Genomic DNA, 1,153,433 nt, shown 5'->3' on the forward strand with positions numbered 1-1,153,433 from the left:
TGTGGTGCAAGGAAAGGACTTGTCTTTTAATAGTGTTTAAATGATTCAATTTTGCCTCGGTTGTCTTTAAGAATGAAAATGAACAGAGTCTTCTTTGTACAGGTCACATTTGAATAAATGTTACTCTGCTTTAAAGATTGCATTTCATACCCTACAGTTCGAGCTGTCCTACCACATACTTTCCGAGCTTTGTTAATATGTTGTGGATGTACCGTGGATACCAGTTTGGGTGGGGCATCACCACAGAATGATTCAGTAGCAATATCCAGAAATGACAAAAGATTTCCATTTTCTCAGACTGCACAGAAGAACTAATTTAAATGGACATATTTACAGTTCTGAAGTGAAGCAGGCCACTGATATGGGAGCCATGAGTTTTTTCCTTAAAATGCCCCAACTCTCAAGTGACTTCTGTAAGCTGCTTTTACATTGGCCTCAGAGGGGTAGATGACCAAAAGCTTGGTCAATGAGGTAGATTTTAAGGAGTGTTTTAAAGGTGGAAAGAGAGGTAAAGAGGTGGAGAGGTTTAGGGAGGGAATGCCAGAGCTTAGGGCCTTGGCAGCTGACAGTACGGTCACCAATGGTGGAGCAATTAAAATCGGGGCTACTCAAGAGGCCAGAATTGGAGTAATGTAGGAAACTCAGCAGCCAGTTTGTGCACAGCAAGGTCTCACAAACAGAAATGAGATAACGACCAGATAATCTGTTTTAGTGATATTGGTTGAGTGATAAATATTGGCCAAGACACCAGGGAGATCTTCCCTGATCTTCTTCAGATGGCGCAATGGCATTTTTTATATCCACCCGGGAGGGTAGTTGGGACCTCAATTTAGGGTCTCATCCGTAGGACGGCACCTCTGACAGTGCAGCACACCCTCAGTACATACTAGTTCCCTCTAGTTCCGCAGATTTCACATTTGGAAATATCCCACCACAGTGGACTGGCCAAGTGGACCACAATGGACCAATATGGACTGGCCAGATGGACAACAATGGACTGGCCAAGTGGACCACAATGGACCAATATGGACTGGCCAGATGGACAACAATGGACTGGCCAAGTGGACCACAATGGACCAATACGGACTGGCCAGATGGACAACAATGGACTGGCTAAGTGGACCACAATGGACCAATACGGACTGGCCAGATGGACAACAATGGACTAGCCTGATTGTCCACAGTGGATAGGCCAGGTAGACCACACACCACAATGGACCGGCCAGGTGGACCACAGTGGGCTTTTTGGTCCTGAACATTGCTATGTTCCTATATAAGGCCTATTCTTGGAAACAGAAGCTACATAAACATTGTTATGGAATCAGAAGTCTGCATGTTTACAGTTGTTTTTATTGTTTTCCATATTTGCATACTGAAAATTTAAATTCTTAGGAACTAAAGCTGAGATTTTCTGAATCGCATTATTTAACCGCCAGCTGTAACCCATTTGTTTCCACCAGCATTAAAATAATGCAGATCAGAAAATCGAAGCTTAAAAATCTTCCAGTAAGGTTTAATTCATTTCTCTATTCTGAACAGGGAACACATCTGTGCCCTATTTTTAGTGAATTCATGTTAACTTCCTGGCCACACTCTCGTTAATCCATTTATTGTAAAAGGATTAGCAGCTGGACTAAATTGTGCGCAATTGAGTTAACCAATGTACTAAAAATAGCACACAGGTGGATGAAATTCTGAAAACAGCTGCATGATTTCTTCTTAACAAGTTTACCCACGTGTAATTTTCCGACACCCTTTTTCCGTGAAAATAATGCATGAGGGAATCACCAGCAATGCACCCTCCCCCATCCAAACAGTCACTGCCACCTCCCTCCTCCCTGTATGTTCACAACCAAGGAAGCCGGAATCATTATGACTATTATTTAATTAATAGTATTTTTGTCGAGCATGTGGGATGACAATGGGAGATGACTTTCTCTGCGAAGCAAAATAGTAAACCTGTTTATAAAAACAGGTTAACAATTTGATTCCACATAGCACACAGGCCTAATCCTGCCCAATGTTAATAATTCTACCACTAGAAGTGCCACATTAAGGAACCAGAGCATTGAGATGGACAAAAATGACATTCCTTTCTTCACTATTTTAGAATAAAGGCAATATGCCTGCATTAAAATAGTGATCCGAGGAATGCCATACGAATGCATTAAGCAATAGTGGCAACAGTAATTCCTAGGCACAAATTTCTTGAAGAGAAACTCTTTGGAGAAACATTAGTGGATCTCCTGTGAAGTTGTGCATGGGAAATTGGAGAATATGATATATGTCTTACCTGTCTCTGCCACCTTCCTATTGCTGTTCTATTCCCTCTCTTACTCTTGTCTTCTGGTTCTCAGTCCTAAGTGTTGATTTTCACTTTTTATTCTTCTTTCTTTTAGGTGTGAGGTGGTGTGGCAGGTATGAAAGTCCATCATTTCTGGTAGCGGGTATGAGGAAATTACTGCCTGCGGTTCTCAACAGCTGGCTTCCCATCCCCTTTGCCTGTCTCAATTACTTGCACAATGTCCCTTTCTCCTATTGTACCCCCAAGCTTTTGGCTTCACACAACACCCACATCTTCCTACCAGCTCATTGCTGCCATTGTTTCCTGTACCCTTTTGAAGCATGCGGTGAACTTCTGCATCATTCACTTTGCTGTGTCTTCCATATGTCTTACCCCCTTCTATTGACCGCATCTGAAGCCCTAATGGACCAGTTATATATGTTATGTTTCCTGAGAGTGGATGAGCAGAAGCCGCCTTCTATTTAATTCCCCATTGCTGTGATGCTGTAAGTGTTTTAAAAAGGAATTGCAAACACGGCTGGCATGAGATGGGCTGTCAATGGGTTGGGGAGGGAGGGCAAGCAAGATTGGGACTTAATACAGGCAAGCGAGGCAGCGGGCTATGAGGGCACCAGTGATAAGTCCAAATGGGAATGGCTCTGGATGCAGGCACCAGCAGACAGAAAGAAAGAAAGACTTGCATTTATGTAGCACCTTTCACAACCTCAGAACGTCCCAAAGCGCTTTACAGCAAATTAAGTACTTTTGAAGTGTAGTCACTGTTGTAATGTAGGAAACGTGGAAGCCAATTTGTGCACAGCAAGCTCCCACAAACAGTAGTGTGACAATGACCAAATAATCTGTTTTTTAGCGATGCTGATTGAGGGATAAATATTGGCATTGACACCGAGGATAACTCCCCTGCTCTTCTTCAAAATAGTGCCATGGAATCTTCAATATCCTGAGAGAGCAGACGGGGCCTCGGTTTAACAACTTACCTAAAAGACAACAACTTCAACAGTGCAGCACTCCCTCAGTACTGCACTGGAATGTCAGCCTAGATTTTTGTGCTCAAGTCTCTGGAGTGGAACTTGAACCCACAGCCTTCTGACTCAGGGGCGAGGGTTTTTTTTAAATTAATTAATGGGATGTGGGCGTCGCTGGCTGGCTAGGCCTGCATTTAGTGCCCATCCCTAATTGCCCTTGAGAAGATGGTGGTGAGCCGCCTTCTTGAACCGCTGCAGTCCATATGGTGTAGGTACACCCACAATGCTGTTAGGAAGGGGGTTCCAGGATTTTGGCCCAGCGACAGTGAAGGAACGGCGATACAGATCCAAGTCAGGATGGTGTGTGGCTGGGAGGGGAACTTGTAGGTGGTGATGTTCCCATGCATCTGCTGCCCTTGTCCTTCTAAGTGGTAGAGATCGCGGGTTTGGAAGGTGCTGTTGAAGGAGCTTTGGTGAGTTGCTGCAGTGCATCTTGTAGATGGTACACACTGCAGCCACAGTGTGCCGGTGGTGGAGGGAGTGAATGTTGAAGGTGGTGGATGGAGTGCCAATCAAGCGGGCTGCTTTATCCTGAATGGTGTCGAGCTTCTTGAGTGTTGTTGGAGCTGCACTCATCCAGGCAAGTGGAAAGTATTGCATCACATTCCTGACTTGTGCCTTGTAGATGGTGGAAAGGCTTTAGGCAGTCAGGAGGTGAGACACTCGCCACAGAATTCCCAGCCTCTGGCCTGCTCTTGTAGCCACAGTATTTATATGGCTGGTCCAGTTCAGTTTCTGATCAATGGTAATCCCCAGGATGTTGATAGTGGGGGATTCAGCGATGGTAATGCCATTGAATGTCAAGGGGAGATGGTTAGAGTCTCGCTTGTTGGAGATGGTCATTGCCTGGCACTTGTGTGGTGCGAATGTTACTTGCCACTTGTCAGCCCAAGTCTGAATGTTGTCCAGGTCTTGCTGCATATGGACACGGACTGCGTCAGTACCTGACGAGTCTCGAATGATGCTGAACAGTGTGCAATCATCAGCGAACATCCCCACTTCTGACCTTATGATGGAGGGAAGGTCATTGATGAAACAGCTGAAGATGGTTAGGCCTAGGACACTGCCCTGAGGAACTCCTGCAGTGATGTCATGTGATTGAGATGAATGACCTCCAACAACCACAGCCAACTTCCTTTGTGCTAGGTATGATTCCAACCAATGGAGAGTTTTCCCCTTGATTCCCATTGACTTCAGTTTTGCTAGGGCTCCTTGATGCCACACTCGATCAAATGCTGCCTTGATGTCAAGGGCAGTCACTCTCACCTCACCTCTTGAGTTCAGCTCTTTTGTCCATGTTTGGACCAAGGCTGTAATGAGGTCAGGAGCTGAGTGGCCCTGGCGGAACCCAAACTGGGCGTCAGTTAGCAGGTTATTGCTGAGTAAGTGCCGCTTGATAGCACTGTTGACGACACCTTCCATCACTTTGCTGATGATTGAGAGTAGACTGATGGGACGGTAATTAGCTGGGTCGGATTTGTCCTGCTTTTTGTAGACAGGGCATACTTGGGCAATTTTCCACATTGCCGGGTAGATGCCAGTGTTGTAGCTGTACTGGAACAGCTTGGCTAGAGGCGCAGCTAGTTCTGGAGCACACGTCTTCAGTACTATTGCCGGAATGTTGTCAGGGCCCATAGCCTTTGCAGTATCCAGTGTCTTCAGCCATTTCTTGATATCACGTGGAGTGAATTGAATGGGCTGAAGACTGGCATCTGTGATGCTGGGGACCTCAGGAGGAGGCCGAGATGGATCATCCACTCGGCACTTCTGGCTGAAGATAGTTGCAAATGCTTCAGCCTTGTCTTTTGCACTCACGTGCTGGGCTCCACCATCATTGAGGATGGGGATATTTTTGGAGCTTCCTCCCCCTGTTAACTGTTTAATTGTCCATCACCACTCACGACTGGATGTGGCAGGACTGCAGAATTTTGATTTGATCCGATGGTTGTGAGATCGCTTAGCTCTGTCTATCGCATGTTGCTTCTGTTGTTTGGCATGCAAGTAGTCCTGTGTTGTAGCCTCACCAGGTTGTAGCCTCACCAGCCTACCAACTGAACCACAGCTGACACTGACAGCAGAGGAATGACCACCGACAAGGTTGGTGGAATGCGAGTTGAAGAGCTGAAAATTAATCAATAAAATGAATCAGAATTCCCAAAGAAGAAAGAAAAAGGGGGGAAGGGAATAGCAATGGCAAGTTCTACGCAGGGCTTTTGAGTGTAGAGGGAGCTGGGAAATGGAGTTTGATGGTACAGTAGCGCCACCTCGTGTTGGGAGGCTTGCAAGGTAACTATTGACCAGCATGCAAAGCAATTGTCAGTTTAAAACCATTTCTAGGTGAAAATCATACCAAGGCATTAGGAAGACATGACACCCAACCGTGACAAAATTGTGAATCAGGAAGTAAGGATGCCAAGCATGAATTACAAGCTACGCATAAGGCTTTGAATATATTATGGCTGCTTTAAATCATCCTTATTTACTTAAAAAATAGAGGCAAAAAACAAAGATGTGCTTTTGTCTTCCTAACTTTCTTTATAATTGAGAATGTTTGCTAGTGAAATGGAATTATGAATCTTTAATAAAATCACTCTTTTTAATAAGACTATTAAAGTTAATTAAAATGAGTCCACAGTAACTGGTTCAGTAAACACTCAACTGCTCGTAAACCTCAGGATGTCAGAAGTACCTTTTTTTAAATGTAATCAGAAAATCTATCATAATATTTTGACTAAGCATTCTGGGTGAGTGCTGAGGTGGCGAAGCCTGATTGCTCGGGTTAAGTTTTCACCTTCAATGCATGGATGATAATCTGGTGGATCAGATCGTCCGCCCATTATAGATCCCGTCGGAATTATAATCCATTGAAATCAGCAGAATAAAAATCAGGCGGCTTCTATGATGGGCAGGTGATCCGCTTCTTTGGATTACCGCCCATGTGGATTACCGCTCTGATGAGGATGTCAGGAGGCTACAGTGCGATTTGGACAGGTTGGGGGAATGGGCGGATACGTGGCAGATGCACTATAATGTGGATAAATGCGAGGTTATCCACTTTGGGGGTAAAAACAGGAGGGTAGATTATTATCTAAATGGCAATAGATTGGGAGATGGGGAAGTGCAGAGGGACCTGGGTGTTCTTGTGCACCAGTCACTGAAGGAGAGCATGCAGGTGCAACAGGCGATTAAGAAGGCAAATGGTATGTTGGCCTTCATATCAAGGGGGTTCGAGTATAGGAATAGGGATACCTTACTACAGCTGTACAAGGTGCTGGTGAGACCGCATCTGGAGTATTGTGTACAGTTTTGGTCGCCCCATCTGCGGAAGGATGTTCTTGCCATGGAAAGAGTGCAACGGCGATTCACCAGGCTGATACCTGGAATGGCGGGAATGACCTACGAAGAGAGATTAAATAGTTTGGGCTTGTACTCACTGGAGTTTAGAAGATTGAGAGGGGATCTCATCGAAACATATAAAATTATGGCAGGCCTGGACAGGCTGAATTCAGAGAGAATGTTTCCAATGGCCGGGGAGCACAGAACCAGGGGCCACAGTCTAAAAATAGCGGGCAAATCATTTAAAACAGAGATGAGGAAGAATTTCTTCACTCAAAGAGTGGTGAGCCTGTGGAATTCCCTGCCACAGAGGGCTGTGAAGGCTAATTCAATAAATATTTTCAAGAGAGAATTGGATATATTTCTGAAGGCTAAGGGGATTAAGGGTTACGGAGAAAAGGCGGGGACGGGGTACTGAACTGGTAAGATCAGCTATGATCTCAGACTAAGATCAGCCATGATCTCATTGAATGGCGGAGCAGGCTCGAAGGGCCGAATGGCCTACTCCTGTTCCTATCTCTATGTATCTATGTATCTATGTGGTGAAGATGTTCAGAACACTATTATTGCACTTGGCACCAAGCAGATCGAAAGAGACCGAACAAAGCAAAAGTGATAACACGATCACAATTCCACCCGCTTCTGTCCTCCCCTTCCAGCTCTACACCCGCCCGATGGCATCAACGAGAGACCTGTGCCACTTTCATGGTCGGGACTTAATTATAATCAATCGGTGAGCTGCCATTGCTCAATGAGCGTGGACAAGCAGCTCGCTGATCGTGGGGATGGGGGGTGGATAAGGGGGAGGAGGACGGAAAATCCATTGGGTTCTCTACGGAGTTGAGGCAAAAGTAAGCTTTTAAAGAGGGGGAGGCAACACCACAAGGGGAAGGTGGGGGGGGGGGGGGACTGAGCGACTGGCAGCAGGTGGGATGTTCTGTGGGCCCCACAGATCTTTTTTTTGGTGTTCTGGTGTGGCCTGTATGGTCCCTTTAAGGATCACTGGATGCTCAGTGCTCAGTTCCACCGGAAGGAGTGTCCAGAGCACCTGCTCCGCCCAGTGGAACACCAAAATTGCGTTGGGGGTCCTACAAATGGCGTAGGACCCCGATTTAAATTTTTTAAATAAGTCCCTCACCTGTTTCAGGCAGGAGTGCCGGCTGCCCGTTTCAAAGCCTGCCCGAAAATCGAGTCAGATGGGCTTCGGGTGGGCTGTGGGGGTAGGGTTTAAAAAAAAAATGTTGTCTGCCCATATTTCAATGTGAATGGGGTAGTACACAGTTGAAAATCCCTCCTCCCCACCCCTTCCCCAACACTGTGTGGGGGACGAAGACTCCTTAATTCGTGGGAGTGGGGGGTGCAGGTGTAAACATATTTTAATATTATTCTTCGTAAACTCTTGAGCTTGGGTCCTACATCAAGTGAATGAATATCATGCATTATTCATTTAACTGTTGTGTGTATTTGCTGTGGAGGCAGGAAGGGCATTTAATAAAACATGTCTGGTTTGCACAGCACCACTGGTGTTACACTGAATGCTCAGGATGTCTTTAATCCCCGTTCATTTAACTGACCAACATCCTGGGGTAAAGCAGTCACAGGATGTCAGGATATCCATTTCCAATTTGAGCTTTTACCAGAGAAGCCAGCTGATAATTTGGTCGGTTTTAACTTGATAAACCTCCCTACGATTTGGCCCCCGTCGCAATCATTTTTCTATTATGGCTGCATGATTATTTCAAGACATATCTGCACTTTCCAAAATCCAAACTGGAAAAAAGAACTGAAGCCAGGAGCTGTTGCTGTGGCCATTTTGGACGGCAGCTGCAGAATTTGCGGAGCGACCATCAACACCCAAGTTATATTGCAGGCTGTAATTCACATGCTTCCCAGGCAGTATGGCTTTGAGTGTACGGGCAGGACTCTCTCCACTTTCCCATAACATTAGCAAGACTCTGCAGTGAGTTTGTAAAGTCTTTCGATAGTCACTAATAAATCCAATGGGGAATTCAGGAGAAACTTCTTTACCCAGAGAATGGTTAGAATGTGGAACTCGCTACCACAGGGAGTAGCTGATGTGACTAGCATAGATGCATTTAAGGGGAACTGCTGTATGCTTCAGAGACATGGACCATGTACAGCAGGCACCTCAAAGCACTGGAGAGGTACCACCAACGCTGCCTCCACAAGATCCTGCAAATCCATTGGCAGGATAGGCGCACCAACGTCAGTGTTCTCGCTCAGGCCAACATCCCCAGCATCGAAGCTTTGACCACGCTCGATCAGCTCCGATGGACGGGTCACATCATCTGCATGCCCGATATGAGACTCCCAAAACAAGCGCTCTACTCGGAGCTCTGACACGACAAGAGAGCCCCAGGTGGGCAGAGGAAATGTTTCAAGGAAACCCTCAAAGCCTCCTTGAAAAAGTGCAACATCCCCACCGACATCTGAGAATCTCTGGCCCAAGACCGCACAAAGTGGAGAAGAAGCATCCGGGAAGGTGCCGAACACCTCGAGTCTCTTCACCAGGAGCAAGCGGAAGCCAAGCGCAAGCAGCGCAAGGGGCGCACGTCAACCCAAGCAACCCACCCATCCGCCCCTTCAACCACCATCTGCCCCACCTGTGACAGAGACTGTAGGTCCCGCATTGGACTCATCAGTCACCTGAGAACTCATTTTTAATGTGGAAGCAAGTCATCCTCGGTTTTGAGGGACTGCCTAAGAAGAAGAAGAAGATTTAAGGGGAAGCTAGATAAACACATCAGGTAGAAAGCAATAGAAGGATATGTTGATGGGGTTAGATGAAGAATAGTGGGAGGGGGGTCGTGTGGAGCATGAACACCAGCATGGATCTTGGTCTGAATGGCCAGAGAAATTTTTTAACCCAGCTTCACACCGCGCTGTAGTTATACTCCACATTGTGTCAAAGCTGGGAGGGGGTGGGAGTTGGGCCTTGGCATATTCTGTTCTGAAGTCAAATTAGGACTTGACTAGATTTACACTGGCACTTTCATGCTGGTGCGAATCTAAAGCTCAGCTCATTGACATGAAAGTATTAGAATGAAATAGACTTGAATTTATCATGTCTCTGAGAAACATCTCACAGCTCTCCATACAAATTACTTTTGAAATGCAGTCACTGTTGTTACTTAGGCAAACCCGGCAGCCAATTTGCACACTGTATGGTCTCCCAAGTAGCCGAATGAACAGTTGATCTGTTTTTTTTTAAACTGCACCCTTAAATTTATTCTTAAACCGATCTCAATCCCCCCCCCTCCCACACTGAAAATGACCTGGTATTTGAATATTCCATTCCTTTTACCCCTTTTACCAACTTCAGCAGACGGTCAGTCATAGCTATTAACGATGTATCAATTGAGTTATTATTTATCATATATAAAATAAAACAACTTTGGACAATCATTTTTACAGCTATTTGTGGACCTGTTAAAAACGATTACATAGTATCCCGTAACGTCCTTTGTTATACCTTAATGTTCTCCCCACTGGTGACAAATCCAGCTCATTATGTCCAACTGTGCGCTTGTAATTAACAAACATAGTTACGTAGTGTCTGGTGGCTGCTAGGTCCAGGAGGTTTTCCCAATTAGGTTAATTAAGTAAATACTTTTTTATTCCATGAAGATGCTGTTGCTGAATTAATGAACGGTTGACTATTTTTCACATAACCAATGATTTAGATCCCAGTGAGGCCGCAAAGTTACAGTGCCACCTAGGGGTTACATTTGGTGCAGCCCCACCAGTATGATTCAGCTCTGCTCCACTTTGTTTGAAAATCCCCTTTTATTTTGCCCAATAGTTACAGAAACCAGATTTAAAGCTGAACGTTCATAAGCTATGGGACGGCAGAGAATGCATCCTGGTCAATCACAGAATCATAGATCATAGAATGATACCGCACAGAAGGAGGCCATTCGGCCCATCGTGCCTGTGCCGGCTCTTTGAAAGAGCTACACATACAGTTCCACTTCCCAGCTCTTTTCCCATAGCCTTGCAAATGTTTCTCCTTCAAGCATTTATCCAATTTCCTTTTGAAAGTTAGTATTGAATCTGCTTCCACCGCCCTCTCAGGCAGTGCATTCCAGATCACAACAACTCACTGCGTAAAAAAAATTCTCCTCATCTTACCTCTGGTTCTTTTGCCATTTACCCTTAATCTGCGTCTTCTGGTTACCGACCCTTCTGACACTGGAAACAGTTTCTTCTATTTACTCTATCAAAACCCTTCATGGTTTTGAACACCTCTATTAAATCTCCCCTTTACCCTCTCTGTTCTAAAGAGAACAACCCCAGTTTCTCCAGTCTCTCCGTGTAACTGAAGTCTCACATCCCTGGTACCATTCTAGTAAATCTCCTCTGCGGCCTCTCCAAGGCCTTAACATCCTTCCTGATGGGTGGTGCCCAGAATTGGATACAATGCTCCAGCTGGGCCTAATCACTGATTTAACACAACTTCCTTGCTTTTGTACTCTTATGCATCTGTTTATAAAGCCAAAGATCCCGCATGCTTTTTTAACAGCCTTCTCAACTTGTCCTGCCACCTTCAAAGTTTTGTGTACCTACACCCCCAGTCTCTCTGTTCCAGCATCACTGTTTAGTTTATATTGCCTCTCCTCATTCTTCCTACCAAAATGCATCACTTCACACTTCTCTGCATTAAATTTCATCTTCCATGCACCTGCCCATTTCACCCTGTCCTCCTGAAGTCTGTTACTATCCTCCTCACTGTTTACTACATTTCTGAGTTTCATGTCATCTGCAAACTTTGAAATTAGGCCCTGTAAACCCAAGTTCAGGTCATTAATATATTGAAAAAGAGCAGTGGACCTAATACCAACCCCTGGGGGACAATGCTCCAGTGCAGAGTGAAGAGCCCCAGCCTGCTCAATCTTTCCTGGTAGTTGCTTCCTCTCAATTCTGGTAACATCCTTGTAAATCCTTTCTTTGCTTTCTCAAGGCTTCAATATCCTTTTTGTAGTAGACAGGCCAGAACTGCACAGTACTCAAAGTGCAGACCAACCAAGAATCTATATAATTTTAACATTACCTCCCTGCTTTTGTATTCTATTCTTCTAGAAGTGAACCCCAGTACTTTGTTTTCACTTTTTATGGCCTTATCAACTTGTGCTGCTACTTTTAGTGATTTATGTGTCTGTGTTCCCAGATCTCTTTGCTCCTCTACCCCTTTTAGTTTCTTACCTTCCAAGGAATACATGGCCTCCTTATTTCTCCTACCAAAATGAACCACTTTACACTTCACTACATTGAATGTCATGTGCCATTAAAACGCCCACTCTGCAAGCCTGTTTATGTCGTCCTCTATTTTGGCACAGTCCTCCAAATGACGAGCAATTCCCCTCAATTTGCTATCTGCAAACTTTAACATCATACCTCCAATTTCTGAGTCCGAATCATTTATGTATACGGTGCACAACAGTGGTCCCAGCATAAACCCCTGCGGACACCACAGGCACAAGAGAATAATGGCTATCTGGCATCAGAGATCTAAACATTACTTTTTCAGAAAATGGAGGGGAGGCATCAAAGTGCCTTTGCATATTGGCCATTTGAGTTGTGCTGCGTTTTAATTTTGTTTCCCATCCCCATTTTCCTTCCTTCTTCTTCCGAAGTCCCTACTTCATTGTCAACTGTGGCTCAGTTGGTCGCACACTCGCCTCTGAGTCAGAAGGTTGTGGGTTTATAGTCCCACTCCAGGGACTTGAACACATAAATCTAGGCTGACACTCCAGTGCAGTGCTGAGGGAGCGCTGCACTGTCAGAGGTGCCGTCTTTTGGATGAGACGTTAAACCGAGGCCCTGTCTGCTCTCTCAGGTGGACATAAAAGATCCCATGGCACTATTTCGAAGAAGAGCAGGGGAGTTATCCCTGGTGTTCTGGTCAATATTTATCCCTCAACCAGCATAAAAATACCAGATTATCTGGTCATTATCACATTGCTGTTTGTGGGACCTTGCTGTGCGCAAATTGACAACCACGTTTCCTACATTACAACAGTGGCTCCACTTCAAATGTACTTCACTGGCTGTAAAGCCCTTTGAGACGTCCGGTGGTTGTGAAAGGCGTTACATAAAATGCGTATGATTCCACAGGCACTGCCGCTCTCCATTGGCTCACTCAGGTGGTCATTTTTTCATCTTTGAGCCTAGACATTGAACATTCGACCGTGGCGTCATCACAGCCAGCCTTGATCTGCCCTCACCTGACGTCCACACTTGCCTACTGTTCAACCGGAGTCAAAAGGACAGAAACTAGAAATGGGATTGCCAGCTGATTCCGTTCTTCCCCCTGGCCCAGGGGCAATGAGGTCAATTGCCCCTGGCCCAGCTGCCACCCCAGCTGAGATCAATTAAGTTATCACAGATGGCAGACGCTGCAAAATGATTCCATTTTTATTAGTTTGCATTAGACCCCCAGATAGGTGAGAAATGGGTAGTCAGCTGCAATGTGACAGTGCTGGTTTATTTTTACAGTGTGGCTCCAGTATAAAGGCTTGAATGTGTTAATGTGCGTTTCTTATTTATGGTCTCAATAAAGAAAAACTGTTGTAGCCAGGCTGTATACGAGAAATTGCAGCGTTACCCGATGCCTGCATTCAGAGATACAGTTTAACACATTAGGCCATTAAAAATGCTCAGATTTCACAGTGCAGTGTTGTATTGGTGTGTGATATGCATTCAAATCGGTAGTGCAGGATTTTAGTTGTGCCTCAAACTGTGCATTTTCTTAGTTTCCCACAAAATATTTTCAGCCTATCAAGCATCTGGTGCTGTCATTCAATAATTATGTTTTCCCTTTTTTAGGTTCAAGCCTTTTATTGTTGAGTGAATGTGGGGTGGAGAGCAGAAGTAAGGCGGGTAACCCTATTTCTCACTCTTCTAAAGTAAAGGAGCATAAAATTGGCTTAAATGATCAGGACCTGACTATCCTACAATTGTTGGTTTTAATATCTTGTTATTTGCAATTGTCCTTTTAGTCACAGTATACTGTGCAGTGTAGCTGGTGCGGCATAACAGTGAGTAAGCCTGGCAATGCTGCTTGGCTTGTAGATGACTGTGGAGCTTGATGCTGGGGAGTGGTAGGAGTGTTCGGGTGTAGGGCCATTGTCCATTATAGCTTTATAAGTTATTTTTCACTCCTATTAAATTTGGAAATGCATTTTCTTAGCAAGGTGCCATTTGAATCCAGATCTTGGTAGCGCTCTCACGGGGAAGCAACATGTCGCTCCATGGGTGGGGAGGACTGAAGAAGCATTAAGGTGAGTCAAAGGGTGGATATTAGTCAACAGACAGTAAGCTAAATAAATATACTAGAACCTGCTATCAGGAGCATGCAGACACTGAATGCTAAAAGAGGTGGCAATCTATACTAGTGTGTATACACATGAATATTAAAAGCAATAGGAATAATCCTGAACTGGAAGCTGTTGAGGCAACACAGTACAAAACTACAGTGTAATAGGAATATCAAAAATATGGCTAATCCTAGAGGATGATAATGAACATAACATACAGGGTTAGTAAGTGTTTAAGAAATATAATGTAGACGAGAAAGGAGGTAGGGTGTGCCTACATAACAAGGAAACCTTAAAGGATTTGATCCCATGGGATGCGGAAAGCTACGTAAGGAGCTTCTTTGGCTGGACATTTTTAGTGTGAAAAGGGCCAAGCTAAAATATGGCAGGTCAGAATAAGAAAGTTTACCCTATGGAGAGATAATAAAGGTTTGTGGAAATAGGACGGTTATTTTGATGGAAAACTTCAACCAATTAAATATAATTTGGGAATACCCAAGTGGTTCAGAATCTGAGTTAGAAAATATAATATATGCCCCAGTGAGTCAGGGAAACCACAGGAAGCAGTGCACAGCTTACCTTGTTATAGCAAGTGACCCAAATAATAGACAAGGAATGGAAGTGGGCAAATTCTGGGCTGATAGCGAGCATGGAATGATCAAGTTCAACATGATTCGAGAGTCAGCAATACTGAGGACCCACAGCCAAGTTTATGTCATTTTATAAAGGCCAACTTCAAGGGTGTGAGGGTGAAGTTTAAACAAATGGATTAGCAGATAAATGGAATATCTTTAAAGGCATAATACTGTCTGTGTAAGATAAACACATGCCCAGGAATTAACAAGTGTGATCTTAATGTCTCATTCTTTGGCTCAGTGCTAATTTTGTCTGATTACACTCCTGTGAAGCACCTTGGGCTATTTTATTACATTAAAGGTGCTATATAAATGCAAGTTGTTGTTGTTGTTGATCCTAAATTGATCATAGTGTCATTAGTCATAAAGTCATAACGGCACAGAAGGAGGCCATTCGGCCCAGCAAGTCCGTGCCAGCTCTCTGTGGAGCAATCCAGTCAGTCCCATTCCCCCCTCTCTATCCCCGCAGCCCTGCAAGTTTATTTCCCTCAAGTGCCTATCCAGTCTCCCCTTGAAAACATTGAGTGTCTCTGTTTCCACCACTTCCATCGGCAGCGAGTTCCAGGTCCTCACCACTCGCTGCATAAAAATAGTTTTTCCTCACATCCCCCCTGTATCTCTTGCCCAAAACCTTAAATCTGTGTCCCCTAGTCCTTGTACCGTCAACTAGTGGGAACAGCCTTTCCCCATCTAGCCTATCCAAACCCGTTATAATCTTGTACACCTCTATCAAATCACCCCTCAACCTCCTTTACTCTAATGAAAACAAATTCAGCTTCTCCAATCTGTCCTTGTAGCTAAGATCCCCCATCCCCGGAACCATTCTGGCAAATCTCGTCTGCACCCTCTCAAGGGCCTTCACATCCTTCCTAAAGTGTGGTGACCAGAACTGGACGCAATACTCCAGTTGTGGCCTAACCAGCACTTCATAAAGGTTCAGCATAACTTCTCTACTTTTATACTCAATACCTCTATTTATGAAGCCCAAGATCCCAGATGCTGTGAAGGAATAAGCCATAAAACCTATTCAGAAAAATACACCATTCTATGAAAGAATTCTGGTCTTATTAAAACATGACAAACTGGGTTTGGAAATCTAAAAACCTAACGATGGAGAATCTGTATTGTTAACAGCATTCAGGCTATGAGGATGGGATGGTTGTTGACACCGAATCAATAACCTTATTGAAGCGGAAGGTTGAAGGCTCCCGACGGTCTGAATCTTTGGAAAGAAGACAATGGTACATCCTGGTTAAGGTGTACTAAGTTATACTTCATAAACAGGCACATAAAAGAAACAGAAACATGTGCCTTCGTAAAAATGGCATCAAATAAAAGAAACACCTGCCGTCACACTGTTGTTGTGTTAAGCTTAAGACACCTACACAGGAGACATAATTCTGTATTGCAACCAGCTGAGGTGACTAAGAATTGCATGGATCATCCTAGTTAAGGTGTTCTAATTGCAAGAGCACAAATAGGCCTTAGTAATAATTACATCAAATAGAAACACCTGCGATTACACCATTTTTTATGGTAAGCTTCGAACACCTAGGGTAGAGACACGATTCTTAATGCTACCAGCTGAACTGACTGTAAGAATTGCAAAAAAATGACTAGAGATAAATTAGCTTACATCAGCAGAAAACCTAAAAGGAATACGACTGGAAAAGGGTATAAATATTGAGCTCTCAAATAGGATACTAGATTCCCTGTAAAGGGGCAAAGCGATTCTCAGGTGGCTCTGTAAGTCTACAACCCTTTGTATCTCAGGGATCAAAGGTATTTGATTTTGGTGGATATCCTGAATAAACTTTAAAAACTGTAAAACTGTAGTGAAGTTAAGATTTGAGAATAAGGATCTCTGAAAAAAGAATTGTAAGCTTTCTCTTTTTGGAACTGTCAATGTTGTGATTGAATCAACAACTGTAAAATACATGTCGGTTCTTTAATAAATCTATATACTTTTAGAATTGTCTCGCATAATACTTCTGTATCAAACTCGTGAACTCAATCTCTGTACACTCTTTGGTGAGGAGTTGCAGAATTCTGGGGGAGTTTTCCGGACCCTCATAATATCCGGAATGTTACAGTCTAGCTAAACTTATTAAAAGTGCTATCTGGGGGACGGTAACATTTTCGGGTTGCTCCTTTCCTTTAGGGAGAGATAGTCCGGACCTTTGGACCCAATTAAGTGTATTTAGGATTTGGCTACCTCAAACTTTAGGTGAAAGTGAACGTCTGAGGAATACGCCTGATCTGGGTTAGTCCTAAAGGGGCTAGGACTAGTAATTATTCCTTCAATGTTTTGCTAACCATTCTCTCAATATGTCCCACCACCTTCAGGGACCTATGCACATTAACTCCCAGGTCCCTCTGTCTCTGCACATTCATTAAAACTGTGCCATTAAGTGTATATTGCCTCTCCCTGTTTTCTGCCAGAATGCATCACCTCACACTTCTCTGTATTAAATTCCATCTGCCACTTGTCTGCCCATTCTGCTAGCCTTTCTATGTTCTGTTGCAGTCGGTTGGTATCATCCTCACTGTTTGCCACACCCCCAAGTTTGGTGTCATTGGCAAATTTAGAAATTCTACTCTGTATTCCAATATCCAGGTCATTTATATATATCAAAAAAGCAGTGGCCCCAGCTCTGACCCTTGGGGAACACCACTGTCTACCATCCTCCAGTCTGAAAAACAGCCATTTACCACAACTCGCTGTTTTCTGTCCTTAAGCCAATTCCTTATCCAAGCTGCCACTGACCCACCTATTCCATGAGCCTCAATTTTGTTAACCAGCCTTCTATGTGGTACTTTGTCAAATGCCTTCCTAAAATCCATGTAGATAACATCCATTGCATTCCCTTCATCAATCCTCCCTGTTACTTCATCAAAAAATTCAATTAGATTAGTCAAACACGATCTGCCTTTTACAAACCCGTGTTGGCTCTCCTTAATTAGCTTAAACCTCTCCAAGTGCCCGTTAATTTTTTATTGGTTATTGTTTCTAAAACTTTACCCACTACTGATGTTAAACTGACTGCCCTGTAGTTACTAGGATTGTCCTTACACCCTTTCTTGAACAATGATGTCACATTTGCCACTTTCCAATCCTCAGGCACCTCCCCCACATCTAGGGATGATTGGAAAAATATGGCAAGCCCTTCCGCTATCTCCTCCCCCAATTCCCTTAGCAACCTGGGATGCAAGCCATCTGGACCAGGTGACTTATCCACTCTAAGCATACCCAGCCTTTCTAGTACATCCTGTCTATCAATTTTTACCCCTTCCATTGCTTCTACCTTTTCCACTTCTACCGATATTTTGTCAGCATCCACCTCCTTAGTAAACACCGATACAAAGTACTCATTAAGTATTCTAACCTTGCCCTGCGGCTCTAAGCATATATCACCTTCTTTGTCCCTAATTGGCCCCACCCCGCCTCTTACTACACGCTTACTGTTTACATGCCGGTAGAAGATTTTTGAGTTCCCTTTTATGTTAACCGCCATTCTACTCCCATATTCTCTCTTTGCCAATCTTATTTTTATCTTCACTTCCCCTCTCAACTTATTTTATTTGGTTTGGTTCTCCCTTGAAGAATTCACCTGACATCCAACATAGAGTCATAGAATTATAAAGCACAGAAAGAGGCCCTTCGGCTCATCATGTCCACACCGGCCATCAAGCCCTGTCTATTCTAATCCCATTTTCCAGCACTTGGTCCGTAGCCTTGTATGCTATGGCATTTCAGGTGCTCATCTAAATGCTTCTTGAATGTTGTGAGGGTTCCTGCATCTACCACCCTTTCAGGCAGTGAGTTCCAGATTCCAACCACCCTCTGGGTGAAAAAGTTTTTCCTCCAATCCCCTCTAAACCTCCTGCCCCTTACCTTGAAACTATGCCCCCTGGTTATTGACCCTTCTACTAAGGGGAAATGTTCCTTTCTATCTACCCTATCTATGCCCCTCATAATATTATACACCTCAATCAGGTCCCCCCTCAGCCTTCTCTGCTCTAAGGAAAACAACACCAGCCTGTCCAGTCTCTCTTCATAGCTGAAGCGCTCCAGCCCAGGTAACATCCTGGTGAATCTCCTCTGCACCCTCTCCAATGCAATCACATCCTTCCTATAGTGTGGTGGCCAGAACTGCACACAGTATTCCAGCTGTGGCCTAACTAGCATTTTGTACAGCTCCATCATAACCTCCCTGCTCTTATATTCTATGCCTCAGCTAATGAAGGCAAGTATCCCATATGCCTTTTTAACCACCTTATCCACATGTCCTGCTGCCTTCAGGGATCTATGTACATGCACACCAAGGTCCCTCTGATCCTCTGTCCTTCCTAAGATCCTACCATTCATTGTGTATTCTCTTGCCTTGTTAGTCCTCCCAAAATGCATCACCTCACACTTTTCAGGGTTAAATTCCATTTGCCACTGTTCTGCCCATCTAACCAACCTGTCTATATCGTCCTGTAGTCTGAGGCTTCCCTCCTCGCTATTTACCACTCCACCAATTTTCGTGTCATCTGCGAACTTACTGATCATACCTCCTACATTCATATCTAAATCATGAATGTACACTACAAACAGCAAAGGACCCAGCACCGATCCCTGCGGTACACCACTGGACACAGGCTTCCAATCACAAAAACAACCTTCGACCATTACCCTCTGCCTCCTGCCACTAAGCCAATTTTGGATCCAATGTGCCAAATTGCCCTGGATCCCATGGGCTCTTATCTTCTTGACCAGTCTCCCATGCGGGACTTTGTCCAACGTGTTACTGAAGTCCATGTAGACTACATCAACTGCACTGCCCTCATCCACACATCTAGTCACCCCCTCGAAAAATTCAATCAAATTGGTTAGACATGATCTCCCCCTGACAAAGCCATGCTGACTATTCTTGATTAATCCTTGTCTCTCCAAGTGGAGACTAATTCTGTCCCTCAGAATTTTTTCCAATAATTTCCCTACCACTGATGTTAGGCTCACTGGCCTGTAATTCCCTGGTTTATCCCTACTACCCTTCTTGAATAATGGTACTATGCTAGCTGTCCTCCAGTCCTCTGGCACCTCCCCTGTGGCCAGAGAGGTTCTAAAAATTTGTGACAGAGCCCTTGCAATTTCCTCCCTTGCCTCACACAGCAGCCTGGGATACCTCTCGTCTGGGCCTGGGGATTTATCCACTTTTAAGCCCGCTAAAACCGCTAGTACCTCCTCCCTCTCAATGTTAATTTGTTCAAGTATATCACAATCCCCCTGCCTGATTTCTATGCCAACATCGTCCTTCTCCATAGTGAAACCAGATGCAAAATATTCATTTAAAACCTCACCTACATCTTCTGGCTCTACACACAGATTGCCACTTTGGTCCCTAATGGGCCCTACTCTTTCCCTGGTTACCCTCTTGCCCTTAATATACTTATAAAGCACCTTGAGATTTTCCTTTATTTTGCCTGCCAATGTTTTTTCATGCCCCCTCTTTGAATCACAGAATCACAGAAACCCCACAGTGCAGATAGAGGCCATTTCGGCCCATCGAGCCTGCACCGACACATATCCCACCCGATCCCCGTAACCCCTACACCAACACATATCCCACCCTATCCTGTAACCCCACGTATTTAATCCCCCTAACACTAAGGGTCAATTTATCATAGCCAATCAACCTAACCTGCACATCTTTGGACTGTGGGAGGAAACCGGAGCACCCGGAGGAAACCCACGCAAACACGGGGAGAATGTGCAAACTCCACACAGACAGTCGCTCGAGGCCGGATTTGAACCCGGGTCCCTGGCGCTGTGAGGCAACAGTGCTAACCACTATGCCACCGTGCTGCCCGGGTCTACACCTTGCTCTCCTAATTTCTTTTTTAAGTACCCCCCTGCACTTTCTATACTCCTCTAGGGCTTCCACTGTTTTTAGACCTTTATATCTGCCAAAAGCCTCCCATTTTTTGCTAATTCATTCTTGTATATCCCTTGACATCCAGTGTTCCCTGGACTTGTTGGTCCCACCCTTGACCTTCACGGAAACATTTTGGCACTGTACTCTCTCTACAGGAAACTTTGCGATATCCGGCACTGACGGGACCGAGCTGCTGCCGATCTATCAAAACTTCCGGATAGACCAGCGCTAATGTTGAAGGATACGGAGGTTTTCATCTCCGTATCTGACAACAAACACTGTTGCTTAGCAACAACTTGTAAACACTCGGCCCATACCTTGGAAGCATCTCTGAAGCTGTTGCTAAGCTACAGAGATGCTTTCCAGAGCCTGACTGTTAAAAAAATGCTAGGAGAAGAAAAAAAACTAACAAAAACGGCTGCTGATTTCTGCCATTAGATCGAGGTTTCCGGACATACAACCTCCGGATAAACCAAAGTTTCCTGTATTTCCTTTCTGAATGACTCCCACTGCTCTGATGTGGATTTTCCTACAAGTAGCTGATCCCAGTCCACTTTGGCCAGATCCTGCCTTATCATATTAAAACCCCAATTTAGAACCTTTATTTCCGGTCCATCTTTGTCCTTTTTCCATGACTACCTTAAATCTCACTGAATTATGGTCACTGTCACCAAAATGCTCTCCTACTGACACTTCTACCACTTGCCCAGCTACTATCCCTAGAATTAGGTCCAGTGCCGCCCCCTCTCTTGTAGGACTTTCTACATGCTGGCTCAAAAAGCTCTCCTGGATGCACTTTAAGAATTCCGCACCCTCTAAGCCTTATGCACTGTTTTATTTTTCATCATCTTCTCTATCTTCCTCATCATCCAAGGAGCCCTTGCTTTGGTTTCCTTACCCTTCCCTCTTGTTGGAATGTACCTAGCCTGTACTTGGAACATCTCCTCCTTAAAGATCACCCATTGTTCCGTTACAGTTTTTCCTGTCAGTCTTTGGTTCCATTTTATCCTGGCTAGATCCTATCGCATCCCATTGAAGTTAGCCCTATTCCAGTTTAGAAGTTCCACTCTAGATTGTTCCTTGTACCTCTCCATTGCTAATCTAAATCTTATGACACGATGATCACTCATACCCAAGTGTTCTCCCATAGACACTTGGTCGACCTGGCCCACCTCATTCCCCAGCACGAGATCCAGCAATGCCTCCTTCCTAGTTGGGCCAAGAACATACTGGTCAAGGAAATTCTCCTGAACACATTTCAGAAATTCCTCCTCCCTCCTTTCCCTTTACCCTATCATTATCCCAATCGATATTTGGATAATTAAAGTCCCCCAATATCATCACTCTATAGCTCTCGCATTTCTCTGCGATTTCCCTGCAGATTTGCTCCTCTACCTCCCTCTCACTATTTGGAGGCCTGTAGAATATCTCCAATAGTGTGATCATACCCTTTTTGCTCCTCAACTCTAACCAAATGGATTCTGTCCTTGTCCCCTCAAGAACATCCTCCCTTTCCAACACTACAATGTCTTCCTTAATCAGCACTGCCATCCCACCTCCCTTTTTTCCTTCCCTATCTTTTCTGAACACCTTGTACCCTTGAATATTAAGTGCCCAGTCCGCACCATTTTTAAGCCATGTTTCCGTTATTGCCACAACATCATATTGCCACATGGCTAATTGTGCTTGTAGCTCACCAACCTTATTCACCACACTTGATCAACAAAATAGTCAGAAGCGCATTCAGGAAGCAAAGCAAACCCTGCAGATCCTGAAGGGGGAGTGGCGAGGTTGAGCACTGGGTTGCCTGTAAGACATTCAGAAGCACATTAAAAGGTTGTGTAGGGGAGGGAGAGGCAAAGAGGAATCTGGAAATGAGCATAGCTTTGGACGTAAAATATTACAGCAAAAAAAATCAGCATCTAACATTCAGAGGTAGCCGAATAAGAAGTGAGAGCCCTAAAAGATGATAATGCAGCCAAAACAAGTTGAACATAAAATAGTTAAGGTTTGAAATGATGCTGCTTTCACTAAAAGCCTGAATTATAATGGCCAAATGGCTGTATTGATTAGTGTGCCATTAGCAGAGGCTTGAGAGCAACCTGCCTGCCTGTCTCTTGGGAAATGGTGTAATGAATGATGAAATCCTAAAAGAGGAAAGTAATAATGTTCAAAATAAGTCTTTAAAAAGCTACAGTAAGTATCAAGAAAGGATACTTACTCTGCAATATGCTGTAACTTCAACTTTCCCACTATGTACAATTTACAGCAGCCTCTATACTTACCACCTTTTTACAATAGTTTTCACAGAATCATAAATTTTGGTGCATGTGTTGGTGCGAGCTCTGCACAGAAGCTATCTACTCTAATCCCATTTCGCAACTCTTTCCTGAATCCCTTTTAAGCTAGTTTTTATCTACTGTAGTTTTACTAATGTTAGGCATATGCAACTATTTTACTGCTGGTATTCACACTAATGGTAATGAGTTTAACCTCATAAGTTCATAGACAAGGGGAGGCCAATGTTCCTGAATATGATCCTTGGGGCCAGGATGACAGAATTACTGAAGCCCACCCAATTTCCTACATATCAGTGTGAGGGCCAAGGAGATGCCAGCCCTGTATGGCTGTTCTTCGCTTCTTTCCAAAAGGCTCTTTTTAAATCGTATGCAATCAGCACTGTTCTCAGAAGGCCAGGACTCTCACTTTTACAGTGTTTACGGATGGGAGAGTTTAAATTAAATATTTATATTTGTTATTTTCAGTCTGCACTTAGCTGCTGGGCTGGATGTTTCTGCTCTTGTCTTTCCTCTGGCAGTGTTGCTTTATTCTCCCTCATATAAAAAGGGAAGACTATCATCAGTGGTAGATTTAACTAATGAAAAAAAAACAATTTACCTGTGCCCTCGGTTGCTAACATCACTATTATTCACTATCTCTTATCAGTGCAGAATGTAGCCACTGATTTTTTTAAAAATTGATTTTCTGCTTAAAGGCATTCACAACCTTTAACCTCGCAGGACTGCCAGTGGGGAAGGTCGTTGTACTAGATGTCTGCGCTGAAGCACATTAGAGAGGCAGTTCTGCTCAAAAACAGCACAGTTGGACTGAGAATTGGCCAGACATTACAGCAGAACATTCAACCTAGTCAGTCCTGGCTGATGGTGTAAACAATTACCTCATGCATCATGCATGCACTGGAGAAGCAGTGAAATAATTTCATCCGGGCGTGGAGTGGTGGAGGGGGTGTGGGGGGGGGGGGGAGGGGTGGGGGGGAGGCGGCGGTGGTTGGGGAATTCATGAGGTACTGAATTTGCTGAATAGATTCTGAAACTCTTCTGACTCCTTTGTGCTTTAACAATGGATAAATATTGCCAACCTCTGCTGTACAGAGGACAAAAACCATTGACTATGCAGAGCATGATCAATCTTCACTCTAATAAACCCCACAAATTGTTTGGGAAAGGTCATAGGCTCAAATATAATGTTTACATTTCAGCCAATTAAAAATAAAATCCTGCACCGCCTAATAATAATGAGGCTTCTATATCTTAAATTAGACCGCCACTTCTGAGATGGAGCCCAGGAGTGTGATTACCTTTTCACACTTTTCTTTCTTTTTCACAATAGTATAACACAGCTGTTGGAAGGAGCAGTTGCCACGGTGAGAGATAAGGTTAAAATAGGCTCATTTTTTTGTCAACGTAATTGCTTGTTGGCTGACACTAATTCAAATGGAGAGCAGAGTGTGCACAGTTAGGTAAAGGCAATGGCCATGTTATTGTCACGACATGGTCAAAGGCTCATTTGTCTGTGACTTTTGACAAATAATAAAAGTATTAGATTTATACCCAATAAATTAATTAGCTACACACTGAACGGGGATGTGGTTGATTGAGATATATATCATTGCCGTCTGCATTAGATCACATTGCTCAAATAATTGAATATTTCTGGTCATATAATGAACTCAAGTGTTTTGAATCTGTAAAAATTAATGGAATGAAGCTGTTTTAATAAACATCAACTCACAGATTAATCCAACAACCATAATGGGAATTTAGAGTGAAGATAAATTGCAGGCTATGAAAATCAATCATGCAGAATAATCTCAAGAAATATGGACATGGGAAAGATGATGTAGGCTCTAGGAATGCGGAAAGTTGTCTTTAACCCTTTGGCTAATATAGGTCCTTGAACAAGAATAGTCCTCTTGCACTGCAATGGCTGAATCACTATATCTTGATCATTTCCATGTCCTTCAATGAACCATTGAAAATATTGTTTCTTTTAATCGTTCAATAAAACTATTTCTTCATGCCTCTCTCAAGTCTAATTAACAGCTAGCACCTCTTACCTTTGATGGTTCCACCCTTAGGCCTTTTTCATCCATTCCTCGTTCACTTTCTGCTATGATCTGAAATAGAACACTTACATCACCACCACTGCTAAATCTGCCTCCAAGGAGCTTGGCTTCCGCTTTCGTGCCAATCACCACTTTTTCCCTCAACGACTCCTTAATTTTCTATAAAACTCAAGACTATCCAGGACTTGAATACTATCCCCATGTTTGGAGAGCTTCTCCTACTGCCTCTCTCCCTGTTATGGACAGGATCCAAGAAAATGCTTGCTATTTGATAGGCAAACCATTCTTACTTCTAGTCTCCAACCTGCCTTTCCATCGCAACTTCTCTTATCTTTATTTTATTGATACTATTTTATTCACTGCTCCTGTGAACTTTCTTTTCTTGTTCCTTCTATGCCGCAAATCGTCACTTTTTCCTGTTCCCTACACATCCACTGTGTTGAAATCAAGACCCATCGGAATGTCTCCCATTCCAACTATTCTTGGAATCTCAAAATTATGGGACACGTTTCCTCTTTCTGTCTATCCGTCCTCCTAAAGCTTCAGACTTTTAAAACCCAAGCTGGACATGATCGGTACTTCCAGATTTACCTCATTTTCTTTTAATTCTTTATAACCTTGGGGATGCTTGCACTATGTTTTCTTAATTTAGAAAAAAATCCAATATCTTCAGGAGGTGAGGATAGGAAAAACAGGGAGAAAAAGAAAAAGATTTCGAAGCAACATCTTTTTTTCTTCATCTGCAATATTCATGCAAAGGAGTGAGTTTTAGAGTTTCAAGCCAATGCATTATCAAACAGATTGGTTGCCTAACGATGCCTCAAGTCTGTCCATAAAGGCAATGACCTTTAGTTAATGAAAGGCTGGTAACAGCTCAAAACCTCATTTTGTGTGTAGTGTTTTCTTTTCTCATTTGGAATAGCATTTTCTGTACAGAAAAGCACATTGCAAGAAATATAATCATTTAAGCTGTCCATGCATGGAGGATAATAGTTGGCTGGAGCAGCGAGTTACAGCAAATTATTTCCGTCAGGCAGCTCTGGTGATGGTGATCACCAGATAGTGATGGTCGGACACTTTAAGAACATCGGTGGAACCCGGAGATTGAATTACTGCTTTAACCTCCCAGCTGGGATTGTCATAAATCTGGCGGTTGTTGCTGTTCATTGACCGGTGATTGCTCTGTGCTACTACTGGCGCTAATGTATCACTTCCGGTTATTACCATCACTCCACAACATTCACTTAAAACTAAGCAACACTTTAATTGAATAGTATGACTATACAAAGACACTAATTAACTTGGTACATCAGGAAGCAGGCCTGGAGCAGAACTGGCATTTTTCTCTTGAAAGATATCCATCACCATTCCACTTAATAAAATTACGCATAATTAATATTCTCTGTTTCTGCGAAGCTCAAACTATTTAATATCAATTTCCTTCTCTTTTATCCAGAATATTAATTTGTTTCCCTTGAAGTCGATGATAATGATATATATTAAAAAAGTAGTGACTGTAGGTTTCATTAAGAAAGTAGATGTTCCCACCAGTGGCATCCGATTATTTACAAACATGCCAAAAAAGAGTGTGATGAAAAAATATCATCAGACCAATCAATGCTGTCCTGATCCATTAGACTATATGACCACATGCACTGCCCTCCCCAAACATGAGTAATGATAACTATTGGGGGGGGGGGGAAGACAAAAAACCCAGAGAACATTAATTATATTGGCCAGGACACCATGGAGGCCTCGATATTTATCTTTAGCCCATATTTATCCCTTAACCAACATCACTAAAAACAGATTATCTGGTCATTTATTTTATTGATGTTTGTTGGAGCTTGCTGTGCACAAATTGGCTGCCACGTTTCCTACATTACAAGTCACTACATCTCACAAGTACCTCATTGACTGTAAAGCGCTTTGGGACATCGTGAAGTCGTGAAAGGGACTATATAAATACAAGTCTTTCTTTCTTTTAATTGGTTAGTTTTTATACATAGTGCCAATTAATTAATAAGCCAGTATTGATAATACTGGCCTACTAATTAATTGGCACTAAGTATAAAAATTAACCAATACAGTGGTTAGACAGAGGACAGCTGAGCTATACCAACTGGGAAGGTTCCAGGTTTGATTCCTGATCTATATTGCATAAACTGATCTGAGTCAGGGGTACAAAAATAGGCCTCTGTGCCCTGGTTACTGGAGAAGAAAATTACTCAGTGTTTGCATTCCTGATTGCTATCTGGGTAACACTTTGGAAGTTCAGTTGTGATGCTCCCCCTGGAATTTCAGGGCTGCATGTGAACACCAAAAGAATGGTGTGAGGTGTCTTATTTTTTTTTCTTTGTTAAAACCTAAGTGGCTCCATGGTCACATTTGACCCTGAGATGAGTTTCCGACCAGGTATCCGCTCCATCACCAAGACCGCCTACTTCCAGCTCTGTAATGTGGTCCGACACCACTCCTGCTTCAGCTGAAACCCTCATCCATGCCTTTGTTACCCTAGTCTTGACTATTCCAAAGCTCCCCTGGCCAGCCTCCCATCTTCCACCCTGAGAAAGAAATTTATATCAGATTGTTCATACCCAAAGGCCATCATCTCTGTTATTAATCTAGAATTTTCTGGAGGCTTCCAGAACTTCCTTCTAATGCTGCAGAACACGTCCCCAGGAAATGCTGGCTGTGTCATCTCTGTAAATGTGCAGGACATCTTTGATCATATGTGGTTTAGGGTTGCTCACGTCTTAGTCTATATTGGGTAGTTTTTAAGCAAAATAATTATTTTTGGTCTTGTCACTTACATACCACTTCAGCTTTCACTCGATGTGTCAGATCTGCAAATATCATTATCGGTCGGATACTGACCTTCTCCTTTACTATTTGGAAAGGGCAAAATAATTCCAGTATAGAGTGGCAGCTTGAGATTAAACTTGTCCTAAAGTCCACCCTTCGTCTGTCACTTTAAATTGTATGAATTGCAAAAAGCTGAATCAGCACTGATGTGAACCAGACTTATCTCAGGGCAGGCCAGTACATTTTGGATACGTGTAGATGCATATCATTGTAAACTGGCAGCAGACTCACAACACAAATGCAAGCAAAGCTCCCGATAACAGTCAATCATTGCCGTTCCTATGTGACTGCTTCATTTCTGCCACCTTCCCCATTCATCCTGCTGCATCATGTCTGCTTGTCAGCAGTAAAAATTAAAATGAACACGTATGCAGACACCATTCGGTACACACACTGGAGTAGATTTTCATGTGTCTGATCCCATCGGGCGGAAGGTGGGCAGTGCGAGCCCACAGCCCGCTCGATGGAATCAGTCCGAAGCCCGGCCCAATTTTCACGGACGGGCCTCATTCCCACACCGGCGGCGAACTGCTCGCCCACCTCAAGCTGCTGCTGATTGGCGAGGGCTGAAAATTTAGTGCTGAGCTTAGCCAATACAGCTAAGTTACGGGGAGGGGGGAGGGAGGCGATCCCAGGGGTGGGCTGTGGAGAGTCGGGCACTGTGGGGTGGGGGGGCGGGGGGGGGAATTTTATGGGTCCAGGGGGGACATTAGACCCCACAAAAATGTTTTAAAAGTTTAATTTACCTGTTTTTGAGTGGCCTCCAGAGGTCCTTTTAAGCCGCTGGTTAGGTCGCTCAACACAAATGGGCGAAACATGCACCACTCATTGGTATCTGAAAATTGCATTGGGGTTCTATTAACACCATACGACCTTGATTTGCATGAGCTAATGGAGTGCCTGCCTGTTTCCGGCGAGCATTTCAGCCGCCCATTTGAAGGACCCCACCAAGGTGGCAACAGCCCAAAGAGTGTGGTTAGTTCTATGCTCCAATTTTTATGTACTATCACTCTATTTCTACCCATAAACAGGGACAAATAATGACCCCCACTGTGTCTGCCTTGTACTGTACTATGGAACTGGCCGTGAATATAACAGGCAGCTCCACTCAGTTCTTGAGAATTCACTTGGCGAACCTACATTGTTTTTTATTGAGAACATGGGGTGAAGAGCTAAGGCTCGTGTGAAGGACACCACCAAGGCTGAAAAGAGCAGGAGTGAAAACAAGAGAAATCAGGAAGTAGCTTTGGCTTTCACACTCTCAAAGGTTATAAGAGGAATGAAAGAGTCTATAGCTTTGAGATCCTGTGAAAGAGTGAGCTACGAGGAGATTACATGATTAGTCTTGAACAGTGAGGATACAAGGGGTGGAATGACGTGTAGGATTAGCAAGAGAGAAAAGTTTACACAGCAATCAATGCTACATCTGTCACTTTAGGAGCAGCCATGATCTAACTGAATGGCAGAGCAGGCTCGAGGGGCTAAATGGCCTACTCCTGTTTCTAATGTTCCTATGATTATGGGTTCGAAATTGGCACTAATGTAAACCAGACTTACCTCAGGGGTAGGATTATCACACCAGATCTCATCATAAACTGGATAGAAAGTATCATAAAATTGCATTTGATCCTTCATTCAACACACCTAAACTTTATGCCTAAATATCATATTATAGGTGTAACATTTGCATATTGAGTTATCATTGGCCCACAGGCATCTGTAAGGAATACCTATTATATTCACATGTGATCACATGCTGAGTTGTCATTGGCCTGCAGGCATCTGTAAGGGGTCCTGACTCCATCTTGTCCCCACTGTGCTGTATGATTGAGATCACAGACCTGATGCTTCATAAAAGAGTTTAAACTGTACTACTCCGTTGTCCTGCAAGTTATTATTTTTGTACAAAGTGTGCAAAACAAGACAATAGGGAACAGTCACCAATCCCAAGCTCCGAGTGGGGATCCTTGCTTGAATGGAGGGTGAGTCAGAGAAACAGTGTTACGGTGTTGTAGCCCTATCTCTGACCTGTGCTCTCTTAGAGTGAAGCAGCACCAATGAATTTGCTCTTACATTTTAAGCCTTCCACCGGACAATTGTGACAATGTAGATACTCTCAGAATGGCATCAACATCTGGCTGTTGTGCTATCTTCCAATGTTGCTTTCTTCTCAGAATTATCTTCTGATACTCATTACGGGGTGGTGGGGGAGGGGGTGAGGGTGGTGTAATTCTGCTGCATTTGATATGTTTCCTTTCAGGATGTCACAGAGGTGCGGTGGTGCATTGTTTAGCCCAGAAACTCAGTGAAGTACCACCTGGACTGAAGTTTGTTCAAACCTAACACTACTTGCGGGACCAAACCATGGCAAGGGCATCAACCTCCAAATTCCACTCCAAGTCACACAGCATCCTGACTTGGAAGTATATCGCTGTTTCTTCATCGTCACTGGGCCAAAGTCCTGGAACTCCCTCCCTAACAGCACTGTGGGAGTACCTTCACCACACGGACTGCAGCAGTTCAAGAAGGTGGCTCACCACCACCTTCTCAAGGGCAAATAGGGATGGGCAATAAATGCTGGCCTTGCCAGTGATGCCCACATCCCAGGAACAAATAAAATAAAAAATAAAAAAATCCTTAGGAACAGAGGGGAGAAAATTGGAGAGTAAGAAAGGAATTAAGATGAGGGTTTTTCAACATCAATTTATTATACTGTTACTGGTCTAGAATGTGATTTGTCATTACAGTGAAAATAAGCACAATAAGATCCAGTGACTAAAGGCTGTTTGGCTCATCAGAGTCCATGTATGATTATCCTGTCATGCCTCTCCAAATTGTTGACCTCTACTTTAAGGAACACTACATTTCTTCCCAATTGCCCTGAAAAATAACAGCAGCTGTTAAATATCTCTATAACCATTGATTATTTTGTATTATTACGTAAAGACAGTTGTATTGATTGAATTAAGATCTTAACTGTTGCTCTGTGGGGGCGATTTTGCCAATGGGGGCGCGTTGGAGGCGAGACTGCTGCTTGTTGGGTCAATGTCCCGCCTCCATCGATTTGTGGCCAACCCACGCTATTTTCCCTTGATTGACCTTGTTAAGCCCGTCCAGTGGGCTTAGCCGGCCAATTAAGGGAAAGCCGGTTACAGAGAACGTCAGTGTATGATGTTTCATCTGTCAAAAATTTTTGATGGATGAATTGTCATCGTTTGACAGCTCTGTGAAGCTGTCAAACACTGACATTCTCTGTAGTTTGATGAGTTCTTGAATTCAAGACTCATCAAACCTCTTTCTTTAGCAGAAATTAGATGGTTGTTGCATTGGAGAATGCAGCAGCCATCTGTCATCTCTGCCGCGGAGGTGCAAGACTCTCCGCATACCCAATTCTTGAAGCCTGCAGGAAGAAACCAAGGTAAGTTAACTTTTTGTAACACTTTCCACTTACCTCACATACTCACCTCTCCACACTTGCACCCACCACTTACCTTCACAGCGCACTTTTGCACATCTCCAACCCCCGCAGGTTCACTGTTCGCCTCAGTGACCCTGGGGGGGTTCGGAGCCTTTGGGAAGCCCACACTTGTGTGGGTAAAATGGGGATAATCCTCTTATCTGCCTGTTAACTACCTGTTAACAGGCATTTAAGTGGCTGTAATCCCCTTCCCTCCGCCAAGGAGACGGGACCTGGCGCGGGTCGGCTACCCGCCTCCTGGCAAGATGGCATGGAGGCGGGTTGGGGGCGGGTTGGGCACCCGCCCCTAGATTCTGCCATTTTTCCGGCAGTCCCGCCTCCATACCCACCTCCCCAGGGCTGGCAAGATCGCGTCCTGTATGTTGGGAGGACTCGTAAAAATCAACATTTCATTGTGCAGTACACACGTCTGCTGCATATATGACAAATAAAAAAAAAATTGAATTGAATTGAATTCATTTGCTGTGAATTAAAGTAGCTTAATGATTCATGCCTGGATTTTTCTTACCAAATGTTTTCTTGGTCTACCTTCAATAAGATTGGGAAGCACATGTTGTGGGGTGGGAGGGGGGTGGAGCGGAGGGGGAGTCATAAATATCCAGTGAGTATCATAAGGGAGTATCGTTGTATAATTAGATATTGAGAAGGGAGCACTTCTAAATGTAGATTGCTCACAGGAGTGATTGTTATCTCTATATCTGAGAATATTTAAGGCAAGACCATAAACCTGTAACAGCTACATTTATATTTCCTACAAGAACATTGAAAATACCTCTACAAATCGTGGGACATACAATTGAATTGCGAGTGTTGGCAACACTCCACATATGGGAATGGTGGCATAGTGGTTATGTCACTGGACTAGTAATCCAGAGACTTGGACTAACTGATCTGTGGGTCATGAGTTCAAATCCCACCACGGCAGCTGGGAAATTTAAATTCAGTTAATAAAATAAATTTGGAATAAAAAGCCAGTATGCTGACCATGAAACTACTGGATTGTCATAAAAACCCATCTGATTCACTAATGTCCTTTAGGGAAGGAAATCTGCTGTCCTTACATGATCTGGTCTATATGTGACTCCAGACCCACAGCAATGTGGTTGATTCTTAACTGCCCTTTGAAATGACCTGACAAGCCACTCAATTGTCAAGATGGGGGCTCACCACCACCTTCTTAAGGGCAATTAGGGATTGGCAATAAGTGATGGCTTTGCCAGTGATGACCACATCCTGTGAACGAATAAAAAAAACCACAGTGGCAAAGTGCATTAATAATGTGCCAATGTTGCAGAGTGGCGGGTGTCAGGTTCTGCCTAAGTGCTTCGATAGAAAATAGGAGAGAGCTCAAGGCTACATTATTGAAAGGGAAATAAGAACAGAGCTCAGATAGTTTATACGGGCATCAGAAATCACCGGGATTAAATCATATCCCCTTTCATCCCTGCTAAGTATTGGCTATTTCATTGAAGAAAAAGAAAGACTTGCTCTTATATAACACTTTTCACAACCACAGGACGTCCCAAAATGCTTATGGCCAATGAAGGAGTTTTTGAAGTGTAGTCACTGTTGTAATGTAGGGAAATGCGGCAGCCGATTAGCACGCAGCAAGGTCCCACAAACCAGATATTGACCACATAATCTGTTTTAGTGGTGTTGGTTTGAGGGATAAATGTTAGCCGGGACACTTCTTGAAAATAGTGCTGGGGAATCACCTGAGAGGGCAGATGGGACCTCGGTTTAACATCTCATCTGAAAGATGGCTCCTCCAACAAAGCAGCGCTCCCTCAACACTGCCCTGGAGTGTCAGCCTGGATTATGTGCTCAAGTTTCTGGAGTGGGATTTGAACCCACAACCACCTGACTCAGAGGCAAGGATGCTACCACTGAGCCACAACTGACACATTCCATGTAATATGCACTATGAGGGATATTTTCTATTTAAAGTTAAAGCTTGGCCCTTATTGTAACTGGTGGGTTTGTTCTTGACTGGATTCGGAAGACAGTAGTGTTGAGTCTGTGTTTTCAAATGTAGTTATGCTGAATAACTGGACACAGACTACAGAAATAATTAAACAGGTCTTTAGTGATTGAGGGTCAGGGCTGAACTGGGGTACACTTTGCTCCACAGGGTTTATATACCGGTGTGGTCACCACCGGTACTACAATGTACAGGAGCCATCAAAAAGTAGTCCATCACCTTAAGGTATCCTCTTAAGGTGGTACAGGTTACATACACGACAAGGAGTTGAAGTTTTTCTCTGGACAGGAATGCTGATGGGTCTATCTATTATGGTCCATGTTGGGCCTGTACACATAAGTGATGGAACTATGCATTTTTAAATCTAGAGTATGGTCAGCCTTACACCAGATACCTTGTTATCTCCATATCAGCAATGGGTGTTGTATATTCACAATTTGGACCAAGAGGACAATGTTCCCTACAGCAACAGAACCCTTTGAACAATTGGGGTCTTGTGTATATCCAGACATTGGCTCTGATCTGAAACCGCAAAAGGATTTAATTTATGTGGTACAGCAATGGTTAACATGCTCCCATAAAACTCCTTTGTAAGCTATATTAACAGTGTTGTTAGTTTTGGTTCAGTGGTTGCACTCTCCCCTTCAAGTCAGTAGGTTCAAGCCCTACTCTAGGATTTGACCACATAATCCAGGTGATACCGAAAGAGTGCTGCACTGTCAGAGGTGCCATCATTAGGATGCGATGTTAAATCGAGGTCCCATCTGCCCTCTCAGGTGGATGTAAAAGATCCTATGGCAGTATTCGACGAAGAGTGGGGGAGTTCTCCCAGTGTCCCGGCCAATATTTATCCCTCAAACAACATAAAGAACAGATCAGGTCATTATGTGGTCGTTATCTGGTTTGTGGGACCTTGCTGTGCGCAAATTGGCTGCCGCGTTTCCTTACATTACAACTGTGACTATACTTCAAAAAGTACTTCATTGGCCACTTGTCCCCCCCCCCTTAAAATGACCCGTGAAATTTTAGGCCCGATGATTCTTAAGTAAGAAAGAAAGAGCTTGCATTTATATAGCGCCTTTCACAACCGAAGGATAATCTAATGTGCTTCACAGCCAAGGAAGTACTTTTGAAGCTTAGTCGCTGTTGCAATGGAAGCAAACGCGACAGCCAATTTGCACGCAGCAAGGTCCCACAAACAGCAATGAAATAAATGACCAGATAATCTGTTTAGGTGGTAATTAGCCGCTTACACCATTTCTCTGGGGCTTCCGCTGACTTTACGATGGGAGAGCCAAAGAATCTTTATGGAAATTCTATCCAAATGATGTCAACTTATTCCCTGCAAAAACTTGTAATGCTTCCGGTTCCTCATAACAGCTTCCAGTAAAGGTACTGTGGAATCATTCTCAGCTTAATTCCCTGCAGTATTATATCTGAACTGAATAACAGAGTCAAAATATTGTCATCGATGGATGGAAAACCATTCTAATTTGGTCTTGTGGAATATCTCTAAATTCAGTTAAGAAAAATATATGAAAACTAACGGAAGATTAAAGATCTCAACTTTTTTAAATGCAGCGCTAGGTTGATCAATATCAGTGAATAACAAAAGAAGATGATCACAAAAAGCTTATTCATGCATGTTTAAAATCCACAACAAAACACTTTTTGTTCAAACAACTTAGCATGTTTTTCATCATAGTAAGCACAAAGGAGCAATTGGCCTCCTTTCTGTCGCCCATGCCATGTACTGCTCCATTTATCACTTAACCCTGTCAACAACTTTTTCAAAGCTGTCACCTTCACTGTTCTTTGTCTGCAGAAATTACATTTCTAATACTGCGTATTAGCAAACTTAGAGAAATTCATTCCAACGCGAAACAGACCCACTCACACTAGTCTTTCAATAAAGAAACCAAAATAATTGTAACCGTAGTGTCGAACCCCTCCTTTAGCACACTTAGAGGTTTGTTTTCCTCTGCTAGTGATGGTAAGTGCATTTACATAACAATTTTTTGAGTGCTGTTTTAACCTATTAAACAGACTTACAAGTGCATGAGGAAAGTCCACACAGGAATTTTGCAGGAATCTGTTCACTTCCAGAGGAGATTCAATCCCAGAGTTCACTGTCTGCCACATGTCTTTAAAGGGACCACAGCCCCATTTCCAAGATGTTTGTGCCTCCTCTGTGTTGTCATTTTGTAATTTATTTCTATTATTTCCTCTCTCTCGCTCCTTACCCTCCCTGTGTTGTGCGGATAGCTCCAGCCAAAAGGAGGAACTGGGCACCTGCTCCCAAACGTCTGTCAATGCTGCTCTCTCGACGGCCACTGGGAGGTGTGGAAGAGTTGCCTGGGGGGGCGGGGGGGGGGTGGTGAATGGTCCTCCGCTGTTCTGCCACTGTCTGGTTGAACATTCCCCAGAGATCAACATGGTCTGTTATAACAGAGCTTTCAAAAAAATGATGATCATGCCTTTGCAACTAGAGCCAACCCAAATACTCAATTTTGAAATGGCATTGCCCTTTAACAATGTACGATCCTTCTTTTTCCGGAGTGACTTAGGCCCCAATGCAACCTGGTGGAACGGTCTATCAATTTAAAGCTATTCACGTGGCTATTATTCACCTGGTTAATCTGAGGCAAGAGTGTTTCATTTTTGAACTTTGTTTTGTAAAAGCCCAGTTTCAGAAATGTAAAGGAATGACCAACACAATATTTGTAGATGCTTTTTTGTGGGGGTTGGAGGATAGGAAGGAGGATAGGAAAATGATACCCTGTAAAGTGCATGACTGGGATTTTTTTGCCTCCTACAATTGTCAGTGTGAGATTTCTACTCGTTCAGTTTAATGGGCAGAATATTACAGGCCGACTCGTGCAGAAGTGGAAATGCCCGGCCTCAGTCTTTTCCATAATTTAGCTTTGAGTTATATTGTTGGTTTACACACTAAGTTTAATGTAATGCACATACAAACAATGCAAAATATAATTTCAGTAATGCTTGGCCTCCTAAGAATTTCAGGAATTTCTGTTATTTTTGACGGGGGCTATCTATTTTAGGCCTATCTCACAGTGACGGGTTTAATTGGTCACATCACAACCAGGGAGCATTGGCAGGATTTATTTGACAGGAAACATTTCTGCAGCAAGCAAGCAGTGATGTCCACCAGAATACAACAGGATCAACAATTTGCATTTATATAGCGGCTTAAATGTAGTAAAACATCCCACGGCGCTTCACAGGAGCGTTATCAAACAAAATTTGACACTGAGCCACATAAGGAGATATTAGGACAGGTCTTGGTCAAAGAGATAGGTTTTAAGGAGCATCTTAATTGAGGAGAAAGAGGTAGCGAGGCGGAGGGGCTTAGGGAGGGAATTCCAGAGCTTAGGACCTGGGCTGCTAAAGGCACGGCCGCCAATGAAGAGGCATTGAAAATCGGGGAAGCGCAAGAGGCCAGAATTGGAGGAGCACAGAGATCTCGAAGGGTTGTAGGGCTGGATGAAGTTACAGAAATAAGGAGGGACAAGATCATGGAGGGATTTGAAAATGAAGATGAGAATTTTAAAATCTAGGTGTGCCAGATCGGGAGCCAATGTAGGTCAATTGTTTTTCTTGTTGGTAATTCTACCAAAAAAGTAACAAATTATTACAAAATGTGGATTCTTGTTTTACATGCTTGGCAACTTTTTCAGTAAAAGTATAACAGTGGGAATTTCATCCTAGTTTCTATGATTTATTAATACTATTGAAATGCAAGAAGTTATGGGGGAGAAATTCGTTTTAACCAGTAAAGTCGCCGGTGTCACCTGCAACTGGAGTTAACGGCCGCTGAAAATGGACACAATGCTAATGGAGCAAAATTCATATGGGGGGATGGAGATTGCTGGCGCTGTGCTTACCTGCCATGCAACGTCATCCTGGTGGTGTTGCTGGAGGCATCCGACCCAAAGTTTGTATCCCGATACGGCGTTCAAGCCTCGCACAGCCTCTGGAAGCGAAGCAGTGAAGCTTGTAAGGAATTGTGTGCAATGAAGAGACCTGAGAATTAAAGGGGCCACGCACACTGAAGCAATACAAATTAAAATGAAGTGAAACAATGCAGTGTTCAGCCCTTTCTGCCTTTAAAAAAAATACTTAACATTAAAAAGTCCCAAATGTGAATATTCAGCTCTTAAAGGTGAATTCCCTTCCTAACCTCAAAACATTGAAAAAATGCCTCAGCGCTAACACAAATGACTCAGCAATCCAAGGAAGGGACACCCAGGGTCGCCCATGCAGCACTCCAGCTATGTGCAGGGGGTCAACACTGCAAGACAAGCCCTCCACCCACAGGGGCCAGGAGGCCCTCCAGAAAGAATGATGTGGGAGTACATTACTGAGGCAATCATTGCCAGCAGTGTTACCCCCACCACCTGGCTCCAGTGCCCAAAGAAGCTTCATGACCTCAGACCACTGGTCAAGGTTAGTGAATGCATTTTCAAAAGCTGTCTCCTACCAACTGCACCACTAGCCTCACACACTGCTCAATGAATGACCCCCACCCCCAATTACTCACCTACCAACCATCTCTTCTTCTTAGGCAGTCCCTCAGAACCGAGGATGACTATCAACAATCTGCACCAATCACGAGGCACATCTCCTATTCCTAGCCTCACCTCACCTCACCTCCTTGGAGGAGACGGTGCAGGTCATTCTTGGCGGGTGTATGGCTGAGCCCTTGGCCAGCAGTGGGACTGAAAGCATACAAGATGCTGGTACCCTCATACATTATCCTACTTCTGGCATGCACCTCATGCTTTCCTGCCCTCCCATCACCACAACTCCACCCTTGTACCTTTCTCATTTCACACACCCAAGAAATGCAGCCTGCCCAGCCAATGGGTGACCAAGAAGAGGGAGAGGAGAGTGAAGAAGAACAAGAAGAAGAAGATTGTTTTCGCACTCCCAGCCTCCAGCTCCTCAAGGTCAACAAGTAAGGATATTTGCAGTGTCCCCCACTGAAAGTCAGCAGCCCTCCACCAGCCATGTTGCAGCTACTGGGTAGCACTGTGTGACATCAGTAGGATAGGCAAAGGCACACACAAGACAATCACTAAGAGAATGCATGTGGGTGATGAGTTGATTTCTTGATGCCACATTAAATGGATAGATGTATATAGGTGGATTGGAAAGTTTGCTTTGTGGTGGCTTTTATTTCAGCATCATGGCCAAGAGGACATTGTGATGGTCAGTAACAGAGGAAAGGTAAGGTGTGGAACTAATAGTGAAAGGGGAATTGGGGTTGTGGTCACTGGGACCGCAGGCAGATCATTCCATCCTGGATATCCCGGCCACAAAGGGGCTTCTTTCTGATTCCTCATCTTCTGCTTCCTCCTCTTCTGCGTCTTTCTCTTCCCTCTGCAGGCAGATGCTGTAAATGTGCAATGACAGCATAAAATGCGAGAAATACTCAGCTGGTCAAGCAACATCTTGGCCTGAGACGTGAACTCTGTTTTTCTCTCCACTGATGTTGCATGACCTGCTGAGTATTTGCTGCATGTTCTGTCTTCTCAAAGGCCTTCATTTACCATCCGAGCCCTTGCAAGCATCCAGCAGCACTCTATTGCAGCAAGCCACCACTTCAATAAAATCAAAAACCCCAGTCCTAACCCTTAAATTCAAACTTACCTGAATGATGTGTGAGTCCCTTTAAGTGCTGCAGACATCGGCAGGCGTGCTTAGGACCCAGCGCTGTATTCAGCACTATGGTCAAAGTTCGCGCCTGTGACATAAAGTCGACATTGCATGCTGATTTACATCACAACGCCACCATTTTGTTCGGGATGGCACTGCCAGTTACCAGCAGCGCAAAGGTAGGGACCAAAATGACGGCCACCGTGGGACCCGCCAGTAGCTGGCAAAAGAGCGGTGTCTGCCATTTTAGCACCATTTAATGGCGCTATGGAGCGGCGCTAAGGCCACGAATTTCATGTCCACTATTTCTTAACCAAGTTTTAGCAACTAGATTGTCCATTGCTTTCAAAAATAGTTATCAAATTCCACAGTCTTGGTCGCTTAAAACCAATTAAACCATTCTCTGTCACATCAGATTGAACAATTCAAAGAATTTGTTGTCAAACAAAAGAAAACGGACAATAGACTAGTTGAAAGCAAACATGTTGCAACATAATAAATGGGGGTAATGGGCTTAGGAATATAGGAACATGGGGGGAATTTTCCCAGCCCTGAGGAGGAGGGTTTGGAGGCAGGACTGCCAGGAAAATGGCAGAAACTGGGAGCGGGTAGTGATCCCGCTCCTAGCCCGCCTCCTGTCTGTCTCCTCGAGGGGGGGAGGGGATTACAGCCAATTAATTGCCTGTTAACAGGTAGTTAACAAGCAGTTTTGAGGCTTATCCCCATTTTGCCCCTGCAAGTGCGGGCTCCCCAACGGCTGCAAACCTCACCAGGGTCAGCGAGGTGAGCAGTGGGTCTGTGGGGGTGAGAGAGATCGAAAAGTGTGCTCTGGAGGTGAGTGATGGGTGCAAGTGTGGAGAGGTAAGTATGAGAGGTGAGTGTAAAGTGTTAGAAAAAGTTTACTTAACTTTGTTTCTTTCTGCAGGCTTCAACCATTGGGGATCCGGAGGTGCCTCAACTCAACGGCAGAGAAGACAGAATGGCTGCTGCATTCTCAGATGCAGCAGCCATCTGATTTCTGCTGAGGAAAGAGGTTTTTGTGAGTCTTTGTGTAAGGACTCACCATAGAACAGAGACTGTCAGTGTTTGACAGCTTCTCTAAGCTGTCAAACGCTGACAAATCGCTGTCAAAAATTTTTGACAGATGAAACGTCATACGCTGATGTCCTCTGTCACCGGCTTTCCTTTAATTGGCTGGCTAAGCTCACAGGCTGGGCTTAACAAAGTCAATCAAGGGAAAATAGCATGGGTTGGCCGGACGTCATTGGGGGTGGGACTAAAACACGACAACCGGTAGTCCCACCCCCAGCACGCCCCCAGTGATAAAATCCAGCCAAGTGGAACAGGAGTAGGCCATTTAGCCCCTTGAACCTGATCCACCATTCAATGAGATCATTGTTGATCTGTAACCTAACTCCATATCAGCCTTTGTCCCATATCCTTTAGTACCTTTGGTTAACAAAAATCTATCAATCGCAGATTTAAAATTAACAATTGATCTAGCATCAACTGCCATTTGCGGAAGAGAATTCCAAACTTCTACCACCCTTTGTGTGTAGAATTGTTTCCTAACTTCACTCGTGAAAGGTCTAGACTATGGCCTAGAAATTCAGTGGAGCCCCAAACGGGGCGCCAAGCTCGCCTGGGCGCCGGAATTACCGCTGCGATTGAAGCCGTTGCGCCCACCTCTTGGGGCGCTGAAACTGAATATTGCAGCGCAACGTGCCGCAGCGCCACATGCTGCGGCACAGCGCACTGCGGTATTGCAGGCCTTCCTCCCCTTCTTAAGGGGGAGGGGCCTGCACCAGCGCGATGACCGATCGCGAGTGCCGGCAAAAGAGCCCGGCACCGAGGAGAAGTGCCGGGCTCTCGGGACACAGCCGGCACTGCCCGGGGGGGGGGGATCAGGAGGCCGGGGACGGAGGTGCTGGCAGGCGGCCACTGAAAAAAATGTCCGCCCCACACCTCCACCTTAATTTGCACCACTACCGCCACAGGTAGGCCCCATTACAGAGGCGGGCGCTACCAAATATCGCGATCAGGGCGGTAGCGGGGCGCTGCGCACACCGATGACATCATCGGTGGCGGCACAGTGCTACAGGCTAACGCCGCCATTAGCGCCCCGCTAAATATCGCGGGAGGCATGGCCAGTGGCGCTAAAGCCACTGAGTGCCCTCTTTAGATGCTAACTGGTGGCGCAGCCCACCGAATTTCTAGGCCTAAGTCCCTTAGTCCTAGAATCCCCAACCAGCGGAAATAGTTTCTCTCTATCTACACTATCAGTTCCCCTTAATATCTTGAAACCTTCAATCAAATCACTCCTTAACCTTCTCAATTTCAGGAAATAAAACCCTAGTTTGTGCAATCTCTCCTTGTAATTTAACCCTTGGAGTGCAGGTTTCATTCTAGTAAATCGATGTTGCACTCCCTCCAAGGCCAATATATGCTGCCTAATATGTGGTGTCCAGAACTGAATACAGTTCTCCAAGTGTGGTCTAACAAGGGCTTTGTATAGTTGTAGCACGACTTGTATTCTAGTCCTCTAGATCTAAAGGCCAACATTCCATTAGCCTTTTTGATTATTATCTGTGTCCATGACAATTTAATGATCTATGTACATGAATCCCTAAATCTCCCTGGACCCCCACTGTTTCCAGCATTTCACCATTTAGAAAGTACTCTGATCTATCCTTTTTTGGTGCAAAGTGGATGACCTCACACTTGCCTACACTGAAATGTCATTTGTGATAATAGTCAAGATAAAGAATAAATCTGTTATCACTACTTCCTTTATAGAGTTGGCTCTCCATTACTTACTCTTTAAAATCAGTTATGCAAATGATTAACATATTTTAAAATTTGAATCATGACTGTTGATAACCTAATTAGGGGAATTGTGTAGAATGAGTTGTGAGGGAGTTGAAGAACATATAAAGTTGAAATAATATGATTGCTGAAGTTCTCTGGGTGCTGGCAGTGCCTCAACTGATATTACCCCATCATTACTAATAGTCCAATACAATTCCTCTGATGATATCAAAAGAATTCAGCAAATGCAAGCAAAGCCCAAGAAAAAAGACCAAAGACACCTACCTTCTTCATCATAGAGGGATGAGTTACGATGTGTCAAAAGGCCTTTTCTCATCCCTGACTTTTCTTAAGTTCTTATAACCTGCATAATTGTTGGAGCTTTAAAAGAAGTTCTGATGTGACATCAATGTCGTCATTAATCCGTGGTCCCTCAGAAATCTAACTCTTTGAAATGTGTGTGTTACCTCAGGTCACTCTTTAGGGCTGCCATCCATCCATCTTGAAGCCAGATAGTCTAGTTTTATGAGTGGGCTGTCTGGATATTTCAAAGATATAAACCAGATCTGATGTTTTTCTTATTAAAGTCCATGATGTGGAGGCATTAATTATTGAGGTTATTAAGGTTTTCATTGGATTTTCATCATGCCCAAGGCAATCTCAGCACTCAGACTTTGATCCCTGGTTTGGATGTAGCAAATAGTGGCAATCTTGTCCCTCTCAGTGTTGCGTTTGCAAAGATAATCCAGAGACCGTAAGCAGAGTTCAGTTCATGCTGCTTTTATAATGGCTGCCACACACACACACTTCCAGGCACAAGCAATCGAATACCTATACACAATACAATGATAACAGCACTATCAAACTCCATGTGCTCAAGCCAAGGCAATCGAGAACCTATCCCCAATGTCAGACATAACATTTCCTCCCCCCTCACAGAATTTCAAACATGAAATGTAGTGACAAAGTCCTGTAGGTGGCCAGGGCGAGAACGTGTATGAACAGGCCGAGGTGCGGACTGGTGAAGAGCAGGCTGAGGCACAACATCTGCTTGGGGGTTGGCTGGCTGAGCCACATGTGCATCCCGCCACTCTGGGGGTAAGGCTTGGGGATTAGGTCCGTATAATCCCGCATCAGGGGGTGCTGGCACCTTCCGAAGGCGGCTGGCATGCCACCGAGAGCCGTCAGTGAGGCAGAAAGTGGCTGGTCCAAGTTGGCGGCTGATTTGGAGAGGGGAGGACCAGAATGACGCCATCATATTGTTGCGGTGAGGCCTGCGGACTCTGACCCAATCGGAGACTGAGATGTTGGGCGCCTTGGCCCTCTTCGACTGGTCGAAGCGGAGTTTCATCTTCTCCTGCTGTCTAGCGACTGTGGCTTGAGCCGGTGGAGCAGGGCTCTGAGCTAGCGAGGGGCGGAGCCTGCCAAGGGGCAGCATGAGCTCATGGCCTAGCATGAGGGATGCAGGTGAGACCCCTGTAGTGGAATGCTGGGAGGCTCTGTAGTGCAGCAGTGTGTGGAGGAAGGCTTTGTCAAACGCACACCCCTGGGATAGGTGTGCTCTGAGGCCATTTTTCAGTGTCTGGTTAAAACGCTCCACCCCCCCATTTGACTCAGGGTGGTAGTACGCTGTGCATATGTGATGGATGCCCTTGCTCTCAAGGTAAGAAGAGAGTTCCGAAGAGACCATTTGGGGGCCATTGTCTGTGGTGATGGCCTTTGGATGCCCCCAGCGGGAGAAGAGGGACTCAAGGATATCAATGATGACCCGAGAGGTGACGGAGCCCACGGCAGTGACCTCTGGCCATTTTGAGTGCAAGTCATAGGTCACCACTAGGAACCGTTGATGGTGGGGGACACCATGGATCTCCCTGCAGACGTCCAGCTGCAGGTGCTCCCAGGGCTGAGAGGGCCAGGCAAGGGGTTGCAGGGGTGGAGGAGCTTGGTGGCCAGTCTTGCCACTTACAAGGCAGGCTGCACAGTCCTTGACCAGGGCCTCGATTTCCCTGTCGATACCCGGCCACCACACTAGGTCTCGGCATCGTTGTTTGAGCTTCACTATGCCCAAGTGGCCCTCATGCGCCATGGATAAAACACGCGCACGAAGGGCACTTGGGACCACAGTGCAGAGCCCACGTGCAACACAGGTGTCATTCCAGCAGGAGAGCTCCTCTTTAACTCTGGAGTAGGCAGACAGTTCTGTAGTGTATGTACCCGTCTACCTTTAAGGAAACTATTGTATGTAACCGTTCACCTTTAAGAGAACTACTTTAGGTGTGGCACTACTTGTTTGGCTTCTGTATACTGTAATACCGACAGTGACCACACCAGTATATAAGTGTTGTGGCAGGATTGCTGGGGCAGATTCGCCCTGACCTTCGAATAGTAAAGTCCTGTTTGTTTGTTACTCCTGAAGTCTGTGTCGTTATTAACTGCACAACCCACAGACTTTACAGTGGCGACGAGTCCGATCGTACCCTGCGGCAAGACTACCAAAGCAACTAAAGAGCGTCGAAGAGAGGCAACCGCCCTCGTCGTTATGCTGGGAGAAAACACGAGGCTGCAGCAATAGAAAGGAAGAAGACTTAGCAACAAAAGCTTCCAGCAGCAACAGGCACTGACTACCCTTCTACCACGGTGCGGAGTGAGCCGATCAGCAGGAAACAAGGCGGCCGCGGAGACTGTGAGTAGGGGAAAGTGTAATGAAATCCGGAGGATAAGGGCTGTGCACTCGACCACGGTCGAGGGGGAGCAGAGCTGGTCAGGAAGTCGGGTCCAATGGCGTCGTGAGATAGCCGGACCGCGATCGGCGGGAAAGCCGGGCAGCGACCGAAGCCACGAAGCGCTGAGGCCGGGAGCAGGCGCGGGAGGAGAGAAACTCAGCCGCAGCCGGGGAGGGAAGCACCGGACTGCGTGAGGGCTGGGAGGCGAACGGGAGCCGAGCGTGTGGGAGAGGCAGAGCCGACCAAAGGAGGCTGCGCGAGAGCCAGTCCAGCGGCTGAACTGTTCTCCACCAATGGGGTACCCAGCGCCGGTAGAGCCGAACGTGTGGGAGAGAGACGGAGCCGAGCAAGGGGAGAAGGACTGCGTGAGAGCCAGTCCAGCGGCTGAACTGTTCTCCGCCAACGGGGTACCCAGCGCCGGTAGAGCCGTGCGAGCGGGAGAGAGAGACAGAGCCGAGCAAGGGGAGAGAGACTGCGCGAGAGCCAGTCCAGCGGCTGAACTGTTATCCGTGAACGGGGTGTACCCAGCGCCGGTAGAGCCGTGCGAGCGGGAGAGAAAGACAGAGCCGAGTAAGGGGAGCTGTGCGGAAGCCAGCCAGCAGCTGAACCTGTCCACTGTGGGGAAAGCGTACCCCTTCCACCAGGGAAGAAATGCGGGAAGCCGCCATTAGGCGGAGAAGACGACAGAAGCGGGAAACCGCCATTGAAGTGGGCGGGGAGAGAAGGAAAGAGCGGGAAACCGCCATTTTCGCGGGAAAACCGCCATCTTAACTGCCATTGAAGTGGGCGGAGAGAGAAGGAAAGAGCGGGAAACCGCCATTTTCGCGGGAAAAACCGCCATCTTAGAAATAAACAAATAAATAAGAATACTTAAAGAAATACTTGTGCTGCTCCCAAGGAAAGAAAGATGCCTAAGCGAGGGAATATTAACGATTTTAATTCTGAGATAGAAGACTGGGCCACGTACGTGGAACGCATAGAGATTTATTGTGAAGCCAACAAAATAGAGGAAGACGACAAGGCGATAACATTGCTAAACTCGATGGGGGCAAAAACAAACGGGCTCTTGAAGCATCTAATAGCACCAGATAAACCGGCGGATCAGACTTTCGAAGAGATTGTGGCTGTGCTGAAGGACCACTTGAACCCCACACCGTTGATGCTGGCTAAACGTTTCAAATTCTATGCAAGAACGCAGAGGAAAGACGAAAGTAATGCGGAATACTTGGTCGAACTGCGTAGGCTAGCGAAATACTGCCAGTTCGGAGGGAATCTGACAGAGGCACTGCGAGACAAGTTCGTATGTGGATTGTCCAAAGAAGGGACGCAAAAGCGACTACTGGAAGAGAACGACCTCACACTAGACAGGGCTGTTCTTATAGCTGCATCGCACGAAGCCGCAGCGAAAGGAACGGCAGAAATGCAGCTGAAGGCGGCGGCACTCGGGGTGGACCAAACTACCTCGAATACAACAAAATGCTATCGTTGTGGGAAGACAACGCACGACCAGAATCAATGCTGGTTTAAGAACCAAGAATGTAGGAAATGTGGCAAACTGGGTCACATCGCAAAGGTATGCCGGTCAGGGAAGAAGACCAACAACCAAAGGAAGCCACCACAAGAAAAGTACAGCAAGGTACACAAGGTGGCTGAGAAGAGTTCAGACGAACAGAATTCAGACTCAGACCCAAACAACCAGGAGCTGGGTAGTCTGAGAATTCACAATGTGGGGAGGGAAGCTGATCTACAAACTATCTGGGTCATGCTAAGAATAGCTGGAGTCTAAGTAAGAATGGAGTTGGACACTGGATCAGCTCTATCAGTCATCAATCGAAGGGACTACCACCGGCTATTCTCTCACATACCCTTAAGGAATACCAAGTTCGTATTACAGACATACACGGGGCATAAAGTATACCCCATGGGGAAGATAAGAGTCAAGGTGAGAGAGAGGGGTAAAGAACACCCAAGAATGAACTTGTACGTATTACCTGAGGGAGGACCACCACTTCTAGGACGGGAGTGGATTAAGAAAATAGACATGGAATGGCACTATCTAAAAGCCATCACGAGTGAGGACTCGGTACGAGCAATCAGCTCAGATTCTGGAACGGATGACGATAAGACTAACTCAAATATGGAAGACATGGCTGAAATGGACTTGCCGACTATGGTGGAGAAAACGAAGACAGGCATAAAGGCTTATGCTACCGAGAAGGATAAAGCTTCAGGGCAGAACTCCAGGTTGACAGAGAATTCTGAGCCTGTCCAAGTTAAGGACTTATCCACGACGGAAGAACACAGAGCCCGGACTCAAACGTATCGCAAAATACAACAACAATTAGAACAGTTGAGTTACCGTCTCGTACAAGAGATGAAAACAATGGAACAATTCTGGGACACCGAATGGGAGAACCTGGAAAGACAACAGAGGCAGCTAGCTCAAGCTGAGAGCGACCATAGGGCCATCATGGCTAAGTATCGATCACATCTCCCTGATGCTGTTCAAGAGTTAGAATATTTGCAGAACGAAACAAATGAAGAGGAATCTTCAGGCAGCCAGGATTTTATCCCAGTTCCTCTCTACGACTCTTTACAAGCAGAGTGTAAGAAGTTGAAAGAACAGTATGAACAGGCCCAGGCTACAATTCTGGAGGGGGTTAACTCTGCAACCTCCGAAAAGCTAGTTTTAGTGAAAGCATATGAGCAACTAAAGGTTGAACATGAGCAAGAAGTCCAAAGGATGCAGGAAATGTTTGAGGAGCTCCAGGCCAAGACAGACTCATCGGTAGAGATTCCATCCATTGATGAAAAATTGGAGGTGGAAGACATGGCAGAACATGGAATCCAAGAGGTTCAAGAACTCATAAAAGTACTGAAGGAAACCCAAGACAAATATGAGGCGGAAATGACCAGGGTGCAACAACTTGAAGAACATAGTCAACTGGGAATCCGGGCAGTGGAAGGAAAGGCAACTGGAAGAGAAACAGAGACTGGAAGAATGGCCCCTGAACTGGAGCTAGAGAGCATCAAGGCGCAACTTCTTCGAGCGCTTAAAACCCAAGCACCGGAGGGAAAGGTGGATGAAATAGAGAAGAAGCTGATCCACAGTGTCCCCGGGGAAGAGTTAACGACCAGCCAACTCCTTCACAGGCGGAGTGACAAGACTCCACAAGGGGAACACGAGCTTCAGGCTTCAAAGGGAAGGAATTCGGAGCTTCCAAAAGGGATGGAGATAGCTGAGGTGGCAACACAGCTTTTACAAGGATGCCAAAAGGACGCTGAATTACGTCAAATTGAACAGAAGAATGGGGAAACAGCTACTCCAGTAGAAGGAGTAAATAGCCGGATAACGCAATCCCCGATGGAAGGGAAGGTATTGAACTCACAAATGAGGACAGTAGCGAAGGAATGGCAGACAACCCAGGAAGAGCGTGATGAATATGAATGTATGAGGAAGTCTTTTCAAGAAAGATGTCTAGGGAAGGAACCACAGTCGGCTAACGTCCAGATGGGTAAGGAGGAAGTAGAAGGCCCTCTTGCTGGCCTAACTCAGGATGACCCCGAATATTACCATGACCTGTTGAGTGACACTGAATATTATGAGGATCTGGTCTGCCCAGTTTGTGAGGAAAACTCCCAAAGTGCTGAAATCAGGATGAAACACTTAAGGTCTAAGGAACATAGAGAGTTGGTGGCGCTACAGCTGGCAGCCGAGAAAGGAGCCCCGAGAGTCTCAAAAAGGCAGAAAAGAAAAAGAAGAGGCAGAAGACAATAACTATCTAAAATATTATCACTTCTACCAGCTCAGGAGGGGACCTACGAAAGGAGCTAAATTAGTTGAAAAGTGGGAAATTATCAAGACAGCCAGTTGGTTATAAAAGTCGGCACTGCCGGTTCAACAGGACGAAAGTTCAAGCTGTTACGTCAAGGAAAAGGCTATGGAGGAGTCACACTATCCATGTGAACTGGCTACACCAAAGAGATGTTGTTCGGACCAAGTCAAGATCGGAGACTGAATCTGTGAACTGTTCCCGCAGAGACTGACTTTGTGAACTGTTTCCCACCGAGATTATATCTGTAAAGTGTTTTATATGAAGTTGAAGATATGTATGTTAATGGGACTCTGTAAGTAATAAGCTAAAAAGGGAGGATTGTAGTGTATGTACCCGTCTACCTTTAAGGAAACTATTGTATGTAACCGTTCACCTTTAAGAGAACTACTTTAGGTGTGGCACTACTTGTTTGGCTTCTGTATACTGTAATACCGACAGTGACCACACCAGTATATAAGTGTTGTGGCAGGATTGCTGGGGCAGATTCGCCCTGACCTTCGAATGGTAAAGACCTGTTTGTTTGTTACTCCTGAAGTCTGTGTCGTTATTAACAGTACAACCCACAGACTTTACAAGTTCCTCAGGCACCTTGCGAGGCCAGCCATCTCTGATGAAGGTGCACAGCTGGGAGAGGGCCGGATCCTGTTCAGAGGTCTCTTTGAGCTCCTGGAGAGAGACTGTGGTTTGGAGAGGCGTGTGCAGCATCTGGACGATATCCTGTTCCACATGGTCAGACCCAATGAGTGGGGCTGGGGCAGAGACAGTGCAGGAGAGCAGATCTGCAACAACATTGTCACGTCCTGGTGTGAACTGGAGACTGAAATTGTATTGGCGGAGGCGGTCAGACCAGCGGTGTAGACGCAGTGGTCTGTGGCCCGTGCCGGATGTTGACATCAGGGCAGTGAGAGCCTGGTGATCGGTTCGCAGGTTGAAGGCACAGCCATACGTGTACAGGTGCCACCGCTCACATGCCCAGACGCACGCCAGCGCCTCACGCTCGCCTACTGAGTACTTCTGTTCAGTGGCGCTGAGGGCTCGGGAGGCAAAGGCGATTGGTTTCTCCACTCCATTCTGTATCTGCAATAACACCGCCCCCACAGCTGCAGCGGACGCGTCACAGGTGACGAGGGTGGGGCTGGCGACGTCAAAGTGAGCCAACACTGGAGGTGACCTGAGCAGCGATTTGAGGAGGCGAACAGCTTCCGTACAGGCTTGTGACCACACCCAGGGCTCATCCTTTCGCAGGAGCTGGCACAGTGGGGCTGTGGTGGCTGAGTGCTGGGGCAAAAACTTCAGGTAGTACCCAGTCATGCCAAGGAAGGAGGCAACCTGTGCTGCAGAGCTGGGTTCTGGGATGCTGTGAATGGCATCCACGTTTGACTGGAGTGGGGATATACCATCAGCCGACAACCGAAACCCCACAAATTCGATCTCTGAAACAGCAAAGACACACTTTTCGCCATTCAGTGTGAGCTTGTGTTTTGCTAGAGCCATGAAAACTCTGCGAAGGCGTTCGTCGTGAGTGGAGTTCGAGGGCCCATGCACGACGATGTCATCCAGGTTGATGGCCACCCCAGGAATGCCCGTGAGCACAGAGAACATTACCTTTTGGGAGCAGCTGGGTGCAGAGCTAAGTCCAAATGGCATCCTGGTGTACCGAAAGACGCCAGCATGTGTCACAAAAGCAGTGAGGTCCCTGCTGCTGGGGTGGAGGGGAACCTGTAGATAGCCCTGTCGAAGGTCCAGTTTCGAGAACAGGATGGAACCATAGAACTGCGCTGTGAGTTCCTCTGACGTGGGCAGTGGATATTTGTCAGGGATTACGGCCTTATTCACTGCTCGAAGATCGACACAGACGCGTAGACCACCTGACTTTTTTGTTGCGACCACCAGGTTGGAGACCCATAGGGAGGCATCAACTGGTTCGATGATGCCAGCTTCCAGTAGCTGCTTTAGTTCAGCTGTGACCCCGTCACGGAGAGCAAGCGGGATGCGGCGCAGTGGCTGAATGACAGGGGTAATGGTGGAGTCAACCATGGGCTGGTGGGTGAAGGCAGTCAGGCAGCCCAGACCCTCGAAGAGTGCTGGCCATGTTTGGCGCCACGGTGAGGCGACGTGCAGAATCGCAGACCTGCCGGTGTCCAAGAGAGAAAAACTCAGGTCAGTGAAAAGATCCAGTCCCATCAGGTTAGCTCCTTGGCGTGCCACATGAAAACAAATATCTGGCAAAACTTTTGTTCCATAGCGTACAGTGAGGTTGACTGAGCCCACTAGTCCAATTTTCGAATTACCATACCCGCAAAGGGCAGTGGAGGGCGCAGAGAGTGGCAGAGAGCTGAAAATGCGTTTGAATGTGTCCACATTCAGCAGTGAGACGCTGGCACCGGTATCCAATAACAGAGGGATGCACACATCATTCAGGTTAATTGTGCATGACTTGAAAGCCACTACTGGCCCAGAGCTCACGTTGTGAATTATAGGCCAACTGCTTGAGGACTGAGAGTGTTCATCTGTAGCAACAGGGGCAGAGCAGCAGACCTTGGCAAAGTGATTTTGTTTTCCACAATTGCGACAGGCTTGGCCGCGCGCGGGGCAATTCTGCGCTCTGGTAGCATGTGAACGAGATCTGCAGTTTCCACACTGTTGCCACGGTAGCGCGCGTTGCTGCCGTCGCACGAGCATTACCGTGTCAGGGCTGTCGGGGCCGAGGGCACCGTCACTGGGTGTGTGTGATAGTTTCACTGCACATTCGGCTGCAGACTCCACTTGAAAGGCAATGTTGACTGCCTGTGACAACGACAGATCGTCGGACTCGAGTAACAGTCTTTCACGCACTCTCACGTTGTTGGTGTGCTCTATTGGTTGATCACGCACCATCTCATCTTGTAGTGCACCGAACTTGCACGAGCTAGCTAACCCCCTCAAATTAGCCACGTATTGATGCACTGACATGCCGGGAAGTTGGTGACGCTGTCTAAAAATGAATCGCCGCAGGAGGGCACTTTGTGGGGCAGAGAAGTGTGTGCTTAACAGAGCCACAGCCACATCATACGTTTGAATTGAGTCTGCTGTGCATAATGTCCCAAGAACACGCTGGCTCTCTGCTCCCAAGCAATGGGATAACAGTGCCTTTTTCCGAGCCGTACTCACAGTTTCTAGTCCAAGAGCAATGAGGTAGGTTTCAAAGGACTGTAACCAGTGAACCCATGGGATCGGGGGCTCACCTGGTAGTGCAAGGAAGGGAGGAGGTGGTGGAAGAGAGATTTCAGCCATCCTTGTCGCCAAATGTTGTGTTTGCAAAGATAATCCAGAGACCGTAAGCAGAGTTCAGTTCATGCTGCTTTTATAATGGCTGCCACACACACACACTTCCAGGCACAAGCAATCGAATACCTATACACAATACAATGATAACAGCACTATCAAACTCCATGTGCTCAGGCCAAGGCAATCGAGAACCTATCCCCAATGTCAGACATAACACTCAGCTGTTCGCCCTAACATCTTCCAGCTAACTCTTTGGCCGGAATTTTTACCTTCACGAGGCCCTGGCAGCGGGGGAGCCCTGGATCGCGTCGGGAACCCGGAAGTTGAAGAGGCGCGTTTTGCAGCTGAATCAGTCTTCCGGGTTTCCTGACCAATTAACGGGAGCAGGCGTGATGACGTCATGCATGGCTCCAATTCAGCTCAGGTATTTAAAGGGGCAATGCACAGATGACAGTTGAAGGTTGGTGGAGGTGCAAGAGCGGTTGTTGAGGGAGAGAGTGGTAAAGGAGTTTGTATTGCTGGATAATAAAAAATTCAAGCTCTTCGCCAAAAAGCTGCCCCGAGATTCAGTGACGACACCCTGGAACTCCTTCTCCAAGGATTCAAGTCCTGTAGGGAGGTCCTATTCCCTGCTGATGGGACGAAGAGGCCAGCTGGCAAGACCAAGAAGGCATGGCTGGAAAGTGCGGCAGAAGTAAGCAGCAGGGGTGTGGGGGCCAGGTGATGGATCCAGCGCAGGAAGAACTTTAACAACCTCATGAGGTCAGGAAAGGCGAGAGACAATATCACATTCAACTACATCCTGATGTGCCTGTCACCCCAACCCCCTCACTCTGCCTTCCCAAGCCTACTCCTACACATCACTCCTCACACCAGCCTACCTTGCAGGTGCACCCATCCCTCCCCGTCTATGCATCTACACACATCCCTATCTGAGCATCCACCACTGACACTCACCCTCATCTTAATGCAGTGTCACACCACTCCCTCATAGCCACCCTCTACAGAAGTTGCCCATCCGTCCCTTCCACTCATTCCATGACTCTCACTCAAAGGCCTCTTGTTTTCCTCCTTGCAGGAGAAGAGAGCACAGAACACTCGGGTGAGGCAGAGACCCGGAGGTGGCCTTCCAGTCATGACACCTCTTATTGCTGCAGAGGAGGAGGCGCTGGAGATCAGCGGAGTTGTGGAGCTGCTGGTGGTGGGAGAAGGAGCATGGCATACAACAGGCAGCCAGTGAAATATGATCATGTGCATAATGGTCACTTAAAACATTCTTATCATAACAGTTCAAAGTCATGTCTTTACTCTCCCATACGCCCATCAAGTTTCCCCCAAACAGTACAGCCAGAGGAGGAAGAAGACACCTCAGAGGAGGTCGTGGACACTGAGGGTGCACCATCACAGGACCCATGCACACTAAGCACCAGCGCAGATACACACACGTCAGTGGAACCACTAAGTCAGAAAATGGTGTTGTCACCTGGTGTCTCAAACATCACATGTGAGCAGGAACAGATGTTGCAGACAGGGACAGCAGTGGAGAGTCCTTGTCGGAGGGTGCAGGATGTGCCAAGCTCTGCTCAGCTGGACGAAGATGCTGAACCTCGGGGGCCGTCGACAAAGCGGATAATTCTAGAGGAGCAACAGAAAATGTGGGAGGTTCTGGCAGGATTTCCAGCCGCGATATGCTCTCTTGCAGGGAGAATAGAGGAGTCCACCTCCAGCATGACTGGCATGATGTCACAGACCATGGCTATGATGTGCTCGTCTATGGAAAGGGTGGCCACCTGCATGGAGCATCAAACGTGGCAATCAAACAAGTGCATGCTTGCTTTCACCAACAGCTTGCAGACTCTGAATGCCACCTTAACTAGGACGGATAGACACCTAGATTTGGTCATTCATCACCCCACTGGCATGCAGCAAAGTGCTGTCAAACAACTTGCTAGTAGGGAAGAGCAGATGGCCCATGGATGATGGTGAAAGGGGACATGGAAGTAGGGACTCTGTTCAATGCGCTCCCACTTCTCCCTGTTGCCCCCACCACCACCACCCCCACCCTCAGTCAGAGCCCCACATGCTGCCTCGTGTCCCAATGGCCGAGTCTGCCCCTGCACAGGTACAGGAGGAGCAGTCTTTGATGGGGCTCTCACAGGCTCCAAAACCAAGAGGACATCGGCCAAAATCATCTCAGCATTCAGAGCAGGGAAGCGAGCAGCCTGCCTCTACCTCTGCTGAAGCCACAGGGGTTGCATGACATAGAAGTAGTAGGAAAAGGAAGATGAAAGAATTCTAGATGCACAAGGGTATGCACATGGGTATGTAAGGACATTTTTCGCTTTAAATTTACGTTATTTGAATGCACATAAAATTATTTCTTTGCACCACTTTTCCGTCTTGCCCAGTTTGGCCTGCTGCCTGGCAAGTGGCCTTGTCAGTTGGAATGAATGGTAAGACATGACTTAACTGAGTAATGGGTGTGTGTGACAGGAATGATCTGATCATTTTAGGATTGCTTTGTGGTTGGGGGGACGGGGGAGTTGGTTCAGCAACTGGGTGCCACATGGGTGCACTGGTGCAACCTAACTAAATCGTGCCAGAATGAGGCCATCCCGGGCATCCCAGGCAGCTATGTGCGCCATTGCTGGGGCCATGTGCACATCAGGTTCCTCCTCCTCCTACAAAGAGGCTCTGCGTTCTGCGCCTTTCTCCTCCAGCAGCTCCAGTCATCGCTACTGCGCTATGTTGTGCAGAGCTTAGCATACCATGATCATCCTGGAGACTCTGGCTGGTGTGTATTGAAGGGCTCCTCCAGCTCTGTCCAGGCATCTGAAGTGCATCTTCAGCATCCCGATTGATGCTCTATTACACATCTTGTCGTCATCTGGCTTTGATTGTAACACTCTTCAGCCTCATTGCTTGGCCTCCTCAAGGGTTTCATCAGCCACGTCTTCAGTGGATACCACTTGTCTCCAAGCAGCCAGCCGGTAAGTCTGGTCGGAGGTGTGAAGAGCTGAGGAAGAGTGGACTGGTGCAAGATGAATGAATCATGACAGCTCCCTGGGAATCTGGCACACACCTGCATGATGAACTTTTTGTGGTTGCAGTCGAGCGACACATTGATGGAGTGGAAGCCCTTACGGTTCACGAACTCTCCAGGGTGATCTGGGGGTACCTTGATGGCCACATGTGTGCAGCCGATGACGCCCTGCACCTGTGGGAAGCCAGCCAGAACCGCAAAGCCCAGCGTCCGCTCATTCTGACTGGCTTCATCAGTGGCAAAGTATACATAAGTGCCTGCCTTGGCAAACATGGCATTGGTCACCTGGGTGGGCAGGAGACTGTGAAATCCTGCAAATGTCTCCTGCAGATCCCTAGAAGAAGCCTGAAGCGAAGAAGTTGAGGGCGGTGGTCACTTTGACGGCCACTGGTAACGTGTGTCCACCAGGTCCACTTGGCTTCAGGTCTTCTTTCAGCAGGCGACAAATGTCTGCCACGATACCCTGAGCCACCTGAGGCACTGGTGTTCAGTCATGTCAACAACAGCAACAACATCTTGTATTTATATAAGCGCCTTTAACGTAGTAAAACATCCCAAGACATTGCACAGGAGTATTTTAAGACAAAAAATTTGACACCGATCCACATAAGGAGAAATTAGGGCAGGTGACCAAAAGCTTGGCCAAAGCAGTTGGTTTTAAGAAGCGTCTTAAAGGAGGAAAGAGAGGTAGCGAGGCGGATAGGTTTAGGCAGGGAATTCCAGAGCTTAGGGCCTAGGCAACAGAAGGCACGGCCACGAAAGGTTGAGCGATTATAATCAAGAATCCTCAAGAGGGCAGAATTAGAGGAGCGCAGATATCTCAGGGGCTGAAGGAGATTACAGAGATAGGGAGGGGCGAGGCCATGGAGGGATTTGAAAACAAGGATGAGAATTTTGAAATCGAGGTGCTGATTAATCGGGAACCAATGTGGGTCAGCGAGCACAGGGGTGATGGGCGAACGAGACTTGGTGCGAGTTAGGACACGGACAGCCGAGTTTTGGATGAACTTAAGTTCCAGGAAGCTGATCCTCTACCCTGTGTTGGGGGTACCGCCTCGTGCGAGGTGCACCTCTGTGCTCATCCTCTCTCTCCTGTGGAGCGGCAGGTCGGTGAGGAGAAGGTTGCTGCTGCTGCTCCTAATGGTGTTACTGGTGGTGTTGCTGCTGGTGCTCATCTTGGTCCTCATCTGAGGTCCACGGTGGATAAGCATAAGCGGCACCCACGCTGATATGTTATATGACAGATCTAAAGTGGAGATCAGATGCACAATCATCCAATTTAGTGCGAGTGACCTCCAATATAGTGAGAGTGCCCTCCAAAGTTGTAGAAATCACCTGCAAACTCCTGAAAGCAAACACTCAGAACAAGTGGTGTCAGCAAAAGCCTTTCCCTTAGGCAAGGAAGCAGGTGTGAGGTCTGAGTATTTATGGGATTTTTAAAATTTCATTTGTTCGGCTCCCTCAATTGCTTCTGTGCTCTCACCTTACTTTCACTGGCAAAGTTCAGCAAGCCCGGGAATCCTGTGGACACCCAGTGAAAGCCCAAACTGTAATGTATATACCTTTAAGGGGGGAACTATCTTTTACAGCTCATGTATACTGCAGTACCGGCAGTGACCACACCTGTATATAGCACTGAGTAGTAATCTGTACAGATCAGTTCCAGTGTGAGCCACGTTGAGTAAACACCTGTTGTACCGTTCTCCTGCAGTCTGTGTCTTATTATACACGGACACAACATTGGCGACAAGGCAAGTTCGAACCTACCTGCAACTCTGCATCACCTCCCGGGGATTCGTTCTTGGAGATCAGTGGATTGGAGGTCAAGGCCAGAGACTCGGGCGCCGACCACGGGCAACCGCCCAGTCATCCAGCAGAGACTCGAGAATTGCGGGGGAGGCTGTCGAGAGCCAGGCTTGGCTTTCCAGTCGAGGTGGTCCAGCGAAACGGGCTGGCAACAGGTAGTGCGCAGACCCTTCCTGGACAGCGGCGGGCTAGAGCCCGACCGAGCGGCACAGCAAAGGGCCGAGCAGCGTCGACGGGGGAGAGAGAGAGAGGGCAGAGCGCACAGGGCGCAGTCGGTGTTCAGGGGCCGAGCAGCGTCGAAGAGAGGGAGAGAGAGACGCGCAGAAACCCGTGAGGCGCCGCCATTGCCACGAGGACCGCGGAGAGCGGCGTTGGCAGCAGCGCAGGAGAAGCACGCAAAACCTACAGGGCGCCGCCATTGCCACGAGAACCGCCGGGAGCAGCGTTGGCAGCAGCGGGGGAGGAAGGAAAGCGCGGGAGATGCCATTTTAAGCCATTGGGAGACGCCATTTTAAGCCATTGGGAGACGCCGTTTTAAACCACACCCAAAATGCCGAAGAGTGGCAGTATCACCACATTTGACAATGAAGTCGAAGATTGGACTACATATGTCAAACGAATAGAGGTATACTGCAAGGCAAATGAGGTGTCAGATGACAAGAAAGCGTCGGTATTGTTAAATGTAATGGGTGCAAAGACGTATGGTTTATTACGAAATCTAGTAACCCCAACAAAGCCAATGGAAAAGAGTTTTGAAGACATAGTAACGATACTACAGGAACATTTAAACCCCACACCGCTGCTGATAGCAGAAAGATTCAAGTTTCACAAACGGAACCAGCATAAGGATGAAAGCAATGCTGATTATTTAACAGAACTGCGCAAACTATTGAAACACTGCCAGTTTGGAGCGGGACTGGCAAATACCTTAAGGGACAAGTTTGTGTGTGGGCTTCAAAGTGAAGGAACCCAGAAACGGCTTTTATCTGAAAAGGACCTTACGCTGGAAAAGGCTTTCAGCATGGCGGTATCATATGAAGCAGCAGCACGGGGCGTTGCAGAGATACAACAGAGACCGCAAGAATATGGCACAAACGAAATGTCATATGGAACAGAGAAGTGCTATCGCTGCGGCAGAACAACACACGACCAGAATGATTGCTGGTTCAAAGACAAAGTGTGCAGACAGTGTGAAAAAGTAGGACACATAGCATGAGTCTGCAGGTCGGGAAAGAAAACCAGCAATAAGAAACCTACCAAAGAAAAGTACAAGAAGGTACATAAGATGACGGGGAATAGTTCAGACAAACAAAAGAGTGATAACGACTCCGAAAGCAGGGAACTGAGTTGTTTGAAACTACATAACGTGATCACAACGGAGGATTACCGAACCATTTGGGTCACTCTCAAGATAGCAGGAGTCCAGGTAAAGATGGAATTGGACACAGGATCAGCCCTAACAGTCACAAACCGACGGGACTATGAGCAGCTATTCTCACACATACACTTGAGAGACACAAAAATTATTTTGAAGACGTACACGGGGCAAAAAGTCTACCCCAAAGGAAAAATAAGGGTGACCGTTATATATAACGGTAAGGAAACACCAAAACTAGACCTGTATGTATTGCAAGATGGAGGACCACCATTACTGGGGCGTGAATGTATCCGGAAAATACAACTGGATTGGCATTCCATACAGGCACTGACTGTGGCTGACAAAAAGGATGACGACGTCACACCTGGGAGACTGTCAAAGATCCTAACTGACGCGAAAGAAGTGTTCCAGCAAGGACTCGGAACACTAAAAGGCATGACAGCGATGATTAAAATTGAAGAAAATGCAAGCCCAAAATTTTTTAAGGCCAGACTGGTACCTTATGCGATCCGTCCAGCCGTTGAAACAGAGCTGGAGAGTCTGGAACGTTCAGGTGTACTGTCCAAGGTAGACTGGAGCGAGTGGGCTACACCCATCATCCCTGTGATGAAAAAGTCGTTGAGCAGCACGCCTGGGGAACCAAGGAAGGTTCGCATCTGTGGGGACCATAAGGTAACAGTGAACCCGGTCCTTCACACCGTACAATATCCACTTCCGCGGATTGAAGATATTTTCGCCTCGCTATCTGGAGGGAAACGCTTCACTAAGATTGATCTGGCCCAGGCGTATCTGCAAATGGAGGTCGAAGAAGCATCAAAAAAAAACTCACAATCAACACCCATAAAGGTCTCTACCAATACAACCGGCTGGTATTCGGGGTAGCATCAGCTCCGGCTATTTGGCAGAGGGCAATGGAACAAGTCCTGCAAGGGATCCCAGGGACCCAGTGTTATTTGGACGACATCCTGGTCACAGGCGAAAATGACAGTGATCACCTTGTCAACCTGGAGCAGGTGCTCACTAGATTGCAGGAATATGGGCTCCGAGCTAACCGCCCCAAATGCGAGTTTTTTAGAAAACAGATCTCGTATTGTGGCCATGTTATCGATAAAGAGGGGTTACATAAGTCCCCAGAGAAGACTGAGGCAGTAATCAAGGCTCCAGCACCGGAAAATGTGTCACAACTGAGGTCGTTCCTCGGGCTGGTAAACTACTACCATAAGTTCTTGCCAAATTTGTCTACAATACTACACCCACTGAACACCCTACTGCAAACTGGGGTGCCATGGAAGTGGAGTGACGAATGTAGACGAGCTTTCCAGAAGAGCAAAACACTAATCACATCGAAAGAGGTATTGGCCCATTACAACCCAGCATTACCAATTCGGTTGGCATGTGATGCGTCACCCTACGGCATTGGAGCGGTGCTGTCGCACAAATTCTCGGATGGCTCAGAGAGGCCAATAGCCTTTGCGTCACGATCACTAACCTCAGCCAAGCGTAACTACGCCCAGATTGACAGGGAGGCCCTCAGCCTAGTGTGGGGAGTGAAAAATTTCAATCACTATCTGCACGGGCAGAAATTCACCTTGCTGACTGATCACCAGCCTCTTGTCTCCATTTTTAACCCGAAGAAGGGCATTCCGGTGATGACTGCGCAACGACTACAAAGATGGTCACTTTTTCTAGGGGCGCACCACTATGAGATTGAATATAAGGGCACGAAACAGCATGGAAATGCTGATGGGCTATCACGCCTGCCACTGCCTACTGCGGAGGAAGCACCAGCAGTGGATCCTGTCGAAATATTCCATTTGACTATAGTTGAATACCTACCGGTAACTAACGCTTGTATCGAAAAGGAAACCCGAAATGACCCGACACTGTCTCGGGTATATGATTTGACGGTGAAGGGATGGCCAGCACATGGCAACTGACTGTTGCCAGCATTCTTGACAAGGAGAGATCAGCTGTCAGTGTGCCGGGGGACCTTGATGTGTGGATCCCGAGTGGTAATTTCACCCAAGTTAAGGGATAGAGTGCTCAATGAGCTTCATGAGGGTCATCAGGGAGGGGTAAAAATGAAAAGCCTAGCCAGGGCTTATGTGTGGTGGCCGGGAATCGATAAACAAATCGAGGACCTGACCAAGAGCTGCTCAGGATGCCAGAAAGTCCAAAATGCACCACCACAGGCCCCTCTACACCCACGGGAGTGGCCCTCATCTCCTTGGCAACGGGTGCATATTGATTTTGCTGGTCCATTCATGGAATCAATGTTTTTAATAGCCGTGGATGCGCACTCGAAATGGCCTGAGGTCATCAAAATGTCCTCCACCACCACGGAGAAAACTATTGCAGTCCTACGGACCATTTTTGCCAGGAATGGCTTGCCAGAACAGATTTGCTCCGACAACGGACCACAGTTTGTGTCCGAAGAGTTCCGGAGGTTCTTGAAAAAGATTGGGGTAAGGCATTACACATCCGCCCCGTATCATCCAGCCACAAATGGATTGGATGAGAGGTTCGTACAAACCTTTAAGAAGGCAATAAAGGCTATGTACAATGACAACATTCCACTGCAGCACAAGGTGGACAATTTCCTGTTTGCCTACCGGAATGCGACACACGCAGTCACCAACCAGGCCCCAGCCATGATGTTCTTTAACCGAAGGTTAAGATCTCGCCTGGATTTGCTCAGACCAAATGTACGAAGAGATGTTGAGAGTAAGCAATTCCAGCACATCCATGAGAAGCCAACAAGGAGCTTCAATGTAGGGCAACCAGTCTTGGCCCGCGACTACCGAACAGAAAAATGGCAGCCAGGAACGATATGCACACGGCAGGGCCCACTAATGTACACAGTGGACGTTGGGGAGAGCATCGTGAGACATCATGCTGACCAGATCCTAGTCACAGGAACAAGTCAACCCCATGCCTCGCCCATACGTACCTGGTGATGAACCCGACGTACAGGTCGCATCTACCCCAGAAACAGTAGCATCGGAAGCTGATGAACCAACCGACGACAGGGGGCCAGAATCGCCTCCGCACCAAGAGCAAGACACTCGGGAAAGGCGCTATCCAGAAAGGATCAGGAAGCCTCCCCAAAAACTGAATATATAAATAGACTATTTTCAGCTAATGTTGCATATTAAAAGTGTAATTAGTTGATATTTAATTGTTAAATGAGTGTTATGGAACTGTTAATCTAAAAGGGGAGGAATTGTAATGTATATACCTTTAAGAGGGGAACTATCTTTTACAGCTCATGTATACTGCAGTACCGGCAGTGACCACACCTGTATATAGCACTGAGTAGTAATCTGTACAGATCAGTTCCAGTGTGAGCCACGTTGAGTAAACACCTGTTGTACCGTTCTCCTGCAGTCTGTGTCTTATTATACACGGACACAACACAAACCACAGGGAAAAAAGGCTGTTAGTAGCCTCTTAACTAGCTCTTAATTGGTTTAAATAGGTCACCCGCCTCTTCTGAGGGGATGGCTCGCTCACTGCCTAACGCACTCGATTTAAAGGCAGAAGCCAACTGGTTGAAGCCGGCTTCCCGACATCAATTTCAGCGCTTTTAACCACCCACCCGCTCCCAAGCTCACTCACTCTTTAATGTTAAAGTTCAACCCTTTGTAACTGTTTGCCTTTGAAATGGCTACTTTGCTCGCACGCCAGATTGTATATTCTACAGTTTTTAAAGTCTCTGCAGCTGACCCAAGTTTCTGAAGGTGATATTGGGCTTAACACACATTACAATGCAACATTAAAAATAAAACCTGCGTGCCCAAAACGCCATCTGGTGCATAATGTAAGGAATCCTGTGGCTTGCATTGGTTCAGTGATGCAACAGTTCAGACACTTGGGCATCTTACTGCTGAGGCAGTGAGTACCATGCCCAAAAGCAGTTGGCACATCTGGCAACCATACCAGTCAGTATGTATTTCTATTCTCAATTAGGCCACTGATTAACTCAATGGGAGGAGCTGCCCAACATAAATGATGGGAACTGAAACTGTCACCTCAAGCGAAATTTTGCCACAGCACAAATGCTTGCTTTACTCATCCCATTTGGCGTAGCACATCTCTTTTGTGGTGCGCAGCGAATGACCGGTGAGAGGAAAATGTGATGTTATAACACCCAGCACATAAACATAAGAAAGAATTAGATAAGAGAGATTACGTTGGTGGGGTGGGGGAGTGTATATCTTGTGATGTGCAGTTGTTTGGGACGGGCTGGATGAACCAGTGGGTCTTTTCCTGTCCATCATTGTTTATATGTTCATAAAACATTAGGCCATGTTTAATTTGCCCTATCAAAGCCTCTATTCAGCCGACTCAATGTCCTGTGGGAGGCAATAAGCAAAAGAGAATTTCCAAGAAAATATAACTGTTTGAACGTCTTTGGGAGTTGAAGAGAAATTTCAATCAAAGTTGCAGTGAAACCCACCTTACCCCTATGCTATTGACCAGTTGCTTTCCACAGATGAGATATCCATAGGTCCAAATAACACCAAGAGCACTTGCTTGTCTTATCCTTATAACCTTCTCTTTAAACGTACTTATTCAGCAATTTTTAAAAGGAGTGAATCAAGAGCACGAACTTCTCTTGGGAGTCTGCTCCATCTATTTACATTGTGGGGAAAATGTCAATGTCCAGCCTCATTTGTAACTTGATCATTTTTGTACTTGTCCTTTCGTTCTGCAATCACAAGTTAAGCAATCTGCTCATGTCCAAATTATCTGTGCCCCTCATTATTGTTTTAAATATAGAAAACGTAAGAGAAATCAAAGACAGGAGAAGGTCATTCCTCTAGTGGCATGAGGGCCAATCAGTGGACACAAATCGATGGGCAGAAAATTATGGGCTGTGATCCCAAAATGTCACCGATATGTTGGTCTGGCTGCTGAAACTTCCCATCTGAAGTGCATACTTGGAAAATCAACCATTGGTACTCTCAACCATTCAATTGCAAGTTATTATCTCTAATATGTTATCCTTACTACCTTGTCTAGCAGATTGTTCCAAACATTTATCACTCCTTGGGTAAATAAGTTCTAATATCTGTTTTGAATTTACCTTTTTTTACTCTAATTTAAATTTATGTCCTCTGGTTCCACTTTTCTAGCTTAATTTGAAGTTATATTTTTGCTTTACCCAATCATTCAACATTGAATGAGAAATGGGTCACATCGCCTCTCAATCTTCTTTTCTCCTATCAGCCTCTCATCATAATTTAATCCCCTAAATCACAGAAAAACTGTTGTTACACTTCTGAAACACTAGTCAACATATCAGTGTTCTTTAGAAAGCAATGGTGCTTAAAATTGCACATAACATTCTAAATGTGGTCTTACTATTTGAGCTTTTTAGGTTTAAAATTAGATTTGTAATCAATTAGCCTTGCGATGCATCTCAGTACTTGATTAACCCTGTTGATAAGACAGGGTAGGAGAAATGCCCTAAGAATTACCTCAAAATGGAGTCAGTAATCAGCCTGATGTTTGGAAAGTAAAGGGCTAATGCTAATTATACCATGAAAGCATATATAACAACAACAACAACTTGTATTTATATAGTGCCTTTAACATAGTAAAATGTCCCAAGGCGCTGCACAGGAGTATTTTAAGACAAAAAAATTTGACACAAAACATTACAAACAAAACATTACTCACCAAAGATAGAAAGTAAGCTGTCAAGACCATAGGCCAGGACATGGGTCATTAAGGGGGGACGTAACGATGTCCCACCTGTGTGCGACCCCTTTGTCAGCGAAGACCTGAGAAGCTAGGGAGGAAACAAGTGAGCTGGCATGCCTTGCTGCTGTTGATTCCTTCATTTGGAGGTTATCAAGGGCTGTGTGAGGTGATTGACATCGGAAAGGCTGGACTCTTCTAACATACTTGTCACTCAGATTGGTCAATAGAATTGAGGAGATTTATTAAGAAATTACGATTATACCGGTTAATGTTTTTTGACACTAAAGTTCAGTTCAGTTTTTAATTCTTAATTTAGTTCTAGTAGTAGTCTTTGTAGTAGAAAGCACAGGAGTACTTGATCTAGTATATGTCGAAGGGTGTCTGTGTAAATTGGGAATGTGCATCTCCGATAGAAAGGTTACAGAAGTTAAGATTGGTTGGGGGAGAAATTCGGTATCGCCCCATTTGGGATGCTAAACTTTGAAATTGTGAAAAATTAGCGCCAGGCGCTAATGAGTCTGAGGTTTCCCTAAATTGGCTTTTTGTGCTCCTGGAAAGAGCTGGAATGCTAAATCAAGTGCTAACGTCCTAAGCAGGGCGCTACAGGGGCACTACCAGCAGAGCGATAATGAATTTCAGGTGCTATGCAATTGGGAATGATCCTTCACACTGGCCCCTTCCAGCTCTTAAAGGGGAGGTTGCGTCATTGTGCATGTCCTCATTATCAGCAGTGCTGGCTGTGAAGGTGACCTGCAACCAACTCAATCCCCTGATCGTGATGGCTGATCCCACTCCCCGGGAGAGAGCTCGTCGTTTCACGGACGAGGCATTGGAGGCATTGGTCGCGGGAGTGGAGCGAAGGAGGGCAGTGCTGTTGCCGGACACTGGAAGGAGGCCATTGCCCCAGGTACGCAGGGCAATGTGGAGGGAAGCGGCACAGGAGGTCTTAGCCAGTAGTGTGGCCGTACGTAGCCTGACACAGTGCCGGAAGAAATTCAACGACCTCACTCGGGTGGTCAAGGTGAGTACATTCTTCAACAGGTCCTACATACCAGTATCTGAATCTCAGTGTGTACACACTGTACAAACCGCCATACCCCACCACTCACGCACCAAGCATCTGCACCTACTCAAACTCACATCCACATTTTACACCTTGCCTACAATCACAGCTATTCAACTATGGCAGGCATATCTCCCAAACAAATAGCTGGTAGCTGGACTCTGACTCACACACATTTGTTTCTCTTGCAGGTCAAGATGGCCCACAATAGGAGGGAGCAGCACAGAACAGGTGGGGTTGATGTGCAGCTCCAGCAGCTTTCAGACCTGGAGGAGCGAGTGCTGCAACTCATTGGGCAGCAGGTGGTGGGCGCCATGGCCCTCGGCAACATCGACCCCCTTGGGGGCAACCACGGTATCTTCATCCCCTCTCCTTCATTCATCCTACTTCACCCTCACTCCACAAGCCTTTCCCACTTTCCAGCTCCTGATGCTGTCTGCATTCCTTGCTCCCTTCCTGCCCCCCAGCCCTCACCTTAACATGAGTCTTGTGCCTTTATGCTTTCAGAAAAGCTGAAACCAGATGACCAGCCTGTCCCGGAGCCTCCCAATGAGAGTGAGGCAGGAGAAAAGAAGGAGGAAGAAAGCACCGCATCACTGCATCTCTCACCCGCAGGCACCACCTCAGATACTGGGACTACGCGATCTTTAGAGGCAAGTTTAGTAGAGGGGTTTGCACTGGGTAATGCACCGGGGATGAGCAGGCTGCAGCAAGACCAGGGGAAAGGGTAGCTCGGGAGCCAGCTCCCTGGAAGGCGTGTTCGTGTGCGAGTTCTGCTGCACAGGACTCAGATGAGGACCTCGATGGGGAAGCGTTCACAAGAAGGGCAATGGGCATGCACACCGAGATGATAGGCGCAATAGCAAGGGTGCCCGAGAACCTGTCAGCGATGGTAAGGAGCGTGGAGGAATCCACCTCCAACATTGCACAGAGCTCTGCGCACACCATGGAGCCCATCCTTGCAGTCTACAAAGGATGGTGGACTCCCTGAGAGACCGTGGGGACCCAGACCTCATGCCGCGTGTCATGGGTGATGTGGCAGCTTCCATTGCAGCACAGGCGTAAGCGACGCAACGTCTTTGTGCTGTAATGCAGGCAATGGTTGGTGGCATCGAGTCTCAGACTGCTCTCATGCAGTCTCAGCCTGATGCCACGCCAGTTCTGACTGCTGCCATCGTTGCTGGGTCCACCACAGTCAACCGGGGATCTCACGGTGTTGCAGCAGCCCACCAATCTGTGCTCCAGCAAATTGCTAGGGATGCTGAGTTGCTGCCCCGGGGGAGTGGCAGTGAGTCAGTGGAGCAGGAACCTGCTGTCCTCTCTCAGGATGACAGCATTCCTGCTCCCATCACTGCCACTCCGCCATTGCACTTGTCACTGCCTGTCATCCAGACAGCCCAGACAGCTGCCGCCCATCCTGAGGTGGCGCAGTCTACAGCCGGGCCTTCTAGGCCCAGAGCTGGTCGAGGGCGTCCTGCAAGGCCATCTGTAGTCTCTGGCACCAACACCCAGCAGCTTTCCACCAGCCCTGCTACAGCCACTGGGGAGACACTACATAGGAGCAGTAGATTAGTTAAAGGCAGGGTAAAGAGGGATGTAAAAGTTTGCACAAGGGTAAATAAGTTAATATTGTGTATATACGTGATTGCTGAATTTGGATACATTTATTATTGGAATGTTGCAGATTTGGGGCTGTGTCTCATTTCAGCTTTGGGGTGTGGTATGGAATGAGAAATTGATGGAATGATGGGGACGTGCTGAGCAACCGGGAAGTGGCCTCCAATTCATTGGAACCTAAGTTTGATGACCACGGACCGCCCTTCCACAAGGCCAATTGAGTGGCGGCCTCCTCTGTTGCTGATGTTCATGCTCCTGTTTCTCCTCCTCATCCTCGTCCTCCGCCTCCTCCTCCTCCTCTTCCTCCTCCTGGGGTGGTGCGGCTATGCCTGGTGGCAATGGCTGCACCCTCATGATGGCCAAGTTGTGCAGCATGCAACAGATGACGACGAAAAGGGACAGCCGCACAGCCGAGTACTGGAGGGCTCCTCCCGAACGGTCAAGGCAGCGGAACCGTTGCTTGAGCACTCTGATGGTCTGCTCAATGATGTTCCTGGTGGCAGCATGTCTCTCATTGTATAAGTGTTGGGCATGAGTGCTGGGGTTACAGAGAGGAATCATGAGCCAGGTGGAGAGCGGATAGCCCCTGTCTCCCAGCAGCCATCCGCTAGCTTGATGTGGTGGCTGGAAGAGTGCTGGCACACCGCTCTGGCACAAGATGAAGGCATCGTAGCTGCTGCCAGGATAATGGGCATTGCTGGTGAGGATGCGCTGTGTGTGGTCGCACACCAACTGCACATTAAGTGAGTGGTAGCCTTTGTGGTTACGGAATACCTCAGGATTGTTATGTGGTGCCTGCAAAGTAACGTGGGTGCAGTCAATGGTGCCCTGCACCATGGGGAAGCCCATTATCCTGGCAAAGCCACATGCACGCTCGCCCTGCTTCTCTCTGGTCATGGGGAAGGAGATGTAGTCCCTTCTCCTTCTGTAGAGAGCATCTGTGACCTCGCGGATGCAGCAAAGGACAGCGAATTGCGATATGTTAGAAATGTCTCCTGTTGCACACTGGAAGGATCCACTGGCGTAGAAATTGAGGGCAATGGTGACCTTGACTGCCACTGAGAGAGACGTGGTGCTCCTGATGTGAGGCTCAAGGTCTGGCAGCAGGAGCTGGCACAGCTCTGTGACCACGTCCTTGGTGAAGTAGAGCCTTTTAGGACACTGCTCCTCAGTGAGATTGATGTATGAGAAATGCTGCCAGAATACTCTGGGAGGGTAAGGCCTCCTGTTGGCCCTCCTCCCTCTGGCCAACAGGGCTCTCTATGGTGACGCTGGAGGGCAAGGTCCAGTGCCAGTACAGCCCCTATTAAGTGATGGAAATGTTGCACTATGAAATTAAAGTGATAAATTTTTCTCAGCCAGAATACTCCTTCAAGTTGAGAATGCTCAAATTGCTCAAAACGCCTGTTTGCTTTTGTCAAACTGAGAAGGCAGCACTCTGGAAGTTGACGCCTTTATATAGCGCTCCTCCAGCGCTCATCTGACTGTATTCTGCCTCCTCCACCTGTTGTTGCTAATGGCAGGTGCTCACGCAGGGGACGAGAATGAATTTCAGAGCTGGGGCGCTGCGCACCCGGATGACATCACGGTCCCCGGCCGCAGGAGAGTGTAGCGCTAGTGGTTACCATCACCGCAAACCTCCACTTCAATTTCGCAGGCGTCTGTACTATCGCCGCACCCAGTCACAAAGCCGGTAGCGCCCCCGGCGGCGCTAATGGGAGGCGCTAAGGTGCCCAATTTCTCCCCCCTATGGCTGTATCAGCCAGATACAAGTAGACATAAGTGTGTCACTTATATATATATCTGTATATATAAGTCTACCTGAGATCAAGGGAGGTGAGAGTTAAGCCTTGTCCAGATACAGCTACCAGACATCACTCTGAAGTCTCAGAAGACTAACACCATCCTCTCAGAGGAAAGCAAGGCAACCAGTTCATCCACGCCTGCTTGTAAAGATGAGGTCATATAAGTTCTGGAAACATTGCTAACTACAAGCACATAGACTTTAATCTGTGCAATAGACCAGTTATCCATTGCTGTTAACATGTCAACTATCTAAGGAGTTTAACCCTAAATTAATCTCAGCAATTTATATCAATTTCAGACACAGGTTTCAACTGTAAATTTATAATTAGCAAGCACTTAAGGCTGAATTACTGAGAGATTACTTAATTACCTTTATAACCTCTGTTATTTATTTAATCAATTACCCATCTACTAATTATTTGTATAGTCAGTGTTTAAGTTTTAAGTTCTGCCAAATTCAAGGGTAATAAACAATAGTTAATGTATGTGTTTGTTGTCTGCCTTCTTCTGTGATAAGGAATTCACTCAGTAACTTATGGAGATCTGATGGGAGATTAGTAGTGTAAATGTTAAATGAGTCCAAACTAGTTGATGCAAGACAAATTTAGGCACCACTAACCCAGAGGCATAAACTAGGTGGTAAACCCCAGATGGTTCCTTGACAAGAAGTTAAAGTGGAGGGTTAAGCATTTGTCTGGTGCCCTTCATGAATATTCTTGTCATGGTATAAATCCCAGGGTTCTTACAAGTCTCACACTCAAATCGCTTTTCTTTTTAGTTTTTGTTAATAGACGTCCATTCATTTTCTATCCATGTCTTATCATTTCCTTTTCCAATTGGAATTGTTAACTTATTTACAAAATCCATCTGCCATTCGTCAGCCCTTCTACTGAATTTGTTCCTCTCACTTTTAGTGCACCCTACACTAGTGATTTACACATATAGCTTTGAGTCATCATTTTATTGTTGAAAAAGCGGAGTTGAGGTAGGGTGGTTCAGTTCAATCCTGTTTCTTGGTTTGTTGAGGGAGTATGAGAGAGGGAGAGCAAAAGGGACAGAGCCAATCGGATGCAAATGGCAATGGTGGAGGCAGAGATCGCAGTGGCTCTCCCTCTGGTCTGTCCCGTTACTGCTGGTGCCTGAGGTAAGTGGCTGTAGACCCTGGGAAGCAGTGATAATGGCCCAGAGGTCCCTCCATGGAGGGAGTGGGCTTTATGACAATCTCCTCTCACTCCAGACTGGCTCCCAATAACTTATCTGTCTGAGCCTGGGACTTTGCTGAGGCCGACAGGGCTGCGGCTCCTGCCATTTTAGGGACGCTGCTGCTCCGAGCCTATCATGCATTGCAAATGATCCCTGAGGGAACGGTAGCGTCGTGGTAATGTCACTGGGCTAGTAATCCAGAGGCCTGGGCTAATGATCCGGAGACGTGAGTTCAAATCCTACCACAGCAGCTGGGGAATTTGAATTCAGTTAATTAAATAAATCTGGAATAAAAAGCTAGTATCAGTAATGGTAACCATGAAACTATCGGATTGTTGTAAAAACCCAATTTGTTCACTAATGCCCTTTAGAGAAGGAAATCTGTCGTCCTTACCTGGCCTGGTCTATATGTGACTCCAGATCCACAGCAATGTGGTTGGCTATTAACTGCCCTCTGAAATGGCCCAGCAAGCCACTCAGTTGTAACAAACCGCTAGGAAACAAAGTAATAAAAATGAAACCGGATGGACCACCCAGCATCGACCTCGGCAACGGCTACGGACGTGGCAACGGCACACCCAGCCCAGTCAACCCTGTAAAGTCCTCCTCACCAACATCTGGGGACTTGTGCCAAAATTGGGAGAGCTGTCCCACCGACTAGTCAAGCAACAGCCTGACATAGTCATACTCACAGAATCATACCTTTCAGCCAATGTCCCAAACTCCTCCATCACCATCCCTGGGTCAAGCATGGACAAGGAAACCTCCTGCTGATTACCACTTACCGCCCTCCCTCAGCTGATGAATCAGTGCTCCTCCATGTTGAACACCACTTGGAAGAAACACTGAGAGTAGCAAGGGCACAGAATGTACACTGGGTGGGACTTCAATGTCCATCACCAAGAGCAGCTCGGTAGCACCACTACTGGCCGAGTCCTGAAGGTCATAACTACCAGTCTGGGCCTGCAACAGGTGGTGAGTGAACCAACAAGAGGGAAAAACCTACTTGGCCTCGTCCTCACATGACAGCATTGGCAGCAGTGACCACCGCACAGTCATTGTGGAGATGAAGTCCTGTCTTCACACTGAGGACACCCTCCATCATGTTGTTTGGCACTACCACCGTGCTAAATGGAATAGATTCAGAACAGATCTAGCAGCTCAAAACTGGGCATCCATGAGGTGCTGTGGGCTATCAGCAGCAGCAGAATTGTATTCCACCACAATCTGTAATTTCATGGCCCGGCATATCCCTCACTCTACCATTGCCACCAAGCCAGGGGACCAACCCTGGTTCAACAACGAGTGTAGAAGAGCATGCCCTGAGCAGCACCAGGCGTACCTAAAAATGAGGTGCCAACCTGGGGAAGTTGCTACACAGGATTACATGCATGCTAAAAAGTGGAAGCAGCATGCTATAGACAGGGCTAGCGATCCCACAATCAACGGATCAGATCAAAGCACTGCAGTCCTGCCACATCCAGTCGTGAATGGTGGTGGACCATTAAACAACTAACGGAAGGAGGAGGCTCCAAGAATATCCCCATCCTCAATGATGGTGGAGCCCAGCACGTGAGTGCAAAAGACAAGGCTGAAGCGTTTGCAACCATCTTCAGCCAGAAGTACCGAGTGGATGATCCATATTGGCCTACTCCTGCGGTCCCCACCATCACTTCAGCCAATTCGATTCACTCCACGTGATATCAAGAAACGGCTGAGCGCACTGGATACAGCAAAGGTTATGGGCCCTGATAACATCCCCGCTATCGTGCTGAAGACTTGTGCTCCAGAACTAGCTGCTCCTCTAGCCAAGCTGTTCCAGTACAGCTACAACACTGGCATCTATCCGACAATGTGGAGAAGTGCCCAGGTATGTCCTGTCCACAAAAAGCAGGACAAATCCAACCCGACCAATTACCGCCCCATCAGTCTACTCTCAATCATCAGCAAAGTGATGGAAGGTGTCATCGACAGTGCTATCAAGCGGCACTTACTCACCAATAACCTGCTCACTGATGCCCAGTTTGGGTTCCGCCAAGGCCACTTGGCTCCCGACCTCATTACAGCCTTGGTCCAAACATGGACAAAGGAGCTGAATTCCAGAGGTGAGGTGAGATTGACTGCCCTTGACATCAAGGCAGCATTTGACCGAGTGTGGCATCAAGGAGCCCTAGTAAAACTGAAGTCAATGGGAATCAGGGGGAAAATGCTCCACTGGCTGGAGTCATACCTAGCACAAAAGAAGATGGTTGTGGTGGTTGAAGGTCAATCATCACAGCCCCAGGGCATCATTGCAGGAGTTCCTCAGGGCAGTGTCCTAGGCCCAACCATCTTCAGCTGCCTCATCAATGTCCTTCCCTCCAACATAAGGTCAGAAATGAGGATGTTTGCTGATGACTGCACAGTTTTCAGCACCATTCGCAACTCCACAGATAATGAAGCAGTCCATGCCTGCATGCAACAAGACCTGGATGACGTTCAGGCTTGGGCTGATAAGTGGCAGGTAACATTCGCGCCGCACAAGTGCCAGGCAATGACTATCTCCAACAAGCGAGAGTCTAACCATATCCCCTTGACAATCAATGGCATTACCATTGCTGAATCCCCCGCCATCAACATCCTGGGGGTCACCATTAACCAGAAACTTAACTGGACCAGCCACATAAATACTGTGGCAACAAGAGCAGGTCAGAGGCTGGGTATCCTGCGGCGAGTGTCTCATGTTCTGACTCCCCAAAGCCTTCCACCATCTACAAGGCACAAGTAAGGAGTGTGATGGAATACTCTCCACTTGCCTGGATGAGTGCAGCTCCAACAACACTCAAGAAGCTCGACATCATCCAGGACAAAGCAGCCTGCTTGATTTGCACCCCATCCACCACCTTAAACATTCACTCCCTCCACCACTGGCATACCGTGGCTGCAGTGTGTACCATCTACAAGATGCACTGCAGCAACTCGCCAAGGCTTCTTCAGCAGCACCTCCCAAACCCACGACCTCTTCCACCTAGAAGGATAAGCGCAGCAGGCGCATGGGAACACCACCACCTGCAAGTTCCCATCCAAGTCACACACACCATCCTGACTTAGAAATATATCGCCGATCCTTCATTGTCGCTGGGTCAAAATCCTGGAACTCCCTCCCTAACAGCACTGTGGGAGTGCCATCACCACACGGATTGCAGCGGTTCAAGAAGGCAGCTCACCACCACCTTCTCAAGGGCAACTAGGGATGGGCAATAAATGCTGGCATTGCCAGCGATGCCCTGATCCCATAAACGAATAAAAAAAAACTCACAGAAATTGGTTGGAATTGAGGCAGATTTCGAGGGGTGGGCAGAATTGCAACCAATTTGTGTACAAAGGCCTAGAAATTCAGTATAGCCACTTTTGGGGCGGTAAAGTCGGGCGGGCGCTAAAGTTAGCGCCTGCTGGAAAGTGGAGGCCACTTCGCCGAAATTCAGTAGCTTTGCCCAAGGAGTTTGGGCGAGCGCTGAAACTGGCGTTGCACTCCTATCTTTAGGCGCTAAGCCGGCGGTGCGGACTGATAACGCCGAGGCCGGGCGAAGCGCAGGTCCGGTCATGTTTTGATTGACAGCAGACACCCTGACGCTGGCCAGCTCTTAAAGGGGGAAGGGTCGACTTTGTCTGCAGCCACGCCCTGGATAGTGGAGCCCTGCAGCTAGGCCTGAACACTGCTGGTGGACCCAAATAGCGCCTGAAGCCATGCAGAAGGCCCGTGAACGAGCGCAGCGCTTCTCAGAGCATGCTTTGAGGGTGCTGCTTAGGGGGTTGGAAAAGAACAGAGAGATCTTGTGCCCGGACAGTGGCAAGAAGGCTCCCAGGAGGCAGTACAGGAGAGCCTGGAGGGAAATCGCCCAGAGGGTGTCAGCCAACAGCGATGTCCCCAGGACTGGTGACCAATGCCGCAAGAAGTACAACGACCTCAGTCGGTTGGTCAGGGTGAGTACCCTTTCCAGTGTCCTCCTCATCCTTGCATGTGCACCTCACATTATGGGCAAAGGGACCTCAAAGGCCTAATGGCCAGCCCTCCTCCCGCAGCTATGGCACTGGCATGATCATCAATAGCACTCTCTGCACTTAACACACTGGCCAAGCTATTCGACCATGGGAGGCAGTGCACACAACAACAGGGCACCACACTGTACTTAGAGGCCGTCCTTTCTCTTGCAGGCCAAGCTGGCGCGGAATTTGAAGAGCCAGACTGTCACCGGGGGAGGCCGTGCCCAGTTCCAGGAGCTCAGTCAGCTGGAGGAGAGCGTGGCTCGACTCATGCGTGGCCGGGTGACTGGCCCCGTTGCTATTGGAGATGCCGACCCTGTGCTGGGACCCAATGGTAAGGACATGACCGTTTGGACCTCTCTGGTTCCCCTTGCGCTTCAGATCTACATCCTTTGCCACTGTCCCACCAATGCGCATAATGGCACCACTCATGCCTCCCTCGCTGATGCCCTGTCCTCACTCTAAAGCTACTCTTGTGCCTTCCTGCTTTCAGCTGGTGAGGAGGAGGCCCCTGAAGCTGAGAGTGCCAGTCCCTCGGAAGAGGAGGACGACGAGGACCAAGAGGAAGGCGGCACATCGGGGGAACCCTCATCCGCGCCAGGGGATGGCAATGGAGGGGACACGTCTTGCCTGGAGGAGAGCCAGGGGGAAGTGTTGCAGGGGGGTGTAGCTCCTGGGCCCAGTGGCGTCCAGGCACGCGGGAAGGGTCGGGAAGCACGGCTGCCTTCTTCCCAGAGGGGGGAAGTGTTGCAGGGGAGGGCAGTTCCTGGGCCCAGTGGCGTCCAGGCACGCGGGAAGGGTCGGGCAGCTCGGCGGCCTTCTCCCCAGAGGGAGAGTCCGCCCTCCAGTCCGGAGACGGTCCTCGCGCAGGAGGTGCGCCTCCTTGATGAAATGTCCGCGGCCTCGGAGCGGCGCCACAACGAGTTCATGGGGGTTGTGGGACAGTTGCCTCAGGCCATTGAGTCCCTGGCTCATAGTGTGGCCAATTTCGGGGACTCACAGGCCAGGGGTGTCGAGCAACTCACGGCAGCACAGGCCAGGGGTGTCGACCAACTCGCGGCAGCACAGGACGCGAGTCGCGAGTTCATGAGTGGTGCCGTCCAGACACTGGCTGATCTGATGCGGGCACAGACCAGGGCAGTTCGCGCACTCACTTCTGCCACACTCGCTGTGTCACGGAAGCATCGCCAGGGCACCCGCCGCCCTGCTGCAGCACAGTGGTCTGGCCTTCACCAGATTGCTGCGCTTGCTGCAGTGCCAGCCCGGCCGAGTGCCAGTGTCTCTGGCGACCAGCGAGCGCCTGGCATCAGCCAGCTTGCCCCCATTGCTGCAGCCGCCACTGCCACTCCCCCAGCCAAGGAGCGACGAGCTGCTGGAGAGACTGATGCTGGCCAGCCACAGCTGCAGCAGTCAGCAGCCGGCCCCTCCAGGGCCGGACCTCGTCTAGGCCGACCCCCAAGGGCATCTGCCGTCACGCATTGTGCTCCTCAGGTGCCTTCCCCCAGCCTTGCAACACCCACAGGGCCCAGGTTGAGGCGGAGCAACAGGTTGGGCAGGGGCCGGAGAAGCCTGCACAAGGTCTCGCCCTCTCGGCACACCAAGTAGAGTGTGTTGCCAACTGTTTTTTTTATATGGGGGTGTTTGTGTTCTGGAGGGGGGGGGGCTTATTTTGGTAAGGCCGAAGATGAAGGCAAATGTTTTTTTATATGGGGGTGTTTGTGTTCTGGAGGGGGGGGGCTTATTTTGGTAAGGCCGAGGATGAAGGCCAATTGGATGAACGATTTTTGTTATTCCTCCCCAGGTTGTGGGAGTGAGATATGTTTTTGACTGTCTTTTGGGGGTCTTGTCTGTTTTTCTGTTTCATGTGGGAAGGGCCCTGAGTTTGTTAAATAAAGCTTTTTATTTATTCAGCTTGTCCAGGTGTCATGTTTCAAGTGGTTGTTGCGTTAACCGGCTGAGGGCTTGCGGAGCGGCTGCATTCAGGTGCGTTCATTGCCACAAGCCATTCCCTGACAGGGGGCCTAGAAGTGTCGTTCAATAAGCCGCCGGCGGACGGCCCTTGGACCTTGTGGCTCCCTCCTGGGCTGGTACTCCTCCTCCTCCTCCTCCTCCTCATGGTCCTCCTGCTCGTCCTCCTGAGGTGGTGGTCCAACGCGAGGTGGCAGTGCCTGAGTCCTGCAGATAGCCAGGTTGTGCAGCATGCAGCAAACGACGACGAACTGGGAGACTCTATCCGGCGAATACTGTAGACATCCGCCGGAACGATCCAGGCAGCGGAACCGTTGCTTGAGGACGCCAATCGTTTGCTCTATGATGTTCCTTGTGGCTTGATGGCTTTCGTTGTATGCCTCCTCCACAGGGGTCCTGGGCGCGCGGAGCGGGGTCATGAGCCATGTACACATAGGGTAGCCCTTGTCCCCAATAAGCCATCCCCTTGGTGGAGGCTGTGCCTCGAACATGTCAGCCACAGTAGTCTGGCGCAGGATAAATGCATCGTGGCTGCTTCCTGGAAAGCGGGCATTGACAGCTAGGATGCGCTGCCTGTGGTCACACACCAGCTGTACATTGAGGGAATGGTAGCCCTTCCGGTTGCGGTAATCCTCGGCATTGTCGATAGGTGCCCGCATAGCCACATGCGTGCAGTCAATGGTGCCCTGCACCATGGGGAAGTCGGCGATCCTGGCAAATCTGACTGCACGCTGCTCCTGCCTCTCTAGGGTCATGGGGAAGGAGATGAATTGGTGTCTCCTTGCGAAAAGGGCATCGGTGACCTGCCGGATGCAGCGATGCACGGCGAACTGGGAGATGTTCGCTATGTCCCCAGCAGCGGCTTGGAAGGAGCCGCTTGCATAAAAGTTCAGAGCCACCGTGACCTTCACTTCCACCGACAGAGACGTCCTGCACATCAGCTGTGGACGTAGATCTCTGTGAAGCAGCTGGCAGATCTCTGCAACCACCTCCCTTCTGAAGCGCAGCCTCTTAACACAATGCGCGGCAGTTATGGTGAGATAGGACACCTGCTGGCGGTATTCCCTGAGTGGGTAAGGCCTACGTTGCCGACGCCTGATGGCCCCTCTGCGTCTAGGCATGGCTGGCCCTCTCACACAGCATCTGCGAGCCCTTCGCACATAATGCTGGAACTGAGGGTTGGAACCCCATGCAGCCCCCATAATAAACTTGCAAACAGTGAAATCACAATGAGTCAAATTTCAAAGCTCTGGCCAGAAGCCAAAAATACCTCTCCTATGTTGTCCCAAATCAGTAAGGTCTGTTCCTTGGTCTCTGTCCAGAAATCCAAAGCACTAAAGTCATTGCAGCAAAATGGCTGGCCTTTATAGTTCAGTGTAAGTGCCCTTTAATTAGCGCTCCCCGAGGCCCGCAGGGCCTCTGCTGCGTTCCACTTCACAGTTCTTAACAGCGCCACGCCCACATTGGGCGGGCGCCACTGAATTTCCGGTTTGGGGCGCACAAACAGCGTTGCACGACGAAATGACGTCATAAGCTGCGCGTGCAGCTGAGCGGGCGCAAACACTTTGCGCCGGCGCTAAATGTCAACTGAAGTTGGGCGTAGGCGCAGATCGGCCTGCGCCCGGGCGCTAAGTGCCTAGCGCTGGAAATCTACCCCTCTTATGGCGTTAACGGCTGGCGAACGCAACTGAATTTCTAGGCCAAAGTTTGTCAATTAAAATTTGCAGTGATGGACGAGTTGGAACATGGGCTAGACTGCTACAGTTTTACAAGACCATTCAAATCAAAAATTTCATCATTATTAATCTTCTGAGTGAAGTAAGCCATTTGCATCAAAACTGCCAGTGGGAGTTTCGCGGAACCCACAGAAAAAGGCAGGATCCCCATCAACTCTGCGAGTTCCTGATTGCCTGAGTAAAGCGCCAGAGCCAGAGGTAGGAACTCCCTACGTTACATAGAATTACATAGGACTTACAACACGTAAACAGGCTGTTTGACCCAACCAGCATCAACTTGCATTTCTATAGCACCTTTATAATCGTAAAACATCCCATGGTGCTTCACAGGAATGTTATCAAGCAAAATTTGACACCGAGCCACATAAGGAGATATTAGGACAGATGACCAAAAGCTTGGTCAAAGGTGTAGGTTTTAAGGAGCTTCTTAAAGGAGGACAGAGAGGTAACGAGGTGGAGAGATTTAAGGAGGGAATTCCAGAGTTGAGGGCCTAGGCAGCAGAAAACACAGCCGTCAATGCTGGAGTGATTAAAATAGGGGATGCGCAAGAGGCTAGAATTGGAGGAGCGCGGAGATATTTAAGGGTTGTAGGGCTGGAGGAGATTACAGAGATAGGGAGGTGTGAGGCCCTGGAGCGATTAGAAAACAAGGATGAGAATTTTAAAATTGAGGCATTGCCGGACCGGGAACCAATGTTGGTCAGTGAGCACAGGGGTGATGGGCGAATGGGACTTGGCGCGAGTTAGGATATGGCCAGCAGAGTTTTGGATGAGTTCAAATTTATGAAAGGAGGAAAATGGGAGACCAGTCAGGAGAGCATCCATGTTGCTGTTTATTCTCCACATCATCAGTACATAAGAACATAAGAAATAGGAGCAGGAGTAGGCCATACGGCCCCTCGAGCCTGCTCCGCCATTCAGTAAGATCATGGCTGATCTTCGACCTCAACACCACTTTCCTGCCCCATCTCCATATCCCTTGATTAGTATCCTAACTCGCACCAAGTCCCATTTGCCCATCACCCCTGTGCTCTCTGACCTACATTGGCTTCTAGTCCTCCAATGCCTCAAATTTCACATTTTCATCTTCATATTCAAATCCCTCCATGGCCTCGCCCCTCCCTGTCTCTGTAACCTTCTCCAGCCCTACAACTGCCCAAGAACTGTATGTCCATCCAACTCTGCCCTCTTGTGCACCCCCACTACCTTTGCCCCATCATTGGCGGCCGTGCCTTCAGTCATCTAGGCCCTAAGCTTTGGGATTCTCTTTCTAAGACTCTCCACCTCTACCTTCTCCTTTAAGACACTCCTTAAAACCTACCTCTTTGACTAAGCTTTTAGTCAGCTGTCCTAATGTCTCCTTCTTTGGTTCGGTGTCAATTTTTGTCTGATTACGCACTATATAAATGCAAGTTGTTATTGTTGTGGTAGTCCTAGTTCAATGTGCCTGCTCTGTTTCCATATCCCTTTATTCTCCTTTCCATTAACCACCTATCTAACCTATTCTTCAATTTGGCATAGTCCATGCTTCAGTCACTAACATTAGCAGAATTCAATATGTAGGAAATGTGGCAGCCAATTTGCGCACAGCAAGCTCCCACAAACAGCAATGTGATAATGACCAGATAATCTGTTTTAGTGATGTTGATTGAGGGATAAATATTGACCAGGACACTAGGGGTAACTCCCCTGCTCTTCTTCGAAATAGTCCCATGGAATCTTTTACGTCCACCTGAGAGGGCAGACTCAGTTTAACGTCTCATCCAAAAGACGGCACATCCTTATCAATCAATATCAATCAAAATCAATCAATATCTTATCAATATTCCCTTGAAGCTTCATTTGGTCCTCAGAATTAATTACTATGTCTCCTATTTTAGTACTATCATCAACTTTGGACACCACTCCCTCTAGCCCTATATCCAAATCATTGATGTGCACAGTGAACAGAAGCAGTCCCAGAACAGAACCCTGTGAGACTACCCACGTCCAACTACTTTAAGAAACTGACATTAACTCCTACTCTATTTCCTCCCTTCTAACCAGCTTTTTAAAATAATTTGCTACCCTTCCTCTCATTCCATACCCCTTAATCTTATTCAATAGTTTCCTCAGAGGTACTTTATCAATAGCTTTCTGGAAGTCCATGTACACCATCGCCACTGTATTTCCCCCATCCACTATATTTATCACCTTCTCAAAGAACTCTATAAGGTTTGTCAAGCACATGTTTGCTGCTTCTAATTTTGGGAGTTCACACTTGCCTAGCTCAGGAGGGACCTTACATTGTGGGCCAAGAGGCTTGGGCTTCTCCCCCTCCCCAATGGTGGGTAATTGCTAGATTTCCTAGTTGCATGGGGCAGGCGCTGGAGATGTGACCGTAGTGGCATGAAGGCCCACTGGCTCTGTGAGATGCTTTCCTGCGGACCTCACAAACTCCTGTGCTGGAGGGCGCCTGTGTAATTGCCAGGATCATGGCCCACAGAAATTTGGAGCCTAGGGGCTGAATTTTCATTGAGGAGTTGGGTTGGAGGCTGGACTACAACTTTCGGGGTTGTAGTCCCACCTCCATCGAGTTGTAGCCAACCCACGCGATTTTCACTTGATTGACCTTGTTGAGTCTGCCCAGCGGGCTCAGCAGACCAATTAAGGGCCACCCAGCAACAGGTGACGTCACAGATTGAAATTTCATGTGTCAAGGGGGGCACGGTGGCATAGTGGTTAGCACTGTTGCCTCACAGCACCAGGGACCCGGGTTCAAATCCGGCCTCGGGCAACTGTCTGTGTGGAGTTTGCACATTCTCCCTGTGTCTGCGTGGGTTTCCTCCAGGTGCTCCGGTTTCCTCCCACAGTCCAAAGATGTGCGGGTTAGGTTGATTTGGCTACGATAAATTGACCCTTAGTGTTAGGGGATTAAATACATGGGGTTACGGGGATAGGGTGTGATATGTGTCGGTGCAGGCTCGATGGGCCGAAATGGCCTCTATCTGCACTGTGGGGATTCTGTGATTCTGTGAAGACCTTTTGACAGATGAAATATCAGCGTTTCACAGCTGTTTGAAGCTGTCAAACACTGACAATCTGTACTCCAAGTTAATTCCTTCCTGTCAGGATGATTTAGAGATCTCCCCGGAACAGAAAGCTGAATGCTGCAATTTTTGACAGCTGGCGGCCATTCTGCTTTCTGTGCCGGTGAGATGAGGGACTCCCAAGACCTGAAGGAAGGAAGGCTGTAAAGGTAAGTAAAGGTATGTAAAACTTCTTTAAACACACACCAAACACACTTACCTTTGCACTCATGCACCCATCGCTCACCTGAACACCGGACATCTTGACCCCTCCAAGCCCTTCATCCCGACGGTCCGCCTCCTCTAGCTTGGCGTGGTTTGGAGCCGTCGGGAATCCCACACTTCAACATTAAAAATAGGGATTAGGCTAAAAACTGCCTGTTAACTAACTGTTAACAGGCAGTTAATTGGCACTAATCCCCTTCCCGCCTCGGGGAGGCGGGTCCCAGTGCGGGGCGGGTACCTGCCTCCTTTGAAACTGGCATGGAGGCGGGTTGGGGGCGGGATGGTGTCGGGACCCCCGATTTTGGGATTTTAACCCCCCACACGCCTTCAATCCCACCTTCACGGCCCAATGAAAATCCTGCCCTATGTTTCTGATTTTGTGATTTCAGATAAAGCTGTTGGACTATAACCTGGTGTTGTGTGACTTCTTACATTTGTCCACCCCAGTCCAACTCCGGCATCTCCACACTATGTTTCTGAGGTTATATTTACTCTGTAACTCTGCCATCCGTAAAGTTATAGTTTAAATTCAGAGTCTAGAGTCCAACCTGACTCCAGAGCAAAGTAAAGTGAGATTAGCAGGGATACGAAGTCTGCTTCTCTCTAGTAACGTCGGGTACTGACTCCGAAATTACATTACAACTACTTTGCACTATTGAATTGTAAATACAGCTTATGTAATGAAAATGTATGCTGTGCGTACCACACACAGTGGGTAAAGCAGCCAACATGAGACTTTGTTGCAGTCTCCAGTATTTAACCTCTCTTCAGTCCTCAAGCACGAAGGACAAACCTATAGTTACGCTATATTGCCAAATGCAGAAAGACAAGATTTTCTGTGTTATAACTGAAAAATAATTAATATGGAAACAACAAACCCAAATAGAGGGTATGAGTTGAATGGAACAATTACACAATGTGCTGATCAGGAAAGAGATTTAGGGGTTATTGTGGAAAAACTGTTGAAACCAGCAGCCCAGTGTATGGCTACAGTACAAATAACCAACCTGGTTTGCACTGGCAGAGGAATTGAATACAAAGAAGCAAATTGTGCACAAATCTTTGAAGGTTGCAGGACAGGTTAACAAAGCTGTTAATAAAGCATATGGGATCCTGGATTTTATAAATAGAGGCATAGGGGGAGAATTTCGGCTGCTTTGCGCCTCCTGTTAGTGCGGGGGGGGGCGATAACAGGGCGCTAAGCGGTTAGCGACCGGGCGCGGCGAATTCAGCGATGCCCGCGAACGTCCCTACCGGTTTAGCGCTGGCGCTAACACTTACCGCCTCGTCCCTCTAGCACCTCGCAGGTCGTGACGTCATAAAGTGCGCAGGGTCCTGTTACCGCCCCGGATGTGAAATTGCCTCCCGCCCCCTGCTGTATCGCCGGGCATCAGCAACGGCAGGAAGAGGAGGTGTGGTCACCTCGGCTGACCTCTTTGTAATGTGCTCAACACACGGACACGGGATGTATTCCTTCAGCCATCAACCCGAGGCTTCTTTATTCCTTTCCTTTCTCTGTTTACTCTCCGTCGCCCCCTACCGGGGCGGAGGGTAACTATCACCACATCTCCCTTTCTAAACAGACTTTGAATACTATTCCTTTACTATTAACATTTCAAATGACCTTCTTTCAAATCATTATTTTTTTACTGTGCTTAAGAAATAACAAACTCTAACAAACATAACGGCCTAGAAATTCATTACAGCCACTTTTGGGGCGGTAAAGTCGGGCGGCCGCTAAAGTTTGCGCCCGGCGCAAATTCGAGGCCACTTCTCCGATATTCATTAGCTTCACCCTAAGAGTTTGCTCGAGCGCTAAAACTGGCGATGCACGCCTCTCTTTAGGCGCTAAGCCGGAGGTGCTGAGCGAGAGCGCCGAGGCCGGGCGCAGCGCAGGTGCGGCCATTTCTTGATTGACAGCAGACACCCTGGCGCCGGCCAGCTCTTAAGGGGGAAGGGTCGACTTGGTCTGCTGCCACGCCCTGGATAGTGGAGCCCTGCAGCTAGGCCTGAACACTGCTGCTGGACCCAAATAGCGCCTGAAACCATGGAGAAGGCCCGTGAACGAGCACAGCGCTTCTCAGAGCTTGATCTGAGGGTGCTGGTTGGTGCTGTGGAGAAGAGACGCCATATTTTGTTTCCGGACAATGGCAGGAAGCCGCCGGCCCGTGTCTACCGGAGAGCCTGGAGGCATGTCGCCACCAAGGTGTCATCCAACAGTGAGGTCCCCAGGAGCGGTGTCCAATGCTGCAAAAAGCTAAATGACCTCGCCAGGATTGTCAGGGTGAGTACCCTTTCCAGTGTCCTCCTCATCCTTGCATGTGCACCTCACATTATGGGCAAAGGGACCTGAAAGCCCTAATGGCCAGCCCTCATGCAGCAGCTATGGGACACTCATGAACATCAATTGCACATTGTGCACTTAACACACTGGCCAGGCTATTCGACCATGGGAGGCAGTGCACACAAGATCAGGGCTACACACTGGCCAGGCTATTCCACCATGGGAGGCAGTGCACACAAGATCAGGGCTACACACTGTACTTAGAGGCCGTCCTTTCTCTTGCAGGCCAAGCTGGCCAATAATAAGAGGAGCCGGACTGCGACCGGGGGAGGCGGACCCCAGATCCAGCCGCTCACCGAGCTGCAACATCGCGTGGAGCGCATCATGGGTGCCCGGGTGATTGGCCCCGTTGCATCTGGAGATGCCGACCCTGTTCTGGGCACCAATGGTAAGGACATCACCTTTTGGACCTCTCTCGTCCCACTTGCGCATCAGATCTACATCCTTTGCCACTGTCCGACCAATGCGCTGAATGCCTCCACTCATGCATCCCTCGCTGACGCCCTCTCCTCACTCTAAAGCTACTCTTGTGCCTTCCTGCTTTCAGATGGTGAGGAGGAGGTCCCTGAAGTTGCCAGTGACAGCCCCTCAAAAGAGGAGGAGGAGGAGGAGCAAGAGGAAGGCGGCCCATCAGGGGAACCCTCAGCCACGGCAACCCATGCCAATGTAGGGGACACGTCTTCCCTGGAGGGGAGTGTGGGGGAAGTGTCGGAGGGGAGGGTAGCTCCTGGGACCAGCGACCTGCAGAAACGCGGGAGGGGGGTGGAAGCTCAGCGGCCTTCTCCCCAGAGGGGGGAAGGGTCGGAGGGGAGTCCAATTGCTGGGCCCAGCGGCATCCAGCAACGCAGGAATGGTCGGCCAGCTTGGCGGCCTTCTCCCCAGAGGGAGAGTCCGGCCTCCAGTCCGGAGACGGCCAACGCCGAGGAGATGCGCCGCCTCGAGGACTTGTCCGCGGATTCGGAGCGCCGGCACACGGAGCTCATGGGGGTAGTGGCCTGGTTGCCTGAGGCCATCGAGTCCCTATCTCGGAGTGTGACCGAGTTCGGGGCCTCACAGGCCACCAGTCGGGCGGAATTCAGGGCAGCTCAGGCAGCGAGTGGCCAGGTGATCAGTGGTGCCGTGCAGTCACTGGGTGCTCTGATGCGGTCACTGAACAGGTCAACACAGGCACTCACTGCTGCCACACTCGCTGTGTCAGCCAGGCATCGCCAGGGCACCCGGCGCGCTGCAGCAGCACAGCGGTCTGTCCCTCGGCAGATTGGTGCGCATGCTGCAGTGCTGGCCTGGCCGAGTGCCAGTGTCTCAGGCGACCAGCGAGCGCCTGCCATCCGCCAGCTTGCCCCCATTCCTCCAGCCGCCACTGCCACTCCCCCAGTGGAGCTGCCAGGAGCTGCTGCAGCGACTGATGCTGGCCAGCCACAGCTGCAGCATTCACCAGCCGGCCCCTCGACGGCCAGACCTCGTCTAGGCCGACCCCCAAGGGCATCTGCCGTCACGACATGTGCCCCTCAGGAGCCTGCCCCCAGCCTTGCAGCAGCCAATGGCCTCACTTTGAGGAGGAGCAGCAGGGCGCGCAGGGGCCGCCAAAGTTTGCAGAAGGCATCGCCCTCGCGGGCCACTAAGTAGAGGGTGCGTCCAAATGTTGTGTTTCCTGGAATGTGTGTTTTGTGAAGGCCGAGGATGAAGGCCATTTTTGTTTACATCTTTTGTTAATGCTCCCCAGGTTGTGGGAGTGAGTCATGTGTGTGAGTGTTTTTTGGGGGTTTCGTCTGTTTTTGGTTTTCATGTGGGAAGGGCCCTGAGTTTGTACAATAAACCATTTTATTTATTCACATTGTCCATGTTTGATCTTTGAAGTGTTTGTTGCCTTAACCGGCTGACGGCTTGCGGAGCGGCTGCAATCATGTTCTTTCATTGGCACAAGCCATTCCGTGACAGGGGGCCTAGAAGTGACGGTCAATAAGCCGCCGATGGGCGGCCCTTGGACCTTCTGCCTCCCTCCTGGGCTGGTATTCCTCGTCCTCCTCCTCCTCCTGCTCCTCCTCCTGAGGTGGTGGTCCAACGTGAGGTGGCAGTGCCTGAGTCCTGCGGATAGCCAGGTTGTGCAGCATGCAGCAAACGACGACGAATTGGGAGACTCGCTCCTGCGAATACTGGAGGGCTCCCCCGGAGCGATCCAGACAGCGGAACCGTTGCTTGAGGACGCCGATTGTTTGTTCTATGATGTTCCTAGTCGCTTGATGGCTCTCGTTGTATGCCTCTTCAGCAGGGGTCGTGGGCGCGCGGAGCGGGGTCATGAACCAGGTACACAAAGGATAGCCTTTGTCCCCGATAAGCCATCCTCTTGGGTGAGGCTGTGCCTGGAACATGTCAGCCACAGTTGTCTGTTGCAGGATAAAGGCATCGTGGCTGCTGCCTGGAAAGCGGGCATTGACAGCTAGGATGCGCTGCCTGTGGTCACACACCAGCTGTACATTGAGGGAATGGTAGCCCTTCCGGTTGCGGTAATCCTCGGCATGCTCCAGAGGTGCCCGCAAAGCCACATGCGTGCAGTCAATGGCACCCTGCACCATGGGGAAGCCCGCTATTCTTGCAAATCCCACTGCACGCTGCTGCTGCTTGTCCAGGGTCATGGGGAAGGAGATGAATTGACGTCTCCTTCTGAAAAGGGCATTGGTTACCTGGCGGATGCAGCAATGCACGGCGAACTGGGAGATGTTAGCGATGTCCCCAGCAGCGGATTGGAAGGAGCCGGTGGCATAGAAGTTGAGAGCCACCGTCACCTTCACTGCCACCGACAGAGATGTCCTGCGCATCAGCTGTGGACGCAGATCTCTGTGCAGCAGCTGGCAGATGTCTGCAACCACCTCCCTTCTGAATCGCAGCCTCCTAACACACTGCGCGGCAGACATGGTCAGATAGGAGGACTGCTGGCGGTATACCCTGGGTGGGTAAGGCCTCACTTGGCGACGCCTGTTGCCCCCTCTGCGTCTAGCCAGGGCTGCCACTCTCTCACGGCGTCTGTAAGCCCTTCCGGCATAAGGCTGAAACTCAGCATTGGCACCCAATGCAGCCCCCATTATATGCTGGCAAACGCTGAGATCTCAATGAAGGCAAAGATAATTGCTAAGCTCTGGCCTGAGCCAAAAATACCTGTCCTAGTGTTGGGCCAAAGCAGTAAGCTCTCCTCCTTGGTCTCTCTCCAAAAAACCGTTGCAGAAGAGTGAATGCTGCAAAATGGCTGGCCTTTATAGTGCAGGGTAAGTGCCCTTTAATTTGCGCTCCCCGCGGCCCGCCTCGGCTGTGTACCGTTCCACTTCACAGTCGTTAGGGCCGCCCGGCGCACAATGGGGCGGCGTGAGTGAAGTTCCGGTTCCGGGCGCACAAAGGGCGTTGCACGGCGAAATGACGTCATGATCTGCACGCGCAGCAGGGCGCGCGCTAAGACTTTGCGCCGGCGCTAAATGTCTACTGAAGTTGGGGCGAGGCGCAGATTGCGCTGCGCCCGGGCGCTAAGCGCCTAGCGCTCGAGATCTACTCCTCCTAAGGTGCTAACGGCTGGCGCGCCCAACTGAATTTCTAGGCCAACATCTCTAATGCACAATGTATCTCTTCTTTCTTTTGTAGAGAAACACGAATAATGCAAGCAGAGTAAGCTTGGAGGGACAAGGTGAGTGCCTGAAACCTCCACCAAGTACCTCGGGTATTATTCTGACCCAATGAGCTGTCTTGGTTCTTAAGCTATTCATGTTGCAAAGTCCTGGAGGTATGAAGGAGGAATGCGGACCCTTTCAGGGTATCATCTGGAACCCGATGGAGGTGGGGTATCCCCTGTGGGTGGAGGAGACGGAGGTGGGGTATCCCCTGTGGGTGGAGGAGTTCCAGGACCCACATCGCCATTGTAGTCATCGGGAATGGAAGGCTCATCAGCAACGTCTGGGGGCTGCTGGGTAAGTGCGAGGTGTCTGCGGTTCCTGCGAACAATCTGGCCCTGGATATCAACCAGATACGATCTTGGGGTGTTGGCCTGTCCTTGCACAATGCCTCTTTTGCGGGAGTCACGTATCCACACATAGTCACCTGGAAGGAGCGGACACAAAGGCTTAGCTCTGTGGCGACTGTTAAAGTTGGCCTGTTGTCTTAGTTTAGATTGTTTGTCCTTGTCTGTAAAATTCTGGAGGTCGGGCCAGCCTGGGGTCAGGAGTGATGGCATAGTTGGCACGGTTGTACAAAGTTTTCTGCCTTGTAGCAACTCAGCAGGGCTGAATCCGCTAGAAAGAGGTGTGGAGCGGTATGCAAGGAGTGTCCAGTATGGCTCAGGTGACTTTTTTAAAAGCTGTTTGGCTGTCTGGACAGCGCGCTCGGCAGCCCCATTGCTTTCAGGATACAAAGGACTGGATGTGACATGGGTGAAGTCCCAGCTGTCGGCAAATGAGCGAAAGGTGTCCGAGGCAAATTGGGGGCCATTATCTGTTCGGACCAGCAGGGGGACCCCTAGGTGGGCAAAGCAGGATTTCATACATTCAACAACTGCATGTGAGGTGGTGGAGAGGAGCTTGATAACTTCAATGAACTTAGAGAAGTAGTCAAGCATTACCAGGTAAGTTGAGTTATCCAAATGAAATAGATCAGCCCCAACCTTCTGCTATGGGCCCTCGGGTGTCATCTGGAATCAATGGCTCTGGTGGTTGTTGTCTCATTTGGGCGCAGCTTGGGCATTGTTGTACTTTACGTTGTAGTTGACCGCTTAATCCAGGCCACCAGACAGAACACCTGGCTCGTGCTGTGCATTTTGTGATTCCTTGATGGCCATCATGCAGTTTGTCTAGAATATCTTTCTGCATTGATGCTGGAATGAGCAACCGGCACCCTTGTAGCAGCAATCCTTGTGCAATAGTGAGGTCACCTGAAACGGCCACGTAAGGTCTAAGAGCATTGTTAAGTTTCGCATGATCTGGCCAGCCCTCACGGCAGTATGCGAAGACCTGACGAAGTAGTTCATCCGTTTCCTGTTCTTGACGAAGTGCAGCCAGGCGTTTCTCGGTAATGGGCAGTGCAGTGAGTATTGAGTGTACATAATTCTCCATGCACTGCACATCAGGGGAATCATCCACCGGCGGCTGGTAGGGAGCCCTGGAGAGGACGTCGGCAGTTGCTAGGCTCTTCCCTGGCACATGCGATATAGTGAAGTGAAAGTGCACGAGTCACATCTGAAAGCGCTGAATGCAGGGGGACAACTCGTCCAGGTTTTTAGATCCCAATAGTGTAAGGAGTGGCTTGTGATCTGTTTCGACCTGGAATGTCATGCCTATTAGGAAGTCTCTATAGCGCTCACACGCCCATGTAATGGCCAGGGCCTCTTTTTCAATCTGCGCATAGCGCTGCTCTGTTTTTGAAAGGGCTCGTGAAGCATAGGCTACAGGGCACCTATTGTGTATGTACCTTTAAGGGAATAACTGGTCTTAGACTGCAGTACCGGCAGTGACCACCCCTGTATAAAAGGCCCTAGCAGGCTTCTGTAGTTTCAGTTTCAAGCTGCCTCTTGTTCAGTAAAGTACCTGTTAAACTGTTCTCCCGAAGTCCGTGTATTATTGAGGCGCGGACTTTACAGTGGCGACGAGTAAGTTCGAACTCACCTGCAGTGTGGCTTCATCTCACGGGGATCTCGCCTGAAAGGAAGGCCCTGGAAGGTCGTAGTCTGAGCAACGGGCGTCGACCGAGGGCAACCGCCCAAAGAATCCATCGGTGTTTGGAGAATTGCGGGAGAGACTGTGGTTCCAGCAAATCGTGCTGGTAACAGGTAGCGCGCTGACCCTTCCGGACTGCGGCGGGCTCAAGCTCGATCGAGCGACTCTACAAATCGGGCCGCGCAGCATCGCCGGGAAAAGAAAACAAGAGAGAGAGGGTGGAGTGCACAGGGCGCGGTCAGTGCTCGAGAACAGGACAGCGGAGAGAAACTAAACGGGGGGGAAGGAAAGCGAGACGCGCCGAAGCTGCGGGTCGCCGCCATTACCCCGTAGAACGCTAGGAGCAGCGTGGCAGTAAGGGGAAGAAGCAAAAGCGCGGGAGGCGCCATTTTAAATCGCCCAAGATGCCGAAAAGTGGCAGTATCACTGCTTTCGACAATGAGGTAGAAGACTGGACCACGTATGTGGAAAAAATTGAAGTGTACTGCAAGGCAAATGAGGTGGCTGATGGAAAGAGGGCGTCGGTATTATTAAATCTGATGGGTGCGAGTACGTATGGCCTATTGCGGAGTTTAATTACCCCAGCTAAACCAATGGAGAAAAGTTTTGAGGAGATTGTTCATATCTTACAGGAACACCTAAGCCCTACACCACTGCTGATAGCAGAAAGATTCAAGTTCCATAAAAGAAACCAGCACAAAGATGAGAGCAATGCTGACTATTTTACGGAACTACGCAAGTTATCGAAGCACTGCCAGTTCAGAGCAGGACTGGCAGACACCTTACGGGATAAGTTTGTCTGCGGGCTCCAGAGTGAAGGAACCCAGAAACGACTACTTTCAAAAAAGGACCTGACGCTAGAACAGGCTTTCAGCGTGGCAGTATCCTATGAAGCAGCAGCAGGGGAGCTGCGGAAATACAACAGAAACCATAAGAATACAGCGCTAACGAAATGGCGTATGGAGCCGAAAAGTGCTATCGCTGCAGCAGAACAACCCATGAGCAGAAGGACTGCTGGTTTAAAGACATAATATGCAGGCAATGTGGGAAAATGGGACATATAGCAAGAGTCTGCAGGTCGGGAAAGAAGACCAACACGACAAGAACTACTAAGGAACAGTACAGGAAAGTAAAGAAACTGACAGATAGTAGTTCAGAAGATCAGGAGAGTGATAAGGACTTCGGGAGCAGGTGACTAAGTTGTTTAAAGTTACACAACGTGATCGCAAAAGAAGATCACCGAACCATTTGGGTCACCCTCATGATAGCAGGGTCCCCAGTGAAGATGGAATTGGACACAGGATCAGCCCTAACTGTCATGAATCGATGAGACTATGAGCGGCTATTCTCACACATACCCTTAAAGGACACGTCCATTGTATTGAAGACATACACGGGGCAAAAGGTCTACCCCAGAGGAAAAATAAGGGTGCCAGTTGAATATAACGGAAAGGAAACACAGAAACTATACATGTATATACTACGAGATGGAGGACCACCATTATTGGGACGTGAATGGATCCGAAGACTACAATTGGATTGGCATTCCATTCTGGCACTAACTGTGACTGACAAAAAAGATGATGACATCACACCTGGACGTCTGTCACAAATTCTATCTGACGCGGAAGAGGTGTTCCAACAAGGACTTGGGACTCTAAAAGGAGTAAAGGCAACCATAAAGATTGAGGATAACGCAACCCCAAAATTTTTCAAGGCCAGACCAGTGCCATACGCGATACGCCCAGCTGTGGAAGCTGAACTGGAGAGTCTGGAGCGTTCGGGGGTGCTGTCTAAGGTGGACTGGAGCGAGTGGGCCACACCCATCGTTCCTGTAATGAAGAAAGCATTGAGCAGCACGCCTGGGGAGCCAAGGAAGGTTCGCATCTGTGGGGACTTCAAGGTGACTGTGAACCCAGTCCTGCACACAGTACAGTATCCGCTTCCGCGGATAGAAGATATTTTCGCCTCACTATCTGGAGGGAAACGTTTTACAAAGATTGACGTGGCTCAAGCGTATCTACAAATGGAGGTGGAAGAAGCATCTGGGAAATACCTCACGATAAACACTCACAAAGGCCTTTACCAGTACAATCGACTGGTATTTGGGGTAGCATCGGCCCCGGCTATGTGGCAGAGGGCAATGGAACAAGTCCTGCAAGGGATCCCGGGGACCCAGTGTTATTTGGACGACATCCTGGTTACGGGCGAAAATGACAATGAACACTTTGCCAGCCTGGAACAGGTGCTCATGAGATTGCAGGAATATGGGCTACGAGCCATCCGTCCCAAATGCGAGTTCTTCAGGAGACAAATCTCGTATTGTGGCCACATGATTGATGAGGAAGGGTTGCATAAGTCGCCGGACAAGATTGAGGCTGTAGTCAAGGCTCCAGCACCAGAAAATGTGTTGCAACTGAGGTCGTTCCTCGGGTTGGTGAACTACTACCATAAGTTCTTGCTGAATTTATCTACAATTCTGCACCCACTGAACGCCCTCCTTCTAACTGGTGTAACATGGAAATGGAGTGATGAGTGTAAGCATGCCTTTCAGGAATGTAAATGCCAAACCACTTCAAAAGAAGTATTGGCCCACTACAACCCAACAGTACCGATTCGGTTGGCATGTGATGCGTCACCTTACGGCATTGGAGCGGTGCTGTCATACAAATTCCTTGACGGTTCAGAGAGGCAAATAACCTTTGCATCGCGCTCGCTAACCTCAGCCGAGCGTAACTATGCCCAGATTGACAGGGAGGCCCTCAGCCTGGTGTGGGGGGTGAAGAAGTTCAATCACTATCTGCACGGGCAGAAATTCACCCTACTGACTGATCATCAACCCCTGGTCTCAATTTTTAACCCAAAGAAGGGCGTTCCGGTGATGACGGCGCAACGGCTGCAAAGATGGTCACTTTTTCTAGGGGCACATCAGTATGACATAGAGTACAAAGGTACGAAACAACATGGAAACGCTGATGGGCTGTCGCGCCTACCATTGCCTACGGCGGAAGAAGCACCTGCAGTGGACCCTGTGGAGATATTCCATGCGACCATAGTCGAACGTTTGCCTGTTACAAACGCAAGTATTGAGAAGGAAACCCGAAATGACCCGACACTCTGTCGGGTCTATGATTTGACGGTGAAGGGATGGCCAGCATATGGCGACTCACTGTTGCCAGCATTCTCGCCAAGGAGGGAACAGCTGTCAGTGTGCCGGGGAACCTTGATGTGTGGATCCCGAGTGGTAATTCCACCCAAGTTGAGAGATAGAGTACTCAATGAGCTTCACGAGGGTCATCTGGGAGGGGTAAAAATGAAGAGCCTAGCCAGGGCATTTGTGTGGTGGCCGGGAATAGATAAAGAAATCGAGGATATGACCAAGAGATGCACAGGATGCCAGAAGGTCCAAAACGCTCCACCACAGGCCCCGCTACAGCCATGGGAGTGGCCCCCATCTCCATGGCAATGGGTACACATTGATTTCGCTGGTCCATTTATGGACTCAATGTTTCTAATCGCTGTGGACGCCCATTCAAAATGGCCAGAGGTCATTAAAATGTCCTCCACCACCACGGAGAAAACTATTGCAGTCCTAAGGACCATCTTCATCAGGAATGGGTTGCCAGAACAGATGTGTTCCGACAATGGCCCACAGTTTGTGTCTGAGGATTTCCGGAGGTTCCTGAACAATAATGGGGTGAAACATTACACATCTGCCCCATATCATCCAGCCACAAATGGATTGGCTGAGAGGTTTGTTCAGACCTTTAAAAAGGCCATAAATGCAATGTATAATGACGACATACCACTGCAACACAAGGTGGATAACTTCCTGTTTGCTTACCGGAATGCGACACATGCAGTAACCAACCAAACTCCAGCCGTACTGTTTTTCAACCGGAGACTAAGATGTCGCTTGGATTTGCTCAAACCAAACATAAGACGAGATGTTGAGAATAAGCAGTTCCAGCACATAAATGAGAAGCCAACCAGGAGCTTCAAGATAGGGCAACCAGTCTTGGCCCGCGACTACCGAACAGAAAAATGGCAGCCAGGCACGATATGCATACAGCAGGGACCACTAATGTACACAGTGGATGTTGGAGAGAGCATCGTGAGACGCCATGCTGACCAGATTCTAGAGTCACAGGAACAAGCCAAACTTGTACCACAAGCATGTGCACCTGGTAATGAGCCTGAAGTACAGATTGCATCTACCTCAGAACAGGGGTATTGGAAGCTGACGAACCAACCAATGACAATGAGCCAGAATTGACTCCACCGCCAGAACAGGATACTCGAGAAAGGCGCTATCCAGTCCGGATCAGGAAGCCTCCTCAAAGACTGAACTTATAAATGACTATTTCAGTTGATGTATATATTACTGAGAAAATTGTAATTGTAATTAGTTATTATTTAGTTGTTAAATGAATGTTATGTACTGTTTATCAAAAAGGGGAGGAATTGTTGTGTATGTCCCTTTATGGGAATAACTGGTCTTAGACTGCAGTACCGGCAGTGACCACCCCTGTATAAAAGGCCCTAGCAGGCTTCTGTAGTTTCAGTTTCAAGCTGCCTCTTGTTCAGTAAAGTACCTGTTAAACTGTTCTCCCGAAGTCCGTGTATTATTGAGGCGCGGACTTTACAGCACCAGTCAGTGTCAGGTCTCTTTTGTAAAAGGACTGCACCCAAGCCAAACGATGAGGCATCAGCTGACACTTTAGTGAGTGCATTGGGGTCATACAGTGCAAGCCCTGGCGGGGTTGTTACCTCCGTCTTTATCTCAGTGAAAGCTTGGGACTGCTGGGGTCCCCAATACCATGAGGCCTGCCTGTTGAGGAGATCCCGGAGTGGCTTGGTTTTATCGGCTAGATGGGGTATGCATTTGCCCAAGTGATTGACCAGGCCCATGAAGCGGCGTATTTCAGATACATTCCTTGGTGCGGCCATGTGTGTGAGGGCCTTGACTTTGTCAGGATCTGCTCTGACACCAGTCTCATCGATGACCTGGCCGAGAAATTTCACCTGCGTTTTGGTGAATTCACATTTGGAGTTAAGAGTAAGTCCAGCTTGCTGTAGTTTACTGAGAATTGCAAAAAGTCGCTGATCGTGCTTTTCTTGGGTTGCGCCAAGCACCAACACATCATCCATTTGGCATAAGACACCATCAAGTCCCTCAAGGAGGCGGGACATGCGGCGCTGGAAATGCTCAGGGGCGGAGGATATTCCAATGGGCAGTCTGTGGAAACAGTAACGTCCGAATGGCGTGATGAACGTGGTGAGATGTTTTGACTCCTCTGACAAGGGTATTTGGCAGAAACCAGATTGAGCATCAAGCTTTGTAAAAACCTTTGCATCTTTCAGCTGCCCCAGTGTGTGCTCTACGGAGGGTAAGAGATGCAGCTCTCTACAGACACTTTCATTGAGTTTTGTTAGGTCTACGCAGATTCTGATTTTTTCGTTGGGTTTTGGGACTACAACCATTCCGGAGCACCAGGCTGTGGGTTCCTCAACTCTTGCAATTATCCCCAGTTGCTCCATGTGGGTGAGCTCCTCCTTAACTTTGGACATAAGGGGGAGCGAACAACGTCGGGGTGTAGAGAGAGCAAAAGGTTTAGCATCCGGCTTGAGGCGAATGTGATACTCCTCTTGCAGTCGCCCAATGCCTTGAAACAGTCTGGGGAACCGCTGTCTGACCTCCCGTTCGAGGTCCGTAGATACTGTCTCTGCTACTTGTGGGTCCAACCTGGACACCAGACGCAGGGAAATGATGGCGGGGCGACCGAGGAGCGCTGTTCGTAGACCGCGTACCACATACACGTCCTGTTTTGTAGACCGTGGACCACGGGTCAGGGTAGCTGAAAATTTTCCTCTGACATTCAACGGGATTTGACCAGGCCCCTGAAGAATCTTAGTGGTGCTGTGAAGAGCCTCTTGACTTAGGTCGTTGTAGAGGCACTCCAGGATGACAGTGACATCAGCCCCTGTATCGATTTTGAATTCAGTCATGTGACCACACAGGCTTAGGGTGATGGTCCACGGCTGGTCCTGCCCATCTCCAATTGACTCCAGGAACGCTATCTCATTGTCGTCGTCCTCTGATATTTCAGCAACCGCAGGTGTGGATCGGCAAACTGCAGCAAAATGTCCCTTTTTCTGGCAATTCCTGCAGCTAACATCTTTGGCTGGACAGATTTGTCGATTGTGTGTACTCCGGCCACACCATCTGCAACTCTGCTTTTGTGGTTGGAAATGTGTTCCAGTTCGAGTTCCAGTGCGAGGCCTCTGTACATATTCATGTGAGTCAGTTTGTCTTGATTTGGTAGAAAAATGTTTTGGGGGGGCTGATTGTCGGGGGGGCACTTATGGTTTCAATGGACTCCTCCTCCTCATTACTATCTTTCTGAAGCATTGATTGCTGTTTCTTTATTGCTTCACTTTGGAAAACCTGTGTTTTTGCTTTGTCAACTGTGCGGTCTGGATCCATCTGTAATTTTTCAGAGAGTTTAAGATCCCTTAGTCCAACAACCAATCTGTCACGAATTAGTTCGTCCCGCATAGCTCCATATTCACAATGTTCTATGAGCTCATATAGCGCTTTGATGAAGCTATCACCTGATTCCCCTCTCTCCTGCACGCGCCTATGGAATCTTGCGCGTTCAAATATCAAATTCCTCCGCGGGATGAAATGATTAGACAACTCCGTTTTAACTGTGTCATAGCTTTTCAGTTGATCAGCCGTAATATTCCTGCACCGGACGATCGCTTCAGCCTCCGCTCCCATGGAATATAATAGCGTGTTGACCTGTTTTTCCTGTGACTGTTCATCAAGGCCTGAAGCCTGTCTGAAGCGTTCAAATCTGCTGAGCCACAACGGCCACTCTTCCGGCCGTGTAAAATCAAATTCAGAGGGGGGAGAAATCTGAAAGAATGCAGGACTTTGAGTGGCCATGATAGTAAGCAACGTGGGGTAAGTACACTTTTTTTTTCTCTCAGTCTCTCTTGTTTATCTCCATCCTGGCTTAACTAGCTACTATGCTACACCCGTATTGTAAACTTTCACTCACCGGGAGCTGACTGGTTTCACCGGGAAAGTTAGTTCCATTGATGCAGACAGTCTTTAACATGGGTATTTCGGGTACTTGCCACTTCTGTCACCATGTAATGTGCTCAACACACGGACACGGGATGTATTCCTTCAGCCATCAACCCGAGGCTTCTTTATTCCTTTCCTTTCTCTGTTTACTCTCCGTCGCCCCCTACCGGGGCAGAGGGTAACTATCACCACACTCTTGGGGAACGCTAATTAAAGGCAGTGGTTTTCAGGTCGGCCAAACTTTATTCTGTGCGCCAGTCTGGTGCCTGCTGAAAGTTTTCGATGCTTTATTGCTATGAGATGTCCAAGCCCTCCACTCTCTGAGAGTGTTCGGAGCTGTAATGGCAGTCGCACAGGTCGCCTGGCAACACAGAATTGAGCAGAAGTATGTTGTGCACCATCATTGGCCCTTCCCTTTAAGCAAGGGAAGCAGCCTCTGATGCCATTAGCAATGCGCTCCACATTGTTCAGCGCTCTGCCGCTACCATCCAGCTCTCGCACTTTAGCGCCCTAAGAGAAGTGGTTAGCGTTTGATTTAGCACTCCACTTCCCTCTTGGAGCGCTAAAGCTCAATTTCCCAGCAAGAAAGAATCATTAACGCCTGGCGCTACTTTTTCTACTTTTAAAAGTTAGTGCCCCAAATGGGGCGCTGCCGAATTTCTAGCCCGTAAAAGCCAGGAAGTTATGCTGAACCTATATAAAACATGAGTTTGGCCCCAGCTGGAGTATTGGCTGGAATTTTGGCAGTGCTCAGCGGATGGGATGAGTGGCGGGTCAGCTGTTAAATTTAAAATGATTGACAACGGTTCGGGAACCCAATGTCAAAACACGCGCGCTGAGCGGACCTGACAGGCAGCGGCGGGGGAGCCAATTAAAATCATTAGTGGATTGTTTACAGCCACTTATCCATGGTTTTTTCCAAGCTTTTTGGATTTGATAGGTCACCCACCGGTTTCCCACTGTGCCTAGACCTCATCTATGAAGCTGAGGCGGGAGGTCAGTGACCATTGAATCAGCTGATGAGTTGACAGCTTCAAATGTCAAGTCAAAGCTCCCAGCTGATTGAAAAATGTTCCCTTAACCACTAGCTTCTCTAAACAGCATTTCCACTACAGATTCAGGATGCTGCAAGTCTTTACACAAGTCTCCATCCAGTCTGACTTCATTACCTCTCCCACCATTGACAGATCACCTCTGCCATCTCTACTTCACCTGCCATCTATTCCACCAGCATTGGTGCCCTTGAAACTATCTCACCTTGGTCCTTAAAATCCCAACACGATCAGCCCCAACACCAGCATCACCAGGCAAACCAGCCTTCTCCGCAATCACCTGATGCTGCACAGGACAGTGGGCATCAGTACCCGACCACATTACTGCCCGGGAAGCCAGGAATGGCCTCACCATGGCCACATTTACTTCACTTGATGCTGTGCACCCTGGCTGCCACATGATGCACCAGGTTGGCACCACCCCACACCAACAACATAAAGCATCCCTACAATGCCCAAGCCATTCCTTTCACACTCATCACCATTGCGGGGGTTACCATTATGTCTCACTATTCTGGAGGGGGAGGGTGAACAGCCAGTTGTCGTGGTGCATATAGGTACCAACGGTTTAGGTAAAAAATGGGATGAGGTCCAAAAAGCTTAATATAGGGAGTTAGGAGGTAAATTAAAAAATAGGACCTCAAAGGTAGTAATCTCTGGATTGCTACCAGTGCCACGTGCTAGTCAGAGTAGAAGTAGAAGGATATTTCAGATGAATACGTGGCTAGAGGAATGGTGCAAGGGGGAGGGATTCAAATTCCTGGGACATTGGAATCGGTTCTGGGGGAGGTGGGACCAGTACAAACTGAACGGTTTGAACCTGGGCGGGACCGGGACTGATGTCATAGGGGGAGTGTTTGCTAGTGCTGTTGGGGAGGGTTTAAACTAAAATGGCAGGGGTTTGGGAACTTGTGCAGGGAGACAGAGGAAAGGGAAGCAAGGATAGAAACAAAAGACAGGAATGAGAAAAGCAAAAGTGGAAGGCAGAGAAATAAAGGGTGTACATCAAACAGGGCTACAGTAAATAATAATTCTAAAAGGACTAAGAGTGTTAAAAAATCATGCCTGAAGGCTTTGGCCTAGAAATTCGGTATAGCCGCGTTTGGGGCCCTAGTCCTGGCGATGCACAAAGTTTAGCGCCAGGCGCAATTTAGCGCCACCTAGCGCGATATTGGGTTGCAGCACCCCTAAAGTTGATTGCGGCACTAAATCAGGCGCTGCACGCTACTCTTAAGGCGCTAACCCGGCGGCGCAACCCAATTTCACGGCGGCGAGGCGCAGCGAGGGTGCTGTCAATAATCACTTTCCCTGAGACACACTGGTGCCAGCCAGCTCTTAAAGGGGCAGGTCAATTGGCATCACCAGACACACTCACTGCCTTGTAGGCCTTCAAAGCGGTGGGAGCCTACCTGTGGCGCACCAGCCTAGCAAGACATGGAGAGGGTGAGGCAGAGGGCGGAACGCCTCACTGATGGGGCATTGGATGCTTTGGTTGGCGCAGTGGAATCAAGGCCAAGGAAGATGGTCGGAATGTGATTTATGTTTTGGACAATCTCCCGGGTGTGAGAGTCAGTTATGTGTCAGTGTATTAGTTTTGCTTTCTGTTGCCATAGCTTTCTCATGTTTGAAGGAACCACCTTTTGTGTAATGAAACACTTTCTTCATTTACAATAGCCATGCCTGCTATTTACATGCATCTTGCCCTTCACGGGCTTGGGGGTATCAGACCAGTTCCATTCCTGTTCTTGGAATGGCAGCAAGCATTGCATGAGAGGGGCCTAGAAGCTACTTCTGATCAGCCTCTGACACGCAGCCTGAGAAGAGCCGCTCGCGTAGAAGTTCAGGCCAGCAGGCATCTTCTCAGCCGCCGACAGAGATGTCCTGCACCTTATCTGATCTGGCTGAAGCAGCTGGCACAGCTCAGTCACCACCTCCTTTCTAAATCGCAGCCTTCTGACACACTGCTCCTCTGGCATGTTCATGTAGGAAAACTGCTGTCGGAAAACCCTGCCAGCGTAAGGTCTGCTGTGGCGACGTCTGTTGGCCCTCCTCCGTCTGACCATGCTCGCCCCCCTCTCCCAGCGTCTCAGTGCCCTTTCCAGATGATTCAGCAGCAGGACGTTCCCCTCCAATGCAGCCCCCATAATAAGTGCCCACAGGAAGGTTCCCTGTTGTCAAGGCTCACCAACAGCAAGGTGATGGTCAGAAGGCTGAAGATCGTCTGCCTGCGCTGGCTCAGTGGTCAAATGGCTCTCAGTGTGCAGCTCAGCAACTCTTTGTAGCTCTCGAGGAAGTTGTGCTCCAAAAATGGCTGCCGCTTTTAAACCACACCAGTCCCCTTTAAATAACGCTCCTCCAGCCCAAGAGCGACTTGGTAAGGTTCCAGGTAAGCTGTCACTATTAGCGCTAGGCGCTACGGAGGTGGGGGCGCCACTGAATTTCTGATCCGGGGTGCCCAAAAGGCATTGCACACTCAAATTACGTCATAATCAGCCTGCGCCCATGAGCGGGCGCTAACATTTAGCGCCGGCGCTAAATGCATGCTCAATATGGGGCGAGGCGCTAGGCGCCCTGTGCCCTCCCGGAAATTGGCTAGCGCCCCACTTCTCGGCCTCTTTAGACATTAATTGGTGGCGCTAACAACCGAGTTTCTCCCCCTTTGTGTCTTAATGCGAGGAGCATTCGTAATAAGGGGGATGAATTAGCTGCGCAAATAGATGTAAATGGATATGATATAATTGGGATTACAGAGACATGGCTCCAGGGGGACCAAGGCTGGGAATTCAACATCCAGGGGTATTCAATATTGAGGAAGGACAGGAAAAAAGGAAAAGGAGGTGGGGTAGCATTGCTGGTTAAAGAGGAGATTAACACAATAGTAAGGAAGGATATTAGCTCTGATGATGTGGAATCTGTATGGGCAGAGCTGAGAAATACCAAGGGGCAGAAAACATTAGTGGCAGTTGTATACAGACCCCCAAACAGTAATGCTGAGGTTGGGGATGGCATTAAATGGGAAATTAGATACACGTGCAATAAGGGCACAGCAGTTATCATGGGTGACGTTAATCTACAGATAGATTGGGCTAACCAAATTAGTAACAATACTGTGAAGAAAGAATTCCTAGAGTGTATAAGGGATGGTTTCCTGGACCAATATGTTGAGGAACCAACTAGAGATCAGGCCATCTTAGACTGTGTATTATGTAATGAGAAAGGGTTAATTAGAAATCTTGTTCTGCGAGGCCCCTTGGGGAGGAGCGATCATAATATGATAGAATTCTTCATTTAGATGGAGAGTGAAGTTGTTGACTCAGAAACTAGGGTCCTGAATTTAAGTAAAGGAAACTATGATGGTATGAGGCACAAATTGGCTAGGATTGATTGGGGAATGTTACTTAAAGGGTTGACGGTGGATAGGCAATGGCAAACATTTAAAGATTGCATGGATGAACTACAGAATTTGTTCATCCCTGTTTGGCATAAAAATAAAACAAAAAAGGTGACTCAACCGTGGCTAACAAGGGAAATTAGGGATAGCATAAGATCCAAGGAGAGGACATATAATTTGGCCAGAAAAAGCAGCAAACCTGAGGATTGGGAGCAGTTTAGGGTTCAGCAAAGGAGGACAAAGAGATTAATTTAGAGGGGGGAAATAGATTATGAGAGTAAGCTTGCAGGGAACATAAAAACTGACTGTAAAAGCTTCTATAGATATGTTGTGGTGTATGTAACCTGTTCCACCTTAAGAGAACTACCTTAAGAAATGTACTACTTTCTCTTGGCTGCTGTATACTGTAATACCGGTGGTGACCACACCGGTATATAAATGTTGTGTAGTGATTTGCTGGGCAGTTCAGCCCTGACCTCCAAATAGTAAAGACCTGTTAAAGTTATTCTTGTTGTCTGTGCCCAGTGATTTATAATAAGCATAACTGGGACACACAGACTCAACAGTGGCGACGAGTCCGATCTTACCCTGCGGCAGTTTTACATCCAAGGCAGCTTCGTCCTCAGAATGGGTGTCGAGAAGAGGCATCCGCCCTCATCATCCTGCTGAGCACCACATCGCACTGGAGGCATCGAGAACCCGGGTTAAAAAGAAAAATTCTGACCACGAAGCCCTCCATCAGCGACAGGCAGTGATCGTCCCTTCTACCACGGTGGTGGGTAAGCCGATCAGCGACACGAGCAGAAAGTCGGCCGCGTTGGCTGTGGAGTAGGGGAGGGAAAACGGAGGAAAAAGGGTGGAGAACTCGACCGCGGCTGGTGAAAAGGGCCGGGCTGCAATCGGGGCCGAGAGGCGCAGCGACTGGGGCAGCATTAAGGCCACGAGAACCGCGGAGAACTCAACCGCAGCCGGTGTAAAGGACCGGCCTGCAAGCTGGGCTGAGAGGCGCAACAGCAGGGGAAGCGTGAATGCCCACGGGAACCGCGGGGGAGCAAAAAGCAGCGTCGGGGAATTGAGAACCGCTGGGGAGGCGAGAACGGCAGCAGCATGGCAATCGCCATTGCAGCCAGCGGGGGAAGAAGGCAAACGCGGGAAGCCGCCATTGTAGTCGGCGGGGGAAGAAGACGAGCGCGGGAAAAACCGCCAAGCGTGGGAAGCCGCCATTTTAGTAGGCGGGGGAAGAAGACAAGCGCAGGAAGCCGCCATTTTGGGAAAAAGAAAATTTAAAGAAACTTGCAAGGATGCCTAAACATGGTAACATCAATGCTTTTGATAGCGATGTCGAAGATTGGGCCACGTATGTAGAACGCATGGAAGTTTATTGTAAAGCAAATGAGGTACCAGATGATAAGAAAGCACTAACCTTATTAAACTCAATGGGTGCGAAGACGTACGGGCTATTGAAGCACCTTGTATCACCAGATAAACCGGTGGATCAGACTTTCGCGAATATTGTTACTGTCCTGAAAAATCATTTAAACCCCACGCCGCTGCTGATAGCGGAACGATTTAAATTTTACAGAAGAACGCAGCTGAAAGAAGAAAGCAACGCTGAATTCTTAATTGAACTGCGTAAGCTATCAAAGTACTGTCAGTTTGGAACAGGACTAGCAGATGCGCTGAGAGATAAATTTGTGTGTGGATTGTTTAAAGAAGGAACACAAAAGCAACTGCTAGAGGAGAATGATCTTACGCTTGATAAAGCTGTCACTATTGCAGCATCGCACGAAGCCGCAGCGAGAGGCACTGCGGAAATGCAGCTAAGGTCATCGGAACTCAGCACCAATCAAATGGCCTTGGGTGCGGTAAAGTGTTATCGTTGTGGAAAGACAACGCACGATCAGAACCAGTGCTGGTTCAAAAATCAGGAATGCAGAAAATGTGGCAGGCTTGGTCACATAGCTAAAGTATGCCGGTCAGGAAAGAAGACCAGCAACAAAAAGTCACCGCAGGAAAAGTGCAGAAAGGTACACAAGGTGACAGAGAACAGTTCGGATGAACAGAAGTCAGATTCAGACTCCAGCAGTAAGGAACTGGGTTGTCTAAGAGTACACAATGTGGGTAATGAAGCAGACCTCCAAACTATCTGGGTCACACTTCAGATAGCAGGAGTCCAAGTGAAGATGGAATTGGACACTGGATCGGCATTGACGGTCATGAATAAGCAAGATTACAAAAGGTTATTCCCACATATTCCCCTACGCGATACGGAGATTGTATTGAAAACATACACGGGGCAAAGAGTATTCCCCATCGGAAAGATAAAGGTAAAGGTGGTCCACAAGGGCAAAGAAAGCCGAGGAATGGACTTATATGTGCTACCTGAGGGAGGTCCACCACTACTGGGACGGGAGTGGATCAGGAGAATAAATATGGACTGGCATTCCTTAAAAGCACTAACGGTAGATTCCGGTAAAAAAGAAGATGTCAAACCTAAACGATTGTCCAGACTATTGGATGATGCTAAAGAGGTGTTCCAACAGGGACTGGGAACACTGAGAGGAATTACGGCAAACATCAAGGTTGAAGAACATGCAAACCCAAAATTTTTCAAAGCCAGACCGGTACCTTATGCGATACGACCTGCTGTGGAAGCTGAGCTGGAAGGGTTAGAACATTCAGGAGTACTGTCTAAGGTGGACTGGAGTGAGTGGGCCACGCCCATTGTTCCCGTCATGAAGCGTTCATCGAGCAACAAGCCGGGGGAACCGGGGAAGGTTCGCATCTGTGGAGATTTCAAGATCACTGTTAATCCGGTGCTTCACACGGTGCAATATCCGCTTCCGCGGATTGAGAATATCTTCGCTTCGTTGTCTGGCGGGAAACACTTCACCAAGATAGACCTGGCGCAGGCGTACTTACAGATGGAAGTTGAGGAAGAGTCACGCCAGTATCTCACGATCAACACATATAGAGGCTTGTATCGGTATAATAGGCTGGTTTTTGGATTGGCATCGGCTCCAGCAATTTGGCAGAGGGCCATGGAGCAGGTATTACAGGGAATTCCAGGCACACAATGTTACCTGGACGATATTCTGATTACAGGAGATGATGATGAGGAACACCTTGCAAATTTGGATCTGGTGCTCACCAGATTGAAAGAATATGGACTTCGAGTTAATCGCCAGAAATGTGAGTTCTTTCAGAAGCGGATCTCGTACTGTGGTCATGGCATTGACCAGGAGGGGCTTCATAAGTCTCCTGACAAGATCGAAGCTGTTGTGAAGGCTCCCGCTCCAGATAATGTATCCCAGTTGAGGTCGTTCCTAGGGTTGATTAACTATTACCATAAGTTTCTGCCAAATTTATCCACGATGCTGCACCCGCTGAACGCTCTTTTGCAGAAGGGAGTACCATGGAAGTGGAGCGAGGACTGTAAGAGGGCCTTTCGCAAAAGCAAGGCATTGATCACCTCAGAGGAAGTGTTGGCTCACTTCAACCCAACGCTGCCTATTCGTTTGGCTTGTGATGCTTCTCCATATGGTATTGGGGCAGTACTCTCACACAAGTTGCCAAATGGCTTGGAGAGGCCAGTCGCGTTCGCATCCAGATCATTGACCTCCACTGAGCGCAACTATGCTCAGATAGATAGGGAGGCTCTCAGCTTTGTGTGGGGAGTAAAGAAGTTTAATCATTACCTGCAGGGCCAAAAGTTTACGCTAATGACAGACCACCAGCCGTTGGTATCCATTTTTAACCCTAAGAAGGGTGTTTCGGTGATGACAGCACAGAGGCTCCAGAGATGGTCCCTTTTCCTAGGGGCACATCAATATCAGATCGAATTCAAAGGTACAAAGCAGCATGGTAATGCTGATGGGCTGTCGCGCCTGCCACTACCTACAGCGGAGGATGCACCGACGGTTGACCCTGTTGAGTTATTTCACTCGACCATCATCGAATGTTTACCAGTCACCAATGCAAGTATTGAAAGAGAAACCAGGAACGACCCGACACTGTCCCGGGTCTACGAATTGACAGTGAAGGGATGGCCAGCACATGGTGATCCACTGTTACCGGCATTCTCAGCAAGACGAGAACAGCTGTCCGTCTGTCAAGGAACATTGATGTATGGAACAAGGGTGATTATTCCTCCTAAGTTAAGAGAGAGAGTTCTAAAGAAACTGCATGAAGGTCATCTGGGGGGAGTCAAGATGAAAAGCCTTGCTAGGGCTTATGTGTGGTGGCCGGGTATCGACCAACAGATAGAGGATCTGACGAAAAGCTGCTCAGGGTGCCAAAAAGTTCAAAATGCACCCCCCATTGCACCGCTGCATCCATGGGAATGGCCTTCAACCCCATGGCAATGTGTACATATTGACTTTGCTGGTCCATTCATGGACTCCATGTTTTTAATTGCGGTGGACGCACATTCTAAATGGCCAGAAGTGATTAAGATGACTACCACTACCTCGGAAAAGACGATCGCGGTGCTAAGAACGATATTTGCAAGAAATGGATTGCCAGAACAAATATGTTCAGACAACGGACCACAGTTCATGTCAAAAGAATTCCAGAAATTCATGAAGAAGAATGGGTTGAAGCATTATACCTCTGCCCCATATCATCCGGCTACAAACGGGTTGGCCGAGAGATTTATACAAACGTTCAAAAAAGCAATAAAGGCCATGAGCGAAGATCAGGTTCCACTACAACACAAGGTGGACAATTTCCTACTGGCATATCGAAACGCCACTCATGCAGTGACAAACCAAAGTCCTGCCATGATGTTCTATAACAGGAGGTTGCGGTCCAGGTTGGACTTGTTAAAACCAAATGTCCGGAGGGAAGTCGAGAACAAACAGTTCCAGCATATAAATAACAAGACCACTCGGAGTTTCGAAATAGGACAACCAGTGTTAGCCCGGGACTATAAAAATGAGAAATGGCAATCTGGAACAATTCGGGCCAGACAAGGACCCCTGATGTACATGGTAGATATTGGTGAAAATGTAATACGACGTCATGCTGACCAACTGGTAGAATCGAGAACAAGGGTCGAACCCATGGTTACGGCAGAGACAACTGTGGAAGAAGTTAGTGAACCTGAAGCATCTACCTCAGAAGTGAATGTACCTGATGATGATGTCCAATCCATAAGAGATCAACTAGATGAGTCACCCCAGCAACGAGAATCAGAGACCCCTGAAAGGCGTTATCCAACTCGGATCAGGAGGCCTCCTCAGAGACTGAATCTTTGAACTGTTTTGCATGAAGCTGTATATATATATATATATGTTATTATGTTATGTTAAATGGGGATATACACTGTTAAGCTAAAAAGGGAGGATTGTGGTGTATGTAACCTGTTCCACCTTAAGAGAACTACCTTAAGAGATGTACTACTTTCTCTTGGCTGCTGTATACTGTAATACCGGTGGTGACCACACCGGTATATAAACGTTGTGTAGTGATTTGCTGGGCAGTTCAGCCCTGACCTCCGAATAGTAAAGACCTGTTAAAGTTATTCTTGTTGTCTGTGTCCAGTGATTTATAATAAGCATAACTGGGACACACAGACTCAACATATGTGAAGAGAAAAAGATTGGTGAAGTCAAGCATAGGTCCCTTGCAGTCAGAATCAGGGGAATTTATAATGGGGCACAAACAATTGGCAGACCAATTAAATACATACTTTGGTTCTGTCTTCACAAAGGAGGACACAAATAACCTCCCAGAGATGTCGGGGAACATAGAGTCTAATGAGAGAGAGGAATTGAATGAAATCAGTATTTGTAGGGAAATGGCATTAGGGAAATTGATGGGAGTGAAGGCCGATAAATCCCCAGGGCCTGATAATCTACATCCTAGGGTGCTTACAAAGTGGCCCTAGAAATAGTAGATGCATTGCTGGTCATCTTCCAAAATTCTATAGACTCTGAAACAGTTCCCATGGATTGGAGGGTAGCTAATGTAACCCCACTATTTAAAAAAGGTGGTAGAGAGAAAACAGGGAATTATAGATCAGTAAGCCTGACAGGCAGTGACTGGTGGGGTATCGCAGGGATCGGTGCTAGGACCCCAGCTATTCACAATATATATTAATGATCTAGACGAGGGAACTAGATGTAATATCTCCAAGTTTGCAGACGACACAAAGCTGGGTGGGCGTGTGTGCTGTGAGGAGAATGCAGAGAGACTCCAGTATGATTTGGACAGGCTGGGTGATTGGGCAGATGCTTGGCAGAGGCAGTATAATATGGATAAATGAGAGGTTATCCACTTTGGTGGCAAAAACAGGAAGACAGTTTATTATCTGAATGGCAATAGATTGGGAAAAGGGGAAGTGCGACGAGACCTGGGTGTCCTTGTGCACCAGTCGCTGAAGGTAAGCATGCAGGTGCAGCAGGCGGTTAAGAAGGCAAATGGTATATTGGCCTTCATAGCAAGAGGATTCAAGTACAGGAACAAGGATGTCTTGCTGCAGTTGTACAGGGCCTTGGTGAGACCACACCTTGAGTATTGTGTGCAGTTTTGGTCACCTTATCTGAGGAAGGATGTTCTTGCCTTGGAGAGAGTGCAGCGAAGATTCACCAGACTGATACCTGGGATGGCAGGAATGACGTATGAGGAGAGCTTGGGTCGATTAGGCTTATATTCGCTGGAGTTTAGAAGAATGAGAGGGGATCTCATTGAAACTTATAAAATTCTAACAGGACTAGACGGACTAGATGCAGGGAGGATGTTCCCGATGGCGGGGGAGTCCAGAACCAGGGTTCACAGTCTAAGGAAAAGGGGTAAGCCATTTAGGACTGTGATGAGGAATTTGTTCACCCAGTGAGTTGTGAACCTGTGGAATTCTCTACCACAGAAAGCAGTTGAGGCCAATTCGGTAAATATATTGAAGATGGAGTTAGATATATTTCTTAAGGCTAAAGGGATTAAGGGATATGGGGAGAAAGCAGGGGCAGGGTACTGAATTTGGATGATCAGCCATGATCTCATTAAATGGCGGAACAGGCTCAAAGGGCTGAATGGCCTACTCCTGCTCCTAACTTCAATGTTTCTATGTTTACTATACACTGTAACTCACTAAGCCACTTCCAAAGGTGCCCACGAATCTGTCCAAAAACGCTAAGGCCTAGAAATTCAGTGGGCTGCGCCACCCGTTAGCGCCCAAAGAGGGCACTTAGTGGGTTTAATGCCACTGGCCACGCCTCCCACTAATTTTAGCGGGACGCTAATGGCGGCGCTAGCCGTTAGCGCTGCACCGCTACCGATGACGTCATTGGTGTGCGCAGCGCCCCGCTACCGCCCTGATCGCGAAATTTGGTAGCGTCCCCTGCTTTAATGCTGGTCGCAATTTGCGACCGGTTCAGGGGGGCCTACCTGCAACGGTAGAGGCGCGGATGTGCGGGGCGGCCATTATTTTTGCTGGCCGCCTGCCAGCACCTCTTCGCGCCGCCGTCCATGGCCTCCTGAACCCTCCCCCCCACCCCCCGCATTGTGCCGGCTGTGTCCCAAGAGCCCGGCACTTCTCCTCGGTGCCAGGCTCTTTTGCCGGCACTCGCAATCGCCGATCACGCTGCAGCAGGCCCCTCCCCTTTAAGAAGGGGAGGAAGGCCTGCTGTACCGCAGCGCGCCGTGCCGCATCGTGTGGCACTGCGGCACGTTGCGCTGTGATTTTCAGTTGCAGCGCCCCAAGAGGGATGCGGGGCGCCTCGAGTAGCGCTGTGCTTCCGTCTGGGGCGCTGAAACTGAATTTCTGGCGGGCGTTCGCGACTCCTTCTGGGGTGGTACTTCCGGCGCCCTGGCGAGACTGGCGCCCCAAACGGGGCGCCACTGAATTTCTAGGCCTAAGTGTTGAAAATATAGATTCGAATGTTTGACTGCACATTAACAAACTTTACATGAACATTGGCTAAAACACCCAAATGCCTACCCTTGTGTGTTGTTAGTCGGTATGATTGCACTAGAATGAGGGTGAGTGTGAGGGGTGGCTAGTGAGATGGGGATATGATAATGAAGATAGAGAGGGATGGGTGGAGGTGCAAGGTAAGTTGGTGTGAGTAAGGATGTGTAGGAGTAGGGTGGAGAAGGCAGAGTGATGGGGATGTGATGAGTGGCACAGCAGGATGAGGTTGAATGTGACTTTGCAGTAACGTTTCGTGATCTACTGAGATCATTGAAAGATTTGCGCCACCGCGCCTATGTCCTCCTGATGCCATTCCTGCTTGTGTCCTCCTGTGCAATGTGCAACCAGGCTGCATTGGTGCCCTGGGGAAGTCTCTTCCACCCATGGGAAGGGAAGAGAACCACCCTGCGTGCTGTGACTCCCTCCGTAAGCAAATGGAGGGGGGTCATGGGAGATCCTGGGTGCCACCGTGCACCTTTGTGCAGTGCTTTTCAGTGTTTGCAGCACCTCAGTGCTGTAGAACACTGACAGCACAAATGTCAAAATAAAGGTGGACACGGTCCCTTTAAGGAAACCAATAGATGACGCGTCAAAATAACGTCATCAGACCCGCTTCCTTCAACTGGCCGGGAAACGCGCTGGGCAGGCTTAACAAGCCCAATCATTGGAAAGTTATTTCGGAGGGAGGGATGGAGCAGCAGTGGGGCGAAGACTTGCCACCAACATCGCCTGCCACGGACCCTCCGAGTTAGGGTAAATCGTGGCCATTGTGTCCAATACTGGGCACCACACTTTAGGAAGGACATGAAAGCTTTGGAGAGGGTTCAGAAGAGATTTACGAGAATGGTTCCAGGGATGTGGATTACAGTTGCGTGGATAGACTGGAGAAGCTGGGGTTGTTCTCCTTAGAGCAGAGAAGGCTAAGAGGGGATTTGATAGAGGTGTTTAAAATCATGAATGGTTAAGGTAGAGTAAATAAAGAGAAACTGTTTCCAATGGCTGAAGGGTCAATAACCAGAGGGCACAGATTTAAGGTGATTGGCAAAAGAACCAGAGGCGACATGGGGAAAAACTTTTTTACGCAATGAGTGGTTAGGATTTGGAATGCACTGCCTGATGGGGTGGTGGATACAGATTCAATAGTAGCCTTCAAAAGGAAATTGGATAAATACTTGAAGGAGAAAAAAATTGCAGGGATATGGGGAAAGAACAGGGGAGTGGGACAAACTGGATTGCTTTTCGAAAGAGTCAGCACAGACTCGATGGGCCGAATGGTCTCCTTCTGTGCTGTACTATGCTATGATTCTATGAAAAAGAAGATATTACTCTTTACGGCACTGGATAGACCCTATCTGGAGGTAACAGATCCTGTTGCGAGGCACTCACCTGCTGTAAGGCCTCCTTTGCCTGTGCCTCTCTTGCCTACTTCTTTGATCCTCCGCAGGACTGTGCTGGCATACTTACTGCTGCTAGTCACCCTTGGTGTGGCAGCCTCAAAGGCATTCCCAGAAGCATTCCCGTCTTTCTCAGTAATCCTACAGCCAGTGACTTGACAGAATACAGCTTCAGCCAAAAGTCAGCTCACCAACAGCTGCCAATCGTATTAAAGGCTTTCCAAACAGCCAAAAACTGGCGCAACAAATCCCCAGTAGCCAAAAAATTTGGTGACTTACCTTAATGGAGGTAAAGATCCCTTTAAATACCAGGGCTTCAGCCTCATTTCTGAATGTTCCCGCATTGGTTTTCTGGACGAGCTTAGGAATGACCAAATTCAAAGCTCCCAAACACCAGTTTGTTGAAAGCTCCTAATTCAAGTGCTGGGCCCTAATTTACATATTTTAATGAGCCCAGCTTTCATTTCAGGCAGCCTCCAGGGACACCTAAGGAGCACCTTAACCAAAATAGCTCAGTCGCATTCCATACACCCTTCCAGTCTGCAAAGTCCCACTGCGAAATTGATATGAGGAACGCCAATTTAATGCCTGAAAAATGGGCGAAACTCAATTGAATTTCTACCCCAATATCTGTGTAGAAGTGTTTTCGGTGCGCACTCATTCTACATATTTACTGCTCTGGGGAGGGAAGTGATAGTCTTCCAATCTCTTTTCTCACTTCAGGCTTATTACGTTTGTACTTACGTCCTCCAGTCCCCAAGTCATCCTCAAATCCATGCGGTTCTTAATGTGGAAAGCCTGAGATAAAGATCAAGTGTTGCCACCTTCACGCAGTGCTGAGATATTTCTGAGATATGCCTGAACGACTATCGACCTGTCGCACTCACACCCATCATAATGAAGTGTTTCGAGAGACTGGTCCTGGCTCACATCAAAGCCAGTGTTCCCGCCTCTCTTGACCAACACCAGTTTGCCTATCGTGCAAACAGATCAACGGAGGATGCAATCATAACTGCTCTACACTCTGCACTGAATCACTTAGATGGTAAAGAGACCTACATCAGAATGCTGTTCATAGACTACAGCTCAGCATTCAACACTATCGTCCCCAACAAGCTGGCCACCAAACTCCACACTCTTGGCCTGAACACTTCCCTCTGCAACTGGACCCTGGACTTCCTAACAAACAGACCACAGTCTGTCAAATTAGGTAACCACACCTCCCCCCCCCGAGCCTGAACACGGGGGCCCCACAAGGATGTGTGCTGAGCCCCCTCCTCTACTCTCTCTTCACCCACGACTGTGTGGCTGTTCATGGTTCCAACACCATCATCAAGTTTGCGGATGGTACCACGGTAGTAGGCCAGATCACCAACAACGATGAGTCAGCCTACAGGGAGGAGGTCCAGCATCTCGTGAAGTGGTGCGCCGATAACAACCTGGCCCTTAACATCAAGAAAACCAAAGAAATCATTGTGGACTTCAGGAAGTCTAAAGGCGGAAGTCACACCCCCATCCACATCAATGGGGCTGTGGTGGAAAGGGTGGACAGCTTTAAGTTCCTCGGAGTCCACATCACGGAAGACCTCTCCTGGTCCCTCAATACCTCCTCTCTGGTGAAGAAGGCCCAGCAGCGCCTATATTTCCTAAGGAGGCTGAAGGGATGTAACCTGTCACCCCTGATCCTCTCTAACTTTTACCGCTGCACAATAGAGAGCATCCTGACGAACTGTATCACAGTATGGTATGGCAGCTGTAGCTGCTATGACCGGAAAGCCCTGCAGCGGGTAGTCAAAACTGCCCAACGCATTACCGGCACCCGGCTACCAACCATAGAGCACATATACCAGAAACGCTGTTTACGGAGGTCACGGTCCATCATCAAAGACCCTACCCACCCCAGCCACAGTCTGTTCGCCCTCCTGCCATCTGGGAGACGCTACAGATGCATTTGCACCCGCACGACCAGATTTAGGAACAGCTTCTTTCCCAGGGCTGTCATCCTACTGAACTGCACAAATAAACTCTAAAGCCTGCACATCTGCCAATGCACTTTATTATGGTTATGTTTATGTTAATGTATTACAAGCCAAATGTATGTTGAATGTTTAAATGTCTTAATCTAAATGTACACTCTCGGGAGCCGCAAGCCTACATTTCGTTGTACTGCACTTGTGCACTAACAATGACAATAAAGTTGATTATGATTATGATTATGAAGGTGTGAAACAGCAGAGACACTGGGTTGGAATTTCCTCTGTTTGGTTGTCCTTTTTCAGGCATTCCCTGGAGGAGAATTGGGGGGGTGGAGTGGGGCCATTTAGGTGCAATGCTAGGTCTCTACCTCAAAGACTTACCGCCTGATCTCCCTCGGGCCCTGCTGGGGCCAGATGTTTTCGGCCACTTTCACCTTTAAGAAGCAACTCTGCCTGCCATCAAAGAGAATTCAACCCACATTTCAAAAGACATTCCTTAAAAGGGTAAGATGACAATCATCACCAAGGCTGCCTCTTGCCGTGGGCCCAGATCATGGGACATCTTCCCCCAGGGCCTAAAAGCTGGGTCCTTCTTTGTTGAATTGCAGACAGTAACACCTCAATTGAAGAGTCTTTGGGGGCCATTTTGACTTTGTGCGGGAGTGTAAAACGGCCGATATCAACCCCACGCTATACATCTCTGTGGATTTTCATTTCCATTGGCTTCATGCAGGCATTCCTCCACCTTGTCCAAAATTATATGGAAAACTATATGCACAAATATTAATTAGGCAATGGTCAATTCCCTCTCTTGGCTCAGTATCAAACAGGGGGATGTATCTTGTCCAATAGGCCATTGAGATTTAGAAGGGAGATGCTTTTTCTTTGAGATATGTCCTTATGGGTGCACATACATTGCAGCCATGCAAAGGTGAAATTCTTCTGTAAAGAGAGCAATTTATTTTGCAAAATTATACTCTTAAGAAGCAGATATGATATCCTTTCGCAGAGGCGAGTCTCAGGGAAGCTTGTGGCCCACAGCATCATTTTCAGCTAATGATAGTGTACTTTAAAATAGCTGAGAAATGATTACTCAGTGAGAGGAAGAATCAGCAGGAGTTGGCTTTGTGAGCTGGCAGGGAGACATTTCAGAAATTGCTTCTTTTGATAACCTTGTTTATAAATCACACTGGGTAATAGGGGAATGAATGTAAATGCAAAGTTCTCTTCAGATCTTCAAGGGGGCTCTGCTGCACATTAATAAGTTAGAAGCTTTAAGCTTGGCTCTTGCTGAAATCATTATTTGACTCAAATATTTATTTTGCTACAGCTCATGCTTGAACACTCCAGAGGACCACTTATTACGGCAAGTGCCTGATGGTGAGATTGCTGTAGCCTGCGTGTGAATTAATCTTGTTCGAGATAAGTAAGATTTTAATAATTTCATATTGCTTTTACACATCCTGCTCCTGAAATGATGTTACAACAGTGAATTTTTGATATAAACTGTTCTCCTATAGGCCACATGTCATAGAGTGGAATCATAGAATGGTTCCAGCACAGAAGGACTTCATTCGGCCTGTCGAGCCCGTGCCGGCTCTCTGTAAGAGCACTTCAGCTAGTCCCACTCCTCCGCCCTTTCCCCATAGCCCCGCAATTTTTTTTCCTTCAGGTACTTATCCAACTCCCTTTTGAAAGCCATGATCTTGGTCCCTAGAAGTGGAACACGACTGCTTCTCGCAGCCCACATAGGATTTACAGCACAGAAAAAGACCATTCAGCCCAACAGGTCTATGCCAGTGTTTATGCTCCACATGAGCCTCCTTCCACCTTACTTCATCTCACCCTATCAACATATCCTTGTATTCCTTTCTCCCTCATGTCTTTATCTAGCTTCCCCTTAAATGCATCTATGCTAGTCGCCTCAACCATTCCATGTGGTAGCGTGTTCCACATTCTCACCACTCTCTGAGTAAGGAAGTTTTTCCCGAGTTCCTTATTGGATTTATTAGTGGCTCTCTTATATTTATGGCCCCTGTAGTGTATGTACCTTTAAGACAGAACTACTTTTACAGCTCCTGTATACTGTAGTACCGGCAGTGACCACACCTGTATATAAGCCTTGCGCATGCCTCTGTACCCCCAGTCTTGAGATTACCCTCCTCCAGTAAATACCTGTTGATTGTTAAGTTACAGCATCCGTGTGGTTATTGAAAAACATCATACTCTCAGAATCACGGATCTAACAGTGGCGACGAGTGTCGATTCGAATCTACCTGCAACTCTGCATTTCCCTTCGAGGATTCGCTCCGGGAGGGAAAGTCGAGGCCAGAAACACGGGCGTCGACCACGAGCAACTGCCCAGTCGTCCGGCAGAGAGTGAACATCACAGGGGAGGCTGTGGAGAGCCGGGCTTGGTTCCCCAGCCACGACGATCAGCAAGAGACTGACGACAGGTACAGCGCAGACCCTTCCTGGACAGTGGCGGCTGGAGCCGACCGACGGCGGAGACAAAGCCGAGCAGTGTCGACGGGGTAAGACAGAGAGTGAAGCACACAGGGCGCAGCCGGGGGTTGAAAACCGAGCAGCGTCGAGAGAAAAAAAAACAAAATGGAGAGAGAGAGGGTAAAGCAACAGCTGGGTTCAGGACCGAGCGGCGGAAACGAAAAAAAAAACGCGCAGAGCATGGCCAGGGCTCAAGGGCTGAACAGTGTCCGCGGGGAGAAGAAGGGAGAGCGCGGGAGATGCCATTGAGCCGCGGAGAAGAAGGAAGAGCACGGGAGACGCCATTTTTAGAAGCCGCAGCGGAGAAGAAGGGCGAGCGCGGGAAGGAAGGAAAGCGCGGGAGACGCCATTTTGTGCCAGCGGAGAAGAAGGGGAAGCGCGGGAGATGACATTTTTGACAGTTAAATCACACCCAGGGATGCCGAAGAGTGGCAGTACCTCTATGTTCAACAATGAAGTCGAAGATTGGGCGACATATGTGGAACGTATTGAGGTGTACTGCAGGGCAAATGAAGTGCCAGATGCTAGGAAAACACTGGTTTTGTTAAATTCCATGGGTGCAAAAACATATGGGTTACTGCGAAACCTAATAACCCCAGAGAAGCCGGTGAACAAGAATTTCGAAAGCATAGTAGAAATCCTACAGGACCACTTAAACCCCACACCGCTGCTGATAGCAGAACGATTTAAGTTCCATAAAAGGAACCAACACAAAGACGAAAGCAATGCTGAGTACCTAACGGAACTGCGCAAGCTATCAAAACACTGCCAGTTTGGAGCGGGACTAGCAGATACGTTAAGGGACAAGTTTGTGTGTGGGCTGCAAAGTGAAGGAACCCAGAAACGGCTTCTATCAGAAAAGGATCTTACGCTGGACAAGGCTTTCAGTATGGCAGTATCACACGAAGCAGCCGCAAGGGGCGCTGCAGAGATACAACGGAGACCGCAAGAATATGGCACCAATGAAATGCCCTATGGAACAGGGAAGTGCTATCGCTGCGGCAGAACAACACATGACCAGAAGGATTGTTGGTTCAAGGACCAAGTGTGCAGACAGTGTGGAAAAGCAGGACACATAGCAAGAGTCTGCAGGTCTGGGAAGAAAACCAACAGTAAGAAATCTCCACAGGAGAAGTACAAAAAGGTATACCAGTTGATGGACAGTAGTTCAGACGAACAGAAAAGTGACACAGACTCCGGAAGCAAGGAGCTGGGTTGTCTGAAACTACATAAGGTAACCAAAATGGAGGATCACCAGACTATTTGGGTTACACTCAAGATAGACGGAGTCCAAGTGAAAATGAAATTGGACACAGGATCAGCCCTAACAGTCATAAACCAAAGGGACTATAAGCGGCTATTTTCACATATACCCTTGAAAGCTACAGAGATTGTCTTGAAGGCGTACACGGGGCAAAAAAGTCTACCCCAAAGGAAAAATAAGGATGAAAGTGATACATAAAGGCCAGGAAATACCTAAAATGGATATATATGTATTGTCAGATGGAGGACCACCACTGCTAGGACGTGAATGGATCCGGAAGATACAATTAGATTGGCATTCCATACAGGCGCTGAAGGTTGAGGCCAAAAAGGATGACGACGTCACACCTGGACGACTGTCAAAAATGCTAACTGACGCAAAAGAAGTGTTCCAGGAGAGACTCGGAACACTAAAAGGCATAACAGCAACGATTAAAATAGAGGAAAATGCAAGCCCAAAGTTTCTTAAGGCCAGACCAGTGCCTTATGCGATCAGACCAGCTGTCGAAGCAGAGCTGGAAGGGTTGGAACGTTCAGGAGTACTGTCCAAAGTAGACTGGAGCGAGTGGGCTACACCCATCATTCCTGTAATGAAGAGGTCATTGAGTAATATGCCTGGGGAACCAAAGAAGGTCCGCATCTGTGGGGATTTTAGGGTGACAGTGAACCCAGTCCTTCACACGGTACAATATCCGCTTCCACGAATTGAGGATATTTTCGCTTCGCTATCTGGAGGTAAACGCTTCACCAAAATTGATCTCGCCCAGGCGTACTTACAAATGGAGGTAGAAGAAGCTTCGAAACAATACCTTACGATTAACACTCATAAAGGTCTCTATCAATACAACCGGCTGGTGTTCGGGGTAGCATCAGCTCCGGCTATTTGGCAAAGGGCAATGGATCAAGTCCTGCAAGGGATTCCAGGGACCCAGTGTTATTTGGACGACATCCTGGTCACGGGCGAAAATGACAGTGATCACCTCGCCAACTTGGAGAAGGTGCTCACCAGATTAAAGGAGTATGGGCTATGAGCTAATCGCCACAAGTGCGAGTTTTTCCAGAAACAGATCTCGTATTGTGGCCACATCATCGATGAAGAGGGGTTACATAAGTCCCCTGAAAAGATTGAGGCAGTAGTCAAGGCTCCAGCACCGGAAAATGTGTCACAACTGAGGTCATTTCTCGGGCTGGTAAACTACCACAAGTTCTTACCAAATTTGTCCACGGTATTACACCCACTGAACACCCTACTGCAAACAGGGGTACCATGGAAGTGGAATGACGAACGTAGACGAGCTTTCCAGAAGTGTAAAGAATTGATCACATCAAAAGAGGTGTTGGCCCATTTCAACCCAGCACTACCAATTCGTTTGGCATGTGATGCATCACCCTATGGTATTGGAGCGGTGCTGTCACACAAATTCCCAGACGGGTTGGAGAGGCCAGTAGCCTTTGCGTCTCAGTCACTAACCTCAGCCGAGCGCAACTACGCCCAGATTGACAGGGAGGCCCTCAGCCCAGTATGGGGAGTAAAAAAATTCAACCACTATCTGCATGGGCAGAAGTTCACCTTGCTGACTGACCACCAACCACTTGTCTCCATCTTTAATCCTAAGAAGGGCATTCCAGTGATGACTGCACAACGGTTACAAAGATGGTCCCTGTTTCTAGGGGTGAATCAATATGAAATAGAATATAAAGGCACGAAACAGCATGGAAACGCTGATGGGCTATCGCGCCTGCCACTGCCTACTGTGGAGGAAGCACCAGCAGTGGACCCTATCGAGATATTTTATTCGTCAATAATTGAACGATTGCCAGTAACGAACACGGATATAGAGAAGGAGACCCGCAATGATCCGACGCTGTCTCGGGTATATGATTTGACGGTGAGGGGATGGCCAACACATGGCGACTCACTGTTGCCAGCATTCTCATCCAGAAGAGAACAGCTGTCAGTATGCCAGGGGACAGTGATGTGTGGATCCAGTGTGGTGATTCCACCCAAGTTAAGGGAGAGAGTGCTAAATGATCTACATGAAGGTCATCTGGGGGGAGTGAAAATGAAAAGCCTTGCTAGGGCTTATGTGTGGTGGCCGGGAATCGATCAACAAATCGAAGACCTAACCAAGAGCTGCTCAGGATGCCAGAAGGTCCAAAATGCACCACCATATGCCCCTCTACACCCATGGGAGTGGCCCTCCTCTCCATGGCAATGGGTGCATATTGATTTTGCTGGTCCATTCATGGACTCAATGTTCTTAATAGCAGTGGCTGCTCATTCTAAGTGGCCTGAGGTGATAAAAATGTCCTCAACCACTACAGAAAAAACAATTGCAGTCCTACGGACCATATTTGCCAGAAACGGTTTGCCAGAGCAGATTTGCTCTGATAATGGACCACAGTTTGTGTCTGAAGAGTTTCGAAAATTTATGAGGAGGAATGGGGTAAGGCATTACACATCCGCCCCGTATCATCCAGCCACAAATGGATTGGCTGAGAGGTTCGTACAAACCTTTAAGAAGGCGATAAAGGCCATGTGCGACGATGAAATTCCACTACAGCATAAGCTGGACAATTTCTTATTAGCCTACCAAAACGCGACACATGCAGTTACCAACCAGGCCCCGGCCATGATGTTCTTTAACCGAAGGTTGAAATCTCGTCTGGACTTGCTCAGACCAAATGTGCGAAGAAATGTTGAGGATAAACAATTCCAGCACATCAATGAGAAGCCGACAAGGAGCTTCAATGTAGGACAACCAGTCTTGGCCCGTGACTACCGAACAGAGAAATGGCAACCCGGAACGATATGCACAAGGCAGGGGCCATTAATGTACACAGTGGATGTCGGGGAGAACATTGTGAGATGCCACGTCGATCAGATCTTAGCGTCACAGGAACGAGTCAACCCCATGTCTCGAGTACCTGGGGATGAACCCGACATACCGGTAGCATCTACCTCAGAACCAGGAGCAGTGGAAACCGATGAACTACCCGATGAAAAGGGGCCAGATTCGCCTCCACACCAAGAACAAGAACCTCAGGAAAGGCGCTATCCCAAAAGGATCAGGAAGCCGCCCCAAAGACTGAATCTATAAATGGACTATTGTTGTTTAATGTACATGTTAAAGTGTTAATTGTTATTTGAATATTAGGGGTACTACTAATCTAAAAGGGGAGGAATTGTAGTGTATGTACCTTTAAGACAGAACTACTTTTACAGCTCTTGTATACTGTAGTACCGGCAGTGACCACACCTGTATATAAGCCTTGCACATGCCTCTGTACCCCCAGTCTTGAGCTTACCCTCCTCCAGTAAATACCTGTTGATTGTTAAGTTACAGCATCCGTGTGGTTATGGAAAAACATCATACTTTCAGAATCACGGATCTAACAGCTCCGAGTTCTGGTCTCCCCCACAAGCGGAAACATCTTCTCTACGTTTAACTATGTTCAAGGTGCAGGATCCAGCTGTAAGGTGGCATTACAATGGCTGCAGGAAAGGTTTCAGCCTACATTGGACCTTCACTCAGGGGCAAGCTGTCCCATGGTAGCCATGGAATCGTTAAATCTTAAGCACAAAAGAAGGCCACTTTGCCTCATTGTTCTTGTGCCACTGCAAGCTCCACATCCTCAGCAGAGCATGCACGGTAACACACTGAACACATCGCCTCTCTCATGTATTTATCTAGCTTCCCCTCTTCATCCTCTTAAAGTAACATTTCCACAAAGCTTTCTGCTTAAGGGAGGCAGTCATTTGGCATCTTGTACTATGGTTACCCAGCTCTCCTCACCGCGGTTACTTACATGCACAACTCTAAAAGCCCTTCCTCCACTTTAGCAGCCTCACATCTCTTACTTCAGCTCTCTCACTTGGCACACACTCCTCAAATGCTGGCCTTACCCTCCTTCACTCGATCTTCCAGCAGGACCAAATATCGTTCAACGCCTGCAAGAAGCGAACCACTGGAGTGGACATCACCACCTTTAAACCCCTCACCTCTTTGAGGAGAATGTCATGGCGGTGGTGGGGACTCGCTCAGCTCTTGCCATGGGAGATGGTGAGGTTGGCAAAAAGTAAGTGGCTTCCATAATAAAGGAAAATTGAAGCTGTTGCAGATCGACTTAATTCTTCATTCTACAGAGTAGGGGTTGCCAACCATCCCGGATTGCCCAGGAGTGACCCGTAATGCAGCATGGATCTCCCGGGTGCTGCTGCTAGCAGCCCGGAAGATCTTCACAGTTTAAATCTCCTGTTGCAATGCCCTTACTCCCTTGCTCCGGGGTGTCACCAGCTCTCGGTGCAACGAGCCAGGAACAAACGGGAGTCAGGTGGTGGGGGGGGTGCGTGGGGGGGAGGGGGGTGCTCCTCTTTATCAAATAATTCTACATCATATCATTCTATATAAACTCTCCTTTATTGAGCTAATGTCCAGAGAGTGGTTGAGAACTGTTGGTGCTGCTTTGAGTTGAGGACCATGCGCCCTGTGAGAAGTGCCCCTGTTAAGTCTGTGAGTTATCTAGTTAATTAAGACACAGACTAATGAGTAACAATAAAACAGGTCTTTACTGGTTGGAGGTAGGGACTATACTGAATACAAGATTACTGCACAGTGCTTATATACAGGTGTGTTCACCCCCGGTATTACGTCTACAGCAGCCTGAGAAACTAGTACATCTCTTAAGGTGGAACAGGCTTAAGCTCTCTTAAGGTGGAACAGGTTACATACACAACACTCCTCCCTTCTTAGCTTTATAGTCATCCCCCCATTTAACATAACGTAATAACATATATACATATATAACTTCATGTTTAACGTAACATATCACAGATTCAGTCTCTGCGGAAAACAGTTCACAGATTCAATCTCTGTGGTGTAGTCGGTTCATGTTACTCATTCAATAGTCCTTTCATGGATTTAACAGCTTGAACTTCCGAACTGACTTGGCTCCGATCGGAGGGACCACGTGTGTGATCTGGTAGAGGTGATAATGGTTCAGCTGGGTCATCTTCTGTTTTTACTTTTCCTTTTCTGCTTCTTGGAGACTCTCTGGGCTCCATTGTCAGCTGCCACAGCTGCCAGCTGCATGCGCAGTTCCTCCTTCTCTTCCTCCTGTTTCCGTCGTAGAGCCAGCTTCTCCCGATGTTCCGTAGACTTTTGGTGCTCCTCTATGATTTCTGCACTTTGGGAGTCGAAGTTACAAGCTGGGCAGGACAGGACATCGTAATATTCGGTGTCGTCCACCAGGTCATGGTAATATTCGGTGTCGTCCTGAGCTAGACCAGTGAGAGGGTCGTCTATTTCCTCCATACCCAGCTGGACATTAGCCAGCTCTTGTTCCAAATCCAGACATCTTTCCTGAAGAGACTTCTTCATGTGTACCTCTGCATCCAGCTTTTTCTGGGCTTTCAGCAAGTCGTTTACTAGTGACCTCATTTGTGATTTTAATACTTCAACTTCCTTTGGAGATTGATTGATCGGACTATGCAATCCCTCTACTGGAGCAGCTGTTTCAGCAGTCTGTTGTTCTACATTGACGTGAGTCAGCGTACTTTTGGCATCCAATGGCTGCTCTGTTGCAGTCGTTTCAGTCTGTGTCGTCACATCAGCCATCTCAATGACTTTTGAGAGCTCCGAACCCTTTTCCTTTGAAGATCGCAGCTCGTGTTCAAGTTTTTCCCATTTCAGAGTCTTGTCCCTCAGCATATGAAGGAGTTGGCTGACCGTTAACTCTTCTGACACCAGATTATGGCACGCACCTTCAGAACCTGAATCAGCTTTGATTCGTTCGGCCTCCTCGCGCAGATGGTTGGTGTGCTCCTGCTCCATTTTCTCCATCAGTTGCTTCTGTTGCCTTTCCAGATTCTCCCACTCTGTAACAAAGAACGTTTTTTATTTCATTCATCTCTTGCTCAAAACGGCGAATCATTTGTTCTAATTGCTGTTGTAGTTTGAAATGGAGTTGAGTTCGAGCCCAGTGTCCCTCAAAAATGTGCATATCAGTAGACTTGACAGACTCAGAATTCTCTGTTAAACTATGTTGTTGTTGCTCAGTGGAATTCTGTGCTGAAACTTTGTCTTTTGCACATGGGTTGGTCTTACCATCATCAGTTCTAGAGTCTGGGCTGATTATCTGCACCGAGTTCTCACTCTTTATGGCTTTTAGCGAATGCCAGTCCATATTTATGTTTCTAAACCACTCCCGGCCTAGTAGTGGTGGACCTCCCTCCGGTAGCACATATAAGTCCATTATTTGACTTCCTTCGCCCTTGTTGGCCACTGCAACCTTTATTGTCCCAATGGGGTACACTCTCTGCCCCGTGTAGGTTGTCAATATAATCTCCGTATCCTGTAGGGGAATATGTTGGAATAACCTTCTGTAATCTTTCTTATTCATGACCGACAATGCCGATCCAGTGTCCAATTCCATTTTTACTTGGACTCCTTCTATCTGAAGAGTAACCCAAATTGTCTGGAGGTCTGCACCCTTACCAACGTTGAGTACCCTTAAGCTAGCCAGTTCAATACTGCTTAAGCCAGCCAGTTCATTACTGCTAGCATCTGAATCGGACTCCTGTTCGGCCACCTTGTGTACTTTTGCGTATTTTCCTTGCGGTGACTTCTTGTTGCTGGTCTTCTTCCCTGACCTGCATACTCTAGCTATATGTCCAAGCCTACCACAAGTTCTACATTCTTGGTTTTTAAACCAACACTGGTTCTGATCATGCGTTGTCTTTCCACAACGATAACATTTGCCAGAACTCACACCCAACTTGTGTGCACTGAGCTCCGGTGACCGTAGCTGCATTACTGCCGTGCCTCTCACTGCGGCTTCGTGTGCTGCTGCCATAGTGACCGCCTTCTCAAGCGTCAGCTCATTCTCCTCGAGCAGTCGCTTTTGTGTATCCTGTTTAAATAAACCACACACAAATTTGTCTCGTAGTGCATCTGTCAGTCCCGTTCCAAACTGGCAATATTTCGCTAATTTACGCAATTCCAGCAAATATTCAGCATTGCTTTCATGCTGTAGCTGCCTTCTGTCGTAAAATTTAAATCGTTCCGCTAGCATCAGCGGCGTGGGGTTTAGATGATCTTTCAGGACAGTAACAATCTCATCGAACGTCTTATCCGCCGGTTCATCTGGTGATAACAGGTGTTTCAATTGCCCGTATGTCTTCGCACCCATTAAATTTAATAATGTTAGAGCTTTATCTTGGTCACGAATTTTATTGGCCTTACAATAATTTTTTACTCTTTCAACATATATGGCCCAATCTTCGAGGTCACTATCAAAGGTGCTAATATTCCCGTGTTTAGGCATTGTAGATTTGCAATTTCTCAGATTTTATTTTCTTTACTTGTTATCAAAGATGGCGGCTTCCCGCTCTTGCCGTCGTCCTCCGCCCACAAAATGGCGGTTTTCCCGCGTTTGGCAGTCTTCACCCGTCCCCCGACGCCGTCTCCCTTCAGCCCCCGAGTGCGGCCCTTATCAGCGGAAGCGATCGATGGCCCGGCTGCGCCTCGCACTTGAAAGCGGCCCGGCCCTTATCAGTGCTTGCGATCGATGGCCCGGCTGCGCCTCGCACTCCAAAGCCCTTATCTCCCGATCGCGATCGATGGCCCGCGCTGTGCACCGCGGCTCTTGCGCCTTCAATTTCTGCAGCCACTGCCCTTTCAGCCCGAATGCGGCCCTTATCGGTGGTTGTGATCGATGGCCCGGCTGCGCCCCTCACTTCAAAGCGGCCCGGCCCTTATCTGCCGATCGCTATCGCCCTGTACCTCTGTCTTCCCCAGCCCTGTCTTCTACTCCGGTTCACAAGCTGATGGAGGCTTCAGGGTCCTAATGCCTGTCGCTTCCAGTGGGGTGGTTTGGTTTGAAACCTCTCTTCAACCGCCGTGGAATAACTGCCGCAGGGTAAGAACCTGACTCGTCGCCAGTGTTAAGTCTGTGAGTTATCTAGTTAATTAAGACACAGACTAATGAGTAACAATAAAACAGGTCTTTACTGGTTGGAGGTAGGGACTATACTGAATACAAGATTACTGCACAGTGCTTATATACCGGTGTGTTCACCCCCGGTATTACGTCTACAGCAGCCTGAGAAAGTAGTACATCTCTTAAGGTGGAACAGGCTTAAGCTCTCTTAAGGTGGAACAGGTTACATACACAACAGCCCCAAACCCTGGCGCCTGCTGCCCTTTGTGCCATCTCTCGGTTTGGTTCAGCTTGGCCTGTGCTGATCGGCTTTGGCGTGTGACGGCCGAGTACAGATCAGCTCTAACTGAGGCTCCCAGTTCAGAGTTGTCACCTTCACACGGAACCTGATTCCAAGGATTTAGGGAGAGAGATCAGGCTGGTTAAAAGTGGCATTGACTGGAGAGCCTGACCGCACCTTGTGCAGTGCAAGGGGATTCTCGCTGTAGTTTTAGGGCGAATATCAAAAAAAGACTTGCATTTATATCGCGCCTTTTATGACCACCGGACGTCTCAAAGCGTTTTACAGTCAATGAAGTACTTTTGAAGTGGAGCCACTGTTGTAATGTGGGAAATCAGCAGGTTCTTGGGTTATTACTCCTTACAGGTAGGATGTCGGGGCATTACACCTATTGCTACTAGTTACATGTAGACTATCAGTGAGTTATCAGTGTTGTTTATGAGGGGAATCTTCTTCCACCTAGAAGGACATGAGCAGCAGGCGCATGGGAACACCACCACCTCCAAGTTCCCCTCCAAGTCACACACCATCCTGACTTGGAACGATATCACCGATCCTTCATCGTCGCTGGGTCAAAGTTATGGAACTCCCTCCCTAACAGCACTGTGTGAGTACCATCATCACACGGACTGCAGCAGTTCAAGAAGGCGGCTCACCACCACCTTCTCAAGGGCAGCTAGGGATGGGAATAAATGTTGGCATTGCCAGAGACGCCCTGATCCCATTAATGAATTTAAAAAAAATCTGAGTGTTACCAGTATTACTGTAGGTTATCGGTGCAATTTCAGTGAGTTACTATTGGTGGAATAAAAGGTCTTCCCACCTCTGGTTTCCCCCCTGCAAATCCTTCCCCTACCCTCGGTTTCCTTTCTTCACCTGCTCGCAGGGTGGCCTCCTGGTTCTTGGAACTTCTCGCACAACTGTCGCAAAACCATGAGCAAAGATACTCAACCACTGGGGGCCCAACCTTTATGCGGTAAATGCAATAATATTTGCGGATGTCACGTGATCAGATGTCGAATGATCAAACCTCCAGGAATGCCTCCAACCAGAGTTGGCAACACTGCTACAGAGATTCCTCCAGCTCCTTCAGCAACAGAATTTTAGCTGCTGAGCATAGTGATGGCCATGTTTGCTTGCTGCCCCCTTGAACTGTAAGCAGGACATTTTTAATAGCAGAGTGACTGGAATTAGGACAGCAGGCCCACTTCCTGAAGTGCTGTGGTTAGTTTCTGATGCTGGGTTAGTCTGGGGCCAGGAGTGCGTGGTGGCATTGTATATTGTGAATGTGGTAAGAGTATTCAGAAGCCTTCAATTTATTGCATTCAACAAATAAATAACCTCTGTGTGGCGACAGGAACGGAAGGTCACAAATTTATACTTGCTCGGCATTTTATTTCACATTCTCTTGAATGCAAATGGTTAAAGTCCATTGCACAAATCTGGTATCTAGTCAAAGCTTCTGAATTCCACAAGCACAAAAGGATCACTATACAATGCAGAGTGACATCATCATTCGATGACATGGTCTATGAAATACTGACCCGAAGCGAGGCTGTTACAATGGAGCTTATACAAAACAAGCTCGCCGGCAAACTATTCACCAATAATGTGACATTCCATCCACTCAGAGATCAACCTCTCCATGTATGGTTAAGCCAGCTTTTTCTGTTTACACTGCTAAGATGATCTGGGCCGATAAACCATGAAAGACTCATTCCCTGTAGGCTAATTCCAGAGATTGTGTCCCACCTCTGTTCGGGAGCACTCTTGCAACACATTCCACGATGCAATAAATATTGACTCAGGAATGTACAATAGTCTTGGTTGCATAGCAAAGAAGTATTTTTTAAATAGAGAGGCCCATTTACTATTTGCAGATATAATTGTGCCGGTAGAGTAAGTGACCACTTCATATTGGTTCCTAGTAAATGGTTAACCATGATGAGCTTTGCACCGTGCTTTCAGTAGAATATGTTCAGTGCACACTGCATGTAAGGATGGAAATTTAATAGCAGGTCATTTTGTTTGTTATATTGACCTGGCATTGTTTATACTGCGAGCTGGAATCTGTCCAAATAAAGTTACTCAGTTCAAAACAACTCAATTCATAACAAATCTGCGAAAACGCAGCCAATCACATTCCGCATTCTTACAAAGGAAGTGCCCGGCTAACTGTGCATCTATGATTTTACGCTGGTGTTTATATTGAACTAGCAATTAAGGTGGTTCTGAATCACACAAGTTCGCCAAAGGAAATTAGTGATATTTTCCATTATGCTTTTCCTCTGCCCTTTCATGTTCAGTTTACGCTATCCATTTCGGTCCAGATCTGTTGCCATAGAAACAAGATACATACTTAATTTAATGGGGTTTTTTTGCTTTGTTTTCTCCCTGTTTGTAAATCATGAGCTCATTTTTTAAGTATAATACGTGTTGATACTTGAATTGTGTTTTGTGTACGTGCAGCTCCAGACAATGCTTCCTCGTAAACAGAATCTGTGAGATAATACATGTTCAAAGTAAGAATAGGGAAAGGAAATGCACCTTAAATGGTAAGATTTTACATGGATTGGAGAAGCAGAAGGACCTTGGTGTGTAGATAAACAGGCCATTAAAGGGTGGCACTGCAAGTAGATAAGGCCATAAAAAAAGCTGAATAGAAACCTTGGCTTCGTATCGAGAAGCATTGAACATAAAAGCAGAGAGGTAACGTTGAACTTGTACAAGATCTTAGTTAGGCTACAGTTAGAGAATGATGTGTGGTTTTGATCACCCCCAGGATATAAAGACAATGGAAAAGCTACAGCATAGATTCGCTGGAATGTTACCAGAGGTGAGGGGTTACAGCTGTCAAGAGAGGCTTGAGAAGTTAGGGGTTTTTCACTAGAAGTGAGAAGTTTAAGGGGTGACCTGACAGAGGTGTTCCAGAATATGAAGGCTTCTGCTAAAGTAAATAGTAATGCATTGTTTCCATGGCATGTATAACTAGATGGTAATAAATCGGCAGAAAATTAAAATAATTCTTCAGAGGGTTAAAAGTGGAAGATAGAAAAAAATTCTTACCCGTAAGGAGGGTAGAGTTCTCTGCCACAAACTGCTGTTGAAACAGAGTTCATTAAATATTTAAAAGAGCCTCGGATGGCTGCTTGTAAAGGAGGAATGTTAAAAGGGATGGGGAGCAAGCAGGAGAGTGGGATTAGACTGGATGGCTCATGTGGAGAAAAACTACTGATACGGATTTGGTGGGCCAAAGTAAATAAGAACAGTTTATAGGAAACTATATGGAGTGGAAGGATTTCGGGGTTTTAGTGGGAAATACCCTTCAACCATTAACACGATGCACAGTGGTGGTGAAAAGGGCAAATATGTTTTTAGGATGTTTGGCTCAACGGATAGGGCATTAGTACCAGGAAGTGGTAATTAGTCTGTACACAGTGTGCTCCACCCCTTCCTCGAGATTGTGTCCGTTTTGGGCACAGTACCACAGGATATGGCCGTAAAGAGAGAACAAAGTGTTATATCCGAAAGAACACTCTAATTGCTGTGGTAATAACTAACTACGAACTTTAATTTCCAGCCCCTCTAGAATATTCTCATCAAACAATAGCAAAAACAATACAAGAGAGCTTGGAGTGTAATTGCTGCAATGCACTAACTCCCATCAGGGGGCCATCTAGTGTCCAGTTTATAATATGCAAATCCCAATCCTATCACCTTTTCCCCCCTCAGAATTACAAGGTGAAAATAATCATCTCCAAGGACACGTGAACCTGATTATAGCAGGTGGGACTGCACTGGCATTCGATTTTGATGGTTTAAACTTGATGTCATACTGAACTACTGAAAATTAATTATAGCCTATCTTTGAATTCTCATCAAAGCTAAAACAAGTATTCCTCGACCAAATAGATTTGTGTGAGATTTCTTCACTTCAAACATGATTGTCATTTGGCTTTGATTGTAACGCTCTTCGGACTCATTGCTTGGCCTCCTCAAGGGAGTCATCAGCTACGTCTTTAGTGGATAACCCTTTACTCCAAGCAGCCAGCCGATAAGTCTGGTCGGAGGTGAGAAGGGCTGAGGGAGGGTGGATTGGCGCAGGATGAATGAATCATGACAGCTCCCTGGGAATGTGGCACACATCTGCATGATGATCTTTTTGTGGTTGCAGACGAGCGGCACATTGATGGAGTGGAAGCCCTTACGGTTCACGCACACTCCTGGGTGATCTAGGGATTGCCTTGATGGCCACATGTGTGCAGGTGATGATGCCGGGCACCTGTGGGAAGCCAGCCAGAGCCGCAAAGCTGACGCCCGCTCAGTCTGACTGGCTTCATCAGTGGCAAAGTATACATTGGCAAACATGGCGCCGGTCACCTGGCTGATGCATTTGTGGGCGGCCGACTGCAAGATCCTGAAAATGTATCCTGCAGATCCCTGGAAGGAGCCTGAGGTGAAGAAGTTGAGGGCAGTAGTAACTTTGACAGCCACTGGTAACGTGTGTCCACCAGGTCCACTTGGCAGCAGGTCTTCTTCCAGCAGGCTACAAATGTCTGCCATGACCTGACGTGATACCCTGAGCCTCCTGAGGCACTGGTGTTCAGTGCTGTCCAGGAAGCTCATCCTCTGCCTATATACCCTGCGTTGGGGGTATCGCCTCATGTGAGGTGCACCCCTGTGCCCATCCTCTCTCTCCTGTGGAACGGCAGGACAGTGAGGAGAAGGCTGCTGCTGCTGCTGCTTCTTCTGCTGGTGCTGTTGGTGTTCATCTTGGTCCTCATCTGAGGTCCAGGGTGAAACAGCGTGAGCGGCACCCATGCTGATCTGATATGTGACAGAAGTAAAGTGAAAATCAGAGGCGCAATCCTCCAATGTAGTGAGAGTGACTTCCAAAGTTGTAGAAATCACCTGCAAGCTCCTAAAAGCAAACTCTCAGCATAAGTGCTGTCAGCAAGAGCCTTTCCCTCAGGCAAGGAAGTAGGTGTGAAGTGTGAGTATTTATGTAATTTTTTTTTTTAATGTCATTTGTTCAGCTTCCACATTTGCCGCTCTGCTCTCGCCTTACTTTCACTGGTGAGGTTCAGCAAGCCCGGGAATCCCGTGGACAGCCAGTAAAAGCTGCAACATCAGGTAAAAAAAGGCTGTTAGTAGCCTCTTAACGATCTACAAATTGTTTTAATTAGGTAACCGGCCTCTCCTGAGGGGATCTCTCGCGCACTGACTAACGCACCCGAGTTAAAGGTGGAAGCCGGCGGGTTGAAGCCGGCTTCGTGACAGGCTGTCCATTTTAACTGCCCACCCGTTCACAGACCTGTACACTCTGCAAAGTACAAATTCAGCCCCACATTCATGTGAACGCTTGAAAACTGCTTCGAGATTGTTCAGCTATTCTGATCTTTGAGTAACCAAGAGGCCATCCAAGATGCACTGAGTTCCTCAGAAACCAACTAAAATTGTCTCCATGGTTTTCTAAAATAGAGCTGGAGCAGATGCAATGCTAAAATTCAGCCTTTTGTAGTAATAAAGATCTAATTGAGTATTTATCAGTCAAATTCCGACTTTCTTCAGAAGCTCCAATTGCAAGTAAGCCTGGGAAAGATCTAATTTAGAAAATCGTCGGCTACCACTCAGATTGGTGAACACATTTTTAGCCCTGGACAAAGGATATTCATGAACATACAAACTAAGGTTCATGCCTATTCAATAGTCACCACAAATTGTTATACCACCGTTAGGTTTTACTGCAGACACGATAGGGCTTGCCCAGTCACTGTGTCCAATTTCCCAATTATGGCCTCATGCTCAATGCGATCTAATTCTGCTGATATCCTTTCCTTTAGTGCATAGGCTACCACTCTGGCTTTTGTCTTCACCCCACTGCCGCCCCCTCTTCCCCCCCCGTACAACCCTCCCCCCCCACCATACAACCCTCCCCCCCTCCCCACACCTTCACATTGAGGTGTACCTAGATACCCTTTTGCTGTACCAAGTTTCGGACTGGAAAAGGACTTGTAGTTGAAGAGTACGTCCACAGATCTTTGAGTGGTGATCTTCTTAATATTGGTTCAGTTTAACCTCAGTCTATGAAACCAATCTTGGCCCATCAACGAGGGGCCTTCATCCTTAACTATAATTACAGACAATTGTTTTGTCTAACCTTCATATTTTATTTAGACGTTTATTTTCCCAAGGACTGGCAATGGGTGCCCAAAATAGCTTTTCAGTAAAATGCCGTTTTTTTTTGCCTCATATACTTTTGATGACGTAATAATTACTGCAGCCCCAGTGTCCAATTCAAATTCACATTTAATAGCTTCTATCTAGGCAGGGATCACAATTTCACACTGCCCCATTCCTATTCTGGAATATATATTGGAAGCATGGCCCTCGTTCCCACAGGCCTCCTGCTGCTAAATTTCCACTCCCGCCTGCCGGTCAGGCAGTCAATCTGGCCGTCAGGTGGGCAGAAGCCTACACAGAATTATTTAAAAGAGGCCCTGCCATTATGATCGGCAGGGCCTCCACATCCCCGGCCTTGCCGTGTTCTTCACCCGCTACTGGGCTCCCCCGCACCCTTCCCGCCTCCCCGTTAATATCGGGGCCATGGCGTTCAGGAGGGGAGGGAGGAAAATTGGAAACAAAAACGGTTCTCAAAAAATTGTTGGCTTTCACAAACGGCTGGTTGAGAGCGGGGATTCTGAGGAGAAATCATACAGGTAGTCATAGAGTCATAGAGTCATAGAGTTTTACAGCACAGAAAGAGGCCCTTCGGCCCATCGTGTCTGCGCCGCCCATCCATCCCTGTCCAGTCTAATCCCATTTTCCAGCATTTGGTCCATAGCCTTGTATGCAATGGCATTTCAAGTGCTCATCCAAATGCTTCTTGAATGTTGTGAGGGTTCCTGCCTCTACCACCCTTTCAGGCATTGAGTTCCACATTCCAACCACCCTCTGGGTGAAGAAGTTCCTCCTCAAATCCCCTCTAAATCTCCTGCCCCTTACCCTGAATCTATGCCCCCTTGTTATTGACACCCCTACTAAGGGGAAAAGTTCCTCTTTATCTACCCTATCTATGCCCCTCATCATTTTGTACACCACAATCAGGTCCCCCCTCAGCCTTCTTTGCTCCAAGGAAAACAACCCCAGCCTGTCCAGCCTCTCTTCATAGCTGAGGCGCTCCATCCCAGGTAACATCCTGGTGAATCTTCTCTGCACCCTCTCCAAAGCAATCACATCCTTCCTATAGTGAGGCGACCAGAACTGCACACAGTACTCCAGCTGTGGCCTCACCAGCGTTTTGTACAGCTCCATCATAACCTCCCTGCTCTTATATTCTATGCCTCGGCTAATGAAGGCAAGTATCCCATATGCCTTTTTAACCACCTTATCTACCTGTTCCGCTGCCTTCAGGGATCTATGTACATGTACACCAAGGTCCCTCTGACCCTCTGTATTTCCTAGGGTCCTACCACTCATTGTGTATTCCCTTGCCTTATTTGTAAGTCCAAAATGCATCACCTCGCACTTTTCAGGGTTAAATTCCATTTGCCACTTTTCCGCCCATCTGACCAACCCGTTTATATCGTCCTGTAGCCTGAGGCTTTCCTCCTCGCAATTTACCACCCCACCAATTTTCGTGTCATCTGTGAACTTACTGATCATACCTTTTACATTCTCATCCAAATCATTTATGTAGATCACAAACAACAAGGGACCCAGCACCGATCCCTGAGGTACCCCACTGGACACAGGCTTCCAGTCACAAAAGCAACCTTCGACCATCACCCTCTGCCTCCTGCCACTCAGCCAGTTGAGGATCCAACGCGCCAAGGCACCCTGGATCCCATGGGCTCTTACCTTCTTGACCAGTCTCCTATGCGGGACTTTGTCAAAAGCCTTACTGAAGTCCATGTAAACCACATCCACAGCATTTCCCTCATCCACCCCCCTAGTCACCCCCTCGAAAAATTCAATCAGATTTGTCAGACATGATTTACCCTTGACAAAGCCATGCTGACTATCCCCGATTAATCCTTGCCTCTCCAAGTGGAGACTAATTTTGTCCCTCAGAATTTTTTCCAATAATTTCCCTACCACCGATGTTAGGCTCACTGGCCTGTAATTCCCTGGTTTATCCCTGCTACCCTTCTTGAATAATGGTACTACGTTAGCTGTTCTCCAGTCCTCTGGTACATCCCCTGTGGCCAGAGAGGTTCTGAAAATTTGTGTCAGAGCCCCTGCAATCTCCTCCTTTGCCTCCCACAGCAGCCTGGGATACATCTCGTCCGGGCCTGGGGATTTATCCACTTTTTGGCCTGCTAAAACCGCTAGCACCTCCTCCCTCTCGATGCTAATATGTTCAAGTATGTCACAGTCCCCTTGCCCGATTTCTATGTCTGCATCGTCTTTCTCCATAGTGAACACAGATGCAAAAAATTCATTTAAAACCCCGCCTACCTCATCTGGCTCTACACACAGATTGCCACTTTGGTCCCTAATGGGCCCTACCCTTTCCCTGGTTATCCTCTTGCCCTTAATATACTTATAAAACATCTTAGGATTTTCCTTTATTTTGCTCGCCAGTGTTATTTCATGGCCCCTCCTCGCCCTCCTAATTTCTTTTTTAAGTACGCCCCTGCACTTTTTATACTCCTCTAGGGCTTCTTCCGTCTTTAGTCTTTTGTAACTGCCAAAAGCCCCCCTTTTATTCCTAATGCATTTTTGTATATCCCTTGTCATCCAAGGTTCCCTTTGCTTGTTGGTCCCACCCTTGACCTTTACAGGAACATGTTGGCGTTGTACTCTCTCTATTTCCCTTCTGAAAGTCTCCAACTGTTTTGATGTGGATTTTCCTATAAGTAGCTGCTCCCAGTCCACTTTGGCCAGATCCTGCCTTATCATATTAAAATCGGCCTTCCCCCAATTTAGAACCCTTATTTCCGGGCCGTCTTTGTCCTTTTCCATGACCACCTTAAATCTCACCGAATTATGGTCACTGTCGCCAAAATGCTCTCCTACTGACACTTCCACCACTTGCCCGGCTACATTCCCTAGAATTAGGTCCAGTACCGCCCCCTCTCTTGTAGGACTTAGTTAGAGCAATGCACTACACTATAGGACCACCAAAACAAAAAACAGCATAACACAATGTTCCAGAAAAAAATGAAATATTGGCAGATTAAGAAAAAGCTAATAGTATTTCTTGGTTAGACAGGCAAAAATCAGAGTGCCTATGAAGCACATACTAAACTTAGAGCCACAGTAAAATGTCAGCTCTGGCTCAGTGGGTAGCACACTCGCCTCTTGAGTCAGAAGGTTGTGGATTCAAAGCCCCACTCCAGGGACTTGAGCACATAAAGCTAGGCTGATACTCCAGTACAGTGCTGAGGGAGTGCTGCACTGTCAGAACATGTCGTTCGGATGAGATGTTAAACTGAGGCCCCGTCTGCTCTCTCAGGTGGACATAAAACATCCTATGACACTATTTCGAAGAAGAGCAGGGGAGTTATCCCTGGTGTCCTGGTTAATAATTATTCCTCAACTAACATAACAAAAACAGATTATCTGGTGATTATCACATTGCTGTTTGTGGGAGCTTGCTGTGCACAATTTGGCTGCCGCGTTTCCCACATTACAACAGTGACTCGACTTCAATAATATTTAATTCGCTGTAAAGCGCTTTGAGATGTCTGGTGGTCGTGAAAGGCGTTATATAAATGCAAGTCTTTCTTTCTTTCTAAAGAAAATGTCCTAACAGTAAACTGTACTACTTGGAAAAATACCAGAGAGTATTTTGGGGGGGATAGTCAATACTGAGGAGGAGGAGGAGGACTGCAACAAATTACAGGAGGACATTAATAAAATTGCAGAATGGGCATTTAATTGCCAAATGAAGTTCAACACAGATAAATGTGAAGTATTACATTTTGGTAGGAAGAATAGGGAGGTCATTTATTACTTGGAGGGTGCGAGTCTAGGTCGGGTAGAGGAACACAGGGATCTCGGAGTACAAATACACAAATCACTAAAAGTTGCGACACAGGTTAGCAAGGCCATAAAAAAAGCAAACCAAGCTGGTATAGAATTGAAAAGTAGGGAAGTTATGCTAAACCTGTATCGAACCTTGGTTAGACCACACTTAGAGTACTGTGTACAGTTCTGCTCGCCATATTATATAAAGGATATAGAGGCACTGGAGAGGGTGCAGAGTAGATTTACAAGGATGATACCAGAAATGTGAGGGTATACATATCAGGAAAGGATGAACAGGCTGGGTCTCTTTTCTCTTGAAAAAAGAAGGCTGAGGGGTCTTTAAAATTATAAAACCTTTTGATGGAGTGGATACAGAGAGAACGTTTCCACTTGTGGGGAAGAGCATAACTAGAGGCCATCAATATAAGATAGTCACCAGGAAATCCAATAGGGAATTCAGAAGAAAGTTCTTTACCCAAAGAGTGGTGAGAATGTGGAACTCGCTACCACAGGGAGTGGTTGAAGCGAATAGTATAGATGCATTCAAGGGGAGGCTAGACAAGCATATGAGGGAGAAGGGAATAGAGGGTTATGCTGATAGATTTGGATGAGGAAAGACGGGAGGAGGCTCGAGTGGAGCATAAACGCCGGCATGGACTGGTTGGGCCGAATGGTTGTTTCTGTGCCGTATATCCTATGTAATCCTATGAGTACGGTACTTGTACAAATGGATTGTGGCTGTGGGAGAGTTGTTGTTTTTGGCCAAGAATAAGGAACATTTTAAAGATGTTTCAGTACATGTTTATACAAGTGGAAAGTTGCTTCTGATGAAGCTGTAATGAAAGGCAGCCAAATCTGTCAATTCATGAACTAAAATATTTCCAGAGATCTTGACTACAGGCCCAGGACAAATATATCATGTTCTGTGATATGGTTTGCTGCGATAATTATATGAGAACAGAAGAGATCCAGTGCAATATTTTCTTTTTTTCTCTCTTTTGTCAATTTTCTCCTCTCCTATATTCCTATAAGCATTGTCATAGTCATAGGGGGAGAAATTCAGTATCGCCCCATTTGGGGCGCAATTATCGGCTGGGCGCAAAGTTTAGTGCCTGGCGCTAATTATCACCTCCGACTGCAAACTTGGCTTTTATCGCCCCTGGAGGTGATTGGAGCGCTAAATCAGGCGCATCACACCTGTCTTAAGGCGCTAAGGCCGAGGAGTGAGGTGCTACCTCAGAGCGCTGGTGAAGCTCATGTGATGTCAGTCAGCAATGGAACACAGACACAATGGCGCCGGCCAGTTCTTAAAGGGGAGGGTTGATCTTGCTCTCCATCCACATCTTGCTCATTGCAGCCCTGAATCTCAGCCTGGAGAGACCTGTACATCAAATCTGCTGGAAAGAACAATGGAGAGACCCAGGGAAAGAGCTCAGAGTGCAGCCCCCACAGTCTCTTCTAAATCGATACAAGGAAGGGCAAATCAAAATGAACCTGCAAAGTGCTGCTCAGTACCCAAAACTCCTTCACACAGCATTGAATCTCTCCAGAAGTCTCTCTCTCTCTCTCTCAGAATGCATGGTGCAAAAATGTCACCAACAAAAAAAGGCAGGAAGCGGTTGCCTTTAAATAACGCTCCCCCTGTCCCTTCCTGACTGCAAAATGCTCCCCTCAACCTGTTGTTGCTAGCGGCAGGCGGTAAGGCAGGGGGCGCCACACAATATCCGGTCCGGGGCGCTACCGGGGCATTGCACACTCAACTGATGTCACGATCTGCCAGCGCAGGAGATCATGGCGGTAGTGTTTAGCGCCGCCACAAAATATCTAGTTAATTTCGTGTGCAGCGCAAACATCGGCGCACACGGGGGCTAGTTGCTTTGCGCTCCATTAGCGCCCTCATAAGGCGCTAACGGGAGACGTAAACCAACTGAATTTTTCCCCCATAGAGTCATAGGGGGGAAAATTCAGTTGGTAGCGCCACCCGTTAGAGCCTTAAGAGGGCGCTAAGTGGGGCGCAAACCAACTAGCGCCCGGGCGCGGTGATATCTGCGCCTCTCGCGAAATTGACCGGACATTTTGCACTAAACACTACCGCCCGATCTCCTGCACCGGCAGATCGTGACGTCAGTCGAGTGCGCAACGCCCCGGTAGCGCCCCGGACTGGAAATTGAGTGGCGCCCCCTGCCTTAACGCCTGCCGCTAGCAACGACAGGTTGAGGGGAGCATTTTGCAGTTGGGAAGGGACTGGGGGAGCGCTATTTAAAGGCGACCGCTTCCTGCCTTTTTTTGTTGGTGACATTTTTGCACCATGCATTCTGAAAGAGGCTTCTGGAGAGATTCTACACTGTGTGAAGGAGTTTTGCATACTGAGCAGCACTTTGCAGGTTCATTTTGATTTGCCCTTCCTTGTATCAATTTAGAAGAGACTGTGGGGGCTGCACCCTGAGCTCTTCCCCTGGGTCTCTCCATTGTTCTTTCCAGCAGATTTGATGTACAGGTCTCTCCAGGCCGAGACTCAAGGCTGCAATGAACAGGATGTAGATGGAGACCAAGATAAACCCTTTAAGATAAAAACAGAAAGTGCTGGAGAAACTCAGCAGGTGAAGCAGCGTCTGTGAAGAGAGAAACAGAGTTAACGTTTCAGTTCGATGACCATTCATCAGAACTCTCCTTTAAGAATTGGCCGGTGCCAGTGTGTCTGTGTTCCATTGCTGACTGACATCACATGAGCTTCGCCAGTGCTGTGAGTTAGCGCCTCGCTCCTTGGCCTTTGTGCCTTAAGACAGATGTGAAGCGCCTGATTTAGCGCTCCAATCAGCTCCAGGGGTGAGAGAGGCGAATTTTGCAGCCGGCGGTGATAATTTGCGCCGTGCGCTAAACTTTGCGCCCGACCGATATTCGCGCCTCAAAATGGGCGATACCGAATTTCTCCCCCATAGAGTCATAACGACACAGAAGGAGGCCATTTGGCCCATCGAGTCCATGCCAGCTCTCTGTAGAGTAATCCAGTCAGTCCCATTCCCCCGCTCTATCCCCGTAGCCCTGCAAGTTTATTTCCCTCAAGTGCCTATCCAGTCTCCCCTTGAAAACATTGAGTGCCTCCGCTTCCACCACTTCCGCCAGCAGCGAATTCCAGGTCATTACCACTCGCTGCATAAAAAAGTTTTTCCTCACAACCCCCTGTATCTCTTGCCCAAAACCCTAAATCTGTGTTGCCCAGTCCTTGTACCACCAACTAGTGGGAACAGCCTTTCCCCATCTAGCCTATCCAAACCCATCATAATCTTGTACACCTCTATCAAATCACCCCTCAACCTCCTTTGCTCTAATGAGAACAAATCCAGCTTCTCCAACCTGTCCTTGTAGCTAAGATCCCCCTTCCCCAGAACCATTCTGGTAAATCTCCTCTGCACCCTATCAAGGGCCTTCACATCCTTCCTAAAGTGTGGTGTCCAGAACTGGACGCAATACTCCAGTTGTGGCCTAACCAGCGCTTTATAAAGGTTCAGCATAACTTCTCTACTGTTGTACTCAATAACTCTATTTATGAAGCCCAAGATCCCATATGCTTTGTTAACCACTTTCTCAATATGTCCTGCCACCTTCAGAGACCTATGCACATTAACTCCCAGGTCCCTCTATCCCAACACATTCTTTAAAACTGTGCCATTAAGTGTATATTGCCTCTCCCTGTTCCTTCTGCAAAATGCATCATCTCACACTTCTCTGTAGTAAATTCCATCTGTCACTTGTCTGCCCATTCTGCTAGCCTTTCTATGTCCTGTTGCAATCGATTGGTATCATCATCACTGTTTGCCACACCCCCAATTTGGTGTCATCGGCAAATTTAGAAATTCTACTCTGTATTCCAATATCCAGGTCATTTATATATATCAAAAAAAGCAGTGGCCCCAGCACTGACCCTCAGCAAACACCACTGTCTACCATCCTCCAGTCTGAAAAACAGCCATTTACCACAACTCGCTGTTTTCTGTCCTTAAGCCAATTCCTTATCCAAGCTGCCACTGACCCACCTATTCCATGGACCTCAATTTTGTTAACCAGCCTTCTATGTGGTACTTTGTCAAATGCCTTCTGAAAATCCATGTAGACAACATCCACTGCATTCCCTTCATCGATCCTCCCTGTTACTTCACCAAAAAATTCAATTAGATTAGTCAAACACGATCTGCCTTTTACAAACCCCGTGTTGGCTCTCCTTAATTAGCTTAAACCTCTCCAAGTGCCCATTAATTTTTTCCTTGATTATTGTTTCTAAAACTTTACCCACCACTGATGTTAAACTGACTGGCTTGTAGTTACTAGGATTGTCCTTATACCCTTTCTTGAACAATGGTGTCACTATTTGAAGCGGCCGGACCTGCTGTGATTTCCAGCAAAGAAAATGTTTTTTGTCTGTTTTTCGTTTTTCATACAGACCCCAGCATCTGCAACATTTTACCCCTTGCGACCCCACCTCATTGTCCTTTGATGTAATGTTTTCCTGACTGACCTGTTTGGACACCATTCACACCTTTGATTGCTGTGAGGTGTGATAAATGGCAGTTAGAAAGATTACCTGTAATCATCTGGCATTATTCTCTGACTATATAATCTGTGTCTTTATGCATCTCTCCACTTCACCTGATGAAGGAGCAGCGCTCCGAATGCTTGTGATTTCAAATAAAACTGTTGGACTATACCCTGGTGTTGTGTGACTTCTTACATTTGTCCACCCCAGTCCAACACCGGCATCTCCACACCATGACTATTTGAAGTGTTTGAGTACTAGAGTGTTTGAAGACCAGGGCCTCAAACCTGGCACTAAGCTCATGTTCTACAGAGCAGCAGTGATACCCGCCCTGCTGTATGCCTCAGAGACATGGACCACGTACAGCAGGCACCTCAAAGCACTGGAGAGGTACCACCCACACTGCCTCCGCAAGATCCTGCAAATCCATTGGCAGGATAGGTGCACCAACATCAGTGTTCTTGCTCAGGCCAACATCCCCAGCATCGAAGCTTTGACAACGCTCAATCAGCTCCGATGGATGGGTCACATTGTCCGCATGCCCGATACAAGACTCCCAAAACAAGCGCTCTACACGGAGCTCCAGCACGGCAAGAGAGCCCCAGGTGGGCAGAGGAAATGCTTCAAGGACACCCTCAAAGCCTCCTTGAAAAAGTGTAACATTCCTATCGACACCTGGGAATCCCTGGCCCAAGACTGCACAAAGTGGAGGAAAAGCATTCGGAAAGGCGCCGAAGACCTAGGCCCCGATTTTCTGGCCGCCGTCGGGCGGCTTTTCATGTGGCCGGGGGCTGAAAATCAGCGAAAAAGCGGGTCAGGACCCCCCCCCGCCTGCTTCCCCGCCCCGTCCGACTTTCGGACAGCCGTTTCCCTGCACCCCACTTCAGTCCCGGCCGCCGCTGGCGGGACTGCTTGTCGGAGCACTAATCACCAATGATCTCCTTGTTAAGGAAGATTTTCCGGGGCCGTTGCGACTTTGGGGCTTTCCCCACATGAAACCCGCCTGCGGGGAACCCCGCCGATGAGAGCTGGCGTGAAAACAGCTGGCTTGCTTGCTTGCAGCAGCAGGTCGCTGAGGGCTGAAGAGATTTAAAGAGGCAGCATTTGCAGGCTGCAGGACCTTGTTGATCAAGGCTTGGGGGAACCTTTTGAAGCCTTAGGAGCAGCTGCAGAAAGTTGGAGCTGCACACACTTCTCCAGCGTGAGCTCCTGGGAAGCCCCTTTCACCACTCTAACTCAGCACCTCCTCAACGGAGGCATCTGCCAGAAGCATGGGAGGCCTTTGGTACCTTCCCTTCCTGGCATTAGAGGACCTCCAACAGCAGAGGCGGCAGCAGCAGAACCAGGAACAGCAGGATGAGCACCAGGAGCACTAGGCTGCAGCTCACTCACCTGAAGCTGCACAGGCCAGAAGGGGCCAGCGCTTGGAAGTGGCTTGAGAGCACCTTGCTGCGCTTTAGGGGGCCAGTGGGACCCGTTTCTGCACTGGCAGTCCTACTCAGAGGGACTTCCATGAAGATCTGGTTTCTCTGTTCAACAGATGGCCAACGCTCCTCAAGAGATGTCATTCTCTTATGAGCACTCACCATGTTTTCCGTACCCTGGCGAGTTATCTCCTCCATGGAGGTTGCCAACCTTTCCATGGTGATGCGTTCATGCGCCAATGACTCCACAAAGGCTCTGCTCATGGTCACTATGGACTCCTCCATTCGCTCCACACTCGCAGCGACCCTGAAGACAAAACCTGCCAGAGACTCCTGCATCTGTGCATGGAGATCCATCACCTCTTCTCTTGCGGATGGACCCAGAGGCAGAGGTTCAACATGCAGCGCAGCAGAGCTGAGCTGGCAGAGTCCTGCGCCCTCCGACGAGGACTCTCCACTGCTGTCCCTGTCTCCAGAATCTGCTGAGGCTCACTTGTCAGCTGTGAAACACCAGGTGACAACACTACTCTATGTCCCGAAGGTCCCCCCGAGGTGTGAGTGTCTGCGCTGGTGCTGGGTGTGCTCACTTCTGCTGATGCTGCGCCCTCAGAGGTTGGAGCTTCCTCTGAGGAGTCTGGCTGCACAGCCTCTTCCTCCTCCACAGTGAGGACGGGGGCTCTGGATAGTACTGTGGGGGAGTAAAGGAAGGAGTTAGAGATGTAATGCCAAGGTTCCTCTAGTGACTCCCAGCGAGTTGGCATCTGCTGACACCTGCATCCATGCAGCATTGGTCTCAGTGGGAGGCCTCTTCCTCTCTGACCTAGGGAAGAGGACCTCCCTGTGGGCCCTAGCCCCATCCAATAATGCCTGCAGTGAAGCCTCGTCGAATTTGAAGGCAGCTCGGGGTCTGGCACTGGCCACAGCTGCTGCAGGCTCCTCTGCCATCCTGTATGGCTCGTTTGGAAGCCTTCAGAGGATGCAGTGCTTGCTATGGACATTGAAAGCACCACGAATGATGACATCATACTGTGGGGATTTCTGACTCGATTTAGACAATTAGCAAGGCTTCCCACATGCTGGGAATTAATTGGCCAATTGAGGGAAAATTGCGTGGGGCTGGCTGACACTTTTTTATGTGTGTCAGAAACCTCACATTCGGGGAAATCCGACCATTCCCCACACAAGCCGAAAATCGGGGCCCTAGAGTCTCTTTGCCGGGAGCAAGCGGAAGCTAAGCGCAGGCAGCACAAGGAGCGCACGTCAACCCAAGCATCCCACCCACCCGCCCCTTCAACCACCGTCTGCCCCACCTGTGACAGAAACTGTAGGTCCCGCATTGGACTCATCAGTCACCTGCAAACTCATTTTTAATGTGGAAGCAAGTCATCCTCGGCTCCGAGGGACTGCCTGCCTAAGATTGCTGCTTTCCAATCCTCAGGCGATTGGTTTCTTAACTGGTTATAATTCCATAGACATGCTCTATTACCTTGCCCAAGGGATTGTTCTTCAGGTGTAGGTAGACGGTAGGTAGCCTAGAGAGGTATTTAATCATGGGAGATACCTCAGGCGAGTTTGACCCTGTCCTCACCTGAAGTCACGCACACATCCAACAGTGGTCATTTGAATAGTGAACAGGTTAGAACCGTGACCAGTATTCTCTTCCCTAAAGTAGTGACACTGAGCCAAATTATAGCAGCTTGAACACCGGCCCACCTGAAATCGGGTAACTCAAAGCCCCTCTCCCAGTGGACCCAAGCTCTGCAGCAGCAGCAGAACTTCCACCAGGTTAAAGGGACCAAATGGAGTCTGAAGATTATAGAAAAAAAATGAAAGACTTACATTTACATAGCATCTTTCACGACCACCGGACGCCTCAAAGCGCTTTACAGCCAATGAAGTACTTTTTTTTGGAGTGTTGTCACTGTTGTAATGTGGGAAACGCTGCAGCCAATTTATTTCAGTAAATCATTTACTGAAGGCCTCGGCGGAGGCTGCGGCCTACAGCAGTTATGTGATTGGGCCAAAATGGAGTGAGAGGAGGCCGTTACTAGAGCCTCTTCTTTCATTAAAAGATTTTGGGGGCTTCCTGCTGCTATCCCAGGGACTACTACATGCTCTACTTGGTGGTCTTAAGGCGCAGCATTAAGAGAGAAGGACGAGAAGATAATGGAACAAGAAAGTGGGACTTGCCTCCCTGTTAGCATTAACACACAGTGGGCAGAGATAGAGTGGCCAGTGGCAGTCTTGGCAGGGCTAGGGGTGGCAAATTAAAATTGGGGCAGGGACGAGGTGGTAGGCCTCACTGCCTGATTGTCCCTACTGATTCCATCGTTGCTTCACCTGCCAGTGTCTCTAATAAACATACATTTCCATAAGTGAATGACAGTTACTTCATAAAACAATTAAAAGTTCATAATTAATGCAGTTTTCGATTTTTATATGTTTAAAAAAATCCTTAAGCCTCAAAAATGGTTTAGAAGAAAGACATTTTTTAACTGAATTTTAAACAGCAATAAACAAGTGAGTGACTAAAAAAAATTCTTGTTTTCTTTGCTAACCATCAACAAAGAAACCCTGATCACAAGTGCTGCTAGTCACAGGCGTCGTCTACCTGTGATGTACATAATAGAACACAGCATTTGTTAATAATATCAATTTCTAGTTTCTTTCAAAGCAAATAAACTGTTAAATCCTCACAGGATGGGGGAATATTGTCCTGGTAAGTATTCCTATACTGGGTTCTAGGTGAACTATCCACAGAAAACATCAGTTTCCAATTCATAGAATCATAGAATGATGCAGCACAGACGGGGGCCATGCGGCCCATCGTGCCTGTGCCGGCTCTTTGAAAGAGCTGTCCAATTTTTCCCACTCCCCTGCTCTTTCCTCATAGCCCTGCAATTTTCTCCCCTTCGAGTATTTATCCAATTCCCTTTTGCAAATTACTATTGAATTTGCTTCCACCGCCCTTTCAGGCAGTGCATCCCAGATCATAACAGCTCGCTGCATAACAAAAATTCTCCTCATCTCACCTCTGACTCTTTTGCCAATTACCTTAAATTTGCGTCCTCTGGTTACCGACCCTTCTGCTAGTGGAAACAGCTTCTCCTTATTTACTCTATCAAAACCTTTCGTGATTTTGAACACCTCTATTAAATCTCCACTTAGCCTTTTCTGCTCTAAGGACAACAATCCCAGCTTCGCCTCTGCTCCCTCTCCAAGGTCTTGACATCCTTCCTAAAGTGTGGTAGCTAGAATTGGACACAATATTCCAGCCGAGGCCTAACCAGCGATTTATAAAGGTTTAGCATAATGTTTCCATTTCAGTCTTCAGTTTTGGTGAAGAATGGACACATAAGACTTCTTAGCCTGTCTTTTCCCTTTACAGATGTTCACTGACCTGCTGTTAATTTCCAGCACTTTACTTTTTATTTCTCATTATTATACTAATATTTAAGATTGAATTATGTTCCATGAGTTTTTCTTTTGGTTTTGCATTGACTCAGTAAAATTACATTAAAGAATGAATACGGATCAGGGTCGCACAGTCGCATTTCCTCTGGTTCCATCAGGATGCGAGAAAGAGAGTCAAAGGCTTAGTTCCACAGCTGGTCCACATTACAACAATGCATTGGTAGCAGCTGTTAAGGACTTCCTTGGACACAATACAATGGTTGGTCTAGTGACTAAAGAAAGGTTTTCAAAACAATTCATGAACAATTCCTAGCGCTGGAGCCTTTGTTCAGTAAAATTGTAAGTGAATGGGGAGTTTAAACATAAGCCTGTTAGCTTGCCGTGTCTCAAAGTTTATTGGAATCATGTGAAGGCCGAAAAATAAAATAAAATTAAGTCCAGGATACGCAGGCTTGGAGCCCACTCCCTCATCGATGTACATCATGTGGTAAACTGTGACACATATGGTGGATGTTCTAGCTGAACTTTTGTCACCAAGTCTGTGAACTAAAACTCCACTGTGGGTGCTGCTCATCATCAGGGTGGTGTACTTTATCGTCAGGAGTGACAGGTATGGACCACGGGTTGGGGGACGGGAGGAGAGGGGCCGGGGGGGAGCAGGAGAGGGGCCGAGACAATATGGGAGAGGATCAAATCCGGCCATTCTTTTTAAAGCTTGGCAACCTACTGTTTTTGAACACTGTATGAAAGAAAGACTTGCATTTATATAGCGCCTTTCACAACCTCAGGATGTCCCAAAGTGCTTTACAGCCAATGAAATACTTTTGAAGTGTAGTCACTGTTGTAATGTAGGAAACACGGTAGCCAATTTGCGCACAGCAAGCTCCCACAAACAGCAATGTGGTAGTGACCATTTAATCTGTGTTTTAGTGATTGAGAGATAAATATTGGTTGGGCTACCGGGGATAACTCCCTTGCTCTTCTTCGAAATAATGCCATGGGATCTTTTACATCCACCCGAGAGAACAGACGGGGTCTCGAGTTAACGTCACATCCGAAAGATGGCACCTCCGGCAGTGCAGCACTTCCCTCAGTACTGCACTGGCGTGTCAGCCTAGATTTAGTGCTCAAGTCTCTGGAGTGGGACTATGAACGTACAACCTTCTGACTCAGAGCCAAGCGTGCTGCCAACTGAGCCATGGCTGGCATCATTGTCTGTAATAGTAATAAAATTCGACTAGCGATGGTTGAACGAAGGACAAGTCAGTGTTGACTGACTTTATTCTCCACATTTTAAAATAATTTCTATATTGAAAGGCTGCATGAAAAAAACCCACCAAGAATTGGTGGGGAACCTGACGGGTGCAGTTAAAATGGCATGGCTGAAAAAACATGCCATTTCCGCTCAGCCTGTTTTTTTTTTAAGGTGTACGAGATGCCCACTTGACCCATACAGGAGCCTCGTATATTTATATAAATCGGGGTCCTGTCAAATCAATAGGACCCTGACATCATTTCAACGCAGAGGTAGATGGCAGGTGGAGGGGTGCCCAAAGCGGCCAGCCCAACAGCCGAAAACTGGTCAAAAGGACCAAAGAGACCTTTCCAGCTCAGATTAAAACTTCCCTTCGTGGACCCAGAAGGAGCACTTCTGCTCCTCCGGAGCCCCACAAGGAAAGTGTAGGCCTTCCCTGCCTGGACGCCCTCCCCCCTTCATGAACCTCTGACTGCCCCAGAACGCCCGACCACCTCCATCCCCACCCCTGCCCAACCAGCATTCACCTTGGACCTGGCGGGTGGTCTGCTTCTCGCCGACTTCCCAGCCGTTTTGGTCAGGTAGTCGGCCAGCAGCATGTTAATTAGGCCCTGCTGTTAAAATCAGCTGGGTCTCCCGATGCTGGTCCTAAATGGGCCAGCTGCTTGCTAGGCCGGTTTCCCGCCTGAGAGTTAATATCCCCACCATTGTTTTCAAAAGAGGGGTAGCTAATGTGTTAGGTGATTACTATAATTATTTAGTTTGTGGACTGGAACTAGGGAGTGGTAGAAAGAAAAACATTCAGAAACAATGTTAGTTCTAGTTTAGAGAGGCCTTTCAGGCAAATCAATAGTAGACACACCTCTACCTTGTTTATATTGTTTCTACTTTGAAGTAATTCTGAAATGTATTTTGGCTCGCTATGCTTTGAAATCCGTCCCATTTACTTTGTGGATGGATTTTTGAGTCTTATTAGCAACACAAAAACAACTGTGCATATGCAAGATGGCTGCAAAGTCTTGATTGTGACTTTTATTTTGGTCAACATTTTCCCATTTTACTAGTCAAGGGTGGGCTGAGAGGTCAGGATAAGTGGTAGCCTGCGGCATCCAGCGCCACCAGAGGTGACATTTCCGTTTGGTCTGGGCATCACTCCAGCTTTGGCGGTATGGGGAATGGACATGCCCTGAAGTGTTAGACCCTGTCGTTGGAGTTGCTACTTGCTGGTGATAGATTGGGAAATGTTGATGTACGGAGGGACTTGGGTGTCCTTGTACACCAGAAAGCAAACATGCAGGTGCAGCAAGCAGTTAGGATAGCAAATGGTATGTTGGCCTTCATTACAAGGGGTACAAGGATGCCTTATTACAGTTATACAGGGCCTTGGTGAGACCACACCTGGAGTACTGTGCACAGTTTTGGTCTCCTTACCTAAGAAAGGATATACTTGCCATAGAGGGAGTGCAGCGAAGGTTCACCAGACTGATTCCTGGGATGGCAGGACTGTCGTATGAGGAGAGATTGGGCCGACTAGGCCTGTATTCACTAGAGTTTAGAAGAATGAGAGGGGATCTCATTGAAACGTATAAAATTCTGACAGGGCTAGACAGACTGGATGCAGGGAGGATGTTTCCCCTGGCTGGGGGGTCTAGAACGAATGGTCACAGTCTCAGGATATGGAGTAGGACATTTAGGACTGAGATGAGGAGAAATTTCTTCACTCAGAGGGTGGTGAACCTGTGGAATTCTCTATCACAGAAGACTGTATATTTAAGAAGGAGATAGATAGATTTCTAGACACAAGGGGCATCAACGGGTATGGTGAGAGAGCGGTAATATGGTATTGAGATAGAGGATCAGCCATGATCATACTGAATGGTGGAGCAGGCTCGAAGGGTCGAATGGCCTACTCCTGCTCCTATTTTTCGATGTTTCTGTGTTTCTAGCACCACCTAGTTAATAAAGGAAACTACGATGGTCTGAGGAGCGAGTTGGGTAGGATTGATTGGGGAATGGCACTCAAAGGGTTGACGGTGGATAGGCAATGGCAAACATTCAAAGACCGAATGGATGAGCTACAGAATTTGTTCATCCCATTTTGGCATAAAAATAAAACAAAAAAGGTGACTCAACCGTGGCTAACAAGGGAAATTAGGGATAGCATAAGATCCAAGGAGAGGACATATAAATTGGTTAGAAAAAGCAATAATCCTGAGGATTGGGAGCAGTTTAGGAGTCAACAAAGGAGGACAAAGGGATTAATTAAGAAAGGGAAAATAGAATATGAGAGTAAGCTAGCAGGTAACATAAAAACTGACTGTAAAAGCTTTTATAGATATGTGAAGAGAAAAAGATTGGTGAAGTCAAGCGTAGGTCCCTTACAGTCAGAATCAGGGGAATTTATAATGGGAAACAAGGAAATGGCAGACCAACTAAATACATACTTTGGCTCTGTCTTCACAAAGGAGGACACAAATAACCTCCCAGAGATGCCGGGGAACATAGGGTCTGATGAAAGGGAGGAACTGAAAGAAATCAGTATTTGTAGGGAAATGGTGTTAGGAAAATTGATGGGACTGAAGGCCGATAAATCCCCAGGGCCTGATGGTCTACATCCCAGGGTAATTAAGGAAGTGGCCCTAGAGATAGTAGATGCATTGCTGGTAATCTTCCAGAACTCGATAGACTCTGGAACGGTACCCATGGATTGGAGGGTAGCTAATGTTACCACACTATTCAAAAAAGGTGGTAGAGAAAGAGCGGGGAATTATAGACCGGTAAGCCTGACATCGGTAGTGGGGAAAGTGCTAGAGCCTATTATAAAAGATGTAATAGCAGAGCACTTGGAAAGCAGTGATAGGATCGGACAAAGTCAACATGGATTTACAAAAGGTAAATCATGCTTGACTAATCCACTGAAATTTTTTGAGGATGTAACTGGTAAAATATATAAGGGAGAACCAGTGGATGTGATGTATTTGGACTTTCAGAAGGCTTTCGATAAGGTCCCACATAAGAGATTAGCGTGCAAAATTAAGGCACATGGGATTGGGGGCAAGGTATTGACTTGGATAGAGAACTGGTTGGCGGACAGAAAGCAAAGAGTTGGAATAAACGGGTCATTTTCCGAGTGGCAGGCAGTGACTAGTAGGGTACCGCAAGGATCGGTCCAAGGACCCCAGCTGTTCACAATATATATTAATGATCTGGATGAGGGAATTGGATGTAATATCTCCAAATTTGCAGACGACACAAAGCTGGGTGGGAGGGTAAGCTGTGAGGCGGATGTCGTGAAACTCCAGTACGATTTGGACAGGTTGGGTGATTGGGCAGAAACATGGCAAATGCACTGTAATGTGGATAAATGTGAGGTTATCCACTTTGGTGGCAAAAACAGGAAGGCAGATTATTATTTGAATGGCAATAGATTGGGAGAAGGGGAAGTGCAAAGAGACCTGGGTGTCCTTGTGCACCAGTCGCTGAAGGTAAGCATGCAGGTGCAGCAGGCGGTTAAGAAGGCAAATGGCATGTTGGCCTTTGTAGCAAGAGGGTTCGCGTACAGGAACAAGGATGTCTTGCTACAGTTGTACAGGGCCTTGGTGAGACCACACCTTAAGTATTGTGTGCAGTTTTGGTCACCTTACCTGAGGAAGGACGTTCTTGCCATGGAGGGAGTGCAGCGAAGATTCACCAGGCTGATACCTGGGATGGCAGGAATGACGTATGAGGAGAGATTGTGTCGATTGGGCTTATACTCACTGGAATTTAGAAGATTGAAAGGGGATCTCATCGAAACCTATAAAATTCTGTCAGGTCTGGACAGACTAGATGCAGGAAGGATGTTTCTGATGGCCGGGGAGTCCAGAACCAGGGGTCATAGTCTAAGGATAAGGGGTAAGCCATTTAGGACTGAAATGAGGAGGAATTTCTTCACCCAGAGAGTGGTGAACCTGTGGAATTCTCTGCCACAGAGGGCGGTGGAGGCCAGTTCTTTAAATATATTCAAGAAAGAGTTGGATATATTTCTTGAGGCTAAAGGGATCAAGGGATATGGGGAGAAGGCAGGGACAGGGTACTGAATTTGGATGATCAGCCATGATCTCATTGAATGGCGGAGCAGGCTCGAAGGGCCGAATGGCCTACTCCTGCTCCTATCTTCTATGTTTCTATGTTATGAGTGACACTGGAGTCAGGGCAGTCTTCAGTGGCTGTAACGCACATACATCACTCAACAGCGATATTTGAGGTGTCACTGAAAATTAGTGATATTGTGACAACTTGCAGCAAAACACTCATCAAGTTTTCACTGTATTCAGTACTTATGTGAATTGAGCACACTTTAAAGTTTTCCTTTCATTTTATTTTAAGATCTGATTTCAGACCTGTAGGCTAGGCTTACATTCCCTGGTATATAGAAGATGAGGGGTGATATAATTAAGGTGTTTAAGATGATTAAATGAATAGAGAGAACGAAACTATTTCCTCAGCTGGGGGAGTCCAGGACAAGTGGGCATAACCTTAAAATTAGAGCTAGGTCATTCAAGGGTGATGTCAGGAAACACTTTTTCACACAAAGCGTAGTGGAAATTTGGAACTCTCTCCCCCAAAAACTTTTGAGGCTGGGGGTCAATTGAAAATTTCAAAACTGAGATTGATAGATTTTTGTTAGGCAAGGGTATTAAGGGTTACAGAACCAAGGCGGGTGGATGGAGTTAAGATACAGATCAGCCGTGATCTAATTAAATGGCAGAACAGGCTCGAGGGGCTGAATGGCCTACTCCTGTTCCTATGTTCCCAAATCACTTGTCACTACAGCATATCCAATATGGAGGAACAACATCTTTCATTTCTGTAGGATATTCTGAGTAATGTCTATTAAGTGCATATGTGGAATAAATTTGCAAGTACTATCCCCAATGGTAGAGGTGCCATTGATGTGGTGGGCAGAGGGCGGGTGATGAGCATCGCAACTGGTGAGGCTGGAGGATGCGTTCGGCAGGGCTTGTGGCTAAATTCCCTCTTTTTCTGTTCTCACTGAACTCTCTCCTTCACACACTCAGCACAGCAATGTGGTGTTGCTTTGAGCATCTGTTTCCGCTAACCCTTGTCACCAACTTCTAACACTTCTCAATTGATTCTCTTTCCAGGTCCATGTGAAGTCACAGGTCCAGTCGGAGCAGAGGAAAAGGAGGACAGACTTCTTAAAGATAAGCCATCACTCGACCTGACCGTTGCAAGCGCCAGCTCAGAAATCGGCACCCCACGTAGATTAGAGGGTCATTTAGAGGGAAAATGCATAGGAGCAAGGACATGGGGAATAGGACAGAGCAGGAAGCAGCAGGCTGTAGGGCAAGCTTGTACCCTAGCCCTGATGTAGAGGGCATAGATGAATACCTCCAGGGCGCAACTTATTTTTTTATTCATTCACGGGATGTGGGCATCGCTGGCAAGGCCAACATTTATTGCCCATCCCTAATTGTCCTTGAGAAGGTGGTGGTGAGCCGCCTTCTTGAACTGCTGCAGTCCGTGTGATGAAGGTACTTCCACAGTGCTGTTAGGGAGGGATTCGAGAATTTTGACTCAGCGACGATGAAGGAATGGCAATATATATCCAAGTTAGAATGGTGTGTGACTTGGTGGGGAACTTGGAGGTGGTGGTGTTCCCATGCGCTTGCTGCCCTTGTCCTTCTAGGTGGTAGAGGTCGCGGGTTTGGGAGGTGTTGCCAAAGAAGCCTTGGCGAGTTGCTGCAGTGCATCTTGTAGATGGTACACACTGCAACCGCGGTGCGCCAGTGGTGAAGTGAGTGAATGTTTAAGGTGGTGGATGGGATGCCAATCAAGCGGCTGCTTTGTCCTGGATGGTGTCGAGCTTCTTGAGTGTTGTTGGAGCTGCACTCATGCAGGCAAGTGGAGAGTATTCCATCACACTCCTGACTTGTGCCTTGTAGATGGTGGAAAGGCTTTGGGGAGTCAGGAGTTGAGTCACTCACCACAGAATGCCTAGCCTCTGACCTGCTCTTGTTGCCACAGTGTTTATGTGGCTGGCCAAGTTAAGTTTCTGATCAATGGTGACCTCCAGGATGTTGATTAAGGGGGAATCAACAATGCCATTGAATGTAAGGGGAGGTGGTTAGACTTTCTCTTGTTGGAGATGGTCATTGTCTGGCACTTGTGTGGGATAAATGCAACATGCCACTTATCAGCACATAGAAACATAGAAACATAGAAGATAGGAGCAGGAGTAGGCCATTCAGCCCCTCGAGCCTGCTCCGCCATTCAATGAGATCATGGCTGATCATCCAAATTCAGTACCCCGTTCCTGCCTTCTCCCCATACCCCTTGATCCCTTTAGCCTTAAGAAATATATCCAACTCCTTCTTGAATATATTTAATGAATTGGCCTCCACTGCCTTCTGTGGTAGAGAATTCCACAGGTTCACCACTCTCTGGGTGAAGAAATTCCTCCTCATCTCAGTCCTAAATGGCTTACCCCTTATCCTTAGACTATGACCCCTAGTTCTGGACTCCCCCACCATCGGGAACATCCTTCCTGCATCGTCTATCCAGGCCTGACAGAATTTTATAGGTTTTGATGAGATCCCCTCTCAATCTTCTAAACTCCAGTGAGTACAAGCCCAATCGACCCAATCTCTCCTCGTACGTCATTCCTGCCATCCCTGGTGAATCTTCGCTGCGCTCCTTCCATGGCAAGAACATCCTTCCTCAGATAAGGCAACCAAAACTGCACACAATACTCAAGGTGCGGTCTCACCAAGGCCCTGTACAACTGCCCAATCCTGAAAGTTGTCCAGTTCCTGTTGCATGAGGACATGGACTGCTTCATTATCTGAGGAGTTGCGAATGGAACTGAACACTGTGCAGTCATCAGCGAACATCCCCATTTCTGACCTTATGATGGAGGGAAGGTCATTGATGAAGCAGCTGAAGATGGTTGAAACTAGGATCCTGCCCTGAGGAACTCCTGCAGCGATGTCCTGGGGCTGTGATGATTGGCCTCCAACAACCACAATCATCATCCTTTGTGCTGGGTATGACCTACCCAGTGTAGAGTTTCCTCCGCTGATTCCAATCGACTTCAATTTAACTAGGGCTCCTTGATGCCACACTTAGTCAAATGCTGCCTTGATGTCAAGGGCAGTCACTCTCACCTCACCTCTGGAATTCAGCTCCTTTGTCCAAAGCTGTAATGTGGTCTGGAGCCATGTGGTCCTGGAGGAACCCAAACTGAGCATCGGCAAGTAGGTTATTGGTGAGTAAGTGTCGCTTAATAGCACTGTTGACGACACCTTCTATCACTTTGCTGATGATTGAGAGTAGACTGATGGAGTGGTAATTGGCCGGATTTGATTTGTCCTACTTTTTGTGGACAGAGCATACCTGGGCAATTTTCCACATTGTCAGGTAGATACCAATGTTGTCGCTGTACTAGAATAGCTTGGCTAGAAGCATGACTAGTTCTGGAGCACAGGTCTTCAGCACTACAGCCGGGGCCAATAGCCTTTGCTGTATCTTTTTTTATTCGTTCATGGGATGTGGGCGTCGCTGGCAAGGCCAGCATTTATTGCCCATCCCTAATTGCCCTTGAGAAGGAGATAGTGAGCCGCCTTCTTGAACCGCTGCAGTCAGTGTGGTGAAGGTCTTTGTAGGTTTGGTACTACTGAATGGCTTGCTAGGCCATTTCAATGGGCAGTTAAGAGTCAACCACATTGCTGTGGGTCTGGAGTCACATATAGGCCAGACCGGATAAGGACGTCAGATTTCCTTCCCTAAAGGACATTAGTGAACCAGATAGGTTTTTACAAGAATCCCGTAGTTTCATGGTCGCCATTACTGATATTATCTTTGTATCCAGTGCGCTCAGCCGTTTCTTGATATCACATGGAATGAATCGAATTAGCTGAAGACTGGCTTCTGTGATGGTGGGAACCTCAGGAGGAGGCCGAGATGGATCATCCGCTCGGCACTTTTGGCTGAAGATGGTTGCAAATGCTTCAGCCTTGACTTTTGCACTTACATGCTGGGCTCCGCCATCATTGAAGATGAGGATGTTCATGGAGCCTCCTCCTCTCGTTAGTTGTTTAATTTTCCACCACCATTCGTGACTAGATGTGGCAGGACTGCAGGGCTTTGATCGGATTCCTATAACCTATGATGCATTAGACTACCTGCCAGGGAGCCTCCGCACAATGTCAAACAGTATGGTGGATCCAGCTCCAACTTGTGTGGGTCATTGTGCAGGGCATCGAAACAATGCAGTCAGCCATGGAGAATGTGGCCACCTCGGCACATTGCAGCGGGGCCCTCAGATAGAGAGCCTTTGGTGACAGCTCTGAAGGCTTCAGGGGAGGCTCATACTGCTGCCATTCAGGCTCTGGGTTCCAACATCTCCTCTAACTTGTTAAGCATGAAGGAAAGAACCGATACAGGCTCCAAACCATCACATTGTTCCTGCACTCTGTGCTAGCGCCGATCATTGGGAGTGCTGAGGTGCAATGATGCCATGGGAGAGGCACATATCGTCATCTCTCAGGATGACAGCATGCCTGCACTCCCTGCCAGCCCCTGAACCAGTGCTCGTGTGGATGCCAGACAGCCAGATAGGCCAGACTGCCCAGGTCGTTGCCGAAAGGCTCTGGTTTTTCAATGGGTCCTCTAAGGACAGAAGATCTCGAGATCGCACACCACGGTCATCTCAAGTGGATGATCAGCAGCCTTCTGCCTCCTGTGGTGTGTAGGCACTGGGATAGCACCTCACTGGAGCCCCAGACTATGTAAAAGATGGGTACTGGGTTTGCATAAGGGTGAGCTTTAGCTTTCCAATTTGTTTGCTTGCAATTGGCAATGAACCATCTTGAACCAGTTTCTTGCTGTGCAAAGTTTCTTTGGATTGGCATTGGTTTGCCCGTGCCTTGTGATGTGAGAGAAATACTCACGCTGGTAGTTAAGGACATTCATCTGGATGGCGTAACAACTGGGTCTGATGGTAGGAGGGGCTGTTGGTGCAGACGGGGGCAGGGATGCATCAACCAAAGCGCTCATTGACGATCTGCTGGCCGACAGCTCTGGCAGCTGACAAAACAGTTGGCCCTTGCTCTTATGATAGCAAAATACTGCGTATGCTGGAAATCCGAAATAACAAAAGAAAACACTGGAAAAACTCAACAGGCCAGGCAACATCTGTGGAGAGAGAAACAGAGTCAACGTTTCAGGTCGAAGACCCTTCGTCAGGACTGAGCCTTGCTCTTCTTCAGCATCCTGCTGCTCTTCTTGATCCTTGTTTCAGGCAGGCGACCTGAATGACTAAAACACATCCATCTCAATATGATGTCGGGCACACTTCCGGTGCACATCGGACGCGAGAGATCACCACGTGAAATTTGAAGGCCTAATCCCCATTTTATGTGCACAAGCCATGAGTTGATTTTTTCCCTCGTGGATTTAATGTCAGGGGAAAAGTAATGTCACTTGTTTATTTTAGATGTTTTGAATGTACTTTCAGATTTTGCCCGTTGCACAAGTATAACAGTGGAGAGGACTGCGCTGAGCTGATTGATTATACAGTCAGTCTGACTTGAGTTAGAACTCTGTGTTCACGTTAATGTCAATGTGAATTATTTTTGATTAAATGGTTGATTTTAAGACAAGTGCCTACAAGACCACACATCATACAGATAACATTCTGAGTGCATTTGGAGAATTTGGCCTAGAAATTCGAGTAGGCCGGAAACCTACCGGTGCCACCACAGGCTGAAGTTAATGGCCACCCACAATAATAGCGCAGGCAGCACCTGTATTTTGGTGCTGCCTGCTAATTTAAATTAACGCAAAATCTGCGGTGCAACACTCTTTTTCCAGCGATAGTCTCAGCAGGAGGCCCAATGTAATGTGGCCGTAGCATCGCTGGAGCAAGGCAGCATTGTCTTAAGAATATAAGAACATAAGAAGTAGGAGCAGGAGTAGGCCATACGGCCCCTCGGGCCTGCTCCGCCATTCAATAGGATCATGGCTGATCCGAATCTAGACTCACGTCCACTTCCCTGCCCTCTCCCCGTAACCCCTTATTCCCTTATCAGCTAGGAAACTGTCTATCTCCGTTTTAAATTTATTTAATGTCGCAGCTTCCACAGCTCTCTGAGGTAGCAAATTCCATAGATTTACTACCCTCTGAGTGAAGACGTTTCTCCTCGTCTCAGTTTTGAAAGGGCAGCCACTTATTCTAAGATTATGCCCCCTAGTTCTAGTCTCACCCATCAGTGGAAACATCCTCACCGCATCCACCCGATCAAGCCCCCTCACAATCTTATATGTTTTGATAAGATCGCCTCTCATTCTTCTGAATTCCAATGAGTAGAGGCCCAACCTACTCAACCTTTCCTCATAAGTCAACCCCCTCATCTCCGAAATCAACCGAGTGAACCTTCTCTGAACTGCCTCGAGAGCAAGTATATCTTTTCTTAAATATGGAAACCAAAACTGTACGCAGTATTCCAGGTGTGGCCTCACCAGTACCCTGTATAACTGCAGCAAGACTTCCCTGCTTTTATACTCCATCCCCCTTGCAATAAAAGCCAAGATTCCATTGGCCTTCCTGATCACCTGCTGTACCTGCATACTAACCTTCTGTGTTTCATGCACCAGGACCCCCAGATCCCTTTGTACTGTAGCACTTTGCAGTTTGTCTCCATTTAGATAATAACTTGCACTTTGATTTTTTCTGCCAAAGTGCATAACCTCACACTTTCCAACATTATATTCCATCTGCCAAATTTTTGCCCACTTACTTAGCCTGAGTATGTCCTTTTGCAGATTTTTTATGTCCTCCTCACTCACTGCTTTCCCTCCCATCTTTGTATCGTCGGCAAACTTGGATACGTTGCACTCGGTCCCTTCCTTCAAATCGTTAATATAGATTGTAAAGAGTTGGGGTCCCAGCACTGAACCCTGTGGAACACCACTAGTTACTGATTGCCAACCCGAGAATGAACCATTTATCCCAACTCTCTGTTTTCTGTTAGATAGCCAATCTTCCACCCATGCCAGTATATTGCCTCCAATCCCGTGATTTTTTATCTTGTGCAGTAATCTTTTGTGTGGCACCTTGTCAAATGCCTTTTGGAAGTCCAAATACACCACATCCACTGGTTCCCCTTTATCCACCCTGTTTGTGACATCCTCAAAGAATTCGAGCAAATTTGTCAAACATGACTTCCCCTTCGTAAAACCATGCTGACTTTGTCCGATTAAATTATGCTTATCCAAATGTTCTGTTACTGCTTCCTTAATAATGGACTCCAACATTTTACCAACCACAGATGTTAGGCTAACTGGTCTATAGTTTCCAGCCTTTTGTCTACCTCCCTTTTTAAATAAGGGCGTTACATTAGCAGTTTTCCAATCTGCTGGGACCTTTCCTGAATCCAGGGAGTTTTGGAAAATTACCACCAATGCATCCACAATCCCTACCGCTATTTCTCTCAAGACCCTAGGATGTAAGCCATCAGGTCCAGGGGACTTATCCGCCTTTAGTCCCATTATCTTACCGAGTACCACCTCCTTAGTGATTTTAATCGTGTTTAGCTCCTCCCCCCCATAGCCCCCTGTTTGTCCAGTGTTGGGATATTTTTAGTGTCCTCTACTGTAAAGACTGATACAAAATATTTGTTCAGCGTTTTTGCCATCTCCATGTTCCCCACCACTAATTTCCCGGTCTCGTCCTCTAAGGGACCAACATTAACTTTAGCCACCCTTTTTCTTTTTATATAACTGTAGAAACTCTTGCTATCTGTTTTTATATTTTTTGCTAGTTTACTTTCATAATCTATCTTCCCTTTCTTAATTAATCTTTTAGTTATTCTATGCTGGTTCTTAAATGCTTCCCAATCTTCTATCCTCCCACTAGATTTGGCTACTTTATATGCCCTTGTTTTCAGTCGGATACTATCCTTTATTACTTTACTTAGCCACGGATGGCTGTCTTTTCTTTTACGCCCCTTTTTCCTCACTGGAATATATTTTTCTTGAAAGTTGTGAAATATCTCCTTGAATGTACACCACTGCTCATGTACCGTCTTACACTTTAATCTATTTTCCCAGTCCACTTTAGTCAACTCTGCTCTCATACCTTCATAGTCTCCTTTATTTAAGCTTAGTACACTGGTTTGAGATCCAACTCTCACCCTCCAACTGAATTTGGAATTCAACCATGTTATGGTCACTCATTCCAAGGGGATCCTTTACTAGGACATTTTTTATTAATCCTGTCTCATTACACAGGACCAGATCTAAGATTGCCTTCCCCCTGGTTGGTTCAGTTACATACTGCTCAAGGAACCCATCCCTAATGCACTCTATGAACTCTTCCTCAAGGCTGCCCTGCCCAATTTGATTTGTCCAGTCAATATGAAAGTTAAAATCCCCCATGATTATAGCTGTTCCCTTATTACAAGTCCCAACTATTTCCTGATTTATACTCCGACCAACAGAGTTGCAACTGTTAGGAGGCCTATAGACTATGCCCACTAGTGACTTTTTCCCCTTATTATTCCTTATCTCCACCCAAACTGTTTCACTATCCTGATGCTTTGACCCAATATCATTTCTCACTATTGTAGTGATTCCATCTTTTATTAACACAGCCACCCCACCTCCCTTTCCTTCCTGTCTGTCCTTCCTAATTGTCAAATACCCCTGGATATTTAGTTCCCAGTCATGGTCACCTTGCAGCCATGTTTCTGTAATGGCCACCAGATCATACTCATGTGTAGTTATTTGTACCATCAACTCATCTGTTTTGTTACGAATGCTGCGTGCATACAGATAAAGAACTTTTAAATATGTTTTGTGACAATTTATTCCTGTTTTTATCCCCTTTACTACTCTACCTTTATCTTTATACTTTCTGCCCCTTCCTGACACGCTCTGGTTTTTAATTCCCCCACTGCTACCTTGCTCTATTGCCTTCTCCGCTAACATTTTTATTTTTTGCTCTCTTGAAACCTCCCCCCCACTAATTAGTTTAAAGCCCTCTCTACAGCCCTAGTTATTCGATTCACCAGGATTCTAATCCCAGCACTGGCCAAGTGAAGTCCATCCCAACGGAACAGCTCTCTCCCATCCCAGTACTGGTGCCAGTGTCCCAAGAAGCAAAACCCATTTCTCCCACACCAATCTTTGAGCCACGCATTTAACTCTCTGATTTTATTTACCCTAGCCAAATTTGCTCGTGGCTCAGGTAGTAATCCAGAGATCATTACCCTTGTGGTTCTGCTTTTAAATTTGGCCCCTAGCTGCTCATACTCCCTCAGCAGAACCTCTTTCCTTGTCCTATCCATGTCATTGGTACCAACATGTACCATGACAACTGAATCCTCCCCCTCCCACTCCAAGTTTCTCTCCAGCCCAGAGGAGATGTCCTTAACCCTGGCACCGGGCAGGCAACACAGCCTTCGGGACTCTCGCTCTCGGCTGCAAAGAACCCTATCTATCCCCCTAATGATACTATCCCCTACCACTACAACATTTCTTTTTACTCCCCCACTTGAATGGCCCCTCATTCCACGGTGCTGTGGCCAGGTTGCTCATCCTCCCTGCAGTCCCTGTTCCTGTCCTCACAGGGAGTAAGAGCCTCGAACCTGTTGGACAAGAGCAAGGGCTGCGGCTCCTCCAACACTACCTCCTGGATCCCCGTACCTGCCTCACTCATAGTCGCACCCTCCTGTCCCTGACCACGGAATACATCTGAATTAGTTAATCTAATTGGTGTGACTACTTCCTGGAACACAGAGTCCAGGTAACTCACCCCTCCCTGATGTGTCACAGTGTTTGAAGCTCGGACTCCAGCTCCTCAACACGGAGCCGGAGTTCCTCGAGCAGCCAACACTTACTGCAAATGTGATCACCGCGAACATCAATGGTGTCCACCAGCTCCCACATATTGCAGCAGTAACTCATCACCTGCTCTGCCATTCTATGTAATTAATTAAATTTATTATTATTATTTTTAAATAACCTCTGCCCCGATTCTAGATGATGAATATCACACCTCTATTTAATTGAACTTACCAACTTATAAAGGTTTAAAAGGGAAGGAAAAGTACTCACCAACCAGCCAATCACCTACCAACTTGGCTGTGATGTCACTTTTGAATTCTAACCTCCCTTTGGAATGTTGCCTGCGGAGCCTGTTTAGGCTGCCTCGCCTCGCTGCTCCGGCTCGACACCTGCTGCTGCTCCCGGCTGCCTCGACTGGGCCTCACCTCGCTGCTCCGCCTCTGCGATGTCTGCTAACCCTGAGACTGGCAGGAAAAAACAAGACAAAAACAGCACCTCACACCCCACTTACCCTAACTCTCTCACTTACCCAAACTCTCAAAAGGCACTCTCTGCTGCTAGCAGTCTTAAAGCTGGCATGTCATTTTAGAAAGCAGTGTCAATCCCTTTAAGAGGAACTGCCTTCTAAAATTAAAAAAATAAAAACCATTTAAAATTAGGCGGTCTTTAGCCCTTAGAGCTCAACTGCCTTTTGAAAAAAGTAAACATTAAAAATAATTCAGAAATGGTAGTCTTGAGCTCTTAAAGCTGAACTGCCTTCCACGGGGAAAAAAATGGTAAAAGTGCTTCAGCACTAACACAAATGGCTCAACAAGCCAGGGAAGGAGCACCCAGGGTCTTGCATGTAGCATTCCAGCTTAGTGCAGGGGCTCAACACTGCAAGAGAGGTATTCTACCCACAGGGGCCAAGAGGCCCTCCAGAAAGAATGACCACTGAAGCCGTCACTGCTAGCAGTCTCACCCCCACGACCTGGCTCCGGTGCCCAAAGAAGCTTCATGGCCTCAGACCAGTTTTCAAGTTCAGTGAATGCATCTTCAAAAGCCATCTCCTACCAACTGCACCACTAGCCTCACACACTGCTCATTACATGACACCCACCCATCACTCATCTACCAACAAACTATACCTAACACAAGGCACACCTCACATTCCTAGCTTCACCTCACCGCCTTGGAGGAGACAGTGATGGCCATTTTGGCAGGGGCATGGCTGAACCCTTGGCCAGCAGCGGGGCTGAAAAGATACAAGATGCTGGCATCCTCATACATTATTCTCCTTCTCACATCCCACTTCCCCCTCATCCCACAATCTCTTCTAATGTACAAGCTGCACATGGTGTAAGCATGCAGCTCTCGCTTTCCCGCCCTCCCCTCACCACAAGTCTACCCTTGTGCCTTCCTCATTTCAGACACCCAAGAAATGCAGCCTGCCCAGACAGTGGTTGACCAAGAAAAGCGAGAGGAGAGTGAAGAAGAAGAAGGAGAAGAAGAAGAATCAGAAACACCGTCACTCAATTTGACACTCCCAGCCACCAGCTCCTCAAGGTCGACCAGCAAGGGCATTTGCAGTGTCCCCCACTGAAAGTCAGCAACCTTCCACCAGCCATGCTGCAGCCACTGGGGTAGGACTGCATAACATCATTAGGATAGCAAAGGCAGATGCAAGACAGTCACTAAGGGAATGCATAGGGTGATTAGTTGATTTCTTGATGTCATATTGGATGGATGGACAGATGTATAAACTTGGATTGGAAAGTTTGCTTTGTGGTGGCTTTTATTTCAGCATTGTCGCCAAGAGGACACAGTGATGGTCAATAACAGAGGGAAGGTAAGGTGTGGGACAAATGTTGAAAGGGGAATTGGGGTTATGGTCACTGGTACCACAGGTGGATGATTCCATCCCAGATATCCTGGCCAGAAAGGGGCTGTCTGGGTTGCATCCTTCTGCTTCCTCCTCTTCTGCTTCCATCTCTTCAGCATCTTCCTCTTCTGCATCTTCCTCTTTTGCATCTTTCTCTTCTCTGTCTTCCTCTTCTGCTTCTTCCTCTTCCCTCTGCAAGTGGATGCTGGAAATCTGAAATAAAAGCAGAAAATGCTGTAAATACTCAGCATGTCGGGCAGCATCTTGATCTGAAACTTTAATGCTGTTACTCTTTCCACAGATGCTGCCTGACCTGCTGAGTATTTCCAGCATTTTCTGCTTTCTCAGAAGCCTTCCTTTACCATCCAAAGCCTTGCAAGCGTCCATCAGCACTCCCTGCACATCTATTTCACCAAGCCACTACATCAATAAAATATTTTTAAAAATCCAAAAGCTTAAATCCAAATGGCCAGCGCTCAGGCAAGGAATTTCTAGGTTTATAATTAAAAGACATTAAGTGCAGTTGGTAGCTGTAATTACAGGGTCGTCATTCACACATTGCACAATGCAGAGAATGTGTTACTTACTGCTGTCAACAGCATATTCTCATTATTTTCAGTGAAACACTTCACAAGTAGACCAAGTGGACTGAAATCATCTGTCTGAGGTTTCAAGATCAGAACTACTCGGGATTTGATGTTAATACTCTGACCTTAAGCCACATTGTAACAACCCAAAGGATTATTTTGACACCACGACAAATTGAGCAGATGAGGTGTTGGCTTTTCCTCATCAGGAGATAAATGATATTCACATTTCTAGTTTGAACTTCATAGTTGAAAGGGGAGTAAAAAGAGGATTTTAATGTGACATTGGTCAACTTTTGAGTTAGCTCATTATAGCTAGTTACTGCTTAATTGGCCCATCCAAAAGCAAGAGTCTAGTACTGACCTTCACCTTGATGATTGCAGTGTTGTGAAACGTAATTTTGTTCAGTTAAACAAGAAGAGAGAAAAATCAAGAAAGAAGGAACGAAAGAAAGAACTTGCATTTATATAGGACCTCATCGGGTCCTAGGACATCTCAAATAACTTCACAACGAACAAATTATGTTTGAAGTACAGGGGGTGATTTTGTCAATGGGGGCGCGTTGGAGGCGGAACTGCTGCTTGTCGGGTTTTAGTCCCACCTCCATCAACTTCTGGCCAACCCACGCTATTTTCCCTTAATTGACCTTGTTAAGCCCACCCAGCGGGCATAGCAGGCCAATTAAAGGGAAACCGGTTACAGAAGATGTTAGCGTATGACGCTTCATCTGTCAAACATTTTTGACAGATGAATTGTCATCGTTTGACAGCTCTGTGAAGCTGTCAAGTACTGACATTCTCTGTTGTTTGATGAGTTCTTGAATTCAAGACTCATCAAACCTCTTTTGTGGGCAGAAATTAGATGGCTGTTGCATCTGAGAATGCAGCAGCCATCTGTCATCTCTGCCGGTGAGATGCGAGACTCTCCGCATCCCCAACTGTTGAAGCCTGCAGGAAGAAACAAAGGTAAGTAAACATTTTCTATCACTTTTCACTCACCTCACACACTTACCTCTCCACATTTGCACCCATCACTTACCTCCACAGCGCACTTTTGGACCCCTCCGACCCCCGCAGTCCCACTGCTCACCTCGCTGACCCTGGCGGGGTTTCCCGACGATGGGAAGCCGCGCCTTTGCTGGAAAAATGGGGATAATCCTCTTAAATGCCTGTTAATTACCTGTTAACAGGCAGTTAAGTGGCTGTAATCCCCTTCCCGCCTCCAGGAGACGGGACCCGGCGCGGGTCGGCTACCCGCCTCCTGGGAAGATGGCACGGAGGCGGGTTGGGGGCAGGATGGGTACCCGTCCCCAGATTCTGCCATTTTCCCAGCAGTCCCGCCTCCAAACCCGCCTCCCCGGGGCTGGCAAAATCGCGCCCATAGTTCCTGTTACATAGACAAACACGTTTACACACAGTAAATGGAATGAATGGCTGATTAATTAGATTTTGTTTGTTGATGTTGGTTGAAGGAGGAATGTTGGCCAGGACATTGGGAAAAACCTTTGAATAGTGCCATAGGATCTTTTACATTCACCTGAACAGGCCTCACTTTACCATTTCACCAAAAGACAGCAGTTCCAATAATGTAGCAGTACCTCAAAACAGCACAACAGTGTTATTCTAGATCAGGTGCTGAAATGCAGATTGAGTCGATGACCCTGTAACTGCAAGGTGAGGAATAGGAATAATACTAGATAATATTATTCAACGCAGCATCTTGCCTCTTACTGTTATTATGTCTTGAATGGCCATTATTAATAAGGTACTGGTAAAAAAAAATCTGTTTTGACTGCATATTGTGTTCTGAAGCTTCATTGTTCTCTGTCCAAAGGCACATAATTGACCCTTACTGTTAAAACTCACATACAAGGCAATGTTCTACCAGTGAAATGAATGGGAACGTGAGAGGAGATGGAAACTACACAACATATGGAGAATACACAGGCAGCTTTTGTGTGAGGGTGCAGGAGTTGACTCTTTTTTTGTTCATAGGTGTTTGCTCGGCTCAATAAAAAAAAACTGCAGGTTCCAAGCAACATCTATTTAATACACAGAACACTCCTCCAACATTCTGGCACCAGTTCATTTTTTTTTAATCAATCCATCTGCACAGTAAAAACAAGTTTCAACTACTTTGGAGAGATTGCTAGCAGCCACTGCTGCCTAAAATACATGGGAAAATAGAAAGGTCAACAAACGAGGACTTATTTAATCCAGAGGCTTCATAAAAATAGATTATTATGCGTGATTAAAGGGCTCCTCATTGTATTGATCAAAAGCGTGTTTGCCAAATTAACTTGTATCTTTGCCAATACTTGACACAATGATGCATTTCATATCAAAACATCATTGTGTCACAAAAAATAAATGATTGCGCTGCCTGAACTTGAAATCATTATCACTCCCGCTTCGCTCAGCAGCAGCAGCAGTCCACATATTTTTTAATTAAATATTTTCCCTCAGTTTTATTTAACCGGGAAGTGAGTCATCCGGTGGCTCCTCTGTGAAGCCAAGGCTGAAGTTCAATGCCATGGTGGCGGCGCACAGACACGCTCACAGCGGGGCTAGCTGATTTTTGAGGGGCCATGTCTCCACAAAAAGCTGCGTAAACCCCCCCCCCCAGAAGCCTGCCTGCTTTTGGAGCAGCCTGCAGCGGTTAAGCTGATCTACACCGGGTACCAATGGACGGAACCTGTGTGCGGCGTACACTCTACCCACTGGTACCTCAACGTTGCGTCAGAGGCCTCTGTATATCATAGGACCACAATTTGCATCTTACAAGTAGGCTCTCCCCTGAAACAGGTGGGCAACTGGGCTGCCCATGTGAAGGCCTGCAGATGGATTGGCAGCGGGAATGGGGCAGTGATTTTCAGAGTGCTACCGTCCTGTTCTCGTCTGGCGGAGGCATTGAAAACAACATCAACTTGCATTTTATATAGCAAGTTAACGTAGTAAAATGTCCCAAGGCGCTTCACAGGAGCATGATCAGACAAGATTTCACACCGAGCCACACAAAGAGATATTAGGACTGATGACCAAAAACTTGGTCAAAGAGGTAGGTTTTGAGGAGCAACTTAAAGGAGGAGAGAGACAGAGGTAATTCCAGAGTTAGGGCCGAGGCAGCTGAAGGCATGGCCGCCAATGGTGGGGGTGATTAAAATCAGGGTGGCGCAAGAGGCCAGAATTAGAGGAACGCAGAGATCTCGGTGGGTTGTAGGGCTGGAGGAGCCATAATGGGCAATTCGTTTAGAACAAAAATGTTTTCATTTAATCTTGTTACCATCGAATCAGATTTGTATTTAATCAAGCTTTTCAAACATAATGTTCTCCATTTGTCTTTTGGTTCATGATCTATTCCCTAAATCAGAGGCCTGACTGCTCTGCATTTGAGTCATCCAAAGAGAAGAGCCCAATGTATCGCCTGTATCCTCTAATCATTCCTGTCTCTCTTCATCTCCTTTCTTTACTGGTTTGCATAGCTCGAGATCAGGAACTCACAGTTTGAGGAATCATTTTGGAGCCTCAGTACTCTGTGCCATGTGCTTCCCCCTTGAGTATTACTATCTGTTTTGTAAAGGTTCATATTGCTATCACTTTGCGCATTTGTTGCTTTCTTCTGTGTCAGTTCCATGCAGCCTGTGGTAGCCACAGTTTATTTTTGGGAACGGGTTTCACTGGATGTTGGCATGGCACCAGCACTGTAAAATGTAATATGAGCATAAAATGCACATTCATTCATCTGACATTGTGTGCTCAGATGGAGACAAAGGTTCCTTATATCTGTAGCGGCTTAATAGAGCTGTGATTTAACCTTCAGTGACCTAATGGTCAGTTGACTGGCAAGGCTACTGAAGTCCTCACCATCGTACTGAGTAGGGTACATGTCCCACAGGGAAGGCCTTCTTTTCAGAGGTGAGCAATACAGCTCTATACAACAGCAACATGCCTTTGTTTAGTGGATCTCGCATGCCCTTCAGATCCCATGGGGCACTGTCTAAGCTTTAACCTGCCAGGAACCATGTAGTGTAGAAAGGCAAAAATAAAATATTTTGGAATTCTGTCTGAATCATTCACACTATTATTTTCACTTCTGTCTGGTGAGCCCAACCTGACCTATTGCATTCTCTTATCTATATAACTCACTGAAAATTCATCAAAACCTGCTTCCTATTATACAGCGCGGCACAGATGTAAACCTCATGATAGCAACTTTGTAATAAAAATCTATGGATCTAATTTAACCTTTTGCAACTGTCTGTTCTTTTCAGTCCTTGGCTAGTTCTGTTACGTTTATCCAGTTCAGTCTGGATTTCACAGCTTTTGCTGGCAGCCATTGACATTTTTTCACAGTTACTTCAGACAGATGTCTCGAATCTGTCAGATTACATTGTGACTTTATCGTACGGGAGGAAATCGAATAAGATTAACACAGCAGCTACCGAGGAAAAAATAGCAGAGGATAGCAAGAGGAGTCAAACAAGCAGAGAATAAAGTTATCTCGGAGATACAACATTCGCAATATAACTTCCTTATGAACTTAATATTAACCACAATTACTGTTGCCATTTTAATTGGGACAAACAACATATAACTTGTGTTTTCATATTTTTCTGTACGAGTGGACGTATTCCCAGGAACAACTTGCAATATTAACGCACTCCCATGGATACCCTAAACACTATTGAGACATCCTTGGGGAACCACTACCAATATTGACACAATTGCGAGGACCCACTGAAAACATTGATATACTCCTGGGGCACTCTGCATACACTGACACAATCCCACCGACCTCCAATCCTAACTTCCAAAACACCCCCCACCCCAAAAAAAACCAGTGCTATCATTACAGAAAAATGTTTCTTGTTAGTCGTAGACAGCAACAGAAACAACATCCTAACAAGTCAACAAGTACAGAGAAAAATACAGAATAGGAACGTAATAATTATGGAGACATTGACCCCGATTATAACCTCCCCCCCCCACCCCACGCCACCTAACACTACCCCCCCATGCCACCTGTACTACCCTGCGGTAAGGTGCGCAAGAGGGGTTAAAATGTTAAAATTCTACCTCCCGGCTCCAAGCTGCCGCCTTCCAGGTTATTTAAATTGTTACTATCCCAAGTCACGCCATTGACGAGGCTACCGCAAATGGCAGATGAAGGCCTAGTTATCATTCAAAAGTCACGGCCTGATGGCATCATCAAAGCTACAACATCAAATTACCATAACATCAGGGAAAGTACTGCACTGTTGGCTGCCCGGCAGTAGATCCAAGGCGGGAGGTGCCGACTGGCTAAGGTAAGCATTAAAGAGCAGCTCCTTTTAGAGCTCCTTGTGGGCCAGGATGGACAGGAGTGCTCCCCCCAGGCCCCTCAAGGTGTCCTTGGGCCTCCGTAGCACCGGCCTCCCCCGCAATCTCGCCGGCGTAAAGTCTGTGGGTTGTATAGCGAAGTAATACACAGACTACAAGAGTAACTTTAACAGGACTTTACTATTCGAAGGTCAGGGCGAATCTGCCCAATAAATTCTGCCACAGCACTTATATACCGGTGTGGTCACCGTCGGTATTACAGTATACAGCAGCCAGGATAAAGTAGTGCCACACCTAAAATAGTTCTCTTAAAGGTGGACGGTTACATACAATAGTTCTCTTAAAGGTAGAACAGTTACATACACTACAATCCTCCCTTTTTAGCTTACAACATACTTATTCCCCATTAACATAACATCATAACATATCCAACTTCATGTTACAACAGTACACAGAGGTAGTCTCTGCGGAAACAGTTCACAGATTCAGTCTCTGCGGGAAACAGTTCACAGATTCAGTCTCTGATCTTCTTGACTCGGTCCGGACCACGCCTCCGTGGTGTAGTCGGGTCACCTTGCTAGAGGGACTCATCCCATAGTCCTTCCCTAGACTTAACAGCTTTACTTCCATCACTTCTGAACCAGCATTGCTGACTTTTTAAAACAAACAAAAAACAGTTGGATTGCCTTGGGAAATTTTCCTACCTTCCAACTGATTTGGCCCCGTTCGGGGGACCACGTGTGTGATCGGGTAGAGGTAATAATGGTTCAGATGGTTATCATCTTCTGCTTCGTCTTTTCCTTTTTTGCTTCTTGGAGACTCTCGGAGCTCCATTGTCAGCTGCCAGCTGTAACGCCACCATCTCCCTATGTTCCTTAGACTTTAAGTGATTCATCCTGATTTCGGCACTTTGGGAGTTCTCGGCACAAGCTGGGCAGACCAGGTCCTCGTAATATTCAGTGTCACTCAACAGAGCATGGTAATATTCGGTGTCGTCCTGAGCTAGGCCAGTGAGAGGGTCTTCTATTTCCTCCTTACCCAGCTGGACGTTAGCCGACTTTTGTTCCAAATCCCGACATCTGTCCTGAAGAGACTTCATCATGCGTTCAGATTCATCCCGCTTTTTCTGGGCTTCCTGCAAGTCTTTTACTAATGACCTCATTTGTGATTTCAATACTTCAACTTCATTCGGAGATTGATTGATCGGACTATTCAATCCCTCTACTGAAGTAGCTGTTTCAGTATTCTGTTGTTCTACATTTCCGTGCGTCAGCGTACTTTTGGCATCCAAGGGCTGTTCTGCTGCAGACTTCTCAGTCTGGGTTGCCACCTCAGCTCTTCCAATGACTTTTGAGAGCTCCCTTCCCTTTGAAGATTGAGGCTCGCATTTAAGTTTTTCCCATTTTAGAGTTTTATCCCTCAGCATATGAATGAGTTGGCTGACTGTTAACTCTTCTGCCATCATCCCTTTTCCATTAACTACAGGGCTGTTTATAACCTTGCCCTGGAGGAGTTGGCTGGCTGTTAACTCTTCTGCCATCATCCATTTCCCATTAGCTGCAGGGCTGTTTAGAGCCTTGCACTGGGGTCCCTTTGCTGCTTCTACTTCGCCATCATCCGCAGCCTCCACCATTCGAATTTCCACAAATGAATCGTCCGGTGATGCTGCACCCGACTTCAGTAGGAGCTCGGAATTCATGGCGACCAAATCAGCCTTTTCTGCCTGCAACCTGCTAACAAGCGCCTTCAGTTGCTGAACATCTTGCTCCACCAGATTAGAGCACGCACCTTCAGAGACCGAATCAGCTTTGATTCGTTTGGCCTCCTCGCGCAGACGGTTTGTGTGCTTCTGCTCCATTTCCTCCCCCAGCTGCTTCTGTTGTCTTTCCAGATTCTCCCACTCTGTGTCCAAGAACTTTTTCATTGCTGTTGTCTCTTGCTCAAGACGGCAACTCAATTGTTCTAATTGCTGTTGTAATTTGAAATAAAGTTGAGTTTGAGCTCGGTGTTCCTCAGTAATGTATATGTCTGTAAACTGGACAGACTCAGAATTCTCTGTCAAACTATGTTGTTGTTGTTCAGTGGAATTCTGTTCTGAAACTTTGTTCTCCTCTGGAGCATAAGCCTTTATGCACGCCTTCGTTTTTCCAACCTCAGTCAGCAAGTTCATTTTAGACTTGTCTTTCATACTTGGGCTGGTCTCATCGTCATCCGTTTCAGAGTCTGAGCTGATTGTCTGCACCGAGTCCTCACTCGTTATTGCTTTTAGGTAGTGCCATTCCATGTCTATTTTCTTGATCCACTCCCGTCCTAGAAGTGGTGGTCCTCCCTCAGGTAGTACATATAAGTCCATTCCTGGGTGTTCTTTGCCCCTGTCTCTCACCTTGACTCTTATCTTCCCCATGGGGTATACTTTATGCCCCATGTATGTCTGCAATACGAACTTGGTATCTCTCAAGGGTATATGTGAGAATAGCCGGTTGTAATCCCTTCGATTTATGACTGATAGGGCTGATCCAGTGTCCAACTCCATTTTCACTTGGACTCCGGCTATTTTTAGCATGACCCAGATAGTTTGTAGGTCAGCTTTCTTACTCACATTGTGAATTCTCAGACTACCCAGTTCCTGGCCGTTTGGGTCTGAATCCGAATTCTGTTCGTCTGAACTCTTCTCAGCCACCTTGTGTACTTTGTTGTACTTTCCCTGTGATGGCTTTTTTTGGTTGTTGGTCTTCTTTCCTGACCGGCATACTTTAGCTATGTGACCCAGTTTGCCACATTTTCTACATTCCTGGTTTTTAAACCAGCATTGGTTCTGGTCGTGTGTTGTCTTCCCACAACGGTAACATTTCGTTGTACCCGGAGTAATTTGATCCACACTGAGTACCGCTGCCTTTAGCTGCATTTCCGCAGTTCCTTTCGCTGCGGCTTCATGTGATGCTGCAATAAGAACAGCCCTCTCAAGTGTAAGGTCGTTCTCTTCGAGCAGTCGCTTTTGCGTTCCTTCCTTCGACAACCCGCACACGAACTTGTCTCGCAATGCCTCTGTCAGATTTCCTCCAAACTGGCAGTATTTCGCAAATCTACGCAGTTCGACCAAGTATTCCGCGTTGCTTTCCTCTTTCCGTTGCGTTCTCGCATAAAATTTGAATCGTTCCGCCAACATCAGTGGTGTGGGGTTCAAGTGATCCTTCAGAACAGCAACAATATTATCGAAAGTCTGATCCGCCGGTTTAGCTGGTGATAGAAGATGCTTCAATAACCCGTATGTCTTCGCGTCCATCGAGTTTAGCAAGGTTATAGCTTTATCATCATCTTCTATTTTATTGGCCTCACAATATATCTCGATACGTTCTACGTACGTGGCCCAATCTTCCACCTCGGCATCGAAGTTGTTGATGTTACCATGCTTAGGCATCTTCACTATCTCTCACTATCTTTCTGCGAAACAACAGGATTTCTCTTTAACTTTTTAACTTTTTCTTTTTTTTTTCCAAAAATGGCGGTTTCCCGCGCTTGTCTTCTTCCCCGCCTACTGGCAAAATGGTGGTTTCCCGCGCTTGTCTTCTTCCCCCCTACTGGCAAAATGGCGGTTTCCCACTCCTGACTTCTTCCTCTGGTGGGAGGGGTAAGCTTTGCCCTCGGGCGACGACCGCTGGTTTGCGGGGTTTGTAGCCTGTGCGCCGGCTTCAGTTTATTCTGAAGCGCGCGCTAGAAAAGCCGATCGCATTCCTTGTTCCCCCCCCCTTCTTTTCGGCAGGGGCAACCGGCGCTGGGGACAACCAGTTGGCGTCGGACAGATCCAGCTCCTGGTCCTTCACGGCAGCTGCTGCAAGCCGCTGGCCGGAACCTCGCTCGGTCTCTCTCTCGGGCTCTGTCTCTCCCGCTCGCGCGGCTCTCGCTTGCTCTCTCTCGGGCTCTGTCTCTCCCGCTCGCTCGGCTCTCGCTCGCTCTCTCTCGGGCTCTGTCTCTCCCGCTCGCGCGGCTCTCCCTCAGCGGCTTTAAACGCCTCTCCCAGACCTCCCGCAGTCCGGTCCTTTCCTCCCCGGCTGCGGCTGATTCTTCGCGGGTTATTTAGTTATTTATTTATTTATTGCCTCCGCGCCTTATGATCCCGGTCGCAGCGCCTTGCCGCCTCGGTAGGTGCCCGGCCTTTTTCGCTCCAATCGCGCCTCCCAGCCCTCTCGCCGTCCGGTGCTTTCCTCCCCGGCTGCGGCTGAGTTCTCCGTGGCTTATTTATGTTTATATCTTCCCGCGCCTTATGATCCCGGTCGCAGCGCCTCGTGGTCGCGGTATTTGTCCGGCCTTTTTCGCCGTCGCGGTCTAGTCGTCGCATGATGCTCCCCAGCCCGCTTGTACCGCGGCTTCTGCTCCACGCTGCCCCAGTCTCAGCGCCTCTGGGCCCGACTTCTGTCCGGCTCCTTTCCCCTTCGACCGTGGTCGAGTGCACCGCCCTTATCCTCCATTTATTTGTTTCTATTTTCCCTTTACTCACAGTCACCGTGGCCGACTTGCTTCTCGTGTTGATCGGCTCACTCACCACCGTGGCAGAAGGGACAATCCGTGCCTATTGCTGATGGAAGACTTCGTGTTTGAAATCTTCCTCCTTTCTTGGTCTGCAGACTCGAGTTTTCTCTCAGCAAAACGACGAGGGCGGGTGCCTCTTCTCGACGCTCGTTTACTTCTTCAGAAGTATTGTTGCCGCAGGGTAAGATCGAACTCGTCGCCACTGTAAAGTCTGTGGGTTGTATAGCGAAGTAATACACAGACTACAAGAGTAACTTTAACAGGACTTTACTATTCGAAGGTCAGGGCGAATCTGCCCAATAAATTCTGCCACAGCACTTATATACCGGTGTGGTCACCGTCGGTATTACAGTAAACAGCAGCCAGGATAAAGTAGTGCCACACCTAAAATAGTTCTCTTAAAGGTGGACGGTTACATACAATAGTTCTCTTAAAGGTAGAACAGTTACATACACTACAGCCGGAACCCCTGATCCCCTATCTCCTGCAAAGCCCTTCTTCCACCGACTGCCGTGAACCGTCCCCCACAGGTCAATGACTGCGGCATCCTGCCACTATATTAGTACTCCCGCCCGCTGGCCAGGCATTCAATCTGGCCTTGCGGGAGTCAGTGACGAGTTATTTAAATGAGGAACTGCCGTTAAAATCGGTGGGGTTTGCCGGGATTGTAAAACTCTACCGGGCTTCCCCACACCCTTCCCACACTCTCATTAACATTGAGGCCACTATGTTCCTATTGTGTTTAAACCCAAACAAAGAGAAATCTGAGGACCTTGTGAACCTCCTGGTAACCTCTCATGGAGCCTCTAGGGTGCACAGCTCCCAGTGTCAGAACTAATGGTGTGAAGTGCTAAGCCAGGATCCATCTTGGTGAACATAAAAATCAGCAAGTCATCTATCCACTTGGAAGAGAAATGTTAATTATTGCATTCACACCCTGAGTGCTGACATCTACGTCTGATAAAAACAGGTACTGTGGAATGATTATTGCTGTCCAACGACAACAATTAATTGGATTTTTGTTTCAATAATGCCATAGTTGGTACCATATGTGGAACCGATTGAGTTACTCTGCTATTTTGGGACCAACTGAAAACAGAATGCAAATTATTTTAATTCTAAAACTATCTACGCTGTGGTGGAAGAGTGGGGGTTTGGGGGGGCGTCATGACCTTCCCTCCCAGTCAATTTGAGGATGGACAATTTTGTATGTCAGGACTTGGCCTAATATAATTTACTCACTCAACTTTAAAATTTGAAATGGTGCCGGAGGACTGGAGGACTGCTAATGTGGTACCCTTGTTTAAAAAGGGAGAAAAGGATAGACCGAGTAATTACAGGCCAGTCAGCTTAACCGCGGTGGTGGGAAAATTATTGGAAAGAATCTGAAGGACAGGATAAATCTTCATTTAGAAAGGCACGGATTAATCAAGGATAGTCAGCACGGATTTGTTAAGGGAAGGTCGTGTCTGACAAACTTGATTGAATTTTTTGAGGAGATAACAAGGAGGGTAGATGAGGGTAGTGCTTTTGATGTAGTGTATATGGACTTTAGCAAGGCTTTTGATAAGGTTCCACATGGCAGGCTGGTCACGAAGTTAAAAGCCCATGGGATCCAGGACAAAGTGTCAAGTTGGATTCAAAACTGGCTCGGACACAGGAAGCAGAAGGTAATGGTTGATGGGTGTTTTTGTGACTGGAAGGCTGTTTCCAGTGGGGTTCCGCAGGGCTCAGTACTAGGTCCCTTGCTTTTTGTGGTATATATCAATGATCTTGACTCGAATATAGGGGGTATGATTAAGAAGTTTGCAGATGATACTAAAATCGGCTGTGTGGTTGATACTGAAGAAGGAAGCTGTAGACTGCAGGAAGATATCAATAAATTGGTCAGGTGGGCAGAACAGTGGCTGTTGTGTATTTTGAATGTTGTATTTGAATTGTCCCACATAGCTTACCGTAGTTGTGATGTGCAATGCACTATGGGAAATAGAATGCATGAAGTGGAGAAGATTCTGGAAAGTCATGGCTGTTAACTGAACTCTGTCTCCTGCGTACTCTTTTAATTGTTATACAAGCAAGGTTATTAAACTCTTGAGATTTAACAAAAGTGGCGACGAGGACGTCTGAACTTACGTGGCTCTGCTGTGCGGAAGATAGTCGGGTTTTACATGTTTAAAACTGTTATTTTTGCCGTGGACAGTTAATTAAAGTGAGGCTGGCTCGAGGATAATAGGAGCTTGAAATGGCGGGAAGACGAGACGGCGTATAAGGTACTAACGACTTGAGGAAGGGGAGGAAAAGCAGTGAGTAAATCAGGAAGGACATTTATTCAACTGTGAAATGATCTGTGAATTGAAGCACTAAATAACTGATAGTGATTTTAGTTGAGTTCAACATTGGAAGGATCCTTAGTGAATGATAATTAGGAGACTGAGAGAAGGAAAATGGCTGGAATTATCGGTAACATTGGACCGTTTGATGAGAATGTCGAACAATGGAGCTCATACACAGAGCGATTTGAATACTTCACACAAGCAAATGACATTGGAGGGAACAAAGTAGTACCTACATTGTTAAGTGTGATGGGACCAAAGACTTTCAATCTTTTGCATACTTTAGTGCATCCAGATAAACCAGGGACTAAACAATATAGCAAAATTGTGGAGATACTAAAAGGGCATTTTTCACCCAAACCCCTAGTCATAGCTGAGAGGTTTAGGTTCCACAGGCATAACCAGGAAGAAGGAGAAACAGTGACCATGTTTGTAGCTGCACTAAAAAGACTATCAGAGCACTGTGAGTTTAATGATGTGCTAAATGATACTATAAGAGACAGGCTAGTGTGTGGTATGAGAACTGAAGTCATACAGAAGAGACTATTAACGGAGAGTAATCTGACTCTACAAAAGGCCATTGAAATCAGTATTTCCATGGAATTGGCAGCTAAGGAAGCTCAACAGTTGGGTGCAACAGAAAAAGTGCACAAAGTAAGAACAGAGAGCCAAGGACCATGCTATCGTTGTGGCAAAACGGGGCATCGTGCGTCTGCATGCTGGTGTGTGGACATGGATTGCCACAGCTGTGGTAAAAAGGGACATATTCAGCACGCATGCAGAAATAAAAAGGACACAGAGAAAACGTCAAAGACGGAAGGAAGAAAAAAAACATTCAGACAAAAGACATGTCCGCTCTGTAGAACAGGACAAAACAGAGGCAAGTGACACTTCCAAGGAGGAACTATTACTGAACGTGCTGACTGTAGCTGGGGATTCGCATGGCTACTGGGTCTCACCCTTACTAGAGGTGCAGCCTGTGCGAATGCAGATCGATACCAGGGCAGCAGTATCTCTTATGTCAGAGACAGTCTACAAAAAGACATTAAAGCACCTTCCACTTCAGCCAGCTAACATAGCGTTAAAGACATATACCGGTGAAAGAGTAACCATGAGAGGTATCACTGAGGTCACAGTTCAGTTGAATGGACAAACTAGGAAGTTACCACTCTACGTAGTTAAAGGAGACTACCCCTCCCTGCTGGGACGTTCATGGATGGAGGGAATAAAATTAGACTGGTCATCAGTCTACATGATGTCACACAATGATCCAGGCTTACCCGCCATCTTAAAGAAACATGCAGAAGTCTTTAATGGAGAACTGGGTAGCATGAAAGATATTACTGTGAAGCTTCGTATTAAGCAGGATAGCAAACCCAAGTTCATGAAGGCACGACCCGTACCTTATGCCATCAGACCAAAAGTCGAGGCTGACTTAGAAGCCCTAGTTGAAAGCGGAGTACTAGAACCAGTCAGCGTGAGTGAATGGGCAACGCCCATTGTACCAGTGCTCAAGAAAGGGGGTGGAGTTAGGATATGTGGAGATTTTAAAGTAACTGTTAACCCTGTATTGTCAGTGGAGCAATATCCACTTCCCCATATTGATGATTTGTTTGTGGGACTTGCTGGGGGCCAGAAGTTTAGCACAATCGACCTCTGTCAAGCCTACCTGCAAATGCATGTGGATGAACAGTCACGAGAAATGCTGACTATTGTGACGCACAAGGGCCTATTTAGGTATCGTCGACTTCCTTTCGGAATTACATCAGCTCCAGCGCTTTTCCAACGTGCTATGGACCAGATCCTTAGTGGATTGCCTGGAGTCCAGTGCTACTTAGATGGTATCTTAGTTACTGGGTGTGATGACCAAGACCATCTGCGTAACTTGGACGCAACACTACAGAGACTGAGGGATTACGGACTCAGAGTTCGCAGGGATGAATGCGATTTTTTCAGGCATCAGTTGAGTACCTTGGTCATGCAATCGATGCCACAGGCCTTCACAAGGCACCGTCCAAGACCAAGGCAATCGTGGATGCCCCAGGACCTGAAAATATCAGCCAGCTGCATTCTTTTTTAGGGTTACTGAACTACTATGGACGGTTCATACCGAACCTAGCCTCGATGCTGAGGCCGCTGCATTGGTTGCTATGTAAAGACAAGAAGTGGGAATGAACTAACAAGTGCCAGGAGGCGTTCATGACAGCAAAGGACACGCTCCTGAAGTCAGAGGCTTTGATGCATTTTAACCCTTCATTACCAATACAGTTAGCTTGCGATGCATCGTCATATGGTGTGGGAGCGGTCGTTTCTCATATCATGCCAAACGGAGAAGAGAAGCCGATAGCATTCGCATCTAGGACTTTGAACAGAGCTGAAACTAACTACGGCCAAATAGAATGAGAAGCACTGAGCATCGTTTTTGGCATTCGCACTTTTCACCAATATTTGTACGGGAGACAGTTCACCCTACTAACAGATCATCGCCCTCTCATGACCATGTTCGGGCCACATACAGGGATTCTGTCACTTGCTGCGAGCAGAATGCAAAGGTGGGCGCGGCTGTTGTCTGCACACACATTTGACATTAGATATCGTAAGTCTGACCTGCACGGCAATGCCGACGGCCTTTCCAGGTTGCCGCTGCCTGTCACCAAGCCTATGACGCGTAGCATGGACATCTGCTATTTTAGGCAGGTGGAGAACGCACCTGTTACTTCGACACAGGTCCGACGAAACACCAGAAACGACCCAGTGTTGTCTGCAGTGCTGGACATTATCGTCAGGGGCAAGCTTGACAGCGATGACCCAAACCTGAAACCATGGCCTAGAAATTCGGTTGGTAGCGCCAGCGATTAGCGCCTAAAGAGCCCGAGAATTGGGGCGTTACCCAATTTTCGGGCGGGCGCAGTGAATATAGCACCACCTCCCATATTGAGTATCCTTTTAGCGCCGGCGCTAACTCTTAGTGAGCGCCCACGGGCGCAGGCAGATCATGACATCATTTCAGTGTGCAACGCGTTTTTGGCGCCCCGGACCGCATATTCAGTAGCGCCCACAACCTTTCCGCCTGGCGCTATTAGTGACAGTTGCATGGAGTGTTCCCAGGCCCTTCTCGGAATCGGGGAGCACTATTTAAAGGGGACAGCACTAGTATAAAAGCTGCAGCCATTTGGGCTGGCCATTCTGATCGTTGCTGGAGAGAGTTGCTGACCTTCTGTTGGACAGTACTTTTCTCATTGAGCCTTTGGAGGCACTGGCACTGGCAGCTTGAGGGCCCGGCTCCCGAGCTGGTGATGCAGCATCTGAAAGCAGGGAGGTGAAAGAGTGGCTTTAGCAAAAGGACAGCTTGGCAGCAAGGGATGCCAGATTGCGGCAAGGCTATGACATGGGTCCACAGTGAGAAAGCATGCTGGCGGGGGGAACAAGTGGAAGGAGACAGTTGTAAAAGGTGAGAACCTTACCATCGCTGTCAACAATGGGGTTGGCAGCTGCAGTGGTTACAGGACCACTCAGACGTCCTCCAAGAATCTGGTGGACTCTCTCCTCGAGATCCGTGAGAGTGACCACTTGTGGAGGTCCTCCACCAGTGAGAAGCTGGTCTTTGCCAATCCTCGCCAGCTTGGACTGCAGGGGAAAGGAGGGGAAGTTATGTTACCTGATGCCCTGAGTGATCATCTCATGCCCCCCATGGTGCAAGTGCCCTTACATGATGCCCTGAGTGATCATCTCATGCCCCCCATGGTGAAAGAGCCCTTACATGACGCCTTGAGTCAAATGTGCATGTGTGTGCCCAGAAAGGGCCATGGGTGCTTGCTGGCAGATGGCCAATGGGGCACAGGCCACCCTGTAGCCATAAAGTCAGGTGCAAATGAAGGGATGCAGAAGTTTGCAGAAACAACACCCACCCTCATGACCTGAGTGAGGTCGTTGAATTTCTTTCTGCATTGGACAGGGCTCCTGGTCACCATGCTGCTGGAGTTGACCCTCTGGCATACATCCCTCCAAGCTCGTCAGTAGTCCTTTTGATTCGGCCTCCTGCCATTGTCTGGGTAGAGAACATCTCGCCGGCGCTCCACTGCGGCCACCAATTGCTCCAGAGCCTCATTGGTGAAGCGCTCTGCTCTCTGTCTCACCTTCTCCATCTGGTCCATGATTTTAGCACCAGAGAAGGGCCTGCGCCGATTCTGAGGCCTGCAAGGTGCAGAGTGTGAATGCTGAAGCTGACTGACCCACCCCTTTAAGAGCTGGCCGGCGCCTGGAAGTCTCGTGGTCATCGGTAATTGAGAGCACCTGCGCTGCGCCCGTCCGCTCCGATATTGGGTTGCGCCGGAAGTTTAGCGCCTTAGGAGTCCCGTGTAATGCCTGAATTTGTGCCTCAATCACCTTTAGGGGCGATGCAACCCAATATCGCGCCAGGTGGCGATAAGTTGCATCTGGCTATAAACTTTGCGCTACGCCAATTCTAACGCCCCAAGCGGGGCTATACCCAATTTCTAGGCCCATATCTCTTAAGGAGAAACGAACTGTCGCTGCAGTCTGGATGTTTGCTGTGGGGGAGAAGAGTGGTTATTCCACCATTGCTATGGAAACCAGTGTTACAGCAACTACACTCCGGACACTGTGGAATGGTTTGTATGAAAGAAATAGCGAGGAGCTACTTCTGGTGGCCGGGTATGGATGGACAGATTGAGGACAAAGCTAAAACCTGTTCCTCATGTCAGAGAGTTCGTAATGTGCCACAGCTTGCACCTCTTCACCACTGGGACTTTCCGGAGGAAGCATGGCACCGCATTCATGTAGACTTTGCAGGTCCATTCGAGGAGAGAATGTTCCTGGTGGCTGTTGACGCGCACAGTAAGTGGCCAGAAGTTGTTATAATGAGGTCCACCACCACTGAGAAGACCATCGAGAAGTTAGGTGAGGTGTTCAGCCGATTTGGATCTCCGATGCAACTTGTCTCAGACAACGGTCCACAGTGGGTGTCACAAGAAATGGCAGGTGAATGGCGTACAACATATCAGGGCTGCACCATACCACCCTGTGACCAATGGTCTAGCTGAGAGGTTTGTTCAGACCATGAAACACTCTCTAAAGGCATCGCAAGGCCAGGGAACGCTTCATCAGCACCTGAATAGTTTCCTGTTGAGTTACAGGAACACACCACATGCGACCACAAAAGCATCACCTGCCACTCTACTGCTCAAAAGAGAGCTACGAACCAACTTTGACCTGCTGAAACCACCAAAGGTGAAAGATGTGGTACAGTATCAGCAGGACAAGCAGAACAAGCGACGTGAACAACGCTCCAAAGACAGAGTCTTCAGTCCAGGTGAACATGTGTTGGCACGGAACTACAGTGGTGGACCTAAGTGGGTTCCTGCTACTGTCATTGCACAGACTGGTCCAGTATCCTACACTGTACAGACACCCGAGGACATTGTTTGGAAGAGACACACCGATCAGCTTCTGTGAAGTGCAGCAACACCCACTGAACCACCAACAGCAGTTTATCTGCCATTGGGTGACGCTGTGGGTCATCCGCCTTCTACACCGAAAGGCTCACCTTCTGAGGAAGCAGCTGCATCAGCCCCTATCTCATCAGCAAGGGAGACCTGTATACAGGCACCTCAGCCGCCTACACCTATGTTGACGTCACCTGTGAGAGACAATGAACTGGAAAGCCAGGTTGACCGCCAGTATCCTACCAGAGAGCGGCGGCCCCCTATACGTTTGAACTTATAGTTCAGAGGCTTATCCTTTATCTGTGTTATTATTGTGTTTTAAATTTTTTAAAATTATTATTGTGTTTTTAATTTTGTGGTTCTATTGGGACATCTAATGTAAGAGGGGAGAAGATGTTGTGTATTTTGAATGTTGTATTTGAATTGTCCCACATAGCTTACCGTAGTTGTGATGTGCAATGCACTATGGGAAATAGAGTGCACGAAGTGGAGAAGATTCTGGAAAGACATGGCTGTTAACTGAACTCTGTCTCCTGCGTATTCTTTTAATTGTTATACAAGCAAGGTTATTAAACTCTTGAGATTTAACAGTGGCAAATGGAATTCAATCCAGAGAAGTGTGACGTAATGCATTTGGGGAGGGCTAACAAGGAAAGGCAATACTCATTAAATGGTAGGACACTGAGTAGTGTAGAGGAACAAAGGGACCTTGGAGTGCATGTCCACAGATCCCTGAAGGTAGCAGGCCAGGTAGATAGGGTGGTTAAGAAGGCATACGGAATGCTTGCCTTTATTATCCGTGGCATAGAATACAAGAGCAGGGGGGGTTATGCTTCAAATGTATAAAACACTAGTTAGGCCTCAGCTAGAGTACTGCGTGCAGTTCTGGTCACCACATTACAGGAACAATGTGATTGCACTAGAGAGGGTACAGAGGAGATTTACAAGGATGTTGCCGGGAGTAGAGAATCTTAGCTATGAGGAAAGACTGGATAGGCTGGGTCTGTTTTCCTTTGGGAGGACTAACAAGGCAAGGGAATACACAATGAATGGTAGGATCCTAGGAAGGACAGAGGATCAGAAGGACCTTGGTGTGCATGTACATAGATCCCTGAAGGCAGCAGGACAGGTATATAAAGTGGTTAAAAAGGCATATGGGATACTTGTCTTCATTAGCCGAGGCATAGAATATAAGAGCAGTGAGGTTATGATGGAGCTGTACAAAACGCTAGTTAGGCCACAGCTGGAATACTGTGTGCAGTTCTGGTTGCCACACTATAAGAAGGATGTGATTGCATTGGAGAGGGTGCAGAGGAGATTCACCAGGATGTTACCTGGGCTGGAGCACTTCAGCTATGAAGAGAGACTGGACAGTCTAGGGTTGCTTTCCTTAGAGCAGAGAAGGCTGAAGGGGGACCTGATTGAGGTGTACAAAATAATGAGGGGCATAGATAGGGTAGATAGAAAGGAACTTTTCCCCTTAGTAGAGGGGTCAATAACCAAGGGGCATAGTTTCAAGGTAAGGGACAGGAGGTTTAGAGGGGATTTGAGGAAAAACTTTTTCACCCAGAGGGTGGTTGGAATCTGGAACTCACTGCCTGAAAGGGTGGTAGAGGCAGGGACACTCATAACATTCAATAAGCATTTAGATGAGCACTTGAAACGCTATAGCATACAAGGCTACGGACCAAGTGCTGGAAAATGGGATTAGAATAGATAGGGCTTGATGGCTGGCGCGGACACGATGGTCCAAAGGGCCTCTTTCTGTGCTGTATAACTCTATGACTCTATGACCTTTCATCATGATGGCTTATCTTGAGCTGTGCTTACATAGACACTGGCCTTGCTGTGGTGACATTCTTCAAGTTTCATCTTGTTGTCGTCCAAGGTAGCTGGGCAGTGATCTCTGAACAATAACCAGGGGGCATAGATTTAAAGTAATTGGTCGGAGGTTTGGAGGGGATTTGAGGAAAAAAAATGTCACCCAGAGGGTGGCGGGGGTCTAGAACTCACTGCCTGAAAGGGTGGTAGAGGCAGAGACCCTCGTCATATTTAAAAAGCACTTGGATATGCACGAGAAGTGCCATAACGTACAAGGCTACGGACCAAGTGCTGGAAATTGGGATTCGGCTGGATAGCTCTTTGTCAGCCGGCACGGACAAGATGGGCCAAATGGCCTCCTTCTGTGCTGTAAATTTCCATGATTCTATGACTCATCAGGGGCAAGAACCCTCGAAAATTCGTCCCCCTTCTTTTCCCAGGGACATGGAACTCAATCATAACGTTACTACTGCAGCTTCTGACCTGTGATCATCTAACTCAAAAAGCAGGAGTGCTCATTCTTTGTTGCTTCAGAAATGTATCAGAAGTCTAACTCATGCTAACTCATCCATAACATCAGTGTGTCAGTCTTTAGAGCCTTGTAGCCTCAACTACCTGAAAAGCTTATGTTAGTGTTAGTTTTCAGGTAGTTGGATATTGGAGCTGGAGTATCAGAATTTTATTGTTGCTGTTGTATCAGGATGTAGGTAAGCAAGATATTTTAACTTTAAAAAAAAGGAATGAAGTTGGAATATAGTTTAGTTAAAAAAAAGGAAAATGTCATGCTGCCTAGCTGCAAGATTAATGTCGCTCCCTGTCCATCAGTTCTGTATGTTTCATAAAATAATGCAGATGGGACAAAATATCTTTGGAATTCTCTACCTCCGATGGCCGTGGACGCTCAGTCATTGAGTGCGTTGATAAGAACATAAGAACATAAGAATTAGGAGCAGGAGTAGGCCAGACGGCCCTTCGAGCCTGCTCCGCCATTCAATATCATGGCTGATCTTCGACCTCAACTCCACTTTCTCGCCCTATCTCCCTATGCCTTGATTCCCCTAAAGTCCAAAAATCCGTCTATTTAAGACTGAGATGGATAGAATTTTGGACACGAAGGGGATCAAGAGATATGGGGGAATAGGGCGGGAAAGTGGAGTTGAGTTAGAAGATCAGCCATCCCAAAGAGCCTTTGATTACCTGGAGCATCCATCATTTGAAGTTTAAGAATTCTTTAGTAATATTTGAAACAGCACACAAAATGTTCTGAGCTGACTGAGGAAGGTTCAAAGGGTATGTCACGCTGAGCTGATATTTTCAGTTTTGAGATACTAACTAGGCCAAGGGAAGGAGAATCTGCAGAATTTTAAATTCTATGGATATTTTACTCATGAGAAAGACCAATATTGTCCTCCCTGGGTTCATCTATTATAAATTACGAGGGCTTTTTCATTCCTGAGATTTTTTGCAGTACTGAACCACCTACTCTGTGATAACCTATGTGTATCTACTCCAGCAAAATGTAACAGAATACCGTATTTCTACACAAACCAACGGCTATTAAGATAAATGTTCTGGGGACTCAGTGGAGGAGGGAAGAAGGAATTTCAAGTCATTCAATTTCCTCAGAATTTTTCTTTCTAAGCAAATGAAAAGTTTTAATTAGAAACTAATATAATATGGATCAGTTATTTCTTAGTCCCTTGACTTTTTTGCCTTGGATATCCTTAATAAATCTTATATCCAACATTATAATTTTACTTTCAACTAGTATAGGCATGTTGGCCGTGATTTCCCCTACCTTGGCGGGTCCGTGGTGGGCAAAGTCCGTGGCGGGTACCGACCTCTCTGCCGGCTCCAGCCCGCTGTGTAGAATGATTTTACATTGATTGGGCTTGTTAAGCCCGCCCAGCACGTTTGCCGGCCAATTGAAGGAAGCGGGTCTGATGATGTCATTTGATGACGCATCATCAGTCGGTTTCCTTAAAGGGACCATGCGCAAATTGATTTTGACATTTGTGCTGTCAGTGTTCTACAGCATCGAGGTGCTGCAAACACTGACAAGCACTGCACCCAGGCTCTCCCATAACTCCCTCCATATGCTTATGGAGGGTGTCACAGCACGCAGGGAGGTTCTCTTCTCTTCCAATGGGCGGAAGAGACCTCCCCAGGAGACCAACACAGCCTGGTTGCACATTGCACAGGAGGACTCAAGCAGGGATATCATCAGGAGGACCAGGCTGCAATGGCGCAAACCTTTCAATGATCTCAGTAGATCACGAAACGTTACTGCCAAGCCACACGCAACATCATCCTGCTGTGCCACTCACCACATCCCCATCACTCTGCCTTCCCTATCCTACTCCTGCACATCCTTACTCACACCAACTTACCTTGCACCTCCACCCATCCCTCTCTATCTACATTATCACTTTGCCATCTTCTCCATCTCACTCACCCTCATCCTAGTCCAATCATACCAGCTAACAACACACAAGGGTAGGCACTTGTGTGTTTTAGCCAATGTTCATGTAAATTTTATGTTATTGTGCTTTCAAACATTGAAACCTTTATTTTCAACACTTTGCATTCGTGAACAGATCTGTGTGCACATTTGGAAGTGGCTTAGTGAGTTGCAGTGTGTAGGGTTCTCAAAATTCCCACATTCCCCAAAGTTATGGATAAAGGGACCCTGTATGGACAAGTTGTTAAAAAGGGTACCCAAAATGGCTTCTGCAACCTCGTGACCAAAAGTACAGGATTTTAAAAAGCAAGGCCTTGCAAACAGGCAGGCACTTTTCAATAGCCTGAAACAAAACCTAAAATGCATGAATCTGTGAAGAGACTTTGTGGAGACAGACAGCTAAAGCAAACACAGAATATGCATTCATTCACCTTGAAATAGATCAGGTTAGAATGGGCCTAAATCGAGGCCATTAGGTTTCTGCATATTTAATCGGTACCAGCTCACAGTAGCCATCAAGCCAGGATGAGGACAATTAAGTTTCATAAATGACAAACAGCCAGGACATCGAAGCCATTAAACACGGAGACAACCACTCCAGAAGTCATTAAAGTAAATAGCTGTAATCATTTTAAATGAGCCCGCCATAAGTTAGACAAAGGACTGACCTGATTTGGCACGCAGATAAGGAATGAAGAACCGGGTATAATTGTAGGCCCATCGGTAGAGATCGCTCTCTTAGCTCTCTTGCTCTTGCCTCGTATCGCTTGGCTTTTGGCCTGCTGCCTCTTGTTCTCGTGCCCTGTCCTCGTGGCGGGCTCTCTTCTCGCTCCCCGCGCCGCTCAACACCAAGGACGCCCATTACTACACCGAGGGCCCAACGCGGGAGGAGAACGAGACCCAAGTTCAAAAACACACAGGACACACAGGCCACAAATGGGCAGATGGGACGAGATGAGACAAAGAATACGGTAAACCGATAAAGGCAGAGAAGGGCAGCGAAAAGACGCATTGGGGGCCAAACGCCTAGTTATAAGCTGGCGTTTGATGAATAAACTGGCGTTTCAAGCATGGATAACAGCGTCCATGACGAATAAACTGGCGTTCAAAGAATGGGTAGAAAAATCAGTTTGACAGCATAAACTGCCAACCGAGCCCCAACCGTTTTTAAAAACTCGTCAGCGACTAAACCGCCCGAGGAAGAAGAAGAAGACGAAGACGCGACTCGACGACGACATTCGCTGAGGAAAAGGAGGGTGATTCGCATAAACAACTCCACCGTCGCGCCCTGTGACCACATGGCGACGAGACACCCCAAAGGACAGCAAGAACGGACCCCAAAGTCACAACCGCTAAAAGTCAACAGGTTTCGAATTGGTGAGCATAAATCCCTGGCCACTCATAGCTTAATCTAGTTAGGTATAGGGGGTGGGATAAGGATAAGGGGATTTTCATGTATTTGTTTCCCTCGATGTGCCGTGTGTTCCCCATTCCCATATAAGTGTATTATTTTTATATGCCTGTAATCAGATTAGTAATACTCAGTGTTTTATTCTGTCTTTAATAAAATTTACGGTTTTCTTGCACCGAACCACTTGCCTACTCGTTTTTCTGTATCGCCGCCTGTACCTAAGTCCGGTGTCTAGAACCCAGGGGTGTGGGAGCGATTTGAACCGCTCAGAGACAGTCAGAGGCGAAGCTGACTGGGCACACGCCACCCCCTACAAGTGAATGGTGAGACATAACGGTACCCCCGCAATGGTGATGAGGGTGAAAGGAATGGCTTGGGCATTGCAGGGATGCTTTAAGGTGTTGGTGTGGGGTGGTGCCAACCTGCTGCATCATGTGGCAGCCAGGGTGTACAGCATCAAGTGAAGTAAATCTGGCCATGGCAAGGCCATCCCTGGCCTCCCGGGCAGCAATGTGGTCGGGTGCTGATACCCTGTGTCCTGTGCAGCATCAGTTGATTGCGGAGAAGGTTGGTGGTGTTGATGCTGCTGGTGTTGCTGGTGTTGGGGCTGGTTGTGGTGGGATTCTGAGGACCAAGGTGAGATAGTTTCAAGGGCACCGATGCTGTTGTAATAGATGGCAGATGAACTTGAGATGGCAGAAGCAATCTATCAATGGTGAGAGAGGTTGTGCCAATGAGGTGACACGGGATAGAGAGTTTGCTCCAAAAACTTGCAACCTGCATAAAGCTCAATCTGTCTTCCAAATGCAGTAAGCAAGAGCTTCTGAGCTTGGAAAGCTGTGAGATGGGAGCTTTTCCGGCTGTCAAGTAATGAGATGATCCCATGGCCATACAACTCCCGCCCTGCTTACTTGACGTGATCCCTGAGCAGCGTGGACCCCGTGGGCGACCTTGTGAAATGGTAAGGTGAGCTCAAAATACTTTTTAATGGGCTATTAACAAGGTCATAATGACCTGAATTGCCTCCCCCACTGCTGCATGTTGGGTTTGTTCAGTCCTGACAGACCCGACATCTGAGAAAGTCGTGTGGCAGTGGGTTGACAGCGGGGTCCTGACCCACTGTCAAAAAAAATTTCCACCCGACCCGCCACCGAACGCACCCGCTGACCTCCCGGAAAATTCCCCCCGTTGATTTTCACAGGCTTCAAAATTACACTGTGGAATACTAGTGTATGAACGCTAATGCATTCATATAAAATTCTTCCATCCGCCATTTAATAGAAGCATTAATCCATTTATTTTAAATGGGTTGGCCCCTACATTAAATACGGTGCTTCTATGTCACAGCATAATTTCAAGGCCTTCTCACTCACAGTACTTTAAAAGCCCTAATTGATTCAGTATCGTGTATTTGAATGGGCAGCTTCTGTTATAACTTTCTATTATATGTTTTTAAAAGGTGTACAAATTCTGCAATCTCACTGCAGAAAAAACCCAGTGTATCATAAGAAATGTGGTTTCAGCACCTTACTTCTGGAATATTTGTGTTATGTGAATGAAGAGGAGGGTGTTTCAGATTTTCTCTTGCGGATGAGGGCCTAGAAATTGGGTATAGCCCCGCTTGAGGCGTTAGAACTGGCTCTGCGCAAAGTTTATAGCCAGACGCAACTTATCGCCGCCTGGCGCGATATTGGGTTGCATCGCCCCCAAAGGTGATTGAGGCGCGAATTCAGACGTTGCACGGGACTCCTAAGGCGCTAAACTTCCGGCGCAACCCAATATCGGCGCGGACGGGCGCAGCGCAGGTGCTCTCAATTACCGATAACCACGAGACTTCCAGGCGCCAACCGGCTCTTAAAGGGGTGGGTCAGTCAGCCTCAGCTTCCACACTCAGCGCCTTGTAGGCCTCAGAATTGGCGCAGGCCCTTCTCTGGCGCAAAAAACTTGGACCAGATGGAGAAGGTGAGAAAGAGAGCAGAGCGCTTCAACAATGAGGCTCTGGAGCAATTGGTGGCCGCAGTGGAGCGCCGGCGAGATATTCTGTGCCCAGACAATGGCAGGAGGCCGAATCAAAAGGAATACCGCCGAGCTTGGAGGGATGTTTCTCAGAGGGTCAACTCCAGCAGCATGGTGACCAGGAGCCCTGTACAGTGCAGGAAGAAATTCAACGACCTCACTCGGGTCGTGAGGGTGAGTGGTGTTTATGCAAACTTCTGAATCCCTCCATCTGCACCTGACTTTATGGCTACAGGGTGGCCTGTGCCCCATTGGCCATCTGCCAGCAAGCACCCATGGCCCTTTCTGGGCACACACATGCACGTTTGACTCAGGGCATCATGTAAGGGCTCTTCCACCATGGGGGGCATGAGATGATCACTCAGGGCATCATGTAAGGACTCTTCCACCATGGGGGGCATGAGATGATCACTGAGGGCATCATGTAACATAACTTCCCCTTCTTTCCCCTGCAGTCCAAGCTGGCGAAGATTCGCAAAGACCAGCTTCGAACCGGTGGAGGACCTCCACAAGTGGTCACTCTCACGGATCTCGAGGAGAGAGTACACCAGATTCTTGGAGGACGTCTGAGTGGTCCTGTTACCACTGCAGCTGCCGACCCCATTGTCGAAAGCGATGGTAAGTTTCTCACCTTTTACAGCTGTCTCCTTCCACTTGGTCCCCCCGCCAGCATGCTTTCTCAGTGTGCAGTCATGTCAGGGCCTTGCCGCAATCTGGCATCCCTTGCTGCCAACCTGTCCTTTTGCTAAAGCCACACTTCCACCTCCCTGTTTTCAGATGCTGCATCACCAGCTCGGGATCCGGGCCCTGAAGCTGCCAGTGCCAGTGCCTCCGGAGGCGAGGATCAGGAGGAAGCCGGACCATCCGTTCCAGCCTCAGGGGAGACAACACATCTGCAGACTGGGGATAGTAGTTCCCTGGAGGGGAGGGGGGGTGCTCTGATGAGGAGCCAGTTGCCGGAACAAGTGGCCTGCCGCAACGCGAGGGGGGTAGGCAAGTTCGGGCACCTGCTCCCCGGAGGGCAAGGCAGGGAACGATGATTGCTGCACAGAGTGCAGAGGAGGTGCGTAGCCTGGCTGAAATGAGCACCCAGGCCTGGCTCAGGCACACTGAGCATATGGCTGCAGTGGGGAGGATGCCTCAGTCAATCGACACACTGGCAAAGAGTGTGCTGGACTTTGGGGCAGCAATGGAGAGGCCTGTCCAGGGCTTTGGGGCAGCAATGGAGAGGACTGTCCAGGGCTTCGGGGCAGCAATGGAGAGGACTGTCCAGGGCTTCGAGGCCGCTATGGAAAGGACTGTTCAGAGCTTCGGACAATCCCTGGAAAGGTCTGTCCAGGGCTTGTCCGAGGCAGTGGAACGGACTGCTCCGGCCTTGTCCGAAGCAATGGAAAGAACTGTCCAGGGCTTCTCTGAAGCACTGGCACCTGCCACACAGGTCCTCACTGCTGCCACGCAGTCCCTTGCTGGCCTCGTCCACACCCAGATTGAGGCAACGCGAACTCTCACTGCTGCCACCCTATCTGCATCAGCTAGGATCACCCCGGGCCCTTCCAGTACCACACGAGGCCAGGAATCAGTGGTGCAGTCAATTGTGGTGGATGATCCGAACCGGTCCCCTCAGAGAGCCAGTGTGTCGTCCGACCATGGTGCAGGTGTCCTCTCTCGGCAGGTGACCATTACTCATGCCACCGCTGGAACGTCTGCAGTGCAGCTGCCACCACCTGCAGTGCACACTGCTTCCAGCCATGCCCAGTTCAAGCAGCCAGCTTCCGCACCCTCCAAGCCCAGAGGTCATCCAGGCCGTCCCTCAGGGGCTTCTGCGCTTCCAGACAGTCAGCAGGCATCCCCCAGCCTTGACGCCGCCACTGGGGTTCAATTACGTAGGAGCAGCAGTGAGGGAAGGGGCCGACCGCGAAAGAGAAGTCGGTCTCCATCAAGGGGCCAGCAGTAGAGGGAGGTGCTGAGACGTTTCTTTCTCCAAATTCAAGGACGCCCTCACCTGTTGTGATTGTTTGTGATGGTTTGTTTAGTTTTGCGGCTTTGCCAGAGAGTTAACTGTTATTTTGTTAGTTATGGTTTCTGTTGACATGACGTTGTTATGCTGGAAGGAAGCACTTTTTTGACAATAAAGATTTTTTTAAATTTACAATGGTACTCGTAACTATTTACACTCATGGTAGCTTTCATGGGCTTTGTACGAGCCGAAGTGTGCAGGACGAATGACAGCCATCATTCCGTCAGAGGGGCCTAGAACCGAGTCCTTATGAGCCTCTGACGGACGGCCCTTCCAGTTTCAGGAGCCCTCCCATCTTCCTCCTCCTCCTCCTCCTCCTCGTCTGCATGCTCCTCCTCCTGCTCCTCATCCGCCTGCTCTTCCTCCTCCTCCTCCTCCTCCTCATCCGCCTGCTCTGCTGGACCTTGAGGGTCGGCTGGCATTGGCTGGGTTTGTCGAATGGCCAAGTTGTGGAGCATGCAGCAGACGACGACGATGCGACCCACTTGCTCCCGCGAGTACTGCAGGGTTCCCCCCGAATGGTCTAGACAGCGGAAACGTTGTTTGAGCACACCAATAGTGTGCTCCACAATGTTCCTGGTCGCCTGACGGCTGCTGTTGTAAAGCTCTTCTGCCAGGGTGGCGGGCAAACGGAGTGGGGTCATGAGCCATGGGCAGAGAGGATGGCCCTTGTCGCCAAGAAGCCGGGCCCTCAAAAAGGTCAGAAACTGAGGTCTGCCGCAGGATGAACGCATCGTGGCTGCTCCCAGGGAATTGTGCGTTGACTGCCATGATCATCTGGCGGTGGTCACAGACCAGCTGGACATTGAGGGAGTGGAACCCCTTGCGGTTGCGGAACTCCTCAGGATTCTGTAATGGCACCCGCAAAGCCACGTGTGTGCAATCAATGGCCCCCTGCACCATGGGGAAGTACGCAATAGCAGCGAAGCGCTGCGCGCGCTCCGCCTGCTTCTCCAGGGTCACAGGGAAGGTGATTAATTGACGCCTCCTTCTATAGAGGGCAGCTGTCACTTGCTGGATGCAACAATGCACTGCAAATTATGATATATTCGCGATGTCCCCAGTGGCTGACTGAAAGGATCCGCTGGCGTAAAAGTTCAGGGCAACAGTCACTTTGACGGCCACCGACAGAGAGGTCCTGCACCGTAGACGCGGCTGCAGATCTTCAGCAAGCAGGTGGCACAGCTCAGTTACAACCTCCTTACCGAATCTGAGCCTTCGCAGACACTGCTCCTCCGACATGGTAAGGTATGACACCTGCTGCCTGAAAACCCTCGCAGCGTATCGTCGGATTGGGCGACCTCCATTGCCCCTCCTCCTTCTGGCCAATCCCGGCCCTCTCTCCCGCCGTCTCTGTGCCCCTTCTAAGTGTCCGGCCATGAGGACATTCCTCTCCAAAGCAGCTCCCATTGCTATGCCAGGCGGGCAACATGCAGTAATGTCTAGCGCTCCAACTGCTCCGGACAGGGCTGCAGGTCCCAAGTCTCCGAAGGCTAAATCCGAAAAATACTGTGCAACAGTAGCTCACCAACTCTCTCCAGCAACGATCAGAATGAACAGGCCAAGTGGCTGCAGCTTTTATACTAGAGCTGTCCTCTTTAAATAGCGCCCCCCGACTCCGAGAAGGGCCTGGGAATGTTCCATCCAACTGTCACTAATAGCGCCAGGCAGAAAGGTTCCGGGCGCCACCGAATATCCGGTCAGGGGTGCCAAAAAGGCATTGCACACTGAAATGACGTCATGATCTGCCTGCGCACGCGGGCGCATGCTAAGAGTTAGCGCAGGCGCTAAATGGATACTCAATATGGGAGGTGTCGCTATCTTCATTGCGCCCGCCCGAACATTGGGTAACGCCCCAATTCTCAGGCTCTTTAGGCGCTAATCGCTGGCGCAAACAACCGAATTTCTAGGCCGAGATGTTAAACCAAGTTAAACCTCTCAGTTGGACATAGAAGTTCCCATGGTAATATTTATCCCTCAACCAGCAGCATTGAAACAGATTATCTTGTCATTACCTCAATGCTGTTTGTGGGACCTTGCTGTGCACAAATTAGTTGCCATCTTCACTGCAACAGTGATTACATTTCAAAAGTACTTCATTGGCTGTAAAGCACCTTGGGATCTACTGAGGTTGTGAAAGGCAGTAAATAAATGCAAGTTCTTTTTTCTTTCTTTCTGTTGTGATTGGTTTATCTTGCACAGTAACCAAATTGAAATTAATTTCTGCAATTTGGACATTCGTTTTTAACAAGCACAAGATGTGCCCAAGAGGCACAGGTACAGTCCACTAGCTTAGATGTATCCAAAGAAAAAGAATATGGCACAGGTATAGTTAACCAGCAAAGATACACCTCATGAAATGTCTCCGTCTTTCTCATTGTACAGTTGGGTGGGAGTAGGGATAAACCCATTCTTCCTTGCCACAGTGGGGAAATAGGGCCGCAATGTTACAGCACTGATTTTCCGACTCACGCTCCCTGCAAATGTGACTCTCCACTGGATGCACAGGATTGCAGAATTAACAACAGCTTGCATTTATGTCGTGCCTTTAACATAGAAAAACATCCTGAGATACTTCACAGAGGTGCAAGGAAAATGAATGGATGCGGTGCCCAAGAAAGAGAGATTAGGATGCGTAACCAAAAGTTTGGTCAACGAGGTGGATTTTAAGGAACATTTTAAACAAGTAGTGGGAGGTAGTGAGGTGGAAGAGTTTAGGGAGGGAATTCCAGAGTATGGGACCTAGACAGTTGAAGACACGGCATGACATAATTCTGGTGAATCTGTGTTGTACCCCCTCCCCGGCCAATATATCCTTCCTGAGGTGCTTTGCCCAAAATTGAATGCAGCTCTCCAGGTGGACTCAGACCAAGTCTCTGTACAACTGAAGCATCACTGCCTCATTTTTATATTCTAGCCCCCTTTGAGATAAAAGCCAACATTCCATTAAACTTTTTGATTACTTCTGTACCTTTGCACTAGCTTTTAGTGATGTGTGTATTGGGACACCCAAATCTCCTTGCTCCTCCTCAGTTTCAAGTCTTTCGTCTGTTAGAAAATATTCCGATTTGTCATTCTTGGATCTAAGCTGGATGGCCTCACACTTCTCCATCTGCCTTAGTTTTGCCCACTCACTTAATCTCTCTATGTCCCTTTGCAATTTCTTGTTCCCAGATACATAAGTTACTGTGCCTCCTAACTTGGTGCCAGCTGTAAACTTGGACATACAGCTCTCTATTCCTTCATGTCTTCTTCTTAGGCGGTCCCTCGGAGCCGAGGATGACTTGCTTCCACATTAAAAATGAGTTCTCAGGTGACTGATGAGTCCAATGCGGGACCTACAGGCCTAGAAATTCAGTATAGCCACTTTTGGGGTGGTAAAGTCGGGCGGCTGCTAAAGTTTGCGCCCGGCGCAAAGTCGAGGCCACTTCGCCGATATTCAGTAGCTTCGCCCTAAGAGTTTGCTCGAGCGCTAAAACTGGCGATGTACGACTATCTTTAAGCGCTAAGCCGGCAGCGCTGAGCGAGAGCGCCGAGGCCGGGCGCAGCGCAGGTGCGGTCATTTCTTGATTGACAGCAGACACCCTGGCGCCGGCCAGCTCTTAAGGGGGAAGGGTCGAGTTGGTCTGCTGCCACGCCCTGGACACTGCAGCCCTCCAGCTAGGCCTGAACACTGCTGCTGGACCCAAATAGCGCCTGAAAGGATGGAGAAGGCCCGTGAACGAGCGCAGCACTTCTCAGAGCATGATCTGAGGGTGCTGGTTGGCGCTGTGGAGAAGAGATGCCATGTCTTGTTTCCGGACAATGGGAAGAAGTCGGCGGCCCACGTCTACCGGAAAGCCTGGAGGGATGTCGCCACCAGGGTGACATCCAACAGTGAGGTCCCCAGGAGCGCTGTACAATGCCGCAAAAAGCTAAATGACCTCACCAGGATTGTCAGGGTGAGTACCCTTTCCAGTGTCCTCCTCATCCTTGCATGTGCACCTCACATTATGGGCAAAGGGACCTGAAAGCCCTAATGGCCAGCCCTCATGCAGCAGCTATGGGACAGTCATGAACATCAATTGCACATTCTGCACTTAACACACTGGCCAAGCTATTCGACCATGGGAGGCAGTGCACACAAGATCAGGGCTACACACTGGCCAGGCTATTCGACCATGGGAGGCAGTGCACACAAGATCAGGGCTACACACTGGCCAGGCTATTCCACCATGGGAGGCAGTGCACACCAGATCAGGGCTACACACTGTACATAGAGGCCGTCCTTTCTCTTGCAGGCCAAGCTGGCCAATAATAAGAGGAGCCGGACTGAGACCGGGGGAGGCGGACCCCAGATCCAGCAGCCCACCGAGCTGCAACAGCGCGTGGAGCGCATCATGGGTGCCTGGGTGATTGGCCCCGTTGCATCTGGAGATGCCGACCCTGTTCTGGGCACCAATGGTAAGGACATCACCTTTTGGACCTCTCTCGTCCCACTTGCGCATCAGATCTACATCCTTTGCCACTGTCTGACCAATGCGCTGAATGCCACCACTCATGCATCCCTCGCTGATGCCCTCTCCTCACTCTAAAGCTACTCTTGTGCCTTCCTGCTTTCAGGTGGTGAGGAGGAGGTCCCTGAAGCTGCCAGTGACAGCCCCTCAGAAGAGGAGGAGGAGGAGGAGGAAGAGGAAGGTGGCCCATCAGGGGAACCCTCAGCCGCGGCAAGCCATGCCAATGTAGGGGACACGTCTTCCCTGCAGGGGAGCCTGGGGGAAGTGTCGGAGGGGAGTGTAGCTCCTGGGACCAGCGGCCTGCAGCAACGCGGGAGGGGGGTGGAAGCTCAGCGGCCTTCTCCCCAGAGGGGGGAAGGGTTGGAGGTGTAGGGGGTTTCTCTTGCTCGTTCTGGTCTCCTGCCAGGCTTTGTGCAATAATTACCCTTGAGTGGTTCGACCCACTCCCCCTACGGTTCTAGACCTTGGACTTAGATGCAGAGAACAGTAGTGCAGAGAAAGGACTCAATAGACCAGGTTGAATAGCACAAAATGGATGCTTTTATTTTTAAACAGTTTGAAGCATTACAAAATACATGTCATAGGCACAGATTAAAGTAACTACAATCATGCACAAATTTATGAACTTGACTCTATGGAAATGGGGAACACACGGCACATCGTAAAAGGGAAAACACATTACGATTACCCTTAACTCCCTCCCCTATACCTAAACTAAGTTTCGACCTGGGGAACTTGGGATCATGCTCACCACTCTCGAAATCGCGAAAAAGGGGGTTCGCAGCCTTTTGACACCGCTTTCCGTCGTCACGTGGATTTGGAAACTTCTGGCGCAGTCGATATTCTCTCTCCCTCGAGGCGGTGGGGTAGACACAGCCTCGAAGAGCGCTCGTCAAGGTTGAGATCCACTATTGTGGATTTGGGTTCATGGAGCAGACCATCAGCTACAGGCTGTTGAAGAACTGCCTGCACATGGGAGAATCTCTCCGGCCTGGATCGTCGGTTTTCCAGAGGGTTTCTTCTCCTTTGGCCTGGGTCGTCGATGATCTCCCGACCCCAGTACCCGGGCCACCCTCATCGTCTTCTCGTCGTGGCCGAGCCTTGTCTGGCTAAACACCGACCACGTTGTCTTTTTCACCGAAATTGTCCGTCCGAAGCGTCTTTAAAAAGACGAAGCGTCTTCATCGATTCCGAAGCTACCGAGGTGGAAGAGGCGCCGATCCTGGCACCGCCTGTCCTTCGTTCATCCGTTCGTTCCTTGTAGAAGAAGTTCTTGAAGAAGTAGAAGTCTAAAATCGTCCAAGAAGAAGCCGCAGTAGTGAAGTAACTTAGATGGACTTTCAATCCATATGTGATGAAATATTCCATTCACCACTGCCTGTGACTGAGATCGGTTTCAGTGTCATTTCCCTTCCCCCAGACCTCATTGTATTGTGTACTGGAATGTGCTGTATTGTATACTGGAATGTGCTGGAATGTGCTGTGTGTAGGGCTCCGCCCATACCTGCCCCGTTTGTAAGCTAGCTTCAGTCTGGCCTCAGTCTCCAGAAGGAAGACATCTCTCTCTCTTACGTGTTACTTTCTAAGTTAATAAAAGCCTTGTTTTTGTTCTGCTAACTTCAAGTCTCGGAATTATTGAGGCACATCAATTTTATTAACTTATTTTTCAACACTATGGATCAACTCCTGAAACCCGAACGTTTGGATTTGGATCAACATGCTCCGGACGCATCAGCACGCTTCGGACACTGGTTTGAGTGTATGGAATTCTTCCTGGACAATTCCGCAGCCGTCAAAGACGCTACGGACGCTGCGAGGATGAGACTCGGAATTCTGCGGAATTGGGTAAGCCACCGGGTTTACCCCCTCATCCAAGACGCCGAGACGTACCTGGCCGCCTGCGACATCTTAAAGGCGCATTACCAGCAGCCTACGAATGAGGTGTATGCTAGGCACCTGCTCGCTACCCGCGCACAGCGACCTGGGGAATCGGTGGAGGAGTTCCTAAGCACCCTGAAAATGCTTGGCAAAGACTGCAAGTGCCGAGATGTAAAAGCCGCAGTGTACACTGACGAGCTTGTTCGCGATGCCTTCATCACAGGCCTCAGCTCCACTTACATCCGGCAAAGACTGCTGGAAAAAACGGGGTTGGACCTGAAACAGGCTGTGGACACCGCGCGATCCCTGGATGTGGCCCAGAGAAACTCGGACGCCTACTCTTCAGCCCGCGCCGTCCACGCCGCCACGTGTGCACCGAGGGCGCCGCCATCTTGGAAGGCACCTTCCCCGCCCGACAGCCTGACACCGGCTGGGCCCCGCTCTCCCCCCAGAAGCCCTACGACAGCCGTGACGCGTCAGGGACCCAACTGCTACTTCTGCGGGCAGCCAAAGCACACCAGAAACCTGTGCCCGGCGAAAGGCACCACCTGCTTTAAGTGCGGTAAGAAGGGGCACTTCGGGAAGGCGTGCAGAGGGAACCCCGCCGGAAAACCAACCGCCGGAAAACCCACCACCGCCGCGTGTGCGCCGTGGGAGCGGCCATCTTGGATGCCATCTTGCCCGACCTCGTGGGGTCCGCCATCTTGTGAGCAGACAGCGTGGACGCCATCTTGTATCGATCAGGGCCCTACAGTGGCATCGGTCACAGTGGACCAGACCAGGCCGCACCCGCTATCCAGATCAATGGTGGACATCGAGGTAAACGGGTGCCGGGTTAAATGCTTAATTGACAGTGGAAGAACGGAGAGCTTTATCCACCCAGAACTGGCACAACAACTCTCCCTAAAGGTGGTCCCTACTCAGGGTACCATCTCTATGGCTGATAAAACCCAGACATCGACCATTCTGGGTTACTGCACGGTACAATTGTGCGTTAACGGAACTGTATATGATAATTTTAAAGTATTAATCATGAAGAACCTATGTGCGAGCGTGATCTTGGGCCTGGATTTCCAGTGCAACCACCAAAGCATCACGCTCAAGTACGGTGGGTCCCAGCCGCCCCTCACAGTGTGCGGTCTGGCTACCCTGAAGGTAAAGCCGCCTTCGCTATTCGCGAACCTTACCCCTAACTGCCGGCCAATAGCGACCAAAAGCAGGAGGTACAGCTGGGAGGACAGGCGGTTTATCGCGACCGAGGTAGATAGACTCCTGAAAGAGCGCATTATTGAACGCAGCAATAGCCCGTGGCGCGCCCAAGTGGTCGTGGTAAGGGGTAGCGAGAAGAAACGGATGGTGATCGACTATAGTCAAACGATCAACAGGTACACCCTACTAGACGCCTACCCGCTACCCCGCATATCAGAAATGGTGAACCAAATCGCCCAATACCGGGTGTTCTCCACCATCGACCTCAAGTCAGCGTACCACCAGCTCCCTATCAGACCAGAGGACCGCCCGTACACCGCCTTCGAGGCGAACGGACGCCTCTACCAATTCCTCAGAGTCCCCTTTGGGGTGACGAATGGGGTCTCGGTCTTCCAGAGGGAGATGGACCACATGGTCGATGACCACCACTTGCAGGCAACCTTCCCCTACCTCGACAACGTCACCATCTGCGGTCACAACCAGCAGGATCACGACTTGAACCTCGAGAGGTTCCTGAAAACCGCACAAAAACTCAACCTCACCTACAACGAGGACAAGTGCGTATACAACACCACGCGCCTCTGCATACTAGGCAGCGTGGTGGAGAATGGGGAAATCGGGTCAGACCCCGACCGATTGCGCCCCCTACGGGAGCTGCCCCTGCCCAACACTCCCAAAGCCCTGAAAAGGTGCCTGGGGTTATTTTCTTATTATTCCCAATGGGTCCCCAACTACTCCGACAAAGCCCGCCCCCTCTTGAAAGCATCCTCTTTCCCGCTCTCTGCTGAGGCCCACGCCGCCTTCAAAAGCATTAAGCAGGATATTGAGCGGGTCACGCTACAGGCAGTGGACGAGAACACTCCATTTCAAGTGGAAAGTGATGCGTCTGACTTCGCCTTGGCGGCCACACCCGTAGCTTTCTTCTCGAGGACCCTCCAAGGGCCCGAGATCAGACACTCCTCCGTGGAAAAGGAGGCCCAAGCCATCGTGGAGGCAGTGCGCCACTGGCGCCACTACCGAGCCGGCAAACGCTTCACCCTACTTAACGACCAGCGGTCGGTAGCGTTTATGTTCAATAATAAACAGAGGGGGAAGATTAAAAATGATAAGATTCTTAGGTGGCGGATCGAGCTCTCCACCTTCGAGTACGACATCATTTACCGGCCAGGGGCCCTTAACGAATCCCCTGACGCCCTCTCACGAGGGATGTGTGCCAGCGCCACCGGGGATCGGCTACAGACCCTCCACAACGACCTCTGCCACCCAGGGGTCACGCGGCTGTTCCACTTCATAAAGTCCCGTAACTTACCCTACTCGATTGAGGAAGTTCGGTCCCTGACCAGGAACTGCCGCACTTGCGCTGAGTGCAAGCCTCGGTTCTACCGCCCAGATAGAGCCCACTTAATCAAAGCTACACAGCCCTTTGAGCGGCTCAGCTTAGATTTCAAGGGCCCCCTCCCGTCCGTCGACCGCAATGTTTACTTCCTGAACATTGTGGACGAATACTCCCGGTTCCCATTCGCCTTCCCCTGCCCAGACATGACCAGCGCCACGGTCATTAAATGCCTCAACAGCCTGTTCTGCCTGTTCGGTATGCCGAGCTACATCCATACGGATAGGGGGGCGTCCTTCATGAGTGAAGAGCTACGCCAGTACATGCTGTCCAAGGGGATCACCACGAGCTGTACCACCAGCTACAACCCCCGGGGTAACGGCCAAGTGGAGCGAGAGAACGGGACAGTATGGAAAGCAGTCACTCTAGCTCTAAGGACCAAGGGCCTCCCTATCTCCCGCTGGCAGGAAGTCCTCTCGGATGTGCTCCATTCGATACGGTCGCTATTGTGTACGGCCACTAATACCACGCCTCATGAACGAATGTTTGCCTTTCCCCGGAAATCCACCTCAGGCGTATCCATGCCGTCATGGCTCTCCACCCCAGGTCCGGTACTCGTGCGAAGGCATGTGAGGGGCCACAAGACGGACCCTCTCGTGGAGCCAGTACACCTACTCCACGCCAACCCCCAATACGCATATGTCCAGCACGCCGACGGAAGGGAGGACACCGTGTCCATAAAAGACGTCGCCCCAGCCGGCATCGACAACAACCACGGCAATAGCGGCAACGACGATCACAGCAACTCTTACCCACCCACTACTCTTTCATCACCCCCGGGAGAACACCGACCAACGGCACCCCCACCAACTACCCCTCCAACAACCCTGGCGGCACCCCCGGCAGAGACCCAGGAGGCTACCGGGGACACCCAGCCGACACCCGCGGCACCGCAACAGCCACGTCGGTCGCAGAGGACTATCAAACCCCCGAACAGACTAAATCTATAGAAGGGGTGAATGTGATGAAATATTCCATTCACCACTGCCTGTGACTGAGATTGGTTTCAGTGTCATTTCCCTTCCCCCAGACCTCATTGTATTGTGTACTGGAATGTGCTGTATTGTATACTGGAATGTGCTGGAATGTGCTGTGTGTAGGGCTCCGCCCATACCTGGCCCCGTTTGTAAGCTAGCTTCAGTCTGGCCTCAGTCTCCAGAAGGAAGACATCTCTCTCTCTTACGTGTTACTTTCTAAGTTAATAAAAGCCTTGTGTTTGTTCTGCTAACTTCGAGTCTCGGAATTATTGAGGCACATCACCATAGTTATACTCTTTTGGGACAGTCTTATCTCCCGCCAAATCATAGTCCTGTCTTTGTATTAATTTTGGCGGGCAGAAATCTCTGCAGGGGCGCTTTGTCTTATAACGGGAGCCGGTGATAACTTAACTGGCCTTCCTGGCCGATAATGTCTTTTAATGTCTTTTACATTGTCATCGCGACTCGGTTCGCATATTGATCGGTCCGGGGATTTTCCTTGATGGCTGTTAAACGGTTTCTCCTTTGTACAATAAATGGGTATAAGTGTTTTTGCATTGACCGCCCATATCTTGATGGGCCCCATCCTGTACTTAGAATCCATTGAATATGTATGCTGTTTCCCTGAGTTTCGGTTCCCAGATACTGGCTTTCGCGGGCTTACTGTCTTCAATCCACAAGCCTGTCTGGCTTGCAGTAACAGAAATAAAATGGTCCAGAAAACTGATCACGAGGCCCGGCGGCCATTTTGTATGCCCTTATATCAAAGGTTTTTCTGTGCAAGCTTACTTTGGTCAATAAACAGTCTTATTTTATCCGGTTTTCTTGCGTGATTATTGCTGAAAATTTCGAATCTTACAGGCCCCCCTGTGATACTGATAGCTTGCTTAAAGTATCAATAATCCTTGGTGAGCAAATTTTCCCTGATTCCCCACATCCAAACATTCCTGGCACTTAACTATCTATGACCCTCACGACACATGCAGTTCCCATTTCCGAAGAAAACGAAAATTACCTTTTGCATATTTGGACAATGATAGACAGCAATTCTTAAACTATAACACATTCATCTGTCAGATGTGCAGGGGTTGATACCCCCTTGCACCACCTGCGTACACCTTTTATTAATCCAAAAAAACTTAAGAACGACTAATAACATAACAATATTCATATCCTTAAAACCAAAACAAAACACGCAAATGGCCAAAATCTAAAAATGGAGGGACGCTTAACCTTCAATACTAGCAGCTTAAAGTGGGGTGTCTTCTTCCCCCATTCGCACATAGCGTTCTCTCCATTCTCCTGTGTTCTCGTGCCTCCGGAGGCGTTTGCCTCTTTTGCAATGCACGAAAAGCAAAAATATCACAATTAAAACCTGACACACTACTAGGATGTGGGATGCTATTCTAATCCAGGCCAGGACCTCTATGTTAGTGAACAAGTCCCACCATGGTGGGATGGTTATGTCCAATATGTCTTTTCCTATCTCTAAAGTCTTCTGCTCCAGTGTGTAAAAATGTTTCTGCGAAACTATGACGGCTTTTAAAATCTTTGTGAGGTGTTCGGGAAGAGGGGGAATGACATAACCAAAATGCGCGACAAATCGTTGCAAGTCTGTGAAATTCTCTTTGACAGTGAGGTGAACGGTGGAGGGTGCAGGAATGGGAACAATTCGTTGTTGTGCCACTTGAACCTCGGCCCTGGGTTTGAAACAGAAACTGCTATCACCGATCGAACACCACTCGTGTTGTCCGTAGCGGTAGTGAGGCGCTGCAGTGGTGACGCAGTATGTCCCACCCCCGATATATGCTACCTGCGGGGGCACATGGTCCTCTGCCATTGCCTCCATGGTGCAATTTATCGGCTTTGCGCTAGCGGTTCTGAACCCGCACTGTTGTTTCAAAAAGGCATTCAAGTGCTGGGGACACAGGATGATGTGTGCTCCCCGGCTCCGACACCCCGAGAGGTCGGTGCCTGTCATCGTACGCTCCCATCTGATGATGTAAGGTGGGACCACTGCGTAACGAATGTGTGCGCCCCCCTGAACGACTCCAATGTTCTCTACCCTGTATACCGGGGCGGGCTTTGCTGCGGGACCCAACACCGGCATTCTTACCACTATTCCCATGATAGTATGATTCGAACGTCCGCAGTCCACTGGGACTGGGTACGCTTCTGCAGCTAGTCTGAGCTTGCACGGGCTTAATGCATTCTCAAAAGGGTGGAGCGCTTGCAAGTGCTTGTTGCTGATCCAGGACGGGACCAAACCCTGTTTTAAATCCTCAAGATTACTGCGGCCCTCGCCCAGTAACCACGCCCCGTATAGCACACAGGCCTCGTTTTGCGCAGCTTGATCGGATGCATTCCGATCCTCCTTAATGAGCGCATTTACCGTTCTCGCGTGTTTCTCCAGCTCAGCTATTATTTCCTTAAAGTGTAGTGTCATGGCCTGGTCCTCATGTAACTCAGAACCCACTACCTTATTTTCGTCTGTCAGTATGTTCCTTAACTGGGCTTTTAAACCGTTGATCTGTGTCTGCAGCTCCACGTTATCTAGAGCGCTGACGACAGATGTCCCGGTATTAAAAGCAGTGAATATGTCATTTACCGTACCCCTTCTTTGCCTCCCGACTCGATCCAAAACTTCTGGTGGTGTGGTGTATAATTTGTCTTTGTCGATGTCGGCAAAATCAAATTCGTAAAACTGTCTAAACATTCGGGTTAACAGGACCTGGTATAATTGTTCCGTTTCTTTGGGACACCACTCCGGCAATCGTATCTCAGTGAGATTTAAAATCACCGAGGCCACCGCATAGTGCACCCCTTGGTACAGCACCTGACCGGTGGGTACCAATACTAAACCGTTCCCGGGTCCCTTGGTGGTGGTTGGGCACCCTTCTTTCTGGGCTAGTGCTACCGGAAGCGTGGGCAGGGGCTTGCGCGGGCGGGTGATGAGTTCAGTGGCGTTTACCGGAATAGGGGAGTATGGGGCTCCGCACGCTCGAGTGCTGACATCCCATCTCATCCCCTTTCCTTCATCCTGCCACTGCCTCTGGAAGAAGATGGATACGCCCTTGGGGCAAACGTGTCTCGAACCCCACATACAGACATATATTCCTTCATCTGGTTCCCACCATTTGTCCCAACACACACGTAATTGTCCGTGAGTCCCCGTAATAGTCCGATGGGTATTATTACCCAGTCGCTCCCACTCGACCGTAGAGTTTCTTATGTCCTTTCCCAGCTTTCGTAGCCACCACCATCGCCTTAGTGGTACGTTCCCATTACACACCAGACAAATCCTCTTTCCCACGGTAACGCTGACTCTGGGTGCAAGGATCCTCACCCGAGGGCACGTTAACGAAGTCTCTTGGTAGGCAAAACCGAAATTGCTGGAGTATTCCGTGGAATTCGTTCCCAGCCAACCTGGCCATCTCCCTTGGTGGAAGTAGGTGGCGGTTTCCTCAACCTCCCGCTCCCCTGTCCCATCCGTTGCGATGGGGGCCGTGTCCCCGGAGCACCCGAAGATGATGACGTCCTTGGTGCGGCCTCGGTAGGCCCACCCGCACCCGATCGCCACGAACGCGATGAGAATCTTTTTCATCATATCCCAGGTTTCTGTAACCAATAAAATGATGTAGCCGGGCTCCCAATAGGTGCTGGCCTAATTAAACGGACGCGCGGGTTCCTGGACCCCGCTCCCAAACAAGCACACATACTGGGCAGACTTCAAAATTGTACTCTTAACATTCCTTAACACCGTATACTATATATATTCCTTAAACTATCACCATAATTACCTAACTTAACTTATGTACAGCGCCGCCCTCCGCGGGGCGGCTTGCCTAATCCCTGTGAGGGCTGTCGCACGCCACACCCTGCGGTGGGGCTGCACTGGCCTTCGGCTTTGATCCCCCGCAGCCTGTCGCTGTTGAACGGGAACCATGCCTTCCTGGGGCTGCTCTAAACCGTGGTTGGGAAAAATGGGGAGAATCTGGCCAAAACTTTCTGGGCTGGGGCGCTCGAGCCGACCTACGAGGGGCTGCTTTGGGTTGGGCTCCCGGGGCTGATGGACCGGGGGTCAGGACTTTCACCGTCACAGCCTGTGGTTCCTTCACAGCTGCCGGCTCCAGCTCCCTTCCCTCAGGCTCCGCCCCCCCGGGGGTCGGGATCTGTGGCTTCCGACTCCACCTCACCTGTCCCTACAGGTAGTGAGTCTCCGCCCCCATTCCCTACCTCCCCCAAGCTTGAGTCGAGGGCGGGATCGTCGTCCTCTGACTCTTCCTCCTCCGTGATTGGGTCTAAGGCGAGGTCGAGCTGTTTGGGCTCTTCCCTGCCTGAATCCCATTCAAAAGGGGAGACCTCCCACTCCAATGGGATGGCCTCTCCCTTCACGCAGGCTACTGTTCCAGCCTGTGTGGTCTGTGACTCTGTTACAGGCTGAGGATATTTGTTCTCAGACCTGTTCCCCTTTGATGGCCCTTGTGCACCCGGCTTAAACAGTTTACACTGGTTAATGTGAAACCATTTAGTGCGTCGGGGCACCTTCACTGCATAAACCATGGGTCTGGCCTTGTCCACAATGCTGTAAGGTCCCATGTACAATGGTTCAAAACTCCCTACCCTGGCGTAGTTTCGGACCATGACCTGGTCTCCGACTACCCACTCCTGTTGTTTACGAGGTTCCAGTAACAGTTTATTTCCCTGGTGCTGTCTTCCCATGTTCCCAGCCGCCTGCCCATAAATCTGTTTCAGGCGCTCCAAAAGGGTTTGGACGAATTTGTCTCGCTTCACCTCTCGGAGCTGGCCCTCAGTGAGCACCGGGGCTAGTACATGGGTGGGTGTTCGCATGATCCTTCCAGTCATTGATTCGTGCGGGGAATACCCCGTACTTTTGGACTGGCTGGCTCGGATCCCCATGAGGACTAAAGGCAGGACCTCCGCCCATTTCTGGGGCGAGCCCATTGTCTCTTTCCTCAGCTTTTCCTTGAGGGTCCGATTCTTGCGTTCAACAATCCCGGATGACTGGGGATTGTATGCTACGTGCCACTTCCCCTCAATGCCCAAGAGCATGAGGGCGTTCTGCATTACTTGACCGGTGAACTGACTCCCTTGGTCGGACTCTACAAAGCGGGGGAGTCCCCACCGTGAGAACACTTCCCGAATCAAGATCTTAGCAGTGCCCAGCGCCGCAGCTGTTCTGCACGGGAAAGCTTCTACCCATTTGGTGAACACATCTACCAGGACAAGGCAGTACTTATAGCCTCCCTGGGCGGCGGGCAGGGGCCCTATGTAGTCGACCTGAATCGACTGCCATGGTCCCTCTACCCTCCTGATGTGCCCCATGGGCACCTTCCTTTTGTGGGGGTCTGGGTTGTTTGCAGCGCACACAAGACAGCTTGTGCAGAACTCGCGGACATCGTCCCGAAGTCCCGGCCACCATCCCGCCTGCTCTACCCGTTGCCAGGTGACCTCAGGCCCGGGGTGTCCCGCTCCTGGGCCCTCGTGGGCCAGTTGCAGGAATTCCCTCCGGTACTGCTGCGGCACAACCCACTGCTCCTCTCGGAACAGCATGCCTTCTTTGACTGTGAGGGCTGCCGTACTGTACGGACCCTCTACCTGCTTGCCTTCTGTGATGGCTTTTAGGACCGTTTTTAGGGCGGGATCCAGGGTTTGGATGGTTTTTAGGTCTGGGGGCGGTGTCACCCCCGTGTTCCCTGGAATTCCCTCCCTGCCTTGGATCGCCGTCACGGGTCCGGGTTCATAGGGGTCCCAGAGAATGCCGTTGCGGGCACCCTCCCTGGCTAGCGCATCCGCCTGCTGGTTGCCCTGGCTGCGGGGTTCTGTGGTGGAATGAGCCTTCACCTTATGGATGAACACCTCCCCTTCCTCTCCCACAGCTGCCAGGATCTTTTCCAGCAATGGCTTAACTGTTAAAGGCCGCCCGTCCGCGGAGGTATATCCGCGTCGGGACCAGATGGCGAGGTACTCTGTGCACGAATTGCACGTGAACATGCTGTCTGAGCAAATCGTGTATGGGGTTGGGAAAATCTCGGGGTGGGTAACCACGTACGCCACCGTGGACAGTTCAGCCTGTTGTGCGCTCATAGTGCTGGGGAGCTTAATCGCCAGGGCAATGTTTGCCGCAGGGTCATAAACTCCACACCCTGTGAGTCGTTCGCCAGCAGATACAGTGCGAGAACCGTCTACGTAGATTTCGCGGCCTGTGGGGTGTATCCCGGCCCGTAAACCTATGTTGACCTCCCATACCCCTTCTACGGAACACCAATGGGCTGTCCCGGGATATGCCATGTTGGCTACGAGCCTTGGCGCGCAGAGGCCTTTGACTTTGAGATCCATCTGGGAAAGGAGGAGGGTCCAGCGCGCAATCCGAGTGCTGCTTACGGTCCCATCCTTAATCCCTCCATCCAGAAGCATCTTTGTGGGGGTGTGATGGGTGAGGAGCGTGATGGGAGAGGTTCCTGTGCAGATCACTGATCTGTTCACAGCCCAATGCGTGGCCAGGAGATGCCGTTCGCAATTGGAGAAACTCCTCTCTACATCCGTGAGCACCCTGGAGGAATAAACTACTGGTCTCAGCTTGCCGTGCCGCTCCTGGAGCAACACTGCGCTCAGGCTGTCCCCACTAGCGGCTACCTCCAGGAAGAACTCCTCTCCCCCATCTATGGCCCCTAGGACTGGCGCGGTCTGCAGATCTCTTTTCAACTTCTCGAATGCTGCCTGGCACCCCTCATCCCAAGACCACTCGACTCCCTTGTGTAAGAGTCGAAGTAGCGGGGCTGCTGTGGCAGCATAGTCCTCGATGAAATCTCTGCAGTACCCGGTCTGTCCCAAAAAGGACCTTACACCCGTTACTGTGTTGGGAATCGGCAGATCTTGTATTGATTCCCTTCTGGCCTTATCTATGGCTCTTTCCCCAGCGCGGATGGCCAGACCCAGGAATTTGACTTCCTGCTGGCCGATCTGGGCTTTCTTCGGGTTTACTTTGAAACCCTTCCTTTCTAACAGTTCCAACAATTCGGCTAATAGTGGGCCGTGCTCCTCCCTTGTGTCCGTGAACAGGAGTAGGTCGTCCACATACTGTACTATCTGGTTGGGCTGGCTAAACTCCTTTAAACTCCCCGCCATGCACTGATGGAAAATGCTGGGGCTGTTGTGAAAACCCTGTGGTAAGCAGTTCCAAGTGTACTGTTGCCCTTTGAAAGTAAAGGCAAACTTGTACTGATCCTCCTGCCGCAGCGGAATGGACCAGAAACCGTTCGAGATGTCCAGCACCGTGAACGTGGTCACCGATGCTGGAATACTCCCTATTAGGTCTGCAACTGCTGCTACCGTGGGCATGCAGGCTGGGATGTTACTATTGAGGACTCTGTAGTCCACCGTGGCTCTCCACGAATTGTCCGGCTTCTTTACCGGCCATAATGGGGAGTTCACGTGAGTGGCTATTGTTCTCAATACGCCCTGCTGCACCAATGAAGATATTGCTGTCTCCATGTCGGGTTCTGCCTCCTTGGGGAAATTATACTGCTTTTGGGGTCGGATCATGGGGTCCCCGTCTACGCTGACTTCAAACCCAGTGACTCTCCCACAGTCGTGCTTGTGGGTGGCAAACGCGGTCAGATTTTCCGACACACACGCCTGCAAGTCCGTTGGGACGTTCGCTACCATGAGCTCGAGATCGTATCCTCCTGACGGCTTCATGACTCCTCCTCCTCCTCCTCCTCCTCATGCTCCTCCTGCTCCTCCTCCTGAGGTGGTGGTCCAACGTGAGGTGGCAGTGCCTGAGTCCTGCGGATAGCCAGGTTGTGCAGCATGCAGCAAACGACGACGAATTGGGAGACTCGCTCCTGCGAATACTGGAGGGCTCCACCGGAGCGATCCAGACAGCGGAACCGTTGCTTCAGGACGCCGATTGTTTGTTCGATGATGTTCCTGGTCGCTTGATGGCTCTCGTTGTATGCCTCTTCAGCAGGGGTCCTGGGCGCGCGGAGCGGGGTCATGAGCCAGGTACACAAAGGATAGCCTTTGTCCCCGATAAGCCATCCTCTTGGGTGAGGCTGTGCCTGGAACATGTCAGCCTGGCAAGCGGGCATTGACAGCTAGGATGCGCTGCCTGTGGTCACACACCAGCTGTACGTTGAGGGAATGGTAGCCCTTCCGGTTGCGGTAATCCTCGGCATGCTCCAGAGGTGCCCGCAAAGCCACATGCGTGCAGTCAATGGCGCCCTGCACCATGGGGAAGCCCGCTATTCTTGCAAATCCCACTGCACGCTGCTGCTGCTTGTCCAGGGTCATGGGGAAGGAGATGAATTGACGTCTCCTTCTGAAAAGGGCATTGGTCACCTGGCGGATGCAGTAATGCACGGCGAGCTGGGAGATGTTAGCGATGTCCCCAGCAGCGGATTGGAAGGAGCCGGTGGCATAGAAGTTCAGAGCCACCGTCACCTTCACTGCCACCGACAGAGACGTCCTGCGCCTCAGCTGTGGACGCAGATCTCTGTGAAGCAGCTGGCAGATCTCTGCAACCACCTCCCTTCTGAATCGCAGCCTCCTAACACACTGCGCGGCAGACATGTTGAGATAGGAGAACTGCTGGCGGTATTTCCTGAGTGGGTAAGGCCTCCGTTGCCGACGCCTGTTGCCCCCTCTGCGTCTAGCCAGGGCTGCCACTCTCTCACGGCGTCTGTGAGCCCTTCGGACATAATGCTGAAACTCAGCGTTGGCACCCAATGCAGCCCCCATAATATGCTGGCAAACACTGAGATCTCAATGAAGGCAAAGAGAATTGCAAAGCTCTGGCCTGAAGCCAAAAATACCTGTCCTAGTGTTGGGCCAAAGCAGTAAGCTCTCTTCCTTGGTCTCTCTCCAAAAATCCATTGCACAAGAGTGAGTGCTGCAAAATGGCTGCCCTTTATAGTGCAGGGTAAGTGCCATCTAATTTGCGCTCCCCGCGGCCCGCCTCGGCTGTGAACCGTTCCACTTCACAGTCGTTCGGGCCGCCAGGCGCACAATGGGGCGGCGCGGGTGAAGTTCCGGTTCCGGGCGCACAAAGGGCGTTGCACGACGAAATGATGTCATGATCTGCGCGCGCAGATGAGCGCGCGCAATGACTTTGCGCTGGCGCTAAATGTCTACTGAAGTTGGGGCGAAGCGCAGATCGCGCTGCGCCCGGGCGCTAAGCGTCTAGCGCTCGAGATCTACTCCTCCTAAGGCGCTAACGGCTGGCGCAGCCAACTGAATTTCTAGGCCACTGTCTCTGTCACAGGTGGGGCAGACGGTGGTTGAAGGGGCGGGTGGGTGGGTTGCTTGGGTTGACATGCGCCCCTTGCGCTGCTTGCGCTTGGCTTCCGCTTGCTCTTGGCGAAGAGACTCGAGGTGTTCGGCACCTTCTCGGATGCTTCTTCTCTACTTTGTGCAGTCTTGGGTCAGGGATTCCCAGGTGTCAGTGGGGATGTTGCACTTTTTCAAGGAGGCTTTGAGGGTGTCCTTGAAGCCTTTCCTCTGCCCACCTGGGGCTCTCTTGCCGTGCCGGAGCTCCGAGTAGAGCGCTTGTTTTGGGAGTCTCGTATCGGGCATGCGGACGATGTGACCCATCCATCGGAGCTGATCGAGCGTGGTCAAAGCTTCGATGCTGGGGATGTTGGTCTGAGCGAGAACACACTGATGTTGGTGCGCCTATCCTGCCAATGAATTTGCAGGATCTTGCAGAGGCAGCGTTGGTGGTACCTCTCCAGTGCTTTGAGGTGCCTGCTGTACATGGCCCATGTCTCTGAGGCATACAGGAGGATGGGTATCACTGCTGCTCTGTAGACCATGAGCTTAGTGCTGGGTTTGAGGTCCTGGTCATCAAACACTCTCTTCCTCAGGCGACCGAAGGCTGCACTGGCACACTGAAGGCGGTGTTGGACTTCGTCATCGACGCCTGCCCTTGTTGACAGTAGGCTCCCGAGGTATGGAAAGTGGTTCACGTTGTCCAAGGCCTTGTCGTGGATTTTGATAATCGGGGGGCAGTACTGTGTGGCGGGGCCAGGTTGGTAGAGGACCTTTGTATTACGGATGTTTAGTGTAAGGCCGATGCTCTCGTACGCTTCGGTGAAGGTGTTAATGATGGTTTGTGTAGTGTATGTACCTTTAAGAGAGAACTACTTTTACAGCTCCTGTATACTGTAGTACCGGCAGTGACCACACCTGTATATAAGCCTTGAGCATGCCTCTGTACCCCCAGTCTTGAGACTACCCTACTCCGGTTCACAAGCTGATGGAGGCTTGAACCGGAGTAAAGACAGGACTGGGGAAGAGAGAGAGGTAGGGCGATAGCGATCGGCAGATAAGGGCCGGGCCGCTTTGAAGTGAGGGGCGCAGCCGGGCCAGCGATCGGGACCAAAGATAAGAGCCGCACTCGGACTGAAAGGCGCGGCGGCTGCAGAAGCTCAAGGTGCGAGAGTCGCGGTGCACAGCGCGGGCTATCGATCGCGGCGAAGATAAGGGCCGCACTCGAGGGCTGAAGGGAGACGGCGTCGGGGGACGGGTGAAGACCGCCAAGCGCGGGAAAACCGCCATTTTGTGGGCGGAGGACGACGGCAAGAGCGGGAAGCCGCCATCTTTGATAACAAGTAAAGAAAATAAAATCTGAGAAATTGCAAATCTACAATGCCTAAACACGGGAATATTAGCACCTTTGATAGTGACCTCGAAGATTGGGCCATATATGTTGAAGAGAGGTTTCAATCCTCAACACCCCACTCAAAACTGAAGGGCAGCAGAAATCCTGACAGCTTCCAGCGACTGGAAGGGACAGGCATTAGGACCCTGAAGCCTCCATCAGCTTGTGAACCGGAGTAGGGTAGTCTCAAGACTGGGGGTACAGAGGCATGCTCAAGGCTTATATACAGGTGTGGTCACTGCCGGTACTACAGTATACAGGAGCTGTAAAAGTAGTTCTCTCTTAAAGGTACATACACTACAGTTTGGAGTTCGACCTCTGAGTGAGCGCAGACGCAAGCATCATCTGCATACTGTAATTCAACGACAGAGGATGGGACAACCTTGGATCTGGACTGGAGGCGACGGAGGTTGAACAGTTTCCCGTTTGTTCTGTAAATTAGTTCCACTCCAGTGGGGAGCTTACTGAGGGTGAGATGGAGCATTGCAGCAAGGAAGATCGAGAAGAGCGTTGATGCGATGACACAGCCTTGCTTGACCGCGGTTCGTATGTTAATTGGGTCTGTGGTGGAACCGTTGGTCAGGATCACGGTATGCCTGTCGTCGTGAAGCAGGCGGAGGATGGTGACAAACTTTTGAGGGCAGCCGAATTTGAAGACACTCCATAATCCCTCACGGTTGACAGTGTCGAAGGCCTTTGTGAGATCAAAGAAGGCCATGTACAGCAGTTGGTGCTGCTCCCTGCATTTCTCTTGTAATTGACATGTGGTGAAGATCATGTCCATTGTGCCCCTTAGTGGGCGGAATCCGCATTGCGACTCTGGGAGGAGCTCTTCGGCCACTGGTAGAAGGCGATTGAAGAGCATTCTTGCGATGACTTTCCCTGTGGCAGACAGCAGGGAAACTCCTCTGTAATTACCTCAATCGGACTTGTCACCTTTCTTGAATATGGTCACAATTATGGCGTCTCAGATCCCCCTGGCATGCTCTCCTCCTTCCAGATAAGAGAAATGAGTTCATGAATTCGCGCCAGTAGTGCTTCTTTGCCATGCTTTAGTTGCTCGGCGGGGATCCCATCTGCTCCTGAGGCCTTGTTGTTCTTCAGATGTCGGATGGCCTTTTCAACCTCATGCCGGGCTGTGGTTGTGCTGAGATGGTGGTGGGTAGCACGCTGCAGGATGGAGTTGAGGACACTCGCGTCGAAGACAGGGTCTCGGTTAAGGAGATCTTCGAAGTGCTCCTTCCAGCTGGCACTGACTGCCTCTCTGTCCTTGGTGAGTACCTTTCTGTTCTTGGCCCGCAATGGGGTAGGGCCTTGGGTGCTTTGGCTGTAGATGGTTTTGACTGCGCTAAAGAATCCACGCACGTCGTGGTTGTCGGCTAGCTGCTGGATCTCCTGCGCTTTCTCCACCCACCATCTGTTCTTTAGGTCGCGAGTTTGTTGTTGGACCTCGGCCTTCAGGCATCTGTAGAGCTGCTTTCTTGCTCTCGAGTTCTGTTGTTGTTTCCAGATCAGGAATGCCTTGCGCTTGCGGCTTATTAGCTCCTGGATCTCCTGGTCTTTCTTGTCGAACCAGTCTTGGTGTTTCCTGGTCGAGTGACCGAGTGTCTCTTCACAGGTGCTGATTATGGAGGCCTTGAGTGCAGACCAGGCACTGTGGGCACTCTGTGTCTCTGCATCACTGGGAGTCATCAGGTTGTTTGTGAATAGGGTATTCTTAGCAGGGTCTTTGAGTGCTCCAGCGTTGATTTTCCTGTGGCATTGTTTGTGTTGCCGCCACTGTTTTGGAGCTACATTGATGGAGATGACAGAACAGATTAGGAGATGGTTGGTCCAGCAGTCGTCAGCTCCTATCATGGCACGGGTGATGCGGACGTCCGTGCGGTTCCTCGCTCGGACGATGGCGTAGTCCAGCAGATGCCAGTGCTTGGAGTGAGGGTGCTGCCATGAAGACTTGTACTTGTCTCTCTGACGGAACAAGGTGTTGGTTATGACAAGGCCATGTTCTAAGCATTTCGACAGGATAAGGGTACCATTGGAGTTGGCTTTCCCTACCCCCGCTCTGCCGATCACACCTCCCCAGAGGTCTGTGTCCTTTCCAACTCTGGCGTTAAAGTCACCAAGGAGGAAATACTTGTCGCCCGTTGGGACTCAGGACAGGGATTGTTCGAGGCTGGAGTAGAATTCCTCTTTGGTCTCATCTGTGGCTTCCAGTGTTGGGGCGTACGCACTGATGACCGTAGTCCACTGGTTCCGGACTAGGGTGAGCCGAAGAGTCATGAGGCGCTCGTTTATACCGCTAGGAGAGTCTCTGAGACGCCCAACTAGTTCATTTTTTATGGCGAAGCCTACCCCATGGAGGTGGCGTTCTTCTTGAGATTTGCCTTTCCAGAAGAAGGTGTAGCCACTGCCTTGCTCCTTGAGTCACTGTCGAATCTCAGATGTGCACTCAATGTAAGTCACTGATGTCAAGAAATCTTTCCATCTTACGAAAGCAAATGCCCTTTTAGTTTTGAAGGGGTTAAGTAGCTGCAAACAGTGAACTGCACCCTGGGCCCTGCAATAGTTATATGTTTATATATGGGTGTGTTTTGAATTCCATTCTTATTAATTATTTTGAGTAAATGCCAACAGAGCCTTGAGGTTTGTCAAAAAAACAGATAAAGAAGCCATTGTCATTCAAACCAGTGTCCCACATTATTCTGGGTGTGTGCATTTGAAATGAAATTTAGACTGATCAGATTCTTTTGCTTTATATTTTGTGTGATACCGATAAACTTAGTAAACAATCTTCCAGTCCAATCCATGCAGATCCTTTAAGGTATTTAGTCGTCTCATATGTTGCAAATGTTTCAGACAAAACAACAAAAAATGATATTACATTGCAGTCATCAATTACAATAATCAGAGAGGGTCGAATCTCAGATATGGAGCTCCCATTGAAGAACCTCGGCTTGCACACAATGTAAATTGGAGATAGGGCTGCAAAGTAAAGGCCTGATTTTCGAACCCACAATCAATCCCTGCAAGTTTGGCTCCCAACTGGGAGTATGGGATTGTGTGGTCATCCCTAGGAATCAAGCTGTAATGCCAACTGAAAGTATGTAAGAAACTGTTAAGGGGCTAGTAATCCAGAGACCTGGACTAATAACCCAGGTAACATAATTTCAAATATTGCCATGGCAGTTTGAGAATTTGAATTCAGTATTGAAATTCTGGAAGTAAAGGGTTGGTACCGGTAGAGGTAAGCATGAAGCTGTCAGATTGTTGGAAAAATCCAAATGGTTTACCAATGTCCTTGAGGGAAGGAAACCTGCCGCCCTTACCCAGCTGTTTCACATGAATGTGGTTGACTCTTAACTGCCTTCCGAAATTTTTTTTATTCGTTCCTGGGATGTGGGCGTCGCTGGCAAGGCCAGCATTTATTGCCCATCCCTAATTTCCCTTGAGAAGGTGGGGGTGAGCCACCTTCTTGAACGGCTGCAGTCTGTGTAGTGAAGGTACTCCCACAGTGCTGTTAGGGAGGGAGTTCCAGGATTTTGACCCAGCGACGATGAAGGATTGGTGATATATTTCTAAGTCAGGATGGCGTGTAACTCGGAGGGGAACTTGGCCGTGATGGTGTTCCATGCGTCTGCTGCCCTTGTCCTTCTAGGTGGTAGAAGGTGCTGGGAGGTGCTGTCAATGAAACCTTGGCGAGTTGCTGCAGTGCATCAGTACACACTGCAGCCACGGTACACCGGTGGTGGGGGCAGTGAATGTTTAAGGTGGTGGATGGAGTGCCAATCAAGCGTGCTGCTTTATCCTGAATGGTGTCGAGCTTCTTGAGAGTTGTTGGAGCTGCACTCATCCAGGCAAGTGGAGAGTATTCCATCACACTCCTGATTTGTGCCTTGTAGATGGTGGAAAGGCTTTGTGGGAGTCAGGAGGTGAGACACTCGCCGCAGAATACCCAGTCTCTGACCTGCTCTTGTTGTCACAGTATTTATGTGGCTGGTCCAGTTAAGTTTTTGGTCAATGGTAACCCCCAGGATGTTGATGGTGGGGGATTCAGCGATGGTAATGCCATTGAATTTCAAGGGGCAGTGGTTAGACTCTCTCTTGTTGGAGATAGTTATTACCTGGCACTTGTGTGGCGCGAATGTTACTTGAAATGGCCTAGCAAGCCACTCAGTTGTATCATAGAAACATAGAAGAAGATAGGAGCAGGAGTAGGCCATTCGACCCCTCGAGCCTGCTCCGCCATTCAATGCGATCATGGCTGATCATCCAAATTCAGTACAGGTAGACTATCCTTTATCCGAAAACCTCGGGACCAGCCGAGTTTCGGATAAAGGAGAATTTCGGATTTCGGAAGGTGGGTCGGCGGGGGTCCGCGGGGGGTCGTGCGCACGACTTATGCTGACGCTCAGCGTAAGTCAGTCGGGGTCGGCGGGGGTCGGGGCCGGCGGGGTCCACGGGGGGGTCGGCGGTTGTCGGGGCTGGCGGGGTCGGCGGTTGTCGGGGCCGGCGGGGTCCGCGGGGGGTTCGGCGGTTGTCGGGGCTGGCGGTTGTCGGGGCTGGCGGGGTCGGCGGTTGTCGGGGCTGGCGGGGTCGGCGGTTGTCAGGGCTGGCGGGGTCGGCGGTTGTCGGGGCTGGCGGGGTCGGCGGGGGGGTCGGCGGGGGGTCGTGCGCACGACTTACCCTTTATCCGAACTTCCGCAACCGGAACCCTCTAAAAACCGAAGGTTTTTTCGTTCAGCGTAAGTCGTACGCACAACTTACGCTGAACGAAAAAACCTTCGGTTTTTAGAGGGTTTCGGTTTTCGGAAGTCCGGATAAAGGGTAGTCTACCTGTACCCTGTCCCTGCTTTCTCCCCATATCCCTTGATCCCCTTAACCTTAAGAAATATATTTAACTCCTTCTTGAATATATTTAATGAATTGGCCTCAACTGTCTTCTGTGGTAGAGAATTCCATAGGGTCACCACTCTCTGGGTGAAGAAAATCCTCCTCATCTCAGCCCTAGATGGCTTACCCCTTATCCTTAGACTGTGACCCCTGGTTCTGGACTCCCCCGCCATCGGGAACATCCTTCCTGCATCTAGTCTGTCTAATCCTGTAAGAATTTTATAACTTTCAATGAGATCCCCTCTCATTCTTCTAAACTCTAGTGAGTATAAGCCTAATCGACCCAATCTCTCTTCATACATCATTCCTGCCATCCCAGGTATCAGACTGGTGAATCTTCGCTGCACTCCCTCCGTGGCAAGAACATCCTTCCTCAGATAAGGTATCAAACCGGTAGAAAGGAAAACAAGAATAAAACCACAAGAAAGAGCACTTGGTCGTGACCTTGGCATTGAATCAGGACACGACAAAGGTACACCCAGCCTGAATGAGGGAATAACATAATTAACCTTGTCCTCATCCATCTACCTGTCACAGAAGCATCTCTCCATGACAGCAATGGTAGAAATGACCAACACACAGTCCTCATGGAGACGAAGCCCCATCTTCACACTGCGGATACCCTGTATTATGTTGTGTGCCACTGTCACCGTGCTAAGCGGGATAGATTAACAAGAGATCTAGCAGGAGTGCACCTCCTAGCCCAACATGGAAAGTCCGAGTCTCTGCTGCCCCAGGCTCCCATTCCTTCCCCAACCACAAGTCCCTCGGAACACTTCCCCTCCCGAAACTATCTTGCTGCCGGCGACCTTCTACCGATAGCAGCGGCCATCATCCTCCGGCACTGGCCAGTTGCCACTTTGCACCGAAAATGGCTGAGCAGCTGAGTGTCAGGATTCAAGTGAGGCCCAGCATAAATCTGCTGGGGCTCCAACTCACACTTTGGCATAGAATTCCTGCTAGGTCTCTTCCCGTCGGAAATTAAAATTTGGCCTTAGAACGATAGAATTATAGGGTGTTTGGGGTCGGTAACTGAGTTAAGGCCAGACATTTAGCGCCCGGCGCAGAAGTACCCGCCCTGGCCACTTAATTCGGCTTACCGCCTTGCACAGGAAGTGGAGCGCAATGTCGGACGCTCCACTTCCTTGTGGGGCGGTAACCGTGGCGATGTCAGGGCATGATCGGCAGTGCTCGGCCGAGGCTCCGCGGAGTGCTGCTGCGTTTCAATGCCCCTCCCCTTCAGTTAAAGTGGAGGGCCGCTGTGCACTCTGCAGGGCCTCCAATGGCCCCAACTAGGCCACCAGGCTAGCGTGGTGTTGCGGCCACAGCCCGGCGCTGAGACGCGGTGCCAGGCTGCACGATAGCGGTCAGGATCACACCACGGCCTGGTTCGCTATCCATGAGGCTGGCGCTGATCTTGCCCGTGGCAACTCGTGGGGCACAGACGAATTTCTGTCGCGGGGCATTAAGGGGTGGCGGAGCATTGGCGATGATATCATTGCCAGCGGCACTGCGGCCCGGTGCGCTACCGGCAGAGGTGCGACGCTATCAGGTACCACCTCTTCAATACCCCACTGAATTTCTCGGGAGACGCTTTTTTGCCCCCCTGGGCGATAAGCCCTTTGCAGCCCATTAGCGCCCCCCAGAGGTGCTAACGGCAGGTGCAAAGGAGCCAAATATCTAGCCCACAGACTCTTACAGCACAGAAGAGGGCCATTTGGCCCATCAAGTCAGTGCCGGCTATTTGAAAGAGCTGTCCAATTTAGTCCCACACCCCAGCATTTTCCACATAACCCTACACATTAGTCCTCTTCAAATACATATCCAACTGCCTTTTGAAAGTTCCTATGGAACCTGATTCCATCAACCTTTCTGGTAATGCATTCCAGATCATAACAATCCTCTGAATGAAATAATTTCTCCTAATTCACCCTCTAGTTTTTTTGCCAATTATTTTAAATCTATGACCTCTGGTACTAACCCACTTGCAAGAGGACAAACTTTCTCCCTACTTGCTCTATAAAAACCTTACATAATTTTGAATACCTCTATTAGGTCTCCCTTAACCTTCTCTGCTTTAAGGAGAACAATGCTAGATTCTCCAATCTCTCCACATAACTAAAGTCCCTCATCCCTGGTATCATCGCGGTAAACCATCTCTGTACCCTCTCCAAGGCCTTGACATCCTTCCTAAAGTGTGGTGCCCAGAATTGCACACTAATACCCTAGCTGAGGCCTAACCAGAGATTTGTAAATGCTTAGCATGACTTCCTTGTTTTTGGATTCAAGGCCCCTATTTACAAAGCCACGTATCCCATACACTTTCTTAATCGCCTTATCAAATTGCCCTGCCACCTTCAAGGATTCGTGAATATGCACCCCAGGTCCCTCTGATCTTGCACCCCCTCAAAATGAGTGTCATTTAGATTATACTGCCTCTCTATGTTGTTTCTCCCAATATGCATCACTTCAGACTTATCCACATTAAATTGCATCTGCCATGTGTCTGCGCATTTCTCTAGTCTGTCTATGTTCTCCTGAAGTCTTCTACTATCATGGTCACTATTTACTACATTGCCAAGTTTTGTAGCATCAGATAACTTCGCAATTGTATTTCCTATACCCAAGTCCAGGTCATTTATATATATGACAAGAAAAGCAATGGTCCTCATACCGACCCCTGGGGGACCCCACTGCATAATTCTCTCCAGTCAGAAAAACATCCCTTCACCACTACTCTCTGCCTCCTATCCCTTAGCCAATTACATACCCAAGTTACCACCGTCCCTTTAATACCATGTGCTTCTATTTTCCGAATAAGTCTGTTATGTGGCAGTTTATCAAGTTCCTTTTGAAAGTCGATATGTACAACATTACTGCACTACCTTCATCAACCCTCTCTGTTGCTATAGACGGTGTGGAGATGCCAGTGTTGGACTGGGGTGGACAAATGTAAGAAGTCACATAACACCAGGTTATAGTCCAACAGTTTTATTTGAAATCACAAGCTTTCGGAGCGCTGCTTCTTCATCAGGTGAAGTGGAGAGATGCGTAAAGACACAGCTTATATAGTCAGAGAATAATGCCAGATGATTACAGGTAATCTTTCTAACTGCCATTTATCACACCTCGGCAGAGAGATAATCACAGCAATCAAAGGTGTGGATGGTGTCCAAACAGGTTATTCAGGAAAACATTACATCAAAGAACAATGAGGTGGGGTCACAAGGGGTCAAATGTTGCAGATTCTGGGGTCTGTATGAAAAACAAAAAACAGACAAAAAAACATTTTTTTTTGCTGGAAATCACAGCAGGTCCGGCCGCATCTGTGTAGAGAACAAGCCAACAACGACTCGAGTCTGGGTGACCCTACATCAGGTGGGGTTACATGTAGCATGACATGAACCCAAGATCCCGGTTGAGGCCGTCCTCATGAGTGCGGAACTTGGCTATCAGTTTCTGCTCGACGATTTTGCGTTGTCGTGTGTCTCAAAGGTCGCCTTGGAGAATGCTTACCCGAAGATCGGAGGCTGAATGTCCTTGACTGCTGAAGTGTTCCCCGACTGGGAGGGAACACTCCTGCCTGGCGATTGTTGCGTGGTGTCCGTTCATCCGTTGTCGCAGTGTCTGCATGGTCTCGCCGATGTACCATGCTCCGGGGCATCCTTTCCTGCAACGTATGAGGTAGACAACATTGGCCGAGTCACATGAGTATGTACCATGTACCTGGTGGGTGGTGTCCTCACGTGTGATGATGGTATCTGTGTTGATGATCTGGCATGTCTTGCAGAGGTTGCCGTGGCAGGGTTGTGTGGTGTCGTGGTCGCTGTTCTCCTGAAAGCTGGGTAATTTGCTGCGAACGATGGTCTGTTTGAGGTTAGGTGGCTGTTTGAAGGCGAGTAGTGGAGGCATGGGGATGGCCTTAGCGAGGTGTTCGTTGTCATCGATGACATGTTGAAGGCTGCGAAGAACATGGCGTAGTTTCTCCACTCCGGGGAAGTACTGGACGATGAAGGGTACTCTGTTGGTTGTGTCCCGTGTTTGTCTTCTGAGGAGGTCTGTGCGATTTTTCGCTGTGGCCCGTCGGGACTGTCGATCGACGAGTCGAGCTTCATACCCCGTTCTTACGAGGGCGTCTTTCAGCGTCTGTAGGTGTCCATCGCATTCCTCCTCATCTGAGCAGATCCTGTGTATTCGCAGGGCTTGTCCATAGGGGATGGCTTCTTTAACGTGGTTAGGGTGGAAGTTGGAGAAGTGGAGCATCCTGAGGTTGTCCGTGGGCTTGCGGTAGAGTGAAGTGCTGAGGTGTCCGTCTTTGATGGAGATTAGTGTGTCCAAGAATGAAACCGATTCTGAGGAGTAGTCCATGGTGAGTTTGATGGTGGGATGGAACTTGTTGATGTTATCGTGTAGTCTTTTCAGTGATTCTTCGCCGTGGGTCCATAGGAAGAAAATGTCGTCGATGTATCTGGTGTATAACGTTGGTTGGAGGTTCTGTGCAGTGAAGAAGTCTTGCTCGAACTTGTGCATGAAGATGTTGGCGTATTGGGGTGCAAATTTGGTCCCCATGGCTGTTCCGTGTGTTTGGGTAAAGAACTGGTTGTCGAAGGTGAAGACATTGTGGTCAAGGATGAAATGGATGAGTTGTAGGATGGCATCTAGAGATTGGCTGTTGTTGGTGTTAAGTACTGAGGCTGTCGCAGCGATGCCGTCATCGTGGGGGATACTGGTGTAGAGTGCCAAGACATCCATCGTGGCGAGGAGTGTTCCTGGTTCAACTGGTCCGTGGGTGCTGAATTTCTGTAAGAAGTCTGTAGTTTCGCGACAGAAGCTGGGGGTTCCCTGTACGATGGTTTTCAGGATGCCCTCGACGTATCCAGAGAGGTTCTCACACAGGGTTCCGTTGCCTGATACGATAGGACGTCTGGGTGTGTTGGCTTTGTGTATCTTTGGGAGGCAGTAGAAGTCTCCCATGCGGGGAGTACGTGGAATGAGAGCACGTAGGATGCTTTGAAGGTCTGGATCGAAGGTCTTGATCAGTCTGTTGAGTTGGCGGGTGTGTTCTTTGGTAGGATCTGCGGGAAACTGTCTGTAGTGTTCCTGGTTGTCCAGTTGTCGGTATGCTTCTTTGCAATAGTCCGTTCTATTCTGTATGACAATGGCTCCTCCTTTGTCTGCTGGTTTGATGACGATGTTGCGGTTGGTCTTGAGAGCGTGAATGGCATTATGTTCTGCTCGGGTGACATTCTGGACTGTCTTGTGAGTGCGGCTGATGAATCTGGCATTGATGCATCTCCTGACAGCTTGAGCATACATGTCAAGCTTAGGGCAGCGACCCTCCGGAGGGGTCCAATTTGACTCTTTCTTCTTCGGTTGCTGCACTGTGGATCCCTCTGTCTGCTGTTCCGGATCATTGGTTGTCTCATTGGGTTCGCTGCTGACATCTTGGGATTTGTGGAAGAATTCCCGGAGCCTTTTTCTCCTGATGAATTCCTCTGTGTCTGCCGTGAGACCGATGGGGTCCATTTTGGTGGTGGGGCAGAAATTGAGCCCTCAGCTGAGAGCTTCAATTTCATCTGGTTGAAGGGTGTGGTCAGACAAGTTGATGATGGACTTCCCTGTGGTTTCAACCGTGGTACCGGGGGAGGCTTGGTTGCTGCTGGTGGTGATGCCGAGTTTCTCAAGCTTCCTGTTCTTGGTGTGCATGTAGGCAATGTAGTTCTGTTGCCTCATCTGTTTGGCGGTGTCTCGTAGCTGGTCTGCTGTGTCCTGAGCACAGGCTGAGAACATGGACTCTATCTCGGTTTCGAGGTTGCGGCGTCTGCTGTAGAGCTGGTGTACGAGATGGTTGAGGAGTGTGCGAGAGGTACGACGGCAGAGTCTTTCAGCGTAGTCTGTGTTGTAGGTCGACTTGAGTGGGTTCGTGATCTGTAGTCCTTTCGGGATCTTGTCTGCTTTCTTGCATCTCTGTAGAAACTTGATGCCTGTGTCGATATGCGCGATCTTCTTGGAGATCCTCTCTACTTTGAGCTGGCAGTTTGTGGTGTCGATAGTAGCCATTGTGTGGCGATGCCGGTGTTGGACTGGGGTGGACAAATGTAAGAAGTCACACAACACCAGGTTATAATCCAACAGTTTTATTTGAAATCACAAGCTTTCGGAGCGCTGTTCCTTCGTCAGGTGAAGTGGAGAGATGCATAAAGACACAGCTTATATAGTCAGAGAATAATGCCAGATGATTACAGGTAATCTTTCTAACTGCCATTTATCACACCTCGGCAGAGAGATAATCACAGCAATCAAAGGTGTGAATGGTGTCCAAACAGGTTAGTCAGGAAAACATTACATCAAAGAACAATGAGGTGGGGTCACAAGGGGTCAAATGTTGCAGATGCTGGGGTCTGTATGAAAAACAAAAAACAGACAAAAAAACATTTTTTTTTGCTGGAAATCACAGCAGGTCCGCCCGCATCTGTGTAGAGAGTACAAGCCAATGACGACTCGAGTCTGGGTGACCCTACGTCAGGTGGGGTTACATGTAGTGTGACATGAACCCAAAATCCCGGTTGAGGCCGTCCTCATGAGTGCGGAACTTGGCTATCAGTTTCTGCTTGACGATTTTGCGTTGTCGTGTGTCTCGACCTCATTGTTCTTTGATGTAATGTTTTCCTGACTAACCTGTTTGGACACCATTCACACCTTTGATTGCTGTGATTATCTCTCTGCCGAGGTGTGATAAATGGCAGTTAGAAAGATTACCTGTAATCATCTGGCATTATTCTCTGACTATATAAGTTGTGTCTTTATGCATCTCTCCACTTCACCTGACGAAGGAGCAGCGCTCTGAAAGCTTGTGATTTCAAATAAAACTGTTGGACTATAACCTGATGTTGTGTGACTTCTTACATTTGTTGCTATGGAGACCTGGGTCTCCAAAATTAAGCATGGGCTCCCTTCTGTCAGCTGTGGCTCAGTTAGTAGCACCCTCGACTCTAAGTCTGAAGGATGTGGGTTCAAGTCCCACTCCATAGTACCTGAGCACAAAAATCTAGGCTGACAGTGCAGTGCTGAAGGAGTGCTGCACTGTCGGAGGTGCCGTCTTTCAGATGAGATGTTAAACTGAGGCCCCGTCTGCTCTCTCAGATGGATGTAAAAGATCCCATGGCCCTATTTTGAAGAAGAGCAGGGGAGTTATCCCCAGTGTCCTGGTCAATATTTATCCCTCAATCAACATAACAAAAACAGATTATGAGTCATTATCACATTGCTGTTTGTGGGAGCTTGCTGTGCTCAAATTGGCTGCTGTGTTTCCTACATTACAACAGTGACTACACTTCAAAGAAAAGTACTTCATTGGTTGTAAAGCGTTTTGGGACGTCTGGTGGTGAAGGGTGCTATATAAATGCAAGTCCTTCATTCTTTCTTTCTGGTTTCTAGATACTTGGAGGTGCTATTGACAGAAGTTTTATTCATGGCTCCACTGATACATTGGATCTGCCATCACTTCAATCAGTATAGGCAATATAGGCGGCCAGTGTTTCCAGGGGATGTCTAAGAAAGGTGTAACCTTTTGCAATGACAATACATTTATACAGTCAAATCATTGCACTCCATGCAGCAAGCATCCAAAACCAGGTAACAATGTTCCCTTTAAGCGGCATGGCCGAGCGGCCGCGCAGTGCTCCGGACCACCCATGCAGCTGGCTCACCGGCATTTCAATGGGAAAAACTTTGCACGCGCGATACTTTGAATGGGCCGCAGAGCCCCTTAAAGGGGCCGCGCACCCCCCAAAAAATTAAAGGGAACATTGTCAGGCAACCTCCTCAGCTGGGGACTTGGTGGCACTGGTGGCTCGGCCATTCTGTGCCACACCTCAAGGATGTACAGGGCTTCATTCCCAAGAGGATTCCACTTGGACTCAGCACCAAACCACTTAATTCATTCCTGTCACAAGGTTATGGTTTAGACCCCACGCTATATAGGGACTGATCATCAGTCCTGCTCTATCGGAAGTTGTTGGGCTGCGCTGAATGGTCGATAATCTGACTGCAGCGATCTCTGCCTCTAAATTCAGGAATGTAACGGGCTGGAAAATTCACCATATGGAGCTACATTTATTTCTGAGTCACATACATCTAAATATACATTTTTAAAAATGCAAATGGTTGTCACTTAGGGTTGCCAACTCTGGTTGGACGTATTATTGGAAATGTCATCGCATGACCTCCTGCCTCCAACTAACCCGTCCAGGCAAATAGCCTTTTCTCCCTTCTCCAATATTTTTTATAACTTATAAACAAAACAGAATTTTTTTCCCATGCTCCCATGATTATTTTCCTGGGTTTCTCACAGCAGTGTCCAGAATAATAATCTTTAATTCCTGGAGACTCCAGGACAATCCTATTGTCATTCTGTATGGGTGATACTTGGCAGTCTGGTCATTTGCAAAGTAGTCTGAAATAGATCAGTTTCCCGCCTCTTAGTTTCCTTCCTTCCTGAAGGTGCGGATTCATGCTCAGGTCCAGTTCCACTCGTAGCAACCGCAAGAGGTCATTTGTTGCACAAGTGACATCACAGGAATTAAACCTAGACTGTCATGTCATTGGAGAGGTGAAGGAAATAAATCATTACACTGGCATATCTGTAATCTTGATTCATGCAGGCTTGTAGCCGTGTATTTGTCGGAGTACGCAAATGAAGAAGGGGCCATACTTCATTTGTGAGCTTAGACAGTGGGTGTCAGCAGGCTATTCTTTTTGGGGAGGGGGAAGGCACCTGAAATGACCTCAATCCTATTCTTACCTTATATCCACACAAGTGTATTGTCCAGTAGGGGTCACTGGATAGTTGATATTTCTCCAACTAGCCAAGGAGCAGCGAAGGCCAATGGCAGCGTCTCAGCTGGGAATGGCACAGAATGGGGATTGAACCTGGTGCCTTCCTGTTCTGGATCAGTCAGTTCCACATTGGGGGGCAATTTATCTCTGAGCCATTATTGAAGTCCAAAATCAATCAATTGAATGAACTCAAGGCCCTATGAAGCAGCTGGTTGGTGCTGTATCTGAAGTTTAACAGCTCAGTTAACGCGTCCCCGTGTAACACATTCTGCTTCTGCTTGTATTTTGCATTGCCATCTTTTCAATGAATCTTCTGGCGTGCAGCATTTCATTTCAATGGCCTGCAAAGAATGTGTGTTAAATTTCTACGGATAATCTAGCATAAAATCTCTCTTAACATGTTGCAGATGTTGCAATATTGTTTAATTTTCCTATTTCCATCTGTGTGATTAAAGTATGATCCTTTCATAGTAGCAGACGACAGCATACAGTGGATATCAATATGCCACAAGGATATCTGCTTGGAACAGATTTTATTGCATTCCTCTTCAGACCTGTTTTAGCATTTACTGTAAATACTTCTTTTTCAATCGTTAGGCTTGTATGTACATTTAAATTCACTTTTGATTGCTGTGGTGCTATTATCTTTGCATTATCTATCAGCATCATAATGTTCAATACAAACCCAAAGGGAGCACTTGATGAAATGCAAAACCTTGTTGAACATTTCTCATATATTTTGAAGATATTTTTCCCTGCTTATTTGATCCCCTCAATCTACTCTGGTATCACTGGGTATAAGTACTGTAGATGCACAAGATCCCCCTGCCCTCACACACACACACACACATATTTCTCACGAGAATTGATAGCCCTCTCTCTGTACAGACACAATCCTGAGGAGATTCAAGACTCCCCCGCAGAGGAATAACTGCAGAATCCATAGGAGACCAACCCCTCCCACATGTGGCCACACACGTACACGTGCAATCTGAAGAGAATGGAGTCCCCGGTTTCAGGGTGATTATTTGCTGCACATGAGTGACGTTTCAGTAATTAAACTTAAACTGTGAAGGGCCCATCATGCGTTTGGAGAGGTGAAGAGTCTAAAGCTTTACAATGGTGTCTCTATAATCTCGATGCACACATGATTGTAGCCGTGTGTTTGTCAGAGCCTCACAGTGCATGCTCAGAAATTAATTCTGCAACGATGCCAACAGGACTTTAGCCACAAACGTGCTGTGGAGTCCTTGATGGTGTACGATATAATATTTGTCATTCTGATTTTCACTACTGCACAGCAAATCTAACACAGAGGTTTGCTCAGTTACAGAGCCACCCTTGTGCAATTCATGCCCTGCAGTTAATTTTCAAAACCATAAACCGATATCAATATCATTGTTTTGATTTGTTGTATACTCTGCAGAAAAAATAAAAACGAATTGAGAAGGTGGCCCATTTTTTTGCAAGAACACAAACCTGTAAATTGCCTGGCTGAGATCCAAAATGTATTGGTTAATGAAATGTGAACCTAAACTATTGTCTTACTATTCTGTAGAGTAGTATTTGTGCCTGTAAGCCTCACGATCCCTGGCAAGAGAGCCCCAGGTGGGCAGAGGAAATGCTTCAAGGACACCTTCAAAGCCTCCTTGAAAAAGTGCAACATTCCCACCGACACCTGGGAATCCCCTGGCCCAAGACCGCACAAAGTGGAGGAGAAGCATCCGGGAAGGTGCTGAACACCTCGAGTCTCTTCGCCGGGAGCAAGCGGAAGCCAAGCGCAAACAGCGGAAGAAGCGTGCGTCAACCCAAGCACCCCACCCACCCGCCCCTTCAACCACCGTCTGCCCCACCTGTGACAGAGACTGTAGGTCCCGCATTGGACTCATCAGTCACCTGAGAACTAATTTTTAGTGTGGAAGCAAGTCATCCTCGGTTCCGAGGGACTGCCTAAGAAGAAGAAGTGTAGTACATTGATATACCTTCTGTTTGTGTCTACAGGTCTCATATGAAAGTAATAATTTTATTCGCAAAAGTTTAAAAAGTGTAAATTGTCTTTGTTATGCATCTTCAATGTCAGTGTTTGTTATCCTTCCACATGTTAGCTATCATCATAGTAGGTGTAACCACCTCCAACCCTACAACCCTCTGAGATCTCTGCACTCCTCCAATTTTGGCCTCTTGCGTATCCCTGATTTTCATCGCTCCACCATTGCAGGCATGTCTTCCACTGCCTAGGCCCTAAGCTCTGGAATTCCCTCTCTGAACCTCTCCACCTCTCCCTCCTCCTTTAAAGCATTCCTTAAAACCTACCTCTTTGCCCAAGCTTTTGGTCAGCTGTCCAATATCTCCTTAAGTGGCTCGGCGTCAAATTTTATTTGATTAACCTCCTGTGAAGGGCCTTGGGAGGTTTTACTATGTTAAAGGCGCTATAGAAGTGCAAATTGTTGTTGTCTTGTTTATGTCTAAAGCTGTAGCAACAAAGATAGTTCTTTAAACGTGTTTCGATTTATTTTTATTTGTAAGAGGAGAGGTCATTTGATTCCTGATGCTATAGATATCGTGGTCAAATCCATGATAACTTAGGGGTAGTCAGCTCATATCTGATAAAGTAAACGTGGTCATCTGATTGCTGGTGGACTAGAATTGGACAACTGATTTCTGATGGACTGAACAGGGGTCATCAGATTTCCATTGGTTGAGACAGGATCAGCAGATTCTTAATAACAACAGAAAATGCTGGAAAAACTCAGCAGGCCAGGCAACATCCATGGAGAGAGAAATAGAGTCAACGTTTCAGGTCGAAACCCTTTGTCAAGCAGATTCTTGTTGGTCTAGATTTGGTCATCAGATTCCTGATGTTCCAGAGGTGAAATGGAGGTGATTATCAGATCCTTGATGGAGTAGAGATATGATGAAGAAGTATAGGTATAATTTCCTACAGGGAAATAATCAAATGTAGTATCATCCCCTTGAACGTGACTATAGAGTGGCATTAGCAGATGCCCTGGGGGTAAGTCTTCAATCTGTGTTATTAGCTAGCACTGGCATGAAGTATAAGGTTCAATAATGTGCATAGGATGTAATCAAGAAAAAAAATACATTTACCTTTTAACAAAGCAACAATTTATGGCCAGTGCGGAATTATCTAATCTTAGTGGCAGTGAAGGTGTACAACTGACCTCAGCCACCTTGAACTAGGAAAGGGAAAGACCAATCACGGTTCTCACTGCTGACCAATATTGAGTGACCATTGTGCGAAGAGAGTGTGCACTAATGTATAGTAATCTGGGGGTTAATTCCACGATTGCACATTCCCAGCGGGAAATGTTAAAACTTACCTTCTTGGACCTCTTTGCCGTCGGATTTCCCTGGCAGTTCTATCAGTGGTCGAGACTCGCACGACTGCAAGTTAGAATCGCATTGGGGTCCTACTTGTGTCACAGGACCCTGACTTTTGCATATTTATGTGGCCCTCACCTGCCTGTGGCGAGCTCCTCTGATGCATCCCACAACCCGGCGAGCGGGAGCGTGGCACAAACTGGGATGTAAGTGGTCTACCCCTATTTTAACACCCCATTTCTGTTGACCTCGGGTGTTGGGGGTGCTGGTTGTTTCAAATTGGGGCTTTACTGTCCTGGGAAAAACCAAAAGGGCGACATTTCAGCCTTCCAAACTGTTCCTCGCGTCATCGTCAATACTTCAGTTTGAATAATGCAAAGTTATTCTGAGAGAGTGAAAGCAGCGGTGGCATTGGAAATAAAACTGTCATCTCGTGTGTGAAAAATAGAATATATTTATAGGATCTTGAACCTTGTGACGAGGCCCAGATAAGTAAACGGGGATGTTATCTCAAACTGATTCATAATAGTTTTAAAGTCCTGACTAGCACAGATAAACCAGGAAAAGAGAAGCTGTCATCTCAATCATTTCATGCATGTGTTTTTACGGTTTCATATACCTGTCAGCCTTGATAAGTAAGCCAGAGTGAAACCTGAGAGAAAAATACTTGCGACAGATGATAGTCCCAGTTGAATAGATTTTTATTTTTTCAGTTGCGTTTAGCTGGAGGTGGCTTACATGCTGATGCATTTGCACTGCATATTAATTGGGATATGATTTTTGAATCATCTCTCTTCACCTGTCCTCCTTTTTGTTTTGGAACTCGTCCCGGCCTCCCAGTCAAGGCAGTCGTCTCACGCTGGCAGGCTTGTTTACGAGGGTGTCTGCGCAGCTCTTGCATATTCATTACGAAATTAGTTCTACTAAAAGAAAAACATAATCCATGTAGAACATTCTGTGTTTATGGAAACACTTTTTGTAATGGAACGCAGCTGTTTGACCAAGCCTATAATTTTGAGACTTTTAGAAATAATTATACCTAACATGGATCTGAATTTTACAGCGACACTGGTAGACCTTCAAAGAAGTGCAGAGTATCCAGATGCCAGGCCAACCTTTCATTCCAAAGTGCCCATTGCAATTTGCATGTAAATTTAGTGAGTAGACAGGGAGCATTACTGTAAAGGCTGCTATTCCGAGACTTTCCCTGTAATGTAAGCAATTCAACAGAGCCGCCGCTTCCTCGACTGGAATGTGCTATTTAATCCCAAGGAGGGGGTGGGGAAATTAATATTTCTAAATGTAGGAGTTACAATGCCATCTGTGCAAAGCAGAGTCAATGAACTAAGATAAGGTTTATGACTTGCATCTGTGGTATGACAGCTTGGTAGTGGAAGCCAGAAACACGTCAAATTGCAACAACTGTCCAAAGTGATATGTTTATTGTGAAAACAAAAACAAAAAATCTGGAGTGTGTGAAAAAATGGTGCCTTTGAAACTGCACGGTAAAAGCTGTCAAGACTTCAGCATCTAGTAGTTGCACCAGTCACATGTTGTATTCTCAAGCAGTCGGGAAATGCCATGTTAAGATTGTAAAACTGCACTGAGTTCCCACAATTGACACCGAGGTGTAACAGAACAAGTCACTGAAGGTCAGATGCCCATTAAAAGTGTCAGTGTTGTGACGCTATTGTATATCACGTTACTATTAAAAAAGATCAATGTTTGCTAATGAGTAAATGTTTAACCTTTTAATAATAACTTTGGTGTTTTTATGCAGCTAGCAACCGGCTCGAAGACTAAATTCAAATTCCAGCACAATGTTGCTAAATAACAATAACAAAAAAGATTATTATAAGAGACTTTGGACTATTTCCCACTTTGCTGTTCTTTTTAAATGTGACATTGTTTTGTAATAAGGTATTTTATTTGAAAACGCTAACCTTGTCACATAAAAAATGTGATTTACAGCCACTTACATCACAGAAAGCTGCAATATCCTTCTATTGATATCCCTTGGCACAACATACAAAAAGTATTAACACACATTTCAAGGACCACTGAGTTCACGGAGTGCTGAGAATTGCTCACAGTGTGAGGTTTTAAAAAATCTGCATGAAATCTCTCATTGTATTACATTATGCTGGGAAAAGAAGAAATTTGGCAAAGCATTTATTTTATGCCGGCAGCCATTTTGGAAATCTGCAGTAGGTGGGGAATGGGTAATCGGGCATAACGCAAAAGCTATGTCTGTGGATGGCAATCTATTTCACCTCTTAAAAAAAAAAGACAATTACATAGAATTTTACAGCACAGAGACAGGCCATTCGGCCCAACAGTGAAATCACACCAGACCATCAACCTGTTGTTAAAAATATACTGGGAATGTTCATCCGTTTGGGTTTGTACTGTTGTCGTGATCACCAGTGTGGTATGTTATTGATGCGTTATGACGGGGGTTATCCAAGCCTTTCCTTTCATGGGCTGCACAGGTGCGTTCCACGCAGCCTTGGGGCCACCTATTGGGGTACACATTCTGAGGGACGTGCACGGGACAATAAAATCCGGTCTCTAACCTCATTCTCTCTGCTCCCGATATTTTCCAAGCAGCAAACTGACACCAGTTGTTAGGAAGTGGACTTACGCAAAGGAATTATTTTGGCTGATATCACCTAACACCTCTTCATCATTCACACATTAAAGATATCCAGAGGCTTCACATCGGAGGCCTGGAAATAAGGATATTCAGAAAGTGGAGACTACTGCATTACTGGAATTCCCAACTTCTGCCGTTCCATTGGCAAGGGACATTATGTGGAAGCTAATAGAGGATATAGAGGGAATATCAAGGTGTGAGTCACCCTGAGGCTTCTCTCACTACCCCCTCCTCTACTGCACTTAAGTATATGTTTATAGAGCAGAACTTAAAGGCCTGGGAGATGGTTAGTGCCTGCCCTTTTGCCCAGGAATTATGCAAGAAGATCAAAGGTGGAGAGAAAATAACAATTAAAATTCTTTACCAAAAAAGTATATATAATGGATATAAACAACTAACTAGGACACATATAGTTACAATTTGTGACGTTTCTCTCTGAAGTTCCCTTCTCCATTAATGCAAACTAACTGCAGCTTTCTGTGGGTTTCGCTGGGCTTGCCTCTGGGTAATGTGTTTCTTTTATATAAAGCCTACAGAAGTCAGCAACACAGGAAAGCCCTTATTAAAAGGCAAACTGTGTGGAGCTCTCTTTTTTTTCATAGAAAAAGCTGATGAATCACTGCTGAAGATTGGCTAGATCATGTATTGTTTAATCAAACAGTTAAGGAATGTGCTAATCAAAGCCAACCATTAGAAAGAAATCTGCATAGGAACATGAAATGTAAAATCACTAATTGGACTCTGGTCATTGAACCCCAGGCTTTTGACTTCCAGTATACGCAGCTGGGACTCAGTCTGTCAATTTAAAGAGGTTGAAGCACAATTTTTCTGCAGGCATATTTTATTGATCTATTATCATAAAGTGTTTTTGGTTTAGCAGTTATTTAGTGAGTCGATTTCCCCAGTAGATAATACCCCATCACGATTCCCTTGTGTTGCAATGGGATTGTAAAAACCTAGCAGAAATGACTGATTGCACCTTCAAGGCTATGTTTGCCAGACTGCCCTGGTGTGTCAGGTGCTGTTAAAATAATGGAATACGGAGACAAGGGCAGATCTGGAATTTGTCTTTATACTACGTAAATATTACTAAAAGGAACGTATGGCCCAATGCCAATGGGTTAGAAACATAGAAACATAGAAGATAGGAGCAGGAGTAGGCCATTCGGCCCCTCGAGCCTGTATTGATTTCTTTGTGGGTTCAATGATGAGACATTTATGAAAGAGAATGTCTTTTAATCTAAAGTCTGTTCAACTCTTTTATACAGCTTTTACAGGAGACACGATGCTGTGATGCATCTAGAACAAAACCGAAACTAAACTCCACTGCCTTGCTTGTCTCGGTCACATGACCTCTGCTGGTCAGACACAAGCAATCAATACCTGCAATCATGCTGCTAAGGCATCATAATCGAACAGGCAAATACCATCTCTATTTGCTGATATCATTACATCTCCTTTCCTTAAAACAGAAGTATTTTACTTTTAACTAACAACATGTTTTCTTTGTATTAATCTGCATTTTAACTGTAACACTTAATGAACTTACATTATCATGATCAAGGTTTTTTAACCTTGCTTTGTGTGTTCACATGAAATATGTCAATACACTAGAACTTGAAGAAAGAATAAGATAACATTACTTCCTTCTATAACAATAGTCCTTAAATTTGCTCAATGAGTCTCTCAGGAGGCTTCACGTGTCTTGAGGATTTTCTGATTGATTGTCCTTGAATCTGAGTTGTTGCCTCAGATGATGTGTTCTCAGCTGTGTGATCAGGTTGTTCAACAGTGTCAGTCTCTTGACCTGCTGTGGCTGGTCCCATGAGAAGATCTCGACGATTTCTTCTCAGAACAGCACCCTCATCTGTTTGAATGGTGTATGATCTTGGTTGAACTTCACTCAGGACAGTTCCCTTCTGAGTCCATGTGTTTGTTTTGTCTTTCAACCTTACTTGGTCACCAGTGTGGAGTTCAGGTAGGTTTTGTGTTCCTCTGTCATAGTAGTACTTTTGCTTTTCTTTCTGTTGCTCTTTGAACTTCCTCACTTTCTCCCCCTCTTTTGTTTTCAGGAGGTTCTCCGGGATGGGTAGGTTTGACCTTAGCCGACGTCCCATCAGGAGTTGGGCTGGTGACATACCACACTCGAGCGGCGTTGTGCGGTATACAAGCATGCTTTGGTAGAAGTCAGTTCCACTGTCTTTTGCCTTGTACTTCAGTCTTTTCACTGTGTTTGCGGGCTCTCCTGGGTCAACAGCTCTGGACAACGTGTCTGCTGTATACATCAGCTTACCCGGTGTGTATGCAACATTCAGTTCATCATAGACTGTCTCTCCTTCGCTTTCCACAACGAGGACTCTCTTTACCAGGTTCAGTCTCTCACAGGCTTTTAAACCTAGTATGGCTTGCACATCCTTTGGCACCATGATTAATGCTAGCGTGTGCTCTCTGTCCTTGTGTGTTACTTTGACAATGCATCTTCCTTTCACTGGTATATCAGTACCTGAGTATCCTGTCACTTTCACTTTTATTCCATGTATCTTTGGTCTGGGTCTAATTTTCTTAAAATCAGTCTCTGATATCACATTAACTTGTGCTCCAGTACCCAATTTAAATGGAATGTGTATGTCATTCACTTTTAGTGTCAACATCCAGTCTCTTTATTCTTTTTTGTTTTCAGACACAACATCTACATAGAACTCCTCTATCTCGCTTTCATCTACTGCATGGACCTTGCTTTGTTGCACTTGGTTCTTGCAGCAACGGGCATAATGGTTGTTTTTGTTGCAACTATTGCATGTTTTACCATATGCTGGACACTTTTTTGGTGTGTGCTGTGTACCGCATCGACTACATGACTTTCGATTGTCCCTTTCATTTTCGTTCACTGGCCACGCCTCTTTTTTCACATTGGCGCTCGTTTTGTTAAACGGTTTATGTCCGTTCATTCTCACTGCATCCACGTTGCAGCTATTGTCACTGAACAGCTCCTTTACCTGCAACTTCACAGTCTCTGTAGCCCTACACAGTGCTATGGCTTTTCCCAGGTCTAGATCTTGCTCTCTTGGTAGTCTTTCCCTTAGACCATTATCTGGAATACCACACACCAGTCTGTCTTTTATCAGCGAGTCTGTCAGTCCCCCAAATTCACATGATTTGCTTCGGTTTCTCAGTTCAGTCACATACTGATCAATAGCCTCACCCGTTTTCTGAACACATGTGAAAAATCTGTGCCTCTCAAACGTCACGTTACGTTTAGGTATGCAGTAGGCCTCAAACTGTTCCATTATTTTACCTAGTTTCATTTTGTCTCCATTAGCAACGAATGTGAAGTTATTATACACCTCCAGCGCTTCATCACCCACGACATGTAAGAACAGTGACGATTTCCTTTTATTACTTTTCTCGTCAGCTCCGATTGCCGCTAAATACAAACCCACACGTTGTTTGAATCTCCTCCAATTTTCAGCCACATTACCTGTTAACTGAAGCGTCGCCGGTGGGTGTAATCCTTCCATTTTTTCACTTCGTTTGCTTTTCTCCAATGGTAAGCAACGATGTTCTCTTTTGGCTTGCTAATTTGTGGAGAGCTGATTTAACTTCAGATTTTTTTTTCTCTTCATCTCTTTCAATCACTTCTGACACCATGTATTGATTTCTTTGTGGGTTCAATGACGAGACATTTATGAAAGAGAATGTCTTTTAATCTAAAGTCTGTTCAACTCTTTTATACAGCTTTTACAGGAGACACGATGCTGTGATGCATCTAGAACGAAACCGAAACTAAACTCCACTGCCTTGCTTGTCTCGGTCACATGACCTCTGCTGGTCAGGCACAAGCAATCAATACCTGCAATCATGCTGCTAAGGCATCATAATCGAACAGGCAAATACCATCTCTATTTGCTGATATCATTACAGAGCCTGTTCCGCCATTTAATGAGATCATGCCTGATCATCCAAATTCAGTACCCTGTCCCTGCCTTCTCCCCATATCCCTTGATCCCTTTAGCCTTAAGAAATATATCTAACTCCTTCTTGAATATAGTTAATAATTTGGCCTCAACTGCCGTCTGTGGTAGAGAATTCCACAGGTTCACCACTCTCTGGGTGAAGAAATTCCTCCTCATCTCCGTCCTAAATGGCTTACCCCTTATCCTTAGACTGTGACCCCTGGTTCTGGACTCCCCCACCATCAGGAACATCCTTCCTGCATCTAGTCTGTCTAGTCCTGTTTGAATTTTATAAGTTTCAATGAGATCCCTCTCATTCTTCTAAACTCTAGCGAATATAAGCTGAATTGACCCAACCTCTCTTCATACATCATTCCTGCCATCCCAGGTATCAGTCTGGTGAATCTTCACTGCACTCTCTCCATGGCAAGAACATCCTTCCTCAGATAAGGCGACCAAAACTGCACACAACACTCAAGGTGTGGTCTCACCAAGGCCCTGTACAACTGCAGCAAGACATCCTTGCTCCTATACTCGAATCCTCTTGCTATGAAGGCCAACATACCATTTGCCTTCTTAACCGCCTGCTGCACCTGCATGCTTACCTTCAGCGACTGGTGCACAAGGACACCCAGGTCTCATTGCACTTCCCCTTCTCCCAATCTATTACCGTTCAGACAATAATCTGCCTTCCTGTTTTTGCCACCAAAGTGGATAACCTCACATTTATCCACATTATACTGCATCTGCCATGCATCTGCCCAAGCACCCAACCTGTCCAAATCATACTGGAGTTTCTCTGCATCCTCCTCACAGCACACACGCCTGCCCAGCTTTGTGTCATCTGCAAACTTGGAGATCTAGTTCCCTCGTCTAGATCATTAATATATATTGTGAATAGCTGTGGTCCTAGCACCAATCCCTGCGGTACCCCACTAGTCACTGCCTGCCACTTGGAAAAAGACCCGTTTATTCCAACTCTTTGCTTCCTGTCTGCCAACCAGTTCTCTATCCAAGTCAGTACCTTACTCCCAATCCCGTGTGCTTTAACTTTGCACGCCAATCTCTTAAGCGGGACCTTATCGAAAGCCTTCTGAAAGTCCAAATACACCACATCCACTGGTTCTCCTTTATCTATTCTACCAGTTACATCCTCAAAAAATTCCAGTAGATTAGTCAAGCATGATTTACCTTATGTAAATCCATGTTGACTTTGTCCGATCCTGTCACTGTTTTCCAAGTGCTCTGCTATTACATCTTTTACAGTGTAATGGACTCTAGCATTTTCCCCACTACCGGTGTCAGGCTTACTTGTCTATAATTACCCGTTTTCTCTCTACCACCTTTTTTAAATAGTGGGCTTACATTAGCTACCCTCCAATCCAGAGTCTATTGAATTTTGGAAGATAACCAGCAATGCACCTACTATTTCTAGGGCCACTTCCTTAAGTAGCCTAGGATGTAGATTATCAGGTCCTGGGGATTTATCGGCCTTCAATCCCGTCAATTTCCCCAACACCATTTCCCTACAAATACTGATTTCATTCAATTCCTCCCTCTCATTAGACCCTATGTTCCCCGACATCTCTGGAAGGTTATTTGTGTCCTCCTTTGTGAAGCCAGAACCAAAGTATGTATTTAATTGGTCTGCCATTTCTTTGTTCCGCATTATAAATTCCCCTGATTCTGACTGCAAGGGACCTATGCTTGACTTCACCAATCTTTTTCTCTTTACATATCTACAGGAGCTTTTACAGTCAGTTTTTATGTTCCCTGCAAGATTACTCTCATATTCTATTTTCCCCCTCTTAATTAATCCCTTTGTCCTCCTTTGCTGAATCCTAAACTGCTCCCAATCCTCAGGTTTGCTGCTATTTCTGGTCAATTTATATGTCCTCTCCTTGGATCTTATGCTATCCCTAATTTTCCTTGTTAGCCGTGGTTGAGTCACCTTTTTTGTTTTATTTTTATGCCAAACAGGGATGAACAAATTCTGTAGTTCATCCATGCGATCTTTAAATGTTTGCCATTGCCTATGCATTGCCTATCCACCATCAACCCTTTAAGTAACATTCCCCAATCCATCCTAGCCAACTCGCGCCTCATACCATCGTAGTTTCCTTTATTTAAATTCAGGACCCTAGCCTCTGAGTCAAATACTTCACTCTCCATCTTAATGAAGAATTCTATCATATTATGATCACTCCTCCATAAGGGGCCTCACACAACAACATTGCTAATTAATCCTTTCTCATTACATAATAGCCAGTCTAAGATGGCCTGATCTCTAGTTGGTTCCTCGACATATTGGTCCAGGAAACCATCCCGTATACACTCTAGGAATTCCTCTTCCACAGTATTGTTACTAATTTGGTTAGCCCAATCTATATGTAGATTAAAGTCACCCATGATAACTGCTATGCCCTTATTGCACGTGTTTCTAGTTTTCCGTTTAGTGCCATCCCCAACCTCAGCATTACTGTTTGGGGGTCTATATACAACTCCCACTAACGTTTTCTGCCCCTTGGAATTTCTCAGCTCTACCGATACAGATTCCACATCATCAGAGCTAATATCCTTCCTTACTATTGTGTTAATCTCCTCTTTAACCAGTAATGCTACCCCACTTCCTTTTCCTTTTTGCCTGTCCTCCCTGAATATTGAATACCCCTGGATGTTTAATTCCCAGCCTTGGTCACCTTGGAGCCATGTCTCCGTAATTCCAATTACATCATATCCGTTTACATCTATTGAAGTGTTAGGATAGGTTTTACAAATTTGCATTTATGGTGCAGAACTTCATGTGCTGGGAGTGCAGATCAGGAATAGAGGTGCAGAGGTTAGCGTGCCCTGAAGAATGTTCAGCCTGTCTGGTGCTGATCAGAAAGGCCCTAGTTTTTAGTCACTGTTTGTGCTGAGCTAGCCAGCCTCAGTCAGGTGCATGCCAGTTGGGGTGCAACAATTGACTTTGATGACTCACGAGTTGGGAGAAAATCAATTGCGGTTCCTGCCCCTTATTGCCATCCAGTGACTCCCCTACTTAGGATGTATCTGATCTCAGATGGCAACAGAATGGGCTTGGCTGTAACATTTGAGCAGCTTGCCAACAAGCATACATCAAGGATGGTTACTTGGTACAACACGTTCCCAGTTGCTGGCGAGCTTTCCTGAGTTTATTTATTTTTTTATATCACATATTTTTGTGAATAATAGCAGATCTCCCATGGCATGCTTATGGTAGGTCAGACGTTATGCTGTATTATAAAAGAAAAAAAAATTGCATTTATATAGCGCTTTTCACGACTTCAGGACGTCCCAAAGCACTTTACAGCCAATTCAGTATTTTTGAAGTGTAGGTGCTGTTGTAATGTAGGAAACGCAGCAGGCATTTTGTGCACAGCAAGCTCCCACAAGCAGCAATGTGATAATGACCAGATAATTTGTTTTAGTGATGTTGGTTGAGGGATCGATATTGGCCAGGACACCGGGGATAACTCCCCTGTTCTTCTTCAAAATAGTGCCACGGGATCTTTTACATCCACCTGAGAGAGCAGGCGGGGCCTCGGTTTAATAATGACGAAAGTGTTATACCACATAATGCATAATGTATTATTCTGCTGTTAAGGCGGAGCTGTGTCTTTTCAAGGCCATAAAGTATTAATTGTTCTTCAGTAAATATACTCTCAGGTCAAGCAGAGTCTAATTGTTTGGTGGGGGGGAAATGTGCTTGAAAAATTCAGGCTCCAGGCCTAGTATTTCCTTCCCTATCTTTAAGATTGTTTTTGCATCTGGACCAAAGTGTGACACTATGATGTTTGACATCTGAAGTGTGACAAATCTGTTCTGGAGGAAAACCTTTAACATATATTAACAGATCTGCTGTGGCATTGACCATGGCGAGTCAGAGGTCATTCTATTGCAGTGACGATACTGGCACGTGGGAGTGGTGTGCACATCGCTACTGAAAATATTTAGAAAGAAGCTTATAAGAGATCATCCCAAAAACAGTAAAATAACAGAGTTTTGATTGGCTCTTGTAAAATATGTAAGGGGTAATTTAAAAAATATGCACTCTCAGTATGGATTTTTGCCTGCTATGAGGGCAAATTCATAAAATTATTCTGTAATGTTTTCTTCACTCACCATAGATTCATAAATATTTTCCCCTCACATACAATGATTAAATAAAGCTCTGCATGTCTCACAGGGTCAAGAAATATAAAAGATGATATTAATTTACATATTTACTTGCTTACCAAATTTCTCTGCAAATAGCTGTACTAACTGTCATTAAATAAACTACTGCATAAATAAGCATGTTTCAATTCTGGGCTTTTATTATATTCAAATTTAAGCAATGATGCAGTCCTTTCATAATTTCCGCTGTTTTAAATTTTTGCTGTTTGTTTCTGACTTCTCAGGTAAACATAAATAAAAGGAATGCAGTTGATATAACCATTTAGACTACATTACAAAACATAATGGGGTAGAAATTGGATCGCGTCAGCCTGCCCAAGGCCTGGCCAAAATTGGGCCTCGTTTAAATTAGACCGGCGAGCTGCGGGCGCCTGTTGAGCGTCCCCAGGCTGCTCACCGGCAACGCAGACATCAATTTCGAGCCACTCCGACATCGGCAGTGAAGGAGAAGGCGCTAGAATACGTGGAGTCTAAGAGCTCGCAGGTGGACAGCTAACCAGAACAATGGCTGCGATTTATTCCTGTGCACTTTGTATATTGGACTCCTCCAGTGCTGCACTGTTTTTTTTATTATTCGTTTATGGGATGTGCGCATCCCTGGCAAGGCCAGCATTTATTGCCCATCCCTAATTGCCCCTGAGAAGGTGGTGGTGAGCCGCCTTCTTGAACCACTGCAGTCCCTGTGGTGAAGGTGCTCCCACAGGGCTGTTAGGGAGGGAGTTCCAGGATTTTGACCCAACGACAATGAAGAAATGGCGATATATTTCCAAGTCAGGATGGTATGTAATTTGATGGGGAACTTGCAGGTGATGGTGTTCCCAATAGCCTTTTTTAAATTCACTTATGGGACCTGGGTGTCGCTGGCAAGGCCAGCATTTATTGCCCATCCCTACTGCCCTTGTCCTTCTAGTTGGTAGAGGTCAAGGGTTTGGGAGGTGCTGCCGAAGAAGCCTTGGCGAGTTGCTGCAGTGCATCTTGTAGATGGTACACACTGCAGCCACAGTGCACTGGTGGTGGAGGGAGTGAATGTTTAAGGTGGTGGATGAGGTGCCAATCAAGCGAGCTGCTTTGTCCTGGATGCTGTATGAGGTTTCTGTGTATTTGTGGAAGGGAAGGTAATGGGAGGATTCAGGACACTCCATTGATGATTTGACCAACCATATTGTAAGACTGGGTGGGTGGGAGGTGATCGGGTAGGAGACCGACCAAGTGCTTCTCCTGGCTCCAGAACTTTTTAAGAAAATTAACTTTTTCGGTGGGGATCGACAGTGATCTCGTTAAAGACCGCTGGTTAGGCCACATTTAGACCTGGTTAGCAGGTTCATTGCCAGCTGTGTTTGGTGCAGCCCAATTTCAGAAAGGGTCCTAAAACAGGCATATGCAGCAAGCCTAAAATTTGTTTTAGGCTTCCACAAATTTAGCAGCAGGCGCATGCCATCCCATTGCTACATTGGTATGCCTTGCACCTGAAAAACACATAAACCATTTTCTACACCAATGTTTATTTTGCTATGCATCTAACCTACTGTATTTTCTCAATAAATTACCTCTTGATTATAATAATCCTTTCTTTTCCTCAGCAATTATGTCAGTAAAAAGTTTGTTTTAATGTTTTATGTTGAAAAAAATCTGAGGGCCTTCATCCTCACTAATTTTCCATTAGACACAGAAATGAAAGAGGAACATTGCGTAACTACAATAAGTCCTGGCATGCTCTGGGAAAGCTCAGTCTTGCTATTAATCATAAAAAAATGTTCTGGGAATTATAGGTATGGATGCATGCTGGCAACTATAGTCTGTTATGCATGAACTCTCTTCAGCTGACAATAGTTCTGGGAAGCCCCATGAACTCAAGCCTCAGGCTTCTCTGATGGAAAACATTGTTAGAAACATTTCAGAGGAGATGCTATTGTAGAGCAATTTGAAAGGTTTTCTGGTCAATTTTGTAATTTTTTCATGTCTTTATCATGTTACAAACAATCTTGTGTTGAGTGCCGTGAATTGGATTTCTTTTCCTCACCCTTCAGGGCGTATGATTTTGGCGCCGCAATTTCCTGGAAGTGCAAGTTGAAAACGGCCCGACGAGGTCACCGGGGAATCTTGACGGCAGCTGCAATAGTCTATCTCCATAACCAATGAAATTTAAGGATAGATAACGAAACAGAGTGAACGACAGAGAAGGAAATAGGGTGAATTAGAGTTAAATTAGATGCACAAAGATAAATAAAAAGAGTGAAAGTAAGGTTGGATTAAGAACAAGAGAAAAAAAAGGGACAGAAAGGAAAAATAAGAATTTAAAAAAAAAAAAATTAAAAACCTCTAGGAATAATTTACTACCTGTAGGAGTGAGACTCCATGGTTTTAATTGTTTCCTTTCTGGGCTGGAGAAATTGAGTTTCATGTCAGGACCATAAATCATGGCATTAACAGGGTTCTTACAATATGAAAAAGTAGCCCTAAATATCCACGTCAACTATCATTCGTATTTATGATGCAAATCCAGCATTTTCTTAACACCCGCGGGAGTTTGACAGCGAGCTCTGTTTTTCGTGAGGCTAACAGTGGAAAGGCAAAAATCATCCAGCAATTTGTGGTGATTTGCAACTCATGGTGTATCTCTTCCTCGCCATGGGATTTTTACGCATTAATGAAGGCGGACGCTGTGAACCTGCCGTTATTTTCCCAGCAATTTGCAGCCCCTTGTTTCTGGTAGTAAGTTCTCATCCCAGTGGAGAAATAAAATGGTGGCTTGCAGTGATTTAATTCACCTTTTATTTATGACTTTTACTGACTGCTCATTCTGGATTCGTTGCTTTGTTATCTCCTTAGTAAAGAAAGAATAAAGAGCTTGTATTTATATCATGCCTTTCACGCCATCAGCATTTTTTTTAAATTCGTTCCTGGGGTGTGGGCGTCACTGGCAAGGCCAGCATTTATTGCCCATCACTAATTGCCCTTGAGAAGGTGGTGGTGAGTCGCCTTCTTGACCCACTGCAATCCCTGTGGTGAAGGTCTCAAAGTGCCTCAAAAGCCAGTGGCCGGAATTTTCGGGGGTCCATGCGGGCGTGATCAGAGGCGGGTCAGATGGGAAATTTGTAAAAAGTCGGAGCGGGTCGGGAACCCACCATCATCCCACCCCCCACGCGCTTTTCCCTCGGGCACATTTGCCACTGCGGCAGCGACCCAAACGGCAGAGGCGGGCGACCTAATCAAAATCATTATCAGCTTGCTGCCAGACACTTAAGTGCCTTTTTCCCCCACCTTTCAAATTTCCCTGACTGTCCTCGGGATTCACACAGCTCAGGAACCACGTCTGTCAACCTAAGGCAGGAGTTAAGTGGCCATTGATCCAGCTGATTACTTGACAGCATCAAATGTAGTATAAAAGCTCCAGCCTCACAGCTGATCACGTTCCGCAGGCAGAAGCTGTTGCTGACTACATTGCCAGTACAGATTTAACTTTCTGCAGGCTGCAGGTGTCTCCAGCAAAGTCTCCATCCAATGTCACCTCATTGGAAGAACCTTTCTCACCATTGACAGATTGCTTCTGTCAACTCTACTTGACCTGCCATCTATTTCATCAACATGGGTGCTGTTTATATTGTCTCACCTTGATCCTCATAATCTGACCACGATGAGCCCTAACACCAGCAGCACCAGGCACACCAGCAGCACCAACAACAACACCACTAACCTTCTCCGCAACCATCTGTTGCTGCACAGGACAGAGGGCATCAGCACCCGAGTACATTGCTGCCCGGGAGGCCAGGAATGGCCTCATCATGTCCAGATTTACTTAACATTATACTGTACATCCATATGGCTGCCACATGCTGCGCCAGGTTGGCACCATCCCCACAGCAACACCATAAACCATCCCCACAATGACCAAGCCATTCCTTTCACACTGATCACCATTGGTGGAGATACCGTTATGTCTCACCATTCACTGCAACTCACTAAGCCACTTCCAAAGGTGCACACAAATTTCTCCAAGACATTTTTATGGTTGAGATCACATTAACGGAAACTTGACATTAACATTGAATAAAACATCCAAGTGGCTACCCTTGTGAATCTACTTGTGTGTCATCTTTCTCTTATGCGTGCTTCTATGAGGTGCAACCCCTATGGCTTCAGCAGAGGTAGAGGCAGCCGCTCACTTCCCTGCTGCGGCTGCTTAGACATTATTGGTGGACGTCCTCTGGGTTTTGGAGCCTCTGATGGCCTCGCTGTCCGAGGAGGCATCTGGGGCTCTGACTGAGGGGGTAGCAACGGGGGAGAAGTGTAAGCACTTTGAGAGGAGCCCCTACTTTCATGTCTCCTCTCACCATCAACCCTCTCATGGGCCACCTGCACTTTCCTGCTAGCAAGGAGCTGGAGAGCATCTTGCTGCACAGCAGTGGGGTGATGAGGACCCACGTCTATGCTGACATCACTCCTCGAGAGGAGGTTTATGAGCGTCTGCCATCTATTTTCCATAGATACCATGTGCTGCTGTGAGTGGCACATCAGCTGCTCCGTGCAGGTGGCCATCCTTTCCATGGAAGAGCCTACAGTCGCCATCGCCTGCGACATGGTGGTGCTCATGATGGAGATGGACTCCTCCATTCTCTGCACATTTGCAGGCATTGCGGTCGCAAAACCTGTCACAACCTCCTGCACTTCTTACTGCACCTCCAGGATCGCCCTCTTTCTGGATGATCCCCGAGGCTCAGTGTCTGCATGCAGCTGAGCAGAGCTGGGAGCATCCTGCACCCTCCTGTGAGGAGTCTCCACTGCTGTCCCTGTCTCCACCATCTGCTCTTGCTCACTTGTGAGTTGTGAGACACCAGATAACAACATATCTCACGTGGGACACACCAAGGTGTGCGTCTCTGCGCTGGTGCTGAGTGTGCTTAGGTCTGGTGATGGTGCGCCCTCCGAGGCTGGAGGCTCCTCTGAGGAGTCATCTTCCTCTTCCTCCTGGACAGTGGGGGGGCTCTTGATGGACCTGTGGGGAGTAAAGAGATGAGCTAGATATGTCATATGAACAAAGGGTACAGATACCTGTAATGTCCGTGTGTAATTGAGACACGGACTGCAGAAGTTGGTTATAACAGGTGTTTACTGAATGGAGACAAAACTGGAACTACTACACAAAGTTAGTACACAGGCTTAAATACAGGGGTGGTCACTACTGGTACTGCAGGATACAGGGGCTGCAGAATATAGTTCCTTCTTCAAGGTACATACACTACAATTCCTCCCCTTTTAGCTAAACAGTACATAACATTCGATTAATAATTAAATAACATATTTACAATTACAGTTGCTATATTCATTAGCTGAAGTTAATCAATTATAAATTCAGTCTTTGAGGCGGCTTCCTGATTCTGTCCGGATAACGCCTCTTTGGGGTATCAGGTTCTTCTGGCAAAGTTGATTCAGGATCAACGTCGTTGTTTGGTTCATCTGCTTCCAATATCACCGATTCTGAGGTAGATGCAATTGGTACTTCGGTTTCATCACCAGGTGTATAGGATCGTGGTGTAGATTTGACGTTTTCCAGTGACTCTAGAATCTGGTCAGCATGGCATCTTACAATGCTCTCTCCAACGTCCATGGTATACATTAGAGGTCCTTGCCGTGTGTAGATCATTCCTGGCTGCCATTTCTCTGTGCGGTAGTCCCGGGCCAAAACTGGTTGACCTATCTTGAAACTCCTGGTTGGCCTTTCATTCATATTCTGAAACTGCCTGTTCTCCACATCTCTTCTGATGTTTGGCTTAACCAAATCCAAGCGGCATCTTAGTCTTCGATTGAAGAACATCATGGCTGGAGTTTGGTTGGTAACCGCATGTGTCGCATTCCGGTAGGCAAACAAGAAGTTATCCACCTTGTGTTGTAGGGGTATGTCTTCATTACACATTGCCTTGATAGCCTTCTTGAATGTTTGAATGAACCTCTCAGCCAATCCATTGGTGGCTGGATGATATGGGGCAGATGTGTAATGCTTAACACCATTGTTCTTTAAGAACCTCCGGAACTCTTCAGACACAAACTGTGGTCCATTGTCGGAGCAAATCTGTTCAGGCAGCCCATTTCTGGCGAATATGGTTCGTATGACTGTGATAGTTTTTTCTGTGGTGGTTGAGGACATTTTTATTACCTCTGGCCACTTTGAATGTGCATCCACCGCAATTAAAAACATCGAGTCTATAAATGGACCAGCAAAATCAATGTGTACCCTTTGCCATGGAGATGAGGGCCACTCCCATGGATGTAGAGGGGCTTGTGGTGGGGCGTTTTGGACCTTCTGGCATCCTGTACAGCTCTTGGTCATCTCTTCGATTTCTCTATCGATTCCCGGCCACCACACAAACGCTCTGGCTAAGTTTTGCATTTTTACCCCTCCCAGATGACCCTCATGAAGCTCATTGAGCACTCTATCCTTCAATTTGGGTGGAATTACTACTCTGGATCCACACATCAAGGTTCCTCGGCACACTGACAGCTGTTCTCTTCTCGGCGAGAATGCTGGCAACAGTGGTTCGCCATGTGCTGGCCATCCCTTCACCGTTAAATCATAGACCCTGGAGAGCGTCGGGTCATTTCGTGTTTCCTTTTCTATGTTTGCATTCGTCACAGGTAGACATTCGACTATGGTCGAGTGGAATATCTCCACAGGATCCACTGCAGGTGCTTATTCCACCGTCGGCAATGGTAGGCGCGACAATCCATCAGCATTCCCATGCTGTTTAGTTCCTTTGTACTCGATGTCATATTGGTGTGCCCCTAGGAAAAGGGACCACCTCTGTAGCCGTTGAGCTGTCATTATCGGGACGCCCTTGTTAGGGTTGAAAATGGAGACAAGAGGTTGATGATCAGTTAGTAGAGTAAATTTCTGTCCGTGCAGGTAGTGATTGAACTTCTTCACCCCCCACACCAGGCTGAGGGCCTCTCTGTCAATCTGGGCATAGTTACGCTCGGCTGCAGTTAACAAGCGTGACGCAAAAGCTATCGGCCTCTCTGAACCATCAAGGAATTTATGTGACAGTACCGCTCCAACACCGTAGGGAGACGCATCACACGCCAGTCTTATCGGTAGTGATGGGTTGTAGTGAGCCAATACTTCTCCTGAAGTGATCAGGCCTTTACACTTCTGAAAGGCCTGCTTACATTCATCGCTCCATTTCCATGCTACTCCAGTTTGTAGCAGGGCATTCAGTGGGTGCAGAATTGTGGACAAATTCGGCAAAAACTTATGGTAGTAATTCACCAATCCGAGGAATGACCTCAGTTGCGACACATTTTCACGCGCTGGAGCCTTAACTACCGCTTCAATTTTGTCAGGGGACTTATGTAACCCCTCTTCATCAATCACGTGGCCACAATACGATATTTGTTTCTTAAAAAACTCGCACTTGGGGCGATTGGCTCGCTGCCCATGTTCTCTTAGTCTAGTGAGCACCTGCTCTAGGTTGTCAAGGTGTTCACTGTCATCTTCACCTGTCACTAGGATGTCGTCCAAGTAACACTGAGTCCCCGGAATCCCTTGCAGGACTTGTTCCATCGCTCTTTGCCATATAGCCGGAGCTAATGCTACTCTGAATACCAGTCGATTATACTGGTAAAGACCTTTGTGAGTGTTTATCGTGAGATATTTCCTGGAGGATTCTTCAACCTCCATCTGCAAATATGCTTGCGCTAGGTCAATTTTTGTAAAACGTTTCCCTCCAGATAATGAGGCGAAAATATCTTCTATCCTCGGAAGAGGACACTGTACTGTGTGAAGGACTGGGTTCACAGTCACCTTGAAGTCCCCACAGATGCGAACCTTCCTTGGCTCCTCAGACTTATTGTTTAACGTTTTCTTCATGACAGGAACGATGGGTGTCGCCCACTCACTCCAGTCTACCTTAGATAACACGCCTGCATTCTCCAGATTCTCCAGCTCTGCCTCGACGGCTGGGAGAATTGCATACGGTACCGCTCTTGCTTTGAAAAACTTGGGAATTGCATTCTCTTCTATTTTTATCGAGGCGGGTACACCTTTAGGAGTTCCCAGTCCTTGTTGAAATACTTCTTTAGCATTAGCTAAGATTTTTGACAATCGTCCAGGCATGACGTCGTCATCCTTTTTACCAGCCACAGTCAGTGCCTGAATGGAGTGCCAGTCTAAACTTATCTTTCTGATCCATTCATGTCCCAATAACGGTGGTCCACCACCTTGCAGTATGTACAGATAAAATTTCTGTATTTCCTTGCTGTTGTATTCGACAGGCACCCTTATTTTCCCTCTGGGGTATACTTTCTGCCCCGTATATGTCTTCAAGACAATGGATGTGTCTTTCAAGGGTATGTGTGAGAATAGCCGCTCGTAGTCTCGTCGATTCATGACGGTCAGGGCTGATCCTGTATCCAATTCCATTTTGACTTGGGACCCTGCTATCGTGAGGGTGACCCAAATGGTTCGGTGATCCTCTTTTGCGATTACGTTGTGTAGTTTGAGACAGCTTAGTATCTTGTTCCCGGATTCACTATCGCTCTTCTGGTCTTCGGAACTACTGTCCGCCATCTTTTGTACTTTCCTATACTGTTCCTTAGTAGTCTTTTTGTTGTCGTTAGTCTTCTTCCCGGACCTGCAAACTCGTGCAATGTGTCCCATCTTTCCGCATTGCCTGCATGTTTTGTCCTTGGACCAGCAGTCCTTCTGGTCATGGCTTGTGCTGCCGCAGCGATAACATTTTTCAAATCCCCGTGTCATTTCATGGGTGCCGTATTCCTGTGGCTTTTGCTGCATTTCCACAGCTCCCCTTGCTGCTGCTTCGTACGATACTGCCACGCTGAAAGCCTTATCTAGCATCAGCTCTTTCTCTGAGAGTAACCTCTTCTGGGTTCCTTCACTCAGGAGTCCACAGACAAATTTGTCCCACAGGGTCCTGCTCCGAACTGGCAGTGCTTTGAAAGCTTGCATAGTTCCGTAAGGTAATCAGCATTGCTCTCATCTTTATGCTGATTTCTTTTGTGGAATTTAAATCTTTCTGCTATCAGCTGCGGTGTAGGATTTAGGTGTTCCTGTAGGATATCAACAATTTCGTTAAAACTCTTCGCCATCGGTTTGACTGGAGTGATCAGGTTCCGCAATAGGCCGTACGTTCTTGCGCCCATTAAGTTCAGTAGTACCGATGCCTTTTTCTCATCTGGAAGGTTCTAGTTGGCCTTTCATTCATGCCTTGAAATTGTCGGTTCTCTACGTCCCTTCTGATGTTTGGCTTGATCAAATCCAGCCGGCATCGTAGTCTTCTATTGAAAAACATCATGGCGGGAGTTTGGTTTGTAACCACATGTGTTGCATTCCTGTATGCAAACAAGAAGTTATCTACCTTATGCTGTAGATTTATGTCTTCATTACCCATGGCCTTTATGGCCTTCTTGAAGGTCTGGACAAACCTTTCAGCGAATCCATTGGTGGCAGGATGGTATGGGGCGGACGTGTAGTGCTTAACCCCATTGTTTTTTAAGAACTTCCTGAATTCTTTGGACACAAATTGCGGTCCATTATCAGAACAGATCTGTTCAGGCAGCCCATTCCTGACAAATATGGTCCTTAATACTGTGATGGTTTTTTCCGTGGTGGTGGAGGACATCTTTATTACCTCCAGCCACTTGGAGTGTGCATCAACCGCGATTAAGAACATTGAATCCATAAATGGACCAGCAAAGTCGATGTGTACCCTTTGCCATGGAGATGAGGGCCACTCCCATGGATGTAGAGAGGCTTGTGGTGGGGCGTTATGGACCTTCTGGCATCCTAGACAGCTCTTGGTCATTTCTTCGATGTCTCCATCGATACCTGTCCACCACACAAACGCTCTGGCTAGGTTCTTCATTTTCACTCCACCCAGATGCCCCTCGTGAAGCTCCTTTAGCACTTTATCCTGGAGTTTGGGTGGAATCACCACTCTGGACCCACACATCAAGGTTCCTCGGCACACTGACAGCTGTTCTCTTCTTTGCGAGAATGCTGGCAACAGTGGTTCGCCATGTGCTGGCCATCCCTTCACCGTTAAATCGTAGACTCGTGAGAGAGTCGGGTCATTTCTCGTTTCCTTTTCAATGGTAGAATTTGTTACTGGTAGACATTCCACTATGGTTGAGTGGAACATCTCCATTGGGTCCACTGTAGGTGCCTCTTCTACCGTTGGCAACGGTAGGCGCGATAAACCGTCAGCATTCCCATGCTGTTTTGATCTTTTGTATTCTATGTCACACTGGTGTGCCCCTAGGAAAAGGGACCACCTCTGTAGCCTTTGCGCTGTCATAATGGGAACACCCTTTTTAGGGTTGAATATGGAGACGAGGGGTTGATGGTCAGTCAACAAGGTAAATTTTTGTCCGTGTAGGTAATGGTTGAATTTCTTCACTCCCCATACCAGGCTGAGTGCTTCCCTGTCGATCTGGGCATAGTTACGCTCAGCTGAGTTTAATGAGCGTGACGCAAAAGCTATCGGCCGCTCCGAGCCATCAGGGAATCTATGCGATAATACTGCTCCTACGCCGTAAGGGGATGCATCGCATGCCAGTCTGATTGGCAGTGATGGGTTGTAATGAGCCAACACTTCCTTGGACGTGATCAAGCCTTTGCATTTATGGAAGGCACGTTTACAGTCTTCGCTCCATTTACAAATTACTCCCGCTTGTAGCAGTGCGTTAAGAGGGTGCAGAACAGTTGACAAGTTCGGTAAAAATTTATGATAGTAATTTATCAATCCCAGGAACGACCTTAATTGTGAGACATTTTCAGGTGCTGAGGCTTTTATGATCGCTTCAATTTTTTCAGGTGAATTATGCAACCCTTCTTCATTAATTATATGGCCACAATATGATATTTGTTTCTGGAAAAATTCGCACTTGGGGCGATTTGCTCATAGGCCCCGTCCTCTCAGCCTAGTGAGCACCTGCTCCAAATTGGCAAGGTGCTCGTTGTCATTTTCTCCTGTTACAAGGATATCGTCTAGGTAGCATTGAGTCCCCGGAATCCCTTGCAGGACTTGCTCCATAGCTCTTTGCCAGATAGCTGGAGCTGATGCTACTCCGAAAACCAGTCGATTGTACTGGTACAGGCCTTTGTGTGTGTTTATCGTGAGATACTTTTTAGAGGCCTCCTCAACCTCCATCTGTAGATATGCCTGTGCCAAGTCAATTTTGGTGAAACGTTTCCCTCCGGATAGTGAGGCGAAAATATTTTCTATCCTCGGAAGAGGATACTGTACCATGGGAAGGACCAGGTTTACAGTCACCTTGAAGTCCCCACAGATGCGAATTTTTCTCTGTTCTTCAGATTTATCATTATTCAATGTTTTCTTCATGACCGGGACGATGGGTGTTGCCCACTCGCTCCAATCTATCTTGGATAACACGCCTGCCTTTTCCAAATTCTCCAGCTCTGCTTCGACTGCTGGACGAATTGCGTATGGCACCGGCCTTGCCTTAAAAAACTTGGGCATTGCCGCATCTTCCACTTTTATTGAGGCGGTGATGCCTTTCAAGGTTCCTAGTTCCTGTTGAAACACTTCTTTGGCGTTGGCCAAGATGTCTTTTAATCGTTCAGGTTTGACGTCATCATCATTTTTTTTCTTACTGGTCACCGTCAGTGCCTGAATGGAGTGCCAGTCTAAACGTATCTTCCTGATCCATTCACGTCCCAACAGCGGTGGACCACCATCTTGCAGAACGTATAAATACAACTTCTGTATTTCCTTGCCGTTGTATACAACAGGCACCCTTATTTTCCCTCTGGGGTATACTTTCTGCCCCGGAGATGTCTTCAAGATAATGGATGTGTCTTTCAAAGGTATATGCGGAAATAGCCGCTCGTAATCCCGTCGACTTATGACGGTCAGAGCTGATCCTGTATCTAGCTCCATTTTAACTGGGGACCCCGCTATCGTGAGGGTAACCCAAATGGTCTGGTAATCTTCTTTGGCAATTACATTATGTAATTTGAGACAGCTTAGTCTCTTGTTTCCGGAGTCGCTATTGCTCTTCTGGTCTTCGGAGCTACTGTCCGTCATCATTTGTACCTTTCTGTACTTTTCCTTATTGATTTTTTTTTTGTCAGTGGATTTTTTGTTTCCAGATCGGCATACACGTGCAATGTGTCCCATCTTTCCGCATTGCCTGCATGCTTTGTCCTTGAACCAGCAGTCCCTCTGGTCATGGGTGGATCTGCTGCAGCGATAACATCTCTCAAAACCCCGTGTCATTTCATGGGTGCCGAAGTCCTGTGGCTTTTGCTGTATCTCTGCAGCTCCTCTTGCTGCTGCTTTGTATGAAACAGCCACACTGAAAGCCTTGTCCAGTGTCAAATCTTTCTCAGAAAGTAGCCTTTTTTGTGTTCCTTCACTTAGTAGACCGCAGACGAATTTGTCTCGTAGAGAATCTGCCAGTCCTGCCCCGAATTGGCAGTGCTTTGACAGCTTTCTTAATTCGGTGAGGTAATCAGCGTTACTTTCATTCTTGTGCTGATTCCTCCTGAAGAATTTGAATCGTTCCGCTATCAGCAGCGGTGTTGGGTTTAAGTGCTCCTGTAGGGTATCAACAATCTCCTTAAAATTCTTGTCCATCGGTTTGGCTGGAGTGATTATGTTTCGTAACAGCCCGTATGTCCTTGCGCCCATCAGATTTAGAAGTACCGATGCCTTTTTATCATCCTCTACTTCATTCGCTGTGCAATATACCTCCACTCTTTCCACATATGTGGTCCAATCCTCTATATCACTATCGAAAGCAGTAATATTGCCAGTCTTAGGCATCCTGAAAATCAAAAATGGTGCCTCCCGCGCTTTCCTTTCTACCCTGCCGAGAAAAAATGGCGCCTCCTGCGCTTTCCCGCCGCTGCCGCTGCTGTCAACGCTGTTCTCCGCGGTTTTTATTTACACAGATATTTTTAATAGTTGGAGACTCGTTCCCGCCGGACTCTCTGGGACTTTTCCCTCCCTCTGCTTGGTCCGAACGCCGACCTGCTTTGCAGCGCCGGCCGTCTCCCGAGTGCTCCACCCTCTGTCTCTGTTCGCCTCCGCCTTCCGACTCGCTGCTTGGCCCCACTGCAGAGCCACCCGATCGAGCCCCAGCCCGCTGCCCAGGAAGGATTAGTGCAGTACCTGCCACCAGCCCGGCTAGCTGGTGAAACCACAGTTTTTTTTGTTGTTTTTTTTCTTCTTCGACCTTCGTCTGAGGAATCGATCTCCTTGAGGTGCTGCCGAATTGCAGGTAAGTCCATTTCCAATTCATCGCCACTGTGTTAATGGAGACACGGAATGCAGGAGTTTGTTTACAGGTGTTTATTGAACAAAGTCTGGAGGTGAACTAAGAGATACAAGACACTATACAGGCTTATATAGCCCGCGTGGCCACTACCGGCATTACAGTACACAGGGGCTCTTAAAGGTACATACACCACATCATCGGCTACTTCATTTGCCTTGCAATATACTTCGACTCTTTCCACATACGTGGTCCAGTTTTCTATTGCATTGTCGAAGGCAGTGATATTGTCAGTCTTCGGCATCTTGGAGATCTAAAATGGCGCCTCCCGCGCTTTGCCTTCTTCCCCGATTGAACAAAATGGCGCCTCCCGCACTTTGCCTTCTTCCCCGCTGGATTAAGATGGCGCCTCCCGCGCTTTCTGCCTTTTCCGCTGCTGCCAGCGCTGTTGCTGGCATTTTTATGCCTTGATGGCGATGCCCTATGGTCTTCGCGCGCTTCCCCCGTGCTGCTGCCAACGCCACTCTCCGCGGTCCCCGTGGCAAACTGCAGCTCCTCACGGCTTTCTGTGCTTCTAATTTCTTTTTCTTTTATTTTAATTACTGTTCCCGTCGTCAGAGCAGACCCTATGGGACACTTCCCTCCCTCTTCTCGGGTCTGTACGCTGCCTGGCTTCGTAGCACCGGCCGCGCCCTGTGTGCTCCACCCTCTCTCTCTCTCTCTCCTCTTCCCGACAACGCTGCTCGGCCCCGTTGAAAAGCCACCCGATCGAGCTCTAGCCCGCCGCGGCCCAGGAAGGATCAGTGTACTACCTGCCACCAGCCCGATTAGCTGGAACACCATAGACTGGATAACCAAGCCCAGCTCTCGACAGCCTCTCCTGCAAATCTTCGAATTCGATGAATCAGAGGGCGGTTGCCCACGGTCGACGCCCATTTCTTCTGTTTGTTTTTTTTTCTTTTTGGATTTCTTCCTTCTGGCTTCGACCTCTAATAACTTCGCTTCAGGGATGGATCCCCGTGAGGTGGTGCAGAACTGTAGGTAAGTTCGGATCTGTTCGTCGCCAATGTAATGTCTGTGTGTAATTGAGACACGGACTGCAGAAGTTGGTTATAACAGGTGTTTACTGAATGGAGACAAAACTGGAACTACTATACAAAGTTACTACACAGGCTTATATACAGGGGTGGTCACTACTGGTACTGCAGTATACAGGGGCTGCAGAATATAGTTCCTTCTTCAAGGTACATACACTACAATACCATTGTGCACATGATGACCATTCAGTGGCTGATGACATCAGTCCCCATATGAGTGACTGATTTACACAATCTAGCTGTATGAGATGTAATTCTGTCACCGGGTTGCTGAGATGTCCCCTCTTTCCGTCTCCCACCTCGAGCTGCTCGGCGAATCCTTATACTTCTAATGCAGCCTCCTCTGCTGTTGTGAGGGTGGCAAATGATGGTGTTCCACCTCCAGTTCTCTCCCTTTCCCTCTTATTGTGGGCTCTCTTTTCCTGCAAGGAGGGAAAGAAGATAAGGTTGAGTGAGAGTGATGGAATGAGTGTAAGGAATGGATGGGTTACATGTGTAGAGGGTGACTATGACGGAGTGGGGTGGCATTGCCATCTGGCCCCCTTGTGTGTTGTTAGTTGATATGATTGCTTTAGGATGAGGGTGAGTGTGAGGGGTGGTTAGTAAGGTGGGGATGTGATCATGTAGATCGAGAGAGAGGGATGGATGAGCATGCAAGGTATGTTGGTGTGAGTAAGGATGTGCAGGAGTAGGCTTGGGAAGGCAGAGTGATGGGGATGTGATGAGAGGCACAGCAGGATGAAGTTAAGTGTGGCTTTGTACTCACCATTCCTGATCTAGTGTGATCATTGAAACATTTCCGGCACTGCAACCAGGTCCTCCTGAACACATCTCTGCTGTTGACCTCCTCTGTAATTTGGAGCCAGGCTCTTTTTGTTTTGTGGGGAGGTCTCTTCTGCCTACTGGATATGGAGGGAGTCATTGGAGAACCTGGGTGCAGCCCTCTGCCTCTGTGCAGTCATATTTCCAAGTGTTTAGAACAAGCAAAACTTCCGGTGTGCTTCCTAGATGAACCTTCAAATGCAATGTGGCCATGGCTCCTTTAAATCTGCCAGTTGAAAACGCATCATGGATGATGTCATCAGACCCGCACCATTTAATTGGGCTGGGTAACGCATGGGGCGGGCTTAATAGGCCCCATTAGTGCAAAGTCAATTTCTGGAGCGGGATGGAAGCAGCAACGGAGTTGTGACCCGCCCCGCCCAGATAAAGAAAACTCTGGCCAGTGACTCACTTTTGAGGTGCAGCCACTGATGCTTTGTAGGCAAATGCAGCAGTCAACTTGTGCACAACAAGGTCTTAAAAACAGCAGTGAGATGAATGGCCAGCTAATTTATCTTGACGGTGTTGGTTAAGGGATGTATTTCGGGAGAACTCCCTTCAAGAAGGATTTATTATATTCATCTGAACTGGCCGACAGGGGCTTGGTTTAACATTTCATTGTAAAAGACAACGCCTCTAACTCCCTCAGTACTCAACTGAAGTGTCAACCTCGATTATGTGCTGAAGTCTAGGAGTGGGACTTGAAAGCACAATCTTCTGACACTGAGGTAAGAATACTACCAGTGTGCCAAGCTGGCATTTAAATAGTTAATTACTTCAGTAGTTGTTCATTGGAAGTCGATCTTTTCACTTTTCCTGCAATCGAATGGTTCCCTACCTCTTCATTAGTTTATTGTCACTGTTTTATGAATATGAAACTTCAGCCAATCAGTACAAATATGACACGAAAGGTATGATGCAAGTCTACAGATAGATAATGGCTGAGAATTTCCTTGGGGCTGCACTCATTCCGCCATTGTAACTTCGACAGAGGTGCAGCAGAAATCCTGTTTACATGTGTAAATAGGGTTTTCAGTTGCACTTCCGGCGAAATTAGGGCGAGGGAATGGGATCAGCTCCAAAGAAATTCCTGGCCAATGTTTTTCAATAGAAAATAGAGATGTAAGTGCTCTCCTTCAACTTCCCTTTCCCTTTAACTAAATAGTTTCTCATTACTCCTAGGCCCAGTGCATGCCAAATGTCCATGCCCATATCAGATACAGCATGCAAACCTGCACCATGTTTCCAGTTGCCCTTCCTTGGTGCAGGCCTTGCAGTCGATGGAAAAATTTGGTCACATGTGGCACTCTTTTACCTTCTGGATACTGTTTTTATTAACATAATTATGTAGACGGCATCTTGGTTTCTATCAGTTGAAGCATATCATTTGTGTTTGCCTCAAAAATGTTGCAATTGAAAACTTCACCCAAAAGTTTCCATTCAGAACTCTGTAGTAGTAGCGAGTATTGCTAATAGTTCTGTCAGAGAACTGCAACAGCAATGTTGGAAAACATCACCTACATTGCATCATGATGAGTCTTCGTGCCTCAGTAAGGTTTAAACACCCACTTAATATTGCAAAATATGGCATCTATTATATGAAGGAAAATAAATGTATTGTTGTAATTCTCTTAGAGCCTAGTTTGAATTTTACCTAAGTGATACTGGTGCATGGTTTAAAATATTGGAAACTGGCAGATATATTTACGATAGCAAAATACTGCAGATGTTGGAAATCCGAAATAACAACAGAAAATGCTGGAAAAACTCAGCAGGTCAGGCAACATCCGTGGAGAGAAATTTGAGTTGACGTTTCGGGTTTGACCCTTCTTCAAAACTGGAGAGAAAAGGAACTAGATCGAAGGCAGGGCTGCGATCGGACAAAAGAATAAAAGAACCAAAAGAAGTAAAAGGGATTAGAAGCTAGACGAGATGGTAATATGCTGGGATTAGGTGTAAAGTGTACTGGCAGGGCAAAAGATAGCTGCCAGGTGTGAGAGAGAAACAAAAGGAAAGGGGGGGGGAGGAAAGGAGTGGAAAAATATAAGTAAAAATGAAATAGGGGCCGAGGTTATGATCTGAAATTGTTGAACTCGATATTGAGACCGGAAGGCTGCAGAGTGCCTAGTATGTGAATCGTATACATCCTGTGATAATTGGTGAAGTTGTATTTCTATGCTGTACACTGCTATGTATAAGGGAACGGTAGCATAGTGGTAATGTCAGTGGGCTAGTTAATCCAGTCAGACCTGGAATAATGATCCGAAGATATGAGTTCAAATCCCACCATAATAACAGCAGAATTTAAATTCAATTAAATAAATCTGGAATTTTAAAGCCAGTGTCAGTAATAGTAACCGTGAAACTATCGGATTATCGTAAAGACTCATCTGGTTCACTACTGCCCTTTAGGGAAGGAAATCTGCTGTCATTAGCTGGTGTGGCCTATATGTGACTCCAGACCCAAAGCAATGTGGTTGACTCTTAACTGCCCTCGGAAATGGCCTAGCAAGCCACTCAATTGTGACAAACCGCTACAAAACACAATAATATCGCCAATTCTTCATCATTGCTGGGTCAAAATCCTAGAACTCGCTACCTAACAGCACCTTCACCACACGGACTGCAGCGGTTCAAGAAGGTGGCTCACCACCACCTTCTCATGGGCAATAAATGCTGGCCTTGCCAGTGGCACCCACATCCCGTAAACAAATTAAAAAAAATGTTAAGCACATATTGGAAAATGTCGTGCAGGAGAAGGTTAAGAGGATTTTGTGGTAAAAATAACGGTGAGGCTATCAGCACTCACCGTTATTAAACTGTAAATCGGACAGCCATGTCTGGCGATCACACATGCATAGTTAAACACGGAAATCAGGAAGATGCTGTCAGAGTTGGCCTGCTCCTCCAGAAGCAGCACTGTACCGATATCTTGCTGAGAGACTCAGCATTTAAACACAGGGAAGGGCGTGAAGTTGTTGTACTTGCGTAACAGATAGCCACTAATCTCGCCAGAAAAGGTTAGGGCTTGTCCAATCCAGTGTAAGTTCATTTTTAATGGCGTGATAAGTCTTAATTACTACTAAACAACCTTTCTGGAATGTTACAAGTCTTTCAGCTTTTTGGCGATTTAAAAAAATTAAAACATTTTTCTTTGTCTCTTTTATCTCTCTCTTAATCCCATCTTTCTTTCTTTCTCTTTATTTTGCTTTCTGTACATGATTTGGCGCTGAATTAAATATTCTTAACTGACACGTCCTGGTTCAGATTCTGCGTAACTCAGTAACCATTCTTCAATCTGATTGGTTGAGGAGATACACAGTTGCTTTTCCTGTTCACACAGGTCTCAGATCCCCTGTAGAGGGCGCTGCGCCAAAATGGCTTTCTAATCACAGCAAGTGCCATTGCAAAAGCCCACAGAAAGTCTATGGGCAAGTGTAAGTGTAATGAGCAGCCGACACCATTCGTTCGCCGCTGACTGTAAAATCCGGCCCATTCTGAATTATGTGCGGTTTTGATCAGGTAAAACTATTTCCACCGGTAGGCAACTTGGTTGCGAGGGGGCATAAATTTAAGGCCTTTACCAAAAGAACAAAGAGAGAGTAGAAAATAAATCAGACACCACACCTTCTTTTGGGGGGGGGGGGGGGAGAAAGAGAGAGAGGAGAGGTTAGGAGAATTATTTTACACATGCTGTAAAAATTCTATGATTCAATCATATTACTATATTCACATCGATCCAAAGCAGTTTCAGGTGCACATTAATGTAAAGGTGACAGTATAAGTGTGGAGTCACAAGATCCATAAAGTTAAGGAAGGCCATTGAGCCTGTCTTAATTCATCAATCTGTCCAATTATCCCTTAAATGGCTTTAAAGTATTTTTGCTTGTATATCCAGGAATCATTTTGAGTGGTACTCTTTGCAGTAAGAAGAATTTCTTTTCATCAATTTGAAGATAGATCCCATTGGAAGCAGAGCTCTAAATTTACCATTTCTATACGTTTGATATATTGATTTGGCAGTATAGTTTGATATTTCTATTTGCTTTGTTAATTGCTACTCCACAGTGAATGGCCATGTTAAGTGCTCAGTCTACTAACACTGTGAATCTGTTTCAACATCATTCGTAACCAGTTCAAAAGCATTGATACGAGTTGATTTTCTGAATGCAGAGCCTCATCTGCCTGGAGTGCATATCAGGGCGCTCCTCTGATTTATGTTGGAAAAATCAGAGAACTGGCCCTGCAGAGTATGTATGCCACCCATTTCTTTTTTCTTTGAACTTCATCTGTCACTGTTCTGCCCACTTCCAAATTTTATTTAGCTCATTTTGTAGGGCTCAACAATGCCGCCTTCCAGTTTAGTGTTATTTGCATTGAACGTCTGAATTGTTGATGTAGATTTGAAAGAGTACGGCCCTAGTTGTTATGCTGATAGATTTGGATGAGGAAAGACGGGAGGAGGCTCGAATGGAGCACAAACGCCGGCATGGACTGGTTGGGCCGAATGGCCTGTTTCTGTGCCATATATCCTATGTAGTACAAATCTCTGGGGCTCAGTATTATCCTAACAATAACACACTTACGGCTTTTCTTCAGCCAATTTCTTATCCATTTCCAGGCTGGTGATCTGACTCCTGAAAAGAGTAAAGCAAGAGGTATAAAACCACCTCTAATAGGTAGTAGGTTTGGACCTCACACCCGATGTAGCATAACTCCAGTCCGGTTTGAAGCAACAGTTGTAAAGTACCCATGCAGTTCTGCAAATGTTCTAAATTCACTTTGACTCTGTTTAATGGTATGAGAGAAGTAACAATCCTGCCCTTGCTCTCCCAGCATTAAAATTTAGTTGCCTGAGGAGTGGAGCTCTGTGCATGTGCCCAAGTACACATCTGCAGAACACCACTGCAATGATTTCAATGCAAGGCACTGTTGGCAGTATAACTCAGGTCTCCTGGTTGAGTATTGCACAAGTACTGGGCCAAGACAAGTGCCTGCTGTATGACTGCTCTTAAAAGAATCATTGCTGCCTAGGCTGTAATTTTATTCTCACCAATAATTGGGTATTTAAATTGCAAACAGTCCAAATGTAGCCAACAGCTCCATCAAAGGCCTGCCATTGTCCTGCTTTGGCTAAACAAAATGATTAATTGGAGTTGGCTTTGCACAGGAACCTGTGCTAATCAACTCCTATGAAAGGTCTCCCTATTTTATGAAGTTCTAACCCCCAAATAGGGATTATTGGAAAATCAAAGAGACTTCATTATTGTTGGATTCAAGCCCAGTGGTGCCTCCCTGTTTTTCTGGCAATTCATCTTTCCCTTTCTTGTCCCTCTCCTGAAAGATCCACCTCAGTTCATGTTTGCTTGCTGATACTCTCACTCTTCCAGCAACAGTAAGGGAATTCTACTGGGGGGCTTATTTATTCACTGGCCAAGTGCATGTATGTTTCTATGTTGAGAATGACTCCAGATTTTGCACTGTACTGGATATATCTGTAGAAATGATCAGCTAGAAATTCCAGCCCTGAGTGGGGGAACGGTGGTGGTGGGGGGGGCAGTGGAGAGAGGGGTTACAATTTGGAGTGTAATCTGGATCCATTGAGTTTCTGCTCCATTTATGTTAAGTTAGGAATGAGTTGGGGAGGGGATGCTTCTTCTGCCTGTTTCCCCATCTCCATGTCTTGGCAGCAGTGTGGGTCGGTCCATCTGGAGATGTTCCTGGGCTACCCTGGGAATTCCACCCAGCCGTCCCCTGTTAGTTTTAGCTGTTCCCACACTTCCTAAGAGCAGGCATGGGCTTTTTAATTGGTCTAATAAAGACCCCAATGATATAAGGGAATAAAGGTAATTGGCCCCAGAAGGTTTGAATACCTTCTTACAGCTGGCACACAGCGAAATGTTTTTCTTATATGCTTTTTCCTTCAGCCTGATAAGGGCCAAGGTTTCCCCCCACCCCCCTTGAAGAGGCACTGGGGGGCGGCAGGACGCCACTCTAAGTTTCCAGTGGGAGAACGGGGCAGGCTCCACTATTACACCTCTACAGACGCAGGGCGCCTGTCCCAAATAGTAAATGAAATAATTAAATCCCTGGGATTTGGAATGGGGTCATGGGGAGGCCCAAGGGGCAGGCAGAATGCATGTCCGCCATCTTGAATGAGTTTACAGAATTTCTCGGTTGATAGCCTAGATTTTATGGTTGGCATTATTTTAGTGTTGGCATTATAAACCAATTCGGAGGTGCTAAAATGACGCTGATCAGAAAATCTAGGCTGGCAGATGTCATTGTTGGTAGTGGGCCATTTGAGGTACAGAGATTTAACTTCCAGATCTCCATGTTGCTGATTTCACACAGAAGAACTACCATACTGCTATCTCTGCCTGTTCTTACACTGAAGCTCCATTTAATTTTAATCATTTCCCTTACCATGGACATCAGTTTCATAGAGGTTGTGGTGCCTCAGTCGCCAAAGAAAGTTTTATGTTGATTTCATCTGTTGAAAAATAATAATGCTTCGTAAATTAAAATATCTAAATCTCTTCAACATTTTCTCGCTGAGGCTCTGTGCTGCTTAGCCTGTATCTGTGATGCTTCTAAAAAATTCGGCTATATTTTCTGCTTTTGGGTCTAAGATTGTTGCTGATTGTTGGGGGGTTTATTAATGGAAAATGTTTACCAACTTTATTGGCAGGTGCAAATTTTCACCACTTGACATTAATTAAAATGTGCAAAAAGAGGCATATAAAAAAGAATTGAATCCAATACTAACTTCATGGGAGTGAAGAGAGCCATCAAACATTTAGGTGCAAGCTGTACAGTCACATGGTGGATGGCAAGTGGAGGCAAAGTTAAAGAGTTTTTTGTGGTTGTAATGGTGCAAGATGCTAGCGGAGATGGAATGTCTACACCTATTATGCAACCAACCATATATACAAGCCCTGGCACTCCTACTTGGCAATGGCCATCAGGAACTTGCTTTGCAGGCCCCAGATCAACACAGAATCTATTGCAGACCCGTGCCCATCTGCTGCTCGGACATCTGCAGCCAAACTGCACCACAGGGACATCGATATTAGTGACAACAAAGGACACCTCCCCCTTCAACTGTTTCCCCATGCCATCTGCTGCCTTGCACCGCTGCCCTATAGGAAGGGCACCTTGGAGTGCCAAACAGGGCAACCCTCCTCACAACCACCTTGTGCACCAGCACTGCTCCAGCCATCAAGTAGGGGTGCTGATGCGTGCCAGTCCATCGCTTGCCCACGGACTCAGGTTTCCTGCCTCCACAGTCATTTTGCCCACTATAGAGCTTTGTCAGCTGCGTTTTGAGCTCGAAGCAGCCTTCCAAAAGGCTGAAAAATAAAGATGTGACATTTTAAAGGCTAGGTTTTATTTTGCCCCCATATATAGCCATTTATCTTAAATGGCCACATCACCTTGATTTTACAGCAACCTTTTCATGGCACTTTTTTCTCCCCATTTTCTGTTGGTTTTCATCCTTCCCCATCCCTCGGCAGTTCATTCTGGCACTCTTCTTCTCCCCCACCATTTTTTCTTTTCCTTCTCTGGACCCAGTTCACATGGGTGCTCTTCTCCTCTCGCTCCCTAGTGAATCCTGGCACTTTTCTCCTTCCCTCGCCAGTTTAAGCTGGCACTCATAATCTCCCTACCAGTTTAGGTAGGCACTCTTGTCTGATTCTCTTCCAACCAGTTTATAATGGTGCTGCTTCTTTGACTCTGCCCTCATTTGTTACTTCAGGGAATGGAAACTCTGCTACAGGGAATGTAACCTAGTGGCAATGTTGCTGGACTAGTAATCTCAAGGCGTGGGACTACTGATCCGCAGACAAGAGTTCAAATCCCACCACAGCAGCTGGGGAATTTAAATTCAGTTAATTAAATAAATCTGGAATATAAAGCTAGTGTCAGTAATGGTGACCATGAAACTATTGGATTGTCGTAAAAACTCATCTGGTTCACTAATGTCCTTTAGGGAAGGAAATCTGCCGTCCTTACCCAGTCTGTGACTCCAGACCCACAGCAATGTGGTTGACTCTGAAATGGCCTAGCTAGCTGCTCAGTTGTTAAAAATGTGGCTCACCACCGCCACCTTCTCAAGGGCAAATAGAGAGGGGCAATAAATGCTGGCCTTGCCAGCGACGCCCACATCCTGTGAATGAATTTTTAAAAAACACACTGTGGACAGGAATTCCCGCCCACACTGTACGGCAGAGTGTTGATCTCCTGGAGAGCAGCATCTTCAGGTGGAAGGAGAAATGGGAGCTGATTTTCATCCATAAACACAGACAAATGGAAATTTAGTCTGGAACATTGAATGGCTTCATAAAATGTTGGCACGTATGAATACCCTTATTGTAGCCTGGAAGCTTCCATTGACATCAAAATTAGGAGCTGTTGATATCTTTATTGCCACAGAGAAGGCATCGTTGACTGGACACTATCCTTGTAGTTTGTTCTTCAGCAGGCAGCATAGGTTGATAGGAACCTCCAAGGTCAGGCTTAGCCATTAAACAGACTAATACAATGGTGAACTCACCTTTTTTATTTATTTATTGAAATTGTGTGAATTTTTGGTCGCCTTCCAGACGAGGGATGTTTAATGCTAAGAAATCCTATTCCGTTTTCACCGCCAGCATCATGTGCTCACGGGTCAGCTGCACAACAGTTAGATGCCGAATAAAGCTCCTTTTATTCAGCTCAAACAACCTTAACTTTAACTCTGTACTGATTGATCTTTCTATTTCTTAGGGAGAAGTAGCTGTTTCTTGGCCTTACACATGGTCCTGGGGGGTAGCTTATGTGGCAGACCATAGAGCTTTTACCGAAGCCTCTGCTCATATTCTGTCCTCAGTCTCCTGTGGCAATGCAAGACCACACATATTACAGCTGTAGTGCTCACTCGAATGTTTACCTTTCCGAATGTAATATCTCCAACCCAGGTTGGGAGCCATCGGAGAATTAATTGCACAAGTTGGGATTAGGAGCCATTAACAAGCTCTTGACTGGCATTATTAAACTGAGTGCAATAAAATAACAGCAAAATAGTAAGTGCCAATAAGTTCTGTTTTCACAGGACAGAAAACTGCAGCCTGTACTAAAACGCTGTCTGATGGTGCTTCACGTTTTTTTCCTGCATTTCTGCTCATTTCCTCATTTTTAACTCATTGAAATTGTGTGAATTTTTGTGGGCTTCCACATGAAGGATGTTTAATGCTAATAAATCCTTTCCTGCTTTCAATGTTATTTTTTTATGGGATCTGGGCATCGCTGGCAAGACCAGCATTTATTGCCCATCCCCAATTGCCCTTGAGAAGGTGGTGGTGAGCCGCCTTCTTGAACCGCTGCAGTCCGTGTGGTGAAGGTACTCCCACAGTGCTGTTAGGTAGGGAGTTCCAGGATTTTGACCCAGCGACGAGGAAGGATCGGCGATATATTTCCAAGTCAGGATGGTGTGTGACTTGGAGGGGAACTTGGAGGTGGTGGTGTTCCCATGCGCCTGCTGCCATTGTCCTTCTAGGTGGAAGAGGTCGTGGGTTTGGGAGGTTAGTATCATGTGTTGACAGGTCAGGTATACCAGAGTTAGATGCTGAGTAAAGCTCCTTTTATTCAGCCCTAATAGCCTTAACTTTAACTCTATACTGATTGACCTTTCTATTTCGTGCATCAACCTTCCCTGCAGAATCTCTGAGTGAGACTATTCATTTCACTTAGCTGAGAGAGAGGAGAGTTTCATCCCATCAATCTGGATCGGATTCGAACCCAGGTCTCAGAAGTGAAAGGACAGAGCTCAGTCCCATCACCAATCATCCCTGTTTCAGATTAGCAGCAGGCTATATCACATCAGTGTTGCAAATCAATACTCTTGTACAATGTGATCTCTGTTATTTTGTTCTTTTTCAATCCTGCACATCTCATTCTCCTTCTTGGCCTCTTTTATTCTTTTTGTCTCCTGTTTTTCCCTGACATCTTTTATTCTCTCTCCCGCCTAACCTTATTTTCTTCCTCTGTCCATCTCAATAACTCTTGTTAATACTGTAGTAAGCCTGAGGATTGGGAGAGTTTCAGAAACCAGCAAAGAATGACCAAAACATTGATCAAAAGGGAAAAAATTGAATATGAGAGAAAACTAGCAAGAAATATAAAAACAGATTGTAAGAACTTCTACAAGTATGTAAAAAGGAAAAGAGTAGCAAAAGTAAACGTTGGTCCCTTAGAGGCTGAGACAGGAGAAATTATTATGGGGAATAAGGAAATGGCAGAAATGTTAAACAAATATTTTGTATCTGTCTTCACAGTAGAAGACACAAAAAGCATACCAAAAATGGTGGGGAACAAAGGGTCTAATGAGGGTGAGGAACTTATTGTAATTAATATAAGTAGAGAAAAAGTACTAGAGAAACTAATGGGACTAAAAGCTGACAAATCCCCATGATATGACAGCCTACATCCTAGGGTTCTAAAAGAGGTGGCTGCAGAGATAGTGGATGCATTGGTTGTAATCTACCAAAATTTAGATCTTCCAAAATTCCCTCGATTCTAGAATGGTCCCAGCGGATTGGAAGATAGCAAATGTAACACCGCATTTCAAAAAAGGAGGGAGAGAGAAAACGGGGAACTGCGGGCCAGTTAACCTGACATCAGTCTTCAGGAAAATGCTGGAAGCCATTGTTAAGGAAGTGGTATCAGGGCACTTAGAAAATCATAACATGATTAGTCAACATGGTTTTATGCAAGGGAAATCATGTTTGACAAATTTATTAGAGTTTTTTGAGGATGTAACTAGCAGGATAGATAAAGGGAAACCAGTGGATGTGGCATATTTGGATTGTCAAAAGGCATTCAATAAGGGGCCACATAAAAGGTTATTACACAAGATAAGGGCTCATGGGGTTAGCGGTAATATAGTAGCATGGATAGAGGATTGGTTAATGGACAGAAAACAGAGAGTAGGGATAAACGGGTCTTTTTCAGGTTGGCAGGCTGTAACTAGTGGGGTGTCGCAAGGATCAGTGCTTGGGCCTCAGCTATTTACAATCTATATTAATGACCTAGATGAAGGGACCAAGTATAATGTATATAAGAACATAAGAAGTAGGAGCAGGAGTACACCATACGGCCCCTCGGGCCTGCTCCGCCATTCAATAGGATCATGGCTGATCCGAACCAAGACTCACGTCCACTTCCCTGCCCGCTCCCCGTAACCCCTAATTCCCTTATCAGCTAGGAAACTGTCTATCTCCGTTTTAAATTTATTTAATGTCGCAGCTTCCACAGCTCTCTGAGGTAGCAAATTCCATAGATTTACTACCCTCTGAGTGAAGAAGTTTCTCCTCATCTCAGTTTTGAAAGGGCAGCCCCTTATTCTAAGATTATGCCCCCTAGTTCTAGTCTCACCCATCAGTGGAAACATCCTCACCGCATCCACCCGATCAAGCCCCCTCACAATCTTATATGTTTCGATAAGATCGTCTCTCATTCTTCTGAATTCCAATGAGTAGAGGCCCAACCTACTCAACCTTTCCTCATAAGTCAACCCCCTCATCTCCGGAATCAATCGAGTGAACCTTCTCTGAACTGTCTCGAGAGCAAGTATATCTTTTCTTAAATATGGAAACCAAAACTGTACGCAGTATTCCAGGTGTGGCCTCACCAGTATCCTGTATAACTGAAGCAAGACTTCCCCGCTTTTATACTCCATCCCCCTTGCAATAAAAGCCAAGATTCCATTGGCCTTCCTGATCACCTGCTGTACCTGCATACTAACCCTCTGTGTTTCATGCACCAGGACCCCCAGATCCCTTTGTACTGTAGCACTTTGCAGTTTCTCTCCATTTAGATAATAACTTGCTCTTTGATTTTTTTCTGCCAAAGTGCATAACCTCACACTTTCCAACATTTATATTCCATCTGCCAAATTTCTGCCAACTCACTTAGCCTGTCTATGTCCTTTTGCAGGTTTTTTATGTCCTCCTCACTCACTGCTTTCCCTCCCATCTTTGTATTGTCGGCAAACTTGGATATGTTGCACTTGGTCCCTTCCTCCAAATCGTTAATATAGATTGTAAAGAGTTGGGGTCCCAGCACTGACCCCTGCGGAACACCACTAGTTACTGATTGCCAACCCGAGAATGAACCATTTATCCTAACTCTCTGTTTTCTGTTAGATAGCCAATCCTCCACCCATGCCAGTATATTACCCCCAATCCCGTGATCTAAGTTTGCTGATGATACAAAGCTAGGTGGGACAGTAAGCTGTGAGGAGACTACAAAAAGTCTGCAAAGGGATATAGATAGATTAAGTGAGTGGGCAGCAGGATGGCAGATGGAGTATAATGTAGGAAAATGTGAGGTTATTCACTTTGGTAGGAAGAATAGAAAAACAGAATATTTTTTAAATTGTGAGAAACTTTCAAATGTTGGTGTTCAGAGAGATTTAGGTGTCCCCGTACAAGAAACACAGAAAGCTAGCATACAGCAAGCAATAAGGAAGGCAAGTGGCATGTTGGCCTTTATTGCAAGGGGGTTGGAGTATAAGAATAAGGAAGTCTTGCTACAATTGTACAGGGCCTTGGTGAGACCACACCTGGAGTACTGTGCACAGTTTTGGTCTCCTTATCTAAGGAAGGATATACTTGCCTTTAAGGCAGGGCAACAAAGGTTCACTAGATTGATTCCTGGGATGAGAGGGCTGTCCTATGATGAGAGATTGTGTAGAATGGGCCTGTACTCTCTGGAGTTTAGAAGAATGAGACGTGAGTTCATTGAAACATACAAGATTCTGAAGGGGATTGACAGGGTAGATGCTGAGAGGTTGTTTCCCTGGCTGGAGTGTCTAGAACTAGGGGCATAGTCTCAGGATAAGGGGTTAGGCCATTTAAGACCGAGATGAGGAGCAGTTTCTTCACTCAGAGGGTTGTGAATCTTTGGAATTCTCTGCCCCATAGGGCTGTGAATGCTGAGTCTTTGAGTATATACAAGGCTGAGATAGATAGATTTTTGGACTCTAGGGGAATCAAGGGATATGGAGATCGGGCAGGAAAGTGGAGTTGAGGTCGAAGATCAGCCATGATCTTATTGAATGGTGGAGCAGGCTCAAGGGGCCGTATGGCCTACTGCTGCTCTTATTTCTTATGTTCTTATGTCTTCCTGACCTCCTGACGGCATCTGTTCACTTTTCCTTTCCCATCCACTTTCTGTATTTGCCTCAGTCTCTCCCTTTTTCTACCCTGGTACCCTTGCTCTTCCTAAGGAAAACAAATAATGTTAAATAGCAACAAAACCAACAAAAATACAAGCTTAAAAGGCTAATAATAACAAAATAGATTTGTACCAGCAGTTTGCCATACAATAGCCTTGAAGTTTTGTTAGTCCCGACCCTATTTATGGTGCTAATCGGCTGGGTGGCGGTAGTGGGAAATGGAACACGAGGTGAGCTGTAATGAGGGCCATTTATCCATCAGCGTCATCACTGTCTTGTTTTGCACACTTTGTACAAAAATAATAAATTGCAGGACAACGGAGTATTACAATTTAAACTCTTTTAATGAAGCATCAGGTCTGTAAGCTTTCTCAATCATCCAGCACCGTGTGGACAAGATGGAGTCAGGACCCCTGGGTCTTCTAAACAATAGCAGTCCTTACAGATGCCTGCAGGCCAATGACAACTCAGCATGTGATCACATGTGAATATAATAGGTATTCCTTACAGATGCCTGCAGGCCAATGACAATTCAACATGCAAATGTTACATCCCCTTTCTTTTAAAAGAAAAATGTTATGCCTTACTTTTAAACCTTTCTTCTACTTAATGTTCTCAGTAGCATCAACATATAAGTAAACTCAACATTTAACTAGCACTGAAAACATCTCAACGTTTCAATAAGGGTGCACAGTTTTTTTTTAGGGCAGCGATCCGCCTACACCCTTTGGCAGTTCACAAGTCAAGGATAACTCTAGGCTTGACCTCTCGTCGGAATGACGGTGTTGTTCCTTGGTGTTCAGGAGGTGCCTGCGATTGCGGCGGTACACCTGTCCTTCTGGGGTGCGGACGTGATACGATCGCTCAGTGTCAGCTGACTGGATGATGACTGCTGGCTTCCAGTAGTCATGCTCCTGGATTCTGACGGATTCTCCATTGTGCAGCGGCGGCAGTAGTCTAGCTGACCTGTCAGAGTATCTCTTTTGGTGTTGCTGTCTCTCTACACGTTTTGCATGCACTTGCTTGCAGCTGACGACCTGCCAGGGCCTGACTGGGATACGGTGAGGTATCATGGGCTCTTTGACATTTGATGGGTGGTGTTCTAGACAAATGGAACATTTTCCAACAGTATCCTCAATGTGTTTGCACATTCCGGGCCAAAACATAATGTCACGCGCTCTTTGTTTGCATTTTTCCATGCCCATATGTCCAGCATGAATTTTTGTCAACATCTCTTCTCTGAGACTGGTAGGAATGATGATTTTCTCCCCTTTGAAGACGATTCCGTTGATTTGTGACAGTTTGTCTCTATGGTTCCAGAATTCAGATATGCTCTGAGGACATTTCCTCCTTTCCTCAGGCCATCCTTCATGTATGACTTTGCTCAGCAGTGTGAGTTGTGCATCTTTCTCTTTTGCTGCTCGGATCTCCTTCAGTTTTGAGTCACTCACAGGTAAGCTGTTGTACACCATGTGCAACTGCACACCCATGCCTTCACTGAGGCTGCTGTCCTGGTAGCTAAGAGACTTTCTGGAGAGCGTGTCTGCGACAGGAATGTCTTTGCCTGGACGGTGAATGATTGTGAAGTCATATTTTTGTAGCTGAAGGATCATTCTCTGTAGCCTTGGTGGGGCTGCGGCTAGTGGTTTCCTCATGATTGACTCGAGGGGCTTGTGGTCGGATTCCACAATGACTTGTCGGCCATAGACGTACTGGTGGAAATGCTTACATCCAAACAGAATTGCATATAGCTCTTTCTTGATTTGAGCATAGTTGATTTCACTGTCTGAGAGAGATCTGGAAGCGTAGCCGATGGGCTTTCCTTCTTGCAGTAATACTGCGCCTAGTCCGTACTTTGACGCGTCCACTTGTAGTCTGAGCTCTTTGTTGGGGTCGAAGTAGGCAAGAACTGGTCCTGGTTCTCTGGTGATTAGGTCTTTCATTTTCTGAAATGTTGTGTCATGTTGTTTGTCCCACAGGAACTCATTGGATTGTTTGAGCAACTGACGCATGGGTGCATTTATTTCGGAGAGGCTCGGGGCAAACTTGGCTAAGTAGTTAACCATGCCTAGTACTGTCTCTAGCTCTGCGCGGTTCTTCGGCGGCTCCATCTTCTTGATGGCGGAGATTTTCTCTGGATCCAGCTTAATGCCATCAGTTGAGAGGCGATGCCCGAAATAACTGATCTCGGTGGATCCGATTATGCTTTTCTCGGGTTTGAGCCAGATACCTTTCTCCCGTGATCTTTGTAGCATCGCACGGAGGTTCCTGTCATGTTCCTCTCTATTCCTGCCATAGATGAGGATGTCGTCTACGATTGCGACTACTCCATCGAGGCCTTCATAGGTTTCGTCGATCTTCCGCTGGAATTCATCCTGAGCTGAGATAAGACCAAATGGTAAACACAGAAATCGGTAGCGTCCAAATGGTGTGTTGAACGTGGTTAGCTTAGATGACTCTTCCGTGAGCTTGATAGTCCAGTATCCTGATCGTGTGTCCATTACACTGAAGTAACGTGCTCCCACTAGCTTGGATGTGATGTCATCTAGCATTGATAGAGGGTAGTGAAGGCGTTTGATAGCCTTGTTCAAATCTCTGGGGTCGAGACAGACTCTGAGCTTGTCTGTACGTGGTTTCTCAACCACTACTAACGCGTTGACCCACTCTGTCGGTTCTGTTTCCCGGACGATGATTTCTGTATTTTCCATGCTCTGCAGCTCCTCCTTCAGGTGACTACGTAGAGCAAGGGGTATCCTTCTCAGTGGGCAAACCACAGGGGTTGCTGCTGGGTCAAGATGAATAGTGCATTCACCTGGGAATAGTCCGATTCCTTTGAAAACGTCAGCAAACTCCTCCATGACTGTCTGCTTCTCAACTGGTGCTGTCAATGATAGCACTAGCTTGACGAGGTCCATGTCTACACATGCCTTTAGACCTAGCACTGGAGGTGCTCAAGTGTCAATAATGTAAAAGTCCAGCATCATGTTGCTTTCTTTGTACTTGCATTTCATCACGCATGTGCCTTTTACAATGAGCTGCTCACCTCCATAGCCGGTCAGTCTGCATGAGGTGGGCTGTAGCTCACACTCATCCTTCAAGCTGTGATACTCACACAGAGGAATTACATTAACCTGAGATCCAGGCCTAGAAATTGGGTAGAGCCCCGCTTGAGGCGCTAGAACTGGCGGTGTGCTAAGTTTATAGCCAGACGAAACTTATCGCTGCCTGGCGAGATATTGGGTTGCATTGCCCCCCCAAAGGGGATTGAGGCGCTAATTCAGCCATTGCATGGTGCTCCTAAGGCGCAAAAGTTCAGGCGCTACTCAATATCGATGCGGACGGGCGCAGCACAGGTGATCTCAATTACGGGAAACCACGAGACTTCCAGGCGCCGGCCGACTCTTAAAGGGGTGGGTCAGTCAGCCTGAGCTTCAACACCCAACGCCCTGTAGGCCTCAGAATCAGCGCTCGCCCTTCTCTGCCGTTAGAAACTTGTTCAGCATGGAGAAGGTTAGGCAGAGAGCAGAGCGCTTCAGCACTGAGGCTCTGGACCAGTTGGTGGCTGCAGTTGAGCGCCGTCGAGATGTCCTGTATCCGGACAATGGCAAGAGGCCGAATCAGAAGGTTTACCAATGATCTTGGAGGGAGGTTGCTGTGAGGGTCAACTCCAGCAGCATGGCAACCAGGACCCCTGTTCAGTGCAGGAAGAAATTCAACGACCTCACACGGATCGTTAGGGTGAGTGATGGTTTAGCAAACTTCTGATTCCCTCCATCTGCAGCTGACTTCGGGCACCCTGTTGCCATGATGCCCCAATGGCCATCTGTCAGCAAGCACCCATGGCCCTTTCTGGGCACACACATGGACAGATGTCTCAAGGCCTCATGTAAGGGCTCTTGCACCATGGGGGGCATGCGATAATGTCTCAAGGCCTCATGTAAGGGCTCTTGCACCATGGGGGGCATGCGATGATATCTCAAGGCCTCATGTAAGGGCTCTTGCACCATGGGGGGCATGCGATGATGTCTCAAGGCCTCATGTAAGGGCTCTTGCACCATGGGGGGCATGCGATGAGCTCTCAAGGCATCATGTTACAGAACTTCCCCTTCTTTCCCCTGCAGCCCAAGCTGGCAATGATCCGAAAGGAGCAGCATCGAACCGGTGGCGGACCTCCACAAGTGGTCACTCTCACGGATCTGGAGGAGAGAGTGCACCAGATTCTTGGAGGACGTCTGTCTGGTCCTGTGACCACTGCATCTGCCGACCCCATTTCCGACAGCGAGGGTAAGACTCTCACCTTTTTCACCTGTTGCCTTCCACTTGGTCCCCCCGCCAGCATGCTTCCTCAGTGTGCAGCCATGTCAGAGCCTTGCCGCAATGTGGCATGCCTTTCAGCAAACCTGTCCTTTTGCTAAAGCCACTCTTCCACCTCCCTACTTTCAGATGAAGCAGCACCAACTCGGGCTCAACGCACTGAAGCTGCCAGTGCCAGTGCCACTGGAGGCGAGGACCAGGAGGACTCCGGACTAGCCGTTGCAGAATCCGGGGAGCGGACACATCTACAGACTGGGGATAGTAGTCCCCTGGAGGGGAGGGGGGGTGCTCTGAGGATGAACCAGTTGCCGGACCAAGCGGCATGCAGCAACGAACGGGGGATAGGCAAGTTCGGCCACCGTCTCCCCGGAGGGCAAGGCAGGTAGTGATGACTGCTGCACAGAGTGCAGATGAGGTGCGTCGCCTGGCTGAAATGAGGAAACAGGCCTGGGTCAGACACACGGAGCTGATGGCTGCAGTGGAGAAGATGCCTGAGTCAATAGATTCATTGGCTAAGAGTATGTTGGACTTCGGGGCAACAATGGAGAGGACTCTCCAGGGCTTTGGGGCAACAATGGACAGGACTCTCCAGGTCTTCGGGGCAACAATGGACAGGTCTATCCAGGGCTTCGGGGCAACAATGGACAGGACTATCCAGGGCTTCGGCCCAACAATGGAGAGGACTGTCCACGGCTTTGAGTCGGCTATGGAAAGGACTGTTCAGGGCTTCGGACAATCCCTGGAAAGGTCTGTCCAGGGCTTGTCCGAGGCAGTGGAGCGGTCGGCACCTGCGTTGTCCGAAGCAATGGGAAGAACTGTCCGGGGCTTCTCCGAAGCACTGGCACCTGGCACACAGGCCCTCACTGTTGCCACGCAGTCACTTGCTGGGCTCCTCCACACCCAGATTGAGGCAACGCGATCTCTCGCTGCAGCCACCCTCTCTGCATCAGTTAGGATCACCCCGGGCCCTTCCAGTCCCATACAAGGCCAGGAATCAGTGGAGCATGTGATTGTGGCGGATGAGCCGAGCCGCTCCCCTCAGATAGCCAGTGTGTCGTCCGACCATGGTGCAGGTGTCCTCTCTCGGCAGGAGACCATTACACATGCCAGCGCTGGGACGTCTGCATTGCAGCTGCCACCACCTGCAGGGCACACTGCTTCCAGCCATGGTCACATCAAGCATCCTGCGTCCGCACCCTCCAAGCCCAGAGGTCGGCCAGGCCGTCCCTCAGGGGCTTCTGCACTTCCACACAGTCAGCAGGCGTCCCCCAGCCTTGAGCCCGCCACTGGGGTCCAATTACGTAGGAGCAGCAGGGAGGGAAGGGGCCGGGCGCGAAAGAGAAGTCGTTCTCCCTCAAGGGGCCAGTTGTAGAGGGAGGTGCTGAGACGTTTCTTTGTCCAAATTCAAGGACACCCTCACCTGTTGTTATATTTGCAGAAGGTTTGTTGAGTTTTGCGGCTTTGCCGAAGAGTTCACAGTTATTTAGCAACTTATGGTTTCTGTTGACATTACGTTGTTTTGCTGTAATGAAAGACTTTTGTGCCAATAAACAGAAGTTTCAATGTGGCATGGTGCACGTGACTACTTTCAGTGATGCTGGCATTCAGAGGCCGTCAAACATCCAAAGTGCGCATGAGTTAAGACTCTCATCATTCCGCCACAGGGGTCTCGAAACGACTCCTGATGAGCCTCTGACGTATGGCCCTTCCACTTTCAGCAGCCCTTCCATCTTCCTCCTCCTCCTCCTCCTCCTCCTCTTCCTCCTCCTCCGCCTGCTCTTCCTCCTCCTCCGCCTGCTCCTCCTCCTCCTCCGCCTGCTCTTCCTCCTCCTCCTCCTCCGCCTCCTCCTCCGCCTGCTCTTCCTCCTCCTCCTCCTCCTCATCCTCCTCCTCCGCCTGCTCTTCCTCCTCCTCCTCCTCCTCATCCTCCTCCTCCTCCGCCTGCTCTGCTGGTCACTGAGGGACAGGTGGAATTGGCTGGGTGCGTCGATTCGCCAAGTTGTGGAGCATGCAGCAGACGACGACGATGTGTCCCACTTGCTGCGGCGAGTACTGCAGGGATCCCCCCGAATGTTCCAGACATCGGAAACGCTTTTTGAGAACACCAATAGTGTGCTGTTTACTGTGCCTGGTCGCCTGATGGCCGCTGCTGATCAGCTCTTCTGCTGGGGTGTCGGCCACATGGAGTGTTGTCATCAGCCATGGCCAGAGAGGATAGCCCTTGTCCCCAGTAAGCCAGCCTCGTCTTCTAGCCAGCCCCTCAAAAAGGTTACAAACTGAGGTCAACCGCAGGATAAAGGCATCGTGGCTGCACCCTGGGAAATGCGCGGTGACTGCCATGATGATTTGGCAGTGGTCACAGACCAGCTGCATGTTGAGGGAGTGGAACCCCTTGCGGTTGCGGAAGTCCTAAGGATGATGGCATGGCGCCCTCAAAGCCACGTGTGTGCTGCCAGTCGCCCCCTGCACCATGGGGAAGTCCGCAATTGAAGCGATACCCTGCGCGCGCTCCGCCTGCTTGTGCAGGGTCAGAGGCAAGGTCATGAATTGACGCCTTCGCCTATAAAGGGCATCTGTAACTTGCCGGATGCAACAGTGGACTGCAACCTGAAGCGACAGTTGCAATGTCCCCAATGGCTGACTGAAAGGATCCGTTGGCATAAAAATTGAGGCCATCAGTCAGTTTCGCGATCACGGACAGAGAGGTTCTGCACCGTTCACGCGGCTGCAGATCCTGACCAAGCAGGTGGCACAGATCAGTAACAATGTCCCTCCAGAATCGGAGCCTTCCCAAACACTGCTCCTCCAACATGTCACGGCTTGTCACCTGCTGCCTAAAGACCCTCGCAGCATCCCGTCGGATTGGCTGACCTCCATTGCCCCTCCTCCTTCTGGCCAATCCCAGCCCTCTCTCCCGCCGTCTCTCTGCCCCTTCACAGTATTGGGCGATGAGGCCGTCGCCCTCCAAAGAAGCTCCCATTCCAATGCCAGTTGGACAAAAGGCTTTTAGGTGTAGTGCTGCAAGTGCTTCGGACAGGTTTGAAGGTCCCAAGTACTCTAAAGCTAAATTCCCAAAACTCCGCTCCACAGTAGCTCGCCAACTCTATCCAGCAATGATCGCAATGAGCAGGCCAAGTGGCTGAAGATTCTGCACTAGAGCTGTCCCCTTTAAATAGCGCCCCCCTACTCCGAGAAGGGCCTGCTAGCCCTCCCTCGAACTGTCACTAATAGCGCTAGGCGTTAAGGCTCCGGGCGCCACCCAATATGCGCTCACGCGCTCCTAGAAGGCGTTGCACACTGAAATGACGTCATGATCTGCTTGCGCTCGCGGGCGCGTGCAAACACTTAGCGCAGGCGCTAAATGTATAGTCAATATCTGAGTTGTCGCTATCTTCATAGCGACCGCCCCAACATAGGGTATCGCCCCAATTCTAGGTCTCTTTAGGCGCTCAGCGCCGGCGCTACCAACCGAATTTCTAGGCCCCAGTGTCTAGTTTAAACTTAAGCTCTTTGCCCTGTTTTCCTATCTCAATAGCGGCATAAGCTTGCTCAGTCCCTGAAATCTGTTTTTTCTGTGACACAGAATCAATAAACAGTTCCTCTGCATTTGGCTCTCAATCTGGCATTTGGCTGTCACTCACTGTGTGTACTGTTTTTCCGAAAACAGTCTTGCAAACTTTAGCAAAGTGGTTCCGTTTACCACATTTAGTACATTGCCTTCCTTTGGCGGGGCAGTGCTCCTTTTCTTCATGCATCTTGTTTCCACAATAGCTACAGTTTTTGAAGCGTTTTATGTCTGTGTCACCCATTTTTAGAACTCTCGCTGTTCTTTCTGTTCTGAAACACGCTCTCTGGGCGGTGTTCTTTGGTGTGTGTCTATTAACTGCGTGCACTGTCTGTTCATGCAGGCTGCTCATGGCGCCGGTTATGGTTTTCAACTGTGCTTGGGCTATCTCGTGCGATCTAGCTATGTCTATAGCTTTGTCCAGCGTTAGCCCGGACCCAACATTCAAAAGTTTCTCTCTCACTTTAGCTGAATGTATTCCAAACACGATGCGGTCTCTGACCATCTCATCTTTATCTGAATAACACAGTCTTTTACCAGCTGTTTTAACTCAGTCACGAACTGTTCAAACGACTCACTAGCTCCTTGTACTTTCTCCTGAAACTTGTACCTAGCGAATATCGTATTTGTCTTGGGCATCACATGTGCTTCAAAACGGTCAAAATAACTTTTCAGTACCTTTGCTTCATCCGCGGTGAGAGAGCATGTGTTAAAAATGTCTCTCCCTTTTTCTTCGATCCACAGGAGTAGGTAGCTGTATTTTTCTTCCTCCTTTTCTTTTCAACGGACCCGAGAACATTAATTCCACGTGTTGCTTGAACTTGCACCATTCTCTATGTAAGTTCAAAGATTCCCAATTCATTCGAGGTAAGGGAGCTCCAATGATGTCCATTTCAAATCCCTGTTCTGACACCATGTCTTGTTTTGCACACTTTGTACAAAAATAATAAATTGCAGGACAACAGAGTATTACAATTTAAACTTTTTAAATGAAGCATCAGGTCTGTAAGCTCTCTCAATCATCCAGCTCCGTGTGGACAAGATGGAGTCAGGACCCCTGGGTCTTCTAAACAATAGCAGTCCTTACAGATGCCTGCAGGCCAATGACAACTCAGCATGTGATCACATGTGAATATAATAGGTATTCCTTACAGATGCCTGCGGGCCAATGACAATTCAACATGCAAATGTTACAATCACTGAACACAACATTGGCTTATTGGAGGCATGCTTCAGATACCTGCATTAATCTGGAGGAATGCTACCATTACAGTAAAGGTCTCAGCAATTGTGGTTGCGTACCACTGCTTTTGGCTTCGGAAGGACGAAGATCCCAAGGGCAGCAAGAGGATCAGGAAAAGGAGCAGCAGCAGCCTGAGTAGATCGAGGAGGACAACCTGTTACCGGCTGCCAGACACAATCGTTCACCGATACGTGAGAGCTCGTGACAGCCACATCATGCCACTGTATTAACAGTCCTGTCTACATCTATCCTTTCACATCACAAACATGCCATAATTTACAAACTCTTCTCCATGTGTTTCAAATCATACATCTCCCGTTCCGTCACCTATTGAAAGCAAATTCCAAAAAACAATTTCTGCCCACAAAACAACATTAGTGTAAGCTTAATTTTAATGAATTTGATCACTTCTGCTCATCTTTTTTTTATTCGTTTATGGGATGTGGGCATCGCTGGCAAGGCCAGCATTTATTGCCCATCCCTAGTTGCCCTTGAGAAGGTGGTGGTGAGCCGCCTTCTTGAACCGCTGCAGTCCATGTGGTGAAGGTACTCCCACAGTGCTGTTAGGGAGGGAGTTCCAGGATTTTGACCCAGCGACGATGAAGGATTGACGATATACTTCTAAGTCGGGATGGTGTGTGACTTGGAGATGAACTTAGAGGGGATAGATAGACTAAGTGAATGGGCAGTAGGGTGGCAGATGGAGTATAATGTAGGGAAATGTGAGGTTATTCACTTTGGTAGGAAGAATGGAAAAACAGAATATTTTTTAAATGGTGAGAAACTTTCAAATGTTGGTGTTCAGAGAGATTTGGGTGTCCTTGTACAAGAAACACAGAAAGCTAGCATACAGGTACAGCAAGCAATAAGGAAGGCAAATGGCATGTTGGCCTTTATTGCAAGGGGGTTGGAGTATACGAGTAAGGAAGTCTTGCTACAATTGTACAGGGCCTTGGTGAGACCACACCTGGAGTACTGTGCACAGTTTTGGTCTCCTTATCTAAGGAAGGATATACTTGCCTTGGAGGCGGTGCAAAAAATTTGTGCTCTGTGTGTCACCCAGTGCGCTCCCCTTTAGCTTGCACATTCTCCCCGTGTTTGCGTGGGTTTTCTCCGGGTGCTCCGGTTTCCTCCCACAGTCCAAAGATGTGCAGGTTAGGTTGATTGGCTATGATAAATTGACCCTTAGTGTTAGGGGGATTAAATACGTGGGGTTACGGGGATAGGGTGGGATATGTGTTGGTGTAGGGGTTACGGGGATCGGGTGGGATATGTGTCGGTGCAGGCTCGATGGGCCGAAATGGCCTCTATCTGCACTGTGGGGTTTCTGTGAGTTCTGTGAGTTCTGTGAGCTCACTCTCTAATTCCCCTGGGGTGGATACCTCTGGGGTAATGCTTGCAAGGGAATGAGTGAGTGAGGGCGTGTGCACCGAAATGCTGGCAGGGCCAGATCCATTGGAATCTGAGTTTGCTTCCTCTGGAGCGTGTAGAGGGGTTGGAACGGTTTGCAGAAGAGCAGAATTCAAACACCACTTTCAATAACCGAGGGACTTGAGCGTTTCATGATGGAGATAACGCAGGGTGTAATCGGATGAGAATAGAGAGAGGCCGAATGTCATCACAAACCTGCAGCTGGCACCTGGCTTCCCACTCATCTGTGTTTGACACCCTCTGCTGCTTCGCACTCCAGGATTTGGAGAGCTTGCTCCTCCTGGAGCTTGGAGATTAAAGGCTCTGCCACCTGTCGCAGTTCTCTCTCTGGTGCTATGGGCTGTCTGCCCTTTTGAAGGGGAATGCACGAAGTGGAAATTAACTTTGATTACCATGACCGGCAGTAAAATGCAGGTGTCAGCATGTAGCACATCACGAGTGTGATGATAGCTACATGCACCAAGCAATTAGATTCCCCATGAGTCTTTTAGTAGGCTGAATGCATGTAAGGCTGCGAGTGAAGGAACACCTCCAGATGAAGATGGGAGGCTGTAAAAAGGACAATGCGCTACTTTCTGGGCATTGATGGTAAACAAGTCAAGCATGTAACACAGTGTGGGGGGAGAGGTAGGGAGGAGATCACTGTAAGTGGCACACATGCTGGGTACCGTACATTTGAAAAGCTCCTCTTACCTTGCCTGACCTGGTAAGATTGTTTTCCAGCACTGAGCTGCGATGTGTGGGATGTTAGTGCAATTACTGATTGTTCTGGCCACCTCCTTGCATTTCCCATGAGCAGCCCTTCTAACAGGCTTGCGTTGCTCAGTCGCTTCTCTGTCTGAATTTGTGCAGCAGTACTTCCACCGTTGTATTTGTGAACCTTCCTTCAGGTCAGGTCGACATTATATTTCAACAAAGCTTAAAGCTTTCCACTCTGCTGAATGCCTCCGTTTCTAGATGACTGCCCCCTTTAAAACTTCTGCAGGCCTTTAAATCAAGCAGCAGCACACGAGTTCCCATCTCGCAATGAACAGGCTCCGATTCGGTGGCATTCCTGGTGCCCGGAGCTCATGGTACTTATTTACACTGGACCGATGGCAGATACCATGGCAGGGCCAGAGTACTTCACATCGTTTGGACGCAATTCGCGCTCTACCCTGCTTCTACTTGGTGTTCGGCCTGAGTGGAACTTCCAGGCTGCTGGGTTCCCAATCTCAACTGTACCATTGGCTAGGCATAGAAAGGAAACTTGGAGAGATAGTTACCTCATGTTACTCTGATGCCCCCTTTGTTCTCCAATTTTCTCTCCTACATTTTTTTCCCCTCCAATGTTTCTCCTCCCTTCCTCTCCCAAAGGCATAGCGGTTGAAATTCCTTTAGGCCCGTTTTCGGGCCTGAAAATAGGTGCCGCACACGTGACAAACGGGAGGCCCGAGGCTGGCCTGAAATTGGGCCGCGGGACCTTATTATAGTATTAATTGGGCAAGGTGCCGGCGCCTCCACAGCCAACTCAGCCACTTGAAGACAACGAATACTGAGCCACTGGCCTCACCTTCAGCAACCTGGAGGTAAGTTCCGGGAGGGGAGCGTGGAACAGAAATGAGGAGGGGGCCTGGGATTTACCTTCATGCCGATGCTGCCGAGGCAAGCGGCTCGATGTTCATTGTCTTCAAATGGGCGAGCTGCCTGCGGAGGTGCGACAGGCACTGGCAGCTGGCCCAATTAATAGTAACGAGGCCCGACGTCCAAATTCAGGCCAGCCTCGGGCCCCCCCGCCCCCCGGTAGTTGCGCATGCTCCATTCGCAACTCTCATATTAGGTGGCTGCATACACGCACTTCCACTGGGGATTGTTATGCGCCATTTAAGACTGAGAATGCTGGCTGATTTTGCTTCGCTAACACAGGGACAATTAGAGACCAATTGTCGCACCCCAGCATTGCCCTGATGCCACTTTAAGCAGTTTATTACAGAGCAGGGCTGACCCAGGTATGGGGACAATCAAGAGGAATAGTGAATTGTGCAGGGAGTAAAGGAAGGAAAGCATACCAAAATAAATGAAATGTAGGAAAAAAACTTTCAGCAGCAATCCAGGGTAGAGGTATTAAATAAACATATAATATGATCAAACAAATAGGAGACTAATAGAATGGTAGGGAGGAAAATTAATATGAACTAAAAATGAATGTGCTACCTTGATTGAATGGAGAAAAGAAAATGTAATGGATAAATATCGCAGACTCACACAGAAGGAAAGATCATTAAATTAAAGAGAATATAATAAGACAAAACAAAAAAGGAGGTAAATAATTCAGATTGTAGGTATAACTACTTAAGACGAAGGAAATTTAATCTAAATAAAGGTACACGTCTAGTAAACTGAATACACAAGAGGAGCATTAAAATAAAACTGAAGATGAAATAAAAATTCTGTTCAAAAAATTGTAAGAGAAACAGAGCATATCAGTCCATTAGAGATCCTCCCAAGTGACCCTCCCTCTATATAATACTGTCTGATAAGGAGTGTTGGCAGTGCTCTCTCTCTGCATCATTCATCGAGCGGTGTCCAGAGGGAGCACCACTCACGATTAGCTCGTCTCAGCTTATAAATATTCATTTTGTTTTAATATTTGCAGATCGACATCTTCCTCCTTTTAAATTAAGATTTTTATAAATACTTAAAAATGCACTGATGAAATCACCATTATAATTCAAAATTTATACATTCTAAATAGGTTAATGCCCATTCATCCTTCTACCAGAGATTCCAAAGATCTGTCCCCTGTTTGCCCCTGCACTTGGGTTCATCCCATTGTCTTTGACAACTATTCACCCCGGATGCAATGTACTGAGTTCTATGTCCATCTTGCAAAGTGTATGCCATATTTTCCAGTCCTGCTGTCTCCTGTAGCAATTGCACCACTGCCATATACTAAGTTGATCTCTACTCTTCCAATCCTATGGAGCTACTGTTCTTTCCAGCAGTAATGACACAAATCTCTCCTCCTTCCTGAGTCAGATCTGTACTGGTGACATCTGAAGGAGTACCTGCTGAGGATTACGCAATGGCCCATGTCCACAGCACTGCATCGGATGCACGTGACAAGTATTGCCAGGTCCTGAAGCCCAGGTCCTAATGATGGCTGTAGTGCAGAGCACGGTATAGTGCAGTGGGGAAGCTCCTGTAGCACTGAAGACTAGTGCAGAAGGCATGCACTAGTTTCATTAAGCCCTCGAAAAAATGTTACTAAAGTCATGATCCCATAATGTAGCACAAGAACATCTCTGCTGGAGCTCAGTGCCCATATAAAATAAGTGAGGCATGATTGACCCATTTTCCTGTGTTGGTTGCTGTTTCTTAAAGGGGAGTCTAATTGGTAGTTGCATTGAATAGCTGTGTGCTAGCCCAGGGATTACATTGTTTATTTCAAGGTGCCCTTGGGTTTCACTGCTGCAGCTGCTTACACCTTGTTAAAGCTGTACCCCATTTGCCAACTGATGTGCCTCAATAAATCCGAGACTCAATGTTAGCGGAACAAAACAAGGCTTTTATTAACTTAGAAGGTAACACACAGTGGAGAGGTGTCTTCCATCCAGAGGTCTGCAGTACTGGATGTGAGGCACGCTGAGCCTGCTTACATAGGGGCCAGGTATGGGCAGAGCCCTACACACAATACAATACAAGGTGAGGAAACGGAACTGAGGTAAGGGAAATGAAACTGAAACTAAACCACAGTCACAGGCACAATCACACAGAGAATACAGATGAGTGATGAATGGCATATTTCATCACACCAACTATGGGTGTTAGCTGAGTGTTGTAAAACAGTTGATTAAAGCTTTGTTTAACGCTTAGACCAAGTGCCTAGTAGTTTTCTTATGTCAATTTAATCAACTGTTTTACAACATGGAGGTCTAGTTGTGTCCTTCACTAGTTCCTGTTAAGAATGTCCTGCGCAAGCTGGGCCCATGCCCAAGTATTTATACTCTCACTGGACAGTGCCACCCATAGGCCGCTCAGTATTATTTCATAAGTCTTTCTTTCATGAATGACTGATTCATGTCAGACAGTAATTAAGTTTTGTCAAACAGACCTCCCTACTCCACTGGCCACCCCTCTCTCAACAACGCCTCATGACAGTCTATTACTATTTGCTTTATCATAGCCCTTCATAATATCCTGGACCTCTATCAAATCAACCCTCTACCTTCTTAGCTCGAGTGAAAAAAGTTTTAACTTCTTCAGCCGCTCTTCATAACTGTAACCTCTTAACCCTGTAACTTTGTAGTGAATCAACACTGCACGTTTTCCATCATTATTTTTATATCCTGCCTGTAATCGGGTATCCAAAATGGTTTAGACCTACATTGGCTCCCGGTTAAGCAGCGCCTCGATTTCAAAATTCTCATCCTTGTTTTCAAATCCCTCCACGGCCTTGCCCCTTCCTATCTCTGTAATCTCCTTCAGCCCCACAACCTCCCGAGATATCTGCGCTCCTCTAATTCTGCCCTCTTGAGCATCCCTGATTATAATCGCTCAACCTTTGGTGATCGTGCCTTCAGCTGCCAAGGCCCTAAGCTCTGGAATTCCCTCCCTAAACCTTTCCGCCGCTCTACCTCTCTTTCCTCCTTTAAGACGCTCCTTAAAACCTACCTCTTTGACCAAGCTTTTGGTCATCTGCCCTAACTTATCCTTATGTGGATCGGTGTCAAATTTTTTGTCTTAAAATACTCCTGTGCAGCGCCTTGGGACGTTTTACTACGTTAAAGGCACTATATAAATACGTTGTTGTTGTTGTAGAAGCCTCTATCTGTTAAATTTTAGACAAATGCATTAGGCTTCACACACAAGTATCACATGGCATAATTTCAGAGCCATAGGGGGAAAAATTTAACTTATGGCTGCCCATTTTTCTGGTGTAAAACTGGCATTAGACATCTGAAGTTCGCACCGTAATCTGTTGTGCCCGAACTATGCTGGAAGTGTGCTGGGTGCCATATTGGCTTGGGAGCCTTTTAGTCGTCCAGGGCACCTGCCTGAAACAGGCGTTAGGCTCCTTAAATATGAAAATGTGGGTCCTACGCTGGTTGTAGGACCCCAAATGCAACATTCGGGTAAAAATGGGTAGAGCTTGCACTGTGCATGCTCTGCCTAGTTCCACCAGGCATTGAGCGAGCCTGACCAACGATCCTTAAAGGGACCGCTGGAGGCTGCTCAAATAATGGCCCTGGAAATTTTCAGTTTCCATTTTTGGTGGGCAACATGCTGGCTGGCTCAGGGTAGGAATCGGCTAATTTGCCTCCCTGCCCAGCGGGGAGCTGCAGCGGGGTGCCCATTGGCGCCCACAGCTTGCTGGCGGCATTTAATCGAGGCCCGAAGGTAAATTTGGCTTGGACCTCAGTCCAGCACAGAGCCATTACTCCAATGATTTTATGCCCGTTTCGGGTGCAAGTCGAATTTCTCGGCCATAAAGTCTTTATCTGCCCCTTCCTCTCCACATTGCTAAAACTATGCATGCAACATAGTTTTGACACCAGTAACAATTTGGGCGTCAGGTATCCCAAGTACAGTTTTGAATACCTCTTAATGTCTCTTCACTTCTCTTTTGTGAGAAGTCACACAACACCAGGTTATAGTCCAACAGCTTTATTTGAAATCACAAGCTTTCGGAGCGCTTCATCAGGTGAAGGAGCAGCGCTCCGAAAGCTTGTGATTTCAAATAAAACTGTTGGACTATAACCTGGTGTTGTGTGACTTCTCACATTTGTCCACCCCAGTCCAACACCAGCATCTCCACATCATCACTTCTCTTTTGTTCTCTCCCAGCCTGGCCTCTTAATCTATTTCATTTCCTGTGCTTTTCCAGTCTTGACAAAGGGTTTGCCCCGAAACGTTGACTCTATTTTCTCTCCACGGATGTTGCCTGGCCTGCTGAGTTTTTCCAGCATTTTCTGTTGTTATTTCGGATTTCCAGCATCTGCAGTATTTTGCTATCATACCCCAAGTACAGTGCTTTCAATTGGGTGAGCTGTAGTTTGAAATGAATTCAAATTCAACTTTTATTGGTCCTGTTTCCGTAGCTCTAAATCTCATCTTCTCTAGATCCTTGAAATTACTGTGAGCGATGTTTTCAATCAAATGCTTAAGGCACTTGTATCAGATTTGTTTCCCCCCTATTTTAATGCACTTTTTAAAGGAGTTGGTTTTAATTTGGCTAACACTTCATTTAAATAGCAGAGAATGGAATTTGACATGAATTCATTAGGCATCTGCAAGTCTGTATAATCGTACGATAACATGGCTTACAGTAATATCCATGATTGTATCTCTTACATCCAAGCTGAGCCCTCCCTGAATTCAAAACGGGAGGAGGGGTAGATTCTGCACTGCTGTCTACCAGGAGAACAAGGGCATCATAGTGACAGGGGATCAGGGAGTTTGGAGCGCACTCATTTTCTACTCGGTTGCTATTCATCGGTCTGCTGCATTCCATGTGCTGGGGGCCTTACGCCCATTTCATACTTTAGCTCCGTTAAGGCCCCGATTTGCTGCAAAATTTTTAAATGAACACAATTCTGGAGGACTTGCCCAAGTTTGCCATTTTTTCCTCATGGAATGGGAACAATGGAAGATCTCTGATTGAAAGAGCTTTATAAAGAGGCATAGACTTATGTGTTTGTTTCCCCAATGTTTATAGTCTATTCTGTAGTGTTTTTATTGGAATCGTTTTCTATATTTTGGAAATTTTAATTAATTTTTTAAAAACTCATTTAAGAGTTAAATTTGTTATTAAATAATTTCACGGCCGACATGGTACAAGAGAGAAAAAGGCATTTCAGGGAGATCAGGATGCACCAAACAATATGTGCAGACCTGAGCACACCTACCTGTCAATGACCAAGTACCAATGCTCCAGCTCGCTCCAGATCAGCAGGTAGACACTTCCAGAACTTTGTCATCTGCTGTATGGACACCTGGGGTCAAACCACAATATGGGGAATCACTGCCTGTGGTTGAGAAGATTGCCATTGTCCTCCAAAATTATGCTTATGGTTCATTCCTGGTTAGCTGAGCAACATCTAGTAACATGCTGCCACCACATGCATCAAACAGATGACTGGTATATTGGTTGGCATGGGCAGCACTTGCATCTCCTTCCCCACTGATGCATGACATGGTTGTCCAACGTAACTAGTGCATTTCTGGTACAGCGAGTCACTGATGCATGACTGATATGAAGCCGATTCAGGGCGTCAGTAAGTGGCCATGTTTGTGTTGCAAAGATTTGATGCATCAAGCCATTGGTAGATATGAGTGTGACAAAGCTTTCAGTTCTGAGTTGTGGTTCGAATGTATGCCCTCCAGAAGTACGGGTATGCATGAGTTGTAAAAAAAGAACTGTATGGTCACATCAGGATTTGGGATGGGGAAATCTGGAACAGGTTAACAGGTAATATTTAGTGGCATGTAATTTTGGGCAAACACCTGGTAGATACAGAGTAAAACTCTCTCTACACTGTCCCATCAAACACTCCCAGGACAGGTACAGCACGGGTTAGATACAGAGTAGAGCTCCCTCTACACTGTCCAATCAAACGCTCCCAGGACAGGTACAGCACGGGTTAGATACAGAGTAAAACTCCCTCTACACTGTCCCATCAAACGCTCCCAGGGCAGGTACAGCACGGGTTAGATACAGAGTAGAGCTCCCTCTACACTGTCCAATCAAACGCTCCCAGGACAGGTACAGCATGGGTTAGATACAGAGTAAAGCTCCCTCTACTCTGTCCCATCAAACACTCACAGGACAGGTACAGCATGGGTTAGATACAGAGTAGAGCTCCCTCTACACTGTCCAATCAAACGCTCCCAGGACAGGTACAGCACGGGTTAGATACAGAGTAAAGCTCCCTCTACACTGTCCCATCAAACGCTCCCAGGGCAGGTACAGCACGGGTTAGATACAGAGTAGAGCTCCCTCTACACTGTCCAATCAAACGCTCCCAGGACAGGTACAGCATGGGTTAGATACAGAGTAAAGCTCCCTCTACTCTGTCCCATCAAACACTCCCAGGACAGGTACAGCACGGGTTAGATACAGAGTAGAGCTCCCTCTACACTGTCCCATCAAACACTCCCAGGACAGGTACAGCACAGGTTAGATACAGAGTAAAGCTCCCTCTACTCTGTCCCATCAAACACTCCCAGGGCAGGTACAGTACGGGTTAGATACAGAGTAGAGCTCCCTCTACTCTGGGTAGTCTTACTTTACCAGATTGCTTAAAATGTGCAGTCTTCTCCTGCATCTGTTCCAGGTCCTACAGATGATGTACGCAGTATTAAACCTGCCTCCCACTTCCTATGGGATGGTGCATTCTTACAAGGGATGGTGTTCTTTGGTGAAGGTGCTCAGGTGTGCAATCCTGATAGCCAAGGGTCCATCATTGCAACTAATAATGAAAATATTACTTTCCTGAATTAATCTAATTTAAATGCCCTTATATCATCCATCTATTCAGAATAAAATTGGTCCTTAAATTAGTCAGACCTCATTGTCTGCCTGTTCTGGTCAGTTAGGCAGCACTCATCTCCATGTACTTTAAATTCAAAGACACTCCCCACTTACAGTGCCTCAACTATTTCCTTTAATCTCATCCAAAGCACATTTAAAATCAATTAAACTCTTTGCCCCCGTTAACAAAGCATCAACATAAATGCTTAAAGAGCCATATAAATACAGAACAATCTTAACATTTTAAAATCCATTAAAACACTATTAGCTCCACGGGAAGTCTTGTGTATGGGAACGAACCCTTTCCATTTATCCAATAAAATCTAACTTCCTAAACCACAGAACAATGCAGCATGGTAAGGTACAAACCTCAAACTGTCAAAACAATGAGGAGATCAAAGAGTAGCTCTCTGCATGATCTAAATTAATCTCTGTGAAGCAGACTACGCTGGACATTCTTCTTTCAAAGTAAAAGTTACTGCTGTGTTGATACTCTGGCTTGGTTTTTTCCTCTTGGCTCCCAACACTGAAATTGTTTCTTTTTTGTCAGTAGGTTCTGCTTCCCTCTGCTGCTCTCTACATTGTATCGTCTTGATGACTTCCTTCCTGGGGACCTTCTTCTATGAATGGCCCTGGATCTTACTGTTAGTTTTGAATGGCTGAGACCTGGTGGTTCTTCTCAAAACCTTCTGCTTCCTTGCGTGAGATTGAACGTTTTAGGTTGCATGAGATGAATCAGCAAGTGATCCCAAGTACCGATCTTAGATTTCCCGATTCCCAATTCTTTATGTCCTTTTTCATAGAAGATAGGAGCAGGAGTAGGCCATTCGGCCCCTCGAGCCTGTTCTGCCATTTAATGAGATCATGGCTGATCATCGAAATTCAGTACCCGGTCTCTGCTTTCCCCCCATATCCCTTGATCTCTTTAGCCTTAAGAAATATATCTAACTCCTTCTTGAATATATTTAATGAATTGGCCTCAACTGCCTTCTGTGCTAGAGAATTCCACAGGTTCACCTCTCTCTGGGTGAAGAAATTCCTCCTCATCTCAGTCCTAAATGGCTTACCCCTTATCCTTAGACTGTGACCCCTGGTTCTGGACTCCCCTGTCATCGGGAACATCCTTCCTGCATCTAGTCTGTCTAGTCCTGTTAGAATTTTATAAGTTTCAATGAGATCCCCTCTCATTCTTCTAAACACGAGTGAATATAAGCCTAATCGACCCAATCTCTCTTCATACGTCATTCCTGCCATTCCAGGTATCAGTCTGGTGAATCTTCGCTGCACTCCCTCCATGGCAAGAACATCCTTCCTCAGATAAGGCGACCAAAACTGCACACAATACTCAAGGGGCTAAAAATTCGGTTCCGCCGCGCCAGGTCTTCAGCGCCCGAAATTTAGCGCACGCCCGGATTCCCCTAGCGCCCGCCTGAAATTCAGTAGTGCCGCCCCAAGACAGCGGCGGGCGCTATTGCAGGGTTTGGACGCCTCGTTTGGGGCGAAGACTGTCAGTTTCCGCCGCCCAGCTGCCGCTGCGGCAACCGATGCGGTGCGGCAGGCTGGGGTACTGCAGGCCTCCTCCTTCTCTTAAGGAGGAGCTGCCTGCAGCCGTGAGATCGCCGATGGAATCCCCCGGCAAATGAGCCCGGCACCACGGAGAAGTGCCGGGCTCGCGGGAGTCACACACCAATGCCGCGGGGGGGTGGTGCAGGAGTCCGGGGAGGGAGCTGCGGCCAGGCGGCCGCCGGAAAAGCGGCCGGCTGCCGCTCCACCTTTATGCGCCGGCCTTTTGGAGCTGCAACGCACCGTTTTGCAAACGCTGTTTGCGGCTGCGATGGGCGAGGCGGCCGCAACTCAATTTGGCCATCGGGACAGTTTATCATTGGAACCGGGGCGCTGCGCACACCGATGACGTCATTGGTGCTGGTGCAGCGCTAACGGCTAACGCCGATGTTAGGGACGAACTCAATTTCGGGCGTTAAAAACTTACGGCGCAAACCCACTCTATAGCCAAAAAGTGGGCGCAAACGCAACTGAATTTCTAGGCCAAGGTGTGGTCTCACCAAGGCCCTTTACAACTGCAGCAAGATATCCTAGCTCCTGTACTCGAAACCTCTCGCTATGAAGGCCAACATACCATTTGCCTTCTTAACCGCCTGCTGCACCTGCATGCTTACCTTCAGCGACTGGGGCACGAGGACACCCAGGTCTCGTTGCACTTCCCCTTTTCCCAATCTATTGCCGTTCAGATAGAGATTATCCAACTCTCGCACACCACCTGCCCCTCGCAGCCCTTCTTTGCCCCTCACCCCCAAATTTAAAATCATCATCCTCGTGTTAAAATCCCTTCATGGCCATGCCCTTCCTGTATCTCTGTAACCTCTTCCAGCCCTTTCGAATTCCGTGAACTCTCTGGGGGAGAAATTCGGTATCGCCCCATTTGGGGTGCAATTATCGGCTGGGCGCAAAGTTTAGCGCCTGGCGCTAATTATTGCCTCTGGCTGCAAGCTTGGCTTCTATCGACCCTGGAGGTGATTGGAGCGCTAAATCATGTGTTACACACCTCTCTTAAGAGGCTAACGTTGAAGAGTGAGGCGCTACCTCACCACATGAGCTTCGCCAGCGCTCTGTCAATCAGCAATGGAACACAGACACACTGGCGCCGGCCAGTTCTTAAAGGGGAGGGTCGATCTTGCTCTCCATCCACACCCTGCTCATTGCAGCCTTGAATCTCGGCCTGGAGAGACCTGTATATCAATTCTGCTGGAAAGAACAATGTAGAGGCCATGGGAAAGAGCTCAAAGTGCAGCCCCCATTGTCTCTTCTAAATCGATGCAAGGAGTGTCAAATCAAAATGAACCTGCAAAGTGCTGCTCAGTACCCCAAACTCCTTCACACAGCGTTGAATCTCTCCAGAAGTCTCTCTCTCTCAGAATGCGTGGTGCAAAAATGTTGCCGACAAAAAAAGGCAGGAAATGGCCACCTTTGAATAGTGCTACCCCAGTCACTTCTCGACTGCAAAACGTTCCCCACAACCTGTCATTGCTAGTAACAGGCGGAAAGGCAGGGGGCGCCACTCAATATCAGGTCCGGGGTGCTACCGAGGCATTGCACGCTCGACTGACGTCACAATCTGCGGGCGCAGGAGATCATGGTGGTAGTGTTTAGCGGCACTGCAAAATGCGTGGTCAATTTTGCGAGCGGTGCAAACATCGCCGCGCCTGGGCGCTAGTTGCTTTGTACCCCATTAGCACCCTCTAACGGGAGGCACAAAGCAACCAAATTTTTCCCCCTCTGTTCCTCTGACACTGGCCTCTTGTGCATCTACCCCTAACCGTGCACCACCACCCCCCCACGTCCATCACTGGCCACTTGTCATCAGCTGCCTAGGAATGCCCTCCGCAAACCCCTTCAGGGGGAGTGTTTGCTAGTGCTGTTGGGAAGGGTTTAAACTAAAATGGCAGGGGGTTGGGAACCTGTGCAGGGAGACAGAGGAAAGGGAAGCAAGGATAGAAGCAAAAGACAGGGAGGGGAAAAGCAGAAGTGGAAGTCAGAGAAATCAAGGGTGTAAATCAAACATGGCCACAGTAAACAATAATTCTAAAAGGTCTAAGAGTGTTAAAAAAAACAGCCTGAAGGCTTTGTGTTTTAATGTGAGAAGCATTCATAATAAGATGAATTAGCTGCACAAATAGATGTAAATGGATATGATATAATTGGGATTACGGAGACATGACTCCAGGGTGACCAAGGCTGGGAATTCAACATCCAGGGGTATTCAATATTCAGGAAGGACAGGCAAAAAGGAAAAGGCGGTGGGGTAGCATTGCTGGTTAAAGAGGAGATTAACGCAATAGTAAGGAAGGATATTAGCTCTGATGATGTGGAATCTGTATGGGTAGAGCTGAGAAATACCAAGTGGCAGAAAACATTAGTGGGAGTTGTATATAGACCCCAAACAGTAATGCTGAGGTTGGGGATGGCATTAAAAGGGAAATTAAAGAAGCGTGCAATAAGGGCACAGCAGTCATTATGTAACGAGAAAGGATTAATTAGCAATCTTGTTGTACGAGGCCCCTTGGGTCGGAGCGATCATAATATGATCGAATTCTTCATTAAGATGGAGAATTCAGTTCCTCCCTCTCATTAGACCCTATGTTCCCCAACATCTCTAGCAGTTTATCTGTGTCCTCCTTGGTGAAGACAGAACCAAAGTATGTATTTAATTGGTCTGCCATGTCTTTGTTACCCATTATAAATTCCCCTGATTCTGACTGCAAGGGACCTACGCTTGACTTTACCAATCTTTTTCTCTTCACATATCTATAGAAGCTTTTAGAGTCAGTTTTAATGTTCCCTGCAAGCTTACTCTCATACTCTGTTTCCCCCCTCTTAATTAATCTCTTTGTCCTACTTTGCTGAATTCTAAACTGCTCCCAATCCTCAGGTTTGCTGCTTTTTCTGGCCAATTTATATGTCCTCTCCTTGGATCTTATGCTATCCCTAATTTCCCTTGTTAGCCAATGTTGAGTCACCTTTTTTGTTTTATTTTTATGTTGAGTTCCCAGCCTTGGCCATCCTTGAGCCACGTTTCCGTAATCCCAACCAAATCATATTTGCGCAGCCAATTCATCCACCTTATTACGAATGCTCCTCGCATTAAGACACAAAGCCTTCAGGCTTGTTTTTTTAACGCTCTTAGACCTATTAGAATTATTATTTACTGTGGCCACGTTTGATTTAAACAGTTGATTTCTCTGACTTCCACTTTTGTTTTTCTCCTTCCTATCTTTTGCTTTTATCCTTGTTTCCCTTTCCTCTGTCTCCCTGCTCAGGTTCCTAACCCCCTGCCATTTTAGTTTAAACCCTCCCCCAGAGCACGAGCAAACACTCCCCCTAGGACATCGGTTCCAGCCCTGCCCAGGCGCAAACCATCCGGTTTGAACTGGTCCCACCTCCCCCAGAACCGGTTCCAATGTCCCAGGAACTTGAATCCCTCCCCGTTGCACCATTCCTCTAGCCACGTATTCATCTGAAATATCCTTCTATTTCTACTCTGACTAGCACGTGGCACTGGTAGCAGTCCTGAGATTGCTACCTTTGAGGTCCTATTTTTTAATTTACCTCCTAACTCCCTATATTCCGCTTTTAGGATCTCATCCCGCTTTTTACCTATATTGTTGGTGCCTATATACACCACGACAACTGGCTGTTCACCCTCCCCTTCCAAGATGTCCTGCAGCCGCTTGGAGACATCCTTGACCCTTGCACCAGGGAGGCAACACACCATTCTGGAGTCTCGTTTGCAGTCACAGAAATGCCTATCTATTCCCCTTACAATAGAATCCCCTATTACTATAGCTCTACCCCTCTTTTTCCTCCCGTCCTGTGCAGCAGAGCCACCCCTGGTGCCAGGAAGTTGGCTGCTGCTGCTTTCCTCTGGTAAGCCATCCCCCTCAACAGTACTCAAAGTGGTGTATCTGTTTGAGAGGGGGATGTCCACAGGGGATCCCTGCACTACCTGCCTGCGCCTAGTACTCTGCCTGTTGGTCACCCATTCCCTTTCTGCCTGTTCAACCTCTACCTGTGGTGTGTCCAACTCCGTAAACGTGCTATTCACGATGTCCCGAGCATCGTGAATGCTCCAGTATGCATCCAATCACAGCTCCAGCACCACAATGTGGTCTGTCAGTAGCTGCAGCTGGATGCACTTCCTGCACACGTAGTTGTCAGGGACACAGGAAGTGTCCCTGAGTTCCCACATATCGCAGGAGGAGCATACCATGTGGCCGGGCTGTCCTGCATGATTTACCCTTTAATTAATTGAATTTAAATTAAATCAATCAATCCCACTAATTACACTACAGTTAAATGGTTTACCAACAGTCCCCGCTACACCAGAGAGACCTTAGTAACTATAAACCACAGAGTTAAAGTTTAAAAAGAGAGAAATACTCACCAACCAATCACTTACCTGCTTTCTGGTGATATCACACTTTGATTACTTTTTACTCTCTCTCCCGCTGCTGAATTGGTCGGGCCTCGCTCACTGCCGCCGCTTTTATCCTCCGCCGCGCTCCTCAATCCACTCCCAGGTCCGCCGCTGTGGTCGGGCCTTGCTCACTGCTGCCACTTTAATCCTCCGCCGTGCTCTTCAATCCACTCCCAGGTCTGCCGCTGTAATATAAAAGATATAATAGCAGAGCACTTGGAAAACAGTGACAGGATCGGACAAAGTCAACATGGATTTACAAAAGGTAAATCATGCTTGACTAATCCACTGGAATTTTTTGAAGATGTAACTGGTAGAATAGATAAGGGAGAACCAGTGGATGTGGTGTATTTGGACTTTCAGAAGGCTTTCGATAAGGTCCCGCATAAGAGACTAGCGTGCAAAGTTTAAGCACATCGGATTGGGGGTGAGGTACTGACTTGGATAGAAAACGGGTTGGCAGACAGGAAGCAAAGAGTTGGAATAAACGGGTCTTTTTCCGAGTGGCAGGCAGTGACCGCAGGGACCGGTGCTAGGACCCCAGTTATTCACAATATATATTAATGATCTAGACAAGGGAACTAGATGTAATATCTCCAAGTTTGCAGACAAAGCTGGGTGGGCATGTGTGCTGTGAATAGGATGCAGAGAAACTCCAGTATGAATTGGACAGGTTGGGCGATTGGGCAGATGCATGGCAGATGCAGTATAATGTGGATAAATGCGAGGTTATCCACTTTGGTGGCAAAAACAGGAAGGCAGATTATTATCTGAACGGCAATAGATTGGGAAAAGGGGAAATGCAACAAGACCTGGGTGTCCTTGTGCATCAGTTGCTGAAGGTAAGCATGCAGGTGCAGCAGGTGGTTAAGAAGGCAAATGGTATGTTGGCCTTCATAGCGAGAGGATTCGTGTACAGGAGCAAGGATGTCTTGCTGCAGTTGTACAGGGCCTTGGTGAGACCACACCTTGAGTATTGTGTGCAGTTTTGGTCACCTTATCTGAGGAAGGATGTTCTTGCCATGGAGGGAGTGCAGCGAAGATTCACCAGACTGATACCTGGGATGGCAGGAATGACGTATGAAGAGAGATTGGGTCGATTAAGCTTATATTTGCTGGAGTTTAGAAGAATGAAAGGGGATCTCATTGAAACTTATAAAATTCTAACAGGACTAGACAGACTAGATGCAGGAAGGCTGTTCCCGATGGCGGGGAGTCCAGAACTTGGGGTCACAGTCTGAGGATAAGGGGTAAGCGATTTAGGACTGAGATGAGAAGGAATTTCTTCACCCAAAGAGTGGTGAACCTGTGGAATTCTCTACCACAGAAGACAGTTGAGGTCAATTCATTAAATATATTCAAGAAGAAGTTAGATATATTTCTTAAGACTAAGGGGATCAAGGGATATGGGGAGAAGGCAGGGACAGGGTGCTGAATTTGGATGATCAGCCATGATCGCATTGAATGGCGGAGCAGGCTCGAGGGGCCGAATAGCCTACTCCTGCTCCTATCTTCTATGTTTCTATGCTTCTAGGAATCCCCTCCGCAAACCCCTTCACCGCTCCACCTCCTCATTTTTGTCTGATTACACCTCTCTGAGGCACCTTGGGGCCAACGTTGCCGTTAAGCTGCGTGGCCATGCGGCGGCACAGCGGTCTGGAGATCCTGTGCAGGCCGCTCACTGGCTTTTGAATGGAAAAAAAGGGGCAGGCGCGAAAACTTGAATGGGCCGCGCAGCCCGTTAAAGGTGCCGCGCAACCCAAAAAAAATCGAGGGAATGTTGTTTGGGAGAGTTTTGTATGTTGAAGGGTCTGTAAAAAACCAACTTCCTGTTGCTCTTTATGTGGCTCGGTTTCAAATTTTTGCTTGACAATGCGCCTATGAAGCACCTTGGTACATTTTATTAAGGCATTACATAATTGCAAGTTGTTGTATCATCTGTAAGGGGTGGTGTGTGTGGTCAGCTTCACCTTTGACTCCCTGAGTGGTTCGAATCGCTCCCACTCCCTTGGTTCTAGACTTGGGCTTATTTGGGGGTTGTACAGTAGCGGCGGGAACCCGAGCGGCGGCAGTATAAAAAGGTAAGCCCGAGCGTGGGTAGGCCTCAGTGCGGCAGCGGCGGGAACTTGAGCGGCAGCAGTATAAAAAAGTAAGCCCGAGCGTGGGTAGGCCTCAGTGCGGCAGCGGCGGGAACTCGAGCGGCGGCAGTATAAAAAGGTAAGCCCGAGCGCGGGTAGGCCTCAGTGCGGCAGCGGCGGGAACTCGAGCGGCGGCAGTATAAAAAGGTAAGCCCGAGCGTGGGCAGGCCTCAGTGCGGCAGCGGCGGGAACTCGAGCGGCGGCAGTATAAAAAGGTAAGCCCGAGCGCGGGTAGGCCTCAGTGCGGCAGCGGCGGGAACTCGAGCGGCGGCAGTATAAAAAGGTAAGCCTGAGCGCGGGCAGGCCTCAGTGCGGCAGCGGCGGGAACTCTAGTGGTGGCAGTATAAAAGGTGAGCCCGAGCGCGGGTAGGCCTCAGTGCGGCAACGGCGGGAACTCGAGCGGCGGCAGTATAAAAAGGTAAGCCCAAGCGCGGGCAGGCCTCAGTGCGGCAGCGGCGGGAACTCTAGCGGTGGCAGTATAAAAAGGTAAGCCCGAGCATGGGTAGGCCTCAGAGCGGCAGCGGCGGGAACTCGAGCGGCGGCAGTATAAAAAGGTAAGCCCGCGCGCGGGTAGGCCTCAGTGCGGCAGCAGCGGGAACTCGAGCGGCGGCAGTATAAAAAGGTAAGCCAGAGCGCAGGTAGGCCTCAGTGCGGCAGCGGCGGGAACTCGAGCGGCGGCAGTATAAAAAGGTAAGCCCGAGCGCGGGTAGGCATACCAATCTCCAATCTCAGGGAGGGAGAGAAGTAAAAAGTAATCGAGGTGTGACGTCACCACAAAACAGGTATTTCTCTCTTTTTTAAAACTTTAACTCTGTCATTTATAGTTTTTAAGGTCCCTGTCGTGTAGCGGGGACAGTTTGTAAACCAGGGCCCTTAAATATATCACTTAACTGTAGTGAAATTGGTGGGATTCATTTGTTTAATTTAATTGCAATTAATTAAAGGGTAAGTCATGGCAGGACAGCCCGGTGCCGTGGTATGCTCCTCCTGCGCTATGTGGGAACTCAGGGACACTTCCTGTGTCCCTGACAACCATGTGTGCAGGAAGTATGTCCAGCTGCAGCTACTGGCAGACCGCATTACGGTGCTGGAGCAGCGATTGGATACATACTGGGCCATTCGTGATGCTGAAGACGTCGTGAATAGCACGTTTGATCAGTTGGTCACATCGCAGGTAAAGTTGGCACAGGCAGAGAGGGAACGGGTGACCAACAGGCAGAGTAGTAGGCGCAGGCAGGTAGTGCAGGGGTCCCCTGTGGCCATCCCCCTCTCAAACAGATACACCACTTTGGATACTGATGGGGGGTATGGCTTACCAGGGGAAGGCAGCAGCAGCCAACTTCCTGGCACCAGGGGTGGTTCTGCTGCACAGAACGGGAGGAAAAAGACTGGGAGAGCTATAGTGATAGGGGACTCTATTGTAAGGGGAATAGATAGGCATTTCTGCGGCCGCAAATGAGACTCCAGGATGGTGTGTTGCCTCCCTGATGCAAGGGTCAAGGATGTCTCAGAGCAGCTGCAGAACATCTTGGAAGGGGAGGGTGAACAGCCAGTTGTCATGGTGCATATAGGTACCAACGATATAGGTAAAAACCGGGATGAGGTCCTAAAAGCTGAATATAGGGATTTAGGAGGTAAATTAAAAAATAGGACCTCAAAGGTAGTAATCTCAGGATTGCTACCAGTGCCATGTGCTAGTCAGAGTAGAAATAGAAAGATATTTCAGATGAATACGTGGCTAGAGGAATGGTGCAAGGGGGAGGGATTCAAATATCTGGGACATTGGAACCGGTTCTGGGGGAGGTGGGACTAGTACAAAATGGATGGTTTGCACCTGGGCAGGGCCGGGACCGATGTCCTAGGGGGAGTGTTTGCTAATGCTCTGGAGGAGGGTTTAAACTAAAATGGCAGGGGGTTGGGAACCTGAGCGGAGAGACAGAGGAAAGGGAAACAAGGATAAAAGCAAAAGACAGGAAGGAGCAAAACAAAAGTGGCAGGCAGAGAAATCAAGGGTTTAAATCATACATGGCCATAGTAAATAATAATTCTAAGAGAGTTAAAAAAAACAAGCTCGAGGCTTTATGTCTTAATGCAAGGAGCATTTTTAATAAGGTGGATGAATTAGCTGCGCAAATAAAGGTAAACGAATATGATATGATTGTGATTACGGAAACATGGCTCCAGGGTGGCCAAGGCTGGGAACTCAATATCCCGGGGTATTCAATATTCAGGAAAGATAGGCAAAAAGGAAAAAGAGGTGGGGTAGCATTGCTGGTTAAAGAGGGGGATTAACACAATTGAAAGGAAGGATATTAGCTCTGATGAGGTAGAATCTGTATGGGTAGAACTGAAAAATACCAAGGGGCAGACAACGTTAGTGGGAGTGGTATATAGACCTCCAAACAGTAATGCGGAGGTCGGGGATGGCATTAAATGGGAAATTAGAGAAGCGTGCAATAAGGGCACAGCAGTTATCATGGGTGACTTTAATCTACATATAGATTGGGCTAACCAAATTAGTAACAATACTGTGGAGGAGGAATTCCTGGAGTGTATACGGGATGGTTTCCTGGACCAATATGTCGAGGAACCAACTGGAGATCAGGCCATCTTAGACTGGGTATTATGTAATGAGAAAGGTGTAGGAACGGAAGTTCCTATCCGAATAACGAAGTCCAACGCAGTAAAACGAAATAATTAAACTTAATAAACAAAATACTTTAACTGATAACTACAAGAGCAGAGGTCAGCAGGTCTGTCCAGGTCCCCAGCCTTTCTCAGACTGCCCTTAAATACTGGAAACTGACGTCATGACGTCATCACGTTTTCCGCGCCAACTGGGGGTCACGTGATTGGCGTCATGACGTCATCACGTGGAAATACAAGAACCTACACACAGCTTAAAGGTGCAGTCCACAACTGCACTACAGAGTGGTTAAAGGAATGATTACAGATTGTTCAGTGTCTCTTGGTGGCTCCGCCACAGGCGCCTCCCCAGAATTCTCTTTAACAGACAGCATCAAACCTGCAGGAGGTTTAATTATTCTGCCCGAACGACTACGAACTTCAGACGCTGGATCATTAGAAGATGAGCCAACATTTGGCTGTGTCTGAAGCGGTACATCTGGGGTGGAGGAAACCATAGCCGAAGGTGTAGACGAGGATGAAGCCGAAGCAGGCAATTTAATAGTAGACTGCTGCATAATTGGTCTAGTAGCCAATGGTGGTCGTCCACGGCGAGGTGGCTGAGCAACGACCACCGGTTCACTCCGATCCAGATGGGCTGGTTTAAGTCGGTCGATGGAGATGGTATCCGATTTACCTCCCATTTCGACCGTAAAATATTTCTCTCCCGCTGCAATAACACGAAACGGTCCATCATAAGGTGGTCTGAGTGTATCTCTATGAGCATCCTGCCGAATAAAAACATAATCGGAACTCATAAGTTCTGCTGGAACATGAGGCCTCTGTAGATTGTGATGCGAAGTTGGAATAGGCAGGAAATTCTTTGCCACCTCTTGATGCTGAAGAAGCTGCTGAGCAGGCGACCATGATTCTGTATGTGGAGGGAGAAAATCCCCTGGTACTCGAAGCGCTTGACCGTAGACTAACTCAGCCGACGAAGCCTGGAGGTTATCTTTGGGGGCTGTACGGAGGCCTAGCATCACCCAAGGGTGTCTATCCACCCAGTTGGAACCACGCAAGCTGGCACGGAGGGACGCCTTTAAAGACCGATGAAATCTTTCACATAAGCCATTTGCTTGCGGATGGTAAGCGGTGGTACGATGCAGCTTGGTACCCAAGCCCTGTGCAACTGCATTCCACAACTCTGATGTAAATTGTGGACCACGGTCAGAGGAGATATCAGATGGCACTCCAAACCGGGCCACCCACGACAAAATAAATGCCCTGGATACGTCCGCTGTGGTAGTAGCAACCAAGGGAATCGCCTCTGGCCGCCTGGTAGTACGGTCCACTATTGTCAGGAGATGCATAAAACCCCGCGAAATGGGGAGGGGGCCCACTAAGTCCACATGTACATGGTCGAACCGGTGTTCAGGCACTGGAAAGATGGCCATTGGAGCCTTCACGTGACGATGAACCTTTGATTTTTGACAGTCCACGCAATTGTTTGTCCAGTCCCGAACGTCTAAATGCATTCCCTTCCAAACAAACTTACGGGACATAAGCCGTTGTGAAGCTCACATCCCCGGGTGTGATAAGCCATGTATAATCTGAAAAATCTTCTTACGCCATTCGACTGGCACAATGGGCCGGGGCACTCCCATGGATATGTCACACAAAAGCGTGGTTCCTGCTGATTGGAACATAACATCGGCTACCTGCAAGCTAGAAGGCATGGTCCGATACGCCTGAACTTCAGGATCCGCCAGCTGTTCTCTTGCCAACCCGACGTAATCGATTCCCAGGTGAATTGTCTGGACTGGGGCACGCGACAGGCAATCAGCCACAAGATTATCTTTGCCAGACACATGTCGCAAATCCGTTGTAAATTCCGATATAAATGTAAGGTGGCGCTGTTGCCGGGCTGACCATGGCTCTGCCGTTTTGGCCATTGCAAAAGTGAGCGGTTTATGGTCCACAAATGCAGTAAATGGGCGCCCTTCTAGAAGAAAACGAAAATGCCGGATGGCCAAAAACAAGGCCAGCAACTCCCTATCAAAAGTGCTATATTTTCGCTCATTTATACGCAGTTGGCGGCTAAAAAAGGCCAATGGCTGCCAAGTCCCGTCAACCCATTGTTCCTGCACTGCCCCGATGGCGTAATCGGAGGCGTCGGTAGTAAGGGCGATGGTCGCGCCCGGGAGTGGGTGTGCAAGCATAGTTGCATCTGCCAATGCCGCCTTGGTGTCCAGGAATGCTTGGTCCATCTGTGGTGTCCAAATGATAACATCTTTACCCAACTTCCCTTTAAGTGCTTCGTACAGCGGCTGCATTAATTGGGCTGCCTTGGGGACAAAACGGTGATAAAAATTCACCATCCCCAGGAACTCCTGAAGAGATTTAAGTATATGCGGCCGCAGGAATGCCGTAACTGCCTCTACCTTAGTGGCCAGTGGGACGGCGCCTTCCGAGGTGATCCTATGCCCTAGAAAGTCAATGCTGGTTAACCCAAACTGGCATTTGGATAGATTTATAATGAGGCCATGTTGGCTGAGACAGGCAAAGAGTGTACGTAAATGAGCCATATGCTCTTCCTTATCTTTACTAGCAATGAGAATATCATCCAAGTAAATGAAAATGAAAGGAAGGTCCCGTAACACAGAGTCCATAAGTCGCTGAAAAGCCTGAGCTGCATTTTTCAATCCAAACGGCATGCGAAGGAACTCAAAAAGGCCAAACGGTGTGATGACCGCCGTTTTGGGGATGTCTTGAGGGTACACAGGAACTTGATGATATCCATGGACGAGATCTACTTTGGAAAATATTGTTTTGCCGGCCAAATGAGCCGAAAAATCCTGTATATGCGGTATTGGATACCTATCCGGCATAGTGGCTTCATTAAGACGTCTGTAATCCCCACAAGGCCTCCATCCGCGACCTGGTTTGGGTACAATGTGTAATGGGGAAGACCAAGGACTGTCGGAGCGTCGGACAATCCCAAGGCGCTCCATAATCCGAAACTCTGCCTTTGCGGCTATAAGCTTTCCGGGTTCCAATCTTCGTGCCCGGGCGTAAACAGGCAATCCTGTTGTGGTAATATAATGCACCACACCGTGCTTCGCAACTGCTGCCGAGAATGTAGGCCTGGTGAGCCCCGGGAATTCGCCAGTCGCCTAAACCCTTCCTGCGATGGAACCGCACAGGCAACCGACCAGGAGACAGCAGTACTGCGGTGACAAGGCACCGCATGGAAGGTAGACGCATTACTGAGTCGACAATGTTGGACGTCGACCAGAAAACCATAGGCACAAAAAAAATCAGCCCCCAGGATGGCCTGTGATACTTTAGCCATTATAAATTCCCATACAAAATGTTGACCTCCAAGAGTTAAATTAACTGTCCGTTTACCGAACGTGCGAATGGCCGCACCATTGGCTGCCTCAAGGGAAGGGCCGTGACTGCCGGATTGTAGATCCAGCTTTGAGACTGGCAAAATACTGCACTGAGAACCAGTATCACACAAGAATCGTAGCCCTGTTCCGGAATCAGTAATATAGAGGAGTTTTCCTGCTGAACCGACTGCCATGGTGAACTGGGTGTTTTTGTCAGCCCCTGTCTTCTTCGAAATTTGTGAGTCTGCTGGAGACTTTTTTTCAACCCAACTGCAGGGTGGACGGCAGCGTCGAGCCTTGGCGCCAAAACGGGCGTGGTACATACACAAGCCTGATGGAGGAGGGCTGGACTTTGCTCGTGTAGGGGAAAGATGCCTCGTAGCTGCGCAACTCTGCTGTATGACCATAAAAGACTTATCTGCCTCCACAGCCAGCTCGGCACAGTCCGTAATCGTAGAACTGGCCAAGACTGCCTGAACTGGCTCGGGTAGCTGGCAGAGGAAAAGCTCTCGAAATAAAAAACATTCCAAAAGCGTGAGCATTTGGCTCATCAATTCTGATGGTTTTGAGTCCCCAAGACCCGGCATTGCGATAAGCTTGCGTGCACGCTCTGACTTAGTTAGACCATACACTTGTAGTAAACGCTCTTTTAAAGCTGAATACTTGCCCTCTGCCGGTGGATTCCCCAGGATGCTGACGACCCGTAAAGCCGTGGCGCTGTCCAGAGCGGAAACCATGTAATAATAACGGGTTGAATCCGCTGTAATGTCCCGGATAGCAAACTGGGCTTCTGCTTGGAAAAACCATGCTTCTGGTTGCTGTTCCCAGAACTGCGGCAATTTAAGGGCAGCGGCGTTCGTGTTCATTATGAATATCTCGAAGAAAGTTGTCCAACGAGCTCGGGGTCACCAATGTAGGAACGGAAGTTCCTATCCGAATAACGAAGTCCAACGCAGTAAAACGAAATAATTAAACTTTAATAAACAAAATACTTTAACTGATAACTACAAGAGCAGAGGTCAGCAGGTCTGTTCAGGTCCCCAGCCTTTCTCAGACTGCCCTTAAATACTGGAAACCGACGTCATGACGTCATCACATTTTCCGCGCCAACTGGGGGCCACGTGATCGGCGTCATGATGTCATCACGTGGAAATACAAGAACCTACACACAGCTTAAAGGTGCAGTCCACAATTGCACTACAGAGTGGTTAAAGGAATGATTACAGATTGTTCAGTGTCTCTTGGTGGCTCCGCCACAAAGGATTAAATAGCAATCCTGTTGTGCGAGGCCCCTTGGGTCAGAGCGATCATAATATGATAGAATTCTTCATTAAGATGGAGAGTGAAATAGTTGACTCAGAGACTAGGGTCCTGAATTTAAATAAAGGTGACTACGATGGTATGAGGTACGAGTTGGGTAGGATTGATTGGAGAATGACACTCAAAGGGTTGATGGTGGATGGGCAATGGCAAACATTCAAAGATCGCATGGATGAACTACAGAATTTGTTCATCCCAATTTGGCATAAAAATAAAACAAAAAAGGTGACTCAACCGTGGCTAACAAGGGAAATTAGGGATAGCATAAGATCCAAGGAGAGGACATAAAAATTGGCCAGAAAAAGCAGTAAATCTGAGGATTGGGAGCAGTATAGGATTCAACAAAGGAGGACAAAGGGATTAATTAAGAGGGGGGAAATATAATATGAGAGTAAGCTTGCAGGGAACATAAAAACTGACTGTAAAAGCTTTTATAGATATGTGAAGAGAAAAGGATTGGTGAAGTCAAGCGTAGGTCCCTTGCAGTCAGAATCAGGGGAATTTATAATGGGGAACAAAGAAATGGCAGACCAATTAAATACATACTTTGGTTCTGTCTTCAAAAAGGAGGACACAAATAACCTCCCGAAGATGTTGGGGAACATATGGTCTAATGACAGGGAGGAACTGATAGAAATCAGTATTTGTAGGGAAATGGTGTTAGGGAAATTGATGGGATTGAGGGCCGACAAATCCCCAGGGCCTGATAATCTACATCCTAGGGTACTTAAGGAAGTGGCCCTAGAAATAGTAGATGCATTGCGGGTCAGCTTCCAAAATTCGACAGACTCTGGAACAGTACCCATGGATTGGCGGGTAGCTAATGTTACCCCATTGTTCAAAAAGGGTGGTAGAGAGAAAATGGGGAATTACAGACCGGTAAGCCTAACATCGGTAGTGGGGAAAATGCTAGAGTCCATTATAAAGGATGTAATAGCAGAGCACTTGGAAAAAAGTGACCGGATCGGACAAAGTCAACATGGATTTACAAAAGGTAAATCGTGCTTGACTAATCTACCCGTGGATGTGGTGTATTTGGATTTTCAAAAGGCTTTTGATAAGGACCCGCATAAGAGATTAGCGTGTAAAATTAAGTCACATGGGATTGCGGGCAAGGTATTGACTTGGATAGAGAACTGGTTGGCAGACAGAAAGCAAAGAGTTGGAATAAACGGCTCTTTATCCGAGTGGCAGGCAGTGACCAGCGGGGTACCGCAAGGATCGGTCCTTGGACCCCAGCTATTCACAATATATATTAATGATCTGGATGAGGGAACTAGATGTAATATCTCCAAGTTTGGAGATGACACAAAGCTGGGTGGGCGTGTGTGTTGTGAGGAGGATACCGATAAACTCCAGTATGATCTGGACAGGTTGGGTGATTGGGCAGAAGCATGGCAGATGCAATATAATGTGGATAAATGCGAGGTTATCCACTTTGATGTCAAAAACAAGAAGGCAGATTATTATTTGAATGGCAATAGATTGGGAGAAGGGGAAGTGCAACGAGACCTGGACGTCCTTGTGCACCAGTCGCTGAAGGTAAGCATGCAGGTGCAGCAGGCGGTTAAGAAGGCAAATGGTATTTTGGCCTTCGTAGCGAGAGGGTTTGAGTACAGGAACAAGGATGTCTTGCTGCAGTTGTACAGGGCCTTGGTGAGACCACATCTGGAGTATTGTGTGCAGTTTTGGTCGCCTTATCTGAGGAAGGACGTTCTTGCCGTGGAAGGAGTGCAGCGAAGATTCACCAGGCTGATACCTGGGATGGCAGGAATGATGTATGAGGAGAGATTGGGTCGATTGGGCTTGTACTCGCTGGAGTTTAGAAGAATGAGAGGGGATCTCATCGAAACTTATAAAATTCTAACAGGACTAGACAGACTAGATGCTGGAAGGATGTTTCTGATGGTCGGGGAGTCCAGAACCAGGGGTCACAGTCTAAGGATAAAGAGTAAGCCATTTAGGACAGAGATGAGGAGGAATTTCTTCACCCAGAGAGTGGTGAACCTATGGAATTCTGTACCACAGAAGGCAGTGGAGGCCAATTCATTAAATATATTCAAGAAGGATTTGGATATATTTCTTAAGGCTAAAGGGATCAAGGGATATGGAGAGAAGGCAGGAACAGGGTACTGAATTTGGACAATCAGCCATGATCTCATTGAATGGTGGAGCAGGCGCGAGGGGCCGAATGGCCTACTCCTGCTCCTATCTTCTATGTTTCTATGTTTCTATGTAATGAAATTGCAACAGACACCTGGGTTGTTCAAAAGAATTTAGATTTTATTTTGAGACAAGAAAATATACAATACAATAAAACTTATACTCTAAAAGGGGGAACACTTCAGAATATGTGAGGTAGAATGACAATAGACAAAATTACCTTACCCCTCCCAATCCCACTATCCAGCTAGGTTGAATTTCAGAGGAGCAGGGAATGCTCATCAAACGACTTTCTTGACAGATTGTAGAGGTTCGTGATTTCGGGGTTCTCTTTAGTTGTGGCGGCTGGGGCTTGCCGTACCCCGGACGTGGTGGAAGTCTGCACCTGCGTTGGGTTTTCAGTCTTCGCCTGTCCGCTGATGCGGTTGTATGCGTAGTTGGATTTATCGGGTAAGTACCCAATTTCCTTTGGTTAGGTATAGTTTTGAGAGTCTTCTGTGTCAAATCTTACTCAGGGGTAAATCAGACTAGCTTGTAGAGTGGAAACAAACTTGCGAATTTTCGACGTCTTGTTGGTTGGTTTCTTGTTGGTCGCGGTGGCCCAATATTACCTAGTTGGTGGTAATATTGTTAGTTGTTGGTTTCTTGAGGCCTTTGATTGCCGCGATTCCCTTTTCCTTTCGTTTCGTTCTTCTTTCCTCAAGTCTCCAATCCTCCGACTATGTACGGTGATGATGATAAAGAGTAGTACTCTTTCTGAACTGTACTTTCTCTCTCCTGTACTGAACTTGAACCTTTCTGAGCCGAACTGACGTGCTGTACTCTCAACTGTGTGTACTGTGTTGAACCGAACAAGCAGGCCTCAATTATACTGTTTTGAGGCCTGGCTTATCTGACCGCCAAATCTCCTCTGGTCCTTTGTTAATTTTGGCGGGCTCGTTAATTTTAATAGGTTTAAATTCTCATCGAGTTTCGGGGATGGTCCCGTCTATTTTTAATTGGCCTTTAACTGGTTTCGGGATTGCTTTGAAAATCAGTTTAAGTGTGCAAAGTGGGTTTGGAAATCTTTCTGAGTGGCTTAAACTGTTGTTTGATTGTCTTTCTCCTGCTGGGGCCAGGGTCTCTTTTGTTGGTTGTTGGCATGTATTGTATTATTCATGTACTTGATGTCCCTGTAGGTTTTTGGCGGGAACTGTCCTCCCGTGGGCTTATTGTCTTTATGTAGAATGGCTGGGATGGCCCAGAACATTCTCAGACAATCTGGCCTTTCCAGTACTCAAACTGTCTGTCCCACAGTGTCCAACCCATTCCTTTTGTTGCAGCTTTTCCACAGGCCTAAACATGCCTTTTAAACTAGCAGAAATCCTGGGATTTTGATTTTAAGCCCCTTTTTGCCCAATATTTTTTCAAACAGTCCAAAATCTCTCCTTTTCTTACTTTGGGGGAATCTGTATAATTTTGCGAGCCTTACACATACCTTGACAAAATTTGCGAGTGAGCAATAAGTACAGCTGATAAAATGTAGTACTGCTAAGAGTAAGTTGGAAGACATAGTGGACAACATACTTAATGAATAGAACTAGGTGGGTGAAAAGCTGAAAGAGATTCGTGAGTGGTAGTGCACTCAACACTCTCATTCATCTGTGGAGCAGGAAACAACAAAGCAAACAGAATTCTAAGCTCTGTTGCCCAATCAAAGTGTCAACCGTGGCTCAGTTGGTAGTACTCTCACCTCCGACTCCAAAGGTTGTAGTTACAAGTCTCAATCCAGAGACTTGAGCACATAATCTAGTCTGACACTCCAGTGCAGCACTGAGGGAGTGCTACACAGTCGGAGATGCTATCTTTTGGCTGAGACGTTAAACCGAGGCCCCATCTGCTCTCTCAGGTGGACGTAAAAGATCCCATGGCACTATTTTGAAGAAGATCAGGAAAGCTATCCACGGTGTCTTGGTCAATATTTATCCCTCAACCAACATCACTAAAAAGCAGGCCTATCTGGTCACTGCTGTTTGTGGGACCTTGTTGTGTGCAAATTGGTTGTTGTCTTTCCTACATAACAATAGTGACTACAATTCAAAAGTGCTTAATTGGCTCTGGGTCATCCTAAGGTCGTTATTCTGCCCTTGCAGTGCGTTCCTATGCAGAGCTAGACAGGTAGCTAACAACTTGATATCTTCCCATAAAAATCACAAGGCTTGACTTTTCTTGTAACCTTTACTGAAAGATTCTTATTGTGAAACTGAAATACAATACAGAAATGGAAGCACACATTAGTACACAAGCACATAACTGATACGCATACACAAATTTAGGTAAGCCTGAACAACACAATACATTTGGCATGTAACTTACCAAAACACGTGGAAACACAGCTTACTGTGAATATACATTTAGCAAACTGAAAGGCATTCTCTTACATTCATTTTAATTAGCCCTGTACATAGTGCATCAAATACAGCTACAAGTTAACCAGCTAGACAGAGAGCGAGCACTTCACGGCTAGCTGTGCAGGTTTGCTTACAGAGAAAAGTTACAAACTAAACATTTTCTGCAAAATATAGTGTACACGAATCATTTATAACATTCTCAAGTACTTGCAGACAAATAGTGTCCAAGGCCGGAGCGTAACAAGAAAATAACTTCCCAGACCATGTGTCGAGCTGCAGGTCTGTGATATACAGTAGTTTACTTTACTGCACTTTACTGCGCTTTACTGCACTTGCTAGGTACCAAATATCCACTAGTTGGCGGCACACAATGGAAATTGACCCAAATTACTCAAACCCCTGAATTAACTGGAAAACTAACATAAATTCCTAAAGGAGGGCAGCACACTCCCCGCTTGGTATAATTCCATTGTACCACTACAGATACAAAATAAAACCTAAAGAAAACGTCCTTTGGCTGCAAACATACTCAGAATCCTTTCTCTAGGTTTCTTCAGAAAGGAGGACTATGATCTCTGAGACTGGCCTCAGAAACACTTTGACAGTCCCCTCCTTGACAAGCTTCACCTCCACCTTGCGGACCCTCTTGTCCCTGCTCGGCAGAGTTTTGACAACCAGTCCCACTGGCCATTCAGTTCTGTGTGCTTGGCTGTCTTTCAGCAAGACAACATCTCCCACTTTGACATTTGGCTTGTCTTCTGTCCATTTCCTACAGCTCTGTAGGGTGGACAAATACTCTCCTCTCCATCTCTTCCAAAAAGTGTCTGCAAGACACTGGACTTGCTTCCACTGCTTCTTGTGCAGCTCAGCCATGTCGAAGTTTCCAGAGGGGGCTGAAATAGCACTCCTCTTTTGAGTCAGGAGCATCGCTGGGGTGAGGACTGCAGGCATGTCTGGGTCGGTGGACACCGGCACCAGGGGTCTTGAATTCATGATCGCCATGACTTCAGCCATGAGAGTGCTCAAGACGTCATGTGTGAGATGAGTGGGTCCCGTCTGAAGCAGCATAGCATCCAGAATACGCCTGGCAACACCGATGAGCCTCTCCCATGAACCACCCATGTGGGATGAATGCGGGGGGTTAAACACCCACGTGCATCCTTTCTTTTGGAGGTAGCTTCTTACCGCTGCATCATCTGTGTGGATGTCCAACTCCTTACAGGCACCCATGAAGTTAGTCCCTCTGTCGAAGCGGAGAAGTTTGGCTGGACCACGGATTGAGAAAAACCTCCTCAGGGCATTGATGGTTAGGAAAGCTTTGTCGTCCATGGATAGTGCTGGCTTGTCATCATCCTTGGACCTTTCAAACACTGAGCATCCTAGGCTGTCTGTGCTCACAGTGAGGCCTGCCTCTTCCTCACAGGCAGAGGAGGTTGACCTATGATGCTGCGTCATGCCATCGTAGTCTTCCTTTACCTGGATCCTGTTTGGGCATGGGCTGAGAAAGGATGTGCGACTGTTGTGCAACACGTTTGCTTTATAGACGTTGACATCCGCTGGTTTGTGGACTGTTCCCAGGCAAACTCCACCCACGAGGACCCATCCCAGGTCAAGCCGCTGCGCATAAGGAGCATTGTGGGGCCCGTTGATTTGCTCATGCACCTTGTGCACCCTTAAGATGTCTCTTCCCAAGAGCAGGGGGATTGGAGCGTCCGGGTCCACAGCTGGAATCTTGTTGGCAACTGGCTGTAGGTGGGGCTGATGGCGTGCGACTTCTGGGGAGGGAATTTCCGTCCTATCATCTGGCATCATGTCACACTCAATTAAGGTGGGGAGGGGAAGCTGTAGTTTCCCATCCATGGACTCGATCAGGAAGTTGCCAACTCTCCTACCCATAGTCTCTGTTGTCCCTGAACAGGTTTTTAGCATGTACGGAGCTGCGCTGGCCTTGACTTCAAAGAGATTGAAGAATTCTGTCTTCGCTAGAGACTTGTTACTTTGCTCATCAAGCACTGCATACATCTTGATTGCCTTCTCCTTTCTCCCTGCAGGATATGCTTTAACCAAGCAGATTTTGGAGCATGAGCGTGGGCTGCTTGCATTTCCACAAACCTCTGTACACTTGGAGGTGACTGAAGAAGTTGCGCTTTCGCTTTGCTGCCCGCTATCCTCTTTGTCAACCGCAGCACTCTCGGTGGTTGAAGGAGGAGGACCTGGATGCAGGGCTGCGATGTGTTTTTCACTGTTGCACTCGAAGCACTTGATTGTCGCCTTGCAGTCTTTTGCCATGTGCAGAGTCGACCCACAATACCTGAAGCAGATGCGATTCTCATTCAGGTATGATTTGCGCTCATCAATAGGCTTGCCTCTAAAGCTTCGACACTTTTTGAGTGGGTGGGGCTTCTTGTGTATTGGACACTGATGATCTGGGTCATCCACTTTATTCCCAGCAGAACTGGATTGGTTGACTGAGGGTTCGGCTGGAACATCTGTTTTGTGCACGCTCACAGAGGCTTTGTTGCTGTACTTTGTGGGTTTCTCTGTTCTCGAAGGAGCGTGACTGCTGGAGGTGGAGAAAGTGAAACTTGGATCATTCCTCACCTTTGCCTGTTTTTGGACGAACCTGGAGAAGAGAGAGAAGGGAGGAAATGCTACTCCGTGGTCCTCCTTGTACTTGGATCCCTTATCTATCCATTTCTCTTGAAGGTTGTAGGGGAGCTTTTCCACTTTTGGGTTTACCCCATGAGCTGTATCCAAATACGAGAGGCCTGTCAGGTAACCTTCTCCCTTAGCACACTCCAGTTCGAGGAGAATGTCACCCAGTTCTCGAAGCTCGACATTATCTTTGTTGGTTAGCTTCGGAAAGTCCTCAATCTTCTTAAGCAGTGCGTGTTCAATGACTTCTGGTGTCCCATAACAGTCTTCGAGACGTTGCCAAACCAGGTTGAGGCCTGCTGTGGGATTGCGGACGTGCGCTGAGCGAATTCTCTTCGCCTGTTCTGACGACTCAGCTCCGAGCCACTTTGTCATCAAATCTAGTTCTTCTCTGGCTGACAGATTCAAATCCTTGGTGGTACTCAGGAAGGACGCTTTCCATGACCAATAATTCTAGAAGACCTGAACTTAACAATTCTCAGCGGATGAGGTACCTAGCGAGATCTTGTGCACCTTGTGGCTCGGGTGAGGACTGCTTGGCTGGATTGGCCAAGTGCTGTGGAGGTCTCTGCAGGTAAGTCTTACTTGTTTCTTCTCTTTTAAGCTCAGTGTCTCTGAAAACAGGCTGTTTGTTACTGTGGTGAGTAGCTGGTTCTGCGTCGAGATACCTGGATGTTTCCTTGAAGAACAATTTGGAGTGTTGTTGGACATACTCACTTGTATGTTGCACTGGACTGAGGGGCTGTTCTGGAACATATGGTTCATGGCTGTGCTCCCAGCCTTCGTTCTCCTCACCTTCTTCATAAGCTGCAGCTTCAGCTTCAGCGGCAGCGGCAGCTCTCTGGCTTTGGAGCATGTGGAGACTGGCGTCGAGGTCAGCTCTCTGCTTCATCACACTAGCGTCGAGGTCGGCTCTCTGCTTCATCACACTAGCTTCGTTTTCAGCGAAGGACAATTGAGCCTGGGCAGTTTTTGCCTTGGCATGTGCTTTGGCAGCTACAGAAGCTGTCGATGACGACGGTCTGCTGGACCGCCGAGATGATCTAGAGGATACTTTAGAGGACTGTGACTTGGCATCATTTGCTCGAAGAGGCTCATGCTTCTCGGTTGGCTGGTCGACGTCCTCTATGGTATATTGTCTTCCTGAGCGTAGACTCATGGTAGCTGAGTGGTATCTTCTTGTGCTTGAGCCCGCTGTGCTGTTGTCTTTTCACTATTCTGCCCTTGCAGCGCGTTCCTATGCAAAGCTAGACAGGTAGCTAACAACTTGATATCTTCCCATAAAAATCACAATGCTTGACTTTTCTTGTAACCTTTACTGAAAGATTCTTATTGTGAAACTGAAATACAATACAGAAATGGAAGCATACATTAGTACACAAGCACATAACTGATATGCATACACAAATGTAGGTAAGCCTGAGCAACACAGTACATTTGGCATGTAACTTACCAAAACACGTGGAAACACAGCTTACTGTGAATATACATTTAGCAAACTGAAAGGCATTCTCTTACATTCACTTTAAATTAGCCCTGTACATAGTGCATCAAATACAGCTACAAGTTAACCAGCTAGACAGAGAGCGAGCATTTCACGGCTAGCTGTGCACGTTTGCTTACAGAGAAAAGTTACAAACTAAACATTTTCTGCAAAATATAGTGTACACTAATTGGCCTAGAAATTCAGTCTGGACACTTTTGGGGCGCTAAAGTCGGGCGCTCGCTAAAGTTAGCGCCCGTCGGAAAGTGTAGGCCACATCGCCGAAATTCAGTAGAGTTGGCCCTAAGTTTGGCCGAGCGCTGAAACTGGCGTTGAAATGCTGTGTTCCGTCGCTAAGCCGGCGATGCGGCCTAATAACGCCGAAGCCGGGCGCAGCGCAGGTGCGGTCATGTTTTGATTGACAGCAGACACCCTGACGCCGGCCAGCTCTTAAAGGGGGAAGGGTCAACTTTGACTGCTGCCACGCCCTGCATACTGGAGCCCTGCAGCTAGGCCTCAGCACTACTGGTGTGCCAAAATAGCGCCTGGAGCAATGGAGAGGGCCCGTGAGCGAGCGCAGCGCTTCTCAGAGCATGCTCTGAGTGTGCTCATTCATGGTGTGGAGAAGAGAAGAGAGATCCTGTGCCCGGACAGTGGCAGGAAGGCTCCCAGGAGCCAGTACAGGAGAGCCTGGGGCAAAATCGCCCGCAGGGTGTCATCCACCTGTGATGTCCCCAGGAGTGCGGACCAATGCCGCAAGAAGTTCAACGACCTCACTCGGATGGTGAAGGTGAGTACCCTTTCCAGTGTCCCCCTCATCCTTGAATGTGCACCTCACATTATGGGCAAAGGGACCTCAAAGGCCTAATGGGCAGCCCTCCTCCCGCAGCAATGGCACTTGCATGTTCATCAATAGCACTTTCTGCACTTAACACACTGGCCAAGCTATTCGACCATGGGAGGCAGTGCACCCAGCGACAGGGCACCACACTGGCCAAGCTATTCCACCATGGGAGGCAGTGCACCCAGCAACAGGGCACCACACTGGCCAAGCTATTCCACCATGGGAGGCAGTACACCCAGCAACAGGGCACCACACTGGCCAAGCTATTCGACCATGGGAGGCAGTGCACACAGCGACAGGGCACCACACTGTACTTAGAGGCCGTCCTTTCTCTTGCAGGCCAAGCTGGCGAGCAATGTAAGGAGCCAGGCTGTCACTGGTGGAGGCCATCCCGAGTACCAGGCGCTCACTGATCTGGAGGAGAGCGTGGCACGACTCATGCGTGGCCGGGTGACTGGCCCTGTCGCGATCGGCGAGGCGGACCCTGTACTGGTACCCACTGGTAAGGACATGACCGGTTGCACCTCTCTCGTTGCCCTCGCGCTTCAGATCTACATCCTTTCCCACTGACCGACAAATGCGCATAATGCACCACTCAGGCCTCCCTCGCTGACGGCCTGTCCTCACTCTAAAGCTACTCTTGTGCCTTCCTGCTTTCAGCTGGTGAGGAGGAGGTGGTCCCTGAAGCGCAGAGAGCCAGGCCCTTGGAGGAGGAGGACGTCGAGGACCAGGAGGAAGGCGGCACATCGGGGGAACCCTCCTCCGCGCCAGGGGATGGCAATGGAGGGGAGACGTCTGGCCTGCAGGAGAGCCAGGGGGAGCTGTTGGAGGGGAGGGCCGAAGCTGGTCCCAGTAGGGTGGACACACGCGGGAAGTGTCCGGCAGCATGCCAGCCTTCTCCCCAGAGGGGCGAGGTGTTGGAGGGGAGGGCACAACCTGGCCCAAGTGGGGTCGACGCACGCGGGAAGGGTCGGCCAGCTCGGCGGCCTTCTCCCCGGAGGGAGAGTCCGCCCTCCAGTCCAGACACGGTCCTCGCCCAGGAGGTGCGCGTCCTCGATGAGATGTCGGCGGCGTCTGAGCGGCGCCACCAAGAGTTCATGGGGGTGGTCGAACAGATGCCTCACGCCATTGAGTCCCTGGCTCAGAGTGTGGTGGCTTTCGGGGAATCACAGGCCGGGGGGTTCGAACAACTCACGGCAGCGCACGACAGGGGTGTCCAGCAACTGGCCGCAGCGCACGACAGGGATGTGCAGCAACTCGCGGCAGCGCAGGACGCGGGTGTGCAGCAACTGGCGGCAGCGCAGGACGCGGGTGTGCAGCAACTGGCGGCAGCGCAGGACGCGACTCGCGAGATGAGTGGTGCCGTCCACACACTGGCAGAGCTGATGCGGGCACATACCAGGGCAGTTCGGGCACTCACTTCTGCCACACTCGCTGTGGCACGGAGGCATCGCCATGGCACCCGCCGCCCTGCTGCAGCACAGCGGTCTGGCTTCCCCCAGATTGCTGCGCTTGCTACACTGCCAGCCCGGCCGAGTGCCAGTGTCTCTGGCGAGCAGCGCGCACCTGCCATCAGCCAGCTTGCCCCCAATGGTGCTGCCGACACTGCCACTCCCCCAGCCAAGGTGCGACGAGCTGCTGCTAAGACTGATGCTGCCCAGCCACAGCTGCAGCAGTCAGCAGGCGGCCCTTCCCGGGCCAGGCCTCGTCTAGGCCGACCCCAAGGGCATCTGCCGACACGCTTTGTGGCCTTCATGAGCCTTCCCCCAGCCTCGCCACACCCGCAGGACCCAGGTTGAGGCGGAGCAGCAGGTCGGCCAGGGGCCGGAGAAGCCTGTGTAAGGACTCGCCCTCTTGGCACACCCATTAGAGTGTGGTGAGAGCGGTTTCTTTTATATTGGGGGGCTTGTGTTGTGGGGGGCATTATTTTGTTAAGGCCGAGGATCAAGGCATTTTTTGTTCTCATGGGGGTGTCTCTGTTGTGGCGGGGGGGCTTATTTTTGTAAGGCCGCTGTTGAAGGCCTTTTGGATGGGCAAGTTTTGTTAGTCCTCCCCAGGTTTTGGGAGTGACAGATGTTTTTGACTGTTTTTTGGGGGTCTTGTCTGTTTTTCTGTTTCATGTGGGAAGGGCCCTGAGTTTGTGAAATAAAGCTTTTGATTTATTCAGCATGTCCAGGTGTCATGTTTGAAGTGGTTTTTGCGTTAACCGGCTGAGGGCTTGCGGAGCGGCTGCCTCAGGTGCGTTCATTGCCACAGGCCATTCCCTGACAGGGGGCCTAGAAATGTCGATCAATAAGCCCCCGGCGGACGGCCCTTGGCCCTTGTCGCTCCCTCCTGGGCTGGTCCTCCTCCTCCTCCTCCTCCTCCTCCTCCTCCTGCTCGTCCTCCTGAGGTGCTGGTGCAATGCCAGGTGGCAGTGCCTGAGTCCTGCGGATAGCCAGGTTGTGCAGCATGCAGCACACGACGACGAACTGGGAGACTCTATCCGGCGAATACTGAAGAGATCTTCCGGAACGATCCAGGCAGCGGAAACGTTGCTTGAGGACACCTATCGTTTGCTCGATGATGTTCCTTGTGGCTTGATGGCTTTCGTTGTATGCCTCCTCCGCTGGGGTCCTGGGCGCGCGGAGCAGGGTCATGAGCCATGTACACAAAGGGTAGCCCTTGTCCCCGATAAGCCATCCCCTTGGTGGAGGCTGTGCCTCGAACATGTCAGCCACAGTAGTCTGGCGCAGGATAAATGCATCGTGGCTGCTTCCTGGGAAGCGGGCATTGACAGCTAGGATGCGCTGCCTGTGGTCACACACCAGCTGTACATTTAGGGAATGGTAGCCCTTCCGGTTGCGGTAATCCTCGGCATTGTGGATAGGTGCCCGCATAGCCACATGCGTGCAGTCAATGGCGCCCTGCACCATGGGGAAGCCCGCGATCCTGCCAAATCCGACTGTACGCTGCTCCTGCCTCTGTCGGGTCATGGGGAAGGAGATGAATTGGTGTCTCCTCGCGTAAAGTGCATCGGTGACCTGCCGGATGCAGCGATGCGCGGCAAACTGGGAGATGTTCGCTATGTCCGCAGCAGCGGCTTGGAAGGAGCCGCTTGCATAAAAGTTCAGAGCCACCGTGACCTTCACTTCCACCGAGAGAGACGTCCTGCACATCAGCTGTGGACGCAGATCTGTGTGAAGCAGCTGGCAGATCTCTGCAACCACCTCCCTTCTGAAGCGCAGCCTCTTCACACAATGCGCCGCAGTCATGGTGAGATAGGACACCTGCTGCCGGTATTGCCTGAGTGGGTAAGGCCTACGTTGCCGACGCCTGATGGCCCCTCTGCGTCTAGGCATGGCTGGCCCTCTCTCACAGCGTCTGCGAGCCCTTCGCACATAATGCTGCAACTGAGGGTTGGCCCCCCATACAGCCCCCATAATAAAGTTGAGAACAGATAAATCACAATGAATCAAATGTCAAAGCACTGGCCAGAAGCCAAAAATACCTCTCCTATGTTGTCCCAAATCAGTTAGCTCTGTCCCTTGGTCTCTGTCCAAAAATCCAAAGCAGTAAAGTCATTGCAGCAAAATGGCTGGGCTTTATAGGTCAGTGTAAGTGCCCTTTAATTTGCGCTCCCCGAGGCCCACAGGGCCTCTTTTGCGTTCCACCTCACAGTTCTTAGCAGCGCCATGCCCACATTGGGCGGGCGCCACTGAATTTCCGGTTTGGGGCGCACAAACAGCGTTGCGCGACGATATGACGTCATAAGCTGCGCGCGCACCTGAGCGGGCGCAAACACTTTGCGCCGGCGCTAAATGTCAACTGAATTTGGGCATCGGCGCAGATCGGACTGCGTTCAGGCGCTAAGTGTCTAGCGCCGGAAATATAGCCCTTTTATGGCGTTAGCGGCTGGCGCAACCCACTGAATTTCTAGGCCTATTTGTCTGTAAGTACTTGAGAATGTTATAGATGATGGCCTAGAAATTCAGTGGGTTGCGCCAGCCGCTAACGCCATAAAAGGGCTATATTTCCGGCGCTAGACACTTAGCGCCTGAACGCAGTCTGATCTGCGCCGACGCCCAAATTCAGTTGACATTTAGCGCCGGCGCTTAGTGTTTGCGCCCGCTCAGGTGCGCGCGCAGCTTATGACGTCATATCGTTGCGCAACACTGTTTGTGCGCCCCAAACCGGAAATTCAGTGGCGCCCGCCCAATGTGGGCGTGGCGCTGCTAAGAACTGTGAGGTGGAACGCAAAAGAGGCCCTGTGGGCCTCGGGGAGCGCAAATTAAAGGGCACTTACACTGACCTATAAAGCCCAGCCATTTTGCTGCAATGACTTTACTGCTTTGGATTTTTGGACAGAGACCAAGGGACAGAGCTTACTGATTTGGGACAACATAGGAGAGGTATTTTTGGCTTCTGGCCAGTGCTTTGACATTTGATTCATTGTGATTTATCTGTTCTCAACTTTATTATGGGGGCTGTATGGGGGGCCAACCCTCAGTTGCAGCATTATGTGCGAAGGGCTCGCAGACGCTGTGAGAGAGGGCCAGCCATGCCTAGACGCAGAGGGGCCATCAGGCGTCGGCAACGTAGGCCTTACCCACTCAGGCAATACCGGCAGCAGGTGTCCTATCTCACCATGACTGCGGCGCATTGTGTGAAGAGGCTGCGCTTCAGAAGGGAGGTGGTTGCAGAGATCTGCCAGCTGCTTCACACAGATCTGCGTCCACAGCTGATGTGCAGGACGTCTCTCTCGGTGGAAGTGAAGGTCACAGTGGCTCTGAACTTTTATGCAAGCGGCTCCTTCCAAGCCGCTGCTGCGGACATAGCGAACATCTCCCAGTTCGCTGCGCATCGCTGCATCCGGCAGGTCACCGATGCACTTTACGCGAGGAGACACCAATTCATCTCCTTCCCCATGACCCGACAGAGGCAGGAGCAGCGTGCAGTCGGATTTGGCAGGATCGCGGGCTTCCCCATGGTGCAGGGCGCCATTGACTGCACGCATGTGGCTATGCGGGCACCTATCCACAATGCCGAGGATTACCGCAACCGGAAGGGCTACCATTCCCTAAATGTACAGCTGGTGTGTGACCACAGGCAGCGCATCCTAGCTGTCAATGCCCGCTTCCCAGGAAGCAGCCACGATGCATTTATCCTGCGCCAGACTACTGTGGCTGACATGTTCGAGGCACAGCCTCCACCAAGGGGATGGCTTATCGGGGACAAGGGCTACCCTTTGTGTACATGGCTCATGACCCTGCTCCGCGCGCCCAGGACCCCAGCGGAGGAGGCATACAACGAAAGCCATCAAGCCACAAGGAACATCATCGAGCAAACGATAGGCGTCCTCAAGCAACGGTTCCGCTGCCTGGATCGTTCCGGAGGATCTCTTCAGTATTCGCTGGATAGAGTCTCCCAGTTCGTCGTCGTGTGCTGCATGCTGCACAACCTGGCTATCCGCAGGACTCAGGCACTGCCACCTGGCATTGCACCACCACCTCAGGAGGACGAGCAGGAGGAGGAGGAGGAGGAGGAGGAGGAGGAGGACCAGCCCAGGAGGGAGCGACAAGGGCCAAGGGCCGTCCGCCGGGGGCTTATTGATCGACACTTCTAGGCCCCCTGTCAGGGAATGGCCTGTGGCAATGAACGCACCTGAGGCAGCCGCTCCGCAAGCCCTCAGCCGGTTAACGCAAAAACCACTTCAAACATGACACCTGGACATGCTGAATAAATCAAAAGCTTTATTTCACAAACTCAGGGCCCTTCCCACATGAAACAGAAAAACAGACAAGACCCCCAAAAAACAGTCAAAAACATCTGTCACTCCCAAAACCTGGGGAGGACTAACAAAACTTGCCCATCCAAAAGGCCTTCAACAGCGGCCTTACAAAAATAAGCTCCCCCGCCACAACAGAGACACCCCCATGAGAACAAAAAATGCCTTGATCCTCGGCCTTAACAAAATAATGCCCCCCACAACACAAGCCCCCCAATATAAAAGAAACCGCTCTCACCACACTCTAATGGGTGTGCCGAGAGGGCGAGTCCTTAGACAGGCTTCTCCGGCCCCTGGCCGACCTGCTGCTCCGCCTCAACCTGGGCCCTGCGGGTGTGGCGAGGCTGGGGGAAGGCTCATGAGGGCCACAAAGCGTGTCGGCAGATGCCCTTGGGGGTCGGCCTAGACGAGGCCTGGCCCGGGAGGGGCCGCCTGCTGACTGCTGCAGCTGTGGCTGGGCAGCATCAGTCTTAGCAGCAGCTCGTCGCACCTTGGCTGGGGGAGTGGCAGTGTCGGCAGCACCATTGGGGGCAAGCTGGCTGATGGCAGGTGCGCGCTGCTCGCCAGAGACACTGGCACTCGGCCGGGCTGGCAGTGTAGCAAGCGCAGCAATCTGGGGGAGGCCAGACCGCTGTGCTGCAGCAGGGCGGCGGGTGCCATGGTGATGCCTCCGTGCCACAGCGAGTGTGGCAGAAGTGAGTGCCCGAACTGCCCTGGTATGTGCCCGCATCAGCTCTGCCAGTGTGTGGACTGCACCACTCATCTCACGAGTCGCGTCCTGCGCTGCCGCCAGTTGCTGCACACCCGCGTCCTGCGCTGCCGCCAGTTGCTGCACACCCGCGTCCTGCGCTGCCGCGAGTTGCTGCACACCCCTGTCGTGCGCTGCGGCCAGTTGCTGGACACCCCTGTCGTGCGCTGCCGTGAGTTGTTCGAACCCCCTGGCCTGTGATTCCCCGAAAGCCATCACACTCTGAGCCAGGGACTCAATGGCGTGAGACATCTGTTCGACCACCCCCATGAACTCTTGGTGGCGCCGCTCAGACGCCGCCGACATCTCATCGAGGACGCGCACCTCCTGGGCGAGGACCGTGTCCGGACTGGAGGGCGGACTCTCCCTCCGGGGAGAAGGCCGCCGAGCTGGCCGACCCTTCCCGCGTGCGTCGACCCCACTTGGGCCAGGTTGTGCCCTCCCCTCCAACACCTCCCCCCTATGGGCAGAAGGCCGGCGTGCTGCCGGAGCCTTCCCGCGTGCGTCCACCCTACTGGGACCAGCTTCGGCCCTCCCCTCCAACACCTCCCCCCTCTGGGGAGAAGGCTGGCGTGCTGCCGGACACTTTCCGCGTGCGTCCACCCTACTGGGACCAGCTTCGGCCCTCCCCTCCAACACCTCCCCCTGGCTCTCCTGCAGGCCAGACGTCTCCCCTCCATTGCCATCCCCTGGCGCGGAGGAGGGTTCCCCCAATGTGCCGCCTTCCTCCTGGTCCTCGACGTCCTCCTCCTCCAAGGGCCTGGCTCCCTGCGCTTCAGGGACCACCTCCTCCTCACCAGCTGAAAGCAGGAAGGCACAAGAGTAGCTTTAGAGTGAGGACAGGCCGTCAGCGAGGGAGGCCTGAGTGGTGCATTATGCGCATTTGTCGGTCAGTGGGAAAGGATGTAGATCTGAAGCGCGAGGGCAACGAGAGAGGTGCAACCGGTCATGTCCTTACCAGTGGGTACCAGTACTGGGTCCGCCTCGCTGATCGCGACAGGGCCAGTCACCCAGCCACGCATGAGTCTTGCCACGCTCTCCTCCAGATCAGTGAGCGCCTGGTACTCGGGACGGCCTCCACCAGTGACAGCCTGGCTCCTTACATTGCTCGCCAGCTTGGCCTGCAAGAGAAAGGACGGCCTCTAAGTACAGTGTGGTGCCCTGTCGCTGTGTGCACTGCCTCCCATGGTCGAATAGCTTGGCCAGTGTGGTGCCCTGTTGCTGGGTGCACTGCCTCCCATGGTGGAATAGCTTGGCCAGTGTGGTGCCCTGTTGCTGGGTGCACTGCCTCCCATGGTGGAATAGCTTGGCCAGTGTGGTGCCCTGTCGCTGGGTGCACTGCCTCCCATGGTCGAATAGCTTGGCCAGCGTGTTAAGTGCAGAAAGTGCTATTGATGAACATGCAAGTGCCATTGCTGCGGGAGGAGGGCTGCCCATTAGGCCTTTGAGGTCCCTTTGCCCATAATGTGAGGTGCACATGCAAGGATGAGGGGGACACTGGAAAGGGTACTCACCTTCACCATCCGAGTGAGGTCGTTGAACTTCTTGCGGCATTGGTCCGCACTCCTGGGGACATCACAGGTGGATGACACCCTGCGGGCGATTTTGCCCCAGGCTCTCCTGTACTGGCTCCTGGGAGCCTTCCTGCCACTGTCCGGGCACAGGATCTCTCTTCTCTTCTCCACACCATGAATGAGCACACTCAGAGCATGCTCTGAGAAGCGCTGCGCTCGCTCACGGGCCTTCTCCATTGCTCCAGGCGCTATTTTGGCACACCAGTAGTGCTGAGGCCTAGCTGCAGGGCTCCAGTATGCAGGGCGTGGCAGCAGTCAAAGTTGACCCTTCCCCCTTTAAGAGCTGGCCGGCGTCAGGGTGTCTGCTGTCAATCAAAACATGTCCGCACCTGCGCTGCGCCTGGCTTCGGCGTTATTAGGCCGCATCGCCGGCTTAGCGCCGGAACACAGCATTTCAACGCCAGTTTCAGCGGTCGGCCAAACTTAGGGCCAACTCTACTGAATTTCGGCGATGTGGCCTACACTTTCCGACGGGCGCTAACTTTAGCGAGCGCCCGACTTTAGCGCCCCAAAAGTGTCCAGACTGAATTTCTAGGCCATAGTGTCCAAGGCCGGAGCGTATCAAGAAAATAACTTCCCAGACCATGTGTCGAGCTGCAGGTCTGTGATATACAGTAGTTTACTTTACTGCACTTTACTGCACTTGCTAGGTACCAAATATCCACTAGGTGGCGGCACACAATGGAAATCGACCCAAATTACTCAAACCCCTGAATTAACTGGAAAACTAACATAAATTCCTAAAGGAAGGCAGCACAGTCGTGAAAGGCACTATATAAATACAAGTCTTTGTTTCTTTTTTCTTTCAATGGAGTATAAATCTGAGGCCATCATGCTGAAGCAGATAGTTCTCTGGCCAGGGCACACCTTGAGTACTCTGTTCATTTCTCTGAGGCATAAGTGAAACATCCAAGCCCTTGAAGTGGTACATAGGAGAGTCACAAGGCTGATCTTTAGCAGATAATGACTCAGATTCATCCTCATTAATGCTAGATGGCAATGACTTTACCGATAGTACAACACTTGAGACTTACTTTTGAAACTTCTTAAAGCAGTTCAGAGTATAGAAACACACCTCCTCCAACATCCTCATCTAAATTATAGATATAGTTATTAATAATGCAAGAGTAAGGATGTTCCAGTTGAGAATTATGCATCAAGGTCAATGTAATCGAGGGACGACTGTGACCAAACAAAGCACGCTGCCAATTGAGTATTATTCATTTTGTGAAAGAACATAAAAAGAAATGAAAACACAAAGGAAAGAAATGCAAGATATGGCCAAATGCTGTATGAAAAAATAGGGAGGGAAACAGAATAGTCCAAGATAGTAGCTAAGGAGAGAGTCTTTTCAAATCACATAATAACAAACATGATTGGCATGTCATTTTGTTCCAGTCATTTTTGACTTTTAATGCTTTATGCTTAATGGCATCATCAAGGGGTGTTGGAGTTGATGAGGCTGACCACGGGGAATTCATTTTGATAGAGATGGGGGAAGATTTCCTCTGTGCCTTATCTGTAGCAAAATTGTAAAAGTGTTCTTTACAATTTATGCTTAAGATTTAATTATGAATAGAACTACAAATCGAGGACAGGAGAAAAACTTCCCAGGCAGTCTTAAATCCAAGGATAGGGGTCTTTTTTTTATCAACTTCATGTTTCCATCAGGGAGTCTTCCCTGCTGAAAGTGTGAAATTGGAAAATATATTCCATAATCGATTCACGCACCATATGGCTTTTCTTTGATTACGCTGGAAGTGCATCTTGGGAATTCAGGAATGCCCCTCCCCCATCGTTTTAATGGATGAACAATCATAGGGCAGGTGGGGGGGAGGGGCACGTGCTGGATTTCCTGATATGTGTTCCTGTCAGGTGAAGCCCCATATCAGGAGCATAAACTATAAGACCTCTTCTTATATTAACTTGGTCGCCTCGGGTTCAAGTAACACTGTTCAAGCCAATACCCTCAATGATGTCCCCAGCACTGTTTATATTTTTTAAATTGCAAGCAGCGTAGATAGAAAAAACCCGAATGTTAATCATAATTCTTTATAACTCCTCAGCTTTTAGGATGACGCTGCTGGTGGGGCTTCCCCTTTAACGTTAATTTTTCTAAAATTCCATAGTTCTGAAACAATCGAAAGGGCTTTGAAACGTTCCCAAGGAGCAGAAGATGAATGAACCCGTCTCAGAGGATTGGGCCTGGTCTGCACAAATAATACTATGATCATATCAGATCCCTTTTAAATTCAGGGACTCTGGAGGATCAAGATGGAAAAAATGAGGAAAATGCAATGGTAAAGGATGAACCAGATCTGAGAAAGGGTCTCAGCACAAAAATCATTAACCCGTCATTTCTCTTTTGAGGGGAAAAAAAGGATATGCAAATATTTAACTTTGCAAACGACAGTATTTGGGTTTGGAAAGTGATTGAACAGAGACAGGCATCTGTCGGATAATTGCAGTAAACACTAATGAGCAGTAGAATCAGAGGATCTCACAGAATGAGGCCATTCACCCCATCATGCCTGTCTTTGAAAGAGCTATCCAATTAGTCCCACTCCCCAGTAATCGAAAGGAAAGGAGCTTCTATTTCATTTATTTCATTAGTAACAGAGTATTCCATCCGACAGCAATACTTTTCACTTATATAGGAATAAGCTATGTTGAAAAGCTGTACTGACATGCAATTGGTCAGGAACAGCAACATGAACCAAAGGAACAGGAATAATTGGTAATCTCTGGTATATGGCTGTCAGATTCAAGAATGTCACTGCGTCAATAAACCTCACCCACCTTGTCTAATTAATGGAATTAGTATTGTGCAAACAAAACGAGGGTGGGACTAGGAGAAGTAGCAGTCTTAGTGATGTCCTAAGCACTTTTTTCAGTGGCAGACATAGGTTACGTGACAATTGTTTGACTCAGAAATGGATTTACATTCTGAGCTAAAATGTAGACAGATAAGGCGATGAGCAATATACCTATGGACAATCAAACCACTAATTAAAAGGGCAACGTTTTCTTCTCCTTGCACCGTGTTGGCATTTAACATTGGCGGTTAAGAACATAAGAATATAAGAAATAGGAGAAGGAGTAGACCATTCGGACCCTCAAGTCTGCTCCGCCATTCAATAAGATCATGGCTGATCTTCTACCTCAACTCCACTTTCCTGCACTATCCCTATATCCCTTGATTCTCTTAAAATCCAGAAAATCTATCAATCTCTGCCTTGAATATCTTCTTCTTCTTAGGCAGTTCCTCAGAACCGAGGATGACGTGCTTCCACACTAAAAATGAGTTCTCAGGTGATTGATGAGTCCAATGCGGAACCTACAGTCTCTGTCACAGGTGGGGTAGACAATGGTTGAAGGGGTGGGTGGGTGGGGTGCTTGGGTTGACGTGCGCTCCTTCAGCTGTTTGCGCTTGGCTTCCGCTTGCTCCCGGCGAAGAGACTCAAGGTGTTCAGCGCATTCCCGGATGCTTCTCCTCCACTTTGTGCGGTCCTGGGCCAGGGATTCCCAGGTGTCGGCGGGGATGTTGCACTTTTTCAAGGAGGCTCTGAGGGTGTCCTTGAAGCGTTTCCTCTGCCCACCTGGGGCTCTCTTGCCGCGTCGGAGCTTCGAGTAGAGCGCTTGTTTTGGGAGTCTCGTATCGGGCATGTGGACGATGTGGCCCGTCCATGGGAGCTGATCGAGCATGGTCAAAGCTTCGATGCTGGGGATGCTGGCCTGATCGAGAACACTGATGTTGGTGCACCTATCCTGCCAATGGATTTGCAGGATCTTGCGGAGGGAATGTTGGTGGTACCTCTCCAGTGCTTTGAGGTGCCTGCTGTACATGGTCCATGTCTCTGAAGCATACAGGAGGCTGCACTGGCACACTGAAGGTGGTGTTGAACTTCGTCATCGACGCCTGCCCTTGTTGACAGTAGGCTCTCGAGGTATGGAAAGTGGTCCACGTTGGCTAAGGCCTCGTTGTGGAATTTGATAATCCTCCTTGGCGACTTCAATGCCAGAGTTGGAAAGGACACAGACCTTTGGGGAGGTGTGATCAGCAGAGAGGGGGTTTGAATGCCAACTCCAACGATACCCTCCGCCTGACGAAATCCTTAGAACATGGCCTTGTCATAACCAACACCTTGTTCCATCAGACAAGTACAAGGTTTCTTGAATATACTCAACGACTGAGCCTCCACAGCCCTCTGGGGTAGAGAATTCCAAAGATTCACCACCTTCTGAGTGAAGAAATTTCTCCTCATCTCAGCCCTAAATGGCTGACCCCTTATTCTGAGACTATAACCCCTGGTTCTAGTCTCTCCAACCAGGGAAATAATCCTCCCTGCATCTACCCTGTCAAGCCATGTAAGAATTTTGTATGTTTCAATGAGTTCAACTCTCATTCTTCTAAACTCCAGAGAATATAGGCCTAGTCTAATCAATCTCTCCTCATAGGACAAACCCCCCATCCCAGGAATCAGTCTGGTGAACCTTCGTTGCACTCCCTCTATGGCAAGTATATCCTTCTTTCGGTAAGGAGACCAAAAATGTACACAGTACTCCAGGTGTGGTCTCACCAGGGCCCTATATAATTGCAGCAAGACGTCTTTACTCTTATACTTAAATCCTCTTGTAATAAAGCCTAACATACCATTTGCTTTCTTAATTGCTTGCTGTACCTGCATGTTAACTTTCAGTGATTCGTGTATAAGGACACCCAGGTCCCTCTGAACACCAACATTTCCCAATCTCTCACCATTTAAAAAATACCCTGCTTTTCTATTTTTCTTACCAAAGGGAAAACTTCACATTTCTCCACATTATATTCCATTTGCCATGTTCTTGCCCACTCACTTAGCCTGTCTGTATCCCCTTGAAGCCGCTTTGCATCCTCCTCACAACTTACATTCCCACCCAGCTTTGTATCACCAGCAAACTTGGATATATTGGCCTAGAAATTGAGTTGGCGCCGCGCCAGGGCTTTAGCGCCAGAAATTTAGCGCCGGCGCTAAGTCCCCCTGCGCGCGCCAAAAATTCAGTAGCGCCGCGCCCAGACGGCTGCCGGTGCTACTGGAGGGTGTCAGCGCCTCGCAATGGGCGCTGACTGCCGCATTGCGGCGCTAATCCGCCGCTGCGGCACCCAATGCGGTGCGGCAGGCTGGGGAAGTGCAGGCCTCCTCCTTCCGTTAAGGAGGAGCTGCCTGCACCCGACCGCTGGCCGTTGATCTGTGGAGAAAAATGAGCCCGGCACCTCGGAGAAGTGCCGGGCTCGCGGCCCACACGCATCTGTGCCGCGGGGGGGTGTTGGAGGAGTCCGGGGAGGGAGGTGCGGGCAGGCGGCCGCCGGGAAAGCGGCCGGCCGCCGCGCGACCTTAATGCGCCGGCGCTAAGACCCATAGCGAACTTTTGAAAAATCGTTGCTGCGGCTGCCACGGGTGAGGCAGCCGCAACTCAATTTCAGCATTCGGGCGCGTTGCCACGGCAACCGGGACGCTGCGCACACCGATGACGTCATCGGTGCCGGCGCAGCGCAACCGGCTAACGCCGATGGCAGCGCCCAAGTGAATTTCTCAATCGGCTGTACTTGCGGCGCTAGGCCCTCTAGCGCCTCAAAATGGGCGCTAACCCCACTCAATTTCTAGGCCATTATATTTGGTCCCCTCATCCAAATCATTGATATAGATTGTGAATAGCTGAGGCCCAAGCACTGATCCTTACGGTACCCCACTAGTTACAGCCTGCAAACCTAAAAATGATCCTTTTATTCCTACTCTGTTTTCTGTCCGTTAACCAATCCTCAATCCATGCTAGTATATTACCCCCAATCCCATGAGCCCTAATTTTGTTTAATAACCTCTTGTGTGGCACCTTATCGAATGCCTTCTGAAAATCCAAATACACCACATCCACTGGTTCCCCCTTATCTATTCTGCTAGTTACAACCTCAAAAAACTCGAACAGATTCGTCAAACATGATTTCCCTTTCATAAATCATGTTGACTCTGCCCAATCCTATTATTGGTTGCAACAAGGTGTATCAGTGCTCGTCTGCCTTTTCACAATCTTCTCCCTCCTTTTCCTGAGGACATGGCTGTGGTCAGGTTCGTGTTGTCTGAAAGGACTTGTAGATTATTCATTTACGAAAACAACGGAGGGGAAATTGGGAGAATAATAACAAAGGTTGCATTTATCAGTGCATGAATGTTTAACATGTTCATCTGAAATTCCGCCTTCCACTATTGTGAAAGAATTTTTTTTAATGGGAGACATTGTGCTCGATTTTAATAGCCCTGAGGAGGTGGGTCAGCTGCGAAAATCAGAAAAGAATGGCTTCAGACAACCAACCCGCCTCCATCCCGCCCCCACCTGATCTTCGTGAATGTCTGTTCCGTGCTCCCAAACTGACCCGACTCCAACAGGTAGTTAAGGCAGTTAAGAGCCTTGATTATCCTATTTTGATGGAGGTTTCCCATTTTCGTGCCTCTGGCTTCTGTTTCCCGTCTTGTCAGAAACAGTCCAGCTGCAAGGAGTCGAGTTGGTGGAGGACATGATCTGTTGTCATTATTGGTGCAGAACTTTAAAAGTGCTCCTATAACATGGCTGGCATTCAAATACAATAACTTTGTTGTTGGAGGCTTGGGATAAGATTTTGCAAATCTACTGACCTTGTCAAGCTGACACGCATCTATAATCGTTAATATAGATTGTAAAGAGTTGGGGACCCAGCACTGACCCCTGCGGAACACCACTAGTTACTGATTGCCAGTCTGAGAATGAACTATTTATCCCAACTCTCTGCTTTCTGTTAGAGAGCCAATTCTCCACCCATGCCAGAATATCACCCCCAATCCCATGATTTTTTATCTTGAGCAATAATCTTTTGTGTGGCACCTTGTCAAATGCCTTTTGGAAGTCTAAATACACTACGTCCACTGGTTCTCCTTTATCCACCCTGTATGTTACTTCCTCAAAGAACTCAAGCAAATTTGTCAAACATGACTTCCCCTTCATGAAACCATGCTGAGTTTGTCCTATTAAATTATGTTTATCCAAATGTCCCGTTACTGTCTCCTTAATAATGGACTCTAACATTTTACCAACCACAGATGTTAGGCTAACAGGTCTATAGTTTCCAGCCTTCTGCCTACTACCCTTTTTAAATAAGGGTGTTACATTAGCAGTTTTCCAATCTGCCAGGACCTTTGCTGAGTCCAGGGAGTTTTGGAAAATTATTACCAATGCATCCACAATCCCTACCGCCACTTCCCTCAAGACCCTAGGATGTAAGCCATCAGGTCCAGGGGATTTGTTCGGCTTAAGTCCCATTATTTTACCAAGTACCACTTCCTTTGTAATTTTAATCATATTTAGCTCCTCTCCCCCTAGAGCCCCCTGTTTGTCCAGTGTTGGGATATTCTTAGTGTCCTCTAACGTAAAGACTGAAGCTTTTTGTCACAAAATAAATGCTCCCAAATAATTTTAGGAAAAGTGTTCTAATACATGTGGTGTATGTAACCTGTTCCACCTTAAGAGAACTTAAGCCTGTTCCACCTTAAGAGATGTACTACTTTCTCTGGCTGCTGTATACGTAATACCGGTGGTGACCATCGGTATATAAGCACTGTGTAGTAATATTGTATTTAGTATAGTCCTGACCTCCAACCAGTAAAGACCTGTTGAACTTTAATCTTGTAGTCTGTGTTAGTAATTACAACTAGAACACACAGACTTAACAGTGGCGACGAGTCCGATTCTTACCCTGCGGCAGTTTATATCCACGGCGGCTTCGTCCACAGAACGGACGTCGAAGAAAGGCTTCCACCCTCATCACCTTGCTGGAAGACACGTCGCGCGGCAGACATCGAGAAACCAGAGTGCAGAAGACATCCTGAACTCGAAGCCTCCATCAGCGACTGTCAGCTATCTTCTTTCTACCTCGGTGGTGGGTAAGCCGGGCAGCGACGCGACCAGAAAGTCGGCCGCGTTGGCTGTACAGACGGGGAGGGAAGACGGAGGAATAAGGGCGGTGAGATCGATCGCGACCGGAGATAAGGGCCGGGCCGCATTTGGGCCGAAAGGTGCAGCGCGGGGACATCGATCGCGGCTGGTGATAAGGGCCGGGCCGCATTCGGGCTAAAAAGGCGCAGCGTCTGGGGCAACTGAAGGCGCGAGAGCCGCGGTGAAGCGGAGACAGCGTCGGGGGACGGGTGAAGACCGCCAAGCGTGGGAAAACCGCCATTTTTTAGGCGGAGGACGAAGACAAGAGTGGGAAGCCGCCATCTTGGATAAAAATAAAAATAAATTGAATTGCAACGATGCCTAAACATGGGAACATTAATACCTTTGATAGCGACATCGAAGATTGGGCCATGTATGTAGAACGCATACAAAATTATTGTAAAGCAAATAAAATCCCAGATGAAGAGAAAGCACTAACATTATTAAACTTAATGGGTGTGAAGACATACGGGCAATTGAAACACCTTTTATCACCAGATGAACCGGCGGATAAGACGTTCGAGGAGATTGTTACTGTCCTGAAAAATCATTTAAACCCCACGCCGCTGATGCTAGCGGAAGGAACGATTAAAATTTTACAGCAGAAGGCAGCTGAAGGATGAAAGCAATGCTGAATATTTAATGGATTGCGTAAGCTAGCAAAGTACTGTCAGTTTGGAACGAGACTGACAGAGGTGCTACGAGATAAATTTGTGTGTGGTTTATTAAAAGAAGATACACAAAAGCGACTGCTCGAGGAGAATGAGCTGACACTTGAGAAAGCGGTCACTATGGCAGCAGCACACGAAGCTGCAGCGAGAGGCACGGCAGTAATGCAGCTACGGTCACCGGAACTCAGTACAAATAAATTGGGTTTGAGTACTGTAAAATGTTATCGTTGTGGAAAGACAACACACGATCAGAACCAGTGTTGGTTTAAAAACCAAGAATGCAGAACGTGTGGCAGGCTTGGCCACATAGCTAAAGTATGCCGGTCAGGAAAGAAGACCAGCAACAAAAAGTCACCGCAAGGAAAATACATAAAGGTACACAAGGTGACAAAGAACAGTTCGACCGAACAGAAGTCAGATTCAGACGCTAGCAGTAATGAACTGGGTAGCTTAAGAGTACACAACGTTGGTAAGGATGCAGATCTCCAGACAATTTGGGTCACCCTTCAGATAGCAGGAGTCCAAGTAAAGATGGAATTGGACACTGGATCGGCATTGACGGTCATGAATAAGAAAGATTACAAAAGGTTATTCCAACATATTCCCCTACGGGATACGGAGATTATATTGAAAACATACACGGGGCAAAGAGTGTACCCCATCGGAAAGATAGAGGTAAAAGTGGTCCACAAGGGCGAAGAAAGCCAAGTAATGGACTTATATGTGCTACCTGAAGGAGGTCCACCACTACTGGGACGGGAGTGGATTAGGAAAATGAATATGGACTGGCACTCCTTGAAGGCACTAACGGTAGATTCCGGGGAAACAGATGTCAAACCTAAACGATTGTCCAAAATATTGGATGATGCTAAAGAGGTGTTCCAGCAGGGACTGGGAACACTGAGAGGAATTACGGCAAACATCAAGACTGATGAACATGCACACCCAAAATTTTTTAAAGCCAGACCGGTACCCTATGCAATACAACCTACTGTAGAAGCGGAGCTGGAAGCGCTAGAACGTTCAGGTGTACTGTCTAAGGTAGATTGGAGTGAGTGGGCTATGCCCATTGTTCCCGTTATGAAACGTCCTTCGAGCAACAAGCCAGGAGAACCAGGGAAGGTTCGCATCTGTGGAGATTTCAAAATCACCGTTAATCCGGTGCTTCACACGGTGCAGTATCCGCTTCCGCGGATTGAGGATATTTTTGCTTCGTTGTCTGGCGGGAAACACTTCACCAAGATAGACCTGGCGCAGGCGTACTTGCAGATGGAGGTTGAAGAAGAGTCACGCCAATACCTCACGATCAACACGCATCGAGGTTTGTACCGGTACAATAGGCTGGTTTTTGGAGTGGCATCGGCTCCAGCAATTTGGCAGAGGGCCATGGAGCAGGTATTACAGGGAATTCCAGGCACACAATGTTACCTGGACGATATTCTGATTACAGGTGATGGTGATGAAGAACACCTCGCAAACTTGGAACTGGTGCTCAACAGACTGAAAGAGTATGGACTTAGAGTTAATCGGCAGAAATGTGAGTTCTTCCAGAAGCGGATCTCGTACTGTGGTCATGTCATTGACCGGGAGGGGCTTCATAAGTCTCCTGACAAGATAGAGGCAGTTGTAAAGGCTCCTGCTCCGGATAATGTCTCTCAGTTGAGGTCGTTTCTAGGATTGATTAACTATTACCATAAATTTCTACCAAATCTATCCACGGTACTGCACCCGCTAAACGCTCTTTTACAGAAGGGGGTACCATGGGAATGGAGCGAAAACTGTAAGAAGGCATTTCGCAAAAGCAAAGAATTGATCACCTCAGAGGAAGTGTTGGCTCACTTCAACCCGACACTGCCTATTGCCTATTCGGTTGGCTTGTGATGCTTCTCCATATGGTATTGGGGCAGTACTCTCACACAAGTTGCCAAATGGCACGGAAAGGCCAGTCGCGTTTGCATCCAGATCATTGACCTCCGCTGAGCGCAACTATGCGCAGATCGATAGGGAGGCTCTCAGCCTTGTATGGGGAGTGAAGAAGTTTAATCATTACCTGCAGGGCCAAAAATTCACACTTCTGACAGACCATCAGCCGTTGGTATCCATTTTTAACCCTAAGAAGGGTGCTTCAGTGATGACAGCACAGCGTCTCCAGAGATGGTCCCTTTTCCTAGGGGCACATCAATATCAAATAGAATTCAAAGGTACGAAGCAGCATGGCAATGCTGATGGGCTGTCGTGCCTGCCACTACCTGAAGAAGAAGAAATGACGAAAGTTGACCCTGTTGAGTTATTTCATTCGACCATCATCGAGTGTTTACCAGTCACCAATGCAAGTATTGAAAGAGAAACCAGGAACGACCCGACACTGTCCAGAGTCTACGAGGTGACAGTGAAAGGATGGCCAACACGTGGTGATCCTCTGTTACCGGCATTCTCGGCAAGGCGAGACCAGCTGTCCATCTGCCATGGTACTTTGGTGTACGGGACAAGAGTGATTATTCCTCCCAAGTTAAGGGAAAGAGTTCTAAAAGAACTGCATGAAGGTCATCTGGGGGGAGTTAAGATGAAAAGTCTTGCTAGGGCTTATGTATGGTGGCCGGGTATTGACCAACAGATAGAGGAGTTGATGAAAAGCTGCGCTGGGTGCCAAAAAGTGCAAAATGCACCTCCGATCGCACCACTACACCCATGGGAATGGCCTTCAGCCCCATGGCAATGCGTACATATTGACTTTGCTGGTCCATTCATGGACTCATGTTCCTAATTGCGGTGGACGCACATTCCAAATGGCCAGAAGTGATCAAGATGAATACCACTACTTCAGAAAAGACAATTGCGGTGTTAAGAACAATATTCGCAAGGAACGGATTGCCAAAACAGATCTGTTCGGACAACGGACCACAGTTCGTGTCGGAAGAATTCCAAAAATTCTTAAAGAAGAATGGGGTGAAACATTATACCTCTGCCCCATATCATCCGGCGACAAACGGGTTGGCCAAGAGATTTGTCCAAACATTCAAAAAGGCAATAAAGGTCATGAACGATGATCAGATTCCGCTACAGCACAAGGTGGACAATTTCCTAATGGCATATCGAAACGCCGCTCATACAGTGACTAACCAAAGTCCTACCATGATGTTTTATAACAGGAGGTTGCGGTCCAGGTTGGACTTGTTAAAACCAAATGTGCGGAGGGAAGTGGAAAACAAACAGTTCCGGCATATTAATAACAAGACCACTCAAAGTTTCGACGTAGGACAACCAGTGTTGGCAAGGGGCTATGGAAATGAAAAATGGCAGTCCGGAACAATTCGGGCCAGACAAGGACCTCTGATGTACACAGTAGATATTGGTAACAATGTGATAAGGCGTCATGCGGATCAACTGGTAGAATCAAGAGCAAGGGTCGAACCCATGGTTGCGACAGAGACAACTGTGGAAGACGTTAATGAACCTGAAGCATCTACCTCGGCAGGGAATGTACCTGATGATGATAACACCCAATGCATGGGAGACCAACTAGAGGAGTCACCTCAGCAACAGGAATCAGAGACCACTGAAAAGCGTTATCCAAACCGAATCAGAAGGCCTCCTGAGAGACTGAACCTTTGAACTGTTTATACCTGAAGTTATATATGTTATTATGTTATGTTAAATGGGGATATGACTGTTAAGCTAAAAAGGGAGGATTGTGGTGTATGTAACCTGTTCCACCTTAAGAGAACTTAAGCCTGTTCCACCTTAAGAGATGTACTACTTTCTCTGGCTGCTGTATACGTAATACCGGTGGTGACCACCGGTATATAAGCACTGTGTAGTAATATTGTGTTTAGTATAGTCCTGACCTCCAACCTGTAAAGACCTGTTGAACTTTAATCTTGTAGTCTGTGTTAGTAATTACAACTAGAACACACAGACTTAACAATACACATATAGCTATAGGAGCTTCTGAGGACTTGCTGGATATATTCCACTCTCATCTCAGCATTTAGAATACAAAATGAGTATTGACCCCACTGTGTCAGTCAATGAGTTGGAGGAGGGGCAGGACTTATGGCAGAATGTACAGTAAGCAGTCTATTTTACAGCACGGGACTTGTGGTGTCACTATATGCAGCATTTAGAATACTGGAACAATCTTAATTGAAGTAGACAAGAAATGTTTAAGGATCTGCTTCTTGTCCCTTGTGCGACCTCAAGCTATTGTTATAGGCTATCTAACTTTACAATGCAGGCGACCTATTTAAAATACTTGAGTTGCTTTCTGCAATCCTCTACATCTTCTTCTGTTGATAACACTTTGTTTGCTGAGTGAGTAATTTTTAATTAGGCTTCGTGGCATCCAATTGTGGGCAAATTACTTTTGGAATCCACAACTGACAAGTCCATAATAAATTTGTTGAGTAGAACGTCAGGTTCTGCTTCCCCGTAATGTGATTTCCTTTTTAAAGGAATATTCTAGGATTAGACACTAATTCTCAAGTATTCACCTAAAAAAGGCAGCCCTATAAATTTGATTTAAAAAAAATTATAATTGAAATGTTTAAACTTCTACAACAAGATGGCTAACGTTTTTGTTGGGAGTTGCCATCTTTTCAGCATTTCTAAGGACAGGATTGAAAACGTGATGGGGTAGAAATTCGTCTGGACATCATTGGGCCTGAATATCGAGCGGGCAGTATAACGGGTTGGCCGATTCGTTCATGCCCGTTTGTCGCTACCGCCCACGGCAAATTTCTACCCTGATGTTTCTTTGACTATTCCTCCCAGCAAGTGCCCTCTTCCACCTACTCGTCCCTGACCCCCGACCCCACACACACACCTCAGCACTGCTCATTTCTTTCAAATAGATTGGCATTGCAAGTGTGGGCAGAAGCAGAATCTATAGGAAATCATTAAACCAGCCCAAACACAGCAGAAAGATACAGAAACAAGAGAATTTTCAGCACTGGCTTTGGGGCCGAGTTTCAAGCTCTGGCCTTCGTGTTGCAGAGATGTCTTTCTGAAGAATGCTGACCAACTCCAGAGCTTCCAGGGCCTTTCTGGTCAGTGTTTTGCTTCAGAATGCAACATCATAAAAATCATTTGATGTGAAAAAATGTACAACGTTTTGGATATTTCTAAGCAGTTGCATGGTGTACGGGATACTTAATAGATTTTTACGTCCACAATGCAGGTGGCCACATAAGCCAATAGAGTGGGAATGTGTTGAGAAGTTGGCAGTGTAGTAGTTATTACCAAGTCTCACTCTGGTCTCTGTCCTTCCTCCTCTGGCTCCTTCTCCAAACTGAAAAAGAATCCACCTCCACCTCTCAAAATCATCTTCATCTGCTGCCCCCCCTGCCCCCCCCAATGCCTTCCTCAGTCTTTGTATCAAATGATGACTCATTCTTGGCAATTTCAACCTCCATCTCAATTCACCCTCCCCACCACAATTTTTTTCCTTGCCCTATTGCATCCCTCAACCTCACCTTCCACAGTTCTCCCATACCCACCCATGTGGCCTGTCCCTTGACCTTGTCATCATACACAGGCCTAGAAATTTGGTGGTGCACGCCTGTATTTTTGGACGCTGAATGGACACCTAAGCCTCCACTATGGTGGGCAGGAAGCACACGCTCATTATGAGCCGGACGTGCGCCGCCCAACATATTGGTATAGGCAAAAAATAGGCACCTTGGGTCCACCTTGAAACAGGCATTAGGCCCTTTGCATACGCAAATAATACGCCTAACATCTGTTTGAGGCCCCCCGGAGTAATTTAAATGAGGCCTGAGGCCCAACATCAGGTGAGCTCGGGCCTACCCGTTCCTGTGCCCCATTCTAGCCGGCAGTCCGGCATGAACAAATTTACACCCCACAGTCTTAAGACCTCCAAGGTCTCTATCAAACAGAGCTCTTTCCAAATACTTCCTCATCTCCTTTCTCCTGCACAGTCCCATACCTGCTTTAGCCCCTCTAGTACCATCTTCCACCATTAGGGAAAGCTAATCTTAATTGTCTCCCACAAGCTCTCTGGTGTCCCTATCTCTTCCAACTCTGGATCTCCACTCAGGATGACACTGATGTGTTTGTGCTGGCCCTTGTTGGGATATGGTTTCACAGATGATGGCAGTGGTCCTGTACCATGCCCAAGTGACAATTTTTCACGTGTGAGTGTCATGTTTTTTGTATTTTTATGTCAGATATTTTCCCAGCTTCAGTGTCATCAGGCACTCCCATTAGCAGCGTTTGCATCGCCCATGATTCAGAGCATGCCCATACCTGCTCCATATCCAAAGCAGAACCATGAGGGTAATAATCTCTGGATTATTACCTGAGCCACGAGCGAATTTGGCTAGGACAAATAAAATTAGAGAGTTAAATGCGTGGCTCAAAGACTGGTGTGGGAGAAATGGGTTTTGCTTCCTGGGACACTGGCACCAGTACTGGGGCAGGAGGGAGCTGTTCCGTTGGGACGGGCTTCACTTGGCCAGTGCTGGGACTAGAGTCCTGGCGGATCATATAACTAGGGCTGTAGAGAGGGCTTTAAACTAACTAGTGGGGGGGACGTTCCTAGAGAGCAAATAATACAAATGACAACAGAGAAGGTCACAGACTTAGGTAGCAGTGGGGAAATTAAAAACCAGAGCATGTCAGGAAGGGGCAGAAGGTATGGAGTAAAAGGTAAAGTAATAAAAAGGGCAAAAGCAGGAACTAAGTGTCACAAAACATCTTTGAAAGTTCTCTATCTGAATGCACGTAGCATTCGTAACAAAATAGATGAGTTAATGGCACAAATAACTACATATGGGTATGATCTTGTGGCCATTACAGAAACATGGCTGCAGGGTGACAATGCCTGGGAATTAAACATACCAGGTTATTTAACGATCAGGAAGGACAGGCAGGAAGGAAGGGGAGGTGGGGTGGCTATGTTAATAAAGGAAGGAATCACTGTAATACAGAGAAATGATATTGGGTCAAAAGATCAGGACAATGAAACAGTTTGGGTGGAGGTAAGGAATAATAAGGGGAAAAAAACACTAGTGGGCGTAGTCTATAGGCCTCCGAACTGTGGCAACTCTGTTGGACGGAGTATCAATCAGGAAATAGTTGAGGCTTGTAATAAGGGAACATCTATAATTATGGGGGATTTTAACTATCATATTAATTGGACAAATCAAATTGGGCAGGGCTGCCTTGAGGATGAGTTCATTGAGTGTATTAGGGATGGGTTTCTTGAGCAGTATGTAACTGAACCGACCAGGGGGCAGGCAACCTTAGATCTGGTCCTGTGTAACGAGACAGGATTAATTAATAATGTCCTAGCAAAGGATCCCCTTGGAATGAGTGACCATAACATGGTTGAATTCCATATTCAATTAGAGGGTGAGAAGGTTGGATCTCAAACAAGCGTGCTAAGCTTGAATAAAGGAGACTATGAAGGTATGAGAGCGGAATTGAGTAGAGTGGATTGGGAAAATAGATTAAAGGGTAAGACGATACATGATCAGTGGTGTACATTTAAGGAGTTATTTTACAACTTCCAAAAAATATATATTCCACTGAGAAGAAAAGGGTGTAAAAGAAAAGACAGCCATCCGTGGCTAAGTAAAGAAATTAAGGATAGTATTCGACTAAAAACAAGGGCATATAAGGTTGCCAAATCTAGTGGGAGGATAGAGGATTGGGAAAACTTTAAAAGGCAGCAAAAAATAACAAAAAGATTGATTAAGAAAGGGAAGATAGATTATGAAAGTAAATTAGCAAAAAATATAAAAACAGATAGTAAGAGTTTTTATAGTTATATAAAAAGAAAAAGGGTGGCTAAAGTAAATGTTGGTCCCTTAGAGGATGAGACCGGGAAATTAATGGTGGGAAATATGGAGATGGCAAAAACGCTGAATGAATATTTTACATTAGTCTTTACAGTAGAGGACACTAAGAATATCCCAACACTGGACAAACAGGGGGCTAAAGGGGGGGAGGAGCTAAACACGATCAAAATCACTAAGGAAGTAGTACTCGGTAAAATAATGGGACTCAAGGTGGATAAATCACCTGGACCTGATGGCTTACATCCTAGGGTCTTGAGGGAAGTGGCGGTAGGGATTGTGGATGCATTGGTAATAATTTTCCAAAACTCCCTGGACTCGGCAATGGTCCCGGCAGACTGGAAAACTGCTAATGTAACACCCTTATTTAAAAAGGGCAGTAGACAGAAGGCTGGAAACTATAGACCGGTTAGCCTAACATCTGTGGTAGGTAAAATTTTGGGGTCCATTATTAAGGAGACAGTAACAGGACATTTGGATAATCATAATTTAATAGGACAAAGTCAGCATGGTTTTATGAAGGGGAAGTCATGTTTGACAAATTTGCTGGAGTTCTTTGAGGAAGTAACATATAGGGTGGATAAAGGGGAACCAGTGGACGTAGTGTATTTAGACTTCCAAAAGGCATTTGACAAGGTGCCACACAAAAGATTATTGCTTAAGATAAAAAATCACAGGATTGGGGGTAATATTCTGGCATGGATAGAGGATTGGCTATCTAACAGAAGGGAAAGAGTTGGGATAAATGGTTCATTCTCAGACTGGCAATCAGTAACTAGTGGTGTTCCGCAGGGGTCAGTGCTGGGTTCCCAACTCTTTACAATCTATATTAACGATTTGGAGGAGGGGACCGAGTGTAACATATCAAAGTTTGCAGATGATACTAAGATGGGAGGGAAAGTAGTGAGTGAGGAGGACATAAAAAACCTGCAAGGGGACATAGACAAGCTAAGTAAGTGGGCAGAGATTTGGCAGATGGAATACAATACTGGAAAGTGTGAGGTTATGCACTTTGGCAGGAAAAATCGTAGAGCAAGTTATTATCTTAATGGCAAGAAACTGGAAAGCACTGAAGTACAAAGGGATCTGGGGGTCCTGGTGCACGAAACTCAAAAGGTTAGTATGCAGGTGCAGCAAGTGATTAAGAAGGCCAATGGAATGTTGGCTTTCATTGCTAGTGGGATAGAATATAAAAATAGGGAGGTATTGCTTCAGTTGTACAAGGTATTGGTGAGACCGCACCTGGAATACTGCGTACAGTTTTGGTGTCCATACTTAAGAAAGGACATACTTGCTCTCGAGTCAGTACAAAGAAGGTTCACTCGGTTAATCCCGTGGATGAGGGGATGGACATATGAGGAGAGGTTGAGTAGATTAGGACTCTACTCATTGGAGTTCAGAAGAATGAGAGGTGATCTTATTGAAACATATAAGATTGTGAAGGGGTTGGATCGGGTGGATGCAGGGAAGATGTTCCTGATGATGGGTGAAACTAGAACTAGGGGGCATAGTCTTAGAATAAGGGGCTGCTCTTTCAAAACAGAGATGAGGAGGACCTACTTCACTCAGAGGGTGGTAGGTCCATGGAATATGCTGCCCCAAAAAACTGTAGAAGCTACATCATTACATAAATTTAAAACAAAAATAGGCAGTTTCCTAGAAGTAAAGGGAATTAAGGGTTATGGGGAGCGGGCAGGAATTTGGACATGAGTCTAGGTTCGGATCGGTCATGGCCCTGTGGGTAGCGGAGCGGGCCCAGGGGCCATGTAGCCTGATCCTGCTCCTATTTCGTGTGTCTAATTCTGTTAGATGCAGGAGATGGTTCTGTGATAGTGGATTGGCAGTTAGGATCAGATCAGCCATGATCTTATTGAATGGCGGAGCAGGATTGAGGGGCCGATTTGCCTACCCCTGCTCCTATTTCTTATGTTCTTATGTTCTTATGTAAATGATAGTGAGACCAAGGGATCATGACAAGCTTCCTTTTTATCAGCAGTTTTCTGGCAAGTGCAAAGTGGCTACATTTATTGTTCAAAGATTCAAACTGCTACACTTGGCAACATTAATGGGGGCTGTATTAGCAATGCTACCTCACCCTCCAGGATTTACAGCGGAGGGAGCGTAGGCAGCGAGAAATACGGGAATATGTGTGCAGAGGGATGAGGAGTGACATCAGGGCTCTCACCAGGAGGCCTTACCCTCTGAGGGTATTCCGACAGCACTTCTTCCAATTTCAATGAAGTGAGGAGCAGTGTATTAGATGGCTCCGCATCACCAAGGTGGTGATCATAGAATCTGCCTCCTCCTCCAAACAGACCTCCAGCCTCACACCAGGATGACTTAAACCCCGGATCCCTTTTGCTCATCACATGCCCATCATACCATCCCTGTGTCATGCCATATCACAATGTCCTCCTGGGTGCAAAGGTGAAATGAGAGAGAGCACAAAATATTACAAACACCATCAATAAATTTATGCATAAACATCATACATATCACATTAACTCTAATAACTAATGACCATTGTGCCTGCCATAGTTGAATTGCTGTCATTGTGTGCAAGGTGTGAGTGTTGCATTTGCAAAGATAATCCAGAGACCGCAAGCAGAGTTCAGTTCATGCTGCTTTTAATATGACTGCTACACACACACACTTCCAGGCACAAGCAATCGAATACCTATACACAATACAATGATAACAGCACTATCAAACTCCATGTGCTCAGGCCAAGGCAATCGAGAACCTATCCCCAATGTCAGACATAACATTTCCTCCCCCCTCACAGAATTTCAAACATGAAATGTAGTGACAAAGTCCTGTAGGTGGCCAGGGCGAGAACGTGTACGAACAGGCCGAGGTGCGGACTGGTGAAGAGCAGGCTGAAGTGGGGACTGGTGAGGAGCAGGCTGAGGCACAACATCTGCTTGGGGGTTGGCTGGCTGAGCCACATGTGCATCCCGGCACTCTGGGGGTAAGGCTTGGGGATTAGGTCCGTATAATCCCGCATCAGGGGGTGCTGGCACCTTCCGAAGGCGGCTTGCATGCCACCGAGAGCCGTCACTGAGGCAGAAAGTGGCTGGTCCAAGTTGGCGGCTGATTTGGAGAGGGGAGGACCAGAATGACGCCATCTTATTGCTGCGGTGAGGCCTGCGGACTCTGACCCAATCAGAGACTGAGATGTTGGGCGCCTTGGCCCTCTTCGACTGGTCGAAGCGGAGTTTCATCTTCTCCTGCTGTCTAGCGACTGTGGCTTGAGCCGGTGGAGCAGGGCTCTGAGCTAGCGAGGGGCGGAGCCTGCCAAGGGGCAGCATGAGCTCACGGCCTAGCATGAGGGATGCAGGTGAGACCCCTGTAGTGGAATGCTGGGAGGCTCTGTAGTGCAGCAGTGTGTGGAGGAGGGCCTTGTCAAACGCACACCCCTGGGATAGGTGTGCTCTGAGGCCATTTTTCAGTGTCTGGTTAAAACGCTCCACCACCCCCATTTGACTCGGGGTGGTAGTATGTGACGGATACCCTTGCTCTCAGGGTAAGAGGAGAGTTCCGAAGAGACCATTTGGGGGCCATTGTCTGTGGTGATGGCCTTTGGATGCCCCCAGCGGGAGAAGAGGGACCCAAGGATATCAATGATGACCCGAGAGGTGACGGAGCCCACGGCAGTGACATCTGGCCATTTTGAGTGCAGGTCATAGGTCACCACTAGGACCCGTTGATGGTGGGGGACACCATGGATCTCCCTGCAAACGTCCAGCTGCAGTGCTCCCAGGGCTGAGAGGGCCAGGCAATGGGTTGCAGGGGTGGAGGAGCTTGGTGGCCAGTCTTGCCACTTACAAGGCAGGCTGCACAGTCCTTGACCAGGGCCTCGATTTCCCTGTCGATACCCGGCCACCACACTAGGTCTCGGCATCGTTGTTTGAGCTTCACTATGCCCAAGTAGTAGCCCTCGTGCACCATGGATAAAACACGCGCACAAAGGGCACTTGGGACCACAGTGCAGAGCCCACGTGCAACACAGGAGTCATTCCAGCAGGAGAGCTCCTCTTTAACTCTGGAGTAGGCAGACAGTTCCTCAGGCACCTTGCGAGGCCAGCCATCTCTGATGAAGGTGCACAGCTGGGAGAGGGCCGGATCCTGTTCAGAGGCCTCTTTGAGCTCCTGGAGAGAGACTGTGGTTTGGAGAGGCGTGTGCAGCATCTGGACGATATCCTGTTCCACATGGTCAGACACGACGAGCGGGGCTGGGGCAGAGACAGTGCGGGAGAGCAGATCTGCAACAACATTGTCACGTCCTGGTGTGAACTGGAGACTGAAATTGTATTGGCGGAGGCGGTCAGACCAGCGGTGTTGACGCAGTGGTCTGTGGCCCATGCCGGATGTCAACATCAGGGCAGTGAGAGCCTGGTGATCGGTTCGCAGGGTGAAGGCACGGCCATACGTGTACAGGTGCCACCGCTCACATGCCCAGACGCACGCCAGTGCCTCACGCTCGCCTACTGAGTACTTCTGTTCGGTGGGGCTGAGGGCTCGGGAGGCAAAGGCGATTGGTTTCTCCACTCCATTCTGTATCTGCGATAACACCGCCCCCACAGCTGCAGCGGACGCGTCGCAGGTGACGAGGGTGGGGCTGGCGACGTCAAAGTGAGCCAACACTGGAGGCGACGTGAGCAGCGATTTGAGGAGGCGAACAGCTTCCGTACAGGCTTGTGACCACACCCAGGGCTCATCCTTTCGCAGGAGCTGGCGCAGTGGGGCTGTGGTGGCTGAGTACTGGGGCAAAAACTTCAGGTAGTACCCAGTCATGCCAAGGAATGAGGCAACCTGTGCTGCAGAGCTGGGTTCTGGGATGCTGTGAATGGCATCCACGTTTGACTGGAGTGGGGATATACCATCAGCCCACAACCGAAACCCCACAAATTCGATCTCTGAAACAGCAAAGACACACTTTTCGCCATTCAGTGTGAGCTTGTGTTTTGCTAGAGCCATGAAAACTCTGCGAAGGCGTTCGTCGTGAGTGGAGGTCGAGAGCCCATGCACGACGATGTCATCCAGGTAGATGGCCACCCCAGGAATGCCCGCGAGCACAGAGGACATCACCTTTTGGAAGCAGCTGGGTGCAGAGCTAAGTCCAAATGGCATCCTGGTGTACCGAAAGACACCAGCATGTGTCACAAAAGCAGTGAGGTCCCTGCTGCTGGGGTGGAGGGGAACCTGTAGATAGCCCTGTCGAAGGTCCTGTTTCGAGAACAGGATGGAACCATAGAACTGCGCTGTGAGTTCCTCTGACGTGGGCAGCAGGGATTACAGCCTTATTCACTGCTCGAAGATCGACACAGACGCGTAGACCACCTGACTTTTTCGTTGCAACCACCAGGTTGGAGACCCATGGGGAGGCATCAACTGGTTCGATGATGCCAGCTTCCAGTAGCTGCTTTAGTTCAGCTGTGACCCCGTCACGGAGAGCAAGCGGGATGCGGCGCAGTGGCTGAATGACAGGGGTAACGAAGGAGTCAACCATGGGCTGGTGGGTGAAGGCAGTCAGGCAGCCCAGACCCTCGAAGAGTGCTGGCCATGTTTGGCACCACGGTGAGGCGACGTGCAGAATCGCAGACCCGCCGGTGTCCAAGAGAGAAAAACCCAGGTCAGTGAAAAGATCCAGTCCCATCAGGTTAGCTCCTTGGCGTGCCACATGAAAACAAAAATCTGGCAAAACTTTTGTTCCATAGCGTACAGTGAGGTTGACTGAGCCCACTAGACCAATTTTTGAATTACCATACCCGCAAAGGGCAGTGGAGGGCACAGAGAGTGGCAGGGAGCTGAAAAAGCGTTTGAATGTGTCCACATTCAGCAGTGAGACGTTGGCACCGGTATCCAATAACAGAGGGATGCACACATCATTCAGGTTAATTGTGCATGACTTGAAAGCCACTACTGGCCCAGAGCTCACGTTGTGAATTATAGGCCAACTGCTTGAGGACTGAGAGTGTTCATCTGTAGCAACAGGGGCAGAGCGGCAGAACTTGGCAAAGTGATTTTGTTTTCCACAATTGCGACAGGCTTGGCCGCGCACGGGGCAATTCTGCGCTCTGGTAGCATGTGAACGAGATCCGCAGTTTCCACACTGTTGCCGCGGTAGCGCGCGTTGCTGCCGTCGTGCGAGCATTACCGTGTCAGGGCTGTCGGGGCCGAGGGCGCCGTCACTGGGTGTGTGTGCTAGTTTCGCTGCACATTCGGCTGCAGACTCCACTTGAAAGGCAATGTTGACTGCCTGTGACAACGACAGATCGTCGGACTCGAGTAACAGTCTTTCAAGCACTCTCACGTTGTTGGTGTGCTCTATTAGTTGATCACGCACCATCTCATCTTGTAGTGCACCGAACTTGCACGAGCTAGCTAACCCCCTCAAATTAGCCACGTATTGATGCACTGACTCGCTGGGAAGTTGGTGACGCTGTCTAAAAATGAATCGCCGCAGGAGGGCACTTTGTGGGGCAGAGAAGTGTGTGCTTAACAGAGCTACAGCCACATCATACGTTTGAATTGAGTCTGCTGTGCATAATGTCCCAAGAACACGCTGGCTCTCCGCTCCCAAGCAATGGGATAACAGTGCCTTTTTCCGAGCCTTACTCACAGTTTCTAGTCCAAGAGCAATGAGGTAGGTTTCAAAGGACTGTAACCAGCGAACCCATGGGATTGGGGGCTCACCTGATAGTGCAAGGAAGGGAGGAGGTGGTGGAAGAGAGATTTCAGCCATCCCTGTCGCCAAATGTTGCGTTTGCAAAGATAATCCAGAGACCGTAAGCAGAGTTCAGTTCATGCTGCTTTTATAATGGCTGCCACACACACACACTTCCAGGCACAAGCAATTGAATACCTATACACAATACAATGATAACAGCACTATCAAACTCCATGTGCTCAGGCCAAGGCAATCGAGAACCTATCCCCAATGTCAGACATAACAGTGAGATGTGGGTGTAAGTGTTGGTAGGTAGAGATTGTTGGTGGGTGAGTGCTGGGGGTGTAGTGCTTTGGGCAGTGTGTGAAGCTTGTGGTACAGATGGTGGTATGTAGCATTTGTTGAAGCATTCAATCACCCTGAGCACTCGACTGAGGTGGATCTGCCATGAGCTCATCTGCTTCAGTCCTCCGGCTCCTTCTCCTTGTTGTGCTTCTCCTTGCAGAGGCAGCTGCACAGCCAGCAATGCTGAGAATGAGGTGCTGCAGTATCAATGAACCTCCCCTTTAAATACTGGGAAAAGCCTGTGGCAATGATGAGTTGCGATTAGACTGCTCCTGATATTGGTCCACCCTTTGAGTGTAACGCCACTGAGCTAGCCCTTTAATTCTTTGAGCAGTGAGACTTAATTTTGCGTGCAGTCTATAGCATTAGCGCCTGGTGTTAATTCTCAAGCTTTTCTAAAGATACTGCCCATTCCTGGGCTATAATGAATTTCTAGCCCTATGTCTTCAGAAGTGGACTAAATATTAATTATAACCAGGCCAAGGCAGACTCTGAACCAACAAATGATTTTATTTACATGAGACAGGTGAACAAATTGTACATGTTTCAGCTTTCCTTGATATATAAAATAATAAATATTCCACTCACTTCCTCTCCAAACATCAACTTGAAAACATAAATTCTCATTTTGTGCTGTGGAACAGGCTATCATTGGAAAACCAGTTCAGCTCTTCCACTGGCTGGCCACACAAAACTTAAAACACAGAGCTCCCTGAGTGTAAAACATTAATATTGACCCCTCTGAGTGTAAAACTTAAACACAGAGCTCCCTGGCTACATGACGACAGGTTGCATTCCCTTGAGTTTAGAAGGCCAAGGGGCGACCTGATCAAAGTGTTTAAAATGTTAAAAGGATTCGATAGGGTAGATACAGAAAAACGACTTCCTCTGACGGGGGTTCAAGAACGTAACCTACAAGGGCTACGGACCAAGAGCTGGAAAATGGGAGAGCTCTTCTTCGGCCGGCACAGACATGATGGGCCGAATGGCCTCCTTCTGTGCCGTAAACGTCTATGATTCTATGAACAAGGGGACCTATCTTAAAATTAGAGCTCGGCCATGCAGGAGCAAAATCAGAAGCCCCTTTTTCACAAAAAAGTGGACATTTGGAACACTCTCTCACAAAAGGCTGTGGATGTTGGGACAATTATAGCTTTCAAGATTGAGATCGGTAGATTGTTTTTTATGTAAGGGTAACAAGGGATGCCAGTAAACTTAAACACAGAGCTCTCTGGCCTCTGTCTGTAAAACAGAAACGTTCACTGTAGACTGCTATCTCAAGCCAACTCACCCACAGAAATCTGATTGAAACTCTTTACAAGTTATACAGAAACAAAAGTTAATAGATAACTGCATGTCTCATAATAACAATAGATCAACAGCCTTCCATCAATATTTAATAGGTAGCCAATCTTTGACAATGGCTAAGAAGTCTGTAATGGACTGTGTTGGCTCCTGCCATGTAAACAATTAACACATTGAACTCCTCATTGTGCCTTCCCCAGGACTTTGCACCTTGTGAAGCCCTCTGCAGCCAATCTCCCTAATCTGAGTTGATGACTCTTTCTATTGAGAAATACTCTGCATTACTTTGCTTATTAACCCCTTACATGCTACTTTTAACAATTAAAAAATAAAAGTTAACAATCCAACACAGGCAAAAATCATAAGAGTCAGCAGACTACTTGACAACAATAACTTGCATTTATATAGTGCCTTTGTCACAGAATCATACAGCACAAAAGGAGGCCATTCGGCCCATCGTGTCTGTGTCAGTTCTCTGAAAGAGCTATCCAATTAGTCCCACTCCCCAGCTCTTTGCCCATAGCCCTGCAAATTTCTCCTTTTCAAGTATATATCCAATTCCCTTTTGAAAGTTACTGTTGAATCTGCTTCCACCACCCTGTAAGACAGATTGTAACAACTCACTGTGTAAAAAAACAGTAAAATCTCGCTATCATCTCAGCCTAGCTGATCCTGTCCTCATCTGACCTTCAAGCGTAGATATATTTTGCAGCACAAGTCACTGGATAGGAATATTAGGAACAGGAGTAGGCCATTCAGCCCCTCTAGTCTGCTCTGCCATTCAATTAGACCATTCAAGATCTGCACCTCAACTCCATTTCCTTGCCTTTGCTCCGTAACCCTTGATACCCTTACCTAACAAAAATGTATCAATCTCAGTCTTGAAAACACCAGTCGAACCAGCATTCACGGCTTTTTGGGGGAGAGAGTTCCAAATTTCCATTGCTCTTTGTGTGAAAAAAGGGCTCCTGAATGGTCTAGCTCTAATTTTAAGATTATGTCCAATGTTCCCTTTAAGCTGCACTGCCACGCAGCCACGCCCAGCTTCTGGGAACTCACGCAGCCGGTGATACCGGCTTTTAAATATAAAACGCGCATGTGCAGAATTCTAAATGGCTCACGCAGCCCGTTAAAGGGACCACTCGGGCCAAAAATAAATTAGGGGGAACATTGATTATGTCCCCCCTGTTCTTGATTTCCCCCACCAGAGGAAATATTTTCTCTGTATTTAACCTATCGAATGCATTTGACATTTTAAACACCTCGATCAGGTCACCCCTTGGCCTTCTCAACTCAAAGGAATGCAACCTGTCCTCATATTGTAACCAACTAAGCTCCGGTATCAAGGCTAGAAATCAGAAACCTGTGGCTAGGAGCTTCCTCGCTGCCACATCCGCTTCTCCGGTGTTGCTTTCCCGGAAGTGCGGCAGAAACCCCGATTATGCACATTAAGGGAGCAGGAGCAGCTGCGAGGAATTTCCCGGCCTAGGCGTTTTTAGCCCTCCTTCATCCATGGGTTGCTGAGGCCCCTACTGCGGTCCTGCCTGCTATCCGCAGGCTGTAAATCAGACTTGGGACTATCTGAGCTGTTTGGCTCAGTACCACAAAAGGCAGCGCAATTCAGCCTTGGTGTTAGTCGAGGAAAAAAGGACGAGGAGAGACTTGATCCAGATTTTTTGAGTGTTGAGAGGAATGGATAATGTGGATTTAAGGGGATTATTTCATTTGGACAATGATCATAGAACTAGAGCAGATACGTACAGGATTAAACTGCCTAAAGGAAAACAAGATTAGAAGATTTTCTCTCCAGAGCAGTGGTAATGTGAATATTCTCTCAGCTAATGAAGCTAATACTCTGTCCGACAGAGCATTAACTGCATTAGCTGAGAGTCTATTCACATTGTCACTACTCCAGGGGGAAATCTTCTAAACTCAAGTCTTTTTTGTGGTTTGTTAATCTTGTACATATCTCCTCTAGTTCTATGATTACAGTCTAAGTGAAATAATCCCCATCCATTCACATTATTACATTTCTCTCAACGCTTTAAAATTCTGGATCATGATCTTCCCTCAAATTTCTTTTCTGTAATGAAACAAATGGTCATCTTTACGAGGCTCTCCTCGTAACATACAGCCTTAAGACCCAGAATCATTTTTATTTCTCATCTCTGAACCCTCTATTTAAGAAAGGAGGAAGAGAAAAAATGGGGAACTATAGGCCAGTTAGCCTGACATCAGTAATAGGCAAAATGCTACAATCTATTGTTCGGGAAGTGGTAACAGGGCACTTAGAATATCATAATATGATTAGGCAGAGTCAACATTGTTTTATGAAAGGTCGTTTTATGAAAAATCGTGTTTGACAAATCTGTTACAGTTTTTTGAAGATGTAACTAGTAGGATGGATAAAGGGGAACCAGTGGATGTAGTGTATTTGGATTTTCAAAAAGCATTCGATAAGGTGCCACACAAGAGGTTATTACACAAAATTAGGACTCATGGGATTGGGGGGCATGGATTGAGGATTGGTTAATGGACAGAAAACAGAGAATCAGAATAAGCGGGACTTTTTCAGGTTGTCAGACTTTAACTAGTGGGTTACCGCAAGGACCAGTGCTTGGGCCTCAGCTATTTACAATCTATATTAATGATTTAGATGAAGGGACTGAGTGTAATGTATCCAAGTTTACTGATGATACAAAGTTAGGTGGGAAAGTAAGCTGTGAGGAGGACACAAAGAGGCTGCAGAGAGATTTAGACAGGTTGACTGAGTGGCCAAGAACATGGCAAATGGAATACAATGTGGGGAAGTGTGAAATTATCCACTTTGGTAGGAAAAACAAAGAAGCAAAATATTTGTTGAATGGTGAGAGACTGGGAAATGTTTGCACTCGGAGGGACCTGGGTGTCCTTATACATGAATCACAGAAAGTTAACATGCAGATACAGCAAGCAATTAGGAAATCAAATGGTATGTTAGCTTTTGTTACAAAGGGATTAGAGTATAAGAGTAAAGTAGTCTTACTACAATTATACAGAACATTGGTGAGGCCACACCTGGAGTATTGTGCACAGTTCTGGTCTCCTTACCTAAGGAAAGACATACTTGCCTTAGAGGGAGTGCAGTGAAGGTTCACTAGACTGGTTCCTGGGATGAGGGGATTACCCGATGAGGAGAGATTGTGTAGATTAGGTCTATATTCCTTAGAGTTTAGAAGAATGAGAGGTGACCTAATTGAAACATATAAAATTCTTAAGGGGCTTGACAGGGTTAATGCTGGAAAAATGTTTCCCCTGGCTGGGGAATCTAGAACACGGGGTCACAGCCTCAGAATAAGGAGTTGGCCACTTAGGACTGAGATGAGGAGAAACTTCTTCACTCAAAGGGTGGTGAATCTTTGGAATTCTCTGCCCCAGAGAGCTGTGGATGCACAATTGTTGAGTATATTCAAGACAGAGGTTGATAAATTTTTGGGAACTAAGGGAATTAAGAGATATGGGGATAGTGCGGGAAGGTGGAGTTGAGGTAGAAGATCAGCCATGATCTTATTGAATGGCGGAGCAGGCTCGAGGGACCGAATGGCCTACTCCTGCTCCTATTTCTTATGTTCTTATGCTCTTATATTCTCTCCAATATCACTTGGAACGTAGGATCGCAAAATTTGCACTCAAGTGATCCAACTAAGGTTAGAGTAACTTTAAAATTGAATGCCCTTGACATCGCAGTGCGAAGGATGAAAATGAGGTCAGAGAAGCTGATCCCAAAGTTGATCAGACATGAGATTTGGTGGTAGTGGGAGGCAAACAAGAGCAGAGGTAGGCGTACTGATTAAAATTAAATGAGAAATTGTTACTATTGATATTATTTATTATTTTTGGTGCATTTAAAAAGAAAAAATATGCAGCTCCGGCTCAATGGTAACACCCTTGCCTCTGACTTGAGCACAAGATCTAGGCTGACACTCCAGTGTAGTACTGTGGGGAGTGCTGCACTGTCAGAGGTGTCGTCTTTAGGATGAGACATTAAACCGAGGCCCTATCTGTCCTCTCAGGTGGACTAAAAGATCCCATGGCACTATTTCGGAGAGAAGCAGGGAAATTTTCCCCGGTGTCCTGGCCAATATTTATCCCTCAACTAGCATCACTAAAACAGATTATCTGGTCATTATCACATTGCTGCTTGTGGGACCTTGCTGTGTGCAAATTGGCTGCCACGTTTCCTACATCACAACAGTGACTACAAAAACAAAATACAGCATTGGCTGTAAAGCACTTTGGAACATCCCGAGGTTGTGAAAGGCACTATATAGACAATTGAAGACGTATTTAAAAGAAATGAAGAACTGTTGAGAATTCAGAGGGAAAAAGGATGGACAGATTTTTTTTATCATCTTCCTACCTTTCATCGGAGTGAGCCTTTGGGTCAGTGGTAACATTCCCACCTCTGAGCCAGAAGGGTTGGGTTCGGGCCGGACTCCAGACAGCTCCGGCGAGTGGACATCAGAGCGCCGCCGAGCCTGCTCCGCCATTCAATAAGATCATGGTTGATCATCGACCTCAACTCCATTTTCACGCCCGATCTCCATATCCCTTGATTCCCCTAGAATCCAAAAATCTATCTATCTCAGCCTTGAATATATTCAAAGACTTAACATTCACAGCCCTCTGGGGCAGAGAATTCCAAAGATTCACAACCCTCTGAGTGAAGAAATTCTTCCTCATCTCGGTCTTAAATGACCTACCCCTTATCCTGAGACTATGCCCCCTAGTTCTAGACACTCCAGCCAGGGGAAACAACCTCTCAGCATCTACCCTGCCAATTCCCTTCAGAATCTTCTATGTTTCAATGAGATCACCTCTCATTCTTCTGAACTCCAGAGAGTATAGGCCCATTCTACACAATCTCTCATCATAGGATAGCTCTCTCATCCCAGGAATCAATCTAGTGAACATTTGTTGCACCGTCTCCAAGGCAAGTATATCCTTCCTTAGATAAGACTGTGCACAGTACTCCAGGTGTGGTCTCACCAAGGCCCTGTACAATTGTAGCAAGACTTTCTTACTCTTATACGCCAACCCCCTTGCAATAAAGGCCAACATGCCATTTGCCTTCCTTATTGCTTGCTGTACCTGCATGCTAGCTTTCTGTGTTTCTTGTACAAGGACACCCAAATCTCTCTGAACACCAACATTTGAAAGTTTCTCACCATTTAAAAAATATTCTGTTTTTCTATTTCTATTTAGGTTGATGTTCAGCGGGGATACTTGTATCTGGTGGGTGTGGGTGTTCTCTCCGCTATCATAAAGGGTAGGTGTGGCTCTTTAACCTTGTTTAGCCCATCTAGAAGAAGGTACTCCTAAGATAAAAACTGTGAGGAAGACAACGGGAAACAGGAAACCACCTCAGCTATAATAACAACAGAAAATGCTGGAAAAACTCAGCAGGCCAGGCAACATCCGTGGAGAGAAATTAGAGTCAACGTTTCGGGTCAAAACCCTTTGTCAAGACTAAAGAGGCACAGGGAATGAAATAGATTAAGAGGCCAGGCTGGGAGAGAACAAAAGAGAAGAAGAGACATTAAGAGGTATTTAAAACGAGACGAGATGGTGATAGGACTAGTGGAGACAAAAGACAGCTCTAGATTAGTGTTTATTTGCTGCAACTGTAGCATGATAAGTGTTATTGCACAGACAGCATCACAGTACTGTACATCATTCACAACCATGACATAATTAGATGATAATGAATTCCATATGTAAAGGTTTCTGCCACCATTATCCTGGAATTAGGCAAAGTAAAGTGGTAAAGCAATCCAGAGGATATTATTACCATTTTTTTTTCTTACTTAGACCCTAACTCAGATTGGGCGAGCGTTTGATAATCATCTCCATTTTGTCTGTAAGCATGATTTGATATGTACAGTCCCCACCACTTATACCACCCATGCTTATCACGGGCAGCCGCCTATATCGGGCAAATAGCGGTAACCATTTACCATTACCATAGGCGTCAACTACAAAGACGGTGCTTATAATGTATTAAGTGCTCCGACTATTTCGGGCATACCTTGTCATGGAACCCTTCCTTTGACAGATTTTCCTGCTTCAATAACCGTAGGTTTTCATCCCTTATACATTTCACGTCTTCCGCCAGCTGCTTGAGAATTTGTGTTTCTTCTTCTCTCGCTTTTATTTCTCGCCGTGCCACTTTGGTCCTCTCCCGCTCGGTTGGGTACAAGGTCAGTACCACAGACCCACAAAGTCACACGGCTGCCTCTACTGCCTTCCTGCTCCTTGTTTTACCATCCACCGCCTGTAGCAGGCAATCACCTTAATGCCAACGTTATAAGCAGTGGGAACTGTACCTTTCCCTGGTCACTTCAACCCCCACCCCACCCCTCTTCTCCATCCTTACTATGACCTTCTCATCTGTGGGTTCCGACACTATTCCAACCAAGCTCAATGAAAACTGGTTTGAACACTGTCTGCAGACCTGAGCTGCATTCTCTATTTTTCCACCCCATCGTCCCAGTATACCTCATTCAAATTTTGCTGATTTCCCCATCACTTGAAACGATGTGACTCACCTGATTGTCAATTTTGCCCCTTCTTTGAATTGTCTGCAAAGCCACTCCTTGTTTGAGGCGGTCCTTGTATAGTATTCAACGAATTGGGGGCGATTTTGTTAATGGGGGCGCGTTGGAGGCGGGACTGCTGCTTGGTGGGTCGATGTCCCACCTCCATCGATTTGTGGCCAACCCACGCTATTTTCCCTTGATTGACCTTGTTAAACCCGCCCAGCAGGCTTCGCAGGCCAATTAAGGGAAAGCCGATTGCAGAGAACGTCAATGTATGACATTTCATCTGTCAAAAGTTTTTGACAGATGAATTGTCATCGTTTGACAGCTCTGTGAAGCTGTCAAACAGTGATATTCTCTGTAGTTTGATGAGGTCTTGAATTCAAGGCCTCATCAAACTTCTTTCTTTTACAGGAATGAGATGGTTGTTGCATCTGAGAATGCAACGGCCATCTCGCATCTGCAACACGGAGGTCCGAGACTCTCCGCGTACAAACCGACTGAAGCCTGCAGGAAGAAACAAAGGTAAGTGCTGTACACTTTTACTAACACTTTCCACTTACCTCAAATACTCACCTCTACACTCCTGCACCCATCACTTACCTTCACACCACACTTTTGCAACCCCCCGACCCCCGCAGACCCAGTACTCGCCTCGGTGACCCTGGTGGGTTTTGGAGCCTTCAGGAAGCCTGCACTTGTGAGGGCAAAAAGGAGATAATCCTATTTTCTGCCTGTTAACTACCAGTTAACAAGCAGTTAATAGGCTTTAATCCCTTCCCGCCTCCAAGGAGACAGGACCCGGCGCGGGACGGCTACCCGCCTCCTAGGAAGATGGCATGGAGGCGGGCTGGAGGCGGGTTGGGCACCCGCCCCCAAAATCTGCCTTTTTCCCAGCAGTCCCGCCTCCCCAGGGCTGGCAAAATCGCCCCCATTAAATCTCTTTGCCGTGCTTTAAGATTTGTTCAGTGGAATTTAAAAAGAGGGGGAAAAAAACTGCGTACTAGAAATTTGAAAAAAAACATTGGAAATGCAATGCAGAAGGCTGTGTAACCCTTCAAATCTTCAAGTCTGGTTAATAGACTATCAAATATATTCGCCGCCTCTTTGTGGAAGCAGTTATTGGGTTTGAGCTCTTTACCTCTATCTATGACTCTTCCTTTCTCTCTTTGTTCTTTTTGGGCATGTTCCATCTTGCCCCTGTCAGGCCTATAAAAGGAGTTTCCCAAGCCTGACTGTGCGAGTTGTCTGAAAGCGTGACACATAAAATGTTAAACTGGCTTTCTCTTTCAAATCCTGACGAACCTGCTCTCATTCCTAGCATTCTCTGTTTGTATTCTATATTTCTGTGATCATGTGAAAATGCACGCACGAGACTGAGGCCTGCTTCACAAGTCGGTGACTACGAACCCGCTTCAGCTCGTCCATAAATGAGAAAATTGACTGACTCAAGAATAAGTACAGGAATTGATGATCACCTACTCTGTGATACACTATTCTCGTCCTGTTTGGGATTGCAATTTGTAAAATGTGACTGGTCAGATCCGATTGTAACATTAGATTTATAACTCTTGATTTATTGCCTGGCTTCATTCAGGGGTCAGGGAGAAATTTCACAGTGTTTCACAATGCTCTGTTCTTGCCTTTACCTGTGCTACTCGCTTGTCCCAGGAGACTGATAATGAAGGAGAATTTATGATAGCACACGTTGTGCTTGATCCATCGGAAGGATGGGTCAAATAACGTCTCTTTGTTCTGCTTGAATTCCGATTATATTCTGACTATATGTAGCAGGGCTTTCTGAAGACTGTTAGGCTACCACAGCATTATCGTTGCTGCATTTCAAAAGCGATCTAAATTAAAAATTCCACTCAACACAATTACATTTCTGTTGTGCGACACTAGCACAATGGCAAAGTGGGACCCATTGGGAAAGATTCAATAGCAAAATACTGCGGATGCTGGAAATCTGAAATAACTACAGAAAACGCTGGAAAAACTCAGCAGGCCAGTGGAGAGAGAAACAGAGTTAACGTTTCAGGTCGAAGACCTTTTGTCAGAAAGATTCACTTCCTTTGACAGGTTAGCCACAGTGCGGGACTTCCGTCTGTCCATGTGACTCTGCAGCTAACCCGCTCAAGGGTCCTAATTATATATGAAAGGTGGGTTTGGAGTGGTAATACCAATCCTCAATTACAGGAAACTCTTTGGTATCCGGCACCGACGGGACCGGGATGGTGCCGGTTGATTAAAAATTCCGGATAAGGAAAAAGGGACATGGAGTGACAATGGCCCAAGGTACAAGAGCCCCGTTACACAGCCAGAAGTGCTGGAGCCCCGATCACACAGCCAGAAGTGCTGGAGCCCCGTAACACAGCCAGAAGTGCTGGAGCCCCGTAACACAGCCAGAAGTGCTGGAGCCCCGTAACACAGCCAGAAGTGCTGGAGCCCCGTAACACAGCCAAAAGTGCTGGAGCCCCGATCACACAGCCAGAAGTGCTGGAGCCCCGATCACACAGCCAGAAGTGCTGGAGCCCCGTAACACAGCCAGAAGTGCTGGAGCCCCGTAACACAGCCAGAAGTGCTGGAGCCCCGTAACACAGCCAAAAGTGCTGGAGCCCCGATCACACAGCCAGAAGTGCTGGAGCCCTGTAACACAGTCAGAAGTGCTGGAGCCCTGTAACACAGCCAGAAGTGCTGGGGCCCCGATCACACAGCCAGAAGTGCTGGAGCCCCGATCACACAGCCAGAAGTGCTGGAGCCCCGTAACACAGCCAGAGGATTCCTCCCTGGGCTCCTCTAGGGGCGCCGGGCCAGAAGACGGCGGCAGTTCGGAGTCCCCCCCCCCGCCTCAGACGCCAGAATGACCGGAGAAACCGGGGAGAGAACAATTCCCAGCTCCTCCAGAACGTCCGGCACCAGAGACACAGCCAGGGGGCCACCCTCCTCCCCGCCACCAACCTCCGACCCAGCGGATAGGGTGTTTTCAATTAAAACCTCCACTGGGACGAGCAGCCCCTGGGAGATGTCCGGGTCGCATTGGGCGAGTTCATTTTCCTCGAGCTCACCCGACCCAGACCCCAGGCCGCCCGACCCGGCGAGGGGTAACGGCACCGATAAAATGTCAATCACCGCCGCGGGTTGTCCCGCGCCCACCCCCATGGGCAGGGTCTCGTCCCCATCCCCGGGAGGCACGTGCCGGACAGACCCATCTGCCTCAGCCTCCCGAGGGACAGGCGACCCCTGCCGATCGCCGGTGGTAATGGCAGCGGGGGGCGGGGGTGCACAGTACCCATGGCGGGCGATGACTCCCCCTGCTCGGAGGGACCTTCCTCCTCCCGGTCCTCCTCCTCTTCCAGGGGGTCGCGCCTTCTTTTTAGCATGGAGGGAGCGCGGGAGACCTCCATGTCTGCAGAGGCCTCCTCCTCTGCTCCCTCCGGTGGAGCAGGTTTGTCGGGTTCCTCGGGCCCGAGCCCGGCCGCAGGTATTGGCGTTACCGCTACGGCGGTTGCAGCCACAGGCTCAGGCACGAGGCCCCTCCCACTCGCGTCTGCCCCGATTAACTCCGCGAGGAGCGCAGGTGTAAGGGGCAAGGGCTGGCCATCCACGGGGGGACCCGCCCTAAGGTGTTTATTTTTCCGCTGCGCCTTCTTTCCGGCCAGACGCGCTCCCTCCCCCCTGCCGGAGGCCTTGGTGGCATCGGCCCCCGACGTCGACCGCGCTTCAGACGTTCCCGACGCGCGGGCAGATCCGGGGGGAGGAGCGGCGGCGGCGCCAGCCTCGGCCGCACGAGATGATCCGGCGGCCTTGGAGGCGGGGCAGTTTTTCCGGATGTGCCCCACCTCCTTGCAGGCGTGGCACCGCACACCGTCCGACGTCCAGAAGACGCGATAGGCTGGATAAACAGCTGGCGCCGGAAGGAGAAGACATGGCGAAGGCTGGCTTCCTGGAAGCCGAGCGGGATGGGCGTAATCCCCGACCTCACCTCCCCAAGTTGGCATAAATGGGGGAGGAGGAGCTCACCAGGAACATAGGGTGGGATGTTCGAAATGACGATCCTCTGCGCGGTGGCCTCGAGAGGATCCACCGGCAGGAAGGTCCCGCCCACGGTGAGCCCCTTGGCGATGGTCAGGGACACCACCTGCTCCGACCCCAGGAAGAACACAGCCTTCCCGTACATTTTTGAGGCCGCGACGATGGCTGAGGGGCCGACAACCCCAGCCATGTCTTTAACGCAGGCCTCAATGGTCATTGTGGGGTGAGTGTAGCTCTTCACCCCAAGCTTTTTTGTCATAAGTTTAAAAGGTGACGGGGCAGCAGAAGCAGCGGGAGCAGCTGTGGCTGTGGCTGCCACTCCCGCATAAGTCCTGGCTAGCCCCGCCACCGGCGAAGATGCAGTCGCCATTCTGGGGTGTTTTCTAAAAAGGGCTACACTCACCCCAAGTCACAGGCCTGAAGGTGTTAATTGTGGCCTCAGGTATTTTTTGTTCCTCAATTGAGCAGAGGAAGCTGTTTAAATTGAAGGCACACCTCTCCCCCTTATTGATTGAAATTGGGAGAGGGGCCTTCTCCCCTCTGCTCAATAGGCAATTAATAAATAAAGATGAAATGAGGTGCCTCAGAGAGAAAGGCAGAGAAAGGCAAAGAGAGAGAGAGAGAGGGGGGGTGGGAAGGAGGGAGGCCGCAAAGGCAGGGTCGCCACTCAGGATGGTGGGTGGGTGGGTGTCGGCAGGGGTGCACTCTCCGATGAAAAATTAAAGTCTTTGAAGGTGGTCTTCTAGCAGGGGGAGAAGATGTCTTCACCTGGGAAAGCTGGAGATGCCCCAGGCTCAGTCCCACACCAGGACTTAACGATGTACAATTGGGCTGATCACCTAGGCAGCTCCAGCTGTCCCAGGCCAGGCAATAGGAAGGGGTGCTTATTAGTGGTGTGCGTGGCCTAGCTTATAACAAGAGCCACACACACACACACAAACACCCCTTGATGATCCGGCTTTGTTTCTTCTTTTCTCCCCCCACCTAAAATACAAAGTCTTTGGGAGAGTGCACCAAATAACACCCACCTGAAAGATGATGTTGTTCTTCCCTCCTTCCAGACAGTTGGTGGTTGTTGGTTGTTTCTCTCCCCTCTCTCCTGGAATGGAGGCCAATTTGGGGAGGCAGTGATAGGAAAGGCCTCTCCCCTGGTTGGTGTTGTTGCTGGCCTCCCTTCTCCTTCTCCTCCTCTGTCCTCTCTCTCCAGGCACCTCAGTTGCTGTGATGATGGTGGAGGTGGAGGTGGTGGTGGTCCAGCGTTCTCCTCCTCTGCCTGGTCAGGGGACCACCACTTTAGTCCACTCTCCTAGTCTGGCTGCTCCTTCTCCTTCTGCTTGCAGCTGCACAGCCAGCAATGCTGTGAATGTGGTACTGAACAGAGGGTCACTTAAGACTGACGTACAGAAGCCTGCTATGGCTTTATATACAGGGGTGGTCACTGCCGGTACTGCAGTATAGAATCAGTTCTTCTCTTAAAGGTACATACACAGCAATTCCTCCCCTTTTAGATAAACAGTACATAACATTCATTTAACAACTAAATAATAACTCATTACAATTACAATTTTCTCTGTATTATATACATCAACTGAAATAATCATTTATAAGTTCAGTCTTTGAGGAGGCTTCCTGATCCTGACTGGATAGTGCCTTTCTCGAGTATCCTGGTCTTGCGGCGGAGTTGATTCTGATTCATTGTCATTGGTTGGTTCGTCAGCTTCCAATACCACTGCTTCTGAGGTAGACGCAATCTGTACTTCGGGTTGATTACCAGGTGCACCTGCTTGTGGTATGTGTTTGGCTTGTTCCTGTGACTCTAGAATCTGGTCAGCATGGCGTCTCATGATGCTCTCTCCAACGTCCACTGTGTACATTAGTGGTCCCTGCTGTGTGCATATCGTTCCTGGCTGCCATTTTTCTGTTCAGTAGTCGCGGGCCAAGACTGGTTGCCCTATCTTGAAGCTCCTGGTTGGCTTCTCATTTATGTGCTGGAATTGCTTATCCTCAACATCTTGTCTTATGTTTGGTTTGAGCAAATCCAGGCGACATCTTAGCCTTCGGTTGAAGAACATTATGGCTGGAGCTTGGTTGGTGACTGCATGTGTCGCATTCCGGTAAGCAAACAAGAAATTATCCACCTTGTGTTGTAGTGGTATGTCGTCATTATGCATTGCCTTTATTGCCTTTTTAAAGGTCTGAACAAACCTCTCAGCCAATCCATTTGTGGCTGGATGATATGGGGCAGATGTGTAATGCTTCACCCCATTATTCCTCAGAAACCTCCGGAAATCCTCTGACACAAACTGTGGCCCATTGTCGGAGCAAATCTGTTCTGGCAAGCCATTCCTGGTGAAGATGGTCCGTAGGACTGCAATAGTTTTCTCCGTGGTGGTGGAGGACATTTTGATGACCTCTGGCCATTTCGAATGGGCGTCCACAGCGATTAGGAACATTGAGTCCATAAATGGACCAGCAAAATCAATGTGTACCCATTGCCATGGAGATGAGGGCCACTCCCATGGATGTAGCGGGGCCTGTGGTGGAGCGTTTTGGACCTTCTGGCATCCTGTGCATCTCTTGGTCATATCCTCGATTTCTTTATCGATTCCCGGCCACCACACAAACGCCCTGGTTAGGCTCTTCATTTTTACCCCTCCCAGATGACCCTCATGAAGCTCATTGAGCACTCTATCTCTCAACTTGGGTGGAATTACCACTCGGGATCCACACATCAAGGTCCCCCGGCACACTGACAGCTGTTCTCTCCTTGGCGAGAATGCTGGCAACAGTGAGTCGCCATGTGCTGGCCATCCCTTCACCGTCAAATCATAGACCCGAGAGAGTGTCGGGTCATTTCGGGTTTCCTTCTCTATACTTGAGTTTGTAACAGGTAGACATTCGACTATGGTCGCATGGAATATCTCAGCAGGGTCCACTGCAGGTGCTTCCTCGACTGTAGACAACGGTAGGCGTGACAGCCCATCAGCGTTTCCATGCTGTTTCGTACCCTTGTACTCTATGTCGTACTGATGTGCCCCTAGAAAAAGTGACCATCTTTGCAGCCGTTGCGCCGTCATCACCGGAACGCCCTTCTTTGGGTTAAAAATGGAGACCAGGGGCTGATGAATTTCTGCCCGTGCAGATAGTGATTGAACTTCTTCACCCCCCACACCAGGCTGAGGGCATCCCTGTCAATCTGGGTGTAGTTACGCTCGGCTGAGGTTAACGAGCACGATGCAAAGGCTATTGGCCTCTCTGAACCGTCAAGGAATTTGTGTGACAGCACCGCTCCAATGCCATAGGGAGACGCATCACATGCTAACCGAATCGGTAGTGTTGGATTGTAGTGGGCCAATACTTCTTTTGAAGTGATTAGGCATTTACATTTCTGAAAGGCACGCTTACACTCATCACTCCATTTCCATGTTACTCCAGTTTGCAGCAGGACGTTCAGTGGGTGCAGAATTGCAGATAAATTCAGCAAGAACTTATGGTAGTAGTTCACCAACCCGAGGAACGGCCTCAGTTGCGACACATTTTCCGGTGCTGGAGCCTTGACTACAGCCTCAATCTTGTCCGGCTACTTATGCAACCCTTCCTCATCAATCATGTGGCCACAATACGAGATTTGTCTCCTGAAGAACTCGCATTTGGGGCGGTTGGCTCGTAGCCCATATTCCTGTCATCTCGTGAGCACCTGCTCCAGGTTGGCAAGGTGTTCACTGTCATTTTCGCCCGTAACCAGGATGTCATCCAAATAACACTGGGTCCCCGGGATCCCTTGCAGGACTTGATCCATCGCCCTCTGCCAAATAGCAGGGTCTGATGCTACCCCGAATACCAGTCGATTGTACTGGTAAAGGCCTTTGTGAGTATTTATCGTGAGGTATTTCCTAGATGCTTCTTCCACCTCCATTTGTAGATACGCTTGGGCCAGATCAATCTTTGTAAAGCGTTTCCCTCCAGATAGTGAGGCGAAAATATCTTCTATCCGTGGAAGTGGATATTGTACTGTGTGCAGGACTGGGTTCACAGTTACCTTGAATTCCCCACAGATGCGAACATTCTTCAGTTCCCCAGGCGTGTTGCTCAATGATTTCTTCATTACAGGAACGATGGGTATGGCCCACTCGCTCCAGTCCACCTTGGACAGCACACCCGAACGCTCCAGACTCTCCAGCTCTGCTTCAACGGCTGGGCGGATCGTGTAAGGTACCGGTCTGGCCTTAAAAATTTGAGTTTGCGCTTTCTTTGATTTTTATCATTGCCGTTACTCCTTTTAGAGCCCCAAGTCCTTGTTGGAACATCTCTTTCGCGTCAGTTAGAATCTTTGATGTCAGGTGTGCCGTCATCATCCTTTTTATCAGTCACAGTTAGCGCCTGAATGGAATGCCAATCCAATTGTATTTTTCGGATCCATTCACGTCCCAATAATGGTGGTCCTCCATCTGGTAGTATATATAGATACAGTTTCTGTGTTTCCTTGCCATTGTATTCAACTGGCACCCTTATTTTTCCATCTGGGGTAGACTTTTTGCCCCGTGTATGTCTTCAATACAATGGACGTGTCCTTCAAGGGTATGTGTGGGAATAGCCGCTCATAGTCTCATTGATTCATGACAGTTAGGGCTGATCCTGTGTCCAATTCCATCTTTACTGGGGACCCTGCTATCATGAGGGTGACCCAAATGGTTCGGTGATCCTCCTTTGCGATCACATTGTGTAACTTTAGACAACTTAGTCTCCTGCTCCCGGAGTCATTATCACTCTCCTGATCTTCCGAACTACTGTCTGTCAATTTCTTTACTTTCTTGTACTTTTCCTTAGTAGTTCTTGTAGTGTTGGGTTTTTTTCCCGACCTGCAGACTCTTGCTATGTGTCCCATTTTCCCACATTGCCTGCATACTTTGTCCTTAAACCAGCAGTCCTTCTGATCATGGGTTGTTCTGCCGCAGCGATAGCACTTTTCTGCTCCATACGCCATTTCGTTAGCGCTGTATTCTTGTGGTTTCTGTTGTATTTCCGCAGCTCCCAGTGCTGCTGCTTCGTAGGATACTGCCACGCTGAAAGCCTGTTCTAGCGTCAGGTCCTTTTCCGAAAGTAGTCGTTTCTGGGTTCCTTCACTCTGGAGCCCGCAGACAAACTTATCCCGTAAGGTGTCTGCCAGTCCTGCTCCGAACTGGCAGTGCTTCGATAACTTGCGTAGTTCCATAAGATAGTCAGCATTGCTCTCATCTTTGTGCTGGTTTCTTTTATGGAACTTTAATCTTTCTGCTATCAGCAGCGGTGTAGGGTTTAGGTGTTCCTGTAAGGTATTAACAATCTCTTCAAAACTTTTCTCCATTGGTTTAGCTGGGGTAATTAAATTCCGCAATAGGCCGTACGTTCTCGCGCCCATCAAATTTAATAATACCGACGCCTTCTTTCCATCGGCCACCTCATTTGCCTTGCAGTACACTTCAATTCTTTCGACATACGTGGTCCAGTCTTCTACCTCGTTGTCGAAAGCAGTGATACTGCCACTTTTTGGCATCTTGGATGATCTAAAATGGCGCCTCCTGCGCTTTTTCTTCTTCACCAATGGATTAAAATGGCACCTCCCGCGCTTTTCCTTCTTCCCCAATGGAATAAAATGGTGCCTCCCGCGCTTTTCCTTCTTCCCCTTGCTGCCATGCTGCTCCTAGCGTTCTGCAGGGTAATGGCGGCGACACACGGCTTCGGCGTGTCTCACTTTTCCTTCCCCTTGTTTTATTTTCGCTACGCTGCCCGGTTCTTGAGCACCGACCGTGCCCTGTGCGCTCCACCCTCTCTCTCTCTCTTTTCCTCCCGACGACGCTGCGCGGCCCCTTTGCAGAGCTGCTCGATTGAGCTCTAGCCCGACGCAGTCCGGAAGGGTCAGCGCACTACCTGCTACCAGCACGATTTGCTGGAACACCTTGACTGGGGAGCCAAGCCCAGCTCTCCACAGCCTCTCCTGCAACTCTCCGAACTCCGATGGATCCTTGGGCGGTTGCCCGCGGTCAACGCCTGTTGTTCTGACTTCGACCTCCAAAAGCTTCTTCTCAGGGAAAGCTCCCCGTGAGGTGATGCAGTACTGCAGGTGAGTTCGAACCTGCTCGTCGCCACTGTAGTGTCCGCGCCATAATAATACACGAACTGCAGGAGAACAATAAACAGGTATTTTACTGAACAGAGGGTACTCTTTTATTTGGACCCAAAAAAAACCAATTCGACTGTAAATAAACAAAAGTTCAACTAAAGCTTAACAAATCAAATTAAAATTTGGTTATCCGTGTTGATGATGCACTCCAGTCCCCGCGGCGCCCACTGGTCGCGGAAATACTCAAGCGCACCGGCGGACACCGCGTGCTCCATCTCCAGGGCCACCCGGGCGCGAACATGGCCGCGGAAGAGATGCAGGCAATCCGGCTGGACGACCCCCTCGACCGCCCGCTGCCTGGACCAATTGATGGCTCTTTTAGCCAGGCCCAGGAGCAGGCCCACAAGGAGGTCCTCCAACCTGTCCGCTCCCCTCCGCACCGGGTGACCGTAGATCAAGAGCGTGGGACTGAAGTGCAACCAAAAATCGAGGAGCAGCCCCTTCAAGTAGTGAAAGAGGGGCTGCAACCTCTCACAATCCATATAAACGTGAAACACGGACTCCTCCAGGCCGCAAAAAATGCAGGCGGCCTGGGAGTCCGTGAACCTACTTAAAACCTTATTGCACGGGACCGCTCCGTGCAACACCCTCCAGGCCAAGTCCCCGATGGAACAAGGGAGGACTCCCGCATAGAGAGCCCTCCATTGGGGACCTCCGCTACCGCCGGTCGGCAAAACGCCACGCCAAGGCGTGTCCGGACGGTAGACGAAGATGGCAAAGTGGAGAGTGTGCAGGAGCAGCCCGTACAGGAAACCCCTCCGCGCGGAATGAAAAGGCACGGAGGGTATTTCCTCGAGACGGCTCAAGTTGTGAGGCGCCGGTTCCCGAGGGGAGTTTCGGGGCCGGGCGCCGATGAGGAATTCCGTCCGAACGGGGGTAAGCTCGGACGGGATCGCCCCACGTGCTTGAGCCGCCTCGATACACCTAGTGGAGTCGGGGCCCAGTGCCGCTTTTACCGATTCGATGGTTTCGACCGCGAGCCGGACGTTGGCCCAGGACAGGCGCCGCGCCAGCTCCTCCGGCGCCATCCAGCCCGCTCCTCCGCCATCGAGCAGGTCCCCGACTCTGGTCACCTTGCCAGCCACAGCCCTACCCTCCGCCAGCCGCCCGAACCCGTGTTCGTGGAGGTGCGGATTCCTGAGCAGCGGCTCCCGAAGGAGAGCCGCCGCTCCTGACGGGGGAGAGCTCCGCCTGGAAGCGACGTAGTTCCAAACCCATAGTAGTTCCTGGTAGAAGACAGGCAGCTCCCGCAGGCCGGCACGCCTGCTGCCCACTTTCGCAAACAGGAGCTGCGTGTCGTAATTGAGGCCATGCAGCTGGCGGAAGAAAAACGTCGCCAGCGCACACCATCTCGGAGGATTCTCGACGTACAGGTATCTCTGCAGCGTCTGAAGACGGAAAGTCGCAGCCTGGGTGCGAAGGCACACCAGCGCCTGACCGCCCTCCCTAAGCGGGAGACACAGAACCGCGGCAGAGACCCAGTGCTTCCTTTTGTCCCAGAAGAAGTCGATGAGCTTCTTCTGAATCTTGGCGACAAACGCAGGGGGAGGGATCAAAGTGACCAACCGGTACCACAACATGGCGGCCACCAGCTGGTTTATGACCAGCGCTCGACCCCTGTAGGACAACACTCGGAGCAGTCCTGTCCAGCGTCCTAGGCGAGCGGTGACTTTGGCCTCCAGCTCTTGCCAGTTCGCCGGCCAAGCGTCCTCGGCAGGGCTAAGGTAGACTCCCAAATAGAGGAGGTGCGTGGTGCTCCAGGCGAAAGGCCTGAACTCCTCCGGCAGGGAGTCCACCCGCCACTGACCCACCAGGAGTCCGGAACATTTCTCCCAGTTGATCTTGGCGGAGGATGCGTCCGAGTAAATCTGCTGGCATTCCCGCATCCTCCGCAAGTCAGCGGGATCCGTGACCGTGAGGAGCACGTCATCGGCGTAAGCCGAGAGGACCACCTCCACGCCCGGCCCTTGCAGAGCCAGTCCCGTCAACCTCTTCCGCAAGAGGCGCAGGAAAGGCTCCACGCAAATGGCATATAACTGGCCGGACATGGGGCATCCCTGACGCACCCCCCTCCCGAAGCGAAGGGGCGCCGTCAAGGACCCGTTAACTTTAATCAGACACTCCGCGGCGGCGTACAGAAGTCGGATCCGGGCGACGAAATGCGTCCCGAACCCGAATGCGCGCAGAGTCCCGAAGAGATACTCGTGATCCACCCTGTCGAACGCCTTCTCCTGATCCAGGGAAAGGAAGGCGACCGACAGACCAGCCCTCTGGGAGTGGTGGACCAGGTCCCGGACCAGATGGATGTTATCGTGGATGGTCCGGCCCGGGACCGTGTAGGACTGGTCGGGGTGGATCATGTGGGCCAGCACGGTGCCAAGGCGAGCAGACATGGCCCTGGCAAAGATTTTATAGTCCGTGCTGAGGAGGGAGACCGGGCGCCAGTTCTTAAGGAGGCGGAGATCGCCCTTCTTAGGCAGCAGGACAATGACCGCCCTGCGCCAAGAGAGGGGCATCTCCCCGGTCGCCAAACTTTCCCCCAGGACCCGCGCGTAGTCGCCCCCCAAGACGTCCCAGAACGCCCTGTGGAACTCCACGGTCAGCCCGTCCAGCCCCGGGGACTTTCCCCTAGAGAGCTGGCGGAGGGCGCCGGTCAGCTCCGCCAGACTTAGCGGAGCGTCCAATTTTTCGGCGCCCTCCGGGCCAACCTTCGGCAGGTCCTCCCACAAAACTCTGCGCGCATCCTCGCTGGACGGATCCGGAGAGAACAGAGCCCCGTAATAGGCACGGGTCTCCACGCTGATTCCCTCCGGATCCGAGACCAGAGATCCGTCGTCGGCCAGCAGCCCCAAGAGCTGCTTACGGACCCCCCGTCTTTTTTCCAGCGAGTAGAAGAAGGGGGAGCCGCGGTCCAGGTCCCGCAGGAGCTGGATCCGCGACCTCACGTACGCGCCTCGGGACCCGACGAGCTGCAGGTCCTTCAGCGCGCCCTTCTTCTCTTCGTACACCTTCCGCAGGGCCGGGTCCTCGACGACCTGACCGAGACGGGACTCCAGGTCGAGCACCTCCTTCTCCAACCGCCCGACCCGGGCCTCCCGCCTCTTGGTCGACCCCTTCGCGTACTCCTGACAGAAGAGACGGATGTGAGCCTTGCCCACATCCCACCATAGCCTCAAGGAGGGGAAGCCCCCCTGCTTCCTTCTCCAGTCGGCCCAGAATCGACGAAACGAATCCCGGAACCGTGCGTCCTCCAGCAGCAGGTTGTTAAAATGCCAGTACACGGACCCCCCCCGCGCGCGCAGCGGAGCGAGCTCCGCCCACACCAGGTGGTGGTCCGTGCACGGCACCGGCCGCATGGAAGCTGCCGGAACGCAGGAGACGAACGCCCGGGAAATGTAGAGGCGGTCGATTCTGGACCTTCCTCCCCCAGACCTCACACTAGTGAAGGCGCTGGAGTCGGGGTGGAGATTTCGCCAGACGTCCACCAAGTCGAAGGACCCAACCAGGTCCCTCAACTTCTCCATCGCCGCCGGGCTTCGCGGGGGACCCGAACGGTCCCTCGCCTCGAGGGTGCAGTTAAAATCCCCCCCGAGGATGACGCACTCGCCCACGTCGATGGAGCCCAAGAGAGCGGACACTTCTTCGAAGAAGCGCACTTGCTGCGCACTGGTCTGAGGGGCGTACACGTTCACTAGATGGAGCGGCACGCCCCCCAGGCGAACAGTGACATGGAGCAAGCGGCCCGGCACGTGCTCCTTGACCCCCAAGATCTCCGGCTGAAAATGCGGGGCCAGCAAGATAGCCACCCCGCTGGAATTGTTGGAGAGGTGACTCATGCTGACCCCTCCTTGCCACTCCAGGAGCCACGTGGCTTCGTCTCCCGGAACGGTGTGGGTTTCTTGCAGGAAGCACACCGCATACTTCCCGTCCCGAAGGACCGAGAAGTTATTGAATCTGCGGCGCGCCTCCCTGCTGCCGTTGATGTTGAGGCTGGCTATGGTTATCTTCATGTCAGAAGCATAGTGCAACCTCTACCTACACCTAACGGGGCGAGGAAGCGCAGCCGCTGGTCCGCCGCCACTTCCTCAGCAGCCCAGTGAGAAACGTTGTGAGCCGACGCAGCTCGAGCGGGTTCACACCCTCGTCCGCGCCCAAGATCTTAACGGCGGCGCGGACGGAATCGATGAGCAGCGCCAGCTCCGACCACCTGTCGAGGGCCAGCCGGACCTTATTGCGCTGACCCAGGCACGTGGCCATAAAATCCCGGAGTTCCCTTACGGAAATGAGGGGAGACTTGGCAAGGGGCACGAGGTCATCCATCGCCACGTCGGCGCTGGAGTCCGAATCGTCCTCCGTGCCCATCACCGAGTCCCCATCCTCCTCCAGGGGGTCGTCACCAGCGGCCAACCCGTCCGCCGCGCAGTGCGAAGCGAACGACTCGGCCGCGCCAGCCAGCCCCGCCTCCGCCCGGATCCCACCCCCAGGATCGGCGGCAGAGGATTTCTCCCTGGGCTCCTCTAGGGGTGCCGGGCCAGAAGACGGCGGCGGTTCAGAGCTCCCCTCCGCCTCAGACGCCGGAACGACCGGAGAAACCGGGGAGAGAACAATTTCCAGCTCCTCCAGTACGTCCGGCACCAGAGACGCAGCCAGTGGGCCATCCTCCTCCCCGCCACCAACCTCCGACCCAGCGGACGGGGGGTTTTGAATTAAAAGCTCTACCAGGACGAGCATCCCCTGGGAGACGTCCGGGTCGCATTGGGCGAGCTCATTATCCTCGAGCTCGCCCGACCCAACCCCCAGGCTGCCCGACCCGGCGAGGGGTAACGACACCGATAAAAGGTCAACTTCAATTACTGCCGCGGGTTGTTCCGCAACCCCCCCCACGGGCAGGGTCTCATCCCCATCCCCGGGAGGCACGTGCTGGACAGACACATCTGCCTCAGCCTCCCGAGGGACAGGCGACCCCTGCCGATCGCTGGTGATGACGACAGCGCTGGGGGGGCGGGGGGGCGCAGTACCCGCGGCGGGCGACGACTCCCCCTGCTCGGAGGGACCTTCCTCCTCCCGGTCCTCCTCCTCATCCAGGGGGTCGCGCCTTCTTTTTAGCACGGAGGGAGCGAGGGAGACCTCCATGTCTGCAAAGGCCTCCTCCTCGACTCCCTCCGGCGGAGCAGGTTTGTCGGGTTCCTCGGGCCCGAGCCCGGCCGCAGGTATTGGCATTACCGCTGCGGCGGTTGCGGCCACAGGCTCGGGCACGGGGCCCCTCCCGCTCACATCTGCCCTGATCAACTCCGCGAGGAGCGCGGGTGTAAGGGGCTCAAGGGGCAAGGGCTCACCATCCACGGGGGGACCTGCCCTAAGGTGCTTCTTTTTTCCCCGCGCCTTCTTTCCGGCCGGACACGCTCCCTCCCCCCCGCCGGAGGCCTTGGTGGCATCGGCCCCCGACGTCAACCGCGCATCAGACGTACTTGACGCGTGGGCAGATCCGGGGGGAAGGGCGGCGGCGGCGGCGCCAGCCTCGGCCGCACGAGATGATCCGGCGGCCTTGGAGGCAGGGCAGTTCCTCCTGATGTGCCCCACCTCCCTGCAGGCATGGCACCTCACACCGTCCGACGTCCAAAAGGCGCGGTAGGCGGTCCCCTCGTGGAGGACGACGAACGCCCCTTCAGTGTCCTCCTCCCGCGCCAGCTGGATAAACAGCTGGCGCCGGAAGGAGAAGACGTGGCGAAGGCTGGCCTCCCGGAAGCCGAGCGGGATGGGCGTGATCCCCGACCTCACCTCCCCAAGTTGTCGCAAATGGGGAAGGAGGAGCTCACCAGGAACATAGGGCGGGACGTTGGAAATAATGATCCTCTGCGCGGTGGCCTCGAGAGGATCCACCGGCAGGAAGGTCCCGCCCACGGTGAGCCCCTTGGCGACAGCCAGGGACACCGCCCGCTCCGACCCCAGGAAGAACACAGCCTTCCCATACATTTTCGAGGCCGCGACGATGGCTGAGGGGCCGACAACCCCAGCCATGGCCTTGACGCAGGCCTCGATGGTCATAGTGGGGTGAGTGTAGCTCTTCACCCCAAGCTTTTTTGTTATTAATCGAAAAGGTGACGGGGCAGCAGGAACAGCGGGAGCAGCTGTGGCCGTGGCTACCACTCTCGCATAGGTCCCGGCTGGCCCCGCCACCGGCGAAGACGCAGTCGCCATTCTGGGGTGCTTTTTTTAAGGGCTACACTCACCCCAAGTCACAGGCCTGAAGGTGTTAATGGCCTCGGTGTATATATATTTTTTTTGTCCTCTATTGAGCAGAGGGAGCTGATTAAAATGAGGACACACCTCTCTCCTTATTGATTTAAATTGGGAGAGTGGCCTCTCCCCTCTGCTCAATTGGCAATTAATAAAATAGATGAAACTAAGGTGCCTTAGAAAGACAGGCAGAGAGAGACAAAGAGAGAGAGAGAGGTGGGGGGGTGGGAAGGAGGGAGGCCGCAAAGGGCAGTGTTGCCACTCAGGATGGTGGGTGGGTGTAGGCAGGGTTGCACTCTCCGATGGAAAAAGTCTTTGGTGATGGTGGTCTTCTGGCAGGGGGAGAAGACGTCTTCACCTGGAAAAGCTGGAGAAGCCCAGGCTTTGTCCTGCAACAGGTCTTAACGATGTAATTAAATTAAATTAAAGACTTCACCTTGGGCAGCTCCAAGCTCTCCCAGGGCAGGCAATAGAAGGGATGCTAATTAGTGGTGTGTGTGGCCTAGCTTTTAACAAGAGCACACACACACACACACTACACCCCTTGATGATCCGGCCTTGCTTCTTCTTTTCTCCCCCCACCTAAAATACAAAGTCTTGGGAGAGTGCCCCAAATAACACCCACCTGTAGATGTTCCGGATGAAGTTTTCTTCCCTCCTTTCAAGCAGTTGGTTTCTCTCCCCTCTCTCCCTCTCCTGAAGTGGAGGCCAAATTGGGGAGGCAGTGATAGAAAGGCCTCTCCCCTGGTTGATGTTGATGTAGGCCTCCTTTCTCCTTCTCCTCCTCTGTCCTCTCTCTCCAGGCACCTCAGTTGATGTAATGATGGTGGAGTTGGTGGTGGTGGTCCAACGTTCTCCTCCTCTTCCTGGTCAGGGGACCACCACTTTAATCCACTCTCCAAAGTCTGGCTGCTCCCTCTGCTCGTGCTTGCAGCTGAACAGAGGGTAACTTAAGACTGACGTACAGAAGCCTGCTATGGCTTTATATACAGGGGTGGTCACTGCCGGTACTGCAGTATAGAATCAGTTCTTCTCTTAAAGGTACATACACAACACCAGGGATTCGCTCCTGGAGAACAGTGAAAGAAGAAGGCCGAGTCCAGAAGCACGGGCGTCGACCATCCAGCGGAGACTTGAGCATCGCAGGGGAGGCTGTTGAGAGCTGGGCTTGGTTCTCCAGTCATGGTGGTCCAGCGAAACGGGCTGGCAACAGGTACGGCGCAGACCCTTCCCGGACAGTGGCGGCTAGAGCCGACCGATGGCACAGAAAAAGGCCGAGCAGCATCGACGGGAGAAGAGAGAGGGTAGAGCGCACAGGGCGCAGCCAGTGTTCAGGACTGAGCGGCGTCAACGAGAGAGAGCGGAGTGTAGCCGGTGTTCAAGAGCCGAGCAGCGTCAATGAGAGAGAGAGGCGTGCAGGAAAACGCGCAGAGCGCAGCCGGTGTTGAAGGGCCGAGCAGCGTCAGCGGGGAAGAAAGGAAAGCGCGGGAGATGCCATTTTGAGCCGCAGCGGAGAAGAAGGGAGCGCGCGGGAGATGCCATTTTGAGCCACAGCGGAGAAGAAGGGAGAGCGCGGGAGACGCCATTTTGAGCCAGTCTAACCACACCCAGGGATGCCGAAGAGTGGCAGTGTCACAACGTTCGACAATGAAGTCGAAGATTGGACGATATATGTCGAACGCATAGAAGTGTACTGCAAGGCGAATGAAGTGCCAGATGACAGGAAAGTGCTGGTATTGTTGAATTCAAAGGGTGCAAAAATGTATGGCTTACTGCGAAACCCAGTAACCCCAGAGAAGCCAGTGGAAAAGGATTTTGAAAACATAGTGTCAATCCTACAGGACCACTTAGACCCCACACCGCTGCTGATAGCGGAAAGATTTAAGTTTCACAAAAGGAACCAGCATAAAGATGAAAGTAATGCTGAGTTTTGAACAGAACTGCGCAAGCTATCGAAACACTGCCAGTTTGGAACGGGACTAGCAGATACTTTAAGGGATAAGTTTGTGTGTGGGCTTCAAAGTGAAGGAACCCAGAAACGGCTTCTATCAGAAAAGGATCTTACGCTGGACAAGGCTTTCAGCACTGCAGTATCACATGAAGCAGCAGCACCGGGCGCGGCAGAGATACAATGGAGACCGCAAGAATATGGCACAAATCAAATGTCATACGGAACAGTGAAGTTCTATCGCTGCGGCAGAACTACACACGACGATAAGGATTGCTGGTTCAAGGACCAAGTGTGCAGACAGTGTGGAAAAGTAGGACACATAGCAAGAGTCTGCAGGTCGGAAAAGAAAACCAGCAGCAAGAAATCCCCACAGGAGAAGTACAAGAAGGTACATAAGGTGACGGATGGTAGGGCAGACGAACAGAAAACTGATACAGACTCTGGAAGCAAGGAGCTGGGTTGTCTGAAACTACATAATGTGATCAAAATGGAGGATCACCAAACTATCTGGGTCACGCTCAAGATAGCCGGAGTCCAAGTGAAAATGGAATTGGAAACAGGATCAGCCCTAACAGTCATAAACTGAAGGGACTACAAGCGGCTATTCTCACATATACCCTTGAGAGATACAGAGATTGTCTTGAAGACGTACATGGGGCAAAAAGTCTACCCCAAAGGAAAAATAAGGGTGAACGTTATATATAACGGCAAGGAAACACCAAAAATGGACCTATATGTATTGCCAGATGGAGGACCACCACTACTAGGATGTGAATGGATCTGGAAGACACAGCTAGATTGGCATTCCATACAAGCACTGACTGTAGATGCCAAAAAGGATGACGACGTCAAACCAGGACGACTGTCAAAAATGCTAACTGACGCACAAGAAATGTTCCAGGAGGGACTCGGAACACTAAAAGGCATAACAGCGATGACCAAAATAGAGGAAAATGCAAGCCCAAAGTTTTTTAAGGCCAGACCGGTACCTTATGCGATCCACCCAGCCGTCAAAGCAGAGCTGGAAGGTTTGGAATGTTCAGGAGTACTGTCCAAAGTGGACTGGAGCGAGTGGGCTACACCCATCGTTCCTGTAATGAAGAGGTCATTGAGTAATACGCCTGGGGAACCAAAGAAGGTTCGCATCTGTGGGGACTTTAAGGTGACAGTGAACCCAGTCCTTCACACTGTACAATATCCGCTTCCGCGGATTGAAGATATTTTCGCCTCGCTATCTGGAGGGAAACGCTTCACTAAGATTGATCTGGCCCAGGCGTACCTGCAAATGGAGGTAGAAGAAGCCTCGAAACAGTACCTCACGATAAACACTCATAAAGGTCTCTATCAATACAACCGGCTGGTGTTCGGGGTAGCATCAACTCCGGCTATTTGGCAAAGGGCAATGGATCAAGTCCTGCAAGGGATTCCAGGGACCCAGTGTTATTTGGACGACATCCTGGTCACGGGCGAAAATGACAGTGATCACCTCGCCAACCTGGAGCAGGTGCTCACTAGATTGAAGGAATATGGGCTCCGAGCAAATCGCCACAAATGCGAGTTTTTCCAGAAGCAGATCTCGTATTGTGGCCACGTTATTGATGAAGAGGGGTTACATAAGTCCCCTGAAAAGATTGAGGCAGAAGTCAAGGCTCCAGCACCGGAAAATGTGTCACAACTGAGGTCGTTCCTCGGGCTGGTGAACTACTACCATAAGTTCTTGCTGAATTTGTCTACAGTACTACACCCACTGAACACCCTACTGCAAACGGGGGTACGATGGAAGTGGAATGACGAATGTAAACGAGCTTTCCAGAAGCAAAGAATTGATCACATCAAAAGAGGTGTTGGCTCATTTCAACCCAGCACTAACAATTTGGTTGGCGTGTGATGCATCACCCTATGGCATTGGAGCGGTGCTGTCGCACAAATTCCTGGACGGCTCGGAGAGGCCAGTAGCCTTTGCGTCTCGGTCACTAACCTCAGCGGAGTGTAACTACACCCAGATTGACAGGGAGGCCCTCAGCCTAGTGTGGGGAGTGAAAAAGTTCAACCACTATCTGCACGGGCAGAAGTTCACCTTGCTGACTGACCACCAACCACTTGTCTCCATCTTTAATCCAAAGAAGGGCTTTCCGGTGATGACTGCGCAACGGCTACAAAGATGGTCCCTTTTTCTAGGGGCGAACCAATATGAAATCGAGCATAAGTGCACGAAACAGCATGGAAACGCTGATGGGCTATCACGCCTGCCACTGCCTACTGCGGAGGAAGCACCAGCAGTGGACTCTGTCGAAATATTTTATTCGACTATAATTGAACGCATGCCAGTAACTAACGCTGATATAGAGAAGGAGACCCGAAATGACCCGACACTGTCTCAGGTATATGACTTGACGGTGAAGGGATGGCCAACACATGGCGACTCACTGTTGCCAGCATTCTCATCCAGAAGAGAACAGCTGTCAGTATGCCAGGGGACCTTGATGTGTGGATCCCGAGTGGTAATTCCACCCAAGTTAAGGGAGAGAGTGCTCAATGAGCTTCACAAAGGCCATCTGGGAGGGGTGAAAATGAAAACCTTGCTAGGGCTTATGTGTGGTGGCCGGGGATCGATCAGCAAATCGAGGACCTGACAAAGAGCTGCTCAGGATGCCAGAAGGTCCGAAATGCACCACCACATGCCCCTCTACACCCATGGGAGTGGCCCTCATCTCCATGGCAACAGGTGCATATTGATTTTGCTGGTCCATTCATGGACTCAATGTTTTTAATAGCCGTGGACGCGCACTCAAAATGGCCTGAGGTGATCAAAATGTCCTCCACCACCACGGAGAAAACGATTGCAGTCCTACGGACCATATTTGCCAGGAACGGCTTGCCAGAGCAGATTTGCTCTGATAACGGACCACAGTTTGTGTCCGAAGAATTTCGGAAATTTATGAAAAGGAATGGGGTAAGGCATTACACATCCGCCCCGTATTATCCAGCCACAAATGGATTGGCTGAGAGGTTCGTACAAACCTTTAAAAAGGCAGTAAGGGCCATGTGCGATGACGACATTCCACTGCAGCATAAGGTGGACAATTTCCTGTTAGCCTACAGAAATGCGACACATGCAGTCACCAACCAGACCCCGGCCATGATGTTCTTTAACCGAAGGTTGAGATCTCGTCTGGATTTGCTCAGACCAAATGTACGAAGAGATGTTGAGAATAAGCAATTCCAGCACATCAATGAGAAGCTGACAAGGAGCTTCAATGTAGGGCAACCAGTCTTGGCCCGCGACTACCGAACAGAGAAATGGCAACCAGGAATGGTATGCACACGGCAGGGGCCACTAATGTACACAGTGGATGTTCGGGAGAACATTGTGAGATGCCATGTCGACCAGATCCTAGAGTCACAGGAACGAGTCAACCCCATGTCTCGCGTACCTGGTGATGAAACCGAAATACAGGTAGCATCTACCCCAGAAACAGTAGCATCGGAAACTGATGAACCAACCGACGACAGGGGGTCAGAATCGCCTCCACACCAAGAGCAAGACACTCAGGAAAGGCGCTATCCAGAAAGGATCAGGAAGCCTCCCCAAAGACTGAATTTGTAAATAGACTATTTTCAGTTAATGTTGCATGTTAAAAGTGTTAATTGTAATTAGTTGACATTTAATTGTTAAATGAATGTTATGGTACTGTTAATCTATAAGGGGAGGAATTGTGGTGTATGTACCTTTAAAGGGAGAACTACTTTTTACAGCTCCTGTATACTGTAGTACCGGCAGTGACCACACCTGTATATAAACCCTGAGTAGGGATCTGTACAGTTAGTTTTAGAGTAACCCTCATCCAGTAAACACCTGTTGATTGTTCCCTGCAGTCTCTTGTCTAATTATTGAAGGACACACAACATCAAGATACACAGATCTAACACCTTTAACATTGTGGTTTCTGTCTGAAAAAGAAAAGGATGCGCATAACCAGCAACAGAAAGCTGCAAAATAACAACAGAAAACGCTGGAAAAACTCAGCAGGCCAGGCAGCATCCGTGGAGTGAGAAACAGAGTTAATGGGCAGGATTTTCATTGGGCCGTGGAGGCGGGATTGGAGGCATGTGGGGGGTTAAAATTGCAAAAAACTGGCGTGCGGGCCCAACCCCGCCTCCATCCCGCCTCCAAGCAATTTTCATTAATTCGTGTCTAATGGTCCCGTCCCCGTCCCGCCTCCAAGAGGTGGGATAGGCCGTTAAGGCCCTTAACAAGCACTAAATTGCCTCTATAATGCCATTTTGAAAGGCCTTTGCGATTTGAACCCTTTTCCCATGTGAAACACGTCTGTTCTGAAACACCACGGTGAAACCTGGCGGGAGCACAATTGTATTGCTGACTATCAGCTACAGCTCAACCATTAAATAGGAGATTTGATCAGCCATCATTTGCAGGTGGCAGGACTTTATAGTCTCAGGTCTGGGGGAACTTTTAGAAGGCATAACCACAGCTGTGGAAGTTTAGAGCCTGACACCCATCTCCAGTGTGACCTCCTGGGAAACCCCTCTCGCCACCTTCACTGAGCGCTTCCTCAACTGAGGCATATACCAGAAGCATGGGAGCCATTTATTTCCTTCCCTTCTGGACTTTAGATGAGGACGAAGACCAGCTGTGGCACCAGCAGAACCAGGAACAACAGCAGCACCAACATCAGCAGCAGCAACAGGAGCGCCAAGCTGCTGCTCACCCACCTGAAGCTGCACAGGCCAGAAGGGGCCAGCGCACGGAAGCCCATCGGTGCAGGAGCTACCCCCCAAACAGGGTCTACAGACACAGGGTCAGCTACCACAACATGTCTGAGCAGCTGTGCCAAAGGTGGCTCTGACTTTCGTGAGAGATAGTGGGTGACATCTGCACAATGCTGCAACAAGACCTGGAGCCCAGAGGACCAGGTGGACAACCCTTACCAGTGCCCGTCAAAGTCACAACCGCACTCAAATTTTTTGCCTCAGGCTCATTCCAGGCATCAGCAGCAGACATCAGCGGCATCTCCCAGGCAGTCGCACACACTTGCACCACACAGGTAACCGATGCCCTCTTTGCCATCGCGCACAATCACATCCATTTCACCAAGGATCAAGCAAGTGTCACGGCGCGTGCGGTTGGATTAGCTAATCTGGCAGGCTTTCCAAGAGTGCAGGGCGTCGTTGACTGCACACACATGGCCCTTAAGGCACCCCATTGCAATCCAGGTATTTTTGTCAACCGCAAGGGCTTCCACTCCCTTAACTTTCAGCTGGTGAGTGACCACAAGAAGGAAATTTTGCATGTTTGTGCCAAATACCCTGACAGTTGCCATGACTCCTTCATACTGCGCCAGTCTAGTGTGCCTCTGCTATTCAGTCCATCAGACCAACTTAGCGGATGGCTACTTGGAGACAAGGGCTATCCCCTGAAGACGTGGCTAATGACGCCATTGAGGAGCCCATCCAATGAAGCTGAGGAGAGCTACAACTCCAGCCACATGTCTACCAGAATCATAACCGAGCAAACCATCGGTTTGCTGAAGCTGCACTTCAGATGCCTAGATAGATCAGGTGGAGCCCTGCAGTACTCAGCAGCCAGGGTCTCCAGAATCATCGTGGTTTGCTGTGCACTTCACAACATGGCACAGCATCATGGCTTGCAGATTCCTGAGGACCAAGTGACTCATCACATATTCTCCTCAGATGAGGAGGAGGAGGAGGAGGAGGAGGAGAAGGAGGAGAGCGAAAACAAACATATTGCAGAGGCCCATCAACCAGCGGCAGCAGTACGCGAGAACATTGCTGCCCGGGATGCAAGGAACGCACTCACCTTGGCCAAATTTGCTTAGCCTAGCCAATCAAGCACTTTTGCCTCACAGCTTCTTACCTGAGCATTGACAATGGCCAAGGACCAGTGGATTCCTAGCAATTTGACCACCATACTTGTATGGATAACCGTAGCTGTCGTAAAGACAGCAGGGTTTGATTGACAGCTGGTTGACGGCTGACGTCATATCCGGGGACGAGATCCGACGCCATCTTAGCCATGCTTGAAGTACTGTACTGGAGACAGAGAGTCAGGACTGAATAAATGGCACTCCACTACAACTGCTTGGGAGACTCGTAATTACATTATTAAGATAACATTACATGGTACCAGGATTTATAGAACTCACGATAAGGACATACTACAACAATGGAAGGAATAAAACCTCCGGCTAGCCTGCAACTAGAAGGAAATGTGGATGAAAATTGGCATGTCTTCAAGCAACGCTTTCTTCTCTACCTCACAGCGATTGACGCTTCGACTAGCTCTGGAACACGTAAAGTAGCTATGTTGCTAATAGTGGCTGGCTCGCAGGCAATCGAGCTGTTTAACACATTTACATTTGCAGCCAAAGATGATAAAAATGATCTGGACAAGGTGATAGAATGGTTCGACGAATACTGCACTCCAAAAAAGAATGAAACGTATGAAAGATTCGTGTTTCGCTCCCGCATGCAAAAGCAAGGAGAATCCTTTGATTTTTTTTGACTGACTTGAAAATAAAAGCACAAACATGCAACTTTAGGGACCTGAAGGAATCGATGATACGTGATCAAGTCATTTTTGGAATACTCGATAAGAAGGTGAGGGAGAGAATGTTTAGAGACAATGACCTAAATTTGGATGCAGCAGTGAAAATATGTCATGCTAGTGAACTCTCAGCCATGCACACGAAAACTTTCGAAGGGAGCAGCACAGCAGCGGGCGGGAGCGCCCTGGGGCTGAAAAACCTGCTGGTGGATGTGGTACACAAAAGGGACACAAGAGGGCCCACGGAGTTCAAGATGATGACGCCTTACAAATGCAGACGGTACAGTAATAAACACGTAGCCAGACAGTGTCCTGCTTATGGGAAGAACTGTGCAAAATGTAAAGGCAGGAATCACTTTGCCAAGGTGTGTTTCTGGGAAGAGAAAACTGAAGGTAAAAAGACAGTGCATGCTATTGAGACTGAAGAGACAGGAGCAGAGACTTTGTTTGTTGGAATGGTGCAAAATGAGTCAAAACAGGGCAAAAATGCTAATAAAGTGCATTCTGTAGGACCAAAGACTGAAGTTTGGATAGCTCCCTTGCTGGTAAATGGCACCATTGTTCCCTTTAAGCTAGATACAGGTGCTAAGGCAAACCTCATAAGTTGGAGTGATGCACGGAATCTCAAAGTGCAACCTAAAATACTGAAAAAGACAGTGTCTTTGAAGGCATACAATGGACAAAGAATTGAAACAAAAGGAACGTGTAGGCTGAATGTTAAGGTAAAAAATCACATTCACCCTTTGACCTTTGTTATAGTGCCTGAAGGACATGAGTCACTGTTGGGTGATAAGGCCTGTGTGGATTTGGGCTTGGTAAAACGAGTCTATACTATCAATGAACTGAACTATGTGCAGAGTGCCACCCAAGATAGTACAAATCTGACTCATGAGACTATAGCACACAAATATGCAGATGCATTTCAGGGTTTCGGAGCACTGCCCTTTACATACTCCATCAAACTGAGAGAGGATGCACAACCTGTGATTCACGCACCCAGGAGAGTTCCAGTGGCTCTCCATGAAAAACTGAGGAAAGAGCTAGACCGCATGGAGGGACTAGCTGTCATAAAGAAGATTGAGGAACCGACTGACTGGGTAAATTCCATGGTCTGCGTCAATTCAAAGAAAACTGATAAATTGCGTGTCTGCATGGATCCCAAGGACCTTAACGCCAATATCAAAAGAGAGCACTACCAAATTCCAAAGAGAGAGGAAATAGTCAGCGAAATGACAGAAGCGAAAGTCTTCTCCAAGATGGACGCCTCGCATGGTTTCTGGCAGTTGAAACTTGATGAAGAAAGTGCTAAGCTGTGCACTTTTAACACCCCGTTTGGTCGATACTCCTACCAGCGTCTGCCCTTTGGTATTAACTCCGCCCCAGAAATCTTTCACAGAGCAATGGAGCAAATCATCGAGGGCCTGGAGGGAGTGTGGGTGTACGTGGATAATCTGGTAGTATGGGGCTCCACTCAGGGGGCGCACGACACCAGACTGGAGAAAACACTTCAGAGAATACAGCAGTATGGACTCAAACTAAATAAAGACAAATGTCAGTTCAGTGTCAATGAAATCACATTCCTCGGAGACAAGATCTCTACAGAGGGGATTCAGCCAGACAAGTCAAAGGTAAAGGCTATACATGACATGGAGAAACCAAAGGACAAGAAAGGGGTTCAGCAGGCCCTTGGCATGGTTAACTACCTAGGAAAATTCATTCCAAATCTAGCAGTGAAAACTGTTCATCTGAGAAAACTGCTGCACCAAGAGACAGAGTTCCAATGGGGACATGAACATGAGAGAGAATGGAAGGGGCTGCAACATATTCTAGCAAGTGAACACCTACTGAAGTTCTTCTGCCCTAAAAAGAGGACAAAAGTGTCCACAGATGCCTTTAAGAATGGATTAGGGGCTGTCCTACTACAGGAAGATGAAGGAGAATGGCGACCAGTGGCGTATGCGTCACGCTCCATGACGGCTACAGAGTGCCGGTATGCGCAAATTGAGAAGGAGTGCCTTGGCTTGGCATTTGGGTGTGAAAAATTTCATACCTACATCTATGGTCTTCCCAAGGTTATCCTAGAAATGGACCATAAGCCACTGCTAGGGATCGCAAAGAAGAATCTGTGTGACACGTCTTTCCACCATCTACAAGGCACAAGTCAGGAGTGTGATGGAATACTCTCCACTTGCCTGGATGAGTGCAGCTCCAACAACACTCAAGAAGCTCGACACCATTCAGGATAAAGCAGCCCGCTTGATTGGCACTCCATCCACCACCTTCAACATTCACTCCCTCCACCACCGGCGCACTGTGGCTGCAGTGTGTACCATCTACAAGATGCACTGCAGCAACTCGCCAAAGCTCCTTCAACAGCACCTTCCAAACCCGCGACCTCTACCACTTAGAAGGACAAGAGCAGCAGACACATGGGAACATCACCACCTACAAGTTCCCCTCAAAGCCACACACCATCCTGACTTGGACCTGTATCGCCGTTCCTTCACTGTCGCTGGGCCAAAATCCTGGAACTCCCTTCCTAACAGCATTGTGGGTGTACCTACACCATATGGACTGCAGCGGTTCAAGAAGGCGGCTCACCACCATCTTCTCAGGGGCAATTAGGGATGGGCACTAAATGCAGGCCTAGCCAGCCAGCGACGCCCACATCCCATCAATGAATTTAAAAAAAAATACAATGCCTAATGATGAGACTTCAACGTTACGATTTTGAGCTAACATATGTGCCAGGGACACAAATGTTCATTGCAGACACACTATCCAGGGCTGCGCCTTACGCCACACAAAACAATGAATCAGGAGAGGATGTGGCTCTTCATGTGGATATGGTCTACGCGGCATTGCCCGCCATACAGGAACAACTATCAGTGATAGTCACAGAGACATCAAAGGACCCAGTCCTGAGTAAAATAATGAGAAATCTTCAAGAGGGCTGGAAGAAAGGGTCATGTAAACAATATTATCACATTCAGTCTGAGCTCTCTGTGGTCAATGGACTACTGCTTAAGTGTGACAGGATAGTAGTGCCCACCTCTATGCGACGAGAAATGCTCAACAGGATACATGAAGGGCACCTGGGTGCAGAAAAGTAAAAAAGGAGAGCACGTGAGGCACTCTACTGGCCAAACATGAACTCTGATATTGACCAGTTGATCAGCGAGTGTGCTACATGTCAGGAGTATCACTACAAGCAAACAAATGTGCCCCTCATTACCACAGAGCTCCCATCACAACCTTGGGAAAAGGTCGGAACTGATATATTTCACTATGAAGGAAAAGACTATTTGTTAGTTATTGATTATTATTCCAATTATCCGGAGATGGCTCTCTTGTCCAGTACAACATCAAGAGCTGTGATAACTCACCTGAAGTCAATCTTTGCCAGGCAGGGCATCCCTCTAACCCTGGTCTCTGATAATAAGAACATAAGAACATAAGAAATAGGAGCAGGAGTAGGCCATACAGCCCCTCGGGCCTGCTCCGCCATTCAATAGGATCATGGCTGATCCGAACCTAGACTCACGTCCACTTCCCTGCCCTCTCCCCGTAACCCCTAATTCCCTTATCAGCTAGGAAACTGTCTATCTCCATTTTAAATTTATTTAATGTTGCAGCTTCCACAGCTCTCTGGGGTAGCAAATTCCATAGATTTACTACCCTCTGAGTGAAGAAGTTTCTCCTCATCTCAGTTTTGAAAGGGCAGCCCCTTATTCTAAGATTATGCCCCCTAGTTCTAATCTCACCCATCAGTGGAAACATCCTCACCGCATCCACCCGATCAAGCCCCCTCACAATCTTATATGTTTCGATAAGATCGCCTCTCATTCTTCTGAACTCCAATGAGTAGAGTCCCAACCTACTCAACCTTTCCTCATACGTCAACCCCCTCATCTCTGGAATCAACCGAGTGAACCTTCTCTGAACCGCCTCGAGAGCAAGTATATCTTTTCCAGTATTCCAGGTGTGGTCTCACCAATACCCTGTATAACTGCAGCAAGACTTCCCTGTTTTTATACTCCATCCCCCTTGCAATAAAAGCCAAGATTCCATTGGCCTTCCTGATCACCTGCTGCACCTGCATACTAACTTTTTGTGTTTCATGCACCAGGACCCCCAGATCCCTTTGTACTGTAGCACTTTGCAGTTTCTCTCCATTTAGATAATAACTTGCTCTTTGATTTTTTCTGCCAAAGTGCATAACCTCACACTTTCCAACATTATATTCCAACTGCCAAATCTCTGCCCACTCACTTAGCCTGTCTATGTCCTTTTGCAGGTTTTTTATGTCCTCCTCACTCACTGCTTTCCCTCCCATCTTTGTATGGTCGGCAAACTTGGATATGTTGCACTCGGTCCCTTCCTCCAAATAGTTAATATAGATTGTAAAGAGTTGGGGTCCCAGCACTGACCCCTGCGGAACACCACTAGTTACTGATTGCCAGCCTGAGAATGAACGATTTATCCCAACTCTTTGTTTTCTGTTAGATAGCCAATCTTCCACCCATGCCAGTATATTACCCCCAATCCCGTGATTTTTTATCTTGATCAGTAATCTTTTGTGTGGAACCTTGTCAAATGCCTTTCGGAAGTCCAAATACACTGCATCCACTGGTTCCCCTTTATCCACCCTGTATGTTACATCCTCAAAGAATTCGAGCAATTTTGTCAAACATGACTTCCCCTTCGTAAAACCATGCTGACTCTGTCCTATTAAATTATGTTTATCCAAATGCCCTGTTACTGTTTCCTTAATAATGGACTCCAACATTTTGCCAACCACAGATGTTAGGCTAACTGGTCTATAGTTTCCAGCTTTTTGCCTACTTCCCTTCTTAAATAAGGGTGTTACATTAGCAGTTTTCCAAACTGCCGGGACCTTTCCTGAGTCCAGGGAGTTCTGGAAAATGATCACCAATGCATCCACAATCCCTACCGCCACTTCTCTCAAGACCCTAGGATGTAGGCCATCAGGTCCGGGGGATTTATCCGCCTTAAGTCCCATTATTTCACTGAGTACCATCTCCTTAGTGATTTTAATTGTCTTTAGCTCCTCCCCCCCCATTGCCCCCTGTTTGTCCAGTGTTGGGATATTTTTAGTGTCCTCTACTGTAAAGACTGATACAAAATATTTGTTCCCCACCACTAATTTCCCAGTCCCATCCTCTAAGGGACCAACGTTCACTTTAGCCACCCTTTTTCTTTTTATATAGCTGTAGAAACTCTTGCTATCTGTTTTTATATTTTTTGCTAGTTTACTTTCATAATCTATCTTCCCTTTCTTAATTAATCTTTTAGTTATTCTTTGCTGGCTTTTAAATGCTTCCCAATCTTCTATCCTCCCACTAGATTTGGCTAATTTATATGCCCTTGTTTTCAGTCGAATACTATCCTTTATTACTTTACTAAGCCACGGATGGCTGTCTTTTCTTTTACTCCCCTTTTTCCTCAGTGGAATATATTTATCTTGAAAGATGTGAAATATCTCCTTGAATGTAGACCACTGCTCTTGTACCATCTTACACTTTAATCTGTTTTCCCTGTCCACTTTAGTCAATTCTACTCTCATGGCCTCCCTATGCCAGTCATGAGTTTCAGTCATTTGCTTCAGAGATGAGTTTAATCATGTAACCTCCAGTCCGCTCTATCCTCAGGCTAATGGAAAAGCGGAGAAGGGAGTACAGATTGTGAAAAGACTATTAAAGAAAGCAGCGCACAGCAACACTGACCCATATCTGGCCCTGATGTCGTACAGTGCGGGCCCGCTAGCCATTGGCAAGTCACCAGCTGAACTCTTACTGGGTCGGAAAATCCATACACGACTTCCCAGTTATGTCACGCCTGACCACAGAGATGAGGTGTGGGCAGACAAGGCTCGGAAACTACAACAGAAACAAAAAACACTTCATGACCGCACAGCCACTACACTAGTGCCTCTACAGGAGAAAGATATAGTTCGCATTGAAGGGCCTGAGTCATGGCCTAAAAGAGCCACTGTTCTACAACAGGTCACCCCCAGGTCATACAGTGTCATGACAGAGAACGGCAATGTGTTTCGCAGAAACAGGAGGCACCTACTGAAAACCACAGAGACCTTTCAGCCTCAGGAGGACAGAGAGGATGACGAGATGAGGGAAATGTCACAAAGAGACGAGATGAGGGAAATGCCACAAAGTGATGAAGGACACAGTAGTGATAATGTGACAAGGGACCTGTGTGGTACAGACATGAACTTAAGGGATACAACTGGGGTGGTTCAGCAAACACCCGCTCAGCCACGCAGGTCACAGTGTACCAGAAAGCCTGTAGTTAAACTTGACCTGTAGACAGGGATTGATAAGACTGTAAACAGTTAATGGACTCTTGGGTGTGGGTAAGGTTTATACCTACCTGCAATTAGTTCAATGGTGTAGTTACACTGACTGTTTCTATATGATGTTAACAAGTGTTCTATGTGTTTTGTTATGTTATGTTGTTACTGTGTTATGTCTTCATTGAAGGGGGAAGATGTACGGATAACCGTAGCTGTCGTAAAGACAGCGGGGTTTGATTGACAGCTGGTTGACGGCTGATGTCATATCAGGGGGGCGGGATCTGACGCCATCTTGGCCATGCTTGAAGTACTGTACGGGAGGCACAGAGTCAGGACTGAATAAATGGCACTCCACTACAACTGCTTGGGAGACTTGTAATTACGTGATTAAGATAAAATTACAATACTGACAATTGCAAGTAATCCTAAGCCCTCAATGTGAAAGTCCCATTTGCAAAATGACACACGCCACAACTACATCAGTAGCCATCAGATTTTTTATTTACATTATTCATCTGATGGCTTTTTCACAGAAAACATCAAATTTCACCCAAGTGACAACCCTTGAGACTATTTGTGCAGTATCTTTCTCTTACGCGTGCTCCTATGTGGTGCTTCCCCTGTGGCTTCAGCAGATGTGGAGGCCCCTTGCTCACTTTCCTGCTGCTCCTGTCTCGACACCTTTGGCGGGCGTCCTCTGGGGTTGCGAACCTGTGAGGGCTCGGCAAAAGTCTGCTACTCCTGCGGCTGTGCAGGGGTTGACACGCAGATCTCAGATGGGTGTGGACTCTGGTGGGGCTCTGACCGAGGGCTCTGCAGTGGCATGGAAGTGTGATCACTTGGAGAGGAGCCCCCACTTCCTTGATGTCTGCCACCAACTTCCCACTCATGGGTCAGGTCCCCCTCAGCGCTTGAGAGCACCTTGCTGCACATCAGGGGGGCCATGGGGACCCGTATCGGCACTGGCAGTCCTACTCAGAAGGACTTCCATGAAGGTCTGGTTTCTCTGTTCAGTAGATGACCATCACTCCTCCAGAGATGTCATTCTATTCTGAACACCACCATGTTTTCTGCACTCTGGTGACTTATCACCTCCATGGAGGTTGCCATCCTTTCCATGGTGATGCGTTCATGCGCCAATGATTCCACAAAGGCTCTGCTCATGTTTGTTATGGACTCCTCCATTCGCTCCACACTCGCAGCGACCCTGGAGACAAAACCTGCCAGAGACTCCTGCATCTGTTCCTAGAGTTCTAGCACCGCTGATCTTATGGATGGACCCAGAGGCAGAGGGTCGACATGCAACTGAGCCGAGCTGGCAGAGTCCCGCGGTCTCCGACTAGGACTCTCCACTGCTGTCCCTGTCTCCACAATCTGCTGATGCTCACTTGTGAGCTGTGATACACCAGGTGACAACACTACTCTATGTCCCGAAGGTCCCACTGAGGTGTGAGTGTCTGCGCTGGTGTTGGGTGCGCTGAATTCTGCTGATGCTGCACCCTCAGAGGTTGTAGCTTCCTCTGAGGAGTCTTGAGGCTCATGCTGTTCCTCCTGGCTAGTGGGGACAGGTACTTGCGATGGTCCTGTGGGGGATTAAAGGAAAGAGTCAGAGATGTGATGCCAAGGTTACATGCACATTGCATATTGCAGATGATCATTAGTCCATCTGTTAGAGCTTCAGAATCATTATCAGCGACTCATGCAATGTCAATGAGAGAGATGGAAAACTATTCTGTCACCAGCTTGCTGTGATGCGCCCGCCTGTCCGTCCCCCACTTGCGCATCTTCCTCCACTCCTACGATCTCCAGGACCACCTCCTCCCAGGGGATGAGGTGGGCTACTGAGGGTGGCCCTCCTCCTGTACTCGCTCTTTCTCGCTTATTATGAGCTCTCTTTTCCTGCAATGAGGGAGACAACTGGAGGTTGAGTGAGAATGAATGAGTGAGTGTAGAGATTCCATTGCATAGATACTTAGAAGGAGACAAAGATGGATGAAGTGGCAAGACCAAGGGCCCTCCCTGTGTGTTTTCAGTTGTTTTCATAGCATCACAGTGATAGGGAGTGTGAAGACTGCATAGTCGAATAGTTAGGTGAATGTGACCATAGAGAGAGAGGGAATGGGTAAGGGTGCATGGATGTCAGTGTCAAGTGGGATGTGGAGGAAGAGATTGCTAAAGTGCGGTGGGAATCTCAGAGCGGCGGCGGCGAGTATTTAAAGTGGCGGAGACCAGGTAGGCCTCAGTGCAGCGGGAATCTCAGAGCGGCGGCGGCGAGTATTTAAAGCGGCGGAGACCAGGTAGGCCTCAGTGCAGCGGGAATCTCGGAGCGGTGGTGACGAGTATTTAAAGCGGCGGAGACCAGGTAGGCCTCAGTGCAGCGGGAATCTCGGAGCGGCGGCGGCGAGTATTTAAAGCGGCGGAGACCAGGTAGGCCTCAGTGTGGCGGGAATCTTGGAGCGGCGGCGGTGAGTATTTAAAGCAGTGGAGACCAGGTAGGCTTACTAATCTCCAATCTCAGAGAGGGAGAGAAGTAAAAAGTAATCGAAGTGTGACGCCACCAGAAAGCAGGTAAGTGATTGGTTGGTGAGTATTTCTCTCTTTTTTAAAATTTAACTCTGTGGTTTATAGTTTCTAAAGTCTCTGTGGTGTAGCGGGGAATGTTTGTAAACCAGGGCCCTTAAATATACCATTTAACTGTAGTGTAATTGGTGGGATTGATTTGATTTAATTTAATTGCAATTAAGTAAATGTTAAGTCATGGTAGGACAGCCCGGTATCGTGGTATGCTCCTCCTGCGCTATGTGGGAACTCAGGGACACTTCCTGTGTCCCTGACAACTATGTGTACAGGAAGTGTGTCCAGCTGCAGCTACTGGCAGACCGCATTGCGGCACTGGAGCTGCGATTAGATACATACTGGACCATTCGCGAGGCTAAGGACATCGTGAATAGCACGTTTAATCAGTCGGTCACACCGCAGGCAAAGGTTGGACAGGCAGAAAGGGAATGGGTGACCAACAGACAGAGTACTAGGCACAAGCAGGTAGTGCAGGGGTCCCCTGTGGACATCCCCTTCTCAAACAGATACACCACTTTGAGTACTGTTGGAGGGGATGGCTTATCAGAGGAAGGCAACAGCAGCCAACTTCCTGACACCAGGGGTGGCTCTGCTGCACAGGACGGGAGGAAAAAGAGGGGAAGCGCTATAGTAATAGGGGATTCTATTGTAAGGGGAATAGATAGGCGTTTCTGCGGCAGCAAACAAGACTCCAGGATGGTATGTTGCCTCCCTGGTGCAAGGGTCAAGGATGTCTCAGAGCGGCTGCAGAACATCTTGGAAGGGGAAGGTGAACAGCCAGTTGTCGTGGTGCATATAGGTACCAACGATATAGGTAAAAAACAGGATGAGGTCCTAAAAGCTGAATATAGGGAGTTAGGAGGTAAATTAAAAAATAGGAACTCAGGATTGCTACCAGTGCCACGTGCTAGTCAGAGTAGAAATAGAAGGATATTTCAGATGAATACGTGGCTAGAGGAATGGTGTGAGGGGGAGGGATTCAAATTCCTGGGACATTGGAACCGGTTCTGGGGGAGGTGGGACCAGTTCAAACCGGAAGGTTTGCACCTGGGCAGGGCCGGGACCGATGTCCTAGGGGGAGTGTTTGCTAGTGCTCTGGGGGAGGGTTTAACTAAAATGGCAGGGGGTTGGGAACCTGAGCAGGGGGACAGAGGAAAGGGAAACAAGGATAAAAGCAGAAGATAGGAAGGAGAAAAACAAAAGTGGAAGTCAGAGAAATCAACGGTTTAAATCAAACATGGCCACAGTAAATAATAATTCTAATAGGTCTAAGAGTGTTTAAAAAACAAGCCTGAAGGCTTTGTGTCTTAATGCGAGGAGCATTCGTAATAAGGTGGATGAATTAGCTGCGCAAATAGAGGTAAATGAATATGATTTGATTGGGATTACGGAAACATGGCTCCAGGGTGGCCAAGGCTGGGAACTCAATATCCCGGGGTATTCAATATTCAGGAAAGATAGGCAATAAGGAAAAGGAGGTGGGGTAGCATTGCTGGTTAAAGAGGGGATTAACACAATTGTAAGGAAGGATATTAGCTCTGATGATGTGGAATCTGTATGGGTAGAACTGAGACATACCAAGGGGCAAAAAACATTAGTGGGAGTGGTATATAGACCTCTAAACAGTAATGCGGAGGTTGGGGATGGCATTAAAAGGGAAATTAGAGAAGCGTGCAATAAGGGCACAACAGTCATCATGGGTGACTTTAATTTCCATATAGATTGGGCTAACCAAATTAGTAACAATATTGTGGAGGAGGAATTCCTGGAGTGTTTACGGGATGGTTTCCTGGACCAATATGTCGAGGAACCAACCAAAGATCAGGCCATCTTAGACAGGGTATTATGTAACGAGAAAGGATTAATTAGCAATCTTGTTGTACAAGGCCCCTTGGGTCGGAGCGATCATAATATGATCGAATTCTTCATTAAGATGGAGAATGAATTAGTTGACTCAAAGACTAGTGTCCTGAATTTAAATAAAGGAAACTATGATGGTCTGAGATGCGCGTTGAGTAGGATTGATTGGGGAATGTCACTCAAAGGGTTGACGGTGGATAGGCAATGGCAAACATTCAAAGACCGCATGGATGAACTCTAGAATTTGTTCATCCAGTTTGGCATAAAAATAAAACAAAAAAGGTGACTCAACCGTGGCTAACAAGGGAAGTTAGGGATAGCATAAGAACCAAGGAGCGAACATATAAATTGGCCAGAAAAAGCAGTAAACCTGAGGATTGGGAGCAGTTTAGGACTCAACAAAGGAGGACAAAGGGATTAATTAAGAGGGGGAAAATATAATATGAGAGTAAGCTTGCAGGGAACATAAAAACTGACTGTAAAAGCTTTTATAGATATGTGAAGAGAAAAAGATTGGTGAAGTCAAGCATAGGTCCCTTGCAGTCAGAATCAGGGGAATTTATAATGGGGAACAAAGAAATGGCGGACCAATTAAATACATATTTTGGTACTGTCTTCATAAAGGAAGACACAAATAACCTCCCAGAGATGTCGGGGAACATAGGGTCTGATGAAAGGGAGGAACTGAAAGGAATCAGTATTTCTAGGGAAATGGTGTTGGGGAAATTGATAGGATTGAAGGCCGATAAATCCCCAGGGCCTGATAATCTACATCCTAGGGTACTTAAGGAAGTGGCTCTAGAAATAGTAGATGCAGTGCTGATCATCTTCCAACATTCGATAGAATCTGGAACAGCACCCATGGATTGGAGGGTAGCTAATGTTACCCCACTATTCAAAAAAAGTGGTAGAGAGAAAATAGGGAATTACAGACCGGTAAACCTGACATCGGTAGCGGGGAAAATGCTAGAGTCCATTATAAAAGATGTAATAACAGAGTACTTGGAAAGCAGTAACAGGATCGGACAAAGTCAACCTGGATTTACAAAAGGTAAATCATGCTTGACTAATCTACTGGAATTTTTTGAGGATGTAACTAGTAAAATAGATAAGGGAGAACCAGTGGATGTGGTGTATTTGGACTTTCAGAAGGCTTTCGATAAGGTCCCGCATAAGAGATTAGCGTGTAAAGTTAAGGCACATGGGATTGGGGGCAAGGTATTGACTTGGATAGAGAACTGGTTGGCAGACAGATAGCAAAGGGTTGGAATAAACGGGTCTTTTTCCGAGTGGCAGGCAGTGACTAGTGGGGTACCGCAGGGATCGGTCCTTGGACCCCAGCTATTCACAATATATATTAATGATCTAGACAAGGGAACTAGATGTAATATCTCCAAATTTGCAGACGACACAAAGCTGGGTGGACGTGTGTGCTGTGAGGAGGGTGCCAAGAAACTACAGTATGATTTGGACAGGTTGGGTGATTGGGCAGAAGCATGGCAGATGCAATATAACATGGATAAATGTGAGGTTATCCACTTTGGTGGCAAAAACAGGAAGGCAGATTATTATCTGAATGGCAATAGATTGGGAGAAGGGGAAGTGCAATGAGACCTGGGTGTCCTTGTGCACCAGTCGCTGAAGGTAAGCATGCAGGTGCAGCAGGCGGTTAAGAAGGCAAATGGTATGTTGGCCTTCGTAGTGAGAGGGTTTGAGTACAGGAACAAGAATGTCTTGCTGCAGTTGCACAGGGCCTTGGTGAGACCACATCTTGAGTATTGTGTGCAGTTTTGGTCGCCTTGTCTGAGGAATGATGTTCTTGCCATGGAAGGAGTTCAGCGAAGATTCACCAGGCTGATACCTGGGATGGCAGGAATGACTATGAGGAGAGATTGGGTCGATTGGAGTTTAGAAGAATGAGAGGGGATCTCATTGAAACTTATAAAATTCTGACAGGACTGGACAGACTAGATGCAGGAAGGATGTTCCCGATGGTCAGGGAGTCCAGAACCAGGGGTCACAGTCTAAGGATAAGGGGTAGGCCATTTAGGACAGAGATGAGGAGGAATTTCTTCACCCAGAGAGTGGTGAACCTATGGAATTCTCTACCACAGAAGGCAGTAGAGGCCAATACATTAAATATATTCAAGAAGGAGTTGGATATATTTCTTAAGGCTAAAGGGATCAAGGGGTATGGGGAGAAAGCAGGGACCGGGTACTGAACTTTGATGATCAGCCATGATCGCATTGAATGGCGGAGCAGGCTCGAGGGGCCGAATGGCCTACTCCTGCTCCTGTCTTCTATGCTTCTATGTTTCTGAGTGCTGGTGAGGAAAGGCAATGGGGATCAGATTGAGGGTGATGGGAAATTCATACTCACTTTTCCAGTGCGCAGGTCATGAAATCTTTTCCTGCATTGAATCCAAGTTCTGCGGGTTACTGATAATGAGTTGACCTCCTCTGCCACCTGGACTCACACAGCCTTGGTCTGCTGGGGAGGCTTCTTCCTCCCTGAAGAAGGGAAGAGCACCTCTTTATGAGCTCTTGCTCCCTCCACGAAAGCTTGCAGGGCAACTTCATCAAACCTGGGAGCAGACCTAGGTCTCTCGCTGGTCATTCTGCCTCCAGGTCCCTGTAGCATGAAAGGCCAAAAGGTTGGCAGTCTGCAGAAGAAGCAAGGCTTGTTGCAGGCCTTAAATGCAGCAGCAACGATGACATCATCGGAGGCGACTTTCAGACTGAAAAACTCATTTTCCATGGGTTCCCAGACGTTGGAACTCAATTGGCCAATTAAGTTAAAATCGCATCAATCTCCCACATCGATTTAGATCCGGGTGGATAACATGAAATGTGAATTACACGACCCCAGCCTGCCCCTGAATTAAAATCCAGCCCCTCGTTTCAGGTCGAAGACCCTTCGTCAGAACTGGAAAAGAGCAGGAAATAGAATAGATTTTTAAGCAAGTTAGGGGCTGGGAAAAGGGGGAGGGGATGAAAGAACAAAAGGGAAGGTCAGTAGTGATAGGATAGAAAGCAGGAGAGATTAAGAGACATTGAGAGACATTAAGAGATATTCAAGGCAAGAGGAGGCGGTAATGGGACAGATTAAGGAACAAAGGATGGCTCTAGATGGAGTGTGAATTGAGCTGGCAGAATGAAGGACAGCTGCCAAGAGGACGGTGAGGTCTGAGTGGGAATGGAGTGGTGAATTAAAGTGACAGGCCACCGGGAGCTCGGGGTCCCCCTTATGGACTGAACGGAGCTGTTCCGCAAAGCGGTCACCCCATCTGCGTTTGGTCTCCCCAATGTAGAGGAGACCACAGAAAGCTACAATTGGGGGAGGAAAACACTGAGCATCCACAAACAATAAGGCCATTAAAAAAAAAGCAAACCAAGCAGTAGGGATTATTTCTATTGGGATGGAATTGAAAAGTAGAGAAGTTATGCTAAACTTGTAGCAAACCTTGGTTAGACCGTGCTTGGAGTACTATGTACAATTCTGGTCGCCATATTATAAAAAGGATATAGAGGCACTGGAGAAGGTACAAAAAAGAACTACAAGGATTGTGATATCCGAGTGGTAAGGACAGAAACTGAGAGAAGCGAGATATTAGGAACAAAACTCAACTGTTTATTTACACAGTGTAGCAGAGAAACATATCTCTTAAAAGCTGGAGGCAAGGCACACAATTCTTATTGAACGAGCACAAGATGGAGGATCCACCTCTGAGTCATACCCATAATGCGCTGCCACATTACCGTATTAACTGGTGTACCAGGACATTGAATACATGACCCATTACCTTAAATACTGGTGAATGTGAACCCTTAATATTTGGCTCCATCTGGTGGATAACTTAAACATTACATCCCAGATTACTGTATCCCTCCCCTCTTAAGTTGAACATTAATTTCTTAACAACATTCTTAAAAAGTCCCATAAGGAAACTCCTTTAACGATAGTCCATACTAAACGAATCTAGCAGGTCGTTATCAATCTCTCTGGCAGCTTGTGAGGCCTTGGTGAATGTCTTACAGTCAAGTCCCTGCTTGGTTGTGGTAGAGCCACCTGCTGCTCCTGAGCAGTACTCAGAGTATCTGACTCTGCTACGATGGTTTCCTCTTGATGAAGGGGTCCAGGTGGAACTGGCTCTGTTCGTGGTGGTGGTACCACCGATGCATTTGGATAACTGGGGGCCAACTTGTCCTCTGACATCACCTCTGGAACCTCCATTTCGATTTCCCCTTGTCTGGCCAGTATCTGATCTACATGTCTGCGTACTACCTGACCAGTTCCCACCATGATCGTATATGATACTGGACCGGTCATTGAGTCTATGACGCCAGGAATCCATTTTGGACCATAACTGAAATTCCTGGTAAGGACCGCATCTCCTTCTCCAAAACTGCGGCTCTTTGTCCTTCTGTCATGGTTCTCCTTTTGTTTGATTTGTCGGTTCTCCACTTTCCTTTTTAGGTCTGGGTGAACCAGGTCAAGAGTGGAGCGTAGTCGACATCCTAACAACAGCTCAGCAGGAGGGAGTCCTGTGGTAGATTGAGGTGTTATTCTGTAGCTGAAAAGAACTCATGACAGCTTGGCTGCCAAACTCCCTTCCGCACTTTTTTTCATCATCTCCTTAAATGTTTGTACGGCTCTCTCCGCAAGTCCATTTGAAGACGGATGATATGGAGCTGAGGTGACATGCACTATGCCATTGTTTCTCATGAATTCTTTTGTTTCTGTACTCACAAAACACGTGGCATTGTCACTTACTACGATCTCCGGTAGCCCTTGATTACTAAAACTCCGATGCAGGCAGTCTATAGTAACAGTAGATGAAGCAGAATTTACAGGATAAACATCCATCCATTTGGAATGGGCATCAATGATTATGAGGAACATCTTTCCCATGAATGGACCCGCATAATCTACATGTAATCTTCTCCATGGTTTATCCGGCCACTCCCAGGGGTGGAGAGGAGCCGCTGCTGGTGCCTTCCTGTGTACTTGACAAGTGCTGCATCTCTTGACTAGATTTTCTATCTCCTCATCTAGCTTTGGCCACCACAAGTAACTCCTTGCCAAGGCTTTCATATGTGAAACTCTAGGATGACACCGATGTAGTTGCCCTAGGATAGACTGTCGTGCTGGCTGTGGAATAATCACTCGTGCTCCCCACAACACGCAACCATCCTGCACACCCAGCTCTGTCTTCCTGACACTGTAGGGTATGAAATCAGTCCCTTCCGGATGCTGTGGCCAACCCCTCATCACATATTCTCGGACTCTAGACAGTACTGGATCTTTACCGGTCCATGTCCTTACTTGTTCTGCGGTCACAATTACCATGTCTGTGTCCTCCAACATCAAAACTCTGTCCTCTGGAGCTGCACGGATAGGTGTACCTGGCAGTGGAAGACGGCTCAAGGCATCTGCGTTCCCATGGTACTTGCCCGCCTTGTAAACGATGACATACTCATATGCCCTCAACGTCGCTGCCCACCTCTGGATCCGGGGTGACACCATCTGTGGTACTGCTTTTGTTTCATTAAAAAGAGATAGAAGAGGTTTATGATCGGTGCATATGGTGAATTTCCTGCCATATATGTACTTGTGAAACCTCCGTAACCCAAACATTACTGCTAACCCCTCTTTATCTAACTGGGAATAGTTTTTTTCTGCCAGTGTCAGAGTTCGAGACATAAACCCTATTAGTCTTTCTGTTCCATCTTCCAAGCTGTGTGAAAGAACCGCCCCCATCCCGTAAGATGAAGCATCACAAGAGAGAATGATGTCTTTCTCTGCATTGTAGTAAACCAGCACATCCGAGGACAGCATCAGTTTCTTGGACTGTTCAAATGAAACCCTCTGTTCCTCTTCCCACTGTCACTGTGTCTCCTTGCGCAGAAGTTTGTGAAGAGGTGCTAACACTGTTGCCAAGTTTGGTAAAAATCTGTTATTAATAGTTTAGCAGTCCCAGGTAAGCTTTTAACTCAGTCACATTGGTAGGAGCTGGGGCCTCCTGCAGTGCTTGTACCTTCTCCTTGATTGGATGGAGCCCGGTGGCGTCCACTCTGTGTCCCAGGAACACAGCCTCATTCCCCAGGAAAGTGCACTTACTCCTCTTGAGCCATAACCCAGCCTTATCCAATCTTTGTAGTACCTCTCGCAGAGTGCTCAGATGCTCCTGGTCGGTTCTTCCCATCACCAGAATGTCATCCAGATAGATTGAAACATGTGGGATCCCTTGCAGTACACCCTCGATAGTCCTCTGGAAAATAGCTGGACTAGATGAGACACCGAATGGTAAGCGGTTATAGGTAAACAAACTCTTGTGTGTATTTATGGTTACATACTTCTTGGATTCCTCATCTAGTGTAATCTGCAAGTATGCATGACTCATATCCAGCTTCGTGAATTTCTTCCCTCCAGCCAGGTTTGCAAAGAGATCCTCTGTTTTGGGAATAGGATACTGTTCTAGTTTAGACACCCTATTTACTGTCAATTTATAATCTCCACAGAGTCTTACTGAATTGTCCGGTTTTAAAACAGGTACAATGGGAGCTGCCCATTCTGAACATTTCACGGGTTCCAGTATGTTCTCTCTCAAAAGACAATCAAGCTCAACCTCTACCTTCGGTTTCATGGCATACGGCACAGGTCGTTGTTTAAAAAACCTTGGCAGTGCCTCCTTGTCTACATAAATCTTAGCTGGGGGGCCATTAAATATGCCAAGTTCTTCCTTGAACACGTTCTCATGTTCAATCAACACTTCTTGCAAAGACAACTGTTTGCCTCCCTCTATTTGATTTATTGCTCCCCAATCTAATTTAAGTTCTTGTATCCAGCCCCGACCTAACAGGTTTGGTCCGGAACCCGATACTACAACTACAGGTAACTGTTCCACGGTGTCCCTGTGTTGCACAGTTACAGTAGCTGTACCCAATGTCACCACTCGTTCACCGGTATATGTTTTAAGCTGCATAGAACAAGACTTTAACTCTGGAACTTTTGCACGGTTCCACAATTTTGAGTACTCCTCCCTGTTAATTATGGTTACACCGCATCCTGTATCCACTTCAAAGTTGACCTTAGAGTCATTTACTGTCAGTTACAAAGTGATAGGATCCACTTTTGGAATGTTCTCTACCATACTATGCATTATGAACATGTTGTCTTCTTTCTCAGCTTCTCCGCTGATGTGATGTGCTCCCTGTTTTTTCACTTCTCTTCCTAGGTTTTGCTTTCCTCCCCCTTTTGGTTTATATTCCTCCATGGTTGCTTTTGCCCTGCATGCACATTTTATGTGTCCTTATTTCCCACACTTGTGGCACTTTTCCTCCAGAAGCCTGCATTCCCTCGCCAGGTGATCGCCATTGCATCTATAACATGCCTTTACATGCTCACGTTGTGGTTTCTGATGCATGTTTAACTTGTGCACAATAACCTGACCTGCAACTTGCTTTGTAGTAGCCCAGTCTGAAGCTTGTATTTCTTTTACATCTCGGTTCGCTGTCTCTATGGCTTGAGCAAGTTCCAATGCTTTTTCATACGTAAGCCCAGTCTCGGACAATAATCTCCGCTGCATTCGATCATCCATTATCCTGCAAACTAGCTTATCTCTCAGCATGTCTTTCAGGTTGTTGCCATAATTGCAATCGTGTGCCGATTTTCGCAACACATCTACATAATCCAATACAGTCTCACCCGGTTTTCTGTTCCGTGAATTAAATTTGAAACGCTGTACAATCTCACTCGGTCTGGGATTGAAATGGTCCTTTAGCAAGGCCACTAAGTCAGCAAATGATCTGTCTCCAGGCTTTGCAGGACTGCATAAGTTTCTCATTAAACTATACATCTGACTTCCCATGGAAGTGAGCAAAATAGCTCTCCTTGTTCCGACATCATTTAAATCATTTGCTTCAAAGAAATGCATCAACACCTCGCAGTATTCATCCCAGGTCTGCATCTGAACATCAAAAGCAGAGATCTTTCCTACCGTAGGGGGGGAGGTTCCTAGAGAACAAATAATAAAAATGACAACAGAGAAGGTCATAGACCTAGGTAGCAGTGGGGAAATTAAAAACCAGAGCGTGTCAGGAAGGGGCAGAAGGTATGGAGTAAAAGGTAAAGTAACAAAAAGGGCAAAAACAGGAACTAAGTGTCACAAAACACATTTGAAAGTTTTCTATCTGAATGCACGTAGCATTCGTAACAAAATAGACGAGTTAATGGCACAAATAGCTACATATGGGTATGATCTTGTGGCCATTACAGAAACATGGCTGCAGGGTGACAATGCCTGGGAATTAAACATACCAGGTTATTTAACAATCAGGAAGGACAGGCAGGAAGGAAGGGGAGGTGGGGTGGCTATGTTAATAAAGGAAGGAATCACTGTAATACAGAGAAATGATATTGGGTCAAAAGATCAGGATAATGAAACAGTTTGGGTGGAGATAAGGAATAATAAGGGGAAAAAAACACTAGTGGGCGTAGTCTATAGGCCTCCGAACTGTGGCAACTCGGTTGGACGGAGTATCAATCAGGAAATAGTTGAGGCTTGTAATAAGGGAACATCTATAATTATGGGGGATTTTAACTATCATATTAATTGGACAAATCAAATTGGGCAGGGCTGCCTTGAGGATGAGTTCATTGAGTGTATTAGGGATGGGTTTCTTGAGCAGTATGTAACTGAACTGACCAGGGGGCAAGCAACCTTAAATCTGGTCCTGTGTAACGAGACAGGATTAATTAAAAATGTCCTAGTAAAGGATCCCCTTGCAATGAGTGACCATAACATGGTTGAATTCCATATTCAATTAGAGGGTGAGGAGGTTGTATCTCAAACAAGCGTGCTAAGCTTGAATAAAGGAGACTATGAAGGTATGAGAGCGGAATTGAGTAAAGTGGATTGGGAAAATAGATTAAAGGGTAAGACGATACATGATCAGTGGTGTACATTTAAGGAGTTATTTTACAACTTCCAAAAAAAGTATATTCCACTGAGAAAAAAGGGTGTAAAAGAAAAGACAGCCATCCGTGGCTAAGTAAAGAAATTAAGGATAGTATTCGACTAAAAACAAGGGCATATAAGGTAGCCAAATCTAGTGGGAGGATAGAGGATTGGGAAAACTTTAAAAGACAGCAAAAAATAACAAAAAGATTGATTAAGAAAGGGAAGATAGATTATGAAAGTAAATTAGCAAAAAATATAAAAACAGATAGTAAGAGTTTTTATAGTTATATGAAAAGAAAAAGGGTGGCTAAAGTAAATGTTGGTCCCTTAGAGGATGAGACCGGGAAATTAATGGTGGGAAATATGGAGATGGCAAAAACACTGAATGAATATTTTGTATCAGTCTTTACAGTAGAGGACACCAAGAATATCCCAACACTGGACAAGCAGGGGGCTATAGGGGGGGAGGAGCTAAACATGATCAAAATCACTAAGGAAGTGGTACTCGGTAAAATAATGGGACTCAAGGTGGATAAATCACCTGGACCTGATGGCTTACATCCTAGGGTCTTGAGGGAAGTGGCGGTAGGGATTGTGGATGCATTGGTAATAATTTTCCAAAACTCCCTGGACTCGGCAATGGTCCCGGCAGACTGGAAAACTGCTAATGTAACACCCTTATTTAAAAAGGGCAGTAGACAGAAGGCTGGAAACTATAGATCGGTTAGCCTAACATCTGTGGTAGGTAAAATTTTGGAGTCCATTATTAAGGAGACAGTAACAGGACATTTGGATAATCATAATTTAATAAGACAAAGTCAGCATGGTTTTATGAAGGGGAAGTCATGTTTGACAAATTTGCTGGAGTTCTTTGAGGAAGTAACATATAGGGTGGATAAAGGTGAACCAGTGGACATAGTGTATTTAGACTTCTAAAAGGCATTTGACAAGGTGCCACACAAAAGATTATTGCTTAAGATAAAAAATCACGGGATTGGGGGTAATATACTGGCATGGATAGAGGATTGGCTATCTAACAGAAGGCAGAGAGTTGGGATAAATGGTTCATTCTCAGACTGGCAATCAGTAACCAGTGGTGTTCCACAGGGGTCAGTGCTGGGTCCCCAACTTTTTACAATCTATATTAACGATTTGGAGGAGGGGACCGAGTGTAACATATCAAAGTTTGCAGATGATACTAAGATGGGAGGGAAAGTAGTGAGTGAGGAGGACATAAAAAACCTGCAAGGGGACATAGACAGGCTAAGTAAGTGGGCAGAGATTTAGCAGATGGAATACAATACTGGAAAGTGTGAGGTTATGCACTTTGGCAAGAAAAATCATAGAGCAAGTTATTATCTTAATGGCAAGAAACTGGAAAGTACTGAAGTACAAAGGGATCTGGGGGTCCTGGTGCACGAAACTCAAAAGGTTAGTATGCAGGTGCAGCAAGTGATTAAGAAGGCCAATGGAATGTTGGCTTTCATTGCTAGGGGGATAGAATATAAAAATAGGGATGTATTGCTTCAGTTGTACAAGGTATTGGTGAGGCCGCACCTGGAATACTGCATACAGTTTTGGTGTCCATACTTAAGAAAAGACATACTTGCTCTCGAGTCAGTACAAAGAAGGTTCACTCGGTTAATCCCGGGGATGAGGGGATGGACATATGAGGAGAGGTTGAGTAGATTGGGACTCTACTCATTGGAGTTCAGAAGAATGAGAGGCGATCTTATTGAAACATATAAGATTGTGAAGGGGTTGGATCGGGTGGATGCAGGGAGGATGTTCCCGATGATGGGTGAAACTAGAACTAGGGGGCATAGTCTTAGAATAAGGGGCAGCTCTTTCAAAACTGAGATGAGGAGGAACTACTTCACTCAGAGGGTGGTAGGTCCATGGAATATGCTGCCCCAAAAAGCTGTCGGAGCTACATCATTACATAAATTTAAAACAGAAATAGACAGTTTCCTAGAAGAAAAGGGAATTAAGGGTTACGGGGAGCGGGCAGGAATTTGGACATGAGTCTAGGTTCGGATCGGTCATGGCCCTGTGGGTAGCGGAGCGGGCCCAGGGGCCGTGTAGCTTGATCCTGCTCCTGTTTCGTGTGTCTAATTCTGTTAGATTCAGGAGATAGTCCTGTCATAGTGGATTGGCGGTTAGGATCAGATCAGCCATGATCTTACTGAATGGCGGAGCAGGCTCGAGGGGCCAATTGGCCTACTCCTGCTCCTATTTCTTATGTTCTTATGTAGCAGCCATGATCCGTTATTCAGTGTTTCTTTTCTTTTTTTTTCTTCATCAAGATGTGATCTGTTTATCCTCATCACCAATATGTGATATCCGAGTGGTAAGGTCAGAAACTGAGAGAAGCGAGATATTAGGAACAAAACCCAACTGTTTATTTACACGGTGTAGCAGAGAAACATATCTCTTACAAGCTGGAGGCAAGGCACACAATTCTTATTGCACGAGCACAAGATGGAGGATCCACCTCTGAGTCATACCCATAATGCAATGCCACATTACCGTATTAACTGGTGTACCAGGACATTGAATACATGACCCCATTACCTTAAATACTGGTGAATGTGAACCCTTAATATTTGGCTCCATCTGGTGGATAACTTAAACATTACATCCCAAATTACTATAAAGATGATACCAGAAATGCGAGGGTATACATATCAGGAAGGATGAACAGGCTGGTCTCTTTTTTTTACATAGAATCTGCAGCACAGAAACAGGTCATTCGGCCCAACTGGTCTGTGTCAACGTTTATGCTCCACACAAGCCTCCTCGCATCCCTCTTCATCTCACCCCATCAGCATATCCTATTCCTTTCTCCCTCGTGTGCCTATCTAGCTTCCCCTTAAATATAGCTATGCTATTCGCCTCAACTACTCCTTGTGGTAGCGAGTTCCACATCTTGGGTAAAGAAGTTTCTCCTGAATTCTCTATTGGTAAGAATGTGGAATTCGCTACCACAGGGAGTGGTTAGGTGAATAGTATAGCTGCATTTAAGGGGAGGCTAGACAAGCATATGAGGGAAAGAGAGTATAGAGAGTTATGCTGATAGAGTTGGATGAGGAAAGACGGAAGGAGGCTCGAGTGCAAGATAAGCTGGTTGGGCCAAATGGCTTGTTTCTGTGCCGTATATCCTATGTAAAACAGGAAGCTCTGCAGATAATAGGCAGGCAGACTGAATGCTAAGAGAAATCCTGAGGTTGCAGGCAAGGCGGGAAGAGAAGGTTCGCAAAGGCTGGGGAAGGCTCATTGTTCATACTCTCGGTTTTGTTTGCAATTTCCTTACACTCAATCACTATTTCTTCAAGGGTAATGTCACTGTAGGCACAGCTAATGAAGCTCATGGTGTTTTACATCATGGGGGTGCCTTGGAAAAAGAGGCTAGCCACTCAGATGACCACCCAGGCATTTGCAGATCTGCAGCTGCTAGGTACTCAACAACTCGTTATGATTTTTCATCGGCTCCAGCACCTGCCCAGAGACACCAATATTAGTGAGTCAGAAGGTTTTCACTTGGTGAAGCATTGACCACAAGTGAGCATGAGGACTTGGGAGTGGAAGAGGGTGACAGTGCTGTGGCACCCCAGATGTTGCTCACACTGTCACTTATATAGTGGTGCTATAACTTAGGGTCAGGTTTTGGATGAAATTGGGGGAAATGGAGTGGGAAGTTTGACCAAGCCCACTTGACCCCATTTAGATGCAGCTGGGTGGGCCCAAATTGGGCATTAGTTGGGCATTAAAGGGTAATGGTGCTTTTTTTAAAAACAATTCTGGTGCACTTTTTTATGGGTGGAGTTGAGGCAATAGCTCTGATCGCTCCTTTTTACTCCCCAAAGCCATCTGAAATGGGTGGTAACTCAAAAGTAAATGTAGTCGACTTTCTAATTGTTTCAGTAAAGGAGATTTGTTTCGTAGGGTTTCACCAAACTGAGGTGGAAAACAGAATGAAAAGTGTCCATCGCTGGCATCACTAAAACTGGTGCAGGCAGCTCCATGAATCTGATGTTGCTGAGATGGTTGAAAGAAAGGAAGAACTTGCATTTATATAGTGCCTTTCACTACCTCAGAATGCCAATGAAGTACTTTCTTTGAAGTGTAGTCACTGCTGTAATGTAGGAAACGCTGCAGACAATTTGCGCACAGCAAGGTCCCATAAACAGCAGTAAGATAATGACCAGGTCTGGCCTATATGTGACTCCAGACCCACAGCAATGTGGTTGACACTTAACTGCCCTCTGAAATGGCCTAGCAAGTCACTCAGTTGTAACTAACCGCTATGAAACACAATAATAAGAATGAAACCTGACGGATCACCCGGCATCGACCTCGGAACCGGCTACGGACATGGCAATGGCACACCCAGCCCAGTCAACCCTGCAAAGTCCTCCTCACCAACATCTGGGGACTTGTGCCAAAATTGGGAGAGCTGCCCCACAGACTAGTCAAGCCTGACATAGTCATACTCACAGAATCATAACTTTCAGATAATGTCCCAAACTCCTCCATCACCATCCCTGGGTGTGTCCTGTCCCACCGGCAGAACAGACCCACCAGGGATGGCGGCACAGTGGTATACAGTCAGGAAGGAGTGGCCCTGGGAGTCCTTAACATTGACTCCAGACCCCATGACGTCTCATGGCTTCAGGTCAAGCATGGACAAGGAAACCTCCTGCTGATTACCACCTACAGCCCTCCCTCAGGTGATGAATCTGTACTGCTCCATGTTGAACACCACTTGGAAGCAGCACTGAGAGTAACCCGGCCAATTACCGCCACATCAGTCTACTCTCAATCATCAGCAAAGTGATGAAAGGTGTCGTCGACAGTGCTATCAAGCGGCACTTACTCACCAATAACCTGCTCACTGATGCCCAGTTTGAGTTCCACCAAGACCACTTGGCTCCCGATCTCATTACAGCCTTGGTCCAAACATGGACAAATGAGCTGGATTCCAGCGGTGAGGTGAGAGTGACTGACCTTGACATCAAGGCAGCATTTGACCGAGTGTGGCATCAAGGAGCCCTAGTAAAACTGAAGTCAATGGGAATCGGGGGGAAAACGCTCCACTGGCTGGAGTCCTACCTAGCACAAAAGAAGATGGTTGTGGTGGTTGAAGGTCAATCTTCACAGCCCCAGAAAATCGCTGCAGGAGTTCCTCAGGGCAGTGTCCTAGGCCCAACCATCTTCAGCTGCTTTATCAATAACCTTCCTTCCAACATAAGGTCAGAAATAGGGATGTTCGCTGATGACTGCACAGTGTTCAGCGCCATCCACAACTCCTCGGATAATGAAGCAGTCCATGCTCGCATGCAACAAGACCTGGATGACGTTCAGGCTTGGGCTGATAAATGGCAGATAACATTTGCGCCACAGAAGTGCCAGGCAATGACTATCTCCAACAAGCGAGAGTCTGACCACCTCCCCTTGACATTCAATGGTATTACCATCGTCAAATCCCCCACCATCAACATCCTGAGGGTCACCATTGACCAGAAACTTAACTGGACCAGCCACATAAATACTGTGGCAACAAGAGCAGGTCAGAGGCCAGGTATTCTGCGGCGAGTGTCTCACCTCCTGACTCCCCAAAAACTTTCCACCATCTACAAGGCACAAGTCAGGAGTGTGATGGAATACTCTCCACTTGCCTGGATGAGTGCAGCTCCAACAACACTCAAGAAGCGCGACACCAAACAGGACAAAGCAGTCCGCTTGTTTGCCACCCCATGCACCACCTTAAACATTCACTCCCTCCACCACTGGCGTACCGTGGCTGCAGTGTGTACCAGCTACAAGATGCACTGCAGCAACTCGCCAAGGCTTCTTCGGCAGCACCTCCCAAACCCGCGACCTCTTCCACCTAGAAGAACAAGGACAGCAGGTGCATGAGAACATCACCACCTCCAAGTTCCCCTCCAAGTCACACACCATCCTGACTTAGAAGTATATCGCCATTCCTTCGTCATCGCTGGGTCAAAATCCTGGAACTCTCTCCCTAACAGCACTGTGGGAGTACCATCACCAAACGGACTGCAGCGGTTCAAGAAGGCAGCTCACCACCACCTTCTCAAGGGCAATTAAGGATGGACAGTAAATACTGGCCTTGCCAGCGATGCCCACATCCCATGAACGAATTTAAAAAAAATCTGTTTTAGTGATGTTGCTTGAGAGACAAATGTTATCCAGGACACTGGGAGAACTCCCCTGCTCTTCTTTGAAAAGTGCCAATGGATCTTTTCCGCCCACCTGAGAGGGCAGACAGGGCCTCGGTCTAACGTCTCATTGGAGAGATGGCACATCTGACAGCGCGGCACTCCCTCAGTACTGCACTGAAGTGTCAATGTACATCATGTGCTCAAGTCTCTGGAGTAGAGCTTGAACCGATGACCCTTTGACTCAGATGTGAGAGTGCTACCACTGAGCCAAGGCTGACTGCTAACATGGCTGATGTGGTTATGGAAATATTAATTTTAATTAAACTAGGGCCTAGAAATTCAGTTGTTTGCGCCAGCCGCTAGCGCCTTAGGAGGAGGAGATGTGGGGCGCTAGGCGGCTAGCGGCCGGGCGCAGCGCGATCTGCGCCTCTCCCCAACTTCAGTAAAGATTTAGCGGCGGCGCAAAGCCTTTGCGCGTGCTCAGCTGCGTGCGCAGATCCTGACGTCATTTCATCGTGCAACGCCCTTTGTGCGCCCCAAACCGGAAATTCAGTGGCGCCGGCCTATTGTGCGCCTGGCACCCCTAGCGACTGGTAGAGGGGAACGGTTCCCAGTCACTGCGGGGCGAGGGGGGCGCAAATTAAAGGGCACTCCTCCTGCAGTAGAAATGGCAGCCATTTTGCAACACTCCTTCTTTGTGAGAGACGGATCTTTGCAGAGAGACAAAGGTAGAGAGCTTTCTGGTTTGGCTCAACACTCGCACAGGTACTTGTGGCTTCAGGCCACAGCTTTGCACTTGTTTTTAACTTCAGAGCCATAGCATTGATTGGAAACATATAATGGGGGCTGCAATGGGTGCAAACGTTGGCCTTCTCCATAGTCCTGGGCGTTGTACAGATCAAGCAGCAGTGGTCAGGCCTTGCTTCAGGGCTGCAGTGTGCAGGGCGTGGCAGGCAAACAAATCCACCCTCCCCCTTTAAGAGCTCACCGGCGCCAGAGTGTCTGCCGTCAATCAGCAACTCGCCGAACCTGCGCTGCGCCCGCCCTCGGGGGTATCGCCCCGGGCCGCCGGCTTAGCGCCTAATGATAGTCGTGCATCGCCTGTTTTAGCGTAGCAGCAACCTCTTGGGGCGATGCCACTGAATATCGGCGAAGGTGGCGCGAAGTTGCGCCGGGCGCAAACTTTAGCGGCCGCCCGGCTGTAGTGCCCCAAACGTGGCTATACTTAATTTCTAGGCCTAGTTGTCCTAGAAGGGAGAAAGGCAATATGCAAAGAATAGCAGTGCTGATTACATGCTAACTTTGAAAGTAATGAAGATATAGGCCGCGATTTTACCGACTGAGGCGGGTCTGGGGCGGCCCGGGTCGGTGTCGCGGTCCCAGCCCACTCCCGGCACCAGCCCGCTCTCTCTGAGTGATTTTACGTAGATTGGGCTTATTAAGCCCGCCCTGCGAGGTTCCCGGCCAAATAAGCAGAAGCGAGTCTGATGACGTCATTTGATGATGCGCCATCAGCCGGTTTCCTTAAAGGGGCCAAGCCCAACTTTATTTTGACATTTGTGCTGTCCGTGTTCTACAGCATTGAGGTGCTGCAAACACTGACAAGCACTGCACAGAGGTGCAGGGCAGGACCCAGACTCTCCCATGACACCCTCCATATGCTTACAGCACACAGGGAGATTCTCTTCCCTTCCAAGGGCGAAAGAGACCTCCCTAGGACACCAACGCAGCCTGGTTGCACATTGCACAGGAGGGCAAAAGCAGGGATGTCATCAGGAGACCAGGCTGCAGTGGCGCAAACCTTTTAATGATCTCAGTAGATCACGAAACGTTACTGCCAAGCCACATTCAACCTCATCCTGCTGTGCCACTCATCGCATCCCCATCACTCTGCCTTCCCTACCCTACTCCTGCACATACTTACTCACACCAACTTATCTTGCACCTCCATCCATCCCTCTCTATCTACATTATCACTTCCCATCTCACTAGCACCCCCTCACACTCATCCTCATCCTACTGCAAGCATATGAACTAAAAACACACAAGGGTAGGCACTTGGGTGGTTTGGCCAATGCTCATGTGAGGTTTCTGTTAATGTGTTACATAGAAACATAGAAACATAGAAGATAGGAGCAGGAGTAGGCCATTCGGCCCCTCGAGCCTGCTCCGCCATTCAATGCGATCATGGCTGATCATCCAAATTCAGTACCCGGTCCCTGCTTTCTCCCCATACCCTTTGATCCCTTTAGCCTTGAGAAATATATTCAACTTCTTCTTGAATATATTTAATGAATTGGCCTCTACTGTCTTCTGTGGTAGAGAATTCCACAAGTTCACCACTCTCTGGGTGAAGAAATTCCTCCTCATTTCTGTCCTAAATGGCCTACCCCTTATCCTTAGGCTGTGACCACTGGTTCTGGACTCCCCGACCATCGGGAACATCCTTCCAGCATCTAGTCTGCCTAGTCCTGTTAGAATTTTATAAGTTTCGATGAGATCCCCTCTCATTCTTCTAAACTCCAGCGAGTACAAGCCCAATCGATCCAATCTCTCCTCATACATCATTCCTGCCATCCCAGGTATCAGCCTGGTGAATCTTCGCTGAACTCCTTCCATGGCAAGAACATCCTTCCTCAGATAAGGCAACCAAAACTGCACACAATACTCAAGATGTGGTCTCACAAACGCCCTGTACAACTGCAGCAAGACAACCTTGTTCCTGTATTCAAACCCTCTCGCTACGAAGGCCAACATACCATTTGCCTTCTTAACCGCCTGCTGCACCTGCATGCTTACCTTCAGCGACTGGTGCACAAGGACACCCAGGTCTCATTGCACTTCCCCTTCTCCCAATCTATTGCCATTCAGATAATAAACTGCCTTCCTGTTTTTGGTACCAAAGTGGATAACCTCACATTTATCCACGTTATATTACATCTGCCATGCTTCTGCCCAATCACCTAACCTGTCCAAATCATCCTGGAGTTTCTTGGCATCCTCCTCACAGCACACACGCCCACCCAGCTTTGTGTCGCCTGCAAATTTGGAGATATTAGATCTAGTTCCCTTGTCTAGATCATTAATATATATTGTGAATAGCTGGGGTCCTAGCACCGATCCCTGCGGTACCCCACTAGTCACTGCCTGCCACTCGGAAAAAGAGCCGTTTATTCCAACTCTTTGCTTTCTGTCTGCCAACCAGTTCTCTATCCAAGTCAATACCTTGCCCCCAATCCCGTGTGCTTTATCCTTGCACGCCAATCTCTTATGCGGGACCTTATCTAAAGCCTTCTGAAAGTCCAAATACATCACATCCACTGGTTCTCCCTTATCTATTTTACCAGTTACATCCTCAAAAAATTCCAGTAGATTAGTCAAGCACGATTTACCCTTTGTAAATCCATGTTGACTTTGTCCGATCCTGTCACTGTTTTCCAAGTGCTCTGCTATTACATCTTTTATAATGGACTCTAGCATTTTCCCCACTACCGATGTCAGGCTTACCGGTCTGTAATTCCCCGTTTTCTCTCTACCACCTTTTTTGAATAGTGGGGTAACATTAGCTACCCTCCAATCCATGGGTACTGTTCCAGATTACATCAAATGTTGGAAGATGATCAGCAATGCATCTACTATTTCTAGGGCCACTTCCTTAAGTACCCTAGGATGTAGATTATCAGGCCTTGGGGATTTATGGGCCTTCAATCCCATCAATTTCCTTAACACCATTTCCCTACAAATACTGATTTCTTTCAGTTCCTCCCTTTCATCAGACCCTATGTTCCCCGACATCTCTGGGAGGTTATTTGTGTCCTCCTTTGTGAAGACAGAACCAAAATATATATTTAATTGGTCCGCCATTTCTTTGTTCCCCATTATAAATTCCCCTGATTCTGACTGCAAGGGACCTACGCTTGACTTCACCAATCATTTTCTCTTCACATATCTATAAAAGCTTTTACAGTCAGTTTTTATGTTCCTCGCAAGCTTACTCTCATATTCTATTTTCCCCTTCTTAATTAATCCCTTTGTCCTCCTTTGTTGAATCCTAAACTGCTCCCAATCCTCAGGTTTACTGTTTTTTCTGGCCATTTTATATGTCCTCTCCTTGGATCTTATGCTATCTCTAATTTCCCTTGTTAGCCACGGTTGAGTCACCTTTTTTGTTTTATTTTTATGCTAAACTGGGATGAACAAATTCTAGAGTTCATCCATGCGGTCTTTGAATGTTTGCCATTGCCTATCCACCGTCAACCCTTTGAGTGACATTCCCCAATCAATCCTACCCAACGCGCGCCTCAGACCATCGTAGTTTCCTTTATTTAAATTCAGGACCCTAGTCTCTGAGTCAACAACTTCATTCTCCATCTTAATGAAGAATTCTATCATATTATGATTGCTCCGACCCAAGGGGCCTCGTACAACAAGATTGTTAATTAATCCTTTCCCGTTACATAATACCCAGTCTAAGATGGCCTGAGCTCTGGTTGGTTCCTCGACATATTGGTTCAGGAAACCATCCCGTAAACACTCCAGGAATTCCTCCTCCACAATATTGTTACTAATTTGGTTAGCCCAATCTATATGTAGATTAAAGTCACCCATGATGACTGCTGTGTCCTTATTGCATGCTTCTCTAATTTCCCTTTTAATGCCATCCCCAACCTTCGCATTACGGTTTGGAGGTCTATATACCACTCCCACTAACGTTTTCTGCCCCTTAGTATTTCTCAATTTGATTTTCATGTTTGATTTAAACTGTTGATTTCTCTGACTGCCACTTTTGTTTTTCTCCTTCCTATCTTTTTCTTTTATCCTTGTTTCCCCTTCCTCTGTCCCTCTACTTAGGTGTTGTCAAACATTGAAATCTATATTTTCAAGACTTTACCTTATTGGACAGATCTGTGCTCACCTTTGGAAGTGTCTTAGTGAGTTCTAGTGAATGGTGAGACATAACTCCCCCCCCACCCCTGCCCCCGCCAATTGTGATGAGTGTGAAAGGAATAGCTTGGAAATTGTAGGGATGCTTTATGTTGTTGGTATGGGATGGTGTCAACCTGGCGCATCATGTGGCAGGTTGACACAGTGTCAAGTGAAGTAAATCTGACCATGGTGAGGCCATCGCTGGCCTCCCGGGCAGCAATGTTGTCGGGTGCTGATGCCTTGTATCAGGGGTCACAGTCTAAGGATAAGGGGTAAGCCATTTAGGACTGAGATGAGGAGGAATTTCTTCACCCAGAGAGTGGTGAACCTGTGGAATTCTCTACCACAGAAGACAGTTGAGGCCAACTTATTAAATATATTCAAGAAGGAGTTAGATATATTTCTTAAGGCAAAAGGGATCAAGGGATATGGGGAGAAAGCAGGGACAGGGTACTGAATTTGGATGATCAGCCATGATCTCATTAAATGGTGGAACAGGCTCGAGGGGCTCCTGCTCCTATCTTCTATGTTTCTATGTCCTGTGCAGCATCAGGTGATTGCGGAGAAGGTTGGTATTGTTGTTGGTGATGTTGGTGTACCTGGTGATGCTAGTGTTGGGGCTGATCGTGGAGGGATTCTGAGGACCAAGGTGAGATTTTTCTAGGGCACCGATGTTGTTGGAATAGATGGCAGTTGAAGTTGAGATGACAGAAGCAATCTGTCAATGGTGAGAGAGTTTGCTCCAAGGAGGTGACAGTGGATAGAGAGTTTACTCCAAACACTTCCAAATTGCATAAAGCTTAAAAGTGTCTTCCAAGTCCTGAAGGCTCAAGCTTCTGACATTGGAAAGTGACCAGCTGTGAAATGGTAGCTTTCATACCACTTTTGCAGTTGTCACCTATTCACAGCAATGGGGAGACATAGAGAACCTGACCTACTTACCTGACGTGATCTCCGAATGACGTGCACCCCGTTAAAAAAGTGATAAAATAGAAATGGGCTGGCAAAATACTAGTTAACAGGCATTTAACAAGAATTTAAGGGGTAAAAATTTAAGCATCCAGAAAAAGTTAGCGCCCCCGCGGCCGATTTTCCCAGGTAGCGCCCCGAGAGGGAGGAGGGGCGCTACTGGAAGTGCCCCGCCTCCCTCTTGGGCAGCTGCGAGTCAAAACCATGCGCTACGTGCCGCAGTACTGCAGGCCTTCCTCCCCTTCTTAAAGGGGAGGGGCCTGGCACAGCGCATCCCAGTGCCCAGCTGGGCCACCAGGGTTCGGGAGTGCCAGCAAACGCGCCCGGCACTCAAGAGGAGTGCTGGGCTCATGGAGAACAGCCGACACTCTGCGGGGGAGCTTCATGGGGGCCGGGGACAGCAACGGGGGCAGGTGCTGGCAGTCGGCCAGCAACAAAAATGGCCGCCCGCCACCTCCCCTTTAACTAGTGCTGCCAAGGCCGCAGGTAGGCACCCCTGACCCCGGCGGACATAGCGTCCAGCGGTACCCAATATTACAGTCGGGGCATGAGCGGAGCGCTGTGCACGGCAATGATGCCATCGACGGCGGCGCAGCGCCGCACAACGCTAATGATGAGTGCCGCTGCTAAGCTCCCACTGAATTTCACGGGAGTTATTAGTGCCACCACGCCCAGGCGCTAGTTGATTTACACCCCGTTAGTGCTCTCTTAGGGCGCTAACGGGATGCGCCAATCAACTGAATTTTGCCCCCCCAAGTATCTTAAATGCCTCCCCTGCCATTTGGTGTCAGGTCTGTTCTGAAATTGCAGACCCGACATTTTGGAAACTTACACGGAGGCGGGTTCGGAGCGGGTTTCCAACCCGTTGTCAATCATTTCGATTTTGACAGTGGATCTGGCTCTACACCCACCCTCTGAGCGCCGGCAAAATTCAGCCCATAGCTTTTGTTTGTTTCCAAGGTAGGTTCAGCAGAGTTGAAAAGAGAAACTGCAAATGCTAACCATGATATGAACCTTTCTTGCTCAACCTGCTGTGCATTCTGAACATTTTTTGTTTTCATTCCAAAGTACTTTCCCTGAGTCAGATACAGAATTGCAGATTCCAGAGATTAATTTAATTGCGATTACTGAGCAAGACAAATTGCACTTCAACACCCTCCTTTTCCTCCTCACCACAGAAAAAGGCCATCAAATGACAGGCGCCTTGAAAATAAATTGCTGTACATTTCAGGTGTCAATTTCTATTGTAAGTTTCCTGAATTTTATACGCCTTCAAAATAATAAAAAGAAAATATAATTTTTTTTAAAAAAAGCTGTGCAAATTGATGCACCATTTAGAAATTTTAATAACGAGATCAAGGAGAGTTAGAATATATTCAATGAAATTGAGACACTAATTCCAAAACACTGTGACTGAGTGGTGAAATTTCTATTTCTGTTAAAGCTAATGCACAAGCTAAGTGCTTTCTTCAGCTCAACTTTGGGTCTGCTATTAACTAATTGATAGTGATTGATAAACATAAGAACATAAGGAATAGGAGCAGGATTGGTCATTCGGCCCTTCAAGAGTGTTCTGCCATTCAGCAAGATCATGGCTGATCTTCTACCTCATCTCCACCTTCCCACACTATCCCCATATCCCTCAGTTCCCTAAGTGTCCAAAAATCTATTGATCTCTATCTTGAATATATTCAACTACTGAGCATCCACAGCCCTCTGAGTGATGAAATTTCTCCTCATTTCAATCCTAAATGACTGACCCCTTATTTTGAGACAGTGAACCCTAGTTCTAGACTCCCCAGCCAGGGAAAGCATCCCCCCTGCATCTACCTCTCAAGCACCTTAAGAAGTTTGTATGTTTCAATGAGATCACCTCTCATTCTTCTAAACACTAGGGAATATAGGCCTAGTCTACTCAATCTCTCCTCATAGAACAATCCCTCCATCCCAGGAATCAGTCTGGTGAACTTTCGTTGCACTCCCTCTAAGGCAAGTATATCCTTCCTTAGGAAAGGAGAGCAAAACTGTACACAGTACAGTCCAGGTGTGATCTCACCAGGGCCCTATATAATTGCAGTAAGATTTTTTTACTCTTATACTCCAATCCTTTTGTAATAAAGGCTGACATTCCATTTGCTTTCCTAATTACTTGCTGCACCTGCAAGTTAACTTTCAGTGATTCATGTGGACACCCAGGTCCCTCTGAACACCAACATTTCCCAATCTCTCACCATTTAAAAAATACTCTGCTTTTCTGTTTTTCCTACCAAAGTGGATAACTTCACATTATACTCCATTTGCCATGTTCTTGACCACTCACTTAACCTGTCTATATCCCTTTGCAGTCTCTTTGTGTCCTCCTCACAACTTACTTTCCCACCTAGCTTTGCATTGTCAGCAAACTTGGATGCATTACACTCGGTCCCCTCATTCAAATCATTGATGTAGATTGTGAATAGCTGAGGCCCAAGCATTGATCCTTGTGGTACCCCACTAGTTACAGCCTGCCAACCCGAAAATGACCCATTTATTCCAATCTATGTTTTCTGTCCGCTAACCAATCCTCAATCCATGCTACTATATTACCTAATTTTGTGTAACAACCTCTTGTGTGGCACATTGTTGAATGCTTTTTGAAAATCCAAATACACTATATCCACTGGTTTCCCCTTATCTATCCTGCTAGTTACAACCTCAAACAATTCTAGCAGATTTTTCAAACATGATTTCCCTTTCATAAATCCGTGTTGACTCTGCCGAACCATATTATAATTTTCTAAGTGCTCTGTTATCTTGTTCCTAATAATAGATTCTAGCATTTTACCTACTACTGATGTCAGGCTAACTGGTCTATAGTTCCCTGTTTTCTCTCTCCCTCCTTTCTTGAATAACGGGTTTACATTTGCTACTTTCCAATCCGCGGGGACTGTTCTAGAATCTAAGGAATTCTAGAAGATTAAAACCAATGCATCCACTATCTCTGTAGCCACCTCTTTTATAACCCTAGCATGTAGGCCATCAGGTCCAGGGCATTTGTCGACTTTTAGTCCCATTAATTTCTACAGTACTATTTCTTTACTAATCCTAATTTATTTAAGTTCCTCATTCTCACTGGATCTTTGGTTCCCCATTATTTCCGGAATGTTTTTTGTGTCTTCTTCCATGAAGACAGATATTTGTTTAATGTCTCTGCCATTTCCTTATTCCCCATTATAAATTCTCCTGTCTCTGCCTGTAAGGGACCCATGTTTACTTTTGCTAATCTCTTCCTTTTTACATGCCTATAGAAGCTTTTACAATCTTTTTATGTCTCTTGCTAGTTTACTCCCATATTCTAATTTCTCTCTCTTTATCAATTTCTTGGTCATCCTTTACTGAATTCTAAAACCTTCCCAATCCTCAGGCTTACTATTCTTTTTGGCAACATTATAAGCCTTTAAACTAATACTATCTTTAACTTCTCTTTTTAGCCACAGTTGGGCCATTGTTCCCGTAGGGTTTCTATTCCTTAAGTTACATGCGGTAGGCCCTTTTTAAAATGCAAATCCAGGTCCTCGGATCCCGATTGCCATTTTAGTTCAGAACAGCTGGACATTCACATGCAATGGAGCCGAAGATGCTCAGCAAAGGTAAGTTGGGAACTATAATGTGGGCCTCTGCTGCACCAAGGACCTCCACCCTCCGCGATCGCGGCCCCATCCACTCGCTCTTGTTTTGCTGGCAGTCGGGGGTTCCCCGATGTTGGTAGGCCTCAATCCAACAAGCCATATCGGGACAGCCATTTGGTGCCCTACAGCTCGCCTGCCCGATGTAAATGAGGTTAGTGCCATCAAAATCATGGCATCCTTTTCACAATGGGTACGGGTGCCCAGTTGGCATGCTCTGCCTGTCAGTTACCTTAAAGTCAAAATTGACCCCATGGAGTGCATTAACTGGTGTTAAGTAGGCAATTATTCTTTGTACTGGGACCAGACTGGCAACCATAAACCACATACTGTAATAGAAATGTTACAGAAAGAAAGACTTGCATTTATATAGCGCCTTTCACGACCACTGGACGTCTCAAATCACTTTACAGCCAATGGAGTACTTTTGAAGTGGAGTCACTGTTGTAATGTGGGAAACGCGGCAGCCAAGGTCCCATGTTGGTTGAGGGATAAATATTGGCCAGGACACCGGGGATAACTCCCCTGCTCTTCTTTAAAATAGCGCCGTGGGACCTTTTACGTCCAGTTGAGAGAGCAGACGGGGCCTCGGTTTAATATCTCATCCGAAAGACGGCACCTCTGACAGTGCAGCGCTCCCTCAGCACTGCACTGGGAGTGTCAGCCAACTGTCTGACTCGGAGGCAAGTGTGCTACCAACTAAGCCACAGCAAATTAAAGACCGTGGGATTAAAGGGACAATAGCTGCATGGATACAAAATTGCCTAAGGGACAGAAAGCAGAGAGTAGTGGTGGACGGTTGTTTTTTCAGACTGGAGGGAAGTATACAGTGGTGTTCCCCAGAGGACTGCACGACACTTCCCCACATCAGTGAGTCGTCTTACTTGACTGCAGCAAAGTAATTCCTAACTACCCTCCTGCATGCTAAACTTCTGAGTCGAGCAAAAGCTTGCCCTCGCAGTTTTCTATTTAAAAACCTGACAGACCTTGCAGCCTTTGCTGGGCTTGACTGCCTGCATGTGTCCAACATAATTATAGAAAAAGAATATGTCTGTTTAGGGAAGAGCAGCAGAAACAAACCATGGTACAGAAGAGGGAGGTAGAGGTTGTGGTGGATAAGGATGATAAGGAACTGGGAGAGGCAAGTCCGACAACACAAGATGCAGTGATGATTGAGGAATTGGTTCTTTCCTTAAGCCCTGCAATTATGTTGACTTTCTTTTCTGTTTTTTTTTAACCAGCCTTTCATTGGCTGCTTATTTGGAAAACATAAACTTAAGATAACAACATGTTCAAGTTTCAGGGGTACCTGCTCCACCACTGGAAGTGCAGCAGGGCAGGACTCCTGGCTGGCAACTGCCCACAATGGTGACCTCGTCCCAAATCCTAGCAACAGATTCATTTAAATTATCAGAGCAGGTGCCACAGTGGCGCCCGCCCTGAAGAAATGCCTCGAAATTGGAGCAACACCCTGCTGGAACATCCAAAGGGAAGCATTAAAAAGATAGTCGATTCCCCTGGGATCGATTACCTTTGTCCATTACTGTTTTTCGAGCATTTATTAATCCCACACCGGCTTCTGATGGGTTTATTGAGGGCATACTTGGTGGAATTCCTAGGATAATGCAGGAATGCCCTGAAACACATCTCCAAAGCAGACTGCAGACAGAAGGGGGTGTGGGTGAAAGATTCATCAGCCAGCCCCCCTTCTCCCACCAGCAAAATTTGGGATGCAGTATTCCTGGGGCACAAACCCTGTGGATCCAGGTACTGCCCAAAATTCCAGTCTTTCTATGCATAATCGATACATTCTGCGCCCTGCCCCCCCAACAATATTTCACTAGTATTGGAGAAAGTGTTCCAGCAAACTCCAGCCTTAACTCTGGTGGGAGTTTGGCAGAATGGCTGCAAACTCTGTTGGAACCCATACAAGCAAGGTTCTTTCATTGCAATGGAGTTCCCTGTGGCCTTGGTTGGCAACAGAGCCTCCTCCTGCCCAAACATGGCCACTGATGTGGAAGGGGGTGGTGCTGAGTGCAGGGATTCAGGATCCTCAGCCTCAAAGGGATCAGGCATAATTGATGGGCTGATGTAGGCCCTGCTGGGACAATGATCCACAGCTTCCTGCAGTGGGAGGTGGAGGCATTCAGCACCTGCTTGAGCTGACCACCTTCCACCTACATTTTTGAAGGTCGAGAGCTGGAGAGACAGTTTGAAGGTCGAGAGCTGGAGAGACAGTTTGAAGGTCGAGAGCTGGAGTGACAGTTTGAAGGTCGAGAGCTGGAGAGACAGTTTGAAGGTCGAGAGCTGGAGAGACAGTTTGAATGTCGAGAGCTGGAGAGAGCAGTTTGAAGGTCGAGAGCTGGAGAGAGCAGTTTGAAGGTCGAGAGCTGGAACGGAACCCGGTTACCAGGACGCCAAGTTGGACAGCCAGGGGTAATGTGCAGGCCAGGTGTGTGGAAGAAACCGAGGGGAAACATCGAGAAAAACTGAGAGGAAACATCGAGAAAGACAGAGGAAACATCAAGAGAGAGAGAGGGGAAACATCGAGAGAGACCAAGATGGAAACATCGAGAAAGACTGAGGGGGCACTTTATTTATTTAATTTTATTAATGTATTAATTAATTAATTACATTTATTTAATTATAAGTTGTGAGTTCCTCACGATGCTCTCCCAGTGCGGCCACCCTGTAACCAGAGATTATTCTAGAAGCCTGGGTAGAAATATCAATGTAATTACTGTAGAAATTACTTTTTTACATTATTGCTTGTTCATTTAATGTGCTGTCTTTTTATGTCTTTTATTTATTTTATGTCTGCTTTATTTATATTTAAAGTATGTATGCGTGTATATGTTGGTATGTGTTTTTTTGTGATGGCGCCGATGAAGATGGCTGCCGTCCTTGCGAGCTCCGTGCGTACCAGGCAGCTAAGTGTTCTTGCTGCTTGGTGCTCTCAGCTCGTCAAGAGAAAAGCATTTCACTGACTAGATTACACTTCTTGTATTTAGTTATGTGACCAATAAAATTGAATTAAATTCAAAATTGAATTGAATTTCCGGGGACTTCAGTGAGGGGGGGGGCAGGCGGGGGAGGGAAGTGCAACTCTACTCCCAATGGGAAAGGTTCACCCCTGGAGGCCGCCCCCTGATCCTGAAAACTTTAGGGGTCGGTGGCAGAGATCAGTGGCAGGCGCGATCCTGGAATCATTGCTAGGGTGAACTGCTACAAATTTCCTGATCCATAGTCATGATGGCAGCAGAGTTTTTGAGTCTGGCATTATTTTGCAAAAAACAGAATTTTGGATGAACGTGACTGGGCTGAAGTCGAGTCTATTACTTTTCAATGGGAGGGAGCCCATTGTAAACAAGCTTCACTGGGATATCCTGTATAAATATTGTTAAACAATACACTCTGATGAAGATCTTATTATTGAGACTCCTCAAAAAAATAACAATGCTTATTGTAAAATGCAGGAAGGTGGACACTTTTTCTTCACTGGGGACCAGCAAAATGAAATTTATTTTTATCTCCATTTTCCATTTCTTCAAATTATCTTCCTTTCTATTTCAGAAACGTTCTCATTATTGTTACTCCTCAGAGAGGAAAGGGGTGAAGTAGCTGTCAAAATTCCAATGCCATTGTTGTTCTGTCAGGTGACACAAACGGAGACACAAATACCACATGACAGCCATGAAACTGTTAAATTCCTGTCACTTATTCACTAGCCAGAGAAAGTTAGCAAAAGTTAACAACAGTGTCACTTTCAGTTTCTAGCTAACCTTGAAACTGTCACCACAGAACAGTGGCATTTAAAATGGCCCAGTTGCTATTTGTGGCCCTCGCGAGACTTGCTGCTCAATGGTATCCAGAGGTGGCCGTCGCGGCTAACAGATCATACCCAATTCAGAGAAGAGAGAAAGACTTGCATTTATATAAGGTGTTATCCCATCTCTCAGAATACTCAAATGTCCTTTGAAGAGCAGTGACTGTTGTCATATGGACTAATGCAGCAGCTGTTTTATGCACAGCAAGATCCCACAAACAGTGATGAGATGGCTATAAAGAAAGAGGACTGAGCAGTTACTCTGGTTCTGTTTTTAGTGGTATTGCTTTTAGGAGGCAAGTTAGTCTCAGCTGCCATATAGCAAGTGAAAAAGCCCTATTTAAATAGACGCATTTAATAGAATTATTGGTTCTATAATTTTTTTCCCCCTCTATTCCTTTGGGGAAGTTCTTAGTTTCCACTTGAGAATGCCACAACGACATGAATGATATCATGAGCTCACCATACGGGTAAAACACAAAACAAGAACACAGCACTCGAGCATAACGTGATCAACTTAGCAAAATGCTGGTGGGTATCTTGCTATCTGGCATTCTAATTACCAGTAGAGAGCTTGCTGGGATAGTTTCCAACTGAGCCCTGCAGTATCAGCAATCTACACCTTTCGGGATGGGAGGAGGGGGCTAACAGCAGACAAAAATGTTAATGAATAACACTGCCACAGTATCTTACTTTTTGCCATTCTTACATTAGGGAAGTCATTGGGTAACAGAAAAGTATCAACAGGTTAAATAATGAACAGACCAAATCTCACTCATTTACACCTCAATCTTGATTCATTAAAACTAAACAAAATAATACAGGCTTTCCAAGTTTGTTATAATGGGGAAATCATCATTTTTTTCTGAAAGGATTGTTTGTTGAGAAGAGAGGGGATTCCCACATTCATTTAAACAAGCACAGAGAGCCAATTTTCTTTGTAAGCTGTGCTTTCCTCTGGATCATGTTCAGAAGTTCCTGTCGCAGCGTAGAAGAATCCCACACATTAAGCAGCACTGCTATTTTCGGTACATTGCCGAAACTGCAGAATGTCAAATACTTAGAAATAAAAGACAGATTTTTTTTTATTCTTGCAATTTGGGTGACACTGAACAAGGCAGCATTTATTGTCCATCCCTGTTTGCCCTGAGATGACGACACAGTGTGGTGAGTCATACGTAGACCAAGCCAGGATCTCTGAAGGACAGTGGTGAACCATTTAGGTTTCTATGACAATCAGCAATTTTCATGGCCATTTATCTGATGTTAACCCAGAAATGACCAGATTTATTGAGTTCAGTTTCACAATTTGTCTTGGTGGAATTATGACCTCTTGACCTCCTGGGTACTAATCTACCACAATAACAACTTGCATTTATATAGCGCCTTTAATGTAGTAAAACACCCCAAGTTGTTTCACAGGAACGTTATCAAACAAAATTTGACACTGAGCCACATAAGGAAGTATTAGGGCAGATGACCAAAAAACTTGGTCTAAAAGGTAGGTTTTAAGGAGCATCTTAAAGGAGGAGAGAGGTAGAGAGGCTGAGAGGTTTAGCGAGGGAATTTCAGTGCTTCTTAGAGCCTAGGCAGCTGAAGGCACTGCCGCCAAAGCTGGAGCGATAAAAAGCAGCAATGCATAAGAATTTTATTTTTAAGAAACAGGCCAAATGAGACTTACTAATAACCAGTGTAACATTAACCCCAAAATTGCCGGGCTGAGCTGTCGGCACAAGGCCTTGCTGCAGGGTTGGGATTTTGGACGTATACAGGTTGGCTTCCAAGATGCTGTGCGCCACAAGGAGGCAGAGTCATTGAATATATTATATAGACATATATTTGAGTTACAGGGGAGTCAAGGGTTATGGGAGCGGGTGGGAAAGTGGCGTTGAGGCCAAGATCAGATCAGTCATTGTGAAGGAATAAGCCATATAACCTATTCAGAAAAATGAAGGAGTTCTGGCCTTATTAAAACATGACAAACTGGGTTTGGAAATTTAGAAACCTAACTATGAAACAGTTATGAAAGCATTCTGGCTATTGAGATAAGACAGTTGTTGATCCTGAATAAGTAACCTTATTGAAACAGATGACCAAAAAACTTGGTCTAAAAGGTAGGTGACAAGCTGACCTTTTGGAAACAAAACAATGGTTCACCCTGGATAAGGTGTTCTAATTTAAACTCCGTAAAGATGGCACATAAGATAAGGAACATCTGCCCTCGTAAAGATGACATAAAATAAGGAACACCTGCCGTTCACACCATTTTATATGGTGACCCTAGAACACCTGGAGATGAGACAAGATTCTGGCTGATGTGGCAGTAAGAGTTGCAGAGGCCAGCAGAAAGATGAACAGAGATAATTAACATGCATCAGCAGAAATCCTTAAAGGAAATACCACTGGAAAAGGATATAAATATTGAACTCTCAAATGGGATATGAGACTCGCTTTAATCAGGCAAAGCGATTCTCAGCTTCAGAGGCGGCTCTGTAGTCTATCACTCTTTGTACCTCGGGGATCAAAGGTATTTGATATTGATGGATATCCTGTAAAGAGAACTTTAAGAACTGTAATACTTTAGCAAAGTTAAGATTTAAAAGTAAGATTCTCTGTTAAAGTATGTTTTCTCTTTTTAGAACTGTTAATGTTGCGATTGACTGATTCACCAACTGTAAATTGCATGTCGGTTCATTAATAAATGTCTATATATTTTTAGAATTGACTCACATAAGTCTTCTGTATCAAAAACTTGCAAACTCAATCTCTGTACACTCTTTGGTGAAGAGTTGCAGAATTCTGAGGGAGTTTTCCAGACCCTCATAATATCCGGGACGTTACAGTCTAGTTAAACTTATTAAAAGCGCTATCTGGAGGATGGTAACATTCTCGGGTTGTTCCTTTCCTTTAGGGAGAGATAGCCTGGACCTTTAGACCCAATTAAGCATCTTTAGGATTCGACTACCTGAAACTTCAGTTGAAAGTGAACGTCTGAGAAATACGCCTGATCCGGGGTAGCCCTAACGGGGCTAGGACTAGTAAATATCCCTTCAGTTGGCGACCAACGTGTGTGTTAATGAGTTGATATAGAACCCTATACTTATATTTATATCTAAATCCATCTCGTAGATTGTTAAGTGTAGAAAGAGTGTTTTACTGACAGTGGTACTAAAACCCAGATTTAAGTCTCTAGAGATGACAAGTCCCTGATCGGGCCTTGTAGAACTTAAATCAAAACTCCCTCAATATACCATTGAGGACTAGAAATTTCATAAAAAGTTCATATTAAATCCTAACTGAGGTTAGGTCCTGATGAAATGGCAAACCCTGTTGGAATTGGCCAAGTCTTTTTATTAGGAAATTCAAACGATTGCTTTATTAGGGGAAATAATCCTATCCCTGTACCTCCACAAGACCAAGTAATAACTTTTGAAATAGAAGGCTTTGATGCCAATGGAGCCGTTAGAACGCATGGTATGATTGCTGTTGTTCCGCAGAACCAGGGGATACAGAATATCCAGTGGGATAATCAAACCAATACTCCAAACCCACTAAATTCCTTAATGATAAGGTGCACACCTGCACAATTGGGAGGCCTAGTGAAAGGTGCCCAACAAGGTGGTGGCAACCATGGCCGAATAGTAGGACCCAGAGCAGCCTATGTTCCTGGGGGCCATGGATTCCGGTTAAGGTGGCAAGCTCATGATGAAATAAATGACCAGAATCTTCGAGAAGACTATAGACAGCTTAGAATCCATTATAATCAATGCCGACAGACATTAGCTCAATCTTATCTCAATGCTGGAGGCGCACGAATTGCTGGTCCAGTAAGCCAACTCCAGCAACCACACATTGCACCCCTAGGTCAAGTAAACCTGAGCTCTATCTACACAATGTGTGGTAGACTGGGAAACACCAGCCAGGAAAAAACCTGCTAGATTCTAACTAACCTTGATAAATTGGAAACCTGTTGTCAAGATTGGAATGCCCAACACCTGAGGCAACTACTACAAATGAGGAGGATGTCGTGAAACTCCAGTACGATTTGGACAGGTTGGGTGATTGGGCAGAAACATGGCAAATGCACTATAATGTGGATAAATGTGAGGTTATCCACTTTGGTGGCAAAAACAGGAAGGCAGATTATTATTTGAATGGCAATAGATTGGGAGAAGGGGAAGTGCAAAGAGACCTGGGTGTTATTGTGCACCAGTCACTGAAGGTAAGCATGCAGGTGCAGCAGGCGGTTAAGAAGGCAAATGGTATGTTGGCCTTCGTAGCAAGAGGGTTCGAGTACAGGAACAAGGATGTCTTGCTACAGTTGTACAGGGCCTTGGTGAGACCGCACCTTGAGTATTGTGTGCAGTTTTGGTCACCTTACCTGAGGAAGGACATTCTTGCCATGGAGGGAGTGCAGCAAAGATTCACCAGGCTGATACCTGGGATGGCAGGAATGACGTATGAGGAGAGATTGTGTTGATTGGGATTATACTCACTGGAGTTTAGAAGATTGAGAGGGGATCTCATCGAAACCTATAAAATTCTGTCAGGTCTGGGCAGACTAGATGCAGGAAGGATGTTTCTGATGGCCGGGGAGTCCAGAACCAGGGGTCATAGTCTAAGGATAAGGGGTAAGCCATTTAGGACTGAAATGAGGAGGAATTTCTTCACCCAGAGAGTGGTGAACCTGTGGAATTCTCTGCCACAGAGGGCGGTGGAGGCCAGTTCATTAAATATATTCAAGAAAGGGTTGGATATATTTCTTGAGGCTAAAGGGATCAAGAGATATGGGGAGAAGGCAGGGACAGGGTACTGAATCGAGTGATCAGCCATGATCTCATTGAATGGCGGAGCAGGCTCGAAGGGCCGAATGCCCTACTCCTGCTCCTATCTTCTATGTTTCTATGTTTCTATGATGCTAAGTTCAGACTTAATTCCCCCATTAAACCAGTGTACTCTTCTGGTTGGGTGATTAAACAAATAGTCTCTAACTTACTAAAACATTAAATAAAACTTAACAAATTAAATTAAAATTTGATTGGCTGGGGTGATGATGCACTCCAGTCCCCATGGCGCCCACCGGTCGCGGAAGGCCTCAAGCGTGCCAGCGGACACCGCGTGCTCCATCTCCAGGGCCACCCGGTGTGAAAATGGCCGCGGAAGAGAGTCAGGCAATCGGGCCGAACGACCCCCTATTAAACCAGTGTAACAACTGGGTTCAAATATACACCTATGTTCTCACGGCAACTCAGGGAGGGCATTTAATGGGTTCCATCAAGGAAATACTCACTAATACAGCCACAGCTGAAGGGCTGGTAGCTGCCTACAGATTAGGCAAGGTACTCACACAGGATAACTGGGACATTGTCCACGGTTGCCTGGCCAATCAATACCAAAATACAGCCCTCAAACTTGCCTGTGAGGGTGCTCTAAACGATCATCGAGATAACCAACAAAGATGGGATAATGTCAATCGCATTATCCAATTAAATCATGACCTCTTAGGTCTACCCCAAACTAAACCTATAATGAGACCAGAAACTAGGGATAAAAGTACTGGAGAAGGTACCTTTAGTACTCAGAAACAAGGATCGCATAGACCCAAGTCTCAAGTCCACCCCGCCCAGACACAAACTCGTGGCTCGGGACCCCCAGGAGGGTATTCCAGAAGGTTTACATCCCCCAACTCGCCCACAACACGAGAAAGATTTCTCCCTGGAAAGATGGGATAGACCAGGGGCTAGACCTCGAAAGGAAAGTGAAGGACAGTGGACTCCTTATGGGGACAGCTTTTACACTGGCCTAAACTATCAGAGAGCCATGGGAGGATACCGGGAAAACCGAAATAGGGATCAAAAAGATTCCCGACAGAACCAACGTCCACCCCAACGAAAGGATTGTCAAGATAATAAACAGTCCGACAGACCCCCTAAGGGAGCTGGAAAACATGATACCCTGAAGAGGGAGGAACAAAAAACAGTTAAAATGATCAAAGACAAGGCAGCAAATGAAACTCAGGGTTCTGAGGATGAATAATCTCAGGATTGAAGACCTGGCACCCAGCCAGGGCCCCCTTGAATTCCCCTATGCCCTGGCAACCTTGCCCACAAACACACAAGTGAAGGTCCTGTTTGATACGGGAACTGATTACACTGCAATAGATCCTGCAATTATAAAAACTAAGTGGACAGATTTGGGGAGCCCAATTTGTAAAAGACCATTAGGGGAATTCACACAAGATAAAACCCAAATAATTAATTTTTACAAAATACCTATTACTATATACGGAATCACAGTGACCCTAGATGTAGGATTAGTACCACAATTGGCCTGTTCCCTCATTATAGGACAACCAGACATGAAACATTACCTTAAAATCTCAACCAGACCTGTAGAAGCATCCACAGACCAGGATGACAGGGAAAAACATGTTCGGACACAGCTTAATCGAACTTGCCTAGAGGGGGGAGACAAAGACCTCCTGGAGCAACTCATTAATAGATACTACCCTTATCTACAATGCCATCCAAATCAATGTGGAAAGATAGACATCAAACCCTACCCACTTGATTATGGCTGGCACAAACCTAAAAAACAGTGACCTATTCAAGACCACAAGGGAAAAATTATGATTAAAAAAGGGACACCCCAACAATCCTCAGCTGGGATGGGGTAGTAGCAGGGACTTTTTGAGATTCCTATTCTTTTTATCCAGAAGAATTACTGTCTATACTCCTTGGCCATAAGACAGCGCAATATGGTGAAGCCGCAGCACTACGGTATGCTTTAGAAAAGGCAGACTCTATTAAACCCACATTAATCTGTACAGATAGTGACTATTGTAAAAGAGGATATAACCAAGGTCTAGTTTTCTGGGAACAAACAAACTTTACCAATCATAAGGATAAATCCATAAAACATAAGTCATTGTGGGAAGACATTCTCTGTTCGAGGATGGAGAAACAGAATTGTCAGCTGATTCATGTAAACAGGCATACCACTGGGACAGTACACTCAAAAGGAAACAGTCTTGCAGATGAACAAGCGAAATGTTTGGTCTGCATGACACCCCCTCGAAAAGGGTTTGCCAATATTAATGTTATCACTAGGGCAGAACGGGCAGCTAATCAGGATGAGGAACTGATTCAGCTATTACACCCAACAAAAGAGAATCCACCAGGATATCCATCAAAGTACTTTTACTCAGAAACCCCTACTGGTATTGTGCTAGTTAAGTTGCCCAAGGGAAACCGAGAGGTACCCCCGAGACACAAACGAGAACAGCTTGTAAAAGAAGCTCACGAGGGCATAGGTCAAGCACATTGTGGTGCCAGAACAACTTTCTGCAAATTGACTCCCTTATATTGTTGGCCAGGCATGCTTAAGGCCTGTAAAACATACATGGCAAATTGTGAGCCATGCAATTTGACCAATAAGTCATCACTAATTAAGCCACCACCATTGGCTCCTGTGAAAGCTGATGAACCAATGGGAAAATTCTTTATTGACTTCATTGGACCACTTCCCCCGTCTTTGGGATACAGACATGTTCTCGTTTGTGTAGATGGATGCACTTCCTTCTGCTGGCTGGTCCACACAAAAACTGTTTCGGAAAACGCACTCGCAATGCTATTACTGACATAATTACTGTAGCTGGTGCACCCAAAATCTTATACTCTGATCAAGGCGGAGCCTTTGTATCCCAGGTCTTCAAAGACTTCACCATGATCTTATTGAATGGCGGGGCAGGTTCGCGGGGCCGAATGGCCTACTCCTGCTCCTATTTCTTATGTTCTTATGTTCTTAATTCAGGGAGGAGGGAAATCAGTGAGACAAAGGGAAGCTGCACTGGCACTCATTATCAGTCTTGGTGTCAGCTGTGGCTCACTGGTAGCACTCTCATCTCTGTCAGAAGGTTCAAATCTCACTCCAGAGACAATATCTAGGCTGTCTCTCTGGTGCTGTACTGAGGGAGTGCTGCACTGTCGGAGGTGCTGTCCTTCAGGTGAGACGTTAAACTGAGGCCCCATCTGCTCTCTCAGGTAGACATAAAAAGATCCCATGGCAGTATGTTTTTTAAAAAGAGCAGGGAAGTTCTCCCTAATGTCCTGGTCAATAGTAAGCCCTCATCCAACATGATTAAAACAGATTATTTGGTTATTATCACATTGCTGTACGCAAATTCAAAAGTACTTCAATGGCTGTAAAGTTCTTTGGGAGATCCTGAGAATGCCAAAGGCAAGTCTTTTTTTTTCTTTCTCTTGCAAAGCAGGAGCAATGTTAATGAGTCCCCAAGCCACCCTGGCACTCCCCATGCCACATAAAATGGGCGAATTAGTGAGACAGTGATTAGTGACTCCTGCAATTGATTCTTATAGCTAGATTTCCATTCTGAGCATGGCTATTCGCCTTGATACCCACATTGGGGTACCTATTCTGCAGGTGGGAGCAACCCGAGATTTCCACATCGAGATTTCAGAGCTGCTGTATCTCGACTGCAATAAAAGCCAAAGTGCTGGAAATATTCGGCAAGTCTTTCAGCATCTGAAAAGAGAACAGATAGAAAGAATTTGCATTTATATTGTATCGTTCATGTCCCCGGGATGTCCCAATGTGTTTCACAGCCAATGAATTACTTTGAAGTGTATTCACTGTTGTTAAGCAGGCAAATGCAGCAGCCAATTTGCACCCAACAAAATCCTATAATTGAAATAAGATGAATGACCAGTTAAGCTGTTTTTCACGGCATTTGGTAGAAAGATAAATGTTGGCCAGGACATCAGGAGAACTCCATTGCTCTCCTTTGAATGGTGCCCGTGGGATCTTTTACATCCACCTGAATAGGCAGACAACACCTCAATTTAACATCTCAATCAAAAGTCAGTAGCTCTGACAAAACAGCGTTCCCTCGTACTGTGCTGAAGTATCAACCTATATTAGGTACTCAAGTCCTACATGTGGGGGTTAGAACCTAGAACTTAGAGGTAAGGCTGCTACCACTGAGTCAAGCTGATAGTTCGGTCACAGTTCGGGTAGAACCATTCATTAGGTAACCTGTCTTTTCCCTTTTCAGATGCTGTACAGTGCCAGATTTAATGTTTTCATTTCATTTACTATATACTTTTTTAAAATCTGTACCTATGTTGCACTGAATTTCTTTTCCCAATGCCCGTTTTTAAATACATCGGGCTGGATTTTCATTGAGGAGTCGGGTAGGAGGCTCAGCAGGCCAATTAAGGGCCACCTGGCAACAGGTGACATCACAGATTGAAATCTCATCTGTCAAGACCCTTTGACAGATGAAATATCAGTGTTTGACAGCTGTTTGAAGCTGTCAAACACTGACAATCTGTACTCCAGGTTAATTCCTTCCTCTCAGGATGATTTAGAGATCTCCCCGGAACAGAAAGCAGAGGCTGCAGATTTTGACAGCTGGCGGCCATTCTGCTTTCTGTGCCGGTGAGATGAGGGACTCCCGAGACCTGAAGGAAGGAAGGCTGTAAAGGTAAGTAAAGGTTAGTAGAACTTCTTTAAACACTTTACACACGCCAAACACACTTACCTCTGCACTCATGCACCCATCACTCACCTGAACACCGGACATCTCGACCCCTCCAAGCCCTTCATCCCGACGGCCCGCCTCTCTAACTTGGCGTGGTTTGGAGCTGTCGGGAATCCCACACTTCAACATTAAAAATAGGAATTAGGCTAAAAACTGCCTGTTAACTACCTGTTAACAGGCAGTTAATTGGCACTAATCCCCTTCCCACATCAGGGAGGCGGCTCCCAGTGCGGGGTGGGTACCCGCCTCCTTTGAAACTGGCATGGAGGTGGGTTGGGGGCAGGATGGGGTCAGGACCCCCAATTTCGGGATTTTAAACCCCCACACGCCTCCAATCCCAACTCTACGGTCCAATGAAAATCCAGCCCATCGTGTTCTCTTTCGTCTTTCGGACGAGACGTTAAACTGAGGCCCCGCCTGCTCTCTCAGGTGGACGTAAAAGATTCCACTGCACTATTTCGAAGAAGAGTAGGGAAGGCGTCCTGGTCAATATTTATCCCTCAATCAACATAACAAAAACAGTTCATCTGGTCATTATCACATTGCTGTTTGTGGGAGCTTGCTGTGCACAAATTCACTGCCACATTTCCCACATTACAACAGTGACTACACTTCAAAAGTACTTCATTGGCTGTAAAGCGCTTTGAGATGTCTGGTGGTGGTGAAAGGGGCTATATAAATGCAAGTCTTTCTTTCTTTCTTTCTCTGTAAATTATTTGATACTCCAAAGAGAAAAATTAAAATCCATGAAGTGATTTGCTCTGGAAACGAATTAACTGATGCCTGCCAATAGCAACCAGCTTCAGAGCCAGGGAAGTAAACAGTCGCAGTAAATGGATTAATTCAGGGAGTTCCTCTATTGTTCTGAAACAGTAATTGTATAACACACCTGCAAAAGGCTTCCTTCCTGCACGCTGGTTCCCACAATTCCGTAAAAAGGGGACACAATAATAATGACACCAGGGGGGGGGAGGGCGGGGGTTCATTTATTGAAGATATTTTCATGCGGATGCAACAAAAAAAGAAACTAAAAGAAAAACAAGGCTCGCATTTTACCTGAAAAGGCTCTAGCACCTCCGAAAGATTTTGTTCCCAAAATACTTCATGGACAATGTATTTGGATGGGGCTTCTTGTTTCCCTCTGCTGAATTTGGCGCTGAATGAACAAAACATCTGGATGTTTTTGGAGATCTGTAAAACGGTTTGTGCTCAGCATCAAATAAACGCATAAACAAGGAGAATACTAAACCCGACTCCCTTTTGCCTTGCCAATTCTTTTTCCTTTTGTCAATTGCCAGGATCCTAATTATCGAGTCTTTTTTGGCAGCATCAACCATCCGTACCTTCCAAGTCAGCTCCCTGGCACATGAATTGCTTTGCTGAGAGCCAGGCTAACAGAAAATAAAGCACAGAAAAGCAGTATTCTGCTATCAAAGCTTCCCCTCCTTCCCCCTACCACCCAACCCCCCCCCAACCGTCGCCGTGTGGAATACTCATTGAATACTGCACGCACATTTGAAATGTTACTCCCTGCATTTTTAAACAGATAACACAATAAAGTCTGGCAGTATTGGAATTCTATATATCATCATTTGCTGGCAACAGCCCTACTGCCATTACATGTCTGAACTACATTTGATACATTTAATATTTTATAGATTTACTCTACTTAGATGTCAGTGCCTTTATAATATGGACCAGCTCTAGGTTATCTAAATTAATCCAGCACAAATGGAAAGAGCTGGACCGGTTCTTGCCTGGGGCAGAGATTGCATCATATAGAAGGTAAGTAGATTAACAGGTAACACATGGTCCATGTGATCTCCTGGACTGGTTTTGATGCCTGAGGGGATCAGAGAGGAATTTCTACAGAGCATCTGTCCCCTTATTGGCTTTGGTTTTTCTCTGGTATTTTACCTCTGCAATGATATCAGCAAATAGTGATGATATTTGACTGTGTTTGATTACTTATGCCTTACAGCATATTTGTCTGTGTTTTTGATTACTTGTGCCTGACCAGCAGAGGTCATGTGAGAGACAAGCAGTCCAGAGGAGTTTTACTTTCAGTTTCATTCTAGATGCATCACAGCATAAAGTGTTCTGTAAAAAGCTGTAGAAAGTCTTGAACAAGACTTTAGATTAAACAACATTCTCTTTCAGAAATGAGTACTTATTGAGCCCACAAAGAAATCAAAACATGATGTCAGAAGTGGCTGAAAGAGAAAAAATCTGAAGTTAGCAACTTGATGGGACAGTAAAAGCAGTTGTGGCAAGTAAGCGAAATCAGCTCTCCACATATTAGCAAGCCAGAAGAGAACATCGTTGCTTACCATTAGAGAATAGCTAACGAAGTGAAAAAATGGAAGGTTTACTCCCACCGGCGACGCTTCAATTAACAGGTAATGTGGCTGAAAATTGGAGAAGGTTCAAACAACGTTTAGAGTTGTATTTAGCGGCAATCGGAGCTGACAAGAAAAGTAATAAACAGAAATTGTCACTGTTCTTGCATGTCGTGGGTGATGAAGTGCTGGAGGTGTATAATAACTTCACATTCGCTGTTGATGGAGACAAAATGAAGCTAGATAAAATAATGGAACAGTTTGAGGCCTACTGCATACCTAAACGCAATGTGACCTTTGAGAGGCACAAATTTTTCACATGTGTACAGAAAATCGGTGAGACTATTGATCAGTATGTGACTGAACTGAGAAACCGGAGCAAATCGTGTGAATTTGGGGGACTCACAGACTCGCTGATAAAAGACAGACTGGTGTGTGGTATTCGAGATAATGGTCTAAGGGAAAGACTGCTAAGAGAGCAAGATCTAGACCTGGGAAAAGCCATAGCACTGTGTAGGGTTACAGAGACTGTGAAGTTGCAGGCAAAGGAACTGTTCAGTGACAGTAGCTGCAATGTGGATGCAGTGAGAAAGAACGGATACAAACCGTTTAACAAAGAGAGCGCCAATGTGAAAAAAGAGACGTGGCCAGCAAACGAAAATGAAAGAGACAATCGGAAGTCATGTAGTCGATGCGATACACAGCATCCACCAAGAAAGTGTCCAGCATATGGTAAAACATGCAATAGATGCAACAAAAACAACCATTATGCCCGTTGCTGTAAGAACCAAGCGCAACAAAGCAAGGTCCATACAGTAGATGAAAGCGAGATAGAGGAATTCAATGTAGATGTTGTGCCTGAAAACAAAAAAGAAAGAGACTGGATGTTGACACTAAAAGTGAATGACATACACATTCCATTTAAATTGGATACTGGAGCACAAGTTAATGTGATATCAGAGACCGATTTTAAGAGAATTAGACCCAGACCAAAGTTACATGGAATGCAAGTGAAAGTGACCGGATACTCAGGTACTGATATACCAGTGAAAGGAAAATGCATTGTCAAAGTAACACACAAGGACAGAGAGCACACGCTAGCATTAATCGTGGTGCCAAAGGATGTGCAAGCCATACTAGGTTTAAAAGCCTGTGAGAGACTGAACCTGGTAAAGAGACTCCTCGTTGTGGAAAGTGAAAGAGAGACAGTCTATGATGAACTGAATGTTGCGTACACACTGGGTAAGCTGATGTATACAGCAGACACGTTGTCCAGAACTGTTGACCCAGGAGAGCCCGCAAACACAGTGAAAAGACTGAAGTACAAGGCAAAAGACAGTGGAACTGACTTCTACCAAAGCATGCTTGTATACCGCACAACGCCGCTCGAGTGTGGTATGTCACCAGCCCAACTCCTGATGGGACGTCAGCTAAGGTCAAACCTACCCATCCCGGAGAACCTCCTGAAAACAAAAGAGGGGGAGAAAGTGAGGAAGTTCAAAGAGCAACAGAAAGAAAAGCAAAAGTACTACTATGACAGAGGAACACAAAACCTACCTGAACTCCACACTGGTGACCAAGTAAGGTTGAAAGACAAAACAAACACATGGACTCAGAAGGGAACTGTCCTGAGTGAAGTTCAACCAAGATCATACACCATTCAGACAGATGAGGGTGCTGTTCTGAGAAGAAATCGTCGAGATCTTCTCATGGGACCAGCCACAGCAGGTCAAGAGACTGATACTGGTGAACAACCTGATCACACAGCTGAGAACCAATCATCTGAGGCAACAACTCAGATTCAAGGACAATCAATCAGAAAATCCTCAAGACACGTGAAGCCTCCTGAGAGACTCATTGAGCAAATTTAAGGACTATTGTTAAAGAAGGAAGTAATGTTATCTTATTCTTTCTTCAAGTTCTAGTGTATTGACATATTTCATGTGAACACACAAAGCAAGGGTAAAAAACCTTGATCATGATAATGATAATGTAAGTTCATTAAATGTTGTTAGTTAAAAGTAAAATACTTTTGTTTTAAGAAAGGGAGATGTAATGATATCAGCAAATAGTGATGATATTTGTCTGTGTTTGATTACTTATGCCTTACAGCATATTTGTCTGTGTTTTTGATTACTTGTGCCTGACCAGCAGAGGTCATGTGAGAGACAAGCAGTCCAGAGGAGTTTTACTTTCAGTTTCATTCTAGATGCATCACAGCATAAGGTGTTCTGTAAAAAGCTGTAGAAAGTCTTGAACAAGACTTTAGATTAAACAACATTCTCTTTCAGAAATGAGTCTTTATTGAACCCAAAAAGAAAACAAAACAACCTCTCTCATGAGGTTGCATGGCTTTGGGATGCAGCGGGGCTGGGGGTGGAGGCGTTAGGAAGTGACTATCATGATACATAAGAACATAAGACGTAGGAGCAGGAGTAGGTCATTTGGCCCCTCGAGCCTGCTCCGCCATTCAATAAGATCATGGCTGATCTGATCTTGGCCTCAACTCCACTTCCCTGCCCGCTCCCCATAACCCTTGACTCCCTTATCATTCAAAAATCTGTCTATCTCCACCTTAAATATATCCAATGACCCAGCCTCCACAGCTCTCTGGGGAAGAGAATTCCAAAGTATCGCGACCCTCTGAGAGAAAAAATTCCTTCTTATTTCCGATTTAAAAGGGTGCCCCCTTATTCTGAAATTATGCCCCCTAGTTCTACATTCCCCCACGCGGGGGAACATTCTCTCTGCATCTACCCTGTCAAGCCCCTTCAGAATCTTACATGTTTCAATAAGATCCCCTTGGCCATCAGGAGTGTGGGGCAGGCTTGATGCACCAGCTGGTCTTTTCCTGCCCATCATTTTCGTATGTTTTGAATGAAAGTCTTCCCTCTCTGTCAGCTGTGAGGACCCGATGTGAAATGAGTTTGGGCAGCCAGCGCCTGGTGATCCACAACTGCCCTGATGTTGGCACCAAAATTCTAATGCTACCCTCATTTGGGGAGGCTGTAAGATGGCTGGTGTGGGAAGTGGAAAAAGCTTACATTCGGACAGTGTGTGTTTGTTGCTAAGGCTGATTGTGCTGTGCTTGATTTGCTATTGATGAAATTGTCTGCTTTAACAAATGTGGACCTAGAAATTGGTCCACACAATGCCCGTTGTTTGCTGCTCGGATGCTGCTCGGACTACTAAGGTCCCAATATAACGGGCAGGAATATGGCGTCGCCCACCATATTGGGTAAGGACAAACAAGAGGCATCCTTTACCCATGCCTAAAACAGGTGGTAGCTTCTTTGCAGACTCTCTCCCAACTCCATTGCTATTTTATATACAAAATAAAACTTATATCCATCGAGTGACCATAAGCAACATCACAGACAATTTACTCCTATATAATAATATATTAAAAACTGCCCAGGTATGTACTGTCCACAAAAAGCAGGACAAATCCAATCCAGCCAATTATCGTCCCATCAGTCTACTCTCAATCATCAGCAAAGTGATGGAAAGTGTCGTCGACAGTGCTATCATGCAGAGGTAACTACCATCACAGCCAATTCGATTCATTCCACGTGATATCAAGAAGTAGCTGAGCGCACTGGATACAGCAAAGGCTATGGGCCCCGACAACATCCTGCTGTAGTGCTGAAGACTTGTGCTCCAGAACTAGCCGTGCCTCTAGCCAAGCTGTTCCAGTACAGCTACAACACTGGCATCTACCTGACAATGTGGAGAAATTGCTCAGGGATGTTCCTCCACAAAAAGCAGGACAAATCCAATCTGGCCAATTACCGCCCCATCAATCTACTCTCAATCATCAGCAAAGTGATGGAAAGTGTCATCGACAGTGCTATCAAGCGGCACTTACTCACCAATAACCTGCTCACTGATGCTCAGGTTGGGTTCCGCCAGGACCACTCAGCTCCAGACCTCATTATAGTCTTGGTCCAAACTTGGACAAAAGAGCTGAATTCCAGAGGTGAGGTGAGAGTGCCTGCCCTTGACATCAAGGCAGCATTTGACCGAGTGTGGCATCAAGGAGACCTAGTAAAATTGAAGTCAATGGGAATCAGGGGGAAACTAGCTGGAGTCAGACCTAGCACAAAGGAAGATGGTTGTAGTTGTTGGAGGCCAAACATCTCAGTCCCAGGACATCGCTGCAGGAGTTCCTCAGGTCAGTGTCCTGGGCCCAACCATCTTCAGCTGTTTCACCAATGACCTTCCCACCATCATAAGGTCAGAAGTGGGAATGTTTGCTGATGATTGCACAGTGTTCAGTGCCATTCACAACTCCTCAGATAATGAAGCAGTCCATGCCTGCATGCAACCAGACCTGGATGACATTCAGGTTTGGGCTGATAAGTGGCAAGTAACATTTGTGCCACACAAGTGCCGGGCAATGACCATCTCCAACAAGAGAGAGTCTAACCACTGCCCCCTGACATTTAACAGCATTACCATTGCCGAACCCCCACCAGCAACATCCTGGGGATCACCATTGACCAGAAACCTAATTGGACCAGCCATATAAATATTGTGGCTACAAGAGCAGGTAAGAGGCTGGGTATTCTGTGATGAGTGTCTCACCTCCTGACTCCCCAAAGCCTTTCCATCATCTACAAGGCACAAGTCAGGAGTGTGATGGAATACTCTCCACTGGCCTGATGAGTGCAGCTCCAACAATATTCAAGAAGCTCAACACCATCCAGGACAAAGCAGCCCGCTTGATTGGCACCCCATCCACCACCTTAAACATTCACTCCCTCTAACACCGGCACACCTTGGCTGCAGTGTGTATCATCTACAAGATACACTGCAGCAACTCGCCAAGGCTTCTTTGCCAGCACCTCCCAAACCCGTGACCTCTACCACCTAGACACACAAGGGCAGCAGGTGCATGGGAACACCACCACCTGCAGGGTCCCTCCAAGTCACACACCATCCTGACTTAGAAGTATATCGCCGTTCCTTGATCGTCGCTGGGTCAAATCCTGGAACTCCCTCCCTAACAGCACTGTGTGAGTACCTTCACCACACGGACTGCAGCAGTTCAAGAAACCAGCTCACCACCACCTTCTCAAGGGCAATTAGGGATGGGCAATAAATGCTGGCCTTGCCAGCAATGTTCACATCCCCGGAAATAATTTTTTAAAAATCTGAGCCCTGATTTTAACCTAGACCACCCGGTGTAAATGGGGGGTTTGTGCCGCATACCAGACGTGTTCCCACCTGCTGCCATTTTAATCCGGGGCATTTCAAACATGGGAAGGCCGTCATCCCCAGGCAGGTGGGGGCTTGCATAATATGCTGAAGCCTGATGACGACGCCATTATTACCCGATAACGCGCGAGGCCCTCGTGGCCAAACCTACCAGGGAAGCCCCACTGGAAGGAAGACGTATTAACAGCATGACAAACTTACAGTGGCAGTTTTTAAAATCTTTCTTTGCCTACTTGACCTTCACAGTGAGCATTTACTTCAGCTCCAGTGGGTGAAAATGTCATTCAAGCAGAGAAGGTCAATGTAGAAATATTAATGAAGTAGAAGACTATAAATCGATTCCAGATATGTTCTAAGCTAGTTCTTCACCCCAATCCTAGCCACTGAGCATTAGAAGCCATTGGTTGTATTTTGCTGATGAAATGTATTAGTGGAGCATTCATTTGGAAACATTTTCCACATACCTTGTGATCTCTATTCCTTTGGTTTTAGCCCAGTTTTTCAGATCCCTTATTTCTGATGCTCATTTCTCATAAGCTACCATACCCTGAGAAGGACACAAGAAAATGAAACCCAGCACAGACAAGATTTTATTTGAGTCATTTGCATTTGTTTACTGTATTTCTGTTTTATTTTTACTTTCACAAGGGTTTGTTCTGTAATCACAGCTTGAAAAGACCATTGTTTATGTGCGGCCGGTTATTTATTACATTCCCCCGTACACTTTTTCAGACAAAAGTTATACTACAACTGGCTGTGGGAGCAGGAGCGTTGTGCCAGATGGGTTGATTTGCGTTCTTGGAATTGTGAGTTCCCTTTATATCATACAGCAATTCCTCCTGGCATTTTGAGTCCATGCCAACACTTGTAGTTTGAAGCATTTGAGGCGACAGAAAGGGCCTCAACCACGTCCAGAAGTGGCACCTTGAGGACCCAAACCGAATAAATTTGAAAACGTAAAAGATCGACAAAGGAGTTGTCCCTTTGTACTAAAGCCTCGGAACTTGTTGCTCCTCTGAGTAAACTTTAAAGCTTGTTTCTCTGTTTTCTCGACTTGCAGGATTCTGTTATACCTCCAGGTCACATGCCATTTCCACTAATGGTGTGAGTAATAGGTGAAGCATACACCTACATGACAAGCCAGTGAGCTGTGAAATGTGTATGCTTTTTGGTGGCAGCTAATGAGATTAGGCTTTTACTTCAGCTGCCCAGGCTGTATTTTAATGTTATTCACAATAGCATATTATACACATTTTAATCAGTCACAAAACGCCTGAAAATCACAGCACTATTTATTGAGCGTGTTATTGCCACAGAGCATGAAAGGCAAGAGTTCAGCTCAGATTGCTCTCCCTACCCTCCACCCTCTAAAGTATTGTCTGTGCTTTTGGACTTTTATCAGTTCTATAACCAATTTATAGTGTGCTTTTAAAGACAAATAATATCTGCCATCCATACAAATTGTCCCGAGAGACGTGCTAAAGTGTTATATAAATGCAAGGCTTCTTTCTTTCTTTCAAATCTGACTTTTCCTCTCTTGGTTATAAAATCAGACCGTTGCACCGCTGCCGCTCTCTGAAAGAGCTATCCACTTAGTCCCATTTCTCTGCCCATCCCCTATACCCTTTTAAGTTTTACTTTTTCAAATATTTATCTATCTCTCTTTTGAAAGACATTATGGATTCTGCTTCCATTAGTGTTTCTGATAGTGCTGTCCTAACAACCGTCTGCATCAAAACATTTCTCCTAATCTCTCGCTTTGTTCTTTTGTGATGAGCTTAAATTTAAGTCCTCCAGGTACTGTCCAGTGGAAAGAGCTCTTCTCCATTGTAGCCCTTCATCATTTTGAACACTTCTATCAGATCTCCTCTTAACTTACTCTGTTCTAAGAAAAAGAAACTGCCCCATTTCTCTTGTCTCTCGTCATACTAATTCCTTTCACCCCTGGCATCATCTTGATAAATATCTTTTATACCTCTTCGTCGTCTTCACATCTTTCCTAAAATAGGGAAAAAAAACTGGACACAGTATTTTAACCAATGATTTGTATAGGCTCTTTGTTTTTGTAATCTTTGGCCTTATTTACACAGTATTACATCGCATTACATCGCATTACATTGTATTTACAGCACAGAATCAGGCTATTCAGCCCAACAGATCTCTGCCGATGTTTATGCTCCACACAAGCCTCCTCCCACCTTACTCCATACTATAAAAAGGACATAGCAGCACTGGAGAAAGTGCTAAAAAATTTACAGGGATGAAAGTAGAACAAAAAAGGCACAACTATCAAGAAACACTGAACAAGTCTGGGGCTCTTTTCTACAGAAAGAGAAGACTGAGAGGTGCCAGAACTGAGAGATTACAACTACTGGGAAAGATTGAACAGGTTGGGGCTTTTTCTCTTTGGAAAAGAGAAGACTTAGAGAAGATCCAATAGAGGTCTTTAAATTATGAATGGGTTGGACAGGGTAGATGTGGAGAGAATGTTTCCACTTGTGGGAGGATCCAAAACCCGGGGCCATAAGGAGTTGACTTATGAGGAAAGGTTGAGCAGGCTGGGCCTATACTCATTGGAATTTAGAAGAATGAGAGGTGATCTTTTTGAAACATATAAGATACTGAGGGGGCTCGACAGGGTAGATGCAGAGAGGTGGGGAAATCTAGAACGCGGAGGCACAGTTTTAGAATAAAGAATCGCCCTTTTAGAACTGAGATGAGGAGGAATTTCTTCTCTCAGAGGGTCATAAATCTGTGGAATTCTCTGCCCCAGAGAGCTGTGGAGGCTGGGTCATTAAATACATTTAAGGTGGAGATAGACAAATTTTTGCAAGATAAGGGAGCGAAGGGTTATGGGGAGCGGGCGGGGAAGTGGCTTTGAGCCCAAGATCAGCCATGACCTTATTGAATGGCGGAGCAGGCTTGAGGGGCCAAGTGGCCTATTCCTGCTCCTATTTCTTATGTTCTTATGTACAAGATAGTTACTAATAAATCCAATAGGGAAAAATGGAGACATTTCTTTAGAATTATACAATCATAGAATAGTACACAATAGAAGGAGGCCATTCGGCCATCAAGTCTGTGCCGGCTCGTTCAAAAAGCAATCCAGTTAGTCCCACTCCCCTGCTCTTTCCCCATATCCCTGCAATTTTTTCTCCAATATTAAACTTGTTTGTACCTGTTCTGCCAGGGATCTGTTTCAGGATCAAGGGATCAGCTTTGATGTGCTGAACGGTCGTTTCTCCTCCTGCACTTGTGTTCTTATGATAATTATTTAGGCTCAGAATTATAAATTCACATGTTGCAACAACAGCCAGTCGAAGGCATTCCCACCGATTGAGCATTCATGAACTGGAAAACTTGAATAGGTACGCTTCCACAAGGCTGTTTTTTAATAAGCGCAAGTGGAACATTTCCACATAGGAGCTCGAGCCAGTCCTTACCTGACATAGGGACATAGGAACGGGAGTGGGCCATTCAGCCCCTCGAGCCTGTTCCACCATTCAATGAGATCATGGCTGACCTGTATCCCAACTCCACCCACCGGCCTTGGCTCCATATCCCTTAATACTCATGGCTAGCACAAATCTATCGCTCTCAGATTTAAACATTTTTAAATAGCATCTACTGCTTTTGTGGGAGAGAATTCCACACTTCTACCACCCTTTGCATGAAGAAGTGTTTCCTAACTTCTCTCCTGAATGGCCTGACTCTGAATTTAAGGTCATGACCCCTTGTCCTAGAATCCCACAGCAGCGGAAAATGTTTTGCTCTATCTACCCTATCAATGCCCTTCAAAAATCCTAAAAACCTCAATCAAATCGCCCCTTAACCTTCTATCTTCTGGGGCATACAAACCTACAAACATTCTCTTTCAATATGGGTCTCTGGTTAGCGATCATGAATCCTGACCAATTTTAAATGATTTATGTTTCCTAGTTTGTCTGGGGGAATATTTTAGAATCAAAATATTTCCTCCATCAAGAGAAATTTTGTTCAAAAAATATTAGCCAGCAAGACTTTAATCAATGTCTTTCTTCCTCCTTCTCCTGCCAAAATTCTACTTTCCTCCTCAACTCCTTGATGGGGCATGCCCTCCAATACCTCAAAGAATGGTTAGAATGTGGAACTCGCTACCGCAGGAAGTGGTTGAGGCAAATTGCGTAGATACTTTCAAAAGGAAACTAGACAAGTACGAGAGAAAATTAAATAGAAAGATATGCTGAGAGGCTGAGATGAGGTCGCTGCAATAGGAGGAGACTCGTGTGGAGTATAGACACCAGCATAGACTAGATGGGCCGAATGGCCTGTTCTGTGCTGTATATTCCATGTAATTCTACTTCATCTCTCCCTATCAATATTTCCTTCTATTCCTTTCTCCTTCATGCACTTATCTAGCTTCTCCTTAAATGCATCTATGGTATTTGCCTCAACTACTCCATGAGGTAGCAAGTTCAACATTTTAACCACTCTCTTTATAAAATCTAGAAAACCATAGGGGGTCATTTTCACCTTCACCACTTGGCCAATAAACCGGCGGAGTAGGTCGCCCGCCCGCCCACCTTAGGTCCCACCTGATTTGCATTTTCACGCAAGTGAATGGAATTAAAAATTGGGCGGGTTCAATACTGGGCAGGCAATCTGCTCCGCTGCTTTACTGGCCAAGTGGTGAAGGTAAAAAAGTTACCTTATTTTTTTAACCATGCAGCACTCGTTTTTCAGGCACTAACCGGCTTACTACCGTCCCAATATGGCGGGCAGGAAGTGCGCGTGCATTTCTGACCGAAAGTGCAGGGCCTGCTGTATTGATGCAGGTCGTTGCACTGTCATCAGTAGTAAACGTCGGGAACATTTACAGGAGGAAATAATTTATTCAATTAGGGTCCTGCGCTTTGAATGCCCAATTTTCTGATATTTAAAGGGATCATGCAGATCAACAGTGCCTTCTGTTGCCTAGGCCCTAAGCTCTGGAATTCCCTCCCTAAACCTCTCTACCTCTCTTTCCTATGAGGACAGATTGAGTAGACTAGGCCTATATTCTCTGGAGTTTAGAAGAATGAGAGGTGATTTCATTGAAACATACAAAATTCTTACAGGGCTTGACAGGGTAGATGCAGGGAGGATGTTTCCCCTGGCTGGGGAGTCTAGAACCAGGAGTCACAGTCTCAGAATAAGGGGTCAGCCATTTAGGACTGAGTTGAGGAGAAATTTCTTCACTCAGAGGGTGGTGAATCTTTCGAATTCTCTACCCCAGAGGGCTGTGGAGGCTCAGTCGTTGAGTATATTCAAGACCGAGATCGATAGATTTTTGAATATTAAGGGAAACAAGGGATATGGGGATAGTGCAGGAAAGTGGAGATGAGGTAGAAGATCAGCCATGATCTTATTGAATGGCGGAGCAGGCTTGAGGGGTCAATGGCCTACTCCTGCCCCTATTTCTTATGTTCCTCCTTTAAGACGCGCCTTAAAACCTACCTCTTTGACCAAGCTTTTGGTCATCTGCCCTAATTTCTCCTTATATGGCTCGGTGTCAAATTTTTTGTCTTATACAGGAAACTTTTGATTAACCAGCCCCTAAATAACCAGAACGCTCTATCCACCGGCAAAATTCAGGAGTCGGTTCAGGTAACTTTTTTTACTTTTAGTTACTTTTTTTAATTGATTTGTTGCTGTGCAAGGGTGTAGCTGAAGCTGTTGCTAAGCTACAGAGACGCTTGCAATTTGTGCCGATTGTTTTGAAGCAGCAACAGGTTTGTTGCTTTATACGGAGCTCTGAGCTCCGTATCTTTTACTATAGCGTTCGGTTATCCGGAATTGTTGATGAACCGGCAATACGTCGGTCCCGTCCGTGCTGGATACCAGAAAGTTTCCTGTAATACTCCTGTGAAGCGCTATATAAATACAAGTCGTTGTTGTTATTGTTGTAGTTACAGGTTAGTTGCTGGTTTATCATTTCAGGCTCCCTCAGGCATAGTTCAGGCCTGCAGTCACGGGTGGTCTCGTAGGGTTGTCTTCGGGGTTGGAGGATGAGTGGGAGCAGCAAGGAAGACACCACAGAGCAGGAGCAGCTGCCAGAAGAGGGGGAGGGCACTGCGCAGGATGCCATTCCAACAGGGAGCACTGCTCCTACATTAACTTTCCTCAGGAGCAATGTCTCAGGTGCCTTTGATTCACCAAGGAGGCTCTCACTGAGCTATGTCACCTGCTGCAGCCACAAAGGAGCCTGGAACTAGGGCCTGGATAGCACCGCATGTGGCTGTCAAAGTAACAGTGGCCCTCAATACAACAAGCTCCTTCCAGGGTGCAGCAGGTGACATCAGCGTCATCTCCCAGTTTGCAGTCTATTGCTGTACCAGGGAGGTCACCAAGGCTCTCTACACCAGGAGGAGCCCCTACATCTCTTTCCCCATGGACAGAGTGAAGTAGGACGAGAGATCACTAGTCTTCACCCACATTACAGGCTTCCCCAATGTGCAACGTGCCACAGGCTGCACCCATATTGCCTTGCATGCTCCCCATCACCATCCTGCCATCTTTCTGAATAGAAAGGGATACAACTCCCTCAATATCCAACTTGTTTGCGACCACAGGTAGCGCATCGTGCAATTCTGTGCCTGGTTTCCTGGCAACAATCCTGATGCATTCATCCTGTGCCAGCCTTATTCCAAGCAGGCCAACAAATCATAGGCTGACTACTGGGCGACAAGGGCTATCCCCTTCAGACATAGTCCATGACTCCTGTCAGGAACCCGGGCGCAGCTGCAGGGGCTGCCTACAACGAGAGCCATGCTGCCACCATTGATGTTATCAAGCAGAAAGTAGGCATGTGCAAGCTTGGGAGGTGGAAAGCTGCTGAGCTTCAATTGAGGACACTTCAGATGGAAGTGGTGGGTGCCCTTGAGCAGCTCTGGGCCTTGAGGGCCCAACTGCAGACTGCAGCTTCTCGGCGTGGGCTGGGACAGGCTGACCCAGCCCAGTGTGGCACTAACAAGGGCACTGGTGGAGTGGGTGGTGGAGGAGCAGACATGCTGTCATCCTGGGAGAGGAATTTTATAAAATTTCTTGGATGAGGTGTTAAACCAAGGCATCATCTGCCCTCGCAAGTGGATGTAATAGATCCATGGCACTATTTCAAAGAAGAACAGAAGAGTTCTTCCCAGTTTACTGGCTAATGTTAATCCTTCAACCAACATCATGAAAACTGATTATCAGGTCATTATCAGTGGAAATAATCCCAGTATTTCAACTATCTCCTCATAACTACAGGGTCCCAATTTCTGGCATCACTCTGATGAATCTATGCTGTACACACTCTGGGCTGGATTTTCTCAGCCCCGAGGAGGCGAGCATGGAGGCGGGACAGCCAGTAAAGTTGCAGAAAGTGGGGGCGGATGGCAAACCCGCCCCATCCCGCCTCCGTGCCCTTTTGCCAGGAAGTGGGAAGATGTGCAGCTTCGGGCCCCGTCTCCTAGAGGCGGGAAAGGCATTTAATCCTTTTAACTGTAACAGGCAGAAAAAAGGATTAGTGCAATTTTACCTTCACAGGTGAAGGCTTCCCGACCTCGGAGAACACCGTCGGGTTGGAGGAGACATGAAGGAGGTCTGCGGTGGTCGGAGGCACCTGGAAGTAAGGTGTAGAGGTGAGTGATGGGTGCAAGTGTAGAGTGGTAAGTATGTAAGGTGAGTGATAAGTTTTAAAAAATGTTCACTTACCTTGTTTTCTTCCTACAGCCTTCAGCCGCACTGGATCAGGAGGCCCGACATCCTCCTTGTCGATTTCACAGACTGGCTGTTGGATCCTCTGAACCAACAGCCATGTGAAATTTACAAAGTTGAAAGGTTTGATGAGTCCTGAACGCAAGGACTCATCAAACTACAGAGAAAGTCAGTGTTTGACAGCTTCACAGAGCTGTCAAATGCAGACATTTCTTCTTTCAAGAAGTTTTGACAGATAGCACGTCTGGTGTTGAGGTGCTCTGTCAGTGACTTCCTCCCTAATTGGCCTGCCGCGCCCGCAGGGCGGGCTTAACAAGGTCAATCAGGGGAAAATCCCTCTGGTTGGTCAGACGAGGATGGAGGCGGGACATTGACATGACAAGCAGCAGTCCCGCCTCCAACTCGCCTCCATTCACAAAATCCAGCCCAGATGTGTTTAATTCTATTTGAATATTTTTGATGTCAACTTTTGTGCATGTCACTTGATAAGCATAGGAGGGCTTCCACATTGTGGTGCTGTTACAATTTGATCCGACTCTGGCTGTCTTTTGTTTTAAGCCTAGCTGTACTAATATGACTGTAATGTATCTGTGCTTCTGTGAATGACCCTGTGCCTCTACCAGCACCACACTGGGAATGTGATGTGGCACCTCAGCTGTGCATCAGGGCCAAGCATTTCCAAATGAATGAATGCGACATGAAGCGCGGTTCAATCCAGATAAATGCATCAATGGCTGGCCAGGAAAATGTTATCCTTGGACTAGGGCTGGAGTCGATCTGATTTTCTATAAACTGCTTCATAAATCTTTATACAACAGTGTATTTATTCAACTGTTTAGCAATTCAGATTAAGCCACACCAATGGGAGCTAGTTGACGGAAACACCTTTTACGTGGAACTGATTATACGGCTACATTTTTGCCATTGTCTTTTGAATACATGTGGTAGTGAGAGAAATTACTAAAATGCAATGAGCAATCGATCAATAGCTGGGGGAAATATATTGTGGCTGGATTGGGACTTTTGCATTTAATCATCCTGGTTACATGAGGAATTCTATACAATGACACACATAGTATTAACACAAAATATTACAGCACAGAAACAGCCCATTCGGCCCAACTGGTCCATGCCGGTGTTAATGTTCCACACCAGCCTCCTCCCACCTTACTTCATCTCACCCCATCAGCATAACCTTCTATTCCTTTCTCCCTCGTGTGTTTAACTTCCCCTTAAATGCATCTATGTGAGTCACCTCAACTGCTCCTTGTGGTGGCGAGTTCCACATTCTAACCACTCTCTGAGTAAATAGGAAGTTAATTAGAAGTCATTTTGCATTTAGGAATTCCATACTGTGATCTGGGAGGCACAGAGGAGCTGATTGTGTTGTCCTTCCAGGTTCTAAAGAGCATTTCATCGCCACCTTGCAAACAAGCTGGAAATATTACTCGAGAATGAATTTACAGCAAGTAAACAGTGCAAGTAAAAAACATACACCCAACCCTTCCCTAATGTTAAACAGATCAATAAGTGTTTAATTTAAAGGGCTTTTAGCAATATAACACTGACTACTCCCACAGAGCACACAGCATGGGCCTTCATCTTTTGATTGGTTGTTTGTTTGAAATAATAGAACAGGCTTTAAGCAGTTGCCTGCACGATCCCGAATGCTTCACTTACTGAATCTCTCGAGCAGCTTCTCACATAAAAAGCTGGTTGTTGTTTTTCTCCACGCAAAGCACATCAGCAGCAATGGTTCAAATTTGAAAATTGGGCCACCTCTTAAGTGACCTGAAGGTGGAGTCGATTAAATACTAAATCACATTTTCTAATCAGCATTATAGAAACATAGAAACATAGAAGATAGGAGCAGGAGTAGGCCATTCGGCCCCCCGAGCCTGTTCCGCCATTTAATGAGACCATGGCTGATCATCCAAACTCAGTACCCAGTCCCTGCTTTCTCCCCATATCCCTTGATCCCTTTAGCCTTAAGAAATATATCTAACTCCTTCTTGAATATATTTAATGAATTGGCCTCAACTACCTTCTGTGGCAGAGAATTCCACAGGTTCACCACTCTCTGGGTGAAGAATTTCCTCCTCATCTCAGTCCTAAATGGCTTACCCCTTATCCTTAGACTGTGACCCCTGGTTCTGGGCTCCCCTGCCATCGGGAACATCCTTCCTGCATCTAGTCTGTCTAGTCCTGTTAGAATTTTATAAGTTTCAATGATTCAAATGGAGGTGTTGCTGCTAGATTTTTTGTGAAGATAGGGCAGGGCCAAATATAAAAGCCTTGCTTTTGGACTGATAATATGGCCACCGGCGGCATTAGTGACGCCGAGCATTGGGTACCCGCTCCTCGCATCAAGCCCAGGCCTGTGGCCTACTCAGCATCCTGCATGCACAGCAAGCGATACGTTCTTCAAACCTCTGTAGCACTCTGTGCCTGCGGACGTGCTGTACACCATGCTCAGTAAAGCCCAAAGCAAATGTGGAGGGCTAAGCCTCGTAATGCAATCAGGTTGCTCAAACAGTGCTCCGCATGCTCAGCACTCATATAAAATGGACAGCCAGTGCCGTGCCTTTTCTCTCTAGTTGAATCTGTTGCCAAAGATGTATCTGTGCTTTGTTGATTTGTAGCTGTTTGTTATTCGCTGCTTCTGTGCTGTTTTGCTGATATGGAAGAAAAGAAGTTAGTGAAAATTATTAGAGCCTGACTGAAATTTTCTTAAAGTGACACAGCGGGGTGGGGAGGGGGGGGGATTTTAACCCTTCCAGGATGGGTGGGAGAGGGGCAGGGACGGGGATGGGGGTTTTAAGTTGTTAAAAAAGGGAAACCCGACCCCAACCCACCACGGATGTGCTTCCTTCCGGCTTAATCAGGGCAGGTTGGGGGTCGGGTGAGTAACCGGCTCGCGAGAGGCAGGACAGTAGTTTATTACTACTATTTAAATACAGCTGCTTGCCTCAGATTCTAGCAGCCATTTGGATTTAACAGCTGCGGGACAGCTTTCCCAGGGCTCGGGAAACGTGGCTGCTGCTGAAGGGAGGTGAGAACTGCCGGATCCAGCAGGTAAGTGCTTTTCCCAGCACTGCTTGTGGGCCAGGAAGAGCAGGAGTGTTTTGCCCAGCCTCTCAAGCTAACCTGCCCTCCCTCCCCGTGATCACCAGACACCCTCCCGCCCCGCAATTAGATGTCTAACCTCCCCCCCCACCACACTCTGGGCCCCGCGATCTCTCCCTCCATCTCGCCCTCCTCCCTGGTCCCCCGCTGCGGCCTTGAACATCAGGCTTTCAGGCCCGGCAGCCAGCCAGCCTTTCAATCTGCCTGGCTGTGGTGGGGGAAACAGAGTAATAAAATTCAAATGAGGTCCTGCCATTAAATTTGACAGGACCTCTGCCTTTCCCATATTTCCGGGTCCCTCACCCGCTGACAGTCAGCCCCGCTCCTTCCTCACAAATATCAGGGCCTGCATCTTTTTATTCATTCCTGTTTCTCCAGGGAACCATCATTGTGCGTCTCTCTGAGAGCTGCTATGGACATCCCACTAAACATCCCTCTCTATTTGCAGGGTCTTGAGGAGGAGGACATAGCATGCCAGACAGGTGTGTTTGCTCCTCAGGAGATCAATGATATCCTTATGATGCCAGCCATGTTACAAGTTTAGATATACGGACGTGGATATGTCAGATGAAACCTGCAGCTGCAGACGACGATTCCCCAAGGAGGCCATCACTGAGCTTTGCACACTCTGGCAGCCAGACTTGTAAATTACTTCAACAGCAGAGGTTGTCAAGGTGACTGTAGCTCCAAACTTTTCTACAGCAAGAGATATCTGCCAAAATCACAAACCTGCAGTACAAAGTTGCATGGTACAGGTGATAGATGCCTTGTTTACCCAGACATCTCAATTCATTAAAACATCCCCATAGAGGATAGTGCAGAGTATTATTGATGATTTACATGTGGTCATATTGGCCCCTTTCATCACTATTGCCCACATGAACAGAGAGCGGTTCCACTCCTTTAACGTGCAGCTGGTCTGTGCCCACAGGGATTGAATCATGCACATTAGTGCCTACTTCCCTAGGAGTTGCAATGGCTGATTCATTTTATGGTGAATTCACGGTTCCGGCATTATGTGAATGCCTGTAAAGGCTGGGTGACTAACTGTTGGTGGACCATGAGTAGCCATTGTAGCGATGGCTGCTTACCCCTTGGAGGAATCCAAATACATGAGGTGAAAATCAGTATAAAACATGCAGCAAATAGAGTTTTGGTCTAACGTGCCATTGACAACTTTAAACAAAGGTTCAGACGCAGTAGAGGCTAGAAAATGTTTCCAAGATGTTTGCAGCCTTCTGTATTTACACAACTCTGTCCTGCAGAGGGGTTTTAATCATCAAACAAGCTGTAGAAGATATGCAGCTTCAACCATTTGCAGAGGATGACCCTGGCCAAAAACCAGTAGACGTGTCTACACAAACAATCAGCTAGAGTGATAAGCCAGACTATACGAGAAGACACTTTCAGTTAATTGCATGGCACAGCTAAAGCACAACAGTCATTCCCACATGTGCCTAGACTCCAAGCTAAATAAAACATCATCCCCCATTGTCCCCCGATTTACTACAGGACCTGTGAAAACCATAAAATTTCTCACCAATTGCCTTTAGCCGACTCATAGCAAAACAACTGTTAACACACAGTACAGCATTAGGTGTGTGCAGATTGGATGCCCTTGTCACTTCCCCTTGGTCACATTATGTGGGGAGTGTTGCCACTATTTCTCCCCTTTTTCATTTTGAGTAGCCCTAGAAGAGCTACTCCTCGTGCAATCCTGTCCCCTGGCCTTCTGCACTCCCAGTGTGGTGCTTACTGTGAACACTAACATTTAAATAAGCTAACCATGCATTATAACACAAGGTCAACTAACTTCACTGCTGGCACATGCAGTGCTCCCCACTGTCACTACAGTGGGACTGCATTATCAGCCCCGTATCGTATTAGTTTGCAATTCACCGTACCTCTAGTGTGTCCATCATACCTCAAAATGGAGGCCACCCTCAAAATGGAGGTCACCCTCAAAGTGTGTGTTAAACCTCAAAGTGCATATAGGGCAAAAAATAGTGACTGACTCAAATAATCTCTGTCTGCTAAGTTAATGGTATTGATTAGCTCAAATATCCCACTGACTAAATGCAAAAGCTACTTCCATTTACTAGACAGCTACCAGTCAGGAACCAGCAAGCACGACAAAACCAGCCAGTCAAATTGTTAATTGTTTTCAAAGCTACCAATCAGCAAGTATAAACCAATAAATTAAATCTCTCGGGTTTCAGCAGTCATCTTGATTTCTGGCTCATCTCCAAGTACATGTGTGAATAAATAATACTTGTTATATAACACATCATAAGATGAATAAATCATACAAAACCCGTTCAACTTACCCTTTCAGTTGTTCCACATGATTCCTTCCCTCCAGAGGCCTAATTCTGTCTCAGGGACTCAACTATTATTCTTTCCCTTTTAATTGTTGAGCTTGGCTTTGTTATCCATTATTTCCCTTGAAGTAGGGCCCCAGCGTTCATGCATGGCCTGGTCCCAATATTTTACAGTAATTTTATTGTTTTCCTTCCTTTGAGACAAATAATTTTTAGCTGAAATTTTTAGCTGATTTTTTTTTCTCTTTTTGCCACCTCACATTGGGCTGGATGCATGGCATCAGCCGAACACGGACACCTTTAAGACATGAGCGGCTCCTTTGTAATTAAATAATGTCTGTTTTACACTATCATTAATTATTATTAGTAGAGTTGTTTTTCTTTTTGTTTTTCCATGGCTTGCTTTTTTGAGAATTTCCTTTTTGCTTTTGAGATTGAGTCCGAAATGCTGGACACGTTCCAAACATGCACAGATGCCCTGCTTTGCAAAACTGTCGTTTTATATCGTGCTGTCAGTGTTTTATTTTACTGCTGTTCAAAAATTGTAACGTTACTTAGACAGTCATTTTTAATTTTAATCGGAAATTATGTCTCCGTGCAACTCTCCTGCGTGGGCCGTGTGACCTCTGACCTGGCCTCCTCAGGGATCTATGTATTGCTGCCCAGAACAAAGAAAGTTGTTTTAGATGTAGCACCGGCCCACCACTCCTGGCACAATAAAACAGCGTGGGGGAGAATTCCGTCTTCACCGCCTGGGTGTTAAGCATTGCCTGGTGCGAATGCAGAGAGAACAATACGGCGAGAAGGTGGCATGCCTGGTACAGAACCCACCAGACCTATCTTCCATTAATTTCAATGGAAGGAAAATCAGGCGGGTTCTGTTAGGGCCATTCTATCCCCCCAACCCAACTTTCTCCAGGCGATGCTTAGCGACCAGACAGTAATGACAAAAATCTACCCCCCTGTCTTCTGGCTTAGCAGTCAGCAACATAGAATCACAGAATGATACAGCACATAAGGAGGCCAGTCGCCCCATTGTGCCTCTGTCGGCTCTCTGGTAGAGCTATCCAATTAATTCCACTTCCCTGCTCTTTCCCCACAGCCCTGTAAATTTTTTCCCTTCACGCATTTATCCAATTCTCTTTTGAATGTTGCTATTGAATCTGCTTCCACCAACCTTTCAGGCGATGCATTCCAGATCACAACAACTCGCTGTGTAAAAAAAAATCTTTCCTCATGTCGCCTCTGGTTCTTTTGTTGATCACAACAACAACAACTTGTACTTATATAGCACCTTTAACGTAGTAAAACATCCTAAGGCGCTTCACAGAAGTGTTAAAAGGCAAAAAATTGACACAAGCCACATAAGAAATTAGGGCAGATGACCAAACGCTTGCTGAAAGAGGTAGGTTTTAAGGAGCGTCTTAAAGGAGGAAAGAGAAGTAGAGAGGCTTAGGGAAGGAGTTCCAGAGCTTAAGGCCTAGGCAGCTGAAGGCACGGCCACCGGTGGTTGAGCGATTATAATCAGGGATGCTCAAGAGGGCAGAATTTGAGGAGTGCAGATATCTCTGGGGGTTGTGGGGCTGGAGGAGATTACAGAGATAGGGAGGGGCGAGGTCATGGACGGATTTGAAAACAAGGATGAGAATTTTGAAATCGAGGCACTTCTTAACCGGGAGCCAATGTAGGTCAGCGAGCACAGGGGTGATGGGCGAACGGAACTTGGTGCGAGTTAGGACACGTGCAGCCGAGTTTTGGATCACCTCAAGTTTACGTAGGGTGGAATGTGGGAGGCCGGCCAGGAGTGCATTAGAATAGTCAAGTCTAGAACAAAGGCATGGATGAGGGTTTCAGCAGCAAATGAGCTGAGGCAAGGGTGGAGACGGGCGATGTTATGCAGGTGGAAATAGGCGGTCTTACTTATGCCACGGATATCTAGTCGGAAGTTCATTTCAGGGTCAAATATGTCACTAAGGTTGCGAACAGTCTGGTTCAGGCTCAGACACAGGCTAGGGAGAGGGATGGAGTCGGTGGCTAGGGAACGGAGTTTGTAGCGGGGCCTGAAGACAATGGTTTCGGTCTGCTCAATATTTAATTGGAGAAAATTTCTGCTCATCCAGTACTGGATGTCGGACAAGTCATGTGTCAATTTGGAGACCGTGGAGGGGTCGAGTGACGTGGTGCTGAGGTAGAGCTGGGTGCCGTCAGCATACATGTGGAAACTGACGCTGTGTTTTCGGATGATGTCGCCAAGGGGCAGCATGTAGATGAGAAATAGGAGGAGGGCCAAGGATAAATCCTTGGGCGACCCCAGAGGTAACGATGCGGGAGTGGGAAGAGCAGCCATTGCAGGTGATTTTTTGGCTAAGATTAGATAGATAAAAATGGAACCAGGCGAGTGCAGTCCCACCCAGCTGGACAAAGGTGGAGAGGCGTTGGAGGAGGATGGAGTGTCAAAGGCTGCAGGCAGGTCGAGAAGGACGAGGAGGGATAGCTTACCTTTATCACAGTCACAAAGGATGTCATTTGTGACTTTGATGAGAGCCGTTTCGGTACTGTGGCAGGGGCAGAAACCGGATTGGAGGGATTCAAACATGGAGTTTCAGGAAAGATGGGCACGGATTTGGGAGGCGACAACACATTCAAGGACTTTGGAGAGGAAAGGGAGGTTGGAGATGGGATGGTAGTTTGCAAGGACGGAGGGACCAAGGGTTGTTTTTTTGAGGAGAGGTGTGATGACAGCAGATTTGAAGGAGAGGGGGACAGTACCTGAGGAGACCGAACCGTTAACAATGTCAGCTAACATGGGAGCCAGAAAAGGAAGTTGGGTGGTCAGCAGTTTAGTGGGAATAGGGTCGAGGGAGCAGGAAGTGGGTCTTATGGACAGGATGAGCGTGGAGAGGTCAAGAGGGGAAATCAGAGAGAAACTGGAGAAAGATGCAAGTTCAGGGCTAGGGCAGGGGTGAACCTTAGAGGAAGTTTGGCCTGGTGGGCTAGGGGAAGGAAGGGAAGTGGCAGCGGCAGCTGATCGGATGGTCTCAATCTTAGAGACCAAGAAGTCCATGAGCTCCTCGCACTTGTTGTTGGAGATGAGGGTGAAGGAGACAGGGGAGAGGGATTTAAGAAGATGGTTAGCAGTAGAAAATAGAAGCCGGGGTTTATCTTTGCATTCCAGAATGATCCTGGAATAGTGAGCAGTTTTGGCAGACAAGAGTAGGACCCGACAATGCTTAAATCTGTGTCCTCTGGTTACTGACCCTTCTGCCACTGGAAACAAGTTTCTCCTTATTTACTCTATCAAAACCATTTTAACCTACTTTGCTCTCAGGAGAACAATCCCAGCTTCTCCAGTCCCTCCACATAACTGAAGTCCATCATCCCTGGTACCATTCTAGTACATCTCTTCTGCACCCTCTCCAAAAGTGTGTTGCCCAGAACTGAACACAGTACTCCAGATGAGGCCTAGCCAGTGTTTTATAAAGGTTTAACTTAACTTCCTTGCTTTTGCACGCTATTCCTCTATTAATAAAACCAAGAATCCCATATGCTTTTTTAACAGCCTTCTGAACTTGTCTTGTCATCTTCAAAGATTTATGTACATACACCCCAAATCTCTGTTCCTGCAGCCCCTTTAAAATTGTACCATTTAGTTAATATTTCCTCTCCTCATTCTTCCTACCAAAATGTATCATTTCACACTTCCCTGCGTAAAATTTCATCTGCCATATGTCTGCCCATTTTACTAGTCTGTCGATGTCCTCCTGAAGTCTGTTACTATCCTCCTTATTGTTTACTACATTTCCGAGTTTCGTACCATCTGCAAACTTTGAAATTATTAATATATATATTGAAGTCATCAATATATATTTAAAAAGAGCAGCGGTCCTAATACTGATCGCTGGGGAACACCACTGTATACTTCCCTCCAGGCTGAAAAACAACCGTTCACCATTATTCTCTGTTTCTATCTCTTAGCCAATTTTGTATTCATGCTGCCACTGTCCCTTTAATTCCATGGGGGGAAAAATTGAGTCGCGCCCGCTTTGGGGCGCTAACTTCGCCAGGGCGCTACTTTTAGCACCCCCCACAGCTGAAATTCACCAGTAGCACCCCAAGAGGGAAGCGGGGTACTACAGAAAGTGCCCCGCCTCCCTCTTGGGCGTTGCGAGCGAACATCGCAGCACGTCATACTGTGGTACTGCAGGCCTTCCTCCCCTTCTTAAAGGGGAGAGGCCGAGTGCAGCGTGACCCGGGGTTCAGCTGGGCCACAAGGGAACGGAGTGCTGGCAAACGAGCCCGGCACTCGAGAAGTGCCAGGCTCACGGAGCGCAGCCGGCACTCTGTGCGGGGGGGGGTGCTGCAGAGGAGGCCGGGGATGGCAGAGGGGGCAGGTGCTGGCAGGCGGCCAGCAACAAAAATGGCCGTCCGACACTTTTAATTTGTGCTGCCCCGGCCGCAGGTAGGCCCCCCTGACCCCGTCGGATATAGCATCCGGCGGTAAGTCAGGGGGCGCTACTGAAGAGCACGGCTGGGGCGCAAGCAGGGTGCAAGCGGGGCGCTGTGCATGGCAAGGACGTCATCGCCGGCGGCGCAGCACCACAGGGCGCTATCGATTAGCACCGCCGCTAACCTCCTGCTGAATTTCGCGGGAGGCGTTGGCGGCGCCGTGCCCAGGTGCTAGTTACTTTGTGCCCCGTTAGCGCCCTCTTAGGGCGCTAATGGGAGGCGCACAGCAACCGAATTTTTAGGCCATGGTCTTTAATATTGCTAATAAGTCTATTATGTAGTACTTTGTCAAACGCCTTTTGAGAGTCCATATACACAATATCAACCACACTACTGTCATCAACCCTCTCCATTACTTCATCAAAGAACTCAATCAAGTCAGTCAAACACAATTTGCCATTAAAAAATCTATGCTGACTTTAATTTATTAGCCCATATTTTTCCAAATGCCAATTCATTTTGTTCCGGATTATTGTTTCTAAAGGTTTCCCCACTATTGATGTTAGGCTGACTAGCCTGCAGTTGCCGGGTTTATCCCTCTCTTACTTTTTTAAACAGGGGTATAACATTTGCAATCCTCCATTCCTCTGGCACCACCTCCATATCCAATGAGGATTGGAAGATTGTGGCCGGAGCCTCCGCAATCTCCACCCTTACTTCCTTCAGTAACATAGGGTGCATCCCATCCGGAGCGGGTGACTTTTCTACTTTGAGGAAATGCACTAGTACCGATTAAGATACTGAAAGGAAGGTCTGTGGGAGACTCGTGGGCCAGGCTGAAGAACATGCAGGCAAGTGACAACATTAATTCCAAGATCCACATCTACCTCCGCCACCCCCCCCCCCCACCTCAGGATGATTTTCAAACTCAGGGCCTTCTGGCTGCTCATCTTCATCAGTCCCTAGAAGCCTCCTCCCATCTCAGAAGCCAACAGTTTTGGGCTGATTTCCTCTGGATGTCCAGGTGCAAAGCTGCCGGAATGGCTCAGGGAAAGAAAGATGTGAGCAGTTGTCTTCTCTCCGGCACAAGGCACCTGCTCCACCGGTCAGTTGCCCACTGGGTGCCCATAGAGGAGAAAATCTGCCCAATTTACTCACAGAAGCAAGTTCAGGAACATGGGCAAATATCTAATCAATGAATGCCAAATGACAAAATTACTTTCCATTCAAGCACAATTACCATGTGCATTGAGTTGGATGCGCAGAGAAAATTGGACTCCTCCAGTTACCTCTTTTTGCTGTTGGTGATTAATGGTGCAGAGCACGTTCAGCTGTGGAATTCAGTGTGCATGTTGCTAAGAGACACTTATCGCACTGATTTCTATCCTCTGGGGACCAGGTATTGACGAAAACCCATACCATCAAGATTGTTGCTATACCTAAGAGTGATGGCTGGGATATCCAATCATACAGTATAGAAGGTGACTTGAAACTAGAAATGAAAATGAGCCACATTAACAGTCCATCTGCTGCAGTGTTTCCAGGAATATTACATAGATTCAGGGAAGGGATCGGCTGACTGGCTTAGGTGGAAGCATTACTGGGAAATGGATACAGTGATCATTAGCCTAATTACCCTCAACATCATCCATCCAGTTTGCTGAAAGACAGTAGATTAGTCCCTCTGACTGACTGCAAATTTAATCATTTCTCTCTTTCACTAAACCAAAGACATCAAGGCAGATATAAAGGAAATAGTTAAAAGTGAACAATAAATGAGGATGACATTCATTTAAGAGGACTTTGGTGAGCTTGTACCTTGCCACATAAATTACAGTGTCTAGACTGATAGAAATCAGATTAGGAAATCTGTGTAATGACTGGCAAATTAATTTACTCTTTAACACTACTTACCATGATCCTGATTCTCATCATGACCTTGGGAAGACAAATTTGCACACAGGAATGCAAGGCTATCTGAAAATATTTCAGATTTTTGACAGATCTCCAACAGTATTGAACCATCGTTCAGCTTGCGATTGATTGCCGGATAAAATATTTAAAGAGGCCGCGCACCTTTTTGTTTAGTTTTGTAACAAAAATCTAAGCAGGCCGCAAATTGAACTTCTCTTCTCACTGAGCACACGATACTTCAGACTTTGTTAAAAAAAAAAACCTTGTAGGTTCAGTCAATATGATTGATATTCTAGATGTTCTTTTAGTCACAAACTAATAAAAAAAATACTTTAATCAAGTCGAACTTGGCTGCGGCATTCCCTAATTCCAAGTTGCAGCAGGGGACCGGGAGAACACCACCGACTTTCAGGACCCAGGTCTCAGGCTCAATCACTGACCGGTGTTGAGTTAGCCGCTCTCAGTCAGAGCAGCAATGGTGGAACTGTAATTGGCCTTTGTACCTCTGGGCTAGTTAGTGGAAAAATCAGCCGGCATTTCCACTTTTTTATTGTTATCCAGTGACCTGTGCTAGAATGGCTGTAATCTCGGCCAGTATCTGCATAGGCCAGTTCCTGGAGATTCTGAGGTGGTCTAGTAGGGGTGGAGCTTCCACACGCCCCCTCTCAAGACCAGCGAGATTGTTGGGTGGACCTGGGGCAGGAACTCTGGAAGGCTGGAGTTCCCTTGCCATGACCGTCAATCCGAACTGCACGCATCATCGGCAGAGGTGTGCCTGGCCTCACCAAGTGTACCTGCATGACCACCTAGTAGAAGTGGGACCCACCTGGAGGTCCAGACGAGGATTGCAGCTTGACCCCTGAAGAGGAGGACTCCATTTTTTTCTCGCCCCTTACAAAGGGGGAGCATGATATACTTGTTTTGGGGGCAGGATCTCTCACCAGCTGGCCAGTTATATCACTGTATGTGGTCTCCTCAGTTGGCGGTGTCTCAGCTGTGCCCCCCACCCCGTACCCCTCCCCTCCCCAGATAGGAACATATGAACAGGAATAGGCCATTTAGCCGCTCAAACCTGTTGTAACATTCATTGGGATCTTGGCTGAACTGTGACCTAACTCCATATACCCGCCTTTGCCCCATATCCCTCAATACCTTTGTTTAACAAAAATCTATCAATCTCAGATTTAAAATTAACAATTAACCTCGCATCAACTGCCATTTGCGGAGGAGAGTTCCAAACTTCTACCGCCCTTTGTGTGTAAAAGTGTTTCCTAATTTCGCTCCTGAAAGGCCTGGCTCTAATTTTTAGACTATGCCCCCTAGTCCTAGACTCCCCAACCAGCAGAAACAGTTTCTCTCTATCTATCTAGTTCCCCTTAATATCTTGAAAACTTCGATCCATTCACTCAACTCCAAAGGCCTGCTTCTGCTGGATCTGTGCCCTGATCCAGCAAGCTTTACCAGCGTTGATGCCACCCAGCTGACCTTCCCACTCCCTCCCCCCCCCCCCCCCCCCCCACCGCTCCCCACCATGTAGATTTTTAGGTCCAGTGTGTCTATATACATTGGCTCAGCATGAATCAGTGCCTTCAGGAGAGGTGGGAGAAAAACAAGCTCATAGACTGTCGAAGAATTAATATAACATGACATGAATATATCCTTGCTTCCCATTCAGGCTTCAATGCATTAGCCTGCATTAGTGGTTTATATTAAATAATGTAACACAAAACCATTTAACATGCTGGATTTTACTAAGTTTTCATCATTTTTATGAGTGCACTTAAACTGAACAAGCCAAAATGACCTTATTTTTCAGCGTGTATGTGTGCATCTGTTTCTCTGTAATTGTGCAACAAACCAATCACCACCTATGCTGAAATATTAAATCATTACAATTTTTGCCATTGTCTTTTTAACAACCACATCAATCACCCTGCAGACAAAGCTTGTACAGTCTGCATGTTGTGACATGGTAGAAGCATCCCGCCCATTCAATTAAAGTTTGCCTGCAGCACAGTGACTGATGATGCCATGACAAAGCTACACCGGCCTCACAATTGACAGACTCTTTGTTAGGTTGTTCTGAGTGTGTCTGGAAGCAATACTTAAGTATCTGGAAGGGCTATTTTAATGAACATATCTAATTAATGTGAAGATATAGCCTCCCTTTGTTGGGTTATAAGATGGAATGGTGTGGAGGATACCGGAGATGAGGGGAAAGATAAATGGGGTGACAGAATGATGAGAAAATTCCTAGGCTTGATTGGAAAGACACCTGGGATGATGGGAAAGATAGCTATTTTTAAAACAATGATTTCATTGTTGGTTTTGTGGCACAGCTCACAGTCATAAAAGTAAGACATTTCAGCATGAGCAGGATGTCTATTAAAACTTGGCTGTTATTTTTTAAAAAGCAGCTATTAATACGAGTTGGTTATCCAATTTCCCAGAACTGTGGGCCAATAATCCAATAAAGGGCATTATCCACCTTTACTACAGCAGAAGTCTGGTGGGATGAAAATGTGCTCTGCAATGCTAGCACATCAACACAATGGTCCTGAATTTCCTGAAAGCATGTTTTAATGCTGATCTTCAGTGCAAAAGATCAAGGAAATTCTCCTGTAAGTGACTTACACCGGTTTCTACTCTATGCCCAAGTTTCCTCGATCTTTTGCACCAATTCAGGGAAACCTCCACCAAAACTCTCTGCCTCTCTCACTCTATGCAGAAGACCATCAGACACAGGTTTCCTGCATTTACACTAGTTCTGAACAGGCTGTAAATGTAAGCCCAAAATTATAGGCACAGCAGGATTCAAAGTCACATTTCTGGTGTTTCATGGGGATTTAAATTTTTTTTTAAATTTCTCCTCAGAGGCCGACACTGTATTTTCTATATCTTTTAATCCATTTTTATCGAATCAGAATGAGTTACATTAAAAATTGAAAAGCTTCCACGATTGTATTTTCTTAAACATGCTGCACCTAAAATGCATAAATCATGGTCTGATGACTTCAAACTTTAATTTTCATACATAAAGAGGGACTTAAAGCAGGAATGTGGGGTAAGTTCTGTGCTTTCCTCGAGCCCTGATTGGAATATTAAAACCGGGGTAAACAAGCAAAAATCAGCGTAACCAGTGACATTGGCCAGAATTTTCGGCGAGATCAGTGTAGAAACTTGCCAGTTATTTCATTCGAGGATATTCTGTGCTGATATTAGTATATGAACATCTTTTGAGGTATGAAGGAAGACTAACCACTTCAGGTCAAGATGTCCAAATGGACAGCTGGATGATGGTTCCCTGCTCTGTACCCGCTGTTCCCACGCCAATTCCATCTTCCGTCCATTCTTCTTCAACCCCCTTCTTTACCTTGTATCACTTCCTTCTAAATCCATAAAGACCACAACGCTAGTAGATAGGCTACTGCTTAGTACATGTAATAGTGCTGTGGTATATGTGCTGCTCTGGTCTGGTTTTTTTTAGTTGCCAAACTAAACTCACAGGTATAATAAAATTTGTAAGTGGTTAACTGGCTTGTGCAGTGGGTTAAACACGGGCCTTTTACCTCGAGGACCTAGATTGAGATCTAGCCCAGGCTGCTTGGATGGAGGTCTTCTCTGGTGGTTGTAAGGATCCTATGTGACATTACATAGAATTACATAGAATCTACAGCACAGAAGCAGCCCATTTGGCCCAACTGATCCATGTCGGTGTTTGTGCTCCATACGAGCCTCCTTCCACCCCTCTTCATCTCACCCTATGAGTTGTTTTTCAGACTGGAGGGAAATATACAGTGGTGTTCCCCAGGTGTTGGTATTAGGACCACTGCTCTTTTTGATATATATCAATGACTTGGACTTGGGTATACAGGGCATAATTTCAAAATTTGCTGATGACATGAAACTCAGAAAAGTAGTAAACAATGAGGAGGATAGTTACAGACTTCAGGAGGACATAGACAAACTGGTGAAATGGGCAAACACATGGCAAATGACATTTAATGCAGAGAACTGTGAAGTGATGCATTGAATGAGGAGAGGTGATATAAACTAAAAGGGGGTGCAGGAACAGAGAAACCCGGGGGTGTAGGTACACAAATCTTTGAAGCTGGCAGGACAAGTTGAGAAGGCTGTTAAAAAAAACATTCGGGATCCTTGGCTTTATAAATAGAGGAATAGAGTACAAAAAGCAAGCTAGTTATGCTAAGCCTTTATAAATCACTGGTTAGGCCCCAGCTGGAGGAGGGTGTCCAATTCTGGGCACCATACCCTAGGAAGGATGTCAAGGCCTTAGAGAGGGTGCAGAGGAGATTTACTAGAATGGTACCAGGGATGAGAGACTTCAGTTATGTGGAGATATTGGAGAAGCACAGACACGATGGGCCGAATGGCCTCCTGCTGTGCCATAAATGTCTATGATTCTATATCCATCTATTCCTTTCTCCCTCATGTGCTTATCTAGCTTTCCCTTAAATGCATCTATGCTAGTCACCTCAAATACTCCTTGTGTTAGCGAGTTCCACATTCTAACCACTCTCTGGTTAGCGACGTTTCTCCCCTAATTCCCTATTGGATTTATTAGTGACTATCTTATATTTATGGCCCCTCGTTTTGGTCTCCCCCACAAGTGGAAACACCTTCTCTACGTCTACCCTATCAAACACTATCAAACATTAGTTTGGGCAGTCATAATCCAGTTACTTGTGGGCACTAATTGGCAATATGATTTAGACATGGATGGCATGGGCAATGAAAACATGCCACAATGGCCCAGTATGGTGCTCTCATATTACTCTGCATCTAGTGATGCTGTACCTGACCTAGATGTAATTGGTGCTGACAATGGGTGCCTGAAGTGGAAAATGCATTGGGGGGCAGGGGATAGGAGTGGCAACAACCAGGAATGGGGAAGGAGGGAAGATACAAATGCTCAGGTTGGGGGTTCTGGTTGAAACATAGAAACATAGAAACATAGAGATAGGAACAGGAGTAGGCCATTCGGCCCTTCGAGCCTGCTCCGCCATTCAATGAGATCATGGCTGATCTTCGTCTGAGATCTTAGCTGATCTTACCAGTTCAGTACCCCGTCCCCGCCTTTTCTCCGTAACCCTTAATCCCCTTAGCCTTCAGAAATATATCCAATTCTCTCTTGAAAATATTTATTGAATTAGCCTTCACAGCCCTCTGTGGCAGGGAATTCCACAGGCTCACCACTCTTTGAGTGAAGAAATTCTTCCTCATCTCTGTTTTAAATGATTTGCCCGCTATTTTTAGACTGTGGCCCCTGGTTCTGTGCTCCCCTGCCATTGGAAACATTCTCTCTGAATTCAGCCTGTCCAGGCCTGCCATAATTTTATATGTTTCGATGAGATCCCCTCTCAATCTTCTAAACTCCAGTGAGTACAAGCCCAAACTATTCAATCTCTCCTCGTAGGTCATTCCCGCCATTCCAGGTATCAGCCTGGTGAATCGCCGCTGCACTCTTTCCATGGCAAGAACATCCTTCCGCAGATGGGGCGACCAAAACTGTACACAATACTCCAGATGCGGTCTCACCAGCACCTTGTACAGCTGTAGTAAGGTATCCCTATTCCTATACTCGAACCCCCTTGATATGAAGGCCAACATACCATTTGCCTTCTTAATCGCCTGTTGCACCTGCATGCTCTCCTTCAGTGACTGGTGCACAAGAACACCCAGGTCCCTCTGCACTTCCCCATCTCCCAATCTATTGCCATTTAGATAATAATCTACCCTCCTGTTTTTACCCCCAAAGTGGATAACCTCGCATTTATCCACATTATAGTGCATGTGCATCCTCAACATCATTGACGAGTACTCCCGGTTCCCGTTCGCTATCCCCTGCCCGGACATGACCACATTATAGTTGCAGTGGGGGTGGATTGTCTGGTAGGAGTTCTTAAAAGGGTTTCCCCAACAGTGACCTGGAAAACCTGGGAAGCAACCCCCTGATTAAATCTCTCCAATCAGGTTTCTGGCACTCCCATGGGTGGGGTGGGGATTGTATACATTGTGATGCACAAGGCATCAACATTTTTCTGGGACGGGCTAGGTGAACCAGAGGGTCTTTTCCTGTCCATCGTTGTTCGTATCTCTTGCTGAAACCTTCATTCCATGTCTTTGTCACCTCCAGACTCAACTATTTCAATGCTCTTTTGGGAAGCCTCCAATCCTCCATGCTCTTTAAACTTTAGCTCATCCAGAACTCTACTCCCGATATCCTATCCAATAGCAACTCTTGCTCTCTCACCACCCCTGGCCCTGCTGAACTACATTGGCTGCTGGTCCCACAGTGTCTCAAATTTTAAATTTTCATCATTGTATTTAAATAATAATAATAATAATAATAATCAACTTTATTGTCATTGTTAGTGCACAAGTGCAGTACAACGAAATGTAAGCTTGCGGCTCCCGAGAGTGTACATTTTGATTAAGACATTTAACATACATTTGGCTTGTAACATAAACATAAACATAATAAAGTGCATTGGCAGATGTGCAGGCTTTAGAGTTTATTTGCAGAGTTCAATAGGATGACAGCCCTGGGAAAGAAGCTGTTCCTAAATCTGGTCGTTCGGGTGCGAATGCATCTGTAGCATCTCCCAGATGGCAGGGGGGTGAACAAACTGTGGCTGGGGTGGGTAGGGTCTTAGTTTACCTCATCCTACTTCTGTAACCTCTTCCAGCGCTACAACACTCTCAACCTTTCTGGGGGGAATTTTAACCCCCAAAAACAGGTGGGTTTTGGTCAGGTGGCATGTGAACATTTTTTACATCTCCAACCAGATCCCAACCCGCCTCCAACCTGCCACCTTCCAGTTTTAATGAAAGCGGGACGGGGGTGCGGGCAATCAACCCACTCCAAGGAGGGGAGTTGGTCATTTAAATGTAATTATCAGGCTGCGTGCCTCAGATTTTATCTGTCTTCCAGGTTTAACCCTGGCTGGCTGGATTTCCCAGGCCTCGAGAAACATGGCAGATAAAGGGAGGCGAGGACTTCTGCGAGGAAGAGGTAAGTGCTTTTCTTGCACAGTCTGTGGGCCAGGAGAAGCAGGAGTGCTTCCCCCCAATTCACAATTCACAATTCAAATCGCTTTATTGGCATGATAAGTTACATCTTATGTTGCCAAAGCATCAAAATACATTTATGGTTTAGCACATAAACGCAGTTCTATTCATACAGTGTATAAACAGGTATATCCCTGAGTGTATAAATATACATTCGCATTGTTTATATATATTCTTTTCTTAGTTTACTGGTTGTCCCTCTGTTCATGGCAAGCTGTAACATAGTGTGCCGCCAGTGTTATACAGCTTCTCTCCTCTCCCAGTAGGAATGGGAGTTTTTGGTTGTCATTCAGATTTCTGAAATCAGGGCATATTTGTGAGAATTTTTGGTAGAAATTCTCCCTGATGCCCTGATATTTTCCACAAGCTGTGAGGAAGTGCATCTCTGTCTCCACCACTCCCTGACTGCAGTGAGAGCATATCCTGTCCTCTCTTGGCAGCCTGGTCTGCCTGTGTCTGCCTTTTTCGATCGCTAGGCTATGTTCGCTAAGTCTGTACCTTGTCAAGGTTCTTCTCAGTTTGTTATCCTTTACCATGGTCAGGTAATCAGTCCACTCCACCCAACCCCCCACCCCCACCCCCCACCGCCCCTGAAGCCGACCTGCTCCCTCTCCAGGATTGGACCCCCGTGATTGGATCCCCACCCCTCCCTCCAGGATCGCTGACATTACCCGCCCCCAACCCCCAACCACCACCAGCATTGGACCACCCCACCAAGATTCAGACCCTGCCACCACCCCCCACCCCCCGCCCCATGCTATCACTAGCCCAGCAGCTGGCTTCCTACCTGCTCCTGGGCTGCGACATCCTCCAGAGCCTTTCCTGCCCAACAGGAAGCCAAGCCTGTCAATCAGGCTGGCTTATGGGTGGGGAACCTATTTTTTTTTTAAAGATACATCCTGTGGGCATGTGGGGCCGAGCACAATGCCTCCTCACCACTCGGAAACGCCCCACCCCCCCACCCCCCACACCCCGTCAAGATCAGGGCCTCAGTTTCACTAACTCTGGTCTCTTGTGTACACTCCTTTCGCCCCCATCATTAAAGGTCATGCCATCAGCCGTCTTGGTCCTATGCTCTAGAATTCCTTCCCTAAAACCCTCAGACTCTCCAGCTCCCTCTCCTCCTTTATGACTTTCCTTAAAGCCCACCTCTTTGACCAAGCTTTTGGTCATCTCTCCAAACATCACGTTTGGTTTGGTGTCCACTTTTTTCAGCTCACTCCTCAAATTACACCCAGGAGCTAAGGTGATTCACAAGGGATCAATAAACTATCTGAAGTGCTGAAGGAGGGTTTGTCCATAGATGTTATCAGTACAACTATTGCTTGTCAATGGTGTGTGAGGAATAACACATGCCACAGGTACAATTTATTTAACCTTTTCTTTACATTCCTATGGCCTCTGGTCCATATCCATCTCTGATAATAAAATGTTTAGATCTGTTTTTGTGAGCCTCGCTAAAAATTTCCACTGCTTAAAAGTAATCTTATTTAATACAGAAACAATTCAGTGTTGTCTTATACACTATGGGCACACAGCAAATTTAAGCTTAAAGGTTTTAAGGAGGTGAAATTCTTTTCAGCAGTATTTGTACCAAATGCGTTAATGCAATTGTAGAACATTCCTCGTGTGCTGGTTTAACGTGTTCCTCAATCCATTTAAATTAGTTAATATGTTATGTCTTCTAGCACGCGTAGTGCTTTGTAAAGACGACTCTGGACTCGGTAGTTTGTAATTATAACTACTGTTTTATCTGTGTTGTAATGGCTGCCTGCCGCATGGTGCGGAGTGATATTTTCCAAGTGCTGTGCAGTGCCTGCGCACTACTTTCCAAGCATCGCCGTGCTGCTACACTTGATTTGAGTGTTAGTACGCTTGTACAATGTAGTCCCAACATAACTATATAACATAATAAATGCCTTAAAACAGTGCATAGATGAATTTCATACAAGTGTTCTAACACAATTGTTATAATATGGCTGGAAACAATTTTACTCCCAGTTTCTCCTTTCCACCAGACACGGGTTAAATCTCAGATCAACTCTTAAAAGATTCCATGATGCTGGATGGATGTGATGAATAAATTCTGAACTAAATTCCTTCAAACTTTGCATCAGATTGTTGTGCGTACTTACCCCCTCCCCATTGGGCAATGGTATCGGGAGCGGAGGGACCAGTGAGCCGAGGCCCGGGTGAGTATAAAACCTCACTTTCATGGGCTTTCTTACAGTGCTTGGAGTCGGGAGCGGAGGGACCAGTGAGCCGAGGCCCGGGTGAGTATAAAACCTCACTTTCGCGGGCTTTCTTACAGTGTGACATCACCAGAAAGCAGGTAAGTGATTGGGTGGCAAGTATTTCTCTCTTTTTAAAATTAAACTCGGTGGTTTATAGTTTGTTTGTAAACCAGAGCCCTTAAATATATCATTTGGCTGTAAAGTAACTTCAATTCTGCAGTTTATATTTTCTAGGGTCTCTCTGGTGTAGCGGGGACTTCTGCCATACAAGCGCCCTAGAGTATATCTTTAATTGGTGGTATTGAATTAATTTAAATTAATTAAAGGGTAAGTCATGTCAGGACAGCCCAGCCCCATGTTATACTCCACCTGCGCTATGTGGGAATTCAGGGATGCTGCCGGTGTCCCTGACGACCATGTGTGCCAGAAATGTATCCAGCTGCAGCTACTAGCAGACCGTATTGAGGTGCTGGAGCTGCTGATGGATGAGTTTTGGAGCATTCGCGATGCTGAGAGGGTCGTGGATAGCACATTTAGTGAGTTGGTCACACCGCAGGTAAGGGCTGCACAGGCAGAAGGGAAATGGGTGACCATCAGGCAGAGCAGTAGAAGCAGGCAGGTAGTGCAGGGGACCCCTGTGGCCATCCCCCTCTCAAACAGGTATACCGATTTGGATACTGTTGAGGGGGATGACTTACCAGGGAAGGCAGCAGCAGCCAACTTCCTGGCACCAGGGGTGCTTCTGCTGCTCAGGAAGGGAGGAAAAAGAGTGGGAGAGCAATAGTGGTAGGGGATTCTATCGTAAGGGGAACAGATAGGCGTTTCTGTGGCCATAGATGTGACTCCAGGATGGTTTGTTGCCTCCCTAGTGCCAGGGTCAAGGATGTCACTGAATGGCTGCAGGGCATTCTGAAGGGGGAGGGTGAACAGTCACAGGTCGTGGTTCACATTGGGACCAACAACATGGGTAGGAAGAGGGATGAGGTCCTGCAGCAAGAATTTAGGGAGTTAAGTAGCAGATTAAAGAGCAGGACCTCAAAGGTTGTAATCTCTGGATTACTCCCGGTGCCACGTGCTAGTGAGTATAGGAATAGGAGGATAGAGCAGATGAATGCGTGGCTAAAGAGTTGGTGCAGGAGGGAGGGCTTTAGTTTCCTGGATCACTGGGTCTGCTTCTGGGGAAGGTGGGGCTTGTACAAGTCGGACGGGTTGCACCTGAACCAGAACGGGACAAATATCCTTGCGGGGGGGGGTTTAAAATAACTTGGCAGGGGGATGGGATACAGAGTGGAGCTATAATAGGGGGTGATGTACAGCCAAATATAGAGGAAAAAACAAGTCAGCTTGGAAGGCAGAGCAAATATGTAACGGCACAAGGGAGTAGGGCAAGGCTGGATGGCATTTATTTTAATGCAAGGAGTCTTGCGAATAAGGTGGATGAACTGAAGGTGTTGATGAACACATGGGAGTATGATATTGTTGCTATCACGGAGACATGGTTGAGGGAGGGGCAAGACTGGCAGCTCAATATTCCGGGGTATAGAATCTTCAGGCGAGACGCAGGGGGGGGGTGGTAAAAGAGGAGGGGGTGTCGCAATATTAATTAAGGAGTCAATTACTGCTGTAAGGAGGGATGATATATTAACAGGTTCCTCTAATGAGGCCACATGGGTAGAACTTAAAAACAAAAAGGGGGCAAGCACTTTGCTGGGAGTGTACTATAGGCCCCGAAACAGTCAGGGGGAGATAGAGGAACCGATATGTAGGCAAATCTCAGAGAAATGTGCAAATAATAGGTTAATAATAGTGGGGGATTTCAACTTCTCCAATATTAACTGGGATAGTCAGAGTGTGAAAGGCTTAGAGGGTGCAGAATTCTTAAAGTGCATCCAGGAGAGCTTTTTGAGCCAGCATGTAGAAAGTCCTACAAGAGAGGGGGCAGTACTGGACCTAATTCTAGGGAATGTGGCCGGGCAAGTGGTAGAAGTGTTAGTAGGTGAGCACTTTGGTGACAGTGACCATAATTCGGTGAGATTTAAGGTAGTCATGGAAAAGGACAGAGATGGACCGGAAATAAAGGTTCTAAATTGGGGGAAGGCCGATTTTAATATGATAAGGCAGGATCTGGCCAAAGTGGACTGGGATCAGCTACTTGTAGGAAAATCCACATCGGAGCAATGGGAGTCTTTCAGAAAGGAAATTGAGGGAGTACAATGGTAACATGTTCCCGTAAAGGTCAAGGGTGGGACCAACAAGCCCAGGGAACCTTGGATGTCAAGGGATATACGAGAATGGATTAGGAAAAAAAGGGGGGCTTTTGGCAGATACAAAGGACTAAAGACAGAGGAAGCCCTAGAGGAATATAAAAAGTGCAGGGGGATAATTAAAAAAGAAATTAGGAGAGCGAGGAGGGGACATGAAATAACACTGGTGAGCAAAATAAAGAAAAATCCTAAGGTGTTTTATAAGTATATTAAGGGCAAGAGGATAACTAGGGAAAGAATAGGGCCCATTAGGGACCAAAGTGGCAATCTGTGTGTGGAGCCAGAAGATGTAGGTGGAGTTTTAAATGATTTTTTTGCATCTGTGTTCACTATGGAGAAGGACGATGTAGACATAGAAATCGGGCATGGGGACTGTGATATACTTGAACATTTTAGCATCGAGAGGGAGGAGGTACTAGCGGTTTTAGCAGGCTTAAAAGTGGATAAATCCCCAGGCCCAGACAAGATGTATCCCAGGCTGCTGTGTGAGGCAAAGGAGGAGATTGCAGGGGCTCTGACACAAATTTTCAAAACCTCTCTGGCCACAGGGGATGTGCCAGAGGACTAGCGAACAGCTAACGTAGTACCATTATTCAAGAAGGGTAGTAGGGATAAACCAGGGAATTACAGGCCAGCGAGCCTAACATCAGAGGTAGGGAAATTATTGGAAAAAATTCTGAGGGACAGAATTAGTCTCCACTTGGAGAGGCAAGAATTAATCAGGGATAGTCAGCATGGCTTTGTCAAGGGAAGATCATGTCTGACTAATTTGATTGAATTTTTCGAGGGGGTGACTAGGTGTGTGGATGAGGGTAGTGCAGTGGATGTGGTATACATGGATTTCAATAAGGCTTTTGATAAAGTCCCGCATAGGAGACTGGTCAAGAAGGTAAGAGCCCATGGGATCCAGGGTGCCTTGGCACATTGGATCCAAAACTGGCTTAGTGGCAGAAGGCAGAGGGTGATGGTCGAAGGTTGTTTTTGTGACTGGAAACCTGTGTCCAGTGGGGTACCGCAGGGATCGGTGCTGGGCCCCTTGCTGTTTGTGGTCTACATTAATGTTTTGGATGTGAATGTAAAAGGTATGATCAGTAAGTTCGCAGATGACACGGAAATTGGTGGGGTGGTAAATAGCGAGGAGGGTAGCCTCAGTCTGCAGGATGACATAGATGGGTTGGTCAGATGGGCGCAACAGTGGCAAATGGAATTTAACCCTGAAAAGTGTGAGGTGATGCATTTTGGAGGGACTAATAAGGCAAGGGAATACACAATGAATGGTAAGACCCTAGGAAAGACAAAGGATCAGAGGGACCTTGGTGTGCATGTACATAGATCCCTGAAGGCAGCAGAACAGGTGGATAAGGTGGTTAAAAAGGCATATGGGATACTTGCTTTCATTAGCCGAGGCATAGAATATAAGAGCAGGCAGGTTATGATGGAGCTGTACAAAACCCTGGTTAGGCCACAGCTGGAATACTGTGTGCAGTTCTGGTCGCCACACTATAGGAAGGATGTGATTGCTTTGGAGAGGGTGCAGAGGAGATTCAGCAGGATGTTACCTGGGCTGGAGCGCTTCAGCTATGAAGAAAGACTGGACAGGCTGGGGTTGTTTTCCTTGGAGCAGAGAAGGCTGAGGGGGGACCTGATTGAGGTGTACAAAATTATGAGGGGCATAGATAGGGTAGATAAAGAGGAACTTTTCCCCTTAGTAGAGGGGTCAATAACAAGGGGGCATAGATTTAAGGTAAGGGGCAGGAGGTTTAGAGGGGATTTGAGGAAGAACTTTTTCACCCAGAGGGTGGTTGGAATCTGGAACTCACTGCCTGAAAGGGTGGTAGAGGCAGGAACCCTCACAACATTCAAGAAGCATTTGGATGAGCACTTGAAATGTCATAGCATACAAGGCTACGGACCAAATGCTGGAAAATGGGATTAGATTAGACACGGCCTGATGGCCGGCGCGGACGCGATGGGCCGAAGGGCCTCTTTCTGTGCTGTATAACTCTATGACTGCTGTAGGATGTCTTGAAGTCATGAAAGACGCTCCTTAAATGCAAGTCCTCTTTTCCTTTTTACATATTGGCCCTGAATTTCTGACCCCCAGGGGTGCGTACGAGGCGTGCATGCGCCCATAGGGGCCGCGCAAGTTCCGGGTTCAGGCATGTGAAGCGCATGTGCTGAAACCCGGAACTTGTGATCTGTCAAGAATTGCAAGAAAAGTGCCTCTGCGGGTGGAGAGTTGCGCTATTTGCTCAACTTCCGCCTGCTGAAAGGCCATAGAATTCTTACGTGTGGTAAAAGCAGACGTAAGGCCTGCTTTTAATAGCATAGGAGTTTAAAAAATTGAAAAATAAGATTTTATCACTCACTTATAAATTAAACACCCTGTCCAATAAGGTAAGGTTATATTAAGCCCCGTTAAAACATATTTAAAAATAATTCAAAAAATTTAATTTTTGTTTAACATATGCCATTTTAATTAATTTTATATATGTAATGGTTTTTATTTATTTATTTCAGTGTGTTGGTAAATTTTTGCAGTCATCTCCATTCATACTTTTGACAGTTCTGTGCGTATGGAGCTGTCAAAAGTATGAAGGGCGATTCCCTTCTTCCATTGGCTGAGCTGGCCCACGTGATTCCAGGGGCGTTTGCGAACCGCATGCGCCCCTGGGATACCTGCGCCTCTGCGCATTTCGAAGAGGAGAGGCTCAGGATCAGAAGCCTCGGTATCTCAGGTAGGTTCTGATCAGAGATATCCGCCCGCAGGAAGCCTCCGATCGGAAATTCAGGGCCATTATTTGAACGTATCTACCAATTCTCTGGGGAAGGTGTCACTGGGTCTGCAAATAGAGCATGTTACTGTGAAACGCTCTTTCTTCGGTGGGGAGCGGAAGGAAGGGAAGATGTGCCGCAACTGGTTAATGTAGCTTCAAACATAGCTCCTGTTAGGTAACTCTGGAGTGGGATTGAGATAAATGTAGAGAAATCCATGATTGAGACCCCCCTTTCATCTAGTGGCATGTACATGGCAGCATTATTGTGTTGAAACAAAAATTCAAGTTTCCCACAAGAAAGAGTTATTAATCTGTAAATATGTAAATCTCATCTTTGATATCTAATTCAACCAGTCGTCACGGAATCTTTTAGAAGTTTGTTTTTTGGGGGGGGTGGATTTGTCCAGTACCTGGTAGAAAGAAATATAAACATAGAAATTTGCAATCTCGTAGATTGGCACACAACTTCCTCATTTGAGATGCATTTTACTAGCTTATGTACTCTCCGATTTATCACCATAATAAGTGGGCTATTTAACATAACTATTATTGCCACTTTCTTTCATAATCACAAAAAATAACATAAATCTGTCCGTGGTAACAACTTGGCTGTGTTTTGTATTGAACAAAAGTATCAGCCATTTCTTAGAACTTTGTCACTTGATAAAAAATACTGCAGCCTTTATCTGCTTGCATTTTTCTATGGCGAGTCTGTGCTACTTTATTTGAATAAATAATTTTACACAGACTTTGATTGATTTATACCAGTTGTGGTAGCTGTCGAGAACTGAATAAAATGTTTGCAGAACAACTATCGAATGAGGCTTTAAAATGAAACACAAGGAGCTATTATAACTGTAAATGTAAATCACTAATACTGATGTCTGGAATAGAACGTTTCATCCAATCTGAACAGATCATTAATCCATTTAATAAAAGAAAAGTTTTACGGCACTGTGTGTCAATTTTCTCAGATTTCAATGGCCAAGTGACAGTCACTGACAGTCAGTCAGCCAATGAGGTGCGAGATGTAACAGAATCCAATCACCAGTTGGCTAAGGCATGTCAAAATCCCCAACCAATGGGAAAAGCAGAATCGGAAATTCAGGCGCGCACTGCTCACAATTTTCTGAGCATTCATTTTAGAGAATCAGGGGCACCGTATGTTCAGAATTTCTCATTTGCACTGTTGGGGGACAAGGCTCCCCATTGGCAGTGCAGACGTGTAAAATAACCCTCCACATGACAGAAAAAACACAGAGGGATGTGACAAAACATTTCATATTTTGTCCATGATTTGCTTTTCCTTTACTGTGTCTGTTGGTTTGAATAGATTTTTAAGTTACCACACTCAAAATGGAAATTGTACCTTCATTACAAAGCCAAACTTTTGGTTTAAGAGAGCTACTGCAACCATTTCAAAAAACAAGGGCCTCGAAATTCAGCCGCACATTCAGGTGCTAAATAGCCTCCAAGGCCTCCAGCATGGTGGGCAGAAAGCGCACGTTCATTACGAGCCGGAAGTGCGTCGCGCGCCATATTGGTAAAGGCCAAAAAATCGGCATGCAGTGTCCATACCTGAAACAGACATATGCAAATAAGGGCCTAATACCGATTTGAGGCCCTCACTGCAAGATTGGTTTTTCTGTGGCAGCCGGCACCAGCTGTACTCAGGAAAGCCAGGCCTACATGCGGCCTAACAGGCAGTCCTTAAAGGGATTACCTGTTTGGCTACAACCAACAAGGTATGATTTTAAAATATACTTACTGACATGAATCAACTGAGCAGCCTGCGGGTGGCGCTGTCCAGGGAGAGTATAAATACTCGGGCATGGGCCCAGCTTGCGCGGGACATTCTTAACAGGAACTAGTGAAGGACACAACTAGACCTCCATGTTGTAAAACAGTTGATTAAAGCTTTGTTTAATGCTTAGACCAAGTGCCTAGTAGCTTTCTTACGTCACTTACCTGAATGTGGAGCTAGATGGAGCACTCCTGCTCCTCCCAACCCCACATTATCAGGGCGCGGGGTGCTGCCAGTCAATGCTCCTGTGATTGTCATTGCTACCTCATCCACCCACCGCGCCCCCCCCCCCCCCGACCGCTTCATTCCCCCTGGCCACCACTTTCCCAACCTGATTTCCCACCTTTCCAGTCGCCTCCCTTTCTAGTCGCCCCCACTTCCCGGCCGTGCACCCCCCCCCCCCACCCCCTTCATCACTTACCTGAGGCCTGTTGCTGGCATCACACTGGCCCAATCTTCAACCACACTTTGCTAAATATTACTGTTGGCAGCTCGCCGAGGCCCAATGTCAGGTGAACCTCGAGCCTCACCATTTAGCTGCAGGGATTGATCCACGCGCCTCCCTTACGCCCAGAAATTTCTAGGCCAAAGGAAACCTTAAAATGCTAAAATATTTTTATCGCAAAGTTGTTTCAGTGCTGACATCTTGCTGGAACATTTTCTCATTGCCATTCAAATGATTGGGATCTGGTACAGACTGTTGAAATGTTTTGGTAAACAGTATATTCACTCTGTAAACCTCATCGAACAGAATGCCGAGAATGTTTTAGATCAAAGAGGAATCTTGTGTATAAATCTTTTGGTGCTGCCAGCTTTTTAGGTAGCTCTATTCTGTCCAAAGGTGAGGTGCAGAGACAAAACGTGACTCTGTAGTTGCATGTCTGTGTAAATCCTGCAAAGACTGCATCCTATTGTTCATTTCAGCATCACATTATTACCTCTCTTTGAAAAATATTCATTTAATTCCAAATTCCAGAAGGCAGTTATCAAAGGACTTCACCCTGCTGGATTGTCTCTTTAACCTTTCATGAACTGGCTCCAGACCACTGTTTTATTGGACTGATTTCAATATCTTGCTTTCACTGCTTCCTTCTGTAAATAACTCTATTCATGACTAGACCCATTGAAAAGTTTTCCTTGTTACAAAATTGCCTGTTGTGGCTGACATTAACCATCTTCTGAAGCGAGGTGCGATGCAGCGGAATTTGTATGTTATCTGGTAACATTAAAAAGTTCCATTGTTCACCCCGAGCACGCCAACCCAGATTAATTCACACATAAGGTCATGTTTCGGCTCACAATGAAAGAGGGCTCACCTGTGGGAGAAATTTTTTTATGTTGGGCTTGATAAACGCATCAGGAGTGGATTTGAATCGTAGCGGTTAAGTACAGGGGGATTTTCAATTATTTGCCAATTGCTATAATCTGCTGGGGAAGAAGTCCCTCTGTTACAGTGGCTACTTAAGGTAGCACTGTTGTCAGAACAAAATAAAAAGATATTAGCGATAAGCATAATCCTTTGAAACTGTTCGATTATTTTTCTGAACTAAAAATGTCAGCCGTGGATCAGTGGAAGCATTCCCGCCTCTGAATCAGAGGATTGTAGGTTCTCACTCCAGAGACCTGCCCACAAAATCTGGGCTGACACTCCAGCGCAGTACTGAGGGACTGCTGCATTGTTAGAGGAGCTGTCTTTCAGATGAGAGGTTAAACCAGTCCTCTCTCAGGTGAACGTAAAAGATCCCATGGCACTATTTCAAAGAAGAGCTGGAGAGTTCTTCCCAGTGTCCTGGCCAATATTTATCCACAAGCCAACATCACTAAAACAGATTATCTGATCATCAAGTGGCCGTTTGTGGGAGCTTGCTGTGCGCAAATTGGCTGCCGATTTTCTGACATTACAACAGTGACAACTCTTCAAAACTACTTTGTTGTCAGTAAAGCATTTTGGGACGTCCTGAGATTATGAAAGGTGCTATATAAATGCAAGTCTCTCTTCTGTGTAAAGAAATTTCTCCCAATTGCTTTCTTCACTCTCTTAGTGACAATTTGAAATTGATGATCCTTATTCACTCTATCAAAATCCTTCATAATTTTGAAAATCTCCTCATAACCTTCTCTCTAATAGTCGCAATATTTCTTCAGAACTATAGGGCTGAATTTTGCCGATGCTCAGAGTGTGGGTTTGGAGGTGGGTCTGCTGTCAAAATCACTTTTCGTTTTATGCACTTTTGAAGTGTTTGGAGTAATCTCTCTATCCATTGTCACCTCCTTGGAACAACCTATCTCAACATTGACAGATTACTTCTGTCATCTCAGCCTCACCTGCCATTTATTCCATCAGCATCGGTGCCCTTGAAAAATCTCATCTTGGTCTTCAGAATCCCAACACGATCAGCCCCAACACCAGCATCACTGGGCACACCAGCAGCACTAACATCCATATCAGCCTTCTCCGCAATCAACTGATGCTACACTGGACACAGGGCATCATCACCCGTTGGGGTGCTGCGAACACTAACAAGCACTGCACAAAGGTGCACGGCTGCACCCAGGCCCTCCCATGACTCCCTCCATATATGTTGCTGCCCGGGACGTCAGCGATGGCTTCACCATGTCCAGATTTGCTTCACTTAATATGGTACACCCTGGCTGCCACATGTTACACCAGGTTGGCACCACCCCACACCAACACCATAAAGCATTCCTACAATGTCCAAGCCATTCCTTTCACACTCATCACCATTGGAGGTGGGGGGGGAACATTATGTCTTACCATTCACTGGAACTCACTAACACATTTTCAAAAGTGCACACAAATCTGTCCAAGAAGGCAAAGTGGTGACAACATATTAACAGAAAGTTTACACGAACATTGGCTAAAACACCCAAGTGCCTATGCTTGTCTGTTGTTAGCTGGTATAATTGGACAAGGATGAGGGTGAGTGTGAGGGTTGGCTAGTGAGATGGGGAAGTGGTAATGTAGCTAGAGAGGGATGGGTGGAGGTGCAAGGTAAGTTGGTGTGAGTAAGGATGTGCAGGAGTAGGGTAGGGAAGGCAGAGTGATAGGGATGTGATGAGTGGCACAGCAGGATGAGGTTGAGTGTGGCTTGACAGTAACGTTTTGTGATCTACTGAGATCATTGAAAGGTTTGCACCACTGCAGCCTGGTCCTCCTGATGACATCCCTGCTTGTGTCCTCCTGTGCAATGTGCAACCAGGCTGCGTGGTGTCCTGGGGAGGTCTCTTCCGCCCATTGGAAGGGAAGAGAACCTCCCTGCATGCTGTGACTCCCTCCATAAGTATATGGAGGGAGCCATGGGAGAGCCTGGGTGCAGTCGTGTACCTTTGTGCAGTGCTTGTTAGTGTTCGCAGCATCTCAATGCTGTAGAACAATGACAGCACAACTGTCAAAATCATTTTGGGCATGGCCCCTTTAAGGAAACCGGCTGATGACGCGTCATCAAATGACGTCATCAGACCTGCTTCCTATTAATTGGCCGGAAACCTTGCAGGGCAGGCTTAAGAAGCCCTATTTATGTAAAACCTTGTTGGAGGCCGGGATCGAGACAGATGCGAGGTTCCCACACGCCACGGGCATGGCCCGCCACGGACCCGCCGAGGTTGGAAGAATCCAGCCCATAGTTTCTATCCTAGGCACCATCCTGGTGAATCTACATTGTACATTTTATGGTTTTAAGGGTTTGTCTATAATGGGGCACCCAAAACTGTGGCCTAACCGATGTATTGTATAAATACATCATTACTTCTTTACTCTTGTACTTTCTGCCCCTAATTATAAAACCCCAGATTCTATTTGCTTTCTTATGACTTTATTAACCTGCATTTAAACCCCTTGGTGTCTCCGTTCTTCCACATCTTTCAGTATCTTTCCATTAGAAGTATAAAAATGAATGTCAAGCCAAAGATCGAGATATTAGGAGAAGTAAAAGAAGAAAGACTTGCATTCATCCAGCACCTTTACAGCCAATTAAGTACTTTTGAAGTGTTGTAATGTAGGAAACGCGGCAGCCAATTGCGCACAGCAAGCTCCCACAAACAGCAACGTGATAATGACCAGTGCAGAGCTGAGAAAATAACCCATTACTGGAGATGTTCTGGCTAAGATGGGAAAGGTAAGAGTGGAACCAAGTACAGGAAACTCTCGATTTACCGGCACCTAAATAACCGGAAATCTCTGTTAACCGGCAAAATTCAGGAGTACGTTCAGGTAAGTTTTACTTCATATTAGTGGCCGTTCCTGGATCTGTGGCTGTGTAACCGGGGTTCCTGCACCTGTTGCTAAGCAACAGGGACGTCTGGATCTTGTGGCCGGGGTTCCTGCACCTGTTGCTAAGCAACAGGGAAGCCTGGATTTGTTGCTGTGTACGGAGCTCTCGTACCTTTTACTATGCCTCTGTAATGTGGACTTTTTGATAAACCGGCACCACGCCGGTCCCGTCGGTGCCGGATAAAAAAGAGTTTCCTTTACAAGATTAAGGAGGCATAGAGAGTACAAAAACCTTTGGCTTTGTGCCACTTGAGAGGGATGCCATGACAACTGTCTAAATGTGCATCCACTAACCTACCACATGCACTGTCTCACCTTGCCATCACCCATGGCGAGAGCTGAGTGCTTCCCCAGCAGTTTTATGACATGCTCATCATTGAAGGTCAACTCTCTGATGCCTGGAATGCCTCCCCCTTCCTTAAATGCTCTGCCTTTCATGAGCATTGCACACAAGTTTCTCTCAGGAGATGATTGAGGGAATTAAGTGAAGGCCAGCAACTGAAGGCTGTCTGCTAAGTGGCATCAGACATAATAGATTTACTAGTATCACCCTGTTAAAGTGGACGAAAGGCTTTTTAAGTTCTGCATGCAAGTTATTGCTGATAGGGGAGATCAAGACATGTATATTGTAAGATCCATTAATCACAGTGCAGTATGAAGATCGACTTATGCAGCTAGTTATTTTAGAGGGTGAACAATGTATTGGTGCTCATGTGCTCAAGAAAGAAAAGGCAGAGTGTGCCGGTGCATTGCCTTCCCCTGTCGTTCAGTCTTTGAACCTTTTTTTTGGGGGGGTGGGGAGAAGGTTTAGTGCTCAGAGCCACTGCTATCTCTCTCCACATGGCACATAAGACATCTTTTTTAGTGGCTACCTCCCACTGACACCGAACGCACTCTCTTTCCTTTGCTGCATTTCCTTCAGGAGAGTTTGTAAGTCGACCTCCTGAAAAGTTTTTCTGCCTCCTTCCAATGCCCTGCTCCATTCTTTGGAAGCCTCTGTGAGATCCTCCATTGCTTCAAAGACTCACATGAGCCATCTACTACACATACCTGACTTACCTCAGCCTGGCAAAATGCTCGCCCCTTATCTGCTGGTGTCCCACAGCCTGCTGCTGAAACCTGCAACCACCCTAGGCACTTAAAAGGCTGCACCTGCAATTTCCATTCTCCCCAATGCAGTACTCCCACGTTTAAAAATAAGGGGTCGCCTATTTAAGACAGAGATGAGGAGAATTTTTTTCCCACAGAGGGTCGAGAGTCTTTGGCACTCTCTTCCTCAGGGGGCAGCGGAAGCAGAGTCTTTGAATATTTTTAAGGCAGAGGTAGATAGATTCTTGATAAGCAAGGGGGTGAAAGGTTATCGGGGGTAGGCGGGAATGTGGAGTAACCAGATCAGCCACGATCTTATTGAATGGCGGAGCAGGCTCGAGGGGACGAGTGGCCTACTCCTGCTCCTAATTCGTATGTTTGTATGTTACACAGGAGTTGTACTCCACCAGAGCCAGTGCATTGTTAAATGAGCTGACACTACGATCAATAGATTTTTGTTAGGTAAGGGTATCCATGGATATGGAGCAAATGTGAATTCCGCCCACTAAGGGGCACAATGGACATGATCTTCATCGCATGTCAATTACAAGAGAAATGCAGGGAGCAGAACCAACCACTGTACATGGCCGCCTTTGATCTCACAAAGGCCTTCGACACTGTCAACCGTGAGGGATTATGGAGTGTCCTCCTCAAATTTGGCTGCCCTCAAAAGTTTGCCACCATCCTCCGCCTGCTTCACGATGACATGCAAGCCATGATCCTGACCAACGATTCCACCACAGACCCACTTCACATATGAACCGGGGTCAAGCAAGGCTGTGTCATCACACCAACGCTCTTCTCGATCTTCCTTGCTGCAATGCTCCATCTCACCCTTAGTAAGCTCCCCGCTGGAGTGGAGCTAATTTACAGAACAAACAGGAAACTGTTCAACCTCCGTCGCCGCCAGTCCAGATTCAAGGTCGTCCCATCCTCTGTCATCGAATTACAGTATGCAGAGGACGCTTGCGTCTGCGCACACTCTGAGGTCGAACTCCAAACCGTCAACACCTTCACCAAAGCGTATGAGAGCATGGGCCTTACACTAAACATCCGTAAGACAAAGGTCCTCTACCAACCTGCCCCACCACACAGTACTGCCCCCCGATTATCAAAATCCACGACAAGGCCTTGGACAATGTGGACCACTTTCCGTACCTCGGAAGCCTACTGTCAACAAGGGCAGACGTCGATGATGAAGTCCAACACCGCCTTCAGTGTGCCAGTGCAGCCTTTGGTCGCCTGAGGAAGAGAGTGTTTGAAGACCAGGACCTCAAACCCGGCACTAAGCTCATGGTCTACAGAGCAGCAGTGATACCCACCCTGCTGTATACCTCAGAGACATGGACCATGTTCAGCAGGCACCTCAAAGCACTGGAGAGGAACCACCAACGCTGCCTCCGCAAGAACCTCCAAATTCATTGGCAGGATATGCGCACCAACGTCAGTATTCTCGCTCAAGCCAACATCCCCAGCATCGAAGCTTTGACCACACTCGATCAGCTCCGATGGACGGGTCACATCATCCGCATGCCCAATACGAGACCTTCAAAAAAGTGCTCTACTTGGAGCTCCGGCATGGCAAGGGAGCCCCAGGTGGGCAGAGGAAATGCATCAAGGACACCCTCAAAGCCTCCTTGAAAAAGTGCAACATCCCCACGGACACCTGGGAATCCCTGGCCCAAGACCACACAAAGTGGAGGAGAAGCATCTGAGAAGGCGCCGAACACCTCGAGTCTCTTTGCCGGGAGCAAGCGAAAGCCAAGCGCAAGCAGCGCAAGGAGCACACGTCAACCCAAGCACCCCACCCACCCGCCCCTTCAACCACCGTCTGCCCCACCTGTGACAGAGAGTGTAGGTCCTGCATTGGACTCATCAGTCACCGGAGAACTCATTTTTAATATGGAAGCAAGTCATCCTCGGTTCCGAGGGACTGCCTAAGAAGGAGAAGTATATGGAGCAAAGGTGGGTAAATGAATTTGAGATGCAGATCATCCATAATCTAATTAAATGGCGGAGCAGACTCGAGGGACTGAATGGCCTACTCATGTTCCTATGATTAATGCTGGGAGGATCAGCGGGTGGAAGTACCGCCTCTGGGGCACAACACGTGCGTAAGTGGCCCCATGGATTTTTGGGGTCCTATTGCTCTGTATGAAATTTGCCCTGAAAGAAATTGTTTGTATTGTGAAGAGGATTGTTGATATTCAACCTTGTGAAAAAAATGCAAGAAGTTTATACATTCCATTCTGCTTGAAAGGTTTCATTGCCGACTATCTCAGGGCATGGTTGATTCGCAGATTGAAGCCTCTTTTATTGAAAGACTCAGCTGCTGTGGCACAGTTGAGGTGGTTATAATAAGAATTGGTTCTTGCTCTGCTACTTAGACAGATGCTTATCTCTCTAACCACCCTTGTACGCTGTAAGATAAGACTGAAACGCTATCCTATACAGCCCATTTCTAACCTTCATTAAACACCCTCCAGAAGTTGGAAGAACCATGGCATTTTATTGGCTTCTGTAAAATGTAATAAAAGTCTTGTGGGATTCACAGTTTAACTGATTACATAACCTCAGTCGACATTAGTGTATCAGAATTAGCCACACTTTTCACTGGTTAACATGTAGCTCAGCACTTCTGGAAGTAGTTTGCTGTTTTTGAAAATCTTCCTAAAGATGTTTTGGATTGAGGTAAGCATGATTATATTAAAGTGCCTCCTTGCACTGTGCAGTTTTCCACAGTTTGGAACTTCACTCCGCACTTTGATATTCAGAAACCAGATAACACTTTGGACACATAGGGGTAGATTTTTGCCTTTGTCGCACAGGCAGTAATCTGACAGGGTAGATGGTACACTCATTACGGAACATGCCTGATTTTCATTTCATCAATTTCACATTACCACCCACTGAAAGGATTATTACTAGTCCTAGCCCCTTTGGGGCTACCCCGGATCAGGCGTATTCCCCAGACGTTCACTTTCAACTAAAGTTTGAGGTAGCCGAATCCTAAAGATGCTTAATTGGGTCTAAAGGTCCAAACTATCTCTCCCTAAAGGAAAGGAACAGCCTAAAGATGTTACCATCCTCCAGATAGCACTTTTAATAAGTTTAGCTAGACTGTAACCTTCCGGATATTATGAGGGTCCGAAAAACTTCCCCATAATTCTGCAACTCCTCACCAAAGAGTGTACAGAGATTGAGTTCACGAGTTTGATACAGAAGTACTATGTGAGACAATTCTAAAAAATATATAGATTTATTAAAGAACTGACATATAATTACAGTTGGTGATTCTATCACAACATTAACAGTTCCAAATACAAAAGCTTTTACAATTTTATTATCAGAGATCCTTATTCTCAAATCTTAACTTTGTTACTTTTTTACATTTCTTAGTCTTATTCCAGGATATCCACCAAAATCAAATACCTTTGATCCCCGAGACTCAAAGAGTTGTAGACTTACAGAGCTTACCTCTGAAGCTGAGAATCACTCTGCCCCTTTACAGCAAATCTGTCTTCCCATTTGAAAGTTCAATTTTTATACTCTTTCTCAGTGGTATTTCCTTTGAAGTTTTCTGCTGATGTAAGCTAATTATCTCTAGTCATTTTTCTGTTGACTTCTGCTATTCTTACAGTCAGTTCAGCTGGTAGCAATGCAGACTTGTGTCTCTACCCTAGGTGTTCGAAGCTCATCATAAAAACAATGTGATGGCTGATGCATCTATTTGATGTCATTCTTACCAAAGTCTTCTGTTTGTATCTTTTTACAATGTGTAAATTAAAAACACCTCAACTGGATGCACCATTATCTTCTTAGTTACCTCAACTGTTTGTAACACTGGTTTGTGTCTCCGTGTTTCATTTGATGTTATTTTTACGAGGGCATATGTTTCTTTCATTTTATGTGATTCTTTCCAAAGTGTTGGTTTAAGACACTTAAACAGGGTATACCATTGTGTTCTTTCCAAGGCTTCAGACTTTCTGGAACCTCTAACTTTCTGCTTCAATAAGGCTATTGATTCAGTGTCAACAACTTATCTTATCTCAATATCCTGTATGCTGTTTACGGCTTTTCCATTGTTAGGTTTTTAGATTTTTCAAGCCCAGTATGTCATGTTTTAATAAAGTCAAAATTATTTCATAGGATGGTGTATTTTTCTGAATAGGTATATTGCTTATTCCTTCACACCCCCCTCTTGACCAAAAAATGAACTGGAGCATCTAGACAGAGTTTGGTCAATGTTACTGATAAGCACAATAGCACATTAATTTCACGAGATTCACAATCATGTGCTACATGAAAATTCCTTTTAAGTCATCCTAGGACAATGTTTTGCCTTATTTTAAATTGAACACAATTTCAAAGGATGATAGGTATATTGTCATGCAATTAGCGAAACAACATGTACTTAGAATGTCCAATTGGTAGATGTACGTTCCGTAGAGGTGAGTTATGCATATGAGTCAAGGAGACGTCATTTGGAACTAGCTGAAGCTTGACACGCTGTTCCTTCGATCCGGCGTGTAGACTGATTCTTGTTTTCGTAAAGGCCTTGCCAGGTTCTCAGTTGATTCTGTCGTCATCCACGGTGTCTACATAGATACATAGAGATAGGAACAGGAGTAGGCCATTCGGCCCTTCGAGCCTGCTCCGCCATTCAATGAGATCATGGCTGATCTTCGTCTGAGATCATAGCTGATCTTACCAGTTCAGTACCCCGTCCCCGCCTTTTCTCCGTAACCCTTAATCCCCTTAGCCTTCAGAAATATATCCAATTCTCTCTTGAAAATATTTATTGAATTAGCCTTCACAGCCCTCTGTGGCAGGGAATTCCACAGGCTCACCACTCTTTGAGTGAAGAAATTCTTCCTCATCTCTGTTTTAAATGATTTGCCCGCTATTTTTAGACTGTGGCCCCTGGTTCTGTGCTCCCCGGCCATTGGAAACATTCTCTCTGAATTCAGCCTGTCCAGGCCTGCCATAATTTTATATGTTTCGATGAGATCCCCTCTCAATCTTCTAAACTCCAGTGAGTACAAGCCCAAACTATTTAATCTCTCTTCGTAGGTCATTCCCGCCATTCCAGGTATCAGCCTGGTGAATCGCCGTTGCACTCTTTCCATGGCAAGAACATCCTTCCGCAGATAGGGCGACCAAAACTGTACACAATACTCCAGATGCGGTCTCACCAGCACCTTGTACAGCTGTAGTAAGGTATCCCTATTCCTATACTCGAACCCCCTTGATATGAAGGCCAACATACCATTTGCCTTCTTAATCGCCTGTTGCACCTGCATGCTCTCCTTCAGTGACTGGTGCACAAGAACACCCAGGTCCCTCTGCACTTCCCCATCTCCCAATCTATTGCCATTTAGATAATAATCTACCCTCCTGTTTTTACCCCCAAAGTGGATAACCTCGCATTTATCCACATTATAGTGCATCTGCCACGTATCCGCCCATTCCCCCAACCTGTCCAAATCACACTGTAGCCTCCTGACATCCTCATCAGAGCCCACCCCTCCTCCTAGTTTAGTGTCGTCAGCGAATTTGGAAATATTGCATCCAATTCCCTGATCCAGATCATTTATATATATTGTGAACAGCTGGGGTCCCAGGACAGATCCTTGCGGCACCCCGCTGGTCACTGCCTGCCACTCCGAAAACGAGCCGTTTATTCCAACTCTCTGTTTTCTATCCGCCAGCCAGTTCTCTATCCACGTTAATACTTTGCCCCCAATCCCATGAGCCTTAATTTTGCATGATAATCTTTTGTGTGGAACCTTATCGAAGGCTTTCTGGAAGTCAAGGTACACCACATCCACTGGCTCTCCCCCATCTATTCTACCAGTTACCTCCTCAAAAAATTCCAGCAGATTAGTCAAACACGATTTACCCTTTGTAAATCCATGTTGACTCTGTCCGATCCTTTCCCCATTTGTCAAGTGCTCCGCTATTTTATCCTTAATAATGGACTCTAGCATTTTGCCCACAACCGATGTAAGGCTTACTGGTCTATAATTCCCTGCTTTCTCTCTACCCCCCTTTTTAAATATTGGGGTAACATTAGCTACCCTCCAATCCACGGGTACTGTTCCCGAGTCAATGGAGTTCCGGAAGATGATCCTTAGAGCATCTGCTATCTCCAGGGCCACCTCCTTAAGTACCCTAGGATGTAGTTTATCAGGCCCTGGGGATTTGTCGGCCTTCAGTCCCCTCAACTTACCCAACACCATATCCCTAGAGATACTAATTTCTGTCAGCTCCTCCCTCTCATTAGTCCCTATGTTTGCCGATATTCCTGGGAGGTTATTTGTGTCCTCCTTTGTGAATACAGAACCAAAGTATGAGTTTAATTGGTCTGCCATTTCCTTATTCTCCATTATATATTCTCCCGAATCAGACTGCAAGGGACCGACTTGGGATTTTACCAGTCTTTTCCTCCTGATATACCGATAAAAGCTTTTGCAGTCTGTCTTTATGTTTGCTGCAAGTTTACTTTCGTATTCTATTTTCCCCTTCCTGATTAATCCCTTTGTCCTCTTTTGCTGTATCCTGTACTGCCCCCAATCTTCCGGTCTGGTGCTTTTTTTTGCCAGTTGATATGCCCTTTTTTTTGATTTTATGCTGTCCCTAATTTCCCTCGTTATCCACGGTTGAGTCACCTTTTTAGGTTTATTTTTATGCCAAACCGGTATAAACATGTTCTGGAATTCTTCCATTCTATCTTTGAATGCTTGCCATTGTCTATCCACTGTCAATCCCCCCAGAAACACCACCCAATCAATCTTACCCAATTCCCGTCTCATACCCTCGTAATTCCCTTTATTTAAGTTCTGGACCTTAGTCTCTGATTCAATTTCCTCACTCTCCATCTCGACTGAGAGCTCGATCATATTATGATCGCTCTGACCCAAGGGGCCTCGTACAAGAAGATTGCTGATAAGTCCCTTCTCATTGCACAATACCCAGTCTAAAATGGCCTGATCTCGAGTCGGCTCCTCGACATATTGGTCCAGATAACCGTCCCGAAAACATTCCAGGAATTCCTCCTCCTCAGAATTTTTACTAATTTGGGTAGTCCAATCAATATGTAAATTAAAGTCACCCATGATGACAGCTGTGCTCTTATCGCACGCTTCTCTAATTTCCCTTTTTATGCCTTCCCTCACCTCCATATTACTATTTGGAGGCCTATATATCACACCCACTAACGTTTTCCTCCCCTTGCTATTTCTCATTTCTACCCATACAGATTCCGTTTCATCCGAGTTAATATCCTTCCTTTCCATTGCATTAATCCCCTCCTTTACCAGCAATGCTACCCCACCTCCCCTACCTTTTTGCCGATCCTTCCTAAATATTGTATATCCCTGGATGTTAAGTTCCCAGCCTTGCCCACCCTGCAGCCACGTTTCTGTAATCCCAATCAAATCATACTTGTTTACCTCTATTTCCACAACTAATTCATCCACCTTGTTCCTAATGCTTCTAGCATTAAGATACAAAGCCTTCAGGCTTGCTTTTTTCACACTCTCATTATGAATTAGTTTGGCCCTTTGTGTTTCTCTCCTTTGCTTATTGCTTCTCACCTTTCTACCATCTATTTCTGACTTCATATGACTTCCCTCTTTTCCACTACCTAGGTTCCCATCCCCCTGCCAAATTAGTTTAAATCCTCCCGAACCGCCCTAGAAAATATTACCCCGAGGACATCGGCTCCCTCAGGTTCTCAGTTGATTCTGTCGTCATCCACGGTGTCTTCCTCCTTCATTGAAGTAACTCATTCATCTTTCCTTGTTTTGGTTGTTGCTTTCCGTGAATCCAATTCCTGAGGCGTTGCCAAGCATCGTGTGGAGGAGCCAGCGACACCGTCTGACTGACTGTCGTCAGTAATTCGATCGCATCCATTTCCTGTATCGTGCTCCAAGCTGGGTCTTGAAAGACAGTGTATGACTGCACCTTGTATTGTTCCTCCTTTTCGGTATCCCGCAGGACATCATTTGAGATTGTCTATGGAGACATTTTAAGAATATGCTTGCCATTCGGCTGATTAATATGTATTTTAACCTGTTCTTTCGTTAATAACAGAATGTATTTGAACAGGTTTTTTCCACTTCGGTCTTAAACCAGGTTTTTGCTCGAACTTCTTTTCCTGTACCCATTCTCCTACTAGGGGTTGCCATGCTTTGATTGTCAATTTTTTCTGCCTATTTGCCTCCCTTATCCTCTGATCAATTTGATGAATCTCCTCTGTTACTTTTTTAAATCTAACTGTCGCTGTTGGGTCAAGGACTCAGAGAGTGTAGAGGCAATAAAAGAACTATGGGTAAGCGGTGTATGCATCTCAATCCCATACATCAGATAATATGGAGTTTTAGGGGACACTGTTCCTGATGTAGATGCGGGCACATTATTAAGTGATAGCTGCACCTCCGGAATGATGGTGGTCCACTTATTCCCCCTGATTCTCAACAGTTTGACCAACAGCTTTTTTACTTCCTGGTTTTTACGTTCCACCAGCCCCGCTGATTGCGGATGACGTGGTGTGCTGTGCTCTAACCCAATCCCCCTTTGTTCGCAGTAGTCTTTGAAGGCCTGGGATACAAAGGCTCCGCCTTGATCGGTGTGTAAGATTTTGGGTGCACCAGCTGCAGTCATTATGTCAGTAATAGCCCTGGCGAGTGCGTTTTCCAAAACAGTTTTTGTGGGGACCAGCCAGCAGAAGGAATTGCATCCATCTACACAAATGAGAACATGTCTGTATCCCAAAGACGGGGGAAGTGGTCCAATAAAGTCAATAAAGAATTTTCCCATTGGCTCATCAGCTTTCACAGGTGGTAGCTTAATTAGTGATGACTTATTGGTTAAATAGCATGGCTCACAATTTGCCACGTATGTGTTACAGGCCTTAAGCATGCCTGGCCACCAATATAAGGGGGTCAATTTGCAGAATGTTGTTCTGGCACCACAATGTGCTTGACCTATGCCCCCGTGAGCTTCTATTACAAGCTGTTCTTGTTTGTGTCTCGGGGGTACTTCTCGGTTTCCCTTGGGCAACTTAACTAGCACAATACCCGTAGGGGTTTCCGAGTAAAAGTACTTTGGTGGATATCCTGGTGGATTCTCTTTTGTTGGATCTAATAGCTGAATCAGTTCCTCATCCTGATTAGCTGCCCGTTCTGCCCTAGTGATTACATGAATATTGGCAGGCCCCTCTCGAGGGGGTGTCATGCAGACCGAACGTTTCGCTTGTTCATCTGAAACATAGAAACATAGAAGATAGGAGCAGGAGTAGGCCATTCGGCCCCTCGAGCCTGCTCCGCCATTCAATGAGATCATGGCTGATCATCCAAATTCAGTACCCTGTCCCTGCCTTCTCCCCATATCCCTTGATCCCTTTAGCCTTAAGAAATATATCCAACTCTTTCTTGAATATATTTATTGAACTGGCCTCCACCGCCCTCTGTGGCAGAGAATTCCACAGGTTCACCACTCTCTGGGTGAAGAAATTCCTCCTCATTTCAGTCCTAAATGGCTTACCCCTTATCCTTAGACTATGACCCCCGGTTCTGGACTCCCCAGCCATCAGAAACATCCTTCCTGCATCTAGTCTGTCCAGGCCTGACAGAATTTCCTTTTGAGTGTACTGTCCCAGTGGTATGCCCATTTACATGAATCAGCTGACAATTCTGTTTCTCCATTCTCGAACGGAGAATGTCTTCCCACAATGACTTATGTTTTATGGGTTTACCCTTATGATTGGTAAAATTTGTTTGTTCCCAGAAAACTAGATCTTAGTTATATCCTCTTTTACAATAGTCACTATCCGTACAGATTAATGTGGGTTTAATAGGGTTTTCTAAAGCATACCGTACTGCTGCGGTTTCAGCATATTGCGCTATCTTATGGCCAAGGGGTATGGACAGTAATTCTTCTGGATAAAAAGAATAGGAATCTCAAAAGGTCCCTACTACTATCCCCATCCCAGCTGAGGATTGTTGGGATGTCCCTTTTTTAAACGCCATCGAAATCCATCACAGTAAATGACTTGATGGTGCTCTGTAAGCGGTCTCATAGGTATTTGTCTGATTTCCTCCTCCGTATCATTTCCGGGGAGAGGAATTTAAAAATGCGTGTAGGATCATTCAAGAACAATGCCCATTTATCATATCGGATCTGGATGGCTCTTTTTTCATCAGAGGCCATCCTTAATACTGATCTTAAATCGGGAATCTCAGTATAGATGGTAATGGGGTATTTCCCTTGAAGGGTTCATGCCTTGATGAGGCATTGGACTACCATAGTCATGACCCTTTCTTTTTTAATGTACCTCCTTTCGACATTGGAAAAGTTATAAGAATGGAACTGAATGAGCACTATGCTCTTTTCATTATAGAAAACTGCAACTGCCACTTTAGGCGATGACCTGAGATGAATATTGAGGGGAACTTGTAAGTCCCTCTGTTCCAGGTCAATGGCTTTTTTTGCACTTGCTTTGGACACGACAATGGGACACCCAGCTAGGTCGACCCTGCAAAATCCTCCTCACTAACATCTGGGGACTTGTGCCAAAATTGGGAGAGCTGTCCCACAGACTATGCAAGCAACAGCCTGACACAGTCATACTCACAGAATCATACCTTTCAGCCAATGTCCCAAACTCCCCCATCACCATCCCTGGGTATGTCCTGTCCCACCGGGGTGGCAGTACAGTGGTATACAGTCGGGAGGGAGTGGCCCTGGGGGTCCTCAACATTGACTCCGGACCCCATGAAGTCTCATGGCTTTAGGTCAAGCATGGGCAAGGAAACCTCCTGCTGAATACCACCTACTGCCCTCCATCAGCTGATGAATCTGTACTCCTCCATGTTGAAAACCACTTGGAAGAAGCACTGAGGGTAGCAAGGGCACAGAATGTACTCTGGGTGGGGGACTTCAATGTCCATCACCAAGAGTGGCTCGGTAGCACCACTACTGACTGAGCTGGCCGAACCCTGAAGGACACCCTCTGTTGTATTGTATGGCACTACCAACATGCTAAATGGGATAGATTCGGAACAGATCTGGCAGCTCAAAACTGGGCATTCATGAGGTGCTGTGGGCCATCAGCAGCAGAATTGTACTTCACCACAATCTGTAACCTCATGGCCCGGCGTATCCCTCACTCTACCATTACCATCAAGCCAGGGGTCCAACTGTGGTTCAATGAGGAGTGCAAAAGAGCATGCCAGGAGCAGCACCAGGTGAACCTAAAAATGAGGTGTGAACTTGAGGAAGCTGCAACACAGGACTACATGCATGCAAAACAGCAAAAGCAGCATGCTATAGAAAGAGCTAAGCGATCCCACAACCAATGGATCAGATCAAAGCTCTGTAGTCCTGTCACATCCAGTCATGAATGGTGGTGGACAAATAAACAACTAACAGGAAGAGGAGGCTCCATGAATATCCCCATCCTCAATGATTTGGAGCCAACACGTGAGTGCAAAAGACAAGGCTGAAGCGTTTGCAATCATTATCAGCCAGAAGTACTGAGTGGATGATCCATCTCGGCCTCCTCCTGAGGTCCCCACCATCACAGAAGACAATCTTCAGCCACGTCATATCAAGAAATGGCTGGGCGCACTGGATACAGCAAAGGCTATGGGCCCCGAAAACATCCGGGCTGTAGTGCTGAAGATTTGTGCTCCAGAACTAGCCACACCTCTAGCCAAGCTGTTCCAGTACAGCTACAACACTGGCATCTACCCGACAATGTGGAAAACTGCCCAGGTATGTCCTATCGACAAAAAGCAGGACAAATCCAATCCGGCCAATTACCGCCCCATCAGTCTATTCTCAATCATCAGCAAAGTGATGGAAGGTGTCGTCGACAGTGCTATCAAGCAGCACTTAATCACCAATAACCTGCTCACCGATGCTCAGTTTGGGTTCCGCCAGGACCACTTGGCTCCAGACCTCATTACAGCCTTGGTCCAAACATGGACAAAAGAGCTGAATTCCAGAGGTGAGGTGAGAGTGACTGCCCTTGACCGAGTATGGCACCAATGAATCCTGGTAAAATTGAAGTCAATGGGAATCGGGGGAAAACTCTCCACTAGCTGGAGTCATACCTAGCACAAAGAAAGATGGTTGTGGTTGTTGGAAGTCAATCATCTCATCCCCAGGACATTGCTGCAGGAGTTCCTCAGGGCCGAGTCCTAGGCCCAACCATCTTCAGCTGCTTCATCAATGATCTTCCCTCCATCATAAGGTCAGAAGTGCGATGTTCGCTGATGATTGCACAGTGTTCAGTTCCATTCGCAACTCCTCAGATGATGAAGCAGTCCATGCCTGCATGCAACAAGAACTGGATGACATTCAGGCTTGGGCTGATAAATGGCAAGTAATATTCGTGCCACACAAGTGCCAGGCAATGACCATCTCCAACAAGAGAGAGTTTAACCACCGCCCTTTGACATTCAACGGTATTACCATCGCCGAGTACCCCTCCAACAATATCCTGTGGGTCACCATTAACCATAAACTTAACTGGACCAGTTGCATAAATACTGTGGCTACAAGAGCAGGTCAGAGGCTAGGTATTCTGCAGCGAGTGTCTCACCTCCTGACTTCCCAAAGCCTTTCCATCATCTACAAGGCACAAGTCAGGAGTTTGATGGAATACTCTCCACTTGCCTGGATGAGTACAGCTCCAACAACACTCAAGAAGCTCGACACCACCCAGGACAAAGTAAACCACTTGATGGGCACCCCATCCACCACCTTAAACATTCACTCCCTCCACCACCAGTGTACCGTGGCTGCAGTGTGTACCAACTACAAGATGCACTGCAGCAACTCGCCAAGGCTTCTTCGAAAGCATCTCCAAAACCCGCGACCTCTTCCACCTAGAAGGACAGGGGCAGCAGCCACATGGGAACACCAACAGCTCCCCTCCAAGTCGCACACCATCCTGACTTGGAATTATTTGCGTTCCATCATCGTCGCTGGGTCAAAATCCTGGAACTCACTCCCAACAGCACTGTGGGAGTATCTTCACCACACGGACTGCAGCGGTTCAAGAAGGCAGCTCACCACCACCTTCTCAAGGGCAATTAGGGATGGGCAATAAATGCTGACCTTGCCAGCGATGCCCACATCCCAGAATCTGTTCTTCTGTAATGTTAATGAGCTTTAAACACCACATCCATTACTAAGCCTGCTTACTCTGCAATATTGCATGCCTCTACCCCTACCTCAACCCTGTGCCACTGCAACACTTATACGTGCCTTTGCCACCTCCCAATTCAGTTACTCTAATGCTCTCCCTGATTGCCTCCCATCCGTCGCCCTGAGAAATCGCTAGTCAACCTGTCTACAGCTGTGCCTTGTATCTCTCATCCCAACTCATACCTTGTGTGTTGGGAGGAGAAAGCCAGGAAATTTGAGACTGCAGAGCCACTGGCTCTCATTTACATATATTACAATGAGCTCACTCAGGACTTGGAGGGCAGATTGTTGGAAGGGCCAAAAGAAACAGGGGAATTTATGGGGATTGACTTTCACAGAATCACAGAAACACTTTGAAGTGGAAAACTGGCAGAAACAGGTACCACCCATATTACTGAGAAAAAGAAAGGCAATGTCGTAATTCTATGACGAATGTGCACCGAAAATGGAATGGAAATTCAGGGCCCATTTTTTTCTGGTCATTTTTATGTTACTTGAGTTTTATAACTCTAGTTGTTTTTTTTTTGGTGTTTTGCAGCTTGATTTCTCCTTTTACCTGTGTTTCTTTACCAGCTATCGATCAGGGGAGTTTCCCTGTGCAATCCCTATTGCAAAGGAATGGCCATTCCCTTTGGGAATTCCTCTTGTCCTCAAGGAGCTGGAGGCTGAGGGAGCTGGAGCAGGTAATGTGTACCTCCGTTGGTGCTCAGTGGGTCAGCGCATATGCAAGGAGCCACGTGTATCGACCATAATGCAGTTACTTGGACATGCCAGAGGAGCTGTGTCTTTGCTGCTTACGCTTCACCACGGAGGCAGTTGGGGTACTTTGCTGTCCCCTGCTGCTGGATGTCCAAACCTCCACTGTGACTGGCACGGTTCTGCCTGTGGTGGTGAAAATCATTACTGCTTTGAAACTTTTATGCCCTTAGCTCCTTTCAACTGGCCTTGGACAACATAGAAATGATAGCACAGAAACAGGCTCTTTGGCTCAACTAGTCCATGTTGGTGTTTATCCTCCACATGAGTACTAGTCCTTACCCCATGTGCCCGCTTTGTTCCCATATCCCTTTATTCCCCTTGCCTTCAACCACATTTCTAACCTATTCTTAAATGTTGATAAGAAGACCCAGTGAGTATTTAAACTCACTTTCGTGGGCTTTCTTTGCAGAGGCTGGTGTCGGGAGCAGTGAGACCGGAGACCCAGTGAGTATTTAAACTCACTTTTGCGGGCTTTCTTTGCACAGGCTGGTGTCGGGAGCAATGAGACCGAGACCCAGTGAGTATTTAAACTCACTTTCGTGGGCTTTCTTTGCAGAGGCTGGTGTCGGGAGCAGTGAGACCGGAGACCCAGTGAGTATTTAAATTCACTTTCGCGGGCTTTCATTGCAGAGGCTGGTGTCGGGAGCAGTGAGACCGGAGACCCAGTGAGTATTTAAACTCACTTTCGCAGGCTTTCATTGCAGAGGCTGTAAGGATTTCGCAATAATTTTGAAATTTCCTAGAGTTCCGAAGATTGATATTTTGATTAAAGAATACCTGGGTAATATACCTTTAAAAATCCAGGGATCAGAATGGCCGTCAGACCTCGTGGCAGAAGACAAAAGACATTGAAAAGGCAGCTTGTGTGTGTCTGTGAAAAAGGGGTAATCAAAGATGGCTGCCCGACCTCGTGTCAGGACACAGACTGGACATATGAAAAGGGAAGATCAAAGATGGCTGACTAAACTGCCAATCAAAGGCAGTTCAGGGAGTTCCCCTCCCTGCAGAGACAATCGACAGAAACTGCTACTATGTTTACACAAAGGATTAAACACTTGAGACTGCGGTTTCAGTTTGACCACAGGACAATGACATTTGTTTACAGTAACTTCCAAAGCTGTTTACTCAGCAATTATAGAAAGACATGCTTTTTTTTCAAACCAAGACAGCTCCATTCAAACTCAGTACGATGAATGGGAATACATTCAGAAACCCATCAATATAAATGGGTAATTCATCCAAACCCATCACAGACAATGGGGACAGTTTGGATCCCTTTTGTTCAGCCCAGATGCACCTGGATTTGGGTGGGAAGGTTTTGGCCCCAATTGGGGTATAAGATAGCTTCTAAAGATGATATATTAGCGGGTTCCTCTAATGAGGCCATATGGGTAGAACTTAAAAACAAAAAGGGGGCAAGCACTTTGCTGGGAGTGTACTATAGGCCCCCAAACAGTCAGGGGGAGATAGAGGAACAGATATGTAGGCAAATCTCAGAGAAGTGCGAAAATAATAGGGTAATAATAGTGGGGGATTTCAACTTCCCCAATATAAATTGGGACAGTCAGAGTGTGAAAGGCTTAGAGGGTGCAGAATTCTTAAAGTGCATCCAGGAGAGCTTTTTGAGCCAACATGTAGAAAGTCCTACAAGAGAGGGGGCGGTACTGGACCTAATTCTGGGGAATGTAGCCGGGCAAGTGGTGGAAGTGTCAGTAGGAGAGCATTTTGGCGACAGTGACCATAATTCGGTGAGATTTAAGGTGGTCATGGAAAAAGACAAAGACGGCCCGGAAATAAGGGTTCTAAATTGGGGGAAGGCCGATTTTAATATGATAAGGCAGGATCTGGCCAAAGTGGACTGGGAGCAGCTGCTTATAGGAAAATCCACATCAAAACAGTGGGAGACTTTCAGAAGGGAAATAGAGAGAGTACAACGCCAACATGTTCCTGTAAAGGTCAAGGGTGGGACCAACAAGCAAAGGGAACCTTGGATGACAAGGGATATACAAAAATGCATTAGAAATAAGAGGGGGGCTTTTGGCAGTTACAAAAGACTAAAGACAGAAGAAGCCCTAGAGGAGTATAAAAAGTGCAGGGGCATACTTAAAAAAGAATTTAGGAGGGCGAGGAGGGGCCATGAAATAACACTGGTGAGCAAAATAAAGGAAAATCCTAAGATGTTTTATAAGTATATTAAGGGCAAGAGGATAACCAGGGAAAGGGTAGGGCCCATTAGGGACCAAAGTGGCAATCTGTGTGTAGAGCCAGAGGATGTAGGCGGGGTTTTAAATGAATTTTTTGCATCTGTGTTCACTATGGAGAAAGACGATGCAGACATAGAAATCGGGCAAGGGGACTGTGACATACTTGAACATATTAGCATCGAGAGGGAGGAGGTGCTAGCGGTTTTAGCGGGCCAAAAAGTGGATAAATCCCCAGGCCCGGACGAGATGTATCCCAGGCTGCTGTGGGAGGCAAGGGAGGAGATTGCAGGGGCTCTGACACTAATTTTCAGAACCTCTCTGGCCACAGGGGATGTACCAGAGGACTGGAGAACAGCTAACGTAGTACCATTATTCAAGAAGGGTAGCAGGGATAAACCAGGGAATTACAGGCCAGTGAGTCTAACATCTGTGGTGGGGAAATTATTGGAAAAAATTCTGAGGGACAAAATTAATCTGCACTTGGAGAGGCAAGGATTAATCGGGGATAGTCAGCATGGCTTTGTTAAGGGTAAATCATGTCTAACAAATCTGATCGAATTTTTCGAGGGGGTGACTATTGGGGTGGATGAGGGAAATGCTGTGGATGTTGTGTACATGGACTTCAGTAAAGCTTTTGACAAAGTCCCGCATAGGCGACTGGTCAAGAAGGTAAGAGCCCATGGGATCCAGGGTGCCTTGGCGCGTTGGATCCTAAACTGGCTGAGTGGCAGGAGGCAGAGGGTGATGGTCGAAGGTTGCTTTTGTGACTGGAAGCCTGTGTCCAGTGGGGTACCTCAGGGATCGGCGCTGGGCCCCTTATTGTTTGTGATCTACATAAATGATTTGGATGAAAATGTAAAAGGTATGATCAGTAAGTTCGCAGATGACACGAAAATTGTTGGGGTGGTAAATTGCCAGGAGGAAAGCCTCCGGCTACAGGACGATATAAACGGGTTGGTCAGATGGGCGGAAAAGTGGCAAATGGAATTTAACCCTGAAAAGTGCGAGGTGATGCATTTTGGACGGACAAATAAGGCAAGGGAATACACAATGAGTGGTAGGACCCTAGGAAGTACAGAGGGTCAGAGGGACCTTGGTGTACATGTACATAGATCCCTGAAGGCAGCGGAGCAGGTAGATAAGGTGGTTAAAAAGGCATATGGGATACTTGCCTTCATTAGCCGAGGCATAGAATATAAGAGCAGGGAGGTTATGATGGAGCTGTACAAAACGCTGGTGAGGCCACAGCTGGAGTACTGTGTGCAGTTCTGGTCGCCTCACTATAGGAAGGATGTGATTGCTTTGGAGAGGGTGCAGAGAAGATTCACCAGGATGTTACCTGGGATGGAGCGCCTCAGCTATGAAGAGAGGCTGGACAGGCTGGAGTTGTTTTCCTTGGAGCAGAGAAGGCTGAGGGGGGACCTGATTGAGGTGTACAAAATAATGAGGGGCATAGATAGGGTAGATAAAGAGGAACTTTTCCCCTTAGTGGGGGGGTCAATAACAAGGGGGCATAGATTCAGGGTAAGGGGCAGGAGATTTAGAGGGGATTTGAGGAGGAACTTTTTCACCCAGAGGGTGGTTGGAATGTGGAACTCAATACCTGAAAGGGTGGTGGAGGCAGGAACCCTCACAACATTCAAGAAGCATTTGGATGAGCACTTGAAATGCCATTGCATACAAGGCTATGGACCAAATGCTGGAAAATGGGATTAGACTGGACAGGGATGGATGGGCGGCGCAGACACGATGGGCCGAAGGGCCTCTTTCTGTGCTGTATAACTCTATGACTCTATGACTCTAAAGCAGCCATCTCTCTCTCTCTCTCTCTGCCACCTCGCCTCCATGCTCTGCCTACAGAAGAACAGCTCAGAAGCCTGCCTAAAGGAGTGGAATACCAGCAGTTTACTTTTAAATACTGGGGTATTCTTTACTTCGGGGCAGTGAAGATCATAGACCGCAGGGGGCATGGAGCAGGCATTTTCATTGGTGAGCATACCTTTTCTGGCCCATTACAAGGCAACTTAGAATAGGTATAGGGGTGGGAATTAAGGGGAATTTTGTTAGAACTGTAATTTTAGTCGATTTTCCCTCGTGTCCGTTCTCTCCTCCCCATTTAAGTAACAGTGTTGCACTAGCAGAGAAGTGCTGTAGTGAACACTGAGTTCTGTAATAAAAGTGCTGTATTTAAATAAAAGTGTTGCACTAAGCAGGGAAGTGCTGTAGTGAACATGAAGTGATTTGTAAGAAGTAAAGTGCTGTATTTGAGTAACAGTGTTGCGCTAAGCAGAAAGGTGCTTCAGTGGACACTAAGCAGCTGCATTAAAGTGCTGTATTTAAGTAAAAGCCACTAAGCAGAGGTGCTGTATTGAGCAAATTGTACTGTATTAAAGGTGTGTTGCACTAGTTAAAGGTGCTGTATTTAAGTAAAGCCACTAAGCAAAAGAGTGCTGCAGTAAACGATAATTGAACTGTGTTAAGCAAAAGTGCTGTGCCAGGCATAGGTGTGTTGTATCAATTATTTTTAAGTTGTTTCTTTTGTTTCAATAAATACTGGTCTGTTTTGCATCCGAACCACGAGTCATGTTTTTCTGTCTACATCGCTACCAAATAAGTCCGGCGGTCAGAACCAGGAACAGGGGAGTGCTTCGAAACCACACGGGGGTCCCTGGAGCAGCTCAGAGGCTTCTGACTGGCCAGAGACAATAACCATAACCCCAACCCCGCTTGTATTAATTCCTACAAAATGGCGACTGCGGCAGGACCATCGGCAACGTTGTGCGATGTGGCAGACAGTGGTTTGGGTCTGGAAAGAGCAGCAGTTATTGGGTTTCTTTTTATCCCACTGGTTTGTTTGTGGTTAGGTTCCCGCAGGCTTGGGGAAGTCACCCGTAGGCTTCGGGAAGCCAGAGCAGAGAGTTGGGAGAGGGAAAGGGAGGTTGAAGAATATCAGGCCAAGATAGAGCGCCTGGTGGTTCAGTTTAGTGAGGGCAAAAGCCACACGAGGCATGAGTCAGAGTACCTGAAGTGCCTAGTTGCAGAGGCCAAGAACAATGAGATGAGGGTGCGGGAGGAGAACGCATGCCTCATACAAGAAATAAAAGAGCAGGAGGAAAAGGTTAGGGAGGTAAAGGCAGCATATAAGCTGGCCTGCGAGCAAGGGTTTGAGGAAGCAGATCATGGCCCCTGTAGAGCAGAGATAGTAAGCTTGAATATGGCTTTAAAAAGAGCAAAGGGGATGATATGTCTGATAAGCTTGAAGGCAGGTCAGTCGGATTTTACTGGCAGCCCAAGTAAAACCGTCCCACAGGCAACACCCAGGGAAAGGTTGGTCAGGGAATCAGAGGTCCCACGACTGCCACCCACAGCTCCGAGAAACAGGAGGGGTATCGAGACGCCCCACCCCAAGGGAAAATTCCATGAGGTTAAACCTGGAAGCCAGAGTAAGAAAGAGTGGCACCAGGAGGGGAACTGGCCCTCTCAGGCTATGTTAAATTGTTACGGGTGCAGGAAAGATGGTCACTGGAGAAAAGACTGTAAAAATCCTTGGAAGGACAAGGAAAAGAACCCCACAGCCCCAGCCCAAAAGGCAGGGCCAGACCTCCCTCCCGCAGCAATTGAGTCATTATTACAGTCCCTACGGTCTCTTCTGACTGGCCAGGGGAGAGTAGCAACCACCACAGGTGCTTTGACCCCATCTGCCCCACCTCACTCCCAGCAATGACTAGAGCCAGCGCAGCCTGTTGACCTGTGTGCCCGCGAAAATGCTGAGGGGAGCAGGCCCTATGTTGAGATGGGGGTGGAGATGGTGCAGGGGAGATATTCGGTGGACACTGGAGCCTCCAGCATGGTGGTCCACTCAGAAGACCTGACCAATTCACCCCGGTCTAATGAGGTCCCATCTAGCTTAATGGGACCCACAGGGAAACAGGCAGCTGGGAGTGAACCCAAGGTCAGAAATCCTCAGCCTACAGCAGGTACAAGCTCACAGGCTGCACAGGCAGGCGCTGTGGCTTGTGTTAGGGGAGGAGCCATTCATGACCAGAGTAAGTTATTCAAGCAGGGGAACAGGGAAGGAGAGTTCTGGGACCCCTGTAGAGCAGGTCCAGTTGCAGAAATCCAGGACAAGGGAGGCACACAAGGGATAGTTTTGGCCCCGGACCAAAAGCAAGTCCAAGCCCCAGACTCCACCTTTAAGGCCACCCTGGTAAGAGAAATGGATTCTGAACAGGATTACTGGCAGGCAGCCAGTTATATCAAACAATGCGGTTTGTTTAAGCAAGGGGCAGGGAAACAGGCAGCTGGGATTGTACCTGAGGTTAGAAATCCCCAGCCTGCAGCGAGTATGCACACACAGACTGCACACGCAGGCGCAGTCAGGTGTATGAGAGGAGAAATCCCCCAGCACTTGGCCCGAGCGATTCCCCCTCTCTTGTGGGACTCCGGGGAGGAGCCTGATCCAGGTTTTAGACCTGAAGGGGAAGGCTCTCAGCCACTGGCAGCCGGTGGCAAGGGATTGCCTGTCCCCAGCCCAGGTTTGGGAAGGGAGGGACCCGAAGGAGGAGGTCCCCAGCCAGCAGGGAGTGTGACCCGAGCCAAGGGTCTGGTCGCCGGGGTAGCCCCACCAGCGACACTCCCTAGGCGATCTCTTCGGGTACCCCAGCCCAAGAAAGTATGGTCACCCACTTTCCAGTGGAGTAGGGCGGTCTCCCGAGTCAGGGAGAGGCCAAAAGGCAGAGGTCCCCAACCAGCAGCCATAAGCTGCGAGGGACAAGAAGCTGGAATCAGTCCAGCCATGCCACAGGGAGCAGCCTGTGGCAGCCCAACCAGGGATTAGGCTGGCCGCCCGGAGATGGGCAGCGCTTCTATATAGCTTTATTCAAGTAATGTGTATAAGGATTAAGGTAGAATGTGTTAATTTTAATTTTTTGAATTGTAATTCAGTAGTGATATTATTAGTGTATAAGTTTTAAGTATGGTACCGTTCCAGAATTGTAGTGTGAATTGAGGTCGCGGGACCTGATTACACCCCCTCGAGCCGGGGGACCTGGCGTGATGGTTATTTTTTAGTCTTTTTCAGAGTTCCGGAAGGCACAGAGGACCAGCGTGTCGATGAGTGGTCAAGGAAGGAGCACTCCCAGTCCGCGAAGGAAGGGGTCTGCAGGAGGCGGATGCCCACAACATTTAAACTGTTACTGGAAATTCAATTTAAGGTTAAGACTGGAAATTCAATTTAAGACTAAGGCCTAGAAATTCAATTTGGGGCGCCCAGCTCGCCTGGGTGCCAGAATTACCGCTGCGCGCGGAGCCACTTGCGCCAGCGGGAAATTCAGTTTCAGCGCCCCAAGTGGAAGCCGGCCGCTAAACAAGGGTTTCGGCGCCCTGCTTGGGGCGCTGAAACTGAATATCGGCGTGTAAAGTGCCGCAGCGCCACCCGCTGCGGCACGGCAGCCTGCGGTACTGCAGGCCTTCCTCTCACTCTTAAGGGGGAGGTGCCTGCAACAGCGCGATCCCCGCTCGCGAGTGCCGGCACATGAGCCCGGCACCAAGGAGAAGTGCCGGGCTCTCTGGAAACAGCCGGCAATGCCGCGGGGGGGGGGTGTAGGAGGCCGGGGAAGGAGGTGCGGGCAGGCGGCCGCCGAAAAAGCGGCCAGCCGCACCTCCACCTTAACTCGCCCCACTACCGGCACAGGTAGGCCCCGTGTACCGGTCGCTGTTTGCGGCCGGCGCGGGGGAGGTGGCAGCAACCAAATATGGCCAGTGGGGCGATAGCGGGGCGCTGCGCACACCGATGACATCATCGGTGGTGGCGCAGCGCTACTGGCTAACGCCGCCATTAGCGCCCCGCTAAATATCGCGGTAGGTTTGCACAGTGGCGCAAAAGCCCTCTTTGGACGCAAACTGGTGGCGCAGGCCACTGAATTTCTAGGCCCTAAGAATTTACAAAACTTGTTAATTATTTTACTGCTTGTTTGGAGTTAAGGGAACGAATTGCATATGCCTATGAATTGTTATGTTTGCATTGTGAACATTTAAAATACATTTATGGCTCAAGAATAGTGCCATTTAATAAAGTGCCAGGCAATTGCATTGTAATAAAAAAAAGGGGAAGCTCATTCTCTTCCATGTGTATTTTTAGCAGATATGTTGGCTGGGTGACAATCCCATTAAAGATGTTGTATCATGTTAAAATTATGTTACAAGTGGTGCAGGGGCATCAGACCCCCTCCATGCTTGACTTATTGTGAAAATAAGTGGTGCAGGGGCATTGGACCCCGCCGTGTATTGATTATTTAATTAATCTTGTTTTCTGTTGATAGATGCCTACCGTACTGCGATTCTCTCTGGGCAGGGGAGATGGAGGTGTTGGGGATCATAGATAGATTTAGATAAGTATTAAGGGAAGGTTGTTTGTGGGGGGTCAGAAATTATTGCTCACTTTTGGACAGGATACTACAAGCAAGTTTTAGTATCCGATGGGGGACTGTAAGGATTTTGCAATAATTTTGAAATTTCCTACAGTTCCGAAGACTGATTTTTTGATTAAAGAATACCTGGGTATACCTTTAAAAATCCAGGGATCAGAATGGCCGTTAGGCCTCGTGGCAGAAGACAAAAGACATTGAAAAGGCAGCTTGTGTGTGTCTGTGAAAAAGGGGTAATCAAAGATGGCTGCCCGACCTCGTGTCAGGACACAGGCTGTGGACATATGAAAAGGGGAGATCAAAGATGGCTGACTAAACTGTCAATCAAATGCAGTTCAGGGAGTTCCCCTCCCTGCAGAGACAATCGACAGAAACTGCTACTATGTTTACACAAAGGATTAACCACTTGAGACTGCAGTTTCAGTTTGACCACAGGACAATGACTTTTGTTTACACTAACTTCCAAAGCTGTTTACTCAGCAATTATAGAAAGACATGCTTTTTTTTCAAACCAAGACAGCTCCATTGAAACTCAGTATGATGAATGGGAATACATTCAGAAACCCATCACGATCAATGGGTAATTCATCCAAACCCATCACAGACAATGGGGACAGTTTGGATCCCTTTTGTTCAGCCCAGATGCACCTGGATTTGGGCGGGAAGGTTCTGGCCCCAATTGGGGTATAAGATAGCTTCTCAAGAAACCATCTCTCTCTCTGTTGCCTCGCCTCCGTGCTCTGCCTACAGAAGAACAGCTCAGAAGCCTGCCTAAAGGAGTGGAATACCAGCAGTTTACTTTTAAATACTGGGGTATTCTTTACTTTGGGGCAGTGAAGATCATAGACCGCAGGGGGCACGGAGCAGGCATTTTCATTGGTGAGCATACCTTTTCTGGCCCATTACAAGGCAACTTAGAAGAGGTATAGGGGTGGAAATTAAGGGGAATTTTGTTAGAACTGTAATTTTAGTCGATTTTCCCTTGTGTCCGTTCTCTCCTCCCCTATTTAAGTAACAGTGTTGCACTAGCAGAGAAGTGCTGTAGTGAACACTGAGTTCTGTAATAAAAGTGCTGTATTTAAATAAAAGTGTTGCACTAAGCAGGGAAGTGTTGTAGTGAACATGAAGTGATTTGTAAGAAGTAAAGTGTTGTATTTAAGTAACCGTGTTGCACAAGCAGAGAAGTGCTGTAGTGAACACTGAGTTCTGTATTAACAGTGCTGTATTTAAATAAAAGTGTTGCACTAAGCAGGGAAGTGCTGCTGTGAACATTAAGTGATTTGTAAGAAGTAAAGTGCTGTATTTGAGTAACAGTGTTGCGCTAAGCAGAAAGGTGCTTCAGTGGACACTAAGCAGCTGCATTAAAGTGCTGTATTTAAGTAAAAGCCACTAAGCAGAGGTGCTGCAGTGAGCAAATTGTACTGTATTAAAAGTGTGTTGCACTAGTTAAAGGTGCTGTATTTAAGTAAATTCACGAAGCAAAAGAGTGCTGCAGTAAACGATAAGTGAACCGTGTTAAGCAAAAGTGTTGTACCAAGCATAGGTGTGTTGTATCAATTATTTTTAAGTTTCTTTCTTTTGTTTCAATAAATACTGGTCTGTTTTGCATCCGAACCACGAGTCACGTTTTTCTGTCTACATCGCTACCGAATAAGTCTGGCGGTCAGAACCAGGAATAGGGGAACGCTTCGAAACCGCACGGGGTTCCCTGGAGCAGCTCAGTGGCTTCTTACTGGCCAGAGACAATAACCATAACCCCAAACCCGCTTGTTTAATTCTTACAAGGCTGGTGTCAGGAGCAGTGAGACCGGAGACCCAGTGAGTATTTAAACTCACTTTCGCAGGCTTTCTTTGCAGAGGCTGGTGTCGGGACCGGTGAGACCGGAGACACAGTGATTATTTAAACTCACTTTCGCGGGCTTTCTTACCAAACTCGCAGACCAGCGGCGGAGTTCCAGAGCCAGGTCACGATTCAAAATGTGACGCGGGCAGGAGGGAGCAGCTGATTTGGTGAGTATGGCCAAGGAGTACTTATACTACTCTATAGTTTGACAGTTAAGGTTCATAGTTTATAAAGTTTAGAAGGTCTTAATTTTTTTGTCGTTATAGTTTCTAGTGCTAGTAACCAAGGGCCCTTGAGTATATCATTTAATGGTAGTGTAATTGGTGGTATTGATTTGATTTAAGTTAATTTAAATTAATTGAAGGGTAAGTCAAGGCAGGACAGCTCGGTGCCGTGGTATGCTCCTACTGCACTATGTGGGAAATCAGGGACACTTCCTGTGTCTCTGACAACCATGTGTGCGGGAAGTGTATCCAGCTGCAGCTACTGGCAGACCGCATTGCGGCACTGGAGCTGCGAATGGATACATACTGGAACATTCGCAATGCTGAGGACATCGTGGAAAGCATGTTTAGAGAGTTGGTTACACCGCAGGTAAAGGCTGCATAGGCAGGAAGGGAATGGGTGACCGCCAGGCAGAGTAGTAGCCGCAGGCAGGTAGTGCAGGGGTCCCCTGTGGCCATCCCCCTCTCAAACAGATATACCGCTTTGGATATTGTTGGGGGAGGTGGCTTATCGGGGGAAGACAGCAGCAGCCAACTTCCTGGCACTGTGGGTGGTTCTGCTGCACAGGACAGGAGGAAAAAGAGTGGGAGAGCTATAGTAATAGGGGATTCTATTGTAAGGGGAATAGATAGGCGTTTCTGAGGCCACAAACGGGACTCCAGGATGGTATGTTGCCTCCCTGGTGCAAGAGTCAAGGATGTATCGGAGCAGCTGCAGAGCATTCTGGAGGGGGAGGGGGAGCAGCCAGTTGTCATGGTGCATATAGGTACCAACGCTATAGGTAAAAACCGGGAGGAGGTGCTAAAAGCTGAATATAGGGAGTTAGGAGGGAAATTAAAAAATAGGACCTCAAAGGTAGTAATCTCAGGATTGCTACCAGTGCCACGTGTTAGTCAGTGTAGAAATAGAAGGATATTTCAGATGACTGTGGCTAGAGGAATGGTGCAAGGGGGAGGGATTCAAATTCCTGGGACATTGGGACCAGTTCTGGGGGAGGTGGGACCAGTACAAACTGGACGGTTTGCACCTGGGCAGGACCGGGATCGATGTCCTAGGGGGATTGGTTGCTAGTGCTGTTGGGGAGGGTTTAAACTAAAATGGCAGGGGGTTGGGAACCTGTGCAGGGAGACAGAGGAATGGGAAACAAGGATAGAAGCAAAAGACAGGAAGGAGAAAAGCAAAAGTGGCAGGCAGAGAAGTCAAGGATTTAAATCAAACATGGCCACAGTAAATAACAGTTCTAAATGGTCTAAGAGTGTTAATAAAAAAAGCCTGAAGGCTTTGTGTCTTAATGCAAGGAGCATTTATAATAAGGTGGATGAATTAGCTGCGCAAATAGATGTAAATGGATATGATATTATTGGGATTATGGAAACATGGCTCCAGGGTGACCAATGCTGGGAAATCAACATCCAGAGGTATTCAATATTCAGGAAAGACAGGCAAAAAGGAAAAGGAGGTGGGGTAGCATTGCTGGTTAAAGAGGAGATTAACACAATAGTAAGGAAGGATATTAGCTCTGATGATGTGGAATCTGTATGGGTAGAGCTGAGAAATACCAAGGGGCAGAAAACATTAGTGGGAGTTGTATCCAGACCCCCAAACAGTAACGCCGAGATTGAGGATGGCATTAACTGGAAAATTAGAGACTCGTAAGGGCACAGCAGTTATCATGGGTGACTTTAATCTACATATAGATTGGGCTAACCAAATTAGTAACAATACTGTGGAGGAGGAATTCCTGGAGTGTATACGGGATGGTTTCCTGGACCAATATATTGAGGAACCAAATAGAGATCAGGCCATCTTAGAGTGGGTATTATCTAATGAGAAAGGATTAATTAGCAATCTTGTTGTGCGAGGCCCCTTGGGGCGGAGTGATCATAGTATGATAGAATTCTTCATTAAGATGGAGAGTGAAGTATTTGACTCAGAGACTAGGGTCCTGAATTTAAATAAAGGAAACTACGATGGTATGAGGCGCGAGTTGGGTAGGATGGATTGGGGAATATTACTTAAAGGGTTGATGGTGGATAGGCAATGGCAAACATTTAAAGATCGCATGGATGAACTACAGAATTTGTTCATCCGTGTTTGGCATAAAAATAAAACAAAAAAGGTGACTCAACCGTGGCTAACAAGGGAAATTAGGGATAGCATAAGATCCAAGGAGAGGACATATAAATTGGCCAGAAAAAGCAGCAAACCTGAGGATTGGGAGCAGTTTAGGATTCAGCAAAGGGGGACAACGGGATTAATTAAGAGGTGGAAATAAAGTATGGGAGTAAGCTTGCAGGGAACATAAAAACTGACTGTAAAAGCTTCTATAGACATGTGAAGAGAAAAGGATTGGTGAAGTCAAGTGTAGGTCCCTTGCAGTCAGAATCAGGGGAATTTATAATGGGGAACAAAGAAATGGCAGACCAGTTAAATACATACTTTGGTTCTGTCTTCACAAATGATGACACAAATAAACTTCCAGAGATGTCGGAGAACATAAGGTCTAAAGAGAGGGAGTAACTGAATGAAATCAGTTCTTGTAGGGAAATGGTGTTAAGGAAATTGACGGGATTGAAGGCCGATAAATCCCCAGGGCCTGATAATCTACATCCTAGGGTACTTAAGGAAGTGGCCCTAGAAATAGTAGATGCATTGCTGGTCATCTTCCAAAATTCTATAGATTCTGGAACTGTTCCCATGGATTCAGATTCAGATTCAGATTAGATTTATTTGCCATATGTAACAAGTACAATGGAATGCTTGTTCCCCGTAGGGACGCGTCAGCTATACATACAGTGCCGCGTTCAGAGTCAATACAATGGCTTCCCGTGGCAGTGGGAGCACGATGTCCCTCAGCCGCTCCATCCTCCTCTTCACTGCGGCCTCCTCCTCACTAGTGTAGCTAATGTTACCCCACTATTCAAAAAAGGTGGTAGAGAGAAAACGGGGAATTATAGACCGGTAAGCCTGACATTGGTAGTGGGTAAAATGCTAGAGTCCATTATAAAGGATGTAATAGCAGAGCACTTGGAAAACAGTGACAGGATCGGACAAAGTCAACATGGATTTACAAAAGGTAAATCATGCATGACTAATCTACTGGAATTTTTTGAGGATGTAACTGATAGAATAGATAAGGGAGAACCGGTGGATGTGGTGTATTTGGTCTTTCAGAAGGCTTTCGATAAGGTCCCGCATAAGAGATTAACGTGTAAAGTTAAGGCACATGAGATTGGGGGCAAGGTACTGACTTGGATAGAGAACTGGCTGGCAGACAGGAAGCAAAGAGTTGGAATAAACAGCTCTTTTTCTGAGTGGCAGGCAGTGACTAGTGGGGTACGCAGCGATCGGTCCTAGGACCCCAGCTATTCACAATATATATTAATGATCTAGACGAGGGAGCCAGATGTAATATCTCCAGGTTTGCAGATGACACAAAGCTGGGTGGGCGTGTGTGCTGTGAGGAGGATGCTGAGAAACTCCAGCATGATTTGGACAGGTTGGGTGATTGGGCAGAAGTATGGCAGATGCAGAATAATGCGGATGAATGCGAGGTTATCCACTTTGGTGGCAAAACAGGAAGGCAGATTATTATCTGAACAGCAATAGATTGGGAGAAGGGGAAGTGCAACGAGACCTGGGTGTCCTTGTGCACCAGTCGCTGAAGGCAAACATGCAGGTGCAGCAGGCTTCGTAGTGAGAGGATTCAAGTACAGGAACAAGGATGTCTTGCTGCAGTTGTACAGGGCCTTGGTGAGACCACACCTTGAGTATTGTGTGCAGTTTTGGTTGCCTTATCTGAGGAAGGATGTTCTTGCCATGGAGGGAGTGTAGCGAAGATTCACCAGACTGATACCTGGGATGGCAGGAATGATGTATGAGGAGAGATTGGGCCGATTGGGCTTATACTCGCTGGAGTTTAGAAGAATGAGAGGGGATCTCATTGAAACTTATAAAATTCTATCGGGACTAGACAGACTAGATGCAGGAAGGATGTTCCCGATGGTGGGGGCATCCAGAACCAGGGGTCACAGTCTAAAGATAAGGGGTAAGCCATTTTGGACAGAGATGAGGAGGAATTTCTTCACCCAGAGAGTGGTGAACCTGTGGAATTCTCTACCACAGAAGGCAGTTGAGGCCAATTCATTAAATATATTCAACAAGGAGTTAGATATATTTCTTAAGGCTAAAGGGATCAAGGATTATGGGGAGAAGGCAGGGACAGGTTAGTGAGTTTGGATGATCAGCCATGATCTCATTGAATGGCAGAGCAGGCTCGAGGGGCCGAATGGCCTACTCCTGCTCCTATCTTCTATGTTTCTCTGCCCCTACATGACCATGTCAATAAGAAAAAAAAAAGGTGACTCAACCGTGGCTAACAAGGGAAATTAGGGATAGCATAAGATCCAAGGAGAGGACATATAAATTGGCCAGAAAAAGCAATAATCCTGAGGATTGGGAGCAGTTTAGGATTCAGCAAAGGAGGACAAAGGGATTAATTAAGAAGGGGAAAATAGAATATGAGAGTAAGCTTTCAGGGAACGTAAAAACTGACTGTAAAAGCTTTTATAGATATGAGAAGAAAAAAAGATTGGTGAAGTCAAGCGTAGGTCCCTTGCAGTCAGAGTCAGGGGAATTTATGATGGGGAACAAAGAAATGGCAGACCAACTAAATACATATTTTGGTTCTGTCTTCACAAAGGAGGACACAAATAACCTCCCAGAGATGTCGGGGAACATAGGGTCTGATGAAAGGGTGGACCTGAAAGAAATCAGGATTTGTAGGGAAATGGTATTAGGAAAATTGATGGGACTGAAGGCCGATAAATCCCCAGGGCCTGATAATCTACATACTAGGGTACTTAAGGAAGTGGCCCTAGAAATAGTAGATGCATTGCTGGTCATCTTCCAGAACTCGATAGACTCTGGAACAGAACCCATGGATTGGAAGGTAGCTAAAGTTACCCCACTATTCAAAAAAGGTGGTAGAGAAAAAGCGGGGAATTATAGACCGGTAAGCCTGACACCGGTAGTGGGGAAAATGCTAGAGTCCATTATAAAAGATGTAATAGCAGAGCACTTGGAAAATAGTGACAGGATCGGACAAAGTCAACATGGATTTACAAAAGGTAAATCGTGCTTGACTAATCTACTGGAATTTTTTGAGGATGTAACTGGTAGAATAGATAAGGGAGAACCAGTGGATGTGGTGTATTTGGACTTTCAGAAGGCTTTCGATAAGGTCCCACATAAGAGATTAACGTGTAAAGTTAAGGCACATGGGATTTGGGGCAAGGTACTGACTTGGATAGAGAACTGGCTGGCAGGCAGGAAGCAAAGAGTTGGAATAAACAGCTCTTTTTCCGAGTGGCAGGCAGTGACCAGTGGGGTACCGCAGGGATCGGTCCTAGGACCCCAGCTATTCACAATATATATTAATGATCTAGACGAGGGAATTGGATGTAATATCTCCAAATTTGCAGACGACACAAAGCTGGGTGGGAGGGTATGCTGTGAGGAGGATGTCGTGAAACTCCAGTATGATTTGGACAGGTTGGGTGATTGGGCAGAAACATGGCAAATGCACTATAATGTGGATAAATGTGAGGTTATCCACTTTGGTGGCAAAAACAGGAAGGCAGGCTATTATTTGAATGGCAATAGATTGGGAGAAGGGGAAGTGCAAAGAGACCTAGGTGTTCTTGTGCACCAGTCACTAAAGATAAGCATGCAGGTGCAGCAGGCAGTTAAGAAGGTAAATGGTATGTTGGCCTTCGTAGGAAGAGGGTTTGAGTACAGGAACAAGGATGTCTTGCTGCAGTTGTACAGGGCCTTGGTGAGACCGCACCTTGAGTATTGTGTGCAGCTTTGGTCGCCTTATCTGAGGAAGGACGTTCTTGCCATGGAAGGAGTGCAGCGAAGATTCACCAGGCTGATACCTGGGATGGCAGGAATGACGTATGAGGAGAGATTGTGCCGATTCGGCTTATACTCACTGGAGTTTAGAAGATTGAGAGGGGATCTCATCGAAACCTATAAAATTCAGTCAGGCTTGGACAGACTAGATGCAGGAAGGATGTTTCCGATGGCCGGGGAGTCCAGAACCAGGGGTCATATTCTAAGGATAAGGGGTAAACCATTTAGGACTGAAATGAGGAGGAATTTCTTCACCCAGAGAGTGGTTACCCTGTGGAATTCTCTGCCACAGAGGGCAGTGGAGGCCAGTTCATTAAATCATTAAATATATTCAAGAAGGAGTTGGATATATTTCTTAAGGCTAAAAGGATCAAGGGATATGGGGAGAAGGCAGGGACAGGGTACTGAATTTGGATGATCAGCCATGATCTCATTGAATGCTGGAGCAGGCTCGAGGGGCCGAATGGCCTACTCCTGCTCCTATCTTCTATGTTTCTATGTTAATCACCTGACTGAATAAATCAGCATCAAGTAAGTGCTTTCTCATATGACTCTAAAAGCCATGAATAACAAAGCATGACATAAGTGCACATTCTACTTTAATACAACAAAGTCCAAAGTAAACAGAGCCAACCTACTTTTTCCTAACACTGTGCTTCTCCCAAGTGGCTAAATGTGCCTAGTCTACTGTTTCTTCTAGGTGCAACCTGAAGCCAGTATCGCAAGAGGTCAATGGTGACTCATGTTCTCCCAAAACATCATGGAATTGAGGTGGCCTTCCTCTCATGGCATCATGCCCCTGGGAAGAAGCCTTTGCTGGCTGCATCTCTGGACCTTGTCCTAGGCAATTTAGCATGACCTATATTCAACAGGCATGGTGCTTTGAGGGGGCAAGGCTAAAGGCCTAGCATGTATTGCTGTCCATAGAGACAGCAGTCTCAAACAGTTGTTTCCAGCTATCGCCATCCCATTTGGGCTCTGGATGTTTGTATCCACTGACTGAAAAGGAGTGTAAATGGCTGCTCTAATGGCAGCTCTTAGCTTCTCTATTTTGCTTATCTTCTTCTTCCTCCAAGAAGCAAAGATGGGGGAATTCCTAAAGGACAACCCATCGCGTTCTGTCTAAAAAGGAGTGTAATGGCTGTCTTTCAACAAATAACACAAAGACAGAGAGAAAATTAGATGCAACAGCAAAAAACAAAATGACACAGTATTACGATTTTCACAGGGCCTGCATCAGCTTGTCCTTTATACTGACTTGAAGGTAGACTATTGGTAACCCTTCAAGCCAGTTGTTTTTTTTACTGGTATGATTAACACAGCATAAAAGAGGCAGAAATGATGGAAAATGGAACACAGACATTATCATGTTATTCTCAGCTCAATTGCGGGTGACTATCCAAAACCGGCTAGACACTCCCACTGTCCGCTGGAAATGACAAAGGGTGAGGCAGGGTGCAAAGGTGGGAAGGGTCAGGTGTAATGGATCCCTGTCTGTTCCCTACCCTCGCCTGCTCAATTACCACAGAAAACCAGGTGGAACATGACAGAAAACATAGGCCAATATGCCTTGAAAGCAGACAGAAAGAAAGATTTTTTTTAACAATGTCTAGATTCATTATTCAATTCCAGAAACGGATAGTTTCAATTTTTTTTTTTTTTTTACAGTTGGCCTTTCCATAACTCGGCACTCTCGCACTGAACAAATAAAAATAATACATTTTACCAACAACAATAAAGTCCCATTGATCGGGTGTGACACATCAGAGTTTACAGCAGCGGTCGTAAAATAAAGTACAAAGTAATAACCATAACATGGGTGCTTAAAACATAGTTGAATCAGCTCTGCTCAAAGTCCTTGCTCTAAATAGCAAAAATAAAATCACAGAAATTATAATACTGACAATTGATTTTCAAACATTTCACAACATTTTAGATATTGCTTCTTTCTCTCTAAAGTACCTCCTGTTCTGCCGTAGTTCCTGGTGTAAATGATGTGAAAAGATTACTGTTCCCATTTATGGCCAGGCGCACTTAATATCAATGACCCATGTGAGATGGCTGATCACTGAGATGATACTTTGGGAACTGGGAATTTTGAAGTCAAATGGGCAATTATTCTGATGCTTAGTTAATTGAACCTAACAATTCTGGTTGACAGTGACGGCTCATTGGTTACTGGTTGATTAATTGAACAATTACTGAAGCCCAGATTGAGAAACGGAAAGAATGGGATTATCCCCCTGCAGCCCTGAGATTGTTCACCGAACGTTTAACACAGGTAAGCTTTTAAAATCCTTGCCCGTGGTAGTGTGATTTTTCTTCATCTAGCGGGGAATGTGCAAGACTGAGACTTGGAGAGGAAAAAAAGAGATGTTAAAATCAATGTCACTATGTCTACAGATCAAAATCCGAGCATGAAGCATGAAATTAAAACATATTACTGTAGCTGCAAATATTCATGTTGTCCTTGTACTGTAAGTTAATAAAAAGATGGACTACCACTTGCAAAAAGTTAAGACTTTAATTTCTAGAACTAAATGATTATATTGATGTTGGTCCTGCATGGCTGATTAAAAGAACTATAAACACATAATCACAAACAAGATATGTTGTTTGACGTTTCTTCTTGTGACTCTGGGGGCTTCCATTTAGTTCTCTATAGGCCTCAATCTATACTGGATTCTGGGATAAATAGCTATCTGTAAACAGGGATTATATATGCCTAGAATGCTGCCTGTATGACCTGCGATATGTTGTCTACATCAATGGGGGTTATGCTGCATCCTTCTCCAGGGGCCTTATGACACTACAACCTTGCCACAGGTTTACTGTGTGTCATTAAATCAAAATTATGAGCTCATAAACCACAAAGGGGAAAAAAAAACCTTGTGGCCTGGATGCCGTGGTAGGATGTTACTACGGTCGGGGAGACTGAAAGAATAGGGCAGTGCACAATTTAGGTCTGCTCAATTTTAGGTATATCCCATTGAGCCCCGATGTCCAGGTTGGGCTCATTAGGTATTTATAATGATGGGTCTAAACACTGGCATCTCGCCAATTGGTATCACTGAATTTCCTGCAGAGGTGCAGCATTTTATACAGCTGTACCATGAATTTAAAAGTTAAGTTCACAAGCTAGAGGAAGTACAGGCCACAACTTTTAAAGCGAAACTGTGATGGCACCATGTCAAGGGAAAATGACAGTTTACAAATTCAGAAATGGAACTACTGCTGACAAAGAGGTGCACCAAAGGAGGGTTGTGTTGTTCAACAGTCACGGGCACTCTCTCCCCAGGAGAGGAGTGCAGCGCGCCTGCGAGGAGGAGGTGGCACTGTGAATGCCAATCACTCCATGCAGCACATATGGAGGCAGATGCACAAGAAGATTTTGCGTGTCAAAAAATCTGCCACGGTATTTCTCTACTATCTCTAGATCAAGTAGATGGGTAAAGGGTGCATACCGCAGAGTTCCTCTCAACCTGTTGCACATTGACTGTGGCTGTGGCTGCATATAAAGTTCTTAGTGATTGTATCTCTCTTTTGCTGTTTAATATGCATGCCTATGCTGCAGCAGCAAAGTACCTGCAAATGATACTGGTAATCTTGTCATACTTTACTTTAAAGTGTTCCCTGAAAACAATCTTCCAACATAACATAGCTGCATGGCGCGTGTTCATTTCCTCACACGCAAGCTGAGATGCTGGATGGGCACTTAGATGTCACTGTACATGCTCTTAAGGCTTCCAGTATCTCAGCTCTACTTCACTACTTGCAGCACAAGTCAGCAGATAACAGAGCGAAGTGCACAAAGGACAAGTGGTCAATTTTATTTTGGAATATCTTTGAAGGGGGCAGCTGTTGAAATTATAGAGAATAGAGGATTGGAGAGGGTGAAGCCGGAGGGCTCCCTCCACCAGTTTGAGGGCATATACCATCCTTTCCCTGTTATTTCTTCTTCCCATGGCATTAGCCTTCCCTATATCTCAGTAACCTTCTCCAGCTCTATAACTCTCGGAGAAATCTGGCCTCATATGTCCCCCACTCCCTTCACTCCACCATTGGCAGCCTTGACTTCATCATCTCGGCCCTACCCGCTGGAATTTCATCCCTAAACCGCTCTGCCTCTTCACCTCCTTCAAGACTCTCCTTAAAACCCACCTCTTTAACCATACTTTTGGTCACCTTTGTAATATCTCCTTCTTTGGCTTGGCATCTGTTCTGTCCAGGCATCCATTTTGTCCAATTACGCTTCTATGTTTGGGATGTTTGTTAAAGGCAAGTTGTAGTTGTGAAGTGTAGCCTCCTCAAGCCTTATTCCTCAGTAAAGTGAAAGTAGGATTTCCCTGGTCTGCACATTCTGGTTTGTTGGTATCTGTGTTAGGTGCAACATGCCCCTGTACTTCCTGACCAGCCTACTCTCCTCTTCCTCCAAAAAAGTACAGGCCTTTTCCCGATTGAAAACCTATTGTTATCTCTTCAGAATTGGTATGGCGTGAGGGTAAATTTGATACATGGAAGACACAAAGGTAGATGGTAAAGCTCTTATCAACAGCAAAAGAAAAAAATGACAAAAATCAGCTGATAGTTGGGGGGGGGGGTAACTTTCTTTGACTCTTTTTATAGCACCTGCTCAGCTTTGAATTCAACCTCCACCTTTTCTTCACTGCCTTGCAAGCTGGACACCCTTTGTAATCATATTATGCTAATGAGGTACTTTACCATCTCATTTAAGTATGACTGCCAATTTAGGGCAACCAATTCCAGCAGTGGGTGGAAGTGACTTTGAAAAATTGGACGGCATAACTCAGAAATTCTAGGCTAGCTGTTTCTAATTCTGTTGCATTCATAAAAGCTGAAAATAATTTTTAAAAGAATAACATGGTAACAACAACAGCAACAACAACTTGTATTTGTATAGCGCCTTTAACATAGTAAAACATCCCAAGGCGCTTCACAGGAGTATTATAAGACAAAAAATTTGACACTGAGCCACATAAGGAGAAGTTAGGACAGGTGACCAAAAGCTTGGTCAAAGAGGTAGGTTTTAAGGAGCGTCTTAAAGGAGGAAAGAGAAGTAGAGAGGCGGAGAGGTTTAGGCAGGGAATTCCAGAGCTTAGGGCCTAGGCAACAGAAGGCATGGCCACCAACGGTGGAGCGATTATAATCAGGGAGGGCAGAATTAGAGGAGCGCAGGTATCTCGGGGAGTTGTAGGGCTGAAGGAGATTACAGAGATAGGGAGGGGCGAGGCCATGGAGGGATTTGAAAACAAGGATGAGAATTTTGAAATCGAGGCGTTGCTTAACCGGGAGCCAATGTAGGTCAGCGAGCACAGGGGTGATGGGCGAATGGGACTTGGTGCGAGTGAGGACACAGGCAGCCGAGTTTTGGATCACCTCAAGTTTACGTAGGGTAGAATGTGGGAGGCCAGCCAGGAGTACGTTGGAATAGTCAAGTCTAAAGGTAACAAAAGCATGGATGAGGCAAGGGCAGAGACGGGCGATGTTACAGAGGTGAAAATAGACGATCTCAGTTATGCCACGGGTATGTGGTTAGAAGCTCATTTCACGGTCAAATATGACACCAAGGTAAGTATTATTTACCTCCAGAATGTTTGATTGACTTGCATTCAATCAGATTGGGGTCATAAATCTACAGTTATATGAAACTGCTCCATAGTTGACAAATATCAAAGTAGCAATATGTTGTTGTACTGTTTCAGCCTTTCATTGGATTAGTATGTTTTTTATACCTACAGTGGATAAAGTATACAGTACAGTGACTTAAAATCCATCTAGTGACTCTTTTCCTCATGTTTTATCCAGTGTAAAGCCCTGTCTAAAAATCCTGTTATGCTGTAAATTATATGTGGAATCATTTTTAAATGAAATCTTATTAGGTGCAAGCAAGACTAGAGATCAGAGATATCATTTTTTTCCAGAGAGCAGTGGGTAAAACTGTTAATGCTATGTCGATAAGCACCTTTTAAAAAACTGGATGAGTATTGTGTCTGATTAAAGGTGAAGGATAAGTAGTGATAGATGGAATTGTGTGTGGAATATCATGGTTCCTATCATGCCAAGGTAGGCAGCTGATTTACGATATATAATGTAGGATGTATGACCAGATCAATATTTTGGTATATTACTTTGAATCTGGATTTGAAGACTAATAAAATGAAACTCTCTTCTTCTGACAACTATAAGGCCCCTAAATTTTAAAAAGGCAATTCAGTTGCTATGTGGCCCAGGCTAAGGGACATGTCGGGATTCCCCATGGAAGAAATTTGTAATTGCTACCCACGGTCCACTTTAAAATGGGGCCACTTTAAAAATGAACAAAAAATATTTGTTGCCGGATTTTTGGGGATCAGGCGCAATCCTGGCCTGGACCCCCGGCTAGACAATGCATTCACCGCTGGTTGAGGAGTATGTCTCGTCTGTCTGGTCTGACCTACCGACTATGCACTGGATCCTTCTGAGGCCCTGAGGTGTGAGAACTCCTGATGTAGGGAGTTCCTGTCTCTAGTCCCAGCCCGCTTATGATAATGACGATCTTGTAAAGGGGCGGTTGGAGGCTCTGCCTCAACAAGAGCATCCTGGAAAATTTGCTCTAAAATTTGGGCCTCGTGTATCTGGGTCCCAGCCTCATTTCTTGTCATTCCAGCATACATCTGCTGAAGACATAGTGGGAATTTGGGGTTCTCTAATTACTGACATTGTGAGACACAGAAAGAGAGAGAGACAGAGAGGTCACTTTTAACAGAAAGCGGCATCAGTGCATTGAGGGGGACGGAGGTGCATTGATGGTGCACCCAAACGATAAAATTGGCGTGAGGCCCAGATTACTTTAATGGCTGGACCTCATTATAATGTGATTGGCGGGCTGACTGGCCAATTGCATCATCAGCATGACACTCGCCCACCTTTCTTTGCGCAATTTTGGGTGGAGGTTCTGAGGCTGCATATTTAAAGGGTGAATGCACCTCTTAAAGGGAGGTTGCGTTCTCAGAATCTAAACACTGTATTCAGTTGTGGTTTTGATTCTGCTGCATGTTGGAGATGGCTGGAAAGACCTGGAAAGGCATCCCCCTCCCAGGTTTTCGGATGCCACTCTGGTGGTGTTATTGGAAGAGGCCAGGGCTGGGAGGGATGTGCTTTTTCCACAAAGCGGGAAGAAGAAACCCAACGGCCACACTAAGAAAGACTAAGATAGAGGTGGCAGGTGAAGCGAGTTGCAGGATCATTACCCCAAGGACCTGGAGCCAGTGCAGGAACAGATTCAATGACCTCACAAAGTCAGCAAAAGCAAGTACAGCTCCTAGTGCCCCCATCTCTTGCATTGCGCCTGGTCACAGTCGCTCTCCTCCCTCCTCCAGGATTCAGTGCAATTACCACCCCTGCATAACATCCCTCACCACCAATCACTATACCACTTCTCATTCTCAGTCCTAACACGCACTCACCTGCTGCTTTCTGCATCACCGCCTCCACTAATAGCATGCTTTCCTCACTAGGTGTCAATTGCAGAACCTGCACCTCCTCTCATGACCCATTCCTCAATTCACACTGAAGCCACTTGCTTCCCACTTGTAGTGTATGTACTTCGCAGAAGGAACTATATTCTGCAGCCCCTGTATACTGCAGTACCAGTAGTGACCACCCCTGTATATAAGCCTGTGTAGTAACATTTGCATAGTAGTTCCAGGTTGCCTCCATTCAGTAAAGACCTGTTATAACCAACTCCTGCAGTCCGTGTCTCAATTATACACGGACATAATACTGGCGATGAGCAGATATGAACTTACCTACAGTCTGCACCACCTCATGGGGATCCATCCCTGAAGCGAAGTTATCAGAGGTCGAGGCCAGAAGGAAGAAAGAAACAGAAGAAATGGGCGTCGACCGTGGGCATCTGCTTCTGAGTCAGCAGAGTTGAAGATTTGCAGGAGAGGCTGTCGAGAGTGGGGCTTGGATATCCTGTCGATGGTGCTTCAGCTAATCGGGCTGGTGGCAGGTAGTACACTGATCCTTCCTGGGCTGCGGCAGTCTAGAGCTCGAGCGGGTGGCTTTGCAACGGGGCCGAGCAGCGTTGTCGGGAAGAGGAGAGAGATTGAGAGGGTGGAGCACACAGGGTGCGGCCGGTGCTACGAAGCCGGGCAGCGTACAGACCCGAGAAGAGGGAGGCAAGAGTCCCGCAGGGTTGTTCCGACGACGGGGAAATAATAAAAATTAAACACGCAGAAAGCCGCGAGGAGCTGCAGTTTGCCACGGGAACTGCGGAGAGCGGCGTTAGCAGCAGCGCGGGGGGGAAGTGCGCGAATACCATAGGGCGTCGCCATCAAGGCATAAAGCGATAGCAACAGCGGAGAAGACAGAAAGCGCGGGAGGCACCATCTTAATCCAGCGGGGAAGAAGGCAAAGCGCGGGAGGCGCCATTTTGTTAAATCGGGGAAAAAGGCAAAGCGAGGGAGGCGCCATCTTAGATTTCCAAGATGCCGAAGACTGGCAATATCACTGCCTTCGATAATGCAATAGAAGACTGGACCATGTATGTGGAAAGAGTCGAGGTATATTGCGAGGCAAACGAAGTAGCCGATGAGAAAAAGGCATCGGTACTGCTAAACTTAATGGGCGCAAGAACGTACGGCCTATTGCGGGACCTGATTACTCCAGCCAAACCGAAGGTGAAGAGTTTTAACGAAATTGTTGCTATCCTACAGGAACACCTAAATCCTACACCACTGCTGATAGCAGAAATATTTAAATTCCACAGGAGAAATCAGCATAAAGATGAGAGCAATGCTGATCACCTTACGGAACTACGCAAGCTATCAAAGCACTGCCAGTTCAGAGCAGGACTGGCAGATATCTTACGGGACAAATTTGTCTGTGGACTCCTGAGTGAAGGAACCCAGAAGAGGTTACCCTCAGAGAAAGACCTGACGCTAGATAAGGCTTTCAGCGTGGCAGTATCATATGAAGCAGCAGCAAAGGGAGCTGCGGAAATACAGTAAAAGCCACAGGAATACGGCACCCACGAAATGACACGGGAATTTGCAAAATGTTATCGCTGTGGCAGAACAAACCATGACCAGAAGGACTGCTGGTCCAAGGACAAAATATGCAGGCAATGCGGAAAGATGGGACACATTGCATGAGTTTGCAGGTCTGGGAAGAAGACCAAGGACAACAAAAAGGCTACTAAGGAACCGTACAGGAAAGTACAAAAGATGACGGACAGTAGTTCCGAAGACCAGATGAGCGATAGTGAATCCGAGAACAAGAGACTAAGCTGTCTCAAACTTCACAATGTAATCGCAAAAGAGGATCACCGAACCATTTGGGTCACCCTCATGATAGCAGGGTCCCAAGTCAAAATGGAATTGGATACAGGATCAGCTCTAACCATCATGAATCGACGAGACTACGAGCGGCTATTCTCAAACATACCCTTGAGAGAGACATCCATTGTCTTGAGGACGTATACGGGGCAAAAAGTATACCCCAGAGGAAAAATAAGGGTGCCTGTCGAATACAACGGCAAGGAAAGACAGAAATTGTATCTGTACATACTGCAAGATGGTGGACCGCCGTTATTGGGACGTGAATCGATCAGAAAGATAAGTTTAGACTGGCACTCCATTCAGGCACTGACGGTGGCTGGTAAAAAGGATGACGACGTCACTCCTGGACGATTGTCAACAATCTTAGCTAACGCCAAAGAGGTACTTCAACAAGAACTGGGAACTCTTAAAGGCGTAACCGCCTCAATAAAAATAGAAGAGAATGCAATTCCCAAGTTTTTCAAAGCAAGACCGGTACCATATGCAATTCGCCCAGCCGTCGAGGCAGAGCTGGAGAATCTGGAGAATGCAGGCGTGTTATCAAAGGTAGACTGGAGCGAGTGGGCGACACCCATCGTTCCTGTCATGAAGAAAACGTTAAACAATAAGTCTGAGGAGCCAAGGAAGGTTCACATCTGTGGGGACTTCAAGGTGACGGTGAACCCAGTCCTTCACACAGTACAATATCCTCTTCCAAGGATAGAAGATATCTTCGCCTCACTATCTGGAGGGAAGCGTTTTACAAAAACTGACCTAGCACAAGCATATTTGCAGATGGAGGTTGAAGAATCCTCTAGGAAGTATCTCACGATAAACACTCACAAAGGTCTTTACCAGTATAATCGACTGGTATTCGGAGTAGCATCAGCTCCGGCGATATGGCAAAGAGCGATGGAACAAGTCCTGCAAGGAATTCCGGGGACTCAGTGTTACTTGGTGACATCCTAGTGACAGGTGAAGATGACAGTGAACACCTTGCCAACCTAGAGCAGGTGCTCACTAGACTACGTGAACATGGGCTACGGGCCAATCGCCCCAAGTGTGAGTTTTTTAAGAAACAGATATCGTATTGTGGCCACGTGATTGATGAAGAGGGGTTACATAAGTCCCCTGACAAAATTGAAGCGGTAGTTAAGGCTCCAGCGCCTGAAAATGTGTCGCAACTGAGGTCATACCTCAGATTGGTGAATTACTACCATAAGTTTTTGCCAAATTTGTCCACAATTCTGCACCCACTGAGTGCCCTACTACAAACGGGAGTAGCATAGAAATGGAGCGATGAATGTAGGCGGGCCTTTCAGAAGAGTAAGGACCTAATCACTTCAAGAGAAGTATTGGCTCACTACAACCCATCACTACCGATAAGACTGGCGTGTGATGCGTCTCCCTACGGCATTGGGGCGGTACTGTCACATAAATTCCTTGATGGTTCAGAGAGGCCGATAGCTTTTGCATCACGCTCGTTAACTTCAGCTGAGCGTAACTACGCCCAGATTGACAGAGAGGCCCTCAGCCTGGTGTGGGGGGTGAAGAAGTTCAATCACTAACTGCACGGTCAGAAATTTACTCTACTTACTGATCATCAACTTCTTGTCTCCATTTTCAACCCTCAGAAGGGCGTACCGATAATGACAGCACAACGGCTACAGAGGTGGTCCCTTTACCTAGGGGCACACGGATGGAGCCCCGGAGGGGTGGCTGGTGAGCAGGCCCGGGTGTTGGGCTGAAGATTGTCGGACAGGAGGAATGGAGGAAATGGAATGGCGGCACGCACAGACGCAGCGGCTTTGCTTCTCCCAGGACGGTGCTATTTACGTTAATGTTAATGTTATTTGTACTGGACTCATGGGAGCTTGCAAGATCACATTTCGTTGTTCATGTACTTGTGCATTGTACAATGACAATAAAGTTGAATTATTATTATTATTATTAATATGACATCGAGTACAAAGGAACTAAACAGCATGGGAATGCTGATGGATTGTCGCACCTACCGTTGCCGACGGTGGAAGAAGAACTTGCAGTGGATCCAGTGGAGTTATTCCACTCAACTATAGTCGAATGTCTCCCTGTGACGAATGCAAACATAGAAAAGGAAACATGAAATGACCCAACACTCTCCTGGGTCTATGATTTAACGGTGAAGGGATGGCCAGCACATGGCAAACCACTGCTGCCAGCATTCTCGCCAAGAAGAGAACAGCTGTCAGTGTGCCGAGGAACCTTGATGTGTGGATCCAGAGTAGTAATTCCACCCAAATTGAAGGATAGAGTGCTCAATGAGCTTCATGAGGGTGTGGTAAACCACTGTTGTTAGTATTGTTGTTCACTGTTAGTACTGTTGTTCACTCTTGCATATTGTTGTACTTGTCTGTGCATGCCTCGGCTGACTCCGCCCCTGGCTCCACCCTCATGGCTGGGTATAAAGGTCGCTGCTCAGAAGCCTCCGGCCCTTTTGGATACCAGGCAACCACAAGAGGCATGCTCTGTTCTTTGGTAATAAAAGCCTGTTTATTACTTACTCAATCTCCAGTCTTTTGTAGCAATTGATAGTGCATCAATTTTATTACCAAAGTTAAATGTTGGCTGCGGATGCTGATCAACCGATGGCGCAAAACGCTGAGCAGCAGGCGCTGCTGCGAGCCCTCAGACCAACATGCCTGGACCTAGACCCCCAAGAAGCGGGTTCGTCGACTAAATTCGCACAATGGCTGCGTTGCTTTGAGGCGTATCTGGAAGCCTCGACCGTGACTCTTGATGAAAATAAACTGAAAATCCTGGCCTCGAAGGTGAGCCACCAAGTCTATACTTTAATCCAAGATGCGACGACCTACGCGGCGGCTATCGACCTACTGAAAGGGCAGTATGCACGCCCGGTTAACACGGTCTATGCCAGGCACCTTTTAAGATCTCGCAGACAGCAGCCCGGGGAATCGGTGGAAGCCTTCCTACGGGCACTGCGGGTACTCGGACGCGGCTGCGACTGCAAGGAAGTATCGGCCGCGGCACATGCGGAGGGACTGATACGAGACGCTTTCGTTGCGGGTCTAAGGTCCGACTACTCCCGGCAGAGGCTGCTGGAGAAGGGTGAAATAGACCTGACAAAGGCAGTGTCCCTCGCGCTCTCGCTCGACGCGGCCCACAGAAATATGGACGCTTTCTCCCCTCATCGCCCCGCGCCGTGGACGCCGCAATCTTGGGCCATGGGACCGCCACCTCCGACTGCTGCAGCGATGTCCAAGGCACAAAAATGCTATTTTTGTGGCCAAGCTAAACACCCTAGAGCACGCTGCCCCGCGAAGAATGCTACCTGCTCCGGCTGCGGGAAGAAAGGTCACTACGTTAGCGCCTGCAAAGGGAAGACCGCTAACGCCAGCAGCGCTGCGTGCGAACCGTGGGCGCAGCCATCTTGTCCGCCATCTTGGGCTCCCCCAGCCGCGTGGGGATCGGGACCGTGGGCGCCGCCATTTTGTCCGCCATCTTGGACGCCTCCGACTTCAACCACGGGGGACCCGGACTCAACCACCGCCTCATCTGACGACCACATCGACTCGCTCGACCATACGCTGGCCTCCGTGACGCTGGACCAATCTCTCCCTCATCAACTGTCCAGGTCCATGATGGATATTACGGTAAACGGCCGCGCCACTACCTGCCTTTTTGACAGCGGGAGCACGGAGAGCTTTATCCACCCCGACACGGTGCGCAGTTACTCTCTCCCGGTCCTGCCGACGCGCCATCGGATCTCTTTGGCTTCCAAAGCCCAGTCAGCGGACGTCGGTGGCTACTGTGTAGTGACCCTTTCAGTAAGGGGCACAGAATACAAAAATTTTAAACTTCTGGTCCTGCCCCATCTCTGCGCTGCCGTTCTACTGGGGTTGGATTTTCAGTGCCACCTTAAGAGTGTCACATTAGCGTATGACGGACCCCTCCCCCCACTCACAGTCTGCAGCCAGCAGCTTTTAAATCGCCCGCCGTGCACCATTTGCAGCCTCTCCACCCTTAAAGTTCCCCCCCCCTCCTTGTTCGCTAACCTCACCCGCGACTGTAAGCCCATCGCTACCAAAAGCAGGCGTTACAGTGTTGGGGATAGGAGCTTCATTAAATCCGAGGTAGCGAGACTCCTGAAGGAAGGGATTATTGAAAGTAGCACCAGCCCATGGCGAGCACAAGTGGTGGTAGTGAAGACTGGCGAAAAACAGCGCCTAGTTATTGACTACAGCCAGACGATCAATCGCTACACCCAACTAGATGCATACCCACTCCCCCGCATATCTGACATGGTCAATCAGATAGCACAATACCGGGTGTTCTCGACGATTGATCTGAAGTCGGCATACCACCAGCTCCCCATCAGGGCTGAGGACCGCCAGTACACAGCTTTTGAAGCTGACGGTCGGCTCTATCACTTTCTCAGAGTTCCCTTCGGCGTCACCAACGGAGTTTCTGTCTTCCAACGGGAGATGGACCGGATGGTTGACCAGAACGCGCTCCAGGCCACTTTCCCATATCTAGACAACGTCACCATCTGCGGCCACGACCAGCAGGACCACGACGTTAATCTAGAGAAATTCCTCCGGACGGCCCAGCGGCTGAATCTCACATACAACAAAGACAAATGTATGTTTCGTACTACGCGCCTTGCTATTCTTGGCTGCGTAGTGGAGAACGGAGTCATCGGCCCAGACCCCGATAGAATGCGCCCCCTTATGGAGCTCCCCCTCCCCCACTGCCAGAAAGCACTGAAGAGATGCCTGGGGTTTTTCTCTTACTATGCGCAGTGGGTGCCCAACTATGCGGATAAAGCCCGACCCCTCATCAAGTCCGCCTCCTTCCCCCTGACAGCAGAGGCCTGTGCAGCCTTCACTCTCATAAAAGGAGACATTGCGAAGGCCACAATGCACGCTGTGGATGAGTCCCTTCCTTTTCAAGTGGAGAGCGACGCATCCGACTTTGCCCTAGCTGCAACCCTTAACCAGGCGGGGAGACCCGTGGCCTTTTTCTCAAGGACCCTCCAGGGCCCCGAGATTCGACACTCCTCTGTCGAAAAGGAGGCCCAGGCCATTGTGGAAGCCGTGCGACATTGGCGGCATTACCTGGCCGGAAAACGATTTACCCTGCTCACTGACCAGCGTTCAGTGGCTTTTATGTTTCATAATAAGCAGCGGGGCAAAATCAAGAATGACAAGATCTTAAGGTGGAGAATCGAACTCTCCACCTACAATTACGATATCTTGTACCGGCCCGGGAAACTCAATGAGCCCCCAGATGCCCTATCACGTGGTACGTGCGCCAACGCGCAGGTTGATAGGCTACAGACCCTCCACAATGACCTCTGCCACCCGGGGGTCACCAGGTTCTTCCATTTTATCAAATCCCGTAACCTGCCCTACTCCATCGAGGAGGTCAGGACCATGACCAGGAACTGCCAGATCTGTGCCGAGTGCAAGCCGCATTTTTATAGGCCAGACAGAGCGAGCCTGATCAAAGCCACGCGCCCCTTCGAGCGGCTGAGCATCGATTTTAAAGGGCCCCTCCCCTCCTCTGACCGCAATGTGTACTTCCTCAATATAATTGATGAGTACTCCCGTTTCCCGTTTGCCATCCCTTGCTCGGACATGACCAGTACCACGGTCATTAAATGTCTGAATGACCTCTTCGCCTTGTTCGGTTTCCCTAGCTATATCCATAGCGACAGGGGCTCATCTTTTATGAGCGACGAACTTCGGCAGTACCTGCTCGCGAGAGGCATTGCTACAAGCAGGACCACCAGCTACAACCCCCGGGGTAACGGCCAGGTGGAAAGGGAGAATGCGACAGTCTGGAAGGCAGTCCTTTTAAACTTAAAATCTAAGGGCCTTCCGACCTCCCGCTGGCAGGAGGTCCTCCCTGCGGCGCTCCATTCCATTCGGTCGCTGCTCTGTACACCCACCAATGCCACTCCTCACGAGAGAATGTTCTCCTTCCCCAGGAAGTCCACGTCGGGGATTTCGCTACCAACATGGCTGACTTCTCCAGGTCCCGTCCTACTGCGGAAGCACGTGAGGACCCATAAGGCGGACCCCCTGGTCGAGAGGGTGAGCCTCCTCCACGCCAACCCGCAGTATGCTTACGTGGTGTACCCGGACGGGCGGGAGGACACAGTCTCCATTCGAGACCTCGCACCTGCAGGTGCTCCTGAAACACCCTCTTCGCCACCCACCGCTACTCCTGCCTACCCCCAGGACATAGTCCCCGCACGAGACCTCGCACCTTCGGGTGCCTCTGAGAGACCACCATCGCTACCTCCCATTACCCATGCTCTGACCCCTGTAGACGGCATGCAGCAGCCCCAGGGTCCGCCACCTGCTACACCTCCTCTGAACGAGACACCGGGTTCACCGTTGGATGCTGCACCATCACCGCCGCTGCTGCGACGCTCAGGACGGCTTACAAGGCCTCCTGATAGACTTCAGTACACGAGTTTTTAGTGCACTTCACCCCGCCGGACTCAATTCTAAACAAGGGGTGAATGTGGTAAACCACTGTTGTTAGTATTGTTGTTCACTGTTAGTACTGTTGTTCACTCTTGCATATTGTTGTACTTGTCTGTGCATGCCTCGGCTGACTCCGCCCCTGGCTCCACCCTCATGGCTGGGTATAAAGGTCGCTGCTCAGAAGCCTCCGGCCCTTTTGGATACCAGGCAACCACAAGAGGCATGCTCTGTTCTTTGGTAATAAAAGCCTGTTTATTACTTACTCAATCTCCAGTCTTTTGTAGCAATTGATAGTGCATCAGAGGGTCATCTGGGAGGGGTAAAAATGAAAAACTTAGCCAGAGCGTTTGTGTGGTGGCCGGGAATCGATAGAGAAATCGAAGAGATGACCAAGAGCTGTACAGGATGCCAGAAGGTCCAAAACGCCCCACCACAAGCCCCTCTACATCCATGGGAGTGGCCCTCATCTCCATGGCAAAGGGTGCACATTGATTTTGCTGGTCCCTTTATGGACTCGATGTTTTTAATTGCGGTGGATGCACATTCAAAGTGGCCAGAGGTAATAAAAATGTCCTCAACCACCACAGAAAAAACTATCACAGTCTTACGAACCATATTCGCCAGGAATGGGCTGCCTGAACAGATTTGCTCCGACAATGGACCACAGTTTGTGTCTGAAGAGTTCCGGAGGTTCTTAAAGAACAATGGTGTTAAGCATTACACATCCGCCCCATATCATCCGGCCACTAATGGATTGGCCGAGAGGTTCGTTCAAACATTCAAGAAGGCTATCAAGGCAATGTGTAATGAAGATATACCCCTACAGCACAAGGTGGATAACTTCTTGTTTGCCTACCAGAATGCGACACATGCGGTTACCAACCAAACTCCAGCCATGATGTTCTTCAATCGAAGACTACGATGCCACTTGGATTTGGTTAAGCCAAACATCAGAAGAGATGTGGCGAACAGGCAGTTTCAGAATATGAATGAAAGGCCGACCAGGAGCTTTAAGATAGGTCAACCAGTTTTGGCCCGGGACTACCGCACAGAGAAATGGCAGCCAGGAACAATCTGTACACGGCAAGGACCTCTAATGTATACCATGGACGTTGGAGAGAGCATTGTAAGACGCCATGCTGACCAGATTCTAGAGTCACTGGGAAACGTCAACTCCACACCACGATCTGATACACCTGGCGATGAAACCGAAGTACCAATTGCATCTATCTCAGGATCGGTGATATTGGAAGCAGACGAACCAAACAACGACGTTGATCCCGACTCAACGTTGCCAGAAGAACCTGATACCCCAAAGAGGCGTTATCCAGACAGAATCAGGAAGCCTCCTCAAAGACTGAACTTATAATTGCTTAACTTCAACTAATGTATCTAGCAACTGTAATTGTAAATATGTTATTTCATTGTTAATTGAATGTTATGTACTGTTTAGCTAAAAGTGGAGGAATTGTAGTGTATGTACTTTGCAGAATGAACTATATTCTGCAGCCCCTGTATACTGCAGTACCAGTAGTGACCACCCCTGTACATAAGTCTATGTAGTAACATTTGCATAGTAGTTCCAGGTTGCCTCCATTCAGTAAAGACCTGTTATAACCAACTCCTGCAGTCCATGTCTCAATTATACACGGACATAATACCACTCAATACCTCCCCATTCTCCTGGTGTCTTTCGCCTTCTCCTTCTCTGCTTCTGCACTACATGCAGAAGCCCCACACATGTGCACTTGCCTTCTCAGTAGCCACTCATGACTCTCTACTTCTTCTTTTGCAGAAGAAAGCACACAACACCAGGGAAACAATTAAGACAGGGGAGGAGCGTCCGACATGATGACCCTCATCCAGGTGGAGCAGGAGGCAGAAATCAGTGTAACAGCAAGAGCAAACAGCATTAGAGATGGTGAGCATGGCAGTTTCTCTCAGCAGGTCATCACTGATCACTTGTACCCCTTCATGTACCACAAGCAATTGTACCTTCAGCTAACTTCAAAACCTCAACTAGTATGGTCAAGTTTTTCACATGCTACTGTCCCAATTCTCATTGCCAACCTATCTCTCGTCCCATTCCTCTTTCCTCTAGGTCCTTCTCAGTAGCAAGAACTTCCTCAATATGCTCCTGAAGAAGACACCTCGGAGGAGGACAGCCCTCCTGAGTAGGCACAGTCAGGCGCTCCATCCCTCCCAAGCACAAGTAAAAAGAATGGCACCCCAGGTGGAATAGATAGCGAGCTAGCAGGGCCTGCAGTCTGTTCTCCATCAGATCAGTGGGAGTGATAAACCGCAGCCCTGAGGGAGAGACGGTGGCTCCATGCGACAAGCAAGTGTAGCCCTCTCTCCAGAAGGCACCAACCAATACCCACCAGGGTGCCTGAAAGCCGGCTGGACCAGACTGTCCTGGCAGCAGCTGACGAGCTCTAGTCTGCAGCGTGCCCTCACAGGCTTGAACTCCCAAAGGTCACCAGCCATGAGCATCTCAGGGGTCCCAAGTTCCCAACATCATCCACAGCAGCCTACCAGCATCTCTAAGATTTATACAAGTAACAGACGGAGGAAACCTTCTCTTTAAATAAAAAAGCATTATGGGTTTACAATTGGGTGATTAGTGATTTGAAGCAACTGATTGTGTTTGGTTAAAAGCTTCATCACTTCTGTCACTTTGGACTGCAGTGTGTACAGCAGCTTATGAGTCTGCCTTATCAGTAGGTCATTGATATAAAAATTGTCTGAATGGTTTCAGTGTTATACAATGAAGGATTAAGGAAGTGATGACTGAGGTTACCAGGATTGTTAATGCAGACTGTTAGAGCAGGGGATTGAGCAGTTCACCTGAAGTGTTGAGAAAGTAAATCACCCCTTGCATCTCTGACTGCAAGGCAATGTGGTAGCCCTTCTTCCTTACCTTCGCCCAACTGTTCCTTATCAGATGAAGAGTCTTCTTGCCCTTGTGCCTCCTCTTTGGATTGTAATATCCTGGACACAGCAGGCCACAATAATGCAAAGAGTGTCTCCAGAACATATTGCAGGGAGCTGCCAAACTTATCCAGGCACCTGAACATTTGCTTTAGGAGCCCAATAGTGAGCTTGATGACCCTCCTTGTGGTGCCATGGCTCTCGTTATACCTGAGCCGTTCAGGCATGGTGGGGGTGCGAGGGGGTGTCATGAGCCATGTTAGAAGGGAGTCACCCTTGTCCCTAAGCAGCCATCTTTGAACATTCCTGGCACGTTGAATAAATGGGGGGGACGTGTGATTGCTGCAGGGTGAATGTATTGCCGACAGCTGCCTGGGAACCTGGCACAGACTGCATGATTCTTTTATTGTGATCAACTACAAGCTGCACATTAATTGAGTGAAACCCTGTGCAGCTTATGAAAACTCCTGCTTGGTCTTTTGGTGCCCTCATGCACTCAAGGGAAGCCATCCATTGCTGTGAACCCCAAGGCTCTCTCATTTGGACTATTGGTCCGCTCTGGCTAATAGTGCATTGGTCACCTCCTTGATACAGTTGCAGACTGCCCACTGTGAGATGCCTGAGATGCCCCCAGTAGAAGCTTAGAATGACAGGACTCCAGGACTGTGGCCACCTTTACTGCCACTGGCATGACATGGCCCCTTGGCACAGCAAATTTCTTCCAGGGGGCTGCAGAGGGCAGCAACAATCTGCCTCTAGAAGCTCAGCTTCCTCGTGCACTGCTCCTCAGACATACCTAGAAAGGTTACCCTTGGACTATAGACCCTGTTTAGTGGGTAAGACTTTCCTCTCACCTGCTGCATTGTCAGAGACCCACGTGCTGCTTTTCCTGGGTGTTGAGGCCTTTGCTGCTACTATTGCTGGTGCTGCTCTTCTTCCTCCTCCTCTTCCTCCAGCCAGTACAATGCAGCAAGAGTGGGCCTCATAATAAACTTTTACTGCTTATTTAGGTTGTGGAATAAAAGACAACGGTGGGCTTTTTGTGGAGGGGTGACAATGCCTAAGTAGAGGAATCCATTTACAATGTTAGCTAGCATGGCGGGGGGGGGGGGGGTGGTCAGGAAGGAAAGTTGGGAGGCCAGCAGTTTAGTGGAAATGGGGTCAAAGGAGCGGAAGGTGGATCTCCTGGATAAGATGAGCTTGGAGATAGCGTGGCTGTAAATGGGAGAGAAACTATATAGGGCTAGGGTCGGGGGAGCTCTGGGGAGATTTAGCTTGGGAAACAAAGGGAAGGGGAGAAGCTTTGGAGGCAGCTGAACAGATGGGGCAGGATTTTCATTGTGCCGTGGAGTCGGGATTGGAGGCGTTGGGGGGGCGGTTAAAATCCCGAAATCAGGGGTCCCGACCCCTTCCTGCACCCAAACCCGCCTCCATGCCAGTTTCAGAGGAGGCGGGTACCCGCCCCACACTGGGACCCGCCTACCTGAGGCGGGAAGGGATTAGTGCCAATTAACTCCCTGTTAACAGGTAGTTAACAGGCAGTTTTTAGCCTAATCCCTATTTTTGATGTTGAAGTGTGGGATTCCCGACAGCTCCAAACCACGCCAAGTTAGAGGAGTCGGGCCATCGGGTTGAAGGACTTTGAGGGGTCGAGATGTCGGTGTTCAGGTGAGTGATGTGTGCATGAGTGCAAAGGTAAGTGTGTTTGGTGTGTCAAAAGTGATTAAATAAGTTTTACATACCTTTTCTTACCTTTTCAGCCTTCCTTCCTTTAGGTTCCGGGAGTCCCTCATCTCACCGGCACAGAAAGCAGAATGGCTGCAAACTGTCAAAAGTGACAGCCTGCAGCTCACTGTGCAGGAGAGATTTCTAACTGAGTCTGTGGAGAAGGACTCAGGTTAGAAGTAAGACTGTCAGTATTTGACAGCTTCAAACAGCTGTGAAACGCTGATATTTCATCTGTCAAAACGTCTTGACAGATGAAATTTCAGTCTGTGACATCACCTGTTGGGTGGGCTCAACAAGGTCAATCAAGTTAAAATCGCGTGGATTGGCTGCATCTCGATGGAGGCGGGACTATAACCCCGAAAGTTGTAGTCCCGCCTCCAACCCGTCTCCTGAGTTAAATTCCTGCCCATGGTCTCAATTTTCGTGACAAAGAAGTCATGAGCTCCATCACACATTAGAGGTGAGGGTGGAGGGGCAAGAGTGGGGGGGAGGGTTTAAACAGTGAGAAAAAAAATGTTTATCTTTGTTCTTCGGGACGATCCTGGAGTAGTGAGTGGTTTTGGCAGAGGAAGGCGTGGACCAGTAGAGCTTGTGATGGTCCAGCCAGCTCTAGTGATGGATGACGAAGCCAGGTGTGCACTGACACACTCAACCCTTGAACTTATGGGCACGAAGTGAGGGACCATACCATAGGGAACAGCCAAGATGGGAGACAATGAAAATTTTGCTAGGGAAAAGGGAATCAAATGTGAAGGTGAGAAAGTAATTGAGCAAACCAACAGCTGCAGAGGTTTTGTGCTGAATGGAGGGCCAAAGCCAAAGCAATGGAGTGTTTCATCGAATCATAAAATGGTTACAGCACAGAAGGAGGCCATTTGGCCTTTCGAGTCTGTGCCGGCTCTCTGCAAGAGCACTTCAGCTAGTCTCACTCCCCCGCCCTTTCCCCGTAGCCCTGCATTTTTTTTCCTTTAGGTACTTATCCAATTCTCTTTTGAAAGCCATGATTGAATCTGCCTCCACCACCCTTTCAGGCAGTGCATTCCAGATCTTAACCACTCGCTGCGTAAAAAAGTTTTTCCTGATGTTACTTTTGGTTCTTTTGCCAATCACCTTAAATCTGTGACCTCTGGTTCTCGACCCTTCTACCAATGGGAACAGTTTCTCTCTGTTTAGACCCCTAATGATTTTTAAAACCTCTGTCAAATCTCCTCTCAACTTTCTCTGCTCTAAGGAGAACAACCCCAGTTTCTCCAGTCTATCCACGTAACTGAAGTCCCTCATCCCTGGAATAATTCTCGGAAATTTTTTCTGCACCCTTTCTCAGGCCTTCACATCCTTCCTAAAGTGTGGTGCCCAGAATTGGGCACAATACTCCAGTTGAGGCCGAACCAGTGTTTTATAAAGGTTCAACATAACTTCTTTGCTTTAGTACTTTATGCCACTATTTATGAAGCCCAGGAGCCTGTATGCTTTTTTAACCGCTTTCTCAACCTGCCCTGCCACCTTCAACGATTTGTGCACACATACCCCCAGGTCTCTCTGTTCATGCACCCCCTTTAGAATTGTACCCTTTAGTTTATATTGCCTCTCCTCGTTCTTCCTACCAAAATGTATCACTTCGCACTTTTCTGCGTTAAATTTCATCTGCCACATATCCGCCCAATACACCAGCCTGTCTATGTCCTCCTGAAGTCTATCACTCTCCTCCTCAATGTTCACTATACTTCCAAGTTTTGTGTCCTCTGCAAATTTTGAAATTGTGCCCTGTACACCTAAGTCCAAGTCATTAATATAGATCAAGAAAACAGTGATCCTAGTACTGAACCCTGGGGAACACCACTGCATACCTTCCTCCAATCTGAAAAACAACCGTTCACCACTACTCTCTGTTTCCTGTTGCTTAGCCAATTTCATATCCATGCTGCCACTGTCCCTTTTATTCCAAGGGCTTCAACTTTGCTGGCAAGCCTAGTATGTGGCACTTTATCAAATACCTTTTGGAAGTCCATGTACGCCACATTAACCACATTTCCCTCATCAACCCTGTCTGTTACCTCATCAAAAAACTCAATCAAGTTAGTTAAACATGATTTGCCTTTAACAAATCCGTGTTGGCCTTCCTTAATTAATCCACACTTGTCCAAGTGACTGTTAATTTTATCCCGGATTATCGTTTCTAAAAGCTTCCCCACTACCGAGGTTAAACTGACTGGCCTGTAGTTGCTGGGTTTATCCTTACACCCTTTTTTGAACAAGGGTGTAACATTTGCAATTCTTCAGTCCTCTGGCACCACCCCCATATCCAAGGGGGTTTAGAAGATTATGGCCAGTACCACCGCAATTTCCACCTTTACTTTCCTCAGTATCCTAGGATGCATCCCATCCAGTCCTGGTGACTTATCTACTTTAAGTACAGTCAGCCTTTCTAGTACCTACTGTTTATCAATTTTTATCCCATCTAGTATCTCAACTACCTCCTCTTTCACCATGGGGGCGATTTTTACTCAGGTGCGGGGATGGTGTTGTGTTATCCGAATTTCGTGTTTCCCACACGAATCTAAATGGATGTGGGAGATTGTTGCAATTTTAACTTAAGTGGCCAATTGATTTCCAACATGTGGGAAGCCTCTGCAAAAGGATTTCTCATGACTGAAAGTCCCCTCCGATGACATCATCATTGCTGCTGCATTTAAGGTCCACAGCAAGCCTTGCTTCTTCTGCAGGCTTCCAAGCTTTCTCCATTTGGTGTCAAAGGGACCTGCAGGAAAGATGACAAGCGGGAGGGCAAGAGCAGCTCCTCAGTTTGACGAGGCGGCACTGCAGGCATTAGTCAATGAACAGAGAAACCAGACCTTCATGGAAGTCCTTCTGAGTAGGACTGCCATTGCAGGTACGGGTCCCCATGGCCCCCCTGATGTGCAGCAAGGTGCTGTCCAGCTACTTGCAGGCACTGAGGGGGACCTGACCCATGAGAGGGAGGTTGGTGGCAGACCTCAAGGAAGTAGGGGCTCCTCTCCAAGCGCTCACACTTCCATGCCATTGCAGAGCCCTCGGTCAGAGCCCCACCGGAGTCCACACCCAAGTGAGATAGGCGTCTCAGCCCCTGCACAGCCGTAGGAGCAGCAGACTGTTGATGAGCCCTCACAGGCTCGCCACCCCAGAGGACGTCCACCAAAGGTGTCGGGACAGGAGCAGCAGCAAAGTGAGCAAGGGGCCTCCACATCTGCTGAAGTCACAGGGGAAGCACTATGTAGGAGCACACGTAAGAGGAAGATAAAGCACAAGTAGTCACAAGGGTAGTCACTTGTGTGGAATTTTATGTTTAGTGTAAAAATGCCATCACGCCGTAATTGTGCATAAAAATTCTGATGGCAAATGTTGCAGTTGTGGCATCTGTCATTTCGCTATTGGGACTTCCACATTGAGCCTTTAGGAATACTTGCAACTGTCAGTATGGTGGTCAGAGTGCTAGGAATCCTCTGGTTCTTGGCCATTGTCAAAGCTCTGGTAAGAAGCAGCGAGGCAAAAGTGTTTGATTGACTAGGCTAAGCAAATCTGGCCAGGATGAGTGCGTTCCTTGCATTCCGGGCAGCAATGTTCTCGCGTAATGCTGCCGTTGGTTGATGGGCCTCTGCAGGATGTTCGTTTTCGCTCTCCTCCTCCTCCTCCTCATCTGAGGAGGATATGTGAGGAGTCACTTCGTCCTCAGGAATCTGCAAGCCACGACGCTGTGCCATGTTGTGAAGTGCACAGCAAACCACGACGATTCTGGAGACCCTAGCTGCTGAGTACTGTAGGGCTCCACCTGATCTATCCAGGCATCTGAAGCGCATCTTCAGCAAACCGATGGTTTGCTCGATAATGGATCTGGAGGAAATGTGGCTGGAGTAGTAGCGCTCCTTAGATTCGTTGGCTGGCCTCCTCAACGGCGTCATTAGCCACGTCCTCAGGGGATAGCCCTTGTCTCCAAGTAGCCATCCGTTAAGTTGGTCTGGTGGACTGAATAGCAGAGGCACACTAGACTGGCGCAGTATGAAGGAATCATGGCAACTGCCAGGGTACTTGGCACAAACATGCAAAATCTCCTTCTTGTGGTCACACACCAGCTGAACATTGAGGAAGTGGAAGCCCTTGCGGTTGACAAAAATACCTTGATTGTGATGGGGTGCCCTAAGGACCACATGTGTGCAGTCAACGATGCCCTGCACCCTTGGAAAGCCTGCCAGGTGAGCTAATCCAACCGCTCGCGCCATGACACTTGCTCGATCCTTGGCGAAATGGATGTGATTGTGCGCGAGGGCAAAGAGGGCATCGGTTGCCTGCGTGATGCAAGTGTGTGCGGCCGCCTGGGAGATGCCGCTGATGTCTGCTGCTGATCCCTGGAATGAGCCTGAGGCAAAAAAGTTGATTGCGTTGGTGACTTTGATGGCCACTGGTAATGCTTGTCCACCTGGTCCTCTGGGCAGCAGGTCTTGCTGTAGCATTGCGCAGATGTCAGTCACTACCTCTCGCGAAAGTCGGAGCCGCCTTTGGCACTGCTGCTCAGACATGTTGAGATAGGTGACCCTGCATCTGTAGACCCTGTTTGGGGGGTATCTCCTGCACCGATGGGCTTCCAGGCGCTGGCCCCTTCGGGCCTGTGCAGCCTCAGGTGGGTGAGCAGTAGTCTGGCGCTCCTGCTGCTGTTGCTGGTGCTGCTGTTGTTCCTGGTTCTGCTGCTGCCGCGGCTGGTGCTCGAGCTCCTCTAATGCCCAGATGGGAAGGAAATAAATGGCTCCCATACTTCTGGTATATGCCTCTGTTGAGGAAGCGCTGAGTGAGGGTGGCAAGAGGGGTTTCCCAGGAGGCCACACTGGAGATGGTTGTGAGGCTCCAACCTTCCACAGGTGTGGTTAAGCCTTGTAAAAGTTCCCCCAGACCTGAGACCACTATCCCTGCCATCTGCAAATGATGGCTGATCAAATCTCCTCTTTAATGGTCTTCCTCCAATTAAGCATTTTTACTCTAGATTGCCTGTCCTTTCCCATAGCTAATCTAAACCTTATAATGCTGTGATCACTGTTCCCTAAATGTTCTCCTGAACACACTTCAGAAAGTTTTCCCCTTCACTTCCCTTTACACTATTACTATCCCAGTCTATATTAGGATAGTTGAAGTCCCCCATTATCACTACTCTATAGTTTTTGCACCTCACTATAATTTCCCTGCAAATTTGCTCCTCTATATCCTTCCCACTGGTTGGCAGCCTATAGAATACACCGAGTAGTGCAATGTCACCTCTATTATTTCTCAACTCTAACCAAGTAGATTCTGTCCTTGACCCCTCCAGGACATCCTCTCTCTCCAGCACTGTAATATTTTCCTTAATCTATACTGCCACCCCACCTCGTTTCTTTCCTTCCCTATCTTTCCTGAACACCTTGGGGGTGATTTTGCCAATGGGGGCGTGTTGGAGGCGGGACAGCTGTTTGTCGGGTTTTAGTCCCGCCTCCATTGACTTGTGGTCAACCCACGCTATTTTCCCTTGATTGACCTTGTTAAGCCCGCCCAGCGGGCTCAGCAGGCCAATTAAGGGGAAGCTGGTTACAGCGAATGTCAGCATATGATGTTCCATCGGTCAAAAATTTTTGACAGATGAATTGTCATCGTTTGACAGCTCTGTGAAGCTGTCAAACACTGACATTCTCTGTTGTTTGATGGGTCCTTGTATTTAAGACGCATCAAATCTATCTGCTGAGCAGAAATCAGATGGCTGTTGCATCGGAGAATGCAGCAGCCATTCTGTCATCTCTGCCAGTGAGATGCGGGAGTCTCCAGTTCCCCAAGCCTGCAGGAAGAAACAAAGGTAACTGAACATTTTCTGTCACTTTTCACTCACCTCACATACTTACCTCTCCACACTTGCACCCATCACTCACCTCCACAGTGCACTTTTGCACCCTGCAGACCCCCGCAGACCCACTGCTTGCCTCGGTGACTCTGGCAGGGTTTCCCAATGTCGGGAAGCCCACACCTCTGGTGGAAAAATGGGGATAATCCTCTTAACTGCCTGTTAACGACCTGTTAACAGGCAGTTAAGTGGCTGTAATCCCTTTCCCACCTCCAGGAGACGGGACCCAGCGCGAGTCGGCTACCCACCTCCTGGGAAGATGGCACGGAGGCGGATTGGGGGCGTGATGGGAACCCGCCTCCAGATTCTGCCATTTTCCCGGCAGTCCCACCTACAAACCCACCTCCCCAGGGCTGGCAAAATCGCCCTCCTTATATCCAGGAATGTTTAGTACCCATTCCTGCCCTTTTTGAGCCAGGTCTCCGTTTGAAAGTAAATTTATACGTAACTTGGGGAGTACTTTCCCCAGAGGCAGTCGCAGAAGGAAGTGGGTTGGGAAGCACTGAGAGGATTTGGGTGGTAAGGGTTACAAGGAAGTGGTTGAAAATGGCCTTGCCAATGATAAAACCCGATGTAATAAAACTCACTCCGCACTTGGTTTGAGCATAAAGCAAGGCTTTAATCAACATGTATCAGAACATGGAGGTCTAGTTGTACTTCACTAGTTCCTTGTCTTACAAAATGTCCCTGGTAAGCTGGGCCCACGCCCGAGTATTTATACTCCTTGGACGGCGCCACCAGCTGGCCGTCCAGCGTTATTTCATGAGTAGTTTCTCGATGATGATGAGATTTATAACAAAACCCATGTAACTAAGGAGGCCATGGGAGATGATGAGAACATAAGAACATAAGAATTAGGAGCAGGAGTAGGCCAGACGGCCCCTCGAGTCTGCTCCACCATTCAACAAGATCATGGCTGATCTTTGCCCTCAACTCAACTTTTCTGCCCAATCTCCATATGCCTGGATTCCCCTAGAGTCCAAAAATCTATCTGTCTCAGCCTTGAATATGCTCAACAACTCAGCACCCACAGCCCTTTGGGGTAGAGAATTCCATGGATTCACCACCCTCTGAGTGAAGAAATGCCTCCTCATCTCAGTCCTAAATGGTCGACCCCTTATCCTGAGGGTGAGGGGGTTTCCATGAATAGGAGTAGGAGAGTTTATATAGGGTCGGAGAGGTTTAGGAAGGACTGGTGGTGGAGAATTTCAGAAAAGAGTGGGAAAGGGGTGCTTAGATGGTGATGAAAATCACTGAGGATGATGATCTGCTCAGTAGAGAGGCTGAGGAAGGAAAGGAGGCAAGATATCTGGGAGAAGAAACTCAGGATGGGCTTGGGCAGGGTTGGTTCGTAGACAATGAGGATTTTAAAGAGGCGATAGGGGTGGAACAGGGTGAGGCGATTGAAGGACGAGAAGGTGCCAGATGATTAGGGGGAAAGACCAAAGTGTGACTTGGTGATCGAGGCCACTTCACCACCACTGCAGTTTGGATGGTGGTGGGAAGTATTGCCATACTGGAGGCTTTGGTATGGGGCAAGGTGTTGTCACCTTACACTGCTGCACCCTCCAAAAATCTAGTTACCATTTGCTTGACAAAATAGGATTGTTTAGATGTTTGATACATTGCATTTTGTGACAAATTACTTAACCTTGGCAAAAGTCATTGTAAAATGTCAATACTTTTCGTTCAGCATACTAATATGCAGGACATCTGGGAATAATAGGGGAAGCTATTCTTGTTCAAAAGCAAAATACTGCGGATGCTGGAAATCTGAAATAAAAACAGAAAATGCTGGAAATACTCAGCAGGTCAGGCAGCATCTGTGGAGAGAGAAAAAGAGTTAACGTTTCAGGTCGATGACCCTTCGTCAGAACTGGAAAAAGCTGGAGATGGAACAGGGTCTTAAGCCAGTGCAGGGGCTAGAGCCATTTTCTGTTTCTTAACTTGTCCCATTACCATCGCCTTTTGCCTTGCACCATCATCCCTTTTGTCTCTTAATCTCTCCTGTCTTCCATCCTATAACAGACCTTCCCTTTTGTTCTTTCCTCCCCTCTCCCCTTTCCCTGCCCCTGCACTGACTTAAAAACCTGTTCCATCTCCAGATTTTTCCAGTTCTGACGAAGGGTCATCGACCTGAAACCTAGGGCTGGATTTTGATACTGGAGGCGTGTAGGAGGCGGGACTACAACTTTTGGGGTTGTAGTCCCGCCTCCATCGAGTTGTAGCCAACCCACGCGATTTTCACTTGATTGACCTTGTTGAGCCCGCCCAGCGGGCTCAGCAGGCCAATTAAGGGCCACCCGGCAACAGGTGACGTCACAGATTGATATTTCATCTGTTAAGAGATTTTGACAGATGAAATATCAGCATTTGACAGCTCTTTGAAGCTGTCAAACACTGACAATCTGTACACTAAGTTAATTCGTTCCTTTCAGGCTGATTTAGAGATCTCTCCAGAACAGAAAGCTGAATGCTGCAACTTTTGACAGATCGAGGCCATTCTGCTTTCTGTGCCGGTGAGATGAGGGTCTCCCGAGACCTGAAGGAAGGAAGGCTGTAAAGGTAATTAAACTTCTTTAAACACTTTACACACACCAAACACACTTACCTCTGCACTCATGCACCCATCACTCACCTGAACACTGGACATCTCGAACCCTCCAAGTCCTTCAGCCCGACGGTCCGCCTCGCTAACTTGGCGTGGTTTGGAGCCGTTGGGAATCCCACACTTCAGGAATAAAAATAGGGATTAGGCCAAAAACTACCTGTTAACAGGCAGTTAGTTGGCACTAATCCCCTTCCCGCCTCGGGGAGGCGGCTCCCAGCACAGGTCGGGTATCCGCCTCCTTTGAAATTGGCATGGAGGTGGGTTGGGGGCGGGATGGGTTCGTGCCCCCCGATTTCGAGATTTTAACCCCCCACACACCTCCAATCCCGCCTCCACGGCCCAATGAAAATCCTGCCCGTTAACTCTGTTTCTCTCTCCACAGATGCTGCCTGACCTGCTGAGTATTTCCAGCTATTCTTGTTGGTGTGTTAGAAGCAGCAAAATCTTAAATGTGTCCTTTATAAACAGATTCATAATTTCACCACAGCCCGTACTTAGAGGAGATCTTCCCCAAGCCTCCACAGGCTAACCCTTTTCAGGCCTATAACTGTTTTGTGAAGTTAAACATCTTCCACACTTTGAGGCAATGAGGAAATGTTGGCTGGAGTTTGCTTCTGTTGCATCATTTCCCAATCCCGATGAGGATTTTAAAGAATCAGGATACATTTTTCACAGTCCACATGTATTCTTTGTAATGGTAAAAGGAATAGTGTGGCCATTCAGTACTTCAAAACTGTTTGAACCTTTACTTATTGTATACTTTATTAATTAATTGATTCATCTCTCTCCTCCTGTCATCACAACATGTTTCCTCAATGTATGAGGGCAGCAGCACTCTATTTAAGAACATGGTCAAAATGGATGTAAAAGGAAAAAAGGATGTTAGATTTAATTACAATTCTTTACAAATGATTGAGCTTTAAATATGAGAGTCAATCTTTAATGTGTTTAATTATAAATTCGTTACGTAAAGGGGTAACATCTGCATGCACATGTTAAAGCTAGTTCAAGGGTACTGGGTGGCTGGTGTGAACCGGTTTAGGTTGAACGCAAACAGTTTTCCTTGAGAAAGCTTTGCAAGCCGAAATGTAAATGGCTTTCAATAGGTTTGGCAGCTATTTTCTTATTTCAAGATGTACCTGAAATGTTTTTAGCATTCAGCTTTCACCGGACAATTCGTCAAATGTCTCTATTTTTTTCCAAATATAGTAAACTTCAATTCAAGTAGTCATTTCTTCGTGTAATCCTATCGGGGGGGGGGGGGGAACTGCACTTAAAGTGGTGAGTAATAAATATTGTAGCATGTTTTATGTTGGAATGGGGGACTTAGAGTTCCACTGCTTGCTTTAAGCTGTTCTCAAGGTTGCCTGTCCCAGAATAAAACATGCTAGGCATTCATTATCGATAGATGGATATGGCCAAGTAATTGAGGGAAAGGAAAAAGCAATTTACACAAAATGCAGGCTGTACATTTTTACGGTTAATGGCACCAAACCAAGCTGTTTCTGAGTTGGTGGTGTAAGCAGTTTGCCCTGGATCGCCTTTGAATGCCGGTGGAAGCTTTCGGCATAAATTAATGCTCACAGATTGCTTTCTTGGGTGAATCTATATACTTATTACTGGGTCCCAGTTTGGGTGTGATACAATGCTGGAATTGTACAGGTAGTTTTCTGTCATATTTATGGTTGTAAATGTGAAACTATAAGAAGCCACAGAATAGCCTACTCTTATCAAAGGTCATTGATGTTCTAACTAAATACTGTCTGATCCCCAAAGATACCCAAGTGAAACTCTACAATATTCATCCATCCATTCCCGTCCTGCTGCTCTCCCGATCACATTCACCCTCAGTCCCAGTAGCACAGGGACTATTGTATCCCATTAGAGAATTTGATCACCTCAGCCTATAATCACCATTCCCATCCCCCACTGCCTAGTTATCATTTTAAATGCGTGAATCATCTCAGTCTCAGCTGCTTTTGCAGAGAGTTTGTTCAAGGTGAACTGGGGAAAACAAAGTCGTTGGGCTGGATTTTCTCAGCCCCGAGGAGGCGGGTATGGAGGTGGGACTGCCGGTAAAGTTGCAGAAAGTGGGGGGTGGATGGCAAATCCACCCCCATCCCGCCTCCATGCCCTTTTGCCAGGAGGCGGGAAGCTGTGCTGCTTCGGGTCCCGTCTCCTGGAGGCGGGAAAGGGATTAAATCCTTTTAACTGCCTGTTAACAGGTAGTTAACAGGCAGAAAAAAGGATTAGTCCCATTTTACCTTTTCAGGTGAAGGCTTCCCGACCTCGGAGAACCCCGCCGGGTTGGAGAAGTCGAGTAGGAGGTCTGCGGGGGTTGGAGGGGCCTGAAAGTAAGATGTAGAGGTGAGTGATGGGTGCAAGTGTGGAGTGGTAAGTATGTAAGGTGAGTGTTAAGTGTTAAAAAATGTTAACTTACCTTGGTTTCTGCCTACAGCCTTCATCCGCTCTGGATTGGGAGTCCCCAAATCTTCCTTGTAGATTTCACAGACTGGCTGTTGGATCCTCCGAACCAACAGTCATCTGAAATCTACAAAGTTGAAAAGTTTGATGTGTCCTGAACACAAGGACTCATCAAACTACACAGAATGTCAGTGTTTGACAGCTTCACAGAGCTGTCAAACACTGACATTTCTTCTTTCAAGAAGTCTTGACAGATGGCACGTCAAACATTGACCTGCTCTGTCAGTGACTTCCCCTTAATTGGCCTGCTGAGCCCTCAGGGTGGGCTTAACAAGGTCAATCAGGGGAAAATCCCACTGGTTGGCCAGAAGATGATGGAGGCGGGACATAGACCCAACAAGCAGCAGTCTCGCCTCCATCTTATCTCCATTCACAAATTCCAGCCCAAGTGGTTTGGTTCCAGTTGTGACTGTAAAAATTGCAAGTTGAATTCATTCAAATTAAACTCAACATTTCTGTTGAAGCTACCCATTCCAAAAGGACTAAATCTGAAATCTCCATCATTATAGACTTTCCTGGTTCCAGATGCAGAATACCGAGTAGTTACAAAACAACATGGCCGCCCCCTCGCACCCTCCTACAATGGTCTTGCACTCTTCCTTAATGTTTTCACTGTTCCTACCTCAACTTATCTTTTTTCTAGCTTATTTTTTGAAAAATGAAAGGGGAAAAACATGCAGGTTATATATTTCACTCTGAGCATGCACCAACACGTTGCTGGAGTGTGCAAAGGTTCTTCGTTCAGACACAGATATTTTTTTTCTTTAAAGGCTTCTTCCCTCTGTTTCACTGCTAATTGTAAGATGGACCAGAAGAGAAGGCCAGGATAAGTGTCTAGGCCGGAGGATAAGCCTGTTGCAGGCAGCAGTGGGCCCAGCAGTGACTTTCTTTCCAGTTTCCGCAAACATGCTTATTTTATTATATTTATTTTCCCTAATATAAACAGAAAATGCTGGAAATGCTCAGCAGGCCAGGCAGCATCTGCGGAGAGAGAAACAGAGTTAACATTTCAGGCCGATGACCTTTCGTTCTGACAATGGATGATCGTCTCCGTGGTCGGCCTGGCCGATAGTTACATCCTGCTGGCCAACTACTTGCCTGAAACAGGTGTAAAGTGGCAGACGGTCGGCTGCTGACTGGCGAAAATCAGGCTGCCTAAATTGAGGGGTGGGGGGAGTTCAACAGGAACTCGTCGGTGGAGGGAGCCAAGGGCCGCAGAGGCCTAGACTTTACTTATGGGGGCAGAAGGAGAAAAGGTAAGTTTAAAACTCAGCTTTTAGGGCTATTGCTTCTTCCTGTACAGATTTTAATGAGTGGAACACCCGTGGCATTCAACTATCTGAGCATTCAACTATCATGTACCACTAAGAGGCAATTTATTAAAGACAGAGGAATTGATTAATGAGTCCATGTATAGAATATTACAGATTAATTCAACAGGCATAGGTTGATGCTTTGAACTGAGATGCAGGAAGAGAAACCTGACCAGTGCAATTTTTTTTTTTTGTGAATCTATCGCTCTTCAGCATCACATTATAGCTGCAAATCGTGCAAGGCTATTGTGCTGGTTTTCAAAAAAAACTGTGCAGTTTTTGCCTTGAACTCATAACAAAAAGAGGAAGGAAGTGGAGATACCAGCATGAGGAAGAAGAAGTGGGAATATTGTTTATTATTTCAAAAGGGAATGAATGCAAGGCAACAGTAGCATAGTGATAATGTCACTGGGCTAGTAATCCAGAGGCATGAGTTCACAATCCCACCATGGCAGCTGGGGAATTTAAATTCAGTTAATTAAATAAATATGGAATAAAAAGCTAATATCAGTAATGGTAGCCATGAAACTACTGGATTGTTGTAAAAACCCATCTGGTTCACTAATGTCCTTTAGGCCTTCTTTACCTGGTCTGGCCTATGTGTGACTCCAGACCCACAGCAATGTGGTTGATGCTTAACTGCCCTCTGAAATGGCCTAACAAGCCACTCAGTTGTAAAAAACTGCTATGAAACACAATAACCTGCTCACTGATGCTCAGTTTGGGTTGTGCCAAGACAATTCGGCTCCTGACCTCATTACAGCCTTGATCCAAACATGGACAAAGGAGCTGAATTTCAGAGGTGAGGTGAGAGTTACTGCCCTTGACATCAAGGCAGCATTTGACCGAGTATGGCATCAAGGAACCCTAGTAAAACTGAAATCAATGGGAATCGGGGGGGGGGGAACTCTCCACTGGCTAGAGTCATACCTAGCACAAAGGAAGATGGTTTTGGTGGTTGAAGGTCAACCATCACAGCCCCAGGACATCACTGCAGGAGTTCCTCTGGCCAGTGTCCTAGGCCCAACCATCTTCAGCTGCTTCATCAATGACCTTCCCTCCAACATAAGGTCAGAAATGGGAATGTTCGCTGATGACTGCACAGTATTCAGCGCCATTCACAACTCCTCAGTTAATGCAGCAGTCCATGCCCGCATGCAACAAGACCTGGATGACGTTCAGGCTTGGGCTGATAAGTAGCAGGTAACATTCGCGCCACAGAAGTGGCAGGCAATGACTATCTTCAACAAGCGAGAGTCTAAACACCTCCCCATGACATTCAACAGCATTACCATCGCCGAATCCCCCATCATCAACATCCTGGGGGTCACCATTGATCAGAAACTTAACTGGACCAGCCACATAAATACTGTGGCAACAAGAGCAGGTCAGAGGCTAGGTATTCTGCGGCATGTGCCTCACTTCCTGACTCCCCAAAGTCTTTCCACCATCTACAAGGCACAAGTGAGGAGTGAGATGGAATACTCTCCACTTGCTTGGATGAGTGCAGCTCCAACAACACTCAAAAAGCTTGACACCATCCAGGACAAAGCAGCCCGCTTGATTGGCACCCCATCCACCACCTTAAACATTTACTCCCTCCATTACTGGCGTACAGTGGCTGCATCTACAAGAGGCACTGCAGCAACTCGCCAAGGCTTCTTCGGCAGCACCTCCCAAAACTCTTCCACCTAGAAGGAAAAGGGCAGCAGGCGCATGGGAACACCACCATCTACAAGTTCCTCTGCAATCACACACCAGCCTGACTTAGAAGTATATCGCCGATCCTTCATCGTCGCTGGGTCAAAATCCTGGAACTCCCTCCCTAACAGCACTGAGGGAGAACCTTCACCACACGGACTGCAGCGGTTCAAGAAGGCGGCTCACCACCACCTTCTCAAGAGCAACTAGGGATGGGCAATAAATGCTGGCTTTGCCAGCGACACCCAGATCCTGTAAACGAATAAAAAAAAATCCTAATTATACAGTTGTGATCTAATTTTGTCTTCACTGATTATTATTATGGAATAGTAATGATTGAGGTGTGCACTCAACTATTAACGAAACACTAGTTAGGTGTCAAAAGCACAGTATTCTATGAAAAATTAAAAGCTGTGGCAGTCACCTCAGAGTGCAGACTCTTAGTCAGAAAGCTAATGTAAGCACTGCCTGTACATTATAGGCTTGACCTCAGTATGACTTGAGTAGCTTTAATTTGTGAGCACTGTGGGAGTACCTTCACCATACGGACTTCAGTAGTTCAAGAAGGCGGCTCACCAGCACCTTCTCAAGGGCAATTAGGGATGAGCAATAATTGCTGGCCTTGCCAGTGACGCCCACATCCTGTGAGCGAACATTAAAAAAAATTAACTATACTTTCAACTCAAATGCTTTAGAAACAACACAGGAGATTGATATATGACAGGAACGCTTTCACATTAACTTAATTTCAATCTAACAATTCTGACACACATCCCTTTTAGATTGTTTTATGGGTTCTTTGTTTTATTTTATGCCATAACTTTAAACAGGCAGTGGGTGTGTCAAGGCCCAGACATCTGATTGGATAGTATAGATTTTATTATCCAATCAAGCGGCGAGGAGCAAAAATGCAACCGTCTGATTAGGTGCTTCAAATTTAAAATGGTGATTGCTTAATTCAGTAATAGGGTTTAAATATGCATAGGTTTCTAGCAAGGACACACTTGAAGTAGCAAGGTCCATAATGGGAGTATATTTTGTGCTGTGAAATTAAAGTCGTTTATAAACTGTCATCATAAACCTCCCCAGTTATTTTTTTTAAACATTACACGCACAGCAACTTGGACCTCAAGTCACTCAAGTTTTAAATACTCTCCGCATAACAGATCTTTCAAAGACTTAGCGGTCTAGAAATTGAAGCACACTCATATCGGTGCATAATCCTAGTGTCGCGCAGGCTGCTCGCGCCTTATAAGGTCGACGCCAGGACCGCGGCAAATTGGTCCGCCAGCCTCATCAGTACAGTACCGGCGAGCTGCAGGTGGCATTCGCGGCCCGAGAGGCAGCTTGCCGGTTGTGGGGGAGGGGGACAGCAGGATCGGAGAGGGAGGGGCTTCCGGTGGAGTGGGGTAGATGTGGGCCGTGGCTGGCATAGGCCTGTGGATTTAACGTGGAGCTGGGAGGATCACTCCTGCCCCATCCTTCGCTCTACAGTAAAGTAAGTACAAAAGTTAAAAACTTCCCTTTCCTGTGACAGCCCATTTAAGGATCGCTGAGCGCCTGATGAAACAGACCGCAGCTTACAGGGCACATTCTGCAGTCATACCCAACCCAATCCAATCCAAGGGGCTTCAAAGAGGCATTGGGCAGCACCTACCCCACCCCCCCCACCCTGATTTGCTTCTGCTGACTTTAGCTCCCAGTTCACCGACACCTTCAATTTAAAATTCTCATCCTTGTGTTTAAATCTCTTAATGACCTTGCTTCCTCCCCATCTCTGCAAACCCCTCCAGTCCAACAACCTACCCAAACTCTCCAATCTTCTCATTCTGGCCTTTTGCGCACCCGCCCCACCACTGGCAGCCATCTAGGCCCTTAGATCTGGAATTCTTTCCTTTCACCTCTCCACTTCCCTCACCTCCTTTAGGACCTTTCTTAAAAACCCACCTCTTTGACCAAGCTTTTGGTCACCTCTCCGAATAACTACTTCTTTGGCATGGGGTTCATTTGTGTCTGACGACACCTCAGTGAAGTGCCTTGGAACTTTTTTTTACATGAAAGGTGCTATGTAAATGCAAATTGTTGTTTTATTAAATCACATATTTACATGGTAGAATGTGAGGGTCATTATATCAGAAAACCTCCCACTGTCAGCGCCAATTATGACATTCGGCGCCCATAAAATAGAAAGCCAAAAGCCAGCTGAAAACGTGCATGGGGTGGAACCCCAGTTAAAAATAACAACAATTTGCTTTTAACAGAGAACAAAATTCCAAGATGCTTCACAAAAAAAGAGCAGGTTTGAGGCCGAGCCCGTGGGGAGTTAAGAGAAATGGCGGAAAGCTTGGTCGAAGGGGTGAGTTTTAAGGAGGCTTTTAAAGGCATGGCAAGAAATACAGAAGTGCAGGGGTTTAGGGAGGGATCTCCGAAGAGCAGGTGCGAGACGACTAAAGGCTCTGCCACTAGGGCTGGAGGGTGGAGGCGGATGCACGGAAGGCCAGAAGACCAGAGGGAAAGGGATTGGACATGTTGTTAACACACTTTTGGACTAGATTTGGCAGTCGAGGGGAGGAGGGATGCATTCATTCAGTCCCCAGCTTCCATTGGCCTTCCCCCGGTGAGTGTTCCTGCTTGTTGACTCAGCTGTACTTCAAGTCATCAGGCAAGGCTAGTCTCATCCAACAAGGGCACAACTTGTTTCAGCTGAACCTATTGTGGCTTTGACAGCTGCTGTGGAGAGGTATGATGGGGTAGAATGATCTGACCCGAGTACAAAGTGCACAAACAGCATTTATATTTAAAAGCTGGTTGAATAAAATGATCTAAATGTGCCGGAAAAGCATTCAAAATGACTAATTTCTTGTTGCCTCCAGTTTCCTCTTCTTCTGCCGTGACTCATACTGGGATACAGTTCCATGGGCACTGGTCGCTTCTCATTCTTCATGTGCAAACCTAAGACTGGACACCTGCAAGCAGTTCGGCCATCAGGGCCATCACTGTGCTCACTTAAACTCCACACATTGATATACATTGATACTTTCCAGCAGAGATCACTAAAATGTGATCAGGACCAGGAACGCTGGCTGATATTCTTTCGCCGTCTGATCCCTAGCCCAATGCATCCAGACTCATTTCAGTGCCCAACTGCCACCCTGGCCTAATTCTGCACATAATGCTGATCGGAAATGGAACCTCTGTATGGTCCAGTTCCACAATAAACAGTACTTGCATCAGCTAATCCATCGAGAGAGCTCTATGTTCGATATAATTAATTTATATCCCAAGTATCTGGCAAATGCAGAGGAGGCTACAGTCACAACCAAGAGTACAGATCCTTTTACAGCTTCGAGCATGCAGTGCTTGGATTAATGCTGCTGTCAGTCTTGGCTGATTACTTCAATGGCATGAATTCAAATGTTTCCAGTCAGTGGTACATTCATCCTTCCCACTGTTTAGCAAGTACGATGGATTGCCTGACTATTCGAAGAATTCCCGTTAACAGGGACAGTACGGGACAACTGAGTAAATGAAATTAGACTTGCACTTCATTATTTTCATCCAACTGCTGTTTTCTAAACAGCGGAATCCTGCTTTCCCGATTGGATCACCACTCTTATTTAATTTCCAGAAGATGTATCTGGGAAACTCTGTAGCTGCACCTTTGTGCAGATTGTCATGTTTGTGGAGTGCGAGGAAAGTTTGATTCATGTACGGTATATATTCATTTAATGCGGCCTTCCCTTCCAACCAATCTCCTTGACAATTTTAGGTCACTTCCATGAATTTAAAATCATCCAGCCAGTCATCTCTTTGTACTTGGTCTGACTTTGGAGCGGTAGAGATACTGCTAAGTAGACAGCTGCAATATACTACATATTGAATTATAGTCTGAAATGCTCTTGACTGTATCTTTGAAAGTCTGTAATTGCACATCCGTAGCTGAACAAATTACCCGCGTGTAATGCACTGTTAGATATTATTTAAGAAAGTTGAGGTGAAATAGTATTTTTGAGGCACTGGTGCAATTTGTTGATAAGGGTTCAGTCTTTCTACCTCACTGAGTTCCTAACCTTAGGCATGACGCTGTGAGAAAGGGAGAGGGAACAATATGGAAGCTGTTATCTCTAGGAAAAATCAGACTGAGAATTGTCTCCTGATCACCCTCTCCATTGAGAGCACGGAATTGGCCCCTGGTGAGAATGACAGAGGGTCCCCGAAAATCCACAGGACAACATCTGGCTGGTTACATTGTATGACGCCTGCCCGTGCTGACCTCACTCGAGATTGTGGGATCAATGGGGGGAGGGGGGGTACCTATTTTGTATTGGGCATATGGGGGCGGCTCTAGTGCCAGTAGCTGGAAAATATGGCACCAGGACACTTTTCAGAGGTGGTGTTTTCCCACCTACTCCACAGACCCCTTGTAGATGTTCAATTAGCACTGCACCCTCCCCTCAACCATGTGTAAGACAAACAATCTTGATTTTAAAATATTCAGAGCATTCATCAGGAAACCAAGCTGTTTCCTTAGCTTGAACTCCCCCTCCAAGGTAATGCAATTGGCAAAAGAACCAGAGGGGAGATGAGGAGAAATTATTTTATGCAGCGAGTTGTTATGATCTGGAATGCACAAAGGGAGGTGGAAGCAGATTTAATAGTAACTTTGAAAAGGGAATCGGATATATTCTTGAAAATGGAAAATTTGCAGGGCTATGGGGAAAGAGCAGGGGAGTGGGAATAATTGGATAGCTCTTTCAAAGAGCCGGCACTGGCACGATGGACCGAAGGGCCTCCTTCTGTGCTGTATGATTCTATAATTCTATGATTCCACCTCAATAGGGCCCACTACCACCCATATGGAGGCCAGTGTGCCTCAACAAACTCAACAATCCGGAAAGAGCCAAGGAAATGAGAACTTTCATGTGTAGGGAGCTACCACACTTGGCTCCACATTCCTGCCACTTACCTTGTAAGGGGTGGATAGAGGTCCTGCCCTTGACAAGCCATGCAGGAAAATCCCAGAAGCAGCAGAGATCTGGCTCCTTGCCACGTTCTGATGGGTTCTGCCTATTTCTCGCCAGTGTTACAACAAAACTAGCCAAACCACCACAGATATTTAGGCCCAGGAGTTTATTTTTAACAAAAAGTTAAACGTAGACTGTATAGGGTACGTTTAACTATGCCAAGCTTTCAATATTGGGCAACACTCATAAAAAACATATATATAGTTAAAAAATGAATTCACTACAAATATTTCATAATTGCAGACCCCTTCATAATATACCTCTAACCACCCATTATTCAGTATGAACTTGCTTCAACACAATGCAATAATTCCACCAAGATTAAATAATTAAAGAATTCCACAGTTAATGTCTTTAGATTTAATTTAGGCTTCGTACGAGGCCAAGGAAAAGGTTTGTAGTCATTTTCATTCTAAATGAAACTTTCATTCCTTTAGAGCCCAGGCAGCATCCAAACGCTCAAAGAGAGAATGACCCGCCTGATGAAATATTGCTAACCATATGTTAAGAAATGTTAAGTTATTTGTAGAGTGAACACGGCAGGTTTTCAGATTGTAGTAAGGAGACTGCACTATACCTTGTTTCCTATCCTCTCCGAGCTCAGCACTACCTCTATAGAATATAAAATACAGAACAAAGAGACACAATTCTTTCTTAAAGAGAGGATAGATGGGAATCCCAGTTTAACATTTGATCCAAAAGACAGCAGGGGAGAAATTCGGTGGGCTGCGCCACCAGTTAGTGCCTAAAGAGGGCACTCAGTGGCTTTAGCGCCACTGGCCACGCCTCCCGCGATACTTAGCTGGGGCGCTAATGGCGGCGTTAGCCTGTTGCGCTGCGCCACCACCGATGACATCATCGGTGTGCGCAGCGCCCCGCTACCGTCCCGATCGCGATATTTGGCAGCGACCGCCTCTTTAGCGCCTCTCGCTAATCGCGCCCGGTTCACGGGGCCTACCTGTGGCGGCAGTGGCGCAAATTAAGGTGGAGGTGCGGGGCGGCACCTCCGTCCCCGGCCTCCTGTTCTCCCCCCGCGGCATTGCCGGCTGTTTTCCGAGAGCCCGGCACTTCTCCTCGGTGCCGGGCTCTTTTGCCGACACTCGCGATCGCTCATCGCACTGGTGCAGGCCCCTCCCCCTTAAGAATGGGAGGAAGGCCTGCAGTACCACAGCGCGCCGTGCCGCAGCGTGTGGCGCTGTGGCACGTTGCGCTGTGATATTCAGTTTCAGCGCCCTAAGAGGGACGCAGAGTGCCTCGAGCCTCGCCCCGTGTCCCTCTTGGGGCGCTCAAGCTGAATTTCCAGCGATCGCTGCTGCTCCGATCGCAACACAAAATCTGGCGCCCAGGCGAGCTTGGCGCCCCGTTTGCGGCTCCACCCAATTTCTCCCCCAGCATCTCTAACAGTGCAGCATTCCCTCAGTGTTAACCTGGATTATGTGCGCAAGTCTCTTGAGTGGGAGTTTGAACCCACAGCCCTCTGACTCAGTGGCAAGCACACTACCACTGAGCCATGGCTGACACCTAGGTTGGGACAGTAGACTGATGAGTGACACATGGCATTTAACGTGGACTAATGCAAGGTAATGAATTTGGGAAGGGAAATAAATAGTGGGAATGTAAAGTAAATGGCTCTAGGCTACAGAACACAACCTTGTGTAGTGGTCCTCTGGGTGTATCGGTGGATAGCACAATGTGTGACAACAGTAAAGAAAGCCAGCCAAATCTTGTCGCTATATAGTCAGAGGGACGCATAGCAGAAATCCTAGGAGGTGATAGTCTGTACAAGGCACTGGTACACCTGGAATATTGGCCCAGAAATTCGGGTCGGGTCTTCCCGCGGGTGCAAGCCCCCGACCTGCACTTACCTAGCGTGCCGGCCGTTGAGCTGTGGGCCCGCGTGGGATTCCGATCCTGGGCCTCCTCCAACTGCCAGCGCGCAGTGCCTGCGTATCCCAGGGGTACAGTTAGTTCGATGCGTCCTCTGGGATCACGTGGGCCATGGAGAGACAATGGTAGCAGGGAATGCTTCATTCATAAGTTTGACAGGAAGAGCTGTCAAACCTATAAATACTATAAGCCCCAAAACATCACTAACACTTCAAATAAAAAAAAATTTAAATCACATTTTTAAAATAACTATAAATTACATGAAATAACTATTTTAAACAATAATTTAAATTTTTGAAAAAATTAATTACATTTTCTAACGGGGCTAAAAATAAACTTACCTTTCTTTAAAGTATTTAAAAATAATAAACCTGTGGAAAAAATGTTTTAATTTTAATTAATTCACCACTTACCTTGTTAAAAGCAGGCCTTGTGCCTGCTTTTTAAAAGTGTAACTGCTAGAGACTTACCCTCCTGGAGAAACCTGCAAAAAAAACGTAAGTTCGATGCGCACGCGCTGCCTCTCCGGCGCACGCGTTCGACCACTGAACCCCTTCTTTCAGGGGAACGGAAGTGCCGGTTTCCCGCACATGCGCAGTGCATGCACGAAACTAGCACTTTTGTTGGGCCTACATGTGTGTACCCCGTGCGTACTCATGCGTGGGGACCCAAATTTCTGGGCCATTGTGTACAAAGCAGACCACAGTACGACAGCATAAATATCCAGACATTAAAGGCTGTGAAGAAAAAGGATACCTATCTTAAGGCATCTGAGCTATAAGGAAACATTGAATAGATTGGGATTGTTTACTCTTGAAAAGAAAAGGTTTAGGGGAGATATTAGTCATGTGTTTAAAATTCTTAAGGGAATAGATAAATCAGACCCTGATAATAACTTGAGATTGCTAAAAATTCTCAAACTGGGGATTCAGGCTCAAGCTTAGAAGAGGTTTCCCACAGACAGTTTTGATTTAACTACTTTGCATAGAGGGTGGTGAATGCGTGGATTGGTTGTCCAGGGAAGCAGGTAGTGTGGGCATTTTTTAAGGGGGTTGGATATATATTTGAGAGAGTGGGTGATTGAGTGGTATTAGTTTTTGGGACTGGCCATTTGAACTGCAGAGTCTTATCTAGTCCCATACTTTGCTATTACAATAGCAAAATACTGCAGATGCTGGAAATCTGAAATAACAACAGAAAATGCTGGAAAAACTCAGCAGGCCAGGCAACATCCATGGAGTGAAAATAGAGTCGACGTTTCGGGTCTAACCCTTTTTCAAAACTGGAAAGGAAATGAAATAGATCGAAAGGCAGGGCTGGGAGAGAACAAAAGAAGTGAAGAGACATTAAGAGGTATTCAAAACGAGACAAGATGATGATAGGACTAGTGGAGACAAAAGAGGGCTCTAGATTAGGTTGTTATTCCATACTTTGCTATGTTGCTCTGAGATACTAAGCTAAATGGCAATTTTTAAATGGCCAAGAGTAGGGTGGCTGTTATTATCATACAATCAAAAGACTTGCTTAGTCTGATTTCATAGCAAAATCACAATTGGTTTGAAGTTGGAATGATAACACCTAAAACAAATCTTTAAAATAGGATTAAATAATAGGGTATAACATTTGTTTCAAGTTCAGTTGAATTTTTTCCAGAGATTTCTTAACTTATTGCATTACAACAGACAAAGGGAAATATCAGCTCCAAAACTTCGCTTTACTCAGTATAGAGCAAATAGCATTCTTATGTCTGCTAGGACTTCCAGTGTTGTTTCCAAGACTCCTTTCATCATTTCCAGTAAAGTGTTGGAAAGCTGACTAAGATTTCTACAAGGAGGTTCTAATTACAGGCTAGTGAACTCCTTCAAGTACTATATTACAAAGGAGAGTCTTATGCAACAAGCTGAGCATTTCAAACAGGGGTCAGGGGAGCATTACCATTCCTGTTTCTCAGAAGTGTCCACGCAGACCCATTCTAGATTGGGGTCAAGTCCAAGTTGGCTTACTGGTACATTCAGATGGGAGCCAAATGAACATTAACCTGAACCAGCAAGAGCTCTATAATACTGGTAGTGAATAACTCCTGAGTATTGTGGAACTCAGCGCTGTGCATTGTTCTGAACAGGAAAATATCATTTTCATACTTTCTGATGTGAAGAATGAGAGGTGATCTTATCGAAACATATAAGATACTGAGGGGGCTCGACAGGGTAGATGCAGAGAGGATGTTTCCCCTCATGGGGAAATCTAGATCTCGGGGGCACAGTCTCAGAATAAAGGGTCGCCCTTTTAGAACTGAGATGAGGAGGAACTTCTTCTCAGGATTGTAAATCTGTGGAATTCTCTACCCCAGAGAGCTGTGGAGGCTGGGTCATTAAATACATTTAAGGTGGAGATAGACAGATTTTTGCAAGATAAGGGAGCGAAGGGTTATGGGGAGTGGGCTGGGAAGTGGCTTTGAGCCTAAGATCAGCCATGATCTTACTGAATGGTGGAGCAGGCTCGAGGAGCCGAGTGGCCTAGTTATGCTCCTACTTCTTATGTTCTTATGAGGTCATTTTCATGACAGTCTGAATAGCTCTCAATGGTGAGAGAAAAGGTGGCTTCTCTGATAGATCATTTCTGCTGTTAAACAGAATCAGAAGAGGCTCTGACCATTTGGAGATATTAACAGATGAAAGTCTGGAGAGAGAAGGGATTTAAGGATGGGCTGAGAGTGGATGGACTGGTTGGGCCCAGTGGCAGTGACTTTCTAAGCGTTTGTAGGTTCTTGCGATTTTCTAAATAAATCTAGCTCTAATGAGGACCTTCTTGTTCGTATCTGCGCTCCTCTAATTCTGCCCTCTTGAGGATCCCTGATTATAATCGCTCAACCTTTGGTGGCCGTGCCTTCTGTTGCCGAGATCCTAAGCTCCGGAATTCCCTGCCTAAACCTGTCCGCCTCGCTAACTCTCTTTCCTCCTTTAAGACGCTCCTTAAAGCCTACCTCTTTGACCAAGCTTTTGGCCACCTGCCCTAATTTCTCCTTATGTGGATCGCTGTCAATTTTTTGTCTTGTAATACTCCTGTGCAGCGCCTTGGGAAGTTTTACTATGTTAAAGGCACTATATAACTACAAGCTGTTGTTGTTGTTGTTAGTAAGGCATGCGATTTGCCTCTCATCGGACACATCTTGCTCCATTGAAAATCCATTTAGCAAGGACAAAAAATTCAATTCACAGCATTGTACCTGTGTTTGTGATATATAGAATAAATGGCATGGAGCACTGTGGATAAGAAGCCACATTAAGAATACTTTTACTCATAGTCTGCTGCTATAAATTCATACATTTTGTAACTACATATAATAATCCTGAAATTCAAATTATGTTCCGGTCACAAAATAAATTCCAGCCAGAAGCAAGATACCTTACACCTTGAAAAGAAAAATGAAAAATGTTGTAAAGAACATTAACGTTTGCCCTCCGTGACCAATCTTCACGGTTTATTTCCTCTCTTTCTTACTACATCCAATATTTCATGAACTGTTGTAGCTCTTTCCCAACCCAAGTTGTATTTGTTGAATCAGGGATTTCAGCACAGAAGGAAAACCATTTGGCCCATGTCCCTGTGCTAGACGACATCGGAGCTCTCTACTCTGATTCTATTTCCCAGTTCTTGGCCCTAGCCTTTAATATATTTCCACTTTATGTGTTTATCTAATTCCTTCTGATATCGTAGAATCATACAGCACAGAAGGAGGCCGTTCGGCCCATCGTGCCTGTGCCGGCTCTTTGAAAGCGCTATCCAGTTAGCCCCACTCCCCTGCTCTTTCCCCATAGCCCTACAAACTTTTCCCCTTCAAGTACATATCCAATTCCTTTTTTAAAAGTTACTATTGAATTTGCTTCCACTACCCTTTCACATATGTTGTGGCTAACAGCCACTTGCAGTAATGTTTTCCACATTTGCATAACATTGTGAAAAATTCTTTGAAACTTCCTTTTTCTGCTTCTAGTACTAATCTTTCAGTTTCTGTCCCCTTGTTACTGAGCAGTGGAAATATTTTTTTTCCCCTCTATTTATTTACCTGTCAAACCCTTACAATAATTTTAAACATTTCCATCAGATTTCCCCTTCATCTTCTCTGCTGCAGTGAATACAACCCTAGTTTTTTTTTTTAAGTCCCTCATCACATTGTAATGTATTCCCTTTTTGAATTACATTTTCATGGATTAAAGTTTTTACGGTTGAGAAAAGTTAATGTTACAATTAATTAATAATAATCTTTAAACCCTTTATTCCACCACAGGTTTTATTGTTGAGTGTTGACACAGAACAAGGCAGGTGAATACCAAAGGGAGAAGTGTGTACCATTTACAAGATGCACTGCAGCACCTCCCAAACTCGCGACCTCTACCACCTAGGACAAGGGCAGTAGGCGCGTGGGGACCTCCAGGTCACACACCATCCTGACTTGGAATTATATCGCCGATCTTTCATCATCGCCGGGTCAAAATCCTGGAACTCCCTCCCTAACAGTACTGTGGGAGTACCTTCACCACACGGACTGTGGCGGTTCACCACCACCTTCTCAAGGGCAATTAGGGATGGGCAATAAATGCTGGCTTTGCCAGCAATGCCCATATCCCATGAACGAATAAAAAAAATAGATGAGTTTAAACCAGACATGCTGGTCTCAGCCTTATCCCTTGGATTCTCCTTTTTGTCCATCTTTTGTTTCATTACACAAATCTATCAAGAATGCATTATGTGGGCACTTAAAACCAAGTTGCTGAAACAACCAAAATATCTCAGAGCAAGTCAGCAATGAAAAGTATAACCAAATGCATCCTGACTACTATAGAATCACACTGAAGTAAAAACTCTGCCAGCATTAAAACATCACATACAATTAGGCTTCAGAAGTGCTGATTCGTTCTGGCCGTATTTGCTTTTTCATTAAGTGAATTGCATATATTGTGGGTGGAATTCTCAGATTCAAATGCATCAGCATAAAGCAGCAGCATTCATAATACGGCCTGCGAGGCATTTAGAGCCTACCTCCTTTCACCGGTGGCCCTCGGCAAACTTGCTGTTTCACACACCACCAGTCAAGGCCTGCCCGGATGCGGGTTGTTGACGGAGCTGGAATTTAGAGCTGTTCCCACTTCTTTCCTTGTTCTCCAGCAAGAGAAGACAGGAAATTATCCCAGCTTCCATTCAACAAGTGAAACAGCCATGGTAAATTAGAATAAATTGCCCTAAACTTGTTTTTTCCACTTCCTGTGGAACTCAGTGCCTGACCTCCACTAGTGAAATTCTAGTCATCGTCACAGTAACTCTCAGTAATCTGATTGAGATCAAACATTCACTATGGTGAGGAATCATGGACACAAACCCACATCCCATCGCTCCATGGTGCTGGTTAGCACTGTTGCCTCACAGCAGCAGGGACCCGGGTTCGAATCCGGCCTCGGGCGACTGTCTGTGTGGAGTTTGCACATTCCCCCCGTGTTTGCGTGGGTTTTCTCCGGGTGCTCCGGTTTCCTCCCACAGTCCAAAGATGTGCGGGTTAGGTTGATTGGCTATGATAAATTGACCCTTAGTGTTAGGGGGATTAAATACATGGGGTTACGGGGATAGGGTGGGATATGTGTTGGTGTAGGGGTTACGGGGATCGGGTGGGATATGTGTCGGTGCAGGCTCGATGGGCCAAAATGGCCTCTATCTGCACTGTGGGGTTTCTGTGATTCTGTGATTCCACCAGTGCTCCATGAGTAAGACATTACTTGGGAGTGTGGCCCTCTCTACATTGGGTTATCAAGCAATACTGGCATCAAGCTGGTCGGTGGTCACTGAAAAGTGACTCAAGTTAAAATAAATATGGAGAAATAAAGCTCAAGACAGTGAAGTAACTTCAAGGAGACCAGGAAGAAATGAAACAAAAGAGACGAATTCTGATAAGAATTTTCCATTGTTTTACAATAAAAAATACATTCATACAGAAATATAACAATCTTGCAAAAAACGATTTCAAATAAAACCTTGTAAAAAGATTTCAAATAACAAAATTTTACAAAGAGGTTTGGAGATAAACAGGGCTTTTAAAAAGAAATGTGAAACATCAATAATAAGAACAATTTTAATTGCAAGCCAAGGTCATACGGTTTCATTAAGGCTCCATTATCCACAGAACAGTACGAGTACTGCTCATTGGCAAGTTAATAGAAAAATAGTACATGGCCTAACCTTTTCTTCCAGTGAATTCAACCATTTTTTTTTATATATTGCATTAAAAAGCACAAGCTGATTCAAGTTTTTACTTTCTGTCATTGGCATCCTTATTTAGTGGCTTTTTATGACTAGGTAGAGCATAGCATACACATGCAGAGTTTACAAAATGCCGTAAATTGTCTTCAAAAAGCAGCTGCCTCTATGGTTTTGGCAAATAAAAATGCATAGAAGGGAAGGTGTGTTTGTCTCTGCCCTCAAAACCATGTGTTTGTGTAAACATTATACCATCCAACCGCATTCCTGTCCACCACCATCCCCCAGCCCACACCGAGTCCGACAATTTAATCAGCAGCAGTTCCTGATGTTCAAGGATTTATTTTTTGTGCGTTTTTAAAATACCCAGATGATTAAAATTCAGTAAGTGACTCTAGTCGGCCTTCGCGACTGTGACATACAATGGCTTTCTGACCATGTTCGCAGCCCGAGCAATCGCGTTTCACTTGTCTGCTGAAATGCATCTCAGGCCATCCATTGATGGCTCAAATTAAGATATTGCACTCTAGACAGCTCAATATCTAATGTGCCGAATCAGCAGGCTAACAAAAGGAAATTAGTGCTAGCAAAGGCCCCAGCAAGCCACTTTATCTGATTCATCCCATGGTAGAGCCTTTCCAATGTCACTGTTAACCATTATAAATCTTCCGTTTTACTACATTAGGGTTATAGTGAAAATGCTTTTTCAGAATTAACAGTGCTTTACAGCCAAGCAATTTGTCATGGTCATCTTTTATGCTTAGAGTACTAGGAATGTGTTACCATTAACAGCACATCAATATAATTTTATAATATAAAAAAAACACCTTTAATGGAATTACTATATTCAATAGATCATTTTAATACATTATATTCTGTCAAAATAAAAAAATAAAAGAACTAATATTTAATACTTGGGTAGACAAAAATTGGCATTTAGTACTCAGAAGATTAAAGAAAAGCTTTTTTTTTATTGTTTCCATGTCAAAGACAGAAAGAGACAGAGTACAAGATCATGTGATTAGGGAGCCTTAATGGAGCCCAAGTCACCCATACCCCCGTGTGGTGACCCACATGAGATTGCTACAGTAAATGTAGCAAGGTCACTTTCATAAGGCACCATTATTTCATGTCAACAGTGCATTAACATTTAGAAACCAGAAATTAGTCCTCAGGCATAAATAAAAAAGACCCAAATTAGCTGCTTAAGTAAATCAGTTGCTAAGCTATAGTGGTATCCAACCAAAAAAGTCCAGGCTTCTGGTACGTTATGTAACATTTGCCCAACTAGACCTTTTTTTTTTTTAAACTGCACATAATTGGAATCAAGTTGCAGTCCCCAATTACAAAGAATGAAAAGTGTACAATCCCCAGAATCATGCAACACCTTTCTATTTATTATGAAAGTTATAGTTGTGTTATATCCTTAATACACAGCTTATACAATGGATTACAAATTAGCTTTTTTTTGTAGCAAGTGAACAAGGCTACTCGACACATTGCACATTTATCAGCTGCACCAGACACCAAAAGCTCCTCTCACACGGGAAAGGGGTCAGTCTCCTGTCCAGGTTCAGCGCCTTCCTTAAGGCATGGAACAACGAAGACATTTGGCGGTTATCCCATCTCCAGGTTCGTCCCTCTCTCTATTTTCTCTTTCGTTCGCTCTCACACACACTCATCCAGCCCATTTTAAAGCAATCTTACCTCACCACAGGAAAAAATCATTGGTTCCTCATCATACAGTCAACCTAGTCAACAATGTTCTCAGTGCACATGCTCACAGCAGGGGCCTGGCAGCCACTCATAAGGTTAGGTATCAGTGTATGCGCCCAGGAAATATCCCAGACACCATGCACCACCGTTGCTATGCTGCGTCTCACACTAACAGTCTCTGAGAACACCCTGACAAAAAAGGTCCTGGAGGCTACTGGGTAGGGTGCAAAATGGCATGCTTTGGCTGGAGCATACGTTCCTCCTCGTATGGCAGTTCAATTGTGAAGCTGAATCGCCAACCGACTTTTACTGTGGACACTTTCAGATGTGTCTCTTCATGTGAAGGGCCAAGTGGTCAGACCTGGAGAAACACCTGGGTTGGGGAAACAAGGAGCAAAAGAAACAAAAAAGGAAATTACATTTGATAAACACAGAACTTCAAACGCTGAAATTATATACATTTTTTTTTCCTGAAGTGTGTTAGTGACTAAAACTGAATTATAATCAAACTGAATGGATGTGAACTGTAGTAGATGTTCTTACGGGAACCAAGTGTGTTGCTTCAAGAATATCAGCTTAGATTAGTGTAAACTGAAATTAGCTTGAATCATATAACTTTGGTAAGGGTTCTAACTTTCCTCTATGGGCACCCATACAATATACTTAAAAAGCCCAGTATCGTTCTTTCGTGGGAGTGAACCTTTGGTAGCATTCCCACCTCTGGACCAGAAGATGCAGGGCTCGAACCCCCACTCCAGACATTCCCAGCGAGTGGAGTCGGTGCTCCGGCTTTGAATTCTGTGTCTACTTGCGTCCGGTGGGTGTGGATTTGGTTGCCCCCCCCCCCACACCCCCCTCTCATCATCATATGAGTTGTGGGAACATGTAAAACCCTCCTGCCGTACAGGACTGACCACCCTATCAGCTGGTGTAAAGATGATTACGGCCACGGAAGGAGCGTCAACGCGGCCAGTCAGATGGTTAATCAGCCTGTGAATCCTCCCACTCTTGTTCCCAAAAGAGAGACGACACTAAAAGACCCATCTACCTGACAGAACATATATGGCTCCTGTACTATGATTGGTTCAGGTTCAAATTCAGAATTTGTTCAGCATATAGTGGCTCCATTCCAAGAACCTTGATTTTTTTTTTTTTTTTTTTTTTTTTTTTAAAAAGACCATTCATTAGTTTAACATAAAAGAACGTTTCAATCTCAGGCTGCTCGTCACTCAAATTGGCCAGCCCCCAATGTGAGATATGCCTTACAATGGTCAAGCATTCCCCCTCAGTGAGGGCAAACAAAAACAGATGCTGCTTGATTCATCCCATTTTAAGCTCTTCTTTGGCCAAACAGGAGGTTGCAGCCTCAATGGCTACTGCAATCCTAGCTGAAAGAGGCTACCTGGGTATTGAAGAAAAGTAGGGCAGCCATATTACACAATGCCAGCCCATACCATTCAACACCATTAGGTTGAAGAATAAATGGAGAACTGACCACAAGGCATTAAATCATTCTTCTTGCTACAAGACTGCTTCACATTTCTCTCATTGCCATGGTATTTTCTGCTTTCCTAATTGAGTAATCAGATTAGGCCAAACTCATATATATAGGCCCCCAAAGTCACCAAGACATCCTTTTGCTTTTAAAAAATGATGGGTCAATATGGTCAAGGATTATTGTGTCCAATGACATTGTTTACCCACAATCCTTAAGAACAACAGATTAGGCCTAAACAAGTGAGCAAAGAGTGCTCTGGTCAATAGAATGAGTATTAAATAGATAAACACATTTTACCACGTGGCTTAGTTTCACTCTTTTTTCATGATTCTAATTAGTTTTAAATAAAAGCAGTATTTACCAGTAAAGGACTTAATTATTTTGTCATTAGAAATAGTACAACAACTTAAAACTTATCGGACTTTCAATTTCAATGTTTTGTTCATCTAAGTGTAGCAGCGTGATTTAAAAAGTGGCTGACATTGCTGCAACAACGTTACCTCTGACATTTGCAATGATGCTGAGAAGATTGTGAGTGAAGAAGAATGGGCTTTGCCTGGGAATACATGGTGTACAATGGCTCTTCTGTACATTTGTGTCAGTTTTTTTTATTGTGTTGATTGGCAAGAAAACTAGCAATTTGTTTCCAAGTTCTTTTATATTGTCTATTCTCTCAACCACTCCCCACCCCCCTGCCGCCCACTTTAAGGGTCCTTTGTGCAATGCAGCCTTCCCTTCTTTGCTCGCTCTTATGAAGCACCCCCCAGTCTCCATATCAGCACCTCTCCTAAGAAATTGTGAACTCAATGCACAGGGAATCACATGGACAAATGTGACCCTTCTTGTTGTGTGGCACAGAGTGTTGAATCCCTGTTGCGCTATGAAATGCAACAAAATTAGCCATTAAAAGAGGGGGTTGAGCGAGCCTACTTTCTTTGATGAGTTGCAATATTTCCATACCTGTCACAATGAGAGCATTTAAATGGTTTTGCCCCAGTGTGTTTCCTGAAGTGCCTTGTAAGCTCATCACTTCGTGCAAATCGCCATTCGCAGCCCTCCCACGAACACCTGTAAGGCTTTTCACCTGCGGAGATAAAATAAGGGCATGTTATGCAGCAGAATGCAATTCAAATCTGCGCAAGGAGAAACTGCACCACTTGCAGCATCAAACAAAAGCAATCTTTTCAAAACAGAATCCCTACTGGCATTTCAAAACGTGCACCCTTCCACTCTTTGAATACATGTATTTAATTAATATGATACCTTGCCATTTGACAAAGCACAGGAGATGCTAGGTCTCAAATATCAGCCAGCTGAAGTCCAATATATTGTGAGATTTTGGTTGGCAATTAATACTTGATATCTGGAAGGTGTTCCAGCAATCAGCTGGGCAATAATTATCAAGTCCCTTAACATTGGTTCTTTTTTCCATCTGTAGGCTGAGAGAAAGAGAGAGAGAGAAGAGATGGGAAGAGAGAGAGAGAGAGAGTGAGAGAGACGGGAAGAAAGAGAGAGAGAGACACACACACGCACATAGGGAGACGGTGAGAGAGACAAAGCAAGAAGTGAAAAGGTCACTGGGTTTACTGATTTGGATCTCGTCATGCAAATAATCTTGTTGGCTGCACTTGTTTTTTTATGATACTCTGTAAATCACAGGAACATTTGATTGACACAATATTTGCCATTTCACCTTTTACTTCAAGAATGCAAAGGACAGGCAATCACATTACTGTAAAATGCTATTCATATTTAAGGCCCGACACTCAAGCTATTCACAGAATGTTAATAAGCATGCCCAGTTTATGATTCTAGCAACATAGCAAACCATTGGCAGCAACAAAACTGACTGCTTTGCTTTCTCATAATGTTAAACAGAGGGCGGTTCTCCTATGGCACTGTGCGACTGTTAGAGAGCCAGAGAGAGGCAAGTAGATGCCGGTCTTTTATTTAATAAGCTATGCAATAACATTGTTTCAAAATCTGGCAATTACACTACATATTAAGAATGAAACATTAATTAAACCCATTTCCAAGGAAAGAAATTACACAAAAAGAAAAATCAATCAGCCCAGAGCCATTGGGACTGTGTGCAGTAATGCTGTAATTGGCTTGGCACTGCAATCTTAACTATCATCATCTCAAACGTCCTACCGCCGAGTTTCATGAGAAATCCGGAGTACAGCATTTGAGATCTGTCACAATATTTCCAACTGCTCGGACTATTTAGTCCTGATATATGCCTGCGTCTGGGCAGATCTTACAGAAACCAGAACTCAGCCCCTCTTTCCCTTAGTTTGAATCTTTGAAAATTGCCCTCAACAGTGCTGCATCTTTCTGTGTGGATTGTCTAAGTTTAGGTTTACATTACCTTCAATGGATAAGTATCAGTTTTCAGGCAGTTGTATCTGTATGACTCATTCTTACATTTATGTTGTATGTTTATGATGTGAATAAGGCTTTCTTTTCAAGCAAGGCTCTCGCCCCCGTGCCTGCTGAACTGCTGGAATGACAGCTAGACAAAATCCACAATTTATGCTCTCGGGCAGGTCAATCTTAAAAATGAATTTTGCCTGGTCGGACACTGGATAGTGGGCAGAGTTCGGGGCAGGACTTTGTTCATTTATATGCATGCTGTTACCGTCAAGTATTCAGAGGCAAATTATACACGGGTTTCTGAGTACATCCGTGTTAGCCAGATCTTAAGAATGGGCATCACTACTTTGGTTATTTTTTTGTGGGGGGGGGGGGGGGAGGCGGGGAAAAACCTCTGCTCACACGCTGTCGACTGTTCATGTGCAGCTAGCAAAACATTAAACAATCGGTTTCTGGTAGCAGAAACCAATAGCACAAATTGATTTAGGCTTTATTCATGCCACACACCTAAAAAATCCCCAAGATTTCTCTCCCCACTCGAAACGTACTTTTTTTTACAGTTGATCTTTTGAAATGGGCAAGTCCTAAACCAGACGGATGGTCACCCTAATCGATCCACTAATGACAGGGAGCATCTGGGGTATGGATTACCGAATCAGATCAGCAATAGATTTGATGGTAGAGTGACTGCTTCATCATCCCGCACCACCACCCACCCTCCCCCCACTGCCAAAAAAAAAACTCTAGCCCTTTTAAGCAGTACCGTCTTTGGAGCAAAAATAAAAATGACACTAGGCTGATTTACAGCACATGTTGTCACAAATGGCTTGAAAGCTGGCCCGAATGTTTGGGTGAAGTGTAGCTCTGACATGTTATTTGGCTGTGTGGCAAATGTGCTTCAGATGTTTACCTATACTCTCCTCCCCTTTTTTCCCAGATCCCATGCTGCCACGCTTTCTCACTCTGCAGGGAGGCAGGGCTTTCGGCCGAGTGCTCTCTCAGCTCACAATCTATGACTACGGCAAATAATTTGGCAAGGTGCAACAGCCCATGCATTCGCTGCGTCTAGTGCAATTGCTGCCAGAGAACAGCGCTTTTTACACAAGTCTCAGATACAATGAGATTGCGGGTTGGAGTAGATCTGAGCACTATCAAATAATTTGCCCCGTCTATGAATGGCTGAAAGGAGGTGTGGTGACAGCTGTTTTATTCCCCCTCGCCCACCAGCCAAGTGAAAGGCTCTGTGGCTGAAGGGTGCACCACTGAACTGCTTGACATTCTCCCTAGAAAGAGGATTGCCAAGTCTGAATGTCAATGGAGGCTGGAATTCAGACGTGGGTCCTTTAGTTGACAGTCCAGCACTTCAATGGTACGCCTACTAGACTGTTGATTCTTGCCATTTAAACGCACGTGCAAAGCAACACAATATCAAAATCAAGATTTGATCATGTTAAGGAGGCTCGACATTGCTCTGAATTGGTTGGGATCCAACAGGCTGAGATTTAATTTAGTGCGTGTAGCAAAACTGCCCAAAGGATCCGATAGAATCCCTCATCACAAAATAATCATTTATACCTCTAACCAGAATAGAAACTGCTGCTCAGATGAAGCGCTCACTCACATTTTGACATTTTACAGCATTTTTTTTTTTAAATGCAGAAGAATCGTAGAATCATACAGCACAGAAGGAGGCCATTCGGCCCATCATGCCTGTGCGACCTCTTTAAAAGAGCTGCCAAAATAATCCCACTCCCCTGCTCTTGCCACATAGCCCTGCAAATATTTCACAAACCATATACTGAACATGCTTATTAACATTGTGAACAGCTTATGCGTCAGGCCTTAAATATGACTAGCATTTTAATGCGATCCACTGAGCTTGCACTCCTGAAGTAAAAGGTGACATGGCAAGTTTAAAAATGGAAGGCTACATCATTCATTGCATTCTTCTGGATCCTTATGCAATCATCTACTAACCTGTATGAGTACGCTGATGTGCTTTTAGATGTGAACTTTTGGTGTAAACTTTCCTACATCCATTAAAATTACACCGATGGATTCTTCTCCTTCCATCAGGTGATGCTTCTCCGTTTACAGGACTAGATTTTTCCAATGGTTTCGTAGCATTTCCACCACGATTTTTAACTGGTGTATTCAGCTCAGGAATGTTTGCTTGCAGGTTGTTCCACAGCTGCGGAGAAGACTCCTTGGTTAGTTCTGGAGAGGAGGGTGGAGTGGAAAGAACCGGGGAGTTTACATTTCCAGAGTTTACCAGGACAGTATTTAAGGGGTTTGAGGTATAGTTTACCGTAGGTGAAAGCTCCTCTGAACTGTCCAGGGACTCGCTGCTCACATCAGAGCTCATGCTGTTGGTCTCCAGGTTCTGACTTTCCTGGGTCTCCTCTTCCAATAAGCTCACACTCTTCTTGTCAGCTTCATCCTTGTCCCCACAGACCATAATGATTTTGCTCAAGAGGTCATCCTGTCCGTCAAATCTAAAGTCAGATGCCGAGACATAGGGTTCACTTTGAAGGTACCGCTCCAACTCCAGACAAGTCTGCAAGAAAGAAACAAATGAAGGTTACTAAAGGGGTCATTGGTTTCTCGAAGGACTGTCCCCAGATCTCTGTTGTCAATTTTGGAACAATAACCGTAGCCATCGGATTACCTACGACTGTTCTCATGCCAATTTTATTTACATAATCATTTTAACAACTTGCATTTCTATAGCACCTTCAACATAATAAAACACCCTAAGGCACTTGAAAATATTAAAAGATATATGGCATTATATATATATATATTTTTTTTTTAAAAACACACGTGTTAATTTCCATTGTTTACAGCAGCTCTGAAACCTATTCAGTTACAATGTACAATCTACAATTGTGCTATTACAGCCGCAATGGGGTCTCACTAGCCTACCAATTTAAATTATTGTGCCAAAAGGTCTGGGGATGTCCCTCTTTGTGGCATCTATCTTGTCATGAAGAAAAATCCCCTGTTCTTTCAATATATACGTATGTCTTTAAAAAGAACATTTTTCGCCATGTTATCCTGATCCAATGCAAGTGACTGCAGATCAAATATTTTTTTGGTTAAAAAAATTGCCTGAGCCAGCTTTCTGCTGCCTGGTGCAACTGACAACAGAAAGCCATATTTAGTAAGGCTGACTCGCAGACTGTACTGGATTCAAAAGGACAGGCATGCTAGTGAGGCTACCAGAGAACCACAGCTTCCTGTATGTGTGGAAACGTAATCTATCAGCTATTTCAAAGAATTTCAAGCTCAGTGCAAGGAGTGGATCTCGCTAGTCAAACTGAGAATCCTTGGCCTGGTTCACCTTCATTGTGTGTTGACTAAAACGTCAATTAGAAAAGAAAAAAGCTGTAGGAAAGTGCAGCTCAACAGGATGCAGGAGAGGAAATTACTCTGGAATGCTCTTGGGAAGTCCCATAGTGCAGAGTGCAAAACATTTTTTTCTCTCTCCCTCGGTATCTTTGGCCAATAATACTATGAGGGAAAGCTATGTGAGTCAGCGTGCTATTTCTTCAGCCCAGAGGATACTTCCTTTACGTTTCTACCATCTGCACATGAGTTCCTCTCCTACAAAAAAAACTGTACGGCCAGGATGGCGTGAGCAACGATATCCTCTTTTTTTTTTTTTATTCGCCTTTACCACAACTTGCTTGGCTCAGCATTTAGCAACCGTGCACACAAGAGCGAATGAATCAATACAGGAAGCTCTTAAAGAAACAGAAATCAAATAAACACAAGATATGTTTTGCATTTGTAATTGTGCCTTCCAACAGTGAGACTACAGATGGAAACTATCACTTAGTGCACTCTTCATTAAAAGTTGCTGCATTCAAATTATTTGATCATTCAATTTTTAGCACTACATTCCCACTTTGCTGGCTATGCGGTTTAATTTAAATTACTGGAGAATTAATTCTTTTGTACAAAAATGACTTTAAATTACTAGTAGACTACAGCCAAGTGTGATATTAAAGAGTATTTTTTATTTGAACTGGGTTTATTTTGCTATTGCGATCATTTATGTTCCTCATTTAGTATTTCACAATACTTGAGCCAATATTCAATAGGACATAAATTGCCATTACATCTACAGAGTAAGAAAGTTCATTACAGTCGACTGTTCCTGATTTTTTTTTTATAAAAAGAACTAGCTCATGAACATGTTCATATTAGATTTCTTTTCAGAAAGCACACTTCCACTGATTGACACATGAGAAGTCGTGTTCGACGTTCCTATCTCCTCCTCCAAACCTTCCAGTAAACACATTAGCAACAAGACCGAACTGTAGATTGTTGTAGTAAAAATGCCTCTCAAGGCTAAGCGAGGACGGGCTTGGCCGTCTGCCCAATCCCAAATGCCTGAAGGAAACTACTTGGATCAATTTCAATCACGTACTGAATGTTTCAGCTTCTTTTGAAGAACAGGGAGGAAAAAAAACGCATGCAATTATACAACGCAGGAGCTTTAAACAAACTGTTTGCATGCATTTCAACGCTGTTCAAGCCGTCCCTGGTCCTCAACAAATACGATGAGCATTTCAACTGGGTTTATCTTTTGCCATTCTTATGGTAATTTGTGTTATCTCGAGGGAAACATTATTGCAAGCTACTTCAAACAACATTCCTTTCAATTACGTTTGTAAATAAGAAAACCACCAAGACATGTCTGGCAAGTCTCCTGATTAGGATATATTTTTTAAAAAGTGTAATCCAGCAGAAATTGCTAATCGCTCGTTTAGCAAGGCTCTAACTTCTGTTTGGGAAGCTCGGCGACTTGACAATAGCCAATACAGTTCTAAAGTTTTTACACTTGGCAATTTGACAGCTGCTGCAACTGGCAAATTTGAGTCAGAGGACTGGAGTTTGCTCCAAGCACTCTAGTACATATTTGCTTCCCGCAGAACAGTGTAGCCAAATCCTCTCTGCCCCCCCTTCCCCAAATTCAACAGTACTTTACATGCAATAAAACAAATAAGGTTGAGTATTAGAGAGTGTGAAGTGGGCTCACTTCAATTTCCAAAAGAGAATCGGCACTTGAGTTGCACCAATGCATGTCACTGTGCACGACACAAACAAGCAGCTTCAAAATAACAATAATATTCACCTGCTGCCAGTATTCTTCAAGTGATGCCAAACCTGAAAAGTAGCCAGTATCGTGCACAATCTGAAGCTCTTGGAAAATGCTGCATCTCGGTAGAACATCCATACTGTCTGGCTATGGCTGTACTTGTATTTATAGATTTTTCTTTTTTTTTTAAAAAAAGCGAAAAGTATTGCTTGCTCCCAAATATCTCAGCAAACAAAAGGTGCAATTGCACAGAGATGCAGAAGGTATCCCGGGCGACCCGTCAGTCAGAGCCCTGTGCAGAATGAGGCAGGAAGAGATAGAGTGAGAGCCCCCCTTCTCTCTCACTCACTCATATACATGTACACACCGTCAGCGCAGCGCCGCTTCACTTCCCTATTGAGAGCAGAGCCCAGCGGAGCCGAGACAGCCCACCCCACGTGATCATCCGCACGCCGCAAGCCCCGCCCCTCCCCGTCCGGCTCCGCCACACAGCCAATCACGCCGCCCCCACTCACCGCCACGTCCATGATGTCATGAGCGCCCAATGGCAAGGCTCGACGCATGCTGCCGCGCGGACCGCAGCGGCCCCCCAGCGGCAGCCCCGGCTGCCGAATGTCACGGCGTCCCTCATTGGCTATCCCGCCCCTTTGCTCCCGTCTGATTGGTGCTGACCGGGGCCGGCTATTTTTAGCAGGGTATATAAGGCGAGCGCCTTGCCCGGAGTAGCTTGTTGTAGCGCTCAGTTGCGCTGTGTTGCAGGGTGGTAGCGCTGTAAGCTGGTGGAATTTTTTTTGCAGCCGCTTCAGCACTGCGAGCGCCCAAAGCTCTCCACTTTTTGAAAATATACAGCAGCCTTGTTTTGGTGGCCGCTTTGGCGGTTTATTTTAACTATCTAACTGCTGGGTTCTCGCTAAATTTGTTTTCTAAAAACTTTTTTCAGACTCTAATCTCAAGAGTTAGAAGTGAATAATGCAATCACAAATTCTTTTTGAATAAGAAGTGGGTTTACATTTAGAAGTCAATGCCTTTTTTCATGAGTCCAAAATGGTTGACACTTGATATGTTGTCAATATTGGATATAATTGTGATTACTACAACCACTGTTTTACTCGAACAAAATAAAGCTAAATTGATCAAATATATACGTGTTTTGGGGTTTGGAAGTGTTAATCCTGTGAAGTTTTAGCACAGAAATACTACAAAAAGAAGTCCATTTAGATTACGATTTGGGAATCATGAAAAAAATACTGATCAAGTTTTTTTTCCTGTTTTTGAAAAACCTGCAAAGCATTAAGCAAATTCTGTTATGAAACCATTATTGTGACTAACGTAATGTGCATCTGTTCTCCACTTCCTCCTTAAATGGCCAAGAAAATAAAGCTGTTGAGCTATGTGGGCAGTGTAAGCTGGGCCAGAGGGGGAGCCATTCCACCAGCTCCCAGCCAGCTCACCCTACTTCTAGGGTTTTCTGTTGGAAGTGATGTTGAGCATTACTATGTCCATCCAAATGTGGGATGCGTATTATAATGGAGTACAAATGATGGGATAATGTCATATGATGTATGAGCTTGTGGCGGGGCCGAAGACAATAGTCCTCCTTAGCTCTCTAACTTTCAACTGCAGCCCTCCAAGGACTCTCTGTTCCTCCAAATTTGGCCTCTTGTACATTCTGAAATCCCCTCCACCATCGGCGGCCATGCCTTCAGCTGTCTAGGCCCTAAACTCTGGATTTTTGTTCCTACCTCTCTGCCTCTTCATCTTCCTCTCCTTCTTTAAGACCTTCCTTAAAGCTTTTAGTCACCCCTCCTAATATCTCCTTCTGTGGTTCGTTGTCGATTTTTGTCTGATTGTGCTCCTTAGGACATTTTTCTATTTTTAAAGGTACTATATATATGTAAGTTGTTCAAAAGTTATAAGAGAGAAAATAGTGAAGGATTAATTCCACTGGTTGGGAAATTGCGATCAAGGGCATATCGATTCAGGATTATCACGAGAGGAAAGAAGGGATGAGTTAGAAAAATGATTTTGACAACATTATTAGAGCATGCAATGCTGCACCAAAATTAGCTAATGAGGCAGAGATTGTAACATCTTTTAAAAGGGAACGGGATAAGTATTTGAAAAGGAAGAATTTGTTAAAGGATAAATTGAAACAGCAGAGCAATGAGATTAGAGTTGAAGAGCTGACAAAGACACAACGGGCCGAATGTCTTCCTCGTGCTGTAATTTCTATGACTTGCAATTGTCAGTTTGTGTTGAAAGGTCTAGTAACGTTATGCTGTCACCGGGATCACATTGTTTTGGAGGTAGCATCCTGAACTATACAATCTGGGAAGATTGTGAATAAATATAGAAATCCATGAACTTCAGCAGAATCCCGAAATTCAATGGTAGCTTTAAAAGGTGCTATGTTGCCTTCTCAAATGAAAATAGCTAAATTTATTATTTTATAATCAGAGCCACTCATTTATAATGGCTGAATAAGTCAAATTCTATTTTTATTACATATGATTTCATCCATTTGTAATTAGGGCCATTGGTTATGGTAGCTGAATTATTATTAGATCTGTATCCAAGATTTTTGCTAATTATTTTGAGAATGAATTTCTGTGGTTCTATTTTTTTGTGAAAATCATTAATCAATGCCTTTGTTTACAATGCATCTTTTTAAGGACTGTTTGAAACTGAGTGTTTCCAGCACTGGTATATGTGGTGAACCCAGTTATAAAATTAAACCTCTGGGGGCTCAGGACAGAGGACAGTACTTCTGATTATAACACTGGACCCAAAGGTATACACCATCATTATCTGTAAAACTTTGAGTAGAATCAGGCAAAGTCTTTTTTTTAGGGCAGCACATCAGTGTAGATTATCTAGAATTACTCTCAAGTCCTTGAACGTGTTGTCGCCTCCCAAATCCGTGCCCATCTTTCCCGCAACTCCATGTTTGTACCTCGCCAACCAAGTTTCCGCTCCTGCCACAGCACTGAAACGGCCCTTTTCAAGGTCAAAAATAACATCCTATGCGACTGTGACCATGGTGCCCTATCCTTCCCCACCTGCCTGCAGCATTTGACGCCATTGACCCTTCTCTCTTCTTCTTAGGCAGTCCCTCGGAACCGAGGATGACTTGCTTCCACATTAAAAATGAGTTCTCAGGTGACTGATGAGTCCAATGCGAGACCTACAGTCTCTGTCACAGGTGGAGCAGATGGTGGTTGAAGGGGCGGGTGGGTGGGGTGCTTGGGTTGACGTGTGCTCCTTGCGCTGCCTGCGCTTGGCTTCCGCTTGCTCCCGGCAAAGAGACTCGAGGTATTCGGCGCCTTCCCGGATGCTTCTCCTCCACTTTGTGCAGTCCTGGGCCAGGGATTCCCAGGTGTCGGTGGGGATGTTGCACTTTTTCAAGGAGGCTTTGAGGGTGTCCTTGAAGCGTTTCCTCTGCCCAGCTGGGGCTCTCTTGCCGTGCCGGAGCTCCGAGTAGAGCGCTTGTTTTGGGAGTCTCGTATCGGGCATGCGGACAATGTGACCCATCCATCGGAGCTGATCGAGCGTGGTCAAAGCTTCAATGCTGGGGATGTTGGCCTGAGCAAGAACACTGACGTTGGTGCGCCTATCCTGCCAATGGATTTGCAGCATTTCCTCTGCCCACCACACCATCCACCACCAACACCTCTCCTCCGTTGTCCAGCTTGGTGGGACTGCCCTTGCCTGGTTTCATTCCTATCTGACCAGTCGTGGCCAAAGGATCTCCTGCAATGGCTTCTCTTCCCGCTCTTGCACCATTACCTCTGGAGTCCATAAGGATCTATCCTTGGCACCCTCCTATTTCTCATCTCAAGGATATCCTCCAAAAACACAATGTCAGGTTCCACGTGTACACTTACGACACCAGCTTCACCTCACCACCACCTCTCTTGACCCCTCTACTGCCTTTGATTTGTCACACTGCTTGTCCAGTATTGGGTGAGCAGAAATTTCCCCCAATTAAATATTGGGTAGATAGAAGTCATTGTCTTTGGCCCCCGCCACAAACTCCGTTCCCTAGTCACCAACACCTCCCCCCTCCCACAGCCACTGTCTGATGCTGAACCAGACTGACTGCCACCTCGGTGCCCTATTTGACCCTGAGCTGAGCTTCCAACCCCATATCCTCTCATCACCAAGGCCGCCTAATTCCACCTCCGTAATATCGCCCCTCTCTGCCCCTGCCTCAGCTCATTTGCTGCTGAAATCCTCATCCATGTCTTTTTTTACCTCCAAACTCGACTATTCCAATGATCTTCTACCTGGTCTCTCACCTTGCACCCTCCATATACTTGAGTTCATCCAAAAGTCTGCTACCTTTATCCTAACTTGCACAAAGGCCCGTTCATCCATTTCCCCACTGACCTACATTGGTCCGGTCTGGTAACGCCTTGAATTTAAAATTCTCATCATTGTGTTCAAATTCCTCCATGGCCTCAGCCCTCCCTATCTCTCACCTCCTGTAGCCCTACAGCCCTCCGAGATCTGTGCACTCCTCCAATTCTGGCCTCTTGTGCATCCCTGATTTCCATCGCCTCACCATTGGCAGATGTGCCTTCAGTTTCCTAGGCCCTAAGTTCTGGACTTCCCTCCCTAAACCTCTCTGCCTCTCTACCTCTCTCCTCCTTTAAGTTGTTCCTTAAAACCTACCTCTTTGACCAAACTTTTGGTCACTTATCCTAATATCTCTTTTATTTGACTGATAACGCTCCTGTGAAGTGCCTTAGGATGTTTTACTACCTTAAAGGTGCTATATAAATTCAAGTTGTTGCTGTTCATTAAAATAATTCTCCAAAAATATCCCAGTTGGATCTTTTCTTTTAAAACAAAGAGTGAAGTACATTGTCCATAAGTGGGATTGTATTGTACTTCTTTTGATTCTTACTGAAGTTGGGATTCTATCAAATAAGTAATTATGATTCAAATAAACCAGCTCTTTCAAGGTTGAAATTTTTAGCTTTTGAAAACACTTTCATCTGGATACCAATTTCAGTATTTGTGATGACCTGCACTGACTGATGTAAGGGGAGGGGGAAAAGCACACTTTTAACTTCACACTGTCATTAACACGGATTCCAATTTCCAACACCCATTAAACGACACTCCAGTCTCAGTCATTTAATGCAGAGACAAAAGATATTCGATATTTGAAAAAAAAATAATGAACACCCCTTTTATCTGTGATATAAAAAGTTGCAGGCTATGTTGAATTAGCCTAGGTCACTGAATCAGAGTTCATATAATGTTCTTTTTAAAGTTTTGCTCAGTAAAATGCATGTGTAAAAATAATGGGATAAGGCATAGCAATTGATATATTGCAGTTTTATTAAGCAGTTAATTTTTGCAAAGATTTGAAGGAATATAACAGTTTGCTTTGTAACAAATTTTATTTTAAAAAAAATTGATTTCTCGATCCAATTTTAACGAGGTGCGGATTGAATTTTAATTTTATCTCCAAAATAAAAATCAATGAGCGGTGGTCCTATCTATTATCAACTTTCTCTCCACAATTTTGAGTGTTCTGCTTGAAACGGAGGTCATTTGGGTCAAATGCAATAGAAACTGCCTGCAGAGGATGATTACAATGCAGCAGTCTTTCACTATATTTTTTCTTTATTGATAAGAAAATGTATGTTAAGAGGTATTTCTCTTCTGGATATACTCAATGACCTATGAAGAAAGGTTTCACTATCGCAGTTCACTTGCTCGATACGTTTGTGATGAGTTCATTGCAGTCACTTCAGGTACAGTAGATAAATCACTCACAATGGCCCTGTTTACATCTCCTCACAGTGTGTAGCACCACTAGTGATACCATGGAACAAGAGACCCCAACTGAGGCTGATTGACAGATGTCAGTAGGGTATCAGGTAGTCTAAGTGAATGGCAGGCTACAGATATTAGCCTCCGGCTGCCTGAATGGCTACATTGCAGTGCTTTCAAGAGTCAAATTCAGTTTGGCAAAGAAATGTTTTTGAAGCCTTTAAGGTGGCCTAAGTTCACAGCGGTAAGAATGTGCATTTCAAACATGTTCAAGTCCCATAACAGGAATATTGCACTTACATGAATAAAATTTATTGAAGTATGAGATTATTCAAAATATTCTTTCACATAACTCTGGCAATAATCAGGTTCATGCTGCAAATGAAACCCTCCAGTTTAAAGCCTGGTAACTGCTAAAAAAAAATCCTGACACTATGATGGACTCACAGGTTATGAAAACATTTATTGGGGCAATACAAACTTTAGGAATAAAGAGCATTGATATGATTACAGTAGCAAGCAAAGCAGCATCTTATTGTGGGAGGTTTTAAAAAGATTTTCTTAGGCATACAATCAATCCCAAACATGTAACACCATGTAAGAGAACAAGTCTGATCCTGCAAACCCTTGGCAATAGACCTTGATGTCAAATGCATCTTCAGGGAGTAATGGTGAACAGAGACCATTGAACGTAAAGTGCTTTGGGAGGTCAAGAAGGGTGCTATATAAATGTAAGTCAGTCTCTCTCTCTCTCTCTCTCTCTCCCCTTCTTTCTTTCCTTCCTTATGTAGAAACCAAAATAAGTTAAAGGGACAAAACATACACAAACTCTCATCCTCCTTCTTGCTACCAAAAAAAAAATTTGGATTTTTTTGGGGGATCAGGCAGGAAAGTGGAGTTGAGGTTGAAGATCAGCCATGATCTTATTGAATGGCAGAGCAGGCTCGAGGGGCCGTATGACCTACTCCTACTCTTATTTCTTATGATTGCAGAGGCTCTGACCATCATTTTTCAATCCTCTCTGGCTTCAGGTGTGGTGCCGGAGGACTGGAGGACTGCTAATGTGGTACCCTTGTTTAAAAAGGGAGAAAAAGAATAGATCGAGTAATTACAGGCCAGTCAGCCTAACCTCGGTGGTGGGAAAATAATTGGAAAGAATTATGAAGAACAGGATAAATCTTCATTTAGAAAGACATGGATTAATCAAGGATAGTCAGCACGGATTTGTTAAGGGAAGGTCGTGTCTGACAAACTTGATTGAATTTTTGAGGAGGTAACAAGGAGGGTAGATGAGGGTAGTGCATTTGATGTAGTGTATATGGACTTTAGCAAGGCTTCTGATAAGGTTCCACATGGCAGACTGGTCACGAAGTTAAAAGCCCATGGGATCCAAGGCAAAGTGTCAAGTTGGATTCAAAACTGGCTCGGACACAGGAAGCAGAGGGTAATGGTTGATGGGTGTTTTTGTGACTGGAAGGTTGTTTCCAGTGGGGTTCCGCAGGGCTCAGTACTAGGTCCCTTGCTTTTTGTGGTATATATCAATGATCTAGACTTGAATATAGGGGGTATGATTAAGAAGTTTGCAGATGATACTAAAATTGGCTGTGTGGTTGATATTGAAGAAGGAAGCTGTGGACTGCAGGAAGACATCAATAAATTGGTCAGGTGGGCAGAACAGTGGCAAATGGAATTCAATCCGGAGAAGTGTGAGGTAATGCATTTGAGGAGGGCTAACAAGGAAAGGGAATACACATTAAATGGTAGGACACTGAGTGCTGTAGAGGAACAAAGGGACCTTGGAGTGCATGTCCATAGATCCTTAAAGGTAGCAGGCCAGGTAGATAAGGTGGTTAAGAAGGCATACGGAATGCTTGCCTTTATTAGCCGTGGCATAGAATACAAAAGCAGGGGGTTATGCTTCAACTGTATAAAACACTAGTTAGGCCTCAGCTAGAGTACTGCGTGCAGTTCTGGTCACCACATTACAGGAAAGATGTGATTGCACTAGAGCGGGTACAGAGGAGATTTACAAGGATGTTGCTGGGAGTAGAGAACCTTAGCTATGAGGAAAGACTGGATAGGCTGGGTCTGTTTTCCTTGGAACAGAGAAGGCTGAGGGGAGACCTTATTGAGGTGTATAAAATTATGAGGGGCATAGATAAAGTGGATAAAGAGGACCTATTTCCCTTAGCAGAGGGGTCAAATACCAGGGGGCACAGATTTAAAGTAATTGGTGGAAGGTTCAGAGGATATTTGAGGGGAAATTTCTTCGCCCAGAGGGTTGTGGGGGTCTGGAACTCACTGCCTGAAAGGGAGGTAGAGGCAGGAACCCTAACCACATTTAAAAAGTACTTGGATGTGCACTTGGGATGCTCTAACCTGCAGGGATACGGACCAAGATCTGGGATGTGGGATTAGGCTGGATAGCTCTTTGTTGGCCAGCGCGGACACGATGGGCTGAAATGGCCTCCTTTCGTGCTGTAACTTTCTATGATTCTATGATTTCCTATCTGCATTTTATTTTTTACAGTTAGCTTCAATGACCCTGGGCGAAGGAGGGAAAAATTGGTCCGGGTTACCAATCTTTGATCACTATCCAGTGACCAATGCTCCCGCTAAGGTGTGTGTGTGCACGCGCATGGCCCGCATTAACCTGAAAGGTCCTGCGCAGGCCGCTCACCAGCTTTTACATTGTACATACCGCGCAGGCGCAGAAATTTAAAGGGACCGCGCACAACAAAGCGCAGCTTACAGGGCACATTGCCAGTGACTCCTCTGGAGGGTGTACATGTTGGATGTCAGGTGAAGAAGATTGCACTAAGTTTTGGCTGTTATATCCCTCACAGCAGAATAGCCTTCCAACAAGCATTGTCTAGATTCATACATGAAGAATCAAGGGTTTTAAAATAAGGTACAGTTTAATAGAGACTTTCATTCATGTGTCTGTACAGCTTATTGGATTTTCACTGGGAACCTTGGCAACTGCTGTGCTCATACTATAAATTGCTCTCCTAATGTCCTGAGGCAATATTTCAATTTTACCTAAGGATGTCAGTAATTTTTGTGTAATGTGAAGGGAGCTTATGGTAATAGCCTAAGTAAAACTTTTCAAATATGTCTCATTGACTTACAGGGGTTTCCTGCATCACAAGTACAACAACAAAGCAGGTTCTGGCAGGAATTTCTTTTATGACATTAACAGTTTAGAATGGCTTCCCTACATGCAGAACCCTATTTTAAATCAGAAATATATATGATTTTTCAATGGCTTAGCAGATAAATACATCCCTTGGTGTAGTACTGTGCCATACAGACAAAGAGGGTCCTGGGTTGAATCCCTTGTGTGCTCATTTAGTAAATTACAACTAGGGTAATTTTGAGAAAACTAAAATTCTCCTTAGTGTCTCTGCCTAAGGAGAAAGAAATAATCGATGCGAGGCTGTACTCCAGATCACCATTCGGTGATTCCTCTGGAAAATATTCATGTGTGGACAGAATTGGGTTCAACTGTGTTACCAACTAGTAATCTGACACTCGATATCTAAGCATCCAGATGAAAAATGGACTCTTTCAAGTGAGCTGTCAGCACCCAAGGAATGGTACCACAGCATGCGTCATAGCCTTCAGGGGGAAATTGGAAAATTCAAGATAAAGTCCTGCTGCATTGCAAGAAATGTGATGGGGCAGGTTCACCACCCACCATCTGCCTTGATCTGCCCCCCCCCCCACCAAACCCCGCATCCTAAGTACTAACGGCAAGGTCATTTGTATAACGGGGTGGGCACATTTTTCTTTTATTCGTTCATGGGATGTGGACATCACTGGCAAGGCCAGCATTTATTGCCCATCCCTAATTGCCCTTGAGGAGGTGGTGTTGAGCCGCCACATTGAACCGCTGCAGCCTGTGTGGTGAAGGTACTCCCACAGTGCTGTTAGGGAGGGAGTTCCAGGATTTTGACCCAGCGACAATGAAGGAACAGTGATATATTTCCAAGTCAGGATGGTGTGTGACTTGGAGGGGAACTTGCAAGTGATGGCGTTCCCATGTGCCTGCTGCCCTTGTCCTTCTAGGTGGTAGAGGCCACGGGTTTGGGAAGTGCTGTTGAAGAAGCCTTGGCAAGTTACTGCAGTGCATCTTGTAGATGGTACACACTGCAGCCACGGTACACCAGTGGTGGAGGGAGTGAATGTTTAAGGTGGTGGATGGCGTGCCAATCAAGTGGGCTGCTTTGTCTTGGATGGTGTCGAGCTTCTTGAGTGTTTTTGGAGCTGCACTCATGGAGCTTGTGCATGGAGTGCTGTGCATTGAGTGCTGCTAGAGTTTGGTAAGAGGGAGAAAAGTCATTTAAGTGTATTTTGTGAATTTTAGTGTGTTAAAAAGTTAATTATTTGAAGTGTGTTTAATTTTTAAGTGTATATTAAACTGTTGGGGAGTTTAAACCGGAAGTAGAATCCGAGTATAAAAGGGGCGGGACTAGTGCTTGTACATGGAGTGCTGTGCATTGAGTGCTGCTAGAGTTTGGTAAGAGGGAGAAAACTCATTTAAGTGTATTTTGTGAATTTTAGTGTGTTAAAAAGTTAATTATTTGAAGTGTGTTTAATTTTTAAGTGTATATTAAACTGTTGGGGAGTTTAAACCGGAAGTAGAATCCGGGTATAAAAGGGGTGGGACTATTGCTTGTGCACGGAGTGCTGTGCATTGAGTTGGTAAGTCCTATTGAATAGTGGTGTAATAGTATCATCTACATCGGGGCAGAGGGTCTTCATAACTAATAATAATAAATTTAATTAATTACATAGATATGGGTGAACAGGTGATGTGTCACTGTTGCGAAATGTGGGAGCTGGTGGACCCCATTGAGGCTCATGGTGATTACATTTGCGATAAGTGTTTGCTGCTAGAGGAACTCAACCTCCATGTTAAAGAGCTTGAGACCAAGCTTCAGACACTGCGACACATCAGGGAGGGGGAGAAGTTCCTGGACTCTATGTTGCAGGAGGTGGTCACACCTATGAAATTAATTACTGCAGATGTAGTCTGTGGTCAGGGACAGGACGGTGTGACTACGAGTGAGGAAGGTACAGGGATCCAGGATGTAGTGGCAAAGGAGACGCAGCCCTTGCTCTTGTCAAGCAGGATTGAGGTTCTTACTCCCTGTGAGGGCGGGAGCGGGGAGGTGGGGTGGCTATGTTAATAAAGGAAGGAATCACTATAATACAGAGAAATGATATTGGGTCAAAGGAGCAGGATAGTGAAACAGTTTGGGTGGAGATAAGGAATAATAAGGGGAAAAAAACACTAGTGGGTGTAGTCTATAGGCCTCCGAACAGTTGCAACTCTGTTGGATGGAGTATTAATCAGGAAATAGTTGAGGCTTGTAATAAGGGAACAGCTATAATTATGGGGGATTTTAATTATCATATTAACTGGACAAATCAAATTGGGCAGAGCAGCCTTGAGGATGAGTTCATTGAGTGTATTAGGGATGGGTTTCTTGAGCAGTATGTAACTGAACCGACCAGGGGGCAAGCAACCTTAGATTTGGTCCTGTGTAATGAGACAGGATTAATTAAAAATGTCCTAGTAAAGGATCCCCTTGGAATGAGTGACCATAACATGGTTGAATTCCACATTCAATTAGAGGGTGAGAAGGTTGGATCTCAAACAAGCGTGCTGAGCTTGAATAAAGGAGACTATGAAGGTATGAAAGCAGAATTGATTAGAGTGGACTGGGAAAATAGATTAAAGGGTAAGACGGTACATGATCAGTGGTGTACATTTAAGGAGTTATTTTACAACTTCCAAAAAATATATATTCCACTGAGCAAAAAAGAGTGTAAAAGAAAAGATAGCCATCCGTGGCTAAGTAAAGTAATTAAGGATAGTATCTGACTAAAAACAAGGGCATATAAGGTAGCCAAATCTAATGGGAGGATAGAAGATTGGGAAGTCTTTAAAAGACAGCAAAAAATAACTAAAAGATTGATTAAGAAAGGGAAGATAGATTATGAAAGTAAATTAGCAAAAAATATAAAAACAGACAGCAAAAGTTTCTATAGTTATATGAAAAGAAAAAGGGTGGCTAAAGTAAATGTTGGTCCCTTAGAGGATGAGACCGGGAAATTAATGGTGGGAAACATGGAGATGGCAAAAACGCTGAACAATTATTTTGTATCAGTCTTTACGGTAGAGGACACTAAGAATATCCCAACACTGGACAAACAGGGGGCCCTAGGTGGGGGGGAGCTAAATACGATTAAAATCACTAAGGAAGTGGTACTTGGTAAAATAATGGGACTCAAGGCGGATAAATCCCCTGGACCTGATGGCTTGCATCCTAGGGTCTTGAGGGAAGTGGCGGTAGGGATTGTGGATGCATTGGTAATAATTTTCCAAAACTCCCTGGACTCAGCAAAGGTCCCGGCAGATTGGAAAACTGCTAATGTAACACCCTTATTTAAAAAGGGTAGTAGGCAGAAGGCTGGAAACTATAGACCTGTTAGCCTAACATCTGTGGTTGGTAAAATGTTAGAGTCCATTATTAAGGAGACAGTAACGGGACATTTGGATAAACATAATTTAATAGGACAAACTCAGCATGGTTTCATGAAGGGGAAGTCATGTTTGACAAATTTGCTTGAGTTTTTTGAGGAAGTAACATACAGGGTGGATGAAGGGGAACCAGTGGACGTAGTGTATTTAGACTTTCAAAAGGCATTTGACAAGGTGCCACACAAAAGATTATTGCTCAAGATAAAAAATCACGGGATTGGGGGTAATATTCTGGCATGGGTGGAGGATTGGCTCTCTAACAGAAAGCAGAGAGTTGGGATAAATGGTTCGTTCTCAGACTGGCAACCAGTAACTAGTGGTGTTCCGCAGGGGTCAGTGCTGGGTCCCCAACTCTTTACAATCTATATTAACGATTTGGAGGAGGGGACCGAGTGTAACATATCAAAGTTTGCAGATGATACAAAGATGGGACGGAAAGTAGTGAGTGAGGAGGACATAACAAACCTGCAAAGGGACATAGACAGGCTAAGTAAGTGGGCAGAGATTTGGCAGATGGAATACAATACTGGAAAGTGTGAGGTTATGCACTTTGGCAGGAAAAATCATAGAGCAAGTTATTATCTTAATGGCAAGAAACTGGAAAGTACTGTAGTACAAAGGGATCTGGGGGTCCTGGTGCACGAAACTCAAAAAGTTAGTATGCAGGTGCAGCAAGTGATCGAGAAGGCCAATGGAATGTTGGTTTTTATTGCTAGGGGGATAGAATATAAAAACAGGGAGGTATTGCTGCAGTTGTACAAGGTATTGGTGAGACCGTACCTGGAATACTGCATACAGTTTGGGTGTCCATACTTAAGAAAAGACATACTTGCTCTCGAGTCAGTACAAAGAAGGTTCACTCGGTTAATCCCGGGGATGAGGGGGTGGTCATATGAGGAGTGGTTGAGTAGATTGGGACTCTACTCATTGGAGTTCTGAAGAATGAGAGGCGATCTTAATGAAACATATAAGATTATGAAGGGGCTTGATCGGGTGGATGCGGTGAGGATGTTCCCAATGATGGGTGAAACTAGAACTAGGGGGCATAATTTTAGAATAAGGGGCTGCTCTTTCAAAACTGAGATGAGGAGAAACTTCTTCACTCAGAGGGTGGTAGGCTTGTGGAATTTGCTGCCCCAGAAAGCTGTGGAAGCTATATCATTAAATAAATTTAAAACAGAAATAGATAGTTTCCTAGAAGTAAAGGGAATTAAGGGTTACGGGGAGCGGGCAGGAAATTGGACATGAGTCTAGGTTCGGAATGGTCATGGCCCTGTGGGTAGTGGAGCGGGCCCAGGGGCTGTGTAGCCTGGTTCTGCTCCTACTTCTTGTGTTCTAATTCTGTGTTAGATTTCAGGAGATGGTTTTATTCCTGTTCCTGGCTGGGGTGGAGATCGCCTTTACAGAAGGTAAGTACTGTAGAAAATATAGGGACAGAGTGATCTCCTGGACGAGTTTCGATCGGTCGGAGAGGAATTTCCCAGATTTTTTCTCCCAAATTGGCCATTGGGTTTTTTATCTGGTTTTTCGCCACTCCCGGGAGATCACATGGGTTCGGGTGGGATGGAGAGTGATAGAAGTTTTGAGGTTAGGATCAGATCAGCCATGATCTTATTGAATGGTGGAGCAGGCTCGAGGGGCCGACTGGCCTATTCCTGCTCCTATTTCTTATGTTCTTATGTTCTTATGTTCATCCAGGCAAATGGAGTGTGTTCTATCACACTCCTGATTTGTGCCTTGTAGATGGTGGAAAGGCTTTGGGGAGTAAGGAAGTGAGACACTCGCCGCAGAATACCCAGCCTCTGACCTGCTCTTGTCTCCACAGTATTTATGTGGCTGGTCCAGTTAAGTGTCTGGTCAATGGTGACTCCCAGGATATTGATGGTGGGGGATTCTGTGATGGTAATGCCGTTGAATGTCAAGGGGCGGTGGTTAGACTCTCACTTGTTGGAGATAGTCATTGCCTGGCACTTGCGTGACGCGAATGTTACCTGCCACATATCTTCCCAAGCCTGAATGTCATTCAGGTCTTGCTGCATGCAGGCATAGACTGCTTCATTATCTGAGGAGTTGGGAATGGAACTGAACACTGTGCAATCATCAGCGAACATCCCCACTTCTGACCTTATGATGACATATGTAATTTATGGCATGATTAGAGTGCCTGGCCAGAGTGGATACCAGAATTTCAGAGCAACTGCTTGCATGGACTGATTGGGTCTAAGTGTTGAAAGGTCTCATTTTTAAATGGTACATGCTCCCTCCTGAAATCAATTGCCTTTGGGATCTCGCATTGTGGGGGCCCACTAATGGCAACATCCTGCCTCCAAATGTAATGTCACACCGGGGAGGGGCGGGAAGGGGTGCATATAGAAGAAGGCTCTGCTTCCCACCACTTTGTTAAAATTCCTCAATGAAGGAACCAGAAACTCGGTGGAACCACGTTCTGCTCCAAATCACTGCCCCCCTCTCCCCCCCACCCCAAACCCAGATTATGATGATTTTGCACCCAACACAGGCCATCATTTCTAGGCCAAGATTCTTCTTATAAAATGATGAAATGAATCCTGAAAATATTTCAAAACTTATGTTTTTGATTCTAACAATTTATGAGTGCTGCTACGGCAAAAGTACATATTAGACAGGAGTATTTTATTCTTTGTAATTCCTATATAAGGTTCATTGCTAGAGTAGCCATAGCCATTTGCTTCAGTTTGTGTGTATTTCAACTAGACAACTGCCAGCATATATCACCTACATCCCTAAAATGTGCAAAATGTTGCACCAATACAAGAAAAAAGGTGCAAATGTCTTATACAACACAGGGACTGCATGCCCTCCCATAAAGCAGATTGTTCGGGAAAGGAGTTATTTTCTGTGAGAAAACTTCACATGCAGCTAATGTGTTTTATTTTTTTTTGATTGCAACCAAAAGTTACATTTACAGAGCACCTTTCACACAACCAAGCATGTCGAGGCTCTTTACACAGATTGTAACGGGCACTGAGGAGCAAGTTATGAGAGAAAGGTTGAGGAGGCTGACCAACAAGATGGATATTTAGACGGTTATTCAGAGTGGGGAAGAGATGTAGCAAAATGAAGAAGTCCAAACGGCCAAGAGAGAAAGCCAAACAGGATGTCGGCGGCGGTGACGGCGGTGGTGGTAGTGGACCAGAGTTGGAGGAGCAAAGAATGTGACCTGGTCTGTAGGGATGCACAAATTGTACAAGTGAAATGAAGGTGGATTTGAAAACCAGGGCAAGGTTTTAAAATGGTTGCGCTGAGTGCCAGTGGAGGATGGTGAGAAGGGGATGCATGTGACTTTGAATGGGATAAGATACGGATTGCGTAGTTCTGAGTAAGTTGGAGATTTTGTAGGATGGAGCTGGGGAGGAGAGATTTGGAGTTGGGGAGGCAATGGCATTGCACCTTAGGTGCTAGGTTCCTGGTGAGAGTCCTATAGATAAGGTATAGAAAGGGCCGAATGATGGAGCCATGCAGTACACTGGAGGTGATAATGTGGGCACAGGAGAAGAAACCATTGGAGAAGATGAACAGACTATGTTAGGGCATATAGGAATAGAACCCAGATCGGGTGGTAGCACAGAGGTGGGCCATAGAGGAAAGGTTGTAGAAGAGAATGAAATTATTTATCATATCAAAGACCACAGAGAGATCTAGAAGGACAGTGCACAACAGCTACAGTTAGATAGGACATCTTTGGTGACTTTGGTGAGAATGCTTTTAGTGCTGTGGGTGGGATGAAAAACAAAGTGGAGGGACTTGAACAGGAAGCGTCAGCGAGGTGGGCACAGCATTAAGTGACAATTATTGTAGTGTCAATTTACACAAAAGGTGTTGCATTTTATACTTAGTTTATACCTCTAGAAAATCACTACTGACACTGCAACCTTGCAATCTGAGATCACCTTGCTTCCTCTGAAAATATCTGCTAAAAGGCTAATAACTAATGGGGCCAAGAACCCAAGGGGCCAACACCCCAGTGTAAGTGCCAGATGTGTCTACCTGGTACCCCCAAAACTGACCCACCAAAGTTCACAGGGTTGGGGCGGTCCCTTCATTTTTATAGCTCAGGTGGGCACCTACCTGCCCAAAGAGGTCACAAGCTGCAATGGAGCGTCCTGGTTCTGGGCAGGCAATGCTGCCCCCCAACCCCCACCCCAGAAAGAAGTGGTGAGTGTCCCTTTTTATGGGAGCAGAAATGCAATTTACATTCCTCTTCTTTTTTCAGGGTCCAGGCCACGATCCAGGCTTGGACATCCAAGTGGGTCCACTTCCACCATCGGACAGCCATTGAAGCCTGGTCTCACTTGGTGTACCATACCACCAATGCTCCACTCTCGTCAGATACACAGGAACTCCTGGCTTGGAACTTCCTGCCCCTGGCCTCGTCCCCCTCTTGCATCCAGTGGCCTTGTGTGGGGCAGGCCATGCTTCCACTCCTTGCAACATAATTCAGAATCTCCCAGGGAAGAGTGGAACTCTGTGTATTAGTGCGTGGCACAGAGTTCAGAGAGCTGCAATCTGAGGTTCAAGTTAAGATGTGGAAGGGGAGGGGGTCTCTGAACTTTTTACTGAAGATTGGAGGGGGGGTTCTTTAAATAGTGTAATGTAAATATAAACACATTAAACTGCAGCATGAAGTGACATCAGTACAAAATTACCATGTTGTGGTTGAGAGTAGAATTACAGCCCCTGGATGGTTGAAATGGAAAAATAGGCTTTTGCCAAAATGCAGTTAAATGTAGTATTAATCTTTCCATTAAAAATACATAAGGAGGGTTGGGGAAGTGATATTTGTCTTGAGAGCACAGCCTCACTGGAGTAAGTTGTAATATAACCTGCTGAGTTATGTATATGCATCATTGCCTTAGAGGGAGTGCAACAAAGGTTCACCAGACTGGTTCCTTGGATGAGGGGATTGCCCTATGAGGAGAGATTGAGTAGACTAGGCCGACATTCCTTAGAGTTTAGAAGAATCAGAGGTGATCTAATTGGAACATATAAAATTCTTAAGGGGCTTGACGGGGTTAATGCTGGGAAAATGTTTCCCCTGGCTGGGGAATCTAGAACACGGGGTCAAAGTCTCAGGATAAGGGGTCGACCATTTAGGACTGAGATGAGGAGAAATTTCTTCACTCAGAGGGTGGTGAATCTTTGGAATTCTATACCCCAGAGGGCTGTGGAGGCTCAGTCGTTGAGTATATTCAAGGCAGAGATCGATAAATTTTTAGGATCTAAGGGAATCAAGGGATATGGGGATAGGGTGGGAAGGTGGAGATGAGGTAGAAGATCAGCCATGATCTTATTGAATGGCGGAGCAGGCCCGAAGGGTCAAATGGCTGACTCCTGCTCCTAAAACTTATGTTCTTATGTTCTTATGTATCTGAGTCCCGGCTTAATTTGCAGCCTTTCCACTGCAATCCCACCAGAGATATGACAGGATTGGGTCAGAAGGGCCATGGATTTTCAACCCCAATATATCCATGTTAAAAATGTGTAGATCTGCAAATGTCTTTAATCTCTGAGCAGCTGAGCCATACTGATCAGGAAGGTTTGGGGGTTTGATCCCTGCTCTGTGCTGTGTTGGCTGATCTCAGCAAGGACAGAAATAGGGATGCTACAATTGGCCACAGTACGTCTGTATTAAGGAGGAGGAAGTCGGCCAGAGTTCCTGCTCCTGATCCAGCAACCCATGGTGGAAGTGCATATCTGCAGACATCAAGTGAGGACAGGATCGAGCTTGGCTCTAATGCCCCCTTGCAGTTGGCCTGCTAGCCATTCAGAGCCCACATGTTTAAAAATAGCCACTTGGGTGAGATACTGGAAGGTGGAATTATTCTGGGGAGAAAAGGGAAAGAAATAGGAGAGTAAAATGCTACTCACAATTGAGCGAATACAGGATAAAATAATGGAAATGTAGCGTATGTGCCTTTAAGAGCCCCATGTGTACTGTAATGCCGGTAATGGCCACTCGGGCTATATAAGTCTGTATATTGTGTTGTATCCGTTAGTTCCCCTCCAGACTTTGTTTAGTAAACACCTATGAAACCAACTCCTGTCTTCAGTGTCTCTATCAACACACAGACACAACAGTGGCGACGAAGTGGAAACGGACTCACCTGCAAATCGGCAGCACCTCAAGGACATCGATTCCTCTTGCGTCCAGAAGAATCAAGAAAGTGAAAGAAGCTGTGGTTTCACCAGCTGGCCAAGCTGGTGGCAGGTACTGCGCTAATCCTTCCTGGGCATCAGGCTGGGGCTCCAGCGGCTGGGCCAAGCAGCGAAAGTGGAGGCAAACAGCAACAGACGGGGAGGGAGCACTCGGGAGACGGCCGGCGCTGCAAGCAGGTCGGCGTTCAGACCTGGAAAGTCCGGCGGGAACGAGTCTCCAACTGTAAATAAATAAATTTTAAAAAGGAACGGAAACCACGGGAAACAGCATTGTCATCGGCAGCAGCGGCGGGAAAGCGCGGGAAGCGCCATATCTTTTCTGCAGAAAAGAAAGAAAAGCGCGGGAAGCACCATATCTTTTCTAAGATGCCTAAGTCTGGCAATATTGATGCTTTTGATAACGAGATAGAGGATTGGACCACATATGTGGAAAGAGTGGAGGTATATTGCACCGCAAATGGAATAGAAGATGAAAAAAAAGCTTCAGTACTGCTAAATCTAAGGGGCTCAAAGATATACGGGCTGTTACGAAATTTAATCACTCCAGCCAAACCAAAGGACAAGAATTTTAAAGAAATTGTTGATACCCTACAGGGGCACTTAAACCCAACACCGCTGCTGATAGCGGAACGATTCAAATTCTTCAAGAGAAATCAACACAAGAATGAAAGTAACGCTGATTACCTCACCGAATTAAGAAAGCTATCAAAACACTGCCAATTCTGGGCAGGACTAGCAGATTATCTTCGAGACAAATTCGTCTGCGGTCTCTTAAGTGAAGGAACACAGAAAAGGCTGCTTTCTGAAAAAGATTTAACACTGGACAAGGCTTTCAGTATGGCTGTATCATATGAAGCAGCCGCAAGAGGAGCTGCAGAGATACAACAAAAGACACAGGACTTCGGCACCCATGAAATGACACAGGGTTTCGAGAGATGTTATCGCTGCAGCAGATCCACCCATGACCAGAGGGACTGCTGGTTCAAGGACAAAGCATGCAGGCAATGCGGAAAGATTGGACACATTGCACGGGTATGCCGATCTGGACAAAATAAATCCACAGACAGGAAAAAAAAATCAATAAAGAAAAGTACAGAAAGGTACAAATGATGACGGACAGTAGCTCCGATGAACAGAAGAGCGATAGCGACTCCGAAAACAAGAGACTAAGCTGTCTCAAATTACATAATGTAATTGCCAAAGATGATTACCAGACCATTTGGGTTACCCTCACGATAGCAGGGTCCCCAGTTAAAATGGAGCTAGATACAGGATCAGCTCTGACCGTCATAAATCGACGGGATTACGAGCGGCTATTTCCGCATATACCTTTAAAAGACACATCCGTTATCTTGAAAACATATATGGGGCAGAAAGTATACCCCAAAGGAAAAATAAGGGTGCCTGTTGTATACAACGGCAAGGAAATACAAAAGTTGTATTTATACATTCTACAAGATGGTGGCCCACCGCTGTTGGGACGTGAATGGATCAGGAAAATACGTTTAGACTGGCACTCCATTCAGGCACTGACGGTGACCAGTAAGAAAAAAAACGATGATGACGTCATACCTGAACGATTAAAAGACACCTTGGCCAACGCCAAAGAAGTGTTTCAAGAGAAACTAGGAACCTTGAAAGGCATCACCGCCTCAATAAAAGTGGAAAATGCAGGCGTATTATCCAAAATAGATTGGAGCGAGTGGGCAACACCCATCGTTCTAGTCATGAAGAAAGCATTGAATAATGATAAATCTGAAGAACAGAGAAAAATTCGCATCTGTGGAGACTTCAAGGTGACGATAAACCCAATCCTTCACACGGTACAGTATCCTCTTCCGAGGATAGAAGATATTTTTGCCTCACTGTCCGGAGGGAAACGTTTCACCAAAATTGACTTGGCACAGGCATATCTACAAATGGAGGTTGAAGAGGCCTCTAAAAAATATCTCACGATAAATACACACAAAGGTCTGTACCAGTACAATCGACTGGTTTTCGGAGTAGCATCCGCTCCAGCTATCTGGCAAAAAGCTATGGAGCAAGTCCTCCAAGGGATTCCGGGGACTCAATGCTACCTAGACGACATCCTTGTAACAGGAGAAAACGACAACGAGCACCTTGCCAATTTGGAGCAGGTGCTCACTAGGCTGAGAGAACGGGGCCTACGAGCAAATCGCCCCAAGTGCGAATTTTTCCAAAATCAAATATCATATTGTGGCCACATAATTAATAAGGAAGGGTTGCATAAGTCACCTGAAAAAAATTGAAGCGGTCATAAAAGCCCCAGCACCTGAAAATGTTTCACAATTAAGATCGTTCCTGGGATTAATAAATTACAATCATAAATTTTTACTGAACTTATCAACTCTCCTACACCCTCTTACTGAACTGCTACAAACAGGAGTAATTTGGAAATGGAGCGAAGACTGTAAACGTGCCTTCCATAAATGCAAAGACTTAATCACGTCCAAAGAAGTTTTGGCTCATTACAACCCATCACTGCTAATCAGACTGGCGTGCGATGCATCCCCTTACGGCATAGGAGCAGTATTATCGCATAAATTCCCTGATGGCTCGGAACGACCGATAGCTTTTGCGTCACGCTCATTGAACTCAGCTGAGCGTAACTATGCCCAAATCGACAGGGAAGCACTCAGCCTGGTATGGGGAGTGAAGAAATTCAACCATTACCTACACGGACAAAAATTTACCTTGTTGACTGACCATCAACCCCTCATCTCCATATTCAACCCTAAAAAGGGTGTTCCCATTATGACAGCGCAAAGGCTACAGAGGTGGTCCCTTTTTCTAGGGGCACACCAATACAACATAGAATACAAAGGATCAAAACAGCATGGGAATGCTGACGGTTTATCACGCCTACCATTGCCAACGGTAGAAGGGGCACCTACAGTAGACCCAGTGGAGATGTTCCACTCAACCATAGTGGAATGTCTACCAGTAACAAATTCTGCCATTGAAAAGGAAACGAGAAATGACCCGACTCTCTCACGAGTCTACGACTTAATGGTGAAGGGATGGCCAGCACATGGCGAACCACTGTTGCCAGCATTCTCGCAAAGAAGAGAACAGCTGTCAGTATGCCGAGGAACCTTGATGTGTGGATCCAGAGTGGTGATTCCACCCAAACTCCAGGATAAAGTGCTAAAGGAGCTTCACGAGGGGCATCTGGGTGGAGTGAAAATGAAGAACCTAGCCAGAGCGTTTGTATGGTGGCCAGGTATCGATGGAGACATCGAAGAAATGACCAAGAGCTGCCTAGGATGCCAGAAGGTCCAAAACGCTCCACCCCAAGCCCCTCTACATCCATGGGAGTGGCCCTCATCTCCCTGGCAAAGGGTACACATCGACTTTGCTGGTCCATTTATGGACTCAATGTTCTTAATCGCGGTTGATGCACACTCCAAGTGGCCAGAGGTAATAAAGATGTCCTCCACCACCACGGAAAAATCCATCACAGTATTAAGGACCATATTTGCCAGGAATGGGCTGCCGGAACAGATCTGTTCTGATAATGGACCGCAATTTGTGTCCGAAGAATTTAGGAAGTTCTTAAAAAACAATGGGGTTAAGCACTACACATCCGCCCCATACCATCCCGCCACCAATGGATTGGCTGAAAGGTTTGTCCAGACCTTCAAGAAGGCCATAAAGGCCATGGGTAATGAAGACATAAAACTTCAGCACAAGGTGGATAACTTCTTGTTCGCATACAGAAATGCAACACATATGGTTACAAACCAAACTCCCGCCATGATGTTCTTCAATAGAAGCCTAAGATGCCAGCTGGATTTGATCAAGCCCAACATCAGAAGGGACGTGGAGAACCGGCAATTTCAAGGCATGAATGAAAGGCCAACTAGAACCTTCCAGATAGGTCAACAAGTTTTGGCCCGGGACTACCGTACCGAGAAATGGCAGCCTGGAACTATCTGCACACGACTAGGACCGCTGATGTATACCGTGGACATCGGAGAAAGCATAATAAGGCGCCATGCTGACCAAATCATAGAGTCATCCGAAAAGGGACAACCTACACCACAACTCTATACACCTAACGATGAAGTAGAGATACCCATATCTACCTCCGATCCGGTGATACTGGAACCCGATGAACCCGACACTGGCATTCAAGCCGAATCAGCCTTGCCAAAAGAACCTACTACACCACCAGAAACTACTACACCACCGAGGCGTTATCCGGACCGAGTCAGAAAGCCTCCAGAGAGACTGACTTATAATTAATTAACTGCAGCAATGTGTATATTATTTTTCTTGTAACATGTAATTAATAATTACTTAAAATATTATGCACTGGTTAGCTAAAAGGGGAGGAATTGTAGTGTATGTGCCTTTAAGAGCCCCATGTGTACTGTAATGCCGGTAATGGCCACTCGGGCTATATAAGCCTGTATATTGTGTTGTATCCGTTAGTTCCCCTCCAGACTTTGTTTAGTAAACACCTATGAAACCAACTCCTGTCTTCAGTGTCTCTATCAACACACAGACACAACAGGAAAGTGCTGTTGTCTAAAAATGAAACATTTTTGCTAAGTGGCTGACCTAACTTGCTCCTGGCACAAGTAAGTTGCTGAAGTGCTCAGTGAGGTGTGTTTCTAATTTAGTGCTTTCCGACACTCTAACTCTCTTCTCTCTCTCTCTCTCTGCTCTACATACCAGACATACATGCATGCCAAACAGTACTATGCTGGCAACATGGATTCAGTGAATCAAACCTCTGGAGATTTGTACATTCTCACTAAGGATATGCTTTGGAACACAAGTGATAGCTTTGATGAAATCCATTTCACAAGAATCTATTCTACATTAAACTGACACTATTTTATAGACCAATCTTGTCCACATCTCTCATTTCTTTCATATTCTAAAATTGAACTTACATAATTAGAATAGTTTTATTTCTGAAACCCTGAGAGAAAGTTAGTCAGATTAATATTTTCCGGCTTTTATTTCACAATTTCCATACCACAGGCCCACTCGGTGCAGTTAACATAAAGTGACAATAGCTCATACATCCAATGTGGAGAAGTAGCAATGAGATTTGTGTGCATCCAATATTGCACCTATCTTTTTCATACTCTGTTGCATCCCAGCCAAGAATTAGGTACCGTTTTGCTGTCAGTTGAAACCAGTCCTTACTGTAGTTTAACTGAAGATCTGCAAAGACATTTCAAATGAAGTAACGTGAACAATATGGCAGCTACTGATAAAGTGGTTTGATTTGAGGTGCTGAGAATAATGCACGTACTAGCCTGATAAAAAAAAATTATTGTTACGGAACCAAAGTTACTGAGTATTACATGTTATCAACGCCCCACAGGCGGGGTTCCGCTTGTGGGGCAAGAATAGCACGAGTCAAGCATTGACATTAAAAAAAAAAATATTCTGTGAGAAACTGTAGAATTCTATTGTTAAAAACAAAAAAATGAGAAGAGCTGGGAAATGACGTTGGAATTTGATCTTGATAAGGCCACTTCTACTCAACTGATTTGGGATTAAGTCCAAAAGGGATTTATGTGTTTCGTTATTTTAGAATGAAAATGACCTATACTGTGTTTGTGCCTGGTGAATCAACCCTTCGAGATCTCTACGCTCCTCCAATTTTGGCCTCTTGCGCATCCCCGATTTACATCACGCCACCATTGGTGGCTGTGCCTGCAGCAGCCTAGGCCTTAAGCTCTGGAATTTCCTTCCTGAAAGCTCTCTGCCTCTCTACCTCTCTCTCCACCAAGACGCTTCTTAAAACCTTTCCTAATACCTCCTTGTCTCATGCCAAATTTTGTTTTATAACGCTCCTGTGAAGCGCCCTGGGACGTTTTGGTTGCTATGTAAATGCAAGGTGGTGGTGGTGGTGTTGTTGTTGACGTCAATGACAACGACTTTGTTTGTTTCCTTGTTTGTTTGGTTAAAGGACTTTGGCAAGTTGGCCAGAGATGAGTCACAGACAAGTGGATTATATTGGTATTTACTGGTACAGTACTGGGCTATTAGAGATGCTCTGTTTATTCTACTTGCTACCATTGTCATGCTAAGATATTTACTTTAGTTTTTTAAATTAATACTTAATATTCAAAGTATGCTTTGTCCAGTTATTAGAGCCCATTGCATATGTTAACTTCAGTTGTACTAGTTGCGCGCTGTGCCAATTACAATATGCCTACTTTTAATAAATTAACATTTATTATTCTCAATGTTTTGTCCAATTAAAATCAAAGGTATATCACATATACTGAACGCCATAACATTTCCCCAAAGTCAATAGCAATTTACTTTTTAATAAACGAGAAGCAATGCTTTTGTAGTCTTTAATCTTTCATTAGAGAACAACAGTGTCGAGTGCACTGGCTGTCACTGTCTGCAATGACGTTTGATAGTGGCAAAGAAAATTGATCAAAACTGAATAAAATAATTCCATTAAATTAAAATAGTGCATATTGAATAGAGGATAATAGCTACTTGGATTTCCAATGACTCAGTGGGTAAGTTGTAGAATAGAACCATACACCACAGAGGAATCCATTCGGCCCATTCTGCCTGCGCCGGCTCTTTGAAAGAGCTATCCCAATTAGTCCCACTCTCCTGAAACGTTCCCTCTAAGCTGCACAACTGTCTGCCAGTCCTGCACAGCCTGGGACCGGCTTTTCCAATGTGAAATTTTGTGCATGCGTGAAACTTTGAGCCACACAGCCCGTTAAAGGGACCGCGCAGCCAAATTTAAAATTAGTGGGGAACATTGCTCCCCTGCTCTTTCCCCATAGCCCTGCAAATTTCTTCTTTTCAAGGATATCTAATTCCCTTTCGTAAGTTACTATTGAATCCGCTTCCGCCACCCTTTCATGCAATGTACGGAAGATGCTTCTTAAAACCTATCTCTTTGACCAAGCTTTTGGTCACCTGTCCGAATATCTCCTTATGTGGCTCGGTGTCTTTGTTTGATGACACTCCTGTGAAGGGCCTTTTACTATGTTAAAGGTGCTATATAAATGCATGTTGTTATTATTGTTGTAATTTAGCTAAAATACTGTAGATGCTGGAAATTTGAAATAAAAACAGAAAATGCTGGAAGCACTCAGCAGGTCAGGCAACGTCTGTTGAGAGAGAAACACAGGGGTGATGTTCCAGCTATGTTTCTTTCTTCATAGATGCTGCCTGACCAGCTGAGTGTTTCCAGCAGAGAGAAACATACCTAATTTACCTAAAATACCCAATTTCGGTAGTGGATTACCAGATCTGTCAGAGTGTTGGCTTTGTATTGAACCTCCGCCACCAAGACCCACAGGGTCTGATAAGAATCAACAGTTGTAACAAATGCCTCTTATATCTTCCAGTCAATACTTTTTGAGATCTTGTCTAGAACTGCATAGCCATAATTTGCATTTGGAAGCACCCAACACTATATCTGACTGGTTGGTCCACTGTTCAAGATGGTGAGTAGTGAGTACTAGATATCCAGATTAGTCAGTCAACAACACAATAACTTTTGTGAAAGGGAGTACAGCAATTTTCTACAATGCCATCCAACACATCTTCGATGAAGGCATTAAATAGGAAGGGTGATCGTGGAAAATCTTGCCTTACTCCTCTTTCGTGAAAAATAAGTTCTGTGAGATGCTCATTTACCTTTACTCAGATTTTGGAGCTACAATAAACATCTCAAAAATAAAAATCCAGGATTTGGCAATGTATTCCCATAACTTTGAAAGCCTTTTGGAAATTGATGAAAGCTATGCAAGTGGGCTTTGAGAGCAAATTCCAGTTTTTTTTTGACTACTCTGTGAGACTCCAAAGCATCTGATGTGTGTACTATGACAACCTGAGGAACCCCTTTAAAAGTCACTGATATCAGAAAGATTTTGTGGTAGTTTTCAGGCTCGCTAGGATTCCTGTGGATAGAAATACAGCTCTGGAACACCGTGAATCTGTTATTCAGTGGTGGGCATGGGTACCATTGCCAATATTGACAACGAGATTTAGTTGATGCTTGATGGCATCCTCAATGAATGATTAGATTTGTGATTTAGTAATGCTGGCAGAATTTAAATGTAATGAATAAGTGTGAAATAACCATGTTCTATATATTGCAAAACAGTAAATCCTACCATTGAGTGGTTTGGAGGTAATAATCGCTCCCAGATTCTCAGCAGCTATAGTGGAATGTTTATAAATAAAATACTACAGACTTCAAATATGGAAACTTAAGATTGCTCACTATAGGCAAAGAGGAAACAGAGGGAGCATGTTAAGTAATCTAGCGTACGTCCTACTCCTCTTCAATCGAAGGTGCTTAATTTGAATTAGCTGCTAATTGAAGTTTTAAGTGCCACATTTGCACTTTGCTGTGTTATTTATGTTGCTTAATTTGAATGATTGAATAATTTTTTAGTGCTAAATTCAACTTTGCATTATCAGACATAGAGGGGTAGGGTTTCCACTTTGGGCGCAATCGGCGATTCTGGCGCAAATTGCGCCCATTTTGAAAAGTATTTTTTTACCCCCGAGTTTCCGCTCAAACTCATTTGCATATCGCCAAACGCAAAATCTGCCCTGAACCAGCGCAATCGGGCAGGGTTTTAAAACGTCACTTAAAAAAACAATTTGCTTTAAAAAGTATTGCTAGATATATTTAAAAGGGGTAACTTAGTAAGGTTTGATTAATACAGCTGAAAATGGGTTTATCACAAAAAATAAGCATTTAAAATCACAGTGTCAATCTGCCGCCACCTGTGAGTAACCCGATTTTAAATGACTGGAAATGACTTTTAAATAATACACAGAACTATTTTCTAGTTAGATTTGGGGTTCAGTACTGAGTGCCTTAATACATTTTTAAAAAATCATTCAAAACCTACCTATTGGTGTCCTTGCAACCAAAAGATCCAGCTTAATTTTAAGAGCCTCCTCGAAGGCCTGCAAACGAGCACAATTAACGGAAGCTCCCAATGGCGATTCATTCACCCTGGAGGCATGGCCTGTTTTGAGGGCGGGGCCTGCTTCTAGCATAATGTTTTTAAAACTAGCGCAAAAGATCGTGGAAACTCGATTTGCGCTGAATGCAGTTTGCGCTTAAAATCCCGCGATCTTTTGCGTCGGTTATGCTGATAGCGAGGGAACTGCGCCGAAAAAAAACAACGCAATGTAGCTGGAAACTCCAGGCCAGGTCGTATAGCTTAGAAAATGAGACAGTAATGAGCTAGTCATAAGCCTATCATTTACTCAAAGTTTTAGATAACCGTCTAAACAATGAAAGTGATGCTTGAGTGATTCTCAAACTCATTCTCTCGCTTGCTGGTGGTTTACGACTTATCCGATTTTCTCCCTTTCTCTCATGAATGCATTGACTCATGCAGGTGCCAGTAGCCCGCCAAGTCGACACTTTTCACAAATGAGCCTGGACAATGATCGCCAAATGGGCTTATTTGAAAGTGAGAGGCCACAATGGCCAAATCTGGTGCGGCCCTCACCTAACAGGGCAAATTCACCAATCCTGTGTTCCCAGTGGGGAGCCATGCCTAAAGGGAAACACAGTTGCTGGTAGCGGGAAAAATGGGGAAGAAATTGCCCGCAACTTTAAAGGGCGTCAAAACTAAGGCCAAGAATACGTTAATGCTCGAGCAATCAAAGCTCACAAACTACTTTAGAGTTTAAAATTGTACAACACTAAGGCTAATGGTTTGACCTCTGCTCCCTTCAGGGTGTGGGGATCATTGAATTTATCCTAATGTCTGAGTGTACACACAAACTTGCCAGTAGAAATCACTGACGAGTGAAATGGGAGCCAGGGCTGGTTTTCCTTCCCTAGCCCAGGGTCACTTCAACCAATTGCAGCATGCTTTTCCTGCCTTGGCTCAGATCAGCTACTCAACACAGATCAGGGTTGAATCCAGAATGGTCTTGGTCTGCAAGGATCAGTATCGCTCTAGGTATTGCATTTACTCACTAAAGCACCAGCAGAGCTACTCGTGGGAATGTTCCTCTTTGCTTTGTGAGTTGATGTTGTCAGTGATGACAGTAAGATTCTTTCAAAATCTGGCACAAATTGTCCAGTGATCGCCAAACAGTCTCAGATACGACAAGACGATAGACATATCTCCAGCCATAATTATAGATATCAGAACACAATTGCCATTATATTTTTCTGTATGTGATGAATGGTAGCCCTCTTTAGGTAATCACTGCTGGCATTGACCGCATGTGTGATGCTTTGCAAGTGGAAGGTTTTGCAATTTAATCATGATAGTGGGGGAATTTTGAAGAAAGAAAGAATGCATCCTATCCTCCTACCCTAACTCCGACACACTTGTGCCCAGTAAGTCACCACGTGAAGACCACTCCTCTAGCCTACGTATGATTTCAGTCTCTGACTAGGGTCAGATCGAGTGTAAGCTGCATCTTCAGGAAGACTGCCTTCACCTTCCTGTACTGGCACAGGGGCCTTGACATGTTCAGCACCTGAAATGAAAGCGAAGGACAAGGGTCAGCTTTTAATGTGAAGGGTGAGAAGAGCGGCCTGAGCGACAGCTGAAAGCAGCTATAGTTTGTCATGCAGAATGTGTAGGGTGAGATAGAAGTAAGAAGGGAAAAATAGGGTAAGGTGTGAAGAAACCTACACGATGGCCGCGATTTTGCCGGCGCACACAGGGCAGGTTCGGAGGCGGGTCAGGTGTTAAACTCGTAAAGATTGACGGCGGGTCAGAAACCCACCGCGAATCCGCCTCTGTGAGTTTCAACAGACCCGACACCAAGCGGCGGGTGCTTGTTAGGTGCTATTTTGAGAGCCTTTTGCAATTTTCCAATATTTGAATCGGGTTTCACGACGTTCAGAGATCACGCCAGGTAAGTGTGTCGGGAAGACCAATGAGCTGGAAACTTCACAGCTGCAACTGCAATCTAAAAGCTGCACTCTCAAATCTGCTCAATTTCAAATGTCAAGAGGTTGCTGATTTCATGATTTGGGATACTGTCTTGAGGCTGTAAGTGTCTGTTGTTAACTCTATATACACTGTCACCTGCATTGCTGGACATAAAAGGCACCCTCACCCTTCACTGTGCCACCTCAAATTGGGATCACACAAATGGCAACGATGTCAAACGTTCATACAAGATTAATTTATTCCAACATAAGAAAAGAATAGAAACTTAACATTGAATTCTATCAGAACACCCAAGTGAGTACCCTTGCGATCATTTATGTGTCAGCTTTCTCTTACGCATGCTTTTACGTTGTGCTATCCCTGTGGCTTCAGCAGATGTAGAGATAGCCTGCTCACTTCCCTGCTGTGCCTGCGTAGATGCCTTTGGCGGTTGTCCTCTAGGTTTTGGAGCCTTTGAAGGCCCCACCAAAGGCTGCTTCTCCTCCGGCTGCACAGGGGCAGACTTGGCCATCACTGCTCCGGCAGTCATCTGGGGCTCTGACCGAGGGGTTGGCAAGGGGATGGAAGTTGGAGCGCTTGGAGAGGAGCCCCCACTTGCATGTTGCCTCCCACCATCATCCCTCTCATGGGCCGCCCGCACTTTGCTGCTAGCAAGTAGCTGGAGAGCACCTTGCTGCATATCAGTAGGGCCATGAGGACCCGTTTCTGTTCCGACAGTCATCATAATGGGGGTGCCCATGTATCTCAGGTTCCTTTCCACGATAGATGCCCATCTATCCTCCATAGCTGACCATCTATTTAGAAGAGTCACCATGTTCATTTGAGTCTGGCGATTTATGTCCTCCATGGTGGTTGCCATCCTTTCCATAGCGGGACCTACTTTCACCATTGCGTGTACGTCGGCATTGCTCATGTTTCAGATGGACTCCTCCATTCTCTGCACACTCGCAGTCACCGTGGTTGCAAAGCCAGTCAGAGCCTCCTGCACTTGATCCTGAAACTCCAGCACCGCTCTCTTTCTGGATGGCCCCCGAGGCTCAGCGTCTACATGCAGCTGAGCAGAGCTGGGAGCGTCCTGTGGCCTCCGATGAGGGCTCTTCACTGCTGTCCCTGTCTCCACCATCTGCTCTTGCTCACTCGTGCGTTGTGATACACCAGGTGACAACACTACTCTATCTCGCGAGTGACTCACCAAGGTGTACTTCATTGCGCTGGTGCTGGGTGCGATCATTTCTGCCGATGCTGCTCCCTCAGAGGATGCACCATCCTCTGAGGAGTCCTCTGGCTCTTTCTGCTGGGCAATAGGGAAGGGGGGCTCTTGATGGTCCTGTGGGAGAGTAAAGACATGGGTTAGACGTGATATGTAGATTGCAGACACATCCCATTGTGCACTTCTTCCATTAGATGGGTACAGGACCTCCCGATGTCCTGTGACTCCCTCCACAAGAACATGGAGGGTGTCCTCATTGAAGTGAGGAGCTGCCTTTTGTTTCTCTGCAGACATCGTGGTGAGAAGCAGCAGTCAGAAGCACCAGAAACGACCTGAGATCTAATGGGGAAATGGCTCCCTTAAATGCAACGGCTGCAATCGCGTCAGCATATCAGCTGACCAGACCCACACCTTGTGATCAGGGCAGGTAACCCACACGGCGGGCTTAACTAGGCCAATCAACAAAAAATTGTTAGCAGGCCGACAGGAGCCAGTAGCGGGACGGGACCCACCCACTACCATTCCCGACGCAAACCCGCCTCCAGGAAGAAAATCACGGCTGATGTCTCCTCCAGCGGTGCCACTCACCACAGCCATGACTCTCTCCCTGCCCGAAATGTTCAGAATATCCTCTTCGAGTGGGGTGAGGGTGGGCAGATGGCCTCCGGCTTCTCCAGTCGCAGTCTGCTACCTCGTGGTATACGAATGTCTCCTGCAAAAAAGAAGGGAGTGTGCGAGTGGCAGCTTTGTGAGTTGTGAGCTGTTTTGAGAATGTGTCGGCCATGGTCAAAGAGTGTAGATGTTGTGTGAATGATCTGAGATGTGGGGAAATGAGGGTTGCAATAGTGGTGAAATTAGGATGTGCAGAGTGTGTTAGTAGGAGGAGAAGAATGTTAAGTAAAGTGTGGTGCAGTGATTCTAGGAAAATGATGGGAAGCAGGGGGATGGGAGTGTTCACAGTTGTAAGGACAGAGTATTTGAGGTGGGAGGAAGGATCCTTATCTTGACTTACCTTCTTGCTCTCAACTCTTCAGACACCTCTTCCCACTTTCTTCTGAGGTGTTGCCTGTCGGGCTTGCTGCCCAACTCGGGGGTGGGGACAAGAGCATCCCCCATCTCCTGCTAACAACCTGGACCAGGGCCTACGACGCTGCATCGGAGAGCCTGGGTGCCCTCTCTGGACCTCTTCCAGCCATTTCACATCGAGAATCATACACTCATATAGTACAGAAGGAAGCCATTCAGCCCATCATGTCTGTGCCGGCTCTTTGAAGAGTTATCCAATTCATCCCACTCCCCTGCTCTTTCCCCACAGCCCAGCAATGTTCTCAGTTTGAAGTACATATCTAGTTCCCTTCAATAACGTTTCCTGCTGTCTTCAGCACCTCCCCTTTAAGAAGTGCTGGCTTCCTTTAAGTGACAATAGAGAGGCCCGATTTCCTGAGCCCCCCTCCCCCAGCACCACTTTCCCTGGGATTAACAACAACAACAACTCATATTTATATAGTGCCTTTAATGTAGTAAAATGTCCCAAGGTGCTTCACAGGAGTATTAAAAGAATCATAGAAATTGGGAGCAGCAGCGAGACCGGGCTGACCTGTGAGGGAACAGGCAAAGGAGGAGCGAGGAAATAAAGCCCGAGGCTCAAGGCCCAGACCGAGCTATTGGGAGCAGCAGTGAGAGCGGACTAAAACAGGCAACATTCGAAAGTGACGTCAGAGATTAAAAGTGACGTCGGCACAAGGGAAGGGACTGATTGGTAAGTAGGACCTGGTGAGTATTTCTACAGTCCAGTTGTTAAAGTAAAAGTAAGGTCTCTAGTTTAGAGTAAGCAGTGTTTAAAGTGAAGTAAGGTCCCTATTGTATTTAATATTCTTTAATTTAAAGGAAGTAAAGGGAGTAAATTAAGGGCAGGTCAGGGCAGCTCAGCAGCATGGAGTGCTCCTCCTGTGCTATGTGGGAAGTCAGGGACACTTTCGGTGTCCAGGGCGAATACATGTGCAGGAAGTGTCTCCAGCTGCAGCTACTCAAAATCCACGTTTCAGAGCTGGAGCTGCGACTGGAGTCACTGTGGAGCATCCGCGAGGCTGAGACCTTCGTGGATAGCATGTTTAACGAGGTGGTCACACCGCAGATAAAGAGTGCACAGGCAAACAGGGAATGAGTGACCGCCAGACAGAGTAAAAGAACTAGGAAGGTAGTGCAGGATCCCTTGGGTCCATCTCCCTCTCCAACAGATTTTCCATTTTGGATACTGCTGGGGGAGATGGTTTCTCAGGTGAATGCAGCAAGAGCCAAGTCCGTGGCACTACAAGTGGCTCAGCTGCACAGGAGGGGAGGAAAAAGAGTGGGAGAGCAATAGTGATAGGGGATTCTATCGTAAGGGGAACAGATAGACGTTTCTGTGGCCGCAGACGTGACTCCAGGATGGTATGTTGCCTTCCTGGTGCCAGGGTCAAGGATGTCACTGAGCGGCTGCAAGACATTCTGAAGGGGGAGGGTGAACAGCCAGAGGTCGTCGTCCATATCGGTACCAACGACATAGGTAGAAAGAGGGACGAGGTCCTGCAAGCAGAATATAGGGAGCTAGGAAATAAATTAAAAAGCAGGATCTCAAAGATAGTAATCTCAGGATTACTCCCAGTGCCACGTGATAGTGAGAGCAGAAATAGGGGAATAGTGTGGAGGAGCCACAAGAGACTCAGTGTACTTTAATATAATCCCCTTAATTGTATTATAGTGCAGCCGGGGACTGCACCTTTAAACTGATTGTTACCTTTACAGTGTGTGTTTGTCTTTATCCTGCGTGGTGACGTCATGACACCGATCACGTGGCCGCCAGTGGCGCGAAGAACGTGGGGACGTCATGACGTCAGCTTAGAGAACTTTCCAGCAGTCTTCGACTACCTGGCATCTTGAACGAACGTGTTTTGATTTCCTCCTTGTAACATCCAGCAAACTTCGTTGTTATTAAATTCCAGTCTATTAATCCATCGAGTTGAGCTGAATTATTTAGTTAGGAACCTCCGTTCCTATATTGGTGACCCCGATCTCGTCGAACAAACTTCGAAGAGAATTCAACATGAGCACAAATGCTGTCGCCCTCAAATTGCCTCAGTTCTGGGAGCAGCAACCAGAAGCTTGGTTCCTACAGACGGAAGCACAGTTTCACCTGCGGGAGATCGTAGCGGATTCGACCCGTTATTTTTACGTGGTCTCCGCTCTCGACAGCGCCACGGCCTCGAGGGTCGTCAGCCTACTGAGCAGTCCACCAGACGAGGGCAAGTATGAGGCTCTCTAAGCTCGTTTACTGCAAATATTTGGCCTTAACAAATCAGAGCGCGCACGCAGGCTCATTGCTATGCCAGGCATCGGGGACTCAAAGCCTTCGGAATTAATGAGCCAAATGCTCACCCTACTTGGTTCGGAAGACCAATGTTTTTTATTCCGAGAACTTTTCCTCTGCCAGCTACCTGACACGGTGCAGACAGCCTTGGCCAGCTTTGAGACCACTGATTGTGTTAAGCTCGCGGCAGAGGCAGACAAAATTTTTGCAGTCTCACAGCAGTGCTGTGCAGCCATGAGGCACCCTTCTCCTCCAGCAGGCTGGTGCGTGTACCACGCCCGTTTTGGCGCCAAAGCTCGATGCTGCAAGCCTCCCTGCAGTTTCTCCCCCCAAAAAAATCCTTCAACAAGCCATCGCCCTTCGAAAAGGACGACAAGCCCTGAAAAGCGTGTTCAATTTACCATGGCGGCCGGTTAAACGGGGAAATTACTTTATGTTACGGATTCCACAACGGGGAGGCGATTCCTCTGCGACACTGGGTCCCAGTGCAGCATTTTGCCAGCTTCCAGGCTGGATCTACAATCCGGTGGCCGCGGCCCGGCACTCGAGGCAGCCAATGGCGCGGCGATTCGCACTTTTGGGAAACGGACGGTTACTGTTACTTTCGGCGGTCAGCAGTTCCTCTGGCAATTTATCACTGCCACAGTGTCACAGGCCATACTAGGAGCCGACTTCTTTTGTGCAAATGGTTTTCTAGTCGACGTCAAAAACTGCCGCCTTATTCACGCGTCCACTTACCACGCGGTGCCCTGCCACCGCAGAACTGCCGTGTCCTGGTCGGTCGCCTGTGCGGTACCAGTTCAAGACGGGTTTACACGCCTACTCAGCGATTTTCCAGAGCTCACCCGGCCTACCTTCTCGGCAGCAGTCATGAAACATGGTGTGGCACACCATATCACCACGAATGGATCACCGGTTTATGCCTGGGCGCGCAGGTTAGAACCCAGCAAACTCGCGGCGGCTAAAGCTGAATTCCAAACAATGGAGCACCTCGGGATCGTCCAACGCTCCGACAGTCCTTGGTCCTCTCCACTGCATATCGTCCCCAAACCAGGTGGAGGGTGGCGGCCTTGCGGTGACTACAGACGACTAAACGATGCCATGACTCCTGACAGGTATCCCATACCTCATATCCAGGATTTCTCAGCACATTTGGCTGGAAACTCAATATTTTCAAAGGTGGATCTCCTCCGCGGGTATCACCAGGTTCCGGTGCACCCCCAAGATGTTCCCAAGACGGCGGTCATCACACCTTTTGGCCTTTTCGAATTTCTCAGAATGCCTTTCGGGTTAAAAAATGCAGCGCAGGCTTTCCAGCGGCTCATGGACTCTGTTTTACGGGATTTGCCTTTCCCTTTCGTATATCTGGACGATATACTCGTCGCTAGCAAGAACCCCAAGGAACACTTGTTACATCTACGCCAGCTCTTCACTCGGTTAAGCCAACATGGCCTCATTGTCAACCCGGCCAAATGCCAATTCGGTCTCACCAGCATCGATTTCCTGGGGCACAGGATTACATTGGACTGCGACGTTCCACTAGCCACCAAGGTCGAGGCTGTTACAGCTTTTCCACGTCCCCTCGCTGTTAAGTTCTTGCAGGAATTCCTGGGGATGGTTAATTTTTACCATCGTTTTGTCCCCAAGGCAGCGCAGTTGATGCAACCGCTGTATGAAGCACTGAAAGGGAAATCTGGCAAAGACCTGATCAACTGGACTCCCCAGATGGACCAGGCCTTCCTAGATACCAAAGCAGCACTGGCAGATGCAACCATGCTGTCACACCCTATTCCAGGTGCAACCATCGCTCTCACGACGGATGCTTCGGACTACGCCATTGGAGCGGTGCAGGAGCAGTGGGTAGATGGGACTTGGCAGCCGCTGGCCTTTTTCAGCCGCCAACTACGCAAGAACGAACGCAAGTACAGCACGTTCGATAGGGAGTTGCTCGCCCTGTTTTTGGCTATTCGACATTTTCGCTTTCTGTTAGAAGGACGCCCGTTCACCGCGTTTGTGGACCACAAACCACTCACGTTTGCCATGGCCAAAACGTCTGAACCTTGGTCAGCGCGGCAACAGCGCCACTTCACCTTCATTTCGGAATTCACCACCAATCTACGACACGTCTCGGGCAAGGACAATCTCGTGGCCGATTGCCTCTCCCGCGCTCCTGTCCTGGCAGTTAACCTGGGCGTCGATTTCGCTGGATTAGCGGAAGAGCAGTTGGCTGACCCCCGAAGTTCAAGCGTACCGGACCACACCTTCCAGTTGGCAAGTCGCTGATGTTCAGTTCCACTCAGCAGGAACCACCCTTTTGTGCGACATGACCATGGGCGTGCCTCGTCCCATAGTGCCGGTCGAGTGGCGCAAGAAAGTCTTTCAGGCGATACATGGGTTGTCACACCCAGGGATGCGAGCTTCGCAATGTCTCATGTCCCGCAAGTTCGTGTGGAAGGGCATGCACTTAGATGTCCGAGATTGGACATACAATTGTATTGATTGTCAAAAAGCGAAAGTCAACCGGCATGTTAAAGCCCCTTAGGCTGAGTTTCCAGTGCCAAAGCGACGGTTTGACCACGTACACGTGGATCTAGTGGATCCTCTCCCCGGTTCACGGGATTTCACGCATCTCCTCACAATAGTGGACCGCACCACCAGGTGGCCAGAGGTGATTCCGTTGGTCGCTACCACTACAGCTGATATTGCCAGGGCATTCCTGTCGTCGTGGGTGGCTCACTTCGGCGTCCCATCCGACATATCATCGGACCGAGGTCCACAATTCACTTCCGAATTATGGAACGCCGTTGCACACAGCTTAGGTACCAAGCTACACCGTACCACCGCCTACCATCCGCAGGTGAATGGCCTGTGCGAAAGGTTCCATCGGTCACCTAAGGCATCCCTTCGTGCCAGCCTGCGTGGATCCAACTGGGTAGACAGATTGCCTTGGGTGATGCTGGGGCTAAGGACGGCTCCCAAGGAAGACCTTCAGTCTTCATCAGCTGAGTTAGTTTACGGGCAAACCTTGAGGGTCCCTGGTGACTTCCTGCCTCCGCATACAGAACCGTGGTCTGCAACTCAGCAGCTTATCCTGCATCGCGAGGCGGCCAAGAACTTCCTGCCCATTCTGACCTCGCATCATGGCTTACAGAGGCCTCACATTCCTGCGGACCTCATGTCTGTCGATTATGTCTTCATCAGGCACGACGCGCACAGAGACCCACTTAAACCACCATACGCCGGCCCATTTCGTGTCATATCTGCCGGTGAGAAATATTTCACCATCAACGTAGGCGGCAGACCATCTCCATCGACCGTCTGAAGGCCGCTCACCTCGATTGCACTGAAACAATAGTGCCACCTTGCCGAGGACGACCGCCGTTGCACGCTGATTCATCATTACAACAGCCAGCCGTTGAACCGCCTACAGATGCCTCACCGTCGTTTTCGCAGTCAGACACTGCGTTCGCTGCACCTGACACGCCGCAACAACCACAGCCAGGCTCCATGCTTTCTCCCGACGTTCCACGTCCGCCGCCTGAGGGTCGTCGACGCTCGGAGAGAACCATCAAGCCCCCTGTTCGTTTGACACTGGCCATTAACGGGGATTCTGGGGGGGCGCCTGTGGAGGAGCCACAAGAGGCTCAGTGTACTTTAGTATAATACCCTTAATTGTATTATAGTGCAGCCGGGGACTGCACCTTTAAACTGATTGTTACCTTTACAATGTGTGTTTGCCTTTGTCCTGCGTGGTGATGTCATGACGCCGATCACGTGACCGCCATTGGCGCGAAGAACGTGGGGACGTCATGATGTCAGCTTAGAGAACTTTCCAGCAGTCTTCGACTACCTGGCATCTTGAACGAACGTGTTTTGATTTCCTCCTTGTAACATCCAGCAAACTTCATTGTTATTAAATTCCAGTCTTTTAATCCATCGAGTTGAGCTGAATTATTTAGTTAGGAACCTCCGTTCCTACAATAGACCAGATGAATGCGTGGCTGGAGAGATGGTGTAGGAGGGAGGGATTTCAATTCCTGAGGCATTGGGACCGATTCTGGGGAGGGTGGGACCTGTACAAGCTGGACGGGTTACACCTCGGCAGAAACAGGACCAACATCCTCGCAGGGGGGGTTTGCTAGTGCTGTTGGGAAAGATTTAAACTAGTTTTCAGGGGGCTGGGAACCTAAGTGTGGGCCCAGAATGGAGAGAAACAAAGCTGGAAGTGCAAGTTAGAAAAGTAGTCAGCAAAAACAAAGGCCAACAGTAAAGAGGGTCAAAGTGCAGAAAAATATTAAACAGGCAAAGTTGAAGGAACTTTATCTAAATGCACGTAGCATTTGCAACAAGGTGGATGAATTAATGGCACTAATAGAAGTAAATGGGTATGATGTAATTGCCATTACAGAGACATGGGGCTAGATTTTTGTGGAGCCATTAGGCGGGGTTTCAGGCATGTGGGGGGGGGGGAAATCCCGAATTTGGGGGTCCCGACACCATCCCGCCCAAAACCCCGCCCCACGTAAGTTTCAGGTGCGGCGGGTACCCGCCCCGCACTGGGACCCGCCGAAACCAGGCAGGAAGGGATTAGTGCCAATTAACTGGCAGGCAGATTTTAGCCTAATCCCTATTTTGAGGGGTTTCGTGTGGGTTTCCCGACGGCTCCAAACCACGCCAGGTTAGAGCAGGCGGGCCGTCGGGTTGAAGGAGTTGGAGGGGTCGCGATGTCGGTGCTCAGGTGAGTGATGGGTGCATGAGTGTAAAGGCAAGTGTGTTTGGTGTGTCTAAAGTGTGTAAAGAACTTTTACTTACCTGTACTTACCTTCACAGCCTTTCTTCCTGTAGCCGTCGGGAGCGCATCACTCAGCCGGAACTGAAAGCTGAACGGCTGCGATCTGTCAAAAGTGACAGCCTTCAGCTTTGAGTGCCGGTGAGAGTTCTAACTGAGTCTACGTAGAAGGACTCATGTAAGAACTCGGGCTGTCAGTGTTTGACAGCTTCAAACAGCTGTGAAACACTGATATTTCATCTGTCAAAAACTCTTGACAGATGAAATTGCAGTCTGTGATGTCACCTGTTGCCGATGGCCCTTAATTGGCCTGCTGAGCCCGCTGGGCGGGCTCAACAAGGTCAATCAAGGGAAAATCGCGCGGATTGTCCGGAAGTCGAAGTAGGCGGGTCAAAAACCCGAAAGGGGAAGTCCCGCCTTCTTCCCAACAGGTTCGGAAAAATCTACCCCATGGTTGCAGGGTAACCAAAGCTGGGAACTAAATGTTCCAGGGTACTCAACATTTAGGAAGGACATACAAAAAGGAAAAGGAGGTGGCATAGCGCTGTTAATAGGGGATGAGGTCGGTACGGTAGAGATAAAAGATCTTGGCTTGGCAGATCGTGATGTAGAACTGGAATCAGTTTGGGTGGAGCTAAGAAACAGCAAAGGGCGGAAAACATTGGTGGGAGTTGTGTATAGGCCACCAAACAGTAATGGTAATGTAGGGCACAGTATCAATCAAGAGATTAGAAGTGCATGTAACAAGGGCAATATAGTAATCATGGCGACTTTAATCTACATATTGACTGGGCAAATCAAATTACCACTAATGGTGTGGAGGACAAATTTTTGGAATGCATGCAAGATGGTTTCCTGGATCAGTATGTGGAGGATCCAACCAGGGAACAGGCTATTTTGGATCTGGTACTGTGTAATGAGAAAGGGCTAATCAATAATCTTGTGGTAAAGGGGCCTTTAGGGACAAGTGACCATAATATTATTGAATTTTACATTAAGTTTGAGAGTGATGTAGTCCAATCTGAAACTAATGTCTTCAATCTAAACAGAGGAAACTACAAGGGTCTGAGGGACAAGTTGGCCATGGTAGATTGGGAGACTACACTAAAAGGTATGAAGGTGGACATACAATGGCTAACATTCAAGGAAATAATGCATAATTTACAACAAACATATATTCCTCTAGGGCATAAAAAGCCAAAAGGAAAAGTGATCCAACCATGGCTAACAAAAGAAATTAAAGCTAGTATTAAGTCAAAGGAGGAAGCTTATAAAGTTGCCAGAAAAAGTGGTCAGCCTGAGGATTGAGATCTTTTTAGAAATCAACAAAGGGTGACCAAGAAATTGATGAAGAAAGGGAAAATGGAATATGACCACAAACTAGTGAAAAATATAAAAACACATTGTAAAAGCTTCTATAGGTATGTGAAAAGGAAAAGACTGGCGAAGGTAAATGTAGGTCCTTTACAGTCAGAGATGGGAGAATTTATAATGGGGAATGAGGAAATGGCTGAGAAATTAAATAAATACTTTGTTTCTGTCTTCACGGAGGAAGACACAAAAACCTCCCAGAAATATGAGCAAACCAAGGGTGTGACGAGAATGAGGAACTTAAAGAAATTATTATTAGTAAAAAAAAGTACTAGCAAAATTAATGGGACTAAAGGTTGACAAATCCCAAGGACTGGATGACCTACATCCTAGGGTTTTGAAAGAGGTGGCCATTGGAATAGTGGACGCATTGGTTGTCATCTTCCAAGATTCAATAGATTCTGGAATGGTTCCTGCAGATTGGAGGATAGCAAATGTAACCCCGCTATTTAAGAAAGGAGGGAGAGAGAAAATGGGGAACTACAGACCTGTTAGCCTCACATCAGTAGTTGGGAAAATGCTGGAATCTATTATAAAGGATGCAATAATTGGGCACTTATAAACTAATAGTAAGATTGGGCAGAGTCAATGTGGATTTATGAAAGGGAAATCCTGTTTGACAAACCTATTGGAGTTCTTTGAGAATGTAACTAGTGGAGTAGACAAAGGGGAACCGGTAGATGTGGTGTATCTGGATTTTCAGAAGGCCTTTGATAAGGTCCCACACAAGAGGTTGGTGAACAAAATTAGGGCACATGGAATTGGGGATAATATACTAGCATGGATTGAGAATTGATTAACAGACAGAAAACAAAGAGTAGGGATAAACGGGTCTTTTTTAGGATGGCAGGCTGTGACTAGTGGGGTACCGCAAGGATCGGTGCTTGGGCCCCAGCTATTCACAATCTATATCAATGATTTGGATGAGGGGACTAAATGTAACATTTCCAAATTTGCTGATGATACAAAGCTAGGTGGCAGTGTCAGTTACAAAGATGTGAATAGGCTTCAAGGGGATCTCGACAGGCTCAGTGAGTGGGCGAGAACATGGCAGATGGAATATAATGTGGATAAATGTGAAGTTATCCACTTTGGTAGAAAAAACAGAAAGGCAGAGTATTTCCTAAATGGTGAAAGATTGGGGAACGCAGATGCTCAACGTGACCTGGGTGTTCTCGTACATGAGTCACTGAAAGTGAATATGCAGGTGCAGCAAGCCATTAGGAAGGCAAATAGTATGCTGGCCTTCATTACAAGAGGATTTGAGTACAGGAGTAAAGAAGTCTTACTCCAATTATATAGAGCCTTGGTGAGACCACACCTGGAGTACTGTGTACAATTCTGGTCTCCTTACCTAAGGAAGGATATACTTGCCATAGAGGGAGTGCAACAAAGGTTCACGAGGTTGATTCCTGGGATGGCGTGACTGTCGTATGAGAAGAGATTGAGTAAACTAGATCTGTATTCTCTTGAATTCAGAAGAATGAGAGGGGATCTCATTGAAGTATACAAAATTATTACAGGGCTTGATAGGATGGATGCTGGGAGAATGTTTCCCTTAGCTGGGGAGTCTAGAACCAGGGGCCACATCCTCAAGATAAAGGGTAGGCCATTCAGGACTGAGATGAGAAGACATTTCTTCACACAGAGGGTGGTGAATCTTTGGCATTCGCTACCCCAGAGGGCTGTGGAGGCTCAGTCATTGTGTATATTCAAAACAGAAGTCGATAGATTTCTGACTAGTAAGGGCATCAAGGGATATGGCGATAGGGCTGGTGAATGGAGTTAAGGCAGAAGGTCAGCCATGATCTCATTGAATGGCGGAGCAGGATCGAAGGGCTGAATGGCCTACTCCTGCTCCTATTTCTTATGTTCTTATGTTCTTACAGCACAGAAGGAGGCCATTCGGCCCATCTTGTCTGTTCCGACCGACCCTAATCCCACTTTCCAGCACTTGGTCCGTAGCCTTGTAGGTTATGGCACTTCAAGTGCATATCCAAGGACTTTTTAAATGTGATGAGGGTCTCTGCCTCTACCACCCTCTCAGGTAGTGAGTTCCAGACTCCTACCACCCTCTGGGTGAAAAAATTTCTCCTCAAATCCCCTCTAAACCTATGACCAATTATTTTAAATCTATACCCCCTGGTTATTGGCCCTTCTGCTAATGGGAACTAGGTCCTTTCTATCCACTCTATCCAGGCCCCTCATAATTTTATACACCTCAATTAGGTCTCCCCTCAGCCTCCTCTGTTCCAAAGAAAACAGCCCCAGCCTATCCAATCTTTCCTCATAACTAAAATTCCCCAGCCCAGGCAACATCCTCGCAAATCTCCTCTGCACTCCCTCTAGAGCAATCACATCCTTCCTGTAATGTGGTGACCAGAACTGCACATAGTATTCTAGCTGCGGCCTAATTAGTGTTTAATACAGTTTGAGCATAACCTCCCTGCTCTTATATTATATGGTGTGGAGATGCCGGTGTTGGACTGGGGTGGACAAATGTAAGAAATCACACAACACCAGGTTATAGTCCAACAGCTTTATTTGAAATCACAAGCTTTCAGAACGTTTCTCCTTCGTCACCTGACCTTATCAAAAGCCTTGCTAAAATCCATATAGACCAAATCAAATGCACTACCCTCATCGACCCTCCTTGTTACCTCCCCCAAAAATTCAATCAAGTTAGTCAGACACGGTCGTCCCTTAACAAATCCATGCTGAATGTCCCTGATTAATCTGTGTCTTTCTAAATGAAGATTTATCCTGTCCCTCAGAATTTTTTCCAATAATTTTCCCACCACCACTGGTCTGTAATTACTCGGTCTATTCCTTTCTCTCTTTTTAAACAACGGTACAACGTTAGCAGTCCTTTAGTCCTCTGTCACCACACCTGTAGCCAGAGAGGATTGGAAAATGATGGTCAGAGCCTTTGCTGTTTCCTCTCTTACTTCTCTTAACAGCCTGGGATACATTTCATCCAGGCCTGGAGATTTATCCACTTTCAAAGATGCTAACCCCCTTAATACTTCCTCTTTAACTATGTTTATTTCATCTAATATCTCACACTCCTCCCTGATTGCAATGTCTGCATCATCCCTCTCTTTTGTGAAAACAGACGCAAAGTATTCATTAAGAACCATACCCATGTCTTCCGCTTCCACACACAGGTAACCTTTATGGTCCCTAATAGGTCCTAATCTTACTTTAGTTATCCTCTTGCTCTTAATGTATTTATGAAACATCTTTGGGCTTTCCTTGATTTTACTTGCCAATAAATTTTCATGCCGTCTCTTTGCTTTCCTAATTTCCTTTTTAAATTCACCCCTGTACTTTCTATACTCCTCTCGGCTTTCTGCAGTATTGAGTCCTCGGTATCTGTCATAAGCTTCCCTTTTTTTCTTTATTCTACATTGTATGCCATCGAGACAAAAAAATTTGACACCGAGCCACATATGGAGAAATTAGGACAGGTGACCAAAAGCTTGGTCAAAGAGGTACGTTTTAATGAGTGTCTTAAAGGAGGAAAGAGAGGTAGAGAGGAGGAGAGGTTTAGGCAGGGAATTCCAGAGCTTAGGGCCTGGGCAGCTGAAGGCACGGTCACCAATGGTTGAGCGATTATAATCAGGGATGCTCAAGAAGGCAGAATTAGAGGAGAGCAGATATCTCGGGGTCCGGGGGGCGGGGTTGGTTGTGGACCTGAAGGAGATTGCAGAGATAGGAAGGGGAGAGGCCATGGAGGGATTTGAGAATTTTGAAATTGAGGTTTTGCTTAACTGGGAGCCAGTGTAAGTCAGCGAGCACAGGGGTGATGGGTGAGCAGGACTTGGTGTGAGTTAGGACACGGGCGGCCGAGTTTTGGATGACCTCAAGTTTACGTAGGGTAGAATGTGGGAGGCCAGCCAGGAATGCTTTGAAATAGTCAAATCTAGAGGTAATAAAGGCATGGACGAGGGTTTCAGCAGCAGATGAGCTGAGGCAAGGGCGGAGATGGACGATGTTACAGAGGTGGAAATAGGCGGTCCTAGTTATGCCGCGGATATGTGGTCAGAAGCTCATTTCAGGGTCAAGTATGACACCAAGGTTGCGAACAGCGTGGTTCAGCCTCAGAGAGATGTTAGGGAGAGGGATGGAGTCAGTGGCTAGGGAACGGAGTTTGTGGCAGGGACTGAAAACAAAGGCATCGGTCTTCCCAATATTTAATTAGAGAAGATTTTTGCTCCTCCAGAACTGGATGTCAGACAAGCAGACTGACAATTTAGAGACCGTGGAGGGGAGAAGTGGTAGTGAAGTAGAGTTGGGTGTCATTAGCGTACATGTGGAAACTGACGCTGTGTTTTCGGATGATGTCACCAAGGGGCAGCATGTAGATGAGAAATAGGAGGGGGCCAAGAATAAATCCTTGGGGGACACCAGAGGTAACGATGCAGGAACAGGAAGAGAAGCCATTGCAGGTGATTCTCTGGCTACGATTAGATAGATAAGAATGGAATCAGGTGAGTGCAGTCCCACCCAGCTGGACGACGGTGGAGAGGCGTTGGAGAAGGATGGAGCAGTCACCCATGTCAAAGGCTGCAGACAAGTCAAGAAGGACGAGGAGGGATAGTTTACCTTTGTCACAGTCACAAAGGATGTCACTTGTGACTTTGATGAGGGCCGTTTCAGTACTGTGGCAGGGTCAGAAACCTGATTGGAGGGATTCAAACTTGGAGTTGCGGGAAAGATGGGCATGGATTTGGGAGGCGACAACACGTTCAAGGACTTTTGAGAGGAAAAGGAGGTTGGAGATGGGGCGGTAGTTTGCCAGGATGGAGGGGTCAAGGGTTGGCTTTTTGAGGTGAGGTGATGACAGCAGATTTGAGGGAGAGAGGGACAGTACCTGAGGAGAGAGAACCATTAACAATGTCAGCTAACATGGGGGCCAGAAAAGGAAGTTGGGTGGTCAGCAGTTTGGTGGGAATAGGGTCGAGGTAGCTGGAAGTGGGTCTCATGGACAAGATGAGCACGGAGTGGTCATGAGGGGAGATCAGAGAGAAATTGGAGAAAGATATGAGTTCAGGGCTAGGGCAGGGGGGAACCTTAGAGAAAGTTTCGCCTGGTGGGCTAGGACAAGGAAGGGAAGTGGCAGAGGCAGCTGAATTGATGGTCTCAATCTTAGAGACAAAGAAGTCCATGAGCTCCTCACACTTGTTGTCGGAGGTGACGGTGGAGGAGACAGGGGAGGGGGGTTTAGCAGTGGAGAATAGAAGCCGGGGTTTATCTTTGCATTCCAGAATGATTCTGGAATAGTGAGCAATTTTGGCAGGCGAGAGCAGGACCCGATAATGCTTTGTGGTCCAGACAGATCTGGTGCTGAATGGCTAAACCAGTTGTCCGCCATATCCGTTCAAGTCTGCATCCCTTGGATTTAAGGAAGTGAAGATGTACCAGGGGGAATGGCCAGGGTGAGAGAGGGTAACTGTTTGGCCTTATCTGCGACTGACACGATGGGAGTAGCGAGGCCACAAGAGATAGCAAGGTCAAGGGGGTGGCCGTGAATATGGGTTGGGGAGTTTACTTGGAGGGTGAGATTAAGGGAGGATAGGAGGCTAGTGAACTGAGAGGAGAGAGAGCATGATGAATTGAGATGGAGGTTGAAATCACCGGGGATGAGAAGTCGTTTGGTGCAGAGGCTGAGGGAGGAAAGCAGTGAAGATTTCTCGGTAATAAAATTTTTATGGTACTTGGGTGGGCAGTAGAGAATGAGAATTTTAAATGAGAGGTGAGAGGGGTTGAACAAGGTGAGATGTTCAAAGGAGGAGAACGTGCCGGAGGAGTAGGGGGACAGACCAAGGTGTCATTTGGTGATGAGAGCCACACCGCCACCACAGCGGTCTGAGCGGGGCAAGTGGTGGAAGGTATAGCCAGGCGGGGAGGCTTTATTTAAGGGTAAGGTGTCATCACCCCTCAACCAAATTTCCGTCAGGGCCATGATGTCGATACAATCATCCACAATAAGCTCATGGATGGCAAAGCCTTGTTCGCAAGTGAACGGACATTCTGGAGGGAGATGCGGAGAGTGTCGGTGATGGCGGCCCCACTGCCAGCGTCCACAAGGTCACCGCTGGGGGGGATGAGTTGGATGGGGAGGAGATTGGCAAGATTAGCCCCCAGTGGGCGCGCTGGGTGGGAAAGTCGGCGAGAGAGTAGGATGGGACAGTTAGGGTTGCTGCTCGTAAGGAGGTGGCGACGAGTGCCCAGAGGCACAGAGGGAAGCTGTGGGTTTATCTAAGAGGGAGTCAAGCCTGAGACGGTGGCAGGAGAGTAGGAAGGTCGAAGAGTAATGAAGGATTGGGGTAGGGATTTGGGAGGGCAGTGTATCTGAGAGAGGAGAGATGAAAGGAGGCGTGACAACAGGAGAGAGCAGTCAGGGAGGGATAGAGAGAAAAGGAAAGGGGGAGAAAAAGTGTAAGAGTATTGAATGGCTCGGGTTCGAAGTGGTAGCCGAAGTGCACACACGAATGAACACGGGAAAAGTTCATGTTACAGTACATAGGCCTGTTTAAATGTAATAATTAATGGAATACATATTTCCTGGTAGCAGGGAATAGGTTGGGGACAATAGTCGGAAGACCAGGGTCACAGTCAGAGGTCCCATGGAAGGACAAGCCAATGTAAGCAGGGTGGGGCCGGCACGGAGCATCGACGAGCCGCTGTCCAAAGCAGGTGAGTGACGTCCAGAAGCTATTTGAAGGGTAGAGAGTTCGAGGATGGAGGTTGTTGCCGTAGGAATGAGAGTCGGTGGTGGTGCAGAAAGATGATGGTGAAATTGACGCAAGTTGGAGGTCACCATAGATCAAAGCGGCGGAGAAAAGTAAAACCACAAGCCAGCGACCAGCAGAGCTGAAAACCGGTAGAACGAGTCACCGGACAGCAAGTGGAGCAGCAGCTGCTAGCGAGAAACCAGCAGAGCTGAAAAGCCAGTAGCACCAGCTCAGCAGAGACACAGCCGCAGTTTAAAGGTAAAGGCCTAGAAATTCGGTATAGCCGCGTTTGGGGCGCTAGTCCTGGCGATGCGCAAAGTTTAGCGCCAGGCGCAATTTAGCGCCACCTAGCGCGATATTGGGTTGCAGCGCCCCTAAAGGTGATTGCGGCGCTAAATCAGGCGCTGCACGCTACTCTTAAGGCGTTAACCCGGCGGCGCAACCCAATTTAGCGGTGGCGGGGCGCAGCGCAGGTGCTGTCAATAATCACTTTCCCTGAGACACACTGGCGCCGGCCAGCTCTTAAAGGGGCAGGTCAATTGGCATCACCAGACACACTCACTGCCTTGTAGGCCTTCAAAGCGGTGGGAGCCTACCTGTGGTGCACCAGCCTAGCAAGACATGGAAAGGGTGAGGCAGAGGGCGGAACGCCTCACTGATGGGGCATTGGATGCTTTGGTTGGCACAGTGGAATCAAGGCCAAGGAAGATGGTCGGAATGTGATTTATGTTTTGGACAGTCTCCCGGGTGTGAGAAGCAGTTATGTGTCAGTGTATTAGTTTTGCTTTCTGTTGCCATAGCTTTCTCATGTTTGAAGGAACCACATTTTGTGTAATGAAACACTTTCTTCATTTACAATGGCCATGCCTGCTATTTACATGCATCTTGCCCTTCACAGGCTTGGGGGTATCAGACCGGTTCCATTCCTGTTCTTGGAATGGCAGCAAGTATTCCGTGAGAGGGGTCTAGAAGCTACTTCTGATCAGCCTCTGACGCGCAGCCTGAGAAGAGCCGCTCACGTAGAAGTTCAGGCCAGCAGGCATCTTCTCAGCCATCGACAGAGATGTCCTGCACCTTATCTGAGGCTGCAGATCTGGCTGAAGCAGCTGGTACAGCTTAGTCACCACCTCCTTTCTAAATCGCAGCCTTCTGATGCACTGCTCCTCCGGCATGTTCATGTAGGAAAACTGCTGTCGGAAAACCCTGCCAGCGTAAGGTCTGCTGTGGCGACATCTGTTGGCCCTCCTCCGTCTGGCCATGCCCGCCCCCTTCTCCCAGCGTCTCAGTGCCCTTTCCAGATGATTCAGCAGCAGGACGTTCCCCTCCAATGCAGCCCCCATAATAAGTGCCCACAGGAAGGTTCCCCGTTGTCAAGGCTCACCAACAGCAAGGTGATGGTCTGAAGGCTGAAGATCATCTGCCTGCGCTGGCTCAGTGGTCAAATGGCTCTCAGTGTGCAGCTCAGCAACTCTTTGTAGCTCTCAAGGAAGTTGTGCTCCAAAAATGGCTGCCGCTTTTAAACCACACCAGTCCCCTTTAAATAACGCTCCCCCAGCCCGAGAGCGACTTGGTAAGGTTCCAGGTAAGCTGTCACTATTAGTGCCAGGCGCTACGGAGGGGGTCGCCACTGAATTTCCGGTCCAGGGCGCCCAAAAGGCATTGCACACTCAAATGACGTCATAATCAGCCTGCGCCCATGAGCGGGCGCTAAGGTTTAGCGCCGGCGCTAAATGCATGCTCAATATGGGGCGAGGCGCTAGGCGCCCTGCGCCCGCCCGGAAATTGGCTAGCGCCCCACTTCTCGGCCTCTTTAGGCGTTAATCGGTGGCGCTAACAACCGAATTTCTCCCCCAAAAAGTCTTTTAGCAGCAGAGATAGAGACACAGCAGGTAAGTCTTACAGTGTAATCCAGTGTAGTCCAGTGCAGAAACGTAATGTAATCCAGTGTAGTTCAAAGCAGAAACATAGTCTAGATGTCCAGAGAAGTCCAGGAGATCGGAAACCAATTTGACAAAAGAATTCTGCAGCATAAGACTTGAAGCGACTGAAAAGCAGAGCAGTGTCCTGAAAAGATGTGTACAGCCCCCTGCGTGCTGGTTTTCAGAAGCAATCGAATTTGTAGGCCATTGATTTCATGTAAAAGGCCTAATGTGATTAAAATATTTTACCATAGAACTAGTATTAATATAATCTGCTTTTAACAGTTAGAATTGTTGAAAAGAAAATGCAGCGAACACCACAGAGAGAATATTAAGTATAGGACTGACTGTTTCTGTGTGTTAGAACATGCTTCTTTTATATCTGGGAACTGGGTTTGAATTTAACCTTGACTGATGGGATGCATTCCTCCTCTCTGTGATATTAAGCATCCTTTGTGAAGTAATGTCAACCTGACATAATTTGGCTCTTAATGGGATGTCGGCTCATAGCCTAAATGTGCTTTCAAGTTGGCACTAATTGGTTACTCCTATTCTGACAGACCATAACGGGAAGTGGAAAAAGCCACACTGATGTAATGGGGCTTGGGAGGCAGGGCTGCTCTCTCTTACGGGCCAGTTGTACTTCACACTTTAAGTCATGTGAGGCAGTTTTAAGTTTGCATCGACACAAGCTGTATAATGTCATACGGGTATGAAGTCACCTGAATTGCACTTAGACAGGCGTCACCCATAAAGCAAAGTTATTTATTTTGTTCCCAATCTTCTCCTCCTCTTTCCTGAAGACTCTTGCTGCGGCGCATGTCTACAGGTGGGTGGCTGCCCATTGGTCCGTTGCCTATTCTTCACCTGTGAGCCTAGACAATGATTGTAGTGGGTTATTCAATCTTTGAGGGACACAACAACCAAACTTGGCCCTGTCCTCACCTGACATCCACACACACACATTACTGGATAATGATCAGTAAAAATCTGTTGCCCGCATCTTAACTCGTACCAAGTCCCGTTCACCCATCACCCCTGTGCTTGCTGACCTACATTGGCTCCCGGTCCGGCACAACTTCGATTTTGAAATTCTCCGCCTTGTTTTCAAATCCCTTCATGTCCTCAACCCTCCCTATCTCTCTAACCACCTCCAGCCCTACAGGCAATGCTCTCTCTAAGGTGCACGGCCGTGCACCAATCACGAGGTCCCGCACAGGCCGCTCACAAGCAGCTGCTGCTGGAAGATCCCATGCAGCAAATTTAAAGGAACCACGCACTTAGACCACAAATTAGAGGGAACGCTGCCTACAACCCTCCCAGATCTCTGCGCTCCTCCAATTCTGGCCTCTTGCACATCCCCAGTCTTCTTCACTGGCAGCTGTGCCTTCAGCTGCCAAGGCCCTAAGCTCTGGAATTCCCTCCCTAAATGTCTCCAACTCTCTACCTCACTCTCCTCCTTTAAGACACTCCTCAAAACCTACCCCTCTGACCAAGCTCTTGTTCACCTGTCCTAATATCTCCTTATGTGGCTTGGGAAGTGTAAAAATACACTCTATTGTACATACAGCAACCGCTGCTGTGCATATTTCCCATAGCAACTGAGATAGATATTCAGCTGAGTTCTTGAAGCAGATTAATTCAGATTTGGCCTGAAAACTTCCAAATGTGACGTTAATGGCCTTTTAATACACTTTGCTGCAATATTAATTCGCTGAGAACTGTATCACATAATTCTAGATATTCCTAATGCGTAGTTTATTTAATAAATTATGAAAGTGACAAGAATTTTCATGCAAAAAAAAAATGAGCTGTCTCTTCAAAGGGCTGTGACTCAAAATATAAAGCAGCCTTGTGAAAATTCTGTCAATAGAAAGCATCCTGCAGTGAACTATTTCCTTTTTTACAGTTTATTCACTGCATTCTGAGGTTGTTTAAGACCAAATCCAATGACACAATAGCTTCTGTGCTAAACACCTCTGCCCCAGAACCAATCACATAACAGGGGGAAGAGGGCAGCACTTCCTACCACACTGGCTTGCAGCGATTGCATCTGGATAGCGGGTGTAAAAATAACAGATCTGGTGCAGAAGTGCATGCTCTGCCACTTCACAATTTAAACTGATCGTTGAGTCATAAGTCCTACTTCTTGATTTTTTTGGCACCTTGCTTTGCTACCTTTTGCGACCTCGTGTTGAGTCGCTCTTGCTGCCCGGTGACTAACTCTGCCGATAATGTTCTGCAACTCACGTGTAAGATTTGCAACATTTCTGCATTTCCCCGAAGGCTGTTATTAATAAACAAGACCCTGTGTGGACATTTTAAATCAAAAAGGGTACCCAAGATGGCATCCGTGCCTCATGGCAGAAAGCCTGTGGTATTTTAAAATGGACTCTGCAACGTGGACAGCTTGTGGATCGAAACCAAGCTGCAGTGTCTGTGAAGAGAAACTTTGGGCTGGATTTTGCTACGGGGGCGGGTTGGGGTCGTGTTCCCCACATTTCGGGCTGGATTTTGCTACGGGGGCGGGTTGGGGTCGTGTTCCCCACATTTCGTGTTTCCCACACGAATCCTGAACGATGTGGGAAATTGATGCAATTTTGATTTTATAGCCCAATTGATTCCCCACGTGTGGGAACCCCTAGCCAGTGAGCTTTTCAGGTGGGAAGCTCGCCTCCGATGACATCATCACTGCTGCTTCATTTAAGGGCTTCCACAAGCCTTGCTCACTTCAGCAGACTGCCAAGCTTCTGGCCCTGGCAGCTGCTGCTACCATCATCAATCATGGCGACACATCGGAGTAAGGCATCCCCCAGATTTGACGAGGCAGCCCTCCAGGCATTGGTGGAGGGAGCGACAGAGAGCAGGGAGGTGCTCTTCCCCTCCTCGGGGAGGAAGAAGCCACCCCAGCAAACCAAGGCTGTGTGGCTGAGGGTGGCAGAGCAGGTGAACGCCAGCTCGAATACCAGCAGAACATGGATCCAGTGTCGGAAACGCTTCCATGACCTTCTGCGCACTGGAAAAGTGAGTATGATGTTCCCATCACTCTTAATCTGATCCCCATTGCCTTTCCTCACCAGCTCTCAGCTTTACCAATCTCTTCCTCCACATCCCACTTGACACTGACATCCATGCACCCTTTCCCACTCCCTCTCTCTCTATGGTCACATTCACCTAACTAATGGACTATGCAGCCCTCACACTCCCTATCACTGTCATGCTATGAAAACAACTTACATCACATAGGGAGGGCCCTTGGTCTTGCCATCTCACTCCATCTTTCTCTCCTTCTAAGCATCTATGCCATCGATTCTCTACACTCACTCCTTCATTCTCGCTCAAACTCCACTTGTCTCCCCCATTGCAGGAAAAGAGAGCTCACAACCGAAGAGAGCGAGCCAGGACAGGGGGAGGGGCAGCCTCCTTAGCCCAGCTGACCCCATGGGAGGAGGCGATCCTGGAGATCATCGGCATCCAGGACGACACACAAGTGGGGGACGGAGAGACCGGTGCAGCAGAGCAAGCTGGTGACAGAAGAGTTTTCCAACTCTCTCAATTGCATTGCATGACTCGCTGATAATGACTTGGAAGCTCTAGCAGATGGACCTCTGATCATCTGCAATAAGTACTGTGCAGGTAACCCTGGCCTCTCATCTCTGACACTTTCCTTTACTCCCCCACAGGACCATCGCAAGCTCCCATCTCCAGGATGCAGGAGGAGGTTCAGCCTCAGCATCCAGACTTCTCAGAGGAAGCTGCAACATCTGAGGGTGCAGCGTCAGCAGAAGGCAACGCACCCAGCACCAGCGCAGACACTCACACCTCGGTGGGACCTTCGGGACATAGAGTAGTGTTGTCACCTGGTGTATCACAGCTCACAAGTGAGCCTCAGCAGATGGTGGAGACAGGGACAGCAGTGGAGAGTCCTAGTCGGAGGGCACAGCACTCTCCCAGCTCGGCTCAGCTGCATGTCGACCCTCTGCCTCTGGGTCCATCCACAGTATCAGCGGTGATGGCACTCCAGGAAAATATGCAGGAGCCTCTGGCAGGTTTTGTCTCCAGGGTTGCTGCGAGTGTGGAGCGAATGGAGGAGTCCGTCGCTAACATGAGCAGAGCCTTTGTGGAGTCATTGGCGCATCAACGCATTACCACGGAAAGGATGGCAACCTCCGTGGAAAGGCTGGCTACGGCCATGGAGGAGATAAGTCGCGCGAGTGTTGAAAACATGGTGAGTGTTCAGACTAGACTGACATCTCTGGAGGAGCGATGGGCAGCTATTGAACAGAGAAACCAGACCTTCATGGCAGTCCCTCTGAGAAGGACTGCCAGTCCCGACACGGGTCCCCATGGCTCCCCTGATGTGCAGCAAGGTGCTCTCTCGCCACTTGCAAGCGCTGAGGGGGACCTGACCCATGAGAGGGATGATGGTGGCAGAGAACAAGGAGGTGGGGGCTCCTCTCCAAGCGCTCAAACTTCCATGCCACTGACAAGTCCTCGGTCAGAGCCCCACCTGAGTCAGCAGCCAAGTGAGATCGGCGTCTCAACCCCTGCACAGCCGCAGGAGCAGCAGACTGTTGCGCAGCCCTTACAGGCTCGCAACCCCAGAGGACGCCCGCCAAAGGTGTCCAGACAGGAGCAGCAAGGAAGTGAGCAAGGGGCCTCCACATCTGCTGATGCCACTGGGGAACCACTACGTAGGAGCACGCGTAAGAGAAAGAAACTGCACAAATAGTCACAAGGGTAGTCACTTGGGTGGAATTTAATGTGTTATGGTTGAAAGCCATCAGAATAATGGTAATAAATCATCTGTTGGCTACTGCTGTAGTTGTGGCGTGTGTCATTTCGCGAATGGGACTTTCACTTTGAGGTCAGTATGGTGGTCACATCGCTAGAAGTCAGCTGGTTCCTGGCTATTGTCAGTGCTCAGGTAAAAGGATGCGAGGCAATAGTCCCTCATGGGCGAGGCTCAGCAAATCTGCCCAATATGAGCGCGTTCCTTGCATGCCGGCCACCAATGTTCTCGCGCACTGCTGCCGCTGGTTGATGAGCCTCTGCAAGATGTTCGTCTTCGCTCTCCTCCTCCTCCTCATCTGAGGAGGATATGTCAGGAGCCACTTGGTCCTCGGCCATCTGCAAGCCACGACGCTGTGCCATGTTGTGAAGCACACAGCAAACCACAACGATTCTGGAGACCCTGGCTGCTGAGTATTGCAGGGCTCCACCTGATCTATCCAGGCATCTGAAGCGCATCTTCAGCAGACCAATGGTCTGCTCGATCATGGCTCTGGTGGAAAGGTGGCTGGAGTTGTAGTTCTCCTCAGCTGCGTTGGCTGGCCTCCTCAGCGGCGTCAATAGCCACGTCCTCAAGGGATAGCCCTTGTCTCCAAGTAGCCATCCGTTAAGTTGGTCTGGTGGACTGAATAGCGGAGGCACAGTAGACTGGCGCAGTATGAAGGAGTCATGGCAACTGCCAGGGTACTTGGCACAAACATGCAAAATTTCCTTCTTGTGGTCACACACCAGCTGAACGTTGAGGGAGTGGAAGCCCTTGTGGTTGACAAAAATTCCAGGATTGCGATGGGGAGCCTTAAGGGCCACATGTGTGCCATCAACGATGCCCTGCACCCTTGGAAAGCCTGCAAGATTAGCAAATCCAACCGCTCTCGCCATGACACTTGCTCGATCCTTGGTGAAATGGATGTGATTGTGCGCGATGGCAAAGAGGGCATCGGTTACCCGCTTGATGCAGGTGTGTGCGGCCGCCTGGGAGATGCCGCTGATGTCTGCCGCTGATCCCTGGAATGAGCCTGAGGCAAAAAAGTTGAGTGCGATGGTGACTTTGACGGCCACTGATAAGGGGTGTCCAGCTGCTCCTCTGGGCTCCAGGTCTTGCTGCAGCATTGCGCAGATGTCAGCCACTATCTCTCGCGAAAGTCGGAGCCGCCTTTGGCACTGCTGCTCAGACATGTTGAGGTAGCTGACCCTGCGTCTGTAGACCCTGTTTGGGGGGTATCTCCTGCGCCGACGGCCTTCCATGCGCTGGCCCCTTCTGGCCTGTGCATCCTCAGGTGGGGCAGCAGCAGCTTGGCGCAACTGTTGTTGCTGCTGCTGTTGGGCGGCCTCATGTAATATCCAGAAGGGCAGGACAAAAATGGCTCCCATGCTTCTGGTAGATGCCTCAGTTGAGGAAGCGCTCAGTGAAGGTGGCGAGAGGGGTTTCCCAGGAGGTCACACTGGAGATGGTTGTCAGGCTGCAAACTTCCAGAGCTGTGGGTATGCCTTTTGAAAGATCCCCCAGACCTGAGAGAGCAAAGTTATGCCACCTGCAATTAAAGCCTGTTCAAATCTGCCATTTAATGGTTGAGCTGCAGCTGCTACTCCGCAAGCCAGTTGTGCTCCCGTCACGTTTCAGATGTGTGTTTCCCACCAGGCGTGTTTCACGTGGGACAACGATTAAACTTGCAACTGGTTAGGAAATTGGGATTATAGAGCCAATTGAGGGCTTGTTAAGGGCCTTAAGGGCCTATCCCGCCTCCTGGAGGCGGGATGGAGTCGGGACCAGCAGACACGAATTTAGGAAAATTGCGTGGAGGCGGGATGGAGGCGGGTTTGGGCCCGCACGCCAGTTTTGCGATTTTTATCCCCCACACGCCTCCTATCCCGCCTCCCCGGCCCTAGCAAAATCCAGCCCTTTGTGTTTTGAAACCAGACAGGACTCTGAATTATGTATTAGACCGAATTGGAGACAAATCTAAATTCAGTTTAGGCCTATAGCTAAGGCCATCAAGCAGTCGACATATATAATCGGAAACAGATTAAGAGAGCCATCGGGGCTGGACAGGCACATCAAGGAACATTCTGTCGGTGGCAGTGAAGGTGACGGTGGCTCTCAACTTCTATGCCACCGGCTCCTTCCAATCCGCTGCTGGGGACATCGCTAACATCTCCCAGTTCACCGTGCATTGCTGCATCCGCCAGGTGACCAAAGCCCTTTTCAGAAGGAGACATCAATTCATCTCCTTCCCCATGACCCTGGACAAGCAGCAGCAGCGTGCAGTGGGATTTGCAAGAATAGCGGGCTTCCCCATGGTGCAGGGCGCCATTGACTGCACGCATGTGGCTTTGCGGGCACCTCTGGAGCATGCCGAGGATTACCGCAACCGGAAGGGCTACCATTCCCTCAACGTACAGCTGGTGTGTGACCACAGGCAGCGCATCCTAGCTGTCAATGGCCGCTTTCCAGGCAGCAGCCACGATGCCTTTATCCTGCGACAGACAACTGTGGCTGACATGTTCCAGGCACAGCCTCCCCCAAGAGGATGGCTTATCGGGGACAAAGGCTATCCTTTGTGTACCTGGCTCATGACCCCGCTCCGCGCGCCCACGACCCCTGCTGAAGAGGCATACAACGAGAGCCATCAAGCGACTAGGAACATCATAGAACAAACAATCGGCGTCCTCAAGCAACGGTTCCGCTGTCTCGATCGCTCCGGGGGAGCCCTCCAGTATTCGCAGGAGCGAGTCTCCCAATTCGTCGTCGTTTGCTGCATGCTGCACAACCTGGCTATCCGCAGGACTCAGGCACTGCCACCTCACGTTGGACCCCCACCTCAGGAGGAGGAGCAGGAGGAGCATGAGGAGGAGGAGGACGAGGAGTACCAGCCCAGGAGGGAGGCACAAGGTCCAAGGGCCGCCCGTCGGCGGCTTATTGAACGTCACTTCTAGGCCCCCTGTCAGGGAATGGCTTGTGCCAATGAAAGAACATGATTGCAGCCGCTCCGCAAGCCCTCAGCCGGTTAAGGCAACAAACACTTCAAAGATCAAACATGGACAATGTTAATAAATAAAATGCTTTATTGTACAAACTCAGGGCCCTTCCCACATGAAAACCAAAAACAGACGAAACCCCCAAAAAACACTCAAACACATTACTCGCTCCCACAACCTGGAGAGGATTAACAAAACAGTGCAACTAAAGTGGCCGTCATCCTCGGCCTTCGTAAAAAACAAGCATCCAATTCTCGGCCTCAAAAAACAAACATCCAATTCTCGGCCTCAAAAAACAAACACAACTGGCCACACATTCGACTTTTTGGCCCGCTAGGGCGATGCCTTGGCCATCTTTGTGTGGCCCCTGCCCGCCCTGCTGCTCCTCCTCAAAGTAAGGCCATTGGCTGCTGCAAGGCTGGGGGCAGGCTCCAGAGGGGCACATGTCATGACGGCAGATGCCCTTGGGGGTCGGCCTAGTCGAGGTCTGGCCGTCGAGCGGGCGGCTGTTGAATGCTGCAGCTGTGGCTGGCCAGCATCAGTCGCTGCAGCAGCTCCTGGCAGCTCCACTGGGGGAGTGGCAGTGGCGGCTGGAGGAATGGGGGCAAGCTGGCGGATGGCAGGCGCTCGCTGGTCGCCTGAGACACTGGCACTCGCCCGGGCCAGCACTGCAGCATGCGCACCAATCTGCCGAGGGACAGACCGCTGTGCAATTGATGTTCATGCCTGTCCCATAGCTGCTGGATGAGGGCTGGCCATTACGGCTTTCAGGTCCCTTTGCACATAATGTGAGGTGCACATGCAAGGATGAGGAGGACACTGGAAAGGGTACTCACCCTGACAATCCGAGTGAGGTCATTAAACTTTTTGCGGCATTGGACACCGGTCCTGGGGACCTCGCTGTTGGCTGACACCTTGCTGGCGACATGCCTCCAGGCTCTCCAGTAGACACGGACCGGCGCCTTCCTGCCATTGTCCGGGTACAAAAGATGGTGCCTCTTCTCCACACCACCAACCAGCACACTCAGATCACGCTCTGAGAAGCGCTGCGCTCGTTCACGGGCCTTCTGCATGGCTTCAGGCGCTATTTGGGTCCAGCAGCAGTGTTCAGGCCTAGCTGGAGGGCTCCACTATCCAGGGCGTGGCAGCAGACCAAGTCGACCCTTCCCCCTTAAGAGCTGGCTGGCGCCAGGGTGTCTGCTGTGAATCACGAGATGGCCGCACCTGCGCTGCGCCCGGCCTCGGCGCGCTCGCTCAGCACCTCCGGCTTAGCGCCTAAAGAGAGGCGTGCATCGCCAGTTTTAGCGCTCGAGCAAACTCTTAGGGCGAAGCTAATGAATATCGGAGAAGTGGCCTCGATTTGGCGGCGGGCGCAAACTTTAGCGGCCGCCCGACTTTACCACCCCAAAAGTGGCTACAATGAATTTCTAGGCCTTTGTGTTTTGAAACCAGACAGGACTCTGAATTATGTATTAGGCCGAATTGGAGACAAATCTAAATTCAGTTTAGGCCTATAGCTAAGGCCATCAAGCAGTCTACATATATAATCGGAAACAGATTAAGAGAGCCATCGGGGCTGGACAGGCCCATCAAGGAACATTCATGACAATACAAGTCAATTATCGGGCCGGTAAATGCGATTACCGGCCATCTAAAAACAGTTAGTATGGATTGCTACCATTATTTAAAGTGGCCCACCAAGATTAAGACAAAGAACTAACCTGATTTGGCGCGCAGATAAGGGTTTTCGAAAGGAGTATAATTGAAGGCCCCCGGGTAGCAATCGCTCTTCTTCTCTTCTCTCTCCGCTCTTCGGTCCCTCGCCCTTGTGGCTGTCGCTCTTGCCCCGTCCCGTGCATACCCCCTGGCCTTTGCCCGTGCTTTTTGCCACTCCATCGGGTGGACACGGACAATTCAGGCCAGGCCAGGCGGGACGTGACGAGGGGAGGAGGGAAGACCACCTGAAGAAGATCAACTGAGGAGACGAACTGAGGGGAGGCTTCGAATTATCGGGCCTTCAGCCTCAGCCGACCCGCGAATATCTGCACACCAAATCAAACTGTCGGCTGACGACGAAGAATCATCCCTGCAAGATAAAGTACCCAAACAAAGACTTTAACTTTGGGGTACTCGAACCTGGACAACGCCCTTGCAGCGCCCGGAGACCACGTGACGACGGCAGGCTTCAGAGAGCACCAAGAGCGAACCCCGAACCCCACCGCTGTTTTGAGTCCAACAAACCCTTTTGATTGGTGAGCATGAAGTTCTGACCCCTCATAGCATAACCTAGTTAGGTATAGGGGGTGGGATAAGGATAAGGGGATTGTTAAGATAGTTGTTTTCCCTCGATGTGCTGTGTGTTCCCCATTCCCTGTATAAGTATAGTTATTCTTTTGTATTGTTGCCTGTAGAAGTGTATACTAGTAATTTTCCATAAGATTGTATCAATTTTTCCTCTTCAATAAAATCTTGGTTCTTGTTTACATCCAATCACCCGTCTACTCGAGTCTTCTCTGTACCGCCGCCTTGTACCTAAGTCCGGTGCCTAGAACCCAGGGGCGTGGGAGCGATTCAAACCGTTCACAAACAGTCAGAGGCATAACTGACTGGGCGCACGCGCCACCCCACAACACCACCCGCTACAGACACGGGGGAGTGGAAGAGATCCTCCATGCACCAGGCGTAGCAATCTTATAGAATCATAGAATGATACAGCACAGAAGGAGGCTATTCGGCCCATTGTGCCTGTACCGTCTCTTTGAAATCCAGTTCGTCCCATTCCCCTGCCGTTTCTCCTTCAAGTATTTATCCAATTTCCTTTCGAAAGTTATTATTGGATTAGCTCCCACCAGCCTGTCAGGCAGTGCATTCCAGATCATAACAAGTCGCTGCGTTAAAAAAAAAACTGTCCTCTGGTTATCGAACCCTCTGCCACTGGAAAATGTTTCTCCTTATTCACTCTACAAAAAGCCTTCATGATTTTATACACCTTTATTAAATCCCTCCTTAACCTCGTCTGCTCTAAGGAGAACAATGCCAGCTTCTCTTGTATCTCCACATTATTGAAGTCCCGCATCCCTGGTATCATTGTAGTAAATCTCCTTGACATCCTTTCTAAAGTGTGGTGCCCAGAATTGAATGCAATACTCCAGCTGGGGCCTAAACACATAGGCCTAGAAATTCAGTTGGGCGCGCCAGCCGTTAGCGCCTTAGGAGGAGTAGATCTCGAGCGCTAGGCGCTTAGCGTCCGGGCACAGCGCGATCTGCGACTCGCCCCAACTTCAGTACACATTTAGCGCTGGCACAAAGTCTTAGCGCGTGCCCTGCTGCGCGCGCAGATCATGACGTCATTTACTAGTGCAACGCCCTTTGTGCGCCCCGAACCGGAACTTCACTCGCGCCGGGCCATTGTGCGCTGGGCGGCCCTAACGACTGTGAAGTGGAACGGTACACAGCCGAGGCGGGCCGCGGGGAGCGCTAATTAAAGGGCACTTACCCTGCACAATAAAGGCCAGCCATTTTGCAGCATTCACTCTTGTGCAACGGTTTTTTGGAGAGAGACCAAGGAGGAGAGCTTACTGGTTTGGACCAACACTAGGACAGGTATTTTTGGCTCAGGCCAGAGCTTAGCAATTATCATTGGCTTCATTGAGAGCTCAGTGTTTGCCAGCATATAATGGGGGCTGCATTGGGTGCCAATGCTGACTTTCAGCCTTATGCCAGAAGGGCTTACAGACGCCGTGAGAGAGTGGCAGCCCTGGCTAGGCGCAGAGGGGGCAACAGGCGTCGCCAACTGAGGCCTTACCCACCCAGGGTATACCGCCAGCAGTCCTCCTATCTGACCATGTCTGCCGCGATGTGTGTAAGGAGGCTGCGATTCAGAAGGGAGGTGGTTGCAGACATCTGCCAGCTGCTTCAGAGAGATCTGCAGCCACAGCTGATGCGCAGGACGTCTCTGTCGGTGGCAGTGAAGGTGACGGTGGCTCTCAACTTCTATGCCACCGGCTCCTTCCAATCCGCTGCTGGGGACATCGCTAACATCTCCCAGTTCGCCGTGCATTGCTGCATCCGCCAGGTGACCGAAGCCCTTTTCAGAAGGAGACATCAATTCATCTCCTTCCCCATGACCCTGGACAAGCAGCAGCAGCGTGCAGTGGGATTTGCAAGAATAGCGGGCTTCCCCATGGTGCAGGGCGCCATTGACTGCACGCATGTGGCTTTGCGGGCACCTCTGGAGCATGCCGAGGATTACCGCAACCGGAAGGGCTACCATTCCCTCAACGTACAGCTGGTGTGTGACCACAGGCAGTGCATCCTAGCTGTCAATGCCCGCTTTCCAGGCAGCAGCCACGATGCCTTTATCCTGCGACAGACAACTGTGGCTGACATGTTCCAGGCACAGCCTCCCCCAAGAGGATGGCTTATCGGGGACAAAGGCTATCCTTTGTGTACCTGGCTCATGACCCCGCTCCGCGCACCCACGACCCCTGCTGAAGAGGCATACAACGAGAGCCATCAAGCGACTAGGAACATCATAGGACAAACATTCGGCGGCCTCAAGCAACGGTTCCGCTGTCTCGATCGCTCCGGGGGAGCCCTCCAGTATTCGCAGGAGCGAGTCTCCCAATTCGTCGTCGTTTGCTGCATGCTGCACAACCTGGCTATCCGCAGGACTCAGGCACTGCCACCTCACGTTGGACCCCCACCTCAGGAGGAGGAGCAGGAGGAGCATGAGGAGGAGGAGGACGAGGAGTACCAGCCCAGGAGGGAGGCACAAGGTCCAAGGGCCGCCCGTCGGCGGCTTATTGAACGTCACTTCTAGGCCCCCTGTCAGGGAATGGCTTGTGCCAATGAAAGAACATGATTGCAGCCGCTCCGCAAGCCCTCAGCCGGTTAAGGCAACAAACACTTCAAAGATCAAACATGGACAATGTTAATAAATAAAATGCTTTATTGTACAAACTCAGGGCCCTTCCCACATGAAAACCAAAAACAGACGAAACCCCCAAAAAACACTCAAACACATTACTCGCTCCCGCAACCTGGAGAGGATTAACAAAACAGTGCAACTAAAGTGGCCGTCATCCTCGGCCTTCGTAAAAAACAAGCATCCAATTCTCGGCCTCAAAAAACAAACATCCAATTCTCGACCTCAAAAAACAAACACAACTGGCCACACATTCGACTTTTTGGCCCGCTAGGGCGATGCCTTGGCCATCTTTGTGTGGCCCCTGCCCACCCTGCTGCTCCTCCTCAAAGTAAGGCCATTGGCTGCTGCAAGGCTGGGGACAGGCTCCAGAGGGGCACATGTCGTGACGGCCTAGTCGAGGTCTGGCCGTCGAGCGGGCGGCTGTTGAATGCTGCAGCTGTGGCTGGCCAGCATCAGTCGCTGCAGCAGCTCCTGGCAGCTCCACTGGGGGAGTGGCAGTGGCGGCTGGAGGAATGGGGGCAAGCTGGCGGATGGCAGGCGCTCGCTGGTCGCCTGAGACACTAGCACTCGCCCGGGCCAGCACTGCAGCATGCTCACCAATCTGCCGAGGGACAGACCGCTGTGCTGCTGCATCGCGCCGCGTGCCCTGGCGATGCCTGGCTGACACAGCGAGTGTGGCAGCAGTGAGTGCCCGTGTTGACCTGTTCAGTGACCTCATCAGAGCCCCCAGTGACTGCACGGCACCACTGATCAGCTGACACTCCGAGAGAGGGACTCGATGGCCTCAGGCAACCGTGCCACTACCCCCATGAGCTCCGTGTGCCGGCGCTCCGAGTCCGCGGACAAGTCCTCGAGGCGTTCCATCTCCTCGGCGAAGACCATCTCCGGACTGGAGGCCGGACTCTCCCTCTGGGGAGAAGGCCGCCGAGCTGGCCGACCCTTCCTGCGTTGCTGGACGCCGCTGGGCCCAGCAATTGGACTCCCCTCCGACCCTTCCCCCCTCTGGGGAGAAGGCCGCCGAGCTGGCACCCCCCTCCCACGTTTCTGCAGGCCGCAGGTCCCATGAGCTCCCCTCCCCTCCGACACTTCCGCCACGCTCCCCTCCAGGGAAGACGTGTCCCCTACATTCGCATGGGTTGCCACGGCTGAGGGTTCCCCTGATGGGCCGCCTTCCTCTTGCTCCTCCTCCTCCTCCTCTTCTGAGGGGCTGTCACTGGCAAGTTCAGGGACCTCCTCCTCACCATCTGAAAGCAGGAAGGCACAAGAGTAGCTTTAGAGTGAGGAGAGGGCATCAGCGAGGGATGCATGAGTGGTGGCATTCAGCGCATTGGTCGGACAGTGGCAAAGGATGTAGATCTGATGCGCAAGTGGGACGAGAGAGGTCCAAACGTTGATGTCCTTACCATTGGTGCCCAGAACAGGGTCGGCATCTCCACATGCAACGGGGCCAATCACCCGGCCACCAATGATGCGCTCCACGCAATGTTGCAGCTCGGTGAGCGGCTGGACCTGGGGTCGGCCTCCCCCGGTTGCAGTCCGGCTCTTCCTATTATTGGCCAGCTTGGCCTGCAAGAGAAAGGATGGCCTCCAAGTACAGTGTGTAGCCCTGATCTTGTGTGCACTGCCTCCCATGGTGGAATAGCCTGGCCAGTGTGTCACCCTGATCTTGTGTGCACTGCCTCCCATGGTGGAATAGCCTGGCCAGTGTGTCGCCCTGATCTTGTGTGCGCTGCCTCCCATGGTGGAATAGCCTGGCCAGTGTGTCGCCCTGATCTTGTGTGCACTGTCTCCCATGGTGGAATAGCTTGGCCAGTGTGTTAAGTGCAGAACGTGCAATTGATGTTCATGCCTGTCCCATAGCTGCTGGATGAGGGCTGGCCATTAGAGCTTTCAGGTCCCTTTGCCCATAATGTGAGGTGCACATGCAAGGATGAGGAGGTCACTGGAAAGGGTACTCACCCTGACAATCCGCGTGAGGTCATTAAACTTTTTGCGGCATTGGACACCGGTCCTGGGGACCTCGCTGTTGGCTGACACCTTGCTGGCGACATGCCTCCAGGCTCTCCGGTAGGCGCGGACCGGCGCCTTCCTGCCATTGTCCGGGTACAAAATATGGCGCCTCTTCTCCACACCACCAACCAGCACACTCAGATCACGCTCTGAGAAGCGCTGCGCTCGTTCACGGGCCTTCTGCATGGCTTCAGGCGCTATTTGGGTCCAGCAGCAGTGTTCAGGCCTAGCTGGAGGGCTCCACTATCCAAGGCGTGGCAGCAGACCAAGTCGACCCTTCCCCCTTAAGAGCTGGCCGGCGCCAGGGTGTCTGCTGTGAATCACGAGATGGCCGCACCTGCGCTGCGCCCGGCCTCGGCGCTCTCGCTCAGCACCTCCGGCTTAGCGCCTAAAGAGAGGTGTCCAGCGCCAGTTTTAGCGCTCGAGCAAACTCTTAGGGCGAAGCTAATGAATATCGGAGAAGTGGCCTCGATTTGGCGGCGGGCGCAAACTTTAGCGGCCGCCCGACTTTACCGCCCCAAAAGTGGCTACAATGAATTTCTCGGCCATAATAAACATAAGAACATAAGAAGTAGGAGCAGGAGTAGGCCATACGGCCCCTCGGGCCTGCTCCGCCATTCAATAGGATCATGGCTGATCCGATCCTAGACTCGTGTCCACTTCCCTGCCCGCTCCCCGTAACCCCTAATTCCCTTATCAGCTAGGAAACTGTCTATCTCTGTTTTAAATTTATTTAATGTCACAGCTTCCACAGCTCTCTGAGGTAGCAAATTCCATGGATTTACCACCCTCTGAGTGAAGAAGTTTCTCCTCATCTCAGTTTTGAAAGGGCAGCCCCTTATTCTTAGATTATGCCCCCTAGTTCTACTCTCACCCATCAGTGGAAACATCCTCCCCGCATCAACCCGATCAAGCCCCCTCACAATCTTATATGTTTCGATAAGATCGCCTCTCATTCTTCTGAATTCCAATGAGTAGAGGCCCAACCTACTCAACCTTTCCTCATAAGTCAACCCCCTCATCTCCGGAATCAACCGAGTGAACCTTCTCTGAACTGCCTCGAGAGCAAGTATATCTTTTCTAAAATATGGAAGCCAAAAGTGTACGCAGTATTCCAGGTGTGGCCTCACCAGTACCCTGTATAACTGAAGCAAGACTTCCCTGCTTTTATACTCCATCCCCCTTGCAATAAAAGCCAAGATTCCATTGGCCTTCCTGATCACCTGCTGTACCTGCATACTAACCTTCTGTGTTTCATGCACCAGGACCCCCAGATCCCTTTGTACTGTAGCACTTTGCAGTTTCTCTCCATTTAGATAATAACTTGCTCTTTGATTTTTTCTGCCAAAGTGCATAACCTCACACTTTCCAACATTATATTCCATCTGCCAAATTTCTGCCCACTCACTTAGCCTGTCTATGTCCTTTTGCAGGTTTTTTATGTCCTCCTCACTCACTGCTTTCCCTGCCATCTTTGTATCATTGGCAAACTTGGATATGTTGCACTTGGTCCCCTCCTCCAAATCGTTAATATAGATTGTAAAGAGTTGGGGGTCCCAGCACTGACCCCTGCGGAACACCACTAGTTACTGATTGCCAACCCGAGAATGAACCATTTATCCCAACTCTCTGTTTTCTGTTAGATAGCCAATCTTCCACCCATGCCAGTATATCACCCCCAATCCCGTGATTTTTTTATCTTGTGCAGTAATCTTTTGTGTGGCACCTTGTCAAATGCCTTTTGGAAGTCCAAATACACCACATCCACTGGTTCCCCTTTATCCACCCTGTTTGTTACATCCTCAAAGAATTCGAGCAAATTTGTCAAACATGACTTCCCCTTCATAAAACCATGTTGACTCTGTCCGATTAAATTATGCTTATCCAAATGTCCTGTTACTGCTTCCTTAATAATGGACTCCAACATTTTACCAACCACAGATGTTAGGCTAACTGGTCTATAGTTTCCAGCCTTTTGTCTACCTCCCTTTTTAAATAAGGGCATTACATTAGCAGTTTTCCAATCTGCTGGGACCTTACCTGAATCCAGGGAGTTTTGGAAAATTACCACCAATGCATCCACAATCCCTACCGCTACTTTTCTCAAGACCCTAGGAAGTAAGCCATCAGGTCCAGGGGATTTATCCGCCTTAAGTCCCATTATCTTACCAAGTACCATCTCCTTAGTGATTTTAATCGTCTTTAGCTCCTCCCCCCCTATAGCCCCCTGTTTGTCCAGTGTTGGGATATTTTTAGTGTCCTCTACTGTAAGGACTGATACAAAATATTTGTTCAGCGTTTTTGCCATCTCCATGTTCCCCACTACTAATTTCCCGGTCTCGTCCTCTAAGGGACCAACATTCACTTTAGCCACCCTTTTTCTTTTTATATAACTGTAGAAACTCTTGCTATCTGTTTTTATATTTTTTGCTAGTTTACTTTCATAATCTATCTTCCCTTTCTTAATTAATCTTTTAGTTATTCTTTGCTGGCTTTTAAATGCTTCCCAATCTACTATCCTCCCACTAGATTTGGCTACTTTATATGCCCTTGTTTTCAGTCGGATACTATCCTTTATTACTTTACTTAGCCACGGATGGCTGTCTTTTCTTTTACACCCCTTTTTCCTCAGTGGAATATTTTTTTCTTGAAAGTTGTGAAATATCTCCTTGAATGTACACCACTGCTCATGTACCGTCTTACACCTTAATCTATTTTCCCAGTCCACTTTAGTCAACTCTGCTCTCATACCTTCATAGTCTCCTTAATTTAAGCTTAGTACGCTGGTTTGAGATCCAACTCTCTCACCCTCCAACTGAATTTGCAATTCAACCATGTTATGGTCACTCATTCCAAGGGGATCCTTTAGTAGGACATTTTTTATTAATCCTGTCTCATTACACAGGACCAGATCTAAGATTGCCTGCCCCCTGGTTGGTTCAGTAACATACTGCTCAAGGAACCCATCCCTAATGCACTCTATGAACTCTTCCTCAAGGCTGCCCTGCCCAATTTGATTTGTCCAGTCAATATGAAAGTTAAAATCTCCCATGATTATAGCTGTTCCCTTATTACAAGCCCCAACTATTTCCTGATTTATACTCCGACCAATAGAGCTGCAACTGTTAGGAGGCCTATAGACTACGCCCACTAGTGACTTTTTCCCCTTATTATTCCTTATCTCCACCCAAACCGTTTCACTATCCTGATCCTTTGACCCAATATCATTTCTCACTATTGCAGTGATTCCATCCTTTATTAACACAGCCACCCCACCTCCCTTTCCTTCCTGCCTGTCCTTCCTAATAGTCAAATACCCCTGGATGTTTAGTTCCCAGTCATGGTCACCCTGCAGCCATGTCTCCGTAATGGCCACCAGATCATACCCATGTGTAGTTATTTGTACCGTCAACGTGTCTATTTTGTTACGAATGCTGCGTGCATTCAGATAAAGAACTTTTAAATATGTTTTGTGACAATTTATTCCTGCTTTTACCCCCTTTACTACTTTACCTTTATATCTTTATATATTCTGTCCCTTCCTGACACGCTCTGGTTTTTAATTCCCCCACTGCTACCTTGCTCTATTGCCTTCTCCGCTGACATTTTTATTTTTCGCTCTCTTGAAACCTCCCCCCCACTAATTAGTTTAAAGCCCTCTCTACTAAAGCCCTAGTTATTCAATTCACCAGGATTCTAGTCCCAGCACTGGCCAAGTGAAGTCCGTCCCAATGGAACAGCTCTCTCCTGTCCCAGTATTGGTGCCAGTGTCCCAAGAAGCAAAACCCATTTCTCCCACACCAGTCTTTGAGCCACGCATTTACCTCTCTGATTTTATTTACCCTAGCCAAATTTGCTTGTGGCTCAGGTAGTAATCCAGAGATTATTACCCTTGTGATTTATAAAATGTTTAACATATTTTCCTTGCTTTTGTACTCTATGCCTCTGTATATAAAACCAATGATCCCGTATGCTTTTTTAACAGCCTTCTCAACTTGTCCTGCCACCTTCAAAGATTTATGTACATACATCGCCAGGTCTCTCTGTTCCTGCATCCCCTTTAAAATTGTCGCATTTAGCTCATATTATCTCTCCTCATTCTTCCTACCAAAAGACATCGCTTCACACTTCTCTGCGTTAAATTGCATCTGCCATGTGTCTGCCCATTTCACCAGGCTGTCTACATCTATGTTGTAAGCATGTCCTTTATAAATGTGTTTATGATTTTTCTACGCAAAGCGCACTGGGATATTCTTGCATGCTGCTGGTTTATGTTGTGTCGTGTACTGCAAAAGGTGTTGGGTTTGCATGCTAACTTTTTGAACCCGGCATCCTTTTAGAATACTAAATTACCCCGTGCATCTGAACTTAATTACCTGAGATCTAGGTCTCACTCCTGAAGTGATTTTGAATTTAGGAGTGCATTGGCTACAACAACAACAACAACTTGCATTCCTATAGCACCTTTAACTTAGTAAAACGCCCCAAGACGCGTCACAGAAGTGTTCTCAAACAAATTTTGACACCAAGCCACATAAGGAGATATTAGGGTAGGTGACCGAAAGCTTGGTCAAAGAGATAGGTTTTAAGAAGCACCTTCCATACATTGCATGAAAGGGTGGTGGAAGCGGATTTGATAGTCTTATAGGTGGAGGGAGGCGGAGGAGAAGTTTGGGGAGGGAATTCCAGAGCTTGGGGCTGAGGCAGCTGTTGGCACAGCCGCCCATGATGGAGCAATGAAAATCAGGGATACACAAGAGGAGCACAGAGATCACGGAGGGTTGTAGTGCTGGAGAAGGTTACATAGATAGGGAGGGGCGAGGTCATGGAGGGATTTGAAAAAAAGGATGAGAATTTTGAAATCCAGCAGGACAGTGGCATTAGACTAGATGGCTCATGTGGAGGAATTTACCCGCACAAATAAATGGCCTGTAACCGTCTATGAAATTAAACACCAGGATGGTCTTAATGCGATCAGACAATCTTGAATTCCTTCATTAATATATGTTAGCATCCTACATCTTCAGGAAGTTATATTATTCCATCAGCAAGTCTAATGTGTGGCTAGAAGAGGTTTGGGTATGAGAATTTTGACTGGCTACCCCCTAATACGTCCTATGTAAAAGCAAAGATTTTACTTCAAAATATAACAGATTGTCAACTCCTCAGCCTGCTCCGATGATGATTTCTGAGACATATCCTGTATAGGGTTCTGATTGGTTGAGTGCTAAATGTTCAGACTCAATTGAGGACATTAAACCAAGGCTCCGTCTGTCTCTCTCAGGTGGATGTAAAAGATCCCATGGCACTATTTTGAAGAAGAACACAAGAGTTATTCCTGGTGTCCTGGCCAATATTTATCCCTCAATCAACTTCACGATAAAGCAGATTATCTTGTCATTATCACATTGCTGTTTGTGGGAGCTTGCTGTGCACAAATTGGCTACTGTGTACCAGAACCAGGGGTCATAGTCTAATGATAAGGGGTAAGCCATTTAGGACTGAAATGAGGAGGAATTTCTTCACCCAGAGAGTGGTGAACCTGTGGAATTCTCTGCCACAGAGGGCGGTGGAGGCCAGTTCATTAAATATATTCAAGAAGGAGTTAGATATATTTCTTAAGGCTAAAGGGATCAAGGGATATGGGGAGAAGGCAGGGACAGGGTACTGAATTTGGATGATCAGCCATGATCTCATTGAATGGCGGAGCAGGCTCGAAGGGCCGAATGGCCTACTCCTGCTCCTATCTTCTATGCTTCTATGCTTTCCTACATTACAACAGTGACTACACTTCAAAAATGTACTTCATTGGCTGTAAAGTGCTTTTGGGACGTCCTGAGGTTGTGATAGGTGCTATATAAATGCTAGTCTTTCTTTTCTTTTTCCAAGATCCGCAGTTCTTGAAAATGCACTAGCAATCAAAAATCAAGATTTCCCAGGTGGACAAGACCCACCACCCCCGAAAATAAATCTCACATATTCATTGCTCATGCCCCTCTTCAATAAATTTACTTTTTTGTACTTTAGTTTTGCTCTGCAATATTGGGCATACCTGCAGTTTACGTTCTGACAAGCTTGCGTCGCGCTGCACTCTCAGTGTAACTACTTGTTTTCACATTTCATTGACGATGCCTTTCGATTTTAGGTTGCAGGGAAAAACAGACTGAATTGCAGAACGCAATCCTCAAAACATTGGTAAAAATCCTGGAATGCTACATAACAATGGAATTTAACTTATTCAAGTCACCGTAAAGCAATTGCCCTGATCATAGGTCTATCTTCAAGACTGTTTAAGAGTTGTCAGTCTTCTTTTTTTTGTTGGGGGGTGGCGGGGGGGGGTGGCGGCTGTCAGTTATTTTTGCATTTGTTGGTTAACATTTGCTGCTTTTCTAGGTGGATATAGATGATGTGACAGTCATTAGTTTATAAGTGAAATCTTGTCATAAACCTTTCAAATCCTTTGAATTCCCACGGCATATGAGTTAGAACTATGTTTCATTGGGTTCTATTTCAATACAGCATTCAAATAATGAAATATTATTCAATGCATGAAAGGAAATATGATGTTCTCTCAATAAAGTCGCTACAGGCCTCACAAGTGATATTTGCGATAAGTATCTCATAGTAAAGTTTGTTAGGTGCTGTTAAAACTTGCCACCCTTCTCCATTATTCACTTACTAGACTGGTCTTGTATTTGTAATTGTGAAAAATAAAAGTATTGGACTGTTTCCATGTGAAGTCATAGTGAAAGTGTACTTACAGTGTTCGCTGCTTTTCACACATGTAAGGGCTGAACTATTGTATGCAAATGATTGGTGGACTGTGCATTGCCAGTTCATACAATAAAAACACACCTACTGCATAGATTGAGAGGTTTTTTTTCCCAGGCTTGTTTCAGTGTTATTAAACAGCCCATGCACGAGAATTCCCCACAATCTTTTGACCTTCCCCAGGACTAAATACACAGAGTAACGTAAGATCCCATTACAATTTCACAAAACTCCTTTTAAAATCAGAATACTGAACAATTGTTCCACTCAGGATTTAACCAGAATAATGTTCAGCATTTTAAAAGGTGAGAGCACAGTCGAACCTCATTGTTATGTTACGTGGAATAAAAGTTACATTCCAGGGTTTGGCGTCTTATAAGAGAGTCAGGCAGTAAGGTCCATCCAAATTGTTCGAATTTTGGCCCCTTTCAGATGAACTTGTAAATCCAACTTTGTATAATTTAAATTGAGGATCCACTTATGATAGCATGCTCTTTTAAAAATAAATGATGTTGCACATACACAGGCAAATGGTTCTTCTGTAATTGTGATGTTGCTTCCTCCCCCGTGCCTAAGTGCCGAGGAATAAAAGACCCTTCTCAATCATAGGCAGTGTGCTCCCAGAAATGTTCCTTCCATACAGCTAGCAACTCGCATCTATATTTAGAATTATAGAAAAAGTGAGATGATCTTTAAAAAAAACCTTATTAATTTCTGGCTTAATCCCTGGTGTCTTTCAGATATAGTGTAGTGCCTAGTGTCTAATGGTTTTTTTTGGAGAGGGGCGGATGGACATCTGCAGCACCTGCTATTAAGGTTGCGTTCCTGCAAGTCTGGCTGGGGTTGAAGGAGCTTTGGATCTGATCCATGGGAATCTGGTGTTGGTTCCCCTTCTAAGTCTAATCCATTGCTAGAAGAGGGAAACTTTATCTGAGGTTTGGCAATATGCAAATCAGTCCAGAAGACGCTCTTCCGATTTGAAAGTTCATTTTTGGTTCATGCCAAATCCAGAAGCTTTTGAATGTTCGACCTCATCTTTATTGAGGTTGACATTCAAGTTCCTGCATAACATTACGCCTTTCCCTCTGACTATTAAAAAATCCCTGCTGCTCTCCCCCCCACCCCCACCCCCACCCCTTTTGTTTTCCATGCTGTTGCATGAGTTGGAATCGCTTCTGTGAAATTTTCCTGGGAATAAGCACTTCCTGTGAATGTTAAACATTTACAGCTGGAACGTTTGTTGTAACAGAGCTAAAATAATAGGTTGTGCTCTGGGACCTGCTAATCTGTATGTTATAAACAACTATTCTATTATGAAAGAGTTTATCTTATCAAGGATCAAATACCATAGCTGTTAATGGAGCTTTAGCTAGAAGCGAGGAGAAAATGTTGTCAGAATCTACAAATTACAACTTTTCTAACAATCAATTTTAATAAAGGGTTTTGATAGTATTTGTGCTGAAAGGCCTTTCTAATTACATTTGAAGTTTTATAGGACACAGATTGTTTTCTGGAGTACTGCAACTTGGAATGTCCCAGGAATTCCTAAACCCGGGGCTACTTCAGCGACAAAATGCAGTCAAGAAATGAATTGTAAACATCTTCAGCTATATACATAAAGCAGACTTGACTGATTCTACAAAGGCCATCTGATTTAGTTTACTGAAGGCTCAGTGAGTTGCATAACAACATCTGTTCCATAGTTGAATTATTTTTTAAATGTTCCTTGCCTGGGAGTACTGTGGTTGTCCTCGCTTTCACTCCAGTGACCTCAGTTGGGAAACTGTGCCAACAACTGCTGAGTGAAGACGGGATCATGGTTGTGATGGTCCCACAATTAAGTTCGCACCAACACTCACTCTCCAGGTTCACATAAGGCGAATGGGCACTTGGGCAAACAATCAGGTGTCCATTATTATGATCTGTGGGTATCATATTACAAACCAAGTCGCTGCCTTCAGGATAAGATGGTGAAAAGGAGAACACTGGAGGGAAAAATGTTGCATGCCAATTACAAAGTAAGAGCTTTTTTATGGTTAATTAACTTTCATTCACCGACAGCTGTTTTATTGGGGTATGGTTGTGTAATGGTTATGGTATTGGACTAGCAACCCAAAGGTAATAGGACCAATTTTAACTCACCCCCTTGGCAGAAACCGAGCGGGGAGTCAATTAAAATGAGGCTAGTGACTTAACCCTTCTGATTCCTGCTGCCATCCCGCTGTGTCCTGGTGTTAACCTGCAGGGACGCCCACAGGAAGTCAATGGGATCCTGCTTTAAATAAGCAGTTTGGGTCCCGATGACATAATCGGGACCCGATCTGCGATTTTAATTGGCGGCCTGAGCAACGGGAGCACTGACGGCTTCCCCGTCAAGCCGGGTTCCAGCCGGGATGTAGATTGCGGGCCAGAAATTAGGTCCAGGCAGGTAAGTTTCAAAATTTTATCTTTGGTTTCCTTGTGGGCCAGGAGGAACAGAAGTGCTCCAGCAGGCCGCACAAGGAAGTGTCGGACCTCCCCTGGGCTGTACCCGCCCGATATCGGGTCCAGAGTCCCACCCCCGCACCACTTATATGACTACCGAGGACCATTCCTGTGAGTCACTGGCTGTGGCCTCCTGCCACCAAATTCCTGCTCCCGCCAGGTAGTGGATCTGGTTAGTTTCGGGTGGGAGTCAGAGAAAGTTTATGGAAATAAGGCCTGGCCATTCAAATCAGTCAGATCGCGACCTCTCAGTTATGTCTGGGTGCACTGCCCCCTTCAGGGCTCGTATACACCGCTCCAGCCTCCTCCCACCATTAACATTGGGATCATAGGAACAGGAATAATTCATTCAGCTCCTCGAGCCTGTTTTGCTATTCTATTAGATCATGGCTGATCTGTACATCAACTCCATTCTAAGTTTCAATTCCACCCTGGCAAATTGTGCAATTGATTTCAATAAATCTGATAATTTGTTGGCTGGCATCAGATGAATAATGATGACACCCACTGAATTGTTGTAAAAAACCCAACTCAATGTCCTTCAGGGAAGGGAACCGAACAACCTTACCTGGTCTGTCTGCATGTTGACTCATATCCTCTGAGCAACTAAAGGTGGGTAATAAATGCTGCCTTGCCAATGCTGCCCAGATCCCAAGAACAAATAAAAACAATCAAATGAATCCTAAAGAGGACTGAAATATAATTTTGTTTTAGTTATCAAAGATCACTTGAAAAGCGTTTGAGATTTTATCCATTTTGTAAGGTGGGTTCTAGTTGAATATCTGGTGAACTGTTGAATTGAATGTAACGCGCTCAAAAGAGGAAGTCACAGGGTTGATGTAAATAAATGATTATCTTTCTTATGACAATGCCTATGCAGAGTTCTATACATGCTTGGGCCTCTTGTTTGTAGTCTTCATCAATGAGTTTGAGGATGTTTAAACCTTTTGCAATTTGCTGCAAGATTTCCCATTGCCCGAAGGTTAGGTAGAGGTTGCGATGTATCCATTTTAATGGCCCAGAACTTGGTGTCGGGGGCTTGCCACGCGTGCAAGCCCCCGATGTGCACTCACCCTGCGCACCGACATCTGAAACCTGGCCCGCAGTGGATTTCCTGTCAGTGGCCCGGTTCTGATGTCGGCGCGCTGTGCTAACCTGACCCAGCGGCGTAGTTAGTGCGATGTGCCGGCTGGGATCAGGTGAGCACTGTTCAGCCAATCAGGGGAGGGGAAATTTCATTCATAAGTTTGAGTAAGAACTGTCAAACTCATGAAAAGTACTGCACCCCAAAACACTACTTAAACTTTAAATAAAATTTTTAAAAACATCCCAATCATTAAATTAAGTATAAATAAGTTAAAAATAATAATTTAAACAATAATTTTTTTTTGAAAAAAATATTTTTTTAATAAAAAGGGTCTAAAACTAAACTTACCTTATTGTAGATTCTTTAAAATAATAAACCTGTGGAAAAAAAAATTCTAAATTGCACTAAAACACCACTTACCTGTAAAAATAAATACTTACGTGTGCTTTTTACAAGCGTAAAGACCGGAGGCCTTTACACATGCGCAAATCCCCCAAAACAGAGGAAATCCAAGACGCACGCGCTGCCCCCTACAGCGCATGCGCTAGCCTCTTCACCTCTTGGGTTAGAGGAGAGGAAATGCCGGTTTTCAGCGCATGCACTGTGCATGCTGAAAACCGGCATTTCCTCCGGCCAGATGCGTGAGTACCCCTTCCGTACTCACGCGTTTGGGGAGGAATTACTGCCCCAATATCTCTGACTGCACGAGGCTCTCTTTTTTTCCCCCGTTACCTACTGTTAGTCTTCACTTTAATTTAGTCATTTAGCTCTTCTAACACTATGGAGAAGAATTGCTCTGGTTGCTGTGTGTGGGAACATCGTAACTATACTTGTGATGATTTTCTCTGCTTTCAACAAGAATCAAGACTAGAGGAAATCTTCATGAAGGTATATACAGTGTTGCTACTGACAGTGGCCAGAACACATCTTCCACTATATGCTATTCTTATATTTAGATCTTGTTTCTAGGGTACTGAAGAACCAAGAAACAAATGATGAAGGAATAACTAACTAGATTCATTGTAGCTTTAAACACATTCAACAACTCACTGAAAGAAAGAACGTGCATTTATATAACGTCTCAGGATCACCTAAATTAGTTCACAGCCATTGAATTACTTTTGAAGTGCAGTCACTGTACAGACAAATGAAGCAGCCAATTTGTCCCACAAACAGTGAATGAGACAAGTGATCAGTTAATCTGTTGTTAGCGGTGATGGTTGAGGGATAAATGCTGACCAGGAGAACTCCCTACTTTACTTTCAATAATACCATAGGATCCTTAACGTCCGCCTGAGCAGGCAGATGGGGCCTTGATTTAATGCCTCAGCCTGTGCGCTTATTAGCTACTCACTGGATATTTCTTTTTATTCGTTCCTGGGATGTGGGTGTCGCTGGCAAGGCCAGCATTTATTGCCCATCCCTAATTGCTCTTGAGAAGGTGGTGATGAGCCGCCTTCTTGAGCCACTGCAGTCCATCGTAACAGGTTTTTTTGATACGACAGAGTGCCTTGCCAGTGGCCATTTCAGAGGGCAGTTAAGAGTTAACCACATTGCTGTGGGTCTGAGGTCACATATAGGCCAGACCGGGCAAATTTCCTTCCCTAAAGGACATTAGTGAACCAGATGGGTTTTTATAACAATCCAGTAGTTTCATGGTCACCATTACTGATACTAGCTTTTTATTCCTGATTTATTGAATTAACTGAATTTAAATTCCACATGGTAGGATTTGAACTCATGTCTCTAGATTATTAGTCCAGGCCTCTGGATTACTCATACAGTAACATAACCATTATGCTACTGTACTCATTAAATGTCTTCAGAGGATCCAAGCCAAATGAGGTTAATTTACTCCATGTCATATTCTATTTTCCAAAGTAACACTGAGAGGTGGTTTTCTGTCAATTCACTATTAGGTTATGTTCATAAAGCCATCCCAAGATTTGCTAGCTTTTTAAGCAGCAACATAAAAGCTTTCTAATTATATCTCAATAATCTGAAGCCAAAATGTCTATTATAGTGCATCTGTCTCTTAATGTAAATTAGCCTTGTAGTTATAACATCATATATATATATATGGGATTAAAATAATGCAAGCAAAATTTTCATTCAGTTTGTGTACTGACCTGATCTGCAATTTTTTTTAAATTTGTTCTTGGGATGTGGATAATGCTGCTAAGACTGCATCTATTGCCCATCCCTAGTTGCACTGAGAAGGTGGTGGGCCTTCTTCTTGAACAGTGTGGCAACAATGCTCCCACTATGGTGTAAGGTAGGAAGTTCCAGGATTTTGACCCAACGATAATGTAGAGTCCGAGTCATAATGGCACAAAAGGAGGCCATTCGGCCCATCGAGTCCGTGCCAGCTCTCTGTAGAGCAATTCAGTCAGTCCCATTCCCTCGCTCTATCCCCGTAGCCCTGCAAGTTTATTTCCCTCAAATGCCTATCCAGTCTCCCCTTGAAAACGTTGGCCCAGAAATTCGTGTCGGGGGCTTCCCGCGGGTGCAAGCCCCCGACCTACACTTACCTAGCGCGCCGGCAGTTGAGGCCTGGGCCTGCGTGGATTTCCTCTCTGTGGCCCGGTCCAGCTCCCGGTGCGCTGTGCTTGCATGACCCAGTGGCGTAGTTAGTGCGATGCGTCCGCTGGGATCACGTGAGCCATGGGCAACCAATCGGAGGAGGGAAAAGCCCATTCATGAGATTGACAGAAAGAACTGTCAAACTAATGAAAACTCCGGCCCCCAAAACAGTACTTACCCTTCAAATAAATATTTTTTAAAAATCACACTTTTTAAATAAACGATAAATAACATTAAATAACTATTTTAAACAATAATTAAAATTTTTGAAAAAAATAATTTTATAAAAAAACGGGGCTAAAAATACACTTACCTTACTTTAAAGTATTTAAAAATAATAAACCTGTGGAAAAAATGATCTAATTTGAATTAATTGACCGCTTACCTTTTAAAATGAAGTCCTTACGCCTGGTTTTTAAATGTGTAAAATGTAGAGGCCTCCACGCACGGAAAAACCTGTAAAAAAAAAAGGAAGTTCAACGCGCACGCGCAGACTCCCGCGCGCACGCGTTCGACCTCTGAACCCCTTCATTCAGAGGATCGGAAATGCCGGTTTCCCGCGCATGCGTAGTGCATGCAAGAAACCGGCACTTCCATCGGGTCCACGCGTGAGTACTCCGTGCTTACTCATGCGTTGGGACCCGAATTTCTGGGCCAATGTCTCTGCTTCCACCACTTCCTGTCCTCACCACTCACTGCGTAAAAAAGATTTTCCTCACGTCCCCCCTGTATCTCTTGCCCAAAATCTTGAATCTGTGCCCCCTAGTCCTTGTACCATCAACTACTGGGAACAGCAACTTCTAGCCTATCCAAACCTGTCATAATCTTGTACACCTCTATCAAATCACCCCTCAACCTCCTTTGCTCTAATGAAAACAAATCCAGCTTCTCCAACCTGTCCTTGTAGCTAAGACCCCCTATCCCCGGAACCATGCTAGTAAATCTCCTCTGCACCCTCTCAAGTGCCTTCACATCCTTCCTAAAGTGTGATGATCAGAACTGGACGCAATACTCCAGTTGTGGCCTAACCAGCGCTTTATAAAGGTTTTTTACTCAATACCTCTATTTATGAAGCCCAAGATCCCATATGCTTTGTTAACCACTCTCTCAATATGTCCCGCCACCTTCAGGGACCTATGCACATTAACTCCCAGGTCCCTCTGTCCCTACACACACTTGTAAACTGTGCCATTAAGTGTACATTGCCTCTCCCTGTTCCTTCTGCCAAAATGCATCACCTCACACTTCTCTGTATTAAATTCCATCTGCCACTTGTCTGCCCATTCTGTTAGCCTTTCTATGTCCTGTTGCAGTCGATTGGTATCCTTCTCACTGTTTGCCACACCCCCAAGTTTGGTGTCATTGGAAAATTTAGAAATTCTACTCTGGATTCCAATATCCAGGTCATTTATATACATCAAAAAAAGCAGTGGCCCTGAAGGGATAATTACTAGTCCTAGCCCTTTTTGAGCTACCCCGGATCAGGCGTATTCCCCAGATATTCACCTTCAACTAAAGTTAGAGATAGCCGAATTCTATAAGATGCTTAATTGGGTCTAAAGGTCCAGGCTATCTCTCTCTAAAGGAAAGGAACGACGTAAAGATGTTACCGTCCTCTAGATAGCACTTTTAATAAGTTTAACTAGACTGTAACCTTCCAGATATTATGAGGGTCCGGAAAACCCCCACAGAATTCTGCAACTCCTTACAAAAGAGTGTACAGAAATTGAGTTCGCAAGTTTGATACAGAAATACTATTTGAGACAATTCTAAAAATATATAGATTTATTTAAGAGCCGACATACAGTTAACAGCTTGTGACTAAATCATGACTTTAACAGTTCAAAATACAAATAGCTTACATTTCTTATTCTCAGCGATCCTTATTCTCAAATCTTAACTTTGTACATTTTTACATTTCTTTTTTTAACCCAGAATATCCACCAAAATCAAATAAGAGTACCTTTTTGAACCCGAGCCTCAAAGAATTAAAAACTTACAGAGCGTGCCTCTGAAGTTGAGAATCGCTTGCCCTTTCCAGCGACTTCTGACTTTCCATCTGAAAAGTGCTATTTTTACACCTTTTTTTAGTGGTTTAACCTTTGAAGTTTCTGCTGATGTAAGCTAATTATCTCCAGTCATCTTCTGTCGAATTCTTTTCTATTCTTACTGTCAATTTAGCTGTTGACTCTCAGAATCCTGTCTGCTGTATAGGTGTTTCAAAACTTATCATAAAAAACAAAATGACAGCAGTATTTATTTTATGTCTTTCTTATTGAAGGCTTTCCATTCAATTCTAAAATCACTTCTGCTGTTTGGAAGCAGATGTCGTGACTCCTATGTGTTCCAAGTTTACAACAAACACAATGTGATTGCTTGGTGCATCTATTGAAGTCATATCTACAAAGTCTTCTGTTTGTGTACCTTTTACAATATGTAAATCAAAACCACTTCAACCAGGGTGTTCCATGCATTTCTTAGCTACTGCAATTGGCTGCATATATAATTGGGTTTCTTGTTTCTCATTTGATGTTACTTTTACGAAGGCACATGGTTTTTTAATATTCTGTTTTCCTGTTCAAAGTGTTAGTTTTTAACACTTTACTTGGGCATTGCTATTGTGTTGGTTCCAAAGTTCAGACATAGAGGAACCTCCAGCCTGCTGTTTCAATAGGGCCATTGTCTTAGTATTAACAATCAATTCCCATTTCAAAAGCTTGTGTGGTGTTTACAACTTTTATGTTAACACTTCATCTTATCTCGAAAGCCTGTGTACTGTTTGTAGCCTGTGTCGTCGAGGCTTTCCAGACTTTTAAACCCAGTATGTCATGCATTAATAATATCAGAAATCTGTTCATAGGATGGTGTATTTCTTGGAATATGGCTATTTCCTTTACAGCCCCAGCACTGACCCATGGGGAACACCACTATCTACCATCCTCCAGCCTGAAAATCAGCCACTTACCACAACTCGCTGTTTTCTTTTCTTAAGCCAATTCCTTATCCAAGCTGCCACTGACCCATCTATTCCATGAGCTTCATAGAAACATAGGAGATAGGTGCAGGAGTAGGCCATTCGGCCCTTCGAGCCTGCTCCGCCATTCAATGAGATCATGGCTGATCGTCCAAATTCAGTACCCTATTCCTGCCTTCTCTCCATATCCCTTGATCCCTTTAGCCTTAAGAAATATATCCAACTCCTTCTTGAATATATTTAATGAATTGGCCTCCACTGCCTTCTGTGGTAGAGAATTCCATAGGTTCACCACTCTCTGGGTGAAGAAATTCCTCCTCATCTCTGTCCTAAATGGCTTACCCTTTATCCTTAGACTGTGACCCCTGGTTCTGAACTCCCCCGCCATCGGGAACATCCTTCCTGCATCTAGTCTGTCTAGTCCTGTTAGAATTTTATAAGTTTCGATGAGATCCCCTCTCATTCTTCTAAACTCCAGCGAGTACAAGCCCAATCGACCCAATCGCTCCTCATACGTCATTCCTGCCATCCCAGGTATCAGTCTGGTGAATCTTCGCTGCACTCCTTCCATGGCAAGAACATCCTTCCTCAGAAGGCAACCAAAACTGCACACAATACTCCAGATGTGGTCTCACCAAGGCCCTGTACAACTCCAGCAAGACATCCTTGTTCCTGTATGCAAACCCTCTCGCTACGAAGGCCAACATACTGTTTGCCTTCTTAACTGCCTGCTGCACCTGCATGCTCACTTTCAGCGACTGGTGCACAAGGACGCCCAGGTCTCGTTGCACTTCCCCTTCTCCCAATCTATTGCCATTCAGATAATAATCTGCCTTCTTGTTTTTGACACCAAAGTGGATAACCTCGCATTTATCCACATTATATTGCATCTGCCATGCTTCTGCCCAATCACCCAACCTGTCCAGATCATACTGGAGTTTATCGGTATCCTCACAGCTTCAATTTTGTTAACCAGTCTTCTATGTGGTACTTTGTCAAATGTCTTCCTAAAATCGATGTAGACAACATCCATTGCATTCCCTTCATCAATCCTCCCTGTTACTCCATCAAAAAATTCAATTAGATTAGTCAAACATGATCTGCCTTTTACAAATCTGTGTTGGCTCTCCTTAATTAGCTAAAACCTCTCCAAGTGTCAATTAATTTTTTCCTTGATTATTGTTTCTAAAACTTTACCCACCACTGATGTTAAACTGACCAGCCTATAGTTACTAGGATTGTCCTTATACCCTTTCTTGAACAATGGTGTCACATTTGTCACTTTCCAATCCTCAGGCACCTCCCCCACATCTAGGGAAGATTGGAAAATTATGGCAAGCCCTTTCCCTATCTCCTCCCCTAATTCCCTCAACAACCTGTGATGCAAGCCATCTAGACCCGGTGTCTTATCCACTCTATGGTGTGGAGATGCCAGAGTTGGACTGGGGTGGACAAATGTAAGAAGTCACACGACACCAGGTTATAGTCCAACAGCTTTATTTGAAATCACAAGCTTTCGGAGCGCTGCTCCTTCTTCAGGTGAAGAAGGAGCAGCGCTCCGAAAGCTTGTGATTTCAAATAAAGCTGTTGGACTATAACCTGGTGTCGTGTGACTTCTTACATTTATCCACTCTAAGCATACCCAGCTTTTCTAGTACATCCTGTCTATCAAGTTTCACCCCTTCCATTGCTTCTACCTTTTCCACTTCTACCGATATTTTGTCAGCATCCACCTCCTTAGTAAACATTGATACAAATACTCATTGAGTATTCTAGTCTTGCCCTGTGCCTCTAAGCATATCATCTTCTTTGTCCCTAATTGGCCCTACCCCGCCTCTTACTACCCGCTTTCTGTTTACATGCCGGTAGAAGATTTTTGGGTTCTCTTTTATGTTAACCGACATTCTACTCTCATATTCTCTCTTTGCCAATCTTATTTTCATCTTCACTTCCCCTCTCAACTTAATGGCCCAGTAATTCCGGTCCCAACGCGTGAGTACGGATGGGGTACTCACGCGTGGGCCCATTGGAAGTGCCGGATATCAGCATGCACAGCGCATGCGCGGGAAACCGGCATTTCCTCCAAGGGACTCTGCGCGCACGCGTTGAACTTCCTTCTTTTTGACAGGTTTGCCCGTGTGTAAGGGCCTCAACTTTTTAGAAATGTAAAAAGGAGACGTAAGGACTTGATTCTTTAAGGTAAGTGGTCTATTATGTAAAATTATAACATTTTTTCCACAGCTTTATTGTTTTTAAGGACTTTACAGTAAGGTAAGTTTATTTTTAGACCCGATTTCTTAAAAAATTATTTTTTTCAAAAATTTGATTAATTGTTTAAAATAGTTTTTTTAAGTTATTTATAGTTCATTTAATTAGTGGGATGTTTTTTAAAATTTTATTTAAAGTTTAAGTAGTGTTTTGGGCGCCCGTAGTTTTCATGAGTTTGACAGTTCTTACTATCAAACTCATGAATGATGTTTTCCCTCCCCTGATTGGCTGCCCAGTGCTCACCTGATCCCAGCCGGCACATCGCACTAACTACGCTGCTGGATCAGGCAAGCACAGCGCGCCGACAGCTGAACCGGGCCAGTGACAGGAATTCCAAGCAGGCCCAGGCTTCAGCTGTCGGCGCGCCGGGTAAGTGCACACCGGGGGCTTGCACGTGCGGCAAGCCCCCGAACCTAATTTCTGGGCCATTGTATTTAGTCTGGTTCTCCCTTGAAGAATTCACCTGACATTCATCATACACCCTCTTTTTTTGTTTCATCATCTTCGCAATCTTTCTCGTCATCCAAGGAGCCCTTGCTTTGGTTCCCTTACCCTTCCCGCTTGTTGGAATGTAGCTAGCCTGTACTTGGAACATCTCCTCCTTAAAGATCATCCACTGTTCCGTTACAGTTTTTTCTGTCAGTCTTTGGTTCCATTTTACTCTGGTTAGACCCTTTCACATCCCATTGAAGTTAGCCCTATTCCAGTTTAGAAGTTTCACTCTAGATTGTTCCTTGCTCCTCTCCATTGCTAATCTAAATCTTATGATATGATGATCACTCGTACCCAAGTGCTCTCCCACAGGCACTTGGTCGACCTGGCCCAATTTATTCCCCAGCACCAGATCCAGCAATGCCTCCTACCTAGTTGGGCCAAGAACATACTGGACAAGGAAATTCTCCTGAACACATTTCAGAAATTCCTCCCCCTGCTTTCCCTTTACTGTAACATTATCCCAATCGATATTTGGATAATTAAAGTCCCCCAGTATCACCACTCTATGGCTCTTGCATATCTCTGCGATTTCCCTGCAGATTTACTCCTCTACCTCCCTCTCACTATTTGGAGGCCTGTAGAGTATCATACCCAAAAGTGTGATCATACCCTTTTTGCTCCTCAACTCTAACCAAAGGGATTCTGTCCTGGTCCCCTCAAGAACATCCTCCCTTTCCAGCACTACAATGTCTTCCTTAATCAGCACTGCCACCCCACCTCCCTTTTTTCCCTTCCCTATCTTTTCTGAACACTTTGTACCCTTGAATATTATGCGCCCAGTCCTCACCATTTTTAAGCCACGTTTCCGTTATTGCCACATCATATTGCCACATGGCTAATTGTGCTTGTAGCTCACCAACCTTATTCACCACGGCGATTTATGTCAGGATGGTGTGTAACTTGGAGGAGAACTTGGAGATGGTGATATGTGGGAACTCAGGGACACTTCCTGTGTCCCTGACAACCATGTGTGCAGGAAGTCTGTCCAGCTGCAGCTACTGACAGACCGCATTGCGGCGCTGGAGCAGTGATTGGATACATGCTGAGGACGTCGTGAATAGCACGTTTAATCAGTTGGTCACACCGCAGGTAAAGGTGGCACAGGCAGAAAAGGAACGGGTGACCAAAAAGCAGAGTAGTAGGTGCAGGCAGGTAGTGCAGGGGTCCCCTGTGGCCATCCCCCTCTCAAACAGATATACCGCTTTGGATACTGATGGGGGGGATGGCTTACCAGGCAGCAGCAGCCAACTTCCTGGCACCAGGGGTGGTTCTGCTGCCCAGGATGGGAGGAAAAAGAGGGGGAGAGCTATAGTAATAGGGGATTCTATTGTAAGGGGAATAGATAGGCGTTTCTGCGGCCGCAAACGAGACTCCAGGATAGTGTGTTGCCTCCCTGGTGCAAGGGTCAAGGATGTATCAGAGCGGCTGCAGAACATTTTGGAAGGGGAGGGTGAACAGCCAGGTGTCATGGTGCATATAGGTACCAACGATATAGGTAAAAACTGGGATGAGGTCCTAAAAGCTGAATATAGGGAGTTAGGAGGTAAGTTAAAAAATAGGACCTCAAAGGTAGTAATCTCAGGATTGCTACCAGTGCCACGTGCTAGTCAGAGTAGAAATAGAAAGATATTTCAGATGAATACATGGCTAGAGGAATGATGCAAGGGGGAGGGATTCAAATTCTTGGGACATTGGAACCGGTTCTGGGGGAGGTGGGACCAGTACAAAAAGGATGGTTTGCACCTGGGCAGGGCCAGGACCGACGTCCTAGGGGGAGTGTTTGCTAATGCTCTGGGGGAGGGTTTAAACTAAAATGGCAGGGGGTTGGGAACCTGAGCAGGGAGACAGAGGAAAGGGAAACAAGGATAAAAGCAAATGACAGGAAGGAGAAAAACAAAAGTGGCAGGCAGAGAAATCAAGGGTTTAAATCAAACATGGCCACAGTAAATAATAATTCTAAAAGATCTAAGAGCATTAAAAAAACAAGCCTGAAGGCCTTGTGTCTTAATGCGAGGAGCATTCGTAATAAGGTGGATGAATTAGTTGCACAAATAGAGGTAAACGAATATGATATGATTGGGATTACGGAAATATGGCTCCAGGGTGTCCAAGGCTGGGAACTCAACATCCAGGGGTATTCAATATTCAGGAAAGATAGGCAAAAAGGAAAAGGAGGTGGGGTAGCATTGCTGGTTAAAGAGGGGATTAACACAATTGAAAGAAAGGATATTAGCTCTGATGATGTGGAATCTGTATGGGTAGAACTGAAAAATACCAAGGGGCAGAAAATGTTAGTGGGAGTGGTATATATACCTCCAAACAGTCATGCGGATGTCGGGAGTGGCATTAAACGGGAAATTAGAGATGCGTGCGATAAGGGCACAGCAGTTATCATGGGTGACTTTAATCTAGATATAGATTGGGCTAACCAAATTAGTAACAATACTGTGGAGGAGGAATTCCTGGAGTGTATACGGGATGGTTTCCTTGACAAATATGTCGAGGAACCAACTGGAGATCAGGCCATCTTAGACTGGGTATTATGTAATGAGAAAGGATTAATTAGCAATCTTGTGCGAGACCCCTTGGGTCAGAGCGATCATAATATGATAGAATTCTTTATTAAGATGGAGAGTGAAATAGTTGACTCAAAGACTAGGATCCTGAATTTAAATAAAGGAGACTACGATGGTATGAGGTGCGAGTTGGGTAGGATTGATTGGGGAATATCACTCAAAGGGTTGATGGTGGATGGGCAATGGCAAACATTCAAAGATCGCATGGATGGTACTACAGAATTTGTTCATCCCATTTTGGCATAAAAATAAAACAAAAAAGGTGACTCAACCGTGGCTAACAAGGGAAATTAGGGATAGCATAAGATCCAAGGAGAGGACATATAAATTGGCCAGAAAAAGCAGTAAACCTGAGGATTGGGAGCAGTTTAGGATTCAGCAAAGGAGGACAAAGGGATTAATTAGGAGGGGGAAAATAGAGTATGAGAGTAAGCCTGCAGGGAACATAAAAACTGACTGTAAAAGCTTCTATAGATATGTAAAGAGAAAAAGATTGGTGAAGTCAAGCGTAGGTCCCTTGCAGTCAGAATCAGGGGAATTTATAATGGAGAACAAAGAAATGGCAGACCAATTAAATACATATTTTGGTACTGGCTCCACAAAGGAGGACACAAATAACCTCCCAGAGATGTCGGGGAACATAGGGTCTAATGACAGGGAGGAACTGATAGAAATCAATATTTGTAGGGAAATCGTGTTAGGGAAATTGATTAGATTGAGGGCCGATAAATCCCCAGGGTCTGATAAGTTACACCCTAGGGTACTTAAGGAGGTGGCCCTAGAAATAGTAGATGCATTGCTGGTCATCTTCCAAAATTCGATAGACTCTGGAACAGTACCCATGGATTGATGGGTAGCTAATGATACCCCACTGTTCAAAAAGGGTGGTAGAGAGAAAACGGGGAATTATAGACCGGTAAGCCTGATATCGATAGTGAGGAAAATGCTAGAGTACATTATAAAGGATGTAATAGCAGAACACTTGGAAAAAAGTGACCGGATCGGACAAAGTCAACATGGATTCACCAAAGGTAAATCATGCTTGACTAATCTACTGGAATTTATTGAGGATGTAACTGGTAAAATACATAAGGGAGAACCAGTGGATGTGGTGTATTTGGATTTTCAAAAGGCTTTCGATAAGGTCCCACATAAGAGATTAGCGTGTAAAATTAAGGCACATGGGATTTGGGGCAAGGTATTGACTTGGATAGAGAACTGGTTGGCAGACAGAAAGCAAAGAGTTGGAATAAACGGCGCTTTTTCCGAGTGGCAGGCAGTGACTAGTGGGGTACCGCAGGGATCGGTCCTTGGACCCCAGTTATTCACAATATATATTAATGATCTGGACGAGGGAACTAGATGTAATATCTCCAAGTTTGCAGATGACACAAAGCTGGGTGGGCGTGTGTGCTGTGAGGAGGATGCCGAGAAACTTCAGTATGATTTGGACAGGTTGGGTGATTGGGCAGAAACATGGCAGATGCAATATAACGTGGATAAATGCGAGGTTGTCCACTTTGGTGTCAAAAGCAGGAAGGCAGAGTATTATCTGAATGGCAATAGATTGGGAGAAGGGGAAGTGCAACGAGACCTGGGCATCCTTGTGCACCAGTCGCTGAAAGTAAGCATGCAGGTGCAGCAGGCGGTTAAGAAGGCAAATGGTATGTTGGCCTTCGTAGCGAGAGGGTTTGAGTACAGGAACAAGGATGTTGTGCTGCAGTTGTACAGGGCCTTGGTGAGACCACATCTTGAGTATTGTGTGCAGTTTTGGTCGCCTTATCTGAGGAAGGATGTTCTTGCCATGGAAGGAGTGCAGCGAAGATTCACCAGGCTGATACCTGGGATGGCAGGAATGACATACAAGGAGAGATTGGGTCGATTGGGCTTGTGCTCGCTGGAGTTTAGAAGAATGAGAGGGGATCTCATCGAAACTTATAAAATTCTAACAGGACTAGACAGACTACATGCTGGAAGGATGTTCCCGATGGTCGGGGAGTCCAGAACCAGGGGTCACAGTCTAAGGGTAAGGAGTAAGCCATTTAGGACAGAGATGAGGAGGAATTTCTTCACCCAGAGAGTGGTGAACCTGTGGAATTCTCTACCAAAGAAGGCAGTAGAGGCCAATTCATTAAATATATTCAAGAAGGAGTTGAATATATTTCTTAAGGCTAAAGGGATCAAGGGATATGGAGAGAAGGCAGGAACAGGGTACTGAATTTGGATGATCAGCCATGATCTCATTGATTCATCGAAATTTACAGCACAGAAGGAGGCCATTCAGCCCATCTTGTCTGTGCCAGCCAACAAAGAGCTATCCACCCTAATCCCACTTTCCAGCAGCCTTGTAGGTTATGGCCCTTCAAGTGCATATCCAAGTACTTTTTAAATGTGATGAGGGTCTCTGCCTCTACCACCCTTTCAGGCAGTGAGTTCCAGACCCCCACCGCTCTCTGGGTGAAGACATTTCTCTTCAAATCCCCTCTAATCCTCTGACCAATTACTTTAAATCTATGCCCCCTGGTTATTGACCCTTTTGTTAAGGGGAATAAGGCCTTCCTAGCCACTCTATTACATTACATTACAACAGTGACTACACTCCAAAAGTACTTCATTGTCTGTAAAGCGCTTTGAAACTTCCGGTGGTCGTGAAAGGTACTATATAAATGCAAATGAGAGAGAAGATGGATTATGAGAGTAAACTAGCAAGAAATATAAAAACAGATAGTAAGAGCTTCTACAGGTATATAAAAAGGAAGAGAGTAGCTAAAGTAAACATTGGTCCTTTAGAGGATGAAACTGGGGAATTTTTTTTTAATTCGTTTTTATGGGATGTGGGCGTTGCTGGCAAGGGATGATGGAGCAGGCTCGAGGGGCTGAATGGCCTACTCCTGCTCCTATCTTCTATGTTTCTATGTTTCTACATTCCGATTGACATTGATCCTGTTGATTATACATGCTGCAGCCACAGTGCACTGGTGATGGAGGAGGTAGAAATTGATTCCAGTAGCCGGTCCACCAATCAAGCAAACTGTTCTGTCCTGGATGAAGTTAAGCTTCTTGCATGTTGTTGAGGCTGCACCCATCAAGGCCAGTGGTGAGTATTTCATCACAGTCCTGACTTGAACTTTATATATGGTGTATAGGCTTCAAGAGTCAGAAGGTGAGCCGCTTGTCACAGAGTACCCAGCATTTGCTCTGCTCTTATAGCCATAGTTTTTATATGGCTGGTCCAGTTAAGTTTCTGGTCAAAGATGACCTCCAGGATGTTGACTGTGTAAGACTCCAGCAATTGTGGTGTCATTGAAGGAAGAAAAGTGGCTTTCCCTTGTGAGAGATGGTCGCTACTTGCAATTTCTCAGTTCAAGTGTGGATGTTATTCAGGTCCTGCTGTAGACTGCCATGGGCTGCTTTATTATTAGAGGAGTTGTGAATGGAGCTGAATACTGTTGAATCATCAGCAAATGACCTTATGATGGATGGAAGGTCAATGATGAAGCAGATACATATGAACATACAAAATTGATAGGCAGGAAAATATCAGCTGGTCCATTAAGCCTGACCCACACACCATGATGGCTGGAGCATCATGACTGGACACTTACCACCCGCAGCAATGTAATCTTATAGGAGAGGCAAAAAGCCCAGGGAAGATGAGGATGGTTGGGCCTTCAGCAGCTTCATCAAGATTCCCAAACATTTGTTTCCTCACTTTTATCAGCAGAACTTGCTCGATTGTTTGGAATCCTGTTTTAATTGAGAAACCAAAGGTGAAGAGCCAATTTCTATAGCGCAAAATGCCGCCGGGACTTAGAAGTGTAAAAGAAAATGTCTCACATTCCTCGGATGGCAATGTGATATCAAGAAATGACTGAGCGCACTGGTTACAGCAAAGGCTATGGCCCCCGACAACATCCCGGCTGTCGTGCTGAAGACTTGTGCTCCAGAACTAGCCACGCCTCTAACCAAGCTCTTCCAGTACAGCTACAACACTAGCATCTATCTGACAGTGTGGAAAACTGCCCAGGTATGTCCTGTCCACAAAAAGCAGGACCAATCCAATCCGGCCAATTACCATCAGTCGAATACTCTCAATCATCAGCAAAGTGATGGAAGGTGTTGTCGATAGTGCTATCAAGCAGCACTTACTCACCAATAACCTGCTCACTGATGCCCAGTTTGGGTTCCACCAGGACCACTCAGCTCTAGACCTCATTACAGCCTTGGTCCAAACATGGACAAAAGAGCTGAATTCCAGAGTTGAGATGAAAGTGACTGCCCTTGACATCAAGGCAGCATTTGACTGAGTGTGGCATCAAGGAGCCCTAGTAAAACTGAAGTCAATGGGAATAGGGGGGGAAACGCTCCACTGGCTGGAGGTATACCTAGCACAAAGGAAGATGGTTGTGGTGGTTGAAGGTCAATCACAGCCACAGGACATCACTGCAGGAGTTCCTCAGGGCAGTGTCCTAGGCCCAATTATCTTCAGCTGCTTCATCAATGACCTTCTCTCCATCATAAGGTCAGAAGTGGGGATGTTCGCTGATGACTGCACATTGTTCAGTGCCATTTGCAACTCCCCAGATAATGAAGCAGTCCATGCCCGCATGCAGCAGGACCTGAATGACATTCAGGCTTGGGCTGATAAGTGGCAGGTAACATTCGTGCCACACAAGTGCCAGGCAATGACTATCTCCAACAAGCGAGAGTCTAACCACCGCCCTTTGACAATCAACGGCATTACCATTGCCGAATCCCCCACCATCAATATCCTGGGGGTCACCATTGACCAGAAACATACCATCCTGACTTGGAAGTATATCGCCATTCCTTCATCGTCACTGGGTCAAAATCCTGGAACTCCCTCCCTAACAGCACGGTGGGAGTACCTTCACCACACAGACTGTTGCGGTTCAAGATGGCAGCTCACCACCACCTTCTCAAGGGCAACTAGGAATGGGCAATAAATGCTGGCCTTGCCAGTGACACCGACATCCCATGAACGAATTTAAAAAAAAGATCCCAGCAGTTAGGCTGACCCTGCTGGAGTTTGTCAGGGTGGAAGAGGATCAGTGGGGAGCACTTCATTGGACTGGTGCTTGAGGATGAGGAACTTGCAGGGTAATGGACAAAAAGCATGGTGTGGGAATAAGCATGACTGCACTTTCCAAGAGCAAGCACAGGCACGACAGACCAAATGGCCTCCTTCTGTGCTGTAAGTTTTATGATCCTTATGATTCATTACCATGGAGCAGGTGGATGCATGCGCCACTTTTGATGCTTCTCTGGCACCCGGCTGCTCCATGCCCATGGAAACATCAGCCTCCACCTGTTCGGGGGAGGCGGTTGCCCTTGCTAACCTTGGCACTTGTTTGATCAAAGAAGCCTAAAACAAAACTGACACTGGTTTTGGGGCCCAATCTGCTTGCTTGGTCTGGAGTCCACCGGTGGATCCCACGTGCACCCTTACACAACTCACTAACCGCTGTTCGAATGGCTGGTCCCAACTGTCTTAGGGGATTCCCGGTTGGTCAGTTGCCCCACAGAATTTCAGTCCCAATATGAGCCAAATAAGGAAGTAGTGATTAGCTGACACTAGTCTTGGATTTTAGAAGGCTGACCATTGTAGGAGGGGTTTCTTGAATTAGAGCTGAAAATTGTGTGAGGAGTCAGTTAAATTAATATGGGAAAGGGGCCTCAACCCTTCAATTTGTGTATTCTTCTTGTTTATTCAGTCAGCCTAACCCCAGTAGTGGGCAAATTATTGGAAAAAACTCTGAGGGACTGTACAAATCATCATTTAGAAAGGGACGGATTAATCAAGGACAGTCAGCATGGATTCGTTAAGGGAAGTTCGTGTCTGACTAAATTGATTGAATTTTTTGAGGAGGGAACGAGAGGGGTCGATGAAGGTAGCGCATTTGATGAGGTCTACATGGATTTTAGCAAGGCCTTTGACAAGGTCCCACATGGCAGGTTGGCCAAAAAAGTAAAAGCCCATTGGATCCATGGGAAAGTGGCAAGTTGGATCCAAAATTGGCTCAGTGGCAGGAAGCAAATTGTAATGGCTGACGGGCGTTTTTGTGGCTGGAAGGCATTTTCCAGTGGGGTTCCGTAAGGCTCAGTACTAGATCCTTGCTTTTTGTGGTATATATCAATGATTTAGACTTCAATTTAGGGGGCATGATTAAGAAGTTTGCAGATGATACAAAAATTGGCCGTGTGGTTGATAGTGAGGAAGATACCTGTAGACTGCAGGAAGATATCAATGGACTGGTCAGGTGGGCAGGAAAGTGGCAAACGGAATTCAATCTAGAGAAGTTTGAGGTAATGCGTTTAGGGAGGGCTAACAAGACAAGTGAATACACAATAAATGGTAGGACACTGAGAAGTGTAGAGGAACAGAGGGACCTTGGAGTGCATGTCCATAGATCCCTGAAGGTAGCAGGACAGGTAGGTAAGGTGATTAAGATGGCATACGGGATACTTGCCTTTATTAGCTGAAGCATAGAATATAAGAACAGGGAGGTTATGCTAGAACTGTATAAAACACTAGTTAGGCCACAGCTAGAATACTGCGTACAGTTCTGGTCACCACATTATAGGAGAGACATGATGTACTAGAGAGGGTACAGAGGAGATTTACGAGGATGTTGCCAGGACTGAAGAATTTTAGCTATGAGGAAAGATTGGATAGGCTGGGGTTGCTTTCTTTGAACAGAGATGGTTGAGGGGAGACTTACTTGAGTTGTATAAAATTATGAGTGGCCTAGACAGAGTGGATAGGAAGGACCTATTTTCCCTAGCAGAGAGGTCAGTAACCAATGGGAATAGATTTAAAGTAATTGGTAGAAGGATTAGAGGAGATTTGAGAAGAAATATTTTCACCCAGAGGGTGGAGGGGGTCTGGAATGCACTGCCTGAAAGGGTGGTAGAGGCAGAAACCCTCATCACATTTAAAAAGTACTTGGATATGCACTTGAAGTGCTGTAACCTCCAAGGCTACAGACCAATAGTTGGAAAGTAGGATTAGGGTGGAGAGCTCTTTTTCGGCAGGCACAGACACAATGGGCCAAATGGCCTCCTTATGTGCCGTAAATTTCTATGATTCCATGAATCTATGATTCTTCGGAAATATGCCACAAGGGCGCAGTTACCAGCATACAAAAGTTCTTGTATAATTTGTTTGGAGACTTTAGTCGATGCTCGCAGTCTTGATAGATTGAACAATTTTCCCCATTGTGCAGATTCGTATCCCAACTCCTAACTGAAGGTCCCTCATTGCATCGTCCAGCATAGCCGCATAAAAGAGTGCGAATAGAGCAGGGCCCAGTACACTTCCTAGCAGCATACTGTTCTAAAGGGGGAATGGTTTGTACAGAGTGCCATCAATGCACACTCTGCCATGCATCACATCGCGCAGTTGTTTCAGAAGACAAGAACTTCTCCGGACAACCATATTTCCTCATAAGTCTCCAAAGTCTGGGTTCTCTGACAGTATCCAAGGCTTTAGTTAACTCAACAAATGACGTATGTAGATCTTGATTTTGCTTCCTGCATTTCTGCTGACAATCAATGAAGATCATGGCAGTCATCCCTCAGATAGCCCTGAAGCCGTGTTGCAATTCCAGATGCCTCCTGTCCACTATATTCGGAAGCAGGCGATTGAAAAGAATCCGACTCGCTATAGATAGAAGTGAGAATCCCCAATAGTTACTTTGCTCCAGTGTTCTTGTATACCTTACTGATGATTGTACCTTCTCCTCTCCTCAAGAATATCTTGCTGCAGTTGTACAAGGCCTTGGTGAGACCACACCTTGAGTATTGTGTGCAGTTTTGGTCGCCTTATCTGAGGAAGGATGTTCTTGCCATGGAGTGCAGCGAAGATTCACCAGACTGATACCTGGGATGGCAGGAATGATGTATGAAGAGAGGTTGGGTCGATTAGGCTTATATTTGCTAGAGTTTAGAAGAATGAAAGGGGATCTCATTGAAACTTATAAAATTCTAACAGGACTAGACAGACTAGATGCAGGAAGGATGTTCCTGATGGCGGGGGAGTCCAGAACCAGGGGTCACAGTCTAAGGATAAGGGGTAAGCCATTTAGGACTGAGATGAGGAGGAATTTCTTCACCCAGAGAGCGGTGAACCTGTGGAATTCTCTACCACAGAAGGCAGTTGAGGCCAACTTATTAAATATATTCAAGAAAGAGTTAGATATATTTCTTAAGGCTAAAGGGATATGGGGAGAAAGCAGGGACAGGGTATTGAATTTGGATGATCAGCCATGATCTCATTAAATGGCAGAACAGGCTCGAGGGGCCGAATGGCCTACTCCTGCTACTATCTTCTATGTTTCTATGTTTCTATGTTTCAGAATAAGCAGAACAGCGTGTGCCAGTGCTCAGTAAGAGCTTTACATCGAAACTTGTAAATCAGCTGATGATAGATAGATTTGTAGCTTCTGCCAGTAGCTATGGGCTTACTAATAGCCTGAAGAAAACTGAAGTAATATATCAACCAGCTCCTGGGAAGCTGTAAGTTAGACCATTGATTAGTATTGGCGAAGCTGAATTGGACGTGGACGTGTTCACCGATCTTGGAAGTGTATTATCTGATGATGTAAGGATCAATAAGGAATTAAAGGCTCGTGTACAGAGAAGCATGCGTGGCCTTCGGTAGACGTGTTTGAAATCAGCACAGTCTCAAGGTTGTCACTAAACTGGAGGTTTATAATACGATCATCCTTACCAATCCCTGTATGAATGCGAAATAGGGACATTCTAAAGAAGGCACACTCAACAGCTCAAAAGGTTTCACCAAAGACGCCTTCACACCTCACTTTGTATTAAATGGCAGGACAAGATCACTAACGACATAATATTGGAATGTGTTGACGGCATCAGCATTGAGACTCTGATGATCAATGTTCAGCCCTGCTGGACAACGTATGGTTATTGAAGCAGGTGCTTTATGGAGAATTGGTGGATGACAGATGAAGGAAAGAAAGACTTGCATTTATATAGCGCCTTTCACGACCACCAGCTGTCCCAAAGTGCTTTACAGCCAATGAAGTACTTTTGAAGTGTAGTCACTGTTGTAATGTGGGAAACGTGGCAGCCAATTTGCACACAGCAAGCTCCCACAAACAACAATGTGATAATGACCAGATAATCTTTTTTTAATTGACGTTGATTGAGGGACAAATATTGGCCAGGACACCAGGGATAACTCCCCTGCTCTTCTTTGAAATAGTGCTATGGGATCTTTTATGTCCACCTGAGAGAGCAGACGGAGCCTCAGTTTAACGTCTCATCTGAAAGACGACACCTCCGACAGTGCAGCACTGGGGTGTCTGCCTCGATTTTTGTGCTCAGTCTCTGGAGTGCAAATTGAACTCACAACCTTCTGACTCAGAGGTGAGAGTGCGATCCACTGAGCCACAGCTGACATGGCTGAAAGCAGGGTGGACAACAAAGGCACTACAAAGATACATTAAAGATTCACTTGTAGCAATGCAACATGGCCGTTAACTATTAGGAAACCCTGGCCACCGACAGCAATGGCATGCTGAAGCGAGTGAAGCAGTGAAGGATTTTGAGCTACAAGACTAGTGCTAGTGTGGGGACAAAACACAAGAGACAGAAGGATCAACAACATCAGAAAGATCAACAGGAAAAGACCCCAGGAACATGGTTATGTGAGGATTGACTTAGACAATATCTGTCACGTATTGGCCTACATAATCACCAGTGCACTCATCTTCCGTGAACTTATGCTTCCTGCATTGCTAGCTCCAGCATCCAAGTACAAAGGACACACTACAGTGTATGCCACGGAAAAGAGTCTGAAGAACGGCTTCCTTACCTACAGCTTCCTTACCTACAGGTCCTCTACCAACCTGCCCCCGCCACACAGTGCTGCCCCCCGATTATCAAAATCCACGACAAGGCCTTGGACAACGTGGATCACTTTCCATACCTCGGGAGTCTACTGTCAACAAGGGCAGACGTCGACGACGAAGTCCAACACTGCCTTCAGTGTGCCAGTGCAGCCTTCGGTCGCCTGAGGAAGAGAATGTTTGAAGACCAGGAACTCAAACCCGGCACTAAGCTCATGGTCTACAGAGCAGCAGTGATACCCACCCTGCTGTATGCCTCAGAGACATGGACCATGTACAGCAGGCACCTCAAAGCACAGGAGAGGTACCACCAACGCTGCCTCCGCAAGATCCTGCAAATCCATTGGCAGGATAGGCGCACCAACGTCAGTGTTCTTGCTCAGGCCAACATCCCCAGCATCGAAGCTCTGACCATGCTCAATCAGCTCCGATGGACGAGTCACATTGTCCGCATGCCCGCTACGAGACTTCCAAAACAAGCGCTCTACTCGGAGCTCCGGCACGGCAAGAGAGCCCCAGGTGGGCAGAGGAAACGCTTCAAGGACACCCTCAAAGCCTCCTTGAAAAAGTGTAACATCCTCACCGACACCTGGGAATCCCTGGCCCAAGACATCACAAAGTGGAGGAGAAGCATCCGGGAAGGCGCCGAACACCTTGAGTCTCTTCACCGGGAGCAAGCGGAAGCCAAGCGCAGGCAGCGCAAGGAGCGCACGTCAACCCAAGCACCTCACCCACCCGCTCCTTCAACCACCATCTGCCCCACCTGCGACAGAGACTGTAGGTCCCGCATTGAACTAATCAGTCACCTGCAAACTCATTTTTAATGTGAAAGCAAGTCATCCTCGGTTCCGAGGGACTGCCTAAGAAGAAGACCCTTGTGTACCAAGTTAATTTGTTTCCAAGGCTCACACCTTTTACTCCCAGTTAGTAAACCGGCTAGTATTGTGATATTGATGTAATCCTGCTGACTGTTTGTGTATTTGAAAGTGTAACATCACCATCGACACCTGGGAATCCTTGGCCTAAGACCGCACAAAGTGGAGGAGAAGCATCCGGGATGGCACCGAACACCTCGAGTCTCTTTGCCGGGAGCAAGCGGAAGTCAAGCGCAGGCAGCGCAAGGAGCGCACATCAACTCAAGCATCCCGCCCACCTGTCCCTTCAACCACTGTCTGCCCCACCTTTGACAGAGACTGTAGGCCCCGCATTGGACTCATTAGTCACCTGAGAACTCATTTTTAATGTGGAAGCAAGTCATCCTCGGTTCCGAGGGACTGCCTAAGAAGAAGAAGAAGATTTGTTTGTGTATGTTTGTGACTGTGTGGCAGGATAGGCGCACCAATGTCAGTATTCTTGCTCAGGCCAACATCCCCAGCATCGAAGCTCTGACCACACTCAATCAGCTCCGATGGACGGGTCACATTGTCCGCAAGCCTGATATGAGACTCCCAAAACAAGCGCACTACTCGGAGCTCCGGCACGGCAAGAGAGCCCCAGGTGAGCAGAGGAAACGCTTCAAGGACACCCTCAAAGCCCCCTTGAAAAAGTGCAACATCCTCACCGACACCTGGGAATCCCTGGCCCAGGACTGTACAAAGTGGAGGAGAAGCATCCAGGAAGGCGCCGAACACCTTGAGTCTCTTCGTCAGGAGCAAGCGGAAGCCAAGCACAGGCAGCGCAAGGACCGCACCCACCCACTCCTTCAACCACCATCTGTCCCACCTGTGACAGAGACTGTAGGTCCCACATTGGACTCATCAGTCACCTGAGAACTCATTTTTAATGTGGAAGCAAGTCATCCTCGGCTCGGAGGGACTGCCTAAGAAGAAGAAGAAGGATTTACCTCATGGCATGCAACAGCTAAACAATGTGCTACTATTGGAAATTGTCTCAGGTCTGCCATTGCTGATGCAAATATCCCAAATTACAAGTAGTCTTTTAAATCCCACACTAAACGTGCTATAACTCAATAGTTAACGTTAGTCAAGGCAAAACATTCAGGGAATTAATTGTATAGAGAATGAGAGGTAGAAGAAAGATAGATCTTTGAATAGCACCTCAGCAATTTTTATCCACGTTTAGAATGAATGTATCAAATTTGTCTCAAGAGAAATTTAATTTCTAGCCGCCAGAGACCCAGTTTTGATTTTACTGGATGACTATTCCCCCTCCACTATACTCCATATGTCTAAGAAAAAGCTCAAGGTCATTCTGTCTCTGATGTTTGTTAAGAGAGTGATGCTGTGACACGGGAAGACCGTTACCCTTCCCCCAGCCTCAAGAGAATGGATCTCAATTTGCGAATGCAGCTGCTTCTGAAAGGACACCGCTATGGCTGGAGGATTGTAAAATATCTTTCAAAGATATTAGTTTCTCTACTGTTGTCGCAGATTGTCAGGTAAAATGTTCAATAAAGCAAATTGAGTTGAGTTATCCCTTTTATTGTATGGCATTGAATTGATTTAGACAGCACACCGCACAGATGCATTGCCACACATTTATGACCTTATTAATTAATTAAGCCTGTCACTATAAAGTGTATTGAAGTCAAACAGTAATTTTCCCTTGGGGCTGGAGTAGTATTCAGTGACAAAATAAATTTTTAAAAAAATACTGTACAAGAATTAAGTATCTTGAATTAAAAAAATTCCTTCTGGATCTGCACATTCCTTATTATCTATAATGTTTATCATTACAAAATTACAGGAAGTCATATTTGCAGCTGTATAAAGGAAAAGAGAGCTGTATTTTGAAAGCGGCCAAGGTCTTTCAGTTTACAGACTATTACAAATAATTATTGACCGTACAGTGTTTGAAGAGTGCGATTATGTGGATCCTGACTAACTGGAGAATTTATTTTATTCGTTCATGGGATGTGGGCGTCGCTGGCAAGGCCAGCATTTATTGCCCATCCCTAATTGCCCATGAGAATATTCTGCCTGCCCGTGCCAGTTCTTTAATAATTATGGAAATCTGTTCCAGGTCTCAATAACTTCTTCCTCTTGTGTTCCGCTGAAAATTTCTGACACGCGCCATTTACAGCCAGGTAGCTTGGATTATATTCTGTCTTGCTCTGTACTCAGTTTAATTTGCATTGATTTGGTTCCATATGCTGTTAGACTTGGCAGTAATGTTGAATGAGTGATGGGACTGACATAAAGGTGTTATTGTTTTCACTGTTGTTGTCAGATGCCTTTTATCAGTTGCGGTTTTTCTTTGACTGCTAGTACCCCTTGATCTTGCTGTTGAACACCTAATTTACATGAATGAAACAATATCATTCCACACTCTTTCTGACGTTAGCTCCTTGTTGTGATGGGTTTACACTGCACTGATGCATGGACTTTACAAGAAGATGCCTGAGCCGGGGCAAAGTGAGATTCTTGATATGATTGAATTGAGTTGTTCGACAATATTGCATGAGATCAGCTCATTAAGGCTTGAATTTTTGAATGATTGGCGGAGGGAGTTTATGACAGTGGCTTCATTCAATTATCAAGCTATTTTTATTCTGAAGTGATTTATGAGTTTCTAAAGGAGTTAGCTCCAACATTGACCTAAATAATCCAGAGTCATTCTGTAATTAAAATCATTACGCAAGCAGCCATGAAACAACAATACTGGAACTCTGTGGGAGGCACTTTATTGGTTCTTGCCGGTCGAAATTAATAGGGTTAATTTTCTCGAGCCACCCACCCCGCAGCCCAGGCATTGAACATGCACAGCCAACCCAAAGTGCACTGCACCCTGTCCTGACTGAATTGTGCCCCAATTTGGTGGGCTAGGCCATGAACATGGCCCGGTCATACATCCGGTGCAGCCATGTCCCCCAGCAGGGCCTGGCATTGGGAAACAGGAACACAGTTTCAGATTTCTGGGCCCTAAAATCGACAAAATACTGCTTTAAAAAAACTGCCCACCTATCGTCCAGCTTTGCTGCCGGGCTTTTTCAGATCCTGATCTGAGGAGGGTCCAAATGCAAGGCCCAGCACCAACGCTTTGTGGGTGCTTCAGCATCTCGCCACTCTTTAGCCTCAAGCATAGAAAATTGGAACGAGAGGTCTGGGAGTGGTCCCCCACCAATGTACCCTCTCATTTTTTCCCCCCTGCATGGGCCCTTTAAGTTTGGTGCGCGGCCGCATGCACTGTATCTCTTCCAGCGGCAGCGCTGCTGAGCGGCTTGCGCAGGATCACGTGATCGGTGGGCGGCCGCGTAGCCACGCAGCTTAGAGGGAACATTACCCCCACCCCCCACCCCCACCCCATTGCCATTGGAATCCTGGGCCTATGCCTATGGTCGGGGGAAAATATCATGAAAATTGGGCCCAATATTTTCATACCTTTTCCTCCGAGGTCCTTGATTGTGTCATTGCCCCCAGTTTTTGTTTTTTTCAGGATGTGGGCTGCATTTATTGCCCATTCCTAATTTCCTTGAGAAGGTGGTGTTGGATCTTCTAGAACTGCTGCAGTATTCAGACCCATCTCTCCTGCAACTCCTTGTTTGAAACCCTCTTGTCCAGTTTTTTCCCTTCCCATGGCACCAAAACAGCCCTTACCAAAATCGGGAACGACATACTCTGTGACTGTGACGGCTTCGCTTCATCCCTCCTCATCCTCATTGACCCCTTTACAGCATTGAACAAGGAACTACACTTGGTGGATTTTTTCTTGTTCATCAATACAAGGAACGTCAAGTATGAAAATGGAACACTTCCTACTTCAGGCACTAATTGTCACCATCAAGCGCTCCCAGAACGTTGAAAAGAATATAAGCTACAGAGTAAAGCTCCCTCAGTTGTGTCCAAACAATCTGTCTCTGTCCCCAACCTCACAAGGGCAAACAACCACTTTAATTTCCTATACCAGCCATACTCATAATAGGAACTGCCAATTTGTGTTGAAATGCGAGTAGAACTGTGGCCAACTGCAACAGGCTTGAGACTTCCCAAAACTCATTACATGTAGGATTCTATAGAGCAAGCTAAATGTTTAAATTGGATTTAAGCTCAGGGCAGAAACCTAAAATGGAATTGTACTAGCCTGTTGTAATATCTGATGATTCATTTGTCTATTTTGGTTTCAAATATTTGATAGTTTACCAACTCATTTTAAGGTGACATTTGGTTTGGCAATAGAAGCTGATAAACACTGGGATATCGGATAATTTGGGATTTTGTCTTTTTGCACTCAATGAATAGTGCCTAATACAACCTGCAAAACAAGTGACGACTATGCAATCTTTTCACTGAAGCATAAAAAGTGATGGCATGCATATCTGTATTTGTTTTTCCCTAAATGTCTTACCTCCTCGCCATTTCCGGGAGGCTCGATTCTGTTCTCGTTGGGTATCGACACAGATGCACGTTCAAGTTGAGGCCACTGGAAAACGATTAGGAACATGTTTTCCCCCTCCTACCTCAAGGATGATCATGCCAGTTATGGAATTCCCTCTGCTGCCACCATCTAACTCAGTTCAGACAAAGAATTGAAGCCAGAATGCTCCTAATTGTACAGCTGACTGAGGACTGCAGTCACCCACACAGTCATTGGTGGAACCTTGTGTAAACACAGCTTTAAAAGAATTCTCATTGCTTTGCTCTTTATAAACTAGGAAGAGCCTAACATTCCAATGTTTAAAGTCAAGGACGCAGTTACCGATAACCTTCTTGGGCGAATACGTTCTATCATGGTGTCTCCTGGAAGATGAATTAAACTGGTTTATTTACTATCATTCTCAGCAATGTCAACAGTAGTCAAACTAAAACTAGCAAATACATACAGAATAAACTAGATTCTGCCATCAGATCATGAAAGTTACATTGATCAAGAAGCAGTTGCAATAAAACACCTTGTGTAGTTTACAACTTTCAGCAGGCTTTTCTGGCACACAAATGTTGGGACTGCAAATTTTGCAGATTTATGGATCTGATTATCCAGCTGTGGGTATAGCTGGTGTGATCACTGAATTAGATTTCATATGCGAGTCAGTTGCAAATTTGCTGCCACCATTATGAAAATACCATTAATATCTTATGTCATATAGAGTTGTGTCAGGGAAGCAGCATTCAAACAAAGACGCATGACCTCCATGCGCTATTCTTCCATATTAACTTTACTTCCTGACACTGCTGTTAGTCGATCTTGGAAATCTGCAATCCCCATTGGTGCAAGAGAGGGAATCTAGCTTTAACTAAATATTCAACTGCTGCTTGTGAAAATTTGGGCCCTTGATGCTGTTGGGTCTCCGGAGGTCAGGTCATTCATTATTAAAGAGCGGCTTTGAGTGGGGGATAGTACGCTAGATCAGCAGTCACCAGCAAATCCATTAATTCCCAACTTCAGAAAAGGAATTACCACCCCCGGTCCCTGCAGCTGTATTGCTCATCCATTCTCCAAACTGCCTTTCTTTTGCTGTTCTTGTACTGTGCTGTTGACCTTAATCCAAAAAATATAGCAGAGAATAAGCAAATGTGCACCAATGTGGTAACAGTAAAACCAGCTGCAGGATATGGTCAGCACCAATAATGATCTGCATCGATTGCAGAATAAAGGCAGCTTTGTGAAACTGTATTGTTCTGCCATTCACATTTTAATGAATGAAGAGAGCTGGCTATCTTGTCGACTCATTTGATGTGTTAAAAAAATGACTCTTACGCTCCGTGCGTTTGAGTATAACAATAATAATTGCATTTAGGTAGTATAACAACAACTTGCATTTATATAGCACCTTTTAATGTAGTAAAACGTCCCAAGGCGCTTTACAGGAGCGTTATCAAACAAGAATTTGACACCGAGCCACATATAAGGAGATATTAGGACAGGTGACCAAAACCTTGGTCAAAGATGTAGATTTTAAGTAGCATCTTAAAGGAGGGGAGAGAGGTCGAGAGCCAGAGAGGTTTAGGGAGGGAATTCCAGTGCTTAGGGCACAGAAGGCACGGCCACCAAAGATGGAGCGATGAAAATCAGGGATACGCAAGAGGGCAGAATTGGATGAGCGCAGAGAGCTCGGAGGATGGTAGGGTTGGAGGGATTACCGAGATAGGAAGGGGCGAGGTCAAGGAGGGATTTGAAAACAAGGATGAGAATTTTAAAATCGAGGCATTGCCAGACCAGGAGCCAACAGGGGTGATGGGTGAACAGGACTTGGTGCGAGTTATGCAGCATGAGCAGTACTGTTCAGGCCATAAGTCTCTAAGCACTTTACATTGTAAAATCTTTTTTGAAATGCAGTGACTGTTGTTGTGCAGACAAACAGAATGCCTGCATGAAGCTATGCCTTCGCCGCCTTCACAGCAGTTCACTTACATCACAATGAAAATGAATTCACTCCAGTGGCATTATTGACCTTCTTCTTCCCATTAGGCGGTCCCTCGGAACCGAGGATGACTTGCTTCCACATTAAAAATGAGTTCTCAGGTGACTGATGAGTCCAATGCGGGACCTACAGTCTCTGTCACAGGTGGGGCAGACAATGGTTGAAGGGGCGGGTGGGTGGGGTGCTTGGGTGCACTCCTTGCACTGCCTGTGCTTGGCTTCCGCTTGCTCCCGGCGAAGAGACTCAAGGTGTTTGGCGCCTTCCCGGATGCTTCTCCTCCACTTTGTGCGGTCTTGGGCCAGGGATTCCCAGGTGTCGGTGAGGATGTTACACTTTTTCAAGGAGGCTTTGAGGGTGTCGTTGAAGCGTTTTCACTGCCCACCTGGGGCACTCTTGCCGTGCCGGAGCTCCGAGTAGAGCACTTGTTTTGGGAGTCTCGTATCGGGCATGCGGACAATGTGACCCGTCCATCGGAGCTGATCGAGCGTGGTGAAAGCTTCAATGCTGGGGATGTTGGCCTGAGCAAGAACACTGACGTTGGTGCGCCTATCCTGCCAATGGATTTGCAGGATCTTGCGGAGGCAGCGTTGGTGGTACCTCTCCAGTGCTTTGAGGTGCCTGCTGTACATGGTCCATGTCTCTGAGGCATACAGCAGGGCGGGTATCACTGCTGCTGCGGGTATCAACAAGGCCTCATTTTTGACCTACCTTTAGGCTATTGCCCCATTGACAACTCGAAGTAGCCATTGAAGACAGCAGAAAGGAAAGCATTTTAACCCACGGCACACTCTGTTCCCGAATATAGAGAACTGCCATTCATTTGCCAGTGTTACAGGTATCTTATCATACATTAAGAAATATAACTCAGTTCAAATTTGTCAATTAGTATGACATTGCTTGATTTTCTCCTTTTTTGCTTTGAAAATGGTGTAGAAGATGACTCTTTGGAAAGGTGATGCAAACACTTTGATCTTTTGAAAAAACACAAAGTAGATCAAGTATTCAAATCACACTTTTTGTAAGGTTATCCAGATTATAGGGCTTTGATAATGCATTATCCTAGTTTAAGAACCACTGCCACTAAGGAGCTGCCTCCTCCACACAGCAGGGACTTGAGGGCAGACAGGTATTGAACGGCGCACACAGTGGAATGCCTTTGTGTTATTAAAACCCACTCCACCTACTAAACAATACTATCCAAGTTATTTTGTATTGGCTCCAGACTGCAAATGTGCTTGGCCCCAAACTGGTATGGCTTCAACCGATGTATAAGGGTTATACTTGAGATAGATTGGGTTTCATATCCTATTACAGTACCTTGTCTGGGGAGAACGTGGAACATGCAGTGACAAAGATTAGCCCATCGCACAACTCTAAGGGTCCGTGCATGTGTGTTCATCTTCAGATATAGATTTGAGCCACAAGTCAGTACTCTGCAAACAGGCAACTCATTAGGTTCAGGTAATTTACACCTCAAAGTTGCAGCAAAGGGTCTGGCAATACTGCTTCCAGCAATGTATGCCATGAAGCATGTTACTGGAATGTGATTTCAACAGGTCAGTGATGTTATTACATTGCTCCATAGTGTAACCTTTTGTCTCTACTTATTTCAACAGAACTTGAGAACAACCAAGTGTTAAAAGCCCAGTTTTGTAAATTTTTTTTGCATGTAATTAGTTCAAAGATAGGAAAAACGTAGGATATATGTAGGGCAGCATTAAATAATTCTCATACTCCATGGGAGCCTGATATATCTTGTGTTTATTATTGTGGTTGTGACTAGAAAACTACTTTCAAAAATCAAATTAAATACGGAGAAATATTAAAATGAATGGACCGTCTAGTAATTTAGGTTCATGGGAATGTGAAACGATAACATTCTGTCATGGAGGAATGTATTCAGAATACAGTCATCCTGGACAGATGTTTTTAACTTGTGACTACGTCATCGGAATGCTTAAAGAACAGTACATGATTTATCTGAAGACTGGAAGGCATTTCAAACGGCAGCTGGAATCTACATTGTTACTGAGGTCTTCCATGTCATATATGGACAAAAAAGTGCAACAAAAAAAAACTGAAAGAAAAGGATTAATTCTCACTGGCAACAAAAATACTTTGACCTACTAAATGTGATGACACAGAACTTGGAAATGCAGTTCCTGGCTGCTGATAACATCGGCTGTTCGTTTTTTGCTGTCTGACTTCATACGGTAGATAAAGAACTGGTAAAAATCTATGAAAGGCCAGTGTTTACCATTCATACTAGTGCACACAGAACTGTTTGCTAATTAGATCAGTACATTGTCAACACCCTGTAGTTAGACAGCACAATAATGTCACTCAGAGACTAAAATCGCATCTCAAAGACAAATCGCCCCTTTTCTTTTCAGGACAAGTAGAATTAATGCCATCTTGTAAAGAGGGAAAAGGTTTTTTTTATAAACATAGATAATTCAGTCACCTCTTTAGCTCTATTTATTTAATAAAGGTAGTTATGCAATTAAAGTTGATAGCTTGTTTACAATGGGCTCTTGGCCAAGAGCAGCTCACAGACATAATAAAGCACAAAAGATGAGCAGCTACTATACAGAGCAACACAGTAGTCGTTAACATTTCTAACCCTTTAGTCCAATGCCACGTTATTTCATAACAATGTCTGAGTTAGCCAACTTAATGTAATTTGAAAAAGAAATTTTTGAGCTTCATTTCAACATGGCTTCAATGCCAACTGGGATTAATGTTTGGATTCAAATTCAGAACCTTTAAAACAACATTTGTTGTGTGATGTGTTGATGGAGAAATAAACTCCCTTGACCACCAGTAAAACAAGTTGTACGAAGTCACACAACACCAGGTTATAGTCCAACAGCTTTATTTGAAATCACAAGCTTTCGGAGCGCTGCTCCTTCGTCAGGTGAAGTGAAGAGAAGCATACAGGCACAGCATATATAGTCAGAGAAAACTGCCAGATGATTACAGGTAAATAAAGCTGTTGGACTATAACCTGGTGTTGTGTGACTTCCTACATTTGCCCACCCCAGTCCAACACCGGCATCTCCACATCATGGCTACTATCGACACCACAAACTGCCGGCTCAAAGTGGAGAGGATCTCCAAGAAGATCGCGCATATAGACGCAGACATCAAGTTTTTACAGAGATGCAAGAAAGCAGACAAAATCCCGAAAGGACTACAGATCACGAACCCACTCAAATCGACCTACAACACAGACTACGCTGAGAGACTCTGCTGTCGTACCTCTCGCACACTCCTCAACCATCTCGTACACCAGCTCTACAGCAGACGCCGCAACCTCGAAACCAAGATAGAGTCCATGTTCTCAGCTTGTTCTCAGCTTGTGCTCAGGACACAGCAGACCAGCTACGAGACACCGCCAAGCAGACGAGGCAATGGAACTACACTGCCTACATGCACACCAAGAACAGGAAGCTTGAGAAACTCAGCATCACCACCAGCAGCAACCAAGCCTCCCCCGGTACCACGGTTGGAACCACAGGGAAGTCCATCATCAACTTGTCCAACCACACCCTTCAACCAGACGAAATCGAAGTTCTCAGCTGAGGGCTCAATTTCTGCCCCACCACCAAAATGGACCCCATCGGCCTCACGGCAGACACAGAGGAATTCATCAGGAGAATGAGGCTCCAGGAATTCTTCCACAAATCCCAAGATGTCAGCAGCGAACCCAATGAGACAATCAATGATCTGGAACAGCAGACAGAGGGATCCGCGGTGCAGCAACTGAAGAAGAAAGAGTCAAATTGGACCCCTCCAGAGGGCCGCTGCCCTAAGCTTGACATGTATGCTCAAGCTGTCAGGAGATGCTTCAACGCCAGATTCATCAGCCGCACTCACAAGACAGTCCAGAATGTCACCCGAGCACAACGCAATGCCATCCACGCTCTCAAGACCAACCGCAACATCATCATCAAACCAGCAGACAAAGGAGGAGCCATCGTCATACAGAACAGAATGGACTATTGCAAAGAAGCATACCGACAACTGGACAACCAGGAACACTACAGACAGTTACCTGCAGATCCGACCAAAGAACACATCCGCCAACTCAACAGACTGATCAAGACCTTCGATCCAGACCTTCAGAGCATCCTACGCGCTCTCATCCCACGTACTCCCCACGTGGGAGACTTCTACTGCCTCCCAAAGATACACAAAGCCAACACACCCGAACGTCCTATCGTATCAGGCAACAGAACCCTGTGTGAGAACCTCTCTGGATACATCGAGGGCATCCTGAAACCCATCGTACAGGGAACCCCCAGCTTCTGTCGCGACACTACAGACTTCTTACAGAAACTCAGCACCCACGGATCAGTTGAACCAGGAACACTCCTCGCCATGATGGACATCTCGGCACTCTACACCAGTATCCCCACGATGACGGCATCGCTGCGACAGCCTCAGTACTCAACACCAACAACAGCCAATCTCCAGACGCCATCCTACAACTCATCCGCTTCATCCTTGACCACAATGTCTTCACCTTCGACAACCAGTTCTTTACCCAAACACACGGAACAGCCATGGGGACCAAATTCGCACCTCAATATGCCAACATCTTCATGCACAAGTTCGAGCAAGACTTCTTCGCTGCACAGGACCTCCAACCAACGCTATACACCAGATACATCGACGACATTTTCTTCCTATGGACCCACGGCGAAGAATCACTGAAAAGACTACATGATGACATCAACAAGTTCCATCCCACCATCAGACTCACCATGGACTACTCCTCAGAATCGGTTTCATTCTTGGACACACGAATCTCCATCAAAGACGGGCACCTCAGCACTTCACTCTACCGCAAGCCCACGGACAACCTCAGGATGCTCCACTTCTCCAGCTTCCACCCTAACCACGTTAAAGGAGCCATTCCCTATGGACAAGCCCTGCGGATACACAGGATCTGCTCAGATGAGGAGGAATGCGATGGACACCTACAGACGCTGAAAGACGCCCTTGTAAGAATGGGATATGACGCTCGACTAGTCGATCGACAGTTCCAACGGACCACAGCAAAAAATCACATAGACCTCCTCAGAAGACAAACACGGGACACAACCAACAGAGTACCCTTTGTCGTCCAGTACTTCACCGGAGCGGAGAAACTACGCCATGTTCTCCGCAGCCTTCAACATGTCATCGACGACGATGAACACCTCGCTGAGGTCATCCCCACGCCCCCACTACTTGCCTTCAAACAGCCGCCTAACCTCAAACAGACCATCATTCGCAGCAAATTACCCAGCTTTCAGGAGAACAGCGACCACGCCACCACAGAACCCTGCCACGGCAACCTCTGCAAGACATGCCAGATCATCAATACAGATACCATCATCACACGTGAGGACACCACCCACCAGGTACATGGTACATACTCATGTGACTCGGCCAACGTTGTCTACCTCAGACGTTGCAGGAAAGGATGCTCCGGAGCATGGTACATTGGTGAGACCATGCAGACACTGCGACAACAGATGAACGGACACCACACAACAATCGCCAGGCAGGAGTGTTCCCTCCCAGTCGGGGAACACTTCAGCAGTCAAGGACATTCAGCCTCCGATCTTCGGGTAAGCATTCTCCAAGGCGGCCTTCGAGACACATGACAACGCAAAATCGTCGAGCAGAAACTGATAGCCAAAATCCGCACTCATGAGGATGGCCTCAACTGGGATCTTGGGTTCATGTCACGCTACATGTAACCCCACCTGACGTAGAGTCATCCAGACTCGAGTCGTCGTTGGCTTGTTCTCTCTGCACAGATGCGGCCGGACCTGCTGTGATTTCCAGCAAAGTATTTTTGGGTTTTTTCTGTTTTTCATACAGACCCCAGCATCTGCAACATTTGACCCCTTGTGACCCCACCTCATTGTTCTTTGATGTAATGTTTTCCTGACTGACCTGTTTGGACACCATTCACACCTTTGATTGCTGTGATTAATTATTCACTATTTTGTACTGCAAGCCATTTTGCCTTCACAGGTGAAGGCTTCCCGACCTCGGAGAACCCCACCGGGTTGGAGGAGATGTGGAGGAGGTCTGCAAAGGTCGGAGGCACCTGGAATAAGGTGTAGAGGTGAGTGGTGGGTGCAAATGTGGAGTGGTAAGTATACAAGGTGAGTGATAAGTTTAAAAAATGTTCACTTACCTTGTTTTCTTCATACAGCCTTTAGCCGCGGTGGATCGGGAGAGCCGACATCCTGCTTGTCAATTTCACAGAAAGGCTGTTGGAACCTCCATTCCTACAGTCATGTGAAATTTACAAATTTGAAAGGTTTGATGAGTCCTCAACACAAGGGCTCATCAAACTAAAGAGAATGTCAGTGTTTGACAGCTTCACGGAGCTGTCAAATGCTGACATTTCTTCTTTCAAGAAGTCTTGACAGATAGCACGTCTGACGTTGACGTGATCTGTCAGTGACTTCCTCCCTAATTGGCCTGCTGAGCCCACAGGGTGGGCTTAACAAGCTCAATCAGGGGGAAATCCCTCTGGTTGGTCAGGCAAGGATGAAGGCGGGACATTGAAACGACAAGCAGCTGTCCCGCCTCCAACTCGCCTCCATTCACAAACTCCAGCCCATTGGGTTCGTGGAGCAACGACAGTGGTGATGGGTGAGTAGGACTTGGTTTGGAATAGGATATAGCCAGGAGAGCATTGAAATAGTTGGGTCTGGCAGGTGACTAAAGCTATGGTTGAGGATTTCAGCAGCACATGGGCTGAGGCCTGGGTGGAGGCAAGCAATGTTATGATGGTAGAAGTAGGCAGTCTTTGCGATGGAGAGGATGTGGGGTTGGAAGCTCGGCTCGCGGTTGAATGGGACATCGAGGTTGTGGACAGTTTGAGTCTGAGACAAGAGGATGGAATCCCAAAGACAATGGCTTTTCTCTTCCCAATGGAGGAAATTGCGACTCATCCAAGACAACATGGGGTCGATTTTCAGTGTGCCTTGGAGTCGGGATTGGAGGCGTGCGGGGGGTTAAATTCCCGAATTCGGGGGTCCCGACACCATCCCGCTCAAAACCCGCCTCCATGTAAGTTTCAGAGGAGGCGGGTACCCGCCCCGCACTGGGACCCGCCAACCCGAGGCGGGAAGGGATTAGTGCCAATTAACTGCCTGTTAACAGGTAGTTAACAGGCAGTTTTTAGCCTAATCCCTATTTTGAAGGTTGTCGTGTGAGATTCCCGACGTGTCCAAACCACGCCAAGTTAGAGGAGTCGGGCCGTCGAGTTGAAGGACTTGGAGGGGTCGAGATGTCTATGTTCAGGTGAGTGATGGGTGCATGAGTGCAAAGGTAAGTGTGTTTGGTGTGTCTAAAGTGTGTAAAGAAGTTTAAATTACCTGTACTTACCTTTACAGCCTTCCTTCCTCTAGGTTTCGGGAGTCCATCATTCAGCCGGCACAGAAAGCAGAATGGCTGCGATCTGTCAAAAGTGACAGCCTGCAGCTTTCAGTGCCGGTGAGATTTCTAACTGAGTCTGCGTAGAAGGACTCAGGTTAGAAGTAAGACTGTCAGTGTTTGACAGTTTCAAGCAGCTGTGAAACACTGATATTTCATCTGTCAGCACGTCTTGACAGATGAAATTTCAGTCTGTGACATCACCTGTTGCCGGGTGGCTCTTAATTGGCCTGCTGAGCCCGCTGGGCGGGCTCAACAAGGTCAATCAAGTTAAAATAGCGTGGATTGGCCGCATCTCGATGGAGGCGGGACTACAACCCCGAAAGTTGTAGTCCCGACTTCTGAATGAAAATCACCCCCCATGTGTTTGACAACGTAGACACAATCTCGACAACATAAACAAAAAGCTTGACACCATCCAGGACAATGCAGCCCGTTTGATTGGCACCCCATCCACCACCTTAAACATTCACTCCCTCCACCACCGGTGCACCGTGGCTGCAGTGTGTACCGTCTACAAGATGCACTGCAGAAACTTGCTAATGCTTCTTCGATAGCACTTCCCGTGACCTCTTCCATCTAGAAGGACGAGGGCAGCAGGCGCATGGGAACACCACCACCTCCAAGTTCCCCTCCAAGTCACACATTATCCTGACTTAGAAGTATATCGCCGATCCTTCATCGTCACTGGGTCAAAATCCTGGAACTTCCTACCTAACAGCACTGTGGGAGTACCTTCACCGCACGGACTGCAGTGGTTCAAGAAGGAGGCTCACCACCTCCTTCTCAAGGGCAATTAGGGATGGGCAATAAATGCTGGCCTTGCCAGCGACGCCCAGATCCCATAAGCAAATTTAAAAGAATCGAGGGTTTGAGTTGCGGGCATCAAGTGGGAGAGCCCCGTTGCAGCTTGACAGTTGTAGGAAGGCAGGAAATCGGCCGGCTCCCACACTGAACCAGCCGGCAGATCAGGCCTGGGGTAGGGTGGGGCGGGGGGGGGTATTGAATCCCAGAAAGGGGTGCACACGGACCTGCAGTGGGACACAATACTTTTATGGAGCCAGAAGAAGCACTGCTGCTGGCCCTGCAAAACATCCCCAAAGAAATGTTTGGGCCTGTTCCTGAGGGGCCCAGGTACAGATGGGCGGAGCATATGACACGTAGGAAGGACCCTGATTTACATGTTTAAGTAGGCCTCTCGCTGGAAGCAGGTAGGAGTGCTGGTTTCCCCATTTACTGGCCCCCCCTGAAAATTGCATCAGACTTCAATTGGGGGGGAGGGTGGAAGTCGAATTGGCCAACTTCTTAGATTTTTCAACTGCTGGACGCCTGTTTCTCAGGCAATAAATCGGCAGTTGAAAATCATCCCCATCATCTCCACACGGTAAGGACCTGTGTTAGTCTCATAAGTGTAGAAATTACTGTTGGCAATATTATCCTGCAAATGCCTAAGAAGCTCATACCAACTTCCTTTAGTTGCTGTTTTTACAAAGATTTTAACCCATGTAAGATTATTGCCTCTGTTAAAATAGCAAAGAGGAACTTGCTAAGCCACCAGTCATTTTGACCTTGCAGAATGGTATATGAAAGCAAGCACAAAAGCCGCTGCTTAGTCAATGTCTGGTAAACAGAAATCCCCATTCAGCGAAGTGGGCACACTAACAGGAATCCTGTTCCCCAACATCACTCCCTGGTGTACCCATGTTCACAATTTACATTAATGACTTAGACTTAGGAATCAAAAACACAATTTCTAATTTTGTGGATGATACCAAATTGGGGGGGATAGTCAATACTGAGGAGGGCTGCAACAAATTGCAGGAGGACATTAATAAACTTGCAGAATGGGCAAATAATTGGCAAATGAAGTTCAACACAGATAAATGTGAGGTATTATATTTTGGTAGGAAGAATAGGGATGTCACTTATCACTTGGAGGGTGCGAGTCTAGGTGGGGCAGAGGAACAAAGGGATCTCGCAGTACAAACATATAAATCACTAAAAGTTGCGCCACAGGTTAGCAAGGCCATAAAAAAAAGCAAACCAAACACTAGGGTTTATTTCTAGAAGGATCGAATTGAAAAGTAGGGAAGTTATGCTACCTGTATCGAACCTTGGTTAGACCACACTTGGAGTACAGCGTGCAGTTCTGGTCGCCATATTATAATAAGATATAGAGGCACTGGAGAGGGTGCAGTGAAGATTTACAAGGATGATACCAGAAATGCGAGGGTATACATATCAGGAAAGGATGAACAGGCTGGGTCTCTTTTCTCTTGAAAAAAGTAGGTTGAGGGGTGATCTAATAGAGGTCTTTAAAATTATGAGAGGTTTTGAATGAATGGATACAGAGAGAATGTTTCCACTTGTGGGGAAGAGCATAACTAGAGGCTATCAATATAAGATAGTCACCAAGAAATCCAAAAGGGAATTCAGAAGAAACTTCTTTACCTAGAGGGTGGTGGAACTCACTACCACAGGGAGTGGTTGAAGCGAATAGTATAGATGCATTTAAGGGGAGGCTGGACAAGGGATATGGGAATATGAGGGAGAAGGGAATAGAGGGTTACGCTGATAGGTTTAGATGAGGAAAGACGGGAGGTGGTTCGAGTGGAGCACAAATGCCTTCATGGACTGGTTGGGCCGAATGGCCTGTTTCTGTGCCGTATATCCTATGTAATCCTATGTAATGCTTCAAGCCAGTGAAGGAAATGGCTGACTACAGAACTCTGTGGAGGAATGAACTGTGTAAGCAAAGGTTATTCAACAGCTAAAAGTAAAATACAAATCTGAGCTAGGGGGGTGGGAATCTGCAGTGAGTGTTTTTACAGTAATGATATATATCTGTTCCTGTTTAATGTAGTTTGCCTTTCAGAACATGCAAAATTGTAATGCTATTTTGTTCTTGTTGTGAAACTAATTTCTAACATGTCAGTACTTGGGGGAACTCTAGAATTGGTTGAAGTTGCGGTTAGCATTTCAGTGTACCATGACAAGTAATGACGTGGGCCAACATAAATTAAATGAGCTTATAGCCAAAGAAAACTTGAAAGCACTTACTTGCATAGGCAAGATACTGAGCATCAGAGTAGGTCATCTCAGCTCTCAAAGCTGAGTTTCAACATAGATATTGACAGGATGAGCTTCCTCTCCCCAATAGCTGCAATGTTATTGGTTGATTTTGGTAGACTCAACCCAGTGGGTGCATCTCCACAGCATCAAACTGGTATCTCAGTCAGAGATGTAGGTTAGCTAACGTGAGAAATGGAAATATCAGACTGGTGTAATAGTGCAGTGTTCGGAGGCTAAGTTTCAAAAATGTTTGAGCAGCAAAAGCTTTATCCCACTTCTAGTCGAAGCTGTACCTTATCTGGGAGTGCTTTCAACTAACACTTATTGTTATCGGGGTGGACGCCGTTTACCTCACTAGCTATTTTTGATTTTTGCATGGATTTGTATTGGTATCTACTGTGCTCAAGGGCCATATAAGAGCCAAAGGAGACCTTTCAGCCCATTGCAGCGCCACCTCTTCAACCGGAGCTGTTTACGCTAATCCCAGTGACCAAAAGCTTGAGTGGGATTGAAGGAAGGTCTTAACGAAGGGTTTAGTGAAGGAATTCCAGAGCACTGGGGCTAGGCAGTTGAAGCATGGCTGCCAGTGGTGGGCAAAGTGAGGCAAGGTTGCACAAGATTCCAGAGTCAGAGCAACAGTGTGATCAGGGAGGGGGGAAAGGAATTTGCTAAAAGTCAGAAGTTATGGGTTCTAGTTAGGAGAGTGATTTTGGACTGGCGAGATGTACTTATTGGAGTGTTTTTATACTGTCAGACTGCTTGTCCGACATCCAGCACTGGATGAGTAGAAATTTCCGCCAATTAAATATCGGGAAGACCAAAGCCATTGTCTCCGGTTCACACCACAAACTCCGTTCCCTTTCCACTGATTCAATCTCTCTCCCCGGCAACTGTATAAGGCTGACCAAATCTATTTGCAACCTTGGTGTCATATTTGATCACAAATTGAGCTTCCTACCTCATATCACTAAGACTGCCCATTTCCACCTTCATAATATCGCCCGTCTCCTCCCTTACCTCAACTTACCTGCTGCCAAAACCCTCATCCATGCCTTTATCACCTCTAGACTTGACTATTCCAATGCACTCCTGGCCAGTCTCCTGAGTTTTACCCTCCATAAACTTGAGGTCATCCAAAACTCTGCCGCCCGTGTGCTAACTCGCACCAAGTCCAGCTAACCCCTCTCCCCTGTGCTTGCTGACCTACATTGGCTCCCAGTTAAGCAATGTCTTGATTTTAAAATTCTCATCCTTGTTTTCAAATCCCTTCATGGCCTTGCCCTTCCTTATCCCAGTAATCTCCTCCAGCCCTATAATCTCCCTAGACCTTTGCGCTCTGCCTATTCTGGCCTTTTGAACATCCCAGATTTTAAATGTTCCACCATTGGTGTTCGTGCCTAGATCCTAAGCTCTGGAATTCCCTCCATAAATCTCTCCGCCTCTTTGCCTCTCTTTCCTCCTTTAAGACGCTTCTTAAAACCTATCTCTTCGACCAAGCTTTTGGTCATCTGCCCTAACATCTCCTTGTATGGTTCGGTGTCAGATTTTTTTTTTTTGTTAACACCCCTGTGAAGCACCTTGGGACGTTTTATTATGTTAAAGGCATTAAGTTGTTGGATAAGTGTAAATATTAGATATTCCAAGAAAAATGGGAGACACACCCTGAACATAGCAGAGTGAAGGATCACATGACTGATCTGTGTTGTTATAAGCAGAATGGAAAAGATAAATTCAGAGCACTATAAGTTAAACCACAACTACAGGACCATAAGACATAGGTATAAATTCAAGACTGATATTAGGAAGCACTTCTTCACATAAAGGGTAATTACTACCTGGGAAGATCTTCCATGTAGGGTAGTAGAGGGGAAAACTCTGGAGTCATTCAAGAGACAGTTACATGTTGTGATGAGGAAAACATGGGTTTGTATGGATGGTTGAGCAAAATGGGCCAAACGGCCTCCCTCATCTAAACTTATCTTAATGACTTTTGTGATATCCATCAGAGCAGAGGTGAGGGCAGTTTTCATCTGGATTTACCTCTGCCGTAATTAGCTCTGCTATACAGCAGGAGAAAATTGGACGTAAGTTCTAGGAGATTGGGGTAATTTTGACTTTGTGCAATAGTGTAAAATGGGTGATAGAGAATCGGCAGCCCATTTTACATCAATGGAAATAAAAATTGGGAAAAATTACCCCCATTATCTCTTTCCGAAGCCTTAGCAGTAGATTGTTTTTAACTGGAAGCACATGAGGGGAGAATTGAGAGGGCAGCACAAAAACGGTTTGCATTCTATCAATGAATGCAAAATTACTGGAAAAAATCCTGAGGGACAAAATTTGTCTCCACTTGGAGAGGCAAGGATTAATCAGGGATAGTCAACATGGCTTTGTCAAGGGAAGATCATGTCTAACTAATTTGATTGAATTTTTTGAGGGGGTGACTAGGTGTGTGGATGAGGGTAACGCAGTGGATGTGGTATACATGGATTTCAGTAAGGCCTTCGATAAAGTCCCGCACAGGAGACTGGTCAAGAAGGTAAGAGCCCATGGAATCCAGGGTGCCTTGGCACATTGGATACAAAACTGGCTTAGTGGCAGAAGGCAGAGGGTGATGGTCGAAGGTTGTTTTTGTGACTGGAAACCTGTGGCCAGTGGGGTACCACAGGGATCGGTGCTGGGTCCCTTGCTGTTTGTGGTCTACATTAATGACTTGGATATGAATGTAAAGGGTATGATCAGTAAATTCGCGGATGATACTAAAATTGGTAGGGTGGTAAATAGCGAGGAGGGTAGCCTCAGTCTGCAGAACGATATAGATGGGTTGGTCAGATGGGCGGAACAGTGGCAAATGGAATTTAACCCGGAAAAGTGCGAGGTGATGCACTTTGGGGGGTCTAACAAGGCAAGGGAATACACAATGAAGGGAAAGACCCTAGGCAAGACGGAGGGTCAGAGGGATCTGGGTGTGCAGGTACACAGATCCCTGAAGGCGGCGGAACAGGTGGATAAGGTGGTAAAAAAGGCATATGGGATACTTGCCTTCATTAGCCGAGGCATTGAATATAAGAGCAAGGAGGTTATGATGGAGCTGTATAAAACACTGGTTAGGCCACAGCTGGAATACTGTGTGCAGTTCTGGTCGCCACACTACAGGAAAGATGTGATCGCGTTAGAGAGGGTGCAGAGGAGGTTCACCAAGATGTTACCAGGGCTGGAGCGCTTCAGCTATGAAGAGAGACTGGGCAGATTGGGTTTGTTTTCCTTGGAGCAGAGGAGGCTGAGGGGGGACATGATTGAGGTGTACAAAATTGTGAGGGGCATAGATAGGATGGATGCTGAGGAGCTTTTCCCCTTAGTAGAGGGGTCAATAACTAGGGGGCATAGATTCAAGGTAAAGGGCGGGAGGTTTAGAGGGGATTTGAGAAAGAACTTTTTCACCCAGAGGGTGGTTGGAGTCTGGAACTCACTGCCTGAAAGGGTTGTGGAGGCAGAAACCCTCACAACATTTAAGAAGCATTTGGATGAGCATTTGAAATGCCATAGCATACAAGGCTACGGGCCAAATGCTGGAATATGGGATTAGATTAGACAGGGCTTGATGGCCGGCATGGACACGATGGGCCGAAGGGCCTCTATCCGTGCTGTATTACTCTATGACTCTATGACTCTATGAATGCAAATACCCTTTGCACATGTGTGATTTGTACCTGCGTGCCTGGAGAAATCAACCTTAGTATCATAGTATTTATACATTAAAACTGCAGTCTATCAAAAGGCTCCATGACATTTTATTTATATGTTTCTCAGCCGCAACATAAGGTTGAATATAATCTAAATTTAGCAAAATCATTTGGCAAGTTGTAGTGTAAGATTGAAACACTTGTCATCCTCACAGCTCTGGATGTAGTTACTATGGTAACCACAAACACTATTTCGCAAGCTTGAAAAAAAGCTTGTTAAGTAGCTCCTCAATGACTTGATAGTCTAGGTTGACAAAAAAAAAGAACTGGTCTCAATAGATTTAAAAAGACACTCACTATTCCTGTATAACTGGGACTGTTTATTTTCATTCGGCCAGTTTGACAGTTAAGCTTAGACGTGTAACCGTCACTGAAACATTTAAACCATTGCAATCTGATTCTGGAAGAAGGATGGAAAACATCACTTGAAAAGAATTTTGATGAGCAAATGTAATCAGATGTATTTTTAGTTCCGCATACCATTACTCCCCATGCATTGTCAAGTGTCTCTAATGTACATTTAAAGTCACAGAAAAGGGTTCTTTTGTTAGATACATTTTGCCTTTTAACCAGAAAATTATGAACACTTTAGTTATAACAGCATTTCATTGTGAGATTGACAGCCCTGTGAGGGAGGTCTTTTTGTGATTTATGTGGTATTTAAATACATATGCAGATATTTTCCATTTATCTCAACTTTATACAGCAGCAACTCCAACACCAAAGTGCGCCTGTTCCATCCTTTGATGTGACCTGAAAAGATGGACGCCCTATGAACAAAGAAAGTATTGTTGGTTTGTAACATGGAGCTGATATTGTGGAAATTCAAAGGAATCCATAGTCCGAAGCAATCATTCCTGGTGGAAAAGGAGGAGGAGGAGGTGAAGGTTTATATCCAACTCCATCATAAATTATGGAGTCACAATGGAATTTTTTGCAGAATTCCTTAAAATGTTTCTAATTTATGATATTTTGCACCATATCAGTTAGACACACTATATAAAATTGCATTACAAAGATACATTTGTCACAAATCGAAGGCTTGTGCATTATTTTAATTATTTGGTCATCATTACAGAAAAAAGCAAATGCTCTGCATAATAGGTTTACAATGTGAGTTCCCGAACCCTGGTGAGAGGAAGTGCATGAGGAGATCCCAAAGGGTCATAAGGTCATTCGATTTCTACGTGTTTCTATATTTGTTGATTTTCTGGGTGGTTATTTCTGCATATTAATTTTCCTATATGGGAACAGGATTCAGCCATTCAACCCCTTCAGCCTGTTCCACCATTCAATGACATCATGGCTGATCTGTATCTTATCTCCATCCACATGCCTTGGCTTTATATCTTTTTATACCCTTGGCTAGCAAAAATCTATTGATCTCAGATTTAAGATTATTAATTGTGCTAACATCTACTGCTTTTTGTGAGAGTGTTCCACACTTCTATCACCCTTTGCGTGAAAAAGTGTTTCCTAACTTCTATCCTGAATGGCCTGGCTCTGATTTTAAGGCTATGTCCCTTTGTCCCTTTCGATAAGGTCACGCATAAGAGACTAGCGTGCAAAGTTAAAGCACATGGGATTGGGGGTAAGGTACTGACTTGGATAGAAAACTGGTTGGCAGACAGGGAGCAAAGAGTTGGAATAAATGGGTCTTTTTCCGAGTGGAAGGCAGTGACTAGTGGGGTACCGCAGGGATCGGTGCTGGGACCCCAGTTATTCACAATATATATTAATGATCTAGACGAGGGAACTATATGTAATATCTCCAAGTTTGCAGATGACACAAAGCTGGGTGGGCGTGTGTGCTGTGAGGAGGATGCAGAGAAACTCCAGTACGATTTGGACAGGTTGGGCAATTGGGCAGATGCATGGCAGATGCAGTGTAATGTGGATAAATGCGAGGTTATCCACTTTGGTGGCAAAAACAGGAAGGCAGATTATTATCTGAACGGCAATAGATTGGGAAAAGGGGAAGTGCAACGAGACCTGGGTGTCCTTGTGCACCAGTCGCTGAAGGTAAGCATGCAGGTGCAGCAGGCAGTTAAGAAGGCAAATGGTATGCTGGCCTTCATAGCGAGAGGTTTCGAGTACAGGAGCAAGGATGTCTTGCTGCAGTTGTACAGGGCTTTGGTGAGACCACACCTTGAGTATTGTGTGCTGTTTTGGTCGCCTTATCTGAGGAAGGATGTTCTTGCCATGGAGGGAGTGCAGCGAAGATTCACCAGACTGATACCTGGGATGGCAGGAATGATGTATGAAGAGAGATTGGGTCGATTAGGCTTATATTCGCTAGAGTTTAGAAGAATGAGAGGGGATCTCATTGAAACTGATAAAATTCTAACAGGACGAGACAGACTAGATGCAGGAAGGATGTTCCCGATGGCGGGGGAGTCCAGAACCAGGGATCACAGTCTAAAGATAAGGGGTAAGCCATTTAGGACTGAGATGAGGAGGAATTTCTTCACCCAGAGAGTAGTGAATCTGTGGAATTCTCTACCACAGAAGACAGTTGAGGCCAATTCATTAAATATATTCAAGAAGGAGTTAGATATATTTCTTAAGGCTAAAGGGATCACGGGATATGGGGCGACAGCACGGTGGCATAATGGTTAGCACTGTTGCCTCACAGCGCCAGGGACCCGGGTTCGAATCCGGCCTCGGGTGACTGTCTGTGTGGAGTTTGCACATTCTCCCCGTGTTTGCGTGGGTTTTCTCCGGGTGCTCCGGTTTCCTCCCACAGTCCAAAGATGTGCGGGTTAGGTTGATTGGCTATGATAAAAATTGACCCTTAGTGTTAGGGGGATTAAATACGTGGGGTTACGGGGATAGGGTGGGATATGTGTTGGTGTAGGGGTTACAGGGATCGGGTGGGATATGTGTCGGTGCAGGCTCGATGGGCCAAAATGGCCTCTATCTGTACTGTGAGGTTTCTGTGATTCTGTGACAGCAGGGACAGGGTACTGAATTTGGAAGATTAGCCATGATCGTATTGAATGGCAGACCAGGCTCGAGGGGCCGAATGGCCTACTCCTGCTCCTATCTTCTATATTTTTATGTCCCAGATTCCCCCACCAGCAGAAAAAGTTTTTCTCTCTCTACCCTATCAATTCCTTTCAAAATCTTAAAAACCTCAATCAAATTACCCCCTAACCTACTATATTCCAGGGAATACAAGCCTAGTTTATGTAATCTCTCCTTGGAGCCCTGGTAACTTTCTGTTGAATCTACGCTGCACTCCTTCCAAGGCCAATATATCCTTTCTAAGGTGCGGTGCCCAAAGCTGTACAGAGTACTCCAGATGTGGTCTAACTGGGACTTTGTAGAACTGTAGCAAAACTTCATTCCCTTTATATTCTAGCCCTTTAGATATAAATGCTAACATTCCATTAGCCTTTTTGATTATTTTTTGTACCTGACTACTACATTTTAGTGATATGTATATGGAGGCCTAAATTTAAGAACGTAAGAAATAAGTGCAGGAGTAGGTCATATGGCCCCTCGAGCCTGCTCCGCCATTCAATAAGATCATGGCTCCGTCATTCAAAAAGATCCTTGGACCTCCACTGTTCCTAGTTTTTCACCATATAAGTAATACTCTGATCTATCCTTTTTTGGTCCGCAATGGATGACCTCACACTTGCCTAGCTTGAAATCCATCTGCCACTCACTTAATCACAATGGTAATACTATTTTACTTTGGATAATTGGCAGTGCCTTTTCAAAGTTAAGGCAGGGAATATGCAGGAGCATGCCGGCATTTGCAGGGAATACCCAGGAGCAATAGTCCCTGTAATTCTTTTGGCCCTGCACGGTTTTTACATTCAAAAGCCAGCTGCGTGTGTTCCCTGGAGCGCTGCACGGGCACGCAGCTTAAAGGGAACATTACCCTTGAGCGTGCCAGTATTTGCAGAGAATACCCAGGAGCCTGTCAGTATTTGCAGAGTTCCCTGGGAATGTCAGTATTTGCAGGGATTACCCAGGAGCCTGTCAGTATTTGCAGAGCTCCTCGGGAATGTCAGTATTTGCAGGGATTACCCAGGAGCCTGTCAGTATTTGCAGAGCTCCTCGGGAATGTCAGTATTTGCAGGGATTACCCAGGAGCCTGTCAGTATTTGCAGGAACATAGGAGCATAGGAACAGGAGTAGGCCATTGAGCCCCTCGAGCCTGTTCTGCCATTCAATGAGATCATGGCTGATCTGCAACCTAACTCCAGATACCTGCCTTTGGCCCATTACCTTTGGTTAACAAAAATGTATCAATCTCAGATTTAAAATTAACAATTGATCTCGCATCAATTGCCGTTTGCCAAAGAGAGTTCCAAACTTCTACCATCCTTTGTGTGTAGAAGTGTTTCCTAATTTCACTCCTGAAAGGTCTGGCTCTAATTTTTATAATATGCCCCCGAGTCCTAGACTCCCCAACCAGCAGAAATAGTTTCTCTCTATCTAACCTATCTGTTCCCCTTAATATCTTGAAAACTTTGATCAGATTATCCCTTAACTTCTAAATTCTAGGGAATACAAACCTAATTTGTGTAATCTGTCCTCGTAATTTAATCCTTGGAGTCCTGATATCATTCTGGTAAACCTACGCTGCACTCCTTCCAAGGCCAATATATCCTTCCTAAGGTGTGGTGCCCAGAACTGCTCACAGTACTCCAGGTGTGGTCTAACCAGGGCTTTGTATAGCTGCAGCATAACTTCTAACCTCTAGTATTGTTGTCCTCTAGATATAAAGGCCAGCATTCCATTAGCCTTTTTAATTATTTCCTGTATCTGTTCATGACATTTTATTGATCTATGTACCTGGACCCCCAAGTCTCTTTGGACCTCCACTGTTTTTAGCTTTTCATCATTTAGAAAGTACCCTGTTCTATCCATTTTAGGTCCAAAGTGGATGACCTCACATTTGCCTACATTGTGATCTATTTGCCACAGTTTTGCTCATTCACTTAATCTATCGATAGCCCTTTGCAATTTTATGCTTTCATCTACACTACCTACAATGCCGCCTGTCTTTGTGTCATCGGCAAATTTAGGTATGTGGCATTCTATGCCATCATCTAAGTCATTAATAAATACTGTGAATAGTTGAGGCCCCAACACAGATCCGTGTGGGACACCACCAGTCACATCCTGCCAATTAGAGTACCTACCCATTATCCCTACTGCCTGTCTCCTGCCGCTCAGCCAATTTCCTAACCAGGTAAATAACTTGCCTACAATTCCATGGGCGTCGACCTTAGTTAGCAGTCTCTTATGTGGGACTTTATCAAATGCCTTCTGGAAGTCCATATAAATAAAATCCCAGGGAATACCTCGGAGCGTGTCAGTATTTTGAGAGCTCCTCAGGAATGTGTCAGTATTTGCAGAGGTTCCCAGGAGTGTGTCAGGGGGAATTTTGCGGGGGGTCAGCGGGCTCGATCGGTGGTGGGTCGGGTGGGAAAATGTTTTTTTTTGACAGCGGGTCATGTAAGATTCGAAATTTTCAGCAATAATCACGCAAGAAAACAGGATAAAATAAGACAGTTTATTGACCAAAGTAAGCTTGCACAGAAAAACCTTTGATAAAAGGGCATACAAAATGGCCGCCGGGCCTCGTGATCAGTTTTCTGGACCATTTGATTTCTGTTACTGCAAGCCAGACAGGCTAGTGGATTGAAGACAGTAAGCCCGCGAAAGCCAGTATCGGGAAACCGAAACTCAGGGAAACAGCATACATATTCAATGGATTCTAAGTACAGGATGGGGCCCATCAAGATATGGGCGGACAATGCATAAACACTTATACCCATTTAATGTACAAAGGAGAAACCATTTAACAGCCATCAAGGGAAATCTCCAGACCGATCAATATGCGAACCGAGTCACGGTGACAATGTAAAAGACATTAAAAGACATTATCGGCCAGGAAGGCCAGTTAAGTTATCACCGGCTCCCGTTACAAGACAAAGCGCCCCTGCAGAGATTTCTGCCCACCAAAATTAATACAAAGACAGGACTATGATTTGGCGGGAGATAAGACTGTCCCAAAAGGGTATAAATATGGATTTTGAAAAGTCCATCGGCGCGCCTCTTCTACCTCGGTAGCTTCGGAATCGATCAAGACGCTTCTTCTTTTTGAAGACGCTTCGGACGGACAATTTCGGTGAAAAGACAATGTGGTCGGTGTTCAGCCAGACAAGGCTCGGCCACGACGGGAAGACGACGAGGGTGGCCCGGGTGCTGTTGTCGGGAGATCATCGACGACCCAGGCCGAAGGAGAAGACACCCTCAGGAAAACCGACAATCCAGGCCGGAGAGAAAGGACATTCCGGGCCTGACACTTCCGTGCCTCAACATCCCATCGGGTTGTTGTTCTGTTCCATGAACCCAAATCGACAACAGACCTAGTGGATCTCAACCTTGATGAGCGCTCATCGAGGCTGTGTCTACCCCGCCGCCTCGAGAGAGAGAGAGAGAGAGAATATCGACTGCGACAGAAGTTTCCAGATCCACGTGACGACGGAAAGCTGTGCCAAAAGGCTGCGAACCCCTTTTTCGTGATTTTGAGAGTGGTGAGCATGATCCCGAGTTCCTCAGGTCGAAACTTAGTTTAGGTATAGGGGAGGGAGTTAAGGGTAATCGTAATGTGTTTTCCCTTTTACGATGTGCCGTGTGTTCCCCATTTCCATAGAGTCAAGTTCATAAATTTGTGCATGATTGTAGTTACTTTAATCTGTGCCTATGACATGTATTTTGTAATGCTTCAAACTGTTTAAAACTAAAAGCATCCATTTCGTGCTATTCAACCTGGTCTATTGAGTCCTTTCTCTGCACTACAGTTCTCTGCATCTAAGTCCAAGGTCTAGAACCGTAGGGGAGAGTGGGTCGAACCACTCAAGGGTAATTATTGCACAAAGCCTGGCAGGAGAGCAGAACGAGCAAGAGAAACCCCCTACAGAAATGGCGACCACGGCAGGACCTTGGCAGCAGGAAAGTAGTGTGTTAGATCAAGGTCTGAATAAACGAAATGTGATGGATGAAAGAATAGCGGATTATGTTTTTGGAAAAGTCAACCTCACAAAACAATGGATATCTGACCTATTAAGGGATAGGCGCCCGCTAGACGTAGCCATCAAGTGGACAGAAAGCAAAGAGCGCAAAAGATCTGTAGAAAAGGCGGTCTGGCTGATGTGCTACAAGAAGCAAGTCCAGATTTTGGACCAAGTCGTTGCAGCACAAACAGCCCAGATCAAAGGGTTGCTTACAGACGTAGAGGAAAAGGTTGCGGGAGGTCAAAAACTGATTGAATCGCTTAACGCGCTGAATCAGGAACGCCACTCCACAACTCGCTGCCACGAAACCCGGGTAGAGTATTTAAAATGTCAGGTCATTGAGGCCAAGGCCAGTGAAGGTAGGATGAGAGACAGGTGTTTCCGTCTAGCTAAGCAAATAGAGACCCAAGAGGAAAACTTCTGGGAGCCAGGGCAGCATATAAGATGGCCATGGAGGATAGATCTGAGAGCACCGACCACAGCGCTTGCCGCCGGGAGCAAGAGAACCTGAGAACGGCCCGAGCCAAGGCAAACGGGTTGGTGTGTCTCATAAACCCACCAGCGAGCCAGCTATTGCGAGCCAAGGAATCCAAAAGACCGATTCCACAAGAGATAGTTCAGGAACCAACCCCCGAACCCTCTGCGCCTCCTGCTTATGATGAGTCTTGGACTCCGGGGAAGGAAACGGAGACGGTAGATGAAGAGATTCTTGAGGTAGAGCAACACCAGATAGTAGAGTCGGGGCCGGCGCCGATGTGTCCAACTCGACACCGGAGGCTCGGTCCGAATGAAGACAATGGCGAGGACGGACCCCTTGTGAATCAGATCATAATGCCTCACAGCGCACAACAGCTGAGGGCAATGATAAGTCACATCCCAAAACTCTCCGAGTCAGGAGATCCCTCCGTCCATTTTAGGGACGTGGAGCAGACCGCAGCAGTTAATGACTGCGACGGGGTTGAACAGTCCAAAATGCTGCTGTTCTCCCTGGACAGCTCGCTCCTCCAGTGTCTCCCTGACGAGATCAAGAGAGGGCACAGGGAATATGAGTTGTTACGGGACGAGATCCTGGAGATTATAGGAGAGAGTGACGGAACTCCGTTCCTCCGTTTAGAAAAGACAGTGCAGCTAGAGGGAGAACCCCCACGGGTTTTCGCCGGAAGGTTGTGGCCCGTGTATCGGCGCAGCTGCCCGGGAGGACCGGAACGGAACGCGCTAAACGATGAACAAAGGGCTCATTGGCTCCGGTGCCTGGTAGCAGGTTGCTTGCCAATAGTGAGGGAGCAGGCCAAAGCATGGTTTGACCCCACTAACGCCCGCTCCACGGAGGAACTAGTACTTGATCAGCTCACGATCAGTTACAGGAACAACAAGGGTAGGAAAACGCCTGTTTTAAAAGGAAAGGTACATGAGGCAAGGCCCGCAGCTTCTGCTAAAAAGGAATGGCATCAGGAGGGAAATCGCCCTCCCCAAGCCAACAGCAATTGTTACGGGTGTGGGAAGGAGGGTCATTGGCGCAAGGACTGTAGAAATCCATGGAAGGATAAGAGAGAGAGAATGTTTGCCGCAGCCCAAGCCCGAGCCCAAGCCCAAGTCCAAGCCCAAGCCCAGACCGCTGCCCCAGCACCAGCCCAGAACCCAACCGTAGCCCCTGCCCCAACAACAGGGGGTGGTGCGGTTGTGGATCCCGCTACGATTGCGTCAATCTTGGAGACTATGCGGTCTCTAATGACCTCGCAGGGGAAGGTAGCGGTCGCCAACAGCCCTATCGCTCCCGAGACCCCAACCGAAGCACCTAAATGACTGACGCCTGTGCAGCCCGTCTACTTGTGTCTGCTCCGCTATGACGCCTGGAGAAGACCTGTGGTGGAAATGGAGGTGGAAAGGGAAAAGGGTAGTTACCTGTTGGATACGGGAGCTTCGTGTACCGTGATCCACACAGCTAGACCTTTTGCCTCACCTCTGTCCACCCAGGCTCCATTCTTAGTAGCGGGTTTCACAGGCAGAGAACAGGCTGGCGCGTACTCCATCCCGCTCTCCATTCATTTGGGAGCACTCCACACCACATGGACGTGTATCCTATTGAAGTGGAGTGAGGGGGGTGGAAAAGGCATCCTCGGGGCTGATTTCTTGGTGGAACACGGGATCCTCGTGGACCTGAGAAATCACTGTCTCTGGGGAGCCGAGAGCGGTTTAGGTAAGGTAGTCGTAATCCCAGGGAGGGAAGAAAAGGGGGCCCTGTGCACCATGAAGCCGTCAGGAGGTTACGATCTCGAGCTCATGGTAGCGAACGTCCCAACGGACTTGCAGGCGTGTGTGTCGGAAAATCTGACCGCGTTTGCCACCCACAAGCACGACTGTGGGAGAGTCACTGGGTTTGAAGTCAGCGTAGACGGGGACCCCATGATCCGACCCCAAAAGCAGTATAATTTCCCCAAGGAGGCAGAACCCGACATGGAGACCGCAATATCTTCATTGGTGCAGCAGGGCGTATTGAGACCAATAGCCACTCACGTGAACTCCCCCTTATGGCCGGTAAAGAAGCCGGACAATTCGTGGAGAGCCACGGTGGACTACAGAGTCCTCAATAGTAACATCCCAGCCTGCGCGCCCACGGTAGCAGCAGTTTCAGACCTAATAGGGAGTATTCCAGCATCGGCGACCACGTTCACGGTGCTGGACATCTCGAACGGTTTCTGGTCCATTCCGCTGCGGCGGGAGGATCAGTACAAGTTTGCCTTTACTTTCAAAGGGCAACAGTACACTTGGAACTGCTTGCCACAGGGTTTTCACAACAGCCCCAGCATTTTCCATCAATGCATGGCGGGGAGTTTAAAAGAGTTTAGCCAGCCCAACCAGATAGTACAGTATGTGGACGACCTACTCCTGTTCACGGACACAAGGGAGGAGCACGGCCCACTATTAGCCGAATTATTGGAACTGTTAGAAAGGAAGGGTTTCAAAGTAAACCCAAAGAAAGCACAGATCGGCCAGCAGGAAGTCAAATTCCTGGGTCTGGCCATCCGTGCTGGAGAAAGAGCCATAGATAAGGCCAGAAGGGAATCAGTACAAGATCTGCCGATCCCCAACACAGTAACGGGTGTAAGGTCCTTTTTGGGATTGACCGGGTACTGCAGAGATTTCATCGAGGACTATGCTGCCACAGCAGCCCCGCTACTCCGACTCTTACACAAGGGAGTCGAGTGGTCTTGGGATGAGGGGTGCCAGGCAGCATTCGAGAAGTTGAAAAGAGATCTGCAGACCGCGCCAGCCCTAGGGGCCATAGATGGGGGAGAGGAGTTCTTCCTGGAGGTAGCCGCTAGTGGGGACAGCCTGAGCGCCGTGTTGCTCCAGGAGCGGCACGGCAAGCTGAGACCGGTAGTTTATTCCTCCAGGGTGCTCACGGATGTAGAGAGGAGTTTCTCCAATTGCGAACGGCATCTCCTGGCCACGCATTGGGCTGTGAACAGATCAGTGATCTTCACAGGAACCTCTCCCATCACGCTCCTCACCCATCACACCCCCACAAAGATGCTTCTGGATGGAAGGATTAAGGATGGGACCGTAAGCAGCGCTCAGATTGCGCGCTGGACCCTCCTCCTTTCCCAGAAGAATCTCAAAGTTAAAGGCCTCTGCGCGCCAAAGCTCGCAGCCAACATGGTATATCCCGGAACAGCCCATCGGTGTTCCGTAGAAGGGGTATGGGAGGTCAACATAGGTTTACGTGCCGGGATACACCCCACAGGCAGCGAAATCTACGTAGACGGTTCTAGCACTGTATCTGCTGGCGAACGACTCACAGGGTGTGGAGTTTATGACCCTGCGGCAAACATTGCCCTGGCAATTAAGCTCCCCAGCACTATGAGCGCACAGCAGGCTGAACTGTCCGCGGTGGCGTACGTGGTTACCCACCCCGAGATTTTCCCAACCCCATACACGATTTGCTCAGACAGCATGTTCACATGCAATTCGTGTACGGAGTACCTCGCCATCTGGTCCCGCCGCGGATATACCTCCGCGGACGGGCGGCCTTTAACAGTTAAGCCCTTGCTGGAAAAGATCCTGGCAGCTGTGGGAGAGGAAGGGGAGGTGTTCATCCATAAGGTGAAGGCTCATTCCACCACAGAACCCCGCAGTCAGGGCAACCAGCAGGCGGATGCGCTAGCCAGGGAGGGTGCCCGCAACGGCATTCTCTGGGACCCCTATGAACCCGGACCCGTGGCGGCGATCCAAGGCAGGGAGGGAATTCCAGGGAACACAGGGGTGACACCGCCCCCAGACCTAAAGACCGTCCAAACCCTGGATCCCGCCCTAAAAACAGTCCTAAAAGCCATCACAGAAGGCAAGCAGGTAGAGGGTCCGTACAGTACGGCAGCCCTCTCAGTCAAAGAAGGCATGCTGTTCCGAGAGGAGCAGTGGGTTGTGCCGCAGCAGCACCGGAGGGAATTCCTGCAACTGGCCCACGAGGGTCCAGGGGCGGGACACCCCGGGCCTGAGGTTACCTGGCAGCGGGTAGAGCAGGCGGGATGGTGGCCGGGACTTCGGGACGATGTCCGCAAATTCTGCACAAGCTGTCTTGTGTGCGCTGCAAACAACCCAGACCCCCACAAAAGGAAGGTGCCCATGGGGCACATCAGGAAGGTAGAGGGACCATGGCAGTCGATTCAGGTCGACTACATAGGGCCCCTGCCCGCCGCCCAGGGAGGATATAAGTACTGCCTTGTCCTGGTAGATGTGTTCACCAAATGGGTAGAAGCTTTCCCGTGCAGAACAGCTACGGCACTGGGCACTGCTAAGATCTTGATTCGGGAAGTGTTCTCACGGTGGGGACTCCCCCGTTTTGTAGAGTCCGACCAAGGGAGTCAGTTCACCGGTCAAGTAATGCAGAACGCCCTCATGCTCTTGGGCATTGAGGGGAAGTGGCACGTAGCATACAATCCCCAGTCACCCGGGATTGTTGAACGCATGAATCGGACCCTCAAGGAAAAGCTGAGGAAAGAGAAAATGGGCTCGCCCCAGAAATGGGCGGAGGTCCTGCCTTTAGTCCTCATGGGGATCCGAGCCAGCCAGTCCAAAAGTACGGGGTATTCCCCGCACGAATTAATGACTGGAAGGATCATGCGAACACCCACCCATGTACTAGCCCCGGTGCTCACTGAGGGCCAGCTCCGAGGGGTGAAACGAGACAAATTCATCCAAACCCTTTTGGAGCACCTGAAACAGATTTATGGGCAGGCGGCTGGGAACATGGGAAGACAGCACCAGGGAAATCGACTGTTACTGGAACCTCGTAAGCAACAAGAGTGGGTAGTCGGAGACCAGGTCATGGTCTGAAACTACGCCAGGGTAGGGAGTTTTGAACCATTGTACATGGGGCCTTACAGCATTGTAGACAAGGCCAGCCCCATGGTTTATGCAGTGAAGGTGCCCCGACGTACCAAATGGTTTCACATTAACCAGTGTAAACTGTTTAAATCGGGTGCACAAGGGCCAACAAAAGGGACCAGGTCTGAGAACAAAGATCCTCAGCCTGTAACAGAGTCACAGACCACACAGGCTGGAACAGTAGCCTGCGTGAAGGGAGGGGCCACCCCATCGGAGTGGGAGGTCTCCCCTCTAATTTGGGATTCGGACGAGGAAGAGCCCGAACAGCTCGACCTCGCCTTAGACCCAATCACGGAGGAGGAAGAGTCAGAGGACGACGATCCCGCCCTCGACTCAAGCTTGGGGGAGGTAGGGAATGGGGGCGGAGACTCACTACCTGTAGGGACAGGTGAGGTGGAGTCGGAAGCCACAAATCCTGGCCCCGGGGGGGCGGAGCCTGAGGGAGGGGAGCTGGAGCCGGCAGCTGTGGTGGAACCACAGGCTGTGACGGTGACAGTCCCAACCCCCGGTCCATCAGCCCCGGGAGCCCCACCCAAAGCAACCCCTCGTAGGTCGACTCGAGCGCCCCAGCCCAGAAAGTTTTGGCCAGATTCTCCCCATTTTTCCCAACCTCGGTTTAGAGCAGCCCCAGCAAGGCATGGTTCCCGTTCAACAGCGACAGGCTGCGGGGGATCAAAGCCGAAGGCCAGTGCAGCCCCACCGCAGGGTGTGGCACACTGCAGCCCTCACAGGGATTCAGTAGGCCGCCCGGCGGAGGGCGGCGCTGTACATAAGTTAAGTTAGGTAATTATGATGATAGTTTAAGGAATATAAAGCTTACGGTGTTAAGAAATGTTAAGAGTACAATTTTGAAGTCTGCCCGGTATGTGTGCTTGTTTGGGAGCGGGGTCCAGGAACCCGTGCGTCCAAATAATTTAGGCCAGCACCTATTGGGAGCCTGGCTACATCATTTTATTGGTTACAGAAACCTGGGATATGATGAAAAAGATTCTCATCGCGTTCGTGGCGATCGGGTGCGGGTGGGCCTACCGAGGCCGCACCAAGGACGTCATCATCTTCGGGTGTTCCGGGGACACGGCCCCCATCGCAACGGATGGGACAGGGGAGCGAGAGGTTGAGGAAACCGCCACCTACTTCCACCAGGGGAGATGGCCAGGTTGGCTGGGGACGAATTCTACGGAATACTCCAGCAATTTCGGTTTTGCCTACCAAGAGACTTCGTTAACGTGCCCTCGGGTGAGGATCCTTGCACCCAGAGTCAGCGTTACTGTGGGAAAGAGGATCTGTCTGGTGTGTAATGGGAACGTACCACTAAGGCGATGGTGGTGGCTGCGAAAGCTGGGAAAGGACATGAGGAACTCTACAGTCGAGTGGGAGCGACTGGGTAATAATACCCATCGGACTATTACGGGGACTCACGGACAATTATGTGTGTGTTGGGACAAATGGTGGGAACCAGATGAAGGAATATATGTCTGTATGTGGGGTTCAAAACGCGTTTGCCCCAAGGGCGTATCCATCTTCTTCCAGAGGCAGTGGCAGGATGAAGGAAAGGGGATGAGATGGGATGTCAGCACTCGAGCGTGCGGAGCCCCATACTCACCTATTCCGGTAAACGCCACTGAACTCATCACCCGCCCACGCAAGCCCCTGCCCACGCCTCCGATAGCACTAGCCCAGAAGGAAGGGTGCCCAACCACCACCAAGGGACCCGGGAACGGTTTAGTATTGGTACCCACCGGTCAGCTGCTGTACCAAGGGGTACACTACGTGGTGGCCTCAGTGATTTTAAACCTCACTGAGGTACGATTGCCGGAGTGGTGTCCCAAAGAAACGGAACAATTATACCAGGTCCTGTTAACCCAAATGTTTAGACAGTTTTACGAGTTTGACTTTGCCGACATCGACAAAGACAAATTATACACCACACCACCAGAAGTTTTGGATCAAGTCGGGAGGCAAAGAAGGGGTACAGTAAATGACATATTCACTGCTTTTAATACCGGGACATCTGTCGTCAATGCTCTAGATAACGTGGAGCTGCAGACACAGATCAACGGTTTAAAAGCCCAGTTAAGGAACATACTGACAGACGAAAATAAGGTAGTGGGTTCTGAGTTACATGAGGACCAGGCCATGACACTACACTTTAAGGAAATAATAGCTGAGCTGGAGAAACACGCGAGAACGGTAAATGCGCTCATTAAGGAGGATCGGAATGCGTCCGATCAAGCTGCGCAAAACGAGGCCTGTGTGCTATACGGGGCGTGGTTACTGGGCGAGGGCCGCAGTAATCTTGAGGATTTAAAACAGGGTTTGGTCCCGTCCTGGATCAGCAACAAGCACTTGCAAGCGCTCCACCCTTTTGAGAATGCATTAAGCCCGTGCCAGCTCAGACTAGCTGCAGAAGCGTACCCAGTCCCAGTGGACTGCGGACGTTCGAATCATACTATCATGGGAATAGTGGTAAGAATGCCGGTGTTGGGTCCCGCAGCAAAGCCCGCCCCGGTATACAGGGTGGAGAACATTGGAGTCATTCAGGGGGGCGCACACATTCGTTACGCAGTGGTCCCGCCTTACATCATCAGATGGGAGCGTACGATGACAGGCACCAACCTCTCGGGGTGTCGGAGCCGGGGAGCACACATCCCGCCTTACATCATCAGATGGGAGCGTACGATGACAGGCACCAACCTCTCGGGGTGTCGGAGCCGGGGAGCACACATCATCCTGTGTCCCTAGCACTTGAATGCCTTTTTGAAACCACAGTGCGGGTTCAGAACCGCTAGCGCGAAGCTGATAAATTGCACCATGGAGGCAATGGCAGAGGACCATGTGCCCCCGCAGGTAGCATATATCGGGGGTGGGACATACTGCGTCACCACTGCAGCGCCTCACTACCGCTACGGACAACACGAGTGGTGTTCGATCAGTGATAGCAGTTTCTGTTTCAAACCCAGGGCCGAGGTTCAAGTGGCACAACAACGAATTGTCCCCATTCCTGCACCCTCCACCATTCACCTCACTGTCAAAGAGAATTTCACGGACTTTCAACGATTCGTCGCGCATTTTGGTTATGTCATTTCCCCCTCTTCCCGAACACCTCACCAAGATTTTAAAAGCCGTTATAGTTTCACAGAAACATTTTTACACACTGGAGCAGAAGACTCCAGAGATAGGAAAAGATATATTGGACATAGTCATCCCACCATGGTGGGACTTGTTCACTAACATAGAGGTCCCGGTCTGGATTAGAATAGCATCCCACATCCTAGTAGTGTGTCAGGTTTTAATTGTGATATTTTTGCTATTCGTGCATTGCAAAAGAGGCAAACGCCTCCAGAGGCACGAGAACACAGGAGAATGGAGAGAACGCTATGTGCGAATGGGGGAAGAAGACACCCCACTTTAAGTTGCTAGTATTGAAGGTTAAGCGTCCCTCCATTTTTAGATTTTGGCCATTTGCGTGTTTTTGTTTTAAGGATATGAATATTGTTATGTTATTAGTCGTTCTTAAGTTTTTGGATTAATAAAAGGTGTATGCAGGTGGTGCAAGAGGGTATCAACCCCTGCACATCTGACAGATGAATGTGTTATAGTTTAAGAAGTGCTGCCTATGATTGTCCAAATGTGCACAAAGTAATTTTTGTTTTTTTTCGGAAATGGGAACTGCATGTGTCGTGAGGGTCATAGATAGTTAAGTGCCAGGAATGTTTGGATGTGGGGAATCAGGGAAAATTTGCTCACCAAGGATCATTGATACCTCTAGCAAGCTATCAGTATCACAGGGGGGCCTGTAAGATTCAAAATTTTCAGCAATAATCACGCAAGAAAACAGGATAAAATAAGACAGTTTATTGACCAAAGTAAGCTTGCACAGAAAAACCTTTGCTAAAAGGGCATACAAAATGGCCGCCGGGCCTCGTGATCAGTTTTCTGGACCATTTGATTTCTGTTACTGCAAGCCAGACAGGCTTGTGGATTGAAGACAGTAAGCCCGCGAAAGCCAGTATCGGGAAACCGAAACTCAGGGAAACAGCATACATATTCAATGGATTCTAAGTACAGGATGGGGCCCATCAAGATATGGGCGGACAATGCATAAACACTTATACCCATTTAATGTACAAAGGAGAAACCGTTTAACAGCCATCAAGGGAAATCTCCAGACCGATCAATATGCGAACCGAGTCACGGTGACAATGTAAAAGACATTAAAAGACATTATCGGCCAGGAAGGCCAGTTAAGTTATCACCGGCTCCTGTTACAAGACAAAGCGCCCCTGCAGAGATTTCTGCCCACCAAAATTAATACAAAGACAGGACTATGATTTGGCGGGAGATAAGACTGTCCCAAAAGGGTATAAATATGGATTTTGAAAAGTCCATCGGCGCGCCTCTTCTACCTCGGTAGCTTCGGAATCGATCAAGACGCTTCTTCTTTTTGAAGACGCTTCGGACGGACAATTTCGGTGAAAAGACAACGTGGTCGGTGTTCAGCCAGACAAGGCTCGGCCACGACGGGAAGACGACGAGGGTGGCCCGGGTGCTGTTGTCGGGAGATCATCGACGACCCAGGCCGAAGGAGAAGACACCCTCAGGAAAACCGACGATCCAGGCCGGAGAGAAAGGACATTCCGGGCCTGACACTTCCGTGCCTCAACATCCCATCGGGTTGTTGTTCTGTTCCATGAACCCAAATCGACAACAGACCTAGTGGATCTCAACCTTGACGAGCGCTCATCGAGGCTGTGTCTACCCCGCCGCCTCGAGAGAGAGAGAGAGAGAGAGAGAATATCGACTGCGACAGAAGTTTCCAGATCCACGTGACGACGGAAAGCTGTGCCAAAAGGCTGCGAACCCCTTTTTCGTGATTTTGAGAGTGGTGAGCATGATCCCGAGTTCCTCAGGTCGAAACTTAGTTTAGGTATAGGGGAGGGAGTTAAGGGTAATCGTAATGTGTTTTCCCTTTTACGATGTGCCGTGTGTTCCCCATTTCCATAGAGTCAAGTTCATAAATTTGTGCATGATTGTAGTTACTTTAATCTGTGCCTATGACATGTATTTTGTAATGCTTCAAACTGTTTAAAACTAAAAGCATCCATTTCATGCTATTCAACCTGGTCTATTGAGTCCTTTCTCTGCACTACAGTTCTCTGCATCTAAGTCCAAGGTCTAGAACCGTAGGGGAGAGTGGGTCGAACCACTCAAGGGTAATTATTGCACAAAGCCTGGCAGGAGACCAGAATGAGCAAGAGAAACCCCCTACAGTCATGACCCCGCTGCCACGCACCTTTCCCAAGACCCGACATGCAGCGGTGGGGGAGGCAATTCAAATCATTATGACCTTATTAACAGGATTAAGAACTATTTTCAGCTCACTTTCAGAGTTTACTAGATCGCCCACGGGGTCCACGCTGCTCGGGGATCACGTCAGGTAAGGAGGGCAGGAGTTGAATAGCCATGGAATCATCTCTTTACTTGACAGCTGCAAATGTGCTATAAAAGCTCCCATCTCACAGCTGTTCACTTTCCAAGCTCAGAAGCTGTTGCTTACTGCATTTGGAAGACAGATTGAGCTTTATGCAGGTTGCAAGTGTTTGGAGCAAAGTCTCTATCCAGTGTCACTTCATTGGAACAGTTGTCTCTCTCACCATTGACAGATCGCTTCTGTCATCTCAAGTTCACCTGCCATCTATTATATCAGAATGGGTACGGTTTATACTGTCTCACCTTAGTCCTCAGAATCTCACCACGATCAGCCCCAACACCAGCAGCACCAGGCACACCAGCAGCACCAACAATAACACCAACCTTCTCCGCAATCAACTGATGCTGCATAGGACACTGGGCATCAGCACCCGGCCACATTGCTGACCAGGACGCCAGGGATGGCCTCACCATGGTCAGATTTACATCACTTGACACTGTACACCCTGGCTGCCACAAGATGCACCATGTTGGCACCATCCCACACCAACACCATAAAGCATCCCTACAATGCCCAAGCCATTCCTTTCACACTCATCAGCATTGCGGAGGGTACCATTGTGTCTCACCATTCACTGCAACTCACTAATCCACTTCCAAAGGTGCACACAGATCTAGCCAAGAACGCAAAGTGTTGAAAATAAAGATTTCAATGTTTGACATCACATTAACAGAAACTTCACATGAACATTGGCTAAACCACCCAAGTGCCTACCCTTGTGTGTTGTTAGTAGGTATGATTGGACTAGGATGAGGGTGAGTGTGAGGGGTGGTTAGTGAGATGGGGATGTGATAATGTAAATAGAGAGGGATGGGTGGAGGTGCAAGGTAAGGAGCGTGTCAGTATTTGCAGAGGTCCCCAGGAGAGTGTCAGTATTTGCAGAGAATACCAAGGAATGTGTCACTATTTGCAGAGAATACCCAGGAGAGTGTCAGTATTTGCAGGGAATACCCAGGAGAGTGTCAGTATTTGCAGGGAATACCCAGGAGAGCGTCAGTATTTGCAGGGAATACCCAGGAGAGTGTCAGTATTTGCAGAGAATACCCAGGAGAGTGTCAGTATTTGCAGGGAATACCCAGGAGTGTGTCAGTATTTGCCGAGAATACCCAGGAGAGTGTCAGCATTTGCAGAGGTCCCCAGGAGTGTGTCAGTATTTGCAGAAAATACCCAGGAGAGTGTCAGTATTTGCAGAGAATACCAAGGAATGTGTCACTATTTGCAGAGAATACCCAGGAGAGTGTCAGTATTTGCAGAAAATACCCAGGAGAGTGTCAGTATTTGCAGAGAATACCCAGGAGAGTGTCAGTATTTGCAGAGAATACTGAGGAGAGTGTCAGTATTTGCAGAGGTCTCCAGGAGAGTGTAAGTGTTATAAATCTCATCATCATAAAGAAACTACTCATGAAATAACGCTGGACAGCCAGCTGGTGGCGCCGTCGAAGGAGTATAAATACTCGGGCGTGGGCCCAGATTGCCAGGGACATTTTGTAAGACAGGAACTAGTAAAGTACAACTAGACCTCCATGTTCTGAAACAAGTTGATTATAGCCTTGCTTTATACTCAAACCAAGTGCGTAGTGAGTTTTATTACGTCAATTTAATCAACTTGATATCGACTCCACGCTTTGTGTGATTTCGGGAAACAGCCAGCTACGACTCGAACCGTAGAAGGGAACTCAGACATGTAATCGATCCATCATGGAGAAACTACTCAGACCCGCCCGTCTCGACCTGGACCCGAATTCACTTACAGCTGCCAAGGTATGGAAACACCTTAGCAACTTCCTTGAGGAGTGTGGTGAGAATGTTCCTAATAAGTTATGATTACTTGCTAATTATGTATCCCCTCATGTGTTCAATTATATCGAAGACTGTGTAGACTATGACGCTGCTCTCCAAATACTACAGCAGCTATATGTCAAGTCCCTAAATGAAATTTTAGCTTGGCATCTACTGGCCACAACTCGACAACAACCCGGGGAATCACTTGACGAATTCCTTCAGAAACTTTGCAGGCTCAGCAAGGATTGTAACTTTAAAGCTGTTACAGCTGAGCAGTACCAGGAGGAGTTAATTCATGATTCCTTTATCAATGGGATTGCGTCTCCCTTCATACGTCAGCATCTATTGGAGAATAAAACCCTCAAGTTACAGGCTGCCTATGACCAGGCATGTTCTCTGGACTAAGCAAAGAGGAATGCAGACACCTATCTTTCACCACATGCTCGGGCTGCTGCTATCATATTTAGTGACTCTTTCGATAGGCCTCGGGTGGAAGCCCTCACGGATGACGACTCCTACCTGGCTGATGACAACCCTACCCTAGAAACCTACACTGATGACGACCCCGCCCTAGCGGCACCTTGGCAATCTGAAAGGAAGTGTTTCTTCTGTGGAGGTGCGTTCCATTATAGGAAATTTTGTCCTGCTCGTAACGCGACCTGCAATCATTGCAGCAAGAAAGGTCACTTTTCTAAGGTATGCCAGTCAAGAGCCGCTGTTAGTAAGAAAGGCCACCTTTCTAAGGTATACCGGTCGAGAGCTCCTGTTAGTTTTGCAGCTACTATCTATAAAACTGCTCCTCCCCCAAGAGCCACTACTAAAGTTACAGCTGCTATCTATGAAACTGCTCCTCCCCCAAGAACCACTACTAAGGTTACAGCTGTCAAGGGTAAAACTGCCCCACCTTCCATCACAGCTGTTTTTCCCCAAAGTCTGTCCCATGCAGCCACCAATGTCTTGGTAAATGGACACATTTTGAGCGCACTAATCGACTCATGCAGCTCTGACAGCTTCATTATTGAGCAGGCTGTCAGTAAGTTAAAATTGCGTATTTACCCCTCGGACAGGGAAATTGCAATGGCTCTGACGACACTGACCACCAATTTTTCTGGCTTTTGTCTTGTCGACCTTATTTTCAATGGCCGCACTTTTTTCTCCACCCGGCTCGGGGTGCTCAAAAACCTAAGCAGTGATGTGCTCCTGGGACAGGATTTCCAGAAACAACAAAAAAGACTCACTTTCGAGTTTGGAGGGTCAAAGCCGGAGCTTACTATTTCCGAAGTACTGTTTTGCGCGCTTTTGACGGCTTCGCTCAACGAGCCCTCCTTGTTTGCCAATCTTTCCCCCCGATGTAAGCCCATAGTCACTAAATCATGACGTTTCAGCCAAGATGATCGATCCTTTATCGAGGCCAAAATCTGTTGCCTTCTAGCTGACAGTATCATTGAGCCATATTCATCTTCCTGGAGGGCTCAATTTGTCGTTGTTAAAAATCCTCTGAAGCAACACAAGAAACGTCTTTGCATCGATTACTCACAAACTATTAACCAGTATACCGACCTGGATGCCTACCCACTACGACGCATTGATGACATGGTCAATAACCTTGCCAACTACAAGGTATTTTCAACTTTTGATGTAAAGAGCGCATATCATCAAGTACCGTTAAAGGACTCTGACAAAAAGTATACGGCCTTTGAGGCCAATGGTCGGCTTTACCAGTTTTGTCGCCTTCCATTTGGGGTCACCAATGGGGTGGCCATCTTTCAACGGGCAATGGATAGCCTAGTCAAACAGGAGAACTTAACGGACACTTTTCCATATCTGGATAATATCACCATTGCTGGTCATGACCAGAAGGAGCATGATACCAATCTCCAGAAATTTTTTGACGTTCTCCGTCGTCGCAACTTAACCTTAAATGAGGCAAAATCTGTGAAATCAGTATCATCAGTCAACATCCTTGGCTACTGGGTAGACAACGGTTTCATCAAACCGGATCCGGAGCAACTTCGTCCGCTTCAGGAGCTCCCTCCCCCTACGAGTCTCGGCTCTCTTCGTCGGGCACTCGGCATGTTCGCCTATTATGCGAAATGGATACCCCACTTCTCCGACAAGATCCAGCCCCTGCTTCACGCAAAGTCATTTCTGTTGGAGGCAACGGCTATTTCAGCTTTCAACCTCCTCAAGTGACAACTGAAAAAAGCCATGCTTCGTTCCATTGATGAAAATCTTCCTTTCGTGGTCGAGTGCGATGCATCGGATGTGGCGATCTCTGCTACCTTGAATCAAGGTGGTCGACCCGTTGCATTTCTGTCCAGAACTTTGCAGGGTAGCGAGCTCCATTATCCTCCTGTCGAGAAGGAGGCTACGGCCATCATCGAAGCTGTACGTAAATGGAGTCATTTTCTCGCTCGTTGCCATTTCACACTTAATACCGATCAGCGCTCCGTGGCCTTTATGCTGGATAACCGGAAACGCACTAAGATCAAGAATAACAAAATACAACTCTGGAGGATGGAATTGGCTGCCTCTGGATACACCATACATTATCGACCCGGCAAAGAGAATGTGGCCCTGGATACCCTCACGCGGGCATTCTGCTCTTCTATGTCAACTTCGACTCTTGCGGATCTTCATCCTGACTTATGCCATCCTGGCGTTACCCTTATGTTGCACTTTGTGTAATCTAAAAATCTCCCATTTTCTACGGAAGATGCGAAAAGAACATGCTCCTCCTGTAGAATTTGTGCGGAATTAAAACTGCAATTCTTCCATCCATCGGATGGCTCGCTCATACACGCTATGCAGCCTATGCAGCAACTCAGCATTGACTTTAAAGGGCCATTGCCTTCCTCAACGCGAAACACTTACTTGCTTACTATGGTGGACGAATATTCACGCTTTCTCTTTGCTTTCCCCTGTCCCAATATGCTTACTTCCACAGTGATCAAATGCCTTGATCAAGTCTTTACCCTTTGCGGTACGGCCAATTTCATCCACTTTGATTGGGGTCCCTCCTTCATGTCAAGCAAACTCAAAAGTTATCTCTCCCAACAGGGAATTGCCACAAGTAAAACGACACCATCCCATCCCATCAGTAACGGACAGCTTGAGAGATGCAACGCTATCATTTGGAACGCTGTTCATCTTGCGCTGAGGTCACGCAACCTACCAGACCAGCAGTGGGAAACTATGCTCCCTGACGTGTTGCATTCCATCAGGTCTCTTCTTTCTACGTCCACCAATGTCACACCTCACGAGCGATTCTTCAGCTTCCAGCGTCGCTCCACCCATGGGACGTCCCTACCGTCATGGTTGGCAGCTCCTGGCCCTGTGCATCTCTGAAGATTCGTCCAATCATCTAAAAATGATCCTCTCGTCGACGAGGTAGAACTCACAGACGTCAATCCCACGTACGCGCACGTGTGTTACCCTGATGGCCGGGAGTCCACCATTTCGCTCCGGGACCTGGCTCCCTGTCCAGCCAGTTCCACGGACCCAACTGTTAGAGGGACCCACGGTGATGATGCCGACACTCTGCGCTCCCCCGAAGATGACGCCCTACCTGGGACATTGCGAGATCTGCCTGCTGCTCCACCGGATCCACTCGGGGAGCTGAGCGCTCCCCGTGGGATGGCCACCCGAGGCCCGGATGCCAGTCAATCCCTGGCTATCAAACAGCATGAAGCCAGCTCTGTGCTTGTGGGGGCCTGCACCCGGAGTCACGATCTCCCCAGCTTCCCTCGGGTCGATCAGGGTAACACGGGCCCTGTCGATCCACCGGTCCGCTCAAGCGGCCCAGGGAGCAAGACACCATCTGGGGAGACATGCCTTCTAGCCATAAACAAAGATCTAAAAGACTGCAGCTATTCATGGTCCGCCTAATCCGTTAAGAGGAAGTCGTCGGACTTCCAAACCTTTCAGGCAGGAAAAATGTTGTAAATCTCATTATCATAAAGAAACTACTCATGAAATGACGCTGGACATCCAGCTGGTGGTGTCGTCCAAGGAGTATAAATGCTCGGGCGTGGGCCCAGCTTGCCAGGGACATTTTGTAAGACAGGAACTAGTGAAGTACAACTAGACCTCCATGTTTTGAAACAAGTTGATTAAAGCCATGCTTTATACTCAAACCAAGTGCGTAGTGAGTTTTATTACGTCAGTAAGTATTTGCAGTGAATACCCAGGAGTGTGTCAATATTTGCAGAGAATACCCAGGAGTGTGTTAGTATTTGTAGAGAATACCCAGGAGCGTGTCATTATTTGCAGAGAATACCCAGGAGTGTGTCAGTATTTGCAGGGAATATCCAGGAGAGTGTCAATATTTACAGAGAATACCCAGGAGCATGTCAGTATTTGCAGGAAATACCCAGGAGTGTGTCAGTATTTACAGGGAATACCCAGGAGAGTCTCAGTATTTGCAGAGAATACCCAGGAGTGTGTCAGTATTTGCAGGGAACACCCAGGAGTGTGTCAGTATTTGTAGAGAATACTCAGGAGAGTGTCAGTATTTGTAGGGAATACCCAGGAGTGTGTCAGTATTTGCAGAGAATACTCAGGAGAGTGTCAGTATTTGCAGGGAATACCCAGGAGTGTGTCAGTATTTGCAGAGAATACCCAGGAGAATGTCAGTATTTGCAGAGGTCCCCAGGAGCGTGTCAGTATTTGCAGCGAATACCCAGGAGTGTGTCAGTATTTGCAGAGAATACCCAGGAGTGTGTCAGTATTTGCAGAGGTCCCCAGGAGCGTGTCAGTATTTGCAGGGAATACCCAGGAGTGTGTCAGTATTTGCAGAGAATACCCAGGAGTGTGTCAGTATTTGCAGAGAATACCCAGGAGTGTGTCAGTATTTGCAGAGGTCCCCAGGAGCGTGTCAGTATTTGCAGGGAATACCCAGGAGTGTGTCAGTATTTGCAGGGAATACCCAGGAGAGTGTCAGTATTTGCAGGGAATACCCAGGAGAGTGTCAGTATTTGCAGAGAATACCCAGGAGAGTGTCAGTATTTGTAGGGAATACCCAGGAGAGTGTCAGTATTTGCAGAGAATACCCAGGAGTGTGTCAGTATTTGCAGAGAATACCCAGGAGAGTGTCAGTATTTGCAGAGAATACCCAGGAGAGTGTCAGTATTTGTAGGGAATACCCAGGAGCGTGTCAGTATTTGCAGAGAATACCCAGGAATGTGTCAGTATTTGCAGAGAATACCCAGGAGTGTGTCAGTATTTGCAGAGAATACCCAGGAGTGTGTCAGTATTTGCAGAGAATACCCAGGAGTGTGTCAGTATTTGCAGAGAATACCCAGGAGAGTGTCAGTGTTTGCAGGGAATACCCAGGAGTGTGTCAGTATTTGCAGAGAATACCCAGGAGAGTGTCAGTATTTGCAGGGAATACCCAGGAGAGTGTCAGTATTTGCAGAGAATACCCAGGAGAGTGTCAGTATTTGCAGAGAATACCCAGGAGTGTGCTAGTATTTGCAGGGAATACCCAGGAATGTGTCAGTATTTGCAGGGAATACCCAGGAATGTGTCAGTATTTGCAGAGAATACCCAGGACGGTCAGTATTTTCAGGCAATACCCCGGGCTGTGTCAGTGTTTGCTGGAGTCCCCACAATTGTGTCAATATTTGCAGAGGATCCCCGACAGAAAAAAGTTTGCAAACCACTGCTCTACTTATAAAGGAGTTGAGCAGAAAATATTGTGGAAAACCACAAAGTCATCAAGGAAGACATTGGTCCCAATATAAAAATAAATTCTTCTATTACTGATACTGGAAATATTATCCTTCCAGATGAAAACTATTTATCTTATATGACTGTATGTTTCTAAATTGCTTTGTCATTTTTTCCATATCTCTGCTAGATAAAGGAAGAATTTCCATTTTGGTGCCCATATATGGGCATTCTGAGTCTGTGCTGACAGCGAGGTACCTTGCCACTGGCACATTCTTGGAAACTCTACCCTTCGTTGTCAACACTGAGCAGTCTTTAGGTAAAGCATAGCAGGCACAGACATAAAATAAAGATCTTTTTGTTCTGGGACTAATAATGAGCTTTAACCCCAGTTTCATAACCGCACCATCTACTGCATCAGAGCGAAGTTTTCTTTTCCCCCACCTCAGCTATTCTAGTGACCTCTCTGGATGAAATTACCAACTGTGCTGAATTATTGCCAGTTCTGAGCTATTAACGTGAATTGGGTTGAGACTGCGAAAATTCATTTCTTGTAAGACTCTTATGGTCAGCAGAGAAAGGAGATTTTCATCCAGCGAGTTTCAGCTAGATTTAAGCCTAGATCTCAGAGGTTAAAGGACAATGTTCTAGCCCACTGCACTTTCACGTTTTCTTTCCAAGAAGTTAACAACATTGGATTATATTTCCTTTCTTGGTCACAAGGTTTACCATCGGCTAAAGTCAGTGGGCTAGATTTTCAGTATAGACAGCTTTGGGGCGCTAACCTTAGCGCCCGCCCGAAGTTAGCGCCCACCCCAAAGTAGCGCCCCGTTGCCGGAAATTCAGTGGCTTCGCCCTAAGAGATTGGTGGAGCGCTAAAAGAGGCGTTCCACTCCTATCTTTAGGCGCTAAGCCGGCGGTCCAGAGGGATAGCGCCCAGGCGGGGCGCAGCGCGGGTGCGGTCATTTTTGGACTGACAGCAGACCCCGTGGCGCCGACCAGCTCTTAAAGGGGGAAGGGACGAATTGGTCTGCTGCCACGCCCTGCACACTGCTGCCTTGCAAAGAGGCCTCAACACTGCTGCTCAGCCCCAGGGAGTCATGGCAACGCCAGAGAAGGCCCGTCAGCGTGCCCTGCGCTTCTCAGAGGGTGATCTGGACATAATGGTCACAGCTCTGGAGGTGAGGCGCAAGATCTTGTTCCCAGGGAGTGGGAGGAATCCAACCCACCACGACTACACCAAAGCCTGGAAGCAGATCGCCCAGAGGGTGACGTTCACCGGCGATGCCCCCAGGACCCACAAACAATGTTGTAAAAAATACAACGATCTGACCAGGATTGTGAAGGTGAGTAGCCTTTCCAGTCTCCTCCTCATTCTTGCATGTACACCTGACATGATGGGCAAAGGGAGCTGAAAGTCCTATTGGCCAGCCCTCAGCCAGCAGCATTGGGACAGTCAGGAGCATCACATGGCCATTCGGCACTCTACACTTTGTCCAAGCTATTCCACCATGGGAGGCAGTGCACACTACATCAGGGCTTCACTCTGTCCAAGCTATTCCACCATGGGAGGCAGTGCACACTACATCAGGGCTTCACTCTGTCCATGCTATTCCACCATGGGAGGCAGTGCACACTACATCAGGGCTTCACTCTGTCCACGCTATTCCACCATGGGAGGCAGTGCACACTACATCAGGGCTTCACTCTGTCCAAGCTATTCCACCATGGGAGGCAGTGCACACTACATGAGGGCTTCACTCTGTCCACGCTATTCCACCATGGGAGGCAGTGCACACTACATCAGGGCTTCACTCTGTCCACGCTATTCCACCATGGGAGGCAGTGCACACTACATCAGGGCTTAACTCTGTCCACGCTATTCCACCATGGGAGGCAGTGCACACTACATCAGGGCTTCACTCTGTCTGCGCTATTCCACCATGGGAGGCAGTGCACACTACATCAGGGCTTCACTCTGTCCACGCTATTCCACCATGGGAGGCAGTGCACACTACATCAGGGCTTCACTGCGCACTTACAGCCCGTCCTTTCTCTTGCAGGCTAAAGTAGCGTTTAATCGCCAGGCGCGTGCCAGGGGTGGCCGCGCCAAGCTGCAGAAGCTCACTCGGCTGGAGGAGCGCGTGTGTGTGCTCATGGGAGCCCGTGTGATTGTCCCCACAGCGTGCGGAGTATCCGACCCTCCACTGCCCGGCAATGGTAAGGACCTCGCCTTTTGGCCCTCTCGCGTCGCACTGGCCCATCCGAGCTACCTCCTTTGCCACTGTCCCACCAATGCGCTGAATGCCACCAGTCCTAACTCCCTCGCTGACGCCGTCTCCTCACTCTGAAGCTACTCTTGTGCATTCCTGCTTTCAGCTGGTGACGACCAGGACCCTGAAGCTGCCAGTGACAGCACCTCCGACCAGGAGGAGGAGGAGGAGCAAGCCGGACCTTCGGGGGAACAGTCACGTCCCGCAGGAGAGGAGGAAATGCTTGACACCTCCTCACTGGACGAGTGCCTGGAGGAACTGTCGCAGGGCAATGCAGCTTCTGGGACCAGTGGCGTCCAGCCACCCAGGAGCCGTGCGCATGGCCCGCAGCCTTCCCCCCAAAGAGGGGAAGGACCAGAGGGGAGTGCTGCTGTTCGGCACACTCGCCGCCACCAACGCGGCAAGGGTCCCCTAGTTCGGCCCCCTCCTCCCCAGCGGGAGAGTCGCGACTCCAGTCCGGACACCTTCACCTCGGAGGAGGCGCGGAAGCTGGATAAGATGGCCGAGGATTCGGACCGGCGCCGCACGGAGCTCATGAGCATGGTGGGGCGCATGCCTGAGGCCATCGAGTCGCTGGCGACCAGTGTGCGCGAGTTCGGGGCAGCAACTGCCGCGAGTGGCCGCATGCTGACTGATGCCGTCAAGACCCTGACGGCTGTGATGCGCGCGCACACCAGGACCACAGGGGCACTCACTGCTGCCACACGCGCTGTCTCAGGCAGGCATCGCCAGGGCAGCCGCCGCGCTGGACCATCCCAGCAAGCCGCCCCTCGGCTGATTGTTGCGGATCCTGCAGTGCGGGCCCGGCCGAGTGCCACCGCGCCACAGCACCAGCCAGCGCATCCCACACGCCAGCTGGCCCACATTGCGCCATCCGTCGCCGCCATTCCCCCACTGGGGCGTCAAGGGCAAGCGGCTGCAGCTGATGGTGGCCAGGCTCAGGTGCGCCACTCAGCAGACGGCCCCTCGAGGCCCAAACGCCGTGTAGGCCGCCCCCCAGCGGCATCTGGCGGAAGGGCATCTGAGCCTCAGGCACCTTCCGCCAGCCTCGCAGCAGCCACTGGGCAGAGCTTGCGAAGGAGCAGCAGGCCGGGCAGGGGAGGCAAAAGGCTGGGCAAGGTCTCGCCCTCGCGGGCCACTCAGTAGAGGGTGTGCGCAGCTTTCCTTTTATATGGCGGTGGCCATCTTTATTTTGCCCATGGTTGTGTTGTTGGAGGGCTTATTTTTTGCGTTAGGCCGACGTTGAGGCCCGGTTTGAAGAAAGGTGGAGTGACTCCTCCCCAGTTTGTGGGAGTGAGTTGTTTGTTGGGCTTTTTGTGGGGCCCGTTTATTGTTTTTGGGGATTCATGTGGGAAGGGCTTTTCATTTTTGTGTAATAAAAAATTATCTTTATTCATGCAGTCTCCATGGTTGTTCTTCTTAGTGTTTGTTGGCTTCGCCGGCTGAGGGCTTGCGGAGCGGCTGCATTCATCTTCCCTCATGGCCCCTGGCCATTCCCTGACAGGGGGCTTAGAAGTACCGTGTAATAAGGTGGCGTCGTGCGGCCCTTGGCCCTGGTCGCTCCCTCCTGGGAACGTACTCCTGCTCCTCCTCCTCCTCCTCCTCATGCTCCTCCTGCTCCTCCTCCTGAGGTGCTGGTCCAACGTCAGGTGGCAGTGCCTGAGTCCTGCGGATAGCCAGGTTGTGTAGCATGCTGCAAACCACCACAAATTGGGAGACCCGGTCCGGCGAATACTGGAGAGCTCCTCCGGAGCGATCAAGGCAGCGGAACCACTGCTTGAGGACCCCAATAGTTAGCTCGATGATGTTGCGGGTGGTTTGATGGCTCTCGTTGTAGGCCTCTTCAGCAGCGGTCCTGGGCGCGCGGAGCGGGGTCATGAGCCAGGTGCACAAAGGATAGCCTTTGTCCCCGAGTAGCCATCCTCTTGGGGGAGGCTGTGCCTGGAACATGTCATGCACAGTACTCTGCCGCAGGATAAAGGCATCGTGGCTGCTGCCTGGGAAGCTGGCATTGACTGCCATGATGCGCTGCTTGTGGTCACAGACCAGCTGCACATTCAGAGAATGGTAGCCCTTCCTGTTGCGATACTGCTCGCCATGCTCCAGAGGGGCCCGCAAAGCCACATGCGTACAGTCAATGGCGCCCTGCACCAAGGGGAATTCCCCGAGTCTGGAAAGTCCCAATGCGCGCTGATGTTGGCTCTCCAGGGCCATGGGGAAGGAGATGAATTGGCTTCTCCTTCTGAACAGTGCTTCGGTCACCTGGCGGATGCAGCGATGCGCGCCGTACTGGGAGATGTTTGCTATGTCCCCAGCAGCGTATTGGAAGGAGCCGGTGGCATAGAAGTTCAATGCCACCGTCACCTTCACTTCCACCGACAGAGACGTCCTGCACCTGAGCTTTGGCCGCAGATCTCGGCGAAGCAGGTGGCAGATCTCTGCAATCACCTCCTTTCGGAATCGGAGCCTTTTAACACATCGTGCGGCACTCATGTTTAGGTAGGAGCGCTGCTGGCGGTATAGCCTGACTGGGTAAGGCCTACGTGGCCGACGCCTGTAGCCCCCTCTGCCTCTAGCCAGGGCTGCCCCTCTCATAATGCGTCTGCGAGCCCTACGGACATGGAGCTGCAGCTCCGCGTTGGCACCCCATGCAACCCCCATCAAATCCTGGCAAACACTCTAATTTCCAAAAGGCCACTTGCAGCGCTCTGGCCTGAGTCCAAAAATACCTGGCTCTTGCTGCTTGAAACCAGTTAGCTATCCTCCTTGTTGTGTCTCCAGAAATGCGTTGCACAAGAGTGTTTTCTGAAAAAAGGCTGGCCTTTATACTGGAGAGTACGTCCCCTTTAATTTGTGCCCCCCGGGGCCCACGCTGGTTGTGTTGCGTTCCTTTTTCCAAACGCTCCGGCCGCCAGCCGCACAATGGGGCGGTCCGACTGAAGTTTGGAATCGGGGCGCACAAAGGGCGTTGCACGAGGATGTGACGTCATTTTCTGCGCGCGCATCCGGGCGGGCGCTAAACTTTGCGCCGGCGCTAACGGGCAACTTAATTTGGGGCGGGGCGCAAACTGCGCTGCGCCCGGGTGCTACACGCCTAGCGCCCGAAAAACACTTCTTTTAAGGCGCTAACTGCTGGCGCAAGCGACTGAAAATCTAGCCCAGTGTTTCAGTCAGTCTTGATCATTTTCAGCGGTGTAAACTTGTCTATCACTGCTTTCTCGAAATACACTTCTTATGAAGAGGGTGGTGGTGTGGTGGTGGGGTGGGGAGGGGAAGGGAGGAGGAGGCTTGGAGCCTCAAACTTATCTTTCCAAGTGTACTTTGTGCCAAAATAAAATTAAGTGAACTCTCTTGAAATTTGAAATCGAGGCGTTGCTTAACCAGGAGCCAATGGAGGTCAGCGAGCACCGGGGTGATGGGTGAAAGGGAATTGGTGCGAGTTAGGACACAGGCTGCCGAGTTTTGAATGACTTCAAGTTTACATGGGGTTGAATGTGGGAGGCCAGCCAGGAGTACGTTGGAGTAGGTAAATGCACAGCAAGGTGTAGTGCTAAGTTATGCAGACCAGCACAGTCCAAGTGCGGTGTGGAAACATTGGAGAAGTTAGGGCCCTATGGCCTAGAAAGAAGGCTGTGTAGGAGGGGGATCACATTGAGCTTTATAAAAATATTAGATAAAGTAAACCCTGAATATTAGTTCAAATTAAGGCAGGTTAGTACATTTCCCCATCGGCTACCTCTCCTGATCACCCTCTCTCCCGGTCCACCCACCCTCTGCCAATTGCCCTCCTTCCTTCATCTACCAATCGCCTGCCCCTCTCAGCAAGACCTACCTGAGGGCCGCTGCTGATGACACAGTGGCCTGAAGTTCAAATGGACTTTGCCGATGAGCTGCCTGGGAACACCCAGCAGGCACCTGCAGCTCGCTAATCTGATGTAAATGATGGTGTGGAGATGCCGGTGTTGGACTGGGGTGGACAAATGTAAGAAATCACACAACACCAGGTTATAGTCCAACAGCTTTATTTGAAATCACAAGCTTTCGGAGCGCTGCTCCTTCGTCAGGTGAAGTGGAGAGATGCATAAAAACACAGCTTATATAGTCAGAGAATAATGTCAGATGTTTACAGGTAATCTTTCTAACTGCCATTTATCACACCTCGGCAGAGAGATAATCACAGCAATCATAGGTGTAAATGGTGTCCAAACAGGTTAGTCAGGAAAACATTACATCAAAGAACAATAAGGTGGGGTCACAAGGGGTCAAATGTTGCAGATGCTGGGGTCTGTATGAAAAACAAAAAATCAGACAAAAAACATTTTTTTGCTGGAAATCACAGCAGGTCCGGCCGCATCTGTGTGGACAGAACAAGCCAACGGCGACTCGAGTCTGGATGACCCTACGTCAGGTGGGGTTACATGTAGCGTGACAGGAACCCAAGATCCCGGTTCAGGCTGTCCTCATGGGTGCGGAACTTGGCTATCAGTTTCTGCTCGATGATTTTGCATTGTCGTGTGTCTCGAAGGCCACCTTGGAGAATGCTTACCCGAAGATCGGAGGCTGAATGTCCTTGACTACTGAAGTGTTCCCCGACTGGGAGGGAACACTCCTGCCTGGCGATTGTTGCGTGGTGTCCGTTCATCCATTGTCGCAGTGTCTGCATGGTCTCGCCGATGTACCATGCTCCGGGGCATCCTTTCCTGCAACGTATGAGGTAGACAACGTTGGCCGAGTCACATGAGTATGTACCATGTACCTGGTGGGTGGTGTCCTCACGTGTGATGATGGTATCTGTGTTGATGATCTGGCATGTCTTGCAGAGGTTGCTGTGACAGGGTTGTGTGGTGTCGTGGTCGCTGTTCTCCTGAAAGCTGGGTAATTTGCTGCGAACGATGGTCTGTTTGAAGTTAGGCGGCTGTTTGAAGGCGAGTAGTGGAGGTGTGGGGATGGCCTTAGTGAGGTGTTCGTCGTCATCGATGACATGTTGAAGGCTGCGAAGAACATGGCGTAGTTTCTCCGCTCCGGGGAAGTACTGGACGACGAAGGGTACTCTGTTGGTTGTGTCCTGTGTTTGTCTTCTGAGGAGGTCTATGCGATTTTTCGCTGTGGCCCGTCGGAACTGTCGATCGACGAGTCGAGCATCATATCCTGTTCTTACAAGGGCGTCTTTCAGCGTCTGTAGGTGTCCATCGCGTTCCTCCTCGTCTGAGCAGATCCTGTGTATTCGCAGGGCTTGTCCATAGGGGATGGCTTCTTTAACGTGGTTAGGGTGGAAGCTGGAGAAGTGGAGCATCGTGAGGTTGTCCGTGGGCTTGCGGTAGAGTGAAGTGCTGAGGTGTCCGTCTTTGATGGAGATTCGTGTGTCCAAGAATGAAACCGATTCTGAGGAGCAGTCCATGGTGAGTTTGATGGTGGGATGGAACTTGTTGATGTTATCGTGTAGTCTTTTCAGTGATTCTTCGCCGTGGGTCCATAGGAAGAAAATGTCATCGATGTATCTGGTGTATAGCGTTGGTTGGAGGTCCTGTGCAGCGAAGAAGTCTTGCTCGAACTTGTGCATGAAGATGTTGGCATATTGGGGTGCGAATTTGGTCCCCATGGCTGTTCCGTGTGTTTGGGAAAAGAACTGGTTGTCGAAGGTGAAGACATTGTGGTCAAGGATGAAGTGGATGAGTTGTAGGATGGCGTCTGGAGATTGGCTGTTGTTGGTGTTGAGTACTGAGGCTGTCGCAGCGATGCCGTCATCGTGAGGGATACTGGTGTAGAGTGCCGAGACGTCCATCGTGGCGAGGAGTGTTCCTGGTTCGACTGGTTCGTGGGTGCTGAGTTTCTGTAAGAAGTCTGTAGTGTCACGACAGAAGCTGGGGGTTCCCTGTACGATGGGTTTCAGGATGCCCTTGACGTATCCAGAGAGGTTCTCACACAGGGTTCCATTGCCTGATACGATAGGACGTCCGGGTGTGTTGGCTTTGTGTATCTTTGGGAGGCAGTAGAAGTCTCCCACGCGGGGAGTACGTGGGATGAGAGCGCGTAGGATGCTTTGAAGGTCTGGATCGTACACCTCACTAAGGCCATCCCCATGCCTCCACTACTCGCCTTCAAACAGCCGCCTAACCTCAAACAGACCATCATTCACAGCAAATTACCCAGCTTTCAGGAGAACAGCGACCACGACACCACACAACCCTGCCACGGCAACCTCTGCAAGACATGCCAGATCATCAACACAGATACCATCATCACACGTGAGGACACCACCCACCAGGTACATGGTACATACTCATGTGACTCGGCCAACGTTGTCTACCTCATACGTTGCAGGAAAGGATGCCCCGGAGCATGGTACATCGGCGAGACCATGCAGACACTGCGACAACAGATGAACGGACACCGCGCAACAATCACCAGGCAGGAGTGTTCCCTCCCAGTCGGGGAACACTTCAGCAGTCAAGGACATTCAGCCTCCGATCTTCAGGTAAGCATTCTCCAAGGCAGCCTTCGAGACACACGACAACGCAAAATCATCGAGCAGAAACTGATAGCCAAGTTCCGCACCCATGAGGATAGCCTGAACCGGGATCTTGGGTTCATGGCACGCTACATGTAACCCCACCTGACGTAGGGTCATCCAGACTCGAGTCGTCGTTGGCTTGTTCTGTCCACACAGATGCGGCCGGACCTGCTGTGATTTCCAGCAAAAAAATGTTTTTTGTCTGATTTTTTGTTTTTCATACAGACCCCAGCATCTGCAACATTTGACCTCTTGTGACCCCACCTCATTGTTCTTTGATGTAATGTTTTCCTGACTAACCTGTTTGGACACCATTTACACCTTTGATTGCTGTGATTATCTCTCTGCCGAGGTGTGATAAATGGCAGTTAGAAAGATTACCTGTAAACATCTGACATTATTCTCTGACTATATAAGCTGTGTTTTTATGCATCTCTCCACTTCACCTGACGAAGGAGCAGTGCTCCGAAAACTTGTGATTTCAAATAAAGCTGTTGGACTATAACCTGGTGTTGTGTGATTTCTTACATTTGATGTAAATGAGGCCCAGGCCCAAGGCGGGGTGGTCCCTGGGCTGACCCGTTCTGGCGCAGGGATCAATTCGCCATGCTCAGTTCAGACCTGCAGGCCCACGAGTCTCTACCTCTATTTCATGTTCACTGCACATGAGAACTGAGCAATCCCCGGGCACAATGAAGACGAAAATCTTTCTTCCTTACTCAAACGACATGGGCAGCAGGCGCACGAGAACTCCATCACCTCTAAGTCACCCTCCAGGTCATGCACCAATCCTGACTTGGACATATATCGCCATTCCTTCATCGTCATTGGGTCAAAATCCTGGAACTTTCTACCCAAAGCGTTGTGGGATCACCTTCACCACACGGGCGGCAGTGGTTCAGGAAGGCTCACCACCACCAAGGGATGGGCAATACATGCTGGCCTTGCTAGCGACGCCCACATCCCCAGAATGAATTAAAACAAAAGTGTTTGTAATAATCTTCCAGGGCAAGGGGGCCGGGCGGTAGAGATATAAAGATTAAGAACACTCAAAATACAGTTAGGATAATAGAGGGATGAGCATTGACGGACTTCTTTCACCTGTGACTGTGCGGAGTTAGCAAATCTCAGCCAAGCGCTATTGGGGAATGTTACTGTTGACTTCAGGGCCCATGGATTGGAACGGGGGAGTGTATTAGTTAAGGTTTCCTATTGCTCATCGTTACCCAGTGATCTCTGCTGAGGCATGCCTTTGGACGGATGTTAGGTGTGGACAGGACCGGCTGTGATACCAGTCACTGATACACAGCCTACGGTAACTCACTTTCCAGATTCACACACACAAAATGGCTGCTTCGACGACGCACTGCCACACAACTGTATGCAGCAAGAGTCAAGAGCGGCAGGTGAGGAAGGGAGAAAAGGGAAGGCAATTAAAAAAAAAAAATTAATCCAATATTGTTCAGAGGGCAGCTATTTTGAAAACAGGGTCCTTTGCCTCCAACATACATAGCCTAAATAATTCAACCCACTAAATCACTTCGGCATGTGTTGAAGCTGTCCATGCTAAAATAAAGACAAAGTTGACTGAAAATTGCAGACACCACGGGCTCGATTTTAACGCAGCCGACAGGCGGACTTTTAGGCGTGTGGGGGGTTAAAATTGCAAAACCTGGGGGCCGGGAACCCCCCCCCCGCCTGGTTCCCACCTCCACACCATTTTAACCTAGGTGTGTCTGATTGACCCGAATCAGTCCCGCCTGCAACAGACTGGTCTTTAGGTCCCTTAAACAGCACTGATTGACCTTTATAATCCCATTTTAACAGGCGCTTGCCTGTTTAACCCTTTCCCCACATAAAACGCGCCTGGTGGGGATCACGCCTGTGAAACCTGACGTGAACACTATTGGTTTGCTGACTATCAGCTGCAGGTCCAACATTTAAGAGGATATTTGATCAGTCATCATTTGCAGGTGGCAAGACTTTGTTGTCTCAGGTCTGGGGCAACTTTTACCAGGCCTAACCACACCTGTGGAAGGTTGGAGCCTCACACACTTCTCCAGTGTGACCTCCTGCGAGACCCCTCTCGCCACCCTCACTCAGCGCTTCCTCAACTGAGGCATCTACCAGAAGCATGGGAGGCCTTTTTTTCCTTCCCCTCCTGGCATTAGAGGACATCCAGCCCCATTCGCAAAATGACAAACACCACAACTGCAGAAGTTGCCATCAGAATTTTTATGAAAAACAAACAACTGATGGCATTTTTACAAAATACACAGCATTTCACCCAAGTGACTACCCTTGTGACTATTTGTGCTTTATTTTCCTCTTACGCGTGCTCCTACGTAGTGGTTCCCCTGTGGCTTCAGCAGATGTGGAGGCCCCTTGCTCACTTTCCTGCTGCTCCTGTCTCGACACCTTTGGCGGGCGTCCTCTGGGGTGGCAAGCCTGTGAGGGCTCGCCAGCAGTCTGTTGCTCCTGCGGCTGTGCAAGGGTTGAGACCTCTATCTCCGTTGGGTGTGGACTCCGGCGGGGCTCTGACTGAGGGCTCTGCAGTGGCATGGAAGTGTGAGTGCTTGGAGAGGAGCCCCCACTTCCTTGAGGTCTGCTACCAACCTCCCTCTCATGGGTCAGGTCCCCCTCAGTGCCTGCAAGTGGTTTGAGAGCAGCTTGCTGCACATCAGGGGGGCCATGGGGACCCATATCTACAATGGCAGTCCTACTCAGAAGGACTTCCATGAAGGTCTGGTTTCTCTGTTCAATAGATGCCCATCGCTCCTCAAGAGATGTCATTCTATTCTGAACACTCACCATGTTTTCCACACCCTGGCGACTAACCTCCTCCATGGCCATAGCCCTCCTCTCCTCTACCGTTGCCCTCCTCTCCTCTACCGTAGCCATCCTCTCCTCTATGGTAGCCAGCCTTACCACGGAGGTAGCAATCCTTTCCACGGAGGTAGCCATCCTTTCCATGTTGATGTGTTGATGCGTTCATGCGCCACTGACTCCACAAAGGCTCTGCTCATGTTCGCTATGGACTCCTCCATTCGCTCCACAATTGCAGCGACCCTGGAGACAAAACCTGCCAGAGACTCCTGCATCTGTGCATGGAGTTCCATCACCTCTGATCTTACGGATGGACCCAGAGGCAGAGGGTCGACATGCAGCTGAGCCGAGCTGGCAGAGTCCTGCGCCCTCCGACGAGGGCACTCCACTGCTGTCCCTGTCTCCACAATCTGCTGATGCTTACTTGTGAGCTGTGATACACCAGGTGACAACTCTATGTCCCGAAGGTCCCACCGAGGTGTGAGTGTCTGCGCTGGTGCTGGGTGCGCTTATTCCTGCTGACGCTGCGCCCTCAGAGGTGGCAGATTCCTCTGAGGAGTCTGGAAGCTCAGGCTCTTCCTCCTGGGCAGTGGGGACGGGGGCTCTCGATGGCCCTGTGGGGGAGTCAAGGAAAAAGTTAGAAATGTGAGGTCAAGTTTACATGCACATTGTCCATATGATATAGCTTCAGAATCATTATCAGCGACTCAGGCAATGTCAATGAGTGAGATGGAAAACTATTCTGTCACCAGCTTGCAGGGATACTCCTGTCTGTCCTTCCCCAATGTCCACATCTCGGTCAGCCCCGGCAATCTCCAGGACACCTTCCTCCCAGGGGTGGGCTGGGCTACTGAGGGCGGCCCTCCTCCTGTCCTGGCTCGCTCTGTCCTGTTGTGAACTCTCTTTTCCTGCAATGAGGGAGACAAGTGGAGGTTGAGTGAGAATGAAGGAGTGAGTGCAGAGATTGCATAGCATAGATACTTAAAAGGAGACAAAGATGGAGTGAGGTTGCAAGACCAAGGGCCCTCCCTGTGTGTTGTCAGTTGTGTTCAAAGCATCAGAGTGACAGGGAGTGTGAGGGCTGCATGGTGGCATCATTCTGTGAATGTGAGCATAGAGAGAGAGGGAATGGGTAAGGGTGCATGGATGTGAGTGTCTAGTGGGATGTGCAGGAAGAGATTGCTGAAGCTGAGTGCTGGTGAGGAAAGGCAATGGGGATCAGATTGAGGGTGCTGGAAACTTCATACAGTACTTACTTTTCCAGTGCGAAGAAGGTCATGGAATCTTTTCCTGCACTGCAACCACGTTCTTTGTGTGCGCCCCAAGGAGTTGACTTGACCTGCCACCTGTAGCCACACAGCCTTGGTCTGACTGGGAGGCCTCTTCCTCCCTGAAGAAGGGAACAGGACCTCCCTGTGGGCCCTAGCACCATCCAGTAATGACTGGAGTGAAGCCTGATCAAATTTGGGGGCAGATCTGGCCCTCCCGCTGGCCATTGCTCCTGCAGGCTCCTGTGCCATCTTAATGGTGAAGTTTGGGAGCCTGCAGAGGAAGCAAGGCTTGCTGTGGACCTTAAAAGCAGCAGCAATGATGACATCATATTCTGTGACTTTCTGACTGGAAATACTCAATTGCCAAGGCTTCCCACACGTTGGAAATCAATTGGCCAATTGAGTTAAAATTGCATCAATCTCACAGACCCATTTAGAATCGTGTGGGAATCACTAAATTCGGGGAACCCGCCAATTCCCCGCACCTGAGATAAAATCGACCCCCACAGGTTTACTGTAATTCCTCCTCGGATCTCACTTGTAAACAGCATTTTAAATTTAAACAAAACTTCGCAATGCCCTGCTCTAGTCTTTAACAACTTTACATCATTTATGGTCGGTATGTTACTAATTGTTGTTTCCACCATAAGTAGCATAACTTGGGTGCTCCCCCCAAAAAGTGGACTTTGGAAAATAAAGTGCTTCACATTCCATCTCTTCAACACTGCCCTGAGGCAAGGGCGCAAGCCTAATTTCATTCAGAAATGTCTCACGGGTGAATCAGAGACCAGAATTTACACTAAGCCACAAGAGCCCAATGATTGTGCATTGAATGCGGGTCTTCACAGGGCTGAGTAAGGATGAGGAAGGCCCTTAATCACATTTTCAACACACTGACTTTGCAATGTTTCGAGATCTGTATTGCTCATCTGAGTCACTTCCTGTTTTAAATTGCATTGCATACATTACTCTGTGGCATGTAGTGCTGTACCATGCATGTTTTGTTGCTTCAAAAAGTAGCATAAATCTATCTAGATTAAGCAGGAAAAATGCTATTGTTCATATTCTCCCACTGTTGGGCCTGAGGCCATTTTAATGGCTGAGTACAAACTTGGGGTTGCAGAACTATAGTGCTGGGCAACAGATGCCTTTTGAGACCATTTGTGATCTTTAATCGAGACCGTCACCCTTTGCATGAACCAAATCTATCAAGATGATGAGATTATAGCTTAGCTGGGAAAGCTCACAAATCAAAGGGCAGGAGTTCTGGTGTCAGCAGCTCTTAAAGGACTGCTGACTGCCCTTAAAGCTGTTTGGCTGGCAGTGATATCAAAATGGCTGGAGACCTAACAGCCTCTTTCAGTGATAGTGCTTTAGGAATTCATCTGCCGTCGGTGGAACAGTATAGGGTGGCTCTAATTGGAAGCGACTGTCACCTTGCAATAAAGAGTTGCACCAGAACAGCATGGCTGAAGGTGACCAGAGCATATAACTTTAATCTAACCTGTGGCCCAACCCTAGGACCATGTGAGGAAGAAATATTCTGGGCTGCACAAGCTAACCAAGTGTGCAGACACATGACTAAGCATCTCTATTGTTCTTCACTGTAAACTTGGTACATTACCCCAGCGAGACTTTACCAACCGTACAAATGTAAGTCACTCTTAAGTTCTTCCACAGCATGGTGTAATGTTGCCACATCAAAGTGTTGCTCATATGGCATTAAATGTGGCAAATAAAGAGCGCTACGTATGCTGCCAGAATTAGATTCCTTAATGCTACATGTTCACAGATTCACATAACATGACCAGTGTCCCGAGTACTTGGATGCCACACATCTTCTGTCACTTTTCTCCTGCTAACATATGCAGTTTTTACATCTAATTTGAAGGAGAAGGTCACATGTAACAGGAGGCAGCACCCGCAGACAAGAGGGATTTCACACAAGCTGCAAAGCTTGACTGCTTATGTGGAGAAGACTCTAGGGATTATGGACATGAAAGAATAGAGGAAGTAAGGTAAAGTTGGAGGTCGTGCTCATAGTTAGTATCATGCTTTGCTTTTCATGCTTTCTTCTTCTTAGGTAGTCCTTCGGAACCGAGGATGACTTGCTTCCACATTAAAAATGAGTTCTCAGGTGACTGATGAGTTCAATGCGGGACCTACAGTCTCCGTCACAGGTGGGGCAGATGGTGGTTGAAGGGGCGGGTGGGTGGGGTGCTTGGGTTGACGTGCGCTCCTTGTGCTGTCTGCGCTTGGCTTCCACTTGCTACCGGCGAAGAGACTCAAGGGGCTGGATTTTCATTGAGGAGTCGGGTAGGAGGCGGGACTACAACTTTTGGGGTTGTAGTCCCGCCTCCATTGAGTTCTAGCCAACCCACACGATTTTGACTTGATTGACTTTGTTGAGCCCACCCAGCAGGCTCAGTAGGCCAATTAAGGGCCACCCGGCAACAGGTGATGTCATAGATTGATATTTCATCTGTCAAGACCCTTTGACAGATGAAATATCAGCGTTTCACAGCTGTTTGAAGCTGTCAAACACTGACAATCTGTACTCCAGGTTAATTCCTTCCTTTCAGGATGATTTAAAGATCTCCCCGGAACAGAAAGCAGAGGCTGCAGATTTTGACAGCTGGTGGCCATTCTGCTTTCTGTGCTGGTGAGATGAGGGACTCCCGAGACCTAAAGGAAGGGAGGCTGTAAAGGTAAGTAAAGGTTAGTAGAACTTCTTTAAACACTTTACACAGGCCAAACACGCTTACCTCTGCACTCATACACCCATCACTCACCTGAACACCGGACATCTCGACCCCTCCAAGCCCTTCATCCCGACGGCCCGCCTCGCTAACTTGGCGTGGTTTGGAGCCGTAGGGAATCCCACATTTCAACAATAAAAATAGAGATTAGGCTAAAAACTGCCTGTTAACTACCTGTTAACAGGCAGTTAATTGGCACTAATCCCCTTCCCGCCTCGGGTACCCACCTCCTTTGAAATTGGCATGGAGGTGGGTTGGGGCAGGATGGGTTCGGGACCCCCGATTTCTGGATTTTAAACCCCCACACGCCTCCAATCCCGACTCCACGGCCCAATGAAAATCCAGCCCCAGCTGTTCGGTGCCTTCCCGGATGCTTCTCCTTTATGTCCTTATTCACTCACTGATTCACTCCCTCCGCATTAGCCCACATTGCAACACACAGATGCCTAACTGCAATGGCTTGCAATGTAACTCTTTATTTCAAAAAATTAATTATTATTCATATTGTGAAATATCTTTTTTTAGTTTTATGGTACGGGGAGTGAACAAGGGAGCATGATTAGTCCAGGTGACTCATGTGCAGGTAAGCATTGGTGTAGACTTGACGTGTCGAATGACTGTTCCGGTATAGTTACATTCTATGATTTTTGTCTCCAGGTATCCGACAAGAGATAGTGTCGCTGAGCACCAACAAGTTCTAATCTAGCACCTCACAGCACCCTGTGTCACCCACTGCTACTGTGGCAAACACGAGCAGAGATATATCCATTCTGGGCGCATCAATTAGTGAGTTTTAAAGGGGAGCACTTTCTGTAGCATTCAGCACACGTGAAGAGGAACAAGTGCAGATTGAATTGAAAGCTAATGTAAGATCTGTTTGCCCCCATAAAAATAGTGACTGCACTTCAGAAGTTAACTTGTTAGCTGTCAAGTACCTTGGGATGTTCTTTATATTAAATGTAGGCTATTGTTGAGACAAATATGACACCTCGTTCAACATAAACCTTTCCTAGTTGTTAAAACGACAGCATTTGATTAATATTTTAGAACAAATTTTCCAGACTTCACTTACCCAAAAATCCTCTGATGCAGCGGCAGTGCCCCTTTTAATAGAATAGCCACTATTTTGTTGTTTTGACCTGTGAACACCACTTACGTGTCTTGTTTGAGGCTTGGCTTGTTAGTAAATTTTATAGATTCCATAGCCGGATTGCCTATTGTTGTAAGTTCTTGCTACAAGCTGACAGATATCAAGCAGACATTTCTCAACCCGTTTACAAGAACATCTTGTGTAATTAAAGCAGCTTTTAGACCTTTAAATTCAGCTGACAAGAAATATCAGACTGATAGCAGTGTTATGAGGCCACATCAATACAGTAAAATTGTATTACGTTGAGATGAAAAGCCGCCTTCAGTGCCTCTCAGGTCCCACATTTAAACTATGCTGACAATGAGCTCCAAACTGAATCTAAGACACAACTTGATACAAAATTAGATTCCAGTATCTTCCAGTTAAAACAAAACTCTTATAATTAGGGGGAAAAATTCGGTATCGACCATTTTGAGGCGCTAATCGCAAAATTCAGTTTTAGCGCCCCAGAGGGAAGTGGAGCGCTAATTCAAGCATGCCATTCCTTCTTAGAGCGCTAACCCCAAATATCGGGGCGGTGCGTTCTGCAGCGCTATGCACTGGGCCACGTAGCGCTGCCGCATGGAAGGGCTCCTCCCCTCATTAAAGGGAAGGGCCCAAGCCCACAACTCTACAAGGCCCTACCTGGACCACAGGGGAGCGGGGTGCCGTGCCAGCAGCCCGGTGCACAAGAGGAGTGCTGGGCTGCCAGATCGCGGCACGGACCCAGCGTTCAAAGACGCAAATGGCCACGACAAGTAAGTTGGCCGATTTTCTTTTTTCCCCCGACCGTCACCTCCCCTTTACTTAACGCCCCACGAGCCTCCTGCTGCTCCGTTCCCACCCCCTGAATCAGTCGCTGTCATCGCCTGGCGCAGATTCAGGGGGCGCGGGCCAAATTTGCAGGTGGGGCAAAAACTTGGCGCTGCACACGGCGATGATGTCGCCTGTGCAGCAGAGTGGAGCGCTACCAGTTATCGCCACCGCTAAACTCCCGCTGAATTTAACGGGAGTCGTTAGTGGCGCCGTGCCTAGACGAAAAGTTGTTAATGCCCCGTTAGTGCCCCCTGGAGATGCTAACGGGAGGCGCGAAGGTACCCAATTTCTAGCCCTTAATTGTGTTGTTAATTCACTCCTTCAGAAAAGACCTGGATAGATATTTGATTGGAAACGGGATTGAATGTTGAAGTGCAAGGCACTTTTATCATCATCCAGTTTTGGGAGAGCAACATTCAAGCTCCATTCTCCATTCTTCATTCTCCTGTTTTACATTTGGGCTGAGGAACCATTCCCGATTGGCAAGTAAAAAAGAAAAAGACTGACTTGCATTTATATATCCGCCTTTTACAATCTCAGGAGGTCCCAAAGCGCTTTTCAGCCAATGAAACACTTTGATGTGTAGTCACGTTGTAATGTAAGAAAGGCGGCAGCCAACCTGCTCACAGCAATGTCCCACAAACAGCAACATGATAATGACTAGATCTTCTGATTTAGGTGTTGGCTGAGATATCATTGTTGGCCAGGAAACTGGAAGAACTCCCCTGCTCTTCTTCGAATAATGGCGTGGGATCTTTTACATCCACCTGTGAGGGCAGACAAGGCCTCGGTTTAATGTCTCATCTGAAAGACGACACCTCCGCCAGTGCAGCACTCCCTCAGTACTGCACAGAAGTGCCAGAATAGTTTATGTGATCAAACTCTTTGAATTGCGCTTGAACCCACAACCTTCTGACTTGGAGGCAAGAGTGCTACCATCCAGACATGCTGGGTTTTACTTTCATATGGAGCTTCACAGACAGCAAGCACGCAGGATTAGATTCCCCATATATACAATGCTAAAACTGGATCCTTTATCCTGATGGGAGAATTGTGGATCCACATTTACATTGCCTACAATCCCATCAAGATAAGGAAGATCGGGTCTCCCTCCTGTGGCCACACACAAATAGTGAAAAGTGTCCGCAGACTGAGATGATCAATTACAATGGACCTGAAATTGCGGTCGGAGGCTTCCCGCGGGCAAATGCCTCCGGTCTGCCAGAAACGTACCCGCCTACCTGGTGCCTCCGTATCTTCGGACTCTTGCGGTCCTGGGCCTGCAGGTGTAAGCCTGAGTAAAGGCCCACGTATCCCAGGGGCGCATGTGGTTCGCAAACATCCCTGGGATCACGTGGGCCAGGCCCAACCAATCGCAAAGGGAGATTCCCATTATGCTTATGAGGGTTCCATTTATGTACAGAATCCCCTTAAGCATAATCGGAATCCCCGAAAAAACACACTTTCACACAACCTAATTAAAAATAAATCACCACATGCTTAAAAGTAATAAAAATACAATTTAATTAAACATTTAAAACAAAAATGTAATATTTTGAAAAATATATTTAAACATTTTTGCAGGGGCCAAAAATAACCTAAACTCATTTTAAAGATTTTTAAATGTTCAAATGATTTAAGAAAATTTATTTAAATATTTATTTACACCCTTATGCTGGTAAAAGAAGGCCCTACACTTGCTTTTACCAGGCGTAAGAGTTTCGTGGGCATTCGCTGGGCCGTAGTTGAGCAAATAGCCCAACTCTCCGCCAGCGAACGTCCATTTCCTGTGCATGCAGATGATCTGTCAAGCGGAAACTTGACAGATTGCAAGTTCCGGGTTTTCACGCATGCACAGCACACGAGGAAACCTGGAACTTCCGGCCTCTTATGACCACGTATGCTGTGCGTACGCGGTCTTAGGCCCCGTAAAATCCGGGCCATTGTGTTACTGGGGAAGGGGGGCAGGTGGAAAAGAGATGTCAGCTTTGAAGAGCAACTGGCCAGGATTGCAAAGTAGAAATATGGGAATGGATCCTGGTCTCCACCAACTATAATTTGTGTATTAACATGCTGTACAAGATATTGAATCAATACATACTCACTCACCCATGAGACTTCAAGAAACATCTTTTTAGATAACTATTGCTACTCTTTCATGAGTTTATGGTAGTTCTCCTAATACCTGTACATATTTATGGGCAAGTACACAAACACATTGGGGAATTTCAACTGAACCTGCCCAACAGGATCAGATCGAGCCTCTGGTTTACAACTCCGCCTAATTTTACTTTCCAATGAAATGGAGTAATCAGTGTCACAAATGACATAGTCTGAGTGTGACCACACCATCCTCCTCCAACGAGTCTCCTCCATTGTACAGCTCAATAGTGGGACTGCCCTTGCTTGCTTTCACTCCAATTGTAGTCAGAGCATCTCCAGCAATGGCTTGTCTTCCCGTCCAGCACCATTACCTTTGGCGTTCCCCAAGGATTTTTCCTTGGCCCCCTACTCTTCCTCATCTACATGCTGCCCCTTGGAGACATCATCATTGCCACTGCAACGCCATCACGCCCCTTGCGGGCGATAATCGAAAATCACCTCCGATGTGCTTGGACCTGCTGCCTTATGCTATCTCAGGAAGGAAATGGAAATTTCCAGGGTTTCACAAAGGAGCCTATACATAAGATCACCTCATATAGGTAAGTAGATTAACAGATAATGTGCGCATGATCAATGCAATCTCCTGGATTGGTTTTGATCTCCTGAGAGGGTTGAAGAGGAAATTTCCAGAGTATCTTTTCCCCCTATTGGCCCTGGGTTTTTTTTTCTGCCTCTCTCAGGAGATTACATGGCTGTGGGGGTGGAGGTGGGGGCAAGAAGTGTCTAGTCATGATGCTCCCAGCCATCATGAGTGCGTTGCAGGATTGATGGGCCAGCTGGTCTTTTCCTGCCTGTCGTTTACATATGTTCGTATATAAATTATTGATAAAATGGAACAGCAACATCATGCAATGAGATCGCATTTCCTCATGTACAAGAACCTCAGAGCATTATGATGGAGATCGGGCAGGAACAGAGAAATGATGGGAAGAGACTGACAGCATGGTTGAAGAGAGAGGTTTTCAGGAAGCGTTCAGAGAAAATGCAATGCAAATAAACCGGGGAACTTCATCATTGAACTAAATGCAGGCCTTTCTTCTGTTGGTGTCGCCGTTTCTGATTTTTCACATGTGACTTTAGACGATGAGTATCAGCAGACTATTTGATAATGAAGAGCAGGAGAGCTGTGATCAATCCTGCTTTCTACACATGCACACTTTCCAGCCGGAGTCACTGGATAGCGAACTGCAAGAGGAACCCAGGCTGATTATTTTTGCCCTCTCCTTAGCCCAAGCATTCTGAGGGTAGTTGATACTCTGCTGAAATCAGCTGGGATTAAACCTGGGACTCTCCTGGTCTGTATAGTAAGTGTCAGGCAGTGCATTTAACCCATTAAGTCACCAGGGAAGCGCAGCATGTTGTTTTTAATTCCTTTATTTAAGTCTTAGTGCTAAGAATTACACAGTGAAGCAAAGCTCTGTTTTTAACAGATGTCAAGACCTTGGAGAGGGTGCAGAGGAGATTTAATAGAATGAGACCGGGGATATGGGAAGACTAGAGAAGAAAGAAAGATTTGTATTTATATAGCGCCTTTCACAACCTCAGGACATCCCAAAGCATTTTATAGCCACTGAAGTGCTTTTGAAGTGTAGTCACTGTTGTAATGTAGGAAACATGACAGCCAATTTGTGCACTGCAAGCTCCCACAAACAGCAATGTGATAACGACCAGATAATCTGTTTTAGTGATGTTGGTTGAGGGATAAATATTGGCCAGGACACCAGGGTCTTCTTCTGTTCTTCTTCGAAATAGTGCCATGGGATTTTCTACATCCACCTGAGAGGGCAGGCAGGGCCTCGATTGAGCATCTCATCCAAATGATGGCACCTCTGACAGTGCAGCACTCCCTCAGCACTGCACTGAGGGTGTCAGCCCAGATTATGTGCTCCAATCTCTGGATTGGGACTTTGATCCACAACCCTCTGACTCAGCTGTGAGTGCTATCAGCTGAACGACAGCTGGCACTAGGATTGTTCTCCTTGGAGCAGAGAAGGTTAAGGGGAGATTTATTTGAGGTGTTCAAAATTATGAAACGTTTTGATAGAGTAAATAATGAGAAACTTTCCTCTGGCAGGAAAGTCGGTAACCAGAGGATACATATTTAAGATAATTGGCAAAGAGAACGAGAAGGGAGATGAGGAGAAATCTTTTTGGGTAGTGAGTTGTTGTGATCTGGAATTCACTGCCTGAAAGGGTGGTGGAAGCAAATTCAATACTAACTTTCAAAAGGGAATTGGATAAATACCTGAAATGGAAAAATTTGCAGCACTCTGGGGAAAGAGCAGGGCAGTGGAACTGATTGGAGAGCTCTTTCAAAGAGCCGGCACAGGCATAATGGGCCGAATGACCCCCTTTTATGCTGTATGATTCTATGAATTTCAGATTCTGTTGTGGATCAGTTCCGATATGGGTTCTGCACTCCATCTCCTCTGTAGATGCTTCCCTCTGGGGAGGAGTCTGGAGAGGATCAAGCAGTGGGACACTAGAGTCAGCTGCTGACAGGGGTGGCTGCAGCCTCACTTGCAGATTGCCTGGGCATGTGAACAATCGAAAGGTGGAGTCAAAGGGATTTGAATTTGACATCAACTCATTGCCACAACACATTGGCCCAGAAATTCGGGTCCCAACACGTGAGTACGCACGGGGTACTCACCCGTAGGCCCAACGAAAGTGCCGGTTTCGTGCATGCACTGCGCATGCGCGGGAAACCGGCACTATCGTTCCCATGAAAGAAAGGGTTGAAAAGTGGAACGCGTGCGCCGGAGAGGCAGCGCATGCGCATTGAACTTATATTTTTTTTGCAGGTTTCTCCGGGAGGGTAAGTCTCCAGCAGTTACACTTTTAAAAAGCAGGCGCAAGGCCTGCTTTTAACAAGGTAAGTGGTGAATTAATTAAAAGTAAAACATTTTTTCCACAGGTTTATTATTTTTAAATACTTTAAAGAAAGGTAAGTTTATTTTTAGCCCTGTTAGAAAATGTAATTAATTTTTTCAAAAATTTAAATTATTTTTTAATATAGTTATTTCATGTAATTTATAGTTATTTTAAAAATGTGATTAAAAAAAAATTATTTGAAGTTTTAGTGATGTTTTGGGGCTTATAGTATTTATAGGTTTGACAGCTCTTCCTGTCAAAGTTATGAATGAAACATTCCCTGCTAGCATTGGTTTTCCATGGCCCACATGATCCCAGGGGACGCATCGAACTAACTGCGCCCCTGGGATATGCAAGCACTGCGCGCTGGCAGTTGGAGGAGGCCTAGGATCAGAATCCCACGCGGGCCCACAGCTCAACGGCCGGCGCGCTAGGTAAGTGTAGGTCGGGGGCTTGCACCCGCGGGAAGCCCCCGACCCGAATTTCTGGGCCATTGTAAAATGATACAGGCATGAAGGAGATTGTCACCAGTCACCCAGGCTGTAAGAATTCAGTGTAAAAAGAGCAAATCTGATCTGTATCACAGTACCTGGAGTGGTGAAAGTGGAAATCCTACAGTTAACAGTGGCATACCCATTTTATTCTGCATTTTAAGTGTGCACACATAGAATCATACAGAACAGAAGGAGGCCATTTGTTCCATCTTGTCTGTGTCGGCTCTTTGAAAGAGTTATCCAATTAGGCTCACTCCCCTGCTCTTTCCCCAGAGCCCTGCATTTTTTCCCCTTCAAGTATTTATCCAATTCCCTTTTGAATGTTACTACTGAATCTGCTCCACCACCCTTTCAGGCAGTGCATTCCAGATCATAGCAACTTGCTGTGCAAAAAAATCTCTCCTCATCTGTCCTTTGGTTCTTTTGCCAATTATCTTAAATCTTTGTCCTCTGGTTACCGATCCTCCCGCCAGTGGAAACAGTTTCTCCCTATTTACTCTATCAAAACCCCTCATAATTTTGAACACCTCTATGAAATCTCCTCTTAACCTTCTCTGCTCTAAGGAGCACAATCTCAGCTTCTCCAGTCTCTCCACACAACTGAAGTCCCTCATCCCACATAACTGAAGTCTCTCAGTCCTGATGTCACATTTCAGTACTCAGATCCACAATGTCACATACCCGGACATGCATGCGCACTAAAAAAATGGCTGTGTTATTGGCGTTGTACATGCATACCATGGTGTTCGGTTGAGCTAACCAGCAGCCTGAACTGACCCGTTACCATTGTTCTGCCGCAGGATGCTCAGCACATCACAACAGAGTGTGAAATATATTGAATACATAAATCAACAATTCATTACATTCATGTTGTGTTGCAATTAGAAGCCTTGTGTTTCAGCATACCTAGCAGCTGACAAAAGTTGACAGTATACCTTAATTAATACTTCTTTTAATTCAGTTTAAATCGTGCTATTTAAAACCAAAGGCGTTTAATCAATTTGCCGGCAGACTGTATCAATTGCTGAGAATTGGGAGGTGTCCATACAGAGCATTCAGCTGTGAAACTCAGTACTGTGTGGCAATAGAACTGATGACTGAAGTGCTAAGATCAGAGTCGACTTAAAAACAGAACAGAGTTTCACAGCTGATTTGTTCTATTTGTGAACTTACCTGATCTCCTGACCTATTGGTGAGACCAATCACAAACCTGTGCTGTAAATAGCACCTTTTAGAAACATAGGAACACGAGTGGGCCATTTATCCCCTCGAGCTTGTTCCACCATTCAATTAGATTATGCCTGATCTGTACCTCAACTCCATTTAAAATAACAACAGAAAATGCTGGAAAAACTCAGCAGGCCAGGCAACATCCGTGGAGAGAAATTAGAGTCAATGTTTCGGGTCAAAACCCTTTATCAAGACTAAAGAGGCACAGGGAATGAAATAGATTAAGAGGCCATGCTGGGAGAGAACAAAAGAGAAGAAGAGACATTAAGAGGTATTCAAAACGAGACGAGATGGTGATCGGACTAGTGGAGACAAAAGACAGCTCTAGATTAGGTGTGAAATGCGCTGGCAGAATGGGAGACAGCTGCCATGTGGGAGAGAGAAAAAAAAAGGAAAGTGGGGGGGGAAACCAAAACAAAGGTGTGGATAAAAAATATAAGTAAAAATGTAATAGGGGCCGAGGTTATGATCTGAAATTGTTGAACTCGATATTGAGTCCGGAAGGCTGTAAAGTGCCTAATCGGAAGATGAGGTGCTGTTCCTCGAGTTTACGTTGAGCTTCCATGGAACAATACAAGAGGCCAAAGACGGTGAGGTCTGAGTGGGAATGGGGTGGTGAATTAAAATGACAGGCGACCGGAAGCTCGGGGTCACCCTTATGGACTGAACGGAGGTGTTCCACAAAGCGGTCACCCAATCTGCGTTTGGTCTTCCCAATGTAGAGGAGATCGCATTGTGAGCAGCGAATACAGTATACTAGATTGCAAGAAGTACAAGTAAATCGCTGTTTCACCTGGAAGGGCTGATTGGGGCCCTGGACAGTGGGAAGGGGGGAGGTATAAGGGCAGGTGTTACATCTCCTGCGCTTGCACGGGAAGGTGCCAGGCAAAGGGGAAGGGGTGCTGGGGGTGATAGAGGAGTGGACTAGGGTGTCTCGGAGGGAGCGGTCCCTACGGAATGCTGAAAGGGGAGGGGAGGGGAAGATGCGTTTGGTGGTGGGATCACTTTGGAGGTGGCAGAAATGGCGGAGGATGATCCATTGAATCTGGAGGCTGGTGGGATGAAAGTTGAGGACAAGGGGAACCCTATCGTGGTTCCAGGAGGGAGGGGCAGGGGTGAGGGCAGAAGTGCGGGAGATAAAACGGACACGGTCGAGGGCCGTGTCAACCACGGTAGAGGGGAATCCTCGGTTGAGGAAAAAGGAAGACATGTCGGAAGCACTGGTGTGGAAGGTGGCATCGTCGGAGCAGATGCGGCGGAGATGGAGAAACTGGGAGAATGGAATAGAGTCCTTACAGAAGGCTGGGTGGGAGGAAGTGTAGTCCAGGTAGCTGTGGGAGTCAGTGGGCTTGTAGTGAATATTGGTCAATAACCTATCCCCAGAGATGGAGACGGAGAAGTCAAGGAAGGGAAGGGAAGAGTCAGAGATGGACCATGTGAAGGTGAGGGAAGGGTGGAAATTGGAGGCAAAGTGAATGAAATTGTCTAGTTCAGGGCGAGAGCAGGAAACGGCACCGATACAGTCATCAATGTATCAGAAAAAGAGGTGAGGGAGGGGACCCGAGTAGGACTGGAACAAAGAGTGTTCCACATATCCCACGAAAAGGCAGGCATAGCTAGGACCCATGCGGGTACCCATAGCAACACCTTTGATTTGGAGGAAATGAGTGGAGTTAAAGGAGAAGTTGTTCAATGTGAGAACAAGTTCAGCCAGGCGGAGGAGGGTAGTGGTGGATGGGGACTGGTTGGGCCTCTGTTCAAGGAAGAAGCGGAGCACCCTCAGGCCATCTTGGTGGGGGATGGAGGTGTAGAGGGATTGTACGGCCATGGTGAAAAGGGAGCAGTTGGGGCCAGGAAACTGGAAACTGTTAAAGTGGCGGAGGGCGTCCGAAGAGTCACGGATGTAGGTGGGAAGAGACTGGACAAGGGGAGAAAAGATAGAGTCGAGATAGGAAGAGATAAGTTCCGTGGGGCAAGAACAGGCTGAAATGATGGGTCTACCATTGCAGTCCTGTTTGTGGATCTTGGGAAGGAGGTAGAAGCGGGCTGTGCGGGGTTGGGGAACTATGAGGTTGGTGGCCGCGGGGGGAAGATCTCCAGAGGAGATGAGGTCAGTGACAGTCTTGGAAACAGTGGTTTGATGTTCGGTAGTGGAGTCATGGTCCAGGTGAAGGTAGGAGGAGGTGTCGGAGAGTTGGCGTTCAGCTTCCGCTAGGTAGAGGTCTTGTACTTCTTGCAATCTAGTATACTTGTACTTGTACTTCTTGCAATCTAGTATACTGTATTCGCTGCTCACGATGTGGTCTCCTCTACATTGGGGAGACCAAATGCAGATTGGGTGACCGCTTTGTGGATCACCTCCGTTCAGTCCGTAAGGGTGACCCTGAGCTTCTGGTCGCCTGTCATTTTAATTCACCACCCCATTCCCAATCGGACCTCACCGTCCTTGGCCTCTTGCATTGTTCCACGGAAGCTCAACGTAAACTCGAGGAACAGCACCTCATCTTCCGATTAGGCACTTTACAGCCTTCCGGACTCAATATCGAGTTCAACAATTTCAGATCATAACCTCGGCCCCTATTACATTTTTACTTATATTTTTTATCCACACCTTTATTTTGGTTTCCACCCCCCCCCCCTTTCCTTTTTTTTTCTCTCTCCCACATGGCAGCTGTCTCCCATTCTGCCAGCGCATTTCACACCTAATCTAGAGCTGTCTTTTGTCTCCACTCGTCCTATCACCATCTCGTCTCGTTTTGAATACCTCTTAATGTCTCTTCTTCTCTTTTGTTCTCTCCCAGCCCGGCCTCTTAATCTATTTCATTCCCTGTGCCTCTTTAGTCTTGATAAAGGGTTTTGACCCGAAACGTTGACTCTAATTTCTCTCCACGGATGTTGCCTGGCCTGCTGAGTTTTTCCAGCATTTTCTGCTGTTATTTCTCAACTCCATTTACCTGCTTTTGCTTCCTATCATCCGATACCCTTACCTAACAAAAATCTATTGATCTCAGTTTTGAAAATTTCAATTGACCCAATGTTCACTGCCTTTTGGGGGAGTGCATTCCAGATTTCGGCAGCTGTCTCTCACTCTGCCAGCGCATTTCACACTTCATCTAGAGCCATCTTTTGTCTCTTTACCTGTCCTATTACCATCTCATCTTGTCTTGAATACCTCTTAATGGCCTAGAAATTCAGTGGCCTGCGCCACCAGTTTGCGCCCAAAGAGGGCACTCAGAGGCTTTTGCGCCACTGGCCACACCTACCGCGATATTTAGCGGGGCGCTAATGGCGGCGTTAGCCTGTAGTGCTGCGCCGCCACCGATGATGTCATCGGTGTGCGCAGCGCCCCGCTATCGCCCCGATGGCCATATTTGGTCGCGCTCGCCTCCTCAGCGCCGGCCGCAAATAGCGACCGGTACACAGGGGCCTACCTGTGGCAGTAGTGGCGCTAGTTAAGGTGGAGGTGCGGCCGGCCGCTTTTTCGGCGCCCGCTTGCCTGCACCTCCGTCCCCGGCCTCCTACACCCCCCCCCCCCGCGGCATTGCCGGCTGTTTCCCGAGAGCCCGGCACTTCTCCTTGGTGCCGGGCTCATTTGCCGGCACTCGCGAGCGGGGACCGCGCTGTTGCAGGCACCTCCCCCTTAACAGTGGGAGGAAGGCCTGCAGTACCGCAGCGTGCCGTGCTGCAGCGTGTGGCGCTGCGGCCCTTAGCGCGCCGATATTCAGTTTCAGCGGCCCAAGCGGGGCGCGGGAAGCCTCGTTTAGCGGCCCGCTTCCATTTGGGGCGCAGAAACTGAATATCCGGATGGCGCAAGTGGCTCCGCACGCAGCGGTAATTCTGGCGCCCAGGCGAGCTTGGCGCCCCAAACTGAATTTTTAGCCCAATGTCTCTTCACTTCCCTTTTGTTCTTTCATCCCCCCCCCCCCATTTCCCAGCCCCCCAAACTGGCCTTTTAATCTGTTTTATTTCCTGCCTTTTTTTTCTCAGTTCTGGAATGTTGACTCTGTTGCTCTCTCCACGGATGTTGCCTAGCTTGCTGAGTTTTTCCAGCATTTTCTGTTGTTATTCCAGATTTCCACTACCCTTTTAAAATGTTTTCAGTCTTCCTTTTGGCACTGTTATAGTTCATTAGTTGTAATAGTCCACTTATTCATCCAAATTAATTTTGTTTAACTACAACAATATCTGAAAAATACAACAACTTGCATTGATTTAGTGCCTTTAACGTAGGAAAACGGCCTAAGACGCTTCACAAGAGCGTTCTCAGCCGAAATTGACACCGAGCCAATGAAGGATAAATTAGGACGAATGGCTAAAAGCTTGGTCAAAGAGGCAGGTTTGAAGAAGTTTCTTAATGGAGGAGAGAGAGAGGTGGAGAGATTTAGGGAGAGAATTCCAGAGTTTAGGGACTGTGTAGCTGAAGACACAGCTGGCAATGGTGGGGCAAATGGAGTGGGGGATGCACGGAAGATTAGAGTTGGAAGAATGTTAAATTATTAATAAAACTTGATTTTTTTAATGTTTCAAATTATGAAACTCTATTTCTAAGTTTGCTAAATTTATTATATTCATAACTAATTGTAATATTCAATAAATTGGGCACTCTGTTTAATGTGCCAATGTGGCTTCACTTACTGAGCCCAGACTGAGGGCCCAGTGTCATACTCCCAATGTTTTTAATGGAGTGAGCACAGTGTGACCCTGCTCTGGAATGCACTTAACAGTACAAAGAACTCATAATAGGAGAGGACTTTGGCCATGGGCTTTATTCCAGCGTGATGATGGCAATAATGCGAGAAGAAAAAAAGTGCAATTTGGAGCCTGATCCAGCATACGAGTCATTGTTTGAACTCTTCCGAATGATATCATTGCATACACTCCATGCTGCATTCCTGCTTAATAGAACTGAAATGATCTTGTGTGCACAGGAGAGTAAACAGTGCAGATCTTGGTATGTGTTGGAGTCACTTGAGTATTCTGGGGTACATTCAACGTTAAACTCTCTCTCTGTCTGTCTGAGTTTATTTCTCGTCGAGGGCTAAGCTACAGTGTAGCCAACTGAAAGAGATTAATATCTGAAGAGCAGTTTCAAATAACCATATCTTAGTTCAACAGTCAGTTCCTATTTTAAGGGGTAAAAGCAGTCAGTGATATTGTTAGGTGCATATACAGATAACATGACAGCCCCCATTTTAACCCTACCCGCCTGGTGGGAATGGGGTGAGTGAGCGGTTAAAATCGTGAAATTCAACTTACAGCCCTGTCCCCGCCGGGAACCTGCCGACTACCTTTTTAACTGTAGCACTGAAATGTGTTCGAAAGGCACCCGCCAGAAACAGGTGGGCACCTCATCAATATATGAAAATTGAGGTCCATGGTGCCACTGGGACCCCAATGCTATTTTAACTGGGCGGGTTAGAAATCCCAGCCAGTGGCCAACCTGCTCAGTAAAACCCCGCGGACTTGTCTCAGACACTGAAAGAAACTTAAAGGGGAACTTAGGCAGAAGGTCAAAGAGATGCCTATGCTGCAGAGCTTAATCGGATTTCCAAGGTTTTGATAAACTACCACATTTTTTCCCCCCAATTTGTGGCTTCACTCAGCTTGATTAAGCACTCTCTGCTTGTCAAGGGTGCCAGTATTGCTTATGTACTTGGGTTGGAGGGGCAATTGGAGGAAAAGGAAGAGCAGCAGCAGCCTCAGCGGGCGAGCAGCAGCCTCAGCGACCAGGGCAGGCAGCAGCTGGGTCTGTTACAGCACCACAGGTGAGGGGTCAGCCACACCACTCACCTGAAAAGTGACAAATAGCCCCTCCGCATTAACAGTCCTTGTTACCTCTTTTACCATTATCTTCATTATGCATGAAAGAACAGTGGAACCATTCAACCAATCTCTTCATCAGTGACATTCTGACGTTGCAGACGAGCTTGCTGCAAAGAAAAGAGACCGTTGACCAAACTCACAAAAACACTTGAAAGAAAGGCTTTCATTTGCATAATGCCTTTCACGACTTTACGTCGCCCCAACGTGCTTTACAGCTAATTAAGTACTTTTGAAAGTGTAGTCACCATTGCAATGTAGAAAATGTGAAAAAGGTGTTGAATTTATTTACAAACAGAAGATTGAACTAAACTCTTTTCATACCCAAGTGCTCAGCCCATATTGATTTTCATAACATGGTTTCCTCACTCTACTACCCCTATGAGGTGCTCCCCCGGTGGTTTCAACAGAGCTGGTGGAAGGCTGCTTTTACTCAAGTGGGGCCCTTGAGATGACCGTTGCCAGCGACTCCCGAGTGCTCAATGCCCGAGAGGGCCCGGCTGCCGGCTGCTGCACTTTGGCTTCTGCCTGGGCACTCCGGCCCAGCTGGCTTTCTGGCACCGAACTGGATATTGGTTGAGGGGGTTGGTGAGGGAACAAGTGTGCCGACATCCTGAAAGAGGGAAGCACATTTCCATTCCCATGGGACTGGGGTTCATCACTTCCACTGATCTGCAAGAGGGCAGACTGCAGAAGATGAGTGACTCCTTGAAAGCCCATGTCCACTTGCTCCACCAACCTCTCCAAGGAAATTCAACTTTGCTTTAAGAGGTGTGACATGAATCTTGTCATTCATGTGGAAATGACTTATGAAATAATACTGGGCGGCCTGTTGGTGGCGCTGTCCAGGGAGAGTATAAATACTCGGGCATGGGCCCAGCTTGCTCAGGACATTCTTTAACAGGAACTAGTGAAGGACACAACTAGATCTCCATGTTGAAAAACAGTTGATTAAAGCCTTGTTTAATACTCAGACCAAGTGCCTGGTAGTTTCCTTACGTCAAGGTGTATTCCTGCTTTTAATAGGCTTCTGGCTCACCTGCCAGAATTTTTGCCCCGGAACCTGGGTTGAGACTTTCCAAACTCTTTGGTCAGTGGAAGCAGGCGGTGCCAGAGATGAATGACTAGCTTTCCAATCTGCTTGGTCCACTTCCTACTTCTTCCTTATTCCCTGAAATATCTGCAAATTCTCATCTTTTAATAATTTACCACAGACCTAGTAATGTCTACAAGTAAACACAATCCCTCATGGGACTCAGCATTAAAAGGGGTTAAAGTTTATTGTGCTTTAATAGAGGTGGTTTGGGTTAAACTTTTATCTGATTAACCCATGGGCATGTGTCCAAACTTATTTCCTGCAATTGCTTCAGTAATTTATATTGTTCGTTTCGGCAGTCAATCAAGTAGCTACACTGCTCTGTGTGTAAGGGTGGGCTGATAGCTCAAGCAATCGAGTGTCTGACTCCAAGCCAGAGGGTCATTAGCAGAGTCAGTAAGAATCCGTGCAAATCTTAGCTGAAATCTTTGAGGAGTTCATTGCAAAAGAAAATCAGGAAATCTGCAAGACATTAATTCAAGTACATGAGTGTTATTTTTGATATTTTCTTCTCTATATCAATCCAGATTTTTTTCCATTACTTTTATTAATTACACAGTGTTGGGATTTGTGGCTTGATGACATTAATCAGGTTATGTGACTAAATGTTGTGCAATTACGCATCAGGCACTATGTAACTCAAACAATAAAAGGGCCATTCATTTAGACATTTCCTACACCTCAAAAGTACTTAATTGACTGTAAAGTGCTTTGGGACACCCTGAGGTAGTGAAAGGCACTATAGCAATGCAAGTCTTTCTTTGACAGGTGGCAGTAGATTAAGCGTTGTGTTTACCTTTATTCTTTAAACTCAGCATGAGTGTCCTTCAATTCTAATATCGTTAGCTCGTTTGACATCAGTATGCCTTTCTAATTAACTTCAACATCCTTTTGTTTACAAGTTGTTATTTAAGCCATGAGTGTTCAGCCTGATTGTGTGAGGAAGCCCAATTAACATCAGTAGAGATACTACCATTAATGCAAGGATAGCATTTTTAATCTTGTCATTGCAAAAGGGCCGATCTTATGAGGCCGTTCCTGTTAAAGAATGTCCGATCTTCACTGCACGTCAATTACAAGAGAAATGCAGGGAACAGCACCAACCACTGTACATGGCCTTCTTTGATCTCACAAAGGCCTTCGACACTGTCAACCGTGAGGGATTATGGAGTGTCCTCCTCTAATTCAGCTGCCCTCAAAAGTTTGTCACTATCCTCCGCCTGCTTCACGACGACATGCAAGCCGTGATCCTGACCAACGGTTCCACCACAGACCCAATTAACATACGAACCGCGGTCAAGCAAGGCTGTGTCATTGCACCAACGCTCTTCTCAATCTTCCTTGCTGCAATGCTCCATCTCACCCTCAGTAAGCTCCCCACTGGAGTGGAGCTAATTTACAGAACAAACGGGAAACTGTTCAACCTCTGTCGCCTCCAGTCCAGATCCAAGGTCGTCCCATCCTCTGTCATCGAATTACAGTATGCAGACGATGCTTGCGTCTGCGCTCACTCGGAGGTCGAACTCCAAACCATCGTAAACACCTTCACCGAAGCATACAAGAGCATGGGCCTTACACTAAACATTCGTAAGACAAAGGTCCTCTACCAACCTGCCCCCGCCACACAGTGCTGCCCCCCGATTATCAAAATCCACGACAAGGCCTTGGACAACGTGGACCACTTTCCATACCTCGGGAGCCTACTGTCAACAAGGGCAGACGTCGACGACGAAGTCCAACACCGCCTTCAGTGAGCCAGTGCAGCCTTCGGTCGCCTGAGGAAGAGAGTGTTTGAAGACCAGTACTTCAAACCCAGCACTAAGCTCATGGTCTACAGGGCAGCAGTGACACCTGCCCTGCTGTATGTCTCAGAGACATGGACCATGTACAGCAGGCACCTCAAAGCACAGGAGAGGTACCACTAACGCTGCCTCCGCAAGATCCTGCAAATCCATTGGCAGGATAGGCGCACCAACGTCAGTGTTCTTGCTCAGGCCAACATCCCCAGCATCGAAGCTCTGACCAAGCTCAATCAGCTCCGATGGATGGGTCACATTGTCCACATGCCCGATACGAGACTCCCAAAACAAGTGCTCTACTCGGAGCTCCAGCACGGCAAGAGAGCCCCAGGTGGGCAGAGGAAACGCTTCAAGGACACCCTCAAAGCCTCCTTGAAAAAGTGTAACATCCTCACCGACACCTGGGAATCCCTGGCCCAAGACCGCACAAAGTGGAGGAGAAGCATCCGGGAAGGCGCCGAACAGCTCGAGTCTCTTCGCCGGGAGCAAGCGGAAGCCAAGCGCAGGCAGCGCAAGGAGCGCACGTCAACCCAAGCACCCCACCCACCCGCCCCTTCAACCACCGTTTGCCCCACCTGTGACAGAGACTGTAGGTCCCGCATTGGACTCATCAGTCACCTGCGAACTCATTTTTAATGTGGAAGCAAGTCATCCTCGGTTCCGAGGGATTGCCTAAGAAGAAGAAGAAGATTCAGCCTGATTGTGTGAGGAAGCCCAATTAACATCAGTAGAGATACTACCATTAATGCAAGGATAGCATTTTTAATCTTGTCATTGCAAAAGGGCCGATCTTAAAAATGTCACGGCAGTGAACTAACCCTGCCTGACGCTGCATTCCGGAGGCACACACCGTGCCTACAATCAAAAGAAAATACTTTGCTCCAATTCAATTTGACCTGAATGGAAAAAACAATCCATGTGAGTAGATAAATAAACACTGATTCAGTTCTTGGACTCAGCCATTTGTGATAGCGGTTGCAATAAGAATGACTGCTTTGGCACCGTGTGATAGAAACAGGCTATTTAACTTAAACCGGTGGCTTTTGAACTTTTTTTTTGTATAAGAAACCCTTGCAAACACTGACACACTCCTCGAGACCATGCAAATATTGACATGCTTCCACGGGCCCCCCTGTAAACACTGACACACTCCCTTGGACCCTCTGCGAATGCTGAGACATTGTTGAGAACTAGCTGCAAGATTTGACAGATTCCAGGGAACCTCCCACCCGACCCCTGACTCTAACAGCAGCTGTGCAAAGGAGAAAAATGCATTAATTGCAGAACATAGGAACAGGAGTAGGCCATTAGCCCCTCAGGCCTGTTCCCCCATTCAATTAGATAATGGATGATCTGCACCAAACTCCATTTACCCGCCTTTGCTCCATATCCCTTGATACCCTTGCCGAACAAAAATCTATCGCTCTCAGTCTTGAAAGCTTCTATTGTCCCAGCATCCATAACCTCTGGGGGAGATAATTCCTGATTTCTACTACCCTTTTTGTTGGAAAAGTGCCTCCTGATTTCACTCCTGAATGGCCTAGCTCTAATTTTAAGAATATGTTTCCTCATTCTTGATTTCCCCATTAGAGGAAATAGTTTCTCTGTACCTACCAGATAATGGAAAAACGATTTCCTCTGGTGATGCAATCAAGAAGCTATGTGCAACAGATTCCCAGCATAAGCAGTTGAGGCTGGGACAATTAATTCCTTTAAAGAGGAATTCAATAAATACATGATCGGGAACAGGATCGGAGGTTATAGAGATAGGTATAATTGTTGAATAACCAACCATACCATGGGACACAGTGCTTTTTGTTATAAGGCAGGGACAGAGAATGTTTGGAGGCCAACGCTCTGGGTGAAATAGTGGAGTAATGAGGATTGATGGCTATTTTGAATTTTGTACAATAGCCTATGGAGATCAGCCCTTTCCCTCGGGAGATAAAATTGAAGTCGAGTTCATGTTCATGGTATATTATATATGCTTTCTTATGTTGTTAATTGTCCCTGAAATGTTATTTTCAAGGTTGGAAAATCTGCAGCAGCGTATGTGAAATCAGCTTTTGAGGACCAATTTGACATTTCTGCATTATGTCAGGAAATAATTTTATGTTCTGCTGTCTTACAATTGATTTTCAGTGGTCAATTGCAAGTGTAATTTAAATCCATTACCCCCGTTGATCAGAATTTAATGCAGTGCCTTCCCCACAAATTGTATGTCTGATAGAGACTTTCAAATGACCATATCCTCCAGTACATACCTCAACACGTCGGCAAGGGCTGAGAGAGATTTGAATTGGACACCATTAATTTCCACGGGGGGTCCTCCCGCTGTTTCTCCTGTGTTTCCGCACATCTTCTGCTAACGTTACAGTGGATGATCAGGGAGACGCCAGCAGGCATTAAACCCAAGAGTGTTTACATAGGCCTCAACCGAGTTTGCTTGGTTTGGAACTAGGCAACATATTGATGTGGGAAACTTCTAGCACTCAAAGGGCTGCTGCTTACAGTTAATGGGAAGCGGCACTGGAGGCAGAGAAAAATCAAACTCATTTGGTACATAATGGAGAACAGAAAAGTTAGGACTGCCTAATTTGTGGTTAGCACTGTTGCCTCACAGCGCCAGAGACCCGGGTTCAAATCCGACCTCGGGCGACTGTCTGTGTGGAGTTTGCACATTCTCCCTGTGTTTGCGTGGGTTTTCTCCGGGTGCTCCGGTTTCCTCCCACAGTCCAAAGATGTGCGGGTTAGGTTGATTGGCTATGATAAATTGACCCTTAGTGTTAGGGGGATTAAAATACATGGGGTTACAGGGATAGGGTGGGATATGTGGGGGTTACGGGGATCGGGTGGGATATGTGTCGGTGCAGGCTCGATGGGCCGAAATGGCCTCTATCTGCAATGTGGGGTTTCTGTGATTTCTGTGATTTCTGTGAATTTGAGGATGCTGCCCTCACACCTGCAGGACTGATCTTGTTGCGAGTAAGGAAAAATGCTTCTAATGTCACAAATAAATCTTGCAAGTTGGTACTGCCAAGCATGCTGGCAACAGAAGGTATTTGCATGTTCATAAGACTCAAACAAGATGGCTTGGATTTTTGTATCTGCACATAGCAGATGGAAGCAATGGTGCACTCAAGACCCCCTCCCTTCCCAGGGAGCTCAGGGATAGTATCATCTCTATTCTTTCTTCCCACACTCATTCATTTACTGTACCGCAGGACAATGACACACAGGGCTGGATTCTCCTCCCGTTGCTGACTTCACAATGAGGTGGGACTACTGCCCACCCATGTGACACTGCAACCAACCCGCTAAAGCTACCTCCTGGAGACTAAATGACTATTTCTGGAGCTGAAGACTGCAGAAGGGTAAATTTCTTCTTCCGCCTTGTGTGGCCTAATGGGTACCAAGCAGAATAGCTATGGGCTGCTCCGGCTTACAAAGGCGGGTGCTACTGATGTACCTTTGCACGTACTACGGCCTACTCTTCCGTGCAAAAGAGCCCGTTGCCAGAATTTTAGAAGGTGGGTGGAGATTATAACCCTGAGGAATTATGGGTACCAAGACTTTTAATGGAATATATCTTAATTTGCTACTCATCACTTGTGAATCACTTGATATGTCTCCCTTAGAGCCCCAAACTTAAATTCTCTGGGGTACTAGTTTCTGTGCTGGTATTTGGAACAGGGGGAGTGCTTTGAGGTAACAACAGAAAATGCTGGAAAAACTCAGCAGGTCAGGCAACATCCGTGGAGAGAAATTAGAGTCAACGTTTCGGGTCGAAACCCTTTTTCAAAACTGAGTGCTTTGAGGTGCCTGGGTCAGTGACATCACTTCCGCTGCCCTCCAGTTATTGCCTTTGGAGTAAAGTGGAGGCAGCAAAGACAAACCCAGATGGGACGGGTATCCATCTATATCTATATATATAAAGCGGTACTTCTGTCTGCCCTTCCGTCTGTCTGTCTGTCTGTCTGTCTGTCTGTCTGACTGTCCGGCTATACACTCTCAAGTTATAGAGCGTACCTACACGTGCGTCACATCAAAAGAAAGCTTACGATTCCGGAACGGTCATAAGCGTATTTACGTTTCGGCGAGACAAAAATTGCGCCCGCGGTATCCAAAAAACGTTCAAAATTCCGCTCATTATCCGCTCATTAGCATTGAGTGACGTCGAGGTCGACCAATCGTACGGTCGAGCGACCCGACGGTCGGTCAATCGCTGCGTCGCGGGGGCGGGTTCGTCGCGCATGCGGGCGGGCCCTCCTAGAGTCGAGTGACAGGACGATTGACCAATCATTGCGTGTGTGGGCGGGCCTTATCGTTCTGAACCAAGGTGAGTGGCCGCCATCTTGATTCCATTCTTTTTCCCGCTTTCTGCTGTTTCTTTTCAAATCTACATTTCCAGCAAAAAAAAATTGCTTTATTAAATTGTTTTTAAAAAAAGTTCATTCATTTGTAAATATTTTCTCTAACCTGATGATTCTTTTTCCTACCTTTCCCCGTTTTTGTAAGGCCTCAATGCCTAGGCCTCAAAGCCTGGGCCTCTCCTGCCCAGCCACGCCCGAGCTAGGTAATTGTCCCACGGCTTCTAGTAAGCTCCTTGCCCCCCCTGTCACGTTACCCGGGGCAATGGCATCGGCCGTGAGGGTCACGGGACATGCACAGGGTGCGTGCGCAGCAGGCGACGCACAGAGCGCGGGAAGCCAGCAGCTGAGATGTGGCGTCTCTCTCTCTTCCCCGCTCGGCGGTCTTGAAGCCGGCTCGGGTGGGGGGGCGGGGCTCGGAGAGCGGGGCTCTCGGGAGTGCAGGGCGGGGCAGCCGGGGCTCGGAGAGCGGGGCTCTCGGGAGTACGGGGCGGGGCGGCCGGGGCTCGGAGAGCGGGGCTCTCGGGAATGCGGGGCGGGGCGGCCGGGGCTCGGAGAGCGGGGCTCTCGGGATTGCGGGGCGGGGCGGCCGGGGCTCGGAGAGCGGGGCTCTCGGGAGTGCGGGGCGGGGCAGCGCGGCCAGTGCTCGGGAGGACGGGGGCTTTGAAGGGGGGGAAGACTTACCCCGGCCACCGTGCGTGGCCGTCTCTCACAGCCTCAAGCCGGCTCATGCCTGTTCCCGGGGCTTGGCTCCATTTGCGGCCGCGGGCCACTTGCCCTCTCTCTCTCCTTCCCTCTGTCTCTCTCTCATAGAAACATAGAAACATAGAAGATAGGAGCAGGAGTAGCCATTCGGCCCTTCGAACCTGCTCTGCCATTCAATGAGATCATGGCTGATCATCCAAATTCAGTACCCTGTCCCTGCCTTCTCCCCATATCCCTTGATCCCTTTAGCCTTAAGAAATATATCCAACTCTTTTTTGAATATATTTAATGAACTGGCCTCCACCACCCTCTGTGGCAGAGAATTCCACAGGTTCACCACTCTCTGGGTGAAGAAATTCCTCCTCATTTCAGTCCTAAATGGCTTACCCCTTATCCTTAGACTATGACCCCTGGTTCTGGGCTCCCCGGCCATCATAAACATCCTTCCTGCATCCAGTCTGTCCAGGCCTGACAGAATTTTATAAGTTTCGATGAGATCCCCTCTCAATCTTCTAAACTCCAGTGAGTATAAGCCCAATCGACACAATCTCTCCTCATACGTCATTCCTGCCATCCCAGGTATCAGCCTGGTGAATCTTCGCTGCACTCCTTCCATGGCAAGAACGTCCTTCCTCAGGTAAGGCGACCAAAACTACACACAGTACTCAAGGTGCGGTCTCACCAAGGCCCTGTACAACTGTAGCAAGACATCCTTGTTCCTGTACTCGAACCCTCTTGCTACGAAGGCCAACATACCATTTGCCTTCTTAACCTCCTGCTGCACCTGCATGCTTACCTTCAGCGACTGGTGCACAAGAACACCCAGGTCTCTTTGCACTTCCCCTTCTCCCAATCTATTGCCATTCAAATAATAATCTGCCTTCCTGTTTTTGCCACCAAAGTGGATAACCTCACATTTATCCACATTATAGTGGATTCCCTCTGTCTCTCTCTCTCCTTCCCCCCTCCCCCCTTCTCTCCCCCCTCCCCGCTTCTCTCCCCCCCTCCCCCCTTCTCTCCCCCCTCCCCGCTTCTCTCCCCCCTCCCCCCTTCTCTCCCCCCTCCCCCCCTTCTCTCCCCATCCCCCCTTCTCTCCCCCTCCCCCTTCTCTCCCCCCGCCCCCCTTCTCTCCCCCACTCCCCCCTTCCATCCCCCCTCGCCCCTCCCCCTACCCCCCTCCCCCTCCCTCCCCCCTCCCTCCCCCCTCCCTCCCCATCCCTCCGCCTCTCCCCCCTCCCTCCCTCCCCCCGCCCCTCCCCCTCCCTCCCTCCCCCTCCCCTCCCCCCTCCCTCCCCCCCTCCCCCCTCACTCCCCCCTCCCTCCACCCCCTCCGTCCCCCCCTCCCTCCACCCCCCTCCCTCCCCCTCCCTCCCCCCTTTCCCCCTCCACCTCACCCCCTCCCCCCTCCCTCCCCTTCCCTCCCCCCCAGTCGCTCTCTCTCTTCCCCCCAGTCGCTCTCTCTCTTCCCCCCAGTCGCTCTCTCTCTTCCCCCCAGTCGCTCCCTCTCTTCCCCCCAGTCGCTCTCTCTCTTCCCCCCAGTCGCACTCTCTCTTCCCCCCAGTCGTGCTCTCTCTTCCCCCAGTCGCTCTCTCTCTTCCACCAGTCGCTCTCTCTCTTCCCCCCAGTCGCTCTCTCTCTTCCCCCCAGTCGCTCTCTCTCTTTCCCCCAGTCGCTCTCTCTCTTCCCCCCAGTCGCTCTCTCTCTTCCCCCCAGTCGCTCTCTCTCTTCCCCCCGTCGCTCTCTCTCTTCCCCCCAGTCGCGCTCTCTCTTCCCCCCAGTCGCTCTCTCTCTTCCCCCAGTCGTTCTCTCTCTTCCCCCCAGTCGCGCTCTCTCTTCCCCCCAGTCGCTCTCTCTCTTCCCCCCAGTCGCTCTCTCTCTTCCCCCCAGTCGCTCTCTCTCTTCCCCCCAGTCGCTCCCTCTCTTCCCCCCAGTCGCTCTCTCTCTTCCCCCCAGTCGCACTCTCTCTTCCCCCCAGTCGCTCTCTCTTCCCCCAGTCGCTCTCTCTCTTCCACCAGTCGCTCTCTCTCTTCCCCCCCAGTCGCTCTCTCTCTTCCCCCCAGTCGCTCTCTCTCTTCCCCCCAGTCGCTCTCTCTCTTCCCCCCAGTCGCTCTCTCTCTTCCCCCCAGTCACTCTCTCTCTTCCCCCCAGTCGCTCTCTCTCTTCCCCCCGTCGCTCTCTCTCTTCCCCCCAGTCGTTCTCTCTCTTCCCCCAGTCGCTCTCTCTCTTCCCCCCAGTCGCTCTCTCTCTTCCCCCCAGTCGCTCTCTCTCTTCCCCCCAGTCGTTCTCTCTCTTCCCCCAGTCGCTCTCTCTCTTCCCCCCAGTCGTTCTCTCTCTTCCCCCAGTCGCTCTCTCTCTTCCCCCCAGTCGCCCTGGCAATGCCGGGCCCCCCCAGTTAATGATCTATATAAAATAGGTCTCCTTAGTTATGGACAGGAGAGCACACACTGCCTGAGGTATCATTGGCTCTGAAGGTATAGGCCCCTCATGAATTCCTCCTCATTTAATTCATGCAGCACAATGACAACAGCCGAAGGGATTCACATTATCGGCTGAAACTTCCAATGTAGTACCAAGACTGCTGAAATATGTTGCTTAGCAACAAAAGGTTTAGCAACAATGATCCAATGCAGCAGACTAAAAAGTGTGTCAGATTTTAAATGGAGCAATAGAAAAATGGTGGCATAGACAGACACTGTAGTGGAACACACTGCAACAACTACCTTACTTTAAACGTTTCACTAAAGCTGCTCAACCTGTTCAACTATTACACTCCCATTTTATATGGGTGAGCTGCACACTACGTGGGGCTCCGTGCGCAAGTCCGTGTGACTCAGCGTGGGATCTGATTGACATAAGTGGCCTATTTAAATGAAGCTTGTGCTTTGCTGTATTGTGACTTCCATCTTCCACATTAAATGACATATCGCAAACTCGCTGGCACTGTGAACTGGGTGCATAATGTCGCATGCCCGATTTTGCAATCTGCCTACGCCATATACCAGGCTCCATTCTGGTCGACCCCTCCACTGTCTCTAATTTGTCACGCTTCTGGTCTGACATCCAGCACTGGAAGAGCAGAAATTTCCTCCAACTAAATAGTGGGAAGACCGAAGCCTTTGGCCGGGATTTTGCTGACCTCGGCGGGTCTGTGGTGGGGTGTGATCCCGCTGCTGGCTCCATCCCTCTCTGTGAAATGAATTTCCCTTGATTGGGCTTGTTAAGCCCGCCCAGCGCGTTTACCGGGTTCCCGATCCGCTGACAAAAATATCAAATTTCCCCCCCGATCCCCCACCAATCCTGCCCGCTGATCTCCCAGAAAATTCTGTCCTTTGTCCTTTTTCCCCACCACAAACTCCATCCGCTTGCCACCAATTCCATCTCTCTCCCTGGCAACTGAGTGAGACTAAACCAGACCAGACCGTTTGCAACCTTGGTTTCATATTTGACCCGGAGATGAGCTTCCAACCATATATCTGCTCCAACACCAAAACCACTTACTTCCACCTCCGTAACATCACCTGACTCCACCCTTGCCTCAGCCCATCTGCTGCTGAAGCCCTGATCCATGCCTTTGTCACCTCTAGACAAGACTATTCCAACATTCTCCTCGCTGGCCTCCCATCTTCCACCCTCCATAAACTTGTGCTCATCCAAAACTCTGCTGCCTGTATTGTAACTCGCACCAAGTCCCGTTCACCCATCTCCCCTGTGCTCACTGTGGCTCCCAGTCCAGCAACACCTCAATTTTAAATTTCTCATGCTTGTTTTCAAATCCCTCCATAGCCTCACCCCTCCCTATCTCTGTAACCTCCTCCAGTCTTGCAACTCCCCAAGATCTCTGCCCTCCTCCAATTCTACTCTCTTGCGCATCCCCGATTTTAATCTCGCCACCATTGGTGGCCGTGCCTTCAGCTGCCTAGGTCCCAAGCTCTGGAGTTCCCTCCCTAAACCTCTCCGCCTCTCTACCTCTCTTTCCTCTCTTTCCTCCTTTAAGAAGCTCCTTAAAGCCTATCTCTTTGGTCATCTGTCCTAATATGGCTCGGTGTCAAATTTTGTTTAATAACGCCCCTGTGAAGCACCATGGGACATCTTACTACGTTAAAGGTGCTATATAAATGCAAGTTGTTGCTACTGCTGGCACAACTCATAAAATTACCAATTCCAGATACCTATTCTGAGATAACTAATGTTTGCTATTATGCTGAAGAAGACTTGGGTGCAACAAAACCCTATGATCCAAGGCCCCAATGTCAGTACAGAGCCCCTGGAGTATGAAGCTGATAAAATCAGGCACATGTCGATTTGCAGCAGACTGGATTTTGAGGCTGGCACTTTTGGTGGGTGCAAGGAAGCTGCACTACTGGCAAGTGCAAGCCTAATAACCATGGAATCATTATTCAAATGCCTAGCTTGCTTTAGTGCCAACTGGCCTTAGTTGGAAGCATTCTCACCACAACATCAGAAGTATCTTAGCTTAAAGCCCCTTCCAGAACTTGATCACATAATTGAGGCTGATACTTTAGGGCAGTATTGAGGGAGTGCCGCATTGTTGAAGGTGCTGTCTTTTGGATGAGATGTTAAAATGTTATCATCTTTCGGTTCAAGTGGGCATACAAGATCTCATAGGCCTATGTGAAGAGTTTTTTGTTATTCATTCATGGGACGTGGGCGTTGCTTGCAAAGCCAGCATTTTTTGCCCATCCCTAATTTCCCTTGAGAAGCTGGTGGTGAGCCGCCTTCTTGACAACTGAGTGACTTGCTAGGCCATTACAGAGGGCAGTTAAGAGTCAACCACATTGCTGTGGGTCTGGAGTCACACATAGGTCAGACTGGGTAAGGACGGCAGATTTCCTTCCCTAAAGGACATTAGTGAACCAGATGGGTTTTTACGACAATCCAGTAGTTTCATGGTCACCTTTACTGACACTAGCTTTTTATTCCAGGTTTAATTAATTGAATTTAAATTTGTGTCTCCAGATCATTAGTCCAGGCCTCTGGATTACAATCCAGTAACATAACCACTAAGCTACTGTTCCTGAAGAAGAGTCCTGGTCAACATTGAACCCTCAACCAGCATCACCAAGAAAAAGTTAACTATTTTCCTATTTGTGGGCCATTTCTGTACAATTTGACTTGTGTTTGTTTATAAAGAGCAGTGATTGCACTTCAAAAATAATTAGCCTATCAAATGCTTTTGAATGCGCTGAGGATGTGAAAGATGCTATATAAATGCAAATTATTTCTTTGCAGCTTGTTGTTGTTGGATAATTAAGCTTGAAAGTTACCTTTTTGTGACATTCAGTGCTATTGTATTTTGTACTTAACCATTTAATTTCCCAATATATTTCAGATGTGAGCTGAATCTCAATAGAACTTTGTAAAAATGTACCTGAAACAAGTTGGCATGCAATACAAGGCTTCCTCTACAATACCGGCGATCTTACTTTCTAAGCTAAAAGTCTTCAAAACGCAGTTTGATTTGAATTTTGAGCCATTGGTTGAGTATCGTCACAGTTGGGTGCAGAGGGATTTTATTTATTTTGTGCTCCTTGTATTGTAGATTTACAAATTATACCACAATCAGACAGCTAGAGATTAGAGGAAAGGCCAGCAAGAAGTAAGTTTGGCCTTTATGTGTTTATCTTTGGAGAGTTCGCAACCACTTGATCGCCTCTGAAGGTTTTGTCTGCTCTGCTAAAAGGACTGTAGGAGTGGCTCGAAATGCTGGGGATTCCAGGAAAGTTCTGATAAAGTGCCAGTTGGCAAAGATTGCCATTCAGGCCAGGATTAATTGCCTTCTAATAAGAATACTGGTTAGGCCTGAGAAATGGATCCAAATTATTGGGTTGATTTGGATTCATTCAGAGCAATCCAAATTTGTCTCAATTTCAACTAGTTATAGATTTAAATGTAGCTGTCCCTTTCCTTTTAAAAACACACATTTGCTTCACACTGCATGTATGCAGTACCATATTCCATGCTACCAAGGCAAATGTTGTCAACAAATACAGGTGAGCAGCTCCTCAAAGGGTATTTTTGGTTTTTACTTCATTCACAAATGTTCCCACATTTCACGGATGCTTTTTGTAGCATGTGTTCACTTTCCCAGTCTTGTAGAGAGTAAAGCATCTGGTGGTCTAATGGTGGATATGCATCCAAACCCTGATAAGTTAATCTTCAAGTGAATGCTTCTGAATAGACTTTCTTTAGAGGTTAGATGTTGTATTAACCTGTTTCTATGCATCCAGCTACCTGCTAGGCAGGTATAAGGATATCAGATTCCTTGGCAATCAGTTGGTAGGGGCAGTCTCTCATGGGAATATTTGACACCCCAACAGTGAGCCTATGTTGATTTCTTGCTGTTCCAGTGGTGTCTACAGGGTCGAGTTTATGAATTTGCACTTCCAGCGCAGAACTTTGCATGCTAGTGGTGTATATCAAGAAATTATCCTTATTGGACAAAAAAATCTCAGAGCCCTCTGACTTCTGCAGCTAAATTTCTGATAATGCACTCCAAGCACATGAAGCTCTGCACCAGGACTGCAACTTTGTAACTTTTAGGGGGTAACTTGAATCTCACTCACTCGATGGGCAACTGGCAGGATTGGATTGGCTGCCCGTTTTATACGCCGCCGGATTCTACGCACTCCGCCCATTTTACACACTGTATGATTTTACGCTCTCCACCCGATTCTGCGCACTCCGCCCGATTTCACTTTCCATTGACTCCAGTGGGCGGTCGATCTGGTCATGTCGGTTTCCCACCAGGTGGGTTAAGTTAAAATTTCTGCCCCACTCTTTATGTCTTGACTACCTGCTGGTCTCATGGTTGATGTGCATCTGTGACATTCTCTGGTTTCTTGCCACTCGTGGTATGTTTCTGGTTTCCTGACGGTGGTTATAGCCTCAAGTACCAGGCGCAAAGATAACTTTTGCTATTAGACGCATGCATTTTACCATTCTTTGTACAGATGCCAGAGCATTCAAACCTATAGGGGCTTAAATCGGACTTCAAAAACATTTCCAAGCCTGACTTGGATCATTTTGGTTTCACTTGATTCATTAAATGTGATGTGCTTTTACTGGTAGATTGTAGGGACTCTGTAACCTGTGATATCTGATCCCAGCTCTACAATGCAGATAATAAAGGGTGGATTATTTCAGAAGGACAAAACAATTTAATAAGTTTACAGTGTTAAAGTATGTGAAAAATGTCGCTTAGAGTAACGTTGGTGTTAAACGCTAAATATAGTAAGGTGCAGTGGTGGTCATTTTGGCAATTAAATGTAACTCAGGACAATAAGGTGCATGTTTAAAAAGACTCAGAAGTTTTCATGTATTAGCAGAGGATTTGTTTGATGAGTATTAACTAAGCTTGCAATTGTTAAGGAGAGGTTTAAAATAAATCTTGAGAAGGAAGAGAAAGGAAATGATTAACAGGAATATGACCTTATCTTAAATGGAACTGCATCGAAACCAATAGGTTGAGTCACTCTCACTCTTGACAGGAGTTTGATATTAAATGGGCTGTGTAGTGCCTGTTAGTCTAAATATATTTGTATACAGCATAAGTAATCTAACCCTTCATTAGAATTCATTATCTGTTTTTGGAAAGGCTGTATTTTTTTTTATAAAGAATGATCTTGCCTTTAAGACTGTTTTCCTATAACAAAGTAATCATATTAAACATTGCCCATTCCTGATAGCTCTTTTGCTCCAGTCTAAGCGGTTCCATTGACCTGTGAGTCATCGGGTCTTGTGACTGTCTAGGCACTCTTCCAGTAATGGAGATTAATACATTTGCAAACAAACCAAGGCTGGCTCACGGGGAATTAAACAATGATCAGTATTTTTTTATTTTAGCCTGCAAACAATAACTGGTAAAACATCCTGATGAGGCATGTTATAACAGCAAAATGCCCTCACCAAGCATTTTATTTTAGAGTTCCAAATTACTCCACAGAATGAAAGTAAAATCATTATACTTTTGTTGCTTAATCTCCTTTTGACAGATTGCTAGCCTAACCCATTTGTTACTCATGAAAAAAGAACAAAATATGATGTAGCGCAACAACGTTCAATTACATTGAATTAAAGTAATTTTTTTTTGAGGTGAAACCTGTATCATCAGACTAACAAAATGAATGGTCAGTGTTCTATTCCTTTACAGAACAATCCCCCACGGATTTCCTAATTGAACCAGATGATTTCATTAGATTCTGTAATACAGACCAACTATTATATAAAATGGAAAATAACAGATTACCGACTGTCACAACATTTGAAGCTCAAAGGTAGAAAGCTTGTGGCTTTCCAGACAAAGGCAGTTACAAAATGTTAACTGCCTAATGCCCCACACAAGGAAGAATTTGTACAAGTGTGTGGGAATCTCGGGTCCTTGACATTAAAGAAAGGCTTGCATTTCTATAGCGCTTTTCATGACCACCGGATGTCTCAAAGCACTCCACAACCAATGAAGTACTTTTTGAAGTTTAGTCACTGTTGTAATGTAGGAAACGCAGCAACCAATTTGCGCACAGCAAGCTCCCACAAACAGCAATGTGATAATGACCAGATAATCTGTTTTTTAGTGATGTTGATTGAGGGATAAATATTGATCAGGACACTGGGGATAACTCCCCTGCTCTTCTTTAAAAGAGTGCCCAGTGATCTTTTATATCCACCTGAAAGAGCAGACCGGCCTCGGTTTAACGTCTCATCTGAAAGACGGCACCTTCGACAGTGCAGCACTCCCTCAGCACCGCACTGCAGTGTCAGCCTAGATTTTTGTGCTCAAGTTTTTGGAGTGGGACTTGAAGCCACAAACTGCTGACTCAGAGGCAAGTGTGTTACCCTCTTTTTTTTATGTATTATTTATTGAACATTAAAAACATTTGCAACATTGTGATCATTCCATTGTATCATACAAATCCACTCCGCCACTCTGCACAGCCATTCCACCACCACATATTAACATCAAAACTTGAAGTTTAATTTGTCTCCCAAAACAGATATTAATTTATTGTACTTCAAAAATTGATCATAAAATACTATCTTTAAATTCCTTTCTGAATAAAACATCCACAGAGCCTTATAATGATCTTTTAGCTTATATTTAAAATACTCTTTTAGGTTTATTCTCCTCCCCTTAAAATACAGAGCAATCCTTCTTTGCACAATCATGAATCTAGCCAAACTGAACATTTTGAAGTAAATTTTTTTGAGGTGAAACCTGTACCATCAGACTAACAAAATGAATGGTCAGTGTTCTATTCCTTTACAGAACAATCCCCCATGGATTTCCTAATTGAACCAGATGATTTCATTAGATTCTGTAATACAGAACAACTATTATATAAAATGGAAAATAACAGATTACTGAATGTCACAACATGTGAAGCTCAAAGGTAGAAAGCTTGTGGCAGACAATCCCCATCTCAAAACTGAGTCCCATGGGATTTCCATTCTCGCTCTTCGGTCCCCACCCAGCAAAAAAGCCACACACAACTGTCAAACATAGTGCTTAAAATCCTGTAACTGAGGACATAACACCAGTAAATGGGAGAGAATCTCATCCCATGTCCCACACACTGGGCAAATAAAGGCTGCGCTAAAAATTCCTCAGCACCCTTGGGCATAAACTGCACACTTTTTAAAAAATTGGACCCAAGTCTCTACAACCCCCTCATAAAACCTAGGGAGAGGTTTAATCAATTTCAAAAACATATTATTGTATTCCATATATAATATCCCCTGCCCTCCTATCACACATAGTTTAAAAAAATGCTCAAAACAACTCTTCCAAAAACTGGTATTTGTCTTCTGAAGAAATCTCTTCACCCATTCGATTCTAAAGGATTTCTTCTTCAAATCACTATCTGGAAAATTGAGGCCTCCCTAATTTCTCCGTCCAATGATTGTATTGTAAGCAACCAAGGCTGGTTTCCCTTGCCATAAAAACCTCACACAAGCCTCTCGGATGGACTTTTCCATCCACTCAAGAATATCCTCCACCGTCAATAAATACCATAGCTTAGATAGCAGGAGAGCGGACACCACTGCCGCTCTTCCTTGCACTTTCAACCACCTTCCTTCCCATCTTCCCAAAATCGTTTTAATTTTCATAACCTTCGGTTCCCAATTTAATCGATCCACTTCATCCCTGTCCTTCTTGCACCCCATTTGCACCCCCAGAACTTCCAAAACCTCCACCACCTAAAAGGGGCTTTCCTCCAACTATTCTACCTTACCCCTTCCTGCAACCAGGCATTGGAACTTACTATAATTCACTCTGGCTCCTGAAGCTCTACAATACTCCTCCGCTGCTCCCATAGCTTTCCTCACTGACTCCCCATCTCTCAACATTAAGGTTGTGTCATCTACATATTGGTGTATCACTGACACCCGCAATCCTGACTACGCCTTCTTCCTTTTGCATCATGTAATCTAATGGCTCTACTACCAATGTGTACAACACTGGGGACAGGGAGCAACCCTGTCTCACTGACCTCTGTATCAGAAAATACTTGGATAAAAAACCATTACATTTAACACAGTTAAATATGTTTGAATAAAAAATCCTTATCCACTCAATGAAATGTTTCCCGAAACCAAATGCTTCCAAAACCATCAATGAAAGCCATGAGAGACCATATCAAAGGCTTTCCCTTGATTTATCTTTAACACATAAGCCTCCCTCCCACTCTCTTCCATGAGCTCTATTGTATCTCGGATTAAGAGAACAGAGTCTGCGATGTCCCAACCTATGACTCCATAGGACTGAGAGGGCAAAACTATCTGCAGCATCACCTCCTTCATATGATTTGCCATAACCCTCGCCAAGATCTTATAATGCACATTTAATAATGTGATGGGCCTCCAATTCTTCAGATCCCTTCTATTGTAGGAACGGCTAGAGTCCTAACTAAAGGACTGAGACCGAGTCAGTCTATTAAACAAACGATGTTTAATACTAATAAACAGAGTTTAACACTAAAACAATGGAAAGCTGGATAACAGGTCTGTACTGGTTGCTAGCTCCACGAGGACTGACTAGAGCCCCTCCCTGGTCGGACGTCATGACGTCATCACGTTTTCCCGCTGCTGGAGGGTCACGTGATCAACGTGATGAAGTCATCGCGTTGGGTCTCAGTCTTAAAGGGACCGCACTATGTACATGCGATAATATGAACAGAGATACAGATTCATTCTGTAGCTAACAATTAGTTAAAGATAATTATGTACATAAGATCAGAGTCCCCTTGATGGCTCTGCCACATGTGCCCCCCCAGAATTGTCTTTAACAGTAAAAGTCAATCGACTAGGAGGTCTGACAAGCCTGTCAGAGCGACTCCTGTATTCTCGGAGTGAACGTTGTTGAACAGTGGGCGGGCTGGCGGATGGGAGCCTTCGGACTGGTGTGGGTGCAGCTGGAGGGCGGCCACGGCGTGGCGGCTGTGCAGTCTCTACTGGCCGGTCAATGTCCAGATGCGCCGGTTTGAGATGATCAATGGAGATGTTGTCTGGTTTACCACCGATATCAACCGAGAAACTCTTGTCGCCGGGCTCTATTACGCGGAAAGGTCCTGTGTAGGGAGCCTTGAGCGGATCCCTATGGGCATCATGCCAAATGAATACGAATTCAGCATTTTTTAGCTCCGCTGGAACGTGCGAAGATGGCAGGCCATGATGCGAAGTCGGAATGGACGCGAAAGCCTTGGCCATTTCCCGGTGGTTGCTGAGTTCGTCGGCCGCAGACCATGGCGCGGTGGGAAGCGGCAGGAAATCTCCCGGTACGCAGAGCGGCTGACCGTACATGAGCTCTGCGGCAGACGATTGCAGGTCCTCTTTGGGTGTTGTGCACAGCCCCAACATGACCCATGGAAGCTTATCCACCCAGCCGGCGCCTTGGAGGCTGGCTCTCAGCGATGCCTTTAACAATCGGTGGAAACGTTTGCACAAACCGTTTGCCTGTGGGTGATAGGCCGTAGTGCAGTGGAGTTTGGTGCCAAGACCCTGGGCCACAGCGTTCCAGAGCTCGGACGAGAATTGTGGACCGCGGTCTGAAGAAATATCCGCCGGAACGCCGAAACTTGCGACCCACGAGGAGAGGAACGCTCTGGCTACATCGGCAGACGTAGTAGACGCCAAAGGTACTGCCTCGGGCCATCTGGTAGTATGATCGACCATGGTTAGAATGTATGTGAAACACTGGGACGGTGGCAGCGGTCCGACGAGATCCACGTTGACGTGGTCGAATCGCCGTTCTGGTACAGCGAACGTGGCCAATGGGGCTCTGACGTGGCGCTGCACCTTAGACTTTTGATAGACGATGCAGGTGTTAGCCCAGTCGCGGATATCCTTACGCATTCCTCTCCAGACGAACTTAGCCGACAGTAATTTTTGGGATGCGTTCACACCCGGGTGTGAAAGCCCATGGATGGCATCGAAGACTTGGCGGCGCCAGGCAGCTGGAACGATTGGGCGAGGGTCCCCCATGGAGACATCGCAGAGCAACGAGGTGCCTGCTGCGTGGAATTGCACATCGGCCAGTTGGAGGCTAGAGGTGTCGGTGCGATACGACTGCGTTTCAGGGTTCGATGCTTGGTCGGTGGCCATGAGGGCATAATCGATGCCCAACTGGACTGCCCGTATAGGCACGCGAGAAAGGCAATCGGCTACCAAATTGTCCTTGCCAGCTACGTGCTGGATGTCTGTCGTGAATTCCGAAATGTAAGTTAGCTGTCTCTGCTGCCGGGCCGACCACGGTTCGGCGGTCTTGGCCATTGCAAAAGTCAGTGGTTTGTGATCTACAAACGCGGTGAAGGGACGTCCCTCCAACAGGAAACGAAAATGGCGAATGGCCAGGAACAGTGCCAGCAACTCACGGTCGAAAGTACTATATTTGCGTTCGCTGCTCCGGAGTTGGCGGCTGAAGAACGCCAGTGGCTGCCATGACCCGTTGACCCACTGTGCTTGCACGGCACCTATGGCAAAGTCGGAAGCGTCCGTGGTGAGGGCGACGGTGGCTCCTGGCAGAGGGTGCGCCAACATAGTTGCATTGGCTAGAGCGGTTTTTGTGTTGTCGAAAGTGTCGTTCATTGCCGCCGTCCAGGTTATTGCATCCTTTCCCATCTTGCCTTTGAGGGCCTCGTAGAGGGGCTGCATGAGTTGTGCTGCCTTCGGCACAAAGCGGTGATAGAAGTTCACCATGCCCAGGAATTCTTGGAGGGCTTTGGTGGACTGTGGCTTCGGGAATGCCGAAATTGCTTCGACCTTTGACTGCAGCGGGATTGCACCCTCCTGGGTAATGCGGTGGCCCAAGAAGTCAATCTGATGTAGGCCGAACTGGCATTTGGCCGGGTTGATTATGAGGCCATGCTGGCTGAGGCGCCAAAAAAGGGTGCGGAGATGGTCGACGTGCTCCGCTTTGGTGAAGCTGGCTATCAGGATATCGTCCAGATAGACAAATAAAAACTGAAGATCCTGCAGGACCGAGTCCATGAGTCGTTGAAAGGCCTGCGCGGCGTTCTTGAGCCCAAAAGGCATTCTGAGGAACTCGAACAGTCCAAAGGGAGTAATAGCTGCAGTTTTTTGGATGTCCTGCTGGTGTACAGGGACCTGATGGTAGCCCCGGACGAGGTCGACCTTGGAGAAGATTAAGTTTCCCGCCAAATGGGCGGAAAAGTCTTGAATGTGCGGGATCGGGTACCGATCGGGCGGCGTTGCATCATTCAGTCGACGGTAGTCCCCACATGGCCGCCATCCACCGCCGGGCTGTTGAACGATATGTAGGGGTGAGGACCAGGGACTATTCGACCGGCGAATAATCCCCAGCCGCTCCATCGTGGCAAACTCGGCCTTCACTGCCGCGAGCTTACCGGGTTCCAGTCGCCGAGCTCGTGCGTACACTGGGGAGCCGGTCGTAGTAATGTGGTGTTGGACACCATGCTTAGCTGCCGAGGCAGAGAAAGTGGGCTTGGTCAGCTCCGGGAATTCACTTAGTAGGCGGGTGAATTCGTCCGGCGAGGGTAACGCGCAGGAGACAGTATGGGCCGGTGCGGAACTGTGGAAGCACGGAATGGAATGGAAGGTAGCCGTGTTGACCAGTCGACGGTTTCGGACATCTACCAAGAGGCTGTTGGCGCATAAGAAATCCGCGCCGAGGATGGCTTGTGAAACTTTGGCTGTGATAAATTCCCACAGAAACCGTTGTCCGCCGAAGCACACCCAGACTTGCCGTTTGCCAAAGGTGCGAATGGCCCCGCCATTAGCTGCCTCGAGGGCGGGACCGTGCCTCCCAGACTGGATGTCAAGTGCTGTGGCGGGAAGGATGCTGCACTGCGCCCCGGTGTCGCATAAAAAGCGCCGGCCCGAAAGGGAATCGGTAATGTAGAGGAGCTTCCCGGAATTCCCAATCGCCATCGCGGCCATGGCCCGTACCTTAAACTCGATCCTCTTTTTCTGGGGCTGCTGCTGGGGTTGCTGGTTTTTTTTAGGCGCGAAACTGCAATGAGGGCGGCAGCTTCTGGCTTTCCCGAAACGGGCGTGGTAAAAACAGAAGCCGGGGGATGGAGGCGTCGGGGTGGCATCCGCGGAGGAGGGTTGTCTCGTGGCAGAGCAGTATTGCTGCGTGACCGCATAAACCGTGTCTGCCACTGCAGCCAGTGCTGCGCAATCCGCGGTGTCCGATCTAGCGAGAGCGGCTTGAACCTGTTCGGGGAGTTGACTCAGGAATAACTCCCAAAAAAGGAAGCATTGGGGTTCAGAGCCCAGGAGCATGAGCATCTGGCTCATTAACTCAGATGGCTTGGAATCACCCAGGCCGGGCATAGCGAGCAGCCGGTGGGCCCGTTCTACCTTCGTGAGTCCGAAGACCTGTATTAACCGCGCTTTAAGAGCATCATACTTGCTGGCCTCTGGGGGGTTTTCGAGCAGGCTGATGATCCGTGCGGCCGTGGAGCTGTCGAGTGCGGAGACCACATGGAGGTAGCGGGTCTGATCCGCGGCGATGTTACGGAGTTTGAATTGTGCTTCTGCTTGGACGAACCAGGAGGCAGCATGTTGTTCCCAAAACTGTGGGAGCTTCAAAGCCATGGCGTGTGCTTCCATGTTTCGTTACGCTTCTTTCGCGAAAATTGTCCACGAAAATTCGGGGTCACCACTGTAGGAATGGCTAGATTCCTATCTAAAGGACTGAGATCGAGTCAGTCTATTAAACAAACGGTGTTTATAATACTAATAAACAAAGTTTAACACTAAAACAATGGAAAGCTGGATAACAGGTCTGTACTGGTTGCTAGCTCCACGAGGACTGACTAGAGCCCCTCCCTGGTCGGACGTCATGACGTTTTCCCGCTCTGGAGGGTCATGTGATCAACGTGATGACATCATCGTGTTGGGTCTCAGTCTTAAAGGGACCGCGCTATGTACATGCGATAATATGAACAGAGATACAGATTCATTCTGTAGCTAACAATTAGTTAAAGCTAATTATGTACATAAGATCAGAGTCCCCTTGGTGGCTCTGCCACACTATCCCCTTTATTTTTATATAAGCTAAGCTTATGATACCTCTCCTCATAGATGGGGCCAGGCTTCCCTCAATTTTAATCTCCTTAAAAACCTCTAAGAGCAATGGACTTAAAGGGGTCGATTTTCATTGACCTGTGGAGTCGGGATTGGAGGCATGCGAGGGGTTAAAGTCCTGAATTCGGGGGTCCCAACACCATCCTGCCCCCAACCCGCCTCCATGTAAGTTTCAAAGGAGGAGGGTACCCGCCCCGCACTGGGACTCGCCTACCCGAGGCGGGAAGGGATTAGTGCCAATTAACTGCCTGTTAACAGGCAGTTAACAGGCAGTTTTTAGCCTAATCCCTATTTTAAAGTTGAAGTGTGGGATTCCCGATGGCTTCAAACCACGCCAAGTTAGAGGAGTCGGGCCGTCGGGGTGAAGGACTTGGAGGGGTCGAGATGTTGGTGTTCAGGTGAGTGATGGGTGCACGAATGCAAAGGTAAGTGCGTTTGGTGTGTCTAAATTGTGTAAAGAAGTTTAAATTACCCGTACTTACCTTTTCAGCCTTCCTTCCTCTAGGTTTCGGGAGTCCATCATCTAACCGGCACAGAAAGCAGAATGGCTGCGATCTGTCAAAAGTGACAGCCTGTAACTTTCTGTGCCGGTGAGATTTCTAACTGAGTCTGTGGAGAAGGACTCATGTTAGAAGTAAGACTGTCAGTGTTTGACAGCTTCAAACAGCTGTGAAACACTGATATTTCATCTGTCAAAACGTCTTGACAGATGAATTCTATGGAATCACAGAATCACAGAATCACAGAAACCTCACAGTACAGATAGAGGCCATTTCAGCCCATCGAGCCTGCACCGACACATATCCCACCCTATCCCCGTAACCCCACGTATTTAATCCCCCTAACACTAAGGGTCAATTTTTATCATAGCCAATCAACCTAACCCCGCACATCTTTGGACTGTGGGAGGAAACCGGAGCACCCGGAGAAAACCCACGCAAACAGGGGGAGAATGTGCAAACTCCACACAGACAGTCACCCGAGGCCGGATTCGAACCCGGGTCCCTGGCGCTGTGAGGCAACAGTGCTAACCACTGAATGTAGCCGGGCAAGTGGTGGAAGTGTCAGTAGGAGAGCATTTTGGCGACAGTGACCATAATTCGGTGAGATTTAAGGTGGTCATGGAAAAAGACAAAGACGGCCCGGAAATAAGGGTTCTAAATTGGGGGAAGGCCGATTTTAATATGGTAAGGCAGGATCTGGCCAAAGTGGACTGGGAGCAGCTACTTATAGGAAAATCCACATCAAAGCAGTGGGAGACTTTCAGAAGGGAAATAGAGAGAGTACAACGCCAACATGTTCCCGTAAAGGTCAAGGGCAGTACCAACAAGCAAAGGGAACCTTGGATGACAAGGGATATACAAAAATGCATTAGAAATAAAAGGGGGGCTTTTGGCAGTTACAAAAGACTAAAGACGGAGGAAGCCCTAGAGGAGTATAAAAAGTGCAGGGGCATACTTAAAAAAGAAATTAGGAGAGCGAGGAGGGGCCATGAAATAACACTGGCGAGCAAAATAAAGGAAAATCCTAAGATGTTTTATAAGTATATTAAGGGCAAGAGGATAACCAGGGAAAGGGTAGGGCCCATTAGGGACCAAAGTGGCAATCTGTGTGTAGAGCCAGATGATGTAGGCGGGGTTTTAAATGAATTTTTTGCATCTGTGTTCACTATGGAGGAAGACGATGTAGACATAGAAATCGGGCAAGGGGACTGTGATATACTTGAACATATTAGCATCGAGAGGGAGGAGGTACTAGCGGTTTTAGCAGGCCAAAAAGTGGATAAATCCCCAGGCCCGGACGAGATGTACCCCAGGCTGCTGTGTGAGGCAAAGGAGGAGATTGCAGGGGCTCTGACACAAATTTTCAGAACCTCTCTGGCTACAGGGGATGTACCAGAGGACTGGAGAACAGCTAACGTAGTACCATTATTCAAGAAGGGTAGCAGGGATAAACCAGGGAATTACAGGCCAGTGAGCCTAACATCTGTGGTAGGGAAATTATTGGAAAAAATTCTGAGGGACAAAATTAGTCTCCACTTGGAGAGGCAAGGATTAATCGGGGATAGTCAGCATGGCTTTGTCAAGGGTAAATCATGTCTGACCAATCTGATTGAATTTTTCGAGGGGGTGACTTGGTGTGTGGATGAGGGAAATGCTGTGGATGTGGTATACATGGACTTCAGTAAGGCTTTTGACAAAGTCCCGCATAGGAGACTGGTCAAGAAGGTAAGAGCCCATGGGATCCAGGGTGCCTTGGCACGTTGGATCCTAAACTGGCTGAGTGGCAGGAGGCAGAGGGTGATGGTCGAAGGTTGCTTTTGTGACTGGAAGCCTGTGTCCAGTGGGGTACCTCAGGGATCGGTGCTGGGTCCCTTGCTGTTTGTGATCTACATAAATGATTTGGATGAGAATGTAAAAGGTATGATCAGTAAGTTCGCAGATGACACGAAAATTGGTGGGGTGGTAAATTGCGAGGAGGAAAGCCTCAGGCTACAGGACGATATAAACGGGTTGGTCAGATGGGCGGAAAAGTGGCAAATGGAATTTAACCCTGAAAAGTGCGAGGTGATGCATTTTGGACGGACAAATAAGGCAAGGGAATACACAATGAGTGGTAGGGCCCTAGGAAGCACAGAGGGTCAGAGGGACCTTGGTGTACATGTACATAGATCCCTGAAGGCGGTGGATCAGGTAGATAAGGTGGTTAAAAAGGCATATGGGATACTTGCCTTCATTAGCCGAGGCATAGAATGTAAGAGCAGGGAAGTTATGATGGAGCTGTACAAAACGCTGGTAAGGCCACAGCTGGAGTACTGTGTGCAGTTCTGGTCGCCTCACTATAGGAAGGATGTGATTGCTTTGGAGAGGGTGCAGAGAAGATTCACCAGGATGTTACCTGGGATGGAGCGCCTCAGCTATGAAGAAAGACTAAACAGGCTGGGGTTGTTTTCCTTGGAGCAAAGAAGGCTGAGGGGGGACCTGATTGAGGTGTACAAAATGATGAGGGGCATAGATTGGGTAGATAAAGAGGAACTTTTCCCCTTAGTAGGGGGGTCAATAACAAGGGGGCATAGATTCAAGGTAAGGGGCAGGAGGTTTAGAGGGGATTTGAGGAGGAACTTTTTCACCCAGAGGGTGGTTGGAGTCTGGAACTCACTGCCTGAAAGGGTGGTAGAGGCAGGAACCCTCACAACATTCAAGAAGCATTTGGATGAGCACTTGAAATGCCATTGCATACAAGGCTATGGACCAAATGCTGGAAAATGGGATTAGATTAGACAGGGCTTGATGGACGGCGCAGACACGATGGGCCGAAGGGCCTCTTTCTGTGCTGTATAACTCTATGACTCTATCACTCTATGAAATTTCAGTCTGTGACGTCACCTGTTGCCGGGTGGCCCTTAATTGGCCTGCTGAGCCCGCTGGGTGGGCTCAACAAAGTCAATCAAGTTAAAATCGCGTGGATTGGCCGCAGCTCAATGGAGGCGGGACTACAACCCCGAAAGTTGTAGTCCCGCCTCCTTCCCGACTTCTGAATGAAAATCACACCCAAAATCTCTAAAAATTCTTTATAAAATTCTGCACTTAGTCCATCGGACCTTGGGCTTCTCCCCGCTCCCCCCCCCTTCATTCCACTTATTGCTACTTTTATTTTTGCTATTCCTACTTCTTTGTCACACATGCTTCTCTCATCCTCCTTTAAACCCTCTTCAATAAAAGCACTAACCTGCTCCATCGCCAATTTGGAAATGTCTTCTTTTGTATATAACTCTTGATAAAAGCTACTAGCTGCTTCCAAAATCTCCCCACTTTCATTAATGATCTTCTCCCCAACCTTCAACTCTCCAATTAATGATAATCTCTGTCGCAGCTTCTCTTGCTCTAGAAAATATCTAGTGCATCTTTCTCCCTCCAATGCATCTTTAGCCTTTGCCTGGAGAATGGCCCCCTTGCATTTTTCAGCTTGCAATAATTCCCACTCTTCCTTTAAAACCACCCACTTGGTCTCTGCTCCCTTATCCCTTCCATCAACTGCTTTACAGATATCCGTAAACCTTCTGTTTATATTATCTTCTCGATGCCAGTTAGCTGCTGCTCTCTCTTTCCCATAACGTACCAAATTTTTTTTTACCTCATAGCTGAAATTGTCCCACCAAACCCTTCTTTCTTTCAAGAATAAAGGTTCCTTCCAAGCATTTTTTAGTATATTTAATATCTGCCCGCACGGATCCGGAGAGGCCCAGGATCGCAAGCCTCCATACCTCCCGGACTGCCAGGTAAATTCGTAGATTTTTTACATGTCTGAGATATCCGCCCGTGGGAAGCCTCCGAACGCAAATTTTGGGCTGGTGTGTTTTCCACCATCTGCATCCTGTTCTCTGCTCTGCAATTTTCTGCCTCTTCCTGCGCTCTTTTCTCTTTCCATTCACCAGCTGTGTCCGCCTGCTCTGCTCCTCTGACTGCTCCACTCACACCTCCTGCTCCTTCTCCCATTTCATCGTCACTCAAGGGGTTTCCTTCTGCCTCACACTCACAGCGGGTGGGGGCTTTGTGACACACCCCACAGCTCTCCGCCTTGCCACTCTGAGCGGCGTGTCCAGGCTCACCGCAGTTATAACAGTACCAGTCTGGACAGCTTCTTACAAGATGTTTGTGGCCAAACCAATAATAACAAACCTTCACCCGGTTATCATGCAGTACCCAGAAGTACTGCACTCCTTCCATTGTCTCGAATTTCAGGCTATATACGCAATGACTTCACCCCCTCTGGGAACCACACCTTTACATAATGGGGTTCCATCTGCTACCTGCATCCCTGGATAGTATCTCCTCTTTATTCCCAAGCAAATTTTAATGTCCCACAACTCCAACTTTTTAATTAACACATTTTCCTCAATATAAACTGGCAGGTGTAAGAATGAGACCACCACCTCTTCAGAATATAGCAGAGATACCGCCAAGAATTTATCTCCAAACTTCAAACTCAGTAAAAGTCTTTCCACCTCCTCTCGGCCACTGACCATCACCTTGAACCCAACAGTCGACTTTGGTCGGCAGGCAAAGCAGCTTCCCTCGCCGCAGTCCTCATGTACTGCTTGGATAATATCCCAAGCTCGTATCTCCTTATCCTCGCACTGAACCACAACCGTGTTTTCTTTTCCAAACCTCCAGGGATCCTGGCCCAAATCTTTGGGCCTTTTTTTATGCCTTCCCTGAACATTTTCTCCCCTGATTAAATTCATCCTGGGAACGTTGTCCCCTGAGGGGCCAGCATTCCGGGCCCCCTCCGCAGCCATCTGGCTGCTGTTTAGGAACCAAAAAAGCCCTAAAACCTGAAAAAAAACAACCACCAACTTTTTACAAACTCACTCCAACTCCCTGCAGTAATCAGGCATCCAGCAGCACCTGCTCACTCCTAGCCCCTCCCACCTAGAGAGCGCTACCCACTGAGCCATGGCTGACACCGATAATTAACAAAGATAATGACCCATAAATTGCACCACACGATAGCAGTGGACAAACACTTATGGGCAAAATTTAGTTTGCACCCAAGCACGGGGGGATGGAGGGGTGGAAACAATCCCTGTGCCTGAATGGATAGGCCCAAGATGCACCTAATATTGGGCCACAAGCCTCATTATCATCGATGTGGTCAGCTGTGGCCACCTAATGGGTGTCCCCAGGCAGTTCACCGGAGAAGGGGCCTTAAAGATCGTGCCACTGTTTCACCACCGTTGGCTGCATCAGGGCAATGCAATACAGCAGAGGTGGCATCAAACAGGCATTAGGCCCCTTATTTGCATATGCAAAGGGACTAACATTTGTTTCAGGCACAGGCCCTGGCAGCCTATTGTTTCGCCTATACCAATATGATGGGCGGCTCAATTTTGGTTTGTAATAAGTTTGCACTTCCTGCCTGCCATATTGGAGGCTCAGGCACCCACTACCGCCTGAAAAATTTCTAGGTCTTTGATATTTTACTGAGGGGTTAGCCCACTTATTTTAAATGGGTGAATGCTTCCACTAAATTAGAGGAGAGAGGAAGTGAAGACAAATGCATTAAACTAGTGTTTATCTGCTAGTATTACATAGAGAAAGAACTTGCATTTATATAGTACCTTAGGATGTCCCAAAGTACTTCACAGCCAATGAAGTACCTCTGAAGTGTAGTCAATGTGGTAATGTAGGAAAATTGTATAATTTCAGGCCCAATGAATTATATTTGGTCAAATAATTTATTGTTTATATAAAGTTACCTCAAAAACTGAAAACATTAGTCCATATCATACCAGAAAGGAACATGAAGCCAGATAAAAAATATTTAGTTGACTTGAGCAGAGGACTGAAAGTGATGTCGCAAGATCGTTTTTAACAATTGCCTCATAAAGAAGAAGCCGTTTGTAATATCTTCATTAATCTTCTTGCAAACATTTGTTAAAAATTCATGAATTACATGGAGACAGTTCTGTGCTATCTTTCTCTGTTATACTTGAATTACACCAACCGTTTTATGCCTTTCTGCCATCTGCAGTAGTCCTTTCTGCATTACCTGTGCACGTTTAGTCAGAAGTGTTTAATAGGAAAATGTGCTTCATGGCTCCATTGGTGAGCCACCTTTATCCAGCTCTGCTGAGTCCAGCCATTTGCCAATTAACAAAAGGATGATTGTGGCAAAGATCAATAAGGAGGAGGTGAGAGACCAACAGCGGCTTTGAGGACATGCCAAGCAACGGTCAGCTAACATACCCTTCACCCATAACTGAACCCTCCAAGTGTTTTTTTCCTGGTGCATCAAACAAGCCAAAGGGGCTTCAACACCGGACCCGAGGACATGTCAGTCACACAAGATGGATGATGGCCCTTCACACCACCCATTATTGTATACTTTGCTTGTTTCAGTGACAATGAAATGCAGGCTAGAAACAATTGGGCTGGGTACATTTTTCATAGTTTTCTCACATTTATTGCCCCATCCTTCGTTATACTGAGACTGAGTGGTGTAAGCAACTTCTGAGGGCATTGAGAGTCAATCACCTAGTGTGGGACTGGAGTCGTGTGCAGGCCAGATTGGGAAGTGATGGCACGTTCCCTTCCCTGAAAAGCAGAAGTGAACCGATTGGGTTTCTGTGACAATTTGCCGTTTTCATGGCAATTTTTTTCTGTTACCATGTATTGAATTCAATTTCACAGCTTGCCAAGGTGGGATTTATTTTGCGGCCCCCTACAGGTGCGTACGTGGTGCCTGCTTTTACTAGCATAAGAGTTTAAATGAATAAAAAGTATATATTTTTTCAATTATTTAAACATTAAAACACCTGTAAAACATTTAAAATTTACTTTTCAAAAAATTAAATTTTTGTTTTAAATGTTTAATTAAATTGTATTTTAATTAATTTTAAATATGTAATTTTTCACTCTGCCAGTGCATTAACAATCACTGCCCCCTCTATATTTCACTCCAGAATATCTGTTCATTCATGAACAAGACCTTTGCCATTCATAACCTTATTGTGGATAATTGAATTGATATCCTGGCTTTGACTGAAACCTGGTGCACATGGTGACATCTTGCCCCTTATCGTGTCTTACTACCTAGCTGTACTTTCCACCACCTGCCCCGACCAAACCACCCCAGTGGCAGTGTAGATCTTATCAGCAAATTATAACTTGGTCTCTGCCTCTATTTTTCCTTCAAGCCCCTCACCCTGCCCCCCAAGCCCAAAGCCCCATCCCAAGTGTTTTGCTGCTAGGGGGTGTAACCAGTCTTTCTGCCTAAGTTTCTTTCTGCAATGTTGTGTAGGCTTTCCGTTGGAGGGGCATTCAGAATAGTGGACCTGAGGCTGCGCACCCAGATCCTATCAAGTCAAAGGATTTGAGAGGGGCACACAACAAGATGGAGCTGGGAGAAGTGTAATTATCTTTTCTTTACAGGTATCAAACAATGTCTTCAGGCCTAGAGGTCTAATGGCTGCTGGTTATGGACATCAAACAGACATTCCCCCCCCCCCCCAAGTGAACGATTATTACCACTTCTGTAGAACCTAAAGGTGGTGATGGGGGTGGGTGGCTGCAGGGCTGCACCAGTGGAAAAACTAGCCTAGGCTAATAATCTAAACTCAAAGTATGGACGAATGCAAGGTTAGTTCCACTTTAATGATGCCCAGGCACAAAGGGTTGGGGGTAAAGGAGGGGAGATGGGAAGAGGTGGAAATTGGCCTAAGTAAGTTGAGTCTATTATCACTCTCCTCTAGCTAGTTCAATGACACCTATTCATTGATAAAGTATTTCCCCATTTTTCTTCCAATGTGTAACACCTTCATCTGCTATAGTTCTGTCTACTTTCAAAATATGTCATTAAGAGTTCCTTCAATTTTCCCAAGATCGTTGCATGTGGTTTCTGGGCCAGCATTTAGTTCTTCTGTGGCTGAGGTGGTACTGATCCACAGTGCCAATCTGTGAAGAAGATGGATCCTCTCATAATGCAGAAGCCGGTCTTTGCAAATTTGTGAATAAAACAAAGTTCCATATTCCATATGGTTCCAGCAATGAACAGAACTATTATGGCATTCCAAATGATGCATAGACATTGTTATTAACTATATTTTCCACTTATTTAAGAATGTTACACAAGGATATAAGCCACTGCATGGACAATTATATAAGTTATATGAATACTTGTCAAATATTTATTTAGTCCTAAAGGAAAAAGTTTTTTTTCTCATACTTCTGTCTCCAGTATCTTCCATTCCCAACCCATGCCAATTCTTCAATCTCATTCCCTTTGGCAATTTTCTCTCCTCCCTTCAACTCTTAAAGGTATTGAATCCCCTTTGGGGTCCGATTACCACAGGTGCTGGTTACCCTCCTGTATCTCAACCAAGTACCCATTATTCACATTCAAAATTTGGACAGTGACATTATTCGACCATGAAGGGCATCATAGCTGAGTCTGATGCTGTTGGTGAAAAAGTCAATTTATAGTTCTGAATATGTTGTGTGCATTCAGTTAATTGGACCTGTCTCTGAATAATTAACTGAATCTGTGTTTTTAGTGCATTGATGTAATACATTCCCCTAAAATGGATCATGCAAACTGGTCTTAATATAACCCAAAGTAGTACTTGTATTACTATTACCTATAACTTGAAAACAACCACCTCATATTTTTTTCTTCTTTTATTCAACTGCTTATGGTTTCTGATTGGAGTTATTTTTTCCCTTTGAAAACAGGAAGATAAAACAAACATATATTCCTCTCGGGCATAAAAACCCAAAAGGAAAAGTGATCTAACCATGGCTAACAAAAGAAATTAAAGCTAGTATTAAGTCAAAGGAGGAAGCTTATAAAGCTGCCAGAAAAAGCGATCAGCCTGAGGATTGGGATCTTTGTAGAAATCAACAAAGGGGGACCAAGAAATTGATAAAGAAAGGGAAAATGGAATATGAGCACAAACTAGCGAAAAATATAAAAATGAATTGTAAAAGCTTCTATAGGTATGTGAAAAGGAAAAGACTGGCGAAGGTAAATGTAGGTCCTTTACAGTCAGAGATGGGAGAATTTATAATGGGGAATGAGGAAATGGCTGAGAAATTAAATAAATACTTTGGCCTAGAAATTGGGTATACCCCAGCTTGAGGCGTTAGAACTGGCGCTGCGCAAAGTTTATAGCCAGACGAAACTTATCGCTGCCTGGCGCGATATTGGGTTGCATCGCCCCCAAAGGGGATTGAGGCGCGAATTCAGACGTTGCACGGGGCTCCTAAGGCGCAAAACTTCAGGCGCTACCCAATATCGGCGCGGACGGGCGCAGCGCAGGTGATCTCAATTACCGAAAACCACAAGACTTCCAGGCGCCGGCCGGCTCTTAAAGGGGTGGGTCAGTCAGCCTGAGCTGCCACACTCAACACCCTGTAGGCCTCAGAATCGGCGCTCGCCCTTCTCTGGCGCAAAAAACTTGGTGAGGATGAAGAAGGTGAGACAGAGAGCAGAGCGCTTCAGCACTGAGGTTCTGGACCAGTTGGTGTCCACAGTGGAGCGCCGGCGAGATGTTCTGTATCCTGACAATGGCAGGAGGCCGAATCAAAAGGATTACCGGCGATCTTGGAGGGAGGTTTCTCTGAGGGTCAACTCCAACATATCCAAGTTTGCCGACGATACAAAGATGGGAGGGAAAGCAATGAGTGAGGAGGACATAAAAAACCTGCAAAAGGACATAGACAGGCTAAGTGAGTGGGCAGAGATTTGGCAGATGCAATATAATGTTGGAAAGTGTGAGGTTATGCACTTTGGCAGAAAAAATCAAAGAGCAAGTTATTATCTAAATGGAGAGAAACTGCAAAGTGCTACAGTACAAAGGGATCTGGGGGTTCTGGTGCATGAAACACAAAAAGTTAGTATGCAGGTGCAGCAGGTGATCAGGAAGGCCAATGGAATCTTGGCTTTTATTGCAAGGGGGATGGAGTATAAAAACAGGGCAGTCTTGCTGCAGTTATACAGGGTATTGGTGAGGCCACACCTGGAATACTGCGTGCAGTTTTGGTTTCCATATTTAAGAAAGGATATACTTGCTCTCGAGGCGGTTCAGAGAAGGTTCACTCGGTTGATTCCGGAGATGAGGGGGTTGATGTATGAGGAAAGGTTGAGTAGGTTGGGACTCTACTCATTGGAGTTCAGAAGAATGAGAGGCGATCTTATCGAAACATATAAGATTGTGAAGGGGCTTGATCGGGTGGATGCGGGGAGGATGTTTCCACTGATGGGTGAGACTAGAACTAGGGGGCATAATCTAAGAATAAGGAGCTGCGCTTTCAAAACTGAGATGAGGAGAAACTTCTTCACTCAGAGGGTAGTAAATCTATGGAATTTGCTACCCCAGAGAGCTGTGGAAGCTGCAACATTAAATAAATTTAAAATGGAGATAGACAGTTTCCTAGCAGATAAGGGAATTAGGGGTTACGGGGAGAGGGCAGGGAAGTGGACGTGAGTCTAGATTCGGATCAGCCATGATCCTATTGAATGGCAGAGCAGGCCCGAGGGGCCATATGGCCTACTCCTGCTCCTACTTCTTATGTTCTTATGTTCTTATGTTCCAGCAGTATGGCGACCAGGAGCCCTGTTCAGTGAAGGAAGAAATTCAATGACCTCACTCGGGTCGTTAGGGTGAGTGTTGTTTATGCAAACTTCTGATTCCCTCCATCTGCACCTGACTTCGAGCACCCTGTTGCCATGATGCCCCAATGGCCATCTGTCAGCAAGCACCCATGGCCCTTTCTGGGCACACACATGGACATTTGACTCAAGGCCACATGTAAGGGCTCTTGCACCATGGGGGGCATGAGATGATCTCTCAAGGCCTCATGTTACAGAACTTCCCCTTCTTTCCCCTGCAGTCCAAGCTGGCGGCGATGCGAAAGGACCAGCTTCGAACCAGTGGCTGGCCTCCACAAGTCGTCACTCTCACGGATTTCGAGGAGAGAGTGCACCAGATTCTTGGAGGACGTCTGAGTGGTCCTGTTACCACTGCAGCTGCCGACCCCATTCTCGACAGTGAGGGTAAGGCTCTCACCTTGTTCAGCTGTTTCCTTCCACTTGGTCCCCCCGCCAGCATGCTTTCTCAGTGTGCAGCCATGTCAGAGCCTTGCCACAATCTGGCATGCCTTGCCGCCAACCTGTCCTTTTGCTAAAGCCACTCTTCCACCTCCCTGCTTTCAGATGATTCATCACCAACTTGGGCTCAACGCCCTGAAGCTGCCAGTGCCAGTGCCTCCGGAGGCGAGGATCAGGAGGAAGCCGGAGCATCCGTTCCAATCTCAGGGGAGCCTTCACATCTGCAGACTGGGGATAGTAGTTCCCTGGAGGGGAGCGGGGGGGCTTTGATGATGAGCCAGTTGCCGGAACAAGCGGCATGCAGCAACGCAAGGTGGGTAGGCAAGTTCGGCCACCGGCTCCCCGGAGGGCAAGGCAGGGAGTGATGACTGCTGCACAGAGTGCAGAGGAGGTGCGTCGCCTGGCTGAAATGAGCACCCAGGCCTGGCTCAGGCACACTGAGCTGATGGCTGCAGTGGGGAGGATGCCTCAGTCAATAGAAACACTGGCAAAGAGTGTGTTGGACTTCGGGCAGCAATGGAGAGGACTCTCCAGGGCTTCGGGGCAACAATGGAGAGGACTCTCCAGGGCTTCGGGGCAGCCATGGAGAGGACTGTCCAGGGCTTCGAGGCCGCTATGGAAAGGACTGTTCAGGGCTTCGGACAATCCCTGGAAAGGTCTGTCCAGGGCTTGTCCGAGGCAGTGGAACAGACTGCTCCGGCCTTGTCCGAAGCAATGGAAAGAACTGTCCAGGGCTTCTCCGAAGCACTGGCACCTGCCACACAGGTCCTCACTGCTGCCACGCAGTCACTTGCCGGCCTCGTCCACACCCAGATTGAGGCAACGCGAACTCTCACTGCAGCCACCCTATCTGCATCAGCTAGGATCACCCTGGGCCCTTCCAGTCCCATACAAGGCCAGGAATCAGTGGAGCATGCAATTGTGGCGGATGAGCCGACCCGGTCCCCTCAGAGAGCCAGTGTGTCATCCGACCACGGTGCAGGTGTCCTCTCTCGGCAGGTGACCATTGCACATGCCAGCGCTGGTACGTCTGCAGTGCAGCTGCCACCACCTGCAGGGCACACTGCTTCCAGCCATGCTCAGATCAAGCAGCCTGCGTCCGCACCCTCCAAGACCAGAGGTTGGCCAGGTCGTCCCTCAGGGGCTTCTGCACTTCCACACAGTCAGCAGGCATCCCCCAGCCTTGACCCCGCCACTGGGGTTCAATTACGTAGGAGCAGCAGGGAGGGAAGGGGCCGACCGTGAAAGAGAAGTCGTTCTCCATCAAGGGGCCAGCAGTAGAGGGAGGTGCTGAGATGTTTCTTTGGCCAAATTCAAGGACACCCTCACCTGTTGTAATTGTTGGAAATGGTTTGTTTTGTTTTGCGGCTTTGCCGAAGAGTTAACTGTTATTTTGTTAGTTATGGTTTCTGTTGACTTGACGTTGTTTTGCTGTAATGAAAGACCTTTGTGACAATAAAGAAAAGTTTTAATGTGCTATGGTACACGTGACTATTTAAAGTAATGCTGGCCTTCAGAGGCTTTCAAAGATCCAAAGTGCGCAGGAGTAAAGACACCCATCATTCCGCCAGAGGGGCCTCGAAACGAGTCCTGATGAGCCTCTGACGGATGGCCCTTCCACTTTCAGGAGCCCTTCCATCTTCCTCCTCCTCCTCTTCCTCCTCCTCGTCCGCATGCTCCTCCTCCTCCTCCTCCTCCGCCTGCTCTTCCTCCTCCTCCTCCTCCTCCTCCTCGTCCGCCTGCTCTGCTGGACGTTGAGGGACAGCTGGAATTGGCTGGGTGCGTCGAATCGTCAAGTTGTGGAGCATGCAGCAGACGACGACGATGTGACCCACTTGCTCCGGCGAGTACTGCAGGGCTCCCCCCGAATGGTGCAGACAGCGGAAACGCTGTTTGAGCACACCAATAGTGTGCTCTACAATGTTCCTGGTCGCCTGATGGCTGCTGTTGTACAGCTCTTCTGCTGGGGTGGCGGCCAAACGGAGTGGTGTCATCAGCCATGGGCAGAGAGGATAGCCCTTGTCCCCAATAAGCCAGCCTCGTGGTCGAGCCGGCCCCACAAAAAGGTCACAAACTGAGGTCTGCCGCAGGATAAAGGCATCGTGGCTGCTCCCTGGGAATTGGGCGTTGACTGCCATGATGATTTGGCGGTGGTCACAGACCAGCTGCACGTTGAGGGAGTGGAACCCCTTGCAGTTGCGGAAGTCCTCAGGATTCTGGAATGGCGCCCTCAAAGCCACATGTGTGCAGTCAATCGCCCCCTGCACCATGGGGAAGTCCGCAATAGCAGCGAAGCCCTGCGTGCGCTCCGCCTGCTTCTTCAGGGTCAGAGGGAAGGTGATGAATTGATGCCTTCATCTATAAAGGGCAGCTGTAACTTGCCGGATGCAACAGTGGACTGCAAACTGAGAGATATTCGCAATGTCCCCAGTGGCTGACTGAAAGGATCCGGTGGCATAGAAATTGAGGGCAACAATCAGTTTTACGGCCACCGACAGAGAGGTCCTGCACCGTAGACGTGGCTGCAGATCCTCAGCAAGCAGGTGGCACAGCTCAGTAACAACGTCCCTCCCAAATCGGAGCCTTCGCACACACTGCTCCTCCGACATGTCAAGGTATGACACCTGCTGCCTAAAGACCCTCGCAGCATACCCTCGGATTGGCCGACCTCCATTGCCCCTCCTCCTTCTGGCCAATCCCAGCCCTCTCTCCCGCCATCTCTCTGCCCCTTCACAGTGTTCGGCCATGAGGCCGTCGCCCTCCAAAGCAGCTCCCATTCCGATGCCAGTTGGTCAAAACGCTGTTAGGTGTAGTGCTCCAACTGCTCCGGACAGGTTTGAAGGTCCCAAGTACTCTAATGCTAAATTCCAAAAACTCTGCTCCACAGTAGCTCACCAACTCTCTCCAGCAACGATCGCAATGAACAGGCCAAGTGGCTGCAGCTTTTATACTAGAGCTGTCCCCTTTAAATAGTGCCCCCCGACTCCGAGAAGGGCCTGCTAACGTTCCTTCGAACTGTCACTAACAGCGCTAGGCGTAAAGGTTCCGGGCGCCACCCAATATCCGGTCAGGGGCGCCTAAAAGGCGTTGCACACTGAAATGACGTCATGATCTGCTTGCGCACGCGGGCGCGCGCAAACACTTAGCGCAGGCGTTAAATGTATAGTCAATATGGGAGTTGTCGCTATCTTCATTGCGCCCGCCCCAACATTGGGTTACGCCCCAATTCTCGGGCTCTTTAGGCGCTAACCGCTGGTGCTACCAACCGAATTTCTAGGCCTTTGTTTCTGTCTTCATGGAGGAAGACACAAAAAACCTCCCAGAAGTACGAGAAAAACAAGGGGGTGGCGAGAATGAGGAACTTAAAGAAATTATTAGCAGTAAAAAAACAGTACTAGCAAAATTAATGGGACTAAAAGTTGATAAATCCTAAGGACTGGATGACCTACATCCTAGGGCTTTGAAAGAGGTGGCCATTGGAATAGTGGACGCATTGGTTATCATCTTCCAAAATTCTATAGATTCTGGAACGGTTCTTGCAGACTGGAGGATAGCACATGTAACCCCGCTATTTAAGAAAGGAGGGAGAGAGAAAACGGGGAACTACAGACCTGTTAGCCTCACATCAGTAGTTGGGAAAATGCTGGAATCTATTATAAAGGATGCAATAACTGGGCACTTAGAAACTAATAGTAAGTTGGGCAGAGTCAACATGGATTTAGGAAAAGGAAATCCTGTTTGACAAACCTATTGGAGTTCTTTGAGGATGTAACTAATGGAATAGACAAAGGGGAACTGGTAGATGTGGTGTATCTGGATTTTCAGAAGGCCTTTGATAAGGTCCCACACAAGAGGTTGGTGAACAAAATTAGGGCACATGGAATTGGGGATAATATACTAGCATGGATTGAGAATTGATTAACAGACAGAAAACAAAGAGTAGGGATAAACGGGTCTTTTTCAGGATGGCAGGCTGTGACTAGTGGGGTAACTGCAAGGATCGGTGCTTGGGCCCCAGCTATTCACAATCTATATCAAATGATTTGGATGAGGGGACTAAATGTAACATTTCCAAATTTGCTGATGATACAAAGCTAGGTGTCAGTGTCAGTTGCGAAGAGGATGTGAAGAGGCTTCAAGGGGATCTCTACAGGCTCAGTGAGTGGACGAGAACATGGCAGATGGAGTATAATATGGATAAATGTGAAGTTATCCACTTTGGTAGAAAAAACAGAAAGGCAGAGTATTTCCTAAATGGTGAAAAATTGGGGAATGCAGATGCTCAAAGGAACCTGGGTGTTCTTGTACATGAGTCACTGAAAGTGAATGTGCAGGTGCAGCAAGCCATTAGGAAGGCAAATAGTATGCTGGCCTTCATTACAAGAGGATTTGAGTACAGGAGTAAAGAAGTCTTACTCCAATTATATAGGGCTAGATTTTCAGTAGCTTGCGCCAGCAGTTAGCGCCTTAAGAGAAGTGATTTCCGGGCGCTATGCGTGTAGCGCCCGGGCGCAGCGCAGTTTGCGCTCCGCCCCAAATTAAGTTGCCCGTTAGCGCCGGCGCAAAGTTTAGCGCCCGCCCGGATGCGCGCGCAGAAAATGACGTCACATCCTCGTGCAACGCCCTTTGGCCGCCCCGATTGCAAACTTCAGTCGGACCGCCCCATTGTGCGGCGGGCGGCCGGAGCGTTTGGAAAAAGGAACGCAACACAACCAGCGCGGGCCCCGGGGGGCGCTAATTAAAGGGAACGTCCTCTCCAGTATAAAGGCCATCCTTTTTTCAGAAAACAGTCTTGTGCAACGCATTTCTGGAGACACAACAAGGAGGATAGCTAACTGGTTTCAAGCAGCAAGAGCCAGGTATTTTTGGACTCAGGCAACAGCGCTGCAAGTGGCCATTTGGAAATTAGAGTGTTTGCCAGGATTTGATGGGGGTTGCATGGGGTGCCAACGCGGAGCTGCAGCTCCATGTCCGTAGGGCTCGCAGACGCATTGTGAGAGGGGCAGCCCTGGCTAGAGGCAGAGGGGGCTACAGGCGTCGGCCACGTAGGCCTTACCCAGTCAGGCTATACCGCCAGCAGCGCTCCTACCTAAACATGAGTGCCGCGCGATGTGTTAAAAGGCTCCGATTCCGAAAGGGGGTGATTGCAGAGATCTGCCACCTGCTTCGCCGAGATCTGCGGCCAAAGCTCAGGTGCAGGACGTCTCTGTCGGTGGAAGTGAAGGTGACAGTGGCATTGAACTTCTATGCCACCGGCTCCTTCCAATACGCTGCTGGGGACATAGCAAACATCTCCCAGTACGGCGCGCATCGCTGCATCCGCCAGGTGACCGAAGCACTGTTCAGAAGGAGAAGCCAATTCATCTCCTTCCCCATGGCCCTGGAGAGCCAGCATCAGCGCGCATTGGGATTTTCCAGACTCGGGGAATTCCCCTTGGTGCAGGGCGCCATTGACTGTACGCATGTGGCTTTGCGGGCCCCTCTGGAGCATGGCGAGCAGTATCGCAACAGGAAGGGCTACCATTCTCTGAATGTGCAGCTGGTCTGTGACCACAAGCAGCGCATCATGGCAGTCAATGCCAGCTTCCCAGGCAGCAGCCACGATGCCTTTATCCTGCGGCAGAGTACTGTGCATGACATGTTCCAGGCACAGCCTCCCCCAAGAGGATGGCTACTCGGGGACAAAGGCTATCCTTTGTGCACCTGGCTCATGACCCCGCTCCGCGCGCCCAGGACCGCTGCTGAAGAGGCCTACAACGAGAGCCATCAAACCACCCGCAACATCATCGAGCTAACTATTGGGGTCCTCAAGCAGCGGTTCCGCTGCCTTGATCGCTCCGGAGGAGCTCTCCAGTATTCGCCGGACCGGGTCTCCCAATTTGTGGTGGTTTGCTGCATGCTACACAACCTGGCTATCCGCAGGACTCAGGCACTGCCACCTGACGTTGGACCAGCACCTCAGGAGGAGGAGCAGGAGGAGCATGAGGAGGAGGAGGAGGAGGAGGAGGAGGAGCAGGAGTACGTTCCCAGGAGGGAGTGACCAGGGCCAAGGGCCGCACGACGCCACCTTATTACACGGTACTTCTAAGCCCCCTGTCAGGGAATGGCCAGGGGCCATGAGGGAAGATGAATGCAGCCGCTCCACAAGCCCTCAGCCGGCGAAGCCAACAAACACTAAGAAGAACAACCATGGAGACTGCATGAATAAAGATAATTTTTTATTACACAAAAATGAAAAGCCCTTCCCACATGAATCCCCAAAAACAATAAACGGGCCCCACAAAAAGCCCAACAAACGACTCACTCCCACAAACTGGGGAGGAGCCACTCCACCTTTATTGAAACCGGGCCTCAACGTCGGCCTAACGCAAAAAAAAAGCCCTCCAAAAGCACAACCATGGGCAAAATAAAGATGGCCACCGCCATATTAAAGGAAAGCTGGCCACACCCTCTACTGAGTGGCCCGCGAGGGCGAGACCTTGGCCAGCATTTTGCCTCCCCTGCCCTGCCTGCTGCTCCTTCGCAAGCTCTGCCCAGTGGCTGCTGCGAGGCTGGGGGAAGGCGCCTGAGGCTCAGATGCCCTTCCGCCAGATGCCGCTGGGGGGCGGCCTACACGGCGTTTGGGCCTCGAGGGGCCGTCTGCTGAGTGGCGCACCTGAGCCTGGCCACCATCAGCTGCAGCCGCTTGCCGTCGACGCCCCAGAGGGGGAATGGCGGCGACGGATGGCGCAATGTGGGCCAGCTGGCGTCTGGGATGCGCTGGCTGGTGCTGTGGCGCGGTGGCACTCGGCCGGGCCCGCACTGCAGGATCCGCAGCAATCAGCCGACGGCCGGCTTGCTGGGATGGTCCAGCGCGGCGCCTGCCCTGGCGATGCCTGCCTGAGACAGCGCGTGTGGCAGCAGTGAGTGGCCCTGTGGTCCTGGTGTGCGCGCGCATCACATCCGCCAGGGTCTTGACGGCATCAGTTAGCATGCGGCCAGTCGCGGCAGTTGCTGCCCCGAACTCGCGCACACTGGTCGCCAGCGACTCGATGGCCTCAGGCATGCGCCCCACCACGCTCATGAGCTCCGTGTGGCGCCGGTCCGAGTCGTCGGCCATCTGATCGAGCTTCCGCACCTCCTCCGAAGTGAAAGTGTCCGGACTGGAGTCGCGACTCTCCCGCTGGGGAGGAGGGGGCCGAACTAGGGGACCCTTGCCGCGTTGGTGACGGCGAGTGTGCCGAGCAGCAGCACTCCCCTCTGATCCTTCCCCCCTTTGGGGGGAAGGCCGCGGGCCACGCGCACGGCTCCTGGGTGGCTGGACGCCACTGGTCCCAGAAGCTGCATTGCCCTGCGACAGTTCCTCCAGGCACTCGTCCAGTGAGGAGGTGTCAAGCATTTCCTCCTCTCCTGCGGGACGTGACTGTTCCCCCGAAGGTCCGGCTTGCTCCTCCTCCTCCTCCTGGTTGGAGGTGCTGTCACTGGCAGCCTCAGGGTCCTGGTCGTCACCAGCTGAAAGCAGGAATGCACAAGAGTAGCTTCAGAGTGAGGAGACGGCGTCAGCGAGGGAGTTAGGACTGGTGGGATTCAGTGCATTGGTGGGACAGTGGCAAAGGAGGTAGCTCGGATGGGCCAGTGCGACGCGAGAGGGCCAAAAGGCGAGGTCCTTACCATTGCCGGGCAGTGGAGGGTCGGATACACCGCACGCTGTGGGGACAATCACACGGGCTCCCATGAGCACACACACGCGCTCCTCCAGCCGAGTGAGCTTCTGCAGCTTGGCGCGGCCACCCCTGGCACGGGCCTGGCGATTAAACGCTACTTTAGCCTGCAAGAGAAAGGACGGGCTGTAAGTGCGCAGTGAAGCCCTGATGTAGTGTGCACTGCCTCCCATGGTGGAATAGCTTGGACAGAGTGAAGCCCTGATGTAGTGTGCACTGCCTCCCATGGTGGAATAGCTTGGACAGAGTGAAGCCCTGATGTAGTGTGCACTGCCTCCCATGGTGGAATAGCTTGGACAGAGTGAAGCCCTGATGTAGTGTGCACTGCCTCCCATGGTGGAATAGCTTGGACAGAGTGAAGCCCTGATGTAGTGTGCACTGCCTCCCATGGTGGAATAGCTTGGACAGAGTGAAGCCCTGATGTAGTGTGCACTGCCTCCCATGGTGGAATAGCTTGGACAGAGTGAAGCCCTGATGTACTGTCCACTGCCTCCCATGGTGGAATAGCTTGGCCAAAGTGTAGAGTGCCGAATGGCCATTTGATGCTCATGACTGTCCCAATGCTGCTGGCTGAGGGCTGGCCAATAGGACTTTCAGGTCCCTTTGCCCATCATGTCAGGTGTACATGCAAGAATGAGGAGGAGACTGGAAAGGCTACTCACCCTCACAATCCTGGTCAGATCGTTGTATTTCTTACGGCATTGTTTGTGGGTCCTGGGGGCCTCGCCGGTGAACGTCACCCTCTGGGCGATCTGCTTCCAGGCTTTGGTGTAGTCGTGGTGGGTTGGATTCCTCCCACTCTCTGGAAACAAGATCTTGCGCCTCACCTCCAGAGCTGTGACCATTATGTCCAGATCACCCTCTGAGAAGCGCAGGGCACGCTGACGGGCCTTCTCTGGCGTTGCCATGACTCCCTGGGGCTGAGCAGTAGTGTTGAGGCCTCTTTGCAAGGCTGCAGTGTGCAGGGCGTGGCAGCAGACCAATTCGTCCCTTCCCCCTTTAAGAGCTGGTCGGCACCACGGGGTCTGCTGTCAGTGCAAAAATGACCGCACCCGTGCTGCGCCCCGCCTGGGCGCTATCCCTCTGGACCGCCGGCTTAGCGCCTAAAGAGAGTAGTGGAACGCCTCTTTTAGCGCTCCACCAACCTCTTAGGGCGAAGCCACTGAATTCCCGGCAACGGGGCGCTACTTTGGGGCGGGCGCTAACTTCGGGCGGGCGCTAAAGCTAGCGCCCCAAAACTGCCTATACTGAAAATCTAGCCCATAGGGTCTTGGTGAGACCATACCTGGAGTACTGTGTACAATTCTGGTCTCCTTACCTAAGGAAGGATATACTTGCCAACGAAGGTTCACGAGATTGATTCCTGGGATGGCGGGACTGTCGTATGAGAAGAGAGTGAGTAAACTAGGCCTCAATTCTCTTGAATTCAGAAGAATGAGAGGGGATCTCATTGAAGCATACAGAATTATCACAGGGCTTGATAGGGTGGATGCTGGGAGAATATTTCCATTGGCTGGGGAGTCTAGAACCAGGGGCCACAGTCTCAGGATAAAGAGTAGGCCATTCAGGACTGAGATGAGAAGAAATTTCTTCACAGAGGGTGGTGAATCTTTGGAATTCGCTACCCCAGAGGGCTGTGGAGACTCAGCCATTGGGTATATTCAAAACAGAAGTCGATAGATTTCTGACTAATAAGGGCATCAAGGGATATGGCGATAGGGCCAGTGAATGGAGTTGAGGCAGAAGATCAGCCATGATCTCATTGAATGGCGGAGCAGGCTCGAAGGGTCGAATGGCCTACTCCTGCTCCTATTTCTTATGTTCTTATGTTCTTAAAAGCTATTTGTTTACTGGACAGGAGAAAATAGATCACCATTATGGTTTTTAAGAGCATTATTATTTATTGGGTCTGTAATCTTCATTCCAAGAGCCTGTATGAATCCTCTGGTAGTCTATAGACATATTTTAGACTGCATCCTTCATACTTTATTGGTTATGTGGTTCACAGTACAGTACACACTAGTTAGTATGCATTCTGTTGATGGAAACATTTATTTAAAAGGTGCCATTTGTGGAAGAATTGATTTCTTCTTCATACATCCGAAGGGAAACGCAGTTGGTTTCTATACATCTAAGTTGTATTTGGATTGTTACTTTATGGGGATGATTCCTATGTAATGCTGAAAATGGTCTATTATTGGCGAGGAAAAGTGATGGTGCTTCCTTTGCATAACTTAACCTACTTTTCCTGTCTCTTGTGGTGCATGCTGATTAGGTTTTGCATAAAGAGATAAAGTACAGTCAACATGATTGAGTACATTTGACATAACCTTCTGCTGCTGACCCATAATTAGACCCAACCCTAATAGGCTCCGACATACCATTCAAACATGCCTGTCTGTGATAGTGGAATGACTCTAGTTCTTACAGGAGAAGTTACTTTGAATCAATATCAGTGCAGTAAAAATGTGTACAAGATCACAAGATGGATCCAGATGAAGAAGGCCCACAGGTCTCATTCTTCTAGAATATCAACGTTATCATTTTTTCATTACAGCATCTGTTTCTTAAATGAGGCCAGTGTTCCTGACCTCAGCCACGTTTCCTGGCAACTTGATCCAGCTATTCATCACCTTCAGTGCAAAGAAATGCTTCCAAGCATCTATCCTCAACCTACTCTTTGCAACCATGGTGCCTTCAGGAACTATTATTCCAGGTTTATTGTTCTATCCCAGTAACTATTTTATATATACAGTATCTCTACAAGGTACCCTCTGAGAAATCACTTTTCAAGACTGTAGTTGGAAACCAGGCAGACTAGGAGTTCAAATTGAACGGCTCTATTTGCCCCTCCATTACCCGCTCTGCAGGAGATTTAACCCTGCTGTGTTTGCTAATGGTTGAAACGTGCACCTGACTCAGGCAGGAGCCTCCTTCATTGGTGCTAAGCGAAGTTCTATGACATACATAGGGCCCTGATGGCATTGTAATGGCGTACTGAGCGGGGCGTCCACGTTGGGTGCCCGCTCAGTAAAACCTGTTGGAGAAGAAGGGGCCTCCCTTCGAGGGAAGTTTTAAACTTGGGGTCAGGAGGAGCAGCAGTGCTCATTTGGGGTTAAAACCACCCCAGAGGAGCACTGCTTTGTTTCAGAGAAATGATTGAATGAAAGAAAGGTTGTGCTCACTGAGATGTTCTCTTTACTGCATTGTATGTCTCTGTATATAAACTGGTAGTGGACATTTTGGCCTTTTGTGCAATAGCTGCAACATTCTCACAAGTGAAACTGAAATATTCAAAATTCACCAAATCGTGTATTGGGTGAATTAACCAGAACTTGCCAAGTTTAGTCTTTCGAAAATAAATTTTAAAAAAAAGGTATGTACAGGCACCCAGGAGAAGCTGCCGTTAAGAAAGTGTAGGGTGTTTGTGTGAACTTTGGAATTCACTGTAATAAAATAGAATGTGCACTGACACGCCACATTGTTATTGACGGAGGTTAGAATCGTACCAGAAAAGGTGCACTTACGTGGTGCTGATGTCTTCACTCAAGTGATGACGATTGCCATGGTCATGTAGGGGCAAAGAGGGCTGATGCATTGCCATGTGGCAAGATGTGTAGTGGTTTGAGATTTATTTGAAAGAGGAGGAGAAGGAGGTAAGGTTGCGGTGTCAAAGATAAACTTTGTTGCATAGAATAGAAGACTTGTGATGAGACGTGTTGTCTTACAATATATGCTGCCTGAGTCTTCTTTGTTTCATCCTGTGATGTTACTGCTCATCCATGACAATGGCATACAAGAGTAGGTCCATAGGGAATGCTATAACCTCTCCTCAGATGGCCTGACTGTAGGTGGTAGGGGGTGGAGGGGGTGTCTGAAATCTGTAGGTGGTCTGCCCCTCTGAGATGCAGTCAGAAGTAAGTACAAGTGTCTGCAGGCAGAATGCAAAAAAGAACAACACACTTTAAAAACCGTTTCCTACCTTCAGGAATCTGAAGACTCTTTTCCGTCAGCAAAGCCTCACATCCACCAGTATCAGCTGATCCTGGCAGCTGCTGTACCTCATAGAGCTCAGTGTAGTTTACTCCGAGTGCAATAGCGCTGCAAAGTCAGGAAACTCTCATCTACCGTGCCAATGGCTGACAGGCGACCACATGTGGCAACTCGTGGGTGCAACGCGGAATGGGTTCAGAAGGGCAAAGTTTTTTTTTAAAGACACACGTGTGCCAGAGATGGCTTCAACCCGTGTTTCCTTGCTGCAAAAATGTTCTATGTTGTTCCAATACCAGTAATGCGCTAGAAACAATGAGGAAATTTACCCTCATTGGCTATGATAGTTAAAGGCCCATCAGGGTAATTAGGTATTGGCCAAAAGTCCCAAGTCTTGAAATTCCAATCAGTTGAAATGGGGCAGTTCTGCTGGAATGGGGCTTGCGTCTGTGACTGCAAGTGACCATGAAGTAGGAACCCAAAATTTCTAGCCACTCCTCCCTTAGTTCTCTTCTAGTCTCGCGAGTTGACACATCCAGTTAACTCAGTTTCAATTTACCTTTGGCCTATGCATCCAATTTCCTTGCTACTTTAGTCCATTTCTTGCCCAGATTTTTCACCTGGCATGCTTACACTAATTCTGCCAATCTACCATCAGGTTATTTCCCCTTCTGACAGAAACCTCGTATATGAATGGTTAAATATCTGATCAGCTGGATGGAAAATCAACCTGAGCAGTAAGTATGGGCTGGGTACAGCAAGTAACACATCTTTGCTGTAGCCATTTCACCACCCCAACCCGCATGGCTAGTGTCATGAATCTTATCATGACTCATGAAGTTACACTGGGCGGCCAGCTGGTGGCACCGTCCAAGGAGTATAAATACTCGGGTGTGGGCCCAGCTTGCTCAGGATGTTTCTGTAACCAGGAACTAGTGATGTAACGAGAAATCTCATGGTTTTGAAACAGTTGATTAAAGCCTTGTTTTATACTCAAACTAAGTGCTCAGTAGTCTTTTTACATCAATTTGTTTGACTATATTGAAGACTGTGTAGACTATGATGCCACTATCTAAGTACTACAGCAACTATATGTTAAGTCCCCAAACAAAATTTTTACTCGGCATCTACTGGCCACAACTCGACAACAACCCGGGGAATCACTTGACGAATTCCTTCAGAAACTTCGCAGGCTTAGCAAGGATTGTAATCTTAAAGCTGTTACAGCTGAGCAGTACCAGGAGGAGTTAATTTGTGATTCCTTTATTAATGTGATTGCGTCTCCCTTCATACGTCAGCGTCTGTTGGAGAATAAAACCCTCAAGTTACAGGCTGCCTATGACCAGGCATGCTCTCTGGACTTAGCAAAGAGGAATGCAGATACCTATCTTTCATCACGTGCACGGGCTGCTGCTATCACTTTTAGTGACTCCTTCGACATGCCTTGGGCGGAAACCCTCACTGATGATGACTCCCACCTGGTTGATGACAACCCTGCCGTAGAAGCCTTCACTGATGATGACCCTGCCCTAGCAGCATCTTGGCAATCTGGAAGGAAGTGTTTCTTCTGTGGAGGTGCATTCCACTATAGGAAATTTTGTCCTGCTCGTAACGTAGTCTGCAATCATTGCAGTAAGAAAGATCACTTTTCTAAGGTATGCCAGTCAAGAACTCTGTTAGTAAGAAAGGCCACTTTTCTAAGGTATACCCGTCGAGGGCCCCTGTTAATTTTGCAGCTACTATCTATAAAACTGCTCCTCCCCCAAGAGCCACTACTAAGGTTACAGCTGCAATCTATGAAACTGCTTCTCCCCCAAGAACCACTACTAAGGTTACAGCTGTCAAGGGTAAAACTGCCCCTCCTCCCATCACAGCTGTTTTTCCCCAAAGTCTGTCCCATGCAGCCACGAAGGTTTCTGTAAATGGACACATTTTGAGTGCACTAATCAACTCATGCAGCTCTGACAGCTTCATTAGTGAGTGGGCTATCAGTAAGTTAAAACTGCGTATTTACCCCTCAGACAGGGAAATTGCAATTACTCTGACGACACTGACCACCAACTCTTCCGGCTTTTGTCTTGTTGACCTTATTCTCAATGGCCGCACTTATTTCTCCACCCGGCTCGGGGTGCTCAAAAACCTTTGCAGTGATGTGCTCCTGGGACAGGATTTCCAGAATCAACACAAAAGACTCACTTTCGAGTTTGGAGGGTCAAGCCGGAGCTTACTATTTCCAAAGTACCGTTTTGTGCGCTTTCGGCGGCTTCGCTCGACGAGCCCTCCTTGTTTTCCAATCTTTCCCCCCGATGTAAGCCCATAGTCACTAAATCACGATGTTTCAGCCAAGATGATCGATCCTTTATCGAGGCAGAAATCTCTCACCTTCTAGCTGACAGTATCATTGAGCCATGTTCATCTTCCTGGCGGGCTCAAGTTGTCGTTATTAAAAATCCTCTGAAGCAACACAAGAAACGTCTTTGCATCGATTACTCGCAAACTATTAACCAGTTTACCGACCTGGATGCCTACCCACTACCATGCATTGATGACATGGTCAATAACCTTGCCAACTACAAGGTATTTTCAACTTTTGATTTAAAGAGCGCATACCATCAAGTACCGTTAAAGGATTCTGATAAAAAGTATATGGCCTTTGAGGCCAATGGTTGGCTTTATCAGTTTTGTCACCTTCCATTTGGGGTCACCAATGGGGTGGTCGTCTTTCAATGGGCAATGGACAGCCTAGTCAAACAAGAGAACTTTACGGACACTTTTCCATATCTGGATAATATCACCATTGCTGGTCATGACCAGAAGGAGCATGATGCCAACCTCCAGAAATTTCTTGACGTTCTCTGTCGTCGCAACTTAGCCTTAAATGAGTCCAAATCTGTGAAATCAGTACCATCAGTCAACATCCTTGGCTATTGGGTGGGCAACGGTGTCATCAAACTGGATCCGGAGCGACTTCGACCACTTCAGGAGTTCCCTCCCCCTACGAATCTCAGCTCTCTTTGTCAGGCACTCGGCATGTTTGCCTATTATGCGAAGTGGATACCCCACTTCTCCGACAAGATCCAGCCCCTGCTTCACGCGAAGTCATTTCCGTTGGAGGCAACGGCTATTTCAGCTTTCAACCTTCTCAAGTGACAACTGGAAAAAGCCACACTTCGTTCCATCGATGAAAATCTTCCTTTCGTGTTCGTGTGCGATGCATCGGAGGTGGTGATCTCGGCTACCTTGAATCAAGGTGGTCGACCCGTGGCATTTCTGTCCAGAACTTTGCAGGGTAGTGAGCTCCATTATCCTCCTGTCGAGGAGGAGGCTACGGCTATCATCAAAGCAGTACATAAATGGAGTCATTTTCTTGCTCGTCGCCGTTTCACGCTTATAACTGATCAGTGCTCTGTGGCCTTTATGCTGGATAGCCGGAAATGCACCAAGATCAAGAATAACAAAATACAGCTCTGGAGGATGGAATTGGCCACCTTTGGCTACACCATACATTATCGACCTGGCAAAAAGAATGTAGTCCCGGATACCCTCACACGTGCATTCTGCTCTCCTATGTCAACTTCGACTCTTGCGGATCTTCATACTACTTATGCCATCCTGGCATTACCTGTATGTTGCATTTTGTGCGATCTAAAAATCTTCCATTTTCTACGGAAAATGTGAAAAGAACATGCTCCACCTGTAGAATTTGTGCGGAACTAAAACCGCAATTCTTCCGTCCATCAGATGGCTCGCTCATACACGCTATGCAGCCTATACAGTGACTCAGCATTGAGTTTAAAGGGTCATTGCCTTCCTCAACGCGAAACACCTACTTGCTTACTATGGTGGACGAATATTCACGCTTTCCCTTTGCTTTCCCCTGTCCTAATATGCTTACTTCCACAGTGATCAAATGCCTCGATCAAGTCTTTTGCCTTTGCGGTACGGCCAATTTCATCCACTCTGATCAGAGTCCCTCCTTCATGTCAAGCAAACTCAAAAGTTATCTTTCCCAACGGGGAATCGCCACAAGTAAAATGACACCGTATCATCCCATCGGTAACGGACAGGTTGAGAGATACAACGCTATCATTTGGAACGCTGTTCATCTTGCACTGAGGTCACGCAACCTACCAGACCAGCAGTGGGAAACTATGCTCCCTGACGTGTTGCATTCCATCAGGTCTCTTCTTTCTATGTCCACCAATGTCACTCCTCATGAGCAATTCTTCAGGTTCCAGCGTCGCTCCACTCATGCGACGTCCCTGCCATCATGGTTGGCAACTCCTGGCCCCGTGCTGCTCCGAAGATTCGTCCGATCTTCCAAAAGCGATCCCCACGTCGATGAGGTGGAACTAACGGATGTTAATCCCACTTACACGCACGTGCGGTACCCTGATGGCCGGGAGTCCACCGTTTCACTCCGAGTTCTGGCTCCCTGTACAACCAGTCCCACGAACCCAACTGGTAGAGGAACCCATGGTAATAATGCCGGCGCTCTGCGCGCCTTTGAGGATGACGCCCTACTTGGGACATCAAGGTATCTGCCGGCTAATCCATCGGATCAACTCGGGGAGCCGAGCGCTTCCCATGGGATGGCCACCCGAAGCCAGGATGCCGGTCAATCCCCGGCTACCAACCAAGATGACGCCAGCTCTGCGCCTGTGGGGACCCGCACCCGGAGTCACGATCTCACCAGTCTTCCGCAGGTCGATCAAGGCGACACGGGCCCCGTCGATCTACCAGTACGGACCAAGTGACCCAGGGACCAAGACATGGTCCAAGGAGACGTGCCTTCCAACCACAAGCGAAGATCTAAAAGACTGCGCCTATTCGTGGTCCGCCTAATCCACTAGAAGGAAGTCGTCGGACTTCCAAAACTTTCAGGTGGGAAGGATGTCATGAATCTTATCATGACTCATGAAGTAACACTGGGCGGCCAGCTGGTGGCGCCATCCAAGGAGTATAAATACTCGGGCGTGGGCCCAGCTTGCTCAGGATGTTTCTGTAACCAGGAACTAGTGATTTAATTAGAAATCGCATGGTTTTGAAACAGTTGATTGAAGCCTTGTTTTATACTCAAACCAAGTGCTCAGTAGTCTTTTTACATCAGCTAGGATAGTCCTCTGCTCAGAACTTCAACCATGCCTGAATGGTTGTTGCCATTTTAAAAAGTTAATCTAAAAATTATTGGTAAAGCTTAAGCCTTTCCTCCCTCTGATGGCTCAACAGTTCCTCCGATCTGCTCCAGTGATCCTGTATCATCTCTTCAGCAGTATTGTTGAGCTTAAAAATACCCTCAAATATTTGATTGCAACCTTGCTTCCAAGTGGAAAATCGAGCCATTGTATTCTTAATTTGAATTTGTTTTAGGGTTGTTTGTAATCCAAGATTGAGTGAAAAAGGAATAGTGTTAAGGTTTATCATTATGTACAGCAGCATTCAGCAGTTCAGTATGTGCGAACAAACTTGCACTCTGTCTCAAACCGGTAGCCTAAATTATACATTGTCAGATATTGAATGCAAGGGAACATGCCAAAATTAATTATTCAAACTGATATGAAATATCAACATTTGGGAGCATTTGTAAATGCTTATACCTGTATTATTATGGTGTCTAGGTTATTCTCTAGAAAAGAGAAGGCTGAGGGGTGACCTAAGAGAGGTCTTTAAAATTATGAAGGGGTTTAATAGGGTAGACATAAAGAAGTTGTTTCCACTTGTGGGGGAGTCCAAAACTAGGGGTCATAAATATAAGATAGTCACTAATAAATCCAATAAGGAATTCAGAAGAACCTTATTTACCCAGGGAGTGGTTAGAATGTAGAACTTGCTACCACAAGGAGTAGTTGAGGCTAATAGCATTGATGCATTTAAGGGAAGCTAGATAAATACATCAGGGAGAAAGGAACAGAAGAATATACTGACAGGGTGAGATGAAGTCGGGTGGGAAGAGGCTCGTGTGGAGCAGAGACACTGGTTCAAACCTGCATGGCCAAAAGGCCTGTTTCTGTGCTGTACCTCCTATGTAATTCTATGCTTATGGATCTGCGGATTAAATTTTCCTGGTGGTCTAGGAAGGATCTCACTTCTTCTCCTGTGGGTGGGGGGTTGAATTTCCTTGGAGCTTCTCCTGCTCCGCCGCCCTAACTTCAGCAGAAATTCCTTTTATGAATGTAAGCCAGATTACTGACGAACCTCTGCTGAAGTTACGGTGGCGGAGAGGGGGAAACCGTGAGGGAACTCACCGCTGAGGATTTTAGGACTGGATTTAGATCATCTGAAGTGAATCTTGGGGTGGGGTGGGCTGGGCTTGCCTCCTCTGTAGTACCGCATGACCAAACAATCCATTGTTACTCGCCAGTGTCTCAATGCGATGACCATTAATAATTAAGCTGCTACTTCTGGCAGGAAATAGCAAGACAGAGCAAAGAAAAGCTTTTTATAATGTTGTACTTTCATGACGAGAAAGGAAGAAGTCTTCACATGGATAAAACTCTAATTAACACCTATTATAATTATAATTTCCACATCCATGATTGTACTTAGCTGCAAGAAGCTTGAAGTGAATACAAATGGCACAAAAATCCAATTAGATCTGGAGTGTTAGCTTTGAAAAGAAAATATAATGATTCAAGCCACAAAAGAAAGCAGTGTTAAAAGATTAGGTTTTTTTTTGAATTGGAATCATAAGCTCCAAATGAATTTTAAGGATACTTATCTACCAGTGCCACGAGAAGTGATGGCTAAAATGCCATAAGCCAAATATTTGCATATTGCTGTGTCAGTCTAATGGGATCTTCTTATTGCACTACAAGATGATTTATAAGTCATTTTATAAACCGAATCTGCAGACAAGATAAGAAAACCTACTTGTGTTAAGTAATCATTCTGTAGTAGCTGCTCCTATTACAGACAACTGCACCAAACCGAACTGGCCGACTCTAATTTAATTTCGTTACGAAACATATAAATGATCTGCTGATGCCAGCTTGCTACATTGTCCTCCGAAACAGGCAGAGAATCTCAGAGCAGCATTTCTCTCACAATGAATATTTTAAAGAGGACGAATATACATTCTGTTATTGTCTCAGTTTGTTCAATTATTTAAGATTGGCAGTTGAAAGTAATATGCGTAACAGCAATCAGTTATAAAAATCATCTCATGCATTGTGTAATGGATTTTTTTGAGCGGGCTGGGGGGGGCGGATGGGCGGGAGGAAGAGAATATTATATATTTATTTTGAACAAAGACATTCAGGCAAACCGAACCTGGGATGGTGGCGGTGCTGTTGGGGGAGGAGGGCATGAGACAGACAGTGCTTATTCTTCTTACTCTGAACTTCAATAGAAAACAGATTTGTTGGGGAAAAAAATGAAATGATCTTGTAGAAGAAAGCAGACTTCAAGTTGATTTACATTAGAAAGTAAACTTGCCAAAAAAAATGACAAAGACTTTAAACCTTTTTTGAGTAAACGTACAAATGGATAAGAAATTTGCATTTCCATATTCAGTATCAACCTGTTTACCTTGACATATTTATTCATGCAGGAAAACTTGGCAAAGCTGCACTTCTCTTGGTTGTAAACATACACCGTTCAGAAATGTGAAAGACATAGAAGTTGTACAGTGATAGGTGGCTGATTATTCAACAGGCAACTCCACTGCATAACCCAAAGGTGAAGAAGCCAGGAGTTAGATTGCATCAGTCAGATTAGAAATTAAATAGTGTGTGTCTGGTCAGCATGTTTAACCTCTGATTAAACTGTAATGAATGATGTTCTTTAATAGCAGCATTTACAACTTTTTAAAAAAAAATGTCCTTGATGACAAAGCAACCTGCACTATCAATGTAGTGATAATTCCACAGTTTGCCAAATTTCATCAAGGTTATAGGACTAAGTATGGACATAGATTGTCAACTGTCTTCTCCTCTTAGGCAGTCCCTCGGAACTGAGGATGACTTGCTTCCACATTAAAAATGAGTTCTCAGGTGACTGATGAGTCCAATGCGGGACCTACAGTCTCTGTCGCAGGTGGGGCAGATGGTGGTTGAAGGAGCGGGTGGGTGGGGTGCTTGGGTTGACGTGCGCTCCTTGCGCTGCTTGCGCTTGGCTTCCGCTTGCTCCCGGCGAAGAGACTCAAGGTATTCGGCACCTTCCCGGATGCTTCTCCTCCACTTTGTGCGGTTTTGGGCCAGGGATTCCCAGGTGTCAGTGGGGATGTTGCACTTTTTTAAGGAGACTTTGAGGGTGTCCTTGAGCCATTTCCTCTGCCCTCTTGTGGCTCTCTTGTCGTGTCAGAGCTCCGAGTAGAGCATTTGTTTTGGGAGTCTCGTATCGGGCATACGGATAATTACACCCGTCCATCGGAGCTGATCGAGCGTGGTCAAAGCTTCGATGCTGGGGATGTTGGCCTGAGCAAGAACACTGACGTTGGTACGCCTATCCTGCCAATGGATTTGCAGGATCTTGCGGAGGCAGCATTGGTGGTACCTCTCTAGTGTTTTGAGGTGCCTGTTGTACGTGGTCCATGTCTCTGAGGCATACAGGAGGGCGGGAATCACTACTGCTCTGTAGACCATGAGCTTGGTGCCAGGTTTGAGATCCTGATCTTCAAACACTCTCTTCCTCAGGTGACCGAAGGCTGCACTGGCACACTGAAGGCGGTGTTGGACTTCGTCATCGACGTCTGCCTTGTTGACAGTAGGCTCCTAAGGCAGACAACGCTTGCATCTGCACACACTCGGAGGTCGAACTCAAACCAATGTTAACACCTTAACCGAAGCATACGAGAGCATGGGCCTTACACTAAACATCCGTAAGACAAAGGTTCTCTACCAACCTGCCCCCGCCACACAGTACTGCCCCCCGATTATCAAAATCCACGACAAGGCCTTGGACAACGTGGACCACTTTCCATACCTCGGGAGCCTGTCAACTGTACATCAGGAGTGTCTAACCTGTTGGAGCAATGGGCCGAATCCTTTGTGACACAACTAGTGAGTGGGCTGCTTCCACCTAAATCACTTTAATGAGGGAGTGCTGCACTGTCGGAGGTGCCGTCTTTCGGATGAGACATGTAACCGAAGCTCGTCTGCTCTCTCGGGTGGACATAAAAGACCCCATGGCACTATTTCGAAGAAGAGCAGGGGAGGTATCCCCGGTGTCCTGGCCAATATTTATCCCTCAATCAACATCACTAAAACAGATTATCTGGTCATTATTGTAGTGTATGTAACGTTCCACCTTTAAGAGAACTATTTTAAGGGTTGCACTACTTTATCTTGGCTACTGTATACTGTAATACCGGTGGTGACCACACCGGTATATAAGTGCTGTGTAAGGATTTATTGGGCAGATTCGCCCTGACCTTCGAATAGTAAAGTCCTGTTAAAGTTACTCTTGTAGTCTGTGTATTAATTCACCATATAACCCACAGACCTTACAGTGGCGACGAGGACGATCTTACCCTGCGGCAGCGATACATCCGAAGCAGTTAACGAGCGTCGAGAGGAGGCACCCGCCCTCGTCATTCTGCTGAGAGAAGACTCGAGTCTGCAGAGCAAGGAAGAAGGAAGAATTCAGACACGAAGCCTTCCATCAGCAACAGGCAGTGATCGTCCCTTCTGCCACGGTGGTGAGTGAGCCGATCAGCCACGAGAAGCATGTCGGCCACGTTGACTGTGAGTAGGGGGAAAATTTAAAAAAAAGAACGGAGGAAGGGCGGTGAACTCGACCATGGTCGGGGGGGAAAGGAGCCGGACAGAAGTCGGGCCCAGAGGCGCTGAGACTGGGGCAGCGTGGGGCACGGAAGCCGCGGTGCAAGCGGGAACGCAGCCGGTGTGAGAGACCGGGCTACCAGCGGGAACGCAGCCGGTGTGAGAGACCAGGCTACAAGTGGGCTGGGAGACGCAACAGCGTCGTGAGACAGCTCGACCGCGACCGGCGAAAGGCCGGGCAGCTACCGAGGCCGCGAGGCGCTGCGACCGGGATCGTAAGGCGCGGGAAGAAATAAAAATAAGAAACGCGGAGAACTCAGCCGCAGCCAGGGGAGGAAAGGACCGGACTGCGAGAGGGCTGGGAGGCGCGATTGGAAGCCGCTGAGGGAGAGACAGAGCCCGAGCGAGCGGGAGAGACAGAGCCGAGCGAGGGAGACCGAGGAGATTCAGCCAGCGGCTGGAACTGTTCGCCGTCAACGGGTTGTCCCCAGCGCCGGTTGCCCTGCCGAGAAAAGGGAACAAAGAACGCACTGAAGCCGGCGCGCAAGCTGCGAACCCCGAAAGCCAGCGGTCGTCGCCCGAGGGAAAAGCTTACCCCTCCCGCCAGTAGGCGGAGAAGAAGACAGGAGCGGGAAACCGCCATTTTGAAAGTGGGCGGGGAAGAAGACAAGCGCGGGAAACCGCCATTTTTGGAAAAAAAAAGTTAAAGAAAAATTTCGTTGTTGTTTCTCAGGAAGATTGTGAAGATGCCTAAGCGTGGCAACATCAACGAATTCGATTCTGATGTGGAAGATTGGACCACGTATGTAGAACGCATCGAGATATATTGTAAGGTCAATAAGATAGCAAATTATGATAAAGCTCTAACCTTACTAAACTCAATGGGTGCGAAGACATACGGGTTATTGAAGCATCTTCTATCACCAGCTAAACCGGCGGATCAGTCTTTCGCTAATATTGTTGCTGTCCTGAAGGATCATGTGAACCCCACACCGCTGATGTTAGCGGAACGAGCTAAATTTTACGGGAGAACGCAACTAAAGGAGGAAAGCAATGCGGAGTACCTGGTTGAACTGCGTAGGCTAGCAAAATACTGTCAGTTTGGGGTAAATCTGACAGAGGCACTGAGAGACAAGTTCGTGTGCGGGATGTCGAAGGAAGGAACACAAAAGTGACTGCTCGAAGAGAACGATCTTACACTTGATAAGGCTGTCCTTATTGCAGCATCGCACGAAGCCGCAGCGAGAGGCACGGCAGAAATGCAGCTGAAGACAGCGGTACTCAGTGTGGATCAAATAACTTCGGGTACAACGAAATGTTACCGTTGTGGGAAGACAACACACGACCAGAACCAATGCTGGTTTAAAAACCAGGAATGTAGAAAATGTGGCAAACTTGGTCACATAGCTAAAGTATGCCGGTCAGGAAAGAAGACCAGCAACAATAAGTCACCGCAGAAGAAGTACAGAAAGGTACATAAGGTGACTGTGAAGAGTCCAGATGAACTGAATTCGGATTCAGACCCCAACAGCAAGGAACTGGGTAGTCTGAGGATTCACAATGTGAGTAAAGAAGCTGACCGACAAACTATCTGGGTCACACTGCAGATTGCAAAAGTCCAAGTGAAGATGGAAGTGGACACCGGATCGGCGTTGACGGTCATGAATAAACAAGATTACAAAAAGTTATTCAAACATATTCCCCTACGGGATACGGAGATAGTATTGCAGACATACACGGGGCATAAAGTATACCCCATCGGAAAGATAAAAGTCAAGGTGAGACACAAGGGCAAAGATCACCAAGGAATGGACTTATATGTACTACCCGAGGGAGGTCCACCACTTCTGGGACGGGAGTGGATCAGGAAAATAAAGATAGACTGGCACTCACTAAACACAATGACGGTAGATTTCGGAAAGAAAGATGTCAAACCTGAACGGTTGTCCAGAATATTGGACGAGGCTAAAGAGGTATTCCAGCAGGGACTGGGAACACTGAGAGGAATTAAGGCAAAAATCAAGATTGCAGAACATGCAAGCCCAAAATTTTTCAAAGCCAGATCGGTACCTTACGCGATACGACCTGCTGTGGAGGCAGAACTGGAAGAGCTTGAATGTGCAGGGGTACTGTCGAAGGTGGACTGGAGTGAGTGGGCCACGCCCATTGTTCCCGTCATGAAGTCTTCATCAAGTAACAAGCCAGGGGGACCGGGGAAGGTCCGCATCTGCGGAGACTTCAAGATCACAGTTAATCCGGTGCTTCACACGGTACAATACCCGCTTCCGCGGATTGAGGATATCTTTGCTTCATTGTCTGGCGGGAAACACTTCACCAAGATAGACCTGGCACAAGCATATTTACAGATGGAGGTCGAGGAAGAGTCACGCCAGTATCTCACAATCAACACGCACAGAGGCTTGTATCGATATAATAGACTGGTTTTTGGAGTAGCTTCGGCTCCAGCAATTTGGCAGAGGGCCATGGAGCAGGTCTTACAGGGTATTCCAAGCACTCAGTGTTACTTGGACGATATCCTGATTACGGGAGAAGACGAGGAGGAACACCTCACAAATTTGAAACTGGTGCTCACCAGGTTGAAGGAATATGGCCTTCGAGTTAATCGCCAGAAATGTGAGTTCTTCCAGAAACGGATCTCGTACTGCGGTCATGTCATTGACCAAGAGGGGCTGCACAAGTCACCTGACAAGATCGAAGCGGTCGTGAAGGCCCCCACTCCGGAAAATGTATCACAGTTGAGGTCGTTTCTGGGGTTGATTAATTATTACCATAAGTTTCTGCCAAATCTATCCACGGTGCTGCATCCGCTGAATGCTCTGTTGCGGAAAGAAGTACCATGGAAGTGGAGCGAGGACTGTAAGAAGGCCTTTCGCAGAAGCAAGGCGTTGATTACCTCTGAGGAAGTGTTGGCTCACTTCAACCCAACGCTACCTCTTCGTCTAGCTTGTGATGCTTCCCCTTATGGTATTGGAGCTGTACTCTCACACAAGTTACCAAATGGCTCGGAAAGGCCAGTCGCATTTGCGTCCCGATCATTGACCTCCGCTGAGCGAAATTATGCTCAGATAGATAGGGAGGCTCTCAGCCTTGTGTGGGGAGTAAAGAAATTCAATCATTACCTGCAGGGCAAGAAGTTTACATTGCTGACAGACCACCAGCCGTTGGTGTCCATATTCAACCCTAACAAGGCCGTTTCCACTATGACAACACAAAGGCTACAGAGGTGGTCCGTTCTACTAGGGGCACACCAATATGACATCGAATACAAAAGGTCCAAACAGCATGGAAATGCTGATGGGTTATCGTGCCTACCGTTGCCAGTGGAAGAAGAGGCGACTACAGTGGACCCAGTGGAGATGTTCCACTCAACCATAATGGAATGTCTACCAGTAACAAATTCCATGATCGAAAAGGAAACAAGAAATGACCTGACTCTCTCACGAGTCTACGATTTAACGGTGGAGGGATGGCCAGTACATGGCGAACCAATGCTGCCAGCATTTTCGCACAGAAGAGAACAGCTGTCAGTGTGCCGAGGAACCTTGATGTGTGGATCTAGAGTGGTGATTCCACCCAAACTCCAGCAGAAAGTACTAAAGGAGCTTCACGAGGGGCATCTGGGTGGAGTGAAAATGAAGAACCTAGCCAGAGCGTTTGTGTGGTGGCCAGGCATTGATGGAGACATCGAAGAAATAACCAAGAGCTGTCTAGGATGCCAGAAGGTCCAAAACGCGCCACCACAAGCTCCTCTGCAGCCATGGGAGTGGCCCTCATCTCCATGGCAAAGGGTACATATCGACTTTGCTGGTCCATTTATGGACTCAATGTTTTTAATCGCGGTGGATGCACACTCCAAGTGGCCGGAGGTAATAAAAATGTCCTCCACCACCACGGAAAAAACCATCACAGTATTAAGGACCATATTTGCCAGGAATGGGCTGCCGGAACAGATCTGTTCTGATAATGGACCGCAATTTGTGTCCGAAGAATTCAGGAAGTTCTTAAAAAGCAATGGGGTCAAGCACTATACGTCCGCCCCATACCATCCCGCCACCAATGGATTAGCTGAAAGGTTTGTCCAGACCTTCAAGAAGGCCATAAAGGCCATGGGTAATGAAGACATAAATCTACAACATAAGGTAGATAACTTCTTGTTGGCGTACAGGAATGCAACACATGCGGTCACAAACCAAACTCCCGCCATGATGTTTTTCAATAGAAGAATAAGATGCCGGCTGGATTTGATTAAGCCAAACGTCAGAAGGGACGTAGAGAACCGGCAATTTCAAGGCATGAATGAAAGGCCAACTAGATCCTTTCAGATAGGTCAACAAGTTTTGGCCCGGGACTACCGTACCGAGAAATGGCAGCCGGGAACTATTGGAAAAAGGCTAGGACCGTTGATGTGTACCGTGGACATTGGTGAAAGCATAATAAGGCGCCATGTTGACAAGATCAAAAAATCATCCACAAAGGCCCAACCTACTCCACAACTCTATACGTCTAATGTTGAAGCAGAGATACCCAGAGCATCTACCTCCGATCCGGTAATACTGGAATCCGATGAACCTGAAACGGTCCTTCAAGCCGAATCGACCTTGCCAGAAGAACCTACTACACCACCGAAAACGACTACACCACCGAGGCGTTATCCGGACAGAGTCCGGAAGCCTCCAGAGAGACTGAATCTGTGAACTGTTTCACATAAAGTTGTATATATGTTAAGATGTTATATTAATGGGAATATGTATATATTGTTAACCTAAAAAGGGAGGATTGTAGTGTATGTAACGTTCCACCTTTAAGAGAACTATTTTAAGGGTTGCACTACTTTATCTTGGCTGCTGTATACTGTAATACCGGTGGTGACCACACCGGTATATAAGTGCTGTGTAAGGATTTATTGGGCAGATTCGCCCTGACCTTCGAATAGTAAAGTCCTGTTAAAGTTACTCTTGTAGTCTGTGTATTAATTCACCATATAACCCACAGACTTTACAATTATCACATTGCTGTTTGTGAGACGTAGACTGCCACGTTCTCTGCATTACAACAGTGACTACACTTCAAAAGTACTTCAATGGGCTGTAAAGTGCTTCGGGATGTCCTGAGGTTATGAAAAGGCGTTAGATAAATGTAAGTCTTTCTTTTCTTTCTTTTTGAGATGCGCAGAATGATTAAGTGCTGCATCAGCTCACAATTAATTTTGCATTTCTTGGAATCCTTGGGCCATGATGTTTATATCTCTTTCACTTCTGTTCCTCTCTTTCTTTCTCTTTCCCCTCTTTTATTTCAGTCTCTTCACCACTTCTGTTTCTTTCTCACCCATGTTCATCACTTCAGCCTCATGCTGCCTCCCATTTTCTTTCTCTCTTTGCTCCTTCACTCTAGCCTCTCTTTCTCTCGCTGTCTCTCTCTCTCTCTGCTCCTTCATTCTAGCCTCTCTTTCTCTCGCTGTTTCTTTTTCTCTGCTCCTTCACTCTAGCCTCTCTTTCTCTCACTGTCTCTCTCTCTCTCTGCTCCTTCCCTCTAGCCTCTCTTTCTCTCGCTGTTTCTTTCTCTCTGCTCCTTCACTCTAGCCTCTCTTTCTCTTGCTGTCTCTCTCACTCTCTCTGCTCCTTCCCTCTAGCCTCTCTTTCTCTCGCTGTCTCTCTCTTTCTCTCTGCTCCTTCACTCTAGCCTCTCTTTCTCTTGCTGTCTCTCTCACTCTCTCTGCTCCTTCCCTCTAGCCTCTCTTTCTCTCGCTGTCTCTCTCTCTCTCTGCTCCTTCACTCTAGCCTCTCTTTCTCTCTGCTCCTTCACTCTAGCCTCTCTTTCTCTTGCTGTTTCTTTCTCTCTCTCTGCTCCTTCCCTCTAGCCTCTCTTTCTCTCGCTGTCTCTCTCTCTCTCTGCTCCTTCACTCTAGCCTCTCTTTCTCTCTGCTCCTTCACTCTAGCCTCTCTCTCTCTCTGCTCCTTCCCTCTAGCCTCTCTTTCTCTCGCTGTCTCTCTCTCTCTCTCTCTCTGCTCCTTCCCTCTAGCCTCTCTTTCTCTTGCTGTTTCTTTCTCTCTGCTCCTTCACTCTCGCCTCTCTTTCTCTCTGCTCCTTCACTCTAGCCTCTCTCTCTCTCTGCTCCTTCCCTCTAGCCTCTCTTTCTCTCGCTGTCTCTCTCTGTCTCTCTGCTCCTTCACTCTAGCCTCTCTTTCTCTCGCTGTCTCTCTCTCTCTCTCTGCTCCTTCACTCTAGCCTCTCTTTCTCTCGCTGTCTCTCTCTCTCTCTCTGTTCCTTCCCTCTAGCCTCTCTTTCTCTTGCTGTTTCTCTCTCTCTGCTACTTCACTCTAGCCTCTCTTTCTCTTGCTGTTTCTTTCTCTCTGCTCCTTCACTCTAGCCTCTCTTTCTCTCGCTGTCTCTTTCTCAGTGTTCCTTCACTCCAGCCTCTATTTCTGTTTGCTCTCTTACATCCTTTCAATGTCCTATTTTTACTTTTCCCCTTTCTTATTGTTTTTACTTCCCTTCGTTATCTCTGCTACTGTAGGCGGGAGCGATGCACGGTTGAGATAGAGGCAGGAGCATTGGGGGGGGCGCGGGAGTGGCGTGCGAGGCAAAGGGGACTTGGGTGGTCAGATAGAAGCAGTATCATTAGAACTCCAGCGAGTGGGTGGTTAGAAGCAGCACCATAAGAAGCCATTGCATCCAAGCCATGGTGGGAAGGGATGCGAGAAACACTGTTGTTTACTGGGAGCAGGCTCTGAGAGTCTCCTGGTTGGTAGTTCTGGCAACCTAAGGTTCAATCTTTGTGAGCTGGGGTCCATCAGCCACTTCTGTCCCCAAGGTGGGCTGGCCAACCATTAAAGCCTATCCTCTTTCCTGCTCCTGTCCCCTGCACAGTGCCACAACATTAAGTGAGGCAATGTGAGCGTTATTAATGAAAATCGCTCGCCTCTGGGGAAAAAAAATAGCATTAGAAACAGCTGATCAGTGGTGGCCTCATCGGAATTGAAAAAAATAAATCAGAGAAAGTGCTGCAAGCAGCCAGAGACCACTGGGCTGACACAGGCCTCCCACTCTCGGTAGCATTGCACTCCCTCTCCAATCCGGACTTGCAGCGTTGTGGATTCCTGAGGCAGATCCCCATCGAAGGAGGGAGTAAGAGATGGATGCCAGGCACATTCCTGTTGGGGAAGCTAAAAAACTTATAAGTTAAAAAACTTTTCTTTTAATTCTTTCTCGGGGTATGGATGTCGCTGGCAAGGCCGGGATTTTTTGCCCAACCCTAGTTGCCCTTGAGAAGGTGGTGGTGAGCCGTCTTCTCGAATTGCTGCAGTCCATGGGGTGAAGGTACTCCCACAGTGCTGTTAGGTCAAAATCCTGGAACTCACTACCTAACGCTGATGGGGAACGAAGTTATATGTCCAAGTTGGGATGGTGTGTGACTGGGAGGGGAAATTAGGACCACAGTGGGAAAACAGCTGTTCCCGCTGAGCTGGGAAAGGCAGCGCTCCACTGGTCAGATGCAAATGAGATTTGACCAGTGGTTGGTGGCTCTGGGGGCCATTTTTTATTTGACCACAACAGTAAGGTAACTTCGGTGCGGCGAGACTCCTGTCTGCCTTTTGCCTCTGCCGCTGACGCTGGACCATCACGGTCACGATCATTTGAATAAATGTAGTGATCTCCTGGCCATGTTTCTCATGCCACAGTCTTCCCAATGTTGAATTGAAGGAGATTGTGGCTCATCCAGGACTGGATGTCGAAAAAGCAGTCTGACAACTCAAAGGCAGTATAGGGTTTGAAACAGGTGGTAGAGGGGTAAAGAACATAAGAACATAAGAACATAAGAAATAGGAGCAGGAGTAGGCCAATCGGCCCCTCGAGCCTGCTCCACCATTCAATAAGATCATGGCTGATCTGATCCTAACCTCAAATCTTCCATCACTCTCCATCCACCCGAACCCATGTGATCTCCTGGGAGAGGCGAAAAACCAGATAAAAAGCCCAATGGCCAATTTGGGAGAAAAAATCTGGGAAATTCCTCTCCGACCCATCTAGGCAATCGAAACTCGTCCAGGAGATCACTCTGTCCCTATATTTTCTACAGTACTTACCTTCTGTAAAGGCGATCTCCACCCCAGCCAGGAACAGGAATAAAACCATCTCCTGAAATCTAACACAGAATTAGAACACAAGAAGTAGGAGCAGAACCAGGCTACACGGCCCCTGGGCCCATTCCACTACCCACAGGGCCATGACCATTCCGAATCTAGACTCATGTCCAATTTCCTGCCTGCTCCCCGTAACCCTTAATTCCCTTTACTTCTAGGAAACGATCTATTTCTGTTTTAAATTTATTTAATGATGTAGCTTCCACAGCTTTCTGGGGCAGCAAATTCCACAAACCTACCACCCTCTGAGTGAAGAAGGGAGCAGCCCCTTATTCTAAGATTATGCCCCCTAGTTCTAGTTTCACCCATCATTGGGAACATCCTCACCGCATCCACCTGATCAAGCCCCTTCACAATCTTATATGTTTCAATAAGATCGCCTCTCATTCTTCTGAACTCCAATGAGTAGAGTCCCAATCTACTCAACCTCTCCTCATATGACCAGCCCCTCATCCCCGGGATTAACCGAGTGAACCTTCTTTGTACTGACTCGAGAGCAAGTATGTCTTTTCTTAAGTATGGACACCCAAACTGTATGCAGTATTCCAGGTGCGGTCTCACCAATACCTTGTACAACTGCAGCAATACCTCCCTGTTTTTATATTCTATCCCCCTAGCAATAAAAGCCAACATTCCATTGGCCTTCTTGATCACTTGCTGCACCTGCATACTAACTTTTTGAGTTTCGTGCACCAGGACCCCCAGATCCCTTTGTACTACAGTACTTTCCAGTTTCTTGCCATTAAGATAATAACTTGCTCTATGATTTTTCCTGCCAAAGTGCATAACCTCACACTTTCCAGTATTGTATTCCATCTGCAAAATCTCTGCCCACTTACTTAGCCTGTCTATGTCCCTTTGCAGGTTTTTTATGTCCTCCTCACTCACTACTTTCCCTCCCATCTTTGTATCATCTGCAAACTTTGATATGTTACACTCGGTCCCCTCCTCCAAATCGTTAATATAGATTGTAAAGAGTTGGGGACCCAGCACAGACCCCTGCGGAACACCACTAGCTACTGATTGCCAGTCTGAGAACAAACCATTTATCCCAACTCTCTGCTTTCTGTTATAGAGCCAATCCTCCACCCACGCCAGAATATTACCCCCAACCCCGTGATTTTTTATCTTGAGCAATAATCTGTTGTGTGGCACCTTGTCAAATGCCTTTTGGAAGTCTAAATACACTACATCCACTGGTTCCCCTTTATCCACCCTGTATGTTACTTCCTCAAAGAACTCAAGCAAATTTGTCAAACATGACTTCCCCTTCATGAAACCATGCTGAGTTTGTCCTATTAAATTATGTTTATCCAAATGTCCCGTTACTGTCTCCTTAATAATGGACTCTAACATTTTACCAACCACAGATGTTAGGCTAACAGGTCTATAGTTTCCAGCCTTCTGCCTACTACCCTTTTTAAATAAGGGTGTTACATTAGCAGTTTTCCAATCTGCCGGGACCTTTGCTGAGTCCAGGGAGTTTTGGAACATTATTACCAATGCATCCACAATCCCTACCGCCACTTCCCTCAAGACCCTAGGATGTAAGCCACCAGGTCCAGGGGATTTATCCGCCTTGAGTCCCATTATTTTACCAAGTACCACTTCCTTAGTGATTTTAATCGTATTTAGCTCCTCCCCCCCAGAGTCCCCTGTTTGTCCAGTGTTGGGATATTCTTAGTGTCCTCTACCGTAAAGACTGATACAAAATATTTGTTCAGCGTTTTTGCCATCTCCATGTTTCCCACCATTAATTTCCCGGTCTCATCCTCTAAGGGATCAACATTTACTTTAGCCACCCTTTTTCTTTTTATATAACTATAGAAACTTTTGCTATCTGTTTTTATATTTTTTGCTAATTTACTTTCATAATCTATCTTCCCTTTCTTAATCAATCTTTCAGTTATTTTTTGCTGTCTTTTAAAGACTTCCCAATCTTCTATCCTCCCACTAGATTTGGCTACCTTATATGCCCTTGTTTTTAGTCGGATACTATCCTTAATTACTTTACTTGGCCACAGATGGCTATCTTTTCTTTTACACCCTTTTTTCCTCAGTGGAATATATATTTTTTGGAAGTTGTAAAATAAATCCTTAAATGTACACCACTGATCATGTACCGTCTTACCCTTTAATCTATTTTCCCAGTCCACTCTAATCAATTCCGCTCTCATACCTTCATAGTCTCCTTTATTCAAGCTCAGCACGCTTGTTTGAGATCCAACCTTCTCACCCTCTAATTGAATATGGAATTCAACCATGTTATGGTCACTCATTCCAAAGGGATCCTTTACTAGGACATTTTTAATTAATCCTGTCTCATTACACAGGACCAAATCTAAGGTTGCTTGCCCCCTGGTCGGTTCAGTTACATACTGCTCAAGAAACCCATCCCTAATACACTCAATGAACTCATCCTCAAGGCTGCTCTGCCCAATTTGATTTGTCCAGTTAATATGATAGTTAAAATCCCCCATAATTATAACTGTTCCCTTATTACAAGCCTCAACTATTTCCTGATTAATATTCCGTCCAACAGAGTTGCAACTGTTCGGAGGCCTATAGACTACACCTACTAGTGTTTTTTTCCCCTTATTATTCCTTATCTCCACCCAAACTGTTTCACTATCCTGCTCCTTTGACCCAATATCATTTCTCTGTATTATAGTGATTCCTTCCTTTATTAACATAGCTACCCCACCTCCTCTCCCTTCCTGCCTGTCCTTCCTGATTGTTAAATAACCTGGTATGTTTAATTCCTAGTCATGGTCACCCTGCAGCCATGTTTCTGTAATGGCCACAAGATCATACCCATATGTAGTTATTTGTGCCGTTAACTCATTCATTTTGTTACGAATGCTACGTGCATTCAGATAAAAAACTTTCAAATATGTTTTGTGACACTTAATTCCTGTTTTTTCCCCTTTTAGTACTTTACCTTTTACTCCATACCTTCTGTCCCTTCCTGACACGTTCTGTTTTTTAATTCCCCCACTGCTACCTAAGTCTATGACCTTCTCCGTTGTCATTTCTATTATTTGCTCTCAAGAAACCTCCCCCCCCCACTAATTAGTTTAAAGCCCTCCCTACAGCCCTAGTTATATGATTCGCCAGGACTCTAGTCCCAGCACTGGCCAAGTGGAGTCCATCCCAACGGAACAGCTCCCTCCTGTCCCAGAACTGGTGCCAGTGTCCCAAGAAGCAAAACCCATTTCTCCCACACCAGCCTTTGAGCCACGCATTTAACTCTTTAATTTTATTTATCCTAGCCAAATTTGCTCGTGGCTCAGATAATAACCCAGAGATTATTACCCTTGAGGTTCTGTTTTTTAATTTGACCCCTAGCTGCTCATACTCCTTTAACAGAACCATCTTCCTTGTCCTATCTACGTCGTTTGTACCAACATGGACCACGACAACTGGATCCTCCCCCTCCCACTCCAAGTTTCTTTCCAGCCGAGAAGAGATGTCCTTAAACCTGGCACCGGGCAGGCAACACAGCCTTCGGGACTCCCGCTCTTGACTGCAGAGAACCCAATTCCAATTCCAATTCCAATTCAAATGCTTTATTGGCATGAAAGTTTACAGAGAACCATATTGCCAAAGCTTACATAGCAAAAAGGTACAGTTTTCCAACATTCTGTAGGTGTCAATCGATTTGACATTTGTTGGGTACATACAATATTACTTTTAAACAATATTAATTTTAAACAGTCTTTGTACTTCATTTGGTACGTTCAATATTAATTTTAAACAGTCTTAATTTTAAACAGTCCTCAGGTTGTGACATGTTGTCACATATTTGGCCCCAAGGTATGGTCTGTCTCCTTCTCCTAGGACTAATCTCAATTTTGACAGGTCATCCAATTCCTTGAAATCTGGGGTTGTTTGGCTTAGCTTGTTGAATAATATGTTTCTTGATGTGTTGAATTTTTCGCATTTTAGGAGGAAATGCATCTCTGTTTCAACCTCGCCGGCCAGACATTGATCGCATATTCTATTCTCTCTAGGCTGCCAGGATTTCTTGTATCTGCCTTTTTCAATTTCCAGTTGGTGGTCGCTTAGTCTGTACCTGGTGAGGGTCTGTCTCTGTTTTGTGTCTCTGATGGTCGTGAGGTAGTCTGCCAGTTTATATTCTCTTTTTAGGGCCCGGTAACATTCTAATCTGCTTTGGCTTTCGGTTATTTTGTTCCAATGTTCCAGGTAGGTTTCTTTGCATTTTTTAATGATTTGGTTCACTCGGATTGGTGTTTGGATGGCTGTGTTGGTCTGGGGCTGGTCAGGGTCCGGCTGAGTACTTACTTTCAGTAGCAGCTGACTCAGGGGACTCTTTTCTGGGTTTAGCTCTTGGGTCTGAAAGGCTTTGAAATGAAGGGTGTCTGGGGAGCTAGATTTGAGGTGATTTAGGAAGTTTAGTGCTCGTTTTTGGATGTTTATTATCAGTGGGTATCTGCCTAGTTCGGCTCTGCATGCATTTGTTGGCGTTTTTCTTTGGGTGCGAAGGATGCTTCGGCAGAATTCTGCATGTAGGGCTTCTATTGTGTGTTTTTCCCATTTAGTGTAGCTTTGGTGATTTAGCGGGCCCCATACTTCACTACCGTACAGTGCAATGGGCAGGATTATGCTGTCAAATATTTTGAGCCAGATTTTGATTGGGATTTGGATGTTGTAGAATTTTCTTTTTATTGCATATAGGGCTCTTCGGGCTTTTTCTTTTAGTGCATTCACTGCTATGCTGAAGCTCCCTGATGCTGTAATAGTTAGACCAAGGTAGGTGTAGCGCATAGTGTGTCCTATAGTGGTATCACTGAGGGTAAACTGGTATTTGTTTTCCTGACATCTGGGCCTTTTTTGAAAAATCATGATGTTGGTTTTCTTTAGATTTACTGTTAGAGCCCAATTTTGGCAGTATTTGTCGAGTAGGTCTAGTTGTTGCTGTAATCCCTGTTCTGTGGGAGACAGCAGAACCAGGTCATCCGCATAGAACAGGGATTTCACTTCTCCATCCAGGAGACGGAGACCTGGTGACTCGCTTTGCTCCAGCATGTCTGCTAATTCATTTATGTATATGTTGAACAGGGTCGGGCTCAAATTGCAGCCCTGCCGGACGCCTCTTCTCTGGGTGAAGAAATTGGTGCGTTTGTCTCCAATTTTGACCCCGCATTTGTTTTTCAGATACATTGATTTAATAAGGTCATAGACTTTGCCCCCTATTCCACACTGAAGAAGTTTATAATAGAGCCCTTCGTGCCATATAGAGTCAAAGGCTTTCTTGAAGTCGATGAAACAGGCGAATATTTTCCCATTTTTTGTTTGGTGTATATGTTTTTCAATGAGGGTGTGAAGGGTATAGATATGGTCGGCGGTGCGGTGTTTTGGAAGAAAGCCTATTTGGTTTTTTCTGAGGATATTATGTTTGTTAAGAAAATCAAGTAATCTACTATTTAGAATACTGCAGAATAACTTCCCTAGACAACTGTTGACACAGATGCCGCGGTAGTTATTTGGGTCTGATTTGTTTCCACTTTTATATATGGGGGAGATTAGTCCTTGGCACCAGATATCGGGAAAACAGCCTGAACGTAATATGATGTTGAATAATTTGAGTACCGCACCCTGCATCTCCATATTGCTGAACTTGAGCATTTCATTTTTGATGTTGTCTGGGCCACAGGCTTTCTTTAGGTGGAGAGATTTTGTTTTTGTGGCCAGTTCTTTCCATGTGATTGGGGAGTCTAGAGGGTTTTGGTTGTCTTTAATTGTTGCTTCTAATGTGTGGAGTTTTTCTGTGACCTGATGTTGACTTGGGTTTGTTTCGTTTATTGGGATGTCTTTGTAGAAGTTTTCAAAATGTGTTCTCCAGATGTCGCCATCTTGGATTGGTAATGCTTGCAATTGTGTTGTACTCAGGTTATTCCACATTTCCCAGAATTGTTTTGGATTGGTGGAGTTTTCAATTTCTTCGAGTATTTTGTGGGTATAGTTTTGTGTTTTGTTCCTAATGGTGTGTTTATATCTTTTGAGGGTTTCATTGTATCTAGTACGTAGGTCCGGATTGTTTGGTTGGCGATGCTTTTGGTTTGATATTTTTCTCAGGTCTTTTCTGGCATTTTTGCATTCGTGGTCAAACCATTTCTTATTTTTATTTTGTCTTTTGTGATGCTTCCTCTTCTGTTTCACAAGGTCGGCTTTTACAGCTGCCTCATGGAAGATCATATTTATATCCTCTATGGCCATGTTTACACCATCTCTGGTGATCTCGTATGGGTTTTCTTTAAATTTTGATATTTTACTTGTGAGATCAGGTGACTTTAGTGCTGTGATGAATTTTTCTCCACTGTCTGGGGCCCATCTGTATGTCTGGTTTATTTTATGGAGCTTACTGGGTTCCTTTTTTGTGTCTGTAGTTTGGGCAGAAAGTTTAAGGTACATATTTATTTGGTTATGGTCTGAGAGGGGGGATTGCTGCCTGACAGTGAATGAGTTGATATCGCAGGGGTCCAGGTCAGTGATTGTATAGTCCACCACACTAGACCCAAGAGTTGAGGAGTATGTGAGTCTCCCTAGGGAGTCCCCTCTGAACCTACCGTTAACTATGTACAGGCCTAAGGCTCGGCAGAGTTGCACTACCTCCCTACCGCTTTTATTTATTTCACGATCAAGGTTGTTCCGATTTGCGATGGCTGGTGTGACATCTAAAGGGGTCTGGCCAAACACATGGTTGTTTCCCTGTGGGTCTATGAAGTCAGGTTCACAACCGGTCCTTGCATTTAGGTCCCCACATATTATCACCTTTCCTTGGGCCTGGAAATGGCTGATTTCCATGTGGAGAGTATCAAATAACTCCTCTTCGAAATATGGCGATTCTATTGGAGGTATGTAGATCGCACATAAGTAAACATCTTTTTTTGCTATTCCTATATTTTTATCTAGTTTTAGCCATACGTGTGATTTTCCCTGTTTTACCGGTGAGATGTGTTTGTCCAGTTCTCCCTTATACCACACCAATATTCCCCCGGAGGTTCTGCCCTTGCGTGTTTTAGTGTTCTTTACTGAGGGCACAATGATTTCATGGTACATTGGAGGACAGTGGGTCGGCACGTCCTTTTGGCACCATGTTTCTGTTAACACAATTATATCAATGTCTTTTATAGCTTTTAGGAATTCAGGGTCTGTACTCTTCATCCCAAAAGTTGAGGAGCGGAGGCCCTGGATATTCCAGCAGCTTATGTGGAAAGAACGCATTTATATAGTTCAATAAAACGAAATAAAAAGAACCTATTTTGTGCATTGCTCAGGATATATCATTTCCCTGCTCATTGTAGTCGTTTGTTTTTTGTCTCAGATAGATATCTATTTTTTTTCTCTTTTTTGTGTCGTGTTCCACCTTAGCCCCCTAATGATACTATCCCCTACCACTACAACATTTCTTTTTACTCCCTCCACTTGAATGGCCCCCTGTACCATGGTGCTGTGGCCAGGTTGCTCATCCTCCCTGCAGTCCCCGCTCCCGCTCTCACAGGGAGTAAGAACCTCGATCCTGCTTGATAAGAGCAACGGCTGTGGCTCCTTCAACACTACCTCCTGGATCCCTGTACCTGCCTCACTCGTAGTCACACCGTCCTGTCCCTGACCACGGACTACATCTGCATTAATTAATTTCATAGGTGTGACTGTTGTGTCTGCGTATAATAAGACACAGACTGCAGGAGAAACGGGACAACAGGTGTTTACTGAATGAGGGTTACTCTAGAACTAATTATACAGATCACTACTCAGGGTTTATATACAGGTGTGGTCACTGCCGGTACTACAGTATACAGGAGCTGTAAAAAGTAGTTCTCTCCCTAAAAGGTACATACATTACAATTCCTCCCCTTTTAGATTAACAGTACCATAACACTCATTTAACAATTAAATATCAAACTAATTACAATTAACACTTTTAACATGCAACATTAGCTGAAAATAGTCCATTTATAAATTCAGTCTTTGGGGAGGCTTCCTGATTCTTTCTGGATAACGCCTTTCCCGAGTGTCTCGCTCTTGGTGCGGAGGCGATTCTAGCACCCTGTCGTCAGTTGATTCATCAGCTTCCAATGCTATTGTTTCTGAGGTAGATGCGACCTGTACGTCGGGTTCCTCACCAGGTACGTATGGCCGAGACATGGGGTTGACTCGTTCCTGTGACTCTAGGATCTGGTCAGCATGGCATCTCACAATGTTCTCCCCAACATCCACTGTGTACATTAGTGGCCCCTGCCGTATGCATATCGTTCCTGGTTGCCATTTCTCTGTTCGGTAGTCGCGGGCCAAGACTGATTGCCCTACATTGAAGCTCCTTGTCAACTTCTCATTGATGTGCTGGAATTGCTTACTCTCAACATCTCTTCGTACATTTGGTCTGAGCAAATCCAGATGAGATCTCAACCTTCGGTTAAAGAACATCATGGCCGGGGCCTGGTTGGTGACTGCATGTGTCGCATTTCTGTAGGCTAACAGGAAATTGTCCACCTTATGCTGCAGTGGAATGTCGTCATCGCACATGGCCCTTACTGCTTTTTTAAAGGTTTGTACGAACCTCTCAGCCAATCCATTTGTGGCTGGATGATACGGGGCGGATGTGTAATGCCTTACCCCATTCCTTTTCATAAATCTTCGAAACTCTACGGACACAAACTGTGGTCCGTTATCAGAGCAAATCTGCTCTGGCAAGCCGTTCCTGGCAAAAATGGTCCGTAGGACTGCAATAGTTTTCTCCGTGATGGTGGAGGACATTTTGATCACCTCAGGCCATTTCGAGTGCGCATCCACGGCTATTAAAAACATTGAGTCCATGAATGGACCAGCAAAATCAATATGCACCTGTTGCCATGGAGATGAGGGCCACTCCCATGGGTGTAGAGGGGCATGTGGTGGTGCATTTTGGACCTTCTGGCATCCTGAGCAGCTCTTTGTCAGGTCCTCGATTTGCTGATCGATCCCCGGCCACCACACATAAGCCCTAGCAAGGCTTTTCATTTTCACCCCTCCCAGATGGCCTTCGTGAAGCTCATTGAGCACTCTCTCCCTTAACTTGGGTAGGATTACCACTCGGGATCCACACATCAAGGTCCCCTGGCATACTGACAGCGGTTCTCTTCTGGATGAGAATGCTGGCAACAGTGAGTCGCCATGTGCTGGCCATCCCTTCACCGTCAAATCATACACCCGAGACAGTGTCGGGTCATTTCGGGTCTCCTTCTCTATACCAACGTTAGTTACTGGCATGCATTCAATGATAGTCGAATGAAATATTTCGACAGGATCCACTGCTGGTGCTTCCTCGGCAGTAGGCAGTGGCAGGCGTGATAGCCCATCAGCGTTTCCATGCTGTTTCGTGCCCTTATACTCGATTTCATATTGGTGCGCCCCTAGAAAAAGGGACCATCTTTGTAGCCGTTGTGCAGTCATTACCGGAACGCCCTTCTTTGGATTAAAGATGGTGACAAGTGGTTGGTGGTCAGTCAGCAAGGTGAACTTCTGCCCGTGCAGATAGTGATTGAACTTTTTCACTCCCCACACTAGGCTGAGGGCCTCCCTGTCAATCTGGGCGTAGTTATGCTCGGCTGAGGTTAGTGACCGAGACGCAAAGGCTACTGGCCTCTCCTAGCCGTCCGGGAATTTGTGCGACAGCACCGCTCCAATGCCATAGGTTGATGCATCACAGGCCAACCGAATTGGTAGTGCTGGGTTGCAATGAGCCAACACCTCTTTTGATGTGATCAATGCTTTGCTCGTCACTCCACTTCCATGGTACCCCCGTTTGCAGTAGGGTTTTCAGTGGGTGTACTACTGTAGACAAATTCAGCAAGAACTTATGGTAGTATTTCACCAGCCCGAGGAACGACCTCAGTTGTGACACATTTTCCGGTGCCTTGACTACTGCCTCAATCTTTTCAGGGGACTTATGTAACCCCTCTTTATCAATAACGTGGCCACAATACGAGATCTGCTTCTGGAAAAACTCGCATTTGTGGCGATTAGCTCGGAGCCCATATTCCTTCAATCTAGTGAGCACCTGCTCCAGGTTGGCGAGGTGATCACTGTCATTATCGCCCGTGACCAGGATGTCGTCCAAATAACACTGGGTCCCTGGAATCCCTTGCAGGGCTTGTTCCATTGCCCTTTGCCAAATAGCCGGAGCTGATGCTACCCCGAACACCAGCCGGTTGTATTGGTAGAGACCTTTATGAGTGTTGATCGTGAGGTACTGTTTCGAGGCTTCTTCTACCTCCATTTGCAGGTACGTCTGGGCCAGATCAATCTTAGTGAAGCGTTTCCCTCCAGATAGCGAGGCGAAAATATCTTCAATCCGTGGAAGCGGATATTGTACAGTGTGAAGGACTGGGTACACTGTCACCTTAAAGTCCCCACAGATGCGAAACTTCTTTGATCCCCCAGGCGTATTACTCAACGACCTCTTCATTACAGGAATGATGGGTGTAGCCCACTCGCTCCAGTCCACTTTGGACAGTACTCCTGAACGTTCCAAACCTTCCAGCTCTGCTTCGACGGCTGGGCGGATCGCATAAGGTACCGGTCTGGCCTTAAAAAACTTTGGGCTTGCATTTTCCTCTGTTTTGATCGTTGCCGTTATGCCTTTTAGTGTTCCGAGTCCCTGCTGGAACACTTCTTGTGCGTCAGTTAGCATTTTTGACAGTCGTCCAGGTGTGACGTCGTCATCCATTTTGGCATCTACAGTCAGTGCTTGTATGGAATGCCAATCTAGCTGTACCTTCCAGATCCATTCACGTCCTAGTAGTGGTGGTCCTCCATCTGGCAATACATATAGGTCCATTTTTGGTGTTTCCTTGCCGTTATATATAACGTTCACCCTTATTTTTCCTTTGGGGTAGACTTTTTGCCCCGTGTACGTCTTCAAGACAATCTTTGTATCTCTCAAGGGTATATGTGAGAATAGCTGCTTGTAGTCCCTTCGGTTTATGACTGTTAGGGCTGATCCTGTGTCCAATTCCATTTTCACTTGGACACCTGCTATCTTGAGCGTGACCCAGATAGTTTGGTGATCCTCCGTTTTGATAACATTATGTAGTTTCAGACAACCCAGCTCCTTGCTTCCGGAGTCTGTATCACTCTTCTGTTCGTCTGAACTACTCTCCGTCACCTTATGTACCTTCTTGTACTTCTCCTGTGGAGATTTCTTGCTGCTGGTTTTCTTTCCCGACCTGCAGACTCTTGCTATGTGTCCTACTTTTCCACACTGTCTGCACACTTTGTCCTTGAACCAGCAATCATTATGGTCGTGTGTTGTTCTGCCGCAGCGATAGCACTTCACTGTTCCGTATGACATTTCATTTGTGCCATATTCTTGCGGTCTCCGTTGTATATCTGCAGCGCCCCGTGCTGCTGCTTTGTGTAATACTGCAATGCTGAAAGCCTTGTCCAGCGTAAGATCCTTTTCTGATAGAAGCCCTTTCTGGGTTCCTTCACTTTGAAGCCCACACGCAAACTTGTCCCTTAAAGTATCTGCTAGTCCCGTTCCAAACTAGCAGTGTTTCGATAGCTTGCGCAGTTCCGTTAAATACTCAGCATTACTTTCATCTTTATGCTGGTTCCTTTTGTGAAACTTAAATCTTTCTGTTATAAGCAGCGGTGTGGGGTTTAAGTGGTCCTGTAGGATTGACACTATGTTTTCAAAATCCTTTTCTCCTGGCTTCTCTGGGGTTACTAGTTTTCGTAGTAAGCCATACGTTTTTGCACCCATTGAATTCAACAATACCAGTGCTTTCTTGTCATGTGGCACTTCATTCGCCTTGCAGTATACTTCTATGCGTTCGACATATGTCGTCCAATCTTCGACTTCATTGTCGAACGCTGTGATACTGCCACTCTTTGGCATTTTTGGGTGTGGTTAGACTGGCTTAAAATGGCGTCTCCCGCGCTTCCCTTTCTTCCCCGCTGCGGCTTAAAATGGCGTCTCCCGTGCTTTCCTTTCTTCCCCGCTGCGACTTAAAATGGCGTCTCCCGCGCTGCTGCCAACGCCGGTCTCGGTGGTCCTCGTGGCAAATGGCTACGCCCTGTGGGTTTCGTGCACTGCTCCTGCGCTGCTGCCAATGCCACTCTCTGCGGTCCTCATGGCAATGGCAGTGCCTCGCGTTTTCCTGCATGCCTCTCTCCCCCGTTGACACTGCTTGGCCCTTGAACACCGGCTGCGCTCTGCTCTCTCTCGTCTCTCTCCCCGTTGACGCCGCTCGGTCCTGAACACCAGCTGCACCCTGTGCGCTCTGCCCTCTCTCTCTCCCCTGTCGACGCTGCTCGGCCTTTTTCTGTGCCGCTCGGTCAGCTCTAGCCGCCGCTGTCCGGGAAGGGTCTGCGCAGTACCTGTTGCCAGCCCGTTTCGCTGGACCACCGTGACTGGAAAGCCAAGCCTGGCTCTCGACAGCCTCCCCTGCGATGCTCAAATCTCCGCTGGATGACTGGGCGGTTGCCCGTGGTCGACGCCCGGGCTTCTGGACTCGACCTCCTTCCTCTGTTCTCCAGGAGTGAATCCCTGGGAGGTGATGCAGAGTTGCAGGTAGGTTCGAATCTGCTCGTCGCTAATGTTGTGTCTGTGTATAATAAGACACAGACTGCAGGAGAAACGGTACAACAGGTGTTTACTGAATGAGGGTTACTCTAGAACTAACGATACAGATCACTACTCAGGGTTTATATACAGGTGTGGTCACTGCCGGTACTACAGTATACAGGAGCTGTAAAAAGTAGTTCTCTCCCTTAAAGGTACATACATTACAGTGACCACCTCCTGAAACATAGAGTCCAGGAACTTCTCCCCCTCCCTGGTGTGTCGCAGTGTCTGAAGCTCGGTCTCAAGCTCTTTAACATGGAGCTTGAGTTCCTCTAGCAGCAAACACTTATCACAAATGTAATCACCGTGAGCCTCAATGGGGTCCGCCAGCTCCCACATTTCGCAACAGTGACACATCACCTGTTCACCCATATCTATGTAATTAATTAAATTTCTTATTATTAGTTATGAAGACCCTCTGCCCCGATATAGATGATAATATTACACCACTATTCAATAGGACTTACCAACTTAAAGGTATAAAAGAGAAGGAAGAAAACCAACCAACCAGCTGATCACCAACCTCCTCCTTGAATACTGTCTGTGGGGCCTGTTTGGATGACTCGTCTCGCTGCTCCGCTTCTGCAGTGCTGTCTAAGCCTGGGAGTGGGGAACAAAACAGAGCAAAAAACACACCCTCACCTCCCACTTGCCCGAACTCTCCCACTTACCAAACTCTAGCAGCACTCAATGCCACAGCACTCTGTGCAACAGCACTAGTCCCGCCCCTTTTATACCCGGATTCTACTTCTGGTTTAAACTCCCCAGCAGTTTAATATACACTTAAAAAATTAAACTCACTTCAAATAATTAACTTTTTAACATGCTAAAATTCACAAAATACACTTAAATGACTTTTCTCCCACTTACCAAACTCTAGCAGCACTCAATGCCACAGCAACAGAACTGGGTGTCACCAGGGTGCATTTCAGCATTTATCTCCATGGATGGCCGAAAGACTCTCCCTTTGGCATCTCTACCAGGGGAGCAGGTGTAAGATTTGCAAAATTTCTGCATTTCCCCGAAGGCTGTCATTAATAAACGGGACCCTGTGTGGACATTTTAAATCAAGAAGGGTACCCAAGATGGCATCCGTGCCTCATGGCAGAAAGCCTGTGAGATTTTAAAATGGACTCTGCAATGCAGACACCTTGTGGATTGAAACCCAAGCTGCAGTTTTCTGTGAAGAGAGACTTTGTGTTTTGAAACCAGACAGGACTCTGAATTATGTATTAGACCAAATTGGAGACAAATCTAAATTCAGTTTAGGCCTACAGTTAAGGCCATCAAGCAATCTACATATATAATCGGAAACAGATTAAGAGAGCCAGCGAGACTGGACAGGCCTATCAAGGAACGTTCATGACAATACAAGTTAATTATCGGGCCGGTAGATGCGATTACCGGCCATCTAAAAACAGTTAGTATGGATTGCTACCATCATTTAAAATAGCCCGCCAAGATTAAGACAAAGAACTAACTGTGGTGTATGTGCCTTTAAGAGCCCCTGTGTACTGTAATGCACCGGGGCACTCGGGCTATATAAGCCTGCATAGTGTCTTGTATCTTTTAGTTCACCTCCAGACTTTGTTCAGTAAACACCTGTTAAACCAATTCCTGCATTCCATGTCTCCATTAACACACGGATACAACAGTGGCGATGAATTGGAAACAGACTTACCTGCAATTCGGCAGCACCTCAAGGAGATCGATTCCTCAGACGAAGGTTGAAGAAAAAAAAAAAGAAAAAACTGTGGTTTCACCAGCTAGCCGGGCTGGTGGCAGGTACTGCAATAATCCTTCCTGGGCGGCGGGCTGGGGCTCGGTCGGCTGGCTCTGCAGCAGGGCTGAGCAGCGAAGGCGGAGGCAAACAGAGACGGAGGGTGGAGCGCTCGGGAGACGGCCGGCGCTGCAAAGCAGGTCGGCGTTCGGACCAAGCAGAGGGAGGGAAAAGTCCCAGAGAGTCCGGCGGGAACGAGTCTCCAACTATTAAAAATATCTGTATAAATAAAAACCGCGGAGAACAGCGTTGTCAGCAGCGGCAGCGGCGGGAAAGCACAGGAGGCGCCATTTTTTTTTCGGCAGAGAAGAAAGGAAAGCGCGTGAGGCGCCATTTTTTTTTCAGGATGCGTAAGACTGGCAATATTACTGCATTCAATAGTGATATAGAGGATTGGACCACATATGTGGAAAGAGTGGAGGTATATTGCACAGCGAACGAAATAGAGAATGATAAAAAGGCATCGGTACTTCTAAATCTAATTGGCGCAAGAACATACGGGCTGTTATGAAACTTAATCACTCCAGCCAAACTGATGGACAAGAATTTTAAGGAGATTGTTGATACCCTACAGGAGCACTTAAACCCAACACCGCTGCTGATAGCGGAACGATTCAAATTCTTCAGGAGGAATCAGCACAAGAATGAAAGTAACGCTGATTGCCTCACCGAATTAAGGAAGCTGTCAAAGCACTGCCAATTCGGGGCAGGACTGGCAGATTCTCTTCGAGACAAATTCGTCTGTGGTCTCCTAAATGAAGGAACACAGAAAAGGCTACTTTCTGAGAAAGATTTAACACTGGACAAGGCTTTCAGTGTGGCTGTATCATACGAAGCAGCAGCAAGAGGAGCTGCAGAGATACAGCAAAAGCCACAGGACTTCGGCACCCATGAAATAACACAGGGTTTCGAGAGATGTTATCGCTGCGGCAGATCCACCCATGACCAGAGGGACTGCTGGTTCAAGGACAAAGCATGCAGGCAATGCGGAAAGATGGGACACATTGCACGTGTATGCCGATCTGGAAAAAAAAAATCCACTGACAGAAAAAAAATCAATGAGGAAAAGTACAGCAAGGTACAAATGATGACGGGCAGTAGCTCCGAAGACCAGAAGAGTGATAGCGACTCCGGAAACAAGAGACTAAGCTGTCTCAAATTACATAGTGTAATTGCCAAAGAAGATTACCAGACCATTTGGGTTACCCTCACGATAGCGGGGTCCCCAGTTAAAATGGAGCTAGATACAGGATCAGCTCTGACCGTCATAAGTCGACAGGATTACGAGCGGCTATTTCCACATATACCTTTAAAAGACACATCCATTATCTTGAAAACATTTACGGGGCAGAAAGTATACCCCAGAGGGAAAATAAGGGTGCCTGTTGTATACAACAGCAAGGAAATACAGAGGTTGTATTTATACGTTCTGCAAGATGGTGGTCCACCGCTGTTGGGACGTGAATGGATCAGGAAGATACGTTTAGACTGGCACTCCATTCAGGCACTGACGGTGACCAGTAAGAAAAAAAATGATGATGACGTCATACCTGAACGATTAAAAGACATCTTGGCCAACGCCAAAGAAGTGTTTCAACAGGAACTAGGAACCTTGAAAGGCGTCACCACCTCAATAAAAGTGGAAGATGCGGCAATTCCCAAGTTTTTTAAGGCAAGGCCGGTGCCATACGCAATTCGTCCAGCAGTCGAGGCAGAGCTGGAGAATTTGGAAAAGGCAGGCGTGTTATCCAAGATAGATTGGAGTGAGTGGGCAACACCCATCGTCCCGGTCATGAAGAAAACGTTGAATAATGATAAATCTGAAGAACAGAGAAAAATTTGCATCTGTGGGGACTTCAAGGTGACTGTAAACCCGGTCCTTCACATGGTACAGTATCCTCTTCCGAGGATAGAAGATATTTTTGCCTCACTATCCGGAGGGAAACGTTTCACCAAAATTGACTTGGCACAGGCATATCTACAGATGGAGGTTGAGGAGGCCTCTAAAAAGTATCTCACGATTAACACACACAAAGGCCTGTACCAGTACAATCGACTGGTTTTTGGAGTAGCATCAGCTCCAGCTATCTGGCAAAGAGCTATGGAGCAAGTCCTGCAAGGGATTCCGGGGACTCAATGCTACCTAGACGACATCCTTGTAACAGGAGAAAACGACAACGAGCACCTTGCCAATTTGGAGCAGGTGCTCACCAGGCTGAGAGAACGGGGCCTACGAGCAAATCGCCCCAAGTGCGAATTTTTCCAGAAACAAATATCATATTGTGGCCATATAATTAATGAAGAAGTGTTACATAAGTCACCTGAAAAAATTGAAGCGGTCATAAAAGCCCCAGCACCTGAAAATGTCTCACAATTAAGGTTGTTCCTGGGATTGATAAATTACTATCATAGATTTTTACCGAACTTGTCAACTGTTCTGCACCCTCTTAACGAACTGCTACAGACGGGAGTAATTTGGAAATGGAGCGAAGACTGTAAACATGCCTTCCATAAATGCAAAGGCTTGATCACGTCCAAGGAAGTTTTGGCTCATTACAACCCATCACTGCCAATCAGACTGGCGTGCGATGCATCCCCTTACGGCATAGGAGCGGTATTATCGCATAGATTCCCTGATGGCTCGGAACGGCCGATAGCTTTTGCATCACGCTCATTGAACTCAGCTGAGCATAACTATGCCCAGATCGACAGGGAAGCACTCAGCCTGGTGTGGGGGGTGAAGAAATTCAACCATTACCTACACGGACAAAAATTTACCTTGTTGACTGACCATCAACCCCTCGTCTCCATATTCAACCCTAAAAAGGGCGTTCACATTATGACAGCGCAAAGGCTACAGAGGTGGTCCCTTTTCCTAGGGGCACACCAATATGACATAGAATACAAAGGATCAAAACAGCATGGAAATGCTGACGGTTAACCGCGCCTACCGTTGCCAACGGTAGAAGAGGCATCTACAGTGCACTCAGTGGAGATGTTCCACTCAACCATAGTGGAATGTCTACCAGTAACAAATTCCACCATTGAAAAGGAAACGAGAAATGACCCAACTCTCTCACGAGTCTACGATTTAACGGTGAAGGGATGGCCAGCACATGGCGAACCACTGTTGCCAGCATTCTCGCAAAGAAGAGAACAGCTGTCAGTGTGCCGAGGAACCTTGATGTGTGGATCCAGAGTGGTGATTCCACCCAAACTCCAGGATAAAGTGCTAAAGGAGCTTCACGAGGGGCATCTGGGTGGAGTGAAAATGAAGAACCTAGCCAGAGCGTTTGTGTGGTGTCCAGGTATCGATGGAGACATCGAAGAAATGACCAAGGGCTGTCTAGGATGCCAGAAGGTCCAAAACGCCCCACCACAAGCCCCTCTACATCCATGGGAGTGGCCCTCATCTCCATGGCAAAGGGTACACATCGACTTTGCTGGTCCATTTATGGACTCAATGTTCTTAATCACGGTTGATGCACACTCCAAGTGGCTGGAGGTAATAAAGATGTCCTCCACCACCACGGAAAAAACCATCACAGTATTAAGGACCATATTTGCCAGGAATGGGCTGCCTGAACAGATCTGTTCTGATAATGGACCGCAATTTGTGTCCGAAGAATTCAGGAAGTTCTTAAAAAACAATGGGGTTAAGCACTACACGTCCGCCCCATACCATCCCGCCACCAATGGATTGGCTGAAAGGTTTGTCCAGACCTTCAAGAAGGCCATAAAGACCATGGGTAATGAAGACATAAATCTACAGCATACAGGAATCCAACACATGTGGTTACAAACCAAACTTCCGCCATGATGTTTTTCAATAGAAGACTAAGATGCCGGCTGGATTTGATCAAGCCAAACATCAGAAGGGACGTAGAGAACCGGCAATTTCAAGGCATGAATGAAAGGCCAACTAGAACCTTCCAGATAGGTCAACAAGTTTTGGCCCGGGACTACCGTACCGAGAAATGGCAGCCTGGAACTATTTGCACACGACTAGGACCGCTGATGTATACCGTGGACATTGGAGAAAGCATAATAAGGCGCCATGCTGACCAGATCATAGAGTCATCCGAAAAGGGACAACCTACACCACAACTCTATACGCCTAATGATGAAGCCGAGATACCCATAGTATCTACCTCCGATCCGGTGATACTGGAACCAGATAAACCCGACACTGGCATTCAAGCCGAATTGACCTTGCCAGAAGAACCTACTACACCACCGAAAACTACTACACCACCGAGGCATTATCCGGACCGAGTCAGGAAGCCTCCAGAGAGACTGACTTATAATTAATTAACTGCAGCAAATGTGTAGATTATTGTTCTTGTAAACATGTTAATTAATAATTACTTAAAATGTTATGTACTGGTTGTCTAAAATGGGAGGAATTGTGGTGTATGTGCCTTTAAGAGCCCCTGTGTACTGTAATGCCGGTAGTGGCCACTCGGGCTATATAAGCCTGTATAGTGTCTTGTATCTTTTAGTTCACCTCCAGACTTTGTTCAGTAAACACCTGTTAAACCAACTCCTGCATTCCGTGTCTCCATTAACACACGGATACAACACTAACCTGATTTGGCGCGCAGATAAGGGTTTTCGAAAAGAGTATAATTGAAGGCCCCCGGGTAGCAATCGCTCTCTTCTCTTCTCTCTCTGCTCTTCGGCCTCTCGCCCTTGTTGTTGTCGCTCTTTCCCCGTCCCGCGCTTACCCCCTGGCCTTTGCCCGTGTCTTTTGCCACTCCATCTGGAAATCGCCCCAGCACTGCATCGGGCGGACACAGACAATTCAGGCCAGGCGAGGCGGGACGCGACGAGCGGAGGAGGGAAGACCACCGGAGGGAAGACCACCTGAGGAGGACCAACTGAGGAAGACCGACTGAAGAAGACCAACTGAGGAGACGAGCTGAGGGGAGGCTTCGAATCATCGGGCCTTCAGCCTCAGCCGACCTGCGATTATCTTCACACAAACTCAAGCTGTTGGCCGACGATGAAGAATCATCCCTGCAAGCTAAAGTACCCAAACAGAGACTTTAACTTTGGGGTACTCGAACCTGGACAATGCCCTTGCAGCGCCCGGAGACCATGTGACGATGGCAGGCTCCAGAGAGCACCAAGAGCGAACCCCGAACCCCACCGCTGTTTTGAGTCCAACAAACCCTTTTGATTGGTGAGCATAAATTCTGGCCCCTCATAGCTTAATCTAGTTAGGTATAGGGGGTGGGATAAGGATAAGGGGATTGTTAAGATAGTTGTTTTCCCTCGATGTGCCGTGTGTTCCCCATTCCTTGTATAAGTATAGTTATTCTTTTGTATTTTTGCCTGTAGAAGTGTACACTAGTAATTTTCCATAAGATTGTATCAAATTTTCCTCTTCAATAAAATCTTGGTTTTTGTTTGCATCCAACCACCTGTCTACTCGAGTCTTCTCTGTACCGCCGCCTTGTACCTAAGTCCGGTGGCTAGAACCCAGGGGCGTGGGAGCGATTCGAACCGCTCACAAACAGTCAGAGTAATAACTGACTGGGCGCACGCGCCACCCCACAGGCCACCCCCTACACAGGAGGTCAAGAATTTCAAGGGCCCAATAGGTTTTATTCTGTATTTGTTCTTATTACAAAAAAAAATGCAATGTTTTCTGCATGAAGCTTCAGGCTGAAAATATCAGCTGCCTTAAATATAGTCCGAAACTTAGCTGTTGGCATCTTACCCAACACTGACATACAGCCTGAGCACAGTGTGCATCAGGATATAAATTTGCACTTATTTTAAAAGCAAGCATGACAAGCATTTTTCTTAAAAATATATATATTTATTTGAAATGCTGGTCACAATCTGCAACAAAATGATGTGAATGTCATAAGCTTTGTGCCAGTATTTTGAATGGAGAGGTCAGTGTTTCTGAATTGAAGGAAAGATTAAAAAGTTCTGGCCAGACACAGATTTACAGCTGCGAACCATTTCTATTTGGGGATGCGTCTATGGGCAAAATACAATGGCCTAGAAATTGGGTTTTGGCGCAGCCAGGGCTTTAGCGCCGGAAGTTAGTGCCGGCGCTAAGTCCCCCTGCGCGCGCCAAAAATTCAGTAGCGCCGCGCCCAAACGGCTGCCGGCGCTACTGGAGGGTTTCAGCGCCTCCCAATGGGCGCTACCTGCCCCATTGCGGCGCTGTTCCGGCGCTGCGGCGCCCGATGCGGTGCGGCAGGCTGGGGAAGTGCAGGCCTCCTCCTTCCGTTAAGGAGGAGCTGCCTGCACCCGACCGCTGGCTGTTGACGGCTGAATAAAAATGAGCCCGGCACCTCGGAGAAGTGCCGGGCTCGCGGCCCACATGCATCTGTGCCGCGGGGGGGTCTTGGAGGAGTCCGGGGAGGGAGGTGCGGGCAGGCGGCCGCCGGGGAAGCGGCCGGCCGCCGCGCGACCTTAATGCGCCGGCGCTAACTTCAGCAAGGCACCTTTTACAGAACGTTGCTTGCGGCTGCCACGGGCGAGGCGGCCGCAACTCAATTTTGGAGTTCGGGCGGGTTACCACGGCAACCGGGACGCTGCGCACACCGATGATGTCATCGGTGCCGGCGCAGCGCTACCGGTGCAACGCCGCTTTAGGGCCCCACTCAATTTTTCAAATGGCCATAACTCTGGCGCTAGTCCCTCTAGCGCCTCAAAAGCGGCGCTAAGGCTAGTGAATTGCTAGGCCAATGTCTGCAAGGAGGATGTGTGACTTTAGAGGACAAAAGTTATGACAAGCAACAGACCAGAAAATTGGGAAATAATTATTTGCGAGGACTCCCTAAGTGAGCAGCAATGTATTTGTTCCCTTGCCAAATCTCTAACTTTGGGCCCTGTGAAATTTGTAATTCATCATTTAGTGCAGCAGAGCTGAACTACACCATTCGCTTACTCAATGTTAATTGAGCATGAGGTTTGGAGGTAATGCTGATTATACCCACATTGTATTTGTGGATTTGACTGTGTGAATGAAGGGTTAAACATTGTGGGCCCAAACTTCCACAGGCTCTTTTAAGGGGCTGGAAATGCAGTGGGGCAGGGCTTCTATCCACTCCTTTACCAAGTCGCTGATCCCATCCCAAATTGTGGGGATTGGGTCATTTACATGCTCAGGGCGAGCAGCCCATGCCCGAAGAACATATGACGTAGGAGCAGGAGTAGGTCATTTGGCCCCTCGAGACTGCTCCGCCATTCAATAAGATCATGGCTGATCTGATCTTGGCCTCAACTCCACTTCCCTGCCCGCTCCCCATAACCCTTGACTCCCTTACTGTTCAAAAATCTGTCTATCTCCACCTTAAATATATTCAATGACCCAGCCTCCACAGCTCTCTGGGAAGAGAATTCCCAAGATTCACGACCCTCTGAGAGAAAAAAATTCCTCCTCATTTCCAATTTAAAAGGGTGCCCCCTTATTCTGAAATTATGCCCCCTAGTTCTAGATTCCCCCATGAGGGGAAATATCCTCTCTGTCTACCCTGTCAAGCCCCTTCAGAATCTTATATGTTTCAATAAGATCCCCTCTCATTCTTCTAAACTCCAATGAGTGTAGGCCCAACCTGCTCAACCTTTCTTCATAAGACAACCCCTTCATCTCCGGAATCAACCTCGTGAACCTTCTCTGAATTGCCTCCAATGCAAGGCACAACAGAGGCGCCCGCTGCAATAAGGTGGCAGAAGTCGGAGCAGCACCCGGCCAGTCTGGGGATGGAGGGATGAAGCAAAGTGCTAGAATTTTAAAAAATTTATTTGCCCCCTCAGTGAGCAAATGGGCCGCATTTAAAGATAATCAATCCCCCAGGATCAATTATCTTCCTTCGCAGCATTCCTTTGATATACACCTGCTTTTATCAAGCACAAGTCCCACTGGGCCTATCCGGCGGCGAGCTGAGTGGAAATTCTGAGGTAACGTAGGAACATCCACCAACACTTGCCCCCAAAGCAGGCTACCAATGTAACAGGGGACTTGGCATAAGAAGCACCTGACCTTCTTGGACTGCAATTTATGGCAATTCTTACGTGAGGCAGAAACTTGGCAGATGTGGGTTCAGCTCCAAATTGCAGCCTCCTCACCAGCATTGTGCTGCATTTCCTCTCTCCCTGGCCCTAGAATTTCATTCCCCATATGTTACGTTGAGTCCTCATCAGTATATCTTACACACACACCCACGTCTTCTTCTTAGGCGGTCCCTCGGAACCGAGGATGACTTGCTTCCACATTAAAAATGAGTTTGCAGGTGACTGATGAGTCCAATGCGGGACCTACAGTCTCTGTCACAGGTGGGGCAGATGGTGGTTGAAGGGGCGGGTGGGTGGGGTGCTTGGGTTGACGTGCGCTCCTTGTGCTGCCTGCGCTTGGCTTCTGCTTGCTCCCGGTGAAGAGACTCGAGGTGTTTGGCGCCTTCCTGGATGCTTCTCCTCCACTTTGTGTGGTCTTGGGCCAGGGGTTCCCAGGTGTTGGTGGGGATGTTGCACTTTTTTACACACACACACACACACACACACGCACACACACACACACACACACACACACACACACACATACGCTAGGGAAACATTTCCTGTGGACAGTGCACCCCACCACCCCTGGCAGAGATGCAGCAGTGTGGGACCTCCATTGTCTTATTGTTTGCATCTCTGACCCCAGACAACTTCCTAGAGTGAGGGGCATTTAAATATTTTGGACAAGTGCCCACACCATTTATTGCGCAGGTGGGTCTTCTACCTCAGGTAGTGGGAAGGAAAATCACTGTGGTGTGTTGCCACAGAGTAGGTTAGCTGGATATGCCGGCTGAACGTTTTAAAAAAGTAATGAGAATTCAGCCATTTAAAATTTAACACTCCTCCTCAAAGGCCCTTAGCAACATTGGATGCCAGAATCACACCCCTGTTCCTACCGTCCAGCATTGCCAGGGAGTAAATACATCATATCGTGTACTTCCCTCATTGGCATCTCATCATAAGTCAGCCATGTATATGTAGGTGGGTGTATTGAGCAACTGTCCCCAAATCTACTGCATATTTTGACGGTGGTGACCCTGTCCACCAAATTACGCTGGTTTCCTGGAATAACCCAAGAGGAAATTTGGCCCCCAGTACGTTTCATTCTCATTATTACCTGATCCCCATTATTATTATATACATTGTATAATTCACATTCACGTAGAATCCCCACCACTTATACCACCCACGCTTATGGCAACTAACCACCTATAGACGGGCATGATATACCTATCAATTCGTCCAATGAAAAGCGACGAGTTAGGAAAGTAACTATAGATTTTTATTGACTAAATAACAGAGCCCACCCTCATGGGTGATCGGATCCAACAAGGAGGAATACCAGCCAGTCGACTACCTTTATACCTGGGCAGGTAGGTGGAGCCATGGGCGGAGTCAGCGGTGGTCAGCCCAGGTATAACAGCGTGACAAGAGGCGACCTCGTATAGTGATACAACAGTGAGAACAGTGATAACAATATAACAGTGATAACTATAGTGTAACGATAGTGAACGATAAAAGTGGTTTACCACATTCACCCCTTCTTTAGATTTGAGTCCGGCGGGGTGAAGTGTACTGCCAGTTCTGGTATGTCAGTCTGTCCGGAGGCCTCGTAAGCCTCTCTGATCGTCGCAGCGGCGGTGTTGCATTATCCGGTGTTAATGCTGGTGTCTGCGTGGTCGGCGAAGGCTCGTGGGGTTCCGGCGAAGGCTCGTGGGGTTCCGGCATGCCGTCTACCTGGGCTGGGATTGGGGGGGTGGTAAAGGTGGTGCCTCCGGAGTGCCCGAGGGTGCGAGGTCTCGTAAGGAGACAGTATCCTCCCGCCCGTCTGGGTAGGCCACGTAGGCGTACTGGGGGTTGGCGTGCAGGAGGTTCACCCTCTCGACCAGGGGGTCCGTTTTATGGGCCCTCACGTGCTTTCGCAGCAAGACGGGCCCCGGAGAGGTCAGCCAGGTTGGTAGAGTGGTTCCCGTAGTCGACTTCCTGGGGAAAACAAACATTCGTTCATGGGGGGTGGCGTTAATGGCAGTGCAAAGTAGTGACCGGATGGAATGCAGCGCTGTCGGGAGGACTTCCTGCCAGCGGGAGGTTGGGAGGCCCTTAGACTTTAGGGCTAAGAGGACGGCCTTCCATACCGTCGCGTTCTCTCTTTCCACCTGGCCGTTCCCTCGGGGGTTGTAGCTGGTGGTCCTGCTTGCAGCAATACCTCTCGCTAGCAGGAACTGATGGAGTTCCTCGCTCATGAAGGAGGAGCCCCGGTCACTATGTATATAGTTTGGGAACCCAAACAAGGCGAAGAGGTCGTTCAGGCATTTGACGACCGTGGTACTGGTCATGTCTGGGCAGGGGAAGGCAAAGGGGAAACGGGTGTACTCATCAACGATGTTGAGGAAGTACACATTACGGTCAGAGGACGGGACGGGCCCCTTAAAGTCGATGCTCAGGCGCTCGAAGGGGCGGGTGGCCTTGATCAGGCTTGCTCTGTCCGGCCTAAAGAAGTGCGGTTTGCACTTGGCACAGGTCTGGCAGTTCCTGGTCATGGTCCTGACCTCCTCGATGGAGTATGGCAGGTTGCGGGCCTTAATGAAGTGGTAAAGTCTGGTGACCCCGGGGTGGCAGAGGTCGTTGTGGAGGGTCTGAAGTCTATCACTTTGCGCGCTGGCGCATGTAATTCGTGACAGAGCATCAGGGGGATCGTTCAGCTTACCTGGCCGGTACAAGATATCATAATCATAGGTGGATAGTTCGATTCTCCACTTCAATATCTTGTCATTCTTGATTTTGCCCCTCAGCTTGTTATTAAACATAAAAGCGACCGAACGCTGGTCGGTGAGGAGGGTAAATCGTTTGCCTGCCAGGTAATGCCTCCAGCGTCGTACCGCCTCCACAATCGCTTGGGCCTCCTTCTCGACCGACGAGTGTCGGATCTCAGGGCCCTGTAGGGTCCTTGAGAAGAAGGCCACTGGTCTCCCCTCCTGGTTAAGGGTAGCGGCTAGGGCGAAGTCGGATGCATCGCTCTCCACTTGGAAGGGGATGGACTCATCCACTGCGTGCATTGTGGCCTTGGCGATGTCTCCCTTAATGAGGGAGAAGGCTGCGCACGCTTCCTCCGTAAGGGGGAAGGATGTGGACTTCATGAGGGGTCTGGCTTTGTCTGCATAATTGGGCACCCATTGGGCATAGTAGGCGAAGAGCCCCAGGGTTCTCTTCAGAGCCTTTGGGCAGTGGGGGAGGGGTAGCTCCATGAGGGGACGCATTCTTTCGGGGTCGGGGCCGATGACTCCGTTCTCTACTACACAGCCGAGGATGGCAAGGCGCGAGGTGTTAAACACACATTTCTCCTTATTGTAGGTGAGGCTCAGCCATTGGACCGTACGGAGGAATCTCTCCAGATTAACGTCATGGTCCTGCCGGTCGCGGCCGCAGATGGTGACGTTATCTAGGTAGGGGAACGTGGCATGCAGCCTGTTCTGGTCAACCATCCGGTCCATCTCCCTTTGGAAGACCGAGACCCCGTTGGTGACGCCGAAGGGAACCCTAAGGAAGTGGTAGAGGCGGCCGTTCGCCTCGAAGGCTGTATACTGGCGGTCCTCAGGGCGGATAGGGAGTTGGTGGTAGGCCGACTTAAGGTCGATGGTCGAGAATACTCGGTATTGTGCAATCTGATTGACCATGTCAGATATGCGGGGAAGGGGGTATGCGTCCAGCTGGGTGTACCTGTTTATGGTCTGGCTGTAGTCGATGACCAGGCGATTTTTATCGCCGGTCTTAACGACCACGACCTGGGCACGCCAGGGGCTGCTGCTCCCCTCGATAATGCCCTCTTTCAGGAGGCGCCGCACCTCATAGCTAATGAAGGCTCTGTCCCCGGCGCTGTACCGCCTGCTCTTGGTAGCGACGGGTTTGCAGTCGGGGGTTAGGTTAGCGAACAGGGAAGGTGGCGGGACCTTGAGGGTGGATAGGCTGCAGGTGTTACGCGGTGGGCGGTTTAACATCCGCTGGTTGTCGACTGTGAGTGGGGGGAGGGGTCCACCGTATGCTAGGGTGACACTTTGGAGGTGGGATTGGAAGTCCAGCCCTAGTAGGACGGCAGCGCAGAGCTGGGGGAGGACGAGGAGTTTAAAGTTTTTATACTCCGTACCCTTAACCGACAGGGTCACAGCACAGTAGCCGCTGATGTCCGTGGCGTGGGACCTTGATGCCATCGAGATTCGGTTGCGCGTTGGCAGGACGGGGAGGGAGTAGTGGCTCACCGTGTCTGGGTGGATGAAGCTCTCCGTGCTTCCGCTGTCGAACAGGCAGGTCGTGGCGTGGCCGTTTACTTTGATGTCCATCATCTACTTGGACAGGTGATGCGGGCGGGCTTGATCCAGAGTGACGGAGGCTAGTGTGTAGTTGAGCGAGTCGTTGTCGTCTGCGGGTGAGGCGGTCGTCGGGTCCGGAGGCACGGTGGCAGTCGAGCGTGGTGGGTAAAATGGCGTCTCCCACGAGGTTGGACAAAATGGCTGCCCCCATAACTCACATGAGGCACTATTGGTGCCGGTTGCCTTGATCAAAGATGGCCGCCCCATGACTCACGTGTGGGGATGCTGGCCTCTGTTGCCTTGAAGGAAGATGGCCGCCCCCACAGTTCGCATGAGGCACTGCTGGCCTCTAAAGATCCACTCCTGCAGGCCTTAGCAAAATGGCCTTTCTTCCTGCAGGTTGAGCAGGTGGAGTTCCTAGCTGGGCAGCGCGGCCTCGGGTGTTTCTCCTGGCCGCAGAAAAAGCAGCCGCGGGGGTCCGATGTCGGAGCCGGTACCGGGGGTGGCGGTCCCGATCGGGTCCGGGACGCCGACGCTGAGGTAGGTCCCGGGGGCGGCGCGGTGAAGGGTATTGTGGCAGGGGTCGGGCCCGAGTCCCAGGGTCGCGAACAGTACCTGGAAAACGCCTCCTGGTCCCGATGGGCCACCTCCAGGGAGAGAGCGAGGGCTGCAGCTTTGTCCAGGTCGAGGTCCCTTGCTTCCAGTAATCGCTGCCGTGAGTAGTCGGACCGTAGGCCTTTCACGAAGGCATCGCGGACGTTGTCTTCCGTATTTTCTGCCGCCGTTACTGCTTTAAAGTTACAGTCTCTGCCGAGTGCTTGTAGCACCCGTAAAAATTCCTCCACCGGCTCCCCTGGCAGTTGCGGGCGGGACCTTAGGAGGTGCCTGGTATACATGGGGTTTACCGGGGTTTGGTACTGTCTTTTCAGCCGGTTGATGGCGTCCTCATATGTTTTAAGGTCCCGGATGAGCGCGAATACTTTAGGGCTCAGTTGGGCGTTCAGGACTCTTAGCTTGGATCTCTGAGGCACGCTGGACTCTTCCAGGTAGGCTTCAAAGCAGCCCAGCCAGTGATCGAAGTCGAGGGCTGAGTTCGCTGCCCGTGGATTTAGATCCAGGTACGGTGGTCTGAGGGCTCGCAGCCAAGCCGGCTGCTGTGACTGTTGTGGCTCGGCGTCTGAAGGCTGCTGTGGCTGTTGTGGCTGGGCGTCTGGCTGGTCAAACATCTTAAAATTTAGTCAATAAAATTGATATACCTATCAATTCGTCCAATGAAAAGCGACGAGTTAGGAAAGTAACTATAGGTTTTTATTGACTAAATAACAGAGCCCACCCTCATGGGTGATCGGATCCAACAAGGAGGAATACCAGCCAGTCGACTACCTTTATACCTGGGCAGGTAGGTGGAGCCATGGGCGGAGTCAGCGGTGGTCAGCCCAGGTATAACAGCGTGACAAGAGGCGACCTCGTATAGTGATACAACAGTGAGAACAGTGATAACAATATAACAGTGATAACTATAGTGTAACGATAGTGAACGATAAAAGTGGTTTACCACAGGGCAATTACTGCTAACCATTTTCCATCAGCAGGGTATTCAATTACAAAGGTGCCGCTTACAACGCAATAAACCCGCCGGCTATTTCAGGCAGACTCAACCGTTCAAAAGCAAAATACCGCGGAGGCTGGAAATAAAAACAGAAAATGCTAGAAATACTCAGCAGGCCAGGCAGCTTCTGTGAAGACAGAAACAGAGTTAACGTTTCAGGTCGATGACCTTTCGTCAGAACTGGAAAAAGCTAGAGATGTAACAGATTTTAAGAAAGTACAGAGGCAGGGAGAGGGGGAGGGGAGGAAAGAACAAAAGGGAAGGTCTGTGATAGGGTGGAAGGCAGGAGAGATTAAATGACAAAAGGGATGATGGTGCAAGGCAAAAGGAGATGGTAATGGGACAAGAAAAGAAACAAAAGAGAACTCTAAAAGAGGTGTAAATGGGTATAGCAGAATCATCAACATCGAAAAAATGGAGGCAGAGGTTATGATCTGAAATTGTTGAACTCGATGTTGAAAAGTGCCTAATCGAAAGATGAGGTGCGGTTCCTCGAGCTTACATTGAGATTCATTGGAACAGTATAAGAGACCGGGGACGGAGGGGTCAGAGTGGGAGCGGAGAGGAGAATTAAAGTGACAGGCGACCGGAAGCTCCGGGTCACGCTTGCAGACTGAACGGAAGTGTTCCCAAAAAGCGGTCACCCAATCTGCATTTGGTCTCCACAGTGTAGAGGAGACCGCATCGTGAGCAGTGAATACAGTATACTAAATTGTAAGAAGTACAAGTAAATCGCTGTTTCACCTGGAAGGAGTGTTTGGGGCCCTGGATGGTGGGAAGGGAGGAGGTAAAGGGGCAGGTGTTGCATCTCCTGCGCTTACACGGGAAGATGTATGTGAAGGGGAGGGGGTGTTGGAGGTGATTGAGGAATGGACCAGGGTGCAGTGGAGGGAACTGTCCCTTTGGAATGCTGAAAGGGGAGGGGAGGGGCAATGAGCTTGGTGGTGGGATCACGCTGGAGGTGGCGGAAATGGCGGAGGATGATCTATTGAATGTGGAGGCTGCCAGGGTGGAAGGTGAGGACAAGGGGAACCCTATTGTGGTTCTGGGAGGGAGGGGAAGGGGTGAGGGCAGAAGTGTGGGAAATGGAATGGACACGGTCGAGGGGCCTGTCAACCACGGTGGAGGGGAATCCTTGGTTGAGGAAGAAGGAAGACATATTGGAAGCAATAGTATGGAAGGTGGCATCGTCAGAACAGATGTGACAGAGACGGAGAATGGAATAGTGTCCTTACAGGAAGCAGGGTGGAAGGAAGTGTAGTCAAGGTAGCTGTGGGAGTCATTGGGCTTATAGTGAATATTGGTCGATTAGCATATTCCCAGAAATGGAGACAGAGAAGTTGAGGAAGGGAAGGGAAGAGTCAGAGATGGACCATGTGAAGGTGAGGGAAGAGTGGAAATTGGAAGCAAAGTGAATGAAATTTTCCAGTTCAGGGCGAGAGTAGGAAAGGGCACCGATACAGTCATCAATGTACCGGAAAAAGAGGTGACGAAGGGGATCGGAGTAGGGCTGGAACAAAGAATGTTCCACATATCCCCCAAAAAGACAGGCATAGCTAGGACCCATGCAGGTTCCAACTGTTCAATAAGCTCTTCGCACCTTGTTAAGGACGATTACCTTAATTACTTCATCCCCGGCATTTACCAATTTAAAAGTTCCCCTAATTTCCAGCTGTGTTCAATAAGCTCTTTGCACCTCATTAGGGTGTGATTACCTTGGCTACTTACATTTGAGTCTGTTATTCAGCCCTCAGTATGAAGCGACCTATTAGGGTTTTACCACCCACCTCATATAGTGTGCAAATTGCGTTGACACCAGCGTGCCCGCAATAAACCACGAGGGCTGTAGGTTCCTCATTACCATTACACACAATGCTTAAGCCAGCTTCATATATTTTCCATGTTTTCATGATATAAAATATCTGAGCTTAATTATCGGTAACATTTATTTTATTTGCTCTTGGGTAGCACACTACACTGGCAAGGCAGTATTTGCCCTGAGGACATTTGTTGCGTGACTGGACTCACGTGGTCCAGGCCAGGTAGGGGTGATAGGTTCCCTTCTCTGAAGGACATTAGTAAATCAATGGTATTTTTACAAAAAGCTTCGCAACTTGAAATTCACAGCCCCCTAGGTTGCTAGTCCAGTGCTATAACCATTAGGCGACCATACCCTCCCAAACAAAACAAACCCATCCCACTAATAAACCAATGATTTAAAAACAGAAAATGCTGGCAACACTCAGCAGGTCAGGCAGCATCTGTGGAGAGAGAAACAGAGTTAACGTTTAAGATCGATGACCCTTCGTCAGAACAGTTTCTCTCTCTCTGCAGTTTCTCCACAGATGCCGCCTGATCTGCTGAGTATTTCCAGCATTTTCTGGTTTTGGTTCGGATTTCCAGCAGCCGCAGTATTTTGCTTTTGTAATAAACTAATGCTTTGTGGCCAATAAAGCTTTATCCCCACCTATTGCTCAAACCTGGCATCTGATTACTGATTTAGGTACATCTCATTCCTTGACCACATCAGCCCTCGTTGGAAGGCATGGCTCTCAGTTCAGATTTGTTTCAAATGAAACAATACAGTATTGCTCTGTTGACCCAATTTTAATTTTGAAACCAATTTTGAACAGTTACTTATTAATGAAGAGGCAGAATTACTATGAAATGCAGGACAAGTAGAAACAACAATAGAACAGAACTCACCATTTCAAGCACAGCAAGTCTCACGTTGAGGAACCTGAATGGATCACCCCTTCTCTTGTGAGATCTGAAGAAGCATATCAGATCCTGGCTCCAAAGGCACAAGAAAAGGTCACGCCAATATAGCAAGCCATTGTCTGATGAATATTGTAAAGCTCTGTAAGATTTACTGTAATTAAGAGCTATTTTGTTAACTATGCTATTACAGTATATTATCAATGATTCACTTTGAGATCAAAGCCTAGAAATGACTGTTGGCGACATTAGTGGATGAGCGGTTATCGCATTCATATCACATCCATTTGTCTGGCATTTTAATGGAGATGTTAACCTATTAAAAGATATGTGAAATATCTTACTAACATCGGCTCAAAACATATCGTGATATAGCAGGAACCAAGAGTCAAATGGGAATACATATGGGCCCGGATTTTATGGTAACATAGAAACAACAGCGGTGAGGCAATCAGCTCTCACCGTTATTAAGGAGTAAATCGGACGGCAACCTCCAGCGACCGCACATGTGCAGTTAAACACGGAAATCAGGAATCTGCTGTCCGACTTTCCCAGCTCCTCCACAAGCTTCGCTCTAATGGTATCTCCTTGAGGGACTCAGCATTCAAACAAATGAAAGGCGTGAAGTTGTGGTACTTACCTGCGAAATACCCACTAAACATGCCAAAAAAAGTTAGGGCTTGTCCATTCAAGTATAAGTGAATTTTTAATGAGTCTTAATTACTGCCAAACAACCTCACTGGCACTGAAAATTTACTTTTAAAAATGTGGAGTCTCATTCCTTCAGATTTTAATTATTGTTGGAGATTAAGGCCTAGAAATTCAGGTGGCTGCACCGCCCATTAGCGCCTTAAGAGGGCGCTAAGTGGGTTGCAAGCCACTGGCCAAGCCTCCTGCTAAATTCTGCGGGACGCTAATGGTGGCGTTAGACATGAGTGCTGCGCCGCTACCGATGATGTCATCGGTGTGCGCAGCGCCCTGCTAACGCCCCGGCCGCGATATTAGGAAGTGCCCCCTGATTTACCACCGGACGCTATGTGCGACCGGTTCAGGGGGGCCTACCTGCGGCGGTAGAGGCGCTAATTAAAGGAGAGGTGTGGGGCGGCCATCTTTGTTGTTGGCCGCCTGCCAGCACCTCTCTGCGCTCCCGTCCCTGGCCTCCTAACCCCCCCCAACGCGGAGTGCCAGCTGCGTTGCAAGAGCCCGGCACTTCTCCTCAGTGCCGGGCTCTTTTGCCGGCACTCACGATCCTCGGTGGCCCAGCTGGGCCCCAGATTGTGCAGAACAAGGCCCCTCCCCTTTAAGAAGGGGAGGAAGGCCTGCAGTACCGCAGCGCGACGTGCCGCAGCGTGTGGCGCTGCAGCATGTTGCACAGTGATATTCAGTCGCAGCGCCCCAAGAGGGATGCGGGGCGCCTCCAGTAGCGCCGCACTTCCCTTTGGGGCGCTCCAACTGAATTTCTGGCGGGCGGCCGCGACTGCTTCTGGGGCGCTACTTTTAGCGCCCTGGCGAGGCTGGCACCCCAAGCGGGGCTATAGTCAATTTCTAGGCCTAAAATTTTAATGTTTTTGTTTACTTTTTCCTTTCTCTCTCTTTCATCTCGCTCTCTTAATCCTATTTTGCTTTCCCTCTCTTTATTTCGCTTTCTGTGCATGATTTGGCATTTAATTATATATTCAAAGTTACACTTCCAGGCTTAGACTCTGCAAGGAGTAATTTTAACCCCCAAAAATGGGTGGGTTTGGGTCAGGTGGGGTGTAAAAAGTGTAAAAATCTGAAACCAGAACCAACTGCCTCGAACCTGCCCACTGCTGGTTTGAATGGAGGCGGGACTGGGGGCGGGAAACCAATCCGCTCCCAGGAGGCGGTTGCTTATGTAAATATTTTAATGAGGTTGCATGCCTCAGACTTCACCTCCATTTTAAGTTTAACCCTGGCCAGGCCTCAGGAAACCCGGTAGCTAAAGCGTGGTGAGGATTGTTGTGTGGAAGAGGTAAGTGCCTTTCCAGCATTGCTTGTGGACCAGGAGGAGCAGGAGTTCTTCTTCCTATTAAATCCGTGTGTTAATGGAGACACGGAATGCAGGAGTTGGTTTAACAAGTCTTTACTGAATGGAGACAATCTGGAAACTGAAACTACAGACGCCTGCCAGGGCCTTTTATACAGGGATGGTCACTGCCGGTACTGCAGTCTGAGACCAGTTATTCCCTTAAAGGGACATACACAACAATTCCTCCCCTTTTAGATAAACAGTACATAACATTCATTTCACAACTAAATAATAACTAATTACAATTACAATTATGGTTGCTAGATACATTAGTTGAAGTTAAGCAATTATAAGTTCAGTCTTTGAGGAGGCTTCCTGATTCTGTCTGGATAACGCCTCTTTGGGACATCAGGTTCTTCTGGCAAGGTTGAGTCGGGATCAATGTCGTTGTTTGGTTCGTCTGCTTCCAATATCACCGATTCTGCGGTAGATGCAATTGGTACTTCGGTTTCATCGCCAGGTGTATCAGATCGTGGTGTGGAGTTGAGGTTTTCCAGTGACTCTAGAATCTGGTCAGCATGGCGTCTTACAATGCTTTCTCCAATGTCCACGGTATACATTAGAGGTCCTTGCCGTGTACAGATCGTTCCTGGCTGCCATTTCTCTGTGCGGTAGTCCCGGGCCAAAACTGGTTGACCTATCTTAAAACTCCTGGTCGGCCTTTCATTCATATTCTGAAACTGCCTGTTCTCCACATCTCTTCTGACGGTTGGCTTAACCAAATCCAAGCGGCATCGTAGTCTTCGATTGAAGAACATCATGGCTGGAGTTTGGTTGGTAACTGCATGTGTCGCATTCCGGTAGGCAAACAAGAAGTTATCCACCTTGTGTTGTAGGGGTATACCTTCATTTCACATTGCCTTGATAGCCTTTTTGAATGTTTGAACAAACCTCTTGGCCAATCCATTAGTGGCTGGATGATATGGGGCGGATGTGTAATGCTTAACACCATTGTTCTTTAAGAACCTCCGGAACTCTTCAGACACAAACTGTGGTCCATTGTCAGAGCAAATCTGTTCAGGCAGCCCATTCCTGGTGAATATGGTTCGTAAGACTGTGATAGTTTTTTCTGTGGTGGTTGAGGACATTTTTATTACCTCTGGCCACTTTGAATGTGCATCCACCGCAATTAAAAACATCGAGTCCATAAAGGGACCAGCAAAATCAATGTGCACCCTTTGCCATGGAGATGAGGGCCACTCCCATGGATGTAGAGGGGCTTGTGGTGGGACGTTTTGGACCCTCTGGCATCCTGTACAGCTCTTGGTCATCTCTTCGATTTCTCTATCGATTCCCGGCCACCACACAAACGCTCTGGTTAAGTTCTTCATTTTTACCCCTCCCAGATGACCCTCATGAAGCTCATTGAGCACTCTATCCTTCAATTTGGGTGGAATTACTACTCTGGATCCACACATCAAGGTTCCTCTGCACACTGACAGCTGTTCTCTTCTCGGCGAGAATGCTGGCAGCAGTGGTTCGCCATGTGCTGGCCATCCCTTCACCGTTAAATCATAGGCCCAGGAGAGTGTCGGGTCATTTCGTGTTCCCTTTTCTATGTTTGCATTCGTCACAGGGAGACATTCGACAATAGTCGAGTGGAATAACTCCACTGGATCCACTGCCAGTTCTTCTTCCACTGTCGGCAACGGTAGGCGCGACAATCCATCAGCATTCCCATACTGTTTCGTTCCTTTGTACTCGATGTCATATTGGTGTGCCCCTAGGAAAAGGGACCACCTCTGTAGCCGTTGTGCCATCATTATCGGTACGCCCTTCTGAGGGTTGAAAATGGAGACGAGAGGTTGATGATCAGTTAGTAGAATAAATTTCTGACCGTGCAGGTAGTGATTGAACTTCTTCACCCCCCACACCAGGCTGAGGGCCTCTCTGTCAATCTGGGTGTAGTTACGCTCGGCTGAAGTTAACGAGCGTGACGCAAAAGCTATCGGCCTCTCTAAACCATCAAGGAATTTATGTGACAGTACCACCCCAATGCCGTAGGCAGACGCATCACACGCCAGTCTTATCGGTAGTGATGGGTTGTAGTGAGCCAATACTTCTCTTGAAGTGATTAGGTCATTAATCTTCTGAAGGGCCCGCTTACATTCATTGCACCATTTCCATGCTACTCCCGTTCGTAGTAGGGCGTTCAGTGGATGCAGAATTGTGGACAAATTCGGCAAAAACTTATGGTAGTAATTCACCAATCCGAGGAATGACCTCAGTTGTGACACATTTTCAGGCGCTGGAGCCTTAACTACCGCTTCAATTTTGTCAGGGGACTTATGCAACCCCTCTTCATCAATCACGTGGCCACAATACGATATCTGTTTCTTAAAAAACTCGCACTTGGGGCGATTGGCTCGTAGCCCATGTTCACGTAGTCTAGTGAGCACCTGCTCTAGGTTGGCAAGGTGTTCGCTGTCATCTTCACCTGTCACTAGGATGTCGTCCAAGTAACACTGAGTCCTCGGAATCCCTTGCAGGACTTGTTCCATCGCTCTTTGCCATATCGCCGGAGCTGATGCTACTCCGAATACCAGTCGATTATACCGGTAAAGACCTTTGTGAGTGTTTATCGTGAGATACTTCCTAGAGGATTCTTCAACCTCCATCTGCAAATATGCTTGCGCTAGGTCAATTTTTGTAAAACGCTTCCCTCCGGATAGTGAGGCGAAGATATCTTCTATCCTTGGAAGAGGATATTGTACTGTGTGAAGGACTGGGTTCACTGTCACCTTGAAGTCCCCACAGATGCGAACCTTCCTTGGCTCCTCAAACTTATTGTTTAACGTTTTCTTCATGACAGGAACGATGGGTGTCACCCACTCACTCCAGTCTACCTCAAATAACACGCCTGCATTCTCCAGATTCTCCAGCTCTGCCTCGACGGCTGGGCGAATTGCATATGGTACCGGTCTTGCTTTGAAAAACTTGGGAATTGCATTCTCCTCTATTTTTATCGAGGCGGTTACGCCTTTAAGAGTGCCCAGTTCTTGTTGAAATACCTATTTGGCGTCAGCTAAGATTGTTGACAATCGTCCAGGAGTGACGTCGTCATCCTTTTTACCAGCCACCGTCAGTGCCTGAATGGAGTGCCAGTCTAAACTTATCTTTCTGATCCATTCACGTCCCAATAACAGTGGCCCACCATCTTGCAGAATGTAGAGATACAATTTCCGTATTTTCTTACCGTTGTATTCGACAGGCACCCTTATTTTTCCTCTGGGGTATACTTTTTGCCCCGTATACGTCCTCAAGACAATGGATGTCTCTCTCAAGGGTATGTGTGAGAATAGCCGCTCGTAGTCTCGTCGATTCATGATGGTTAGAGCTGATCTTGTATCCAATTCCATTTTGACTTGAGACCCTGCTATCGTGAGGGTGACCCAAATGGTTCGGTGATCCTCTTTTGCGATTACGTTGTGAAGTTTGAGACAGCTTAGTCTCTTGTTCCCGGATTCACTATAGCTCATCTGGTCTTCGGAACTACTGTCCGTCATCTTTTGTACTTTCCTGTACGGTTCCTTAGTAGCCTTTTTATTGTCGTTGGTCTTCTTCTCAGACCTGCAAACTTGTGCAATATGTCCCATCTTTCCGCATTGCCTGCATATTTTGTCCTTGGACCAGCAGTCCTTCTGGTCATGGTTTATTCTGCCGCAGCGATAACATTTTGCAAATCCCCGTGTCATTTCGTGGGTGCCGTATTCCTGTGGCTTTTGTTGTATTTCCGCAGCTCCCCTTGCTGCTGCTTCGTACGATACTGCCACGCTGAAAGCCTTATCTAGCGTCAGCTCTTTCTCTGAGAGTAACCTCTTCTGGGTTCCTTCACTCAGGAGTCCACAGACAAATTTGTCCCGTAAGGTATCTGCCAGTCCTGCTCCGAACTGGTAGTGCTTTGATAGCTTGCGTAGTTCCGTAAGGTAATTAGCATTGCTCTCATTTTTATGCTGATTTCTCCTGTGGAATTTAAATCTTTCTGCTATCAGCAGCGGTGTAGGATTTAGGTGTTCCTGTAGGATAGCAACAATTTCGTTAAAACTCTTCGCCTTCGGTTTGGCTGGAGTAATCAGGTCCCGCAATAGGCCATACGTTCTTGCGCCCATTAAATTTAGCAATACCGATGCCTTTTTCTCCTCGGCTATTTCGTTTGCCTCGAAATATACCTCGACTCTTTCCACATACGTGGTCCAGTCTTCTATTGCATTATCGAAGGCAGTGATAGCGCCAGTCTTTGGCATCTTGAAAACCTAAGATGGCGTCTCCCGCGCTTTTACTTCGTCCCTGATGGATCAAAATGGCACCTTCCGCGCTTTTCCTTCTTCCCCGCCGAGTTAAGATGGCGCCTCCCGTGCTTTCCCGCCGCTGCTGCTGCTGTCAACGCCGCTCTCCACAGTATTTTTATTTTTAACCGTTCCCGTCGTGGAGCGGACCCTCTGGGAAACTTCCCTCCCTCTTCTTAGGTCCGAACGCTGCCCGGCTTCGAAGCACCGGCCGCGCCCTGTGTGCTCCACTCTCTCTCTCTCTCTTTGCTTCCCGACTCGCTGCCCGGCCCCGTTGCAGAGCCACTCGATCGAGCTCTAGCCCGCCGCAGCCCAGGAAGGATCGGTGCACTACCTGCCACCAGCCCAATTAGCTGGGAAACCACAGACTGGGGAACCAAGCCTGGCTCTTGACAGTCTCCCCTGCAAGTTTTCAATCCGATGATTTGGAGGGCGGTTGCCCACGGTCGACGCCCGTTTCTCGAGTTTCTTTGGATTATTTTTTTTTCTTTTCTGGCTTCGACCTTCAATAACGTCGTCTGAGGTGCTGCCGAGTTGCAGGTAAGTTTGTTTCTTGCTCGTCGCCAGTATTAAATCCGTGTATTAATGGAGACATGGAATGCAGGAGTTGGTTTAACAAGTCTTTACTGAATGGAGACAATCTGGAAACTGAAACTACAGAAGCCTGCCAGGGCCTTTTATACAGGGATGGTCACTGCCGGTACTGCAGTCTGAGACCAGTTATTCCCTTAAAGGGACATACACAACACTTCCCAGCCCCCCAAACTACCCTGCTTCCCACCCCGCAATCGGACCCACCCCTCCAATGATCAGACGATATCACCAACACCCCCCACCCCCAGGATCACTGCCCCCCGCCACGATCACCGACTACCCCCATCCCTGCATCCGATCTGCCTCTCATTCCCCGCGATCACCTCCGATCCTACAAGCCACTCTGTACACACCCCACCCCACCCCACCCCGTCTCGATATCTACCCCAGTTTACTGCCTCCTGAGCTGCGGCCTCTGCTGCAACATTCCCCACCTGACAGGGAGCCAAGCTTGTCAATCAGGCTGGCTTCCGGGCGGGGATCCTGTTTACAAAAACAACACCGTTTGAGGAAACCGGAGCTCAGGGTTTCTCGACCAGAACTCCTCCTCCACTTGGAAATCCTGCCCCAGTCGATATCGGGGCCTACATAGAAACATAGAAGACAGGAGCAGGAGTAGGCCATTCAGCCCCTCGAGCCTGTTCCACCATTTAATGAGATCATGGCTGATCATCCAAACTCAGTACCCTGTCCCTGCTTTCTCCCCATATCCCTTGATCCCCTTAGCCTTAAGAAATATATCTAACTCCTTCTTGAATATATTTAATGAATTGGCCTCCACTGCCTCTTGTGGTAGAGAATTCCACAGGTTCACCACTCTCTGGGTGAAGAAATTCCTCCTCATCTCAGTCCTAACTGGCTTACCCCTTATCCTTAGACTGTGACCTCTGGTTCTGGACTCCCCCGCCATCGGGAACATCCTTCCTGCATCTAGTCTGTCTAGTCCTCACAGAAATCACAGAAATCACAGAAACCCCACAGTGCAGATAGAGGCCATTTCGGCCCATCGAGCCTGCACCGACACATATCCCACCCGATCCCCGTAACCCCTACACCAACACATATCCCATCCTATCCCCGTAACCCCACGTATTTAATCCCCCTAACACTAAGGGTCAATTTATCATAGCCAATCAACCTAACCCGCACATCTTTTCCTTCTGTTAGAATTTTATAAGTTTCAATGCGATCCCCTCTCATTCTTCTAAACTCTAGCAAATATAAGCCCAATCGACCCAATCTCTCTTCATACGTCATTCCTGCCATCAGTCTGATGTATCTTCGCTGCAGTCCCTCCATGGCAAGAACATCCTTCCTCAGATAAGGCAACCAAAACTGCACACAATACTCAAGGTGTGGTCTCACCAAAGCCCTATACAACTGCAGCAAGACATCCTTGCTCCTGTACTCGAATCCTCTCGCTATGACGGCCAACATACTATTTGCCTTCTTAACTGCCTGCTGCACCTGCATGTTTACCTTCAGCGACTGGTGCACAAGGACACCCAGGTCTCGTTGCACTTCCCCTTTTCCCAATCTATTGCCATTCAGATAATAATCTGTCTTCCTGTTTTTGCCACCAAAGTGGATAACCTCGCATTAATCCACATTATACTGCATCTGCCATGCATCTGCCCAATCACCCAACCTGTCCAAATCATCCTGGAGTTTCTCTGCATCCTCCTCACAGCACACATGCCCACCCAGCTTTGTGTCGTCTGCAAACTTGGAGATATTACATCTAGTTCCCTCGTCTATATCATTAATATATATTGTGAATAGCTGGGGTCCTAGCACCGATCCCTGCGGTACCCCACTAGTCACTGCCTGCCACTCGGAAAAAGACCCGATTATTCCAACTCTTTGCTTCCTGACTGCCAGCAGTTCTCTAACCAAGACAGTACCTTACCCCCAATCCCATGTGCTTTAACTTTGCACGCCAATCTCTTATGCGGGACCTTATCGAAAGCCTTCTGAAAGTCCAAATACACCTGCGTGTCTCAGTAAGGATTCTTCAATCTAATTGCTTAAGGAGATACACCATTACTTGCCCTGTTCACACAGGTCTCAGATCCCCTGTAGAGGGCACCGCGCCGTTTGGGCTCTCTAATTGCTGCAAGTCGCAGTGCAAAAGCCCACACAAAGTCAGTGGGCAAATGGAAGTGTAATGAACGGCGAGGGCCATTCGTTCCCCATTGACCGCAAAATCCGGGCCATAATATTTTGTTAATTGAGTATCACAACCTACATGATTCACAGTTATAGTCCTTGGTCCAGTTTAGTGGGGTATATTCTTTCACGAAATAATATACACTTTAGAAAATATTTCCATACATAAATTTACTCCAAAATCCACCAAGTAATGGTGCAAAAATTTATATTTTATGGGGCTATGCCCCCAGGACTTTTAGAAAATAAATTATACATGATGCACATTTTGACAATTTTCACCCTGCCATTGCTTGAGGTCTGTGTTGTTTAGCTTGAATGGCTATGACAATGCGACAGAGATTATAACAGATCATTTCAAAGCTGCGTATTAATTAACCTGAACATCTATTACTTATCAAATTCTTGTTCAATTTGAAGTGTACTATTTTGAGCCTTTCATGTTTGAGTGACATTTTTAAAAGTCAATAGGGAAAAGTGAGGCCTCTTCGCAAGAAACTACTTTGTCAAACAAAAGGCATGTGGGCTCTGATTGGCATTTCTGTGCAAAATTTTGCGCCAGTGTATTAATGAATATGTGATACACTCGCACTGCCCTGATCTGCAAATGCTAACTGACTAGAGATAGCATGCAAAATGGGGGATTTAACTGGTCTTGCATTTGTCGTGAAAGCAATGGCTTCCAGGAGGAGGAGTAGAGGAAAAAAGATGCTCCAAAGTTAGAAAGCTTAAAAAAACCACAAAAAGAATGCAATTAACATTTGAATATTTTGAACTCAGCATGGGGTGGGTGATCGCTTTTAAGGTTATAGGGGGTCATTTTCGGAGTGGCCATTGACGGAAAATCGCACACAGCGGGTACCATTTAAACTTTGTGCGACAGTGACTTCAATGGAAATAAAAACCGGGAGAGATGTGAAACGTGCTGCTGATTCGCTATCACCCGATTTGCACCATCACACAAAGTCATGATTACCTCCCCAGTGTGTCGATGGAAGTGATAATTGGGCGGGGTTATATCCATGACTGCCAGTTTCTACCACCAGCAAAGGTGAAAATGGCCCCCCAGAGAATTTGGAGGTTGGAGGTGAGAGAGGGATTGCTCAGTATTTTGTGTATCATTTGACATCATTAAATATTTTCTCACATTGTGTTGTGAGTTTCGCTCAACCGGCAATCAGCATCCTCCCTGGCCTCTGCCCTTGTGTGGGGAATTAGTGAATGTAGCAGGGAAAAGTCTTCAAACTGTAGCGAAAAGTAATCACAGTGAATGAATGACAGTTACAAATGCCTCGACCTTTACCTCAGTTCTTAGAAACCAATAGAATCAAATGTAAAATATCTCTCTCCCCAAACAGGGGACCGTAGTGTATATAATTTGCTAAACTTGTGCAATCCAGGATAACCTCCTTCTGTTTAACTGCACTGGTGTGTCAGCCTAGATGATATACTTCCTTATTGTACTTGTTAAGGATTCATTTTTAAGTCAGCTGTGGGAAAAAAGTACTATTTATTGAATGACGACTGCCCTGTAAAACTTTTCCATGAAGTTTTCACCGAGTTGTAATTCATCTTGTACACGTGCAAGTACAGACAATGTAGAAGACATCTTGGCATGAAGCAGTGAAGACAGATTATTGCGGTGCAGTTTTATCGTATATTCAACTTTTCCCACTTTGAAATACAGATGAAGCGACGGATCCTTTGTAACCAGGGCTTTACATGAAAATGATCACATCGCAGTTGACACTTATAGCAATTTAATCCTCTGAAGGAGAAGTTCAGTATGAATAAAAAGGAAAGAAAGACTTGCATTTATATAATGCCTTTCACGACCTCAGGACACCCCTAAGTGCTTTAAAGCCAAAGAAGTATTTTTGAAGTGTTGTAATATAGGGAACACGGCAAACCAATTTGTGCACAGCAAGGTCCCACAAACAGCAATGAGATAATGACCAGATAATCTATTTCAGCAACATTGGTTGAGGGATAAATATTGGCCAGAATACCTGCTTTTCTTTGAAATAGTGCCTGGGAGGGCAGATGGGGCTTCGGTTTAACATCTCATCTGAAGGTTGGCAACTCCGACAGTGCAGCACTCCCTCAATACTGCACTGGTGTGTCAGCCTAGATAATGGGCCAGAAATTAGGATCGGGGGCTTGCCGCGCGTGCAATTCCCCAATGTGCACTCACCCGGCGCGCCGACATCTGAAGCCTGGGCCTGCTTGGAATTCCTGTCACTGGCCCGGTTCAGATGTCGGCGCGATGTGCTTGCCTGATCCAGCGGCGTAGTTAGTGCGATGTGCCAGCTGGGATCAGGTGAGCATTGTGCAGCCAATCAGGGGAGAGGAAACTTCATTCATGAGTTTGATAGTAAGAACTGTCAAACTCATGAAAAGTATGGGTGCCCAAAAGACTAGTTTAACTTTAAATAAAATTTTAAAAAACATCCCAATAATTAAATAAACTATAAATAACTTTAAAAAACTATTTTAAACAATTAATCAAATTTTTGCAAAAAATAATTTTTTAAGAAATCAGGTCTAAAAATAAACTTACCTTACTGTAAAGTCCTTAAAAACAATAAAGCTGTGGAAAAAATGTTATAATTTTAAATAATAGACCACTTACCTTCAAGAATCCAGTCCTTACGCCTCCTTTTTATATGTGTAAAAAGTTCAGGCCCTTGCACACGCGCAAACCTGTCAAAAAGAAGGAAGTTCAACGCGTGTGCGCAGAGTCCTGCGCGCACGCATTGGACCTCTGAAACCCTTGGAGGAAATGCCGGTTTCCCGCGCATGCGCTGTGCATGCTGAAATCCGGCACTTCCAATGGGCCCACACGTGAGTACCCCGTCCGTACTCACGCGTTGGGACTGGAATTACTGGCCCATTGTGCTTATGGACTCTAGAGTGGGGCTTGAATCCATGATCTTCTGACTCAGAGACAAGAGTGCTACCACTGAGCCATTGGCTGACACTAATGCGCCATCTGTACTTTCAGTTGGAATATGCAGCGATCCAATGTCCATACACAACCCAGCTCCTATTTGTCTGTGGATTATGCTCCCCACTTGCTCTATTGCAAATTACTGGCAGATGTTTAAGACAGTAGTCTGCTGGAAGATTCTGGGAATGCTGCCTGCAGTAAAACTATTGGCTGGTTTCTCCAGTTAGGTTTGTTCAGCAGAGTTCTTTTTGACTGCACGTCTGATATAATCATGCACAATAGTCGAGTGACATCATTGTTGATATTTTCAAATTGCTGAAATGTGACGGGCTCATGATGAGTGAATTCATCCCTTCACTGAAGAATTCCGACAGCTCATGTTGCAGGAGAATTTTCAATTCACACCCATGGTAACCTGTTTTGTGTAACCTAGATTTGTCAGATCTGGCCTAGATTTCTTGCTCCCCAAGGGAGTACAGGCAATGCGGAAGGTTCAGAATATAACAGGGAGCAGATAGTATGGGTCAAGGTGGCAGGAGACTATGGCCCAGAAATTGGTGCCGGAGGCTTCCCGCAGGTGCAAGCCCCCGACCTACACTTACATAGTGCGTCGACAGTTGAAGCCTGGCCCTACGTGGATTTCCTGTCTGTGGCCCGGTTCAGCTCCCGGCGTGTTGTGCTTGCGTGATCCAGCGGCGTAGTTAGTTCGATGAGCCGGCTGGGATCACGTGAGCACTGGGCAACCAATCGGAGGCTGCAAAGGTTCATTCATGAGTTTGATAGTAAGAACTGTCAAAGTCATGAAAACTCCGGGTGCCCAAAACAGTACTTCAACATCAAATAAAAGTTTTTAAAAATCCCACTAATTAAATTAACTATTAATAACTGTAAAAAACTAATTTAAACAATTATTCAAATTTTTGAAAAAAATAATTTTTTTTAAAATCGGGTCTAAAAATACACTTACCTTACTGTAAAGTCTTTAAAAATAATAAACCTGTGGAAAAAAAATTCTAACTTTAATTAATAGACCACTTACCTTTTAAAACTAAGTACTTACGTCTGCTTTTTTCTCGTGTAAAAACTGGAGGCCTTATTGCACGGGCAACCCTGTAAAAAAAAGGAATTTCAGCGCGCACGCACAGACTCCTGCACACACGCATTCCACCTCTGAACCCCTTGGTTCAGAGGAAAGGAAATGCCGGTTTTCCGCGCATGCGCTGTGCATGCTGAAAACCGGCACTTCCATCGGGCCCACGCGTGAGTACGCGGTGCTTACTCACGTGTTGGGACCCGAATTACTGGGCCTATAGCTCTGATTTAACCTATCCTGTGGGTTCGGCTCGGAGGATCGTTCTACGTCCCACCCGACTTTACGCTCCATTGATTCCATCCTCTGACCCAAACCAGACAGGTAAGGTTAAAATCAGGGCTTAAGCGTCCAGCATGGCCAGTTGGATGAGATTGTTCTTAAGATTTTAACCTTTAGATAATCATCAAATGAACGTGGGAGATACACATTGTGCAGCCATCTCAAAAAATGTCAATGAAACAACGTTGCTAAGGTAACAGCTTGGGCTGTTCTGAAATGCAATTAGAATCACTCAGGTCTGCTCTCTATTTATCCCCACCCCGAAAAAATATCTGCAGTAAATACTCATCCAGCCCAACAGCGTATGTGCCACTTACAAAACATTTCCCTGCGCATGTGCGCTCCCTGTTGCCAGGATATCCAGGATTTTGTGGAAATGTGCAAAACTAGCAGATTGGAAGCTGCTCTGGACTGAATACGGGCGCTTAATAAGAGAGAAATAAAAGTCCGGGAGGATACTATTCCTCTCTAACGGTTCTCTCTCTCCGCTTCCTTTCGTGAACTGCGTTTAATTCCTTTGAACCAGTTGAACACCCCTGTGTCTTGTTTTGCACACTTTGTACAAAAATAATAAATTGCAGGACAACGGAGTATTACAATTTAAACTGTTTTAATGAAGCATCAGGTCTGATCTGACTCACAGCAGTGCAGCACCGTGTGGACAAGATGGAGTCAGGGCCCCTGGGTCTTCTAAACAATAGCAGTCCTTACAGATGCCTGCAGGCCAATGACAACTCAATATGCAAATGTGACATCCCCTTTCTTTTAAAAGAAAAATGTTATGCATTACTTTTGAACCTTTCTTCTACATAATGTTCTCAGTAGCATCAACATATAAGTAAACTCAGCATTTAATTAGCACTGAAAACATCTCCACGTTTCAATAACGATGTACAGGTTTTTTTTAGGGCAGCGATCCGCCTACACCCTTTGTCAGTTCACAAGTCAAGGATAACTTTAGGCTTGACCTCTCGTCCCGACCTTGTGTGGTACGGAACTGAGCATGCTCCTGAATCGGTCAACAGTTCAGGTTCAGGTTCAGGTTCAGGTAAGTATGATGTGTTTTGTGTATTGCTCTGTTCCTCACACTCTGTTGAACTGATCCTCTCGTCGGAATGACGGTGTTGTTCCTTGGTGTTCAGGAGGTGCCTGCGATTGCGGCAGTACACCTGTCCTTCTGAGGTGCGGACGTGATACGATCGCTCAGTGTCAGCTGGCTGGATGACGACTGCTGGCTTCCAGTAGTCATGCTCCTGGATTCTGACGGATTCTCCATTGTGCAGCGGCGGCAGTAGTCTAGCTGACCTGTCATAGTATCTCTTTTGGTGTTGCTGTCTCTGTACATGTTTTGCATGCACTGGCTTGCAGCTGACAACCTCTGGCTGCAGCTGCTGGTTGGTGCTTGGAAGGATTGAGCGAAGTCTGCGGCTCATCAACAGCTGTGTTGGTGACTTGAAGTTGTCAACCGGAGTGTTGCGGTACTCAAGGAGACTGATGTAGGGGTCTTTTTTGTCCGCTTTGGCTTTGTCCATGAGTGTTTTTGCAATCTGGACAGTTTTTTCAGCAAGGCCATTACTTTGAGGGTAATGTGGGCTTGATGTGACATGTGTGAAATCCCATGCCTTGGCAAACGACTCGAACTCTTTTGATTTGTATTGGGGGCCATTGTCTGAGACTAAAGTCTCTACCATGCCATGCCTGGCAAAGGCTGCCTTTAGCTTGTGGATCACAGCTGCAGATGTGGTGCTGTGAAGCTTGTCCAATTCAAAAAATCTGCTGTAGTAATCAACTGTCACTATGTAGTCCTCGTTGTTCCATGTGAACAGATCCGTTGCCGCGACCTGCCAGGGCCTGTCTGGGATACGGTGAGGTATCGTGGACTCTTTGACATTTGATGGGCGGCGTTCTAGACAAATGGAACATTTCCGACAATGTCCTCAATGTGTTTGCACATTCCGGGCCAAAACATAATGGCCCAGTAATTCGGGTCCAAATGCGTGAGTACGGTCTGGGTACTCACGCATCTGGCCGGATGAAATGCCGGCATTCAGGAAACACCGTGCATGCGGGGAACGCCGGCATTTCCAGTCCTCTGAACGAAGGGGTTCAGAGGCACAGCGCGTGTGCCTGCACAGGCAGCGCGTGCGCAGTGAACTTCGTCGATTTCATTCATGGATTCAGTGAGGGTAAGTCCTTACAAGTTACACTTGAAAAAAGCATGTGTAAAGTTGCTCCAAGGCTGCGGAGGAAGATATATTTTATCGTGGAGCTTCTGAAAGGCAATATTTTTGTTTGGGAAAGGGAGGAAAGTTATTTTAAGAAATGCTGAGGTTAGTTTTAAAGTTAAAATTTTTTTTTTTAAACGGGTTTTCAGTACGGTAGGTAGAAGGAGCAATTGTGGCTGTGTGAATTGAATGTGAGAATGAATGTTCTAAAATGAGTAATGTAACATTTCCAACACTTTTAAGAAAGAAACTTTTCATCAGTAATAAGTAATTATGTATGTATGTCTGCATATATTCCTTTACGTATATGTATGTATGTTTTATATTCCTTTACTTATGTGTATGAATGTATGTTTTTAATTATGATTTTCCAATAAGTTACTTTCTCTGAAAGTCATAATTAAATACATACATTCATACACATAAGTAAAGGAATATATACATACACGCAAAGGAATATATACAGACATACATACATAATTACTTAAAAGAATATATTACTGATGAAAAGTTTATTTCTTAAAAATGTTGGAGTCATTTTCACATTTAATAAACACAGCAAATTCAATTCACATAGCCACAATTGATCCTTCTACCTACAGTACTGAAAACCCATTTTAAAAAACAAAAATAAACTTTAAAACTTACCTCAGCATTTCTTAAAATAACTTTCCTCCCTTTCCCAAACAACCGCAGCCTCTGGAGCAACTGTACTCATGCTTTTTTCATGTGTAAGTTGTAAGGGCTTGACCTCACTGAAAGCATGAATGAAAGCAGCGAATTTTACTGCGCACGCGTTGCCTGTACAGTCGCACGCGTTCTGCCTCTGAACCCCTTCGTTCAGAGGACAGGAAATGCCGGTTTTCCCCGCATGCGCTGTGCATGCTGAAAACCGGCATTTCCTCCGGACAGACGCGTAAGTACCCCGACCGTACTCGCGCGTTTGGAAGGGAATTACTGGGCCAACATTTTACATGTCAATAAAATGAAAAATTTAACAATTGCACGATTTGCCCCCTCGCATCTGCGACTGAGGGTCCAAGGAGGTGCATTGCGCAACAGGTCATCGTCGTACGTATCCTCACACTGTTCCCTTTCGGAAACTGTATGAAGTGGTGGAAGGATTTCTGGCCACGTTAACACTTCTTCCGTGACCATAACTATCTTCATACCAGCCATTAGGGTGGTTAGTCCTATGGCGTGAGGGTTTTACGGGCTCCCACAACCCATCTGAGGGAGGGGGCCACCCACACCCGCGGACGCAAGTATCCCGCTGGATGTCCACCCAGAATTTATAGTTGGAGCTCCGACTCCACTTGCCGGGACTGTCTGGAGCGGGGTTCGAAACCCTACTCCTTCTGGCCCAGCGGCGGGGATGCTTACCGCTACGCAAAAGGCCCACTCCGTGCAAAAGGTGACACCCATACGTTTCCTGCACCTTTTCCTTCCCCGTGACTGGAGCCCTATGCTCCCACTTGAAAGACCAAGCTATCATCTGTCCTTTTTGCGGCGCCTTTGACTTCTCATTACCAATGATGAGCAGGCGCTGCGCCTCCACCTCGTTGAGGAGATTGCTGAGGTCATCATCAGTTCAATTGTGAGTTCTTTTAATGCCGTGAATTGTGCTCATTCCAGCCATTTCACGTTGCTAATCGGATTGGGCCTTTGGCGTAGCGGTAGGATCCCCGCTGCTGGGCCAGACAGGGTAGGGTTTCGAACCCCGCTCCAGACAGTCCCGGCAAGTGGAGTCGGAGCTCCGGCTCTAAATTCTGGGTTGACATCCAGTGGGATATTTGCGTCCGTGGGTGTGGGTGGCCCCCCCTCCTTGTATAGCTTGTGGGAGCCCATAAAACCCTCCCGCCATAGGACTAACTGTTAAGTCTGTGTGTTATAGTGATAATTACTACACAGACTAAGAGAGTAAATTCAACAGGTCTTTACTGGTTGGAGGTCGGGACTATATTGAATACAATATTACTACACAGTGCTTATATACCGGTGTGGTCACCACCGGTATTACGTATACAGCAGCCAGAGAAAGTAGTACATCTCTTAAGGTGGAACAGGCTTAAGTTCTCTTAAGGTGGAACAGGTTACATACACCACAATCCTCCCTTTTTAGCTTAACAGTCATATCCCCATTTAACATAACATAATAACATATATACATATATAACTTCAGGTATAACAGTTCAAAGGTTCAGTCTCTCAGGAGGCTTTCTGATGCGGCTTGGATAACGCCTCTCAGTAGTCTCTGATTCTTGTTGTTGAGGTGCCTCCTCTATTTGGTTTCCAATGTATTGGGTGTCATCATCATCAAGTACATTCCCTGCCAAGGTAGATGTTTCAGGTTCATTAACGTCTTCCACAGTTGTCTCTGTCACAACCATGGGTTCGACCCTTGCTCTCGACTCTACCAGTTGATCCGCATGACGCCTTATCACATTATGACCAATATCTACTGTGTACATCAGAGGTCCTTGTCTGGCCCGAATTGTTCCGGACTGCCATTTTTCGTTTCCATAGCCCCTTGCCAACACTGGTTGTCCTATGTCGAAAGTTCGAGTGGTCTTGTTGTTAATATGCCGAAACTGTTTGTTTTCCACTTCCCTCCGCACATTTGGTTTTAACAAGTCCAACTTGGACCGCAACCTCCTGTTATAAAACATCATGGCAGGACTTTGGTTAGTCACTGCATGATCGGCGTTTCGATATGACATCAGGAACTTGTCGACCTTGTGTTGCAGCGGAATCTGATCATCGTTCATGGCCTTAATTGCCTTTTTGAATGTCTGGACAAATCTTTCAGCCAACCCGTTTGTCGCCGGATGATATGGGGCAGAGGTATAGGGCTAGACTTTCAGTATAGACAGTTTTGGGGCGCTAACCTTAGCGCCCGCCCGAAGTTAGCGCCCGCCCCAAAGTAGCGCCCCGTTGCCGGAAATTCAGTGGCTTCGCCCCAAGAGGTTGGTGGAGCGCTAAAAGAGGCGTTCCACTACTATCTTTAGGCGCTAAGCCGGCGGTGCAGAGCGCAACACCCGAGCTCGGGCGCAGCGCACGGCAGACACTCTGGTGCCAGTGAGCTCTTAAAGGGGAAGGGTGCATGTGTTTTTTTCAAAGGCAGAGTCTGGGGGGGGAAAAACAGCAGGAGGAGGAGGAGGAGGAGGAGGAGGAGGAGGAGGTGGTGGTGGTGGTGGTGGTGGTGGTGGTGGTGGTGGTGGCCGGAAACATAAATACACCGTTCACAACAACATACTGGACCCTTCCAGACAGCACATGCAGACTGCCTTTTATAGTGCAGGAGGAGTGCCCTTTAATTTGCGCTCCCCAGGGTGTGTTGCGTTCCATTTTACAAACGCTCTGGACGCCAGCCGCACAATGGGGCGGTCCGACTGAAGTTTGGATTCGGGGCAGCCAAAGGGCGTTGCACGAGGATGTGACGTCATTTTCTGCGCGCGCATCCAGGCGGCCGCTAAACGTTGCGCTGGCGCTAACGGGCAACTTAATTTGGGGCGAGGCGCAAACTGCGTTGCGCCCGGGCGCTACACGCATAGCGCCCGAAAATCACTTCTCTTAAGGCGCTAACTGCAGGCGCAAGCAACTGAAAATCTAGCCCATAATGTTTTACTCCATTTTTCTTTAAGAATTGTCGGAATTCTTCCGATACAAACTGTGGTCCATTGTCCGAACAGATCTGTTCTGGCAATCCGTTCCTTGCGAATATTGTTCTTAACACCGCAATTGTCTTTTCTGAAGTAGTGGTATTCATCTTGATGACTTCTGGCCATTTGGAATGTGTGTCCATGGCGATTAGGAACATGGAGTCCATGAATGGACCAGCAAAGTCAATGTGTATGCATTGCCATGGGGCTGAAGGCCATTCCCATGGGTGTAGCGGTGCTATCGGAGGTGCATTTTGCACTTTTTGGCACCCAGCGCAGCTTTTCGTTAACTCCTCAATCTGTTGGTCAATACCCGGTCACCATACATAAGCCCTAGCAAGACTTTTCATTTTAACTCCCCCCAGATGACCTTCATGCAGTTCGTTTAAAACTCTTTCCCTTAACTTGGGAGGAATAATCACTCTTGTCCCGTACATCAAGGTACCATGGCAGACGGACAGCTGGTCTCGCCTTGCCGAAAATGCCGGTAACAGAGGATCACCCCGTGTTGGCCATCCTTTCACTGTCACCTCGTAGACTCTGGACAGTGTCGGGTCGTTCCCGGTTTCTCTTTCAATACTTGCATTGGTGACTGGTAAACACTCGATGATGGTCGAATGAAATAACTCAACAGGGTCAACTTTCGTCGTGTCTTCTTCTTCAGGTAGTGGCAGGCGCGACAGCCCATCAGCATTGCCATGCTGTTTCGTACCTTTGAATTCTATTTGATATTGATGTGCCCCTAGGAAAAGAGACCATCTCTGGAGACGCTGCGCTGTCATCACCGAAACACCCTTCTTAGGGTTAAAAATGGATACCAACGGTTGATGGTCTGTCAGAAGTGTGAATTTTTGGCCCTGCAGGTAATGATTAAACTTCTTCACTCCCCATACAAGGCTAAGAGCCTCCCTATCGATCTGCGCATAGTTGCGCTCAGCGGAGGTCAATGATCTGGATGCAAACGCGACTGGCCTTTCCGTGCCATTTGGCAACTTGTGTGAGAGTACTACCCCAATACCATATGGGGAAGCATCACAAGCCAACCGAATAGGCAGTGTCGGGTTGAAGTGAGCCAACACTTCCTCTGAGGTGATCAATTCTTTGCTTTTGCGAAATGCCTTCTTACAGTTTTTGCCCCATTCCCATGGTACCCCTTTCTGTAAAAGAGCGTTTAACGGGTGCAGTACCGTGGATAGATTTGGCAGAAATTTGTGGTAATAGTTAATTAATCCTAGAAACGACCTCAACTGAGAGACATTTTCCGGAGCGGGAGCCTTTACAACTGCCTCAATCTTGTCAGGAGACTTATGAAGCCCCTCCCGGTCAATGACATGGCCACAGTACGAGATCCGCTTCTGGAAGAACTCACATTTCTGCCGATTAACTCTAAGTCCATACTCTTTCAGTCTGTTGAGCACCAGTTCCAAGTTTGCGAGATGTTGTTCATCACCATCACCTGTGATCAGAATATCGTCCAGGTAACATTGTGTGCCTGGAATTCCCTGTAATACCTGCTCCATGGCCCTCTGCCAAATTGCTGGAGCCGATGCCACTCCAAAAACCAGCCTATTGTACCGGTACAACCCTCGATGCGTGTTGATCGTGAGGTATTGGCGTGACTCTTCCTCAACCTCCATCTGCAAGTACGCCTGCGCCAGGTCTATCTTGGTGAAGTGTTTCCCGCCAGACAATGAAGCGAAAATAGCCTCAATCCGTGGAAGCGGATACTGCACCGTGTGAAGCACCGGATTAACGGTGATTTTGAAATCTCCACAGATGCGAACCTTCCCTGGATCTCCTGGCTTGTTGCTCGCAGGACATTTCATAACGGGAACAATGGGCGTAGCCCACTCACTCCAATCTACCTTAGACAGTACACCTGAACGTTCTAGTGCTTCCAGTTCCGCTTCAACAGTAGGTCGTATTGCATAGGGTACCGGTCTGGCTTTAAAAAATTTTGGTTGTGCATGTTCATCAATCTTGATGTTTGCCGTAATTCCTCTCAGTGTTCCCAGTCCCTGCTTGAACACCTCTTTAGCATCATCCAATATTCTGGACAATCGTTTAGGTTTGACATCTGTTTCCCCGGAATCTACCGTTAGTGCCTTCAAGGAGTGCCAGTCCATATTCATTTTCCTAATCCACTCCCATCCTAGTAGTGGTGGACCTCCTTCAGGTAGCACATATAAGTCCATTACTTGGCTTTCTTCGCCCTTGTGGACCACTTCTACCTCTATTTTTCCGATGGGGTACACTCTTTGCCCCGTGTATGTTTTCAATATAATCTCCGTATCCTGTAGGGGAATATGTTGGAATAACCTTCTGTAATCTTTCTTATTCATGACCTCCAATGCCGATCCAGTGTCCAATTCCATTTTTACTTGGACTCCTGCTATCTGAAGAGTGACTCAAATTGTCTGGAGATCTGCATCCTTACCAACGTTGTGTACTCTTAAGCTATCCAGTTCATTACTGCTAGCGTCTGAATCTGACTTCTGTTCGGTCAAACTGTTCTTTGTCACCTTGTGTACTTTTGCGTATTTTCCTTGCGGTGACTTTTTGTTGCTGGTCTTCTTTCCTGACCGGCATACTTTAGCTATGTGGCCAAGCCTGCCACATGTTCTGCATTCTTGGTTTTTAAACCAACACTGGTTCTGATCGTGCGTTGTCTTTCCACAACGATAACATTTGACAGAACTCAAACCCAATTTGTTTGTACCGAGTTCCGGTGACCGTAGCTGCATTACTGCCGTGCCTCTCGCTGCGGCTTTGTGTGCTGCTGCCATAGTGACCGCCTTCTCAAGCGTCAGCTCATTCTCCTCGAGCAGACGCTTTTGTGTATCCTTTTTAAATAAACCACACACAAATTTATCTCGTAGTGCCTCTGTCAGTCCCGTTCCAAACTGACAATATTTTGCTAGCTTACGTAATTCCATCAAATATTCAGCATTGCTTTCATTCTGCAGCTGCCTTCTGTCGTAAAATTTAAATCGTTCCGCTAGCATCAGTGGCATGGGGTTTAGATGATTTTTCAGGACAGTAACAATCTCATCGAACGTCTTATCCGCCGGTTCATCTGGTGATAACAGGTGTTTCAATTGCCTGTATGTCTTCGCACCCATTAAATTTAATAATGTTAGTGCTTTATCTGCATCAGGAATTTTATTTGCCTTACAATAATTTTGTATGCGTTCTACATACATGGCCCAATCTTTGATGTCACTATCAAAGGTATTAATGTTCCCATGTTTAGGCATCGTTGCAATTTATTGTATTTTTATGTTATCCAAGATGGCGGCTTCCCGCTCTTTGTCGTCGTCCTCCACCCACAAAATGGCGGTTTTCCCGCGCTTGGCGGTCTTCAACCGTCCCCCGACGCTGTCTCCGCTTCACCGCGGCTCTCGCGCCTTCAGTTTCCCCAGACGCTGCGCCTTTTAGCCCGAATGCGGCCCTTATCTCCGGTCGCAATCGAAGTCCCCGCGCTGCGCCTCTCGCTCGAAAGCGGCCCGGCCCTTATCTCCGGTCGCGATCGATCTCACCGCCCTTATTCCTCGGGCTTCCCAGCCCCGTCTGTACAGCCAACGCGGTTGACTTTCTGTCGCGTCGCTGCCCGGCTTACCCACCACCGAGGTCGAAGAAGAAAGCTGACAGTCGCTGATGGAGGCTTCGAGGTCAGGATGTCTTCTGCACTCCGGTTTCTCGATGCCTGCCGCTCGACGTGTCTTCCAGTAGGGTGATGAGGGTGGAAACCTCTCTTCGACGTCCTGTCTGTGGACGAAGCCGCCGTGGAAATAACTGCCGCAGGGTAAGAATCGGACTCGTCGCCACTGTTAAGTCTGTGTGTTATAGTGATAATTACTACACAGACTAAGAGAGTAAATTCAACAGGTCTTTACTGGGTGGAGGTCAGGACTATATTGAATACAACATTACTACACAGTGCTTATATACCGGTGTGGTCACCACCGGTATTACGTATACAGCAGCCAGAGAAAGTAGTACATCTCTTAAGGTGGAACAGGCTTAAGTTCTCTTAAGGTGGAACAGGTTACATACACCACACTAACCACCCTAATGGCTGGTTCAAAGATGGTTACGGTCACGGAATGAGTGTTAATCACGGCCATAAATCCTTCCACCACTTCATACAGTTCCCCAAAGGGAACAGTGTGAAGACACGTATGACGACGACATTGCTAAATAAATAAATGGAATAAAAAAAATTATTTTAGGGCTTTTAAAAGTCTTTAAATTGCTTTAATTCTGTTTAAAACTACTTCAGATTCTTCAAAATAATGTAAACGTTTTTAAAAGTTTATAAAAGTTACCAAAAGCTTCATAAAAATACCAAAAACCTATTTAAAATGCTGCTTTGCATGTAAAAATGCTTAGCAGCTTGTGAGAAACATTGGGGGCGTGTCCTATTAAACTGAGACCTCAAGGGGCGTGTCTCAGTTGCACAGCGCGCTCCAGGCTTCGCGCTGGCTGCACTCCTGGGCGGCGTGACGTCAAACGCTGCCCGGGATTCTTCTGTTTCAAAATGGAATTCCAGGCGTCCCTGGAGGTGAAATGTCAGCGCGTCGGGTAAGTGCATATCAGGGGCTTGCACGCGCGGCAAGCCACTGACCCGAATTACTGCCCCAATGTCACGTGCTCTTTGTTTGCATTTTTCCATGCCCATATGTCCAGCATGAATTTTTGTCAACATCTCTTCTCTGAGACTGGTAGAAATTATGATTTTCTCCCCTTTGAAGATGATTCCGTTGATTTGTGACAGTTCGTCTCTGTGGTTCCAGAATTCAGATATGCTCTGAGGGCATTTCCTCCTTTCCTCAGGCCATCCTTCATGTATGACTTTGCTCAGCAGTGTGAGTTGTGCATCTTTCTCTGTTCCTGCTTGGATCTCCTTCAGTTTTGAGTCACTCACAGGTAAGCTGTTGTACACCATGTGCACCTGCACACCCATGCCTTCACTGAGGCTGCTGTCCTGGTAGCTAAGAGGCTTTATGGAGATCGTGTCTGCGACAGGAATGTCTTTGCCTGGACGGTGAATGATTGTGAAGTCATACTTCTGTAGCTGAAGGATCATTCTCTGTAGCCTTGGTGGGGCTGCGGCTAGTGGTTGCCTCATGATTGACTTGAGGGGCTTGTGGTCGGATTCCACAATGACTTGTCGGCCATAGACGTACTGGTGGAAATGCTTGCATCCGAACAGAATTGCATATAGCTCTTTCTCGATTTGAGCTTAGTTGGTTTCACTGTATGTGAGAGATCTGGAAGCGTAGCCGATGGGCTTTCCTTCTTGCAGTAATACTACGCCTAGTCCGTACTTTGATGTGTCCACTTGTAGTCTGAGCTCTTTTTTGGGGTCGAAGTAGGCAAGAACCGGTCCTGGTTCTCTGGTGATTAGGTCTTTCATTTTCTGAAATGCTATGTCATGTTGTTTGTCCCATAGGAACTCATCGGATTGTTTGAGCAACTGACGTATGGGTGCGCTGATTTCGGAGAGGCTCGGGGCAAACTTGGCTAAGTAGTTAACCATGCCTAGTATTGTCTCTAGCACTGCGCGGTTCTTCGGCGGCTCCATCTTCTTGATGGCGGAGATTTTCTCTGGATCCGGCTTAATGTCATCAGTTGAGAGGCAATGCCCGAAATAACTGATCTCGGCGGATCCGATTATGATTTTCTCGGGGTTGAGCTGGATACCTTTCTCCCATGATCTTTGTAGCATCGCACGGAGGTTCCGGTCATGTTCCTCTCTATTCCTGCCATAGATGAGGATGTCGTCTACGATTGCGACTACTCCGTCGAGGCCTTCATAGGTTTTGTCGATCTTCCGCTGGAATTCATCCTGAGCTGAGATAAGACCAAATGGCAAACGCAAAAATCGGTAGCGTCCAAATGGTGTGTTGAACGTTGTTAGCTTAGATGACTCTTCCGTGAGCTTGATAGTCCAGTATCCTGATCGGGCGTCCATTACACTGAAGTAACGTGCTCCCACTAGCTTGGGTGTGATGTTATCTAGTGTTGGTAGAGGGTAGTGAGCGCGTTTGATAGCCTTGTTCAAATCTCTGGGGTCAAGACAGACTCTGAGCTTGCCTGTATGTGGTTTCTCAACCACTACTAACATGTTGACCCACTCTGTCGGTTCTGTTTCCCGGACGATGATTTTTGTATTCTCCATGCTCTGCAGCTCCTCCTTCAGGTGACTACGTAGAGCAAGGGGTATCCTTCTCAGTGGGCAAACCACAGGGGTTGCTGCTGGGTCAAGGTGAATAGTGCATTCACCTGGGAATAGTCCGATTCCTTTGACAACGTCAGCAAACTCCTCCATGACTGTCTGCTTCTCAACTGGTGCTGTCAATGATAGCACTAGCTTGACGAGGTCCATGTCTAAACATGCCTTTAGACCTAGCACTGGTGGTGCTCGAGTGTCAACAATGCAAAATCCAACATCATGTCGCTTTCTTTGCACTTGCATTTCATCACACATGTGCCTTTTACAATGAGCTGCTCACCCCCATAGCCGGTCAGTTTGCATGAGGTGGGCTGTAGCTCACACTCATCCTTCAAGCTGTGATACTCACTCAGAGGAATGACATTATCCTGAGATCCAGTGTCTAGTTTAAACTTAAGCTCTTTGCCCTGTTTTCCTATCTCAATATCGGCAAAAGCTTGCTCAGTCTCTGAAATCTGTTTTTTCTGTGACACAGAATCAATAAACAGTTCCTCTGCATTTGGCTCTCTATCTGGCATTTGGCTGTCACTCACTGTGTGTACTGCTTTTACGAAAACAGTCTTGCAAACTTTAGCAAAGTGATTCCATTTACCACACTTAGTACATTGCCTTCCTTTGGCAGGGCAGTACTCCTTTTCTCCATGCCAGTTGTTTCCACAATATCCACAGTTTGTTGAAGTGTTTTATGTCTGTGTCGCCCATTTTTAGAACTCTGAAACACGCTCTCTGGGCGGTGTTCTTTGGTGTGTGTCTATTAACTGCGTGCACTGTCTGTTCACTCGAGCTGCTCGTGGCGCCAGTTATGGTTTTCAACTGTGCTTGGGCTATCTCGTGCGATCTAGCTATGTCCATAGCTTTGTCCAGCATTAGCCCGGACCCAACATTCAAAGGTTTCTCTCTCACTTTAGCCGAATGTATTCCAAACACGATGCGGTCTCTGACCATCTCATCTTTATCTGCATATGCATAGTCTTTTACCAGCAGTTTTAACTCAGTCACGGACTGTTCAAACGACTCACTAGCTCCTTGTACTTTCTCTTGAAACTTGTACCTAGCGAATATCGTATTTGTCTTGGGCATCACATATGCTTCAAAACGGTCAAAATAACTTTTCAGTACCTTTGCTTCATTCGCGGTGAGAGATCATGTGTTAAAAATGTCTCTCCCTTTTTCTTCGATCCACAGGAGTAGGTGGCTGCATCTTTCTTCCTCGCCTTTGCTTTTCAGTGGACCTGAAAACATCAATTCCACGTGTTGCTTGAACTTGCACCATTCTCTATGTAAGTTCAAAGATCCCCAATTCATTCGAGGTAAGGGAGCTCCAATGATGTCCATTTCAAATCCCTGTTCTAACACCATGTCTTGTTTTGCACACTTTGTACAAAAATAATAAATTGCAGGACAACAGAGTATTACAATTTAAACTATTTTAATGAAGCATCAGGTCTATGCTGACTCCCTGTGGACAAGATGGAGTCAGGGCCCCTGGGTCTTCTAAACAATAGCAGTCCTTACAGATACCTGCAGGCCAATGATAAATCAATATGCAAATGTTACACCCTGCATCACCATATGTGTTTCACTGTTGTAGTGATACTGCAAAATCTTCCCATGCTATAAACTCACGAATGTAAGGTCTAAGTGGCTCACATTTCAATTCGATTGCAGCTGTGGAATGCTGAAGGAGTTCATAATTAACCATCTTATTGAGTACGAATCAGCTTTTTTGCAGACCTTCTTGCTGGTGATTATTAGGTGATTTTTTTTCGAAGGGTTGATATAGTGAGGACAACAAGAACCCAGCTTTATTAACACTTTCCACTAATACTACACCATTCCCCACGTCTACTTTTCCATTGAGGGGACCTCCAGGTGGAATCAGAGGGGATGAGCTTCAATTAGAGAGGCGGAACTTTGATGAGCCTCAGAGTCTTTTCTCTTGAATTATTTTTGTGTCCTTATGACTGTGATCATGGAAAAGAAGCAGCATAAAATCAGTGCTGTAAACCTTATTTACGCTGTAGAATTTATTGAGTATGCTTCTACGATTGAGAAATATGAAACATGCTTCACAGTGTAATCTCTTCACTCAGGTCTTAAATTACTTTCAGATTACATTCAAAACCCATATCACAGAACAAAGCCTTATAAGAACAATGCTTCACCTCATCCACCTCTAATCCACTTAAATCATTTGGCATTGAAGTCTGCAGCATATTAAAGTAAGATGTTTACTGTTCTTCCATCCCCATTCAGAATATTATGCTCACATTCTTTCACATTAAACCATAAATCTAAAACATTAAATTCCAATAGGGTTGTGGGAAAGATAGTTCGGTACATTAATCTCTTATTTCTTTATCTACTTCATATGATACATCTTTGCAGAAGTAGCATGTGTGGCCTTGTGCTGTAAGCAAGTTTGAATTCCTCGAGGAATTAGTGGCCCCGAAGCTTCAAAGGCAGTGAGACTGGAAGATGCCATCAAAAGACAGCTGATTGAGCTTGGAGATTGGAGCCACAAATAATGTTAATTCTTAGAGCGGTTCGTGACCTCTTGACCATTCAGTCCCATTTGCAAACAGTAGCGGATGATGGCGGAAGATCAGCTTAGGCTTTGTAATCAGGAAGCAGTATGTACTATTTAATAAATAGCTACTGTAAGTATACTACAACAACAAGTTTTATTTATAAAGCACCTTTAATGAGGTAAAACGTCCCAAGGAGCTTTACAGGAGTATTATAAGACAAAGAATTTGACATCGAGCCACATAAGGAGAAATTAGGGCAGGTGACCAAAAGCTTGGTCAAAGAGGTAGGTTTTAAGGAGCGTCTTAAAGGAAGAAAGAGAGGTAGCGAGGCAGACAGGTTTAGGCAGGGAATTCCAGAGCTTAGGGCCTAGGCAACACAAGACACGGCCAACAATGGTTGAACGATTATAATCAGGGATGCTCAAGAGGGCAGAATTAGAGGAGCGCAGATATCTTGGAGGGTTGTGGGGCTGAAGGAGATTACAGAGATAGGGAGGGGTGAGGCCATGGAGGGACTTGAAAACAAGGACGAGAATTTTGAAATCGAGGCGTTGCTTAACCAGGAGCCAATGTAGGTCAGCGAGCACAGGGGTGATGGGTGAAAGGGACTTGGTGCGAGTTAGGACACAGGCTGAGTTTTGGATCACCTCAAGTTTACATAGGGTAGAATGTGGGAGGCCAGCCAGGAGTGCATTGGAATAGTCAAGTCTAGAGGTAACAAAGGCATGGATGAGGGTTTCTACAGCGGATGAGCTGAGGTGGGGCAGAGACGAGCGATGTTACAGAGATGGAAAAAGCGTTCTTTGTTATGCCGCGGATATGTGGTCGGAAGCTCATTTCAGGGTCAAGTATGGCACCAAGGTTGCGAATAGTCTCGTTTAGCCTCAGACAGATGTTAGAGGGATGGAGTCAGTGCCTAGGGAATGGAGTTTGTGACAGAACCGAAAACAATGCCTTCGGTCTTCCCAATATTTAATTGGAGAAAATTTCTGCTCATCCAGAACTGGATGTCGGACAAGCAGTCTGTCAATTTAGAGACTGTGGCGGGGTCGAGAGAAGTGGTAGTGAAGTAGAGATGGGTGTCGTCAGCATATATGTGGAAACTGATACAAACAAAAAGACAGACTTGCATTTATACAGCGCTTTTCACGACCACCAGACATCCCAAAGCACTTTACAGCTGATGAAATACTTTTTGAAGTGTAGTCACTGTTGTAAGGTAGGAAACACAGCAGCCAATTTGCATAAAGGAAGCTCCCAAAAACAGCAATGTGATAATGGCCAGATAATCTGTTTTAGTGATGTTGATTGAGGGATAAATATTGGCCAGGGCACTGGGGATAACTCCCCTGCTCTTCTTCAAAATAGTGCATAGGATCTTTTACGTCCACCTGAGAAGGCAGACGGAGCCTCGGCTTAAATTCTCATCCGATAGATGGCACCTCCGACAGTGCAGCACTCCCTCGGTACTGCACTGGAGTATCAGCCTAGGTTTTTGTGCTCAAGTTTCTGGAGTGGGACTTGAACCCACAACCTTCTGACTCAGAGGTGAGCAGTGTCAATGTGGCAGACCTGATTTTATTCAATGGAATAATGGGCATGAATGCAAAGAAAGATTGTGCCAGTAGGCGTAATCAGAACTGCAACTTCTCTACTTGAGACAGCTAGGAAGCTCGTGCTCTGACTAGCAGTGGATCTATTGCCTTTGTACATCACCACTCCGTTTCCCAAGTCAGTGTAAATAGATGCTGTGATGCTTTTTGGGATTTTGTAGCATACTGACACTTAGACCGCGATTTCGCCATTGGCGGCGGGAGAAGTGGTTGGCGGGTTCCGGCCCCGTTCCCGGTTGCAGTCGCTGTGTAAAAAGGATTTTCTGTTAATAGGGCTTGTTAAGCCCGCCCTGCGGGGTTCCTGCCAATTAAAAGGAAGCGGGTCTGATGACATCATTTGCTGACTCGTTATCAGTCGGTTTCCTTAAAGGGACCATGGCCGCATTCATTTTAACGGTTGTGCTGTCAGTGTTCTACAGTATTGAGGTGCTGCAAACACTGACAAGCACTGCACTGAGGTGCACGGCTGCGTCCAGGCTCTCGCATGACTCCCTCTATTTGCTTACGGAGGGAGTCACAGCAAACATGGAGGTTCTCCTCCCTTCCAAGGATGGAAGAGACCTCCCCAGGACACCAACACAGCCTGGTTGCACATTGCATAGGAGGACACAAGCAGGGATGTTGTCAGGAGAACCTGGCTGCAGTGGTGCAAACCTTTCAATAATCTCAGTAGATCACAAAATGTTACTGCAAAGCTACGCTCAACCTCATCCTGCTGTGCCTCTCATCACATCCCCATCACTCTGCCTTCCCTACCCTACTCCTGCACATCCTTACTCACACCAACTTACCTTGCACCTCCCCCCATCCCTCTCTATCTACATCATCACTTCCCCATCTCACTAGCCACCCCTCATCCTAGTGCAATCATGCCAACTAACAACATACAAGTTAAGGCACTTGGGTGTTTTATGCAATGTTCATGTAAATTTTCTGTTAATGTGTTATCAAACATTGAAATCTTTATTTTCAACACTTTGCATTCTTGGACACATTTTTGTGCACCTTTGGAAGTGGCTTAGTGAGTTGCAGTGACTGGTGAGACATAGCGGTACCCCCTGCAATGCTGATGAGTGTGAAAGGAATGGCTTGGGCATTGTAGGGATGCTTTATGGTGTTGGTGTGGGGTGGTGCCAACCTGGTGCATCATGTGGCAGCCAGGGTGTACAGCGTCAAGTGAAGTAAATCTGGCCATAGTGAAGCCATCCCTGGCATCCCAGGCAGCAATGTGGTTGGGTGCTGATGCCCTGTGTCCTGTGCAGCATCAGTTGATTGCGGAGAAGGTTGGTGTTGTTGTTGGTGCTGCTAGTGTGCCTGGTGCTGCTGGTGTTGGGGCTGATCGTGGTGGGATTCTGAGGACCAAGTTGAGAGAGTTTCAATGGCACCCATGCTGATGGAATAGATGGCAGGTGAAGTAGAGATGACAGAAGCGGTCTGGATGTAGACTTGTGTAAAGATTTGCAGCATCCTGAATCTGTAGTGGAAATGCAGTTTAGAGAAGCAGGTGATTAAGGGAACATTTCTCAATCAGCTGTGAGCTTTTTGAAGCTGTCAACTCATCAGCTGATTCAATGGCCACTGACCGCCCGCCTCAGCTTCACAGACGAGGTTTAGGCACAGTGGGAAACCGGTGGGCTAGCTGTCAGATGCAAAAAGCTGGGAAAAACCCATTGATAAGTGGCTGTAAACAAGCCACTAATAATTTTAATTGCCCCCCCCTCCCCTCCGCTGCCTGTCGGGTTTGCTCCGCGCTGACAGAAACAACACCGGGAAAGGCACGTGGCGACGGGTTCACAGCGGGGCCCCGCCCAACCCATCACCAACCGTGCCCGCTGACCCCCCGGAAAATCCAGCCCAGTGTTTTATAAAGGTTCATCATAACTTACTATTTCTGCCGCTTATCCATGTGGTACTCCCCGCACACTGAGAGTCAAAAGCTGCAAAAATCAGCTGAAGCCTGATTGATGATGTGAGGCAATGCCATTACAAATTCTTTATTAATCTGGGACAAAGAATTTAACAAAAACTAGCCTAGCTCCTGTAATGGCTCAGTGGATCAGTGTATTACTCTACAGTCTGGTACTTGTAATGATAGCTCTGATTTACAATACACCCAGCAGGTGCTTTATTGCTCCATTACTTCTTTATTTCTGAATAAAACCTCACCAAGCACACAAGGATAAATTTTGCAAGGCTCTGTGCCTACGATTTTCTGGTGTGCATCAGCTGGTAGTAAAAATCGGCACAACATTTAACCTACAACATCAAACCACTAGTGTAGAGCTAGGTACCAGCTTAGCTCAGACACTGCTACTGTGAGCCTGAAGGTCGTGGATTTAAGCCCTACTCTAGGAGTGAACACATAATCCAGGCTGACACTCTCTGGTTTAGTACTGATGGAGTGCTGCACCATCAGAGGTGCTTGTTCAGGTGGATGTAAAAGAAACCATGGCCCTAGGAAGGAGTACAGGAATGTAGGAGCTACATGAAGATCAGTGAGTTCTCCTTGTGTCCTGGCCAGCATTAATCCCGCAACCAACATAGATCATCTGGTCATTCTTTAATTTGCTGTTGGTGGGATCTTGCTGTGCACAACTTGGGTGCAGTTGTCTGCAAAACCGTGATCATACTTCAAAAGTAATTCATTGGCTGCGAAGTGCGTTGGGAATCTCTCGGACGGGAATAAGAGTTGAAATGAATCCAAATCTTTCTTCAGTTCTACGACAACAAAATACTGCGGATGCTGGAAATCCGAAATAACAACAGAAAACGCTGGAAAAGCTTAGCAGGCCAGGCAGTATCGGTGGAGAGAGAAACAGAGTTAACGTTTCAGGTCGATGACCTTCCGTCAGAACTGGAAAAAAGCAGGAAAGGGAAAGCAAGGTTGGGGTCTGGGAAAAGGGGGAGGGGATGAAAGAACAAAAGGGAAGGTCAGTGATAGGATAGAAAGTAGGAGAGATTAAGAGACATTGAGGTTCTGTTTGTTTGCTTAATTAACAGCTGACCATCCTGCAGCCCAAAGAATATATAAGGGCTGATTTTAACTTAAAGTGGACAATGAGCAGGTGGTGTGTGCCTGTCAGCCTGCCCGTTGTTGCCAGCCTGAGGCCTGAGCCATTTACGCACTACCAGCGAGCTGCAGGTCCCAAGGGGCGTCCGCCAAGGTGGGCCTGCTGCAGCTCACCGGTTGTGTGAGAGCGGACAATCGGCCAGCTCCCAAGTGAGCCAGCTGACAATCGAAGCCTGTGCCCGCCTGGTCCCACCAAAAAAAAAAGAAAGATTTTCTGGGTCATTTTCTGAAAAGCTTCCCGCTGGTTCGGTGGCTCATTGCCTTGAATTTGCAAATGGGGTTCGATGTATGTCATGGGTGCCCAATTGGCATATTACAAGTGGCCTGCTGTCCTAAACAGGCGGGTGCTTCGGCTGCCCAACTCAGAACTCTACCCAAGATGGTGGAGACTGGACAAGTGATCTGACACCATTTTCAAGCACCAGTTTAGGGTGGGCGGAGCAAGTTAAAATCAGCCCTATGATCCCAGGTGTCTGTCTGACTATTACTGATTGTATCACTATCATTAACGTACTGAATATCATCACCATACTGAACATAGGAATCAGCAAAATTGAAGATCCAGTCCTTGGTCCTAGTTGCGCTTGCGTATCTGAGCTGTTGTGGTGGGAATCTGTATTTGATCTCGGTGTCTGTGGGCTAGGGAAGGGGAAAATTGGCCAGCCTTTCCACTTCTCATCTGCATTCAGTGACTCCTTCTGAAAGTGAATGAGGGTGGACATCCAATGTGGGCTGGAGTGGGTGCTGTTCATAGCTGAATAGCCCGCTAACACTCCCTGCCTGGAATTGACCATAAAGAATAATTGGAAGCCGAGCGTTGCGTGCAGTGTGGAACTGCACCCCCAGGATGATAGTAGAGGTGAAAGGCGAAAATTGGAAAACGAGAAGAAACCGGCATAAGATGTTGGTCAGATTTGCTAGGTGTCCAATTGCATTATTTGCACCTCAGAATGTACTGCAAAATGATGTGACAATTTATGTGAAACAGTTGTATTATGTGATGCCGTAGTGGAAATCCAATAATGTGCTATAAAATGTTTTCCGTGGGAGCATTACTGATTGGAACTTCTGAATCCTTTGGAATGAGAAAGCTGAATAACCAAAATTAGAATGTACGGCTCTCCATGGCAACTGTAGAAAGCTCCCCTTATGACAGCCTCCATAAATTATACATCTGTATGCATATTCATATGTTGCCATTTAGTTCAGGTTCAGCCCGAGTTCAAGTAAGGGATGATCGAGTCAAGCTGAGAACGGCTGAAGGAATTGATCAGGCTGTGTGTAAGCGGTGATGGATCAGCCTAATGCCTTTGATTTTTCTTTATTCAGTGGTGACTAGAGTCAGTCATTACTTTTGATTTGTCAACTGGAAGGATTCTGAGTTTCAAGGAACAAAACTCCCACAGAACCTAAAACTTGGCAATTGGTGGCACTGGCTCCTTTTTGCCCCTTGTGTATGACTTGGTAAGTAAATGAAACACAAGAATTTTATTATTCAATAAGAATTTAAAGCTACATCACTTATTTTCCTGTATTTTGTATAATTGCTTTTGAAAGTAGATAAGTCCAATAATTGTAGAAAATTAACTGATTTCTAGCTTAATGCACGTGGTGTTTCATGTCTAGTGTAAACCAATATTTAGGTGACCATATAAACATGTCCATTTTTTAAAATTTATGTTCAGGATTTGGATGGCGTTGACTAGCCCACTTTTGTTACCGTGAGACAGAGTGGCTTAGGCCATCAAAACATCAGATCTATTGGATTCTGTTTCATATCTTGACCAAGCAATGTCTGACTTATGACTCCAGTATCGTAACCATTACATTACTCTGCCCTTGTCAGGGCACCCTTACCTGCTTAAGGATTCTGCCACCAGAGAAATCCCATCTCTGTGTGACATAATCAATCAAATTGGCTCACCTCATACAATCATTGGGCTAAATAAGAAATAAAATCCATAAAATAACAAACAGGCTTAGGGTTGCATATGCTTTTTTAAAAAAAACAGCTTTTTTTAAGTTGCCCTCCCACTTTTACCGATTTGTGTATCTGAACTTCTACATCTCTCTTCTCCTTTACTCTTTATAAAGTATCACCAATTAATGTATATTTTCGCTCCTTATTCTTGCTCCCAAAGTGGATCAGCTCATATTTTTCTGCATTCATTTTCATCTGACATAGAAACATAGAAACATAAAAGATAGGAGCAGGAGTTGGCCATTCGGCCCCTCGAACCTGCTCCGCCATTTAATGAGATCGTGGTTGATCATCCAAATTCAGTACCCTGTCCCTGCTTTCTCCCCATATCCCTTGATCCCTTTAGCCTTAAGAAATAACTCCTTCTTGAATATATTTAATGAATTGGCCTCAACTGCCTTTTGTGGTAGAGAATTCCACACGTTCACCACTCTCTGGGTGAAGAAATTCCTCCTCATCTCTGACCTAAATGGCTTACCCCTTATCTTTAGACTGTGACCCCTGGTTCTGGACTCCACCGCCATCGGGAACATTCTTCCTGCATTTAGTCTGTCTAGTCCTGTTAGAATTTTATAAGTTTCAATGAGATCCCCTCTCATTCTTCTAAACTCCAGCGAATATAAGCCCAATCGACCCAATCTCTCCTCATACGTCATTCCTGCCATCCCAGGTTACAGTCTGGTGAATCTTCGCTGCACTCCCTCCATGGCAAGAACATCCTTCCTCAGATAAGGCGATCAAAACTGCACACAATACTCAAAGTGTGGTCTCACCAAGGCCCTGTACAACTGCAGCAAGACATCCTTGCTCCTGTACTCGAATCCTCTCGCTATGAAGGCCAACATACCATTTGCCTTCTTAACCGCCTGCTGCACATGCATGCTTACCTTCAGCGACTGGTGCACAAGGACACCCAGGTCTCGTTGCATTTCTCCTTCTCCCGATCTATTGCTGTTCAGATAATAATTTGCCTTCCTGTTTTTGCCACCAAAGTGGCAAATGCCACCTCGCATTTATCCACGTCATGCTGCATCTGCCATGCTTCTGCCCAATCACCCAACCTGTCCAAATCATACTGGAGTTTCTCAGCATCCTCCTCACAGCACACACGCCCACCCAGCTTTGTGTCGTCTGCAAACTTGGAGATATTACATCTAGTTCCCTCATCTAGATCATTAATATATATTGTGAATAGCTGGAATCCTAGCACCGATCCCTGCGGTACCCCACTAGTCACTGCCTGCCACTCGAAAAAAGACCCATTTATTCCAACTCTTTGCTTCCTGTCTGCCAACCAGTTCTCTATCCAAGTCAGTACCTTACCCCCAATCCCATGTGCTTTAACTTTACACGCCAATCTCTTATGCGGGACCTTATCAAAAGTCTTATGAAAGTCCAAATGCACCACATCCACTGGTTCTCCCTTATCTATTCTACCAGTTACATCCTCAAAAAATTCCATTAGATTAGTCAAGCACGATTTACCTTTTGTAAATCCATGTTGACTTTGTCTGATCCTGTCACTGTTTTCTAAGTGCTCTGCTATTACATCTTTTATAATGGACTCTAGCATTTTCCCCACTACCAATGTCAGGCTTACCGGTCTATAATTCCCCGTTTTCTCTCTACCACCTTTTTTGAATAGTGGGGTTACGTTAGCTCCCCTCCAATCCATGGGAATTGTTCAAGAGTCTATAGAATTTTGGAAGATGACCAGCAATGCATCTACTATTTCTAGGGCCACTTCCTTAAGTACCCTAGGATGTAGATTATCAGGCCCTGGGGATTTATCGGCCTTCAATCCTGTCAATTTCCCTAACACCATTTCCCTACAAATACTGATTTCATTCAGTTCCTCCCTCTCATCAGACCCTATGTTCCCCGACATCTCTGGGAGGTTATTTGTGCCCTCCTTTGTGAAGACAGAACCAAAGTATGTATTTAATTGGTCTGCCATTTCTTTGTTCCCCATTATAAATTCCCCTGATTCTGACTGCAAGGGACCTACGCTTGACTTCACCAATCTTTTTCTCTTCACATATCTATAGAAGATTTTACAGTTCGTTTTTATGTTCCCTGCAAGCTTACTCTCATACTCTATTTTCCCCCTCTTAATTAATCCCATTGTCCTCCTTTGCTGAATCCTAAACTGTTCCCAATCCTCAGGTTTGCTGCATCTCTGGCCAATTTATATGTCCTCTCCTTGGATCTTATGCTATCCCTAATTTCCCTTGTTAGCCACAGTTGAGTCACCTTTTTTGTTTTATTTTTATGCCAAACAGTGATGAACAAATTCTGTAGTTCATCCATGCGATCTTTAAATGTTTGCCATTGCCTATCCACCGTCAACCCTTTAAGTAACGTTCCCCAATCCATTATAGCCAACTCGCGCCTCATACCATCGTAGTTTCCTTTATTTAAATTCAGGACCCTATCTCTGAGTCAAATATTTCACTCTCCATCTTAATGTAGAATTCTATCATATTATTATCGCTCCGCCCGAAGGGGTCATAGAAACATAGAAGATAGGAGCAGGAGTAGGGCATTCGGCCCTTCGAGCCTGCTCCGCCATTCAATGAGATCATGGCTGATCATCCAAATTCAGTACCCTGTCCCTGCCTTCTCCCCATATCCCTTGATCCCTTTAGCCTCAAGAAATATTTCCAATTCTTTCCTGAATATATTTAATGAAATGGCCTCCACCGCCCTCTGTGGCAGAGAATTCCACATGTTCACCACTCTCTGGGTGAAGAAATTCCTCCTCATTTCAGTCCTAAATGGCTTACCCCTTATCCTTAGACTATGACCCCTGGTTCTGGACTCCCTGGCCATCAGAAACATCCTTCCTGCATCTAGTCTGTCCAGACCTGACAGAATTTTATAGGTTTCGATGAGATCCCCTCTCAATCTTCTAAACTCCAGTGAGTATAAGCCCAATCGACACAATCTCTCCTCATACGTCATTCCTGCCATCCCAGGTATCAGCCTGGTGAATCTTCGCTGCACTGCCTCCATGGCAAGAATGTCCTTCTTCAGGTAAGGTGACCAAAACTGCACACAATACTCAAGGTGCAGTCTCACCAAGGCCCTGTACAATTGTAGCAAGACATCCTTGTTCCTGTACTCGAACCCTCTTGCTACGAAGGCCAACATACCATTTGCCTTCTTAACCGCCTGCTGCATCTGCATGCTTACCTTCAGCGACTGGTGCACAATAACACCCAGGTCTCTTTGCACTTCCCCTTCTCCCAATCTATTGCAATTCAAATAATAATCTGCCTTCCTGTTTTTGCCACCAAAGTGGATAACCTCACATTTATCCACATTATAGTGCATTTGCCATGTTTCTGCCCAATCACCCAACCTGTCCAAATCGTACTTGAGTTTCACGACATCCTCCTCACAGCTTACCCTCCCACCCAGCTTTGTGTCGTCTGCAAATTTGTAGATATTACATCCAATTCCCTCATCCAGATCATTAATATATATTGTGAACAGCTGGGGTCCTAGGACCGATCCTTGCGGTACCCCACTAGTCACTGCCTGCCACTCGGAAAACGACCCGTTTATTCCAACTCTTTGCTTTCTGTCCGCCAACCAGTTCCCTATCCAAGTCAATACCTTGCCCCCAATCCCATGTGCCTTAATTTTGCACGCCAATCTCTTATGTGGGACCTTATCGAAAGCCTTCTGAAAGTCCAAATACACCACATCCACTGGTTCTCCTTTATCTATTTTACCAGTTACATCCTCAAAAAATTCCAGTAGATTAGTCAAGCATGATTTACCTTTTGTAAATCCATGTTGACTTTGTCCGATCCTGTCACTGCTTTCCAAGTGCTCTGCTCTTACATCTTTTATAATAGACTCTAGCATTTTCCCCACTACCGATGTCAGGCTTACCGGTCTATAATTCCCTGCTTTTTCTCTACCACCTTTTTTGAATAGTGGGGTAACATTAGCTACCCTCCAATCCATGGGTACCGTTCCAGAGTCTATCAAGTTCTGGAAGATGACCAGCAATGCATCTACTATCTCTAGGGCCACCTCCTTAAGTACCCTGGGATGTAGACCATCAGGCCCATGGGATTTATCAGCCTTCAGTCCCATCAATTTTCCTAACACCATTTCCCTACAAATACTGATTTCTTTCAGTTCCTCCCTTTCATCAGACCCTATGTTCCCCGGCATCTCTGGGAGGTTATTTGTGTCCTCCTTTGTGAAGACAGAACCAAAGTATGTATTTAGTTGGTCTGCCATTTCCTTGTTTTCCATTATAAATTCCCCTGATTCTAACTGTAAGGGACCTACGCTTGACTTCACCAATCTTTTTCTCTTCACATATCTATAAAAGCTTTTACAGTCAGTTTTTATGTTCCCTGCAAGCTTACTCTCATATTCTATTTTCCCTTTCTTAATTAATCCCTTTGTCCTCCTTTGTTGACTCCTAAACTGCTCCCAATCCTCAGGATTATTGCTTTTTCTAGCCAATTTATATGTCCTCTCCTTGGATCTTATGCTATCCCTAATTTCCCTTGTTAGCCATGGTTGAGTCACCTTTTTTGTTTTATTTTTATGCCAAACTGGGATGAACAAATTCTGTAGCTCATCCATTCGGTCTTTGAATGTTTGCCATTGCCTATCCACCGTCAACCCTTTGAGTGACATTCCCCAATCAATTCTACCCAACTCGCTCCTCAGACCATCGTAGTTTCCTTTATTTAAATTGAGGACCCTTGTCTCTGAGCAAGCAAGATTACTAATTAATCCTTTCTCATTACATAATACCCAGTCTAAGATGGCCTGATCTCTAGTTGGTTGCTCAACATATTGGTCCAGGAAACCATCCCGTATACACTCCAGGAATTCCTCCTCCACAGTATTATTACTAATTTGGTTAGCCCAATCTATGTGTAGATTAAAGTCACCCATGATAACTGCTGTGCCCTTATTGCATGCGTCGCTAAATTCCCATTTAATGCCATCCCCAACCTCAGCATTACTGTTTGGGGGCCTGTATACAACTCCCACTAATGTTTTCTGCCTCTTGGTATTTCTCAGCTCTACCCATACAGATTCCACATCATCAGAGCTAATATCCTTCCTTACTATTTTGTTAATCTCCTCTTTAACCAGCAATGCTACCCCACCTCCTTTTCCTTTTTGCCTGCCTTTCCTGATTATTGAATACCCCTGGATGTTGAATTCCCAGCCTTGGTCATCCTGGAGCCATGTCTCCGTAATCCCAATTATATCACATTTATATCTACCCTACCCTGTCTATTTTCTCTTCAGGTCACTTATAGTTGTCTTCACAGTTAACTATGCTCTGAAAATGTTGATATTGTGCCTCTTATCCTCAAGTCCAGATCATTATTGTAGATTAAGAAGAGCAATCGTCTCAACACTGACCCCCCTGGGACACCACTATTTACCTCCCTCCAGTCCAAAGAACACCCATTAACCACACCCCTCTGTTTTCCCTCCAGGCAATTGGTTTCGGCACCTTCGTTGCTACTTCAATTGCTCTTACTTACTTGTTTTCTGTGATCCATCCAGTGCTCCTTGCTGCAATTGATTCTCTGGATTGGTGCTTGCCAGTGTCAGTAATGCAGGGTGCTGCAAGATCCTGGTGCCGTGCTGGATATTGCCTGCTCTTCTATCATCCTCAGAAATACCTATTGTGGGGCAAAATATTGAGTCATGCTTATGTTGAGCCTTGGGACGTTTTACTGCGTTAAAGGCGCTATATCAGTGCAAGTTGTTGTTGTTGTACAGCATATGCCTGGGTGTCAATGATTGAGTAGGGGGGATAAAGAATAAAAAGCAAAGAATGGCACGAGTCCTGACCTTAGGGGAGGCTGCCAAACTCATCCTCCCTTCCCATGCTTCCATGGCCTTTGGCCCCAGGATTTGGAGGTCTGGATCCTTATATTGTCTCAGGAGACAGTAGTTGCGCGGGCCTCCTTTTGCTCTACATTAGTTTCCGTCTTGTGCCCAGCCTTTTTCTGTAAGCGGATACAAAATATACACATGTTGAAATTTACAAGAGTACTGACAATGTTACCCAAATGCCACCTTGTGTGAGTCCATGAACATGCAAGCAGCCTTGCTTGGCATCATTTTTGGTTGCCTCAGCTTGCAGAATATATGTGTGACATTAGAAGCATATTTAAGTGTCTGTCGACAAGGTTTCCACTGCACCAGTCTGGGCATGCATGTGAAGCATGGAAGATTGCCTGAGCGCTTTGCATGCTGCCTCAGTGAAGTTGCACCACATTGACAGCAAACTCCGAGTGCCATGCTTAAGAATGGGTAAATTGAGAGTAGTCTTACTGTGGAAATCTCCAAAACCTGAAAATGCTTTGCGTGCCTGCTCCCACAATCCAAGAATTAACTTGCACAAATGAACTGAATTGACTTGTTCAGCCACCTTTACCCAATCATTTTGTACTTTGCCCCTGATAGGTGTCTTTCTGCTCCAAAGAAGGCAACCTTCCCTAGTTGCATTCTCTAGAGTAACATCTGGAGGACAGCATTCACAAATTGGCCAGCCTTGTTACATCACCCCTGTGCTTGCTAACCTCCATTGGCTGCCGGTCCACCAACACCTCAAATTTAAAATTCTCATCCTGGTTTTCAAATCCCCTTATGACCTCTCTCCTCCCTACCTTGGGGTAACTTCCTGCCGACCTACAACCCTCCAGGAACTCCTGCATTCTTCCAATTCTGGCCTTTTGTACACCCCCGACTTCCTTCACCCACCATTGGCAGCCATGCCTTTACCTGTCTAGGCCCTAAGCTCTGGAATTCCCTCCCTAAACCTCTCCGCCCTTCTCTCCTCCAATATGTGCAAGGAGTGTGTATGTATGTTTGTATGTACATATGATGGAACTACGAGATGTCGACCATGTTGGCAAAATGTGCAATCAGGTTCCACCAGCACTGCAACAGGAGCAGGTAATCATCCCTTTTACCTTTTAAGATTTCCATTAGGGTCAGATGTCCTTTTGACAGCAATGCACCAATACAAATGCTTGCATTGTGGGGAGGGGGTGGGGGGAGTATGTTGAAACCCACCCCAAATGCCAGGGATAAGCGATGTGACTGTTGCTCTGAGCACCATGCTCAAAGCAATGCTGTTTGGAAAATAACATTCTCACTATTTCTGTTGACTAGCTTGTTTGATCACTGCGCCAAAAAAGGAGTCAATTTCAACTCTTGTGTCTAGGTCAGAAATCCATTAAATACGTCCTTAGTTTTTTTTCATGGTTTAGGCATGCTATCAATCAAACCACCGATTAGCTGTCGATTAGTGCTACTTGCATCAGCTGAAGAAAATCGGAGTGCACGACAAAGGCAATTGTCCTCCCCCCCTAATCCCGATCAGCCGCTCCTTGCAGCACCCCACCCCAACTCAACAATGCAAGAATAAAAGCTTCGTATCATAGCTGGGCATTTCAGAAATATCATTGCCATCAGTGCTGTGAAAAACTCGCTTAAAGGGCTGCCCAGAAACATGCCAGCATTTCTGCCATTTTTAAAAAAGCCAAAAGAACCACCCAATGGTTTGGTGGAAGAATTAACACAGAAAAGCGCGCAGAGTGGTCATTTGCACAAGGACATTTGAGCATAAAACTAAACCGCCCCGCGTTAATTGTTTGTCTTTAATATTTGGTGTCAAGACAGTAAGTGAACTGTTCGCATTTGCCTGTGAGTCTCGTGATTATAAAAAGGAAATCAGTGGCTTTCTTCACATCAAGGTGCAGACTGTATGCCAAAGTGAGTTGAGCTTTACTGAGTTCACATGCAGATCCTGTCATCACTGGGATGAGTTTAACTGTCGGGTTTCTGTTAAATGTCATGTTGGGACAAGACTCTTGTTGCTATAAAGTAAATAATAACTGGGGCCATCTGCTGCTCTGCTTTCTGTGTACTGTTTCAGACAGAACGTTTAGTGTATCTTTAACGTACCGTGAACGTTTTGCAGATGCTGCTTCTTTATAGAGAAACATTTTTCTCAAGTGCCCACACCCTTTTTGGAATGTTGTTTGGCACAAGGAGTGTAACAGCAGATTCTTTGCATTTCTGCAAAGGTAGTTTATGTTTGTTCGATATTTTAAATTGCTAGATTTTTAAAAACTAACAAACAAGTTTTTGAAAGAAATATGTCATCCTGGATAGGTATGTGCCAAAAACAATTGGGCGCTATTTATGCTTTAAGTCTGCAACATTCCTTTTTGGGGTAATGCCTAACCCCAACAAGTACGGGCCCATAATCACAGCATCTCCTACAGGTTAAACGCTTCCCTAAAATTTTCATGAAATCCACTCTTGCCAAATACTCGCCAAAAGAAATCCTATCTCACACTAGGTGCTGCAACAATGTCATTACACATCAATGACACCCTGGTGTACAGGCAGGCAGGCGGAGTGACAAGTGAGATAGATTCTTTGGCTGGACAAGAAAATAATGTGTTGACTGAGAATCACCAAAAATTAAGAAACACAAATATAATTTCTGATATATTACTAAAACAGCAAATTACTTGTGCAAAATCTGCTGGAGGTGTTAAAAGAATGACTTGCATTGATTTAAGTGCTTTACTGTATCTCTCAAAGCATTTCACATACAATTAATTACATCAAAAATTACATTTATCCCTCCACTGCCTCTGTGTTGTTAGACTGCTTGTCTGATAACTAGTGCTGAATGAGCTGCAATTACCTCTAGTTAAACATTGGGAAGACCAAAGCTATTGTTTTGACCCCTGCCACAATCTCCGTACCCTCCCACTAATACCATCCCCTCCCCAGCCACATTTGGATTGGATCAGACTGTTCACAACTTGGGCGTCCTTCTTGACTCCAAGCTGAGCTTCTGATCCCATATCTTCCCCATCACCTAGTTCCACCTCTGTAACATAGCCCGCCTCTGTTGCTGCCTCAGCTCATCTGCTGCAGAAACCCTCGTTCATGCCTTTGTCACCTCCAGACTCATCCATTCCAATGGTCTCCCGGATAGCCTCTCATCCTCCACCCTCTGTAAACTTCAGCTCATCCAAAACCCTGTTGCATGTATCCTATCCCGCACAGAGTTCTGCTCACCTATCACCCATGTGCTCCCTGACCTCTATTGGCTCTCGGTTCCCAATGCCTCAAATTTAAAATTTTCATCATCATGTTTAAATTATTTATGATCTTACCCCTCTCTATCTATCTGTAACCTCCTCCAGGACTACAATCCCCCCATAACTCTGCATTCCTCTGACTCTGGCCTCTTGTGCATCCCTCACTCCCTTCACCCCATCATTGGCGGCCTTGACTTCAGCCGCCTGTGACCCATGCTCTGGAATTCCTTCCCTAAACTTCTCCACCTCTCTCTCGTACTTTAAGACCATCCTTAAAATCCACCCTCTTGTCAAAACTTTTAGTCACCCCTCCTAATAATATCTCCTTCTTTCATAACATGTCTTCTTCCCTCTTAATATCTCCTTCTTTGATTAGAACATAAGAACATAAGAAATAGGAGCAGGAGTAGGCCAATCGGCCCCTCGAGCCTGCTCCGCCATTCAATAAGATCATGGCTGATCTGATCCTAACCGCCAATCCACTATCATAGAACCATCTCCTGAATCTAACAGAATTAGACACACGAAATAGGAGCAGGATCAGGCTACACGGCCCCTGGGCCCGCTCCGCTACCCACAGGGCCATGACCGATCCGAACCTAGTCTCATGTCCAAATTCCTGCCCGCTCCCCATAACCCTTAATTCCCTTTACTTCTAGGAAACTGTCTATTTCTGTTTTAAATTTATGTAATGATGTAGCTTCTACAGCTTTTTGGGGCAGCATATTCCATGGACCTACCACCCTCTGAGTGAAGTAGTTCCTCCTCATCTCAGTTTTGAAAGAGCAGCCCCTTATTCTAAGACTATGCCCCCTAGTTCTAGTTTCACCCATCATCGGGAACATCCTCCCCGCATCCACCCGATCCAACCCCTTCACAATCTTATATGTTTCAATAAGATCGCCTCTCATTCTTCTGAACTCCAATGAGTAGAGTCCCAATCTACTCAACCTCTCCTCATATGTCCATCCCCTCATCCCCGGGATTAACCGAGTGAACCTTCTTTGTACTGACTCGAGAGCAAGTATGTCCTTTCTTAAGTATGGACACCAAAACTATGCGCAGTATTCCAGGTGCGGTCTCACCAATACCTTGTACAACTGAAGCAATACCTCCCTATTTTTATATTCTATCCCCCTAGCAATGAAAGCCAACATTCCATTGGCCTTCTTAATCACTTGCTGCACCTGCATACTAACCTTTTGAGTTTCGTGCACCAGGACCCCCAGATCCCTTTGTACTTCAGTACTTTCCAGTTTCTTGCCATTAAGATAATAACTTGCTCTACGATTTTTCCTGCCAAAGTGCATAACCTCACACTTTCCAGTATTGTATTCCATCTGCCAAATCTCTGCCCACTTACTTAGCCTGTCTATGTCCCCTTGCAGGTTTTTTATGTCCTCCTCACTCACTACTTTCCCTCCCATCTTAGTATCATCTGCAAACTTTGATATGTTACACTCGGTCCCCTCCTCCAAATCGTTAATATAGATTGTAAAGAGTTGGGGACCCAGCACTGACCCCTGCGGAACACCACTAGTTACTGATTGCCAGTCTGAGAATGAACCATTTATCCCAACTCTCTGCCTTCTGTTAGATAGCCAATCCTCTATCCATGCCAGAATATTACCCCCAATCCCATGATTTTTTATCTTAAGCAATAATCTTTTGTGTGGCACCTTGTCAAATGCCTTTTGGAAGTCTAAATACACTACGTCCACTGGTTCCCCTTTATCCACCCTATATGTTCCTTCCTCAAAGAACTCCAGCAAATTTGTCAAACATGACTTCCCCTTCATAAAACCATGCTGACTTTGTCCTATTAAATTATGATTATCCAAATGTCCTGTTACTGTCTCCTTAATAATGGACTCCAAAATTTTACCTACCACAGATGTTAGGCTAACTGGTCTATAGTTTCCAGCCTTCTGTCTACTGCCCTTTTTAAATAAGGGTGTTACATTAGCAGTTTTCCAGTCTGCCGGGACCTTTGCCGAGTCCAGGGAGTTTTGGAAAATTATTACCAATGCATCCACAATCCCTACCGCCACTTCCCTCAAGACCCTAGGATGTAAGCCATCAGGTCCAGGTGATTTATCTGCCTTGAGTCCCATTATTTTACCGAGTACCACTTCCTTAGTGATTTTGATCGTGTTTAGCTCCTCCCCCCCTTTAGCCCCCTGTTTGTCCAGTGTTGGGATATTCATTTTGTCTGATTATGCCATGGAACCATTCAAATACACCTACACAGGGCCTTGATTTAATATCTCATTCAAAGGACAGTGCCTGTAACAATGCAACACTTCCTTACTTCTGTACTGAGTGTCAGCTTAGATTTGGAGCTCAAACTCTTAATGGCTTGAAACCATAAGCATCAGATCAAGAGTCAAGAATGAACTGAACTAAGCTCACTGCACTGTGTCCAATACCCACCAAATAATGCTTTATAACAACAACAGCTTTCATTTATATAGCACCTTTAACACAGTAAAACGTCCCAAGACGCTTCACAGGAGCGTTATCAAACAAAATTTGACATCGAGCCACATAAGGAGATATTAGGACAGGTGACCAAAAGCTTGGTCAATGAGGTAGATTTTAAGGAGCATCTTAAAGGAGGAGAGAGAGGCGGAGAGGTTTAGGCAGGGAATTCCAGAGCTTAGGGCCTCGGCAGCTGCAGGCACGAGTGCCAATGGTGGAGCGATTAAAATTGGGGATGCACAAGAGGCCGGAATTGGAGGAGCGCAGAGATCTCAGAGAGTTGTAGGGCTGGAGGAATTTACAGTGGTAGGGAGGGGCGAGGTCATGGAGGGATTTGAAAACAAGGGATGAGAATTTTAAAATCAGGCACCTAAGCAGTACGCAAAGAGCAGCCAGGGTGGCATGCACAACAATTTTCTCTTCCCCCTTGACTTGAGTTTGTCACTTCTCTCCAATGGTTTCAAAATTAATGGGGAGAGGAATTGCACTCATAAATTGGACCAGAGTATAGCACAGTACTTGGCTCAGTAACACTGCACACTCTGCATAACCCTTAAATTCTTCACTCCTTAAATAGGAATTTTTTTTTCAAGAAACTGTTTCATCAAGCCTTTAAAATTGTCAGTGCCTCTGTTGACCGACTATCTTATTTCCATGTTGCAAGCAGCAACCGCACACACAATATAACATATTTAAATACTAGGTTCTGAAAATAGGAAGTCATTTGATTGACAGTTGAAAGCTTCAAAAAATGAACAGCTCTTGAATTGCATGTAGTTACAGCAGTGCAAGAAACCTTTTTAAAGATGTTAGAATATCTAGTATTTAGTTTGCAGAGACTAAATGGAAAAATATAAGATCAGATTGAAGGAAAATTCTTTATGCGCCGACACGCTAGTTCATACTGTAGTAACTCACTTTCAAGGGGACAAATATTATAGTTTCCATTGAGTTGTTTCAGGGTTACATCCTTTTCCTGAGCTACCCCAATTCCATTACTGCTAATGCCTCATTATCTCTGGTAAGCTGCGGTTTCTGCTAAAGGTTAGGCTTTATGTCAGCAAATTGGAAGTGATCTTCAAAGTGCTCCCCCATATAATGAATGCTTGTGATGATGATCCAAACCTCTTTATAACATAATAAAACATGTTGCTTTTATTTGATGTGGGATTTCTATGGATAGTTTCTTGACAGCATCTTCTGTACAATATATGCGGTGTCCTCTATCAGATACAGCTTCAGATCCCAGATTCTCATTAGATGTGGATATGTAAAGGAAGCAATAATGTCTGGCTTGGATAAATTCACCTTTTGTAAATTAGAAGATGGCTTTCCAATGTTTTTCCTTCTCTCTCCCTCTCCACTCAAGGTGCTTACTTATACTGCTATACTGTTCCTGGGGTGTCATTAGCCTGGTGCTGTTCCCTGCATTTCTCTTGTAATTGATGTAATTGAAGATCATGTATATTGTGCCCCTTAGTGGACGGATTCCGTATTGCGACTCTGGGAGGAGCTCTACAGCCACTGGGGGAAGGCGGTTGAGGAGAATTCTTGCGATGACTTTCCCTGTGGCAGACAGCAGGGAAACTCTTCTGTAATTACCACAATCGGACATGTTGTGGCAGAAGAGTTTTTATAGTTATATAAAAAGAAAAAGGGTGGCTAAAGTAAATGTTGGTCCCTTAGAGGATGAGACTGGGAAATTAATGGTGGGAAATATGGAGATGGCAAAAACACTGAATGAATATTTTGTATCAGTCTTTACAGTAGAGGACACTAAGAATATCCCAACACTGGACAAACAGGGGGCCATAGGGGGGGAGGATCTAAACATGATCAAAATCACTAAGGAAGTGGTACTCGGTAAAATAATGGGACTCAAGGCGGATAAATCACCTGGACCCGATGGCTTACATCCTAGGGTCTTGAGGGAAGTGGCGGTAGGGATTGTGGATGCATTAGTAATAATTTTCCAAAACTCCCTGGACTCAGCAAAGGTCCCGGCAGACTGGAAAACTGCTAATGTAACACCCTTATTTAAAAAGGGCAGTAGACAGAAGGCTGGAAACTATAGACCGGTTAGCCTAACATCTGTGGTAGGTAAAATTTTGGAGTCCATTATTAAGGAGACAGTAACAGGACATTTGGATAATCATAATTTAATAGGACAAAGTCAGCATGGTTTTATGAAGGGGTAGTCATGTTTGACAAATTTGCTGGAGTTCTTTGAGGAAGTAACATATAGGGTGGATAAAGGGGAACCAGTGGGCGTAGTGTATTTAGACTTCCAAAAGGCATTTGACAAGGTGCCACACAAAAGATTATTGCTTAAGATAAAAAATCACGGGATTGGGGGTAATATTCTGGCATGGATAGAGGATTGGCTATCTAACAGAAGGCAGAGAGTTGGGATAAATGGTTCATTCTCAGACTGGCAATCAGTAATTAGCGGTGTTCCGCAGGGGTCAGTGCTGGGTCCCCAACTCTTTACAATCTATATTAACGATTTGGAGGAGGGGACCGAGTGTAACATATCAAAGTTTGCAGATGATACTAAGATGGGAGGGAAAGTGGTGAGTGAGGAGGACATAAAAAACCTGCAAGGGGACATAGACAGGCTAAGTAAGTGGGCAGAGATTTGGCAGATGGAATACAATACTGGAAAGTGTGAGGTTATGCACTTTGGCAGGAAAAATCGTAGAGCAAGTTATTATCTTAATGGCAAGAAACTGGAAAGTACTGAAGTACAAAGGGATCTGGGGGTCCTGGTGCACGAAACTCAAAAGGTTAGTATGCAGGTGCAGCAAGTGATTAAGAAGGCCAATGGAATGTTGGCTTTCATTGCTAGGGGGATAGAATATAAAAATAGGGAGGTATTGCTTCAGTTGTACAAAGTATTGGCGAGACCGCACCTGGAATACTGCATACAGTTTTGGTGTCCATACTTAAGAAAAGACATACTTGCTTTCGAGTCAGTACAAAGAAGGTTCACTCGGTTAATCCCGGGGATGAGGGGATGGACATATGAGGAGAGGTTGAGTAGATTGGGACTCTACTCATTGGAGTTCAGAAGAATGAGAGGCGATCTTATTGAAACATATAAGATTGTGAAGGGGTTGGATCGGGTGGATGCGGGGAGGATGTTCCCGATGATGGGTGAAACTAGAACTAGGGGGCATAGTCTTAGAATAAGGGGCTGCTCTTTCAAAACTGAGATGAGGAGGAACTACTTCACTCAGAGGGTGGTAGGTCCATGGAATATGCTGCCCCAAAAAGCTGTAGAAGCTACATCATTACATAAATTTAAACTGAAATAGACAGTTTCCTAGAAGTAAAGGGAATTAAGGGTTATGGGGAGCGGGCAGGAATTTGGACATGAGTCTAGGTTTGGATCGGACATGGCCCTGTGGGTAGCGGAGCGGGCCCAGGGGCCGTGTAGCCTGATCCTGCTCCTATTTCGTGTGTCTAATTCTGTTAGATTCAGGAGATGGTTCTGTGATAGTAGATTGGCGGTTAGGATCAGATCAGCCATGATCTTATTGAATGGCGGAGCAGGCTCGAGGGGCCGATTGGCCTACTCCTGCTCCTATTTCTTATGTTCTTATGTAACCACTGAATGACTCTGGCTAACTGTATATAATTCTCTTTAACGATGTTCAAACATCAGCCTAAACCTGTACCATTGTGTTAGGCATTACTGTGTTTTGTATATAGAGTTTGCATGTACGGGGCATGGCCCCTTTAAGAGCGCGAGAAAACGCGATGACGTCACGTCGCAAACCACGGGGATGCCCAGGCTGTCCTCGTGGCATTTCCGTTGAGTAAAGACCTGTTTAATTGTTCTCTTGTGTCGATCTCCGTTATTCGTAGGAATTCGTTAATTCCGACATTGGTGACCCCGTTTTTTGAACGTTTTCACAAAAGAAGAGCACAGCATGGAAGCAAACATCGTTTCTGTAAAGTCTGTGGGTTATATGGTGAATTAATACACAGACTACAAGAGTAACTTTAACAGGACTTTACTATTCGAAGGTCAGGGCGAATCTGCCCAATGAATCCTTACACAGCACTTATATACCGGTGTGGTCGCCACCGGTATTACAGTATACAGTAGCCAAGATAAAGTAGTGCAACCCTTAAAATAGTTCTCTTAAAGGTGGAACGTTACATACACTACAATCCTCCCTTTTTAGGTTAACAATATATACATATTCCCATTAATATAACATCTTAACATATATACAACTTTATGTGAAACAGTTCACAGATTCAGTCTCTCTGGAGGCTTCCGGACTCTGTCCGGATAACGCCTCGGTGGTGTAGTCGTTTTCGGTGGTGTAGTAGGTTCTTCTGTCAAGGTCGATTCGGCTTGAAGGACCGTTTCAGGTTCATCGGATTCCAGTATTACCGGATCGGAGGTAGATGCTCTGGGTATCTCTGCTTCAACATTAGACGTATAGAGTTGTGGAGTAGGTTGGGCCTTTGTGGATGATTCTATGATCTGGTCAACATGGCGCCTTATTATGCTTTCACCAATGTCCACGGTATACATCAACGGTCCTAGCCTTTTTCCAATAGTTCCAGGCTGCCATTTCTCAGTACGGTAGTCCCGGGCCAAAACTTGTTGACCTATCTAAAAGGATCTAGTGGGCCTTTCATTCATGCCTTGAAATTGCCGGTTCTCTACGTCCCTTCTGACGTTTGGCTTAATCAAATCCAGCCGGCATCTTATTCTTCTATTGAAAAACATCATGGCGGGAGTTTGGTTTGTGACCGCATGTGTTGCATTCCTGTATGCCAACAAGAAGTTATCTACCTTATGTTGTAGATTTATGTCTTCATTACCCATGGCCTTTATGGCCTTCTTGAAGGCCTGGACAAACCTTTCAGCTAATCCATTGGTGGCGGGATGGTATGGGGCGGACGTATAGTGCTTGACCCCATTGCTTTTTAAGAACTTCCTGAATTCTTCGGACACAAATTGCGGTCCATTATCAGAACAGATCTGTTCTGGCAGCCCATTCCTGGCAAATATGGTCCTTAATACTGTGATGGTTTTTTCCGTGGTGGTGGAGGACATTTTTATTACCTCCGGCCACTTGGAGTGTGCATCCACCGCGATTAAAAACATTGGCCTAGAAATTGGGTTTTGGCTTAGCCAGGGCTTTAGCGCCGGAAGTTAGTGCCGGCGCTAAGTACCCTGCGCGCGCCAAAAATTCAGTGGCGCCGCGCCCAAACGGCTGCCGGCGCTACTGAAGGGTCTTTGCGGCGGTACATCGGCGCTAACTGCCGTTTCGCGCCGCAATTCCGGCGCTGCGGCACCCGATGCGGTGCGGCAGGCTGGGGACGTGCAGGCCTCCTCCTCCCGTTAAGGAGGAGCTGCCTGCACCCGGCCGCGGCCCGCGCAAATCAGCTTAAAAATGAGCCCGGCACCTCTGACAAGTGCCGGGCTTGCATCTGTTCCGGGGGGGGGGGGGGAGAAGTCCGGGGAGGGAGCTGCGGGCAGGCGGCCGGCGGGAAAGTGGCCGGCCGCCGCGGGGCCTTTAATGCGCCGGCGCAAACTGGAGTAAGGCACCTCTGCCAGAACGTTGCTTGCGGCTGCCACGGGCGAGGCGGCCGCAACTCAATTTCGGAGTTCGGGCGGGTTACCACGGCAACCGGGACGCTGCGCACACCGATGACGTCATCGGTGCCGGCGCAGCGCTACCGGTGCAACGCCGATTTAGGCCCCCAGGGAATTTTTAAACTGGCCATAACTCTGGCGCTAGTCCCTCTAGCGCCTCAAAAGCGGCGCTAAGGCTAATGAATTTCTAGGCCATTGAGTCCATAAATGGACCAGCAAAGTCGATATGTACCCTTTGCCATGGAGATGAGGGCCACTCCCATGGATGCAGAGGAGCTTGTGGTGGCGCGTTTTGGACCTTCTGGCATCCTAGACAGCTCTTGGTTATTTCTTCGATGTCTCCATCAATACCTGGCCACCACACAAACGCTCTGGCTAGGTTCTTCATTTTCACTCCACCCAGATGCCCCTCGTGAAGCTCCTTTAATACTTTCTGCTGGAGTTTGGGTGGAATCACCACTCTAGATCCACACATCAAGGTTCCTCGGCACACTGACAGCTGTTCTCTTCTGTGCGAAAATGCTGGCAGCATTGGTTCGCCATGTACTGGCCATCCCTCCACCGTTAAATCGTAGACTCGTGAGAGAGTCGGGTCATTTCTTGTTTCCTTTTCGATCATGGAATTTGTTACTGGTAGACATTCCATTATGGTTAAGTGGAACATCTCCACTGGGTCCACTGTAGTCGCCTCTTCTTCCACTGGCAACGGTAGGCGCGATAACCCATCAGCATTTCCATGCTGTTTGGACCTTTTGCATTCGATGTCATATTGGTGTGCCCCTAGTAGAACGGACCACCTCTGTAGCCTTTGTGCTGTCATAGTGGAAACGGCCTTGTTAGGGTTGAATATGGACACCAACGGCTGGTGGTCTGTCAGCAATGTAAACTTCTTGCCCTGCAGGTAATGATTGAATTTCTTTACTCCCCACACAAGGCTGAGAGCCTCCCTATCTATCTGAGCATAATTTCGCTCAGCGGAGGTCAATGATCGGGACGCAAATGCCACTGGCCTTTCCGAGCCATTTGGTAACTTGTGTGAGAGTACAGCTCCAATACCATAAGGGGAAGCATCACAAGCTAGACGAAGAGGTAGCGTTGGGTTGCAGTGAGCCAACACTTCCTCAGAGGTAATCAACGCCTTGCTTCTGCGAAAGGCCTTCTTACAGTCCTCGCTCCACTTCCATGGTACTTCTTTCCGCAACAGAGCATTCAGCGGATGCAGCACCGTGGATAGATTTGGCAGAAACTTATGGTAATAATTAATCAACCCCAGAAACGACCTCAACTGTGATACATTTTCCGGAGCGGGGGCCTTCACGACCGCTTCGATCTTGTCAGGTGACTTGTGCAGCCCCTCTTGGTCAATGACATGACCGCAGTACGAGATCCGTTTCTGGAAGAACTCACATTTCTGGCGATTAACTCGAAGGCCATATTCCTTCAACCTGGTGAGCACCAGTTTCAAATTTGTGAGGTGTTCCTCCTCGTCTTCTCCCGTAATCAGGATATCGTCCAAGTAACACTGAGTGCTTGGAATACCCTATAAGACCTGCTCCATGGCCCTCTGCCAAATTGCTGGAGCCGAAGCTACTCCAAAAACCAGTCTATTATATCGATACAAGCCTCTGTGCGTGTTGATTGTGAGATACTGGCGTGACTCTTCCTCGACCTCCATCTGTAAATATGCTTGTGCCAGGTCTATCTTGGTGAAGTGTTTCCCACCAGACAATGAAGCAAAGATATCCTCAATCCGCGGAAGCGGGTATTGTACCGTGTGAAGCACCGGATTAACTGTGATCTTGAAGTCTCCGCAGATGCGGACCTTCCCCGGTCCCCCTGGCTTGTTACTTGATGAAGACTTCATGACGGGAACAATGGGCGTGGCCCACTCACTCCAGTCCACCTTCGACAGTACCCCTGCATGTTCAAGCTCTTCCAGTTCTGCCTCCACAGCAGGTCGTATCGCGTAAGGTACCGATCTGGCTTTGAAAAATTTTGGGCTTGCATGTTCTGCAATCTTGATTTTTGCCTTAATTCCTCTCAGTGTTCCCAGTCCCTGCTGGAATACCTCTTTAGCCTCGTCCAATATTCTGGACAACCGTTCAGGTTTGACATCTTTCTTTCCGAAATCTACCGTCATTGTGTTTAGTGAGTGCCAGTCTATCTTTATTTTCCTGATCCACTCCTGTCCCAGAAGTGGTGGACCTCCCTCGGGTAGTACATATAAGTCCATTCCTTGGTGATCTTTGCCCTTGTGTCTCACCTTGACTTTTATCTTTCCGATGGGGTATACTTTATGCCCCGTGTATGTCTGCAATACTATCTCCGTATCCGGTAGGGGAATATGTTTGAATAACTTTTTGTAATCTTGTTTATTCATGACCGTCAACGCCGATCCGGTGTCCACTTCCATCTTCACTTGGACTTTTGCAATCTGCAGTGTGACCCAGATAGTTTGTCGGTCAGCTTCTTTACTCACATTGTGAATCCTCAGACTACCCAGTTCCTTGCTGTTGGGGTCTGAATCCGAATTCAGTTCATCTGGACTCTTCACAGTCACCTTATGTACCTTTCTGTACTTCTTCTGCGGTGACTTATTGTTGCTGGTCTTCTTTCCTGACCAGCATACTTTAGCTATGTGACCAAGTTTGCCACATTTTCTACATTCCTGGTTTTTAAACCAGCATTGGTTCTGGTCGTGTGTTGTCTTCCCACAACGGTAACATTTCGTTGTACCCGAAGTCATTTGATCCACACTGAGTACCGCTGTCTTCAGCTGCATTTCCGCCGTGCCTCTCGCTGCGGCTTCGTGCGATGCTGCAGTAAGGACAGCCTTATCAAGTGTAAGATCGTTCTCTTCGAGCAGTCGCTTTTGTGTTCCTTCCTTCGACATCCCGCACACGAACTTGTCTCTCAGTGCCTCTGTCAGATTTACCCCAAACTGACAGTATTTTGCTAGCCTACGCAGTTCAACCAGGTACTCCGCGTTGCTTTCCTCCTTTAGTTGCGTTCTCCCGTAAAATTTAGCTCGTTCCGCTAACATCAGCGGTGTGGGGTTCACATGATCCTTCAGGACAGCAACAATATTAGCGAAAGACTGATCCGCCGGTTTAGCTGGTGATAGAAGATGCTTCAACAACCCGTATGTCTTCGCACCCATTGAGTTTAGTAAGGTTAGAGCTTTATCATAATTTGCTGTCTTATTGACCTTACAATATACCTCGATGCGTTCTACATACGTGGTCCAATCTTCCACATCCGAATCGAATTCGTTGATGTTGCCACGCTTAGGCATCTTCACAATCTTCCTGAGAAACAACAACGAAATTTTTCTTTAACTTTTTTTTCCAAAAATGGCGGTTTCCCGCGCTTGTCTTCTTCCCCGCCCACTTTCAAAATGGCGGTTTCCCGCTCCTGTCTTCTTCTCCGCCAACTGGCGGGAGGGGTAAGCTTTTCCCTCAGGCGACGACCGCTGGCTTTCGGGGTTCGCAGCCTGCGCGCCGGCTTCAGTGCGTTCTTTGTTCCCTTTTCTCGGCAGGGCAACCGGCGCTGGGGACAACCCGTCGACGGCGAACAGTTCCAGCCGCTGGCTGAATCTCCTCGGTCTCCCTCGCTTGGCTCTGTCTCTCCCGCTCGCTCGGGCTCTGTCTCTCCCTCAGCGGCTTCCAATCGCGCCTCCCAGCCCTCTCGCAGTCCGGTCCTTTCCTCCCCCGGCTGCGGCTGAGTTCTCCGCTGTTTCTTATTTTTATTTCTTCCCGCGCCTTATGATCCCGGTCGCAGCGCCTCGCGGCCTCGGTAGCTGCCCGGCCTTTCGCCGGTCGTGGTCGAGCTGTCTCACGACGCTGTTGCGTCTCCCAGCCCGCTTGTAGCCCGGTCTCTCACACCGGCTGCGTTCCCGCTGGTAGCCCGGTCTCTCACACCGGCTGCGTTCCCGCTTGCACCGCGGCTTCCGTGCCCCACGCTGCCCCAGTCTCAGCGCCTCTGGGCCCGACTTCTGTCCGGCTCCTTTCCCCCCTGACCATGGTCGAGTTTACCGCCCTTCCTCCGTTCTTTTTTTTTATTTTCCCCCTACTCATAGTCAACGTGGCCGACATGCTTCTCGTGGCTGATCGGTTCACTCACCACCGTGGCAGAAGGGACGATCACTGCCTGTTGCTGATGGAAGGCTTTGTGTCTGAATTCTTCCTTCTTCCTTGCTCTGCAGACTCGAGTCTTCTCTCAGCAGAATGACGAGGGCGGGTGCCTCCTCTCGACGCTCGTTAACTGCTTCGGATGTATCGCTGCTGCAGGGTAAGATCGAACTCGTCGCCACTGTAAAGTCTGTGGGTTATACGGTGAATTAATACACAGACTACAAGAGTAACTTTAACAGGACTTTACTATTCGAAGGTCAGGGCGAATCTGCCCAATAAATCCTTACACAGCACTTATATACCGGTGTGGTCACCACCGGTATTACAGTATACAGTAGCCAAGATAAAGTAGTGCAACCCTTAAAATAGTTCTCTTAAAGGTGGAACGTTACATACACTACAATCCTCCCTTTTTAGGTTAACAATATATACATATTCCCATTAATATAACATCTTAACATATATACAACTTTATGTGAAACAGTTCACAGATTCAGTCTCTCTGGAGGCTTCCGGACTCTGTCCGGATAACGCCTCGGTGGTGTAGTCGTTTTCGGTGGTGTAGTAGGTTCTTCTGTCAAGGTCGATTCGGCTTGAAGGACCGTTTCAGGTTCATCGGATTCCAGTATTACCGGATCGGAGGTAGATGCTCTGGGTATCTCTGCTTCAACATTAGACGTATAGAGTTGTGGAGTAGGTTGGGCCTTTGTGGATGATTCTATGATCTGGTCAACATGGCGCCTTATTATGCTTTCACCAATGTCCACGGTATACATCAACGGTCCTAGCCTTTTTCCAATAGTTCCAGGCTGCCATTTCTCAGTACGGTAGTCCCGGGCCAAAACTTGTTGACCTATCTAAAAGGATCTAGTGGGCCTTTCATTCATGCCTTGAAATTGCCGGTTCTCTACGTCCCTTCTGACGTTTGGCTTAATCAAATCCAGCCGGCATCTTATTCTTCTATTGAAAAACATCATGGCGGGAGTTTGGTTTGTGACCGCATGTGTTGCATTCCTGTATGCCAACAAGAAGTTATCTACCTTATGTTGTAGATTTATGTCTTCATTACCCATGGCCTTTATGGCCTTCTTGAAGGCCTGGACAAACCTTTCAGCTAATCCATTGGTGGCGGGATGGTATGGGGCGGACGTATAGTGCTTGACCCCATTGCTTTTTAAGAACTTCCTGAATTCTTCGGACACAAATTGCGGTCCATTATCAGAACAGATCTGTTCTGGCAGCCCATTCCTGGCAAATATGGTCCTTAATACTGTGATGGTTTTTTCCGTGGTGGTGGAGGACATTTTTATTACCTCCGGCCACTTGGAGTGTGCATCCACCGCGATTAAAAACATTGGCCTAGAAATTGGGTTTTGGCTTAGCCAGGGCTTTAGCGCCGGAAGTTAGTGCCGGCGCTAAGTACCCTGCGCGCGCCAAAAATTCAGTGGCGCCGCGCCCAAACGGCTGCCGGCGCTACTGAAGGGTCTTTGCGGCGGTACATCGGCGCTAACTGCCGTTTCGCGCCGCAATTCCGGCGCTGCGGCACCCGATGCGGTGCGGCAGGCTGGGGACGTGCAGGCCTCCTCCTCCCGTTAAGGAGGAGCTGCCTGCACCCGGCCGCGGCCCGCGCAAATCAGCTTAAAAATGAGCCCGGCACCTCTGACAAGTGCCGGGCTTGCATCTGTTCCGGGGGGGGGGGGGAGAAGTCCGGGGAGGGAGCTGCGGGCAGGCGGCCGGCGGGAAAGTGGCCGGCCGCCGCGGGGCCTTTAATGCGCCGGCGCAAACTGGAGTAAGGCACCTCTGCCAGAACGTTGCTTGCGGCTGCCACGGGCGAGGCGGCCGCAACTCAATTTCGGAGTTCGGGCGGGTTACCACGGCAACCGGGACGCTGCGCACACCGATGACGTCATCGGTGCCGGCGCAGCGCTACCGGTGCAACGCCGATTTAGGCCCCCAGGGAATTTTTAAACTGGCCATAACTCTGGCGCTAGTCCCTCTAGCGCCTCAAAAGCGGCGCTAAGGCTAATGAATTTCTAGGCCATTGAGTCCATAAATGGACCAGCAAAGTCGATATGTACCCTTTGCCATGGAGATGAGGGCCACTCCCATGGATGCAGAGGAGCTTGTGGTGGCGCGTTTTGGACCTTCTGGCATCCTAGACAGCTCTTGGTTATTTCTTCGATGTCTCCATCAATACCTGGCCACCACACAAACGCTCTGGCTAGGTTCTTCATTTTCACTCCACCCAGATGCCCCTCGTGAAGCTCCTTTAATACTTTCTGCTGGAGTTTGGGTGGAATCACCACTCTAGATCCACACATCAAGGTTCCTCGGCACACTGACAGCTGTTCTCTTCTGTGCGAAAATGCTGGCAGCATTGGTTCGCCATGTACTGGCCATCCCTCCACCGTTAAATCGTAGACTCGTGAGAGAGTCGGGTCATTTCTTGTTTCCTTTTCGATCATGGAATTTGTTACTGGTAGACATTCCATTATGGTTAAGTGGAACATCTCCACTGGGTCCACTGTAGTCGCCTCTTCTTCCACTGGCAACGGTAGGCGCGATAACCCATCAGCATTTCCATGCTGTTTGGACCTTTTGCATTCGATGTCATATTGGTGTGCCCCTAGTAGAACGGACCACCTCTGTAGCCTTTGTGCTGTCATAGTGGAAACGGCCTTGTTAGGGTTGAATATGGACACCAACGGCTGGTGGTCTGTCAGCAATGTAAACTTCTTGCCCTGCAGGTAATGATTGAATTTCTTTACTCCCCACACAAGGCTGAGAGCCTCCCTATCTATCTGAGCATAATTTCGCTCAGCGGAGGTCAATGATCGGGACGCAAATGCCACTGGCCTTTCCGAGCCATTTGGTAACTTGTGTGAGAGTACAGCTCCAATACCATAAGGGGAAGCATCACAAGCTAGACGAAGAGGTAGCGTTGGGTTGAAGTGAGCCAACACTTCCTCAGAGGTAATCAACGCCTTGCTTCTGCGAAAGGCCTTCTTACAGTCCTCGCTCCACTTCCATGGTACTTCTTTCCGCAACAGAGCATTCAGCGGATGCAGCACCGTGGATAGATTTGGCAGAAACTTATGGTAATAATTAATCAACCCCAGAAACGACCTCAACTGTGATACATTTTCCGGAGCGGGGGCCTTCACGACCGCTTCGATCTTGTCAGGTGACTTGTGCAGCCCCTCTTGGTCAATGACATGACCGCAGTACGAGATCCGTTTCTGGAAGAACTCACATTTCTGGCGATTAACTCGAAGGCCATATTCCTTCAACCTGGTGAGCACCAGTTTCAAATTTGTGAGGTGTTCCTCCTCGTCTTCTCCCGTAATCAGGATATCGTCCAAGTAACACTGAGTGCTTGGAATACCCTATAAGACCTGCTCCATGGCCCTCTGCCAAATTGCTGGAGCCGAAGCTACTCCAAAAACCAGTCTATTATATCGATACAAGCCTCTGTGCGTGTTGATTGTGAGATACTGGCGTGACTCTTCCTCGACCTCCATCTGTAAATATGCTTGTGCCAGGTCTATCTTGGTGAAGTGTTTCCCACCAGACAATGAAGCAAAGATATCCTCAATCCGCGGAAGCGGGTATTGTACCGTGTGAAGCACCGGATTAACTGTGATCTTGAAGTCTCCGCAGATGCGGACCTTCCCCGGTCCCCCTGGCTTGTTACTTGATGAAGACTTCATGACGGGAACAATGGGCGTGGCCCACTCACTCCAGTCCACCTTCGACAGTACCCCTGCATGTTCAAGCTCTTCCAGTTCTGCCTCCACAGCAGGTCGTATCGCGTAAGGTACCGATCTGGCTTTGAAAAATTTTGGGCTTGCATGTTCTGCAATCTTGATTTTTGCCTTAATTCCTCTCAGTGTTCCCAGTCCCTGCTGGAATACCTCTTTAGCCTCGTCCAATATTCTGGACAACCGTTCAGGTTTGACATCTTTCTTTCCGAAATCTACCGTCATTGTGTTTAGTGAGTGCCAGTCTATCTTTATTTTCCTGATCCACTCCTGTCCCAGAAGTGGTGGACCTCCCTCGGGTAGTACATATAAGTCCATTCCTTGGTGATCTTTGCCCTTGTGTCTCACCTTGACTTTTATCTTTCCGATGGGGTATACTTTATGCCCCGTGTATGTCTGCAATACTATCTCCGTATCCGGTAGGGGAATATGTTTGAATAACTTTTTGTAATCTTGTTTATTCATGACCGTCAACGCCGATCCGGTGTCCACTTCCATCTTCACTTGGACTTTTGCAATCTGCAGTGTGACCCAGATAGTTTGTCGGTCAGCTTCTTTACTCACATTGTGAATCCTCAGACTACCCAGTTCCTTGCTGTTGGGGTCTGAATCCGAATTCAGTTCATCTGGACTCTTCACAGTCACCTTATGTACCTTTCTGTACTTCTTCTGCGGTGACTTATTGTTGCTGGTCTTCTTTCCTGACCAGCATACTTTAGCTATGTGACCAAGTTTGCCACATTTTCTACATTCCTGGTTTTTAAACCAGCATTGGTTCTGGTCGTGTGTTGTCTTCCCACAACGGTAACATTTCGTTGTACCCGAAGTCATTTGATCCACACTGAGTACCACTGTCTTCAGCTGCATTTCCGCCGTGCCTCTCGCTGCGGCTTCGTGCGATGCTGCAGTAAGGACAGCCTTATCAAGTGTAAGATCGTTCTCTTCGAGCAGTCGCTTTTGTGTTCCTTCCTTCGACATCCCGCACACGAACTTGTCTCTCAGTGCCTCTGTCAGATTTACCCCAAACTGACAGTATTTTGCTAGCCTACGCAGTTCAACCAGGTACTCCGCGTTGCTTTCCTCCTTTAGTTGCGTTCTCCCGTAAAATTTAGCTCGTTCCGCTAACATCAGCGGTGTGGGGTTCACATGATCCTTCAGGACAGCAACAATATTAGCGAAAGACTGATCCGCCGGTTTAGCTGGTGATAGAAGATGCTTCAACAACCCGTATGTCTTCGCACCCATTGAGTTTAGTAAGGTTAGAGCTTTATCATAATTTGCTGTCTTATTGACCTTACAATATACCTCGATGCGTTCTACATACGTGGTCCAATCTTCCACATCCGAATCGAATTCGTTGATGTTGCCACGCTTAGGCATCTTCACAATCTTCCTGAGAAACAACAACGAAATTTTTCTTTAACTTTTTTTTCCAAAAATGGCGGTTTCCCGCGCTTGTCTTCTTCCCCGCCCACTTTCAAAATGGCGGTTTCCCGCTCCTGTCTTCTTCTCCGCCTACTGGCGGGAGGGGTAAGCTTTTCCCTCAGGCGACGACCGCTGGCTTTCGGGGTTCGCAGCCTGCGCGCCGGCTTCAGTGCGTTCTTTGTTCCCTTTTCTCGGCAGGGCAACCGGCGCTGGGGACAACCCGTCGACGGCGAACAGTTCCAGCCGCTGGCTGAATCTCCTCGGTCTCCCTCGCTTGGCTCTGTCTCTCCTGCTCGCTCGGGCTCTGTCTCTCCCTCAGCGGCTTCCAATCGCGCCTCCCAGCCCTCTCGCAGTCCGGTCCTTTCCTCCCCCGGCTGCGGCTGAGTTCTCCGCTGTTTCTTATTTTTATTTCTTCCCGCGCCTTATGATCCCGGTCGCAGCGCCTCGCGGCCTCGGTAGCTGCCCGGCCTTTCGCCGGTCGTGGTCGAGCTGTCTCACGACGCTGTTGCGTCTCCCAGCCCGCTTGTAGCCCGGTCTCTCACACCGGCTGCGTTCCCGCTGGTAGCCCGGTCTCTCACACCGGCTGCGTTCCCGCTTGCACCGCGGCTTCCGTGCCCCACGCTGCCCCAGTCTCAGCGCCTCTGGGCCCGACTTCTGTCCGGCTCCTTTCCCCCCTGACCATGGTCGAGTTTACCGCCCTTCCTCCGTTCTTTTTTTTTATTTTCCCCCTACTCATAGTCAACGTGGCCGACATGCTTCTCGTGGCTGATCGGTTCACTCACCACCGTGGCAGAAGGGACGATCACTGCCTGTTGCTGATGGAAGGCTTCGTGTCTGAATTCTTCCTTCTTCCTTGCTCTGCAGACTCGAGTCTTCTCTCAGCAGAATGACGAGGGCGGGTGCCTCCTCTCGACGCTCGTTAACTGCTTCGGATGTATCGCTGCTGCAGGGTAAGATCGAACTCGTCGCCACTGTAAAGTCTGTGGGTTATACGGTGAATTAATACACAGACTACAAGAGTAACTTTAACAGGACTTTACTATTCGAAGGTCAGGGCGAATCTGCCCAATAAATCCTTACACAGCACTTATATACCGGTGTGGTCACCACCGGTATTACAGTATACAGTAGCCAAGATAAAGTAGTGCAACCCTTAAAATAGTTCTCTTAAAGGTGGAACGTTACATACACTACAGTTTTGCTAAAGCTACTGCAGTTCTGGGAGCAGCAAGCACCCTTGTGGTTTATTCAGGTCGAGGCCCAGTTCGCCTTGAGGAACATCGATGCGGATCAGACCAAGTACCTTTATGTGGTCTCCGCACTCGACAGCTCTACCGCCTCTCAGATCGTCAGCCTCCTCGAAAACCCCCCAACGGAGCGCAAGTATGAAACCCTCAAAGCGCGGTTACTGCAGGTTTTCGGGCTCACAAAATCGGAGCGCGCCCGTCGTTTACTTGCTATGCCCGGGCACAGGGACTCCAAACCTTCAGAGTTGATGAGCCAAATGCTCACACTCCTGGGCTCAGAACGGGAATGTTTCCTATTCCGCGAGATTTTCCTCAGCCAACTGCCTGTACAGGTACAAGCTGCCCTGGTCAGATCTGAAGTTGAGGACTGCGCAACACTCGCTGCGGAGGCTGACAAAATTTTTGCTGTAACTCGGCAGTACTGCACCGCCACGAGGCACCCATCCCCCGCAGACGCTGCCCCAGCTCGTCAGCCTGCTGGGCTGTGTTTCTACCACGCGCAGTTCGGCGCAAAGGCGAAGCGTTGCCGCCCTCCCTGCCATTTTCCCCAAAAAAACAAACAACAACTGACACTGCGACCACTGAGGAACGGGTCTAACGGGCACCCCGCGGCCGCGATGGCGATCGGCAATGTGGGAAAATTGCTGTTCATCACTGATACTCTCTCCGGTCGTCGTTTTCTGTACGACACCGGAGCGCAGTGCAGCATTTTACCCGCGTCCGCCCTCGATGTGCAGATGGGGAATCACGGCCCCACCCTTGAAGCGGCCAATGGCGGAACAATTCGGACCTTCGGCAGACGGCGAGTGGAGGTGTGCCTCGGGGGGCAACGTTTTCACTGGGAGTTTGTTACGGCCAAAGTTTCCCAGCCCCTCCTCGGCGCGGATTGCCTGTGCGCCAACAGCCTCCTGGTCGACGTTAGGAACCGGCGGCTGATCAACACAGCAACTTTTAATTCTCTTCCGTGTTACCGCGGTAACACTACGTCGCGCACCGTCTCCTGTGCGTTCCCGACTCCTGATGAGTTCGCTCGCCTGCTCGGCGAATTCCCCGACCTGACAAGACCCACGTTCTCCTCCACAGCCATGAAACATGGTGTGGAACACCACATCACCACCAACGGCCCCCCGGTCTACGCGCGGGCCCGGCGCCTGGAACCTGGCAAGCTGGCGGTCGCAAATTGGGAGTTCGCAACCATGGAAAGGTTAGGGATTATTCGCCGGTCAAATAGTCCCTGGTCTTCACCCCTCCATATCGTCCCGAAGCCTGGTGGTGGATGGCGGCCATGCGGCGACTATCGACGCCTAAACGACGCCACCACTCCTGATCGGTACCCTATCCCCCACATTCAGGATTTCTCTGCCCATTTGGCAGGGAACACCGTGTTCTCAAAAGTCGACCTCGTCCAGGGCTACCACCAGGTCCCAGTTCATCCACAAGACGTCCAGAAGGCCGCAGTCATCACCCCATTCGGCCTCTTCGAGTTTTTATGAATGCCGTTTGGGTTAAAGAACGCCGCCCAGGCTTTCCAACGCCTGATGGACTCCGTGCTGCGGGGCCTCAAGTTCCTCTTCGTCTACCTGGAGGACATTCTAATTGCCAGTCCTACTAAGGAAGAACATACCTGTCACCTACGCATCCTTTTTCGACGCCTCAGCCAACACGGCTTGATTATCAACCCAGCCAAGTGTCAGTTTGGCCTGCACCAAATTGACCTCCTGGGGCATCGCATCACCTCAGAGGGAGCGGTTCCTTTACCTTCGAAAGTAGAGGCGGTGACATCCTTTTCACGCCCGCAGAACGTAAAGGCCCTGCAGGAATTCCTAGGCATGGTAAACTTTTACCACCGTTTCGTGCCTAAGGCGGCACTGCTCATGCAGCCCCTGTACGAGGCCCTCAAGGGCAAGACTGGCAAGAACCCAGTAGACTGGACAGATGACATGGCCCACGCATTCACCGACACCAAAAGCGCCTTAGCCAACGCGACTATGCTGGCGCACCCGCTGCCAGGAGCCACCATCGCCCTCACCACCGACGTGTCAGACTACGCAGTTGGTGCCGTGCAACTGCAGTGGGTGAACGGGACGTGGCAGCCGTTGGCATTCTTCAGCCGTCAACTACGGCAGAACGAGAGACCGGGAGTTGCTCGCCCTTTTTCTGGCCATCTGCCATTTTTGGTTCCTACTGGAAGGACGTCCTTTCACCGCCTTTGTCGACCATAAGCTGCTAACCTTTGCAACGGCCAAGACCGCCGAACCGTGGTCAGCCCGACAGCAGTGTCAACTGACCTACATATCCGAATTCACCACGGATATACAGCACGTGGCCGGTAAGGACAACCTGGTGGCAGACTGCCTCTCCCGCGCGATCGTCAATACGGTTCATTTGGGCATCGACTACGCCCTCATGGCAGCGGACCAAGCCTCAGACCGGAAGTCCAAGCTTACAGAATGGCCATCACTGGCCTCCAGTTGGCCGACGTCAAGTTCCATTCGGCAGGTACCACGCTGTTGTGTGACGTCTCCGTACAGGATCCTCGCCCTGTCGTGCCGGTCGTCTGGCGCCGCAAAGTGTTCGACGCCATATATGGGTTGTCACACCCAGGAATGAAAGCCTCTCAGAAACTGATGTCAGCGACATCTGTATGGCATAGCATGCATAAAGATGTCCGCAACTGGGCCAACACCTGCGTGGTCTGCCAAAAGGCCAAGTTACAGCGCCACATCAAAGCTCCGTTGGCCACCTTCACAGTTCCGGAGCGACGTTTTGACCATGTCAACGTGGACATGGTAGGACCACTCCCACCCTCCCATGGTTTTTCACACATCCTGACCATGGTTGACCGCACCACCAGATGGCCGGAGGCGGTCCCCCTGTCATCCACTACTTTGGCGGATGTGGCTAGGGCGTTCATTTCCTCCTGGATCGCCCGTTTCGGAGTGCCCGCAGATATTTTGTCAGACAGGGGACCGCAGTTTTCCTCCGAACTCTGGAATGCAGTGGCCCAAGGACTCGGTGTCAAATTGCACTGCACCACGGCCTACCACCCACAGGCGAATGGCCTCTGTGAACGCTTCCACTGGTCAATGAAAGCCGCCCTGAGGGCCAGCCTCCAGGACGCTGGATGGGCAGACAAGCTACCGTGGGTCCTGTTAGGCCTTCGCATGGCCCCCAAAGAAGACCTTCACTCTTCATCAGCGGAGGTTGTGTATGGTCAGCCGCTGTGAGTCCCGGGGGACTTCCTACCAACATCGATGGAGCCATGGTCCACGTCTGCCCAGCTTGCTAGTCACCAAGAGGCAGCCAGATGTTTTGCACCGGTGCCCACTTCGCACCACGGGCTGCAGAGGTCACACGTTCCCATGGAGCTTCACAAGGCTGAATACGCTTTTATTCGCCATGATGCACATAGGGATCCGCTCAAGGCCCCATATACCGGTCCCTTCCGCGTGTTGGAAGCAGGGGACAAAACCTTCATGGTAGATGTCGGTGGTAAACCGGACCACATTTCGGTCGACCGCTTAAAGCCAGCACATTTAGACCTCGACCACCCCGTCGAGACAGCACAACTGCCGAGACGGGGTCGGCCACCCATCGTCGTTACGGCAGACCAAGTGCGACCGCCTGCCAGACCGCCAGCTGACCAGCAGCCTCCGCCTCGAGAGTACAGGAGTCGTTCTGACAGGCTCGTCAGACCCCCTCACCGTTTGACTTTGTCCGTTAAAGCGAATTCTGGGGGGTGCATGTGGCAGAACCACTGAATGACTCTGGCTAACTGTATATAATTCTCTTTAACAATGTTCTAACACCAGCCTAAACCTGCACCATTGTGTTAGGCATTACTGTGTTTTGTATATAGAGTTTGCATGTACGGGGCGTGGCCCCTTTAAGAGCGCGGGAAAACGCGAGTAAACGCGATGACGTCACGTCGCAAACCATGGGGCTGCCCAGCCAGTCCTCGTGGCATCTCCATTGAGTAAAGACCTGTTTAATTGTTCTCTTGTGTCGATCTCCGTTATTCGTAGGAATTCGTTAATTCCTACAATGTCACCTTTCTTGAAGATGGTCACAATTACAGCATCGCTGAGCATCTCTTCACAGGTGCTGATTATGGAGGCCTTGAGTGCAGACCAAGCGCTGTGGACACTCTGTGTCTCTGCATCACTGGGAGCTGTCAGGTTGGTTGTGAGGCGTATGCTGAATAGGGCTTTCTTAGCGGGGTCTTTGAGTGCTCCAGCGTTGCTTTTCCTGCGGCATTGTTTCTGTTGCCGCCGCTGTTTTAGGGCTACATTGATGGAGATGACAACAACCTTATCTATTCTACCAGTTACATCCTCAAAAAATAGATAAGGCAGAACCAGTGGATGTAGTGTAATTGGACTTTCAGAAGGCTTTCGATAAGGTCCCGCATAAGAGATTAGCGTGCAAAGTTAAAGCACACAGGATTGGGGGTAAGGTACTGTCTTGGATAGAGAACTGGTTGTCAGACAGAAAGCAAAGAGTTGGAATAAATGGGTCTTCTCCCGAGTGGCAGGCAGTGACTAGTGGGGTACCGCAGGGATCGGTGCTAGGACCCCAGCTATTCACAATATATATAAATGATCTAGACGAGGGAAGTAGATGTAATATCTCCAAGTCTGCAGATAACACAAAGCTGGGTGGGCGTGTGTGCTGTGAGGAGGATGCAGAGAAACTCCGGTATGATTTGGACAGGTTGGGTGATTGGGCAGATGCATGGCAAATGCAGTATAATGTGGATAAATGCGAGGTTATCCACTTCGGTGGCAAAAACAGGAAGACAGATTATTATCTGAATGGCAATAGTTTGGGAGAAGGGGAAGTGCAACAAGACCTGGGTGTCCTTGTGCACCAGTCGCTGAAGGTAAGCATGCAGGTGCAGCAGGCAGTTAAGAAGGCAAATGGTATGCTGGCCTTCGTAGCGAGAGGTTACAAGTACAGGAACAAGGATGTCTTGCTGCAGTTGTACAGGGCCTTGGTGAGACCACACCTTGAGGATTGTGTGCAGTTTTGGTCACCTTATCTGAGGAAGAATGTTCTTGCCATGGAGGGAGTGCAGCGAAGATTCACCAGACTGATGCCTGGGATGGCAGGAATGATGTATAAGGAGAGATTGGGTCATTTGGGGTTATACTCGCTGGAGTTTAGAAGAATGAGAGGGGATCTCATTGAAACTTATAAAATTCTAACTGGACTAGACAGACTAGATGCAGGAAGGATGTTCCTGATGGCGGCGGAGTCCAGAACCAGGGGCCACAGTCTAAAGATAAGGGGTAAGCCATTTAGGACAGAGATGAGGAGGAATTTCTTCACCCAGAGATTGGTGAACCTGTGGAATTCTGTACCACAGAAGGCAGTTGAGGCCAATTCATTAAATATATTCAAGAAGGAGTTAGATATATTTCTTAAGGCTAAAGGGATCAAGGGATATGGGGAGAAAGCAGGGACAGGTTACTGAATTTGGATGATCAGCCATGATCTCATTAAATGGCAGAGCATGCTCAAGGGGCCAAATGGCCTACTCCTGCTCCTATCTTCTATGTTTCTATGTTAAGACCAATCTTGTCCTTACCCAATATTCACATGTGCAGCAGAGGCCATTGGATAGCAATCATAGGAACAGGATTCGGCCATTCAGCCCCTCGAGCCTGTTCCACCATTCAATTAGATCGTTGACTGATCTGTATCTTAACTCCATCTACCCACCTTAGTTCCGTATCCCTTAACATCCTTGCCTAGTAAAATTCGATCAACCTCAGTTTTGAAATTTCCAATTGAGCCCCAGCCTCAACAACATTTTTGGAGGGGGAGATTAACAGATTCCCACTACCCTTTGTGTGAAGAAGTGCTTCCTGACATCACCCTTGAACGGCCTAGCTCTATTTTTAAGTTTTTAAAAAATTCGTTTATGGGATGTGGGCGTCGCTGGCAAGGCCAGCATTTATTGCCCATCCCTAATTGCCCTTGAGAAGGTGGTGTTGAGCTGCCTTCTTTAACCACTGCCGTCCGTGTGGTGAAGGTACTCCCACAGTGCTGTTAGGGAGGGAGTTCCAGGATTTTGACCCAGCGACGATGAAGGAACGGTGATATACTTCTAAGTCAGGATGGTGTGTGACTTGGAGGGGAACTTGGAGTTGGTGGTGTTCCCATGCGCCTGCTGCCCTCGTCCTTCTAGGTGCAAGAGTTCACGGGTTTGGGAGGTGTTGTTGAAGAAGGCTTGGCGAGTTGCTGCGGTGCATCTTGTAGATGGTACACACTGCAGCCACGGTGCGCCGGTGGTGGAGGGAGTGAATGTTTAAGGTGGTGGATGGGGTGCCAATCAAGTGGGCTGCTTTGTGCTGGACTCCCCCACCAGAGGAAATAGTTTCTCTCGATCTACCCTATCAACTCTTTTAATCAGGAGCTGGAACCCTAGATGTGTTTTCTTTCCTTCCTGAGTTGAGTTATAGGCCTCAAAATCCCAGCCAGATTAGCACAAACCAGGATTGAACTTGGGATCTTCCTGTCTATATAGCTCAGCATCACATTGATCAGTGCAAGTGCACTTATCCAAGTGCACTACCTACAAAGCCGCAGAATGTGTTTTTTTTACTGTACGAAGGTTTCATCTCTGCAATGCAAATGCATGGGCTATGGAATGATTTTAAGACTTTATGGCCCTGAAATTCCATGGAGGTCCTACTGGTCTCCCACTGAAGTTAGAGCAGTGGATTGGGGGACGTCCCCCCCTCCCCCCCCCCCAAGGGAAACAGCGCAGAGTTACAGTGGGAGAGCAGTGGAATTCCTGCAAAATCTCGGTCGTGTATTGATGTGTTTATCATTGGGGGAGGGGAAGATACGATGAGGCAAAATGGAATTATTCTTCAAATCAGTGAGGGCCAATTGTCATCTATTTTATGACATTTTCTTTCCATTTCAATAAAAGTGGCACATGTTTCCTTCTTTATTATTTATTCTAATCTGTATTCCCTTCTGAATTGATCGTTAAGTTAGAATCATAGCGCATAGAAGTAGGCCATTCGGTGCATCGTGCCTGTGCCAGCTCTCTGAGAAAGCTACCAATTAGTCCCACTCCCCTGCTCTTTCCCCAAAACAATTTTTTCCTTTTTATGTATATACTCAATTCCCTTTTGAAAGTTACTATTGAATCTGCTTCCACCACCCCTTCAGGCAGTGCATTCCAGATCATAACAACTCGCCGAGTAAAAAAAATTCTCCTCATCTTAAATTAGTTGCTAAATAGTTGCTCACCAATATTCCGGCAGACTGTCCCCGATCACTATTTAACATTTTTAAGGTCTGAATTTATAAATTTGTATGACAACAACAACTTGCATTTATATAGTGCCTTTAAGTACTTCACAGGAGCTTTATCAAACACCCAGCCACATAAGGAGATATTAGGACGGGTTGTTCAAAGAGGTGGGTTTTAAGGAGCATCTTAAAGGAGGAGAGAAAGATGGAGAGGTTTAGGGAGGGAATTCCAGAGCTTAGAGCCCAGGCAGCTAAAGGCACGGCTGCCAATGGTGGAGTGATTAAAGTCGGGGAAACACAAAAAGCAAAAAATGGAGGAGTGCAGAGATCTTGGAGGGTTGTAGGGCTGGAGGAGGTTACAGAGATAGGGTGGGGCAGGGCCATCCAGGGAATTGAAAGCAAGGATGAGAATTTTTTAATTGAGGCGTCGCCGGTCTGGGAGTCAGTGTAGGTCAGCGAGCACAGGGGTGATGGCTGAACGGGACTTGGTGCGAGTTTTGGATGGGTTCAATTTATGGATGGTGTAAGGTGGGAGGCCAGCCAGAAGAACATTGGAATAGTAAAGTCTAGACATAACAAAGGCATGGATGAGGGTTTCAACTGCCGATGAACTGAGGTGGGGTAAGGACGAGCAATGTTACGGAGATGGAAGTAGGTAGTCTTAGTGATGGAGCAGATATGTGGTCGGAAGCTCATCTCAGGGTCAAACAGGATACCAAGGTTGCGAATGGTTTGATTCAGCCTCAGACAGTGACCAGTGAGAGAGATCGAGCCGATGGCTAGGGAATGGAATTTGTTGCGGGGGCTGAAGACAATGGCTTCCGTCTTCCCAATATTTAGTTGGAGGAAATTTCTGCTCATCCAGGACTGGATGTCAGACAAATCAGTGACAGTGGAGAGGTCGCGAAAGGTGGTGGTGTGAAGTCACACAATTTATGGACAAGTTCTATTCTTTCCTGTGGGAATGGGAAGGACATGACTGATGCATGAAACATGTATTCATTGAACGAGATCACTGTGCTGATCTCTACAAGAAATGCATAACCTGCAGGTGCAATATGTCACGAAAGATGTGATATACCATGTGGTAACTTCAGCTGTGGGAGCTCTACAAGTCACAAGATCAAAAGAATGCATGAAATGAGAAATGGCCATTCACCCTATTAAACTCGCTTCTTTCACAGACAATGTACAAGCTGTCCTATCATGGGCTCTTCCCATCTAATTAAACTTCTAAGAGGAAAGTTCGTTATAAATGTTGCACGATCCCCAAAGTTAATCACAATATTTTCTATCCTCACAGCTCCACTATTCAATCCTGGCCTGCAGGTCTCCATAGACTGCACTATTCCAACGCACTCCCGTCCCGCCTTCCCTTCCCCTCCCTACCCTCAATCTTAACAGGACAGAAACCACTGCGGGATATTTGATAACTCTGTTTATTCCGTTCATGTCCAATCACATTCTCAATCATATATTTATCCAGCTCCTTTTGAGTGAGTTATATCAATACAGCATTATTTATTTTTGCTGGGAGTCTATTCCACCTGTAACATCTCTAACTTTTGCCAGTTCTGATGACGGGTCATCGACCTGAAACTTTGGGCTGGATTTTACCAGCCCTGGGGAAGCAAGTTTGGAAGCGGGACTGTTGTGTATGTAATATGTGTGCTACTTTGAACCTATGGACAGGACTGCACTACTTGTTGGGCGTAGTGATACGCAGTACCACTCCTGGCCATAGGGGTATAAATAGTACTGTGGGTACTGATCTCCCCTCAGTTCCCGCCTGTGGGCATGAAGTAAAGACCTACGTATAGTCCCTACCTCCAACCAGTAAAGACCTGTTTGAGTTATACGTTTAAGTCTTTGTGTTAATTGTTCAATACAATACACATACTTAACACTGGCGACGAGTCAGGTTCTTACCCTGCGGCAGTTGAAGAGAGGTTTCAAACATCACCACCCCACTAGAAGCGACAGGCTTTAGGACTCTGAAGCCTCCATCAGCGACTGAGCACTGGAGTGCAGCAAACATCCTGACAGCTTCCAGCGACTGACAGAAGTCTTTCTGCAGTTTCCTTGTTCAACCTAGGTGGTGGGGTAAGCCGTGCAGTGTTGGCTGCAAAGACAGGGCTGGGGAAGTTGGAGAAGATAAGGGCGATCGCAATCCCTGATTAGAGCCGCGGTGAAACGCGCGAGCGGGTAAGCCAGAGCCCGGGAGGGAGCGAGCAAGAGGCGGGTGAGCCAGAGGCCGGGAGCCGCTTCAAGTGCGAGGCGCAGCGCGGGCCAGCGATCGGGACCAAAGATAAGGGCCGCACTCGGGGGCTGAAGGGAGACGGCGTCGGGGGACGGGTGAAGACCGCCAAGCGCGGGAAAACCGCCATTTTGTGGGCGGAGGACGACGGCAAGAGCGGGAAGCCGCCATCTTTGATAACAAGTAAACAAAATAAAATCTGAGAAATTGCAAATCTACAATGCCTAAACACGGGAATATTAGCACCTTTGATAGTGACCTCGAAGATTGGGCCATATATGTTGAAAGAGTAAAAAATTATTGTAAGGCCAATAAAATTCGTGACCAAGATAAAGCTCGAACATTATTAAATTTAATGGGTGCGAAGACATACGGGCAATTGAAACACCTGTTATCACCAGATGAACCGGCGGATAAGACGTTCGATGAGATTGTTACTGTCCTGAAAGATCATCTAAACCCCACGCCGCTGATGCTAGCGGAACGATTTAAATTTTACGACAGAAGGCAGCTACAGCATGAAAGCAATGCTGAATATTTGCTGGAATTGCGTAAATTAGCGAAATATTGCCAGTTTCGAACGGGACTGACAGATGCACTACGAGACAAATTTGTGTGTGGGTTATTTAAACAGGATACACAAAAGCGACTGCTCGAGGAGAATGAGCTGACGCTTGAGAAGGCGGTCACTATGGCAGCAGCACACGAAGCCGCAGCGAGAGGCACGGCAGTAATGCAGCTACGGTCACCGGAGCTCAGTGCACACAAATTGGGTGTGAGTTCTGGCAAATGTTATCGTTGTGGAAAGACAACGCATGATCAGAACCAGTGTTGGTTTAAAAACCAAGAATGTAGAACTTGTGGTAGGCTTGGACATATAGCTAGAGTATGCAGGTCAGGGAAGAAGACCAGCAACAAGAAGTCACCGCAAGGGAAATACGCAAAGGTACACAAGGTGGCCGAACAGGAGTCCGATTCAGACGCAAGCAGTATTGAACTGGCTAGCTTAAGGGTACTCAACGTTGGTAAGGGTGCAGACCTCCAGACAATTTGGGTTACTCTTCAGATAGAAGGAGTCCAAGTAAAAATGGAATTGGACACTGGATCGGCATTGTCAGTCATGAATAAGAAAGATTACAGAAGGTTATTCCAACATCTTCCCCTACAGGATACGGAGATTATATTGACAACCTACACGGGGCAGAGAGTGTACCCCATCGGGACAATAAAGGTTGCAGTGGCCAACAAGGGCGAAGGAAGTCAAATAATGGACTTATATGTGCTACCGGAGGGAGGTCCACCACTACTAGGCCGGGAGTGGTTTAGAAACATAAATATAGACTGGCATTCGCTAAAAGCCATAAAGAGTGAGAACTCGGTGCAGATAATCAGCCCAGACTCTAGAACTGATGATGGTAAGACCAACCCATGTGCAAAAGACAAAGTTTCAGCACAGAATTCCACTGAGCAACAACAACATAGTTTAACAGTGAATTCTGAGTCTGTCAAGTCTACTGATATGCACATTTTTGAGGGACACTGGGCTCGAACTCAACTCCATTTCAAACTACAACAGCAATTAGAACAAATGATTCGCCGTTTTGAGCAAGAGATGAATGAAATAAAAAAGTTCTTTGTTACAGAGTGGGAGAATCTGGAAAGGCAACAGAAGCAACTGATGGAGAAAATGGAGCAGGAGCACACCAACCATCTGCGCGAGGAGGCCGAACGAATCAAAGCTGATTCAGGTTCTGAAGGTGCGTGCCATAATCTGGTGTCAGAAGAGTTAACGGTCAGCCAACTCCTTCATATGCTGAGGGACAAGACTCTGAAATGGGAAAAACTTGAACACGAGCTGCGATCTTCAAAGGAAAAGGGTTCGGAGCTCTCAAAAGTCATTGAGATGGCTGATGTGACGACACAGACTGAAACGACTGCAACAGAGCAGCCATTGGATGCCAAAAGTACGCTGACTCACGTCAATGTAGAACAACAGACCGCTGAAACAGCTGCTCCGGTAGAGGGACTGCATAGTCCGAGCAATCAATCTCCAAAGGAAGTTGAAGTATTAAAATCACAAATGAGGTCACTAGTAAACGACTTGCTGAAAGCCAGAAAAAGCTGGATGCAGAGGTACACATGAAGAAGTCTCTTCAGGAAAGATGTCTGGAACGAATTAAGATCAGAGACTGAATTTACGAACTGTTCCCACAGAGACTGAACCTGTAAACTGTTCCCACTAAGAGTATGTTGCAACTGTTCGTAGAGATTGAATCTGTGATCTGTTTTGACATGAAGTTATCTATGTATCTATGTTATTCTGTTATGTAAACCTGAAGTTATATATATATATATGTTATTACGTTATGTTAAATGGGGAGATGACTGTAAAGCTAGGAAGGGAGGAATGTTGTGTATGTAATATGTGTGCTACTTTGAACCTATGGACAGGACTGCACTACTTGTTGGGCGTAGTGATACGCAGTACCACTCCTGGCCATAGGGGTATAAATAGTACTGTGGGTACTGATCTCCCCTCAGTTCCCGCCTGTGGGCATGAAGTAAAGACCTACGTATAGTCCCTACCTCCAACCAGTAAAGACCTGTTTGAGTTATACGTTTAAGTCTTTGTGTTAATTGTTCAATACAATACACATACTTAACAGGGACTGCTGGGAAAGTCAAAAAGAATGGGAGCGGGTCCCGAACCCGTCCCAGCCCGCCTCCAACCAATCTTCCCGGGAGTTGGGTCCCTGATTTGCACAGGGACCCGACTCCTAGTGGCAGGAAGAGGATTATAGCCACTTAACTGCCTGTTAACAAGTAGTTAACAGGCAGTTAAGAGGCTTTTCCCAATTTTTCGACTGCTGCTGTGGGCTTCCTGACGTCGGGGAACCCCGCCAGAGTAAGTGAGGTGTGCTGTGGGTCTGTTGTTATGTTGGAGTTTGGATGACAGCTGCAGAAGTGGTGTGAAGGATGCAATGGGACAATGGTTAGTATCAGAGGTAAGGAGATGGTGTGAAAGTAATTTTGATGACTGAAGGGGAAGGGGGAGCATTCCGAAGGGGGAGGGTGAACAGGCAGAGGTCGTGGTTCACATTGGGACCAACGACATAGGTAGGAAGAGGGATGAGGTCCTGCAACAAGAATGTAGGGAGCTAGGTAGCAGATTAAAGAGCAGGACCTCAAAGGTTGTAATCTCTGGATTACTCCCGGTGCCATGTGCTAGTGAGTATAGGAATAGGAGGATAGAGCAGATGAATGCGTGGCTAAAGAGTTGGCGCAGGAGGGAGGGCTTTAGTTTCCTGGATCACTGGGCCTGCTTCTGGGAAAGGTGGGACTTGTACAAGTCGGACGGGTTGCACCTGAACCAGAGCGGGACAAATATCCTTGCGGGGAGGTTTGCTAGCACTGTTCGGGGGGGTTTAAACTAAAATGGCAGGGGGTTGGGAACCTGAGCAGGGAGACAAAGGAAAGGGAAACAGGGATAAAAGCAAAAGATAGGAAGGAGAAAAACAAAAGTGGCAGTCAGAGAAATCAACGGTTTAAATCAAACGTGGCCACAGTAAATAATAATTCTAATAGGTCAAAGAGCATTAAAAAAACAAGCCTGAAGGCTTTGTGTCTTAATGCGAGGAGCATTTGTAATAAGGTGGATGAATTGGCTGCGCAAATAGAGGTAAACGAATACGATTTGGTTGGGATTACAGAAACGTGGCTCAAGGATGGCCAAGACTGGGAACTCAACATCCAGGGGTATTCGATATTCAGGAAAGATAGGCAAAAAGGAAAGGGAGGTGGGGTAGCATTACTGGTTAAAGAAGGGATTAATACAATTGTAATGAAGGATATTAGCTCTGATGATGTGGAATCTGTATGGGTAGAATTGAGAAATACTAAGGGGAAAAAAACATTAGTGGGAGTGGTATATAGACCTCCAAACAGTAAGGTGGAGGTTGGGGATGGCATTAAAAGGGAAATTAAAGAAGCGTGCAATAAGGGCACAGCAGTCATCATGGGTGACTTTAATCTACATATAGATTGGGCCAACCAAATTAGTAACAATACTGTGGAGGAGGAATTCCTGGAGTGTTTACGGGATGGTTTCCTGGACCAATATGTCGAGGAACCAACCAGAGATCAGGCCATCTTAGACTGGGTATTATGTAACGAGAAAGGATTAATTAGCAATCTTGTTGTACGAGGCCCCTTGGGTCGGAGTGATCATAATATGATTGAATTCTTCATTAAGATGGAGAATGAAGAAGTTGACTCAGAGACAAGGGTCCTCAATTTAAATAAAGGAAACTACGATGGTCTGAGGAGCGAGTTGGGTAGGATTGAGTGGGGAATGGCGCTCAAAGGGTTGACGGTGGATAGGCAATGGCAAACATTCAAAGACCGAATCGATGAGCTACAGAATTTGTTCATCCCAGTTTGGCATAAAAATAAATTAAAAAGGTGACTCAACCGTGGCTAACAAAGGAAATTAGGGATAGCATAAGATCCAAGGAGAGGACATATCAATTGGCTAGAAAAAGCAATAATCCTGAGGATTGGGAGCAGTTTAGGAGTCAACAAAGGAGGACAAAGGGATTAATTAAGAAAGGGAAAATAGAATATGAGAGTAAGCTTGCAGGGAACATAAAAACTGACTGTAAAAGCTTTTATAGATATGTGAAGAGAAAAAGATTAGTGAAGTCAAGCGTAGGTCCCTTAGCGTCAGAATCAGGGGAATTTATAATGGGAAACAAGGAAATGGCAGACCAACTAAATACATACTTTGGTTCTGTCTTCACAAAGGAGGACACAAATAACCTCCCAGAGATGCCGGGGAACATAGGGTCTGATGAAAGAGAGGAACTGAAAGAAATCAGTATTTGTAGGAAAATGGTGTTAGGAAAATTGATGGGACTGAAGGCTGATAAATCCCCAGGGCCTGATGGTCTACATCCCAGGGTACTTAAGGAAGTGGCCCTAGAGATAGTAGATGCATTACTGGTCATCTTCTAGAACTCGATAGACTCTGGTACGGTACCCATGGATTGGAGGGTAGCTAATGTTACCCCACTATTCAAAAAAGGTGGTAGAGAAAAAGCGGGGAATTAAGCCTGACATCGGTAGTGGGGAAAATGCTAGAGTCTATTATAAAAGATGTAATAGCAGAGCACTTGGAAAGCAGTGACAGGATCGGACAAAGTCAACATGGATTTACAAAAGGTAAACCATGCTTGACTAATCTACTGGAATTTTTTGAGGATGTAACTGGTAAAATAGATAAGGGAGAACCAGTGGATGTGGTGCATTTGGACATTCAGAAGGCTTTCGATAAGGTCCCACACCAGATAATTGCGTGCAAAATTAAGGCACATGGGATTGGGGGCAAGGTATTGACTTGGATAGAGAACAGGTTGGCGGACAGAAAGCAAAGAGTTGGAATAAACGGGTCGTTTTCCGAGTGGCAGGCAGTGACTAGTGGGGTACTGCAAGGATCGGTCCTAGGACCCCAGCTGTACACAATATATATTAATGATCTGGACGAGGGAATTGGATGTAATATCTCCAAATTTGCAGACGACACAAAGCTGGGCGGGAGGGTAAGCTGCGAGGAGGATGTCGGGAAACTCCAATACGATTTGGACAGGTTGGGTGATTGGGCAGAAACATGGCAAATGCACTATAATGTGGATAAATGTGAGGTTATCCACTTTGGTGGCAAAAACAGGAAGGCAGATTATTATTTGAATGGCAATAGATTGGGAGAAGGGGAAGTGCAAAGAGACCTGGGTGTCCTTGTGCACCAGTCGCTGAAGGTAAGCATGCAGGTGCAGCAGGCGGTTAAGAAGGCAAATGGTATGTTGGCCTTCGTAGTAAGAGGGTTCGAGTACAGGAACAAGGATGTCTTGCTACAGTTGTACAGGGCCTTGGTGAGACCACACCTTGAGTATTGTGTGCAATTTTGGCCACCTTACCTGAGGAAGGACGTTCTTGCCATGGAGGGAGTGCAGCGAAGATTCACCAGGCTGATACCTGGGATGGCAGGAATGACGTATGAGGAGAGATTGTGTCGATTGGGCTTATACTCACTGGAGTTTAGAAGATTGAGAGGGGATCTCATCGAAACCTATAAAATTCTGTCAGGTCTGGACAGACTAGATGCAGGAAGGATGTTTCTGATGGCTGGGGAGTCCAGAACCAGGGGTCATAGTCTAAGGATAAGGGGTAAGCCATTTAGGACTGAAATGAGGAGGAATTTCTTCACCCAGAGAGTGGTGAACCTGTGGAATTCTCTGCCACAGAGGGCGGTGGAGGCTAGTTCATTAAATATATTCAAGAAAGAGTTGGATATATTTCTTGAGGCTAAAGGGATCAAGGGATATGGGGAGAAGGCAGGGACAGGGTACTGAATTTGGATGATCAGCCATGATCACATTGAATGGCGGAGCAGGCTCGAAGGGCCGAATGGCCTACTCCTGCTCCTATCTTCTATGTTTCTATGTTAATCTGGTTAGATGTTTCTGCAGGTGGCAAGCAGTGAAGTGTTTGTGTAGGCTCATCTCATCGGGAGAAGTGACAGATGGCTTCTGCAATCTCAACTGCAGCTGCCATCTGTTTTATCCTAAGGAGAGAGTAATTGGAGAGCCTGGGTGCAAAGGCTCACCTGTGTACAGTGATTGTCAGTGTTTGACAGCACCTCAATGCTGTCAAACACTGCCAAATCATCTGTCAACAAGTGTGGTGCATATGCCTTTAAGAAAACCGGCAGATGAAGCTTGATCAACTGACATCATCTGACACCGGCTTTCCCTTAATTGGCCGTCAAGCCCGCAGGGTGGGCTTAACGAAGCCAATCAGGGCAAAATAGCGTCTGTTCGTCAGACATCACTGGGGGTGGGACTAGAACCCAAAAGGCAGCAGTCCCGCCCCCAACTCGTCTCGGTAAGTAAAATCCAGCCCGTTAACTCTGTTCCTCTCTCCACAGATGCTGCCTGAACAGCTGAGAGTTTCCAGCATTTTTGCTTATGTTTCAGCTCTGTGATTCTCTGCTCACAATAGACAGGCAAAATTATTGTCAGATTAAACTGAATTGCCCTCATATGCTACCAATGGGACATCCTGGGGAAAAGAGCGAGAAGTAGGTCATTGTTCATTCCCTTGATCAACTGGTACCTTGTGTGAAGAGAGACCTTAATAGGAGAGTAAAAGATTTAAATGAGGTGAACAGGATGAATTTTCAAACCAAATAAGACTCCTCACCACCATGTTACACTGAGTATTTGAGAATTGGGCCCTTAATGTCAAAGACTACAAGGAAATGGTAGTAACAAAACAATAGCAGTGATTCAGATGACAGCTTTGAAAACTGGCTGCTTGAGTGTGAAAGCTGAATGAAACAGTTCTGTGCAGCAGTAACCTTGATCTTGCATAATGAATAGTTGAATGGAATTTGTAAACTAGCTTCTGGCTACCCCTCTGAGGACTGCAGTAGTGAAATCAGAAATATAACAAGATTGAAGTCCCAGTTATACTGCAGGGTCTGGTGCCTCTCTGTGTAGTGTGAATGTGCAGCTGTGGCTCTGCTTCCTGCTAGAACCACTTTTGAATTAGAAAGAGTTCCATGAATGTATATTTAAGGACAAGCATAGAGCCCTGCTTGTTTGTTTCTGACTTCCAGTGAGAGAAAACAACTGATGGGATAGCCTGCCATTATAAACTTAAAGGCACATTCAGCATGTGGCCACACTGAGGTGCAAAAACACATCATGGCTTACCAAACATGCAGTATAATTGGGATGTACATCAGAAAATGGTGATTTAGAAAATTATACTATGCATTCCTTAGATTATTATTCATAAGAGGCTTGAGATGTTTGTAGAAAATTTGTTTTTAGATTCCGAGTGAGCGAAGAGTGTTGCGTATTTTGAAAGCTCAAAAGAGCCTCCTGATTTCAGCTAGTCTACTTAGGAGAGATGCAGAGTGGAGGAAGGGGCTTTCCAAAAGGAGGGGCGAAAGTCATAGAAACATAGAAGATAGGAGCAGGAGTAGGCCATTCGGCCCCACGAGCCTGTTACGCCATTTAATGAGATCATGGCTGATCATCCAAATTCAGTACCCTGTCCCTGCTTTCTCCCCATATCCCTTGATCCCTTTAGCCTTAAGAAATATATCTAACTCCTTCTTCAATATTTTTAATGAATTGGCCTCAACTGCCCCGTGTGGCAGAGAATTCCACAGGTACATCACACTCTGGGTGAAGAAATTCCTCCTCATCTCAGTCCTAAATGGCTCATCCCTTATCCTTAGACTGTGACCCCTGGTTCTGGACTAACCCGCCATCGGGAACATCCTTCCGGCAGCTAGTCTGTCTAGTCCTGTTAGAATTTTATAAGTTTCAATGAGATCCCCTCTCATTCTTCTAAACTCTAGCGAATATAAGCCTAATCGACCCAATCTCTCCTCCTACGTCATTCCTGCCATCCCAGGAATCAGTCTAGTGAATCTTCACTGCGCTCTCTCCATGGCAAGAATATCCTTCCTCAGATAAGGTGACCAAAACTGCACACAATACTCCAGATGTGGTCTCACCAAGGCCCTGCACAACTGCAGCAAGACATCCCTGCTCCTGTACTCGAATCCTCTTGCTATGAAGGCCAACATACCATTTGCCTTCTTAACCGCCTGCTGCACCTGCATGCTTACCTTCAGCGACTGGTGCACAAGGACACCAGGTCTCGTTGCACTTCCCCTTTTCCCAATCTATTGCCATTCAGATAATAATCTGTCTTCCTGTTTTTGCCACCGAAGTGGATAACCTTGCATTTATCCACATTATACTGCATTTGCCATGCATCTGCCCAATCACACAATCTGTCCAAATCATACTGGAGTTTCTCTGCATCCTCCTCACAGCACACACGCCCACCCAGCTTTGTGTCATCTGCAAACTTGGAGATATTACATCTAGTTTCCTCGTCTAGATCATTTATATATATTGTGAATAGCTGGGGTCCTAGCACCGATCCCTACGGTACCCCACTAGTCACTGCTTACCACTCGGAAAAAGACCCGTTTATTCCAACTCTTTGCTTCCTGTCTGCCAACCAGTTCTCTATCCAAGGCAGTACCTTACCCCCAATCCAGTGTGCTTTATCTTTGCACGCCAATCTCTTATGCGGGACCTTATCAAAAGCCTTCTGAAAGTCCAAGTACACCACACCCACTGGTTCTCCCTTATCTATTCTACGAGTTACATCCGGTAGATTAGTCAAGCATGATTTACCTTTTGTAAATCCATGTTGACTTTGTCTGATCCTGTCACTGTTTTCCAAGTGCTCTGCTATTACATATTTTATAATGGACTCTAGCATTTTCCCCACTACCGATGTCAGGCTTACCGGTCTATAATTCCCCGTTTTCTCTCTACCACCTTTTTTAAAAAGTGGGGTAACATTAGCTACCCTTCAATCCATGGGAACTGTTCCAGAGTCTCTATAATTTTGGAAGATGACCAGCAATGCATCTACTATTTCTAGGGCCACTTCCTTAAGTACACTAGGATGTAGATTATCAGGCCCTGGGGATTTATCGGCCTTCAATCCCATCAATTTCCGTAACACCATTTCCCTACAAATACTGATTTCATTCAGTTACTCCCTCTCATTAGACCCTATGTTCCCTGACATCTCTGGGAGGTTATTTGTGTCCTCCTTTGTGAAGACAGAACCAAAGTATGTATTTAATTGGTCTGCCATGTCTTTGTTCCCCATGATAAATTCCCCTGATTCTGACTGCAAGGGACATACGCTTGGCTTCACCAATCTTTTTCTCTTCACATATCTATAGAAGCTTTTACAGTCAGTTTTTATGTTCCCTGCAAGCTTACTCTCATAATCTATTTTCCCCCTCTTAATTAATCCCTTTGTCCTCCTTTGCTGAATCCTAAACTGCTCCCAATCCTCAGGTTTGCTGCTTTTTCTGGACAAATTATATGTCCTCTCCTTGGATCTTATGCTATCCCTAATTTCCCTTGTTAGCCAATGTTGAGTCCCCTTTTTTGTTTTATTATTATGCTAAACAGGGATGAACAAATTCTGTAGTTCATCCATGCGATCTTTAAATGTTTGGCATTGCCTATCCACCGTCAAACCTTTAAGTAACATTCCCCAATCCATCCTAGCCAACTCGTGCCTCATACCATTGTAGTTTCCTTTATTTAAATTCAGGACCCTAGTCTCTGAGTCAACTACTTCACTCTCCATTTTAATGAAAAATTCTATCATATTATGATCACTCTTCCCCAAGGGGCCTCACACAAAAAGATTGCTAATTAATCCTTTCTCATTACATAATACCCAATCTAAGATGACCTGATCTCCAGTTGGTTCCTCGACATATTGGTCCAGGAAACCATCCCACATACACTCTATGAGTTCCTCCTCCACAGTATTGTTACTAATTTGGTTAGCCTAATCTATATGTAGATTAAAGTCACCCATGATAACTGCTGTGCCCTTATTGCACGCATCTGTAATTTCCTGTTTAATGCCATCCTCAACCTCAGCATTACTGTTTGGTGGTCTGTATCTCCTTCCTGTCTTTTGTTTCTATCCTTGCTTCCCTTTCCTCTGTCTCCCTGCACAGTTTCCCAATCCCCTGCCATTTTAGTTTAAACCGTCCCCAACAGTACTAGCAAACACTCCCCCTAGGACATCGGTTCCTGTCCTGCCCAGGTGCAAACTGTCCAGTTTGAACTCGTCCCACCTCCCCCAGAACCAGTTCCAATGTCCCAGGAATTTGAATCCCTCCCCCTGGCACCATTCCTCTAATCACGTATTCATCTGAAATATCCTTCTATTTCTACTCTGACTAGCATGTGGCACTGGTAGCAATCCTGAGATTACTATCTTTGAGGTCCTATTTTTTAATTTAACTCCTAACTCCCTATATTCAGCTTTTAGGACCTCATCCCATTTTTTACCTATATCGTTGGTACCTATATGCACTACGACAACTGGCTGTTCACCCTCCCCCTCCAGAATACCCTGCAGCCGCTCCGAGACATGCTTGACCCTTGCACCAGGGAGGCAACACACTATCCTGGAGTCTCCTTTGCGGCCACAGAAACGCCTAACTATTCCCCTTACAATAGAATCCCCTATCACTATAGTTCTCCCCCTTTTTTTCCTCCCGTCCTGTGCAGCAGGACCACCCATGGTGCCAGGAAGTTGGCTGCTGCTGCCTTCCCCCGATAAGCCATCCTCCCAACCAATACCCAAGTCAGACAGTGGGGCAGCTGCTGTTGCTTCCTAATTGCCAGTTTTGGCTGAGGCATACAAGCTGGTCATCTGTTCATCCTCTAGGTTGAGAATGGTAGATAACATAGGGTGGGGTGTGGGGGACCTGAAAAAGAGGGGACCTTTTCCAACCTCTGTCTCAGGTAAGCACCCTCTCTGCATGCATACTGGCAGTTGCTGCACTTCAAAGTGATTCATTCAGGAGCATCGGGATGTTTCTGGGATATATATTAATGATCCAGACGAGGGAACTAGATGTAATATCTCCAAGTTTGCAGATGACACAAAGCTGGGTGGGCGTGTGTGCTGTGAAGAGGATGCCGAGAAACTCCAGTATGATTTGGACAGGTTGGGTGATTGGGCAGATAAGGATAAGGGGTAAGCCATTTAGGACTGAAATGAGGAGGAATTTCTTCACCCAGAGAGTGGTGAACCTGTGGAATTCTCTGCCACAGAGGGCGGTGGAGGCCAGTTCATTAAATATATTCAAGAAAGAGTTGGATATATTTCTTGAGGCTAAAGGGATCAAGGGATATGGGGAAAAGGCAGGGACAGGGTACTGAATTTGGATGATCAGCCATGATCACATTGAATGGCGGAGCAGGCTCGAAGGGCCGAATGGCCTACTCCTGCTCCTATCTTCTATGTTTCTATGTTTCTATGGCAGATGCAGTATAATGTGGATAAATGCGAGGTTATCCACTTTGGTGGCAAAAAAAGGAAGGCAGATTATTATCTGAATGGCAATAGATTGGGAGAAGGGGAAGTGCAATGAGACCTGGTGTCCTTGTGCACCAGTCGCTGAAGCTAAGCATGCAGGTGCAGCAGGCGGTTAAGAAGGCAAATAGTACGTTGGCCTTCGTAGCGAGAGGGTTCGAGTACAGGAACAAGGATGTCTTGCTGCAGTTGTACAGGGCCTTGGTGAGACCACACCTTGAGTATTGTGTGCAGTTTTGGTCACCTTATCTGAGGAAGGATGTTCTTGCCATGGAGGGAGTGCAGCGAAGATTCACCAGGCTGATACCTGGGATGGCAGGAATGATGTATGAGGAGAGATTGGGTCAATTGGGCTTATATTCGCTGGAGTTTAGAAGAATGAGAGGGGATCTCATTGAAACTTATAAAATTCTAACAGAACTAGACAGACTAGATGCAGGAAGGATGTTCCCAATGCCGGGGGAGTCCAGAACCAGGGGTCACAGCCTAAGGATAAGGGGTAAGCCATTTAGGACAGAGATGAGGAGGATTTTCTTCACCCAGAGAGTGGTGAACCTGTGGAATTCTCTACCACACAAGGCAGTTGAGTTCAATTCATTAAATATATTCAAGAAGGAGTTAGATATATTTCTTAAGGCTAAAGGGATCAAGGGATATGGGGAGAAGGCAGGGACAGGGTACTGAGTTTGGATGATCAGCCATGATCTCATTGAATGGCGGAGCAGGCTCGAAGGGCCGAATGGCCTACTCCTGCTCCTATCTTCTATGTTTCTATGTGATACCAGCATCGAGGCAGCATTTGACTGACTAGGGCACCAAGGAGCCCTAGGAATGGGGACAAGGGGGAAATCTTCCAGTGGCTGGAGTCCTACCTGACACAAAGGAAGATGATTATGGTTGTTGGGCACCAATCATTGCAACCGCAGGACATAGCTGCACGAGTTTTTCCACATAAGTGTCCTTGCCCCAACCACTTCATCAATGACCTTTCCTCCATCGCAAGGTCAGGAGGTTGGCTGCTTACAGATGATTCTGTAGTCTTCAGTTCCATTCACAGGCAAACTCCCTGCTCCTTAGAAGAAAACCAGAGAACCTAAAATAGGAGGAAGAAATATTCTGGACATTTAATTTTGCACCTCGCCCTGTACAATTGCTCACCTGTGCTTCTGGCAATTCATAAAGCCAGGAACCAGAGTGCAGGACAGCACTGTTTGTGAACAGTCCTGTTATGGAATTCAATTTCCACTGTAACAAAAAAAATTGTGCTCAGCTTGGTGGATGATATTGTTCGTATAAAATGCTGTTGTCAGCCCTGGAACATTAAAGAGGCTTTAATATGGAAAATATTCTATAAATATGAACTGGATTAGTTTTGTGTTTTGGAACTTTATGATAAGTAGATTGTGACATTATGAATAAATAATGATCAATGATGATAAGCAGGTGTCACTGCTCCATTTAAAGTGCAAGTGTTCAATTGCATTTCTAAATATCAGTGAGCCCAAGGGGCTTTATTCAATGGAATATGTTATATATGTTTAAAATCTGCTGCAAAGAGGCAAACAGAAGCGGTGTATGTGTGTTTACAATCTCATTTCAAGCATTTGAGAGACCCTAATGCTTTAGATATCCGGTTACAGCTGGATGAGTATCGTAACCTTCAACTTAAAATGGAATTATTTGCTACATCTAACATGTGCATCATCTGCACTCATCTGAAAAATAGCAGAAAAAAGTACTGACACTCCGCTATGACTCCTGGGGCACAGTGTCAAAGAAATAACCACCTTGGGCAATCAAGTACAATTTATATTGTCTAAGTCTGAGAAACAGTCTTAAAATAACTGAGATGATATGTCAAGTCTTGATGTCGCAGAAATGATAAAATTATCAAAAATGCCTTACAATGAGTAATGTAGGTCCCTGTAATGAAAATCCCCTTTATGTCCTACTCTGGTGTTGCTAACCAACCTGAATTTTTGCCTGAAGCTTGAATTCATGTAATGTGGCAGTTTCAAGTGAGCAGGGATTTTAGTCATGAATGACTTAATCGGAATATTGGGCAGTCTGAAGAACATAAGTGATACTATCAATGCAAACTGGTTTCATTTAGCTGAAGTTGGAAAAATTAAACCACAATTTTTTTTTGAAACAAAGGAGATTTTCCAGCCTCATTCATGAATGCCCATTATTAGAAGTGGACGAGTTCCAGGTTCGTTTCCGATATGATCCAGGTTTTCTGTTTTGTTACCGTGTTTCCTGCTGGTTATTGTTTCCTCCCTTTGGGATTTGTCTGTTGAAACGTTTTTTTCTTTATTTTACAACTACCTGTAAGAATCACCGATTCCTCAGCAGATTTGCAGAGTAAAAAAAAAGTGAGAAAACAGCATCCATGAAAGTAATTGAAACATTACAAAATCTGGGCATGCATGGAGTAATAGCCTTCATCTGTGCTGAGTTAGCTGCCCTTAGCTGGAACAGCAACAGGGGTCCTACAACTCGCCTCCGCGTCTCTCGGCTAAAAGGAAGAAAAATCAGCCAAGGCTGCCACTTCTAATCAGATCCAGTGAGTCCTGCTGGAAAGTCCACGGGCGTTGTAGAGGATTGTGAAGCCCCACACAGTCGAATAACTTGCTGACACTCACTGGCGCTTCCATCCTCCATGCAGTTCCAAGTTATTTGGATGAGATGTTAAAACTGTGGCCCCATCCACCTACTCGGATGGACGTAAAGGATCTCGTGTCACTATTCGAAGAAGACCGGGGAGCTTTCCCAGTCTTCAGGCCAACCTTTAACCCTCGAGTAACATCATCAAAATAGATTAACTAGTCATTGGCCTCATTGCTATTTGTGGGACCTTGTTGTGCACAAATTGGTTGACGTGTTTGCCTACCAAACAACAATGACTATCACTTCAGAAAATAAATCTGGATTGCTCATCAGTAACAGAACTGGCCTGATTTTTCCTTCAACTGAAATTAATGGGAGAAAAATCTGACAGGTTCTTTAAGGGGCATGCGATGGTTAATGTCCATGAGGTAAAATGAAAATCTACCCTTCTTTGTCTCTTCAACAAGCTTTGCTAATCTCTTATAAACTCTGGATGTATTTTATTCCTTTAGCTAGGCTCCAAGACTTTTTTTTCCTGGAAGAATGAAGTAGGGTCGTTTTACTTAAACCTGTATCAGATTTGATACTGAATTTTCAGTGAGGGAATGCAAGTACAACTGCCAGGTATCAATTAGACCTTTAATCAGAGCAGCTACAAGCAGAACTGTATGACCTATTAATTGACTATTGGTCCGATTTGTAGTTGCACAGGAAGATCAATCCTCCTTGTTGTGAGGTAGACTCCAATAGCTGATTTACAAAGAGATCTGGCACAGTGAGTTAGCACACTAATTTACCGCACACTAATAAACTTTAATTCACCGCCCCATTCCCACTCAGACCTCACTGTACTCGGGCTCTTGCATTGTTCCACGGAAGCTCAACGTAAGCTCGAGGAACAGCACCTCATCTTCCGATTAGGCACTTTACAGCCTTTCGGACTCAACATCGAGTTCAAGAATTTCAGATCATAACCTCGGCCCCCATTACATTTTTGCTTATATTTTATCCACATCTTTGTTTTGGGCCTTTTCCCACCCCCTTTTTTTTTTCTCCCACAAGGCAGCTGTCTCCCATTCTGCCAGAACATTTCACACCTAATCTAGAGCCGTCTTTTGTCTCCACTACTCCTATCACCATCTCGCCTCGTTTTGAATACCTCTTAATGTCTCTCACTTCTTTTGTTCTCTCCCAGCCCTGCCTTTCGATCTATTTCATTTCCTTTCCAGTTTTGAAAAAGGGTTAGACCCGAAACGTCGACTCTATTTTCTCTCCACGGATGTTGCCTGGCCTGCTGAGTTTTTCCAGCATTTTCTGTTGTTATTTAGCACACTAAAATGTTCACCTTTTGGAACCAAGGTTTGAATCAAGCCCAGGTTAATAGGGTGCAAGGCTTTTTTTTCTGTATTGATTGTAAAGTTTAACATCAAGCAATGAAATGAGTTTAGGAAATCTCAGCTCACTTCTTGATGACTCACAGCACAAAACTTCCCCCAAATTTGGGGTTAGTTATTAACTGGTACTAGATTGGTGCTGTAACGAAACTTGTTTAGTTCACTCATTTGCAGCAAGTTCATTTGCCAAAATATTTTTTGTTTTCGACTGCAGTGGCATTCACTTTCATTTCTGTGATGTGCAGGGACAAATTCCACATCTGGAGGGTTCACGGATATCAAATGATGCGAGTATTCCTTGTAGGGTGATTGTTTTGGCTGGAGACAATTTTCTTTCAGTAAAAATATATTGCTCATTGACTTGATTAATGTTAGTTATGATTCCTGATCCTGTTGAACACCTGATTGCATTAACAATATCTACATCTGCAAGAAGTTTTGTAGAAGAAATACTACTGTCAGTGTACTCTGATGCTGTACTTCAACTTGCCTTTTGCTTTTTCAGGCAATTGCTTATGAATAGGCACAAAATCTAGACCTTGGACAAGACAGTACGCAAGGTCAAAGGTTACACAATCCAGAGGCATACTAACATTGCCAATGAAAGCGTCAGCTTTTTTCATTATTAATCTTAAGATTCTTTCATTTTCTTTCCTTTACACTTTCTCTCTTTTGCAGCTCAGATGCATAACAATAATGAGAGCAATTAATTTTTGCCAGTCCAAGATGCCGTTGCCTTTTCAAGCGATATGTATTTTAATCCCAAAAAGACGATGGCATTTGTTTCAATGAAAATTGCCCTCATTTTGGTGGAACAAGTGCAAATGAAGCAACTTTGGTGGCTGTGTTATAACTTTGCTGTTTTCAGTTCTTCAGATCTCAATCCTAACATTGAGTAGTGATCCATTACTCCATGTCAAACCAATCCCTCGGAAGCAAAGCCTTCAAGATGCTGGTGAAGAGAAGCAAATGCAGTTTCACAAAATGTATTTATCCTTTCTGAATATTTCCCCCCTCCCCCACCCAACTCTTTCCATCTTCAGATACATCACCACCTTCCTTTTTGACAAATTGTGTAGATTTTTGGAAAAGGTGATGCATCCTGGCTTGTCTTTCCTTTTTTGTTTCTGCAATTGATAAACAACAGCAATAAATGTAAAACTGTGCATGGAGGAAGCCATTAAACAGAAGGACAATGATGAAAACATTGATTGAAAATGTCAAATTTCAAACCCTTGTATTTGGTCTATCCCTGCAAGAGTTCAAATGATGAACTGATTTCTTTTTTTATAATCATTTACATGCAGTAATTTTGAAATTAATGTAATAACAATTTTGGCATGACAAGCCAGTGGAGAGGTCTTTAAGTAGCTTCTGACCAACGTTATTAAGTACCCATGTTTGGCCAGTATAGAGAGCATTATCCAGTGTTCAGAGCCAGTGCTCCAGTCTCCGTTCAGCTCACCAGGGCTTTCTGGAATGAAGCCTGAATACAACCCTTCTGACTCAGTGAGTATACTGCTACTGAGCCAGTGGTCATTCCGTGAACACGCTGCAAGATGTCAACCAAGTATTTAGAGACCATGGGCTGGATTTGACCAGCCCTGAGGAGGCGGATTTGAAGGCAGGTTATGTGGGAAGCTTGGAAAAAATGATGGCGGGTTCGGATCCTGCCATCAACCCACCTCCGCGCAACTTTCTCGAAGGCGGGCTTGCAGACTCTGTTTCGGTCCCGCCTCCAAGCGGCGGGATAGGCCCTTAAGGCACTTAACTATTAATTAGTGACCTCTTTAATCCCATTTTGAGAGGCCTTTCAAATTTTGTCACATTTCCAGTGTGCTACACGTCTCTCCTGAAACGCACCAGCTAATCCTGTCAGGATCACAAGTGGCTGGCTTCCTAACAGCTGCAGCTCCACCATAAAAACGGAGCTTTCAACAAGGATCAGTTGCAGGTGGCAGAACTTTGTTTCTTCAGGTCTTGGAGAACTTTTTGCAGGTCTACTGATTTTGTATGTGGGGAAGCTGAGATCCATCTCCACTGTGACTGTAGTGTCTGAGTATCAATAATACACGGACTGCAGCAGAACAATAATAACAGGTATTTACTGAACAGAGGGCAAACTTAAGACTGAAGTACAGGAGCCTGCTATGGCTTTTTATACAGGTGTGGTCACTGCCGGTACTGCAGTATAAAATCAGTTCTCTCTTAAAGGTACATACACAACAATTCCTCCCCTTTTAGATAAACAGTACATAACATTCATTTAACAACTAAATAATAACTAATTACAATTACAATTTTCTCTGTACTATATACATCAACTGAAATAATCATTTATAAGTTCAGTCTTTGAGGAGGCTTCCTGATCCTGACTGGATAGCGCCTTTCTCGAGTATCCTGTTCTTGCGGCGGAGTCGATTCTGGCTCATTGTCATTGGTTGGTTCGTCAGCTTCCAATACCACTGCTTCTGAGGTAGACGCAATCTGTACTTCGGGTTCATTACCAGGCGCACATGCTCGTGGTATGGGTTTGGCTTGTTCCTGTGACTCTAGAATCTGGTCAGCATGGCGTCTCACAATGCTCTCTCCAACGTCCACTGTGTACATTAGTGGTCCCTGCTGTGTGCATATCGTTCCTGGCTGCCATTTTTCTGTTCGGTAGTCGCGGGCCAAGACTGGTTGCCCTATCTTGAAGCTCCTGGTTGGCTTCTCATTGATGTGCTGGAATTGCTTATCCTCAACATCTCGTCTTATGTTTGGTTTGAGCAAATCCAGGCAACATCTTAGCCTTCGGTTGAAGAACATTATGGCTGGAGCTTGGTTGGTGACTGCATGTGTCGCATTCCGGTAAGCAAACAAGAAATTATCCACCTTGTGTTGTAGTGGTATGTCGTCGTTATACATCGCTTTTATTGCCTTTTTAAAGGTCTGAACAAACCTCTCAGCCAATCCATCTGTGGCTGGATGATATGGGGCAGATGTGTAATGTTTCACCCCATTATTCCTCAGAAACCTCCGGAAATCCTCGGACACAAACTGTGGCCCATTGTCGGAGCAAATCTGTTCTTGCAAGCCATTCCTGGTGAAGATGGTCCGTAGGACTGCAATAGTTTTCTCCGTGGTGGTGGAGGACATTTTGATGACCTCTGGCCATTTCAAATGGGCATCCACGGCGATTAGAAACATTGAGTCCATAAATGGACCAGCAAAATCAATGTGTACCCATTGCCATGGAGATGAGGGCCACTCCCATGGGTGTAGCGGGGCCTGTGGTAGAGCATTTTGGACCTTCTGGCATCCTGTGCATCTCTTGGTCATATCCTCAATTTCTTTATCAATTCCCGGCCACCACACAAACGCTCTGGCTAGGCTCTTCATTTTTACCCCTCCCAGATGACCCTCATGAAGCTCATTGAGTACTCTATCTCTCAACTTGGGTGGAATTACCACTTGGGATCCACACATCAAGGTCCCCCGGCACACTGACAGCTGTTCTCTCCTTGGCGAGAATGCTGGCAACAGTGAGTCGCCATGTGCTGGCCATCCCTTCACCGTCAAATCATAGACCCGAGAGAGTGTCGGGTCATTTCGGGTTTCCTTCTCTATACTTGAGTTTGTAACAGGTAGACATTCGACTATGGTCGAATGGAATATCTCAACAGGGTCCACTGCAGGTGCTTCCTCTACCGTAGGCAACGGTAGGCACGACAGCCCATCAGCGTTTCCATGCTGTTTCGTACCCTTGTACTCGATGTCGTACTGATGTGCCCCTAGAAAAAGTGACCATCTTTGCAGCCGTTGCGCCGTCATCACCGGAACGCCCTTCTTTGGGTTAAAAATGGAGACCAGGGGCTGATGATCAGTCAGTAGGGTGAATTTCTGCCCGTGCAGATAGTGATTGAACTTCTTCACCCCCCACACCAGGCTGAGGGCCTCCCTGTCAATCTGGCCGTCATTACGCTCGGCTGAGGTTAACGAGCATGACGCAAAGGCTATTGGCCTCTCTGAACGGTCAAGGAATTTGTGTGACAGCACTGCTCCAACGCCGTAGGGAGACGCATCACATGCCAACCAAATCGGTAGTGTTGGATTGTAGTGGGCCAATACTTCTTTTGAAGTGATTTGGCATTACATTCCTGAAAGGCACGCTTACCCTCATCACTCCATTTCCATGTTACTCCAGTTTGCAGCAGGGCGTTCAGTGGGTGCAGAATTGTAGATAAATTCGGCAAGAACTTATGGTAGTAGTTCCCCAACCCGAGAAACGACCTCAGTTGCGACACATTTTCCGGTGCTGGAGCCTTGACTACAGCCTCAATCTTCTCTGGCGACTTATGCAACCCTTCCTCATCAATCATGTGGCCACAATACGAGATTTGTCTCCTGAAGAACTCGCATTTGGGGCGGTTGGCTCGTAGCCCATATTCTTGTAATCTAGTGAGCACCTGCTCCAGGTTGGCAAGGTATTCACTGTCATTTTTGACCGTAACCAGGATGTCGTCCAAATAACACTGGGTCCCCGGGATCCCTTGCAGGACTTGTTCCATCGCGCTCTGCCAAATAGCCGGGGCTGATGCTACCCCGAATACCAGTCAATTGTACTGGTAAAGGTACTGGTGAGTGTTTATTGTGAGGTATTTCCTAGATGCTTCTTCCACCTCCATTTGTAGATACGCTTGGGCCAGATCAATCTTCGTAAAGCGTTTCCCTCCAGATAGTGAGGCGAAAATATCTTCTATCCATGGAAATGGATATTGTACTGTGTGCAGGACTGGGTTCACAGGTACCTTGAAGTCCTCACAGATGCGAACCTTCTTCGGCTCCCCAGGCGTGCTGCTCAATGATTTCTTCATTACAGGAACAATGGGTGTGGCCCACTCGCTCCAGTCCACCTTGGACAGCACACCCGAACGCTCCAGACTCTCCAGCTCTGCTTCAACGGCTGGGCGGATCGCGTACGGTACCGGTCTGGCCTTAAAAAATTTTGGGTTTGCGTTATCTTCGATTTTTCTCGTTGCCGTTACTCCTTTTAGAGTCCCAAGTCCTTGTTGGAACACCTCTTTCGCGTCAGTTAGAATTTTTCACAGTCGTCCAGGTGTGATGTCATCATCCTTTTTGTCAGTCACAGTTAGCGCCTGAATGGAATGCCAATTCAATTGTATTTTTCGGATCCATTCACGTCCCAATAATGGTGGTCCTCCATCTTGTAGTATATATAGATACAGTTTCTGTGTTTCCTTGCCGTTGTATTTAACTGGCACACTTATTTTTCCTCTGGGGTAGACTTTTTGCCCCGTGTATGTCTTCAATACAATGGACGTGTCCTTGAAGGGTATGTGTGAGAATAGCCGCTCATAGTCTCGTCGATTCATGACAGTTAGGTCTGATACTGTGTCAATATCCATCTTTACTTGGGACCCTGCTATCATGAGGGTTGTAAATTCCGCGCCTCAATAATACACGGACTTCGGGAGAACAGTTTAACAGGTACTTTACTGAACAAGAGGCAGCTTGAAACTGAAACTACAGAAGCCTGTTAGGGCCTTTTATACAGGGGTGGTCACTGCCGGTACTGCAGTCTAAGACCAGTTATTCCCTTAAAGGGACATACACAACAATTCCTCCCCTTTTAGATAAACAGTACATAACATTCATTTAACAACTAAATAATAACTAATTACAATTACAATTTTCTCAGTAATATATACATCAACTGAAATAGTCATTTATAAGTTCAGTCTTTGAGGAAGCTTTCTGATCCAGACTGGATAGCGCCTTTCTCGAGTATCCTGTTCTGGCGGTGGAGTCAATTCTGGCTCATTGTCATTGGTTGGTTCGTCAGCTTCCAATACCCCTGCTTCTGAGGTAGACGCAATCTGTACTTCGGGCTCATTACCAGGTGCACATGCTTTTGGTACAGGTTTGGCTTGTTCCTGTGACTCTAGAATCTGGTCAGCATGGCGTCTCACGATGCTCTCTCCAACGTCTACTGTGTACATTAGTGGTCCCTGCTGTGTGCATATCGTGTCTGGCTGCCATTTTTCTGTTCGGTAGTCGCGGGCCAAGACTGGTTGCCCTATCTTGAAGCTCCTGGTTGGCTTCTCATTTATGTGCTGGAACTGCTTATCCTCAACATCTCGTCTTATGTTTGGTTTGAGCAAATCCAAGCGACATCTTAGTCTCCGGTTGAAAAACAGTACGGCTGGAGTTTGGTTGGTTACTGCATGTGTCGCATTCCGGTAAGCAAACAGGAAGTTATCCACCTGGCGTTGCAGTGGTATGTCGTCATTATACATTGCTTTTATGGCCTTTTTAAAGGTCTGAACAAACCTCTCAGCCAATCCATTTGTGGCTGGATGATATGGGGCAGATGTGTAATGTTTCACCCCATTATTCTTCAGGAACCTCCGGAAATCCTCAGACACAAACTGTGGGCCATTGTCGGAACAGATCTGTTCTGGCAACCCATTCCTGGCGAAGTTGGTCCTTAGGACTGCAATAGTTTTCTCCGTGGTGGTGGAGGACATTTTAATGACCTGTGGCCATTTCGAATGGGCGTCCACAGCGATTAGAAACATTGAGTCCATAAATGGACCAACAAAATCAATGTGTACCCGTTGCCATGGAGATGAGGCCCACTCCCATGGGTGTAGCGGGGCCTGTGGTGGAGCGTTTTGGACCTTCTGGCATCCTGTGCATCTCTTGGTCATATCCTCGATTTCTTTATCGATTCCCGGCCACCACACAAACGCCCTGGCTAGGCTCTTCATTTTTACCCCTCCCAGATGACACTCGTGAAGCTCATTGAGTACTCTATCTCTCAACTTGGGTGGAATTACCACTCGGGATCCACACATCAAGGTTCCCCGGCACGCTGACAGCTGTTCCCTCCTTGGCGAGAATGCTGGCAACAGTGAGTCGCCATATGCTGGCCATCCCTTCACCGTCAAATCATAGACCCGAGAGAGTGTCGGGTCATTTCGGGTTTCCTTCTCAATACTTGCGTTTGTAACAGGCAAACATTCGACTATGGTCGCATGGAGTATCTCAACAGGGTCCACTGCAGGTGCTTCTTCCGCCGTAGGCAACGGTAGGCGCGACAGCCCATCAGCGTTTCCATGTTGTTTCGTACCTTTGTACTCTATGTCTTACTGATGTGCCCATAGAGAAAGTGACCATCTTTACAGCCGTTGCACCGTCATCACCGGAACACCCTTCTTTGGGTTAAAAATTGAGACCAGGTGTTGATGATCAGTTAGTAGGGTGAATTTCTGCCCGTGCAGATAGTGATTGAACTTCTTCACCCCCCACACCAGGCTGAGGGCCTCCCTGTCAATCTGGGCGTAGTTACGCTCGGCTGAGGTTAGCGAGCGCGATGCAAAGGCTATTGTCCTCTCTGAACCGTCACGGAATTTGTGTGACAGCACCGCTCCAATGCCGTAAGGTGACGCATCACATGCCAACCGAATCGGTAGTGTTGGGTTGTCGTGGGCCAATACTTCTTTTGAAGTGATTTGGCATTTACATTCCTGAAAGGCACGCTTACACTCATCACTCCATTTCCATGTTACACCAGTTTGAAGGAGGGCGTTCAGTGGGTGCAGAATTGTAGATAAATTCGGCAAGAACTTATGGTAGTAGTTCACCAACCCGAGGAACGACCTCAGTTGCGACACATTTTCTGGAGCTGGAGCCTTGACTACAGCCTCAATCTTGTCCGGCGACTTATGCAACCCTTCCTCATCAATCATGTGGCCACAATACGAGATTTGTCTCCTGAAGAACTCGCATTTGGGACGGTTGGCTCGTAGCCCATATTCCTGCAATCTCGTGAGCACCTGTTCCAGGTTGGCAAGGTGTTCATTGTCATTTTCGCCCGTAACCAGGATGTCGTCCAAATAACACTGGGTCCCCGGGATCCCTTGCAGGACTTGTTCCATTGCCCTCTGCCACATAGCCGGGGCCGATGCTACCCCAAATACCAGTCGATTGTACTGGTAAAGGCTTTTGTGAGTGTTTATCGTGAGTTATTTCCTAGATGCTTCTTCCACCTCCATTTGTAGATACGCTTGAGCCACGTCAATCTTTGTAAAACGTTTCCCTCCAGATAGTGAGGCGAAAATACCTTCTATCCTGTAATTTGTGCAGGACTGGGTTCACAGTCACCTTCAAGTCCCCACAGATGCGATCCTTCCTTGGCTTCCCAGGCGTGCTGCTCAATGCTTTCTTCATTACAGGAATGATGGTTGTGGCCCACTCGCTCCAGTCCACCTTAGGCAGCAGCCCCGAACGCTCCAGACTCTCCAGTTCAGCTTCCACAGCTGGGCGTATCACGTATGGCACCGGCCTGGCCTTGAAAAATTTTGGGGTTGCGTTATTCTCAATCTTTATGGTTGCCTTTACTCCTTTTAGAGTCCCAAGTCCTTGTTGGAACACCTCTTCCGCGTCAGATAGAATTTGTGACAGACGTCCAGGTGCGACGTCATCATCTTTTTTGCCAGTCACAGTTAGTGCCAGAATGGAATGCCAATCCAATTGTAGTCTTCGGATTCATTCACGTCCCAATAATGGTGGTCCTCCATCTCGTAGTATATACATGTATAGTTTCTGTGTTTCCTTTCCGTTATATTCAACTGGCACCCTTATTTTTCCTCTGGGGTAGACCTTTTGCCCCGTGTATGTCTTCAATACAATGGACGTGTCCTTTAAGGGTATGTGTGAGAATAGCCGCTCATAGTCTCGTCGATTCATGACAGTTAGGGCTGATCCTGTGTCCAATTCCATCTTCACTGGGGACCCTGCTATCATGAGGGTGACCCAAATGGTTCGGTGATCTTCTTTTGCGATCACGTTGTGTAACTTTAAACAACTTAGTCGCCTGCTCCCGGAGTCCTTATCACTCTCCTGATCTTCTGAACTACTATCTGTCAGTTTCTTTACTGTCCTGTACCGTTCCTTCGTAGTTCTTGTCGTGTTGGTCTTCTTTCCCGACCTGCAGACTCTTGCTATATGTCCCATTTTCCCGCATTGCCTGCATATTTTGTCTTTAAACCAGCAGTCCTTCTGCTCATGGGTTGTTCTGCCGCAGCGAAAGCACATTTCGGCTCCATACGCCATTTCGTTAGCGCTGTATTCTTGTGGTTTCTGTTGTATTTCCGCAGCTCCCCGTGCTGCTGCTTCGTAGGATACTGCCACGCTGAAAGCCTGTTCTAGCGTCAGGTCCTTTTTTGAAAGTAGTCGTTTCTGGGTTCCTTCCCTCTGGAGCCCGCAGACAAACTTATCCTGTAAGGTGTCTGCCAGTCCTGCTCCGAACTGGCATTGCTTCGATAACTTGCATAGTTCCGTAAGATAGTCAGCATTGCTCTCATCTTTGTGCTGGTTTCTTTTATGGAACTTGAATCTTTCTGCTATCAGCAGTGGTGTAGGGCTTAGGTGTTCCTGTAAGATATGAACAATCTCCTCAAAACTTTTCTCCTTTGGTTTAGCTGGGGTAATTAAATTCCGCAATAGGCCGTACGTACTCGCACCCATCAAATTTAATAATACCGACGCCCTCTTTCCATCAGCCACCTCATTTGCCTTGCAGTACACTTCAATTCTTTCCACATACGTGGTCCAGTCTTCTACCTCGTTGTCGAAAGCAGTGATACTGCCACTTTTCGGCATCTTGGGCGATTTAAAATGGCGCCTCCCGCGCTTTTGCTTCTTCCCCAATGGAATAAAATGGCGCCTCCCGCGCTTTTGCTTCTTCCCCAACGGGATAAAATGGCGCCTCCCGCGCTTTTGCTTCTTCCCCTTACTGCCACGCTGCTCCTAACGTTCTACGGGGTAATGGCAGCGACCCGCAGCTTCGGCGCGTCTCGCTTTCCTTCTCCCCCGTTTAGTTTCTCTCCACTGTCCTGTTCTCGAGCACCGACCGCGCCCTGTGCGCTCCACCCTCTCTCTCTTGTTTTCTTTTCCCGGCGACGCTGCGTGGCCCGATTTGTAGAGCCGCTCGATCGAGCTTGAGCCCGCCGCAGTCTGGAAGGGTCAGCGCGCTATCTGCTTCCAGCACGATTCGCTGGAACTACAGTCTCTCCCGCAATTCTCCAAACACCGATGGATTCTTTGGGCGGTTGCCCTCGGTCGGAGCCCGTTGCTCAGACTACGACCTTCCAGGGCCTTCCTTTCAGGCGAGATCCCCGTGAGATGATGCCACACTGCAGGTGAGTTCGAACTTACTCGTCGCCACTGTAAAGTCCGCGCCTCAATAATACACGGACTTCGGGAGAACAGTTTAACAGGTACTTTACTGAACAAGAGGCAGCTTGAAACTGAATCTACAGAAGCCTGCTAGGGCCTTTTATACAGGGGTGGTCACTGCCGGTACTGCAGTCTAAGACCAGTTATTCCCTTAAAGGGACATACACAACAAGGGTGACCCAAATGGTTCAGTGATCCTCCTTTTCGATCACGTTGTGTAACTTTAGACAACTTAGTCTCCTGCTCCCGGAGTCATTATCACTCTCCTGATCTTCCGAACTACTGTCTGTCATTTTTTTTACTTTCCTGTACTTTTCCTTAGTAGTTCTTTTAGTGTTGCTTTTCTTTCCCGACCTGCAGACTCTTGCTATATGTCCCATTTTCCCACATTGCCTGCATACTTTGTCCTTAAACCAGCAGTCCTTCTGATCATGGGTTGTTCTGCCGCAGCGATAGCACTTTTCTGCTCCATACGCCATTTCGTTAGCGCTGTATTCTTGTGGCTTCTGTTGTATTTCCACAGCTCCCCGTGCTGCTGCTTCATAGGATACTGCCACGCTGAAAGCCTGTTCTAGCGTCAGGTCCTTTTCCGAAAGTAATCGTTTCTGGGTTCCTTCACTCTGGAGCCCGCAGACAAACTTATCCCGTAAGGTGTCTGCCAGTCCTGCTCCGAACTGGCAGTGCTTCGATAACTTGCGTAGTTCCGTAAGATAGTCAGCATTGCTCTCATCTTTGTGCTGGTTTCTTTTATGGAACTTGAATCTTTCTGCTATCAGCAGCGGTGTAGGGTTTAGGTGTTCCTGTAAGATATTAACAATCTCTTCAAAACTTTTCTCCATTGGTTTAGCTGGGGTAATTAAATTCCGCAATAGGCCGTACGTTCTCGCGCCCATCAAATTTAATAATACCGACGCCTTCTTTCCATCGGCCACCTCATTTGCCTTGCAGTACACTTCAATTCTTTCCACATACATGGTCCAGTCTTCTACCTCGTTGTCGAAAGCAGTGATACTGCCACTCTTCGGCATCTTGGGCAATTTAAAATGGCGCCTCCCGCGCTTTTTCTTCTTCCCCAATGGATTAAAATGGCGTCTCCCGCGCTTTTCCTTCTTCCCCAATGGAATAAAATGGCGCCTCCCGCGATTTTTCTTCTTCCCCTTGCTGCCACGCTGCTCCTAGCATTCTACAGGGTAATGGCAGCGATCCGCGGCTTCGGGTCTCACTTTTCCTTCCCCTCATTTTATTTTCTCTACGCTGCCCGGTTCTTGAGCACCGACCGCGCCCTGCACGCTCCACCCGCTCTCTCTCTCTTTTCCTCCCGACGACGCTGCACGGCACCTTAGCAGTGCCGATCGATCGAGCTCGAGCCCGCTGCAGTCCGGAAGGGTCAGCGCACTACCTGCTACCAGCACGATTTGCTGGAACACCTTGACTGGGGAGCCAAGCCCAGCTCTCCACAGCCTCCCCTACAATTCTCTGAACTCTGATGGATCCTTGGGCGATTGCCCGCAGTCGATGCCCGTTGCTCTGACTTCGACCTCCAAGAAGCTTCTTCTCAGGGAAAGATCCCCATGAGGTGATGCAGTAATGCAGGTGAGTTCGAACCTGCTCGTCGCCAGTGTAGTGTCCGAGTATCAATAATACACGGACTGCAGGAGAACAATAATAACAGGTATTTACTGAACAGAGGGTAAACTTAAGACTGAAGTACAGAAGCCTGCTATGGCTTTTTATACAGGTGTGGTCACTGCCGGTACTGCAGTATAAAATCAGTTCTCTCTTAAAGGTACATACACAACAGTGACTTCTTGGGAAAACCCTCTCTCCACATTGACTGAGCACTTCCTCAACTGAGATATCTACCAGCAGCATGGGAACCATTTACTTCCTTTCATCCTGGAGCTCAGATTCAGATGAAGACCAGCGGCGGCAGCAGCAGAACCCGGAATAACAGCAGCAGCAACAACAGGAGCGCCAACCTGCTGCTTGCCCAGCTGATGGTGCACAGGGCCGAGGGCACCAGCGCAGGGACACACATCGCCGCAGGAGATACCCCCAACACAGGGTTCACAGGCCGAGGAGCAGCTTGCTAAATATGAGGAGCAGCAGTGCCAAAGGAGGCTCAGGCTTCCGTGAGAGGTAGTGGGTGACATCTGCGCAATGCTGCACCAACACCTGGAGCCCTAGGAGCGGGTGGACACCCCTTACCAGTGGCTGTCAAAGTCACCACCACCCTCAATTTTTTTGCTTCAGGGTCCTTCCAGGGCTCATCAGCAGACATCAGCAGCATCTCCCAGTCGGCCGCACACACTTGCATCATGCAAGTAACCGATGCCCTCTTTGCAAAGGCGCACAATTACATCCACTTCTCCACGGATGAGGCAAGTGTGGCCATGCATGCGGTTGGCTTTGCAAATATGGCAGGCTTGCCAAGGGTGCAGGGCGTCGTAGGCTACACACCTGTGGCCCTTAAGGCACCCCCTCACAATCCAGGTGTTTTTGTCAACCGCGAGGTTTTCCACTCCCTCAACGTGCAGCTGGTGTGTAACCACAGGAAGGACATTTTGCATGTTTGCGCCAAGTACCCAGGCAGTTGCCATGACTCGTTCATCCAGCGGCAGTCTAGTGTGCCTCCGCTCTTCAATCAGTAAGATTTGCAAAATTTCTGCATTTCCCTGAAGGCTGTTATTAATAAACGGGACCCTACGTGGACTGTTTAAAATCAAAAAGGGTACCCAAAATGGCGTCTGTGCTGCGTGGCAGCAAGCCAGTGAGATTTTAAAATGGACTCTGCAACGCAGACAGCTTGGAGAAATTGAAACCAAGCTGCAGGCTTCTGTGAAGAGAGACTTTGTATTTTGGAACCAGGCAGGACTCTGAATTATGCATGAGACCAAATTGGAGGCAAATCTGAATTCAGTTTAGGCCTATAGTTAAGGCCATCTAGCAGTTTGCATATATTATCAGAAACAGATTAACCGAGCAATCGAGGCTGGACAAGGCCCATCAAGGAACTTTCAGGACAATACAAGTCAATTATCGGGCCGGTAGATGCGATTACCGGCCATCCAAAACCAGTTAGTATGGATTGCTACCATTATTTAAAATAGCCCGCCAAGATTAAAACAAAGCACTAACCTGATTTGGCGTGCAGATAAGGGTTTTCGACGAAGGTATAATTGAAGGCGCCCTCGGGTAGCAAGGAGTTCAGTTCAGTTCGTAGTTCAAGTTTTCAGTCGGGTGTTCGTGTTGGTTGGTGTGCTGTTGCTCTTCGGCCCCTGACCCTCATGGCTGCCACTCTTCCCCTGTCCCATGCTTACCCCCTGGCCTTTGCCCGTGCACTTTTCCCACACCATCTGGAACTAGCCCCGGCACCGGGTCGGGCGGACACGGACAATTCAGGTCAGGCGAGGCGGGACGCGACGAGGGGAGGAGGGAAGACCACCGGAGGGAAGACCACCGGAGGAAGACCAACTGAGGAGACGAACTGAGGGGAGGCTTCGAATTATCGGGCCTTCAGCCTTGGCCGACCTTTGAATAACTGCACACCAACACGATCTGGCGGCTGTTGACGAAGAATCATCCCTGCAAGGTAAAGTACCCAAACAGAGACTTTAACTTTGGGGTACTCGAACCTGGACAACGCCCTTGCAGCGCCTGGAGGCCACGTGATGATGACAAGCTCCAGGGAGCACCAAGAGCGAACCCCGAACCCAACCGCTGTTTTGGAGTCTAACAAATCTTTTGATTGGTGAGCATGAAGTTCTGACCCCTCATAGCTTAATCTAGTTAGGTATAGGGGGTGGGATAAGGATAAGGGGATTATTAAGATAGTTGTTTTCCCTCGATGTGCCGTGTGTTCTCCATTCCCTGTATAAGTATAGTTATTATTATTCTTTTGCATTTGTATTTTTGCCTGTAGAAGTGTACGCTAGTAATTTTTCCCATGAGATTCTATCAAGTTTTTCCTCTTCAATAAAATCTTGGTTTTTGTTTACATCCAACCACCTGTCTACTTGAGTCTTCTCTGTACCACCGCCTTGTACCTAAGTCCGGTGTCTAGAACCCAGGGGCGTGGGAGCGATTCGAACCGCTCACTAAACAGTCAGGGGCATAACTGACTGGGCATACGTATGCGCCAATCACCATCACACGTGCCACCCCCTACAGAAATGGCGATCGCTGCAGGACACCGGCAACAAGGTTGCAATACAGTAGACAGTGGTTCGGATGAGCGAACCGTGATGGAGGATAGGATTTCTGATTATGTGTTTAGCAAGGTGAATATCACTAAGAAGTGGATCACCACTCTGTTAAGGGCTGGGCGTCCGATAGATGCAGCAGCTAAGTGGACAGAGGGAAAGGAACACAAGAAGTCCTTAGAGAAGGCAGTTTGGCTGATGTGCTTTAAAAAGCAGGTCCAGCTCTTGGACGGGCTCGTTGCAGCACAGGCAGTCGAGTTAAGGGAGTCAGCCCTGGAAATCCAGGATAAGGCTCTTGCAGGGGAGAAGTTATTAGTTGCTATGCAGGCTTTGAACCAAGAGAGAGTACATTTAATAGGAGAACACAAGGCCCAGTTGGAATACCTATGGTGCCAAGTCACCGAGGCCAAGGGAAATGAGTTCAGGTTGCGGGAGAAAAACGCCCGCTTGGCAAGGCAGATCAGGGAACAGGAAGAGAAAGTACAGGAGGTAAAAGCCGCTTACAAGCTAGCAAATGAACAGGGGTTTGAGGAGGCAGATCATGGCCCCTGTAAAGAGAAGATAGAAAATCTGAGACGGGCCCTCCGGAGGGCAAAAGGCATGGTATGCCTCATAAGCCCAAAGGCAGGCCAGGCAGATTTTATGGGGAACGAGGGGAGGACAGTTCCAACGTCACCGGTAGTGCCTAGGGACGGCCCGGTTGAGAGAGAGGAGACCTCATGGCCACCACCCGAAGCGCCAAGTTTCAGTGAGGTTTGGCAGCAAGGGGGGGTGGAACCGGGGGTGGAACCCGAAACAGAGCCAGAGGTGGGGGCGGAGTTGGAACAACCCCCGCCTGAGAGGCCGGAGCCGGGACCGATGTGCCCAGCGCGGCATCAGAGGTTCGGCCCACCCACCATTGGCGACAATGAGGGACCCCTCCAAAACCAGTTCATATTACCCTTCGACACCCAACAGCTCAGGGTTATGGTCAACCATATCCCGAAGCTTTCCGCAAAGGGAGACACCTCGATTCACTTCAGGGAAATAGAGCAGACCGCCAGCGTCAACAACTGCGATGACGCTGAGAAGGCCAAAATGTTGCTATTCTCCCTGGAGAGTAATCTCCTCCAATCCCACTCTGACGAGAGTAAAAGGGGGCAGAGCGGGTACGAGGAGCTTAGAGATGCAGTTCTAGAGGCCATGGGGATAGATGAGGGAAGTCCCTTCTCCCGCGTGGAGAAGACGATCCAGCTTTCTGGGGAAACCCCGCAGGCTTTTGCGGACCGGTTGTGGCCGGTGTACCGGAAAGCTTGCCCGGGGGACGCCAGGTCGGACGTTCCTGAATGGGGACTCCCTGACGCATTGGCTCCGTTGCCTGGTGGCGAACAGCTTGCCACAGGTCCGGGCCAAGGCAGAAGCCTGGTTCGAACCCAAAGATCCCCAGACCACAGAACTCACGGTAATAAGGCAGCTAACCAAGCCTACAAAAACAGCAGGATGACCGATGCACACCCACCCAAGGGGAAGGTGCATGAGATAAAACCAGGAGTGCAGAGTAGAAAGGAGTGGCACCAGGAAGGGAGTAACCCCCCCAACACCAAGACCAATTGTTACGGGTGTGGGAAGGATGGTCACTGGCGGAAGGAGTGCAAAAACCCTTGGAAGGATAACAAGGGAAAGCATTCCACAGCCCCAGCCCAAAAGGCGGGGGTAGGGACCCCTTCCGCAGAGGTCGAGTCACTTTTGGATGCCATGAGGTCCTTACTGACTGGCCAGGGGAGAGTAGCAGCCGCCACCGGTGCTCTCACCCCGTCAGCCTCATCCAACCCACAGCTGTGACTAGAGCCAGCGCAGCCTGTTTATCTGTGTTCGCTCCGATATGATGAGTGGAGGAGACCCCTTTTGGAGATGGAGGTGGAAAAGGCGACAGGGACCTATCTGTTGGACACGGGGGCATCGCGCACCGTGATCTACTCAGCTAACCCCATCACCTCACCTCTCTCCAGCGGGGTCCCATACAGTCTATCGGGTTTCACGGGTAGGGAACAGGCCAGCTCGGTTTCCATCCCGCTCGCCATTCGGATAGGATCGCTGTGCTCCAAGTGGACGTGTGTCCTGATGAAATGGGACGTGGAGGATGGAAGAGGGGTCCTGGGGGCCGACTTTATCGTAGGTCACGGGATCCTAGTGGATTTGAGGAATCACTGCCTTTGGGGGGCAGGTAAAGTAAAGAACGGTGAGATCGTAGTTATCCCGGGTAAGGAAGGGAAGGGGGCCCTCTGCACCATGAAGCCCAAAGAGGATTATAACCTCGGGCTCATGGTCAGCAACACCCCACCAGAGTTCCAGGCATTTGTGCAGGCCCACCTGGCCACATTTGCCACTCACAAACACGACTGCAGGAGGGTCACAGGGTTTGAGGTCAGCATAGACGGGGACCCCATGGCCCGACCACAGAAACAGTATAACTTCCCCAGGGAAGCAGAACCAGACATGGAAGCAGCCATGTCCTCGTTAGTGCAGCAGGGAGTTCTGAGACCGATAGCTACACATGTGAATTCTCCGTTATGGCCGGTCAGAAAGCCGGACAATTCCTGGAGGGCCACTGTGGACTATCGGGTGCTCAATAGCAACATCCCAGCCTGCGCGCCCACAGTAGCAGCAGTTGCCGACCTTATCGGGAGTATTCCAGCATCCGCGACCACTTGCACGGTGCTGGATATTTCAAATGGGTTTTGGTCCAACCCTGTAAGGAGGGAGGATCAGTACAAGTTTGCCTTTACGTTTAAAGGGCAACAGTACATGTGGAACTGTTTGCCACAGGGCTTCCATAACAGCCCTAGCATTTTCCATCAGTGCATGGCCGACAATTTGAAGGATTTTAGCCAGCCTAGACAGTTGGTTCAATATGTGGATGACCTGCTCCTGTTCACTGATTCGAAAGAGGAGCATGGCCCACTATTGGCCGAACTGCTGGAGCTGTTAGAACAGAAGGGTTTCAAGGTAAATCCCAAGAAAGCGCAGATCGGCCAGCCGGAGGTGAAATTCCTCGGTCTGACCATGCGCGCTGGAGAAAGGGCCATAGATAAGGCTGGGGAAGGAGAGTCCCGGGACCCCTATTGGGTAGGTCCGGAAGCTGCAGTCCGGGACAAGGGAGGCACACGGGGTAGTTTTGGCTCCGAACCTAAAGCGGGTCCGGGCCCAAGATCCCGTCTGTAAGACCGTCCCGGTGAGGAAAGAGAAAGGGAAGCCCCTAGAAGGTCCGTTCGGGGCAGCGGGCGAGCCTTCAGCACAGGTTTTAAAACAGGCCGCTGGTTACATCAACCAGTGTAAGCTGTTTACACCTGAAAGGGGAAACCAGCCAGTTAGGAAAAGGTCTGAGGATAAAGATCCTCAGCCCACAGCAGGAGCGAGTTCACAGACTACACAGGCAGGCGCTGTGGCTTGCTTGAAGGGAGGGACCATCCCGCCCATCGGTTGGGACAATCCCCCACTCTTCTGGGATCCAGACGAGGGGGAGGGACCTGAGGGCAAAAATCCCGCCCCTAACCCAGGTGTAGAGAGGGAGGGACCTGAGGTCGAAAACCCCGCCCCGGACCCAGCCATGGGACCTGGGGGCGGAGGCTCTCAGCTCGTGGCAGCAGGCTGCGAAAAGTTACCTGCCCCCAGCCCAGGTTCGGGAGGGGTCCAGCCTGGGGGAGCAGCGGTTCGGGTAAAAGGCCCAGCAGCCAAGACAGCCCCACCTGCCAAAGCCCCTAGAAGGTCCCCACAGACGCCCCAGCCGAGAAAGCCATGGCCACCAGCCCCCCAGTTACCAAGGGCCACCCCTCGAGCCAGGGAGAGGTCCAAAGACAGAGGTCCTCAGCCAGCAGCCATGGGCTGCGAGGGACCAACAGTCAAGGACTGTACGGTCACACCGGGGGTAGCGGCGAGCCGCAGTCCGACCAGGGATTAGCCTGGCCGCCCGGAGACGGGCAGCGAATGTATATAGTTTAGTTTAAGTTTAAGTTTTAAGAAAGGGTAATTATTTAGCTTAAGTTTGGGTGTTTATAATTTAAGTTAAATAAGGTGATGGGTAGTTTTAAGTTAAGTAGTCTATTAAGAGTGTATATTTGGGTCGAGGTCGCGGGACCCAACCATGCTTCACCAAGCCAGAGAATCTCTTGGGGACCTGGCTGCATGTTCTTTTACATCTTTTACAGAAAGATTTTCAGAATGGAATGGATCGTGATCCTATTTGCCCTGATCAGGATGAGTGTGCAAAGGAGGGGTGACGTCCAAGACTCTCACATCTACGGGTGTTCGGGAGACAAGGCGCCCCTGGCGATCGATGGGAGCGGTGAACGGGATGCGGAGGAGACCGCCATTTACTTCCACGAGGGAAGGTGGCCAGGATGGTTGGGGTCCAATTCGTCTCAGTACTCCAGCCAAACCGGATTCATGTACGGGGAAGCCTCCCTCCTGTGCCCCCAGGTACGAGTCGTTACTACGACGGTCAGCGTCACCGTTGGAAAGCGAATATGTTTGACATGTAAAGGACACATTCCACTGGATAGGTGGTGGTGGCTCAAGAAGTTGAGCAAGGACATGAGGAACCTTGAAGTCGACTGGGAATGGTTGGGAAACAACACCCATCGGAGGATTACCGGGACTCATGGAGGACTGTGTGTGTTGGGACAAATGGTGGGAACCGGACCAAGGGATTTATATCTGTATGTGGGGGTCAGAGACGGTCTGCCCCGCAGGCATATTCATTATGTTCCACCGGCAGTGGCACGACACCGGGAAGGGGATAAGGTGGGATGCCAGCCAGAAGGTGTGTGCGGTCCCATACACCCAGATCCCAGTCAATGCCACTGAGCTGGTAACCCGCCCCCGTAAGCCCCTGCTCACGGCGCAGGCAGCGAGGTTATCCAGGGAAGAATGCCCCACCACCACCAAGGGACCAGGGAATGGGTTGGTATTAGTCCCCACCGATCAGATGCTGTACCAGCGGGTACACTACGCGGTAGCCTCCGTGATTTTAAATCTCACGGAGGTACATTTACCGGAGTGGTGCCCCAAAGAAACAGAGCAGTTATACCAGGCCCTATTAAAGGACATGTTCAAGAAGTTTTACGAGTTCGATTTTGCCAACGTGGACAAGACCGAACTCTACACCACACACCGAGAATTTTGGGTAGCACAGGGAGGCAAAGAAGGGGTTTATGGAATGATGTTTTTGCTGCGTTTAATACTGGGTCCTCTGTCATCAACAGCTTGGATGACATAGAGCTACAGACCCAGATAAACGGTTTAAAAACACAGTTAAAGAGAATATTACTGGAGGAGAACAAGGTAGTGGGCTCGGAGCTGCATGAGGACCAGGCCATGACGGTCCATTTAAAGGAGATCATAGCCGAGTTGGAAAAGCACGCAAAGACGGTAAATGCCCTCATAAGGGAGGACAGAAATGCTTCTGACCAGGCTGCGCAGAATGAGATGTGCGTGTTATACGGGACGTGCTTACTGGGCGAGGGCCGCAGTAATCTGGAGGATTTAAAACAGGGTTTGGTCCGTTCCTGGATTAGCAACAAGCACCTCGCAGCCCTCCACCCTTTTGAGAATGCATTAAGCCCGTGCCAACTCCGGCTAGCCTCCGAAGCCTATCCAGTCCCCGTGGATTGTGGGCAGTCCAACCACACAATCATGGAAGTAGTAGTTAGGATGCCGGTCATGGGTAGGACAGCCCGACCCGCACCGGTATACAGGGTTGGGAACATTGGAGTCATTCAAGGGGGTGCACACATTCATTTCACAGCGGTCCCGCCTTACGTCATTAAGTGGGAGCACGCTGTGACAGGTACTGACCTCTCAGGGTGCTGGAGCCGGGGAGCACACATAATCCTGTGTCCCCAGCACTTGAATGCCTTTTCAAAACCGCAGTATGGGTTCAGAGCTGCTGACACGAAGCCTATAAATTGTACCATGGAGGCAATGGCACAAGGCCATGTTCCCCCGCAGGTAGCATATATAGTGGGTGGGACCTATTGTGTCACCACCGGCGCGTCCCACTACCAGCATGGCCAGCATAGCTGGTGTCCGGTTAGTGACAGCAATTTCTGTTTTAAACCCAAGGCAGAAGTTCAAGTGGCCCAGGAGCGAATTGTCCCCATTCCTGAACCCTCCACTGTTCACCTCACTGTGAAGTGTGAAGGAGAATTTTACGGATTTGCAAAAATACGTAGCACACTTTGGCTACGAAATTCCCCCTCTCCCTGAACATCTGACCAAAATACTCAAAGCCGTTATAGTTTCGCAGAAACAATTTTATACACTCGAACAGAAAACAGTAGAGTTAGGGACTAAGATATTGGATATTCTGACTCCACCCTGGTGGAACATTTTCAATAATATAGAGGTCCCTTTGTGGATCAGATTGGCTTCCCACATTCTCGTGGTTTGCCAGTTAGGGATAGTGTTGTATTTAGTTTGTATTCAGTGTAAGGGAAAAGGTCGGTGGTCAGAATTCCGAAACCAGAGGATTTGGAAGGAACATTATGTAAATGTGGAGGGAGATACGCCAGTTTAAGTCTTTTCCCTGTATTTTGACTAAAGGATTGTCGTTTCTTTTGTGTTTGTTATTTTCATTAAAGGTTGTTCTTTTGTTGTTTTTTTTGCGACGTGGTTTAATAAAGATATGTGTACCAAGTGGTGCAGGGGTGTTGGACCCCTCCATGCTTGGATGTGTGTGTAAAGTCTGTAACTTTACTCTCTGTATGCTGATGTACACTACATTTTCGCGGAATGGGAAATGCATGTGTCGTGGGTATATTAGATAGATAATTACAGGGGAAGGTTGACTATGGAGGGTCAGAAAAATTTTGCTCACCTTAAATGTATGATACTTCAAGCAAGTTTTAGTATCACAGGGGGGTCTGTAAGATTTGCAAAAGTTCTGCATTTCCCCGAAGGCAGTTATTAATAAACGGGACCCTGCGTGGACTGTTTAAAAATCAAAAAGGGTACCCAAAATGGCATCCGTGCCTCGTGGCAGAAAGCCTGTGAGATTTTAAAATGGACTCTGCAACGCTGACAGCTTGGAGAAATCGAAACCAAGCTGCAGGCTTCTGTGAAGAGAGACTTTGGGCTAGATTTTCAGTAGCTTGCGCCAGCAGTTAGCGCCTTAAGAGAAGTGATTTCCGGGCGCTATGCGTGTAGCGCCCGGGCGCAGTGCAGTTTGCGCCCCGCCCCAAATTAAGTTGCCCGTTAGCGCCGGCGCAAAGTTTAGCGCCCGCCCGGATGCGCGCGCAGAAAATGACGTCACATCCTCGTGCAACGCCCTTTGGCCGCCCCGATTGCAAACTTCAGTCGGACCGCCCCATTGTGCAGCGGGCGGCCGGAGCGTTTGGAAAAAGGAACGCAACACAACCAGCGCGGGCCCCGGGGGGCGCTAATTAAAGGGAACGTCCTCTCCAGTATAAAGGCCATCCTTTTTTCAGAAAACAGTCTTGTGCAACGCATTTCTGGAGACACAACAAGGAGGATAGCTAACTGGTTTCAAGCAGCAAGAGCCAGGTATTTTTGGACTCAGGCAATAGCGCTGCAAGTGGCCATTTGGAAATTAGACTGTTTGCCAGGATTTGATGGGGGCTGCATGGGGTGCCAACGCGCAGCTGCAGCGCCATATCCGTAGGGCTCGCAGACGCATTGTGAGAGGGGCAGCCCTGGCTAGAGGCAGAGGGGGCTACAGGCGTCGGCCACGTAGGCCTTGCCCAGTCAGGCTATACCGCCAGCAGCGCTCCTACCTAAACATGAGTGCCGCGCGATGTGTTAGAAGGCTCCGATTCCGAAAGGAGGTGATTGCAGAGATCTGCCACCTGCTTCGCCGAGATCTGCGGCCAAAGCTCAGGTGCAGGACGTCTCTGTCGGTGGAAGTGAAGGTGACGGTGGCATTGAACTTCTATGCCACTGGCTCCTTCCAATACGCTGCTGGGGACATAGCAAACATCTCCCAGTATGGCGCGCATCGCTGCATCCGCCACGTGACCGAAGCACTGTTCAGAAGGAGAAGCCAATTCATCTCCTTCCCCATGGCCCTCGAGAGCCAGCATCAGCGCGCATTGGGATTTGCCAGACTCGGGGAATTCCCCTTGGTGCAGGGCGCCATTGACTGTACGCATGTGGCTTTGCGGGCCCCTCTGGAGCATGGCGAGCAGTATCGCAACAGGAAGGGCTACCATTCTCTGAATGTGCAGCTGGTCTGTGACCACAAGCAGCGCATCATGGCAGTCAATGCCAGCTTCCCAGGCAGCAGCCACGTTGCCTTTATCCTGCGGCAGAGTACTGTGCATGACATGTTCCAGGCACAGCCTTCCCCAAGAGGATGGCTCATCGGGGACAAAGGCTATCCTTTGTGCACCTGGCTCATGACCCCGCTCCGCACGCCCAGGACCGCTGCTGAAGAGGCCTACAACGAGAGCCATCAAACCACCCGCAACATCATCGAGCTAACTATTGGGGTCCTCAAGCAGCGGTTCCGCTGCCTTGATCGCTCCGGAGGAGCTCTCCAGTATTCGCCGGACCGGGTCTCCCAATTTGTGGTGGTTTGCTGCATGCTACACAACCTGGCTATCCGCAGGACTCAGGCACTGCCACCTGACGTTGGACCAGCACCTCAGGAGGAGGAGCAGGAGGAGCATGAGGAGGAGGAGGAGGAGCAGGAGTACGTTCCCAGGAGGGAGCGACCAGGGCCAAGGGCCGCACGACGCCACCTTATTACACGGTACTTCTAAGCCCCCTGTCAGGGAATGGCCAGGGGCCATGAGGGAAGATGAATGCAGCCGCTCCGCAAGCCCTCAGCTGGCGAAGCCAACAAACACTAAGAAGAACAACCATGGAGACTGCATGAATAAAGATAATTTTTTATTGCACAAAAATGAAAAGCCCTTCCCACATGAATCCCCAAAAACAATAAACGGGCCCCACAAAAAGCCCAACAAACGACTCACTCGCACAAACTGGGGAGGAGCCACTCCACCTTTATTCAAACCGGGCCTCAACGTCGGCCTAACGCAAAAAATAAGCCCTCCAAAAGCACAACCATGGGCAAAATAAAGATGGCCACCGCCATATTAAAGGAAAGCTGCCCACACCCTCTACTGAGTGGCCCGCGAGGGCGAGACCTTGGCCAGCATTTTGCCTCCCCTGCCCTGCCTGCTGCTCCTTCGCAAGCTCTGCCCAGTGGCTGCTGCGAGGCTGGGGGAAGGCGCCTGAGGCTCAGATGCCCTTCCGCCAGATGCCGCTGGGGGGCGGCCTACACGGCGTTTGGGCCTCGAGGGGCCGTCTGCTGAGTGGCGCACCTGAGCCTGGCCACCATCAGCTGCAGCCGCTTGCCCTTGATGCCCCAGAGGGGGAATGGCGGCGACGGATGGCGCAATGTGGGCCAGCTGGCGTCTGGGATGCGCTGGCTGGTGCTGTGGCGCGGTGGCACTCGGCCGGGCCCGCACTGCAGGATCCGCAGCAATCAGCCGACGGGCGGCTTGCTGGGATGGTCCAGCGCGGCGCCTGCCCTGGCGATGCCTGCCTGAGACAGCGCGTGTGGCAGCAGTGAGTGGCCCTGTGGTCCTGGTGTGCGCGCGCATCACATCCGCCAGGGTCTTGACGGCATCAGTCAGCATGCGGCCAGTCGCGGCAGTTGCTGCCCCGAACTCGCGCACACTGGTCGCCAGCGACTCGATGGCCTCAGGCATGCGCCCCACCACGCTCATGAGCTCCGTGTGGCGCCGGTCCGAGTCGCCGGCCATCTTATCCAGCTTCCGCACCTCCTCCGAAGTGAAGGTGTCCGGACTGTAGTCGCGACTCTCCCGCTGGGGAGGAGGGGGCCGAACTAGGGGACCCTTGCCGCGTTGGTGACGGCGAGTGTGCCGAGCAGCAGCACTCCCCTCTGATCCTTCCCCCCTTTGGGGGGAAGGCCGCGGGCCACGCGCACGGCTGCTGGGTGGCTGGACACCACTGGTCCCAGAAGCTGCATTGCCCTGCGACAGTTCCTCCAGGCACTCGTCCAGTGAGGAGGTGTCAAGCATTTCCTCCTCTCCTGCGGGACGTGACTGTTCCCCCGAAGGTCCGGCTTGCTCCTCCTCCTCCTCCTGGTCGGAGGTGCTGTCACTGGCAGCTTCAGGGTCCTGGTCGTCACCAGCTGAAAGCAGGAATGCACAAGAGTAGCTTCAGAGTGAGGAGACGGCGTCAGCGAGGGAGTTAGGACTGGTGGGATTCAGCGCATTGGTGGGACAGTGGCAAAGGAGGTAGCTCGGATGGGCCAGTGCGACGCGAGAGGGCCAAAAGGCGAGGTCCTTACCATTGCCGGGCAGTGGAGGGTCGGATACACCGCACGCTGTGGGGACAATCACACGGGCTCCCATGAGCACACACACGCGCTCCTCCAGCTGAGTGAGCTTCTGCAGCTTGGCGCGGCCACCCCTGGCACGGGCCTGGCGATTAAACGCTACTTTAGCCTGCAAGAGGAAGGACGGGCTGTAAGTGCGCAGTGAAGCCCTGATGTAGTGTGCACTGCCTCCCATGGTGGAATAGCTTGGCCAAAGTGTAGCCCTGATGTAGTGTGCACTGCCTCCCATGGTGGAATAGCTTGGACAGAGTGAAGCCCTGATGTAGTGTGCACTGCCTCCCATGGTGGAATAGCTTGGACAGAGTGAAGCCCTGATGTACTGTGCACTGCCTCCCATGGTGGAATAGCTTGGCCAAAGTGTAGAGTGCCGAATGGCCATTTGATGCTCATGACTGTCCCAATGCTGCTGGCTGAGGGCTGGCCAATAGGACTTTCAGCCCCCTTTGCCCATCATGTCAGGTGTACATGCAAGAATGAGGAGGAGACTGGAAAGGCTACTCACCTTCACAATCCTGGTCAGATCGTTGTATTTCTTACGGCATTGTTTGTGAGTCCTGGGGGCCTCGCCGGTGAACGTCACCCTCTGGGCGATCTGCTTCCAGGCTTTGGTGTAGTCATGGTGGGTTGGATTCCTCCCACTCTCTGGAAACAAGATCTTGCGCCTCACCTCCAGAGCTGTGACCATTATGTCCAGATCACCCTCTGAGAAGCGCAGGGCACGCTGACGGGCCTTCTCTGGTGTTGCCATGACTCCCTGGGGCTGAGCAGCAGTGTTGAGGCCTCTTTGCAAGGCTGCAGTGTGCAGGGCGTGGCAGCAGACCAATTCGTCCCTTCCCCCTTTAAGAGCTGGTCGGCACCACGGGGTCTGCTGTCAGTGCAAAAATGACCGCCCCCGTGCTGCGCCCCGCCTGGGCGCTATCCCTCTGGACCGCCGGCTTAGCGCCTAAAGGTAGGAGTGCAACGCCTCTTTTAGCGCTCCACCACTCTCTTAGGGCGAAGCCACTGAATTTCCGGCAACGGGGCGCTACTTTGGGGCGGGCGCTAACTTCGGGCGGGCGCTAAGGTTAGCGCCCCAAAACTGTCTATACTGAAAATCTAGCCCTTTGTATTTTGGAACCAGACAGGACTCTGAATTATGCATTAGACCAAATTGGAGGCAAATCTAAATTCAGTTTAGGCCTATAGTTAAGGCCATCTAGCAGTTTGCATATATTATCGGAAACAGATTAACCGAGCCATCGAGGCCGGACAAGGCCCATCAAGGAACTTTCAGGACAATACAAGTCAATTATCGGGCCGGTAGATGCGATTACCGGCCATCCAAAATCAGTTAGTATGGATTGCTACCATTACTTTAAAATAGCCCGCCAAGATTAAAACAAAGAACTAACCTGATTTGGTGCGCAGATAAGGGTTTTCAATGAAGGTATAATTGAAGGCCCCCTCGGGTAGCGAAGAGTTTGGTTCAGTTCGTAGTTCAAGTTTACAGTCGGGTGTTCGTGTTGGTTGGTGTGCTGGTGCTGCTTTTCGGTCCCTCGCCCTCGTGGCTGCCGCTCTTCCCCTGTCCCATGCTTACCCCCTGGCCTTTGCCCGTGCACTTTTCCCACACCATCTGGAACTAGCCCCAGCACCGGGTCGGGCGGACACGGACAATTCAGGCCAGGCCAGGCGGGACGCGACAAGGGGAGGAGGGAAGACCACCGGAGGGAAGACCACCGGAGGAAGACCAACTGAGGAGACGAACTGAGGAGAGGCTTCGAATTATCGGGCCTTCAGCCTCAGCCGACCTTTGAATAACTGCACACCAACACAATCTGGCGGCTGTCGACGAAGAATCATCCCTGCAAGGTAAAGTACCCAAACAGAGATTTTAACTTTGGGGTACTCGAACCTGGACAACGCCCTTGCAGTGCCTGGAGGCCATGTGATGACGACAAGCTCCAGGGAGCACCAAGAGCGAACCCCGAACCCAACCGCTGTTTTTGAGTCTAACAAACCTTTTGATTGGTGAGCATAAAGTTCTGACCCCTCATAGCTTAATCTAGTTAGGTATAGGGGGTGGGATAAGGATAAGGGGATTATTAATATAGTTGTTTTCCCTCGATGTGCCATGTGTTCCCCATTCCCTGTATAAGTATATTATTATTATTCTTTTACGTTTGTATTTTTGCCTGAAGAAGTGTACGCTAGTAATTTTTCCCATGAGATTGTATCAAGTTTTTCCTCTTCAATAAAATCTTGGTTTTTGTTTACATCCAACCACCTGTCTACTCACGTCTTCTCTGTACCGCTGCCTTGTACCTAAGTCCAGTGTCTAGAACCCAGGGGCGTGGGAGTGATTCAAACCGCTCACTAAACAGTCAGGGGCATAACTGACTGGGCGTACGTACGCGCCAAACACCACCACATGCGCCACCCCCTACAAATCCGCCAAACCAACTTTGCAGATGGCTATTTGGAGACAAGGGCTATCCCCTGAAGACGTGGCTAATGACGTTGTTCAGGAGGCCATCGAACAAAGCTGAGGATCGCTACAACTGCAGCCACATTTTGACCAGATCCACCATTGAGCAAATCATCGGCTTGCTGAAGATGCGATTCAGATGCCTTGATAGATTAGGTGGAGCCCTGCAGTACTCAGTAGCCAGGGTCTCCAGAATCGTCATGGTCTGCTGTGCACTGCACAACATCGCACAGCATCATGGCTTGCAGCTGCCTGAGGAACAGTTGGGTCAGCCCATATCCTCCTCAGATGAGGAGGAGGTGGAGGAGGAGGACCCATATCTGCACTGGCAGACCTACTCCAGAGGACTTCCATGAAGCTCTGGTTTCTCTGCTCAATAGCTGCCCATTGCTCCTCAAGAGATGTCAGTCTATTCTGAACATTCACAATGTTTTCAACACTCTGACGACTTAGCTCCTCCATGGCTGTAGCCATCCTCTCCTCTACCGTAGCCATCCTTTCCACAGAAGTTGCCATCCTTTCTGTGACAATCCATTCATGCGCCAATACCTCCATAAAGGCTCTGCTCATGTTAGCGATGGCCTCCTCCATCTGCTCCACACTCGCAGTGACCCTGGAGACAAAACCTGCCAGAGACTCCTGCACCTGTTCCTGGAGTTCCAGCATCTCACTCCTTCTCAATGGACCCGGAGGCACAGGGTCGACATGCAGCTGAGCAGAGCTGGGAGCGCCCTGCGTCCTCCAATGATGACTCTCCACTGCTGTCTCCACCATCTGCTGATGCTCACTTGTGAGCTGTGATACACCAGATGACAACACTACTCTATCTACGCCGGGAGCAAGTGGAAGCCAAGCGCAGGCAGCGCAAGGAGTGCACGTCAACCCAAGCACCCCACCCACCCGCCCCTTCAATCACCGTCTGCCCCAGCTGTGACAGAGACTGTAGGTCCCGCATTGGAATCATCAGTCACATGAGAACTCATTTTTAATGTGGAAGCAAGTCATCCTCGGTTCCGAGGGACTGCCTAAGAAGAAGAAGGATCTCGTGAAGGTCCCATCGAGGTGTGTGTATCTGCGCTGGTGCTGGGTGCGCTTAATTCTGCTGATGCTGTGCCCTCAGAGGTTGCAACTTCCTCTGTGGAGTCTTCTGGCACAGGCTCTTCCTCCTGGTCAGGGGGGAGGGGGGCTGTCGATGGTCCTGTGGGGGAGTAAAGGCATGTGTTAGACATGTGATATAAATGTCGCATGTACATGGAATTGTGCACATGATCATAAGTCAATCTGTTTGAGCATCAGAAGCCATATCAGTCACTCATGCAATGTCAGTGAGAGAGGTGCAAAACGATTCTGTCACCAGCTTGCTCTGATGCGCCCGTCTGTCCATCCCCCACTTCCACATCCTCTTCGGCTCCAACGATCTCCAGGGCCGCCTCCTCAGTGCTGGTGAGATGGGCTATTGAGGGTGTCTCTCCTCTTGTCTTCGCCCTTTTCCTCTTATTGTGGGCTCTCTTTTCCTGCAATGAGGGAAACAATTGGAGTTTGAGTGAGAATGATGGAGTGAGTGTAGAGAATCCATAGCATAGATGCTTAGAAGGACACAAAGATGGAGTGAGGTCCCAATACCAAGGGCCCTCTCTGTGTGTTGATAGCTGTTGTCATAGCATAACAGTGATAGGGAGTGTGAGGGCAGCATAGTCGAATAGTTAAGTGATTGTGTATATAGAGAGAGGGAATAGTTAAGGGTGCAAGGGTAAAGTGGGATGTGTAGGAGTAGGTTGGCAATGCAGAGTGCTGGTGCTGAGAGGAGATGGCGAGCAGAATGAGGGTAAAGGTGATGGTATACTCACTTTTCCTGTGCAGACAATGTCATTGAACCTCTTTCGGCACTACAGCCAGGTTCTGCTGCACATTGATCTGGAGCGGACCTCCTGAGCCAGTTGCAGCCACACAGGACTCTATTCCATTCTCCCAGTTTCACCGTCTCCGCCGCATCTGCTCCGGCGATGCCACCTTCCACACCAGTGCTTCCGACATGTCTTCCTTTTTCCTCAACCGAGGATTCCCCTCTACCATGGTTGACACAGCCCTCGACCATGTCCGTTCTATCTCCCGCACTTCTGTCCTCACCCCTGCCCCTCCCTCTTGGAACCATGATAGGGTTCCCCTTGTCCTCATCTTTCACCCCACCAGCCTCCACATTCAGCATCCTCCACCATTTCCGCCACCTCCAATGCGATCCCACCACCAAATGCATCTTCCCCTCCCCTCCCCTTTCAGCATTCCGTAGGGACCGCTCCCTCTGAGACACCCTAGTCCACTCCTCTATCACCCCCAGCATCCCTTCCCCTTCGCCCGGCACCTTCCCGTGCAAGCGCAGGAGATGCAACACCTGCCCTTATACCTCCCCCCTTCCCACTGTCCAGGGCCCCAAACACCCTTCCAGGTGAAACAGCGATTTACTTGTACTTCTTGCAATCTAGTATACTGTATTCGCTGCTCACGATGTGGTCTCCTCTACATTGGGGAGACCAAACGCAGATTGGGTGACCGCTTTGCAGAACACCTCCGTTCAGTCCGTAAGGATGACCCTGAGCTTCCGGTCGCCTGTCATTTTAATTCACCGTCCCATTCCCACTTAGTCCCCACCATACTCGGGCTCTTGCATTGTTCCATGGAAGCTCAGCGTTAGCTTGAGGAACAGCACCTCATCTTCCGATTAGGCACTTTACAGCCTTCCGGACTGTAAGGAATTAAAACGGAGCTGGGGTTATTGTCTCTGGCCAGTCAGAAGCCTCTGAGCTGCTCCAGGGACCCCCGTGCGGTTTCGAAGCGCTCCCCTATTCCTGGTTCTGACTGCCGGACTTATTCGGTAGCGATGTGGACAGAAAAACGCATGACTCATGGTTTGGGTGCAAAACAGATCAGCATTTATTGAAACAAAAAGAAAGAAACAACTTAAAATAAACGATACAACACACCTATGCCTGGTACAGCACTTTTGCTTAACACAGTACACTTAATATCCACTAGAGCGCTCCTTGCTCAGTGCAACACTTCTTTAAATACAGTACTTTAAAAACAGCTACACAGTGTCCACTGGAGCACTTCTCTGCTCAGTGCAACACTCCTTTAGTAAAAATACAGCACTTTTAAATACAGCTATTCTCAGTGTCCACTGAAGCACTCCCTCTGCTCAGTGCAACACTCCTTTATTAAAATACGGCACTTTTAAATACAGCTGCTCAGTGTCCACTGGAACACTTCTCTGCTCAGTGCAACACTGTCTTACTTAAATGCAGTACTTTTAAATACAGCTACTCAGTGTCCACTGGAGCACTTCTCTGCTCAGTGCAACACTGTCTTACTTAAATACAGTACTTTTAAATACATCTGCTCAGTGTCCACTGGAGCACTTCTCTGCTCAGTGCAACACCATCTTACTTAAATAGGGGAGGAGAGAACGGACACAACGTGGGAAAATTGATTAAATCACAGTTCTAACAAAATTCCCACTTAAATTCCCACCCCTATACCTATTCTAAGTTGCCTTGTAAAGGGCCAGAAAAATATATGCTCACCAATGAAAAAATGCCTGCTCCGTGCTCTGCGATCTTTGATCTTCACTGCCCCAAAGTAAAAACACCCCAGTATTTTAAAAGTAAACTGCTGGTGTTCCACTTCTTTAGGCAGGCTCCCACATTGTAGAGAGCATGGAGGCGAGGCCAGAGACAGAGAGATGCTTCTGGGAAGCTATCTTTTATACCCCATTTGGAGCCCGCCCAGATCCGGATGTATCTGGGCTAAACAAAAGAGATCCAAACTGCCCAGTGTCTGTAGCAAAATACTGCAGATGTTGGAAATCCGAAATAACAACAGAAAATGCTGGAAAAACTCAGCAGGTCAGGCAACAAATTTCTCTCCACGGATGTTGCCTGACCTGCTGAGTTTTTCCAGCATTTTCTGTTGCCCAGTGTCTGTAATGGGTTTTGATGAATTATCCATTTGTTTAAACTGTTCCTTTGCTCAGTTTAAATGTCTCTTCAATTGTCTGTGATTGGCTTTGAATGTATTTCCATTCATCAATGATGGGTTTGAAAGGAGCTGTCTTGGTTTGAAAAAAACATGTCTTTCTGTGATTGCTGAGTAAACAGCTTTGGAGACTAGTGTAAACAAAGCCATTGTCCTTTGTGGTCAGGCTGAAACCGCAGCCTAAGTGGTTTGTAAACATAGCATCAGTTTCTGTAAACACATCGATTGTCTGAACCTTTCTCACAGACACAGGCTGCTTTTTCCAAGTCATTTTGTCTTTGGCCATGCGGTCTGATGGCCATTTTGATCCCTGGAATTTTAAAAGCATATCACCCAGGGATTCTTTCATCAAAATTAATCTTCGGAGCTGTAGGAAATTTTGAAATTATTGCGAAATCCTACAGGACTCAATATTGAGTTCAACAATTTCAGATCATAACCTCGGCCCCCATTACATTTTTACTTATATTTTTTATCCACACCTTTGTTTTGGCCCTCCCCCCCTTTTTTTCTCTCCCACATGGCAGCTGTCTCCCATTCTGCCAGCACATTTCACACCTAATCTAGAGCCATCTTTTGTCTCCACTAGTCCTATCACCATCTCGTCTCGTTTTGAATACCTCTTAATATCTCTTCACTTCTCTTTTGTTCTCTCCCAGCCTGGCCTTTTAATCTGTTTCATTTCCTGTGCTTTTTCAGTCTTGACAAAAGGTTTTGACCTGAAACGTTGACTCTATTTCTCTCTCTATGGATGTTGCCTGGCCTGCTGAGTTTTTCCAGCATTTTCTGTTGTTATTTTGGATAAATGACTTCTTCGTTATCATTGAGTGTAATCCTGTTTTTGAATATACAATTTCCAGCACAGCCATTGGATCATGGTTGGAGCCAGAACCGTGGCAGATTTTAACTCTGCCTGGCTTAGTAACCCCAAGGCCAAATGTAGTGTTCTACTGCAGTCTCAGCTGAGATTCCATTAGACCTGTACGGAATCTTAATACAACCTGAGACCTTCCAAGTCTTTATGACTCTGTGCCACATGATGTCCTTTGTTTATCCACTGAACTATCAGGGAACTTGGAAGGAGTAACATTAATAAGTTACACCTGGAAATTATTGTTGGTGATATTAGTGAAGGAGCATTTAATGCATTTGTATGATAGTCCTCTGTCTACTATTTTAATGCAGGATTAACCCGTTTATTTATGATGACTCTACTAAAATAGCACACAAAGGAATGCCATACAAATATCTCCTATCATCACCAACACTCATTAAAGCCTCATTTTGCACCCATTAGGGGCCATAAATATAAGATAGCCACTAATAAATCCAACAAAGAATTTAAGAGAAACTTCTTTACCCAAAGAATGATTAGAATGTGGAACTTACTACCAGATGGAGTAGTTGAGGTGAATAGCTTAGATGCCTTTAACGGGAAGCTAGACAAGTACGCGAGGGAGAAAGGAAACATAGAAACATAGAAACATAGAAGATAGGAACAGGAGTAGGCCATTCGACCCCTCGAGCCTGCTCCGCCATTCAATGCGATCATGGCTGATCATCCAAATTCAGTACCCTATTCCTGCTTTCTCCCAATACCCCTTGGTCCCTTTAGCCTTAAGAAACAGATCCAACTCCTTCTTGAATATATTTAATGAATTGGTCTCTACTGATTTCTGTGGTAGAGATTTCCACAGGTTCACCACTCTCTGGGTGCAGAAAGTCCTCCTCATTTCTGTCCTAAATGGCTTACCCCTTACCCTTAGACTGTGACCCCTGGTTCTGGACTCCCCAACCATCGGGAACATCCTTCCTGCATCTAGTCTGTCCAGTCCTGTCAGAATTTTATAAGTTTAAATGAGATCCCCTCTCATTCTTCTAAACTCCAGCGAGTATAGGCCCAATCGACCCAATCTCTCCTCATACGTCATTCCTGCCATCCCAGGTATCAGCCTGGTGAATCTTCGCTGAACTCCTTCCATGGCAGGAACATCCTTCCTCAGATAAGGCAACCAAAACTGCACACAATACTCAAGATGTGGTCTCACCAAGGCCCTGTACAACTGCAGCAAGACATCCTTGTTCCTGTACTCAATCCCTCTCGCTACAAAGGCCAACATACCATTTGCCTTCTTAACCGCCTGCTGCACCTGAATGCTTACCTTCAGTGACTGGTGCACAAGGACACCCAGGTCTCATTGCACTTCCCCTTCTCCCAATCTATTGCCATTCAGTTAATAATCTGCCTTCCTGTTTTTGCCACCAAAGTGGATAACCTCACATTTATCCACGTTATATTGCATCTGCCATGCTTCTGCCCAATCACCCAACCTGTCCAAATCATCCTGGAGTTTCTCAGCATCATCCTCACAGCACACACACCCACCCAGCTTTGTGTCGTCTGCAAATTTGGAGATATTACATCTAGTTCCCTTGTCTAGATCATTAATATGTATTGTGAATAGCTGGGGTCCAAGGACCGATCCCTGCGGTACCCCACTAGTCACTGCCTGCCACTCAGAAAAAGACCCATTTATTCCAACTCTTTGCTTTCTGTCTGCCAACCAGTTCTCTATCCAAGTCAATACCTTGCCCCCAATCCCATGTGCCTTAACTTTACACGCTAATCTCTTATGCGGGACCTTATTGAAAGCCTTCTGAAAGTCCAAATACACCACATCCACTGGATCTCCCTTATCTATTTTACCAGCTACTTCCTCAAAAAATTCCAGTAGATTAGTCAAGCACGATTTACCTTTTGTAAATCCATGTTGACTTTGTCTGATCCTGTCACTGTTTTCCAAGTGCTCTGCTATTAGATCTTTTATAATGGACTCTAGCATTTTCTCCACTACCGATGCCAGGTTTACCGGTCTGTAATTCCCTGTTTTCTCTCTACCACTTTTTGAATAGTGGGGTAGAATTAGCTACCCTCCAATCCATGGGTACTGTTCCAGATTCCATCGAATATTGGAAGATGATCAGCAATGCATCTACTATTTCCAGGGCCACTTCCTTAAGCACCCTAGGATGTAAATTATCAGGCCCTGGGGATTTATCGGCCTTCAATCCCGTCAATTTCCCTAACACCATTTCCCTACAAATACTGATTTTTTTCAGTTCCTCCCTTTCATCAGACCCTACGTTCCCCGACATCTCTGGGAGGTTATTTGTGTCCTCCTTTGGGAAAACAGAACCAAAATATGTATTTAATTGGTCTGCCATTTCTTTGTTCCCCATTATAAATTCCCCTGATTCTGACTGCAAGGGACCTACGCTTGACTTCACCAATGTTTTTCTCTTCACATATCTATAAAAGCTTTTACAGTCAGTTTTTATGTTCCCCGCAATCTTACTCTCATATTCTATTTTCCCCTTCTTAATTAATCCCTTTGTCCTCCTTTGTTGAATCCTAAACTGCTCCCAATCCTTAGGTTTACTGCTTTTTCTGGCCAATGTATATGTCCTCTCCTTGGATCTTATGCTATCCCTAATTTCCCTTGTTAGCCATGGTTGAGTCACCTTTTTTGTTTTATTTTTATGCCAAACTGGGATGAACAGATTCTGTAGTTCATCCATGCAGTCTTTGAATGTTTGCTATTGCCTGTCCACCATCAACCCTTTGAGTGACATTCCCCAATCAATCCTACCCAACTCGCGCCTCAGATCATCGTAGTTTCCTTTGTTTAAATTCAGGACCCTAGTCTCTGAGTCAACTACTTCATTCTCCATCTTAATGAAGAATTCTATCATATTATGATCGCTCTGACCCAAGGGGCCTCGTACAACAAGATTGCTAATTAATCCTTTCTCATTACATAATACCCAGTCTAAGATGGCCTGATCTCTGGTTGGTTCCTCGACATTTTGGTCCAGGAAACCATCCCGTAAACACTCCAGGAATTCCTCCTCCACAGTATTGTTACTAATTTGGTTAGCCCAATCTATATGTAGATTAAAGTCACCCATGATGACAGCTGTGCCCTTATTGCACGCTTCTCTAATTTCCCTTTTAATGCCATCCCCAACCTCTGCATTACTGTTTGGAGGTCTATATACCACTCCCACTAACGTTTTCTGCCCCTTGGTATTTCTCAGTTCTACCCATACAGATTCCACATCATCAGAGCTAATATCCTTCCTTACAATTGTGTTAATCCCTTGTTTAACCAGCAATGCTACCCCACCTCCCTTTCATTTTTGCCTGTCTTTCCTGAATACTGAATACCCCTGAATGAATAGAAGAATATGCAGATATGATTCGATGAAGTAGGGTGGGAGGAGATTTGTGCAGAGCTTAAACACCAACATAGACCAGTTGGGCAAATGGCCTGTTCCTGTGCTGGTAACTGGATGTAACTGGTGAAATAGATAAGGGAGAACCAGTGGATGTGGTGTATCTGGACTTTCAGAAAGCCTTCAACAAGGTCCTGCATAAGAGATTAGCGTGTAAAGTTAAGGCACATGGGATTGGGGGCAAGGTATTGACTTGGATAGAGAACTGGTTGGCAGACAGAAAGCAAAGAGTTGGAATAAATGGGTCTTTTCCCAAGTGGCAGGCAGTGACTAGTTGGGTACTGCAGGGATCGGTCCTTGGACCCCAGCTATTCACAATATATATTAATGATCTAGACAAGGGAACTATATGTAATATCTCCAAATTTGCAGATGACCCAAAGCTGGGTGGGCATGTGTGCTGTGCGGAGGATCTCGAGAAACTCCAGGATGTTTTGGACATGTTGGGTGATTGGGCAGAAACATGGCAGATGCAACATAACGTGGATAAATGCGAGGTTATCCACTTTGGTGGCAAAAACAGGAAGGCAGATTATTATCTGAATGGCAATAGATTGGGAGAAGGGGAAGTGCAACGAGACCTGGGTGTCCTTGTGCACCAGTCGCTGAAGGTAAGCATACAGGTGCAGCAGGCGGTTAAGAAGGCAAATGGTATGTTGGCCTTTGTAGCGAGAGGGTTTGAATACAGGAACAAGGATGTCTTGCTGCAGTTGTACAGGGCCTTGGTGAGACCACATCTTGAGTATTGTGTGCAGTTTTGGTCGCCTTATCTGAGGAAGGATGTTCTTGCCATGGAAGGAGTTCAGCGAAGATTCACCAAGCTGATACCTGGGATGGCAGGAATGACGTATGAGGAGAGATTGGGTCGATTGGGCTTGTACTCGCTGGAGTTTAGAAGAATGAGAGGTGATCTCATTGAAACTTATAAAATTCTGACAGGACTGGACAGACTAGATGCAGGAAGGATGTTCCCGATGGTCGGGGAGTCCAGAACCAGGGGATTCAGTCGAAAGATAAAGGGTAGGCCATTTAGGACAGAAATCAGGAGGAATTTCTGCACCCAGAGAGTGGTGAACCTGTGGAACTCTCTACCACAGAAGACGGTGGAGGCCAGTTCATTAAGTATATTCAAGAAGGAGTTGGATATATTTCTTTAGGCTAAAGGGGTCCAGGGGTATGTAGAGAAAGCAGGGACCGGGTACTGAATTTGGATGTTCAGCCATGATCTCATTGAATGGCGGAGCAGGCTCGAGGGGCCGAATGGCCTACTCATGCTCCTATCTTCTATATTTCTATGTTTCTATGTGCTGTAAATTCTATGTAAATTATTTATTTATTTTTATCCACACAGTTGGAAACCAATCACCATATTTAAAACTCTACAAACCAAGTTCTTGTCTGCCCAATATGGAGTGTACACTCTTTGTGTAGGGACACATCCCACCTACCTAAGCCCAGAAAGTCTAGCTGCCGGTTGGTAGACCCAAAGCTTAGGGATGCCTATAATATATGCAGGTGTATTGCTGGAGTGTAACTAACTAACCATTATACCTTGACATTTCAGATCTTCTCACTGCTCAGGTAGCCAGGACGGCCCCATCCATCAAGGCCATTGGCTTATGAAGTGGAAAGAATCCCAGCTCCCAGTCATAGGATTACCCTTCCAGGTTCTATTAGTGAGTCAATCTTACTTGTTAATCCTCAACGATACCTTTGAGTACTATGGATTGCCTTGGCTCAGGTATCAGATTACCGAGTTTGTCACTGAGGGTTGACTTGGTTCCAAACCTCTTTCTCACTTTAGGACGATCTTGGCCCCAAAGAGACCCCACTTACCTCTACCAGGAGCATAGTCATTGCACAACTGACAAGTGATGGTTTGAAGGCTCGCTAGACAGACAGCAGATACTAGCAGCTGTGCACAAAAGGCATGGAGTTTGCCTTTGCTCAGTGGTAGCACTATCACCTCTGAGTCAGTAGGTTATGGGTTCAAGTCCCACTCCAGAATCTCGAGCACAAACTCTAGGCTAACACTCCAGTGAAATACTGAGGGAGTGCGACAACGTTGGAGGTGCCGTCTTTCGGATGAGACATTAAACCAAGGCCCCTTCTGCCCTCTCAGGTGGATCCCATTGCACTATTCGAAGAAGAGCAGGGGAGCTCTACCCAGAGTCCTGACCAACATTTATCCCTCAACCAGCATCTCTAAAACCGTTTGCTGTTTGTGAGACCTTGCTGTGTGCAAATTGGCTGCTGCATTTCCTACATTCCATCAGTGAATTCATTGGCTTTGGGATGTCCTGAGGTTGAGAAAAGGGATATATGAATGCATAGGCTTCAAGCACAGGTCATGTCCTCTGGTTAAGAACACAAGAACATAATAAATAGGAGTAGGAGTAGGCCATACGGCTCATCAAGCCTGCTCCGCCATTCAATAAGATCACGGCTGAACGTCTACATCAACTCCACTTTCCCGCCCTATCCCCAAATTCCTTGATATTCATCGACTGTGTATCCATAGCCATCTGGGGTAGCAAATTCCAAAGATTCTCAACCCTCTGAGTGAAGAAATTTCTCCTCATCTCTGTCCTAAATGGTCGACCCCTTATCCTGAGACTATGACCTCTAGATCTAGACTCTCCAGCCAGGAGAAACAGTCTCTTAGCATCTACCCTGTCAAGCCCTCTAAGAATATTATACGTTTCAATGAGATCATCCCTCATTCTTCTAAACTCCAGACAATACAGGCCCACTCTACTTAATCTCTCCTCATAGGACAGCCCTCTTATCCCAGGAATCAATCCAGTAAACCTTTGTTGTACCGCCTCCAAGGCAAGTATATCCTTCGTTAGGCAACTGTGCACAGTACTCCAGGTGTGGTCTCATCAAAGCCTATAAAATTACAGCAAGACTTCCTTACTCTTATACTCCAACCCCTTGGAATAAGAACATAAGAACATAAGAAATAGGAGCAGGAGTAGGCCAATCGGCCCCTCGAGCCTGCTCCACCATTCAATAAGATCATGGCTGATCTGATCCTAACCTCAAATCTTCTATCACTCTCCATCCACCCGAACCCATGTGATCTCCCGGGAGAGGCGAAAAACCAGATAAAAGACCCAATGGCCAAATTGAGAGAAAAAAATCTGGGAAATTCATCTCCGACCCATCTAGGTGATTGAAATTCTTCCAGGAGATCACTCTGTCCCTATATTTTCTACAGTACTTACCTTCTGTAAAGGCGATCTCCACCCCATCCAGGAACAGGAATAAAACCATCTCCTGAAATCTAACACAGAATTAGAACACAGTAGGAGCAGAACCAGGCTACACGGCCCCTGGGCCCACTCCACTACTCACAGGGCCATGACCATTCCGAACCTAGACTCATGTCCAATTTCCTGCCCGCTCCCCGTAACCCTTAATTCCCTTTACTTCTAGGAAACTATCTATTTCTGTTTTAAATTTATTTAATGATGTAGCTTCCACAGCTTTCTGGGGCAGCAAATTCCACAAACCTACTACCCTCTGAGTGAAGAAGTTTCTCCTCATCTCAGTTTTGAAAGAGCAGCCCCTTATTCTAAGAATATGCCCCCTAGTTCTAGTTTCACCCATCATTGGGAACATCCCCACCGCATCCACCCGATCAAGCCCCTTCACAATCTTATATGTTTCAATAAGATCGCCTCTCATTCTTCTGAACTCCAATGAGTAGAGTCCCAATCTACTCAACCTCTCCTCATATGACCAGCCCCTCATCCCCGGAATTAACCGAGTGAACCTTCTTTGTACTGACTCGAGAGCAAGTATGTCTTTTCTTAAGTATGGACACCCAAACTGTATGCAGTATTCCAGGTGCGGTCTCACCAATACCTTGTACAACTGCAGCAATACCTCCCTGTTTTTATATTCTATCCCACTAGCAATAAAAGCCAACATTCCATTGGCCTTCTTGATCACTTGCTGCACCTGCATACTAACTTTTGAGTTAAAGACTTGCATATTGCTTTGGCAACATGAAATAACTAGTAATGGTTTACATTATCTAGTCCCTTTTAGAATCCTAACAACAGCAATCATATCACCTCTCAACCTTCTCTTTTCCAGTGGAAAAATGCCCAATTTACATAATCGCTCTTCATAACTCAATCCCTCCATCTCCTCAATCATTCTGTTTGCCCTCTTCTGTGTCCTCTCAATAGCTGCAATATCCATTCTGTACTGAGGTGACCAGATCTGTACACAGTATTCTAAGTGCAGTCGCACCAATGATTTATAAAGGGGTAGGATGACCTCATTATTTAGGCTCAATATTGACCTTTTAATATATCCCAACAACTGATTTGCTTTAATCACTGCCACCGAGAATTATGATAGCTTCAATTTATTATAACTCAAGACCCTTAGATCTCTTTCATTTTCCATGCACATTATTTTCTTCTGCTTAAGTAATAATTCCTTCCTGGATGTTTTATCCCCATGTGAAGCAATTTGCATTGCTCTACATAAAATGTCATCTGCCACCTGTCTGCCCAATTCCCAAGTATATTCAAATCCTCCTGTATGTTATCCTGTTCAGCTTTGGAGCCTACCACCTTCATTGGCTTTGTATAACTGCACATTTAGCCATTATGCTATGACTCTTAGCTCCAGATCACTTATGAATAGGTCCTAAAACAGACCCCTGTGGGACCCCACTGGTAACATTCTTCCAGGCTGAATCCAGTACAATCACTGTACCACCACCCTCTGGGTTCTATGGGTCAACCAATTAAATATACATTGTAAAATATTTCCACTGATTCCTACATTCTTTATATTCAGTATCAGCCTTTCCAGAGGAACTGCATCAAAGGCGTTACTGAAATCCAGGTACACCACATCCACTGCTTTACCCTTATTAAGGTCCTTTGTCACACTCTCAAAGAAAACCTGCAAGTTAGATTGATAAGACCTCCCCTTCATGAATATGATTTTATTTCTATCCAGATGCTCCATGATGTTACCTTTAATGACAGGAAGGATGTGATTGCACTCGAGAGGGTACAGAAGAGATTTACGAGAATGTTGCCAGGACTGGAGAACTTTAGCTATGAGGGAAGATTGGATAGGCTGGGGTTGTTTCCTTTGGAACAGAGGAGTGTCAGGGCGAGGCTGGTTCTGGACCCAAGTGCAGACAGACGAGGCGAGAAGCAGGTATGCAATCTTAAATAAAAGTACTTTACTAGAATCACACAGGTAAACAGTTACAAACATAGGAGCTCAAGACAAGCTACCACTAGGCAAATGGCTTGTCAAGACTGAGCACAGAGGGAAGAAACCACAGAACTTAAATACAAGCAAAAACAGGTGAAACCAATAAACCTGATAAAAGGCAGTTAAGTAATAAACACAGGAGAAACTAGTAACAATTAGCAAAGGGAAAAAAACAAGTGAAGGTGCCATCTAGGGGTTACTGAGGAAACTAACCGGCACCCTCACAGAGGAGGCTGAGGGGAGATATAAATGAGACATACAAAATTATGAGTGGTGTAGGGGGTTTTGGTTTGGGGTTTGTGTCTGGCCAGTCAGTCGTGTCTGAGCTGCTCCAGCCCCATGGGGTTCGAATCGCTTCCCCTTTGGTTCTGACCACCGGACCTATTTACGAGTAGCGATATAGACAAACGAGACCAGTGGTTCGGTGCAAAGAAAACCAATGTTTATTAAAATAGAGAAACAATTACCATACAGAGAAAATCACTATGGATGCAGCACAATTACACTTAACGGGGGAGGAGAAATGGACACATCGAGGGAAAATGACTAAAATGACAATTTAGCAATTCCCCTTAACTCCCACCCTTTACACCTATCTAGATTGTCTTGTGATGGGCCAGAAAATTGATGCTCACCAGTCTAGGATGTTGAAACGCCTGCTCCGTGCCCTATTGCCTGCCGATGTCTTAGGTTTTTCACCGCCCCCAAAGCAGAGATACCCCAGTAATTCAAACGTAACTGTGGGTATCCTACTTCCCTGGATGGGCTCTTCGTCGAAGGTCCTCTTGCTGGGTTGATGGTACGGCAGGGCACCGGAGCCGAGATGGGAGAAAGAGAGAGAGATGGCCTCCCGAGGGACTAGTTATACCCTTCCCGGTAGCCCTTATCACCCGCCAGATCAACTCATTTCTTTTGTCTGATCTGGACGTATTGAAAATCATACAAAAGTTACCGATCTGGGCCCATCAACCTGGATGGTTTTAAATGCCTCATCAGTGTTCCCCTTTGTCCAACTGGTTTCGTGATGGGGCCATTCCAGTCTGAATGCCCCGTTGATCGTTTGTAAACAGTGTTGATGTTCTCTAACCGAAGGTCTGAATGCAGCTAAGCTTGTCCCACTACATTTTGAATAGGCCTTGCCTGCTCTTGATTGTTTGTGCAAACAACCTTGATGATTTTTAATCAGAGGCCCGAATGCCACTGGGTTTGCTTCTCATGCATAAATGCAGAAGGTCTGTCTGCATTCAAGTTTTCTGGAAAGTTCCTTCTCACAGTCATCAGAATACAAGCTTGTCAGTCCAAACTGAAACTTACAGGCCTTGGCCATGAGCCTGACCGCAGCCATCTTGTTGAGCCCTGGATTCCAAACTCAGTCCAACCAGGGCTTCTTTAATAAACCAAAAGTAAATCTTCAGGGGGGGGGGAGACATGAAATTTGCGAATCCTTTCAGGGGCCTAGATAGGGTGGATAGGAAAGACCTATTTCCCTTAGCAGAGAGGCCAATAACCAGGGGGCATAGATTTAAAGTAATTTGTAGAAGGATTAGAGGAGAGTTGAGGAGAAATGTTTTCACCCTGAGGGTGGTGGGGGTCTGGAACTCACAGCCTAAAAGGGTGGTAGAGGCAGAAACCCTCACCACATTTAAAAAATACTTGGATATGTACTTGAAGTGCTGTAACCTACAGGGCTACGGACCAAGTGCTGGAAAGTGGGATGAGGCTGGATAGCTCTTTTTCAGCCAGGACAGACAAGATGGACAGAATGGCCTCCTTCAGTGACATAAATTTCTATGATTCTATGATATGACTTCCATAACTTTACCCACAATGGACGTCAAACTCACTGGTCTGTAGTTTCCTTGGTCATTTTTTGCTACCTTTATTTAAAAATAGGACTAACATCTGCCTTTCTCCAATCCCCAAGCACCTCTCCAGTATGCCAAAATTTGTGCCAGACTTCCTGCAATTTCCTCCCTTATTTCCTCAAGGATCCTCAAATACATCTTATCCCACCCCTGATATTTATTTACCTTAAATTTGTGCAGCTCTTCAGCAACCATGCTGGTAGTAATGTTAATAGTGTCACAACTTACCGCTGCAACACCCTCTAGTTCCCTTTCCAGATCAAATAATTTACCGATCTCCTCCTTGGTAAAGACTGAGGTAAAAAACCTATGCACCACTCAGCTTTCATGCCCTCGCCAGATCCCACGATCAGTGGCCCCACTCCATCCCTTGTTTTCTTTTTCTATAACTAAAAAACTTACTATCCTTCAATGTGAAGCCATATTCATTCCAAAATTTTTCTTTGCCATTTTGTATCCCTTTTTACATTCTGGGCATGGAATCTCCAAGCAACTAATACAAAAGCAAAATACTACAGATGCAATAAAAGCAGAAAATGCTGCAAATACTCAGCAAGTCAGGCAGCATCTGTGGAGAGAAAAACAAAGTTAATGTTTCAGGTCGATGACCCTTCGTCAGAACTGAAAAAAGTTAGAGATGTAACAGGTTTTAAGCAAGTGCAGGGGCAGGGAAAAGGGGGGAGGGGAGGAAAGAACAAAAGGGAAGGTCTGTGATAGAAGGCAGGAGAGATTAAATGACAAAAGGGATGGTGGTGCAAGGCAAAAAGGGGTGGTAATGGGACAAGTAAAGAAACAAAAGATGGGTCTTTTTGACATTACTACCAGTATGGTTGCCACCCCCTGTAGCAACTGTTGTTCCTAGTCTAAGCTGCCTGATTGGATATACAAAAAAAAGACGTCTGCCATGCTAGAAACTCAAAGCCAATTTGCAAAAATTCCAAAAAGGTAGAGGAAAAAACAAAAGACACTCCAGTTTACCTCCCTCTCAAATGCTGCTTCACCTCGGGAGATCACCTGTAGGCTTTTTCCATATAGAGTAAACTTGATAGATAATATTGGGTGCCTGCTTAATATTACATGAGTATCATGTTGAACAAAAGCAGCATTTGATAATTCCTTGATAATTTTTTAGAGGGCTGTATTCCAGCTAACTATTTTGCCTGTACTCAATTTAGCACGGGCTAATCTGTATTAAGTAGTTATACTAGATAATGTGAAGATAATTTCTCTGGAGAGCCGTTTTGGAAAGCACGCTAAATTTATGTGTAGGTGTGTTGAGTCAGTTAACTGCTACACTATTGATACTAAATAGTTCATGTTGTCATTTCACACTTCAAAGTGACAAGAGGAATCTCGTTAATCTGTTCAAAAAGCAAAATACTGCAGGTGCTGCAAATCTGAAACGGAAACAGAAAATGCTGGGAGCATTCAGCAGGTCAGGCAGCATCTGGGGAGAGAACAATGTCAATATTGCAAGTATGCAAATTCTTCATTAGAACTGGAAGATATTACAGATGAGCAGCCTGTAAAAAGGAACAAGGCTGCAGCAAGCGGATGAGGAACATACACATACACAGGGAAAGAAATTGAATGGTTTGTGTTAGATCCGTGTATCTTGATGTTGTGTCCTTCAATAATTAGACAACAAGACTGCAGGGAACGATTCAACAGGTGTTTACTGAATGAGGGTTACTCTAGAACTAACTATACAGATCACTACTCAAGGTTTATAGACAGGTGTGGTCACTGCCGGTACTACAGTATACAGGAGCTGTAAAAAGTAGTTCTCCCCTTAAAGGTACATACATTACAATTCCTCCCCTTTTAGATTAACAGTACCATAACACTCATTTAACAACTAAATATCAAACTAATTACAATTAACACTTTTAACATGCAACATTAGCTGAAAATAGACTATTTATAAATTCAGTCTTTGGGGAGGCTTCCTGATCCTTTCTGGATAGCGCCTATTCCCGAGTGTCTTGCTCTTGGTGTGGAGGCGATTCTGGCCCCCTGTCGTCGGTTGGTTCATCAGCTTCCGATGCTACTGTTTCTGGGGTAGATGCTACCTGTACGTCGGGTTCATCACCAGGTACATATGGGCGAGACATGGGGTTGACTCTAGGATCTGGTCAGCATGGCGTCTCACAATGTTCTCCCCAACATCCACTGTGTACATTAGTGGCCCCTGCCGTGTGCATATCGTTCCTGGTTGCCATTTCTCTGTTCGGTAGTCGCGGGCCAAGACTGGTTGCCCTACATTGAAGCTCCTTGTCGGCTTCTCATTGATGTGCTGGAATTGCTTACTCTCAACATCTCTTCGCACATTTGGTCTGAGCAAATCCAGATGAGATCTCAACCTTCGGTTAAAGAACATCATGGCCAGGGCCTGGTTGGTGACTGCATGTGTCACATTTCTGTAGGCTAACAGGAAATTGTCCACCTTATGCTGTAGTGGAATGTCATCATCGCACATGGCCTTTACTGCTTTTTTAAAGGTTTGTACGAACCTCTCAGCCAATCCATTTGTGGCTGGATGATACGGGGCGGATGTGTAATGCCTTACCCCATTCCTTTTCATAAATCTTCAAAACTCTTCGGACACAAACTGTGGTCCGTTATCAGAGCAAGTCTGCTCTGGCAAGCCGTTCCTGGCAAAAATGGTCCGTAGGACTGCAATAGTTTTCTCCGTGGTGCTGGAGACATTTTGATCACCTCAGGCCATTTCGAGTGTGCATCCACGGCTATTAAAAACATTGAGTCCATGAATGGACCAGCAAAATCAATATGCACCCATTGCCATGGAGATGAGGGCCACTCCCATGGGTGTAGAGGGGCATGTGGTGGTGCATTTTGGACCTTCTGGCATCCTGAGCAGCTCTTTGTCAGTTCCTCGATTTGCTGATTGATCCCCGGCCACCACACATAAGCCCTAGCAAGGCTTTTCATTTTCACCCCTCCCAGATGACCTTCGTGAAGCTCATTGAGCACTCTCTCCCTTAACTTGGGTGGAATTACCACTCGGGATCCACACATCAAGGTCCCCTGGCATACTGACAGCTGTTCTCTTCTGGATGAGAATGCTGGCAACAGTGAGCCGCCATGTGCTGGCCATCCCTTCACCGTCAAATCATATACCTGAGACATTTCGGGTCTCCTTCTCTATACCAGCGTTAGTTACTGGCAAGCATTCAATTATAGTCGAATGAAATATTTCGACAGGATCCACTGCTGGTGCTTCCTCCGCAGTAGGCAGTGGCAGGCGTGATAGCCCATCAGCGTTTCCATGCTGTTTCGTGCCCTTATATTAGATTTCATATTGGTACGCCCCTAGAAAAAGGGACCATCTTTGTAGCCGTTGCGCAGTCATCACCGGAACGCCCTTCTTTGGATTAAAGATGGAGACAAGTGGTTGGTTGTCAGTCAGCAAGGTGAACTTCTGCCTGTGCAGATAGTGATTGAACTTTTTCACTCCCCACACCAGGCTGAGGGCCTCCCTGTCAATCTGGGTGTAGTTACGCTCGGCTGAGATTAGTGACCGAGACGCAAAGGCTACTGGCCTCTCCGAGCCATCCGGGAATTTGTGCGACAGCACCGCTCCAATGCCATAGGGTGATGCATCACACGCCAACCGAATTGGTAGTGCTGGGTTGAAATGAGCCAACACCTCTTTTGATGTGATCAATGCTTTGCTCTTCTGGAAAGCTCGTTTACATTCGTCATTCCACTTCCATGGTACCCCCGTTTGCAGTAGGGTGTTCAGTGGGTGTAGTACGGTAGACAAATTCAGCAAAAACTTATGGTAGTCGTTCACCAGCCCGAGGAACGACCTCAGTTGTGACACATTTTCCAGTGCTGGAGCCTTGACTACTGCCTCAATCTTTTCAGGGGACTTATGTAACCCCTCTTTATCAATAACGTGGCCACAATACGAGATCTGCTTCTGGAAAAACTCGCATTTGTGGTGATTAGCTCGGAGCCCATATTCCTTCAATCTAGTGAGCACTTGCGCCAGGTTGGCGAGGTGGTCACTTTCATTTTTGCCCGTGACCAGGATGTCGTCCAAATAACACTGGGTCCTTGGAATCCCTTGCAGGACTTGTTCCATTGCCCTTTGCCAAATAGCCGGAGCTGATGCTACCCCAAACACCAGCCGGTTGTATTGGTAGAGACCTTTATGAGTGTTGATCGTGAGGTACTGTTTCGAGGCTTCTTCTACCTCCATTTGCAGGTACGCCTGGGTCAGATCAATCTTAGTGAAGCGTTTCCCTCCAGATAGTGAGGCGAAAATATCTTCAATCCGCGGAAGCGGATATTGTACAGTGTGAAGGACTGGGTTCACTGTCACCTTAAAGTTCCCACAGATGCGAACCTTCTTTGGTTCCCCAGGCGTATTACTCAACGACCTCTTCATTACAGGAACGATGGGTGTAGCCCACTCGCTCCAGTCCACTTTGGACAGTACTCCTGAACGTTCCAAACCTTCCAGCTCTGCTTCGACGGCTGGGCGGATCGCATAAGGTACCGGTCTGGCCTTAAAAAACTTTGGGCTTGCATTTTCCTCTATTTTGATCATCGGTGTTATGCCTTTTAGTGTTCCGAGTCCCTCCTGGAACACTTCTTGTGCGTCAGTTAGCATTTTTGACAGTCGTCCAGGTGTGACGTCGTCATCCTTTTTGGCATCTACAGTCAGTGCTTGTATGGAATGCCAATCTAGCTGTATCTTCCGGATCCATTCACGTCCTAGTAGTGGTGGTCTTCCATCTGGCAATACATATAGGTCCATTTTTGGTGTTTCCTTGCCGTTATATATAACGTTCACCCTTATTTTTCCTTTGGGGTACACTTTTTGCCCTGTGTATGTCTTCAAGACAATCTTTGTATCTCTCAAGGGCATATGTGAGAATAGCCACTTGTAGTCCCTTCGGTTTATGACTGTTAGGGCTGATCCTGTGTCCAATTCTATTTTCACTTGGACTCCTGCTATCTTGAGCGTGCCCCAGATAGTTTGGTGATCCTCCGTTTTGATCACATTATGTAGTTTCAGACAACCCAGCTCCTTGCTTCCGGAGTCTGTGTCACTTTTATGTTCGTCTGAACTACTCTCCGTCACCTTATGTACCTTCTTGTACTTCTCCTGTGGAAATTTCTTGCTGCTGGTTTTCTTTCCTGACCTGCAGACTCTTGCTATGTGTCCTACTTTTCCACACTGTCTGCACACTTTGTCCTTGAACCAGCAATCATTATGGTCGTGTGTTGTTCTGCCGCAGCGATAGCACTTCACTGTTCCGTATGACATTTCATTTGTGCCATATTCTTGCGGTCTCCATCTCCGTTGTATCTCTGCCGCCCCCCGTGCTGCTGCTTCGTGTGATACTGCAATGCTGAAAGCCTTGTCCAGCGTAAGATCCTTTTCTGATAGAAGCCGTTTCTGGGTTCCTTCACTTTGAAGCCCACACACAAACTTGTCCCTTAAAGCATCTGCTAGTCCCGTTCCAAACTGGCAGTGTTTCGATAGCTTGCGCAGTTCCGTTAAATACTCAGCATTACTTTCATCTTTATGCCGGTTCCTTTTGTGAAACTTAAATCTTTCTGCTATCAGCAGCGGTGTGGGGTTTAAGTGGTCCTGTAGGATTGACACTATGTTTTCAAAATCGTTTTCTATTGGCTTCTCTGGGGTTACTAGGTTTCGTAGTAAGCCATACATTTTTGCACCCATTGAATTCAACAATACCAGCGCTTTCTTGTCATCTGGCACTTCATTCGCCTTGCAGTATACTTCTATGCGTTCCACATATGTCGTCCAATCTTCGACTTCATTGTCGAACGCTGTGACACTGCCACTCTTCGGCATTTTTGGGTGTGGTTAGACTGGCTTAAAATGGCGTCTCCCGCGCTTTCCTTTCTTCCCTGCTGCGGCTTAAAATGGCGTCTCCCGCTCTTTCCTTTCTTCCCCGCTGCGGCTTAAAATGGCGTCTCCCGCGCTGCTGCCAACGCCGCTCTCGGCGGTCCTCGTGGCAAATGGCGACGCCCTGTGGGTTTTGTGCGCTGCCCCTGCGCTGCTGCCAATGCTGCCCTCTGCGGTCCTCGTGGCAATGGCAGCGCCTCGCATTTTCCTGCGCGCCTCTCTCCCCCGTTGACGCTGCTCGGCCCTTGAACACCGGCTGCGCGCTGTGCATTTTCCTGCACGCCTCTCTCCCCCGTTGACGCTGCTCGACCCTTGAACACCGGCTGCGCTCTGCGCGTTTTCCTGCACGCCTCTCTCCCCCGTTGACGCTGCTCGGCCCTTGAACACCGGCTGTGCTCTGCTCTCTCTCATCTCTCTCCCCCATTGACGCCGCTCGGTCCTGAACACCGGCTGTGCCCTGTGCGCTCTGCCCTCTCTCTCTCCCCCGTCGACGCTGCTCAGCCCTTCTCTGTGCCGATCGGTCGGGCTCTAGCCCGTCGCTGTCCGGGAAGGGTCTGCGCAGTACCTGTTGCCAGCCCGTGCCGCTGGACCACCGTGACTGGAAAGCCAAGCCTGGCTCTCGACAGCCTCCCCTGCGATGCTCAAATCTCCGCTGGATGACTGGGCGGTTGCCCGTGATCGACGCCCGTGCTTCTGGACTCGGCCTTCTTCCACTGTTCTCCAGGAGCGAATCCCTGGGAGGTGATGCAGAGTTGCAGGTAGGTTCGAATCTGCTCGTCGCCAATGTTAGATCCATGTATCTTGATGTTGTGTCCTTCAATAATTAGGCAACAAGACTGCAGGGAACGTATCAACAGGTGTTTACTGAATGAGGGTTACTCTAGAACTACCTGTACAGATCACTACTCAGGGTTTATATGCAGGTGTGGTCACTGCCGGTACTACAGTATACAGGAGCTGTAAAAAGTAGTTCTCCCCTTAAAGGTACATACATTACAGTTTGTAAATTGCTCAAGTGGAACAAAGGTTAAATGGAAGAACTGGCCGCACCTCTAGCCAAGCTGTTCCAGTACAGCTACAACATTTGCATCTACCCGACAATGTGGAAAATTGTCCAGCTATGTCCTGCCCACAGAATGCAGGAAAATCCAATCCGGCCAATTACCTCCCCATCAGTCTACTCCCAATCATCAGCAAAGTGATGGAAGGTGTCATCAACAATGCTATCAAGCATCACTTACTCACGAATAACCTGCTCACCGATGCTCAGTTCGGGTTCCGCCACGACTGCTCAGCTCCAGACCTCATTATAGCCTTAGTCCAAACATGGACAAAAGCGCTGAATTCCAGGCGTGAGGTGAGAGTAACTGAACATGTTATATTCCAGTAGCTGAAGTACTGAGTAAGGGTTATCTGTTAGGATCTCTAGGTATCCTAGTAATTTACTTAAACATTAGACAGGGAAAGATGTGCGCTGGAGTGCAGGAAGCATGTGGTCAACTTACAGAAGTGCCCAGTGGTGCACCTCAGAAAATATCTAGTGAATCATCAATAATAATAATAATAATAATTCAACTTTATTGTCATTGTACAATGCACAAGTACATGAACAACGAAATGTGATCTTGCAAGCTCCCATGAGTCCAGTACAAATAACATTAACATTAAACGTAAATAGCACCGTCCTGGGAGAAGCAAAGCCGCTGCGTCTGTGCACGCCGCCATTCCTCCTGTCCGACAATCTTCAGCCCAACGCCCGGGCCTGCTCACCAGCCGCCCCTCCCGGGACTCCTTCCGTGACCTTCTCACCAACCGCCCCTCCTCGGGGCTCCTTCCGTGACCTTCTGCACCTGGTCTTCCCTGATGGTCACCCCTCCAGGTACTAACCAGGCCTGGCTCTGCTTAGCTTCCAAGCCCTAGTAAAATTGAGGTCAATAGGAATCGGGGGGGGGCAGGGAAACTCCCCATTGGCTGGAGTCATCTCCCTAGCACAAAGGAAGACGGTTGTGGTTGCTGGAAGCCAATCATCTCAGCCCCAGGACATCGCTGCAGGGCAGTGTCCTAGGCCCAACCATCAATGGCCATTCACACCACACAAGTGCCAGGCAATGACTATCTCCAACAAGAGAGATTCTAACCACCGCCCCTTGACATTTAGTGGCATTACCATTGACAAATCCCCCAGCATCAACATCCTGGGGGGTCACCATTGACCAGAAACTTAACTGGACCAGCCACATAAATAGTGTGGCCACAAGAGCAGGTCAGAGGCTAGGTATTCTGCGGCGAGTGTCTCACCTCCTGACTCCCCAAAGCCTTTCCACCATCAACAAGGCACAAGTCAGGAGTGAGATGGAATACTCTCCACTTGCCTGGATGAGTGCAGCTCCAACAACACTCAAGAAGCTCGACACCATCCAGGACAAAGCAGCCCACTTGATTGGCACCCCATCCACCACTTTAAACATTCACTCCCTGCACCACCTGCACACCGTGGCTGTAGTGTGTACCATCTATAAGATGTACTGCAGTAACTTACCAAGGCTTCTTCGGCAGCACCTCCCAAGACTGCGACCTCTACCACCTAGAAGGACAAGGGCAGCAGGCACATGGAAGCTCCATCACCTGCAAGTTCCCCTGCGAGTTACACACCATCCTGACTTAGAAGTATATCGCCGATCCTTCAACATCGCTGTGTCAAAATCCTGGCACTCCCTCCCTAATTGTGGGAGTACCTTCACCGCATGGACTGCAGCAGTTCAAGAAGGTGGCTCACCATCACCTTCTCAAGGGCAACTAGGGATGGACAATAAATGCTGGCCTTGCCAGTGATGCCCACATCCCATCAACGAATAAAAAAAGTGACATAAGTATGAGACAATAAGAGGCAAAATGAGAGTAATCAAAGAAATAAAAGTCATATACAAGAGAGTGTATGAATAACTTAAGAGAGGTGGGGCATAAGCAGGTGAACGGGAAGCATGACAAACTGGTCAGTGGCCCTGAAGTAGAAGAAAAAAGCAGGTCGACACTAATGGTGCAGACCACCCTGCCAGCACAGTGCTCTGATATTGGCCCAGATATTCGGGTCGGGGGCTTCCCGACCTGCACTTACCTTGCGCGCCAGCAGTTGAGCTGTAGGGCCCCGTGGAATTCCGATCCGGGGCCTGGCCCAGCTGCCGGCGCGCAGTGCTTGCATGTCCCAGGGGCGCAGTTAGTTTGATGCATCCCCTGGGATCACGTGGGCCATGGGCAGCCAATTGGAGGAGGGAAAAACCCATTTCTAAGTCTTGACAGGAAGAGCTGTCAAGAATTACAAATACTACGGCCCCAAAATAGCAGTAAACCTTCAAATAATTTTTTTTTTAAACCACATTTTTTAAATAAACTATAAATTACATTAAATAACTATTTTAAACAATAATTTAAATTTTTGAAAAAAATAATTTTATTTCCTAACGGGGCTAAAAATAAACTTACCTTTCTTTAAATGATTTAAAAATAATAAACCTGTAGAAAAAATGTTTTAATTTTAATTAATTGACCACTTCCCTTGTAAAAAGCAGGCCTTACGCCTGCTTTTTAAATTTCTAAATCCTGCAGACTTACCCTCACGGAAAAACCTGTAAAAAAAACGTATGTTCAAAGCGCACGCGCAGACTCCCCTGCGAACGCGTTCGACCTCTGAACCCCTTCGTTCAGAGGAACAGAAGTGCCGGTTTCCCACGCATGCGCAGTGCATGCACGAAACCGGCACTTCCATCGGGCTCATGGGTGAGTACCCAGCGTGTACTCACCCGTGGAGACCCGAATTTCTGGGCCATTATTCTTCATTTTTCCATTTGCCTGAGGTAACTAACTTTGTGACATATGTTGTTGTTTGCAGTAGAAATGAAGAGGTGATTTAAAAATAATAATGACAAATTGGATTACGCTCAGTACTGCTAGAAAAACAAATTACATGAGAGAACACATACCAGAAATGAGTGAGAAGGAGATGTTACAAAATACCATGGGAGAAATTGGGTATAGCCCCACTTGGGACGCTTGAATTGGTGGTGCGCAAATTGTATCGCCAGGCGCAACTTATCGCCACCTCGAGCGATATTGGGTTGCATCGCCCCTAAAGGTGATTGCGGCGTAAAATCAGGTGCTGCACGGGACTCCTAAGGCGCTAACCTGGCGGCGCTACTCCATATCTGGGCGGCCGGGCGCAGCGCAGGCGCTGTCAATAATCGATGACCATGAGACATGCTGGCGCCGGCCAGCTCTTAAAGGGGCGGGTCATTTAGGATCAGCAGCCACACTCATCGCCCTGTAGGCCTCAAAATCGGCACTGTGCATTCTGTGGCGTTACAAACTTTGACCAGATGGAGAGGGTGAGGCAGAGAGCGGAGCGCTTTACCGAGAGGGCATTGGATGCTTTGGTTGCTGCAGTGGAGCGCCGGCGAGCAGTGCTGTACCCTGACAATGGCAGGAGGCCTCATCAGAACGAGTACCGCAGAGCTTGGAGGGAAGTTTCTCAAAGAGTCAACTCCAGCAGCGTGGCGCCCAGGACTCCTGTGCAATGCAGGAAGAAGTTCAACGATCTCACTCGGGTCGTTAGGGTGAGTGGCTTTTTGGCAATCTTCTTCATCCCTCCATCTGCACCTGACTTTATGGCCAGAGGGTGCGCGATGCCCCAATGGCCATCTGTCAGCCAGCACCCATGGCCCTTTCTGGGAACGCACACGCACATTCAACTCAGAGCATACTGTAAGGGCTGATCCACCATGGGGGGCATGAGATGACAACTCAGGGCATACTGTAAGGGCTGATCCACCATGGGGGGCATGAGATGACAACTCAGGGCATACTGTGAGGGCTGATCCACCATGGGGGGCATGAGATGACAACTCAGGGCATACTGTAAGGGCTGATCCACCATGGGGGGCGTGAGATGACAACTCAGGGCATACTGTAAGGGCTGTTCCACCATGGGGGGCATGAGATGACAACTCAGGGCATACTGTAAGGGATGTTCCACCATGGGGGGCATGAGATGACAACTCAGGGCATACTGTAAGGGCTGTTCCACCATGGGGGGCATGAGATGACAACTCAGGGCAGCATGTTTCATCACTTCCCGTCCTTTCTCCTGCAGGCCAAGCTGGCCAGGAACCGGAGGGAACAGATTCGTACCGGAGGAGGCCCTCCTCAGCTTGAGACACTGACGGACCTGGAGGAAAGAGTCCACCAGATTGTTGGAGGCCGGATGACTGGTCCTGTCACCACTGGAGCTGCCGACCCCATTGTGCACAGCGATGGTAAGGTCATCACCTTTTTGAACTGTCTCCTTCCACTTGTTCCCCCCACCAGCATGCTTTTTCACTCTGGACCCATGTCAGAGCATTGCAGCAGTCTTGCATCCCTTGCTGCCACCCTGTCCTTTCGCTAAAGCCACTCTTCAACCTCCCTGCTTTCAGATGCTGCATCACCAGCTCGGGAGCCGGGCCATCAAGCTGCCAGGGACACTGACTCCGGAGGCGACGAGCAGGTGGAAGCCGGACCCATCCGTACCACCCTCAGGTGAGCCAGCCCATCTGCAGACTGAGGATAGTGCTTCCCTGGAGGGGAGCGGGGGGGATGGCTCTGAGGAGGAACCAGTTACAGGAACCAGCGGGCTCCAGCAACGCAAGGGGGGTAGGGAAGCTCGGGAGCCGTCTCCCCGGAGAGCGAGTCAGGCCACAATGACTGCTGCACAGAGCACAGAAGAGGTGCGTTCCCTCGCAGAAATGAACGCCCAGGCTCGGCTCAGGCACACTGAGCTGATGGCTGCAGTGGCAAGGATGCCTGAATCCATTGAGACACTGGCAAGGAGTGTGCAAGACTTCGGGGCAGCACAGGCGAGGAGTGTAAAAGACTTCGGGGCAGCACAGGAAAGGAGTGCCCAGGGCTTCAGGGCAGCACAGGCAAAGAGTGCCCAGGGCTTCGGTACATCACTGGAAAGGACTGTCCAGGGCTTCGGTACATCACTGGAAAGGACTGTCCAGGGCGTGACCGAAGCACTGGAAAGGACTGTCCAGGGCTTCACCGAAGCACTGGCACCTGCCACGCAAGTGCTGAGTGCTGCCACCCTCGATGGATCAGGCAGGATTACACGGGGCCCTTGCAGCACCACAGCAGGCCAGCAATCTGTGGACCAGCCGATTGGTTCGCATGCTGCGGTGCTGCCCCGTCAGAGTGCCAGTGTGTCGGCCAACCACGGAGCAGGTGTCCGCTCTCAGGATGTCAGCATTCCTGATGCCACCACTGGCATGTCTCCACTGCAGCTGCCATCACCTGCAGGACAGATTGCTTCCACCCATGCCCAGTTGGAGCAGTCAGCATCCGGGCCCTCCAAGCCCAGAGTCCGTCCAGGCCGTCTCTCAGGGGCATCTGCACTTTCGGACAGTCAGCAGGCGTCCCCCAGCCTTCATGCAGCCACTGGGGTCCCATTACGGAGGAGCTGCAGGGAGGGAAGGGGCCGTTCTCGCAAGAGAAGTAGATCACCATCAAAGGGGAAAGAGTAGAAGGTGCTGCTGAGACGTCTTATTTCCAGAAATCAAACCGTGGATGCTGGTCTGAATGTTAGTAATGTTTTGGATAGTCTCCCGGGTGTGCGAGGCACTTATGTGTTAGTTTGTTAGTTAAGCTTTCTGTTGCCATTGCTTTGTCATGTTGGAAGGAAGCACATTTTTCAAAATAAACAAATTATTTTATTGACGTTGGCCATGTCTGCTATTTACATTCATACTGGCCTTCATAGGCTTTGGGTTATCCGAATGGTTCCATTCCTGGTCATCGATTGTCACCAAGCATTCCGTGAGAGGGGCCTAGAACCGACTCCTTATCAGCCTCTGACGGACGGCCCTTCCAGTTTCTGGGACCCTCCCGTCTTGGTCCTCCTCCTCCTTCTCCTTCTCCTCCTCCTCCTCCTCCTCCTCCTGCTCCTCCTCCTGCTCCTCCTCCTCCTCCTCCTCTGCTGGTCCTTCAATGTCTGCTGGCATTGGCTGGGTGCGCAGGGTGGCGAGGTTATGGAGCATGCAGCAGACAACGACGAAGTGGGAGACTCGCTCTGGTGAGTACTGCAAGGCACCTCCCGAATGGTCCAAACAGCAGAACCACTGCTTCAGCACGCCGATTGTGTGCTCCACAATGTTCCTCGTCGCCTGATGGCTGATGTTGTAGTGCTCTTCTGCAGGGGTGCTGGGCGAACGGAGCGGGGTCATCAGCCATGGGCACAGAGGATAGCCCTTGTCACCGAGAAGCCAGCCTTCTGGGTGAGCCGGGGCTTCGAAAAGGTCTGCTACTGAAGTCTGGCGCAGGATGAATGCGTCGTGGCTGCTGCCTGGGAACTGAGCATTGACCGCGAGGATCAGCTGCCGCTTGTCACAGACCAGCTGCACGTTCAAGGAGTGGAACCCCTTGCGGTTGCGGAAGTCCTCAGGATTCAAAACAGGTGCCCGCAAAGCCACGTGCATGCAGTCAATGGCGCCCTGCACCATGGGGAAGTCCGCTATTGCCGCGAAGCCCTCTGCGCGCTCCCGCTGCTTCTCCGGTGTCACAGTGAAGGAGATGTACTGCCGCCGCCTTTTAAACAGGGCATCTGTTACTTGCTGGATGCAGCTATGCACCGCAAACTGGGAGATGTTGGCAATGTCCCCAGTTGCTGCCTGAAAGGAGCCGGTCGTATAGAAATTCAGTGCTACTGTAATCTTGACAGTGACCGACAGAGAGGTCCTGCACCTTATCTGCGGCTGAAGATCTGCCTGAAGCAGGTGGCACAGCTCAGTCACCACCTCCTTTCTGAATCGCAGCCTCCTAAGACACTGCTCCTCCGACATGTTGAGGTAAGAGAACTGCTGCCTGAATACCCTGGCAGCCTAAGGTCTGGTGTGGCGACGTCTGTTGGCCCTCCTCCGTCTGGCCATTCCTGGCCCTCTCTCCCTCCGTCTCTGTGCCCTTTCCAGATGGTCGAGCAGCAGGATGTTCCCCTCCAAAGCAGCCCCCATAATAATAGGTAACAAGAAATTATACAGGGTGTAAACGCTCACCAGCAGCAGGGTAATGGTCTGAAGGCTGAAGGTCCTCTGGCAGCGCTGGGTCACTAGTGATCTGGTTCTCAGAGTGCAACTCTGCAACTCTGTGAAAATCTCAAAGAAGTTGTGCTCCCAAAATGGCTGCCGCTTTTATACCAGTGCAGTCCCCTTTAAAGAGCGCCCCCCTAAGCCCGAGATCGACTGGGGAACGTTCCAGTAAGCTGTCCTTATTAGCGCCAGGCGGAACGAAGTGGCGCACCACTGAATTTCCGGTCCGGGGCGCCAAAAGGCGTTGCACTGAAATGACTTCATGATCTGCCTGCGCCCGCGAGCGGGCGCTAAACCGGCGCTCGGCGCCCGGCCGAAAATTGGCTAACACCCCACTTCTCGGCCTCTTTAGGCGCTAATCGCTGGCGCTACCAACCGAATATCTCCCCCCATATGTTTTCACTTATATAGATATAAAAAAAAACATTATTCACAAACACTGACATCTAACAGAAAAGTACACAATAATTTCCTCTTCATAGTACACTGCAAAGAAGAGGAAATTATATTCGGCAGATAGATGTCATTGTCATCATTGAAGGGTTAAAGTATAAATGGCATATAGCTGGGCCTATTGCTGCCAACACGCAAACTTACCACACGTTAAGCCTCTGCTTTGTTAGCCCCAACGTTCCATTACAGGCAAACTGATCATTTAACAGATTGATCTGGAAATACCAAATCTATTGAACCAGCCATCAAGCAAACGCTGCAGACAGTCATGGTTGCAGCTGCTTGCTACACACAGAATCTGGCTGGCAGTTAATTCCATATGAATTACCTTTCAGGATCAATGTATTGATCAAGGAATCCGCAGAGATATCAGCATTGGGCCATTAGTTTGGCTAACAGTTTTCTCTTGTAGTAAAATGCTGGAAATACATAGCAGGTCTTGGCATTTGCAAAAGAGAAAATAGAAGTTAAAGTTTCAAGCAAAGGCTTTTCAACAGTTCTCAAGAAGGGTCTACATTCTAAACATTCATTAATTTCTCCCCTTTTTGAGGTGTGACCAACCTTTGTATGACCATCCCTTTTTCCAGATGTACAGCATTTGCACTTTTCTTTCTTTATATCTGCACAATTTTTCGCTGTGAGATAGCCAGACTGTTGAGATTTATTCCTGCTCAGCTTAATTTTTTTGTTTGATTGTGAACTTTTGAACATTCTTCATGGTAGGCCAACAAATAAAATGGATACTTCAAGATAATGCATTTCAGAACATAAACCTCTTATTTAAGCACTTAATGTTATTAATGTTGTGATCTAGGATATCTCCAGTTGACTTACTGTCACTTGTAAACTGGATTTAACTTGAGTATTCAATTTCTTTTTATTGTACCTTATAATCGACACAATTCTCGGTGGAAGAGAATAAAGTGGGAATCTGTCAAACCCCCTTAAAGGCCGTATGTCATCCCAAAGGGATGGTGGAAATGCAGTATAATTTTAGTAATAGCTTAAAACAGTCCAAGTTATCAGATCTCAACTGAAGGCATCATATCTGCACGATCAATGGCAGCAGTAAAATACAAGCCTGTTGCATGTTTGCAAAGGTTCTTTTTGAACAATCTGAGTGCCGTGTTTTTGGGTTAATTCATTAGATATTTTATGAGGTTCACCGCTGGGTACTTCTGTAAGTTGACCACATGCTTCCTGCACTCCAGAGCACATCTTTTCCTGTCTAATGTCTAAGTAAATTACTAGGACACCTAGAGATCCGAACAGATATCCCTTACTCAGTACTTCAGCTATTGGAATATAACATGTCCAGTCCTCCAATTCTGGCCTCTTGCGCATCCCTGATTTCCATTGCTCCCCCATTGATGGCTATGCCTTCAGCTACCTAGGCCCTAAGCTCTGGAATTCCCTGCCTAAACCTCTCCGCCTCTCTACCTTTCTCTCCTTTAAGTCGCTCCTTAAAACCTACCTCTTTGACCAAGCTTTTGGTCGCCTGCCCTGATACCTCCTTATGTGGCTCGGTCTCAAATTTTGCTTGATAACACTTCCGTGAAGCGCCTTGGGATGTTTTACTACATTAAAGGCGCTATATAAATGCAAGTTGCTGTTGTTGTGCTGCCACGACAAGTCCCCCTGCTTTTCAAACGGAAGATTGGAAAGACATTTAGGGCAAAGTTCAACCTCGGTGGTGTCACAAAACAGACGGTGGTGGATCAGTCACCTGTTGTACACCTTGTCCATTGACTACAATGGAAAGAAGAATCAGGTGTAGCGTATGACGGGAGGCCAATCCACCATTGATCCTATTGCGCCCGCACCAAAGTTGAATTTTAACCCCCATTCTTGCCAAATCGAGACAAAACCTTTAAGTCAGTAAATAGGCTTTATATACACGTAACAGAGATGAAAGAACAGTAGACAGTTTAAAACAGTGAGATATACACCCCTCAATATATAAAACAACTTGCATTTCTCCAGAACCTTTAATGTAGTAAAATGTCCCGAAGACTTTCACGAAGCATTATCAAATAAAATTTGAGTACAGGCTGTCTCTGTGACTATGAATCTTAAACAGAAAGCCACCTACTAAAAATATTGTCCAGTCTACCTTCCTAGCTAAGCTGGCACAATAACTTAAAACAGCTAGTGGCTGGTCATCACTGATCGCTACTTCGAGACTGAAAGCGAACTCTGAATATAATTCTCTAAGGAGAAAGCTCTGAATGCCAAAGTGTCAATCATTGAGCTCTCTTGCATCTTTCATAAATATATCAGAACAAATAATAGCTCGTCAATATTGAATGAGGACAATCTGTGACAATGGCCTAAGATGCTTGTCTATAAATGCCAAAGCTCCAGCCCATTGATACCTGGAACTTACTATTGTTCTCTGTGTTATCAATTTGTACTTATGAAGAATGCTGCAGTCAGCCTGTCTGGAACTCAACTAATATGTTCTCATTTGAGAAAGATCTCCTGTGATCCTGTTCAAACCTCTTACATGCTGATTATTATGGCAATAAAAAAAATATAATGACTTAGTGTCAGCTGTGGCTCAGTGGGTAGCACTCTCTAGGTGGGAGGGGCTAGGAGTGAACCAGGTGTTACTGGTTGCCTGCTTGCAGCAGAGAGTTGGAGGGAGTTTGTACAAAGTTGGTGGTGGGTTTTGGGGTTTTTGTTTTCAGGTTTGAGGGCCTTTTTGGCCCACAAAAACAGTCAGATGGCTGCTGAGGGGTCCGGAGTGCTGGGCCCCTCAGAGGACAGTGTTCCCAAGAGGAATTTAATTAGGGAAGAAACTGTGGTTGGAAAGGAAAGAAAAAAAGGCCCAAAGATTTGGGCCGGGACCCCAGGAGGTTTGGAAAAGAAAACACGGTGGTGGTTCAGTGCGAGGATAAGGAGATACGAGCTTGGGATATTATCCAAGTGGTATATGAGCACTGTGGCGAGGGAAGCTGCTTTGCCTGCTGACCAAAGCCGAATGTTGGGTTCGAGGTGACGGTCAGTGGCCGAGAGGAGGTGGAAAGTCTTTTACTCAGTCTGAAAGTTGGTGATAAGTTCTTGGAGGTATCTGTGCTATATTCGGAAGAGGTGGTGGTCTCATTCTTAAACTTGCCAGTTTATATTGAGGATGAAGTGCTAATTAAAAAGTTGGAGTTGTGGGACATTAAAATTTGCTCAGCAATAAAGAGGAGGTACTATCCAGGAACATGGGTAGCAGATGGAACCCATTACATAAAGGTGCGGTTCCCAGAGGGGGTGAGGTCATTACCGTACAGCATGAAATTCGAGACACTGGAAGGAGTGCAGTACTTTCGAGTGCTGCATGATAACCAAGTGAAAGTTTGCTATTATTGTCTTGGACATTACCATTTTTAAGAAACTGTCCAGACTTGTACTGTTATAATTGCAGCGAGTCTGGACACATCGCTCGGAGCTGCAAGGTGGCGAGCTGCGGGGTGTGTCACAAAGGCCCCACCCGCTGTGAGTGTGAGGCAGAAGGAAGCTCTATGAGTGATGAGGAGATGGGAGAAGGAGCAGGAGATGTGAGTGGAACGGCCGGAGGAGCGGAGCAGTTGGAGGACACAGCTGGTAAATTGAAGGAGAAAAGAGCACAGGAAGAGGCAGAAAATTGCGGAGCAGAGAACAGGATGGAGATGGTGGAAAACACACCAAGTACTGTGGAAAAGAACAAAGACAGCAGCGGGCAGCAAGGGTTGAGTGCAGACTCAAGCCTTAATACAGTTCAGTTCTCCCTAAAAAATCTGGTGTCCGCGAGGGGAGAGGAGGCGGGAGCGGGGTGCGTGGTAAATGTAAGTACGCCAAAGAAAGATGGGGAGTCGGACATGTCAGTGAGCAGGAGGGGGCAAGACAAGGAGAGGGTGCAAGAGGCAGGAGCCTTAAAGGGGCAACAGGATGGGAGGGGCGAGACAAAGATGCGAGAAGGGAACAATATAGGTGCACCATGGTCCCATAGAGAGAAGGATCAGGGAGCAAGGGTCAGAGGTGGAGATGAGGTCGAAGGGAGCAGCACTGTTGGAGTAACTGCGATAGCAGGAAGACTCTATGGGAGATGATGTATCTGACGGGGAGCAGGATTATGCATCTGATGAGGAGCAGGCACAGAGGGTTGCAGAAGAACTTGAGAGTGAGGAATTAGAGGGGGACAGAGACATGGAAGTCGGGGGTGGGGTGGCATCATGTGGAAAGGAAAAGGTTAGTGAGGGGCAGAAGGAGGGAGAAAGGGTAGTCCGGGGCCCAAACTTAAGGCAAGGAAGAGGCTGAAACAGCAGGGAAGGTTCAAACAGGAGGTGAAAAAGAGCTGGAGGCTGCAGGAAAAAGCAACAGCTGCCCGAAAAGTTGAGAAGGAGCATGAGAGGAGGGAAAAGCCAGAGATTAAATGATGGGGAGATTATCAGGCATACTTCCCTTCTTTGGAGCCATGATTACATTGGTCTTGATTAATGTGAACGGACTGAGGGGTGGGAAGAAATTGCAGCAGTTGTTGCAGGGTTTTAAAGGTTCAGACTTGTTGGCCCCGATTTTCGGGCAGCCGTCGGGCGGCTTTTCATGCGGCCGTGGTCCGAAAATCGCAGAAAAGGCGGGTCGGGACCCCCCCGCCTGATTCCCCGCCCCGTCCGACTTTCGGACTGCCGTTTTCACGCGCCCCGCTTCAGTCCCGCCCGCCGCTGGCGGGAATGGTCGTCGGAGCACTAACAAGCAATTATCTGCTTGTTGAAGTGGAATTTCCCGCGCCGTTGCGACTTTGGGGCTTTCCCCACCTGAAACCCGCCTGCAGAGAACCCCGCCGATGAGAGCTGGCGTGAAAACAGCTGGCTTGCTTGCTTGCAGCAGCAGGTCGCTGAGGGCTGAAGATATTTAAAGAGGCAGCATTTGCAGGCTGCAGGACCTTGTTGATCAAGGCTTGGGGGAACTTTTTGAAGCCTTAGGAGCAGCTGCAGAAAGTTGGAGCCTCACACACTTCTTCAGTGTGAGCTCCTGGGAAGCCCCTCTCACCACCCTAACTCAGTGCCCCCTCAACGGAGGCATCTGCTAGAAGCATGGGAGACCTTTGGCACCTTCCCTTCCTGGCATTAGAGGATCTCCAAGAGCAGAGGTGGCAGCAGCAGAACCAGGAACAGCAGGATGATTACCAGGAGCACTAGGCTGCTGCTCACTCACCTGAAGCTGCACAAGCCAGAAGGGGCCAACGCTTGGAAGTGGCTTGAGAGCACCTTGCTGCGCTTTAGGGGGCCAGTGGGACCCGTTTCTGCACTGGCAGTCCTACTCAGAAGGACTTCCATGAAGATCTGGTTTCTCTGTTCAACAGATGGCCAACGCTCCTCAAGAGATGTCACTCTCTTATGAGCACTCACCATGTTTTCCGTATGCTGGCGAGTTATCTCCTCCATGGAGGTCACCAACCTTTCCATGGTGCTGCGTTCATGCACCAATGACTCCACAAAGGCTCTGTTCATGGTCGCTATGGACTCCTCCATTCGCTCCACACTCGCAGCGACCCTGGAGACAAAACCTGCCAGAGACTCCTGCATCTGTGCAGCATTGGTCTCAGTGGGAGGCCTCTTCCTCCCTGACCTAGGGAAGAGGACCTCCTTGTGGGCCCTAACCCCATCCAATAATGCCTGCAGTGAAGCCTCGTCGAATTTGAAGGCAGCTCGGTGTCTGGCACTGCCCACAGCTGCTGCAGGCTCCTCTGCCATCCTGTATGGTTCATTTGGAAGCCTTCAGAGGATGCAGTGCTTGCCATGGACCTTGAAAGCACCACGAATGATGACATCATACTGTGGGGATTTCTGACTCGATTTAGACAATTAGCAAGGTTTCCCACATGCTGGGAATTAATTGGCCAATTGAGGGAAAATTGCGTGGGGCTGGCTGACACTTTTTTATGTGTGTCAGAAACCCCACATTCGGGGAAATCCAACCATTTCCCACACAAGCCGAAAATCGGGGCCGTTGCATCTGCAAGAAACCTTTTGGGATGAAGATATCCTAGAAAGAGTTCAGAAGGTTTGGAAGGGAGAGGTGTTTGCAAGTTGTGCAAACAATAACCGTAGAGGGGTGGCTGTTTTGGTGAGTCCGTCCATAAAAGAGAACGTTGCCTTGGTGAACAAGGACACTGAGGGGAGATTTTTATGGCTAAGGGTAAAAATGTAGGGATTTAATTGCGATCTCTTTAATATCTATGCACCAAACGACCATTGCAAGCATCGCGAGTTTTTTCGGGGATTATTCACTAAAGCGGCAGAGGTGGAAAATCCTTGTATAGTGGGGGATTTTAATGTATTTTTATCTCGGATGGACATTTCAGCCCAGATGACCTTTAAGGATGATAACTCCAGAGGGATGATTGTAAAAATGATGGCAAATTTAAATTTGAGAGACTTATGGAGGGACCGGAACCCCATAAAAAGGGAATTCTCCAGAGCAGGTTGGGTGGGTGATGTTTCAAAACAGAGCCGAATAGATTTTGTGTTAATGCGGGAAGGGTTAAGTTCTGAGGTGATGGAGGTTTATTATAAAAAAGTATTTTTTAGTGATCACTCGGCTTTGGTTCTTAGAATTAGGAACAGCAGAGTTAAGATCGGTTCAGGGGTGTCGATTTTAAACAATCAATACCTGAAAGATAGCAAAATACTGCAGATGCTGGAAATCCAAAATAACAACAGAAAATGCTGGAAAAACTCAGCAGGTCAGGCAACATCCGTGGAGAGAAATTTGAGTTGACGTTTCGGGTTGAAACCCTTTTTCAAAACTGCTGAAAAAGGGTTTCGACCCGAAACGTCAACTTAAATTTCTCTCCACGGATGTTGCCTGACCTGCTGAGTTTTTCCAGCATTTTCTGTTGGTAATACCTGAAAGAAATTGCTTATAAAGAAAGGATTATAAATATAATAAAGAATGCTCAGAAGGAACCTTTGTTCTTGAAAGAAAGAAGAGTTTGGTGGGACAATTTCAAATATGAGGTAAAAGTTTGTTCGGTACGTTATGGGAAAAAGATGGCGGCAGCTAACCAGCGTCGAGAAGAGAATATAAACAAAAGGTTTATGGATGTCTGTAAAGCAGTTGATGGAGGGGATAAGGGAGCTGAGACTAAGTTCCGGGTGCTAAAGGAAGAGTGGGAATTATTGCAAGCTGAAAAATGCAAGGGGGCCATTCTCCGTGCAAAGGCTAGAGATGCATTGGAGGGCGAAAGATGCACTAGATATTTTCTAGAGCAAGAGAAGCTGCGACAGAGATTATCATTAATTGAAGAGTTGAAGGTTGGGGAGAAGATCATTCATGAAAGTGTGGAGATTTTAGAGGCGGCTAGCAGCTTTTATCAAGAGTTATATACAAAAGAAGACATTTCCAATTTGGCGATGGAGAAGGTTACTGCTTTTATTGAAGAGGGTTTAAAGGAGGATGAAAGAAGCATGTGTGACAAAGAAGTAGGATTAGCAGAAATAAACGTAGCAATAAGTGGAATGAAGCGGGGGGGGGGAAAGCCCAGGGTCCGATAGACTAAGTGCAGAATTTTATAAAGAATTTTTTGAGGTTTTAAGTCCATTGCTCTTAGAAGTTTTTAAGGAAATTAAAATTGAGGGAAGCCTGGCCCCATCTATGAGGAGAGGTATCATAAGCTTAGCTTATATAAAAATAAAGGGGATAGACGGGATCTGAAGAATTGGAGGCCCATCACATTATTAAATGTGGATTATAAGATCTTGGCGAGGGTTATGGCAAATCGTTTGAAGGAGGTGTTACCGCAGATAGTTTGGCCCTTTCAGTCCTTTGGAGTCATAGGCCGGGACATCGCAGACTCTGTGGTCTCAATCCGAGATGCGATAGAGCTCATGGAAGAGAGTGGGAGGGAGGCTTATGTATTAAAGATAGATCAAGAGAAAGCCTTTCATAGGGTCTCTCATGAGTTTTTATTGAAGGTTTTGGAAGCATTTGGTTTCAAGGAAAATTTCATTCAGTGGATAAGGATTTTTTATTCAAACATATTTAGCTATGTTAAATGTAATGGTTTTTTATCCAAGTATTTTCTGATACAGAGGTCAGTAAGACAGGGTTGTCCCCTGTCCCCGTTGTTGTACACATTGGTAGCAGAACCATTAGGTTACATGATGCGAAAGAAACAAGGTGTAGTTGGGATTGTGGTCCCCAGTTCGGGGCTGGTGTCGGTGATACACCAATATGCAGATGACACAACCTTAACATTGAGAAATGGGGAGTCAGTGAGGAAAGGTATGGATGTGGTGAAGGAATATTGTAGAGCTTCAGGAGCCAGAGTGAATTATAGTAAGTCCCAATGCCTGGTTGCAGGGAGGGGTAGGGGGGAATGGTTGGGGGAATGTCCCTTTAAAGTGGTGAAGGTTTTAGAAGTTCTGGGGGTGCATATGAGGTGCAAGAAAGACAGAGATGAAGTGGATCGATTAAATTGGGAACCGAAGGTTATGAAAATTAAAAAGATTTTGGGAAGATGGGAAAGGAGGTGGTTGAAAGTGCAAGGAAGAGCGACAGTGGTGTCTGCTCTCCTGCTATCTAAGCTATGGTACTTATTGACGGTGGAGGATATTCCTGAGTGGATGGAAAAGTCCATCCGAGAGGCTTGTGTGAGGTTTTTATGGGAAGGGAAACCAGCCTTGGTGGCTTACAATACCATCATTGGACGGAGAAATCAGGGAGGACTCAATTTCCCAGATATTGATTTGAAGAAAAAATCCTTTAGAATCAAATGGGTGAAGAGATTTCTTCAGAAGTCAAATACAAGTTTTTGGAAGAGTTGTTTTGAGCATTTTTTAAAATGAAGTGGGATAGGAGGGCAGGGGATATTGTATATGGAATACAATAACTTGTTTTTGAAATCGATTAAACTTCTCCCTAGGTTTTATAAGGGGGTTGTAGAGACTTGGGCCCAATTTTTAAAAAGTGTGCAGTTTATGCCCAAGGGGGCTGAGGAATTTTTAGAACAGCCCTTATTTTTGAACAGGTGGGTCAACATCGAAGGAGAGGTTTTATTTAATCAAGCTTTTATAAAAGCTGGGATTATATCTGTGAAAGATGTAATGGCCCAGTAATTCCGGGCACAACGCGTGAGTACGGACGGGGTACTCACGCGTGTGCCCGGAGGAATTGCTGGTTTTCAGCATGCACAGCGCATGCGCTGAAAACCGGCATTTCCTGTCCTCTGACCCAAGGGGTTCAGAGGCAGAACGCACAAAACTGCACAGGCAGCGCGTGCGCAGTGAAATTCCTTTTTTTTTTCAGAGTTGCGCGTGTGTAAAGGCCTCCGGTCTTTACGCATTGAAAAACCACACGTAAGTACTTAGTTTTTCAGGTAAGTGGGCTTTTAGTGCAATTGAGAATTTTTTTTTCCACAGGTTTGTTATTTTTAAAGAATTTACAGTAAGGTAAGTTTAGTTTTAGCCCCGATTTTTTATATAAATTTTTTTTTAAATTTTAAAATTATTGTTTAAAATAGTTTTTCAGAGTTCTTCATTGTTCATTTAAGTAGTGCAATGTTTTTTTTTAATTTTCTTTCAGGTTTAAGTAGTGTTTTGGGGCCAGGAGTTTTCATGAGTTTGACAGCTCTTTCTGTCAAACTCATGAATGAGTTTCCCCTCCCCTGATTGGCTGCACAGTGCTCACCTGATCCCAGCCGGCACATCGCACTAACTACGCCGCTGGATCAGGTAAGCACATCGCGCCGACATCTGAACCGGGCCAGTGACAGGAAATGCAAGCAGGCCCGGGCTTCAGATGTCGGCGCGCAGGGTGAGTGCACATTGGGGGCTTGCACGCGCGGCAAGCTCCCGATCCTAATTTCAGGGCCATTATACGAGGTAATTCCAGGTTGGTTGCCGGAAGCGATAGTGAGGGACATGGTGTGGGAGGAGGATCAGGAGGTAGAGGAAAAAGCAATAGGGATCATGTATGAGAAGATTGTGAGGGCAATGCCACAGGATTGGATGGAAGAAATAAATGCAGAAATCTCCAAAGGAAGTAAAATGCGTCCTGCTTTTCCAAGCTTTGTACTGGAGAAAGGGGGAGAGTTGGTCCAATTTGACAACTGTAATACTCGAGATTTCTATGAGGTATTTAGAGAATGGAGATTCAAGACACCTGCTGGTCAGGAGTTTTGGCAGAGTATATACCCACAGCTGGACTTCAACAGGATTTGGAAGGGAGTGTGGGCGAATTTTAAATGTCCAGAGTGGATTGAACTGGATTTCAAATTGGCTCATAACCGGATTTTTACCATGACGGTCTTGTGCAAGATTGGACGAGTGGAGGCGGCAACTTGCCCAATGTGTGGGACACGGGATGAGACTCTGTCCCATTTACTGGTGTTATGTCCGCAGTTAAATGACTTTAAGTACTATGTTCGACAGTTGTGTGAAGCTTTTTTGCTGGGTGGGGACCGAAGAGCGAGAATGGGAATCCCGTGGGACTCAATTTTGAGATGGGGATTGCAGGAGAGTCTGCCCGAATCTAGCGGAGCGGCAATTAATTTAATGTTCAGTTTGGCTAGATTCGTGATTGTGCAAAGAAGGAATGCTCTGGTGTTTAAGGGGAGGAGAATCAATCTGAAAAAGTATTTTAAATATAAGCTAAAAAATCATTATAAGGCTCTGTGGGTGTTTTATTCAGAAAGGAATTTAAGGCCAGTATTTTACAAGCAATTTTTAAAGTACAATTGATTAATATATGTTACAGGTGACAAATTAAACTTCAGGTTTTGATGTTAAAATGTGGTGGTGGAATGACTGTGCAGAGCGGCGGAATTGATTTGTATTATACAATGAAATGATCACGATGTTGTAAATGTTCTTAATGTTCAATAAAGTATATTAATAATTTTAAAAAAGTGGGTAGCACTCTCGCCTCTGAGTCAGAAGGTTGTGGGTTCAAGTCCGTGGGACTTGAACAGAAAAATCTAGGCTGACACTCCAGTGCAGTGCTGAGGGAGTGCTGCACTGTCGGAGGTGCTGTCTTTTGGATGAGACGTTAAACCAAGGACCTGTCTGCTCTCTCAGCTGGACATAAAAGATCCCATGACACTATTTTAAAGAAGAGCAGGGGGAGTTATCCCTGGTGTCCTGGACAATCCCTCCATCAATGTCACTAAAACAGATTATCTGGTCATTATCACATTGCTGTTTGTGGGAGCTTGCTGTGTGCAAATTGGCTGCCGTGTTTCTACATTACAACAGTGATTACACTTCAAAAGTACTGCATTAGCTGTAAAGCGCTTTGGGATGTCTGGTGGTCATGAAAGGTGCTGTATAAATGCAAGTCTTTCTTTTAAAGTACAGTGCACAGTTCTGGTCTCCATACAAAAAAAGATAGAGGCACTGGAGAAGGTACAAAAACATTTACACGGATGATACCAGCACTGAGAGGTTGTAACTGTCAGGAAAGACTGAACAAGCTGGGACTCTTTGCTCGAGAAAAGTGAAGGTTGAGAGGTGGCCTGATAGAGGTCTTTAAAATTATGAAGGGGCTCAATACAGTAGATGTAGGGAAGAAGTTTCCAAAAGCTTTTCCACCATCTACAAGGCACAAGTAAGGAGTGTGATGGAATACTCTCCACTTGCCCTGATGAGTGCAGCTCCAACAGCACTCAAGACAATCCAGGACAAAGCAGCCCACTTGATTGGCACCCCATCCACCGCCTTAAACATTCACTCGCTCCACCACCGGTGTACCGTGGCTGCAGTGTGTACCATCTACAAGATGCACTGCAGCAACTCGCCAAGGCTTCTTCGGCAGCACCTCCCAAACCCGTGACTTCTTCCACCTAGAAGGACAAGGGCAGCAGGTGCATGGGAACACCACCACCTCAAGTTCCCCTCCAAGTCACACACCATCCTGACTTGGAAGTGTATCGCCGTTCCTTCATCGTCGCTGGGTCAAAATCCTGGAACTCCCTCCCTAACAGCACTGTGGGAGTACCTTCACCACACGGACTGCAGTGGTTCAAGAAGAAGGCTCACCCCCACCATCTTAAGGGCAATTGGGGGTGGACAATAAATGCTGGCCTTGCCAGCGATGCTCACATCCCATGAAAGAATTTAAAAAAACTTATTGGCGAGTCCAAAACTGGGGGCCATAAATATAAGATATTCACTAATTAATCCAGTAAGCAATTCAGGAGAAATTTCTTTACTTTCTTCACTCTCTGTGGTGAGAATGTAGAACTGGTTACCACATAGAGTAGTTGAGGTGAATATCATAGATACATTTAAGGGGAAGCTAGACAGGTACATGAGGAAGAAAGGAAGAGAAGGATATGTTGATAGCATGAGATGAAGTGTGAAGCTGAATGGGCTGTTTCTGTGCTATAAATTCTATGTAATTCTGTGCAACAATAAATTTGGCACTGAAAAAAGCTATGTTTATATCACACCAAGTGTTGAAAATCAATGTTTAGGAGTTAAGTGGAAGAAACGCTGCATAATTAATAGCATCAACACTTCTCTCTGACCACAGGTGAGGGCAGGATGTTCTTTAACTGTTTATGATCAAATAATCCTTCAACAGTCACAAGCTCCAACCTGTAGAAGGGACACTTGATGATGATACTGGAGAGCTGTTGCTCTGTGTGGGGGTATGGTAGCATAATGGTTATGTTACTGGACCAATAATCCAGAAACCTGGACTAATGATCTGGCGACATGAGTTCACTGTGGAATTTAAATTCAGTTAATTAAATAAAATTAAATAAAAAAATTCTGGGATAAAAAGCTAGTATCAGTAATGGTGACCATGAAACAACTGGATTGTTGTAAAAGCCCATCTGGTTCACTAATGTCATTTAGGGAAGGAAATCTGCCATCCTTACCTGGTCTGGCCTATATGCGACTCCAGACCCACAGCAATGTGGTTGGCTTTTAACTGCTCTCTGAAATAGCCACTTGCTACAATAAACTATAATGGCCCAGAAATTTGGGTCGGGGGCTTCCTGCGGGTGCAAGCCCCCGACCTGCACTTACCTTGCGCGCCGGCAGTTGAGCTCTGGGCTCCCGTGGAATTCCGCTCTGGGGCCTGCACCAACTCCCGGCACGCTGTGCTTGCGTGTCCCAGGGGCGTAGTTAGTGCGATGCGTCCCCTGGGATCACGTGAACCATGGGCAGCCAATCAGAGGAGGGAAAAGCCCATTCATAAGATTGACAGGAAGACCTGTCTAAACTTAAGAATATACGGGCCCCAAAATAACAGTAAACCTTCAAATAAATTTTTAAAAAACATCACACTTTTAAAATAAACTATAAATTACATTAATTAACTATTTTAAACAATAATTTAAATTTTTGAAAAAAATAATTTTATAAAGAAACGGGGCTAAAAATAAACTAACCTTGCTTTAAAGTATTTAAAAATAATAAACCTGTGGAAAAAATGTTTTAATTTTAATTAATTGACCACTTACCTTTTAAAATGCAGGCCTTACGCCTGGTTTTTACATTTCTAAAATCTAAAGACATACCCTCACGGAAAAACCTGTAAAAAAAATGTAAGTTCAAAGCGCACGCGCAGACTCCCGCGCGCACGCGTTCGACCTCTGAACCCCTTCGTTCAGAGGAGCGGAAGTGCCGGTTTCCCGCGCATGTGTAGTGCATGCAAGAAACCGGCATTTCCATCGGGTCCACGCGTGAGTACCCCGTGCGTACTCACGCGTTGGGACCCGAATTTCTGGGCCAATATGACTTTCACCACAAGGACTGCAGTGGTTCAAGAAGGTGGCTCACCACCTTCTTAAGGGAAATTAGGGATGGGCAATAAATGCTGGTCTTGCCAGCGATGCCCATATCCCATGAATGAATTAAAAAAAAATCTATGTGTGGGTCACTGTTTTGAGGAGAGTGAGGTGAAATTTGGAAGGCATATCCTGCTTGTCATACAATGCATTTTACTTGCCTGCAGATTTTGAGCATTTGATATTTCACGAAAGATATGTTTGGATGAAAAAGATCCCTTGGCCCTTTTGATCCTAATTATCAACCATATCTTCTTCCCATTACAGCATCTATTTTTTTTTTGTTAAAAAAATGAGTCTAGTATTTTAATTAGGCTTGCCAACTCTGGTTTGATGTATATCTGACGATTTCATCACATGACCTCCCGCCTTCAACCGCTCTGCACCCAGGCACCTACAATTGGTCACCCGACACGTCAATCCTCATGGCGCACCACCTACCCACTTCAACTGCAAAGTGAATACACTCTTCGGCCGTGACTTCCCCTACCGCGGCGATGTGGGTGGTGGGTGCCGACCCCGTTGCGGGCTCCATCCCGCTCTGGAAAATGATTTTCCATTGATAGGGCTTGTTAAGCTCACCCAACACGTTTCCCAGGCCAATTAGAGGACGTCATTCTTGACGTGTCATCAGCTGGGTTCCTTAAAGGGACCATGGCCAACTTTCTTTTAACATTTGTGCTGTCAGTGTCCTACAGCATTGAATTGCTGCAAACACCGACAAGCACTGCACAGAGGTGCACGGCTGCACCCAGGCTCTCCCATGACTCCTCCATATGCTTATGAAGGGAGTCAGCGCACGCAAGGAGGTCCTCTTCCCTTCTGATGGGCAGAAGACACCTCCCCAGGAGACCAACACAGCCTGCTTTCACATTGCAGAGGAGTTCACAAGCAGGGATGTCATCAGGAGGACCTGGGTGCAGTGGCACAAACCTTTCAATGATTTCAGTAGATCACAAAATGTTAGTACAAAGCCACACTCACCTTCATCCTACTGTGCCTCTCATCACATTCCAATCACTCTGCCTTCCCTACCCAGCTCCTGCACATCTTTACTCACACCAACTTAACTTGCACATCCACCTATCCCTCTCTATCTATCTACATTATCACATCCCCATCTCACTAGCCACCCCTCACACTCACCCTCATCCTAGTCCAATCATACCAACTAACAACACACAAGGGTAGCCACTTGGGTCTTTTAGCCAATGTTCATGTAAAGTTTCTGTTGATGTGCTGTCAAACATTGAAATCCTTATTTTCAACACTTTCCGTTCTTGGACAGATTTGTGTGCACCTTTGGAAGTGGCTTAGTGAGTTGCAGTGAATGGTGAGACATAATGGTACCCCCTGCAATGGTGATGAGTGTGAAAGTAATGGCTTGGGCATTGTAGGGATGCTTTATGGTGTTGGTGTGGGGTGGTGCCAACCTGGCACATCATGTGGCAGCCAGGGTGTATAACGTGAAGTGAAGTAAATCTGGCCATGGTGAGGCCATCCCTGGCCTCCCAGACAGCAATGTGCTCGGGTGCTGATGCCCTGTGTCCTGTGCAGCATCAGTTGATTGTGGTTCCCGTGGCCATGAAGTTAAAGTGAAAAGGTAAGTTAAAAAAGCCTGTTAATGATCTGTCAACTAGATGCTAATGATCGCCCGCCGCGGCCTGTCAGGTCTGCTCAATGCTGACAGACCCGGCATTGGGAAAGGCGCATTGCAGCGGGTTGATCAAAAAAAATCCAATTTCCCACCCGACCTGCTACCAATCCCTGGAAAATTCTGGCCTTCATTACCCGATTGGATGATACGCGACTGTTGGCAAAACAGCCTTATTTTCCATTTCAAATATTTTTTTAACTTCTAACAAAAGTGTTCAAAGAAAATGGAAAAAATAACACACCATTTTTTAATGCCCCAATGATTTTTTTGTGTTGCTCACGGTAGTGTCGTGGAGATTGATCTTTAATTCCAGGAGATACCAGGACAATCCTGGAGGCTTGGCAACCCTGGTCTCACCCAATCCTCCCGGCAAGCTGTTGATCACGCTATCTGCATGTCCTAGACTTGCTCTTCACAAACCTGAACTTGTTCTTACTGACTCACAACATGTCTAATCTCAGTGATGAGTGTATTGTTTTGAAACTACACTGTGGTGCATTTTGTGCGAAATTGTCATTTTTTTCCCCAAACATTTAGGAGTATATTGCAACAATTGGTGGGAACTGTACATATTTAAAATGCGTCTCTATTTTAAAAAACTGGAGTGAAATACAGAGCTCCATAGAAATGGAAGTTGTTTTTAGGCAAATCCCAGTGGTATCAAAGATAAACAGGTGGATTATAACATTATTTGACACCCACACTTCATTACTATTAACAAATGAATAAATTACACACTGAAATAAACCCAACTGACATTCATTGTCCTGGCCCAGCTACCTGTGTGCATTTCTCGTCAAGACTTTCACACTTCTTCTCAATGCAAAGCCTATCACGGCTGCATACCACTTGCAGGGCTGTGGGACTAATTGAATAGCTCTTTCATAGAGCCGGCACAGGCACAGCGGGCCGAATGGCCTCCTCTGGTGCTGGAAGAGTCTATTCTTCCTTTTCACTCCAAACCTACTTCACTGTCCACAGCCTTCCTTTTGCCTGCTCCTGTCCCCACGAAAGCGAGCAACACTGTATGTGACGTGTTGTTAATTTAAATTGGTTTCCAGAGAAAGAAGGTGTAGGACAAAGCAGACAGGCTTGCTTGAGCAAATAGACTTTTTTTCTCTTCTAAAAATCTCCTCTTTTGCTATAAAAAGAAGCATCACTTCTTGACATGAAAGTAGCTTATCTTTAAGTAATAAAACTAATCTGCATCAACACATATAGCAATAGTCCACGGCTTCTGAGCTTCTGGACTGGAGAGAAGTGTACAGCAAATCATATCATACTTTTAGGACAGTTGTCATACTTTTAGGACAACTAAAATGTCCATAAATTCCGTTCCCTACGGGGTGTACGCGCTGTGCACTCACCCGTAGGGTCAACGGAAGTGCCGCTTTTACGCATGCACTGGAAACCGGAACTTCCGTTCTTCAAAGAAAGGGCTTCACAGGACAAATGCCTGCACCGGAGAGGCAGTGCGTACAGATGAAACTTTCGTTTTTTTCATACTATGCTGCAGTCCAGGTAAGTCTGAAACAGCTGTGCCTGGAAAAGCAGGCGCAAAGCCAGCTTTTAACAAGGTAAGAGGTGAAGAAAGTAATAGAAATGTTTTTTCCCACTGATTTATCATTTTAAAATACTTTAAAGAAAGGTAAGTTTATTTTTAGCCACATTAAAAACTTTAATTATATTTTTCAAAGATTTAAATTTTTGTTTAAAACAGTTAATTTATGTAATTTATAGTCATTTTAAAAATGTGATTTAAAAAAAAAATGATTTGAAGTTTTACTTATGTTTTGGGGCTGATCTCTATTCATAGATTTGACAGGTCTTCCTGTCAAATCTATGAATGGAGATTCCCTGCTCTGATTGGCTCCCCATGGCCCACGTGATCCCAGGGACGCTGCGAACTAGCTGCGCCCCTGGGATACGCGTGCCCTGCACACCGGCAGTTTGAGGAGGCACATCAATGGAATTCTGCGCCTCCCGTGAGCCCTCCGGTCCAGGCGGAGATTTTTCAGGATCGCAGTCCTCCGCCCGCGGGAGGGCTGCGAACGGAATTTCTGGGCCTAAGTCTGGAGCTCAGACCTCTTATTTTGTGTCAACCTACAAGAATGATGCTGTGTAGAATTCTACTACAGGAGATCATAAAAGGGTAGCACAAAAGAAGTTTAATATCTTTATTAAATTTATTCTTTAAAAACAAGGAAATTCCAAGGCCATTTTTGCTGTTTGACATTTCACAATATCAGTACTTTTGTTTTTAAAGATCAAGTAATCATATTTGGTTCTGTACATGTAAAACTAAAATACACTGGAGTAAACTTTCAGTGTAAAACCTCAAAAGTCATTATTAAGCAATAGTCTTTCCTCTGTAAATATAAAACTCTACTAATGAACATTGTACAGCAGGATTGCATCCATGAGTGTAAACTAAGTTGTGCGACTGTTCTTTAAAACGGTTCCAGGATAAAATTGAAGAAATTGAAGTGTTTCATGCATTTTATAATATAAATTTACATACACAGAACTGCAGGCCTTTCCAAGGTACCATAATGTTTCTCATCCTATTTCAGAATGTTAAGATCTCAAATGGGAAGAAACAGGAAATATTTATCTCAGAAAGCAAAAGTAAAGTCTTACCAAAACCATCTGTATTGTAAGATTACAAGGTTTCTTTCTTTAACTAAGTGTTGCTTGGATAACAGGGTGTTTAGCCATAAAGACAATGGCAGCGAAATTCGGTCTGTTAGCGCCTCCCGTTAGTGCCTGGCAGGGGCGCTAATGGGGCGCATTAGCGCCCGGGCACAGTGAGTGCAGCGACGCTCACAAACTTCAGTGCTGGTTTAGCACTGGCGCAAACTCAAATTTTTTGGGAGTTTTTTGATGAAGTAACAGGGAGGATTGATGAAGGGAATGCAATGGATGTTGTCTACATGGATTTTCAGAAGGCGTTTGACAAAGTACCACATAGAAGGCTGATTAACAAAATTGAGACTCATGGAGGCAGCTTGGATAAGGAATTGGCTTAAGGACAGAAAACAGCGAGTTGTGGTAAATGGCTGTTTTTCAGACTGGAGGATGGTAGACAGTGGTGTTCCCCAAGGGTCAGTGCTGGGGCCACTGCTTTTTTTGATATATATAAATGACCTGGATATTGGAATACAAAGTAGAATTTCTAAATTTGCCGATGACACCAAACTTGGGGGTGTGGCAAACAGTGATGATGATACCAATCGAATGCAACAGGACATAAAAAGGCTAGCAGAATGGGCAGACAAGTGGCAGATGGAATTTACTACAGAGAAGTGCGAGGTGATGCATTTTGGCAGAAGGAACAGGGAGAGGCAATATACACTTAATGGCAGTGTTTTAAAGAGTGTGCAGGGACAGGGACCTGGGAGTTAATGTACATAGGTCCCTGAAGGTGGCAGGACATATTGAGAGAGTGGTTAGCAAAACATATGGGGGGAAAAATTGGGTGAGTAGCGCCACCTGTTAGCGCCTAAAGAGGCAGTCAGTGGCTGTAGTGCCACTGGCTGCGCCTCCCGCGATATTCAGCAGGGGCGCTAATGGTGGCATTAGCCATTTGCGCTGCGCCGCCACCGATGACGTCATCGGTGTGCGCAGCGCCCCATTATCGCCCCATTCGCGATATTTGGTAGCGAACGCCGCAGTTGCTCCGTTCGCTACCCGCGCCCGGTTCACGGGGCCTTGCTGTGCCGGCAGCGGTGCAAGTTAAGGTGGAGGTGCGGGGCAGCCGCCTTTTTCGGCATAAAAGTAGAGAAGTAGAGATGTTATAAAAGTAGAGAAGTTATGCTGAATCTTTATGTAGTGCTGGTTAGGCCACAACTGGAGTATTGTGTCCAGTTCTGGTCATCACACTTTAGGAAGGATGTGAAGGCCCTTGATAGGGTGCAGAGGAGATTTACCAGAATGGTTCCAGGGATAGGGGATCTTAGTTATAAGGACAGGTTGGACAAGCTGGATTTGTTTTCATTAGAGCAAAGGAGGTTGAGGGGTGATTTGAAAGAAGTGTACAAGTCATAGAGTTATACAGCACTTCGGCCCATCATGTCTGCGCCGGCCATCAAGCCCTATCTATTCTAATCCCATTTTCCAGCACTTGGTCCGTAGCCTTGGATGCTATGGCATTTCAGGTGCTCATCTAAATGCTTCTTGAATGTTGTGAGGGTTCCTGCCTCTACCACCCTTTCAGGCAGTGAGTTCCAGATTCCAACCACCCTCTGGGTGAAAAAGTCTTTCCTCAAATCCCCTCTAAACCTCCTGCCCCTTACCTTGAAACTATCCCCCCTGGTTATTGACCCCTCTACTAAGGGGAAAGGTTCCTTTCTATCTACCCTATCTATGCCCATCATAATTTTGTACACCTCAATCAGGTCCCCCCTCAGCCTTCTCTGCTCTAAGGAAAACAACCCCAGCCTGTCCAGTGTCTCTTCATAACTGAAACGCTCCAGCCCAGGTAACATCCTGGTGAATCTCCTCTGCACCCTCTCCAACGCAATCACATTCTCCCGATAGTGTGGCGGCCAGAACTGCACACAGTATTCCAGCTGTGGCCTAACTAGAATTTTGTACAGTTCCATCATAACCTGCCTGCTCTTATATTCTATGCCTCGGCTAATGAAGGCAAGTATCCCATATGCCTTTTTAACCACCTTATCTACCTGTCCTGCTGCCTTCAGGGATCTATGTACATGCACACCAAGGTCCCTCTGATCCTCTGTCCTTCCTAGGGTCCTACCATTCATTGTGTATACCAAGGGACCCAGCACCGATCCCTGCGGTATACCACTGGACACAGGCTTCCAGTCACAAAAACAACCTTCGACCATCACCCTCTGCCTCCTGCCACTAAGCCAATTTTGGATCCAATGTGCCAAATTGCCCTGGATCCCATGGGCGCTTATCTTCTTGACCAGTCTCCCATGTGGGACTTTGTCAAAAGCCTTACTGAAGTCCATGTAGACTATATCAACTGCACTACTCTCATCCATACACCTAGTCACCCTCTTGAAAAATTCAATCAAATTGGTTAGACATGATCTCCCCCTGACAAAGCCATGCTGACTATCCTTGATTAATCCTTGCCTCTCCAAGTGAAGGCTAATTCTGTCCCTCAGAATTTTTTCCAATAATTTCCCTACCACTGATGTTAGGCTCACTGGCCTGTAATTCCCTGGTTTATCCCTACTACCCTTCTTGAATAATGGTATTACGTTAGCTGTCCTCCAGTCCTCTGGCACCTCCCCTGTGGATTATGACGGGTTTGGATAGGCTAGACGGGGAAAGGCTGTTCCCACTAATTGATGGTACAAGGACTAGGGGACACAGATTTAAGATTTTGGGCAAGAGATACAGGGGGGGCATGAGGAAAATCTTTTTTGCAGTGAGTGGTGAGGACCTGGAACTCGCTGCCAGCAGAAGTGGTGGAAGCGGAAACACTCAATGTTTTCAAGGGGAGACTGGATAGGCACTTGAGGGAAATAAACTTGCAGGGCTACGGGGATAGAACGGGAGAATGGGACTGACTCGATTGCTCTGCAGAGAGCCGGCACAGACTTGATGGGCTGAATGGCCTCCTTCTGTGCCATTATGACTCTATGGGGGAAAAATTCAGTTGTTTGCGCCTCCCATTGGTGTCTTAAGAGGGCGCTAATGGGGCGCAAAGCAATTAGCGCCCGGGCACGGCGATGTTTGCACCGCTCGCGAAATTAATTAGACATTTTGCGGTGGCGCTAAACACTACTGCCACGATCGCCTGCGCCGGCAGATTGTGACATCAGTCGAGTGTGCAACGTCCCGTTAGCGCCCCAGACCGGATATTGAGTGGCGCCCCCTGCCTTACCGCCTGCCGCTCGCAACGACAGGTTGAGGGGAGCGTTATGCTGTCAGGAAGGGACCAGGGGAGCGCTATTTAAAGGCGACCGCTTCCTGCTTTTTTTTGTCGGTGACATTTTTGCACCACGCATTCTGAGAGAGAGAGAGAGAGACTTCTGGAGAGATTCAACGCTGTGTGAAGGAGTTTTGAGTACTGAGCAGCACTTTGCAGGTTTATTTTGATTTGCCCTTCCTTGCTTCGCCAGTGCTCTGAGGTAGCGCCTCGCTCCTCTGCCTTTGCGCCTTAAGACAGGTGTGAAGCACCTGATTTCGTGCTCCAATCACCTCCAGGGGTGATAAAAGCCAAGTTTGCTGTCGGAGGCGATAATTAGCGCCAGGCGCTAAACTTTGCGCACGGCCGATAATGGCGCCCCAAACAGGGCGATACTGAATTTTTCCCCCTATGACTCTTAGCGACTGGGCCTCTAACACCTCGCAGATCGTGACATCATAAAGTGCGCAGTGTCCCGTTATCGCCCTGGATGGAAAATTGGCTCTCACCCCCTGCTTTATCACCGCGCGCCGACAGCGCCAGCAAGAGGAGGCGTTGTGAACTCGGCTGGCCGCTTTGGGAGCGATAATTAAAGGGAATGCTTTTCAGCTCACACAACCTTTATTATTTGCACCAGTCTGGTGCCTGCGCAAAATGTTTAATGTTTCGTTGGTGCAAGATGTCCAAGCCCTTCACTTTGTGAGAGTGTTTGGGGCTGTACTGGCAGTTGCCCAGGTCGCATTACAATATAGAACAGACGACAACTAGCTTGTGCAGCATCATTGGCCCTTCCCTTTAAGCGAGGGAAGCAACCTCTGTGATGAAAGGATGCCGTTTACAATGCGCTCAAAATTGTTTAGCGCTCTGTCGCTACCGCCCCGCTCTCGGACTTTAACACCCTAAGAGAAGTGGTTAGCGCTTGATTTAGCGCTAAAACTGAATTTCGCGGGAGGCAAGAATGATTAGCTACTAACACTAACATTTCAACTTTTAAAGTTTTAGCGCCCCAAAAGGGGCTATACCGAACTTCTCCCCCATTGTTTGAACCCTAGACCATGCTACATTAGCTGATCACACCTGGAGTAGCAGAATGAGGCACTACAGTTGCCTCAGAGCCCCTAGCCTGGAGAAAATAAAAAATAGCCAACATCCCTACTCGATCTGTGTCGTGCCCATTGCTGGAATGGCCCACATGTGTGGACATGAGAATAGGCACTGGCTTAGCAACGGTGTCCTCTATGGTTCCATACCACAGCAGTCATCACCTTCAGGGGAGGAGGGAACACAATGGGAGAAAACAAATAAAGTAATGGTTAACATTGAATGAGGATTTGTAGAATGAGTACAAAGTGCATTTCTAGTTAGTTTCAACTTAGAAACAACTTAATTTCAGAATTTTCAAGTCATCAGGCAATACAATCAAAGACAGGCATGGACAGGCTCTTCCAGCACAAATGACTCGTGTGTGATACTATGTCCGGTATTATTTGCTGAATTGAATCCTAATATCATACCACTCAACAATTTTGCTTTTGTTTTCATGAATGAAATAAGAGTTGAAATATTATACTTTAATATCAAATGCCTAGTTAGGTAAATATCCATCACGTTAGTGGAGAGGTTCTAATCCAATATATGGTAATGGTTTTCTGATACTTCGCATGAAAGGCAGGTAAGTATGCATTTCATCAAAACAGCGACTGCAATTTATACATTGAATATATTTTGTATTCTGTGTAAGCTATTTTTTTTGTGTGTGTGTGTGCATGTGTGGAGTGCTGTTCTGAAAAATGAGAGCAGGTTGTGCTTGTAATAGCTTGTTAAAGTTTTGCCTCAGGCCAGATGTGTTTTATTGAGAAGTGGGAATGTTTGTCTTAAAGACTTCATTTGAACCTGGGCGGCAAAACCGACAATTTAAACCATTGTCGCATTTCTCAGCAGTTATAGCTACTGAGTCACTAATACAGTGAATCAGTGTAAGATTTCAAGAAGGGTAGATGTTGCTCAATCTGATAATTAGATGTATAATTACACAAATTATTTCCTGAACTCTGATGAGACAATGTCAACGTGACGCACTGGGCAAAGCATGAATATATCATTATAATGTAATTGATAATGCAACAATATGTAAACTGTTATTGAATATATATTTAGTAAGGTATTCAACATGGGACTGTCGGGTTTAAGAAAAAAAAACTACTTGTGAAATATATCTTGTTGGTTTGCATTTCTGACCATTTCTTTGATTTTACCGCTTCTCTTTCTCATCATTGTTGATAACTGACCATAACAGTATTGCCTCTCACCCTTCACAAAGCGGTGATGTAGGGAATTAGCCATAGGATGCAGACATTAGACACGTCTGCATCCTATACAAAAGCATAGAACTCTGCTAAGGACAAGTATGCAAGTGTCACCTTCCCAATTTCCCCTATTCTACCAACATTAACTATTGACACTGAGGAAGCGAGTTTGCCAGCCCTGGGGAGGCGGGAGTGCCGGGAAAATGGCAGAATCTGGGGGCGGGTACCCATCCCGCCCCCAACCCGCCTCCGTGCCATCTTCTCAGGAGGCGGGTACACGACCCGCGCCGGGTCCCGTCTCCTCGAGGCAGGAAGGGGATTAGTGCCAATTAACTGCGTGTTAACAGGTAGTTAACAGGCAGTTTTTTGGTTAATCCCTATTTTGAGCCCTGAAGTGTGGGCTTCCCGATGGCTCCGAACCTCGCCAGGGTCAGCGAGGCGGGCCGTCGGTCTGCGGGGGTCAGAGAGGCCGAGATGTCCGGTGTGCAGGTGAGTGATGGGTGCATGTGTGCAGAGGTAAGTATGTGAGGTGTGTGTAAAGTGTTTTAATAAGTTTTACTTACCTTTACTTCTTCCTGCAGGCTTCCTCCCTTCAGGTCTCGGGAGTCCCTCAGCTCACCGGCACAGAAAGCAGAATGGCCGCTGAACTGTCAAAAGCTGCAGCCTCTGCTTTCTGGTCTGGAGAGCTCGCTAACTGAGTCTGAGTGGAAGGACTCAACTTAGAGGACAGGTTGTCAGTGTTCACAGAGCTTCACAGAGCTCTCAAACACTGACATTTCATCTGTCAAAAGCTCTTGACAAGATGAAACATCACTCGCTGACGTCACCAGTAACCGACTTTCCCTTAATTGGCCTGCTAAGCCCACTGGGCGGGCTTAACAAGGTCAACCAAGGGAAAATAGCGTGGATTGGCCGGATGTCGATGGAGGCGGGACTAAAACCCGACAAGCAGCAATCCCGCCTCCAACACGCCCCCATTGGCAAAATCATCCCCAACGTTTCAGGTCAATGGTCTTTCGTCAGAACTGGGAAAGGTTAGCGATGTAACAGGTTTTAAGCAAGTACAGAGGTAGGGAACGGGGGGAGGGGAGGAAAAAACAAAAGGGAAGGTCTGTGGTAGGGTGGTAAGCAGGAGTGATTAAATGACAAAAGGGAGGATGGTACAAGGTGAAAGGAGATGCTAATGGGACAAGTAAATAAACAAAAGATGGGTCTAGCAGAGGTGTAAATGGGAATATCAGAATCATCTGCAACAGTTGTCGTCCAAAAAAATGGGAGCAGTGGTTATGATCTGAAATTGTTAAACTCAATGCTGAGTCCGGAAGGCTGTAAAGTGAATAATAGAAAGATGGAATGCTGTTCCTCAAGCTTAAGTTGAACTTCATTGGAACAGTGCAGGAGGCCGAGGGCAGAGAGGTCAGAGTGGGAGTGGTCCGGGGAATTAAAATGACAGTCTCTAGTCTACGACTGAAGGAACAAACTTGCATTTATATAGCGCCTTACATGATCTGAGGACCTTCCAAAACACTTTACAGCCAATGGTGTACTTTTGAAGTGTAGTCACTGTTGTAATGTGGGAATGTTTTAACTATAGATAAACATGTTGGAAACCTGGTTGAGTTTTTCCTTCCCTAGCCCTATGGTGCAAGGCCAATTTTAGCATTCCTGCTGCTGTTTCTGCTTAGACCAGAAGTCGCAGCAAAGATTGGGAATGAAACCACAAATATTCTATTTGGTTTAATATAGCACCACACAGCGCCTTTACTCATTAAATCATCAAGAGCCTCTACAGCATCATTTTCACCCTGATATTACGTTTCAGTATGCCAATCCAGGTCTCATTCATTCCCACTGTACAGAATTTCTGATCCAAACACAACATTTAAATAGAAAACACCAATCCAATCATAATGTGCTGCCAACTTGCGGGAATGGTAACATAGTGGTAATGTCACTAGGCTAGTAATCCAGAGGCCTGGACTAATGGTCCAGAGATGTGAGTTCAAATTCCACCACGGCAGCTGGGGAATTTAAATTCAGTTAATTAAATAAATCTGGAATAAAAAGCTAGTATCAGTAATGGTGACCATGAAACTACTGGATTGTCGTAAAAACTCATCTGGTTCACTAATGCCTTTTAGGGAAGGAAATCTGCCGTCCTTACCTGGTCTGGCCTATATGTGACTCCAGACCCACAGCAATGTGGTTGGCAATGAAATGGCCTAGCAAGCCACTCAGTTGTAATAAACCGCCACGAAACACAATAATAAGAATGAAACCGGACGGACCACCCGGCATCGACCTCGGCACCGGCTATGGACACAACAATGGCACACCCAGCTGAGTCGATCCTGCAAAGTCCTCCTCACCAACATCTGGGGTACATTCTGTGCCCTTGCTACTCTCAGTGCTTCTTCCAAGTGGTGTTCAACATGGAGGAGTACTGATTCATCAGCTGAGGGAGGGCGGTAGGTGGTAATCAGCAGGAGGTTTCCTTGCCTTGACCTGAAGCCATGAATCCAGAGTCAATGTTGAGGACTCCCAGATCCACTCCTTCCTGACTGTATACCACTGTGCTGCCACCCCTGGTGGGTCTGTTCTGCCGGTGGGACAGGACATACCCAGCGATGGAGATGGAGGAGTTTGGGACATTAGTAGTCATCCAAGCACAAAGGAAGATGGTTGTGGTGGTTGGAGGTCAATCATCACAGCGGCAGGAGTTCCTCAGAAACATAGAAGATAGGAGCAGGAGTAGGCCATTCGGCCCTTCGAGCCTGCTCCGCCATTCAATGTGATCATGGCTGATCATCCAAATTCAGTACCCTGTCCCTGCCTTTTCCCCATATCCCTTGATCCCTTTAGCCTCAAGAAATATATCCAACTCTTTCTTGAATATATTTAATGAACTGGCCTCCACTGCCCTCTGTGGCAGAGAATTCCACAGGTTCACCACTCTCTGGGTGAAGAAATTCCTCCTCATTTCAGTCCTAAATGGCTGTGGGCAGTGTCCTAGGCCCAACCATCTTCAGCTGCTTCATCAATGACCTTCCCTCCAACATAAGGTCAGAAATGGGGATGTTTGCTGATAATTGCACATTGTTCAGCTCCATTCACAACTCCTCAGATAATGAAGCAGTCCTTGCCCGCATGCAACAAGACCTGGACGACATTCAGGTTTGGGCTGATAAGTGGCAGGTAACATAAATGCCAGGCAATAACTATGTCTAACAAAAGAGAGTCTAACCACTGCCTCTTGACAATCAACGGCATTACCATCGTCAAATCCACCACCATTAACATCCTGGGGGGTCACCATTGACCAGAAACTTAACTGGACCAGCCACATAAATACTGTGGCAACAAGAGCAGGTCAGAGGCTAGGTATTCTGCGGTGAGTGTCTCACCTCCTGACTCCCCAAAGCCTTTCCACCATCTACAAGGCACAAGTAAGGAGTGTACTGGAATACTCTCCACTTGCCTGGATGAGTGCAGCTCCAACAACACTCAAGAAGCTCGACATCATCCAGGACAAAGCAGTCCGTTTGATTGGCACCTCATCCACCACCTTAAACATTCACTCCCTCCACCACCGGCGTACCGTGGCTCCAGTATGTACCATCGACAAGATGCACTGCAGCAACTCGCCAAGGCTTCTTCAGCAACACCTCCCAAACCCGCGACCCCTTCCAGCTAGAAGGAGATGGGCAGCAGGCGCATGGAAAAACCACCACCTCCAAGTTCCCCACCAAGTCACACACCATCCTGACTTAGAAGTATATCGCCGTTTCTTCATCGTCGCTGGGTCAAAATCCTGGAACTCCCTCCCTAACAGCACTGTGGGAGTACCTTCACCACACGGACTGCAGCGGTTCAAGAAGGCGGCTCACCACCACCTTCTCAAGGGCAATTATGGATGGGCAATAAATGCTGGTCTTGCCAGCAACGCCCACATCCCATGATCGAATTTTAAAAAATTGACCTTTTACAAACTTCCTTGGTGTTTAGCGCATTAAAGATTATCAAACAATTGCCAAATTTTGTCTAGAATCAACAGTACATTTAAGAAAACTACTTTTGTTCATAGTGAACTGCTGAATCAATAAGGGTGTGTTTTAGTACATTTATTTGCAATGGTTTATCTGGGGCACTTTTAACCCAACCAGTTCCTCCTCCCCTGCAGATCAGCTGGAGGTGAACCGGTCGTATCTTTCACTGTCTCTCATGTTGCCAGGGTAACAGCTCAGGGTGCAGGAAGTTGAGAATACATCAGTCTGCTCATCAATGTTTCGCTAAGCGCAGCTGCGCAGAGTTCTGGAGGTCTCGCGCAGGCCGCTCACCGGCTTTGACATCGAAGAAACCGCGCATGCGCAAAAAAATTTGAATGGGCCACGCAGCCAGTTAAAGGGCCCATGCAGGGAAAAAAATAGAGAGAACACTGCTGTTCATCCTGTCTATATTCCAAATGTTAGCTTTGACATAACAGGAAGTACATCTCTAAGAAAAGCACTGCCTTTAAAAAAAAATTGTATGTATGTGAGTGCTAAAAATCACGTGACCTATTTTATCTGGAGTTTATTTTCAAATTAATTATGCACTTTTCAGTTGAACTCTAACCAAACTGCTTGGTATTTCCCCAGTTCTAAACAGTGGATGAACATCACTCCTCGAACCATTCTGGGACAGTAGGCTGGGCCACAACTGGTCTTACCATCGAGAGAACCCAACTCGGTGCTTGCTGGGTCTGCACACGGAGAGGGTTGCCAACTCTGGTTGGACATATTCCTGGAGATCACCACACGAGCTCCACCCTCCAACCGTCCCACCCCCACGCTGCTGCCATTGGTCGCCTGACATGTCCATCCTTGTGGTGCACCACCTTCCTAGGCCAATTGGAAAACAAGGGATCCTTTAATGGTGTTGGTGTGTGGTGATGCCAACCTGGCGCATCATGTGGCAGCCAGGGTGTATAGCATCAAGTGAAGTAAATCTGGCCATGGCAATGCCATCCCTGGCCTCCCGGGCAGCAATGTGGTTGAGTGCTGATGCCCTGTGTCCTGTGCAGCATCAGTTGATTGCAGAGAAGTTGGTTTTGTTGTTGGTGCTGCTGGTGTGCCTGGTGTTGGGGCTGATCGTGGTGGGGTTCTGAGGATCAAAGTGAGAGAGTATAAAGGGCACCCATGCTAATGGAATAGATGGCATGTGAAGTAGAGATGACAGAAGTGATCTGTCAATGGTGAGTGAGGTAATGAGGTCAGACTGGAGACATTTGCAGCTGTCAATTAAACTGCTGATTCACTGGCCATTGAACTCCCGCCTCAGCTTGACAGATGTGATCCACAATCAGCATGGACCTGTGGGCAAGCTGAAATTCATTCTTGTGGCTCTAAATAAGCCACTAATTACCTGAATTGGGTTCCCCACTGTGAAGCCGCTGCAGTGTGTCAGGTCTGCTCAGCGCTGACAGACCCGACATCGGGGGAAAGGCATGTGGTGGCGGGTTCACAGCAGGGTCCTGACCAGCTGGGGGGAAAAAAACATTTCCCCACCCGACCTGCCACCGAACATGCCCGCAGACCGCCCGCAAAATCCAGCCCCTCGAGTGGGGGAGGGGATCGGAGGACTTGGGGAGGTGGGTGGGTGGGGGTTATGGGCGGTCAGGGATGGGGGGCGTCCAATTGCAGGGGGTTGGCGAGGCAGGGACGCTGGATCCAGCAGGTGAGTGGAAAGGCACTTACCACCTGGATCCAGCAGGTGAGTGGAAAGGCACTTACCACCTGGATCCAGCAGGTGAGTGGAAAGGCACTTACCACCTGGATCCAGCAGTCCTCACCTCCCTTTAACTGAAACCCAGCCAGCCAAAGTTAAATTTGAAATGGTGGATCACCATGAGGCATGGAGCCTTAGTATAATATTTAAATGGTCGACCTACCTCCTGCAAGCGGGTTGGCTGCTCATCCAACCCCCACTCCCCCTTCCCGCCTCTCCATTAAAACCAGAAGTGCGTGGGTTGGAGTTGGGATTCTGGTTTTTAACTCTTTAATCTTAACTCGACCCCAACCCACCTGTTTTTTGTGGGTTAAAATTCCATAACTTCTGTATGCATAACAACACCTGATTTTAAAGGAGTGGAATATGTTAAAAATGTATCTGATGATATTTTTAAATTGAAATCTTTTATTGTATGATCATGATTAACATTTGATAAAATCTATGTCCATCTTACTCAAATAATTAAATAGTGATAGAAGGCTGCTATTCCTGACTCATGGCCTCGACTATAACTCAGGGCGGGAGTCATGCGAGTGGGTGGAGGGTGTCGGCAAACCGTCCGGACATTGGCAGCGCGAGTCAGGAGATTTTAACTCCCGGGCCGTCAGTCTCCCACCCAAACCCGCCGGGAAACGACAGCTGGGCAGCGGGTGAGGGCGAGGAGTTGGGCAGCAGGCGCCCGCCACCGGGGAACGAAGGAACAGTCACCGGCACTCAGCTAAGTGGTTGGGAGGGGGTTGGGGAGGGCCTGGGCCCGAGAGGCCCAAACTTTGCTGGGACGAAAGCCACAGCAGTTTCCCTGTGCAGGCCTCCAGTTAAAATAACAGTCGGGCCCTGATGACGTCATTGCAGTCCGAGCTATATTGTGACAGGAGGACCGTTCTGGCTTCCGGTGGGTGTCCCTCTCGCCTGCTCAGAAGATCAGGTTAAGATTGGAACCTGTGGGAAAACAGCAGGATCGGTGCTGGTAAGTCCCATGGGCTATTTTAACTGCTCTCCTGGTTTCTGCCTGGCAGGCAGGGTTAAAATTGGCCCTTCGAGTTGAATTTAACTTGCAGCAGACTTTGGACAGGTAGAGCGAGTGTGCTTCCCGCCCAATGTCATTTCCATGAATTGGCGAGCATCAAGTGCTGAGCCTTGGGCCGGGGGGGAATCCAGTAGCTCTTCCGTGGAGCCGAGCTATATGTTAGAGTTTGGGGGGGCGGGGGGAAATGCAATAATGGGAGTGAGGCACGGAGGGACAGGATGTGGGTGGGAAAGTTTTCCTGTTGTGCCTGGCCCTATAAAGATCCATTAAAAAAATCTTCCCTTTCCCTTTTTCATGAGTATTCTGCAATGGCCATTTTAAGGACTGTTGGTTAGGTTGCTCTGCTCATAGTACCAATGGGAGAAGGTAGCTCACCAGGTTGACATACACAGAGCGACCGTGGCATTCTGGGATTCTACCACTTGGTTCGGCCTCGTCAATCGGATCGGCTAAGAGACCTGCGGGAGAAACTACTTGGACCCTTTTTCCAACACACATCGGCGGGATTTATAGAGAAGTCTTGTCTGTTTGTTATATAATAAGTATTATTTATACAGCTGTATATTGAGCTAGACATAGCAGGTGGAAGCACTGAGAAATGCAGCGGTATGATTGGTTGAAATTGCAGCCTTCGAAGCGGCTGCATTCTGTGGGATCTTTGGTGATCTATATTTCAGTGAATAAATAAACATAAATTGCTTATTTGAGCCAATATATTTTTTCACCCACAGATTTAAAGTATGCCGCACTATAAAGCAGACGTTATTATATAGATAAATGAACAAATAGTATCTGAAGTTATTCAAATATTATCATATCAATTATATTTCCAATTTAGTCTTCAGGCGACAGTAAAGATAATTGTAGTCTCATATAAAGCAGGTGTTACTGCTGTAATATTTGCATTCATACTACACGTTCATTATGATTGTTTTGCTATCAGATGCGCATAGTCTTTTTATGATGAACTGTCTGCTTACTCTTGCATGACGGCAGCAATATGATGGCTGATTATTTCTCTTCGTCTTCCTAACCCCGGGGCAGTCAGGCTAATTGTAGTGCCCCCAGTAGTTCCTCCAAACTCAGCACAAACTCGGGATTGAATCTGGAATTGCTCTGTATAACCCAGTACTCAATGTCACTCCATGCTTGTTTGCCTATCGGGTATTACTGTGCATTGAACCGGTGAACTTCTGCTGGGGGACCAAACACACAGGCTCTGGACCTACCAAGCTTCCCACAATCTGAAGAAAAGCTATTGCTTTTTTTGTTAAATGTCATGATGTAAACTTCAACAGAAAAGGTCCAGTCATAATCAATGCCTTATGTGCCAGGAAAGTCCGATGTAAATACAACTAACTCTTATGCTTTACATCAGGCATTGATATGTACAAAAGCTACAAATGTACAGTAATATGTATATAAAACAGTATTGCCTGATGGCAAAATTACACTGGAAATATTAAGCTAACTTCTCTCTTTATAAGAACATAAGAATTAGGAGCAGGAGTAGGCCATATGGCCCCTCGAGCCTGCTCCGCCATTCAATAAGATCATGGCTGATCATCGACCTCAACTCCACTTTCCCGCCTGATCTCCATATCCTTTGATTCCCCTAGAGTCCAAAAATCTATTTACATCAGCCTTGAATATACTCAACGACTCAGCATCCACAGCTCTTTCGGATAACGAATTCCAAAGATACACAAGCCTCTTGAGTGAAGAAATTCCTCCTCCTCTCAGTCTTAAATGGCCGACCCCTTATCCTGAGACTATGCCCCCTCGTTCTGGACTCTCCAGCCAGGGGAAACAACCTCAACGTCTACCCTGTCAATCCCCCTCAGGATCTTATATGTTTCAATGGCCTAGAAATTCACTTGGGCGCGGGCAGCTCGCTCGCGCCCAAAAGTTAGCGCTGGGCGGGGAGGCATTAGCGCACGCCGTATATTCGTCTTCTGCGCCCCAATTCGGAAGCGGGCGCTATACCAGGGTGTGCCCGCCTCCGTTTGGGGCGCAGCAACTGAATATCGGCGCGCTAGTTGCCGCAGCGCCACCCGATGCGGTGCGGCAGGCTGCGGTACTGCAGGCCTCCTCCTTCTCTTAAGGGGGAGGTGCCTGCAACGGCCGGAGCCCCGATCGCGAGTGCCGGCAAAAGAGCCCGGCACAACGGAGAAGTGCCGGGCTCCACGGAAACCAGCCGGCAATGCCGCGGGGTGGGTGGAGGAGGCCGGGGAAGGAGGTGCGGGCAGGCGGCCGCCAAAAAAGTGGCCGGCCGCACCTTCCGCTTTAAAGCGCCCCACTATGGCAGCAGGACGGCCCCGTTTTCTGGTCGCTGTTTGCGCCCGCTTCGGAGGAGGCGGCCGCAAATAAATATGGGGATCGGCGCGGTTTCAGGGCGTTACGGGCCACCGCGCACACCGATGACGTCATCGGTCCCGGCGCAGCGCTAACGGCTACCGCCGACAATACCGCTGCACTCAATTTCCACGCTACCACCCCGCCGGCGCAAAAGACCTCTTTAGGCGCTAAGTGGGCGCAAGGCCCACTGAATTTCTAGGCCAATGAGTTCACCTCTCATTCTTCTAAACTCCAAAGAATATAGGCCCATTCTACTCAAAGGCATTGTATAAGTGCAAGTTCTTCTTTCCTTTCTTAGTAAAGAAAAATGGTGGAGAGTTGTATTATAATAAAGGTGAATTGTATTATAATAAAGGTGAATTGAACAGTTGGACTGCTGAATTGCAAATGCAAAGATATCTGCTCTTCTGCTTATCATCATTCCTGAGTGCAGGTTATACATGAAACCAAAATACAGAGGGCAAGAAAAGGTGAAAGAATGAAGTGAAATAAAGCATGGTGATAAAGAGCTCAATGACATACAGTGTAGTTTTGGGCTGATAATCTACTGCAAAATATAATGATTACACCAATTCCAAGATCATAGGCATCAATTGGGATCAGAGTTGACTTTTAGCAGTAGGATTAAATAGCCAAACAATTTGAAGGAAAAGTTTCCTCTGTGTGTTATGTGTAGCAAAATTGGAAACATATTTACAACGAGTAAATATTTTTCTCCCAGAGCTTAGAAACATAGGAATTGCTAGAGGAAAAAAGACCACAGTCCATCTAGCTCGCCTTCTACCATCCTGGTAGCCGCACGATACTTCGATAATGGAGTAGTTGACTAATGATAGCAATCAATCTCTATCAATTAGTCTACAACAGACCCAGATTTGAGGCAAGGAAAACCCCTGTGGTGAAGAGCTTTGGGAACAATAGGTCCAAAGTCACCTGTTCCGACCAAGCATACTCGACTTCCCATATGTCATGTCTCAAATTACTCTCTGCTACGCCTCCGTAACTTTGGAGGTGGTGTAGCGGAAACCCCAACGTTACAGCGGAGGAACGGGAGAAGCTCAGAGAAAAGTCACCCCAGACATAAAAATATATATTGAAAAATGAACGCACATAATAATTATATAAAATAATGATAGATGCTAGGAGGCAGTTATAGGCTGTTTTACAATCTGGGGTTCAGCTAACCTTCGTAAATGTGCTTATGGTTTATGATGCCATTGAACTGGAGACTCAGAATCCTCCCTAAAATAAAAATCCTTTTCTCTGCATCATAAGTGTAGTGTCCGAGGATCAATAATACTCAGACTGCAGAAGAACAATAAAGCAGGTATTTACTGAACAGAGAGTAATTCAAGACTGAAATACAGAAGCCTGCTATGGCTTTCTATACAGGGGTGGTCATTGCAGGTACTGCAGTATAGAATCAGTTCTTCTCTTAAAGGCACATACACAATAATTCCTCCCCTTTTAGATAAACAGTACATAACATTCATTTAACAACTAAATAATAACTAATTACAATTACAATTTTCTCTGTACTATATGCATCAACTGAAATAATCATTTATAAGTTCAGTCTTTGAGGAGGCTTCCTGATCCTGACTGGATAGCGCCTTTCTCGAGTATCCTGTTCTTGCGGCGGAGTTGATTCTGGCTCATTGTCATTGGTTGGTTCGTCTGCTTCCAATACCACTGCTTCTGAGGTAGACGCAATCTGTACTTCGGGTTGATTACCAGGTGCACCTGCTCGTGGTATGGGTTTGGCTTGTTCCTGTGACTCTAGAATCTGGTCAACATGGCGTCTCACGATGCTCTCTCCAACGTCCACTGTGTACATTAGTGGTCCCTGCTGTGTGCATATCGTTCCTGGCTGCCATTTTTCTGTTCGGTAGTCGCGGGCCAAGACTGGTTGCCCTATCTTGAAGCTCCTGGTTGGCTTCTCATTTTTACCCCTCCCAGATGACCCTCATGAAGCTCATTGAGCACTCTATCTCTCAACTTGGGTGGAATTACCACTCGGGATCCACACATCAAGGTCCCCCGGCACACTGACAGCTGTTCTCTCCTTGGCGAGAATGCTGGCAACAGTGAGTCGCCATGTGCTGGCCATCCCTTCTCCGTCAAATCATAGACCCGAGAGAGTGTCGGGTCATTTCGGGTTTCCTTCTCTATACTTGAGTTTGTAACAGGTAGACATTCGCCTATGGTCACATGGAATATCTCAACAGGGTCCACTGCAGGTGCTTCCTCTACCATAGGCAACGGTAGGCGCGACAGCCCATCAGCGTTTCCATGCTGTTTCATACCCTTGCACTCTATGTCGTACTGATGTGGCCCTAGAAAAAGTGACCATCTTTGCAGCCGTTGCGCCGTCATCACCGAAACGCCCTTCTTTGGGTTAAAAATGGAGACCAGGGGCTGATGATCAGTCAGTAGGGTGAATTTCTGCCCGTGCAGATAGTGATTGAACTTCTTCACCCCCCACACCAGGCTGAGGGTCTCCCTGTCAATCTGGGCGTAGTTACGCTCGGCTGAGGTTAACGAGCGCGACGCAAAGGATATTGGCCTCTCTGAACCGTCAGGGAATTTGTGTGACAGCACCGCTCCAATGCCATCTTCCTGGGAGGCGGGTCCCTGAATCCCGTCTCCTCGAAGCGGGAAGGGGATTAGAGCCAATTAATTGCCTGTTAACAGGTAGTTGAGGATTTTCCCCATTTTAAGCCTTCTGCTGCAGGCTTCCCGACAGCTTCGAACCTCGCCAGGGTCTGTGAGGCGAGCAGTGGGTCTGCAGGGGTGAAAGGGGTCAAAATGTAAGATGTAGAGGTGAGTGATGGGTGCAAGTGTGGACAGGTAAGTATGAGAGGTGAGTGTAAAGTGTTAGAAAAAGTTTCCTTACCGTTGCTTCTTCTTGCAGGCTTCAACCGTTGAGGATCTGGAGGTGCCTCATCTCAACGGCATAGATGACAGAATGGCTGCTGCATTCTCAGATGCTGCAGCTATCTGCTTTCTGCTGAGGAGAGAAGTCTTGGTGAGCCTATGTGCAAGGGCTCACCTTAGAAAAGAGATGTCAAACCCTGACAATTCATCTGTCAAAATTTTTTCGACAGATGAAGCATCATAAGCTGACGTGATCTGCCACCAGCTTTCCCTTAATTGGCTGGTGGGGGGCTTAACAATGCCAATCAAGGGAAAATAGCATGCGTTCGTCAGACGTCGCTGGGGGCAGGACTAGGACCTGGAAGGCAGCAGTCCCGCCCCCAACTGGTCTTGGCTGGCAAAATCCAGCCCAATGGGATAATATGCCACAGGATTAACAATGATTCTTCTACTGTTGGTTTATGTACTTTAAAGTGCCCAAAATGCTCTCTGATTCACTCTAAAACTCACTAAATATCAGACCATCAGACTGTTACTTTCAGGATAACATCTAGCTGAACCATCAGAACAGGCAAATAGAGACTCAGTTTAACAGTTCACTCAAAGGATTGCACCATTGCTGGTGCAGCACTCCCTCAGTACTGAAGTGGGTAAGTATTAAACAATGGTTTCTTGGCTGTCTCAGGCTTCAATTGCACTTGACTACTGAGCTCCCCTCAGAGAAACCATTCTTAATGCTGGAAATTTCCTTGGGGTGAGTCCTCCTGATTGGCTGCTGTGACTTTGGTAGAAGATCGGCGGAAACCCTGGGCAGATGTGTAATTGGGGTTTCCGCCAAACTTATGGCGGCCAATTGGGAGAACCACTGAGGGAATTCTTGGCGGTAATGTCTGATAAGAGTCTGTAAGTAAAAGACCTATTACCCCTCTAGGACCACAAATTCACCTCTCCTCTTCAAACAAAGCTTCTGTATCTTGGCGAATCTCCAGACAGCTTCTAAAAATAGTTATTTACAATCACACACGTATTACCCAATACAGCTCAGGTCACATAAAAAAAGGATATAAAATATACACTTTCTTCTTAAAGGCACCACAGAACTCTGCTTCCATCACAAGTCCCATTATTGCATCTTATTTCTGACTAACTGGTCTGCTGTATGTTAGTTGTGAAGCATCTTCTTTCCAGAAATGGGTAAACTTGTCTTGCTTTAAAAGCAAGGGGGGGGACGAACTCTCATTACATCTCATGGCATTTTTACAATTTAATGAATTGTATATTTACTTCAAAATAAAAAATCTCCAAATGCTATAAATCTGAAATAAAAACAGAAAATGCTGTAAATACACAGCAGGCCCATCGGGGAAACCAATTAGTGAATGTTTGGGTAGAGACCTTCATCTTGAATGGCTATTCATTTATTTTATTTCAACTTGTAAATTATGATATCTCTGTGCCAGATATAGTTACTAAGTGGGAATGCCTGGATGAAATCTGTTCCCAGCCCTCTGCTAATATTACTTTCAAGGCAGCTGCTCAATAGCTTGTATGGAACACATGGGTTGAGTTAGCCTTTGAATATCATCTCTTACTCTGTGGAAATGCCTTGACTCTGCATGAGACCATCTCCACTAAAACTCAGCTGGACCGGAAACTCATCTTATGGGTAATTACAAAGACAAACCCCACACTGGGCCAATCCTCATTCACATGTCAGTATCCCACACAATGCCACCAAGGTGCCTTGCAATCAACTATTCAAATACCATTTCAATTGAAAAGCAGATGTAATTGGCAACTTACAGACATTCAGCAGTTTTGGTTTTCAGTCATTTATTTTTCCTCCTTCAGTTCTCTTAATTTTTTCTCCCTTATTGCTTCTTTCCCCCTCCCCCCATTGCATCCTTTGGAAATAAAGGCAGGGGAATGACTTGGGGCAAATTACAGGGAATCGCCCTGCAGCAGAATTAGGTGTGAGTTTCTGCAATGAAAATAAAGATTCTTGACCCTGTTCTGTATTTCTGTGACCAAAACAATGTTTAGTGATGCTGTGGATAACAGTTGTGTTCTGCAGTTCGAAGATAAATGAACAACTTTGTTAACTTTTTGAGCATTGTAGGGGGTTTCTCTTGCTCGTTCTGGTCTCCTACCAGGCTTCGTGCAATAATTACCCTTGAGTGGTTCGACCCACTCTTCCCTACGGTTCTAGACCTTGGACTTAGGTGCAGGGAACTGTAGTGCAGAGAAAAACTCAATAGACCAGGTTGAACAACACGAAATGGAGGTTTTTATTATAAAACAGTTTGCAGCATTGTAAAATACATGTCGTAAGCACAGATTAAAATAACTACAATCATGCACATATCTATAAACTTAACTCTATGGAAATGGGGAACACACGGCACATCGTAAAAGGGGAAACACATTACGATTACCCTTAACCCCCTCCCCTAGACCTAAACTAAGTTTCGACTTGAGGAACTCGGGATCATGCTCACCACTTTCAGATTCGCAAAAAGGGGGGGTTCGCAGCCTTTTGGCGCAGCTTTCCGTCGTCACGTGGATTTGGAAACTTCTGGCGCAGTTTGTTTTTCTTACGCGATGGAGCAGCAGATACAGTCTTGATGAGCGCTCGTCATGGATGAATCCGTTACCGACGTGACTTTAAGAACTGGATGCCCATGGAAGACTCTGTCACCGATGTGATGTTGTAGAACTGCACATGGGAAGTTCCTGGTTGAATGGGATGTTGAGGCACTGGAGTGCTAGGCCCGGAGTGTCCTTTTCTCCGGCCTGGATCGTCGTTTTCCCGAGGGTGTCTTCTCCTTCGGCCTGGGTCGTCGATGATCTCCCGACAAAAGTACCCGGGCCACCCTCGTCGTCTTCCTGTCGTGGCCGGGCCTTGCCTGGCCGAGCTGGCTTCCGAGCCGAAGTCTTCTCATCGTCTTCCGTTCCACACCGAAGTTACGAATCGTACTGAAGAAATGAATTGTGAATCGCAGCGGTCGAGGTGAAGCGAAGCGTAATCGTAGTCGTAATCGTCATCCTTCTGATGGACTTTTCAAATCCATAGTTATACCCTTTTGGGACAGTCTTATCTCCTGCCAAATCATAGTCCTGTCTTTGTAATATTTTTGGCGGGCAGAAATCTCTGCAGGGGCGCTTTGTCTTGTAACGGGAGCCGGTGATAGCTTAACTGGCCTTCCTGGGCCGATAATGTCTTTTACTTTGTCACCGTAACTCGGTTTGTATATTGATCGGTCTGGAGATTGCCCTTGATGGCTGTCAAACGGTTTTCCTTTGTACAGTAAATGGGTTTAAGTGTTCATTCAATTGTCCGCCCATTTCTTGATGGGCCTCATCCTGTAACCCAAGACTGTCCTGTACTTAGAATCCAATTAATATGTATGCTCAGTTCCCTGAGTTTCGTTTTCCCGATACTGACTTTCGCGGGCTTACTGTCCTCAATCCACAAGCCCGTCTGGCTTGCAGTAACAGAAATCAAATGGTCCCAGAAACTGATCACGAGGTCCGGCGGCCATTTTGTATGCCCTTTTATCAAAGGTTTTTCTGTACAAGCTTCTTTTGGTCAATAAAACTGTCTTATTAACCCTATTTTCTTGCGTGATTCTTGCTGAAAATTTCGAATCTTACAGCATTGATCTCAAATTCAATCTGCAGCAGTCTTTACTACCGCAAATCGTTAATGAAATTCAGAATATTTGGGCGCTCGCTTGATTATACTACATTGCACAACTGTATTTATACAGATAGAAAAAAAAAAAATTTGCATTGATATAGTGTCTTGCATATCCTCAATGTCCCAAAGTATTTTACAACCAATGAATTACTTTTGATGCGTTCACTGTTGTTTTGCAGGCAAACAGTGCAGCCAGTTTGTGCACAGCAAGGACCAACAAAGAGCAATGAGGTAAATAACCAATAATTCTGTTCTGATGTTGGTTGAGCAATACTGAGAGAACTCCCCATCTCTTCTCTGAATAATGGCGTGAGATCTTGTACATCTGCATGAAGAGGCAGACAGGGCCTTGGTTTAACATGCCACTTGAAAGACGGGACCTCTGGTGCCACATCCCTCAGTACTACATTGAAGTGTCAGCCAAGATTGTGTACTCAAGTCTTGGAGTAAGAGTTGTACCCACAACTTTCTGAATCAGTGGCAAGAGAGCTATCACTGAACCAAGCTGAAGAAAGAATTAGACTGCATTGCACAACCCCTGCCTTTATATGAAGAGTGATTACACAGAATGTACAGCACAGAAACAGGCTAGACAGCCAAACTAGTCCATGCCAGTGTTTATGCTCCACACAAGCCTCCTCCCACTCCTCTTCATCTAACCCCATCAGCATAACTGATTAGTAGGCACTCCACAACTCCTGTCTTCATGTGAGGAGTAACTAATATGCACCACACGTTTTGTTGAAGAATGGTTAGAATGTTATGCAAAGTAAATAACTGGTACTTCATAATCCCTTTGTACAATGTAGAACCAGGATGCTAGGAATGAGAAGCACAGACTGATTGGATTCTTAGAAACTGGTGAAATTACATTAATTATTATTATATATATTTGCTTGCCTGGATTCTAGAGTGAGGAGAGGGTTGAGTGAACACAATGGCTGTGGCTAACTCCAGAGGTCTTTGTTCACAAAGCAGTCAATCTGTTGCTTTCCTCACCCCAGTTAATGTACCCACTCTGCCAGCATAGCGGGAATCGAGTGCTTCTTATTCTCTGCACAACTGTAAACAAACAAGGCAGTGACATTCCCAAACTCTGCCCACCGATTCTGAGACAATGCTGAAATTAAAGTGCACGCAATTGCATACATCAGATAATTTTCTCATGTCCATGAACTGGGAGAGTGAAGAATTCCTCTTTCCTCTGGCACAACTACTGTGATTCTACAGGTAGAATTCATTAGAAAATGTGATCAAGTACACCTTGTGTCAGGATGGCAACACTTGTGTCACCCCTTCATGTTCTTGACACCAATTCAGCCTAGTCAACTAAAGGCAATTCAGCATTCCTGCACACTTTTATGTTTAGGCTCACAAATACACTTATCCCAGACCTCCGTTTCTCCTTCCTAAAGGCCCGTCCCAATCTGAAACGTTTTTTAATTCGTTTATGGGATGTGGGCGTCGCCGGCAAGGCCAGCATTTATGGCCCATCCCTAATTGCCCTTCAGAAGGTGGTGGTGAGCTGCCTTCTTGAACCGCTGCAGTCTGTGTGGTGAAGGTACTCCCACAGTGCTGTTAGGGAGGAAGTTCCAGGATTTTGACCCAGCGACGATGAAGGAATGGTGATATACTTCCAAGTCAGGATGGTGTGTGACTTAGAGGGGAACTTGGAGGTGGTGGTGTTCCCATGCGCCTGCTGCCTTGTCCTTCTAGGTGGTAGAGGTTGCGGGTTTGGGAGGTGCTGCCGAAGAAGCCTTGGCGAGTTGCTGCAGTGCATCTTGTAGATGGTACACACTGCAGCCACGGTACACCGGTGGTGGAGGGAGTGAATGTTTAAGGTGGTGAATGGGGTGCTAATCAAGTGGGCTGCTTTGTCTTGGATGGTGTCGAGCTTCTTGAGTGCTGTTGGAGCTGCACTCATCCAGGCAAGTGGAGAGTATTCCATCACACTCCTTACATTGGCCCTAAATTTGCAGTTGGTATGATGGCGTTCTCTCAGAGTATGCCATTATACGCCCTTTGAAACTGACCGTAACTTCAGGATTTGGTGCAGAAATCCCAAAGCTGCGGTCTGTCATTGACAACTCCGGAACTGGCTGTGCTGAGCTTCCCCACCACAGAGCCGGCAATCAGTGAAATCGCAAATAACTGAAATTGAAAAAAACTTCGGCTCTTCTGCAGTAAGAACGCTATTACATTCCCCACTAAAAGTTAGACCCAATGGGATTAGGTGTAACCGGGGCTCCAATCAGCTCTGATGGACGTTCACATTGTCCGCATGCCTGATATGAGACTCCCAAAACAAGTGCTCTAATCGGAGCTCCGGCACGACAAGAGAGCCCCAGGTGGGCAGAGGAAATGCTTCAAGGACACCCTCAAAGCCTCCTTGAAAAAGTGTAACATCCCCACCGACACCTGGGAATCCCTGGCCCAAGACCGCACAAAGTGGAGGAGAAGCATCCGGGAAGGCGCCGAACACCTCGGGCAGGATTTTCATTGGGCCGTGGAGGCGGGATTGGAGGCGTGTGGGGGGTTAAAATCTCAAAATTGGGGGGCACGAATCCATCCCGCCCCCAACCCGCCTCCATGCCAGTTTCAAAGGAGGCGGATACCCGACCTGTGCTGGGACCCGCCTCCCCGAGGCGGGAAGGGGATTAATGCCAATTAACTGCCTGTTAACAGGTAGTTTTTAGCCTAATCCCTATTTTTATTGCTGAAGTGTGGGATTCCCGATGGCTCCAAACCATGCCAAGTTAGCGAGGCGGGCTGTCGGGCTGAAGGGCTTGGAGGGTTTGAGATGTCCGGTGTTCAGGTGAGTGATGGGTGCATGAGTTCAGAGGTAAGTGTGTTTGGTGTGTGTAAAGTGTTTAAAGAAGTTTTACTTACCTTTATAGCCTTCCTTCCTTCAGATCTCGGGAGTCCCTCATCTCACTGGCACAGAAAGCAGAATGGCTGTGAGCTGTCAAAAGTTGCAGCATTCAGCTTTCTGTTCTGGAGAGATCTCTAAATCAGCCTGAGAGGAAGGAATTAGCTTGGAGTACAGATTGTCAGTGTTTGGCAGCTTCAAAGAGCTGTCAAACGTTGATATTTCATCTGTCAAATGCTTTTGACAGATGAAATGTCAATCTGTGACATCACCTGTTGCTGGGTGGCCCTTAATTGGCCTGCTGAGCCCGCTGGGCGGGCTCAACAAGGTCAATCAAGTGAAAATCGCATGGGTTGGCTATAACTCGATGGAGGTAGGACTACAACCCCAAAAGTTGTAGTCCCGCCTCCTACGCGCCTCCTGAATCAAAATCCAGCCCCTCGAGTCTCTTCACCGGGAGCAAGCGGAAGCCAAGCGCAGGCAGCGCATGTCAACCCAAGCACCCCGCCCGCCCCTTCAGCCACCGTCTGCCCCACCTGTGACAGAGACTGTAGGTCCCGCATTGGACTCATCAGTCGCCTGCAGACTCATTTTTAATCTGGAATCAAGTCATCCTCGGTTCCAAGGGACTGCCTAAGAAGAAGTGGTGGTGTAACTGGGGTTTTTGACAGCGTTATTACTGCTAAACAGATGTTAAGGGCCTGGAAAAATAATTTAAATGTTGTGCCTTGTGAAATCTCCCTATTTTAATAAAAATTAAAATTTTTCATAAACTTTTCAAAATATTTTTAAAATTTGGCGCATTTTTAAGTTTGCCTTTTCCACATATGAGAACACCAATCTTTCATTTGCTCTCTCTAACTATTTTAAAAAGTTAAACTTTTAAAGGCGTACCCACCACCTTTTTTGCTGTCTACGAGAATTCTGCCTTTCGATTGGCTGCTTAGACAGCCTATTGGCATCACAGTCGCTTGCACAAGGGGCTCCCCATTAAGTTCCGTTGAATTGAATTCAAGGTCAGAAATCCCAAAGTCCTCAACACAGGGATTGCGAGATCCCTGTGCGGAGCATACTTTGGGACCAGCAGCAAACACCTTCGCATTACTGCTGACCTCAAATTCAGGGCCATTGGCTTTTATAAACCCCTTGCTTGGTTTCTTAATCAGGGACACCTGTGATGATTTATTGGGAGCCTAGCTGGCTGCCACCATCCACTCCCCATGGTCCTAGTGCCCTAAAATAACAGGAGCGGATATACACTTCATCAGAATGAATAATAGTCAAGGGCCCAATGGAACTTTATTTTATTGACTGCTTAAATCAATCTCTCCACAATACTGTAAACTCCACTTACATAAAAAATGTTTTAGATTTGGAGTTAATATACTCCACATTACTCATTTCCCCCTTTTTACAGTACTTGTGCTTCTTAAAATGAAACTTTATAATATCCTATTTCTTCCTTCTGAAAGATATAGCTGCACTGATACAGAAAGTTCAAGTCAGAGATCCATTAGCTGCTATATTTATCCAATTCAAGTAGTGTGAGGATTGCCTATTTGATTAACATTATCTCTAATGGAGCCTCATGTGTGTTCTGTTCATATCACAGGTATTAAAGAAATACTTGCATTTATATTGTGCCTTTCACGGCCACCGGACGTCACAAAGCGTTTTACAGCCAATTAAGTACTTTTGAAGTGGAGTCACTGTTGTAATGTGGGAAACGCAGCAGCCAATTTGCATACAGCAAGGTGATAATGGCCAGATAATCTGTTTTTTTTGTTATGTTGGTTGAGGGATAAATATTGGCCAGGACACCAGGAATATCTCCCTTGCTCTTCTTTGAAATACTCCCATGGGACCTTTTACGTCCATCTGAGAGAGTAGGTGGGGCCTCGGTTTAACATCTCACCTGAAAGACGGCATCTCCGACAGTGCAGCACGCCCTCAGCACTGCACTGGAGTGTCAGCCTAGCCTTATGTGCGCAAGTCCCTGGAGTAGGACTTGAATCCACAACCTTCTGACTCAAAAGGCAAGTGTGCTACCCACTGAGTCACAGCTGACACATTAAGAGGAGCAACATGAAAGAGTTCAGAAAACAAGACAGGAAAACAGCTGTTGAAGTTTGATCATTTAGCGTATTCTGTTTTATATGCCATATAAAGGAACTGAAATTCTTGCATAAAAACTATTCATGATGTATGTTGTTTCATGGGATAAATTCTTCTTCTTAGGCAGTCCCTCGGAACCGAGATGACTTGCTTCCACATTAAAAATGTGTTCTCAGGTGACTGATGAGTCCAATGCGGGACCTACAGTCTCTGTCACAGGTGGGGCAGACGGTGGTTGAAGGGGCGAGTGGGTGGGGTGCTTGGGTTGACGTGCGCTCCTTGCGCTGCCTGCGCTTGGCTTCCGCTTGCTCCCGGCGAAGAGTCTCGAGGTATTCGGCGCCTTCCCGGATGCTTCTCCTCCACTTTGTGCGGTCTTGGGCCAGGGATTCCCAGGTGTCGGTGGGGATGTTACACTTTTTCAAGGAGGCTTTGAGGGTGTCCTTGAAGCGTTTCCTCTGCCCACCTGGGGCTCTCTTGCCGTGCCGGAGCTCCGAGTAGAGCGCTTGTTTTGGGAGTCTCGTATCGGGCATGCGGACAATGTGACCCATCCATCGGAGCTGATTGAGCGTGGTCAGCGCTTCGATGCTGGGGATGTTGGCCTGAGCAAGAACACAGACATTGGTGCGCCTATCCTGCCAATGGATTTGCAGGATCTTGCGGAGGCAGCGTTGGTGGTACCTCTCCAGTGCTTTGAGGTGCCTGCTGTACATGGTCCATGTCTCTGAGGCATACAGCAGGGCAGGTATCACTGCTGCTCTGTAGACCATGAGCTCAGTGCCGGGTTTGAGGTCCTGGTCTTCAAACACTCTTCCTCAGGCGACCGAAGGCTGCACTGGCACACTGAAGGCAGTGTTGGACTTCGTTGTTGACGTCTGCCCTTGTTGACAGTAGGCTCCCGCGGTATGGAAAGTGGTCTACGTTGTCAAAGGCCTTGTCGTGGATTTTGATAATTGGGGGGCAGCACTGTGTGGCGGGGGCAGGTTGGTAGAGAACCTTTGTCTTACGGATGTTTAGTGTAAGGCCCATGCTCTCATATGCTTCGGTGAAGGTGTTTACGATGGTTTGGAGTTCGACCTCCGAGTGAGCGCAGACGCAAGCATCGTCTGCATACTGTAATTCGACGACAGAGGATGGGACGACCTTGGATCTGGACTGGAGGCGACGGAGGTTGAACAGTTTCCCATTTGTTCTGTAAATTAGCTCCACTCCAGTAGGGAGCTTACTGAGGGTGAGATGGAGCATTGCAGCAAGGAAGATTGAGAAGAGCGTTGGTGCGATGACACAGCCTTGCTTGACCCTGGTTCGTACGTGAATTGGGTCTGTGGTGGAACCGTTGGTCAGGATCACGGCTTGCATGTCATCGTGAAGCAGGCGGAGGATAGTGACAAACTTTTGAGGGCAGCCGAATTTGAGGAGGACACTCCATAATCCCTCACGGTTGACAGTGTCGAAGGCCGTTGTGAGATCAAAGAAGGCCATGTACAGTGGTTGGTGCTGTTCCCTGCATTTCTCTTGTAATTGACATGCAGTGAAGATCATGTCCATTGTGCCCCTTAGTAGGCGGAATCCGCATTGCAACTCTGGGAGGAGCTCTTCGGCCACTGGGAGAAGGCAATTGAGGAGGATTCTTGCGATGACTTTCCCTGTTGTAGACAGCAGGGAAACGCCTCTGTAATTACCGCAATCAGACTTGTCACCTCTCTTGAAGATGGTCACAATTACGGCGTCTCTGAGATCCCCTGGCATGCTCTCCTACTTCCAGATAAGAGAAATGAGTTCATGAATTCACGCCAGCAGTGCTTCTCCGCCATGCTTTAGTGCCTTGGCGGGGATTCCATCTGCTCCTGAGGCCTTGTTGTTCTTCAGTTGTCGGATGGCCTTCTCAACCTCATGCCAGGCTGGGGTTGTGCTGAGATGGTGGCGGGTAGCATGCTGTGGGATGGAGTTGAGGACACTCGTGTCGAAGACAAGAGTCGTGGTTAAGGAGATCTTGGAAGTGCTATTTCCAGTGGGCACTGACTGCTTCCCTGTCCTTGATGAGTACCTCTCCGTTCTTGGCCTGCAGTGGGGAAGGGCCTTGGGTGCTTGGGCCATAGATGGTCTTGACTGTGCTAAAGAATCCACGCACGTCGTGGTTGTGGGCTAGCTGCTGGAGCTCCTGCGCTTTCTCCACCCACCATCTGTTCTTTAGGTCGCGAGTTTTTTGTTGGACCTCAGCCTTCAGGCTTCTGTAGAGCTGCTTTCTTGCTCTCGAGTTCTGTTGCTGTTTCCAGATCAGAAATGCCTTGCGCTTGCGGCTTATTAGCTCCTGGATCTCCTGGTCATTCTCGTCGAACCAGTCTTGGTGTTTCCTGGTTGAGTGACCGAGCATCTCTTCACAGGTGCTGATTATGGAGGCCTTGAGTGCTGACCAGGTGCTGTGGGCACTCTGTGTCTCTGCATCACTGGGAGTCATCAGGTTGTTTGTGAGGCGCAGACTGAATAGGGCTTTCTTAGCAGGGTCTTTGAGTGCTCCAGCGTTAATTTTCCTGCAGCATTGTTTCTGTTGCTGCCGCTGTTTTGGGGCTACATTGATGGAGATGACAGAGCAGATTAGGCGGTGGTCTGTCCAGCAGTCATCAGCTCCTGTCATGGCGCGGGTGATGCGGATGTCCTTGCGGTCCCTCACTCGGACAATGACGTAGTCCAGCAGATGCCAGTGCTTGGAACAAGGGTGCTGCCATGAAGCCTTGTACTTGTCTCTCTGACGGACAAGGTGTTGGTTATGACGAGGCCATGTTCTAAGCATTTCGACAGGAGGAGGGTACCGTTGGCTTTCCCTACCCCCTCTCTGCCGATCACACCTCTCCAGAGGTCTGTGAACTATTCATGATGTATTTTGTTTCATGGGATAAATAATGCAGCCAATGTATAAATGATACTATGTCGAGTTTGTGAGCTTTCATCACTCTGGGTCCCACACATTGCAAGTATTGTTGTTAATTACAATTGGGACCAGCAATTAAAGATGTCCAGATTTAAAAGGACAGTTGTCACAGTGGAAAGTTCCTGGAACAATTCTAAATAGCTCACTTTGCAAACGCTTTTATTTTGCTGTAAGCGTAACTTTGTGATCTAGTGGGTGATCAGTTTAGTTCATTCATTCTTAAAGCTTAGTAAGAATCACGCTTGGAGACTTGACCCCATCACCATTGACTTCGGACCTGCCAAAGATACTTTTTCGCAAGGCAATGACCCTTTGATTTGAACTGCGGCCAAGATGGTTCCCAGATGACACCTCTAATCACGCAAGGATGGAATCTTCCCCAGCAGACATGGATATCTGAGTCGGGCAGCTCTGCAGTACTCCCGGGCACTACTGATGATTGACAGGCCAGCCTGGCTTATTAATGGAACATAGGAAGGGATAAATCTGTCAATGGGATTTGGATTCTTCCCAATTTCTCTCCACATAACCTGCAAGCCAAAGCCCTAAACTGGTAGGGGTGGTCCTGACTGGAAAAGCAGTATGAAGCTCTATGGTGCGCAGTGCTTGGTTTTAGCTGGTTAAACTCCAGTGGCATCCCGGGGTGAGGGGTGTCCCCTAAATATTGATTCTTGCCTACCTGACCTGAAGCTCTTTGGGCTTAGCTAAGTGGAGCATGTCACACTTAGTGAACATAACCTGGCGATCGAAAAAGGTAGACACAGACAGACCCGGCTACCAAGAGAGGACAGGATATGCTCTCACTGCAGTCAGGGAGTGGTGGAGACAGAGATGCACTTCCTCATAGCTTGTAGAAAATATCAGGGCATAAGGGAGAATTTCTAACCAAAATTCACAAAAATATGCCCGGATTTCAGAAATTTGAATGACGACCAAAAACCCCCATACCTACTAGGGGAAGAGAGAAATTGTATAACACTAGCGGCACACTATGTTACAGCTTGCCATATACAGAGGGACAACCACTAAATATAAGAAAAGAGTATATATAAATTATATGAAAGTATATTTATACACTCAGGGATATATCTGTTTATACACTGTATGGATAGATCTGTATTTTTCTGAACAAACATGAATGTTTTTCGATGCTTTGGCAACATAAGATGTAACTTGTCATGCCAATAAAGCGATTTGAATTGAATTGAATTGAATTGAGGATAGAGGTGAACTGTATTTCAAACAGCTAGAAGCTACTTGTGTGAATTTCTCAAGGGTTTGGTTCGGAAACTTTGAAAACTTACGATGTGCTAGACACCTGAATGATTGATAATAAAAAAAACAACAGGATACAAATGTATTTTTTTCATGGCCCTTTTATAAAATATTTTTGTTTCTGATCATGTTACTTCTCCTACAAATAGGCCAATTTAACATCGTGGAGAAAGAGTTCTTTTGGTTGCTATGTGTCAGCAATATAAATAAATGGAAATATTTTATCTAATTGTTCCTTATAGTAAAATTGTAAACCTAAGGGGGTGATTTTTCTGTTAGTAATGCTTCTAGCCCTGATTGCAGGAAAGAGGGAAACCTTTTTATGTAGCCTCAGGATTTCCAGGGCTTCCCCAAAGGGGCAGATATGGGCCTGCGTCTGCAATAGACTCAAGCCAAATGTGCTCCCATGGAAATGCTGTGGGATTGGGGGGGTTCCTGATTCCAGTACCTCACCTTCCTGTTGTTGCCTCAGAAAATCACCCCGAGGCAGGAGTGCCCAAAGTAGCTGGTAGTGGACCTTGTGCCTGGGACCGCCTTAGAGCAGGGAATGAAAGACTTGCATTTATCTAGTGCCTTTCATGACCAAAGCGCTTTACAGCCAATGAAGTACTTTTTGAAGTGTAGTCACTGTTGTAATGTAGGAAACGCGGCAGCCAATTTGCACACTGCAAGCTCCCACAAATAGCAATGTGATAATGACCAGATAATCTGTTTTAGTGATGTTGATTGAAGGATAAATATTGGCCAGGACACCAGGGATAACTCCCCTGCTCTTCTTCGAAATAGTGCCATAGGATCTTTTACATCCACCTGAGGGAGCAGACTTGGTTTAACATCTCATCCGAAAGACAGCATTCAGTGCAGTGCAGCACTTCCTCAGTACTGCAATGGAGTGTCAGCCTAGACTTTTGTGCTCAAGCTTCTGGAGTGGGACTTGAACCCACAACCTTCTGATTCAAAGGCGAGGTATTGACTTGGATAGAGAATCATAATCATAATCAACTTTATTGTCATTGTTAGTGCACAAGTGCAGTACAATGAAATGTAGGCTTGCGGCTCCCGAGGGTGTAGATTTAGATTAAGACATTTAAACATTCAACATTCATTTGTGATACATTACCATAAACATAATAAAGTGCATTGGCAGATGTGCAGGCTTTAGAGTTTATTTGTGGAGTTCAGTAGGATGACAGCCCTGGGAAAGAAGCTGTTCCTAAATCTGGTCGTTCGGGTGCGAATGCATCTGTAGCGTCTCCCAGATGGCAGGGGAGCGAACAGACTGTGGCTGGGGTGGGTAGGGTCTTTGATGATGGTCTGTGACCTCCGTAAACAGCGTTTCTGGTATATGTGCTCTATGGTCGGTAGCCGGGTGCCGGTAATGCGTTGGGCAGTTTTACTACCCGCTGCAGGGCTTTCCGGTCATAGTAGCTACAGCTGCCATACCATACTGTGATACAGTTCGTCAGGATGCTCTCTATTGTGCAGCGGTAAAAGTTAGAGAGGATCAGGGGTGACAGGTTACACCCCTTCAGCCTCCTTAGGAAATATAGGCGCTGCTGGGCCTTCTTCACCAGAGAGGAGGTATTGAGGGACCAGGAGCGGTCTTCCGTGATGTGGACTCCGAGGAACTTAAACTGTCCACCCTTTCCACCACAGCCCCATGGATGTGGATGGGGGTGTGACTTCCACCTTTAGACTTCCTGAAGTCCACAATGATTTCCTTGGTTTTCTTGATGTTAAGGGCCAGGTTGTTATCGGCGCACCACTTCACGAGATGCTGGACCTCCTCCCTGTAGGCTGACTCGTCATTGTTGGTGATCTGGCCTACCACCGTGGTATCATCCGCAAACTTGATGATGGTGTTGGAACCATGAACAGCCACACAGTCGTGGGTGAACTGGTTGGCAGACAGAAAGCAAAGAGTTGGAATAAACGGGTGTTTTTCCGAGTGGCAGGCAGTAACTAGTGGGGTACCGCAGGGATCGGTCCTTGGACCCCAGCTATTCACAATATATATTAATGATCTAGACAAGGGAACTAGATGTAATATCTCCAAATTTGCAGATGACACAAAGCTGGGTGGGCGTGTGTGCTCTGAGGAGGATGCTGAGAAACTCCAGGCAGCACGGTGGCATAGTGGTTAGCACTGTTGCCTCACAGCGCCAGGGACCCGGGTTCGAATCCGGCCTCGGGCGACTGTCTGTGTGGAGTTTGCACATTCTCCCCGTGTTTGCGTGGGTTTCCTCCGGGTGCTCCGGTTTCCTCCCACAGTCCAAAGATGTGCAAGTTAGGTTGATTGGCTATGATAAATTGACCCTTAGTGTTAGGGGGATTAAATACGTGGGGTTACGGGGATAGGGTGGGATATGTGTTGGTGTAGGGTTTACGGGGATCGGGTGGGATATGTGTCGGTGCAGGCTCGATGGGCCGAAATGGCCTCTATCTGCACTGTGGGGTTTCTGTGTGATTCTGTGTGTGATTTGGACAGGTTGGGTGATTGGGCAGAAGCATGGCAGATGCAATATAACGTGGATAAATGTGAGGTTATCCACTTTGGTGGCAAAAACAGGAAGGCAGATTATTATCTGAATGCCAATCGATTGGGAGAAGGGGAAGTGCAACGAGACCTGGGTGTCCTTGTGCACCAGTCGCTGAAGGTAAGCATGCAGGTGCAGCAGGCGGTTAAGCAAGCCTTCGTAGCGAGAGGGTTTGAGTACAGGAACAAGGATGTCTTGCTGCAGTTGTACAGGGCCTTGGTGAGACCACATCTTGAGTACTGTGTGCAGTTTTGGTCCCCTTATCTGAGGAAAAATGTTCTTGCCATGGAAGAAGTTCAGCGAAGATTCACCAGGCTGATACCTGGGATGGCAGGAATGACGTATGAGGAGAGATTGGGTCGATTGGGCTTATATTCGCTGGAGTTTAGAAGAATGAGAGGGGATCTCATTGAAACTTATAAAATTCTGACAGGACTGGACAGACTAGATGCAGGAAGAATGTTCCCGATGGTCGGGGAGTCCAGAACCAGGGGTCACAGTCTAAGGATAAGGGGTAAGCCATTTTGGACAGAAATGAGGAGGAATTTCTTCACCCAGAGAGTGGTGAACCTGTGGAATTCTCTACCACAGAAGGCAGTAGAGGCCAATTCATTACATATATTCAAGAAGGAGTTGGATATATTTCTTAAGGCTAAAGGGATCAAGGGGTATGGGGAGAAAGCAGGGACCGGGTACTGGATTTGGATGATCAGCCATGATCGCATTGAATGGCGGAGCAGGCTCAAGGGGCCGAATGGCCTACTCCTGCTCCCATCTTCTATGTTTCTATGCTACCAACTGAGCCCCGGCTGCCCTTTGAAGTGAATGTAAAAGATCCCATGGCATTATTTTGAAGAAGAGTAGGCACGTTCTCCCAATATTTATCCCTCAACCAACATCACTAAAACAGATTTTCTGGTCATTATCTCATTGCTGTTTGTGGGAGCTTGCTGTGCACAAATTGGCTGCCGTGTTTCCTACATTACAACAGTGAATACATGTCAAAAGTACTTAATTGGCTGTAACGCACTTTGGGACATCCTGAGGTCGTGACAGGTGCTATATAAATGCAAGTCTTTCTTTTTTTTTCTTTCTTTGTTGCTCTTTATTTTTCTTTTTTTTTTCCCTCTTGCAGCCTCTCAATATTTCTTTGGGCCTGGAGGCCTGTTCTCCAACAGCAGTCAGAAGGACTCACCTGTTTTACTATATCGACAAAAGCCCTGCCAGGGGTGTGACTGGACAATGTTAATGGCCCAGACCACCAGGTCCAGGTGTTCTGAGGCCTGGTAAGGCAGTGCGTTCGAGCAAGGGAGGAGGCTAGGAAAATCACCCCCTTTAATTGCAGCAACCTAGCCTACGGCAGTGTTTTTATACCCTTAGCTGACAGAATGCATCAACTTCATGCAATGCTTGATCTTACAGGCTAGTCGACAACTGGCAAATCCTTACCCACAAGAGATAAGTGAGTTTATAGTAACAAGCAACATTGCCACTTGAACTCATGACATTTTAGCTAGCAGTGAAATGTATCTACCATTTGAGCAACTGATCCACTATTCCAATGATCTGTGTTGTTTAGACGTTTGGATTTATCTCCAACTAGCTGGGGGGAGCCCGGCTTTGCCAGGGCTGTTTTGGGCCGGGCGGTTTAAATCGAGTGCCAGGCTTTGGGGCCTCTCTGTGAATCTGCTGCCGGGCAACATTTTAAATCGAGTCCCAGGCTTTCGGGCCCTGTCTGTGTCCCTTTGTGAATCTGCTGCCGGGCAACATTTCTACCTTTTAATACCTTGAAAGATGAAAGTGAAAGTACTTATAAAAGGTTTTTGGTAAATCTTATGTTATTTTTAAAAGAGAAACTAACTTTTTCAAAGCTGGATGATCAAAGGGCTTTCAGGCCCTGTCTCTCTCTCCCTGTGTGAATCTGCTGCCGGGCAACATTTCTACCTTTTAATACCTTGAAAGATGAAAGTGAAAGTACTTATAAAACGTTTTTGGTAAATCTTATGTTATATTTAAAAGAGATACTAACTTTCAAAGTAGTTTGAGCTGGAAGCTGAAGTCATGGCAGTGAAACAATGGCTGCCACATCCCCGAGATGAAAATGATTAGTCCCGCCCACACACATCAGGGGACCGTACTTTAGGATTGGTCAATCGTGACGGCACAGGATTGGTTGAACCTTGACGTCAGTCAATCAATGCTAGCAGATAATGAGTTTAATTCTGAAGGTTTTTTGCATAAGGCGCGAACAATTTTCGTCCGACCGAAAAATAAATACGCTTACGAGCGTCCCGGAAGCGTAAGCTTTCTTCGGAGGTAACGCGCGCGTAGGTACGCGGTATAACTTTTGAGCGCATAGCCGGACAGACGCACACCCGAGGACAGACAGAAGGACAGACAGAAGGACAGACAGAAGGACAGACAGATCGACTCGTTTATATATATAGATAAGTCAGATTTTACTCTGTCATTGCTAATAAACTTACAGCTTTACTTGTAGGTAGATGAGATCAGACATGTGGCATGTGACATGTGACATGTGGCAGCACGGTGGCATAGTGGTTAGCACTGTTGCCTCACAGCGCCAGTGACCCGGGTTCGAATCCGGCCTCGGGCGACTGTCTGTGTGGAGTTTGCACATTCTCCCCGTGTTTGCGTGGGTTTTCTCCGGGTGCTCCGGTTTCCTCCCACAGTCCAAAGATGTGCGGGTTAGGATGATTGGCTATGATAAATTGACCCTTAGTGTTAGGGGGGATTAAATACGTGGGGATAGGGTGGGATATGTGTTGGTGTAGGGGTTACGGGGATCGGGTGGGATATGTGTCGGTGCAGGCTCGATGGGCCGAAATGGCCTCTATCTGCACTGTGGGGTTTCTGTGATTCTGTGATGTGTTCAATACTCAAGTTAGTACAAAAGATTTAATATAAACCCACAAAATTTAACATTAATCTGTTATCAGCAGCTGACATAACTTAAATGATGTGCGAATACAAACTATTCTTATAGGTTTAATATTAAGTTTACACACAAACTAATACTGTTTTCCTGCCTCTTGAAAAAGCTAGATCTGAGTCGGAGCTGATCATAAGATTGGGATTAATCTGGCTTTAAGGATCTGGTTGACATCTAAGCTACTTTAGGGTATATTTTCCTCTTTTGGTAAAATGTGCTAACTTACTCACACTTCTGGTCATGTTTTATAGCCATCAATTAAACTGGCAAGTGCTCTCGGTTTCTTTGTGACGTGTTTGTGGTTTGTAAATGCATTAACGTCGTCCGTCAAAAAAAATGGTCAGTTAGCACACATGTGCAATGCTGGCCAGCTTTGCACTTCCTAAGCAGCGAAAGAACGACTTAACTGGGGGGCAAAAAGAGAAAGCGGTAGTTAACCTAGCTGTTTCGAGTAGGAAACTGATAGAACTCTGACTGCCTGGCCAAAATGTTGGAGCCAACAATCTGCTGAGATTGAAATGGGACTGGCAGACTGAGCTGTGTTACTTGCTCCGCGCTGGTCTCTCAGTAAGTACTCATATACATAGCTCTCTTCACTGAGATCCAAATAGCAATCAAATGTTAATGTTAGCAGAGAGCCAATGGGACAAGTGATTCTTTGCCAGCATCCAAAGATTAAAATTGAAGTTTGAAATGGAAGGACCTCCTGGGGACTTTCTAAACTTTGATTTGCGTATGCTGCAGATAGGTCTGCAGGTAATACATTGCCAAGGCAGTGTGAGGCCATGCCCTCAAGATGCTCTCAAACCACCAGACTAAATATAATGCAGGCAACTTTTATGTCTGAGTTACACTATACAGTATGTCACAACGCAAAGCCAAAACTGCTTCACATCAACACAGAACAAGTAGTACATCTGGCCAAAATTGAATCTAATGGAGCTTCTGTTTGGGTAGCTGGGAAAGTAAAGCGTAAACTTTCTTTTGCGTGATATTATTCGGCTGAGCGTGCAGAAAAATGAATAAATCATTTGCCTTTGTAACCAGAGCTTTTGGTTTACTGTAGTAAAGGCTCTTGACACTGAAAGATGACCTAATCCCACAACATCCCTGACATGAAGCCGGGGGGTGGGGGGTGGGTGGGGATGGTGGAATAGGCGGGGGGGGGGGAGGCAAGAGAGGACTGCCTCTGCTCATGGCTCAGCACTTCAAGCATGACCTTTCCGTGAGGATTTTTTTCTAAATGCTTGCGAACAAATCAATTATTACCTAGTTAATACTGAGAGGAGATCTAAATCTCTTCAGAAGATCAGTGTCAAAATAATGAAGGGAATGATGCCTTTGTGAGAGTGCTTTCTCTGAGGCCTCTTATCAAGCACTCATTAACAAGGTAGCGGAGAGTCATCTTGCCTGTAATTGTGCCAATACTAATTTAAATGCCATCCTGAAAGGGTAATTACATGTGGAGTTACGCTGTATCTAACAAGTTCTTAATTAAATTATGAATTTGCAGAATACTGTATGTCTTTGAAGAGCAACAACTAAAGAATGACTTATGATCATAAAAATTGGGGAATTTGAACCCGGGAATTTTCTTGCTGAGACATTGCCATGAACCAATGCAGGGATCTCCTTCAGCGGTACTTCACGCCAAATTTGTGTAATATTAAAGAAAGAAGTCCTGCTTAATAATGGTACATTTGGAGATTATTCGATGCAATCCTCCGCCATGACTCAGTCACTATACATGGACTTGTTTATTTGTTGTTACAGAAATTCAGCTTGCAACACTGCAATGTTTCACTACAAGGGTGGTGACATTCCTGATTCTAACTGGGAAAAGCCTAAAGTGCAAATTGACAGGTTTCCCGGTGAAGAAAGAATCTCCAGATGGAATAGATTATCTCGTGCATCTGATTGCAAAAATACTGTTTTCACTACTACATATTGCGACAGCAGCCGACTGCTAAGAATCTGGATAATCTCTAACCATGCTTTTTTCCCTTCTCGTGTCCTGAGGCCAGCAGCCCTCCGGTACAATGGCCAGATGGCTATTCTTCGTGTGGAGGCTTAGACAGTATCAGCAAGCTATTCGGTCACCAGAGGCAACACAGGCCAAAGGCGTGGCTCACTTGCACACTTGGTAGTGCAGTTCTCACTGACTCATCAATGTTAGATCCGTGTATTTTTGATGTAGTGTGTCCTTCAATAACTAGACACGAGACTGCAGGAACAATCAACAGGTATTTACTGGATGAGGGTTACTCTAAAACTAAAAGTACAGATCCCTACTCAGAGTTTATATACAGGTGTGGTCACTGCCGGTACTACAGTATACAGGAGCTGTAAAAAGTAGTTCTCCCCTTAAAGGTACATACACTACAATTCCTCCCCTTTTTAGATTGACAGTACCATAACATTCATTTAACAATTAACACTTTTAACATGCACATTAACTGAAAATAGTCCATTTATAAATTCAGTCTTTGGGGCGGCTTCCTGATCCTTTCTGGATAGCGCCTTTCCTGAGTGTCTTGTTCTTGGTGCGGAGGCCCCCTGTCGTCAGTTGGTTCATCAGCTTCCGATGCTACTGTTTCTGGGGTAGATGCTACCTGTATGTCGGGTTCATCACCAGGTGCGCGAGACATGGGGTTGAATCGTTCCTGTGACTCTAGGATCTGGTCGACATGGCATCTCACAATGTTCTCCCCAACATCCACTGTGTATATTAGTGGCCCCTGCCGTGTGCATATCGTTCCTGGTTGCCATTTCTCTGTTCGGTAGTCGCGGGCCAAGACTGGTTGCCCTACATTGCAGCTCCTTGTCGGCTTCTCATTGATGTGCTGGAATTGCTTATTCTCAACATCTCTTCGTATATTTGGTCTGAGCAAATCCAGACGAGATCTCAACCTTCGGTTAAAGAACATCATGGCCGGGGTCTGGTTGGTGACTGCATGTGTCGCATTTCTGTAGGCTAACAGGAAATTGTCCACCTTATGCTGCAGTGGAATATCGTCATCGCACATGGCCTTTACTGCTCTCTTAAAGGTTTGTACGAACCTCTCAGCCAATCCATTTGTGGCTGGATGATACGGGGCGGATGTGTAATGCCTTACCCCATTCCTTTTCATGAATCTTCGAAACTCTTCGAACACAAACTGTGGTCCGTTATCAGAGCAAATCTGCTCTGGCAAGCCGTTCCTGGCAAATATGGACCGTAGGACTGCAATAGTTTTCTCCGTGGTGGTGGACGCCATTTTGATCACCTCAGGTCATTTCAAGTGCGCATCCACGGCTATTAGAAACATTGAGTCCATGAATGGACCAGCAAAATCAATATGCACCCGTTGCCATGGAGATGAGGGCCACTCCCATGGGTGTAGAGGGGCATGTGGTGGTGCATTTTGGACCTTCTGGCATCCTGAGCAGCTCTTTTCAGGTCCTCGATTTGCTGATCGATCCCCGGCCACCACACATAAGCCCTAGCAAGGCTTTTCATTTTCACCCCTCCCAGATGGCCTTTGTGAAGCTCATTGAGCACTCTCTCCCTTAACTTGGGTGGAATTACCACTCGGGATCCACACATCAAGGTCCCCTGGCATACTGACAGCTGTTCTCTTCTGGATGAGAATGCTGGCAACAGTGAGTCGCCATGTGTTGGCCATCCCTTCACCGTCAAGTTATATACCCGAGACAGTGTCGGGTCATTTCGGGTCTCCTTCTCTATATCAGCGTTAGTTACTGGCAAACGTTCAATTATAGTCGAATGAAATATTTCGACAGGGTCCACTGCTGGTGCTTCCTCCGCAGTAGGCAGTGGCAGGCGTGTTAGCCCATCAGCATATCCATGCTGTTTCATGCCCTTATACTCGATTTCATATTGGTTCGCCCCTAAAAAAAGCGACCATCTTTGTAGCCGTTGCGCAGTCATCACCGGCACGCCCTTCTTTGGATTAAAGTTGGAGACAAGTGGTTGGTGATCTGTCAGCAAGGTGAACTTCTGCCCGTGCAGATAGTGGTTGAACTTTTTCACTCCCCACACTAGGCTGAGGGCCTCCCTGTCAATCTGGGCATAGTTATGCTCGGCTGAGGTTAGTGACCGAGACTCAAAGGCTACCGGCCTCTCCGAGCCGTCCGGGAACTTGTGCGACAGCACCGCTCCAATGCCATAGGGCGATGCATCACACGCCAACCAAATTGGTAGTGCTGGGTTGAAATGAGCCAACACCTCTTTTGATGTGATCAATTCTTTGCACTTCTGGAAAGCTCGTTTACATTCGTCATTCCACTTCCATGGTACCCCCGTTTGCAGTAGGGTGTTCAGTGGGTGTAGTACTGTAGACAAATTCGGCAAGAACTTATGGTAGTAGTTCACCAGCCCGAGGAACGACCTCAGTTGTGACACATTTTCTGGTGCTGGAGCCTTGACTACTGCCTCAATCTTTTCAGGGGACTTATGTAACCCCTCTTCATCAATAACGTGGCCACAATACGAGATCTGCTTCTGGAAAAACTCGCATTTGTGGCGATTAGCTCAGAGCCCATATTCCTTCAATCTAGTGAGCACCTGCTCCAGGTTGGCAAGGTGAGCACTGTCATTTTTGCCCGTGACCAGGATGTCGTCCAAATAACACTGGGTCCCTGGAATCCCTTGCAGGACTTGATCCATTGCCCTTTGCCAAATAGCCGGAGCTGATGCTACCCCGAACACCAGCCGGTTGTATTGGTAGAGACCTTTATGAGTGTTGATCGTGAGGTACTGTTTCGAGGCAACTTCTACCTCCATTTGCAGGTACGCCTGGGCCAGATTAATCTTAGTGAAGCGTTTCCCTCCAGATAGCGAGGCGAAAATATCTTCAATCCGCGGAAGCGGATATTGTACCGTGTGAAGGACTGGGTCAACTGTCACCTTAAAGTCCCCACAGATGCGAACTTTCTTTGGTTCCCCAGGTGTATTACTCAACGACCTCTTCATTACAGGAATGATGGGTGTGGCCCACTCGCTCCAGTCCACTTTGGACAGTACTCCTGAACGTTCCAAACCTTCCAGCTCTGCTTCGACGGCTGGGCGGATCGTCTGGCCTTAAAAAACCTTGGGCTTGCATTTTCCTCTATTTTGATCATAGCTGTTATGCCTTTTAGTGTTCCAAGTCCCTCCTGGAACACTTCTTGTGCGTCAGTTAGCATTTTTGACAGTCGTCCAGGTGTGGCGTCGTCATCCTTTTTGGCATCTACAGCCAGTGCTTGTATGGAATGCCAATCTAGCTGTATCTTCCGGATCCATTCACGTCCTAGTAGTGGTGGTCCTCCATCTGGCAATACATATAGGTCCATTTTTGGTGTTTCCTTACCGTTATATACAACGTTCACCCTTATTTTTCCTTTGGGGTAGACTTTGTGCCCCGTGTACGTCTTCAAGACAATCTCTGTATCTCTCAAGAGTATATGTGAGAATAGCCGCTTGTAGTCCCTTCGGTTTATGACTGTTAGGGCTGATCCTGTGTCCAATTCCATTTTCACTTGGACTCCAGCTATCTTGAGCATGACCCAGATAGTTTGATGATCCTCCGTTTGGATCACCTTATGTAGTTTCAGACAACCCAGCTCCTTGCTTCCGGAGTCTTTATCACTTTTCTGTTCGTCTGAACTACTCTCCGTCACCTTATGTACCTTCTTTTACTTCTCCTGTGGAGATTTCTTGCTGCTGGTTTTCTTTCCCGACCTGCAGACTCTTGCTATGTGTCCTACTTTTCCACACTGTCTGCACACTTTGTCCTTAAACCAGCAATCATTATGGTCGTGTGTTGTTCTGCCGCAGCGATAACACTTCACTGTTCCGTATGACATTTCATTTGTGCCATATTCTTGCGGTCTCCGTTGTATCTCTGCAGCACCCCGTGCGGCTGCTTCATGTGATACTGCCATGCTGAAAGCCTTTTCCAGCGTAAGGTCCTTTTCAGATAAAAGCCGTTTCTGGGTTCCTTCACTTTGAAGCCCACACACAAACTTGTCCCTTAAGGTATCTGCCAGTCCCGCTCCAAACTGGCAGTGTTTCGATAGCTTACGCAGTTCCGTTAAATACTCAGCATTACTTTCATCTTTATGCTGGTTCCTTTTGTGAAACTTAAATCTTTCTGCTATCAGCAGCGGTGTGGGGTTTAAGTGGTTCTGTAAGGTTGACACTATGTTTCCAAAATCCTTGTCCACTGGCTTCTCTGGGATTACTAGGTTTCGCAGTAAGCCATATGTTTTTGCACCCATGGAATTCAACAATACCAGCGCTTTCCTCTCATCTGGCACTTCATTCACCTTGCAGTACACTTCTATGCGTTCGACATATGTTGTCCAATCTTCGACTTCATTGTCGAACGCTGTGATACTGCCACTCTTCGGCATCCCTGGGTGTGGTTAGACTGGCTCAAAATGGCGTTTTCCCACGCTTCCCTTCTTCTCCGCTGCGGCTCAAAATGGCGTTTTCCCGCGCTCTCCCTTCTTCTCCGCTGTGGCTCAAAATGGCGTTTTCCCGCGCTCTCCCTTCTTCTCCGCTGCGGCTGCTTGGCCCTTGAACACCAGCTGCGCTCTGCGCGTTTCCCTTTCTTCCCTGCTGACACTGCTCGTCCCTTGAACACTGGCTGTGCTCTGCGCGTTTTCTTTCGCGCCTCTCTCTCTTCTCCCAGCGACGCCATTCGGTCCTGAACACTGGCTGCGCCCTGTGCGCTCTACCCTCTCTCTTCTCCCGTCGACGCCATTCGGTCCTGAACACCGGCTGCGCCCTGTGCGCTCTACCCTCTCTCTTCTCCCGTCGAAGCCGCTCGGTCCTGAACACCGGCTGCGCCCTGTGCGCTCTACCCTCTCTCTTCTCCCGTCGACGCCGCTCGGTCCTGAACACCGGCTGCGCCCTGTGCGCTCTACCCTCTCTCTTCTCCCGTCGACGCTGCTCGGCCTTTTCTGTGCCATCGGTCGGCTCTAGCCGCCGCTGCCCGGGAAGGGTTTGTGCCGTACCTGTTGCCGGCCCATTTCGCTGGACCACCGTGACTGGAGAACCAAGCCCAGCTCTCAACAGCCTCCCCTGCGATGCTCAATCTCTGCTGGATGACTGGGCGGTTGCTCGTGGTCGACGCCCGTGCTTCTGGCCTCAACTTTCTTCCACTGTTCTCCAGGAGCGAATCCCTGGGAGGTAATGCAGAGTTGCAGGTAGGTTCGAATCTGCCTCGTCGCCACTGTTAGATCCGTGTATTTTTGATGTAGTGTGTCCTTCAATAACTAGACACGAGACTGCAGGAACAATCAACAGGTATTTACTGGATGAGGGTTACTCTAAAACAAAACGTACAGATCCCTACTCAGGGTTTATATACAGGTGTGGTCACTGCCGGTACTACAGTATACAGGAGCTGTAAAAAGTAGTTCTCCCCTTAAAGGTACATACACTACAATCAAGGGAAGCAGTTCTGATCCTTTTTGACTGGGAAGCCCCATCCACTAAGTGTGTGATTCCTGGTTGTACTGTATCTACTTTTGTTCTTGTTGGCTCATGCATGCTCGTCATTCCTGTAACAAAAAAGATACTACATTTTGAAGCCCCTGTAGTATTTCCCATCACAATCAAGTATTGTAAAGTTATGTATTTCCATATCCTAACCAGAATTTATGTCTATACAAGTTTTCGGTCTTATTAAAAAAACCTTTTTAGAATAATAAATATTTATCAGAGCCATACTTTGTGACTGTGGGGAGCAGTCAAAAGGAGAGCAAATCCATTTTTCTGACTACTGTAACATGCTACATTATACTGTGCTGATAAGCTCTGACTTATGTTAAATGCACTCTGAGCTCACTGAATTGAATTTCTACCTGCTTGCTGTATTTCATATGTTCTGGAAAAAAATATTAGAGTTATTTTAGAAAAATCATTCAAATCTGGGCTATTTATTCCGTTGTAGTGCTTACATTAATGGTATTGGTTTTCAGCTATTATATCAGAGCCCCCCCCGCCCCACACTAAATAAAATAAATCACTCTGTAAACAGTTAAGTGGAAACCTATGGAGGATATTCAGTTCTCACAAGGGTTGAATGTGCAAAAACCAAGCCTTAACCAAAGTGTCGCATCTGCATAAATATAGCCTGGAAATGCCTTCACGAGTGTTACAATTTAAATTAAATCTTTGTGCTGTTAATGGAGCAAAAGTTAAAGGGCCAGACTAGTTGCTTTTGGCTTAATGAAATGCAATGTGTTTGATTAGATTACATATTTTATTCATTTTCTGTGTTTCTTACACTTCAAACTATCCTTGACTGCATCTGGTTCCATGTTGTGTGGTCTATTCACTACCAGGGATAGGCATTTTTAACATTGCAATTGAAAAAAATATTACAAATATAAGAGAAGAAAAATGAGTGCTGCACTTAGATTAGAATTTGTTACAGACCCGCCTGCACAATGGCTAATTGATGGTATGCTATGCGTTGTAGAAGGTTATTACTGCCTATATAATCCATCTCCCTATTATTAATAAGCTACAGTAGCTCAGTATCTACATTGTTGTCATCCTACTGATTGCAAAATCTGTTGGCAAATAGACTGTTGCAGGCGTTCGAGATTTATTGTTCCTGCTTGCTGACATTCAACAGGTTTTGACTTGCTTTTATTTGGTGAGTAACCCAGTCTTTTAATATCAATAGCATTTTGGTTTGCTCTTGCAATAAGTCTTGACTAGAGCTTCGCAAATGTGGGGACTTTATCTTTATATAGGTAGATAGGTGAATATTTTTCTATTAGTGTTTCGAGATTGCTGCTTTTGACATTATGGAAGGCTAATACTCGAAGACATTTTGGAGATTTATGGCCACAGTAACTCACTTGACCGTACCAAATGAAACAAGATGACATTTTCAGTGTTACTGAAAATGAATGTGTGAGGGATATTAGCTAAGGAAAAATGACTTTGCATCATGAAGTGAACATGCGTAAATAGCTCCGAGGCCAATTGCAAATAGGCCATCAAAAAAAGTGTTTAACCCCTCTGTGGCATTTCTGCACTCAAATATAGTAATCTCACAATTGTATGAAGAATATTTTAATTAAGAAAGGTTTCCTCATTCCAAATGCTGCTTAATTCCATTCTCTAATGGGTTATAGTGGATAACATACTGGAAAACTGAGGGCAGACAAGCCAATCTGATTCATTTAGTCAGCTATTCACTATTTCCTGGTACAATATGATATTGCTATCCAGCCACAGTTTCAGCTCCTTAATTTATTTAGTTTTTTTAATGAGGTTTCAGTCACTCTCCATGCATGCTGACATGCTACAGAGTAATTGGTTAACCATCTATCACGTGTTAGAGTGGCTTAAGGATGGTTTCCTCAATCAGGCCCAGGCTTTGCCGCACAACCCCACCCATTTTCTGGTGGGCTTGGGGTAGACAGACACACTAAAGTACTAAGGAATGCACTCTGCCCCCCCCCCCCGACCTTTTCCAGTGGAAAAAATGGCCCCTCCCTGTGAGGCCTTGGAGTCCAAAGTTCAAAGGTGGACGAAGAAGCCCTCAGAGGGTTTCTTCACAGAGGGGCCTGTGCAATCACTGTCAGAATCTAGCTGTATGCAAGCCCCAGGAACAGCAGCAACAATTCAAAAAATTCCAATTTTTCAGGCAGCACAGAGGCTGCCTTCTGCCTCATGTTGTGGAAGACCTTCGAGCAAGTTTCTGTCTCTAGTTTGGTGTAACTCCTTGGCAGTGACCGGAGAGCCCACCACCTGCAGGCAAATGACTCCGTGAACAGATGTTCACCCAGGGTCAGGGAACCATCTCCATGATGAGTATAAGTCCTGTGCTCCAATCAGAAAGCCTGAGGCCAAAGTGTGCAGCCGGTCGGTACTGCATTTTCAAACCTTCTAATTGAATTAGCATTAGCCATTTCAGAACGATTATCATAAAAGAAACAACAAGAATGGTTTCAAAAAGTGTAATGTTTGTTGAGAGCTAATCACATTCGGGCCTAGATGGCTGAAGGCACGGCTGCAATCTGTTGGGGTGAAGGGAGTGGGGGCTGCATAAGAAGCCAGAATTGTAGGAATGCAAAGTGCTCAGAGAGTTGTAGGGCTGAAGGAGGTTACAGAGATGGGGAGGGTCAAGGCAGCTGAGGAACTTGAGGACGTGAATTTTAAATTTGATGCATTGTTGGATTGGGAGCCAATGTAGGTCAGCGGGCACAGGGGTGATGGGTGAGCTGGACTTGGTACAGGTTAGGATATGGGCAGCAGAGTTTTGGATGGGTTCAAGTTCATGGAGATGGACAATGGGGGGCTGAATAGGAGAGCATTAGTTATTCAAGTCTAGAGTTAACAAAAGCATGGATGAGGGTTTCAGCAGGAGTTGGGCTGAGGCAGGAGTGGATACGGGTGACTTTACAGAAGTGGAAGCAAATGCTCTTTGTAATAGAGAGGATATGGGGTCGGGAGCTCAGCTCGAGGTCAAATAGGATGGCCAGGTTGTGAACATTCTGGTTCAGCCTGAGACAATGGCTGGGGAAAGGGATGGAATCGGTGGCAAGGGAACAGTTTGTGGTGGGGGTCAGACAATGGCTTCGGTCTTCCCAATGTTTAATTCGAGGAAGTTGCAGCTCATCCTGAACTGGATGTTGGACAAGCAGGCTGACAACACAGAGGCAGTGGAGGGGTCGAGAGAGTGATGTAGAGCTGGGTGTCGTCAGTTTACATGTGGGACCTGATGCCAGGTCTTCGGATGGTATCAGCGTGTGATGAAATATATTCCATTCGTCACTGCCTGTTTTCTGTGTCTTGTAACTGCCTGCTTTCTGTGTCGTTTCCCTTCCCCCAGTCCTCATGTATTATGTATTGGAATGTGCTGGAATTGGTTGTGTGCAGGGCTCCGCCCATACCTGGCTCCTTTGTAATCTAAGTTCAGTCGGGCATCAGCCTCCTGAAGGAAGACATCTCTCTAGTTTACGTGTTATGTTCTAAGTTAATAAAAGCCTTACTTTTGTTCTGCTAACTTCGAGTCTCGGAATAATTGAGGCACATCACAGCGAGCTGCATAAGTAGCTGAGAAATAGGAGGAGGCCAAGGATAGATCATTTGTGGATTCCAGAGGTAATGGTTTGTGGGCATGAAAAAAAGGAGATTCTCTGGCTAGAACTGGGCAGGTAAGAGTGGAACCAAAATATTACAGTGCTGGAGAGAGAGGATGTCCTGGAGGGGTCAAGGACAGAATCTGTTTGGTTGGAGTTGAGAAACAATAGAGGTGCCATTACACTACTAGGTGTATTCTATAGGCCACCAACTAGTAGGAAGGATATAGAGGAGCAAATTTGCAGGGAAATTAAAGAGAGGTGCAAGAACTATAGAGTAGTGATAATGTGGGACTTCAATTATGCTAATATAGACTGGAATAGTAATAGTGTAAAGGGCAGAGAGGGGGAAGAATTTCTAAAGTGTGTTCAGGAGAACTTTCTTGATTAGTATGTATGGGGAGAGAGCGGGAATATGGTATTGAGATAGAGGATCAGCCATGATTATATTGAATGGTGGAGCAGGCTCGAAGGGCTGAATGGCCTACTCCTGCTCATAGAATCTTACAGCACAGAAGGAGGCCATTCGGCCCATCGTGCCTGTGCTGGCTCTTTGAAAGAGCTATCCAATTAGCCCTACTCCCTTGCTCTTTCCCCATAGTAAATTTTTCCTTTTCAAGTATATATCAAATTCCCTTTTGACAGTTACCATGTTAACAAACTTCAAATTGGCTCAGCAGTATCACTTTCCCTTCTGAGTCAGTTTGTGGGCTTTTTCTATGTTCTATGTTTCTATCTGGTCCAATGAGGAAAGGAAGCATTGCTGGATCTGGTTCTGGGGAATGAGGTGGGTCAAGTGGAGCAAGTGTCAGTAGGTGAACATTTAGGGAACAGTGATCATAGTATCATAAGGTTTAGATTAGCTATGGAAAAGAACAGGGAGCAATCTAGAGTAAAAATACTTAATTGGAGGAAGGCCAATTTCAGTAGGTTGAGAATGGATCTAGCCCGGGTAAATTGGAATCAAAGATTGGCAGGCAAAACTGTAATCGAAGAATGGGTTGCCTTTAAAGAGGAGATGGTTTGGGTACAGTCGAGGTATATTCCCACGAGTGGGAAAGGTAGGGCAACCAAAGCCAGAGATCCCTGGATGAACAGTCACTTGGACAAGTATGGATTAATTAAGGAAAACCAGCATGGATTTGTTAAAGGCAAGTCATGTTTAACAAATAAAAAAGTAAAATACTGCAGATGATGGAAATCTGAAATGAAAGCAGAAAATGCTGGAAATACTCAGCATCTACAGAGAGAGAAACAGAGTTAACATTTCAGGTCAATGATCCTTCATCAGAACTGGAAAAAGTTGGAGATGTAACAGGTTTTCAAGCAAGTGTGTAGGTGCAGGGAAAGGGGGAGGGGAGGAAAGAACAAAAGGGAAGGTCTGTGATAGGATGGAAGGCAGGAGAGATTAAGAGACAAAAGGGATGATGGTGCAAGGCAAAAGGAGATGGTAATGGAACAAGTTCAGAAACAAAAGATGACTCTAGATGAAGTGTAAATGGTACTGAGAGAATGATCATAGAAACATAGAAACATAGAAGATAGGAGCGGGAGTAGGCCATTCGGCCCCTCGAGCCTGTTCCACCATTTAATGAGATCATGGCTGATCATCCAAATTCAGTACCCTGTCCCTGCTTTCTCCCCATATCCCTTGATCCCTTCAGCCTTAAGAAATATATCTTCTTGAATATATTTAATGAATTGGCCTCAACTGCCTTTTGTGGTAGAGAATTCCACAGGTTCACCACTCTCTGGGTGAAGAATTCCTCCTCATCTCTGTCCTAAATGGCTTACCCCTTATCCTTAGACTGTGACCCCTGGTTCTAGACTCCCCCGCCATCGCGAACATCCTTCCTGCATCTAGTCTGTCTAGTCCTGTTAGAATTTTATAAGTTTCAATGAGATCCCCTCTCATTCTTCTAAACTCTAGCGAATATAAGCCTAATCGACCCAATCTCTTCTCCTACGTCATTCCTGCCATCCCAGGTATCAGTCTGGTGAATCTTCGCTGCACTCTCTCCATGGCAAGAACATCCTTCCTCAGATAAGGTGACCAAAACTGCACACAATACTCAAGGTGTGGTCTCAAAAAGGCCCTGTACAACTGCAGCAAGACATCCTTGCTCCTGTACTCGAATCCTCTCGTTATGAAGGCCAACATACCATTTGCCTTCTTAACCGCCTACTGCACCTGCATGCTTACCTTCAGCGACTGGTGCACAAGGACACCCAGGTCTCGTTGCACTTCCTCTTTTCCCAATTTATTGCCGTTCAGATAATAATCTATCTTCCTGTTTTTGCCACCGAAGTGGATAACCTTGCATTTATCCACATTATACTGCATTTGCCATGCATCTGCCCAATCACCCAACCTGTCCAAATCATACTGGAGTTTCTCTGCATCCTCCCCACAGCACACATGCCCACCCAGCTTTGTGTCGTCTACAAACTTGGAGATATTACATCTAGTTCCCTCGTCTAGATCATTTATATAAATTATGAATAGCTGGGGTCCTAGCACCGATCCCTGCGTTACCCCACTAGTCACTGCCTGCCACTCGGAAAAAGACCCGTTTATTCCAACTCATTGCTTCCTGTCTGCCAACCAGTTCGCTATCCAAGACAGTACCTTACCCCCAATCCCATGTGCTTTAACTTTGCATGCTAATCTCTTATGCATGACCTTATTGAAAGCCTTCTGAAAGTCCAAATACACCACATTCACTGGTTCTCCCTTATCTATTCTACCAGTTACATCCTCAAAAAATTCCAGTAGATTAATCAAGCATGATTTACCTTTTGTAAATCCATGTTGACTTTGTCCGATCCTGTCACTGTTTTCCAAGTGCTCTGTTATTACATCTTTTATAATGGACTCTAGCATTTTCCCCACTACCGATGTTTTCCCCACTACCCGTTTTCTCTCTACCACCTTTTTTAAATAGTGGGGTTACATTAGTTATCCTCCAATCCATGGGAACTGTTCCAGAGCCTATAGAATTTTGAAAGATGACCAGCAATGCATCTACTATTTCTAGGGCCACTTCCTTAAGTACCCTAGGATGTAGATTATCAGGCCCTGGGGATTTATCGGCTTTCAATCCCGTCAACCATCGGATCAAATCAAAGCTCTGCAGTCCTGCCACATCCAGTCGTGAGTGGTGGTGGACAATTAAACAGTTAACAGGAGGAGGAGGCTCCAAAAATATCCCCATCCTCAATGATGGTGGAGCCCAGCACGTGAGTGCAAAAGACAAGGCTGAAGCATTTGCAACTATCTTCAGCCAGAAGTGCCGAGTAGATGATCCATCTCGGCCTCCTCCTGAGGTCCCCAGCATCACAGATGCCAGCCTTCAGCCCATTCAATTCACTCCACGTGATGTCAAGAAACGGCTGAAGACACTGGATACTGCAAAGGCTATGGGCCCTGACAACATTCCGGCAATAGTACTGAAGACTTGTGCTCCAGAACTAGCTGTGCCCCTAGCCAAGCTGTTCCAGTACAGCTACAACACTGGCATCTACCCAGCAATGTGGAAAATTGCCCAAGTATGTCCTGTCTACAAAAAGCAGGACAAATCCGACCTGGCCAATTACCGTCCCATCAGTCTACTCTCAATCATCAGCAAAGTGATGGAAGGTGTCGTCGACAGTGCTATCAAGCGGCACTTACTCAGCAATAACCTGCTAACTGACGCCCAGTTTGGGTTCCGCCAGGGCCACTCAGCTCCTGACCTCATTACAGCCTTGGTCCAAACATGGACAAAAGAGCTGAACTCAAGAGGTGAGGTGAGAGTGACTGCCCTTGACATCAAGGCAGCATTTGATCGAGTGTGGCATCAAGGAGCCCTAGCAAAGCTGAAGTCAATGGGAATCAAGGGGAAAACTCTCCATTGGTTGGAATCATACCTAGCACAAAGGAAGTTGGCTGTGGTTGTTGGAAGTCATTCATCTCAATCACATGACATCACTGCAGGAGTTCCTCAGGGCAGTGTCCTAGGCCCAACCATCTTCAACTGTTTCATCAATGACCTTCCCTCCATCATAAGGTCAGAAGTGGGGATGTTCGCTGATGATTGCACAATGTTCAGCACCATTCGAGACTCGTCAGATACTGACGCAGTCCGTGTCCATATGCAGCAAGACCTGGACAACATTCAGACTTGGGCTGACAAGTGGCAAGTAACATTCGCACCACACAAGTGCCAGGCAATGACCATCTCCAACAAGCGAGACTCTAACCATCTCCCCTTGACATTCAATGGCATTACCATCGCTGAATCCCCCACTATCAACATCCTGGGGGTTACCATTGATCAGAAACTGAACTGGACCAGCCATATAAATACTGTGGCTACAAGAGCAGGCCAGAGGCTGGGAATTCTGCGGCGAGTGTCTCACCTCCTGACTCCCCAAAGCCTTTCCACCATCTACAAGGCACAAGTCAGGAGTGTGATGGAATACTCTCCACTTGCCTGGATGAGTGCAGCTCCAACAACACTCAAGAAGCTCGACACCATTCAGGATAAAGCAGCCCGCTTGATTGGCACTCCATCCACCACCTTCAACATTCACTCCCTCCACCACCGGCGCACTGTGGCTGCAGTGTGTACCATCCACAAGATGCACTGCAGCAACTCACCAAAGCTCCTTCAACAGCACCTTCCAAACCCGCGACCTCTACCACTTAGAAGGACAAGGGCAGCAGACGCATGGGAACATCTTCACCTACAAGTTCCCCTCCAAACCACACACCATCCTGACTTGGACCTGTATTGCCGTTCCTTCACTGTCGCTGGGCCAAAATCCTGGAACTCCCTTCCTAACAGCATTGTGGGTGTACCTACACCATATGGACTGCAGCGGTTCAAGAAGGCAGCTCACCACCATCTTCTCAAGGGTAATTAGGGATGGGCACTAAATGCAGGCCCAGCCAGCGACGCTCACATCCCAGCAATTAATAAAAATTAAAAAAAATTCCTCTAACACTATTTCCCTATGGTGGGGTAAAAGATGAGGACAGGGGGAACCATATCGTGGTTCTGGGAGGGAAGGGAAGGTGTGAGAGCAGGAGTGCGGGAAATAGAACGGACACGGACAAGGGCTGTGTCAACCACGGTAGAGGGGAATCCTCATTTGAGGAAAAAGGAAGACATGTCGGAAGCACTCGTATGGAAGGTGGCATCGTCAGAACAGTTGCGACGGAGATGGAGAAACTGGAAGAATGGAATAGAGTCCTTACAGGAAGCGAGGTTGGAGGAAGTGTAGTCCAGCTAGCTGTGGGAGTCAGTGGGCTTATAGTGAATGTTTCTCAATAGCCTATCCCCAGAGTTGGAGACAGAGATGTCAAGGAAGGGAAGGGAAGAGTCGGAGATGGACCATGTGAAGGTGAGGGAAGGGTGGAAATTGGAAGCAAAGTGAATGAAATTTTCTAGTTCAGGGCGAGAATAGGAAACAGCACCAATACAGTCATCAATGTATTGGAAAGAGGTGGGGGAGGGGACCTGAGTAGGACTGGAACAAACAATATTCCACATATCCCACGAAAAGGCAGGCATAGTTAGGACCCATGCAGGTTCCCATAGCAACACCTTTAAGTTGGAGGAAGTGAGTGGAGTCAAAGGAGAAGTTGTTCAATGTGAGAACAAGTTCAGCCAGGCGAAGGAGGGTGGTGGTGGATGGGGACTGGTTGGGCCTCTGTTCAAGGAAGAAGCGGAGCGCCCTCAGGCCATCCTGGTGGGGGATGGAGGTGTAGAGGGATTGGACGGTTGGGGGCCAGGAAACTGGAAACTGTTAAAGTGGTGGAGGGCATCGGAAGAGTCGTGGATGTAAGTGGGAAGAGACTGGACAAGGGGAGTAAAAATAGAGTCGAGATCGGAGGAGATAAGTTCCGTGAGGCAAGAACAGGCTGAAACGATGGGTCCACCAGGGCAGTCCTGCTTGTATATCTTGGGAAGGAGGGAGAAGTGGGCTGTCCGGTTTTTGGGGAACTATGAGGTTGGCGGCCGTGGAGGGAAGATCTCCAGAGGAGATGAGGTCAGTGACAGTCTTGGAAACGATGCTTAAAAACCTGCTTAAAAACCTGTTCCATCTCCAACTTTTTCCAATTCTGACGAAGGGTCATCGACCTGAAACGTTAACTCTGTTTCTCTCTCTATAGATGCTGCCTGACCTGTTGAGTATTTCCAGCATTTTCTGTTTTTATTTAATGTTTAACTAACTTGATTGAATTTTTGATGAGGTAACAGAAAGAGTTGAAAAGGGCAATGCGGTTGAAGTGGTGTACATCGACTTCCAAAAGGTGTTTGATAAAGTGCCACATAATAGGCTTGCCAGTAAAGTTGAAGCCCATGGAATAAAAGGGACAGTGGCAGTATGAATATGAAATTGGCTAAGTAACAGGAAACAGAGAGTTGTGGTGAATGGATATTGTTTGGAATGGAGGAAGGTACACAGTGGTGTTCCCTAGGGGTCTGTACTAGGACTACTGCTTTTCTTGATATATATTAATGACTTGGACTTGGGTGTACAGGGCACAATTTAAAAATTTGCAGATGTCGGAAGCACTAGTATGGAAGGTGGCATTGTCAGAGCAGATGCGGCGGAGACGGAGAAACTGGGAGAATGGAATAGAGTCCTTATGGGAAGTGGGGTGGGAGGAAATGTAGTCCAGGTAGCTGTGGGAGTCAGTATAGTGAACAGTGAGGATGATAGTGATAGACTTCAAGAAGACGTAGACAAACTGGTGGAATGGGCGGACACGTGGTAGATGAAATTTAATGCAGAAAAGTGCGAAGTGATATGTTTTGGTAGAAAGAATGAGGAGAGGACATATAAACTAAATGGTACAATCCTAAAGGGGGTGCAGGAACAGAGAGACCTGGGGGTATATGTATACAAATCATTGAAGGTGGCAGGGCAGGTTGAGAAAGTGGTTAAAAAAGCACACGGGATCCTGGGCTTCATAAATAGAGGCATTGGGCAGGAATTTTACTCAGGAGTCGTGTTGGAGGCGGGACTACAACTTTCGGGGTTGTAGCCCTGCCTCCATTGAGATGTGGCCAATCCATGCGATTTTAACTTGATTGACCTTGTTGAGCCCGCCCAGCGGGCGCAGCAGACCAATTAGGGGCCACCCGGCAACAGGTGACGTCATAGACTGAAATTTCATCTGTCAAGAGGTTTTGACAGATGAAATATCAGTGTTTCACAGTTGTTTGAAGCTGTCAAACACTGACAGTCTTACTTCTAACATGAGTCCTTCTCCACAGATTCAGTTAGAAATCTCTCCTGCACAGAAAGCTGAAGGCTGTCACTTTTGACAGTTCGCAGCCATTCTGCTTTCTGTGCCGGTGAGATGAGGGACTCCCGAGACCGAAAGGAAGGAAGGCTGAAAAGGTAAGAAAAGCTATGTAAAACTTCTTTAATCACTTTAGACACACCAAACACACTTACCTTTGCACTCATGCACCCATCACTCACCTGAACACTGACATCTCGACCCCTCCAAGTCCTTCAACCCGACGGCCCGACTCCTCTAACTTGGCGTGGTTTGGAGCCATCGGGAATCCCACACTTCTACCTTAAAAATAGGGATTAGGCTAAAAACTGCCTGTTAACTACCTGTTAAAAGGCAGTTAATTGGCAATAATCTCTTCCCGCCTCGGGTAGGCGGGTCCCAGTGCAGGGCGGGTACCCGCCTCCTTTGAAACTGGCATGGAGGCGAGTTTGGGCGCGGGAAGGGGTCGGGACCCCTGATTTCGGGATTTTAACACCCCCCCCCTCCATGCCTCCAATCCCGACTCCACGGCCCAATGAAAATCCTGCCCTATAGAGTACAAAAGCAAGGAAGTTATGAATAGTTGTTATAAAACACTGGTTCGGCCTCAACTGGAGTGTTGTGTCCAGTTCTGGGCAGCGCACTTTAGGAAGGATGTGAATGTCTTAGAGAGGGTGCAGAAAAGATTTACAAGAATGATTCCAAGGATGAGGGACTTCAGTTATGTAGATGAACTGGAGAAGCTGGGGTTGTTCTCCTTCGAGCAGAGAAGGTTGAGAGGAGATTTGATTGAGGTTTTCAAAATCATGAGGGGTCTAGACAGAGTAGAGAGAGAGAAACTGTTTCTATTGGTAGAGGGTCGAGAACCAGAGGACACAGATTTAAGGTGATTGGCAGAAGAACCAAAGGCGACATGAGGGAAAACTTTTTTACGCAGCGAGTGGTTGCGATCTGGAATTCACTGCCTGAAAGGGTGGTGGAGGCAGATTCAATCGTGGCTTTCAAAAGGGAATTGGATAAGTATCTGAATGAAAAAATTTGTAGGACTACGGGAAAGGGGCGGGGGAATGGGACTAGCTGAAGTGCTCTTGCAGAAAGGCAGCACGGACTTGATGGGCCAAATGGCCTCCTACTGTGCTGTAACCATTCTATGATTCTAACAAAGTAAGGGCAGTCCCACTCAGCTGGACAATGGAAGAGAGGCATTAAACTGTGTCAAAGACAGAAAGAACTTATATATTTATATAGCACCTTTCTGAACTTCAGGACCTCTCGAAGCCACAACCAATTATAGGAAACTTTGTGCTATCCGGCACCGACGGGACCGAGCTGTTGCCGTTCCCTCAAAACTGCCAGACACACCAGCGTTAATGTTGAAGCATACGGAGCTTTTCATCTCCATATCTGACAACAAACACTGTTGCTTAGCAACAGCTTCTAAACAGTCGGCCCGTACCTTGGAAGCGTCTCTCTGAAGCTGTTGCTAAGCTACAGAGACTTTGTAGAGCCTGACTGTTGAAAAAAAAGCCACGAGAAGAAAAAAAACCTAACAAAACGGCTCCTGATTTTTGCCGGTGGCTCGAGCTTGCCGGACATTTAGCCTCCGGATAACACAAAGTTTCCTATAAGTACTTTTGAATTTAGTCACTGTTGTAATGTGGGGAAATGCGGCAGCCAATTTGCACACAGCAAGGTCCCAGAAACAGCAATGAGATAATGACCAGAAAATCTAGAGCTAGAAAATTAAAGAGAGAGCTGGGTAGATATTTGTCAGGGAAAGCAATTATGGAATATAGGATATACTATATGGTGTTTCTGAAACTTGGAGACTGGCCAGATACAATACAGTGGTCTCTTCTGGTAATACACATTCCTCTGTCCATAAGTGAATGCAGTGTTCATATCCTATTTCTCATCTACATGCTGCCTCTCGGTGACATCATCCAAAAATACAATGTTAGGTTCCACACATATGCTGACGGCACCCAGCTCTACCTCACCACCACCTCTCTCGACCCCTCCACTGTCTCTAAATTGTCAGACTGTTTGTCCAACATCCAATACTGGATGAGCTGTAATTTCCACCAACTAAATATTTGGAAGGCCGAAGCCATTGGGGTCAATTTTAACTCAGGTGCGGGGAATTGTCGGGTTCCCCGAATTTAGTGTTTCCCACACGAATCTAAATGGGTCTGTGAGATTGATGCAATTTTAACTCAATTGGCCAATTGATTTCCAACATGTGGGAAGCCTTGGCAATTGAGTATTACCAGTCAGAAAACTGTAGAATATGACGTCATCATTGCTGCTGCATTTAAGGTCCACAGCAAGCCTTGCTTCTTCTGCAGGCTTCCAAACTTTACCATTAAAATGGCACAGGAGCCTGCAGGAGCAACAGCCAGCGGGAGGGCAAGAGCTGCCCCAAAATTTGATGAGGCTTCACTCCAGGCATTGCTGGATGGTGCTAGGGCCCACAGGGAGGTCCTGTTCCCTTCTTCAGGGAGGAAGAGGCCTCCCAGTCAGACCAAGGCTGTGTAGCTACAGGTGGCTGGTGAAGTCAACTCCTTGGGGCTCACGCGCGCACCTGGATGCAGTGCAGGAAAAGATTCCATGACCTTAATCGCACTGGAAAAGTAAGTACTGTATGAAGTTTCCATCACCCTCAATCTGATCCCCATTGCCTTTCCTCACCAGCACTCAGCTTTAGCAATCTCTTCCTCCACATCCCACTTGACACTCACATCTATGCACCCTTACCCATTCCCTCTCTCTCTATGCTCCATTCACGTAACTATTCCACCATGCAGCCCTCACACTCCCTCTCACTCTGATGCTTTGAACACAACTGACAACACACAGGGAGGGCCCTTGGTCTTGCAACCTCACTCCATCTTTGTCTCCTTCTAAGTATCTATGCTATGCAATCTCTGCACTCACTCCTTCATTCTCACTCAACCTCCACTTGTCTCCCTCATTGCAGGAAAAGAGAGCTCACAACAGGAGAGAGCGAGCCAGGACAAGAGGAGGGCCGCCCTCATTAGCCCAGCTCACTCCCTGGGAGGAAGCCATCCTGGAGATTGTCGGGGCTGACAGAGTTGCGGAAGTTGGGGAAGGACAGACAGGTGCATCCCTGCAAGCTGGTGACAGAATAGTTTTCCATCTCTCTCATTGGCATTGCATGAGTCGCTGATAATGATTCTGAAGCTACATCATATGGACTTATGATCATCTGCAAAATGCAATGTGCATGTAACCTTGGCATCACATCTCTAACTTTTTCCTCGACTCCCCCACAGGACCATCGAGAGCCCCCGCCCCCAGTGTGCAGGAGGAAGAGCCTGAGATGCCAGATTCCTCAGAGGAATCTGCAACCTCTGAGGGCACAGCATCAGCAGAAATAAGTGCACCCAGCACCAGTGCAGACACTCGCACCTCGGTGGGACCTTTGGGACATAGAGTAGAGTTGTCACCTAGTGTATCACAGCTCACAAGTGAGCATCAGCAGATTGTGGAGACAGGGACAGCAGTGGAGAGTCCTCGTCGGAGGGCGCAGGACTCTGCCAGCTCGGCTCAACTGCATATCGACCCTCTGCCCCTGGGTCCATCTGTAAGATCAGAGGTGATGGAACTTGTGGAATTCGCAAATTTGAACACCGTCCCACAAGGGTCTATTGGCAGAAAAGGCCTTAATTTTAAAGACTGTTTCAAAAGGAAGCCCAGAAAATGGGACACACAAAATGGCCGCCAGACCCTGTGACCAGCTTTTGGGACACTTTAAAATGGTTCCTGCAGTCCCCAGACAGCTTTTGTGGATTCAGCCCACAGTAGGTTCTGGAAGGCAGTTTCAGGGAAAACGAAACCAGACAGAGCCCCATACATATAGATTGGATGCAGATCTGATCAGATCGGCCTGTAGATAAAGGCCATCAAAATGTTTACCCAGACAAAGGGGAACAGATTCAAGTTCGAAGAGGGACATTAAAGACAATACAGGGTCGTTCCAGACCAGAGATGGCAGTTACCGGCCATCCCGAAGATACTTTAAAAACAAAGACTACCCCGCTGTGCTACAAGCCCGCCAAAAGTTAAACAAAGAGTAACCTTGATGTGGCGGGAGATAAGGGCCTCCATGAAAAAGTATAACTGGAGTCCCGGGGTAGCCATCGGTAGCTTTGGCAGCGTTTGCAGCTTTCGGGGCGCTTCTTAGCCTTGGGAGGGCTTGACATCGGAGATGGTGGTTCGAAGAAGAAGAAGACAAGACCTGGGGCAGTCATCGGGAGATCATCGACAAAAACCCCGGGCCGTTGACGAGAAGAAGAGGAGACGAAACGCCCTACCGATCGGGTAGCCAGCGTTGAGTGTAGGAGCATGGAAAAATTGAGGCTGTGACCACCACCGTCGTCTGCAGGAACACCGAGAAGACAGCCGGTGGGCGAAACGATGGACGGCGAGTCCTGCTGACTTAAGGTGGCCGAGACGCTACCAGCCTGGGCAGCCCACTGCGCCTACTGACCACGTGGAGACAGGACGCCTGAGAGGACCAGAACGCAGACTTCAAAACCTCTATGTTTCTAACTGGGATTGGTGAGCATGTTTCTGGCCCCTCATAATCTAGTCTAGCTGGGTTTAGGGGGTGGGCATTTTGGGCATAATTTAACAGTGAATTGTTGTCCCTCGATGTTCCGTGTGTTTCCCTATTTCAGGAAGAACCTTGTAAAACTTAATATGCCTGTAGATATGTTGGTTAGTACTGTATTATGATTTGTTTTTCCCTCCCATGTACCTTATTGGCTTATATTTAATTTTTCCTCCATGCAATAAAATTTCATTTTCGTCTCATTAAACTTGGTCTATAGAGTATTCTCTGCATTGCAGTTCCTGCCTCAAAGTCCAGTGTATAGAACCTAAGGGGTGAGTGTGTCGAACCACTTGGTGAATTACTGTGCAAGAGAGCGAGGCCTCTAGAGCGAGAGAGAGAGACCTCGGCGATCGGAAAACCCCTTACAGAAAATGGCGACCGCGGCAGGACATTGGCAGCAGGATTGCAATGTATTAGACCCAGGTTTAAATGGACGAAATGTTATGGATGAGAGGATAGCGGATTATGTTTTTGGCAAGGTAAATCTCACTTAGCAGTGGATTTCCGATCTCTTACCGGATGGGCGTCCGGTAGACGCAGCCGTCAGGTGGACAGAGAGTAAAGAACATAAAAAGTCAGTCGAGAAGGCTGATGTGCTACAAAAGACAAGTCCAGATTTTGGACAAAGTCGTTGCAGCGCAGGCAACCAAGATCAAAACCCAGGCTTCAGAGATAGAGGAAAAGGCCATGGGTGGGGAAAAGCTAATCGCAGCCCTTCACGTGCTGAATCAGAAACGACAAACTGTAGCCAGCCAACATCAGGCTAAAATAGAGTACCTGGAATGTCAGGTTACCGAGGCAAAGTTGCATGAAGCGAGAGTACGGGAGAAAAGCACCCGTCTCGCACAACAGCTAAGAGCGCAGGAGGAGAGAGTAGTAGAGGTCAAGGCAGCTTACAAGCTGGCCATTGAGAACGGGTTTGAGGGCACAGACCACGGCCCCTGCCAGAAGGCATTAGAAGACCTAAGAACGGCCCTGGCAAAGGCAAAAGGCATGGTATGCCTCGTAAGCCCAAAAGCGAGTCAAATAGACTTCCTGAAGGAATCCAAATGACCGATTCCACACGAAGTAGTTGTGGCACCAGCCACTGAACCCTCAGCACCGCCGAGCTATACTGAAGTTTGGCCCGAAGCGGGAGTGGTAGAAGGGGAGGAAGCCGAGGTAGAACTGGAGGAGGAACAACCCCTGGTAGTAAAGCCGGAGCCGGCACCAATGTGTCCTACTCGGCACCAGAGGTACGGTCCCGTCGACGCAAATGGCGTCGACGGACCCCTCCTGAATCAGATCGTGTTGCCCCACGATGCCCAACAACTTAGAGCGATGGTGAGCCACCTTCTAAAACTCTCCGAGAAGGGAGATCCCTCAGTCCATTTCAGGGAGATAGGGCAGACAGCCGCCGTCAATGACTGTGACGGTCCGGAACAGGCTAAGATGCTGCTATTCTCCCTGGATAGCACAATCCTCCAGTGCCTCTCAGACGGGAGTAAGAGGGGGCAGAGAGGGTATGAGGAACTCCGGGACGAGGTCTTGGAGGTTATGGGAGTGGACGACGGCAACCCGTTCCTCCGTGTGGAAGGGACTGTGCAGCTAACTGGAGAACCCCCACGGGTTTTCGCAGAAAGGCTGTGGCCAGTGTATCGGCGCAGCTGTCCAGGCATGCCTGAACGGGCCGCAATGAACAACGTCCAGCGGGTTCATTGGCTCCGCTGCCTGGTTGCCAACAGCTCACCGCAGATACGGGCCCAAGCAAAAGCTTGGTTTGACCCCCAAGGTCCCGGGATCACGGAGGAGACAGTGCTCCGACAGCTCACCATTGCATATAAGAATTGCAGGAGTCAGGAGACACCTACCTCTAAGGGAAAAGTGCATGAGGCAAGACCCGCAGCCCCAAGTAAAAAGGAGTGGCATCAGGAGGGGAATCGCCCTCCCCAAGCCAAGCTCAATTGCTACGGGTGTGGGAAGGATGGACATTGGCGCAGGGACTGTAAAAATCCGTGGAAGGATAATAAGGGAAGATCTCCCGCAGCCCAAGCCCAAGCCCAGACCGCCGCCCCAGCACGAGTCCAGGTCCAAGCCGCAGCCCCTGTCCTAGAAAGGGGAACCGGTGCAGCTATGGATCCCGCTGCGATAGAGTCAATTTTAGAGACAATGCGGTCTCTTATGATCTCGCAGGGGAGGGTAGCAGCCACCACCGGTCCAGTCGTTCTCGCAACCCCGACCATTTCACCCCAATGACTAGAGCCAGCGCAGCCCGTTGACAAGGCTAGACGGGAACCGGTGCAAGACCCACCGGTCCCCACCACCTACGCAGTGAAGTTGCCCCGGCGCACTAAATGGTTTCACGTAAATCAGTGCAAACTATTTAAGCTGGGTGCAAAAGAGACAACAACCGAAGCCAGGTCTGAGGGTAAAAATCTGCAGCCTGAGGCGTGCAAAAGGTCACAGACCACACAGGCTGGAACCGCAGCCTGCTTGAGGGGAGGAGCTATCTAGCTTACCTGGGAGGTTTCCCCATTGGCCTGGGACTCGGACGGGGAAGAGCCCGAACAGCTAGGCCCCACCCTCGACACGATTCTGGAGGAGGTGGAGTCGGAGGACGGAGGTCCCGCCCTCGGCTCAAGCTTAGGGGAGGTAGAACTTGGGGGCGGAGATCCTCAACCTGTTGGGACAGGTAGGGAGGAGTCGTCTGCCACAGACCCAAATCCCGAAGGGGCGGAGCCTGAGGGAAGGGAGCCGAAGCCAGCAGTCGTGGTGGAGCCACGGGCTGTGAGGGCTAAAGTCCCAACCAAAGGTCCACTCGCTAAGGGAGCCTCGCCCAAGGCACCCCCTCGCAGTTCGTCTCGAACGCCTCAGCCAGTAAAGCTTTGGCCAGATTCCCCCTACTTCAGCAGACACCAACTTGGGAAATCCCTAGAAAGACGCAGTCCCCAATTGGCAGCAAAAGGCTGCAGGGGACTCAAGCCACAGGTCAGTGCGGCCCCGCCACAGGAAGCAGTGAGCTGCAGTCCGAACAGCGATTAGGTAGGCCGCCCGGGGACGGGCGGCGCTGTACATAAGTTTAGCTAAGTTTAAGATTGGTTAAGTATAAGGTGTGTAAATTTTTAAGGTGATGGGTGTTATAAGAAATAGTTCTAGAATCTGCCCGGCATGTGTGTTTGTTTTGGATCGAGATCGAAAGACCCGATCATGCCTTCACCTAGGCCAGAATCTCTCGGGAGCCTGGCTGTATCATTTAATCTGTTGCAGGAACCAAAGGTACTATGGAAAGGATTCTCATCGTGTTCGTGGTGATCGGGTGTAGCTTGGCCTATCGGGGCTACACCAAGGACTCCATCGTATATGGATGCTCCGGGGACACAGCCCCCATCGCGACTGATGGGACAGGAGTACGGGACGTTGAAGAAACAGCTACCTACTTCCACGAAGGGAGGTGGCCAGGATGGCTGGGGTCGAACGCTACAGAATACTCCAGCCAGTCCGGGTTTGCATACAGAGAGACTTCTCTAATGTGTCCCAGGGTGAGGATCATCGCGCCCAGAGTCAGCGTCACCGTCGGAAGGAAGATTTGCTTGGTGTGTACCGGGCATGTTCCTTTGGACAGATGGTGGTGGCTCCGGAAGCTGAGCAAGACCATGAAGAACTCCACGGTCGAGTGGGAGCGACTGGGTAACAATACCCATTGGACTATTACGGTGACTCATGGGGGATTGAGTGTCTGTTGGGACAAATGGTGGGAACCAGATGAGGGGATTTACATCTGTATGTGGGGTTCAGAATGCATCTGCTCCACAGGCGTCTCCATCTTTTTCCAAAGACAGTGGCAGGATGCTGGGAAAGGGATGAGGTGGGACATCAGCACACGGGCGTGCGGAGTCCCATACTCTCAGATCCTGGTGAATGCCACTGAGCTCATCACCCGCCCCCGCAAGCCCCTGCCCACGATTCCGGTAGCCAAAGCCCGCAAGGAAGGGTGCCCCACCACTACCAAGGGACCCGGGAACGGATTGGTATTAGTGCCCACAGGTCAGATGCTGTACCAAGGGGTGCACTACACGGTGGCCTCGGTGATTTTAAACCTCACCAAGGTGCGATTGCCAGAGTGGTGCCCCAAGGAAATGGAGCAATTGTACCAGGTCCTGTTAACAAACATGTTCAGACAGTTTTATGAGTTCGACTTTGCTGATGTCGAAAGAGCCGGATTGTACACCACACCACACGAGGTCTTGGACAGGCTAGGGAGACAAAGAAGGGGTACAGTCAATGATATTTTTACCGCTTTTAACACAGGGACTTCCGTCATCAACACTCTGGATGACGTGGAGCTGCAGACCCAGATCAATGGTTTAAAAGGACGGTTAAGAAAGATACTGACGGACGAGAATAAGGTAGTGTGTTCTGAGTTACATGAGGACCAGGCCATGACACTACACTTAAAGGAAATCATAGCTGAGCTGGAGAAACGCGCTAAAACGGTAAAAGCTCTCATCAGAGAGGATCGGAATGCATCAGATCAGGCTGCGCAGAACGAAGCGTGCGTGCTGTATGGGGCGTGGTTACTGGGTGAGGGCCGCAGTAATCTGGAGGATTTAAAACAAGGTTTGGTCCCCTCCTGGATCAGCAATAAGCACCTCGCAGCCCTCCACCCTTTCGAGAACTCATTAAGTCAGTGCCAGCTCAGACTAGCTTCAGAGGCCTACCCAGTCCCAGTGGACTGTGGGCGGTCTAATCACACCATTATGGGTATAGTGGTAAGAATGCCGGTTATGGGAAAGACAGCTAAACCCGCCCCGGTATACAGGGTGGAGAACATTGGAGTCATTCAAGTGGGTGCACACATTCGCTATACAGCAGTCCCACCGTACGTCATTCGATGGGAGCATGCAATGACGGGTACCGACCTCTCGGGGTGCTGGAACCGGGGAGCACATATCATCCTGTGTCCCGAGCACTTGAATGCCTATTCGAAACCACAGTGCGGGTTCAGAACTGCTGGCGCGAAGCCTATAAATTGCACCATGGAGGCAATGGCACAAGGCCATGTGCCCCCGCAGGTGGCATATATAGGAGGTGGGACATACTGTGTCACCACTGCAGTGCCCCACTACCAACATGGACAGCACGGCTGGTGTCTGGTCAGTGACAGCAGTTTCTGCTTCAAACCCAAGGCAGAAGTTCAAGTGGCCCAAGAGCGAATTGTCCCTATTCCTGAACCTTCTACTGTTCACCTCACTGTCAAGGAAAATTTCACCGATCTGCAACGATTCATTGCACATTTTGGCTATATCATTCCCCCTCTCCCTGAACACCTCACCAAGATACTAAAAGCCGTTGCCGTTTCACAGAAACATTTTTACACGCTGGAGCAGAAGACTTTAGAAATAGGGGCAGACATATTAGATATAGTGACCCCACAGTGGTGGGACCTGTTTACCAATATAGAAGTCCCTTCATGGATTAGGATAGCCTCCCACATCCTCATAGTATGTCAGATTTTTATTGTGATTTATTTACTTTTTGTACATTGTAAGAGGGACAAACGATTCCAGAAGTATGAGAACAGAGGAGAGTGGAGGGAGCATTATGTGTGGGTAGACGAGGAGACACCTGTTTGAATTTTTGCTGCTATGTATAGAGTTAAAGTTTCCCTCCCTCCTCTATTTTTGATCGTATTCATGTGTGTTTTTGTGTGTATTTTCTTTTTTTATTATTTTATTGAAGTTTATTATGTGTGTTGTTATTAATAAAAATAATATGTATGAACCAGGTGGTGTAGGGGTATTAGGCCCCCCTCCACGCCTGGAAATATGTGTGTCAGATTTTAATTCCAATGTATTACCATCTATAGATGCTTAATGTACACAGTGGGTTTTTCTGAAATGGGAAATGCCTGTGTTGTGGGGTCATAGATAGGTAAATACAGGGGATGGTTTGATTATGGAGAGTCAGAAAATTTTGCTCAACCTGAATTATGATACTTCAAGCAAGTTATAGTATCATCAGGGGGGAATGTAGAGTTCGCAACATTGAACACCGTCCCACAAGGGTCTATTGGCAGAAAAGGCCTTAATTTTAAAGACTGTTTTAAAAGGAAGCCCAGAAAAAGGGACACACAAAATGGCCACCAGACCACGTGACCAACTTTTGGGACACTTTAAAATGGTTCCTGCAGTCCCCAGACAGCTTTTGTGGATTCAGCCCACAGTAGGTTCTGGAAGGCAGTTTCAGGGAAAACAAAACCAGACAGAGCCCCATACATATAGATTGGATGCAGATCCGATCAGATCGGCCTGTAGATAAAGGCCATCTAAATGTTTACCCAGACAAAGGGGAACAGATTCAAGTTCGAAGAGGGACATTAAAGACAATACAGGGTCGTTCCAGACCAGAGATGGCAGTTACCGGCCATCCCGAAGATACTTTAAAAACAAAGACTACCCCGCTGTGCTACAAGCCCGCCAAAAGTTAAACAAAGACTAACCTTGATGTGGCGGGAGATAAGGGCCTCCATGAAAAAGCATAACTGGAGTCCCGGGGTAGCCATCGGTAACTTTGTCAGCGTTTGCAGCTTTCGGGGCGCTTCTTAGCCTTGGGAAGGCTTGACATCGGAGAAGGTGGTTCGAAGAAGAAGAAGACGAGACCCGGGGCAGTCATCGGGAGATCATCGACAAAAACCCCGGGCCGTTGATGAGAAGAAGAAGAAGACGAGACCCAGGGTAGTCATCGGAAGATCATCGACAAAAACCCCGGGCCGTTGACGAGAAGAAGGGGAGACAAAACGCCCTACCGATCGGGTAGCCAGCGTTGAGTGTAGGAGCACGGAAAAATCGAGGCTGTGACCACCATCGTCGTCTGCAGGAACACCGAGAAGACAGCCGGTGGGCAAAACGATGGACGGCAAGTCCTGCTGACTTAAGGTGGCTGAGGCGCCACCAGCCTGGGCAGCCCACTGCGCCTACAGCCCACTGAGCACGTGGAGACAGGACGCCTGAGAGAACCAAAACGCAGACTTCAAAACCTCTATGTTTCACAATATATATTAATGATCTGGACGAGGGAATTGGATGTAATATCTCCAAATTTGCAGATGACACAAAGCTGGGTGGGAGGGTATGCTGTGAGGAGGATGTCATGAAACTCCAGTACGATTTGGACAGGTTAGGTGATTGGGCAGAAACATGGCAAATGCACTATAATGTGGATAAATGTGAGGTTATCCACTTTGGTGGCAAAAACAGGAAGGCAGATTATTATTTGAATGGCAATAGATTAGGAGAAGGGGAAGTGCAAAGAGACCTGGGTGATCTTGTGCACCAGTCGCTGAAGGTAAGCATGCAGGTGCAGCAGGCGGTTAAGAAGGCAAATGGTATGTTGGCCTTCATAGCAAGAGGGTTCGAGTACAGGAACAAGGATGTCTTGCTACAGTTGTACAGGGCCTTGGTGAGACCGCACCTTGAGTATTGTGTGCAGTTTTGGTCGCCTTATCTGAGGAAGGACATTCTTGCCATGGAAGGAGTGCAGCGAAGATTCACCAGACTGATACCTGGGATGGCAGGAATGATGTATGAGGAGAGATTGTGTCGATTGGGCTTATACTCACTGGAGTTTAGAAGATTGAGAGGGGATCTCATCGAAACTTATAAAATTCTGACAGGACTGGACAGACTAAATGCTGGAAGGATGTTCCCGATGGTCGGGAGTCCAGAACCAGGGGTCATAGTCTAAGGATAAGGGGTAGGACATTTAGGACTGAAATGAGGAGGAATTTCTTCACCCAGAGAGTGGTGAACCTGTGGAATTCTCGGCCACAGAGGGCGGTGGAGGCCAGTTCATTAAATATATTCAAGAAAGAGTTGGATATATTTCTTAAGGCTAAAGGGATCAAGGTATATGGGGAGAAGGCAGGGACAGGGTACTGAATTTGGATGATCAGCCATGATCTCATTGAATGGCGGAGCAGGCTCGAAGGGCCGAGTGGCCTACTCCTGCTCCTATCTTCTGTGTTTCTATGTTTCTAACTGAGATTGGTGAGCATGTTTCTGGCCCCTCATAATCTAATCTAGCTAGGTTTAGCGGGTGGGCATTTTGGGTATAATTTAACAGTGAATTGTTGTCCCTCGATGTTCCTTGTGTTTCCCTATTTCAGGATGAACCTTGTAAAACTTAATATGCCTGTAGATATGTTGGTTAGTACTGTATTATGATTTGTTTTTCTCTTCCATGTACCTTATTGGCTTATATTTAATTTTTCCTCCATGCAATAAAATTTCATTTTTGTCTCATTAAACTTGGCCTATAGAGTATTCTCTGCAGTGCAGTTCCTGCCTCAAAGTCCAGTGTATAGAACCTAAGGGGTGAGTGGGTCGAACCACTCAGTGCATTGCTGTGCAAGAGAGCGAGGCCTCTAGAGCGAGAGAGAGAGACCTCGGCAATCAGAAAACACCTTACAAACTCCATGCACAGATGCAGGAGTCTCTGGCAGGTTTTGTCTCCAGGGTCGCTGCGAGTGTGGAGTGAATGGAGGAGTCCATAGCGAACATGAGCAGAGCCTTTGTGGAGTCAGTGGCGCATGAACGCATGAACACGGAAAGGATGGCTACCTACATGGGTATGAGTGCTGCCTCCGTGGTAAGGCTGGCTACCGTAGAGGAGAGGATGGCTACGGTAGAGGAGAGGAGGGCTACGGTAGAGGAGAGGAGGGCTACGGCCATGGAGGAGGTTAGTCGCCAGGGTATGGAAAACATGGTGAGTGTTCAGAATAGAATGACATCTCTTGAGGACCGATGAGCATCTATTGAACAGAGAAACCAGACCTTCATGGAAGCCCTTCTGAGTAGGACTACCATTGCAGATACGGGTCCCCATGGCCCCCCTGATGTGCAGCAAGGTGCTCTCAAGCCACTTGCAGGCACTGAGGGGGACCTGACCCATGAGAGGGAGTTTGGTGGCAGACCTCAAGAAAGTGGGGGCTCCTCTCCAAGCGCTCACACTTCCATGCCACTGCAGAGCCCTCGGTCAGAGCCCCGCCGGAGTCCACACCCAACTGAGATAGACGTCTCAACTCCTGCACAGCCTCAGGAGCAGCAGACTGCTGACGAGCCCTCACAGGCTCGCCACCCCAGAGGACGCCCGCAAAAGGTGTCGAGACAGGAGCAGCAGGAAAGTGAGCAAGGGGCCTCCACATCTGCTGAAACCACAAGGGAACCACTACATAGGAGCACGCATAAGAGGAAAATAAAGCACAAATAGTCACAAGGGTAGTCACTTGGGTGAAATGTTGTGTATTTTGTAAAAATGCCAGCTGTTGTTTGTTTTGCATAAAAATTCTGATGGCAACTGGATTACTCCCAGTGCCACGTGCTAGTAAGTATAGGAATGGGAGGATAGAGCAGATGAATGCGTGGCTAAAGAGTTGGTGTAGGGGGGAGGGTTTTACTTTCCTGGATCACTGGGCCTGCTTCTGGGAAAGGTGGGACTTGTACAAGTCGGACGGGTTGCACCTGAACCAGAGCGGGACAAATATCCTTGCGGGGAGGTTTGCTAGCACTGTTGGGGGGGGTTTAAACTAACTTGGCAGGGGGATGGGATACAGAGGGGAGCTGAAATAGGGGGGGATGTGCTGCCAATTATAGAGAAAAAAACAAGTCAGCTTGGTAGACAGGGCAAATATATAAGGGCAAGGCTGGATGGCATCTATTTTAATGCAAGGAGTCTTGCGAATAAGGTGGATGAACTGAAGGTGTTGATAAACACATGGGAGTATGATATTGTTGCTATCACGGAGACATGGTTGAGGGAAGGGCAAGACTGGCAGCTCAATATTCCGGGGTACAGAATCTTCAGGCGAGACAGAGGGGGAGGTATAAGAGGAGGGGGTGTCGCAATATTAATTAAGGAGTCAATTACTGCAGTAAGGAGGGATGATATATTAGCAGGGTCCTCTAATGAGGCCATATGGGTGGAGCTTAAAAACAAAAAGGGGGCAAGCACTTTGCTGGGAGTGTACTATAGGCCTCCAAACAGTCAGGGGGAGATAGAGGAACAGATATGTAGGCAAATCTCAGAGAAATGTGCAAATAATAGGGTAATAATAATGGGGGATTTCAACTTCCCCAATATTAACTGGGATAGTCAGAGTGTGAAAGGCTCAGAGGGTGTAGAATTCTTAAAGTGCATCCAGGAGAGCTTTTTGAGCCAGCATGTAGAAAGTCCTACAAGAGAGGGGGCGGTACTGGACCTAATTCTAGGGAATGTGGCCGGCCAAGTGGAAAAAGTGCTAGTAGGTGAGCACTTTGGTGATAGTGACCATAATATGGTAAGATTTAAGCTGGCCATGGAAAAGGACAGGGATGGGCCGGAAATAAAGGTTCTAAATTGGGGGAAGGCCGATTTTAATAGGATAAGGCAGGATCTGGCCAAAATGGACTGGGATCAGCTACTTGTAGGAAAATCCGCATCGGAGCAATGGGAGGCTTTCAGAAGGGAGATTGAGATCATACAATGGCAACATGTTCCCGTAAAGGTCAAGGGTGGTTCCAAAAACCACAGGGAACCTTGGATGACAGGGGATATACGAGAATGGATTAGGAAAAAAAGGAGGGCTTTTGGTAGATACAAAAGGCTAAAGACGGAGGAAGCCCTAGAGGAGTACAAAAAGTGCAGGGGGATACTTAAAAAAGAAATTAGGAGATCAAGGAGGGGCCATGAAATAACACTGGCAAGCAAAATAAAGGAAAATCCGAAGATGTTTTATAAGTATATTAAGGGTAAGAGGATAACTAGGGAAAAAATAGGGCCCATTAGGGACAAAAGTGGCAATCTGTGTGTGGAGCCGGAAGATGTAGGAGGGGTTCTAAATGAATTTTTTGCATCTGTTTTCACTATGGAGAAGGACGATGTAGACATAGAAATAGGGCGGGGGGACTGTGATATGCTCGAACATATTAACATCGAGCGGGAGGGGGTATTGGCGGTTTTAGCTGGCCTAAAAATGGATAAATCCCCAGGCCCGGATGAAATGTATCCCAGGCTGCTGTGTGAGGCAAAGGAGGAGATTGCGGGGGCTCTAACACATATATTCAGGACCTCTCTGGCCACAGGGGATGTGCCAGAGGACTGGAGAACCGCTAATGTAGTACCATTATTCAAGAAGGGTAGTAGGGAAAAACCGGGGAACTACAGGCCAGTGAGCCTAACATCAGTGGTAGGAAAATTATTGGAAAAAATCCTGAGGGACAAAATTTGTCTCCACTTGGAGAGGCAAGGATTAATCAGGGCTAGTCAACATGGCTTTGTCAAGGGAAGATCATGTCTGACTAATTTGATTGAATTTTTTGAGGGGGTGACTAGGTGTGTGGATGAGGGTAACGCAGTGGATGTGGTATACATGGATTTCAGTAAGGCCTTCGATAAAGTCCCGCACAGGAGACTGGTCAAGAAGGTAAGAGCCCATGGAATCCAGGGTGCCTTGGCACATTGGATACAAAACTGGCTTAGTGGCAGAAGGCAGAGGGTGATGGTCGAAGGTTGTTTTTGTGACTGGAAGCCTGTGGCCAGTGGGGTACCACAAGGATCGGTGCTGGGTCCCTTGCTGTTTGTGGTCTACATTAATGACTTGGATATGAATGTAAAGGGTATGATCAGTAAGTTCGCGGATGATACAAAAATTGGTAGGGTGGTAAATAGCGAGGAGGGTAGCCTCAGTCTGCAGGACGATATAGATGGGTTGGTCAGATGGGCGGAACAGTGGCAAATGGAATTTAACCCGGAAAAGTGCGAGGTGATGCACTTTGGGGGGACTAACAAGGCAAAGGAATACACAATGAATGGAAAGACCCTAGGCAAGACGGAGGGTCAGAGGGATCTGGGTGTGCAAGTACACAGATCCCTGAAGGCGGCGGAACAGGTGGATAAGGTGGTAAAAAAGGCATATGGGATACTTGCCTTCATTAGCCGAGGCATTGAATATAAGAGCAAGGAGGTTATGATGGAGCTGTATAAAACACTGGTTAGGCCACAGCTGGAATATTGTGTGCAGTTCTGGTCGCCACACTACAGGAAGGATGTGATCGCGTTAGAGAGGGTGCAGAGGAGGTTCACCAGGATGTTACCAGGGCTGGAGCGCTTCAGCTATGAACAGAGACTGGGCAGGTTGGGTTTGTTTTCCTTGGAGCTGAGGAGGCTGAGGGGGGACATGATTGAGGTGTACAAAATTATGAGGGGCATAGATAGGATGGATGCTGAGGAGCTTTTTCCCTTAGGAGAGGGGTCAATAACTAGGGGGCATAGATTCAAGGTAAAGGGCGGGAGGTTTAGAGGGGATTTGAGAAAGAACTTTTTCACCCAGAGGGTGGTTGGAGTCTGGAACTCACTGCCTGAAAGGGTTGTGGAGGCAGAAACCCTCACAACATTTAAGAAGCATTTGGATGTGCACTTGAAATGCCATAGCATACAAGGCTACGGGCCAAATGCTGGAATATGGGATTAGATTAGACAGGGCTTGATGGCCGGCGCGGACACGATGGGCCGAAGGGCCTCTATCCGTGCTGTATTACTCTATGACTCTCTATGACTCTAACTGCTGCAGTTCTGGCATGTGTCATTTCGCGAATGGGGCTTTCACATTGAGGGCTTAGGATTACTTGCAGTTGTCAGGATGCTGGTCAAATAGCTCGGAATCCGCAGGGTTTGGCCATTGTCGATGCTCAGGTAAGAAGCTGCGAGGCATAAGAGTTTGATTTACTAGGTTAAGCAAATCTGGCCAGGATGAGTGCGTTCCTTGCATCCCGGGCAGCAATGTTCTCGCGTAATGCTGCCGCTGGTTGATGGGCCTCTGCAGGATGCTCATTCTCACCCTCTTCCTCCTCCTCCTCCTCCTCCTCATCTGAGGAGGATATGTGAGGAGCCACTTGATCCTCAGGAATCTGCAAGCCACGACGCTGTGTCATGTTGTGGAGTGCACAGCAAACCACAACGATTCTGGAGACCCTGGCTGCTGAGTACTGTAGGGCTCCACCTGATCTATCCAGGCATCTGAATCGCATCTTCAGCAAGCCGATGGTTTGCTCGATTATGGATCTAGTGGAAATGTGGCTGGAGTTGCAGCGCTCCTCAGCTTCGTTGGCTGGCCTCCTCAATGGCGTCATTAGCCAAGTCCTCAGGGGATAGCCCTTGTCTCCAAGCAGCCATCCGTGAAGTTGGTCTGGCAGACAGAATAGCGGAGGCACACTAGACTGGCGCTGTATGAAGGAGTCATGGCAACTGCCAGGGTACTTGGCACAAACATGCAAAATCTCCTTCTTGTGGTCACACACCAGCTGAACGTTAAGGGAGTGGAAGCCCTTGCGGTTGACAAAAATACCTGGATTGCAATGGGGTGCCCTAAGGGCCACATGTGTGCAGTCAATGACGCCCTGCACCCTTGGACAGTCTGCCAGATGAGCTAATCCAACCGCTCGCACCGTCACATTTGCGCGATCCCTGGTGAAATGAATGTGATTGTGCTCGAGGGCAAAGAGGGCATCGGTTACCTGCGTGATGCAAGTGTGTGCGGCCGCCTGGGAGATGCAGCTGATGTCTGCTGCTGATCCCTGGAATGAGCCTGAAGCAAAAAAGTTGAGTGCAGTGGTGACTTTGATGTCCACTGGTAAGGAGTGTCCACCTGGTCCTCTGGGCAGCAGGTCTTGCTGTAACATTGTGCAGTTGTCAGTCCCTACCTGTCTTGAAAGTCGGAGCCGCCTTTGGCACTGCTGCTCAGTCATGTTGAGGTAGCTGACCCTGTGTCTGTAGACCCTGTTTGGGGGGTATCTCCTGTGCCGACGGGCTTCCATGCGCTGGCCCCTTCTGGCCTGTGCTGCCTCAGGTGGGTGAGCAGCAGCCTGTCATTCCTGCTCCTGTTGCTGCTGCTGTTGCTGGTGCTGCTGTTGTTCCTGGTTCTGCTGCTGCCGCGCCTGGTGCTAGAGGTCCTCTAATGCCAAGAAGTGAAGGTAAAAAAGGCCTCCCATGCTTCTGGTAGATGCCTCAGTTGAGGAAGCACTGAGTGAGGGTGGCGAGAGGGGTTTCGCAGGAGGTCACACTGGAGAAGTGTGTGAGGCTCCAACCTTCCACAGGTTTGGGTAAACCTGGTAAAAGTTGCCCCAGACCTGAGACAACAAAGTCCTGCCACCTGCAAATGATGACTGATCAAATCTCCTCTTTAATGGTTGACCTGCAGCTGATAGTCAGCAAGCCAATAGTGCTCACGCCAGGTTTCACAGGCATGATCCCCACCAGGTGTGTTTTACATGGGAAAAGGGTTAAACAGGCAAGGGCCTGTTAAAATGGGATTGTAAAGGCCAATGAGTGCTGTTTAAGGGCCCTAAAGACCAGTCCCGCCTGTTGCAGGAGGGACTGGTTCGGGGCCATCAGACACGCCTGGGTTAAAATGGCTAGGTGTCGGGAACCAGGTGGGGGGTGTCCCGACCCCCATGTTTTGCGATTTTAACCCCCCACACGCCTCAAAGCCCGCCTGACGTCTGAGTTAAAATTGAGCCCAATTGTCTTTGATCCCCGCCACAAATTCTTTTCCCTAGCCACTGACTCCATCCCTCTCCCTGGCAACTCTCTGAGGCTGAACCAGACCATTGGCAATCTTGATGTCCTATTTGACCCCAAGATGAGCTTCCGACCACATATCTGCGCCTCACCAAGACTGCCTACTCCCACCTCCGGAACATCACCTGACTCTGTCCCTGCCTCAGCTCATCTGCTGCTTAAACCCTCATCTATGCTTTTGTTACCTCTAGTTTGACTATTCCAAAGCTCTTCTGGCCGGCCTCCCATCTTCCACCCTCAATAAACTTGAGTTCATCCAAAACTATGCTGTCCGTATCCTAACTCGCACATTCACCCATCACCCCTGTTCTCGCTGACCTACATTGTCTCCCAGTCCAGTAAAACCTAAATTTTAAAATTCTCATCCTTGCTTTCAAATCCCTCCACGCCCTCGCCCCTCCCTATCTCTGTAACCTCCTCCAGCCCGATAAACCCCTGCGATCTCTGCGCTCCTCCAATTCTGGCCTCTTGCGCATCCCCTATTTTAATCGCTCCACCTTTGGTGGCCGTGGCATCAGCTGCCTAGGCTCTAAGCTCTGGAATTCCCTCCCTAAACCTCTCCACCCCTCTACCTTTCTTTCTCCTTTAAGACGCTCCTTAAAACTTACCACTTTGGCCATCTGTCCGAATATCTCCTTATGTGGCTCAGTGTCAAATTTTGTTTGATAACCCGACTATGAAGCACCTTGAGACAGTTTCTTAAGTTAAAGGTGCCATATAAATGCACGTTGTTGTTGTTGTTTTTGCAATAGGCCTACTTATATCAGACCATTGTATACCATGCTTATTTGCAATGTAAATCTCTGGACTAAAATCAATTGTATTAAATATGCTAAAAAAAAGCTATTTTAATTTTATGTTAAAATAGTGAGAGAGGAAGTATTAAGGGGTTTAGCAGCTTTAAAAGTGGATAAATCCCCAGGCCCAGCTGAAATGTATCCCAGGCTGTTAAGCGAAGCAAAAGAGGAAATAGCAGAGGCCCTGACCATCATTTTTCAATCCTCTCTGGCTTCAGGTGTGGTGCCGGAGGACTGGAGGACTGCTAATGTGGTACCCTTATTTAAAAAGGGAGAAAAGGATAGACTGAGTAATTATAGGCCAGTCAACCTAACCTCGGTGGTGGGAAAATTATTGGAAAGAATTCTGAATGTGATAAATCCATGTAGTGAAACAAGAACTCGAAGAGGCAAGATATTAGAATTAGTCTGTATACTTTATTAACAACTGCGTAGCAAACATACAGGCCTGCATCCTGCATCCTGGCATTCCACCTTTGCTGAATTGACAGGAAGCAACCCCCTGACCTTAACTAGTGGCAGCACTAACTACAGCACCACCTGGTGGATAACCTTAATCATAACATCCCAGATTACTATATTCCTCCCCCCTTATGATTTCAGTATGAATTTCTTAACAACCAACCATTCCTAAGGGTCACATAAGAAGTCTCCATTCACTATGTTCCATACTTGACGAATCTAACAGGTCAGTATCAATCTCTCTGGTGGCTTGCGAGTCCTTTGTGAACGTCTAACAGTAAAGTCCCTGCTTGTTTGTGGTGAAGCCACCAGCTGCTCCTGAGCAGTGCTCAGAGTATCTGACTCTGCAACGATGGTTTCCTCTTGATGAATAGGTTCCTGTGGAATTGTCTCTGTCCATGGTGGTGGCACCACAGATGCACTTGGATAACTGGGGGCAACCCTGTCCTCAGCCATTGCATCTGGAACCTCAATTTCAATTTCCCCTTGTCTGGTTTGTCTGGTAAGTATCTGATCTACATGTCTGTGTACTACGCTACCATCTCCCAACATGACCTTGTATGATACTGGACCTGTCATTGAGTCTATGAAGCCAGGTATCCACTTTGGTCCATAACTGAAATTCCTGGTAAGGACCACATCTCCTTCTCCAAAACTTCAGCTCCTTGTTCTTTTGTCATGGTTCTCTTTTTGATTGTTTTGTCTGTTTTCCATTTTCCTTTTTAGGTCTGGGTGGACAAGGTCAAGAGTGGAGCCTAGTCTACGACCTAATAACATCTCAGCAGGAGAGAGTCCTGTGGTGAATTGAGGTGTCATTCTGTAGCTGAACAGAACCCGTGACACTTTGGCTTCTAAACTCCCTTCTGCACTTTTTTTCATCATCTCTTTACATGTTTGTATGGCTCTCTCCGCAAGTCCATTTGAGGATGGATGATATGGAGCCGAGGTCACCTGCACTATGCCATTTTTTCTCATGAATTCTTTTGTCTCTGTACTCACAAAACAAGTGGCATTGTCACTTACCATGATCTCCAGTAGCCCTTGATTACTGAAGCTCTGACGCAGGCAGTCTATAGTAGTAGTGGAGGAAGCAGAATTAACAGGATAAACATCCATCTATTTGGAATGTGCATCAATGATTATGAGGAACATCTTCCCCATGAATGGACCTGCATAATCTAAGTGCAACCTTCTCCATGGTTTATCCGGCCACTCCCAGGGGTGGAGAGGAGCCACTGCTGGTGCCTTCCTGTGTACCTGACAAGTGCTGCATGTCTTGACTAGATTTTCTATCTCCTCATCTAGCTTTGGCCACCACAAGTAACTCCTAGCCAAGGCTTTCATACGCGAGACCCCAGGATGACACTGATGTAGTTGCTCTAGGATAGACTGTCGTGCTGGCTGTGGAATAATCACTCGTGCTCCGCACAACATGCAACCATCCTGCACACTCAGCTCTGTTTTCCTGATACTGTAGGGTGTGAAGTCAGTCCCTTCCAAATGTTGTGGCCATCCCCTCACCACATATTCTCGAACTCTAGACAGTACTGGATCTTTACCTGTCCATGTTCTTACTTGCTCTGCAGTCACAAGTGCCGTGTCAGTGTCCTCCAACATCAAAACTCTGTCCTCTGGAGCTGCAAGGATAGGTGTGCCTGGCAGTGGAAGACGGCTCAAGGCATCTGCGTTCCCATGGTACTTGCCCACCTTGTAGACGATGACATACTCATATGCCCTCAACGTCACTGCCCATCTCTGGATCTGGGGTGACACCATCTGTGGAACTGCTTTCATTTCATTGAAAAGAGAGATAAGAGGTTTATGATCGGTGCATATGGTGAACTTCCTGCCATATATGTGCTTGTGGAACCTCTGTAACCCAAACATTACTGCTAACCCCTCTTTAGCTAACTGGGAATAGTTTTTTTCCGCTGGTGTTAGAGTTCGGGACATAAACCCTATTGGTCTTTCAGTTCCGTCTTCCATGCGGTGTGAAAGAATTGCCCCCACCCCGTAAGGTGAAGCGTCACAAGAGAGAATGATGTCTTTCTCTGCATTGTAGTGAACCAGTGCATCCGACCACAGCATCAGTTTCTTGGACTGTTCAAATGAAACCCCCTGCTCCTCTCCCCACTGCCACTGTGTCTCCTTGCACAGTAGTTTGTGAAGCAGTGCTAACACTGTTGACAAGTTTGGTAAAAACTTGTTATAATAGTTCAGCAGTCCCAGGTAAGCTTTTAACTCAGCCACATTGGTAGGAGCAGGGGCATCCTGCAGTGCTTGTACCTTCCCCTTGATTGGATGGAGCCCGGTGGCATCCACTCTGTGTCCCAGGAACACTGCCTCATTCCCCAGGAAAGTGCACTTACTCCTTTTGAGCCATAACCCTGCCCTCTCCAATCTCTGTAGTACCTCTCTCAGAGTGCTCAGATGCTCCTGGTCGGTTCTTCCCGTCACCAGAATGTCATCCAGATAGATGGAAACATGCGGAATCCCTTGCAGTACACCTTCGATTGTCCTCTGGAAGATAGCTGAACTAGATGAGACACCAAACAGTAAGCGGTTATATGTAAACAAGCCCTTGTGTGTATTTATGGTAACATACTTCTTTGATTCGTCATCCAGTGTAATCTGCAAGTGCATGGCTCATATCCAACTTTGTGAATTTCTTTCCTTCAGCCAGGTTTGCAAAGAGATCCTCTGTTTTGGGAACAGGATACTGCTCCAATTTGGACACCCGATTGACCGTCAATTTATAATCTCCACAGAGTCTTACCGAATTGTCCGGCTTTAGAACAGGTACTATGGGAGCTGCCCATTCTGAACATTTCACTGGCTCCAGTATGTTCTCTCTCAATAGCCGGTCAAGCTCACCCTCTACCTTTGGTTTCATGGCATAATGCACAGGTCGTTGTTTAAAAAACCTAGGCGGTGTGAGGGTGCCGCTTAGTTCTCTCAGTAACCCCTAGATGGCACCTTCACTTGTTTTTTTCCCTTTGCTAATTGTTACTAGTTTCTCCTGTGTTTATTACTTAACTGCCTTTTATCAGGTTTATTGGTTTCACCTGTTTTTGCTTGTATTTATGTTCTGTGGTTTCTTCCCTCTGCTCAGTCTTGACAAGCCATTTGCCTAGTGGTAGCTTGTGTTGAGCTCCTATGTTTGTAACTGTTTACCTGTGTGATTCTAGTAAAGTACTTTTATTTAAGACTGCATACCTGCTTCTCGCCTCGTCTGTCTGCACTTGGGTCCAGAACCAGCCTCGCCCTGACAGGCGGTGCCTCCTTGTATACATAAATCTTAGCTGGGGGGCCATTAAATGTGCCAAGTTCCTCCTTGAACACATCCCCATGTTCACTCAACACTTCTTGCAAAGTCAACTGTTTGCCCTCATCTATTTGATTTACTGCTCCCCAGTCTAATTTAAGTTCTTTTATCCAGCCCCGACCTAACAGGTTTGGTCCGGTACCCGATACTATAGCTACAGGTAGCTGTTTCACTGTGTCCCTGTGCTGCACAGTCACATTAGCTGCACCTAATGTCACTATTCATTCACCTGTATATGTTTTAAGATGCAGAGAGCAAGACTTTGGCCTAGAAATTGAGTGGGCTTAGCGCCCATTTTGCGGCGCTAGAGGGCATTGCGCTGGACTTACAGCCGGTTTTGAAATTGACTAGGGCCCAACATCGGCGTTACACCGGTAGCGCTGCGCCGGCACCGATGACGTCATCGGTGTGCGCAGCGTCCCGGTTGCCGTGGTGACGGGCCCCAGCGCCGAAATTCAGTTGCGGCCGCCTCGCCCGTGGCAGCCGCAACTAAGACTCTGGCAACAGAGTCTTGCACGACTTTGCGCCGGCGCATAAAGGTGGAGCGGCGGCCGGCCGCTTTCCCGCCGGCCGCCTGCCCGCACCTCCCTTCCCGGACTCCCCCACCCCCCCCCCCCGCGGAACAGATGCTTCTCGGCTGCGAGTCCGGCACTTCCCCGAGGTGCCGGGCTCATTTTTGTGAAGATTTTACCGGCCAGCGGGCGGGTGCAGGCAGCTCCTCCTTAACTGAAGGAGGAGGCCTGCACTTCCCGAGCCTGCCGCACCGCATCGGGCGCCGCAGCGCCGGAATAGCGCCGCAATGTGGCGCGTAGCGCCAGTTTTCAGGCGCAAACAGCCTTCAGTAGCGCCGGCAGCCGTTTGGGCGCGGCGCTACTGAATTTTTGGTGCGCACAGCGCGACTTAGCACCGGCGCTAAATTTCCGGCGTTAAGCCCCGGCGCAGCGCAACCTCAATTTCTAGGCCTTTAACTCTGGAACTTTTGCACGGTTCCACAATTTTGAGTACTCTGCCTTGTTCATTATGGTTACACCGCACCCTGTATCGACTTCAAAGTTCACCTCAGAGACATTTACTGTCAGTTGCAATGTCATAGGAGCCACTTTTGGAATGTTCTCTAACATGCTATACATTATGAACATGTCCTCTTCTTCCTCAGCTCCCCCGCTGATGTGGTGTGCTCCATGTTTTTTCACTTCTCTTCCTTGGTTTTGCTTTCCTCCCCCTTTTGGTTTGGATTCCTCCACAGGTGATTTTGCCCTGCATGCTCGTTTAATGTGTCCTTGTTTCGCACACTTGTGGCACTTCTGTAACCCAAGCATTACTGCTAATGTGATAAATCCATGTCGTGAAACAAGAACTCGAAGAGGCGCGATATTAGAATTAGTCTGTATACTTTATTAACAACTGCATAGCAAACATACAGGCCTGCATCCTGCATCCTGGCATTCCACCTTTGCTGACCTTGACAGGAAGCAACCCCCTGACCTTAACTAGTGGCAGCACTAGCTACAGCACCACCTGGTGGATAACCTTAATCATAACATCCCAGATTACTATACTGAAGGACAGGATAAATCTTCATTTAGAAAGACACGGATTAATCAAGGATAGTCAGCACAGATTTGTTAAGGGAAGGTCGTGTCTGACAAACTTGATTGAATTTTTTGAGGAGGTAACAAGGAGGGTAGATGAGGGTAGTGCATTTGATGTAGTGTATATGGACTTTAGCAAGGCTTTTGTTAAGGTTCCACATGGCAGACTGGTCACAAAGTTAAAACCGATGGGGTCCATGGCAAAGTGTCAAGTTTGATTCAAAACTGGCTCAGAGACAGGAAGCAGAGGGTAATGGTTGATGGGTGTTTTTGTGACTGGAAGGCTGTTTCCAGTGGGGTTCCGCAGGGTTCAGTACTAGGTCCCTTGCTTTTTGTGGTATATATCAACGATCTTGACTTGAATATAAGGGGTATGATTATGAAGTTTGCAGATGATACTAAAATTGGCTGTGTGTTGATACTGAAGAAGGAAGCTGGAGACTGCAGAAAGATATCAATAAATTGGTCAGGTGGGCAGAACAAGCAGCAAATGGAACTCAATCTGGAGAAGTGTGAGGTAATGCATTTGGGGAGGGCTAACAAGGAAAGGGAATACACATTAAATGGTTGGACACTGAGTAGTGTAGAGGAACAAAGGAACCTTGGAGTGCATGTCCACAGATCCCTGAAGGTAGCAGGCCAAGTAGATAAGGTGGTTAAGAAGGCTTACAGAATGCTTGCCTTTATTAGCCGAGGCATATAATACAAGAGCAGGGGTTTATGCTTCAAATGTATAAAACACTAGTTAGGCCTCAGCTAGAGTACTGCGTGCGGTTCTGGTCACCACATTACAGGAAAGATGTGATTGCAATAGAGAGGGTACAGAGGAAATTTACAAGGATGTTGCTGGGAGTAGAGAATCTTAGCTATGAGGAAAGACTGGATAGGCTGGGTCTGTTTTTCTTGGAACAGAGGAGGCTGAGGGGAGACCTTATTGAGGTGTATAAAATTATGAGGGGCATAGGTAAAGTGGATAGAAAGGACCTATTTCCCTTAGCAGAGGGGTCAAAAACCAGGCGGCACAGACTTAAAGTAATTGGGGGAAGGTTTAGAGGGGCTTTGAGGGGAAATTTCTTCACCCAGAGGTTTGTGGGGGTCTGGAACTCACTACCTGAAAGGGTGGTAGAGGCAGGAACCCTAACCACATTTAAAAAGTACTTGGATGTGCACTTGGGATGCTCTAACCTGCACGGCTACGGACCAAGAGCTGGGAAGTGGGATTAGGCTGGATAGCTCTTTGTTGGCCAGCGCGGACACGATGGGCTGAAATGGCCTCCTTCCGTGCTGTAACTTTCTATGATTCTATGATTCTAATCTAATTATTTTGATTTAAGGATTTTAGAGCTAGATTTTCAGTATAGACAGTTTTGGGGCGCTAACCTTAGCGCCCGCCCGAAGTTAGCGCCCGCCCCAAAGTAGCGCCCCGTTGCCGGAAATTCAGTGGCTTCGCCCTAAGAGATTGGTGGAGCGCTAAAAGAGGCGTTCCACTCCTATCTTTAGGCGCTAAGCCGGCGGTCCAGAGGGATAGCACCCAGGCGGGGCGCAGCGCGGGTGCGGTCATTTTTGGACTGACAGCAGACCCCGTGGTGCCGACCAGCTCATAAAGGGGGAAGGGACGAATTGGTCTGCTGCCACGCCCTGCACACTGCAGCCTTGCAAAGAGGCCTCAACACTGCTGCTCAGCCCCAGGGAGTCATGGCAACGCCAGAGAAGGCCCGTCAGCGTGCCCTGCGCTTCTCAGAGGGTGATCTGGACATAATGGTCACAGCTCTGGAGGTGAGGCGCAAGATCTTGTTCCCAGAGAGTGGGAGGAAGCCAACCCACCACGATGGCATAGTGGTTAGCACTGTTGCCTCACAGCGCCAGGGACCCGGGTTCGAATCCAGCCTCGGGCGACTGTCTGTGTGGAGTTTGCACATTCTCCCCGTGTTTGCGTGGGTTTACTCCGGGTGCTCCGGTTTCCTCCCACAGTCCAAAGATGTGCGGGTTAGGTTGATTGGCTATGATAAATTGACCCTTAGTGTTAGGGGGATTAAATACGTGGGGATAGGGTGGGATATGTGTTGGTGTAGGGGTTACGGGGATCGGGTGGGATATGTGTCGGTGCAGGCTCGATGGGCCGAAACGGCCTCTATCTGCACTGTGTGGTTTCTGTGATTTCTGTGACTACACCAAAGCCTGGAAGCAGATCGCCCAGAGGGTGACGTTCACCGGCGATGCCCCCAGGACCCACAAACAATGTCGTAAAAAATACAACGACCTGACCAGGATTGTGAAGGTGAGTAGCCTTTCCAGTCCCCTCCTCATTCTTGCATGTACACCTGACATGATGGGCAAAGGGAGCTGAAAATCCAATTGGCCAGCTCTCAGCCAACAGCATTGGGACAGTCATGAGCATCACATGGCCATTCGGCACTCTACACTTTGTCCAAGCTATTCCACCATGGGAGGCAGTGCACACTACATCAGGGCTTCACTCTGTCCACGCTATTCCACCATGGGAGGCAGTGCACACTACATCAGGGCTTCACTCTGTCCACGCTATTCCACCATGGGAGGCAGTGCACACTACATCAGGGCTTCACTCTGTCCACGCTATTCCACCATGGGAGGCAGTGCACACTACATCAGGGCTTCACTCTGTCCACGCTATTCAACCATGGGAGGCAGTGCACACTACATCAGGGCTTCACTCTGTCCACGCTATTCCACCATGGGAGGCAGTGCACACTACATCAGGGCTTCACTGCGCACTTACAGCCCGTCCTTTCTCTTGCAGGCTAAAGTAGCGTTTAATCGCCAGGCGCGTGCCAGGGGTGGCCGCGCCAAGCTGCAGAAGCTCACTCGGCTGGAGGAGCGCGTGTGTGTGCTCATGGGAGCCCGTGTGATTGTCCCCACAGCGTGCGGAGTATCCGACCCTCCACTGCCTGGCAATGGTAAGGACCTCGCCTTTTGGCCCTCTCGCGTCGCACTGGCCCATCCGAGCTACCTCCTTTGCCACTGTTCCACCAATGCGCTGAATGCCACCAGTCCTAACTCCCTCGCTGACGCCGTCTCCTCACTCTGAAGCTACTCTTGTGCATTCCTGCTTTCAGCTGGTGACGACCAGGACCCTGAAGCTGCCAGTGACAGCACCTCCGACGAGGAGGAGGAGGAGGAGCAAGCCGGACCTTCGGGGGAACAGTCACGTCCCGCAGGAGAGGAGGAAATGCTTGACACCTCCTCACTGGACGAGTGCCTGGAGGAACTGTCGCAGGGCAATGCAGCTTCTGGGACCAGTGGCGTCCAGCCACCCAGGAGCCGTGCGCGTGGCCCGCGGCCTTCCCCCCAAAGGGGGGAAGGACCAGAGGGGAGTGCTGCTGTTCGGCACACTCGCCGCCACCAACGCGGCAAGGGTCCCCTAGTTCGGCCCCCTCCTCCCCAGCGGGAGAGTCGCGACTCCAGTCCGGACACCTTCACCTCGGAGGAGGTGCGGAAGCTGGATAAGATGGCCGAGGATTCGGACCGGCGCCACACGGAGCTCATGAGCATGGTGGGGCGCATGCCTGAGGCCATCGAGTCGCTGGCGACCAGTGTGCGCGAGTTCGGGGCAGCAACTGCCGCGAGTGGCCGCATGCTGACTGATGCCGTCAAGACCCTGGCGGCTGTGATGCGCGCGCACAGCAGGACCACAGGGGCACTCACTGCTGCCACACGCGCTGTCTCAGGCAGGCATCGCCAGGGCAGCCGCCGCGCTGGACCATCCCAGCAAGCCGCCCCTCGGCTGATTGTTGCGGATCCTGCAGTGCAGGCCCGGCCGAGTGCCACCGCGCCACAGCACCAGCCAGCGCATCCCAGACGCCAGCTGGCCCACATTGCGCCATCCGTCGCCGCCATTCCCCCACTGGGGCGTCAAGGGCAAGCGGCTGCAGCTGATGGTGGCCAGGCTCAGGTGTGCCACTCAGCAGACGGCCCCTCGAGGCCCAAACGCCGTGTAGGCCGCCCCCCAGCGGCATCTGGCGGAAGGGCATCTGAGCCTCAGGCGCCTTCCCCCAGCCTCGCAGCAACCACTGGGCAGAGCTTGCGAAGGAGCAGCAGGCCGGGCAGGGGAGGCAAAAGGCTGGGCAAGGTCTCGCCCTCGCGGGCCACTCAGTAGAGGGTGTGGCCAGCTTTCCTTTTATACGGCGGTGGCCATCTTTATTTTGCCCATGGTTGTGTTGTTGGAGGGCTTATTTTTTGCGTTAGGCCGACGTTGAGGCCCGGTTTGAAGAAAGGTGGCGTGACTCCTCCCCAGTTTGTGGGAGTGAGTCGTTTGTTGGGCTTTTTGTGGGGCCCGTTTATTGTTTTTGGGGATTCATGTGGGAAGGGCTTTTCATTTTTGTGTAATAAAAAATTATCTTTATTCATGCAGTCTCCATGGTTGTTCTTCTTAGTGTTTGTTGGCTTCGCCGGCTGAGGGCTTGCGGAGCGGCTGCATTCACCTTCCCTCATGGCCCCTGGCCATTCCCTGACAGGGGGCTTAGAAGTACCGTGTAATAAGGTGGCGTCGTGCGGCCCTTGGCCCTGGTCGCTCCCTCCTGGGAACGTACTCCTGCTCCTCCTCCTCCTCCTCCTCATGCTCCTCCTGCTCCTCCTCCTGAGGTGCTGGTCCAACGTCAGGTGGCAGTGCCTGAGTCCTGCGGATAGCCAGGTTGTGTAGCATGCAGCAAACCACCACAAATTGGGAGACCCAGTCCGGCGAATACTGGAGAGCTCCTCCGGAGCGATCAAGGCAGCGGAACCGCTGCTTGAGGACCCCAATAGTTAGCTCGATGATGTTGCGGGTGGTTTGATGGCTCTCGTTGTAGGCCTCTTCAGCAGCGGTCCTGGGCGCGCGGAGCGGGGTCATGAGCCAGGTGCACAAAGGATAGCCTTTGTCCCCGAGTAGCCATCCTCTTGGGGGAGGCTGTGCCTGGAACATGTCATGCACAGTACTCTGCCGCAGGATAAAGGCATCGTGGCTGCTGCCTGGGAAGCTGGCATTGACTGCCATGATGCGCTGCTTGTGGTCACAGACCAGCTGCACATTCAGAGAATGGTAGCCCTTCCTGTTGCGATACTGCTCGCCATGCTCCAGAGGGGCCCGCAAAGCCACATGCGTACAGTCAATGGCGCCCTGCACCAAGGGGAATTCCCCGAGTCTGGAAAATCCCAATGCGCGCTGATGCTGGCTCTCCAGGGCCATGGGGAAGGAGATGAATTGGCTTCTCCTTCTGAACAGTGCTTCGGTCACCTGGTGGATGCAGCGATGCGCGCCGTACTGGGAGATGTTTGCTATGTCCCCAGCAGCGTATTGGAAGGAGCCGGTGGCATAGAAGTTCAATGCCACCGTCACCTTCACTTCCACCGACAGAGACGTCCTGCACCTGAGCTTTGGCCGCAGATCTCGGCAAAGCAGGTGGCAGATCTCTGCAATCACCTCCTTTCGGAATCGGAGCCTTCTAACACATCGCGCGGCACTCATGTTTAGGTAGGAGCACTGCTGGCGGTATAGCCTGACTGGGTAAGGCCTACGTGGCCGACGCCTGTAGCCCCCTCTGCCTCTAGCCAGGGCTGCCCCTCTCACAATGCGTCTGCGAGCCCTACGGACATGGAGCTGCAGCTCCGCGTTGGCACCCCATGCAACCCCCATCAAATCCTGGCAAACACGCTAATTTCCAAAAGGCCACTTGCAGCGCTCTGGCCTGAGTCCAAAAATACCTGGCTCTTGCTGCTTGAAACCAGTTAGCTATCCTCCTTGTTGTGTCTCCAGAAATGCGTTGCACAAGAGTGTTTTCTGAAATAAGGCTGGCCTTTATACTGGAGAGTACGTCCCCTTTAATTTGCGCCCCCCGGGGCCCGCGCTGGTTGTGTTGCGTTCCTTTTTCCAAACGCTCCGGCCGCCAGCCGCACAATGGGGCGGTCCGACTGAAATTTGGAATCGGGGCGCACAAAGGGCGTTGCACGAGGATGTGACGTCATTTTCTGCGCGCGCATCCGGGCGGGCGCTAAACTTTGCGCCGGCGCTAACGGGCAACTTAATTTGGGGCGGGGCGCAAACTGCGCTGCGCCCGGGCGCTACACTCATAGCGCCCGAAAATCACTTCTCTTAAGGCGCTAACTGCTGGCGCAAGCGACTGAAAATCTAGCCCTTAATGTCTATTGCTTTGGATTTGCATATTTCCCAGTCCAGTTTACGAGACTTTGAGCACTAATTCCTCCCTTTTGATGTAGTTTGCAGCAGTCTTGTAAGAAAGCACTGTAAATAAGTTTGCAGTTAAATTTGTAAACAGTCTTATCTGAATTAACTTGGCATGTCCAGTTCATTACAGTAAGGCTTGCAGTGCCAAAGATGCACAATTAAGTTGGTCTCTGTGCATCTTGACATTGTGGCATCAAACATAAAATAGGATTTTGAGAACTGTTTGTACTCGGAGGTAACAATGCATAATTGGAACTGATTCTTGTGCGTGAAAAACTATTATCCTGTAAGAAAAAAGTCATGAAAGAGAAAAATTATTTTGACCTCCAATCCACCAGAGTCATAGCCAACATTTTACAAAAGATAGCTCACAGCGAACATAGCCGCCCAGTACATGGCTACTCACAGCATTTGGGGGGCTAAATTCGGTTGATTTGCGCCTCCCATTAGTGCCCTAAGAGGGCGCTAATGGGGCGCAAATCAACTTGCGCCTGGGCGCAGCGCCGCTAACGTCTCCCGCGAAATTCAGTGGGAGGTTAGCGGCGATGCTAACCATTAGCGCCACGCGGAGCTGCGCTGCCGGCAATGACATCGCGCCCCGCTCGAGCCGCAATATTGGGTGGCGCCCCCCGACTTACTGCCGGATACTATGTCCACTGGGGTCAGGGGGGTGCCTACCTGCGGCCGGGGCAGCACTAATTAAAGGGGAGGTGGCGGGCGGCCATTTGTGTTGCTGGCCGCCTGCAGCACCTGCCCCCGTTGCTGTCCCTGGCCCCCGTGAAGCACCCCCGCTGTACTCATTTGCCAGCACTCCCGATCCCTGGTAGCCCAGCTGGGCGCCGGGACATGCTGCACCAGGCCCCTCCCCTTTAATAATGGGAGGAAGGCGCGACGTGCCGCAGCACCATATAGCGCCGCGATATTGGGTCGCAGTGCCCCAAGAAGGAGGCAGAGCGCTTCCAGTAGCGCCCCTTCTCCCTCTCGGGGCATTACCTGGGCAAATTGGCTGTGGGAGCGCTAACTTTAATGGGGCACTAAAATGAGCACCCCGGTGAAGGTAGCCCCCAAGGGCCCTACCCAATTTTTACCCCTTGGTATTTTACTGTTAAACTGCACCATATACATATCTTAGCAATTATGCTTTATAGATCTTACTTTTATTATACACATGGTTTGCATTCAACCTTTCCTTTGAGCAGTTACGAGCTTTCAGTCCTCTTTACAGCACATGACAAAAATAAAAGTTGCTGAGTGGCTGCCCGACTTGCCCCAGCACTGGCTATGCTCCTGACCTCTGTTTTGTTATTGCACTGTTGCATTAGTATATAGAGCTCTGGGGCTCTGAGTCCCTCTCTCTGATAGGCGCACCAACGTCAGTGTTCTCGCTCAGGCCAACATCTCCAGCACCGAAGCTTTGACCACGCTCGATCAGCTCCAATGGATGGGTCACATCGTCTGCATGCCCAATACGAGACTCCCAAATCAAGCGCTCTACTCGGAACTCCGACACGGCAAGAGAGCCCCAGGTGGGCAGAGGAAACGCTTCAAGGTCACCCTCAAAGCCTCCTTGAAAAAGTGCAACATCCCCACCGACATCTGGGAATTGCTGGCCCAAGACCGCACAAAGTGGAGGAGAAGCATCTGGGAAGGCGCCGAACACCTCGAGTCTCTTCGCCGGGAGCAAGCGGAAGCCAAGCGCAAACAGCGGAAGGAGCGCACATCAACCCAAGCACCCCACCCACCCGCCCCTTCAACCACCGTCTGCCCCACCTGTGACAGAGACTGTCGGTCCCGCATTGGACTCATCAGCCACCTGAGAACTCATTTTTAGTGTGGAAACAAGTCATCCTCGGTTCCAAGGGACTGCCTAAGAAGAAGATACCTGGCATAACAGTTAACGGTGTTTGGGCTGCCTAAGCTGTTGAAGAACTACTGCCGATGTGTCATCTCCTATAAAAGACTCTTACAATCTGAAAGCTGTTTTTGCACGTTTCAGATATTCTTTCTCCCTAAGACAAGTTTGATAGCACACTGGGATGATATAACAAAGTGATATGTCATGAAGGGGAGAGCATGGATTCACTTCTGTGAGCCCTCTGATTTCGGATGTGAGATGGTGGCATGATGGAAAGGTTTCTCCCCAGATGTATGGAAACAGACAAAATCAAGTCACCCATGACCATTCTCATGAATTCGCAACAACCAATTATAGAGCAACAGAGGCCTAGGCCGAGGAACAGATTGCCCATCAACCTTCTTGGCCAGGGAAATGAATGGAGAAATAACTTCAAACATTACTTTTTTCTCCATAAGTTCTTTTTATTTAACCCCACTAATGGTTTATGCCTCTGCGATGGTTTCTCAAACTAACAGAGATGTAGCAGCTTCGTGTACAGAACTCGCCTTTAGCTTAACAAAAGCAAAATACTGCGGATGCTGGAAATCTGAAATAAAAACAGAAAATGCTGGAAAACACGTGTTTCCAAGATTTTCTGTTTCTATTTCGTCCTTCTTGTTTGCTTGCTGAAGTTTTTGCGGTGACAAGAATGCATCGCTAGGAACTGTAATAATCATGTCTTGGCAGCAAAATCTAAATGATTATGCCGGGACTTTATCTTGTTTGAGAGTCTACAACCGCAATTTCGAAAAGGCTTTTTTTCCATGGTTCCAAATGGCATCCCAAGCAATGTAAACAAAAAGTGGTCTGGCCGAGGCATAAAGAAAGCTCACATTGACATAAAAAATGAGTCTCTTGTCTAAGTGATATCTTATTACTTATCATGTGATAAAAGCATCCAAGGAAAATAGAATAATCTTTAATAGGGATGACACATATTTTCTGCACAGTTCTTAATAAATTCTTTTTTAAAATACTGCTGTCCACCAGTAAACTGACTGACTGAGCCCCTCATTTATATTATGTCTGAAATCCACATCGAATCAATTCTTCTTTGTTGCATGATCCTGTGTTTGTCCTGCATTGAAGATTGTAGCCAACAATCGTCCACGCTTCTGACTGGATCTCAAAGGACAAAGGAATCAGTACTTTGGTTACATTTTATAGAACCTGTAATTACGAACTGTGTGGTTTTTTTTAATGTGATTTAGTTTTAATTTGGTTTTAACGGAATGTATTGTTGCTATAGAAACAGAGCATACAATGCATTGATAATTGACATTGATAACTCATTCTGTATTCAACAATGACCTTATTTCATAAAGGTTCCTCAAAGCAGTCAAATAAGAATATGTGGATATATAGCTGGCAGTTTTTATCCATCTGAGTGATGTATATTTTCCAGATGGGACACCAGCCTCAATCATGATGAATTTTTACACTGCCTGACCTTTGATGTCTTTTCTTTCTTCCATTTTAAAGTTACCTGAACCTTTTCGACAATATAATTGCGATTTCTGCAGTAAAGAGAACAGACATCTGCTCGCACTGCCTCTGCCAGTGATGCTCTGTGAACGGGCGGTGCAAGCCAAAAATCCGCAGTCCTTCTGGCACCATCCCACCATAACTCTGCCAGGAGATTGATGAAATGCCGCAAATTAGTCTGGGACCCGGGCATGCCAGCTCCCAATGTTTCCCCTGACATTTTCACCAGTCCCTGTAGGGGACAGAGCCTGTGCCTGCCCCAAACAAGGCCACTGACACAGGATATAGCCAGGGGCAGGGATTCCCCGCCTGGAGTTTCCTCATCCTCATCCTGGCCTGACCTCCAGTTGGTTCCTCGACATATTGATCCAGGAAACCATCCCGTATACTCTCCTGGAATTCCTGCTCCACAGTATTGTTACTAATTTGGTTAGCCTAATCTATATGTAGATTAAAGTCACCCATGATAACTGCTGTGCCCATATTGCGCGCATCCCTAATTTCCCGTTTAATGCCATCCCCAACCTCCGCATTACTGTTTGGAGGTCTGTATACCAATCCCGCTAACGTTTTCTGCCCCTTGGTATTTCTCAGTTCTACCCATACAGATTTCACATCAGAGCTAATATCCTTCCTTTCAATTGTGTTAATCCCCTCTTTAACCAGCAATGCTACCCCACCTCCTTTTCCTTTTTGCCTGTCTTTCCTGAATATTGAATACCCCTGGATGTTGAGTTCTCAGCCTTGGTCACCCTGGAGCCATGTTTCTGTAATCCCAATCATATCATATCCATTTACCTCTATTTGCGCAGCTAATTCATCCACCTTATTACGAATGCTCCTCGCATTAAGACACAGGCTTGTTTTTTTAACACTCTTACACCTTTTAGAATTATTATTTACTGTGGCCATGTTTGATTTAAACCCTTGGGCCTAGAAATTCAGTGGGCTTTGCGCCCAGTTACCGCCCAAATAGGGTTTCTGCGCCAGTGTAAGAGGGTGCGCTGATATTCAGCGCTGCGGTAATGGCGGCGATAGCCGGTAGCGCTGCGCCGACATCGATGACGTCATCGGTGTGCGCAGTGCCCCGGTTCCGCCCCGCTTCTGGCCCAAACCCCATATTTAGTTGCGGCCGCCTCTTCTGCAGCGGCCGCAAACAGCGCTGGAAAAACGGGGCCGTACTGCTGCGCTACTGGGGCGCTTTAAAGGGGAAGGTGTGGCCGGCCGCTTTTTCGGCGGCCGCCTGCCCGCACCTCCTTCCCCGGCCTCCTCCACCACCCCCCGCGGCATTGCCGGCTGCTTTCCGCGAGCCCGGCACTTCTCCGTGGTGCCGGGCTCATTTGCCGGCACAATCCAGTGGCGATCTCGCTGTTGCAGGCACCTCCCCCTTAAGAGAAGGAGGAGGCCTGCAGTACCGCAGCCTGCCGCTCCGCAGCGGGTGGCGCTGCGGCACCTAGCGCGCCGATATTCAGTTTCAGCGCCCCAAGCGGGGGCGCCGAAACCCTTGAATAGCGGCCGCCTTCGAGTTGGGGCGCTGAAACTGAATTTCCGGCGGGCGCAAGTGGCTCCGCGCGCAGCGCTAACTTTTGGGCGTTAGCCTGCTGGCGGGCCTTAACTGAATTTCTAGGCCTTGATTTCTCTGACTGCCACCTTTGTTTTTCTCCTTCCTGTCTTTTGCTTCTATCCTTGTTTCCCTTTCCTCTATCTCCCTGCTCAGGTTCCCAACCCCCTGCCATTTTACAAAAGGTAAATCGTGCTTGACTAATCTACTGGAATTTTTGAGGATGTAACTGGTAGAATAGATAAGGGAGAACCAGTGGATGTGGTGTATTTGGACTTTCAGAAGGCTTTCGATAAGGTCCCGCATAAGAGATTAGCATGTAAAGTTAAGGCACATGGGATTGGGGGCAAGGTACTGACTTGGACAGAGAACTGGTTGGCAGACAGGAAGCAAAGAGTTGGAATAAACGGGTCTTTTTCCAAGTGGCAGGCAGGGATCGGTCCTAGGACCCCAGCTATTCACAATTTATATAAATGATCTAGACGAGGGAACTAGATGTAATATCTTCAAGCTTGCAGATGACACAAAGCTGGGTGCGCGTGTGTGCTGTGAAGAGGATGCCGAGAAACTCCAGTATGATTTGGACAGGTTGGGTGATTGGGCAGAAGCATGGCAGATGCAGTATAATGTGGATAAATGCGAGGTTATCCACTTTGGTGGCAAAAACAGGAAGACAGATTATTATCTGAACGGCAATAGATTGGGAGAAGGGGAAGTGCAACAAGACCTGGGTGTCCTTGTGCACCAGTCGCTGAAGGTAAGCATGCAGGTGCAGCAGGCGGTTAAGAAGGCAAATGGTATGTTGGCCTTCATAGCGAGAGGGTTCGAGTACAGGAACAAGGATGCCTTGCTGCAGTTGTACAGGGCCTTGTTGAGACCACATCTTGAGTATTGTGTGCAGTTTTGGTCACCTTATCTGAGGAAGGATGTTCTTGCCATGGAAGGAGTGCAGCGAAGATTCACCAGGCTGATACCTGGGATGGCAGGAATGACGTATGAGGAGAGATTGGGTCGATTGGGCTTATACTCGCTGGAGTTTAGAAGAATGAAAGGGGATCTCATTGAAACTTATAAAATTCTAACAGGACTAGACAGACTAGATGCAAGAAGGATGTTCCCGATGCCGGGGGAGTCCAGAACCAGGGGTCACAGTCTAAGGATAAGGGGTAAGCCATTTAGGACAGAGATGAGGAGGAATTTCTTCACCCAGAGAGTGGTGAACCTGTGGAATTCTCTACCACAGAAGGCAGTGGAGGCTAATTCATTAAATATATTCAAGAAGGAGTTAGATATATTTCTTAAGGCTAAAGGGATCAAGGGATATTGGGAGAAGGCAGGGAACGGGTACTGAATTTGGATGATCAGCCATGATCTCATTGAATGGCGGAGCAGGCTCGAGGGGCTGAATGGCCTACTCCTGCTCCTATCTTCTATGTTTCTGTGTTTTTATGTTTCTGTGATTTGGGCAATGAAGCATTGGTGGCTGGTGAGCTGAGTGAAAGCAATCATATCAGCCACTTCAATCGTGGTTGCGGGGCTCTCCTGGGGTCCAAATTCTGAAAGAGAAGAAAACTGATTTAAAATGTCCTCTCCCTCCTATAAGGTCCAAAGATTTACTTTTTCTTTCCTTCCAGTTGTCTCCGACTTCTTTCAGTGGGCGAGGGCCCAAGATGCACTTCGACTGAATTCACCCGAGTTACTTAAATCAAGGGAACTCCTCCTGCCCCATGAACTTATGTGGGGTCCATGCCAGAGATCCTGGGTGGACACATTTTGACAGTTTTGATGGGAATTGGCCCCACGGGTTTTCAGCCCCACACACCCAACACCTAATAAGCCTATAACATCATTTGAACACCTTTTAGGCTCAATGCTACCTTAACCCACCTGGCAGGAACGGGGTGGGTTCCATTGAAGTCAATGGAGTGTCTAATTGGGTGGGGTGCAAATTTGCCGCCTGCCACAACCCATCCCATTCTCACAGAGTGGCTTAGGTTAAAATCAGGCCTTTAGTTTTTGGAAACATGAGGTACCCATTTTGAAATCAAGCAGATTACAGCAACAACAACAACAACAACTTGTATTTGTATAGCACCTTTAACATCGTAAAACATCCCAAGGGGCTTCACAGGAGTATTATAAGGCAAAAAAATTGACAAAGAGGCACATAAGGAGAAATTAGGGCAAGTGACCAAAAGCTTGGTCAAAAAGGTGGGTTTTAAGGAGTGGCTTAAAGGAAGAAAGAGAGGTAGAGAGGCAGAGAGGTTTAGGCAGGGAATTCCAAAGCTTAGGACCTTAAGCAGCTGAAGGCACGACCACCAATGGTTGAGGGATTATAATCAGGGATGCCCAAGAGGGCAGAATTGGAGGAGTGCAGATATCTCGGTGGGGATGGGGGTGGGGTTGTGGGGCTGGAGGAGATTACAGAGCTAGGGAGGGGCGAAGCCATGGAGGGATTTGAAAACAATGATGGGAATTTTAAAATCGAGGCATTGCTTAACCAGGAGCCAATGTAGCAAACAACATGAGAAGCCCCAAATCCTATTGATTCAAGGTTTTCACATTTTCCTTCCCTTTTCTAACTTGGACATATTTACCCTTTAAAAATAAAGGCTTGGTTGTAGATAGCAGAACATTGTGATTGTCATACGAGGTTACAGTAATCATGTGAACCAACCAGCTCGTTGGGAACAGGCCAGTTCTTCCTGGAACACAGCCACAATATACTTTATTGAATCCTCATTCTTTTTCTTTTCAAAGTTATATCAATTTTTGTTTTGTTACAGCCATCCGTTTAATAACAACCACACTTCTAATCCAGCCTGCATCAACAGAGATTAGTAGCAGACTCTTGTGAATACTGGTTGACATTAACAACTGGATTACCAGAACATATATATTTATTAAGAAAATAAATATGTGAGAAATTATGGAATATGGAAAGACCATTTGGCCAATTGAACCTGTTTCTTTCAGTGGATCACGTATATAGGCCATTCAGCCCAACCAGTCCAGTGATCCTCCACACAAGCAGCAATCTTAATCCCATGTGCATTTATCCCCATTTTGTTTAACCGCCTCTCTAACATATTCTTAAATGTTGACAAGGTCTCAACTGCAGGCTGCAGCCTCACAATCCACTGTGCAAAAGAGGTTTCACCTGCTCTCTGTTCTGCATCTTTTACATTTAGGCCTAGAAATTCAGTATAGCCACGTTTAGGGCGCTACAGCCGGGCGTTCGCTAAATTTAGCGCCCGGCGCAGCTTAGCGCCACCTTCGCTGATATTCAGTTGCATTGCCCCAAGAGGTTGCTGCTGCGCTAAAGCAGGTGATGTATAACTATCATAAGGTGCTAAGCCGGTGAGCCGGGGTGCTAACACCGAGGGCGGGCGCAGCGCAGGTGCGGCGAGTTTCTGAATGAAGGTAGACACGCTGGCACCGGTCAGCTCTTAAAGGGGGAGGGTCGACCTGTTTGGCTGCCATGCCCTGCGCACTGCAGCCCTGAAGCAAGGCCTGACCATTGCTGATTCATCAGTTCTATGCCCTGGACCATGGGGAAGCCCGCTATTCTTCCAAATCCCATTGCACGCTCTTGCTGCTTGTCCAAGGTCAGCTGAGCGGGCTCTGTGGTTTTGCGCCACCGCTAAATCTTGAGTGAAGTTCGCGAGAGGCGCAGATCGCGCCGCGCCCGGGCGCTAGCCGCTTAGCGCCCCACTTCTCCTCCTCCTAAGGCGCTAGCGGCTGGCGCTAACAACTGAATTTCTAGGCCTTAATCTTCTATCCATGTCCCAATCAGTCATGACTCTCAGTATATTAAATGTTCAGAGAGTGCGAAATAACCACAGGTCGCACCTCTAAGAAGGTCAAATTCTGAAACTTTTGCATGATTGCGAAACAAATCAGGATGTCACTCAACCATTATTTGCTCGAAACAACAACAGAAAACGCTGGAAAAACTCAGCAGGCCAGACAACATCCGTGGAGAGAAAAATAGAGTCGAAGACCCTTCATCAGAACTGAGAAAAAAAGGCAGGAAATGAAACAGATTAAAAGGCCAGTTTGGGGGCTTGGAAATGGGGGAGGGGATGAAAGAACAAAAGGGAAGTGAAGAGACATTAAGAGGTATTCAAGATGAGAATAAGTCGGAACCAGAGACAGTTGCTGAGGAAAATTATGTGGCTGTGAAACCGAGTCTTGGCAGATACCTGATCAAACATGAGAAGGGAAACTGAAAGCAATGAAGATGAACAAGGTTGAAGAGCCAAATGGAGATCCCGTGGAAGAGAAGAGCAGAACTTCTTCAAGGTAGGCATTCCTAGAAGAGGTGTGGCAGTGAACCAAACACTAATACGATAGCAAAATACTGCAGATGCTGGAAATCCGATTTCCGCTGGTGCCTTCTCATTCGTAAAAATAGAAACACGAACCAAAATTATCAATAGATTTGTCGATATGCTTGTACTAAAAATGCAAAAAATAGCACAGATCCTGGCGAATGGGAAAGATACAAAGAACAGCAAGGGGTCACAAAACAGATAGTAAGAGCTACAAAAAGGGAGTATGAAAAGAAACTTGCAAGGGATATCAAAATCAATATGAAGAATTTTTAAGGTTACATTAAGAAAAAGAGGGTGGTCAGGAGCAATGTTGGCCCCTAAAAACTGGAAGTGGTGACATTGTCAATGACCATGGGGAAATGGCAGACATGTTGAATAATTAATTTTCATTAGTATTTACAGTAGATGAAGAGGATAACCTGCCAGAAATCCCAAAGAAACTAATATTGAATCGGGGACAGGGACTCAATTTTATTGAGTCCCTGTCCCCGATTCAATGGCCCAGAAATTCGGGTCTCCACGGGTGAGTACACATGGGGTACTCACCCGTAGGCCCAATGGAAGTGCCGGTTTCCTGCATACACTGCGCATGCGCAGGAAACCGGCACGTCCGTTCCTCTGAACAAAGAGGTTCAGAGGTCGAACACGTGTGCAGGATGGGCTGCGTGTGCGCATCGAACTTCGTTTTTTTTTACAGGTTTTCCCGGGAACGTAAGCCTGCAGAATTTAGAAATGTAAAAAGCAGGTGTGAGGCCTGCTTTTTACAAGGTAAGTGGTGAATTAATTAAAATTAAAACATTTTTTCCACAGGTTTATTATTTTTAAATATTTTAAAGCAAGGTAAGTTTATTTTTTGCCCCGTTAGAAAATAAAATTATTTTTTTCAAAAATTTAAATTATTGTTTAAAATAGTTATTTCATGTAATTTATAGTTTATTTAAAAAACATGATTTAAAAAAAATTTATTTGAAGATTTAGTGCTATTTTGGGGCCGTAGTATTTATAAGTCTTGACAGCACTTCCTGTCAGACTTATGAATGGAGCATTCCCTGCTCCGATTGGCTCCCCATGGCCCATGTGATCCCAGCGGACGCATCGAACTAACTGCGCCCCTGGGATACGCAAGCACTGTGCGCCGGCAGCTGGAGCAGGCCCCAGATCAGAATTCCACGGGGGCCCACAGCTCAATGGCCGGCACGCAAGGTAAGTGCAGGTCGGGGGCTTGCACCCGCGGGAAGCCCCCGACCCGAATTTCTGGGCCGATATTAGTTTCTTTGAGATTTCCAGCATGCCATCCTCTTCTTCTATTGTAAATACTGATGAAAATTAATTGCTCTACACAATGAATGGTAAGACCCTAGGCAAGACGGAGGGTCAGAGGGATCTGGGTGTGCAAGTACACAGATCCCTGAAGGCGGCGGAACAGGTGGATAAGGTGGTAAAAAAGGCATATGGGATACTTGCCTTCATTAGCCGAGGCATTGAATATAAGAGCAAGGAGGTTATGATGGAGCTGTATAAAACACTGGTTAGGCCACAGCTGGAATACTGTGTGCAGTTCTGGTCGCCACACTACAGGAAGGATGTGATCACGTTGCAGAGGGTGCAGAGGAGGTTCACCAGGATGCTACCAGGGCTGGAGCGCTTCAGCTATGAAGAGAGACTGGGCAGATTGGGTTTGTTTTCCTTGGAGCAGAGGAGGCTGAGGGGGGACATGATTGAGGTGTACAAAATTATGAGGGGCATAGATAGGATGGATGCTGAGGAGCTTTTTCCCTTAGTAGAGGGGTCAATAACTAGGGGGCATAGATTCAAGGTAAAGGGCGGGAGGTTTAGAGGGGATTTGAGAAAGAACTTTTTCACCCAGAGGGTGGTTGGAGTCTGGAACTCACTGCCTGAAAGGGTTGTGGAGGCAGGAACCCTCACAACATTTAAGAAGCATTTGGATGAGCACTTGAAATGCCACAGCATACAAGGCTACGGACCAAATGCTGGAATATGGGATTAGATTAGACAGGGCTTGATGGCCGGCGCGGACACGATGGGCCGAAGGGCCTCTATCCGTGCTGTATAACTCTATGACTGACACCCTCTTTATTACTGCTCACAGTACTCCAGGTGTGATCTAACCAGGGCTTTGTATAGCTGCAGCATAACTTCTACCCCCTTGTACTCTAGTCCTCTAGATATAAAGGCCAGCATTCCATTAGCCTTTATGATTATTTTCTGTACCTGTTCATGACATTTTAATGATCTATATAACCATCAAGTCTCTTTGGACATCCACTGTTTTTAACTCTTTACCGTTTAGAAAGTACCTTGTTCTATCCGTTTTTGGTCTAAAGTGGATGACCTCGCATTGAAATCCATTTGCCACAGTTTTGCCCATTCACTTAACATATCAATATCCCTTTGTAATTTTATGCTTTCATCTACGCTGCCTACAATGCCACCTATCTTTGTGTCATCAGCAAATTTGGATATATAACTTTCTATGCCATCATCTAAGTCGGTAATAAATACTGTGAATAGTTAAGGTCCCAACACAGTTCCCTGCGGGACACCACTAGTCACATCCTGCCAATTTGAGTATCTACCCATTATCCCTACTCTCTGTCTCCTTCTGGGCACCACACCGTAAGAAGGATATATTGGCCTTGGAGGGAGTGCAGCGTAGGTTTACCAGAATGATACCCGGACTTCAAGGGTTAAGTTACGAGGAGAGATTACACAAATTAAGGTTGTATTCCCTAGAATTTACAAGGTTAAGGGGTGATTTGATTGAAGTTTTCAAGATATTAAGGGGAAACAGATAGGGTAGATAGAGAAAAACTATTTCCACTGGTTGGGAAGTCTAGGACTAGGGGGCATAGTTTAAAAATTAAAGCCAAACCGTTCAGAAGTGAAATTAGGAAGCACTTCTATACACAAAGGGTAGTAGAAGTTTAGAACTCTCTTCTGTAAATGGCAATAGATGCTAGATCAATTGTTTATTTTAAATCAGTGATTGATAGCTTTTTGTTAACCAAAGGTATTAAGGAATATGGGCCAAAGGCAGGTATATGGAGTTAGATCGCAGATCAGCCATGATCTCATCGAATGGCGGAACAGGCTCATGGCCTACTCCTGTTCCTGTGTTCCTGTGTTCCTATGTACCCTTCCAACCTCCAACCAGGTTTCTTGTCCTTTTTAGAGGAGTTGATTGACAAAGCTTTGAACATCTATGAAAACAGCCTATTTAACATAAGGTGGAAAAATAACAATTAGACTTCCACTTTTACTGATAATACTAGTTACATGTTTTACGTTTGGCTTAACTAGAGGTTTGTAAAATTAAAGTATATCTGGACTGCTGGCCAAAAGCAATAGGATCCATTTTTTTAAACATCTCTTTAAACGTTTTTAATAAAATTCTAGGTTACCTACACTCAGTGAATGCACAGATAGCCCAGCTGCTTAGTGTTCATGGTGACTGTTGTTGTGCATAATTATATTTACATTCAAGGGGGAAGAACTACTAAAGAAAATGACTGCATTATTTCAGTGACTGAACCTGCCTGCAATTTTTGGTACTGTTGTTAATAGAGCTGGACTTTCAAAAGTTAAACCATCGCAAACTTTCTAATCCAATTAGTAATGGCAGGTCAACTTCTAATGTATTTAGAGTTAGGTTAAAACAGTTTGCATTGATTGCCTTTAAAAGCCCATCTATCTGAGCATTATAGACAAGCAGGAAAAGGTCACAAAAACTAGATGGATCAGCAAAGAAAATCTCAGCTAAAAGCTAACATAGGTGGCGGGAGGGTGTAAGCTGGAAAGCAAAATTAGAAATAACACTTCACCTCCCACCTTGATGGCTCAGCAACCTCTTGATGGGTCAGTTAGTGAAGCCACTGACTGGTAGGAAAGTCAGCTACATGGACCAAAAGGATCCCAGGTTTGATATCTAGAGTCTCTGCACCGCCACCAGCAGGGCAGGACTTCTGGTCATCAATGCGACCTGGAGTCGATCCTCTCCCAAATCACGGGGGTGGCATCATTTAACTAGTCAGGACAGGTACTTGCGCCTACAAAGGTGCAATGAGGGCGCCCGCTCCGACGATATGACGCTCCAACAGGGAGGCCCTTAGGCGCAGGAAAGGCCAAAGAGAAAAGACAGCTCCAGTTTCTTCTGTTCCTCAGGGAGCAAAGGTCAGGATTTGAAAGGCGATTGCAAAAAAGAAAAAAGGGAAAAAGAAGAAAGACTTGCATTTGTATAGCACTTTTCATGATCTCAGGACGTGCCAAAGCGTTTTACGGCCAATGACATACTTTTGAAGTGTAGTCACTGTTGTAATGTAGGAAATACGGCAGCCAAATGCGCACAGCAAGTTCCCCTAAACAGCAATGTGATAACGACCAGATAATCTGTTTTTGTTATGTCGATTGAGGGATAAATATTGGCCAGGACACCAGGGATAACTCCCCTGCTCTTTTTCGAAAAAATGCTATGTGATCTCTTATGTCCACCTGAGAGAGCAGACGGGGCCTTGGTTTAAAGTTTCAGGATGTTCCAAAGTGGTTCACAGCCGACAAATGAACCCTTCTAACTTGAAATCTTGGAGCCTTCTTAAGGGAATGTACTGGTCAGAATTTGCGAGATAGCCCGGAAACGCTTCCAGATGTACAGTTGACTGCAGATGTACAGGGGAGTGACTGGAAGACTTGCTCACTCACTGACCAAAATTTGGGACATCGCATTACTGAGCGGAACCCAGCCAGATCTGGGTTTTGTACCCAATTCCTGACCCCCCTGCGGGCAATCTGCTGGCTTTGTGTCCTCTCTTACCCCAGGGATTTAGGGCCCTTAGTCTCTACTAACTTAGTTGATCGCAGTTAAGGTCATGTTAGAACTGCTATCATTGCTCTTAGTGCTCTTGTGCTGTGGAGGAGAAAAACCAGCAAAGCTGCGTGCTTCTGATCAATATTCGATGACGCGAATGTGCATGTGTGTTTGTGCGTGCGCGAGTGTGTGTGGACATCAAGTGAGGACAAGACTGGGCCTCCACAGTGAAACAGCCTGTTGACACTCACGATCTAATCTTACTAATGAAGAATTGCTGCTCGGACAAGGTACCAGATGGTATTCGACAGCGATGTAACTGTAGCCAATAATGAAATGGTATGTATAGGAGAAGAGGAGGGAACATGGAAAGAGGGTAAAAAAATAGAAAAGTGCACTGTTATTTATTTCAACACCTAAACTCTGATATTTTTAAAAATCAATACTAAGAGCATGTATTGCCAACAAAAAGCTACACGGTCCCTCAATCTGATCTCCTGAGTTAGGTGCCAGCCATGGCTCAGTTGGAATACTCTCACCTTTGAGTTAGAAGGTTGTGGGTTTATAGTTCCACTCCAGAGATTGAGCACAAAAATCTAGGCTGACACTCCAGTGTGGTACTGAGGGAGCGCTGTACCGTCAGAGGTACTGTCTTTCGGATGAGGCATTAAAACAAGGCCCCATCTGCTCTCTCAGGTGGATGTAATGGATCCCATGGCACTATTTCGAAGAAGAGCAGGGGAGTTAACCCCAGTGTCCTAGCCAAAATTTATCCCTCCATCAACATCACTAAAAAGATTAAATGATCGTTATCACAGTGCTGTTTGTGGGAGCTTGCTGTGGGCAAGTTGGCTGCCGTGTTTCCTACATTACAACAGTGACTACACTTTAAAAAAGTACTTCATTGGCTGTAAAGCACTTTGGGATGTCCAGCGGTTGTGAAAGGCGCTATAGAAATGCAAGTCTGACTTTTTGGCAACGTGTCCTCTGCGCATGTTACATCAAATGATGGAATATCAGATTATTTCCACAGTTCCTGGATGAAACTCAACTGAAGCAATGAAACAATAGCACTGTGTGATTAAAGATAAGACTTCTGGTTTTATTTTAGAACTGTTCGCAATAACATAATGGATATCATTATTCTCCTTTTAACATCTGTGACAGAATAGGGTTAATTTGTCCTTTCGTTATGAATTTATGCCCTGTATTGACTATTTCATGTGCTCATATCAAATTTCATGACATTTATGTTGGCACTGTTAGCTTCATGTAAAATCTTATAGTCTATTGAATTCCAAGGTCTCAGTAGCAGGAACCGCTCAACTTGTGATTTTTAAAAAATACTACCTAAAATTGTTTTCTTTTATTCAATGCAAAAGCATATGCATACAGTGAGAAGAAACAGGTAGATACATGAAGTAAGCCAGTCAGATATGTGATTTACAGATATCGCAGAAGATCTGAATGCAGGGGCGTGTATCAGATTTCATACGTATGGCAAGCTCTACAACTGGAGCAGACTGCATGCCAAGGCCAATGAGAAGCTCTTCCATGAACTCCTGTTTCCTGATTATTTATCACATGAACCAGATGTCCAGGAGGATCTACAACTGGTCCTGGGCAGATCTGCAATGAAGAATAATGGATTACCATGAATCTAAAGGGAACGGTACCATCTTGGTTAAATTACTGGACTAGTAATCCAGTGGGCCTGGACTAATAATCCGGAGACGTGAGTTCAAATCCCACCATGGCAGCTGGGGAATTTAAATTCAGTTAATTAATAAAAATATGGAATTAAAACGCTAGTATCACTAATGGTAACAATGAAACTACTGGATTGTCGTAAAAACCCATCTGGTTCACTAATGTCCTGAAGGGAAGGAAACCTGCCGTCCTTACCTGGTCTGGCCTATATGTGACTCCAGACCCACAGCAATGTGATTGATTCTTAACTGCCCTGTGAAATGGCCTAGCAAGCCACTCAGTTGTAACAAACTGCTACAAGAAACAATAATAAGAGTAAAACCGGACGGACCACCTCAACATTGACTCCGGACCCCATGAAGTCTCATGGCATCAGGCCAAACATGGGCAAGGAAACCTCCTGCTGATTACCACCTACCACTCTCTCAGCTGATGAATCAGTACTCCTCCATGTTGAACACCACTTAGAAGAAGCACCGAGGGTAGCAAGGGCACAGAATGTAATCTGGGTGGAGCACTTCAATGTCCATCACCAAGAGTGGCTCGGTAGCACCACTACTGACCGAGCTGGCTAAGTCCTGAATGACATAGCTGCCAGAATGGAGCACCTGTAGCAGGTGGTAAGAGAAGCAACACCAGGGAAAAACCTACTTGACCTCATCCTCAGCAATCTAACTGTCGCAGATGCATCTGTCCATGACCGTATTGGTAGCAATATCATTAACATCAAGTCAGGCGACCAATCCTGGTTCAATGAGAAGTGTAGAAGAGCATGCCAGGAGCAGCACTAGGCATACCTAAAAATGAGGTGCCAACCTGGGGAAGCTGCAACACAGGACTACATGCACAATAAACAACGAAAGCAGCATGCTATAGACAGAGCTAAGCGATTCCAAAACCAATGGATCAGATCAAAGCTCTGCAGTCCTGCCACATCCAGTCATGAATGGTGGTGGACCATTAAACAACTGACGAGAGGAGGAGGTTCCATGAACATCCCCATCCTCAATGATGGCGGAGTGCAGTACGCAAGCGCAAAAGACAAGGCGGAAGTGTTTGCAACAATCGTCAGTCAGAAGTGCCGAGTGGATGATCCATATCAGCCTCCTCCTCAGGTCCCCACCATCACAGCAGCCAGTCTTCAGCTAATTTGATTCATTCCACGTGATATCAAGAAATGGCTGAGTGCACTGGATACAGCAAAGGCTATGGGCCCCGACAACATACCAGCTATCATGCTGAAGACTTGTGCTCCAGAACTAGCCGCGCCTCTAGCCAATCTGTTCCAGTACAGCTACAACACTGGCACCTATCCGACAATGTGGAAAATTGCTCAGGTATTTCCAGTCCACAAAAAGCAGGACAAATCCAATCCGACCAATTACTGCCCCATCAGTCTACTCTCAATCATCAGCAAAGTGATGGAAGGTGTCATCAACAATGCTATCAAGCGGCACTTACTCACCAATAACCTGTTCACTGATGCCCAGTTTGGGTTCTGCCAGGACCACTCAGCTCCATACCCCATTACAGCCTTGGTCAAAACATGGACAAAAGAGCTGAATTCCAGAGGTGAGGTGAGAGTGACTGCCCTTGACATCAAGGCAGCATTTGACTGAGTGTGGCATCAGTGTGAAGTCAATGGGTATCAGGGGAAAAACTCTCCACTGGCTGGAGTCATAGCTAACACAAAGGAAGATGGTTGTGGTTGTTGGAGGCCAATCATCTCAAACTCAAGACATCACTGCAGGAGTTCCCCAGGGTAGTGTCCTCGGCCCAGCCATCTTCAGCTGCTTCATCAATGACATTCCTTCCATCATAAGGTCAGAAGTGGGGATATTTGCTGATGATTGCACAGTGTTCAGTTCCATTCGCAACTCCTCAGCTAATGAAGCAGTCCATGCCCTCACGAGGCAAGACCTGGATGACATTCATGCTTGGGCTGATAAGTGGCAAGTAACATTCGCACCACACAAGTGCCAGACAATGACTGTCTCCAACAAGAGAGCATCTAAGCATCGCCCCTTGACATTGAACTGCATTACCATCGCCGATTCCCCCAACATCAACATCCTGGGGGTCACCAGAAACTTAACTGGACCAGCCCATAAATACAGTGGCTACAAGTGCAGGTCAGAGGCTGGGTATTCTGTGGCAAGTGTCTCAACTCCTGACTCCCCAAAGCCTTTCCACCATCTACAAGGGAAACTTCAGGAGTGTGATGGAACACTCTCCACTTGCCTGGATGAGTGCTGCTCCAACAACACTCAAGAAGCTCGACACCATCCAGGACAAAGCATACCACTTGATTGGCACCCCAACCACCACCTTAAACTTTCACTCTCTCCACCACCAGCGTACCATGGCTGCAGTGTGCACCATCTACAAGATGTACTGCAGCAACTCACCAAGGCTTCTTCGACAGCACCTCCCAAACTCACGACCTCTACCACCTAGAAGGACAAGGGCATCAGGTGCATGGGACACTATCACCTCCAAGTTTCCCTCAAGTCACACACCATCCTGACTTGGAAATATATTGCCGTTCCTTCATAGTCGCTGGGTCAAAAGCCTGGAACTCCCTCCCTAACATCTCTATGAGACTATCTTCACTGTGCAGACTGCAGCCGTTCAAGAAGTTGACTCACCACCACCTTCTCAAGGGCAATTAGGGATGGGCAATAAATGCTGGCCTTGTCAGCGACGCCCACATCCCAGGAACGAATAAAAAAACCCAAAGATAAAGTACTAACCTGCAAGCATATAAAAACCATCCATCACCATTGACAAAATTGAACTGAATGGACTTTGCATACCTGGCAATTGTTCTATTGAACTTTGCTCTCAGTGATCGAGGAGTCATCACCCACATCAGAACGGCCATATTCTGCAGGCTGAAAGTGAATAAGGGTCAGTGCAGTAACAGACTGCACACTAAACTCAAAGTCTATCATGCATTTGTGATCTCACCTCTCCTCTGTGATTGTGAAACCTGGCCATACTACCTCTGTCACACTGAGGAGATTCAATGGCACCACCACAGATCAGTCATGAATATTAAACATAAGGATCATGTTATCAATTGCCAAGTCCTGAAATGTGGAAAATTGAACAACGTTGGGATAATATTAAAGCCTAGTCCTTTGCGCAGAACCCACTGGGATGACGCCAAAATTTTGGACACAACTCAATTATGGTAAACATTCATATTGAAGCTGTGTAGCATAGGCCTAAATAACTGAGGGATACTTGCTTCTGATCAACCAGGGTGGTGTTTAATGCTTTAACATAGAGTAGACAACTTTGAAATGCAACATTATCAACAGCAACAAGAAAAGTGACAGTAATATCAGCTGTGGCCTGAAACCTGGCAGTACCTCCTGGAAGGCATTCCCTGCAATGCTGACCTATGACATGGAGTGGGACTGAGGGCCAACCCCTTGCAGGCACCTAATGCAGCATCAAATCTATTTTAGCAGCCATCAAACAGTGGGTCAGTGCTAGGCTGTCCTGTCACTTATCCAGAGACTTATGCCTGGACCTTGGGTGTTATTTCCCTTTAATTTGTCTTGTCACTTCTCAGTCCCCCTCCTCCTTCAGCCTTGGCAAAGACTACTAATGGGTTGAGATGCCTTCTGAGCCTTTCCAAGGGCTTTCAGAATTTTTGTCTCCCAACTTTGTCATTTCCTTTAAATTTTTCCCCTTGCCATTAAACATCAGTTAAATGCAATGTTCTGCTCCCACCACCTGTGTGCACCCTGCACCGATCCAAATCTGCACACAAAGCTGTGCAAATAGGCACCATTCCAGTTGAGTCTGCCTGAACTACACCAATAGAGAAAGGTTAGGTTGAGGGAACAGCCTTTGTCTCTTCTTCACACTAGCTCTAAGGCTTGAATGTCTCTCTTGTATCTCTGGACACTGCACACTGGAGCATTGTGTAGTTCTACCATGACATCCTCCAAGGAACAGAGGGACCTTGCAGTGCATGTCCACAGATGCCTGAAGGTAGCAAGACAGGTAGATAAGGTACTTATGAAGGCATATGGGATACTTTCCTTTATCAGCTGAGGCATAGAATATAAGAGCAGGGGGGTTATGCTTGAACTGTATAAAACACTAGTTAGGCCACAGCTAGAGTACTACGTAGAGTTCAGGTCACCACATTACAGGAAAGATGTGATTGCACTAGAGAGGGTACAGAGGAGATTTACGAGGATGTTGCCAGGACTGGAGAATTTTAGCTATGAGGAAAGATTGGATAAGCTGGGTTTGTTTTCTTTTGAACAGAGGAGGCTGAGGGGAGACTTGATTGAGGTGTATAAAATTATGAGGGGCCTAGATAGAGTGGATAGGAAGGACCTATTTCCCCTAGCAAAGAGGTCAATAACCAGGGGGCATAGCTTTAAAGTAATTGGTGGAAGGATTAGAGGGGAGTTGAGGAGAACTTTTTTCACCCAGAGGGTGGTGGGGGTCTGGAACTCACTGCCTGAAAGGCTGGTAGAGGCAGAAACCCTCATCACATTTAAAAAGTACTTGGAGATGCACATGAAGTGCCGTAACCTACAAGGCTATGGACCAAGAGCTGGAAAGTGGGATTGGGCTGGATAGCGCTTTTTCGACTGACACGATGGGTTGAATGGCCTTCTTCTGTGCCATAAATTTCTATGATTCTATTCTATACCTGGGACTCTACTGATTTAGCTACAGTAGTTCAGCATTCTATTTTCTTTATTGATTGTTGGTTGTTGCTGCAAAAACGTCAGCAATGATGGCTGCAACTGAGTGACTGAAAAGTTCAGACACGCTCACACTCGGGAGGGCCTCTGCTTCATAGGTTGGATTGCACAGCAATGACTGGTCCATAGAATATCAATAACTTTCAGCTAGTCATCTTCATGATACTAATGAGTTTGCAGAGATAGCAATACTACTCACAAAGCAACATTGTTGAAACGAGGGAATGATTCAGACACAGCAAATAAAACAAAATACAATGTTATCACGAGAAAGCAGATTGTAATGAAAAATAAATATACCACTCACACAAAAAAGAATGAGTGCTATTTTCAAACTGGCTGTCAGATAATTCATCATATATCTATACTACAGCATTCAAATCAATAGAATTGACAAAATATTCCCATCAAGATTGGGTTTGTGAGATAAAATCTGAGGGATGTTATTTGAGTTATTACGGGCAAGTCAGGAGTGTGATGGAATACTCTCCACTTGGATGAGTGCAACTCCAACAACACTCAAGAAGCTCAACACCATCCAGGACAAAGCAGCCCGCTTGATTGGCACCCCATCCACCACCTTAAACATTCAGTCCCTCCGCCACCGGCGCACCGTGGCTGCAGTGTGTACCATCTACAAGATGCACTATAGCAACTCACCGAGGCTTCTTCGGCAGCACCTCCCAAACCTGTGACCTCTACTGCCTAGAAGGACAAGGGCAGCAGGCACATGGGAACACCACCACCTCCAAAGTTGAAGGCTAATCAGAATATTTCACAATCCTTCCTAGACTGCTCAGAAATAACAATGCTCTTTACTTAATGAGACAGGGAAACTGGTTGCTAGGAGAATGACTGCAGCCTCCACTATCATGTTGTTCAATATCTTGGAGGAGAAGTCAGCCTCATGGTTGGCATGTCTGTTTGCTGAAGCTTCGCACATGGGGACCTGGAAGAAGCAGTTGGTGATGAGTAAGCTGGCACATAGCATTCGACGGATCTAGATGCCTGGCTCATAACAAGCTGTGCTGTATAGATCTTTCCACCATAACTAGCACACAGCTAATAGGGAAAGTTGGAGCTAGATTTTTCACCCGTTGACCATGAGAATTGGGATGACAGCATCTGAAGGCATTATACCCTGAAGGCTGGGTACTGGAACATTCACTTATATATCCAGGGTTCAGTGCCTACTTTGTTTGGGCTGCACACTGCTGAAGTTCTGTACATCCAACTGATGCCATTCAAAGGGGCATGCTGTGTGTCCATGTTGTGGGTGGGAGGATGGCATGGTAATGGAAGTTTGGAACTCAGTCAACTCTCTATGGTAGATTCATTCGGTGGACCAAAACCTGAACCATTATGCAGGTAGTGAGCACGATACCATGCAACAGGGCAACCAATTGCCCCTCACTTGTGGTATATTGCATAAGAGACTCTGTAGGATGTCCATCGTATTCTATTGTCTATTGTGATAGGTAGATACAACATTTAAAAAAGGCCAACAGCACTTTGGGGAAAAAATTGGGTTGCTTTGTGCCTCATTAGTGCTTGAGGGGGTGTTAATGGGGCACAAAGCATCTAGCGCCCGGGCACAGCACCGCTAAAGCCTCCTGTGAAATTCAGCGGGAGGTTAGTGATGGGGTTAGCCGGTAGCGCCCCGCGGTGCTGCGCCTCCGCCAATGACATCACCGCCATGCGCAGCGCCCTACTCGCGCCCTGGCTGCAAACTTTGCTCGCGCCCCCTGACCTACTGGCGGATGCTATGTCTGACAGGGTCAGGGTGCTGTGTTTGCGGCTGCAGTGGCGCAAATTAAAGAGCAGGTGCCGGGCGGCCATTTTTTTGGACCGCCTGCCAGCACCTGCCCCCTTCCACCTGCTCATGCGGGGTGCCGGCTGCGATCTGTCAGCCCAGCATTCCTCTTGAGTGCCAGGCTCTTTTGCCGGCACCCCGCTCCCCGGTGGTCTAGCAGGGCCCCGATGCATGCTGCACTAGGCCCCTCCCCTTTAATCAGGGGAGGGAGGCCTGTAATATCGTGGCGCTATGTGCCGGCGCACGTGACGCTGTTGCACGTAGCGTCGCGATATTGAATGGTAATGCCCTAAGATTAAGGGGGAACGCTTCCAGTAGCGACCCGCCTCCTGCTTGGGGCACTACCATTCAATTTGCGGCGTGGGGACGCTAACTTTTCAGGGTGCTAAAAGTAGCGGCCCCTGCGAAGTTATCGCACCAAAGGGGGCGCGACCCAATTTTTCCCCCTTTGGATTTTATAAACAGGGTCATAGAGTCCAAGAGTAAAAGGAGTAATGATAAATTTGTTTGAAATATTGGTTAGCTACAGAGCACTACATGCAGTGTTAGATATCACATTATAGTGAGGACATTAAAGCCATAGCGAGCATACAGCAAACTACCATGGTGGGATTTAAACTCACATTCTCTAGATTACTAGTCCAGTAACATAACCACTATACTATCTTACCGTACACATCTTGTGCAGGCCTTGGAAATGTATTAATGCCTTGGCCACGTATAACTTAATTAACACCGCAAACTAAAATTCTGCATCTTAGCTCATTTGTAAATCAAACAATATGATGTTGTCTCAGCATAAGCTTGAGGAACAGCACCTCATCTTTCGATTAGGCACTCTACAGCCCTCTAGACTCAACATAGAGTTCAACATTTTCAGATCATAACCTCGGCCCCTAACACATAGGCCCAATGGACGTGCCGGTTTTCTGCGTGCACTGTGCATGTGCGGGAAACCGGCACTTCCGTTCCCCTGAAAGAAGGGGTTCAGAGTTTGAACACGTGCGCAGGAGAGGCTGCGCGTGTGCTTTGAACTTTGGTTTTTTTTGCAGGTTTTCCCGGGAGGGTAAGTCTCCAGAAGTTACACATTTAAAAAGCAGGCGTAAGGCCTGCTTTTTACAATGTAAGTGGTGAATTAATTAAAATTAAAACATTTTTTCCACAGGTTTATTATTTTTAAACACATTAAAGCAAGGTAAGTTTATTTTTAGCCCCGTTAGAAAATAACTTTTTTTTAAATTTAAATTATTGATTAAAATAGTTATTTCATGTAATTTATAGTTTATTTAAAAAGTGTGATTTAAAAAAAATTTATTTGAAGATTTAGTGATGTTTTGGGGCCGTAGTATTTATAAGTTTTGACAGCTCTTCCTGTCAATTTTATGAATGGAGCATTCCCTGCTCCGATTGGCTCACCATGGCCCACGTGATCCCAGGGGACGCATCGAACTAACTGCGCCCCTGGGATACGCAAGCACAGCGTGCCGGTAGCTGGACCAGGCCCAGGATTGGAATTCCACGGGGGCCCACAGCTCAATGGCCGGCGCGCAAGGTAAATGCAGGTCGGGGGCTTACGCCTGCGGGAAGCCCCCGACCTGAATTTCTGGACCATTATATAATTAATTTTTTTTAATCCACACTTTCGTCTGGCCTTTTTTCTTCCCTCCCACATGGCAGCTGTCCATCATTCTGCCAGCGCCATTCACACTTCATCTTGCACCATCCTTTGTTCCTTTACCTGTCCCATTACCACCTCCTCTGGCCTTCAATATCTCTTAATGTCGCTTTATCTCCCCTGCTTTCTATCTGTAGGATTTTGCAATAATTTCAAAATTTCCTACAGTTCTGAAGATTAATTTTGATTAAAGAATACCTGGGTAATATACCTTTAAAAGTCCAGGGGATCAAAATGGCTGCCAGACCGCATGGCAAAAGACAAAGGACTTGAAAAGGCAGCTTGTGTGCGTGTCTGTGAAAAAGGTGAAGATCAAAGATGGCTGACCAGACTGCCAATCAAAGGCAGTTCAGGGAGTTTCCCCTCCCTGCAGAGACAATCGATGTGTTTACAGAAACTGCTACACAAAGGATTAACCACTTGAAACTGGTTTCAGTCTGACCACAAGGACAATGACTTTCTGTTTACAGTACCTTCAAGGCTATTTACTCAAGCAATCAAGGAAATGGACACATTTCAAACCACTGCAGCTTTATTCGAAAGCCCATCACAGACAATTGAAGACACATTTAAACTGAAAAGGAACAGTTTAAACGAATGGGTAATTCATCCAAACCCATTACAAGACAATGGGGCAGCTTGGATCCCTTTTGTTTTAGCCCAGATACATCCGGATCTGGGCGGGAACATTTTGGCCCCAAATTGGGGTATAAAAGATAGCTTCTCAGAAGCCATCTCTCTCTCTGTGGTCTTGCCTCCATGTTCTCTACAATGTGGGAGTCTGCCTGAAGAAGTGGAACACCAGCAGTTTACTTTTAAAATACAGGGGTGTTTTTACTTCGGGGCAGTGAAGATCAAAGATCGCAGGGCACGGAGAAGGCGTTTTCATTGGTGAGCATATATTTTTCTGGCCCCTTTACAAGGCAACTTAGAATAGGTATAGGGGTGGGAATTAAGTGGGAATTTTGTTAGAAATGTGATTTTAGTCAATCTTCCCTCGTTGTGTCCATTCTCTCCTCCCCTATTTAAGTAACAGTGTTGCACTACGCAGAGAAGTGCTTCAGTGAACACTGAAAGTAGCTGTATTAAAGTGCTGTTTTTAAATAAAAGCCACTAAGCAAAGGTGCTGTAGTGAGCAAGGTGTTTCTATATTAAAAGTGCTATTTAAATAAAGGAGTGTTGCACTGAGCAGAGAAGTGCTCCAGTGGACACTGAGTAGCTGTATTTAAAAGTGGTGTATTTTAATAAAGGAGTGTTGCACTGAGTAGAGAAGTGCTCCAGTGGACACTGAGTGGCTGTCTTTAAAAGTGCTGTATATTTTAATAAAGGAGTGTTGCACTGAGCAGCGAGCACTCTAGTGGATTCTAAGTGTACTGCGTTAAGCAAAATTGCTGTACCAGGCATAAGTGCTGTATTGATTTCAGTTTAAGTTGTTTCTTTCTTTTTGTTTCAATAAATACTGGTCTGTTTTGCACCCAAACCACGAGTCTCAGCGTTTTTCTGCCCACATCGCTACCGAATAAGTCCGGCGGTCAGAACCAGGAATAGGGGAGCGCTTCGAAACCGCATGGGGGTCCCTGGAGCAGCTCAGAGGCTTCTGACTGGCCAGAGACAATAACCCCAACCCCGCTAGCGTGTGCTAATTCCTTACAAAATGGCAACCGCAGCAGGAGCGTCGGCAACGGTGTGTGATGTGGCAGACAGTGGTTTGAGTGTGGAAAGAGCAGCAGTTATTGGGTTGCTTTTTATCCCACTGGTTTGTTTGTGGTTAGGTTCCCGCAGGCTTGGGGAAGTCACCCACAGGCTTAAGGAAGCCAGGGCAGAGAGTTGGGATAGGGAAAGGGAGGTTGAGGAATACCAGGCCAAGGTAGAGTGCCTGGTAGTTCAGTTTAGTGAGGGCAAAAGCCACACGAGGCATGAGTCAGAGTACCTGAAGTGCCTAGTTGCAGAAGCCAAGAATCATGAGATGAGGGTGCGGGAGGAGAACACTCGCCTCATACAAGAAATAAAAGAGCAGGAGGAAAAGGTTAGGGAGGTAAAGGCAGCATATAAGCTGGCCTGCGAGCAAGGGTTTGAGGAAGCAGATCATGGCCCCTGTAGGGCAGAGATAGAAAGCCTGAGTATGGCTTTAAAAGAGCAAAGGGGATGATATGCCTGATCAGCCCGATGGCAGGTCAGTCGGATTTTACTGGCAACCCAATTAAAACAGTCCCACAGGCAACACCCAGGGAAAGGCTGGTCAGGGAATCAGAGGTCCCACAACCGCCACCCACGGCTCCGAGCTTTTAGGAGCTCTGGCAGCAAAGGGGGTGGAGGATGGGAAGGTAGAGGAAGCACAGCAGGCCCCGCTAGATAGGCCGGGACCAGGACCAGTGTACTCCCTCCGACAACAGAGGTACGGTCCGCCCGTTGATGAAGATGACCCAGGGGATATCCAGAATCAGTTTCTGGTGCCGTATGGCACCCACCAGCTCAGGGACATGGTTAGCCACATCCCCAAGCTCACTAAAAAGGGAGACCCCTCTCTGCACTTCAGGGAGATAGAGCAGGCAGCTTGTGTCAATGACTGCGATGACGCAGAGCAAGCAAAAATGCTGCTGTTCTCCCTGACAGGTGATCTCCTCCAGTCCCTATCTGGCGAGTGCAAAAGGGGGCAGAGGGATTATGAGGGTCTTAAGAATGAGGTATTGGAGGCCATGGGACTCAATGATGGTAGCCCGTTCGCTCGGGTGGAAAGAACAGTGCAGCTCCCAGGGGAGCCCCGCAGGCGTTCACAGACAGGCTGTGGCCAGTCTACCGGCGCGCATGCCCGGGAATGCCAGGGCGGGCAGCACTGGACCCAGTCCAATTGACTCACTGACTCATGACAAACAGCCTACCCCAGATCCAAGCCCAGGCCATGGCTTGGTTTGACCCCCGAAACCTCCAGACCACCGAAGAAGCGGTGATCCGCAGGCTCATAGTAGCCTTCAGGAACATGAGGGGTATCGAGGCTCCCCAACCCAAGGGAAGAGTCCATGAGGTTAAACCTGGGAGCCAGAGTAAGAAAGCGTGGCACCAGGATGGGAACCGGCCCTCTCAGGCTAGGTTAAATTGCTATGGGTGCGGGAAAGACGGTCACTGGAGAAAAGACTGTAAAAATCCTTGGAAGGACAGGGGAAAGGATCCCACAGCCCCAGCCCAAAAGGCAGGGCCAGACCTCCCTCCCGCAGCAATTGAGTCATTTTTGCAGTCCCTGCGGTCTCTTCTGACCAACCAGGGAAAAATAGCAGCCACCACCAGTGCTTTGACCCCGTCTGCCCCACCTCACTCCCAGCAATGACTAGAGCCAGCACAGTCTGTTGACCTGTGTCCCCAAGAAAATGCTGAGGGGAGCAGGCCCTATGTTGAGATGGGGATGGAGATGGTGCAGGGGAGATATTCGGTAGAGACTGGAGCCTCAAGCACGGTGGTCCACTCGGAGGACCTGACCAATTCACCCCGGTCTAACGGGGTCCCATCTAGCTTAATGGGACCGGCAGGGAAACAGGCAGCTGGGAGTGAACCTGAGAATAGAAATCCCCAGCCCACAGCAGGTACAAGTTCACAGGCTGCACAGGCAGGCGCTGTGGCTTGTGTCAGGGGAGGAGCTATTCATGATTTTGAACAGGATTACTGGCAGGCAGCCAGTTATATCAAACAATGTGGGTTGTTTAAGCAGGGGGCAGGGGAACAGGCAGCTGGGATTGTAGAAGCTCCCCAGCACTTGGCCCGAGCGATTCCCCCTCTCTTGTGGGACTCCGGGGAGGAGCCTGAACCAGGTTTTAGGCCTGAAGGGGAAGGCTCTCAGCCACCAGCAGTGGGTGGCAAGGGACTGTCTGTCCCCAGCCCAGGTTTGGGAAGGGAGGGACCCAAAGGAGGAGATCCCCAGCTAGCAGGGAGTGTGACCCGAGCTGAGGGTCTGCTCGTCAGTGTAGCCCCACCGGCAACACTTCCTAGGAGATCACTTCGGGTACCCCAGCCCAAGAAAGTATGGTCACCCACTTTCCAGTGGAGTAGGGCGGTCTCCCGAGTCAGGGAGAGGCCAAAAGGCAGAGGTCCCCAACTAGCAGCCATAAGCTGCGAGGGACTAGAATGCTGGAATCAGGCCAACCATGCCGCAGGAAGCAGCCTGTGGCAGCCCAACCAAGGATTAAGCTGGCTGCCCGGAGACGGGCGGCGCTTGTGTATAGTTTGTTCAAGTAATGTGTATAAGGTTAAGGTAGAACGTGTTAATTTTAATTTTTATATTGCAATTTAAGGTAGAACGTGTATTAAGGTAGAACGTGTTAATTTTGTTTTTATATTGAAATTAATATTAGTGTATAAGTTTTAAGTGTGGTACCGTTCCAGAATTGTATTGTGGATCAAGGTCATGGGACCTGATTACACCACCCCCCCCCCCCCGCCCCCCGAGCCAGGGGACCTGGCGAGATTTTTTTTTTGTCTTTTTCAGTGTTCCGGAAAGCACAGGGGACCAGCGTGTCATGGGATTCAAGAGAGGAAGCACCCCTAGTCCATGAAGGAAGGAGTCTGCAGGAAACAGATGCCCACAACATTTAAAACTGCTGCTGAAAATACAATTTAAGACTAAGAATTTACAGAACTTGTTAATTATTTTACTGCTTGTTTGGAATTAAAGGGAGCTCGTTTGTCTTCCACCTGTTTTTTTAGCAGATATGTTGGCTGGGTGACAATTCCTTTAAAGATGCTGTATCATGTTAAAATTATGTTACAAGCGGTGCAGGGGTGTAGGCCCCCCTCCATGCTTGACTTATTGAGAATATAAGTGGTGCAGGGGCATTGGAACCCCTCCGTGTATTGATTATTTAATTAATTTTGGGTTTTCTGTCAATAGATGCCTGCCATACTACGATTCCCTCTGGGCAAGGGAGATGGAGGTGTCGGGGGCTCAAAGATAGATTTAGTTAAGTATAAGGGAAGGTTGTTTGTGGGGGGTCAGAAATTATTGCTCACTTTTGGCAAGGATACTACAAGCAAGTTTTAGTATCCGATGGGGGACTGTAGGATTTTGCAATAATTTTGAAATTTCCTACAGTTCTGAAGATTAATTTTGATTAAAGAATACCTGGGTAATATACCTTTAAAAGTCCAGGGGATCAAAATGGCTGCCAGACCGCATGGCAAAAGACAAAGGACTTGAAAAGGCAGCTTGTGTGTGTGTCTGTGAAAAAGGTGAAGATCAAAGATGGCTGACCAGATTGCCAATCAAAGGCAGTTCAGGGAGTTTCCCCTCCCTGCAGAGACAATCGATGTGTTTACAGAAACTGCTACACAAAGGATTAACCACTTGAAACTGGTTTCAGTCTGACCACAAGGACAATGACTGAGGATTCCACTGAGGAAAAAGGGGAGTAAAAGAAAAGGCAGCCATCTGTGACTTAGTAAAGTAATAAAGGATAGTATCCGACTGAAAACAAGGGCATATAAAGTAGCCAAATCTAGTGGGAGGATAAAAGATTGGGAAGCATTTAAAACCCAGCAAACAATAACTAAAAGATTAATTAAGAAAGGGAAGATAGATTATGAAAGTAAACTAGCAAAAAATATAAAAACAGATAGCAAGAGTTTCTACAGCTATATAAAAAGAAAAAGGGTGGCGAAAGTGAACGTTGGTCCCTTAGAGGATGGGACCGGGAAACTAGTGGTGGGGAACATGGAGATGGCAAAGACGCTGAACAAATATTTTGTATCAGTCTTTACAGTAGAGGACACTAAAAATATCCCAACACTGGACAAACAGGGGGCAATGGGGGGGGGAGGAGCTAAAGATGATTAAAATCACTAAGGAGATGGTATTCAGTAAACTAATGGGACTTAAGGCGGATAAATCCCCTGGACCTGATGGCCTACATCCTAGGGTCTTGAGAGAAGTGGCGGTAGGGATTGTGGATGCATTGGTGATTATTTTCCAGAACTCCCTGGACTCAGGAAAGGTCCCGGCAGATTGGAAAACTGCTAATGTAATACCCTTATTTAAGAAGGGAAGTAGACAAAAAGCTGGAAACCATAGACCAGTTAGCCTAACATCTGTGGTTGGCAAAATGTTGGAGTCCATTATTAAGGAAACAGTACAGAGCATTTGGATAAACATAATTTAATAGGACAGAGTCAGCATGGTTTTATGAAGGGGGAGTCATGTTTGACAAATTTGCTCGAATTCTTTGAGGATGTAACATACAGGGTGGATAAAGGGGATCCAGTGGATGTAGTGTATTTGGACTTCTAAAAGGCATTTGACAAGGTTCCACACAAAAGATTACTGATCAAGATAAGAAATCATGGGATTGGGGGTAATATACTGGCATGGGTGGAAGATTGGCTATCTAACAGAAAACAAAGAATTGGGATAAATGGTTCATTCTCGGGCTGGCAATCAGTAACTAGTGGTGTTCCGCAGGGGTCAGTGCTGGGACCCCAACTCTTTACAATCTATATTAACGATTTGGAGGAAGGGACCGAGTGCAACATATCCAAGTTGCCAACGGTACAAAGATGGGAGGGAAAGCAATGAGTGAGGAGGACATAAAAAACCTGCAAAAGGACATAGATAGGCTAAGTGAGTGGGCAGAGATTTGGCAGATGCAATATAATGTTGGAAAGTGTGAGGTTATGCACTTTGGCAGAAAAAATCAAAGAGCAAGCTATTATCTAAATGGAGAGAAACTGCAAAGTGCTACAGTACAAAGGGACCTGGGGGTCCTGGTGCATGAAACACAAAAAGTTAGTATGCAGGTGCAGCAGGTGATCAGGAAGGCCAATGGAATCTTGGCTTTTATTGCAAGGGGGATGGAGTATAAAAACAGGGAAGTCTTGCTGCAGTTATACAGGGTATTGGTGAGGCCACACCTGGAATACTGCGTGCAGTTTTGGTTTCCATATTTAAGGAAAGATGTACTTGCTCTCGAGGCGGTTCAGAGAAGGTTCACTCGGTTGATTCCGGAGATGAGGGGGTTGACGTATGAGGAAAGGTTGAGTAGGTTGGGACTCTACTCATTGGAGTTCAGAAGAATGAGAGGCGATCTTATCGAAACATATAAGATTGTGAGGGGGCTTGATCGGGTGGATGCGGGGAGGATGTTTCCACTGATGGGTGAGACTAGAACTAGGGGGCATAATCTAAGAATAAGGGGCTGCGCTTTCAAAACTGAGATGAGGAGAAACTTCTTCACTCAGAGGGTAGTAAATCTATGGAATTTGCTACCCCAGAGAGCTGTGGAAGTTGCAACATTAAATAAATTTAAAATGGAGATAGACAGTTTCCTAGCAGATAAGGGAATTAGGGGTTACGGGGAGAGGGCATGGAAGTGGACGTGAGTCTAGATTCGGATCAGCCATGATCCTATTGAATGGCGGAGCAGGCCCGAGGGGCCGTATGGCCTACTCCTGCTCCTACTTCTTATGTTCTTATGACTTTCTGTTTACAATACCTTCAAGGCTATTTACTCAAGCAATCAAGGAAATGGACACATTTCAAACCACTGCAGCTTTATCCGAAAGCCCATCACAGACAATTGAAGACACATTTAAACTGAAAAGGAACAGTTTAAATGAATGGGTAATTCATCCAAACCCATTACAAGACAATGGGGCAGCTTGGATCCCTTTTGTTTTAGCCCAGATACATCCAGATCTGGGCGGGAACATTTTGGCCCCAAATTGGGGTATAAAAGATAGCTTCTCAGAAGCCATCTCTCTCTCTGTGGTCTTGCCTCCATGCTCTCTACAATGTGGGAGTCTGCCTGAAGAAGTGGAACACCAGCAGTTTACTTTTAAAATACTGGGGTGTTTTTACTTCGGGGCAGTGAAGATCAAAGATCGCAGGGCACGGAGAAGGTGTTTTCATTGGTGAGCATATATTTTTCTGGCCCCTTTACAAGGCAACTTAGAATAGATATAGGGGTGGGAATTAAGTGGGAATTTTGTTAGAACTGTGATTTTAGTTGATCTTCCCTCGTTGTGTCCGTTCTCTCCTCCCCTATTTAAGTAACAGTGTTGCACTAAGCAGAGAAGTGCTTCAGTGAACACTGAAAGTAGCTGTATTAAAGTGCTGTTTTTAAATAAAAGCCACTAAGCAAAGGTGCTGTAGTGAGCAAGGTGTTTCTATATTAAAAGTGCTATTTAAATAAAGGAGTGTTGCACTGAGCAGGGAAGTGCTCCAGTGGACACTGAGCAGCTGTATTTAAAAGTGCTGTATTTTAATAAAAGGAGTGTTGCACTGAGCAGAGAAGTGCTCCAGTGGACACTGGGCAGCTGTATTTAAAAGTGCTGTATTTTAATAAAAGGAGTGTTGCACTAGCAGAGAGCACTCTAGTGGACTCTATGTGTGCTGCATTAAGCAAAAGTGCTGTACCAGGCATAAGTGCTGTATCGATTACAGTTCAAGTTGTTTCTTTCTTTTTGTTTCAATAAATACTGGTCTGTTTTGCACCCAAACCACGAGTCTCAGCATTTTTCTGTCCACATCGCTACCGAATAAGTCCGGCGGTCAGAACCAGGAATAGGGGAGCGCTTCGAAACCACACGGGGGTCCCTGGAGCAGCTCAGAGGCTTCTGACTGGCCAGAGACAATAACCCCAACCCCGCTAGCATGTGCTAATTCCTTACAATCCTATCACTGACCTTCCCTTTTGTTCTTTCATCCCATCCCCCTTTTCCCAGCCCCCCAACTTGCTTTAAAATCTATACCCTTTCTTGCTTTTTTCTAGTTCTGATGAAGGGTCATCAGCCTGAAATGTTAACTCTGTTTCTCTCTCTACGGATGCTGCCCTGGCCTGCTGAGCTTTTCCAGCGTTTTCTGTTGTTATTTCGGATTTCCAGCATCCGCAGTATTTTGCTAACGCAATATGATGTTGTCCCTTGGTTAATTGATCTTCAGGTCTCCACTTTGAATTTGGGCAAGGGAAGCCAGCTCTCATCTTAATTCTAGTTATTTTAAAACAGTTTAACATACAATATAAATTTGTTGCTCCATGAAAACCCTGCTTTCATCATGGAGATAATAATCTTCAGCTACTGAAGCCTATCTTTGATCCCTATAGATGAACATAATGGCCCGGATTTGTGGTCAGCGGTGAAGGAACGCCACTTGCCATTCACCTCACTGACAGCTACCCACAGAGCTTTTGTGGGCTGTTGAGCAGAGACTTGTTGTCATGCAGCGGCTGATGCAGCGCGATGCCTTCTACAGGGCATCTGTGGCGTGTGTGTGAGCAGGCGTAGAAACTGAGAGGCTCTTCAACCAATCGGATCCTCACTGAGGCATGCAAAGCCTAAACCAGGAAGTATAAATTAGATTTAAATCATGTACAGAAACAAAATAAAGATTGAGAAAGAAAGATGGGATTAAGAGAGAGATAAAAGAGAGACAGAAAAAGTAAAACAATATATATATATTTTTTTTAAATCTCCAACAGTAATTAAATTCTCAAGGAATGAGACACCGCACTTGTAAAATTACATTTTCAGTGCCAGAGAGATTGTTTGGTAGTAATTATGACTGACGCTGTTAAAAATTCACTTACACCTGAACGCACCAGCCCTAACTTTTCCTGGTGGGTTTAGTGGGTAACAATAACAACAACAACCTGTATTTATATAATGCCTTTAAAGTAGTAAAACATCCCAAGACACTGCACAGGAGTATTATAAGACAAAAAATTTGACACCAATCCACATAAGGATAAATTAGGGCAGGTGACCAAAAGCTTGGTCAAAGAGGTAGGTTTTAAGGAGCGTCTTAAAGGAGGAAAGAGAGGTAGCGAGGTGGACAGGTTTAGGCAGGGAATTCCAGAGCTTAGGGCCTAGGCAACAGAAGGCACGACCACCAAAAGTTGAGCGATTATAATCAGGGATGCTCAAGAGGGCAGAATTAGAGGAGTGCAAATATCTCGGGGGATTGTGGGGCTGAGGGAGATTACAGAGATAGGAAGGGGCGAGGCCATGGAGGGATTTGAAAACAAGGATGAGAATTTTGAAATTGAGGTGCTGCTTAACCAGGAGCCAATGTAGGTCAGTGAGCACAGGGGTGATGGGCGAACGGGACTTGGTGCGAGTTAGGACACGGGCAGCCGAGTTTTGGATGACCTCAAGTTTATGTAGGGTGGACTGTGGGAGGCCAGCCAGGAGTGCATTGGAATAGTCAAGTCTAGAGGTAGCAAAGGCATGGATGAAGGTTTCAGCAGCGGATGAGCTGAGGCAAGGGCGAAGATGGGTGATGTTACGGAGGTGGAAATAGGCGGTCTTAGTTGGTGAGTAAGTATTGCAACTTCACGCCCTTACATTGATTTCAATACCGAGTGTATCAGCGAGGTACTGTTATAGCACAGCCTGTGGAGGAACAGGATAACTCAGATCGCAACTTCCGGATATCCGCATTTAATTTTGCATGTGCGTACTCCAGAGGTTGCTGTCTGATTTCATCGATAATAATGGTGAGCCCCTCATCGTTATCCTCAATGAAAAATCCAGGCCAATGCTTCATCCTTTCCGGTTGGATAGGAATTACTATATATCCCATTCCTGGCATAAAATAACATTTGAGAGCAGTAAATATAAGTTGCCATTGTCAGTTATTGTCCATCCAACTGAAAAGCAGCAAATAGTGTGTCTATCTACAAGGATCAAAGTCAGACTCCAGTCGAGAGAGACAGATGAAATAGATGAGCTAGGGAAACAGTTAGTTCTTCAGCTAAAGCCACTGGGCCAGTAGTCTTCCTGGAATGAAACTTATTTTATTTTCTCTTTGCTTGACTTGGTTAATTGAGTTGCTACACTTCAAAGAACCTGACCTTGGAATTGTATCCACAGAGCTGTGGCAGATGAATACATGTTTCTCATAAGGAGGGACAGTGCATTGGGCCTGATGTTAGAGAAACATTTGACTATATTCCCCCAGTTTTTGAGCCTGTTTGAGGATCATAGGGTAGGATTTCTGATCAACAAATTTCACATATGAACCATAATTTGTTCAAAGTACATTCCAGTGTGGACTATTTTTACGCAGGCTATAGCGCTTTTAAAACATATTGGTTAACACTTGTGTAAAAATAGCACGCAAAGGATTCTATTTTTAGCAGGTTATGCAATCATACGTGAACTTCATGAATCAAACGTTCTATCCTCGTATGTTTTGGAACTGATCTCGTATTTTCATGTCTGGTGAGCTGGTCATCTTTAAATATAAGGGCTTGGTGTGGCGATGGTCCTCTTTGTTTTTCTGTAGTTGCTTGATCGCCCTCACCAAATGAAGTTTTGCTGACTTTAGGCTAAAACATCAGCACAATGTACATTAAGCTATCAATGTACATTAATCTATTCTAGTGTCTGGCTGCTTGGATGCAGTATGGTGCAACGCATTACTTAACCTGATGAGCTCATCCGAGCCCAGATGAAATTTGGATCTTTTGACGAGTACAGCTGATGCCAATCCAAAATAGTCATTTCCTGATACAGAATGTTCCAATTGGCTCAGTCATATAGCCAAAACTTGCGCTCTACCATAGCCTGCTCTAGACTATTTCAGAAATCACATACCCGCCAATGTAGCTTCGTAGGTTCTTAAGGCAACCAGGGAAACATTTACGCAGTTTGCTTGTCTTGTTTAAATCAGTTTGGGGTACGCAACCAGAATGGCGATGGGAACCACTGCGCAATAAGCATTGGCTTTGGAATAAAGCTTCTTTGTTCAGTACATTGAGAGAGTGGGGTAGGTTTTCAACTGCTGCCCAGGTGGAAAAATGGCATTGCGTATCGGCAGCCAGTCACAGACACCACCCGATTTTCATTCCCATTGAAATCGACGCAAGTGTAAAGCGGGCAGTTTCTCTAACGGGCGGCCGAGCCGCAACACCAGTGTTATGCCTTGGCAGCAAGTTGAAAATTCTGACAAAGGGTCCCAGACCTGAAACGTTAACTCTGTTTCTCTCTCCACGAATGCTGCCTGGCCTGCTGAGTGTTTCCAGCAATTTTCTGTTGCTTTTTCAGATTTCCAGCGTCCGCGGTATTTTGCTATTGCATAAGTTGAAAGTCTACCCCAGTGAGTTCTAATTGGCACAAGTGCTCTGCATAATTATTCACAGCACGTATCAAAACATTAATATTTGACTTTGTTTAATATGCAAATAATTAGAGGATGTTAGGGCTGTTGTCGTGAGCTTGTTTTGTCACCTAGCTGGGGTTATTTGCTTCAGGGATCTGGAGGCCAATTCAGTAATGATTGATTTGACTCCTATAGACAATGAAAATTTCAATCAGGGCAAATATTTACTCAATTGATATAGTTTATTTACCTGAATAGTAACATTAATGAACAAATTATTTTTTTAAAAACTACGACTCATGAAATAATATTACAAGCAATATATAGCTCAGTGACTGAACAGTACAATTTAGCATGAATCACATTTCAATCTTGTTCTCAGTCAGTTGTGGCACCATTTTAATATCTTTCAGTTTACGATTGAAATGGACTGTACTAATACTATTTGACAACTAGCTGGGACCTGTATGCTTTTTCAGCTCAAGGCGGAGGTTCAGAGAAATTACTGAGGCAGCAGCTGCCTAAGGAGGGTGTGTGAAAAACAGCGAGCTCTCCTGCAATGCCTTGGAGTGGCTTACGCTGGTTTATTAAACAATAAATTATAAATCATCTCGTAGCATTAGATGCAAAGTTATTACTTCTGCCCTGTGAGTACTTTCAAAGCATGAATATGATTTCCATCTCAACCTTTGCTCGCCTTTGTGTGAGAGCTCTGAAGACTAATGTAGAGCTTTTGTATCCTTGAGTGACAGTTTGACAGAGTCAGTAAAGAACTATGGAGTATACATTTATTCAATGAGCGAGAAGCAGCTAATAACCCATGAATGATGAAGCCAGCGGTGATTTATTAGGGCCTTCCATGCTTATAGAATTAATTCTGTATTCCAGCAGTCCCCCCAGATAATTCTATTTGTACAACACGTGACTCAAATTTGGAAGCATGTAATTTATTTGGAAGCATTAATCTCTGATGAGGAGTACTACCCATGCAGAGGTGGTTTGGTTTACCTCAGTAGGTTGTGCGCTGCCTCTCAATCCTGTCCAAAAACCGATGAAAAAATCATGACGAGTACTTGTTGGTTTGCTGAGTCACGAAACTAGGATATCTCTGATTCATGAGAAATGCATCAGAATATAAGTTAAAAAAACTAAAATTATTTTTTTTAAACTTCAGCTGATACATAGGACGAATAAGATATCATCGCTTCCAATCCACATGGCAGCCAAAATGATTTTAAAATCAAGCTTTTATTTCATTTTGACCTTTCTATTGAAATTATGGTGCAGCCCTAAGATGGCCTCCTTCTGTGCTGTAAATTTCTATGATTCCATGAGTTTCATGTATTTCTCACTCTCGCTTAAAAAAAAATGCAAGATACCAGTTATGTGTTAACAGTGGGGTAGGCTTTCATTTTTAGCACCCTTTTAGTAGACAGAAAATTTGTGACGGTCCTCAGATTGGGTGCAAGTCTGAGATGGTATATGCTCCAAGCCATGAATGTAGCACCATCTGGGCAGATCAAGCCAAGCGGCTCTGCACCAGGGGCACTAAAGGCAACAATTTACTCTGATCGGTAATAAAATATGGTAGAGGTTTGTGAGAGATGTGGGGAGGTACTAGTGAAAGTGTGAAAGATATTTGTGCGAGACACATATACATATTTAAGGTGTATTGCGTCAAAATGTCACTCAAGGATACAAAAGTGGCTTTCAAAAGAGAATTGGATAAGTAACTTGTTGTGTATGTACCTTTAAGAGAATAACTGGTCTCAGACTGCAGTACCGGCAGTGACCACCCCTGTATAAAAGGCGCTAGTGAGCCTCTGTGTTTTTAGTTTCACTATTGACTTCCACCAGTAAAGACTTATTTTGTTCCACTCCTGCTGTCCGTGTCTCAATTATTCACGGACGTAATACTGGCGACGACGAAGAAACGAACTTACCTGCAACTCGGCAGCACCTCAGACGACGTTTTTGAAGGTCGAAGCCAGAAGAAAGAAAAAAAATAGAATCCAAAGAAACTCGAGAAACGGGCGTCGACCGTGGGCAACTGCCCTCCAAATCGTCGGATTGAAAACTTGCAGGAGAGACTGTCAAGAGCCAGGCTTGGTTCCCCAGTCTGTGGTTTCCCAGCTAATCGGGCTGGTGGCAGGTAGTGCACTGACCCTTCCTGGGCTGCGGCGGGCTAGAGCTCGATCGGGTGGCCCTGTAACAGGGCCGGGCAGCGAGTCGGGAAGCAAAGAGAGAGAGAGAGGGTGGAGCACACAGGGTGTGGCCGGTGCTTCGAAGCCGGGCAGCGTTCGGACCTAAGAAGAGGGAGGGAAGTGTCCCAGAGGGTACGCTCCACGACGGGAAAATAATTAAAAAAAAAATAATAAACACGCAAGAAACCGTGGAAAGCAGCGCTAACAACAGCGGGGAAGAAGGCAAAGCGCGGGAGGCGCCATTTTGTTAAATCGGGGAAGAAGGCGAAGCACGGGAGGCACCATTTTAGATTTGCAAGATGCCAAAGACTGGCTGTATCACTGCATTTGATAATACAATAGAGGACTGGACCACGTATGTGGAAAGAGTCGCGGTATATTTCGAGGCAAACGAAATAGCGGAGGAGAAAAAGGCATCGATATTGCTAAACTTAATGGGCGCTAGAACGTACGGCCTATTGCAGGACCTGATTACTCCAGCCAAATCGAAGGCGAAGAGTTTTAACGAAATTGTTGCTGTCCTACAGGAACACCTAAACCCTGCACCGCTGTTGATAACAGAAAGATTTAAATTCCACAGGAGAACTCAGCACAAAGATGAGAGCAATGCTGAGAATCTTACGGAACTACGCAAGCTATCAAAGCACTGCCAGTTCAGAGCAGGACTGGCAGATACCCTACGGGACAAATTTGCCTGTGGACTCCTGAGTGAAGGAACACAGAAGAAGTTACTCGCAGAGAAAGAGCTGACGCTAGATAAGGCTTTCAGCGTGGCAGTATCGTATGAAGCAGCAGCCAGGGGAGCTGCAGAAATTCAACAAAAACCACAGGAATACGGCACCCACGAAATGACACGGGGATTTGCAAAATGTTATCGCTGAGGCAGAACTAACCATGACCAGAAGGACTGCTGGTCCAAAGACAAAATATGCAGGCAATGCGGGAAGATGGGACACATTGCACGAGTTTGCAGGTCTGGGAAGAAGACCAGCGACAACAAAAAGGCTACTAAGGAACCGTACAAGAAAGTACAAAAGATGACGGACAGTAGTTCCGAAGACCAGATGAGCGATAGTGAATCCGGGAACAGGAGACTAAGCTGTCTCAAACTTCACAATGTAATCGCAAAAGAGGAACACCGAACCATTTGGGTCACCCTCACGATAGCAGTGTCCCAAGTTAAAATGGAATTGGATACAGGATCAATGCTAACCGTCATGAATCGACGAGACTACGAGCGGCTATTTTCACACATACCCTTGAGAGAGACATCCATCATCTTGACGACGTATACGGGGCAAAAAGTATACCCCAGAGGAAAAATAAGGGTGCCTGTCGAATACAACGGCAAGAAAATACGGAAATTGTATCTCTACATACTGCCAAATGGTGGACCACCGTTATTGGGATGGGAATGGATCAGGAAGATAAACTTAGATTGGCACTCCATTCATGCAATGACGGTGGACGGTAAAAAAGATGAAGACGTCACTCCTGGACGATTGTCAACAATCTTAGCTAACGCCAAAGAGGTATTTCAACAAGAACTGGGCACGCTTAAAGGCGTAACCGCCTCGATAAAAATAGAAGAGAATGCAGTTCCCAAGTTTTTCAAAGCAAGGCCGGTACCATATGCAATTCACCCAGCCGTCGAGGCAGAGCTGGAGAATCTGGAGAAGGCGGGCGTGTTATCTAAGGTCGACTGGAGCGAGCGGGTGACACCCATCGTTCCTGTCATGAAGAAAACGTTAAGCAATAAGTCCGGGGAGCCAAGGAAGATTCGCATCTGTGGGGATTTCAAGGTGACGGTGAACCCAGTCCTTCACACAGTACAATATCCTCTTCCAAGGATAGAAGACATCTTCGCCTCACTGTCTGGAGGGAAGCGTTTTACAAAAATTGACCTAGCACAAGCATATTTGCAGATGGAGGTTGAAGAGTCCTCTAGGAAGTATCTCACGATAAACACTCACAAAGGTCTTTACCAGTATCATCGATTGGTATTCGGAGTAGCATCGGCTCCGGCGATATGGCAAAGAGCGATGGAACAAGTCCTGTAAGGGATTCCGGGGACTCAGTGTTACTTGGACGACATCCTTGTGACAGGTGAAGATGACAGTGAACACCTTAACAACCTAGAACAGGTGCTCACTAGACTACGGGAACATGGGCTGCGAGCCAACCGCCCCAAGTGCGAATTTTTTAAGAAACAGCTGTGGTGTATGTAACCTGTTCCACCTTAAGAGATGTACTACGTTCTCTGGCTGCTGTATACGTAATACCAGTGGTGACCACACCGGTATATAAGCACTGTGTAGTAATATTGTATTCAATACAGTCCCGACCTCCAACCAGTAAAGACCTGTTGAATTTACTCTCTTAGTCTGTGTAGTAATTATCACTATAACACACAGACTTAACAGTGGCGACGAGTCCGATTCTTACCCTGCGGCAGTTATTTCCACGGCGGCTTCGTCCACAGACAGGACGTTGAAGAGAGGTTTCCACCCTCATCACCCTACTGGAAGACACGTCGAGCGGCAGGCATCGAGAAACCGGAGTGCAGAAGACATCCTGACCTCGAAGCCTCCATCAGCGAATGTCAGCTTTCTTCTTCTACCTCGGTGGTGGGTAAGCCGGGCAGCGACGCGACAGAAAGTCAACCACGTTGGCTGTACAGACGGGGCTGGGAAGACGGAGGAATAAGGGCGGTGAGATCGATCGCGACCGGAGATAAGGGCCGGGCCGCTTTCGAGCGAGAGGCGCAGCGCGGGGACATCGATCGCGACCGGAGATAAGGGCCGCATTCGGGCTAAAAGGCGCAGCGTCTGGGGAAACTGAAGGCGCGAGAGCCGCGGTGAAGCGGAGACAGCGTCAGGGGACGGTTGAAGACTGCCAAGCGCGGGAAAACCGCCATTTTGTGGGCGGAGGACGACGACAAAGAGCGGGAAGCCGCCATCTTGGATAACATAAAAATACAATAAATTGCAACGATGCCTAAACATGGGAACATTAATACCTTTGATAGTGACATCGAAGATTGGGTCATGTATGTAGAACGCATACAAAATTATTGTGAGGCAAATAAAATTCCTGATGCAGATAAAGCACTAACATTATTAAATTTAATGGGTGCGAAGACATACGGGCAATTGAAACACCTGTTATCACCAGATGAACCGGCGGATAAGGCGTTCGATGAGATTGTTACTGTCCTGAAAAATCATCTAAACCCCACGCCGCTGATGCTAGCGGAACGATTTAAATTTTACGACAGAAGGCAGCTGCAGAATGAAAGCAATGCTGAATATTTGATGGAATTACGTAAGCTAGCAAAATATTGTCAGTTTGGAACGGGACTGACAGAGGCACTACGAGATAAATTTGTGTGTGGTTTATTTAAACAGGATACACAAAAGCAACTGCTCGAGGAGAATGAGCTGATGCTTGAGAAGGCGGTCACTATGGCAGCAGCACACGAAGCCGCAGCGAGAGGCATGGCAGTAATGCAGCTACGGTCACCGGAACTCGGTACAAACAAATTGGGTTTCAGTTCTGTCAAATGTTATCGTTGTGGAAAGACAACGCACGATCAGAACAAGTGTTGGTTTAAAAACCAAGAATGCAGAACGTGTGGCAGGCTTGGCCACATAGCTAAAGTATGCCGGTCAGGAAAGAAGACCAGCAACAAAAAGTCACCGCAAGGAAAATACGCAAAGGTACACAAGGTGACAAAGAATAGTTTGACTGAACAGAAGTCAGATTCAGACGCTAGCAGTAATGAACTGGATAGCTTAAGAGTACACAACGTTGGTAAGGATGCAGATCTCCTGACAATTTGGGTCACTCTGCAGATAGCAGGAGTCCAAGTAAAAATGGAATTGGACACTGGATCGGCATTGACGGTCATGAATAAGAAAGATTACAGAAGGTTATTCCAACATATTCCCCTACAGGATAGGGAGATTATATTGAAAACATACACGAGGCAAAGAGTGTACCCCATCGGAAAAATAGAGGTAGAAGTGGTCCACAAGGGCGAAGAAAGCCAAGTAATGGACTTATATGTGCTACCTGAAGGAGGTCCACCACTACTAGGACAGGAGTGGATTAGGAAAATGAATATGGACTGGCACTCCTTGAAGGCACTAACGGTAGATTCCGGGGAAACAGATGTCAAACTTAAACGATTGTCCAGAATATTGGGTGATGCTAAAGAGGTGTTCCAGCAGGGACTGGGAACACTGAGAGGAATTACGGCAAACATCAAGATTGATGAACATGCACAACCAAAATTTTTTAAAGCCAGACCGGTACCCTATGCAATACGACCTACTGTTGAAGCGGAACTGGAAGCACTAGAACGTTCAGGTGTACTGTCTAAGGTAGATTGGAGTGAGTGGGCTGCGCCCATTGTTCCCGTTATGAAACGTCCTGCGAGCAGCAAGCCAGGAGATCCAGGGAAGGTCCGCATCTGTGGAGATTTCAAAATCACCATTAATCTGGTGCTTCACACGGTGCAGTATCCGCTTCCACGGATTGAGGATATTTTCGCTTCATTGTCTGGCGGGAAACACTTCACCAAGATAGACCTGGCGCAGGCGTACTTGCAGATGGAGGTTGAGGAAGAGTCACGCCAATACCTCACGATCAACACGCATTGAGGGTTGTACCGGTACAATAGGCTGGTTTTTGGAGTGGCATCGGCTCCAGCAATTTGGCAGAGGGCCATGGAGCAGGTATTACAGGGAATTCCAGGCACACAATGTTACCTGGACGATATTCTGATCACAGGTGATGGTGATGAACAACATCTCGCAAACTTGGAACTGGTGCTCAACAGGCTGAAAGAGTATGGACTTAGAGTAAATCGGCAGAAATGTGAGTTCTTCCAGAAGCGGATCTCGTACTGTGGCCATGTCATTGACCGGGAGGGGCTTCATAAGTCTCCTGACAAGATTGAGGCAGTTGTAAAGGCTCCCGCTCCGGAGAATGTCTCTCAGTTGAGGTCGTTTCTAGGATTAATTAACTATTACCATAAATTTCTGCCAAATCTATCCACGGTACTGCACCCGTTAAACGCTCTTTTACAGAAAGGGGTACCATGGGAATGGGGCGAAAACTGTAAGAAGGCATTTCGCAAAAGCAAAGAATTGATCACCTCAGAGGAAGTGTTGGCTCACTTCAACCCGACACTGCCTATTCGGTTGGCTTGTGATGCTTCCCCATATGGTATTGGGGCAGTACTCTCACAAAAGTTGCCAAATGGCACGGAAAGGCCAGTCGCGTTTGCATCCAGATCATTGACCTCCGCTGAGCACAACTATGCGCAGATCGATAGGGAGGCTCTTAGCGTTGTATGGGGAGTGAAGAAGTTTAATCGTTACCTGCAGGGCCAAAAATTCACACTTCTGACAGACCATCAACCGTTGGTATCCATTTTTAACCCTAAGAAGGGTGTTTCGGTGATGACAGCGCAGCGTCTCCAGAGATGGTCTCTTTTCCTAGGGGCACATCAATATCAAATAGAATTCAAAGGTACAAAACAGCATGGCAATGCTGATGGGCTGTCGCGCCTGCCACTACCTGAAGAAGAAGACACGACGAAAGTTGACCCTGTTGAGTTATTTCATTCGACCATCATCGAGTGTTTACCAGTCACCAATGCAAGTATTAAAAGAGAAACCAGGAATGACCCAACACTGTCCAGAGTCTACGAGGTGACAGTGAAAGGATGGCCAACACGGGGTGATCCTCTGTTACCGGCATTTTCGGCAAGGCGAGACCAGCTGTCCGTCTGCCATGGTACCTTGATGTGCGGGACAAGAGTGATTATTCCTCCCAAGTTAAGGGAAAGAGTTTTAAACGAACTGCATGAAGGTCATCTGGGGGGAGTTAAAATGAAAAGTCTTGCTAGGGCTTATGTATGGTGGCTGGGTATTGACCAACAGATTGAGGAGTTAACGAAAAGCTGCGCTGGGTGCCAAAAAGTGCAAAATGCACCTCCGATAGCACCGCTACACCCATGGGAATGGCCTTCAGCCCCATGGCAACGCGTACACATTGACTTTGCTGGTCCATTCATGGACTCCATGTTCCTAATCGCGGTGGACGCACATTCCAAATGGCCAGAAGTGATCAAGATGAATACCACTACTTCAGAAAAGACAATTGCGGTGTTAAGAACAATATTCGCAAGGAACGGATTGCCAGAACAGATCTGTTCAGACAACGGACCACAGTTTGTATCGGAAGAATTCCGACAATTCTTAAAGAAGAATGGAGTAAAACATTATACCTCTGCCCCATATCATCCGGCGACAAACGGGTTGGCTGAAAGATTTGTCCAGACATTCAAAAAGGCAATTAAGGCCATGAACGATGATCAGATTCCGCTGCAACACAAGGTCGACGAGTTCCTGATGTCGTATCGAAACGCCGATCATGCAGTGACTAACCAAAGTCCTGCCATGATGTTTTATAACAGGAGGTTGCGGTCCAAGTTGGACTTGTTAAAACCAAATGTGTGGAGGGAAGTGGAAAACAAACAGTTTCGGCATATTAACAACAAGACCACTCGAACTTTCGACGTAGGACAACCAGTGTTGGCAAGGGGCTTTGGAAACGAAAAATGGCAGTCCGGAACAATTCAGGCCAGACAAGGACCTCTGATGTACACAGTAGATATTGGTCATAATGTGATAAGGCGTCATGCGGATCAACTGGTAGAGTCGAGAGCAAGGGTCGAACCCATGTTTGTGACAGAGACAACTGTGGAAGACGTTAATGAACCTGAAGCATCTACCTCGGCAGGGAATGTACTTGATGATGATGACACCCAATACATTGGAAACCAAATAGAGGAGGCACCTCAACAACAAGAATCAGAGACTACTGAGAGGCGTTATCCAAGCCGCATCAGAAAGCCTCCTGAGAGACTGAACCTTTGAACTGTTATACCTGAAGTTATGTATGTATATATGTTATTATGTTATGTTAAATGGGGATATGACTGTTAAGCTAAAAAGGGAGGATTGTGGTGTATGTAACCTGTTCCACCTTAAGAGATGTACTACTTTCTCTGGCTGCTGTATACGTAATACCGGTGGTGACCACACCGGTATATAAGCACTGTGTAGTAATATTGTATTCAATATAGTCCCGACCTCCAACCAGTAAAGACCTGTTGAATTTACTCTCTTAGCCTGTGTAGTAATTATCACTATAACACACAGACTTAACAACAGCTATCGTATTGTGGCCACGTGATTGATGAAGAGGGGTTACATAAGTCCCCTGACAAAATTGAAGCGGTTGTTAAGGCCCCAGCGCCTGAAAATGTGTCGCAGCTGAGGTCATTCCTCGGGTTGGTGAATTACTATCATAAGTTTTTGCCGAATTTGTCAACAATTCTGCACCCACTGAACGCCCTGCTACGAACGGGGGTAGCATGGAAATGGAGCGATGATTGTAAGCGTGCTTTTCAGAAGAGTAAGGACTTAATCACTTCAAAGGAAGTATTGGCTCACTACAACCCAGCACTGCCAAACAGGCTGGCGTGTGGTGCGTCTCCCTACGGCATTGGGGCGGTACTGTCACATAAATTCCTTGATGGTTTGGAGAGGCCGATAGCTTTTGCGTCACGCTCGTTAACTTCTGCCGAGCGTAACTACGCCCAGATTGACAGAGAGGCCCTCAGCCTAGTGTGGGGGGTGAAGAAGTTCAATCACTACCTGCACGGTCAAAAATTTACTCTACTAACCGATCATCAACCTCTTGTCTCCATTTTCAACCCTCAGAAGGGCGTACCAATAATGACAGCACAACGGCTGCAGAGATGGTCCCTTTTCCTAGGGGCACACCAATATGACATCGAGTACAAAGGAACTAAACAGCATGGAAATGCTGATGGATTGTCACGTCTACCGTTGCCGACGGTGGAAGAAGAGGACCTTGCAGTGGATCCAATGGAGTTATTCCACTCGACCATAGTCGAATGTCTCCCTGTGACGAATGCAAACATAGAAAAGGAAACACGGAATGATCCGACACTATCACGGGTCTATGATTTAACGGTGAAGGGATGGCCAGCACAGGGCGAACCACTGCTGCCAGCATTCTCGCCGAGAAGAGAACAGTTGTCAGTGTGCAGAGGAACCTTGATGTGTGGATCCAGAGCAGTAATTCCACCTAAGTTGACGGATAGAGTGCTCAATGAGCTTCATGAGGGTCATCTGGGTGGGGTAAAAATGAAGAACTTAGCCAGAGCGTTTGTGTGGTGGCCGGGAATCGATAGAGAAATCGAAGAGATGACCAAGAGCTGTGCAGGATGCCAGAAGGTCCAAAACGCCCCACCACAAGCTCCTCTGCATCCATGGGAGTGGCCCTCATCTCCATGGCAAAGGGTGCACATTGATTTTGCTGGTCCCTTCATGGACTCGATGTTTTTAATTGCGGTGGATGCACATTCAAAGTGGCCAGAGGTAATAAAAATGTCCTCAACCACCACGGAAAAAACTATCACAGTTTTACGAACCATATTCGCCAGGAATGGGCTGCCTGAACAGATTTGCTCTGACAATGGACCACAGTTTGTGTCTGAAGAGTTCCGGAGGTTCTTAAAGAACAATGGTGTTAAGCATTACACATCTGCCCCATATCATCCAGCCACTAATGGATTGGCCGAGAGGTTTGTCCAAACATTCAAGAAGGCTATCAAGGCAATGTGTAATGAAGATATACCCCTGCAACACAAGGTGGACAACTTCTTGTTTGCCTACCAGAATGCGACACATGCGGTTACCAACCAAACTCCAGCCATGATGTTCTTCAATCGAAGACTACGATGCCGCTTGGATTTGGTTAAGCCAAACGTCCGAAGAGATGTGGAGAACAGGTAGTTTCAGAATATGAATGAAAGGCCGACCAGGAGTTTTAAGATAGGTCAACCAGCTTTGGCCCGGGACTACCGCACTGAGAAATGGCAGCCAGGAACGATTTGTACACGACAAGGACCTCTAATGTATACCGTGGACGTTGGAGAGAGCATTGTAAGACGCCATGTTAACCAGATTCTAGAGTCACTGGAAAACGTCAACTCCACACCACGATCTGATACACCTGGTAATGAAATCGACGTTCCAATTGCAGCTACCGCAGAACCGGTAATATTGGAAGCAGATGAACCAAACAACGACATTGATCCCGACTCAACATTGCCAGAAGAACGTGATACCCCAAAGAGGCGTTATCCAGACAGAATCAGGAAGCCTCCTCAAAGACTGAACTTATAATTGCTTAAACTTAACCAATGTATCTAGCAACAGTAAATGTGATTGTAATTAATTATCATTTAGTTGTTAAATGAATGTTATGTACTGTTTATCTAAAAGGGGAGGAATTGTTGTGTATGTACCTTTAAGAGAATAACTGGTCTCAGACTGCAGTACCGGCAGTGACCACCCCTGTATAAAAGGCGCTAGTGAGCCTCTATGTTTTTAGTTTCACTATTGACTTCCACCAGTAAAGACTTAATTTGTTCCACTCCTGCAGTCCGTGTCTCAATTATTCATGGACGTAATATACCTGAAGGAAAAAAAAATTGCAGGGCTACAGGGAAAGGGTGGGGGAGTGGGACTAGCTGGAGTGCTCTTGCAGAGAGCCGGCACAGGCTCGACGGGCCGAATGGCCTCCTTCTGTGCTGTAACCATTCTATGATTATGCACCAGATTCGTTAATTGTTGTTTGTAGCTCAAACGCTAGGACTTGTTGCAAAAACAATCCCAGTCATGAAGTTATCACAGACATACGAAATTAATTTTATATTCCACATATGCGAAAATATGTTCACTTCATGTTTTTAGTGGCTACTGGTCATGTGTAAATATTGGGTTTGCCCTCCCAGCCAAAATTTTCTAGACTGAAAACCTTTAATACACAAGTCACTCCCCCTGCTATTAAACTATAATTATTGTTTGTGCATGTGCCCAGACAGTGATGTGCTACATGTAGGAAGATAATAAACCAAGGCTGAGAAACGTGAAGTTATAATTTACCAATATTTTATTGTTGGCACAGAGTCGATACCATTCTCCCCAAAATCTTTCTCTGTAGGATATAATTTTCCTGCTTGCTAAATATCTGGTGGTTTGAAACTGTAGATTTAAAGAGATCCTCATTTTTCTTATTTGTAATCCATTGATTTATTAACGATTCTAAGCACCATCTTCAAATATTAGCATAAAAGAGAATTTCTCGTCTGTCTTTGTCTAACTAAGTAAACAAGCACTTACTTGACGTATATTAATGGAAATTCTCTCTCAGAGCAAGATTCCATTTTGTTTCGCCCATTACACACAATCTGTAAAATTTAGGACAAAAATAAAGTAGGATTGTTTTAACCTGGGGAGTCTGTGTACATTTCTGTTCGCAATATTAAAAAAGGATATAGAGGCACGGTGGCATAGTGGTTAGCACTGTTCCCTCACAGCGCCAGGGACCCGGGTTCAAATCTGACCTCGGGCGACTGTCTGTGTGGAGTTTGCACATTCTCCCTGTGTCTGCGTGGGTTTCCTCCGGGTGCTCCGGTTTCCTCCCACAGTCCAAAGATGTGCAGGTTAGGTTGATTTGGCTATGATAAATTGACCCTTAGTGTTAAGGGGATTAAATACGTGGGTTTACGGGGATAGGGTGGGATATGTGTCAGTGCAGGCTCGATGGGCCGAAATGGCCTCTATCTGCACTGTAGATTCTGTGATTCTGTGAGGCACTAGAGAAGGTGCAAAACAGATTACAAGGATGATACCAGAAATGCGAGGTTATACCTATCAAGAAAGGATGAACAGGCTGGGTCTCTTTTCTCTTGAAAAGGGAAGGCTGAGGGGTGACTTAATATAGGTCTTTAAAATTATGAAAGTTTCTGATAGAATAGACACAGGAGAGGGAGTTTTGCAGGGGTGGGGGGGGGCGTTCAGCGGGTGCAATTTGTGGTGCATCAGGTGCGAAAATGTTTTTTTTTACAGCGGGTCGGGACCCCACTGTCAACCCGCCGCCACTCACCTTCCCCAAATGTAGGGTCTGTCATCACTGAGCAGACCCAACATGCAGTGGCGGGGGAGGCAATTCAGGTCATTATGACCTTGTTAACAGAGGATTAAGAACAATTGTCAGCTCATCATCAGAGTTCACCAGGTCGCCCATGTGGTCCACGCTGCTCAGGGATCATGTCAGGTAAGGAGGGCGGGGGTTGAAAGGCCATGGAATCATCTCATTACTTGACAGCTGCAAATGTGCTATAAAAGCTCCCATCTCACAGCTGTTTACTTTTCAAGTTCAGAAGTTGTTGCTGACTGCATTTGGAAGACAGATTGAGCTTTATGCAAGTTGCAAGTGTTTGGAGCAAACTCTCTATCCAGTGTCACCTCATTGGAACAGCCTCTCTCACCAGTGACAGATTGCTTCTGTCATCTCAAGTTCACCTGCCATCTATTACATCAGAATGGGTACGGTTTATACTGTCTCACCTTGGTCCTCGGAATCCCACCATGACCAGCCCCAACACCAGCAGCACCAGGCACATCAGCAGCACCAACAACAACACCAACTTTCTCCACAATCAACTGATGCTGCACAGGACATAGGGCATTAGCACCCAATCACATTACTGCCCGGGATGCCAGGGATGGCCTCATCATGGCCAGATTTACTTCACTTGATGCTATATACCCTGGCTGCCACAACATGCACCAGGTTGGCACCATGCCACACCAACACCATAAAGCATCCCTACAATGCCCAAGCCATTCCTTTCACACTCATCAGCATTGCGGGGGGTACCGTTATGTCTCACCATTCACTGCAACTCACTAAGCCATTTCCAAAGGTGCACAGAAATCTGTCCAAGAATGCAAAGTCTTGAAAATAAAGATTTCAATGTTTGACAGCACATTAACAGAAACTTCACACGAACATTGGCTAAAACACACAAGTGCCTACCCTTGTGTGTTATTAGTTGGTCTAGGATGAGGGTGAGTGTGAGGGGCGGCTAGTGAGATAGGGAAGGGATAATGTAGATAGGGAGGGATGGGTGGAGGTGCATGGTAAGTTGGTGTGAGTAAGGATGTGCAGGAGTAGGGTAGGGAAGGTAGAGTGATGGGGATGTGATGAGTGGTGCAGCATGATGAGGTTAAGTGTGGCTTTGCAGTACCGTTTCATGATCTACTGGGATCATTCAAAAGTTTGCGCCATTGCAGCCTGGCCCTCCTGATGACATCCCTGCTTGTGTCCTTCTGTGCAATGCACAACCAGACTGCGTTGATCTCCAGGGGAGGTCTCTTCCGCCCATGTGAAGGGAAGAGGACTTCCCTGTGTGCTGTGACTCCCTCTCCAGGATTTTTTTTAAATCTTGGGCTGCAGGGAACACTAGCAAGGCTTGTGTTTATTGCCCATGCCTAGTTTTAATTGACAAGGTGGTGATGAGCCACCTTCTTGAACAGCTGCAGTCTGTGTGGTGAAGGTTCTCCCATAATGTTGTTAGGTAGGGAGTTCCAGGATTTTGACCCAGCGACGACGAAGGAATGGCGACATATGTCCAAGCCAGGATGGTGTGTGACATGGAGGGGAACATGGAAGTGATGGTGTTCCCATGCATCTACTGCCCTTATCCTTCTAGCTGGTGGAGGTTGTGGCTTTGGAAGGTGCTGCCAAAGAAGCCTTAGGGAGTTGCTGCAGTCCATCTGTAGACAGTGCATACTGCAGCCACACTATGTGCCATAGCTTATTAATAAGCAATTGATGGTGCTGATTTGTACCACTACCACCAAATGTATCACTTTCTATGAGACGACACCAGGGAAGTGATGATATTTATTTGGTTTTGTTCTCTCAGGAATGAAATTGTTTTCCCTTGAATACAATTTTTTGAATGTGCACAGTGAGAACCTGCTGACGTTACGAGGTAAGGGATTCCTAGTATCAGGTGAGATATGTGGTCAAGATTTGCTCAGCAGTTTCATCTATTCGCAATCATCAACAAGCAGGTAGACTGGAGTCAAGTGGTACCTGATGGAGCTCTAGAGAAATCAGTACACATTTCCATATGTTTTAGGCCTGTTCCTCGGACAAAGCTTACTGATTGGACCTTGATACTCTGAGTCCACATCTGAGATAACCGTCAATTCACACCATCTCTTGGGGCTCCAGCTATACCTCATTAGGCCCAAGCACAGACAGCTTAATTCTGCTATTAGTTTTGTTAACACAGTGCTACAATCTAACTATCTGTCTTCAGGGAGTGTGAGCATCATAATTTGCCCCAGTCTTCTTACTTCTGGCCTCTTGAGCATCCCTGATTGTAATCCCTCGGCTGCCAAGGCCCTCAGCTTTGGAATTCCCTCCCTAAACCTCTCCGCCTCTCTATCACTCTTTCCTCTTTTAAGACGCTCCTTAAAACCGACCCCTTTGGCCAAGCTTTTGGTCATCTGCCCTAATTTCCTCTTATGTGGCTCGGTGTCTAATTTTTTTGTCTTATAATACTCCTGTGAACCACCTTGGAACGTTTTACTACATTAAAGGCCCTATATAAAAGCAAGCTATTGTTGTGTGATTACCTGTAAGAAAACATATAGGGGGAGAAGTTCGGTATCGCCCCGTTTGGGGCGCAATTATCGGCCAGGCACATAGTTTAGCGCCTGGCGCTAATTATCGCCTCCGACTGCAAGCTTGGCTTCTATCGCCCCTGGAGGTGATTGGAGCGCTAAATCAGGCGCTACACACCTCTCTTAAGGTGCTAACGCCAAGGAGCGAGGCGCTACCTCAGAGCGTTGGCAAAGCTCATGTGATGTCAGTCAGCAATGGAACACAGACACACTGGCGCTGGCCAGTTCTTAAAGGGGAGGGTTGATCTTGCTCTCCATCCACACCCTGCTCATTGCAGCCTTGAATCTTGGCCTGGAGAGACCTGTACATCAAATCTGCTGGAAAGAACAATGGAGAGAACCAGGGAAAGAGCTCAGAGTGCAGACCCCATAGTCTCTTCTAAATCGATGCAAGGAAGGTCAAATTAAAATGAACCTGCAAAGTGCTGCTCAGTACCCAAAACTCCTGCACACAGCGTTGAATCTCTCCAGAAGTCTCTCTCTCTCTCTCTCAGAATGCGTGGTGCAAAAATGTCACCGACAAAAAAAGGCAGGAAGCGGTCACCTTTAAATAGCGCTCCCCAGTCCCTTCACGACTGCAAAACGTTCCCCTCAACCTGTCGTTGCTAGCGGCAGGTGGTAAGGCAGGGGGCGCCACTCAATATCCGGTCCGGGGCGCTACCGGGGCGTTGCATGCTCGACTGACGTCACAATCTGTGGGCGCAGGAGATCGTGGCGGTAGTGTTTAGCGCCGCCGCAAAATGTCTGGTCAATTTTGCGTGCGGCGCAAACAGCGGCATGCCCGGGCGCTAGTTGCTTTTGCGCGCGCTAACGGGAGGTGCAAAGCAGCCACATTTTTCCCCCATAGATTATTCCATTCTAGGATTTGTGATTCTGTTTATACTAGAACTTTGTAGGAAGCCCTTGAGATCAAGAGACACTCTTGCAGAGTTGGTGTGAAAAACATACAAGTAGATTTCATCGACTCCAGGATGTGTCTGTTTGGTTCAGTTGGTAGCTCTTCCACTTGACTCAGAAGGTTCTAGGTTCAAGTCTCGCTGCAGGACTTGAGCACATAATCTAGGCTGACACTCCAGTGCAGTACTGCATTGTTGGGCATTCTGTCTTTTGGATGAGACGTTAAATCGAATCCCTGGTTGCATGTTCCATTGGTTTAGGTGGATGTGGAAGATTTTACTTCACTAGAAAGGACGACCAGGGTAATCGCCTTGGCAACATTCCTCCATTAACCAACACCACCAAAAATATGTTACCTGGTCATTGATACCAATGCAGATTTTGGGACCCTGCTGTGCACCAACTGATTGCTGTATTTGCCTGCATAACAACAATGAATACATTTCAAAAGCAATTAATTGTACGTGAAGCACTTTAGGACATCGTGAGCATTTGATAAGGTAAGTTCGTTCTTTAACTCTTCAACGAGCTGTGTGCTCTCTTTTGGAATGCAGATATGTCAAATAGAGTTTGGGGAATGGGGGTTGATTTACTACTCTGGACTGATTTTATGTGCATAGCTCATTTTAGTGCTGAACCCCGAGTATGATTTGACTTGATCACATAAGCACGGTGGCATAGTGGTTAGCACTGTTGCCTCACAGCGCCAGGGACCCGGGTTCGAATCCAGCCTCGGGCGACTGTCTGTGTGGAGTTTGCATATTCTCCCCGTGTTTGCGTGGGTTTACTCCGGGTGCTCCGGTTTCCTCCCACAGTCCAAAGATGTGTGGGTTAGGTTGATTGGCTATGATAAATTGACCCTTAGTGTTAGGGGGATTAAATACGTGGGGATAGGGTGGGATATGTGTTGGTTGCGGGGATCGGGTGGGATATGTGTCGGTGCAGGCTCGATGGGCCGAAATGGCCTCTATCTGCACTGTGTGGTTTCTGTGATTTCTGTGAACTGTGGAATGAATGGGCCATCAGCAAGAATGAGTACTAGAGATGTGGCAATGATGAAATGGGGGTAAAGTCCATAATAAAGTGGGGCAGGACTTGTTCTGCTCGTAGTGTATCCTGTACTGCGCATTGTGTTTGCGTTGTTTAGCTCATAAAAGCTAAATGGATCGGAATGGCGTACTTTATTTACAATGGCAGAAATATAAAAAGTGTCAACTGTTAAGTATGTGTATTGTATTGAACAATTAACACAAAGACTTAAACGTATAACTCAAACAGGTCTTTACTGGTTGGAGGTAGGGACTACACATAGGTCTTTACTTCATGCCCACAGGCGGGAACTGAGGGGGATCAGTACCCACAGTACTATTTATACCCCTATGGCCAGGAGTGGTACTGCGTATCACTACGCCCAACAAGTAGTGCAGTCCTGTCCATAGGTTCAAAGTAGCACACATATTACATACACAACATTCCTCCCTTCCTAGCTTTACAGTCATCTCCCCATTTAACATAACGTAATAACATATATACATATATAACTTCAGGTTTACATAACAGAATAACATAGATACATAGATAACTTCATGTCAAAACAGATCACAGATTCAGTCTCTGCGGAAAACAGTTCACAGATTCAATCTCTGTGGTGGAGTCGGTTCACGTTGCTGGAGTGACTCATTCAATAGTCCTTCCATGGATTTAACAGTTTGAACTTCCTAACTGAATTGGCTCCGTTCGGAGGGACCGCGTGTGTGATCTGGTAGAGGTAATAATGGTTCAGATGGGTCATCTTCTGTTTCGACTTTTCCTTTTCTGCTTCTTGGAGACTCTCTGGGCTCCACTGTCAGCTGCCAGCTGCATGCGCAGTTCCTCCTTCTCTCCCTCCTTTTTCCGTAGTAGAGCCACCTTCTCCCGATGTTCCGTAGACTTTCGGTGCTCCTCCATGATTTCTGTATGGTGGGAGTCGAAGTTACAAGTTGGGCAGGACAGGACATAGTAATATTCGGTGTCGTCCTGATCTAGGCCAGCGAGAGGGTCTTCTATTTCCTCCATACCCAGCTGGGCGTTAGCCAGCTTTTGTTCCAAGTCCAGACATCTTTCCTGAAGAGACTTCTTCATGCGTACCTCTTCATCCAGCTTTTTCTGGGCTTTCAGCAAGTCGTTTACTAATGACCTCATTTGAGATTTTACTACTTCAACTTCTTTTGGAGATTGATTGATCGGACTATTCAATCCCTCTACCGGAGCAGCTGTTTCAGCGGTCTGTTGTTCTACGTTGACGTGAGTCAGCGTACTTTTGGCATCCAAGGGCTGCTCTGTTGCAGTCATCTCAGTCTGTGTTGCCACCTCAGCTCTTCCAATAACCTTTGAGAGCTCCGAACCCCTTTCGTTTGAATATTGAAGTTCGTGTTCAAGTTTTTCCCATTTCAGAGTCCTGTCCTTCAGCATATGCAGGAGTTGGCTGACCGTTAACTCCTCTGACATCAGACGTTTTGTGTGCTCCTGCTCCATTTTCTCCATCAGCTGCTTCTGTTGTCTTTCCAGATTCTCCAACTCTATATCAAAGAACTCTTTCGTTGCATTCAACTCTTGCTCAAAACGGCAAAGCATTTGTTCTAATTGCTGTTGTAGTTTGAAATGGAGTTGAGTTCGAGCCCGGTGTCCCTCAGAAATGGGCACATCAGTAGACTTGCCAGACTCAGAATCCACAGTTAAACTATGTTGTTGTTGCTCAGTGGAATTCTGTGCTGAAACTTTGTCTTTTGCACCTGAGTTGGGCTTACCATCATCCGTTCCAGAGTCTGGGCCGACTATCTTCACCGAGTTCTCACTCGTTATTGTTTGTAGGAAATGCCAGTCCATATTCATTTTCCTAATCCACTCCCGTCCTAGTAGTGGAGGACCTCCTTCAGATATCACATATAAGTCCATTATTTGACTGTCTTCGCCCTTGTGGACCACTGCAACCTCTATTTTCCCGATGGGGTACACTCTTTGCCCCGTGTATGTTTTCAATATAATCCCCGTATCCTGTAGGGGAATATGTTGGAATAACTTTCCGTAATCTTTCTTATTTATGACCGTCAATGCCGATCCAGTGTCCAATTCCAGTTTTACTTGGACTCCTTCTATCTGAAGAGTGACCCAAATTGTCTGGAGGTCTGCACCCTTACCAGCGTTGAGTACTCTTAAGCTAGCCAGTTCATTACAGCTTAAGCTAGCCAGTTCATTACTGCTAGCGTCTGAATCGGACTCCTGTTCGGCCACCTTGTGTACCTTTGCGTATTTCCCTTGCGGTGACTTCTTGTTGCTGGTCTTCTTCGCTGACCTGCATACTCTAGCTATATGTCCAAGCCTACCACAAGTTCTACATTCTTGGTTTTTAAACCAACACTGGTTCTGATCATGCGTTGTCTTTCCACAACAATAACATTTGCCAGAACTCACACCCAATTTGTGTGCACTGAGCTCCGGTGACCGTAGTTGCATTACTGCCGTGCCTCTCGCTGCGGCTTCGTGTGCTGCTGCCATAGTGACCGCCTTCTCAAGCGTCAGCTCATTCTCCTCGAGCAGTCGTTTTTGTGTATCCTGTTTAAATAAACCACACACAAATTTGTCTCGAAGTGCCTCTGTCAGTCCCGTTCCAAACTGACAATATTTCGCTAATTTACGCAATTCCAGCAAATATTCAGCATTGCTTTCATGCTGTAGCTGCCTTCTGTCGTAAAATTTAAATCGTTCCGCTAGCATCAGCGGCGTGGGGTTTAGATGATCTTTCAGGACAGTAACAATCTCATCGAACGTCTTATCCGCCGGTTCATCTGGTGATAACAGGTGTTTCAATTGCCCGTATGTCTTCGCACCCATTAAATTTAATAATGTTAGTGCTTTATCAGCCTCACGAATTTTATTGGCCTTACAATAATTTTTAACTCGTTCAACATATACGGCCCAACCTTCGATGTCACTATCAAAGTTGCTAATATTCCCGTGTTTAGGCATTGTAGTACTTTATCAGATTTGCAATTTCTCAGATTTTTTTTTTTTTTTTTACAGCTATCCAAGATGGCGGCTTCCCGCTCTTGCCGTCGTCCTCCGCCCACAAAATGGCGGTTTTCCCGCGCTTGGCGGTCTTCACCCGTCCCCCGACGCCGTCTCCCTTCAGCCCCGAGTGCGGCCCTTATCTCCGCCATGATCGATGGCCCGCGCTTTTCACCGCGGCTCTCGCGCCTTCAGTGTCGGCCGACGCTGCGCCTTCCAGCCCGAGTGCGGCCCTTATCAGGGATTTCGATCGATCGCCCTTCTACCTCCGACTTCCCCCAGCCCTGTCTTTGCAGCCAACGCTGCTTGGCTTACCCACCACCGAGGTTGAAAAAGCTGCAGGATGTCTTCTGTCCTCCCGTTTTCAGTCGCTGATGGAGGCTTCAGGGTCCTAATGCCTGTCGCTTCCAGTGGGGTGGTGAGATTTGAAACCTCTCTTCAACGTCCTGTCTGTGGACGAAGCCGCCGTGGAATAACTGCCGCAGGGTAAGAACCTGACTCGTCGCCAGTGTTAAGTATGTGTATTGTATTGAACAATTAACACAAAGACTTAAACGTATAACTCGAACAGGTCTTTACTGGTTGGAGGTAGGGACTACACATAGGTCTTTACTTCATGCCCACAGGCGGGAACTGAGGGGGATCAGTACCCACAGTACTATTTATACCCCTATGGCCAGGAGTGGTACTGCGTATCACTACGCCCAACAAGTAGTGCAGTCCTGTCCATAGGTTCAAAGTAGCACACATATTACATACACAACATCAGCGGCAAAATAAACTACTTGAAGTATATTATGGAGAAATAAGCAGTAAATAGTCCTTTCTGATATGAAAATTTAGCAATATGGTTTCAGTGATGGAAAAAATGGCCATTTTGATGGTGGGGATTATAAAAGCTGCTGTAAAAATAAAAACGGATGTATGATTTGCTTGATACAAACTCTGTGATGGCTATTGTACAGCTGGGCTTAAGTGTAAAGCGAAACGGAATTGGAAGAACTTTGTTGGAACACAGACTAAAAAAAAATTAGGTGAATATAATCATTTGAAAAAAACTGCACAACCTGCATTGCTTAATGGTCCACGGATCAATCAGCTTGAACAGTATGACAAAGATGAATGAAAATGTTGGCTGAGCAAAGGAAAAAATGTTAGAGCTTTTGGCTATTTGTCTAATGGCAGGCTCAACCCTGATAAAGTAATGATATCTTTTCACAATAGCTACTTTGATGGATTTGCAGGAAAACAATGTGCAGTATCTATTCCCCTGAACTGACCTAGTTTTTTTGACAAGGTGTCTGCCTTTGTGGTGCAAGCAGACAGAAATAGCAGGCACGATTTAGCTTGTAACACAATTAAACGATATACTGCAGTGGTTTAGGCTCAGAATCAGAATGATAGGGCTACTTAGAAGCTGTCACAAATAAAGGGTTTCAACAGGGGATTTAGTCTGGTTAACTACAACTCCGTAATGCAATTTGCTATGTATTGTAATGGGAAATAAAATAAAGGAATTTGCCTCGCTCCCACCTCACTGGAGTACTTTAGCGTGCAAATTTAATTACTGGGGATTTATGTGATTATTTTAAATAATAAGTAAGGAATTATTATTTGCAAATACCGGTTTTACTCTCGCTTGCATGTATCCTGGTTTGGCAACAATTAGGATTTTATTGACTTGGAGAAAACATTTTTATTTTGTCATAATAAATTGACAGCTAAGATTAACCTTTGTTTTACACATTCTAAACTTTGAAGCTTTCAAGGTGCTTTTCACCATTAAACAGGAAATGATCTACATTAAATGTGTATAATCTTTGTTCAGTGTTCCTCTGTAATGATTGCTTGCCAGCAGATTCTGTTAGCTGAATTTTAGACGATCTACCACCAAGAAACATTCAATCACACTGAATAATGCATACACATTATTATGCAAATAAAATACTCACTTCTATAATTTTCACTATGTCACCCTTGAATATTAATAATTAGCTATGCAGTCACAGATTTACATAATTATCACTGTATGTATCCATCAGCATATCACTATACTACACATCACAGTAGATCAAAGATCCCCTTGGAAATATCGTCAGCAACGTTGGAATAGGTGATAATGAAGTCTTTAGCCTATCTGTCTGTGTGCTTTTCATTAGCAGTTTTTCAAAGCCGGTTTCCCTTGTATTGTCAGTCTAGTCCCAACCACATCTCTGAAGCAGTTATCATTGATGGCTCCTCCTGCTTCTGTTTGCTATTTCCATCTCCCTGCTCAAGGTCAGTCTCCGGTCACCCCGTCTCACGCCTTCTCAGCATATCAGTCTTGCTTTCATTTTTCTTTGACTTAAAATTTTATTTTTTCCAATTTTCTTCTCAGAGCCTGTTCAGTTTTCAAGTTTCAAGTTGCACTTTTATTATTGGTATAGCATTAACCATTTGTCACCAACAAATAAAAAACATCATATGGCACAAAGAAATTGCCAAACAGAGCTATTGCATAGTCACTATGGCTGTTATTTTCAGTGTCAATAATGTTTACACCAACTGGTGGTGCTAATTGAAAAATGGCTTGGTGTTAATGTTCCTCTCGGTGATATTAACACCAAACTGCCCCCGCCACACAGTACTGCCCCCCGATTATCAAAATCCATGACAACGTGGACCACTTTCCATACCTCGGGAGCCTACTGTCAACAAGGGCAGATGTCGATGACGAAGTCCAACACCGTCTTCAGTGTGCCAGTGCAGCCTTCGGTTGCCTGAGGAAGTGAGTGTTTGAAGACCAGGACCTCAAACCCGGCACCAAGCTCATGGCCTACAAAGCAATAGTAATACCCGCCCTCCTGTATGTCTCAGAGACATGGACCACGTACAGCAGGCACCTCAAAGCACTAGAGGCACCACCAACGCTGCCTCCGCAAGATCCTTCAAATCCATTGACAGGATAGGCGCGCCAATGTCAGTGTTCTCGCCCAGGCCAACATCCCCAGCATCGAAGCTTTGACCACGCTCGATCAGCTCAAAGGGACAGGTCACATCGTCCGCATGCCCGATACGAGACTCCCAAAACAAGCGCCCCACCTGTGACAGAGACTGCATTGGACTCATCAGTCACCTGAGAACTCATTTTTAATGTGGAAGCAAGCCATCTTCGGTTCCGAGGGGCTGCCTAAGAAGAAGACATTAACACCAAGTTCATAGTTTACAATATTGGGTTAAATCACTGTTCGACGGTTATGGCTGATGGATTAAAAATATCACTTAGACCAATTACCATAGGGTGGGTCCAATCAATTTAAGTAATGTTGCTAATTCCAATGTTACTAGCTGTTTATGGCATATGCACTAACTCGTTTGTTTATAGGATTATACTACCCCTAATCGGCTTAAGGCAATATACATTGTATTGGATTATTCTGTGGTAGATTGATTTCCCAATCTACAATGTATGTTTACATTGTACTGATGCATGATAATGCATCATCAAAATAAGACAAATAATTCCTAGCAACATTACTGGTTTGTGCAATGCTTCCAACTATTTTCATTGTATTACATTTCTACTCAGTGAGCCCCTGGGGATAAATTGCATTTGAAACATGTTTGAACAAATGATCGTTAGTATTTTTAATGTGTAAAATCCAAGCCACAAGATTATCGGCTGAAAATTCAGTAGCCTTAGCGCCTCATTTGAGGCGCTAGAGGGCCTTGCGCCGGAGTTATGGCCAGTAGTGAAATTCCCTGGGGCCCTAAATCGGCGTTGCTCCGGTAGCGCTGCGCCGGCACCGATGACGTCATCGGTGTGCGCAGTGTCCCGGTTGCCGTGGTAACCCGCCCGAACTCCGAAATTGAGTTGCGGCCGCCTCGCCCGTGGCAGCCGCAACCAGCGTTTTGTCAGAGGTACCTTACTGCAGCTAGCGCCGGCGCATTAAAGGCCCCGCGGCGGCCGGCCGCTTTCCCGCCGGCCGGCCGCCTGCCCGCAGCTCCCTCCCCGGACTTCTCTCCCCCCCCCCCCAGAACAGATGCAAGCCCGGCACTTGTCCGAGGTGCCGGGCTCATTTTTAAGCAGATTTGCGCGGGCCGCGGCCGGGTGCAGGCAGCTCCTCCTTAACGGAAGGAGGAGGCCTGCACTTCCCCAGCCTGCCGCACCGCATCAGGTGCCGCAGCGCCGGAATTCCGGCGCGAAACGGCAGTTAGCGCCCTTTTCCAGGCGCTAAGACCCTTCAGTGGCGCCGGCAGCCGTTTGGGCGCGGCGTCACTGAATTTTTGGCGCGCGCAGGGGACTTAGCGCCGGCACTAATTTCCGGCGCTAAAGCCCTGGCTAAGCCAAAACCCAATTTCTAGGCCAAAGAACCTACAGGATAAAAGAGTAGAACATTCCTGAAGTCTTAAGATTTTCATATTAGAATAAAAAGGGCTATTAATCTAGTCCAGTCTACATAGTGAATTAGAATGAAGCAATGGCATGGAGCAAGGTAGACACTAGGCACAGAAGTGATTTTTAAGAAGGCAGTCTAGTTAAAGCAGGAGAGAAGTTTAATACATAAAGCCTCTGTTTCTCTTTAGGTAATATAGACATAACCTAAACAAAAGCAAAATACTGCTAGAAATCTGAAATAAAAACAGAAAATGCTGGAAATACTCAGCAGGTCAGGCAGCATCTGTGGAGAGAGAGTTAACGTTTCAGGGCGATGACCTTTCATCAGAACTGGAAAAGGTTAGAGATGTAACAAGTTTTAAGCAAGTACAGAGGCAGGGAAAGGGCGGAGGGGAGGAAAGAACAAAAGGGAAGGTCTGTGATTGGATGGAAGTCAGGAGAGTATAAGTGACAAAAGGGATGATGGCGCAAGGCAAAAGGGGATGGCAATGGGACAAGTAAAGAAACAAAAGATGGGTCAAGAGGAGGTGTAAATGGCAACAGCAGAATCATTACCATCAGCTGCTGCCCAAAAAAAATGGGAGCAGTGTTTATGACCTGAAATTGTTGAACTCACTGTGGAGTCCGGAAGACTGGAAAGGGCCTAATCGAAAAATGAACTTTTTCCAGTTCTGACGAAAGTCATCGACTTGAAGCAGAAACTGTTTCTCTCTCCACAGATGCTGTCTGATGAGTATTTCCAGCATTTTCTGTAGACATAGTCTATAGTTGACTTCAAGATACATTATTTTATAAGCAAAATACATATAATTTCAAGAAATAAAGTATTTTTGTATACATTTTTATACGGTATTATTTTCCCCATCATAATTCCGTTCCACCGCCATGGTTTCCATCCCCCCTCCCTGGCCACTATCTCAGGCTGAACCAGACTGTTTGCAACCTCGGCGTCCTATTTGATCCTGAGTTGAGCTTCCAACCCCTAACCTCTCCATCACCAAGACCACCTATTTCCACCGCCGTAACACACACAAAGTCCCACTTACCCATCACCCCTGTGCTCGCTGACCTACATTGTCTCCCGGTCCACCAACGCCTCAATTTTGAAATTCTCATCCTCATGTTCATGGCCTCACACCCTCCAGCCCTACAATCCTCCAAGAACTCTGTGCTCATCCAATTCTGACCTCTTGTGCATCCCCCACTCTCTTCGCCTCACCATTGATGACCATGCCTTCAGCCGTCTAGGTCCTAAGCTTTGGAATTCCTTCCCTAAACATCTCCACCTCACTTTTCTTTTTAAGATACTACTTCAAACTCTTTGACCAAGCTTTGTGTCACCTGTCCTAATAACTCCTTATGTGGCTCAGTGTCAAATTTTAGAAACATAGAAAAATAGGAGCAGGAGTAGGCCATTCGGCCCTTCGAGCCTACTCCGCCATTCAATATGATCCTCTATCTCAATACCATATTCCCGCTCTCTCCCCATAATTTTGCTTGATAACGCTCCTGTGAAGTGCCTTGGGATATTTTACTACGTTAAAGGCACTGTATTAATGCAAGTTGTTGTTGAAGCTGAATTTGGCTCGGGCCTCAGGATGGCGGCCCCAATTTGCACCCACTTTGGACGCAAGTCAAATTTCTCGGCCTTTGTTAAAAAAACTTCCATGCCGATTTTCTCACATTCTCGCCTCCAAGCAAATAAAGCTAGGCTGACACTCCAGTGCAGTGCTGAGGGAGTGCTGCACTGTCAGAGGTGCCATCTTTCGGATGAGATGTTAAACCGAGGCCCCGTCTGCTCTCTCAGGTGGACGTAAAAGATCCCAGGACACTATTTTGAAGAAGAGCCGGGGAGTTATCCCCGGTGTCCTGGCCAATACTGTATTTATCTCTCAACCAAAATAACAAAAACAGATTATCTGGTCATTATCACATTGCTGTTTGTGGGAGTTTGCTGTGTGCAAATTGGCTGCCGCGTTTCCCACATTACAACAGTGACGACACTCCAAAAGTACTTCATTGACTGTAAAGCACTTTGAGATGTTCGATGGTCGTGAAAGGCGCTATATAAATTCCTTCCTTCCTTCCTTCCTTCCTTCCTTTTTGATTCCATTAGTGGGGTACAGTTCCACACGTCCTGTGGCTGCACCCTGGTAACTTGTCCAAGTATATGAGTGAGCCTTTTCAGCAGGCGATTCAACCAAGGCAAATAACAGGCAAGACAGATCCTCTTCTTGCCCGCAAATGTGCATTTCCAGATAGCAATCGTAACTTGGAACCCTCTACGATTTTAACCCACCACAGCTGAGTTATACTGCTGGCTGTGCATTGCTCTATCCTCAGAACTCTTTGCATCTTTGCAAATGTGTAGAGCTCACTCATGCCCAAATTCTAGCTGCTGGCCTGCTCGCCTCTTTCTAAGTAATCGGTGTCAAGCCAGCTTTGTAAGCTGGGCTCACAGTACTTCAGACTCATGCTGAAATTGTTTGTCTTGAACTGGAGTAATAGTACAGAACCCGCATCAGTGTGACCCAAAAAATGCACTGAATTGCTTCTGTAGTATAACTGAGCCAAGTGTGAAATAGAAACAATTCAATAGGACTATGAAAAATTCTCTGAATATCATCTTGGACAACAGAAGATATTCATATAAAATCTGGAAGAGTGCAGGCAACACAATATGGAAGACAAAAGCAAAATGCTGTGGATGCTGGAAATCTGAAATAAAAACAGAAAATGCTGGAAATCTTCTCCTTCTTAGGCAGTCCCTCAGAACCGAGGATGACTTGCTTCCACATTAAAAATGAGTTCTCAGGTGACTGATGAGTCCAATGTGGGACCTACAGTCTCTGTCACAGGTGGGGCAGAAGGTGGTTGAAGGGGCGGGTGGGTGGGGTGCTTGGGTTGACGTGCACTCCTTGCGCTGCCTGCGCTTGGCTTCCGCTTGCTCCCGGCGAAGAGACTCGAGGTGTTCGGCCCCTTCTCGGATGCTTCTCCTCCACTTTGTGTGGTCTTGGGCCAGGGATCCCCAGGTGTCGGTGGGGATGTTACACTTTTTCAAGGAGGCTTTGAGGGTGTCCTTGAAGCGTTTCCTCTGCCCACCTGGGGCTCTCTTGCCGTGCTGGAGCTCCGAGTAGAGTGCTTGTTTTGGGAGTCTCGTATCGGGCATGCGGACAATGTGACCCATCCATCGGCGCTGATTGAGCGTGGTCAGAGCTTCAATGCTGGGGATGTTGGCCTGAGCAAGAACACTGACGTTGGTGCGCCTATCCTGCAGGTACTCAGCAGGTCAGGCAGCATCTGTAGAGAGAGAAACAGAGTTAACGTTTCAGGTCGATGACCCTTCATGAGATATTAGATTTGTTCATATAAGACTTCCTCCCTTTCGAAGCCAAACTAAGTTTGGAATACTAAACCAGAAGTTCTTTCAAGTGAAACATATTAGCCAGCAGGCATGTGCTTTGAGCCCAATCGGAACAAGTTCTACACATCAAATGTTACTCTTTCTTGGAGCTACTTAAAGAAATCCAACCAGAAGATTTCAAATAGACACTGGCCTAGATTTTGGATTGAGCCCCAATTGGGGGGCGTGATCCCATTGCACCACAGGCTGCACGTGCTGAATGAAGCCAGTGGCAGGACCATGGAAAATTGGTCCACCGGCCTCATCGCCAGCCTAGGTCCTGAGGAAGATCTGCGGGCGGGAGGCAATTGGGAGAGGGGGGGCCAAGCGGTGGTCGGCAGCGGATTTATTGTGGAGGCAGGAGGAGGAACCAGTGGCATCCTCCAGCGGTCCATTTAAGGATTGTGGTTTGGCAGTCAAGTGCCTGAAGAAATTGACCGCCATGTGCACAACATATGCTGCGGGCATGTGCAATCGAATTTTGCAAAGGGGGCTGCATATGCAAGGTTCCTAATGCTTGTGCACACCCGAGACTCTTATGATGGAGCTTTTACCAAAATGGCAGGTAGTGTACATCTGATGTGGAATGGGCACACTCACGCCACCCGCCATATTGACCCCTTAGGTGCCCTTTTTACGCCTGATCCAATTTCTAGACCGTTTATTCATCAGACATTTTCTTGCTTTCCTAATTGCTTCCTTGAGTTGCTTTGGTGCCCGTTTTGTCTTTTTAAGACCGATGTGATGTTCGTACATCATCCAGCATGGTTTTGCTTCTTAACTTCCAACTTAAAGCAAAACATGTGCTATTTAATTCATTATCTGTCTTCTTGTGATAATAGGTAGCATATCAGTTCTACGCCCTCTTTTATGTTTAGCAGTTTGTGTACCTGAAACATTAACCTATCCTTTTCATTTTCAGTTGCTGATAGACCGGTTCTGTATTTCCAGTATTTTATGCATTTCTTTTTCAGTTCAGCTTTCTAGCATTTGCGATTTGTCTTGTTTTTTTATCTCTATATCACACACCACACTGGAAGTACATGGATCCTTGCTGCTGCCAGCCTTTTGTGGTAGGCCGGAGACCGTGCGATCCGTAGTCAGGCCTGCGAATAAAATGGTGCGCGCGTTCCGATGACATCATCGGACACTGCCATTTAAATTAAGTAAAAATGGTGGGGGGCGGGCGGGAAAGTGTTGTGACCCCACCCCCCGCCACCGCCCCCCACCCCCGTCTTCTTACCATTCCCGCCAGACAGAGGGGTTAAAATAAGCCTTCTCAAGTCCTTCTTACATTAAAAAACACCCCCTGCCTCTAGCCCTACTAGTCTCCTAGGTGATAAGGGCAAGGGATGCAGCACTTGTTGCCATGGCAAATGCAATAAACCTAAATCACATGATTTTTTGTTGATTATGGCTATGTTTCATTAAACTCTTCAAGTCTAGACAGAGTTAAAATGATGAACACTGACATCTTGTCTAAATATGCTAATGTACTAGACAGTATAATAATTGTTATTATATTTATTTACATATAAAAGCATTCTATATTAAACATTAAAAGAGTGTTTGGACCTGGATCCGAGGTGGTACAAGGAGAAATATGTGTGCGTGTACCAGATAAGTGTCTCCCAGCAACTATCTGTTATGCTTGTTTGATGCTTTAAAGTAATTGGACAGAGGCAGTCAGAGGACAGGCATTTTCTCCAGAAGTCCCCTGTTGCGATATAATGAATAGGGATAATGGGGCAACCGCCATTTAGGAAGACAGCAGGCCAATCCTACACAAAATATCCATTTCCTGCATGTCTCTAACCAGCAATTTTCAGAAAGAAGAGAGAAGGAAAGATTTGCATTTCCATAGCGCCTTTCATGACCTCAGGACATCCCAAAGCGCTTTACAGCCAATGAAGTACTTTTGAAGCATAGTCACTGTTGTAAGGTAGGAAACGCGACAGCCAATTTGCGCACAGCATAAAACAGAGTATAAACGGGGACATGTGTGCGATAGTGTAAAACGGGCTGCTGATTTGCTATCACCTGTGATTTGCTATACACTAGCTCACAGTCAAAATCTACCCCAAAGAGCAACTTACTGACATCACTGAATATACAGATATCTCAAATTAGCATTTTTTTTGTATCTTTGGTGGGCTTTTTTGTATTACATTTAGAATTTGTAGGCAAATCAGATACACTAAACATTTTACCTGTTAGACTGTTAATAAAAGGCAGGAGTATGCGATTAATCAATACCTGATTAAATGGGTTATAATGTACCTATGACTGGTGACTTCACTAGCTTGTGGAACTGAAGATAACAGAGCAGGAAGAAGGTCCTAGTTTGTGCTGAGTTATCTAATCTCGGCCTGTACAATGGAATGGCTGCCACAGTTGGCCTCAGTACCTCTTAGCTCCAGAGCTAAGCAATCAGCCTGAGTTCCCAATGCAAGTGACAATTCAGTGACGCCTGCTGAAGAGTGTGCATGAATGGACGTCGGGTAAAGAAAGGATCACGCTCAGCTGTGATACCTGCTACAGCTGACTAGCCTGCAGCACTTTACCGTGACTACTGGGTGGGGTATCAGATGGAGTTTGACACCCGTTGAACCCCGTCTCAGGGTGAGCCAGAAAATTCGGGAGAGGAGGTGAGGGAGTGAAGAAAATACGTTACATTTTCGAGAGTTTAGGTATTTTATGATCTAAACAGGTTTTAACAAATCTGTTTACCAATGATTCTCCATGGGTTACAATGTGCGTGGGTACATTGTAACCCGTGGAGAAAGAGCAGGGGAGTGGGACTAATTGGATAGCTCTACCAAAGAGACCGCACAGGCACAATGGGCCAAATGGTCTCCTTCTGTGCTGTACCATTCTATGATTCTACGTAACTTCTTGCTGTTTACACTGCAAGTGTACGCGGCTTCTCTGATACGATAGCAAAATACTGCGGATGTTGGAAATCCGAAACAACAACAGAAAACGCTGGAAAAACTCAGCAGGCCAGGGCAGCATCCGTGGAGAGAGAAACAGAGTTAACGTTTCAGGTCGATGATCTTTCGTCAGAACTGGAATAAAGCAGGAAATGGAAAGCAGGTTTAGGGGCTGGGAAAAGGGGGAGGGGGTGAAAGAACAAAAGGGAAGGTCAGTGATAGGATAGAAAGCAGGAAAGATTAAGAGACATCGAGAGACATTAAGAGATATTCAAGGCGAGAGGAGGTGGTAATGGGACAGGTTAAGACAAAAAGGATGGCTCTAGATCGGGTGTGAATTGCGCTGGCAGAATGAGGGACAGCTGCCATGTGGGAGGGAAGAAGAAAAAGAAAGCCAAACAAAAATTGTGGATAAAAAAAGAAGAAAATATATATATGTGATAGGGGCCGAGGTTATGATCTGAAATTGTTGAACTCTATGTTGAGTCCAGAGGGCTGTAAAGTGCCTAATCGGAAGATGAGGTGTTGTTCCTCGAGCTTACGCTGAGCTTCCGTGGAACAATGCAAGAGCCCGGGTACGGTGAGGCCCGAGTGGGAATGGAGCGGAGAATTAAAGTGACAGGTGACCGGAAGCTCGGGGTCACCCTTACGGACTGAACGGAGGTGTTCCGCAAAGCGGTCACCCAATCTGCGTTTGGTCTCCCCAATGTAGCAGAGACCACATCGTGAGCAGCGAATATAGTACAGTAGATTGCAAGAAGTACAAGTAAATCGTTGTTTCACCTTCTCTTCCTGGCACCCGGGGGGTAAGAATTCCTCTAGTTATAATGTGAAGATGCATTTCATAAAGATATCCTTTGTTCACTCTTTCGAATATCACAAGCACCTTTAGAGGAAACGCCCGAGTGTCAAGTTGAAAATCTACCTCAGTTTCGGCATTAATCATTCTCAACAGCAATAACAACACTGAGGAAAATATCTAATTGCTCTCGGGGTCTCTAGGCAGCAATTAGAACAGACTGGCCAAAACCAGCCTCACGTCACCGTGAAGTCGCACATATAATAAAGTTAAGATGTACTTCAACTGAGTTAACTATCAGCTCTCCTATGGTGGCATTGTAAGGGAAACTGGCAGTCCGCCTGTGGCAGTCGGATTCCCCCCCACCCCGACTATTCCCAGCATGCCATGCGCTTTGCAGCGAGAGTGCCACAAGAAGTATTTAAATGAGTTGACCTTTTATGTTAATGAGAGGTCAGCTCACCTGATAAGCAGTGGTCCCACCGGTGCCATGCTGGGACCACATTATCCACAGCACGTCACCTGGACTCACACATATTTAGGCATGATATCTGAGAGCAGCTTGTGCCCACTGAACGTGAGTGCTAGCGCAAGTCAGCATCTTTGGAAGGTGAAGGGAGACAATGCGGAGGGGCCAATAAAAATCAACAGTCCTTTGGTCAAACATAAACCATCCTTATCCCAACCTTGATTGATAGCTGCAGAGTGCCATAATTAGAAAATGTACGGTGAAATGTTTAATGTGAAATTATAAGTAGAAACCTAAATGTAATATATGTATGTAATTAGCCCTTGGCTCACTTTGTACAGATTTCTACTGTGTATTGAAATGAATTTTCAACAGGCTAAAGGTCAAATTAAATATTTATTGGTATATGGATTGCTTGATGATGAATTTATTGCATATTTGGTGCCTTATTTTCTGACATTTATTCATCATTTAATTTTGACACAAATTAACCTCTGACACCTCTTCCCTGCTAATTTTAGTTACATGTAAGGTGGCAATTATTTTTACAGTTCAGGTGATGCTTTATTCTGCACTGTCAGAAAAATATATTTGTTTCTACAAATTGATGTTACAATCATAATGTTACAATGACTGAAAAAAAATACATGTTAGATTGTGGGCTTCAGTGCACCTTCAAACAGAGTTTGCATTAAATGATATTGGGGTAAATTTTCACAACCTTGGTGTCATATTTAACCCTGAAATGAGCTTTCGACCACATATCTGCAGCATAACAAAGACCGCCTACTTCCACCTCCGTAACATCGCCCGTCTCAACCCTTGCCTCAGCTCATCCGCTGCTGAAACCCTCATCCATGCCTTTGTTACCTCTAGACGTGACTATTCCAGCGCACTCCTGGCTGGCCTCCCACATTCCACCCTACGTAAACTTGAGGTCATCCAAAACTCGGTTGCCCGTGTCCTAACCAGCACCAAGTCCTGGTTGCCCATCATCCCTGTGCTCGCTGCCCTACATTGGCTCCCGGTTAAGCAGCGCCTCGATTTCAAAATTCTCATCCTTGTTTTCAAATCCCTCCATGGCCTCGCCCCTTCCTATCTCTGTAATCTCCTTCAGCCCCACAACCCTCCAAGATGTCTGCGCTCCTCTAATTCTGCCCTCTTGAGCAACCCTGATTATAATCACGCCACCTTCGGTGGCCGTGCCTTCTGTTGTCTAAGCCCTAAGCTCTGGAATTCCCTGCCTAAACCTCTCCGCCTCTCTACCTCTCTTTCCTCCTTTAAGACGCTCCTTAAAACCTACCTCTTTGACCAGGCTTTTGGTCACCTGCCCTAATTTATCCTTAAGTAGCTCGGTGTCAAATTTATTGTCTTATACTACTCCTGCGCCGCACCTTGAGATGTTTTACTACGTTAAAGGCGCTCTATAAATACAAGTTGTTGTTGTTGTAAATGTTCATCTTCACGACAAAGGTGGTAATTTGGCAGAGCAGATATCCCGCTCATTATAGAACCCGTCTAATTTTCATTCCATTGATTTCCGCCCATGTGGTGAAGATGGAAATTTATCCCATAGTGCGTGTGATATTTATGTGGTTGTGTGTGTGTCGGTATAGCAGTCAGTGATCAGAGGAACACGATTTGAGAGCTGGATGGCACAAGCTCTTGGTTTGGTGAATGGCCTGTGATTTCCACTTGCCCTTCTCTCTTGATGCAAAAGGCATTTGGTCCATAAGAACATAAGAACATAACAAATAGGAGCAGGAGTAGGCCAATCGGCCCCTCGAGCCTGCTCCGCCATTCAATAAGATCATGGCTGATCTGATCCTAACCGCCAATCCAATATCCCAGAACCATCTCCTGGATCTAACAGAATTAGACACACGAAATAGGAGCAGGATCAGGCTACACGGCCCCTGGGCCCGCTCCGCTACCCACAGGGCCATGACCGATCCGAACCTAGACTCATGTCCAATTTCCTGCCCGCTCCCCGTAACCTTTAATTCCCTTTACTTCTAGGAAACTGTCTATTTCTGTTTTAAATTTATGTAATGATGTAGCTTCTACAGCTTTTTGGGGCAGCATATTCCATGGACCTACCACCCTCTGAGTGAAGAAGTTCCTCCTCATCTCAGTTTTGAAAGAGCAGCCCCTTATTCTAAGACTATGCCCCCTAGTTCTAGTTTCACCCATCATCGGGAACATCTTCCCCGCCTCCACCCGATCCAACCCCTTCACAATCTTATATGTTTCAATAAGATCGCCTCTCATTCTTCTGAACTCCAATGAGTAGAGTCCCAATCTACTCAACCTCTCCTCATATGTCCATCCCCTCATCTCCGGGATTAACCGAGTGAACCTTCTTTGTACTGACTCGAGAGCAAGTATGTCCTTTCTTAAGTATGGACACCAAAACTGTACGCAGTATTCCAGGTGCGGTCTCACCAATACCTTGTACAACTGAAGCAATACCTCCCTATTTTTATATTCTATCCCCCTAGCAATGAAAGCCAACATTCCATTGGCCTTCTTAATCACTTGCTGCACCTGCATACTAACCTTTTGAGTTTCGTGCACCAGGACCCCCAGATCCCTTTGTACTTCAGTACTTTCCAGTTTCTTGCCATTAAGATAATAACTTGCTCTACTATTTTTCCTGCCAAAGTGCATAACCTCACACTTTCCAGTATTGTATTCCATCTGCCAAATCTCTGCCCACTTACTTAGCCTGTCTATGTCCCCTTGCAGGTTTTTTATGTCCTCCTCACTCACTACTTTCCCTCCCATCTTAGTATCATCTGCAAACTTTGATATGTTACACTCGGTCCCCTCCTCCAAATCGTTAATATAGATTGTAAAGAGTTGGGGACCCAGCACTGACCCCTGCAGAACACCACTAGTTACTGATTGCCAGTCTGAGAATGAACCATTTATCCCAACTCTGCCTTCTGTTAGATAGCCAATCCTCTATCCATGCCAGAATATTACCCCCAATCCCGTGATTTTTTATCTTAAGCAATAATCTTTTGTGTGGCACCTTGTCAAATGCCTTTTGGAAGTCTAAATACACTACGTCCACTGGTTCCCCTTTATCCACCCTATACGTTACTTCCTCAAAGAACTCCAGCAAATTTGTCAAACATGACTTCCCCTTCATAAAACCATGCTGACTTTGTCCTATTAAATTATGATTATCCAAATGTCCTGTTACTGTCTCCTTAATAATGGACTCCAAAATTTTACCTACCACAGATGTTAGGCTAACCGGTCTATAGTTTCCAGCCTCCTGTCTACTGCCCTTTTTAAATAAGGGTGTTATATTTGCAGTTTTCCAGTCTGCCGGGACCTTTGCCGAGTCCAGGGAGTTTTGGAAAATTATTACCAATGCATCCACAATCCCTACCGCCACTTCCCTCAAGACCCTAGGATGTAAGCCATCAGGTCCAGGTGATTTATCCGCCTTGAGTCCCATTATTTTACCGAGTACCACTTCCTTAGTGATTTTGATCGTGTTTAGCTCCTCCCCCCCTTTAGCCCCCTGTTTGTCCAGTGTTGGGATATTCTTAGTGTCTTCTACTGTAAAGACTGATGTAAAATATTCATTCAGTGTTTTTGCCATCTCCATATTTCCCACCATTAATTTCCCGGTCTCATCCTCTAAGGGACCAACATTTACTTTAGCCATCCTTTTTCTTTTTATATAACTGTAAAAACTCTTACTATCTGTTTTTATATTTTTTGCTAATTTACTTTCATAATCTATCTTCCCTTTCTTAATCAATCTTTTTGTTATTTTTTGCTGTCTTTTAAAGTTTTCCCAATCCTCTATCCTCCCACTAGATTTGGCTACCTTATATGCCCTTGTTTTTAGTCGAATACTATCCTTAATGTCTTTACTTAGCCATGGATGGCTGTCTTTTCTTTTACACCCTTTCCTTCTCAGTGGAATATATATTTTTTGGAAGTTGTAAAATAACTCCTTAAATGTACATCACTGATCATGTATCGTCTTACCCTTTAATCCCAATCCACTCTACTCAATTCCACTCTCATACCTTCATAGTCTCCTTTATTCAAGCTTAGCACGCTTGTTTGAGATCTAACCTTCTCACCCTCTAATTGAATATGGAATTCAACCATGTTATGGTCACTCATTCCAAGGGGATCCTTTACTAGGACATTTTTAATTAATCCCGTCTCGTTACACAGGACCAGATCTAAGGTTGCTTGCCCCCTGGTCGGTTCAGTTACATACTGCTCAAGAAACCCATCCCTAATACACTCAATGAACTCATCCTCAAGGCAGCCCTGCCCAATTTGATTTGTCCAATTAATATGATAGTTAAAATCTCCCATAATTATAGATGTTCCCTTATTACAAGCCTCAACTATTTCCTGATTGATACTCCGTCCAACAGAGTTGCCACTGTTCGGCGGCCTATAGACTACGCCCACTAGTGTTTTTTTCCCCTTATTATTCCTTACCTCCACCCAAACTGTTTCATTATCCAGATCTTTTGACCCAATATCATTTCTCTGTATTACAGTGATTCCTTCCTTTATTAACATAGCCACCCCACCTCCCCTTCCTTCCTGCCTGTCCTTCCTGATCGTTAAATAACCTGGTATGTTTAATTCCCAGGCATTGTCACCCTGCAGCCATGTTTCTGTAATGGCCACATAATCATACCCATATGTAGTTATTTGTGCCATTAACTCGTCTATTTTGTTACGAATGCTACATGCATTCAGATGGAGAACTTTCAAAGAACTCAAGACCTTGTAATTTGAGTGTGCCAAAGTTTTCAAATATAAGTTGCATCATGAATGATGCCCTGCTGAACGTTTGTGTAGGGGTTTGGTTAGGGAAGAAAGAATGACTTACTGACTTACATACTTGCATTTATATAGCGCCCTTCACGACTTCCAGATGTCCCAAAGCGCTTTACAGGCAATGAAGTACTTTTTGAGTCACTGTTGTAATGTAGGAAACACGGCACCCAATTTGCACACAGCAAGCTCACAAAAACAGCAATGTGATAATGACCAGATAATGGCCTAGAAATTCAGTTGTTTGCGCCAGCCGCTAGCGCCTTAGGAGGAGGAGATGTGGGGCGCTAGGCGGCTAGCGGCCGGGCGCAGCGCGATCTGCGCCTCTCCCCAACTTCAGTAAAGATTTAGCGGTGGCGCAAAGCCTTTGTGCGCGCTCAGCTGCGCGCGCAGATCCTGATATCATTTCATCGTGCAACGCCCTTTGTGCGCCCCAAACCGGAAATTCAGTGGCGCCGGCCTATTGTGCGCCTGGCGCCCCGAGCGACTGGTAGAGGGGAACGGTTCCCAGTCGCTGCGGGGCGAGGGGGGTGCAAATTAAAGGGCACTCCTCCTGCAGTAGAAATGGCAGCCATTTTGCAACACTCCTTCTTTGTGAGAGACGGATCTTTGCAGAGAGACAAAGGTAGAGAGCTTTCTGGTTTGGCTCAACACTCGCACAGGTACTTGTGGCTTCAGGCCACAGCTTTGCACTTGGCTTTAACTTCAGAGCCATAGCATTGATTGGAAACATATAATGGGGGCTGCAATGGGTGCAAACGTTGGCCTTCTCCATAGTCCTGGGCGTTGTACAGACCAAGCAGCAGTGGTCAGGCCTTGCTTCAGGGCTGCAGTGTGCAGGGCGTGGCAGGCAAACAAATCCACCCTCCCCCTTTAAGAGCTCACCGGCGCCAGAGTGTCTGCCGTCAATCAGCAACTCGCCGAACCTGCGCTGCGCCCGCCCTCGGGGGTATCGCCCCGGGCCGCCGGCTTAGCGCCTAATGATAGTCGTGCATCGCCTGTTTTAGCGCAGCAGCAACCTCTTGGGGTGATGCCACTGAATATCGGCGAAGGTGGCGCGAAGTTGCGCCGGGCGCAAACTTTAGCGGCCGCCCGGCTGTAGCGCCCCAAACATGGCTATACCGAATTTCTAGGCCAATGTGTTTTAGTGATGTTGATTGAGGGATAAATATTAGCTAGGACACTGGAGATAACTCCCCTGCTCTTCTTCAAAATAGTGCCATAGGATCTTACAAAAGATGGCACCTCTAACAGTGCAGCACTCCCTTAGTACTGCATAGAAGTGTCAGCCTAGGTTTTTGTGCTCAAGTCTCTGGAGTGGGACTTTGAAACCACAACCTTTCTGACTCAGAGGCGAGGGTGCTACCGACTGAGCCACGGCTGACACTCAAACATTGCAAACGTGCAACAGGCAACATTTTGCATATTTGCGTTTTCCACCTACTAAGTGGTACACCCATCTTCTGCATCCATTCCCCACCATAAAAGTAGTGTACATAACATTGAACGTGACGTCCACCTCATGCCAGGCCACTGCTTTCCTTTGGCAAAGATGCCTGAAATGGTAAACAAGCCAACTTTCCTTGTACCCACCTAATCTAGTATCATCTCCAATATACCACCAAATTTGGGTGCTGCACTGCTACATGACTTGCTCACAGACTCTCGAGGGGGTAATTTTGACCTTCACCACCTGAGCGGTAATCTGGTGCATTGGATTGCTTGCCCGTAGTAGAACCCGGACAATTATCACACCATTGAAATGAGATGAAAATTGGGTGAGGTTCTACCTAGGGGCAGGCAATCCCTTCTGCCAGATTCCTGACCAGTGATGAAAGGGAACATTTCCTGCCTCTGTACTTGTTTTGCTTTTCCTTAGTTTTTTCCTTCTCGGACATTTCTATTTTGCCCATACAGTCCTTGGAAAGGCTGGAAGGTACATTGTAGGCCTTTGCAGCTTTTGGAAAAGCTGAAGTTAAGTTTGACCTCACTTGCACTCATTTACTTTTAATTGTGACCTATGCCCTTTAAGGGCTCCTGATATGTGTGAATTTTCTGCCTGCTCCTCTGGTGGGCTCCAAGCAGGAGCCCTAATCTGGGTTTGGAGCGCTCCATGCAGAACTAATTAGACAATTCAGCAGAGTCAACCCTACACAATTTGGCCAAGCACAAGGCCTTCTATACTCTGGGTCTTCCCCTTCAGATCAGAAAATATTCATTGATGATAATCAAAAGAGAAGGGTGTACACACACTTCTCCTTCTTATCTTCTTAGGCAGTTCCTCAGAATCAAGGATGACTTGCTTCCACATTAAAAATTTGTTCGCAGGTGACTGATGAGTCCAATGCGAGACCTACAGTCTCTGTCACAGGTGGGGCAGACGGTGGTTGAAGGGGCGGGTGGGTGGGGTGCTTGGGTTGACGTGCACTCCTTGCGCTGCTTGCGCTTGGCTTCCGCTTGCTCCTGGCGAAGAGACTCGAGGTGCTCGGCGCCTTCCCAGATGATTCTCCTCCACTTTGTGCGGTCTTGGGCCAGGGATTCTCAGGTGTTGGTGGGGATGTTGCACTTTTTCAAGGAGGCTTTTAGGGTGTCCTTGAAGCGTTTCCTCTGCTCACGTGGGGCTCTCCTGCCATGTCGGAGCTCGTATCGGGCATGCGGACGATGTGGCCTGTCCATCGGAGCTGATCGAGCGTGGTCAAAAATGCTGGGGATGTTGGCCTGAGCGAGAACACTGACGTTGGCGCGCCTATCCTGCCAATGCATTTGCAGGATCTTGCGGATGCAGCATTGGTGGTACCTCTCCAGTGCTTTGAGGTGCCTGCTGTACATGGTCCATGTCTCTGAGGCATACAGCAGGGTGGGTATCACTGCTGCTCTGTAGACCATGAGCTTAGTACCGGGTTTGAGGTCCTGGTCTTCAAACACTCTCTTCATAAGGCGACCAAAGGCTGCACTGGCACACTGAAGGCGGTGTTGGACTTCGTCATCGACGTCTGCCCTTGTTGACAGTAGGCTCCCGAGGTATGGAAAGTGGTCCACGTTGTCCAAGACCTTGTTGTGGATTTTGATAATCGGGGAGCAGTTCTGTGTGGCGGGGGCAGATTGGTAGAGGACCTTTGTCTTACGGATGTTTAGTGTAAGGCCCATGCTCTTGTACGCTTCGGTGAAGGTGTTGACAATGGTTTGGAATTCGACCTCCGAGTGAGCGCAGATGCAAGCATCGTCTGCATACTGTAATTTGACGACAGAGGATGGAACAACCTTGGATCTGGACTGGAGGTGACGGAGCTTGAACAGTTTCCCGTTTGTTCTGTAAATTAGCTCCACTCCAGCGGGGAGCTTACTGAGGGTGAGATGGAGCATTGCAGCAAGGAAGATTGAGAAGAGCGTTGGTGCAATGACACAGCCTTGCTTGACCCCGGTCCTTTCGTGAATTGGGTCTGTGGTGGAACCGTTGGTCAGGATCACAGCTTGCATGTTGTCCTGAAGCAGGCGGAGGATGGTGACAAACTTTTGAGGGCAGCCGAATTTGAGGAGGACACTCCATAATCCATCACGGTTGACAGCGTCAAAGGCCTTTGTGAGGTCAAAGAAGACCATGTACAACGGTTGGTGCTGTTCCCTGCATTTCTCTTTTAATTGACGCATGGTGAAGATCA

General features: G+C 47.3%; 1 protein-coding gene across 2 annotated transcripts; it reads right to left on the minus strand.

Annotated features, from left to right (window-relative positions):
* Nucleotides 1-548,149: 548,149 nt before the first annotated feature.
* On the minus strand, nt 548,150-559,571 carry klf6a (Kruppel like factor 6a). 2 transcript variants are annotated; one of them, XM_085987612.1, is made up of 5 exons: nt 559,195-559,571; nt 556,360-556,608; nt 556,029-556,242; nt 552,636-552,759; nt 548,150-550,550 (listed from the first exon to the last, which is right to left on the minus strand). In XM_085987612.1, exons 1-5 carry the CDS (start codon nt 559,294-559,296, stop codon nt 550,499-550,501), a joined length of 741 nt encoding a protein of 246 aa, XP_085843738.1. In that variant the 5' UTR covers nt 559,297-559,571; the 3' UTR covers nt 548,150-550,498. The 2 variants fall into 2 exon arrangements, with proteins under 2 accessions (XP_085843738.1, XP_085843737.1); XM_085987611.1 differs by having other exon boundaries at nt 556,029-556,608.
* Nucleotides 559,572-1,153,433: the final 593,862 nt, after the last annotated feature.

The sequence above is a fragment of the Somniosus microcephalus genome, chromosome 5 (assembly GCF_052327205.1).
Source record: "Somniosus microcephalus isolate GS21.2 chromosome 5, FLI_Smic_1.0, whole genome shotgun sequence".
Lineage (NCBI taxonomy): Eukaryota > Metazoa > Chordata > Chondrichthyes > Squaliformes > Somniosidae > Somniosus > Somniosus microcephalus.

Coding starts and splice junctions, on each gene's coding strand:
- klf6a (XM_085987611.1), bottom strand. CDS start 559,296: ATGGATGTTCTACCGAGATGCAGCATTTTCCAAGAGCTTCAGATTGTG. Junction 556,609..559,194: donor TTGAAGAATACTGGCAGCAG/GTGAATATTATT, acceptor TCTTTCTTGCAG/ACTTGTCTGGAGTTGGAGCG. Junction 550,551..552,635: donor AAATGCTCTCATTGTGACAG/GTATGGAAATAT, acceptor TCCCCAACCCAG/GTGTTTCTCCAGGTCTGACC.